The following is a 1,153,433-nucleotide window of genomic DNA, read 5'->3' as shown; positions in this document are numbered from 1 at the left end:
ATCTAGTGCATTCTGGTAATCTATGAAGGTCCTGTGAACAGAGATATTACAGACCATATATTTTTCTTTCAGTGTGTGTACTGATTGGATACGGTACGTTGTACTAAAGTCTTTCCTGAACACCGGCTGGCTGGTCTGGTTTGCGATTCCCTTGATTCTTTATGATTTTTGTTAGCAGCCTGTAAAGCATAGATAAAAACTAAGTGGCCTCTAATTCTCGATGTTCGTGTTGGCGCCCCCTGTAACCTCTCGAAATTTGTTGAGATTGATTTGCTGCATCATGTATAACAATACAAGTTTTAAAACAGAATATCTAAATTCCAAAGAAACGTAACAGACTCTAAAATCTCTTTCAGAATCCAGATTCGTTAATAGAGCAGGTGGCTACCCTTAGGTGAAATCCTTATAGGCTTATCGGCTGCAGTTTGCATGCTCGGAAAACCTAGACATAGCTCATATAATTCAGATTCGGAAACGTAGTTGTCCTATCAAATGGTTCAAATGGCTCTGAGCACTATGGGACTTAACATCTCAGGTCATCAGGCCCCTAGAACTTAGAACTACTTAAACCTAACGAACCTAATGACATCACACACATCCATGCCCAAGGCAGGATTCGAACCTGCGACCGTAGTGGTCGCGCGGTTCCAGACTGAAGCGCCTGGAACCACTCGGCCACCAGCGGAAGGCAACTGTCCTATCCATGGCACTATTATCTTCACAAGAAGCGCTTGTTGAGAAGGGATATACAGCCCACGAACAGGAAGTGTAGGCCAACTAGTCATAAATCGTTTGTGCCTCTGGGCCGTAGAAGCACTCGTGTGGAGCTTTAGACCCCTATCTCTACCTCACAGGATGCTTCCCTACATGAGGAGCACAACATTCGTTTGTTTAATTTCTTCTTTTTCCTGTGATTTCACCAATTAACGATTTTTGTAGAGAAATATGTGACATAATTATGTAAATTAAAGTTCCAATTTGTGACGATTGTACTTCTTTCATTCCTTCATGGTCGAGTCTAGTTCCCTATTTCAAGAAGTCTAAACCGTCTCTGCGCTGTCGTCAGACCACCATAAACTGTCGAGCTATGGTATACATCCGTAAACGTATCAGTCTTTGGTACACAGTAGACTTTGCAAATATATGCTTTTTCATAACGCAGTGAAGGTGATATATTCGCCTAGCATGTGGGTAAATCGCGGCCATCACTTACTGTAGTTCCTCACTTTTCATGTTGTAACGACAACAGCGATTGCAATTTTTGTTACTGAAAGCTCCACTTAGTAAATGTCGCAGTACATTGTCGGCTGTAATGTCCTACTTCATTAGCATGTTATGGACACCATTCCGCTCAAAATTATTGGCTGTTGTGACAAAAAAAACAGCGTAAGGTGTCAGGTTTTCGTTGTTGATGTCGATGAGAAAACGAGAGTACGTGTGTGTGCGTGTGTGTGTGTGCGTGCGTGTGTGTGTGTGCGTGTGTGTGTGTGTGTGTGTGTGTGTGTGTGTGTGTGTTGTGAGACAGAGAGAGAGAGAGAGAGAGTGAGAGAGAGAGAGACAGACAGACAAGGTGTGACCAGATGGTCAACTCTCCCAATAGGAGAAGATTTTCGAAAGCATTATTTTCACACATGAAATACCTGTATCACATTAAGCGCCTAGTACGTTGCAGTAATGCGTATTTCGCATAATCGTGGACGTAAATTGTTAGCTAAAGTGCAGATTTTCAGGTACCTGACTAATAGGGTTAAGAAATAGCTAGACACACTATTTTTCGCTTTTAACTTGTTGGTATTTATTCATTCAACATACAGACCACTGACAGCACTGGGTGTTCATATTTTCTTTCCGTTACTTAGTAGATCCCAGTGGTCTAAAGGGTTAAGTCATTAACTAGTAATAAGGACGTTTTGGTTTCCGGGATTTGACGCTGTCACTAATTAAATTTTGATAAAAAATAAAATAGAGAAGTAAAAAAAAAACTTCATAAGGAACAAAACATTTCAGAAGCGTCGGGAAAATACTTTCGGTATAAGATTTCAACCTTGTTCGTCCTAACGCAGCAGCGGACTCAGATTCAATAACTTTTTTGCACTTTTCAACTAATTTTTCTCGTCTCTCAATTCTGTTGCCAAACTAATACTACCGTAACTTTGGCTTCAGTTCCTTCCCTTGCGACCGCGTTCCAATTTCCCATGATTATTATATTATCCTCTCCCTTTACACAACGAATTAAACGTTCGATATCCTCATATACCTTTACCTCTTCATCTTCTGCTTGTGACGCCAGCAGGTGTACCGGAATTATAGTTATTAGCTGTGGTTCCGTAACCGTGTTTCACAAACCCTCTTTAGTATCTCCACTTCAGCGCTTCTGTAATCGGTAACAATGCCATTGCTATCGTGTGGTGAAGGTATTCATTGTGCCTTGCTGCTGTTGTACTTAACACACGACCAGAATCTGTTTGGGTTTTCTGTCCATTTTCAAGACAGTGCTTCATTGTTGAAACTATTAAAACTACCCTGGCATTTAAGCGTGCACTAAATTTCAAGCTTCCCTAAGGCATCGCCAATCTTGAAGATTTCGCACTGCCTCGTCTTATCCAAGACAAATTCATCGAATTCAGTGAAAATATCCATTTGAAAATTAGCTTTAGGTGGCTAAAAAACTACATAGTTACTGGTACAATAAATTTTATCAGTTTCAAAAACCGACTAGTCGCGTATTATAACAACAAAAACTATCTAATTAACCCACAGCATCAGTTCATCATGCACAACGGATAAAGCGAATCCAAGTACTCATTTTCAAAATTAGTATACATGTTTTTTTCAATTACTCAGAATCCAGCATAAAACATATCTGGTCCGTCTGCTCTACATTTCTGACTACATGAACCCCTCTGCTCCAAGACAATTTTCTTTACGGTCACTCCAGTTTGCTTGCCGATCCTGACTCTCCCAGTAATTCCCAATATGGGACTCTATATCACAGTGCAAACTTCATTCTAGAAATACTTTTCGTATTTTGTCTGTCTACCAAATCTGAACTAGTAATAGAAATTGGTTGTAAACTTTCCTTCTCGGTCACGTCGAATGCCTGGATAAGGAAACCGTGTTTAGTTTACTAAAATCACTCGGAGACATGCATACTCTTATTTATATTTACTTTACTATCATTCCAGTCATCAGTCTTCAAATGTCGTAAATACAAAAACACGTTATTCTTTTACATTGTTCTTATACATTACTTTAGTCTCATGTTACCGATATTCTGTCCAACATTAAAGCATGCTGTTCTTTCAAGAACTGTTGACGTTCGTCTGCAAAGGAAGACAAAGGTACAAAGTCATCAGCAAAAGGTTGTCTAGGTATGTTCCATTAATAAGCATTTCCTCTTCATTTTCCCACTTTCAAAGCATGAAAACTTTCACTAACATTTAGAAGGTGTCCATTGTGGGTTAAAAATCTACTCTTCTATTACTAAGCCCGATTCTCTTTCAAACTTGATTTTTTTTCGGAATGAGTCCTCTGCTATATGCCACGGACTTGGGAAGCTACTGTCCTTACTGTTAAGGTTGACAGTGCTTCTGTATATACAAATTCCACCATCTGCAATGTCCTATGAGATCGTTAAAGGAACTTACTCCAATTTTATGTAATAAATTATTCGAAACGAGCAACAGAAACTAATATTGAGAGATCTACACTTCATTGAACAATTGCGATTTATTTCTCAAGCAGAGGTCTTTTTACTAGTGATCACAGAGGATGCAGGAAACGGCCATGTGCATATAGGGGGGGGGGGGGGGGGTTGACGAAGAGTGAACTGTATGTTATTAGCTTGTAAGCCTTCCATGATTTACTTATCATCTACCATGAAGCGGACAGTCCTATTGAATGGAAGATATCTAATAAAATATTTATTCTGCCAGCAAGGAATCTCAGCTCAGCGACGATATGACCTCAATGCTCTTTGAAATGCGATAAGCTCTGACTCTATTAACACCTAAACACTTGTACCAACTAACGAGAAGTTGTGGAGGAAGTGGACCACAAAGTGTACTGCAAAGAGTAGAATTGCAGACGAAACAGAAAACCGTAGCATCATACATGTCATATACATTACAAAAATAATACGGGCATATATAAAACATTAAAAAATGGGATAGGATCATGTGAAGATCGGGAAGTTATCAGTAGGGGAATAAAGCCTATGCTGGTGCAGTCTGCATTGTTGTCAAATTTATTTAATATAGCGGCTCTCCCTGAATGGTACCACCAGCTTTTCTGTATGGGGAATAGATGTGGCATTGTCACATTGATGATGTCACCAACCCCAGTCCTCCCCGTCGCCCACTTCAACTCCTCCGATTCCCACCCTCCCTTAACCAGTTCACTTCCCATCCTCCACTTGGGCATTGGTGGGATAAAGACGCAGTTTGTGCTGAGCTGCTGGAGTGAAGGGTATAGGTTATTGCCCAGAAAATGAGTTCAGTTATTTATATGTGTATTATCCTGCTGGAAGAGTTTACTAAATTTTAGCGGAGAAACCGAACTCACACTTAACGTACAGCCTTTCTGCTTGGTATTTCAGATAAACACCACTGCTTAAAATTGGTGGGACAACAGAAAAACGCTCTATCGAAAAATCGGACCAGATGGACTAAATGGGTGTTAATTCCAGCAACCTATTCTTTATTTATTTAAATGTTAGTTTAATTAATTAATTAGATTACTTTGAAATGTGCTCGATTGACGAGATGTTGGTGTTCAACAGAGAATAATTTATAACTGTATTGCCTGTAAGCATACAGCTGAGGACTGCATCCATAGCGTGGTATACAAGGAATGGAAAGAGGTGATAATGGATGAGCATAAAGGGAATAAATTTCAGAAAATAACTGTGATACAGCACGATGGACTGAGGATGCACTTCACAGCTCATCACGGCTACTGCCTATGTTGCAGCTGTTCATGTTTTTTGGAAAGTCCGGTTAGCAATGCGGGAGACTTCTTCCTACGCCACTACACGAGACTGAATGAATCAGAGGTGTTCATCTTGATGCACGGGGCTCAACTGAGGATACTTGAAACGAGTTTTATTCTCCATTTCGATTACATGTGTGTACACGTTCATCTTGCTGAATGCTCTAGTCCACAATACCACTGAAGTTCGCAGAGAATTGTTTTACATCCACTGCCAGAAGAATTGTCTACTAGCGATCTTCAAGTGTATAGCTCTTGAGGAACAACACGCGAATTGAGAAAAATCACTGTAATAACACAAATACCCCAAAAACCACCCAATAAACCATCGCCAACAGAGTGGAGGCAGCTGCACGGGTGTTCATCTCAGTGTGTGGTTACAGGCTTAGTAGCTCTCCTACCTCCCCCTCTTTCTCCATCTCCTCCCCATACAGGAATGGATGCCAGTTTTCCGGGTCTGTTCTAACGTGTCACTGATAGTAAACAAAGAGATCCATCTCCTGACAGTGATATACTGTTGCTGGTTTGCAGAAATCAGGACTGACGTTTCCTGCAAGCTGTTATACAAATCTATCAGAAATACTTGTCCCCCTGGAACCTGGAGCAATGCTGAAACATCTGCCATGCAATAAGAACTGACCAGTCAACAGCAGCATGCTCTCAAACGGTCTGGATGTGTCAGCACTGTCAGAAAGTGGTTCTTGACTAAGTAAAATGTCTCACGTAGGAAAACCATTGAAATAATACATCCTGCATAAATGATATACGCACAGGTCTTTATACTAGTTGTCTCAATGTGGACTCTTCCACCTGCTCTGCCCCTTGCAAATGGAGAGCAGTGCCCTCACTAGCTAGCCTATGTCAGTGCATGTGGTTAAAACCCATCAGCGCTAGTGTTTATTCTACTTCTTTAGATAAACTATCTGAAGAATGTGTGTTAGAGGTTTCAGATTCTCCACAGTACCGAATGACAGCTTTGTGTGAGTGTGTGTGTTTTCTCATATACTATGGCAGAATCAGGTTCCTGCTGTAGCGATGGCAGAGGAGTAGACAGTGGAGGAATTTTACTCAGGTTACTTGCCCTTCATGGGTTAACATACTGCGTTTCTGCCTAAAGTGTTGCTGTTCTTAACAGTTCAGCTCCTGTAATGTTAGCTCATTTATTTAGTAAAAGTAACTATAAACACAAGCACTCATTTCCTGCATGAAGTATTACCATCGTGTATTCTCCATATGTGATTCTTATGCTTGCTACAATGAATACTGTACAAACAGACATCACCTCACATCGTGTAAAGGTTGTAGTCTTACACTTTTGAAACTAATACGATGATGGCAACAGCGCATAGAGCGGATATAGCACTTAAATCAATGAAATCTCCAGTTAAGTAAGTGTAAACTCACTCTTGTGGCATGAAATTATACTGCTATAATGAATATTGAACTGATAAATTGAACCTTGCAACGAATATACTACAAAATAAACACTTAACGCCTTCCAACAGACCTTAAACATACATTCATCAAGCAAGTTCCACGCCCTATGGTGAGTAGAAGACTTCACTAACAACATAATTTTGGCCGTGCCAAACAACAAGAGGGTAAGCAATATTGAGCGAACATTTTGGGATGAATTAACATGATTTCCCGCGAGTGGTACCAGAGTATCTTAGTAGGAGAGAATATTTTCTTCTTATAAGCAAGCAACTAATAATAGAAGTACAACAGCAACGACCATGTTACCTTGCAAGTGCATCCCAGCCTTGGTCCCACAGGAAGGTGAAACGTTGTAATAACTTCATACAACGATCGGAAAACAAAACTTCTACCAGCGCAGTGAATGGGTCTTCACTTCATTGGGTGGATACAGACTAAGCAGCATAGAGCCAGTCTCACTTCCCCTCCTACATCCCCTCCTACCTCCCTCTCGTCCCGCCATTAGTAGAGATACAGGTTTTCCAGGTCTTTTCTAACCTGTCGCTCATGATACACAAAGAGGTCTGTCCAGTGCATGTATTTTGCTGTGGTTAGTATTAGGCTGACAATGATGTACCGTATCCAGTCTGCAGCTGGACCGTCCCATAGGTAATGGTTCTGTTTTCCCAGGCCTGTTCTAACGTCACAAAGAGATCCATCTGCAGGCGATGCTCTGCTTCGGTCAGTATTGTATTGATTCTTTCAGGTGTGCTGAAATCAAACATATTTCTAGGAAATGCCGACCCCTGCAACTGCAGCAAGATATTGGACTATTCATCACGGTTGCGGTAAATAAAACTCTTTGGGAGGAGAACAGCGAGCAGCATGCTACAGCCCTCGGGTATGTCTCACTGTTGGGAACAGGCAGATCCAGAGGCTGCTCTCGTCTGAGATGCGGGCACCGTGACCAGCGGTCGCTGAGGTCGCAGCAGATGGTCGCCATTCAATACTCCAGCGTCAACCGCACCCGCAGCACAGGTCGCTTCCAGTAGCCTCCTGTAGCTCGCACGCTCTCCTAGAATCCAATTTCTCAAAATTAGGGTCTTCGGAAATCTTATAAATAAATTGTCGTTCGTTTAGTGTAACATACTTTTCATATGAACAACTATCAATGTAGAACAGTGGCTTCCACCCTATCCTCCATCTGTTCACACGTCAGAAAAGAAACACTATCATTTCTATACCAGACAGCAAGTTACAGTTCTTATCCCCTCCCTCATCGCCATTTCGTAAACTGAGTAAAACCATAAACTCGGAATACGATTCTGTTGTCGATGACGGATGAATATACTGTGTAGGTGGTAGTCTATAACAATCGATTTTGTCATATTTTCCTCAGTTTTACGTATTTTCCATCAACTTTTGCAATTTTACAAGATTTTTCTTAATTTCAACGCATTTTACCCAATTAATCGAGCACCAAACCACAGTTACCAACGACTAGCAACGTCAATAAACCGTCTCATCTCGTCTATCTCGTGATGCTATCAGCCAGTGACATCGCAGCATTGTTATCATTTTCTGTATCATTGCAAAACCACTTGTCTATTACTTTTCCAGTGCTATATACATGTGAACATGTCATAAAACCTGTTACACTGCCTACATCACATGACAGAAATACTGTTTCGTAGTGTGGGAAAAGTCACCAGCAAGTAGGAGACGCAAAAGCTACGTTCCTTATGCGAAAAACTTTATAAATTCGGTAAGGTTTTCTCGTGATTGGAGATCTCTCCATTCGTGAATAAGAGTCACTACGTGTCCTCGCAATCATGAAATAAAGTCAGAGATTGAAAGACCTCACTAATGCCTTTGATGATTACCACCCCAACAAACGAATCATATCGATAGCAAGACTCTGCACACTATTTTGAAACGAACTGTCCCTTCGTAGAACCTGTCGGCTAAGAGTCCTGAGCGAAGCTTTAGATAGTCTTTCTATGCGTGTTGCAACTGCTCCTCTGTCTTTAACCCACCTTCCCTGTAACACTGTCTCCGGTTTAATTTGGAGTTGACTAGAAGTTAGAGAGTACTGTACCTGCTACTTTCGACATCTCGTGGAGGAACGTAATGAGCTTGGTTCCACGTAATCAGTACACTTTGATATATTGCTTTCAGAAATAGCACACCACACGTTCCAAACTTACACAACTGACCGACACTAGTGATATAGATCCAGATACAGTCCAATACCGTAAGTGCCATTCTGCGAAGACTGTTCCATGCCAATTCTACTCACATCATCCATCCGAGTACGCACAATCTCTCTAGATGCATGCCTGCGGAGGATATTAGCGCTCCTTATTGGTGTGTAGTACATACGAACTTGACACAGTTGACAGTACTGTGATATAACAGACGATTAAGAAGAAGAAGAAACTTAAGAGTTAAGCATGATGGGGGTTTGAGACTTTTACATACATCACTTGTGCAATCAGATTTGGAGTATTGTTCTAGTACTTGTAGTAAATACTAAAAGCTATTGGATGGAGAGGAATGATAGTAGAACATAAACACACATTCCTAAGGCTACAAGGCTTTTCATTTAAATGTGCTACAACTTTAACGCAATGTGATTACCGATATCTTAGTCTTAGACTACAATGCTGTGAATACCCCAGTGTAAACATTTATTTCCAATACCTGATATACTCGTACATTCACCCTGCAGATTTTCTGTCACACTCTTAGACTCTTTGTGGTACGTGCCCTATACTGTATAGTTTCCAGAGGCAAATAGCGCACACACTTCACGTCCGATTACAGTTTGTGAATTATTCTATGCTCGTATCAGTCCTATATACTGAGTGTGATCAATTTAAAATGCATGAAATAACAGCATCTTATGAAGAAACAGACAAATGCGTAGCAGCGGTGTTTGACATGTCAAATTACTCGACATGCTTCACTAACACCTTGAACAGAACACAATCTCTTCCTCAGGTAACAATAGTCAAGCAAATATATACACACGGACTGCAGTACTTCAAAATACACTGTCACTGACCTAGGATCACTGCAGTTAAGATACTGAAGACTCGTTTCACGTCCAAGATGTGGCAATAAAATCAAGTACTTCACGTGCACCTTTGTTCATCTAAAGGAGGAAGACTTAATAGGTTTTCCATCGGTTTGATGGGCATGATACACAATAGATGCGTTGTAAGTCCTCTACAAACTGTGGTATGGAGAGTTTTGCAGGTAATTAATGATTAAATGACACCTGGAAAATGCAATTGTGTACAAATCATCACTCCCGTTACGAAACTGAAGACTCCATTTCTATCCAAGATGTGGCACGGAAATGGAGTACTTTGCATGGATCTTTTTCTTTTCTAGAGGTGAGTGCAAAAATAGGTTTTCCTCCTGTTTGGTCGACTCATTCCAGCTGACTGCGGTTTGAAGAGGTTAGCTGTTGACTACTGCAGGTAGACAGCGCTTAAGGCCAAACTCAGAACACGCAGTTTTATACAAGTCGAGTGCAGCTTAGCCCACACAACTGATACAGCCTGAGAGAACAATGGAAAAAATAGCCAAATGTATAATAAATGACCTGCCACAACATTTCCCTCTCTAGAATACATCGACAGTGTACCTTGTTACGCCACGTCAACCGATTAGTCCATCTGATTTCTGTCATCCTTTAACACAGATCCATGTCGATTTAGAGGCGGATGGATCTCTTTTCTAAGAAAGTATACGAAACAACAGTCAACTTGCATGTATTTCTGTTACCTCACTAGAAATAAGCAGAACGTGGTCAAAAACGATTCAGAAAATATTATGTACGATATCTGTTAGCTGACACTACATGGTTGTGATTGGTAGACAGTACCGAGAAGCACATTGTAAATACTGTTTGTTAAAGTTTAAAACACTTAAACAGTCTTGCACGAGGTCAGACATGCGATTCATTGTGCAGTTATATATTGCAGAAGCCAAGCTGGTAATGTAATGATCTTTAGCTGAATATGATATGAAATTTATCTTAGATGTTCGAACACTTCACAAAAATTTATATGGTGGTTTCCAATAACTTTGAGGATACACCTGGCCATGTGACCCGACATACATAAATTTATTTCCCTACGTTTTGTGTTCATCCACATTAGGCAATGTATTCCAGCCGTCTTATCGCCGTCCACGATCAGTTACTGTTTATGTAGTTCCCAGTGCTACCATGTCGACTTTTTCTTATATTCTTTTTGCTGTCAGATACTCGTTCCCATGTAAAAGAAATTTCCTGCGCCAAACAGACAATGAAGTGCTGTCTCATTCTCCCTCAATTTCCCCACATTTTGTGGTATTTTCTCTCAATTTGTGCGTATTTTTCAGTCAATTTTCGTAATTTTTGTCGATTTTATGTATTTTCTACATTTTTCGATATGGGTTTGATCATATAGCTAACATGACCAGGTGTGGCTTGATTTTAAGCGGAAAATATTCGTCGTCCTATTAAGAAGTCGTGAGAATTTTCCTCTTTCCGATGATCTGCATGCTTTCGTTTAAAATGGCGAAAGCATGAAAGTAATCGAACCATATATGTGAAAGTACAATAACCCTCGTTTTGTAGCTGCATGAGACTGGAAAGGTGCTGCATGTGAAAGATATCGTGCAAATTCGTATTCTGGAAACAATTCAATGTCTTACTCCCATGCATCAGGGAGCATATTTGCAGACTCGTGTAATGGAGCATCTGATGGAAACTCAGTGTCTGAAAGCCGTGCTGCATGTTCACTCCAAATGCATACTCACTCCAAAATGTATACGAACTGCTACAGAGAGTTGACCTGTTTGTGGAGCTGATTTCTCCTGCTGCTGCTATCTAAATTTTCCGTAAGAATACTCTTATAGCTTACCAGATGTGGCCAGTTATTTCTGCCGGCCACTGTGGCCGAGTGGTTCTAGACGTTTCAGTCTGGAACCGCGTTGCTGCTACGGACGCAGGTTCGAATCCTGCCTTGGGCATGGATGTATGTGATGTCCTTAGGTTATTTTGGTTTAAGTAGTTCTAGATCTAGGGGACTGATGACCTCAGATGTTAAGTCCTACAGTGCCTAGAGCCATTTTAACCATTTTTTCAGTTATTTCTGTTTATACCATTCAGGTCTGATACATGCCTCCTACCAGCCAGGGTATCTACAGTCTGTCGATAAAACACATGCACATGGATCGCTGTCTGGGGCTAGAGAGCTGACGTTATTCTGCTGTAAAAACAACTCAATTACGCTATTTCATGTGCTGAGTTCCCAGGTGGGACCCCACGCCCTCTCTCCATCACTCCACTGACATTGCATGTTTCGCCTGTGGTGGTAGCATAGAGCTAGAGCAAGAGGATCTAGCTTACAGAATATGTAGTGGAGTAGATCCATACTAAAATTTATTTGGGGATTATTATGCAGATGGGTCCACCCCAACCACTACTCGTTCCTTTATACAGGTGGCTAGACCCCCAAAAAATATTACCGATCCATCACGAGCAAACTTCCCAGAGATATAACATGCCGGATCTGTCCAGAACAATGTTCTCGGACTGTATGTGGTGGTCGATCCATTATAAATATTACCCAGGATTTATTAGGTTGATGGGTCTGCTCCATGTATTATAAACATCTCTGCATGGGTGGATTTACACACACAGTACACCAAGGATGTGAAATGAGCTGGATTCACATCTAATGTTATTTCTAGATGGGCCACAATGTGTATCCAGCATTATCGATATCCTGCTCATAGTGCAGCCAGATCCTGTTCGTGTATGCATAATGTAATGGAAGCTGTCCTGGGATTCTGCCATGACAGATGGCACATCCAGTGGCGGAGGAGTGCTGGACGGCGGGGGGGGGGGGGGGGGGGGGGGGGAGGGGGCGTTGGCCCAAGACTGGAAAACCAGCACAGGATATAGCGTAAATAAAAGTAGAATAACGTCATTCCTCTAAACCCAGAGAGCAACCTATGTACATGTGTTTTAGCGATGGACTGGAGATACCCTTGCAGTGTTGGGGAAATTTATCATAGTTGGATGGTATAAACATGAATAGCATATCACACATGGGAAGTAGTAAAAACGTATACAGTGAGGCAGCAGCAAGAGGAGAAATCAGTTCCACACAGATCAATTCCCTGCTACAGCTCCTTACATGTTGGAGTGGCTCTCAGGTCAACATGCAGAACTGTTTCGAGACTGACTTTCTACCAATTGCACAACGGCATGAGTCTGCAAACATGCTCTCTGGTACATGGGAGTAGGACACTGAATTGCTTCTAGACTTCGAGTTTGAACTACATCCTTAGCATGCAACACTTCACGGGTTTCATATGGCTGTGAAATGAGGGCTACTACACTTTCACCTACCTAGTTCCATTACTTTTATGTTGGTTTCACCTTAGATGAATGCATTTAAATCATCATAAAGAGGGATATCCTTAGGTCTTTTTAATAGATTGACGAATATTACCCATGTAAAAATCAAGCCGATAATGCTTGTGTTAGCATTATGAGCATATACATACCGCGAATGTGTGTAAGAAATGACATAAAATAGGCAAATTACGAAAATTGACGGAAAAAAGTGCAGAAAAATTCTTGTACATAGGAATGAATGTGTGACAGCAAGAGGAATACGAGAAAAAGTAGATTTGGTAACGCTGGAACCAGGGAAGCAGTTACTGATTATGGACGGCTGTAACATACTCTTTAACGTTAATTACCAACAAATGTGGAATAATAAATCTATATATGTCGGATCACAAGCCCAGGAGTTACTCCAAAGTTATCAGCAACCAACTTGTAGATTTTTATGAAGTGCCTGGATATGTGACTACGATAAACTCTATATCATGTTTAGCTAAAGAGCATTGTGTTACCGGTTTGTGGAGTACAATATACAACTGCAGAATAGATTACTTATTTGACCCTATGCAAGACTCTTTAACTGTTTGGACTCTAACAAATAGTATTTACAATGTACTTCACTACACTCTCTACTAATCACATCCATGTCGTGTCAGCTAACAAATACTTACAGAACATTTGCTGTGTGGCTTTTAACAACATTCTGTCTATATACTTATATGGATATGGTGTCTGTTCTTTCGGAGATGTCCGAAAAAACAGACACCATTGATGACCTGCAGCCGTCTAGAACGAAATTTGAATTATATATTAATACCTTCAGCTGCTCACGGGCGTTGATATATATCAACGGGGACAGGTGAAAATGTGTTCCCCGATCGGGACTCAAACTCGAGATCTCCTGCTTACACGGCAGACGCTCTATCCATCTGAGCCACCGAGGGCACAGAGGAGAGTGCAACTGCCAGGACTACCTCGCGCACTCCTCCCGCGACACCCACATTCTCACCTTATATCTCCACACACTACATTCGTAGTGTCCCTACCCAACACACTCACTACTCGTGGAAGACATTCTTGCCAAGTCTCATAATCTGGTAATATGTTTGCATTCTCACAGAAGAAGAACGTCATGGTCGATATTGCCAGAACTATATACTTAAATGGATATGGAGTCTGTTGTTTCAGACATCAACGAGAGGTCAGAACAGTCTTGAAAAACAGAACCACTACCTGCGGGAGGGTTCAGCTGCATACCGGAAACAGTAGATCACTGTCAGCCAAACACCGACAAAAGCAGAGCAACTGCAGTCGGTGGACGTCTTGTGAACCATCAGCGACAGGTTAGAACGGGCCTGAAAAACCAATACTTCTACCTAAATGGGGAGAAGAGAGAGGGACGAGAAGAGGTAAGGCTGGCTATAAGCTGCCTAGCCTATATACACACATCAGAGTGAAGACACATGCAAAGTTCTGGTGGAAAGTTTTCCTTATTTTTCGATAGTTGTTTGATATTATTACAGAGTTTCGTCTTCCTTTAGAATCAAAGACAAGATGCGCTCGTAGTGTAATATAGCCATTGCTATCGAGTCATAAAAAAAGTTAAAAAAAACAAGGTGTTCACTTTGAAACGTCCCCTTAGAACGATTATATATATATATATATATATATATATATATATATATATATATATATATATATATATATATGACTGCACTTAAACTGATACACAATATTTTTAGCGCAACGGAATCTGACTTTCAATAATCCCTACAAAAGAATGGCCCTGACTAACATTAACCTATACCTTTCACAAATCACTTACCTCACAAAAATCTTCGTTACTCGAACTACTGCAATTCAGCGAGCGCCACCACTGCCAGCTAAATAAAAGATTCAAACTACGGAAGGCACTAACTACTGATAGGCATAGTTAGCAAATGAAAGATTTTAATAGAGAACAAACAATGTATTTACCTTAATAGTCATAATATATATAGCAGTTCATGACATCCAGTCTTACAAATTTCAAAACTCCGCCATTTCTCTCCCCACATCCACCACTGCTGGCGGCTCACCTCTAACTGCGCAACGCTACGCGCTGTTCACATCCAGCTGCCGCTGCCCAATACTACAATGGCAGACAACAATGCAAACTAGCCACAGACTGCGCACAGCACAGCCAGTGATTTTCATACAGAGCGCTACGTAACGTTGCCAATAAAAAAACATAAACAGCCTACTAACAACTTGTAAGAGGATTGTGTGTCTCTCCTCCTAAGACACACTGCTACCACTCTCAAGAAAAACACTTCTTTCCATCCCAGAATGCTCGCTCAATATTGCTCATCGTGTTGTTGCTCTATCCTACCAGCATTACACTGTTAGTGAAGTCTTCTACTCATCATAGTGTGTGGAACTTGTTAACTCAATATATCTTTAAGGACTGTTGGATGGTGTTAGGTGCTTATTTTGTAGTACATTCAGTTCAAAATTCAATGTTCTTGGTTCAGTATTCATTGTAGCAGGTGTAAGTTCATACCACAAGATTGAGTTTATACTTGCTTAGATGGAGATCTCATTCATTTTGGTACTATATCTGGTATTTAAAATATTATTATCACAGTAATCGATTTAAAAGTGTAAGACAACAACCCCTACACAATGCGAGGTCTGTTGGTACAGTATTCATTGTGGCAAGCAAGGAATCAGACCTGAATAATACACAATGATAATACTTCAAGCAGAAAATGAGTGTTCATGTTTATTCAGACACCTTTTTTAAAATAAATGAGCTGGCTTTATAGCAGATGCGCTTTAGGCAGACACACAATGCGCTACTCCAGGAGGAGTAAAAATTCCTTCTCGTCCTTTCACAGTATATGAGAACTCACACACACACACACACACACACACACACACACACACAGAGAGAGAGAGAGAGAGAGAGAGAGAGAGAGAAAGAGAGAGAGAGAGAGAGAGCTCTAATTCGGTACTTTGAAGCGTGTAAAAACTCTACCAGACAGTCTTCAGAGAAACTTCCTGGCAGATTAAAACTGTGTGCCGGACCGAAACTCGAACTCAGGACCTTTGCCTTTCGCGGGCAAGTGCTCTACCAACCTTGCAGAACTAGCACTCCTGACTCTGGCAGCTTGTCAATCTTACAGATGGCTAATACTGTCCTAGCGATTCGTTATGCAACGCCTGTACAATCAGTTGACGTAGTTGTGTAAGATTTGTTGGCTGACGAGTCGCACGAATCACTTCTCGTCCCATCATATCACACACGCGCTCAGTCGGAGACAAGTCCGGAGATCGTACGGGCCAGGGAAGCTGCTGCACGTCTTGCAGAGCACGTTGGGTTCGCTGCCTGTGTATGGGCGAGCACTATCCTGTCGCAAGAACGGCAAAAGAACAGATCTAACAACTTTCTGTACGTACGGAGCACTGTTGACTATCCCCTCCACGAACACGAAAGGCATACAAGAGTTGTAGCCTATTGCGCTCTCAGATCATAAGGTAAGTCTGTGGTGTGGTCATTGTGTCTTGGACGAACGCACTCTACGCGACAGCACTAACTATGTGTACGTCGTAAACGCAAACGACCATCACTTGCGCGCGGGAAGAATTTGCTTTCACCGCTGAAGACCACGGCGCGCCTTTCCTGTGACGGATCCAGTCGAGCCGTGCAATTCGATGCCGTGGCGTGAGTGGAAGATGGGCTAGAGATGTGCGTGCCCATTGCTAACAACCGGTTGGCAAAGTTCGTGTTGGTACGCCTGTGCTCACAAGCTCCCTTATCTGTGCTGTGGTAGCTGACCTTAGTATAAGACCGTCCTGACGGGTGTCTGTGCTGCGTGGATATCCAGAACCTGTTCTGTGGGTGTGAGAATGGCCACGTAGCCACAGATACCAGCATCGTTGACCCAGAGTGTCCAACGTTTGTGGAAATTTTTCGAACGGACCATCCAGCCACTCGGAATGCCACAATTTCCCTGCTTCCAATCTCGCTCAGTGGGCTGTAGGAAGCACGGGTGCTTCTCCGTGGTATTGTTGCGTTCTCACTTCACATGTTTGCACCACACGAGCATTGTGGCTGAAAGCTTCTCTGTTACTGTGTAGAAAAGGATGGCGCTCTGGTAGATATACCGCTACGCTGCTGGCGGACGACATTGAAACCATTATCGATACAACTACTTTCCCTCAGGTGCCATATGCCGTCATCGGATCAAAATTGACGTCGCCTCTTTGCTGGCGTACTATTTTTTCCTCCGAGAGTGTATCATTTCCTCTGCATGATAAGTTAATTTTTTCATTCGCTACTTCACCTTATTTTAGTCAGGCGTGGTGATTTAGTGGTAAAGTAGATGCCTGTAAACCGTGAGGTCGCTGGTTAGAATCCCCTTTGGATCACGTAGATTTTCAGTCTGCCTTTAACCGAACCCTCACCTCTTAAAGGTTTGAGGAGTCGACAGGAGCAACAAGTGGTTCGTTTTCTAAGCTGAACTACATATCTACGTATCTCCCTCCCACATATGGCTAATTTGAGTAGGGTAGGGACACGCAAGTCGCCGAAGTGATATACAATACTTGTAGTACGGCTGGCACTCGGACGTTGAACCACACATAATTACTGTTATTGCCATATCTAAGGTAGGAAAAAAGTACTGAAAGTTGTATACGATTTCTAGATTTTGCGGGGTAATTTACATGAATTGTGGCTTTCTTGTTACAGTAACAAGAATTAAATTCTTAATGTCTCCCAACTAACTTCCTCGACAGCCAGACGCATCGTGAGGCGCAGCCCCTAATTCAGCAAATTTTCCTGCCAGTGAGTTCAAGCCCGTAAAAAATGAAGGACGCATCACTGGAGATAAGGATGTAATTATATTTTCCATTTTAAGACGAATGCCTCAAATTGCACGGAAACACGCCGACTGATGAGATTAAGCGTACATTCTTTTAATTTCCTAGAAGACACGGCGCGCATCGGGACGTTGATAAAATTCAACCCTCCGTTCGCCCCTTCCTCCCCCTTCTATGCAATAATCAGTCTTACAGTGAGGCGTAAAATGGAGAAGGAAGAGGTGGAAGAGGAGGAGAGAGAAAAAATGGTAGCGAAGAAATATTCTTGAATCAGCATTGCTTGGCTGCGGGCGCGAGGGATGGGATAAAGCCAGCACCACGTCTAGAGCGATCGACAAACGGAGGTGTCTGTATGTACGAATGACTGAATCTCCATCGTTTCATGACTCTACCAGAGAGAGCGCAAGTGGCAGTAATGAAAGACGCATGCCAAGAATTGCAGGTTTACTTTACGACGGACGTAGGGAAAGGCCGTAGGTTATCGTCCCTGATGATCACCTTTTGTAAGTCTAATAAGAAGTGCAGGAGATTAAAGAAAATTTCGGAAGAGCTAAAACTGCAAGATACCATCAGTGTACACGACCTGATCAAAAGTATGCGAACAACGTGTGTAATGCGGGATACACCACCAGAAATTGCGGGAGGCTGATCCGTCAGCACAAAAGGAGGTGGGCAATATTGTCATTAGAGAAGCAGTAACAGCACGAGACCTCATTGATTTCGAACGTCGACTAGTCATTGAATGTCACGTAGCAGATCTATCGAGTACATTTCAACCCTTGTATAGCTGCCAAAGTTGACTGTTGTTGAAATGGGAATGAGAAGGATCAACCACAACTAATCCAACTCCACATAGACCTCACGCACTTGCTAACATCGACTGTTGAGCACTGAAGAGGCTGGTAATAAAAATTGCATGAAATTAGCGGAAGGAATCATTTGTGAATGACAAAGTTCTACCGGCAGTCCAGACATCACGACGACTGTGCATAAGCAGTTAAATACACTACTGGCCATTAAAATTGCTACACCACGAAGATGACGTGCTACAGACGCGAAATATAACCGACAGGAAGGAGATGCTGTGATATGCAAATGATTAGCTTTTCAGTGCATTCACATAAGGTTGGCGCTGGTGGCGACTCTTACAACGTGCTGACATGAGGAAATTTTCCAACCGATTTATCATACACAAACAGCAGTTGACCGTCGTTTCCTGGTGAAACGTTGTTGTGATGCCTCGTGTAAGGAGAAGAAACGCGTTCCATCACGTTTCCGACTTTGATAAAGGTCGTATTGTAGCATATCGCGATTGTGGTTTATCGTATCGCGACATTGCTGGTCGCGTTGGTCGAGATCCAATGACTGTTAGCAGAATATGGAATAGCCGGGTTCAGGAGGGTCACAGAACGTCGTGCTGGATCCCAACGGCCTCGTATCACTAGCAGTCGAGATAACAGGCATCTTATCCGCATGGCTGTAACGGATCGTGCAGCCACGTCTCGATCCCTGCGTCAACAGATGGGGACGTTTGCAAGACAGCAACCATCTGCAGGAACAATTCGACGACGTTTGCAGCAGCATGGACTATCAGCTCGGAGACAATGGCTGCGGTTACCCTTGACGCTGCATCACAGACATGAGCACCTACGATGGTGTACTCAACGACGAACCTGGGTGAGCGAATGGAAAAACGTCCATTTTAGTATGAATCGAGGTTCTGCTTACAGCATCATGATGGTAGCATCCGTGTTTAGCGACATCGCGGTGAACGCACATTGGAAGCGTGTATTCGTCATCTCCGTACTGGCGTATCACCCTGCGTGATGGTATGGGGTGCCATTGGTTACACGTCTCGGTCACCTCTTGCTCCATTGACGGCACTTTCAATAGTGGACGTTACATTTCAGGTTATGACCTGTGGCTCTACCCTTCATTCGATCCCTGCGGAACCCTACATTTGAACAGGACAATGCACGACCGCATGTTGCAGGTCCTGTACGGGCCTTTCTGAATTCAGAAAATGTTCGACTGCTTCCCTGGCCAGCACATTCTCCGGATCTCTCACCAACTGGAAACATCTGGTCAATTGTGATCGAGCAACTGGCTCGTCACAATAGGCCAGTCACTACTCTTGATGAACTGTGGAATCGTGTTGAACATGCATGGGCAGCTGTACCTGTACACGCCATCCAAGCTCTATTTGATTCAATGCCCAGACGTATCAAAGGTCCTTATTACGGCCAGAGGTGGTTGTTCTGGGTACTGATTTCTCTGGATCTATGCACCCAAATTGCGTGAAAATGTAATCACATGTCAGTTCTAGTATAATATATCTGTCCAATTAATACCCTTTTATCATCTGCATTTCTTCTTAGTGTAGCAATTTTAATGCCCAGTAGTGTAGAACAGGGAACAATGGTCGAGCAGCTCGTCATAAGACACACATTTCTGCAATCAGTGCTACGCTTCGCTTTAGGCGGTATACAAAGTGACGGCACTGGACAGTGAATGACTCGAAACGAGTTTTTTGGATTGATGAATAACGTATACTCTGTTTTTGATGAATGCCGGGAGTACGTACCCTGCCGCCATGTGTAGTACCAACTGTAAAGCACGAAGCACGTGGTATTACGGCATGACGGTGTTGATTGTGGTTCCTTTATTGCGCTTGATAAAACGCTAAACGCGAAAGGATATTAACTCATTCTCTAAAATTGTGTACTGCGTACACTAGAGCAACAGCTCGAAGATCTTGATTCTATTAACATGGCAATACACTCTGTCATCAAGTAGCATCTCTGAGGCAATGGTTTGAGTGTCAGGACATGCCTGAAACGGACAGGTCTACTCAGAGTTGCGACCTGAACTGAATGGAATACCTTTGTGACGAGATAGAACGTCGACTTCGCATCAGAGTCGAGCAAGAATGAGCTGTAATACCCCCCCTCCCCACAGACATGCAGACATGTCATTAAAAATGTCTTCAGCAGAGTGCAAGTAGTCTTAAAGGCGAAAGGTGGACACGTCTCACGTTAATGTCCACTAACAGACGTCCCGATATTTTTGAACAGATACTGTAGTTCGCAGGCTACATAGTACTTCTTGAACATAAAAAGTTTCCCGAGACAAGATAGCTATCAGATGTAGTTTCACCGAGACGAAGGAAGATTTTAGTAAACAAAAAGTGACTTTACGATACTTTCTGGTATGGGATATTTATATGCATATGAGGAGGAACGTCTAGAAATGAGCCATCTGGAAAATTGTATGGAAGCAAAAAGGCAACCGTTCGATACCAGTAGAAGTAGAAAGTGGAAATATTTTAAATTTGGTGCTACTGGGAAATATTGAAGATGAAGTGAACGGATGAAATGTGAAATGACCAGGCACTAAATAGGATAGATGATGAAAAATAACAAAGACCCTTACAAGATGGAGGGACAAGACAGTAGAGGCACCTGCTACGGCAGCTAGGAAAAGATTGGCACTGGAAGAAGCAGTAAGATACAGACAAGAACTGGAACATGGAAAGCACTTTATAGAGGGTGTTTGGTAAAGTAATTACATAGAAAAGAGAAAAGCCATCACGTATCAGAGAAAAACGGAGGAGAGCATCAGAGCCATAGAAAGAGTGACGACTGATAAAAAAAATAGTGCATAAAACGAATGCTCGAGGTATCGTGGTGTTTCCAGTTTCCTTTTATTTATAATTTCTTAACAATGAAAGTTACTGTATTTATTTGAAGCTGAGCACAACATTTAAAAATACAGCGGTGGTATTTAAAAACAGAGTACCAGGTACACTGTTATGAATGGCTGCTACTAGAAGGAGTAACCCATATTTGTGTATCACGCAGCAGATGGAGCACCCCGAAGTGGCTCATACAGGCGCTGATGTACAGTGTAAACCAAAATTAGCGCCCTCAGAGGTCATGGTGTTATCGCTCGTACATGAACAGGACAGAAGTGTTGCGCCAAAATTAGACACTGTAAGCATATGCATGGCGGCACGTATCTCCAACTCTAACGTACCTTTCCCTCTTTTACTGCTGGCTGTAGATGTCGGAGACTTGCCACGAGGACGTACAAGTGACAATTTGCGCAACAGATATTTTAACGCGACTGGAGTCGCCCTGATTCTTATACGTTCCCTTTAGGAGTACGATATGCTCATTAGTTAAGTCAGTTGTGTAATACCATAAACGTTTCCTAATCGTATCCTGTGGATGCGATCGAATGTGAGGATATCCCAACAAAATCCGGTTTTCTTTTAACGAATTAGTTAAAACATGCATAAAATGTACACTAGTGACAAGATTAATTAGCATTACTATCTAATAAAGGATAAATGCTATGATTTTAACATATTTATTCATCATAAACACAATTCAAAGACACTAAACAATAGGTACAACTCTCAGGTTCTCCCTGGATTAATATTGGCCCTTAAACTGTCTGGCTCTACCCTGTAATGCACTCACGATCTGTGACTAGGCACGGAGTAACTGACATCCCCCGTTGTACTAAATAGCAAGAAGGATCTATTAACTCAATGAGAAATGTGAAACCCCAGTGCAGCATAGAGTGGAACACGTGATTCACCAATGTAAATTCACTTTCCTACACGCCGGTGTATAAGCAAGATCTCCATAGTGATCAGACGCAGGACTTCTCGCCTCAGCGAGATAATAGTAAAATTGTACTTCACCAAAATTAAAGCCGAAGACGTCCGAGGACTGCTGTGGACCCAAGACAAACCAGCAACGACTATCTGGCTCCATTTCCAAGGAACGACATCTCAGCTCCACGCCCCAGGAACGACAGATCTCTCACTTTCCTCAACTTATTTCCAGCTCAAAGTCTTTTCTCCCCTCTTAAATTTGGGTGGTGAATTATCTTTTCGGGAGTCGCTCGTTTCCGAACGCCGACCAATCTCAGTTTAGAATCCAGACCGAAGTTTCTGGAAGTTCTTTCTACGTTCGTAGGAAAGTCAGCGAATACTTGTTGCTACGTGTTTTTGGCGGGTCCGCTGTTTTCTCACGCCTGCCCACCGGACACGTGTTCCCGTTTCGCAGGTGGTCTAGCTCCCGGGCATCCCATCCCGAGATTAGCACTGGAAGCGGCTGCGCCGTCCTATTGTCCGAAGGAATGTGTGAGCTCCCTGTGTCCATCCGTTCTACCACGAGTTTCACAGTTCTGCTTGTTCCCAAGTCACCCAACATGCAGACATACTACAATAAATAAAGTGTACTAGGCGATGTCAGTCACATACAAATTTTTAATGAACGAGCACAAACCTGTCTTTTCTATCACTGAATGGGCTTACTTTCATCGTATTGAATGCAAACGCGGTATGTAAAATAACGCCAACTTACTCAACTATTGCTTTGACGCTGTTCTGTTCAGGTGGTGCAGTGGTTATGGTTACAATTGTCGATTTCGGGGGTTCGTTACCTGCTCAGTAAAGTCGTTGTATTCTCGTATATTGTTTCTTAAACGCTATATATTCTACAACTATTTTTATAGGGGTTGATCGGAAATCAGAAATATTTACGAAGAATAATAATCGGTTACAAATAAATTATAATTTATCTGTCGCAGGATAGTAATAACTACAAAACTTAACATTGTGGAGATGTTAAACAAACATACTGCATTCAGTAAGAGCCGCCAGTTCTATCTTAGTTAGACGACCACTTACAGGACATCTTTCACAAAACTTACGCCAAGACAGTCTTCAGAGCAGATGCTCAGACCGACGTCCCTGCATGTCAACACACGTGGCGCCTCGCTGCACTATGCCACTCTGAGCTTTTCGGAATTACGAGAGCAGCATGGTGCGCGCGCAATCAGTACTTCCACATTCATCGTAGGAGCTGCTCTTTCAAGCGCACTGAAGGGAAGAAAGCCAGCGCATTTAGCACAGGCAAACACGGAGATCATTAAACAGAGCTTCCGTGGCTGATTCATTTCCTGGGAAAGGCTATACGTTAACATCGTCGCACATTTCTTCCACATTTTGCAGTTGCAGCATGGAACCATAACGTACGACGAACACGAATTATTTAGAGAAACGCATGGTACCTTCAGTCAACGAGTTAGATAGCTTTGGCAGACCCAACATGCTGTCTAGCATCATTCCGTCTCATGTGTTATCCTAAAGCACACCAGATACCCACAATCGAGGGTAACACACACGTTAACTTCCTATAAATGGATGCCGTTGTGTATATTGAAGATGCATTCACGTGTGAATGCAGCTTCACCGTATGTATTTAAACATATGATAATAAAGATGATTGTTCGACATTAATTCAGTGAATGTGGGTTTCTTGACATCTGAGTTGTGGATAGATCTACAAAACAACAGTGATACATGAAAATTTGTGCCGGACCGCAATTCGAACCCAGTATTCTGGCTCATCACGAGCGGTCCCCTTAACCATATTAGCTATCCGAGCACGCTCACTGAACGAAGTCACTTTCATTCGCCAGACCATCTACATCCTTATACCGTAGCGCACTGAATTCATCACCTAATTCTCGCAACGTTGTTTGGATTGTAGCAACAGGGAGAATTAATTCTAAATTACTTCGCAGAGCTGTGGATCGTCAACAGTGTCTGTTCTTTCAGACATCCATGTAAGAAAGACGTCTGTACTGTCATTTCTGTCTTAGTTTTCAATAATTATACTTGTTTCGTATACCACCTGCTGTAACAACAACATTATAATTAATTAGTCAGATACAATATCACGCAATCTAAAACTAGAAAATAAAATAAAAATTACCCATAGACCTTAAAACTAGCTTCGAACCTGAATGTTCTAATTCAAACTTATACCAAACTGGGCTGGACAGCTACACAGTAATGAACGAAGATACTAGTCGTGCATTTGGTTACAGTGTTGCAAAGCTATCCTTCTTTGGGCATCTATTTTCTACCGAAAATAAGCGCAGAACGAAGTATTATTACAGACGTATTTGCAGTGTCAGTATGCAAGGAATTAAGCTGTAGCATTCTAGTGTGCTTATTCTGTTTCATCTTGTATATACGTATTTCCCACAGAAATTGAGTTACGTGCGATTAACACAGCCAGAAGAACAGTCATGGTAGTACCAAACATCTGTGGTAAATATCATGACAGCATTTTGAGAGTGCGCTTCTAGACGCTACAAGGCAGTCCTTGCTATGAACTTTTTCGCTTAGTTAACACATGAAACTGTTTGTATACGATGTATTGTCTAGTATAATATGTATTGTAAATACTATGTTTAAATTATGCAATATTTAACACTGGCAAGTCAGGGCATATTTAGTTAACCTTGAAGTCAGAGAGATTGTTTTGTCGCTCCTCTGGCCGCGGGAGCGCGCCAGCGGGTAGTAGTAGCAGTAACGCCATGCTGGGAGTAAGACGTACAGTCGAATGCTGCTAGTCCTAGCTGTGTTACATCTAACGGCTATTGTGTGAATCTAAGTACGACGGGAAAGTAATGGTCGGCATATCTGGAAGCATGGCCGGGTAAGTTATTATGGATTAATGGGCTTAGTGCTGAAGAAACGAGGACTTAAATGTGAAGCGCACTGTGGGCCCAAGTCGCAACAGTAAAAGCTCGATGCCACATTGTGTCGCTGCCATGGACTGCCATCGATCCACCGACAACGAGGGAAGTAAGATCTTCGTAATTTTCGTAGGATAAAATTGTCGAAGCCTTGCCAGTGACTGTGCTTTTCTCTGAAGTTGAACAATTAATAACAAGCACTTTATAGTCGAAGCGTTGCAGTTACATTCCACCCGACAATAACACCAAGTAGGGTCCTTCCAATCCTTACCTTATTGAACCGAGTGTGTCACGTCATTATCAAGAGAAAATATGCTAATTATCAAATTATTTGCATAGACCGTGAAGAGTAAATTTCAGACTGGTTATCGTAGTTAATTGTTGCACTTAATAAGCTTACGCCAACCGTAGTAACTTAATAATAGACTGAAGTAATAAATTTGTTTATTAAGATTTATTTCAATGCATATTCAGCTGAAGTTAATTCAAGGATATTTCATGAAACTATAAAGCTTATTTCAACTGACAATTCCCCAATAAATGAATTATTATCATTCAAAACATAGTTAATCAATTATTGGCAATATATTTCATTATCAATAGATTAAACTGTGCAAAGTACCTAATTTTAAAGACAGAAAGACATTCCATTATTCAAAATCTCGATAGATAATTATCTGTGTTATCAGCATAGCACTTAGCTGACAAATTATGAACAAAATAAGTTTAGTTATATTGTTATGACATTGTTTTACATGACTACTGTGCCTGACACAGCACTTACGTAAAAGTTTCCGTTCCACCTGCTGCGCTACAAACAGGTAAACTTTATTTTTGACACAATTATTCACGTACTTAACAGTACTGTCGGTCATCAGTTGAGCTGGTGACCAATTTTTTAATTGTTTTTACAACTTAATCATTTCTTTCGGCAAAATTTCCACTGGCAAAATTTATTTCCAAATTATTTCCATTATTTCATTTACCAATCGTTATTGAATGAAATTACTCATTCAATAACGATCAAGTTATAACGTCTCCTGTTTCCCGCGGAATAATCATTATTTACTTCGGATTCGGATGCCTTATCCCGACGCGGGTTAAAATTCATAATTCGCGGTCATTGTCAGCTTGTAATTTTGCAAATCCCGGGAAGCAGGGGGATGTTATAAGCTGTGAGGCATACTGCTTTCCATTGGTGTAATGTCCTTCTCAAAAGAAGCGAAGATAATTTACGGTCGGATATGATCGAGGATGGATTCGCAATACCTAAGTGGCCACGAGTGCCACCTCACAGGATAATGGTGCTCAGTGATGTTATGGAAATTATAACGTTGCACCCACTGGCATATGTTCGCCCAACATTGTTCTTCGACTCAAATGACGGTGTCCATTCGTTGAAAACAGGGTGCGGCAGACTCAATTAGGCAGGTTCTGATTATATGTTATGTTCTTTCTTAAATGTTAGTAAGGGTTTCAAAAATTGGATAACGCGCAGATGCTAGTAACTGCTATGACATGTATTTAGAAGGGAAAACCCTGGTCAGGCTGCCTGTGGTAGGAAGCTAAGTTACATTTATTAAACATCTATTGAAGGAACACATCCAGTGGTATTAACTACCCAGAAACAGAATAATTTACTATCACAAAACTGTGCCAGACTGATTAATAACAAACAGATTAATTATAGTAATTAAACTGTACACTAAAAGAGCTAAACGTGCTTCCTCGAAAATAGAAGTACAATCCGCAAATAAGCACCATATAAGAAAATTGCTATACCGCCGGAAGGCGGAGTTGCGCAAGGAATGCAAGAGAAATAACCAGACAGAATTTGTGTTCAGTATTGCATCCTGAATGGCACAAATAATCTGTGAGAAGCTTCATAAAATTAACAGATTTTAAATCTCCTAGTCTTTGGCCAGTTCGAAAGTCAACAGTGCATGCAACAAGTAAGATTAGTAATTATTGAGTTGGCTGAGCCACACTTGCGTAAACACATTTAAGTAAATAAATCTGACAATTACTCAGTTGTTAAATAAGTCCGTTAACACTTCAATGATATACATGAACTAGAAATTTAAAAAAAAATTGAAAGGAGATCTGCAGTAGGCGCGTAATCATTAAGATACAAATACATGCATCGACGTGCTGTACAGATCCGTCTTGGCAAGACGTAATGGGCTCGGAAAGGTTAAGTGGTGCCGGTCCACCTGCACCGGGCTGGCCGTTTGGTAGAGCGCGTTCTTGGCTCCTCTTTTGGACGCTGGGCCTGCTCTATCAACTGGCAGATTTCACCCAAGTCCCAACAAAAGAAACATAAGTGGTAGGCTATTAAACAGAAATACAGAATTTAGTGCAGGAATTGGGCTAGGCCTGCACTATAGACCGAACACCGCTGCAGGACAGTCAAAGTTACAGCAACAAGGAAAACAAGTAAACAATTTTTCAATGAGTTAACGGACTCAAATCACTGAAACATGTATGGTGGCCAAAGTCTAAACACAGTTCCTAATGCAGTTACAGAGCAGGAAGTCCTACTGCCAACCACAAATTGTACCAAAGCGTTCCACTGGTCGTAGTAGGTAGTGACGTCTAAAAACGCGTTATACCGGTGACTTTCAGCATTGTTTTGGCAGATGAGTACCTTGAATGGTATTTGATTTAAAACGATTCAAGTACAGAACAAAAATTTCCAAGTGGTTTCTGAAACATTTTTAATTCTCTGATTTTGCACCCTTGACGACAGAAAAGGAAAGGTGAAAGCTGTACGTGTATTTCAACACCCGCTCTCTTGTGTACTGGTATTGATAGGAATTACGATGCCTATTCTGTACCAGAGAAGATCACAGTCATAGACGTCGGTTCTTGATGAACCACTGAATCTTTATATGCAAACTGAAGGTGAAGAGCGGGGAACGGAAAGGAAAGGGAAGGGATTACTGATGTCAGCTGCATCGGGACATTACATGGAACAGCGGAGACGAGCGAAAATGTGTACCGCGGCGGGATCCGAACCAGTGATGTCCAGCTTACTGGGCAGGTTCATTAACCACCATTGCACTATCCTGGAAGCAGGGATATCGCAAATGCGCTAATTGTCTCCGGACGCCTCAGCCGACTCACATTCCCACGGAGCGCCACCAATCCTCACTGAAGAAGGTGGATCCATTGCCATGTGCGAGAGAACCGACACCACGCAGCATGTAACTGATTCGTCTAAATGCGCAATGGATCCACTGTCTTCAGCGCGGATGCACAAGTACGTCTGATCCCCTGCGGGAATCACAGAGTAGTGAACATGGAGGAAATGGGCAGGGAGTGTGGGTAAGTGGCACGCAGTGGGTATGCGGGTCGGCCGTTAGCCATGCTGAGATTGTCCGCGCTGTTGCGATAGCACTTCGTCCTGGATAGTTCAGTGGTTAACGCACCTGCCTACAAGCAGGAAATCCCGGGTTCGAATTCAGGATGCAGAACACGTTTCCATTCGTCGCCGCTGATTCCACGTGACGCTCCGATGCAACTGACATTAGTAATCCCTTCCCTTTCCTTTCTCCCCCCTCCACCATCAATTTACATATTGCCGACAGAAGAGACGCACACATGTAATATAACTGATTCACCTAGATGGGCAATGGATCCATTTACTACAGTGTGGATGCACAAGTACGTCCAACCCCTGTGGAAATTTCAGAGTAGCAACCATGGAGGAAATGGGCAGGGTCTATGGATAGGTGGCGATCGGTAAGACGTGGGTCGGCCGAGAGGCGTCCCGAAATAGTTAGCGAAGTTATGATAACACTGTGTCACGAAAATTGCAGTGATTAACAGATCTGCCTAGCAAACAGAAGATTCCGGTTTCGAATCCCGGTACGTACACATTTGGACCATTGCCGTTGCTTCTCCGTATTGTTCTGATGCAGTTGACATCAGTAAGCCCTTCCTTTCCCTTTCCTTTCTCTCCCCCCTCCATCTTCAACTTAAGTACAGGATGTTTCCGTAAGTGCGTGCAAAAAATGTAACAGGGCATAGAGAATGCCCCACTGAACAATTTGAAGTAGGGAACCTGTGGTCGGAGAAGGCAGCTTAACGAGATATGGAAGTAAACTCGTCTACCGCTTTATCTACCATTACTGTTTTCCAGCTTATTTGTACTAACATGCTTACAAATTTACATGTACTGTGCTGCTTATTTTCGTGTACATTCTTTATTTCCTGCAAGTAAGTAAGGAGGATGAGCCTGATTACCAGGAAGTCATTATGCAAGTTTTGTTTACTTTACTTGTCCATAACGTTACTCTGTTATATCATATTTACACTGTCCCATGACAAAACGTGCTATGAATCAACAACAGACCCATTCATTACCCAGTGCTACTGAGAGACGTATAGTACAATACACTAGAGCAATACAATATTTCCTGGCCGCTTGACTGGAAGTGGAGGTCGTATTCCATGTCATGAGAGGTCACCTGACCTGAATCTCTATCCCCATCTACATCCACAGGGATACACTGCAAAACACATTTAAGTGCCTGGCAGAGAGTTCATAGAACCAACTTCGCAATTCTCTATTATCCCAATCTCGCATAGCGCGCGGAAAGAATGAACACCTAAGCTACTACAAACAGCATAGTGAACGCATTATTGTGGCCAAGATAGACACGAAGCCCACAACTACTACAGTAGTACAAGTTTATATGACAACTAGCCCTGTAGATGATGAAGAATTGGATGAAATGTATGATGAGATAAAATAAATTATTCACGTAGTGAAGGGAGACGAAAATTTAATAGTCATGGGTCACTAGAATTCGATAGTAGGAAAAGGGAGAGAAGGAAACATAGTAGGTGAATATGGATTGGGGGCAAGAAATGAAAGAGGAAGCCGTCTGGTAGAATTCTGCACAGAGCATAACTTAATCATAGCTAACACTTGGTTCAAGAACCATAAAAGAAGGTTGTACACATGGAAGAATCCTGGAAATACTAGAAGGTATCAGATAGATTATATAATGGTAAGACAGAGATTTAGGAACCAGGTTTTAAATTGTAAGGCATTTCCAGGGGCAGATGTGGACTCTGACCACAATCTATTGGTTATGAACTGTAGATTAAAACTGAAGAAACTGCAAAAGGTGGGAATTTAAGGAGATGGGATCTGGATAAACTGAAAGAACCAGAGATTGTACAGAGTTTCAGGGAGAGCATAAGGGAACAATTGACAGGAATGGGAGAAAGAAACACAGTAGAAGAAGAATGGGTAGCTTTGAGGAATGAAGCAGTGAAGGCAGCAGAGGATCAAGTAGGTAAAAAGACGAGGGCTAGTAGAAATCCTTGGGTAACAGAAGAGATACTGAATTTAATTGATGAAAGGAGAAAACACAAAAATGCAGTAAGTGAAGCAGGTAAAAAGAAATACAAACGTCTCAAAAATGAGATCGACAGGAAGTGCAAAATGGCTAAGCAGGGATGGCTAGAGGACAAATGTAAGGATGTAGAGGCTTATCTCACTAGGGGTAAGATAGATACTGCCTACAGGAAAATTAAAGAGACCTTTGGAGGAAAGAGAACCACTTGTATGAATATCCACAGCTCAGATGGAAACCCAGTTCTAAGCAAAGAAGGGAAAGCAGAATGGTGGAAGGAGTATATAGAGGGTCTATACAAGGGCGATATTATTGAGGACAATATAATGGAAATGGAAGAGGAGGTAGAAGAAGATGAAATGGGAGATATGATACTGCGTGAAGAGTTTGACAGAGCACTGAAAGACCTGAGTCGAAACAAGGCCCCGGCGGTAGACAACATTCCATTAGAACTACTGACGGTCTTGGGAGAGCCAGTCCTGACAAAACTCTACCATCTGGTGAGCAAGATGTATGAGACAGGCGAAATACCCTCAGACTTCAAAAAGAATATAATAATTCCAATCCCAAAGAAAGCAGGTGCTGACAGATGAGAAAATTACCGAACAATCAGTTTAATAAGTCACGGATGCAAAATACTAACGCGAATTCTATACAGACGAATGGAAAAACTGGTAGAAGCCGACCTCGGGGAAGATCAGTTTGGATTCCGTAGAAATACTGGAACACGTGACGCAATACTGACCCTACGACTTATCTTAGAAGCTAGATTAAGGAAAGGGAAACCTACGTTTCTAGCATTTGTAGACTTAGCGAAAGCTTTTGACAGTGTTGACTGGATTACTCTCTTTCAAATTCTAAACGTGGCAGGGGTAAAATACAGGGAACGAAAGGCTATTTACAATTTGTACAGAAACAAGATGGCAGTTATAAGAGTCGAGGGACATGAAAGGGAAGCAGCGGTTGGGAAGGGAGTGAGACAGGGTTGTAGGCTCTCCCCGATGTTATTCAATACGTATATGGAGCAAGCAGTAAAGAAAACAAAAGAAAAATTCGGACTAGGTATTAAAATCCATGGAGAAGAAATAAAAACTTTGAGGTTCGCCGATGACATTGTAATTCTGTCAGAGACAGCAAAGGACTTGGAAGAGAAGTTGAACAGAATGGACAGTGTCTTGAAAGGAGGATATAAGATGAACACCAACAAAATCAAAACGAGGATAATGGAATGCGGTCGAATTAAGTCGGGTGATGCTGAGGGAATTAGATTAAGAAATGAGACAAAGTAGTAAAGGAGTTTTGTTATTTGGGGAGCAAAATAACTGATGATGGTCGAAGTAGAGAGGATATAAAATGTAGACTGGCAATGGCAAGGAAAGCGTTTCTGAAGAAGAGAAATTTGTTAACACCGAGTATAGATTTAAGTGTCAGGAAGCGGTTTCTGACAGTATTTGTATGGAGTGTAGCCATGTATGGAAGTGAAAGATGAACGTTAAATGGTTTGGACAAGAAGAGAATAGAAGCTTTCGAAATGTGGTGCTACAGAAGAATGCTGAAGATTAGATGGGTAGATCACATAACTAATGAGGAGGTATTGAATAGAATTGGGGAGAAGAGGAGTTTGTGGCACAACTTGACAAGAGGAAGGGACCGGTTGGTAGGACATGTTCTGAGGCATCAGGGGATCACAAATTTAGCATTGGAGGGCAGCGCGGAGGGTAAAATCGTGGAGGGAGACCAAGAGATGAATACACTAAGCAGATTCAGAAGGATTTAGGTTGCAGTAAGTACTGGGAGATGAAGAGGCGTGCAAAGGATAGAGTAGCATGGAGATCTGCATCAAACCAGTCTCAGGACTGAAGACCACAACAACAACAACATCCTTCCGTACGAGCTATGATTTGTTTTATCGTGGTAACCGTTTCTCCCTGTGTAGGTCGCTTTCAACAAAATATTTTCGAATACGGAGGGGAAAGTTGGTGATTGGAATTTCGTGAGAAGATTCCGTCTCAACGAAAAACACCTTCCATTTAATGATGACCAGCCCAAATCCTGTATCATTTCAGTTACACCCTCTCCCATATTTCGTGATAATACATAACGTGCAGCCCTTCTTTGAACTTTCTTGATGTATTCTGTCAGTCGTATCTGGTAAGTATCCCACATCGCCGCACAGCAGTACTCTAAAACACGACGGACAAGTGTAGTGTAGGCAGTCTCCTTAGTAGATCTGTTATATTTTCTAAGTGTCCTGCCAATGAAACGCAGACTCTGGTTAGCCTTCCCCACAACATTTTCTATGTATTCCTTCCAATTTGTTCGTAATTGTAATTCCTAGGTATTTAGTTGAATTTATGGCCTTTAGATTTGACTGATTTATTGTGTAACCGAAGTTTAACGAATTCCTTTTAGCATTCATGTGGATGACCTCACACTTTTAGTTATTCAGGGTCAACTGCCAATTTTCTCACCATTCAGATATTTTTTCTAAATTGTTTAGCAATTTGTTTTGATCTTTTGATGACTTCATTAGTCGATAAACGACAGCGTCATCTACAAACAACCACGACGGCTGTTCAGATTGTCTCCAAAATGGTTTACATAGATAAGGAACAGCAAAGTGCCTGTAACACTAGCTTAGAGAACGCGAGAAAGCGCTTCTATTTTACTCGATGACTTTTGTGTCAATTACTACCAACTATGACCTCTCTGACAGGAAATCACAAATCCAGTCACATAACTGAGACAATACTCCATAAGCATGCAAGTTCTCTACAAGTCGCTTGTGTGGTACAGATGGTACAGAGTCGATAGCCTTGTGGTAATACAGAAATACGGAATCGATCTGAAATCCCTTGTCTATGGCACTCAATACTTTATGCGAATAAAGTACTAGTTCTGTTTCACAAGAACGATGTTCTCTAAGCCCATGTTGACTGTGTGTCAGTAGACCTCTTTCTTCGGGGTAATTCATAATGTTCCAAAATCTTGCTGCATATCGACGTTAACAATGTGGGCCTGTAATTAAGTGGATCACTCTTAGTACCTTTTGATACGTGATTTCCCTTATTCGTACCACACTTACCCACCATATCTTAGATACCATAAAAGAGGAAGCGGGATGGAATCATGGTTGACAGTCACAATTGATAATTAAGACAGTTTATTGACATTGCGCCTTTTAAGGAATTCGACAATCACAAATTGTGGATGAGCCACTAGATAAAGCTTTGCAAATACAGTTAGAAACCCACCGTACTCAGTACTCAAATAAACAGTCCATTAAGAGAAAGTTATAAAAAACTTAATGGGCCTGGCATTTATAGAAACCTTAAGCATAGCAATTATCAATTACTTCACACAGCCACTTCATTAAACTCCTTAAAACCAGTTATTACATTAAGATGGCCACACTTAAAACATTTTTCACTAAAATACTCTTATAAACTTAAAATTTCAATCCGTTAAAGAAACACTTGTTAAAAGGTCAATTACAAACTTAACGTTGCCGGGGACTAATACACCTCGCTGTATTTCCCCTTATTAAGAAAACAGAATTACTGACAAACGTCAGAAATTCTAACTCGCACATAGGATTTCCCTCAAAATACATATAATGAAACAGTTACCAATAAAGGGTAACTTAACGACATTTCAACAATAGTGCCAAGCTAAGATCGAATTACATAACATGATAGAACCACTTATATAAAAAACTACAAGAGAAACGCCGATCTTTAAAAATCAATGTTCAAGTCGCCAGTCGCTAATATTTAAGTAAACAGGTTCGTATAAAAACAGATTACATATAATTTGTATTTATACATCTACCAGATTAACCCGTCTTGGCGGAAGGAAGATAAATACTAAACTCTGGAAGGCGGTATGTGAACAACTCCCGGTAGTGACCACGCTCTTAAACATTGCCAGGCCTAGACTCGGGTGACATTTCACTCCCCGCCAAGGCGCTGGCACATCAAAGGTTTTTGCGCGAATCACAAATACATTTCAATAACTCTGAAACATAGAAACACCGGGCAGAACCTTCGACTCGATGTATGGGTAAACATGTAAAGGAACACGTTACACCACCGACAAATTCGCAACTTTGACCTTCAGCATTTTACACATGGACAACTGTATTGCCGGCCGGGGTGGCCGAGCGGTTCTAGGCGCTACAGTCTGGAACCGTGCGACCGCTACGGTCGCAGGTTCGAATCCTGCCTCGGGCATGGACGTGTGTGATGTCCTTAGGTTAGTTAGGTTCAAGTAGTTCTAAGTTGTAGGGGACTGATGATCTCAGAAGTTAAGTCCCATAGTGCTCAGAGCCACAACTGTATTAATAGAGTGCAGGCTTTAAAAACGCCAACATAAAATCATTTGATTACAAGAAACACAGAGTGCTAGTAAAACATCTGAGAAAGCTTTCAAATAACGGCCACTATTTAACTAGGCCAACTGAACTCTTCCACACCATCTCAAAGTTATTGAGAGTCTCGCCATAATAATTAAAATTAAATGCCTCTCAGTACGTCGGTCAACAAACACAATTACGATCACAATACGTAGGAGCTGATTCCACAGCTTCACCGATTCGCTTCAAATTTTGTTCCCAGTGAACTCACAGAACTCGTATCTCCAAGCTGCCCCTGTCGTCAAAATGCCCGACCAACTTCACACCACAACATATAACGGTCATCACGCTCGTTCGGCAGCAGTTGACACTCGTCTCCCAACGAAAGTCACGAGACCTCGAGGGTTACCCGTCGAAGGCTAACAGCCAACTCGCTTCGCCCGCCAACCCGGAAGATATGACACGAGAAAAGTAAAGATAGCTTAGCTCAACCACAATCGATCTCAACGATACATCAACAAAATAACACTGGCGCCAGCTCCCCACGGCTGACATTTATTGAATATTTGTGTGAGCGGTGCAACTTTCCAGTCTTTGGCTACGTTTCTTTCGTCTAAGGAACGGTTATGTATGTTTGTTAAATATGGAGCTAATGTATCAACATACTCTGAAAGGAACCTAATTGGTATACAGGCTGGACCAGAAGACTTGCTTTTATTAAGTAATTTAAGTTTCTTCACTACTCCGAGGATATCTACACTACTGGCCATTAAAATTCCTACACCACGAAGATGACGTGCTACAGACGCGAAATTTGACCGACAGGAAGAAGATGCTGTGATACGCAAATGATTAGCTTTTCAGAGCATTCACACAAGGTTGGCGCCTGTGGCGACACCTACAACGTGCTGACATGAGGGAAGTTTCCAGCCGATTTCTCATACACAAACAGCAGTTGACCGGCGTTGCCTGGTGAAACGTTGTTATGATGCCTCGTGTAAGGAGGAGAAATGCATACCCCTTAGTAAGGAAACAGAATTACTGACAAACGTCAGAAATTCAAACTCCCATATAGGATTTCCCTCAACATACGTATAATGAAACAGTTCCCAATAAAGGGAAGCCTATCGCGATTGCGATTTATCGTCTCGCGACATTGCTGCTCGCGTTGTCGAGATCCAATGACTGTTAGCAGAATATGGTATCAGTGCGTTCAGGAGGGTAATACGGAACGCCGTGCTGGATCCCAACGGCCTCGTATCACTAGCAGTCGAGATAACAGGCATCTTATGCGCATGGCTGTAATGGATCGTGCAGCCACGTCTCGATCCCTGAGTCAACAGATGGCGACGTTTGCAAGACAACAGCAATCTGCATGAACAGTTCGACAACGTTTGCAGCAGCATGGACTATCAGCTCGGAGACCACGGCTGGGGTTACCCTTGACGCTGCATCACAAACAGGAGCGCCTGCGATGGTGTACTCAACGACGAACCTGGGTGCACGAATGGCAAAACGTCATTTTTTCGGATGAATCCAGGTTCTGTTTACAGCATCATGATGGTCGCATCCGTGTTTGGCGACATCGCGGTGAACGCACATTGGAAGCGTGTATTCGTCATCGCCATACTGGTGTATCACCCGGCGTGATGGTACCTCTTGTTCGCGTTGACGGCACTTTGAACAGTGGACGTTACATTTCAGATGTGTTACGACCCATGGCTCTGCCCTTCATTCGACCCCTGTGAAACCCTACATTTCAGCAGGATAAAGCACGACCGCATGTTGCAGGTCCTGTACGGGACTTTCTGGATACAGAAAATGTTCGACTGCTACCCTGGCCAGCACATTCTCCAGATCTCTCACCAACTGAAATCGTCTGGTCAATGATGGCCGGGCAACTGGCTCGTCCCAGTACGCCAGTCATTACTCTTCATAAACTGTGGTATCGTGTTGAAGCTCCATGGGCAGCTGTACCTGTACACGCCATCCAAGCTCTGTTTGACTCAATGCCCAGGCATATCAAGGCCGTTATTACTGTGAGAGGTGGTTGTTCTGCGTACTGATTTCTCAGGATCTATGCACCCAAAGTGCGTGAAATTGTAATCACATGTCATTTCTAGTATAATATGGTTGTCCTATGAATACCCGTTTATCAATTGCATTTCTTCTTGGTGTAGCAGTTGTAATGGCCAGTAGTGTACTTCTTTCGTGAAGGCATTTGTAAGGCTGTATTTAGTAACTCTGCATTGGCAGCACTGTCTTCGATAGTATCTCCATTGCTATCGTGCAGAGAATGTATTGAATGTTTCTTGCCGCTAACATACCTTACATACGACAAGAATCTCTTTGGTTTTTCTGCCACGTTTCGAGACAAAGTTTCGTTGTATAAACTGTTATCGGCATCTCGCATTGAAGTCCGCGCTAAATTTCGAGCTTGTGTAAAAGATAACCAATCTTGGGGATTTTGCGTCTGTTTAAATTTGGCATGTTTGTTTCGTTGTTTCTGCAACAGTGTTGTAACCCGTTTGGTGTACCAAGGAGGATCAGCTCCGACGTTTGATAATTTATTTGGTATAAATCTCTTAATTGGTGCCGATACTATTTCTTTGAATTCAACAAACAGCTGGTCTGCACTTGTAGTATTAATTTGGAAATAGCAGAGATTGTCTCTCAGGAAGGCGACAAGTGAATTTTTATCTGCTTTATTGAATATGTATATTTTTAGTTTATTTTTGGCTGATTTGGGGATTACAGTATTCAATCTCGCTACGGCAACCCTGTGTTCACTATTCCCTGTAGGATTATTTGTTGCTAAGAGGTCAAGTGTGTTTCCACAACCGTTTACTATTCGCGTGGGCTCAAGAACTAACTGCTCGAAATAATTTTCAGAGAAAGCGTTTAGCACATTTTCGGGTGAAGTTTTATGCGTACCTCCGGAATTAAACATGTATTTTCACCAACATACCGAGGATAAATTAAAGGCACCACCAACAAGAATCGTATGAGTCGGTTACGTGTTTGAAAACGAATTCAAGTTTTCTTTGAACCTTTCAGCACCTGATTCATCTGAATTGGGAGGTCACTAAATGAATCCAATTACTATTTTATTCCGGTTGCCAACAATGACCTCTACCCATACTGACTCACAGGAACTATTTATTTCAATTTCACGACAAGATAAACTACGTCTAACAGCAACAAACACGCCACCGCCAACCGTGTTTAGCCTATCCTGTCGTAACACCGTTAGGTTCTTCTCAAAAATGTCGGTTGAGCTTATCTCCGGCTTTAGCCAGCTTACAGTGCCTATAACGATGTGAGCATCAGTGGTTTCTCTTAGCGCTTACAGCTCTGGTACTTTCACAACAGAGCTACGACAATTTACAACTGCTATACTGATGGTTCCTGTATCTGCCTTCTTCCTGTGTTCGGCCTGCACCCTTTGTGACTGAAGCACTTCTTGTGTTTTCCCCTGGCCCTCTAACCGAAAAAACCGCCCTGTCCACGCCACACAGCCCCAGCTACCAGTGTAGCCGCTTCCTGCAAATTGTGGACACCTGACCTATTCAGCGGAACCCCAAACCCAACCACCCTTTGGCGCAAGTCGAGGAATCTGCAGCCTATACGGTAGCAGAACCGTCTGAGCCTCTGATTCAGACCCTCCACTCGGCACTATACCAGATCCGCAATCGGTCGTGTCGGCTATGCTGCAAATGGTCAGCTCTGCTTTCATCTTGCAAGCTAGACTGGCAGCCTTTACCACATCTTTAGCCGATTTAAACCAGAGAGAATCTCTTCTGATCCAAAGTGACGCACATCATGGCATTCGGGAGGACCCTTTCCACATCTGGAATGACTCCACCCGGTATGCACACGGACTGCACATTGGTTTTCGATCCCTTCTTGGCATCCATGTCCCTAAGGGGCCCCATAATGGGCCTAACGTTGGAGCTCCCAACTATCAATAATCCCACCCTCACTCACTGTTCGGATCTAGCAGGCTGAGAGGTTTCCTCTGAAACAGGACAGGCGACAGCATCTGGCTTAGCGATAGTGTCAGCCACTGACAGTACCTGGAACCTGTTTGTCAAACAAACCAGGGAGGCCTTACGTGCGGCCTCCTGGGAAGTCTTTCGCCGCCTGCTAAGCCCCGGGGCGACCTCCCACTCGACCACAGGTGAGGGGTCAACCTCAATGCGAGCAGTAACTGGGTTGGTCACCGGTGAGGTTCAAATGGCTCTGAGCACTATGGGACTTAACTGCTGAGGTCGTCAGTCCCCTAGAACTTAGAACTACGTAAACCTAACTAACCTAAGGACATCACACTCATCCATGCCCGAGGCAAGATTCGAACCTGCGACCGTAGCGGTCGCACGGTTCCAGACTGTAGTGCCTAGAACCGCTCGTCCCACCAGTGAGGATCGATCGGAGGACTCGGACGTGCTGGACGTCCATTGGATCCCCACGGCCGGCCCACAGCAGTGGCGCTCATCCACTGCAGCCTCAAGCAGTGTAACCGAAGCCATCACAGACTGAAGATGAGAGCGAAGTGTCACCAACTCGACTCGCATCTGCACATAATAATCGCAATCGCTGTCCATCCTAAATACCGTAGAAAACTAAACTATGCAGACAAACGGGCTAAAGGCATGTGCTGCGCAACTCTACTGCAGAATCTGACGAAAACGCTGGAACTGTGTCTAATAAATTAGATTAATACGGAGATATTCAAAAACCTAACTACGGAAGCACTCAGGTGAAACTAAATAACTTGTCCCTGACTAGAAACTTGTAATACGTCAAAAAATCTGTTTACTTTCCGACGCAAACGAAAACGTGAGAACTGTGGCTACTGGATATTAAATTAACACGCAGAAACTCAAGAAAGTAAATTATTAAAGCATACAGATGATATAAAATTCGCTCGTGGTTAGGAACTAGTAACAACTGACAATTTAGGTTACTTCCTTGTTGCTGCTTGTGTCTCGACCGGTTACTGCTGCCTGACCCATGATTATTTCTTCTGGGGATATTTAAAACGATTGTGTATGAGACCCCAACGGATACGGAGATGGAATTAGTTGCCAGAATTATAGCTGCCTGCGATGTGACTCTAAACACACCAGGGATATTTCTCAGGGTGCGTCAGAAACTTGTTCGCGGATGTCATGCCCCCATTGTGGTTGATGGCTGTCATTTTCAGCACATTTTGTAGGATACAATACAAATGGTACGTCCATTGTGTCAGTGATGATACTTTGAGTTAACTAACGAAATAAAAAAGTACACAATAATCTAATTTTACTGCTATTATCTCCTTAAGCTGGCTTCTCCGACCCCAGGTTCCCTATCTCAAATTGCTCAATGGAGCTTTCTCTACGTCCTGTTAAATTTTTGCACGCTCTTACGGAAACACCACGTATAATGTTTCAAGTCCAAAAGAACAGACAACCTCGCTTTCATATAACAGAATGAATCGTTCGTAGAATTGTCTACTACATCGTTTGTCACCTGGTTCTACGTAGTTCTAATTATTTTAAGGTCTAATATCGTTATGGAAATTGACCTTTCGTTAAATTCCACAGTCATTATCATTCGGATCACACGGTGGCTAGCCGTGGCTAGTGGTTCCGACCTGACCTTCCGCCCTAATGACAGTATCGCCGCAGGTGCTGGACGCTGTACCTGAATGTCAGTTCCTGACATTCGCCGCTCGCTGGGCGGAGAAGGAAACCACCCAGCGCCTCCTCTGCGTCAACGGAGCGTTGCCAGTGGGCCAGGCGCTCACGGTGTTAATGTCGACACCTCGCATCAAAATGACATTGCATTTGTTGTAGTAGTAAAGAACCACGGTAAAGTCAAATATGTGACCTTGAGCGTGTTATGGGCTTCATGTTTCGATCTGATGCAGTGTTTGATGTGCTACAACGATTCACATTATACATACGCATACATAATGTGGGTTTCTTACAATGTACTGTGCTCGTTTATCACAAATACTTATCTAGCGCTCTCCATTATTCACTATAGTAAAACGTGTGTATATAAAGAAATTTTTCACTGATCTCAACCTCTCAGAGATTGTAAATTGTGCCACTTTATTCCTCTAGAATAATGGTTCGTCGAATGAACTACTTTCATCTCCTAATGCGTGACCGAAAGGGCCGTTACTGTCGACTAAGAAACTGAATTTTGTCCAGGTAAGAGTAGCTGCTTAAGTGTTCCCAATCGTCATCCTGCCAGTGTTGGTGAATTAGGCACTAGTCCACAGTCTAGCTTTCGTGCTAGGTAGGGAAGATACAAAATCTGAAAATGGGAAGAGTGAAATGGGACTTCCGGTTACACGAATATAAGACAGTATCAAAATCAGCAAAAAATGGTGCAACGGTGGTAGGATTCGTTCTGAACATGAAAGTAGGTTAGGGGGTGAGTTACTGCGAGGAATTCAGTGACAGGGTTGTTCTCGTCAGAATAGACGCCAAACCATCGTCAACAAAAAAAAATGGCTCTGAGCACTATGGGACTTAAGTGCTGTGGTCATCAGTCCCCTAGAACTACTTAAACCTAACTAACCTAAGTACATCACACACACCCATGCCCGAGGCATGATTCGAACCTGTGACCGTAGCGGTCGCGGGGTTCCAGACTGTAGCGTCTAGAACCGCTCGGCCACTTCGGCCGGCCATCGTCAACAACAAAGTTCAGAAATACATGTCGACGTCATAATCAGAAGATAATGCGCAACAGAAAGTATATGAGAATACTGAACCTGTAATTCAATACGTATAAGGCGATGATAATCTGTTAATTCTGGAAGACTAGAGCGCGGTTGTAGGGGAAACAAAAGAAAAGAGAGTTCCGTGAGAACATGTGCTTGGTAATAGAAATGAGACTGTGGAAAGACTAACTCTGTTCTGCATGCACTATTCAAAGATCACAATGAGAGGAAGTGTACTTGGAAATGGGGCAGAGATACATGAAGGTTCCAGCTAGATTACATCGTGGTCAGATGGAGATTCCGAAATCAGATATTGGATTGTAAGGCGTGCCCAGGTGCAGATGTAGCCTCACATCACAATTTAGTAATGAGAAAGAGTAGACTGAAGTTTAAGATAATCGTCCGAAAGAATAGGAGTGAAAGGAACTGGGACAATGAAGTACCTAAGGAATGATGAGATGCGTTTGAAGTTCAGTAAAGATGTGGGTACAGCGATAAGAAATACAAAGAAGACAGTTCAGCTGAAGAGAAGTGGACATCTCCTAAAAGGGCAATCATAGATATTGAAGAGGCAAACACAGGCACAAGGGTAATAGGTACCTCAACTGACGAACGAAACAAGTGGTAAAAACTTGTTAGTGGCAGTCAAGAACACAGAAATATAACTACCATATAAATGAAATAAGAAGCAACTGCAGAGAAGCCAAAGACCAGGAAAACCAAGCAAGCTTTATAAGATTTATCGATCTACAAAAAAAGATCGACGAAGCGAAATGGTCCAAGTTTTTCGAAATCCGAAATCCTCAGGAAAATAGTTGTAACTTGATGAGAAAGGCAGATAGTACGCAATACGTACAAAAATCGGGAGTGAACAATAAGAATTGAACACCAAGAACAAAGTGCTAGGATTATTGAGGATGTAAGACAGGGATGCAATCTCTTGCCGCTACTTTTCGCTCAATACATTGAAGAAGCAATGTGGGAAATAGAAAGAAGTTTCAGGAGTTGGATGGAAATTCGGGCTTAAGGGATATCAGTGATTAGATCGATGATGAGACTGTTATGCTGAGTGAGAATGAGGAGAATTTACATTGCCTGTTGAATGGAATGGTCAGTCTAATGAACGCGTCATACGGATGGATAGTAAACGAAATAAAGACCAGACTAACGTGGAGGCACAGAAATGAGATAAGCGATAAATTTGAACATCAGAACTGGCCACTATGAAGTCATAAAAGCAAAGGAATTGATTTACCTTGCAATCAAACTAATGCATGATGGCCAAAGCAAGGAGGATTTAGGAAGCAGACTGGCACAGGCAAAGAGGTCATTACTCTATCAAAGAACGCTACTGGTATCATATTTACATCAGTGTGGGAAATGAACAAAATAATGTGGAGAAAAGACAATAGGAGCGCTTGAGGTTTGCTGTTATAGAAGGATGCTGAAATTACCTCATAAGACAAAAAGCGGGGACGTCCACCGCAGAACTGTCGGGGAAAGGAATATAAGCAAAACACTCACTACAGGAAGGATGATAGGATATGTGTTAAGACATCGTGTAATATCTTCAATGGCTCTGGATAGAGTAGTACAGGGTGGAAACTGCGTAGGAAGAGAGAGATTTGTTGAAGCGAACAAATAATTAAGGTCGTTCGGCCTAAATGCTAGTCTTGCCGTATCCAGCGAATGCAGCAGTAAAGGCGGAATACCAAAACTCTGCTCTGTATGCAACGCGCAAGGCGAGGAGTGGGGCGCACATACACTGTAAGGAAAAGAAAGGAAGAAAAGAAGAGAATCACTCACCACAAAGTAAGTATTCCAAGTGGGCAGTAATCTATAGATATGATGTACATGTCCAGACAAACAAATTGTTTCAGTTTCAGAAAAACTGAGTAACTTATTCAAGAGAAAGAGCTTCGCAAATTGAGGACATCATCAACACATTGGTCCACCTCCGACCCGAGTGAAAGCAGTTACTCGGTGTGATATTGATTGATAGAACTGGTGGATGTCCTCCTGATGGATATCACTTCCAGCCGGCCGGTGTGGCCGAGAGGTTCTAGGCGCTTCAGTCTGGAACCGCGCGACCGCTACGGTCGTAGGTTCGAATCCTGCCTCGGGCATTGATGTGTGAGACGTCCTTTGGTTAGTTAGGTTTAGGTTGTTCTAAGTTCTTGGGGACTGATGACCAAGTTAAGTCCCATAGTGCACAGAGCAATTTGAAGCATTTTATCACTTACAAATTCTGTCCAGATGGTGCACTAGATCTTCAAAGTCCCGAGCTGGTTAGAGGGATGTGCCCATAATGTTCCAAACGTACGCGATTGTGAAGAGGTCCGGCGACCTAGCTGGCCGTGGTAGGATTTGGGAAGAACGAAGATGAGCAGTAGAAGCTTCATCTTGCTGAAATGTAAGCAGAGAATCGCTTGCCGTGAAGGGCAACAGAATTAGGCGTAGAATATCGTCGGCGTAGCGCTGTGTTGTAAGGGTCCCGACCATGGCACCCAAAAAGGGTCCTGCTATGAAAAGAAATGGCAACCGAGACCATCAATCCTGGTTGTCGGGCCGTACGGCGGGCGACACTCACGTTGATATCCAATCGCTGTCCAGGGCGTCTCCAGACATGTCTTCGCATGTCATCGGGACGCATTTCGAAGCCGGATTCATCACTGAAGGCAATTCTTTTCCAGTTAATGAAACTCCAGACATTTCAGTACATGTACATTACATCCACCGATTTCCGTCCCGTCCGGACGTGGTGCCTCGTTTTAGTGTTCCGTACTTCAGTCGATGAAACTGAGTGGGATTACTTTGTTGTAGGTATGTCCAACCGACAGTTAAAAACCTTCTCTCTCACGAACAAACAAGTAGATGTATCAAGTTGAGTTTATAGGGTGATCATAATTAAACTTTCAAAGCCCTGTAGAAATAATACCACTGGTCAGAATGACGTCAAATTGCAACAGAATATCATCGGGGAAAGGGGAAAACGTATGACAGAAGAAATGAATAGTTACAAAATGTAGCAACAGATGGCGCTGTAAGCATAATAATTTCTAGTAGCTGACTACAAATGCCTAAGGTGAACGTTTGGAGTTAAACAGACTGTGCTACTCACAAGGGAACTTCCCCATCGCACCCCCCTCACATTTAGTTATAAATTGGCACAGTGTATAGGCCTTGAAAAACTGAACACAGATCAATCAAGAAAACAGGAAGAATTTGTGTGGAGCTATGAAAAAAATAAGCAACATATACAAACTGAGTAATCCATGCGAAGATAGGTAACATTAAGGATACTAAGAGCGCAGGAGCGCCGTGGTCCCGTGGTTAGCATGAGCAGCTGCGGAACGAGAGGTCCTTGGTTTAAGTCTTCCCTCGAGTGAAAAGTTTAATTTTTTTTATTTTCAGACAATTATTATCTGTCTGTCCTTCCGTCCGATGCGAGGTAACACTACACCTAAACAAACATCGAAACAAAACATATGTTTTGACAGAGCACAGGGAAAACTGTGCGACTGTGAAGCTGTTGCATTCATTTGCTGCAGTTTATGTGACAAACTCTTGTGCTTTCGTCACTTTTTTGGGAGTGATTATCACATCCACAAGAAAACCTAAATCGGGCAAGGTAGAATAATCTTTTTACCCATTCGCCAAGTGTACAAGTTAGGTGGGTCCACAACATATTCCTGTCATGTGACGCAGCGTCGTATAGAATGTATCAGACGTGTTGTCTTGTGGAGGAATCGGTTGACCTATGACCTTGCGATCAAATGTTTTCGGTTCCCATTGGAGGGGCACGTCCTTTCGTCTACTAATCCCACGGTTTTGCGGTGCGGTCGCAAAACACAGACACTAAACTTATTACAGTGAACAGAGACGTCAATGAACGAACAGACAGATCATAACTTTGCGAAAATAAAGAAACTAAACTTCTCGCTCGAGGAAGACTTGAACCAATGACCTCTGGTTCCGCAGCTGCTTAAGTTAACCACGGGACCACGGCGCTCCTGAGCTCACACACTCGTTGATGTTGTCTATGTTCGGATGGAGTACTCAGTTTGTATATTTTGCTTATTTTATTCATAGTTCCACACAACTTCTTCCTGTTTTCTCGATTGATCAGTGTTCAGTTTTTCAAGGCCTATCCACTGTGCCAACTTATAACTAAATCTGAGGGGGGTGCGATGGGGAGGTTCCCTTGTCAGTGTGTATTGGTGTACAGGTCTGATACTATTAGTTACGTAATCCAATCCACACCGGCAAGGTCATATCACATCGGATGGGAAACATCGGTTTTTAATTGTCCTGAGACCAAAAACTGCACAAAAATCGTCACTCACATATCCCTCTTTTTACGCCCTTTTTTATGTATAAATTCTCATTTTTATTTTTTGTAATGCCACTCGGCTGAAAAGCGCTGGATTGTACCGCTGACAGCCCTCCACTGCCCATGTGGGCAGGGGCATGAAATAAAGAGACAAGTGCTTCCGGTCCTATTACCTGCACTGCCACAGGTAAGCGCTATGAGTGTCTTTCGCGCAACCACGTCATTCCAGCTCTGCAAACCGCGTGGATTTGTCGATGGGATCATTTTTGTGGAAGATGGCGCACCGCCACACATTGCAAATCCAGTTAAGCAGCTGCTGAAGAGCCATTTCGGAAATGCTACGATTATCAGCCGCCATTTCCCTATAGCTTGGCTGTCCGGACTACCTGATCTTAATCCGTGTGACTTCTGGCTGTGGGGCTATCTGAAAGATAGCACTTCATCATAGAAGTCTGGCAAGGACAGTAGTTCTACTTATGGCATTTATCCGTTAGAGAAATGCACCGATGTTGACTGATATCAGTCGAAATCTATTTGCAACAAGATAAATAAATTATGTTTCCGCGACTGGTTGCTACATTCTTTATAATTTTATCTGAAAGACGTTGTGTTCAGTGTTCCGATCGCAAATTTAGCTGCATTGAGGGCACGCACTGCGCAACACATTCTGAACGTCACCCCGGAAACACTTAGATCAGTTGTGGACCATGCTGTTTCTCGATTTCAACTTGTTGCAGAAACCGGTGGAAATTAATAATCCGATTTTATTTTGATTGATGCTTTTTATGAGGTTTTTGGCATCAGGAAAGTTAAAAACCGATGTGATTGATGCTTTTTATGCCGTCTTTGGTCGTATGACTGACACAAAACATGTTCATTGTGCTGTCCACCGTTTTCTGCAACAAGTTGAAAGCAAGAAACAGCATGTTCCACAACTGATCGAGACGTTTCCGAGGTCACGTTCAGAATGTGTTGCTTAATGCGTGCCTCCAATGCAACTAGGTGTGCAATCGGAACACTGAACACAACTTTTTTCAGATAGACCCATAGCCAGAAATCACACGGATTAAAGATTGCCAAGCCAGGCTATAGGGAATTGGCAGCTGATAATTCTACCATTTCTGAAATGGAGCTTCAGCAGCTGCTTAACTGTATTTTCAGTGTGCGGAGAAGCGCCATCTTCCACAAAAATTATCCCATCCACAAATCCACGCTGTTGCAGAGCTGGAATGATGTGGTTGTGCAAAAGAAACCCATAGCGCTTACCAGTGACGGTGCAGGTAATAGGACTGGAAGCACCTGTCTCATTTAAAAAAATATGGTCCTATGATAAATGATGCTGTAAATCCGTACCACACAGTGACCTTTTCAGCATGAAGTGGTACTGGTAGATTTGCTTGTGGATTTTCCATTCCCATATTCGATTCCGTCTATTGACACATCCTCTGAAATGGAAGTGGGCTTCGTCTGTCCACAAAATCTTCCACCGACAATCATTGACCACTTCCATGCGAGCAAGAAATTCTAAGGCAAAGGTCTCTCTTGTTGGCAGATCAACAGGGCCCGCATCTCGTGGTCGTGCGGTAGCGTTCTCGCTTCCCACGCCCGGGTTCCCGGGTTCGATTCCCGGCGGGGTCAGGGATTTTCTCTGCCTCGTGATGGCTGGGTGTCGTGTGCTGTCCTGAGGTTAGTTAGGTTTAATTAGTTCTAAGTTCTAGGCGACTGATGACCTCAGCAGTTGAGTCGCATAGTGCTCAGAGCCATTTGAACCAGATCAACAGGAAGCAACTCGTCCATACGGGCAATTCTGAATGGACAGCAAAGAATGATTTTTCATAGGATTTTAGGCACGGTGCTCACGGGTAAGTCCAATGTTCGGGCAATTGTCCGTGCACTGCACGTTTGCACGCCACCACTCGTCTCCTTCTGCATTGCTGTGGCCACTACTTCCACTGATGTTGAACCAATTCGTTTCCTCCCTCTACAAGTTGCACACCAAAAGAACCCATCTTTTCAAGTTTTCGAATCATTGTCTCTAGACCCAGGGCAGTCATCGGACCAACACTTTTTTCAAACATTTCAGTGTCCGGAACTTTTGCAGAGCGACGTGTGCAGAGTCATCATTCCCGTGATGCATCTTTACAACCAGAGTGCGATCCTGCATTGAAACAGTCATGGCGAACAACGCAGACACGAAAGGAAGGAAAGCCGTGTACCCGGTGTATTTATACCAACTTCAATGGGCCGTGCGCATGACAGGTGTTTTCGTTTACGTGTTTGACACGTACAGCGCCATCTATAAATCAATTTTCACGCTATTTTCTTTCTTCTGCCATACGTTTTCCTCCTCCTCCGATAATACTCCGTTGCAATTTGTCGTCATTCTGACCAGTTGTGCTATTTCTACAGCGTTTTGAAAATTTAACTTTAATTATAACCACCCGCGGTCCCTTGACAGTGTAAAAAACATATTTTGGTACTCGCGAACTCATTTATCAAAACCTATACGGTTGTTCTCGCTGTCCTAGAATCATGAACATTGACAGGCAGCATAGTCTCACAGTACAACCAATGAAAAAATATCCGAAAACTGTAAATTTATGACTATATCGTACACAAAAATTGTTTGTCATTTGTTATCAGACTGTCTGTCTGTCCGCCGTCTGTTGAGACCCTCTTTTTCAGGAATGGATAGACGAATCACGTTGAAACCCAAGTCACATACTAAGGTTCATGCTCCATTTTGCGGTGTAGTAACGTTAGCGTTTAAGTCGATCCAATCAAAAAAAATAGTTCAAATGGCTCTGAGCACTATGGGACTCAACTGCTGAGGTCATTAGTCCCCTAGAACTTAGAACTAGTTAAACCTAACTAACCTAAGGACATCACAAACATCCATGCCCGAGGCAGGATTCGAACCTGCGGCCGTAGCGGTCTTGCGGCTCCAGACTGCAGCGCCTTTAACCGCACGGCCACTTCGGCCGGCGATCCACTCAAAAGATACGACCATTTATATCTCGTATTTTGATACTCGCAAACTCACTCATGGAATGAAATAGACTACTTTCCGTTCTGCAATCGTAAAATAAGGCAAAAAGCTAGGGTTCACAGAACCGGCAAAGGAGAAAATCTGAAAACTGCTATTTCGTAAATATGTCACACAACAATCGTCATTTTTTATCCGAAGTCAGGCTTGACATTAAAACAATCAGCAGTTCTGCATTGAGGATGACGGGTTCACAATGGTACAATCAAACATCGGCCAAGGACTGATATTATTGATCGTTATGACGTGTTTCGAAACTTATCCATCATGAGATATCGAGGAGCGAATGCTGCACGTAGACGGTGTGTTTCAAGTTGTACGTGAAATGAAAATTCGCAGCAATCGCTCATAGATATCTGATGACAGATAGATCCGACACATTACACATGGCCAATAAAGTCTTTCCTTGCCTGATGTTTGACTTTTACCATCGTGTCCAAGTCAGCAAGAGTGTAGAATTACTGATTACTATAATAAAGGCGCCTGCCTCTTGCATGACTTCATGTTGCATTTATATTACTAAAATTGAAACATTCTCAAAAGTCTTTGAATCCCTGGGACCGATATCTTGCCAGTATCAATGTCGATGATAGGCAAAAACTGTACATTTATTGAACAGAGTGAATTGGGTTTGTGTCGATATAACAACACTGAGACGAGGATGTTGGCCAAAGAGGTAAGAAGTCGTATTGGGCCGCATCGAACCTGTGAGAATATTATTGCCAAGAGCGAAGGAAAGTTCTTGTTCTTGGGCACCCGATCGTTATCTTTCGCAGCCCTGATGCTCAACTAAATACTGTGTTTAACATTTCCTTGTTATGACACATAGCGTCATACACCATATTCCACTACTTTCATTATTATTTAATTTTTAGCGTATTCATCGCATAATCGTAGATTAACAGCCATCTTCCGGGGTCTACAACATGAAATACAAATTATTACATCTTATGTAAAACATAATGAATATTTCACTCTACTCCAGTGTATCTACTGTTTCGAAATTTCCTGATAAATTAAAACAGTATGCCTGACAGGGGCTCAAACCTGAAACCTGGTCTTTCACCCGCAACGCTCTTGCTGCCTGTCAGGCCCTTCGATTTCTCAGTCGATAAGAGCGTTGCCCACGGCAGGATAGTTAGGGGTTTGAATCCCAGCCAGACACACAGTTTTGATGTTAGGCATCACACGTTCGAAACTGGCTTTTGCGTTCCTACGCCATCGTTAAGTAAATGCATTTGCAACCAATATGTGTAACGACCTGTTAACTACTAAATAACTTGTGAGAAGGGATTTCATAAATTAAGTCTATTTAAAACTTAGGAATCATCATAAACAAGTATTAATAATGACAATGACAATGACATATGTGTCAATAATGGCTAAGTGCCAGATTAACAAATTATTTCAATTTCAAAGATACATTAACATTTAATAACCACAGCATATTTATTAATTAGATGTGGAGAACAATTATCATTATTTGGAGGATAAGGAGGCTTCTTTAGCTGACAAGCAAAACATGGGCTTATTGCAAATTCGGACTAACAATTACAATCCTATCCCTGAAATTGCTTTTGGGCTATGCCTGCGAATTTTACCTCGAATTCCATCTTCAAGCGTAGCTAAGCCATCTGAATCTCTCCTGGCCATATAGATGAAATCAGACCTTGAGTGTGGTAAGATCTGCCGTCCACCGACGTGAGGGTAGCGTGACACATCTTCCGTCTCCGAGCTCTTGACCGACACTACTACTTCCACTCTTGCAGACAGACCTCGTCACACAAAAAGTTTCGAATCGCGCTCCTATGTTTCGCCCTCAGGTTGTTACTATCGATATCTGAGTGCATACAAAATGCAAAGAATAGCGTTACGTTGACTATATTGTTTTCAATGTAATAGAGAGTTCTCCCACACTCCTTTCAATGGCAAAATATTATGTAGGGAATATATGTCAATACAGAAAAAAATAGTTGAAGCATAGAATACACACTATTAATATTCCATAATAATATTTGTTTAATAGTTTGTTGTGAACTGGCTTTTGCGTTCCTAGGCCATCATTAGGTAACTTAATACTGAGCAAATAGTCCACAGCGAGAATTCATAGCTCGACAGATTGTTTCTCCCAGGTATGTGATATTTTACTACTATATGTCGATACAAAAACGTAAGCACAATGTAACAAGCGGAACAATTCTCCAGTAGGTGAGCAAACAAGACGAAAATGTTCCTCTTTAAATGACTCTGACTGAAAAGTTGGGCACCTCCTGCCTCAACCCTCGTTCAGCCTTCTCACCAAAAATTTTGGCTGCCCGCATATCCCCTCTCTTTTAACTCAGAACATTCTAAATCCTATTACAGAGTTAAGGATTCATACTCAGAATCCCCCTCTCACTGCCACTGCCACCGTGTATAAAAGTCTCTCTCCCACTGTCTCCTTTTCCTACCACTGATTTACAGTACATCCCACTGCCACTGTCTCCTCTCACACTTGCACTTCTCCCTTTCGTCTGTCTTTCCCTCTGCAATTGTATCCTAAATACCTCGGCAGCTAAAAATTACTCGGGTGTCCAACTTACTTTTCCCGTATACACACGTGTTTCAATAAAATTCTGTTAAAAATACGCCCTCCCCCCTACCCTCTCCCTTCTGCCCCCTCCCGTCTCCCCTCTGCCCCTTCCCCCTGTCCTGAGTGTTAGAGCTTGCCGTTCTGGGTGGTTCCAGACCCTCCCAGCCTACATACACTGATCACCTAAGAGACGCTATGTCCACTTTTGTCACGGATGACAGCGGTGACGTGTCATGCAATGAGGCCTTGATAGGTCGCCGGAGGAAGTTGGCACGCTGGCCTGGGTGGCCGAGCGGTTCTAGACGCTACAGTCTGGAACCGCGTGACCGCTACGGTCGCAGGTTAGAATCCTGCCTCGGGCATGGATGCGTGTGATGTCCTTAGGTTAGTTAGGTTTAAGTAGTTGTTCTGGGGGACCGATAACCTTAGAAGTTAAGTCCCATAGTGCTCAGAGCCATTTTTTTGGAGTTGGCACCACATCGGCACACATGAGTCACCTAATTCCCGTAAATTCCGGGGAGGGGGTCGATGAGGTGTTTGTAATATGTTGACGTTTGCACCGAGCCGAGGACATTGCAGTAGGGGATAGGCTGTTCCAGAAATAGGATAAAGGTACCTGCCCACTGCTACCTGCCCCGGGTTCCCGGGTTCGATTCCCGGCGGGGTCAGGGATTTTCTCTGCCTCGTGATGACTGGGTGTTGTGTGATGTCCTTAGGTTAGTTAGGTTTAAGTAGTTCTAAGTTCTAGGGGACTGATGACTATAGATGTTAAGTCCCATAGTGCTCAGAACCATTTGAACCATTTGAACTGCTACCTGCGACTTATTCTGGAGAAGGCCAAAGCAGAGGCGTGCACTGGGCCGTTCATCAAACGGTGAGTCATTCTTTTTGGATGGAACGTTCAAGAGTTCCAGCAAGCAATTTGGGCAGTTGTTTATACTCGACACCGACTTTAATAGTTCTAACGGTGAAACGAACACCATTCCAGTTGTTTACACATCGCTGCCAAATAAAATGGAGAAATGTATAAAAGTTTTTTTTTTTAAAAAAAAGGGTATTGAAATCAACGTGCCTGGATGGAACTCACAACCCCTGATGATAGACTACGAAACAACCAACGTCCGAGTGGCTAACAATTTGTTTCCTGGAACAGAGATTACTGGTTGCTATTATCGTTTTAATCAATGTTTTTGAAAACAAGCTCAGTGTTGCGACCTCGCTCCAACATATAAGGAAAACAAGGAAATACACTGTCACATAAAAATGTGTTCTGCTCTAGCATATCTTCCCCTGGAAATGTTGGATGATGGTTGGCTCTGTATTCAAGAGAGCAAACCTAAAAACCCAAAGCTTCAGAACTTTTACGACTACTCTTTGGACCAATGGCTCGCTAATGAACATACACCAAAAGAGGTGTGGAACTGCAGTGGAAGGCGCCATCGCTCTAATAACGTCTCAGTAGGATGGAACCAGAGAAGAAATACATTGATAACCGACTAATTTTAAACTTTGCTTGGGAAAGAAGAAAAAATTCGGCAATGGAGACTGACGAAACGAATGCAAAGGCCTTAAAGAAACTACAAGGTAATGGGAACTCAAAATCTTTTCTGACTTGTGTGGTCTACGCACAGAAGTTACAGTGACGAAGGAAACGTCAGAATCATCCAGAACTTTGTAAAAATTGAAAATTAATTTAATGTAACCATTGGCAATCTTGTAAATATTTTAAATAAATTTAATGGGGTCTGAAAGAGACTACCTCCTCGCGCTGTTCACTGAAAACGACACAAAATCGGCGAAATGTCTTTTGAAATTTGTAAATTTTTCCCGAATTTAGACTGACAAGACTATCTCAAAGCCCAAGCCTTTTCTAGGGAGTATTGACAGCATTCACCTTGAGAGATTCTTAGAAGCAAAACCTTTTCAGCGGAAATGCAGGCAAATGACGTGCAGTTAAATTCATACTTTCTGCCTCCGTTAGGAGATGAACAAATCAGCATGAAACTAATAAAGACAAAATAAATTACCATAAAAGAAAGACTGGTCACAGTTCTTCAACCTGCCGTCATATGTTAAAACATGTCGTGAGCAATAGTGGGTCTGCTGACGGGGCTTGGGGAGTAACAGCTCTCACGCTCGCTTGCCGCCTTGCTTGTGAGCGCTCGCGGTAAAATGGCACGGTCAGATGTCGTTACATGTAGCAGCACGGCCGACTGGTAGCGCGCGAGAAGAGAAAACAATGTGTTGCCCTCAGAGGAATCGCCATAATTAGCTTCGGCACAGCCTTAGATACGAACTTACAGAGTATACGGTGCAGTGCTTAAGAGAAGACTCCACCAAAAAGTTTTCTTCCGCTTCGCAGATAGCAACTAAATTTTAAAATCGTGTCTCTTATGTAAAGATGTAGTAGTACCCAAGTTTTTAAGTCCATAACTTCATTGGTTTCTGAGTTTTCAATTCTTAATATGACTTTGATACTCACAACAAAATTTTCACATGGCTCATGGTGCAGGAACATCCACAAGGCATAATTTAAGGGTTCCGTAGCTTCATTTTACGAGGAAGCTTAGTAATACGTTTTCAACGTCATTTAAAATTTCAGCAATAAATTTTCTTTCATTATCGATACATAAATGTGATGATAGGATAAACAGATCACATTTTTTATGAAAATAATGATGGAGAGAACGATGTAGACGCGTCAAGACTACTTACTGCAAAAATTTCATTCAGATTGGTCAAAATTTATGATTAAAAAAGTTAGCACTGCTCTTAGAAAAACAAATTTATGGTAAAATGGTTTTTAACATTTTATCAAGAAATGAATGTTACTACAAGACACGTGCCCATTAAAATTCACCGGCACCATAAAGTTTTCCCTTCCTGCTTAGATGAGGCATCTTCTTGTAATTTCAAGATCAGGGTAGCCATTTCCTTGAATTTTCTGAATAGAAAAGCTCTCACAGTGTTCTTGAGAAGGTGCAGTCGTATGTAAACCAATACACATTTCCTTGGAGCTTGTTCATTCTACTGAACAGTACTTCAATGTATTCCCTAAATTTATACTTACACAATCAACAGACAAAGTAACTGATTTCCAACGACTGGCTGCCAGTTGTTTCGCTTCAGTTTCGCTGGAAATCTTGCAACTTGTTTTTCCCAGTTTGCGTTTACGCCAAGTTCAGAGTAAAGATGCTTCCGTTTGATGACGATAGAAATCAAATCTTTTGGATCTTTTGGTGTGCCAGAGCTCATTACACAGTCCCTTTTTCAAACATTTCTTACATGTACTTGTAATTCGAATACAGCAAAATCGTTTTGGGATCTAAGAGTGCCCGCATCTCGTGGTCGTGCGGTAGCGTTCTCGCTTCCCACGCCCGGGTTCCCGGGTTCGATTCCCGGCGGGGTCAGGGGTTTTCTCTGTCTCGTGATGGCTGGGTGTTGTATGATGTCTTTAGGTTATTTAGGTTTAAGTAGTTCTAAGTTCTAGGGGACTGATGACCATAGATGTTAAGTCCCATAGTGCTCAGAGCCATTTTTTGATCTAAGAGTAAAACACTCTAAGGACATGAAAGAGCCATCAATTTTTTTAAAAAAACATTGAGATTTTAGGCTTGTCTCCCGTTAAAATGGAGAGTAGTTGTTTTCTTAAAGAGATGAAAAGCAGCGTGATGGTCGCGTTAGGAACTTCAAAGCGTTTCGACAAATCAACATCAACGCATCAGTGCAGTATGGCTAGTTTATACGTTCAGTGTATGCCATGATGTCTTGATACGATTAGCGTTCTATTAACGTGCTTTAAAATTTTGAACACAACGAAAAAATTCAGTTTGTAACAACATTACAATAGATTCCATGAGAGGGATTATGGACATTGAACGGTGAACAGCGAGACGTCGACCTGAGTATATTTTTATTTTCAGGAGAAACACTCTACGAAATTCAACGAATGAAACGGCAGTTAGATCAAGTAACCATACTGCCTCTGAACTTGCAAAGCGTTGCGCAGTTTCAGTGGTTTTCGCGTTATGTTGACAGTGTGCAAACTCGGCTACAGTTATAACTTATATATGCACTGTGTGACGTTTGCGTGATTAGTTTTACAGCAAAATTAGTCTTGTAGACTTCAGTTTCCTCAACGTAAATTTTCACGACTTTGCAAATCTGCAGCTACGATTATGCCATGTTTAGACATACATGCTGCTTGTTTTACGCAATGAAGAGAACGAAATTCACCCACAGAAGCTCACTGGCAGACTTAAGACTATGTCTTCGAATTAACACTACTCGAAAAGTGGTACCAGACGTTGATCCCTTAGAGAAAAGCAACGCTTAAATAAAATTATGAAGACATATAAATATGTCAAATAAAATTTCGTCCTTGGCAGTCACAATAAGGCTGCAACAGTAGTAAGAAATACAGTCTTTCTAACTTAGCTGCCCCCCCGTTCTTTGCATCATAAAAATATTACAACAGAAGTTGAATGTCATCGTCAGTCTCATTAATACAACAGTCTTAAAATACATTTGCCACGAAACGCGTTTACGAGACACCCTGAAGTGATACAGGATTGCTCACTGCTGTGGTGCAAGCACGAGCCAGGTCGCACGAACAGCCGTGCTAAATTGCTAGTCTTCTTAGTGTGCATGTACCTGTGAAAAGCCGGTTAGCTCAGTAAGAGACCCAGGCTCCGTGCAAGCGTCACTCCGTGCAAATGTCACTTCGTGTAAGTGTTCCAATCCCTCGATGAGCTCTGACGTGATGTTCAGTCACATTCCAGATGGAGTCGATCGGGTGGAGATTCGGCGAGTTGCAGGGCAGCACTTCAATTGCAACTCGCCACTGTGTTCCACGAAACACTCAATCGCACTCCTGGCCCTGTGAGTCGTCAGTCTCCTGACTGGTTTGATGCGCCCAGCGACGAATTCCTCTCCTATGCCAACCTCTTCATCTCAGAGTAACATTTGCAACTTACGTTTATCAATTATTTGTTGGATTTATTCCAGTCTCTGCCTTCCTCTGGAGTTTTCGCCCTCTGTATCTCCCTCTATCGTCATGGAAGTCATTACCTGATATCTTCATCGATATCGTATCATCCCGTATCTTCTCCTTGGCTTTGTGTCTCACATACTCCTTTCCTCCTCGATCCTGCGCAGAACCTCCACATACCTTACCTTATCAGTCCACCTAATGTTCAACATTCGTCTGTAACACCAAGTCTCAAATGCTTCGATTCTCTTCTATTCCGATTTTCCCACAGTCCATGTTCCACTACCATAAAATACTGTGCTCCAAACATACGCTATGTGATCAAAAGTATTCGGATACCCACAAATAAATACATTTTTCATATTAGGAGCATTGCGCTACCACGTACTTCATATCAGTGACCTCAGTAGTCATTAGGCATCTTGAGAGAGCAGAATGGGGCGCTCCGCGGAACTCACGGACTTGGAACGTGGTCAGGTGATTTAGTGTCACTTGTATCATACGTCTGTACGCGAGATTTCCACACTCTTAAACATCCCTAGGTCCACTGTTTCCGATGTGACAGTGAAACGGAAAAGTGAAAGGACACGTACAGCACAAAAGCGTACAGGCTGACCTTGTCTGCTGACTGACAGAGACCGCCGACAGTTGAACAAGCTCGAAATGTGTAATAGGAAGGCATCCATCCAGACCATCACACAGGAATTCCAAACTCCTTCAGGATCCACTGCAAGTACTATGATACTTAGGCAGGAGGTGAGATAACGTGGTTTTATTGGTCGAGCTGCTGCTCATAAGCCACACATCACGCCAGTAAAAGCCAAACGACGCATCGCTTGGTGTAAGGAGCGTAAACATTGGACGACTGAAAAGCGGAAAAACGTTTTGTGGAGCGATGAGTCACAGTACACAATGTGGCGATCCGAAGCCAGGGTGTGGATATGGAAAATGCCCTCTGAACGTCATCTGCCAGTGTGTGTAGTGGCAACAGTAAAATTCGGTGGCGGTTATGGTGTGCTCGTGTTTTTCATGGAGGGGTCTTGCACCCCTCGTTGTTTTGCGTGGCACTATCACAGCACAGACCTATATTGATGTTTGAAGCACCTTCTTGCATACCGCTGTTGAAGAGCAATTGGGGGATGGCGGTTGCACCTTTCAATACGATCGAGTACCTGTTCATAATACACGGCGTGTGGCGGAGTGGTTACACGACAATAACATCTATGTAGTGGACTGACCTGCACAGAGTCCTGACATGAATCCTATAGAACACCTTTGGGATGTTTTGGAACACCGACTTCGTGCCATGCCTCTCCGACCGACATCGATACCTCTCCTCAGTGCAGCACTCCGTGAGGAAGGGCTGCCATTCCCCAAAAAACCTTCCAGCACCTGATTGAACATATGCCTGAAAGAATGGAAGCTGTCATCAAGGCTAAGAGTGAGCCAACACCATACTGAATTCCAGCATTACCGAGGGAGGGCGCCACGAACTTGTAAGTCATTTTCAGCCAGGTGTCCAGATACCTTTGATGACATAGTGTACAGTCTCATAAATTTCTTCCTCAAATGAAGGCCTATGTTTGATACTAGTTGGCTTCTCTTGGTAGGAATGTCCTTTTTGCTATTGCTAGACTGCTTTTGCTGTCCTCCTTGCTCCGTTCGTCATTGGTTACTTTGCTGCCTAGGTAACAGAATTCCTTAACTTCACCTACTACTTCATCATCAATCCTGGTGTTAAGTTTCTCGCTGATCTCATTTGTGCTGCTTCTCATCACTTTCATTTTTCTTCTAGTTACTCTCAATCCATCTCCTGTACTCATTAAACCGTCACGAAATTCTTCTTCACTTTCACTCTGGATAGCAATGTCATCAGCAATAAAGATTAAACAGTAGGGGTGGAAGACAACATTCTTGCCTTATACATTATTTAATCAGAGCACTTCGTTCTTCGTCATCCACTCTTACTGTTCCCTCTTGGCTCTTGTGTATATTGTATATTACCCGTCTCTTCCTGTAGCATATCGTTATTGCTCTCAGAATTTCGAATATGCACCGTCTTACATTGTCGAATGCGTTTTCCAGGTCGACAAATCCAATGAACTTGTCTTGATTTTTCTGTGGTCTTGCTTCCATAATCAACCGAAAAGTCGGAATTGTTTCTCTGGTGCTTTTACCTTTCCTAAAGTCAAACTTTTCGTCATCTAACACACCCTCAATTTTCTTTTCCATTCTCCTGCATACTATTCTTCTAAGCGACTTCAGTGCATAAGCTTTTTTGCTGATTCTGCGATAATTTCCGCACTTGTCATCTCTTGACTCTACGGAATTGTGGGGATGATATTTTTCATAAAATCAGATGGTATGTATCCAGACTCATACATTCTACAAGCCAACGTGAATAGTCGTTTTGATGCCACTTCCCCCAATGATTTTAGAAATTCTGATGGAATGTTATCCATCCCCTCTGTCGTGTTTGATCATAAGTTCTTCAAAACTCATTTCAGTTGTGATTCTAATACTGAATCCCCTATCTCTTCTAAATCGACTCCCATTTCTTCTTCTATCACATCAGACAAATCTTCCCCCTCACACAGGCCTTCAGTGCACTCTTTCCACCTATCCGCTCTCCCGTCTGTATTTAACAGCGGAATTCCCGTTGCACTCTTAGTGTTACCACCCTGGCTTTTAATATCACCCAAGGTTGTTTGGACATTCCTGTATGCTGAATCTGTCCTTCCGACAATCATTTCTATTTCGATTTCATCACACTTTTCTTGCAGCCATTTCGCCTTAGCTTCCCTGCACTCCCTATTTATTTCATTCCTCAGTGACTTGTATTTCCGTACATCTCAATTTCCCTGTACATTTTAGCATTTCCTTCCTTCATCTATCAACTGAAGTGTTTCTTCCGTTACCCATGGTTTCTTCGCAGTTACCTTGTTTGTACCAATGCTTTTCTTTCCAACTTCTGTGATGCCCCATTCCTCTTCAACTGTACTGCGTATTGAGCTATTCCTTATGGCTGTATCTATAGACTTAGAGAACTTCAAACGGACCTCGTCATTTCTTGGTACTTCCGTATCCCACTTCTTTGCATATTGATTCTTCCTGAGTAATCTATCGAACTTCAGCCTACTCTTCATACACTACATTGTGATCTGAGTCTGTATCTGCTCCTCGATTCGCCTTACAATCTAGTATCTGATTTCGGAATCTCTGTCTGACCATGATGTAATCCAACTGAAATCTTCCCGTATCACCCGAGTTTTCCCAGTACACCTCCTCCTCTTATGATTCTTTGAACAGCGTATTCCCTATTACTAACTGAAATTTGTTACAGAACTCCTCTCTCATTCCTTGTCCGAAGCCCGTATTCTACTGTAACCCTTTCTTCTACTCCTTCTCTTACAGCTGCATTCCAGTTCCCCTTGACTATTAGATTTTCATCTCCCCTTATGTACTGTATGATTCTTGCGGTATTCCTATGTACTTTTCCCTGTCTCTTCATCTTCAGCTTGTGACGTCGTCATGTGCACCTGAACTATCGTTGTCGGTGTTGGTTTCCTGTCGATTCTGATAAGAAAAACTATAACACTGAACTGTTCACAGTAACACACTCTCTGCCCAGCCTTCCTATTCACAGCGAGTCCAACTCCAGTTATACCATTTTCTACTGCTGTTGTTATTACTCAATACTCTTCTGACCACGTAGACCGCGTCATGACGATCATGTTTCCCGACAGCAGTGGCTTTTTTCAACAAGATAACGCCTGTAATTGAAGAAGTCTCGTGATGGTCTTTCCAATGGCAAAACCCCAGGAATAGTCCCCCATTCGTATCTCCGGGAGGGGATTGCCGAAGGGAAGGTGAGAATGAGACAAGTATTCATCATATCACGCAACGCTCTGCATATGCACGAACGCCCAGTTCCAGTGGTCGAGTGCTCATTTCAGTTGTAGTTGCCGATGTCGTGGTGTTAACATTAGCATGTGCATGGGTCGTCGGCTGCAGAGGCCCGTCGTTAGGAGTGTTCGGTGCACTGTGTGTTCAGACACACGTGGGCTCCTCCCAGCATCAAAGTCTGATGTTAATTTTGACTGTCCTGTTTTACCATTCTTCCCAGCCTACGAAGTCCGATATCCGTAGTTAGTCGTGGCCTCCCAACCCCACGATGTCTGGACGTAGTTTCACCTTGGTTTCGCTACGTGTTGAAGACACTCACCACAGCACTCTTCGAACACCCGAAAATGTTAGTGTCGAGCCTCCGGGCCATCACAATCTGTTCTCGGTTGAACTGAGACAGATCGCGCGCCTTCTCTATTCTACACGGAACACCATGCTCACTGATACTACATGCATCGTGCATATGTCTGGCCAGCAGTCTTTCCTCGCCAGGTGACGCTGATATCACCTGGACCGATTTATATCTATAGTATTCATAATGTTCTGGCTGATCAGAGTACCGTCTCCACTCATCTGTATTTTCACTCTGTCCTACATTTCTTGCACCCACTGGTGCTACCTCCATCCATTTCTCTTCCTCTTTGACTACCACTTTCTCCTCCCAGCATCCCTTTCTCTTGTGTCTTTCTCTCCTATTGGCACTATCTACTCTCATCTCCATCGCCACTGTCTCTCTCGTACTATCTTTCAGCGAAAAACAGCGGGAATGTGTCTGTATTTCTAAATTTTTGTTGAGGAAGGTGGAATGGGGATTGAGACAACAAGTGTCCCATTCTCTATCAGAGACCTTCCAAGAGGAACACATTCGACTTCTGGGTGTTTCCACAGTGGGATTTTTCCACTGGATCCCCTCCTCCCTGCTGTAGAAAAGTGTGCTGCTTATACAGGGTGGTCAGCAACTGGCTGAAAAGCTTTCAACAGTATCTCAGGGGAGGCTGTCCTGAGAAATAATTCTTTCGAGTTATTTAGTATTTAAATTAGCAAGTCAGTTTGTCGGACATACAAATTCGAGCAGCCCGCCAGAAGCAAACTTCGTTTGATTTCTGCAAACCGAACAGAAGCAGCTTTTGCTCAGCTACAATAAATTTATCAGTTTCTAACTGGTAACGAGCATTTGAATAAAAGGTAATTTACAGACCCACAGCTGTCTGTGCATTACCGCATTTTAGCGCTTGAAAGTGCTGATTAGTTAACTTAAAAGTTAAATAACTCGGGAAAGACGCGAAGTACCGAGTTCTATTCTTAACATTTATTTCTCAGTACACCCTCCCTTGCAACACCCTTACAGCCTTTTCTAGCCACCCTGTATAAAACGAATTCTATAGGTCAGTCAAGTTTTGATAATTTGTATACTTCGACACATTTATATACTTTCACACGTAAACAACAAATAACTGCGCCTAATACAATAATAATACAGAACTATTTTCTTTACATTTTTTCTGAATATCTGCTCATCAATCACAATTAATCGTAAATACCAGGTTTATGCCTTGTATCTTAAAAGACTAAAAATGTTATTAGACGTATCTTACTGAATTTACAGTCATTTCAGTTTTACGTAACTTTTGGCAATCGTTTTGAGTTCCTTTCATTCATGTTAAAGCCCATTTCAGTCGATTTTTTGTCACTGACTACCGCTTTTGGCATATTTGTAAAAGAGTTAAGTGCCCATTATACAGAAAAAGAGCGTCATAAAATTTTATTGGTGTAAAAATGCTGACTGAAACATACTTTCGAGGCCTCAGACCGCTTGCGATGTTACTAGAATCCATGCCATGCGTTCACTACGTCACTTAAAACTATATTTAGGCCTTAGACCGAATGTTATTTGTATATTTTACGGACATAAATACGGTAACTTCGAACTCTTGATCGCGGTACATGGTAATGATGTCATGTTTTCCGGGTTTATCTAGATAACGGGTACAGATTTTCGAAAACTAGATTATTATGTTGTTAGGTAAATCCCTGAATACTGTACAGTTATAATTTTAACTATTTCTCATTGTTAGTTGTTTAGGTAATTGCGGCCCACGGTGCGAAAACGGCTAAAATTTTTGTGGTGTTCTGCAAAATTACGACAAATTGAAATCTAGCAACAATTAATGATTTGGAAAAAAGTTTCGAAGTTCCCTTTGAGTATCATCTGAAGAACATATGGTAAAAATTTTGACGATTTGCCATCATCGGAGATTATAGAAGAGACATCTACACAACCGGTTCTTTGCGGATTTTACTCGGGAACTGAACATAAATAAATGGTGCTTTTGTAAGCCTCCAAAGGCCCCCCTATACGAGACCAAATGTGAAATAACCAACCAACTTTCTTGGGTAGGTTTCAATTTTAACACTACGCTGTAGCATACCTAGAACATACATGTTCTACCGGTATGTACTCAAATGGGACCCAGGCCAAGAGCTCTCTAAACCACTTGAGCCTTTATATCTGTGGTCAGTAGACCCCGAGGTACAACCTCCACAGAAATCGCGTTTCCGCGCGAGTCTTTTTAAAAGATATCGGTACGGCGAATTATCGTGCACGTACCGATATACAAAGAAGCTCTTAACAAATAAATCTTAAATTGCATTATACTCAAGGACTAAAAGTACCGTAATGTTCACTCTAAATATTTTGTGCAAATGGGAAATGTCTACTATGTTACACGGACAGTGATTCATGGGCAGGAAAAAAGGAGGGGGGGGGGGACCAAAAGTGAGAAGGGAATCTATGGAATGTGGATGTGAAACAGTTACAACAAGCACATTATCTAGTCGTGAGATAAATATTAAGTAGCTGCTGCTACTCTAGCAGAGGTGAGTAATGGAACAGTGTTTGATCACTAATGAACAGGTCAAGACTGTGTGACTGTTGTATATTATTGGTCATAATTTCGAGTAATATTAATTTTATGTCTTAAGTTCGTCTATGGATAACATCAAATGTAATATCATGAAAATGACATTCATTCAGAGTATGTTTAGCGATCTATCTTTTTCATTCTCCAACTCCTTTCATGCGGAGTTAGTCTAGCGGTTTGCTGACTGGCCTCTATATAATTTGTCACAAGGATTTAGGGAAATCCTGTATTTCCTCTCTGTTCTAAAGGTGGAATCTTATCTTTACTGTTCAACAGCATGTTGGCTACAGTATTCGTAGTAGAAAAGAACGAAAGCCGGTACATAATGAACTACTGATTATATATTAATGTAGAACATTAATACTGTCCATTTAGTTTTCCAATATGTCTGTCATCCTCCAAGCACCGACGCAACATTTCATAAATATTAGCAAAAAGTTTATAACAGAGTCAATAATACTGTTAAAACTAAAATTCAGTTACGGTTATTAATAAGTAATAAATTGTATCCAAGGCCTCAAGTGTGTAACACTGCAGATAGTAGCAAGCTGTTTTCCTGCATCTCACGGGACGCCACATCCCCTTCAGAGCATTTACTTCTCCCAGTTGGCAACCATGTGCTGCAAGTTGACAATTGACTGCTCAGACAACACATGCACGTGTAATGTTGACTGTCCAAGAGAAACAGAGAATACTGTGTTCGCAAACATGTTGTGAGAAAGGTGGATTTGCTTAGCGAAATTGAAACGACTCTCGCAATAGTTGCAAGTAAAAGTGAGATAAACTGTTGACACAATACAACACACAAAATGTTAAATGTTATGGGAATGAAAATCGCTACACTTCGTTAATTTTTCGCCCCTAAACAGACGTCACTACGTCAATATAAGCTCAACATGTCGACCTGCAACCATTACACGTAATTACATTTTCTTCGCTAAATATCGGGTCCCACGGGTAAACAGATGGCATCACTATCTGAGTAAGTTGTATTCTCGAAGCATAGTATGTATCATTATGCGGTCGGGATGATGCTACGCGTGTATACATAACGTATTGTCAGTGTTGTGTCGAAACATTGGTCATCAGTTCTTGACAGTTATTGTAAGAAAGTGGTAGCGTTTTCACGCTTCTCGGGTTCATGAGAACTGTCTGCCATAAATTTCCAGCTGGCTATCTGCAATAGTTTTATTGAAATTTATTAATAATGCTTAAAGCATTTCCTTCGAGGAAGTGTTCCAGTGGACCTTCTTTAAAGAGAGGAATATTTCTTGCACTCTGGATCTAAGACAGTGGACCAGCACATTCACGATATTCGTCCAATCTCATTCTGTGGATGGATGGAAAATGTTTTCATGTGCTATCTTTCGCAGATAGATAAATGTGACCTTTGAATGAAATGGGACTGACAGAGCAAAGTGGGTCCTAGGTTACATTTGATATCAAACAAATATGCTAATTAATTAAACTGTGAGAGCTGATTGACTTATGACATTAATGTATTGTTCCGCTAAGTGGTTTATGATCCCATATGGGTTGATTTATGACCTCCTGGGGGTAAGCCATCGTTCTGAGAAACCACTCACCACCCTCGGCTTCCTCAGCCCCTCCCCCATCCGCCTAACAAACCCAAGTACACTTTCGATATCAAATTAACTGCCCAATCAATTAAATTGTTCAATTAATCACCTCTCAACCTCAAGGAAACTCCAGCTATCTCCACCTCTTGCACCCTCCCCTAGATTCCCCACCTTAGAAATGTGGTGCGAAAAAGTCTTTGCTGGAGAGGAAGGGTCCCGTGATGTGAAATTGAAATCAGTGTCAATTACATAACAGAGGATATACTGTTTACCTATAAAATACAATTTTCAGGGATCTTTATTTTGTGGGAAAATCTCAAGCTCAGCCACTACATATCCAAATTAATTACATCGGTGGCAGTGTCTGTCTTCACCTTGACATGGAGGGATCGACAGAGCTAGAGCACAACACCACCACCAGAGGACTTCCCAATCCCCTCTCACTCTCTCCCTCCCAAAGCCTCCCAAAAAAACTGAGAGGAAAAGTCGCTCAGACCGTGCTGAGCTGGTGAACTGATAGAATACCACGACAGGAAATTCAATTACATTTCAGAGGGCATAACAATATATTGTTTATTTATAAAATTCCATTTGCATATCCGTTTATAGGAGTTGTATCTCTTTGTTCAGCGGGAAAAGCTTATCATTCGCTGCTGATTATGTGATTTCGGAAGACACAGGCTTTGTAAAATACATCGAAAAGAAGAATTAAAAACATAAATTCAGTGCGTTTTTCTGATCGCACAACGAATATTGCCATAAAATCGACGTCAACATAAAACGCTAACCAAGGCAATTATTGTTACAGATCACACTAAACATATCTCACGAAAACCTCCTCATCGCATCTTCGCTCGCACTGCACCATACCACACGTGCAGGTTTCACAGGAAATTCTGGGGCTCCCCGGGATTATAGTCCACAACCACCCAGTTTCCACACCCTACTCTTCCCCTTTTGGGTTTTCCTTACCTCCTATTGGTAGATACTCGCAATGTTAGATTGTTTGGCATGAAATTCATTAGGTTGGAGGTAGCAGAAAATGGTAATGAGAATTTCAGATTTCAGCTCAATTGCGCTATGTTCTTAAACAATTTATAGGAGACAGGGCAGGGGTTTGAGTGGAGTGTGCTCACAACACCACTATAAATTGATCAAATATCAATTTAACTTCGTGACTGGAAGTGGTACTGGACAAAATAATAGAACGGTAGTTGTAATTTCAAAATCCGGTGGGCATTAAGGCCATGACGGTGGTGTAATTCCCAACCACCTAAAGGTCAGCTAAACGTAATTTTTTAAAGTACTGTAGATTTCCCAGGTTGTTTGTTTTTAATACAACATGAAGAAGAAGAAATGGAAAGGGACTACTTTGTGATAGGATAGTAGCAACAATAAACCCAATTTAAACAAATTCAACTCCACCTTTCCGATGCAAGACAGAGTCCACAGGGATGTACTGAGAAGCACTCATCACCACATGTAACAGCCGTCACCACACGGACAGGTCACTTTGTAAACACACACACTTAAACCATGATCCATTCGATGACAGTTCCCTCGCTTAGATATCGAAGATTGCAGAAACTCCTGTAGGCCACCACAACCAGTCGTCTTCACACCCCACTCTCCTGGCCATCCACATGCCAGCCATACCAGATGCTCAGAGGCTGGAGAGACTGCCGCCAAGACCGCCGAGCTGCTAACCGCTCAGTTTACTTGGGGGGGGGGGGGGGGGGGAAACTGTCCAGAAGAGACATTTTCTACGAGGGTTATTCGGAAATTAAGGAACGATCGGTCACGAAAATCTGGTGAATTTTTGGACAGGTGTGTTGGGCAGTGTCTCTAGTATGTCCGTCGATGGCGTTACGTCGTACTTTTTAGTTCTGAGCACACAGGGAGAACATAAAGATACCTATAACAATAGTGTCTCCCGCCAAGTACGAGGCCCTGGTGAGAAATTTCGCCTGAATCCATGCAGCCAACATTACATAACTGTCGTGCGGTTTCTTCTTCAAGACAATTCTCAGCCGCATTCTGCAGGGTCAATGAAGATGCTCCTCCATCGTTTTCAATTGGAAATATTTGATTACGCACAATGCAGCCCGTAATTGTCTCCCTCTGCTGCTCACATGAACCGCTGGCTATAAAGAGATCATTTTGGCACAGACAACAAGCTGTAGGCCAGCGTAGAGAATTGGCGGAACGCACTGGCGGCTGTCTTCTATAACGAGGGTATTGGGAAGTTGGTACAACGCTACGACAAACGTCTAAGTCGGATCGGCGACTGTGGAGATAAGTAGAAGGAAGTTGTAGCTAACTGTTGCAAATAAAACAGTTTCGATCTTCACTGTGGTTTGTATTTCGCGACCTATCGTTCCTTACTTTCCGAATAGCCCTCGTATACTGAATCTTCTCAAATTTACATATAAAAATTGGAGAATATTCGCAATCCATGTAGTCACAAAGGCTGCCCAACACATACTGAGTGCTAGTTCACTATTCACCGATCCAGAAGGCGACACGGTTAGGTCAACTATATCATCATATCCTGCCTGGGCCGGTTCTCAAGGCTCATTGTTGGCTCACGCTTTAACAGAGAAATGTCCATTTGTCCCAATCACGGGTTACCTCTTCCACGTGCCCGTACACCAGTTGCAGTTGTCCTAGGAAACCAGCCACATATTCACATTGTAACTACAATTCACAGTGTCAATCTGCTGGCATTCGACAATGAGAAAAGTATCAGAAATACCTCTTCATGATGACTGTTGTTCTGGCAATATCGATTTCCAACTTAAATCTACATCCTCCTTATGACAGGACATAACTTCCGGCATAAAATTGTTCATACGTCTACCACACTTTACTGAAAAAAAAAAAAAAAAAATCAGATAATCTATACCTCCCTTACGACCAAGCATAGCCTGCTCACTCCCAGATGACCACAGCAACTTAACACGCCAACACATTCACATCTCAGACAAGTTTCGCAGTTATAGTTTATGTGTGTATACCATCCAAAAAATATTAAGGTACGTCCACAATCACATCAGTTAGGTGTCTCGAGTCTCCTCAGTTTTAGTAAATTATTTGACATTTAGATCTTTCAGCCAGTCATATTCGAGAACAGACTGCAGGTATTTTCATTCGGTGCTTCTGGAAGGTACTGCATTCCATCAAGGCTCTCTCAAACAAGTGTTATAAAGTAGAGACGTCCGACACTATATGACAGTCAACAGTGCACCCACAGACGAAAGTTTTAGAAAGACATCAGCAATATGGGTCGGTGTACTGTAATAAGAGCCGCAGTCAAAAATGCGACATAGAACACGTGATGATCTACTTACTGGAGCCGATGAGAAGATATTTTGCCTATCCATGATGTTACAGCAGTGTTTCATGCCATGTTTGTTCACTACAGCAGGTCTAGTTGAACACTTGTGTTCGTATACTGTTCAGATGTTTAGGAAATGAATCTGCCCCCTCCCCCCCCCCTTATGGTCGGATGTACTCGCCAATGCGTTGAAATCCCGATTCCCCATATCAAATCTATCCTCCCCTTAGGGCTAGACGTACGTAATTTGGGTAAAGGAATAGAAGCATGATTACTTCGCATACGTATCTTGTGACACTCAGAATACTTCAAATACTAACTTCACGTTCCAGCAGCATAAAATTCCCGATAAGTAGCGTATTTGTCATTGGGAGGTGTATAGTTTCCGAAAAACTGGTATGTCCACACTCACACCAGCCGGGTGTCATTTTACCCAGAGTACCATAGCTTCCCTGCAGCAAAATCCTCCCACCACCTCACATGGTTGTCTAGTAATAAAGAGCGTAATTGCAATTAAAAAGCCCTAGCGTCTTTATGTGACGTACATTCATGCCTTAAAGTCGGCACATGCCAGAGCAGAAAGAACTGACGCATTTAACATAGAAAGAGTAACTTAGAAGGGTCCAGCTATCTTCTATGAAAACGTCACCTCAGAATCCCAGACTTCTCATTGTCACGAGAAGTCTCGGTCTCGCCACTTCCACAAAACGATTAAGCAGGTAGGTCTTCCAGTAAATTAGAATCGAGTAGAGACTTTTGATATGCTCTTGGACTGTTGTAAATAAATGGATATATCTCCAGATTTCAACATGAGTGATGCATCATCACATGTTGATGTGATAGATAGTAGCTATCCACATTCTGTCCTTGTGGTATCGCTGGAATGATCCACAGTTAAGTGGATGGTGCGTATGTGTGCATCCTGTTCTGACCTGCACCATGCTGTTTGAAACCCATGGCGCGCTTCCATTACTCAGAGCCACCACAACAGAGAGAGGGGTAGAATGAAAATATAACTACTCTAATTCATCCACATTTTTCATCGTATTTTTCCTCAATTTTACATATTTTCCATCAATTTAGCCATCTTACTAGGGTTTTCCATGATTTTAACGCATTTTACCCAATTACCCGAATTCAAAAGCACTGCTCTCGACCACTTCTCACATCACTGGAAGTCTCATTGTGTCTACCTCATGATGCAATCATCCAATGACGTTGCAGCAAGATTCTCAGTTTCTGTATCATTTGTAAACCAACACCTCCAATGCTTTATGAGTGCAATATACATATGCACATATCGTGAACCCTGTTACGGTGCCTACACTACGTGTGTGGGTAATAGCCAGTAGCAGAGAGAAGGTGTTACATTTACGTTTTTTAGCCAAAACACATTAAAAATTCCCCTTATGTTGATGGGAATCACGAAATATTCTTGCATTCGTAGGATAAGGTTGATCTATTTCGAAACGAGCTACCACTACGTTAACCTACCAGCTAAGGGTGGTGAGTAAAATTCTAGATGGTCTCTCTCTCTCTATGCATCTCGCAACTCTTACTCTGTCTTTCAGAAATTGTTCAAATGGCTCCAAGCACTATGGGACTTAACATCTGTGGTCATCAGTCCCCTAGACTTAGAACTACTTAAACTTAACTAACATAAGGACACCGCACACATCCATGCCCGAGGCAGGATTCGAACTTGCGACAGTAACAGCAGCGCGGTTCTGGACTGAAGTGCCTAGAACTGCTTGGCCACAGCGGACGGCACTCTGTCTTTAACCAACCCTCCATGCAACACTGTATCCAATTGATTTGGAATTGACCAGACGTAGGAGGATACTATAACTGTTACATTCGATATCTCGTGAAGGAACAGGATGAGCTGAGTTCCATGTAATGAATACACTTCGATATTTTGCTTTCAGAAAGAGTATAACATGTGTTCCAAACTTATACAACCGACCAACACTATGGATGCAGACCAATATTATCATTCCAATACTGTAATTACCATTCTGCAGAGACTGTTCCATACCAATCTTACGTCGCGCATCCAATTACACATGGGCTTTAAAATACTTAAACAGTCTTGCAAAAGGTGACCATGACCTCGATTCTGGTCATGTATTCTAAAATTGTTCGTAAATGTAATACAGCTGCCAATACCTTGTGTAACTGCAGCATTTTTCTGTTTGTCTGTCATGGTGTACTGGTTGCACATGGGAGCCACCAGACAATACTCTAATACTAATGCCAGAGAATCCATCATCAGACACAATCCTGGGCATATCATACGTGGGTTCACCCTCAAATGCTATCCCAGCCGTAATTCATGGAGGATCACTTTCGAACACCACCTCGGCTGTGGCATGCAATGAATCGACCTGCAAACCCCATCTTGGCCATTATGTATGATGGAACCAGCTTGCAACAATATTCCATCTGTAAGACATCGTAGATCCGTCTATGAGCTCTGTCCCTGATTCAACATGTGGTTGATCCACCTGCGACATCTACTTTGATCCTACCAAACCTACCCTGTGCCATGAGCGCCCCCCACATGAAACTGACACACACACACACACACACACACACACACACACACACACACACACACACACACACACACATACACACTCTCTCCCCCTGTGGGTCCAGGGTAAGAATAGGCCCGACGTATTCCTACCTGTCGTAAGAGGTGACTGAAAGTAGTCCCTCCCCCTCAAGGGGGTAGTTTGCGCCTGCGTCCGGAGACGAACGGTTCAACGACTTATATTTGTGGTCATTTTGGTTTTTCGCTTATTCTGGTTTCTTCCTTCCTTTGTTTGTTTCCTTTCTTTGTCCTTCTCCCTCTCTCACTGTCTTCCTTACTTTTTACCTGCCTTCTCCTTCTTGCCTTCTTCTCCTTGCCTTCTTGTTCACCCTATGGTCTCCACGTCCGCGTTTGAGACAGTCTGTCCTTTCTCTCCCTCTCTCCCTTTTTTCCCCTATTCTTCTTTCCTCCCTGTGCGTTCCTGAGGGCTGACCCACGCGTTCGCACGTTTAGCAGGTGACTGGGTAATGCGTAATTCCCCGCCCTGGGTAGACAAGTAAGGCACGCACGTACCCCCTGGTGAAGGCCAGGCCCAGGGAGAGGTGATTGCCTGAGCTGACACCTTCCGACCATGCCGATTGGTCCCTCCATCCGTTTCTCGGGAGGTGTGACCTGAGGTGTAAACATTCACCTAAGGCGGGAGCGCCCTCTGAGAGGGTCCCCACAAGGAAGGAGCGCGCCATCGGAGACGCTGGCAATCATGGGGGATTCATCCGCAATGGATTTCTTTTCTTCTTCGCTCTCGACTTCTGCCCAAAAACGGAAACTTGACCAGCCACCAGTGACAAAAGTACTACCGCCTGTCCCAAAGTTCCTTGTAGTTTCTAGATCTGAGGACGGAAAGGATTTTTCATCTGTCAACTCTTTCGTTATTCAGAAGGGCATAGATCCCATAGCCGGACCTGTCAAGTCTTGTACCAGGATGTGTAACGGTACATTGTTGTTGGAAACGGAGAGCGCCTTTCAGGCACAAAAACTCCTTTGGGCCACACTCCTGTACACGTTCCCCGTCAGGGTGGGGGCTCACGGCACTTTGAACTCGTCAAGTGGTGTGGTATCTACTAGATCACCCGACGGATTGACTGACGAGGAGACTCAGTCTTTCCTCGCTGAGCAGGGCGTGACGGCTGTCCATAGAGTCATGAAAAAGGTCGACAATGACCTTGTACCGACCCGGACATTTTTCGTGACCTTTGATAGTGTTCAGCTGCCGTCGCGCATCAAAGCGGGCTGTGAGGTTGTTTCTGTTCGCCCCTATGTGCCGACACCTACGCGCTGCTACCAATGTCAGCGTTTTAATCACACACATCAGTCTTGTTCTAATGCGGCTAAATGCGTCACTTGTGGCAGGGACGCCCATGAGGGTGACTGTCCACCTCCGTCTCCTTGTTGAGTGAACTATTAGGGTGACCATGCAGCGTCCTCCCGCGACTGTCCCATCTACAAGGATGAACGCTGTATATAGGAAATTCGGGTCAAAGAGAAAATGTCCACCTCGGCTGCTCGCAACCTATTTGCTAGTAGGAAGCCCACGCTGCACCCAGCGGGGAAATACAGTACTGTCCTCGCCTCTCCTCGGCCTACCAAGGAGGTGTCGACGCAGACATGAGATCTGACCTTTAGCGCTACGGTCGTCCGTTCGGCCAATGCTAAAATCGCCCGGTCAACGTCTCCTCTTCCTCCTGTGCCCCTAAGTCACAAGCATCTTCATCAGCTTCTGCCAAGACTAAGACCCAAAAGTCAGATGCACGGGCCTTCAAGAAGGAACCGCCCCTTGAAGACTTCCTATGTACCCCAAACTCCTAGCCATCGACCAGTACTTCGACTAAACGAGCTTCCAAGAAGGCTCATAGGAAGCAAAGTTCTCCTTCTCCGCCACGGCGCGTTTCTTCTCCTGCGCCACCCAGCGGTTACCGCCCCAGGCCGTCATCCGTTTCGCCTGGCCGCACCGCTGGTAGCCGAACATCTGCCCGTTCACCGGCGGAGGAAGCTCCCTCTCCCGGCCATCTTAACATGGTGGCCGACGAATCTATTGAAAAAATGGACGATGACTCTCCGCCTATTGATAGCGGCAGCAGTGCTCGCTCGAAGCCAGGCCTTCAGCGGCCTTCGAGGTGACCCCTTCTTGCTTCTCCTTTTTCTTTTTCTTCTCACGATGGCACTTCTTCATTGGAATATTCGCGGCATTCGCTCCAACCGAGAGGACTTAAAGTTACTGCTACGCTTGCACTGTCCGTACGGAGTAGCTCTCCATGAAACGAAGCTACGCCCATGCGATCGAATTGACTTGGCACACTATGCCTCTGTGCGTTTTGACCTACCCCTGTAGCAGGTATTCCGGCTCATGGAGGGGTTATGTTGCTGGTCCGGGATGATATCTACTACGATCCCATCACATTGCACACCGATCTGCAGGCAGTTGCCGTCCGAATTACTCTCCCCACTTTCACATTTTCCACTTGTGCCTTTTACAGTCCATCGTCGTCTGCCGTTACTAGGGCAGACATGATGCAAATTATTGCTCAGCTACGTGCACCATTTTTGTTGACTGGAGACTTCAATGCCCACCATCCCCTTTGGGGCTCTCCAGCATCCTGCCCGAGAGGCTCCCTGTTAGCAGACCTTTTCAACCACCTCAATCTTGTCTGCATCAATACTGGCGCCCCTACTTTTCTTTCGGACACAACTCACACCTATTCCCATTTAGACCCCTCTATATGTACTATCCAACTTGCACGCCGGTTTGAGTGGTACGCTCTTTCTGATACGTATTCGAGCGACCACTTCCCTTGTGCTATCCATCTCCTGCATCATACCCCATCTCCATACTCAACTAGATGGAACATCTCCAAAGCAGACTGGGGGCTCTTCTCTTCCAGGGCGACATTTCAGGATCAAAACTTCGCAGGCTGCGATAGTCAGGTCGCACACCTCATGGAAGTCATTCTCATTGCTGCTGAATATTCCATCTCTCATACTACTTCTTCTCCACTTCGCGTACCGGTCCCCTGGTGGACCGCAGCATGTCGAGATACTTTGCGTGTTCGTTGACGTGCTTTACGTACCTTTAAACGCCACCCTACGATGGTGAATTGTATTAATTATAAACGATTATGTGCGCAGTGTCGTCGTGTTATTAAAGAAAGCAAGAAAGCCAGCTGGGCTATTTTCACAAGCTCCTTCAATAGTTATACTCCTTCTTCTGTTGTCTGGGGTAGCCTGCGCCGGCTATCTGGCACTAAGGTCCACTCAGCAGTTTCTGGCTTGACGGTCGCGAATGACGTCCTTGTGGCCCCTGAGGATGTCTCCAATGCCTTCGGCCGATTTTTCGCAGAGGTTTCGAGCTCCGCTCATTACCACCCTACCTTCCTCCCCCGAAAACAGGCAGAGGAGGCAAGGCCACATAACATCCGCTCCTCGAATCATGGTTAGTTATAATGTCCCATTCACCATGCGGGAACTCGACAGTGCACTTGCCTGGTCACGGTCCTCCACTCCAGGGCCTGATTCTATTCATATTCAGATGCTGACGAACCTTTCTCCTGCGGGTAAAGGTTTTCTTATTCGTACTTATAATCGCATCTGGATTGAGGGTCATGTTCCCACATGCTGGCGCGAATCTATTGTTGTCCCGGTTCCTAAGCCGGGGAAGGACATGCACTTGCCTTCCAGTTAATGACCAATTTCCCTTACCAGCTGTGTCTGTAGGGTGATGGAACGAATGGTTAACTCTCGTTTGGTTTGGCTGCTCGAATCTCGATGCCTACTTACCAATGTACAATGTGGACTTCGTAGGCGCCGCCCTGCTGTTGACCATCTGGTTACCTTGTCGACCTTCATTACGAATAACTTCTTGCGGAAGCACCAGACAGTGGCTGTGTTTTTTGATTTGGAGAAGGCTTACGACACCTGTTGGAGAGCGGGCATTCTCCGCACCATGCATACATGGGGCCTTCGCGGTCGCCTCCCTCTTTTTATTCGCGCATTTTTAATGGATCTACAGTTCAGGGTACGTGTGGGTTCTGTCCTGTCCGACGCCTTTCGCCAGGAGAATCGGCTGACACAGGGCTCAGTTTTGAGCGTCGCTCTCTTCGCCGTAGCGATCAATCCAATAATGGATTGCCTCCCAGCTTTTGTATCAGGCTCCCTTTTCGTGGACGATTTTACCATCTACTGCAGCACGCAGCGTACATGTTTCCTGGAGCGCTGTCTTCAGCGTTGTCTTGACCGTCTTTACTCCTGGAGTTTCGCCAATGGCTTCCGTTTTTCTGCCGAGAAGTCGATCTGTATTAACTTCTGGCGCTAGAAAGTGTTTCTCCCACCGTCCTTACATCTCGGTCCCGTTGCTCTCCCATTCGTGGAGACAACAAAATTTTTAGGTCTTATATTTGATAGGAAACTTAGCTGGTCTCCACATGTGTCATATTTGGCTGCCCGTTGTACCCGTTCCATAAATGTCCTCCGTGTTCTCAGCGGTACGTCGTGGGGAGCGGACCGAACCGTCCTACTTCGCCTATATCGGTCGATCGTCCGCTCAAAGCTGGATAATGGGAGCTTTGTATACTCCTCTGCACGGCCGTCCATCTTACGCCGCCTCAACTCTATACAACATCAGGGGTTACGTCTTGCGATCGGAGCGTTCTATACTATTCCCGTCGAGAGTCTTCATGCTGAAGCCGGTGAATTGCCACTAACCTACTCGCGCGATATACTGCTTTGTCGGTATGCCTGTCGGCTATTATCGGCTATTATCAATGCCCGACCACCCGTCTTATCGTTCCTTTTTTGATGACTCTCTCGACCGTCAATACGGGTTGTATGTATCTGCCCTGCTACCCCCTGGAGTTTGCTTTCGTCGCCTCCTTCAGCACCTTGATTTTTCACTCCCTGCAATCTTTAGAGTGGGCGAGAGCCAAACGCCACCTTGGCTCCGGGCTCAGGTTCGCGTTCACCTTGGCCTCAGCTCGCTCCCAAAGAAGGTTACCCCAGCTTCGGTATACCGCTCGCGGTTTGTCGAACTTCGAAATTCATTAACACGATCTTCATTAATAAGACCAATGACGGTGTCTGGTGTTCTTTTATTGTCGGGGCACACAGTTTCAAATAGCGGTTCCATGGCCATTGTTCGGTATTCACAACTGAGCTATTTGCCCTCTATCAGGCTGTTCTTTACATCCGTTGCCACCGACAATCTGCTTATGTCATCTGCTCTGATTCACTGAGCGCCATCCAAAGCCTCAGTGAACCGTATCCGGTTCACCCTTTCGTGCACTGGATCCAACGCTCTCTTCAGCAGCTGGCGGACGACGGTTCTCCGGTTACCTTTATGTGGGTTCCTGGCCATGTCGATATTCCTGGGAACGAACCTGCAGATATCGTGGCTAAGGCTGTGGTCCTCCAGCTTCGGACAGCTTCTTGTTGTGTGCCTTCATCTGATTTTAGCAGGGTCATTTGTCAGCGCATTTTATCGCTGTGGCATGCCGATTGGTCTACACTTGCTGAAAACAAGCTTCGGGCCTTGAAACCTCTCCCTACGGCTTGGACGACTTCTTCACGCCATTCTCGGCGGGAGGAGGTCGTTTTGGCCCGGTTACTGATTGGACACTGCCGGTTCAGCCACCGCCATCTGCTGACGGCTGCGCCGGCGCAGTTCGGCCCATGTGGGCAAGTGCTGACGGTACGCCACATTTTAACGTCCTGTCCGAATTTTAATACACTGCGCATTGGTATTGGCCTGCCATGTACTCTGAATTAATATTAGCGGATGACCCAGGAGCAGCTGCTCGCCTTCTTCGTTTTATCCATTTGACAAACCTAAGGACATTTGATTATGCTGTTTTCTTTTAATCCCTTGCCTGTTAATGTGACTTTTATAGTGTTGTCCTTTTTAGTTGCTGTTTTGACATTGTGCCTCGCAGTGCATTCATAGTTGCGTCTGGGCGCTGATGACCACAAACACACACACACACACACACACACAATGAAAAATAGCACAGTTGTGCTAAATGTTGACAACTGTACTACATTTACAAGCAATTTTAGAATACGTGGCCAGAAGGGAGGACATGATCACATGAGATGTGGCATAAAATCAGTACAATTTCGAAAATTGACGAAAAGCATGTACAAATTGAGAGAAAATGAGGAAATTGAGGAAGAACGACGGAGTAATTACACGTCTGCTTGGAGCATGAAAATTCTTCTCCAAGGGAGTGAGAGACAGCAAAAGAAATGTAAGGAAAAGCTGAAATGGAAGTACTGGGAACCAGAAAAACAGTAATTTTTCGTGGACAACGATCAGACAGCTGGAACAGATTGTTTAACGTGGATGAGCACCAAATGTAGAGTAATACATCGGAACACAAGTCCCGGTGAGACACCAAAGTTATCAGCAACCACCTAGTAGGTTTTTGTAAAGTGACCTTAGGTAAGAAAAATTTTATTACCAGCTTGAGGACTGTGATATACAACTATAGAATGGATCATGTGATTGATACTGTACAATACTGTTGAAGTGTTTTACACTCTAAGAAACAGCTTAACAATGTGCTCTATGTACTTTAACAATTACAGCCTGCAGTGTCAGCTAGACATACCTTACCGAACAGCTGCTGCATTTTTTTAGCAATATTCTGCTGTATGTCTACTGAGGTAATTGCAACATAAGGAAGTTAGCTGCTTTCCTAGAAATGGGAACTACGTCTCTAAACTGACATGGCTCAGTGTTAAAAGATTATGCAAAGCAGATGGAGTGATCGGTTGATAGATGTTATAATGTGGTATGATTCAATGGTAGACTGACGATGCATTATAGGGAGAGGGAGATGTTATGGCATTGTCTTGACAGATGTTGTGGGTGGATGAGACTCGTTTCTTTTAACGCAGCTAGTGGGGCAGGGCATGTAATTTCACGAACCAGTCACCTCTGATATTCATTTGTCCATTTGCTCATATGTTGTCCTTGTTTCTGCATTTTCCATTACTGATAGTCATTTATAAGGCTGCTGCAAGGTAGCGTAATTTCCAAACTGTAAGCTGATGTGGACAGTGTATGCATGTCTGGAAAGCTGTATTGTGCATGTATCACAAAAGTTATCTCCATTTACAAGGAATATATAGATTATGTGGGAAATTGACATTTACAGAGCCACAGTCGTCATTAGGAGGTATCGCTGTTACTTCGCTCATTCTTGAATGTCACTAGATTGGCACTGTAAGTGTAATATTTAATTGTCATTACACTGACGAATATGTGGCTGGTTTTCTAGCATGACTTCAACTAGTGTATGGGTGCATGGCTGAGGTAGCTGGAGGTCAGATGGACATTTCTGGCTTAAGGCACAAGCAGCCGCTAAGTCTCGTGAATTAGGCATTGGGTTGACCTAACTGTGACTCCCTCTGGGCGGATTAATGACGAACTAATACTCAGTACATGTTGGGTAATCCTCATGATCATGTGTGTTGCGAGTATTCTCCGATTTTTACTTGGAAACTGGAGAAGTTTTAATATGGGAAGTTTTCGTGCTGGGAGATTATCCCACCTGTGTAAACTGATTGGTATACTGCTTGATCGTTATGGTGGTAATCCCTCTGGTCTCCGTGCATCTGGTATACCTGGTGCATGGATGCTGGAAGATGTGGTGTGTGAAGACGTTGGCAGTGTTGGTCTACAGCAGTTCCCACATTCTCCAATGTCTACTATGAAATGAACCATGATTAAAGTATATGTGTTTACAAAGTTCCCTGTCCATGATGTGACAGCTGCTATGGGTGGTGTAGAGTAGTTCTCAGTACAACCCAGTGGACTCTGTCTTTCTGTGACAAAGTGGAGTGGTCACCATTTAAATAAATCTGGATTTGTTGTTGCTACTGTCACATGGCAGACCCTTTCCTCTAATTCTTCTTCATGTTGTAGCAGAGAGAACCAACCTGGGAATTGTATAGAGTTTTAAAACATGCACTTATCAGCCCTGTAGGTGGTCAAGAATTACACAATCATGACGGTATAAATTTCGGTGAAATTTGAAATTACAACTTCGAATTTCCATGTGAAATTCCAGGCTGATTAGTTTATTGATTCCTATAGTGGTATTTTGAGCACACTCCAGTTAAACCCCTCCCTTTTTTGCTGGAAATTGTTTAAGGGAATAGCACAATTGAGCTAAAATTTGAAATTCTCACAATTATTTTGAGTTACCTCCATTGTAATGGACTTCCCACCAAACAGACTAACCATGCCAGTATCCACCAGTAGGATGCATGGAAAACTCACAAGAGGAAAGAATAGGGTTTGGAGACTGGGTGGTTGCTGACTCGAATTCTGGATAGCCCAGAATTTTCAGTCTTAGTATCATCCAATACGAAGCAATGTAAAACTGTCTTTCACAGTGGGTGTCGATTAATTAGCCAGATAGCTTATAGAGTAAGGGTAGTGCAAGTGAACTATTTCTGAGACAACCAAGAATTTTGGAAAAGACAAATGAGTGGCTAGTGTGATTTCCAGAGGCTCATGACAGACACTCACTTGTCAGGAAGTTGGCACTTGAGAAAAAGGTAGGAAGAAAAGAGAGAGGGATTATGAGTTTCGACTGGTACTTCCCAGATATGTACATCAAATAGTTCCCACCACCCGATATTTTGTCTGGCAGTAGTAACGAGAGGAGAAAATGTGGAGGGATGGTTGGGATTACAGGAAGAAGAATGAGGTAGGTTGCTTCCTCCAGCATACTCTGTCACTGATGTTGTGAACTAACTCAGTCAGTATCTGCACAACAATGTGATCACATAGAGCAGTAGCTTCCAGGGACCCATTGTGAAAAATTTGTGTTTGGGAACAAAACAGGAAGTGAATCTACTATCAAATTTCAAAGGAAGCCAATATCCAGTATCGTGTATTCCCCTCAGGTGACTGGCACCCATCCCCTGCCCACGACTCAAAGGGTTGCCAGAATTCTGGCGAGTGTGCACTGTGCAGTGTGCATGAAGAAGCAGTTGGGTGGGTTTTTACCAGATATGTTTAGCTCAATCTGTAATAGTGTGATTATGGGTGGTAAGTGTTTTATGTTGATGTTGATTTCTTGCATGATTGGTAAAAAGTGCTCTAGTTACATATTTAATTACTTCTTATACATGTATTTTACGAAACCTCTATCTAACAAAATTAAATAAATAGCAGAGAATGATGAGCTTTTCCTACCAAATAAAGAGATCCAAACCCTGGAAACTAGTATGTAAATTCAGCTTCATAAATAACCTATGTGTTATTATGCCCTCTGAATGTAGTTCAATTTTATGTTGTTAGTTCTTCCAGTTCATCAGCACAGCATAAGCTGAGCTATTTATTACGCCAACATTTTCTATGAGGGGGAGGACAGAGGGGTGAGGGGTCAGATAGTAGGTTACCTTTGGATGGTGGCATCGTATACTATTTCTCTTGATCTCTGCACATCAAGATGAAGACAGATGCGCAAATTTTTTAAATAAAACAACACATGTAATTATGTAATTAGAGCATATTGCTGCTGGGCATCAGCTATTCCCAACAAATAAAGAAATCAAACACCTGAAAATTGAATATTATAGGTAAACAGTATATCCTTTCCTGTGTAATTAACACTGATTTCAATTTGATATCATACGAACCTTACTCTCCAGCACAAATTGAATCTTTTTCCTGCCTTCTTCGAAGGGGTAAAGGAGCAAGGTATGGGGAGAGAGGGGATTTCCTGGAGCGGGACAGATAATTAATTAATCAATTTAATTAATTAGGCCATTAATTTTATATCAAAAGTGTTAATTAATGGGTGAGGGAGAGTGATGAAGGTTGTGGATTTCACAGAGCGGTGTGGGGAGAAGGAGAGGAAGGTGATGGATGGCTTATCTCCAAAGGGTCGTAAATCAAACCCAAAGGGTCATAAACCACTTAGCAGGACAATAGCTAGGGTTATAAGTCAATCAGCTTTCACAATTCAATTCATTAGCATATGAATTTGATACCGAAATTGTCCCAGGACCCGCTTTGTCCTACTACTACTGGGTGTCCTCCAACCAGACAAATGGCGATTATTTGTGTAAAGTTCCCTGTGCAAACAAACGAGTGTACATGAAGAAAGTGCCGAGAGCTGTATACTGTGGCACAAACATCTGTACTGAGACTTGTGATCCGTCACTCGAGGTCAGGCGGCATATCCTCATGATGGAATAAGCATAATTACACTCTCACCCACATACATTTCGTCGCTCGCCTGCCACTCGCACGATGTGTCAACGTTCGTCGGCGAGCATAGAGACCTTTATCGAAGCGTCCAAAGTATTTTCTTGTAGAAATGGGTGTGGATGATATTCATTTTTACCCTCACTTTGGAGAAATAAGCCCTTCAGAGCCCCAGAATTTTTTTTACAATTGAAAATATGGAAGAAAGAGTGCACATTGATGTAATTTGTGCTGTTTTTGATAGTCCATTACATCCGATTTTATTTCAGTATATGCGGATGGTTGAAGTAGGACACCCATGTCAGGTAAGAAGTCTTCCCAACCGCTTTTTCTGGTTTGGTTCAAATGGCTCTGAGCACTATGCGACTTAACTTCTGAGGTCATCAGTCGCCTAGAACTTAGAACTAATTAAACCTAACTAACCTAAGGACATCACACACATCCATGCCCGAGGCAGGATTCGAAACTGCGACCGTAGCGGTCGCTCGGTTCCAGACTGTACCGCCTAGAACCGCATGGCCACTCCGGCCAGCGTTTCTGGTTTCAGGTGCTCAATATGTTTCCAGTGTTTACTGCAGAGCACTATGTAAACCTGGAGCAGAGGAGGCATCACTGCCCGAAGAAATTTCTCATCCTCTCCCTCAGTACCGTACAAGCACTTGTAAACGGGATACGGGCAGGCGCGCCGGTCTTGGCTCGGATTCGCTCGGAGAACTAACGAAGGTTAATGTTCTGGCGAGCCTGGAACCTGGCTGAAGTTTCTCATGTTGAGAAAGCGATAGGAGCGATATATATTTAAGTTCAAAAACGTTTTAGCCATTAATTAGTATTTATTATTGACGACTGGTTTCGACAGCTGAAATTGTCATCTTCTGATCTTCAAAAATAATGTTCGGCTATAAATTGCTTTCCATTATGAATTTAGCAATAACGTCATAACTTCATTATGCTGGAGAATATATAGCGTGTTAAACATAGGTCTGTGACAAGTAAAATCATTTACAGATAAAAAGTACCTTGTACAAATGGGCATGTTCACACGTTTAGCACTCCACTGTACCATTACAGTGTTACATACATCTCAGTATGCCTATTGCACAACGCGCTTTTATATGTATATGGTTTTACTTTTAACAATTCTATGAACAATATGCAATATATATTCCCCACCATAACGACATCATGGTGTGAGTGATAAACTGTTAATGGGACATGTTTTACAACCCAGTTTCTTTTAAGAAATCATAAGATTGCTGTTTCAGCTGTCGAAACCTGTCGTAAATAATAAATATTAATTAAGGGGATCTTGGCCTTAAAAAGTTCGTTAAGCCTGGAAGTTGGTTTACGTCGTTTCCCACAACGCGCTACGTGAATAGCGTGCTCGTACCCATGTCCCATGGCTGGACATGGGCTAATGCTAGGAATGTGGAGAAGCGGGGTACAGGGTGCGAACCTGTCGGAATAAGAAGCGAAATGTTCGTTAAATAGGAAAGGAATTTCCTCAAATGCTCAATGGCGTTCCCGATAAAATAGATCGCTTCACTTGCATTTGCTGAAGTGCAGTGCTACTTGGCGGGCATTGTGAAAGGAACGTAAATTCTTAGTACATCCAGCGGCTCATGTGTAGGTAGCTAGTCCGAGATTCATGGGTAGGGGGAGAATGAAGTCTCTGTGGTACAGTTTACATAGCGTAGGGGAAATTATGTGACATCTCTGGAATTGATATTGCTTAGTTTTTGTTCTGGAGCAATGAATTTGTGGGAGTATATCGAAGTAGTGGCACATGCAGGTGAAGGGTGCTGCGTGATCCTGTGGTTGGATTTCATGGGTAAACATTATGCAGAATTTTATCTTTCGCATTATACTATAAAAATCAGTTCAAACGTCTCTGTTACACTCGTTTCATACTACACTACTGGCCATTAAAATTGCTACACCACGAAGATGACGTTCTACAGACGCGAAATTTAACCGACAGGAGGAAGATGCTGTGATATGCAAATGATTAGCTTTTCAGAGCATTCACACAAGGTTGGCGCCGGTGGCGACACCTACAACGTGCTGACACGAGGAAAGTTTCCAGCCGATTTCTCATACACAAACAGCAGTTGACCGGCGTTGCCTGGTGAAACGTTGTTGTGATGCCTCGCCGGCCGCGGTGGTCTCGCGGTTAAGGCGCTCAGTCCGGAACCGCGCGACTGCTACGGTCGCAGGTTCGAATCCTGCCTCGGGCATGGATGTGTGTGATGTCCATAGGTTAGTTAGGTTTAAGTAGTTCTAAGTTCTAGGGGACTGATGACCACAGCAGTCAAGTCCCATAGTGCTCAGAGCCATTTGTGATGCCTCGCGTGCGGAGGAGAAATGCGGTTTATCGTATCGCGACATTGCTGCTCGCGTTGGTCGAGATCCAATGACTGTTAGCAGAATATAGAATCGTTGGGTTCAGGAGGGTAATACGGAACGCCGTGCTGGATCCCAACGGCCCCGTATCACTAGCAATCGAGATGACAGACATCTTATCCGCATGGCTGTAACGGATCGTGCAGCCACGTCTCGATCCCTGAGTCAACAGACGGGGAACTTTACAAGACAACAACCATCTGCACGAACAGTTCGACGACGTTTGCAGCAGCATGGACTATCAGCTCGAAGACCATGGCTGCGGTTACCCTTGACTCTGCATCACAGACAAGAGCGCCTGAGATGGTGTACTCAACGACGAACCTGGGTGCACGAATGGCAAAACGTCATTTTTTCGGATGAATCCAGGTTCTGTTTACAGCAACATGATGGTCGCATCCCTGTTTGGCGGCATCGCGGTGAACGCACATTGTAAACGTGTATTCCTGGTCGCCATACTGGCGTGTCACCCGGCGAGATGGTATGGTGTGCCATTGGTTACACGTCTCGGTCACCTCTTGTTCTCATTGACGGCACTTTGAACAGTGGACGCTACATTTCAGATGTGTTACGACCCGTGCCTCTACCCTTCATTCGATCCCTGCGAAACCCTACATTTTAGCAGGATAATGCACGACCGCATGTTGCAGGTCCTGTAAAGGTCTTTCTGGATTGTATGAACTGTGGTATCGTGTTGAAGCTGCATGGGCAGCTGTACCTGTACGAGCCATCCAGGCTCTGTTTGACTCGACGCCCATGCGTATCAAGGCCGTTATTACGGCTAGAGGTGGTTGTTCTGGGTACTGCTTTCTCAGGATCTATGCACCCAAATTGCGTGAAAATGTATTCACATGTCAGTCCTAGTATAATATATTTGTCCAATGAATACCCGTTTATCATCTGCATGTAGCAATTTTAATAGCCAGTAGTGTATTGTATTTCGTGCTTTCAACCTCGGTTATTTGTAATTTAGTTTTGAACTTCGCGTTTGCCCCAATTCACTGGTACACAATAACATTAAAGTATCGATTTTTGCGGTGAGCATCTAACCCTACGTACATACCTGCGTTTTGAGCTCCCAAATTTCTTTTCACTCTTTATCATCTGCGTGAATGAGTGAGTGAGTGAGAGTGTATGTTGAATTTGTCTTATATATGATATCAGTACAGCATCTGGCTGTCTGCTGTGGTAGCAACAATGCAGCCAACGTAGCTTTCTCAGTCAAGGCAAAGAGATTTGTACCCTTTCGATAGTCATTTGATAGTAATTAAGTTGGTAGAGGACAAGTTGTCTCTGGTCTCTTCCGCCTAGATGGGGGAAGTTCGTTGCAGCGAGAGCGTGCTCTCGGCACGCGGGACTGGACCTTCAGTGAGTTAAGACGGTACTCTTGAGAGCGACTTGGCGCTGGTGAGTGTGTTACCGTGTAATGGTGTTTAGCTATTCCCACTGATGTACACGTTTGATCTCCCAGTTTATTTTCAAGCTCGGTAGTCGAATTCTTACATTTTTTAGAGTAAATTTTTCTGTTTGTAGTATGTTTTTCCGATCCTTGCCTTGTGTTACCAGAACGCGTGGTATAGGAAGCTCGTTACTCCAGCACAGATTTAAAATCATTTGCCTGACTTTTCTTTTAATTGGAATGTATGTGTGAACTTTTCTCGAGTTTATGTGTTTTATTTCTTCTACTTTTTGTATCGTTTCAATTTTAAGATTGTGTATCTATTTACTTACCACGTGGTGATGATTTCGCCATGTGTAATTTCGGTACCATCTTGAATATGTTTTATCCTTGGTTCCGCATGATATCTTATTGCTGTTTGTGTCTATACGGTTCGCATTTGCGTTCTCGAAGTTTATACGGGTCTTAGTAATTTTGCTTTGTTCATGAATATTCAACGGTTTTCCCGATGTTTCATGCCAGCGTAGCTTAGTTTCATGTGCAAGGTGATGCAAATAAATTTCTTTGCCGGAAAGTGTTCCATAGTATTCGTATTCACAATAATTGAATCATAGGAATAGGGATGAACTTCTGAGTTTTTGACTAACTGTGATTGGCGAAATTCTTTTTATATCTGTTCTGGTCTGTGTGAATCTAGTATGTTTGTGTGAACTTTTCCCATGCGTGCCTAAGATTTCCTTTTGATTTGTCGTCGCAATGTACTTCAGCACTTAACACAATAATAAGGTAAAGGAGAATTAAATAACAGGCAACGACAGATCATAGTTTAAAATTATTTTGTGAATTTTTAATACGATGTTTTATTTCAATAAAGTATGTTAAACAGTGATGACAGTTTCTCAGACAAACACCTTCCTTTTGTAAGATTATTTTAATACATTCTCCTGGCGTTTCTTTACATACCACCTGACTTTTCTGAAGCACAAGAGGCAGGCCTTACATTTGTAGACATTTGTCTGATTATCTTATTCTTTTTGTTGAAGCTTATGCTCCTGCTTGCTCTGAATTATTTGATTTAACGATTTTTCTTAAATTGTTCCCATGTGCTTATTCCATATATTGACTTCGATCTTTCATTAATATTCACACGTTAGCTATGATTAGCAATTCAGTGATTAACTGAGTTCTTATATTAAATGTTCCCAATTTTAATTAAATTGGGTGGCCACCCTGAACAATTTTGTGGTACACGAAATTGCAGTACACTGCAGAGTTCCACACTGATTAATTTATCCAAGTTTATGTTTGCAAGACACTTTCCAAGTAACCATTCAGCCACCAACAACCATTACAGTTGGACGTCATTCTACCTGAGAACGAACGCTGAAAATGTTACATTGTTTCTAAACTCACCAATCATGAAGGTGGTACCAAATTAACTGCACATTAAAGCTCAATTCTTATGATAAAGTACCCAGAGATACAGGAAATTACTCTGGGTAAGTGTATGGTTTTACTTTTGACAGACATATGTAAATGGTGCAGTATATTTTCCACCATAAAAAAGACACGTTGTGAGTGATAAACTCATAATGGAATACGTTTTATAACCAAATATTTCCTGAAGATCGGAAGACTATAGTTTCAACTTTCGAAACCGGTCGTAAATAATAAATATTAATCAATGCGATCTTGGCTGTTAAAAGTTTTTCCCCTGGAAGTGGTTTTTATATTGTTTTCCACATCCCACTAGGTGAATGCCGAGCTGGTGCCCACATTCCATGGCCGACATAAGCTGAGTAAACATTTAAAATTTGCAGACAGATAGATGGGTACACTGATTCCTTGGGGAGGGAGGGGGGATAATGAGGGGAGGGTGGGTGGGGTGAATAGGAGACTCTTGACCGTGATTGAATTTGTACGTTTAGTCTCCTTAAATCCATAATTAGCAGCAGCAGTCTACAAGCTCTTCAGGTAATGCAACCAGCAGAGAAAATTATTCATAACATATAAAACTTCCTCTTCAATCTGCAGCTACAGAGCAAATATGTAGAGTTCTGCTTGGTAGCGGGGAATGTAGGAATACAGAAAAATTAGATAGCAATCGTAGCAAGCAAACAGGTATGCAGAGGCTGTTGTCTAGCTGTTGACTGCAATATCAATGCAACTTTGAAAAAATAATAGTTATCAGTGAGGGACTGTACCCTGCGGTCACTGATTCGCTGTAGTCTGCCTAACACTGGTCACCCTGAAAAGATAAAGTTGGTTGGTTCGTTGATTTTGGCGAGGGGACCAAACAGCGAGACCATTGGTTCCATCGGATTATGGAAAACTGGGGGAGGAAATCAGCCGAAATTTGCCTAAGGCGATTTAGGGAAATCACGAAAAACCTGAACCAAGATGACCTGAATGGGAGTACAATATGCTAACCACTGCCCCACCTCGCTCGGTCTGAAAGGGTGAAGTACGTAGTCCAGTATATGCGATTGTAGGCTTTCGCGGCGTATTTTAGCTATGATATCCTTTCGGGTTATCATCAGAGTGACGTCGTCGTCTTGTTGCAACGTTTCGATGAATTCCGTATCCACTATCTTCAGGCGAAGATGACGGACACGGAACTCATGGTTACCTAAGGTTTAAAATTTTGTGAATTGTTTGGAGTGAACCCTAAGGTTTTAGTGTGTCGTAGAATATCTAACTCGCCGTACTTTAGTCTCTCTCAGTATTTTTATTACCTCTGCACCTATCTCTGTCCTTATTCTAATATATTCTTTTTAGCGGTCGTAAAACCCACTGTAGCCAAAGGCGGGTTACCCACATAGCTTGTAGCACTACCGCAACTAAACTGACTACCACAGTTTTCATGTACTAGGCGGCCTGAATGAGAATAGCTTGCCCCATTTAGTCGGCAAGATAAATACTGGTAGGTCATGGGGATCTCATATTATTCTACCCACTATCAGACCGTGGGAAGGCATGGACTGGGACCCCACTTCTTGGGAGCCAGTGATGTGAATGCGTACTGGGGCGAGGCGCTGTAAATCGCAACAGAAATAAATGATTTAGAAAGTAGCACAAAGAGATATAAGCGGTGATTTTTTTCCACTGTGTACAAACTCTAGGGACTGGTCGATGAGAGGATACGGAACAGAAAAGGTCTAATGAACTTACTTCCGGAAATGTACGGTTCCCATGCTAGAGACCATTTATTCAATCACATTTTGCTACAGATACTGCGGTCTAATACACGCTGTACTGTGCAGCCACGGTTACAGTACGCACGGTTTCCTCTTGGAGGATGATACTATTCCTCATACGTCCTCTCCTGGCACAGTAATTGGTAAACTTGTTTCCGATTCACTTCTCTTGCTGACTCACCTTGTAGTGGATACTTCCAGAAAGGCAAATGGCAACGCACGGCAGGCAGCAAGGTTGCATCAGGAGACCAACCCCTACCCCAACAAGCCCAGCATTGAATGTTTGCGACAGTGTTTCGCCGTTTCTCTGAGACAGGGTCGTTTCAGGAAGCAGGAAATCATGGAGGACGTACCCGAAATGTTCGGAGACCAGATTTCGAGCAAAATGTGATTAACACCGAGGAAGGCGACGGCCCTGTCAGTACCAGGCTGTTGGCCCGGCAGTACAGCGTAAGCCAAACGACAGTGTGGAACATTCTCCACGACAGTTGTTATACCCCCTTCATTGGCAGCCTGTGCAGGGCAAACCAGCGACAGACTTTCCACATCGGAAGCAGTTTTGTCACTGGTTTCTTCACCAGGCAACCCCATCTCAGGGATTTGAGTCATCCATCTTATTCACAAGTGAGGTTACCTTTCCGTGGAGCGGTATCTTCAGCTTTCATAACAGTCATCTGTGGGACAGTATGCAGAAGCCCCATGGTATGGTGACAGCGAATCTTCAGCATCGGTGCAGCTGAATGGGCCGTGATAACTGGCGACCGTACTTTGGGGCCAGTTTTCCGTCATCGTCGCTAACAGGCCAGAACTACTGATATTTCTTGACTTTACCTCCACCGCTCGAAGAAGTACCATTGATGATTCGAAGGAATATGAGGCTGCTACATGATGGTACTCCAGCCCAATTCGCCATTAACGTCTGGACGCATCTCAATCGTGTATTTCCTGGTCGATAGATTGGAAAAGGGGGTCCAGTTGTATGGCCTGTTTGTTCGTCGGATCTCAACCCGTACGATTTCTGGTTATGGAGCCATCTCAAAAGTACTGTCCATGCAGAGCCCATTCCATATGTGGAGACATGCATGCTGTAACTGTGACTGCATGCTACAGTGCATATTAGACGGCAGTCTCTGTAACAACATATGATTGAATAAATGGTCTCTAGCATGGGATCCATGCATTTCCGGACATAAGTTCATACCATATCCTCGCATAGATCAATCCATAGAGTTTGTGCGCTTTGGAAAAAATCACCCCATGTACTGATATTAGCACAGAACAACGTCCTCTTAACCGAGGGCAGCCTCCACTTACATAGACACAGAACAGAATACATACAGCTACACAAGTTTAAGCGAGAAGACTTCTGAGGGAGAGTACTGAATCATGAGAATTAGGTTTCAGCAACATAATTCGGTGAACATTACCGCATGGCTGAAGCTGCTGCTCTCCCTTAGCATCGCGAAATATCAGCTATCATCAAACCACCGAAACAGCGATCGAATTCGCATCATTATAAGATTGTGCCCGAAGTCACGAACCGTTAAACTTTACAATGGCGGAGCATACATATGGACAATAGGCGGTCGCTCGCGAGACGGCTGCTGGTGGACCTTCAGAGAAGACGTTGCCACATCCGCCGGAATGGCGACTCTCAGCGGTTTTGTTAGCTGGTCAGCACCTCACACTAGTGTGTCTGCGGCTGTAAAGTGTAGTCCCCGTTATAACACTATATTTCGACAGAGCGAATTGTGCAGGTAGTGTATGTCACCCCCTCAGGATATGACCATGTATGACTAATGGGTATAGAAATCAGACTACTAGTTCCTTTTCCTAAGTGTTTTCTAGCTGTTGGAAAGAAACACAGTAAAACTGGAATAATACTGAATCTAGGACCTTGCTGTACCAAGTTCATTAAGGGTTTGTCTAATGTATGCATTGCCGCCCACCTGTCTAAGCAAAGAAATGATTAACTTTCAGAAAAGCAGAAGAAGCAAATTTGGCCTACTTTCCTTCTGTTCCCTAATATAACTTCACAAATAAATATAACTTTAAGGACCTGCTTCTGAAAAAGGCACAAGAATTTTTTGCTATTACACCCACTTACACATTGTAATACGTTTGACCATGGGCACTTTCACAAACTCGCCACGAGCGGCTGAGGAGGAGAAGGAGGGAAACGGACACCCTGAGGCGAGCCCTCGAGGAGAGGAGCTGGAATCGTTCTGCAAGGACGCAGTGGGAAGCTGGGCGGACGCCCTGGCCTCGCCCACGGAGGGATACATTGTGAAGAGCCTGTCTAGAAATGAGAAGCGTGCCGAGAACTGATGAACACCTGCAGCCATTAGGACGGAAGGCCAAGAATGTATGCACGAAAGCATGTGAGTTCTTCTGGCATGGCGGCAGTCATTTTACCTGCTTATAAATCAGGAACGTGCCGACAATTTCAGGACCCCACGGGCACATGGAGGAGCGCACACAAAGTGCGGCGAATTGGAGCAGAGAGGCGTGTGAAAGAAGTCAGCGTTCTTAAGAAGATGTTTTTCTCGACAGCAAGGACATTCCCAAACATGAGACTGTTAAGGCCAAATGCAGAGAGAGTGGTTACAAAGAAGTGTTATGTAGCTGCTCTCACAACAGCCTCGGAATGCAGGAAAACATCGTAAGAAAGTGAAATCGTGAGAAAGATGCCGACTTACAAGGCACACGCCAGCCCACCTCAGACAGAAAATTTCCACCCCGCACAGAGGGGCACGGTAATGAAACGGTGATCTGTCATTGGCCTGCACTGAAAATTTTGTGCGCCAGTTACAACGCTTAAAGGAAGAATATTTCGAAGAGGAGCTGAGAGATGAATGAGAAGCGAGAGGGGAGTCGTGGAGACACTGCGGAAGCGAGAGGACATGGGCGCTCTTCCACCCATCGCCAACATCCGCCTTCCGACACCGTGTTACACAGCTTCGGCCACGCGACCGACAACTATCAGAAAAAGCAGAGATCGTACCTGGGCCCCGCCGCAAAGCCGCGACTGCTCGTGAGGGAGCCGACTCGCGCCGCACAGATCCAAGGAGATGCGCCAAACCAATGCAGCGCCTGCCACCGACAGAACTACACGACGAAAGGTAACGAATAATGGTGAGATGATTCGTCCCTCCTCCTTCTCTTTAACATAGTTGTGTTCATGCCCAGTCAAATCGGCCCTGAGATTTATAATTTTGTTTCGATTTGTGTAAAAAGCACGAAAATAAATACATTTCTTTCATATTTTGATCATATAAGTAATCTTTTACATTTACACACGAACCCTTTAATTACGAACCATTTGTGTTTGATTTCATTTCATTATTGATATCAAGTAATTGTTGGCCCCTACTATGGCGCAATCTCATTAGTCATGCGCTCGTCATTTCATGTCCGACAGCAGAGAGAAGAATTCACAGTTCACTACATTTTTGGCGCCCAGCTTGGGGCGACCTGATTGATAATTTTCATGGTATCTGATGTTACGTAAGCGTTTCTCGAGACCACAACAATATATAATTTAATTTAGAAAGACCACGAATTTTTAATCAGTACTGTGTGCAAAAGACATGTAGCCAGGGGGGACTTCTATGTTTGCATGACTTCTATGTTTGCATTTTGTATAAGCAACAAATTAATTACTTAAATATTCTAATAGCATACTATACACACTTAAATTTACTAATATGCTTTGATTATATCTTTGTCTTAACATATGTTCTGTTAAAAGCCGAAAGTAGGGAGGGTGCGCTCACTCTACATTATCATTCAGTATATATTTGCGACCCTACTTCAGTGTTAATGACCCATATAAGCAATTTTCTTTTCATCATTCTTTGTACTTTACTGAAATTTATTTATAAGTGAAATAATTTTATCTCTACTTTACTCACATTCACTTTCAAAATTAGTTCACAACAATTATTTTCAGTCATATCCGATTTAGGTGAATGATTAGCAGTAACTAACAGGATGTACCGAAATTTATGTTTTAATATAATAATTATTCCAAAACAGCTAATTTTGAATTAACGTTTCACGTTTCCTTAATTCTAATTATACTGTTCATTACCTGCTGGCTCATCATATTGGATGTGGAGGATAGTAATGGCGGCTACACTGCCCACGTTACAGCATACAAGTTTCTCAAGTATGGGCTAATTAATTATTTTTGGCGTGGTTTCAAAACGCATAACACAGCCCCACAACTTGTAGGAAAGCCGTAATAATCCAGTTGTCGCCATCCTAGGCTACTGTGCAACTATTTCCAGGCAAGGCATCACCTGCTCTGTCCGAGCGTTGCCTCTTTCACTGCCGCCTTTCCGAGTGAGTCCTCTCGTTCCCACTCGCACTACTGGTAGCGCGCCACAACACCAAGCCATCTTTCACACTACCCACAGTAACTTCCGTACAGTACAAAAGCACTCCATACTTTACATAACACGTATGCAACACACTGTCCCTAAGCGCGTACCATTTCAAACAAATGGCAACTCGCTCAAATATATTAAATTGCACACACAAACATTTTCATTTTATTATTCCATGACAAAATATTATCTAATAAATTATATATTTCACAGATTTCTTTACATAAGTTACAAACATACATTAGCAGAGCACTAACACCACATACAGGGTGGTTCATTAATCGTGACCGGGCCAAATCTCTCACGAAATAGGCGTCAAACTAAAAAACTACAAAGAACGAAACTTGTCTAGCTTGAAGGGTTAAGCAAGATGGCGCTATGGTTCGCCCGCTAGATGGCACTGCCATAGGTCAAACGGACATCAACTGCCTTTTTTTAAAAAAATAGGAACCTCCATTTTTTATTACATATTCGTGTAGTACGTAAAGAAATATGAATGTTTTAATTGGACCACTTTTTCCGCTTTGTGATAGATGGCGCTGTAATAGTCACAAACATATGGCTCACAATTTTAGACGAACAGTTGGCAACAGGTAGTTTTTTTAAATCAAAATACAGAACGTAGGTACGTTTGAACATTTTTATTTCTGTTGTTTCAATGTGATACATGTACCATTGTGAACCTGTCATTTCTGAGAACGTATGTTGTAGCAGTGTGATTACCTGTAAATACCACATTGATGTAATAAATGCTCAAAACGATATCCGGCAACCTCAATGCATTTGGCAATACGTGTATCGACATTCCTCTCAACAGCTAGTAGTTCGCCTTCCGTAATGTTAGCACATGCATTGACAATGCGGCTGACGCATGTTGTCAGGCGATGTCGGTGGGTCACGATAGCAAATATCCTTCAACTTCCCCCACAGAAATGGTTCAAATGGCTCTGAGCACTATGGGACTCAACTGCTGTGGTCATAAGTCCCCTAGAACTTAGAACTACTTAAACCTAACTAACCTAAGGACAGCACACAACACCCAGCCATCAGGAGGCACAGAAAATCCCCGACCCCGCCGGGAATCGAACCCGGGAACCCGGGCGTGGGAAGCGAGAACGCTACCGCACGACCACGAGATGCGGGCTTCCCCACAGAAAGAAATCCGGGGACGTCAGATCCGGTAAACGTGCGGGCCATGGTATGGTGCTTCGACGACCAATCCACCTGTCATGAAATATGCTATTCAATACCGCTTCAACCGCACGCGAGCTAGGTGCCGGACATCCACCATGTTGGAAGTACATCGCCATTCTGTCATGCAGTGAAACATCTTGTAGTAACATCAGTAGAACATTACGTAAGAAATCAGCATATATTGCACCATTTAGATTTCCATCGATAAAATGGGAGCCAATTAAGCTTCCTCCCATAACGCCGCACCATACATTAACCCGCCAAGGTCGCTGATGTTCCACTTGTCGCAGCCATCGAGGATTTTCCGTTGCCCAATAGTTCATATTATGCCGGTCTACGTTACCGCTTTTGGTGAATAACGGTTCGTCGCTAAATAGCACGCGTGCAAAAAATCTGTCATCGGCCCGTAATATCTCTTGTGCCCAACTGTAGATGACGTTCAAAGTCGTCGCCATGCAATTCCTTTTCCATAGAAATATGGTACGGGTGCAATCGATGTTAATGTAGATTTCTCAGCACCGACGTTTTTGAGATTCCCGATTCTCGGACAATTTGTCTGCTACTGGTGTGTGGATTAGCCGCGACAGTGCTAAAACACCTACCTGGGCATCTACATTTGTTGCAGGTCGTGGCTGAAGTTTCACATGTCACTGAACATTTCCTGTTTCCTTAAATAACGTAACTATCCGGCGAACGGTCCGCACACTTGGATGATGTCGTCCAGGATACCGCGTAGCATACATAGCACACGCCCGTTTGGTATTTTGATCACAATAGCCATACATCAACTCGATATCGATCTTTTCCGCAATTGGTAAACGGTCCATTTTAACACGGGTAATGTATCACGAGGCAAATACCGTCAGCACTGGCGGAATGTTACGTGATACCACCTATTGACTATTACAGCGCCGTCTATCAAAAAGCGAAAAAAGTGGTCCAACTTAAAACATTCTATTCGTACTACACGAATATGTAATAAAAATGGGGGTTCCTATTTGGAAAAACGCAGTTGATATCCGTTTGACTTATGGCAGCGCCATCTAGCGGGCCAACCATAGCACTATCTGGTTTCCCCCTTCAAGCTAGACAAGTCTCGTTCTTTGTAGTTTTTTCGTTTGACCCTTATTTCGTGAGATTTTTGGCCCGGTCATTATCAATGGACCACCCTGTATATAAACCATTTCAAGTAGTCTTTGCATATTACAGTTATATTACGACAAATATTAAAGGCAAAGAAAACTATGAAGTTAGGTGAATGATCGGAAAGTGCTATGCGGTGCGAACTCGATGAATGGTCAACAAGCGGCTAGCTGTCGCCTGCTGGGCCACAGAACTGGCTGCTTCCTAACGTGGCCCAGCCTCGGCCTTTGGGGCAGCGGGCGTTTCTGTGTTCGTCCGTGTCTCAAGACGAAGAAGATGCTCAGTTTGTAATTGGCTCATTTTAGCTGTCACCGCCATGTTTAACAATTTATTATTTCTTTCAAAATAATGGAAGTCGAGATCTGTTTACAGATTTCGGTTCCTCTGTGTGTAGGGAATTATTATTACGAGGTTTCTTCCGTTTCTGTAAATATTTTCAATCTTTAATCCGCAATTTTAATGGCCAGTAGTGTAATTAGAGAATAAGAAATCAGGTGTCAGATACGGGACCATTTGATGACGATCAAACCGCTACTCTACCCATAATTTGCATATAAACTTAATTACTTCGATATAAAGTTGACATGCAAATTATGGGTAGACTAGCGGTTTGATCGTCATCAGAAGGTCCCGAATCTGACACCTGATTTCTTATTCTCTAATTACACTACTGGCCATTAAAATTGCTACACCAAGAAGAAATGCAGATGATAAACGGGTGTTCGTTGGACAAATATATTATACTAGAACTGAAATGTGATTACATCTTCACGCAATTTGGGTGCATAGCTCCTGGGAAATCAGTACTCAGAACAATTACCTCTGCCCGTAATAATGGCCTTGATATGCCTGGGCATTGAGTCAAACAGAGCTTGGATGGCGTGTACAGGTACAGCTGCCCATGCATCTCCAACACGATACCATAGTTCATCAAGAGTAGTGACTGGCGTATTGTGACGAGCCAGTTAGTTGCTCGGCCACCATTCACCAGACGTTTTCAATTGGTGAGGGATCTGGAGAATATGCTGGCCAGGGCAGCAGTCGAACATTTTCTGTGTCCAGAAAGGCCCGTACAGGACCTGCAACATGGAGTCGTGCATTATCCTGCAGAAATGTATGGTTTCGCAGGGATCGAATGAAGCGTAGAGCCACGGGTCGTAACACATCTGAAATGTAACGTCCACTGTTCAAAGTGCCGTCAGTGGGAACGAGAGGTGACCGAGACGTGTAACCAATGGCACCCCATACCATCACGCCTGGTGATACGCCATTACGGCGATAACGAATACACGCTTGCAATGTGCGTTCACCGTGATGTCGCCAAACACGGATGCGACCATCATGATTCATCCGAAAAAATGACGTTTTGCCATTGGTGCACCCAGGTTCGTCGTTGAGTACACCATCGCAGGTGCTCCTGTCTCTCATGCAGCGTCAAGGGTAACCGCAGTCATGGTCTCCGAACTGATAGTCCATCGTCGAACTGTTCGTGCAGATGGTTGTTGTCTCTCAAACGTCCCCATCTGTTGACTCAGGGATCTAGACGTCGCTGCACGATCCGTTACAGCCAAGATGCCTGTCATCTCGACTGCTAGTGATACGAGGCCGTTGGGATCCAGCACGGCGTTCCGTATTACCCTCCTGAACCCACCGATTCCATATTCTGCTAACAGTCATTGGATCTCGTGCAACGCGTGTAGAAATGTTGCGATACGATAAACCGCAATGGCAATAGGCTACAATCCGACATTTATCAAAGTCGGAAACGTGATGGTACGCATTTCTCCTCCTTACACGAGGCATCACAACAACGTTTCACCACGCAACGCCGGTCAACTGCTGTCTGTGTACGAGAAATCGGTTGGAAACTTTCCTCATGTCAGCACGTTGTAGGTGTCGCCAACAGCGCCAACCTTGTATGAATTTCTCTGAAAAGCTAATCATTTGCATATCACAGTATCTTCTTCCTGTCTGTTAAATTTCGCGTCTGTAGCACGTCATCTTCGTGGTGTATCAATTTTAATGACCAATAGTGTACTTCTCGACACATCCTGTGTTTTTGTACTTGCGCGGCCTCCCACGCCCTCGACGCTGCACCATCTTGGGAGAGTTCGTAATACGATGTGGCATAACTGCGCAGTGGGTAGAGCGATGCCACGAGCAGCAGGTGTAGCGGAGGCCTGGATGGCAGGCAGACAGCGCCCTGCGAGCACCTCCGGCTCTGGCTGGCACGCGCCACGGCTCAAGGGTCGGGCGCAACACGCGACGCGGCCGCCTCGTCAGGCGCCACGTAATCGCGGGGTCGGCATTCCTGCCCGCCAGGTGCCAGCCTTCACACACACACACACACACACGCGCGCAACACGCAGCCTCTGCCGCCGTTGTCCAATTACAGCTCTCCCTCTCCCCCCCACCCAGTCTCGGCGCTCGTCAACCCGTGCCTCAGGACGCTGCTGCACCTGCCGCCACACACACACGCACACAGACACACGGCCAGGCCTGCCGCACGCGCACACAAAAAACCACCGCCGCTCGCAGCCCGCATCCGGACACGAACCTAATTCATCACGGCGACGGCCCATCTACGGAATTACAGCCTCCCTACCGCCTCAGGGCGGTCCGAGTGAAGAAATAATTCCGTGGACATCGCTGCGCCGCGTCAGACATTTCCAGTCAAAAAGAAATGAGCGGAAGCAAAAAAAAGGGGGGGTTCAACAGCTATCGGTTAAAAGCGGCGAGCGGCAGAGACGATGCTATCCTGGTCCAATTACGGCGCGGTAAAGGCTAGTGGACAGCGCTTTACACCTTACACACCCTGGTTGCCCGTGGCAGTTAATGCGAGTAAAATAACTTCGGATGATTTGTCGCCAACGTCCTTATACATAATGCAACTGTTAAGGCTACGTCATTAACATGTCATATGTAGACTACTACTGTTAAAAATGATTGCTACAGACATCATTTCTTTTTCAAAGAAAAATGTTACTTTCGAAGTCGTGACATCAAGCTGTTTGTGCCACACACGTTTTGATCGCTGAGAGCGATGAATTCTTAGCCGGCCGTAGTGGCCGACTGGTTCTACGCGCTACAGTCTGGAACCGCGCGACCGCTACGGTCGCAGGTTCGAATCCTGCCTGGCGCGTGGATGTGTTGATGTCCTAAGGTTAGTTAGGTTTAAGTAATTCTAAGTTCTAGGGGACTGATGACCCCAGAAGTTAAGTCCCATAGTGCTCAGAGCCATTTGAACCGTTTTTGATGAATTGAAAAAAATGTTCAGATGTGTGTGAAATCTTACGGGACATAACTCCTAAGGTCATCAGTCCCTAAGCTTACACACTACTTAAATTATCCTAAGGACAAACACACACCCCATGCCCTAGGGAGGACTCGAACCTCCGCCGGGACCAGCCGCACAGTCCATGACTGTAGCGCCTTAGACCGCTTTTTTTTTTTTATATATATATATATATTTTGGATCAGGTAGTGGGCTGGAGGAGGCAAGGTGGGCAGGGGTCGCGACCCGAGGCCTGTCCACGATGTCTCCCCCCTCCCATCCTGGGGATGTGAAGTGGTACAAAGGATGCAGTTGGTGTATTATTGTGATTTTTTTTAATTTTATTTATTTATTTTGAATTTTTTTTTAACTTTTTTTTTGTTTCATTTTTTTTTAATTTCTTTTTTTTTTTTTTAACAGTAAGGAACTGAAAACTAGTAAGCGCACTCTTTGCGTCGAGTTGGGGACGCACATAACTAAAACCATGCTAATAGTTGTAGAAAAAGGCATAAGAAAGAGAACAAAGTGCGGGGCGAAGGAAACCATGAATCAAAACTGAAGGGTGGATTCCGTACCACCATTAATCTTGCACCGGATGGGGAAACTAAAACTGCGAAGACCTTTTCGCACCGGGGACAAAAAGAGGAAATGGGGCAAATACTGCTACAGAGTGTGAGGGTTCACAACGAAACCCTCCATCTGCTGTATCATCCAGGTATGACTTCTCGTAATGATGAAAGTAGATCCCACGTCGTACCGTGTAGTGTTCTATCATCGTATTGTAATTTTAGCTTCTCTTACCCGTGATGTTCCAGCTACGTGGAGGGTCGTGGAACGCACTCCACAAAAAATTGGAAAAATATTGTCGATACTTAGGGTTACGGAGGATCTTGCAATGTCGTTCCTGCAAATAGTTCCAAAAGTCTAAAGTGTCCTTAGTGCCGTCTTGAAACAAATAATGCACTGCATGTCCACGAAGCCACGTCATTGCATTAGTTTTAGTGCATGGGTAATACGTTTCACCCGGGAATAAGATAGTCTTGGGGTCGATATGATTCGGCGTTACCCGAAGGAAGTATGCTGACATTTGCCTCACTAAGTGCCACACTGCCGTAGACTCGCCACAGCTAAGACGGTGTTCATCGTCGTCTTGAACGCCACAGTACGTGCACGTGGGTGAGTCCACCATGTGGATCGCATGTAGCCGTGATCTGGTCACCTGCTTACCGTTGACAGTGATATGCCACATCGACGTGACGTCAGTGTCCAGTGTTACGTGGTGAATTGTCCTCCACACTACTCGCCAGTTGACGTTCGGGTGCTTACTCTCCACGACGTTATCGGGTCGTCCACGTTGTAGGACCCTATAAACCGTCTTTGCCGTCGCCAGTTGAGTCGCTGGTAAGGCAAGTCGAACGTAACTGAGTTCGAGGTAAAAGACACCGATGTAGAAGAGCGAGGAGGGGACGTGGTGTATCGGCACAGGCGGCAACAGGGAGGGCGGTGCTAGTTCTTCTATTAACAAACTGGTCAGACTGTCCGGACGGCGGTGCCGTAGTTTGACTAATGTGCTCACAAATAGGGCGACCGCTCTGTCATAAACGTGATAAAGGCCAAGCCCTCCCCGATCCGGAGGAAGGGTGAGAGTCTCATATTTGATCTTGAAAAGCATTCCTGGACTCACGAAGGACCCAAAAGCCGCATGTATACGGCGTGCTAACATCACCGGTATAGGTAATATCTGGGCGATGTGCGGAATGCGTGACGCTAAATGTGAGTTAACATACTGGGTCCGTTGGACGATGTCCAGGGCTCGTAGGCGGTTGTTGGCAATTCCAGTCCGAACATTCCGTAAAAGCCGTCGAAAGTTGTGAGCAGCGGTCCGTCGTATATCGTCTGTAAAGTCAATGCCGAGACATTTCAAACTATCTCTGAGCTGTAAGGGGGTGACACTGTTCTCAGACAATCCGACCCCGATGTTCATCGCCACCGATTTTGCGACGTTGATACGACTACCAGCGGCCATGCCATATTTCGTTATCCAATTTAGTGCGCTAGCGGTGTCGTCACCGTGGCGGATGACAATCACCAGGTCGTCAGCGTACGCTTTACACCGGAAAGTGTGGCCTCGTAACGTCATACCCGTTAGTCGTTGGCGCAGGCCGCATAGGAGAGGTTCCATGGCCACAGCGTAAAGTAAAGTGGACAGAGGGCACCCTTGGCGTATCGATCGAGAAATGGTGAAGGGCTGCGAAGGTCGGCCGTTGACGATCACCTTGGACGTCGCGCCACGGAGGAGTCGCATGACGACAGTGACGAATGGCTGTGGGTACCGTATATGTTGGAGGACCGCTTCCAAATAGTTGTGGTCCACTCGGTCGAAAGCTTGACTAAAATCGATTGCCGCCAGTGCACCCTTCAGACGACATGCCCTCGCCAGTGAGATCAAGTCACGATATTCACTGAGTGCTGTTTGAATATTATTGTCGCCTCCTAATGACGTTTGATCGGGTGAGATAACATTTCGTAGGGTCTGGCGTATCCGCGCCGCCAACAGTCGAGAAAAGATCTTAAAGTCGCAGTTCAATAGCGTCAACGGGCGGTAGTCCTGCAGTCGTGAGCCACCGGACGGTTTGTGAATAGGAATAATCATTCCTTCCACAAGGGCCGCAGGGAGCGGCACGTCCGGGGATAGGAGTTCGCGACAGATGTCCGTCCATCGGGAGGCTAATAAATATTGAAAAGTCCGGTAAAATTCCAAGGGGAGGCCATCAGGACCCGGAGACTTGTTGACAGCACCTTTTCGAAAGGCGTCGATCACTTCTTCTTCTGTAATTTCTTCCATCAAGGCCGCTTCCATTGCCGGGGTGACGGTGCCGTAAATCGTCTGAGAGACGTCCTCCAGTGCTGTCGGATCAGGGGTCTGAGCGGAATAGAGTTGGGAATAATGATTGTAGAACGCTGTGTTTATGTCTTGTTGCGTGGTGAGGCGATGACCGTCCTCCGTGTCGATGAATCGTATCAGCGCTCGTTGGCGTCGTTTACGTTCACGAAGGACGTGGAACATTGACGGGCGTTCGCTCGGTATCCGATCCTGCGTCCTCGAGCGGATGACTACACCCTCTAGGTGGCGTCGCATATGAGCGAGGATCTGAGCCTTAGCACGGTGGACCGCCGTTTGTCGTTCCGGAGACGGCGCCATAGCATCGCAGTCGCGCAGGACCCGGAAGTAAAAGTCGAGTGTATGTCTTCGCCAGGTAGCGTGGTCACGACCGTAGGTTATCAACGTTCGCCTCAGTGCCGGTTTGGCGCAGTCCAACCACCAGCGGATCGTTGTGGGATATGCACGGAGGCGATTTTCACACGAATGCCACGTATCCTCAACGGCGTGGCGGCAATCCGGGTACGACAGGTGAGCGATGTTTAATTTCCACGGGCTGCGGCTTCTCCACACTTGTTGCCGCCGCAGGGTGACGGCACAAATGTAAGCTGAGTGGTCCGAGTATGCTGCAGGCCACAGTTCCGCATCCTGTGTTCCAGCGGCGAGAGAGCGTGAGACATAAATCCGATCGATACGACTGGAAGAGTGACTTGTGAAGTGCGTGAATCCCGGTCGGTGGCCGTGAAGATGTTCCCAAGTGTCCACCATCTGCAGGTCTCGAATTAGCGTCCCGAGTTCCGGGCACGGATTATGTCGTGGGAGTTGATCTCTGGGAGCCAGTACGCAATTGTAGTCACCTCCAAACACCAGATGGTCGTGGCGGCCTTGGAAGAGCGGGGCGACGTCTTCCGCAAAGAATCGTGAACGTTCGCGACGATTGTCCGTCCCGGAAGGTGCGTAGATATTGATAAGGTGGACCCCCAGTACTCTGAGTGCCATTCCTCTTGCCCCAGGCAGAAACAGGATATCGTCCGCCACTATCCCTTCCCGAAGAAGTACAGCGACACCGCTGCCTGTTGGGGAAGCTGGAGAGACGCAAGCATCGTAACCGTACATGCCTGGGAAGTCGTCGACGTACACTTCCTGGAGAAGGGCTATGTCGATGGAAGCAGAGTTCAACATATCCTGAAGCAAGGATAACTTAGGGCGCGTCCGTATAGTGTTAATGTTTATAGTTGCAACGCGATAAGTTTGAGGTCTATGCACAGCATCCGTGTTGGCCATCAATACCCTGGTAAGGCTGTCTCGTCACTGTAACTGACGGCGGGAAAGGATCAACACTGGTGGGGTAAATTTCCCCCCGTGTCGTCCGACACGATGGGCAAGGAGTGTTCCTCACAGTCGTCCGCCCAGTCGCCGTGAAACACCATCGGCTGTTGGTGGCTGTTAGTGGCTGCTGCGGCACTCGGCGCTGACTCCATCGGCTCTGCTGGCTGGGAATCGGCAGCGGATGTCTGCTTGTGATCCTGCTGTGCTGTGGGGTCTGAGGGGCTGAAGCTGTCACCACGGCGATCTGTTGAGTTTGAAGTTACAGCGGCCTCTGTACCGCCGGTACCGTCGTCGGAATTTCCATAGTCCATATCAGACGATCGCTGCAAACACTCGTTCGATGGAGCACGCCGCCGTCTCTTGTGTTTTCGCGGGGAACGCTGTTTACGGACGTGTGTTTCAGTATCTGAATGTGGATGGATTTCGTCCGCTGCTCCGGTGTCTGGAAGAAAAGCCGCTGTCGGCGCAACCCGTGGGTCAATGTCCATTCTGGCATCCACGCCTTCTTGCAAGGTCGATCGGTGATTATCTTCAGGTGGGGGCGCCGTTGTAAAGGCCGGATCCTGTACTGCAGAAGCCATTTTGGTCTCTCCATCGGGGGCGGCTATCGGACTACTGTCGTCAGCAGCGGAAAGAGTTGCTGCCCGTGTAACTTCGGCGTAATTGAGAGGAAGGGTCGTCACCGTAGGAGGAGTCATAGATTCACCTGTCGGGATTTGAGTAAGCCGTCGTCGGAGACAATCCGACCGGACGTGCCCTTCTTGGCAACAACCAGAACAAGTGCGTGGCTGACCGTCATACGTAATGATCGTCCTACATCCGCCGATGACAAGATATGACGGAACATGTTTGGTCAGTTCAATTTTAATCTGTCGTACCCCGTTAAGAACGGGGTACGTTGTAAAGGTGGTCCATTTTTCGGCCATATGGCTGATCACTCTGCCGTAGGGCTGGAAAGCCGCGTTGACTACGTCCGGTGGTACTTCGAAAGGGAGTTCGAAGACGCGTATCGTACGGAGGCCAAGCCCCGCGTGATCGATAGAGACCGCCCCAATATTGCCATCAGAATGTTTGAATTTAAGATCGTTCGCATGTGCGCTCACGATTCTGTTGCACACCTCGTCACTTACTAGCTTGACGTAGACAACACTGCTCGTGATAGAGAGATGGATACCAATTATGTCTCGCGGGTCAATTTTAACGTCGTCACGTAGAAAACGTTCCACTTCAAAAGCTCGCGGTCGTGCATGATCGGTTTGATAACTGATCTTGATGGTGGTTTGTCTGTATGAATGTGCCATGTTGCGTCGGTAGTGATGGACTCTAAACTAGCGGCGACGAAGTAGTAAACAACTACGGGCACTCGCGACCGCGCGGACGGGACGTAAACAAGACGTCCTCGCCGCAGCGCTGCGGAAAGCAGACTGACCGCTCGGCTAATCCCGCGCGGCCTTCTTTGATGAATTCTTAGAACAGATTATGTAAGCAAAATTTTATCCCCTTATTAGTTTCTACTTGTACCACGGACCGTTTAATCACATTTTCGTTCGTACATCAGCGTAAAACGGTTTCGTTTTAAATTGCTGACCCAGAAGCGGAATGTGGCGAAAATTACCTATCAGCAATCACAGAAATTCAGTAAATGCTTGCTCTCCTTTCGGCGTAGTCTACTGTCTACGTAACCAGGATGTCTTCGACAGTTGCTTAATAAAATTCGTGACTTACTACTTTTGCTCTAGTGCGATTTTAAACGTAGCGCATAACAGTACTGCCACCAATTTCCTACTTGTTCAAAATTCTCCATTATTGAAGCTTACTTTAATATTAGGAACAAATAGGTTAGACAATAACAGTAATAGCAATGGGCTGTGTTACTTATTTTCAATCAAATACTAAACCACTTCAGTCGTATGCCTTGTTTCAAAAATCATGTAATAGACCGCCTCTGTTGTCAATAGTTTTTTTGGTTCAATTATGAGCGGTTGCGGATGATCATAAGCCCACCTTCGGGTGAACAAGAGTGCAATAGGAAAGATCGAGAAACTATTATAAGACATTCCACTCCGCTTAATACTTGGTGGTTATGATAGTGGGGATTCGCTGCCCATCTGTAAATATGAAGTTGATGCGGTTGGGTTAGAATGAAACAAGGATGTCGCACTACATAACCAAAGAAATTACATAATAAAGTGAGCAGTCAAAGGACGAAAAACGAGAAAGAAAATAAGGGAATATCAACGAACAACTTAAGATAACTGACACCATAAGCCGGCGCATGCTGGTCACCAAGCGGCGAAAGGAGTGAATCCGACACAGGTTGTGACGTGGTGGTAGAAGGTAGCCGCGCAACAAAACTAGCGATCGTCACACTACAAAGTTAACTCATGTATAAGGGAACAGCGTCAAAGCTGACTAACCTATCGTTAACAAGTACTGGATAGAAAACATGGTGTTGTTGTTGTGGTCTTCAGTCCTGAGACTGGTTTGATGCAGCTCTCCATGCTACTCTATCCTGTGCAAGCTTCTTCATCTCCCAGCACTTACTGCAACCTACATTCTTCTGATTCTGTTTAGTGTATTCATCTCTTGGTCTCCCTCTACGATTTTTACCCTCCACGCTGCCCTCCAATGCTAAATTTGTGATCCCTTGATGCCTCAGAACATGTGCTGCCAACCGTTCCCTTCTTCTTGTCAAGTTGTGCCACAAACTCCTCTTCTCCCCAATTCTATTCAATACCTCCTCGTTAGTTATGTAACCTACCCATCTAATCTTCAGCATTCTTCTGTAGCACCACATTTCGAAAGCTTCTATTCTCTTCTTGTCCAAACTATTTATCGTCCATCTTTCACTTCCATACATGGCTACACTCCATACAAATACTTTCAGAAACGACTTCCTGACACTTAAATCTATACTCGATGTCAACAAATTTCTCTTCTTCAGAAACGCTCTCCTTGCCATAGTCAGTCTACATTTTATATCCTCTCTACTTCGACCATCAGCAGTTATTTTGCTCCCCAAATAGCAAAACTCCTTTACTACATTAACTGTCTGATTTCCGAATCGCCGGCCGCGGTGGTCTAGCGCTTCTAGGCGCGCAGTCCGGAACCGCGCGACTGCTACGGTCGCAGGTTCGAATCCTGCCTCGGGCATGGATGTGTGTGATGTCTTTAGGTTAGTTAGGTTTAAGTAGTTATAAGTTCTAGGGGACTGATGACCACAGTAGTTAAATCCCATAGTGCTCAGAGCCATTTCCTAATCTAATTCCCTCAGCATCACCCGACTTAATTCGACTACATTCCATTTTCTTCGTTTTGCTTTTGTTGAAGTTCATTTTATACCCTCCTTTCAAGACACAGTCCATTCCGTTCAACTTCTCTTCCAAGTCCTTTGCTGTCTCTGACAGAATTACAATGTCATCGGCGAACCTCAAAGTTTTTAATACCTACTCCGAATTTTTCTATTGTTGCCTTTACTGCTTGCTCAATATACAGATTGAATAACATCGGGGATAGGCTACAACCCTGTCTCACTCCCTTCCCAACCGCTGCTTCCCTTTCATGCCCCTCGATTCTTATAACTGCCATCTGGTTTCTGTACAAATTGTAAATAGCCTTTCGCTCCCTGTATTTTACCCCTGGCACCTTAAGAGTTTGACAGACAGTATTCTAGTCAACATTGTCAAAAGCTTTCTCTAAGTCTACAAATTCTAGAAACGTAGGTTTCCCTTTCCTTAATCTATTTTCTAAGATAAGTCGTAGGGTCAGTATTGCCTCACGTGTTCCAACATTTTTACGGAATCCAAACTGATCTTCCCCGAGGTCGGCTTCTACCAGTTTTTCCATTCGTCTGTAAAGAATTCGCGTTAGTGTTTTGTAGCTGTGACTTATTAAACTGATAGTTCGGTAATTTTCACATCTGTCAACACCTGCTTTCTTTGGGATTGGAGTTGTTATATTCTTCTTGAAGTCTGAGGGTATTTCGCCTGTCTGATACATCTTGCTCACCAGATGGTAGAGTTTTGTCAGGACTGGCTCTCCCAGGCCGTCAGTAGTTCTAATGGAATGTTGTCTACTCCTGGGGCCTTGTTTCGACTCAGGTCTTTCAGTGCTCTGTCAAACTCTTCACGCAGTATCGTATCTCCCATTTCATCTTCATCTACATCCCCCGACTAAATAATGGTTAGATGTACATCGCCAAAATGTAAAAAAATAATGTTAAAATTATGTGCCTGGACACAAAATGTAAGAGTGCTAAACCATCTGTTAAAAAAGATATAGAGAAAAAATCTGAATTCAAAAAGCCACAAACGAGCCAATAGTGGCAAGTTGGATAAAAATAAACTAAATATAGCTGCAAATGAACATCCACAAGGAGAAATTGCACCATAATCACAAAAATCAAAGGATGCAAAGAAAATAACAGTTCTTTTGAGAGAAAAGTTTGCGAGAAATATTATTGAGGTTTGACTGCTATTTCAAAACTGTATAATTATTCAACGTTATTTGCTTGTGTAGGATTGTTGAAGAGTTCTTGTTTAAGCTGTGCATAGTTTCTAATGCCCCTCATCAATTAAGGATACGGTCTTTGTGGTGACGATGAAGGAATAATTAGTATTTATGTCACCAACAGAGTGCAGTTTGACTTTTAAATGACTTATTAGGGTCCTGTTGTTCCTTAAATCGAGTTTTAAGAGTGCGCCCCCATTTGCCCGATGTAGAGACATTGGCAGTCATTGCACTTAGCCGGCCGCGGTGGCCGAGCGGTTCTAGGCGGTTCAGTCCGGAACCGCGCGTGTGCTACGGTCGCAGGTTCGTATCCTGCATCGGGCGTGGATGTGTGTGATGTCCTTAGGTTAGTTAGGTTTAAGTAGTTCTAAGTTCTAGGGGACTGATGTCCTCAGATGTTAAGTCCCATAGTGCTCAAAGCCATTTGAACCATTTTTTTTTTCTTTGAGCCATTGCACTTATTTGATAAACGGCTGAGCCCATATGGCTGTTGTGGCACCTGGCTTCATGGTGCCTATACTGACGGCCAATTCTGCTTTATATTTTCTGTTTTTTGTGCTCTCAGTCAACCCTATCTGAAATAGTACCTTTAGAGGGTATTTTATTGTATGAATTATACTAAATGTCTTCATCAGAGGCTGTCCGGGTAATTCCATGGCGAATAATAGGAAGTCCTTTACGTTTCATCTGCTGGATAAGGGTGTCCATAGCCGTTAGAACTCCCAATGTACCTGATGTTATAAACTTAATTTTCGTATTCCGTTTGCTAAGGCTACTTAGGCAGCATGGTGCACCACTGGACGAGGTGCAGCCGTCTTTTCTGCAGGTGATTCGATGAACTGTGAATTATACTGTCAGCCACAGTCTGTTTCCTAAAAATGAGATAGGAAATCTTGTACCTTGGCGAAATGATTTCTAACTCTAAAGACGGTAACGTAAAATTACTACGGTGTGCTAACTTAAATTGAATATTAGGATGCATCGTGTTAGGACATTGGTGGAACTGTTGGACTTGTACTTTAATACCACTGTAGAGAATTAAGCCCATGGCCAGCTCTTCTGAATTTTTGTAGACGACATTACTGAATTTAAAGTAACTGATGTATAGAAATACATTTAAGAGAGTGAGAAATTCATCAATTACTTGGAAGTCTAAATAAGCATGTTGCCTTAAATTGTATTCTATGATCAGAATTACTTCTTTAGTCGATGTATTTGTATTCATGTTGATAACATCCAACCTAAGTAAGTGTCATGGGCGATGGTAGTCTGACTTAAATAGTCTGATGAATTCGTCCCTATTTCTCAGAGTATACAAAATTAGAAAATAGTAGTAGCAATGGGCAAGGTGGGTATCACCTCATATTGCAGTTTGTCTACATAAGGGGCAAACCTATTGTTCACCTTTGACTGACAGGTTCTTAACCAATTGTTCTGCTAAGAGGATTAAGACCCCTTGGAAATAATCCATCCTTTCGATTGGAAGGTTATGAGTCCATGGGGATAATCCTTCCTTTTGATTGACAGGTCTTTAACCTGTTGTCCCCCCTCCTCCCCTCGTCTGCCTCCACCACCTCCTCCTTCACCGCTCAGAGAACTCCCCTCGTGATACAAGCACACTTTTGATATCACTTTGATTTATAAATTAATTAAATCGATCAATTAATTAAATCTATCCTCTGGGAAACCTTCAAGCCCTTCCCCTCCCCTCCACCTCGCGGATATTTGCGGGAAAAAAACTCAGTTGACTGGCCATTTGGAGGGAAATCGATTGCATTGTTTTTCGGAAATGGGTTAATTGGTTCAAATGGCTCTGAGCACTATGGGACTTAACTTCTGAGGTCATCAGTCCCCTAGAACGTAGAACTACTTAAACCTAACTAACCTAAGGACATCGCACACAGTTGACTGGCCATTTGGAGGGAAATCGATTGCATTGTTTTTCGGAAATGGGATAATTGGATCAAATAGCTCTGAGCACCACGGGACTTAACCTCTGAGGTCATCAGTCCCCTAGAACTTAGAACTACTTAAACCTAACTAACCTAAGGACAGCACACACAGCCATGCCCGAGGCAGGATTCGAACCTGCGACCGTAGCAGTCGTGCGGTTCCAGACTGTAGTACCTAGAACCACTCGGCCACCCTGGGAAATGGGTTAAAAAACTTCTGTTTCCTTAGTTATTTTTTTTGTTTCAGAAACGAGTTTAGAGGTACGATCGAAAAGGAAAATGAGTGCATCATCAGTAGATATAAATTATTGTGCTTTCTGAATGCAGTTAGTTTCATATGGAATAACGGACCTATAGCCCTTGTTCGCCTATGTGATGACTTTTTTATTAATGCTACATAAAGTGACTTGATCTTTTTTCAAGGAAGTGTGACTCTAGGGTCCTTATGTAGTCCTAATCCCGCCCACTCTGTTTTTGTTCTTTATTTTTTAATTAATGGGTAATTGCCTTAAAAAGCTTAAGAGTAATATGTTTTTCAGTAGAGGCCTCGCATGTAACTTAGTCTAAATCGACAGCTGTGTAAGCTACAAGCGAGACAGCTGCCTTATGAGCAAATGCTGTGTTGGTGTGTCTCGGATTCACGTGCGGCTGCCACCTGTTCGCCGCATTGTGTCAAGTGTACGGCATTCATGGTGCAAGTTCTCTTACGTTGATTCTTGATATTCTCTTAGTTTTTATTCGCCTTTTTTCTTCCTTGGATTGCTCACTTCTTTAGGTAATTTTGTCGATTATCTAGCAGTGAATTTCAATTATTATTACAATCAAAAAGTATTAGGTGATATACAGCCTCTTATTATAATTTCTCCACTTCCCTAATGTAGTCTTGTTCACCTGAATGTGGGCTTGTCATGTCCCAAAACTAATCATGATGCAACCACTAAAACTAGTGGGTGATAAAAGTGGTTTATTATCTGATTCCACCAGGCTGTGATGCGGATCTCCTGTTTGTTATGGCGTAAAGCCAATCGCCGGCACTGCAGTCGGGAATGAGAGAGCAGAGGACTGTGAAGAAGACTCCAGCCAGTTGTACGCTGACCGACCCCATTCCATGACGACAATGCAATAGCAGCGGCCTCTTTGCGAAGAGAACACAAACGCCGCGCCCGACTGGCCGCGGCCCAGTTCTACTGAAGCTTCAAGACCAGCGATCTGGATAGAAGCGCCAACGGTACCACTTCTCTTGTATTGAGATTGTTCTACTCTTTATTTCTGATGTCGTCCTTTGCTTGCGACACATCTGTGCAATTCTCAAAGTTAATTTTTATCATTTACTTTTTTGTAATAAAACTCACCAATACGATTTGTCTAAATTATTCTGTACCGATCTGAGAAAGCAGGATTCCTGGACACCCCATATTCGACGACTAGGCGGGATTCAACACTGTTAACCAAATTTTGATTTTTTTCTAAATTGATGTCCCCATCATCTTCCACTACTGTCGGAGCTACAAGATACGGTGCTGTTGCGCAGCACTGTCGGCCCAAGAAATCACTAAAATACGTCACAAGCACAAAATGTCTACGGTGTTGAACACATATCACAGATATCTACTTGTGCGGAAGGCAGATGTCACACGCACAGGGTTGCTCCTAAGAAGGTTTAATTCATCCACAGTTACTAATAAAATCGACATGCGATCGATTTTTTGTAAGGCAAATTTTCGCCGAGAGAGAGTCAGAAAAAAATACAAAATAATATCCGGGCGATTCATCACGTATTCGTTTAACCTGAGAGAGGGCTTCATGGAAATTCCCTGAGATATCTAGTGGGACGTGCTGTAGGAAACAGGCTGTGCATCAAGAAAAAAACTTCCTTTTCAAATGCCGAGAAAGTATGTACAGTAATCTGTGAGGAAACGTACAGTTTTCAGCAACACACCACCTGCACAGTGATCACGACAGCAAAAATAAAGAAACTGAACCTCAGAAAAAGCGTAAAGACAGTATCCTGTGATTACAATACCAATGAGTCACCTTTAGAATTCATCAACTCATACAACTACCAGCGGGTAACAATTTGTCGTAATATGAAGTGGAACGATTGTACAGGCTTACCTCTAAATAAAGTAGGTAGCAGATTTCATTGATAGAATTTTAGGATAATTCGATCAGTCTGCAGAGGATACTGTTAACAATACACTTTTGTAACCCATCCTAGGATTTTACCCAAGTTTATGGAACCCGTACCAAAGAGGAATAACAGGGGATTTTGAAAATATTCAAAGAAGGGCAGAGCGAATGATCACACGTTTGCTTGATCCATGGGACAGTGCACGGAAATGCTGACGAAACTGAACTGACAGACACCTAAAGATAGACAAAAACCATCCCGCGCAAGCATAACTGCAAAGTTCCAAAAACCAAATCTGGAAATATACTACAGTCCCCTAGGTAACCTTCCTGTGGGGATCGCGAAAACATGGTTCGACACATTACAGTAAGCGTAGAAGTCGTTCTTCATACACTCCGTACGTGAAGAGAACAGAAGGAACCCCTAAAATTGGCACAATGGGAAGAACCCTCTTCCATACACTTCACAGCAGTTTGCAAAGCTTGCTTATGGATTTAGATGTATATACAGATGTATATACAGATGCACAGATGCACATGCACGTTTAGAAATTCGGGCTAACAGGAAAATGTAGCGATAGTAGTTTCACAAAGTTATTTGTCATTCGTAGAGATAGTTGTGTCAATATTTCTCCAAATGGCGTACGGAGTCTTGTGTGTTATACAGGATAGTTCAAATATACACTCCTGGAAATGGAAAAAAGAACACATTGACACCGGTGTGTCAGACCCACCATACTTGCTCCGGACACTGCGAGAGGGCTGTACAAGCAATGATCACACGCACGGCACAGCGGACACACCAGGAACCGCAGTGTTGGCCGTCGAATGGCGCTAGCTGCGCAGCATTTGTGCACCGCCGCCGTCAGTGTCAGCCAGTTTGCCGTGGCATACGGAGCTCCATCGCAGTCTTTAACACTGGTAGCATGCCGCGACAGCGTGGACGTGAACCGTATGTGCAGTTGACGGACTTTGAGCGAGGGCGTATAGTGGGCATGCGGGAGGCCGAGTGGACGTACCGCCGAATTGCTCAACACTTGGGGCGTGAGGTCTCCACAGTACATCGATGTTGTCGCCAGTGGTCGGCGGAAGGTGCACGTGCCCGTCGACCTGGCACCGGACCGCAGCGACGCACGGATGCACGCCAAGACCGTAGGATCCTACGCAGTGCCGTAGGGGACCGCACCGCCACTTCCCAGCAAATTAGGGACACTGTTGCTCCTGGGGTATCGGCGAGGACCATTCGCAACCGTCTCCATGAAGCTGGGCTACGGTCCCGCACACCCTTAGGCCGTCTTCCGCTCACGCCCCAACATCGTGCAGCCCGCCTCCAGTGGTGTCGCGACAGGCGTGAATGGAGGGACGAATGGAGACGTGTCGTCTTCAGCGATGAGAGTCGCTTCTGCCTTGGTGCCAATGATGGTCGTATGCGTGTTTGGCGCCGTGCAGGTGAGCGCCACAATCAGGACTGCATACGACCGAGGCACACAGGGCCAACACCCGGCATCATGGTGTGGGGAGCGATCTCCTACACTGGCCGTACACCACTGGTGATCGTCGAGGGGACACTGAATAGTGCACGGTACATCCAAACCGTCATCGAACCCATCGTTCTACCATTCCTAGACCGGCAAGGGAACTTGCTGTTCCAACAGGACAATGCACGTCCGCATGTATCCCGTGCCACCCAACGTGCTCTAGAAGGTGTAAGTCAACTACCCTGGCCACCAAGATCTCCGGATCTGTCCCCCATTGAGCATGTTTGGGACTGGATGAAGCGTCGTCTCACGCGGTCTGCACGTTCAGCACGAACGCTGGTCCAACTGAGGCGCCAGGTGGAAATGGCATGGCAACCCGTCCCACAGGACTACATCCAGCATCTCTACGATCGTCTCCATGGGAGAATAGCAGCCTGCATTGCTGCGAAAGGTGGATATACACTGTACTAGTGTCGACATTGTGCATGCTCTGTTGCCTGTGTCTATGTGCCTGTGGTTCTGTCAGTGTGATCATGTGATGTATCTGACCCCAGGAATGTGTCAATAAAGTCTCCCCTTCCTGGGACAATGAATTCACGGTGTTCTTATTTCAATTTCCAGGAGTGTATATGATATACAGGATTGTTCAAAAAGATTCCTCCAATTTCCGAAGTCAAGAGGTTGTACAAGAATAAAGATATAAAACTCTCCTGTACGTTTCACAAATGTTCTATGGACTTTCCGTGGATATATGACAAATATTCAGATGATAGTCAAACTTGTCCCATATCCTTACGAACAATGAAAACGTCCCACACATCAGAGATCATTTGTCTTACCTAAAGATGCTTTTGGGCGTCATATTGACATAAGATGAAGAAAGAACGTCAGATTCGAGTAGAAAATGGTTCAATGGCCGTCCGCTTTAGTTTCGGATACGCACCTTGTTACAGTTGCGTCCCTGGTCGACAAAATGACCACCAGCTTAACCAGTTGGTACAGAGTGGCACGTTCCCACATTAAGTAATGTGTGAGGTGAGGTCTGCGCGACTGTCCGTTAGTGCTATGAACAAAGTGTGAGGGAATGCTTTGCGTTCGCGGCATTCGTTATGGCCAGTCAGTTAAAGAATTATTTTATAATTAAAAAACAGTCTTGATCGCAAATTACTTTTAATTTTTTAAAGTTATCATATTAATCAAACAAAAAGAGGCAGTTTCGTCCGAGTGCCCCCCAAGTACGGTAAGTAAGGGAAAAGCAGAAAGCTAAGTAGCGGTTTAATTATTAGACATCATGATTTAATTAAATGCAAACCTTGTACACTATTGAAAATTGCTTTTAATAGCAGAAGATGTAAAGCATCTTAAATAATAAGAGTGACATGCGGGCCGAGACCAGTCTGATGCGATAACTTAAAATGTTGTACCTTTTTTCATGAACATCAAGAAAGGTCTGGAGGCAATAAATATGTAGAACAGCAATAGTGACTATACATACTTTCCAACACGACAAACGGACTCCTGACGTTAAGTGATCCAACAAACACCATGTAAACTGATGGAATGAAGCTAAACAAAAAGTAAAAATGACTGGAACAGCTCTCACGTAGCTTTGCGTTGGACGTGTTGCTTGTTTATTTTTGTGGATTGTGCAAACCTTCGCATTATGAGAGCCCTGATACAGGCAGCGTGAGGTGCACGCTTGAGTCTCAGGACGTGAGCTAGCTGTGTGCTTCATTTATTTCAAGCGTCAACCTCGCTTCGCAATTTTTCTGGATCTAATTGATGTATTGCGATGCAACTAGCCCCATTATTTTTGTGATTTTTCATGCTGCTGATTGCACACGAAATAATAGGTGGTGTCCATTTAAAAATACACAACTTTGTGTCGAAAATATTATTTTTTACGTTTTAAAATTTCGCGTAGTATTTGGTTTCCTAAGCCCCTGCCGTACGTGCATTCTGGTGAAAACCGTTTTTGAATATCTATTGTTGTTCCAAAGATATTTGAGGTGGCGGAGTATTTGTGAGTGTAACGTCAGTGCTAAGTGAATTCGAATGTGGGCAAAGTGTCGTTGCTCGTGTGGTGGGTGGTTTCGTAACCAAGGGAGCCGAAGTATTTGGCGTTTCAAGAGACACCGCTTCGAATGTTTACACCTTAACAGTGAAAGGGGAAGGGGTGATTCGTTAAGTCATAATGCGAACGAATGTGTCTGTTGAGTGATCGTGAAAACTAAGAGTACGTTAGTTGCAGAAGTCACTGCAGAACTGAATGTCGCAGTCGCAATCCCTGGCAGCAACAAAACAGCTCGAAGGGAGCTCCATAAGCAAGGAATTGCATGGGGAACTGGAATTCCAGAACCACTCATTAGCGATGCAAATGCCCATAGAGTGGCGCACGACAAGGGTCCACACCCTTGGTTTGGGCAGCCATGTCGTGGTATTCTGTGAGCCCCATGGTTACTCCGCGAGATCACATTATTGCCAACGATTATATGATCATTTTAGCTGATCGTGTTCATCCGGTGGTAGTGTTTCTTTCCCTGTCGTGATGCTGTTCCAAGACGTCAGAGCTCTTCTTCACAGAGCTCGCAAGGTCCAGGACTGGTTTTGCTAGCACGACGATCAGTTGTCGCACCTCCTTTGTCTTCCACAGTCACCAGAACTCAGTGTCCTTTGTGGTCTAGCCTGGAGAGAAGTGTGCGTAATCGCTATCGATCTCATTCATTTTTACGTGAACTCGCCAATATTTTTCAGAATGAATGGTACAGCATTCTCTTGAAAATTCCATTAAAACCACACAGGACCCGTATTTATACACTCCGAGGCGGCGGAGAGCCTTTATGAATGCCTATGGGTTTCCTACACCATACTAGGCATGATGATGTGTTATGTTTTCAGTGTTTACATATCTCTGTCCACCCACTCTATACTGAAATTTTCTTGGACACCTGGAGTAGCCACAAGAATGCATTGTTCGTGTTTGGTGTTGTTACAAGATCTATTAGCGTATGCAAGAGGCATCAGATGTTGAGTGATCACTGAAAAGGACACGGAGATATTTCGAACTCCTTGGAGACTGCGTTATCAGTACCAGAAAAAGTTCGAAACTGGCCTCACTGTGGTTCTCCATTTGGCTGTCTGGGCTAATCGTCAAATTTCGGATTTGAGGGGCAATCGGATGTCATTAGATATCGGATGATATTAGATAGAATGGGAGCATGAGAGCAGACCCGTTCGATCACGACTGACTGCCACAAGGGACGATCGCTGTATTGTGCTCCAAGCACGACTTAACCTGTCCACTTCTGCTCCTGCCTTCGGAGAACAAGTAACGGTCTACCTGCCACATTCTGTGCCTTCCTGCACTGCCGGCCGCGGTGGTCTCGCGGTTCTAGGCGCGCAGTCCGGAACCGCGCGACTGCTACGGTCGCAGGTTCGAATCCTGCCTCGGGCATGGATGTGTGTGATGTCCTTAGGTTAGTTAGGTTTAAGTAGTTCTAAGTTCTAGGGGACTGATGACCACAGCTGTTAAGTCCCATAGTGCTCAGAGCCATTTGAACCTTCCTGCACTATTGGTCGGAGATTATCAGCAACCAGTGACGGGAGTTAAAGTCCTATTCAAACTTCACCGGTTGAGAGGGTTTGCCATGTCATAATAGTGATTCCAAAACTGAGTCCAATTTACAAACAACAGGGCAGTACGAGCCAATTTATCCCTACGGCGGGACACAACATCTAGTCTGAATTCCCGCAGTGATTCGGTTGGGAAGCACAACAGGTCTTTAAAATCCTGGACGGGACGGAGCTGGACCCATAGGCTTTCCGTCGGGGACACATCTGGATTTATCGCTGGCCATGGTAGTACGCCAACAGCACACATATGGCTCATGGGCACATGTGACAAGTGCGGCCGAGCATTTCCTGTTGAAAAATGGCACACTGGTGCATGGGAGTTCACACATGATCACACAGGATGTTCTTGACATACTGATGCGTCGACAGCCGTGACCTTTAGTCATATCCGATGGCTCCCGACATATGACACCAGAAATAACACCGCTGTACTTCTCTAAAACTGGAAGAGTGGACCTCATCACAGATAGCCACGTAATTCGCCAACGATCGTCATACAGGTTAGAATAGAACCGCAATTCCCTAAAGTCATTCATCAGCAGTCCGTGTTTCCCGGTTACTGCTCCTCTTGAACGCAATTGTTTGTGTTGTCATGCAGACGAGAGATTGCTTGAGAAGGTAATGCCCTGGGCTGGCTGCTACTAGTCTGCAACCAGTGGTGCAGGGTGACACAGAATGTTGGAAGGAGGCCACTATTTGTTCCCGGGCGGCAAGCACAGGTGTGAAGGAAATACAGTGTGCTTCACGCACTGCACGGAGATCGTCTCTTGGGATGGGCAGACTTGTAAGAAGTCACACTGGCCTCTGACCATATCCTCTGCGTCCTTCACTTTTTTATCACTCAGACAACTTTTGTTAGAAGAAAATATTTTCACTGACGCTTCTCGGCGACACTAAGCATCATTTTGTATTGGTTATGCCCCGAGACGCGGCTGCGTCTAGGTACTCTGCTACATGCTTAAGCAGTGTGTGTTGCCTAACATGCAGTCATCTCTCCGTGTGAAAGAGTGTGGATTGAGAAAAATTAGGTTCCTGATTCGCTTCTTAAATAGCTTTCTCCGATGCACTTTTTCAGACGATTTTCTTTTGAAAATCTTCCTAACAATTTACTGGGAGAGGTAGTATGAAGCACAACTGCTTAGGAGACTCCAATAGTTTAGTGAAATAGTGGAATCTCGTCGTCCGAGGACCGATGAATGCGATAGGACTCCTAGCTTTGCCGGGAAACGTCAGCTAACATGTTGTCTATTACGAAAGGTGTTCCCCGTCATGAAATCTATCACCCGTTAACTGTAGATGTGTAATACGAATATGTCACATGCAAAAGCGAAATGTCTGAAGTGACACACACAGAACTGCCAAAGAAACTGGTATACGCATGCGTGTTCAAATAAATGATATGTAAACAGGAAGAATCCAGCGTTACGGTCGGCAACGCCTATATAAGACAGCAAGTGTCTGGCGCAGTTGTTACATCGGTTACTGCTGGTACAAAGGCAGCTTATCAAGATTTAAGTGAGTTTGAATGTGGTGTTATAGTCGGCGCACGAGAGATGCTACACAGCACCTCCGAGGTAGCGATGAAGTGGGGACTTTCCTGTACGACCATTTCACGACTTTATCGTGAGCATCAGAAATACGGTCAAATATCAAATCTCCGACATCGTTGCGGCCGGAAAAAGATCATGCAAGAACGGGACCAACGACGACTGAAGAGAATCGTTCAACGTGACAGAAGCGCAACCACTCCGCAAATTTCAGCAGGTTTCAGTGCTCGGCTATCAACAAGTGCCAGCGTGCGAATTATTCAACGGAACATCATCGATATGGGCTTTCGGAGCCGGAGGCCCACTCATGTACCCTTGATGACTGCACGACACAAAGCCTTACGCCTAGCCTGGGCCGGTCAACACGGACATTGAACTGTTGATGACGAAAACATGTTGCCTGGTCGGACGAGTCTCGTTTCAAATTGTATCGAGCGGATGGACAATCTCATGAATGCATGGTCCCTGCATGTCAGCAGGGGAATGTTCTAGATGGTTGAGACTGTAATGGTGCGGGGCGTATGCTTTTGGAGTGATACGGGACCCCTGATACGTCTAGATACGACTCTGACAGGTGACACGTTCGTAAGCATTCTGTCTGATCACCTGCATCCATTCATATATGAATATGGTAAATGTTCTTTCGAACATGTCCGAAAGAACAGTTACCATCTTCCTATAGTTATGGCTAACCGGCCGTTGGCCATCTTCTTCTGTGCTAGATGTACACGCATTGCCCGAACTCTTACGGGACTCGGTAAGATTGTCTGCCGCGGGTGTAATGGGCAGGGGCACTACGAATGTAGTGTGTGGACATTAAGTTGGGAATGTGGGTCTCACGGGGAGCGTGCAAGGAATAAATCGCTGCAGTCGCACTATCCTCTGTGCCCTCGGTGGCTCAGATGGATAGAGCGTCTGCCATGTAAGCAGGAGATCCCGGGTTCGAGTATCGGTCGGGGCCCACATTTTCAACTGTCCTCGTTGATATAGATCAACGCCAGTAGACAGGTTAGGGTCTTAATTTAATTACCATTGCATCCATTCATGTTCATTGTGCATTCCAACGGACTTGGACAATTGCAGCATGACAATGTACACCCCACACGTCCAGAATTGCTACAGAGCGGCTCCAGGAACACTCTTCTGAATTTAAACACTTCCGCTGGCCACCTAATTCCGCAGACATGAATATTATTGAGCATATCTGGGATGTCTTGCAACGTGCTGTTCAGAAAAGAGCTCCGCCCCCTCGTGCTATTAAGGATTTGTGGACAACTCTGCAGGTTTCATTGTGTCAGTTCATACCAGCACTACTTCAGACATTAGTCGAGTCCTAGCCTCGTCGTGTTGCCTTACTTCTGTGTGCTCGCGGGGGCCCTACACGATATTAGGCACGGTCCAATTCCTTTTGCTTTTCTTTTGGCCACCTGTGTTTTGGGAAACTTTGGAACACAATTTAGCAAAGAATACTCCTTTCGGTCGTTAAGAAAAAAATGTTGGTAAATACCTTAATGAAGACTGGTGGTATCACCGTGAAATAGCATGTGGGCCAGCGTAGAAGAAATGAAGACAGCAAACGTGTACAAAATAGGCAATGATAGCATCATAGACAGAGTCAATGAAGTCGGGGTATTACTCGAACTGGACAATACTATGGAACGAAATCGGCCATGCTCTCTTGAAAGGAACCTTCCCACATATTGTTTAAATAGAAAAACCACGGCAAACCTGACTATGGGTATCCAAGACTCGAGAAGAAAAGTCACACTCAACGATTTGAGAATTTCTGAGGAATTTATTTAGATAATTTCTGAGGAATGTATTTGCTTTTGAAGGAAACTAACTTCTAAACAATGTAGAATTTGTCGCTGAGTCATCCCTTGTGCGGCTGATTGAAATTTACGCCATAACTGACTCTGAACTTAGTTACGGTATTTTCCATTAAACTTATATATTTGTTATGCCATGGAAGTGACAAGCAATCATTCATTATAAAATTTTTGAAAACATTATCAGCGATCTTGTATTAATATGATAATTTTAAAAAATTAAAAGAAATTTCCGATGAAGACTGTTTTTTAATTATGAAATCATTCTTTAACTGAATTTTATAAGTAGTAGGTGTGCAAGTAATATTATGTTGTTAATACGATTGGTCTGAGTTACTTCACTGTCGCCTACAAGAGCTTTACCTCTATATGCGATATGCTCTATGCACATAAATGATCTGACGGATAGGATAAGCAGCAACCTGCGGCTGTTTGCTGATGATGCTGTGATGTACGGGAAGGAGTCATCATTAGTTCGCAGTAGGTGGTAGAAGATGAGTTAACCAAAACTTCCAGTTGGTGTGTTGAATGGTAGTACGCTGTAAATGTAGAAAAGTGTAAGTTAATAATGATGAACGGGGAAAAGAATGCTGTAATGTTCGAATTCAACATTAGTACTTTACTACTTGACGCTGTCACGTCGATTAAATATCTAGGCGTAAAGTCGCAAAGTGATATTAACAGGAACGAGCACGTTAGGCCTATAGTAGTGAAATCGAATGGTCAACATGGGTTTATTGGGAGAATTTTAGGAAAGTATGTTTCATTTGTAAAGGACACAGCATATAGGACACAGTTGTGACCTATTGTTGGGTACTGCTCGAGTGTTTGGGATCCGCAACAGGTCGGGTTACAGGAAGACATCGAAGCAATTCAGAGGCGGGTTGCTAGATTTATTACCGACAGGTTCGATCAACACGCGAGCTGAAATGGAAATCTCTAGAGGGAAAACGATGTTCCATTCGCAGCATTTGAAGCTGACAGCGGAACGATTCTATCGCCGCTAACGTACATTTAGCGTAAGCAGCACGAAGATACGAGAAATTAGGACTCTTACTGTAGCATATAGCCGTTCTTCTCTCGCTCTGTTTGCGAGTGGAACGAGAAAGGGAATGAGTAGGAGTCGTAGAAGGTACCTTCCGCCATGCACCGTACTGTGGCTTGTGGAGTATGTATGTAGATTTAGATCTCAAAGATTCAAGGAGGAGCCACAGAGCAATAAATGTCAGTGCTGAAATGAAGATTTACATTTCCCCCGTGACAGGTACAGGTGGGATCTTTTCATTTTTGTCATAAGTTTCCAATGTATGAGTGTAATATGTGTTTCTTTCCTCCATCAACGAGTAAGTGCCTCCCATCTTCATTTCCGATAAGTACCTTCCACTACTTGGAAAAATGCGCTTGTTGAAACGCGGCGACCAATCTGGTGTGCATAAGGACGTGGTCTAGAGTAGCGTAGTACTCACCGTTTTGAGAACATTTTCTAGAATCCAATTCGCTTAATATTATCTTCTTTATTTTTTTGCTGGTTCCTTGTCCGCTGGTTTCGCAGGTTCGGCATGGTTATGATCGTATATGGCAAGGTTAATTTTTTAGGGGGGGCTGCACGGCCTTCCTGCCGCCATCCCGTACCCCCTGGGACGGAATTAGTGTACCCCAGCTGTCTACGTCTAGTGTAATTCATGGAATAGTGCGAACGTGTTCAGATGTCTGCGAGTCGTGTAACTGAGAAGGAACGTGGGTAGCAGCTCTATATTCACCTAGCGGAATGTGGAAAAACGCCTAAAAACATCATCCAGGCTGGCAGGCACACCGCCCGACGTTGGTAATACGCCGGTCGGATTCGATTCGGGGCCAGCTCGCCTATCCGAGTCCAGGGAGCAGCGCATTAGCGCTCTCGGCTAACCTGGCGGGTCAATTCGGTTAATATTATAATTTTGGCTAAGTCACGAGTTGAGGGAGACGTGTAATAAATAGTTGCATCTTTTTAACAAAAACGGGAACAAAATCGGTCAAATTACAAGGTTATGTGTCCAAGGTATATGTACGAGTTTATTATGAATGGTACTGTACTAGTAGCAGCTGGAACTTACCAATACAAGAAAGAGAACGTAAACGGTGAACAACTAGACATAACAGATTATGACAGACAATGAAGTCTGCTGTATAAAGTAAAGCTTCATTTTTATGTCAATAAAACAGACCGCAATAAAATCTTACGCTGGTTAGCAACGACAAAGTCAAGACGAAGGGCAAACCAACTAGACTGATGAAATGGACATTCTCCTTTCCAGGAACTGACATTTTCATACCATTTTATTCGCAGGTCCTACTGAGTGTCTGATTCACAAAACACATCGAGACACACTATATACGTAAATCAGATCATCGGCCTTACTCTCTACACTCATTAACTCATCAACAAAAGCAAAACGAGGATAATGGAATGTAATCGAATTAAGTCGGGTGATGCTGAGGGAATTAGATTAGGAAATAATGGCTCTGAGCACTATGGGCCTCAACTGCTGTGGTCATAAGTCCCCTAGAACTTAGAACTACTTAAACCAAACTAACCTAAGGACAGCACACAACACCCAGCCATCACGAGGCAGAGAAAATCCCTGACCCCGCCGGGAATCGAACCCGGGAACCCGGGCGTGGGAAGCGAGAACGCTACCGCACGACCACGAGATGCGGGCAGATTAGGAAATGAGACACTTAAAGTAGTAAAGGAGTTTTGCTATTCGGGGAGCAAAATAACTGATGATGGTCGAAGTAGAGAGGATATAAAATGTAGACTGGCAATGGGAAGGAAAGCGTTTCTGAAGAAGAAAAAATTTGTTAACATCGAGTATAGATCTAAATGTCAGGAAGTCGTTTCTGAAAGTATTTGTATGGAGTGTAGCCATGTATGGAAGTGAAACGTAGACGATAAATAGTTTAGACAAGAAGAGAATAGAAGCCTTCGAAATGTGGTGCTACTGAAGAAAGCTGAAGATTAGATGGGTAGATCACATAACTAATGAGGAGGTATTGAATAGAATTGGGGAGAAGCGGAGCTTGTGGCACAACTTGACAAGAAGAAGGGATCGGTTGGTAGGACATGTTCTGAGACATCGAGGAATCACCAATTTAGTATTGGAGGGCAACGTGGAGGGTAAAAATCGTAGAGGGAGACCAAGAGATGAATACACTAAGCAGATTCAGAAGGATGTAGGCTGGGAGATGAAGAAGCTTGCACAGGATAGAGTAGCATGGAGAGCTGCATCAAACCAGTCTCAGGACTGAAGACCACGACAACAAGACTTCACTTGTTGTTTGGGATATATCGAGCCAGTATTAAATTAAAAATAGCTCCCAATACCCGGTTCTGATCAAAGTTTCAGAAAGTTTGTCTTTGTTGTAAGGCAAAGTCCCGAACTGGGAATCCCCTTCAATAATTCAGACCGTAGGGCGGAGCTGAGGAAGCCGAGAGTAAAGTACCTTTCCCCGCTTGTCACGTCAACCATCGCTGGCATTCTTCTGAGCTTCTTGCAACAGTTACCTGATTTCTTTCCTTTGGATTCCCGTTTGCAGATATAGAAATGGATGTTGATGAGCTAGCATGGATACTGCAGTGGAATGGATCAGAACGCTGCCAAATATTGCGTGCACGAAGCGTTGCATGGACATAATCACTGACCTAGATGTTTAACTGTCGACGACAATAACAATAAGCCCGATCCGTCAAGTCTTACGTGGACATCTACCACCTCGGACCTGGTCTTCGCCTAGCGCTCAGCTCTGTTTAGCTTAGCTTCTTCAGTCGTGCACGCTGGTTACGTTCTTTGCTCCGTGCACGTCTCTACACGGTGTTGGCGGTGTTAGAACTATCGGCCGTCCCGTAAACTGCCTCACACGTCGAGTTTCATTCCCTCTTCCCGACTTCATTTCCCCAGATTTGTAGCTACCGTCAGCTGGTTTAATAATATTTTGTGCCGACAGCGGTGGCACCGTGACGCTGTCAAGCCTGAGCAGATGTAGACTTTTCGACTCGGCTTTCTATGCTGAAGCAAGAGTTTACGTGGTATTACCAATACTTATATTATAGTGCCGGTCGCCACGCGACAGCAGGTCACACGTTAAACAGCCACGGTCAGCCGTTCTTAGCGCAGGCGCAGTGCTGGCGAGCTGTACAGCCCAGGAGCGGCCCATGCACATAGCTGCCTCTGCCGTAACATAGCAACGCCCGCCCTGCGTACCCACGTCAAATAGCTACACGACGGTACCGCGCCAATCACGCAGAGCCATGCCGCAGTAGACTGATCGACGGCGGGCGTATTCCTACGCTGCCCTCGGCTTGATAAGCAACAGAAGTCCCCCAATGCCGAAGTCTCGCCTTGGACTTCGTTATCGCTGAAAGCACGGCGCCGCAGTGTTCAGATCGCCATCGACAGGATTTCATCCCCGCTCTGGACCTGGACTGTCCAAAGAATTCTGCTTCCCAGCACTCCAACCTCGGTGTCATTCACGGACTCTGCTGACAGCCGTCCTAGTGGCTGCTGTAGATCATTCGTTGGCGTATAGTATTGTTCCCGTTAAATTCTCTTTTGTTGGGGAGTGAACTTGTTGTCTGCACACGCCTACTGTTATTTGTGGTTCCCCATTTACGGATACAACACTTTATTACTTCATTCGCCACTAAACTAAAAAAAAAAAAAAAAAGGTACAAATGGCTCTGAGCACTATGGGACTTAACTTCTGAGGTCATCAGTCCGCCAGAACGTAGAACTACTTAAACCTAACTAACCTAAGACTGTACCGCCAGTAAACTAGGCCAAGTGTTTATTTCGATTTCTGAAACTGTGGAAAGCTACGCTTTATTACTCATTCACCCACAAACAACGCCAAGTGTTTATTTAGGTTTCTGAATTTATAAGCAATAATGATGTTGCAAACGTTATTTAGATATGACACTTGGTCGCAATTTCATTTATTGACGCGTTTCGATACATCATTATCAGAACAGAATTGTGTTAAAAAGAAGAAAAAGAAATTACAATATGAAATGCCACAGACAATTATAGGTACAATGATCAGTCGTTGCATCAGTATTTACAAAGAAATACAAGAAAGAGCGGCACGGCAGTGGCCATACAAAGTGTAGAAGACAGCTCACACTTACATGGAACCTAACGCCGAACTGAACGTGCATACAGGCCAGTAGTGGTGAGGAGAACAACTGCCATGACCAGAAGGCGATCGCAATTGACTCAGTGCATAGGTGACCATCTACGAATGTAACTGACAGGTCATACACGGAATATCGCTTTTGTGCTACTAGATTTTAAACCAAAGAAGAACAGCGCCGGCAGAACATTTATGAAATTTATATAATCCACAGAGTAAAAGTAAATAATATAACAAAATATACAGATTTTACGTGGAATTTCAGCTGTCACAATTAGTAAACATAGAGCCGTGGGGAGTGGCCGCGCTGTTTGAGGCATAATGTCACGGATTGCGCGGCCCCTCCCGCCGAAGATCCGAGTCCTCCCTCGGGTATGGGTGTGTGTGTTGTTCGTAACATGTTAGTTTAAGTACTGTGTAAGTCTAGGGACCGATGACCTCAGCAGTTTGGTCCCTTAGGAATTCATACACATTTGAACATTTGAGTAAACATAGAGAAGGTATCAATTAAGACGTACACTGTAAAAACGTGCAAGATGTAAAATACAGAAATAATATTACTAGTGGTCATAAATAATTATAATCTAACTACAGGAAGTGACGCAGCTTCACACGAATTGGACTGCAGGCACGCAAATAAAACAGTTAATTACAAATGCAATGTAGGCAAAAGTAACATAGATTATTATTTATCCACAGACAACAAAGTAAAAGGAAAGATGGACAAACATCATAAACACATACAGAGTTTCATACGTTATAACGTAAAATGACAAAATGGGTTGAAAGGTACCTTGTTAAAACTTCCATGCACGCATTAATAGTTACCATGATGCTTTGCTGAACCCAACTTTTCAGCAGAAAATACTGTCTGCCAGGATCAAGTACAGTCATTATAGTCATGGTGCCACCAAATGACATGCATCCCGTTCTGTCCATAAAAACAGAATGTAAAATAAACTTAACCCAGCAGTAATGAATCGGTAGTCTTAAGACTGTGTCAAAGTAAAAGCTAAAAGAAAAATCCGAAGCGTCATGTGAACTACAGTGTCTACGCTGATGCACATGCAACGCAACGTAAACTAAGCCTAACGTCAGTCCGTAAATGCGTTACACGGTGTTATTAATGAACAAACTAAAACACTCTGTCGTGACAAAATAACACATCGAGTAATGTGGAATCAAAGTGACGCCACAAAAGTCAATAAATTTGGGGAAAGAAGATGGAGGAGAGATTTAAATCAAGGCATAAGAAAATCTGAAAGTTATTGTGTGGAACTAATTACAAAGCGTATCCTACTTCAAACAGATGATATTAGCTAAGAACTTCCAAAGGCAATAAAAAGTGACAAGAAGAAATTAGAAAACATAGGAAAAAATCGATAGCTGCAATATTAATTTGCAAATGAATCAAAACTGATGGACGGCAAAATTTACATTTTAAATACATAGTGACGAAACCAAATTTCAGTTCAAGTAATTAAGAAAATTAGCCCCGCAATAAAACCTTGCTACCAGTAGCAACAACTACGCAAAATCACGGTGAAGAGCAAACCAAATGGACTGATGAAACGAACTTTCTTCTTTCCGGTAACTGACGATGTTATAGCTTTTTCTTCGAAGGTTCTCTAAAGTATTTGAATCATAAAATACATCGATCAAATCATCTACTTCATTCCGTATATTCATAAACAAATTACGTTTTCATAGACACTTAGATTCCGTTTCTTCTCTGGGGCATATAGTCCAACAATCAAATTAAAGATAGTTTCCAACCCCTGGTTCCAGAAAGTTGCCATCGTTGTAAGGCAAATCTCGGAACTAGAAATCCCCTCCCAAATATTTGCAATGGACTGTCCCTCTGGCCCGCTACCAGCTCCCTTGGTGTTTGACTGGAAAGCCCCTTATTATACCGGGAGATTATAATTAGACTTTCCCTATTTAACATGTTATAACAAGAAAAGTAACTACCGTACGAGGACCAAATATGGCATTGTTAATGTCAAGGACATGCGGAAGAGAAATAATGCATAATCAATTCAAATGAAACACTTTTAATGTGCTGCTATGGTACAGTCATACTCAAAAGTATCCGAACGACCTGAATAGCATTTCGCCTGAATCGCATGCAACCAGCATAACGCAGCTGTCTAGCAGGTCCTCTAATCGCTCCTTGGTACAGTCGTTTGACTATTGAAAATGGTTCCAACAAGTCACCACTAGAAAACACTGCTCTGTATCGCAGTAACTGAAGATGTAAAATAATACCACGATACTACAAATATCAGGGAACACTTTATCACAGATAAGACTGTCCTTAAGGCTTGTAAGCTCACCTTTATTGCAGTAAATGACATACCTGAAATGATACCACTCTCATTACTACGGCAGATAGGTAATGCACGTAATAAGTTCGTCGTATTCAAGATTTCCTCTTCAAAGAAACATACGTACTTAACACAAAATGGCATTAAAAAATTATATTATTCACGAGCAGCTAGTTGAGAATATGTATGAACTTCAAATGACACGACGAACCGTCTCGTTCTGCATATGGATTTAAACCCAGGTCATGCAACCTAAGCAAAGATTTCGTGACTGACGGGAACTAACAGTCATTCCTGACTAGGCATACAGAAAGTGATATACCTCGATTTTAGACAGTATCAGTCAGCAGATATCATCTTTACATTACATAAAGTAAACATTTTTAATGGACGCGAATTCCTCCCCAGCATCTCTTGTTCCTGTTAGCGAACTACGAGAGATGCTACATATTGCTTCTTCACAAGTAACTTACTTGAAATGCCGTGAGGTAAAGCCTTGTGTTGGACAGGGATTCGAACCCGGAATCTAATCGGATTGATATCGAAACACAACCAACTGTGACATATCGGATTTCCTTGCCAGTAGCTAGATGTTTTAATTGAAATGGCGAGAAGAAACATTAATTTTTTCATTCCCAGGATTCCGACCCGGCATCTATCGCTGTTATATTCTAGAGAAGACGAACGTTAAATATGGGTTTATTGCACCAGTAGCGACATGTGAGCGCGTTTGAACTAGAAATAATATGACGAAGAGTCCAGTGCTCACTGGGAATAGAGCCCCACACATATCGTTGTTGACTAAACACAAAGAGACGTCAGCTATCGAATTTTTCTCCACCAGCAACTCGGAATAACATCTTGAACTTACAGTGATCTCGCAAATAGTTCTGTGTCCCACTGGGAGTAAAAACCTCAGATATCGTTAGTGCTGACAACGAATGAAGAAACATTAAAAATCAAAATTATTATCCACCAGCAGATAGGTGTTCTTATGCTAGAGCTTGATAATACATAATGAAATCTTTAGTGCCGGGTCAGGATTCGAACCCATTCACACGTAATACGTGGAGATGTTGAGGAATCTGCAGTTTTGAACTAACAACAAATTGTAGCCGAGCTGTATTGCCACGAAGGGATCAAATTCCGCGTTAAGGGCGGTCTGAGTTGCATTCTTAGTTCAGAACCAATTTAATCGACATACAGAATCTCAGATAAAAGTTGGATAAATTTCCTGTGGCTCTACATAGCGTTTGTTTCGTCACTAGAAATACGTAACTAGTATAATGAAGGTTACTAGTGATAGAGTTTATTGTGATTCAACCTAACGTCTACTTGGCAGAGAAGGAATATCATCTTTAATGTGAATTTCAGACCACACTGCCATTATATCTTCTTTCATGGTGTAGTCAGAAGAGAATGGAATCTTTCTCTCCCCATCTAAAATCGTTGACAGAAGTGGGAATCGAACCCCGACCATAGGTATAAAAACCTACCATCCGTCCAACAGATCACCAAACCCTCTTTTCTGCGACTTGTTTTTCTATTGTAACGCCGTTGCGCCACACTGGATGAGAATTCTGACACACAGGCTCCCTGTAGTAAATTGCAGCATGTTCAGTAAATTAATTTACTTGGTTGACCAAGTAAATGAAATAAACAGAAAGATTTTCATTCTAAGTTATCAAATACTGCCAAACCAAAAGGCAAGAGATCTTACTGCCTTCTGATATACGTCGCTGTCAGTTCTTTCATATGATTTGGTCGACATGACCTGTTTCAAGTTGTGTATGACAGACAATGTTTTAGAAAATCAATTGGTTTGCTTTGAAATAAACAGAAAGATTTTCATTCTAAGTTATCCAAGTACAAAATTATCGCAATTTTAGTTCAAATTTAATATTCGCTTCTATAATGCAGGAAAGTATTTCACAGTTGCAAAACTTGCATCCGACTCATTGACCTTGTACTTAGTCGCTGACCATAAACTCTAGCTCAGAGTGATACCAGTTTAGGAACGTGTCATTTTAAATGAAAGGTTTCTTTACATATCATGATTCAATTTCTTTACAACAATTTTTTACGCACTCTCTCTCTCTCTCTCATACTCTTTTATTTCTCTCTCCCTCCATCTCTCATTCTCTCTCTCTCTCCCCCCCCCCCCCTCTCTCTTTCATTATTTTTTTATTTTTATTTGTTTGTTGTGCTCGACTATCGGCGAGGCACGAAAACGCCTGTGAATGAGTTTCTTAGTTTTGAGTACACTTGCGAAAGAAATATAAAAACAACTATGAGAGTTACTGATTTATGATGCTTAATTTGCAGTCAATTCTGAGTATTTTTAGTAACTACACTCCAGTCCCTAAACCTAGTTACAGAAGTGCGAATCAGTCGCATTACGTATTCCAGGCTGTAGCAACTGCGACTTGGAGACACCAGCTATGGTCACACTTCCCAGCCCGCTGTAGGATCACATCGGTTCGTCTTCTTCCTGCTGGTACTGTAACTGAGATTTGGCAACAAGGCAATGTATGTTTGGCAACTCTGTGATCGACGAGTTACTTCCTCGTGTGCACGGAATTAAGCCTCAAAGTTCACTTGGTTTTATCTGTCATTTCCATTGAATAATCTCATTTATTATCGCTTGAGGTGTAACAAAAGATTGTAAACTTACGGTTTTCAGCCCAGGAAAGTCATTGCAGGTGGAAATCGCAACTAATCTCGTCCTTTAAATAGCGGTTTATGAGTTCTAGCCACTATTGGCCTCGTAAGAGGATGGTCACACACATACCTGTTCGCCAGCTCTGTGGTAACGTGCTGACCTATGAAAAAGCGTCTGTGCTGGTTTGCAGTTCCAGTCTCACTGATTCCAACGTTTTTACCCCCTCTGTAAAAGAGCTACAAGCAGTCAGATCAAACATCAATAAGGAAATCGCAAGAAAATGCTTTCGGCTCATAGTGCAATGGTGAAAAACTTACAATGCCGCACAACAGGTAACGCCCCTTTCCGCTGCTGACAAGCAAATTTTGGGTTTCTAGAAATACATAACTATATTTATGAAATGCCACATTTGCATACCTCTTGAGTATGACACAGCATACCAATTAAACACAGACCCAATCACAATCTAAGTGAGTAGTATTTTACTAATTCGTGTCGATAGAGGCATGCTTGTATACAGATACTCAGTTTTATTAAAACAGACTTTCGTCGTAAGGTTATCGTGGGAAGTTTTATTTCATTTCTTATAATACAGTGCACAGTTTTCGTAAGGTTTCCTTTAGTGTTGTTGAAACAATAGTAAACATGAGAGCGAAATTAATCATCAACGATATATGCGAATTCTCTGATGTTATCTATAACAGTCTGACGATGCACATGCAGTTTATTGATTACATGCATGTAGAAAACGTGTTCTGAGTTAAAGCTGTCAAACAATATTTGAAGAAGAACAAAATGCCACCACCACACGACACCTAATGTAGAAAATACTTTTCTGAAGTATTTGGGCACGATGCGCTCTCCCCATACACAATACAAAAGCTTCGAGATGCATCTGCTGCCTGGCTGTCTATTAAACCTGAAAAGAACAAAATGTCACAGAAGTTAGCCCTTTTTCCACATGCGACTATTGTGGGTTGAGAAGTGAAGGGAATTATGTTCGAAGTTCCATTAGATTGGTAACTTCAGCAGACAGCAGAATTGCGTTTTCAAAAAAATTTAGTGGTAAATGTATTCGAACTCACGACATCTTATCTATGGAGCACGACACGTGCCATTACGCTACTAGCTGACACTTTTCTCCAACAGCTCCAGAGCTGAACAACAATTCCTCCAGAACTTCTGCATACCACAGCGCTGCGAGATAATGCAAATGGCCGGATCTAGACTTCTGACAATGAGAGAAACAGTTACAGCATTTCTTTTGCGCTGCACGACGTTTTTTACAAACAGATAGCGCAATAGAATAGCTCAAGTGGAAAGGAGCACTTCCTATTTAAATTTCTGCATCCTACACTGTTGGCAGTTCTGTGTAGGTGGCAGTTACGTGATTTTATTTCGGTGATTACAAAATAGACTCGAATGTATGCACTGGGTAGCCGAGGCAGCTAGTTCATGGTGACTTGATCAACCAAGTAAATGAATTTACTGAACATGCTGCAATTTACTACAGGAAGCCTGTGTGTCAGAATTCTCATCCAGTGTGGCGCAACGGCGTTACAATAGAAAAATAAGGCACAGAAAAGAGGGTTTGGTGGACTGATGGTATGTTTTTATACCTATGGTCGGGGTTCGATTCCCACTTCTGTCAACGATTTTAGATATGGAGAGAAAGATTCCATTCTCTTCTGACTACACCATGAAAGAAGATATAATGGCAGTGTGGTCTGAAATTCACATTAAAGATGATATTCCTTCTCTGCCAAATAGACGTTAGGTTGAATCACAATAAAGTGTGGAGTGGTGACATGTAGAAACTCTATCACTAGTAACCTTTCTTATACTAGTTATGTATTTCTAGTGACGAAACAAACGCTATGTAGTGTCACAGGACACTTATTCCATCTTTTATCTGAGATTCTGTATGTCGATTAAATTGGTTCTGAAGTGAGAATGCAACTCAGACCGCCCTTAACGCGGAATTTGATCCCTTCGTGGCAATGCAGCTCGGCTACAATTTGTTGTTTGTTCAAAACTGCAGATTCCTCAACATCTCCACATATTACGTGTGAATGGGTTCGAATCCTGACCCGGACTAAAGATTTCATTATGTATTATCAAGCTCTAGCATAAGAACACCTATCTGCTGGTGGATAATAATTTTGATTTTTAATGTTTCTTCATTCGTTGTCAACACTAACGATATCTGAGGTTTTTACTCCCAGTGGGACACAGAACTATTTGCGAGATCACTGTAAGTTCAAGATGTTATTCCGAGTTGCTGGTGGAGAAAAATTCGGTAGCTGACGTCTCTTTGTGTGTAGTCAACGACGATATGTGTGGGGCTCTATTCCCAGTGAGCACTGGACTCTTCGTCATATTATTTCTAGTTCAAACATGCTCACATGTCGCTGCTGGTGCAATAAACCCATATTTAACGTTCGTTTTCTCTAGAATATAACAGCGATAGAATCCTGGGAAGTAAAAATTAATGTTTCTTCTCGCCATTTCAGTTAAAACATCCAGCTACTGGCAAGGAAATCCGATATGTCACAGTTGGTTGTGTTTCGATATCAATCTGATTAGGTTCCGGGTTCGAATCCCTATCCAACACAAAGCTTTACCTCACGGCATTTCAAGTAAGTTACTTGTGAAGAAGCAATATTTAACATCTCTAGTAGTTCGCTAACAGGGACAAGAGATGCTGGGGAGGAATTCGCGTCCGTTAAAAATGTTTGTGTTATGTAATTTAAAGTTGATATTTGCTAACTAATACTGTCTCAAATCGAGGTATATCACTTTCTGTATGCCTAATCAGGAATGACTGTTAGTTTCCGTCAGTCACGAAATCTTTGCTTAGTCTGCCTGACGTGGGTTTGAATACATACGCAGAACGAGACGGTTCGTCGTGTCATTTGAAGTTCATACATATTCTCAACTAGCTGCTCGTGAATAATTTAATTTTATAATGCCATTTTGTGCTAACTACGTATGTTTCTTTGAAGAGGAAATCATGAATACGACGAACTTACTACGTCATTACCTATCTGTCGCAGTAATGAGAGTGATAACATTTCAAGTATGTCATTTATTGTAATAAATGTGAGCTTACAAGCCTTAAGGACAGTCTTATCTGTGATAAAGTGTTCCCTGATATTTGTAGCATCGTGGTATTACTTTACATCATGAGTTACTGCGATATTGAGCAGTGTTTTCTAGTGGTGACTTGTTGGAACCATTTTCAGAAGTCAAACGACTGTACCAAGGAGAGATTAGAGGACCTGCTAGACAGCTGCGTTATGCCGGTTGCACGCGAATCAGGCGAAATGCAATTCAGGTCGTTCGGATACTTTTGAGTATGACAGTACATCATACCATTTCATACCAGCATCATTACTGCTACCAATGGGGCTCAATAAGGCACCGATCAGTGGACATAAAGAGTCTGAAAGCTCAGGATTGCCCTCTGCATAATAGAATGATGCTTGTCCGTAGGTACGCTGACTACCTTTCTTACATGCTGCGCTTCAGATCAGCACATGTGTGAATGTTCCCCTGGTAAACCCTGTCCTTCAGGTAGGCCCACAACCAGAAATCACAGGGAGTAAGATCTGGTGATCGTGGCGGCCAAGCATTTGGAAACGATCGTCTGATAATTCGATTGTTTCCAAACGTGTTTCGGAGAAGCAGGTGATATTCACGAGCGATGTGCTGTGGGGCCCCATCTTACACGAAATCTGTTGATTTCAATGAGTCTCTCTCCTGTATGGCGGGTATGACATGCTGGCAAAGCGTATCGCAGTAACACTGGCCAGTCACACTGCTCGTCTTTGGTCCTTGAGTGCCAGCCTGTTCAAAAAAGAATGATCCAATGACGAACGTAGCTGTGAAGCCACAGCATTCGGTGACACGTTCACCATGAGATGAACTTCATGCACAGTAACTGGAGGTGAATATCCCCACGCTCGGCTATTCTATGTGTTCACCCCGCCAATAACAGAAAAACGGGTTTCGTCTGTCCATAGGATGGTCCAGCACTGGTCGACTTCAGTCTGTGCGAGAGAGTGGAGAGCGAAATCAACATGTCGTTGTCTGTCCTGTCGTGCAAGCCGCTGTACGATATGCATGTTGTACGGATACCTTCCGTACAGTGGACCACGGGATGTTCAACTGTCTTGACACTGCACGCGCACTGCCTGGCGATCGGGAATTGCGCGCAGCGTTGTCTCGCATAACAACAGCGATCTCATCAGTCATTTGTGATCCCAGTTCTCCAATTGATTCGAACTTCTTCATCATACTCCGCACAGCAGGTGTAGAAAGAGGACCCTTACGTAGTCATTTCAGCCGGCGATATTCTCGTAATTTAGCTCTAACATTACTGTTTTTTTGTTAATAGAACTTCACCTGCTCCTTTTGTCCAAGCTCATGTTGACATGTCAACAAGTGCACTGGGACTGGTCACGTGAGCGAGACTATGAATCACAATGGCTGTTCACGGCACCTGGTGGCTATAGTTGGAACTGGACGGTGGTGCTGTGATGCATGGAAATCATGCACAGCATACTCTGGAAATTAATTCTACTAAGTCTGGTACTCGTATTGTAATTGGTTTCCGTGATATAACGTATTAAACAGGGACAGTTTATTTATAACCACTCGGGAATATGGCGCTTCGAACAGCTCACTGTACATTTAGAGAAAGGGGATGAAAAATGTTTTTAAAGAGCGTTTTAAGCGAAACACTAACAGTTATTTTGCTTTTTACGTGATCCCACAACTTGCTGCGAGGCGAATATGACGATTGCTGGAATTATATGCAAGACATCTCGTGTCGCTACCTGTGCGAACCGAAGAGGGAGCGCGAGGGACTGTTTTCGCATAAATACATAAATGAATATGCAGAGGGATGCAGCTGGGGTTCTCACCTTCGCTTTCCACGCAGTCTGCACAGTACTGGAGTTAGGAAACCGGCCCCGGCAGTAACATCGGCGCCTAACGCGACGTCAGCTCAACTCCCCGGGGCCGCGCGTCTGGGTACGTACCGTACCCTGCACGCAGAGTTATGGCCAGCAAAGCACTCGCTTTTCACATGGGATTTTTATCTGCAACGATCGTGGAATCTACCGAGTTCAGGCAAGCAGTATACGATTTGTGAAGCATCAAGAAATGTTGATGTTGCCTTTGCTGCTGCTGCTATTGTTGCTCACGTCTTCAGACCGTAAAACTGATTTAATGCAGTCCACTCTGAAACGTCCCCTTAGAAAAATTAATGAATTACTGTGCTGATAAACATCTTATGTTATTTGATTTTCAAACAGCTGAGCAAAACTGAACGTACTCAGACATTCACTAAAGTGACACACAATATTTTTAGCGCAGCGCAATCTGACTTTCAGTAATCCCTACAAAAGAATGGCCCTGACTAACAATAACCTATACCTTTCATGAATTCTTACCTCACAAAAATCTTCGTTACTCGAACTACTGCAATACAGCGAGCGCCAATACTGCCAGCTAAATAAAAAAAATGGTTCAAATGGCTCTGAGCACTATGGGACTCAACTGCTGAGGTCATTAGTCCCCTAGAACTTAGAACTAGTTAAATCTAACTAACCTAAGGACATCACAAACATCCATGCCCGAGGCAGGATTCGAACCTGCGACCGTAGCGGTCTTGCTGTTCCAGACTGCAGCGCCTTTAACCGCACGGCCACTTCGGCCGGCAGCTAAATAAAAGTTTCTAACTATATATATATAGGGTGAGTCACCTAACGTTACCGCTGGATATATTTCGTAAACCACATCAAATACTGACGAACCGATTCCACAGACCGAACGTGAGGAGAGGGACTAGTGTAATTGTTTAATACAAACCATACAAAAATGCACGGAAGTATGTTTTTTAACACACACCTAGGTTTTTTTAAATGGAACCACGTTAGTTTTGTTAGCACATCTGAACATATAAACAAATACGTAATCAGTGCCGTTTGTTTCATTGTAAAATGTTAATTACATCCGGAGATATTGTAACCTAAAGTTGACGCTTGAAACCTCCGACGTTCAGTTGCGTGTTGTAACAAACACGGGCCACGGTCTGCGAGCAGCATCTGCAGGGACATGTTTACGATGACAACCGTGTTTACGAGTGTGGCTGTAGTGCACTGCTGCGGTTTGGTCTAGCTGTCGCAGTGTCCGCATGTAGCGCTTGCTGCTATTGTTATTCTGCATTCGTCTCCGCACGCAGATCAACTGTAGTACACCGTGTTACCAGACGTATGTGATAGTGTAGTGTTGTAGGAACTGTGACCATGGTGTATTCGAACTCTGAAAAGGCGGAGATGATACTCATCTATGGCGAGTGTCGACGAAATGCAGCTGAAGGCTGCAGGGTGTATGCAGAACGGTACCCGGATAGAGAGCATCCAACGTGCCGCACATTGCAAAACATCTACCGCCAACTGTTTGCAACAGGTATGGTCGTAGCACGCAAACGGGTCCGTAACAGGCCCGTCACAGGAGAAGCGGGTGCAGTTGGTGTGTTAGCTGCTGTTGCCATGAACCCACACATGAGTACACGGGACATTGCGAGAGCCGGTGGACTGAGCCAAAGTAGCGTCATGCGCATACTGCATCGTCACCGCTTTCACCCGTTTCATGTGTCGCTACATCAGCAATTACATGGTGATGACGTTAATCATCGAGTGCAATTCTGTCAATGGGCATTAACAGAGAATGCGTTGCAGTTTTACCTGTTTACCGATGAAGAGGGTTTCACAAACCACGGGGCAGTGAATCTACGGAACATGCGTTACTGGTCCGTGAACAGTCCTCGCTGGCTCAGACAGGTAGAGCGACAGCGACCGTGGACTGTAATTGTATGGTGCGGAATCATTGGCGACCACCTCATTGGTCCTCACTTCATTGCAGGGGCCCAAACAGCTGCAATATACATCGCGTTTCTACAGAATGATCTGCCAACGTTGCTCGAAAATGTCCCACTGGAAGCGCGTCGACGTATGTGGTATCAGCATGATGGTGCACCTGCACATTCCGCAATTAACACTAGGCTGACCCTTGACAGGATGTTCGACGGGCGTTTCACAGGACCTGGAGGACGCATAAATTGCCTAGCCCGTTCTCCTGATCTTACACCTCTGGACTTCTTTCTGTGGGGTACGTTAAAGGAGAATGTGTACCATGATGTGCCTACAACCCCAGAGGATATGAAACAACGTATTGTGGCAGCCTGCGGCGACATTACACCAGATGTACTGCGGCGTGTACGACATTCATTACGCCAGAGATTGCAATTGTGTGCAGCAAATGATGTCCACTACTATGAACATCTATTGGCCTGACATGTCGGGACACACTCTATTCCACTACGTAATTGAAAACGGAAACCACGTGTGTACGCGTACCTCACCCCTCTTGGTAATGTACATGTGCGTCAGTGAGAAAGACCAATAAAAAGGTGTTAGCATTTTGACGTAATGTGCTGTTCCAGTCTCTTCTGTACCTAAGGTCCATCACCGTTCCCTTTGGATTCCTACGTAATTCGGTACTCTCCGATACACACGATCGAACAGCGGAGGAGTGGTTCTCAAGCGTCAGCTTTAGGTTACAATATTTCCGGATGTAGTTAACATTTTACAATGCAACAAACGGCACTGATTACGTATTTGTTTATATGTTCAGATGTGCTAACAAAACTAACGGGTTTCCATTTAAAAAAACCTAGGTTTGTGTTAAGAAACATACTTCCGTGCATTTTTTTATGGTTTGTATTAACCAATTACACTAGCCCCTCTCCTCACGTTCGGTCTGTGAAATCGATTCGTCAGTATTTGATGTGGTTTACGAAATATATCCAGCGGTAATGTTAGGTGACTCACCCTATACATATATATATATATATATATATATACATATATATATATATATATATATATATATATATATATATATATATATACATATATATATATATATATATATATATATATATATATATATATATATATATATATATATATATCAGTTCAAGACATCCAGTCTTACAAATTTACTGTCTCTGATGGACACACGTCCTGATCATCCGCTCTCAAAACTCCGCCATCTCACTCCCCACATCCACCACTGCTGGCGGCTCACCTCCAACTACGCAACGCTACGCACTGTTAACAGCCAACTGCCCAACACTACAATAGCAGTATTGCAACAATGCCACCCAGCCACAGACTGCACACAGCACAGCCAGTGATTTTCATACAGAGCGCTACGTGGCGTTGCCAGTATAAAAACCTAAACAGCCTACTTACAACTCTAGTCTTCTTGCGCAAGCCTCTTCATCTACGCATGACTACAACAGTCTCCATCCATTTGATCCTGTTTACTGTATTCATCCTTTGTTCTCTTTCTTGAATATTACCTCCCCACCCCCTATCCACCGCCAAGCTTCTCTCAGTTATCAGATTTACGATTCCTTGATGTGTCGTACCAAGGAGAGCTCCTCTCTTAGCTAAGCCGTGCCGTAAATTTCCTTCTCCCCAGTTCGATTCTGTTGATCCTCGTTACTTATTCAACCTCCCCTTCCATTCTTCACCATAGTCCAGTAGCACCATATTTCAATTCCTCATCCTGTTTGGACTGCTTACTGTCCACGTTTCAGTTCTGCACAAAGCTGTATTTCAAATAATTACCTCCACGAATGAGTTGGTGGTACTTAAATTTATATTCAGTATTAACAATTTTCTTTCTTTCAGAAATGTTTTTCTTGCTGTTGCCAGTCTGCACATTATATCCTCTCTACTTTGGAAATCAGAAGCCATTTTGCTGCTAATATAGCAAAATTCATCTATTACTTTCAATGTCTCACTTCCTAAATGCTCAGTAGCGCCTCATTTAATTCGACTGCGATCCACAGATTTTCTGTTTTAACTTTAGACAACTAACTATCTCGAAAACGAAGCATAATAGGAAAAAGTGTTGTAGGAGAAAACTTAATTTTTTTGAAGGGACATGTGTCCCTGGTACAGCTGAACGCATCCCAATCAATCGTTCCGTGTGGGCGAGATCAGTTTTGTATTTTCAAAAGGAAACGCCCATTTTATTGCATATTCGGATTGTACGCCTAAAAAAACGTACGATTTTTTCAAATCATTGTTTCCCGTTTGTCGTGGATGCATTGCAATTGACAAGTATTGTTTGCAATTAAAAACAGACGCAATTTATTCTACATTTCATTTACCACGTTCAAGCGGTTCATACCGATGATCAAACGTTACTTGAGTTGATAGTACAGTTAAAATAGTATGACTAGACATCGCCATTTTTGTCAAATAAGCTACTTGTACGGCAACTTAGTTCTCTGTTCCCTATGGTTGATTGTGAAGAGTCCCCACATCATCGAAATTCCTGATATCGGTGTCCGCCCTCGAACCCCGCCATCTGGCTAGTTGATCTCGGTGAGTGAGTCCATCCAGCCACCGTAACGCTCGCGCTGGCCGCTAAGCGGCTACCATGGGAATACAAACCACAACCACTGTAATAAGGTAAAATGTCCTTGAAGTGACAGGGACAGGCGAACCCGGAGACACACATGTCGTGTAAACACTCACCGCTCGCCACATCGATCAGTGCACCACCACATGGCAGGTCACCCTGCACCACCATGGACTTTATAAGCACCACCATCGAACGTCTGTGCACCACTCATCTCTGCAGTCTGCTGTGGCGCAGCTGACGTAATGTGTGTGTATCTGTTGCAAAGAAGGTTGAAATGATTTTAATTTAAGGTGAGACTGCAAGAAAGTTGGACGCTGCCATTGCGCCTTATGCCGAACGTTAGTAGTGGGACGAGGGCGGCATCAGCGCATTTTAGTGTGGGTTCTCCACGTCAGGGGCAGGCACGCAATCACGGGCATCCAGCGAGCATGATCGGCGGCATCCCTTTCCTGCTTGACATCTGAGAAATACCTGTCGAAACACGTGTCTACCTAGACACTGTTGCTGGTGCAATGAACGCATAGCCTTTGTACCTGAAGTCCAGCTAGATGTCCGCATAGTGGATCACCCTCAGCGAGATGTTTACATGCCACCTCACACTCGCAGGTGCAGCTAAAAGGTTGACTGCGATATATTGACATCACATGTCTATGTAAATAACAGCCAAGTCTCCCTCTGGATGCGCTATAGAAATCTTTTGCAGTGCTCCCCATAATAACACACGATGCATTCATCCTAGCGATCATAATGAGACAGCCCATTCATTACATATCAGTCCCTTCCCAGAAACCTTATGGTGTTGCAGAAATAGTTAATGGTCGCTTTTGTTGTTGTTGTAGGAGCCTTCCTGATGCCTCAGATTGTCTGCATGGAAATTCTTGTCTTAAGAGGACCTGTTTACGAAAATAGCCCAGAATAACACCGATTGCATTATTCCTGATGATCCTAATGAGGCATCATGTGTTCCCTTCCTGGAAATCGTGGCGCCCTGCCTTCAAAATACGTCTCAGAAACGTAAAGTTCTCACCACTAAGCATACTTTATTCATTAAAGCATTCTTGTTGTTTGGAAAGAGAGCACTGTCTAAGGACAGACGGCAGAAACTAGAACAATTATGCAAACGTAATTCGAAGCACCATCCTACAGAAGAGAAAAATGGCGGGAATTTTCGTTGTCTTACAGCTACTGGTCTGGAGATCTCCTAATGGCACAATGTTGGACAGCATCCTTGCCAGAGAAGGACGGTCTTCTTCAACTTGTCTTCGAACACTCGCTTTCTCAGAATTTTCTCTAGACACCTTGCCTCCATCTTGTTCGAACCGGTTTGTAGAGACTCATATGCCCCAGCACAAAGTACATCTTGTGAATGAATGGAGTATTCAGTTTGGCTCTTACTGAAAATACCCGAGAAATTATTGATGCGCAGGTTCGAATCCTGCCTCGGGCATGGATGTGTGTGATGTCCTTAGGTTAGTTAGGTTTAAGTAGTTCTAAGTTCTAGGGAACTGATGACCTCGGATGTTAAGTCCCATAGTTCTCAGAGCCATTTGAAGCATTTTTTTGAATTACTGATGCTGCCGGTGTGGGAGCACTGTCTGACACTTTGTTCTGCAGACGACACTTTCAGCGCGAAACTATGTAGTGCAGATCACTACATTGCACTGACAGTTAAACCCCGGAGAAGTGGTCTACCGATCGTCAAATACGTCCCATGTACTCACCTTGGCACTGAGCAGCGCCAACAGAGCAAACTGCCGCCATAACCGCGGCGCTTGACTGCAGCTGCGGAAGAGCATATCAGCCAAAGAGAGCCCAACCAGCTGTGGACGACCCAACACCCAAGGAGAAGCGGAGTGACAGGAGTTCGAATATTATCAGTACTCCCAGCACAAACACTCGTCGTATTGAATCTTCTCAAATTTCCGCAGAGTACACATGCAACACCCGTTGTCCCGATGGCGACTCAAATCAAACTTGGTATTAGTTCACTATTCACCAATCTAGCGGGGAGCCATGAGCCAAATCGTCATAAACTAGGAGCTTTCTCGGACTCACTGAACTGGTGTACAAACAATGGCCAAGCGCCAGCTCGGAAGAAAAGGCTTGTGCTGGGATGCTATTTCTGGCCCGAACCTGCTTGCTTGTTGCTGTGATTTCTATGGCCATCTCCAGACTCACGAGAATATTGGGAACCAGGCACATATTTATCCGTGTAACTAAAATTAAATATTATGAATGCTGTCATAGTCTGACACCGAGCAACGTACTGGAAATGTCTCCTCTTGACGGCCAAGCTTCTGCAACGAATCTCAATTTCTACACTGCACATATTTTTCCACTTAAAAAAGATCTTTCATTCCCCTTATGGCAAACGGTGTTCTGAATCTACAGAGTAGTTCATTGATCGTCACCAGTCCAAATATCTCACGAAATAAGCGTCAAACTAAAAAATTACAAAGCACGAAACTTATCTAGCTTGAAGGGGGAAACCAGATGGCGCTATGGTTGGCCCTCTAGATGGCGCTACCATAGGTCAAACGGATATCAACTGCGTTTTTTAAAATAGTAACCCTCATTTTTATTACATATTCGTGTAGTACGTAAAGAAATATGAATGTTTTAGTTGGACCACTTTTTTCGCTTTGTGATAGATGGCGCTGTAATAGTCACAAACATATGGCTAAAAAGTTTAGGCGAACAGTTGGTAAAAGGTAGTTTTTTAAACTAAAATACAGAACGTAGGTACATTTGAACATTTTATTTCGGTTGTTCCAATGTGATACATGTATCTTTCTGAACTTATTTCTGAAAACGCATGTTGTTACAGAGTGATTACCTGTAAATACCACATTAATGCAATAAATGCTCAAAATGATGTCCGTCAACCTCAATGCATTTGGCAATACGTGTAACGTCATTCCTCCCAACAGCGAGGAGTTCGCCTTGCGTAATGATCGCACATGCACTGACAAAGCGCTGACGCATGTTGTCAGGTGTTGTCAGCGGATCACGATAGCAAATATCCTTCAACTTCCCCACAGGAAGAAATCTGGGAACGTCAGATGCGGTGAACGTGCGGGCCATGGTATGGTGCTTCGACGACCAATCCCCTGTCATGAAATATGCTATTCAATACCCCATCGCCATTCTGTCATGCAGTGAAACATCTTGTAGTAACATCGGTAGAACATTACGTAGTAAATTAGCATACATTGCACCATTTAGATTGCCATCGATAAAATGGGGGCCAATTATCTTTCCTCCCATAATGCCACACCATACATTAACCCGCCAAGGTCGCTGATGTTCCGCTTTTCGCAGCCATCGTGGATTTTCCGTTGCCCAGTAGTGCATATTATGCCGGTTTACGTTACCGCTGTTGGTGAATGACGCTTCGTCGCTAAATAGAACACGTGAAAAAAATGTGTCATCGTCCCGTAATTTCTCTTGCGGCCAGTGGCAGAACTGTACACGACGATCAGAGTAGTCGCCATGCAATTCCTGGTACATATAAATATGGTACGGGTGTAATCGATGTTGATGTAGCATTCTCAACACAGACGTTTTTGAGATTCTCGCGCAATTAATCTGCTACTGACGTGCGGATTAGCCGCGACAGCAGATAAAACACCTACTTGGGCATCATCATTTGTTGCAGGTCATGGTTGACGTTTCACATCTGGCTGAACACTTTCTGTTTCCTTAAATAACGTAACTATCCGGCGAACGCTCCGGACACTTGGACGATGTCGTCCATGATCCGGAGCAGCATACATAGTACGCGCCCAGTGGGCATTTTGATCACTATAGCCATACATCAACACGATATCGACCTTTTCCACAATTGGTAAACGGTCCATTTTATCACGGGTAATGTATCACGCAACAAAAACCGTCCGTACTGGCGGAATGTTACGTGATACCACGTACTTATACGTTTGTGACTATTACAGCGCCATCTATCACAAAGCGAAAAAAGTGGTCCAATTAAAACTTTCTTTACGTACTACACGAATATGTAATTAAAAATGGGGGTTCCTATTTAAAAAAAACACAGTTGATATCCGTTCGACCTATGGCATCGCCATCTAGCGGGCCAACCATAGAGCCATCTGGTTTCCCCCTTCAAGTTAAACAAGTTTCGCTCTTTGTAGTTTTTTCGTTTGATGCTTATTTGGTGAGATATTGGGCCCTGTCACTATCAATGGAGCACCCTGTATACCTCCCTCACGATAGCACACACAGTAAAGCCAACCACACACTCACACATATACCACGAAGACTATTGTACAAAGGCTGGGTCGGTTCCCCTTGGCACAAAGGCATCACTCTTTCTAGCCTCAACCTTCTCGCTTGCTTGCATTCTACAGCCATCTCCAGACTCTGGGATTTCAAGAAAACATGTATTTTGACATGGTTTTGCCTAATATTACACCATTTACGCGATACTTCTCGATATCACGTACATAACAATATAACTTGCATAGCAGTATCGCTTGCGCCGTATAATTCCGAACATATCGACTGGTAGTTATTTCTCTAGAAACCCAATACTTTAGCGAGGTGCAGTGTGCTGTAAAGCACTGAGTATCTATAAACTTATGTCATCTGTAATTTTTGCTTACATTAAAACTCGAAAATAATATAGGAAACGTATTTCCGCTCGTGAATACCGATATCAGTGATATAACAGATTCTAAAGCATTCTTATAATTTACAAAGTCAACGTAGGATGTTTGTCACATCCAGGGAAACAGCAAACGTGTCTTCCACCTGTCTTTCACCTACTAGATGCGCTCACCACAATCGATGCTCTCTCAACCAAATAAAGCCGGGAAGTGTGCAGAATCAGTCTATTGGCCAATTTACATGGGAATGAAAAATGGTCCAGCGCAAACATACTTCCGTATTGAATTTTCTCAAATTTCCATGGAGAACACATGCAATCACGAAGGCTGTCCAACACATATTGGGTATTATTTCGATATTCAGCCATCTAGAGAGTGACACGGTTAGGTGATCTACATTCTGTACACCAACTGTCTGTCAATTCTCAATGCTTGTGCTGTTAGCGGGAAACGTGAACCATTTCCACCAAAGGCCGCCGACGCTGAGTTCCATGTATCCTTGGACAGAATCGTCCTAGGAAACTGGTTACATATTTAATTTATCACTGTGGAATGGAAATGGAAATGAAGTCCCATGGTTCCTGACAGAGTAAAGGGGAACAATGCGGGAGACCTGCACTGCCACACCAGGAAAGGTGCCGTTGCCTTGCTCCGACCATAATGGGGATGAATGATGATGATGATGAAGATGGCACAACACCCAGTCATCTCGAGGCAGGTGAAAATCACTGACTCCACCGGGAATTGAGCGCGGGACTCCATGCTCAGGAAGGGAGAATGCTACTGTGAGACCATAAGTGGTGGACTTTTATCACTGTAGTTACAGTTAAATATTACAATCGTGATCTCAGTAGGACATTTGACAATGAGCGAAGTATCGGAAATACCCCCTGCTGATGGCTCTGCCTCTGGAAATAGAAATATCTGTACTATTCTTATGATCTGACGGTAAAGATGACTGCCAGATTACGCGACCTTACTTCGCCAGATATTTTTCTTGTTGGGTTATCTGAAAGACAAGTTGTATGCAGAAGTGCCATCTACTTCACAGTACATGATGGAACATCAGAAATGCTTGCACAAACGTTGCACCAGGCACGCTTTTAAGTTCTGTATATGCATTCCAGCATGACGTAGTAAATGTAATAAATTAAAGGTCGTTTGTTTCAGTATTTATTGTGAATTACAGTTATGGTGACAGGCAAAGGGATTCACCTAAATCCAAGCACCGCAGTGATGAGAGGAAAGAGGACTCACCGATATCAAGAATCATGATGAGAACTGAAAACTATTACATCCACGTTGTTATTCCAGCATTATGCTCGACGTAGCTTCTAACCAGCCACTAAAACGGCCGAACTTATTGTACTGTACAATCAAATTTGCAACACTGAATTAAATTTCGAACATAAATATCTACCGTTATAGCGTAAACGTTTACATTTATATCGTAAATGAAGTATAGAATCAAATGCGGCGGTTCTTAATTGCAAAAAACCGGAACACCTGATATTTGTCGATAACAGTGTTATCAGCCAGGAGCGGTGGTTTGAACGTGACCAACAATAGCCCAGACCGATGTCCCCTTCACTTCCCCTTTACTAATATTAACTTTCCAAACACAACTTTTTTTCTGTAGGATGCGCCTTTTTCGAGAGTTTTAGTCGTCTCACAATCACCCTCTTCTCGTATATTACACTTATTTTGCTTTTGTTGTTCGTCGTATAACCTCTTTTCAAGGCACTATCAACTCCGTTCAACTGCTCACGCAAGTCCCCTGCTGTCTGTGACAGAATTACAATGTCATCAGAAAACCTTAACGTTTTTATTTCTTCACGTTGAACTTCCACACCTTTTAAAAGTTTTTCTTTGGCTCATTTCCTGCTTGCTCAATATCAATGTACACGTGAAATAATTTCAGGGAGAGGGTACAACCTTTTATTACTTATTTTTCAACCACTGCTTCGCTTTCATGTCCTTCAGAACTTGTAACTGCTGTCCAGTTTCTGTACAAGTTGTAAATAACTTTCGTTCCCAATAATTAGCTTTATTAAATGGATAAGAATTTATATTCTATCGAGATGCGGATAGAGGTAGTCTTCATAGAGGTAGCAAGAAGAACTGCTCAATAGGAGACTAGTACTAGATTTCATATTTGTAACAGTAACGTAACTAGGGCACTGCTACTGCCAAACTAGGTTGCTTAGTGGTGGGAAATGGTAGATAACCACCGACAGACAACGAACCTACGACTATAAGTAAATCTGTAAGTGATAACTGTTTATTTCCTTCTTAAGAAGACGTTTATATAAACGTTGGAAGAACCTTTGTGAAGGTAATGACTGACAGCAATGACCGACAAAAAGCTGATGAGTAAGATAAAGACTGCAAGACGAGGAACGTTTTTCGCTATGGAGGTTCCAGCCCTGTTAGCAACCCAGTGCAGCCCTCAGGTATGGCAATTAGTGCTCCCATCCTCATACCGGTTGGGCAAGCTTATTGCAGATGGGCACACGACAAATCATGGTTGAAGAATAATAAGAAAATATTATGTAGAACAGCCTTGAATGCATAAAAAGATTTTTATTCAGAAGTTGTGACACGTCATTACACGGCAAACTTTGTGACGTGTTCGTGAGAATATTGTTCGACCCAGAGAAAAAAACAGCCAACACATCGCTGTGTGCACGTATTGATGTCCGATATACAAAAATATCTGCGCTTAAATCCGTTACAACTGTATTTTCACAGACCCGTAATTAGTCATTACTGTTCGGAGTACAAATCATTCTCTACACTGTGTAGTAATTCAACAAAGTAACTGGCGTAGTATGTTTTCAAATTAATAAACAAAACAGTGCCATAACGACCCTAATGTCTTAAATACAACAACCCTTGCAACGTCCTATTAAAAATGATTGGTCATAAACTATTGTATCTAACTATTTTGCTGGGTGTTCGCTGTAGACGTAAAGAAATGATCTTATAGTCAAGAGGTGCTATTGCGTGTTTAGCGGCAAGGACTCGACAACCACGGACTTTATGTAGTGGGTTATGTGCACCAACTACTGGCGCGGAACAATGTCAGTGTTGTCTGAGTTGATGCCAACGTCAGATTTTCCATTGTTGTTGTATAGTTTATTGTTGTTCTGTTTGTGTTGTTTGAATCTCTAGCAGGCTGTGGGTTGTTCTCTCTCTATATACACTGATTGCTGTTATGGTGTTCTATGGTGACGTTTTACGGTTCTTGTGTGAGAACGTGATTCCAGAAGTTATACATGTGTGATGGCCGGGCAACTCTTTATTGTTTCTGGAATTCTTGTTGATATCTATTTCCTGGCCCACATGCGCAATAAAACCAAGGGGTTTGCCCGTTAGCAGCAGTGCCTGTGAAAGTCTTTTATGCCTGATGGGCGCTGGTGAAAAAGTCAGGAAGTGTATTTACGATTTTGACACATTAAATATGAGCAGGAAACTGATGATTTTGTAAGCAGTGATTAGGCGCAGTCTGCGCGTCCATTTTATGACGGTTGCTAGTGTTGCATATAATTTAATTATAAGCATCAGGATAAGACTTTTCTTTAGGCCTCAGCAGGATTGCCCCTTAATTAAGTTTAAATGTGCACCAGAGTCCCTTGGGATAGTACATTTGTTAGTTATCTGGCATAAGGGACCTATGAAAACCTAAGGTCTCCCATGTTGGCCTGCTTTAGAATAAATCTACCTTCAGATGCGCTGTTGTTGTTGTTGTGGTCTTCAGTCATGAGACTGGTTTGATGCAGCTCTCCATGCTACCCTATCCTGTGCAAGCTTTCTCATCTCCCAGTACCTACTTCAGCCTACATCCTTCTGAATCTGCTTAGTGTATTCATCTCTTCGTCTCCCTCTACGATTTTTACCCTCCACGCTGCCCTCCAATGCTAAATTTGTGATCCTTTGATGCCTCAGAACATGTCCTACCAACCAATCCCTTCTTCTAGTCAAGTTGTGCCACAAACTCCTTTTCTCCCCAATTCTATTCAAAAACTCCTCATTAGTTATGTGATCTACCCATCTAATCTTCAGCATTCTTCTGTAGACCCACATTTCGAAAGCTTCTATTCTCTTCTTGTGCAAACTATTTATCGTCCATGTTTCACTTCCATACATGGCTACACTCCATACAAAAACTTTCAGAAATGACTTCCTGATACTTAAATCTATACTTGATGTTAACAAATTTCTCTTCTTCAGATGCGCTAAGCTGTCTAAATTATTTTGTGATGATTCATTAATTGATCTAGGAGTTCTAAATGCTTAACAGTTACAGTAATTATCAAAATTTGAATGTGGCTTATCACATTATTAAAGTTTAATCTTTTGATTAATAATAACACTAAGATGAGTTTTTAAATTCCTTTTTTCTTAAAATGAGAGTCCGTGGTTTTTAGAGAGTCACTAAATGATTCATTTCTTGAAGACTATATAATTTTCTTAATACCTCATAATCAAATTTTAATCTTTCGACTAAAGTAGCATTTGGAACAAGTCTTAAAATCATTTATTACATGAGAATCTTTGTGTTTTGGAAAGTATTTCGGGCTATATGATTTATTAATAATGCTTTTATGTAACTTTGATCACAGCATACCGTCTGAACGTTCCTGACGTCCCATTTTCCTATCGTTCCGTACTCATCTCAGATACTGTGGTGATTGCCGTATGTAAGAAGTAGTGGCTGGGTCGTGGTTCCTATATCAAAGTCAGTTACAGGTCCACGGCCATTACTGGAGGATCTATGTAGCCCGCTATCGTCTTACAAACTGATGGCCCATCAGGCTCGACGGAATCTCCACTGCAGCCTGCAGATTTATTGATTCTGTCATACATAAATATTCCCATAAACCATATGTAGTTCAAGCTCGTCATTCCTCTACCCCCAACCCCTAAAATTTTGATTCAATTTGATTCTAAAGTTAGTCACTAGATTTAAACGTTGACCAGGAAACATCATTTATTCTTATGTACACTATCGTCTGGATACAATACTCTCCTCTATCGTTCTATTTTCATTCTGGTTAGTACCATTCTGGAATATTTCGTCGTAGAATCAGTAAAATCTGGACGGAACAATTTATATTCCTATTACTGTTCCTTCTCAGTTATACTCAGTTTTTAACTTTACCACTAACATGCTTTCAGCCAGGACATAACTTCCTTAATAACTCCTTGTTGTCACCTTCTCTGAATTCTCTAATTAATATTCGTCCTCTTGTCCTGTTTCCTCTGCTCATCTATCGTTGATATTTATTTCGCTTTTAATATTCACTTCTTTTCAACACAAGGCTGTCTCTCAAAATTCCGTCCAACCACTCTCACACGCGGCGCGCTGATTCCACTAACTTGACTCACTCCATTTGGAAATGAACGTTAGATCAAATTCTAAATCTTCTCATTCTCAGCTTTACAACTCGCATAGAAACAGTACTTAATGGGCCGTCACACGTTCAATAATGTTGTCTAACGGTCACTATAATGACCGTCGGTGGGCGTGCATTGACGAATTGGCAGTACTAGAAATATTGACGAGCAGCATTGACGACCTTAAAAACACTCTTCGATTATTAATACGTACTGACTATGTGAATTTCAGAATTGAAGACGTGACAACATGGTAACACAGCTGCTTGAATCGGCCTTATGGCTTTACATTGTGGTGAAAAAAGTCGTGGGATACCATTTAATTTCGCGTAGGGCCTCCTTTTGCCCGGTGTAGCGCAACAATTCGACATGGCATGGAATCAACAAATCGAAAGTCCCCTGCAGTCTGTCACTAAGGCCGTTCATAACTGCGAAAATGTTGAAGCTGCAGAATTTTGCTCACGAACTGACCTCTCGATTACGCCCCATAAGTGTTCGCTGGGATTCATGTCACGAGATCTGTGTAGCCAAATAATTTTTCGAATTGTCCAGAATGTTCTTCAAACCAATCGAGAACAATTGTGGCTCGGTGACATGTTTAAGAACATGAAGTCCGTCAATGGCTGCCAATTGTCTCCAGGTAGCCAAAGATGACCATCGGCTCAAATGGACCAGAGAACTCAGTCCATTCCACGTAAACAGTTTGCACAATGCTTTGTTGACAACTTGGTCTATTGGTTCGTGGGGTGTGCGCCACGCTCTAATCCTAACATCAGTTCTTACCAACTGAAATCGGGATTCATCTAACCAGGCCACGGTTTTCCAGTCGTCTAGCTTTCAACAAATATGGTCAAGAGTTTACGAGAGGCGCTGCAGGCTACGTCGTGATCTTAGCGCTCTCGTCTATCGTCTGCTATCATTGTCCATTAACATCATATTTCGTCACGGTCTCCTAACAGATAGGTTCATCGTGCGTCCCACATTGATTTCTGCGGTCATTTTGCGTAGTGCTGGTTTTTTGTTAGCACTGACAACTCTAAGCAAACGCCGCTGCTTCCGATCATTAGTTGAAGACCATCCGCCATAGCGTTGTCCGTGGTGAGAGGTGGTAGCGAAACAAGAAATTCGCGGTAAGAGCAAGAATGGAACGAAATCCAAGTGCACGCCACTCCCAACTATCCCAAAAAAGCGTGTCTCCACAAGACGACAACCAGCTACGGCAACGACACTAACTAGAACAACCAATAGCAGATCTACGGTGTAACAAAAACCCATCGAACTCGACATAAAGTAACACTGACCAGCATTTTGGATTATCAAAACGTGTAATACAGTAAAAGAATCATGCGCAGTCAGCAGTTGCAAAAGAAGGACACCACCCATTTACTTTTTGTCCTGTTATGACTGACCCACACAATGCTACTACGGCGATCAAACCATAAGGTCTAACGGGCACAAAGTCACAGAGCCGACGCATTACTCCTCCAGCTCCACTGTGTGCTGCATATCGGCCATTAGAGAGAGTTCACGCGCATCCTAGCGGCTAGCTGTGAATCAGCAGTCTCCGAGTCCGGCGCCATCAAACAGACGGAACGTTTGACTTCCGTGGTTTAGTACAGATAAATTTTCCTTCTGAACACTGTGATAGCTGGATATGACTTCTTGCTGTATTATTTGTAACGTGTCTTCGTACATTTGGAGAAATTCAAGGTAACTAAATGTTCTGTTCCTTGTGTTAACTTGGACGGTAATTATTTCTGCTCCTGTCCAGGTTTCATATTTCAACAATTGCCACACCACTGTGTAGTACATCTCTCTTTACGTCTGTTACGAAGCCGTACACAAAAAATATATCAAAGTTATTTGGAGGCTATTTCAATTTTTCAGTTACAGTGTTTTATGCTGAGTAAAATTCTGTACGTTTTTAAACGTCTTTGGTCGTGTACTATCCTCTATCTTGGATCGGAACAAGGTATTCCGTCATGGAACATGTGATATTTTCAGATGAATATCTTAACAGTTTTACCTGTCTTGAAAAATTGAATTTTGTGTTCGTTACAAGTAACTTGAGTTTCAAAACGTATTTAACTTGTAACTGGTTTTTGATCATACTTCTACTTAATTTCACTTCACTTACAGATAATTGATGTGTGGTACAGGAATAATGCCACATATAGACAACTAATTAAAGTATTGAAATGATTTTCTTGATTGCAACACTTTTAAATTTCAATAGAACATTTATCCCTAGGTATACGTTTATCATTGGAAAAACATCAACTTTTCAGAGTAAATTTTGTAAATTCGTAAAATGACTAGGGAATATGAAAGTGAGTTCCAGCATTACAAAATGAAATAATAAAGTATATTCAACTTCTATTACAGGGCAGGTTGCAATGTAAAACACTCTCACCTAGCGTTAAAAGTAGTGACAACAGCGACTGTGAACTGAAAGCTTGTTAGAATTAAATTTTTTATCTAATAAATAGTGATAAATATTTAAAAATTAGTCATGTGGCTTATTTAATGCAAATTTTGTGCATACTAGAACCTCTGAAAATGCAATGAATCATTATCAAAATTTATAATAATGGAAATAGAGATATGGGATTTCAATAGTTTAAACATAGCTGCACAACTGCAACGGTTTCACGTAATAAAGTTATAAACAGCCGACCAGTTGCAATAAATAAATAAATTTCTTTATCCATTGCAACTGGTCGGCTGTTTATAACTTTATTAGATGTGGGATTGATATTAGGCACATGATCGCATCTCTTATCATCTTGTTAACCTGGATGTGAATTCAGTGATTCCCCCCCCCCCTTCTTCACCCACCAGTTCCAGTAAGTAAATTTCGACTGATTTTAATTAAACTTGCGATCGGTAGTACACATTTAGATATTTAAATGCAGGTGATGAGACGTGAAACCTTAAAAACATGCCTTACAGTTTTTCCTGATAAGTATCCACTGTCATTACGAAATTGTTATGGGTCATATTTCCCGAACGAATTGGAAATATTAACAGGCCACGTTGTATGGTTATTGTCTCCTACTTCCAATATTTTTCGCTATTTTCTTCGATTTTGAGAGTGCCTAGGATAATCAGAATCTGAACGTACAGGATAAATGATAAATAGCTCCAAGTGAGATATACTTAAAATGCTGGACAATTAATGGGTCAATAATAAAGTTTCTGTCCCACTGAATGCATCTCTTGTGGTTTAACCATTTCCCCACATTCCTTGGTGTTAGTACGAAGGTAACAAGTATTTCGCCCGACCTCACACTACTATACAACAGCTAGACATAAAGTTTTAGTTATCACGTCGAAGAAATCAAGTTATGTAATTAATGTTTCCTGCCTGTTGGAATCTGCGTCACATAATACCGCAGCACACTGCCAGAGATTCAAACTAAATGCAGCCTAATCAACGTAGTCGAGTGTTAGGTGTATTGCTATGATCCCAAGATGAAGAAGCAAACGAAAAAATTGGAAGCATGTTGAGGCACAATCAGCACCGCGAACGCGCTACTGAGAATTGTAAGGAACTGGTACGGTATAGTGCTAAGAGACTATGATTGTAAGTGGGAGCCAGTCACCTGAACATATTACCAGAATGTCCTATAGATGTTACGGTTAGCTGCCGCTATCCAAGGTGGTACTTTCACCTCAGCTCAGAACGCAATAACACATGTCACTTCCGTGGGAAACTGAATGTTCCCTCACCCTCTGAGATCTTATTCTTTCGTCAGACGAATAAAATACTGCGTAAAAGGAATTTCTAAAATGATGACGAGATGATTTTGAAAATAGAACGTTTCCTGGTCATATATATTTTCCTTTTTTCAGTTTTTTTAAAAATCTTCTAAGAGAACTTCAGGAAACCGCATTAGCTTTTGATAATCCTTTATTCCAAGGTTATGTACGACTGGTTCCGCAATACTGTAATGGAATTTTCTGGCGAAAAATCTAAAAACACATACAATATGGATTAGAAGCACATTAATAATGTAAAAAATGTGGGGTACGTAGACCACAAAAAGACACTCCCATAGATAATTTAACATTAGGTCACCGACGTGTTACTTTCAGCCAACGTTCGGATGGCACTTGTCTTTATGATTATCCATTAAAAAGGGATTATAAGTACTCGAAAGAAAGGAACACAAGAATTAGTGGGTTTGAGCCAGTAAATGAACACTACAAGTCGCATCTGTAGACCTAAAAAAAGCGGCTTAAGGTAAGAAACGTGTAAAACTATGGGGAAACTAACTTACGGTAAAGTAAAGAAGTGATGGCCGACCAGTCCTGCAAACCTGGTGAAAGCAGGACAAAGCCACATTTAGTAGCTATGATCCTGAGATAAAATAGCAGACCAAGTAGTGGAAACATGTTGAGACACAATCAACATCGCGAAAGGCGGTACTGGGTGTTGGAGCAATTTGACGTTCTTGCTGCGGCGCGGTAGGGCAAGTGTGAAGCAGTGAAATATGTCGACAGAGGCAGCGAAAGTGGCGAGGAAGGAAGTAACACTGGTACATTTTTTCTTAAAACGAAATTTGGGAGTCGTTAAATAAACAGGAGTCCTTAAATAGAAGAAATAAATCTTAAATGATGTAGCAGCAAAACCATTTATATAATTTGACGTAATTCCGGCAATAATGTAGGAATTGCTAAGATAAAATTATTTGAAAACTATTCCGATGTGATTTCCAGTGTTTAGTTACGAGACCTATAACCTCTAACTCTTGGTTTCTTTTCTCGGTTACTTAACATCAGCCTGAACTGGGAATGCTAAAGACGACTACCATTAGAACGTTAGGAGACCTACTATTTCAGTGGCCTCCCGCTTTGCGCACATTTTTTGCATTATAAACATGCTCCTCATCCACATTGTACGTTTTTGTAGACTTTTCACATGAGTGTGCGTTTACAGTATCGCAAAACCGGTCCAGTTTAACCTTGGAATGAAGGATTATCTGCAGCTAATTCGGTTTCGAGAAGTTTTTTTATAAGATTAAAAAAAAATTTTAAACAGGTACCAACTTCGCTATGGATTCCCCCATCGTGAAATTATATCTTTCCTGAAGAGTTAAATGCAGATTTCTACAACCAAAGTGTTCGCCAAATAATCCATCGTCGGGAAAAATGTGTCGCAATGAATATGTAGGGACACCGTCAATAACCTTCAACCTCTCAGGTTCATTGTTTCGAGATGACAATTAAAACTTTCTGATTGCCCTTTTGCATGATACTTGAGTGTAGTAACAGGTGTGCTGCCCCACTGGCTGGCGCTCTCCAGTGCAGCGCCGCCGGCGCTTTGCCGCCGTCTGGCCGCGAACCACAAGGCTCGCCCGGGGCACCGCATTGTTAGGCGGGCCGGCGTGCAAACCAGGGGCAGCTATCTGCGCGGGCACAGGCGCCGACCTGTGTCAACCGCCGCGCTGGCGATCCGCAGATTGGTTACATAATTCAACGGCCGCAGCCGGGTCCGTGGCCCGCCCCCGCATATCTGAGCAGCCGCCAGGCTCCGGGGGGCGGCGGGGCCGGCGGACAGGCTCCTTGCCTTGCAGATACCGCCTCCATAATCACTCCGGAATCGCCCAGGGGCAACATTCTCCTGGCCCTGTCCCCCTACATTATCATTCTGATAAGGTAAGTAGCAGAGTCCTCGTACAAGAGACGTCCTCTAACTGTGGCGACAACTCTGATATGCGACACTTTAAATGTAAATGCCCAGAAGCGTCAACCAGTTAGAACAGACCTGCTCCTTTGCTTGACAGATGCGGTAGGCAGAACCTGCAGCACTTCTGATGCCCGGTATTCCTCTGTTGAATAAACATTCTCATAAACTTTAAAGAACCACATGCCAGCCGTTATTCACTTCCCTTATTAATAACAAACTTTTTCCAATTCTTTATGCACGTCCAGGAGTAGCTCTGTGGATGGCCAATTTTCTGTCATATTAAAAAGGGATAGAATCAGTCGATGGTAATAACTGACGAAGGAAGAACACGAGAGGATATTAAATACCGACTGGCAACATCAAGTAAAGCGTTCCTGAAATGGAGAAATTTGCTATCATCGAGCATATATTTTAATTTTAGGCTTTTCTGAAGATATTTTTACGGAATTGAAAGCTTTTGAAATGTGATCCTGGATAAGGATGATGAATATTAAACAGGTAGCAAGAATAATTAATGAGTAGGAACTAATTTAATCATGGACAAAAGAAATTCGTTCACAATTTGACTAAAAGCAATAGTCTTTTGTGGCAATGGAGGAAAGTATGGAGGGTTAAAGGTGGGGAGGGAGATCAAAGCTTGAATATAGTACGCAGGTTCAGATGGACGTAAGTTGCAATACTTAAGCAGAAATGACTTGGAAATGGTAGACTAGCGTGAAGATCTTCGTTACACCAGTCTTCAGACATTATCACAATAAAAATAACAGAGCAAGTAATTTCAGCAGAAAACAAAGATTCAGAACGTGTCATACCACATTCATTTTATTAGGGAATTAAGCTATGAATTGATACAAAAAAATCCCTGCCTTAGGTTTATCTGCGTGTCCCAAGACGACAGTGCGATGGATATTACCTAGTAATATTCGCTCTGTACTGGAATAATTCTCTGCCAGTGTAATTTTTAACGGGAGTCCACTGTCTTAATGAAGACGTCATCTCGTTCAGTGTTCCCGACATAAACATTATGAAGCTTCTATCCACAAAATAAAATAAATAGGAACAGAGAGGTTATTTAGGTAGAGCAACCCTTTCACACCTCTTATCTGAGCAAGACATCTTTGGCACGAAAAGGATGGCTGGTAGTATATGTGCACATTTGTCCAAGCATCCACCAAGCAAATCTCACCAAGATAGAATATGTTCACTACCCCCATTTCAGTAGAATTTAGAGAGTACCTTCGACGGCAGTTAACACTCGGTCTGCAGTAAAAGAAGAGCCAGAATTCCATGACGTGTTGTTTATAACTTAGAATAACCAAGAAAGTTTTAATAAATCGGAAAGTTCTTACAGCAATCTGAAATGTGATGTAACGGCTAATGGTTCTTCTCTCTGCTGCTCCTAAGCCTGAATGTTGCTTATTTTTCACGCATCTCTGTGTTACGCACGTGTGGGTTTGCTGGTACAAGGTCGGTGCAGCCTTCCCTGTCCACTGTCACAGCGAGACCTCCGTTATCTGCCTCCCGTGCACAAGAGAGATAGAGAAAGGAGAGAGAAAATCACAGCATGCATTGGCCTAAAGATATACATTTTATGGGAAAATTGATACAAGTTTACTGGACATATTCTAGGGTGGAAATCAATGATTCAGATATTGTGGGATGTTGGATATCCTTAACAAGAGATAAAAAACGGTTTGCTAATGATAAGGATGGGTTCCATCGCCAATTTGAAATGTCGTAATAACATGTATGATGTGCATTACAGTGGATAGGCTATACTTGTGCTACTGATTTCGGTTTTTTTCCCAGAGAACTAGGTATTTTTCACGTCAACTGATACCACAGAGACAACATACAGGTCACACTAATGCATATCACTCTTTAAGGAATTCCAGACATTCTTTAAACTACACCTTACCGACCTAATAACATGAAAATGGGGACTGACGCTGTACCCACAAATGACCTTCAAAGAAAATCGGAAAATGTGCTGGCAATGCACGTAATTTCTAACTACATGCTTTTGTAATTAATTACGAATCGCGGCGTAGCGGATATAGTGTGATCTGAAAGAGAAGGGATTGCGAATGAGGTGGCAGAATAGTTAAGGCTTTGCTGTTTTTATAATTGGTACTCCATTCAATTCTCGTTCAGCCATATCCATTGAAATTTATTTCGTTTTCTTGAATCCTTTCATGAGAATGAGAGAATGGCTCATCTGCATGCTGTCACCGCCTGCTCGTCTAAACCGACCGTGGTCTAAATTTTGAACGCAGTTTACCTTACTGATGTCCGTGCTTCGACGTGTAGGCAGCTTACCCATAACGGGTTACCTGTATCGATAATCTCGTGTATCTCACTATGGTCGTCAAGGCACTGCCTTTGCAAGTGAGTGATTTATAAATTACTGTCTTCATCGCAGCTCCCAAATAATAATACCTCATTGACAGTTAAGGCTTCAAAGAAGGATGTAGACCAGTAACGATGGGGTCTCTTGGGCTCATGATAATGCACGATCATCCTTCCTCAAAAAGGTGGTGTTAGTGTATCCATTAAATCGCAGCAATCCTAAACTTCCAGCATAGACGGAGAGAGGAGAAAATAGGAAGCGCTCAAGGGCAGAGGGCAGAGGAATGTTTCTTTCTCATTTCTCTGACACAGAATGTCATTGTGAAGTTTGAGTGGTAGGAGAGTGGTACTGACCTAAATAAAGGTGTGACAGGTGGAAAATGGGGAGGGATCGTCAGGAATAATGCGTGGACAGATCAGTTGGTAGGGATTTTGCAAGCAGGAGACAAAGGTCTTAGTTTCGAGTCCAAGCCAGAGAAATGGATATAATCTTCCAGCGAGTTCCAAATCAGTGCACACTCCACTGCAGAGTGGAGGAACATAAGTGGGTTTATTGGAGAAATGTAGTAAGTGTATAGAAATACTTACAACAGATTCACATTTCCTGTACATTCTTTGACAGAAGACTGTATCTTCTAGATAAATAAGATACAAACACGATATTTCGACCAAATATCGCGAGATACAATACTCGGACGCGTAGAAGTAGATGAAAAACAGACGTAGTTTTCCATAAAAAGTAATATCCTGGGAACGTTAATGTGCTGCTGACAGCAGTTGATCAATAAAAAAATCGATTCTACACATGTTTTGTCACATTCGTAAAAGACACATTTTCTAGCAGAACAGGAAGAATATGGTGAACACAATAATTTTCTCCGCAAAGACAGGGTGGAAGAACATGAGACTCTAACAAAATCATCGACAATGCATGCTCAGATTTTGACAGAAAATCTTTGTTGATGACGTGATTGAACCAATTAATGATGATTCTCGACGGACAATACGTGCTTACTGTGACAGTTTACTTACAGTGATCACTCTGAAACGAAGCCTCATACGAGAACTGCTAATTTACACGGAGAGAAGTCACACTTCCTAATAAACAATTCGCAGAAGTGGACACGTGCAGGATTATCACCTGCTGAAAGCTCCTGCCAACACTGAAAGCTCCTGCAAACACTGTACACGGCATGGATACAGCAGGTTATCATGTAACACCCTTCAGACAAACATGTCGTCAGCACTACTCGTTGCAGATAATTCAGGTAATTGTCTTACGCTGATACTAATGCTGTCGTCAACTATATGAAGACGTTCCTTCTCCTGTTTTACTATTTATTCGCTTCAGAACATTAACCAATTTATATTTATATTAACGTTCGAACATAAAATACACTGACGAAGAAAAAGTTAGCAACAGATAAAAGTAACGAATGTAGAGTAATGAAATTTCGGAATACATTTTTCTGGGTAGCATATTTAAGTGATTAACGTTGCAAGATCAAAGGTTAATGTATGCGCTGGACAAGCGGTTGCTAACTGAAACGCTGATGCATTAATAACAGGTGTAATAGCCAGAATGTTGAATTCCGGCATGCAAACGTGCATGCATTGTGTTGTACAGACGCCGTATGTCGGTTTGTGGAATGGAGGTCCATGCCTGTTGGACTTGTTCTGTCAATACAGGGACGGATACTACTGTTTGTGGACTACACTGAAGTTGTCATCAGATGGTCTTAATCGTTCTCAATTGTATACAGATCTGGTGATCGCATAGGCCAAGGCAACATTTCGACACTCTGTAGAGCTAGTTCGGTTGCAACAGCGGTATGTGGACAGGCGTTATCTTGTTGGAATACACCCCTGGAACGGTGTTTCGATTCAATAGACTGACATACAAATTTGCTGTCAGGGTGCATGGGATAACCACAGGAGTGCTCCAGCTGTTATACGAAATCGCACGCCACACCATATCTCCAGATGTAGGACCAGTGCGTCTAGCACGGAGACAGGTTATTTGCAGGCCTTCAGCTCATGTTCTTCTAATTAACACACGGCCATCTATAGCACCGCGGCAGAATAAGCTTTCATCAGAAAACGCCCTCCAGTGAGTTCATCGTTGAAGTTGCAAATGCCATTGGGTTGGAGTCAGTGGAATGCACGCTACAAGGCGTCTGATTCCTAGCTGTCCTAGAAGCAACAGATTTTTAACAGTTCGTTGACTCACTTTGATGCCAACTGATGGTCAAATTGCAGCTGCAGATGCAGCACGATGCGCCAGAGCCATACACTGAACACTATGGTCTTCACTCTAGGTAGTGTCACGTCGCCATCCGGAGCTCAGTCTTCTTGCGACAGTACATTCTTGTGCCCATCGCTAATGGTTCAAATGGCTCTGAGCACTATGAGACTTAGCTTCTGAGGTCATCAGACCCCTAGAACTTAGAACTAATTAAACCTAACTCACCGAAGGCCATCATACACATCCACGCCCGAGGCAGGATTCGAACCTGCGACAGTAGCGGTCGCGCAGTTTCAGATTGTAGCGCCTAGAACAGCTCGGTCACCCCGGACGGCGACCATCACTGCCTCGAATCATGTGCAGCTGTTACATTCCTGACAAGGCTTTATGAAGTATCGCAGCCATTTAACACAACGTCGTTCATATTCAGGGACATGTTGGCAATGGCGTCTTTGACACCTTAAAGGCATTCTTGACCATCATCAACTCACCACATCTAGTCTCAAAGGTAGTTAATGTTCACGACTGTTACAGCGTGTATCTAAAACAAACCTGACATGCATTCTCATAGTGGCGCTACTGGAGCCACTCTTATGTGGCTGGCGGGTAATTTAATTACACATCATCTATCAGGTTTAGAAGCACACCTACCAACTTTCTCTTATTTCGCACAAGTTCTTCTTGGTGCTGCGCTTTTTTTCCATCAGTGTATGCAGCTTGTTCATATCAACTGAAGCCACTGACGTATCTCGAATCTTACACATAGATCAAAAAATAGTTATAATTTGCTTGTCTCTGAGAGGGACACCCAGCGATACCTGGGAATCTCCGTTCCCTATTCCAGATTACGATTCTACGGCAAAATCTAAATGCGTTTTGTCTGAAGCATTTTCTTCGTTTCGCCATGAAGTGTTTATTGCCTGCACACCTACCTATCGTTTGGAGAACCCTGTTGTTGACTGGTATTCCAAGCGTTTTCCATAGAAAGGTCGCTCTCTTCGTTCCTTTACAAGGTTGTGAAACTGTTAATGTCTAACGGCAGCGTACAAACTGTCAAAAGGAAATGAAACAAACTTGTTACAGGAGAAATAAAACAGCTGTATTAGCAGCAGTGCACCACAACCCATGGATAAGAGACCGGCAATTACACAGCTACTCCGGTATGACTGTAGGTAGTGTTGTCACAATACTGCATCGTCCTAAGTATCATTCATACCACGTATCACTGGATCAAGAAGTTCATGGCGCTGATTTCCATAACCTGTGCCTGTTTTGTGAATGAGCACGTCAAAAAATGCGAACGATCCCCATGTTCTTTGCCATGGTACTATTTTCCAATGAGTCTACATTCACAAACCATGGCAGTGTTAACCGGCGGAACATGCATGACTGGAGTGCAGAAGATTCAAACTGGTTACGGCGAGCTGACCATCGACGTCTTTGGTCTGTTAGCGTATGGTGTGGCACCTTGGGGAACAAACTCATCTGTTCGTATTTTGTCGACGGCACGTTGAATAGACGCAAATATCGAACGTTTTTGAAACAAGAAGTGCCAGCAGTACTGCAAAATGTTGCCCTGGACGTTCGACAATGCATGTGGTTTCAGCATGACGGTTGCCCAGCGCATTACGCAACTGAAGCACGTGAGGTATTAGACCATGTTTAGACTGGTCAGTGGATCGGCAGAGATGGCACTATTAACTGGCGTGCTAGGTCGCCATATTTGACGTTGCCAGATTTCTTTCGTGTGTATACAGGATGTTACAAAAAGGTACGGCCAAACTTTCAGGAAACATTCCTCACACACAAATAAAGAAAAGATGTTATGTGGACTTGTGTACGGAAACGCTTAATTTCCATGTTAGAGCTCATTTTAGTTTCGTCGGTATGTACTGTACTTCCTCGATTCACCGACCGTTGGCCCATTTGAAGGACGGTAATGTTGACTTCGGTGCTTGTGTTGACATGCGACTCATTGCTCTACAGTACTAGCATCAAGCACATCAGTACGTAGCATCAACAGGTTAGTGTTCATCACGAACGTGGTTTTGCAGTCAATGCAATGTTTTACAAATGCGGAGTTGGCTGATGCCCATTTGATGTATGGATTAGCACGGGGCAATAGCCGTGGCGCGGTACGTTTTTATCGAGACAGATTTCCAGAGCGAAGGTGTCCCGACAGGAAGACGTTCGAAGCAATTGATCGGCGTCTTAGGAGCACGGAACATTCCAGCCTATGACTCGCGACTGGGGAAGACCTAGAACGACGAAGACACCTGCAATGGACGAGGCAATTCTTCGTGCAGTTGACGATAACACTAATGTCAGAGTCAGAGAAGTTGCTGCTGTACAAGGTAACGTTGACCACGTCACTGTATGGACAGTGCTACGGGAGAAGCACTTGTTTCCGTTCCATGTACAGCGTGTGCAGGCACTATCAGCAGCTGATTAGAATCCACGGGTACACTTCTGCGAATGGTTCATCCAACAATGCGTCAATCCTCATTTCAGTGCAAATGTTCTCTTTACGGATGAGGCTTCATTCCAACGTGATCAAATTGTAATTTTTCACAATCAACTTGTGTGGGCTGACGAGAATTCGCACGAAATTTTGCAATCACGTCATCAATGGAGCACGTTATCATGATTTCATACGGGATACTCTACCTGTGCTGCTAGAACATGTGCCTTTACAAGTACGACACAACATGTTGTTCATGCACGATGGAGCTCCTGCACATTTCAGTCGAAGTGTTCGTACGCTTCTCAACAACAGATTCGGAGACCGATGGATTGGTAGAGGCGGACCAATTGCATGACCTCCGCGCTCTCCTGACCTCAACCCTTTTGACTTTCATCTGTGGGGGCATTTACAAGCTCTTGTCTACGCAAGCCCGGTACCAAATGTAGAGACTCTTGGTGCTCGTAATGTGGACGGCTGTGATACAATACGTCATTCATCAGGGCTGCATCAGCGCATCAGAGATTCCATGCGACGGAGGGTGAATGCATGTATCCTCGCTTACGGAGGACATTTTGAACATTTCCTGTAACAAAGTGTTTGAAGTCACGCTGGTACGTTCTGTTGCTGTGTGTTCCCATTCCATGATTAATTTGATTTGAAGAGAAGTAATAAAATGAGCTCTAACATGGAAAGTAAGCGTTTCCGGACACATGTCCACATAACATATTTTCTTTCTTTGTGTGTGAGGAATGTTTCCTGAAAGTTTGGCCGTACCTTTTTGTAACACCCTGTTAAATACAGGGTGTTACGACAAGGAGCACCAGCAAGTGTCAACAGGCCCAGGCCGTGAAGACGTGGTCGACCGCATCAGAGTCCGCCTGCTTAGCTGGATGGTAACTTCCTCGCCTCCCATGCAAGCGAGCCCGGGTTCGATTCCCGGCCGGGTTGGCGATTTTGTCCACTCGGGGCTGGGTGTTGTGTTGTTCTCATCATCATTTCATCCTCATCACCGGCGTGCAAGTCACCCAATGTGGCGTCGAATGAAATAAGAGTGGCACTTGGCGGCCGAACGTTTCCGAATAGGGGCCTCCCGAGCAACGGCGCCATACGCTCATTTCCATTTACCGCATCAGAAGCGCCTTTGCTGACGTTCCCGCAGATATTCTTCTGTCCTGTGTACGGTCATTTGGAAAGCGGATCAATAAGTGTACTGAAGTTGGAAGCACTACATTTGAACACTTACCTGTAATTGAAAAAGCAGATTAGCGTTCGCCTCAAGCCACGGCTACAGTGGTGCGTCGAGTAGTCCCCTGTTCGATCTGTCGGAAGAATACAACGTTGGGAATGGGGTTGCCAACTAGATGTTGTAAAATACTGACGTGTCCTACCCTCGTAGCATAGAGGCGGGGTCCCATGTGCCATTGAATATTAAAGGGCTATTGAGTAGCATGTCGTAAATTACGATTGTGTACCCATTTATGTTCCTCCTATTGCAGCGCCATCTGTGTCGAGACGAAGAAAATGCTTCAGAGAAAACGAATGTATATTTTGCCGCAAAGTCGTAATCTGCAATAAAAAACGGGGATTTCCATTGAAGACTTCAAACCTGCCCCCGCCCACCACTCCATCGCCCCACCACGCCCGCCCCCACCACCACCACCAGCCAAGCAAGGGGTTGAGTGTGTATCGAGTGTGGTATCGTTGGATGTTATCCTCCGAAATAAACAAGTTGAATATATACCTTTTTTCATTAGATGTAGAGCATTCGAGATGTCTTCTGTTTAAATGAACACCCTTATAGAAAGAAACTCAACACAGAATTTTTGATATAAAATCAACTAAGGAATACGTTACATCAAATACAAAAACAGGAAATACATCGTGAGTTTAAGATATAGCCAACCATTTCTTGCCCAGAAACGGTAGTCGTCAATTGGATTTGGCTTTCCTGCCATAAGATCCTCCACAGTGCGTTGGCGGGGCACTGTGGTTTGCAGTAATCCGCATTCGCAGAGTGAGAGTATCTTTCGGCGCGCGCACGTAGTCTGTTTAGTGCCTTCTAGGTTCAGTTTCCTGGTGCCAGCTCCTCTTTCGGCTCCATCCACTGTTGATTTGAGGTCTTCCTCCAAAGGTTCACTCTGGTTTTAGTTTCTTCATAATCTCCGTCGATCTCAGGAGATTTCTCCTTCATTTTAATCGCTGGTGAGCCGACTGGAGACCGTGCAGGAGGTGGCGTTCCGATTCTGTTCATTTAAATCGTTCTTTAAATTCTTTTGCCTCTCTACAGATGTCCGGAGGTGCTAGGTGCTGGATGTTTTCCACGGATGTGTGCTTCAGACATCTGGTGATGATTCTGCTTATCTCGTCGAATGCGACATCATCTTGCTTTGCGGGTGCCGAGGGTGAATACTGAAGTTTTGAAGACCGTGGACTTGGCTCTCTATTTGTAGCTTATTAGCTTGTGAATGATATAATTTCTTCCCTGAGTTTTTTGTTTGATGTTAAGGCAGTGCTATTTGTATGTTAGGACCCTGTCTAGTGCTGTGCGCATGTATTTTGGGTTGGAGTAATGCTCTGATAGTACCCCTTTCCATTCGATTTGTAGTTTTCTGTCGGTGTGCTTGTTGCGAAGGTGGAAGTCACACCCTTTTGTTTTCGTTGGAGTTGGCTTCTACTGTTCTTTCGGTAATAAGAATTTAGCTCTAGTAAAGCCTTACTCAGACGCAGCCTTCCCGGAGAGTGTGTTAATTACACCAGAAGCATCAAAAGCGAAACAACTGAAAAACATAAGCGACACAAAAGACATCTTCAGGTCCAAAGACAGTCATATCCACAAGCAAGGAAGAGCTGTCGCTGAGCTTGTGTCAACAATATTTCTATGATGACCTATGCATACTGGAGAAGCACAGAGATAGTTACAAGAAGAGACCCAGAATTCAACTCATGCTGCTTACTGCAGAAAGGTCTCGTCAGCGGTATGGAAGAGTAGCTTTCGTTTAGCCCTACATCCAGGTCCAGTTCATTGATACAGCGTGAACATTAATGTGGTCAACAAACTGCAGGGAATGGAAATGGAGGAAAAAGGACTCATCAACGTGTGTCCGGAAATGGACAGTGTGCAAGCAACGACGACAAGTCGTTGCGGGACACAGTAAAGAGCAGCATCGCATCCATGTTACAACAGGTCTTCAAAGTGACCTCCAACGGATTGCAGCGGTTGTGGTGGTTTTCATGCAGGATACACGTAATCGTACTTTGGCCTACGCACGCAAGCTGGCGACCACACTGTAGAACCCGGTCCTCCTGATCTTGCATACGTACAGTCCGCCACCTCCTTGCGCGTTCTTGTGTCTGAAAGGACTCGTGATCACACAAACGCCAAGAGAAAGGTCTTGAAATGTTGTGTGATATGGTTGATGTCAGTGAGGTACTTGTTTGGGTATATGCATGCTGCCTCTAGGCCGTTTTTATCTATGAGATCCTACACTAACACCATCTTGCCTTACTCCCGACATGAATACAGAACCATTCTGCTGCTTACAGTACGCAGCGTCAATCACACAGCCTGCAACACACAAGGAACACACTGCACATTGTCAGAAGAATTGTCGCTCATCAGCTTCATAAAGCGTGACAACGGCGCATTTCCGGACACTTTTTTATAGGACGTTTTTTCCGCCATTTTCAGACAGGAATCCGCCCCTGCAAAAAGAAATGAAATTATCGTGTGGCATTATTGGCCGGGAGGCGCTATCCGGAGAAGTTCGGCAGCTGAGTGCAAGTCTTATTTCAGTCAACGCTACATCAGGGTACTTGGGTGCCAGTGATAAGGGTGAAAGGATGAAATGTGGATGAGGACAAAACAACACCCAGTCCACGAGCGGAGAAAATGTCCAGCACTGCCGAGGATCGAACCGGGCCCGGTGTTTGGTAGGCAAGCACGTTACCTTTTTTTTTTTTTTTTTTTAATCTCATTTTGTTCCCTTATGATCGTTGCATCTGCTCGTGGCGGACGTCGTACGACATGCGTTAAAGTTCGTTGTTCATCGATTAACTCAGTTTTTTTATTACAGAGGGCAGCTAACCGTCAGACCGCTCACGCTTAGCTACCGTGCCGGCTCCATTCAGCTAAGCAGTCCGCCCCTGCAGTTTGTCTGTTTTATTGATATTCACTCTGTATACCTGAGGCGAATGGAACGGATATGCTAACAGCAGAACTGAACAACTGCACTGTTACCTCTATGTGTAAAGCAAGACACACTGAAACTAAGGCAAAAATTTTCATTTGACACTGAAACGGTACATTTCGTGGCTGGGCATTTCAACAGCGACAACGGTCTCCGGGCCCAGACGACACCAAGAGGAGATGCGGTGAACCAATGGGCAGATAGAAATAGTCCAGTTCTCTCACAAGATAATAAATTACCAGCCTATTTCAAAAATTGCTAGATGGCGCACAGATTCTAAACCAGATCCGATATTTGTGAGCGACCGGATAAAACACCAATGTATCAAGGGCTTATGCCCATCCAATCCGTCCCCAATGTGCTGTAATTGTCCTATCATCTGTGTATATACACTTATTTGTACCCTCAGGAAGAGTTACTCCTATAGCCAGATCCTATAGCATCCACTTCAAACGCGGGTATATTTCTCAAAAACCGATGAGCCCAAGTTTCAGAAGTTATTTTATAATGCTGCGGATACTCTTATAGGCGTCCCAAGCTCATGCGACAGATTTGTCCCAGAGGCTGCAACACGAACAATATCCAAAGTCTAACAACAACGACGAAGGCCCAAACGCAAAACGACCTCTCTTCGAGGCCAATCCCCTGAAAGAAACCACTGCAGAGGCGGGTTATCAATTAATCAGCTCAAAATCAGATGTCAAGCGAGAGAAAAAGAACTGGACCATATTAATGGAGGAACTCAGTATTACCAAGAGCAGTCACAAAGCGTGGAGGTCGCTGAAACGCCTTAACAGTGACCCAACCACTCTAGAACCTATGTCAACGTAACGGCAGTACAAATAGCCGCTCAGCTCGTGAAGAATGGTAAGCCAGATCAAATGCTCCCTAGGCACGAAAACAATGTTAAACAAAAAGGGATCAACGAAACGGCCAATGTACCCTCCCCATTTACCACAGAAGAGCTGAATAATGTCATTACCATCTGCTAATGGTCACTGCCAAATATACATTTCAGTACACTTCTATTGCATTGTAATGAAACCAAAACTCATGCTGAAGAATAACCAGTTTATGCGTTTTTGGGTCATCTATCTTCTGGCTGGTTTGATGCGGCCCAACACGAATTCCTTTCCTACGCCAACCTCTTCATCTCAGAGTAACGCTTGAGACCTACGTCCTCGATTATTTACTGGATATATTCAAATCTCTGTCTTCCTCTACAGATTTTGCCCTCTACACCTCTCTCTCTAGTACCATGGAAGTTGCTCCCTAACGTCTTAACAGATGTCCTGTCGTAACATTCCAGGCTTATGGTTACCACCCCTGCATTATGTATTACAGGATCAACACACTTATATCTCCAGCTAGAATTAAATTCAATTACTTTTCGATAACAGGAAAAAGGCTTTTAGAAGAATAATAGCAATACCAAACAACAGTAGTTACAATACCCTTTGTACCATAAACAATCAAAATCAGATTTAGGAAATTAATATATGGAGATTATTTAGATGACGAAATAATATATTTCGTCCTCATCATCTTTAAATGATAGGAATTAAATCTCGAGCCTAATTAACAAGATATAGATAACTGATCGTTTAGCATTGTTAGAATGCTTATTTCTGCAATTTCAATATTAATGTGATTTTCATGCGTTTATAAAATGTCTTAAAGTTCTAGCAAAGTAGGGAATATTATAGAGTGTTTGATAATGTTGTTAAATTATTTCATATTATTAAATATGTTTTGCATTATTATAACCAGTAGTACGTTGTAGGAAGTGTATAAATACTCAGCCTCCAGTATTGTTAGGGCAGATGAGTGTTGGACTCACTAGAGGACAGATCTGTGTGTACAGCTGAGATAAGTTCTTGGTGCATGATTCAGGTTTGGATTTACAATGGAACAACTCGTGGGTTGGACATTGTCTAAAACAGCATATTAGAATAGTGCAGTGACGGGTTATTTCCGAGTGTTAAACAGTTTGAGATAATATCGCAACTTTATATTGGTACTTCTTTGAGTATTAGTGTTGAACAAAGCAATGGACCTCACACACACATTTCTATCAAATTACTGCATCTGGACTATTTAATATCGCCTGTGTAGTATATGCTACCGCCGGTTAGCTGTAGTAATAACGAGGCTTATTACACCGAAGATTGATCATGAGCTCATAAGATACATGTTTTGAAGTGAATAAATCTACGTACTTACTTTACTTCAGTTGTGGCCTACATCATTGTAGTGAAATCCATTATGGTATCCTGTATTTATGGAAAAAAGGATATTTTAGATCATGTATGCAGTCGTTGAGGACCTCCAAAGGCAAGTTATTCACAGGTATTTAAACCATATTTAACTACTCACTAACCAGTAGGACGATACATATGGTGCCCCAGGTGAGGGAAACCATGACATTTACTGTCATATTGTGCGTAAAAACATATCGTATAAAGTGCTCTCTCAAGTAAAGAACTGTTACTGAAATTAACATTTGGAAATATATAGAAGTGCGGATAGTTTTTGGAATTGTTTACTTCAAAATAACAACAAGTACGAAGTTCGCCAGCGGGAAAGAAGGGACGACGTCGGTTCAGAAGACGCAGCCTTTTGGAAGTTTTGGAAGTTCTATAACCACGTACTTTGTAACTTCAGAAGTAGCAAGACGCAGTTTCTTTACGCCGTGGATGCAGTCAAGTACCGGTACCTGGAAATGGCGGATGTCATCTGAAGGATAAAGAAGGCAGATTGACTGCCTAGAACAGGTATATGCGTAGTGTTACACATTAGTGTTAATTGTTGAGATGTGTTAATACAGAATCATGAATAGAGAAAGGGCAGATGGAATATGTATCATTCAAAGAAATGGAAATACACCTGTTTTAATGATTTACAGAAATTGATATCTGGAGACCGGAGTGGAGACGATAGCGGTGTAAAATTACCGCATACGGGCGAGACTGCAGTTGTAAAGCCTCGTAATTTTGATATCCATAATATTAACGTTGAAGAAACTAACGTAAATCCAAATAGTGATGTTGTGACAGAGCAAAAAGGTGTCTCGCAGGAACATAGTGATGTAAGGTTAAGTTTCGAGAATAACGAAATGTTAATAGCGATGGCTAATCTGATCAATAGAAACATTGACAAAAAAACAGTGGTCTAGCTAGTAAAATGAACAGCAGCATGAGTAGTTTGAGAAGTGATTCGTGTACTAAGAATGACATAAGTAGCGTAAAGAGGGAAATTGACTGTAAAATCAATGGCAAAATCAGTGGTTTGGATAGCAACATGAGTGATATGGACAGTAACATGATAGTTTGAAAAGTGAAATGTGTGCTACTATTGACAGCAAAATTAGCAAGCTGGAATCAGGTTTTGATCTAAAGTTACAAAAAAGTCAGCAGGACCTTACGAAGGCTTTACATGCAACCATTGAATATGTTACTAGTAATTTGGTAGCGAAAATAAGTACAGTAGACAACAATTGTATACTAAAATTAATAGTATCGTAGAATACTGTGATGGGAAAGTGGAAGAAGCAGTTGATTCCTGTAATAAGAAAGCTAACAGTAATTGTTCTGATAACAGAAAGACTGTAGAATCTCAAATTCGAGTTACTGCAGATAATTTTAAAAGAGAGTTGGAATCAGTGTGAAAAAACCTAAAAGGAAAGTGCTTGATCGCTATTGACAATAAAATAGAAAATGAATGACCAAGAGAAAATGCCTTTTGTTAGAGGGTACATGAAATCTGAGTCTTACAGTTGAGCAGCTGAGATTTCAGAAAAATGTTCTTCGTGGGAAGAGTTCAAGCAAGCTTTTCGAGACAAATATTGGTCTAAAGATGAGCAACAAAGGATATTGGATTAAGGCAGATATGATGATAGGAAGGGAACGATTACAGAGTTTTGTGAAAAGTGGATTGGAAAAGTGAAGTATTTGCATCTTAGTAGTGAGTCAGACTGGAAAATAGTTTGCCAGCTAAAATAAAAGAATGGCTTATACCAGCTCCTGGAGTTAATATTAGTAAATTCTTGGGTTATGTGGGAAGAATAGAGAGAGCAAAGGCTGCAGTGGAAGGAAGTAGGGGTTATGGGAATGGGGATAACCACAATAGAGAACCCCAGGCTAACAGGGAAAGAAACTTCAGAGAGGAGAAAGGATACTATAATTATATAAATTCTGGAGAGGGGAGAAATTATAGTAATGACAATGGCCATAGAAGTAATAGGAATTTAAAGAACGTACAGAGAAGCGACAGGTATTCCAGAGAAGATAGAGGTTATAATAATGATAACGGTTACAGGAGTAGTAGGAATTTCCAAAATGATAGAGGGCAAAATGAACAAAGAAGAGGTAGCAACTATAGGAGTTTTAGAGAGCAAAATGGGTATAATAACGGTAATGGTTATAGGAATGGTGGAAATGCCTGAAGTGAGGCAGTAACAGATGATCAAGGGAGAGAGAGAAACGACAACTCAGACAACAGAGGGGGCAGGAATAACAGTGGGAGGCACCACAATTTAAAATGACTTCTGCTCCTGTCAGGGTCCGAACTAGGACAAGAGATGCAGCAGGGCCAATATTTAGACAATTAAAACCCTGTGTGAGCTATGAACATGACTATAGAGCTAGTGAAGATATTAGGGTACCAAATATATGGGTAGATAATGTAGAAATGTTTTCTGAAGAACATGTAAGGCAAATCCAACACCATCCATGAAAACCCTGACATGATAAGCAAATCCAGTAGTATGTCACAGAGATCCGAATAAATCGTGACATTAAATTAACCAAAGTAATACGAGTAACAAGTGAGCAAATCGAATACCACAGACTAACACAAGAATGCCTAAATACATGTCATACCTTCCCACCGTGAGACAGACGCAGTTCCGAGGGGAGAAACGAGAACAGAAGCCGAGAGCAGAACCGTGTTAAGCTAGAAGGCCCTACGATAAGGGACGGACACCCACGTCGCCAGCTAACCGACAGGACCACCCCCAGCCCATGTTAAAAGCTAGGGCCCTCCAGAAGAACAATATATATCTTACGATAACACTAAAAGGGCCACACCAGCCACAAGTTTTAGCGTGAGACTTTCTCGCGTCTCTGTTACGTTGCAAACCTAAAAAACATTGCCCCACCACGAAAAGTAGCCGCTAGGACCACCCCCCAGCCCATGTTAAAAGCTGGAGCCCTCCAGAAGAACAGTATAGATCTTACGAAACACTAAAAGGGCCACACCAGCCGCAAGTTTTAGCGTGAGACTTTTTCGCGTCTCTGTTACGTTGCAAACGTTTAAAATATTGCCCCACCACGAAAATTATAACGTTTCTCATTGGATAGACAGAATTTTTGTAGGCGGAGCTTAAGGTTAACATTGAGACCCTGATTGGTCAGATGAAAACACAGCCAGATAGTTTTTTTTTAAACCAACTTCGGTAAATTGTAGTAAGGAGAAGTTAGGAAAGAGTTGCTTCCGAGACGGCGAGATGCATGGAGTTGCGCCGGCCGCCGCCCCCTGACGAACACCAACAAGGTAATGAACGCATGTGATGCCGCATTTTTGAGCGCATAAGGCTTCACTCAGAACTGCAGAAGTCTCATTTGTTACATCCCCCTTTTACGTAATACTAGTGTCGATCGTCAATTGAAGCTCATGGTATTCACGTTTGCTACGTAAGTTAAAATCTGAAACGCGATGATTTTTCTGTTATATAATTATTAAGAAGCCACATCAGCCACTGTAATTTACGACAAAATAGATAAGTAATTATAGATAATTGAGGGTCACTTTAGACCATTTTGATAGTTTTCTCTTTTATGAAACTTAACTTAAATCTAGGTTATAGATGTGATATGGCATAGGTCATCCTTCGAGCCATTGTAGAACTTCCACTCAGGGAGTATTCGTTCACATTTTTGTTGAACGCAGTTGGTTTTTATCATCCTGTATTAAAATATTTCCTTTTATCGATAGTGCAATTTATAAACAATGTTTTGTGAGTAGAATAAAATTTCCAATGGCAAACTTAACTACTTTTTCGACGTTATTTTACCAGCTAACTAAAAATAGGAAAGCCTTGAACCTATTCCACTAAATTTAGTTAGTATTAAGATTCTTTTACAGGTAGTGCAGTGGAGCTGACACTGAAATCATTAAGTATTTGGTTATATCATCGCTAGTCTCACTGAACTCTTCTGAACTCTACATGTCATGTGTGGTCTGGCGTCTCCTTACCAGCAACAGGTCCCAGGTTCAAACTAGTCAATTCCCTAAAAAACACGCTCAGAGCGTCGTTGCGCGAAAGTGGTAGGGAGGCACGACATAGAACTACAGACACCACGCAGAATGTTAGAAACAGGAACCCACAGATTTAATAGAAAGTAACATAGACAGCATGGATAACTCAGGGGTTGATCAGTATGATGATATAAGTTGTAATAGGTTACAGTGTGAAAAAACATTAAAGTGTTTGGCCTTATGGTCTGAAAAGTAAGACAAGGAACAGTTGGTTAGCTGGGCATTAGAAGGAGAGGATAGTGACGACAAGGACGGTTCGGATAGTGATACATCAAGTAATAGTGTTATTAGTGAATTGGATGAAATGTCTGAATTTGTGTATGATGAGAAAGATAACATAATTACCAAAGAGAGGATAATGTTTGAAGAAGTGCGTGATGAGGAAGATGTGTGTTTTGTAGGTGATGTAATCGACGAAGGGGATCATGCAGTATGTCACTTGACTGTAACAGATGATCTTTTTGGTGAACCACATCATAGTTTTTTGAGGGGAAAATCAATGAGGATTTGTTGTAAGAAGAGGACCCTAAAGATAATAATGATAGTAACTGGCATGGCTAAGTTACAAGGTACACCCATAAAATGCTTGTTGGACGGTGGAAGAGAACTGAATGCAATATTCTTTCTTTCTTTCGCTTACGCCATAGTCCTGCAGCGATCGCAGGGTTGGCGTGGTTAGAACGAATTAGGAAAGTTAGTTTTAGGGGTGGCCGGACGCCCTTCCTGCCGCAACCCCACATCCCCAGGGATGGAATCAGTGTACCCCAGCTGTCTCCATCCAGTGTAAATCGTTAAATAGTGTTTCGAACGTCTTCGACACATGTAACTGAGGTGGAACATGGGGACCAGCCTGGTATTCACCTAGCGGGATGTGGAAAACCGCCTAAAAACCACACCCAAGCTGGCCGGCACACTGGCCCTCGTCGTTAATCCGCTGGGTGGATTCAATCTGGGGCCAACGCACCTACCCGAGTCCAGGAAGCAGCGCTCTCGGTTACTCTGGCGGGTAACTGAATGCAATATCTCAGGCATTTTTTGAATCAATTAAAGACAATATGAAAGTGGCGGTCATGCATGAATCTGGTATAAGGGTAGTTGGAGCTACTGGTAAAATGACTAAGCCGATTAAGCAGGAAATGTTCCTGTCTGTTGAAATTTCTAGTCAATTACATGAGTGTAGATTTCCGGTGGTACCAGGACTCAGCCTGGATATAATTCTAGGTACAGAATTCTTGTGTAAATGGAATGTGGCTATAGATTTTGCTGCCGGTTAATGGGGGTTGGTGAGACAGATATTAATGTAAAGCAAAGTGTTTTCAGATAGGCCGGGGTTAGTAAAGGACTTTGAATGCAAATTGTCTTTCAAAGAATATGAAACTTTCTTTTTCAAACCCTATGCTGTCCTATTTGCATAAAAGGAAGCAGTTAGGTGAGAAATTCAGAGTATTTTATGATGGGGAATATTTGAAAGATCTAACAGTAGATGAAACAATGGCTTAGTCCTTGTGAAAGAGAAGAGTGGGGATGTGCGAGCAGTTTCAGATGTGAGCTAATTAAATGAGATAGTAGTAAGAGAAAGTTATAGGCTTGCGGACATAGAGGTAGTTCTACAAAAGTTTCATGGTACTAGATATCTGTTTTTATTTGATGTAACGTGTGGGTATTGGAATATTAAATAGGAAAAAGAGTCTAGACCTTGTACAGCATTTTTGCATGAAGATAAAAGTTACCAGTATTGTATTGTGCCATTTGGCTTGAATTCTTCTGTTTCTATTTTTATCAGGGCTCATGATAAGATCTTAGAACAGGGATTAAGTAATAAAATCACAGTGTATGTGGATGGTATATTAATTGGTAATACAGATTCGTTTGAGCATTGTAAAATCTTGGATAAAGTGACAAAAGCAGTGTATAAAGGGGGGGATGAAGTTGAAATTAAATGTCTGAATTTTTGTGAAGAAAGAGATAGTATTTTTAGGACATGTGATTGATAAAAATGGGATTAGACCAGGACCAACAAACTTAAGGGCTATAGAAGATTTTTCAGCGCCAAATAATAAAAAGGATTTAAAATTGGTGTTTGAATTATTTGGATTTTATATGAGGTATGTGTCAGACCAATTATTTAATCACCCATGGTTAAGTAATTCGTTAAAGAAAAATGTTCCTTGGAACTGGACACAAGAATGTGAGGAAGCATTTAGGAAACTAAAGAGGGAACTAATGAATAGTAGAGTGTTGTTTCACCCTGATTTCTCTTTGGCGTTCTGCATGAGTGCTGATTCAAGTTATAGCGGTTTGGGGGTAGAAATTTTTCAACTAGTCAATACAGAGAAAGGGGTCGAGCACAGTACAATAGAGTTTGCAAGTAGGACATTACAATTGCATGAGAAGAACTACCATATTTCTGAGTTTGAGGCCTTGGCCATTATATTTGGGTTTCGGGAATTCAAATGCTACTCGTTAGACCACAAAACGGTGGTGTATGCCGACTACAAAGCTTTGAGATTTTTGCGGCAGTATAGATTAAGACATCCAAGGTTAACCAGGTGGGATGTTCACCAGTTTGAATTAGGAATAAAATATATAAAAGCAAAGGATAATGTAGTGGCAGATGCCCTATCAAGAATGCCAACAGGTAAAGAGAGAGTAACAATGATGAGAATTCAGAAGATCGAGTCAAATTGTATTATATTTAAGGGTTGAAAGATGAAAAGGTAGCTAAAAAAGTCTGTCAATAGATGAGGAGAGAATAAAATAAAGACCCAAATTTGAGATTAGTAAAGCAATACTTCAATTCTGACAGTGAACCGAAGATGAAGGAATATTATACTATTCATAAGGGGGCGTTATTCAGAAGGAAGACTTTAGATAAAGAAGAGTGGAAACTCTGTTTTACAGAACAGCATGTTGACACTTTAATTGATTTTCTGCACGTAAGCTATAGGCATTATTGAATGAGAAAAATAGTAGCAAAATTGCAGAAAACAGTACATTTCAATAACATGTGGACAAGGGTTCGACAAAGAAAAACAGTAGCAAAATTGCAGGAAACAGTACATTTCAATAATATGTGAACAAGGGTTCGACAAAGGCTGATCTGTTGTGATAAATGTCAGAGAGTGAAACTGACTACCGTACCAGCAAAAGGTTTTAAGAACTCAATGTTAGCAGTAGATCCTCATGGTCAAGCCTGCATTGACCTCCTTGGTCCCCTACCCACTTCAGTAAGTGATTGTAAGCAGGAATTTGTTGTACTAGATGCAGCTTCAAGATATGTCAAATTGTGTCCAATTGAAAGGGCTATTACGAAAAGAATAGCGGATAAGTTAGAGAGTGACGACATTCATAAACTAGGTAAATCAAAGTCAGACAATGGTACTCAGTTTGTTTCTGAGAGATTAATGCAATTTATGGGGGGCACATAAGATTAATCATAAAAAGACATCGACTTACTTTCCACAAGGAAATATGAGTGAGAGGGTAGTGAAGGAAATAGACAATGTACAAAGTACTGTAGCAACAACCATACAGCATGGGTGAATCATTTACCAGATTTTGGGAAGATAATTAACAATGGGTGTAATGAATTACTAGGGTATACTCCATGTGAACCAAAGTTCGGTGAACAACTGAGTAACATTATAAGGGAAGAAGTTGATTTTGCAATTATAATTGTAATGGCTCAGGACGAAAAGATAAAAGAGCCTCGAGACATGATGAAGAAAAGGCAGAGGAAAGAAAGAAAAGACATGACAGGGAAATTAAACCGACCACTTTTAAAATTAATGACTTGGTTTTAGTAAACATGTAAGAGTAATCTGGCGAAGTAAACACAGAAATAAGGTAATTCTTGCATGTTTATCAATGTCCATTTAAAGCTCTGGGAATAGTGCATGACAATGCCTAAGAGCTTGTGTACCGAAGGTTGAAGAACATAATAGACTTAAAACTATATGTTACTCCCATACATCACATTAGGTCAGTCCGAAACCACAGAGAATATTTCAGGAAGCTAGGAAACCTGACCTTTGGCGAAAGGGTTACTGAGCAGACTCAGTTAGAGGATAATGGATATGAAGGGGTGCTTTATTCTTTGATGCATACACCACGTGGCGAATTGGTGCCTTCCCTTAGCTGAGTGTTTGTGATACTTCTTTTGTGACGCACTGTTTTGACTTCTATTTCTAGAATTCACGTTTTCTTCTGTCTTAGTATAGTAAAGTAAATAATAAAAAATCAGTGTTATTGTACTATGTCTTTGTGATTGTTGGAGGCTACAACTCCTCTACTATACTGAAATGTATTAAAGTTTATATATGACTGCAACAAGGAGTGTTGAGACTGTGACAAAAGTCACAGTAATTAATATTATGGTAAAGAACCGTAACTAGTGAAAATTAGTGTATAATTGTTTTATTCGTGTATTACAATGTGCTAGGCTGAATTTGTGGCTATTTTAGGTTAAGAATGCACTTTTGGAGTGTGTTATTATCATATTGAATTGTTGTAATTTGCCATTTAATATATCAAAGAATTTGGAGAAGCAGAGGGGTTAGCTCAAGGTTTCTACTGTATTGCAATGATATGGAAACTTCAGTGATTAAATGGAAAAATATTGGCAGTCACAGAATGTAAAAGCATAAAAAGTATTGACTGTAAGAAGTTGAAGATGATTCTTGTCCTGATTTAAGATGAATATAAAATAAAGTGATTCTGGAAACAAATATGTTGGATTGATGACCAAGTAGACATAGTGTTGCAGTGTATTATTGTACAGTGATTAGACGAATAATCGAGTATTAGGTGAAATTGGGTGGTGTAATGATGAGTTGAAGAAGCTATAAGATCTATTATGAAGTTGAATCTACATGAAGTATGATGTTATGAAGATGTTGATTTTAATGAAGTTTGAGGTTGAACTATGAGTAAGGAATTTTCGTGAATTATTATGAAGTTTGAGGTTATTGAGGAATTTGATCAAAAAGGAATAAAGCTTATGTTTATGCACTCTGTGTAATGAAGTATAGTAGGACACATTTAATTGGTCATGCAGAATAGATTGATAGTGAAAAAGCGATAATTTTGAGAAGGCAATTAAGTAATCTTTGGCAAGAGGAAAGCTAAATCTGTAGGTGAGCTTATGGAGAAAATACAAACATGAAATAAGATTTGACTTGAACAGTAAACTAATTGATGAAGCCAGAGTTAAGTAATGGATCAACTTAAGCAGAGTAGGAACCTGAGTGCACAAACAGCAGCTAAAATTGTTGATAAATAATTATGTAGTGGCCTTTAACTAGAGATGACAGAATTTGAGGATTTGGTGGGTACAATCGTACTTAAGGAAATTAGTAATAAGTTTGAAGGTGACAGGAATCATTTGTAGATTTATGGTAGCAAGTTTTTGTGAGTGTTAGTTCTGTTTTTTATAGGGGCTTCCACTTTCCTAAAAAGGAGCATGTAATTTTCTTAATGTAATTTTTTATTTTGCAGTGTGAATTATTATTATTATGTATATACAAGAAATGTCTGTAAATGACTAATGTAGTGATATTCTTGTACTTTAAGATCAAGTATGAAATAAGTTATGAAACAGTGTCTGACTGTATGTAGTTATGTTTCCATGGAACACCACATTGAATGAAAGGAGCAGAGGAACTGCAGATAATAGAGAATGGATAAAGGACCAACTAAATCTAAGGAACTGCAAGAGTTCCCTGTGACTGAGCATCAGTGAACTGAACAGAAGTACAGATGGACACCAAATTGTTGATGTGCTGAAAAATATATTATTAATTTCATTCAAAAGTAGGAAAAATAGTATGTGTATTCATGTAAAAGTGGAAAGTGTAATTTTTGTGTAATATGTAAACTTAAAAAGCAAATTTGAATAAATAAGGTTTTAGAACCCATGATCAAAGTAGGATTAAGCAAAAAAATATGAAAAAAGTGTATAGAGTTAGTGTCAGTATGATGACCTGCCGTTTTTATATCTTTTAGACTAGTAAATCCATCAATTTCCATTTCACATAAATTTATAGATTGGTTAGGGGTATTGTGTAACATTCCAGGCTTACACTTACCACCCCTGCATTATGTATTACTAGATCAATACTCTTATATCTCCAGCTAGAATTAAATTCAATTCCTTTTCGATAATAGGAAAAAGGGTTTTAGAAGAATAACAGCAATACCAAACAACAGCAGTTACAATACCCTTTATATCATAAACAATCAAAATCAGATTTAGGAAATTAATATATGGAAAATATTTAGATGACGAATTAATATATATCGTTCTCATCATCTGTGAATGGTAGGAATTAAATCTCGAGCTTAATTAACAAGATATAGATAACTAATCGTTTAGCATTGTTAGAATGCTTATTTCTGCAATTTCAATATTAACGCGATTTTCATGTGTTTATAAAGTGTCTTAAAGTTCTAGCAAAGTAGGGAATATTATAGAGTGTTTGATAATGTTGTTAAACTATTTCATATTATAAATTATGTTTTGCATTATTATAACCAGTAGTACATTGTAGGAAGAGTATAGATACTCGGCCTCGAGTATTGTTTGGGCACATGAGTGTTGGACCCACTAGAGGTCATATGTGTGCATACAGTTGAGATAAGTTCTTGGTGCATGATTCAGGTTTGGATTTACAATAAAGCAACTCATGTGTTGGACATTGTCTAAAAAAGTATATTAGAGCAGTGCAGTGACAGATTATTTCAGAGTGTTAAACAATTTGATTTAATATCGCAAAAGGCAGGATGATATGTGACTTTATATTGGTACTTCGTTGAGTATTAGTGTTGAACAATGCAATGGACCTCACACACGCATTTCTATCAGATTACTGCATCTTGACTATTTTATAACGCCAGTTTAGTATGTGCTACCATCGGTTAGTTGTAGTAGTAACAACGAGACTTATTACACTGAAGACCAATCATGAACTCGTAAGACATGGGTTTTGAAGTGAATAAATCAACATACTTACTTTACTTCAGTAGTGGCCTATATCATTGCAGTGAAATCCATTATGGTATCGTGTATTTATTGAACAAGTGTATACGCAGTAGTCGAGGGACACCGAAGGCAAGACATTCACAGGCATTTAAACCATTTGTAACTACTCTCTAACCAGTGGGACGTTACACTGTCTCTTCCTCTTGTCAGTATTTTCCACATATTACTTTCCTCTTCGATTCTGTCCAGAATCTCCTCTTTCCTTACCTTATCAGCCCACCTAATTTTCAGAATTCGTCTGTAGCATCACGTCTCAAATTCTACGATTCTCTCCTGTTCCGGTTTTCCCACAGTCTATTTTTCCCTAACAACGTAGTAGATAGTGTCGGAAGTTCCATGCGGCTTTTCGCGGATGATGCTGTAGTATACAGAGAAGTTGCAGCATTAGAAAATTGTAGCGAAATGCAGGAAGATCTGCAGCGGATAGGCACTTGGTGCAGGGAGTGGCAACTGACCCTTAACATAGACAAATGTAATGTATTGCGAATACATAGAAAGAAGGATGATAGCGGAACAAACACTGGTACCAGTTACTTCTGTAAAATATCTGGGAGTATGCGTGCGGAACGATTTGAAGTGGAATGATCATATAAAATTAATTGTTGGTAAGGCGGGTACCAGGTTGAGATTCATTGGGAGAGTGCTTAGAAAATGTAGTCCATCAACAAAGGAGGTGGCTTACAAAACACTCGTTCGACCTATACTTGAGTATTGCTCATCAGTGTGGGATCCGTACCAGATCGGTCTGACGGAGGAGATAGAGAAGATCCAAAGAAGAGCGGCGCGTTTCGTCACAGGGTTATTTGGTAACCGTGATAGCGTTACGGAGATGTTTAATAAACTCAAGTGGCAGACTCTGCAAGAGAGGCGCTCTGCATCGCGGTGTAGCTTGCTCGCCAGGTTTCGAGAGGGTGCGTTTCTGGATGAGGTATCGAATATATTGCTTCCCCCTACTTATACCTCCCGAGGAGATCACGAATGTACAATTAGAGAGATTAGAGCGCGCACGGACGCTTTCAGACAGTCGTTCTTCCCGCGAACCATACGCGACTGGAACAGGAAAGGGAGGTAATGACAGTGGCACGTAAAGTGCCCTCCGCCACACACTGTTGGGTGGCTTGCGGAGTATAAATGTAGATGTAGATGTAGATGTAGATACTGTACTGCATTCCACACGTACATTCTCAGAAATTTCAACCTAAAAATAAGGCCTACGTTGATCGTAGACTTCTCTCGGCTAAAATGCCCTTTGCCATTGCTAGTCTGTTTTTTATGTTCTCTTTGCTCTGACAGTTATTTGCTATTTTCCTGCCTAGGTAACATGATTCCTTAACTTCATCTACTTTGTGACCATCAGTCCTGTTATTATGTTTCTTGCTGTTCTCATTTCTGCTAGTTCTATTACTTTCGTCTTTCTTCATCAGTTTCACTCAGGATAGGAAAGTCATTACCGAATCGTATTATTAGTATCCTTTCACATTTGATTTTAATTCCACTCCTGAAACTTTCTTCTATCTCCATCACTGACTGCTTCTTCGATCTGCAGATTAAACAGCAGCGGCGAAAGACTACATACCTTACACCCTTTTTAATGCGAGCACTTTTTTCTCGGTTGTCCATTGTTATTGTTTGCTCTTGGTTCTTGTACATAGTGTACATTACCCGTCTCTCCCTATAGCTTAACCATATTTTTCTCAAAATTTCGAACATCTGCACCATTTTACGTCGTAGAACAGTTTTTTTTGGTCGATATTTCCTATGAACATGTCTTGATTTTTCTTGTGTCGTACTTCCGCTGTCAACTTCAACGTCAGAATTGCTTGCTTGGTGCCTTTACCTTTCTTAAAGCCAAACGTATCGTCAAGTAACAGTTCTCTTTTCCATTCTCTTGTGTCTTATTCTTGTCATCAACTTGGCTGCATGAGCTGTTAAGCTGATTGTGTAATAATTCTCGAGATTTTCAGCTCTTACAGTCTTTGGAATTGTCTGGATGATATTTTTCCGAAAGTCAGATGGTATGGCACCAGACTCGTATATTCTTCACACCAGCGTGGATAGTCGTTTTATTGCCACTTCCCCCAATGATTTTAGAAATTCTGATGGAATGTCATCTATCCCTTCGTCCTTACATAAGTTCTCCAAAGCTCTCTTAAATTGTGGTTCTAGTACTGATACTCTGTCTCTTCTGAATGGTCTCCTGTTTCTTCCTCTATCAAATCAGACAAACTTCGTTCTCATTGAGGCCTTCAACGTACTCTTTCCACCTATCCACTCTCTCCTCTGCATTTGACAGTGGAATTCTCGTCGCACTCTTAATGTTACCATCCTTGGGTTTACTTTCACCGAAGGTTGTTCGGACTTTCCTATATGCTGAGTCAGCCTATCCGATAATCATTTCTTTCTCAATTTCTTCAAATTTTTCGTGCAGCCGTTTCGTCTTAGCTTCCCTGAACTTCCTATTTGCTTCATTTCTAAGCGACTTGTATTTCTGTATTCCTGAATTTCCCTGAACAGTTTTGCACTTTCTCCTTTCAACGATCAACTGAAGTATTTCTTCTGTTACCCAAGGCTTCTTCACACTTACCTTCTTCGTAGCTACGTTTTTCTTTCCAACTTCTGTGATTGCTCTTTTTATAGATGTCCATTCCTCTTCAACTGTACTGCGAACCGAGCTATTCCTTCTTGCTGTATCTACGGCCTTAGAGAACTTCTGGTGTGTTTCGTCGTTCCATAGCACTTCCGCATCACAATACTTTGCGTATTGATTCTTCCTGACTAATCTCTCAAACCCCAGCCTACTCTTCATCACTAATACATTGTGATCTGCGGCTGTATCTGCTCCTGGGTACGCTTTACAGTCCAGTGTCTGATGTGGGAATCTCTGTCTGACCAAGATGTAATCTAGCTGAAATCTTCCCGTATCACCCGGCTTTTTCCAAGAATACCTCCTTCTCTTGTGATTCTTGAACAGAGTATTCGTTATCAGTAGCTGAAATTTATTAAAAAACTCAATTAGTCTTCCTCCTCCTTTATCATTTTCAGCTGGCGACGTCGGCATGTGAGCCGGAACTATCATTGTCGGTGTTGGATTGCTGTCGATTCTGATAGGAGAAACCCTATCACTGAACTGTTCATGGTAACATACTCTCTACCCTACATTCCTATTTTTAACGAATGGTACTCCCATTATACCATTTTCTCCTGCTGTTGATATTACCCTATACTCATCTGACCAAAAATCTATGACTTCTTTCTATTCCACTTCACTGGCTCCTACTATATCTAGACTGAGTCTTTGCAGTTCCCTTTTCAGATTTTCTAGTTTCCTTATCACACTGAAGCGTTTGACATTCTACGCCTCGGCTATATAATGTTATCCTTTCGTTGATTTTTCAATCTTTTTCCCATGGCCACCTCCCCTTTGGCAGTTCCCTTGCTGAGATCAAATGGGGGCTATTATGGAATCTTTTGCCACTGGCTAGCTCATCATAACACTTTTTCAGTCACGGGCCACATGTCCTGAGGATACACGTTATGTACCATTAGTGCAGTGGTTTCCATTGCCTTCTGCATCCTCATGCCGTTGATTATTGCTGATTCTTCCACCGTTAGAGGCAGCTTGCCACTCCAAGAACAAGGGAGTGATCTGAACCTCGGTCTGCGCTTCTGCCCTCTTTTACAAGGCTGCTGGCAGAATCAGGGTGGCCACTACTGATTATGAATCAAAACTTAAGCGATGGCGGATTTCGAATCGGGACTGAGGCCGTTTTGATAATGTCGCTATTCCTTGACCATAGGTTCAATCAGTTTATGCGTTCTACTTTATATAAATAGAGCAGTGATATTAGTTGCACGTCAACAAAAGCTGTATAGTGCGTCATCATGTCAACATTATCTTCGTTCTATTGTAACAACAAACCCTGACGACGGAACTAAGAATTACAGCTTACTATACATTCTAACTAAAGGTAACCGGAACATTTTATCTAAGAAAGAGTTTCATGTATTGCAGGTATGATCTGTTGCCGTGTGTTTCACATGGTTGATGTGAATATGAAGAAAAATGGAAAATTTTCTCTGACATGGAAATTAAGCGCTTCCAAACAGTTGAGCATAAAAAATATTTTCGTCTTCTACGTCTGAAGAATTTTTTCTGAAAGGCTGGCCACACTTGTTTCTTATATTCTGTATTAGCAGTTACCCCCAGGAAATTATGGCTATGTCAAAAATTGTGATTCGTCATTCATGAAATCAGTCGATCCAATATTACGTCTTATTTTATAATCCAATAATCCTTTGCAAAATCGCCCTTCTGACAAATTAATCCCATGACCTTTAACTATTGAGCTAGCTATTTACGCGGTGGGTAGTTAATTAGTGTCTTCATTCACACTGGCGTCCTCATAGTTCAAGAAAATACTACTGATCCTGATTTGAGATTATGCTTGATGTAATGAGAGTCAGCTGAGCAAATATTGTAAAACTGTCTGTTATATGAGGATGGGAAACAACATGATACTAAACCTCCAGAGTTGGTTGACATCTTCTCCCCATCAGTCTACGCAAGAATCTCAAAATTCTACAAAATTTTAAAAATCATAACACACTGTTGCCGTTGACTGTTAAGATGGTGGACAAGTCTCTAGCCGTTGAGGGTTGACCTTATGTCAGAAAACGAAATATATCTAATAAAAAAATGTTTCACCAGAAGTGGAATTTCACGAGCTTTACATATTGGTGGTTCATCCTATCGGCAGAAAGCACTGTTTGTCAATGGACACGGCCCTGTTCTCAGTCTGATGGCAAACACTTTCTTCAGTTTTATAGATGGCATGATGTTGCCAAGCCAGGGAGTAGGTTTCATCGACTGCGCTTATTGTTTATCGCTTCTAGCCACTCGTCTTCCTCTCGATGCATCATTCTTCTGTCCTATAATAACACCATTAAGTCGTGTGACGAGGTCTAACCCAGTACCTTGTAAACTTCTGCACTATTTCTGGGTATCCAGGGAGGTAGACAAGGATTTCTGGTCAGACGAGTATAGAGTAATATCAACAGCAGCAGCAAATGGTATAACGGGAGTAGGATTCCTTATGAATAGGAAGGTAGGGCAGAGAGTGTGTTACTGTGAACAATTCAGTGATAGGGTTGGCCTTATGAGAATCGACTGCAAACCAACACCGACAATGATAGTTCAGGTATATATGTCGACGTCGCAAGCTGAAGGTGAAGAGAAAGATGAGGTATATGAGAAATTTGAAAGGATAATACAGTACGTCAAGGGAGACGAAAATCTAATAATTATGGGAGACTGGAATACGGTTGTAGGGGAAGGAGCAGAAGAAAAGGTTAGAGGAGAATATGGGCTTGGGTCAAGGAATGGGAGAAGAGAAAGACTAATTGAGCTCTGTAACAAGTTTCAGCTAATCGTAGCGAATGCTCTGTTCAAGAATCACAAGAGGAGGAGGTATACTTGGAAAAACCCGTGGGATATGGGGAGATATCACTTAGATTACATCATGATCCGACAGAAATTCCGAAATCAGATACTGGACTGTAAGGCGTATCCAGGAGCAGATGTGGACCCACATCACAATATTGTAGTGATGAAGAGTGGGCTGAAGTTTAATACATTAGTCAGGAAGAATCAATACTCAAAGAAGTGGGATACAGAAGTGCTGGAAATGGAAATGAGCGTTTGGCGTCATTGGCCGGGAGGCCCCTCGCGGGGCAGGTCCGGCCGCCATATCGCAGGTCTTATTACATTCGGCGCCACATTGGGCCACCTGCACGCCGGATGGGGATGAAATGATGATGAACACAACACAACACCCAGTCCCTGAGCGGAGAAAATCTCCGACCCAGCCGGGAATCGAACCCGGGCCCAGAGGACGGCAATCCGTCACGCTGACCACTCAGCTACTGGGGCGGACACAGAAGTGCTAAGGAATGGCGAGATATGCTTGAAGTTCTCCAAGAAATAGATACAACAGTAAAGAATAGCTGAGTAGAGAGTACAGTTGAAGAGAAATGGACATCTCTAAAAAGGGCCATCACAGAAGTTGGAAAGAGAAACATAGGTACAAAGAAGGTAACGGCAAAGAAACCATGGGTAACGGAAGAAATACTTCATTTGATCGATAAAAGGAGGATGTACAAAAATGTGTCGGGAAACGCAGGAATACAGAAATACATGTCACTGAGGAATGAAACAAATAGGAATTATAGGGAAGCTAAGACGAAATGGCTACGTGAAAAATGTGAATAAATCTAAAAACTGATCATTATCGGATGGACAGACTCAGCAAACGGGAAAGTCAAAACAACATTCGGTGACATTAAAACCAAGTATGGTAACCTTAAGAGAACAACGGGAATACAACTGCTAAATGCAGAGGAGAGAGCGGATAGGTAGAAAGAATGCAGTGAAAGCTTCTATGAGAGGGAAGATTTGTATGATGAGATAAAAGAGGATACAGGAGTCGATTTAGAAGAGATAGTAGAATCAGTATTACAATCAAAGTTTAAAAGAGTTTTGGAAGATCAAATAAGAATGAAAGGATGTATAACATTACCTCAGAATTTCTAAAATCATTGTGGGCAAGTGGCAGCAAAAAAATGGCTCTGAGCACTATGGGACTTAACTGCTGAGGTCATCAGTCCCCTAGAACTTAGAACTACTTAAACCTAACTAACCTAAGGGCATCACACACATCTATGCCCGAGGCAGGATTCGAACCTGCGACCGTAGCGGTCGCGCGGTTCCAGACTGTAGCGCCTAGAACCGCTCGGCCACAAGTGGCAACAAAACGACTATTCACGTTGATGTGTAAAAATGTATTAATCTGGCGACATACCGTCTGACGTTCGGAAAAACATCATCCACACAATTCCGAAGACTGCATGAGCTAACAAGTGCAAGAATTATTGCACAATCAGTTTAACAGCTCATGCATCTAAGTTGCTAACAAGAATGATATACAAAAGAGTGGGAAAGAAAAATGAGGATGTGCTGGATGACGATCAGTTTGGCATTAGAAAAGGTAAAGTCACGGGGGAGGCAATTTTATCTTTGTGGTTGATAATGGAAGCAAGACTAAAGAAAAATCAAGACACATCGACCTGGAAAAGCCTTCGACAATGTAAAATAGTGCAAGAAGCTCGAAATTCTGAGAAAAATAGGGGTAAGCTATAGGGAGAGACGGATAATATACTGTATGTACAAGAACCAATGACGCACGGAGCAAGGAGGATATCAGAAGTAGACTAATAATGGCAAATTTGCATTCCTGGCCAAGAAAAGTCTACTAGTATCAAACATAGGCCTTAATATGAGGAAGAAATATCTGAGAACGTACGTCTGGAGTACAGCTTTGTATGGCAGTGATACATGGACTGTGAGAAAACGTGGAACAAAGGAAAATCGAAGCATTTGAGATGTAGTGCTACAGACTAATGTTGAAAATTTGGTGGACTGATAATTTAAAGAATGAGGAGATTCTCTGCAGAATCAGAGAGGAAAGGAACATGTGAAAAACACCGATAAGGAGAAGAGAGCAACTGTAGAGGGCCAAAAATGTAGAGAAAGACAGAGACCAGAATACTTTCAGCAAACAGCTGAGGACGTAGGTTACAAATGCTACTCTGATATGAAGAGGTTGGCACAGGTGAGAAATTCGTGGCGGGCTGCATCAAACCAGTCAGAAGTCTGATGACCCCCCCCCCCCCCTATGCATAGGGATCTGCTGCTACCTGTTTTAATAATGAGCGTTCTTTGACTTTTTTTTTTCGACCGATGGCTCTTGTGTGTGCAGCACCGGATTAGTAATTATTGTCTGCTTGGTGCTCAGTTCTTTGGACATACTTATGTCCTTGTTACTCGTTAGTGTGTTTAACTCAAATTCCCTGGCCGAGGATTTGTTCTCAGTTGAGGAGCCCTACAGCAGGTGCATTGCATTGTTTGACACGCTAGATTAACTTTTATATGAAATGTAATGGAGATTGATATTTTTGTTTTAATGCAGTTAAATTTGTCGTTCAAGTTACACAGTTTCTCAGTCACAAGTATAAAAGTTCTTATTGTTTTCCTGAAATATCTTTTTTCTCAGTCCAGAACAAACTTATGACAGAAATCTTGCAATAGTTTTCAAGCTTTCTTTCGTGGTTATCATGAACTGGAACCACTGTGACTGGAAAGTGGTGATATTTATTTGAGGAAGAGTATTTTTGATTTTGAAGAAGATCACAGGCATAAAGCAGAAACATGGGTTCTAGTCCCATTCTGGCAAAAATTTTCACTTGTCGCCTTTGAATTAATTTCATTGCCCACATGTGGCCGATTGCAGAATTTATTTCATTGCATCATATAACACCTCTCACCTACTGGAATAATCTGTAAGGCCACGTGCACATACAAAGCAAAGAAACCATTCCAACAGTACTAAAAATAAATAAATATATCTTCCAGGAGTTCAGTAATGATACGAGGTCAACAACTGACTGTCTTTACCTCCGTATTGTTCCTGCAAGAAACTTACAGTCCAGCTCAGAGCACTGCCTAGCTTAGTCACGCGAAGTTTATTAGTATTATGATGCAATCATTTTTTCTAGTCTCGGAATGTGAAAATAAATGGTTAAACCTTTTAAACTGTGGATGACTGCTCATCAGAAAATTGGCATTGTCCGCAAAAATCTTAGCCCAGACGTAGTAAAATTATTAGATGGCTAACTATAATACGACTGCGGACATCAGAAAATCGCCAATGTTTGGAAAAATCTTATGTGAGACTACGACTGAGGATTCAGCATACATCCGTGTTAGTAACAAGATCTGAACCCAGTAAGCTACACAGTGAACAGACTGCATCTCATAATATCACGTAAAAAATTAAGAAAAGGTCGCGGGACGGAAACCACTGAACATTTGAATTTAAACAAGGGTAACGCTTTTAAGGATGATACGTGGATGTCCTATCTCACATAGGTATAATGACAACGGTTTCATCAAACTACTGAATGAAGCTAAAGGTCAAAATAAAATTCTTTTTTATTACTAAGTTCCATCGTCTTTATTCCAGAGATTGAAGTGGTAATAACAACAGGTATTTAGTGTAAAAGTGAAATACACAAGATACATGATAATACATTGCTACAGATGGGTGCAATTGGAAATGTAATCATACAATTCATTATTTCCATATAAACCCCCAATCACTGTTGAGCTAGTCAACAGCTTAGAGAAAAGATCGGGGAAAGTGCACATGAGCACCAGTTCCCTCGTCAGGCTGCACGCAAATGCCGCTCGAGCTTACCATCATTCTAAAACTGAGGTGGAGAAAGTGGTTGCACTGGCAGCTGAGAGATACAAGTTGAGGCACAGCATCTATGATCAACTCTACGATGACGTCAGATCTTTCTGCAGTTCTATGATAAAAATATCTCTCCTTCCAACAATCCAAAGTTGACTGCTTATCTCCACTCCTTCTCCAAATTTTGTTGTTTCTGCCATACCGGATTCTCGTTATCCAGTCACTGTGGACATTTCAAGTTCTGATCAACAAAAAATTTATGAAAAAAGCAACACTCTCCCACCGCCCAAAGAATCGGCTTTGATTAACCAGTAATATACGTTTCTCTCTTAGAGTGGGGCTAAAAGCATAAACTCTTTCTCATTATGAGGTTGGTTTCTTATTTTGGCCAGTGATAGCACCTCCACGTGCACCCTCAAGGGCCTTCATCCCTGCTACAAACATAGTTTTGATAAACCAATACAGGGCTCCCTTAAGAGATTTAGACATAAATTACTGCTGACCCCCTCTGGCCCAACATATTCTTCTTACTCTGAGTGCCTAATATATTCTCATACCCTTGAAGATTGTAAGTAGCGTGGATAAAAGGACGCTATGTGCAAGAAGCATGAAGCGCCCTTTGAATGTATCCTGATAGCTAAAAGAGCCACGCGCACTTAGAATAAGAAAATGCTACTTGACACTGAAATCAATATAAAAGATAGGGTCGCCACCAACTCTAGCCGCACGACAAAGAAGAAGTAGCACTGAGTCGGAAAATTACTTAATTTATTAATAAGAAAAACTCACAAAAGAACATTCATTGTAAAGTCATTGATAGAGAATGGGATGTAGTTATTAATATGATCCAGGCATTCTTCCCGTGAATCAAATATTGAGTAAAGTAAATAGGTCGTGAACACCATGCGTAAGTGCAGCCTGCAGCAAGATTCGTGAAAACACGATCTATTCCAGAGCATTTGTTTCAGATAAAAAAAGGGACACTAATCACTACACCTGTGCACATGGAAACGCTATAGGTGGGCCAACAAGGAAAACTACAAGGTAAATGGCGAAGGTAACGGCGACGTAACATCGATACACAAGATAAGATTGAAGGCAAAATTATTTATTACTTAAAACATTGATGTAGTGCATCTATAGACTGCTGTTGCATGCTAACTATGTACAATTGCTTGTGAAATACTATACGTTTCATAACAGACTCGCGTGCCCACTCGGTCCGCGGAGACAATTTCTATGGACCGTGGCCAAATTTTAATCACATGAGACAAAGAAAATTCACAAATACACAAAAATTACCAAGATCCGGAAAAGATTAGAAGCATACACACACACTTGTAGGCACATAAACATTCACACTGAACCGAGGGCACTTCAACATATGCAACTCCTTTGTGCTGTGTTCCTCTCACGGATCAAAGTCAAGACTGCATTGGGAATCAAACTGAAAGTCTACAAAAGCCTTGCATTCCCTGCTGCAACCCAGCAAGTAAATCTTTATAAGACGAAATTCGAGACCAAAAGCTAAAAGCTCCCCTCTCTATGTGACAACGCGCTACGCGGTCAGTCCAACTCACCCTTCTTCAACTGGAGCACAGCTGTGTACGCTTCCCGTACCGGCGGCAGACTGCCTCCCGCTTCTCCAGCCTCTCCCACGCTCCGCGTGGACCGGAAAACCCCAGGATGCCATTTCCGCCACCAACCTAACGCAGGTGGATTTCTCCCAAGTAGCGGAAACCTCTTTGCCGACTTGACCACTACGAGAGTTGGCAATGAAAGGTGGCTACAGGACCCTTTCATCACCCCAAACGTCCCGGAGAAGACTGTGCCGCGAATTTTCTCGCCATGCTAGGAGATTCGCCAACAGTCTTCGAAACAAACATACCCTAACGAGTAACAATTGCAACAGTAAACAGCAGCACAAAGGAGTTGATTAATCTCTTATATTCAAGTGAGCTTTATCTGACCTTAGTCAATAATTGTGACCTCATGCGGTCCGCAAAGCAAACAGAACAAATTAAATTAAGAGTGATATACTACGCTAACATCATGTCATCTGACCTACTACGACCACAACCATGAGATATTATTCTAAAATTGCTTTAACCAACTATCAAAAGTTAACATAGAGACATATGTGAACAGGTACATAATATATATAAATATATAAACAAATACAATGATGCAAAATCATTATCACGAACCAAAGCAGTATCGTCTGGTGCTGACATATATAAAAACATGCAAGTGAAAGTGCAAAATACAATATTCACAACAACTACAGTGATACAAAATCATTAATGAACCCAGTGGTATGACAGCTGGTAAATAATCACCTATGGAAAATAAGACATGAGTACAAAAACACATCCAGAAATCAACTCGTTGACACGCTGTCATTTTTCAGTTTCGCCACATGGTTGTTTCACTGGGTATTCTCTTTAGGTGCTGGGGTGGGCGTCTCTTCTAAAGGCGACTTGGAGGATAAGCTACTAGGGGACCACAACACTGAACTGGGGAGTTGGCAGCGGCGTTGATTGTAGCGTCCGTTGTAACCCAGGTTGTTCATCCTAGACAGCACCCAGGGACGTTGCCTCGTGCCCGTTTCCACCCTCTGCGTCCATACTGTGGGATGGTTCGGCGTTGCAGATTTGCAGGACATCGCCACTTGTGGGCCCTGCCTCATCATCGAGAAGGCGGCTTGGCGGTCGTCGTCCGTGTGTTGTGGAGGAATGTGTTTTACCGGCACACGCCCCCGTCTCCTGTCGTGTCAATGGGGAGACACGCGCTCTTCTGCGTCGCATCGAGGTCGACGTAAACTCGTGCGGGTGTCGGGCATGAGACCCGCTTATCACCTCTTTACACCGTCTCAGCTGATGCGTCAGTGGTGGGACCCGCGTCCCTCCGGGCAGTGGGCGTTACCTCACCGCAGCAGCCGTCTGGACTAGCGGCGCTCAGGGATCGGCGGTCTCGCCTGGTGTGCGTCATACTTTCCCTTTCGCTTGTCAGATGACTAGCGCATGGGGTGGAACGCCGGCCATCAGCTGGCGCTGCCGTGGTGACACGCCTGCGGGCTCCACTGTGAGCCTGCGCCTGGGGGAGGACCAGCATCCCCTCCCCTCTGATGGGGAAACAGCTGTGACCGCTCGCCGCACCACTGCTTCGCCGTTGATACCAGGGTTCTGCAACGCCTGCCGGTGGACCAAGCCCTGTGCTTTCTGATGCAGAGGCTCCCTAGGCGGCCTTGCACCCACTTAAGAACTGCGCTCACAGAGATCGTTACAAAATATCATGTGTACAGATTACCACAAAATCTTCGGAGTTTCTCACTCCTGATCAATACATGGAATAGTGCCAAAAATTAACTTGACAAAAAGGGCCTTCTTAACATTACTAATAAAAACAACAATGAGGAAAATTAAATAACCAGTATTCAAACAAACAAAAAAATCCTTTTTATAAAATATAGATCCAGCATTACATCTGCTGTCAATCATTTAGGGTAGATCTTGTACAAGGTTTGGTCAGGATTTGGATAGGATTTGGCGCCGCTGCTAGCTACAGACACAAAACTCTACCTGCTCCTAACTACGCTCTCACACACAATCTACACAGCTCGTACTAGTCACCATCACCATATAGCCCGACTACAATTTCCACATATAAACAAAATATTCCTTTCAACACCAATACCCATATCGTTGTTCATTGACTGCTCCTCCAAGGTTTGCAGAACATGTTTGCTGACCTGTGAAAAATTTCCGAGACTTCTTTCCTATGGACATTGCATAATAAAAGTTATGATTAATGAGACACGGAATGTTCATTCAAGTCACATCTGGAATGGTAAATGTTTCAACATCTATTCATCAGACTAATGCAAAAGGTCAGTGGGCATAAAAATGAAAATAAAAATCATCCTATCCTATTAGCAAACACATAAACACTTCGTCCTATAAGTACATAAAAAAATACTGTCAAAAGAAATCCATCGTCCAGGGCCATGAGTACCCAACTTACTGCTATCATAAGATACTCATAATGATTACACACTTACTCACCACATGTCCCCAGGGGTCCTCACCTAACGTCATGTTATTTTAGCTTGGAGGTAGTCGCATTGATTCTCTATTAAATATCAAGCTGCTTGAGGTTATAAGCTGTTTCCATATACATCTTCTGGGGTTTCACACCCTGGTGTCCTCAACCGTACCTAGTAGTATGTGACGGCAAGTTAAACTTTCCAAATATCTTATAAGATGGCAACTCTGAAAATCAAACACTATTAATCTCCCTTCATACACAAGTCCTTCACCTACAAGTCACCAAGTTGGTTCATTAACATCGCAGTACATTTGAAAAATCTCACTGAATCATGCTCACCTAAGGGGAATAAGAACACTATAACTGTAATTTATCATCAAGAATTACCTTACGACCATTGACTCGCCACGCCAACACATCCGATACCTTTTTAGTCATCAAAGAAGGAAAGCCATCTTACTGTAATAGGAAACGCTTCATATGAGCCTCATAATCATTCACATTCAGATGTTTTGAAGCTGCACAACACTACTCCTTTCTGCTGACAAGAAGAAATAACTACACACATATTGGGGGACCCTTTACAATACACAGAAAATATACACTTTAATTTTAATCACACCAGTGTGAATCAAAACATTGGAAAATACGCACTGTAATTTTACGAAACAGAGGCGACTGGGTTTACCGCGGGCACACCAATACTGTGGCCCTCTCTCAACAAGTCTTCCCTAATATCGTCTTCCTTTATTCAAATGCACATCAATATCATCAATAGCACCGGTCCTCATTAAGTTTGACGCCAACCGAGCCAGCCAACAGTCATTGATCCCTTTGATTAGAGGCATTTGTCGGATTGTGCCGCGGGTTTGCGGGACGAATTTCAACACCCACTGGCGGACCACCCGTACTGTTTACGGCACCCCTGTTGTTGCTTGTTCGATAATTATTCTGGGGTCGGTCACGACTACCGTTCCTAGGTCCGCTGTAATTGCGCCTAAATCTCTGCTCATTACCATATCTTCTAAACTCCCAGGGGTGTCTTTGATTTCCTCTAGGCGAATGATGACCATTGGCATAGTTCGTTCTGCCCGCGTTCCGTGAGGAGTCGCGACGCTGCCAACGCTCGCGCATTCTGTAACTCTCAGGCGACTCATTACGTCTGTATTGCCACCTGTCTCTACGGCTGCGGCTTCGCTTGCGCGGCCGCTGCTCGTAGGCGCTCTGACCGTAATTCTGCGTGGTACCATTGGCATCGCACTCAAGCTCTAAAAGGAAATTGCGAAACCCCTCTACGTCATTCTTACATCGCCCTGCAAGAATAACGTGCCGCAACTGCATTGGAAACTTTCCCAGGCAAATACGAATAATTTCCGCAGGTCCATAAGGATCGTCAAGATGTTCATTCGCCTGCAGTATGTGCTCGAACATCTGCACAGGGCTGGAGAATTTTGACCTGTTTAACTCTGGTAGCATAATGAGTCCGTGTTTTACACGACTTTGCGCTGCCACTGACCAATAGATCGACAGGAAGTGTTGTCGAAACTCCCCAACAGTGTAGCAATTGCGTGCAATTGACCTCATCCGCACCGCTGGCTCACCTTCGAGGTAGCCGCACATATACTCTATTTTGTGCACACTGGGCCACGTAGGAGGAAGGGAGAACTCGAACTGCTGTAACCAGGCCCGCGGGTGAATCCCCGTAGCCGAGTTACGGAAGACTTCAAACTTCCTCACGGTCAGAAAATGTTTAAAGTCAAATTCGTGAGTTTCCCTTGGCGAACGTTCCTGAGGGGATCCGCGCCGTTCCCACCTGGTACGAGATCCGTGATCATGACGATGATCAAATTCGCCATCGTTCCCGGAATCATCGTCGGAATAATGGCCCTTTCGTTCATTTCTTTCAACTTCACGGGCCTTTAACCCTTTTAGGCGAAGTTCTAAACGGGCCATGCGCTCACATATTCCCTCGGTAACCCCTCTTGGTTGTATTTTTATTTCACACTGTCCACGCGGACATTTCGTTATCGACCGTATTTCGTCTGCATCCGCTGATGACGAGGTAATCGATTCCCTATTATTGTCAGACTTACGCGCCACTGCGTCTGAGATCCTGGCTATTTCTTCTCGCATCTCTCGGTGGGTCGTGTCTTGTTTTGTTTGCGTAAGCCCTTGCTCTCGCTCGAGAGCTATTATCGCCTGGCTGAGGGTTTCTACCTGGGCACTAAGGTGGACCGGGTACTTAGCCGCAGTGTCCTCTATTCGGGACACAAGAGCCGCGTGGTCACTCTGGCATTGTTCTGCTAACGCGCGGAGATCCCTGGCGGAATTTCGTCCTACTCGGGACTCAAGAGCCGCTTGTTCGCTCTGGCATTGTTCTGCTAGTATACGTATTTTCCCAGCGAACCTTTCTTCTTGCTCCATCATTTGCTTGCTAATGACTTGGTGCCCCTCTTCTAAGGCGGAGATGCGTTGGTCAATGATCGCCAGTTTCTCGCCAACACCCTGTACTATTTCACTAGTCAATCTTTTATTCGCTTCCTCGACATGCCTCCTATTTTCTTCTGCTTGTTTTTTATTCACTTCCTCGATATGTCTCCTATTTTCTTCTGCTTGTTTTTTATTCACTTCCTCGATATGTCTCCTATTACTGTCTAGTAATTGTCGTAGCATAGCTTGTAATGAATTTGCATCTATCGAATGATTCGAAATCACTACGGCGGGCTCAGGATGGACAACACTTGTACTTGTGTTTTCCGCGTTTCGTTCCTGGTCGGACTCGACGTTTTGACCTCGTCCTTGTTCAGGGTTATTGTCTGGCAGGTTTTTCCGATCGCGGCTCCCTGAACAGCTACGCGTCTCCATCATAAGGATAGTTACTCCGTGCTCAAAAATACAACAAGAATAATGCCAAAGTCTCCTAACGGACTCACAGTCCCCACAAAGCACCCAAGATTTACTATATGACACCGATACACGCCACAGGACAAAAGTCAGCCCACACTTGTAACACAATTGAATACTAAATCACAACATCTATACAGTAATACATATACAAGATAAAACATGTAAGAAAATGCACACCTATATCATAAATTCACGTAAATTCTGTATCACAGAAAGACAATATACCAATTAGCACATCCAACCGAAAATAACTAATCCTCACTGCGCATCAGAAGATCTCTGGTTTACCGAAATCCGTGAGCAGGGTAAGCCATGTGTAAGTAGCGTGGATAAAAGGACGCTATGTGCAAGAAGCATGAAGCGCCCTTTGAATGTATCCTGATAGCTAAAAGAGCCACGCGCACTTAGAATAAGAAAATGCTACTTGACACTGAAATCAATATAAAAGATAGGGTCGCCACCAACTCTAGCCACACGACAAAGAAGAAGTAGCACTGAGTCGGAAAATTACTTAATTTATTAATAAGAAAAACTCACAAAAGAACATTCATTGTAAAGTCATTGATAGAGAATGGGATGTAGTTATTAATATGATCCAGGCATTCTTCCCGTGAATCAAATATTGAGTAAAGTAAATAGGTCGTGAACACCATGCGTAAGTGCAGCCTGCAGCAAGATTCGTGAAAACACGATCTATTCCAGAGCATTTGTTTCAGATAAAAAAAGGGACACTAATCACTACACCTGTGCACATGGAAACGCTATAGGTGGGCCAACAAGGAAAACTACAAGGTAAATGGCGAAGGTAACGGCGACGTAACATCGGTACACAAGATAAGATTGAAGGCAAAATTATTTATTACTTAAAACATTGATGTAGTGCATCTATAGACTGCTGTTGCATGCTAACTATGTACAATTGCTTGTGAAATACTATACGTTTCATAACAGACTCGCGTGCCCACTCGGTCCGCGAAGACAATTTCTATGGACCGTGGCCAAATTTTAATCACATGAGACAAAGAAAATTCACAAATACACAAAAATTACCAAGATCCGGAAAAGATTAGAAGCATACACACACAGTTGTAGGCACATAAACATTCACACTGAACCGAGGGCACTTCAACATATGCAACTCCTTTGTGCTGTGTTCCTCTCACGGATCAAAGTCAAGACTGCATTGGGAATCAAACTGAAAGTCTACAAAAGCCTTGCATTCCCTGCTGCAACCCAGCAAGTAAATCTTTATAAGACGAAATTCGAGACCAAAAGCTAAAAGCTCCCCTCTCTATGTGACAACGCGCCACGCGGTCAGTCCAACTCACCCTTCTTCAACTGGAGCACAGCTGTGTACGCTTCCCGTACCGGCGGCAGACTGCCTCCCGCTTCTCCAGCCTCTCCCACGCTCCGCGTGGACCGGAAAACCCCAGGATGCCATTTCCGCCACCAACCTAACGCAGGTGGATTTCTCCCAAGTAGCGGAAACCTCTTTGCCGACTTGACCACTACGAGAGTTGGCAATGAAAGGTGGCTACAGGACCCTTTCAAGATTTGTATCTTTTTAGGAAGCTTTCTTTACTCCGCTTCTCACAATGGAACTGTACAGGCTGCCGAATGCGGCCTCCCACCCCTCTGTGAACGTGGACACCGTCTGCAAAGGCACTTGTTGATTCATTGTGTACCTGTCTGGGGCCATAGCTTTCAGCGAGGAACAGTTTTACGTCTTTCTTGTAATAGTACCCCTGGGGTCCTTATTCTTTCACAGTCGCCCAGAGGTCCCAGCTTACCCCTAAATATTGCATATATCCGTACTGTACAGAAATGACATGAACAAATAGTTTCTGTTACCTCCATAGTCTCATGTGTCCATAACAATTTGAACTGGTTTCTTAGTTTGATATAAGTAGTCAATTAATAATTTGGTTACAGAGCAATTTTGGAAAAACTATCCTGTAACACCATCAAAATATTCTATATTACCGAATTACCTATTCCAGGCTTGCCAGTGGGCTCTTTTCATTATTCGTTATGCGTAATACCTATTCTGTTTATATATTTAGTTTCCCAGATTTGTTTTTAAAGATAGTTTATATGCTTTTTTTCCTCTTTTTATTGCTTCCACAATTTCTGCTGACTAAATTTGTAATCCGCCCCATAGGTGCTGATTCTCTTTCTTTCCTAATTCCTCATTTGCACCTTTTCTAGTTGCTTTTTTAATAGTTGTCCATTTTTCTTCAAAGGTACATCCTAAGGAAGTAAAAGACGTCCAGATCTTGCACTCGGAGAAAAAGTGCTTTAGGCTTAACATCATAGAAGAGCTAGAGATTTTTAAACACGTATCTCTGAAGGACGGCCACATTCTTAACGAACAGTTGCAATTACGGAACAAGGATTTTTTAAAAGATATAGAGCCGCTAATTAAAAATGGTCTGAACGGCGATACTCTCCTCAAAGTTATTTTTATAGTTTCTAGGTACATTTTTAACCATATTTCTTTTGTGAAATAAGACTCTTACGGTATGTTGTAACATTCATGCACTGGTTCTTGTTGTTACCTGTAATGTTAAACTGTCTTTGCAGTGCCTCATTTACTCTTGCCTCTAATTCGATCACCTCTTGCTAGATAGTGCGAGTCTGTTTTCGTGTCCAACTCGTGGCTGCCTTGATCTGTTAGCCGTCTACTGTGACGGTAGAGGCGGTTTGATGCAGTCTTCCCCATAAGCGACCTCGCGACTGCCATTACATTTTCGATGGAACATTTTATTCCAATTGACAAACATGTTAAAGTCTTACGGTGTAATTCTTATTCTTGTGATATTTTCAATTTGACAAGAGCATTTTTGCTCGGATGTTTTTCACCTATGGTGTGATTACTTCTAAGTAAGCTGTTTTACACTTTATGGAAGTAATCCTATTAAGTATATTGTATTTTTGAGTCATGTCATATTTTCTAGGTAATCCGATGTAATTTTCATTCTGTTGAAGTCCGCCTTAGTGCTGTCGAATTCTTGGTCAATTTTACAACAATTTTATGCACCCGAGTTAGCTATACATATATTCTGTAGTACAGTTGCATCAACAGCAACGCTGCGTGTAAGCTCCACACATCCCGCGCGAACGTGTTTTGTGATGTTTCGTAATAATCTCGATTACTACATGTTTACTGTAGCTTGCGAGCAAGGAAAACGGGACTTTATGAAAGTATTGTTGGTACATCCAGTGGGAGCTGTGTAACTTCTTTCCTATCGTAATGGTTTTTCGCGCCCTCAGGAGAGCGTACTCTAGAATATTTCCTTTATTTAGAGGCATGTTTACGAGGTGTCAGTGGGGAGCTCGGCATTTAGCAATCTTCTGCTTATAAATGACCAGCACCAACGGGGGCGACTCCATTTCCTTACATCTATCTTGAATTTCAGTAGAACACGTACATCCGAACGTAGACTGACTTCCCAATTTAATAACCACGAATTGCTGACGATATTTTTGATTCTGAGTTACTCTCTGGAGCATATGAAGTGTATTTTTGACCACTTGTCTATAAAATTAGGTTCCTTCTCTGTCAATTGGATAAAACCATAGTCTGCTTTGAGAGGCACTCACTTACAACGAATTTGGCTTTCATGTTCTCTCATTTCTGCCACTGATTCCCAAAGCGTTTTAGGCAGGCACACCACATCTGTTATGATATATAAGACCAACGACATTATTTAACGCACTGCATCCATACTCCCTATATGCGCTGTTCATTTACATACAGTACATCTCAAATTACCGATTAGTAGTTCAGTAGACGCCTTTGTCCTATAACGTTGCCTCGTTTGTGATTTATTTTCCTTTATTTTTGCAATTTCGTCTATTTGTTTACCGTCTTAGATATTCAGCTTCACCAAATTCTTTCCTGGAAAGCTAACTAATGTATGGTCTCTTTCTCTAATCGTATTTCTGAACTGCCTCTATTGCTGACAGCAGACCTGTTGTACAACTTTCCGTATTTTCGATAGTGTCTTTCTAGGCCTTCTGATGTCGCCACTTTTCTCAAGTGTCAATTCCAGGTTTTGAATGCTGTCCGGTTTTGAATTTTGTTCTTTCAGTTACTGATCACTGGTCTGTCAAATGTTTTCGGAATACAGATTTTCAGGAAGCTCAGAAATACTATGTCATTCCGTTGTAGGCATTTGAGTGATGGGTCCTGTTTTGCGCTGAATTTAGTCCCTAGTTTTCTATGCATTCATCATTTGATTTGCATTCAATATTCATTACTGTTTCTAATTCCATTTATTATGCGTTAATTGTGTGCCTCATTACACAGACTCGTTATTTTCTTTCATTTCAATTTCCGATCCTGAATCTCATGCACAGCTACTAAAGAAAAATTGTCATAGTTCGCAGAGTGATAACTGACATCAAACACGACAAACATAAATTCATCGCAGTGATATACACACGAATGCGTACAGTGGCGCTCTTATCTCTTAACGGAAGGTTCTCAATAAAAACATTTACCGCACACTATTGGACAAGAGATTTACGGTTCATATTTTTCTAAATAAAATATGGCGTTTCAGTCTTCGATCGCTATTCTTTATTTTCAATTACCGGTTTCGGGCTAGCTGCCCATCTTCAGATCTGTTAGACAAAGTTAAAAATGTAATTATTAAGAGAGATACAGTTAGTGATAGAAATATCTTAGTTTACAAAAAGATATTTTGGAACGTATTAATTGCCAACATACCATATATTGTAGTTACAGAGTAACTTGTGCGTACAGAACACTCGGTTCGCTGTCATAACTAAAGTAAATTTCAATCTGTTAAAACCTTACATTGCAGTTTTTAAGAGTAACCTGATTGGTAACAGTAAAAAGTGCCCTCTACCTATAACAATTGTGCATCTGTTATTATTTCGCCGTATATTAATGGCGAATATTTTTTTTAATAAAACAATTTTTAAGTTAATAACATATGAATAATCTTTTTTGAGTGGATCATGAAACGAAAAATTTACACTAATTTAAAATTTCTTTATAGAAAAGACACTTGCTCCGACAACATCATAGAAGCGACGTCGCACCACCCGGCACAGCATAAAAGAGCGTACTTTCATGCAACCCTCAGATTGCCACTAAACGAAGATGAGTTGCGGAAAGAACTAGGTATTATTAAGCAAGTAGCAGCAGCTAATGGATACAGGACACAAGATGTTACACGTATGTTTAACAAGATCAAAAACAAATCCGCGGGAATAAGTAGCGATTCTAGGAAAATTAAAGTTAAGAAGAAGTTTGTCACCCTGACATACAAAGGGCGTGTGTCAGAAAGAATTGCTAAATGCTTTCCAAAAAACATCGCAGTGGCATTTCAGAATGAAGGGCAAATGGCACATAGACTAAGACATAAACCAGCAATTACAAAACAAATGAAATACAATTATTCCGGAGTATATAAGATTAAATGTGCTGAATGTGACAGTTATTATACAGGACAAACAAGGCGGAATTTTGAAATTCGATGCAGGGAACATTGCAGTCATAGCAATCGAACAGCACTTGGAACACATGTAAAAAAGAGTAGACATGAAGTGAGTAATATAAATGAACAAATGGAGGTGCTACATAAAGCTCCAAAAAGTCTCTATCTCAGCGTGCTCGAAGAGATTGAAATATACGCTCATCAAAGAAAAACCACAGGCCTACTACTTAGTGAGCAAAGTGATTTTATGCACAGGAATTATTATGAGATTTTGAAGACCTGTTTTAGGCTTACTCTTGAATGCAACAGCGCGCCCCAGTAAGAACCAGCTGCAGCGGAACAGCCCTCAGCGTACTGGCGGCGAGGTGAATTGGGCGCGGCGGAAGAGGACTCGGCGTTGCGTTGAGTACGTTCTAACGTAGGGAAATCCACTCCACCATCAATCAAAACAAAGAAGAGGAAACGCATATTTTCAAAAGAATATCTACATTTTAATTATATTTTATGTTTCTTTATAAAGAAATTTTAAATTAGTGTAAATTTTTCGTTTCATGATCCACTCAAAAAAGATTATTCATGTGTTATTAACTTAAAAATTGTTTTATTAAAAAGAATATTCACCATTTATATACGGCGAAATAATAACAGATGCACAATTGTTATAGGCAGAGGGCACTTTCTACTGTTACCAATCAGGTTACTCTTAAAAACTGCAATATAAGGTTTTAACAGATTGAAATTTACTTTAGTTATGACAGCGAACCGAGTGTTCTGTACGCACAAGTTACTCTGTAACTACAATATATGGTATGTTGGCATTTAATACGTTCCAAAATATCTTTTTGTAAACTAAGATATTTCTATCACTAACTGTATCTCTCTTAATAATTACATTTTTAACTTTGTCTAACAGATCTGAATATGGGCAGCTAGCCCGAAACCGGTAATTGAAAATAGAGAATAGCGATCGAAGACTGAAACGCCATATTTTATTTACTGAACGATCGCGGAATTCCCATTGAGACAATCATGTCTAGTTTTGATCATATTTTCTGTCCTACGGAACATTACACTTTTCTTTACACAGATTAATAATGGAGTATTCCCAGTTAATATATCCATCCATGTCTCGCATCTCTGTCAAATAAGTCTAAAACTAACTGCAGATCGCATGTAGGAAACTGAGTTCGTAATACATGAGTGGTTGCTGCAATTTGTAGAAGGAAGTAAGCAAGGAAAGACTCGCAGGAGAAATATGGATATGAAAATATAAGAAACATTGTTTACGACGTAGGATCAGCAGTTACGACGAAATGGAAAGGGACTGGCATGAAACACAACTGGAGGGATGCGTCAAATATCTTACGGTTCACAAATAAAAGCACAGTAAGATGATTTACAAATTCTAGAGTCCTAAACAACGGTATACGGTCGTCGTCAAATAGACACAACGTAGCTGGTAGCCCCTCGCTACGCATCATTCAGCAATAATACACTGATGGGCCAAAGAAACAGAAACTGATACAGGCATGCGTATTCAAATATAGAGATATATGAACAGGCAGAATACGGCGCCGTGGTCGGCAACGCCTATACAGGGTGTTACAAAAAGGTACGGCCAAACTTTCAGGAAACATTCCTCACATACAAAGAAAGAAAATATGTTATGTGGATATGTGTCCGGAAACGCTTACTTTCCATGTTAGAGCTCATTTTATTACTTCTCTTCAAATCACATTCATCATGGAATGGAAACACACAGCAACAGAACGTACCAGCGTGACTTCAAACACTTTGTTACAGGAAATGTTCAAAACGTCCTCCGTTAGCGAGGATACATGCATCCACCCTCCGTCACATGGAATCCCTGATGCGCTGATGCAGCCCTGGAGAATGGCGTATTGTATCACAGCCGTCCACAATACGAGCACGAAGAGTCTCTACATTTGGTACCGGGGTTGAGTAGACAAGAACTTTCAAATGCCCCCATAAATGAAAGTCAAGAGGGTTGAGGCCAGGAGAGCTTGGAGGCCATGCAATTGGTCCGCTCTACCAATCCATCAGTCACCGAATCTGTTGTTAAGAAGCGTTCGAAGACTTCGTCTGAAATGTGCAGGAGCTCCATCGTGCATGAACCACATGTTGTGTCGTACTTGTAAAGGCACATGTTCTAGCAGCACAGGTAGAGTACCCCGTATGAAGTCATGATAACGTGCTCCATTGAGCGTAGGTGGAAGAACATGGGGCCCAATCAAGACATCACCAACAATGCCTGCCCAAACGTTCACAGAAAATCTGTGCTGATGACGTGATTGCACAAGTGCGTGCGGATTCTCGTCAGCCCACACATGTTGATTGTGAAAATTTACAATTTGATTACGTTGGAATGAAGCCTCATCCGTAAAGACAACATTTGCACTGAAATGAGGATTTACACATTGTTGGATGAACCATTCGCAGAAGTGTACCCGTGAAGGCCAATCAGCTGCTGATAGTGCCTGCACACGCTGTACATGGTACGGAAACAAGTGCTTCTCCCGTAGCACTCTGCATACAGTGACGTGGTCAACGTTACCTTGTACAGCAGCAACTTCTCTGACGCTGACATTAGGGTTATCGTCAACTGCACGAAGAATTGCCTCGTCCATTGCAGGTGTCCTCTTCGTAAGCCCACACATGTTGATTGTGAATATTTACAATTTGATTACGTTGGAATGAAGCCTCATCCGTAAAGACAACGTTTGCACTGAAATGAGGATTTACACATTGTTGGATGAACCATTCGCAGAAGTGTACCCGTGGAGGCCAATCAGCTGCTGATAGTGCCTGCACACGCTGTACATGGTACGGAAACAACTGGTTCTCCCGTAGCACTCTCCATACAGTGACGTGGTCAACGTTACCTTGTACAGCAGCAACTTCTCTGACGCTGACATTAGGGTTATCGTCAACTGCACGAAGAATTGCCTCGTCCATTGCAGGTGTCCTCGTCGTTCTAGGTCTTCCCCAGTCGCGAGTCATAGGCTGGAATGTTCCGTGCTCCCTAAGACGCTGATCAATTGCTTCGAACGTCTTCCTGTCGGGACACTTTCGTTCTGGAAATCTGTGTCGATACAAACGTACCGCGCCACGGCTATTGCCCCGTGCTAATCTATAGATCAAATGCGCATCTGACAACTCCGCATTCGTAAACATTGCACTGACTGCAAAACCACGTTCGTGATTAACACTAACCTGTTGATGCTACGTACTGATGTGCTTGATGCTAGTACTGTAGAGCAATGAGTAGTATGTCAACATGTCGCATGTAAGTTAACATTACCTTCCTTTAATTGGGCTAACTGGTGGTGAATCGAGGAAGTACAGTACATACTGACGAAACTAAAATGAGCTCTAACATGGAAATTAAGCGTTTCCGGACACATGTCCACATAACATCTTTTCTTTATTTGTGTGTGAGGAATGTTTTCTGAAAGTTTGGCCGTACCTTTTTGTAACACCCTGTATATCGTCTGGTGACGCATTTGTTAGATCGGTTACTGCTGATATAATAGCAGGGTATCCAAATTTAATTCAGTTTGGGCGTGGTGTTGTAGTCGGCGCACGAGCGATGGGACACGGCATCTCCAACGTAGCGATGAATTGGGGACTTTTCTGTACGACCATTTCACGAATGTATCGTATCATTAATCCGGTAAAATATCAAATCTCCGACATTGCTGCGGTCGGAAAAACATCCAGAAAACGGGACCAACGACGACTGAAGAGAATCGTTGAACGTGACACAAGTGAACCCTTCCGCAAATTGCAGCAGATTTCAATGCTTGGACATCAACAAATGTTAGCGTGCGAACCATTCAACGAAAAATCATCGACGTGGGCTTTCGGAGCCGAAGGGCCACTAGACTACCATTGATAACAGCACGACACAAAGCCTTACGCCTCCTCTGGCCCCGTCAAAACAGACTCTGGTCTGTTGATGACTGGAAACGTGTTGGTATGGTCGGACGAGTCTCGTTTCAAATTATATGGAGCGGATGGACGTATCCGGGTATGGAGACAACCTCATGAATACATGCACCCTGCAAGTCAGCGGGGAACTGTTCAAGCTCGTGGAAGCTCTTTAATGGTGTGGGGCGCATGCAGTTGGAGTGACGTGGGACCCATGATCCGTCTAGATACGAATCTGCCAGATGACACGTACGTAAGCATCCTCTCTGTTCACCTGCATCCATTACTGCCTTTGTGCATTCCTACGGACTTAGGCAATTCCAGGAGGACAATGCGACACCGCACACGGCCAGAATTGCTACGGAGTGGCTTCAGGAAGATTCTTCTGAGTTTAAACACTTCACTGGGCTCCCCAGACATGAACGATATTGAGCATATCTGGGATGTCTAACAACTTGCTGTTCAGGAGGGACCTCTACGCGCTCGTACTCATACGGATTTATGGACAGCCCCACAGGATTCGTGGCATCACTTCCCTCTAGCACTACTACAGACATTAGTCGAGTTCACGCCACGTCGTGTTGTGACACTTCTGCGTGCTCGCGAGGGCCTACACGAAATTAGGAACTGTAGAATTTTCTTTGGCTCTTTAATGTACTATACCGCTTGAAATAAGATAAATTAACAAGGTTGCACGTTATTGTGTCAGTAACTGAAAATTCTGGGAAAGCGCTGCTTACTACCCTTATAAGATCCTAAATTTGATTTATCACGAAATTTTGCCATCTATCTTTTGAACTAAAACTTTATAATATGGCAGTTTCCACAATATCTTTATGTTGCGATAACAAGATGTTGCTGCCTGTGGTAACCACTATTTTACTGTATTTTCTCGGAGATATGAGACAATCGGTTTTCATGAGCCCTCTCTTGTGCCTAGTAAATAATTTTAGGAAATTAATTTTCAATGTAAACCTCCTTCTCCAGCGTTATAAACACTATCTGATCAAAAGTACGCTTACACCCTGTGTAATGCGAAATTGACTACTGGATACCACGAGAGATGGACCTGCCAGTAAGAGAGGAGGCGGGGAACACTGTGTTGTCATCTGAGAAGTAATGGCAAAATGGGCCTGTTATGAGAGCTCAGTGATTTTGAACATGGACCAGTCATTGGATGTCAGCCAAGGAACAAATTCAGCTGGGACTGTCCCCAGCAGGGTTCAAACCGACATAACGCCGAAAGGTGGACACAACTCACAGTAGTCTGTAGTAGGAAGGATTATGATATTTTTGATCAGATAGCGTAGATTTAGGGATAGCTAACACTGTCGTGAATGGAACCACTTGCCAACTTTATGTGCTTCTGCAACGAGTCGTCAAGCACATTTTCTCTAGTATTTCCTCCGACGGGGAGAGCCACGCGAACCGTGACAGGACGCCCGAGACCACTCGGCTACCAGGCTCGAATTTCGTTTTATCAATTTCTTGGAGCTAGGTTCAGTCTTTCTTACGTCGCCCAGTGTCATAGAAAGTAACCTTTCGTTTCCCGTTAGAAACAAAATGATTTTTATAGCGCTATTTTGCATGTCCATTGGATAGAGCGGCTCCAAATCAGTCTAATGCGATATTCGCTTAAGCGGTCGGTATATGTTAACAGGGACAGGAAAACAGGAAGAATAACCAGTAAACCAGCAGCGACTGACAAGGGGACCACGCCTACTCGTCAATCGTCCACATTCATGGTACATTTAGGGTTGACCGAAGAAAAGGACAGCAGTGGGAGCGCCAGATGGCGAAGCGTTTACAAAGAAATGGCCAGGTGCAAGTAGGACTCAAGTGCTGAGAGTTCGTATATACTTAATTATGTGCATAGACAGCGCAGTCAATCCTGGAATCAATAATCCCGACCAGTTTTGCTTGTTATCGACATTGATAATGGCAAAATGTCGGTCCCAGAGATTCCAAGATTTTGTACCGTGTTTTGACTTCAGTAATATAAATGTGACATAAAGCTCGCAGGAGGCAAGCAGTGATTATTATAATAATAATGACTGTTCCCGAGAAAAGAGACTGACGGGAAATGGCGGTTTTGGTGCGGATCGGGCGAAGCAAGAGACATTTATGTTACCATAGTTCCCAGGCAGCGATTGGTGCAGCAGAAAGTGGTCAGACTGGTATTCCCTGTGTCGGAAGGAGGTTGATATATGCAACCATTTTTGTAATTTCAGTTTTTGCGTTACGTACATTGCGAATAGACGACATAATGCTCAACAAGAAACTTCCTGGCAGATTACAAGTGTGTGTAACGAGCTTCCGAGTCGCCTTCTCGTCTATTTGTAGGGGTTTTTCCCTATTCCGTCCGTAGGTCATCAACATGCTTCAGAAATCTTCTTCAGCGATCTCGTCTCATGCTCAGAACGCCTCAACAATCAGGAGGGTTCGCAAATACAGAGCCTAAATAATTAGCGAAATGGGATTGTACTCCGAGTGGCAGCTGATGGACCAAACCTCGAGTGTGCTTTTAAAGGCATCACGAAATTTGTAATAAAGGGCCATATCATTTAGCCACTTTGGCTGTTGAAAAATATGCTCTGTCGGGACGCAATATTACGTCAGGGGATATAGACTCCGGCAGTCATCGCAACAGTAATGCCAGCATGAGCTGCATGAGCCGCCAGCACTCACGGTGCGCATCCGAATCAATGGGTAAGCGTCTCATATGCAACGGGTCATCTGTCAGATAAATCTAGACGCTGACGAGTAGCGAATTTTCCATTCACAGCCACGAACAACGAACACACCATCGTACGTAGGAAAGACATGTTGACTGCACGCTACTCCGTGTTCCAGGGCGCCGTTGAGCGACCAAATTGATGGGTTGCTGCTGTTGGTAAAGACAGTAATAGTGTTTCGAGTTGGGCAACCATGTCGACAGCAGGTCAATCAAGAACTCTCTGATGTGAGCTACTGTTGGTAAAATGTGTCCCACGGATACCGATTGTTGTAGGAAGCGTGGTGTCCCTTCAACTATCAGGATGCCAATCAGACTGGTCTCGGCAGAAGTCTACGTGCGACACTTGAGACAGAGCGCTAGTGCACTGTTATAGACACGAATTGTGGCTAGAATTGGATACAAAACTGGTGGCAATTTACTCATAACAATAGGTATTCCTGCTGTAAAAAGAAATAGTTGAATGTCTAACAAAAAATAAAGAAGATTTCTTCCATTTCTTTTGGCAGCATTACCACATCCAGCAACTGTTGGTTCACTAGTTTGTGGAGCAGCTGGTTTTGCAAAAGCACTAACAGACAAAGAGTAGGTGATAAAGAATTGGCAGAGAAGAAAATATAATTTAGCAAAGGAGAAGAAAGGAACTGGCATAAAAAATTTCCAAAATATTATTTACTTCTATCCTAATGCATTAAGTAGTTTTTATATCCAAAATATTGCTACAAATTATAATATTAAACACTTTCATGATTTTTTATGATTGATGAATTATCTAATAAACCAATAAATATTGGATGTGGAATAGTCAGTTTGGATAAATCTGATCATGCTGATACTTGCTGAATAAAAAATCTGTGTTTGGTTTATTTCCTGGTACTATACAAAAACAAGTACTTAAATATTTGGATGTGACGAAAAATTCTGTCAGACTCATAGAATTTAAAATTCTAATGAAATAATGTGCAGTCATTTGTGTGTATTTCTACTACAGCTGTTGTCAGATAATTATAAGTTTAATGAAATTTTGAATTTAGTAATTGGGCATTATTGGAAATAAGGTGCAGCCTAAATGCTGCTCCAACACCTGCAAGATAAATATAAAAAACGCTTAAAAAATAAATTTGGAGAAAAAAATAATTCGATTGAAAATATAAGGGTTTTCTGTGAAACATTAGAAAAAGAAATAAATTCAAGAACAAAAAAATTTGTCATTAGTTCAACAACCCTCTAAGTGAAGTTTATAATATCTTTGCAGAATCAATAAACAATTTCAAAACGGATTACATAACATTTTTAAAATATCTAAAACTTATATTGATTTTAAAGGCACATGTAACAGATCCTGCAAATGGTTATGATGCAGTTACGAAACAACTCATACAAACTGAATTAGTCGACCCTGTTAGCAAAGTTCAATACTTACATAGTTTAACACAATTCAGTAATTATGTCACTACAAAGCAAAAAGTTACACAGAGTCATACATGTAACTATACCACAACAACATACATGATGAAGAAATACAAACAATAAAGACAAGTTCTACATTTGTTTTGGTAGATGTAATGGAATAGAAAATATAGTACGTCATTGACAATTTAATTTCTTTCATCACTGTAAACGAAAAAAATATACAGTTTCAAATACGATTTCAGGCTTAAAAGAATTATCTTCACTGGTAAGAATATAAATAAAAGATCTGAAATTTGATGATTTTGATATCACATTAAGTGTTTCTGATAGGCTATACAAAATAAGTATTAGTAATCAATCTGTAATCCTGCACAAATAAAATTTTCTACCAGTGAAATTAAAAGATACAGTTGCACCAGTATACATAAAGTCAATTATACTAGGTGAAATAACTTAAAATTTAATAAATTTTTAATCTCTATAAATGGATAACCTTATCTGAACGCAAAAGGCAATTACTGAAAACAGCATTTACTAAAATACATTATCCTCACAGAGTGACAACTGAAAATGGTAGACAGAGGACTGAAAGTCTTTGCACAGTGTGCAAGAATGTTGAGACTAAATTTGGAAAAAAGTAGTTTATGGGATGTAGTCTGAAAACTACTTCAGCAGTTGCTGTCTGAACATTCACAACAAAATAATTAATGAATTACATAAACTGATGAGAAAAAATTTAGAAACAGGAATGTAGTTTCATTTGGTATAGATGACAAATTGGAAGCTGATCTAGTACAAATGGCTTCTGGAAACTTGAGAGGGACCTCAAAAAAGTTAAGTATGTGAATATTTATTAACTATTATTGGTATATTTCAAAATTTACTTGAGCTATTCCAGTTAAAGATAAAATAGATTAAAGTTTGGCTGATATACTTGAAAGAATATTTAAAGTAAGAACACCAAGTTAATAAGAAATTATTCCACAACAAATATTTTAAATAACTCAGGAAAAAATTTAATATTAACAGTTCCTCACCATTTTCACAAAAAAGCATGTGTTTGACAAAGATTTAACAGAAAACTCAAAGGAAAGACGGGGGGAAAATTTGACTTACAAGCCAAATACAAACAGATACATACAGTCATAAAATTAGTTGATGGCTCCAATAACACAAAAATTCAACAATAAAAATAAAGCCAATAGAAGATAAAAATAAAAAATATAAACCAACCAAAACTCAAAATAGGAGATAAAATGAGAATCAGTAAAGTTAAAGAAATATTTAGAAAAGGTTACACAACCAACTGCTCAACAAAAATTCTTGAAATTGGAAGAGTTATTCATTCTGATGAAGTCATATACAAATGAAGGTATTTAATGAAGAAGTGAAAGGACACTTTTATGAACAAGAACTGCAAAAGACAAAATTTCCTGATGTCTGTCTTGTCAAAACAGTCTTAAGAAACAAAGGAAATAAGACATATGATACTGGTTGGGTTTTGATAACTCACATAATTATTCGATTGATAAAATTAAAATTACTTTATAATTTTTTTGCATATAAATGAAATTTGTTATTGAAAATTTGAAAGTACTTCATATTTAATACATTGTTAGTTATATTTACTGTTTTATTAAAGAAAACAGAGTATATTTCATATTAAAATAAAAGTTAATGAAAATGACATTAGCTTAAGAATATTTGATAATTATGAACTTTACTTGATTGCACCAGATGGATTTAGTGAGTTTTGTTTATATGTATAAAGTCTTATAAATGTTATATCAAATTTAATTACAAAAATGTGATGGGGGAATCCACTTTTATTGATGAAGAGTCATTATAACATTAATCATTTGTTCTTGTTTGTAGCCATCCATAACATTAAAATGATTGTCCCAAAAAATAATGTTCAGTCTCTCTCATTCTCTGGCACAAGTTTATTGACTTGGGATAATAATTAAGTCTTAACATACTTCAAAATTTGGATGATTATCTCTAGTACTGTTAAATAATTTTTGCACATTTCTTCTTTGGACTCCAATGAGTTAATAATCATACTTGCAGTAATCACTGAATAATCTTAAAGGAACCAAAGTCAGTCTTAATTTCGAGTGGTTGTCCCATGTGCAACATGTGGTAAAATACTTTCTGTTTCTCTGTTTATTCCTTGCATTATTCCCACAGTATTATCAAATATTCCATTCAAGTTTTGTGTATGATCTTCTCAAATTTTGTTGAAATTTTAGAAGAGAGTTATTTGATCCCAGGACATATCTTTCTTATCTATGAAGATAAATCTTCTTCACAAACCCAATCTCGAAAGTCTTCTGCTGATATCATTATTGATTTCATGATCAATGAATATCGACGGGGGTCAATAATAAAATTTGTGTCAGTATACAAGAGTAATGAATCATTACCCTTAAAATCTTTACACTTTTTCATAGATTTTTTCTAACATGAACTGTATTTCCTTTCTTGAGTTCGTAAATTCCGAAAGTTTAACCATTTAGCTTTAAACCAAGGATTATTATTTACATCAGTAATCATTTGTGTATGTTTATGAATGTATGTAATTTTATTTCTGAGGAGGTCTACAATTGACTGATTTTATGCAGAATAAAAATATACTAAATAAAATATTTTAGGTGAATTCTATAGCAGTCTCAGTCTAAACTTCATCAAGTATATTTTTCCTCTTATCATTTATTTCTTCAGCCATGTCATTCGATCTGTCAAGCAGTTTCTCAAAAAAGTAAGACAGACTGTAGAAGTGAATATTGTACATGTATTTACTTTTATCTACTCTGTGTACCCCAAACTAAGTATTAAGCGCATGTTCTACCGATTCATAATCTGTACTTTCATATTTTCTGACAGAAAAGTTTTATACTTATAACCAGATGATCTTCATGATTCTTATGCAACATAGCACCTACTTTAAAATAATTTTTCTTGGTGTACTGGCTGTATGTGTAGTAAAAGTAATTTGTTCTTCCTCTCTACGACCTCAGAAGTTATATATTTAGCTACCTTTTTAGTTTTATTATAATTGTTGTTGTAATATCTGATATCCTTTATCTTGTAGTTTTAAAGTTTCTTGTAGTTTATATTCACTGTATTTTCTAACTTACTGTAAAACGTTTTCTGTTACCCAATCTTGGAATGTAATTTCATTTTTAATTTTATAATTAATGAATATAAGCAGGATTCACTGATAAAAAGTCTCATGATGAAAGAGTAACTTGGCAGTTGTCTTCCCAGCATTTGCAAACTCTTAGAGTTCAGTAATATCCTTAGCTTTAAACCATAAAAAGTTTTCTTTATCAATTATCACCAATGCTTCTTTGTTATTATAAACAAGTTTGTTGTTATTCTGAAAAATATTTTCAGACTGGATGTGTTTGTTGAATTTATTTCATTGATACGAGGGCAGTTCAATAAGTAATGCAACACATTTTTTTTCTCGGCCAATTTTGGTTGAAAAAACCGGAAATTTCTTGAGGAATATTTTCAAACATTCCCGTTTCGTCTCGTATAGTTTCATTGACTTCCGACAGGTGGCAGCGCTGTACAGAGCTGTTAAAATGGCGTCTGTAACGGATGTGCATTGCAAACAACAGGCAGTGATCGAGTTTCTTTTGGCGGAAAACCAGGGCATCTCAGATATTCATAGGCGTTTGCAGAATGTCTACGGTGATCTGGCAGTGGACAAAAGCACGGTGAGTCGTTGGGCAAAGCGTGTGTCATCATCGCCGCAAGGTCAAGCAAGACTATCTGATCTCCCGCGTGCAGGCCGGCCGTGCACAGCTGTGACTCCTGCAATGGCGGAGCGTGCGAACACACTCGTTCGAGATGATCGACGGATCACCATCAAACAACTCAGTGCTCAACTTGACATCTCTGTTGGTAGTGCAGTCACAATTGTTCACCAGTTGGGATATTCAAGGGTTTGTTCCCGCTGGGTCCCTCGTTGTCTAATCGAACACCATAAAGAGCAAAGGAGAACCATCTGTGCGGAATTGCTTGCTCATCATGTGGCTGAGGGTGACAATTTATTGTCAAAGATTGTTACAGGCGATGAAACATGGGTTCATCACTTCGAACCTGAAACAAAACGGCAATCAATGGAGTGGCGCCACACCCACTCCCCTACCAAGAAAAAGTTTAAAGCCATACCCTCAGCCGGCAAAGTCATGGTTACAGTCTTCTGGGACGCTGAAGGGGTTATTCTGTTCGATGTCCTTCCCCATGGTCAAACGAACAACTCTGAAGTGTATTGTGCTACTCTTCAGAAATTGAAGAAACGACTTCAGCGTGTTCGTAGGCACAAAAATCTGAACGAACTTCTCCTTCTTCATGACAACGCAAGACCTCACACAAGTCTTCGCACCCGAGAGGAGCTCACAAAACTTCAGTGGACTGTTCTTCCTCATGCACCCTACAGCCACGATCTCGCACCGTCGGATTTCCATATGTTTGGCCCAATGAAGGACGCAATCCGTGGGAGGCACTACGCTGATGATGAAGAAGTTATTGATGCAGTACGACGTTGGCTCAGACATCGACCAGTGGAATGGTACCGTGCAGGCATACAGGCCCTCATTTCAAGGTGGCGTAAGGCCGTAGCATTGAATGGAGATTACGTTGAAAAATAGTGTTGTGTAGCTAAAAGATTGGGGAATAACCTGGTGTATTTCAATGCTGAATAAAACAACCCCTGTTCCAGAAAAAAAATGTGTTGCATTACTTATTGAACTGCCCTCGTAAATGTAGTTCTTTTTCCGTTATATGTTAGACCTCCCTTGTGAAGGGGTCTGGAAATTTTCTATAGTTTATTTTATCTTCTTCCTGTTTAAGAATACAGTGGTCAGTTTTTCTGTCATCTGTTAAATCCCAGTAAGTAATATTTCGTTCTTGAATCCTCTTAATATAAAACTTCAGATCTAACTTTCGATTTCTTTAGCAATGTATCTAAAACTGTTTGATTAGAGATCTTAATTTCTTTTTCATGAAATGTGTATTGTACTAAAAACTAGTAAACGAATTAAAAAATACATAGTAGAAGTGCTAGTGACTGTAAAAAAATTAAGAATGTAAATACATTGTCTATACAGTTATCAAGGATGCAGCAACAACAAAGGGGATTCATTAGTTTATATATATTTTTATTCAGAATAGGGAAAATGGAATTCAGTGTACCTGAAGCTAGTGCATAATTTTTCCTAACTGTAATAAATTTTTAATCTGTATGAGTGGGAGCTTCCATAAAAGTATATGTGAAGTAGAGAAAGCAATTGATAAATTTTATTCACTCATATATACCAGGGATAAGCATTCATATATTGGTAAATGATGTGACAAAGTCATCACAGAAATATGTTCAGTAATAAACACATTCTTTATGTATATGGAAAACTTATTGCATCTAAATATTATGACAATCATTTAAAACGAATTTCAAGTGAGGAGCGTTCTATAAAATTGTTATTCATGAAAAATGGTGAGTATAATAATTCTACTAAAACTGTAAGGACAAACTCAAGTAGATGCTAGATTTGTCAACAAGACATAGAGGGTGTCCAGGCAATGGGGATGAATCTTGAAGTGCTATAGAACATACAAAATTTATTATTGTTACAAATGCATTCTGTAGCAATGTTGAAACACATGACCTTACACTGACCTTACGACTTATCTTAGAAGCTAGATTAAGGAAAGGCAAACCTACGTGTCTAGCATTTGTGGACTTAGAGAAAGCTTTTGACAATATTGACAGGTTTACTCTCTTTCAAATTCTAAATGAGGCAGGGGTAAAATACAGGGAGCAAAAGGCTATTTACAATTTGTACAGAAACCAGATGGCAGTTATAAGAGTTGAGGGGCAGGAAAGGGAAGCTGTGGTTGGGAAGGGAGTGAGAAAAGGTTGCAGCCTCTCCCCGATGTTATTCAATCTGTATATTGAGCAAGCAGTAAAGGAAAGAAAAAAAATTCGGAGTAGGTATAAAAATCCATGGAGAAGAAATAAAAACTTTGAGGTTCGTCGATGACATTGTAATTCTGTCAGAGACAGTAAAGGACTTGCAAGAGCAGTTGAATGGAATGGACAGTGTCTTGAAAGGAGGATATAAGATGAACATCAACAAAAGCAAAACGAGGATAATGGAATGTAGTCGAATTACGTCGGGTGATGCTGAGGGAATTAGATTAGGAAATGAGACACTTAAAGTAGTAAAGGACTTTTGCTATTTGGGGAGCAAAATAACTGATGATGGTCGAAATAGAGAGGATATAAAATGTAGACTGGGAATGGCAAGGAAAACGTTTCTGAAGAAGAGAAATTTTTTAACATCGAGTATAGATTTCAGTGTCAGGATATCGTTTCTGAAAGTATTTGTATGGAGTGTAGCCATGTATGGAAGTGAAACATGGACGATAACTAGATTGGAAAAGAAGAGAATAGAAGCTTTCGAAATGTGGTGCTACAGAAGAATGCTGAAGATTAAATTGGTAAGTCACGTAACTAATGAGGAGGTATTGAATTGAATTGGGGAGAAGAGGAGTTTGTGGCACAACTTGACAAGAAGAAGGGACCGGTTGGTAGGACATGTTCTGAGGCATCAAGGGAACACAAATTTAGCATTGGAGGGCAGCGTGAAGGGTAAAAATCGTAGAGGGAGACCAATAGATGAATGCACTAAGCAGATTCAGAAGGATGTAGGTTACAGTAAGTACTGGGAGGTGAAGAAGCTTGCACAGGATAGAGTAGCAAGGAGAGCTGCATCAAACCAGCCTCAGGACTGAAGATCACAACAACAACATGCAAGTGTATTAAGTAATTTCTCCCATTTATGTATGAAAAATTATTGCCTCCAAGGTCGCATGGCATCAAGCAGTGGGTTCATTGAAGCATATCTGTGGGATGCCATTAATAACCCTTTTAATTTCATCCTTCAATTGATATGTTATTTGTGGTTTGTTCTCATACACTTTTGATTTCATAAACCTCCACAAAAAGTCACAAATGTAAGATTGCATGATCTGGCAGGTCAATTCTGGTTTGCTACAAAAAGAGGTAATTTTTTGAGGAAACTTATTTTAGTGGAGATAAAGCAATTAGAACTAAAAATTATAGCTATCAGCCATTTTGTACAATGCCCACTTAGTAGCTTCCCAGAAACAGTTTATCTGAAAGAATTAAAGAAAGCTTACTTCTCATATTTATTCTGTACAAATAAAAATGAATATCGAATATTATTGAGTTAACAGTATGAAATCAAAGAAAGGTAAGTATTTCTCAAATGGCATAGCCAAAAAGTTAAAGAAAATCATGTGTTCCATATGAGGATTGAGATTAATGAATACTGTAATTCTGATGTAGATATATTGCTAAGAAGTTGTTTAGAGCTAAGGAAACAATTCCTCGAGACAGCTAATTTGCATCCATTCTGTTATTTAACAATTGCTGGATGTTTTACATACATGTACAGATCTAAATTTTTGCCTGAAGGAAACACTGTTGTACTGGATAAAGAACAAAAAGAAAATAGTAGTAAAAATCCACATCTGGGTTTAATAGTTTAAACAATAATAATATTCAACATGCTTTTAATGGTGATGACATAGATATAGCTGGCGAAAAGTAGATGGTTTTGATCAATAAACCAATACTATTTATTAATACCATGGCTGTTTTTGGTGTGACTGTTATAAGAAAGATTGGTTTAAAGGTGATACAATTAACAACAAGAATACAGGAGCAATGGATGATCTATATCAAAAAACTTTAATAAGAAGTAGTGTTATACAAAATGCTGGATTTAACTTAGTTTTAACGTAGTGGAAATGTGCTAATATGATTGGCATTGTATAAAAAGTAAGAAATTAAAACACTTACCTGAAGTTGTGAAACAACTGAATCCAAGAGATGCTTTTATGGTGGTAGAACAAGACAATAAAATTGAGAGATAAAGCGGATGGTGTTAACACACAAAAAATATTTTGCTTAATGCAGTTTTTATCCGTTGTGCAATACACTGCTAATTATTTTCAGCGACATGCTAGGAACATGCAGACTGAGATATCATGCTAGGAAATGGTGTGAATCTTTAAGATGTAAGGTATTGGCTCCCAGAGGCTTGTGTCGTCCTGTTTTGCGAGTATGAATAAAGATCGATAAAAATTAAAACTATTGTTTCTTCTGTGTGTCAAACATGGAGAAAGAAAATATATAAATGTAATCACAATAATTATCAAAGGAGTTTTATGGAACTTGGAAACTGATGAAGTAAGTAAGCTACAGAAGAACGATACAAAATTTTAGATGTCTATGAATTGAGAGAATTTAGAAATAAGAGCAACATGTTTAAAAATTACATAAAAGACTTATAAAAATAAAATTAGAAACTGGTTCCAAGAACTTAAAGCCACTGAGAAGAATATCAAAGCAGTTGAAGAAGTAATGGCTATTAACTTAGATCGCAGTAGAACAGAAGAAAATCCTCGAAAGCATATTGTTGCTAAGATATGTCCAAATTCAGTTTGGTGAAAATTTGGACAACGACAAATTATGAGTAAAACGGAGTATGTGACATGTTTACAACAATGTTATGGGAGACTATTAGTTAAGAGAACAGATAATACAGACATAATTTTTTTAATGAGCATGTGGTACAGATGAAGTACAATTTCAGGGATTATTATATGGGAAATAATACATCTACAAATACTTTTGTAGCATCATTCACTACATCAAATGCAAGGCTCAGTTTATATGACATGTTATATAAGCTAGGAAATACTGTTGCATATTCTGGTATGGATAGTGTAGTATATACTGACAATGGTGAAAATACTGTGGAAACATGTTCTATGCTAGGTGAATGGACTGATGAATTAGGGGATAATAAATAGATTAGAATATGTGCTTTGACTGGACCAAAACGATATTATTTTGTGAAAAATGATGAAAGCACAGAGATGAAATTAAAGGACTTGATTTTAAACTATAAAAATATTCAAAAGCTGAATGTGGAATCTATGATAAGATTAACTGAAAGGCTCCCATTTATCTAATGCACCTAACTGTACAGTCAGAGCAGTAAATTTGGTATATGCCATTGTTGTGAAGTAAGTCTTCCATTGTGTTAGAATCTTACATTAAAAGACTAGTAATGAAGGTTACGATTTAGACACGACGCGTATATTACGTTTTCGAAAACATTGTCATCTTTATATGAGACTTAAGCGTAGATATCACAATATAATCCATAAAGTGGACTCTGTACTGATACACATGGTTATCATTCGGTGGGACAACTTTAGGGATGCTGGAAGTAACATGGTAGTTCTGCCCAAAAATAAACATTACTGCCACAGAAAATAGCGCGATACTGACAACATAGGGCATAGCCAGAGAAGCAGTCGATTGGCATCCTTCTGTTCCTTCCCAGCATGTGTATTAGTCGAACGTGTGGAGGCTTCCAACACATTAATACTCTCCATTTAATAATTTCAATTATTAACCTTACTTTATATTAAGCACTGAAAGTAACTTTCATCCGTCTTGAAAACGATGACATTTACGAATTGCAGCAAGACTCAGCACAACCAGGAGCACCTCCGAAGATGTCCAATGTAGCTTTGGATGATACGTCAGGGACAGAAGAGTTCCATGGACCACAGCCATACAACCCGAAAGAATTCTCGGCAGTTGTAACATCCAGACATGAAAGCTTCATTGTATGAACAGGCAAGTAGTTTACTACAGTCATACTCCTGCGCTCTTCTGGAAAATGATATCTGAAGACTGATGGTAAAGGAAGGGTACTCAGTCAACAAGAATACATCTGCAGTAAATCATTCGCTCATTGCCAAGGCGTTGACATTGGAAGAAAATAGTTCAAGATCAAGAACAGATAGCACTTCGCTGGGAATCTTAATAGGTTCTTACTTGCCCATCTGAAGCAGATATCCTCACTTATGACGCCATATAACGCCCCCTGACTCTTTCAAAGCGTACTTTGGACCATACAAAGCTATTTCAATTTCAGACATATCTTCCTCAATTTTGTTACACTGCACCACTTTTAATACATACCTGTCATTCTTGGTTTTCCTGGTTTTCGTATCAGAATTCCAAACAACATTTATACATGGCCAAAATGTGTCTGCAGGTCTGAAAATACGACGAAGATAGCTTGTTTTTTTTCTTTATTCTTTTTGCTGTTGCTTACTGTGTGGTATGATGAATTTCTTCTATCTTACATGTGCCAAATACTAATGCAACGTTTTTGTGTTTTTTTATGTAGATGGTTTGCAATATCACACTGATCGACAGTCATACTATTTATCCATTTGTATTATCTATGGCAATATTGTATTAATCCTCTACTAAACAGTGATAAGCCGTTTGCTGCATAACAGATTTTAATTCCTACACCTTAAGCTGATTTTATTACTTAGGAGATCATCTCATCAATTCCATGTGATTCGTTTTCCTTTTAATGAATCAATGCCCTGTCGAACATTGACACACATTACTGTAACATGTATTACGGCCTTCGCCTGATCGTCCCTTATCATGCACGGCTCAGTTGCTGGAAATGGCGACTCAATGCATCTCTGATACATACATATCATTCAACAGTTCTTTGCTGAAATAGGTTTCCCATCTACTCTTGGAAGGTTAGCAACTTTGATATTTACATACTCGAATATTTCTAATCCTCAGGTACCCAACACAGACATTTAACATGATCGTTTGTCTTTAAAATTCTCTGTACATCCTTTTCATCAACCATGCGACTTTGACACTGCCGTTTAGCCCTGATTTCGGGGAAGGACTATAGTGCTAAGCTATTTAATTTCACTTCGTCATTACAAATTTGTGAACTGAATCTATATATACACATCTGCATTCCACATCTTTTCCAATCATGACGTGGCTTTGTGACGTGTCCATTTTAGTCGTGATATTTTTCTGATATTCTATTATCTCTTTCGAGTTTGAAAAAGTGTATTTTGTGCTGCATATTTATTTTGATATAGTTTACTCCCGCAATTGAGCACTTGAACCAGTCCATACGTACTTAAGTCTGCCAAGTAGCGATTTGGGTCTTCAACGTTCTCTCCCATTCCAAAAATTTTTCTTTTCTGTCCTAGCTGGCTGCCTTTTCTAGATCAGTTATGTATCGTGGTTTGCGCTTGACTGTTTTTAGTTTTAGTCTCATGTCTCTGTTGCTCAGCATCGTCTTTTCGTTCTTTCTGTTTTGAATTTTCTGCTTTGTTATATTTGACTTTCCTAAATCATTGTAGATGTCTTTGAACGAGTTGTTCTGGGTTTTACTTTTCGAGATTTACTAGAAAAATTGTTTCTGTACTTTCGATTTTGTTAGGCTTGATATATGGCAGATAGAGCAATCTTCATATTCGTATTGTATCTATTAGTGATACACTTTCCACCTACACTACTTTGAAAGGCAGCAATCGCCACTGGCCATATGTTTGATGTTTTTCGTTGATAATTGTTCTGATGGTTCCTTCGTCTGTCTTCTGTAGTTTACCTATTGGTGATTTGGTGTTCGAATTAAATAGTGCTTCGTTTGTATATTTGCTTCAACGAGAAGCTGTGTTTGAATATGGCATTCATTCACAAAGATTTTTCTTCTAGGTTGGCTAGATGTCCCGTTAACCTTGTTCCAATTTATTGGTTCTACTCACTTTTCGGATCCTAGTTAGAGTGGCATGTTATGTTTTGACCTAGATATTTACAGTCTTAATTTCGTTGTTACTGTGCAGAGAAAAGGTGGTGGTTCAACCTAGATGGTTGACATCACTTCAGTTGTCTCGAACAAAATTTGGAAACCAACTATTCTTGCTATTTTCTCAAATACTGAAGTTTAGACTCTTTCTCATTATTTTCCATTGGCAATTGTTAATAATTAAGTTTATTATTTTTGTCGAACTTTGTGTATTATACCTATTCCATACATTTCTTAGCTTAATCGTAAATATTCTTGTAAGATTACCTTGTTACTTATGTCCATATATGTATGTGTGTACTTTCTTGTACATAATTATAGATTTTAACCTTCACTGAAGCAATAAAAATGTGAATTGGGTAATAAAATTTTAACACTAGATTATGCCAGTTGTTCCCATCCTAATTACAGGAAATTCAGTCAAGATGTCATTGTGAACTTCTTGTAAATATACCCTCTCTTCATCATCAGGATTTTCTAAGGGATGTGTAACAAATGATTGATCAAAAAAATATTATGGTGACAGCCATGTTATTCCTAACTGGTTTTTATTTAAAACTTTTTCTTACTTCTAGTAGACTGTCAGGATTAGTACTCCCCCAACTGCACTGCAGAATACGTTTGTATCAGAAAATAATAATGTCCTAAATTTTGTTGTATTTATTCTTTTGTACATTTTCTCATTATTTCCTGGCCTATTACAGTTTTATTGCCCCACCTCTTCCATAAGATTAAGCGAACATGCACTGGACTTACCAAAGAATTAATACAGCATCAATAAAGAAATTACCTTACTTAGACCTGAAACAAAATATTTTGGCATTTGTAGTGCTCCTCTAAGTCACTTAGGACTGGATGCAGCTTGCTTCTTGGCATTTTAGTCTGTGGGCGCTACTGTTACTAGTTCCATAAGCGACTACATTTTGCAGTGCAATGCAAAGAATGGTACAAAATTCAACACACTATGCCACTAGGTCATGTTAAGATTTAGCTCTTAAATGAATCAAGCATATTTTTCAATTACAAACAAATGTTTGTCATAAGAAAATTATACTGTCTTGACAATTCCAATACAAATAATTTACATTACACTTGATCTTAAATGATGCTACAATTTAATAGGAACAGAGACCTTGAAGAGTAATTCCTACATAACAAACAACGATTGACTCCGAGACAGTGAGTGTTCAATTTTTTCTCAGTGAACAGAGGCACAAATGGAGATATATGAGAAGCTTACACTTTAAAGCAAATGTGTCTGACTCAGTGTCATACAATTTTTCATGAAATAAATTTGTTATCTCATGGATGTAAGTTAATGTTTATATTGGTACAAGTAAGAGAGGGCAGCTACAGTAATTCATTTTGGAATTTGTAATTGACAGTCACAATAGCAAGTCTTTTAGATGCCTCCCTTTATCTATCGCTGCCACAGAGGTATAGAATCAAAATGAAACCAAGGTACAAATTTGAGCTAAACTAGCATGTATAACACAAGAAGTTTTGTGAATAATTTTATAAGCATTATGAGCAATCTTAACTACATGGGGTATGGAATCAGGAAACACTATGGATCTGATGTCTTCTTCATATACTACTAATAATATAAACCAAGCTGCAAATTTTTAGGCTGGCATGTATATGTCATATTAGCTAACTAATTAGCATTTTGTAGTGCTGACCACAGTACAGACGAAATGTTTGAGATAAAATTTATAAATGGACTTAAGTATCAGGAAATAATGATGCATATGATCGTCTAGTGTTCCAAGAGTCAAAATTTACTTAAAACTGAGTTTTTTTCCTGCACTGGAACTTCCATATGTATAAAAGCATAGTTCCCATTTTGTTGGAAACTCCAGTTAAACTGTACATTCAGCATCTCGCCCTATAGGAGTATTACTATATGACAACCCTTTAACAACATACAGGTCCTTCAGGGATGGTGTGAAGAGCAGTGTTAGTTAGTGTTTTAAGAAATGTATTTTAACTACATTATACTCCATTGAATCCCTGTTGCAATGCTACACAGTCATGAAGCTGGTTGCACTAGGATATTTTACACACACACACATGCACACACACAGATATATATATATATATATATATATATATATATATATATATATATATATATATATATGTGTGTGTGTGTGTGTGTGTGTGTGTGTGTGCGTGTGTGTGTGTGTGTGTGTGTGTACCAGCATCACATTGATCTGCTTCAAATATAATGTGATTGTACAACACAATAACTGCAAAGCATGAGTCACTGTTGGGAGGGGAGAGGGAGGGGGGAAAAGCAAAAAGCAGGGCATATTCCATGGGCTATTTACAAGATCCATTGACAAAATATGAAAACATTGAGGCTAAATCACAATCACAGGGCAGAAACGATACTTCCCAAAACACTCTCATTTGAGTCCAGCATAATGCCCTGTGTCTTCAAAATCAGTTGTGATCGATGCATTCATTTGAGCCTGAAGTTTTCTGGTTTTGGTGTGGACCACATCCAATCTTTTTCAGTTTAAAACTGTAGAGAAAGACATGCTCTCGAAATACAGGTATATTTTCAGACTGAGGAAGAAGACTCTTCAAAATAATTTTTGACATCACTCATTTTGGAAAAGATTTTTATTTGTCTTCTGAAGTTTCAAATGACATTTATATACAAAACAAACATATTTACACAGACATGGCTGTGAACATACTGGTTCTGCAAATGTTTGTTGTTTCAATATGCACATCAGTAGGTGGTGTTCATAAAATTAAATACTTCAAACTACTGTTTCATTTCAAAGTGTTGTGTGTTTTTAACATTTAAATATAACACCACTAACTTGTTCACTGTTAATTTTAATTGTAACAAGTTCAATAAAGAAAGATGCCTGGATGCATTAAATTCTTGTATTCCAAGCCAGCCTGGAAAAACTTTTCGATCAAGTCACTTTATTACACTTTCAAGGAACATATAGTTTCACATTTTCATCCCTAGTAATATTCAATAGTTATAGAAAAAGCTAAATTTAATGGGAATATTTCTGTGTATTGCTTTTCAATTAAGGCAAGGCATGTATAAGAGAGACTGTACAATGCTTGATTTACAAATTTTATATTACACGCCCCAAGAAATTATATTAAAGCGAAGTTGTACAACTACATTTTATATTCTTAGACGTACAGTTACACTGACAAGTGCATAACGTTTCAAAGCTCTCCACTTGTTACACAAGGTCCTAACTGTGATGAATACTCAAACAAAATGACCATGTTAACAAAGAAATGTGTAGGTTGCTACCATGAAGATAGGACTGCTACATTAAATGCACTGCATGTGCTATAGATTTCATCATTTATTAGTTTTTCACCTTTATTGGATCTTATGTACCCTCATACTTTACAAAAAATTTTGGTGATCATTTACACAGCAACTAAGTTACCAATCTAATGACTGACTATATTTTATTAAAACTAAAAGAAATTATGTCCAAATTGTCCAGAAATTGAAATTTACATTTTCTGAACTTAGAATGAAACACGTACACGCAGGTGCTGACTTGTTACACTGACAATATTAATTAACCATTTGTATTTTGAAACAAATTTTGTGATAAGATCAGTAAGAAATTACAGTCACCTAAAATGGCAGAAAGATTTGGAACTAACATTCCATCAACAGCGAGGTCATTAGGTAGAGAAAAAGCTTGTCTAAGACCAGGTAGTGAAGCAAGTCTAAAATGCCTTACTCAAAGAGACCATCTCTGCATTATGATTAACATATTCTAGTACCTTAACCAGTGCAGTAACCCATTTGAAATTTACTATCTACAGACTCAGGATTTTGTTTAATTTGATGTCAGCAATGCTTCATTTTCCTTAAAATGGAAAGTCAGTGTATGACAGGCCTTAGTGCACACTCTCAGCGTAACTGGTTGCTGCAGTTTTGGAACATTCACACTTTATTTTTTACTAAAAACTGAAAGATATTAGTGCTAATACAGCAATAATAACCATTTTACAGCTATTTATACAGCAGCTACCATAGAAAGACAAATATCAAAATATAATAATATGGACACGAGCTAAAGGAACTAAACATTGCCAACCAGGATGAAATTACAACCACAACTCAATATGACTTGATTATTTGTAATAAATAATTGTTCTAGTCCACTTTAAAAATAATCACTCAATCTAGGAGAAATATAACCAAAAATCATTAAAGCACAGAAAGGATAGTGATCAAACAATATAGAAAAGAAGGAAGGAAATTGTCTTCTTTGCAAAAAGATGAGAGGCACATATATCCACATGGTGATAAGTATGAGGATGGTGTACACAGACTGCTCCATTTCTGACTCAGTAGGTTTTCATAAACAGTTAAATGAAATGCAAGAAAGAAAAATTATAGCTTTCATTAATGAACTATGCAGTGCTTCTTGTAAATCTATTAAGAATTTATCACAACCTTTTAATACTAGATAACATCTGTTCCTGGAGCTTTCCATACCCCATGAAGGCTTCCTTTTTGCACTGTCATGTTTACCTCAATAGCTGTTTAACTTGAATATCAGAGAGTTATACATGTATGAAGAAGATGTGAATAGTCGGAATGAAGAAAATATCATTGAAATTACATGTATATATTATTTTTGCACAAAAATGTAGAAAAAATGATAAGTATCGTATCACTGCACCTGATTTTCAGGTGTAATATCATTTGATATATATTATTCTTTTGTATCTCTTTAATGAAGGTATAAAATTACAGCAGATCCTTTAGACATTGTGGCCTGCTAATGGGCCGCTCCTGTTACATGCCTTTAGAGGTGCATGATAACAGCTATTTAAATTTCTATGTGGAAGATATACATTTTATGGACTAGTCTAAAACTTTCCATACTTGCGTATTACACATACACAACAACATTCATTTTCAAATTCACATACTCACACAAAAGTGCATTGTAGTGACTTTCCATTCATCACAAAATCCTCATCAAACTCTGTAATACAAAATATTTCAAATTCAGGTTTTTGGAAGAATACATCAACATAACTTTTAATTTCGATAAAACATCCTACTTATTTACATATAACCATTTCAGTATAAAGTTCCATAGCAAAAGTTTACTTGCCTCTGATATAATTAGTCGTTTTGTGTACTTTATGCACAATTTCCCTGCTCAGACAGGGTCCATTTACTTATTGGGAAACACTCCAGTTAACGTTCAGTAAACAACACATTTTGCGTTGGAAAGAAAAATACCTGTCGTTGCTCACAAGGAACGTTGCATTTTTGATTCACATGTTATTCTTTAAATTTAATGAACCTACAACACTCTCACACCTGCTACTGTAAAGCCTTTCCACACACTTTACATGCCACCATGACGCATCTAAATCTTGTATGTTGCCAGTTACGTTATAAGACATCATATTTTACGGATTTAGTTGGTGGTTCGTAATTAATTTGTCCCTGTACAATAACTAATGCTGATGTTCGTCATTTGCAAAGTTTATAGGTCGCTATCTCGCTTTTATTTCTTCCTACTTCAGCAATATTTGGGACACACAATTCACACATGTTACCTAAGTTAGAATATTAAATATCACATCGTATTTATTCTCTTAGAATACTTTACACTGTATTATGTATTTGCATTTAACTTTCAGCAAACATTATTTTATTGGAATCCATTCAACGAGATGTTTCTCAGGGCGCCACTAAGACATTATCGTTTGCTATCAACTTTACAGCAGTTATCCTAAGGATTGAATTTTTAGTGTACTTGCTTACACGAAGAACAGTGTATGTAATAACTTTTCTTGCACAGCAAAATGTGTGATGTGGTAGGATAATTAGCACCGCTCGATCTCAGTGCATACCTTAGTAACAACGAATGTCCATAACAAGCGGTAGCAACTTAGGCGTTTTCCAGAAATGAAAACCACGTGAAACGACTTGTACAAAAATACAGATCAAATTCGTAACCTCTTACTTCTACGTCAGATCACTTAACAAGAGTCATTAAGTATTATGTGGCTTGTTATTTTATGCTCTCTTAGCATCTGATCACAGTGAAAGAAGTTAAACGTGAAGGATATCCTTGTGCATTATGGACGTAATCATCATTCATATTTGTATGCTCAATAGCTGGCGCAGTCTTCGAAATTTATTGTTACTGAATATCCTCCGGACGAAGTGCTTGTAGTGGTGAATACTTCCACGTAAGGGTGGCACTGTCACAGCTCACCGTACAGCTTAATTCGTCCACACCTCTTATTCAACGTTATTTTTACCCGCATCGTAGATCACTGAACGATTCGGTTCCAGTGTTACACAAAAAGCACGCCAGCGATTTGCTGCAAATAGGAGATCGCGGCGATATCAGATTAGAGGTCAGGTCGACGTTACGTCGCCTGGACGACCGTAGTGTCAGTCGGAGCAGCGACGTCAGTTGGGTGGGAAGCTAGCCTGTCAGCTTCGAGGCGATTACTTGCGGAACGAGGAGACGCGGCTCAGCTCGTGCACGACGTCGTAGTGTCCGCCCAGCGGGTGGCACACGTCCCTGTGGAAGTGCCGCCTCGGCGGGGGAGGCGGCAGCTCCCTGCCGGGGGCGGCGGAGGCGGCGGCGGCAGCGGCGGCGGCGGCGCGGTGCGCGGCGGCCACTGCGGCGGCGGGCGCGGGGGCGGGCACGAAGAAGACGCCCGCCCGGGGACCCGGGGGTGGCGCCCCCGGCTGGCCTGCCCCCGGCCCGAACAGCTCTAGCTACAGCTCCGTCACCGGGATCGGCTTCAGCTGGTGCGCACCGCCCGCCACCGTCGGAGGTTGGTGCAGCCCCCTCACCATGTACTCGTCGTCCGACGAGAAGGTCTTCTGGTACTCGTGCTCCTTGGCCTGGCGCTTCTTCTTGAAGCGGTGCTCCTTGAGCGCGGCGCAGAGGCGGCGCCGGTAGTGGCAGGCGAGCCCGACGAGCACGGCGACGAGCGCCAGGCAGCCGCCGCCCACCGCCCCCAGCAGCGCCTGCCTCCGGCTGGCCGGCAGCGCGCAGCCTAGGTCGTCCGCCGTCAGCTGGCGCAGGTGGCGATCCCGCAGGTGCGCGGGCGAGGCGCACGTCACCTGCACACACCGCAATCATCATGTAAGCTAAGCACAACTTGCGAGCTCTACGATTTGACATCGAACACAACGGAGAAGAACTATCACACTGTTCGTCTTAGACTGCAACCTCTTGTATAAAACGCATTGTCCTGACTGATTCAAATGGCTCTCAGCACTATGGGACTTAACATCTGAGGTCATCAGTCCCCTACAACTTAGAACTACTTAAACCTAACTAACCTAAGGACATCACACACATCCACGCCCGAGGCAGGATTCGAACCTGCGAGCGTAGCAGCAGCGTGGTTCCCGACTGAAGCGCCTAGAACCGCTCGGCCACTCAGACCGGCTAATGTCCTGACTGACTCACCCACTCATCGACCGATCATCGATCAGCCCAAAGTACTAACAATAGAAACATGGAATTTGCAGAGGGTGTATGTCTCACACTGTAGTCGTTGTTTAAGAAGGGATTTGCCAGCGCTAAGGGGTGAAAAAGGGGAGGACGGTTTTTTTTTTTTTTTTTTACACACGTCGCTATTAAAGCAGTTTTGAACCTATACCTTCTAAAATCCATTTAGGTATGCATTATGTTTCACACTGTCAATCATTCCCTGCGTTTATTCCTATCCAACAATATCTGGTTCTAGGCGCTACAGTCTGGAACCGCACGACCGCTACGATCGCAGGTTCAAATCCTGCCTCGGGCATGGATGTGTGTAATGTCCTTAGGTTAATTAGGTTTAAGTAGTTCTAAGTTCTAGGGGACTGATGACCTCAGAAGTTAAGTCCCATAGTGCTCAGAGCCATTTGAACCATTTTTGAGCCCAACAATGTCTCTGTTCCTCAGCAATTGTCAACCAGTATACGTAGAAGTAATTTCGAGAGTATCGTAATGGATTGTTTAAAATATAGAGGGTACAACAAAAAGATACTAACAAAGTTGTAGAGGGTGTCTTGTTGGAAAAACTGGTTCAGGATAGGAAGCCATACACATAAGCGTCACCCAGCAACGCTACAGAGAGACATATTTATGAGGGCGAAGCTTGCCTCTAGACCAACCCTTCGGTAGCAAATGTGCGTTTGTAGGCTGACGCTGCGCTTGGCGTTCTCTACGATGTTGCTATGACAGGCAAGGTCGCATCCGACACCATATAACGTCCGAAATACTGTCAGTTCAATCAAGAGAATACACCCTAGCAGAAAGGAATGAAAGAGGAATAGAGTTCAAAGTCCCGTCGACAGCGCGGTCATTAGGGACGGGGTACAAGCTCGCATTGCGAAAGGATTGGCAAGGAAATAGCCGGTGCTCTTTTTGAAAGGAACGATGCCGGTGTTTGCGTTGAGCGATTAAGGGAAATCACACATGACTGCAGTCCGTCAGCGTAAAAATTCCCTTATTAGGACGTTACCTACCGACAAAGGTAACCGGGCAGTGAGGAAACTGAGGGATTGAAGTAGTAATTACTGAAACGCCCTCCTGTCCAAGCAAGTACACACTGTGACTTCCATGTCGTGTCACACATGTGGATGGAACTCATTTCAGGGTGAATGAGGAGCTTATAACAATCATATCTGGTTACTTGGCAGAAATTTGAGATACTCACTGGAGAAACATTGAAGGTTGTATAGTGACCAAACGGGGGCATATCGAAACAAATGTGTGAACTGAGCAGACACTACAGTCTTCTAATACTATACTGAGACTTTTACACTTTGTCATGCTCGTTGTACATGAGCCGGCCGGGGTGCCCGAGCGGTTCTAGGCGCTACAGTCTGAAACCGTGTGACCGCTACGGTCGCAGGTTCGAATCCTGCCTCGGGCATGGATGTGTGTGATGGCCTTAGGTTAGTTAGGTTTAAGTAGTTCTAAGTTCTAGGGGACTGATGACCTCAGAAGTTATGTCCCATAGTTCTCAGAGCCATTTGAACCATTTTTTGTACATGAAACGAAAAATAACGACAAATGACGTTTCAGGAACATAATGACGAATTAAAGTCGAAAACAGATGTGTGCGTTTTTTTTTTGTTTTTTTTTGGGGGGGGGCGGGGTTTGTGCCGGACTGTATCGGTCCACATGCCTACTTTTAGCAGCACATTATACTATGAACAATCATTAATGTGACGTAACGATACAGTGTGCACTCGAAGATGCGAATTTGGCGCGATACTGTTCTCTCATAATAATATATTTTCTAAATAATCATTTTCACCGATCTCGTCTTTTATTCATCACGACGTTCTGGACATTCGAGTGAGTTACCTAGCACAGTGTGTACACAAAAGAAGTTTCAGTTGTGAGAATACATAAATACGCAAAAGGGTCGCAAGCCTAAAGTCAGCTGACGGTTTATGGCCTCAAGTACATTGGCCTTCCTGGTACTGGTTTTTGCTGCTTTATACGGTCCGTAGTCACCACTGACCGCTTTGAAGAAAACGTGCCGACTCTCTGCCGCTTTCCTTTCCGTCCCTTTCATTGTTCCAGCGGAAGCGGCATTCATTCCTTCCTTGAAACGACCGCAATCAGCTTACAAAGGAGAGCACATGAAAATGAATCTCCATTCAGGTGATAATGCAGGTAATTTAGTCAGCACTCCCAGCCGTGCGCCGGCGCGAGCTGAAGAGTGTCTGTGAATGAGGCGCAGCGCGGCCCGGCGGGCAGCCATTGAAATGCGGCGACGCCTTCGGCCGCCCAGACGCCGCCTGCGTGCGTCGCTTGTCAACGCGACGCCGCCTCGCCGGTGCTTGACACATCATTTGTACCCCACGGACGAAGCCAAATACTCCAGCAGGACTACGTGGAAGCCCGGTGGGAGCGAAACTTCGAAACACAGTGTGCCAACCCCCTCCTCCCCTTCCAACACTCTCAGCATCACTTATTCGTCCGTGACCTGCAACTACTGCGCTGGAGGGAAGTCGCTACCGTGGTCTGAATAAGCATCGGTAATAACCTATCCGGCAGTGCCAGGTGACCTACTTGCTCTGGTGCCCGCCTTGACCACTAGTCTTGGATTCAGAAACAGTTTGGCAGGCGTCCGGACAACAGAAATCCGAGGGAGACGGCTGACTCAGTCATCGAAATATTGTACGTAAAATGAAAACAAAAACTCGACAGAATACCCAGGATCAGACCATTGATGATTCAAAAATAATTATACCTGCGCTAATTAATTCAGATTTAGCAATCGTCACCCTAATGAAGATCCTCCCTTTTGTAGTGATTATGCCCCTGACCGGAGACTGGACATAAGAGTTATGTGGTGTATGTATGCCTAGTGCGTTGCCTATAATCTGGTCATCTGCTCCGTATGAGAGGAGGTGAGGCCCGGCAAAATTAAAGTTCCCGATTCGCTCCTAATTTATCTGTCTAAGCGTAGAGACATTTATTCTTCACATTTCCAGCCGGCTAGAGTGGCCGAGCGGTTCTAGGCGCTACAGTCTGAAACCGCGCGACCGCTACCGTTGCAGGTTCGAATCCTGCCTCGGGTATGGATGTGTGTGATGGCCTTAGTTTAGTTAGGTTTAATTAGTTCTAAGTTCTAGGGGACTGGTGACCTCAGCAGTTAAGTCCCATAGTGCTCAGAGCCATTTGAACCATTTTTTTCTTCACATTTCCTCGTTGGAGATTATTCTATCAATTTACTGGGGTAGGTGGTATGTAGCAAAAGCTGCCTTTTAGTTCGGAGAAATCTCAGTGTCTATGAGCCTACGAATATTAAAGAATGCCTAGCGTTGCCGGGAAACTACAGCGAACATTTTGTCTCTAGCAAAAGTTGTTCCCCATGACGTGTTCTACCACCCCTAGACAATTTGATGCAAAGACTTTGAAATATGCTGTATAACTGAGAAATTGTGTACTCAGTTTTGGTAGTATTAATATCATCTCTTTTGAGAACCGAAGTGAAAACTCTTTAGTCTCATGTAAATGTGTGGTGTCTGTTCTTTGGGACACGTCACAAAAAACCAACACCACTCGAAATCCGCAGCTGCGGTACATATTACGGAAAGTGAAGGTGGTAGTTGGAGAAAGGAAAGGAAAGGGCAGGAATTAAGATACGTATCAGCTTCAATGGGACTTCATGCCGAATCACTGGCGACGAGTGGAAATGTGTACCGGACCGGGACTCAGACCCGGATCTCCTGTTTACTAGGCCGCTCCGTTAAACATTGCTCCATACAGACACGGTGTTTCTTGCAAAAATGCGCGGGCTACCTCAGCACGCTCCCCGGCCGACTCACATGTCAGAAAGAAATGACATCATACATTCATATAACAGATTCGCCTACATGTGCAATGAATCGACAACCTTCAGCGCAGATAAGCATTTATGTTCGACCTCCGGCGGGATTCTAAAATTAGCGGGCATGGACGGGAGCTGCGGGCAGGTGGCGCTAGGTGGGGAATGTGAATCGGCCAGAAAGCCTGCCGAGATCGTCCGCGCATTTGCGATAAGGCTAGCATTCATCTCACGCTAGGTGAGGAGAACCCTACGTCATAGTGACGTAACACTACGTCATCGTGACGTAAATAACTTATATCGACTACATGAGTGCGTATATCGATCTTTGCGGTTGTGCCGATAACGTCAAAGCTAAATGTAAATACATGTGTACAAACGAAGTGACAGGAGTTATCTGTTACGCTCATCCCAGGTGAATTAATTATTAAGCTGTAATCCCAATAATTTGGGATGGTATTACGTGTTTCAGGAACATAATGAATGTCTGAACGAAGGAACCATAACGAAAGTAAAAAAAAAAGCTTTTAGTCAATTTCTTTTTAAAAATCCGATGAATCGTGCATAAATCGTGTGGATAGAAACGTGAAATAATTAATTATTAAGCTGCAATCCAAAGAATGTGGGATGTTACTGTGTGTTTCATGATTATAACGAATATCTGAATGAAGGAATCATAACTGTAACAAAAGTGTCTAGGCATTTTTTAGTCCGATTAATCGTGCATAAATCATGTGGATAAAAACGTGAAATAGGGAGAAATTAAAGTGTTTCGCATTTTTATAAAAGCCAGTGAATTGTATATAATTCATGTGGGCAGAAACGTTAAACTGAGAAACTGAAGTTGGAAGTAATTCCGAATGTTGCTGGAAATATTAAACCATCTAGTTCCATTCAAATTTGCCTTCATCTTGTAAATCAACTAAGAACAATGAACAGCGCAGATTCAAGACGCACACAACAGTCGATGTATACAGAATGCACACAACAGTCGATAGGACAGCTCATGAAACTCATGATAACGCGTGCCTACGTCGCGTTGACGTAGGGCTCTCCTCACCTAGCGTGAAATGAATGCTACCCTTGGGATAAACACTGTGTCCGTGTGGCGCAGTGATCAAGACAACTGCCCAGTAAGCAGGGGATCACGGGTTCGAATCCCAGTCCAGCACACACTTTCACTCGTCTCCACTGATTTTGCGTGAAGTCCTGATCCAGCTCATGTCATATTCTTCTTTCCTTTCCTTTCTCCACCTTCAATTTCCTTAATCTTCCCTTTTCGCAAGTAAAAAGATAGAAACAATCTGTTCCATAAATCACGGTTATTCAGCACTTTTAAATGGATTTAATATTAAATTTCATCAGTGCAATCAGTATGGAGTTTACTATAATGTGAATTAATACCTGTGTGAACGAAACAAATAACAAAGTCGCTAGCATATGGTCAGTGGATAAGTACGAAACTGAAGGGAAGGGCCTGTGTTGTTCTGAAGTACTATGAAATGTTCCTTCGGATATCCTAACGGTTCGGCGACAGCTCGCGCTAAGCGAGAAATCCGGGTACGAGTCCCATTCCTGCACTAATTTTCATTATACAGCTGATAGTTGTCCATATTCGCAGCTTCAAATGTATTTCATTTATTTCTTAACATCATTTGTCGCCTGTTACTTACAAGGAAAATACCCCATCACACCCCCTCTCAGATTTAGAGGTGAGATGGCCCGGTGGATAGCACGTCATGACCTGAACACAGATAAAACGTGAAAACAGTATTAAGGTTACTGAACTGTGAAAAAAGAAGAAAAATAGAAACACTGAACGGCCCAAGTTCAAGATGTGCAACGTCAGGCGAAGATGAGTTCCCGCGTCGTCTTAGATATGAGGTCACGGTGCTGGACTGTGAAGGGCGAGACATGTGCTCAGCTCTCCCTTGTGCCCCATACATTTTTTTCAAAAAATTATAAACTGTCCGTCCAGTCATTTACACTTCTGTACGCTGAATTCAAATTTGTGTCTGTGCCGTGCTGTAACGTCCGTTTGCAACAGCGAGTTATTAGAAAGGGGCCTCCAGAAGTACGTACCTCCTATTTCTTCCACGCAAGTACCACATGTCACGACTCTTGTGATCCGCTTTCGAAGTTTTTACTCTGCAATTCCTTTGTTGTAACATAGTTGACACCAGTTTATTTGTTTTTTTCATTTCTGTGAGAGGTCTACGCCGCATCTCGCCCGCCCCCACTGTTCATCACCTTTACTTGCGACGGTAATACATTCTTAACACATGACTCATATTTTATAACCAGTGCACAGTATAGCAGTTGCCAAGGCTACAGAAGGAGAACAGGTATGTCAATGACCTAACAGAAAGTTCATAATTTTGTGAAAAGAAAATGGAGCGCGAGAGAGTTTTAAACACGGATCTCCCGCTTTACTGTCCAACACTTTGACCACACAACCGCGACGCGGAAATTTTTGCAATTTGTTCGATGTTGCACAGCTTGAGCATAGACCGTTCACTGTTTCTATATTGCTTCTTTTTTCGCAGTTCTTCCCGTTTTCATGTTTGACCTGTGTTCAGATTTTGATAGGCTCTCCACTGGGTCATTTTACCACAAGATCTGAGGGGGAATGCGACGGGGAATTTCCCTAGGTAGAACATTCATGCATGTACGAAGCGACATTACATCGTACTTTGTAACGACACAGGCACTGCCATGTCGTATCGTAGTAAACAGCTTCTGTATGGAACCTCATTCTTCTGACGTCACAACGATCACCCCATAAGGTTTACGACGCGTATCCGACTCAAAATTCACGGGATCGATATTTAATTCAGAATTGAGCATTTTTCATCGTCATATGTGTGATCTGTAAAAGCAAATGGTGTAAAGAGACCGTTACGGTTGTCGCTTACGTACTCGGAGTAATGTAAATGCTGTTCAGTAAAAGCGCCGCTGGCGTAGTTACCAAAACATGTGGCATTATTTAGATTTTCTATTTGTATTCTTCTTTACATATCGAAATTGGTAGACATAGTATGGTTCAAATAGCTCTTAGCTCTATGGGACTTAACAACTGAGGTCATCAGTCCCCTAGACTTAGATCTACTTAAACCTAACTAACCTAAGGACAACATACACATCCATGCCCGAAGCAGGAGTCGAACCTGCGACCGTAACAGCAGCGCGGTTCCGGACTGAGGCGCCTAGAACGGCTCGGTCACAGCGGCCGGCGGTAGACATAGTAGGGTTAATAAAGTAATGAATAACGAATAACAACAAAGTAGGAAAAGAAACTTCTCAAACGATTTCGATGCGTAAGGAATTACAATTTTAACCCTGGTTGCCATACAATAGCTCTTATACTAACTCCGCTACATGGTCTCGCTTTCCTTCAAACAATTACATGGATGGTAACTGTCATGTAAACATTCGAAGCAAATATATTCGCGTGACCAAGATCATGTAAAGAATGTAGTCCTAACGCAACTACATTGTTCCTTCCGAAGATTTTTCGGAGAATAGTCTTGATTTACGTTTAAAAATATTTGCTTTTCTGGAATTATTTTTGAAGCATACCATCCATCCGATAATTTTTCACGAAAAACTGGTGCTGAAAACTGATCATGAACAATGCTATGAAACATTGCTGCATCCACGCAGTTGTGCATTTTCCGTTGGCTTTCCAATAGCACAGTGAAAGTTTGAAACCTCCAAATAAAGTTCTGTACCGAGTCTCACTGTAAACAAGCATCGCGCATTCGGCTGTCTGTGGTCCCTCGTGACGAATTCGCAGCAGTATTACTTGGAACTGTTTTCATAGAATGCTTAATATTCAATTGCTTACTAATACATGTCCTTTGAACAATTTATTCGCCTTCCTTGTTATTATTTATTAATGATTATCTTATTAACCCTCCTGTGCCTACCACTTATGATACTGATAAAATATAAATAAAAAACTGCAGAACCTATTTGAGATTACAACACCGGTTCTCCGTTCCCTAGTCAGATGCCTTAGAGCTACGCCGCATTTACTGAACAGTGCTTACATTACTCCGGATACCTAAGCGGCAGACGTAACAGTTTCCTTCCTGGATGTGCTAGAAAATACGCGTCTGCGCACCCCACATACGACGATGAAAAAAGCTGTTTTCAGTTATTTATCGATCCCATTAACTGTGGGCCGTTTATGCGTTATGAATTTTGTGCGAAGGTTTTCTCAAAAACGTGAGGTTTGACCCAGAATGTCTTACAGTCTCTCATTCTAAGTTGAACAAGTGACCTGTCAAAAATGAGCTGAATCGGCTGGCTGTGTCTGAAGATTTACCCTTGAAAGTGGAATTCATCGCCTACGAAACACAGTATTCCGACTCTATGTAAACCGAAGTGATGAAAAAAAATGAGGGCCAAATGCGGCTTTCTAAATATCACAACAGGAGATAATACAGATGAAGGGAGTCAATGAGGGTCAAATGTAGCTTTCTAAATAATACCAAAGGAGACGATCTACAGTTGAAGGAGACCCACAAAGTAGCGGAAGCAGATTCGCGTAAACAATTTAACAATTCTTAATATGGAAATGAGGAATGCTTGTACAAAGCTGTACGTCTGTATTCGTACTGAACTGTGTGACAATGAAGGCTGAACCACGGGAAATTAGGGGAAAGACAACGCCGAAATATTTTAAATATACTTTTGGCGATGGACGTTAGGAAATAAGTGGACAGATACACAGTGATATTATCACATATCGGGAAGAGCAGGCGTGGGAACACGTCTAATGAACAAGAATGAATCTTTCACTGTATGGCGGAATATGAGCTGTTTTGATACTTCCTGGATAATTCCTACGCTGTGCAGGAGCGAACTTTCACCGACTGAACTATCCCAACACTATTTACGACCAGCCATCAATGCTTAGCGTCTGCCAGTACTTCACTCCTACCTTCCAAACTTCACATAAATTCTCCTGCTTACACTGTGGGAATAGACTCCATGGAGAAAGAGTATTGCGGACCACTCTCTCAATCACACCGTAGTGGTAATGTTACTTATAATCCGTCTTGATTGCAATTTTTTTTTTTTATTCATATGACCGGTTTCGGTTCATTCAGAACGCATATGACGCAGCATGTGAAAGATGCTGGATTTGGACGGGTTACTCCTGTAACTGAAATATCAGATCTGAAGAAACCGGTCATATGAATAAAAAAAAAAATTGCACTCAAGACGGATTATAAGCAACATTATACAATCACTGATTGCTGCTATCCCATCAGATATTATGTCTGTTATTGCACAGCCTAGTGGATTGTTAACAGAAAGAACCTTACGCTTTGCAGAGAGGTTTGCATTATTCTGTACTTTCCTGGCAGGCCACAACCGTTTGCCGAACGTCAAGTCAGAACCTTACAACTGTCGGGGAATGTTCTTATTGACCGAGCTCTCTAGACATGATTCACGAACCCGCTCGCCGTCTCCGCCCATGGCTGTTTTAATTTTCCAGTAAGTTTCGAAACAGCGCACATTACACCGCTGAATGAAAGATTCATTCGAACGCTCGTCCGCCAATGTGTGAAGGAGAGTTACGGTGATAGGAGAGAGGTACTGGTGCATGTATACCTGTGAGAGCGAATTCCGGGTAGTGCCTGGACAGTTCAGTGGATAAGACCATTGACTACAAGCTGAAGGGTCCAACTCCGGCAAAAAAGCCTTAATCTGATGATGATGTATGGCTTGTGGAGCGCTCAACTGCGCGGTCATCAGCGCCCGTACGAAGTCCCAATTTTACACAGTCCAATTTTATTACACAGTTAAATCTAGCCACACTCACAAATGATGATGATGAAATGACGAGGCCAACACAAATAGCCGGCCGGTGTGGGCGAGCGGTTCTAGGCGGTTCAATCTGGAACCGCGCGACTGCTACGGTCACGGGTTCGAATCCTGCCTCGGGCATGGATGTGAGTGATGTCCTTAGGTTAGTTCGGTTTAAGTAGTTCTAAGATCTAGGGGACTGATGACCTCAAATGTTAAGTCCCATAGTGCTCAGAGCCATTTGAACAACGCAAATACCCAGTCCCCGTGCTGAGAAAATCCCCAACCCGGCCGGGAGTCGAACCCGGGACCCCGTGATCAAGAGGCAGCAACGCCAGCCCCTAGACCACGAGCTGCGGACAAGCCTTAATCTGCAAAGAACTCCCAGTACTAGGGAAGTTAGATACCCGATGTAAGGGCAGGTAGTGGGAACTGTGCAAAATCACTCAGTAACAAGTTAATTGTCTTCAGAACGTTTATTACAAGAGGAATCAGTCTATGACAGACATGGGATGAGCAAAACCATCAAAAAAACCTAAAACAGAAAACATTTCTGTGACTAATATGTTATAGGAAACTCGTTGGCATTCAAAACAGCTTTCAGTCGTCTTGGAATAGATAAATGCAGGTCCAGTATTATTTTCAAGGAAATCTTGCAATATTCTTCCCACAAAATAGTGGCAAGTTCATGTAACGATTATAGGAGTGGTTTGCGATCGTGCACCCTTGTCTCCAAAGTAGACCGCAAAGCCTCAATAATAATGACATCTTGTGACTGTGGTGGACAGTGGACATTTGACAGTTCATCCTTGTTCATCCTTGAGGTCACAAAACCAATTCTGGACAGTGCGAGTTCTGGAACAAAGTATCATCATTGGGGATATACATTGTACCATGGCGTGGACCTGAGCAAATATGTCACGTAATCCTTGGTAAAAGTCAGACCCTGGAGATTAATCATGGAGCTCATAGAATACCACCACATAGCTGCCCAAATGAGGATCGAACTTGCAGCATGTTCCATTCTTGGGACGTAAACTCGGCCAGATCTATGAAACAAGACTGATCCGACTACATGACTGGCGGTTTGAGGCGCCACGTTACGGATTGCGCGTCCCCTCCTGCCGGAGGTTCGAGTCCTCCTTCGGGCATGGGTGTGTGTGTGTGTGTGTGCCGTTCTTAATGTAAGTAGGCTGTTTAGGTTTTTATGTTGGTAACGCCACGTAGCGCTGTACATGAAAATCACTGAGTGTGCTGTGTGAAGTCTGTGGCTGGTTGACATTGTTGGAATAGTCGCTATTGTAGTGTTGGGCAGTTGGATGTGAACAGCGTGTAGCGTTGCACAGTTGGAGGTGAGCCGCCAGCACTGGTGGATGTGGGGAGTGAGATGGTGGAGTTTTGAGAGCGGATGATCTGGACGTGTGTCCATTAGAGAGAGTAAATTTGTAAGAATGGATGTCATGAACTGATATATATATTATGACATTTGAACACTATTAAGGTAAATACATTGTTTGTTCTCTATCAAAATCTTTCATTTGCTAATTATGCCTGCCAGTATTTAGTGCCTTCCGTAGTTAGAATTTTTTATTTAGCTGGCAGTATTAGCGCTCGCTGTATTGCAGTAGTTCGAGTAACGAAGATTTTTGTGAAGTAAGTGATTCATGAAAGGTATAGGTTATTGTTAGATCAGGGCCATTCTTTTGTAGGGATTATTGAAAGTCAGATTGCGTTGCGCTAAAAATATTGTGTGTCAGTTTAGCGATGATCAGAATAAGTAAAGAGAGAAATGTCTGAGTACGTTCAGTTTTGCTCAGCTGTTTGAAAATCAAATAACGTAAGGGGTTTATCAGCACAATCATTTATAAATTTTTCTAAGGGGAGGTTTCATTAGAATCAGTTAGTTTAAGTTGTGTGTAAGTCTAGGAACCTATGACCTCAGCAGTTTGGGCACTTAGGAATTCACACACATTTGAACATTTTTGCCTCTTGAAGCAACAAACAAGTGGGCTGCCGTGCTTACGGAAACACACACCATACGAACACCAACAATTTTGCCAAGTTCGAAATCAGTCAGCTCTAACATAAAGCATTCAAAAGCGCACAGCGCACAGTTTTGTCAACGAGTGACACTTGCAACATACTGAAGACGTTTCACAGGTGCTGCTCTTGGTCAAATACAACAACGCAACCTGTAGGCTTTGCAAGCATCTGCCGTCCTGGGTGGCCGAGCGGTTTTAGCCGCTACAGTCTGGAACCGCGCGACCGCTGCGGTCGCAGGTTCGAATTCTGCCTCGTGCACGGATGTGTGTGATGTCCTTAGATTAGGTTTAAGTAGTTCTAAGTTCTAGGGGACTGATGACCTCAGACGTTCAGTCCCATAGTGCTCAGAGCCTTTTTTTTTTTTTTTTTTTTTTTTTTTTTCAAGCATCTGTAGTTACGTTCAAGCTCGTATTTATCGCGGTGTTTCCACGTTTTTGTCCAACCTCTGTACAAAGGAAACTGTTGAGAACATTGGCTGCAGAAAATTTGTAGAGATGGATAGATTATCTTAAGATAAGAAGATGGTGAGCAGCATCAAACCAATCTAATATAATGACGACGGAACACATATTCGCGGCTTGATATTCGCTGCGAAAGTGGTCCCCGATTTATAATCTGATAGGTGGTGTCAGTCCCTTCCGTTATGTCTCTCTCTTTCCGCTATTAAAGATATTTTACATGTCTTTTTTTTTATTTTTGGTCCCGTGTGTAATTGTAAACTCAAATAAACATCAGTGTGTTGTTTTCGTTTCACATGAGCTCTAATACATTACAATAGCTGCTGCTTATGAAGCAACGATAGTCCACCTCACGTCGAGAGGTTTCAAACCCAAGAGTCACTACTCCTTAGGTGTCTCTTGCACTCGAGGAAAAAAGGAAAGGAAGGGGTTGTGAATTCTCAGGAATATTCGTGACAGGCGAGGCCACAAAGAAACGGCAGCGAAATCCCGCCTTCGCTAGCAAGCAACATTCTATCGGTGCGCTTTACGGGAGACATCCTAAGTTTGGAACGCAGCAAAGTTTGTAACATAAAAAACCAGCAGTTGGTGGTCGAAGAAGAGGGAGGCCACGAGAAGGGAAACCAAGTTGCGTGGCGCAAACTTGGTTCCTATCCGTTCGACGAGCCGGCCCGAGTCTTCCCAGCCTGCAAGCTCCCCGAAGCGCGCATGAATGCTGAGCCACGCCCCCACCCCACCCCCGGCTCCAACCCCCGCCCAACCCCCTTCTCGACCTTCTTCAACTCGCGTCTCTCCCCACCACGCGGCAAGTAGCGCCTTTCTCACCCTTGCGCGTATCGCTGATCGCAAGAATCTGCTTTGCTAAAGTGAAACCTTAGCCACTGTTCGATACTTTGGCGTCCATAGCAAATGAAATGTTGATCCTAACATATCTGATCTCGCTAGGAAATCCTTTTCGCAATTTTCTGCCTGTTTTCTGCTGTTTGTTCTATACAGGACAATCTTTTTTTTTTCTTATCTTTGCAACTGTTACGAAGAAATCACTGCGTACCCGAAGTAGACAAAAGGAAATAGAGCAGTGTTTCACATGCTACATTAATTCCTTGCCTATCCTGCGCTACAAAAGACCAGTCAATATTACGTTGTACAAGAACAGATAACACAGTGTCTCTTTCGAACTAATAAAGTATTGTTCATATTATGGACAAACACGTTATTGCTATAGGGAATCGGATGCACCATGGAACCCAGTTTCAGATTATCAATAAGCATAATGAGATTTTCACTCTGCAGCGGAGTGTGCGCTGACATGAAACTTCCTGGCAGATTATAACTGTGTGCCGGACCGAGACTCGAACTCGGGACCTTTGCCTCGTACTGGCAGAAGTAAAGCTGTGAGGACGGGGCGTGAGTCGTGCTTGGGTAGCTCAGATGGTAGAGCACTTGCCCGCGAAAGGCAAAGGACCCGAGTTCGAGTCTCGGTCCGGCACACAGTTTTAATCTGATAGGAAGTTTCATCAATAAGCATGTTTGTACACTATCAATCGCGAAAATTACCATGTGCTGTGGGAATGGCCAGAATTAATCTAAATTCAGAACATGCATAGAACACTGAACGTGCCACATATATTGACGTTGCAGAGACATGAGCTAAGCAGTGTCCTCTTTTGTGTATGTAATATGGTCAGTATTATATCATTTAGTTACTTAACACTCGCACTTCCAGTTTTCTAAGACACAACGTATTAAGTTGGGTATTTAAGCGTAGACACCAAGCAGTAGCCAATTTACAGTCCTCTTCTTAAACTCTGGAATTGTTATGGGTATATTAAAATAGCATTACGGCTCAGACCAACGGTGACGAAGTTGTAAATAATTACTCACGTCTCGCAAGTACAAGAGACGTGGGAAACATCATGAAACTAATTTCTCAAATAGTACCGCAGGGAAGGTTCTCCACTTAAATATCCATGTACATATATACTCCGCGAACAGATAGAACTCAAGACGTCGCTCATAACGGAACTAAATCAACAGATGTAAAGGTAATATCCGGAGTACCACAGTGAAGTGTGGTAGGACCGTATACAATACATATAAATGATCTAGTAGAAAGCGTCGGATGCTCTTTAAGGCTATTCGCAGATGATTTAGTTGTCTATACCAAAGTAGCAACGCCATAAAATAGTAAGAATTTCCAGAAAGACCTGCAGAGAACTGATGAATGGAGCAGTCTCTGGCAGTTGACTCTGAACATAAATAAATCTAACATATCGTGGAAACATAGGAAGAGAAGTCCACTACTGTACAGCTACACTGTTGATGACAAGCAGCTGGAGACAGCGTCTGCCGTAAAATATCTAGGCGTAACTGTCCAGAGCGACCTTAAGTGGAATGACCATATAAAACAGATAGTGGCAAAAGCAGACACCAGACTCAAATTCATCGGAATTATCTTAAGAAAATGTAACTCATCCACGAAATAAGTGGGTCATATGGCACTTGCTCACCCGATTCTTGAGTATTGTTCACCTATCTCGGATCCTTTTCAGATAGGACTGATGGAGGAGATAGAGAAGATCCAACGAAGAGCGGCGCGTTTCGCCACTGCACTGGCAGACGTTACAAGAGAGGCGTTGTGCATCACGGAGAGATTTACTATCGAAATTTCAGGACAGCACTTTTCAGGAGGAGTCGGACAACGTATTACTTTCCTCCACATACATCTCGCGTATTCGAGAAATTAGAGCCAGTATAGAAGCTTACCGACAATCATTCTTCCCAAGCGCTATTCGCGAGTGCAACAGGGTTGGAGGGATCAGATAGTGGTACCGAAAGTACCCTCCGCCACACACCATTGGGTGGCTTACGGAGTATGATGTAGATGTAGATGAGATCAACACCTTCCCTGTTCCATGAAGAATAATGTGCTGGTTGCGCGGCTGCTGTCGATGAGACATCGTATGAGCTTATACTTCTCTGCTCCTTCAGCCATCGTCGTTACAGAATACATCTGGAGGAGGAGGCGATATGTTGCCTGACTATTTTTGCAACGTACGCTCTTTCAATTTTAGCGGCAAAACAATCCATGACGCAGAACTCTTCTCTTCTAGCGCCTGCCACTGGAGTTTGTTGAGCATTTCTGTAGTGGTCACTAAACGAAACCGTGACGCAACGTGTTGCTCTTCCAGGGATCTTCTTTATTTCTTCTACCAATCCAACCTGCGAAGGGGCCAAGGCTCACGAGGAATTCTTACGAATCGGACAACGACTATTCCGTAAATTACTTCTTTCATGGAACACATATATTTCTTGAAGACTGTTCAGACAAATCAGCCAGGCGTCTGCTTTTCCTCCAACCAGCTTTATGAGATCGTCAGACCTCAGAATTGTGCGTTTGTTATTATTTCCAGTGAGTTATCACCAAAAGTTTAATCGAACAGTAAACGATCTTTTTTAAATTAAAATATTATGGGACTTAACTGCTAAGGTCATCAGTCCCTAAGATTACACACTACTTAACCTAAATTATCCTAAGGACAAACACACACACACCCATGCCCGACGGAGGACTCGAACCTCCGCCGGGACCAGCCGCACAGTCCATGACTGCAGCGCCTTAGTAAACGATCTCTTCGCCTACTTGTGCGTAATGCATCACATTTATTCGTGTTTAGGGTCACCCATCTGTATTCGCACCACTCGTCGATGCAGGTCTTCCTGCATTTCGCTACAGTCTTTCTTCTGGCGTTTCAGCCTTTTTGGAGACAAAAAGCAAATGATGCGAAAACCCCCACTGAGCAACTGGTAACATCTACCAGAGTTTCCAGAATGAGATTTTCACTCTGCAGCGCAGTGTGCGCTGATATGAAACTTCCTGGCAGATTAAAACTGTGTGCCCGACCGAGACTCGAACTCGGGACCTTTGCCTTTCGCGGGCAAGTGCTCTACCACCTGAGCTACCGGAGCACGACTCACGCCCGGTACTCACAGCTTTACTTCTGCCAGTACCTCGTCTCCTACCTTCCAAACTTTACAGAAGCTCTCCTGCAGTCGTGCTCCGGTAGCTCAGTTGGTAGAGCACTTGCCCGCGAAAGGCAAAGGTCCCGAGTTCGAGTCTCGGTCGGGCACACAGTTTTAATCTGCCAGGAAGTTTCATCTACCAGAGTATTTATATACAGTGTCAACAAGAAAGACGTTATAATACCATAAGCAACAACAGCATACCCCCGTAAAAAACTTCACATCTGCCGATTTCGTTCCGTTAATATCTGCAGAAATTATTTCAGAGCTAGGTGGAATATAAAGTAAATGTGAGAACGCCCCTGGTTGTCAGAAAGAACAATTCCATCTATGATAGAACTTACACGTCACTTTACGAGGGTCGTATCAAGACATTGCCCACAAAATTACTATAATAAATAAAGAATTAACAAAAGAATACAAACATTTAGTACATTTTGTGCAGGTGGTGCGTCATTGCTCGTCAGTAGTCGAAGAAAAACATATCTAAAGAACTCCAAGAGGTGTTGCTGAAAGAAATCCTTATTGACTACCAGTTTCGACCAAGCGATCATCATCAGGTAACATCAAATTGTTTACATCACCATGTATTTTAACGTTGTTATTGAAGCGTTAGAACTGCACTAAATGGCAAAAGTCATGGGATAAAGATATACATACACACAGATGGCGGCAGTATCACGTATACCACGTAGCGTTTGTTTATAATTAAACTTCCCCTATTTAACACGTTATAAGACGGAAACTAATTACCGTACGAGTTCCGAATTCGGTAGCATTAAGGTCCAGAGTATGGGATGCATGATTTCCATGCGTCACAGCGCGACCGTTCATTTCCAACAATGGCCACTAGGTGCCGTGATCAGTCATCGTAATTTATAGTCTCACACACCTGACCAGTCGAAGTGCACTTGTTGACGAGTCTACATGAGCTTGCACGAAAGGTGCAGGGTATTATAGGTGAAATTCTGTTATCAAATGGTTCAAATGGCTCTGAGCACTATGCGACTTAACTTCTGGGGCCATCAGTCACCTAGAACTTAGAACTAATTAAACCTAACTAACCTCAGGACATCACACACATCCATGCCCGAGGCAGGATTCGAACCTGCGACCGTAGCGGTCGCTCGGCTCCAGACTGTAGGAACTAGAACCGCACGGCCACTACGGCCGGCTCTGTTATCAAAACGACTGTAATTCTGTAGCTGCTTTACGAGAATATCGCCGGCTGAATGGATTACAGAAGAGTCCTCTTTCTCCACCTACTGTGAGGAGCATGATGATGAAGTTCGAATCAACTGGAGAATTGGGCGTCGCTCTGGGAAGAGGCCGACGACAGGTTGCAGCACAGAAGATTGATGGAATCACCGTTGCTATGGCAGACAATGCTGCGCGCAATTCCCGATCGTCAGGCAGTGCGTGTGTTGTGTCACGATAACTGAACATCCAGTGGTCCACTGTATGAAAGGTGCTTCGAATCATTCGCAAATGGTATCCGTACAAGATGTATATCATACGACATCTTGCACCACAGGACGCACAAAGATGTGTTGACTTCGCTTTCCACTTTCTCGCAAGTATTGAAGTTGACAAGGGCTGACCCTGGACCATCCCATGAACAGACAAAGCTCATTTTTCTCTGTCGGGTGAGGTGAAGACGCAAAATTGCCGAGTGTGGGGATCTTCACCTCCACTCACTGTGCATAAAGTTCCTCTGTATGGTGAACACGCCACCGTGTGGTTCATCATTGGCCCATTCTTTTTTTAACAAGTTGGCACTCAAGCACCGAAGACTTGCAGTGTGACTGGCCAGCGTTAACCCGATATGCTTCGCCAACACGTCGATCTCACCCTACAAGAGAGAAGCGCATTGAACTCAACAGTGTTCATGCTAGATGGGGCCCCACCGCACATTTCTCGTAAAGTTCACCTGCTTCTCCGAAGCGCATTTGGATACGATCGAATTATCAGCCTATCGTTTCCAAATGCTTAGCCAACATGATCACCTGATCTCACTCCTTGTGAATTCTGGCTGAGGATCCCAATGGACATGCTTCGTTCTGTTCTCCAGAATGCAATACTACGCTTTCGGACTCTTCTGGACACTGATGGGCACCACATTGAGTCCCTTTTGTAGGATTAATGGTACCAGTATGTAACGCTATGATGTCCGGTAGCAGCACATTAAAAGGGTTTCGATTGAACTGATTCTGCACTATTTCTCTCCACTATGTCCTTGACATTAACGCTACCAAGTTGGTCCTCATACGGTAATTAGTTTTCGTGTTATGATGTGTTAGAAAGGGAAAGTTTAATTATAACCATTTGATATAAAAGGGCGGCTCATGGTCTGAGCTGTCATTTGTACTCAGGTGATTCCTGTGAAAAGGTTTCTGACATGATTATGGCTGTACGACGGGAGTTAACAGACTTTCAGCACGGAATGGTTGTAGGAGCTAGACGTATGGGAATTCAGTATTCCGAGATCCACAAAGACTGAGAGCAGTGGCGTTTGCGTAGAGTTGCCAGTTCTAAGAGACATGAAACACTGAGTGAATAAATGCAGAAATCGCAGTGGGACATACGGCGATCGAATCTGTTTGGACAGTGCGTCGAAATCTGGCGTCAATGCGCTATCGCAGCAGCCTACTGACGCGAGTGCCTTTGCTAACAGCACGACATTGCCTCCATAGCCTCCCTTAGGCATATGGGTTGGACCCTAGTTGACTGGAAAACAGTGGCCTGGTCAGATGAGTCCCGATTTCAGTTGGTAAGAGTTGATGATAAGGTTCGAGTGTCGCGCAGACCCGACGCAGCCATGGACCTGCGTTGTCAACAAGCCACTGCGTACGCTGGTAGTAGCTCCTCAACTATAGAGGCTAAGTTTACATGGAATGGTCCAGTTGAATCGATCATTGCCAGGAAATGGTTATGTTCGGTTACCTAGAGATAATTTGCAGTCATTCGTGGACTTCTTGTTCCCAAACAACGATGGAATTTTTATGGATGACAGTGCACCCTGTCACCAGACGACAGCTGCTCGCGACTGGTCTGAAGAACATTCTGGGCAATTCGAGCAAATGATTCGGCCACCCATCAAGCGTTTATGGGACGTAGCCAAGACGTCACACAAAATCCTGCGCTGGCAATACCTTCGCAGTTACGGACAGCTATAGAAGAAGCGTGCCTCAGTATTTAGGCAAGGGACTTTCAGTAAATTGTTAAGTCCATGCCACGTCAAACAGATGCAATACGCCGGGCAAAATGAGGTCCGATACAATATTAGGAGGCGTCTCATGACTTTTGTCACCTCAGTATAAATCCCTGGAAGCTTCAGCAACGCAGTTTTTTACGCCACATTAAAAACGGTACGACGGACACTAGTTTGAATAATGTTATGCACTTGTCCTCCAGCAGCTGTCATTTACATGCCGACATCTTCAGCTTTACCTAAGTGTTAGACATGTAGACGTCAATACTAAAGACCAAAAATTTTTTTTCCGATGTCCACAGTCCATCGTAAATACCCAAGGAATAACAAGAAATACGTCTACCAAGCAAATAAAAACCATCCCCAACTCAGAAGAAGTGTAATACAGCAGTGGTAAGCCTAAAAACGGACGTATACCACAATTTTAGGGGAACATGAATTTTTAAAAGTTGTATTCTAAACGATGCCCTAACATCCCTGTATGTTGATTTAGATCTGTGACGCCGGCCGTTGTGGCCGAGCGGTTCTAGGCGCTTTAGTCTGCACAGCTGCTACGGTCGCAGGATCGAATCCTGCCTCGGGTGTGGATGTGTTTGCTGTCCTTACGTTAGTTAGGTTTAAGTAGTTCTAAGTCAAGGGGACTGATGACCTCAGATGTTAAGTCCGATAGTGCTAAGAGCCATTTGAACCATTTTTTTAAGATCTGTGGCCGATTTCTGTTGGCAGCCACAGGCCACACACAATGTAACAAAAGGTGAAGTACATACGTAATTTAAACAACAACACATGTCATATGAGGTATTCCTAACGTACATAAAATCTGTATGTATATACTTCAGGAAAAATGACAAGGAAGGAAACCACCAAGACTGCCACAATTGTAGTGAAACATGTTTGAATGTTAAAAGAAGGCAATAATTGTGTACTTGCAAGAAGGCAGACCCTCTTTAATTCATAGTTATTTGTTAAAAGCAAAGGAACAGAGATTAAAAATCCAATATGATAAAACTGCAATCATCCATGTAAATGATGACCTGTCTTCAATGGTAATAGGCACACAAAACCTGGGACTTTAGCTAAATGCGAAGAAGTCCTAACTAATTTTAGTATCTTGTTACAAATTAATCAGTTCTTAATTTCAAGAATGATTACTTCCTATCTTTCGAAGACATTCCATTGCGTTACAAGTCAACTAGGAAGAAAATACTATCGCCACAAGTAGATGAATTCCTCTTGCCTCTCTGCCCTTAAAATGTTTCGGAAAGTGTTTTCACAGCAGTTCAAACGTAAACTTGTACAGTTACTCGCTCTAGTGAACGTCCACTATCGCAATGTAATCGAAAACGGCGCGAGTAATGAGAACTTCAGACGATTAAAACTAACCTTGAATATTTGTATATCTTACGTATAGAACATCCCGGCTACATCATGTGAGTGCTTCATACGCTAAGACAGGCTGGTTGCGAACGGACGTGTTACATGAATACCACACTTTATGTTTAGGCCTATTTCATCGGCTCCTCAGTGAATGTGCACCCCAGTACGTTGCACAGAGGTTAACTACCTGTCACCTCTTCATAATCGCATACAAGGTGTCACTAATCTAGTACCTTAGCTCAGACCATCCACAAAACAAAAACATTCGAGGACGCCTCATCTGTTGTGACATCCACTTCTGGAGTGAGCTGCGCTGCGTCTGCGCACATTTAAATCCCCTGCAGTTTTTATAAGAAGCTGAAATAATTCTGCGGTCGCACTCACAATTTTTCCCCAAAATCAACGTATTTGAGTAGTTTTCCCTCTGTGTAATAGCAAAGCAGATGCTCCCTATTTCTCCAATTTACGCTTCACGTTCGTTTCTTTCTCGGTCAGACACTTGCCTTCCTTTTCCTGCAGCTTAATTAATTGCGTTTTACCTCGTCCCGTTTTTCTCCTCTTTCCACTCCTCCTACCGCATCCATTGATGCTAGCCCTCATAGTTTCAAATTCCTCCCTGCAGTTGACATCTATTATTACACTAGTGACCGGATGTAAAATGTGTTCATTTTCTTATTTTTCTGCACTATAATAACTATCAAAATTGTATAATATTGTATGTTAACTACAAATTACAACATGCTTATCGTAAATAAATCCAAAAATACGTAGACTGCGTGGTCTGATGTAAGAGAGGGGCTGATGGCTCGAATCTTTTCTTTTTTTTATGTGGTACGTTCCTGTGGGACCAAATAGTTGAGGTCATCGGCCCCTAGGCTTACACACTACTTAGTTTAATTTAAACTAACTTACGCTAAGGACAACACACACCCAGGCGCGAGGGAGGACTCGAACATCCGACAGGGGGCAGCCGCGCGAACCGTGGCAAGGCGCCCTAGATCGCGCGGCACTCGGATATTTTCAGGTTAAATAAATCAAGAAATAAAATGAATAAAAAAGATGAACTGTGGAACGAAATGCATAGTGATGGAAGGTTTATCTTATCGATAGCTCTCGGAGCTTCTTACATATAGCTTTTTTAAGGGATTCTCTTCGCAAAGAGTTCTTGGAGCAGGGACATTAACATTCGCTTCATAAATCCAAATTCCCTTTTCTTGCTGCAATCTATTTCATTTGTTTTTATTATACTTTTTGCATTAAGACATCTTCAGCGAATTTAATCTTGAATAATACACTTCTGTTTTTTTTTTTTTTTTTTTTTTTTTTTTTTTTAATCCGGTACTTATAACTTAGAAACCAGTTCATATCACAGTTTTTACATAAGTTCATTACTATTTACAGTTATTCGTTTTTCCAGCGGAAATATTCTTTCCTTTCATTTGGTCGTAAGCTACAATTTCCACCTTCAGTTCGTTTATAAAACATCAACACCACTCATGTTGCTTTCTTTTATTTTGTTCAAATGGTTCAAATGGCTCTGAGCACTATGCGACTTAACTTCTGAGGTCATCAGTCGCCTAGAACTTAGAATTAATTAAACCTAACTAACCTAAGGGCATCACACACATCCATGCCCGACGCAGCATTCGAACCTGCGACCGTAGCGGTCGCTCGGTTCCAGACTGTGGCGCGTAGAACCGCACGGCCTTTTATTTTCTAGTTTTCATATTTCACAAGGTAACTGCTGTGGAAAACGACAATTAGTCTGGCACTTACCCATAGTTTTTTTCTTATGAGAACTGAGAGTAATTTCTGTTGTAACCGTGTTTTTTTTACTTGATGTCTCATTTCTTACTTGTACATGTAAGTGCCTCCAACCTAACAAATGACATGATTCAAATCTAAGAATCGTTCATAAAACACAACAATACAGAAACAACACAAACTCAGTATCTACACAACTCAGTAAACCTTGTAAGAAACTTCACATTGACACTATTGTTACTTCAAAAGCATTCTATAGAAACACAGTATAACTTATGGACAAAGACAATAAATTGATAAAACATAACAACTCACATTACGAAATAATTCTATCAAATTAAAAACAAACCTAACAAACAGATTCCAGACAAAAAAATGCGAAAAATGTAGACATGATACTGGATAACACAGCAAAAACGAAACTGTCTCAGAATAATCCCGAAACTCTAGCCCGCCATTGCCTATAAAAAATCCACAATTCAAACATCCTGGTTAAACCCATAGCAAATTTCAGAAAACTCACAAAACCCAACACTTCAAGCTCGCAGGACATATGTTGCAATCACTGTTTCAAAAAGCAGGAGTTAATAATCATTAGGTTTCCATTATGTACTTTGCTAGGTTGGCAACATTTACATATAGAAGTGAGAAAAGAGCCACCAAGACAATACACAGTTAATACACAATTCACTCACAGTTCTCATGAGGAAAAACTACATTTAGTACAAGACGCTATCGTGTTCCACAGGACATAGCTTATAAAATATGAGAGCTATGGAACAAAGAAGATCATGGTGTGTAATTTGTTGATCTTTTATAAGTGAAGTGACAGTTCGACATCCAACCTATTAACGGATGATGGGGAACGCCTATTTAAGGTGGAAAAAGCAAAAACAATAAGTATGACTTTATGTATGTAAAAATATGAAATGAACTGTTTTATAATCTATTAGTATGTCGTACAAAATAAAACTGTATTGTTCCGCATTAAATCCACTGAAGATGCCTTAATACAAAGGGTAAGATCCATGTGGAACAAATGAAATAACTGCAGCAATGAAAAGGCGTTTAAATACCGGGTGATCAAAAAGTCAGTATAAATTTGAAAACCGAATAAATCACGGAATCATGTAGATAGAGAGGTACAAATTGACACACATAATTGGAATGATATGGGGTTTTATTAGAACCAAAAAAATACAAAAGTTCAAAAAATGTCCGACAGATGGCGCTTCATCTGATCAGAATAGCAATAATTAGCATAACAAAGTAAGACAAAGCAAAGATGATGTTCTTTACAGGAAATGCTCAATATGTCCACCATCATTCCTCAACAGTAGCTGCAGTCGAGGCATAATGTTGTGAACAGCACTGTAAAGCATGTTCGGAGTTATGGTGAGGCACTGGCGTCGGATGTTGTCTTTCAGCATCCCTAGAGATGTCGGACGATCACGATACACTTGCGACTTCAGGTAACCCCAAAGCGAATAATCGCACAGACTGAGGGCTGGGGACCTGGGAGGCCAAGCATGACGAAAATGGCGGCTGAGATTACGATCATCACCAAACGACGCGCGCAAGAGATCTTTCACGCGTCTAGCAATAGGGGGTGGAGCGCCATCCTGCTTAAACATCGTACGTTCCAGCAGGCGTTTATCAGCTAGGCTGGGGATGATGCGATTCTGTAACTTATCAGCATACCTCTCACCCGTCACGGTAGCAGTTACAAAACCAGAATCACACATTTCCTCGAAGAAAAAAGGCCCGATAACGGTAGATGTGGTAAATCCAACCCATACCGTGACTTTCTCGTCGTGCAATGGAGTTTCCACGACAGTTCTAGTATTTTTGGTAGCCCAAATTCTGCAGTTGTGGGTGTTGACAGACCATTGGAGCGTGAAATGAGGTTCGTCGGTCCACAACACGTTACTCAACCAATCGTCATCTTCCGCCATCTTTTGAAACGCCCACACCGCAAATGCCCTCCGCTTCACTAAATCGCCAGGTAGCACTTTATGATACCGATGGATTTTGTACGGATAGCATCGGAGGGTATGCCTCAGTGCCAACCAAATAGTAGTGTATGGAATGCCGGTGCGACGTGCGACTGCAGGAGCGCTGATTTCCCCGTGCATAGACGAACCCGCTACAGTCTCCATTTCTTCCTGAACTGTCTCAGCAGCATTACGTCTTGTGCTCGTTTGGCCACTACGGGGTTTATCGTCTAAACAATCCTTGGCTTCGAACTTCGAAATCATTCTCGCCACAGCTGCATTTGTCAACAGACCATCACCCGTTCGAATTCCCTTCCTATGGCTATAGGATCGTAATGCTGAACTAGCACATTCCTCATTCTGATAATACAGCTACACTAAAAGCGCCTTTTCAGGTAACGTCAACATGCTGCGACGGCTGGCACATCTGATTCTCTCTCTCATTACAGCTCCTTTTATACACGATTGCCATGCGCAGTCACTGACGTTTTGCTGTTCAGCGCCATCTGTCGGACATTTTGTGAACTTTTTTTTTTTTTTTTGTTCTAATGAAACCCATGTCATTACAAGCATATGTGTCAATTTTTACCTCTCTATCTACATTATTCCGTGGTTTATTAAGTTTTCAAACTTAGACTGACTTTTTGATCACCCGGTATATCAAACAAATACTTATATACTCACTGTGAATGATGACCATGCAAACGAACTTGTTAGGGACATTAACGTACGACTGTTTAAAGCGGCAGGTAAATGTTTACCTGTGAGGCCCCCTGGTGTCTCCCTTCCTCTCCACCCCCAACCAGTTGCCGCGCCTTTACCGTTGTGTCCCATCCTCTCTCGATCTCCATCCTTTCATCTCCTTTCCCAACACAAATTCCACCATCTACCCCTCCCGGATGATGAGCTTCGCCCTGACATCTACCTTCCTACCAACTCTAACCCCATCTTCCTACCTCCTCCTCAGGGCTCCCTCCTCCCACTCTCTCCTCCCGAGCAGCTGCCCCCTCCTACTCCCCCTCCTCTCTTGTGCCCTCTTTCCGTGTCTCTGCACTCCCTCCTGCCCTGTCTTCCCTCTTCATTTCCTACCCCACGTGTCCCCTGCCTCTCCATGTAACCGCTGACACCCCTACTCTCTCCATCCCGCCGCTTCTCCTGCTGCCCTTTGCTCCCCCCTCCTTTTCCATACTCTCTGACCCCTCCCTCGGCAGGTCCCACCTGGCAGTTTTATTCTTCGTCGTGTGTGCGACAAGTGGGTTTTAAGTGTGTTGTTCCGGAGTGTTTTTACTACTGTGGCCGACTTTTAACCTGTGCATGTCCATTCAGTGTCTTCTCTGAGTTTTGAAGAATCGCCAACTGTGTTTTTTTAACTTTCTGGTGACTTTTTTTTAACTGTCCTTCATGAACGTCTCCGTGTCAGTCTATTTTTTACCTGCATTTTCTCCCATTATTCTGTCTTAAGTTCCAATTTATCGCCTTATGTATGTAACATTTTATTCTTATTTTAAGTTGTTATGTCACTCGGCTGAAGAGCGGCGGATTGTGCCGCTGACAGCCCTCCCCTGCCCATATGGGGCAGGGGAATGAAATCACAATAAAGAAAAAAAATAGTTTACCTGTGAGGCATTGCTGGTGGCGAGCACGTCGCGTAGCCAGAGCAGCGAGCAGTGGCAGTGCAGCGGGTTGTCGGACAGGTCTAGGCGGCGCAGCTGCGGCCAGGCTGCCATGAGCGCCTCGGGCAGCGCGACGAGCGCGTTGTCGCGCAGCACCAGCTCCTGCAGCTTAGGCAGCCCGGCGAGCGCGCCCGCCTCCAGCGCCTGCAGCTTCTTGTTGCTGCTCAGCGTCACCGACTCCAGGTTGAGGTTGGCCGACAGTGCGCCCGCGCACACGCGCTCCAGCCGCGGCGCCGCCACCACCTCCAGTCGCCGCAGCTGCGTCAGGCCCTGCGGCATCAACGGGAATATAATGTAAATGCTGACCTATTATGCATGCAGAAGCTGGCAATTACTTTGGCATGTGTGCATTCCAACCATCGTTCAGTCCTTCTAAATTCGGAGAAGCATGAAGAATAACATCTACACTATGCCTGTAGTTAGGATAATTTTTAAACTTCGTCGTTGGCTTTTGGACACACTAAAAAGTCTGCAGGGAATCGAAAACTTCTTAAATTAAAGAATATAGTCTTCATTATTTCACTATTTGATATATACGTAAATTTGAGACTGAGTTTTTAATTTAGAACAAGCATTTTGTCATGGAGTACTTACCAGCCCATCAACCCAAAATATTTCATGACTGTATTAACCAAAAAAAAAAAGATACAGAAGCTTTAGGATGGTCTATTTATCAATTCAGGTATGTCTCCCCCAACTTCAGTACAGAGCCAGGCATATTATGCTGTCAAACTGCTGATCCTTCATGTGAGTTCTGCGCTTTTTTATTTGTAGCAGGTTCGCAGTGTTCACACCAAGTATTGTCAGTCACAACGATTTTTTTTATAAAAGAACTGTTCGCCTTTTGCATTTAAATCAAGTCGCGGAAATTTTCCACGAGTCGTCGTTTTGCTTTTTCGGAAGTCAAGGACGCGCGACGAATTTTTTTCTCTTCTTCGAAACGTTCTGAAGAACGACTTGAACACTCTAGAGATGTAGCTACGTTGCGATTTGAGACACAACAGCGCTGACACACTGCAGTCGCATGACCACTTCTTACCACAGCCTGCTCATAATTGATTGATCGAATGCACATCTGTTGTTTACAGCTGTTATTTCAACCTACCACGATAGCTTCTGCACTGGCGTCCCTTCACGAGAGGAATAAAATAAGTCTCAAAACTTTTTTGAAGGATAGTGTATAACGAGATAAGTGGTTATCGCTGTAAATTGCGAGATGTCTAGTCTACCACACAGCGTTCTTTCCACCTCGTCTCGGACTTGGACACGATGACCTTGCCCCTCACACGAAGTGGAAGAACAGCCTATCCACAGGGACAACTTCAGAGCTTAAGTTTTGTCACTGCAATTTCTTTGTGCAGACATCTCGAATTCCGTTAAAGAGGGATATCTTAATGGAACTAAATAGTAACTGTGGCTATATCTCAGTAAAAGTGAGTCACAAGTATTAACGCCATTTGACGTTCAGCCGCGTGTACGAATATCATTTCTGGAGTCCTTATTTAGCAATATAAGTTATATGTGTAAAAAGGAGAAGTTTTCCTTGATATAAAAACTGTATATTCATTCTCTGATAACCTTATTAGATAATTTAATCAACGTCTGATTCACGATTATCCACAATTTGATAAGAATTTGGCCCAAATTCCTAAGACGTAACTATGGGCGGAAATCCATTTCTACGTATATTTCTTCCCTTGATGAAATATCACTCACAATAACTCGTGAAACGTGCAGTGCGGCATCACTTTGTAAACAGTGATTTATGATGACGTGAGTTCTGCCTTCAGCTATTTAATATAATTTTCACTGTTCTCACAAGGTGGTAGTGGTGGTGGTGGTGGCGGTGTGGAAGTGGTGGGTGGTAAGTTCCTAAGGGACCAAATTGCTGAGGACATCGGTCCCTAGGCTTACACACAACTTAATCTAACTTAAACTAACTTACGCTAAGTACAACAAGTACACACACCCCGGAGGGAGGACTCGAACTTCCGACGGGGGAAGCCTCGCGAACAGTGACAAGGCGCCCCAGACCGCGCTGCTAATCTCAAATCGGTATATTAACGTAATGGTTTGAGGTTTGATGCAAAAAGTAATCTTTGTTCATTTTTGTTGATAAATAACTGAAGCGAAACATTGGGTTATTTCTACACGACTTTTTTTTTACGACACTCACGCACTTTAGTAAAGCATTTTCTGAAAGGAAAGTGACTCTCTTACTAGCCTCTGAGTGTCGTCTCATAGGATTTCTTTACTTATTCCTGATGAACGGCTCGCCTGAGTTAAAATTAATCGAAGATGAAAAATCTGAAACACCACGGGCTACATTTTAAAGTAATCTGTAACAGAGGAAAGTTTCGGTAAAAACTGCAATCACAACTTGGATAACGTACAATAAAACATACAATTATGTGTAGCCCTTGGAATGATGAACGTCGATAAAGTTATGATAACAAAACACGTCGTGCTCCCGCAGATAGTAAACGTGGGACACTGTTTTTTTTTTCAGTTTTTTATAACAGTGAAATCTCGAGTTAATCGCTCATCCTACAGAATCTCCGATTTTAAAAGGCCTCGTGAAACAGACAGTGCTGATTGTGTGACGCCTATATTAATAAAACAAATATAGCTTTCTAACCCAATAAATCCTTTGTTTGGCTCGACGATAACGCTGAAAGTAATTCCATCAGGGGTGTAGATTCGGTTAAGCCAGCCGTACCAGAATTCAGCGTGTAATAATTGCAGCGTATCTTTTTCAAACTTAATTTGGTAGGCGGGTAATTTGCGAGAGATTGGATGCAGGTTCCAGTAGTTCATATTTCCATCACCCCCTATTTTCTGTACCCACCCCCTCCCGGCAACGTTCCGAATTACACGGATGTGAAGCCTGCGTTTGTTTGGATACGTCAAGGTGTTTATAAAAAAAATCATCGTTGAAACTATCTTCAATTAAGCAAAGTGCAAACGGACTTGAACAAACACTGCATAACGATGACGGGGAGTTCGAAATCGTTGCCAACCGATTAGCTCTCTCTGCCCTGACCAGTGGACTGGAATTCCACTCGTATACAAGGACGGTAATCAGCATGTTACTTCCGATGTTTTTCTTATCAAGTTAGCTGTAGGACAATACTTACGTGCGATTTACGCTGCTGCTCTTGCATTACGTAATAGTTGTGGCTATAATAGAGTGTCAAACACTAAATCGTTCATTTACGTCATAATGACACAGAAGTAGGTAATTTGAATCCCGATACTTCGCAAACAGTACGTTTTAGCCAGAGTGGCGGTCAAATTACTCCGACACAAGGAAAGTGGGTGGCCTTTCATACTGTGCATATGTGAAAATTACTGCAGAGTCCTCGTCGGAATGATACTTCTTATTTTTCTTGATATGGGTCTCATGTCTCAACAAACTACATTCACAATTTTATTTGATGTTGTTAAATCGGAAGACAGACTATCTGTTGTGTTAAGAGATGTGGATAAAAAATCCTATGTCAACATCGTTAAAGCACCTTTATTGATTATTAATTTTAGCTCATTGACGAGCTATCTTCAAATCTAATGTATAGAAAAGTACAAAAAAGAGGGAACAATTTTACATTTACACTTACATTCTGTGATACATACCAATAAAAATTATTACTTAATTCAGCGTGTATTACGCAACAGGCATTACACATCGTCATAATGTGTAGAGCATGTCGTCATAATGTGCAGCTCTTGCTGCCGTATACACACTGAAAAATTTTAGTAAATCGTGACAAAAATATAGACATGCCAAGTGCATTTGACTAGTGGTATAAAGTTACCTCACTGTTCCTGTAGCTAGCGTTTTTAGGGATATGGCATATTTTGATCCACACATGGGACATATGATGGTTACAACTATGAATCTCCTAGCGTTTAAACACAAGTGTGGAAATGAGATCACTGAAGACGTTTTGAGCTAATGTTATAAGTTATTATAGCTTTATACTAGTTACAAAATGTACTTTGTATGTCTTTATTTTTTTTCATGATGTATAAAGATTTTTTCAGTGCGTTCATGACAACAAGAGATATTGAGCTCAACAGATAATGACGATATGTAATGCTTGGTGGCTGATACACATTGAATTAAGCAATAATTTTTATTTGTATGTACTGTAAGTTTAAATATAAAATGTGTGCTACTACTATTCACCCATTTTAAGACTTTTTCTGTATTTTAGAACTGAAGATGGCTCCTCAGTAAGTTGAAACTAGTAATAAATATAGGAGTTATAGCGATCTCGACATAAAATTTTAATCGACACATTTTAAAGCACATTCAGATCTCTTCCATAGTATATTTGTGTGCAAAATTTAACGACGAAAGTAACTTGTGCGACAATATAGTACAGAACGTAACTCTACTACGAAACGAGACGAACAGAAATGGCACTTTTATTCAAAGACAGTAATTACACTGAAGTCTCAGCTATTTATGATGGTATCCTGAACATTACAAAAAGAGGAACATGGTTCTTAATAGGGAATGTGATTACCACAAACCGCAATGCATGCTCTACCGTGTGATCTCATGCTTGACTCAAGGTTGGTAAGGGGTTCTTATGGCACAGTGTTAGATTCCTGCACCAGCCGCGATTGACAGCCGCTGTACGTTCGTTGGTGCATGAGGACGTGCTGCAAAACGTCTCCCCGACGCATCCCACATGTGCTCGATGGGAGTTTAGTCAGGGAAATGGCCATAGCACTCCCCTCACATCCCCTCGTTCCAAAAGCTCCTCCACCTGCACAGTTCTGTGCGGTCGCACACTGTCATCCACAATACTGGCCAAAATGCACCTTTGACATGTGCACGTGGGATGGAGTACAGAATCACAACAACGTTGACTGGTGAGTGCTCAAAGTGTAAAGATTTGTAGGTCAGTGTGCTCGTGAAACATTATGCCTCCCCACACCATGAACAAAACTATTCAGCCTGAATCGGTTCTCATCCGAGTAGCGATCCGACTCATCGCTGGTCCAGTCGCTATGCTCTTGGCACCATTCCAAACGGTGCATTCCTGCTAAATGAAGTTGCAGTTGCACCCGCTGTTTGATGTGGATCCCTCCTCGCCTGTTGCACAATGTAGAGGTAATCAGCCGCTGTAGTTGACAGGGCTTGGCGATTGCGAGAGGGGTGGAAGGGGGGGGGGGGGGTCTCTTTGCTCGGACCCGTACGATGTGTCCTGTGACGTTCTGCTTTCTCTGCACGACTGAGAGAACTCTGGTAGCATGCTCCAGCGCATTCAGTGTACTTACAACTGGAATACATAAAATGTGTCTACTGACTAGCATCGTCAAGCACAGCTAGCTGTTATTACATACTCTATATGAAGCGGTTGAAGCGACCGCTCGTGTTAAGCGAGAGATCCGGGTTCGAGTCCCGGTGTCCAAATGCGGCTAATGTAATTGAAACATACAGTAAATTTGGTGTCCGCAACACAGACAGTTACTGCCGCTTCATCAGTTCATAATGTGTTATATTCTCAGAGTCAGTCCGAGCAGTAAGAAAAGTCGGTAATGTGCTCCATCATAGTAGGATAGCTTCTCCCTGATTTGCTAGTAGGGGCCAATGAAATCAAATTATAAATTGCCATCACAAAATGCCTCCACCTACCCCCTACTACGTACTGAGAGAGGTATCACAATCGTTACTAAGGAGGCAAGAAAGAGAGGAAATCAAATCTCAGCCTGATTTAGATTTCTCGTATGTTCTGTAAGTCGGTTAAGGTGCCGCATTCCAAGAACAGAAAGTCCGATTGGCTGTCTCGTCTGGCCCAACCCTTGTTGTGCCTAAAATGACTCTGATGTAGACAGCACATTATACTCTGTCTTTCAATTCCTTCTCCCTCCTATCCTCCACTCTCTATTTCCTTATGTCACAAGTTTTCTATCTACTTTCATGCCTCCATGGTTCCTTCTCTGGTGCCAAGCTCTTTATCTAAGAGTACCACTCTCTCTCTCTCTCTCTCTCTCTCTCTCTCTCTCTCTTTCTCTCTCTCTCTCTCTCTCTCACCACACACACACACACACACACACACACACACACACACACACACACACTTGTTGCACGCATTTTTACCTCTGTCTTCCCATACAATTTTCGAGGAACTTGTTCGGACTTTTGCTTGTCAGCTTCATGATCTCCCACGCTGACCTAATTTCCTTACACCTTCGGGTATATATTACAAAACTTTTAGGATACCTGCCTTGTTGTGTTTTGGTGTTCCTGCCGCTCCTGCTCTATGCGTCGATTTTTTCTGTTACTGCAAGTATTTTAAGTTCATTTCTAATATCTCCATATACTTTATCTGTCTTCTATGTTACATCATTTAACTGACCTGGGGAATTTCATTTCTGACCACAATGTCCGTTTTATGTCTTCCTCGTTTGGTATCCATACCTCAGGTCTATAACGTAGAAATGGAACAGCTAGTGTTATACAGGAATTCATTTCAGTTTCCGTAGTTGTCTTTTCCTTTAACGTTCTCTTCATTGTTCCATATACGCCGCGAGATTTGCTATTTTATTCTTTATATCTTTATTACGGTTTCCTGGGAGTATCATTACTTTTCTCTTTTCAATAGATATTTTTAAATTCTAATTGTGACCAATTTGGTTTAATTTAAAAGTATTTGAATGAAATTCTTCTTCTGAAGTGGCTATTATATCTAGCCATCAATGTACATCTACGTTTTTATATATTGGTTCTTACATAGTTGTGTTCCTTCTTCGTTTTTTGTTTCCTCACTCCACTTTTTAATGATTCGATTTATGTATACACTGAACAAAAGTGGGGAAAGACTGCAGCCTTGTTTAACCTTTTGGTTCTTTGTAATTCCATTCTTTCTTATTTTGGACCCTGTATGTATTACAAATCTAGTTCTGTTTTATAAGTATTTTATTGCCAATATCAATTATCCCGGAATCAAAGGCATTCCATTTTCTTCCCGTGCTAACTAGAGTTTTCTCCTGTTTAATCTGTCAAACTCCTAGACACAGCCGATGGAAGGTATGTATATCTCATTATTAAAGTCTCTTATTTTACTTATCATATTAAAAGTGAATATAATATCCATTTTTGATTACCTAGATCTAAATCCACTTTGGCCTTTGATAAAAATGTCCCTCCTATTTGTCTTAACCTTAGAGTTAAATTTTTTGAAAATACTTTATATCCAGCTGTTGAAATGCCCATCGCCTTAGAATTATAATATCCTTTTCCATCCCCTTTCTCAAAAATTGAGTGCATAACAGCTGCTGACAAGATTTAATATATTCTCGCTTTCTCCCAGCTTAAAGTAAGGAAATGTAAAAATCTTAGTTTACGGAGAATTCCGCCGTATTTTAAAAACTCGCATTTAATGCCATTTGCCTTTTCGTCTTTCTTTGTTTTTAAAGCCACTTCCACTTCTGCTAATGTCCTCTTCACATATATCTCTTTGTTCTACTAGGTTTTGCTCGTATCATATTTTTTATAATGTTATGCCCTCAGTTTCTCTTCGATTGTGTTAACATTTGATTACTCTTCGTTTATCTGTTTACACTTTTAATTACTCTATATCTGGCTGTGTCCTGACAGTGAATATTGTTTTCTGGAGTACTTATAGAAGATAGTGAAATAGAAAATGGATTGAGACCACGTTTGTAACGTCTTGTGATGAGTGTCCACCAGGAGTTGTAGATGCTACAGCGTTAAACCGTTGTAAGGAGCGGCTGACAGGCGACAGGCGCTAAGCAACATGAGGCCACTAGTTGCCGGTTGCTGGACCGTTCGTTTCAGGCGACTCTCCAGCCAACGGACGGTGTCCCAGCTCAAAGGGAAGCCGAGCCGAAGAGCTGCAGGGAGGGACGGCGCAGACAGACAGACGCCTAGCGCTCCTTAGTGTTCGCGCACCGGCTGTTTTACGGGCCGCTCCACAGCCACAATAAAACGCTGGCTGGACGGCCCACGCCCCCCTCCGCCATAAAGTCCTGCTACTACAGCGAGAGGCTTCGTTCGCCGTGACGTCTGGAGACTCTGGAAGATGGCACAAACGGTCGCTGGGAGGTTGGCTCGCTTTCATGAGGCGAAAAACGTAGTGGTCATTTGTGAGCACCCGTCCCCGTCTCCACACACACACACACACACGCACACACACACACACACACACACACACACACACACACACACACACAAAGTGAACCGACCCTCTAGGCTCGAACAATGCGAGCTCAACTTTTGTAAGCACAGTTCTTCCTGCATCTGTTTGAAGCCCTCGCAGCCTTGTAACATAACGAGGGTACACGATTCGTAATTCGTGACGCCACAACTATGTCATCACTCCGTAGAAATCCGGCGAAAATATGCATTGTAATAATGCAGTCATATTGAGTTCGAGGGTGGAACTGAAATTTACGGTCAAAATATGTTACTGATAAGGTACGCTGATGACATTGTTTCTTCATTGAGATCGAAGTAGAATTATAGGACGTACTCAATGGAATTAAGTTTAGTGAGCACAGAATACGAATTGAGGGTAAAACAAGTAAGGGTAAAGCGATAAGGAGTATCAGAAACGAGATTTTGGAATGAAAATAATGTGTGACGGAAAAAGCAAGTAGGAAGTAAAAAAGTAACTAGCACAAGAGAAGAGGGCATTTCTGGACAAAGGGATCCTACTAGTTTATCATAGCTAGACATCTAATTCTGTGACGCAGAGATTCGCACAGGAGGTCAAGTCGTGTCGGGCAACATTAAAGCAGTCAAAACAAATACAAAAAAGAAAGATCGAGCCTAAATTGTGGAGCATTCGAAATGACATTAAACTTGACATCTATAATGAGAAGTCATACAAAGCATCTCCATTTTCTTTTGCGTTTTCTCGATCATTGCCCTCAATGACTGAATTCAGCTGAAGTACATTCTTCAGCCTCATTCAATATATCAATCATCTGGCACGATTGTCCCGCTTTCCAATTACTGCAGAGGCTACACAGCAATCCTTGCTGTACAGTCGCCCATCGTTGGGAGGAGATAACAAGGAACAGTTCCAAGAATGAATTTTTCAGTCAGAATAATTAAAACACGAGCTATAATTTTATATATAGTGTGGTTTATGGAATTGCAGTGACTGCTATATCTTTGTTGTGAAAAAAAGGCTGAATCGAGGTTTATTTAATGATAATGTTGTTAGCGCTTTCTGTCAGTAGATCATCAGACAATCTTTTACGATAAAAATTATTTAAAGAATAATTAATTTTTAGAATAATACGGTTTTAAAATTGAGTAAAGAGTATAAAACAGTTCTCATAGGCCCTTACAGACATCTGACCCCACACAGATAATTCTAAAAATTTGTGGCGGTGAATTTTTCATAGCTATGAAAATACTTACAAGCTTTATAATGAAAAGCGTGGGAACATGCAACAGACAATACATCGGTTATTTGCCCCACGTATTTCGTTATACATCTTGTACTTTCAGCTATTAAAAACTCAGAATTACAAATTTTCAAGACTATCTGCATGGGGATAGAAATCTTTATGTGGCTAGGAGAAATCATTTTATACGTATTAGTCTAATTTAAAACAGTGTTATATTTCTAATTAGTTCTTATTTAAATAATTGTTTTGTAGTTTTTAGTCCTGAAAAAAATGCTGTTGACAAGGATTGGGAACAACTCAAAGAACCAGCAGACACAGGCTAATGGGCCAAGGGCCAACCACAATGGTTGACCAGGCGACGACAGGAAGGCCTCAATCAGACGACAGTGGACAACAGAGATGGTATAGCAGAACAACAAAGTTCAAAGGAACAATCCAAGCGTAAAAATCGAAGGTATAGCGAAATCTAAGAATAAAACCTACAGTGTGTAATGAGAACGATGTAAGAAGTCTATGAACACACAACTGAAGGCAGAGTCAAGGTGCAGGTAGCCTTACAGTTTGACCACAAGCAATAGTGTCTGGCAGGGTGGAAATGGTCCTGGTGTGCAACGAGGTGAGTGCTACAGAGGCAATACTAGAGCTTCAGGATGTAGCAGTGTCATGCATACCATCTGGAACACACTCCGATACTACTTGCACAGCATGCTGGACCTGCAGGGAAGCCGAGATGTCAGGCAACACCAACCCCTTTTACCCCACACCTATGTGGGCTACGAGGATCAGACAGGAAAGTAACTTAATACTGCCCTGTCACCGACTTCCGAGCTATGTTAAAATTTTAAGTTACTGACTGATCACGAGCTAAGTTTAAGATCAATTCGAAAGTTATTACGAAACAGGCAGACAAGAAAATGACCTAATAAACTTTTAAAAACAGTCTTTGGACATAAAATAACAGTCCAATTTCGACAAAATAAAATAAAAAGTGAAAAAGAAAATCAAGGATATCTTACATTTAAGGCACGGAAATGTGAGGTCTGAGGAAATACCAGATGGTAGGTCACATTTTGAGCACACATTTACGTTGTAAACAGCAGAGGTGTGGCAGTTATACCGGTTAAGTCACGCCTCCTTTGGCTCACATGGAATATAATTTGATTTAATAAGATATAACCATCACAAATATCTTCTAGGATTTCCATCCCAATGGGGCCTCCTTATTGAATTCCGACACCTGGCCATGCAAAAACTGCCTTCCACGCGACATCACTCCGCCAATAGCAGTTAAAATTCTGAGAGACGTCACCCGAACAATAACAAGCTTGATCGCCAGTATAAAAATGTGAAATCCTATCCTCCACTCAGACAGTCGCTTGCTGACGATGTTCATCATCTTCGAAAGATCGATACCAAAAAGATTTTATATAAGGATGCAGCCGCGTAAAGCTTCGATATCAATAGTATGGTTTTGTTTGACAGGTGCCACATTATCAGGGTTTCTGTAATTAGAAAATCTGTTCGTGGAAATCACTAATCAGTATATCCTGCTGCCTTCAAATTGAATATCTCTCGCGAAATACGTCAAATGAAGCACTCTGATAATTTTTTTTATTTTTAAGTTGTACAAAACTGGAATACACACCGAATAACAGTATTACGGGCGATAAAGCGTGGAACTCATGCCTTTCATATGTAGCAGGGCAGAGTTTTACATTGGTACAGTCTTAAAACTTTTGCCTGTACCTGGTCCCCTAACAGAACATTAACATATTTTCTTATTCCATTTTTAAATGATGACATACACGTTCTTGCCCTTTTTTGAAATTACAAAACTTACTCCGAAAAATTAAGATTTCTACACAAAAAATCACATTCCGAAGTACAACAACCTAGGAATAAATATTAGATTGAAATTTAATAGTGTTGCAATCGAGACAATCATGGTAGTACAATATTTAATGATTTACTTGCTAAATTATTACTCTACTACACACCAATAAACAGTAAGTGAAATCAAATTAAGCAGAAGTACAATTAAAAACCAGTTACAAGTTAAATACATTTGAAATTGAAGCTACTAGAAGCTAATACAAATTTCTCGTTTCAAGACGGGTATAACCGTTAAGACATTAAAGAAACTCGATTCATTTGAGAGTATCACAAGTTTTACAGAAAAAAACCTTCTTCTGTTTCAAGTTTCAAGATCGTGAACGATCGACGAAGTATGACTTAACTGTTCACATGATAAATATATACAGTTCTAAAAACATAAAGCATTTCACTTGAAATCAAAATTTATGACAGCAAAATTAACAATATATCTCAAATATTTTTATTGTACAGCACTTAAATGTGTAGAAGTGAAATGTTTATAAAATTCCTCTCAAAATACAACCTCAAAAGCAAGATTAAATGGCGGAAACTGCTTATGGCAGTCTTTGGTGAGCTTTCATTCAAGTGATTCTACGAGAGCTATTCGGAAAGACCGATCGGTCGCGAAAAGGCCACAACTGTGAAATTCAGAAATGTTTTATTTGCAACAGTTAACTACAGCTTTCAGCAACATCTCTAAGTAGTCGAGACTTCGATTTAGAGATAAGTCGTAGCGTTGTACCAACTTTCCAATACACACGTCTTAGAAGGCAGCCGCCTGCGCTTTCCGCCAAAATTCTCTACACTGCTCTACTTCTCGTTGTGTATGCCAAAATATTGTTCTCGTAACCAGCGATTGATGGGAGCGAAGATGAAACTCAGGGGAGCCAATTACCGGGTGTATTGTGGGAGATCAAACACCTCCCACCAAAAACGCTGCAGGAGCATCTTCATTGCCTTGCTGAATGCGGCCGAGAAATGTCATGAAGAACGAAACGCGTGACAGTTATGTTATGTGAGCTGCACAATATCAGACGAAATTTCTCACCATGCCCTCATACTTGGCTGGAGACACTGCTCTTAATGACCGAGTGAGATGACGCACTGGTTAGCACACAAGATGCGCATTATGGAGGACCTGCGTCCGACCATCCTGACTTAGGCTATCCGTGATTTCCCTAAGTCGCTTCAGGCAAGTTCAGGGCTGGTTTGTCTGAAAAATCACGGCAGATTTCCTTCCCTATCCTCTTCTAATCCGAGCTGTGTTCATTCTCTAATGACCTCGTTGTCGACGGGACGTTGAACACTCATCTCCTTTTCCTCCACTAGGGTCCTACACATCTTTACGTGCTGCATGTGCGCTCAGAGCTAAAAAGAGCGACGTGACGCTGCCGAAGGGCGTACTAGAGGTACCGCCCAACACATCGGTGCGAAGCTTTATCGAATTTTCACCGTGGTTTCCATTTCGCACCCGATCGGACCTTACTTTCCGAATAGATGTAAAACCAGACATTAGACTGAAGTATCGAGGAAAAGACGTATAAGTAGGCTGTTTAGGTTCTTGTGTTGGTAACGCCACGTAGTGCTCTGTATGAAAATCACTGACTGTGCTATGTGCAGTCTGTGGCTGATTTGCATTGTTGGAATATTTCCTATTGTATTGTTGGGCAGTTGGATGTGAACAGCGCGTAGCGTTGGCAGTTGGAGGTGAGCCGCCAGCAGTGGTGGATGTGGGGAGTGAGTTGGCGGACGATCTGAACGTGTGCCCGTCAGAAAAACGAAATTTGTAAGACTGGATGTCATGAACTGATCTATATATGACTTTTGAACACTGTTAAGGTAAATACAGTGTTTGTTCTCTATCAAAATCTTTCATTTGCTAACTATGCCTGTCAGTAGTTAGTGCCTTCAGTAGTTAGAATCTTTTATTTAGCTGGCAGTATTGGCGCTCGCTGTATTGCAGTAGTTCGAGTCACGAACATTTTCGTGAGGTAAGTGATTCATGAAACGTATAGGTTACTGTTAGTCAGGGACATTCTTTTGTAGGGGTTATTGAAAGTCAGACTGCGTTGGGCTAAAAATATTGTGTGTCAGTTTAGTGCCGATCTGAATAAGTAAAGAGAGAATGGTCTGAGTACGTTCAGTTTTGCTCAGCTGTTTGAAAATCAAATAACGTAAGAGGTTTATCAGCACAGTCATTTATAAATTTTTAAGGGGATGTTTCAGACGTCGTGTGTTCCTAAGTACACTATCCTCAAGGTACAAAACTATTCTCTACCTGATTTCTTCCTTTTATATAAAAAATAATGTGTAGCTGAAAAAGTAGCATGAATGTACAGCACAATTTCGTATGTCTAGAAGATTGTTGCTAAAACGTACTTAACTCGCAAAAATTTCTGAACCTATGTTATGCGAAACAACTAGTGAGAACTGCGGAACAAGCCCACAGTTTGCCGCGTTAGGGCAAGGACAAATAAGAGTAAATGTGCATACATGGAAGTGCTGAAAATGCCCGAATTTTACTCCAAGCACCAGGAATGAAATACTGCGCGGCCGCGCTCGCTGACCACAGCGCCGCTAAAGTTTCGCTCTATTCGCAAAATCCGCCGCGCGGAAATTATTTTGCAACGGAATCAAAGGGTGCAGCGGATGGGTGTGGAGAGGTGGGAGGGGCTGGGGGTTGGGTGCTCGGTTCGGCCATAAGTTTAAATTAGGACTTAATGAATATAAATGGCGGCGCCTAAGTGCAGGCGCTGCCGGGGGCGCACGGAGAGGTCACGGCGAGCCCGACGTCACCGCAGCCTGGCTGGCGGCCTGGTGGCTGGCCCAGGAAATATGGAGCCAGCACCGCCGGCGCTCCAGTTCTCCAGCACGGGCCCTGCCTCTAATTGCAAAGTACTTCGTTTCGGTATCAACCCACATTCGAAAAATCGATTATTCAGAGTGTTAAATCTTTGTGTGGCGTCTTATACACGATTATTCCTCAGTTACTCCCCGGTTTCACAAGACGACTGTGAGAAAACACACACATTTTAGCGGACAGAGAATCTCTGCAAGTTACAGGTGGTAAATACACTGACAGAAAAAATACCGCGGCACTAAAAATAGTAAGTGTAGAGTAATGAAATATTGGGAATACATTTCTCTAGGTAACACATATATGTGATTAACACTGCAAAATCGCAGGTTAATGTAATTGGAAAATAAGTCACTGCAAATGTGAAATGCTGGTACGTTAACACTTTGCCGACCGGCGACACCACAGTGGTGTCGTGTGTATAGTATCTCGCAGTGGCCGGTGACAGCACTTAACTATCTTTTTCATTCTGTTAGTGTTTAGTTTAGTTACAAATAAGTTACACACGTCAATAAATCGGGTAATGCCGACCGGCTCTTCAAATTGCAATTCGTAGTTGATTATTTTTTCAAAAAGTTAAAAGAAACATTTAATCTAAGTCAAAACATCTCAATTGATGACGGAATGGTGCCGTGGAGTGGACAATTAAATTTTAAAGTTTACAGTCCGTCGAAAATTATGAAATATGGCATACTCATTCGGGTGCTGTGTTATTCGAGTACGGGATACATTTCCTCATTCACGACATGTCCAGGCGGTGGACAAACTACTGACACCTTCTTATGGAAAGTGGCATCACCTCTACATGGATAATTATTATAACAGTGTAGAACTTGCAGAAAAGTTACTTGAAAAGAAAATTCTAGTTTGTGGAACGATACGGCAAACTAGAGGATTTCCGAAATATTGAAGCGCTCGAAAGTCAGTGTGTTTAAAGCTCGTCATCAACGAAAAGGTGACAAGCGGCCGTCGACAAGTCAAGTAATCCGAATTAGCGCTGCCGGCGCCAAGCGAATAAATTTGTACGAGACTTGGGGACAGCAGAGTATTAATAAGTGATGTAACTGCCAGAATATTGAATTCAAGCATGCAAAAGTACTTGCTTTGTGTTGAACAGTTGCAGAATGTCAGTTTGTGGGATGGAGTTCCACGTCTGTTGCACATGGTTGGTCAATTGGTTCAGATGGTTCAAATAGCGCTGAGCAAATGGTTCAAATGGCTCTGAGCTCTGGTCATCAGTCCCCTATAACTTAGAACTACTTAAACCTTACTAACCTAAGGACATCACACACATCCATGCCCGAGGCAGGATTCGAACCTGCGACCGTGGCAGTCGCGTGGTTCTGGACTGAAGCGCCTAGAACCGCTCAGCAACAGCGGCCGGCGGTTTGTCAATTCAGGGACTCTTAATGATGTTTGTGGATGACCCTGGAGTTTTCGTCCGATGATGTCCCATATGTGCCGGTTGGAGACAGATCTGGTGATCGAACAGGCCAAGGCGACATGTCGACGCTCTGTTGAGTATATTGGGTTAATGGAATAACCACGAGAGTTCGACTTCTGTCATACGAAATCGTACCTCAGACAGTAACTCGAGGTGTAGGCGCAGTGCGTCTAACACGCAGGCAGGTTGTTGCAGGCCTTCGATTGGCCTCCTCCTAACCAATACACGGTTATCACAGGCAACGAGCCAGAACCGGCTTTCATCGGAAAACAGACTTCCACCCTGCCCTCCAATGAGCTCTCACTTGACACCACTGAAGTCGCAAATGGCGGTGGTTGGGGGTCAGTGGAATGCACGCTACAGGGCGTGTTCGTCTCGGAGCTGTCTTTGGAGTAACGACTTTGTAACCGTTCGTTGTGTCACTGTGATACCAGCTGCTGCTCAAATTGCTGCTACAGATGCAGTACGGTGTGCCAGAGCCGTAAGCCGGACATGATGGTCTTCCCTCTAGGTAGCGCCCTGTGTCCATCTGGAGCCTGGTCTTCTTGCAGCAGTACATTCTCGTGACTACCACTGCCAGCAATCATGTCCAGTGGCTACGTTCCAACCAAGTCTTACAGCGGTGTCGCAGAAGGAATACCGATGAAGTCAACGGCGCTACTGATAAGTAGCATCCCCAAACTCACTGTCGTAGAAAGAAACAGACTTTGTGCCAACAGTTTAATCGAAAGTGCAATAAATATTCTGCTTAGATACAATTAAAACCACGGTTCATAGTGAAGTGTGATCCTCAGTGGAGTAGCAGATTCGATTGTAAAACGACGGAACGTATAATGCACCAGACACCGCTCAGTCGTCATGTTATTGTCCTACACCAGGAACGTCTTACCACTCAACTCTCACCCTAACGATTAGCGTTGGTTGGTGTATATTACCCCCCCCCTCCCCCTACTACTTTTACACAAATAATAATACATATGACGACTCATGTTACACAAAACTTGACTGAAATCGCTCCAGACGAGTTGCAATGTCATCCCATTTTCACCTCCATCGCAGTGGATGGTAGGTCGCCGTTACCTCCACAGAAACCTTCACGAGCATGAAGAAAACTTACCAAAGTTTCTTTTTTATCGGTTTAAAGGTACAGAAACACATAGAAGACGAACAAACAACATTGATTTTTATACATACTGCCAGAAAGAAACGCAACACCTCTAGGAAAATCGATTTTATTGATAAGTGAGGTGACTGGTAGTTCATCATTGCATGAATCACTTGCACTAGGGCCATTTAGAGTATGGACATATTATAACCCGGTGCCACTGAACACTGTCCTTCAGGGTGCTACATGCTTTTCCGGCAACATTAGACGATGAATTAAAGATGTGTTATACGTCTGTGTTAGATGACGAACAGTTTGATTTAGGAAAGGCAAGGCACCAGAGAGGCAGTTCTGATGTTGCGGTTGATAATGCGAGCAAGACCAACGAAAAATAAAGACACATTCTCAGGAGTTATCGGCCTGGAATAAGCTTTAGACAATGTCAAATGATGCAAGATGTTTGAAATTCTGATAAAAATAGCAGCAACATATAGCGCAAGACTGGTAATATACAACATGTACAAGAATCAAGAAGGAAAAATATGAGTGGAAGACCAAGAACGCAGTGCTCGGATTAAAAAGGGTGTATGACAGGGACGTAGTCTTTGGCTCCTTCCGTTCACTCTACACATCAAAGAAGCAATGACGGAAATAAAAGAAAGGTTCAGAAGTGTAATTGACATTTAAGATGAAAAAATATCAATGATAATATTCGCTGTTGACACTGCTATCCTCAGCGAATTGGTCTACTGAATGGAATAAAAAGTCTAATCATAAAATGGTTCAAATGGCTCTAAGCACTATGGGACTTAACATCTGAGGTCATCAGTCCCCTAGTCTTAGAACTACTTTAAACCTAAATATCCTTAGGACATCGCACACATCCATGCCCGAGGTAGGATTCGAACCAGCGACCGTAGCAGCAGTGCGGTTCCGGACTGAAGCGTCTAGAACGGCTCGGTCGCAGCGGCCGGCAAAAAGTCTAATCAGTACAAAATATGGATTGAGAGTAAATCGCAGAAAGATGAAAGTAATTAGAGGTAGCAGAAATGAGAACAGCGAGAACCCCAACATCAGGATTGGTGATTAGGAAGTGAATGAAGGGTTTCCGCTACCTACTGCAAATCAACCCAAGACGGACGGAGCAATTATGGCATAAAAAGCAGACTAGCATTGACAAAACGGTATTTCTGTCCAAGAGAAGTCTACTAGTATCAAACATAGGTCTTAATTTGACGAAAAATTTCTGAGAATGTGCGTTTGGAGCACAGCATTATATGGTAGTGAAACGTACTCTGTGGGAAAACAAGAAAAGAAGGGAATCGAAGTATTTGAGATATGGTGCTACAGAATAATTTTGAAAAATTTGGTGGACTGATAAGGTAACGAATAAGGGGGTTCTCCACAGAATCGGTGAGAGATTGGATGTTTGTGCTGTGTTTATCATTTCATCATCATCATCATCATCAGTTGTGAGAGTGGCTAGACTGGACTGAGTAATAAATTGAATAAATTGGACTGTGCAAAAAGTGGGAGTTTGTACAAGCGCTGGTGACCGTGCAGCTGAGGGCCCCACAAACCAAATATCAGCATCAGAATCGGCGAGGAAATGAATATGTGGAAAAAACTGACAAGAAGAAGGAGCAGGATGGGAGGACAACAGTTAAGACAGCAGAGAATAACATGCCACTAGAGAGAGCTGTGGAGGGTAAAATACATCCAGCAAATAATTGCGTAGAAAAAGGGCTGCTGCAAGATGAAAGGAGATGAATTTGTGGCGTGCCGCATCAAATCAGTCAGAAGACTGATGACTGTTAAAAAAAGAAGCGGGAGCTATGTGACTTACCTGGAAGGCGTTCTTGTCGATGGAGACGAAGTCGTTCTGGCCGATGCTGAGCTCTTCGAGGCGGTCGAGCTCTGCGAGCTGCTGGGAGGGCACGGTGCGCAGCTGGTTGCCGGCCAGCGAGAGGCGGCGCAGCCCCGACAGGCCGCGGAAGGCGCGCGCGCTCACGTTCTGCACGCCCGCGCCGCTCACGTCCAGCACGGTCAGCCGCGACAGGCCCCTGCCGGCACGCAACCACCAACACTCCCAACAAACTGTACTCACGCTGGCAGCCGCATTCATCTACATCTACATCTACATCCATACTCCGCGACCCACCTGACGACGTGTGGCAGACGGTACTTTGACTACTTCTATCGCTTCTCCCTTCTATTCTCGTATTGTTCGTGTAAAGAAAGATTGTCGGTATGCCTCTGTGTGGGCTCTAATCTCTCTGATTTTATCCTCACGGTCTCTTCGCGAGATATACGTAGGAGGGAGCAATATACTGCTTGACTCCTCAGTGAAGATATGTTCTCGAAACTTCAACAAAAGCCCGTACCGAGCGACTGAGCGTCTCTCCTGCAGAGTCTTCCACTGGAGTTTATCTATCATCTCTGTAACGCTTTCGCAATTACTAAATGATCCTGTAACGAAGCGCGCTGTTCTCCATTGCATTTTCTCTATCTGCTCTATCAACCCCACCTGGTACGGATCCCACACTGGTGAGCAATATTCAAGGTGTGGGCGAACAAGTGTACTGTAACCTACTTTCTTTGTTTTCAGATTGCATTTCCTTAGGATTCTTCCAATGAATCTCAGTCTGGCATCTGATTTACCGACAATCAACTTTATATGATCATTCCATTTTAAATCACTCCTAATGCCTACTCCCAGATAATTTATGGAATTTACTGCTTCCAGTTGTTGACCTGCTATATTGTAGCTAAATGATAAAAGATCTTTCTTTCTGTGTATTCGCAGCATATTACACTTGTCTACATTGAGATTCAATTGCCATTCCCTGCACCATGCATCAATTCGTCACAGATCCTCCTGCATTTCAGTACAATTTTCCATTGTTACAACCCCTCGATATACTACAGCATTATTTGCAAAAAGCCTCAGTGAACTTCCGATGTTATCCACAAGGTCATTTATGTATACTGTGAATAGCAACGGTCCTACGACACTCCCCTCCTAACCTAACCTAACCTAACCTAACCTAACCTTAAACCTAACGTAACCTAACCTAACAGTTACTTGAAGATTTCAACACAAACTTCTTATTAAATACACATCTACAGGAATATACAACTATAAGAATATACATCTATGTGCATCTCAGTACCATTGTGAAGTTTAAGCACTTCATACCAACTTAATGCTTTAGTCCCAAACTGTTAGTTTTATGACTGTCAGTTTTACTTTCATATGTAGTTCTCCTAGTCCAGTGTCACAGATTCGCTGTGTAAATTTCTCATACTTGTCAGCCAGAGTTCAATCCATCAATTGTTCACCTTACAACTGTTTGTTGCTTGAACAGTGTCATGTTATTGGATGTGCACAATGCTTTCTTTATCTGTTTTAGTGCGACTTCAGGGGTGATTTCCTTTTATTTAGAAATGTAAAAAGTCAAATCATGTTACAAGGCACACTTATATGGAAACAAATACAGTAATTTCTAGGAAAATGCTATTAATCCTAGCCACATGTCAGGTTCTTCAATGAGCAAAGTGAAAACCTTTTTCAGTCTCCCAAAATCTAAAGCAAGTAGAGCAACTCTGATTTGTAACATGCATATAACTTTTTAATGAAATAAAAGGATGTTGGGCTGGATCCATTCAAAATGCTAATAAGTCGTTCCATTTCAAATATTGCCTATTCTGGGATAACTGTAGTATAAGTAGGAACTTGTAACACTGTGAGTACTGCTAGTAATGGAATGGATGTCAGACTAAAAATTATTCTGAGTCTTAAAATACCTCTGGAGAAAAATGTGATAACGTGTTAAAAAATAAAAATTTGCTGATAACTAACTCTTCCACAAAAGGGGAAAATGCTCCATCAATAAGCCAAGTAAAGCAGGAATTAAGACAAAACTACAACATGAAGCTATGAAAGAAGAAGAACGAGTAGTACACTGCTCACCTCACCAGTTTAAGTTCACAGAAGTAATCATAAAATAAAATAAATCATTTTTCAAACTTCGAACCTCATTTTCTCAATTGTATATTTACATACTGGTTCCCTTGGTTGGATGTCTAGTGATCAATCGTTATATAATTTTCAAAGGGTAACCTAGTTATGATGAACATCAACCAGAATTCATGCTAAAGACTGAAAGCCGATTACCTTATGAAGATTTAATGGATTAAAAATAGTAAAGAAAGTGATTAAGGTACTCAATTTACTATAAAAAAACTTCCCCAGTGGGTGACGTGATGATCCTGGTGATGTTTTAACTGTGTATTACATCTACAAAATCCAATATGAATAAATGCTAACTGTTTGCTATTTTTTGAATTATCAGTAGAAGCAATTAAATCAAAATTGCTGGAAGGCTATATTTTAATCGTTGTTTAAGACATCTGCAAACTAGTTATGTATCTAAGTGCCCATCTTTCTCTTTACCTGTACGAATATTTCTTCCAAGAATAAGTCTCCTCGATTTTAAGTTGAAAAACTATTGCAGTAATGCCTAAATAATGCCAGCTTTCCGCCCACCATCCAAAATACGAGCCTCATTAGGGACAGTGAGAAACGACCAGGGTGACAAAAAAGCGAGTGTGTTCCCTGTTGCACGTGAATGCGGTAAAACGTATACTAGATAAACGATCTGCACAATAGAAAGTCGACATTCAGAACATCAGCGTCACATATGCTTACTGCGGCCCACAAAGTCTGCAATAGCGGAACACTGAATTGAAAATGGACATAAAGTGATCTACTAGCAAACGAAAGTCCTGCCATCGATAAATTTTGTGGCTGCATTTTCAAAGAAGCAATTGAAATCTGTGTGACTGATAATTTAATCAACAGGAACACAGGCTTCCAAGGCATTGGACCCAATACTAAACTCCATCTGGTCCCAATATGCGAAAGAAACGAAAGGCCGAAGGTAACTGAGGCTGGTCCCTCCACCATCGCAGCAGCCCCCCCCCCCCCCCCCCCCACATCACTGAGCAGGAAGTGGTACCGGTGAATCCAGAACTCTGGACCAACAAGTATAAATAGCGCCAGCACGCCATCAGAAGACGGCAGAACAGATGTTCGTCGAAACAGCGTGGTCTTTCCACGTTTCGATCCGGCAATACACCTGAAAACTTCTGTATTTTTTTAGAGTAAACTTATTTTACGATAACTGGCCCCTCAAGACCTAATAACCACACTCTGCTGGAGACAAAACAACTCACCATCTGTGTTTTATTTTGTGACAACATTCAGCTTTTTAACGTCATTTTAAAAATTTTACTTTCTCTTATATTTTTTCAATCGTTTCGCTGTACAGCGGCGAATCGAAGCCGCTGACGGTCCACCCTCTGCCTGTGTAGGACGAGGAGAATCAAATAACAATAAAGAAAAAATCATGCTTATGCATATTACAATGACTACTTGAAAAAGGTGTAAAATCGAAAATGATCAATTGCTGACATATACTTTGGCGAATACGCTGCCATTGAAGGAAAGCATATCAAGCATTCGACCTTAACTCTCGGAATAGTTTTTATTGGTTTTAATGATGTCTTATGTCAGATTCCGTAACTGTTTTAAATTTTTCATTTAAACTTAACCCAAAAATTTAAATCTTGTTAGTGAACGTGATTTTTTGCAACAAATGTGGCATTCATAGTTTTCGGTTCAGGACTTTTCTTATACATCGATACGAAGTAGATAGTATGTTGTGAATGAAAACCAAAGACCAATAACGAAACCTCTATCTTTTTTTAATTTTTTATGATGGTCATAAAAGACCCCCTTCATTAGGTGTAAACATTACGGGAAATGCTTTGATGTCGCTGAGATTACGCTGAAAGTATTTTCAGTACCCTGCTTATACCATCAGCACCTACATAAAAAGTTTGTTGTTAATAAAAGATACACATGTTAAACGAAATTTTTCTTTCTCTTAGCTTTGTTTGGTGGTGGGAACTAAGTACGCCCCCCTCCCTCCCCACCGGTACTACGCGTTATGAAAAATGCGTTGGTCAATAGTGCGACTCTGTATGAAGTGTAGTTGCCAGGCAATTTACGACCGCAAGAGAATGGAGTGCCATTCCCCGAAGCGCGCCATAAGACTCATTTCGGACGTGGAGATGCTGCAGCTCCACTGTACGAAAGGATCTCTTTAATTATGAGTGGAGCGATCGGGCATAATGACTGCCGGACGGACCAATAGCAGCCCCGCAGACGGGAAGGCAGGCAAGCCCCGGACGACCGGGCTCGGCTGGTCTGTTTCCAGTGAGCTGAGTGCTCGGAAAGCCGTTATGAGCGCGGTGCGGTACACGGCGTGTGGCCGCTGCCGGAAGATGATCCCTTCCTCCCACGACTCGCGGCGGCCTCTTCGATCGCGGCTGGCGCGTCCGGAAAGCCGAGCCCAGCCACCGGCGGGCGCAGTCGGCAGGCAACCTGCGCCGCGCCTCGCCGCGCCGTCAGCGCCGCCCTGATTTACGTCGCCCTTCCGGCGAGTAATAAAATCTGCCGGCGAGGCGGCAGCGGGGGACAGGTGCGACCGGGCCTCCTTTTTCTCCCCTTATCTGCGCGGCCGGAAATTCAAATCCCGCTCTCTGCTGGCGGCGTCAAGTGCGTGCCGGGAAACGACCTAACGGAACGCCCGCTGACGGCCGGGGGAAACGCTGACGCACCTAGCGTCGCCTCCTGTTATCGCCCCCTTCATACTCGCATTACTCCCTTTATCCCACTGGAGGCTTCTCCTCCGATCATTCTGTCACCGAGTCGCAGGATAACTGCACCTTTTTATAGCTCCCCCTTTCCGCCAATACTTCGCCTCCTTCTTCCTCGGTCGTAACTGAAGGTATTGGTCTGTCGGCCACCGTACTCACACACTATTCACATTCTTATGATTGCCTCCCAGATGTGAGTCTAGAGCAAATACTTTATGGTGGAAAATAGATTGCGGTGGCAAAAGTCATGGGATACCTCTTAATATCGTGTCGGATCTCGTCACGCAACGCGTAGTACAGCAACTCGACTCAACAAGTCGTTGGAAGTCGCCTACAGAAATACTGAGACATGCAGCCTCTATAACCGCCCATAACTGCGAAAGCGTTGCCTGTGAAGCATTTTGGGCAAGAACTGACTTCTCCATCATTTCCCATAAGAGTTCGTTGATGGGTCTCACAGACCATCTCGTCCGCCGCTCGTGGTCTCGCGGTAGCGTTCTCGCTTCCCGAGCACGGGGTCCCGGGTTCGATTCCCGGCGGGGTCAGGGATTTTCACCTGCCTCGAGATGACTGGGTGTTTGTGTTGTCCTCATCATTTCATCATCATCCAGGAAAGTGGCAAAATTGGACTGAGCAAAGATTGGATAATTGTACGGGCGCTGATAACCACGCAGTTGAGCGCCCCACAAACCAAACATCATCATCATCACACACAGACCATCTCGGTGATGATGATGATGTTTAGTTTGTGGGGCGCTCATCTATGCGGTCATCAGTGCCCGTACAAAGTCGCAACTTTTACTCACTCCAATCTAGCCACTGTTACGGGTGATGATGATGATGATGATGAAATGATGAGGACAACACAAACACCCAGTCCCCGGACAGAGAAAGGACCATCTGGGTTGCCAGACCATTCGCTCGAAGTCTCCACAATGTGCTTCTGACAAATAGCGAAAAACAGTGACCAGGTGATGTGGCACATTGTCTTCCACAAAAATTCCGTCGTCGTGTGGGAACGTGAAGTCTGTGAATGGCTGCAAATTGTCTCCACGTAGACCAATATAGATTCAGTTGGACCAGGGGCCCAGTCCAATCCATGTAAACACAGACCCAACCTACTTGAACAGTGCCCCGTTGACAACTTGTTCCATAGCCACTTGGCGTCTGCACTGCACTCGAACCCTATCATCAGCTTTTACCAATTGAAGTCCTCTGACCTGGAACGGTTTTCCAGTCATCTAGGCCGGCCGCAGTGACCGAGCGGTTCTAGGCGCTACAGTCTGGAAAGGGGCGACCGCTACGGTCGCAGGTTGAAATCCTTCCTCGGGCATGGATGTGTGTGATGTCCTTAGGTCAGTTAGGTTTCAGTAGTTCTAAGTTCTAGGGGACTGATGACCTCAGCAGTTAAGTCCCATAGTGCTCAGAGCTACTTGAACCATTTTGAACCAGTCGTCTAGAGTCCAACCGTTATCGTCACGAGAACAAGACAGGCGCTGCAAGCGATGTCGTGCTGTTAGCAAAGGCACTCACTTTGGTCGTGGCTGCCATAGCCCATCTCGCCAAATTTCACTCCACTGTCCAAATGGATACGTTAGTCGTGCGTCCCACATTGATTTCTGCGGTTATTTTACGCAGTGTTCCTTGTCTGTTAACAGTGAAGACTCTATGCAAACGACGCTGCTTTCGGTCGTTAAGTGAAGGCGGTCGGCCACTGCTCTGTCCATGGTGAGAGGTACCGCTTGAAATATTGTATTCCGGCACACTCTTGACACTATAGATCTCGGAGCATTGAATTCCCTAACGATTTTTGAAACGAAATGCCCCATACCTCTAGCTTCAACTACTTTGCCACTTTCAAATCTGTTCATTCCCGTCGTGTGGCCTGTATCACGTCGAAAAACTTCTCACATGAACCACCCGAGTACAAATGACAATCCCGCCAATGCAGTACCCTTTTATACCTTGTGTATGCGATACTACGTGCATATTGCTATCTTGCGCCTTTTGTCACCGCACCTGCGTGTTCGTCTTGTCGTTAATGTGTACGTCTAAGCCCGTTTCTGGTATCTGAGTGAAGGAGGTTTGCTCCAGACTGGCTATTGTCACTGTTCACTCTGCCTCTACACCAAAGTCTTTGTTATGTAGGTTGATTCTTTAGAATAAGAAGTCAGCAACCATCCACTGTTGATAATGCTATTTATTCAAGTAAATACCTCTGTAACCAGTTTCGAAGCAATAGGTTCACCTTCAGAAAGCTGTTACACAAGATTAACCACAAGCAGAAAAAACCAGCCAAAAAAAAATTTTCTCAACTACAACAAATGTGCATCTTGTGAACAGCCATCTGAGGATGGGCCGGCCGAAGTGGCCGTGCGGTTAAAGGCGCTGCAGTCTGGAACCGCAAGACCGCTACGGTCGCAGGTTCGAATCCTGCCTCGGGCATGGATGTTTGTGATGACCTTAGGTTGGTTAGGTTTAACTAGTTCTAAGTTCTAGGGGACTAATGACCTCAGCAGTTGAGTCCCATAGTGCTCAGAGCCATTTGAACCATCTGAGGATGAAACCGTCTGATCGAAACTTGTTATGGGTCTATACTTAAACAAATAACACTATCAGTAGTGGCTGGTTGATGTTTTCTACTTTGAAACAGTCAATATACATTCCGTGCACAGCCACGGACTCAAAATCTCCGGTTTTCCACAAAACAGCATAAAGTCTCTGTTGCCTATGGTTCTACGTCAGTGGCAAAGGACTAATGGGAACTCGAGATCTCAGCCCAGGTGGCAATAATCTATTCCCGACAATTCGTGGCTCCCTGATATCAACTGTCCTTCGGCTGCACAGAGGCAGCCGAAATATTATACGACCTTCTCATGATATACTCCTTCTGGAAGGACCCATTCCTGCTCTTCTCGTCACAATGTTGTCCTGCGTGCGTCTTGTCAAGTCTGATTCCGCTGTATTTGCACCACAACGAATTTTCTCCGTCATCTAATTGTACGTGGCTCTCATATCCTCCAAGCCAATGATGGACTTCGGTGAAACTCTTCTGGGGACATGCGTTGCGATCTCCTGATTAAAGGTTCCATTACGGTTAAAATAACTTTACAGCCTACATAACTCATTCTTCCCTCCTCCTTTCTTGTCCTGGACCTACCCTGTAATTTCACAGACTCGGTATGTTAGTGAGAACGCTTAGAAATGTTTGCGACTCGCGTGACTGAGGCGGGACGTGGTACCAGCCTGGTGTCGGATGTGGGGCACCGACTGAAAGTCCCATCCCGGCTGGCTGGCACTCCGGGCCCCCGTCGTTATGCAGCAGTAATTTGGAACATATACTGTCTTGGAACATTATGAATTACCTGTCGGTGTTGACGGGCTAAAGTGAGGCGCAAAGCTTTGTGTTGTGCAGTCAGTCATCAAGGGTACAGGAGCAGGCCTACGGCTTCGAAAGCCCATGTCGATGATGTTTCGTTGAATGGTTCACAAAACTGAAATTTATTGATGGCCGAGCATTGAAATCTGCAGCAATCTGCAGAAAGGTTACACTTCTGCCACGTTGAATGATTGTCTTCAGTCGTCGTTGGTCCCATTCTTCCAGGATCTTTTTCCGGCCGTAGCGATGTCGGAGATTTGATGTTTTACCGGATTGCTGATATTCACGGTGCACTATTGAAATTATCGTACGTAAAAAGCCTATTTCATCGCTACCTCGGAGATGCTGTGTCCCATCGCTCGTGCGCAGACTATAACACAACGTTCAAACTCCCTTAAATGTCGATAACCTGCCATTTTAACAGCAGTAAGCGATCTAACAACTGCGCCAGACACTTGTTGTCTTACATAGACAATGGCGACCGCGACGCCGTATTCTGCCTGTTTAGATATCTCTGTATTTGAATACGCATGTCTGTACGAGTTTCTTTGAGTGCTTCAGTGTATATTCCTTTTAAGTTCTCTGTGTCTGCAGATGACAAACTGTGCAAGAAAATCAGCTATAACGAAAGACAGAGAAAGCAATACCTCGTAATTACAAGGTATTTATTAATAAATATTTTGTGTGATTTTAGATTTGTGGATACTTTTCTTACGAACTGAAATTGCTGTATGTACAAATAGAAAAGAGGAATCTGAATGTTATTTAATACAAAGAAAGTGAAACACCGGGTGATGACAGTGCAACTGCAGCGAAACATGTCTGGGTAGAAAGAAAAAAAAATGTATTTGCTCAATTCGGAACACACCCAAAACACATTGAACTTAGTAGCTGGAATGGTATTTTTGTTTCGTTCTGAGCCTGGGATAGTTTGCTCGGCAGTAGCGCTACAGGGTGCCACGGCAGTCGTGTGCTTACTTGAAGGCGTCGTCGTGCAGCTGGGGGAAGACGTTGGCGCCGACGCGCAGCTCTGCGAGGCTGGCGAGCGGCTGGAGCGCGGGCGTGGGCAGCGCGCGCAGCTGGTTGTCGTCCAGGTAGAGCACTCGCAGCGCGCCCAGTCCGGCGAAGGCGCGCGCGTCCACGCGCTGCAGCCGGTTCTCGCCCAGGTCCAGCTCCTCGAGAAGCGGCAGCGACGCGAACTGCGCCGCCGCCAGCTCCTCCAGGTAGTTGCGGCGCAGCGACAGCGCCGTCAGCGCGGCCAGCCCCTGCCACGTGCGCGCCGTCACGTTCGACAGCTTGTTGTGGTCCAGCCGCAGCTCGGCCAGCTTGCGCTGCGCCTCGAAGCTGCCCGCCGGGATGCTCAGCAGGTGGTTGTGCGACAGGTCCACGTAGTGCAGCTCCCCGTAGAACTGCGCACATGCATACCACACATGCTGCATAATAATCCACAATCCGTCCCGTATGAGGCACTTCGTATCAACTTATTTAAGAGACACAGTCGTGATCAGACTTGAGTTGTTAATTTTTATTTTTAGGTGACCGATTCGATCTTCTACGAGATCATCATCAGATCTACATTTCTCGATAACAGTAAGAATCGATGGCAAGGGGCAGCTAATCTGGGCAGTGTTCTATCCCCCTGATGAAGCTCTCTTAGAAGATCGAAACCGGCCTCCTAAAAATAAAGCTTAACGACTCATAAGCGATCACGACTTGTGTTTATTAAATAAGTTATAATATCAATAGACTGCTGTTTTTCCTGGAACAATATTCCAAAAGGATTTAAACTTCATATGAAATATCAAATCTAGAGTTTTATGTGACCCTTGACCCACAAGTTCAGTCACTTGTGGGTCGCCTGAGGTTTCTCATGTACCTTTACCAACATTCCTTTAAGGTTGGAAACCAAACAAAAGCTGCTATTTTCCATGTAATGTTTGAATGCAGTGAAAACGAGACTCACTCGAAAGTAAAAAATAGATTTTTGACTGAATTTTCATAGCCAAACTAAATATGGGATACCAACAAACTGACCACCCTGAGGCGTACTCTTACAAAAAAATGTTATTACTTCCAAGCAATTAGGATAACTAAGGAAAACTGAATTTGTGATTTGAGGTAAAACTACAGAACAGATTTTTCACAAGAGTGTGAAATAGATAAATCAGGTATGAAACTGATCAGCGTGAGGTCTCATTTTGTAACGTCTTAGTCACAAAATGAAACAGATTAGACGAACGTTTGATGCGACTTTGACTGATGCTCGATATCGTGTACAACTTAGAATCGTTAATAATAGTCGTAAAAAATTTTACCGCTTAACATCACGTAATTCACCAGACAAATATATTCTTATATCCTTTAAAATTCAAAACTGAATTTAAAATTCTCAATAGCCATGCCACTTGTAGTGCGTGATTTTGAGCTTAACTCAAAGGTGCGTCAAATTTTTAATCGGTTCTGTTTCTTACATCTACACATACCATTCCACAATTCATTTAACCATTTTTTCAATACTTTCATTATCGTCTAGTCATATTTCTTTATTCGAATCAGTTTTCGGCATATCGGCGATTTGGAGCATCGTCAGCAAACAATGGACCAGTGTCCACAATAGATATTAGTGTGTAGGGTACCAAAAGTTAGAAACACAGATACTATCACACATGCACAGTCGCGCGACCGCTACAGTCGCAGGTTCGAATCCTGCCTCGGGCATGGATGTGTGTGATGTCCTTAGGTTAGTTAGTCTTGTTATGTACCAAACACGTTAAATAACAGCGTTAAATAATAATTTACAATACGGGTGCAATAACAAACAAGACTGAATATACAGCTTGTATGTATATTACATTTAGGTTGTAAGGAAAAACAAAGTAAGAAGTAATAGCAAATGCGTTGGAGTACAAGTTTGTGCAAAAGACTGTGATCATTCGGACTGAGAACAGGGAGTGTGCTATAGATTAGTTGGATTATGTGAAAATTAACACTGGAGATGAACTAAGCTGATCATTTAGTATTACATTCATACAGTTTGTATATTTTAGTATTCTGTGTTTTCGTTATGTATTGTGTTCCGTACTATCAACGTTTTAAATTGTATTTTGACACCGTAATTTATCATGTTTCTCGATCAGACGTCAATCTCACATTTCTCATCCAAAACCATGCCATTGACAAACATTTTATACCTGTTGATAATATCTATGTATCTAATGTTTAGATTCATACCAGTGAGCTCAATACTAAAGTCCAGAGATTTCTCAAAAGCGTCTCTGCATAGAAAATCGTGACGTGTTTGGAGGGTCCGCAATATTGGCGAGGGGCATTCAGAGTTATTACAGCTTGTGCTTGTGACTTTTGACTGTTTCTTTCAATGAACCGCAAACTAAACCTAGACAGTGTCACGTAGTATCGATAAACACTAATTTCATTTCTCCTGTGTAGTAAAACGATTTGACAGCTTTCGCCAACCTGTCACGGCAGGTGTGACGTATTGCGTCATGGTCTGGCTTCATAGAATAGTCTTTCCTCTTTAGTGTTGAGCTCATTGTTTTGTTAACATCAGAATCACTTTTGGACGCCAGTCAGATATTTCCTGAGATGGTGCAATAAGCCGACAACCGATACAAAATAAATAATAAAGAATAAAAATGCAACTAGGAAACCTATATGTAATATTTTCTACTGTGCAAGACTGCATACTACACATGGATATTTCGTTCGACGTTTAAGCTACCGGAGACTCACATTGTTTACTGTTACTGAAACCCTACTACACTATCATTACAAATAGCGAAAACTGACACAAGAAAGTATCTATGATATCAGAGGCAAAAATATCTCAGTACTTATGAGTACGCAGGATCCGAGATAACTGGGAATGTATGGTCACGCTCCAGCAACGACTGTGGTAAGTAATATTCTCCGAGTTAGTGCAAATATACATTGCCTGGGAAAAAGAAAGTGAAGCATCCATAAGAGGTAAAGGGAAATAAAGAAAAATTTCGAGTTGAGAGGGTACGTTATGTTATTTCAGTGATTACAATATTGAGTCAAATTTACAAAGAACTTGACAGTATGAGCCCACTTATCAATATGCAACTGTATCCCGTGTGGCCGAGCGGTTCTAGGTGCTTCAGTCTGGTACCGCACGACCGCTACGGCCGCAGGTTCGAATCCTGCCTCGGGCATGGATGTGTGTGATGTCCTTAGGTTAGTTAGGTTTAAGTAGTTCTAAGTTCTAGGGGACTGATGACCATAGATGTTAAGTCCCATAGTGCTCAGAGCCATTTGAACAACAACGACGTTTTACTATTGTACATATAAATAATATTTTTTTTTCCATCGGATTTTTCGTTAAACTTGAGTAATTGATGTTCTGATTTCATTTGTTTTCTTGTTTCAAGCCACTACGTTAAGAAAACTGTAAACAATTTTCAATGTGAATATTAATGTTTATGTCAAATGTCAAACAATATTGTAGTAGAATTGATGTGAAACAAATGTTGAGGCTGTTGTAAAATGTTAATATTGTAATTGTGCGTCTGGTCCGTACGTAGGCAATGTATTAGGATATGTAGAATGCAAAACCTCGGGTGAATACCCTGTCTGTAAGGGAGCGGTAAAAGGTGGATGGCAGGCGAGCGCGGGAAAATGCGCACGGGCGCTGCACGGCACAACGGGCTCAGCAGTAGTAGTTGGAGTTTGGCATTGGTCTGAGCAACACGTTCTGGAGCGAGGAGGCTCTCCTGGAAGACGTAGATTCATTGAGCCTCGGGTATGCCGTCCCAACGCCCATACAGCACGGCAAAATTCCATAGGCACTAAATGGAAAATTATTGCGACGCTATGAAGAAATAGTGCCGATACGTCAAGAGCCATAGCTGTGGTTGTATGTGTGCTTTGTGCCTCGCCATCTCGCCGCCTGCCAACCGCCGCATCGATACGAACAGGTTGAAACTTTTAGTACTGTATTCGTATGGACCAGTGTTACTTTTGTTCCATACTGTTCAATAACAACTTAAATTTTACCAGAACTTTCCTATTATTCAATTATCCTCACAACTGACCTAGATAGGGTCCTTTCCAAATGTTGTGCAATCCGAGTGTCCCGAAATGAAAAATTAAATTTTGTGTTAATAACAATTACCTGCAGACCTAACTATGTAAGAATGGTGTTTAAAGAACTGTTTTGTTAATGAACCAGTAAATGAATAACGAAGGTCTGACAAAGTTGGAAGATAGCTTTAATATTGATTTAGTAATGAAGTTTAATTATCTCGAGACAGATATAAAGGTATTTAAATGAGTAGGAAATAAGATAGAGAGAGTAGTAACTCATATATTGGAAATCTTGAGCGCATAATGGTGTCAGTAATTAATTTTCTTTTTATACAGTGATCATAACAGTTTCAGGGTCCCCCCCCTTTTTTTTTATTCATTTGAATTCTGAAGTGTTCTAAATTGATTTGACCAGCAAAAGTTAAAGTCAATATAAAATCCAAAATTTATCAGTGTTTTTATCTTTAACAAAATTGACATTGTGTGTGTGACTCGAAAGTGCTGTTTCTAGGGTAACCTATGCCCGATTTTAATCAGATCAATAGACAGTACGAAGTTTTGTAGTATACATTATAGTGTAGTGTTATGTATTTATGGTTTTTCCATATCAGTACAGAACGTGAAAGTATCAGTTCAATAGATTTTCTGGTTCTAAAATTCTACTATATTATTCAGTGTTACTACTTGTTGCTTTGCACGAATATCTGCCAACTTGTACAGGGAAGAAACACAGTTAATGCCTAATTAGGCTGGCGACCGTATTATTAACAAATTGGTAGCATCTGTTGTGCTTTCTTTTGTCCGTCCTGACGTGTAGTTGCGTTCCGAACTTACTTGACGTATCATTGTTATTACAGAGTGGGTGTAAGTCTGATTAGCCACCATTCAGGTACACGCGGTCAATATCTATACAAAAATCCTGTCTTGTAAAGTGAACCCCATTCACTTATCATAGTACAGGCTTTAATGAGTATTTTGCGCCCCAAGCGCACGTTACACTATGAATTGTATGTTGCTTAGACCAACATCCGAAAGTTGCAAATAGTTACGGAGATTTATCCTTCCATAACGAGGAAGGCAAATCCGTGCGTTAGTATCGCCGGCGTGTGATACACACAACGTGTTGCAGCAGCGTCAGGTTGTGTGGCACCATAAAAGACTTCGCGTTATTCAAGGTAATGGAAAACCTAAGGAAAATCAAAAACAGCATACTTGCTGTAGCAAATAAATCTTACAGAACTACTCTTGCCTTTTTTTTATTTACAGTCATAGTTAGTTCCGACACTACACCTTACGCATAAAGAGTAAATCCCAACATATAAAGTCGCGAAAACTGAATTGTTTTTCAATTTGGGCAACCTTTTAATCGCATTAACATTCTCTCTTAAGTTGTTTCACATACTTAATTGTCTAATATTAGTTTTAATTCCATGTTTTACGGACTCTGCGATCTTTGAAGCTATGTGATGAAATAAACCATCCACTTAAATATTTTTCACAACGTTGTATCTTCATATTAAAGTGCGATTTGCTCTTTAAGTTCAAAATGGTTCAAATGGCCCTGAGCACTATGGACTTAACAGCTATGGTCATCAGTCCCCTACAACTTGGAACTACTTAAACCTAACTAACCTAAAGACATCACAACACATCCATGCCCGCGGCAGGATTAGAACCTGCGACCGTAGCGGTCGCGCGGTTCCAGACTGAAGCGCCTAGAGCCACTCGGCCACACCGGCCGGCGCTCTTTAAGTGTTTTTGTATACAATAGCATTTGGCAATAAGGCTATAGCTTCGAAACTAATTATAATTAAATAAATAAGAAAGGTGTACCTCTTTAAGATTTATAAGGGACTGTCAAGCGAAAATGAGACACATTGAAAAAAGTAAATAAAGTGTTTATTATTTCAAAATTAATCGCCCTAAGTGTTAATGCTTTTATCCCACTATGAGACAAGATGGAAAAGTGTTTGCGGTTGCCTATGGAACCATGATTGTACCCTGTCGCGCACCTATCCTTCTGAAGCAAATTGACGGCCAAGAATGTCTTCCTTCATTGCTCCGAAAACATGGAAATCGCACAGGGACAGATCGTCACAATTAACGCACAGCGGTACGCGGACACTTTGCAAAACTAAAGCGCGCCGTCAAGTCTAGACGACCAGTAATGTTGAAAGATGGCAACATTCTGTTAGGACGTGTCGCCAAGGTTATTCCGACTACACTGCAGAAGTTTTGCTTCAAAGCCATAATACATCCCCTTTATAGTCCCGATGTCTCCCATACGATTTCCATATTTTTACTGTCCAGAAGAAAGACATTCACTGCCGTCGATTTGTTGAGGACGAAGAGGTGCAAGCTTGGGTACAATCATGGTTCCGAAGGCAACCGAATTATTTATTTATTAACCATTATGGCGATTACTTTTGAAATAATAAGCACCTTACTTACTTCTTTTCCAAGTGTCTCGTTTCCATTTGAGTACCTTCTATATTTTTGTCAGCTAGGGACCGGAAACAATTTTTTCTGAAAAATGGAGATCATGAAACAGTCCTGTTTCATTTGACCCAAACGGTCGGTTAAATCCTTTTAAGGTGTTTAATGGCAAGAGTGGCTACTAAACGCAGGTTCATGCACATTGCAGCTTGTGTTCCACATTGATCAGAGAATTAACTCTTAGCGTTCGTACCTCGTACATGATGTCTCAAAGAGACATTCTACATAAATGAAGGTAGAAAGAAGGCGTTAATCTTAATTCACGCGTCGAAACTAAAAGTTTCCCTTGGCGCTTGTTGTAAGTTGTCAGTTCATGCGATTGCTGGCAGGGGTCAACAAGGAGCAACTACCTCACTCGCTCGTCGACTACCGTACGTCGACTCGAAAAGCCGCTAACAGAGTAACAAAAACCGTTTTGTATTCTCCATTTCAACAGGTGCAGTTCAGCCACAACTGACGTAATTTTCGTCCAGAGCACGGGGCTGTGTCTCCCACACCTTAAAGCCTTCCACGGCGGCACGGCATTGTGCCACTGGTCTGGTTGCCTTAAGACGCAGTATATGATTGTTTTTCAAAAAATGGTTCAAATGGCTCTGAGCACTATGGGACTCAACTGCGGAGGTCATTAGTCCCCTAGAACTTAGAACTAGTTAAACCTAACTAACCTAAGGACATCACAAACATCCATGCCCGAGGCAGGATTCGAACCTGCGACCGTAGCGGGCTTGCGGTTCCAGACTGCAGCGCCTTTAACCGCACGGCCACTTCGGCCGGCATGATTGTTTTTGTGTCAGAATTTGCGTAACACAGCGTGTGTGTGTGTCTCCCCTGCCAACAACTGGTAATAACGCTGCATAACCACAGCAGTGAACTCCACAAACACCATCATCGTTCGGACGTGCATCCGAGATGGTTTATTTCTTGTTTCGGTATTTCCGCTGATAGCCTTACAGGCATTTTTAGGGTGAGTCCCTCGCAGACTTTAAACCATTATACACGACACGGTTGACTAAACGCGCGTTTACTCCACGGGGTATTGTAACAAGTGGTTTAAATTCTACCAGCGACTCGCCTTGATGATGGCTCTAAGATTATCAGCAGAAATTCAGAAGAAGAAATAATACTATCCTGGATCCACGACCGAAAGTGGTTCAAATAATGCAGCCGGGAAAAGTTCAAGAGAAACACCAGACATACTCGCAAAAGGACGGAAAACTTTGACTCTCGTCTATGTTGTGCGTCCAGTGGAGATACATCGCACAATTCTGATTGGGAAATAAAACCTTTGATCCTAAAAATGATTCTACAATATATATCTAGCCAATTTTTCAGATTGTCACACTTTCGATCAGTTAAAGGGAATCTTCAGATTTAATTAATCTTGAAATGCGAAAAGTTCAAATGGTTCAAATGGCTCTGAGCACTATTGGACTTAACTTCTCAGGTCATCAGTCCCCTAGAACTTAGAACTACTTAAACCCAACTAACCTAAGGACATCACACACATTCATGCCCGAGGCAGGATTCAAACCTGCGACCGTAGCGGTCGCGCGGTTCCAGACTGTAGCGCCTAAACCGCTCGGCCACTCCGGCCGGCGTGCCAAAAGTCAAAACACAAATAGTGACTAATTGGTTCTGAATATTATTATTAATTAGTCGAAAATGCTAATCGTTTGTGTCAACTTGCAACTGAGGCTGTTAAAATTAATGAGTAGCGCAAATTCCAAATTTCTCATTAGTCACGGGAAACCAAAAACAATGTACATCTTTTTATACATAACTAAGGACGAGTACTGCTACGACAGAACTATAGTGCTCAATTCATCGCTGCATAAAAAAACGAGGCAGATTATAAAAAAACAATTTATTAAGAATGTTCTATGAATCATTCCAGAGACTGATTACTTGTAAGTGTCAAGAAGCAACTTTTTGTGTAAAGTGTCATTAATACGGAAGAATTACGTTTTATTTGTGATAATAAAAGTTCAGAAACACAGCAGTAATGTTTGATATAGTGAAACTGTACTCAAAATTATTTCTCATATCTTCTAAAGTTCTTACAAGAGAATAAAAAAAATTAGGCCCGCGGAAAATATCTCCCTGTATTGAATTTGTTTCATACAGAACACCATTCTTGGGATCAGATATTGTCAACTTTAACACAGGACTCGTTGTGATGTTGAGGAACAAATGGCAACATCGTCGACAGATCTTTCTGTTTTGCAGTTAATAAAAGCAGCTAGTCTTTCAGGAGAAATACGGTCTGACTTACATCGGGTATGGTCTTCCCTCTTTTGAATAAATTGACGTTCTTCAATTCTTCTGTTTCAGAATAAGAATTTTCAGCATCTATGCGAGGTGGATGAGTAAGGAACACTTTCATCATACTGAATTTGCAGATATTCCCCGCCTGCATTAACAACAATGTTTCAGCAGCATCTTTAAAGTCAAACGTGTCAGTTTTATGCACTAGCATTGCTTCGAATGGTTTCATACCTTTAACTGAGTCAAAAATTTAGTGTAAATCTTGCAAAATAAATGCCTTGTTTATCTCTCTTCGTTTCTCTTTAACTGCAAAATTTCTGTCGCAGTTCAAAAAGCTGTGCCCACTCATCAAAAACTTGAGTGTTACCTCTTCAAAACATCCCACACATATCACAAACATCATCAAAACCAGAATGGACGCGACTTTGACGCCTGGCACGTGCAAGTCCAGAGGTGAGCACTACTTGGCAAAAAGTCCGTGTGGCAGCTACGAATATCTGAAACATTTTCTCCGAGATTTGGCCCTTGCAACATGTCTAGGGACATGCAACACAGTATCGATACCACAATAGAACTGAAAACACGTTTCGTGAAAAAAATTGCACTTAGAACGTTTAACATTTCCACTCTCTAAAATTTTTTTAAAAAAACATACAGTTGCAGTTGGTCTCATGACAATACGTCATCTGTCATCGTAACTGTAAAAAAGTACGGGCTGTTGCATGTGCATGTATGTAAACCATTCACCCTCATAAAATCGTATGGATCTTTTGATAATAACACCTTTGCAGATCGAATTTTCTCATTTTGAGGAGACAGAAGGAGCGACCGGTTTTACTTGCTAAAAACATTCAAAAACCACTATCGCATATATAGTTCTTTATTTAAAACAACCGGGTTCGACAGACTGTGTTCATCTTATGTTTGACCTCGCGCCAAGTTGTCATGTAGATAAATAACAGCATATTATAAGAGGTTTGTCAGAACTTAAATTTTAAAAACCGAAAACATCTTTTTCAAACGTCTATGACCTTATATGTACAGCTCACAGATGACTGTTACGTCACAAAAATACAGTACAACCTTATACACCGTTTAAAGTAGATTTTCAACGTTTAGCGTATGTCCAAATTATACAAACTGATGAGCTGCTGTGCACTGTGTTTTTGTGACCAATCAACTGAGAGCGGCGTATATATATGGACATGGCCATTTGCACAAGGTGCTTCATGTTTTTAAATATTTTTGTTACGACAAACCTTTTTTTTTATAATGTGCTGTTTTCTATCCACATGTCTACTAGGTCCAACTTAAAATGTGCACGTTTCATAACAAAAAGATTTTTTAAGACCCGAAGATGACAACAAAGCCCATCGAAACGAGTTGTCTTAAATAAAGAAAAATTTATGCGGTCTTCGTTCTTGAATGTTTTTACCTTGCAGTAAGTTGCGCTCGTCAAAATTTACGCCAATGGTTGCTATCTTCATTCACGTGGAAGATACAGTCCTGTGAAATCGGACGATTCAGTTATTTCAGGATAGGAAGTATGGGCGCTCACCTGGAAGGCGGCGTGCACCGTCTTGATGCGGTTGTGCTTGAGCACGAGCCGCTGGATGGCAGGGTTGAGCGTGATGGGGATGACGTCCAGGTTGGTCTCGATGCAGGTGACGACGAGCGTCTTGTCGTCGCAGCTGCAGCCCACGGGGCAGAAGTCGGGCGAGCGCGCCGCCCCCGCCGCCCCCAGGCACGCGAGCAGCGCCAGCAGCGCCGCCGCGGCCGCCGCCAGCGCAGACACGCAGCCTCCGCCTCCGACGCCGCCACCGCTTCCGCCCCCGCGACCGCCACGCCGCGCACACATCTGCAACAGCGATAGCATACCGCTCAGCAAGTGGACGTGCCGGTTCGGCCGCCAACGCACCTGTTTAAATCTAGAGAAAATAGGAGTAATCCGTTGAATTACAGACCCGTATCACTAACGTCGATTTCAGTGGGATAGTGGAATATACACTGCTCTTGAACATTATGAATCATCTCGAAGAAAACGATTTATTGACACATAGCGAACACGGATTCATGAATCATTATTCCCGTTGAACACAGGTAGCTGTTTATTCTCACGAAGTAATGAGTGCTATCGACCGGGGACGTCAAATTAATTCAATATTTTCTGATTTCCAGAAGGCTTTTGACACCGTTCCTGACAAGCGACTTCTAATTAAGTTGCGTGCTGTAGCCCACCTTCTTAGCTAAGTTGTAACGTGGTTGCCACCTGTGCAGCGGGCGCGGGTTCGATTCCCAGCCGGGTTGGAGATTTTCTCCGCTCGTGGACTGGGTGTTGTCTTGTCCTCATCATCATTTCATCCTCATCACCGGCACGCAAGTCGCCCAATGTGGCGTCGATTGAAATAAGACTTGCATTGCCGACCGAACTTGCCCGGATGCGGGCTCCCGGCCAACAATGCCAAACGCTCATCTCCATTTTTCTTTGCTTGCTACGGAATATCGTCTCAGTTGTGTGACTGGATTCGTGGTATCCTGTCGGAAAAGTCACAGTTCGTAACAGCTGACAGAAACTCATCGAGTAAAACAGAAGTAATATCTGGCGTTCTCCAACGAAGCGTTACAGCCCTCTGTTGTTTCTGATCTACATAATCGGATTAGGAGACGATCTGAGCAGCCTTCTCCGATTGTTTGCAGATGATTCTGTCATTTACCGTCATTTAACGTCATCAGATGATCGAAACGAAAAATGATTTAGACAAGACATCTGTATGGTGCAAAAAGTGTCAATTGACTCTAAATAAGAAGTCTTAAGTCATCCATCCGAGGCAGTTAACTGTTATGTAGACAAGCGCCTGTGATGTAGATATAGAGAAGCGTCACGAATTCTAATGTTCATTAGTTATACCAGTTCCTACTTACTGCAGTATGAACCCGAACACCACTGACCAATTTTCTGAGGCTCTTCACGGATATTTTACGAGTATTTTGTGTAACTAATCTCCAGTGGCTCTTTCCAAAGCAGCTGCATTTCGTTTGATTCCTTATCCCCATGTGTGTTTGTATTCGAACTGCGCTGGAAGTACACTGACGAGCCGAAACATTATGACCAGCGCTCTTCGTGAGACTGACGCCGCCTGGTGGGGCTATGGTCACGTGACGGGCTAAGCAAAGTACATTAGCAAAGCAGGTACGTACGTGAACTCAATCTAGCAGCGATGAGGACCGTAATTGCGCACATTGAGAACGTAGGTGACTTCGACAGAGCGCAGATTGTTACGGTCCAGCGCTTAGCAACGACCATCTCAGAAATGTGGAAGCTTGTCATCTGTTTGCGTGCTTCCTACTGTACGTCCTAGCAAGATTACATCTTGATAAAAACATAGTGTCGGAGAAACGAATCTACTCTTTCCTTGATAGCAGTGCATCATCTTTTATTGCCGATTAATCTATGTTAAACTCAGCAAAGGACATAGTCCCGGTGCCTTTAATAAAAATGGCTCTGAGCACTATGGGACTTAACATCTGAGGTCATCAGTCTCCTAGAACTTAGAACTACTTAAACCTAACGACATCACACACATCCATGCCCGAGGCAGGATTCGAACCTGCGACCGTAGAGGTTGCGCGGTTCTAGACTGTAGCGCCTAGAACTGCGCGACCGTCCCGGTGCCTTTAACAGCTGAAATGTTCAAAGTCTCTTATCACTTAGACATGCGTTCAAGTGTACATAGCAACTATAAAAAGAAGCACTAATTTAAAGAACATAACACTAATTGTCATCTTATCAATAGTCAATACTGGAACCAGGGAACCACTAAATACGATTTTAGCAAGGGCTAGGATATACAAAGAGGCCACAGATATTCAAAGCATAAAAACAACTTTGACGGAAAAGAATAAGACTGAAATTACACGAAGTGGGAGCCTTAATGCTAAAGCGAACAGCAGTACAAATTCTCTAACACAAGTTGGCGAGACTCCGCAATCTCAGTCAGCGGTCTGATGACGTCACGACACGATCGCTGCGCAGATACGTATATTTATACGTATGCTTAGCTTGTTTGAATTTGAAATTACTATCTGAGACTTTACAGCCTCTAATGATGTCTCCAGCATTACGGGACGAAACGTTAGGATGTCTTAAACCACGGGTAAATGGCCACAAAACAAAAACCACCAAGGTTGTTAGAAGAGACTCTAGTCTGTAAAGTGGAACAAGTAATGAAGCAAATAATACGCAGTCTGTGGTGGTTTATCTCTATATTAATAAGCAGTGAAAGAGATGTGCGATCCATCAGAGTGACATGAAGATGCAAGTTTTGGTAAAGGCTGGGAGCCACAGAGCTACAATTGACATGGGTTCCTTGTAGTGGTACACCGACATGTTTCGTTTTGCACACAGTGACAAACAGGAAAGTCTTGATCACGTCCTTCATTTGCCTCAGACAGGCTGAGTCTCAGTACTCTGCAATTTAATCACAAAAACGAACAATAACAGCATCCAGCAATTGACATGGGTTCCTTGTAGTGGTACACCGACATGTTTCGTTTTGCACACAGTGACAAACAGGAAAGTCTTGATCACGTCCTTCATTTGCCTCAGACAGGCTGAGTCTCAGTACTCTGCAATTTAATCACAAAAACGAACAATAACAGCATCCAGCAGCTCAATACAATCACTTGATGGAAAATTTTTAACACATTAGCTGAAAGAAAATTGAGTGTTAATCGATACTCCGCTAGTAGCCGGTCCTCGTTGTACATCATCATCATCAGTTATCTGCTATATTAGCAGGGCCTTTGCCTCTCCATTTTCTGCGATCCATTGCTTCCTTCTTAAGGCTGCTGTATGTTGTACCGTCCATCATGTCATCCAGTATCTGTAATCTCTTCCTTCCTCGCTTCCTTTTCCCTTCTACATAACCTTCTAAAACTGTTTTTATAAGTCCGTCATTCTTTCTTAATACATGCCCAATCCAATTTCTTTTTTTCTCTTTATTACACCTATTAACTGTCTTTTCTCTCCCACTCTTCTCAGAACCTCTTCATTTTTTACTCTGTCCATCCAACTTATTCTTTCCATCCTCCGCCATGTCCAGATCTCAAAAGCCTCCAGCCTTTCTCTGCCTTTCTTCCTCATAGTCCATGTTTCAGCGCCATATAGAAGAACACTCCATACAACATATTTTATCAGTCTCTTCCTGAGTTCTCTGTCCATACCGCTGCAGAAAATTCTCCTTTTCTTATAAAATGCCTCTTTTGCCATTGCTACCCTTGTTTTAATTTCTGTGGTGCACTTCCAGTCGGTGTCTATCCTGCTAGCAAGATACTTAAAATTTTGCACCTATTCTAGTATTTCTCCATTCATCATAATTTTTATTTCCTTATTCCCTTCTCGTGCCAATACCTTTGTTTTATTTGTGTTAATTTTCATTCCATATTTTTTCCGTTAGTTTCAATGGTGTCCACCAAATCCTGTAATTCTTTTTCCCCTGTGGCTAGAAGGACTATGTCATCAGCAGACCTCAAACACCCTACTTTTATTCCTCCAATTTCTACTCCTTTGTCATCTAATGAGCATTGGCCAATCATATTTTCCAAGTAGAGGTTGAAAAGAGTAGGTGATAGACAGCATCCTTGTCGTACTCCTTTTCCTAGTCTGATCGCCGGTCGAAGTGGCCGTGCGGTTAAAGGCGCTACAGTCTGGAACCGCAAGACCGCTAAGGTCGCAGGTTCGAATCCTGCCTCGGGCATGGATGTTTGTGGGGTCCTTAGGTTAGTTAGGTTTAACTAGTTCTAAGTTCTAGGGGACTAATGACCTCAGCAGTTGAGTCCCATAGTGCTCAGAACCATTTGAACCTAGTCTGATTCAGTTTGTACTTTCTCCTCTCACTTTAATTGAAACTTCTTGATTAATATATAATGAGTTTATAAGTCTTCTGGTTTTCCATTCCACTCTCTTTTCCCTCATTATAGTCGCCAGCTTGTCCCAAACCGCATTGTCAAATGTCTTTTCTAGATCGATGAAGCACATATATGGTATAGATCTCTTCCTCGTTGTACATACAGCTCACATATTCAAAAGTCTATAATTAAGGCTGTGCATAGTAGGAGGCGCATGGAAACAATAGTAAGACCTCGTTCCCATTAAACTATCTGTAAAGATGGCCACATAGGCACAACTTAAACTGGAATAAATATGGAAATCCCCGAAAGGAATAACAGCTATGGCCATGTTCAAAAACATATAGCATTTCCAAGAGGACTGATGAAAAATATGTAAAAAACCTAAATGGATGTTAATCCATTTACCGATCCCATCCGTCCACTGCTCAGCAGTTTTCCTCAGTTTATAACTTTCTAACACTTAAAAGCTCTAAAGGCAGCACAGGGTCGTCTGGTTCCACGGCGAGTGGCTGATGTAATCTAGTTGTCCTGAAGAGGCAGCTGAAAATACGGTCGAAACGTCGGTTGCGTACTTTTATTTTTGAATAATAATACAGCTTAACACCCATACCGATTTTATTCAAATTTTAAAGGCAATATTTGCCTTTATATTCCTTCACAGTTTCAATAAAAATGGAAAGCCGCATTACTAAACTGCAAAATGTTCCAACGTTTCGACCATTACTGCAAGCGGTCATCATCAAGATGACTGATGATAGTTACCACACCAAAGCGCTTTCGTTGTTTCATAGCAGTGAGCAGCTGCAATGTAATGTTTCTTTAGGCAAGTGCATTAGTTTCTCGTGCATCACTTGCACTTTTCCACATCTAATGAAGCTTTAAAAGGAACACACACACACACACACACACACACACGCACACACAAACACATACGCACAGTGTCTCGCGCGCCACAAGACAGCTAAACTTGGGCGCGGCCTTAGTGTCGCCCGTATTTAACTTGCGAGTTATCGCCCGCAGAGAGGAAGGCCAAAGTTTGAGAAGCAACGCTCCCAAACAAAAGTTTCCGAGGAGTGGCGCGGCGCGAGGTGGTTTCCGCGCTGGCCTCGGTTCGCCTCTTCGCTCCTCGCAAATTGCGCCGCAAGACTGCGCGCGGGGGCGCTGCGCGCTGAGTTAGAAACCTTAAAGAGGCGACGATTCCTGCCCGGCGCGAGAAGAGCAACTGGGTCGGCTGGGGCGTCGCGACCGCACACACATTTCCAGCGGGACGCGCAAAATGAATTAGCAGCAGCCGTAAACAGCGGTCTCTCAGCTCTGTGTGTGTGTGTGTGTGTGTGTTGTCGGGATATACGCGCTAAAGTGGGACGCGAATTGTTGCGCAGTGGCGTCGTGACCGCAGCAGCAGAAACGTGGAACAACGGCTGCGAGGCCCCACCACGCAGAAGATCCCCGCCGCTGGGTGCACAAAGCAGGGACGCCTAGCGCACGTGTCGCCCTACGGGGAAAAGGAAGAACGGAATGAAAGGGCCGACACCGGGGTCCGAAGGGAATGAAGACGGAAACAGTGAGAGATAGGGAACGGACGGAACAGGATAGAACGAGGAAAGGACAGAGAGTGGGCAGAGGGGGGGGACTCCGCAGATGGCGGTTCGCCGGTATTGATGGCTCGGACGAGGGCGAAACGGAAGAAAGAAACACGCACGACATTGTGCATAATTAACGCATCGGACGGCGAAGACGCCTAGGGGCTTGCGTGAGAGCGCGGCTGGTTGTAGAGGAGAGGGAAAGAGGGGGAGGAGGGAGGAAGAGGGGAGGCGAGGGGCAGCAGTGGCAGGGGCTATTCCATCCGAGACTAATTTCGGAAGATCAAACAGCGCGTCGGACGCGTGAATGCGATCCGGACCCGCAGTTTTAACGCGTTCCGACGGCGGCCAAGCATCAAAAAGAGGAGGCAGCAGCGAGATTTTTCCCTCTCTGCCGCCTCACACCAAGTCTGTGTGTGTGTGTGTGTGTGTGTGTGTGTGTGTGTAAAATAAGGACAATGAAGAACGTGAGAGGTGTTCTGTGAAGAGAGCAGTCCATCTAAGAGACACACTGATGTTCCGCCACTTACAGTCACGAAATGGCGTACTCTCTATTTTCCCTTTCGGCGTTGGCGACGTCATTTCTGTGGTAAAAGCACACGGAGTACAGAAATTAACATGCTTACAAAAATAGTTGCGTAACTGGAATGAATTTCGCTTTCCCTTTAACATGCACTTACGCCAATATTCTGCAAAGTACGTTGCAGTACGGTGGAGATACTTCGCAGCTCTATCACTTACTAGCTTTTCCCTGTTGCATTCGCGAAAGTGTGTGGAGGAAATAACCTCGCTAAGCCTCGTACTGCTCAGATTTTACCACCATGATCATTTCGCGACATACTTGAAAGGAAATAAAATATTGCATGGCGCTTCTTGAAACGTACGTTCTTGGAATTTCATGAGTAAATCTCACTGTATAATGTTTGCCACTGAGCCGAACAAGCTTATCCGTGATACCGTCGTACTGCCTAGATGAACCATTACCGAAACGTCTTCTTTGAATGAAACGTGCGTCCTCTATTACTTTTACGTGGACTGTTCTAGGTAAACATTGAGTTACTCGAATAAAAATTGGGTAAGCTATCTGCTTCACAGGTGATTAAGCTAACACTTTACGAGTATTTTTCTGTTGGATAATTGTTGTTTGCTCTCCATGAATCACCGATACGTACCAGAAGATATCAGGTCGCCGATGCTGCCGCCACAACATGGATACTGAAAACGTATAACGAAAGCCTGATACCAAATTCAAATAACTCGTGATTTGCACTATCAGTCTCACACTTCCTTTCTTCCGACGAATCTCATTTATTTTTCAAGTTGTCCGACTGCGTACACGCAGTCCCATCGACAGACGATGCTGAAAACTCAAGTACATCAGTCGAAAATTAAGTATTACTGCTGTAGGAATCCTTCAATAGATCTTGTTAGCATTTCCAAAGCCGCAACATCGGAATTATGACGGATTCTCACGATAGATTTACCTTATTTTCTATTGATATACTCCAGTTTCACGTAAAACCTGACGATAGGCTGTAGCCAAATCGCTACGATGAGAATCATACATATTATAAAAATGAATGTGTGTGTGTGTGTGTGTGTGTGTGTGTGTGTGTGTGTGTGTGTGTGTGTGTTCCAGATCTACTAAATCAGTGGACCGATAACCAAACTTGGTAGACATATCGTTTTCTGTCAGGTAACAATCCTTGTGCAGGTAAGATCCACCTATCTATCATAGTTAGAAGATATGGCGTCAGAAAAACTAAGATGCGTGAGAAACGGCCGCATTGTGGCGTGACACTGACATTTATTACTTCTGTGCTGATACTTCTATTCTTTTGCAGACAATACCCACATATGTCACTGAATGTACCTATGGAATTATATCACTGTATGGTGCATAGATCGTATCAAACACTGAGGTGCGTGAAAAACTGCCACGTCATCCGTGACGTTTAAATATATTACTTCTTTGCTATTAAATTTGTTCACAACACATTGCTCAGACAGTAACCACATATGCCGCTGAATGTACCTACACAAATATATCACTGTACGGTATACACTTCAAGAGATAAGACGTCTTAAACACTGAGGCGCGTGAAAACAATGCAGCATCATGCACGAAGTTTCAATACATTTAATCCTTACTCCTAAGACACTACTACAATCTAGTCAACTTAGTGTTACCCCTTACACGCGTGACAGTGCTTTCGACTGCTTTAAACTGCGAAGCGGAAACAGCTGTAGGAGAAAACAGTTGCAGAGTATGGAGTAATGAAGAGGTGTCGGCATAGAGAAGTTTACAAAACCACATTGTAGACATGTGAAGCACCAATGGTTATAAACTTGTACATTACGCAAATTTCTTTGTGTGATTGTCTCATAATTTCAGTTGTTTTCACGAGTACATGGAAATGAATTTTTTTTACGCTGCGAACACAGTTCATTCTCTTTGTTTCTAGTAGAAAAATTGGCAAAATAAAGAGCCTGGCAATGCCAGGTAGTCAGTTAGTAACATAATAAAATCGATACAAAGCACTATGGCGAGTCCATTAAACAGACAGCAAAACAATACGGCTTCGTGTCTATCAAAACCACGTACACTCTTATCTTAGAACTGTGACTGTTTCTTGTGATTGACTGCCAATCGTGCAATATAACAATAATTTATCTGTCGCTATTTGTGTGCAGTACTTTATATTCACTAAGGTTGAATGTCAACTACGAGTCTGTGGACCAAGAGTCACTCCCACGACATATCACATTCCGCTATATTTTTATGATGGGTCTTCCCTCTAAGTTATAGCACTATCCACTAACTGTCCTCAAGAAGACTATGACGTTATCGTTCTATAGTCACCAAATATAATTGTCATTGCGCCAGCACCTAGGTTAATATAATCGTCATTGCGCTTGCACCTGCGCAGAACTTCGGGAAAACGTAAAGTAGAAAACTAAGGCCGTATGAAGGGCGAACTCCCATGCAAGTAGTTTTGTTTCGTTGGGTACGTTATACAAGCACACACTAGACTGTAGAACTTCAACTTCTTTCTCGAATATCGTCTGTTGCTTAGTGAGAGTCGAAAAACTATACTGTTATGACGAATTGCCATCCCTTTACGAAAATTAATTGAATGAAGATGAGTTGTAGTTGACCACGGATGTGCTATGTAGTTAAAGTAAGCGAAAATTTGTTTATTTAAATATTTATTCCCAGCGAAAGTTTTGCTTAACCTTCCAGAAAGTTAGAGAAAATGCACAAAATTCGCTGCGAAGCGGGAAGGCAATGAGAAATAAATGCTATGTCAGAAAAACAAATGTGTGTGTGTGTGAATTCCTAAGGGACCAAACTGCTGAGGTCATCGGTACCTCGCTACTTAAACGAACTTATGCTAAGAACAACACACACACACCCATGCCCGAGGGAGGACTCGAACCTCTGGCGGGGGTGGGGTGGGGGGTGGGAGGTATTGCAATCCGTGACATGGCGCCACTAACAGCGAGGGGAAAAAAAAAAACTTCGTATGGCCTCGACACGAAAAAAGGCACAGTATTCGACATTCCACTTGCCAGACATGAAATTGCACGTGCTCTCGAACATCACACAATTTTCGGTGTATTTCAATAAATCCCCATCTACACATAATCTAGTTAAAACTATAAAACAGTGTTACAGATTCAGACACCCATCAGGTACGGGACCTCCGTGAACGTTCGGGTGCAGGGTATCCCAGGAGGAATGATCAATATTTAGGGACATGACAAGAACGATCATTCGAAGCAAATTAGTCTAGTAAATAAGCGTTCCAAAATGCATACCTTAACAGCTGTCAGCACCTATTCATTTTCCATCTCATATACTGCAAGCTCTTTGCTATCCATATTTTTAGAGGTGGTAGTATTGGCCGTGCAGCCTGGCTTGGCATGCCTCGAAGCAAAGTGTCGTCGAGTGGTCGTCAACTGTCACACAGTCAGGCTTTGCCGAGGATTCAGCGCCACTGTGCCGCCATCCTGACAGGACCATCTGCCAGTGGAGTCCAGCTGCTGTCTGATGGGGCCTTCCTAACAACTGAGCCACTGGTGCAGTCGACAGCGCCACGTGTCGCCAGCTAGCCACCAGTTCGGCGTTTGCTCCGTGGACGCCTGCGTCCCACACTTGCTACTGGCCGGCGGGACTTGATTCCGCGGTTAGCGGTCAGTGACAGCTTGCCACATCACCCCTGACGCAGCACCGAGCGATGTGGCGCAGTGGTAAGCACACTGGACTCGCATTCGGGAGGACGACGGTTCAATCCCGTCTCCGGACATCCTGATTTAGGTTTTCCGTGACTTCCCTAAATCGCTTCAGGCAAATGCCGGGATGGTTCCTCTGAAAGGGCACGGCCGATTTCCTTCCCCATCCTTACCTCACCCGAGCTTGCGCTCCGTCTCTAATGACCTCGTTGTCGACGGGACGTTAAACACTAATCTCCTCCTCCTCCTCCTTCCTCCTGACGGAGCTCGGTCGCATGACACAGCGGCCGGTGTCTTTCTACGTCGGCCAACCTTTCAGCCACCGGCACATGAGGGACTGAGCTTGTCATAAAATTATTTACGTTATTCTGCTGTTGTGTTGTCTTCCTTGCCTTTCGGGCCTTTTTCCGCAGTTGCGGATATATAAGTTGTATAGGTGAATTACCTTCTGTTGTAAGTGTAATGAAAGTGTTATTAAGCCGGACACTTTTCGATTTATTGCAAAGCTTCTTTAGTGATCACTGTAGCGGTATGATCTTTTTTTTCTCTTACAATTTTGTTTGCTAGGATCATGAGCAATTCGCATGTCTAGTTATTACTATAAACAGTTTTGATTTTTATCGTTCCTTAAGGTTTTTTCGTTGTTTACTTCATTCATTCTTCTTCTTCTTCTTCTTCTTCTTCCATGTGTACGTGCTGGGTTTTCAGCACACATCAGTTTCACTGCACTAAATATATTCACGTTTCTGTGTTGAGAATCACTGTCATCTAGCCATTTCGTGTGTTTGGTTTTACTATCGCGGGATGCGTTCGTCTTTCGTTTGGTTTGGTAGTGGTGGGAGTGCCTGTGAGTGTATTTTCCGATTAGAATGTGCCTGTGAGTGAGTGAGTGTGTGTGTGTGTGTGTGTGTGTGTGTGTGTGTGTTTGGGAGGGTGTACATTTTCTGTCAGGTCGAATGGCTTCTGACGGAGCCCGATCCGCCACCTTCCACCAGAGCATATCCACACCATCTGCTCCACAGCGGCAGCTTCCCACTGACGTATTGTGAGTGGAAGAGTCGAGCCCGTCAGGTGTCAAGTGGAAAAAATTTCACCAACATTCCATTCCACCCCCCACCATCCTTCCTGTCTGTAGAAAGCTACGTCAGCGAAACGCAGGCACCCCGCGCTCTTAAACACACACACACACACACACACACACACACACACACACACACACACCACACGAACATACGCGCGCAGGCATGCACGTTGTAGTTATTGTTAGCAGCCAGACACGGGCCAGACGTGGAATCCCCAACATGCGCCACACACGCCATGGGATGACTGGTAGCAAAAACGCGTTTCGATACAATCATTTTCGTTATCCCGTAAGCCGCGAGAATTGTTTATTCATCGGAGGTCGCTAAGCCGCATTGCGCTTATTTACTTGGCATGCGCCGGAACGGCAGGGATTTGTGCAATTGCGCGGGACCGCAGCGCGCTCGGCCCGCAACAAACCGCCGACAATAACCGCGCCGAGGCAGCGCCAGCACAGCAGCTCTCATAAAAGGGGTGGGCGCGCCATCTGCCGAATTACGGGCACCACCCTTCCCCCACCGCTCCCCTCCCACCCCTCACGGCGCGCCAGTTCGATTCATTTCCTGCCCCCGGTGAGCGTAATGCTAGGGTTGCGAGGCACGGAAAAATAATTCGGTTTGGCATTGAAATTTCCTGGGCGCCCCGTGAGGGTAGCTCGCAAACCACGCCCCTCCTGTGGGGAATCCCCGCGGAGAGCACCGTAGGTGGCGACACTTCAAACTGCACCCCATTTTTCACCCCACACTTCTACCACAAACCCTCCTAAAGCTCTTCGAGATCGAAGGAGTGCAGACGTAACGAATAAAAGAGAGGCAACTTCACTTGACACGTCTGCATCCAGGACTCAGTCGTTTTCCCAAAGTTCCCCTTGCTGTTTATCAACTAATGGTAAGATACTTAAGTTCGTCTCAGAAGCAAGAATATTTTCGATGAGGAAAATGTTGTGATTGATGGACGACGTTATTTTACATACGAGGGGTTTTCAGTAATAATGCGACACTTCTTCTCTGAAAGCAGGTGGGTTTAACTGATGATTCTGAGTTTCAAGGCTACGTATAGCGCCAACAACTACTGCAAATTCACGTAAGCATAGGGGCTGAAACGAGAATATTTATCGGCGTCCCACAAAAAATTTCTCATTTTTGCTAATGAAATTGTTCAAGAAAACAATGAGTTGCGTTACATATCGAACGCCCATCGTGTATATAGTCAAGGTTGGTTGTTTACTTTTATTTTTGAGGGACCGCTGTCGGCTACATGCCCATGTTCAGCGGTAGCGTAATTTATTTTTGTGTCCTCACAGAATGTTGGTACACGTTTTTGGACATTTTACTTTAATTTTTTGTAGCTTGTTTCCAGCACGTAGTTTTAGTGCCATGGACGAGGCAGCGTGCTACACAATAACGGTACCGGCCAGACACAAATAAGCCCGCCTGTGTGGCCGAGCGGCATGTTCGAATCCTGCCTCGGGCATGGATGTGTGTGATGTCCTTAGGCTAGTTAGGTTTAATTAGTTCTAAGACTAGGGGACTGATGACTTCAGATGTTAAGTCCCATAGTGCTCAGAGCCATTTGAATTTTTTTGATGCACACAGTTCATTGCACACTGTTGAACATGGACCTCTGCAGCAGATCACCCCTACGTGTTCACACATTGACGCAACGACATCGTCAATTACGATTTCAGGTGGCAAGGGACCGTCGGTATTCGACCGTCTATCAATGGAAACGTGTCGGCTCATGAATCACATTTCTGTTACACTAGGTCGATGGTCACCTTATCAATCGCCGTCATCTAGGTGAACGGCGGCACGAGAGGTACAGCGCCCCACGGACGCAGGCTGGTGGGAACTGCCCGTGTCTCTGATCAAGAACCGTGCTACAGTGGTTTGAGTAGTATTATGGTGAACTCACGCTGATGTGTCAGTGGCCAAATTCGCTTGAAATAAATCCTATGGTACCCATATAGGTCGCTATCGAGCACCATCATCGCGCACGCAAATCCGCGGTTCGTTATTTATGCGGATTTCACGACTGTGCGTAGACACCTAATACCACAGACCTCCACAAACAAACCAACGAACCGTCAGATCTCATACGTAGAATCAGTGATGTATTTCGTTCCAAAGACGGAGAAACAAGTCACTAAGAAGGCCGTCATAATGTTTTAGCTCATCAATGCATCTGTTGATTAGCGAATACATTTTGAAATCTACAAACATATTGTAAGTAGGCTGTTTAGGTTTTTTTGTTGGTAACGCCACGTAGCGCTCTGTATGAAAATCACTGACTGTGCTGTGTGCAGTCTGTGGCTGGTTGGCATTGCTGGAATATTTGCTATTGGAGTGCTGGGCAGTTGGATGTGAACAGCGCGTAGCGTTGCGCAGTTGGAGGTGAGCCGCCAGCAGTGGTGGATGTGGGGAGAGAGATGGCAGAATTTTGAGAGCGGACGATCTGGACGTGTGTCCATCAGAGAGAGTAAATTTGTCAGACTGGATGTCATGAACTGATATATATATATATATATATATATATATATATATATATATATATATAAATAAATACTTTTGAACATTATGAAGGTAAATACATTGTTTGTCTCTATCAAAATCTTTCATTTGCTGACTATGCCTATCAGTAGTTAGTCTCTTCCGTAGCTAGAATCTTTTATTTAGCTGGCAGTATTGGCGCTCGCTGTATTGCAGTAGTTCGAGTAACGATGATTTTTGTGAGGTAAGTGATTCATGAAAGGTATAGGTTATTGTTAGTCAGGGCCATTCTTTTGTAGGGATTATTGAAAGTCAGATTGCGTTGCGCTAAAAATATTGTGTGTCAGTTTATTGATGATCAGAATAAGTAAAGAGAGAAATGTATGTGCACGTTCAGTATTGCTCAGCTGTTTGAAAATCAAATAACGTAAGAGGTTTAGCAGCACAGTCATTGTTAATTTTTCTAATGGGGTGTTACAATATGACATAAAAAAGTGCCTGTATATAGAAATTCATCATACACTGAGACTTCATAGCAGTTTAAAGACAAAAAAGCTCTCAATTCAGTGATAATTTTAAACAGTTCAGTTTTTTATAAGGAGATTCAGGCAGATGCCCATTTCAGACCTAGACGTATATCTCTTCTGCAAAATTTACGACGTTCTCAAGAAGACGTAGGATTCTTTTTGTACTGCGTCATATACAACAAACATCTGAGATTGGAATTAACTCACAGGACAGGAAGAAGAGTGCAATATTGCAGTACCTGTGTTTTTTCCGAGTTACAACCCGAAGTTCCTTCGGGCATCCATGTATTACCCGAAGCTTCGCATCCTACCCCTATTCTTCTCAAAATTTTCGAACAACTTGCACCATTTGACATTGTCTAACTCCTTTTGGGGTGACAGATCCTACAAACGTATTTTGATTGTTTTTGTGGTGTCACCGCCAGACACCACACTTGCTAGGTGGTAGCCTTTAAATCGGCCGCGGTCCGTCAGTATACGTCGGACCCGCGTGTCGCCACTATCAATGATTGCAGACCGAGCGCCGCCACACGGCAGGTCTAGTCTAGAGAGACTCCCTAGCACTCGCCCCAGTTGTACAGCCGACTTTGCTAGCGATGGTTCACTGTTTACATACGCTCTCATTTGCAGAGACGGCAGTTTAGCATAGCCTTCAGCTGCTACGACCTAGCAAGGTGCCATATTCTTCTAGAATGTATTCGGAACAGACAATATTGTGAATCATGTACCGTCAAGAGCGACGTTAATCATTAATGGATTAAAGTTAAGTATCAAAGCAATTATGTCCACTTTCTGAGTTCTCATTCCTTGTAATGGTCCAGACCTCACGTCAGTATAGTTCTTCCCTCTTCACGCCCGCCTGCGTGAGCTAAAACGCGTGCATTTCAGCCTCCTCTAGTAACACGGTGTTGGCTCTTCTTCCAACACAACAATTTTTTAGTCTTGCTGCCATTATCGCCAAAACTTCAAAATTACCTCTCTGATACCTTTACCTTTCCTAAAGCCAAACTGAAAGTCTTCTAACACATCCTCAATATTTTTATTCCATTCCTCTGTATATCATACTAGTCAACAACTTGGATGCAAGAGTTGCCGGACAGTAATAAGTAAGAAAGCCCTGCATGAAGCTGAATGCTGCCTCAAATGGCGCAGTCAGCAGCACAATGAGGGAGGCGGGCATCAACAGAGGGGGGCTGCGTAAAGACGGCACGCTCATCGATTAGATGTCAGTAGCTGGCGACCCGTCGCAATCAATCTGTGTGGAGGCAATCAATCTGCCGGCCCGGACGGCAGCTCAAGAGCCCCGGGACCGCACGGCCACCGGCAGCTGCAGCGCCAGTGGGTCCCCTGGAGGCGCGGCCGCCCATTTCATTAGCGCCGCCTCTCAGCAGTGCAGGCCGGCCAACTGTCAGGGCGAGCGCTCCAGATACGCTGGCCCTCCAGAATCCCGGCTGTCGAGGAGCACCTCGTTTACGTCTCGCTGCTCGGCGTGGCGCGGCGCCCTCTAGGGGGCACAAACGAAGTGCCACAACCTCTAGCGCGGCGTCTCTCCAGCCGAGGGCGCTGTGGACTTCCACGTCGCTGGTTGTCTGAGGACCGGAGCAGCCGGCAAAGCGCCGACCTGCCGACACCCGCCGCGACGCCCGCTACTTTCTTTCTCCCCTTTGCCCTTAGGGTTCTTTGTCTATATTTTTACCCCCGACATTTACGACACATCTTTAAAATGAAGTGTTGGTTGTGTATTGGTCTCCACACGTTTACGTCTAATAAAATAGAACACTTCCAGCCATCCTTACGATGTTGTCCATTATGTAGCTACAAGATGTTCAAATGTGCGTGAATTAATAAGGGACAAAACTGCTGAGGTAATCGGTCCCTAGCCTTACACACTACTTACATTAACTTAAATTAACATGCTAAGCCAGCCGGTGTGGCGGAGCGCTTCAGTGTGGAACCGCGCGACCGCTCCGGTCGCAGGTTCGAACCCTGCCGCGGGCATGGATGTGTGTGATGTCCTTAGATTAGTTAGGTTTAAGTAGTTCTAAGTTCTGGGGGACTGATGAACTCATATGTTAAGTCCCATAGTGCTCAGAGCCATCTGAACCATTAACATGCCAAGAACAACACACGCACCCATGCCCGAGGGAGGACTCGAACCTCCCGCGGGAGGGCCCGCTCAATCCGTGACATGGCGCTTCGAACCACGTGGCTACTCCGCGCGCTATGTTCACTATGTGATCAAAAGTATCCGGACACACCCAAAAACACACTCTTTCATATTAGGTGGATTATGTTGCCTCCTGCTGCCAGGTACTCCATATCAACGACGTCAGCAGTTATTAGACACCGTGAGAGAGCAGAATAGGGTGCTCCGCGGAACCCATGGACTTGGAACGTGATCAGGTGATTGGGTGACACTTTTGTCATCCGTCTGTACGCGTGATTTCCACACTCCTAAACATACCTACGTCCACTGTTTCCTATCTCACAGTGAAGTGGAAACGTGAAGGGACACGTACAGCACAAAAGCGTACAGGCAGACCTCGTCTGTTACCTGACAAGAGACCGCCGACAGTTGAAGAGGGTAGTAATGTGTAATAGGCAGATACCTATCCAGGCCATCACACATGAATTCCAAATTGCACCATGATCCACTGCAAGTACTATGACAGTAAGGCGGGAGGTGAGAAAACAGGGATTTCGTTGCCGAACGGCTGCTCATAAGCCACACGTCACGCCGCTAAATGCCAAACGAGCCTCGCTTTGTGTAAGGAGAGTAAACGTTGGACGATTGAACAGTGGAAAAACGTTGTGAGGAGTGACGAATCACGGTACAGAATGAAGCGATCCGATGGTATGGTGAATGAACGGTGAATGTCATCTCCCAGCGTGTGTAGTGCCAACAGTAAAATTCGGAGGCGGTGGTGTTTTGGTGTGGTCGTGTTTCTCATGGAGGTGGCTTGCACCCCTTGTTGTTTTGCGTGGCACTATCACAGCACAGGCCTATATTGATGTTTTAAGCACCTTCTTCATTTACACCGTTGAAGAGCAATTCGGGGGTGGCGATTGCATCTTTCAACACGATCGAGCACCTGTTCATAATGCACGGCCTGTGGCGGAGTCGTTACACGACAATAACATCCCTTTAATGGACTGGCCTACACAGAGTCATGACCTGAACCCTATAGAACATCTTTGGGATGTTTTGGAACGCCAAACTTGTGCCAGACCTCACAGAGCGACGTCAATACCTCTCCTCAGTGCAGCACTCCGTGAAGAATAGGCTGCCATTCCCCAAGAAACCTTCCAGCACCTGATTGATCGTATACCAGCGAGAGTGGAAGTTGTCATCAAGGCTACGGGTGGGCCAAACCATATTGAATTTCAGCATTACCGATGGAGGGGGCCACGAACTTGTAAGGCATTTTCAACCAGGTGTCCGGATGCTTCAGATCTTTCGGTCACATAGTGTAGCTACCAGTTTTTGTGATTCAGTACACCATCTTTAGGCTTCAGCCAACACTATGTATGATCTGGTTTCCGAAGGCTGTGACAACAATGTCGTTTCTCCAACCATCCACTACAAATGACCCAATTAGTCAAGGTGTGTGACGGAAGGTACCTCAGTACCACAGTCATCTCCTTCGTAGACTGTTACACTAACGAATGGTGACTTGGAAATAAAATCTTCTAACACACAGTTAAACAAAAACTGAGATTTTGATTACACAGAATGCGCATATGGTTAGCGTGGCTGAACAGTTCAAAATTCTAGGCGTTCAGAGAGATAGTAAGCTGTCGTCGAAAATCTGTGTTCAGGATCTAGTTCAAAAACTAAATGCTGCTTTATTTACCATTAGAACAGTAGTGATAGTTCAACAGGAATAGCAGTCTACTTTGTTCATTTTCATTTGATTATGTCGTATGGTATCTTTTTTTATTACTTTTCTGATTCGGAAGATATATTTTTGGTTAAGAGACGGGCTATTCGTACAATATGTGGTGAAAGTTCGCGTACTCTTAATCGACCCTCTGTTCAGTAGTCTGGGAATTCTGACGCTGGCCTCTCAATACATATTTTCTTTAATACCGTTTGTTGTTAACAATAGCAGCTTATTCCCAAGAGTTAGCAGTTTTCACTCAGTTAATACTAGGCAGACATCCAGACTGCCTTGGTAACGCACCGCATTCACTATTGTGCAGAAAGGCGTGCAGTATTCTGGTGCATCCATTTCCATTAAACTGCCACAAGAATTGAAAATTCTGAACAGTAAACCTCGAACTTTCAAGTCCAAACTGAATAATTTCCTCATGGCTGATTCCTCCTATTCTATCGAGGGACTCCTGGAAGAATTAAGAAATAAAGCTAATTTGCATGTTATGTATTTTGATAACGTTTATTAAAACTTATGGCTTGTCATCTGCATAGGATTCACAGACGTTTCTTTTTACCTATTATTACTCTTCAGTTATAATTTCATGAACTGACTCGTCTATGGCTATGGAGACTTCCCCCCCCCCCCTCCCCCCCCCCCCAATTATGTCTACGGAAAATTACATTGTTGTTGTTGTGGTCTTCAGTCCAGAGACTGGTTTGATGCAGCTCTCCTTGCTACTCTGTCCTGTGCAAGGTTCTTCATCCCCCAGTACCTACTGCAACCTACATCCTTCTGAATCTGTTTAGTGTCTTCATCCCTTGGTCTCCCTCTACGATTTTTACCCTTCACCCTGCCCTCCAATACTAAATTGGTGATCCCTTGATGCCTCAGAATATTCCCTACCAACCGATCCCTTCTTCTAGTCAAGTTGTGCCACAATCTCCTCTTCTCCCCAATTCCATTCAATACCTGCTCATTAGTTATGTGATCTACCCATCTAATCTTCAGCATTTTCTGTAGCACCACATTTCGAAAGCTTCTATCCACTTCTTGTCTAAACTATTTATCGTCCACGCTTCACTTCCTTACATGGCTACACCCCATACAAATACTTTCAGAAACGACTTCCTGACACTTCAATCGGAAAATTACATATAAAATAAAATAATAGAACTAAAAGAGCGAGACTCGATAAGCGTCCAAATGAGTACTCAGTTCCCTTATTTTTTTGGTATGATCATATCAATGGACGCATATGGTAAGGAAGATGTTGATAGAAACTTTTTCGAACGCCATTTCTCAGGATTTTAACAGTAGGCCTCTCCGTAATGTATGGGGCCTCTTCTGCAGCGTCTGCCACTGGAGTTTTTTGGCCTTCTGCATCTATATCTACACGATTACAGTGCAATTCGAATTTACCTGTGTCGCAGATGGTTCGTGCAACCACTTTCAAACTATTTTTTAGCCGTTTCACTCTCGAATAGCACATGGAAAAAATAAATACCTAAACATACTGACGGAAAAAATCGCAACACCAAGAACTAATTAATGTAGAGTAATGAAATATCGGGATACATTTGTGTAGGTTACATTTTTAAGAGATTTACATTGCAAAATCACAGGTTAACGTAAGCGCGATATAAGCCACAACAAATGTGAAATGCTGGTACATTAATAATCTGTGTAACAGACAGAACGTTGAATACAAGAATGCAAACTTGCATGATTTGTGTTTGTTTTGTGTTGTACAGGTGCCGGATGTCAGTTTGTGCGATGGGTTACCATGCCTATTGTACGTGCTCGGTCAATACAGAGACGGTTAATGCTGTTCGTGGGCGACGCTGGAGTTGTTGTCCGATGATATTCCATAAGTGCTCGATTGGAGACATATCTGGTGATCAAGCAGGCTAAGGAAAAGTCGACAGTTCGTAGAGCATGTCGGATTACAACAGGGGTATAATGGCGAGCGTTATCCTGTTGGTAGACACACACACAAATGCTATTCATGTATGACAACGTTAAAGGTCAAATCACCAGAGTGACGTACAAATTTGCAGTCAGAGTGCGAGGAATGACCATGAGAGTGCTTCTGCAGTCGTACCAAATCGCACCCGAGACCGTAATTCCAAGTGCAGAACCATTGTGTCCAGCACGCACACAGACTGGTTCCACACCCTCAGCTGGCCTCCTAAACATCACGTGGCCATCACTGGCACCGAGGCAGAACTACCTGTCATCAGAAAACACAACACACCTCCTCCTGTCCTCCAGCGAGTTCTCGCTTAACACCGCTGAAGTCACAAATGGCTGTGGTTTGGGGTCCGTGGAATGCACGCTACAGAATGTCTGGTTCCTAGCTGTCCTTGAAGCAGCAGGTATGTTACAGTTCGTTGTGTCACTGTGATGTCAACTAGTGCTCAATTTGCAGCTACAGATCCAATACGATGCGCCACAACCATGCACCGAACACTATGGTCTTCCCTCTCGGGAGTGCCACGTGCCGTAAATTATAGCAGGTCACCTGACGATCGTCACTTCTTTAGGGTTAGTCTTAAGCATACCGGACGGGTGTTAGTAGGATTCACGCTCTGTGGGATCCGTACAAAAAAATGGTTCAAATGGCTCTGAGCACTATGGAACTTAACATCCGAGGTCATCAGTCCCCTACAACTTAGAACTACTTAAACCTATCTAACCTAAGGACATCACACACATCCATGCCCGAGGCAGCATTCGAACCTGCGACCGTAGCGGTCGCGCGGTTCCAGACTGACGCGCCTAGAACCGCTCGGCCACACTGCGATCCGTACAAATTTGATCATTTATAGAAATATAAGTTTTGATTAGTTACTTTGCGAGTATCAGAATATGTGAAAGAAGTGGCTCTACTTTTTGACTGCACTGACATAAAAACATCAATTTTGTACATCGTCAAGGGACAGCAAACTTAATATTTGACATAAATTTCGACATCACACTTCTTCCTGAGAAAAATGGGTCGTAACAGACGTACAGACAGATGGACAACCTACAAGGGTTCCGACCCCTGAGTGCAGAATTTTCATTAAAGAAAGGTGCGATACCGTGTTATCTGCTGCGGCAAAAAGACCTTGAAAAGTCCACACTGGTATTTATGTTTACCCGTTCAGCAAAACAGTGCCGGAATTGTGAGCATTGCCAAATGTGGCTTTTAAACGTTTCTTCTTGAAGTGGAATTGCTCTATAATACGTCTTCACTCGGTTAGTAACGTCCCAAAAGTATCTGTGCCTATGGTTTTCGGTGATTTCACATAGAGAGACGCCCCCATTACAAAGAAAAGGGAGAGAGAGAGACCCGAGAGCACAAAAACAAGGATCATAACGAAGGCGAAAAACTATTTCGTTTCGCAAAAATATTATTGCAATTTTCGACGAAACTACTACACCAATTTTCTCGTTGTTAATATTGGAGTGAAAATACGAAATGATTTAAATGCAGAATTCTTTTATTACTAGCACACATTAATGAAACTTCGATTCGCTTTCTGAGAAGGGAACGCAAAGTCTCCAATGAATCTGCGTGGATTTCGGGATGACAGAATTTCACGCTGATGATAACATCTCAGTCCATTACACCGATAAATGTTGTTCAGAGACGCGTCGAAAGCGGTGCCATCGCATCTGTCACAGAATATTAATTCCCCGGAGTAACACGACTTCGCCTCTCAGCAGCGGAACAGCTGTCCGAAATATAGAAGGGAACGGTAAATGAAATTTTTCCGACGGACACGACAACGGTTTCACTTAAAACTTCAGCGCTTGTTACGCCAGCGAGGTGAGGCAGAAGAGGTAGTTAGTCGGTCGAGATTAATTCTCCCTAAGCCTCCGTGGAAGACAGACTTATCATATCAAAACCGTCCTGCCTGCTGCTCGCCTTAATGCCCGCTAAACCGATTAACAGCAAGGTTTCAGGAAATTACTATGGAAATTGCGTCATTTAGGCACACCTTGATCCCGGGACGCGATTTCAGGAATTTGCGCAACGACAGAGGCGGCGCTTTCTCGCTCGCTGGCTGCGACCGCGGCAAAGAGCGGAGGCGGAAAGCCGGCGGCGTGTAACGGGAGCCGGCCCGTCCCGAAACCGCGACAGGGCACAGCAGTACGGCGGCTCGCTTTGCCGGAATCGCTTTCCCAGCGAACTAGCGGTACGGGCACGCAGCTTCTATGCAGCGACGCTGCATTTCTAGAGCTCGAGTGTGACAAAATGTGGCGCTACATTTGATTGCAGGCTTTCTCGGCTGATTTCAGCAGTGAAAGACCTCAGCAAAGCAAGATTTCACTCCCAAAGTATGGTGCTATCGCCGACGTTCGTATTTGAGAACATGTGAAGCAACACAAATTTTCCTGACAGTCGTTATGCAGCATACTTACGATTGGTGATAAGAAAATAGATTCTTGGTCCAACAGGTATAAGAACACGAGAACAAGCAACAACAAGTAACTGAAACTTCCTGGCAGATTAAAGCTGTGTGCCCGACCGAGACTCGAACTCGGGACCTTTGCCTTTCGCGGGCAAGTGCTCTACCAACTGAGCTACCGAAGCACGACTCACGCCCGGTACTCACAGCTTTACTTCTGCCAGTACCTGGTATGCAGAATAAAAACAACACCCGTCAGTTCTCATTTTTTCTATAAGTTTCGACACTTCACTGCTACCATCCTCAGACCCCCATTCACACTGTGAACGGTTGTGCCACAAAGCTTGGTGCAATACAACACAAGCCTTCTAATAAATCTGGATTCCGTGAATATTTTTCTGAGGCGAGTACCTCAACGACTGTGGTGGGGCGCTCCATTCCTCCACTGGGGTGACACAACCGTTGAATGGCCATTGGCGCATGGGGACGTGCTGCAATCCGTATCCCCAACGCATCCCATTGCTCTATGGGATTTGACAGTTGTTGTCTAACCGTTGTGGCGCCCGAATTCGGAAAAATATTCACGGAAATCAGATTTTACTCGATGGATCCTGTTGTATCGCACCAATATTTGTGGTACATCCACTCACATTGTGCATAGAGGCCTGAGAATAACACCAGCGAAGTGCCAAGATTGGTAGCTAAAGAAATATAAATAAGAAGTGATTGAAATACGGCTGTTGTTTGGTTTCTACATTCTGTTTGATCAGCCACTGTCGTGAGTCTATATGGATCCAAGAACAATCACCCGGAGTTTCCAATGCACCCCTGGTCGACCACCGTCAAGATTCTCAACACCCGTAAAAATATTGTAAGATGACTATAATTTTGCACCTTACAAGCACTCATCCACATACTTTGCCGTGATCTACGAACACAATTAGGTATCATGTGATAGGTTGTACATCGTATAAAGGACACTGACATTGTCGCGTAGGTCTTGTAAATAATTGTTAACGCTTATTGCATAAAAGGTGACGGAGTGTCTTTATTATAAAAACGGCGTAATAACTGATTGCCTATACTAGTAGAGGCTGGAACGCCAGTGGAGATGAAATGGCAGGCAGAACTCAAGCTCTGGGTGGAAGGCTCGCACAGGTGTTGGTCCTGCTTGAACACAGGAAATAGCAAGACGGACGTCATAGCCCCTGAGCGCTGGACCTCAGTAGAGTCGCGACAGGCCAGTGTTGTAACCGAACCGGAAGGATTATACTTCGGAAACTACGAAAATCCTGGACGCAGGTGAGAGAAGCGAAGAAGCGGCACTTCGGAAACCACGCAGGCTGGGTTATTTCCAAGGATTTTTACTCAGAAGCGTACCATTGTACGAGTATAGATTTTTCCTCGCAAACTTTCCGCGCTGGACGACAAAAGACCAAAATATGGTTGGTCGGCATTCGGAAGAATCTGTAGAGAGGGAGAATATTCCGTGGTTTCAGGAATATGATTCGTTTTCGGAATTACGATGGTGGGGAGAGGAGCCTTTCTGGGAATCCAGCGGTGGAGAGACGAGGTCTTCCGTTGTGAGCGCCCGTGAGTGACGGTCGCTCAATTTCAGCTTTGTTGAGACAGACGGACTTGCTGTCTTTGCTCTTAAGAGAGTTTATAGTTAAAATTGTTTGGCACTGTATTGTTGCCAAATTATACGATTCTGGACTTCGTCACCGGGTTGGAAGTCGTCGTTGAGTACGCAACATTCAATGATTGAGAGCACTTCTTCTGCCTATACTTACGTTGAGACGTTATTATAACTCCGCCCTTGTGGCTGGGAGTTCGCGTTTCTCGTCTGTAGAACACAGAGGGGAGAAGACAGTATTAGAGTGTATTAATCAGAGGACCGCCTTCTGCAGTCCTAGTGTTTGAAGGAGTTTATTTTGTGGCTAGAGTCCTTCCAGCGACGCAGTCGTGTACGAGAACCAGCACGATGACGCACCAGACGCAGTACATACGGAGATATCGCAAATTGCTTCGGGTTATTAGGGCCATAAAGCTAAACAGCTGTGATCACGTTACCTTATTTCCACTGACGTTCCACATCACTGTAGATCATCTTTGAAAATAGTGTCTTCTAGTGTTTGCCGGCCGAAGTGGCCGTGCGGTTAAAGGCGCTGCAGTCTGGAACCGCAAGACCTCTACGGTCGCAGGTTCGAATCCTGCCTCGGGCATGGATGTTTGTGATGTCCTTAAGTTAGTTAGGTTTAACTAGTTCTAAGTGCTAGGGGACTAATGACCTCAGCAGTTGAGTCCCATAGTGCTCAGAGCCATTTGAACCATTTTCTTCTAGTGTTTGGTACGTAGATAATGTCAGTCATTTCGCGTTATTCATGTTAGATCACGCGGCCATAAAAAGGGGGCAGAGTTGGGCAATTGATTAATAATTTTACTTAGGAAATTTAGACATTTGTCAGAAAGGGTGTTAGTAGTATTAGTCGCCTACATCATTCATTTATGTTTAGATTGTAATTTATGGAATTAAGAGATCCTAGGATCTGCTTCAGAGGGTAATCAGACAGGGCCAAATCATCATTTAAGCGTTTATTATTTTCCGTTGCGCACATTCAGTTTACACCCGCCTGGAGTAGCATCTCGGAATGTAATACGATGATTATTCACTGGTGTGCACCTAAGGACAAAAGACCCATTGCATGAAATGTCACTCGAAAGTAATATATCTCACCGCGCGGGATTAGCCGTGCGGTCTAACGCGATGCAGTCATGGACTGTGCGGCTGGTCCCGGCAGAGTTTCGAGTCTTCCCTCGGGCATGGGTGTGTGTGTGTTTGTCCTTAGGATAATTTAGGTTAAGTAGTGTGTAAGCTTAGGGACTGAAGACCTTAGCAGTTAAGTCCCATAAGATTTCACACACATTTGAACATTTTCAGTAATATATCTCGATGAAACTTGGGCCGTACATAGAAAGACCTGCTACAGTATAGTGCACAATGTAACAAAGATATGCCATGAGACGAACAGAAATAACAACTTTATGAAAGAACAAAATTTACACTCAAGTCACCACGATTCGTGATGGTCCACTTACCATTACAAATGGCGGGACATGGTTCTTAATAGGGCGACGACAAGGTATGCTTTGAAAATGATCCCACACTGGCCACAAGATTGATAATGTGTCCTTGTGATCCGGCGTTCCATTCCCCCACTAGCGCGGTTGACAACCACTGGCTGGCCGTTGGTGCAAGTGTACGTGCTGCAATGCATCTGATTTAAGTCAGGGTAACAGCCAGCCAGACCATTCGCCCAATATCCTCTCGTTCCAAGAGCTCATCCGCCTGCGTTGATCGATGCGGTCACGCACTGCCAGCCACAAAAATGAAGTCCGGGCCAAAAGCAGCCCTGAAAAGATGCACATGGGTAAGGAGTACAGTGTTAGAATAATGTTTACCGGTGACTGTGCTGTGTTCAAAGATTCTGAGCTCTTTACGCTGATGCAACATTATGCCTCCCCACACCACCCAAACGATCACATTCTACAGCGAACGTGAGTGCATTACGTCTGACCACCGCATTCCGTGTGAAGATGTGTCCGGCAGTAAGAGAGCAACAAGAGGCGTTAATCCACTCTGAGCATCGCCTGCAAAGCCTTAGGTAAACCGAGATGCAGACGTACAGCTGCCGGCTGTTAATCGACAACCACATGACAACAAGTCGCACAAGTTGACCTATTACGGCAACGTCACTCCAGCAGCCCACAACTTGGTGCAGCGCCGATTCTGTCATGTGATCAGATGCAATGGTTTTGCATCTCTTTTTGTTGTTCCCCTGATTAGCTGGGTGGTAACGTGCTTGCCTCCCATGCAAGCGGCCCGGGTTCGATTCCCGGCCTGGTTGGAGATTTCCTCCGCTCGTGGACTGGGTGTTGTGCTGTCCTCATCCTCATTTCATCCTCGTCACCGGCGCGCAAGTCACCCAATGTGGCGTCGAATGAAATAAGACTTGAATTTGGCGGCCGAACTTCCCTAAATAGGAGCCTCCCGGCCAACGATGCCATACGCTCGTTTCCATTTCCCCGTATGTCGGAATTCGTGGTGCAGAAAGTAAAAACTTGGCTCTAAGGCATGCTTACACGTTTATTTGGATTTTCAACGCGCAGATCAAGCAAGCAAAAATCTGTGTAACGACAGAATGATCTGTTTTCTTTGGGGATTTTACACATCGCTCTTGATCAACTTCAGTAGATGGTAGAAAGTCCCCTTGCTTTGACACAGGCTACCGTCGTGCTATACCATCGGTTGATCACCAAGTCAGCGCTCTTCCAAATTGTCCCAGACTCCGTGGCGATACTGCGTCGAGTCGTGCAGAGCACGTGGTTGTTGTTGATATCCGATAACAACTCTGTTCACTCGATCTCATACATGTTCGATTTAGTTCATGTCCAGGGAACAGGCAGGCTACTCCGCTCAGGTGATCCTAGTATGCCGAACGAAAGTGTTCACAAGAGCAGGATAATGAGCACGCAAATTATCATCGATCAGTATGACATTATCTTCAAAATGTTAGGATAAGGTCTCACTATAGGTGGCAGAATCACGTCCCTGTAGCGTAGAGCTGCGAAATTGTCATCAACAACCACGAGGGGTGTTCGTGGGTCCCACGTTATGTTACCTCCATGAACATCACTCCGTCACCACCTTGTTGCAGATGTGGGACGTTCGATGTTACGGTGTTGCCCCCAAATACGTCCTCTGCGATTATCAGGCCACAAGCAGATTCAAATTTCGTCTACAGACAACATCCGACGCCAATCCTAGGGCGCCAATTTTGCATGATTTCTTGTCCGTCTGTAACTGAATAAATGATGTAGTGCCCACCATCGTCGTCGGTAATAGAGTTACTCATAATTCAATCGTCTCCTAACAGCCTCATTGAATGACAGTGGAGCACGCAGCCCACGGCCACTTAGATTATAAGCTCATAGACATCGAGCATCGTGTGCACCTATCCTGGATGAACAGCCTCTGTGGTGTATGACCTCAACACTGTCTGATAGTTGCAACTGATCCCCTGTCTGCGTCTTATCACTTTGAGACTGATGCATACGTCGAGCAACTTCGCTGGTTGACAAGCCTTCAGCGCGTAATGTGACAACGCGGGCCCAATCATTAGTCGCAGTTGTCCTTCGTGGCATGATGGAGATTCACTCTATTGTTCCACAGACATCTTTAATTCGTCTATACTGGTGCTCTGTTTTCAACTGAATTGCTGCAATCCATTCAAGTGCCGCATTCTACTGTGACTGTGTGTACATCTTGAAACAACATCAGGGGTGATCTTACGGTAGGTACAAGAACAGTAAAAATATCAACATACCTGCACGGTATTTCAGGGTGATAGCAAACTTTTGCTGATGTGTGTAGTTATGCTTTATGCATCATAATAAGTGTAAATATCATTACACTTTTTCCGTGCTTTATTCGTTTAAAATTACCATGTTTGGCACCCAGCACGATACTAAGCAATTCCACTCCATTTGTTTTCCATAGTGCTCGATTTCTCCATTTTACCGCACTGATTTGCAGGAACTAAAATGGAAATTTTAACTTCCACTGTAACAATTATAACGTCGTTCCCGATGAAATTTGATCCTAGCGTCGGTACAGCTGCGATCCCTGTTCGTAGTTTCAACAACCCAAGTTGTCTCATCTTCCTATGTTCGTACGAACTTACTTAATAACATGTTTTTCACAGCATACAAAACGTGCAATTCTCGTGATATATTACTCTTCAAGCAAAAGTTCCACTACACAGTGCCACGTGATGCGATACGCGTATTTCAAAATTCTGTAATTACATATACAAGATAACCAGTGGAAGGCAGCAACAAACATCTTATATAAAGGCATATGAGTGCAATTTAGTTGCACTTCTAACCACTTTTCAATAATTCACTAGTCTACATAAATCAAGTAACATCGCGAATCTGAGAGCTTCATCTTCTTATGGCCATCTGTGACTTCGTCGCAATTGTTCCCATAACCGCGGTGAAATATGTTTAGTGGCCTAAAATGCGTTTAGCCATATTGGAAAATGTCGATTGATACAAGACTCGAAATGCAATGCGGATCACAAACGTACTTTGCAAACACAAGCTGAATCAATACTTTCCCTTCAGGAACAAGTGTAACTTTTTAGGAGGGGCATGTTACAAAGAGGAGAACATAAAATTAGTCACGTCCATGTGCGCACGAAGTTTACTGAGCATCGGCACAAAAATTCGGCAGTTTCGCCCTGCAGTACCATGCATCCCTAAATCTAATTAACGTGTTCGCATGCGAGGCAATTTATCATACCGCTGAGCTATATTAAGCCACATTTCTTTTTTAGCTCTTGATTTAGCGCGACGTAATTGCTAATGCTTGGTTGTGTAATAACATAGCACAGGCTACGGTGGAATAACTTTAAATACGACATTGCTTTCCATATATTTCATGGAGTACGTCGACAGTATTAAAGTTTTTCGGAACTATAAATCAGCTTTAAATGGCCAGATATTTCACATTTCGCAACTGCGTCACGTGGATCCTTTTTAGTTCATTTCTGAAAATAATGGCGAAAATACTGCGCAGCTTAGAATACTACGCATTTTTCGAAAGATTTTGCACGAATATACATGTAGATGTGGAAAAGATATAAAACAGATGCCAAATATTTTGCAGTTACTTTTGATCGCACAGAGGATAGAATATTTTTTTTTTTTTACGGCTAGTAACACCCCTCACAAGAAATTCTTTTCTTTAACAATGCTTCTACGCATATTTAAGACGCACAAAAATTTCATAATTCTAAGTTAATTAAATTTACAGTATTTAGAAAGCATAGAAAGCCACAGATATTCATCCAACTGCACCACGTATTCAGCTGAGTCTTTGTTTCCATTGGAATCGCCTCCGTATGGCAGCGAAATTATGAATTTGGGCACGCACGTATGATATGTAGAACACTGTGCCGTTCTGCAACACAGTCACAGCTGAGCGATGTTGTGAATTCGCATTTGTATATTTTTTAACGCATTTTCCACTATTTGTGTTTATACTGCTGAGCGCCAATGACATTTTGTGTTGCACTTCGAAACCTGGTGCTGCTGACGAAATGTAGGACACCTCAAGTTTTTCTGGAGTTGCATTGTACTGCCACTTTTCTGATCGTCTGTCTGTTGTTCTCACTCATTGCCCCCAAACATTTTACACGTTGTACAGGCGGACGACGGGAACGATGTTTTCATTAAGAGCAGGAATGTCCTCATGTACAGGGAAATAAGGATCATCAGCTTTTATAAACTTCCCCTTGGAAGCAGATTCTCGCCACAAAAATGGGGAGCTGTGGCTGAGAATAGACAACCACAAAATTGATGGGTTTTTCATTGCTCGTGTGATGCCCCGCGTAGGCTCGTTGGTCTGCGTGTCGACGAGTCTGGTGTATTGGCTGTGGATTCTAACTGCACCATAATATTCTGCCAAAGGGTACAGCAGTCAAACAGCAGATATCCTTAGAGTTGGAACTGATGAACCTCATGTCGTATTACAAAGTTTTGCAAGATGCTTTTTCTTGTCTTCATCCTAGCGGCAGGTTTCAGCAAACGCTCTTTAAAGCTGGGCGTCCTTTCAACAGAGCACGTAAAATTATAAAATACTTTTGGCGTGAGAATAATGTGATGCAGCTCGGGTATGTCGCGTTGAATAAATACGTAAATGTAACAGATCGTCAGAATATGGCACTAAAGTTTACTTTCTTAGCTTTCTACTTTTACTACTTCTACTTGGGGTTTTGTTGGTGTAGGTTATTCCCCAGTCTCTCTAGTGTATGCCAATCTTCTAAGTACTATGAACATGTTATTCTACCTGCTAACATTTGATCTCATCGTATGTGATGACGACTCGTCGAAATAACGAATCTCTGTTATGTGTCATTGAAATTTTCCGTAGTTGCAGCCATGGATAGCTTTTGCTCATTTCATTTCGAGAAAATATCTGACATCTACGCAGGTCTACGTGACTGATGGGTTTAACATTGTCCTTTGCATATCCACCATACCTCCGGCAATAATTCTTAGAGACAGATTTGTGCCTGCATGTGTTGTACTTGCTAGATGTAGTCCGTTGTTTGCATGTCGACGTGAACATGCTGGAACCCTAATAGTTTATCGTCCGCTACGAAAGCTTTTGCACCAGTCGAGGTAACATTTTCTGTCGTTTGCTTTCTGCCATTACGGTTGCAGATGCACTGCACGCGATTCCATCGTCGTTGTCACCAATGTACAGCTAAACGTACGGGTTTATTCGCCGTTCTGTGCCACTCTGACGTAAGCTTTCATAGTCACTACTTTCAGCCAGCAATAACTGACATATCTTCTTCTTTTAGTGAATTACGTACTTAGGTTCACGGGCTCATTTTTAAAACATGTTGCCGTTCGAATTTCAGTTCGAGTTAACATTATCAACATCTAAAGCTCAGTGTACTACATTCATCAAACAAAATTAGTTCCGTAGCATAATTTAAAGCCTTGTTGAGCGCTATTTCCAGTCAAGAATTGTTTATAAAATATTTAATGTTGTTAGTATGCCTTCGTAAGTGGCCAGTAATATTACGTTAATCATTTTCAGGTTTTTTACGTTAATCATTTAGATTTTTTAGGTTATGTCTGTCTTTGCGCATCTTATTAAATGCAATTACGTCTCACTTTAATTTATTGAGGCATCTTCAGAAACTTGAAATACACATTTTCACCTTTAACTGACGTGTTTTGTCTCTGTACTTATCCACTAGAATGAGTTTTGGACCTGGATTTTTTTCTGTTCCATGGATATGCTTTGTTACTTACTGTGCCTAACAAATACTAACTGTGTATTTATTACTTACGTCAAATAATGCAGCAAGGAAGTGTCACGACCGGAACTGGAATTGGGGCATCTTGAAAGTGCTTACTTAGGAAGCAACAATATGTATATATTTCAAGCTCCTGAAGTTAACTAATACATTAAGGCGAAATTTATGTCGCACAACGAGATTGCATTTATACAATTCCACGTAGGTAAGCACAGCTTAAAATCATTAACAGACTGCCTAAAACCACTATATGTACTTTTTGGAGAATGGCGTCATACAGATATACAATGAGAATGCTTCATATGGCCAGGCAGAACGTAGCTCAGGAATAACAAAGACATTTGCAAAAGGGAGTTGTTCATTACACAGCAACTTCATATATATCTTGAATACAGTCCCATACAGCTTATAAAAATTTCAGCAAGACGTCAAGAGCTCCTATATGACAAAATATTTCTGGACACTTGTTTCGTTCTAAATGAACATAATTTTGTCAGCGTATTAAATGTCAGTATAGCTACACAGTATATACATTGATTAAAATATGGTTTAAAATCTTTTTCTTCATCGGTCCAGTCTATTGTCCTTATGAAATTCCTTACAAGATACTTTGACAATTCAGTAATTCGTTCCGTAATGTAAATATATAGCTATCTTATTTACTCTTATGTACAGATATATCCATTCAATTAATCTCAGTTCGCTACTGTATCTAAACATTAAGTGACGATCGCAGGCTCGTCCCTGTCTGATGGCTGGTACTAGTAAGTGTTTGACAGAGCAGTAAATCTGAAGACGTCGGTTTTTGCGATGAAAGTAAGCCGAAATAAAGCTCTTTGGTCTTTATTGCAAGGGGCAGCTTCTCCTGACAGAGCCCGGAACTCTGCGAAGCACTCGGTGGTGCGATGTTTCCGCGACATGAACCAGGCACCATTAGCGTCCCACGTCGGAGGAACACGACAAGTGCATTTCGCCGCCTCCATTACAGAAGAGCTGCAGAGCCGACCGGGAGCCGGCAGAGATGAGGAGATCGTATCCTGCGAGCAGCGCACAGATTATGGCTTCCAACAGACGAACACTTACTCGAGATTTAGAACATCGTTCCATGTTCCGAGCAACGACCCACCAACCGTTAATTCGGTGACAGCAGAGAGCGTAAACGTGTACATTTCTTGTCGACCGTACGTCTTCCACAAACACAACGACGTGATGACTACGAGCCACTAGCAAAGTAGGACATCTATTTCGATCTCGTGGAACTGACATCTTCAACTGCCACGTCACGAATCTTCAAAAGGAGAATTTGATCGTGACTGAAACATGTGCAGCTGTAGCTGTTCGAGTATATGACACGATCAGACGAGCAACAGCAAACTTATATGTTTCTCAACATCGACACGAAGTACAAATGAACATAGCTAACATACGAGTATATCGAGATCTCGTTTAGGGACGTCTGTTAATGTGGGAAAGCTGTGGTCACACAAAACCGATAAAACTATGCCTGTTATTGCATTTGCTTGTTTTAAAAATATTATCAAAGCATTTGTTGTGAGCCGTTACGTAATTTTTGTATACTTTTGTATCTATTTTACTTGTAAATTTTAACTTTACCATTTAATGTAACATACCTCACGCAATAATCATATGATTGGTTGTCAGTGATGCAATTCCTTATGTGATGAGCGACGCTTCCAGTATATATTCTCGAGTAATGCTGCCTTTTGTCAGTATCTGATGTCCGTGTTCTGACGGATCTTCCTCCGTTCACCGCCACCATCATGTTTATAACATTACGTCCTGTTACTTTTGCAACTTTTATTCTTGATGTTTTTAGTCATGTTACCATCTCTTCTTATAGAATTCCCTCTGAGTGTGTATTATTATTTTATTGAATCTCCTACGACCTGAGGATGGTCAAAACAATAGACCGAAACCAGTTGCTAACCAAACCAAACATCTGTTGTGATCAAGACTGGTTCACTAAAAAAATTAAAACAAGTAATTGAAATTGATATATATATAGTCCTGCTTGGACTCATTCATCTTGGAAGACAATCATAAAGTATAAATAATCTATTTTTTGTTACAAATTAAATTGATATTTTGTATTTGTTACATTTTGTTTGTATCAATCAGTCTACACTGGACTGATTATTTTCATGTATCAGAAAGTGATATAACTGATAGTCTTGCCTCGGGAAACGTTAATTTGATCTCAAGAGAGTTGGACGTAAATACAGTGAAGTTAACGATTTAAAGTCATATTGACTGTTAATCGACTGTAACTGTTTGAAAATATTTTTCATAGGCCACAACCAGTAACAAAATTAGCTGTCAAATTCGATTATTTAGAGAAGCAAAATGTTTTGAGATATAAATCTCATCTTACGGCTACAAAAGCAATACCAAAACATTGAACGACAGTCCACATGGATATTAAGGTTGTTCTGTACAGCGTTGACATGTGCTGTGGCCATCCTGTGGAGACAGTGAAGGACAACCCAATGAGGGAATATTCACTTCGCATGTTGGTCTGCTGTTAAAATGAAAAGTTTTTAAACGATCAGTGACTGTTCATATAAATGACTTCTTGTTGTGTGTCCAATTATCTCCACTGCTATGGCTCATTGGATGTAGTTAACCATTGTTCGTAAACTTGCAAACGATATGTAAAACACGTCACTGCTATCAAATGTACTGTTCATATGCAACAAGATGCCGGTCAAAAGAAATCTTGTTTCAGTTTAGCTATCGGTAGGTAGATCCTCGTGTTGTGAGCCATTTGTAATATCTTCGGCATAACTTGCTGTCACTTCATTGAAGTTGATCGACGAAATAAATTACACCAAGACAGACTGAAAATTTGGTGTTACAAATAAAAGTATACCTTTCATTTTAAGTGGTTACAAATATATTGCTGAAATACTGATTCGTATATGAGGGCGTTCGGAAAAATGAAGCCTTCGAATTTTTTATGAGAAAACTCTCAAAATTTTCTAAATAAAACTAACATTCTACATCATTATTCTCCATCTCTACGTATTTGCAGCCCTCTGCCGTTAGAGGACTCCGGGTTGTAGCGTGTAACATGTCGTTGTGTAACGTGAGTACGTCTGCGCGTGAGATACAGCCGACCGCAACTGAGTTTCGAGTTACAAAAATTCGTCCACACAAGGAGCAACTTCTCCTGCAGCACGACAATGGCAGACCACACGTGAGAGCTGCATCTGCAACAATCCAATGCCCTAGGTTCACAATCACCGATTATCCTCGACACAGACCAGATTTGGCCCCATCCGATTTTCATCTATTACCAAAACTTAATGAACACCTTCCAGGACGTCACTTTGATAGTAAGTGAAGCGGTGCAAGCAGAGGTGAAGTTGTGGCTCCGTCAACATTCTACAGAGACGGTATCAACAAACTGATCTCTTGTTGGGAGACATGTGTTCGTTGTAAGAGTCACGATGTTGAGAGATAAATACGTAGACATAAAGAATAAATGTGTAGAATGTTACCAATATTTGTGTAATTTAAAATAATCTTGAACTGTTTTCACATAAAAAAATCGGAGGTATTACTTTTCAGCACGCCCTCGTATCTTATCAGTTTTTACATATTGTCATTTTTAACAATTCCGAATCGCAATTGGTCACGTTAAGTTTAATATTTGTGCCGGTCGGGGTGGCCGAGCGGTTCTAGGCGCTACAGTCTGGAACCGCAAGACCGCTACGGTCGCAGGTTCGAGTCCTGCCTCGGGCATGGATGTGTGTGATGTCCTTGGGTTGGTTAGGTTTAAGTAGTTCTAAGTTCTAGGGGACTGATGACCTCAGAAGTCCCATAGTGCTCAGAGCCATTTGAACCATTTAATATTTGTGATGCGTGAGATAGTAAAATCAGATCTCGCAACAGTTATTTTGGTTTACGAGTTTTAGCTGGTCCTCAGTAGGACTGATTGTGTTGCATTTTCAGATAAAAGTTTTCCCCTTTTCCATTTTAAGAAGCAAATAAAGTGGCACCTCTTTTTCTGAAAGTAATTGTAGTGACCGTAGTAGTAATTCCAGAAGGCACACTCAGTTTAAATGTGCAGATAACTACTGAAATAAAAATAAATTATTAATCCGTTTTCAAGTCGGACTAAGAATTATAAAATAATTTCTACTAAATGGTTCGAATGGCTCTGAGCACTATGGGACTTAACTTCTGAGGTCATCAGTCCCCTAGAACTTAGAAACTACTTAAACCTAAGTAACCTAAGGACATCACATACATCCACGCCCGAGGAAGGATTCGAACCTGCGACCGTAGCGGTCGCGCAGTTCCAAACTGTAGCGCCTATAACCGCTCGGCCACCCCGTCCGGCAATTTCTACTAGCTCCGTTCAGATTCATCACCCCACAGAGATAGTTCTGACATTTACGATTGTGAATTTATAATAGTTATGAAAATACGTGTAAGATTTATAGCGAAGAAAGTGCAGTCATTGAACTAATAATATTAGGCCAACTATTCATGTGCCATACGTTTTTCGTCATAAATCCTAGAAATGTTTTCACAACTGTAAAAACTTCACAAACCCAAATTTTCAAATCTATCTTTTTGGGGTTAGGCTAAATTAATATATACTTTCTGCTCTATTTAAAAACGAACTATATTAAAATTTATTTTTACTTAAGTAATTATTAGTGTTGAAAAGTATTGTGACCAGAATTTGACGAGGATCGGGAACTACTCAAAGAACCAAAAGAAACTGGACGACCAGCCTGGGGCCATCAGCGGTAAGGCCAGTGTGAACGGGAGAAAAACAATAAAAGGAATACGAGCGACGGACACAGCACGGCAGTATAAGAGAGTTCAAACGAGCAATCCAAGAGCGAAAACTTGAAAAAAGGTATAATGAACGGCTAGAACGCATTCCGAAAATACCCGCACCACACGACGGTCTTGTAGAGCATTGTTATCAATCCTTTTCATCCCCAAGCCCGCTCCTATACCTGCTAGATGTATGAGACAGACAAGAAAGGTAGTCAACATTGCACTGTTAATTACTTTAGAGCTGTGTTTAATATTTCACGTTTCAAGTTCGTCGAGAAGGTAGTTTAAAATTAATCGCAAAACCTTTTCCTAACTGGCAGACAGATGAGAAAAATGTTAAAAATAGACACGAAGAAGAATTCCAATGTGGACGACGAGACAGCTTAAGACGATGCGAAGTAAGCAGGCTTCTTCTCGAACGATTAGTGAAATACCGAGTGCACACTGATGTATCTACTCTCGCAATTTATGCAAGACAGTCCTCCATATGCATTTTCACGTAAGGGACAACTTACGCTTTTAGCATATAGGGGGTTGACAAAAATATGGAAACAGCACACTACCTTGCCTCGTGTGTTGTTTGAAAACCGTTGCCTGCCGGCCGTTGTGGCCGAGCGATTCCAGGCGCTTCAGTCTGGAGCCACGCGACCGCTACGGTCGCAGGTTCGAATCCTGCCTCGGGCATGGATGTGTGTGCTGTCCTTAGGTGAGTTAGGTTTAAGTAGTCCTAAGTTCGAGGGGGCTGATGACCTCAGATGTCAAGTCCCATAATGCTCAGAGCCATTTGAACCAAAACCGTTGCCGCAGAAAACAACTGCCAGTTGTCTCGGAATGGATAAATACAGGACCTGTTTGGTCTAAAAAGGAATCTTATGCCATTCTCCATGTAAAACAGTGGCAAATTAAGGTAACTACTATGGTGGTGGATAGCTACCACGCACCCTTCCCTCCAATTTAGACCACAGAAGCTCAATAATATTGAGATCTGCTGACTGTGGTGGCCAGAGAAGAAGCGACAGTCCATCCTCGTGCTCACAAAACCAGCTGCGCACGATGCAGGATGTGTGAACACTCTCCCTGTCACCTTGGAATACAGCGACACGTCAGGGAACGAGTTGTACCACAGAAAGGACCTGATCCGTCGGAATGGTTACATAATTCTTGGCCATAGTGCTATTTTGCAGAGTAGCCATGGGGCCCATGTAAAACCACGGAATGGCTGCCCATATCATCACCGAACCCCCGCCATGTTCCACTCTTGCGGCATAAACTCGTCTACAAATTGGAAACACCGTGAAACAAGACTCAACCGACGAAATGACATTATCTCATTCCTTCATAGTCCAGGTTTTTACGGCCTCGGCGCCATATTTTTCAGTTACGGGCATTTCCATCACTGATGAGTGGCTTTCGAATTCCAGATCTCTCTGCAATTCCCTGTTTATGGAGCTCCGTCCGTGTTGTTTTTGTGCTGACAGGGTTCACGGATCCGATGTTCTGTTCTTCAGTGACTTACGCGACTATCGCCTCCTTATTCTTCGTGACAGTCCCCATCAGTGACCGTCTGTCACGACTATTGAACACACACTTTCATCCGCATTGTGACTCAACGGGCGATGTTTTTCCTGTTTTCCCTTTATGCGGCGTAGATCTTCAATACGGTGCCCCTTGAAGCACGAAACACATCAGATACGTTGGTTACGGAATCATCCACCATACGAACGCCAACAATCTGCCCACGTTCCAATTCACCTAGCTCCGCCACACTGCACTCACAACTGTACAGAACATTATTCTGGCGACGACTAATACCTGCAGTGTATGAAGGCACTGCACTTTTGCGTTCGTGTTCAAATACCGGGTGGTATAATTTATTTCACAATGTTCAGAGTACTGCAGTGCGGGCTGCATACATAGCAGGACGCTGAAATATCATAAGAGTGTTCACTAACATGTGCGCTCGCGGAGTATGATGAAAAATAATAATAGCTCCACTTTCTGCCACCAGGTGAAATTATGGCATTGTAAACAGTCAGAATGTAAAATGCTTCCTGTTTTGAAATCAGTATGTTTTTTGTCGCTTGGCGACACATGGTGATTTCTCTTGTGAAGTGACAGTTGGCGTAAAGCGTTAGGCAGGCTGAAGTTTCCCGTACGAAACATCATGGCTATTGAGAAGAAAGACCACGATAATGTATTTTCTCAGAGTGGCAATAATGGCAGCGCTCCATTGCTGGAATATCGCCGTCCAAAACACCTCCGAAACAGTGGGATAAAGAATATGACTAAGAAATCTGAAGAAACAGGTAAATTAGGTGGTGTAGCAGGAAGGGGAAGGCAGACCATTCGCATGACAGTTGTTGATGAAGTTTCTGTTGCTATATTCCATCGTACAGCAAGTGCCTCAAATTCTGCAGACGGCGGTCGGGAATTGTCACGAGAATGGCCTCTCCCCCGGTTAACAGATCAAACGCTTTAGCGGCGCATTTTACACTGGTATCCCTACAAGATTCAGAATGGGCACCAAGTGAAGCTCCATGATACGTTACAATGCCGTGACTCTATCCTTCGTTTTTCAGCACGAGTGGGAAGACATGACTTGTGGCCGCGGAATATTCTTTAGAGGGACGAGGCACACTGTCCTTTGCACGATGTCGTGAATGCACAAAACTGTCGCAAGTAGGGTTCAACTCCATCAGGAGGTGTTCAGGAACATCCACTACACTCAGCTTACGTAACTCGGTGGTGTGGTTTCGCAAGCATCTTCATTATCGGTCCGTTTCTCTTCCAGACGACACGTCACCGGCCTGTTAAGTGTACAGTGACATCTGCATGTTACAAGGAACTCCTTGTGCAACACGTCATTCCAAGTTTGGAAGAACTCAACTGAGTCCACACCACTATTTCATGCAAAACTGGGCGACAGCACATATAGCATGCCAGGCGAAATATCTACTTCGAAAAACCTTCGTTAACGATCGCATTATCTTTTCAACTATTCCAAGATGTGTGGCTTCACAGATATCCGACTCAAATCCATGTGACTTCTAGTTGTGGGGATATCTGAAAGATCGTGTTTATCAGGTACGTATCTGGACTCTTCGTCATCCGAAAGACTGCATACGACGACATATCGCTCTGATTACATTGGATATGCTACGACCAACTGACGAACGTGCCGTGTTATTAATGGAACCTGTTGCTGAGTCGGGAGACGATATTGAACACATGTGGTAACTTGTGACCATATGATAATAAACGTGCTAGAACCATTGTTGCTATGTGTTCCACCTTTCCTCCCTATTTTCTGCACCCACACCACATTCTGACTGTTTACAACGTCGTATTTTAACCTGGTAGCCGAAAGTGAAATCATTATTTTTTTAGCACACTTCGCGTCTGCACCGATTGATGAACATACCAGCGATGTTTCAGCTCCTGCGGTGAAGACTGAGGTGACTAAAGTATATAACGATACGCACATATACAGATGGCGGTAGCATACAGCGCATTGGTGGAGCTGTCATTTGGACTCCGGTAATCCATGTGAAAAGGTTTCCGGCCTGATTATGGCCGCGCCACGAAAATTAACAAACTTTGAACGTAAAATGGTAGTTGGAGCTAGACGCAAAGGGCATTACGTACCGGGAATCGTTAGGGGATTCAATACTCCGAGAATCATAGTGTCAAGAGTGTGCCAAGAATATGAGGTTTCAGATGTTACCTCTCATCACGGACAACGCGGTGGCTGACGGCCTTCACTTAACGACCCAGAGCAGCGGCGTTCGCGTGCAGCTGTCAGTGCCAACGGACAACCAACACTGCGTGAAATAACCGCAGAAAATCTTGTGCGACGTACGACTAACGTATCCGCTAGGACAGTGCGGCAAAATATGTCGATAATGGGTTACGGCAGCAACCGACCAACGCGAGTGCCTTATTGGCCACCCAGATTGCCCGCCTTGAGTCCCATCAAAAATTTATTCAACAGAATCGAGACGTCAGTTAGTGCGCATCCTCCTGCACCGGCAACAGTTTCGTGGTATGGTCGGCTACTGAGACAGCATGAGTCAAAATTTCTGCAGGGGACGTCCAACGACTTCCCGAATCCATTTAACGTCGAGTTGCTTCACTACGCCCGTTAAAAGGAGGTCCGACACGATATTACGAGGTATCTCCTGACTTTTTTCGCTCAGTGTATACAGCCCTCAACGCAGCACTTAAAATATCGTCACTTGGATTATCACTACCCGATACCACAAACCCACTTGCACGTTTCGCTAGCATCTGCACATATGTGCTTTTATACTTAGATACTACATTCCACGTCTAAAAATAATTCTGCATTTGCATAATAATCAAAACACTATTCTTCTGTTAATACAATTTTAGTTTTCATATCGATCCATTTCTCAACATCGATCACAATAATTAACTTAAAAGAGAAAAAACAAACATCTCACAGAGGAACTAGTATTGTACAAGTGTGACATCATCACCATGAGGACGACCTATGTTTATGTAATTATGGAAACGTATGTCCGAGGATGGCAACAGAGAATTGCCGAAATTATTTTAGCGAAATTAAATTATTTTAGCGATCTTGGCAGTTAAAAACTTTTTCATTACTAACAAAACTAGCATTTTTAAGCTTTAGTTTTCATATAAACAAAATTTCTGTTTTCATTTTTAATTTTTCTAGTTTTACTGTCGATAATGCAACCGACTATTATACAGAGACAGGAAACTGCTAGTTTTTGTACTGTAAAAATTTGACAACCGCCACTATTAATTAAGAGGCGCATAAATAATCGTTTCCAGAATACATTAGATTAATAAAATTCCTTTGAACTAAATCTTCTTCTACAAGAGTCTGCTATGTACGTAATAGTTATAAAAAGTAAGGGGCCAAACGCGCCATATTAGTTCCAGTTGTTGTCGAGATTGGTCAAGCTAACTATCAAGTTCTTTTGTGTCGTGTCCAAATACTGCGCAACCCATTTACTTAGCTAGTGGTGTTGTACAAAGTGTTGAGAATGTATGAACAAATGCTAATAATGTCAATAAGCAACAATATTCCAGCGACTTTTACTGAAACAAAAAATCTTTGATCTACTAATCGGAAAGCACAAACAGGAACTGACACAGATGAAATTTCCGCTCTGCAGCGGAATGTGCGCTGATACGAAACTTCGTGGTAGATTAAAACTGTGTGCCGGACCGAGACTCGAAATCAGGATCTTTACCTCTCGCGAGCGAGTGCTCTACCGTCTGAGTTATTCAAGCACGATTCACGAGCAATCCTCACATCTTTAATTCCGCCAGTATCTCGTCTCCCACCTTCCAAACCTCACAGAAGCTTCTCTGCAGACCTTGCAGAAAAAAATGGCTCTGAGCACTATGGGACTTAACTGCTGAGGTCATCAATCCCCTAGAACTTAGAACTACTTAAACCTAACTAACCTAAGGACATCACACACGTCCATGTCCGAGGCAGGATTCGAACCTGCGACCGTAGCGGTCGTGCTGTTCCAGACTGTAGAGCCTAGAACCGCTCGGCCACCCCGGCCGGCAGACCTTGCAGAACTAGTACTCTTTGAAGAAAATATATTGCGGAGACATGGCTAAGCCACATCCTGCGCAATGCTTCAAGAATGAAATTTCCTCTCTGCAGTGGAGTTCAAGTCTCGGTCCGGCACACGGTTCTAATCTGTCGGGAAGTTTCAGGAACTGACACCCTAGACATCAAGACGGCCATAGCAAGGTAAGCAACATGTATGTGCTAATACATTATTTCTGCCCTTACGAAATTATATGAACGTTGACAACACTAGAGTAGTTAGTTCTGTATAGGCTATTTACTTTCCGCACATCTGAACATTTCTATAGCAAGTGGGATGAAACATTATAAGTTGCAGTAATGTTTCGCGACAGGAAGATTGCCTCTGTCGATTTTTTCCAGTGGTCGAGACTGGTAAAGAGGCACCGCTACACGTTCAGTCAACATTCCAAACATTATAAGTTGCAGTAATGTTTCGCGAAAGGAAGATTCTCTTTGTCGATTTTTCCAATGGTCGAGACTGGGTAAGAGGCACCGCTGCACGTTCAATAAACATTCCAGACGCAACATGTAGATCAATCCTTTTGCAAGAAGACGAGTCACTGCGAGAAGCGTGCGAGCGAGGAGCCGTCAGTGGGTGCCGCCGTGCCGGTAGGATAGGACGAGGCGTAGGCGGGCAGAGCGCTCAATCCCGCGTCAGCAGCCCCTGATGGGCGCGGCCCGTGGCAAGTAGCCGAGCTGCGGCGGGGGCGCAGACACCGCCGCCCGAAATCCGTAAACCGGGCTCCAATCTGCGCGCCGCCCGACTCACGTCCTGGGAAATCAGAAGGCGAGCACCTACCCACCCCGACCTCACGTCTCGCGCCGTTATGTCGCCGCCGAGAGGGATACGGCGACAGCTCGCACCGGGGAGGGGGAGGGGGGGGTGGAGGTGCGTGTGGGCACAGTGGCGGAGTGAGGTCACGCAGCTGTGTGGTCGGGATAAGGAGGGAGTCAGGCGGAGCGTGCTGGCTGGCTGGAAGGAAGGAAGGAAGGAAGGAAGCGCTTTGAATATGAATGCGTGTTTATAGGAAGCGGCGAGACGAGCCGACCGCGCGCTGCCGCGCCAGATCTGGAAAACATTAAACAGGAGCGGCGAATCCGCATTACCATCACAACAAAGGTAAAGGCATCTGAATATGCATTCGTAGTGGAGCTGAGCCGCGGCTAGGCGGCCGCCACGCCGCCATAGCGCGCCTGCCTTGTGGCGCTCTGCCACTGCCCCCGGCCCGGTAAACCACCGAATTTGCATGTTATTGTTGTCGATTATGCGAAACGGAAATGCATATTCATGGGCCCGGCGGCCCGGCTGGCGGGAGCGAGAGGCTCGTTTTGTGAGGCCCAAGTCACTTCGTCAAAAAAGAGTGTCACCCCTTTAATTTGTTAATACATTACGCAGTGGGCGTGGCGGCTGCGCCCGTCCCTCTAGCACACACACACACACACACACACACACATACGCGCTTGTACGTATACGCCCCGCACGCGCAGGCATACACTCACGCATACGAGCACCATTGCACGCACGCACACAAATTGATGAAACTTAATCACGCCACAGGGTGGGGAAAATAACTTTTGCAAGTATCACAAGCAAAGACTCGCGTACAAAATATCGTGGTGTAGCTCCACAATTTCTCTTTCCTGGCGTTGCTTCAGATTCAGGTGATCTACACGGGACAGGCGTTCACTCAAGCGAGATTTTTTAAATTTTTTTTTAAATGTGTGGGGAAGAATTTATTAGGAGGAGGGACGTTCTGGCTGGTTTGCGTTTCTCTCATCTGCCGATCTCTTCATCTTAGAGGAGCATTTACATTCAACTTCTAGAACTACTTGTTGTTTGTATTCCAGCCCTGTCCTAACCACCAAGTTTCTAATTCCCGGACGACGACGATGTCATTAGAGAGAACAAGATAGTCGGTCAAGGGAATCAGGAGTGCCTCTCAAAAGGAACCTCCTAAGCACTCGCCTAGTGTAATTTAGGGAAATCTCGGAAAAGCTTTGTCTGGATGACGAGACGGAATTTTAAACGCCATCCTCTCCAGTGCGAATCTAATATCTTACAGCTGTGCACTTTGCTCCTCAGGGATAGGGAATAGAACAATGACCCCTACAATGTATAACATTACTACGAAGCCAAAGTTTTTGGGAATATTTTTAAAGCTGCTTAAGAATGTAGAATGAGAGAGCTAGTATTCCACTTTTCACTCAGAGTTCATTAATAAATACGATTATATTAGAGCTTTTGCGGCAATAAAAGCATTTTTCCTCTGGTTCCCGCTTTTCCCTGCTATAGCAGGGAATGTCACTCATGTTAAAAGAGCTTTGTGGTCCAGTAAAATTCTCATAGTTTATTTATCTGAAATTGAAACAACGCAAAACTATATAACTTTACATTTCATAAAAAATTTTATATGCACAAAAATTCTGCATTGTCTACAGTACCCCTCTGATGGTAATGGAGACACTATACAGAAGAGTTCTCCTCGTTACGTCACGTTATAAAGTTTTCGCCTTGCACCGGATTTTAGATGCGTATTTTACGTGTATAAGTACGCTAAATTTGAACCTCTTTATCTCGGAAACGGACACACATATCAAGAAGATGTTCAAAGTTGTTCAAGATCGGGATCTTAGAAATGTATCGTAAAATTTCAGCCATTTGCTGTGCACAGCCGTCTTGGTATCCGCGGCTCGGTTTTCGTACTCAAAACCAGGTTTTTTTCGGGTTTTCTCAGGATCTGCCCATGAACTTAATGGTGCCTCCATAAACCCCTTAAGGCGCACGTCAGACCACATCTATTGCGAAAAGAACCATCCGATCTGCTCCGTTTGCCTACACCGGAGGACATCTGCATTATTCAAACTTTGACCCTGCATTGTAGGATAGTTACAATAAGACGATCCTTCTGTTGAGTATTCAAATGTTCCCTTGCGCAAGGGCTATCCTAAACCCTTGACCCTACCTGTAGAACTATTAGCACCAGAGATATGAGCCCCAGAAAAAAAAGCGTTTTATGCGCGCCGTTTTGAAGTGTGTTAGGTAGCGCGTGCAGTCGCATGCGTACCGATGTTAAGTGCTCATTGATGGCAACATCTTCTGTGTCGACAGACCGCCTCATATTCTTATTCAGACTTTTTCACTGCCCGATGGCTCGATCGCTCTGTTGGGATCTTCTTTACGACACCACTGATGTCCTTGGATGGCTGAACACCGTCGAAAGATGGTGTCACGTCCACGGCTACAGTCTTTGTGTCCTCATGGTAACCCGCCATCGCGGAAGTAAACGCAGTCACGGCAAGCTCGAAACGTAATCAACAACGCAGTAACAACCGAGGCGTCACAAAAACAATAATGCTTTTAATTCCCTCCCTCTTTCAGTGTGTCCTTTCAGCATTTACCCCAAGGACGACGGCCTGCTAATAGTGGCACTGGGGGGAGGGGGGGGGGGGGCACTCCGTCTTCAGGCCACAAGTGGCCCATCCCATCGGGACCATCCGACCGCCGTGTCATCCTTAGTTGAGGATGCCGGTAGGAGGGGCGTGTGGTCAGCACACCGCTCTCCCGGTCGTTCTGATGGCTTTCTTTGACCGGAGCCGCTACTATTCGGTCGAGTAGCTCCTCAATTGGCATCACGAGGCTGAGTGCACCCCGAAAAATGGCAATAGCGCATGGCGGCTGGATGGTCACCCATCCAAGTGCCGGCCATGCCCGACAGCGCTTAACTTCGGTGATCTCACGGGAAACGGTGTATCCACTGCGGCAAGGCCGTTGGCCCCGCTAATAGAAACCTGAAGATTTTCATCTAACACCTCCACAACTTCGGGGAAACTGCTGAACGACAGCGTTTTATAAGTCAACGTGATAACATCCTTCGATAGTGTTCACCGAGCCAGGGACACCAGTGGAGCCCTGAACAAGATCCCCAGCAGAAGGGTGGAAATGTCCAGCACTTACAAAGTTTGAAGATGAACATGAAGCGGCCTAATGACTCAGAAACTTTTAACATCCATTACTGCCTTCCACGGCTGTGCCTGTTACAATGGAATCTATTTCCATACGTCCTAACCCGTGTCCAGCCACAACAGGTGCAATCAGAAGAAGACACTTTCCCGTTATGGCATGTGGGAGTATAGGCTTTGTATACAATATTCTCGTGCATTTCTAGTAATGAGTGCATGCAGGTTTACAACGCATTGCCGAGGATAATGAGAGTACTTATCTGGCATTTTTTCTGATTATTTTGTTGTTAACGAGCAGGAATTCTGAAAATCTTTCTCACTTTCTTCTTACATTTGAGATTTTCAGTATATCTTGGTAACATAATTGGTACATCAATAAAAAATTCTTGTTTGTAGGTCTAAATTTAAACATTACAGGAAGTTAAAAGCAGATTGTTAAATTAGAATGGTAGCACTCATATCGATATTTTAATATAAGAAGATATAGTTAGCATATAATAATGAAATATGCTTAGCATTTCGGTGTAAAGAATATTACCTAAAGACACTGAGTGGATACCTAACAATCTTCGAGATTCAGTACCTTTGGGACAATTCCTGGCAACTTTATTTTCTTCGGCACTTTCTTCTCAGTCCCACCGAAACAGTTATATCAAAAAGCAGTCTTAGAAATTTTCCGCTTTTCGAATAATTCCTGCGGTCGCTATACATCATACCTCTACCAGTAGCGACACAGCGCAATTCGTTTCATTTCCTGGTTGGAATGTAGCGTTTTTCTGCTTTTTTTTTGTTATTTTTCATCTGTCTTACAATCGATTAGGACTCACTTGAGCAAAATGTGTTCTCCTACCGAGCCATTTTCACTTGCCATGAAAGAAAAGATTACTTTAGTCATATCAATCGGTTGCAGAATAAGGAACGAGTTCGCATTTTGTAACTATTCGCAGAACAAATAAAAAGCAAGTCAAACAATTAACTGCATTATTCGAGCTAACACTCAGCAAATGCCATATACACGGTACACCAAATGAGTGTGGCCCAGAATATATTTATAAGACTGACATGGAATTCACCCTTGTTAATGAACAGGAGAACTGGCCATCACAGGAAACGCTGAAGTCAGCAGAGTATGCCTGTCCAGCAATCTCCTGGTCACCTCGATACGCTGACCTCTCCCCCTGTGAGTAGTTTCACCTGTGGGGCAAACTGACAGGGCAGGTGGGCTCATACAATCCTCGCACATTGAAAGAGCTACACCAGAACACTGAAAACGCTGTTGCTGCTATCGCTGCGGAAGATCTGCTACGCGCTACAGTTTGACAAATCTATCACAACGCTGCATCGACGTCAAAGGTGGCCATTTCCAGCATCTTCTGTGATGTTCATTATCAAAGGTAAGTCCCACATTAGTACTCTTTAAAATATTTTCCAGATGAATTTTATCTTGGCCACCCCTAATGTTAAGTTATTCCAACAGCAGTCAGTTAACTAGTTCTAAAAAGCGAAAAAGAATGAAATATATAATGACGCCCATGCCTGGCATCCTGTTCGACCTGCTAGGTGGTGTTTTCCGGATATACTTTTCTATTCCATTTCATTCAGTAGCAGTATCAGACTGTGTAGGTAGGGTAAACATCGGACATTTGGATCAGTAAGAAGAGACCTGTTGAGTCCCAAAGACACCGTCCGTAACTTACTCTGGAAATAAATTGTCCCTGCCTTTCCTGGTGCTGGCTTACATTTATTGCCCTGGTTTTTATTAACTTCCCGCCGCGAAGTAATTATTTCCACAACAATAATTTGTTGACATTTTCAGTTAAATTCTTTCAAGAAAATATGACTATTTTTGAGGAAATGGATTTCCACATTTCGTTTTGGTCAACATTCAACAAAACTGGCAAACAGCTAGCGTAAATGTTTCTCATAGTTGATTAATCATATGAAGTGTACTCTACTCTTTCTTATGGTATATTTACGGCGTTAGCTGTTTCATAAGCTTTTCATCGACCGCCGCCCATTAATGTGCTATGCCCTGTATCTTCGTTTTATTTGCGTTTGCAGCTGTGGGATGTGCTTCTGTTGAAACATTTTCAACCTCTGTGATATCGAAGTCATATATCTGTCAGGATGCGAAGTTTCTCCTTGTCCTTCAGCTTTTCTCTTTACTCTCACCTCTCGTAAAGGTGTTACACATGTGGACATTTGACCACACGAGGAATAACTAACTTTCGTTGCACTAAAGTATGAAGATGATAAAGTACTGGTTAATTACAGGTGCTGCGGCTGAGACACGATTTAACAATATCCTGACATTCTGTTACAGTCTCTTTCCCTGAGAAGGAACGCCAATCTGTAAGTATCAATAGTCGAATATGTAACTACACAAAATAATTTGTTTGCAGTGATGCTGGAATGAGCGAAACCGTTTTTGCAATTTCATCTCATTGTGCCTTTTTTCCATTGGGTGCGCACTACTCCATTTATTCAGAACGAATTTAGAATATCTTTGAAACGCAATTTTACTTCACGACATACCACTCTGTTTAAATGCTGAGCAACAGCATTTATTTCAGAAAGTCTCTCTTGTGAGTGGCGACAGAGACTTTCGTTGGTGACACTCCTGAGACTTCAGACAGGAGTGACGTTACGGCGAGAGGGTGGATCGGTTTCCTCGCACCTCAAGCGATAAGTGAGACGTACTTTCGCAAAGTGGGTGAATGCTGTATTTGTGGGCAACAGATTTCACCGTTTTTCAGGGAATTACTCTCCGTCGGAGGTTCGAGTCCTCCCTCGGGAACGTGTGTGTGTGTGTGTGTGTGTGTGTGTGTGTGTGTGTGTGTGTGTATGTGTGTGTGTGTGTGTGTTTTGCTCTTAGCGTAAGTTAGTTTAAGTAAGTTTAAGTTGTGCGTCCTCCCTCGGGAATGGGTGTGTGTATGCGTGTGTGTGTGTGTGTGTGTGTGTGTGTGTGTGTGTGTGTGTGCGTGTGTGTGTGTTGTCCTTAGCGTAAGTTAGATTAAGTATTGTGTAAGCCTGTGGATTGATAACCTCAGCAGTTTGGTCCCGTACGGACTTACCAAGAATTTAAAAAATTAAAAGAAACAGAATTACTAATACGAGGGACTTTGAATAAATAATGCAGCACTTTTTCCCGAAAGCTGGTTAGTTTTATTCAGGATTCCAACAGATCACATTATTTTCCATTACTCTGGCTACAAAACCCTATTTTTCAATATAATATACGTTATATGTGATGGCCTTACGCCACCTTACTAGAAGGGCCTATATTCTCCCATGGCCCCACTCTATTGGTCGACATCAGAGCCAACGTCTTGCTACATCAATAACCTCCCCACCATCCGCTTACTGCTTCTAGCAAAGTGCATTCTTCATTGAGCCAAACAGATGGAAGTAGAAAAGTGAGATATACGGGCTGTAGGGTGGGTGAGGGAGAACAGTCCAATGAAATTTTGTGATCTCCTCTCGGGTGCCCAGACTTGTGGGAAGCGTTGCGTTGTCATTGAAAAGCAGAAGTTTGTTTGAATTTTTGTGGTGACAAGCACGCTCAAGTCGTTTCTTCAATTTCCAGAGGCTTGCACAGTACACTACAGAGTAGAGGGGCGACGTCAAATACGATAATCTCTTCAGAGTTCCAGAAGTGCGCCGCCATGACTTTAACGGCGGAGGTACAGCTGTGAACTTTTCCTTAGGAGGAGGGTTCGTGTGGCGCCACTCCGTGGATTGCCGTTTTGTTTCCGGTTCTAAGTAGTGAGCGCATAATTCATCACCTGTGACGATGTTCGAGAAAATATTGTCACGATTAGCCTCGTAAAGTGCAAGCAATTCCGCTAAGAAGGCTCTTCGCTCCGCTTTATAGTATCCCGTTTGACGGCTAAAAAGTACCCTAGCTGCTGGAATAGTGTGTCAGCACTCCCATCAACGAGGACGTCCACTTGAGTAACGAGGTGTTCGATTGTCATCCGTCGATCACCTCGAATGAGAGTGTCCACAAGTTCCAACGTTGTAGGAGTCACAGCTGTGTGCGGCAGGCCGGGACGCGGGAGATCGGACAGGTTTGCGCGAGAACAGATGCCTCGCCCAACGACTCATTGTGCTTTTGTTCACTGCCAGGTCTCCGTAGACATTTCGCAAGTGCAGTGGGATGTTCTGGTGTTGGGCCAAAAGAAACTAAATGACAGCTCTCTGCTCAGAACGCAACTCCTTAGAGACGCTATTTTAAAGGCTTCATATAGCGCCTACACCTACGGGAACTTCATGAAACTATGGAGACAGAAGCGAGAATATACAAAACATATTCCACATTTTTTCGACCGACACTGACAGAGAAAAAAAGAGTTACATTATTTATTGAGCGCCTCTCGTAACCCTTACCTATTCAGGCTCTAAATTGCCGCATTTCGCAGCACATCTTTATTTTTTCTCTAAATCAATTCCAGAAAGTAGCCATCCACTTTACACGCTCCAGCTCCTGCCATGAAGATAAGTCTCAGTCGCCATCGAGTGCGTCATTAGTAGTGGAGCGGCGTCGCCGTGCAGACAGAGTCTGGGTGTAACGTTTAGCCTCGCAGCTTGCGTGTCCAATAAGCTGACTCGAGCCCGGGCTTCGCAGATGAGAGTTTCATACCTGTTACTGAGCCGTGTAAGCACATCATCATCCCAGCTGTGAATATGGAACGCTCAGTTTGAGGCGAAGGCCGTGAGCCGGTACGCCGCTTCAATATGTCCGCAGAAAATACTAGGCAACGATGTCCGTATTCAAACCAAACTAGCCTCATGCTTCTGTAAGCCACAAAATAAACTCAATTTGTTTTTATGCTGTCACCGTGTCAGCCACTTAAATTACCACTGTCAACGAATAAAACATACTCTGATAGGAGTCACTTTCATGTTCAAGCAATCATATTTACAGTATTTTCCAATCATCTGAAATGTTTTTACTGATGTTTTAAAGTGACAGACTTTTTGACGAAATTATGACTATGTGGTCACCATTTACAAGGGTGGTTTTACAGTATATTAACGTGATAACGTGACGTTTGATGTGATTAAGACTCTGCTATACACGCATGCGACAAATACTGTGTAGAAAACTGGGTTGTCTTCAGTTTGTTCTCCATCTTCTTTTTACTGTCTGTCAGTGCTGGGGAGCTGGAAGAATAATTTGCAACTGATACTTTGTCCCTTTCCGTCCTGGAGTGGTACTTTCTGGTTCCGGAAACTTAAAAACAATAAAAGTGAGACATGTCATTAATACATACAAGTCTTTAATCAGATACAAAGAAGGCATTAATAACGACAAAATCAGGTTCTTATATCCGCGATATGCGCAAATGCGTCGCTCACAAGAAGGAAAAAGTGTTGATTCCGGATTCGACATAGATTATAATCAAGAGAGCTAGGAGAACCGAACGTCTCCAAGATAATTAAATTTCACAGGTCTACTAATTTATACACTGAAATTTTTTTCGTAATATTACTGGGTGATTTTAACGCCTTTTGACAAGCTAAGTTCAGAAACGCTAAGGATTTCCATCTATCATGTAAGATTTTTTCACAAAAAATGATGAAAATGTAGAAAATTAATATACAACGCATACATCCAAACTAAATTTATTAAAATGATAAAATAAGGCACTCCTATCATTATAATGAATTATTTCGTTATTCATAAATCTCGATGTTTCATCTTTTCCTCTGAAATTCCCATTGCCTTTTTCTCCGTGAGCTGACTGAGGACACTCCCTCTGTAGCATCCGGCAGCAGGCAGCTATCATGCTACGATCCCATAGATCCTGGTAGTTCCGCACCATTTGTTATGTTTTGATGGAAACTTCCTCCCTGTTCCTCATTCATAGCTCCTAGATTTTCTAGAAAATAGCTCCAGAAAGTGCAGTTTCAAGCTCCTGAAATTATCCAGTATGTTTCTTAGTAATCGTTGTAACCAAGGTTTTTGCAGTTGCCAAGAAACTTGTTGACAGCTAATTTTTAAAGGATACCCAAGATGATCTTTCAGTTTTATTTGTTTTGTCTTCTAATTTGCGTCTTAAAGTGTTTCCGAACGTCACGGCCGAGGAAAATCCCCTTCTTTGTTTTTAGCTTCTGATAGCAGCAGTAGCGTATTTGCCATACATTTGAAAGTGTCGCCATCTTTTGGTAGATCTTTAATAGTTTCATTATGCCAAGTTTTATGTGAAATGGAGGCAGAAGTATATTTCTGGTCCACATTTGAACCGAACAGTACGTTCTTCCCTCCAACTTTTGGCGTTCTAATTGGCCAGATATTTTGAGACCTCATATTTTGCGGGACTGTCTCATTCGCATTGGAAGCTCGGGTCCTACCGCACTACTTGAACATACTGGATGTGACGCCCATGATTGTCTTCACCCGTAATCTTCACACCCAAGTATGCAAAAGTACACTTCTGTGACAAAGTCTGCGATTGTCCACTGCAGTTTTTTCACTATAGGTTTTTCACAGATCTGTCAGAAGTGCTAAGGAAAATTAATACAACGTCTTAAAGCCGTGACATTCGCAGAAGCAGGAACCAGTCGATTTGTCACTCTTTGCTGAATTTTGCATGAAAAACGATATGTAAAACTAACACACATAGCTCAACAGTACAATGTCACCAAATTATGTAATTAATTCTACTACAGATTATGAAACATATCTTTTTGTAATAGGTTATATTGCAGGCCTTCACAAAACAATAGTGGAGTTACTTACTTTTGCATACCTCACAGAAACCTTAAACTTCTGCCTAACTTGCATGTGACTGGACCCTGTAACCACTTTAGCTGAAATCAGCACCCAAAAATACACCAGAAAAATCACTTGTCTTCTAGGAAAAAAAACCACTCCCAACCAGAGTTACCTGCCTGAATTATTTACATCATAAGACCGCAGATAGACATAAACTAGATTATGAAAGCTGAAAAAAATTGAGACGATTTGCTTTAAATGTGCACTGATTTTGTTAACGTGACACATAAGGTTGGGGAGATAAATGTCGACTAGACCATGAACATAAAAAGCCACATCGCAGTCGATGCGAAACACTTTTTTGCCAAAGCGCTTAACAGCGTCAGCCAACCACAGCCGTTCTGTGTTAGTAACAGCAGTAAATTATATGAAAGAATTTCTGAGCATTTCAGATTTGGCTGTAATCTTACCGCAGCTGATGCGTTACTTGAATATAGGTGTACACTTACGCTGGAAAGGTGATAGTTCCCTCTCAGTATAAAAGTATCAGTTTCAGCCAAAGATAAAGCTACAAACTACGTAAAAATGCTTGTTATTTGCCAATGGATTTTTTGCTGTTAAGTCTCCAGCTTCTAGAGGGTGCTATTTATATTGTTGGTGACGAAAGTGAAATGAGGGAAAGTGTGATAATAGTGACTGTGCACAGAATAGGACAGATATGGGTGGCACGATCAACAGCATCAGGCATCCTAACAGAGGAGAGGTTTAAGATTAAGGGGGGAAACCACATTAGGAGGTTAACAAAATCCGATTTCTTTTTTACTGCATAAATCGTTAGCTTAACTACCCAAGAATAGGCTGTCAAATTTCAAAGCGAAATTCCCATTCGTTTAGACATTATGAGCGTAGAACCGAGTACACATAGGGTACAAAGCAATTATGGCGACATACTATCATAGGATTTCCACGGATGAAAATCCTCGACACGAGTATTGCCCAGCTGGTGCGAGTGGCAGAAACGAACAGCCCTTGGGATCGAACATGAACCGCACCCTACTCCATTGCACCCCGACGTACACAAGGAAATTCTTACAATATATGGAGATTTGTCAAGGGATACGTTACTGGAGAAATGTTTAGATGGCCACACACAGAATGTGAATGAAAGTTTTAATTCCACTATTTGGCGATTAGCTCCTAAACACTTGCACTCCAGACTAAAAGTCGTTGAATTGGCATCGTATTTATCAGCGGGCTTATTCAATGAAGGAAATGCCTTCGATGGTCATGAACGAGGCAGATATTGTAGTAGGTACGCAGAGCTTCAATTATGCCGAACAAATCGATAATCAACGAGTGAGCCAGCAGAATCGACGTAATTCATTGGAATCGAAGGAAGGTCTGAAAGCTCTGAAAGTACTGATGCAAGCGCAAAACGAAGCCTATAAGGAAGAAGAGGGATTACTATATGGTGCTGGTATCGGACACTGATCGGTAAGCATTTTACATTATTGTTAACTTTCTTGAATTTCTAGTTCCCGAGAATTTATTTTGCTAAACGCGTTTTCTCGAAATGACTTTTTTTACATTTGCGTGCAGTCTAACTCGAAAAGCATTGAAAAAATAGTTATTAAAATTGATAGTATGATTCTTTATAAAATTACGAATTATACGAACTTGTGAGATGGTATCGTGATTTTAAGGGCATTTTTCTTTGCATAATTAGAGAAGAAATCGTGAAAATCGAAGTAAATTTTTCCAACGCCTGCAAAATTATTAATTTTCATTACTTTCACCAGCATTGAGATTCATATCCTTAGAAAATAAGTTATTAATCAAAACCTTTTTGATTTCAGATGAAAATCGGAATGGCTACAGTGCGCGCAATTGGAGAACTGTACCCACAATCTTCAGCTAACATCACAGCGTAACTTTGTTATTTTTGGCTGAAATTATTCAAAACAATTCACAAAAACTATTCTAAATATAAATGAAATGATGTCAAACTATCATTAAATTCTAATTAATTCTTCTCACCCAAAAGAGTCCCAAAAAATCAGTGTCAAACAGCCTCCTAATGTGGTTTCCCCCCTTAAAGTAGATCTTGTCTGGTGATCAGATAGTGTTTGGCACCAAAATTCATCCACACTTAGATCAAAATTCTACTGACGAAATTTCGTTCTAAGGTCACATTTCGGACAACCAACTTCTAAGGCTATGGCCACAGGTCAGGTGAGTAACACCAGCCACGATGGTGGGTCTCTTTCGTGGTGATGGCTGGCGTCACAGTGACGAGATTGCCCTTTATGTTAAGCCATAGATCAGGTGAGTAACACCAACCACGATGGTGGGTCTCTTTCGTGGTGATGGCAGGCGTCATAGTGACGTGATTGCCGTTTATGTTATTCAGGAAAAGGGCATAAGTAGCACTCACGTAATGTTGCACTTTTGAAGATGATTTTGAACACATTTAAGACACTGCTGGGTCTTTGACAACAATAAATTACATGCCTGTGATTATAGTAACAGTATACTAATGGTATTGGTTCTTGATGAAGGCACAGTAGTTTAACGATTACCTGCGCACCTGTCCTAGTACAAGGATTAAGGCGAACGCAGCGATGTAACGGTGTGGTGACTCGGTCGAAAATGGGGGAACGAGATGGAGGGAACGAGAGGAAGAGCCAGGCTGCAGCGGGCGCCGATGCCATTTCCTGCGTTTAATTGCTGGAAAAACCCATTTGAGCTAAGATTGAACGCAAGAACGAGCAATCGAATTGATTGAGCCACGAGAAATTACGGAGGACAGTGGGCGGTCCCGGGCGGGGGCCAGACCGCCCAAGACCGGAAGTCCGGCTGTCGTCTGCGGCGGCCGGTCAGCTGCAGCTGCCTCACCGCTGCCAGCGGGCTCTGCTGGCCTTCCTGGAGAGTGGGAGGCGGCAGTCTGCCGTTCACAACTGATGGCGCGGCGTGGCCACCGCTGTAATGATACGTAGATTGCAGCGTTCTGCACGGATGGAGGATTGTTGCAAACTAAAAGTGTAGCTATTTTATTCTAAAGTCGAACGTCCGCCTCGATAGCAGCGCGGTCAGTCAGCGCAGCGGATTGCCAACCGAAAGCACCCGGGTTCGATTCCCAGCCGAATAGGAAATTTTCTCCGTTCGGGGAGTGGGTATTCTCTTTACATTCGTATAGTCATAAACGACACAAAAGTCGCCTCAAACACACTGTCGTATCGTCTTTCCGCTATTGAGAGGGTTTTATGGGCATGAACCGAAAGCTAATAAATTGAAACTTTAATGAAGTTGCAGGTTAGCGCCCCTTCAATATCAAGGTTATTAGAGCGTTTTCCCAAGCCATACTGGCAGGTGCTTGGAAATTGACCGTGGCCATGCTGAAGGAATCATCTGGGACACTTTAGGAAAACGAAGATCAGGATCAGGATCACCGGACAAGGATTTTAACACGCCCCCCCCCCCCTTCCCCCCCCCCCCTCCCCGGTGACGAATGCCCGTCCAGTCAAAATGGCTCAGAGCACTATTGGACTTAACATCTGAGGTCAAAAAAATTGGTTCAAATGGCTCTGAGCACTATGGGACTTAACTTCTGAGGTCATCAGTCCCCTAGAACTTAAAACTACATAAACCTAAATAACCTAAGGACATCACACACATCCATGCCCGAGGCAGGATTCGAACCTGCGACCGTAGCAGTCGCGCGGTTCCGGACTGAAGCGCCTAGAACCGCTCGCCCACCTCGGCCGGCGCCCGTCCAGTCAATGTGCCGCCATAGCCAGTACGCAACGTCTCATTACCTGATATCGTAACATCTCAATGACAAAGAACCATAATTTTCAAGACAAATAGACGGTGCAATTTGCCGGGTAAAGAGCACTATGCACTGCTACCAAATATTTTAGAATTCGTTAACAACGACTCATTAGACTTTAAATCTCCTTATTACAGTATACAGTTCCACATCGTGGTCTGCTCACATTAAATACAACATCATTCGTAATCTGTAAGTAGTAAATGCCTGGATTCATTAGGGATGAAGAAACGGAATCAGTTACACCCCTCTTGATGAATCTTTCCCACCATAAGCGTCAAGTTTCTGTGAACCGGGAACCCTTATACCAGGGTCAACAGTTTGACAGACCAACCATAATACAAGTTACGGTTTTATCTTACAACGAAGGCGTTCACGACTTTCAGTTGCGTTTTCCGGCTTGTATCGTCGTGGTCCACGAAAGTTTTCCCCTCCTTGCGTTTCGTCCTGAGCTGCGCTGGACATCTTCAGAGATGCTCCTGGTTCTCCTCAGTTTTTGTTTGTTCACGTACAATGACTTTCACAACGTAACTATGCTACCGTCGTAATGTGTCTAAAGAACTACAGCTTGATGCGCACTGTTTACACACCTTTTAAGTAGCCGCTACGACAAAGCTTAACCCCTTCGTATTAAAAGCACACCTCAAATCCTTGTGATATGCATCGTTTACGCGCTTTCGTCGGCAAAGTTCTGTTAGTGTTCCGTGTTTTTCTCTTATACAGGGTGATTCAAAAAGAATACCACAACTTTAGGAATTTAAAACTCTGCAACGACAAAAGGCAGAGCTAAGCACTATCTGTCGGCGAATTAAGGGAGCTATAAAGTTTCATTTAGTTGTACATTTGTTCGCTTGAGGCGCTGTTGAATAGGCGTCAGCGTCAGTTGCTGCTAAGATGGCGACCGCTCAACAGAAAGCTTTTTGTGTTATTGAGTACGGCAGAAGTGAATCGACGACAGTTGTTCAGCGTGCATTTCGAACGAAGTATGGTGTTAAACCTCCTGATAGGTGGTGCATTAAACGTTGGTATAAACAGTTTACAGAGAATGGGTGTTTGTGCAAAGGGAAAAGTTCTGGACGGCCGAGAACGAGTGATGAAAATGTAGCACGCATCTAGCAAGCATTTGTTCACAGCCCAGGAAAATCAGCTCGAACAAGAAGCACAACAATTCATATTTCAGCAGGATGGAGCGCCACCACATTGGCACTTATCTGTCCGTAACTACCTGAACGTCAACTACCCGAGGCGATGGATCGGCCGCCAGGCAGCCCGTGACAGAGCACTTCATCACTGGCCTCCAAGAAGCCCTGATCTTACCCCCTGCGATTTTTTCTTATGGGGGTATGTTAAGGATATGGTGTTTCGGCCACCTCTCTCAGCCACCATTGATGATTTGAAACGAGAAATAACAGCAGCTATCCAAACTGTTACGCCTGATATGCTACAGAGACTGTGGAACGAGTTGGAGTATCGGGTTGATATTGCTCGAGTGTCTGGAGGGGGCCATATTGAACATCTCTGAACTTGTTTTTGAGTGAAAAAAAAAACCTTTTTAAATACTCTTTGTAATGATGTATAACAAAAGGTTATATTATGTTTCTTTCATTAAATACACATTTTTAAAGTTGTGGTATTCTTTTTGAATCACCCTGTATTACGTCTAAAAGTCCTCGAGGGTAGTCCAGCCCATTAAACGATCCGCTTACGGGACAATGGGAGGCACGTCAGACGTGGATCGAATCGACCTAAAGAATTAACGAGTTGGACCGGAATGCCAGATAGCCTCGACGTGGTTTTCCCCGTCCACATACGTAAATACCCAATTGGTTTCCACATCCCGCCTCAGATAAACGGTGTGCAGACACTTTGAAAGCCTGTGTCACATTTGAACCTGTTATTAACTAGACGCAGGTAGTAGGGGCAAAGGGATTCCTTCCCTGGGGAGAGCCGGCAGCAGCTTTGAAGTGGCAATCCCGTCGGAATAGTAGTATATATTAGGACATGCTTGGTTCTCCGTGAAACTGGAGAAGAATAACACCAGTCGCCACCAAGCGCTTACCGTATAAAGGGCACCGGAAAAGACGATTACGTGTACTTACCCGCTGGAGATAGTTCGGTTGGAAATTAAGATAATACACCAATCCTCTGTTGGACTCAACACCAACACTCAGAAAATACGGAGGAACTTGGAACTTATGGATATAACGTTGTGTTTGATAGTTTCTCGAAAAGCTCCCGTAGAACCCACGACGTAATCCTGAGTGGCCACATACAATATATTGCAAGCAAAAGTATCGACGGCGTTCCTCCGAGCGGGGGTTACGGGTAAGTTCACGTTATGAACACGCATAAGAGATACGTCAACGGTAGCGGGTAGCGTATGACTGTTCCCTGATAACTGTAAAGATTTCTAGATTACTTATCCCTAATATCAACTTGAATATGGTCACATGCAAGATAAAGTCCATATGAGGACAATAACCCCTTTATCTTCGCAGCATCTGCGACAAGTTTCCAAAATCTCTTACATCTATTAAATACCTAAAGAAAGAAAAACTCCTGAAATCAACGGTTGATTCAGAAGACAGACTAGTCGAACAATTCGAAAACACTACTAAGAAATCTCCTGCCGTTTGTTCTAGAGAACTATGTTAGCCACAGAGAATTATTCTCATCAAGTCGACCTGATGGAAAAACGGCTTCAGAAATGTACTGTTAACCTTGTAAGTGGCAAGTCTCGTTAAGTTAAATGTATTTCCCGATATTTTTAGCTTTCTTAAAAGTGGTAGTTGGCAAAAAGAAGACATTCTTGTCACTAGACGCTTCTATGCAAGTTGAGAGAACCAATATTACAAACTGACTATATTACATTTCCACAATCATGCATCCTAAATTTCACCTGAGGATCCTAAAGATATAGTAGGAGCCAGGCGAATGTATGGAAGCATACATTCTTCTTCGTCATGTAGCAAATGGAAACCATTCCGTACCATAATGGATACATACGTACAAGTTCGTGAACTGTCGCCAAAAATGTGGCAAAACAAAAAATAGATCTAATCTCCATCAGAACCGAATCTTGAATCTAGGATAATGATAGAAATAACTGACGAGAAAGTAACTGGAAGGAAAGTTGAAAGGAAAGGAAAGAGACAGAGAGAGAGAGAGAGAGAGAGTGAGAGAGAGAGCGACGGAGAAACGAGAATTGAAACGAATTAAGCTCAAACCAATACATCCAAACGATTCAAACTGATAAGATGCTTTGACGTAAAACGTTAAGAAGTCTGCTCTAAATATCCTTTGCTCACTGTTTGCCTTAAGTTGTGTCTAGCACAGTGCGTTAAAAATTGTAGTTCAACCGCTCTTGACATTGACAACCGGTTCCACTAGTATAGGCAATCATAAGAATTGGTATAAACTATAAAGTACTTCTCAATATGTCGTTGATATTGGCTACCAATTTACACAATTTAAGTTCTATACGTTTTGTGTTCGAGTTCACTAAGCATACGGCTTGCAACCAAATTGTTTCGTCATTAGCTAATACTGTTATTTTAAATTACGCAGAATGTACATACACCTTTCGGCATCGAGGAAGCCAGGCTTGCCCGAGCACATTTAAGTGCGCTATTTATAGGTGACAAGAGGTCAATACGTTTGTCCACCAATAAAGCAAAAAGAAAATGGGAAAATCTTTTTCTGAAACTTTGTTCAGTTCGTAGCTGGCACCCCACTGACCTGTCACAGCGTAGCAGCGGAAGGAAGTAAGAAAACAGTTTTTATGTGGCCTACTTATGGGGATTCCCAAATGTTCATCACAGTCTGAAACAAAGATCTAGGCACAAACTAATGTTGCAAATTTGTGCACAGGGTCCGCGTTCTTTGTTCTTTGGCCACACCCACAAACGACCATCCATCCATTGCACAGCTTTCTGTAGCATATGTTCACACACATTTGAAAGTCTAAGTTCATTAGAAACGCCAATGTGCATTGCGTCCCTTTTTTAAGTAAATACCGGTAGGCTTCCATGTTGCTTCTTGATTACAATATCGGTTGCAATTCTCCTGAAATATGTAAACGAAATTCGTTTTTCTCAACGCAGTTCTGCTAGTTACACGTGCATTCAAAATAGCAAAATCAAGAAAAGAAAGTATACGTGCCATTAATTACATGTATTCGTCATATTCCATACCTTTCTAGCTTTATACAAAAAAAGAACAGAAACCTAAAATGCGTTGTAGTGCAAACTCTTAACATTAACCAAGAAAAATTTAGTTGCTTTGGGATGCGTGCATGTCTGTAAGTTCAACATTATAGGAATCCATATCAAGAAAATATTCTCATATTCTTTCTATGATAACAGTAAGCTTTTGTCAACAGAATAGTGTGTCAAAATGTTTTCCTGCTCTCAGAATCTTTCAGAGATGGAATTTTTGTGAACTCTTGGTCGTTGATGGAGACTAAACGTACGCCACGACGGAAAATTAGCGTCAGTTGGTGGAAGCAGTTGTTCGTAAGAAGGAACAGTAGAACGGGTGTAGTTCAGGACAGTTGAAATATCGTCTAGTTATACACGCAGGCTGCAGGTGGAAGGGAAGATATTCTAGCACATCATTGTCTTTCAGAGGTAATTTTGCATCATGGAATACTTAAACTGAATATACGTCAATACTCACTAAATGTTGGAAGTAACGCTAAAGTTATGTTTTTCGTGGGCCACTCGCGAAATGTACGAGTACATCATATTTCTAACGTCAGAAGTTGCCAGATAATGTTTTTTTAGATTTTCCCGTCATCTGAACTGCATAATACGAGGAGTATTCGGAAGTAAGGTCCGATCGATAGCGAAATGTAAAACACAGAGAAAATCATTTTAAGAAACTCAGTTAGTTCCACGTTCCAGCTACTTCTCTAGACGCAATCGTCGTTAAAACTTAGACATTTATCGTAGCGCTGCACCAACTTCCCAATAACCTCGTAATAGAAGGTAGCTGCCTGTGGTTTCCACCAATGCTCTACGCTGGTCTGCAGCTCGTTGCCTGTGCTAAAATGTTGTCTTCATAGCCAGCGGTTCACGTGAACAGGGAGCAAAATCGGAGGGAGCCAAGTCCAGGCTGTAAGGTGGATAATGAAACACTTCCTATGGAAGATGCTGCAGAAGTTTCTTCACTGTCTCTGTAATGTGCGGCCGAGAATTGTCATGAAGAAGGAAATGTGTGACACGTTATGTAGAATTGCACGAAATCTCGCAGAAGGCACCCACACTTAGCGGGATACAGTATTTTCTAGGCACATTTGTGAGCTCACTGTATGCTCAGAATTCAAAAGAGAGGCGTGACGCTATCGAAGGGTATAGTTGAGGCACTGCCCAGTGCATCTGTGCAAACCTGCATCGCCTTTTCACTGTGGTTTCCATTTCGCGATCGAGCAGACATTACTTCATGAATAACCCTCGTGTATCAAAAAGGGGCTGTGGAATTTCTAAATGAGTCACTTTTTTTTGCAAGCAGTGAAGCAAACCGTAATAACAGAGAGCGGCGCGGAGTGGCTGCACGGTTAGAGGCGCCATGTGCCCGGAATGCGCGGACCCTCCCGCCGGAGGTTAGAGTCCTCCTTCGGGCATGTGTGTGTGTGTGTGTGTGTGTGTGTGTGTGTGTGTGTGTGTGTATTGTTCTTAGCATAAGTTAGTTTAAGTGCTGTGTAGGTCCAGGGACCGATGACCTCAGCAGTTTGGTCCCATAGGCGTTCACACGCATTTGAACATTTGAATACCAGAGAAGCCATGTCTTCCTGTCTTCACATCGACTGCAATACACTAATGACTAGCTGTCAGCTGATATTTGCTTATTTATTAACATATATAGTGATCCGCCGCCTTCGTAATTATGGTGGGTTGTTTGCTACCAAAAATTAGTAACAAGCTGCAAAGACAGACTCTTTTTTTCTACAGCTGGTCTCAGTGCTGTTATTTTTCTTCTCTTTTACATAATTACATTGTTAATTAGAAAAATCATGAGATACATAAAGTAAAAACAAAGGAAAAATTTTTAGTATGTTCTTAAGAAGAAATAATGGAAGAGAGGGAACATTTCAATAATAAAAGAAGTCCCTTTATTTGGCTACTTCAAGTGAGAGGCCTTCGATAAACACTCCAAGCGTGTCTCGTCTGAATTAGCATACTCTGTTCTACTATGGTTGCTACTGCGTGCATGTACGTAGTCATATTAGCTCTACGTGGTTTCTGTATGAGGTATGACAGTATTATTTGTTATTACAATGACTTCCTCCATTTGCCCGCGACGTAAGCGGGAGAGGAGTCTCAGGAGGGTGGCGTCCAGACCCGCCTCCCCGGAAGGCGCTTCTTGTCGCCGTTGTCCGTTTGTGCTTTTGTAGCTAAGTCTTACGATACTACATATGTATGTTTAAGTACAATATTATAAAATTTGCATGTTTTACAGTTTCTATCTTATACAGTTTACGTATTCCACAATTACATGTTGAAAATAAAGATCCAAAAGCTAAATAATTACTTGTTTTCTTTGTACACAGAGAAAAATCTTTTGTTTTATTCCTTATTACTAACTTACTTCTAAATTTCATGTCCATATTAATTGTAGCATTGTTGCAATCGTGAGATCTGTTACTATGCCGTATATGAATCTGTATCTGGTGATACCGGTGTCTTCATATCATCATCTGTTTCAAAATCAGTGTCTGAATCTCTGTTGTCCCATTATCATGTTGTAGTGTTTGTGACTGGTCGAGATCTTGTACATGGCCGTTGCTGCTTGTAAGTCTTGTGCAGAGCTCTTGAAATTTTATCAGTGATTCGATTAAGCATGTGCCAGGTACACTATGTTATCAAAAGTATCCGGACTACCTCAAACCCTTACATTTTTCATATTACGTGCATTGTGCTGCCACCTACTGCCAGACACTCCGTATTAGCGACCTTAGTGGTTATTAGACATCGTGAGAAAGCAGAATGGGGCGCTCCGCGGAACTCGCGGATTTCGAACGTGGTCAGGTGATTAGGTGTCACTTGTATCATACGTCTCTACGCAAGATTTCTTTGTACAAAGAGGAAAATCTGTTGTTTTATTTCTACGGTTGCAGGTTCGAATCCTGTCTCGGGCATGGATGTGTGTGAAGTCCTTAGATTAGTTAGGTTTAAGTAGTTCTAAGTTCTAGGGGACTGCTGACCTCAGGAGTTAAATCCCATAGTGCTCAGAGCCACTTTTTTTTGTAATAGACAGACATCTATCCAGACCATCACACATGCATTCCAAACTGCATCAGGATCCACTGCATGTACTATGACAGTTAGTCGGGAGGTGACAAAACTTGGATTTCATGGCCAAACGGCTGCTCATAAGCCACACACCCCGCCGGTAAATGCCAATCGACACCACGCTTGGTGTAAGGAGCGTAAACATTGGACAGCAGTGGAAAAACGTTGTGTGGAGTGACGAATCACGGTACGATATGTGGCGATCCGATGACAGGGTGTGGGTATGGCGAATGCCCGGTGAACGTCATCTGCCAGCGTGTGTAGTGCTAACAGTAAAGTTCGGATGCGGTCGTGTTATGGTGTGGTCGTGATTTTGCGTGGCAGTATCAGACCACAGGCCTACATTGACGTTTTAAGCACCTTCTTGCTTCCGACTGTTGAAGAACAATTCGGGAAATTTCGATTGCATCTTTCAACACGATCGAGCACCTGTTCATAATGCACGGCCTGTGGCGGAGTGGTTACACGACAATAACATCCCTGTAATGGAGTGGCCCGCACAGAGTCCTGACCTGAATCCTATAGAACACCTTTGAGATGTTTTGGAACGCCGACTTCGTGCCAGGCCTCACCGACCGACATCGATACCTCTCCTCAGTGCAGCAGACCGTGAAGAAGGGCTGCCATTCTCCAAGACACCTTCCAGCGCCTGACTGAATGTATGCCTGTGAGAGTGGACTTTGTCATCAAGGATAAGGATGGGCCAACACCATACTGAATTCCAGCATTACCGCTGGAGGGCACCACGAACTTGTAAGCCATTTTCAGCCAGGTGTCTGGATACTTTTGATTACATAGTGTATCTGGTTCTCCGAATGTTTGCTCTGTGTTTTCCATTTCTTTCATCGGTGTCACGTGCGCATTTTAGTGTTGTGTGTTCAACTGCTGGCTGCACGACTCACCGCACGGCAGAAAATTTCATCTTTTTCTCATTCTTCCATACAACATGGACAAAAGAATATTGATATATTTGGCATCTGGAGGATAATATGCATTAGATCCACGCACATCAAGTAGCTCAAAGAGAATTAAATTCTTTTGCAAGGTTTTCTCACAAACCACAAAACAAATAGCTTCGTTTCAGTCTTTGATAGCCGACATAAACAAATTAATTTTAACACGCACTACCTTTACTGCGTACCTCCAGCCATGCCGTTTTATCAGATTAAACCACTGTAGCGAAGCACCCGACTCCCGTGGAAAGCTAACAGACGCCGCAACCGCAGGTCCAATCAGCAGCTGAAACCTGTCACCGATCAAACGGCATTATAACGTAGTTTACCGGTCGGCAGACGGCTTTGAGTCCACGTGGTCGATTCGCGCGGACCGAGACGTTTCTCGCAATCACCGCGCTGTCGACAGGCCTTAATCATCATTTTCGTTCGTGCCGCAGCCGTGAATCTCGCAGGCGGAAATTAGCTCCGCAGTCGGCGGATTGGCCCTGGAGGTAGCGGCTACTCTTCGTGCCTGCCCTGACCGGCCTTAGCCCTCGCCCGCGAACGTTGCCAGCACCCCTCCCCACCCCTCCACCTGGCCACCGTAGCGGCGGCCTCATCTGCTTTTTGTCGAGATTGAATGCAGCCGATTTCAGTCTTAAAACCGCAGGCCGGGCGCCCTCGTCGAGAGCGAAAACCGATGTCAGCCGCACGTTCCCTATTACTGGTTAATAGCTTTTTAATTATTGATGCTGTACCTCAGAGCTCGGAATTTAATTCCCCGCAGTAATCTTTGACACGGCTACAGTCATTTCCAGATTACGGAAGCGATTCGAGCCACAGAATTAAGCTTAAAAATCCATAAAGCCTTTTTTTTGCCATATATTTCTGGATATTCTTTCCTTTTTTTTCTCATCACACTGTAGTGAATTACTGGCTCACGTCCACTTCGTATTATTTTTTCACCGTTCCCGGAATTAACACCAATGTCAATTAATACTCTATTGCTTACTGCTGCAGGCTTTGAAATTTCTCTGCTAGTGAAAGTCTGAGAGTACCGTAAAGGTATTCTATAGCAGTGTTCACTGTTTATCGAGTCACGTTGGTAAATGTAAATACTATGACCATATCTACAGCTACATGAGTGCTTTGCCGTTCACACTATCACACTATTTCGCTATCATTCTACTCTCGAACTGCGCGCGGGATAACCAAGATTTAAATCTCTCCGCCGAGCGGGATTAGCCGAGCGGCCTAGGGCGCTGCAGTCATGGACTGTGAGGTTGGTCCCGGTGGAGGTTCGAGTCCTCCCTCGGGCATAGGTGTGTGTGTTTGTCTTTAGAATAATTTAGGTTAAGTATTGTGTAAGCTTAGGGACTGATAACCTCAGCAGTTAAGCCTCATAGGATTTCACACCCTTTTTTTTGTTTTAATCTCTGCGTGCACCTCTGGTTTCTCTTATTTTATTGCAATGATCATTTGTCCCTGTGTAGGTGGGCGCCCACAAAATATTTACACACTCTCGGGGAAGGGCTGATGACTGAAATTTCATGAGATAATCCTGCCACAACGACAAACGCCTTTGTTTTAATTACTGCCACCCCTATTCATGGTCCATATCAGTGACACTCATGCCCTTACTTGTAGATAGTAAAATAAACTAAGTTCCCTTCTCTGGACTTTTTCGATGTATTTTGACAATCATATCTGATAAGGATCCCATACCGCTCAACAATACTCTAGCAGAGGACGGGCAAACCTCGTGTAGACAGTCTCTTTCGAGGATATATTGCATCTTCTTAATGTTCTGTCAATAAAACTCAGTCTTTGATTCGTCTTCTCCACAACATTATCTATGTGAACGTTCTAATTTAAGTTGTCCATAATTGTTTTGCCTCCGTAGTTAGATTCGCGTGATTTATCGTGTAATAGAAATTAAACGGATTCCTGTTACAACTCATAAGAATGACCTCATACTTTTCATTACATAGACTCAAGTAGCTCATTCCACACACAAATATATAGAATAAATCATTTTCTAGTTGTTTTTTATATTCTGGTAGCTTTACTAGACGGGAAATGACAGTATCATCTGCAGACAACCTAAGAGAGCTACTCAGATTATCTCCTAATCATTTATTAGCTTGGTGCGTAAGTCCGTAGCGTTTTTGTTTTGTGTATCGGTATTCCGCTTGCTATTGGTTTATTTATTGATTGTGATTTTTATTTGTACTCCACTGTTGCTATGTAAGTTTACATATTGCCGTTTTGTCATTCTGAAGTCGAGTGATTGGAGCCGTGGACGCTTGAAAATGGAGTGCCTAATGGAGAAATTGGAACATTTCCGACGTATTCTTCTGTTTGAGTTCAATAGAGAGGTCACAGCACCAGGGGAAACTAGAAAGATTTGTGCCGTGTATGGGGATAACCCCGTGGGGCAGAGCACGGCACGAAAATCGTATTCTCGATTTAAGGAAGGTCGTATTGGCATCAGTGACTCTCCGCGTTCAGGAAGACATTTGGGTTTTGATGATGGTCGTTTAAACGAATTAATCCACAGTGTTTCACGTCAGTGTACACGAGAACTGCCAAATGTGATGAACAGTGGTCATTCCACCATCGTGAAACATTTGCATGTAATGTCCTAGAAATCATCTCTGCTTGTTCGTAATCAATTGGCTCGTGAACAACACTGACCATTCCTATCCTGTATCTTTGCTGATGACGAGAAATGGTGTCTTTATCTTAACACAAGGAAAGACGATCTGCTCGCATCCACAATAAATAATGTAATGCCTGTAGTGTAGTAGCGACGGTGTGGTGTACTGTTCAAATGTTCAAATGTATGCGAAATCTTAGGGGACTTAACCTAAATTATCCTAAGGACAAACACACACACACATTCCCGAGGGAGGACTCGAACTTCCGCCGGGACCAGCCGCCCAGTCCATGACTGCAGCGCCCGAGACCGCTCGGCTAATCCCGCGCGTCTGTGGTGTACTAACGATTGCTTCTCCGAGGTCTAACCGTCACTAATGACATTTACTGTCCACAACAGAGACGTCTTGCAAACACAAACCAAGAACAACGACCAGGAAGAATGCGTGAAGTGACGCTATTCCACGATAAAGGTCGCCCGCATTCTGATACACTGAAAAAAAAAAAAAAAAGTCACTCCGCACCCACCTTACTCACCTAATCGTACGCCCTCGGATTTTCAGCGGAACACCTTCAAGGAACTTCCTTTCCGAACGAAATGCGCTTGGAATATGGTTCGACGAATTCTTTGCCTCAGAATTCTAGCCGAGAAATCGAAATGTTACCCCAGCATTGGCAGACTGAGTAAACGGCGGAGGAGAACATATTACTGATAACTAAACTCTCTGTTATGTGTACCTGTTGTGTTTATTAAACTTATGGAAAAACGCTACCAACTTATGCAACAACCCAATACATAGATTAGGAACAGCAGAGTGCCAATAAGCCGGCCCGAGTGGCCGAGCGGTTCTAGGCGCTTCAGACTGGAACCGCGCGACCGCTACGGTCGCAGGTTCGAATCCTGCCTCGGGCATGGATGTGTGTGATGTCCTTAGGTTAGCTAGGTTTAAGTGGTTCTAAGTTCTAGGGGACTGATGACCTCAGATGTTAAGTCCCATAGTGCTCAGAGCCATTTGAACCATTTTTGAAGTGCCAATAATACTTCCTTGCGGTACGTCAGGTATCACTTCCGTTTTTTTCGATGAGTTTACCTCAGTTACTATGAACTGCCGGTAAATACAAGGTATTATAATTAATTTTAGGTTCGTTTTCAGGTGTATGGCTGGTGAACATTGAGATACGCCCGACTCAATATTGCACCAAGCCTCTCGATAAGCCACATAAAAACGGCATAGCCCATTGTTAATGTCGAGTAATGCTGCGCCATTTCATTCTGGATCTGGAGACAACGGCACTGTAATGCGGGGATTTCGGTGTGTACCAAGCTACAGACATTTACCTGTGCCGGCCGGAGTGGCCGAGCGGTTCTAGGCGCTACAGTCTGGAACCGCTACGGTCGCACGTTCGAATCCTGCCTCGGGCATGGATATGTGTGATGTCCTTAGGTTAGTTAGGTTTAAGTAGTTCTAAGTTCTGGGGGACTGATGACCTCAGAAGTTAAGTCCCATAGTGCTCAGAGCCATTTACCTGTAAACAGAATATTACACAAGGGTATCAAAAGGTTTCGAGATCAGCTCTGTAAAACTCCAACAGGTGACAGCTCTAGGCTGCACGCACAATCATAGGGAGCACAGACGTTTACAAGTCAATGTACCGAGGATCAGCGCCCGCATCTCGTGGTCGTGCGGTAGCGCTCTCGCTTCCCACGCCCGGGTTCCCGGGTTCGATTCCCGGCGGGGTCAGGGATTTTCTCTGCCTCGTGATGGCTGGGTGTTGTGTGATGTCCTTAGGTTAGTTAGGTTTAAGTAGTTCTAAGTTCTAGGGGACTGGTGACCATAGATGTTAAGTCCCATAGTGTTCAGAACCATTTGAACCATTTTGAGGATCAGCGGCCTGTTTACATCGGGAGGTCTGCAGCTGGTGCCATCTTGACCACGTTTGTTACCTCATCTGCGATCCTAGCGTGGACATCAAGTAAGAACGACGAGCAACATTTTACTTTATTCGAGAAGACGTGGCTCCATGACTCGCACTCGCAAAAAATTATAAAATGTGAGAAGTGTAGGAAGTACCCAGTTCCTAATTGGAATCACTCAAGGCTATTTTTATTGTAAACGTGCGACTTCCCTTACTGTTGTCGCAAGTGGATGTAAACTGTGTGTTTTTATAACTACCTGCCCAAACTACTTAGAGTGCGTAGTGAAGAAAGTGGAAGAAAAAGCGAGGTACCATTTGCTACATCGTATCTGTCAAAACGGCTGTGGAACTGATCACCGTTTTTCGTCATTCCATTCACCTCACGGTCACGAAGATCGGACTCCTTAATATAATACAAGGGCCGATCAAAACATTTCCGTTTTAAGGCGCTTCTCGAGCGTATTACGCGATGTAGCGTTACTCCAACGTGGCTATATAAGCACCGACGTGTAGGCAAGGGATTAATATGGCATTCGTGTTTACGACGTGCGTGCGGTAAATGCGGAAACGTGAAGTATGGCGATGTTATTACCAAATGCGTATAAACAGGAACAGTGTGCTATTATTATTTCTTGGCTGTCGAATGACAGAATGATGAATGCGTATGGCGGTAACATATCTAACGAAAACAACAGTTGTGAAATAGTGCGCCAAGGAGAGCTCTTGCTTCGTGAAAAAGTGCGTCCCCAAATCGCAAATGTCGTAACTCAAAAGTGACAGGACGCCCTAGACCGTGCGGCTACCCTGTGCGCCAATTAACCGCAGAAAATTCTTCAAATTTTAACCGTACAATATCTACGCATTTATCTAGAAGGGTCATCTTCTAGTTTTCAAAAATCTTTACCCGTCATCGAGGAACACCCCAAAGTCATTGTTTTTCGGTAGCAAAACCAAGATGCAGTTTCCAAGACGGCCGGCCGGAGTGGCCGAGCCGTTCTAGGCGCTAGAGTCTGGAACCGCGCGGCCTCTACGGTCGCAGGTTCGAATCCTGCCTCGGGCATGGATATGGATGATGTCCTTAGGGTAATTAGGTTTAAGTAGTTTTAAGTTCTAGGGGACTGATGATCTCAGCAGTTAAGTCCCATAGTGCTCAGAGCCATTTGAACCATTTTCCAAGACGGCTATGCATAGCTAATGACTATAATTTTTACAATATATCTCTAAGCTACTGGTCTCGAACAGCTTTGAAGACTCTATTGTTACCTTCATCTGTTTCAGAGATACACAGATTCCAAGTTACTCTACTTGTACGGAAACGTTGTTTATGAAGTGACGTTACACCTAGAACAGACTGTAAAGTCCCTCCGATACTATCGGATATAGTAGTGAAGCACAACAAAACTATTCTGCACGTAAAATCCGGTATGAGGTGTAAAAATAGTTTTGCGTTATTTCAATTCCGCATACACTGAAAAGTTAAAGAAACTGATACACCTGCCTAGTATCGTGTAGGGCTCCCGCCGGCACCCAGAAGTGCCGCAACACGTCGTGGTACGGACTGCACTAACGTCTGAAGTAGTGCTGGAGGGAATTTACACCACGAATCCTGCAGGGCTATCCATAAATCAGTAAGAGTACGAGAAGGTCGAGATCTCTTCTAAACAGTATGTTGCAAGGCATCCCCAATATACTCAATAATGATCGCGTCTGGAGAGTTTGGTGGCCAGCGGAAGTGTTTAAACTCAGAAGAGTGTTCTTGAAGCCACTCTGTAGCAATTCTGGACGTGTGGGGTGTCGCGTTGTCCTGCTGGAATTGCCCAAGTCTGTCGGAATGCACAATGGACATGAATCGATGCAGGTGATCAGACACGATGCTTTCGTACGTGTCTCCTGCCTGAGTCGTATCTAGACGTATCAGGGGTCCCATATCACTCCAACTGCACACAGAGCTTCCACTAGCTTGAACAGTCCCCTGCTCACATGCAGGGTCCATGAATTCATGAGGTTGTCTCCATACCTGTACACGTCCATCCGCTCGATACTATTTGAGAAGAGGGTCGTCCAACCACGCAACATGCTTCCAGTCATCAACAGTCCAATGTCGGTGTTGACTGGCCCAGGCGAGTCGTAAAGTTTTGTATCGTGCAGTCATCAGGGGTACACGAGGGGGCCTTCCACTCCGAAAGCCCGTACCGATGATGTTTCTTGGAATGGCTCGCACGCTGTCACTTGGTGATGGTCCAGCATTGAAATCTGCAGCAGTTTGCCGAAGGGCTGTACATCTGTCACGTTGAGCGATTCTCTTCAGTCATGGTTGGTCGCGTTCTTGTAGGATTTTCGTCCGGCAGCGATATCGGAGATTTGATATTTTACGGTATTCCTGATATTCATGGTACACTCGTGAAATGATCGTAAGGGAAAATCTCGATTTCATCGCTAACTCGGAAATGCCGTATCCCATTTCTCGTGCGCCGACTATTACACCACTTTCAAACTCACTTATATCTTGATAAACTGTCACTGCAGCTGCAGTAACCGATGTAACAACTGGTCCAGGCACTTGTTGTCTTATATAGGCGTTGCCGACTGCAGCGCCGTATTTTGTCTGGTTACATATCTCTATATTTGAATACGCATTCCTATATCAGTTTTTTTGGCGCTTCAGTCTAAGTAAACCATTAAAATTTTACTGAGCTCTGAAGTTCTTTATATGTGGCGGCAGGGAAACAAAGAAGACGAGGGGAAAAATGCTTCTTTATTAGCTCAGAAAAGGTGAATATGCAAAGTTTAAAAGACTGGCTGAGAAGTGGCGTACCAGCTATGTCATTCTATTTTCTTCAGCACATTTAAAAACGTTCCCAGAAACTTTTTTCTGCAAACAGATTCGTGCTGTTTTATGCTGAGAGTTGAGACTTTTCTGCAAACAGATTCGTGCTGTTTTATGCTGAGAGTTGAGACAGTGGCAGTGGAAAAGAGACGGAAGTGTAGTAAATACAGAAGGTAGTAGTGAAGCGAAGGAGATAATTGCAATGTGAGAGAAAGTGAGCGACACAATATTAGTGGAACATGGTTGATAGTGACAGAACAGATTGAAGTAGATGTTGGCACTGAGAAAGGAATAAAGAGAAGTAAAAAATGGAAGCTGGTGAGAACCAGTGATAATGAGATACAAAGTCCCTGACAACGAGGAAAAGAGAGAGAGAGAGAGAGAGAGAGAGAGAGAGAGAGAGAGAGACTCTGACAGGAAGTAGAAAATACATCAGTGGGAATGAATGTATGATATAGTATCAGTAAGAGCGGAATGATACAGTATCAGTATGAGCGAGCAAGAGGGACATTGAGAGGAGGCAGTAGTAGTAGAACGGAACGAAGGAGGCTATGAGTGTGAGACAGAAGACAATGACAGATACACACAAAGAGATAAATACAATGAACTGAGTCGAATGAGTGACTGAGAATGGAGAAGTGAGAGTGGATGAGTATGAGCGACTTACAGCTATAGGGTTGCGCATGTGAGCTTGTTACGCACAAGGGAGGGAGATGAACTGTGTGTTCAAAGAGCACGAGTATGTCCGATGACAAAATTTTTAAAAGTGCTGAAGAAAACAGAGTGAGGCAGCTGGTACCCCACTTTTCAGTCAGACTCCATTAATCGAGACCATATTCGCCCTTTCCGTGCTCCGACGGCAGCAGTTCTCCGCTGGCAATGTATGTATAATATATTAAGATATTCGTAACACTTTTTCATCTTTTACTCTCCAGAGATACAGATAATTTTATGTGATTCAGACAGAGAAATACTCACTAATATGAAACGTTGAGAAGGTGAATAAGTAAAAAACGAGGTCACTTGGGTCCCACAGTCGGTATTTCTACAGTCTTTGAGCTGTGTGTTCGCTAATAGCTTCTCTTAATGCTGAAGCCTTTTTCATGAACAAAATTACAGTGACAGAGATGTGATTAACTCGGAAATTGCGTTTCTCGTTGCTCCACAGCGTCGCGTAGCAAACTCGTTGCCGCCAGCGCCGGCGGTTCGCGAGCGAGTGACGAGACGGAAGAGCATGTGTCGGCGGGTGCGCGCGGTCACGGAGAGTTGGTGGCTAATCCAGTTTGTGCGGCTGCAGCGACGCGACTAATGAAGCAATCGGGAGGCGAGGGGTGTCCACGTGACGGCCGCCCCAACGCTGGCTGCGCGCCAGAACACACACGGCCGCGGGGTCGCAAGGTCTAGGTCACGCTGGCGGGTCGCCCGCAGACTCCCAATTGGAGCACTGTTCTCATCTTGAGCACATAGGGGCGCGGCTGAAATTAACCGATGGAGTCTGCTGTGCGTATATATGTTTTTTTGTGTATGCTATTCCCTCCTGCCCAGCTCAAGCTGAAGTAACGAAGCGTAACAAGCGATTGGAAAAGAAGCACAAGTCATTCCCGATTTTTGATGTGTTGTCGGCGAGATGAAGACAGTAATCAGTTATCTGACTGATCCTCAGCCACGAATTCCTTTTTTTTTTTTTTTTTTCTTTTTTGTGTATGCCATTCCCTCCTGCCCAGTTCAAGCTGAAGTAACGAAGCGTACCAAGCGATTGGAAATTAAGCACAAGTCATTCCCGATTTTTGATGTGTTGTCGGCGAGTTGAAGACAGTAATCAGTGATCTGACTGATCCTCACCCACGAATTCCTATGTTTTTTTGTGCAAGCCATTCCCTCCTGCCCAGCTCAAGCTGAAGTAATGAAGCGTACCAAGCGATTGGAAAAGAAGCACAGGTCATTCCCGATTTTTGGTGGGTTGCCGGCGAGATAAAGACAGTAATCAATGATCTGACTAATCCACACACATGAATTCCTCTTCTCAGTCAATCTCTTCATCTAAGAGCAGGACCTCCACCCTATACCCTCATTTATTTGCTCGAAGTATTCTAATCTCTGTCTCCCCCCACAGTTTTTACCCTCTACATGAAAGATATTCTCTGATTTTCTGTTCGTCTGTCCCTTCTTCTGGTAAGTACTTTCCAAATGTTTCTATCTTCGCTGATGTAGCTCTTCGTTCATTACCTTATGAGTCCACCAATTTCCAACTGCCTTCTGCAACAGCACATCTCCAACGCTTCGATTCTCTTCTCGTCTAATTTTACCACAGTCCATGATTCAGCACTACACACTGTTGGACCCCATGCGCACATATTCAGAAATTTCTACGTCAAATTAAGGTTCAAATGGCTCTGAGCACTATGGGAGGTCATCAGTCCCCTAGAACTTAGAACTACTTAAACCCAACTAACCTAAGGACATCACACACAACCATGCCCGAGGCAGGATTCGAACCTGCGACCGTAGCAGTCGCGCGGTTCCGCACTGAAGCGCCTAGAACCGCTCGGCTACCACGGCCTGCCCTCAAATTAAGGCCTGTGTTTGGTACTTGTAGACTTTTCTTGGGCATGAGTACATTCTTTGCTTGTGTCACTTTCCTGTTTATCCTCCTTGCTTCGTTGGTCATGTGTAATTTTGTTTCCAATGCAGCACAATTCCTTTACTTCGTACATTTCTTGGTCACCAATTCGAATGTTAAGTGTCTTGTTAATTTCACTTATGTTACTCCTCATTAGTTCCGTCCTTCTTCAGTTTACTCCCAGTCCATAGCGTGTGCTCATTAGACAGTTCATTCCACTCAGTTATGCAGTCCTTCCTCACATTCACTGAGTACATCAATGTCATCAGCGAATCTCATCATTGATATCCTTTCAACCTGAATTTTAGTCGCGCTTTTGAAATGTTCATTTATTCTCTACCTTAGGTGTCCCACGCCATTCACTTTTGGCTGTGCCTCTGTCCACGTCAATTAGATGAAGTGGTGGAACGCATCGCTGGTATATTCCATATTCCTTGTTGCATTATTTACCAGTTGTTTAGCTGTACCTTCCTCCTGAAATCCCAGTTCGCCCCTTGGTCCACACAAACGACGCATCTGTTATGACCTGACGAAACTACAATCGTATCGTCATAACTGTGGGTTCTTTGATTGGTCCGGGAGGAGGAACCTATGAAACATTAGTTCACTTTATTACAAGAATCATAAAAAGATTTACTTAACTTTATACAATACACTGCAAAAGTAGTGTGTCGAATATTTACAACTGTCTTACGACAGTAAAGCATCAATCGATGCACAGAATCACAAGCTCCTATGTTGAAGTACGAGTTCGACATTTACAAACGTACAGATCCATCTCAGACTTGAATAGATGATGTTGACGACTTCATCGGAGGTCACAAACTGGAGTAGAGCGAGTCCATGCTCTGCTCTATATCGACCTCCGTGCTATGGCGGTGCGGTGCTGTGAGAGAGGGCCTGTCTTCAAGGAGCGTCTCCTGTTCCTCGCTGCGGACTACAGCCAGACATCGATAATGCCTGTGGTATCGATGAGCGTTGATCGTTTTTAGTATGCCATCGTGTTCTTTAGACGATACCACCACTTCTATACCGTTTCTTCTTAGCTCTGGTACAGTACCAATTGTTTAGTATTGTGAGTAGCAAATACTTTTGTCTTTACCAGTTGATGTTAGTGATGATAATGATGATGTTTGATTTGTGGGGCGCTCAACTGTGCGGTCCTCAGCGCCCGTACAAAGTCACAATTTTTTCACAGTCCAATTTTTACACTGTCCGATCGAGCCACTGTCGCGAATGATGATGATGACGATGAAATGATAAGGACAACACAAACACCCAGCCCCCGGCAGAGAAAATCCCCAACGCGGCTGGGAATCGAACTCGGGAACCCGTGATCCAGAGGCAGCAACGCTAATCACTAGACCACAAGCTGCGCACAATTGATGTTAGTATTTGCACTGCGGAGGGCTAGTCCATTATTATTGCAATATCAGTAAACCTCTGAGTTTTCAAAGAATCGAGTTCTCACTTAGGAAAGTGCGTTAAACGTCTAAATGCTTTACAAATGGGTTAATGTGTTAAGTAATGGAGGTTAAGAATATAAAAGAGAAGAAGTTTGGTAAAGGTCTGAAATTACGTTTGGAGTTGGTTGGAAGTTGCTAAGAGCTCTCATTATCAAACACTAGATGTGTAGAGTCTGGGTGAGTTGCGCTCTGTTTTAAGTAAAACCTTATTATACAAGCATAGCAATGTTTATAACGTCATGTCTTCCGAACTACGAGTCGCATAATGATAAAATTTTTCAGGTATATTCAGTGGTGTATGTGTATACTGTCTGGAAGACATCTTGCAAATTTACTTCACAGTAAAGAAGTAATAAATTAAAACCTTACGCAGGATGAGGACGTTTTACTGGATGAATAGCGAAAACGTACTAGGCGATAAACTTTTTTTCCTTTCATCATTCTGTGATTTTGGCAGCCAGGGAAAGTATTTTAAAGGTGTGGAACTATTTAAAAAGTTTGTTGGAGGTTACTAGGTATTCTCATTTTCAAATAGTGGATGAATACAGTCCGGGTAATTTGCGCGCTGTGAGTTAAGCTGCCTCAATAGATACATAGTTTCGGACTGTAACTCTTGTCTTACTGTCATAAACCTGTAACATACGAATATACCTCCTAATGAGTAGGTTATGACACCATATTAAATTTTTAAATTCGGTGAATAATTATATGAAGAATACCGGAAACAAATTTTTTGTCGCCCCTGAAGCCATTACACAGGTAACCTGCAACTGGGATAGTGCACTAAGAACTATGACCCTCGAACAGTTTTAGCCGGAATTACACTGCGCAACGCTATTAAAGGATCTTTTTATCGAAAGCCCGCAATTCCCACCCATTGCGATGCTTAAGTTAAGCTAAGGCGCCTTAAACCTTCCTCTGTAACGGTCCAAAAGCGTGGCGCCCTGCGAAGTCACCCTGGGGCTCGGCAAGGTGTCGATACATGAGAAAAAATAGCCACAGCTCAGAAATTCATTGATGTGTACTGGAGTTATTGATGTCACATTGGCACCAGACTTCACCACAATTCTGAACAATGCAACCGTGTAAGTTTAACAGGGGCGTAAGGTCGTCACAGCCCCTCTTACCCACATTTCACCCCTTCTTCTGACGCTTCTGCGACGGAGTTCAGACCCACGACGGCCTGCGTTGAAATCCCGCAGTTTTCTTAAGAGTGGCCGAGGAAAACATTCCAAACACACCGCCACTCGCCATCGGCACGAAAAAGACGTAAAATCATGGGGTGGCATAGAGGGCGTCAATCAAACCATACTTTTCTCTGGGACGCTGACTCTCACTAAATAGGAGCTCTGAAGAAGCATAATCACCCTTAACTGCTTTGAAACACGTTCAAATTTCTCCGAATTGGCCGGCCAGTGTGGCCGAGCGGTTCTAGGCGCTTCAGTTTCGAACCGCGCGACCGCTACGGCTGCTGGTTTGAATCTTATCTCGGGCATGGATGTGTGTGATGTCCTTAGGTTAGTTAGGTTTAAGTAGTTCGAAGTTCTAGGGGACTGATGACCTCAGATGTTAAGTCCCATAGTGCTCAGAGCCATTTGAACCATTACGTTGGGTGAGGATGCAACCCCACAAGGCCTTTAGAAAAGAGTTGAAATATTCGAAGGTATCAGCAACGACAAAGGTTGCGGAGAACGTCTTCCTACTGCTCACCGCACTGCTAACTGCGAAATGTGTGGGCGTCTGGAAATCAACACCCAAGGAAAAAATGGCTCTGAGCACTATGGGACTAAATTTCTGAGGTCATCAGTGCCCCAGAACTTAGATCTACTTAAACCTAACTAACCTAAGGACATCACACACATCCATGCCCGAAGCAGGGTCCAAACCTGCGACCGTAGCGGTCGCGCGGTTCCAGACTGTAGCGCCTAGAACCGCTAGGCCACCCCGGCCGGAGATGCCCAAGGGAAAGAGGCGGTTTCAGTTGGTTGGTTGGTTGGTTTGGGGAAGGAGACCAGACAGCGTGGTCATCGGTCTCATCGGATTAGGGAAGGATGGGGAAGGAAGTCGGCCGTGCCCTTTCAGAGGAACCATCCCGGCATTTGCCTGGAGTGATTTAGGGAAATCACGGAAAACCTAAATCAGGATGGCCGGACGCGGAATTGAACCGTCGTCCTCCCGAATGCGAGTCCAGTGTCTAACCACTGCGCCACCTCGCTCGGTGCGGTTTCAGTGACACCCTTTATGTCACCCCTGCTGCCTTTCTGTGCCGATTCTGAGTGACAGTATCTCTGGAATGTCTTCCTCGGCTACTGGTAAATAACCCACTCGAATTCAACGCTGAGCGTCGCGGTTCTAACCTTTATCGCGGAGGAGTCAGGAGAAAATTTTGGGAATTTGTGGTAAGGTCTTATGGGACCAAACTGCTGATGTCATCGGTCACTAGGCTTACGCGCTACTTAATATTACTTAAACTAACTTGCACTAAGGACAACACACACACCCATGCCCGAGGGAGGATTCGAACCTCCCAGGGCGGGAGCCGCGCGGACTGTGACAAGGCGGCCAAGACCACGCGCTACCCCGCTCGGCAGTTAGGACAAGGAGTGAAATATGGGTAAGACGGGTGTGACTACCTTCTGATCACGTGACACGTGCACGGTGGCGTTGGGCAGAATAATGGTGAAATTTGGTACCCGCCTTACACGTGACCTGTAACCCTGAACAACGGCCTTTTTCTCGCACGTGTCCAGACCTTGCTGTTTGAAGTATCGTCGAATCCGAAGTTGACGTCGCTGGCCGCCACGCTTTTTGCAACTTTACAGAGGAAGGCTGTACGCACCTTTGAGCCGAATTTCAAACTCGAGCGTCGCAGTGGGTGGGAATTACGACGTTTCAAAAAGCTGATCCTTCAGTTCTGTTGTACAGTGTGAATGGTTGGCTGTGGAGGCCGTGCTGTACCTCGGTAGTCTTTCGACAATTGCTGTGGGTGGAACTTGTGGACAGAGATACGGCCCCAGTGTCGACAGACATGCCAACCGCAGGACGACGACCCGTGAGGAAGGTGCGGCGCTGCGTTGTTTGCGACGGCCCAGCGCGTGCCGCCGCCGCCACGCCTACCAACGTAAATATCGGCCGCAAACAGAGGCTAATGCGGCCGCGCTGTTGTTCTTGCGGCTATCTCTGCACCGAGCGTGTCCCAGCTCCGGCACCGCTGCCCCTGCCTGCCGGTTTCACAGCGAGCCGTATTATTTCTCAAAATATTCCAAACAATTAGAGGACAACCGAACCGATGTCGGTGGCTCGACGCGCGTTCAGCGAACTCTGACGTTGCTTGCGCTCGAAACCTTGGTTCGCTGCGCCTCCCTCATAAACAAAGCTTATCTCTCTCTACTACATGTTGAAATTACTGTGCTAGTACATTGTTACGCTCGTCGTGAACATCACGTATAGCGAGGATGCTGAATAAGCCACTTTTACTAGCGCTGTTCACAAATTACAACGAGCCTTGTTATTTGCGGTCTAAGGGTGACGTATCTGGTTATCATTGTTAGCATTCAACCGCGATTCTTATACATATATTTTAACAACGCGTTTCAAGAGACAATGCTCTCATCATCAGGTTGTAAAGTCTATGTCATGAAATTAAACGGACTGAAAAGACAAAATACCATCACAAATAGTTGGGAAGTCCATAGAGTAAAACAGAATTAAAAGTATATTGGACTGTGGGTCCTCGTCTTACATTGAAGTTGTTGACACAAGTCGATGGCCGTCCCATAGCTACCAAGTATGCTGTCGCACTGTGCCGGCTCGGGAGCTGTTGTGGACTGACGTGCCTAGGTGTTGTGGCGTGAGAGCCGGCCGAAGTGGCCGTGCGGTTAAAGGCGCTGCAGTCTGGAACCGCAAGACCGCTACGGTCGCAGGTTCGAATCCTGCCTCGGGCATGGATGTTTGTGATGTCCTTAGGTTGGTTAGGTTTAACTAGTTCTAAGTTCTAGGGGACTAATGACCTCAGCAGTTGAGTCCCATAGTGCTCAGAGCCATTTGAACCATTTTTTTGTTGTGGCGTGGTTACAGCCGTGTGCTTGACGGTAACGCTATGCTATTGGGCGCCTTATTTCCTTATTGCATTGGTCTGCCATCGTTAGCCTCTCGCAACTCCGTCAGTGACATGCTACAAGTTTAAAGTCGCATACCTACCCTAAAATAATTCTAAAAACCCGCTAAAAAATCTCATTTCTTTAAGATTATCTTGTGCATTTAGAATATTGCTTTGTTTCTTTTCATGGATAGCTATCTCGAATTCCTCTAGTAAATCAAGTTTCCTCCCTTTCTTTTCTACATGCAATATTTCTACGTTATCTTCTATGCTATTAAGGGGTGGCATGTTTCATATATATGGTTCGCAACAGCTGATTTGTCATAATTTCCTAACCTAAACGCATCTTTATGTTCTTTATTCCGGATCGCGAATGATCTTCCTGTCTGCCCTATATATTTTGCATCACAACTTCTGCACTGAATCTTATACACTCCCGATCATTCAAACTTATTTCTCTTCTCGCCAATACCGTGCTTAAGGCTATACCTCAGTAGGTTATTAGTCTGAAAAGCTATTTTAACATAGTATGGCTTAAAAATATTTGCTGTCTTTTGTGAGACTGTTCTGTAGTATGGCATCGTGATAATTTTCACTTTCTCTCCATCCGGTTTTTTTCTTTTAGCGCTTATTACTTTTCCGTAACAGTTTTTTAGCCATATCTATTCTGTAACCGTTATTCATCGCTATTCTCTTAACGGTATTAATTTCAATCGCCCTATCTTTTTCGTTCATAGGTATATTGACTGCCCTATGCACGAGACTACGGAAAGCAGCTTCTTTATAAGCCTGAAGAAAGGGAGGAAACTTGATTTACTAGAGGAATTCGAGATAGCTATCCATGAAAAGAAACAAAGCAATATTCTAAATGCACAAGATAATCTTAAAGAAATGAGATTTTTTAGCGGGTTTTTAGAATTATTTTAGGGTAGGTATGCGACTTTAAACTTGTAGCATGTCACTGACGGAGTTGCGAGAGGCTAACGATGGCAGACCAATGCAATAAGGAAATAAGGCGCCCAATAGCATAGCGTTACTGTCAAGCACACGGCTGTAACCACGCCACAACACCTAGGCACGTCAGTCCACAACAGCTCCCGAGCCGGCACAGTGCGACAGCATACTTGGTAGCTATGGGACGGCCATCGACTTGTGTCAACAACTTCAATGTAAGACGAGGACCCACAGTCCAATATACTTTTAATTCTGTTTTACTCTATGGACTTCCCAACTATTTGTGATGGTATTTTGTCTTTTCAGTCCGTTTAATTTCATGACATAGACTTTACAACCTGATGATGAGAGCATTGTCTCTTGAAACGCGTTGTTAAAATATATGTATAAGAAACGCGGTTGAATGCTAACAGTGATAACCAGTATAACGACAACTGCTACCTCGACTCCATAATGGATTATATTAAATCGGTAACGTATCTTTTTTCTTATTAATAAAGGGAATAAATTTCCTGTATTTGTTCGCGATCATTGTGAATATTTTCTGAATAAAACTGCCTGGATCGCTATATAAATGTCTTTGTATTACTACCCCGTTTCGCCTACTGCCATCATCAAATACCAAAAACTTGCGAAACGAGGCTCAGAGACAATATTAAAACCTATGCCTGGGACTCGAACTGGTAAGCAGGTTTTTCTCTGCGCACATTGGCCCCTTTTCTGCCGGATGTGTGAGAGATATGTTGTATGTGTAGTTGTAGCAGAAGGAGATCAGAGTGTGACCCTGTCGACAGCGAGGTCGTTAGGGAGACGGAGCACAAGATCGAATTACGGAAGGATGGGGAAGGAATCGGCCGTGCTCTTTCCAAAGGAACCATCGCAGCATTTGCCTGGAGCGAGTTTAGAAAATGACGGAAAACCTAAATCCGGATGGCCGGACGTGGATTTCAACCGTCGTCCTCCCGAATGCGAGTCCAGTGTGTCAATCACTGCGCCACCTTGCTCGGAATGTGTACGTGTAGAGTGTACGTGAGTCTAATAGTGAAACCCGGTGGCGATACGTAGCCTACTCCTCACGAATAGAAAGGGCCGCAGAGCTTAACGCCCCCATGTGACTGACGGATCACCGTCAACAGTGTTACATGCCCTCATTTCGTGGGACACTTAGGGGAGGAAGTTGGCGCAAAGTCTGGTGCTCAGAAGCTTTATGACACAACTTCTTCTCCCGATGCCAGTCAAATACTGGCTGCGAAAATTTCATCCTCCACCAAACAGGCTTACTTACGGCAGCGTCGCCGCATAGGTGTCCTTTAGCGATCTCGGCTATCCAAGCCAGTAGGAAGGGCAATTTTTATGGTGATTTGCCAAGGGAAACCGTCTACCTTCATTTTTAATCCACAAACGTATTCTAAGTATAGGAGTTTTTAATCAACTATCACAGCTGTGTGGGCAAGTTTGCTACTGGAAAGGGGAATTTTATTTGTAACATTGTTTGGGACGAAAATTTTGTAAAAATTATTTCTTTTGTGCGGCTGGTCCCGGCGGAGGTTCGAGTCCTCCCTCGGGCATGGGTGTGTGTGGTTGTCCTTAGGATAAGATGTGTGTAAGCTTAGGGACTGATGACCTTAGCAGTTAAGTCCCATACGGTTTCACACACATTTGAACATTTTTTTTATTTCCTTTACGAGCTACGCTGTTCTGTGGGGCTGGTGAAAAAGAAAATATCTGCCACCCAACAACGTGTGCCGCGACGGCGAGACTGGAATCTACAGGCAGCCCAGGAGCTCCCAATTACCTCTGGTGAAAAAAAGTTATGCATTTTTGTAAAGTATGACTGTTCAGATTCTTTTTTGATTTGTTTACCAACTGATGTACGCGCCATACCAAGGCTCAAACGCACTTATAGATCTGAGTTGCAGATTTAACGCCACTTAGGAAACATTCCGATTATTGATTCCATAGTATTTTGGAAGAATGTAGCTGAAATTAACTTACAGCAGAGAGAGTTGTCTATTGATTGATAGTGTGGTGATGCATTAAAACGAACGAATTAATACTTGTTACTGATTTTGTATTTAATAGGCTAAATTTAGTACCTGGAAGTAGGAAGATTTAGGAAAATCATAAATAATTGTTCTTAGGGAAAGGTAGAAGTTATGTGAGTGTGGAATTCTATCGAATTTGAGCACGCACGAGCTTTTTACTTAAAGTCCAGGCAACTAGACGAACTTTTTACTGAGGCTACACTAACTATTTATGTCTGTGCATTATCATGGGTTGATTTTAGTCCGCTTTAGATGGTGCTGCACCTGGATCGGGTCTCAGAATACTCGCGCGTCCGCATTTCGAAAAATTTGGAAATTTGTGATAAGGTCTTATGGGACCAAACTGCTGAGGTTATCGGTCCCTAAGCTTACACACTACTTAATCTAAATTAAACTAACTTACGCTAAGGACGACCCACACACCCATGCCCGAGGGAGGACTCGAAGCTCCGCTGGAGGAGGGAGGCGGGGGGGGGGGGGGCGGGGGGGAGCCGCGGACCGTGACAAGACACCCCAGACCGCGCATCTGCCCAGCGCGAACGTCCGTGTATGGGAGTGTGCGAAGTGAACACACTTAACAACATCGATTATAGCATCGTCCTCCCGACAGGCAGACCGTGTTTATTTTAAAGATGGCGGGATATTAGCCGTTTGCTGCAGAGATTAAATTTCACAGCAGGGATAGCGTAAATGTTAGATATTCCCAGACGATGACCTAGAGCTAATTTAGCGCCTGTCACAACGCAAATATTTCCTAGCATATTGTTTTGTAAACAACGTTCACTGCAAACATGCAGTCATTAGCTACGACCACAACTCAGACAACGGCAGTAGCGCACGGCCAGCGAGCGGCTGCTGAACATAAAAAGCGTGGGCCAGGTCGGTCCGGGTGCGCGCCGCAGAGCGAGCACGGCAGAGGTGTCGACGCCGGCTGGCGTAAGTAGGTGTTGACACAGGCGGCGGCTGCGGGGGCGGCGGCGCTCGCGCTGACCGGCGGTCTGCCCGGCTGCGGCTGTTTGGGGTGCGGTGTGGGGGAGGGGGTGGGGGAGGGGGTGGGGGTGGGCGCAGCACCGGCCGCAGCAAACACAAACAGCCGCCGGCCGCAGCGTCAACAGCGCGGCGCCCGGCCTCGCGCATCAACACGGCCGTAACGCCGCAACCTGCTGCCGACGGTTCACACCGCACTATTACACGCGCTCATGTCCGAAAGGGACTGCCGCCATTCTCTCCTCGTTGCTCGAACCACACACAACTACAGCACAAATATTTTTAAGATCATGGAACAGGAAGGAACTTTACGGATCCGTCGACGATGAAGTCACTAAACATAGAACTAGCACTGGGGAAAGATGACCGCTTCCTCTAGTAAGGAACAATCCTGGCGATTAAATAGGGGAGATGTGGGAACCCCAGTCGTGGAGACAATGCCAATCATTTGATGTCGTAGTAAAAAAACTGGCCCAGAAGTGCTCTGGTTGGCGCTACCATCTACTGAACGACAGTAGCAACTAACCCAACTATGCCATTGTCTGCTGGGGCCTCTTAGGAGCAATACATCGCTTAAAAGTTTCATCATTTTTCTTATAACTGCCAGTCGGGGTGGCCGAGCGGTTCTAGGCGCTACAGTCTGGAACCGCACGACCGCTACGGTCGCAGGTTCGAATCCTGCCTCGGGCATGGATGTGTGTGATGTCCTTAGGTTAGTTAGGTTTAACTAGTTCTAAGTTCTAGGGGACTAATGACCTCAGCAGTTGAGTCCCATAGTACTCAGAGCCATTTGAACCAGTCCTGCCTCGGGCATGGATGTGTGTGATGTCCTTAAGTTAGTTAGGTTTAAGTAGCTCTAAGTTCTAGGGGACCGATGACCTCAGAAGTTAAGTCCCATAGTGCTCAGAGCCATTTGAACCATTTTTTTAATATATACACGGTGTTACAAAAAGGTACGGCCAAACTTTCAGGAAACACCTCACACACAAAGAAAGAAAATATGTTATGTGGACATGTCTCCGGAAACGCTTACTTTCCATGTTAGAGCTCATTTTATTACTTCTCTTCAAATCACATTAATCATGGAATGGAAACACACAGCAACAGAACGTACCAGCGTGACTTCAATCACTTTGTTACAGGAAATGTTAAAAATGTCCTCCGTTAGCGAGGATACATGCATCCACCCTCCGTCGCATTGAATCCCTGATGCGCTGATGCAGCCCTGGAGAATGGCATATTGTATCACAGCCGTCCACAATACGAGCACGAAGAGTCTCTACATTTGGTACCGGGGTTGCGTAGACAAGAGCTTTCAAATGCCCCCATAAATGAAAGTCAAGAGGGTCGAGGTCAGGAGAGCGTGGAGGCCATGGAATTGGGCCGCCTCTACCAATCCATCGGTCACCGAATCTGTTGTTGAGAAGCGTACGAACACTTCGACTGAAATGTGCAGGAGCCCCATCGTGCATGAACCACATGTTGTGTCGTACTTGTAAAGGCACATGTTCTAGCAGCACACGTAGAGTATCCCGTATGAAATCATGATAACGTGCTCCATTGAGCGTAGGTGGAAGAACAAACTAACACGAGCTCTAACATGGAAATTAAGCGTTTCCGGACACATGTCCACATAACATCTTTTCTTTATTTGTGTGTGAGGAATGTTTCCTGAAAGTTTGGCCGTACCTTTTTGTAACACCCTATATGTAACTCTAGCTGTTCGTTTCAATCTAGGTATCTGAAAGTATTCTTATCCGTTTACAATGAAATGAATACCCTTAGCTGCATACAGGTGTTGATATAAGTCAACGAGGACAGTTGAAAATGTGTACTCCGACCGGGAATCGAACCCGGGATCTCCTGTTTACATGGCAGACGCTCTATGTATCTGCACCACCGAGGACATAGAGGATAATGCGACTGCAGGGACTTATCTCTGGCACGCCTCCCGTGAGACCCACATTCGCAGCTTATTGTCCCTCACTATATTCGTAGTGCCCCTACCCATCATACTCATTACTCGCGGCTTTACTGCCGATTCCCGCAAGAGTTCGGGCACTGTTTGTGCATCTGCACAGAGGAAGATGGTCAAATGGCCGGTGAGCCTTAACTATATACATGAAGACGGTATTTGTTCTTTCGGACATGTCCGAAAGAACAAATACAATGCCGGCCGGAGTGGCCAAGCGGTTCTAGGCACTTCAGTCTGGAATCGCGCGACCTCTCCGGTCGCAGGTTCGAATCCTGCCGCGGGCATGGATGTGTGTGATGTCCTTAGATTAGTAAGGTTTAATTAGTTCTCAGTTCTAGGGGGCTGATGACCGCAGATGTTAAGTCCCATAGTGCTCAGAGCCATTTGAACAGATACAGTCTTCATATATATTCTTATTCGTTTTGTATAAAACTTCTAATTTATGTACAAGTAGGTTACATGTAGGATATCAATGACAGTTTGATGTGTAAGCTGAACTGTAAAGCTTCAATTAAGTTTCAAGATATTTAACAACCTGTAGGTGCAAATATGGTGTTCAACATGACCGGCATTGCCTCCAAGACTGGCATTCCCCCACGTAATAATGATTTTTTAACTTGCTCTCATTTAGGCAATAAATCGTAAAAGAACTTCTAACGAAGCCCAATGGACCAGGAGCAAATGCAATATGTCACTAAAGCTTGCAAAGACAGAAAATTTATTAGATAAGTGGTGAAAGGGAACTCCTTTCAGTACCCTCAGGAGACAATAAAGGTGGGAATAGAGAAGCCCGTAGAATGGGCTGCAAGTCGGTTTTCACAGTTCAGCAGGAGAATGAAATTGCAGAACATGCAAAGTCGTTAGAAAAATGGTTTATGACTTGGAGCCTGTGGATCTTAGAAAAGTTACATACAAATTTGCAGAAAGGAACAAAATTGTTAACAATTTCATCCTAGCACCGCGTAGGGTGAGTAGGAAGCCGTAGGAATGGTTGTAAGGAAGCCGGAACCGAGGCTTCAACAAGGAAGGGGTATACACATTCTACGGCCCTCTGGCTGAAAGACCAAGTAACTCAAATGACACTTCCAGCAAAAGAAAGTCAGTTGCAGAAATATCTCCAGTTCCAGGTCCAAGCAATGACCCAAAGAATACACAAGGACAGAAAAGGCAGTACTCCCTGATTCTGAGCCCCCATGAAGAAAATTCATAAGGGAACAGGGGCAAAGAAGGGGGTAAAAATAAATCAGAGAATTGGAAAGCTTAATAGACGGGCAGACAAACTCTACAGAAGAAAATTATAGATCCCAGGAGGAATCTAGCTGCTGCATTTGATGATACTACTTCGGAGAATAACATGACGCCCTCTGTGATGATAATTCAGACAACGAGATTGAAACTGTCGGGGAAAAGTGTCTAGTATATGTAGACTATGGACAGAAAAATATGATACAGGTATACCATCGGTGGTCTATGTGTATGTTCATTTGTTCACGGTGGGATGAACCAGACTACTAGAAGTGTGATTTTTGTGTCAACACAACCACAGACTAACAAGGAAACATTCATTACTTCAAATTTCGCCAAGCCATTAATTTTGGGAATTTCATACTTCCTACATTCCATTATATTACGTTTAATTGTAGTACCTGCATGCTTTCTTCTTGATCTGAGAGTTGGTTTCCTTTATTATAAAGGCCCCGGCAGTAGAAAACATACCGTTAAAACTATAGCAAGCCTTGGGAGACCTAGTCGTGACAAAATTCTCCCACATCTGGTGAGCAAGATATATGAGACAGCCGAAATACCCTTAGGCTTAAAGAAGAATATAATAATCAAATTTCAAAGAAAGCAGGTGCTGATAGCTGCGAAACTTACGGAACTATCAGTTTAATAAGTTACAGTTGCTAAATATTAACACGAACTCTTTAGAGACGAATGGAAAAACTGGTAGAAGCTGACCTCGGGGAAGACCAGTTTGGATTCCATAGACATGTAGGAACACGCTAGGCAGTACTGACCCTACGACTTATCTTAGAAGATAGATGAAGGGAAAGCAAACCTAGCTTTAAGCATCTGCAGACATAGAGGAAGCTTTTGACAATTGTGACTGGAAAACTCTCTTTCAAATTCTGGAGGTGGCAGGGGTAAAACACAAGCTATTTACAACTTGTACAGTAACCAGATCGTTGTTATAAGAGTCGAGGGGCACGAAGGGAAGCAGTGGTTGAGAAGGAAGTGATTCAGGGCTGTGTAGCCTATCCCCGATGTTATTCAATCTGTATACTGACCAAGCAGTGAAGGAAACAAAAGAAAAAATTTGGAGTAGGAATCAAAATCCAGGGAGAAGAAATAAAAACCTTGAGGTTTGTCGATGACAATGTAATTCCGTCAGAGGCAGCAAAGGACTTGGAAGAGCAGTGGAAAGGAATAGATTGTGTCTTGAAAGGAGGATACAAGTTGAACATTAACAAAACCAGAAAGAGGATAATGGAATGTAGTCGAATTTAATCAGGTGATGCTGAGAGTATTAAATTAGAAAATGAGACGCTTAAAGCAGTAGATGAGTTTTGCTATTTGGGCAGCAAAATAACTGATGATGGTCGAAGTAGAGAGGGTATAAAATGTAGACTGAAAACGGCAAAGAAATCATTTCTGAAGAAGAGAAATTTGTTAACATCGAGTATAGCTTTAAGTGTCTGGAAGTCTTTTTTGAAAGTATTTGTGTGGAGTGTAGCCTTGTATGGAAGAGAAACATGCACGATAAACAGTTTAGACAAGAAGAGAACAGAAGCTTTTGCAATGTGGTAGCCGCGCAGGATTAGTCGAGCGGTCTAAGGCGCTGCAGTCATGGACTGTGCGTCTGGTCCCGGCGGAGGTTCGAGTCCTCCCTCTGGCATGGGTGTGTGTGTTTGTCCTTAGGATAATTTAGGTTAAGTAGTGTGTAAGCTTAGGGACTGATGACCCTAGCAGTTAAGTCCCATTAGATTTCACACAAATTTGAACATTTTTTTGCAATGTGATGCTTCGGAAGAATGCTGAAGATTAGATGGGTGGATCACGTATTGTACTGTACTGTATTGAACTGGGGACCTAGAGACGGCGGAGAGACTTCGTCCCCGCCGTAGTCCTCAGTGGTTGACAACGCTGAGACAGTCCACTCATCCCACCGCCGCTCCACACTGAGCCCAGTGTTATTGTGCGGTTCGGCCCCTAGTGGACCCTCCCGGGAACATCTCACACCAGAAGAGTGTACTCCCAAATGTTTGCGTGGTAGAGTAAGTGTGGTGTACGCGTACGTGGAGACAGTGTTTTGCGCAGCAATCGCCGACACAGTGTAACTGAGGCGGAATAAGGGAAACCAGCCCGCATTCGCTGAGGCAAATGGAAAACCGCCTTGAAAACCATCCACAGACTGGCCGGCACACCGGACCTCGACACTAATCCGCCAGACGGATTCGTGCCGGTGACCGGCGCGCCTTCCCGCTCAGAAAGCAGTGCGTTAGACCGCACGGCTAACCGGACGGGCTTGGATCACGTAACTAATGAGGAGGTACTGAGTAGAATTGGAAAGAAGAGGTATTTGTGGCACAACTTGACAAGACGAAGGGATCGGTTGGTAGGACACATTCTGAGGCATCAAAGGATCACCAGTTTACTAATGGTGGGAAGCGGGGGCAGGGGGGGGGGGGTCTGATAAAAAAACCGTAGAGGGAGACCAAGAGATGAATACACTACGCAGAATCAGAAGGATGTAGGTTGCAGTAGTTGTCGGAGATGAAGAGGTTTGCACCGGACAGAGTAGCATGGAGAGCTGCATCAAACCAGTCTTTGGACTGAAGACCACAACATCAACATATTTGTGTTTTTCCACGTTCGTGAACATGTAATATTTATTAGTCAAACTTGATTCCATGAAGATTTCTCTAATATTTATTACACCCCTTTATGGGTATTCCCAGTCAAAGTAGCATTTTCGTTTTATTCACCTTGTACGTGAGATCCTATACATAATAGTCCAAGATAACAACGTTCGTAAATTTGTGTATTTCAATGACTATGAATATGCCATTAATAAATGAGCACCAAAGTTTTTGATATTTTAATTTTGCCTCCTCCTTAAGTAACCTCCATTTACTCTATATACACTTTCACATACCTTTCTTTAGTATTAGGACGTAAGTGACTCACGATAGTTTAGCAGGGAACCCGCGGACATTTTTTGCACACTATTGCCGATGAGGTCGGGCGTTGTCGTCCACAAAAATTAAATCAGGGCCGAATGCACCTCTGAAACGAGACGACAGGGGAAGAAATACAGTAGCTGAAAAATGTCGATCGGTGAGAGTACCGTGTTCAATGATTTGGAGGCCAGTACGCCCATGCAACATTATGCCTGCCGACACCATAACACCTGGACCACCAAAAGCGATCAATTTCGACATGATTCTGGACGTATACTCATATGGCGAGAGGACAGAAACGGCTATTGCACACACGAACTTTCCAGTTACCCTTTGCATTATACGTAGCAGTTCTTTCTACCTATGGACCAAGTTTCATCTAGGCATGTAATTTGGCACTGCCATATCAATCAAAAGTTACTTTTATCCTTAAGTTTTGCACAGCAGTGTAGCCATTGATCAGTAGCGAGAAAGGCACACTTTGACGCCTTGTTCTCCGGGACTCCAGATTTTTGGTGCAGTGATCCCGTCGTGGAAGCACGTGCCTGCTGCCTCAGAACGCCTTGCCCGAGTCATCTCCTTAATGGGAGCGCCGTGGTGGCTGAGATCCCGGCCTTATCTGAAGCCCGGCCGGGCAGCCGCCGCTACATCCTGCAGCCTTGTCGCCGATAATTGGCTCCTCGTCCGGCAGCAAGCCCAGCAAGAGGCGATCGTCGCTGAGCTCTGTGTGTGTGTGTGTGTGTGTGTGTGTGTGTGTGTGTGTGTGTGGAGACGGCGGGCCCTGCTACAGCGCCTCCTCCGCTCAGCCAACTTTTCGCAGCCCTTGTGACAATAACTGATGACGGAAGCCAAGAACATAGGGACCTGTTCTAAAGGTATTACTTTAGGCAACAGACTTGGAAGTAAGTGTACTTGTTTACGCTCCTTTAGGGAATGAAAATACTTACTAGTGTTAGATCTGGCGCACATATCATCGGTTCAAGGAGAGCCCTTCATGCCTTTTAAATTTTTAGCGGTAAGGCGCGGTTATCACTGGGGCGATACGATATGCAAGACGCTACGCTATGCGATTCGCGTAGGAGCAACACGCGTTGGTGAACAGCATAGGAGCGCTGCTGAAGTGCCTTAACTGGTTCACACCGGGGCGACAGCGATACAACACCGATGCGTTATTCGTTTTCTGGAGACTAGAAATCTACTCTGTAGGAATCAGCACGGGTTTCGAAAAAGACGATCGTGTGAAACCCAGCTCGCGCTATTCGTCCACGAGACTCAGAGGGCCATAGACACGGGTTCACAGGTAGATGCCGTGTTTCTTAACTTCCGCAAGGTGTTCGATACAGTCCCCCACAGTCGTTTAATGAACAAAGTAAGAGCATATGGAATATCAGACCAATAGTGTGATTGGATTGAAGAGATGCTAGATAACAGAACGCAGCATGTCATTCTGAATCGAAAGAAGTCTTCCAAAGTAAGAGTGATTTCAGGTGTGCCGCAGTGGAGTGTCGTAGAACCGTTGCTATTCACAATATACATAAATGACCTTGCGGATGACATCGGAAGTTCACTGAGGCTTTTGCGGATGATGCTGTGGTATATCGAGAGGTTGTAACAATGGAAAATTGTACTGAAATGCAGGAGGATCTGCAGCGAATTGACGCATGATGCAGGGAATGGCAATTGAATCTCAATGTAGACAAGTGCAGTGTGCTGCGAATACATAGAAAGAAAGATAGCTTATCATTTAGCTACAATATAGCAGGTCAGCAACTGGAAGCAGTTAATTCCATAAATTATTGGGAGTACGCATTAGGAGTGATTTAAAATGGAATGATCATACAAAGTTGATCGTCGGTAAAGCAGATGCCAGACTGAGATTCATTGGAAGAATCCTAAGGAAATGCAACCCGAAAACAAAGGAAGTAGGTTACAGTACGCTTGTTCGCCCACTGCTTGAATACTGCTCAGCAGTGTAGGGTCCGTACCAGATAGAGTTGATAGAAGAGATAGAGAAGATCCAACGGAGAGCAGCGCGCTTCGTTACAGGATCATTTAGTAATCGGGAAAGCGTTACAGAGATGATAGATAAACTCCAGTGGAAGACTCTGCAGGAGAGACGCTCAGTAGCTCGGTACGGGCTTTTGTTGAAGTTTCGAGAACATACCTTCACCGAGCAGTCAAGCAGTATATTGCTCCCTCCTGCGTATATCTCGCGAAGAGACCAGGAGCATAAAATCAGAGAGATTAGAGCCCACACAGAGGCATACCGACAATCCTTTCCACGAACAATACGAGACTGTAATAGAAGGGAGAACCGATAGAGGTACTCAAGGTACCCTCCGCCACACACCGTCAGGTGGCTTGCGGAGTGTGGATGTGGATGTGGATGTAGATGTAGAAGACTGAGTGCTGCTTGCCCCCCGTAACTGTATCGCACAATACACGGGAAGGGAAATTTCAAGTCCACAATGAAATTTTTACTATGCAGTGGATTGTGCGCTGGTATGAAACGTTATCTTATTTCCAAGTTTGACTTTCCTCATAATTTATTTTCTTTGAATATGCTGTCTTTTGTTAGATCTGCTGGTTCTATGTGATTTATACCTTTCCCTTCAACTAAGTTGAAAGGACCGAGTTCAAGTCACAGTCCGGCACACAGTTTTAGACTGCCAGGAAGTTTCAGGTTTCAAGTCACCTTATGTGCCTAAAAGAATGGTTTTATTTAAATGAAGCAATGCTATATCCGTTCCTGTAGATAGTTTCTCAGTAAATCTTTAACTTCTCGTATAGAAACTAAATACCATTGTTTTCGGATTCGAGCGTGCCCTCCCCTGAGCTCCTTAGATTTTGAGGAAACTACCCAATAATTTATTTATTTATTTATTTGCGCCTTATAGTCTGATGTCACAGCTATATAGAACTGGTTTTCTTTTCCTGTTGTCCTGGGTTATTCGGATACTTCGAAATTAAGTACAAGACAGCTCAAGGTTTCAGTAAAAAATGTAGTCACTGGCCAGTTAAAGTTTGTTGCATTTTAGGTCACACAATTCTATGTACCAAATGTAGCTAACATACCGAAATACTCCCCCCACCCCCCCCCTCCCCCCGCGCCACCCACTGCAAGGAGAGCTGTACCTCCTTCCAATTTCGAGTAAATACGTGACATACGAGGGTTGTCCAAAAAGTAAGTTCCGATCGGTCACGAAACGGACACCACAGTGAAAACCTGATGACCGTCGATCGCATCAACACGCTCTTTTCAGTTGTGAGCGCACTGTGAGCGGGTAGAGGTGCCTAGAACAACGATGTCTCCCGCCAAGTAGGAGGGCCCACTGAGAGGCTTCGCCTTAGTGAATGCAGCCCACGTAACACAACTACCACGCACTGCCTTCTTCATGGCAATTCTCAGCCACACTCTGCAGGGGCAGTGAAGACACTCCTGCAGCCTTTTCGATGGGAAGTGTTCGATCACTCACAACACTGCCCTAACTGGCTCGTCCTGAGTATCATCTTTGTTCACATGAAACGCTGGATACGAAGAAAACACTTGGGTGAAGGCTAGGCACTATAGACCAGCGTAGAGAATTGTCGGAAAGCACAGGCAGCCGCCTTCTATGACGATGGTGTTGGAAATTTGGTATAACGCTCCGACAAATGTCTAAGTCGGAGTTGCGACTATGTAGAGAAGTATCTGGAAAGTGTAGCTAACTTACGTAAATAAAATGTTTCTGATTTTCACTATAGTTTCCATTTAGCGACCGATCGGAACTTACTTTCTGGACTACCCTCGTATAGGAAGTGGTCCGCGACGAAACTGGCAGTCACGCATCATACACGAGGCTACTGCAGCCTGCTGTGTCTTGTCGCTTGTATCGCTCCTGTGGGGACACGAGTATCGCACGGATAACCGTCACATCATGAGACGTTTAGTGCAACGTGTCGGATCGCATATCGTATAGCCAGAGTGAGAACCGAGCCTAAGACTATGAAGCGATACGAAACAGGGCGACATGTCAAACTCTATTGTAGGGAAGACTTACGAGGGCGTGCTGGAAAGTAACGTCTCCGAATTTTTTATGTGAAAACTCTTACAACTTCTTAATTAAGACAAACGTTATTTTCTACATCTTTATTCTTCATGTCTACATGTTTATTTCTAAACCTAGTCATCCTGGCGACGAAGACATTTCGCGCAACGAGAGGACAGTTGGTTGATACCGTCACTGCAGAATGCTTGACTTCGACTGACCTCTTCAAATGGTTCAAATGGCTCTGAGCACTATGCGACTTAACTTCTGAGGTCATCAGTCGCCTAGAACTTAGAACTAATTAAACCTAACTAACCTAAGGACATCAGGATTCGACCGGGGCGGTCACTCGGCTCCAGACTGTAGCGCCTAGAACCGCACAGCCACACCGGCCGGCCGACTGACCTCAGATTGCACCGTTTCATCATTGTCAAAGTGAAGTCCTCGAAAGTCTTAAGTCTTATTTCAGTTTTAGAAACAGATGAAAATCGGATGGGGCCAAGTAGGGTCTGTATGGCGGATGAGCGATGAAGCAGAGAGCTCCACGTGTGGACGAAATCTTCTAATTCTAAACTCGACTGTAGTACGCTGTTTCTCACACACCGACATACTTATGTTGCATACTGCCGTATTACACGCTACAATTCAGAGTCCAATAGCGGCAGAGGTCTGCAAATGTGTACACAGGTAGAATAAAGATGTATAATGTTAATAACGCTTGTTTTGTTTAAAGAGTTTTACGATTTTTCACGTACAGTCTTCGGAGGCATTACTCTTCAGCTCGCCCTGGGAGATTTAAAATAGTTTTACTCTCCGTCTAGATAGCTATAATTTTTTTCTAATCGACCGTTTTCGGTTCACATGAACCATCGTCAGACGTGACTGTAAAACTGGTCCCCTTGATGTTGAGCGACAGTTAGAGCAACCAGTTGCGAATTTCTTGATGTAAGACAGTTTTGGTTGCAAATTCTTTTTATTGCCAGTGAAAAGTCGTAGGTTTGAATCCTGCCTCGGGCATGAATTTGTGTGATGTCCTTAGGTAAGTTAGGTTTAAGTAGTTCTAAGTTCTAGGGGACTGATGACCTCAGAAGTTAAGTCCCATAGTGCTCAGAGCCATTAGAATTTGAGCCAAAACTGCCATATTTCAAAAGACGTGATGATACTGGCTACAAGAGTAACCTGTCACCAAAACCTGCATGCTGCGCCAGAGGATTAGATGAAGGAAACCATCCTGTAAGTTACCGTATAAATTTTGTTGATACATGGTTCAGGTGAACAGAAACAGGTCATTTTTAAAAATTAAAGCAATCGATACGGGTAATATAAATCTGTTTGTCAAGCGATTTAGGATCTTGTCCGAGGACATTATGTCAACTTTTGCAGAGTAATATTTGTAGGAGAAGTTCTAGAAAAGTTTATTACGTCAGGAAAACTCGCATGCAAAACGCTAGTGCTCCATCGTTTGCAATCGTTGTCAAACGACGTCGGAGATGCGGTACTAGGGTCATGAAAGCTAGGTAAATTCCATACGAAAGGCTAACACAGACGTCGACGAACTTAATACGAGAATATCTGGTAGAAGGGCGGCATTCGCGTAGCGAAATCTGTTGAGTAAACTTAGGGGCTCAATGTTCGAGGAAGCCTGTGCAAGACATTCCGCTGCCGTCGTCGTAAATCTAGCATAGGGGTGATGAGAATAGGAAAAGAAAGATTATAATGCGAGCAGTGCAAACCACTAATGTTGGTACGAACACTGCACACTATTTACTTCGTAGTTCTGTATAAATACACGAACGTTTCTAGGCGCTTCAGTCCGGAACCGCGCTGCTGCTACGGTCGCAGGTTCGAATCCTGCCTCGGGCATGGATGTGTGTGATATCCTTAGGTTAGTTAGGTTTAAGTAGTTCTAAGTCTAGGGGACTGATGACCTCAGATATTAAGTCCCATAGTGCTTAGAGCCATTTGAACCATTTGTTTAAATACAGACGCTAATAGTAAAAGCTTTTGCGTGATTCCAGATGTTCAGGAGTTCTGTTTTGATATCATACAGCTGTTGCGCTGACCTGTCTGTGCCAACACAACAACCCTGTCTTCCCATGCAGCGTGGGGTAGCGGCGCGGTCTGAGGGCGCCTTGCCACGGTCCCCGCGGCGTCCACCGTCGGAGGTTCGAGTCCTCCCCCGGGCATGGGCGTGTGTGTTGTCCTTAGCGTAAGTTAGTTTAAGTTAGATAAAATAGTCTGTAAGCCTAGGGATCGATGACCTCAGCAGTTTGGTTTCATAGTAATTTACCACAAATTCCCAATTTTTCTCTCCCTATCCCTCTCTCACCCCCCCCCCTTCTCTCTCTCTCTCTCTCTCTCTCTCTCTCTCCCTCTCTCTCTCTCTCACACACACACACACACACACACACACACACACACACACACACTGTCTCTCTATCCTGTCCTGTAATGGAGTGTCGCAATGTACAGGGACCATGCATGACGATATTTGATTATTGCAGGTAGGGCTCTTGTTTCTGTGGCACTAAGTTCTCTCTGATGTCGCAACGTCTGTATCAGATTGACACCTCGCAGCATTTCACATGGTTCTGCATTGTGCCTCTGAGAAGGAGATTAGGAACCAGTTCAGCCTTGTGGGCCACTGTCAGATCCACCAGGCTGACGGTCGTTAAACTGTCTTGCACATTTAATGTGGTGTTAGCTCCGCCCCTTTGTGCAGCCAGGACTGTGTGCAATAAACACTACCAGCAAGTCTTCTGCGTAGCCGTTAATCCATTACTATATACGACTGGTAAATTGGTTTTGCATGGATCCACTTTATTTTGCGCCATTACTGTCCGTAGCTGTAGATTGTTTCAAAGTTTAGTTGCAGAACGTCTGGTCTGATTCCGTCTCCGCCCTTGCTGACTTAAACAATGGCTACATGTATTTCGCTGCACCGCGCCTCAGAACAGCTGCCGTTAAGTCGCCAATGATCCCGTGTAAAGAATACTGTTAGAAAGCGAATTAAAACTGTCGAGATTCTGATTGAGTTTTTGAGGAGAACAAACAGCTAAGATCATCAGCCTGCTATTCGCCCCCGTGTCAGAAGCAGTGTACCCATCCCGTTTACATATAGAGCAAATGCTTTGTTAAAGTGTGAGAAAGTGTTGTAAATATTTACGTAGCGTGTATCAGAAATGGAACATGGGAACCAGTCCAGTATTCATGTAGTCGGATGTGGGAAACCGCCTAAAAACCACATCCACGCTGGACGGTACACCGACCCCTCGTCGTTAATCTGCAGAGTGGATTGGAACTGGGCCGGCGAACCTTCCCGTCTCAGATGCGGTCGCGTTAACACGTGCGGCTAACCGGGCGAGTAAATATCAACAGGCTTTCTTTTCATAAGTGCTGCTGACGGCAGACCACGTTAAATATGGTGGTAATATGAAACGAATTAACCCAGCGATGCTGCCCAAAAGGGAAGAGAGAAAACAGTAAGTTCTGTTTTGGTACTAACTTATCGCCACGCAAATTGCAAAGACATCTGGTGAAATAAAAGCGACAGGTAAAAGTCGAATCACAACCTACAATGATTTTGTCAGTCTTCCAACGTCAGGCATTATATGAAAGCCCTAAGAATAATTCACACAGAAGGGTAAATTCTGGAGTGAGCAGTTCGCATTATCTCTGTTTCCAGGTGAATATCAATGGTCGTTTTCATTGATATACTCCAGCCCCCTACATAAATATTTCAGATCTGGTTTCCACAATAAATATATTTCTATCATTTGCAGTAAACACGAGACTGATATGGGCTTTTATTGTACTTCTTAAAAGAGAAATTTTTTGAGACTTAGCGTCTGAAGTACATCAGTATTTGGAATCGAATCGTAGACTGTGGAAACAAGACACAAAAGAATCGAAAAGTTTGAGAAGTGTTTTTACAGAAGGATGCTCTAAATGAAATGAACTGATGTGATAAAACATGAGCATCCTGATGATGAAAACAATACAGCTAAAATATAACTCAAAGAAAAAGGAACCTCAGGATATAACACCCGCCCAATTAGCCCTCTCCTTGCCAGTGTCAAAGTGCGAAAATGTAACTGTTGGGGGAGACACAAATATAAAACAGTATTCTCGCTCTGGACAGAATTTTAGGAGACTGATTCACTCCAACGATCTACATCTACATCATACTCAGAAAGCTACCAAATGGTGAGTAGCAGAGGATGGTTCTGGTACCCTCAGCTGATCACCCCATTCCCTGTTCCACTTGCGTATGGCGCATGGAAAGAATGATTGTAGGTAAGCCTCTGTATTAGTTCCAATGTGTCGAATTTTCTCCTCGTGGCCTTCTCGCGAGATGTACGAGTGTGTGGCGGGAAGTAATAAGTTGTTCGACTCTTCCCAGAAAGCGCTCTCTCTAAATTTGAGTAATAAGCATCTCCCTGACTCACAACGAGTCTCCTGTAACGGCCCCCATTGGAGTAACGCTCTCGCGCGAAATCAACGATTCCGTGACGAAACGAGCCGCTCTTCACTGGATCTTCTCTCTCTCTCTCTCTCTCTCTCTCTCTCTCTCTCTCTCTCTCTCTCTCTCTTCTATCAGCCCTATCTGGTAAGGATCCCAGACTGATGAACAATGCTCACGAATCGGTAACCGGCCGTTGTGGCCGAGCGGTTCTAGGCGCTTCATTCTGAAACCGCGCGACCGCTACGTTCGCAGGTTCGAATCCTGCCTCGGGTATAGATGTGTGTGATGTCCTTAGGTTAGTTAGGTTTAAGTAGTTCTAAGTTCTAGGGGACTGATGACCTCAGATGTTAAGCCCCATAGTGCTCAGAGCCATTTAAACGAATCAGTCGAAGATGCGTATAGTAAGCCACTGCTTACGTGGATGAGTTACATTTCCTTAAGTTTCTTCTTACGTTTCTCAGCCTAGGAATTGCTTTTTCTACTATTTATTTTATGTGGTGATTCCACTTACGCTCGCTCCGGATTTTTATAGTTACTCCTAGAAACTTCACGGCAGATACTGTTTCCAGCAGTTTGTCATCAATAGTGTGGTCGTGCAGCAGTGGATTTCTTTTGTTATTTATGCGTAATATGTTACATTTATTTACGTTCAGGATCAACCGCCAGAGCCTACGCCATTCATCAATCCTCTGTAAGTCACGACGATATGAGTATTATACCTGTGGGTCCAAATCAGGGCACGTCACATAACCACACCCTTATAGATTTAATAGCAAGAGAGAACGAAGAGGACAAGTAAGGTGGTACTCGTAACTCACACCAGTTACAATTTACTTCAGGTCTTTCTGCTCAACACGTCATACTCGTAATGCACCCTAATGTAGACCACTAGAGAAAAAATTCATCTAATGGTCTATAGAAACTTAATACGAGGTAACCAATGTTGCCCTGAGAAAGGCCTGTTCATATTTATCGTAACACGATATAACCAACGAGCCGACATAAGACGGTAGTCCGGGAATTAAGTAGCTGATTTATGACATTGTATAACAATGATCCTAAACGTTACGTTTGAAGTGAAGATAGCTGTTGCTGAATGGCTGACGAAATAACCATACCAGATAATTAACAAATTTATTTTGCACGTAGAAGATGCAAGCAAAATCCAATTCCTGAACTAAAGGAAGTAATACTGGAGCCTCCGAAACAAGTGAAACCACACGTACGCAACGCCCAACTCAGGCACGCCCAGTCTCTTCTAGATAACGCATCGAACGATGCAGCAGTGTGAAAAAACTGCACAGCTTAGGAATAGGAAAAGTAGTATCTAATACTGTTGTTCAAGTGTCTGCAGACGAATCAAATGATATTTTTCTAAGCAGCAGTCACTGCTCCACTTGGGATGACTTATCAGCCACCAGCTAGGAACCTTTCCGACAAAAAGAGTTTTTCTTAAAGCACGTTTCTAAACACACAGCACGAAAAACAGTCTTACAATTTCTACTGAGGCAATAGTTATGATGGAGCAGGAATACGTATCATTAAAAATGTTGTAGATAGTATTATTCCACTTCTCACGGACATCTTTCATCTCTCTCTTGCTGGTGGTACATATCCTACAAACCTGAAGCAAAGTTTAATTCAACAAATACCCAAGAAAGATAACCCAAAGCCACCAAGTCACTATAAGCCATTCAGAGTATTATCCACAGTATCTTAAGTCTCAGAGTACGTTTTTCATGAATAGCTGACGGATTGCCTCAGTATATATAACATCCACGATAAATGTCACTCAGTTTTCCAAAAACGTGTAGGTGACGACACCATAAGTACCATGGACACTCGTGAAACTGCCTTTCTCAGACTGTTTGTTTAATAGGAAGGCTTTCGATAATGAGGATTAGAGTATATTATTTACTAAAATAAAACAGCCGAATTTCTTAAACAGAGCAATACTGTGGTTCGACAGCTATCTCAAATACAGTGGTCGATATGTTATCTGTGGGCCGTAGAAGTTATACAAACTTGTGCTCTCTGGAGTCCCTCAGGGTTCTGCCCTTGGTCTGTGGTTTTTCTCACTATACATATATGATATCTTCACAGGATTCATTCTTGTAACTACCACTTGTACACTCACGATATCCAGTTGTACATAAGTGCCAGCCCTCATAATAGTGTTGCTGCCATATTATGTACCTGATATGAATGATGATCGGTCAGTATCGCCTTGGTCGCAAAAAGTGGAGCTTAAATTGGTTATTCTCACATCTCACAGAAATAAATAAATGTGACATACTGCGCATACATAGAAAAGGAAGCTCGCTATAATACAACTGCAGTATTTAAAACTAATTGCTGGAAACAGTAACTATCGTAAAATATCTAGGAGGATCTATCCGGAGAGATCTTAATTCATCCACTAATGAAGTGGCTTACAGAAATGTTCACGTGGCGCCTCTTTTCCAGTCGCTAAATAATATGAGAAAGATTCTCATTTTTTCAAATTATTTTACATACATACGACTGAAATAAATGTAGCTTACAGTGTTAATAATGTATGTAAAGGGTCATGTTTATTTAAGAATAAGCGTACAGCATGGAGCTAGCGCTCCTAGTTTGTTTCATGTTTTACTAAACATGCTTTTACACGACAATGTGCAGTCCATTACCATTACATTATCTTATCTGACTTGATGTTGAGACTGCCACTGCGACTTCGGCCTTTGTTCTGATTAATGTAAGTTTAAGATATGACTGAAGTAATAATTATTGTAATGATTCAACAAACCTTCCTTACGTCAATTCCTACCCTTATTATCTTGCAGTATCTAAAGTTAAACGTGGTCACTATAATTGTACTAGGGGATGCTAGTGTGGTTTTGCATAGCGTTATTACATTATTTCCAGCTTTAATACTCATTATTAGCATTTTTCGTTTAATAGGACCTCCAGAGAGTTTATTTGAATCATTAAGTTACACGATGTAGATTATTTATTCAGTAAATACGTTTTAAACGCAATCACACTAGGCGAACATAGCCAGTGACTTTTACTTGAGCAGAAATTAGTCTAGTTTTCTAAAGAGGAAAATTATTTAATCCTAATACGAGGGAAAAGTAAACTATTTGCGCGCAGTGTTTACCCATAATTCAAGGAAGCGCAGAGATATTGTTTAACAGTGCCTCACATTTCTGTCTGTTGGGTCGACTTTATAGCTGACGCTCATGGAACATTAATACACCCGGAAAAGAAAGGTTACATAGTCTAGAGGTCAGTTATACTCAAAAAACTCTAGTGGCAGACGCTACAAGAGAGGTTTCAGGATAGAAATTTCGAGAGAGAAGAATCAGACAACATATTAGTTCCTCCTACATAGTCTCACAACATTACCACAACGAGAAAATCAGAGTTATTAGTCCTAATACAGAGGCTTACCGACAATCATTCGTCCCGCGCGCCATTCGCGAATTCGTCAAGGAACGGGAAACTCAGTAAGTGGTGTCAGAAGTGCCCTCCGCCACAGACCGCCGGGTGTCTTGCGAAGTATTGATATAGTTGTAGAAATTCGATTAATGCATATTTTCATATCATGAATTTCTCAGTGGTGTCCAATTACCATTCCAAAACACGGTGAAACGCCTTGGCATCATCTTGGATGAGCTAGTGGCAGACGCTAAAAGAGACGTTTCAGGATAGAAATTTCGAGAGAGAAGACTCAGACAACATACACTCCTGGAAATTGAAATAAGAACACCGTGAATTCATTGTCCCAGGAAGGGGAAACTTTATTGACACATTCCTGGGGTCAGATACATCACATGATCACACTGACAGAACCACAGGCACATAGACACAGGCAACAGAGCATGCACAATGTCGGCACTAGTACAGTGTATATCCACCTTTCGCAGCAATGCAGGCTGCTATTCTCCCATGGAGACGATCGTAGAGATGCTGGATGTAGTTCTGTGGAACGGCTTGCCATGCCACTTCCACCTGGCGCCTCAGTTGGACCAGCGTTCGTGCTGGACGTGCAGACCGCGTGAGACGACGCTTCATCCAGTCCCAAACATGCTCAATGGGGGACAGATCCGGAGATCTTGCTGGCCAGGGTAGTTGACTTACACCTTCTAGAGCACGTTGGGTGGCACGGGATACATGCGGACGTGCATTGTCCTGTTGGAACAGCAAGTTCCCTTGCCGGTCTAGGAATGGTAGAACGATGGGTTCGATGACGGTTTGGATGTACCGTGCACTATTCAGTGTCCCCTAGACGATCACCAGTGGTGTACGGCCAGTGTAGGAGATCGCTCCCCACACCATGATGCCGGGTGTTGGCCCTGTGTGCCTTGGTCGTATGCAGTCCTGATTGTGGCGCTCACCTGCACGGCGCCAAACACGCATACGACCATCATTGGCACCAAGGCAGAAGCGACTCTCATCGCTGAAGACGACACGCCTGTCGCGACACCACTGGAGGCGGGCTGCACGATGTTGGGGCGTGAGCGGAAGACGGCCTAACGGTGTGCGGGACCGTAGCCCAGCTTCATGAAGACGGTTGCGAATGGTCCTCGCCGATACCCCAGGAGCAACAGTGTCCCTAATTTGCTGGGAAGTGGCGGTGCGGTCACCTACGGCACTGCGTAGGATCCTACGGTCTTGGCGTGCATCCGTGCGTCGCTGCGGTCCGGTCCCAGGTCGACGGGCACGTGCACCTTCCGCCGACCACTGGCGACAACATCGATGTACTGTGGAGACCTCACGCCCCACGTGTTGAGCAATTCAGCGGTACGTCCACCCGGCCTCCCGCATGCCCACTATACGCCCTCGCTCAAAGTCCGTCAACTGCACATACGGTTCACGTCCACGCTGTCGCGGCATGCTACCAGTGTTAAAGACTGCGATGGAGCTCCGTATGCCACGGCAAACTGGCTGACACTGACGGCGGCGGTGCACAAATGCTGCGCAGCTAGCGCCATTCGACGGCCAACACCGCGGTTCCTGGTGTGTCCGCTGTGCCGTGCGTGTGATCATTGCTTGTACAGCCCTCTCGCAGTGTCCGGAGCAAGTATGGTGGGTCTGACACACCGGTGTCAATGTGTTCTTTTTTCCATTTCCAGGAGTGTATTAGTTCCTCCTACATAGTCTCACAACATTACCACAACGAGAAAATCAGAGTTATTAGTCCTAATACAGAGGCTTACCGACAATCATTCGTCCCGCGCGCCATTCGCGAATTCGTCAAGGAACGGGAAACTCAGTAAGGGGTGCCAGAAGTGTCCTCCGCCACAGACCGCCGGGTGTCTTGCGAAGTATTGATATAGTTGTAGAAATTCGATTAATGCATATTTTCATATCATGAATTTCTCAGTGGTGTCCAATTACCATTCCAAAACACGGTGAAACGCCTTGGCATCATCTTGGATGAGCAACTACTTTGGGAAGAACAAACTATTAAAGTTTTCAGGAAACCCCTTCATTTCCTACATATAATCCAAAGATATAGAAAAATATTTCCATCTGAAATCAAACGAAAATTCGTCCAGTCTTCAGTCCTGCCAATCTTCACTGCTGTGACGTAGTTCAACACGGCGTAAATAACGAAGAGTCCAGAAGATTCGAGCTAGCGATGAATGCTGAATGCGTGCAACATTCGTCTGATCATATCAGTCCTTCCTAAACTCAATTATAGCTTGGATGCTATCGAGTAGGTCAAGCGATTTCCCCACGCTCAGTTTACTTCATCGGTTTTTCAGTCCCTCGTGCCTTCAGTACCTCTCCTCACATCTCAAACGCCTAACAACATTCCACAATCGAAATGCCAGATCGGACACGTCCAGTAACTTTGCTGTACCATTTGCACAAAACTAAATATTTCTCTGCCTCCTTCCCCATTTAAGCAGTACGATTATGGAACAAATTACTCTATAACCTGCGTCTTATCCGAAACCACTCTGCATTCAAGAGGAGATTGAGGTTTTTATATCGACGCAGCTTCCCTCACTACGCTTTCCTCATCCATTTGGTTGCTTCTTTCAACCGCAACTGCTAACCATACGCTATAATTATTCGCTCTTTCTCTGACCAGCCAACTTCGTCTCTACGTTAACTCTTTCTGTACTACTGTCATACGTTTCTGTTTACTGTGACTATCCGCATTCGACAAGAATGTATTGAGGAAATTGTTTAATGTTAATAACATTGATATATCTTATGTTCTACATATTTATTGTAAGTATATTGCCATTTTTATTATATTCTGTTCATGTACTATGCAACTGTAATGTTTACTCACTAAACGAGGGTGATTAGCTGCAGGAAAGGGCATGACTGCCTTAACTTGCCACTTGAAATGAATGAATAAATAAATAAAAATAAATGAAAGGAGCCTCAAAGGACAAAAATTGTATTGGAACATAGAAGTCAGATTATATTTATTTACTTAATTAATAACTTATTTATTTATTTATTGGTTCTTTATCCTGATCGTATAAGGACCTTAGGGCCCTCGTTACATCTCACCAGGAATAACGCATACAAAGATATTATAAAAACATCCACACTAATTATAGCCTCAATAATAACAACACTAATAATAATAATTATTATTATTATTAATATTATTGTAACTGACACTAACAATAGTAATAATAATAATAATAAAGGACATTAAGAATGATACGAATTAGTTCAGCACATTTGAATCCATGTTTCGTGTTATAAAAGCGGAAGGGCTAAAGAAAGAGGGTTTACAGTGACAGTGGCTGTTATGAAAGGACAGAATTCCAATAAAGAAATCTGAAGACATGCGAAAGGGAAAAGTTGTGTCATATGGGTGACTGACGAGAATGATCGGCAGGCTAGTATATGGGAGGGATTTCTACTCTAATATTTCGAGGAAGATTGTTCCACAGTAAGGTTCTGGATATAGAAAATAATTTAGAAAGCATGACAGTCTTATGTGTTTGCAAAGACAGTATTTTACTAAGTTGAGAACATGTATTTCTACTGTGTTCATCAGACAGACGACAAATAATTGGTATATTGTGTGTAAGTGCTAATCTAACTGAAAGAGACGGCACAACAGCTGAAGTCATGACGGGCAACTCAAGCCGATCGGAAGATCGATTTTTATGTGTGGGAAGGCGTAGGCGGAAGGAGGCGGGCAGGAAGAGAAAGAGGGAGAGAGATATGCGTAAGATGATAAACGGTGTAAAAGAGCTAACTACTAACCTAGAAAACTCAGTAACTGAATTACAGTACAATGAAACGTAACTAGACACTGAAAAGCAAATTATTACCACAGATAATGATAGGAAATAAGAACAACAGTTTGTTGACGTACAAACATCAATCCTATGTGGCATGTTAGCGAAATAGACACGGCGACTGTGCTGTAGACACGGATCTATCCTTAACTGAATGTAACCAATTAAAACAATGTTTCCGGGCTTGAAAGCATATACCTGTTCTTCGTCGCGCACTGTGCCAGAGGAAATTGCCTCATTACACTAGATGTCGTACTACCCCGGACTTCTCCGTCGTAGCAGAGCAGCGCAGCATAAACCATATTCCACACAGAGTAAGAGAACTCATTCTTACTCTGTTATTTTACTGCCAAACAGTTTTGAACTAGTAGCAGACGAATAAACCTACACCCGAGGGAGCTGAACTTGCGCAAACATTAAAGTAGTTCCTATTTCAACTGTAAGAGGATTCCCTCGAAGATGCCCGCCGCTTTAACAGCCACGATATGCAAATAAGATACCATCACGTTATCAAAAGAGCTTTACATAAATTACAGGCCCAGGAAATTGCACCTCACAGACTGCCAAAAAAAAATCACATGAGCTACCAAGAATAGCTGTTGCCATAATTCGACGGGGTAGTATTAAAAGTTGTGTGTAGCATCTTTTCTTGTCAGTCAATTCTGTTTGCTTTAAATGTCAGTCAGTTCTGTTTGCTTTAACCAAGTGGCAGAGAAATTAAATGAATGATTGTTAACATAAATTCTGTTCTTATTTACAAATGGAACAAAGGCTCGGGAATAAAATGACGTCATTAATTCGGTCACTGTGTAATGGGACGCGAAATTAAAGCGTCACCCATCCCCAAGGATCAGCTCAGTTTGCAGGTAAATATAAGTTTAATTTAGTGTTTTGTTTATGTATTTGTAATATTTTGTTATGTTTGTAAAATATTTAAAGTTTTGTATTTTTGTTTGTATGTTTCATGTTTGGGGAGAGCAGCGCAACTCGCGGAAACAGCATCTTCATTGCCGGAACCAGAAAAAAAATTGCTGGCCACTAGACGTCGCGGGTCAACGGCCAAAGAGCAGCAGAAGATCCTGTGACCGGGTTGTTGCGTCGAACCTCCAGCATTCAAATAAATAAAAATTTGTAATCTTCCATTGTAATGACGTAACAGAATGTTTAGTTCATGTTGTATTTTGTTCAGTTCTGTTTTGTCGAGTCTGATGTTCACATCTGTATGTAGCATATACGAAGACAATAAAACAGTGTATGCTCTAAAGCTCAAATACGTGTTCGAGAATTATTTCTGAAGAGTTATATTAAGGAATAATTATTACTACATTTTTCCAAGATATTAATTTCCAGAAGAGTTTGATTTCGGTTTTTTGAATCTTAAAGGTTTTACAGTCTGATTTTAATATGGGAAAAATTAGATAACTTGCAAGAATATAATTTCCTAGAAGGAACAAACGACATCTAAATTTCAAAAGTTTGCGCAAACCATTTGGACTGAGTGACGTAATTTTGCACAAACGACTCAACTGAAGGTGTTTTAATTGCAGTTTCGTTCAAGAATCTTTTATAGATAACTTTAAAAGAATTTAAATAATTGTTTTGAAGTGTTTTGTAAACGACGTAGATTATGAAGTCTGCACATGGTCATATTTCAAACAAAAATCATTGAGTCATACGCGTCGTTACACTGGTTACCGTTCGACTTACAAAACTACGAGAGCTGCTCGGAAAGTAAGTTCCGATCGGTCGCGAAATGGAAACTACTATGAAAATCAAAAATGTTTTATTTGCAATAGTTAGCATCTCCCTACAGCTACTTCTCTACATAGTTGCCGGTCCGACTCAGACATTTGTCGAAACGTTGTACCAACTTTCCAATGCCCTTGTCATAGAAGGCAGCCGCCTGTGCATCGCGCCAGTTCTCTGCGCTCGTGTACAGATCGTTGTCTGCGTCAAATGTTGTCTTCATAGCCAGCGGTTCATGTGAGCAGAGATGAAACTCAGGACGAGCCAATTAGGGGCTGTGTTGTGTGTGTTCAAACACCTCCAATCGAAAACGCCGCTGGAGCACTGTCATGAAGAACGAAACGCGTGACAGTTATGTTATGTGGTCTGCATGACATCATGCAAAATCTCTCACCAAGCCCTCATGCTAAGCGGGAAACACTGTTTTCTAGGCATCTTTACATGCTCACTGTGCTTTCTGAATTGAAAATAGCGACGTGTCGCAATCGACGGGCATACTAGAGACATTACCCAACACATCTGCGCAACACTTCATCGGATTTTTGCGATGATTTCCATTTTGGGACCAATTGGACCTCTCTTTCCCAATAGCCCTCATACATTCAGTTTTATGACTTACTGGTGTTCACAGCGACAATGGGTTGGTGCAGCAACCGAATGAATTTACATACTGAATCAGTATTTCAGTAAAACTGACATTAAGAGAGTATTCCATATCAGTAACCAATAACTGCATATACTGCAAATATAACGTAAAGAATTGTATAAATATCGATAAAAACCGTAATATTTCTCCAGTGTTTTGGGCTACGCCAATTCCTAAACAGAACAAAGAACATCAGTTTCGATGAATGTCACTTCAACTGGTTAATAACCTGTAAGTGGTAGTATGCAAGAATGCACATCCCCACAATATTCGTACTTGTGTACTGTGGTGGCTATAGCCACTAAGTTGTCCCAGAAACCTACAGGCAAAAGGCAAGAGTGAGTTTCCTTGTCTGAATACTATAGCGGTAGTCTGAATACGACTACTGCTACAGTAACAGAGGCTGTGATGATCTGTATGGCTTTGCTTATAACTACAGTAGATATCCTTTACCGGTACTATTCATATGGTTCGTACATAAAGTCAGAGACATAACTGCTTTCTCTCTGCTTGTTGTCAACAGTAAGCAGCAGCAACGAACTGAGGACATCAAGCCGTTCACTAGATGAACAGAAGGCGCTCCAGAAGCAGACCCGAAGACCGTATATTCAACAAATTCGCCGGGAATGTCTGAAGTGACATAATTTGAAATTACCTTAAAATCTCTTCTAAATGGCTCAAATGGCTCTGAGTACTATGCGACTTAACATCTGAGATCATCAGTCCCCTAGAACTTAGAACTACTTAAACCTAACTAACCTAAGGACACCACACACATCCACGCCCGAGGCAGGATTCGAACCTACGACCGTAGCAGTTGCGAGGTTCCAGACTGAAGCGCCTAGAACCGTTCGGCCACTCCGGCCGGCGAGCTTTACATGCTAAAAAGAAATTACCTGGTAATGGATCCGTTTCGCCTTATGGACTCTTAGGAGTTACAAATTTAATATTACTTTAGTTCACTAGATGAGTGCAGTTCCTGTCGCATTTTAACCTGAGATAGTAAAGGAACTCTATGCACGTACAAATTGTGTAAAAAAATTTTGCTGTGTGTTTTGTGAGCTTGACTGTTTATCTGCTAAGTTTACGAAACGGAGATGGAGACGTAACCGCCATTTACCCAGACGGATGTGGGATTGTATCCTTAAATCATATGTACCAGAGAAAATTCGCAGTTAATCGGGGGCGCCGGCCGCGGTGGTCTCGCGGTTCTAGGCGCTCAGTCCGGAACCGCGCGACTGCTACGGTCGCAGGTTCGAATCCTGCCTCGGGCATGGATGTGTGTGATGTCCTTAGGTTAGTTAGGTTTAGGGGACTGATGACCACAGATGTTAAGTCCCATAGTGCTCAGAGCCATTTAATCGGGGGCGCGGATATGAATTTGTCTTATAGTGCCTCTTTGTCACAAGCCAGCAATCAACATGCAATGGTCTATGAGCAGATCCGATAAAAGAATAGTGCGAGGCATATATTTCAAACAATGAAACGCCTAACCAGTGGTACACAGGAAGGAGAATTGGATTACTGATTTACGAATTAATTCAGGCGGCGGGAATTACATACGTGTGAGATTGGAGTGTAGTGAAATGACAGCACAGATGTCACCGTTGCTCCATGTCAATTAGTTGCATGTAGCATTAAGTCAGGTTCCTCAATAACTGATCGCTAATGAACGCTCTGTGACCTGTGACGTTAATGCGCCGCTGACGTCGCGGCGTGACCCACGCTAACTTGTTAGGTGATCGAGTGCGACAAACGGCGGTACTAACAGGTGATGCAGCGCGGCAACTACGGAGCAGTCAGTGGGATGTGACAGCCGTCAGCGCGACTAATTGATAGCGACACAGCCACCCACTGACCCTATCCCTCCCTCAACCCTCGTTACCGTCAACGCGGCTGTGTCGCGCACCCGTCGCCTCCGACCGTACATCCTACGTACTACACGTCCTGATCTCTCCTCATGTGAGGTTGTCAGCTGGCGCATTATGTAGCACTACGTACCGAAATAGAGCCACTACGCAACCGTTCGGTCGAAACCAATCTTCTGCTTAGGCAGCCACAAAGTTAGCACGGCCAATGATTCATAACACCCTTCAAAAAATTTTGTACGGCGAGGTTTTAGGCCACGTATATAATGATGACTATGGCGTGTTATGGGCCTTTCAGTATTTTTCAATCTGGTGACACGAACCATTGCGCTAAAGTGTAGAAGCTAACACACTTTTCGAGCCTCAGTGTACATTCACGTTTAGCTCGATGGCTGGTTTCATGCAGCAACCTACACACTATTTTTCATTTAAAATTGCTTCACAGCTGACGTCTGTCACTTGGCGCTACGGTGTTGCCACATCGGCCGCCGCCTACTGCCCGGTTATAGGTAATATACAAACACGGCAAGTCGCTTCAGAAATGCTGTTAATGTGTAACGCCGAGCAGTGTTACGAGGGTCACTCCAAAAGAAATGCACACTTTTTTTTTAAATCCATCTTTTGTTCTACATTTTTGAAAGTTTTACAGTGTGTAGATACATCCTTTAGGAACAATATTTTCATTTCTCCACATATTTTCCATTCCTCTCAACTGCCTTATGCCATCTTGGAACCAGCGCGTGTACACCCGCACGGTAAAATTCTGGACCAACGTGTTGGAGCCACTGTTTGGCAGCGTCCACAAGGCAGTCATCATCTTCAAACCCTGTTCCACGAAGAGAGTCTTTCAGTTTCCCAAAGAGATGATAGTCACATGGAGCCAGGTCAGGACTGTATGGGGGGTGTTTCAGTGTTGTCCTCCCGAGTTTTGTGATTGCTTCCATGGTTTTTTGACTGACATGCGGCCGTACATTATCGTCCAACAGCAAAACATCCTGCTTTAGCCGATGTTGAAGTTTCTTCAGTGTCGTCACATATGCGTCTGTCAGCAGTCACCAGTTCGTTAACTCTCTGCACAACGTCTGGAGTGTGTGCAGTACGAGGCCTGCCGCTGCGAGGACAATCCTCAATATAGCTTTCATCACGTAACCTGCTTGCCCACCGACTAAATGTACTGCGATCGACAGCAGCATCTCCATACACCTTTTTCAACCTCTTGTGGATGCTTCCCACCGTCTCGTTTTCACAGCACAAGAATTCTATGACAGCGCGTTGCTTCTGACGAAAGTCAAGTGTAGCAGCCACCTTGAAGACATGCTGTGACGGCGCCACTCATGGGAACACGTCGAACCAAAAAGTTTGAAAAGAAGTGGGAAGGATGCATCTACACACTATAAAACTTATGCACATGCAGAATGAAAACTGTATTTTTACAGAAATAGTGTCCATTTCTTTGGGAGTGACCCTCGTAGAAGCGGCCGCCGCAAGGTATGTCGGATATGCGAGATGCTCTGTTGACAGCTGTTTTTAAGAGACCAGTGACTGAATTACGACATGAGATGCGTTTTGTAGCCCAGAATTTAAACTCATGTCATAAGCTAATTACAACCTAGTGATGTGTAATGTATCCGAGAAAGTGGTGATCAACAGTCTGTGGCAGAAATAAACTCACGATCACTTTGTTCACGGCTGTTAAAACCAACCTCTACGAACAAACTCAACACAGAAAAAGTTTCAGCGCTAAAAGCAAACCGTAAATTCTTGCTATAACTGGTAACCTGAAACTTTCCTGTCCCTGGCTACGCGAGCTGCCGCGTTACCAACCGATGAGCAGTGGTCGTCCGCACTTGGTTGCACATTATCAGACGACACAAGCGAATTCCAGACGAATAAAGACCGACAGGTAGAAAAATAAGAGCAAATAAAAAAGTTAATACGATGATGCAAATGATGTGGCAAAGAATTAGAAACAAAAAAATACATTTAAATCAATCAACTGAATAAAAACGATAATCAAACCTGTTTTGATTACATTTAGAAATAGAAAAAAATTCGCGACGTTTGACGACGTTGGAATCCACGACCTTCAGCACGGCGGATTAATACGCTAACCATTGTGCTAAAGTACAACACAGGCAATTTGTTACATGACGAATTGCAAGCCTTCAAAAACTCGATTATCTAATGTAAAACGATCTCTGTTATTATGATAACTGCGTATGTGACGCCGAATTGCCTCTTGTGCGGAAGTATCCAGCAGTGTTTAGTTAGTGCTGCGTATGAAATGTGTGTATAACATTAGCATCATTACGTGAGTGTGTTGTTTTTGGTGTGGTTATCATGTACGACGGAATACGTATAAAAGTGCCAGGTCCATGGTTCTGGATCCAAAAACATCCAGAAAGAATGCTGGAGAAGGAACTGGAAGTGAACTGACCAATTGTTGTTGCAGTTTGGGAACGACGAACGGTTCAGACGTGACGTTGAGCGCTCCGATGGAGGAAACCAGCTCCAAAGCATGAAGTGTGAACCATCATGTAATTTTAACCAGACTATAGTATATCCAGTCTCGCCGTTTCTGAATAATTACTGCAGCCGACATCTACTTGCAACCGCGTGTTGTAGTCAATTTGTAACCTCCACACTTGCTTCATTACCAAAGTGACTATTCCTTGGTGCCTTAGTATTTGTCATCAAGCAAAGCCTTATGCTGTGGACTCAAGCTGTACCATTCCACTCTTTTCTCCACTATTCTGACCACTACACGTATATTAGTAGTTCGACCCACCCAGCAAATCGCCTAACTCTTCTGTAGCACCTTATTTCAACAGCTCCGCCGGCCGCTGTGGCCGAGCGGTTCTAGGCGCTTCAGTCCGGAACTGCGCTGCTGCTACGGTCGCAGGTTAGAATCCTGCCTCGGGCATGCATGTGTGTGATGTCCTTGGGTTAGTTAGATTTAAGTAGTTCTAAGTCTAGGGGGCTGATGACTTCAGGTGGTAAGTCCCATACTACTCAGAGCCATTTGAACCATCAAATGCTCCTTTGGCCCGTTCCCCCATGTTTAAACCAACCAACTAACTAACCAACCAAATCTCCTACTCTCTTCTTTTCTGTACTGGTTGTCATCCCAGTTTCACTCCTATATAAGGCTACGATCCAGACAAATACTTTCAGAAAAGACTGACTGACGCTTTAGTTTATGTTCGAGGTCAGCATACTTCTCGTTTTTAGTAAAAGTTTTCTAGATATTGTCGATATGCAAATTATAGCCTCTTTATTTCTGCCGTTGTCGCTAATATTCTTGCAAAAATCGTCTAGTACTTTTAGTGTCTCATTTCCTAACGTAATTCCGTAGATGTGTCATTTATTCCACTACACTCTATTACCTTCATTTTTCTTCTGTTGATTTTCATCTTGTAACCTCGTTTCATACATCCAATCCATTTAAGTGATATTTCAAGTTCTTTATTGTTTCTGTAGACTATCAAATTCACCCTCAATCCATAAGGATTTATTTTTTCTATCTGAAATTTAATTCCTTTACCAAATCTTGATTTCCTTTCTGCCCGGCTCCATGTACAGACTGAAAAACACGGGGAATAGGTCGAAACCTTATCTCTTTTTCTTCTCAAATTCTGCCTCCCTTACATGTCCTTCGACTCTTGTAACACGCGTCTATTTGCTGTATAAGCTGTAGACAACTTATTTTATACATAATAGCTTTGGACTTTGAATGACTATAAGTCAACATCTACAAAAATATTATTTCATTTTATCCACTAAAAAAAAATGCGAGTTTAAATACTTCGACAGTAGAATCAACGTCCCCGTTTCTAGTAAACTAAAGCTTTGTTCGTAGGAGCTATTTTATTTAAACTACACGCGATGCATTTCGGGAAGTTATGTGCCTACCATTTCAGAGTTTAGCTCCTGCTATCTCTCGCCCCACCGCCATAATGTTTCATTTTCTATATATTTATCTCATGATTTAAATCCATTTTTCCTTTTCGTCTTATGTAATAGCCTATCGTCCTGCGATAGCATTTCCAGAATGCGTTCACTCTATAAAACTGCCAGCTCTGCGTTCACTCTATAAAACTGCCAGCTCTCATTGGGTGAAGTGATCTCAAAAGTACGGTGTCCCTTTCTTTGCTACGATTCCAACTGATGGAATGTTCTATTATCGCTCTCTTCATTTATGGGTCTCTGTTAAACCTATTGTTTTTATATTCCACTACAGTTTTTCTTTAGCTCGGTAAATTACGCAGCACTTTGTCTTTAAGGTACTCTTAATTCTCTGCTCCTCATAAGGAACTGCAGAGTGAATAGGAAACTTCCTATGCGTGTCTTTGCTGATCTCTTTGTAGACAAGGCTATAATAGATTCAAGAGTGAAAGGGGAAAGGATGTAATCTTCGTGAAATAACAAAAGAGTATGTGAATGGATTATGATTCTGTACTGAGCTCCTGTAATTTTTATTCGGTCTACTATTAAATCTTGTACCGTGAACGACAGCGTCATAACTTCGTGGTTGTTCTAAAGCTGTAAAAAGAACTGACTGTAAAGTGTAACGTGTCGTGACGCTGTCGTAGAATGACTCGTAAGGGGATATTGTCTTCGGACTTGCACGTCGCAGTGTACAGGAAACGTTATCGGATATAAACATAGAACGCGTTTACAAACACTGCCGCACTGATCTGATCCCTGAGTAAATAATACTGTACGGTGCATTTAAAGGCGTCATAGCAGCATGTCTGCAGACAGCTAGCGGTGCCAGAGGCGCGCGTAAGGGTGGGCGAGTCAGCAGTCCGACTTGGAGCCCGGCGCCGCGCCGCAAACGAGACGGTTACAGATGGCGACCGCTCACAGTCCAATTTCCAGCGGATTCTGGCCGGGAATCAAAGCAGACACACACGCCAGCCGGAGCGGCCAGCCTGACTGACAGCGGGAACCAAAAAAACTAATTCGAGCAATTTCTCAGACGGCGGCGGCGGCGTCGCATGAAAGGGAAGGCGTCGACTGTTCCCCTCCGGCCATTGTTCTTTTTTCTTCCCTCAGCCTTCACATCTCGGCCCCCTTCTCTTGCGCGACACGGCCCCTCCCACCCTCCGGCCCCCAGGGATCTACTGCCACTTGACGAGAATGCGCTGTGAGCCGTGAAAGTATCGGCTGTCTCTAGCTGACAGCGTCCAACAGTGGACACGGGCGAGGGGGCGCGGAGACTGCTGTCACGTGGAGCTGACCTGCGGGCTACCGTGGCCAACGTGGTCCCTCTCTCTCTGCCGGTTACAGCCCACTTCACTCAAGTACTGCCTTGTACAATACTTTAATACGTAATATACACTCTACACATCTAGTCAGGAACCTGGTCCACAAAGAGTCCACAGCGGTTCGAGTATTATATACATAAGACGAGACGGCCAATGGTCTCTGCAGCGCACGTGTCCACCTTTGGGCTTTATGCAAGCATTTATTCGACTTGGCATAGACTGAAACAGTGGCTGAGGTCCTCCTCAGGGAGGTCGTGCCAAATCCTATCCAAGTGGCTAGTTGTTGTTGTTGTTGTGGTCTTCAGTCCTGAGACTGGTTTGATGCAGCTCTCCATGCTACTCTATCCTGTGCAAGCTTCTTCATCTCCCAGTACCTACTGCAACCTACATCCTTCTGAATCTGCTTAGTGTATTCATCTCTTGGTCTCCCTCTACGATTCTTACCCTCCACGCTGCCCTCCAATGCTAAATTTGTGATCCCTTGATGCCTTAAAACATGTCCTACCAACCGATCCCTTCTTCTAGTCAAGTTGTGCCACAAACTCCTCTTCTTCCCAATCCTATTCAGTACCTCCTCATTAGTTATGTGATCTACCCATCTAATTTTCAGCATTCTTCTGTAGCACCACATGTCGAAAGAGTCTATTTTCTTCTTGTCCAAACTATTTATCGTCATGTTTCACTTCCATACATGGCTACATTTCATACAAATACTTTCAGAAACGACTTCCTGACACTTAAATCTATACTCGATGTTAACAACTTCCTCTTCTTCAGAAACGATTTCCTTGCCATTGCCAATCTACATTTTATATCCTCTCTACTTCGACCATCATCAGTTATTTTACTCCCTAAATAGCAAAACTCCTTTACCACTTTAAGTGTCTCATTTCCTAATCTAATTCCCTCAGCATCACCAGACTTAATTTGACTACATTCCATTAGCCTCGTTTTGCTTTTGTTGATGTTCATCTTATATCCTCCTTTCAAGACACTGTCCATTCCGTTCAACTGCTCTTCCAAGTCCTTTGCTGTCTCTGACAGAATTACAATGTCATCGGCGAACCTCAAAGTTTTTATTTCTTCTCCATGGCTAGTTAGATCGTCGAAATCCCGAAATGGTTAAAGGGCCTTGCCCAACAATGCTACAGACGTTCTCAGCTGAAGAGAGATGCGGCAACGTTGCTGGACGAGGTAGTGTTTGGCAAGCACAAAGACAAGCGATAGAACCTATCGCCTTGTGCGAGCAGGCATTACCTTGTTGAAAGTTGAGCCAAGGACGGCTCTCCATGAAGGGAAACAAAATGGGGGGTAGAATATTGTCGACGTACCGCTGTGCTATAGGAGTGCCACAGATGACGATGGAGAGAGTCCTGCCACGAAAAGAAATTCCACTCCAGATCATCACTCGTGGTTATCGGGCCATATGGCGGGCGACAGTCAGTTTGGTATCGCACCGCTGTACGGGGCGTCTCCATACACGTCAAAATGGTTCAAATGGCTCTGAGCACCATGGGGCTTAACATCTGAGGTCATCAGCCACCTAGAACTTAGAACTACTTAAACCTAACTAACCTAAGGACATCAAACACAACCATGCCCGAAGCAGGATTCAAATCTGCGACCGTAGTAGTCGCGCAGTTCCCGACTGAAGCGCCTAGAACCGCTCGGCCGTCACGTCAGGCCCAGACACGTCGTCGGCCTAGAATTGTAAAGTCCTGCCTCCTGATTAAATCGTTCAGATTTTCTGAAATTGTGCATCATTTGTTTGTCTGTACATGTACATCACGTTTACTAACTTCCGTCACAATTCGGGTAATTACTTCGTGGTGTGTCGGTTTTTGTTTTTTTCTTAGATTGTAAAACTGCATGGGAAGACAGACCTTGCAATGTAATCAACAGATAAGCTAGGACGTTCGGCGCAGCTGATAGTGTAAAATGAAGAGGTCGACACATGAGAGTAAGTCAAGGTGAACCGCATGGAAACAGTCATACTGATCAACTAAGGTAAGGTAAAGTACGTTAGAAGTTCGCTCTCACATGGGGAAAACGAGGAAAATCTCATTCAGGACATTATCACGCTGCCTTCGAATTTTTGGTTATTACTGATCTCAACGAGATACCTGTTCCAATGTTACTCTGTTTTCCATGAGTGGACATCTAGACACTAGAAGAGTTCTCGAAATAGAGGCTCTTGAATACGAAGATTTTGGCATCATAAAGAGAAGAAAGATCCGGCGTTTCATCTGTAGCATACTTTACCTCCTCTCTTTCTAATTTTATTCTGCCTTTTTTTTAACGGAAGAGTCGATAAACGGCACTGGAGCGTGATTAGAGCAAGAAGTGCGCTGCGAATGTGCGGGCAGCCCGGCGCCGCCCGTGCAGTTGGCCCCGAGTATGTGGAGGTCGCAGAGGCGAGCGGCGCTTTTATACGGCGCGATAACGGCGACTTACTGTGAACACACGGAGCCTCGTAAAAAGTTATTGGTACTTTTACAGTCCAAATATAACCTCTTAATAATGCATTAAATTTAACAGCGCCGAGCTTATAGCGTTTTTACAGCGATACGCAGATAACTGGATGGTGCTTAAATCGGCAAAGCTGCTGCAGAATATCTGAACTCCGGTACCAGAGTAACAGTCACACGGTCCGTGGAGCGCCGCAGTGCGTCCCACGGCGGCGTCGCCTAACGCAAATTGATAATCTCTTCCCTTCCGATGCTTCAGATAGTAACGTCCGTGGAATTACTCAACCGTGTTTTCCAGTAAGGTGTTACGTCATACTGAAATGTTATACGGATGCCTTTAGCAAATTTAAAAAAATCCTACATACGTAGCTTTATAATCGTACTGGGCACACTTGTGACTGTCTAATCAAGTAAAAGAAATAATTCATATTTTGTACGCGTTGAAACTTTCTGACAGATTAAAGCTTTGTGGCCTTACCGGGATTACCAACCTTGAACTACGCCTTTCGCAAAAACTGGTCTACTCAGGCACGAATCACGACCCACTCTCACAGCTCTACTTCCCTCGTAGCTCATTTCCTGCCTTCCAAATTTCACAGAAGTTCTGCATACCATGCAAGACTAGCACTCCTGGAGAAGAGGATATTACAGGCAAACGGCTTAGCCACAGCCTGTGGCACTGTATAGCACACTCTCTGCTGCAGAGAGAAAGGTTCACTATTTTTAATCGTGGCTTTCTTATGAATTTTAATTTGATTCAAAGACAAGTGAATTATTAGCACATCTTCAACTGCCGTATTTAGATGTTAGACGCTGTGTTACATCAGCAGTAAAATGTACCTGTGCTCCATCCGTGCACCCACCAAACACCCCATCCATTGAGTACGTCTGAAATGCAACTGAGAAAATTAAATTTCAAAGGTAACTGTACTAACTAGGATAATATGTCATACTGAAGCCAGTGGCGTCTTCTAACCAATACCTCTGACTACGGAACTGTAGTTTACAAGCAGATAGATTAAATTAACTCAATATAAAATAATATAGAGCAGTAAACTCAAATACATATGTTCTCATAGAAGACAGGTTAAGGAAAGGCAAATCTACGTTCATAGCATTTGTAGACTTAGAGAAAGCTTTTGACATTGTTGACTGCAATACTTTCAAATTCTAAAGGTGGCAGGGGAGCGAAAAGCTATTTACAATTTATACAGAAGCCAGATATCTATTATAAGAGTCCTAGGGCACGAAAGGGAAGCAGTGGTTCAGAAGGTAGTAACACAGGATTTTGGCCTATCTCCGATGTTATTTAATTTGTATATTGAGCAAACACTACAGGAAACAAAGGAAAGAGTTGGAGAACGAATAAAAGTCCCAGAAGAAGAAATAAAAACCTTGAGGTTTGCCGATGACATTGTAATTCTGTCAGAGAAAGCAAAGAACTTAGAAGAGTAGTTGAACGGAATGAACAGTGTCTTGAAAGAAAGATACAGGATGAACATCAACAAAAGCAAAACGAGGATAATGGAATGTAGTCTAATTAAACAGGTGATGCTGAACGAAATGGATTAGTAAATGAAACACTTATAGCAGCAGATGAGATTTGCTATTTGGGCAGCAAAATAACTGATGATGTTCGAAGTAGGGAGGAAACAAAATATACACTGACAATGGTAAGAATAGTAAGATTTAAGTGTCAGGAAGTCCTTTCTGAAAGTATTTGCAAGGAGTGTAGCCATGTACGGAAGTGGAACATGGGCGATAAACTGTTTAGAGAAGAACAGAGTAGATGCTTTTGAGTTGTGGTGCTACAGAAGAACGCTCAAGCTTAGATGGCTAAATCACGCAACTAACGAGGAGGTACTGAGTAGAATTTGGGAAAGATCGAAAGCGGGAGAATTGGCAGTAGGTAAAAGAGGTTGATATTTCCGATCTTATCCAAAGACTCTATCCAGTTGATTGCTTTAGCTTTTGAGTCTGCAAGTCTTTCCTGGTACCCATGGATTTCCTTTTTGGGCAGTTGTGCAAAAAGAGGTCCAGTGTTCGTTCCTATGACCTGCAGTGGCACTGGTCATCATGAGTCATTCCCCACTTCCGCAGCGTGGCTTTGGTCGCGACACGGCCAGCTCTGATTGAGGGAGCTCTGTATTTTTCTTGGTTGGTCCGCTTTCGTCGGTTCGACAGTTTACATATATCCTCATCACAATGGATGGACCTCCATCGATTTCGCCATTCTTCTGTTAGATCATAGCTTTCTGCGGTGAGTTCGCCACTGTTTACCCATCGTTCATTCAGGTGTTATTGCTTTTTTCTGAGTACTGACAGGTATGGTAAGAGCATCGACTTCATATTTCCTGTTATGATCCTCACTGAGTCATTTATATGGATGTTTGTTTTACTGACACGGTTACTAATATTCGCAACAGAAGAAAATTACTTGCGGACAGGATATACAAGTACTTGTTCTCTAGATTTTTGCATTCGATACTAACCAGCCATGTGTAATAGCCGGCCGCGGTGGTCTCGCGGTTCTGGGCGCGCAGTCCGGAACCGTGCGACTGCTACGGTCGCAGGTTCGAATCCTGCCTCGGGCATGGATGTGTGTGATGTCCTTAGATTAGTTAGGTTTAAGTAGTTCTAAGTTCTAGGGGACTGATGACCACAGCAGTTGAGTCCCATAGTGCTCAGAGCCATTTGAACCATTTGATTTGTAATGAGGAAAACAAATACTGAAGAGAAGGTATGTAGTTTAAAATACACAAGGCCATCCCCTTTAGCCACACTGAAAACAAATTATCAAATAAGATGCAGCAAAGCAAATAGATCACATACGTTAAAAATGGAATCAAGCTGGTATCTTACAAGTTAACTGTCCAGTCACAGTAATGCGATCATCGGTCAAAAGCCTCAGCTATCGCCTTCTGCTGCGCGGAACACTGCGAGACATGAAAAAAAAAAAAAAGAAAAAAAAAACAGTGTGTGAAATCTAATGGGACTTAACTGCTAAGGTCATCAGTCCCTAAGCTTACACACTACTTAACCTAAATTATCCTAAGGACAAACACACACATCCATGCCAGAGGGAGGACTCGAACTTCCGCCGGGACCAGCCGCACAGTCCATGACTGCAGCGCCATCAGACCGCTCGGCTAATCCCGCGCGGCCGAGACATGCAGGTAGAGAGTCATTCAGGGTCTGGAAGGTACCGACAGGGATGTGGAGCTATGCCGACGCAAATGAACTAAGGTTCTCGGCTGAGGACACTCGGCTGAGGACACAGCCCGACCGAAGTGGTACCACAGATTCTCGACTGGATTTCAGTCAGCAGTGTTTGGTGGCCAGACGAGTACGGGAAACTCATCACGGTGCTCTTAGAACCACGCACGTACAATGCGAGCTGTGTTGCAAGTCGCATTGTCCTTTTGGTAGACGCCGTCGCGCCGGGGAGAAACAAACTGTATGTAGCGGTGGAAATGGTCCCCGGGGACAGATGCAAGCTTGTGTTGATGCATTATACCTTACAAAATGACGAGATCATCCAAGGAAAACTGCTCAAACATTATCCAGACCATAAGGGTCCCTCCTTGTTTGCTTACAACATTTATACCGTATACGCCAATGGCCACGTGTCCGATAGAGCGTAAAACGTGGTTCACCTGAAAATGTCGTATGCCCAGTTGCGGTACTGGCGTGCAAAATCCAGCCTTCGTCGCCGACGAACAGCGGTCAGCATTAAGGCACGAATCAGGCGCCTGCTGCGAATCACCATACACAGCAACGTTCGCTGAACTGTCGTTGAAGAAAAATTGGAAATTCATGATAAGGTTTTATGGGACCAAACCGCTAAGGTCATCGGTCCCAAAGCTTACACACTATTTAATGTAACTTAAACTAACTTACGCTAAGGACGACACACAGACCCATGCCCAAGGGAAAACTAGAACCTCCGATGGGGAGAGCCGTGCGGTCCGTGACAAAACGCCTTAGACAGCGCGGCTACCCCACGCGGCAGTCGTTGAGAAGACACTGTTGGTAGCCCCTTGGCCATCTGGGCAGTCAGTTGCTCAACAGTTGCGTGTCTGTTGAATGTACACATCTCCTCAGCCATTGTTCACCTCTATGATCTATGGCCCATGGTGCACCACGGATGCCGCGGCGCCGGTTTTGCGTAGCGTCATTTTGCGAAGCACGGTATACTTTAAGCAAGGTTGTACGTGAAGATACACGAACTAAGCCGTATCCGAAAGGCTTCCATCCTTGGCCCGAAAGCCAATGCTCATGCCCTTTCTCACGTCAAACAAATCACTCCGTTTCTGCTTTACGACAACGACTGCATTGCTTTCCGCGTCCTCCAGACACCCTTTGTATGCCCTCCAATGCTAGTGCTGCCACCTGCCGTCTGTGAGTGGTTATTTCACGTCGACTTCGAACAAAACGACGGTCACATTAAAGTGACTGACTCGTGTGTAATGAACGAATCATTTCATTAACTTCAATTACCAAACTACAGGGTGATCAAAAAGTCAGTACAAATTTGAAAACTTAATAAACCACGGAAAAATGTAGATAGAGAGGTAAAAATTGACACACATGCTTGGAATGACCTGGGGTTTTATTAGAACCAAAAAAAGTTCACAAAATGTCCGACAGATGGCTCTGGACAGCAAAACTGCTACCGTGACGGGTGAGAGGTACGCCGATATGTTAGAGAACCGCATCATCCCCAGCCTGGCTGATAAACACCTACTGCAACGTACGATGTTTATGCAGGATGGCGCTCCAACCCATATTGCTAGACGCGTGAAAGATCTCTTGCGCGTCATTTGGTGATGATCGTGTGCTCAGCCGCCACTTTCGTCATGCTTGGCCTCCCAGGTCCCCAAACCTCAGTCCGTGCGTTTATTGGCTTTGGGGTTACCTGAAGTCGCAAGTGTATCGTGATCGACCGACATCTCTAGGGATGCTGAAAGACAACATCCGACGCCAATGCCTCACCATAACTTGGACATGTTTTACAGTGCTGTTCACAACATTAATCCTCGACTACAGCTATTGTTGAGGAATGATGATGGACATATCGAGCATTTCCCGTAAAGAACATCGTCTTTGCTTTGTCTTACTTTGTTATGCTAATTATTGCTATTCTGATCAGATGAAGCGCCATCTGTCGGACATTTTTTGAACGTTTGTATTTTTTTGATTCTAATAAAACCCCATGTCACTCCAAGCATGTGTGTCAATTTTTACCTCTCTATCTACACTATCCCGTGATTTATTCAGTTTTCAAATTTATACTGACTTTTTGATCACCCAGTATTTCTACGTCTTTAGGATTCGAATAATTTCTGTATCTTTGGCTTGTGTAAATTGTCACCTGTTTGATAATCCGCTAGGAAACATTGGACAGCCATCGCCAGCAGCACAAATAATTTAAAATATACACCGTTGTCGATACTGGACTGTCGATTAGAATTTTAAGTATTTCACACCTGTCTCATAATCACTTTTTTTCGTCCGTAAACTTTTTAATAGTTTCTCTCTTCGCCCAGATGTAAGTTAATCGAGAGCCCTTCACTTGTGGACAATTTTCTACGGCAATGAAAAGCCGGAGCACAAATAACACAGCTAAATGCCCGTCTCTTCCCTTCTCCACATTTCTCTCTTTCCCCACGATGGGATTTGTTCCGTCCGGCAATGCAGACGTGGTGTTCTGCGCCTCTATCTTACCCAACTGTTCTGAAATCCCGAATTTCAGTCGTGTCTTCCTGTAGCCCCGCACTAGAAGTTAAATCGTTATTGACTGCGTCGATAAGGCAGCAGTTTCTGAGGTCAAACGTGCTCGAAGGCGGTGCTCCAACGATCGCCGAAAGAACGAAATGAACTTCGGCTGACCGACCAACTTGGTCAGCTCATCGAAGTGAATCTCTTCTCGAAGCGGAACTCAAGTTCTAAACTGTCTTCCACCTGGTTTGTTCGGAGACCGCGGAAGGCAGGGAGACGGCGGTACAGTTACGGGAAAAAGTATGCCTCGTGTGGCCAATTACATACAGCTTCCAAACTAGACTCGAATGGCATCCAGAACGTAATTGCGCAATCTACGTTGAAGCGCGGCCCGGTTTAAAGTTCCGTTAACTACAGCTTACACAGGTCTGAAACATTTTATTGTTTTATTAAACATGAAGTGTTGTGGATTGGCAAGACAGGCAACCCACTATGAGAGGAAGCCGAAAGGCACGTGTTTTAGCTCACGCAGGCTGGCGTGAGGTCTGGAACAGGTCAAGGAAATGAGACTAACAAAAAACGTACGTAGCTGCTGGAATACTTAACTTTAATCCATAACTGGTGAACATCGCTCTTGACGGTACATGTTTTACAGCATCAATAGTAACTGGTAATGGCGCCTTGCTAGGTCGTAGCTGAAGGCTATGCTAACTATCGTCTCGGCAAATGAGAGCGTATTTTGTCAGTGAACCATCGCTAGCAAAGTCGGCTGTACAACTGGGGCGAGTTCTAGGAAGTCTCTCTAGACCTGCCGTGTGGCGGCGCTCGGTCTGCAATCACTGATTGTGGCGACACGCGGGTCCGACGTATACTAACGGACCGCGGCCGATTTAAAGGCTACCACCTAGCAAGTGTGGTGTCTGGCGGTGACACAACATTAAGTTTACTTCCTTTCACTTTCGCAGAAACTAGATGAACTGTATTAGTGTCATCTGACAGAAACTGTACTGGCCATCCAGTACGAACCTCCATCGACAGCAGATAATTTTCTTCATGACTTACGCGGTTTTTATGAAATTATTGAAATAGCTACGTTCATTACGGACATGGCTAATGTCTAATTGCGTTTTCAGTAAAATATCTAATTCCTACTATTTCTTTTGGCAAATATATTTCATTCAGTACATAAATATGCACGTACTTATCTATGCCAAATGTTTCATTACTGTGTAAAATTTATGTGGTTTAGAAGCCAGTTTGCAGTGAGTTATGAAAAATTATGTGTACCCTGATATTTTAACAGATAATACGGTTTAGTACACTATGATATAAAGTTCAGCGTTACAATGAAGACACCGTATTTATTCTTTATGATCCTAACCAGGAAAAGAGTGCTCCTTGGGTAAAATTTTATCATGTAAAAACCATGACGAAAATGATTTTTATCTGCTATAAGTCTAGACTCTTCTTCAGTTATTAACAAGAAAAGTATTCTGGATTTTTAGAACAGTGAGAAAATTGGAAACTCGAAAGAAAACTACTTCCGGTATCTGACGTAATGAAATGAGAACGGCATAATTACTGGATATCAGGTCTGCCTAATATGCAAACAACTGTTTTCTATATAACATCAAACACGTTTCAGCACCTTTGTGCCATCGTCAATGAGTACTTTCTATTCAGTTCTGTAAAATGTAAACACGTTTTAACTAATAATTATTCTAACTAAATCTGTCTTAAGAATGTACAGTCGCGTGATTTCAATGGTGGGTATCGCGGTTCCGACCTGTGCATCGTGTGACACGTCTACAGTGGCGTTGCGCAGAATTGTGGTGAAATTTTGTGCCAGTATTTCGTCACTATCCCACCTTGGAGATCACATGAACTTTGGAGCTGTGACCTTTTTTTTGTATGTGTCGACACCTTGCTGTTTGAACTGTCGAGGGTAACATCGAAGGACGCCATGCTTTTGCACCCCTACAAAGAAAGATTGTAGGCACCTCAGAGCCAAATTTCAAACCTCTACGTCGTAATGGGAAGCAATTACGATACCTAGAAAAAGAAATCCTTTATTTCTGTTGCGCTTTGTATATATGGCGTTCGTGTGTGTAGTTCAGCAGCAGATGAAAATCGCAAAATATAGTCGCGAAATATTTTCGCACAACAACATTACGTCTTAGATAAAATCACAGTAAGATAATTTACCTACAGATGACAAGCTAACAATATACGATAATGGAGAAAAACTTAAGGTTATAACAACAACAGACAAAAACTATTTTCAAGCTTCATTTCTTAGAATAAGTGTGAAGTAAATCATGTTTAAATTTTACAGAACTGAATAAAAAGTACCGATTCACGATGGCACAATAGTGCTGAAACATGTCTGAACTTGTATAGAAAGTTGTTTGCATATCAGGCGGATCTGACATCCAGTAATTTTGTATGGCAGTAGGCTGCTGCAAGAGCCGCAAAACCAAACGATGGATGAATACGGTAAGTTAACCATGTTGGGTAGCTGTGAGTACAGATTAGTTTCCAACAACAGTCTACTTGTTTAGAAACACTGGCGAGTCTTATAAATAGTGACCACGTAACTCCACTGCATAAAAAAAAAAAAGAATGTAGCCGTCTCAAGGATTAAGTTCGGCGTTAGCCCCGGATATACGATATTTCCGAACCGGGGCAAAACTTGGAAGTGGCGCTGCGTCCCCTCACTCTCCCCCCCCCCCCCCCCCCTCCCTCCCCTCTCCCTCGATCGTTTGAGATAGGACGTCAAAAATACAAAAAAAAAAAACGATTTTTGAAAAATATGTTCATTTCGTAGCGTCTACCTTTCTAAAAAGTTTGATATATGAAAGATATATGTATGACGGAATGTGAGACATGCTATTTGGTCTTAAGCGTGCGATATTGCAGTGCCAAGCCTCTTCTCATAGCTTTCATCTATCGCACATTGCCGTATTTCGCAGTGTGAAATTCAACCGTGTATGGCTTTTAATGAAAGCAAGTGGAAATTAAAATGTCCTGTGGTGCATTTCCTGCTCCCAATTGGCCGGTTTGATATCCCAAACCCTTTTTAAAGAAAAGCTCGAAATTAATACTGGGCGGGATTATTGGTGGCCGGTAGAGTAAGAATTCTTCAGAAAATTTTCATTCTTTATTGACTATTAGCTAATAACTTTGTCTTTAGTTTGACGTAAAATTAGGTGTAGAAAACATAAAAAAGTAAACACAAGAGACAACAAGACAGTACCCATTTCTTCAATCCTTAGGTCCCAGCATTATTGTTTTCTCTTCAATTTTCCTGCAGTTTTACACAGCGTGCTTTCCTTTCTGCGAAAGAATCTATTACCTTTTCAAAGTTCGTCAAACTTTTTGCTAAATGAAGAATCAAATGCTCACATCTCGTGGTCGCGCGGTAGCGTTCTCGCTTCCCACGCCCGGGTTCCCGGGTTCGATTCCCGGCGGGGTCAGGGATTTTCTCTGCCTCGTGATGGCTGGGTGTTGTGTGATGTCCTTAGGTTAGTTAGGTTTAAGTAGTTCTAAGTTCTAGGGGACTGATGACCATAGATGTTAAGTCCCATAGTGCTCAGAGCCATTTGAACCATTTGAAGAATCAAACTGTCGTTGTCTAATACTGAAAAAGCTATTAATACAAATAGTATCAAAGACTGATGTCGTTTCTCGATCTGATTACGTCTACTTCGTCACTGTCTACTAAAAAATAGAATCTAGGCCTTTCTAATATTGCAAAAACTGTAACACACGCCAAATAAGCGAGACCACAAATGGTCATTTTTACCTACCTCATTTACATAAATAACACGACGGAATATAATTCACGAAGTACGAATATCAAATGCCTATTAGGCCTATTACAAGAAAAAAGTTTTATGTAAGGAAATAGTTTCACATTTTATTCATATGCTCCAGTTTCTCAGGCATGAGTTCGAAAAGTACTAGTAGTAGTACGAAATTTTGGAATCGTCATATTCTTCCATACAATTTGTGTGATGTCCCTGTTTCTTCCCCTTCCTCCTTCTAAGAGACTGTCTTGTCATCACTAATTCTGTACTACTGTCAGAATTTATTCTCCAGTCAACTTTGCTAACCTGCCAGAATCACCGGTTCATTTATCCCGCTTTTATTCTCCGGTTAAGCCTTATTACGCTTTCGTAGAACGCTTTTCCCGGGCTATTCCGTGCGCAGAACGTAAGCCATTGCTAACCGGGCCTGAACAACTAGCCCTTATTAGTGTAGCGATCTGTCAAAAATTTCCTGTTAAAATTTCATTTTCATGAATGCACCAGTAAGGTAATATGTAATCTTTGTTACCTGTTATTCTGTTAGTTGTTTTCTTCCAGTCTAGCATTCCGAATCTATGGATTTCGTTAATAACTATAACAACGCTTATCATTGGCACACACAATCAACCACATAAAGAAACAGCGATTTTCGTCTGCAGCTCGTGGTCGTGCGGTAGCGTTCTCGCTTCCCGCGCCCGAGTTCCCGGGTTCGAGTCCCGGCGGGGTCAGGAATTTTCTCTGCCTCGTGATGACTGGGTGTTGTGTGATGTCCCTGGGTTAGATAGGTTTAAGTAGTTCTAAGTTCCAGGGGACTGGTGACCATAGATGTTAAGTCCCATAGTGCTCAGAGCCATTTGAACCCTCAAACAGCGATTTGCATTCACCCGTTCCGGTTTATTCGGTTCAGCTCATATAGCCCCGTCTCCATTTGTCTGTGGGGAAGTTCTTTATTTCTACATGCGACGGGGATTCCCCTGGCAGAGTCAGTAAATGTCTGAAAATGGTCTTTTAAGCCGAAAACCGGTTAACGCAATGAAAGTAATACGGCAGAACAAAGGCAAACCAGCACTTTTCATTTATTATAATGTTCTTCTACCAAGAAGCGACGAAAGATTCAATTAACATGAGCTCTGTTATATTCAGTGATAAGAACGGGTTCTGTTTTACGTGAGTGTCGGACGTACATGTGCATGGTGTAGATACGATGAGTTCCTATTTCAGCTCACAGGTCCCATTCCAGGCTTTATGGTGTGGGAGAGCCATCAGTTACAACTTGCGGTCACATTTTGTGCTTCTGCAGGGTAAAGGAGGAAGTGCCTGTAGCAAACATTGCAGGGTTGCACCAAAAAGCGCAAGTTGCTTGTGACAATCTATCGCAGGATGTCATAGGCATATTTATAATACACAGTTTGCATGAAAGAATACACGCCTACGTTTCAGCCAGTGGGGGTTGACAGTGCGACTGTCTGGGTACCTTTCACCTTAACATGTGCGTTTCATTAGGCGTGAATTATTATGATATACTTTTACTACGATGCATTATTTGTCAAGAAAATAACCTTGTCCATATCGTGTTTCATTTTTTTCCCCGACAGTGCATAACATTTATACAGCACTGTAATAGAATGTCCTAAAACTAAATACCTTCAATAATAATTCTAAATTTTCCTTCAGGATCTATCTAAAAGTATTTTGGAAATTTTCTAATGAAAAATAAAGTTATATTTATTAAACATAAAATGTAAGTATTTATAAAATATTAAATTTCTTTCTTATATATTGGTAAATCCAAAGTAATAACCATTGAACATAAAGCACATTAAGGATATTTTTCTGTCGAAAATTTAGTTCAGGCATCGGAATGCAATATTCAGATTAGGTAAGAATCGGGAATTTTTATGGATGAACTCTTCAGCACTCCCCAGAAGTGACTTGGTAATCCACGGAAAACGTAGAATGACATGGCGAGGTTTGAACTAAGCTCCTGCCGAGCCCGCCTAAATCCGTTTAAATATTAGTTCAGTCATCTTAGCCGGCTACTCCTGCATATCAGTACTGTTCGCTGAAGGTCAATGGGTCCTGTTGCATGGAAATGTGTCAAGGCCGGTACAAAATCTAAAATCCATAAACAGACCAAAATTAATGTAATGAGATGTCAAAAACCTGTATGAGGAGTGACCTCAGCTGGCCCCACTAAAGCGACGATACTGTATTGTGCTAACAGCGTTGCGCTGTGAGAAACTATTAACATAAGACTGCTGGTTTCTTTGAATTTGCTGTCGGCGTAGATCCAAGAATACAAAACATTCCTTCGAAAACCAATCTCCTGCGTTCAGAGGCACTATATCGAAACTTACAACTAAATGATTAGCTCCTTGTTTAAAAAACGTGCAGTAAATTTGAGAAGTTTTATTTGTTTTTATCATATGGCGATGCGCCCTTCGACATTCATTAATTAAATTAATAAAATCTCATTGGGTAATTTGTCCGTTCGGACATTTGCCCACAATGGCTGAGAATTAAAAAATTTCCCTATGGGACACTGGACAAACGTATAGCTTACGTGCAATTGTCCTGCGCTGAAATTATTCGAGAATATTTTCACTATCGTAATTCAGAGGGTAAAGGGGTAAAAGTGCAGGGAGCTAAAGGCTACCTACAATTTGTAAGGAAACAAGATTGCAATATTAAGAGAGGGCACGAAAGGGAAGCAGTTGCTGAGAAGCGAGTTAGACATGGTTTTCGCAATGTCCTCAAGCTATTCAATTGCACAGCGAACAAGCAGTGGAGAAAAACCAAGGTTAAATTTGTAAAGGGAGTTATGATTCAAGGAAAAGAAGTAAAACAAGAATAATTTAATGACACTGTAATTCTCTCGGAAGTGGTAAAAGAGTTGCAAGAGCTGTTGAACGGAATGGAAAGTGCGTTGGCAAGAAGTTATAAAATGAGTATCAACAAACGTAAAATAAAGGTAAGCAATGTCATCGAATGGAATGGGGTGCTAATAGAAGTAGATTAGGGAAAGAGACACTAGAAGTAGTGGATGAGTTTTGTTATTTGGTTAGCAAAAAACTGATAATGGCTGGGGTGGAGAGAATGGAGAATTCAGACTGGAAATAGCAAGAAAAGCGTTTCTGCAAAGTGAAATTTGTTGGCATTGGAATAAATTCAAGTGTTAGCAGGTCTCAAGGTATTTGTATAGAGTGTAACCTGCTACAAAAGCGAAACGTGGACAATAAGCTGTTCAGATGAGGAGAGAGTAGGAACTTTTAAATTGTGATGCTACAGAAGAAAGTGGAAAATTAGACTGGTAGATCAAATAACTAACGAGGAAGTACTAAAACAAATTGGGCAGAAAAGACGTTTGCGGCACGATTAAAAGAAGTTATTAGTTGATAGGATACAGCCTAAGATACCAAGGAATCGTACTGCGCGTTGTGGTGGGGGGGGGGGGGGGGGTAGATGGAAGGGAGGCCGTAAATATTTAGATCTAGACCAAGGTATGGATACAGAATGCAGGTTCAGGTGGTTAAGTGGTGCAACAGCTATGAAGGTATGAAGAGGCTTGTACAGTATAGACCAAGGTGGAGAGCTGCATCAAATCAATCTTCGGACTAAAGACCAAACCAAAACCTACTTTTTTTTTTTTTGGTCATCAGTCTACTGACTGGTTTGATGCGGCCCGCCACGAATTACTTTCCTGTACTAACCTACTCACCTCAGAGTAGCACTTGCAACCTACGTCCTCAATTATTTGCTTGACGTAATCCAATCTCTGTCTTCCTCTACAGTTTTTGCCCTCTACAGCTCCCTCTAGTACCATGGAAGTAATTCCGTCATGTCTTAGCAGATGTCCTATCATCCTGTCCCTTCTGCATATCAGTGTTTTCCACATATTCCTTTCCTCTCCGATTCTGCGTAGAACCTCCTCATTCCTTACCTTACCAGTCCACCTAATTTTCAACATTCGTCTATAGCACATCTCTCAAATGCTTCGATTGTCTTCTGTTCCGGTTTTCCCACAGTCCATGTTTCACTACCATACAATGCTGTACTCCAGACGTACATCCTCAGAAATTTCTTCCTCAAATTAAGGCCGATGTTTGATATTAGTAGACTTCTCTCGGCCAGAAATGCCTTTTTTGCCATAGCGAGTCTGTTTTTGATGTCCTCTTTGCTCCGTCCGTCATTTGTTATTTTACTGCCTAGGTAGCAGAATTCCATAACTTCACTGACTTCTTGACCATCAATCCTGATGTTAAGTTTCTCGCTGTTCTCATTTCTACTACTTCTCATTACCTTCGTCTTTCTCCGATTTACACTCAAACCATACCGTGTACTCATTAGACTGTTCATTCCGTTCAGCAGATCATTTAATTCTTCTTCACTTTCACTCAGGATAGCAATGTCATCAGCGAATCGTATCATTGATATCCTTTCACCTTGTATTTTAATTCCACTCCTGAACCTTTCTTTTATTTCCATCATTGCTTCCTCGATGTACAGATTGAAGAGTAGGGGCGAAAGGCTACAGCCTTGTCTTACACCCTTCTTAATACGAGCACTTCGTTCTTGATCGTCCACTCTTATTATTCCTTCTTGGTTGTTGTACATATTGTATATGATCCGTCTCTCCCTATAGCTTACCCCTACTTTTTTCAGAATCTCGAACAGCTTGCACCATTTTATATTGTCGAACGCTTTTTACAGGTCGACAAATCCTGTGAAAGTGTCTTGATTTTTCTTTAGCCTTGCTTCCATTATTAGCCGTAACGTCAGAATTGCCTCTCTCGTCCCTTTACTTTTCCTAAAGCCAAACTGATCGTCACCTAGCGCATTCCCAATTTTCTTTTCCATTCTTCTGTATATTATTCTTGTAAGCAGCTTCGATGCATGAGCTGTTAAGCTGGTTGTGCGATAATTCTCGCACTTGTCAGCTCTTGCCGTCTTCGGAATTGTGTGAATGATGCTTTTCCGAAAGTCAGATGGTGTATCTCCAGACTCATATATTCTACACACCAACGTGAATAGTCGTTTTGTTGCCAGTTCCCCCAATGATTTTAGAAATTCTGATGGAATGTTATCTATCCCTTCTGCCTTATTTGACCGTAAGTCCTCGAAAGCTCTTTTAAATTCCGATTCTAATACTGGATCCCCTATCTCTTCTAAATCGACTCCTGTTTCTTCTTCTATCACATCAGACAAATCTTCACCCTCATAGAGGCTTTCAATGTATTCTTTCCACCTATCTGCTCTCTCCTCTGCATTTAACAGTGGAATTCCCGTTGCACTCTTAATGTTACCACCGTTGCTTTTAATGTCACCAAAGGTTGTTTCGACTTTCCTGTATGCTGAGTCTGTCCTTCCGACAATCATATCTTTTTCGATGTCTTCACATTTTTCCTGCAGCCATTTCGTCTTAGCTTCCCTACACTTCCTATTTATTTCATTCCTCAGCGACTTGTATTTCTGTATTCCTGATTTTCCCGGAACATGTTTGTACTTCCTCCTTTCATCAATCAACTGAAGTATTTCTTCTGTTAGGCATGGTTTCTTCGCAGCTACCTTCTTTGTACCGATGTTTTCCTTCCCAACTTCTGTGATGGCCCTTTTTAGAGATGTCCATTCCTCTTCAACTGTACTGCCTACTGCGCTATTCCTTATTGCTGTATCTGTACCGTTAGAGAACTTCAAACGTATCTCGTCATTCCTTAGTACTTCCGTATCCCACTTCTTTGCGTATTGATTCTTCCTGACTGACGTCTTGAACTTCAGCCTACTATTCATCACTACTATATTGTGATCTGAGTCTACATCTGCTCCTGGGTCGCCTTACAATCCAGTATCTGATTTCGGAATCTCTGTCTGACCATGATGTAATCTAATTGAAATCTTCCCCTATCTCCCGGCCTTTCCCAAGTATACCTCCTCCTCTTGTGATTCTTGAACAGGGTATTCGCTATTACTAGCTGAAACTTGTTACAGAACTCAATTAGTCTTTCTCCTCTTTCATTCCTTGTCCCAAGCCCATATTCTCCTGTTATCTTTTCTTCTACTCCTTCCCCTACAACTGCATTCCAGTCGCCCATGACTATTAGATTTTCGTCCACCTTTACATACTGCATTACCCTTTCAATATCCTCATACACTTTCTCTATCTGTTCATCTTCAGCTTGCGACGTCGGGATGTATACCTGAAGGTAATCTCACACTACAAAATGGTAGTCATCCTCGCAATAACTATTGTATACAGACACTCTCAGCTACAGGTAGATGAAAACATTTGTTAACATTTGCCGGCCGCTGTGGCCGAGCGATTCTAGGCGCTTCAGTCTGGAACCCCGCGACCGCTACGGTCGCAGGTTCAAATCCTGCCTCGGGCATGGATGTGTGTGATGTCCTTAGGTTAGTTAGGTTTAAGTAGTTCTAAGTTCTAGGGGACTGATGACCTCAGCAGTTAAATCCCATAGTGCTCAGAGTTATATGAACCATTTGAACCTGTATTTGTAGCTGTAGGTAAAGGAAGCATTGTTGAAAAACATGTTCGAAGTTGATAAAGGCATATTTGCCGCGCAGGAAGTTGTCTAGCTTTTAGGTTCCAGTATTTCAGTGCCAGAACATCAGAGTATCCGCACCCTATCTAAGTTGTGCCAGGCAGACGGCAGACCCCGCAAGTAGCGTTCGGTTTCGCGCATGATTACGCTGATGGCGGTCGGCGGCCGTCAGAGTAGGGAGCCGAGGTATCGGGCTGCTGCCGTGTTTAATAACCCTGATGACAGGCGAACAAAGCTGGCCCAGCACGACGGCAGCAGCCGTGGCTCCAGCCAAGAGTACAAAGAGAGGCCGGGGGAGTCCCGCGCGCGCTGGGGGATGCCCGGGCAAGGTCGCCCTAGGTGCGCCGCGCATGCTCACAGAGGCGGCGAGGCGCCGGCCGCGCCGGGTTTTATCTAAATGACGGCGAGCCGGCCGCCATATCTTAATGAGAGCCAGAGTGCGCAGTTGGCAGCGCGTATTCCTGCAGCCGCGACACGGCCCATTGCACTCCGTTTTCTGTTGGAGCCCGGTGCGCTTGGAGTTGCCACGTACTCCGCGAGGTCGCAGGTCGAACTGCAGGCGTAAGCAAAGTGGCACTCGAACTCTGCAGACTTATACATTTAAGTGCAACTTCAAAATGACAAAAAATGCTTTCCGGGATTTTCGTTACAGAAAATGGCCAGTTTACTTCCGCCAGCAGACCATGTACTGAAATACGATTTTGGCCACTATCGAGTCACGCAGGAGGAGTGGAAAGCAAAGCAACTTTGGAAAAAACCGATACCACACGTACATGATCTTTCCGTGAGAATGTTGCAAACTTTCATGAATAATGGAGAAGGGAAAATGTATCAATCTGAGGTTAGGGGCTCTGATTCGGAAACGATCGAGTCGAAAGTTATAAGCGAAAATAGTTCTGATATCTTTGCAGTGGGACTCAAGTACCGTAACTGTTGGTGCTAAGATTGTTGAGTAGGCTAGTTTCAGAGCGGTTGGTACGGACGTCAACAAGAAAAAAAAATGTACACACGAGCTATAAATTGCTGAAGAATTTTCCTGAAAAACCCTTACAAGAATAACAGCCGGGTTATGGAGACATTTAGCAGGAAAACAGAAGGGTCACCTCTAGGGTGTTGAGAAATAACAGAATTTGTAAACAGAGTTTTCGAAGAAAACAGTGACGTAAACTGCCAGCAAAACGTAAGGCGCCATGTCACGGTATATGTGGCCCCTCCCTCCGGAATTCGAGTCCTGTATGGGGCATGGGGTGTTTGTGTTGTTCGTAGCATAAGTTAGTTTAAGTAGTATGTCACACTAGGGACCGATGACCTCAGCAATTTAGTCCCTTAGGCATTCATACGCATTTGAACATTTTTTGAAAACGGTAAGGTGTCCAAGTTACGGGACGAGGTACACGATTCCTATCAGAATGGGATACCATATCCATTCCGAAGAAGATACACCCAAAACAGAAGAAGAATGAGAAGCCAAGTGCACACAATAAATACCCCAATGCCGATATGGATGAATGTTTTACTAGGCAACAACTTCTGCGATACTGCTGACAGTACACAGAAATACGAACTATGCGGAGGGCTTCACAGATTTTGCCTCGCAGCATTGGACTTAAAGAGAGGCAAGAAAACTGATAAAAAAGAATTAGAATTTTACGATAACATGAGGCATCATAATTAACGGGTTATGTGCTTCAATCAAGCCAAACGTGAGTCCATTTACATTGTACTATTCCTTGGTGAACTCGTCTTACACCAACGAAACCTCACTAATACCATCGGAAGAAGACGACTAGCTTTCTATGGGCATCTGTACAGAAAGGACCCCATAAGTGTATGTTGCTCTGAGAGATCTTCAAAGAGGTCAAGAAGGGTAAAGGTCTAGCAGAATATCATATCAGGCAAGACAAAACAACTGAACGAGGAGGGGTACCATTTAGATATAGAAACCAGACTCTTTCTAACACCCCTCAAAGTATGTTTCCAGAATGAGATTTTCACTCTGCAGCGGAGTGTGTGTTGATATGAAACTTCCTGGTAGATTAAAACTGTGTGCCCGACCGAGTTTGGAAGGTAGGAGACGAGATACTGGCAGAAGTAAAGCTGTGAGGACCGGGCGTGAGTCGTGCTTCGGTAGCTCAGATGGTAGAACACTTGCCCGCGAAAGGCAAAGGTCCCGAGTTCGAGTCTCGGTCGGGCACACAGTTTTAATCTGCCAGGAAGTTTCACCCATCAAAGAAGTTAATCACACTAAGACGAGGGAATGGTCAGAAGAACGGAAGTTAGAGTTAAGTAACACACTGAACGGAACACAAGCTCGGAATGTTTCAGGGCCAGGATGGAAATCGGCCGTAGCGTCTCGGCACTTGCCTGGTGCGATTTACAGAACTCATCCTTGTCCCCAGATACCATAACAACGAAATAATTTACAGAAGAATGAAACCCCTTATCAACTACCGAAAAACTCTCAGACATAATAAGGAGAAAAAGGACTGATTTTTACAGACATATCCTCAGAATGAACCCAAATACATCAACAACAAAAATTTTATTGCTTCCTCAAAAATAAAATAAAATACAGTTTTAAGGAAATGGAGAAGGACTTACGAGAACTACAAATCATAGAAAATATGCACACTAGATAAAACTGCAAAAAATAACCAAACACAAGAAAGAGAGGTTGTAAGTCAGAATGAAAACCAAACGAATAACCCAAATGTCTGAAAAAGAAAGGAAAGCTTGGCCAGCAAAAATGAAACAATACTGGGCTAACAGGAAAGCACAGAACATTCAGAACTGCCTGGTATAACGTACCCCAAAGTAGGGTGAAACGAAAGAAGTAGAAGGAAGAAATGTGCTTCAATTTACTTCATTAATTCATCTTTAAGTTAGATAGAGGCTGGAAGGGATCGCCGGCCGCGGTGGCCGAGCGGTTCTAGGCGCTTCAGTCCGGAACCGCGCGACTGCTACGCTCGCAGGTTCGAATCCTGCCTCGGGCATGGATGTGTGTGATGTCCTTAGGTTCGTTAGGTTTAAGTAGTTCTAAGTTCTAGGGGACTGATGACCACAGATGTTAAGTCCCATAGCGCTCAGAGCCATTTGAACCATTTTTGGACGGGATCACCGTGTATTACCTGGTGTCTCGTGCAGTGTAGTTGGCCTTTAATTTTACTGCGTTTAAAAGAGAAAGAACATTTCACATCCGCTCAACAAAAGTATTAGAGAAATACGATTTCAATCATGGCAGTGAGCCAGCAACCGTACAAGAATGTGATTCGTATATTACAGCAAACCGGTTGCAACAAGATTTAACTTGACCTGGTTTCGACACCGACTAAGGGTGTCTTCAGCAGAAAACCAAAACAACTACAAGCGGATGGCCGTATTATACAAATTGTATTAGAGACATGGAGAAAGAGCGTCACTGTATCGAGGGATTGCAACGAAAAATGGAGGCAGTTACTAAACGTCTCTGCAGCTGTATGGTTTTAGAATGACCTTCGTAAACTGTTAGGAGTCTCGGTAAGAGACAAAAGCTGACCATGTCCAACATAAGCGGCCGATATCGACCACAGGAAAGTGCTTTCCTTGTTCCGTGTTCTGCTAGACAATCGCGTCCCGTCCTTTGTGGGCTCTTCCCTATTTGCGCCCATCATTAATAAATCTTTTCACGATGATCACGCGCCCCGTACGGCCGTGGTAATTTTCAACGCTAAATGAACACCAGCGGGTCTCTCTTTGCAGCCGAAACAGAGCCGTGCCGCTTTAATACAATTCCCAGCAAGCAAACAGAAAGCGTTTCTGACCGTATTATGAAACTGAAGAAACAATTTCTTCCACTTAACGAAATTGCTGCGAATGACGTGAACAGGGTACGAGAGTAATTTGTCTTCGTAGAATAGTGAAGGAGCCTGTAAGTGGATAATTAGATTCATTCGCTAGTTCCCAGGCCGTGGAACGACAACCCAAAGGGGGCTTAGGCAGCAGGCAGAAAGGAGAGCGAGTAAAAAAAGAAAGAAAAAGGTTGGAAGGAGAGACGCAGGGAGCTGGAAACTGAAAAGTGAAAAAAAAAAGGGACGGGCCGGAAAAGGGGATTAAAGCACACGCTGGCCCACTCTCTCCCGTGCGTCCTCCGGACAGCAAAGAAAGGACGGCCTTGCTCAAGAGGAGAGTTATGAGCGCTCAGGGCGAATTGTGATGCAATGGCCCTCGATGACACAAACCGACCGCCAAGTGGCGAACTGGCCGAGCAGCGGGAAAGCGGCCGTTATAACAAGACACAGCCGCCGCCGCACACACCGCCTCAGTCCCTGCAGACTGCGAGCTCATTTCCGCCCGCAGTTAACACTGCTCAGACCTCCTGCCGAATGCAATTCTGTTCTTCCCGTCCTTGCAGAAAGCGAATTATAGCGCTGCAAAATTTCGGAAGAAATGAAACGTACAGGCGGCGAAACATTGCGGGGTCGCTGAGGCGGCTGTTTTCGTACGGGGAAACGCAAACTCAAGGTGTTCTTCAGGAAACAGCGAAGCTTTTCTCATCTTGCCTTCTTTTGGTGAGACACTTGATAAATCCGTATAAGTTGTTTTTGTTACTAGGTTCTTCAGTGCGAAGACTGTTTTGATGAACTTTCCGTGTTAACCTATGTTGTGCAGTACGGTTCATCTCTACATAACTACTGCAATGTACGTCCAATTGAACCTGCTTCCGTTGTCAAGCCCTGTGGCCTCGCTCTACAACTCCCCTCCTCCCCCCCCCCCCCCCCCAACCCACTTAGTTCCATTACCAAACCGATGATTCCAGATGCCTCCGAACTAGGCTTACCAATCGATCCCTTCTTTTGGACAAGTTGGACCATAAATTTCATTTCACTCTTTTTCTTCATTAATTATTCGATCTAACCACCTAACCTCGCGCACTCTGCTGTAGCACCACACTTCAAAAGCTTCTATTATCTTCTTTTCTGAACAGCATAAGTCAATGTTACACTTCCTTACCAGACTATACTCCACACCAGTTTATATTTATAGTCTGCTTTATTGTATATCCACTCCACTTCAGCCATCATCAGTAATTTTGCTGCACAAATAGCAAAACTCATCTACTCCTTTTAATGCCTCATTTCGTAATGTAATTCCCTTGGCTTCGCCTGATTCAGTTACGCTATATTCCATTGTTTTTACTAATATTAGACAGGAAACACTTCCTAATGTTTTGCAAAATCGTACTCACTTGGTCACGAACCATTATTCGGCTTCTTAGTCCATCTTCAGGTGACAACCGAATCTTGCGAGCACAGATGAAATGACGATCCACTTGCGCAGATATTACATATACAGAAGACAAAAAATGGTTCAAGTGGCTCTATGCACTCCGGTCAACAGTCCCCTAGACTTAGAACTACTTAAACCTAACTACCCTAAGAACATCACACACACCCATGCCCGAGGCAGGATTCGAAACTGCGACCGTAGCAGCAGCGTGGTTCCGAACGGAAGCGCCTTGAACCGCTTGTCCACAGCGGCCGCCTGCAGAAGACACAAAAGGTACGCAAACGAGGCCATGTATATTGTTTACATATGAAAGTATTACATTTTTGTCACGCAGAAGCAGTTTCATTAACTAAAAGACGAAACAAATTTTTTTACGTACAAAAACAATGTGTTGACAAAAGTCATGGGCTAGGCGCGATATGCACCTATTTGTACGTATGGTGGTGGCATCGCTACACAAGGTATAAAAGGGCAATACTTTGGAGGTGTTGTCATTTGTAGTGAGGTGATACGTGTGAAAAGATTTCCGATGTGATTTTGGACGCATGACGGGAATTGACAGACTCTGAAAGCCGAATGGTAGTTGGAGCCACATGAATGGGACATTCCATTTCGGAAATCATAAGCGAATTCAGTATTCCGAGATCCACAGTGTCAAGGGTGCTCCGAAAAGGTCAAATTTCAGGCATTACATCCCACCATGGACAGCGCAGAGGCCGACGGTATTCGCTTAACGAACGAGAGCAGCGGCATTTGTGTAGAGTTGCCATTGCTAAAACACTAGCAACACTGCAAGAAGTAACAGCAGAAATTAATTGGGGGGGGGGGGGGGGCGGCGAACATATCCGTTGGAACAGTGAGGCGAAATCTGGCGTTAATGAGCTATGGCAGCAGACGACCAACGTGAGTGCCTTTACTGGCAGCACGACATCCCCTGCAGCTCATCTCTAGTACTCGTGATCATATGGGTTGAACCCCAGAGGGCTGGAAAACCGTGGCCTGGTGAGATGTCCCGATTTCAGTCTCTAAGAGCTGATTTTAGGGCTCGAGTGGGGCGCAGACCTCAAGAAGCCGTGCACCGTACTTGTCAACACACCATTGTGCAAACTGGTGGTGGCTCCACAATGGTCAGGGCTTTGTTTACATGCAAAAGACTGGGTCCTCTGGTATGCCTAAGCCGATCATTCACTGGAAATGGTTATGTTCCTCTACTTGGAGACCTTTTGGAGCCAATGACGATGGAATTGCGTGACAATGCGTCAAGCCACTGGGCCACAATTGTTCGGGAATGGTTTGAAGAACATTCTGGACAACTCGGGCGGATGATTTGGCCACCTAGATCGCACGACCGAATTCCATCGAACGTTTATGGGACGCAGTCTCGAGAGCTCACCTCGTGCACAAAATCTGCGCCGGCTTCACTTTCACAATTACGGACGGCTATAGGGGCAGCATGGCTTAATATTTCTGCAGGGGGCTTCCAACGACTTGTTGAGTCCATGCCACGTCGAGTTGCTGCATTACGCCGGGTAAGAGAAGGGCGTCACCTCAGTGACTTCCTTCACCTCAGTGTAGTACCTGTATAAGCTGCACATAATTTTATCTATGTTTGGCACGCAGTTGCCACCTGAAGATGTTCTGAGAAGCTGAAATCCGACAGTTCGTGACGATATAAATGTAATTCTGCAGAAAATTAGGATTTATTTTTCAAATGGTTCTAAGCACTATGGGACTTAACATGTGAGGTCATCTGACCCCTAGACTTAGAACTACTTAAAACTAACTAACCTAAGGACATCACACACATCCATGCCCGAGGCAGGATTCGAACCTGCGACCGTAGCAGCAGCGCGGTTCCGGTCTGAAGCGCCTAGAACCGCTCGGTCACAGCGGCCGTCTAGGATTTATTTCCTGTTAATATTATCATATTCTGCCAAACACCGATGAAAAATTCAGTTAAATAAAAATTCAGTTAATTTCATTGCCGTATTTCTGTTGACATTCAACTAATAATCTCTTTTCAAGACACTACCGTTCACCTCTGTAGTTCAGCGGTCAGCGCACCTGACTACCACTCGGTTGTCGGTTGGGTGGAGATTTTCTCCCCCCGGGTCTGGGTGTCGTTTTGCCCTCATCGTCGTTACATCATCATCGACGCTCAAGTCGCCGATGTAGCATCAACTAAAAAGACTCATCAGATCGCCGAAGACCCCAGAGGGAGAATCTCGGCTAAAAATGCCATACGATCGTTTCATTTCAAGACACTACCAAACGCTCCTCTGTCTCTTACAAAAAAGTCATCATTAAATCTTATCTCCGTCCATACAGGCCATGAAGGCCCAACGATACCGCCCGACCGTCGTGTCATCCTTAGCCAACTGCCGGGTATGGTGGGGCATGTGGTCATGACACCACTCTCCCGGTCGCTGTCAGTTTTCTGACCGCAGCCGCTACTTCCCTATCTAGTAGGTCCCCAATTGGCCTCAAAAGAGCTGAGTGCACCTCGCTTCCCAACAGCTCTCGGCAGACAGGACTGTTACCCATCCGAGTACTAACCAAGCCCGACAGCGCTTGACATCGGTGATCTGACGGGAACCGGTGTTACCACTGCAGCAAGGGCGCTGGCTGTCATAATTAAATCTTAAAGTTTTTATTTCTCCTTGCTGACTGCCTCCTTCGTTTTTGTGAGGCCTGGTCCTGCATGTCGCGTGAGCGGTAGAAGCGACGGACAGCGTGCGCATGCGCAATTATCGAGGTACCGGTACAGCGTACTGCACGTGTGTACGGCACGCGAGCGACAAACACGCGCACCAAGTTGAAGCATCCAGCTAACTTAAAACGACGACACAAAACGACGAATGCTCGAATTTACGGCAGCAAAATCAGCCTTAATTAAGAAAACGATGGAAAAGAGCGCTGGTCATTAAATATGGAACTAGAAGCATCTCGGCGGGGAATTTAGCAAATTGTATCCGCATTCACGAAGATCACCACAGAAATTCTTCTAATATACAAGGAAACGCACGAAACTTGCGACTATGTGATCAAGGAACTAAACTCGAGCGTTCCTTACGTGATCACCATCTTTCAGCAACGAACGAACATTAAGAAAAGAGTCATTACTGTAGTAAGGAAAAATACTTAATTTATATATAAATTTTGTACGATGTGCGTGCTTTGAATGTATAACTTGACTAGCTTTTGATTTTTTCATGTTTCTTTAACAATTTGTTGTTCAACTGAGTGCTACCTTAGTTAGTACTGTTGAAGTTAGTTATAAGGGTTACTAGCCGTAAAAGTCAATTTGATAAATTCATACACTGTTCTGCCAATCTCAATAGCGGTTATTACAGACTGCGTGTTCCCATTTAAAATATGCTTTTATAATTCTACAGCTGTGTGTGAATAATTGCTACTGTATTTTATTCAGGCATAACGCTAAAATGCGTCATTTCATTTTTATTAAAACCTAACTAACCTAAGGATATCACACACATCCATGCCCGAGGCAAGATTCGAACCTGCGATCGTAGCAGCAGCGCGGTTCCGGACAGATGCGCCTAGAACCGCTCGGCCACAGCGGCCGGCGGTGGATAGCACATCTCTACAAGTTACGATCAGTAATACCCTCCATGGTGTAGATGTAGTACGCAGCAGCCATGTCACAACATGTGGGCGAGTGATCCGCTCCGTATTGTCGCATCGAATTAGTTCGCACCTGCAGATAGGCAACCAAATAAACAGAGCTCCAAAGGAGGCTACTGTCGTTGAGACTTCACGAATTGCACGCAAGTGCTCTTCTGCCAATATTGGCGTTTGAACGGTGCCTGTACCGCGAACAAAAACATGCAGAGATGCTCTGTTCACTGATATGTGTCGATTCTGTGTACTGTATCGTAGTTTCCGCTCGATCGTCTTCTGAAATTGCACTGTACTCACCCGAACAGAGAAGTACTGGCAGCGAGCTGAAGTGGCAAACGTCGGATACCAGAGCAGCAGACACGGCCCCGCAGTAGGGGAGCACTTGAATTTAGGACGATATCCGGCGGATCCACAAAGCGGACCGCCGGATGGCGTCCTAACGAAGGTCAAGGCCCGGCCCGGGCCGCACGCCCCCTCGGCTCGTAATCAAACGGGGGAGGGGGTGGAGGGGTGGGGGTTAAGAGGGAGGCGCTCTGGCCGGTCCGGATAACTTGGCGGCCAACGGGGCGTGAAATCAAAGCGGCCGGACCGCAGCGCCGCCAAGACGCCGGCCGGCATCTCGGCGGCGGGGGCGCCGCCGCCACCTTTGAGCGCCGGCACGCCAGCTATGGGGCGCCGGTGCTCAGCGACCTCCTACACACTGAGGAAAACTCACAGACACCAGTAACTCTACACGACATTACGCAGTCGCCGTGAAAGTTTAGTGTCATGCTGTCGCAGTACAGCTGAGTAATATTACCGCATTAGAACTACAGCAAGTTCGCGATTATTCGGGTACAAGGTACTGCGTACTTTTTCCGCTCCATGTTATGTCAATAACGGTACCTGTTTCTTCCATAGACTATTTATTTTGTATATAGAAATTCTTCCAATCCATATGTGGCATACAGCAAATCAGTGCTTAATAGTATTGCTTAAAAACAGTCTTGGTTGCAATTTTAGATTATTTTTTTATTTTTCAACGACTCGTTTCGTCTTATTTAGGCATCTTCAGGTTATCTAGAAAAAGATAACCTGAAGATGCCTAAAGAAGGCGAAACGGGTCGTTGAAAAATAAAAAAAAAGACTAAAATTGCAACCGAGACTGTTTTTAGCCAGTACTATTTCGTATATGTTTTAGAGTTTTGTATTCGTCACAGTTAATGCAGAATACTTTCTAAACAATTTAGGACCTATTGATGTATTTATGATTTTTCCTCATGTGTAGCCACAGTTACATCAAACTTACAGAAAGATAGAACCGTCATTTGACTTCATTACTCGTATATGCTTTATTGTACAATCTGTTTTCAGCCTTAGGCCGTTTTCAAGTGTTACAAATGTCAAAAATCTCCCGACATTTTTGGTGGAACATCAATCGTTAAACCATATATCTCCGGTTATATAAACCCGGTATTTCGTACATAAAAGTGAGAACCTATGATTTGGTCTTCCTTTTTATTTCACAGTCTTATCCTTTTAGTAAGTCACGCAACTCCCTAATCAATTAACTTACAACAAAAATGTTCTCCGTTTTCCTTACAAAACGTCTGGTTTTTGTTACCAAAGATAGATATCTTAACGACTATTTATGTTCTACCACAAAAAACGGGTGAGTTTTGACATTTGTCATACTTGAAAATCGCCTAAGTCTGAAATACAGATCGTGCAATAAAGCGCATAATATAGTCAAACGGCGATTGTATCCTTCTGTGAGATAAAAAAATTTGCTGCACAAGATTTTCTAAAATGCTTCCTCAAATGCAGGTACTATTCGGTCCCACACACTTGAAGGAGACCAAATTTTTCTCAGGTATGTACGACATAATGGCGGCGATATTACACCTATTTAATTTTGCGCGTTAACATGTTAACCACAAAAAATAATATTAAATTTTGTAATTTAAATTTTTCAATATTTTCGTAACCAAACACGAGAATATCTTCAACAAGAAACAAGAAAGCCTCAGGATGAACGGATCCAATATTCCCGTGCTGTAGCGAACGACCTTTGCAAATAGCAAGAGGAGAACCGCACCGGGAGTTACCATGGAAAACCTCTTGGACGTCGACGCACGAGGTACGTTCTAAAATCTGCGTCTGCGAGCTCAACTCCAGTCCAACACCAGCAAGGGAGGGTGAAGTTGGCAACGCCGGCCACTCCTGCTGGTGAAACGTCAGGAAAATCAACAAACGAACATCGGCCGACGAACCCGAGACAGAACTGAACAGACAGTTTGTTAAGAAGTGGCCTCAATTTTGTGTCTTTGTTATCACTATTAACATAAAAGTTCGCATCATCAAAAAACGAGCCATGCTTAGTTTGTTCCCTGAAGAAATAATGGCTTCAATCCCTGTGTAGGTGGGCGCCGGCCGCGGTGGTCTAGCGGTTCTAGGCACGCAGTCCGGAACCGCGCGACTGCTACGGTCGCAGGTTCGAATCCTGCCTCAGGCATGGATGTGTGTGATGTCCTTAGGTTAGTTAGGTTTAACTATTTCTAAGTTCTAGGGGACTGATGACCTCAGATGTTCCATAGTTCTCAGAGCCATTTGAACCATTTTTTGAAGAAATAATGCATTTTCCTCTCAATAACATGGACAGCTGTGTTTGTAAACTGGTCACCCCTATTGTCTTTCATCGAATTTATTGACTTTTAGCACCGGTAGTATTTATTGCACATTAAAGAATATATACATCCACAAACATCTGTGGCACCTATGGAAGAAGCTTTCAGTAGGGGGCATAAAAATAAGTACAGATGCTATAAACCTATAATATTATTATTATTATTATTATTATTATTATTATTATTATTATTATTATTATATACCCTATACAGAATCGGATTAAGTGAGTGTTTTCCATTTGTTTTGCGAATTACTAATGGTTTTCTATATTTGAAATTAAGGGCGGATAGCAGCACACACGACGCTAACTTTAAAAGGTAATATTTAGTGGTCACTTTTCATTCTAAACCCAATGAAGTACGTATCAATTTAATTGGGAAAGACTACTGAATTTAAAAAAGTTATAAAAATGTTCCCGGGTGCATCACGTGTTTCCGCCTCTCGCCATATGAGAGTGACCGAGCACTGTCGAATATGATGATTTTGGTGTTCCCTGTTTTACGGCGTGGGAAGGCATAATGTTGCGTTGGCGTACTGACCTCTAGATCTGTGAACACGCTACACTCACCAGCCAGTGTTATGGCGACACTCTACTCCTTCCCTGCGTGCTTCTTTTCAGGGCTGCTGCCGGCCCTGGGTTCATTTTTACGGAAGACAATGCGCAATCGCATCCAACAGCGCAGGTGGGAGATCCATTGGAATGGGAGAATATTCGGCGAATGGACAGGTCTGTCGGTTTTCCCGACTTCAGTCCCATGGGGCACTTGCAGGGTGCGTTGGGGAGACATTACAGCACGTCCACGTGCACCGATGACCATCCAGCACTCATCAACTGCGCTGCTGGAGGAAATGAACGCCGTACCACAAGAAATCGTTGCCATCGTTGTGGCAAGCATGGCAGGACGTCGCAGTGCAAGCACTGCCGCCCGCAGTGATCGATCACCCATGCTATTAAAAACCATGTCCCGCCTTCTGTAATGTCCAGAGTTCCATCATAAAATGGTTCAAATGGCTCGGAGCACTATGGGACTTAACATCGGAGGTCACCAGTCCCCTAGAACTTAGAACTACTTAAACCTAACTAACCTAAGGACATCACACACATCCAAGCCCGAGGCAGGATTCGAACCTGCGATCGTAGCGGTCGCGCGATTCCGGACTGAAGCGCCTAGAACCGCTCGGCCACTACGGCCGGCGCCACCATAAATCACAGTGAATACCGTGTAATTATTGTGTCCGAATCAAAGAGTCATATCTGTTCGTCTCATTGCGTATCTCTTTCAGTTACCTTCTGTACTGTACTGTACTGTAGCAGTTCGTTCTATTTATGGTCGAAGTTCATCGAGCTGTTACTTGGGGCAGTGGCACATCATGAACAAGTTCCTTTCGTTCTTTAGTTTTGTACAGCAGTTCATATATTCTAGGAGACGAGCAGCTACTTTGCAAAGAAATTGCCACTGTTCCTGCTCTTCCACTATCAACTTCGAAGACGGGACGTGACACCACTGCTGGTTGACTGAACAGTAGGAAATAAATCTCCTAAACGAATCTGCGGTCAATATGGATGTTTGAGAACAAAGTTCGCTTAATGTATTTCTTTTATTTTTACTCGGAAATTTTTATAGGGAAAAATCAAGTAAAATCGTTTTTCTGTATTGTTTACACATTATTTCATTTAAATCTCTACATTGGGCTCATTAATTTCCTATTTTTAATTCTATCAGACGATTTTTCATTTCGCAACTATTCTAAAGAATGAATACTCAATTGTTGGGATCTATTGAATAGAATTATATAGCATCTTTGGTATTATTATAGCATACAGTAGAAACTTTTTTTTACATGTCTCTTTTTCCCAGAGCATGTTAATTTATGCTTCTACTGCCATGACACTGAAAGAGACGTATTCCAAGCGTTTTCGCTTTCAGGAAAACGAAAGCACTTAACGTGATATTATAGCATTCACAGGTTAAGATTTCTCTCTCTCTTTCTCTCTCTCTCTCTCTCTCTAATTGCGCTATTATGTGAAACATAGCACGAAAGCTCCGTGTAATATCTTGTCCTCCGAAACACTGAAGCACCGAAATTTCAAGTTACATGTACAGGATGCTCATAAAGTCCTTTAACATTTCAGTCTTATCGTTAAATTTTTTGGCATTTTTGCAAGTGATATAAAGGAATGCACACACTAAAAGAAACATCTGTCGTTCATGATCGACTCCGTCAGGGACTACCTAAGACTCACATTTCCTAGGAGATGGATTGGCCGTGCATCGCCAAGTCTTTGGACTTCCAGCTCGCCTGATGTAGCTCCAGTGGACTTCAGTATTTCAGTTGGTGAAGAAGAATGATTTTCTTTCATTTAATACACCTCAGACTTGATAAACCCCGGATGGTATCTATTCTTTCGGATATGTTAAGTCTACGTCTAACCGGCCATTGACCTTCTTCTTCTGTGCTGGATGCACACGCATTGTCCGAACTCTTACGGGACTCGGTAAGATTGCCTGCCAAGTGTAATGGGCAGAAGCACTACGAATGTAGTGTGTGGACATTAAGCTGGGAATGTGGGTCTCACGGGCAGCGTGCAAGGGATAAAACCATGTAGTTGCACTATCCTCTGAACTCTCGGTGGCTCAGATGGATGGAGCGTCCGCCATGTAAGCAGTAGATACCAGGTTCTAGTCCCGGTCGAGGCACACATTTTCATTGTCCCCGCTGATATATATCAGCGCCTGTCGACAGCTTGGGGTCTTAATTTAATTATCATTTCATTCTAAGAGAGCTGCAGGGTCACCGATATCTGTTCTTTCGGATATATCCGAAAGAACAGATACCATCTTCATATATGAATGGATGCAGGTGATCAGACGGAATACTTACGTGCGTGTCACCTGTCAGAGTCATATCTAGACGTATCAGGGGTCCCACATCACTCCAACTGCACACGCCCAACACCAATAGAGAGTCTCCACCAGCTTGGACAGTCCCCTACTGGCATTCAGGGTCCATGGATTCATGAGGTTGTCTCCATGCCCGCACACGTCCCTTCACTCGACACAATTTGAAACGAGAATCGTCCGATCAGGCAACATGTTTAGAGTCGTTAACAGCCCAATGTCGGTGCTGACGGGCCCAGGAGAGGCGTAAAGCTGTGTGTCGCGCAGTCATAAGGCTACACTAGTAGACCTTCGGCTCCGAAAACCCATATCGATGTTGTTTTGTTGAATGGTTCTCAGCGTGACAGTTGTTGGTGGCCCAGCATTGAAACCTGCAGCAATTTGTGGACGGGTTGCACTTTTGTCACGTTGAACGATTCTCTTTAATCGTCGATGGTCCCGCCTTTGCAGGGTCTTTTTCCGGACGAAGCTATGTCGTAGATTTGATGTTATACCGGATTCCTGATATTCACGATGCATACGTTAAATGGTCGTATGGGAAAATCCCCAATTCATCGCTACCTCGTAGATGCTGTGTCCCATCGCTCGTGCAGCGACTCACTTAAAACTTGTCGTGTGACTAGGGCCTCCCATCTGGTAGACCGTTCGTCGGATGCCAGTCTCGATTTGACGCCACTTCGGCGACTTGAGCGTCGATAGGGATGAAATGATTATTAGGACAACACAACACCCAGTCCCTCAGCGGACAAAAATCTCCCAACCAGCCGGGAATCGACCCCGGGCCCTTAGAATTGACATTATGTCACGCTGACCACTCAGCTACCGGGGGCGGACACTTAAATCTTGATAACCTGTAATTGTGGCAGATGTAACCGAAACCGATCTAACAAATCCGCCAGACACTTGTTTTATATCGTGGTTACTGACTGCAGTACCGTTTTCTGCTTGTTTACATATCTCTGTATTTGAATCGCATGCCTATACGAGTTTCTTCGGCGCTTCAGTCCATTAACCTGTGATCTTGCAATGTTCGTCGCTAAAATATGTTGCCTAGACAAATGTACTAAATAAATATCATAACATCGACTATTTTTTGCGTCAGTGTATTTAATGCATGGCGGCACATCGATAAGAATGTGAGAAAAAGTACCAGAAAGCTCATGTGCCTTTATTTGCCTATTTTATATGTCTCCTGTTGCTCACGTGGAGCCGGTCGGTGTGTCCGAGCGGTTCTAGGCGCTGCAGTCCGGAACCGTGCGACCGCTACGGTCGCAGGTTCGAATCCTGCCTCGGACATGGATGAGTGTGATGTGCTTAGGTTAGTTAGGTTTAAGTGGTTCTAAGTTTTAGGGGACTGATGACCTCAGCTGTTAAGTCCGATAGTGCTCAGAGCCATCTGAACCATTTGAACCTCGCGTGGACAACGTTTAAACGATAGTCCAGTACCGTCTAGCCAAATTTGTACCCAACTTTGCAGTGTGCTAGTGTTCGATTCTAGCATCTCTTTACCGAGTATCGGTGAAACAAAACAGCGCTGTTTGTCTAAGAACATGAGTCGCGAGCACACGGAAAGCACGTTGTAACGGCTACATGTGAGCCGCTACATGGCTTCAGACAACAGTCACATACTCAAAACATACCTTGGTGCCCTTCCGACACTCAGGTAAGATCAATATAAGATTTATCATTCGGAATTATGTTATATTATCACTCTAAGTATAGTCTGCGAATGTGAATACGGGTCGTCTGCTGACATATGTGTGGGCAGCCTGCTGTGGCTTCTGTGAATGTGGAGATGCAGTTTAGCCAACCACTTTATAAAGTAGAGTGCGACTGCACTGGACCAGAGAGACTTAAGTTCCCCGCGCGTTAGCAGGTCCCGTTAGGTTGGTAAATAGCCGCCGTGAGGACTCTCTGAGCCATTCCGGTCACCGTGTGTGGACCCTGGACAAGGGGAGACGGTTAGGCATTCCCTACTGAGACTCTGGTGAGTATAGCCGCTCTGCGTGATGGCCCCTAGACTCATCTTAGGAGAGATAGTCAGGTAGAATAAAACTGCTATTTCCGTTTTGTATTACGGATGAAGGGCCAGCATTCCATATAATCGTACTATTAAGTAAAGTGAGTGATTAAGAAGTATTTTCATGAATTTTAGAAAATACATGTTGTTGTTACAGAAAATTTGTAACTTTGTTTCTCAAATGGCTCAAAAAATGATTCAAATGGCTCTGAGTAACATGGGACTTAACATGTGAGGTCATCAGTCCCCTAGAACTTAGAACTACTTAAACCTAACTAACCTAAGGACATCACACACATCCATGCCCGATTCAGGATTCGAACCTGCGACCGTTGCGGTCGCGCGGTTCCAGACTGAAGCGCCTAGAACCGCTCGGCCACACTGGCGGGCTCTTTGTTTCTCACAGCAACGCCATATTTCCGTTACCATTCCAATAAAGGTATTCAAACCTTTAACCTAAAGTTAAACAATAAGCAGAAATTTTGTGTAGTGATGTTTGCTCACACAAACGGTCCTAGGCGCATTCCACAAAAGATAGGTGCCATTTTCAGATTGAGGATACCTCCCAAGGCTTTGCGGAGAGCACGTATCATGCAACGTGTGTCACTGGGAGGCCCCCGGGGTGCGGCGTCGGGTCACAGTATAAGAAGGCAATACAGAGCGGAGCGGGTAACGGGCAGCAGGCAGTGCCGGCGCGGTGGCTGAGCTGCGCACCAGAAATGATTTATGTCGGGAGACGCGGCGCGCGGCCACACGGCCGCGCCGAACAAATATACGATCTGGACACAATCCAGCGACGTCACGCGACCGTGATATGTGGCCGCCGCTGCCCGGACAATGTATGTCGATCGCTCGCACAGCCCTCTGTTTGCCCGGCTATGCCCGCGTCCGGTAAATACGACGGCCGCTGCTGCAGGAGCACGTCTCCGTGTCACGCCGCGGCGAGTCGACCCGTGTCGTCACAGCCTGCGCCCGTGAGTACAGTCTCCGACCACCACAGTCAGCAAACACCGCGAAGTACACCAAGGGGCATTAAGAGGACGGCAGCGCACTGTTAACCTTCCTTTGTTAACGTGACACTATTTTGCAAAACTTTTAACGCGGGCTCCAGTGGATCCCCATAGTACACTACTGGCCATTAAAATTGCTACACCAAAAAGAAATGCAGATGACATACGGGTATTCATTGGACAAATGTATTATACTAGAACTGACATGTGATTACACTTTCACGCAATTTGGGTGCATAGATCCTGAGAAATCAGAACCCAGAACAACCACCTCTGGACATAGTAACGGCCTTGATACGCCTTGGCATTGAGTCAAACAGAGCTTGGATGGCGTGTACAGGTACAGCTGCCCATGCAGCTTCAACACGATATCACAGGTCATCAAGAGTAGTGACTGGCGTATTGTGACGAGCCAGTTGCTCTGCCACCATTGACCAGACGTTTTCAGTTGGTGAGAGATCTGGAGAATGTGCTGGACAGGGCAGCAGTCGAACATCTTCTGTATCCAGAAAGGTCTGTACAGGACCTGCAACATGCGGTCGTGCATTATCCTGCTGAAATGTAGGATTTCGCAGGGATCGAATGAAGGGTAGAGCCACGGGTCGTAACACATCTGAAATGTAACGTCCACTGTTCAAAGTGCCGTCAATGCGAACAAGAGGTGACCGAGACGTGTAACCAATGGCACCCCATACCATCACGCCGGGTGATACGCCAGTATGGCGATGACGAATACACACTTCCGATTTGCGTTCACCGCGATGTCGCCAAACACGGATGCGACCATCATGATGCTGTAAACAGAACCTGGATTCATCCGAAAAAATGACTTTTTGCCATTCGTGCACCCAGGTTCGTCGTTGAGTACACCATCGCAGGTGCTCCTGTCTGTGATGCAGCGTCAAGGGTAACCGCAGCCATGGTCTCCGAGCTAGTCCATGCTGCTGCAAACGTCGTCGAACCGTTCGTGCAGATGGTTGTTCTCCTGTCTTGCAAACGTCCCCATCTGTTGACTCAGGGATCGAGACGTGGCTGCACGATCCGTTACAGCCATGCGGATAGGATGCCTGTCATCTCGACTGCTAGTGATACGAGGCCGTTGGGATCCAACCCGGCGTTCCGTATTACCCTCCTGAACACACTGATTCCATATTCTGCTAACAGTCATTGGATCTCGACCAACGCGAGTAGCAGTGTCGCGATACGATAAACCGCAATCGCGATAGGCTACAATCCGACCTTTATCAAAGTCTGAAACGTGATGGTACGCATTTCTCCTCCTTACAAGAGGCATCACAACAACGTTTCACCAGGCAACGCCAGTCAATTGCTATTTGTGTATGAGAAATCGGTTGGCAACTTCCCTCAAGTCAGCACGTTGCAGGTGTCGCCACCGGCTCCAACCTTGTGTTAATGCTCTGAAACGCTAATCATTTGCATATCACAGCATCTTCCTCCTGTCGGTTAAATTTCGCGTCTGTAGCACGTCATCTTCGTGGTGTAGCAATTTTAATGTATGTTAACTTGCTGCATAACTATAATATTATTAATTAGGTTATTTAAGACAAATTAATGTAAAAGAAACCATACAATTTGTGAAACTGGATCAATTAATGCTTATTTGAAGAAATAACGCACTTTATTGCATTAGACGAAAGACAATACCTACAGCTATTTTTACACAATATAAACTGAATATTTAGTGATTCAACAGTCCTCATCTGATGACTCATTACAACTAGCATTTAGACACTGATCAACGACTATAAGGAAACGTTTCACGCACATGTTTTCCACACTGTTGACAAGCAAATTGAGTTTTTATATCGTTATTTCTAGGCCAGAAGATGCGCCCCCTTTTCGCTGCTGGCACTACTTCTTGTGCTGCTTTGTCATTAACAGCAGATGTTCCACTCATTTTTACTGCCCTTTGGCGAATTTCTCTGCGTAGGCAATCCAATATTGCCCTGTTCTTTGGCTGGTCTTGCACCAAGCCGAATCCAATTCCCCAAAGAAAATCCTCCCTTGCCATTTTAAGCATCAGTATGCGAATTTACACCTACTTGTTAGGTATCATCTTGTAGCGAAAGTGTTAATGTGGGCGTCTAGGAATTTCCCAGCCACTAAATAACTGTGAAACGGTAATAACAATGAGCAGCACTAGAATGAAAAACTGGTGACCGGAAATAAACAGATGTGAGAGAGGATTGGTAGACGGCAGGCAGTGTTGCCAACTTTGGTCATTTAAACTGAGATGAACTAAATGTGCTGGGAATCTGTCGGTTCACACGTTAATAATTAAAGGTTAACTTGAAGGGCGAATATGCATGGAGCTTCTATGAGAATATTTTTTTATTACGCATTTTTAATAAAATGATTTGTGGACATCTGATCTCAGAATTTGCTCCAGACGCTGTATCTAGAATTATAGAGCGGATTTTCCTTCAAAACCAATTCTTCAGACTTTATAGATATATGTGCATGTACAGGGTGTTTCAAAAATGACCGGTATATTTGAAACGGCAATAAAAACTAAACGAGCAGCGATAGAAATACACCGTTTGTTGCAATATGCTTGGGACAACAATACATTTTCAGGCGGACAAACTTTCGAAATTACAGTAGTTACAATTTTCAACAACAGATGGTGCTGCAAGTGATGTGAAAGATATAGAAGACAACGCAGTCTGTGGGTGCGCCATTCTGTACGTCGTCTTTCTGCTGTAAGCGTGTGCTGTTCACAACGTGCAAGTGTGCTGTAGACAACATGGTTTATTCCTTAGAACAGAGGATTTTTCTGGTGTTGGAATTCCACCGCCTAGAACACAGTGTTGTTGCAACAACACGAAGTTTTCAACGGAGGTTTAATGTAACCAAAGGATCGAAAAGCGATACAATAAAGGATCTGTTTGAAAAATTTCAATGGACTGGGAACGTGACGGATGAACGTGCTGGAAAGGTAGGGCGACTGCGTACGGCAACCACAGAGGGCAACGCGCAGCTAGTGCAGCAGGTGATCCAACAGCGGCCTCGGGTTTCCGTTCGCCGTGTTGCAGCTGCGGTCCAAATGACGCCAACGTCCACGTATCGTCTCATGCGCCAGAGTTTACACCTCTATCCATACAAAATTCAAACGCGGCAACCCCTCAGCGCCGCTACCATTGCTGCACGAGAGACATTCGCTAACGATATAGTGCACATGATTGATGATGGCGATATGCATGTGGGCAGCATTTGGTTTACTGACGATGCTTATTTTTACCTGGACGGCTTCGTCAATAAACAGAACTGGCGCATATGGGGAACCGAAAAGCCCCATGTTGCAGTCCCATCGTCCCTGCATCCTCAAAAAGTACTGGTCTGGGCCGCCATTTCTTCCAAAGGAATCATTGGCCCATTTTTCAGATCCGAAACGATTACTGCATCACGCTATCTGGACATTCTTCGTGAATTTGTGGCGGTACAAACTGCCTTAGACGACACTGCGAACACCTCGTGGTTTATGCAAGATGGTGCCCGGCCACATCGCACGGCCGACGTCTTTAATTTCCTGAATGAATATTTCGATGATCGTGTGATTGCTTTGGGCTATCCGAAACATACAGGAGGCGGCGTGGATTGGCCTCCCTATTCGCCAGACATGAACCCCTGTGACTTCTTTCTGTGGGGTCACTTGAAAGACCAGGTGTACCGCCAGAATCCAGAAACAATTGAACAGCTGAAGCAGTACATCTCATCTGCATGTGAAGCCATTCCGCCAGACACGTTGTCAAAGGTTTCGGGTAATTTCATTCAGAGACTACGCCATATTATTGCTACGCATGGTGGATATGTGGAAAATATCGTACTATAGAGTTTCCCAGACCGCAGCGCCATCTGTTGTTGAAAATTGTAACTACTGTAATTTCGAAAGTTTGTCTGCCTGAAAATGTACTGTTGTCCCAAGCATATTGCAACAAACGGTGTATTTCTATCGCTGCTCGTTTAGTTTTTATTGCCGTTTCAAATATACCGGTCATTTTTGAAACACCCTGTATATTATACATATCCGTGATGGATAAGGTAATGACCGAGCGTCCTCTTACCCTCTCATAAGCTCTGGCGCACTCTTACGGCAGCAGTCACTCACCTAGGCCCACCTGGAATAGAAGAGATAAACACATAATTAGAGGTGGCAACTTGTCGTCGCGCGCCGAGCGGAGCACTATCTTAGCGGAGCAGCCAACTATTTCATTAGAGACGCGCATGCCACTGCCACCGCCGCCCCAGTTGCACGTAATTAATGCGGCGCTGCGCCGAGTGTTTAATTATATGTAACACTAGATCACAGGGCAGTCAGCGCGCCGCCGCCGCTGCCACACCCTTCTTGCCCTCGCCGCGGCAAGTGTATTACGTTTCAGGGAAGACCGCCACAAAAACGGACCTCGCTCGGGTTACCGGCCCGGAGGGCAGGGGGGAATCGTCAATGAGGGTTTGTCGGCGGCTCCAACCACCCGCCGTTGTAATACCACTCCACAGCGAGCAGTGTGTACACAAGAGAACCACATTATTATGACCGCCCTCTACATCGGGCAGTTGAATACGCACGTCACGTGATGTGCGGGGCGACCCAAAAGCCCATTCGAAAATACACCTGTTCACGGTATGCTCGTAATGTATGTAGGAAGTTAAACTTGACACAAATGCCTGAAATGTCATGGGATTTTAATGAAACTAAAAACGAGTGCAAAAACCGGCTAATGGATGGCACTGGACAGTACATATATGTCTGCACAAAGTCTAGCCACCGATTTTGTGACACGGAATGCATTTGCTGTGTGGACACATTAAAAAATGGGGGAAGTTGATAATTTGTTGTCTAAAGTGTTGTGGACCGACGAAGTCCATTTCACACTCCGAGAGTTTGTCAACACCCACAACTGGAGAATTTGGGCTCCCGAAAATCCTAGAACTGTTGTGGAATTTCCATTGCAAGAGAAGAAAGCCACGGCGTGGTGAGGATTTACTACATCCGTGGTGATCACACCCTCCTTAGAGGAAATGCCGGGTGCTACCCAGCGTGATTTATGTGAGGTACGCCGTTATATTACGGGATCGCATCATCCCTCGCCTGGTTGGTAAACACTTGCTGGAAGGCACGACTTTTATGCAGGATGACACTTCACCCTATATTGCTACACGAGTGAAAGATCTCCTGCGCACATCGCTTGGTGAGGACCACGTGCTGAGCTGCTTCTTCTATCATGCTTGGCCTCCCAGATTCCCAGACATCAGTCCGTGTGATTATTGGTTACAGAGTTACCTACGTCGCAAATCTACCGCTATCGTCCGACCTCATTACAAACGCTAAAAGACATTATGCGACGGCAGTTTCTCATATGCCGTACAGTGAGGTTCACAATATTGTCCCTCGATTACAGTTCTTTTTCGCTGAATAATGGCCGATAAGTACAGCATTTGTTATAAAGATCATCGTCTTTGCTAATCAATTGTTAGGCTAATTATTGCTTATGTATCAGAAGAAGCACCATGTCCATTTTTTTTATTTCAATAAAACCTCCTGTCATTTCAAGGATGTGTGTCAATTTTTAAGTCTCTACCCGCATTATTCCGTGAAAATTGAATTATCAAATGTTAACAGGCCTTTGGGTCTCACTGCATACTCGTAAAATATATGTATAAAGAAAACTATTGACAGTCAGACTGCATCCTACTCAAATTAATCGAATGTTTCTCTAAATCGTATATTTCCACTAAACTCGAAAAGCAAACCACTTCGTCTCCACAGCTAGTACTAATTCTTGAATACTTCCATACCTGTTCATATTTTCCATACTTTTGGCACTGGGCTTTAGTGACCCCGTTACTTTTAACAAAAATGTTTAAGTCAAATGCTTTCATAATGTTGGTATTGAGATTCATCTGACTGGTCATTAACATTAACCCATTAATACTTCTTGGTTGACGGCTGTGTCATAGTGCGCTAGGAATCAACATTTCCTTGAGGCGCCTACCAGAGGACTTGAGACCTCACAGAAATGTAGATTTCTACCATAATGTAGCCATCACCCAAGAAGTGTTTATTGACTGTTAATGACTAGTTACACTAAACTGCTCTACTTACCTAAAATTCCCCCTTCCTGCTATAAACTAAACAAATAAACCACATTTTACTCCAAACTCCAGATGATTTAATCTGTCCCAAGCGTACTTTCGTAGTAGTAGTCCTATCCACCTGACCTGTTGATGATTTTCGGCTTCAATATCCCACCCCAAGTACTATCACTCTGCAACCATCGGAACTTCGTTTCACAACACGTCGCAACTAAATGGTTCAAATGGCTCTGAGCACTATGGGACTTAACTATTGAGGTCATCAGTCCCCTAGAACTGAGAACTACTTAAACCTAACCAACCTAAGGACATCACACACATCCATGCCCGAGGCAGGATTCGAACCTGCGACCGTAGCGGTCACGCGGTTCCAAACTGACGCGCTTAGAACCGCACGGCCACACCGGCCGGCACGTCGCAACTCTCGCTGTTTCAGCTTCCTAAGGTCACAAATCAACCCCCAACCTTTTTCACCATCCGGACATTCCGTGTGCGTGCCAGCGGTGGGACGTAAACACCCAACCACAAAGTTCCTAAGCATTTCCTCTTGCCACGCCGCTCTTTTCATCCGCACCAGGAGGTAAACATCGTGATTTTGCGTACATGTCTTCTGCCAATTTATTATTAAAGGATAGAAAATCCTTGTAGGAGTCCACGATTCTTACTTATATTAAAATGTACTTTCCATCTAGATCGCAAAATAATTTTCATGTTGCGGACCGAGCCATCTCTTGAAGCTAACTTCTGACCTCAAACATATAGAGGCTCAGAGTAACCATCAGTCATATCAGTAAGAAACTCTTTTATTCTCATTAGCTGTTCATTTTAATCCGAGCTCTATATGTTTTGGTTCACATATTTCCGTCATAAGATAGCATGACCTGAGAACTTGTAATAAATGAACAGTATTAAATTTGTTTTAAGATCTAGACGGGAAGTTCTAATTTTTTCTCAAAATGTAAGATCATAAGACGGGGGCAGTAACAAATACAGCTGAATTCTTACTAAAAAAAAGTAAATAAATAAAAACAAAAAACTAATCATAACCACACACACACACATTTTTCAGTTCAATTCAATTATCATTAACAAGTGGGCAGGCTCGTATACAGACGCCTGCTCATGTTTCTCCTACGATTGTTTGTCGACACTTATCCATAGTCTGTGGTAAAAATTTCTTGGGCTGGCATGGGCGACGTGGTCGAAAACAGTGTTATGTTTTTGCGTGTCCTATGTCTACTGTTGTTAGGCTACATATTACGCGGAACAATGAGCAAGAATCAATTTTCAATTCTGAAGACCTGCTCAAGTGTAGAACACCACGCATCCACGTCAGTACTTGGACCACATGGACACAATTATGAGGATTGACAGATCCAAGCTTAAGCTTCTGCGGTAGTTTAGGTAAACGGTTTATCGAAATAGGTCTCGAAAATTTTAATAATCAGAGATAGGGTCTTCAATTCAGGCAATATTCTGGGTTCAGGGCTGAGATCATGGAGATCTCCTCGGCTACCCCATTCATCAACATACAAAAGCATACGAGACGCACATTTCACGAGACATAGCTCCGAACACTAGAAAACAATCGAGAGTCAAAATCTGTATCCAACATTGTTGCAAACAGTCACATTTTAAACATGAAAAATGTCTCGCAGTCTGCTTGAGATCAAAGCAGCAAGCACATGTAAGAGGAGAGTACGCAGAACCTGACGAAGATCACTGTCAGTCTTGAAATACACTGAAGTGAGAAAAGTTATCAAACTCATCCTAATGACATGTCGGACTTCCTTTCCCCTGCATAATGCAGCAACTCGACGTAGTACGAACTCAACAAGTCGTTGGAAACAATTGCAGAAATAGAGGGCCATGCTGCCTCCGTAGCCGTCCATAACTGCAAAAGTGTTGCCGGTTCAGGATACTGCGCACCAACTGAGCTCTCGATTATGCCCCATAAATGTTCGATGTGTTGTTTGGAAACATGAAGTCCATGAATGGCTGCAAATGGTCTCCAATTAGCCGAATATAACCATTTCCACTCAATGATCGTTCCAGTTGGACCAGAGGATCCAGTACATTCCACGTAAACACAACTCATGCCATTAAGACCCACCACCAACCAGTTTGCACAGTGCCTCGTCCGTGGCTTCGTGGGGTCTGCGCCATCACTACCACCCTACCATCAGCTCTCGACAATTGAAATCGGGACTCATGCGACCAGGCCACGCTTTTCCAGTCGTCTTGGGTCCAGCCGATACAGTCACGAACCCAGAACAGAAACTGCAGTTGACGTCATGCTGTTAGGAAAGTCACTCACGCCTGTTGTTATGCTACCACAGCCCACTGACGCCAAATTTCGCCGAATTCTCATGACGTCAACAAAACGCTGATTTCTGCGGTTATTTCGAGAAATGATGCTTGTCTATTAGCACCGGCAACTCTACATATAAGCCGCTGCTCTCGGTCGTTAAGTGAAGGCTGTCACCTTCGGCGTTGTCCGTGGTGAGAGGTTCAAAATGGCTCTGAGCACTATGGGACTTAACATCTGTAGTCATCAGTCCCCTAGAACTTAGAACTACTTAAACCTAACTAACCTAAGGACATCACAAAACACCCAGTCATCACGAGGCAGAGAAATGGTGAGAGGTAATGCCACGAATTTGGTACTCTCGGCCGGCCGAAGTGGCCGCGCGGTTCTGGCGCTGCAGTCTGGAACCGCGAGACCGCTACGGTGGCAGGTTCGAATCCTGCCTCGGGCATGGATGTGTGTGATGTCCTTAGGTTAGTTAGGTTTAACTAGATCTAAGTTCTAGGGGACTAATGACCTCAGCAGTTGAGTCCCATAGTGCTCAGAGCCATTTGAACCATTTGGTACTCTCGGCACTCTCTTGACACTGAAAATCTCGGAATACTGATTACCTTCAACTACTATCTCGCATTCAGAGTCTGTTAATTCCCGTCGTGCGGCCATAATCAGGTCGAAAACCTCACATGAATCATCTGAGTCATAGACTGTGCGTCTGGTCCCGGCGGAGGTTCGAGTCCTCCCTCGAGCATGGGTGTGTGTGTTTGTCCTTAGGATAATTTAGGTTAAGTTGTGTGTAAGCTTAGGGACTGATGACCTTAGCAGTTAAGTCCCATAAGATTTCACACACATTTGAACAATCATCTGAGTACAAATGACAGCTCCGCCATTGCACTGCCCATTTATAAGTTGTCTATGCCATTATAACGGCATCTGTATATGTGTATACGCTATACCATGACTTTTGTTACATCAGTATAATAGTCAACAGGCCGGCCGCTGTGGCCGAGTGGTTTTAAGCGCTTCAGTCCAGAACCGCACGGCTGCTGCGGTCGCAGGTTCGAATCCTGCCTCGGGCATGGATGTGTGTGATGTCCTTAGATTAGTTAGGTTTAAGTAGTTATAAGTCTAAGGGACTGATGACCTCAGATGTTAAGTCCCATAGTGCTTAGAGCCATTTGAACCATTTTTTAATAGTCGACAGAATTTTACGGCCCAACACACTCCGGAAATAAAGCCTTCTATGAATCACAAAGGACAATTCGGGTGAAACAATATTACCCTACTTTTGGTCTAATTTTAGATATCACTAACCCTTCCTATTTACACTATGTAATCCATCCGCAAAAAGAAAATTGAAGACAGTAAGAGGCACATTTTCGGAAACCGGAAAAAAGGTGAAGGCTTTTCCTGTTCCTGTACCAGCAGTTCAGCTGAGGTAGCGGGAAAATCAAGAGCGAGGCAGCTGAGTCTGCTCTCTGCCGCTCTCTTTGCGGATTTTTCGCCGAGAGCAAATAACAATAGCAATGAAGTAATTAAAGCGAGCCACTCGACCGTAAGCGCTCGCGTGCGTACCGAGTCTTTTAATTAATTCTTGCCGCGAGATCGATGGGGGGAGAGGGCGCCGGGCGGCGGATCCCGCCTTGCTGCTGGCCATTAACGCGATTGTGGGCGAGTGCACCGCCTGCCTACCTGGGCCAGCGGGCACGCGTCATTACTCCGGCTGCGACTGCCGGACCCGCCCGCATGCCCTGCAACAACCTGCCACTCGCAGGACCCTCGTTTCGAACGTTCCGAACACCGCTGCACGTTAGGCTGCTATATTTTTGAGACTATTGTTTTCATATTGGTGTAAGATTTTGCCGGCCGGAGTGGGCGTGCGGATCTAGGCGCTACAGCCGGGAACCGCGAGACTGCTACGGTCGCAGGTTCGAATCCTGCCTCGGGCATGGATGTGTTTGATGTCCTTAGATTACTTAGGTTTAAGTACTTCTACGTTCTAGGGGACTGATGACCTCAGAAGTTGAGTCCCATAGTGCTCAGAGCCATTTAAACCAATTTTTGTAAGATTTTGTTTTTACAACAGCAAATATGTTGATAACGACGGCCTCATAAGACACCATCGTTTACTGTACCTGTATAAGTACATTTTTTACCACACGTTAGTGCCTGTGGTGTTCCTGAATGGTTTTTGGGCGATTACAGTGAACTAGTATTCTGATCCTTTCGCTGTTGAGTGCGCCGTAACAGTGCGCACATCATTCGAGGGGCTGCGCACAGGAGTTTTCGCGGTGCTGGACACGTTAGCGCTGAGCACTTGTGTTGAGTCGTTATTATCAGAGGCTTTTCCGTGTTTATTCTCACCAATAACACATTGAAATAAATTATACTTTGAGTATTCTCTGTTGTTGAAAATCCTAAAAGTACACTACTGGCCATTACAATTGCTACACCAAGAAGAAATGCAGATGATAAACGGGTATTCACTGGACAAATATATTATACTAGAACTGACATGTGATTACATTTTCACGCAATTTGGGTGCATAGATCCTGAGAAATAAGTACCCAGAACAACCACCACTGGCCGTAAAAACGCCCTTGATACGCATGGGCATTGAGTCAAACAGAGCTTGGATGGCGTGTACAGGTACAGCTGCCCACGCAGCTTCAACACGATCTCACAGTTAATCAAGAGTGGCGACTGGCGTATTGTGACGAGCCAGTTGCTCGGCCACTATTGACCAAACGTTTTCAGTTGGTGAGATATCTGGAGAATGTGCTGGACAGGGCAGCAGTCGAACATTTTCTGTATCCAGAAAGGTCTGTACAGGACCTGCAACATGCGGTCGTGCATTATCCTGCTGAAATGTAGGGTTTCGCAAGGATCTAATGAAGGGTAGAGCCACGGGTCGTAACATATCTGAAATGTAACGTTCACTGTTCAAAGTGCCTTCAATGCGAACAAGAGGTGACCGAGACGTGAAACCAATGGCACCCCACACCATCACGCCGGATGATACGGCAGTATGGCGATGACAAATACACGCTTCCAATGTGCGTCACCGCGATGTCGCCAAACACAGATGCGACCATCAAGATGTTGTAAACAGAACCTGGATTCATCCGAAAAAATGTTTTACCATTCGTGCACCCAGGTTCGTCGTTGAGTACACCATCGCAGGCGCTCCTGTCTGTGATGCAGCGTCAAGCACAACCGCATCCATGGTCTCCGAGCTGATAGTCCATGCTGCTGCAAACGTCGTCGAACTGTTCGTGCAGATGGTTGTTATCTTGCAAACGTCCCCATCTGTTGACTCAGCGATCGAGACGTGGCTGCACGATCCGTTACAGCCATGCGGATAAGATACCTGTCATCTCGACTGCTAGTGATACGAGGCCATTGGGATCGAGCACGGCGTTCCGTATTATCCTCCTGAACCCACCGATTCCATATTCTGCTAACAGTTCAAAAATGGTTCAAATGGCTCTGAGCACTATGGGACTTAACATCTGTGGTCATCAGTCCCCTAGAACTTAGAACTACTTAAACCTAACTAACCTAAGGACATCACACACATCCATGCCAGAGGCAGGATTCGAACCTGCGACCGTAGCAGTCGCGCGGTTCCGGACTGAGCGCCTTAACCGCGAGACCACCGCGGCCGGCCTGCTAACAGTCATTGGATCTCGAACAACGGGGCAGCAATGTCGCGATACGATAAACCGTAATCGCGATAGGCTGCAATCCGATCTTTATCAAAGTCGGAAACGTGATGGTACGCATTTCTCCTCTTTACATGAGGCATCACAAGAACTTTTCACCAGGCAACGCCGGTCAACTGCTGTTTGTGTATGAGAAATCGGTTGGAAACTTTCCTCGTGTCAGCACGTTGTAGGTGTCACCACCGGCGCCAACCTTGTGTGAATTCTCTGAAAAGCTAATCATTTGCATATCATAGCATCTTCTTCCTGTCGGTTAAATTTCGCGTCTGTAGCACGTCATCTTCGTGGTGTAGCAATTTTAATGGCCAGTCGTGTATAAGCATTAAAGTCGAAGTTTAAAATAATCTTAGTGGGTAATTAGTTTGCACATACATTTCGTATTAGTTCAGCTCCTCAAAACGCAGTTGTCTTAAAATATCACTTTCAATATTATGTGAATTCAAAATATTGCGTCTGTCTTCTAACACGAAGGTGTAGATCCGTTTTGAAAACGACCTTTATCCACTCTGTATGTGATGATAAGTCATAGGTACATTCTTACCTAAATGTTAGGAACAATCTTTGACGTTGTTTTGAAGGAGAAGTTTTCTATATTCACCTTTCGTAAGTGACAGCTTTTTCATTTCTGTAGTATCTTCCGAAACAGTGTGGTAAAAGGACTTGAACTGAAGCATTTCATTTCCCAGTTGATAGTGTCTCAACTAAAGTTTAAGTTGCTGCAATTATTTCGTTATTTATTCTAAATTTTGTGGTGTGGGGTACGTTCGGTACGGGTGCCAAGGCTGCGGACTACATATGCTGCGCGTAAATGCAGCCCTCGTTCCTTGCCGATGCTGTTACGTTCCCCAATAAGTCCTGGGCTAACTATTTTGTCATTTTCAATTGGAAGTGCGCTAGTTATTCGTCTCCACTGGTTACGCCGTTAATGCCACGTTCAACTTCACAAAAGGAAAATAGAAAAACACTCGTAAGAGAACTGCAAGCCAGTGAGCCGTTGCTGATATCTCTTCTTGACATTCCCCTGTCCCCGCAATGTTTCGCCGTTCTCCCGGCTTCAAGGTCAGCTAGTTCACTTGCAACATCGGACTGCACGCAACCAGTTGCGAAACTGCCCCTCGTAACAGCGAAGACAAATGATCACTGTCTCAGGTGTGGCAGCGGTTATTTATTTCCTCCACTTTTGTCACCTTTTCTGGCACTACAACCGCCTTCAGAAGCGAAGCTACTACGCTAATACGGTGATTTTACAAACTGTCTATGTTGCATGGCACATTATTCATGCTGGTGGTTTAACTGCCACTCATAAACAAGGATTCATAACAGCAACGTATGCCACATTCATTTTGTTGTGAAAATGCTATTACGAATAATTGGTATGAATTACAAGAAATCAAAGGCATGCGTCACCCATCAAAGTGAACACTACAGCTGCTCTTCCACTATAAAAGCACTAATAATGCTTTTTCATGTACGTTACACACTGTGGTAAGAAACAGTCACATTATACCCAGAACACGACTGATACAAAAATGTTTAACAAATATGGACATGATATACTTAGCAAATAACAGTGTTACATAGGCTCTTCAGAACCTAGATCCAGTCACGCAGTTTACTGTAGATTTTTGACCATGGTGGTTTCTAAAGAATGGTATTCTGATTCTCACCTGTAATTTCAGTGATCGCATGTAAATTGGCACCCACCTAATATTTTTCTTTTTATACAATGATTTACATGGTAAACTAACAATCAGACGTCGATTGTTACAGTAGACGTCAGGTAAAATCTCAGTCTTCTTTTTCTTTTCTTGTTACTGATGACATAAACTGTGTATGATTTCTAAACGGCGGTTTAAATAAATAACAGCATGTAAAGCGGCAATATTTTCCTGTTTGCAAAAACAATGCTACATACACTGTGTGTAATATACACTCCGGAACGTCGAAAATAGCGTACCACGAGGGAAGAAAGGTACAAACGCGAAATTCTGCAAATAAATACAGTGAGAGCCGATACGCAAATGATCCACGTTTGGTGCGAATGCGCATGCCCACAGACCTTCAGTGGCGCTGAAATCGGGCAGAAGACACTATTTACAGGGTGCATAGTGCAGGAGTCATACACATGACGATCACATCCCAACTCGAGGAGGACGTAAAGTAACAGCAGAATGCCAGGTAGACGTGTCGGATGACACTTATGTCAGTTCGAGAGTCATGAAACCGCAGGCTGCTTGACTCGCCTTGTGCTCCGTCAGGTCGATCGGCGGAGCGTTACGTCAGAGTAGTGGACACGTGCGACGTGAAGGGTCTGGAGTTACCAGGAAGACGGCTATGGGAGAGGATGGAAGGATCGTGCGGTAAGCGACCAGGGAGCCTACAGTGACCGTACAAGCAGCTGTACGGGTGCCTGCCGTTCCAGTTCCACAACCTATTTCCAGACGCCTTGCGGATGCGAATTTACAATCGAGGCGCCCTCTTGTACTGCAGTTAACTTCGGGACACCGGCGACTCTGTCTACACTGGTGCCAAAGACGTGGACTGCCACATATTGGCAAAAAGTTGTGTTTAGTAATGAATCCCAATTCGTTTTGGGGTAGATAATAACCGCATACGGGTGTGAAGACAGGCTGGCAAACGGTACAGTTCCGGCCACGCTGTAAAGCGCCAAAACGCCCGCACAGCCGGCGTAATGATTTATGAGGCAATAGCCTACGATAGACGGTCCTCTCTAATTGTAGTACGTCGAACACACACGAGCCACCGTTATGTTGATGATATTCTTCGTACCCAAGTGGGATGTTTCACACATGGTCTACCAAGGGCACTTTTCCAGCAAGATAATGCTCGTCCGCATACAGCTCGCGTTGCTCAAGACTTGCTGTGTCCAGAATCTCACGTCCGTGTCAACACGTCTAATAAATTTCATCAGACACTCTCCTCTTGAATTGCTATTTCAAATGTTGTGGAGTGTATAAATGTCGATTTAAACAAATACTATCATACAAAGGGGCAAACATTTTGCTGTCTGGGTAATATTTAACGTTATCATCTAAAGACAGACATTTCATTGTAAAGATGTGCTTCGCTGGTGGAAATAAGAATGCAATGATCTGACATTTGTTAATGTTCCAGTGAAAGTTTTGGTCATAATTGCCACCTCATGTTCTAAATGTAATGTCAAAAGCATCACTTCGACACGTGTTACGTGAATTTTACACGGCAATAGAGGTGCCAGAACAACGAGATGATCGTCCTGACTAGAAACAGAAATACAAATTCACCACGTTAAGCTGCTGACCTACTGTCTGTATCGCATCCACCTTATAGCCCCGGTATTGCACCCTGTGATTTCCTTTTTTATTCCCATCGGGGCATTCGATTCGAGACCTCTGAGGCAGTGCTCAAGAAAACTAGGCGATTCTCAAGAACCTGACAAAGAATGGCCTGCACCATGTATTCGAGAACTGGCTGAGCCGCTATAAAAAGTGCATTCAACTAGGAGGCGAGTACTTTGAAAAAGATAAAATAAACAATGAAATGGAGTAATAAATATCTGTGAAAACAAGTCAGTCTCAGTTATTGTTGACTAGCCTTCGTAGTAGCCCGACTCTAAATTGCGTCGATATCTTCCTTTAATACGACCTGGTGGAGATCCCAAACACTCGAGTAGTAGTCAAGAATGGGTTGCACTACTGTTCTATATGCGTTCTTATTTACAGATGAACCAAGCTTTTCTAAAACTCTCCCAGTAAACCGAAGTCGACCATTCGCTTTTCCCAGTACAATTCTTAGTGCTTGTTCCATTTCACATGGCTTTGCAGCGATACATCCAGATATACAATCTCAAGTGACTGCATCAAGCAGCACACTACTAAAACTGGATTCTAACATTACAGGATTGTGAAATTTAAAATTTTCCCGGAGAATTAAATGTTCGAAGAGATTTCGGGACTGTAGCCGTAAATTTCATTCCATTCTTCGTTGGCTCACCTGAAGATGACTGGCAGGTGTCCAGTTGAATATCGTGGAATGAAATTTACGACGACCAGCTGCAATGTCTTCCAACATTACAAGACGGTTTTTCCTACTCCTTTGCATTAACTTACATTTCTCTATATCTGCAACTTACTGCTATTCATTACACCAGCTAGAGATTTTCTCTAAATCATCTTGTATCCTACCGCAGTCATCCCACGACGACACTTTCCCATACTTCCCAGAATCATCAGGAAACAGTTGCAGATTGCTGCTCACTCTGTCCGTCAGATGATTTCAGTGTAATGGTCCTATCAGACATCCCTGTCTCTGATGAACACTCGCCGTCGAGTAACAATCACGGGATCCTATTACAATTATGGACGTCAGTTCCGAATGAAATGAATGTTTATTCATTTGATACAAGTTATGAGACGAACAGCACCAAAAATTTTGACGTATATCGGATCGGTGGCCGCGCGGGATTAGCCGAGCGGTCTGAGGCGCTGCAGTCATGGACTTTGCGGCTTGTCCGGGCGGAGGTTCGAGTCCTCCCTCGGGCATGGGTGTGTGTGTTTGTGCTTAGGATAATTTAGGTTAAGTAGTGTGTAAGCTTAGGGACTGATAACCTTAGCAGTTAAGTCCCATAAGATTTCACACACATTTGAACATTTTTCGGATTGGTGTTTCGTGAGGTAACACTGCCTATTTCCGTCAGTGTATTTTGACATCCTTGCAATCTACGGCCAATACGTAGTGCGCCGTAGCATCCTCCCCTGAGCGGTGAAACACCTTGGAAATCATAGGTCAGAGAAATGCCGTTATTAATGGCGCGCAGTCCTCGCGCCCGTGACGGCCGTGTTTTGTGGCACGGAGCCGCCGACTGCTAATGGGCGGTAATCCCCGCCGAGGCGTGCTTCCCACGTGGCCGCCAATTAAAGCCGCCCTCACGCCCGCCAGTAAATCAGACGCCGTTATTGTCTCGCCAACGTTCCTCTCTCCAGCAAGCGCGGCGCCACCGGGACGTCGACAAATCCGCTCTAACAAGGCCGATAGAAGGCCGCGGCTTACCCGTCCGACACCGCCGTGCAGCGCTGCCCCGCGCGATCCGCAACCATTCGTCCGTTTCCAGTCTCGCTCACCGAGTACGCCATGTGGCCTCTGTCTCCTACCAAGGCGCCGTCTTCATTGGCTGTTCGACACAGTTCCACTCCACGACTGATTCGCTCTACAACATTGCTTTTATTTTCGAGTCGAAAATTAACTCTTCTTGTCTTTTAATAGGACTGGTACAGATCGCTTCCCCTTCAGTTATCGGTTCAGTTTCATTTTATTTCACATCCAAAGCGAGCAGTACTAACTGTTGGGTGGCAGGTGAAAGGTTCTCGCGCGCAGTTGTGGATTACAGGACGTCTCACGTCTGCTGCACAGTTGCAGCTAGAAGGCTTTTGCTCAAATATATGAATTTGTGGTGTCTGTTCTTCCAGACACGACGATGCTTCTTCTCTCGGACATTTCTTGCGGGATTCTCAGTGTAGCGGGTATTGCGAAATGGACGGGACAGCGAAGGTGGCGCTCGGTGGGAGCTTGGGTCGACAGGGAGGTGCGCCGAGGTAGTCCGTGCACTACCGATGAATACTGTGTCCGGATGGTGCCTGGTTATCACAACTGCCTAGTAAGCAGCAGATTCCTCGTTCACGTCCCGGGCTATCGACACTGTGATTCTGCATGAAGTCTCGATGCAGCTGACATCAATAATTCCCTCCTTTCCTTTCCCCCATCCCCCCCCCCCCCAACGCCATGTCCACCATCCATTTACACTGTTTTGTTCAAATGTTGGATGTCACCCTGTGTGATTTCTCAGAGCCACCCTAGCTGAGGCCACTACGTCAAGTTTAATCAGCGATTCTCGACACAGAATTATTCAGCTGGAATACTCATGGTGAAGAAATCAAGCTCGGCAGCCATTACTGCTTCCGTTGGAAAGAATAGTCTACGTGGAACCACCGAGCGTTGCGCTGTTCCTTTATTGTCGTCATAGTTACCGCCAACTAAAATATAACATCAGACTTGTAATCACCACAGTCATCAACATAATTCTGATGCGTAGCGAAAAAGGACGATGAGTAGGCTGCCGAGATGGCGTCTAACTGAAAGGCTAATACAATGAATTAAGCCACACGGGAATTAAAGGATCAATGGATCAAAGAATCGCGGCGAGGCAACAGGCTGCACAATACTGGTACGACACTGACAGACAGTATGACCTTGTCAAGTGCCAGCAGTTGCTGAATAGGTCAGTGAATTTGGAGGAATCCAGATCAACTGTAACCTATGTTGAGCCGATGAAGAGGGATTCGACCTACTGGCGGTAACCCAGTAAGATTGTGTTTTCCCAGATATCCTGACAGCCGCATGAGGGACTTACTTCATACTGTTGCATAACTGTTGTCGCTGCCTTCCAGGCTGGGTCACAGTCTGACGTCGAAGTAACCCAGGGTGCATCAAAGGCGCCAGTGATTCACAGAATCATTTCTACCTCCGCCATCTATAGAATATGGTCGCCATCTTCCTCCGCATGCTGCAAGACTGCAAGCCAGCAGTCCACTCTTTGCTTATAGAGAGTTTGGTAGTCGTGGTCAACGCGCCGCAGACAACGACAGGCCAGTTGTTATTGCATTCAGCGTTTTAGAGCAACAAATTTGATGCTGGTTGGCTTTTGGAGCAAATTCTCCGCTCGGTGCATGTAGCTACAGGCACGGGGGACGTCATCCGTGGCAAGGAGTAGGCCGGCGTGTCCGATGGCAGGGCAGCAGACCGTGAAGAGTTTCCCGTGGTGCCCTATGATTAGACCAGAAGCCATATCGACTGGAAACACGCTGACCCAGATAGCAAATCAGATGCGAGAACGCTCTGTGGATAAAAAGTGCATATACCGTGCGCTAGCTACGTGGGTACTTCGGCTTCCCTTCTGCCTACTTTTTCAAACACATTGAATAAACGACTTTTTCTGTTATTGAAAATGTACAAATTTCCGCCAGAGAAGGCTTCAAAGGATGGGTATATATCATTGCTTCCAACCGGACTGAAAACAGTTTTGATAAAATATGGCACTCCTTTTAGCAGATCAGAAACTGAACACCAACACGTTATTTCTTTGTTAAAATGGCCTACCTTGGAAAAAACAGAAACACGATTAATTCCTTCGGAGTGATTTTCACCAAATCACATCCTACGTAAACTGTAGAATTTTTATAGTAGCTAATACTATGTTAATTAGTAACTTTTATACTGAAAAACAGACAACAAAAGACGGCCTGTGACAACGTATAAGAGGCTTTAGTGGAATTAGCCTGTAGTGAATTCTACTGATAAGAATAATACTGTTAATACTCAAACGATTCAGTTTAATCATACAGTGGAGACTTTCACGGCCGGTTCCCTTAGCTGATGGCGAATCTTCAGGCTTATATGGCCGTAGTATATAAACACTTTTGTTGCAGACGTATCATCCAGAGCTGTGTTGGACTTCTACAGAGCTGCTCATGGTCCTAGGTCGGCAACACTCAACGGACCAGGACCGCCTTGGAGGATATCCAACGGAGCTCTGGACTAAATATCAGGAACAAAAATATTTCATGGACTACAGCTGTACAAGGCGGAAGAGTCACCAGCAGCCAATTCAGTTTAATATTATCTACATCTCGAACGTGGGGTAACTGGGTTGTTGTTTTTTTTTTTTTTTTTTTTTTTTTTTACTTCACACATTGAAAAGCACGTTTCGAGAGATAACGCTTTCATCTCAGGTTGTCGGCACTCGGCTCACATGATAAAATAGTGTAACAGCACACTTATGAAGTTTTAAAACACAACATATTGGACTATGAGTTCAAAAATACAACATATTAGACTACGAGTCTCCACTCCCAGTCGCGCATCAGACCGTGTCTTCATCTCATTAGCTGTAGTCGTTAAAAGTGTCCAATGACGCCACCCGTATTTCATCAGTTTTCTGACTGTTTGACACGGCCCGCCTCGACTTCCTCTCCTGTGCAAATCACTTGACCTGAAGTTACATGCTGAAATCTCTTCATTTGTTAGATGTATCCCAATCTCCGTCTTCCCCTACAGATTTTGCCCTTTCCTCTAGTACGATGGAAGTTATTCCCCGCTGTTTCCTATTCCTTCTACCTGTACGTGTATTCCATATATTCTCAGCTTCTCTGTGGAGAACTTGCTGTTGCTTATCTTAGTCTACCTTTATTTTTTACATTCTTCTACAACACCGCATGTGATTCTTTTCTTTTCCGGTTTTCCCCAGATGAATTCCTAAACTCTGTCTACTCTGTGGCCACGAATTCCGATGTTACGTTTGTTGCTAATCTCATTTCGGCCACTCTTCATTACTTTCGTTTATCTTTGTTGTACTCTCAGTGGATGTTCTGTACCCACTGGACTATTCATTCCATTCAACAAGTCCTATAATTATTCTTCCCTTTCAGTGATAATAACAACGTTAATAGCAAATCTTGTCACTGTTTTGCTTTCTCCCTGAACTTTAAACCGATCGTTGAACGATTATTTGCGTCATTGCTTCTTCGATGCATCGATTTCACATTAGGGGAGAAAGAATGATCCTCTGTCTTATACAACATTGGGCAGCCCAGAACAACATCACATATTGTCACTTACTCGACACCACCATGCCCATCGGCGGGATTCATAGAGCGAATAGTTTGTCCACTTCCAATACACCAGTAACGTAAGCAACCCAACGCCGGACGTTTACAAAGACAGCAGAAATACTCGATGTAGGAGTGTTCAAGTTAATCCTTTGCTAGGTACCATTGTAATATCATATTACTCCTGTAAGGACGCCTCAATAATCTTCAGTATTCTCCGTCTCAGTCCACAACTACGAGACAACCCCACATGCAGATTAAGCCCAGTAATCTAGGTATGCACTGACATAGACCAAATGAAACGTCCCCTTTGAAAAATTTATGAATTGCTGTGGTGGAAAACCTCTTACGTTATTTGCATTTCAAACAGTTGAGCAAACTGAACGTACTCAGACATTACTCTCTTTACTTATTCTGATCATCACTAAACTGACACACAATACTTTTAGCGCAATGCAATCTGACTTTCAAAAATCCCTACAAAAGAATGGCCCTGACTAACAATAACCTATACCTTTCATGAATCACTTACCTCACAAAAATCTTCGTTAGTCAAACTACTGCAATACAGCGTGCGCCGATACTGCCAGCGGAATAAAAGATTCTAACTACTGAAGGCACTAACTACTGATAGGCATAGTTAGCAAATGAAAGATTTTGATAGAGAACAAACAATGTATTTACCTTAATAGTGTTCAAAAGTCATTATATATATATATATATATATATATATATATATATATATATATATATATATATATATATATATAACTCCGCCTAAGCCGGTCCCAAGCCCGGTTGTAAAAGGAGGAGGGGGAGGAGTAACACCTCGTAAAAAAACCTTGGTTCACCTGGCCCGGGTGATAGTACCTTGTGAGGGTCCCTTGCCAGGGATACGGCGAAGACCTCAACGGTAGTGAAGACGGAGATGAAGATCATCGGTACGGCGGAACTGGCGGAAGAGGCAAGCATTATCAACAAGATAAAGCATATTGAAAAGCCCAGACACGTCTGTGTGGCAACCACCGGTACTCTGGCCAGCGTCTGTTCACCATGTGAGGTGCGGCTGAACACCAAGCTCCAGGAACTAACAATCCCTGGTTCTAACTACCCAGCATTAGCTGGAACTTAATTACAAGCAGTATGATTCGTACAAGTAAAATTAATATTACCCCAGGTGGCCAATCCACTCGCCCTGTGGCGACAACCAAGCTATCGGATTCTGGGGAGCTTGGGCTCGTACGACAGAGAAAGTCGGAGTTCTCTAGTAAACGTCCACGAAAGTCCCATACATTTATTGGCACTTTTAACATTCAGACACTAATTCAGACAGGCAAACTTCATAATCTTACAACAGAACTCAACAAACAGAAAATTCAAATCCTTGCTCTCCAAGAGACCAGATTCACTGATTCAGAAACAATGGACTACAACAATTACCGTATCTTTAAAAGTAAAACAGACAAGAAAATTGGCAAAGGAGCTGCAATATTTGGCATGGCTTTTATTGTAAATAAGGACACCCTTGACTCTGTTATAGACATGAATCAAATCAGTAACAGACTAATGACCATGCGAATCAAGCACACCAACAAAATATATACATTTATTAATGTTCATGCACCTACCAACATTGCCAACAAAAAAGAACCGGAGAAGACAGAAAAATTTTGGGAAAAACTCGAAACTGAAATGTCCAAAATTCCAAAGGAGGATGTAAAAATTCTTCTAGGGGATTTCAACGCGCAAATTGGCAAAGAGAGGAAATATAAAAAAACAGTCGGTAATTACCCTGCACACAAATTCACAAACAAGAACGGCATGAGACTCATCGAGTTATGTCAGCAAAACAACCTAAAAATCGTGACAACATCACTTCGAAAAGACCCCAAGAAACAAAAAACATGGAGATCACCAAACCTTCAGCTTGGTGAATTTCAAATAGACCATGTTGCGATCTCCTATGACTTCCAGAAAGAAATACACGACGTTCAAGTCCGCAGAGGGGCAAATATAGATTCTGACCACTACCTTACCAGAGTTAAAATTAAATTCACTCCAAAAAGGAAACGCCAAAGGAAATCACCACTAATTCCCAAATTTGACTTGAAAAATATCAAGGAATCAGAAATTACAGAAGCATGGGATAAACAACCAACAAACAACTGGAAAGATTTCCGAACGAAAATTATACAGAAAGCAAGAGATTTGATTCCGTTAAAGAAAATATCCAAGCATCCATGGTGGAATTCGAATTGTGATAACGCATTAGAAGAGAGACAACAAGCCTTTTTAAATTACAATTGTGACAAATCAGAAACCACACAACAAACATTTTTCAAAGTGAGAAAACAAACAGCTAAAATACTTAGACAAACTAAAAGAAAATACCTTAATGAACAGCTAAACACAATTGAAGAAAACTTTAAGAACCACAACACTCAAGATTTTTATAAAATATTCGCAAATCAAATCAAAGGATACACTCCACAAAATCTCTGCTTCCGGAAACAGAATGGAAAATTGGCACTAACTAACAAAGAAAATTGCCAAGAACTAGCTAAATATTTCTCACAACTCCTAAATTGCCCACAACCAAGTACAAGATTCCCCAGATTACAACCAGAACACACGAATGAGACTTCACTACCACCATCTCAAGAAGAAATTTATAGTCACATTAGAAAACTCAAAAATAATAAATCATCGGGAGAAGATGGAATTGTAGCTGAACTACTGAAAAACCTTGGTCCAAATTCGTTAAAAGAGATCACTAGCATCATCAAAGAAATTTGGCAGACAGAAAATATCCCAGAGGAGTGGAAGTGTGCACTAATTCACCCATTGCACAAAAAGGGAGAGAGATCAGACGTAAACAACTACAGAGGCATTTCACTTTTACCAGTTACCTACAAAATTCTATCTGCATGTCTCCTAAAGAGGGCACAAGAACAACTAGAACATACAATTTCAGACTACCACGCAGGCTTTCGTCCTAATAGATCATGCCCGGAACAGATATTCAACCTTAAAACTATTTTAAAGATTAAAGCAATGAGGTCAAAACCAATAATCTGCACATTCGTTGATTTCAAAAAGGCATACGATTCCATAGACAGACAGTCTCTATGTCACATTCTCGAAGAACGAGGCCTAGACACTAAAACCCGAAAACTAATTGAACAAACACTAACAGAAACCAAATCAAAAATTAAATTCAGAGGGGAAATTTCGGAACCATTCTCAATTAAAACAGGAGTAAGACAAGGAGATGGGATCTCACCACTATTATTCAATATAGTTTTGGACAAAGTTATGAAAGAGTGGGAAGTAACACTAAGGAAACAAAGCTTTTGGAAGCCAATTGAACTAGGAAGAGGTAAAGGAAAATTGAACATCCCTTATTTAGCGTTTGCAGATGACTTGGCAATTATAACTGACAGTGAAGAAACAGCAGTAAAACAAATTGAGACACTTAAAGAATGTGCTGAGAAGGTTGGCCTGCAAATCTCCTTTGAGAAGACAGAATTCATCTGCTCAAAATTAGATATTTCAAAACTAAAAACAAAGTATGGTGAAATAACTAGAGTCAAGCACTTTAAGTATCTTGGTGAAGTTATTGAACCAACAGGACTTGAGAAAATAGCACAAAAAAACCGATTACAGAAAATCAAGAAAGTATTCGGACTTATTCAAAATATATATAACAAGAAATGTCTATCAAAAGGCACTAAAATCAGACACTACAACACAGTCATCAAACCAACAGTCACATATGCAAGTGAAACACTCTCCCTGAATAGAAAATTAGATTTACACGAAATTAAGAAAGTAGAGAGAAAAATTATTAGAAAAATCCTAGGACCACGATACACACAAGATGGATACAGGCTGCAGACTACCGAGACAACCGAAAAAATATCAAACATCGAGGCAGATATCAGGAAGAGGCGGATGAAGTTTTATGGACATATAGACAGATTACCTGGAAACAGGTTAACTAAACGTCTATTGGACTATATGACATCACTTAAGGCAACAATACCCTGGGTAACTGAAGTTAAGAAGGATTTGAAAAAGGCAAAAATTGACATAACAAACACATCAGACCGGGATACATTCAGAAGAAAAATCGACAAGTGGAAGTTTACTCCAGAGACGGAATCTAAACCTTTCCGACCAAAGTGGACCGAAGAAAGGAAGAAGGCCTTTGGGGAGGCAATGAAGAAATACTGGGGAAATAAGAAGAACATTAAGAAATGTTAATCACCTGCTTATCGTTCTCCCATGGGGACATTCGCTAATAATAATAATAATAATAATAATAATATATATATATATATATATATATATATATATATATATATATATATATCAGTTCATGATATCCAGTATTACAAATTTACTCTTTCTGGCGGACACGTCCAGATCGTCCGCTCTTAAAATTCTGCCATCTCTCTACCCACATCCACCACTGCTGGCACCTCACCTCCCACTGCGCAACGCTATGCGCTGTTCACATCCAGCTGCCCAACACTACAATAGCAAACAACAATGCAAACCAGCCACAGACTGCACACAGCACAGCCAGTGTTTTTCATACAGAGCGCTACGTGGCGTTACCAATAAAAACAAAAACCTAAACAGCCTACTTACACAAAACCCAAACCAGTGCTGTTATTAGAAAACTACTTTAGCTAGCCAGCATTACTCGTCTACCGCGACTTCACTATGTTACAGCAACGGCCTCCACCGCTCGACTTCGCACTGCCTGCGCACTGCTACCAGTTACGACTGCCGACGGCACAACCAGCGCAAACCAAGGACGGCATAATTCTGGTGTGCTATGTGCTGCTCATCGGAACAGCTGATCGTGGTATAAATAACAGCGGTTTTATCACAGGCAGTGTGGACAATGGCACAGTTCTGCAAATAATGTGGTAGGGTGCCTATGATTATCATATATGGGACCAGAAGCCCAAAACACAGAAAAAAGGATAATAAATCGTGGCTGGTTTCTATTGCTGCCAGAATCGTCTTTTACACACAATCTTACGAAACAGAGCAATAATTTTTAATCCTTCTGTGGCTCGATAAAGTCGCAGAGACTGTGCCGACATTCCGCGGAATTTCGGAAAGCCAGTCGCGGGAATTTCCACAGGCAGCGCCCGTCAATTGAATTAAGCGCGTCGGCATGTCGCTGCCCCGCGTGAAGCGAGTCAGCGACCGGAAGTGAGGAAGCCTCCCCCAGCGGGCGCTCCGCGAAGGCGGCGTTCCGGGAACCAGCCATAAAGATAAAGAAGGCCCCGGCCGGAAATTAGCGCCTCGGCAGCGCGCGGCGGGCCTCAAAATTAAGACGCGCCGCGTCTCACCCGGGAATGTCACACCGTCTGCACTGCGGGGGGAGCCGCCTCCTCAGAGATATGGACGAGAAGGCGTTCTCGCGGAAACGCAAACTCTGGCCTTTGCTAGACCATAGCTTGGCTCCCCCGCCCCCTTTATTTAGCACTCAATTTCGTCAGAGAGACAAACTCTACGTTGCTCCTCCTAAGGCACTGCTAAGAGAAGGCTAGAGATTATTTTTACTTCATTATTTACTTCTAAACGCAAATATTTCAAAACTTATTGAATAGTTGTTAATACAGTATCACAGGAGATGAAAATGCGTTTTACAAGACAATTGTGATAATGGTTTACCTTAGAAACGAGTGATTTACGCCGCCTTTACTATTATGTACATGATGATGAGTGCTGACTTTTATGACAAGAGCATGTGTGATTATTGTTGTTTTGTCCTTCAATCCAAACACTGATTTGGTTCAGTTCTACACGACAGATTGTTTCGTTCTCCATCTCTGCTTGACTACTAAAACTCACATCCATATGAACCTGCTTACTGTATCCAAACATCGCTCTACAGTTTCTACACTCCACCCCCATCTACATCTACATCTACGTACATACTCCGCAATCCACCATACGGTGCGTGGCGGAGGGTACCTCGTACCACAGCTAGCATCTTCTCTCCCTGTTCCACTCCCAAACACAACGAGGGAAAAAGACTGCCTATATGCCTCTGTAGGAGCCCTAATCTCTCTATCTTATCTTTGTGGTCTTTCCGCGAAATGTAAGTTGGCGGCAGTAAAATTGTACTGCAGTCAGCCTCAAATGCTGGTTCTCTAATTTTCCTCAGTAACGATTCACGAAAAGAATGCCTCCTTTCCTCTAGAGACTCCCACCCGAGCTCCTGAAGCATTTCCGTAACACTAGCGTGATGATCAAACCTACCAGTAACAAATCTAGCAGCCCGCCTCTGAATTGCTTCTATGTCCTCCCTCAATCCGACCTGATAGGAATGCCAAACGCTCGAGCAGTAGTCAAGAAAAGGTCGTATTAGTGTTTTATAAGCGTTCTCCTTTACAGATGAACCACATCTTCCCAAAATTCTACCAATGAACCGAAGACGACTATCCGCCTTCCCCACAACTGCCATTACATGCTTCTCCAACTTCATATCGCTCTGCAATGTTACGCCCAAATATTTGATCGACGTGACTGTGTCAAGTGCTACACTACTAATGGAGTATTCAAACATTACGGGATTCTTTCTCCTATTCATCATTCACCCTCTCCACACACACACACACACACACACACACACACACACACACACACACACACACACACACACCTTTCCCTCCATCATCAGATTAACTAAGCCTTGATGCCTCTGGATATGTGCTAGTAATCGATCCCTTCCTTTAGCCAAGTTGTACCGTAAATAACGTTTCTGCACAGTTCCACCCAGTACATCCATTTCAGTAATTCTGTCCACCCACCCGAGCTTCAACACTCTTCTATAGCACGACATTTGAAAAGCTTCTGTCCTCTTCTTGTCAGGTTTATCGTTCAGGTTTCACTTCCGTGGAGGGCTACATTCCACATAGCATCAGAAGAGACTTAAATTTATGCTATCACTTCATACGAGTTGCTTTTCGGAATGGGGTAGGAGGCGACAGGGTACTTTATATTGATTTTGACAGATTTGATGATGTGGATATTACGAAACGTATAATGTGATGATAAATAATTATATTACTGGTGTCAAGACAAGTGCATTACCACTCAGTCTTAGTTTTAGAACCGATGTTAATAGATACATCCTAAACAAGAAACCAGTGATGGAAAAGGATTAAATATTTCTAAAAGTTGTGACTTAAATTGATATTCGATGTTAATAGGTGCACCACAGACGCGAAAATCAGGCCGAAAGAGGAGTGGATTTTATATATGTTGAGAGTGCCATGTGCAGTAGAGGTGCTATTGATGAACAGGAGAATAGATTGTTGATTTTATGTGATATTTGGAAAAAGAAAGGGCTGGAATGAGAGGGAGGGGTAGTCTAACGAAGCTTTTCGAAACTTAAGGAAAGATGTGAGGACCACAGGTACCTTGATACCGAAGAGGTATATATGGAAGGCTGGGTGGATAATAGGGCATAAGGTAGAGGGAGTGCTAATTTTTTGTTACTGTCAGAATGTGTCGACTTAAGGCTGTAAGAACGTGTCGGAGCAGCAGCGGTGGATTCACAGGGAGTAACAAGGATCACACAGTTGGCATCAATTTTGAGCAATGTTCAACTGGACGAAGAAAGAAGGCGCGTAGTGCATTTGATGAGCTCACACAGCATTCATATAGAAGAGGTAAGACGATAGGCAAGACGAAGAACGTGGCTTTCTACAATTTCGGCACATAAGCGATAGGGGAAATATCTGAGTTCGTGATCGGGTGTGGAGGTGAGGTAGAGGGGGGGGGGGGGGGGGGGGGGGCTAGAAATGAGATCTTCGAGAAATATGGAATATCCGTATATGTTGAAGGCGCCAGTCCAGTAGCAGACAACGGTTACATCGATGCTGGTGGCTTGGAAATGTTTCGATGTCCAGAGGAGAGAGAATACGTAACCCCTTTTACCTCAAAAAAGTATTTACATAACGCTTCGCAAACTGTAAACTATCGGTGATTGGGAAAACTTGTGCTACGCCGCCTGCAGTTACATTTAGCTAAGGGTATTCTAGCTGTGTAACTGGGTATTGGGCAGGTATATTTCTTGTTATCCATCTCGATGATTTCTGTACTTCGTAAGTTCCTTTGAAACTATTCTGGGTATCTAATGGCACTGTAGACAAAAATTCACAGAGCATCTTTGTCTCCTCCCGCCACCCCTCTCTGTCTCACCAGTTGCACACAGGATGTTTCTAAGTCTTTGCGATATACGGCTAGGGGTGACAGGTCGTGTCATGGGCATCAACATTCGTAAGAGACAAAACATTCGCTGACGCTTCCCGGTGATGTTAAGTATCGTTTTATTGAATTCGCCAGCCCTGGGATGAAATTTCACTAAGCTACCAAGGTATATGCTGTTTCACCACACTGCCTACCTCGGTAAATTGACAGAATGATTTTCAACAAGAAAACCTTACGATGGGACGTTCGTGGAAAACACACACTATTTAAAAGATGCACCAAATCCACAATGCTGAAGATACAGCAATGAAATTGTGTACCATTTTGTACCATACACGAAGTTAACACTTATACTGTTAAGTTCCTTGGATTATGCATGTTAAACTTTTTATGGAATTTAAAAAAAATATATGCTATAGGTACCTTTTTCTCGGAAACTATTCACGAGATTTCTAAAGAGCTTCTGTGTTTAATCTCTTTACATATAATAAGCTTTTCCTGATGAGTTGTTTTGGATATCTAACAGGAGAATTTTAATAACTTTTACTTATTATTCTGCAAGTATAATCTAAAATTCATACAAAATTACAAGCATTTTGCCCCATCTCTCACCCTACATCCGGAATTTCAAAATTTACCCTTGAGGCGACAATTATTGCGTGTACACAAATAAATGTACAAAATTGCATAATTGTAGCCTTCGTAGATTACGAGAAAAAGATATATAAACTTTAAAAAATACAATTTTCATGAAAAGTAATCTAAAGTTCAAACTAACGTTTTCTTTTCTGTCACCTCTTCTGGCCCCAGATTTGTCGTCAGGGCGCACTTTTCCTTCAAAGCTTCTCTTCTGATTTCTTGTTTTGTGCCTTCTTTCATTTAACAGGTGTTCAACTGACTTTTCAGCTGTAGAACGGCGCCGTAAATCTGTTTTTCTAGAGACGTCTTGTGTAAAATTTCCTATCTGAAAGCCCACTCTCTCTAATACCTTCATCCTATCTATGTTCCCATCATTAAAAACAAGGACTGCATCATAAGCTGCAATCCTGACAACTGTATCAGATGAAAATGTGTTTTCAGGCATCGTTCACACGTGAGGGAATTTAGAAACTCATTTGGATTTTGGGTTTTGCCATTAATTCACTTTTTCAGAAGTTCATAATCGGCCAGACACCTATATGTGAGCTTGACAACATTCAGGCCACAATTTAGAAGCCTCTGCTTGTGAATGTAATCCAAGGAATTGTTGTTCACCAAGCTAGCATTGAAGTTTTGCTTCAAAAAGTGGGCGAGGCTGGAAGATCGAGTCATACATTTAATTATTTTTCAGGCTCCTGAGATATGATTCTATCACTGAAACTTTGGAAACTTATTGTCCATGAGTTTCACTAAAAATTAAAAAATAACACGAAATTGAATTTTTCGGTCAATTTCATGAGCGTCCACCCATAAGAATGAGTTCGTCTAAGCCGTGGAAGATATTTGAGAAGGTCTGCCTCCACCTTTCACGTGGAGCATATGACTGTCTCACGGGCAACACGCACTGCATGCGAATGCCGCAGAGTGCCAAGGCCCTACCACCTCTCAGGGGCATAATTTAAAATCACTATGAAAGACGCTTAGCATCATCAGGAAGATTCATCGAATCTTTTGTCTGCCTGTGACCTGCTGTATCATCGTTAGGCGTTTGTGGCACATACTTTTGTAACACTCTGTAAAACACAGCATACAACACTGGTTCGTGTGCGCTCACTGAAATCTGACGTTCAATCAGTTTTGCCCCAGGCGTTTCTGGATCCTGGAGCCGAGCTCCTACAAACAGCATTTCATTTCTGCCGCCTAGAGACCCTGAAATGAATAGAATTCCACGAAGCTACAGCGCAGCATCACAGCAAATATCACGGAAGTCCCTGACGCTTTTGGTCTCGAGTGGCGGGTTGTATGCAATACAGGCGTTGCTTGCAAAGCAAAGACGCTTTTCATTCGGCTGGACTAGTCTTCGGATATGAACAGGGGGAAAAAAAACGTCTGGGTTATGAGCAACAGGTCTGACGCGGACATATCACAGATTCAGAATTCTATCGGCAAATGTACAGTAATCTAATAATCTACACGGATTCGATTTCCGTATTTCGACCATCCAATAACTGGTATACCGAATCTTGATTTCTCATAGATTTTCCTGAAGTACAGAGAAGTACGACTTATCGAGAGCAGTTGCATTCGAAAGGACTTCTTACCCCGGTAGCTATAATTTATATTCTCCGGGCATAATTCGTAGGTATTTTAACCCTTTTGTTGTTGCCTTACAGACATAGGCATGCACGAGCACGTAACTGCATGTTTATAGAACTTTTCATTACGACTTAGCTCTTGACGTATTTCAATGTGTATAAAATATCTGACAAGAGAAAAAGCCCTTTTTTACACACGTTCTTACATTTACTAACCAGCCAGGCCGCCACATGTGTACTAAATGATGTTCCGGAAGTCGACGATCTTTCATTTCCCTGACAGCTCGGCTTATGTAGCCTTAGAGTCCTACTGCAAGACAGAACCAGACATTCTACTAACGACACTGACTTTTTTAAACAGATGCACATACACACTCTAGGTGTTCGACAAACCAGTTAAAAAGGTCTCCAATGCCTAGGATGTTTTCCTTGGTCGTAAAGTTAACGCCGCAACGCAGAACCCACTCCCAGATATTCCCAATTGGGGACCCCTCTGGCAGTTTGTCAGCTTACTGGCATATGACGGAAAATAAGCAACAGTTCTGCAAAGGCGTGCCCTCCCCAGTGCGTTGGGGACAGAAGGATGCATCAGAGGCACACATCAGTTATCTGCCAAGAAAGTCACCGACTGCACTCCATGACAAACAGCCATGTTCCTGCACTCATACTACACTTACATGGTTATGTCCAGACACAGCTGTCTCAATTCTAAATTTAATTTGTTCCGTAACCACTCTCCTCTCAGCTTCCAACGAAATTTTCCGAGAGACCGAAACGGTAGCGACGAAACTTGAAATCATCTACCATATAATATATTGCCAATGAGGACTCCTTTGCTTGCCTCCAGCGTGCTGGGACCTAGATGAAGAGAGCCAAGCTACATAACTGGCCGAATTCCATACAGCACTTCCAGCAGACTTGGCACGGTAACGAAAATGATTAAATAAACAAAAAAATAATAGTGCACACCATTGGTACGACATTTGGTAATCTCACAGCATCGTCATATATAAATGTATGTATGTATGTGTGTGAGTGTGTGTGTGTGTGTGTGTGTGTGTGTGTGTGTGTGTGTGTTTTTGTCGTTATTGATGAGTAATTTCTCCTTTAGGGGAACGAAGCTAAGGCGAACGTCAAGGGGAAACAGCGGAAACCAACAATGGAATGCGAGGAACGCTGGAGAAAACGAATGACTTGGGAGTGATGCATGGGGCGCTTACGCGGTCCACGTTAATATTTTACCCCGCGTCAGAGGTGCGCATCTACGTTAATAAATGGGTCCTAAGGAAAAATGGCTCCGGGCTTGCTGCCGTAGAATTATGCCGCAGCGATGCATCTCTCTCGCACGAATTTCATCCGCCCGCGACAGGAGGCAGTGATGTGTGTAGTTTCAACAGCTAGTAACAATGTAAAAAATAAGTTTATCTAGCTCTTTTTGTGATGAAATGACACAGTTATGTGTCAGTTTCTCGCAGTGAATTTAACAGTAAGTTAGCAATATTCATGCCGGCCGGAGTGGCCAAGCGGTTTTAGGCGCTATAGTCTGGAACAGCGTGACGGCTACGGTCGCAGGTTCGAATTCTGCCTGGGGCATGGATGTCTGTGATGTCCTTAAGTTAGTTAGGTTTAAGTAGTTCTAAGTTCTAGGGGACTGATGACCTCAGAAGTGAAGTCCCATAGTGCTCAGAGCCATTTTTTTAGCAGTATTCATAATGAGTTCCATAATATTCTGAAATCAAATTCATATCTAACATCAACATCTCGACAGACAAGAGTTGCTTAATCGCTACACATAAAGGATACACATTGTGCTTAGTCAGCCTCTCAAGTTTATTTTATCACGTTTTAACATCTGCTTCTCTGTCCTAATTTATTCAGAGTCCGTATGTAGTACACATAGAGAGTAATTCTCTCTTCTCAAACGCCTAACTCTATTTATTGACTCAATTAAAAGTCGCTAACTTAGTAAAATATCATCATTCCTAGACCATATACAACGAAAGGCGTCTGCCGTTGGGGCATCTGTCATAGTATCACCAGTAAACATAGAAGCTTAACACCTGAACATTATAAAGTGAGACGTAAATCTTGGGTCAGTGTCTATGAGTTAAACCGGAACCCACTTCCTGGTTGTCCGTCATCATTGTTTTCAAGCGAAGTCATTAGAAGGCAAATTAATTCTCAAACGATAAGTGAAAAACTTATTGTTTAGTTTGGTCCTAACGGCGGAATAGTTAGCGGTAGTTAATTCATCTATCACCCGAATAATGAGTTCCTTTTAAAATCATATAGAAATGAATGCTATACAACAATGAATGAATGAATGAATGAATGAACATGGTAATGCACCACATACAGGTTTCATTTTGCACATCTACAGTGTATGAGCACAGGAAAACGAAAACTACGAAAACAAACCCGCAGTCTGACTTCCTTCTCTAATCTTAGACACAGTTCTCCATATGTCGAGACTACTTCGTTATGAGATTACATTTTGTTGGATAGGGTTGGCACACACGGAAACCTCTTTGAAATTGCCTCTTTTTGCTGTTAAAAGAATTTATTTGCGAAGCCCTCGACTCTGATTTTGGCTTTCAGCATTTCAGAACTGGAACACTGCTAAAATTTCGTGCTTTAGCAAATGTCGATATTTAAAAATATCAGACACGTGTAAATATGATCGTCACGTGGGCATCTCCGGTGGCTATCAACTGTGCATATCCACTGTTTGACCGTTAGCTATCCAGATGTAAATATGTGCACTAGATGGGTGTTATTTATACAAGGATGTCAAAAACGTCAGGGTCAGTCAAATGAAAACCGAACACAAGCCATAACAGAACCATGGAATGATTCCATTACAAAATAATCACCTAACGCGTTACGACATTTATCCCACTAGGATAAGAGACGATCGATTCCTGTTTCGTAGAACGTGATCGGCCGCTGACGGATGCTCTTCCGTACCCATTCTTGCACTTCCTCGTCCGACTGAAACCGACGTCCACGCATGTCTTCTGCGTCGGCAAAGATGTGAAAATCACGCGGTGAAAGATATGGGCTGAACGGAGGATATGGAGTGTTTCCGAACCAAATCGTTGAACCGTAGACTCCGCCCGTTTGGCAGTATGGGGGCGGGCGTTATCGTCCATCAGGATGGTTCTTTCCGACAGCACTCCTAGGCGTAATTACTTTATGCCCCATCGGGATTATGCCCCATCGGGATTTCTGAAAATTTTCTTTATGGCGCTGCGCCCGCTGGACGAATTCGACGGCTCTGCAGTTAAAGTGGGAGGTCATCAAGGCCTTAGCTGAACTTGTGTGAACAGCTACGGATTTCTCTGGAGGTAAGATGTGGCATGTTTCCTGTGTTGTCTTTGCCGTTTGCCCTCAGGCTGCTGAAATGCTGTCGGACGGAATCATCCCGTTGCACGATATTGGCTGCCCCCACTCTGCCAGTCGGGCGTAGACTATGCGTCAATATGACTCCGAAGGGTGTGCAGCCGGATCATAACGTCATCTTGACACAATATTTCAGCGGTCCAACTGGCTGCCATCTTCAGGTGAGAGTGCTGGTACATGATCTCGCCGGAATTGACTTCTCAGTGCAAGCGGAGGCCTCTATGTAGGCCGCAGAAGGCCCTAAACGCGTGCGCGAGATAGTGCCGTAACTGCCCTCTAGCGCAAGTAAACACACAGCTCCCCAGTGGTGGAAACAGGTGAAATCGACATATCGCTATCAAAAATTAAACATTATTCCGACGATCGAAACACAGACTGTTGTTTTTTAATGTCTGATAACATCGGGTTCCAAGTCTTACTTAAAAGGTAACCCTTGTCTCTATTAATAAGATTATCAGATAATCGAATCTCTAGGGATACTTTTAAAACACAGTCGCAATAGCGAGATGCAGGGGCAACCATTTGTGTCTCGTCATACAGCATTCTATGTCCCTTCGTGAGACAGTGCTCCGCCACTGCAGATTTCTCAGGCTGAAACAACCGTGTGTGCCGCTGGTGCTCAATACATCGGTCCTGAATGGTCCGGATTGTCTGACCAATATAAGCCTTCCCACAGTGGCAAGGGATCTTGTACACACCGGGCTTCCTCAAACCTAAGTCATCCTTAACTGAGCCAAGAAGCGCTCTAATATTGGCTAGCGGTCGAAAAATACTTTTGATATGGTATCTTTTTAGAATTCTTGCTATTTTCGAGGAAATGCTCCCAGCAAAAGGTAGAAAAACCACCGATTTGCAGGTATCTTCTGGTGATTCAGACGAAGGTCCAAACTGGAAAGCACGACGCATCTGTTTCCCTGTATAGCCATTCTGCTTGAACACAACCTTGAGATGGTCCACTTCTTGTGTCAAGCTTTCTCCGTTTGAAATGGCATAAGCTCTTCTCGCCTGAAGATGGCGGCCAGTTGGACCGCTGAAATATTGTGTCAAGATGACTTTATGATCCGGCTGCACATCCGAGAAGAATATTACGCGTCAATGATTTGGCTGGGATATACTGCAACATCCTCTGTACAGTCTGCATGTTTCACAGTGTGAAATTTACATCGTTGGCGACCTGGAGAAAGACGTGCGTGAACGTCGGTTTCTGTCGTACGAGGAAGTGTATGAGTGGGTGCTGTTGTGGATCGTCTGCGCCCGATCGCGTTCTATGAAACACGACTTGATCATCTCGTCTCCCAGTGGGGTAAATGTCTTATCTCGTTTGGTGATTACTTTTGAATGGAACCTTTCTACATTCCACGCAGGTATGCAAAATTTTAGTATGTTATTCTACAAGTAAAACTAAAGAAAAAACTTCATATAAACATAGGTCCGCAAATGTTTAGTTACGGAGCTACGGCTAAAAAAAGATTTCGCCTGAAATTTAGCAGCTTCGCTAATATAAAGCTATCGCAAAACTGTACAAAATTAAAGTAAAGCACGATTTCCATTTATTTTGTTGTTATTGGTCTGGTAAATCTAATAAAACATGTCCCCGCTTCTGTCATTGTTGGCAACCGTTAGTGAGTTGTTTCAGTCTTTCCTAACCTTGAAACGAGTTAGTTTTCTGTATCGTTCAGTGAAAGAACATTATAACAACAGTGTATGTAAGTGAAACCACATAGCAACTGTTGTAGTTTGTAGATTATTTATGAAATAGGGATCCCTTTCAAATTTACGACAGAGGAATACGCCGATACGGTTTTCATTTATGGCAATTATGATGGTAGTGCTACGGCTGCAGTTAACGAATATCGCGTATATTATCCAACTCGGAGGATTCCGAATGCACGAACGATGAGAGGATCATTTAGAATGTTACGGGAGACAGGTTCTCTACCTAGCGTTCATAACCATTTTTGAACATTTATTGTGAATGTAATGTATTGTGTATTGTGAAATGAACCATGGACCTTGCCGTTGGTGGGGAGGCTTGCGTGCCTCAACGATACAGATGGCCGTACCGTAGGTGCAACCACAACGGAGGGGTATCTGTTGAGAGGCCAGACAAACATGTGGTTCCTGAAGAGGGGCAGCAGCCTTTTCAGTAGTTGCAGGGGCAACAGTCTGGATGATTGACTGATCTGGCCTTGTAACATTAACCAAAACGGCCTTGCTGTGCTGGTACTGCGAACGGCTGAAAGCAAGGGGAAACTACAGCCGTAATTTTTTCCGAGGACATGCAGCTTTACTGTATGGTTAAATGATGATGGCGTCCTCTTGGATAAAATATTCCGGAGGTAAAATAGTCCCATAGTCCCCCATTCGGATCTCCGGGTGGGGACTACTCAAGAGGGCGTCGTTATCAGGAGAAAGAAAACTGGCGTTCTACGGATCGGAGCGTGGAATGTCAGATCCCTTAATCGGGCAGGTAGGTTAGAAAATTTAAAAAGGGAAATGGATAGGTTAAAGTTAGATATAGTGGGAATTAGTGAAGTTCGGTGGCAGGAGGAATAAGACTTTTGGTCAGGTGATTACAGGGTTATAAATACAAAATCAAATAGGGGTAATGCAGGAGTAGGTTTAATAATGAATAAAAAAATAGGAGTGCGGATTAGCTACTACAAACAGCATAGTGAACGCATTATTGTGGCCAAGATAGACACAAAGCCCATGCCTACTACAGTAGTACAAGTTTATATGCCAACTAGCTCTGCAGATGATGAAGAAATAGATGAAATGTATGACGAGATAAAAGAAATTATTCAGGTAGTGAAGGGAGACGAAAATTTAATAGTCATGGGTGACTGGAATTCGTCAGTAGGAAAAGGGAGAGAAGGAAACATAGTAGGTGAATATGGATTGGGGGGGAGAAATGAAAGAGGAAGCCGCCTTGTAGAATTTTGCACAGAGCATAACTTAATCATAGCTAACACTTGGTTCAAGAATCATAAAAGAAGGTTGTATACCTGGAAGAATCCTGGAGATACTAGTAGGTATCAATAGATTATATAATGGTAAGACAGAGATTTAGGAACCAGGTTTTAAATTGTAAGACATTTCCAGGGGCAGATGTGGACTCTGACCACAATCTATTGGTTATGACCTGTAGATTAAAACTGAAGAAACTGCAAAAAGGTGGGAATTTAATGAGATGGGACCTGGATAAACTGAAAGAACCAGAGATTGTACAGAGTTTCAGGGAGAGCATAAGGGAACAATTGACAGGAATGGGGGAAAGAAATACAGTAGAAGAAGAATGGGTAGCTTTGAGGGATGAAGTAGTGAAGGCAGCAGAGGATCAAGTAGGTAAAAAGGCGAGGGCTAATAGAAATCTTGGGTAACAGAAGAAATATTGAATTTAATTGATGAAAGGAGAAAATATAAAAATGCAGTAAATGAAGCAGGCAAAAAGGAATACAAACGTCTCAAAAATGAGATCGACAGGAAGTGCAAAATGGCTAAGCAGGGATGGCTAGAGGACAAATGTAAGGATGTAGAGGCTTGTCTCACTAGGGATAAGATAGATACTGCCTACAGGAAAATTAAAGAGACCTTTGGAGAGAAGAGAACCACTTGTATGAATGTCAAGAGCTCAGATGGCAACCCAGTTCTAAGCAAAGAAGGGAAGGCAGAAAGGTGGAAGGAGTATATAGAGGGTTTATACAAGGGCGATGTACTTGAGGACAATATTATGGAAATGGAAGAGGATGTAGATGAAGACGAAATGGGAGATAAGATACTGCGTGAAGAGTTTGACAGAGCACTGAAAGACCTGAGTCGAAACAAGGCCCCGGGTGTAGACAACATTCCATTAGAACTACTGACGGCCTTGGGAGAGCCAGTCATGACAAAACTCTACCATCTGGTGAGCAATATGTATGAGACAGGTGAAATACCCTCAGACTTCAAGAAGAATATAATAATTCCAATCCCAAAGAAAGCAGGTGTTGACAGATGTGAAAATTACCGAACTATCAGTTTAATAAGTCACAGCTGCAAAATACTAACGCGAATTCTTTACAGACGAATGGAAAAACTGGTAGAAACGGACCTCGGGGAAGATCAGTTTGGATTCCGTAGAAATGTTGGAACACGTGAGGCAATACTAACCTTACGACTTATCTTAGAAGAAAGATTAAGAAAAGGCAAACCTACGTTTCTAGCATTTGTAGACTTAGAGAAAGGTTTTGACAATGTTAACTTGAATACTGTCTTTCAAATTCTGAAGGTGGCAGGTATAAAATACAGGGAGCGAAAGGCTATTTACAATTTGTACAGAAATCAGATGGCAGTTATAAGAGTCGAGGGGCATGAAAGGGAAGCAGTGGTTGGGAAAGGAGTGAGACAGGGTTGTAGCCTCTCCCCGATGTTATTCAATCTGTTTATTGAGCAAGCAGTAAAGGAAACAAAAGAAAAATTTGGAGTAGGTATTAAAATCCATGGAGAAGAAATAAAAACTTTGAGGTTCGCCGATGACATTGTAATTCTGTCAGAGACAGCAAAGGACTTGGAAGAGCAGTTGAACGGAATGGACAGTGTCTTGAAAGGAGGATATAAGATGAACATCAACAAAAGCAAAACGCGGATAATGGAATGTAGTCAAATTAAATCGGGTGATGCTGAGGGAATTAGATTAGGAAATGAGACACTTAAAGTAGTAAAGGAGTTTTGCTATTTAGGGAGTAAAATAACTGATGATGGTCGAAGTAGAGAGGATATAAAATGTAGACTGGCAATGGCAAGGAAATCGTTTCTGAAAAAGAGAAATTTGTTAACATCGAATATAGATTTAAGTGTCAGGAAGTCGTTTCTGAAAGTATTTGTATGGAGTGTAGCCATGTATGGAAGTGAAACATGGACGATAACTAGTTTGGACAAGAAGAGAATAGAAGCTTTCGAAATGTGGTGCTACAGAAGAATGCTGAAGATAAGGTGGGTAGATCACGTAACTAATGAGGAGGTATTGAATAGGATTGGGAAGAAGAGAAGTTTGTGGCACAACTTGACTAGAAGAAGGGATCGGTTGGTAGGACATGTTTTGAGGCATCAAGGGCTCACAAATTTAGCATTGGAGGGCAGCATGGAGGGTAAAAATCGTAGAGGGAGACCAAGAGATGAATACATTAAGCAGATTCAGAAGGATGTAGGTTGCAGTAGGTACTGGGAGATGAAGAAGCTTGCACAGGATAGAGTAGCATGGAGAGCTGCATCAAACCAGTCTCAGTGCTGAAGACCACAACAATAACAACAACATTGTGAAATTTTATGTACACTGTACACTCCCTTAACACTGAGCTTTGTTTGTACCGGTATACCATGAAATCACGTTTGCTGTGGTATTATTAAAAGCAGAGTATCTGACACATTCATACCGTTTCAGTTAACGTTATTACCATCACTTTTCCAAATTAAATTCTCTACAATTTCTGTTGAAAACTTTGTGCAACTCTCTGGAATTTAAAAAACAAATCGTGCCAAGTAGTTAATAAATTAAAAATTTTACGAAATTACTTCTTTGCTTCTCTGGATGTTCGAGAAAACTGCTGCAGGTACACGTCTGGGACATGTTTTATTAGATTCACGAGATCAATAACAACAAGATACTTTAACCTCGTACAGTTTTGCGCTGGCTTCATATTAGCGAAGTTGCTAAATTTCTGGCAAAATCTATTATAAGCCGTAACTCCGTAACTAAAAATTTGCGGACCTATGTTTACATGAACTTTTTTCTTTAGTTTTACTTGTAGAATAACATATTACAATATTTGTATATCTTCGTGAATCAACTTGTACATGTAGCCACTGAAGTCAAATCATGTCATTACATCTTTAAATTTTTAAATATTGGCAGTTTTCCACGTGAAAATGATTGAAGTCCAAAACTGCAATCGTGGACGTCATAGGTAATTAGGCAACAAAGATATCTTCTAAAGGTCTTCAAGGTGAATTTATCGCTTTTGATAAGCCATTTCTTTTATTTTAATGACCGAATGTGAGCGATAAATTGCACTTCTTAATGAGCTTAAGATAGCGGGGAAAGGGTTTCCCCGTACAGATGTGTGGAAAATTGGATACTAGGGTGTATAAGAAGCGCCCTTGAGTGTAAACACTGAAATGGTGTAACCTGGGGAAACGGTGATCAGTTACTATACAATTCAAAAAAGGATATTGTTACGGTGTTCGCATACTTCCAAGTCCGTATCGATCTTAGTGCTAAGTTTTCACTCAGATGGCGCTTTGGCGTTAGGCGGTTGTTTCCGCGTGTGATCGCCGGCCGGGGTTTAGCTGGAGGCGTGTGAGGTGGTGAGAGGTGGCTGCCTTGGCGTGAAGACAGTTCGGCTCGGCTGGGGTTGTTTGCGTCTGGACGCCGAGTGGGGCCCGATGGGAAGACGGGACCGTGATTTTACTGGTAATAGTGTGGACAGCGGCGTGGTGTGCCGTTTAACTTAATTCGCAAGGGCAGCAAAATCTCGCCTGTTGCAGTTTGTCGAGCCTGAGTTTGAAATACCTTCTGTGTACGGCGGGATGTCATTTCGTCCTCCTGTCTCTCCGTCGCTGGGACTGCTATCCTCATTTACCGTCCCATGGATGTATATCGATGGGCTACGCTGCTCTCCGTACTCTACTAGACGCTGGTGATGGAAGTGCGTCGCTCAGCGGCACGTTAGTCTGGGTGCTTTATGTTTGATTTTCAAGTGCATAGTCTTCGAGTGGTACTCCTTACAGTTTGCCTTGCGCAGTTACATTGGAGTTTATTTTGTCTTGTGGTGATTCCGCTATCCGTTAACGAAGGTTAAGTTTGATTCGGCACTCCGTACGACGCTGGGCACCTCAGCAGGCGAGTCAAGCTACCTTCGCGACTACACGGAAGCCTTTGGACTGAGAGGTCTTGTGTTTTGCATATTGTTCATAAATTGTTGTTTCGGTATTAAGTTGGCTGAGGTTTTTTATGGATTTCCCGGCATTTGGTCTGTTGTCCGGCCCGGGCTAGGTCTCGTTATTTTAAAATTCGGTCGTTGTTTTGGCTTAGTACGATTTTGGTTTACTGTCTGATGGTTCTGTTAGTACGCCGGGTCGCTGTGGTTGTGTTGCATTTTGTATGGGGCGGTGTGCTGGGAGCCGTGGAGTACCATTTGTGTGAACTGCTTCACTGGGGAGTACTGATCGGGCCATTCTTGGTCCTCTTTTGTGTGAAATAATTTTAATATTATTTTGAAGTAACATTATCACTTAAATGATTAATTCTTGTTGCGTTAATTGCAACGTGGGTACTGAGAAATTTAGTACTGTAATTACGCAAGATTTAATAGTGGCACATGCCCCTTTACCTTTCGTAATCTGTTGATTACCGAAAGACCTTAAGCTCATGCTCATACGATGTGATTTTCTTAAATTATTGTATTTTATGTCATGTTATTGTTTCTTAAATTTGCTGATCACTGGTGTACTGTTCCAAGTATTACAATGTTTCAGGCAGCTATTACTTGGGTGGAACGCGCGGAACCGCAACGGAGAGAGTAGTTGCGTGCCTTACGTGTCCGTTGTTGGCGCGGCCTGGTGTCCGTTGTTTGTTTTGGTGCAGCTGAGTTAAGTATTGTGTTGCCTCCTCCCTTGCGGCCTCGTCGTGTTCTTCTCATAAACATTCCCTTCAAGGCACTGTAGTTAATTTTATGCTAGCATTATTTTAATTTCTTACATTGGTAAAATCGTGCGGCCTTCATTATGCACACTGTTTGTCATAATGTGTCATATATCATGATGTGCGTGTGTAATGGTGCAATAAATGGATGATTGTTATTTCTGTTTTGGCGCCCTTCATGCCTCCTTTCTTGTCCCTATTGGTACGCTATCCTTGTACTTGTGTTTGTATCCAACATCAGATATTACCAGTGAAAAAGCAGAAAATTCAGAGGAGGCGTAGTGCCATCACAAATCAACTAGCCGTACGAATAGTTTCTTATGTAAAAAAGATAGCAGGTGTTTGTAATAGATTAGCTACGTAAAACAACCACTAGCAGAAGCTTGTCATTATAATGTATTTTCTTGCCAAGGACAATGCTTTCGAAACTGAATAAATAAATAAATGCATCTAGTGCACATACTTGCATTTTCAGAACACAGATGACAATGTCAATATCCCAACGAAATAAATGTAACAGAGGAAATACGACTTAGTACTCAGCAACTTAAAAGAGTAGCGCGCTTAGAAAGGGACTTTGCGAAACGTGTTAAGCCTTTGGCAGAATGAGAAAATAATCCTAATCCGGACATCGTTTGCAAAGCTTTTGTCGTAACAGACAACACGTAAGGTCCGCGGGACACCCGGCAAGTCGAAGCGGGATAAGGGCGCATTAGCGCGGCTGTCGGGCACTTTGTTTGTTGCGACAGCGCGGCAGCCGCCACGCGCGTGCTGCTGCCCCGTCAGCTCTTTTCGCGCGCCGGGGGCAAAGTGGCTGGCGCGCCACGCCGCGCCGCGCAGGGCTTCTTGCCGCTGAGCTGTGCTCGCAGCTGCGCCCCTCTCAGCCGACCGTAAATCCGCCAGTGTTTTTGCCAGGCGCGCGCGCGCTGCCGCCCCCAGCTCCCGCAGCCGCCCTCTTCGATCGGCTTAAAACCGCCTCCGGCCCCCGGGTACCGCGAGAGCCCCTTTCCACGTATGCGGCAGCGGCGCGCCGCGGGCGGGGGCGCCTCGCGTTTAACTGGCGTTAATTACAATGGTCGTTAGCGCAAGAAGCCGTGGCCTCCAGCGCCGGCGGCCCCTCCGCCCCCGGCGGTTATTGATGTCGCTGACCTATAGGGCGCCATTGAGCGCCCTCCGCCCCCTAATACAGCCCGCTGCCTCCAATAGGCCCCGTCGAGGTCGGAGGGAGCCGGCAAAAAAAGCGGCGGCGGCCCTAGCGCGAGCCCTACTGAAATACATATATATTGAGGCTTGCCGGGGGCCGGCGGCCGCTGGCCACCCGGCGGTCCGGCCGGGCTATGAATGGTAAGCGGCTTAGCGTTATCTGGAGCCGGCGGCGCGGCGCACAGCCGGCCATCCGTCAGCGGCGCGGCGAATGCTCGCTCCGCCAGCTGCTCGACACTCCTTTGTTGGCGGCTCCTCTCACACCGCTGCCTTTAATTCCGCTGCGTTGGCCCCACTGACTGAGTTCAAGTCGCCTAGCTACAATTATTGACAGAGTCCACATACGCCATTGTCGAGCCTTTCATCGCTACCAATAGCTGGGATTAACGGAGGGGGATTATATTTCGTACAATACGTGACTGAAGCGTTCCCTAACTCTGAGTGATCGGTGATCGATGATATAAGAAAAGTCAATTGTGATAAGTTTCACTCTCTGCAGACTTTCATCAGCCATCGAATACAAAAGGTACACATAAAAGATAAGTATTATTTTAATACGAGTCGAATCAATACATTAGCAGCCATCTAATGTGGGAAACAGATGCAAGAACACAATACCACTTCACAATGTGAAAATAATATTAATAACCAGCGAAGCCGGCAGCACTTCACCGTTGCTGAATATTTATTGGAATTCGATATATGTCCCAATCTTCTTCTCTCCCCTCTCTCTCTGTCCATCTCTATCTCTTTTGTCCATCTTCTGTTCTTTCGTTCTGTCTCTGTCCATCTCCTCCTTCTCCCACTCTGTTTTCCCCCCGTCCCTCTCTCCCCATCTCCTCTTCCCCTCAGTCACTGACTTTGAGCCTTGTTTATTGTTGCTGAAAACAAAACCTTGATTGGGAACTGAAGTCGTTTAAAATGAGTCGGTAAATCGGTTGGGATCATTGGTATATGGGTTACATGAGAAAGCTCTCCAGCTGCTGGATTCGTAAGAACAGTTGCTTAAAAATGTTCAAAATGTGTGTGAAATCTTATGGGACTTAACTGCTAAGGTCATCAGTCCCTAAGCTTACACACTACTCAACCTAAATTATCCGAAGGACAAACACACACCCATGCCCGAGGGAGGACTCGAACCTCCGCCAGGACCAGCCGCACAGTCCATGACTGTAGCGCACTAGACCGCTCGGCTAATCCGCGCGGCAACAGTGGCTTCAATGACATTATTCTGCATAACTTTATTCTGTGAACGCGTCGGATCACAAGGATTCAGACGATTCAGATTATGTAGTAGTACTGCAATTGCAAGCTCATAGCTCATAAATACACCTTTCCGGTTTTCTGTTGAAACCGACTGCGACGAAAAACAACTAATTCTCCTGTATACAATATTTTTAAACTATATGCAGGGTGAAGCGAAATTCGCGCACTGGAGCTACGCAGCGCGACTCCTCACACGCCAGCGATAAAAAAATGTCTCTGACAAAATTTCGTCCGGCGAGTACATCCGGCAGAAAAAGGACGTTAAAGAGTGGCAATCTGGCAACACTGTAACCACATGTACGGTAACTACCTCCGAAAGCACTTACTAGTTGTGCTGTACAGTTGGTGCAGTGAATTAGCATGCAAGAGGTCGATAGTTCGATACTAGGTTGAGGTATATGTTTTTTATTTGGTAAGTGTAGTCTACGTGGTACGGAATCTGGCATCTTAACATCTTAATCGTCAACGCCGATTGCAGTGGGTCCTCTAGAAAGCATTTGGACTTACATACTACAATCATAGAAATCGAAGTTTGCTCAGCATTGAAAGAAGCTCTTTTCACGTCATGAGCGTGAATTTATTTGCACCAGCTCATCTACTAGATGCAAAACCTGTTTTCTTTGTGCCCTTGTCCAATGGTCCCACAGATAAGTATCAACTATCATTCTTGCCTCTTTCAGGTCCATTACATTTCGTTAGGGCCAGTAGGACTAGCAACGTGCTTTGCGAATTAGTGTGTAACTAAGTGGAAAAGCTGTCACCACAGCGTAACTATAATAATGATGCTTCAGCTTTATTGATCTCCAACATATAAAGATGTACACAAATGCATAAACACCTGAAGGTGGGCTCAAGCCCGAAACAGGTCGTGTGACAAATACATAACCTTTTATTGTGACTGGTAGCGGAATATAAAGGAATAGTCACGGAGTTCAACAGCATCCACTATGGATAAAATTCAGGAAATGGATAGGTTAAAGTTTGTAAGGAGTGTGTCAGAACTCTCCATTACATTGAAAACAATATAGCCAACTTAACGCTATTCTTTGCATTGTGTAAGCACTCAGATATCGATAGTAACAATCTAAGGGCGAAACATGGTAGCGCGATTATAAGCATTGTTGTGATACGAGGTCTGTCTGCGAGAGTGGAAGTAGTAGTGTCGGTCGAGAGCTCGGAGATGGAAGACGTGTCACGCTGCCCTCACGTCGGTGATGGCAGATCTTACCACACTCAAGGCCCGATTTCATTTATATGGCCAGCAGAGATTTAGATGGCTTAAAACCGCTTGAAGATGAAATTCAAGGTAAAATTCGCAAGCATAGCGCAAAAGCAATTGCAGGGTTAGGCTCGTGATTGTTAGTCCAAGATTGCAATAATCTCATGTTTTGCTTGTCAGTTAAAGAAGCCTCCTTATCCTCCAAATAATAATAATTATTCTACACATCTAATTAATAAATAAATGCTGTGGTTATTAAATGTCAATGTATCTCTGAAATTGAAATAGTTTATTTATCTGCCACCCAGCCATTATTGACACCTATATCATTGTAACTGTCATTGTCTATTATTGGTCATGATGATTATTAAGTTTTAAATAAACTTAATTTATGAAATCGCTTCTCACTAGTTATTTAGTAGTTAACAGGACCCAGGCAAACTCCTTTTTATTAAATCCATTCTTAGTAACAATAAGCTTCAGCCGCTGCTGCTGCATGCTGCTGCGAATTGCTGTAAACCATATGGAAAAAGGCAGTCGTCTAAAGACTTGAGCACAAAACTTTGTGCCAAAACAGAGACACTGACACACCACAACATGTCATGCACTCTAATCCAGTAAGTTCTGTTGCACAAGCCAGATTCTATATCACTAGTAAATTCTTGTTGAAAAGCCCAGTTAGATAGTTTAGATATTCGTTGTTACAGGTTGATTTGTTCCTGTAGTTTTTCATATTTACATATGCAGTCAGGTAGCTTATCCAGATTTTAGTTTTCAGTTTTTCATGTAACGGTCTGTTGAGGGCTTAAAGGACAGTGAAACTGACACTCGTACAACATGCACACAGCGTTATGCAGGTTAGATTCCGTTTACTGATGGCTTAGGTTGCTTATCGAGTCCATTTTCATAGACGAACACAGGCATTATTGGTTGTAGCTACGTTACATATTGGTTGCATATATGTTACATGTGGCAACCCTTCAACTAACTGAGGTTTTATGATTTCCAATGGCGTCGTCTAGCTACAGGTTTCGCAGAGGTGGCAGCAAAACGCGTACGCGACAGAAACTGTTGATCAACATCGGAGCTAAAACTGAAAAAATGTTCAAATGTGTGTGTAATCTTAGGGGACTTAACTGCTAAGGTCATCAGTCCCTAAGCTTACACACTACTTAACCTAAATTATCCTAAGGACAGACATACACACCCATGCCCGAGGGAGAACTCGAACCCCCGCCGGGACCAGCCGCACAGTCCATGACTGCAGCGCCTGAGACCGCTCGGCTAATCCCGCGCGGCGCTAAAACTGAATGGAGCTGGGGCAGCGGCAGTCCAAGCTCTTATGACTGGAGCCGCCACTCTCTCGTGAGTTCCCAGCCCCAAAAATAGGGCCATTGCCAACTTACATCGACTGGCGAGGGCCAAACCCGACAGAAGTTTCACATTCTAGCCAGTTCCACCCATCGTGAAAGCGGTCACCTCTCTGTTCCTATGAAATGACGTGAAGAATGAGGGAATGGCTTACAACTTAAGAGAGGTTTTAACGGTCACCATTTTGAGCAAATTAACAACTTCTCTCAAAATGACCGCAGCCGAAGTCTCGCTTCCTCAGTACTGCAAGAATAATTGCAATAGTGTGTCTTTTCTCTTCGAATTTTTATTAACAGGTTGAAGTGAAACTGAAAATTAAAGGAACTCGAAAGAAAATTTATATAAAGCAGTGAGTAGATTAGTGGGCTGTTCATTATCAGAGGGCCTGAAACTGCAATGATTATTGATTGCTACTATTTTCTTTCTTTGTCCGTGGGTTAGGGCGGGCGCGCACACATCCGTCCCAAAACATGGCGTTACAAGGCTGTGTATGATGATGATGACGATGATGATTGGTTCGTGGGGCGCTCAACTGGGCGGTCCTCAGCACCCGTACAAAGTCACACTTTTTCACAGTCCAAGTTTTTTCACAGTCCAATCTGGCCACTGTCACGAATGATCAGGATGTTGATGAAATGATAAGGGTAACACAAACACTCAGTCCGCGGGCAGAGAAAATCCCCAACCCGGCAGGGGATCGAACTCGGGACTCCATACAAGTCTGTGTAGCATTTCGTGGTGCGCTTTAAATGAGATGATGACTTTTCGTGCATACGCTTTAATAGTTATGAAGTAACACACATCTTTCTCAGATGCGAAGAAATTCTTGTATATAAAAAGCTCTAATTTCGCTTTGTAGTGAACTGTCAGAGTTTTGCCGAAAAATGTATGAATTTACACCTAGACAATATGTGGAACGATGCTTCACAAGCCTGCCTCGGTGGCCGAGCGGTTCTAGGCGCTTCAGTCTGGAACCGCGCGACTGCTACGGTCGCAGGTTCGAATCCTGCCTCGGGCATGGATGCTGTGATGTCCTTTGGTTAGTTAGGTTTAAGTAGTTCTAAGTTCTAGGGGGCTGATGACCTCAGATGTTAAGTCCCATTGTACTAAGAGCCATTTGAACCATCTGATGCTTCACGCTAGTGCACGAAAGTCTCTCTAAACGATATTACGTACTTTTAATGTGGTAAATCTGAGAGTACGCTGCAGACACTGTGACAATTAAAGAGATCGAGATGGCATTGCGCCAAATTGCTAGAATTGTAAACGACACGCACTGGTAATAATTACCAGCGCGACAGAATTTGGCTTTTACAGTATTCGTCTGTTTTTACTTCAGCAGACTACGCACTTGTAAATATGAAACTGAACTTTCTTAAAGCCATAAATGTAATTAATTCATTCATTGTTAATATTGCTGAACGCTATCACAGAGATGTAAACTGAAGATAATTCTGGACCATAGTGCAGTGGAAATGTGCACTGTGGTCCCTATTTTGATATCATAAGTGACCTTCCTTGGAACTATTGAACGAGCTTAGAAGTCTTTTCCTTGCTAGAAGTTTACAGCACTTGGATCCACACAAAAAGGCAATTACTATTTTCACATTGTTAATACAAATCATAAGACTACATACGTTCACATGTGTGTGAAATCTTATGGGACTTAACTGATAAGGTCATCAGTCCCTAAGCTTACATAATACTTAACCTAAATTATCCTAAGGACAAACACACACACACACCCATGCCAGAGGGAGGACTCGAATCTCCGCCGGGACCAGCCGCATAGTCCATGACTGCAGCGCCTGAGACCGCTCGGCTAATCCCGCGCGGCTAAGTCTACATAAAACGAAAGTAAAATTCTGATCCCACAAATCATTACAGTATTCTCCCAACTACGAAATAACGCGAACACAAATCACGTTTGTAGTATGAGAGTGATTTTTCACGGAGTAGCTAAAAGGTATGCACACAAGACATTGCATAACTTCTTTCATTAATTTGGAGTTCTACATTCTTTTTAAATTCTGCATTACCTCTTAAGTTCTTCTGTGTGAATAATACTGAGGAAGCAGAACTGGCAAGGACTCTTTCAGAAGCACACTGTGGTACGTCGAGTCTGTTTCGCTACTACATTTGCCGGCCGCTGTGACCGAGCGGTTCTAAACGCTTCAGTCCGGAACCGCGCTGCTGCAACGATTCTAATCCTGCCTCGGGCATGGATGTGTGTGATGTCCTTAGGTTAGTTAGGTTTCAGTAGTTCTAAGTCTAGGGGACTTATGACCTCAGATGTCAAGTCCCATAGTGCTTAGAGCTATTTGAACCATTTTTTGAGCTACTAGATTTGTTATTTATGGAGAGCAGTTTGGGAAGCATACAGCGCAAACTGCCTTATTCAGAGGAGGATGCGTAATGGGAATTGTCTACCGTTTTCAGTATCCCATCGCAGTTTTTCACCGGCTCCTATGCTCACAACAAAAGAGAAGAATAATGGCTGTCAAGTGTATTCAGTTATTTAGGCGTAGAGTCCAAAAGAGAATGCATCTTCCAAGCAGATAATGAGAGCAGGCTAGACGTTCCAAATTGGTTTGATGAAGATGAAGAACTAACCGCTCTAATAGACTGGAATGCTGTCGCACAAGGGAAGTCTTTCTTGGGGAAACTACTGAAAGCTGCATATAAGCTGCTCTCAAGAAATTAAAACAGGCCTCTACAGTGATTGATCACGCTTTCGCACTTATATCCACTCATTACCAGCAAACTTGTTTTGGTGATCAAAGTATGCTGTACATTGTATTATGTGGGTGCTCACAACAACCTCTCCAATCCCTCAAGGTACAGGAAGCAAATGGTACATAATTATGCCAATTAGTTGTTGTTCGTGCTTTCATTTATTTAATGCCTAACGTCAGATCCTTCGAGATATGCATCGCGGCAGGATACGTTCATATTTTTCCATAAAATGTTGATAACGAATTAAAGACGGGCGTTCCTGGCGAGTAATTCCAAGCGCGTTATGTGATTAAGGGCGCGGCAGCGGAATATGAATATTTGGGCAGAGTTGGCCGAAACAAGCGCACGTCGCGAGTCTGGCCGTGTCGGTCAATTTGCGGAGCCCGGGAACCGGCGAGTGGGCAGAACAGCGCACACGTAATTTAAACGAACCAGAATAATAAGTGCAGAATTATATAGTAGCCATTAGGCACCAAAACACTGGCATTACGGCCCGCCCGCTGCAAATGGCGGGTTCACCGGCTGAGAAGGCAAAGGAGCGATTTGTTGTGGCAATTACTGAACTCGATAAGCTTATTTTCTCGTCCAGTGATCACGCGCGGCGGCCAGAGCCCCGCACGCCACTGCACGTTCACGTTCACGTTCGCAAATGCAAACCCCGCGAGTCTCTCTCCCCCCTTGTTGTCGCCCTTGTTCTCCCGGCCTCCTTTGTTTCAGAACCGACTGATGCGAACATATGTCAAGTGCAAAGCCTCGGAAGCGATGAAAGGGGAGGGACACTGGCGTTACTTATAGTTCTAAAACTACCGCACACTACCATAATCTTTCATTAGACTACGGTAGCTCTCCCAGTACACTTGGTCACTCAAGATCTTACCCGCATTACCTGCACATTAGTAGTGTCGCATGCCTGCCGGGAGTTAGCTCATGTCGACTGCTTTCTCTGAATAAGCGATCAGTGCCTTACTAGATTCCCCTAGAAACCGGATGAGGTGAAACATCTGGAAACTGAGTAGGATATACAAATAGCTGCACATCATACGGAACACTTTTGCTCTACACAATTATCCTTCGGTCTGTTATTTAGAAATAAACAGTGCTTACAACAAAATTGAAGCTGTCAATGTTTAATTCACGTTTCATTCAAAAGTTGTTGATTTGTAACGTGAAACAGAGGGATGGTGTAGCAAAAATTTAAAAAAAGGATACAGATTTATCCTGTAGCGCTATGAAACGCAGTTCCTGCCCAAAAAAAGATAAAATTAAAAATAACGCAAAAGAAAAATATATCAAATATTGCTACAACACTTCGTTGAGCTTATATCAAATATTTTTTTGTTATTCATAAACAACTTTCACATTTATCAATAATAACAAAAAACTGAAACTTCCTGGCAGATTAAAACTGTGTGCCGGACCGAGACTCGAACTCGGGACCTTAGCCTTTTGCGGGCTAGTGCTCTACCAACATTTTTTTTTTAATCTCATTTTGTTCGCTTTTGTTCGAGGCAGACGTCGTAAGACATCCGTTTAAGTTCGTTGTTGATCGATTAACTCAGTTTTTTTTTTATTACAGAGAGCAGCTAACCCTTTGACCGAACACGCTGAGCTACCGTGCCGGCACCAACTGAGCTACCCAAGCACGACTCACGCCCCGTCCTCACAGCTTTACTTCTGCTTGTACCTCCGTAGTCCGTGAAAATATCATTCTGAATAACAAAAAACACTTGCCTTTGATCATGATGAAGAGTGTTCTATTGAGTACTAAATTATGACTGTAACTATACATGTATCTTTGTGTTATTGCATGTACGCTGTACTTATCTTGCACGGATTAAAATAGACAATGGACTAAACATTCAAACATGTGCGATTCTATTTACATATAAAACAGATTAACAAACAAACGAAAAACGAAAGAGAAGTTGTCGGCCCTCTTTCTCCCTTGTACATACATTTGTGTTACTTCCGCTACCATCACTGTCAGTGATTATACAATTTACTACTTAATTTGTGTACTGTTCCAGAACAAGGGCCGGCCGCGGTGGTCTCGCGGTTCTAGGTGCTCAGTCCGGAACCGCGCGACTGCTACGGTCGCGGGTTCGAATCCTGCTTCGGGCATGGATGTGTGTGATGTCCTTAGGTTAGTTAGGTTTAAGTAGTTCTAAGTTCTAGGGGACTGATGACCACAGATGTTAAGTCCCATAGTGCTCAGAGCCATTTGAACCATTTGAACCAGAACAAGGGAATCGCAATTTTTTTAGAACTCAGCACCAGCATAACTCGATTTAAAGTGATTCACTAACAAGTACTGGTCGGTAATGCAACATGAATTCAGGGAACTTTCTGCTAGTAAATGTTATTCAGTATCGTAGTAAATGGCCCGTTAACAGTAAGTTAGTAACAAACATCTTAATTATCTCTGGTAACAATCAAAGGAAATGCCTCTGTTATTTAGTTATTATAGCCTTCGAGCGTAACTTCAATCACTCTTTTTGTAGACCTCGGTTCTTTTCAGCCAAAAAACTGTCTACAGCTCGTGGTCTAATGGCTAGCACTGCTGCCTCTGAATCATGGAGTCCCGGGCTCGATTTCCGGCCGGGTTGGGGATTTTCTCTGCCCGGGCACTGAGTGTTTGTGTTGTCCTCATCATTTCATCATCCGCATCATCATTCGTGACTGTGGCTAGATTGGATCGTGTAAAAATTTGGACGTTGTACAGGCGCTAATGACCGAGCAGTTGAGCGCCCCACAGACCAAACATCATCATCAGCCAAAGACTTGTGATCTAGAAGTTGTAAAAGGACGTTCCCATTTGAATAGTTATGGAAGAGGATTTCCATCTGTCAAATTTCCCTCGAAAACATGGAAGAAGGGAGGGAGGAAGATAGGATTTAATATCACGTCTACATCTAGGTCATTAGAGACGGAGTACTAAGTCCTTGTTTCAAGGATGGGGATGTAAATCGACCCTGCACTGTGAAAGAAACCAGCATTTGCCTGAAGTGATTTACGGAAATCACGAAAACCCAAATCAGGATGGCCTGACGCGGGTTTGAACCGTCGCCCTCCCGAATGCGCGTCACTGCTCCACCTCACTCAGTCGAAACCAAAGAACAACGAGGGAAGCTATGGGTGCAACGCAGCATCTGGAACCAGTTTCACTTCATATCTGCAATGGGTAATACTGCCATAGTCCAAAATATGTAAACCAAAGGTGTCTGTTCAAATGGCTCTGAGCACTATGGGACTTAACATCTGAGATCATCAGTCCCCTAAAACTTAGAACTACTAAACCTAACTGACCTAAGGACATCACAGACATCCATGCCCGAGGCAGGATTCGAATCTGCGACCGTAGCAGTCGCGTGGTTCCATACTGAAAAGCCTAGAACCGCTCGGCCACAACGGCCGGCAAGGTGTCTGTCTGTGCGGTTGTTTACACGTATGTATCTTTCATTCTCTGTCTTACAGAGTACAGTAACCTATTGTTCTTTTTACCCAAACCTCAGTAACAGTACTAAATGGTGGTGTCCAACCGTTTTTAGGCTTCTGAACTTCAATCGATATAAACGGTACGCTTCTGGGATCAATTTGTTGGCCGTCTGTCTGTCCGTCCGTAAATACCCCTTTTCCTTAGGAAAGTTGCAGATTATATTAAGTACTAAGGCCTGCCGTCCCTTAACCATGCAAAAAATTTAAGCTTCTAAGCAAGTCCAATCAAAAGATACTGCAGTCGGTCAACAGCCCCTTTTCCTAGGAATAGGTAGGATATCAAGTTCAAATTTATGTCACATAACTAAATTCTACGGACCCTTGGTGGCGTAAAAAATATAAGCTTGAAAGTCAGTGTGATGAAAATATACGATTATTTATGTCACGTATTTTGATACGCACACACTCATTGGTCAGGACCCGTGCATCTATGTAGATACATAATTATGTTTTTACTGAGTCCACAGACTGCGGATCCTACTCGTCGTATGTAGGGAAAAATACGGTTGGATGCTGCCAATAGTCACTGCTAAAATATAACAACCGTTACCTCACACACTTAAAATGGATAATATTAAGCCTCAGCAAGCCTCATGTGGGGCAGTACTTCTTTTTGCCGACCCCATCCTTCGTCTTCACAGAATCGATAATTTGATTTTGGCAATGTTTGTGGTGCAGGGTGACGACATGCCTTTCCTATCGTCAACCTTCCCAACCCGGGACGGAACTTGTGTACTCCACCTTGGCGGCACAAACACCATCGTCATTAATCCGCTCGGCGGATTCGATCCGGGACCGTCGCGCCTCCCCTAATCCCGGAAGTGGCGTGCTAACGTGCGCGGCTATCCGGGAGAGTCAGCAAATTTAATCCAATTTTGGAATATATATATTTTCAGTTCCGTCAGTCAACTAATGACCAACGGAACTCAAAAACGTCTGACGGAGCCTGGCACTGGAACTATTTTTATTTTTGTGGCCGAGAAGAGTTGCAAAGACAAAATATTAATGTCTAGCCGGTGTGTGTGGGTGTCTGTATCTGTGTGTGTGTGTGTGTGTGTGTGTGTGTGTGTGTGTGTGTGTGTGTGTGTGTGTGTCTCGATGACCCAATAAATTTGTGCAGTTGTCAAAGGAAACATCGAAACACGTTTTATATCTCTCGTTCTCTATTCCGTAAGATCGAACGGACTATCAGAACTGTAACAGTCATGGTCTTTGAAACCAAGTAGGAGACAGAGGGAATTCCAGTGGGAAATACTGAAAACGGTATTTTCTATTTCAACATTTACTTTAGAAGTACGGGAAACCGCCCGGAAACCTTGCCCAGGATCGACCGATGGGGAACAACTTTCAGTTTAATATTAGCACAACATGTCCTAGATAAAGATATGACAGCCCTGCTCTACTTGAAAGTGTATTTATTTATATACGTGACTTGAGGCTGATCGCATTGATGTGAATGACAGCGACTGTTTATGCTACACAGTTTGTTTCTTTTTTTTCATTTTCTACTCCAAGTAAAGCGGATTATTTGAGATACGGTCCATTATAGGAAAATGAATGGCGGCTCTTCTCGGCCTCTCAGCAGGACAACTGGTAATGGCAATTCGTGGTTTTTTTCCATTTCTTTCTTTCTTCTTTTTTTTCATTCACTACGTAGATCCGACTGTTCCTGTAATGACCTATGGTGCATTTAAGAAGCATTTCTCAGCCAAACACCATCCCAGCTGATAATGAGACAGACATCGTCCCAATCGGGGCCATATGGGAGCGAATATCTAGTTCTAGTATTTGTCTTACAAGCAATGAAAATCTTTTGAAGACCTTGGTCATAACCGCAGATGGAAACAATTTTTAATTTTGGGGCTGTATATCTCAGACAAAAAACTGTATCTGTTAATGTGCATACAGAATTAAGTGCCATTACTTGCTACATGTACCGTGTACGTGTCTCTCTGGTCGTGCAACAGTTAATGTGCAAGACTCTTATTACATGAAAGGTGCGTAAGTTTAGAAGTTACACCGCCCGCGTAGCTGAATGATAAGCTGTAAAGGTAAAGGTAGCAAATTCATTTCTGCCTTCTTCCATTTTTTTCAACATTTATTTTGTAAAGCATCCTAGGCCTTTCTTGTTAATTTAATAAAGGTATTATCTCCAATAGCAAAAAAAAAAAAAAAAAAAAAAAAAAAAAAAAAAAAAAAAAAAAAAAAAATCGTGAAGCATCTGGCTAGGAATTGAAAGGCTGTAGTATCGGATTCCAGCTGCGTCACATTTTTTTTCATTCTGCCCTTCAATCCAGCATTCAGCTTTCAGTGATGAGAAGAGCCGGCCGGAGTGACCGAGCGGTTCTAGGCGTCTCAGTCTGGAACCGCGCGACCACTACAGCCGCAGGTTCGAATCCTGCCTCGGGCATGGATGTTTGTGATTTCTTTAGGCCAGTTAGGTTTAAGTAGTTCTAAGTTCTAGGGGACTGATGTCCTCAGCTGTTAAGTCCCATAGTGCTCAGAGCCATTTGAACCATTTTTTGATGTGAAGATTCGCCAGAAACAGAACGCGGTTCAGTTCCCACGTCACACTGTAGCACCCCTTTTCAAGGTTAGATAACTGAATAGGGACATACTGGTCGCCTAAGTGGCATAAAAAAATGTCGCACTAATACGTAGGATGAGAAATTTAGTATGGTTCAATTCTCCGTGAGAAAAATTTTTTTCTTATGTTTAAAAGGAAAAATAAATGGTTAGCGTCTCTGACTTCGGTGCAGAAGGACCCAGGTTCGATTCCTCGTACCTCCTCGGATTTCAGGTAGGGGGGCCTGGAATGGTGCTCATTGAGCTTCGTGAGACCCGATGAGGAGCTGCCTGAATATAGAAGCAGCGTCATCATCAGGATCCATCTCTTACTAAACGGAGAACGTATTGGCAAGAAAGAAGCACTCATTCCACGGCACTCATTCCACAATAACGACCTTCCAAAGGAACGATAGTAGGAGAGACTGTAAAACAGGTAATTTTTAATTTCATTACCCATTCAACAAAGCTTTGGGAACAGTTAGCTCATTAATTAATGCTGGTTCTACGGAGCGAACTTTTAGTACTTACGCAATCTCAATAACTGATATTGGCCTCAGCTAGTCTATGAGCTGTTTAAAACACAAAAAGTCCTGGTGAAGAAGCCATTCTGCGCATGTCAGACGTCCGTGCACAGTAACACGATTTCGTACCGACTCACAAAGAATTTCTCGTAAACAAGTTATCACAGTAAGCCCGCGGCTACACGCTATAGTGACACAACTGTGCAGGAGCGTAACCCACGCGTGAGGAGCAGGCTACCGTACGCTCGCAGATTGGTGCATTACGTTGCCACGCGCTGTGCCGCGCCGTGTTGCGTCTGCCGTAACCGCATTACGCGGCAGCTCGCACAAATTTTATGGGAATCATAACAGCGTTACTCTTAATGGACTCATTTGTCAAACGAACAAATGCGAAACAGTCGCGAGCAAATGTTAGCTTAAATTATTGTCATTATGTATTTTAGTGATTCACGGCTGTACACAGAAGGGTTTATGGCCGCGCTCCGAATTGTTTTCAATAACAATAGCGGACTGTTAACGGGTTCTACAGCGAGAGGATTGTCACACGGAATACGGCAACTGGGAGGAAAAAAATAAACAAGAGAGAGAAAGAGAAGAGGTGGAGGCAACGCACGGGAAACGACTGAATGAATACATTACAGGCGCCAAACTCATTTCAGGTTTGTAACGACGCTGAGATGCGTAGTTCTCTCCAGCGAGGCGATTGCGCACAGAGAAGTGGGGCGAGGTAACGCAAAAGGCTATTAAATTACCATTTTATTCCTGTGATAATTACCAGTAATACATCGTGTGAAAAACAGCAGTTCGCTTTAGCCGGACAAAAGAACCTGACGCAAACTTTTTAGAGTTTCAGCTGGAGTGCGTGAATAGTAGCGTAGGATTCGAACAAAAATGTGGAAACAAAACAGCGTTTTCCGGTTCGCGATATCGGCAAACAATGCTCTTTAGAGCAGTGTTCAGTTTACCAAACGAAATGAGTGTATAAACAACGCTCCCCGTGCAAAATGTCACAATATATGACTGGAATGCATTGCTCCGTGTCATTTTGTCGACAGTTAAACCCTGGAACAAGGCAATACCTGATACAAAGGTCGTTTATCTGCTCGGAATTTATGAGCATGAGGAACACCAATTTTGCTACTTATAAACTAATGTTCAATTCTTTTTGTTTCTTCTTTTCATGAAATAACAAAGTACATAGTATCAAATCAAAATACTTGAACGTAAATACCAGCGAGTTGAGAATTGTGACCCATCTCACATCAGAAGTCCATGTACAGATACAGAGCGGTGTTCTGCTTCCCGCTAAATGGCATCTCGACAGCAAAACTTTAGGATCACGAAGTTAATGTACACATAAAACCTGTCCTATTAAATCATAATTACATAGTATTTTTCGTTCTCTGTGTAGTCCTAGAGTGGAGTTCTGAAGCCCGAGTTTGTGGGTATACTACACACTGTTTTACAACAAAGAAGGCAGTTTTTTTCTTACTTATTTAGCCGGCCGCGGTGGCCGAGCGGTTCTAGGCGCTTCAGTCCGGAACCGCGTGACTGGTACGGTCGCAGGTTCGAATCCTGCCTCAGGCATGGATGTGTGTGATATCCTTAGGTTAGTTAGGTTTAAGTAGTTCTAACAAGGGAACCTCCCCATCGCACCCCCCCCCCCCCCCTCAGATTTAGTTATAAGTTGGCAAAGTGGATAGGCCTTGAAAAACTGAACACAGATCAATCGAGAAAACAGGAAGAAGTTATGTGGAACTATGAAAAAAATAAGCAAAATATACAAACTGAGTAGTACATGCGCAGCATATGCAACATCAAGGATAACAGGAGCTGTAGAGCGCCGTGGTCCCGTGGTTAGCGTGAGCAGTTGAGGAGTAAGAGGTCCGTGATTCAAGTCTTCCCTCGGATGAAAATTTTAATTTTTTTATTTTCATACAATTATTATCTGTCCGTCCGTCCGCTATATTTGCTGGATTCATATTGCCCACGGAATACTTCTCACGTATTTAACGCACTCTCGTCCAAAGTAGCGAACAGTCAACTGCCAGCCAGGGAGCCACGTTAGGACGAATACTCTCTCTTCCCTGCGTTGTAGTCGACTGACGTCATGTGTTTCGATGTTTTTTTAGGTGTAGCGTCCCCATACTACGGCGCAGCTACCTCGCATCGGACGGACAGATAATAATTGTCTGAAAATAAAAAATTAAAATTTTCACTCTAGGGAGACTTGAACCAAAGACCTCTCATTCCACAGCTGCTCACGCTAACCACGGGACCACGGCACTCTTGAGATCACCTTCCCCTTGATGTTGCCTATGTTGTGCGTGAACTACTTAGTTCGTATATTTTGCTTATTTTTTTCATAGTTCCACACAACTTCTTCCTGTTTTCTCGATTGATCTGTGTTCAGTTTTTCAAGGCCTATCAACTGTGCCAACTTATAACTACATCTGAGGGGGGTGCGATGGGGAGGTTCCCTTGTAAGTTCTAGGGGACTGATGACCTCATATGTTGAGTCCCATAGTGCTCAGAGCCATTTGAACCATTTTTTTTTTTTTACTTATTTATTTCCACATACATTTCGCAGGGTGTATACGACCCGGGACAACCGGGAAATCCGGGAAAAACCCGGGATTTTTTCATCCGGGAGAAAACCGGGAAAAATCCGGGAATTTTTCGGAATTCCGGGAATTTTTCATTGTTTTAGCTTTCAGTAAATTTTTTGCAATTTTGACTGCAGAATTGATTCTCTAGCAAAGAATGTTATTGTATCCTGCTACTGGAGAATGATACTGCAGCAATAAAATATAAACGAGAGGGAAAAAAATAAAACTTTAGTGGCAAAGGAAATGAGCAATTTATAACAACAAAACACCGTGCACGCACAAGCGTCTGCAAATAGAAAAAACATTTCAACGGCCGTAGGGCGCAGACTGTAATTCTTCGTAACAATAAACTGCTTGCTATGAGCATGACGTCACAACTGTTCACGTTAGGTTCCTTTGACCAATTGCCAGCGGTCTGTTCCGCAAGCGCATTTGACTCGCGTATAAGCAGTACCTTCTCCCGCTACTTGAAGTTTGGCTGTTGGCTGTATCGGTAAGCAGCTAGATGCAAACGAGAAAAATTTTTCTCCCGCGCCCTAGCTGCCAGATTCACGCTTGCACAGAGTTCTCTGGGTTGTAGTGGGGAGGGGGTTTATCTCCACGTGACCCGTGTTTACGTTAAGTGATTTCGCTGCTTCTCTTCGTGTACAGCTCCCACGTCATGTGAAAACAAACGGATTTCTGTGGCCGGGAGCTATCAAGTGAATTAAAATACATTCACATAATTACGAAGGGCAAAGATATATTATTAATTTGTTTTCTGATTTTATTTTATTTCCAAGTTAGTAGCAGTCAAGCATTAATCGCCTTGCAGAACAGTGAAGTCATTTTTGCAAGTTTGCTAAAGAAATTTGGTTTTATTAATCTTTCCGCTGAGGCAATCATTTTATTTGAAATGAAGTGTTTCATTCTACAGTATTGGCTAGTTCCAACTGTTCGCTGAATTTCAAGTGCACGTTATCATCTTCTGCCATATATGGCATTATGCCATAATAAAGAACCTAAAATGAGATCGCAGAGTACTGGTACTCCAAGAAAATTTACATCCCAAAAACCACACTGAAAAGCTTAATATCAGATGGGACCTACTTCATTGTGAACTGGAAAAAGCCAATTTGCACTTCAAGCCAAATTATGCATTTTAGTGTGGTTTACGAAAATCCGATGCTCTTTGGAGTATCCTCTGATCCTCTGTTTCTTTTATGGTGTAATGTAAGCTCTGTTAGTGCTTTATACACACGAACATGCGGGCTTCCTACACCACTACAGCTGCACACGCACAATAATGCCTGTTTCCTGGCGTTCTCTGGCAACTGGTAAATCGAACCGATTTCTAACAGTTTCCGGATAGTATTGCGAACGGTGGTTAGATAAGTGTTACTTTCAAAGAAAATTTCTTTTTACGCAACATGAATTTTGTTACGTGTGAGAAAGTGGGATGGATATCTAAATCACAGAGCCTTCGAAACTGAACAGTTAGAGGACCAGCCACTTACAAGAATTTCGAGCCGAGACATTTACGTCAGAATTTTAAATTTAGTGGCACATTTGTGTGATGCATCTTAAAGTATAACACGCAGAGAAAAATCAATATTACACGTAAAAGCTTAGCTTCTGTTGTGGCGTTTTAATCTTAGAGACCAAAATTATATGTGAAAGCTTAGCTTTTCTTGTAGATATACGGTACTGTGTACATTAATGTAAACCGTTAACTTTTCCTCTTGCGTGTTCGCGCTATGTAACCAGTGATCTTGCTATTGGCTGACTATAACACGTGTCCTATGCTTTGAATAGCTGCTGTCATCGGCTGGCGAGATCTCGTGGCTTGAGATATGACTCGCTTACAAAAGGACATCGCAACCTCGGTTTCAACGCTCCGGAAACTAACGCGCTGTGTTTGGTGCAATTCGAATTTATACTTTCGTAATAAGAAAATATGCAGCGTATATGTTGCTGCAAATCAAAGGTCTTTCCAAAACTTCTGTCCTGTTTTTAATCAAAAGTCTCTCCAAAACTTCTCTGCCCCGTCTTTTCTTTTTTTTCCGGGAAGTTCTACGTGATTGTATAAAACGTTAACCATTCAAAGGATTGATAAGTTTTACAGTTCCGAGGGAAAATCTACGGAAAATCTACTGTCACTTAGCACAGAAAAAGTGTATTTTCGCCCGGGAAAAAGCATATATTTTAAATGGGATATCCGGGAGAAATCCGGGAATAACCCGGGATTTTTTTTTCCTTGTCCCCGTATACACCCTGATTTCGAAAACATGCAACTTCAAAGACCATTTACCGAGTATTTTACAACCGTTGCACCACGGCGTTTTTGTCAACAATGTTATCTATTTTCGTATTTTATTAATCAAACTATTTACCCTTTGGGAAAACTCGTTTCCTTTTTAATACTTTGTTAAAATGGATAGACTTGGGTTTTGCCATCGGAAGAATGCTTTCACCAGTATTATGACGCAAACATAGAGCAAAAACGCATTCCACACTCAACCAGTAGATATAAAGGGCGGTCAAAGGGCCCCAGTTCGAAGTCCACACTAATCGCTTGCCTACATGTTGGTGCTTATATACCAGCAGAGGTGTAGCGCTGGGTTGCTTATACGCTGTAGCAACGGCCTCAAACAGAAACTTTCTGATCACTCCTTATAATTTATTTTTAGTTCCAATCATGGCAACAACACGAAATGACATCCAAGTATTTGCTATCAAAAGATGGGAAATATTTCGGCACAAGAATTTTAGCGAATGTTCGTACACTTCTCACAGTCGTCAAATAGTGCTAATTTATTTACTTCATTACTCAGCCAGATTGGCTATAAATCACTCGTAGGCTTACGAACAAAGAAATTTACCTGTTCTTTCATGCGCGGAGTATTGATATTGTAATAATATGCTGTTATGATACTTCGCGTCCCCCAGGATAACCTAACAACATGTTCGAACCTCGAGAAAGGTGGCCGACTGAATGCGTACGTTGACTGCGGTGCATCGCGCAAGCTGGAGTCCAAACTACGAGGGGCGTTCAATAAGTAATGCAGAGAGTTGTTTCGAGGACAATTTCGGCTGAAAAAAATGCAGAATTCTTTGTGGGATGTAGTGAAATATTCCTAGTTCAGCCCCTATAGTATCATGAAGTTCCGATGGATGGTGGCGTTATAAGTACACTACTCGCCATTAAAATTGCTACACCAAAAAGAAATGCAGACGATAAAAGGGTATTCACTGGACAAGAGGTGCATTCAAGTTCTAAGGCCTCCGATTTTTTTTATAATTAACTACTCACCCGAAATCGATGAAACTGACGTTACTTCTCGACGTAATCGCCCTGCAGACGTACACATTTTTCACAACGCTGACGCCATGATTCCATGGCAGCGGCGAAGGCTTCTTTAGGAGTCTGTTTTTACCACTGGAATATCGCTGACGCAATAGCAGCACGGCTGGTGAATGTGCGGCCACGGAGAGTGTCTTTCATTGTTGGAAAAAGCCAAAAGTCACTAGGAGCCAGGTCAGGTGAGTAGGGAGCATGAGGAATCACTTCAAAGTTGTTATCACGAAGAAACTGTTGCGTAACGTTAGCTCGATGTGCGGGTGCGTTGTCTTGGTGAAACAGCACACGCGCAGCCCTTCCCGGACGTTTTTGTTGCAGTGCAGGAAGGAATTTGTTCTTCAAAACATTTTCGTAGGATGCACCTGTTATCGCAGTGCCCTTTGGAACGCAATGGGTAAGGATTACGCCCTCGCTGTCCCAGAACATGGACTCCATCATTTTTTCAGCACTGGCGGTTACCCGAAATTTTTTTGGTGGCGGTGAATCTGTGTGCTTCCATTGAGCTGACTGGCGCTTTGTTTCTGGATTGAAAAATGGCATCCACGTCTCATCCATTGTCACAACCGACGAAAAGAAAGTCCCATTCATGCTGTCGTTGTGCGTCAACATTGCTTGGCAACATGCCACACGGGCAGCCATGCGGTCGTCCGTCAGCATTCGTGGCACCCACCTGGATGACACATTTCGCATTTTCAGGTTGTCATGCAGTATTGTGTACACAGAACCCACAGAAATGCCAACTCTGGAGGCGATCTGTTCAACAGTCATTCGGCGATCCCCCAAAACAATTCTCTTCACTTTCGCGATCATGTCGTCAGACCGGCTTGTGCCTGCCCGAGGTTGTTTCGGTTTGTTGTCACACAATGTTCTGCCTTCATTAAACTGTCGCACCCACGAACGCACTTTCGACACATCCGTAACTCCATCACCACACGTCTCCTTCAACTGTCGATGAATTTCAATTGGTTTCACACCACGCAAATTCAGAAAACGAATGATTGCACGCTGATCAAGTAAGGAAGACGTCGCCATGCCATTTTAAGTATTTAAAACAGTTCTCATTCTCGCCGCTGGCGGTAAAATTCCATCTGCCGTATAGTGCTGCCATCTCTGGGACGTACTGACAATGACGCAATTTGGGTGCATTGATCCTGAGAAATCAGTACCAAGAACAACCACCGCTGGCCGTAATAACGGCTTTGATACGCCTGGGCATTGAGTCAAACAGAGCTTGGATGGCGTGTACAGGTACAGCTGCCCATGCAGCTTCAACACGATACCACAGTTCATCAAGAGTAGTGACTGGCGTATTGTGACGAGCCAGTTGCTAGGCCACCATTGACGAGACGTTTTCAATTGGTGAGAGACCTGGAGAATGTGCTGGCCAGGGCATGTGCTGGCCAGGGCAGCAGTCGAACATTTTCTGTATCCAGAAAGGGACGTACAGGACCTGCAACATCCGGTCGTGTATTATCCTGCTGAATGTAGGGTTTCGCAGGGCTCGAATGAAGGGTAGAGCCACGGGTCGTAACAGATCTGAAATGTAACGTCCACTGTTCAAAGTGCCGTAAATGCGAATAAGAGGTGACCGAGACGTGTAACCAATGGCACCCCATACCATCACGCCGGGGGATACGCCAGTATGGCGATGACGAATACACGCTTCCAATGTGCGTTCACCGCGATGTCGCCAAACAGGGATGCGACCATCATGATGCTGTAAACAGAACCTGGATTCATCAGAAAAAATGACGATTTGCCATTCGTGCACCCAGGTTCGTCGTTGAGTACACCATCGCAGGCGCTCCTGTCTGTGATGCAGCGTGAAGTGTAACAGCAGCCATGGGCTCCGAGCTGATAGTCCATGCTGCTGCAAACGTCGTCGAACTGTTCGTGCAGATGGTTGTTGTCTTGCAAACGTCCCCATCTGTTGACTCAGGGATCGAGACGTGGCTGCACGATTCGTTACAGCCATGCGGATAAGATGCCTGTCATCTTGACTGCTAGTGACACGAGGACGTTGGGATCCAGCACGGCGTTCCGTATTACCCTCCTGAACCCACCGATTCCATATTCTGCTGACAGTCATTGGATCTCGACCAACGCGAGCAGCAATGTCGTGATACGATAAACCGCAATCGCGACCTTTATCAAAGTCGGAAACGTGATGGTACGCATTTCTCCTCCTTACACGAGGCATCACAACAACGTTTCACCAGGCAACGCCAGTCAACTGCTGTTTGTATATGAGAAATCGGTTGGAAACTTTCCTCATGTCAGCACGTTGTAGGTGTCGCCACCGGCGCCAACCTTGTGTGAATGCTCTGAAAAGCTAATCGTTTGCATATCACAGCATCATCTTCCTGTCGGTTACATTTCGCGTTTGTAGCACGTCATCTTCGTGGTGTAGTAATTTTAATGGCCAGTAGTGTAGGTTCGTTCCAAGTGGAGAGCTGTTACTGAATTTATTTTCACGGAAAACCAGATAATCGCAAATATTCATAAGGACACTTGGCAGTGAAGAAATGCACAGTGAGCAGTTGGGCGAGACGTCTATCATCACTGCAACAAGATTAGGTAAACCTGCCCTACTGTATCTCCCGCGGGCCAGCCGGCCGCATACAGCTGTGACTCCTACAATGTTGGAACGTGCGATCACTCTCACTATAAGTTATCGACCAATCACAGTCAAACACCTCCCTGCCCAACTGGACGTATCGGCTGGTAGTGTTGACACACTCGTCCACTAGTTGTTGTTCTCAAACGTGTGTGCCCGCTTCATTCCTCGCCACCTACAGGAAGACAATAAAGAGAAACTAAAGACCATCTGTGCGGAATTGCTTGCGTGTTAAGAGGCTGATAGTGACAAAGTTCTGTTGAACATCATCACAGGCGACGAAACATGGATTCGTCATTTCGAACCGGAAACAAAATGGCAATTCGTACAGTAGTGTCGCACCACCTCTCCTCCGAAGGAAAAGTTCAAAGCCACACCCTCAGCTGGTAAATCCATGGCGACGGTCTTCTGGAATTCTGAAGGGATTATTCTGTTTGATGTCCTCCTTCATGGTACAACGATAAACTCTCAAGAGTATTGTGCTACCCTCAGGAAATTTAAGAAACGACTTGATCGTGTTCATCGAAGCAGCAATGAAAACTAATTTCTCTTTCTCCACAACGAAAGTCCTCATAGAGGTCTATCTACCCGAGAGCTCACAAAACTTCATTGGACTGTTCTTTCTGATCCACCTTACAGTCCGGATCTCGCACGTTTCGACTTCCATCTGTTCAGCCCAGTAAAAGGTGCGCTCTCCGGGAATCAGTACTTGGGTGATGGGGAGGTTACTGATGCAGCCAGACGTTGGCTCCAATGTCGACCAGGAGAGTGGTGGCATGCGGGCATACAGGCCCTCTCGGTGATGTGGTCGATGGCCGTTTCGCCGAACGAAGAGTATGTTGGTAAATAGGATTTTGTAACCAAAAGGTGGGGAATAATATAGTACAGTGGGATCCCGAAGAAAAGCAACCTGCTTTCAGCAAAAAAGTGTTTCGTTTCATGTAGGAGCTAGACTTCTCTCGATATGGTTAAAAGAATATGAATATTTCGATGAATTGGTATTGCGTTTCACAGCGAGAAAGAGTAGTCGAAATCACTAACAAAAAATTATTAAGCAGCTGCACTTCCACGAACTCACTCAAGATTAGTTGCACTGGCACAACTTCAATAAACACATCTTACATTATTTTAATGAAAAGTTAATGAGAAATGTTAAATGAACATCAAAGTATTTTCCTGACGCACCACGGTGAGATCAGCTTCAATAAGCGGACCACCAGCCAGTTAATTATTATCGTATGAGCATCAAAGTAACGAATTTCCGCTACAATAATGAGCGGGACGCAGGCCGTAATGGAACACAGTAAAGAGGTCGTATGAACTATTAACGCAGCATATTAATGTATGGTAATCACAGTATCCATATCTATTAGGTAGACACACTTCATTCGTTCCATCCAAAGACAATTTTAAAAAAAGAAACGAAAATGATGAAGCATAGAATTCCCTGGGAATGACTGGACTGAATCTTCGTAAGACGCGCCTCCGAATGAAGAGAAGTCAGATCGTACAAGACGTGGGTCTGTAGGAACATTAGCCCACTGGTTCGAAAACTGAAATATCTACGGAAAGGAAGGGTAGACTGTAACATTCCGTTGAGATTTAGGGCAATAGGGATTTTTAGCTACACGTACATCCACATCTGTTCTCCGCGATAGAGCATTCTTCGTCTACCGCTGCAAATCCCTCATTCCTTGGTCTAGTCGGGAATGGATTGCGGGTAGAACGATTGTTGATGATCCTCCGCGTGAACTCGAATCTCCGTAATTACACCGTCATAGTCTTTTCGCGAGATACACAGGGTGGGGAATAGGTGCCCCTACTTTCAAGATGACATTGTGAAGGGAGGGGAGATGTTGGAAGGATGCAGATGCGACGTAGTGACACAGTCAGAGTGGTGCGATAGCACCAATGTCAGATGTAAACATGCTACGCGCTTTTCCCGTGAAACGTACTTTTTCCCAAAACCGGTATGTCATTGCAACATAGCATTCGGTGCTTACTGGTTATCAAATCTACCTACGAAACGCTGTTCCTGACAGTAAATCGATTTTGTTATGGGTGGGAAATTTCCGTACTTGTGGTAGTTTGTACAAAAGTGACGGTTTAGTGTGCAATCAGTACTGAAGGCACCATTGGGCCTTATTTTTTTGAGTACAACAACCATGCTGTTACCATCAATTCTCAACGGTATGTCAACATAATCCAACAAGTTTCTGAACCAAAGTTTCGACAAATGGATTTGGGATTAGTGTGGTTTCAGCAGGTTAGTGTCACGGACCACACATCTAGAAATTCAGTTACTGTTTTGAGGAAAACGACTCCGTGCGCTTGATCTTCCAGTACTATAACGTTCTATGGCCCTCAAGCTCGCTGGATTTAAATCCATGCGACTACTTTTTATGGGGCTATCTCAAGAGTGAGGTGTATAAACATCGACGCAGGACCCCACAAACCCTGAAGCATGCAATACGTCTTGAAGAAGGCCGGACGGATTCCGGTCTAAAGGCTTCACAAAGTTATGAAAACGTCAGCAACCGGCTGCAGGAGTGCAATAACAATGTGGGACACCATTTGTTTTGAACCCTCACAAAATTAACTTCCACCTGTATCCTACTGATGCCAAAATATACTTTTGTTCTACCATGATTCTTTTTGTAATCAACCTTCAACGTTAAGGATGGGCTATTTCGCTGCCCCTCGCTGTATATAGCAGGAACAAATATGTTGACTGAATTTTATAGGAAGGTTCGCTGACGGGATTTAAACAGTAAAGCACGTAATGCTTATGACACAGCGTCTTCCACTGGACTTGCATGAGCGTATGAGTAACGCTTTCGCGCTTTCTTAACGAATCCATGACGAAATGCGTTAATGTTCTTTGGATATTCTATAATCCATCTAACACACCTATACGGTAAGGATGCTACACCGAGAAGCAGTACTGAAGTACCGGTTTAATAAGGGTGCCTGCTTCATGGATGGAGTTGGGTTGGGTTGTTTTGGGAGAGGAGAGCAGACAGCGAGGTCATCGGTCTCATCGGATTAGGGAAGGATGGGGAAGGAAGTCGGCCGTGCCCTTTCAAAGGAACCATCCCGGCATTTGCCTGGAGCGATTTAGGGAAATCACGGAAAATCTAAATCAGGATGGCCGGACGCGGGATTGAACCGTCGTCCTCCCGAATGCGAGTCCAGTGTCTTGCTTCATGGATGGCCACTTCCTGAGGATTTTTCCACCTAATCTCTTTTTGTAATCTTTCCTGCATTCTGTTTCCTGAGGTCATTTGACTTTAAATCACCCCCTGCGCGTACTGCCAGGTACTTACTGGATGTTACTCATCGTAGTGATTGTTCTAACGATAACAGCCTTTCCGCCTGTTTAGGCGCAGTACGTTACAGCTGCTTATTTTTGAGGATCAACTGCCAGTTCCTGCCCCAAGTATCGATCCTCTGAAGGTCGCCCAGCATGTCACTACCAAATCTGCGAGTAGCCTGCATACGGCAGTATCATCCAACGTTATCCCCTAGGTCATTTACACCAACGTGTGTGAACAGTAACGCGTGCACAACTCTCCCTTGGGGTAAGCCCGTAGGTGCTTTTACAAGATTTTCCTCCGTTCAGAATGACAATCTGTGCTCCATATGCTATAAATTCTTCAATATTTTCACACAGCTGGAATGGTATCCCGTGCGCTCATATTTCTTACATTAGACGACAGTACGAATTTGTATAGCGCGCCTTCTGCAAGACAAGGAACTCCGCAACAACATGGATGTCGGTATCTAAAAACTTCTAGGTCTCGTTGTGTTCATTTTGATTACTTCGGAGGAGATTAACATTGTCCAAAAACTTCATAATACGCGATGAAAAACGTATTCCAGAATTCTGCAGTACAGTAACCTCAGCGATATAGGCCTATACTTGTGTGCGTCTGATGGTCAAGCCTTTTAGAAAACGAGAATGCCGTGCATATTTTTCCAATCACTTGAAAAGTTTCGTTTCTCCAGTGATCTAAAATATACAGCTAGCAGAAAAGGAGGAACTTGTTTCGCATACTGTATGTAGTAGAATCGTATAGGTTTCTCGTCAGGTCTAGTCGTCTTTCCTTTAATGAGCGATTATGGTTGATTCTACTTGATTAACTATACGGTGGAAATGAGCAAAAGTGCGGCAACAGACTGCCAGACGTCTTCCAGCCGTGCACACAAAGTTGGAAGTCATATGGCTTTAGATCGGCGGGACTATAGCGCCGGTACGATTTTCCATGGTGAAATAATTTCGGAATACGAAATTTAGCATTTCGGCCTTGTCTGTTTCATTTTCCATTTCGCACTAAGGTACCGCGAGAAACATTTCACTAGTAAAGCGAGAAGTCTCGTTTCTTTACTGCCTTTCCTCGTATCTCGCTTAATGACTATGACAGTAAAATTACATATGTTCGGCCTTGTACAAGTCTTTTGATTAATAGACACAAATGACAGTGGCGGGTCGAGGACAATGAAACAAGCAAATAATCCTAATAAACAAAGGTCTGGAAGCCAACGGTTTCCCAGATACGATGTATTGCGACTGAGTAAATAAACAGCTTATAACAGAGCCCCGGAGGATCAAAAATTCAGATACGCACTTGATATCTAACATATTACAGCAAGTGTTTGACAAAGCCACCATTCATGTGAAGGTAGGCTTCTGTCCGTCTCTTCATAGTACAAAACTTCTCGGCGCTTTCCTAATGCACTGACAATCATACGTAGAGTTCATCGACGCTATCAGCAGGGCTGGAATACAATAAAGCTTTTTAACAACAACATAGAAAAATATCGTGGTGAGGACCTCGGGGGCCAGATTATTGGAGAGCGAGGACCAATACACATGTTGTCGAAACATTATTTATTAGCACTGAAGTATCCAGGATGGTTATACAATCAAAACGAGAAAAGCTCATCACTTTGTGATTTACGCGTCCCTTGCAGAGATTCGAAATAAAGGTTGCCTTAGGCATTAACAATGTTGTAACAGTGACATGATTACACTCCTGCATTCATCTTATCGAGGGTACAGTTGGTTTCCGGACCTGTGATTATTGGGATTATTTACTTATGCGCCTTATCGCATCTGTAGCAGTAGAAAACTCAAGCATTGTTGTCAGAAGCAGCATGCGCGATGGCCCCATCGAAGATTACACAACGGCAGAAGTGTCTTCCTTCGTATGCAGTAAAAGCCCTATTACCAAAAACATCGTTAAGATGGAGCATTAAGGCGGATCAACACATTGTATTTGGCATTTCGACTTAACAGATTAAGGGTAATCAGTGTCACTTCAGTTAGGGTATCAAACAAGGATACAAGTTAGTCTTTTAGAATACGAGTCGAAAAGAGTCGCGCAGTCGTCCTGTAGCGGGAAGCGTTACGCAAAAATGCGATCATCACCATGAAACAATTTAAAATAGGGTAATCAACTATTCATCTACAGTAGCTCTACTAAAATTAGAGGTATTTCCAATCCTATTAAGAAAACATAAAGGCAGTCACCGTCGGGAAATAAAACTGAAAAATCGATCTGCAGCCTTGGAGCCCTGAGATAATGAAATTTGTCTAATATTGTAAGAATTTTTGCTGTGTGACCTCTGCTTCTTTTATCGTCACATGTTCCTATTTGTGTAAAACAGCGATGAGACAGAAACGCCTTTACCGACGCCTTTAGCGAATAAAATTAATTTAAAATTAGTTTCATATGTACTTATGCTGCAATGGGGTTGTAATACAAACATCAGCCGCTGCTGTGAGTTAAACGAAATGAAACGCGGCTGCAATTACTTAATGCTATTATTGCCTTACAGTTTCCAAAATGTATGTTCACAGATAGTATATAGTTATTTGTGGAAGTCATGTGCTTTCTTTCCTTTCTAAGTGATGTAATGTTCTTAAGTGAACAGAAATTATGTTGTAAGAGATGGAGAAAACCTATATAATAAGGAAAATATTTGTTAAATTTGTGACTGAGTCATGCGGGGTATTCTACTGAATGGCGAGAGGGTTTTATACTCGAATCGCACATTTGCAAGGTGCATTTTGTTGCATTTACACAGATAACGCCGCTGTATAACCTATTTACTCCAATGTCACTAACAATCTTCTTGATTGTTACGTACGCCACGTTGTTACAAAACACACAACACATGCACCAACTTAATTTTGCAGCAGATACGTACAGGTAAGTGAAAACTGTTTCTTTTCTTTGAGTCCCATTACGTAACGAGAGAAGCATTTCCACCTCATACGCGATGAGGTGGTAGCACACCCTCAATCGTGTTGCTTGCGCAGCAAAAAAAGAAACCCTATTCCGTGTAGCGAACAGTCGCGATGAAATGTGTCAGATACAACGTTCCAATTTCGCAGATAGAATTTCTAACGCAGCTCTTTTAAACGCTAACGCTACATTTCACAGCAAATGTCAGCAACACGTTGAGGATGCACGTGCTGAATGTTGTTTGCCATATAATAGTAGACAAACAGCCCAGAGGTCGTCTGCCGAAATATAAATGAGAAAGCACACAGTGATTCGTTGCAGCCGCTTTGCATTTCCAGTGCTAAAACCGATGGATGTCATTAACGAAGCCGAACCAATATCACGTAATTTCTTTCTGCCGATATCCTGCAAAGCAATCCGTTAATCGAACAGTAAACGTGTTTCCAAGGTGATTCTATCCATGAGGGATTGATCTAGTGAGTTCGATGGCGGAATTTGATAACGCTGTCCACGACCCATCAAATCATTTTTTGCTTTTAACGCAGTGTTCTATGGTTCAACCAAGACTGGTCGAAAATACGCTTCTATACAACACCCAAAGAATTTTCACAGAATAAGTAAAGATAATCGCAAGAAAACTGTGAATTGCAAAGGAATGGTATTGATTCCGGGGCTTTCTTTTGATGTAACGCGCGTTTCATTCTTTTCGCTATTACTTCCATATTACACGAATATCTGGGCATGCAGTCATTCTCGGCGAATCTCGATGGCGAAGTTTTCTCGGATTACCAGCAAAAACAAGGAGTCGCCCTGCAGCAACGTTTCGACAAGTTTCCTTCTCGTCACCTTCAAGCGCAGTGTCGGGCTCATGTCCTTTGCATGTCCTGTACCTAAACGCCAGTAGCTGCCACCATCCAGCAAAACGGAAATCCGTGCTCACCACCTCAGTGCGCAGAGCACAAGACGTGGAGACGAGGAGAGCCTACCCACCAAGTTGCAACATCTTCGGAAAATCTTTCGTAAGAACGGCTACGCGGAGGCACATATAAGAGGCTCTCTCCAGCTGAACAAGAAGAAGGAATAAAACGACTTGGAAGAGAACACAAAGCGGCTGGCGTTCCTTTCGAACGGTGCAGCACACACGGCCAAGATTCCCAGGATTTTGGAGAAGTTGATTGGTAGATTCGGGGGAGGAGACCAAACAGCGAGGTCATCGGTCCCATCGGATGGGGTAGGAAGTCGGCCGTGCCCTTTCAGAGGAATCATCCTAGCATTTACTTGAAGCGATTTAGGGAAATCATTGAAAACCTAAATCAGGATAGCCGGACGCAGGCTTTAACCGTCGTCCTCCCGAATGAGAGTCCAATGTGCTAACCACTACACCAACTCGTTCGGTATTTTAGAAAAATATAACATCAGAAACATTTTCCATTCATCAGCTAAAATCAAAGATCTGTTCGGACTACGGACACCTGGAGTCTACAGCATCAGTTGCGAATGTGACAAATAGTGTATCAGCCAGACGCAGCGGTGTATTTCGCAGCGCTGCTCAGAACATGTGGGAAGCGTTCGCCTCGGCCAAGTCTGTAGTCGCAGAGCACAGCTTCTTCGGAGGTCATATGCTTAACTTTGAAAAGACCAAAGTGCTGTGCCGGGTGAATGGGTTCTGGGACTCGATCATCAAAGAAGTAGTGGAGATGCCGATCATTATTATCTTGTCAGCCGGGATAGCGGTTTCCGGATGAGTTCCGCATGGGATGTGGCGGCTGCAAGAGTGCGCCAAGCGCGCTCTGATTCGAGGGAGACGAAAGAAAGGAGCAAATGGAATAGACTGCCCGCTCCAGGACGCGACGCCCAACCCTCCAGCGGGCCGAGTAGTCGTCCCCCCCCCCCCCCCCCCCCCGTCGCAATGTCCACGCCTCTCAGAATCACCGTCCGCGTCACTTGTTGCGGAAGCGCACGACTGGTAGAGCCGTTGCAGACGAGGCAGAGGAGCCTGTGTCCCAGCGGCTGTACGGGCACGACATTGACGTGACGCGACTCCGCTGCTCGACTCGCTGCGGCTCACTTCGTCGTTGTCCCTGTCGCTGTTGCAGCTGGCAGAAATGGCTGGACGTGCAATCGAGGCGAACCCAAGGGGAAGTCAAGATCTCACCTTCTCGCCGTCCCACTGCACCACCTGGCCGACGAAGTGCGAAGCGTAAAGAGGAGCGAGAAGAAGAAGAAGACGCAGCAGTGCTACAAGTGCCAACAGCTTGGCCATGTAGCAAAGTCCTGTGGCGACACGGTCGCGTGCATGAAGTGTGCAAAGGCACACGATACACGAGACTGCAATAAGCTGCGAGATGCTGCTCCGAAGTATGTCGACTGTGTTGGCGCACATGCTGCAAATCATCGTCGCTGGAGCAATATCGAGAATTGGAGCAAGCAGAACAAGAAGACTAAGGCCGCTAAACCTGGAGTGGTGTCTCAATAAGACAAGGCGACCGCCCCGCCCCCCTACCCAAGAAGGTGGATGCGGGCCGCGCCGCCGCGAAGAAGACGATTACGACAGTTTCCGTGAACCATTACGGAAAGCCACAGACGATGCCGTCGCCGCGCTCAAATCCGCCATGGCGGAGGATAGGGCGGCCCTGAGGGCGAATCTGCAAGGGGCGCGCCGTCAGGTGTGGCAACTAATGGAAGCCTTGACCCTCGCGACTCGCAAGGAAGATGCGCCGACCCCCACCAGGAAGGGGGTAGATGTGGAGACTCAGACGACCGCCTCCCTGACCGAAGCGGAAACGCAGGGTGCTGGAGAGGTGGTCGACGAGGCGGAGGAGGCGGCACAGCAGCTGGAAGAAGTGGACGAAGAAGCAGTACAAGTCGCTGCTATCGTTGCTATGGTTGAAGAAGAGGCTGCCTAACGCGACGACCACCTGCCGCTTCCGGGTAAGCCGCAAGCCACGAAGATGGTGGTGGGCATGTTAGCGTAGCCGCTGCGAGATTGTACATATCCGTACCTCAAACTTCCAACCCCCTTCACGCCTGCCGGTGCTCACAAATCCTCTCTTCCCCACCAACCATACGATTTCGGTTGGGAAGCCGCAAACCTGCACAACATCGTCTCCAAGAAAGACCTAGCCCTTATCAATTCCCATCCTATTTTCACGCTCCGGGATTGGCAACGCGTCGTAGATGTGGTGCCAAGAGCGAGGACTAAGAAGAAGTCCTAGTGAATAATCCTCACCCCATCACTTTTGGAGTAAATGTCAAATAACAAAGACTCCATATTTTAGGCAACCTCTGGGAGGCTGTCAGTCATAGAGGGCAAGGAGGAGTGAAGGTGACACTGGAAACGACCGCAGCGACCACGATACTTCTCGCGGCAGTTACCTCCACACGTCCTTGCAGCTATCACCGAGAAGAATCGACTGTCCCGTGAATGGCGATTCACTCGTCAGAACGACACCAGACGCCGCGTCAATCGCACGCGACGGGACATAAAGGCAGCAGTCGAAGAACATAGGGACATGGAATGAGCAGACTAGACGAGCCTCCTGTGGCGCCGACAGGGCGTATCGTCGCTACAAGTCGAAAACGAATACTTCAGTGAGCCGGATACAAAAGCCAGCATTCTGGCAACGCATTCACCGAAGACTTCTCGTCAGTGGCCGACGTTGTAGACGAGGCACACTGCCGTCGGGTCGACGAGCAACTCGATCTCCCTACCAGCTGCGAATGAAAAAGACATAATCGAGCCGATTGCAGAAGAAGAAGTCGCGGTACAATTTCGTTCCCTGGACAGCAGGAAAGCAGGAGGCAGCGATGGAATAAACGGCCAACTGCTAGAGAAGAAGCTCTCAAGAGGAGCACACCAGCATTTAGGTGGCGTGTTCAACGAGATACTTCGCACAGCCAGCTACCCGGCAACGTTGAAACACACTGAAGTTGTGTCCATCCCTAAGACTAGCAAAATCGACGCCAGGTCGTCAGCTACCGACCCATCAGCCTGCTCCCGTCCCTCTCGAATGTTTTCGAGAGGCTGTACGCGAAAAGGAACACGTCACATAGGAGGGTGTTATTCCAGACGAGCTGTTCGGCTTTAGTAGCGGCCATTTTAGCCCTCACCAGCTTCTGAAACTGGTACAACCGGCGTTGAGAGCACTGGAAACCAGAGAATACCTTGGGGCAGCGTTCCTCGATAGGTCCAGAGCCTTCGATTGCGTCTGGCACAACGGTCTCGGGTAGAAGCTTTTGTATCGGGGTACCGCCGTCGCACGCAGTGCTCCTCAGATCCCATCTAGCGGAGCGAAAGTACCGCGTCAGGGCAGACTGTGGTACGTCCACAGACTGACAGACACTTGCAAAATTAACTGCTGCTGTACTCACTGTACACTGCCGACATACCGCGGGTGGTGCGCGTCGAATTGCCACTTTACGCCGATTACACAGCGCTCCACACACGCAGTATGAACACGCACACGATGCAAAGCCGTCTCCAACTCTGTTGCGGAACTCTGTGTTGTGGTCGACGAAATGGCGGCTTAAATTCAGTGCAGCAAAGAACCAAGCAGTGATCTTCACCCGAAGAATGCTGCCGCCAGATCTCCCGCCCATGGAAATCCTGGGAGCACCTATCCCAAGGAGCAAGACGGCAAAGTACCTAGGTGTCGTCACCCTAGATCAAAGACACTCCTGGGCGCCTCATATACGAGATGTCAGAAGCAAAGCCATACGGCGCCTTCGCGCTCTCTAACCGCTACAGAACTCGCAGTCAACACTGCCGCAGCAACACGGCGTCACGCTCTACCTGATACGCAGGACGCGGCCTAACACTGGTCCGATCAGTGTTGGAATACGCAGCTGTCGTGTGGGGAAAGGCCGCAGAGTCGCTCATCGCAACTCTACAAAGGAACCAGATTCGAGCTCTGAAACCGCTCCACGTTTCCGAGGGAATACTCGACTGGCCTGCTGCACGAGGGCCCAGGCATCCTGCTCCTGAAAGACAGATTCAAGATCATCGCGAGATCCTTCTATGAGAAGGCGGCGCTATCCCGTAACCGGCTCATCCGTGACCTGGGCCACCAACGACACCACAGCCAACAACAGGTTGGCCTGACCTGCTGCGAGAATAATTTTCTCGCAGCAGGCGATGGATATCATGGCCACATCACCCAAGGACAATTCGAATAGATAAGGTTCTTTTCCTTTATTCCCCACAGGGACAGCATTTTTATGCTTACACTGCTCAACATGCCGAGCAAGGAAAGCTCGCCAATGGAGCGTCAGCGAACGCGACATTTCGCTTGAAGATTACGAATTGGAAACTTGCCGAAACGTTGCCGCAGAACGACGCTTCGACTCGGCTGACAGACCGAGGAAACTTCATCATCCGCTCGAATATCTTGAGAAACTACATCTCTCGTAATGAAAATACACAAATCTTTCAACAAAAAAAGGAGGAATAGGCTTTAATTTCCCGTCGACGACGAGGTTGTTAGATGTGCATTACGACCTCGGATTGAAAAATGATGAGGAAGGAAATCAGCTGTATCATTTTCAGAGTCAGAGTGGCTGGACGGGGATTTGAAGTGCCATCCTCCCGAACGCGAATCTATTGTCTCGGCATTCCGCTACGTCGCTCTTTAAACAGAACATGTCACCTCATTAAAGCTTTCACTTATCGGTCTACAGGACCAAACAAGTCGCTTTCAGTGAAAATATCGTTTTGGAACTCAAATTGTTCCTAATAATAAAAATTTTTGAACAAATGAAAGGCTTTGATTGCCTAGGTTGTGTCGTTTGTTGTAATGGGGACAATGACAAATTAAACAATGTAACAGGTGTAACACGTAACGTGCGGGAACTAACATGCATCTAGCAAACGTCTAAGAGACATTCAAAGTACACAACGGAGACTTCTAAGAGATTTTAAAAGGCTATATCGGGCAGATGGAATCAGAGACTTTGCTGTTAAATAATACCTTTGTGTAGGCAGCAGAAACTTGAAGGCTAATTGAGATGACATTCGAAAAAGTTGGCCATTAAGCTAATAATTTTTAAACCAAAAGTGACAGAAACTTCAAAGAAAACGTGGGAACCGCAACAGAAAAGAAGCAGTTTAACAGAGGAAGTACAGATGGAAAAAAAAAGAATTTTCTTAATGACGATGGTGATGGTACCTTCTAGCTATAAGTTCATGATGCATGGCCATGTTGTGGGGAAACTGAAACGCTGTGAGCTTATTATGAAAAAGTAACCGTATGTTCGACCGGCACAGTGCTGACTTACAGTAACACCGAGCCTCGCTGCCGCCATAAATCTGTATTTTTAGCCAGCATCAGCAGCTGCAACAGCTTCAATAATTTGCGCCATTTGATCGAAGAGGCGTCGAATGTTGCCTCGGCTGACGCAGCCTGACAGGCTATTTCCATCGGCGTTGACAGGTCATTGGTGACTACTGATGAAGGGTAGCGTTTTCCCAGTAGCTTTAATCGGACTTCGACGTTCAGCAGAAGCAAATCACTGCATCTGTCCTGCTATGACGAAAGCTTCGGCGTTTTGAGAACTTGATTTTGGATCCTGTTTTGTTAAGAAACAGAAAAAATGGGCAAAAATATTGGGACACAGAGGGTACCAGAGTAGACTCTGGGAGTATTTTTAGCAAGAAATTCAGTATGCATTTTTCGCATTTATGTCTGTCAAAGAATGTGATAACGTGGTACTTTTGTTTTTGAGTTGGAAAAAATTTTCAAGTCTATATCATAACGAAACGAACAGCATACCGCTTAGATGACTAATAGGCTCTGAATTTATTCACAGTAAGAACTAACGTAACTATAAAAATAGAACTTTAACTGAGTAGTGCCTATTAAGCAAAGGCTCTGGTGTGCAAAACTTAGGGACGCATGTAACTTTCGAATGATGAGTCATTGCCAAGTAACATATCTCGATGAAACGTGGACCATACAGAGAGAGATGTGTAGCAGGATAGCACAGAACATAATTGAAATAGGCACAGAGACGAGCGGAAACGACACTTTTTTTCGAATATCTGCGATACGCGTCCTTAAGTTTTGCATACCAGTATATAATATAGGAAGTTTCAAAGGCTTTAGGACGGAAGTCCAGGAGTGGTGGTGGTGGTTAGAGTTTAACGTCCCGTCGACAACGAGGTCATTAGAGACGGAGCTCATGCTCGGGTTAGGGAAGGATTGGGGAGGAAATCGGCCGTGCCCTTTCAAAGGAACCATCCCGGCATTTGCCTGAAGCGAGTTAGGGAAATCACGGAAAACCTAAATCAGAAGGAAGCAATCATGATCACATAATATCAAGACATGGACTAGCATCAACAACTTTGAAGAGCTAGTTCAAGAAGGAAGGGAGCGCCGCCTTTGAGCAACCGCCGTACTAGAAGTGTATTGCACCAAGACGACAACACGAAGAAGATGTATATCGATATCGAAATGGCAATATTGGATGACGATACTTTTAATTTATATTATATTTTTTCGCACTTTACGATAAATATTTGAAGTTGATCTTTCGAAATTGTAGTAGAACATAATTTTAACTTCACTGCCCGAAGAGTCTTACTACTCTTTGAGCTTTCATCTCCTCCTGTCTATCTCTTTGACTGTGTGAAGCAAGTATAGATGGCACAAAGAAGAAGTCCGATTGCATTACAAACAATTTTTAACGCAACCAGTGTGCTATTTCTTCACGTTGGCAACCTTAAAAAACAGTTGCTGAAACTGAAGACAATGAGGGGAAACGCAGACGTAATCGGCGCTCGGTACTACCAGGAACTTCAACGTTTAACTTCACCACGCAGTTTGACACTACAACTTCTAGGTCACTGACGTTTTCAGCAATGAAAAAAAAACAACAACACAGGGAAGTCGACATGAAGTGTTCCAGACAAATCTAAAATGTGACGAAACCGGACCCGTCGACACCTTTTATTGTCCACTTGCCTGCAGTTACCATTGTTGGCAAAATGGTTATCGCCAAGCGTGAACGTGCTTCGTTTTCACTTCAGTTCTTGCTCCAAGTGGGATAAACAGGCTGCTAGCTTGTTGGTGTACAGAATATCTAATAATAAATCAATACTTAAATATAGAGATCTAAACCGGCAGTGTATTTACAACGTGCAGCAGTTTTTATTGTTTGGCCTGTACGTCGATATTTTTCCCGTCGATGCATAGCTACATCGATAATTTTTTTCGATATGTCGAAGTCAGAAAATGATACATTACTAAATATCGATGTATCGGATTTCCGATACTTTTACCAATCTCAACAGTCCTATTTGCCAATCATCCAGAAATCCGCAATCATCCAGATATCCGCTCCACGCGAAAGCCCGTAGGCAGTGCCACATTAAATTTCCTGGTTCACTTCCAAAATATGTTTCTCCGCTTACAGACACCAACACCCAAGGTTTTCTTATCGAAAATCGCTATATCAGTTTGCTGGGGTAGGTTGTAAGGAACTCTCTTGATTAGCAGACCCTTGTAGTTCAATGAAATCTCGTCGTTCCAGGGACGGCAAACAGCAAAGACCGTCTAGCGTCGCTGTGAAGCTTCAGTGAGCATTTTTTCTCTAACAAAATTTGTTCCCTATAACGTGATCTATTTTCCGTAGACGTTTGTCTCTGAAATACCCTATACACACTGCTTTGTAAAACTTAAGGACGAGACAGATAAAGTACCATAGCATGTTAACTACTCGGTGGAAATAAATGAATGTACGGGAGCATCTTGACAACGTCCCCCTGTCGTGCACAGAACGTTGACGTCATTTGGCTTGAGGTCAGCGTGACTATGGTGCCAAATGGGATAGAAAGCGGCCGTTGAAGAAACGAGAAAAGATAAAAGGGTTTGTGTGTGTGCGTGTGTGTGTGTGTGTGTGTGTGTGTGTGTGTGTGTGTGTGTGTGTGTCTGTGTTACGATGCTCTATGTTGGTATTCTTCATTACAACACAGCACGGTGCGGTGACAGATTTAGAATGGTTTCACTCACGGATCAATCATAAGGGATCTGGCTGGAGGACGAAGTGTGAAGAGCGTAGCCCAGGAGTTTGGTGTTGCTCACAGCACTGTTTGACGTGCAAGGGGAAAGTTCTGAACCACAAGCAAGGTGATGAGGTGGTCGACCACGGCCAGCTAGAACAGCAGCTGACAGCTACGTTGTGCAACAGGCAAGAAGGGACCAACGTCAAACCGCGGATGCAATTACGATCACACTTAAAAGGACTGCACAGTGGCAAGGCGGCTGTATGGAGGAGGTGCCTTTGTCCAACGATCAGTACGCTGTGTTCGGTTGACAGCCGCACACCAGCGGCACCTGTTGCGACAACCGAGCAGTCGGGTCGCGTGGCCCTCTCGGAAGAGAACAGATTCAGTCTGTGTAGAGATTCTCGACGTACCCTCGTTTGGTGAGAGATGGGAACATTACCGAACGTGATAGCGTGTACAGGTGTTATCGTGAGGGGACGCAAAATGTTGCATGGGCGTACTGATCTCCAAATCTTTCAAAACGGCACACTCACCGATCAGCTTTATTCTGATACCGCACTTCTTCTCCATGTGCGCATTTTCAGGGGTGCATTCGGCCCTGACTACATTTTTATGGTTGACAATACGGGACCGTATCGAACAGCGTAGGTCGAGGTTCTACATCTGCGTGTGTACTCTTCAAATCTCACTTAAGTGCCTGACAGACGGTTCAACGAACCACATTGACATTAATTCTCTGTTATTCCACTCTCGGACAGTGCGCATAAAAAACGAAAACCTATATCTTTCCGAGTGAGCTCTGATTTCCCTTATTTTATTATGATGATATTTTATCATTCGGAGGAGAAAGTTGGTGATTGAAATTCCGTGAGAGGATCTAGGCGCAGCGAGAAGCGCCTTTGTTTTAATGATTGCCACCCCAAATCCTGTGTCATGACCGTGACGCGTTCTTCCCTACTACTCAATAATACAAAGCGTGCTGCTCATGTTTGAACTTTCTCCGCTAATCCTCTTTGGTATCTAATCTAAAGGCACCAGAGAGGCAATTCTGAAAGAAAAATCAAGACAAGTTCATGGGATTTGTCGATCTGGAAAAAGCTTTCGACACACTAAAAGTGCAAGATATTGAGAAAAACAGGGATAACCTACAGGGAGAATCGGGATGTATATAATATGTACAAGAGATTTGGAAATCTGTGGTAAGTTCCTGTGGGACCAAACTGCTGAGGTCATCGATCCTTAGGCTTACACACTACTTAATCTAACTTAAACTAGCTTATGCTAAGAACTACACACATCCATGCACCAGGGAGGACTCGAACCTCCGACGGAGGGATCCGCGCGAACCATGGCAAAGCGCCAAAGACCGCGCGGCTACCCCGTGCGGTGCTATGTACAAGAGCCAACATAAAATTATAAGAGCAGACGACCAAGAACGAAGTACTCGGATTAAAAAGGGTGTAAGACAAGGACGTAGTGTTTCGGCTCCTCTGTTCAGTCTGTACATCGAAGAAGCAGTGAAGGAAATAAAAGAAAGGTTCAGGAGCGGAAATGAAATTCAAGATGAAAGGATATCAATTTTAAGAATTGCTGATGGCATTGCTATTCTGAGTGAAAGTGAAGAAGAATTACATGATCTCTTGAATGATATGAACCGTCTAATGAGTACAGAATATGATTTGAGAGTAAATCGAAGAAATATGAAAGTAATGAGAAGTAGCAGAAATGAGAACAGTGAGGAACTTAACAACAGATTTGACGGTCACGAAGTAGATGAAGTTCAGGAATTCTACCTAGGCAGCAAATAGCCAATGATGGACGGAGCAAGCAGGACACCAAAAACAGACTAGCATTGGCAAAAAGAGACTTCCTGGCCAAGAGAAGTCTACTAGTATCAAACAAAGACCTTAATTTGAGGAAGAAATTTCTGAAATGGTTCAAATGGCTCTAAGCACTATGGGACTTAACATCTCAGATCATCAAGCCCCTAGACATAAAACTGCTTAAACGTAAGTAACCTAAGGACAGCACACACATTCATGCCGAAGGCAGGAGTCGAACCTGCGACCGTAGCAGCAGCGCGGTTCCGGACTGAAGAGCCTAGAACCGATCGTCCACAGCGGCCGGCGAAATTTCTGAGAACGTACGTTTGAAGCACAGCAATGTATGGTAGTGACAATGGACTATGGAAAACCTGAATAGAAGATAATCGAAGCATTTGGTATGTAGTACAATAGAGGAATGGTGAAAATTAGGTGGACTCATAAGGTAAGGAATGAGGATGTTCTGTGCAGAATCGGAGAGAAAAGGAATACGTGGAAAACACAGAGTTGGGACAGGATGACAGGACATATGTTACGTCATCAGGGCACGACTCCCATAGTATTAGAGGCGAGCTGTAGCGGGCAAAACCTGCAGAGGAAGACATAGATAGGAATAGAATACATCCAGCAAACAATTGAGGACGTAGGTTGCAAGTGCTACTCTGAGATGAAGAGGTTGGCACAGGAGAGAAGTTCATTTGCGGGCCGCATCAAAAAGTCAGAAGACTGATGACTCAAAAAAAAAAATAAATAAATAAATAAAAAAAGTATCTGTACGGGATGTCGGAAACGTCGTCGAATGCAAGACATCTGATAGAAATAACCGGGTTTTGCACAAAGTTTCAACTTGTGATAAATGTTCTTTGCAACGCATAGTCGGTCATCCCTTCTGATAGTGAAAAGTTTCTTCGGTGAGGCTCAGAAAACACCTCGGAGGACCACACCCAGCAGCAGGAAAGAAGGCAGATGAATTCTCATTACGCAATGAAACTTGACACGGAAACCACATTTTCTCCTTTCCTGCGCTTCGAGCTACTTTCCATTCGTATTGTGGAATTTATGCATTAACACGTCGCTGGTGTTTGCGTGTTGTAGAGCCCACTCAGGAAATTAAATGCACGACGTAGAGACATTTAGGCCCATCAAATATGGAAATAATACGTACCATCGCCTACAACCGTAATACATTACCGACTGCAACTCTAAATAGAAAATTCAGCTGCCGGTTACTAAGAAATACGCGCTGGCGTTTACTGTAATTCGCCGCAGCTCTGGGATGGTGAAAGCGGAAATGCCGCATTCCGGATTATTATTTTTCTCGTGCTCCGGTTAAGCACCGGAGGTATTAGGCTGAACAAATGAGGGCGGCGGCCCGCCGCTGCTGCCGCCAAGTCCATTACGGGGCGGCTTTCATTTCCGCTAGGTGAGGCCAGACAGCGTCGCCATTAGCGCGAGCCCTCAGACAACTTACGGGCGAGGTATTCCTCCGGCCACTCTCGTCTTCTCGATTCCGCTGAATACAAAAATCACATTTTAAGTTGGTGCGCCTGCGTAATTACATGACTGTGTGACTGTATACAACAGGGATTCGAACTCGGACGCTTCGTTGCAGGTTAAGGACATTCGCCAGTACTGTGTGATCAGCAGAGGGAAAGTGCGTAGTGTTCCTTAAGACACTGAAGCCGTCGGCACACTGACCGTGCATCCGAACGTTGAGCGTTGAGTGTGCCGAGTTTCTGACGTCATAGTGTGGAATAGCACGTTCGGGAATCTTTCCGAACGTGCAGAGCAATATCTGGCATGTCAGATATTCTGAGCGTGCGTCTGAGCGTTAACCAATGAGATGGCACAACGCCACCTACGTCACACACACGCCGTCTCCCTCCAGTACAGAGTTATGAGGCGCCATATTGGCATTCATATCAAGCCTATATGTATACAGGGTGTTACAAAAAGGTACGGCCAAACTTTCAGGAAACATTCCTCACACACAAATAAAGAAAAGGTTATGTAGACATGTGTCCGGAAACGCTTAATTTCCGTGTTAGAGCTCACGTTAGTTTGTTCTTCCACCTACGCTCAATGGAGCACGTTGTCATGATTTCATACGGGATACTCTACCTGTGCTGCTATAACATGTGCCTTTACAAGTACGATACAACATGTGGTTCATGAACGATGGAGCTCCTGCACATTTCAGTCGAAGTGTTCGTACGCTTCTCAACAACAGATTCGGTGACCGATGGATTGGTAGAGGCGGACAAATTCCATGGCCTCCACGCTCTCCTGACCTCAACCCTCTTGACTTTCATTTATGGGGGCATTTGAAAGCTCTTGTCTGCGCAACCCCGGTACCAAATGTAGAGACTCTTCGTGCTCGTATTGTGGACGGCTGTGATAGAATACGCCATTCTCCAGGGCTGCATCAGGGATTCCATGCGACGGAGGGTGGATGCATGTATCCTCGCTGACGGAGGACATTTTGAACATTTCCTGTAACAAAGTGTTTGAAGTCACGCTGGTACGTTCTGTTGCTGTGTGTTTCCATTCCATGATTAATGTGATTTGAAGAGAAGTAATAAAATGAGCTCTAACATGGAAAGTAAGCGTTTCTGGACACATGTCCACATAACATATTTTCTTTCTTTGTGTGTGAGGAATGTTTCCTGAAAGTTTGCCCGTACCTTTTTGTAACACCCTGTATATGCCGTTTCTGAGAACCAGCAAATTGAGAATCACTGGAAAAGCTGTTGTTAGTTGTGTGATTCGTTCCAATAAAATAATGAGAAACATCATATTCGTGGCAAAAGAATTATTTTTAACTTGTGTATTATGAGAGTAGGCTATTTGAAGGTAGCGACATACTGAAGATCCACCTAAAACGCATTGTTCTTGGTAGAATTTGTTATAGTTAAATTTCAATTAGTAACATAATTATCTACGATTAACGTTTTCAGTAAGATGTAACATAATGTGATTAAGCAGAAGGAGCCTGTTGTTTGTGTAGCGTAATAAGTAGCGTCTCTGTCTGATAATGAATTTTTGTTGAGGCGGTGGTTCGCGTCGTAACACTTCCAAATTTTTTTCCTAACATTCAGGTGTTTATTAGGTTCCGATACTTTATTCTTAGTTTAATATAGGTATATGCTATAATATTTGATGTTATGTAAATATAAGTTCACCTTTTTTTTTGAGGGGTGACTTTGTTCGATTGGCTTAATCTACAGGACAGCTTGCGATACTTGTATAAAGATATTTTGCTCCTTTTTCTTTTACGCTTCGTAATTCCCATGTTGCAAAGATTCTGCTACTGGGTACGAACAGTGATCAAGTAAGACTGGCCTTAGTAAATGTGGGAATGATGAAATAATGTTTATCTTATGCGGAGAAGTATTTCAAATTTGTACCGGACTGTTTGTAATGGAACTTTTATAAGCCTGTGTCCTTATTGACTGGACATGGTACTTTCCTTTTCGTGGACGATGGAGGAAATGTGCGTTTTGGTAGAGCTAACGTGGTAATTTTACGCGAGCCCGTTGAGTAAACAGCGTGATTTACGAACTAGAAACATGCGTCAACTGCCGCTGGAGTGCGTTGCAATCGCGTATACCACGTCGGGGCCCACGTACGCTATGCACAAGTAGCATCGTTCCTGAGCGTTCAGCAGCATGTTGAACTTGGCACGCTCAACGTTAACGTTCGACAGCACGGTCCGTGTGATGACGGCTTAACGGTCATTGTTTGTCAGTCGCTCATGCAGCACTTGGAGCGTCTTGGTGTTGTCATACAAAGTATATACAACGTAACTTGAACCGTAGCTGCGCCGAAGGCATGATGGGGGTCGGGGGGGGGGGGGGCGGAGTGGGAGCGGTTGGTTCCGTTGTGAGCAACCACCGCGCGCTAGGGGAAGTGCAGTTGGTCAGCTGAACCCTATGCACAAACGTGTATCTTGCGTAACTTACAATCTGCAGCTAGCACGTCTGCAAACGATCGTAGTAAAAGTTTATGTCAATAGGACCAATAACTCAGCACATGTGGAAGTTCTAAGTCAATACCTTATAGAGAACTAAGAAGAATGCATGCATATGTATGCTCCACTTCTCCTCCTAAGCCACTGGACCGATTTCAACCGAACTTGGTAAACATATCCGTTGCTGTCAGGCAACAATTGCTGTGGGGGTAAGAACCACCTACCTATCAAAGTTCAGGGGATGTGACGTCATAAACATTGAGATTCGTGAAAAACTATCACATTCTGTATGACGTTTAAATTTCTTACGTATTTACTACTAACTGAAACACATTTTGCACAAATATCTACACAGACCGCTGTGTGACACACAGATCAGTATATATGGCGGCATAGACACTGCGATGCGTGAAAAAATGTCGCATCGTGCATGACGTTTTAATGCATTTATTCTTTAGTACTTAGACACTCCTGCAGTCGAGACAAGAAAGTCCCTGACACATGGCAGCTTTCAACGGCGAAGCGCAAACGGCTGTAGGCTATGAAGCGGCTTTGCCATAGAGACGTTTAAACAATCGCATTGAATACACGTGAAGCATCTACGCGTAGCGTGCGGTAATACTATGTTTCTTAATACGGGTACTGTGTTCAAAAACCTGTACATTATGCATATTTATTTGTACGACTATTTCATAATTTCAAAAGTGTTTTCACGAATATATGGAAATGGTAATTTTTTCGATATTACACTACAAATTATTTTTTGTTTTCGTTTCCAATCGAAAATTGGCAAAATGAATACCCAGACAATGCCAGTTTTGCCAACTAGTAGTTGCATAACAAGGTCGGCAAAGCACTGCCAGAAGGATATTTGATAGACGAAAAAAGAGGTAAAGACACAGCAGAAGTTGCTTACCGTACTGACAATGTAAAAATGAAGAACATTTTTTTCATTTTCTACAGTTTCGAGAATTCACACACAGCACTTTGTTCAAACATCTGCCGACAGCTAACTACTGGACGGAATGACGCACCTAGTGCTGCGATCAATGGGCGAGTTTTCAAGCCACTTCGTACGTAAAGATTATTAATATACACAATGAGCGGTACATCTGCCAAAGTCAACAAGAATAACAAATAAGTCACTAGGTCGTGATGGAAGTCCAATTCGGTTTTACAAAGAGTACGCTACAGAATTGGTCACTTAACTTAACTTGCATTTGTGGCGAATCTCTCGCAAAGTTCCAAGCGACTGGAAAAAAAGCGCAGATGACTCTTGCATTTAAGAAGGGTACAAGAACGATCCCGTAAAATTACAGACCAATATCGTTAACATCGGTGTGTTGCAGAATCGTTTAACATACTCCCAGTTCGAATACAACAAAACTCCTTGAGAGTTAAAAGCTTCTGTTCACGAATCAGCACGATTTTAGAAAGCATCGTTCGTACAAAACTCTGCTTTCCTTTTCTAGCATGAGATCCTGCGAACCATGGATGAAGGGCGAATTCCATATTCCCAGATTTCTGTAAAGCATTTACCAAGGTGCCACACAGCCGACTGTTAACGAAACTAGAAGCATACGTAATAGGTTCCCATGTATGTGAAAGGCTCGAAAATTTCTTAAGTGACGGAACCCAGTATGTTGTCCTCGACAGCGAGTGTTCATCAGAGACAAGGGTACCCTCAGGAGTACTCCAGGGAAGTGTGATAGCACTGCTGTTATTTTCTATATATATAAATGATCTGGAGGACAGGTTAAGCAGCGGTCTGCGGCAGTTTGTTGATGCTGTAGAGCACGGGAAGATCTCGTCTTTGAGAGACTGTAGAAGGATATAAGATCACCTAGACAAAATTTCTAGTTGGTTTCATGAATGGCAGCTAGCAGATTAATAGGGAAAACAAACCTAGAATGTTCGACTACAGACTTAATAGAGTGCTGCTAGACACAGTTATGTCCATTAATCGTCTAGGCGAAACGCTGCAAATTAATACGTAATGGAATGAGAATGTAAGGATTGTAGTAGGGAAGGCGAATGGACAACTTCGGCTTACTGGGAGAATTTAGGAGAGTGTGCTTCATGTGTAAAATAGACCATATGCAGGACACTACTGCAATACACCGTTTTGTGTGTTCGAGTGTTTTGGATCCGCAACAGCTCGGGTTGGCAGTTCAGAGACGAGCTGCTAGATTTGTTACCCGTAACTTGGAACAACAAGCAAGTATTACGGAGATGCTCCTGCAACTCAAATGGGAATCACTAGCGGGACAGCGACGTTCTTTTTGAGGAGCGCTTTTGGAATATTTAGAGAACTGGAATTTCAGACTGACTGAAGAACGATTCTGCTGCCGCCAGCAAACATTTGATTGAAGTCACAACGCACAGGTCATTAGAGGTCCTAAATAATCTCATCACGATAAGGCATAGGCGATTCCATCCTCCCCCAAACTTCATCAGGTTGTATCACAATACGGTCCTCGCCTCCATCGTTGGCTACGGGTCCGGGGTCTGGGCACACAGGCTCACGAGGGTCGTTCCTGCTATGGCTGTGAGGAGAGTGCTGCGGAACATGCTACTGCGCTCAGTCGGAGCCTACCGTACATCCCCAGGGGGAGCATTGTTGATTCCCATGGGGCTGTGCCCCCTAGATGTAAAAATCAGGGAGCAGACCGCATGGTACTGGGTAAAAAAGGGGCAGATTGAAAAAACTGAGGACATCATGGGGGTTCGAGTGGGGGATAACCCATTAATCAAAAGAAGGGGAATGGAATTATGGCAAGAGATCTGGGATGGGAATGAGACAGGGAGAAGAACATACCAATTATTACCAAACATCCAGGAACGATTAAGAATGAGGTATTTCCAGCCTGGTAAGGGACTGCTGCACTTCCTCACGGGGCATAGCCCGTACACGGCATATCTTTGCCGTTTCGGGAAAAGGGCGACACCCTCATGTGACTGTGGTGCCGGGATAGGTACACCGGACCACGTGGTCTACGAGTGTCCCATTTTCGATGACGTTGCCACAGACTTCAGGAACTCACTGCCAAACACAGATACCTTCCACCTAATCAGGAACCCGGTTACCTTCACTATCATCGACAGACTAGCCAGCGAGGTATCCGCCATGGTCCTGAGAGAATACCCTAGGGAGATAGAGTAACGGATGAGCAATAAAGTGACATTACGCACCCATCCCATTCCGTCAGGATGCGTACTGGCCGACCGCCATGACGATCGGGATCCGTCGCGTCCAGGATGAGGGGGAGGGTGTGAACTTACCGATTATAGACACAGCACACAAATTATGATTCAGTAGTTAATAATTATTAGTAGGAAATAGATGCTAGACTATTATTAAAAGACCTGCAGCGATTTTTCACTAAGGCCAGCCCAGTGCGAGGGGCACGCCCATTGGGATTAGCTCAGTGGGCAGGGCCAAGAAAGAGTAGGTTTGTATTTTGCTGGCACACATGTAACGCTGCAGGATGTAGCGAAGTTGAGTAGTGTAGAGTAGATAGTATAGTAGGTTAATAGTAGGTCAATTAGTAGGCATGCGCATAGAATAGCTAACCTTCCATCCTGTAGTTAATACTACCAATAAGTAGATGAAGGTTTGGTAAATACTGCTTGATAATCATGGTTTTTGTATGTTAATTCGACCCACTAATGTCTTAGGTGGTGGGTTACTTTGTATAACATTGGTTTTGAAGAATAAAGATTTTTAAAAAAGAAAAAAAATTGGAGTAAGGGCCGCGAACATAAAAGAAATTAGGGCTCTTACGGAGACATACCGACAGTCGTTTTTCTCTCGCTCTATTTGTAATGAAACAGGAAAGGAGGTGACTAGTGGTGGAACAGAGTGCCGTCCGCCACGTTCCATACGTTGGCTTGCGGAGTATGTACGTAGATTCATGTCGCAACGATCAGACCGACGTCAGCTTAGGCTACAGGACGAGTAAGTTCTCTAAACAAACAGTAGCTCCCTCCCTCTGCAACGTGCCCACGAGAGGACGACCACGTCTACGCTACCGTCAGCACAGCCTGAGGGTAAAGTGGCGGCCAGATTTACTGCACACAGAGGAGACAACCTACGTTTCTGAAGAAGCTCAACGCCACTAGCGTGTCCTTCGAGAGACTTTCCCATTATCCCTAGAGACAAACGGGCGAGCTAGGCGAAGTATGAGTGGGCACGCGGCCGCTGCAGGTGGCCACTTTGATGTAAGCGCTCCGCTCACTCGCACGCCGGGACGTCCTGCGCGGACGTGGGGGCGAGGTGAACGGCTATCATTAACACCTCCTTCCGGGAACAAAGGCGCCAGCAAGCGGGGGCGTGCGCCTGCGGTCAGCGGCGCGCCGGGCTCGCCCGGGGGGCGGGCGCTGCCAGAGACGTTATCAAACAGCCTGCAGCCGGCGGGCGCCAGTGGGGGCGGCTCTGTCGCCGGCAGCGGCGGTGGCGTTAGGCCGGCGCCGGGACAAAGGCTGCAGCCGACACCCCTCGCAGGATTTCGGCCCTACAAAGGTAGAGGCGCTGTGAGCGAGGTCCGATAGCCCCGCGGCGGCGCAAGGCGCCTCGGAAAACGTGCGAATGGAAATCGGCTCCAGCGCTTTGCACATACGCCGCCTCTCTCACTCGCTGTTTCTGTACGTGTGTGAGTGCGTGTGTGTCCAGCCTTCCCCCAGCCGCTACTTATTTGCATAAATGTGGCCGCCCGGCGCGCATCCAGCTTAGAGGGTTGCACCACCTCCATCCGTCCGAGTTCTGCGGACCAGAATCTCAAGAGCGCTCGCACCCCTAGCTCTTTCTTTTACATTGCCCAGATACATACTTCTTTGGCGTGGAAAGTAAGCTTGGGGTCCTAAACGCAGTTCCAGCGGAAGGGAATTTAGTTCTTGCAGAAAAGCCTTGGCAAAGAAAACACCAGAACAAAATAAGTAGTGTCAGAGTTGCGCTATCTTTTGTGACTGTAATAAAGTTTCATTTGGACCAGAGGTGTTTCGCTGAAGTGACAATACTGCGTGTCAGTGCAATTCAGTATGCAAAAAATTGGGTACTAAAAGAAATCCGATAAATTTTGGGTATGTGATAAATCACACAAATCTAAGGGCTGTCAATTCGACTAAATACAGTAGTGCGTCGATTATCCGAAGTAATTGGGGGACGTGGGTGTTCGGAAAACTGTTTTTTTCGGGTAATCGAACAGTACATGTTTATTTGCCAAAAAGAAGACTGTACAGTAAATTTATTCATAAAAACAGGCATCTCTTTTAGTATTACAAAGTAACATACAAAGGCAACTTCAGTAGGAATACATAGTATGTGGCACAGTTTATTAAACAAAAAGATATACATATTACATACACATTTGCATGAACAATACACACAGTATACAAAATTAACGTTTAAAAAAACCCTTTATTTTGATCTGTCTAAGCAAGCCTACACGCTTACGAGCACCTAAGTCACGTACTTTTTTCACTACAGATATCTGAAACTGGTCACTTTCATCTTGGGCTTCAAACCATCGCAAGGCAGTATCTAAACAAGTGAACGCCTCAGAAGCTGTTGGTATACTTTCCTCTCCACTTTCTGGAGCACTGATTGATAAGATGCTGGCGACGTCACCTTTATCAGTGACGTCGTTTATAATCTTGCTGTCCTGCAGGATTTGGTGTCCTGGATCTGCAGCATCGATATTCATCAATTCATGAACGTCTTCTTCATCACATTCGTGGAAATCTATTGCTTGGTTTGGGAGTGAGGGGGATGATGGACGGCAGGGTGGGAGAGTAACAGATGCGAGCGAGTACACAGTGCGGTTAAGCGGTCGTTAGGTTGACCGACGTTCGAATAATCGACGCTCTACTGTACCTAGGAATTACAATTACGAGCAACTTAAATTGAAAAGACCACATAGATAATATTGTGGGGAAGGCGAAACAAAGACTGCGCTTTGTTGGCAGAACACTTAAAAGTTGCGACAAACCCCTAAAGAGACAGCCTACATTACACTTGTCCGTTCTATGCTTGAATATTGCTGCGTGGTATGGGATCCTTACCAGGTAGGATTGACGGAGGACATCGAAAAAGTGCAAAGAAGGGCAGCTCGTTTCGTGTTATCGCGCAATAGGGGTGAGAGTGTCACTGATATGATACGCGAGATGGGGTGGCAGTCACTGAAACAAAGGCGGTTTTCTTTGCGGCGAGATCTATTTACGAAATTTCAATCACCAACTTTCTCTTCCGAATGCGTAAATATTTTGTTGACATCCACCTACGCAGGGAGAAATGATCATCATAAAAAAATAAGAGAAATCAGAGCTCGAACGGAAAGATTTAGGTGTTCTTTTTTCCCACGCGCCGTTCGAGAGTGGAATGGTAGAGAAGTAGTATGAAAATAGTTCGGTGAACTCTCTGTCAAGCACTTAAGTGTAAATTGCTGATGTAGATGCAGATGAAAGCCTTAGTGTAGAAGAACGCAAGTTAATAATGTAGGAACCGAAAGACATGAATAATAAAATCAATTTTAAACGTGAGACCTGTTTAGGATGCAGTTAGACCGATTAATAAGCAAAACCGCAATTGTTACCGCGTCCAGTGGAGATGTTTTAAATAGAGCGAAACTTATCCAACCCAAGTAACACTTCAAACAGTCGCACAACGCGGAATAAGTTACGAATTACTTGTAAGACTGCAAATGCGAAACAGAGACCTCAAAAACAAAAATACCATAGGTCTGACAAAGTGTAGACGGACACATGTTAATAACGTAGAAGCCGAAAGACATGAGTAATACAAGTAAGTTTAAACATTGGACCTGTTTTTAAGCAAAACTGCTTTTGTTGCAGTGTTCACTGAAGGTAGTTTAAATATAGCTAAATGCGTCCGGTCCAGATAAGACTTTATTATAGGTGCAAAAGACCGAATAAGTCCCGTATTACCTGAGAAACTGCGACTGCGGAAGAGAGGCTTCAAAAACAAAAACAAAAAATACGACAGGTATAACAAAATAAATTATTATCAGACAGCCCGCCACAAATCGTGTATTACTTGGTTTATTACGAGGGTGAGTCAACAAATAAGCCGCACACGCCAGAACACCGCATATCGTTTTAAACTTCCCGCCTATACCTACCTAGAAGGTGGATGGTAGCAAACACACAGTATCCCGCTGCCAATGGTTAATGATCCGTAGTCATATCAAGAAGGCAGGTGTGCTATTAATGTGTACCCAATTAGATGTTTCAAACGGTTCAAATGGCTCTGAGCACTATGCGACTTAACATCTGAAGTCATCAGCCCCCTAGAACTTAGAACTACTTAAACCTAACTAACCTGAGGACATCACACACATCCATGCCCGAGGCAGGATTCGAACCTGCGACCGTAGCAGTCGCGCGGTTCCGGACTGCAGCGCCTAGAACCGCGTGGCCAAACCGGTACCCGATTAGAACAATGCGATTTATATGAATCGAGGGACTGCCCCCAGAGCATATCCATAGCGTAATTCGTTTCGTATATGGTTAGAACCGCATTTCATGTAAATTTGTGCTCAATTGGATACAGGAATTCGGCAAAGCACAAGAAAACGTCACGAACAAGGAGCGCCCTTGCCCCCCTCTAGGGGTATTTCTCTGCCCCAGGACACATCGGTCTTGTGGGTTGCAGCAATTTAAGGAATCAAGTATGCTCGTATACGAGAGATTAATCGTTAGTTGCGAACGCTGCCACAAGAACTCTGTGGTGCAGGCTTTTAACGAATTATCGAACAATGAGATAAGTGGTTCATTTTGCAATGTGTCTGTGTTGGAAAGAAAAATAAATTTCAGACTGGCGCACGTAGCACTGATGCTTCTCTATCCCACTTTGCGATTTATTTATTGACTCACCGTCTTACTATTTTAACTCTGCAGAGTAGAGAATCTTCAGGTATTCACTGTCCTCATGATGACACGTCAAAAGTTCAGAGTTACGTCCATCACCAAACGATTATTTGACGGCGTGTTACCATCACGGCGATGAATAAACCGTAATAAAGCAAATAACACACGACCTTTTGCACTTTATCTGTACATTTATTCCCACCGTTCACTGCATCTCTTGCAGGTAATAACTGCGTTTGCTTAACAAAATTGTACCTGGACTTAGACGATGCACACTATAATTCTACGAGCACGCAGATAAATGTTTAGAATAGAAAACATAAAACAAACATATCCTCTACTCTCAATGAGTTCACCCTACAGCTACTTGAATCGGAGTAGTGCAGGTGGTAGTAAGTCAGCGTAAATTCACTTTCTGTACTTTAATGACAGTTTCGATTTACAGTAAATGTACAAAAAAATGTTTCATTAAAATACAGCATATTCGGCAGCTTATGAACACAGGAGCTGTAGAACTAACCAGAGCTATAGGCGTTAGCTCTAAATTACCAGCTAACCGTTGAAGAATTCAGACGCGAAATAACCCGCAAACTCCGTGAAATATCCTGAATTTGACAGAACCTTCTTCAAGGGGACCAGGACGTGAACGTGTAGCATTTTCACTCCATACTTTGGGAATACATTACTCTTCATCTACAACATCTAGTAAGTTGGAGTTTAACGTCCACACTGCTTAACATTAGGCAAAGCAGTATTATAAATCATATTTATTTATCTATGACAGTTTAATTACAATAACTATTTGTCTACCGTTGGTATCATTATCTGGGGCGTCATGTGTGTAGCATCACTCAGTCTGAGGCAGGCTTTCCTCGGTATCCATCTAAATGCGTTACGCCTCACTTCTTGTAGTTTGGAGTATAGCTGAGAAAATAATAGAATGATTGAGTGAAAGAAATTATTGTTGTAATGTAACAAATAACAACTCAGACATAAGATATTTCTGCTGACAGAGACCTGCCACAGTATCAGTGATATTACACGCATAATACCCGGGTCAACGGTACCACCGGTAGAGAAATTGTTACTATAATATTAAACAATCATAGATAAATAAATATAATTTACAATAATGCTTTCCCTAATGTTATGTAGTATTGAATGAAACCGCAATGTTTGGGTTTAAATCCGGGGAGTTTGGTGACCAGCGAAGTACGGTAAATTGCAAGCTGTGTTGTGCATTCCGTTGTCCTGCTGGTAGATATCATCGTGTCAAAGAAAAACAAACTGCAAGTGGGGCTGGACATTGTCCCCAAGGGTAGATGCATCCTTGTGTTGTTCCATTGTGACTTCCAGAATGAAATTATCACGTAAGTAATGCCTTCGGCCTGGGTCCTTCCGACGATTGTTGCAGGATGTTTGCTTTCAGACGTTTCACACCGCACACGCCAAGCGCTATCTAATTATGGAACATAAAACTTGTTTCATCTGGAAAGACCACTTGTCGCCAGTCAGTCAACGTCCAGTTGCGGTGTTCGCGTGCAAAGTCCAGGCTTCGACGCCGATAAACAGCAGTCAGCATGGCAGCATGAAGCAGGCGCCTGCTACGGAGAACCATACGCAGCAACGTTCGCTTTTGGTAGCCCCTGGATTCATCAGGGCGGGGAGTTGCTCAACAGTTGCCATGGTGCCAGTTTTAGACAGCGACATGTCGCCATGCACGGTACATATACGGCGGCAAGCGAACACTTTACCAGCTTAGCCGTTTCGGAAATGCTTCCCTCCTTGGTCCGAAAGCTAATGATCATGCCATTTTGGGCGTCAGATGAATCGCTCCGTTTCCGCATTACGACGTCTGTACTATTTTCTGCGTCTCCCCAACACGCTTTATACACACTCCATTGCTAGTGGTGCCACGTCCCGGCAGTGAGTGGTTATTGCGCGGTGTCATCTATCGAAGGCGCCGGTCGCATTAATGTAACTGCGCCGTGTACACCAAGCTCACTGCTATTACAAACGACGCACAGAATACAATAAACAAATGAAGACACGTTCCTACTTTATTTTCCATGGCTAGAGCTATTGGTATTGTTACTGTAAACCGTATTCACAGTTCTGGATAAGTGTAGCGCATACATTAGTTGTAATGGCAGAAATTTGTGTTTTGATAAGTTTGTGAAACGCTTTCACATTTTAGTTTTACTTTTGCATCTACCAGCATACTGGAAGCCTATTATTCCACGAGAACTGGCAGACATGGTCTGGGAAGTGTAAGCAATAGTCGAGCCCTTGTCCTGGATGCTGAGAAATATACAGCAAGCAAAGTACCGTCTGCACGCCCGCCCCGTTAGCCCTGCGGTCTGACGCACTGCTTTCCGGGTGGGAAGGCGTGCCCGTCCCCGCCACGAATCCGCCCGGCGGATTAGTGTCGAGGTCCGGTGTGCCGGACAGTCTGTCGATGGTTATTAAGGCGGTTTTCCGTCTGCCGTGCTGGTTCCCCTTATTGTGCCTCGATTACACTATGCCGGCGATTGCTGCGCAACACTGTCTCCACGTACGCGTACACCTTAATTAATCTACCACGCAAACATTTGGGGCTACACTCGTCTGGTGTGAGACGTTCCCGGGCGGCGGGAGGGGGGGGGGGGGGGGGGTTCGGTGGGGCGGCGGTGGGGTGAGTGGACTGCTGTAGCCTGTTGTGGGGTTCTGAACCACTGAGGGCTACCACGGGGACGAAGCCTATCCGTCGTTTCTAGGTAAGACAATGCCGTCTGCACAATTACTCTCGTTCGAGTTTGCTGCATTTTGTAGGTCGTTCGTTATAGCAAAATGCTCGCAGTGGAAGAAATGAGTTTACAGTAGCGAGGATGAACAAGCGCTTATAACCATTAAAGTATGCATTTTGGAATCCAAGTTTACTGGACATTTTTCTTGTTTTCGTCCAAACTACCACCCCTCAAAATATGGAAAACTTTTCTATATTTGTTCCAACAGTATCTTATAGGCAATTAGCTAATGTGCCCAACTAACAGCTTGTTTAAATAAACAAAAAAGTATTATTCGCGTATTTAAGCAAATTACACGTGATCTGATTGTACCTAGAAGTTTGTAGAATTTCTTTTGGTACTCTCGTCTCATGTGTATTGCCTCTTAAAGCTGCCACCTCTTAATGAAATCGCCAGTTACGGTGTCGTCTCATGAAGGGAGCCTCGTCTGCTACGCAGTTCATTGGTTGTGAAACTTTCCCGGCTTCCCTTATATCCGAGTCCACTATGTAACACAGTTTCAGAACACGCAACGGTATATAATATTCAGTTGACAATGACTGCCCTAGTCGCTTATCACCTTCAAAATTCGTGAATGCTTTCTCAGGGTACAACTTCTCCGTACAGAAAGACCATATTCAAACACAGGACAAGATAATTGTTCTAAACGATGCATTCACTTTGTAAAGAAACTTGAAGGATACCGTCAAAATACTAGCGTTGATTTTCTTCTCTTTAACAACTGACGACAACAAATATAAGAAATTTATAGAATTTTGTATGTAGTTCTCGGTCAGTGGAAGTACAAGGGGCAGTCAAATGAAAACCGAACACACGCAAAACGGGGTCATGCAATGTTTCCATGAAAAAATATCATCAAACGCGTTAGTAAATTTATCACAATGGGAGACGAGACTATCAATTCCTGGTCCACAGAAACGCGTTCGGCCGTTGGTGGATGCACAACCGCACTCACTCTTGCACTTCCTCGTTCAACTGAAACCGACGTCGACGCATGTCTTTCTTTATGTCGCCATCATTCCTGGACGATTTGACTTCATGGTGCGTCGTAGTTTCTGCAAAGTGTGTGCACACTGATTGTGGTTCCACGCCCGAGAAAGTCGACGAGCAGAGGGACATTGTAGTCGAGGAAGAAGGTCGTCACGACCCTACCAGAATTGGTGCGAACAGCTTTGGATTTTGTTGGCGGGGGAGACGTGGGATGTTTCCACCGTTGGTCCTGCCGTTTCCGCTAGGGATGCCGGAATGCTGCCCTGTTGCGCAATAACGCCCAGACCTCACTGTCAATCGGGAGAAGACTATGCTTCAGTGATTTGGTTGGGAGCAATATAATATCCACCATACAGCCCGGAGCTTCCACCTTGTGATTTTAACATCCTTGGCGACCTGAAGAACGAGATGTGTGGACATCCGTTTCAGTTGGACGAGAAAGCGCAAGAGTGTGTGCGATTGTGCAGCTATCATCGGCCGACCGTGTTCTACGAGGCAGGAATTGATCGTCTCGTCCCCCAGTGTCTTAACGCGTGTGGCGATTCCTTCCGAATTCAACCATTCCATGGTCCTGTTGTAGTAGGTGTTCGGTTTTTATCTGAGTGTGCCTCATATACAGGGCGGGCAAATAAAAGTGGTCTGGACGAGTGGATACTATCGGAAGTGAATCTGTATCAGCATTAGCGGAGGCAGAAGAGACCTACAGTTCCTTACAATAGCATGGAGCAACTGTCCATACAGTCAGCCGAACCTTGAAGCACATTTGCACAATCTTCACGCCTGACTCAGTTGTTAGCTGAGGTCAGTCTAATCACGGCCCTAGGTAGCAACCCAGGTCTTCTGATCTGTCAGCGTGCCATTAGATTGTGTGGGGAACCCTCAAGTCTTCAAGAACTATACCAGAACATTTCGGATGAGACTGCAGCAATTCCAGCAATCCAGCTTTGATCCGCCTTCAGCAGCTTGCTGACTAGGGCCCACAATTGCCAAGAGATAAATGGTGGTCACTTTCAGCATCTAACGTCAGGATTTAGGTTGGTACTGTATTTCCTTTGCTCTTTGTGGCCTGGAACTCTGTTCTCCGAACCATTTTTATTTCCTCCGCCCTATGTCACCTGTCAGACGATCCGTATCCTCAGATTTGTAATTCTCAATTAACGTAACATTTTCGTCACGAGTTGCCCAGTCATCAACAAATCAACTCCCACAAATCTCTCTCGTGCAGTATACGGTCAGCACCTTTCCGTCGTGCCGGCAACGCCCACACTTTGCACAGGCGTCGGCAGGTTGATGTAGCCGCGGTTAGGCCAGCGGCGCGGGGGCGCGGCCGCACAAATGGAACGGATTTGGATGTGAACGGCCGGGCCGAGTTATGGCCTCCCGGCTCCCGCCGAGGCCCCAATTTTGCCGGCTCGCCCTCACTCCGCACTCCCCTCTCCGCCGCACCGAATGCCGCTATCAGCACTCTCGCCTGGAGGGGGTCCTGAGGGTGGAGGCGGGGCCCGCAACAGCGCCGTCCTCTGTGGCCATTTCCACAACTTCTCCCCTGTGGCCCTTCCTAAGCCGGAGTAACGAAGGTTACAATTTAGAGCCTCATCGACGTCATTAGAGACAAAGCACAGTAGGAAAAGTTCGAGAAAGGATATGTGCTACGGTTTCGTTGAATCTTACAATGGGTACACTGTTCCCGTTGACGATACTCAGTATGACTACACGAAACACATCATCAGGACCGAAGAAACAAGACAGCTGGCTCCCATACCCTGGACAGCCAGCAGGACCGTGAGCGCTATAACGGCAAGCACCGGCCAGTTAGATACAGCTCGTGACACTTCTGCGGAAATACATACATCTGAGGCTTTTACTAAGACTATATCTTTGTGAATTGCAATTACGCTAAATCGATATACTGTTTACTGAAAATGGTTCAAATGGCTCTGAGCACTATGGGACTCAACTTCTGAGGTCATCAGTCCCCTTGAACTACTTAAACCTAACTAACCTAAGGACACCACACACATCCATGCTCGGGGCAGGATTCGAACCTGCCACCGTAGCGGTCTCGAGGTTCCAGACCGTAGCGCCTAGAACCGCACGGCCACGCCGGCTGGCACTATTTACTGATTTAAATAAATTACTATTACATTAAAATACACTACTGGCCATTAAAATTGCTACACCACGAAGATGACGTGCTACAGACGCGAAATTTAACCGACAGGAAGAAGATGCTGTGATATGCTAATGATTCGCTTTTCACAGCATTCACACAAGGTTGGCGCCGGTGGCGACACCTACAACTTGCTGACACGAGGAAAGTTTCCAACCGATTTCTCATACACAAACAGCAGCTGATGGCGTTGCCTGGTGAAACGTTGTTGTGTGCCTCGTATAAGGAGGAGAAATGCGTACCATCACGTTTCCGACTTTGATAAAGGTCGGATTGTAGCGTATCGCGATTGCGGTTTATCGTATCGCGACATCGCTGCTCGCGTTGGTCGAGATCCAATGACTGTTAACATAATATGGAATCGGTGGGGTCAGGAGGGTAATACGGAACGCCGTACTGGATCCCAACGGCCTCGTATGACTAACAGTCGAGATGACAAGCATCTTATCCTCATGGCTGTAGCGAATCGTGCAGCCCCGTCTCGATCCCTGAGTTACCAGATGGGGACGTTTGCAAGAGAACAACCATCTGCACGAACGGTTCGATGACGTTTGCAGCAGCATGGACTATCAGCTCGGAGACCATGGCTGCGGTTACCCTTGACGCTGCATCACAGACAGGAGCGCCTGCGATGGTGTACTCAACGACGAACCTGGGCAGCTGTACCTGTACACGCCATCCAAGCTCTGTTTGACTCAATGCCCAGGCGTACCAAGGCCGTTATTACGGCCAGAGGTGGTTGTTCTGGATACTGATTTCTCAGGATCTATGCACCCAAATTGCGTGAAAATGTAATCACATGTCAGTTCTAGTATGATATATTTGTCCAATGATTACTCGTTTATCATCTGCATTTCTTCTTGGTGTAGCAATCTTAATGGCCAGTAGTGTATTTTATGGTAATCAAATGATTTACTGTTATATTAGAACAACCCACCGTAATAGACTCACGTTTTGGCACCCTCTTCCGGGATTCAGATAGCACGCTGGTCCCAGATGCGGATTAATGAGGAGCACCGGTCCGACTAGCTTAAAGCCGAGCAGGTGCCCATGTCAGGCCTCTCACACACGATTCGCAAAAACTTGGAAAACATCCGCATGCTTTGTCAGCACTTTCACACGGATGATCTAGATGCAGATTATGGGTCACACACCTGCCACCCCATGGGGTGGGGGAGGGGCATGAAACGATGGCGACAGGTAGGGCATACATCCACCCTCTAACATTAACAATGCCACATATGATAATTAACAATGCGACCTCGTGTAGATACAGAAAGGAGAAAGAAGAAGACTATTATAGTGAAACGTTTTCTGTATTTTATCGTAATTGTAATAAGATCTGTAACAGCAACAAACTATCTTGACTTCGCTAACGACCTTCCCTGAAGACGGTCTCTGGAGACAGGGACAAAACGTTGTGTTATTTGACAGATACAAGACAACCGTATAATTTTAGTAATGATACACTGGTACATACGCGTGCATAGCTCCGCAACTTACACAGGAAGGTAGGTGGAAAAGCAGATACTGAAGGCTTTTTACGTGTACCGCTGGAGGAAAACGTCGAGGATACTAAGAAAAGGCAGTATGTCAAACGACCAAGTGCTCAGCGTGGCACAGATAAAGAGGCTAATAAGATCGCTCACGGCTAGTAAAAATAGCACGATTAGTTAACTATTCCGCTTTTCAAGCCAGTTCACTATCCTGATGAAGGAGTAGTAGAGCAAAAAAAGAAATAGCGCACAGTCACTGCAAGAATCCATAAATGAAACTGAATTTGGCAGGAAATGCGTAAGTGGTGAACTACAAATCCAAACTTCTGTGATCTAATCCTCAGTCGATTGAATCCTTTCTTTCTGTACCTCTATTATGATATACGTATGTAAAACGCTCCCAGCGTCCATGATAAAACGCAGGTCCCCTGCAACTGTCTAACAAAGACTTTGGAAGTTATATGAAGGCAAAGTCATGCGACATTTGACAGAACCACCCCAATTATAGCATCTACATCTACACTCAGCGAGCCACTTGGATGTGTATGGCGGGGGTACTTCCGGTACTGCTAAGCGATCTCCCCTTCCCTGTTCCATCAGCGAATGGCGCGTGGTAAGAAAGGTCGTAGGTGAGCCTCTGTAGCAGCTCTAATTTCACGAATTTTCTCGTTGTGGTCAATTAGCGAGACGTATGTAGGAGGAGGTAATATGTCGTCCGACTCTTCCCGGAACGTACTACTCTCTTGGAAATTTTGTTCGTAAACCTCTCCGTGATTCACATCACCCATCTTGTAGCGTCTGCCACTACAGTTGTCGATTATATACGTAACGCTGTCGCGCCGACTAAATGATCCCGTAGCACATCGTGCCGCTCTTCGTTGGGTATCGTCTATCTTTTCTACGAATCAAACCTACTAAGGATCCCAGACTGATGAGTAATACTCAATAATCTGTGGTTTCTGTAAGCCACTTTCTTTCGTAGATGAATTACATTTCCTTGAGATTCTTGATGAAAGGAGAAAATATAAAAATGCAGTAAATGAAGCAGGCAAAAAGGAATACAAACGTCTCAACAATGATATCGACAGGAAGTGCAAAATGGCTAAGCAGCCATGGCTAAAGGACAAATGTAAGGATGTAGAGGCTTATCTCACTAGTGGTAAGATAGATACTGCCTATAGGAAAATTAAAGAGAACCACTTGTATGAATATCAAGTGCTCAGATGGAAACCCAATTCTAAGCAAAGAAGGGACAGCAGAAAGGTGGAAGGAGTATATAGAGGGTCTATACAAGGGCGATGCACTTGAGGGCAATATTATGGAAATGGAAGAGGATGTAGATAAAGATGGAATGGCAGATACGTTACTGTGTGAAGAGTTTGACAGAGCACTGAAACACCTAAGTCGAAACAAGGCCCCGGGAGTAGACGACATTCCATTAGAACTACTGACGACATTGGGAGAGCCAGTCCTGACAAAACTCTACCTTTTTGGTGAGCAAAATGTATGAGACAGGCGAAATACCCCCAGACTTCAAGAAGAATATAATAATTCCAATCCCAAAGAGAGCAGGTGTTGACAAATGTGAAAATTACCGAACTATTAGTTTAATAAGTCACTGCTGCAAAATACTAATGCGAATTCTTTACAGACGAATGGATAAACTGGTAGAAGTCGACCTCGGGGAAGATCAGTTTGGATTCCGTACAAATATTGGAACACGTGAGACAATACTGACCCTACGACTTATCTTAGAAAATAGATTAATAAAAGGCAAACCTACGTTTCTAGCATTTGTAGACTTAGAGAAAGCTTTTGACAATGTTGACTGGAATACTCTCTTTCCAATTCTGAAGGTGGCAGGGGTAAAATACAGGGAGCGAAAGGCTATTTACAATTTGTACAGAAAACAGATGGCTGTTATAAGAGTCGAGGGACATGAAATGGAACCAGTGGTTGGGGAGGAAGTGAGACAGGGTTGTAGCCTCTCTCCGATGTTATTCAATCTGTATATCGAGCAAGCAGTAAAGGAACCAAAAGAAAAGTTCGGAGTAGGTATTAAAATCCATGGAGAAGAAATAAAAACCTTGAGGTTCGCCGATGGCACTGTAATTCTGTCAGAGACAGCAAAGGACCTGGAAGAACAGTTGAACGGAATGGACAGTATGTTAAGTCGGGTGATGCTGAGGGCATTAGATTAGGAAATGAGACACTTAAAGTGGTAAGGGAGTTTTGCTATTTGGGGAGCAAAATAACTGATGATGGTCGAAGTAGAGAGGATATAAAATGCAGACTGGCAATGGCAAGGAAAGCGTTTCTGAAGAAGAGAAATTTGTTAACATCGAGTATAGATTTAAGTGTCAGGAAGTCATTTCTGAAAGTATTTGTATGGAGTGTAGCCATGTATGGAAGTGAAACATGGACGATAAATATTTTGGATAAGAAGAGAATAGAAGCTTTCGAAATGTGGTGCTACAGAAGAATGCTGAAGATTAGATGGGTAGATCACATAACTAATGAGGAGGTATTGAATAGAATTGGTGAGAAGAGGAGTTTGTGGCACAGCTTGACTGGAAGAAGGGATCGGTTGGTAGGTCATGTTCTGAGGCATCAAGGGATCACCAATTTAGTACTGGAGGGCCGCGTGGAGGATAAAAATCGTAGAGGGAGACTAACAGATGAGTACACTAAGCAGATTCATAAGGATGTAGGCTGCAGTAAGTACTGGGAGATGAAGAAGCTTGCACAGGATAGAGTAGCATGGAGAGCTGCGTCAAACCAGTCTCAGCACTGAAGACCACAACAACATCAATAAGATTCTTCGTATTAATCTCGGTGTAACATCTGTTTTTTACTATCTCCTTTAAATAGTCATTCCGCTTTAAGTCGCTCCGGATCGTTAGTTCTAGATATTTTACGATAGTTACTGTTTTCAATTAAACTTCCGGTAGAGCAGTTAAAAAACCGAAAATCTACTCCTAAGAATGAGATAATATGTTCAGCACATTAGCCTTCATATTGAAGAGAAGAAAATACGTAACCAGTCACCAGGCTAGCCATTCGAAATATTAGTAGCTTACATGCAGGGAGGTGAATAATAGCCAGTAAACGCTGATATAAAAGTGACGTTGTTGGTTAGCTGAAGATACAATGGCAAAAAGTCGGACATTTGTCAGCACTGGACGGTATCGGTAAATGTGTACAGCCAACCGGAGATGACAAACGGAAGAGAGATGATTAATGACGCACGCGGTATTGTGTGGCTTCTGAGTGGTTTGGCTTCGTTTGCGCAGGTACGGTCCCGGACGACATAAATCTGTTTCGCACAATGAAACGTCAGAGAGAGCAGCAAGCCCGCGGGAACAAAGGCGGCGGCTGGGTGTCTGGCTGGAGCAGACGCAGTGGCAGCTGGAACAGAACCGGTTCCAGTTCCAGCCGCAGACAAAGCGCGGCGCGGCTGCTTGGAGGCCAGCGCGATTCTTCCGCCGCCGGCGGGGGGCGCGACCGAATGCGCCGGTCACCGACATCGCGAGCGACGCACAGTGCGGCCACATGTCGGCAAACACCTGCTTTGCTCTGTTGGCATACTTATTGTGCAGTTCCCTGCTTTAGTCTTTATTGCAACAAAAGACGAGTGGACGTCCTAAATATTCCATTAAGGCAAACAGACGAAGATACACGGGTTCTACAGAAACTTCTTATTGCACTTTGCAAATCGGAATTCGTGGCCTGCACAATGGGCGTACTTCAGGGTGGTCCGCTGATCTTTGCAAACAAATGGAAAATCAGTTTCCTCAAGTGCTCGGGACCAAATGGAAGTTAACATCCACTTGCTGTCTTCGTTTAACAACCAACTGATTTCTGCGGAAATTATTTAATCTCTGGCGAGTAAACTCTAGGGATAACTGTTAAAAAGACGAGAGCCAAAATCCGGGAAATATGAAATTATCGTATTAGCCAAAGTCGGTCGGCCACCAGTTGCAAGTATTTATTTCTATTTAACGCCACTTCGGGGATTTGGGCGCCGATGAAGAGGAGACGAGAAGATTACGGTAACGCGAACACCCAGCTCCCGATTGAAGAAAATCTGTGACCTGGTCGAGAGTCGAACCCGGTATCCCATGATCTAGTGCTAGTGGTAGCGACGTTAACCGCTAGACTACGAAATGCGGACCTAAATGCTGCACGCTTTCAGAGAAACAATGTACAATGCTGGCCATTAATATTTTGTGTATGAATAAAGATCATGCAGCTTTGTTCTCCTTCAGAAATCGTGGAAGAAGTTGAAATATCTGCCGTCACGTGTGAGAATTCGGCAGCGGCAGCAACGTGGCGTATCGAGCTGCGGTTTGTCCTTCCGCAATATTGCTGCCCGCTTTCGTCCGTGTCCCACGACTGTCATTCGTAAATATAATTGATGGTTTCCGCAGATACGTATTCAACGCTATTCAGTATCTCAGCAGTCCACTGGAACAACAGAGGTAAAAAGTTCGGTGTAGGAAGTATCACACATGACAAGATCATATACACGTCGCTGGTAATGTATGTTACTAATAACAATTTTCGTCTGTTTCTACAATATTTTGTCTACTCGCCAGAATCATGTAGATCGAAAATGTACATTACATTTTATATACACAGATACGTTTCATGACTCCGACTTCCTCCAGTCATCGATTAGTCATTCGGTCATATTCAGGCAGAATGTGCCAGGCGTAACAATTGTAGCCAGAAAGTGAAGAGATGCGGAGAAGTTCAGTCGAAGTTGAATTTGTACGTAGCTTTGTACATAAAAGGCGATGTAAGCAGTCGCAATGAGACTGGTTTTATTTATTTTGGAGTATATTCGTTATCTTCGTGTAGTGCATCGAAACTATTTCATTTGTGTAGCTGCAGCGTCAACAGGTGTGTGATTCAGTTTCATTTCTGATGTCTTCTGATAAAATAACGTTAGGTACAAATCACCACAACATTTTCTACGTTATAAAGTATAAAATCAATACGGGAGCCACTTGTAACTATATTTATACCTTATATTAGAACAAATAAGCCCTCGGTCACAAATATTAAGTCAAAATTGACCAGGTTTCGACGCTACTATGAGCGTCGTCTTCAGAATTAGACTAACTGTTCTAAAACATATTAGGTATATAGTACATTAATAAAATTAAAGTTTGTACTGACTGAGAAAGATGCAGTACTTACAAGTCACATTTTAAAAAAGATGTAAGCCGGAAAGGCGACATCATGAATAGTTGTGAGATGGCGAACCGCTAAGGGCTGTTCGTACTGTGAACAAGGGTTGCAACAAGACTGAGGTTCCCACGTTAGAAAGTGTGGGCAAGTAAGCATGGTGTTGCTACGAGCGCCATCCAGTAGCCGCAGAAACAACTAGGCTACTGTACATTCAAAATTAGGCACATGAAATTGTGATGCAGTTGATTCAGGCATAACGTAAGCACTAATAATAATAGGATGAAGTTACATATTTATCTGCTTTAAATAGACATACATTTTGTAACGTAAAGAACGTTAGTTATGACATACAACGTTATACCTAGTTTTCTTCCACTCCGTACTTTCAACAAATATACTGTCGTTAATTCAATTCTACAGTTACATCCGATTTTACTGACTGGATGCAGTGAAATGCTTCTCCTAATGGAGGACGAATACTGCAGGTAACATTGTTTCACACTGAACTCGCAACTCATCCGATCAGGTCACGGTTTTCCAGTAATCTAGGCTTCAATCGATATGGTCAGAAGCCTTGGAGAGGCGCTGCAGGCGATGTCGTACTGTTAGCAAAGGCACTCGCGTCGGTCGTCTGCTGCCACAGCTCATTAACGCCAGATTTCGCCGCACTCTCCTAATGGCAACGATCGACTTACGTGTCACACATTCATTTCAGCGGTTTCATGCATTTCTGTTTGTCTGTTCGCACGAAAAACTCATCGCAAATGCCGCTTCTCTCGGTCTTTACGTGAAGGTCGCCGACCTCCACGCTGTTCGTGGTGAGAGGTAATGCTTGAAATGTGGTACTCTCGGCACACTCTTGACGCTGTGCATCTTGGAACACAGAATTCCCAAACCAATTCCGATATGCGTCTAGTTCCAAAGTCTGTTAATTCCCGTCGTGCAACCGTCATCACATCGCAGACCTTATCACATGAATCACCTGAGTACAAATGACAGCTCCGCCTACACACTGCCCTTTTATATCTCGTGTACGCGATACTATCGCCATCTGTATATGTGCGCATCGCTGTCTCACGACTTTTGTCACCTCTGCGTACATGTGATGTTTTTAAAAATAACTTTTTTCTGTGTGACTCTCTAACTGGTTTGAAATAAATAGTAATATACCTGCGCTATAGTGTTGGATCTGGATTGTTTGTTAGAAGCAGGGCTACAAACATGCCAATAGTGCGTGGTTTATCGGTTCTCTCTCTCTCTTTTTTTTTTTTTTTTTTTTTTTTTTTGGGACTAACCACACCCAGGATTGTAGCGGCATCACGTGGTAAGCCCCTTGACGATCTGTCCCCACGAAGCTCTGTCTTGGTCATTCGTTTAATTTCATTTATTGCATCGTTTAAAACCTGCTGCCTGTTGCGCCGGCCGCGGTGGCCGAGCGGTTCTAGTCGCTGCAGTCCGGAACCACGCGGCTGCTACGGTCGCAGGTTCGAATCCTGCCTCAGGCATGGATGTGTGTGATATCCTTAGGTTAGTTAGGTTTAAGTAGTTCTAAGTTTAGGGGACTGATGACCTCAGCTGTCAAGTCCCGTAGTGCTTAGAGGCATTTCTTTGCCACCTATTTTAAAAATCAGTTGTACATTTTACAGTTTTATATATTATAGTCATTGTTCCATATTTACAACAAAATTTGTTTTTAGAAGTAAAACAAGAGTGTTAATAATGACTTAATACAGGTATAAAATGAAGAAATTAAAACAGAAACAACTTGTTTATTTAAGAAGGAGCTAATAGACAATAGGAGAAGTTTTTAATAGAAGAAAGTGTTCCACTAGCTGTCTGCTTCAGGTGGGGAGGCGTCGGAACAACTTCGAGCCAGTCCCAGAACAACTTCGAGCCAGTCCCAGATGGAGCAGCAGTTTGGTTAGATCCAAGTACAAATTGTATCGAATTATTTACAATTTTTCATTATATATAATAAATAAATAGTCAATAATAACATATATATCTGTTAATAATTAACAATAAATCTGGCATGGTGACTTACTTACTGCAAGCCAATCCCAGTCACGCTGTTAACCTGGTCTATCCACCATAATGGTGCGCGTCCCCCAGGTCATCGGCATTCGACTTCTCCATCTATAATTGTTCTATCCATTGCCTCTTGTCTTCTGGTAATGTGACCGAAATATTGTAACTGATTTTGGATGACAAGAGTCGACAGTCTTGTTCTTTTGCCAAGATGCCTCAGGATCGATCCATTAGTTCAATATGCTGTCCATAGTATTCGAAGTACTGTTCCAGAGCATCAATCCTGCGACGATCCGCCGTCTTCCTCCTCCATCTTTCTGCTCCACAGGTCGCGATAAGAGAGTTCGGGTGAGCGTTGTCTTAGCAGTGATGCTTTGTCCCTCCAGATGCCAGCAAGTTTTGCTGTAGCGTTGCTCGTAATCGAAATGCGGCTTAAGGATATCAGCTTCGCAGGTTATATTGGCAAATACATGCAGATCTATTAAGTGTACGCCATTGAACGGTGCCCGAATGGTAATAATTCTTTAACTTAATAGATTTGAATGCACTATATGCATACGTGTAGCTCCAGAATAAAAGAAGACTTCGAAAATAATGCTTCGCAGGTATTCACACAACCAAATGTCCTGAACAGTGCGGGGTAGTTACTATGGCTTCATCCAGTTTATGACCTAAGAATAACAGTAGCTGTAATATTCTCTGCAGTATATTACCTTTTACAATAGATCATTGTCCCCCGCTCGTTGCCTGGGCCCCTACAAAAACCCGTCAAGCAACTTCATCAAACTACGTCTACGACGATATTCTCTTCATTATACAGGACCACCGTAAGAAGACAAAACAGAAAATAATGTCAACTGTGGAGGAACAGAGGAACAGCCATCCAACATTTACACGTACTAAGTTACGAAATTAAGATCCAACGGGTACTGAAATTCCTTTAATATTGGTAAACAATCATAATTTTTCCAGTCACTCTCCTGAGCATTACAACACTTCCGATTCACAATTGCAGCACAGTGAACATATCTTTTCTCAGTTTTTTTTCTCTTTCGTGGTTATTGCCCATTCGTCCTCCTCCATCTCTCTTCATTATCTGCGCTGCATTTCTTCGTTACGCCTCTCCTCTTAGCACCTCTACGACGATGAGGTTACTAAGTTATAAGGCTGGAGGTGAAATGGGACGGCAGCTCTCCTCGATCTCACGAACTCGAGTTCCGCAAAGAAAAGAAAAACATTCAAATGTCATCTCCCTTAATCAGAGTTTTTAAGAGGAAAGAAGACGAGCCCGGCGGCAGAGGGAAGGGTTACTCCGTCTGCAGAGCATTGTTCGGGACGGCCGATGAACTTATTGGTATGCATCTGATGGCGCGTTTAGCACAAGAGAGAAAATTAATTAATCTTCTTTACTTCCAAAACTAATTTTAGCCTTTTTATCTGACAAAGAATGTTACAAAGTTCCAGTCAGCAAGGAATAAAATGGTCTTGCAAACAAATTAAGATTCAAGTTGGAGGCAAGAATCACTTTTTAAACTAAGAATTACACAGAGATTCTTCAAGAATAATTTTCTACCGCCGGCTTCTTTTGACACGCTGACAGAAACTTCTCCTGGATTCACGGTCCCTGCGTCTTTTCCAAGGAAACCAACTCTTCTACAAGTCACACGTTGAAGAAACGTGAATATGTAGATGAAAGCGAAGCCATAGGTAGTAGAAAGAGAAGAGTCTGTTTCCTGTTCTTTATTTCTCTTGGTTTAACTAGAGAAACGCGAAACCTTATTACATTCGGTAATGAACATTCATTTTCGTCTGCACTCGAAATTCATTCATCCTTTTTAAGTGGGCCTGCTTGAGTTCCTTTGTGGAAATGGGACGTGTTTTTCTGTTGATTGTTCGTTTCAGTTTTCCCATTGGACACCATCATTTTTCAGGGAGACGTCTTTATCAAGAATATTCAGAAATAATCCCAAGTTTATGCAGGTTTTTTTTCCCTTCTTTCCTATAACACACGACACTGTGATTTCATCTTACGTAACCAAAAAATCTAAAAATTTTCAGATGGCTTTAAAACTGTGGAAGTTCTTGCGGTAATATCATACTTTTTTTATTTTCTGTGGCGTTCCTTGTTTGATCACTTTCCTTCTTGTAACTGAGCACTACGATCTCTGGTTCGTACTCTTGATTCCTCCAAGTCATTGGTTCTTTGAAGGGTACAGGTATATTTTTGGCTGTATACGTTAGAATGGTTATAATACCAATTTTGTGATACGTAAATGTGAAAGTGTATGTATACTGGAACTTTACAGAATAAGAGAGACTACAATTATTTTTTTTATTTTCGGGATTGTTAGCTTTATAACTTTTACTTTCTGACGACAGCTCCTGTGAAACAATGGTTTCGACCATTAACAAACTATTTTATAAAGGGGGCTAAGAAAAACACCACCGCTGAGTCATTATCATATCATAACCGTCATCGTCTTCATTATCTTTACTGCAGGAATACAACCTCACTCTGCTCTTACATTCAAAAAGCCGGTGTACAATAACTCGTAAAGGAAGTTGCAATAAATAGGCTACAATCGATTAAAACTCACAAATAATACACTATTGTTGATAATTTTCACTGCGCATGTGTCTGGCACAGTAACTCTTAAGTTTATTTAACAATAACGAACAGTAATCATTGACAATACGCTCGTTGCTTCTACTTTTCTCAGTACCGTTTGGAGTTAAACACCATTTTCAACCATGTCAATACATGCATTTCCATTTTATCCGAGTTTCAGTGTCGCAACTACCGTTAAAAATGTGAGAATTATGTTAATTTGATGAAAATATAACATTTTACGAATACGAATTTCCAATTCTTTCGTTTGTTACAAAATAACTTCTACTGCTACCAGTCACGATTTTTCTGCAAGACTCATTGTGTTGTCGTCTTCAGTCCAAAGACTAGTTTGGTGCAGCTCTCCATGCTACTCTATCCTGTGCAAGCCTCTTCATCTCAAAGTAACTACTGCAACCTACATCCTTCTGTATCTGCATAGCGTAGTCATCTCTTGGTCTCCCTCTACAATTTTTATTCATCTTCTCCCCAATTCTATTCAGTAACACCTCATTGGTTACATGATCTACTCATCTAATCTTGAGCATTCACCACATTTCAAACCTTCTATTTTCTTCTTGTCTAAAATTTTTATCATCCATGTTTCACTTCCATACATGGCTACTCTATATACAAATACTTTCAGAAAAGACTTCCTGATATTTAAAGGTATATTCGATATCAACAAGTTTCTCTTCTTCAGACTCGTATGGGGAAATAATTCCCATTATCAATCGTATTTTTCGTGTTTAATTTGTGCAACAGGTCACACAACACAAACATCACGCCTAAAATAGTAATAATTCACTGAAAACCGCACTTGATAATGTGTTGCTCGTGTATGATCACACGTATGGCCGCATACCGCAAACATGACGCCTAAAAATGACGCACTACACGCTAAACGCACTTGATAATGCGTTTTTCGTGTATAATTGAGCTGAAGGCCTCACATCCCAAACATCGCGCCAAAAAAAATCACAATACACAGTACACATAATTTATAAAAGAGCATTTTTTCCCTAAAAGTAAATGAAGGTAAGTCGTGGCTGAAAGCAGCAAAACTTATTTTATAAGAAACAAAACCATTGTTTTCACGGACGTCGACTTTCACTAAAATTTCTAATGGACTTCATAAAAACAACCAATTTAAAATGTTAACCTTATTCTATAGTTCACTGTTTGTGACTAAACTTAAGCAAATCACTACACACCGTACAAAATATGACATGTGTGTGTAAGTGTGTGTGTCCTGCTCTCAGTCAGTCAGTGATAACCCAACCGGGTAGAGTAGCTAAGAATATAAAGACTATGAATTTCTCTGTATCTTTTACAGCGTTTTAGCAACTAGAAACTTCATCTACATGACACATGGTCACTTAAAATTACGATTTTTGCACCGGCTGAATCATTTCCACGCTTTTACACAATATCGTATGGGCTACGTGACACATACAGAAACATCCAAACGACGTTAGTCACTTTACCCCAAGTGATTCTGAGTGACTGTAAAGTGTCCATCCATTATTTTTTAAAGGGAAAAAGCGTCTTGACACCCATACTGAGATATTCCGGGACTGCAGCTGCAGTCCACGCACGGCATGTCCACCAGGAAAAAATGGTTCAAATAGCTCTGAGCACTTTGGGACTTAACATCTGTGGTCATCAGTCCCCTAGAACTTAGAACTACTTAAACCGATCTAACTTAAGGACATCACACACATCCATGCCCGAGGAAGGATTCGAACCTGCGACCGTAGCGGTCACGCGGTTCCAAACTGAAGCGCCTAGAACCGCACGGCCACCCACCAGGAAAGATCTACATCAAGGCCGTAACCCATTCGCGCCCCAATCGTAAACTGGTTTCCTATCAGCTAAGTAAAAAATAAAACTACAAAAATTTGATATGAGGGAATATATACAGAAAATAATCACCGTACTCTTATAGTAGGGTGTACCCGTAGTGTCACAATGTCGACTCACAGATAATGTCGTAAGCAATAAATGCATTCGAGTGCTGCTGGGAGAGCCAATACACGTACGGCAGGCCCGTCTGCGACTCCACGGTGGCCCACAGCTGTGGCACGGAGAGGAGGAGAGGGACCGTATTGACTGCCGCTTCGGCCGCCTAAAAACTCTTTAGGGGTCCCCGGTGGCCAGTCTGGAAGTTGAGGGCGGTGGGCATGCGCGTCACGCGCCGCGGCAGCGCCGCAGACGGCGAAAAACTGCGCCCTTCTGGATTCCTGTGACGTCACAGGTAGTGGGTTTCCATGTCTGCAGCCGCCTCTCCCGCCGCCGCCGCCGCAGCCGACTTTTCGCGAACCGAAGAGCTGCGGCGGGGGCGGAGCGACGCCACCTGGCGAACCGACGCACCGTGCGGGGCGGACAGAGGGCGTCTCTGTCAGCAGAGACGGTGTGGTAGCCGACGCTGCCCGTAGACGTCCAGAAAAATACTCCACGCCATCCATAAACGAGAATCGGATGCACAGTGAATAGTCCCTTGTGATCCCTTTTTACAAAAATAGCAACAGATTAGGTCTACAGAACTATAGACCAACATCGCTTACGTTCCTCTGTTGCAGGGTTCCATCCTCGAGCATACTGTAAGCCCAAATATATAGACGCTGCTTCTCTCAAACAATCGATATGGACTCAGAAAATGCTAAGACGGGTGTTCAATATATAATGCAACACATTTTTATTCAGTGTTCCAATACATCATATAAATTCCCAATTTTTAACTACAAAACCCTATTTTTCAACATAGTCTCCGTCAATGCGATGGCCTTACGCCATCTTACGCTCGCACAGTACCACTCTAATGGTCGACGTCGGAGACATGTCTTGCTGCATCAAGTGAACAGATCAATGAGGATTTGCAGAGAATAAATACGTGGTGTAATGACAGGCAGTTATCTCTCAATATTAGTAAGTGTAACCTACTGCGTATAACAAGGCGAAAAATCCCCATTAATTTACGAGTACAAAATAAATGCCCAGTCTTTGGAAGCGGTAACATCCGTCAAGAATCTCGGTGTGACTATTCGAAATGATCTCAAATGGAATCATCAGATTACACAAGTAACGGGCAAGGTAACTCTACATTCCAGTTCATTGGTAGAATCCTGAAGCGATGCAGTCCTTCAACAAAGGAAATTGCTTACAATACGTTAGTTCGTCGAGTCTTAGAGTATTGTTCGTCTGTATGGGACCGTTACCAGTTGGGTCTGATTCAAGAGAATGAGAAGGTCCAAAGAAGAGCGGCAAGATTCGCGACTGGTACATTTAGCCGTCCCAAGAGCGTTACAAATCTCACAGAAAGTTTGAAGTCGGACACACTTGCAGATGGACGACGCGCTAAACGGAAGGGGCTGCTCACTAAATTCCGAAATCCGATCTTCGCCGAGGATGTAGAGTATGTATCATTACCACCAACTTTCAAATCGGAGATATCACCATTCAGAGATAAGGGAAATTAGAGCCCGTACTGAGGCCTTCAGACAGTCGTTTTTCCCTCGTGCGATCAGCGAGTGGAACAGGGGGGGGGGGGGGGGGGAGAGATATGACTTTGACGCGAATTGTACCCTCCGCCACACACCGCTTGGTGGCTATACGAGTATATATGTAGATGTAGATCAATAACCTCCTCATCATCCACGGCTTCCCGCAGAGTGCGTCTCCATTGGCCCAAACAAACTAAGTTCGAAATTCGCGGGATCCGGGCTGTAGGGTGAATGAGAAAGAACAGTCCAATGAATTTTTGTGCGCAGTCTTACGTAAGGGCTTGCGTTGTCTTGGAGAAGGAGAAGTTCGTTTGCATTTTCGTGAGGACGAACACGCTGAAGTTCTTTCTTCAATTTCCTATGGGTAACACAATATACTTTAGAGTTGATTGTTGTACCATGAAAGAGAACATCAAAGAGAACAGCCCCTTCAGAGTCTCAAAAAACGGTCGCCATTACGTTACCGGCTGAGGAGATGTGGTGTGACGCCACTCCACATATTGCTGTTTTGTTGCAGGTTCGAAGTGAAGGATCCATGTTTCGCCGCCTGTGACATGGTGCAACAAACATTGTCAGGGTCAGCCTCTTAACGCACTAGCAATTCCACAGAATTACTCTTTATGATCTTATGCGGCGAAGAACCTAGCGAGCACACATTTCTGAGTATTGCAACTGGTGGACGAGTGTGGCAGTACTACCAACAGAGATGTCCAGTTGTGCAACAAGGTGTTTCATTGTGATCCGTCCATCACCACAATTGAGAGTGTCTGCACGTTGCAACATCGCAGGTGTCATAACTGAGTACGGCCGGTCGGTACGTGCGAGCTGGCCGCTTTGGCTGAGCGGTTCTAGGCGCTGCTGCTACGGTCGCAGGTTCGAATCCTGCCTCGGGCATTGGTGTGTGTGATGTCCTTAGTTAGGTTTAAGTAGTTCTAAGCTTAGGGGACTGATGACCTCCATAGTGCTTAGAGCCATTTGAGGTACGCGGGAGATCGGACAGGTTTGTGCGAACTTGTTGCGATGAAGACAGACGTCTTGCCCAACGACTCACCGTGCCTTTGTTCACTGCCAGGTACCCGCAGACATTCTGCAAAGGCCTATGGATATCTGCGATGTTTTGATATCCCTCCAAAGAATGTCAATGATAGCTCTCTGCTTGGAACGTCCGTTACAGATGCAATTTTCAAGGCTACATATAGCGCTGCCACATATGGGAAGTTCATGAAACTACAGGGGCTGAGGGAAAGGGGGGGGGGGGGACATATTTCACGATGTCCCAAGACAAATTCCGCATTTTGTCAACCAAAACTGGCCTAGGATGAAAATGTGTTGCATTACTTACCGAACGCCTCTCGTATATGTGTGGATCATGGCTTGTGATATTCCTACACAACATCTTCCAAACAACTGCAGAAGACAGCTATATTCTCTATTCCTACATTTCGGTAATGCGTTAGAGACTCTATCAAATAGTTGCTTACTAACCAAGTCACGAACATACGGAGTGTCTTCGCATATACGTGACTGACTCGAGGGATATTTGTCTTATAGAACCCTGTATGTTATACTGGCAGACGAATCGTCCGCGGAAATGAAGCTGCCCGAAGGAAGCTAATAGGACCTTTTTGTTACATATAAATATTTAATAGGTAAGATAAACAGAACCATAAAATTTTTCGCCGACGATTTATTCGTATCCACGAAATGTATCAGAGAAAAGTTTTGACAAAGTATCCACTTGAGCTGCATTGAATGATAGCTTATACGGATCTTCTTTTTCATAGCCGTATCCCGTGCCTTCACGAGGCTCAGCATGACAGTCTGGATTAGACAATGTTATTGGTAGTGGGCGGCCGTATTCCTTTCATATCGCAACCCCACCTCTCTCGCCACGGAGTTTGCTAATCCCACCTCTCTGAGCTTCGTGTTATTTCTTCTGAAAGTGTTAAGAACGTGCTCGGAATGTTCGCGAATCATGCAGCCAAGGCGGGACGTGGCTACTAGCCTCATATTGACATATCTGGATGTGGGAATCCGCCTAAAAACCACCACTAGTTTGGTCGTCACATCGTCCTCCTGCCGTTAATCTGCCAGCTGGTTTCGACCCGGGGCCGGTGAATCTCCCTGACTCTCAGAAGAGACGTGCTAACGCTCGCGGCTATCTGGGCAGGTTATCTTTAAATGTGCATAAATGTAAGATAACGCCTGTAACGAAGAGAAAGAATGCGATCGTATCTGATTACAAGATCACTGATAAAAACTTTCAGTTCGTCTCATCACAGAAACTTTCAAGGGACGTTTAAAGAACATGTCGAAGTCTCCACAGCTGTCCAGCCCAGTCTTCATAGAAAGAGAGGGAGTAAAATGAAATTTAAACTAATGTTCCAATCGCAGATTCGAGTTCCTCGGATAGTTACGTGTTTAATACACACATCAAAAAAGTTTTCATCACCCCGATTCCCAGAAGATAGAAGTTGACATTGGATATTGTATAACAGACACAGTCCCTTTGACTGTTCCACCCAAAAATGTAAACAACCATGCATGAGCAGCGCCTATTAGACGGAGGGTGTCCGACAGCCAATCAGTTCCAGTCATTCCACCAGGAAGGAGGAACACCGCTCGTGTTATCTGTAGTTCAACGATGCCTAGACGGTAATACCGCGGCCGGCCGGAGTGGCCGAGCGGTTAAAGGCGCTACAGTCTGGAACCGCACGACCGCTACGGTCGCAGGTTCGAATCCTGCCTCGGGCATGGATGTGTGTGATGTCCTTAGGTTAGTTAGGTTTAAGTAGTTCTAAGTTCTAGGGGACTTATGACCACAGCAGTTGAGTCCCATAGTGCTCAGAGCCATTTGAACCATTTGGTAATACCGCGGTTCGATCCGTTCACATTGTTACTTTGTGCCAGGAAAGGCACTCAACAAGGGAAGTGTTCAGGCGTCTCGGACTGAACCAAAGCGATGTTGTTCGGACATGGAGGAGACACAGAGAGACAGGAACTGTCGATGACATACCTCGCTCAGGCCGCCCAAGGGCTACCATTGCAGTGGATGACCGCTACCTACGGATTACGGCTCGGTGGAACCCTGACACCAACACCACCATGTTTTCTTGCAGCCACAGGATGTAGTGTTACTACTCAAACCGTGAGCAATAGGATGCATGATGAGCAACTTCACTCTCGACGTCCATGGCGAGGTCCATCTTTGCAACGGCTACACAATGCAGCGCGGTGCAGATGGGCTCAACAACATGCGGAATAGACTGCTCAGGATTGGCATCAGGTTCTCTTCACCTATGAGTGTCATGCCTTCAACCAGACAATCGTCGGAGACGTGTTTAGAGGTAACCCCATCAGGCTGAACGCATTAGACACACTGTCCAGCGAGTGCGGCAAGGAGGAGGTTCCCTACTGTTTTGGGGTGGTATTATGTGGGGCTGACGTACGCCGCTGGTGGTCCTGGAAGGCGCCGTAACCTCTGTACGATACGTGAATGCCATCCTCCGACCGATACTGCAACCATATGGGCAGCATATTGGTGAGGCATTCATCTTCATAGACGACAATTCGCGCCCCCATCGTGCACATTTTGTGAATGACACCCTTCAGGATAACGACATCGCTCGACTAGAGTTGCCAGCATGTTCTCCAGACATGAACTCTATGAAACATGCCTGGGACAGATTGAAAAGAGCTGTTTATGGACGACGAGACCCACCAACCACTCTGAGAAATCTACGCCGAATCGTCGTTGAGGAGTGGGACAATCTGGACCAACAGTGCCTTGATGAACTTGTGGACAGCATGCCACGACGAGTTCAGAGATTCATCAATGCAAGAGGACGTGTTAGTGAGTATTAGAGTCACCGGTGTGTATAGCAATCTCGACCACCACCTCTGAAAGTCTCGCTGTAAGGTCGTACAACATGCAATGTGGGGTTTTCATGACCAATAAAAAGGGCGGAAATCATGTTTATGTTGATCTCTATTCCAATTTTCTCTACAGGTTCCGGAACTCTCGGAATCGAGGTGACGCAAAACTTTTTTTCATGTGTGTAGTTGGATAAATCCACGAATGTCGTAGATGTTCAAGTAGTCTGCGAAGAGCGTATAATGGGACGGAAATCGGAAAATGTGATGTACGCGTACAGACAAACAAACGATTAAAATTTTTAGAAAAAGTGGATTATTCATTCAAGAGAAAGAGCTTCACAAATTGAACAAGTCAATAATGCTTTGGTGCACCTCTGGCTCTTATGCAAGCAGTTATTCTGCTTAGGACTGATTGAAGGACTTGTTCGTCGACATGCTGCTGTTCTGTAAGGATGCTACGAAAGACTACGAAAGGGGTACTGCCATGAAAGGAAATGGCGCCCCAGACCATCTCTCCTGGATGTCCGGCGGTATGTCGTGCGACTGTCAGGTTGGTATTCCACCACCGTCGGGGGGGTCTCCAGACACAACCTCGCTCGGTTCGATGCGAGACTGATCACTGAAGACAGTTCTACCCCAGTCAATGAGAATCCAGGCCTAAGACGCGTCTAGAGACACCCCAGAGAGTGGGGCGGTACCAACCTGACAGTCACCCGCCATAGGGACGGCAGCCAGGAGTGATGCTCGGGGGTAACTTTTATTCTCATACCGGGACCGCTTTGTTTGGCATCCACAGTACCCTTACGACACAGCGGTATGTCAACGCCTCCTTCTGTAGCTCTTATGTCAAGCCAACCCGGACTTGCATTTTAGAAACATAATGGCCTCCCTGACAAGACGAGGATATCTACAGTTTCTCATTGTGCTTGTGAAACCCCACTTTGGCCAGCAAGAGTACCGTATCTCTCCCCAAGTGAGAACACTTAAACATTATGTGCAGGTCCCTCCAGCCAGCTCGGGATTTTGACGATCTAACGTGGTAGTTGGACAGACTTTGGCATGATCTGCCTTAGAAGCACCTATCCAACAACTGTATCAGTCATTGAGAAGGCAAATAACTGCTTGCATAAGGGCCACACGAAGACCTACGTGTTATTGAATTGCTCGTTTGCGAAGCTCCTTTTCTTGAATAGATAATTCAATTTTCCTGAAGATCGGGGTATCTTGGAAGGTGTGTCTCATAGGCTTGTTACAAGGCAGCTGCGAAAATCACAGACTTCTGCTGTAAATATGACACCGAGTCTTTTTGGGCGGAATTCACAATTGAAATCTTTTCAAGTGTGGTGCCCTTCGCCGATGATTTCTACCGCGAATATTACTAAAGAAGAGAATCGTCCGGAGACTCTAGTGCTACGTTAGCCTTCGACGTAGGGCATTAGCACTAATTTGGCAAGAATCGCGAAGAAATCAATCTATGTTTGTTGAGAGGATCATATTACAATTCACATGAAGCGAATTTGGAATATAAGGAATGACAAATATAGTTTTGAACGCCGCTCCTTCTACATATTTTGATGACGTATTAAACACAGCACACTCCTACTTGGTAGTTCGCTCAGGCTGTGTGATAACAGAACCAACTGTCGGTAGACGAAGAATGCCACTGGTTTGTTTAATTCTCGGTGGAGTGTTCGCAAACCCAGAATCAAAGCCTGATACGTCAGTAGCTCTAAGAAATACGACCAACCCTCTGAACCTACTTAGGAAAATTCAAGCATCTGTATTCGACGATGACTTGTCTTACAGCCATCTATACACCGTTCTTGTAGGTACAATGAAGATTTAGCAGATCAGAACCAATAAGCAGACAGTCTCCCTATCTACGTCCGCGAGTGGAACGGGAATAAAATTTAAGTAGAGGTTACAAAATGTGCGGTCTGCATCACATTTTACCGTGTCACGTGATTCAGTTGGATAGTCTTTTAGAGAACAGTACTGAGGAGCCTATGCTTACTAACGGACTTGCGCAATATGCCTTCACCACTGACGTGCTTTCAGGAGCCTGGACATGATTTCCACCGTTCACTGTCGTCCCGCCATCCATGATGCAAAGTCCACAACGAGTCGCAATCAAATTTACGTAGTTAACGAGACGAACTCCAAGGGACAAAGCGCTGTGTCAGCAGAAAGCGTCGACTCGCTTCACGGAGCAGACAGCAATTGTTTGTTCTGCGAACACTGCGGAATCCTCTGAGTGCGTACGCTAAGAGCGTGGAGAATGATCACATATGCGTATCTGCCACGAAACGGGCTTCACCATACGGCAAGCTAACGGTGCTCGGGCGTTGTTGTCTACCATCAAGCAATCTACATTCGTGGCCGCAGCAAACATCATACACTCAGGAAGACTGACGGTAAAACCAGAGTTGCCGAAAGCCTCTTCAGATTGAAAAATATTTGACGTTTCGATCCCCCTTCTGGGATCTTCTTCAGGATTTTTCTGGTATCCTCCGAATAAGGGATTGATGCACATAGTATTTCATTTTTTGGAAGAGGCTTCTGACGCAGCCAAACAGCTCAGAACATTTTACCATTTTGCTACGTCCAAGAATGCATACAGACTTAAAATTCTTTGCTGCCTTGTGTGGCGCAAATAAGTAGAATAATCACGTGCTATCTTCTGCTGTGATTCGCAAATTTGTAGGCTTTTCCGTAGACTTGCATTTTGCTTAGAGCTAATAGTCAGCTGAATCTTCATTTGCCGCAGTGTTTTGGTAAGATGCAGAAATCAAAGAAAGAAGAACGTAGCAGGTGAATATCTCCTCAAGATCAGAGCAGATCTGTAGTACCGACAAAAGTAAGGTTCATCGATCCAGACTACGTAGTTTCGCTCCTAGTCCCTCCACCTACAACTGTTTGCTGTTTGTACGATTCGATAATGTTTTCTTTACTTTCAAAAATGTGTGTGAATTTTTTTTTTAATCTTATGGGACTTAACTGCTAAGGTCATCAGTCCCTAAGCTTACACACTACTTAAACTAAATTATCCTAAGGACAAACACACACACCCATGCCCGAGGGAGGACTCGTGCCTCCGGCAGGAGGGGCCGCGCAATCAGTGACATGACGCCTCTAACCGCGCGGCCACTCCGCTCGGCCTTTACTTTCCTTCAACGTGGCAGCTAGGATAAGACTAGTAAACGCAGCAAGGGACTTAACACTGAGACAGTTCTCGAAAGGTAGAGACACTGAGGGAGGTCGAATGAAGGTTTGTTTTCGTCAGCCACCTTCATAATTAGTGAAACACAGCGACGAACATATGTAAAAAAAGATGTTCTGTAGCATCAGACGAAGACCGGCAAATAAATCACCTACTTCCATAGTCGGGGGACTGTGCCTTACAGAACTCCAAGAATAATCAACAGTAGGTGAGTACTCAAAAACTTGTATATCCTAAGGAAAAATCAAAGAAAGGACGCAAACTGACGCATCACGAAGGAATAATCCTTACATGTAGGAAATAGGTAGATGTGATGTATATGTTTAGACAAACATATGACTACAATTTCAGAAAAATTGGATGGTTCATTCAAGAGAAACTGAGCAAGTCAATAACGCCTTGGTCCACGTCTGGCCCATATGCACGCAGTTAGTCGGATGGCATTTATTCATAGAGTTTTTGAATGTCCTTCTGACGGATATCGTGCCAATTCCGTCGAATTGGTGAGTTAATCCGTCAAAATCCCAAGCTTGTTCGAAAGCCCTGCCCATAATGTTCCAAAAGTTCTCAATTGGGAAGAAATCTGGTGACCACGCTAGCCAGGTTTCACATGCACGAAGACAAGCATTAGAAACCCTCGCAGTGGGCGGGAGGCCGTTGAGTCACTGAAATGGTGTGAACGACTTACCATGAAGGGGAACAAAACGAGGCGCAGAATATCATCGACGTCCCGCTGTGCTGTGAGGACGAAGCGCACATCAACTAAAGGAACCCTGCTATGAAATTAAATTGTGTGGTGTCACCGCCAGACACCACACTTGCTAGGTGGTAGCTTTTAAATCGGCCGCGGTCCGTTAGTATACGTCGGACCCGCGTGTCGCCACTATCAGTGATTGCAGACCGAGCGCCGCCACACGGCAGGTCTAGAGAGACTTCCTAGCACTCGCCCCAGTTGTACAACCGACTTTGCTAGCGATGGTTCACTGACAAAAATACGCTCTCATTTGCCGAGACAATAGTTAGCATAGCCTTCAGCTACGTCATTTGCTACGACCTAGCAAGGCGCCATTATCTGTTGCTATTGATCCTGTTAATCATGTACCGTCAGACCGACGTTCACCATTAATGGATTAAAGTTAAGTATTCCTCCAGCTTCGTCCGTTTTTCTAAAGTCTAATTTCCCTGCCCTGTTCCAAACCTCACGCCAGCCTGCGTGAGCTAAAACGCGTGCCTTTCGGCTTCCTCTATTAATACGGGTTGGGTCTCCTGCCAATCCACAACAAATTGTATGCCAGATCATCGCGAGAAGGTCGCCGGATCTCTCTCCAACTGAGAACGTTTGGAACATTATGGGCAGAGTCCTCCTACCAGCTAGGGATTTTGAGACTATAACGTGCCAATTGGACAGAACTGGTCAGCGGTATCCCTCAGGATGACATCCAACAACTCTTATCAATCAATGTGAAGCCGAGTAACTGTTTGCTTAATGATCAGACGTGGATCAACATGTTATTGACTTGCTTAACTTGTGAAACTCTCTCTCTTGCATACATTATCTAACTTTTGTGAAATTGTAATCATTTGTTTGTCTGTACATGTACATCAAATCTACCGATTTCCAACCCATTTGGATTATTCTTTCATTGTGAGCCTTTTTATTTGGAAATTTGTGGTAAGGTCGTATGGGACCAAACTGCTGAGGTCATCGGTCCCTAAGCTTACACGCTGCTTAATATAACTTAAACTAACTTACGCTAAGGACAACACATATACCCATGCCCAAGGGAAGACTCGAACCTCCGACGGTGACGGAGGGGTGGGGGTGGGGAGGGGGGTGAAGCCGTTTTATTTATTTATTTTAGAGTGTATTTACAAAGGACCACTGAACAAAAATTTCTCATCGACTTTTGTCGTCTTTCTCTTTCTCGCTACACAGATTTTACAGCTTACAACACAACATCATTGAACAGAGCCATACACTTCGGTCAAACTGCCGTTATATCAACGTAAATGCCTTATTACAAGGCTCATAAGTCAAAAACGCCGCAGAAATAAAGTAGCACATCAAGAAATTTTTGTTAGTTGCGAGTATTAAATAAAGTATTCATTAAATGCAAAAAGATAACGGGAGTGGTGTAAAAGAAATCAGAAGCCAATTGAGATGAAAAACTGCAAGGACAGGCAAAAATTTGTAAAATATATTATCAATTATTTCCAGAATGAGATTTTCACTCTGCAGCGGAATGTGCTTTCATTCAGGAGTGCTAGTTCTGCAAGGTTCGCGGGAAGGTAGGAGACGAGGTACTGGCAGAAGTAAAGCTGTGAGGACGGTGCGTGAGTTGTGTTTGGGTAGCTCAGTTGGTAGAGCACTTGCCCGCTAAAGGCAAAGGTCCCAATTTTGAGTCTCGGTCCGGCACACCATTGTAATCCGCCAGGAAGTTTCATTATCAGTTATGTTGGGTATTTTTAGATATACACAGATGAAAGACTAACGTACGATAGGAAGAGATGGACAGCATGAGATGACTGAAATTATCGACAAAATATAGATGAAAACAAGGGCAGTGCAGTTGCAGAACAGTTGTGTGAAGTCAGAGCTTATGTATCAGCGAAGTATGTTCAGGAGCAGGCTTGTAGCCATAGTCGTCGTGTTGCTCGTGGTGTACCACATCAGTAACAGAAATCGTCTGACCCACTGACCAGAAAGACGGCATAAATATGATCGCGACCAGAAATGCCTGCAACTTGCTGCGTCGTATGAAGCTGTCAATAACCCACCGTACCTGTCTATCGGCGACAACTCTGGTTTTATTGGGTTTATCTTTGAACTGCTTTTGCTATCCATACAACGACTTTGGCTTTGGATTATGTTTTGTTTGGACTGGCACAATGGACAGACGCTTCGATGGCACCTTCGATCTAGTGCCATTCGTATTAGTGCTGGATTGTAGCTTCTCTACGTTTTCCAAATACTCTTCTTGTGAATTACTTCGGTGTTCAGCAAGAGTGACAGCACAGAACAGCAGCTATACGGCTCTGTCTGTGACTGTCAGTACAAACAGTATTCGTGCACACCAAGCGAGGCAGCACAAAAAACAAACTAACTCTACTCGTAGCACATACCGTTCGAATCGCGCAAAATAGTCTAAACTAGACGATATTTCGAAAGGCAAGCTCCCCGTTATACTTTTAAGTGCCATGTTTTACTTTACATGGTGCCTCGGCAGGAAAAGCGACTGCTGCCATCAACTATCTACTTTTTTAGAGAGGAAGCGATCAACTATCTGTTTTTTTAGAGAGGAAACGACCGATTTCTCCAATATAAGCTGTCAAGTAAATTGTAATATTTAGCTTCTGCATATTGGCAATGCTAATGATCAATATAAGTAAGGAAATACGAAGTCGCTCATAGAAGAGTAAAATCCAGGTTATGTTTCCAATTACAAAATAGTAGTAAGTGAAGATGAGATGTTGCATCAAATTCTTCAGCAAGGAACAGTTCCGTGAGGGAAGTAATTCGTAGCGACTCGCGGCGTCGGCACAGAATTAAAACGTTTAATCTTCTGATGTGTCCCGGTACAAGTATTTCGTAAAGAGCCGTATTGTAAGGATTGGCTGACGCCACCTTCCATTTGTCCTTACGAGGAAGTCAATGCCTCGGCCTTACACAAGCAATATCGGATCGGATCTCTAGTTCCAATCTCGGCTCAAATGTTTTCCATCAATTTAACGCGAACAGAGAAGATCTTGCCCGGTATCTCGTTCCGTATCGTATCGTATCGGGGCCTTTGTCAGGGGCTGCTCCCAAGCAGAAAATACGAGCCAACCAGGAAAACGGGTTGCAGTCGACTCCTGCAGAGCAAAAGGTCGGCTTACACTGAAAGGCACTCACACAAACATTTCCTGGTGTTCCACACTCCCGCTGCTCGGATGCTTACAAATGTATACACTGCCTTCTCCGTCGCTGCAGCTACTTCTCGTTCATTTGGTAATAAATCACTAATACGACGACCAGATATGAAATGGCTATGTGACTGTGTTCGAAAATAGTTTTACAGTTTTTAATTAACAGGAAATAAAATAACTTTCAGGTTAATTAGCTGGATCATTATACTCCTCGTTTCGATATTAAAATTGGTTCACATGCAGTTCGTATAGTATGGCTTCTGTATTTCTTTCACCTTACATCTTTTGACGCGTTAAAGATGTTGGTGATCTGTTTCCGCTTACAGAAACCGAGAAATAATTGCAGTGTTAACCTAAAGACGTAAGTTTGCTACAAAACTCTCCGGGTGGGAGAGAATGAAGCCAGAGGAGGCCTACCCCCAGATATCACAGAACATATGGGAGTAGGCCAACTTTTTCAAGCTCTAAAACAAACGAAAGGGACAAAATATAATCCCGATTTGACGCTCATATTCAGTCTAGTTTCCCATTCCACATCAAGAAACGTAACTCAAGAAAATTAATGTCATTTCTCTAGATGACAAAATGGCTCTGAGCACTATGGGACTCAACTGCTGTGGTCATCAGTCCCCTAGAACTTAGAACTACTTAAATCTAACTAACCTAAGGACATCACACACCCATGCCCGAGGCAGGATTCGAACCTGCGACCGTAGCAGTCGCACGGTTCCGGACTGCGCGGCTAGAACCGCGAGATCACTGCGGCCGGCTCTAGATGACAGAGGGCACAAAATATTACCCCAGATCAATTACACAAAGATGCATAAATTTCGAAATGTTCTAGAGGAACAAAAACACTGTTAAGATATGCCCTCTGTAGAGAATTGAGAAACCTAAGGAATATAACACAGAAATGCTTCCGTTGGTGAAGTGATAAGTTATGAGGAATTAGACGTGGTAAACTACTATAAAGAAATTAGCCAAAGTGCCACATATTACAAATAAAAGAGGTAAACAAAATATATTCTACCAAATCTATGAGCATGGACTAAACTGCAGTTATATTCCTATGTCTGTGGACCAGCCGTGCCAGCGACAGGTACTTCATCCAGTTTGTGTTAAGGTAAACCCAAGAAAATCTTCAATGTTTTAAAAAATTATCTTCACTGTCGCACATTAAGTCAGCGGCAAGTCTCTGACCCTCACTATAAGAAACTAGATAAGATTACTTCAAAATGTGAGTATCGCATTTTGACAAATTATCTATTGTGTGTTTGTAGGCCGCCATCGACCATGTCAATTTTCGTAAAATTTACCTGAATTCTAGACCGATTCGTGTTGTAATATGACGAAGCAACGTCCTCGTTACTGCAAGTAGCCTTCAGCAGGGTGTGTCGTACCTGAAGAACAACACCTGTGACCTTGGTTGGTTGGTATTCAACCCATGATAATCATATGGGAGCTACTTCTTGTTCATACAAGAACATTGGACAAGATATTCTACATCTACATCTACATCCATACTCCGCAAGCCACCTGACGGTGTGTGGCGGAGGGTACTTTGTGTACCTCTATCGGTTCTCCCTTTTATTCCAGTCTTGTATTGTTCGTGGAAAGAAAGATTGTCGGTATGCCTCTGTGTGGGCTCTAATCTCTCTGATTTTATCCTCGTGGTCTCTTCGCAAGATATAAGTAGCCGGGAGCAATATACTGCTTGACTCCTAGGTGAAGATATGTTCTCGAAACTTCAACAAAAGCCCGTACCGAGCTACTGAGCGTCTCTCTTGCAGAGTCTTCCACTAGAGTATATCTATCATCTCTGTAACGCTTTCGCGATTACTAAATGATCCTGTAACGAAGCGCGCTGCTCTCCGTTGGATCTTCTCTATCTCTTGTATCAACCCTATCTGGTACGGATCCCACACTGATGAGCAATATTCAAGCAGTGAGCGAACAAATGTACTGTAACCTACTTCCTTTGTTTTCAGATTGCATTTCCTTAGGATTCTTCCAATGAATCTCAGTCTGGCATCTGCTTTACCGACGATTAATTGTATATGATCATTCCATTTTAAATCACTCCTAATGCTTCCAGTTGCTGACCTGCTATATTGTAGCTAAATGATAAGTTATCTTTCTTTCTATGTATTCGCAGCACATTACACTTGTCTACATTAAGATTCAATTGCCATTCCCTACACCACGCGTCAATTCGTTGCAGATCCTCCTGCATTTCAGTACAATTTTCCATTGTTACAACCCCTCGATATACCACAGCATCATCAGCAAAAAAACCTCAGTGAACTTCCGATGTTGTCCACAAGGTCATTTATGTATACTGTGAATAGCAACGGTCCTACGACACTCCCCTACGGCACACCTGAAATCTCTCTTACTTCGGAAGACTTCTCTCCATTGAGAATGAAATCCTGCGTTCTGTTATCTAGGAACTCTACAGTAAGTGTCTATGCTGCTCCCAAACACTTTACGGAATGCATTATTTTCGACTTACCTCGAGTGGTAGTAGCACATAATGCCAGTCACAGCTAACAAATGTGATTGCAGAAGATTTATTTTGTTCATTTCCGAAAATACCGGAGATTGTAATGAACTAACAAGAATGCATCCAAATTTTTCGGCAGCATATGTGATCCATCGTACGTCGCTGTAAAGTATGAAAAGTGTAAAGCATTTAAAATGTGTTTTGACAAGCGTCAGGACTTTTGAGTGACTGAAAGATTACGTAGAATTCGAAAGACGGATAATGTAATAGTGGTATAGTATAACAATTACCAAATCATTTGCGAATTAGCAAACGGCGAGTTCAATACGTTTCGCAGTCAATTTGCGTTATTAACAACTTTCACTTCGTCCTGATACTGTTTATCTGTAACTCGCGAGCTGGCGACAAAATAAGCAATTAATTTCGTGTTTCATATTTCTGACTGAAATGCATGTGGACGGAACAGTGCATTATACGCGCTGTGGACATCTATTTTTCTTTCTTAGTTTCAAAAATATTTTGCTTTCCTCGGATTATCAATGATAAAAGATTTTCTGATTTTCTCCGTGATGTTATCTAGTGGGAGTAGTGTATGTCGACACTATAGTGATGAAAACAAAATCAAGTAGATGATCAGAAATGTCATCGAAGGGTTGGAAATAACTGATTATCTCTTACCTGGAACATTTCTTATTTGCAACACACACGAAACAGGGCGGCTGCATAATCTGAATCAATGACAAAGAAATGGTATCACGGCTTACGAATGTGCATATTTATTCAGTGAAATTGAATGATGTTGACACAGATTTCATGTAACGTTCTTTTTAAAGAGCTTTAGTTCTCAAGCCGTTAGTGATTCATGTAACGTTCTTTTTAAAGAGCTTTAGTTCTCAAGACGTTAGTGATTCTAAATCGTCAAACAACTAAAATGCACACAACAACAGTCATGTCTAATGAAAACATACCAAAGTGCCTATCGCTGGCTCCACTATAAACCAATCGGAGTCTAAAGAAATCTATTTAACTGTTGTCTGATTTAGGGGCAGAGTATAGAACCAGGTGTCAAGTCTAACTTCCCGTTTATTCTGCATGCTTTGTCGTGAATGTATGAACAATTTGCTCTGTGTCATCTCCACACACATTTTACATCCATTCGATTTTGTAGATGTGTTATGATGAGAAGGAGTGCCACTGGCAACATTTTAGGTACACGGGTGTGCGTATCTTAAGGACGAAGATAGCTTTCTCATGATGCGTCACTGACAAGCAACATCTCGATGAAACTTAGAAGACCAGAGATGGCAAGAACTGGTACAGTATAGCACAGAAGGAAAACAAATACACAGTGAGATGAAAAGAAGGGACACTTCTATTCAACGTCAATAAGTCACAGCAATTTATGGTGGTCCCCGGATGTGAAAAAAGGTGGGACGTGATTCTTGATCACCACGGACGCCAATGCATTCTCTGTAACGTGCTCCCATACTGGCTACTTGGCTGGTAAGGAATTATTGAGGTAGGGCGGTTGACAACCGCTGACTGTCGATGGTGCATATAGACGCGCTGCAGGAAATCTCTCCAAGGCATCACACACGTGCTCGATGGAATTTAATTCTGTGATGGGCAAGTTAGCACGTTTGTCAAATATCCTCTCGTTCCAAGAGCTCCTTCGCCTACACAGTACGATGCTGTCGTGCGCTGTCATCCAAAAAACCAAAGCCAGGTCAGATTGCTCTCGTCCAGAAACGCACATAGTGGCAGAGTGTCCAGTTATGTTGATCGGTCTGTGCACCCTCTTCAGAGATTTGAACGTTAGTATGCCCATGCACGTTATGATTCCCCACAGTCTGACACCAAGACCACCAAAACGATCGTGTTCGACAATGCTGCACGTACCGTTGTAAGTAGGCTGTTTAGGTTTTTATGTTAGTAACGCCACGTAGCGCTCTGTATGAAAATCACCGACTGTGCTGTGTGCAGTCTGTGGCTGATTTGCATTGTTGGAGTATTTGCTATTGTAGTGTTGAGCAGTTGGAGGTGAGCTGCCAGCAGTGGTGGATGTGGGGAGAGAGATGGCAGAATTTTGAGAGCGGACGATCTGGACGTGTGTCCGCCAGAAAAAGAAAATTCGTAAGACTGGGTGTCATGAACTTATATATAATAGAAACTTTTGAAAATTATTAAGGTAAATACATTGTTTGTTCTCTATTAAAATCTTTCATTTGCTGACTATGCCTATCAGTAGTTAGTGCCTTCTGTAGTTAGAATCTTTTAGTTAGCTGGCAGTATTGGCGCTCGCTGTATTGCAGTAGTTCGAGTAACGAAGATTTTTGTGAGGTAAGTGATTCATGAAAGGTATAGGTTATTGTTAGTCAGGGCCATTCTTCTGTAGGGATTATTGAAAGTCAGATTGCGTTGCGCTAAAAATATTGTGTGTCAGTTTATTGATGATCAGAATAAGTAAAGAGAGAAATGTCTGAGCACGTTCAGTTTTGCTCAGCTGTTTGAAAATTAAATAACGTAAGAGTTTTATCAGCACAGTCATTCTTAATTTTCCAAAGGGGACGTTTCACCTTACCCTCATAAGGTGAGAGGTAGCAACACGTAATGCACACAGGAACTTTGTCGAAAATGAGGCCGTTTTGGTGATTCAGATGTAATTGTATGGGGAGGCATTACGTTACTCACTTCCAAATCTTCGGGCACTGTCCATTCACCCGTCAGCTTTATTGTGACACTGTACTCCTTCTCAAAGTGAGTCTTTTCATAGATGAATTAGGTCTTGACTTTCTGAATTTGGGTTTCCTAACTATCGCGCAATACCGTTCAGGATTTGGCTAACCAAGGACGTTTCATGACCTTTCCTCACAGCTTTACTTCCGCCAGTACCTTAACTGCTACCTTAAAAAGTCTACTCAAGTTCTCATGCAGTCCTTGCGGGACTGGCACTTCTGAAAAATTCAGTCTATATTCCGCTATAGAGTGAGGAACTCTTTCTGGAATCATTCCCCTAGACTGAGGCTAACTTCCTGCGCAGATCCTTACTTCAATGTGGGCTAGTTTTGCGATGTATGCAGGAGGACGCCGTTGAACTTTGGGAGGAAGGAGAAGAGGTAACTGTTAAGTGAAATTGTGAGGGTGGATAGCGAGCCGTCATTGCATAGCTCTGTCGGCAGAGCACTTGCCCACGAAACCTAAAGGTCCCATGTTGGAATTCCGTTTAGGCACACAGATTTAATCTGACAAAAGGTGCCAAATTAGCGCACACTCAGCTGCAGAGTGAAAATTCATTCTGGAAAGTTGAGTATTATTCCTGAAGTTGTTGTGAGACTTTATGTAAGCAGAAACAGATCACCAACATCTTTAACGCGTCAAAAGATGTAAGGTGAAAGAAATACAGAAGCCATACTATACGAACTGCATGTGAACCAATTTTAATATCGAAACGAGGAGTATAATGATCCAGCTAATTAACCTGAAAGTTATTTTATTTCCTATTAATTAAAAACTGTAAAACTATTTTCGAACACAGTCACATAGCCAGCATTTCCATCATTAATATTTACAAAGAGACTAGGTGAATTTTCACCATTTAATTTTTCAGCGTTTCCTCCTGGTGGTGTGTCGGAACAGAATCGTTGCGAAGAATCGCATTACAATATCGCAAGACTAATCCGGGAAACAATAATCGACTACGCCTGTGCTAGCCTCATGCGTTGGTAATTATACAAATAGACTAATATTAACGCGCGCGCCTCTATTATTAATGCACGAGCTCTGGCCGCCATATAGGATTCGGATAATTACGTACGGAGGCGGAACAATTCGGCGCGTGGATATTTAATGTAGGGACGAGAGGGCACTAGTTGCTGCTGAATCTGAAGCAGTCTCGCCGCCGTTATAATGAACTTTCTGTATCTGCCCTAACAGCTAATTGCCATGCCAAATTACACTCATTATTCAATGAGCAAAAATATGGCGCTGAGCGCCGGTTCGGCGCTACAGCCGTGATTAGCAGGCTTAGAGAGGCGTATTAGGGGATTTATGGCACAATTTCCTGTCACTGTTTATCTGGCCGAGCGGACCGTCTGATTTACTCGCCAATTTTCCCAGCGGCCGGACTGAAGCGCCGAGATTGGTCTCTTCCATCGTGTGCAGAGGTTCGGAACGGCAGCCGTGCGTGCGTCGCGTTGCAGAGAGATCCACGTCGACAGGCCATCGTTTTTATGCCATTTGCTGTCTTCAGTGTGGGTTATACGTGAACTAATTCGTCACACGAATTTTATTGCAAATAGAACCAGAGCGCGGACATTCTTTCCTGTAGATCACATCCTTTCATTTCCTTCTTCTCGTTTTTATCTTATGAGATTATGGAAATGACTAAGAATCGATGCATACAAAGCAAGTACTAAGAAACCGGTCTTCTGATATTTCTAACGTCAATAAAAGAGCACTTCTAAAAATCATTGGCTGAACGACTGATTGCCGGCCGCTGTGGACGAGCGGTTCTAGGCGCTTCAGTCCGGAACCGCGCGACTGCTACGGTCGCAGTTCGGAATCCTGCCTCGGGCATGGATGTGTGTGATGTCCTTAGGTTAGTTAGGTTTAAGTATTTCTAAGTTCTAGGGGACTGATGACCTCAGATGTTAAGTTTAATAGTGCTCAGAGCCATTTGAACCATTTTGAACGACTGATTGGTAGAGAGCAATTTTTCGTTGAGCAAGTACTGCTGTATGTGAGACTAACTTTCACGAAGAAACTCCAGATTAACTGGTTGGTTTGTGTCATTAGCTGCACATGTGTAAGGATAAAGAATAGACTGTTGATATCGAGGGAGAATAAATACAGCCTAATATTAAATTATAAGTAAGATATTACAGTGTAGTAATTAACAAATGCCGCGCGGGATTAGCTGAGCGGTCTATGGCGCTGCAGTCATGGACTGTGCGGCTGGTCCCGGCGGAGATTCGAGTCTCCGTCGGGCATGGGCGTGTGTGTCTGTACTTAGGATAATTTAGGTTAAGTAGTGTGTAAGCTCAGGGCCTGATGACCTTAGCAGTTAAGTCTCATAAGATTTCCCATACATCTGAACATTTAATTAATAAATAGTGGTGTATGGTAATATAAAGAAAGCTGCAAAGGTTTTGGCTCTCGTTATAGACAAGCGGTTTCGGTAACGTAAAAGTAGTAAAAATGAAGAAGCGCTGCCTGGGTACAAACACCACAATACTGTCGTTGTGATATCTACGCTGGACTGTCCACAGAGCTGGGGAACAGGCCACTTCTTGGTGTCTTCAGAAGACATGATCGAACAAGAAGAGAAATAAGGTTGCCTCTTTTCTTTGCATTTACGACACGTAACATTGAAATTAACAGCGCCTGAGCAGTGGAAGACCCAGATCAAAATGGAAGGTGGATGAAGTTAAAAATAAGAATGCGAGCTAAATGAGGATATGTGCGATATACTGTATTGAACACGGTGGAAGAGGATTTTTGAGTCAATGCTACGTCGACTAAGTGTAACCACTCCTAAAAATATTACGTCTGCAGATGGTCATGACAGTGCAGAGAGAGGGGGCTGGAATGGATAGTGAGAGAAGGGGAGGATGATGTGGACAGTAAAAGGCGTTAGAAGAGCACAGACAGACTGGGAGAGAGAGAGAGAGAGGGGGGGGGGGGGAGGGAGAAGGAGGAGGAGGAGGAGGTGCCAAATTAGCACACACTCAGCTGCAGAGTGAAAATTCATTCTGGAAAGTTCTAGCACGCCGCAGTTACCTAAGAGTGAATGACTTCTGGTTGCGGTCGCAATTGGAAGCTGGTATGACGCCACGGTAGCGCTCCTAACCATGGACCAAGGAACGTTTCATAGTCACAAAAAATACAGAGCTTCGAGGAATAATTTAGTTCATCAGAAGGAGGGCGCTGTCTTTTCTGATCCTACGCTCCCATGCGTTTTTTGACGTAGGAGTGACCTCGCATTACTGACTGGGCCGACCGCCACACATTTATGTTCGCATAATTATTTGGTGGCACCTGAAGATGAAACGTTATCTTCGAAACTGGTCGTGGAATAAATTAAGACAACATTGGAAACTACAGCTCATTTTTATGCTATAAATGTGATTTTTTTAATGTCAGAAAATTTCGAAGCAACTGTAGTACGCCTCACTTGAATTGCCGCTACGGTGTCGCCTTACAAGTGAGGCATGATACCTAGTAACCCATTTAATTTACAATGTGCGTTGGATGTGATAAAGCAGACAGCTTTCCTAGGTAATACCTTCCCCCTTGACTGGCCACCTGTCGTATGCGGGATGTCCGTTGACAGCGTCACAGCCAGGTGCCTGACACGGGAACGAATGAGCTTGCAGTAACATCGGTGTATAAATCCCGAAACTGCTCTTAAACTGCAGAAAATGGCGATCCCGAGAACTGCTTTTCTGCGTGCGAATTGTTTATGTTGGCACCCTTCGGTGGGCGGAGCATTTTTAGTGACTTTTCCATTAGGTTCGCCCGCATCTCGTGGTCGTGCGGTAGCGTTCTCGCTTCCCACGCCCGGGTTCCCGGGTTCGATTTCCGGCGGGGTCTGGGATTTTCTCTGCCTCGTGATGGCTGGGTGTTGTGTGCTGTCCTTAGGTTAGTTAGGTTTAAGTAGTTCTAAGTTCTAGGGGACTGATGACCAGAGCTGTTAAGTCCCATAGTGCTCAGAGCCATTTGAACCATTAGGTTCCGGGCGTTCGGTGTCAAGTTGAGAGTAAATTTTATCCCTGTTTTTTTTTTTTTTTGCGCACACACACACAACGCTGTTTCCACGGCTCAGTTCCGCTGTCATCGCAGCGGAGGGACCGCTGCAGTTGAAGCGGATGTCAGGCCACGCCTCGTATTAAGCGAGTCGCAAAGCCTGGCCTGATACCTGTCCAAAAGCGACGCTTTGTGTGCGCAAACGCGGCTGCGTGCAGATCCAAGAGACACGATCTACATTTAAATTTCTTCCGCGAGTGTGTCCATCACTGAATAATCTGTTAGCTGTCATTGTCTGTATAGAGGAAATGTTTTTTCGGTAGGAGTTTTATGAGTGCGTTAAATATATTCGTGTTAACCCTACGTATCAGAGGTGAATCATTTTGAAATATGTACTCGTATATTAGAAATACTGCGTGATATTAACACATCTACCAAACTTTGTAATTTAGAAATTGTCATAACAGATGTGATATTGTCGGATTTTATTACTGTATTAATCATGTATGGTGAAATGAAACCTCACCAGTCTTTACTTTATGAAATGATGTAACGTTATCAGAGCCTTAGACGGTTTATTCACTTGTACAGATCTTCAGATATGAGTAAAATACGACGTTGCTAATGCCATGCATTGTGCCATGTTGTGTATAACATTTAATGTAGTCATAGAACTACACTGGTGTGCAAAATTTAGGAATGAAGGTAACTTCCGAGCGACGTGTCAACCCCAAGCAACTTAGCTCGATGAAACTTGGAACATGCATACAAAGAACTGCTATAATGTATGAGAGAACGTGTCTGAAAGAAGTACGCAAAAAAAGCACAGAAATGACACTTTTATTCAAAGAAATAACTATACAGAAGTAATCGCCATTCATGATGGTCCCCTGAAAATTATAAACGGTGGAACATGGTACTTATAGGGAGTGTGATGAGTACGGACGGCAATGCAAACTGTACAACGTGCACCCACGGTGTCCGCGAGGTCGGTAAGAAGCTCTTTATGTTAGGATGTACCATTTCCTCACCATCGCAGTTGATGGCTGCTGGACGGTCTTTAGTACATGTGAACGTACTGCAATGCATATCCACCACAATCACTTAATAAAGGCAAGGCCTCCGGTCCAGATTCTATACCAGTCAGGTTCCTCTCAGAGTATGCTGATAAAATAGCTCCATATTTAGCAATTATACGTATACAACCACTCACTCAAAGAAACATCCGTACCTAAAGACTGGAAAATTGCTCAATTCACACCAATACCCAAAAAGGGAAGTAGGACTAATCCGCTGAATTACAGGCCTATATCACTAATGTCGATTTTCAGTGGGGTTTTAGAACATATACTGTATTCGAACATTATGAAGTACCTCGAAGAAAACGATTTATTGATACATAGTCATCACGGATTCAGAAAATATCGTTCTTGTGAAACACAGCTAGCTCTTTATACTCATGAAGTACTAAGTGCTATCGACAGGGTATGTCAAATGGATTCCATATTTTTAGATTTCCAGAAGGCTTTCGACACCATTCGTCACATGCGTCTTCTAAGCAAACTGCGTGCCTATGGAGTATCGCCTCCTGGATTCGTGATTTCCTGTCAGAAAGGTAACAGTTCGTAATAATAGATGGTAAGTCATCGAGTAAAACAGAAGTAATATCCGGGGTTCCCCAAGGAAGTGTTATAGACCCTCTATTGTTCCTGATGTATATTAACGACACAGTAGACAATCCCAGTAGACGTCTTAGATTGTTTGCAGATGATGCTGTCATTTACCGTCTTGTAAAGTCATCAGATGATCAAAACGAGTTGCAAAATGATTTAGATAACATATCTGTATGGCGCGAAAAGCGGCAATTGACCCTGAATAAAGAAAAGTGTGAAGTTATTCACATGAGTATTAAAAGAAATCAGCTAAATTTCGATTACACGATAAGTCACACAATCTGAAGACTGTAAATTAAGCAAAATAATTAGGGATTACAATTATTTAAACTGGAACGATCACATACATAATATTGTGGGAAGAGCAAACCAAGGACTGCCATTCATCGGCAGAACACTCAGAAGGTGCAACAGGTCTACTAAAGAGACTGCTTAGAGTAGACCACGCTTGTCCGCCCTATTCTGGAGTATTGCTGTGCGGCGTGGGACTGACGGATGGCGTGGAAAAAGTACAATGAAGGGCAGCTCGTTTCGTATTATCGCTAAATAGGGGAGATAGTGTCACAGACATGATAAGTGAATTGGAGTGGCAATCATTAAAACAAAGGCGTTTTTCGTTGCGACGGGCTCTTCTCATGAAATTTCTCCTTCGATTGCGAAAACATTCTGTTGGCACCCACCTACATAGGGAGAAGTGATCATCACGATAAAATAAGATTAATCAGGGCTCGCACAGAAAAATTTACGTGCTCGTTTTTCCCGCGTGCCGTTCGAGAGTGGAACGGTAGAGAGACAGCTTGAAGGTGGCTCATTGAACCCACTGCAGGCACTTTATTGTGAATGGCAGAGTAATCACGTAGATGTAGATGTAGATCCGCGCATGCTCGATGGGATTTCAGTCGGGGGTACGGGTAGGTCAGTCCATTAGCCGAATATCCTCTCGTTCCAAAGGTTCCTCCATGCGCGCTGTACGATGCGGGCGAGCATGGTCACTCATAAAAATGAACCCAAGACCTAATTCATCCCTGAAAACACGCACTTTGGCAAGGAGTACAGTGTCACGATAAAGTTGACGATTAGGTGGACCGTACCTGAAGATTTGGAGGTGAGTAACGTTATGCCTCCTCATACCATGACATCTCAATCACCAAAACGGCCTCATCTTCGACAAAGTTCCTGTGTGCATTACGTGTTCCTGCCTCTTGCATTATGAGGGTACGGTACGTGCAGCATTGTCGAACACGATCGTTTTGGTGGTCTTGGTGTCAGGCTGTGGGGAATCATAGCGTGCATGGGCATACTAACCTTCAAATCTTGAAGACATTGTACAGACCGGCCAACGTTAGTGGACACTGTACTCTATCCATATGTGCGTTTCTCGATGACAGCAATCTGACCTGGCTTTGGTTTTATGGATGAAAGTGCACGACCGCATCGCACTGTGTAGTCGAAGGAACTCTTGGGACGAGAGGATATTTGTCAAACATGCTAACTTGCCCGTCACCAAATTAAATTCCATCGAGCACGTGTGCGATGCCTTGGAGAGACATACTGCAGCAGTCAACCGCTGTGTGCGAGATGGAACCCCCTACCACAGTAATTCTTTACCAGCCTATTACAGAGTACAAAATTTATCAGGAGTGGATGCGTCGAATGTGAATGATAAAGGAATCAATGATAATGGTTCATACGGGAACTACTTAAGTATTTTGTATTTAGGATACGTTTGGTTCAGACAGTTCTATTTACGTCACCACGCTTAAATGTATCTCAGATGTGCGTTAAGATCTGTCAAAATTGTGGTCCCATCTTACTGTATTACTTTAATACGTGTACATAATATGTACAAGGTGTAACAAAAAGACTCATCCCATTTTAAAAAATCGTAACTATTATGTTATTTGAGATATGTCCGTGAACGATATATTGTTGGAAAGAGCAAATTCTCGAGTTTATCATCGTTCCCGCTAGGTAGGAGCAGTGTGTGTCCACTTCAGGTCTAGGAGAAATGGTGTCGGGACAACAGAGAGCGTTTTGTGTTCTACGTTTTGCGCAGTGCAGGTCAGTAATAACAGTTCAGCGTGAGTTTCGTACTAGGTATGTTGTGGATCCTCCTACAGCACAGAAAATTCGACGATGGAATGAACAGTTCCGAGAAACAGGTTGTCTGTGTAAAGGCAAATCGTCGTGCCGTCCTCGAGTGTCTGACACACATATCGAACACATCCGCCGTAGCTTCACAATAAGTCATCAGAAATCCGTTCGCCGTGCAGCTCAACAGCTTAACATGCCCCCGCTGTCCGTCTGGCGTGTGTTGCGTCGATGTTTACACATGAAACTGTACAAAATTCAGCTACTGCAATCTCTTTGTGAAGGTGACAGACAACAACGTGTGGAGTTCTCTAATTTCGTTCTTTGCTAGATGAAGGATGACACTTTTCTACCACGCTTAGTATTTAGTGACATGACAACATTCCCTTTAAATGGAAAGGTGAACCCTTATAATATGGGGTACAGAACAACCACATGAAGCTGTACAATATGAGAGGGACTCTCCAAAATTTTATGTCTTTAATGCAGTTTCACGGGAAAAGATGTATGGTCCACTTTTCTTTCCGAGAACACTGTTACAAGGAACTCGTATCTCTGTATGCTTGAGAACTTTCTTTTCCCACAGTTAGAGACTTATTCCAACGACTTCATTTACCAACAAATGGGGTACCGCCACACTGGCATTTGGAAGTGCGGAAATGTTTAAATCAACGGATTACTGAACGATGGATCGGCCGCACTGGACCAAATGATTCGGCCTTACATTACTGGCCTCCAAAGTCACCGGACCTGACTGTATGTGATTATTTCCTGTAGAGGTTTACAAAAGACTGTTTGTGTGAATAAACGACAATGAATGAACTGACACATCGCATAACAACAGCTGTGGAAGCTGTAAGTCAAGACATGCTCGCTGCAGTGTGGGAACAATTTGAATACCGATCTGACATACGCCGAGCATCTCAATGGGGGCATACTGCACACCTATGAAAAGGTTAAAACATTTTGAGTTTCCTGCTCATCAAAAACAAAATTCGTTGTATATGTTTATTAGTTTCAGAAATGTAGACGTGCCACACCGCATGATTCTTTTTGATAGACCCTGTATTTTTCGTAACTGTCGTACCTTCATTACACAGAATGATTTGATCCATCTGACAACAATATTTTACATACAATGGAGAATTTGTTGTAATAGGACTACAACGTGTGTCACGACTGCTCATTTATCGTAGGTGAAATCGTAATTTTGACAAATGTTGAAGCAGAGAATTTTAGTATAAGATCTTAAATATACCTGATATATTCACAGTGTAATCTAATGAGAAAAAATTCTCCTCTGTATATAAAGCACTGTTGTCATGTGGTTCAGATCATGCTGGATAATGAAGGTAACACAGTTGCAAAAATATGTATTATACACGTTCACTAACATAATACAGCAAGATGAAACTACAATTTTGATACTTTTTAACGCAGATCTGAGATACATTGAAGTATCATGACATAAACAGAACTGTTCAAACCAAACAAATCGTAAATACGAAATATGTACGTAGTTACCATGTGAACTATTGATCACTGATACCTTTGTTACCTACATTCAACGCATCCACTCGTTCACTGTAATATGTGGCTCGTCAAACTGAACAAAGCCAAAAACAAATCAGCCAATAAATAATTAGCAGCATTGGTGCAAGCTTTTACAACTCTCTTTTCCGCAATATTTGAGAACTACAGGACGCAACGTACTGAAAACGTTTATAAGCCATGTCCGAAGTCGTCACGAGTGTTGTAGTACGAAACATCTTAACTATAACTGCGTCTGCACATGGCTGTTCCAGTGTGAAGGAAGCCAACACACATACAATAAAATGGCAGTAACCCCCATACTACAATTTGATGATGACCAATAACTGCAACATAATGGGGCCAGGAGAGCATTTCAAAATGATTCAAATGCCTCTGAGCACTATGGGACTTATCCTCTGAGGTCATCAATCCCATAGGACTTAGAACTACTTAAACCTAACCAACCTAAGGACATCACACACATCCATGCCCAAGGCAGGATTCGAACCTGCGACCGTAGCGGTCGCGCGGTTCCAGACCGTAGTGCCTAGAACCGCTCGGTCACTCCGGCCGGCCCAGGAGAGCATGTCTTCCTGTTTTTGCGAACTCGGACGCAACACAGCAGTGTGCATCCTCAGATAGAAAAAGTTCACGTAGCCAATTTGAGTGCGGGTGGCATTGAAAACGGTTTCGGCTAGCGAAACATCTTGGCCTTCTGGCGTTCAGGTTGAGGAACATGTCATGGCGTCAGTTCTCCGAACCCAGGTGGAACTTGTGTCCCTATGCGATGTGGCTGCAGCTTTAATTTGAAGGCAATGGCCCCAAACGTCTACAGATTCCACCATGCTGTGAATTTGCTAAATTAATTGGTACGTGAAGTGAAAACTGCTTCGTCACCACCATTCGATTGACCTCTACTCAGGCGAGCCATCGGTGGTTTCAGTTGGCCAGGGAAAACTGAGTGTAACACATAAATTAACGAATTAATTTCTGACTTTTCATTAATTGACATGCAGGCCTGACATAGCCTTCATTGACCTCGTGACTGCTTAAACAGTATGAATCCACAACTTGAAAGACAATTAGAATTTAATTCAATTTTTTTTTCTTTATAAGAAGACTGGACTGCTTCTGAGACTTCTCCACTTGTTTTATACGTCTTAGAAAAAATATCCGAGTTACAAACGAAAAAAATGCCTAGCAAAGAATACAATGAAGCGAAAGAACAGAATGGTTGCTGAAAAATGTAGTTGAAGGGATTGTTGCAGGAAAGAATCGCGGTTGAGGCGGAGATAGTATTCTTGAAGGCAAGTTGTCAATGATGCAGTAGCTGTGCTAAAATAAAACAGATAGGTGGCAAGCAGAGGTAACTGTGAGCGGTATCAGATCAGTGTAGAAGATTATAACCAAAACAACAGACGGACTGCCATGAGTAGCATTCATGAGGGGAGATTACCCGCTTAACAAACGACAATGCAGCACAGTTTCTGACCTGTCAGGCTAGCCGAGAGCCCAGTTGGCCTTTGGCTGTGCTGCGGTGAGGACGCGCTGTTTGTGTTCCTGCCGCGGAGCGAGCGCTCGTGTTTGTTTACATAGTACTCGGCCGTTTCGCGCGTGCCGTACTCAGCATATAGATCATTATGGCGCACCAATACAGAAAATCGACGCTCAAATTTACGTTCCGCAACGAATTTGCACGGCCCAAAGCACTCGAAGTCGAACGATTTCTACGAGAAGAAGTTAAAATCCCGGCGACCGACATTCTCGGCATTCACTTGTCCATTGTGAGTAGTATCGTATATGTCAAGATCATCAACGACGCAACATGTGAACGGATCCTTCGGGACACGAAACAGGGCCTCCGTTTCTGCCATGCTGATGGCAATGTGGGGACTGTGCACGTCGATTATTCTGGCATGGGACTTCGCACGATCAGAATTTTCGAACTTCCTTTCGAACTACCGGCGGAGGACGTCGTGACAGCGCTGCGCCCTTACGGCACGGTCCATGATCATATTGCGGAAAAATGGACGCAATTCCAGACGTATCCGGTGTTGAACGGAGTCCGCCAGGTTCGAATAGAACTTAAAAGACATGTACCTTCATATCTGACTATCGGTGGCTGCCGTGCCATCGTCATCTACGATGGGCAACCGAAGACCTGCTCTGGTTGTGGGAAGGAGGGACACCTCAGATCAGAATGTATGCAACGTCGCATCACTCAACTGCCGCCGGCTGAAGTGGACCCGCCATCGCAGCCGACGCTGCTTCCTGTGACTTATGCAGCAGCCCTCACGACAGCTACTACTTCACCACGACAGCCGACATCCACTGTTGGGTCGCGGCTCCATGCTCCAATACAGGGCGATGATGACACACCCGTTCCACAAGATACGGATTCAACTCCGATGCCGCCGCCCCCGTCGACTGATAACAACATACATGACGATAGCATGGCCGTAGACTCGCTTATTGTGCCTACGGCTGCCTTTGTGCCGGATCGTCGTGACTCTTTGCCATCGTCTGACACAGAAGGACACACCAGGAAGCAACGCTCTCCGAAGCGACGGAAGCGGAGGCGTAGAGCAACTTCCGAACGGGATGCGACACAGCCTCCAGAGGATGACGATTCCACCTTCAATGACGACGCTACCACAGAGGCAGCCGCCATTTGCTGCAGTGTGACACCATCGAACGAAACTGAGGACAAACCACATGTATCTACAGTGGCAAAATCGGATGCCGAGCTGCAGGACAGATGCTGCCCACCACCTTCTGGAATGCAAGCACCCATGCCGTGTCCTGAGGAAGCTAGGGAGGCCGATCTTACTTTCAGTTCCCCGACGTGGGCGGATGACCACGACGACAACGGAACCATGCCAGTTACGCCAACAGGGCCCACGCCATTGGCGCCGGCTCTCTAGCAAGGACTGCCGGTGAGGTTTGGGGGGATGCGAAGGTGTCAACACAGTCAGAAGCGTCATAGGTCATTCCAGTCTTAATGGATAACTTAACACCTGCGGTTCGGCAACAAGCTTATCGTATCGCCACGCTTAACCTCAACACGATACGAACGGCAGTGAAGATCCAGTTGCTGCGTGAGATGCTTCGTTCTTCCGATGTTGACATTGCCCTGTTGCAAGAAGTATATATAGCGGCCCTCCCCGTTTTCTACGGTTATGTGACATATGTGTCACCGGCGGACCGGAATGGCAGCGGTACGGCAATACTAGTGCGCGACGGAATTGCCATCGAAGAAGTGACTTACCTTCCGTCAGGAAGGGGGTTGGCGATCACAGCACTGGGAACGCGCATCATTAACATTTACGCCCCATCAGGAACTGACCAACGCCGCGAACGATCGCTGTTCTACTCGGAGGATATCGCCCCCCCTCTTTATCAGCCGCTTCGAGCAATATATCTTCGGGGGCGATTTTAACTGTGTGCTCCACCCCAAAGACCAAGTCCCACATTTCTCGACTTGTCAAGAACTTCGGCTCCTGGTTCGAGATCTGCTTCTCACCGACACGTGGGAGACGGTGCACGGTGAACGTCCCGGGCCGACATACCTTACTAGTCACTCCGCCAGTCGCCTAGACCGCATTTATGTATCACGAGCTTTAGCGCCGGAAGTATTGGACGCCGAACGTTGGCCGCTTGCCTTCTCCGATCATAGCGCTTTCATATGCCACTCACTCTACAACAGCAGCGGGTATGGCGCAGCCGAGGACCCTGGAAGCTGAATGTGGCACATCTTCAAGCCCCGGAATGCCGTCAGATTATCGCCAACACATGGCTGGATTGCGAACGTCGTCTTCCCCGATACCCATCGACTCTAGCATGGTGGGTGGACTGTGCAAAACCAGCTTTTCGGCGTGTGCTAACACAATTCGGAAAAGATATCGCAGCTTGGCATCGTCACACATTGGACTTTTATTACACGATGCTTCGCGAACTCGACAGCCAACCACCATCTCCAACTCGACAAATGGAAAGCCGCCGAATTAAAGGTAAAATATTGTCTCTTACGAGGAAACGTTTGGAGGGGGTCGTAGTGCGATCGCGACGTCAAGACCGAGTGGAAGGAGAAAACCCGTCTATGCATCACATCGTGCTTGACAGCCGCCGACGCCGACAGCAGCTGATCACGGACCTCGTATTGCCAGGTGGTAGGGTCGTAATGACTCAGGCGGCAGTTACAGAAGCCTTCGCAGATCACTATCGCCGGTTTTACGACGAGGTGAATACAGAGGACGAGGGAGCGAACGATCACGACATACTGCAGCACGTGTCGCACACCCTCGACAATGCAGCAGCGGCGACGCTGTTAGGTGGGATTACACGAGACGACATCGTGGACGCGCTTAACAAGGGAGCACTCAACAAATCTCCCGGGCCAGACGGACTGCCGCTCGAGTTTTATCGTACTTTCCGCGATCTCATGATGCCCCGATGGATCATCATGTACCAAGAACTGATGACCCCCGGTTCTCACGTGCCACCTGCATTCGTGGAAGGTCTCCTAATACCAGTACACAAGCCTTCCAGAGGTCGAACGGTCGAGGACTACAGGCCCATTACAATGCTCAACTCGGACTATAAAATCTTCGCCCGACTACTCGCCAGCCGCATGAAGACGGTTCTGCCCCTACTCCTCTCAATGGAGCAAACGACACAGGGCGGAGTGACCAACATGCAAACGGCAACCAGTGAATGCAGGGATTTAATAGCCATCGCCACATCCTGTCGCCTTCGAGCTGCTCTGATCTCCATTGATTTCGACCACGCCTTCGATAGAGTCAACCACAAGTTCCTTCTGTCCGTTATGGCCCGCATGCGCTTCCCGCCTGACTTTCTCGACATCTTTCAGCGCCTTTTCCGTGGAGCTGCATCCCGTGTATTGGTGAATGGACGGATTGCGGGTCCCTTTCCGATCCGACGGTCAGTTCGCCAAGGCTGCCCTCTCTCCATGATCCTTTACGCGATCGCACTCGAACCACTTGTTGGAGGGTTGAAAAACAGACTCTCGGGCATGTCATTGAGGGATCACACCTTTCACTGCAGGATATATGCTGATGACCTTCTATTACTTGTCCGATCTGGTGACGAGGTACGCTCAGTGATACAATGGATCAATCGCTATGGTTTGGCAGCGGGCAGCCTCATGAATGTGGCCAAGTCGGCAGCGATGCCCATTGGGAGAGGTCTACAGGAGGACGCTTTAGCCCCACTCCCACTCGTTAACAAGATCCGTTTCTTGGGCATAACATTTACACAGGATGTGCGCCGCACAGCTGACATGAACTATGCACGAATACTACAGGCAATACGCACAGAAGTTCGCCGGAACTTACTTCGACGGATGGACCTCCTACAGCTTGTGGAATACCTCAACCTTCACGTGGCAACTAAGATGATCCACATGGCCCAGGTCCTACCAATACCGACAGTGATGGCACACAGACTGCAAGCAGCGTTTGGATATTACCTTACCGCCGGACACCTATTCAAAGTCCGCTACGAAACACTCACCCTCCCTCCGCTTGATGGCGGACTGGGACTTTTAAATGTACGAGCGAGGGCTACAGCATTATACTTGTGCACAATGATGAAATTGTGGACCCACAAAGATGCTTCCCTTACGGGTAGTCTGTTAGAGGAATTGCTGCCGGCGTCTCTTCTGCCACCTGTCACGGTTGCGCACATTACACCCTCACTCTCGCACCTCTCGGCATTTATTCTTGAGTATAGTTACGTGCACCCAGACCTTCCCAACACTCGCCCTCCCAAGGCGAGAGACTTTTACAGACTGCTGCTAAGGTCAATCCCTCGCAATGTGATTGAGAGGAAGAGCCCTACGACCCTATGGCCTGCAGTGTGGAGAGCGGTCCAGAAGTCGTTCCTCCCCACGCGGGTACGAGCCGCGTGGTACCAGGTGGTGAACGGGAAGGTTGTAACACGACAAAGGCTGCACGCTATTGGGATGGCGGATTCCCCCCTTTGTCCACATTGCCACCTCGTGGATACTGACGACCACCGTTTTAATATGTGGCTCGGCGTTAGAGGTATGGCTGCTAGTGCAGAAGATCCTCGCCTGCTACCTACGTATCGCGCCTCGCACAATTGAGCCACGGCTCCTCCTTTGTCCAGAGGATACTTATTTCCCACCTGCGAAGACTCATGCTCTCACATGGTTTAAAGGCATGTCCATATACTACCTCTTTCGAGATGATGAGAAGATGGTGCTTGATTACTGGCAATTTCTCCAGGACAGTCATAGCACACTTGAGTGTACACCCCGATACCGACAACTATTTGCCAACTATTTACGCAGTGTCTTCGATAACCCCCCTCACAGTTGGGGAGTACCGGGCAGAGGATGACCGCCGTCATGGAGCTCCAAACGCTGCGAAATGTTGTACCAATTTAGAACATGGAATCTGTACGCAGATGGGCCATGCACACGGAATGGCGTGCGGGATTTGGTTACGTCTTTCTTTCTTTATTATCTATCACCACGCTATTGGTTTCAACTTCTCTTTCAGAGTTTAGAAGAAACTCTTGTTCTGTTGTTGCTACGGATGTACATTCTAATTTTGTTTGTCATAACTGAAAGACGCCTTTTTCCATCTATATATAAAAATAAGGATGGCAGAGGAAAAAAAAATAAAAAAATAAAAAAAAATAAAAAAAGAGCGCTAACGCGCTGCTTCCTGGACTCGGGTAGGCGCGCCGGCCTCGGATCGAATCCGCCTGGCGGTTTAACGACGTAGGGCCGGTGTGCCAGCCAGCCTGGATATGGTTTTTGGACGGTTTTCCACATCTCCCAAGGTGAATACCGGGCTGGTCCCCAAGTTTCGCCTCAATTACACGACTCGCAAACATTTGCAACACATTCGCACTATTATATGGCTTACATTAGACACAGACAGCTGGGGTACACTAATTCCTTCCCGGGGGTTACGGGTTGGTGGCAGGAAGGGCATCCGGCCACCCCTTAAACTTACCATGCCACATCGGATTAACCATGGCCGACCCTGCGTAACTGCGATATAAGACTCAGAGAAAGAAAGAATACAGCACAGTTTCACTTTTTTTTCTTTACAGCGTCTCACCAGCTCCAACACAAATCAACTTATCTGCCAAGGAAGACCATTAATTAGTCCACTGGCTTTAACTGCTCCTATTTGATCCATTTAGCTTCTAGAACTCCATAATGATTTAAATGCAGTGATATAAATGATGTGGCCTGTGCCAGAATTAGTACTTTAATTTCACCAATTGTACTGTGTAATGTTTTCACAATTCCTTTGTCAAGTAGCACATACCAGGGTAAATAACTCCAGGGTTTCAGAAGACAACTACATGAAAACTACAAGATATAAAGAAAATAGACGCGTGTCAATGGACAAAGAATGTCTCCAAGTTCTTAACCCTCATTATTGGTGCTCAGTATAGGACGTCAATACAGACAGAGGAACATGTGCATGCAGTTCACTGAAGTCGTTGCTACTGTGCGAAGACAGCGAGCTACTGTGAAAATCTGTTTTTTATCCTGCCTATCTGCATGTGATAACTGATTCGATGCGAGAATTCGGCGTGGATGATTTGTCTACATATTCTGACACGCCTGCCCCATAGTTGTGTGCTCTGCAACTGCGTCACAGCGTGTATGACGAACCAGTACTTGAAGAGATAGTCTATCCACTGACATGTGGCAGGTTTCGGTACGTCTTATGGTTTTCATGCAGTCGTCTTCTGAAGCTGCAGAGGTATTTGTGAATAACCCCGTATGGCATTGGTGACTGAATAACGGAAAACGAGTTTTTGTAGTATTCTAACCAAAAAAAGTAGTATATCAGTGACTGTTCACTACATTTGTCATCTTCTTAGAATTATATATGAAACTGAGTTTGATCGAAGAGAGTACAAGTCAAATGAATTGAGATAAAAGAAAACATAAGATAAAAGGCAAAATAAATATTCCACTAAAAACAGAAGATTACACATTGATAGACGAAATGATTTAGTTCCACGCTGATTAAGGTCTGCCGTTATAGTCAGGAAGCAAATACCACCATTCTCCTACATTGACACTTTTTCCACAGCAAGCATTCGAATTAGCTGTCCCAAGGTCCAGCGCCACCGCATCAGCCTGCGTCAGTGGCCTCAAACCATTGAACAGATTTTCATAATTCCCTGTAAATAATATCTGTTAACAATTCCTAGTTATTGTTTTATGGTACCAGTTTGTCATCAGTTGTTTATGAATAACTGCCCGTTGACGTTCGTTGCCTATCGCGCTGCTCATTTTTAAGACGGTTGGAACTTTAATAATAGTGGCAGCTGTTTATTTACATCTTATGCCAGATAGACCCATGTTTCAAAGTTTTACTGTCCTTCACAATAGTCACGAGTATTGGGTATAATCTGTTGCCAGCGATGAGGAAGACGTAGGATACACTTAGCAGCACCAGATGAGTTGTTACGTAAGAAAATTAAACACCTACAGTCGTCTTTATGATGTTATTTATTGTATGGCTACCAATTTCGGTGCTTCAGTGTATCATCTTCAGGTCTTAGCTGATGTTGAAGGGGTTAACACCATGCGTATTCACGATGCATCAGTGACCAACGTAGCTGGTTTACGCAGACTACCTGTAACTGTGATGTTGTCTCTCCCCAGTTGACAGTTGATGGTTGGGGCGACAACATCACAGTTACAGGTAGTCTGTGTGAACCAGTTACGTAGGTCACTGATGCATCGTGAATACGCATGGTGTTAACCCCTTCAACATCAGCTAAGACCTGAAGATGATGCACTGAAGCAGCGAAACTGGTAGCCACCCAATAAATGACATCATAAGGACTGCTGTAGGTGTTTCATTTTCTTACATAAGCGACCGGTCGAAGTCCCCTAGCCCTCCAATCACAAAGATGGACACACAAAAGTTGTGCTGTTCGTTCGATTGGAGCAGAGTATTGCACAACGAATCTCTGTTAACAGTTATGATGCGAATGTCACAAACTGCTTTCCTCGTCTTAGGCATCAAGCTGAAGTCACAAGGGTTTACGTCTGGAGAGCGTGTTGGGTGGTACACCACTTCCCAGGCACACCGATATAATAAATCAGTCACAACAAGCACCAGATGCGCCCGAAGATTGTCCTGCAAAATGATGGGCGAGTGCTGCAGAAATTGAAGCCACTTTTTTCTCAAAGCTGGTCCAAGATTGAACAACTTAAAAAAAAAAGGAGCGGCAATTATGTCTACAGCACCTGTCCATCATTTCGCAGGACACTGCTCGGGCGCATCTGGCGCACGTTCTGACTGCTTTGTTTGATCAACATGACTGGGAAGTATTGAGCCGGCCGGTGTGGCCGTGCGGTTAAAGGCGCTTCAGTCAGGAACCGCGTGACCGCTACGGTCGCAGGTTTGAATCCTGCCTCGGGCATGGATGTGTGTGATGTCCTTAGGTTAGCCAGGTTTAATTAGTTCTAAGTTCTAGACGACTGATGACCTCCGAAGTTAAGTCGCATAGTGCTAGAGCCATTTGAACCATTTTTTGGGAAGTATTGAAGCACCCATCACACTATCAGGATTTAAGCCCTTGCGACTTAGATTTGATTCGCAAATTGAAGGAACCACATCACAGAATTCGTTTCAGGAACTGAAGGTTAATTAATAATCCCAAGAAATAGCACACGTTACACTCACACACCACGGCGCTTTCCGTAACATACATACTAGTTATAGTGTTTTTTTAAATAGAGTTTAGAAATATTAACCCGTAAATTAAACTGTGGCGAACGACGACTGCAAGGCTCGAATTAGTTCCGATGCTTTCAGACCAGACTGGCCCAGACAGGGTAACATATTTCTCTCTCTCTCTCTCTCTCTCTCTATCTCTCTCTCTCTCTCTCTCTCTTTCTATTCAAGTCAATCCTGTCGTCTATTATCATATCTCCTTAAACTCAGGTAATTTTTGTGTTTTATTTTCTTTCAATTTCCAATGTATTTTTAGTTTGTTATTACTTCCATTGTAATTGTTAAAACAGTAAGTGCTGTTTGTAATATGGAAAATGGTTTGTAATCTACATGAAAAGCTGTAAAATGAACGACCTGTTATAAAATGTAAGGCAACAGGTCTCTAAATGTGCGCTAACTCAAATCAAATCAAAATCTTTCGTTTCAGAACTGTTACAGAGATTCATCGGGAGACCGGCTGCTCCACTCGACCTATAATATGTGATCAAAAGTATCCGGACACCCTCAAAAACATACGTTTTTCATATTAGACGCATTGTGCTGCTACCTACTGTTAGGTACTCCATATCAGCGATCTCAGTAGTCATTAGGACATCGTAAGAGACCAGAATGGGGTGCTCCGCAGAATTCACGGACTTAGAACGTGGTCAGGTAATTGGGTGTCACTTGTGTCATACGTCTGTACGCGAGATTTCCACACTCCTAATCATCTCTAGGTCAACTGCTTCCGATATGATAGTGAAGTGGGAACGTGATGGGACGCGTACAGCACAAAAGTGTACAGGACGACCTCGTCTGTTGACTGACGCAGACCGCCGATTGTTGAAGAGGATCGTAATGTGCAATAGAAAGACATATATCTAGACCATCACACAGGAATTAAAAACTGAACCAGGATCAATTACAAGTACTATAACAGTTAGGCGGGAAGTGAGAAAACTTGGATTTCGTGGTCGAGCGGCTGCTCATAAGCTATACATCACGACGGTAAATGCCAAACGACGCCTCGCTTAGTGTAAGGAGCGTAAACATTGGATGATTGAACAATGGAAAAACTTTGTGTCGAGTGGCGAATCACGGTATACAATGTGGTGGTTCGATGGTAGGGTGTGGGTATGGCGAATGCACGTTGACGTCATCTGTCAGCGTGTGTAGTGCCAACAGTAAAATTCGGCGGCGGTGGTGTTTTCGTGTGGTCGTGTTTTTTATGGAGGAGGCTTGCACCTCCTGTTGTTTTGCGTGGCACTATCACAGCACAGGCCTAAATTAATGCCTGAAGCACCTTCCTGCTTCCCACTGCTGAAGAGCAATTCGGGGATGGCGATTACATCTTTCAACATGATCGAGCACGTGTTCGTAATGCTCGGCCTGTGGCGGAGTGGTTACACGACAATAACATCCCTGTAATGGACTCGTCTGCACAGAGTCCCGACGTGATTCCTATAGAACACTTTTGGGGTGTTTTGGAACTCCGACATCGTGCCAGGCCTCACCGGCAGACATCGACACCTCTCCTCAATGCAGCACTCCGTGAAGAATGGGCTGCCATTCCCCAAGAAACCTTCCAGCACCTGACTGATCGTATGCCTGCGAGAGTGGAAGCTGTCAGCAAGGCTAAAGGTGGGCCAACACCTTATTGAATACCAACATCACCGATGGAGGGTGCCACGAACTTGTAAGTCATTTTCTGCCAGGTGTCCGGATACTTTTGATCACATAGTGGATCAACACAGATGGCGCTGCTAAGGGTATACTATGGCTTTCAAATCGCTGGCAACGTTTTATACATAATGCAATGACTCTGAAGTGCAACAGGTCTTTGAAATATATGTTTATTTCCTAAGTTGTAAATAATAGTTGCCATAATTAAAGTTCCAAAGGTCCGGTTACTGAAGTAAGTTTGTGAACGAATCACCAGACCATAATTTTGTTTTTCGGTGAAGAGTTGGTGGCGTTCATTACGGACAGAGCTGGCTGGCTCCACTAGTATCCTGAGTCAAGTGTATGAGAAGCCCGGCCGGCAGATGCCGGCGGCTGCGGCGCCCCTATTGTGTGCCCGGCGGAGTCCCCAGGGCCGAGATGCTAGCCGCAGCACCTCGTAACACGAGAGCCGAGCTTCCCACAAAAGCACACACCGTCTCCCTGCTCACATCACCCAGCACCTTCTCGCTGCAAACAACGGTAGGCTATTGTATTCAGCCACCCATTACAGAACAACGTGACCTAATGGTGTCACCAGGCTTACGCTAACCCCTATGTCCGCACAAAGTATCAGAAAATACATGTAGGCATCAGATTCCATTCGTACTTGCAACCGTAATCAACCTTGGCCTCTCGCTTAATCACTGTGGCTATGACCAAGCTACTAAAAGAAATTAAGGGTAGGTTGGGAGGTTGGAATGCTACGGAAGTAAGAGCCTTAGACGAGCTTAATTAAACAAATATATTCAATAAAGTTCTGTATAAGGGACACTACCAGTAAACTATAACTGTTACGATTACTTCAAAAATGAATTATGAAACGTTAGATGAACATAGTCTGGCTGATTTGCGCTCCGCTTTAAGCAAAACCAATTTCCTCACGCATCTCAATGTTCGCGTATCGCATCTCCAGAATTACACTGAAGAGCAAAAGAAACTGGTACACCTGCCTAATATCGCGCACGGCCCACACGAGCAGGCAGAAGTGCCACAACACGACATGGCATGGACTCGACTAATGTCTCAAGTAGTGCTGGAGGAACTGATACCACGGATCCTGCAGGGCTGTCCATAAATCCGTTAGAGTGCGGGGGATTGTAATCTCTTCTGAGCAGCATATTGCAAGGCATCCCAGATGTGCTCAGTTATGTTCGTATCTGGAGAGTTTGATGGCCAGTGAAAGTGTTTAAACTCATAAGACTGTTTCTGGAGCCAGTCTGTAGCAATTCAGGACGCGTGGGGTGTCGCATTGCCCTGCTGGAATTACCCAAGACCGTCGGAATGTACAATGGACATGAATGGATGCAGGTGATTAGACAGGATGTTTACGTACGTGTCACCTGTCAGAATCATATCTAGACGTGTAATGGGTCCCATATTATTTCAACTGCACACGCCCCACATCAATACACAGCCTCCATCATCTTGAAAATTCCCCTGTTGACATCCAAGGTCCATGGATTCATGAGGTTGTCTTCATATCCGTATACGACCATCCGCTAGACACAATTTTAAAGGAGAGTCGTCCGAGCAGGCAACATATTTCCATACATCAACAGTCCAGTGTCTGTTTTGACGGGCCCAGGCGAGGCGTAAAGGTTTGTGTCGTGCAGTCATTAAGGGTACACGAGTGGGCCTTCGGCTCCGAAAGCCCATATCGATGATGTTTCGTTGAGTGGATCGCAAGCTGACACTTCTTGACGGCTCAGCATTGAAACCTGCAGCAATTTGGGGAAGGGTTGCACTTCTGAAGTTTTACCGGATTCCTGATATTCACGGTACAGTCGTGAAATGGTTGTACGGGAATGTCCCCACTTCATCGCTACCTCGGAGATGCTGTGTCCCATTGCTCGTGCGCTGATTATAACGCCACGTTCAAACTCACTTAAATCTTGATAACCTGCCATTGTAGCAGCAGAACAACTGCGCCAGACACTTGTTGTCTTATACAGGCGTTGCCGACCGCAGCGCCTTATTCTGCTATTTACATATCTCTGTATTTGAATACGCATGCATGTACCAGTTTCTTTGGCGCTTCAGTATATGTGTCGTTCAGTGATTTAAATTTCAAGGTAAGTTCAGTGTTGTATTTAGTTACAGTCAACAAAGCGTATTGCAAATAGAGTTAGTAATGAAATTGCTGGTGCTGACATTTCGCTGTGCGCCATTTCTAGTTTTTCACGCAACTAAACGTTTATGATCTCATATCTTCTGATGTATGCGTCATAAAACCATGTAATTTTGCTGGTACTATCAGTGGTATACATAGGTACTTTCTGTAAACTGTGTTGCGAACACAGTTGATAGTAAAGAAGTAATAAATTAAAACGTCGTGTCTGATGCTGAAGAGTTGCTGTATAAACAGAGAAAATTTAGTAACCAATAAAACTTTTTTCTCTCGTCATTTCGAAGGGATGACAGCGACAAAACATTCAGTTAACGTTTGAAATTTTGTGTTAAGTTTGCTGGAACGCACTAAGTGCCCTCATTCCCAAATACTGGATAAATCAAGTGTGAGCATTTGCACGCTGTCACTTACATTGTCTGAAGACGTGCTCACAGTTGCTAATTGCAATATTTTTCTTATGTGTTGAATTTTTAACATAAGATTATACCTCTTACTGAGCAGATTATGACAGCATTTTAACTCCTTACATTCGGTCAATAATAGCGCGTACTGAAAATTAAATTTCTATTGGTCCTATAAGCCGCTCGATAGGCAACCTGAAACTCAAACTGAGGTAGTACTGAAATCAGCGAGGCGTGCTCAGCCTCAACAACTTTTACAGATTATCGGGCTGGCTTTCGATACTCGTTGCACAAAAGATAATAGCGAGGGAGATCATTTAGCGTTACCTTTATGATCTGGTTGTGGCCGTACCTCAGGTCATCGTCGTAATATCTATTACTCGAGTTGTTGCAACTAGCGAGCAACACGATGCTAAAATGATTTACTCGTCAAACTCTGTCAGCCTTTCCTGAACTTGTAGGGCTTTTTAGGATCACTAGGACCACGTGCCTTCTAAACTGTCCTTGCAGCCCGCAGTCTGACACTATCGTGAAAATGCGTGTCAGTCTCTACAATGTGGTATAAAAAACTAAAAAAGAGCTACTTCTCACCCTGGGCGTTACTTAAAACCGCTGCTACCAACAAAAACAGACCAACGCAGCACACCTTTTTATGCGCAACCTTTTGCAGCAATTCTGGAAGTACCACTCATGAACGTAAAGCTACTCTGAGCTAGCGTGTTATAACAGACATCTTCAACTTGCAAGTACATTCCTACGACTAAAAGCGTTAAACTTAATACAAGGATTTGATTTAACTGAAGTAACTATCTTGGTACTAACAAGTAACTTACAAGTAGAAACCGATTCCAAAAAACACGAAAAGTATACCTATGTATATCTGTCATCTATAGGTTGCCCTGGCATCACACATGTAATTTATATCCAAATATCCATTCATGAGTTACCAAAGTTTGTGAATTCATATTTAGTTATTCAAATGCTTGTTTAATTCTGGCAATCTTTCTTTTTATCGTTGTGTCGCCGTCACTTGAAAGTGTGGCCTCTCAAGAAGAAGAAGAAGAAGAATCTGTCTACTTGTAGGTGTACAATCTATAATCGGCAAGCTATCCTACGATGTATGGCGGAGGGTACTTCCAGCACCACTATATCCCTCCCGCGCCTACCCTGTTTCATTATTTTGTAACCAGTGTGTAGGATTAATGAGTGTCGGTAAGCCTCCGTATGAGTTTCAATTTTTCTGATTTTCTCGATGTGGTCATTTCACGGGACGTATGTGGGAGGAAGTAATATGTCGGCCGAGTCTTTCTGAAGCTTAAGCCCTCGGAATTAAAACGTTCAACCTCACCTTGAATACCGGACGCCTCACCTGTACCATCTGCCACTGGTCTTGGTTCTGTATCTCCATAACGTCTTCACGTCAACGAAACGATGCCATAAATAAACGCACCGTTCTCCGTTGGACCTCCTGTACATCTTCTGTTAATTCAATCTGATACAGGTCCCAAACTGATGAACAATATTCAAGAATCGGTCGCACGTGTATTTTGTAGACCATGCATTACATTTCCTTATTAATCGACCAATATGTCCATCTGAGGCTGGGTTTTAATGTATTTTATGTGCTCATTCAAAAAAATGGTTTAAATGGCTCTGAGCACTATGGGATTTAACATCTGAGGTCATCAGTCTCGTAGAACTTAGAACTACTTAAACGTAACTAACCTAAGGACATCACACACATCCATGCCCGAGGCAGGACTCGAACCTGCGACAGTAGCGGTCGCGCGGTTCCAGACTGAAGCGCCTAAAACCGCTCGGCCACTGCGGCCAGCCTGTGCTCATTCTTTTACGCGCTTATTACAATTTAGGTTGTTCCGGATGGTTACTTCCGTGTGTTTTAAGGTGGTTGCTTTTCCAGTACTTTGTCGTCCGGCAGTTTAATCAAACGGCAGTGGATTTCTTCGCTTGTTTATGCGTGATAAGATACGTTTATTTACATGTAGGGGCGATTTCCAGTACCTGCGTCCAACAATGATCCTTTACAGGCCTTCTTGCAGTTTGGTACACCCCACTGGCGCTGCAGTCTTCCTTAAAACAACTGCTCCGTCGGCGAATATGATGATGATGTGATGGTGATGAGGTTGAAAGACAAGGAGAAAATGGAAGAAGGGGAAGAGGACGATTGGTTTAACGACAAAGTGAAGTGTGCTACGCCTGTTAAGGAGCGGTGAGGGTTAATTCGGCGGCTGCGGAAGGTACACGGACACACATTTTGGTGGGCGTGTTCCGCTGCCGCTGGACGGATCTTGGCTGTGGTCGGCGGCCTCTGCCCTCCGCTCCCCTCCCTGGGGGCCGAGCAACTCGCGGAGTGAAGGCGAGATATTAGCAGAGGGGCCCTCCGCCCCTAACGTAATGCCGAAACACGCCCGGCGAGCCAAGTTGGTCGCGAGTTCAGCCCCTTTGGTGCAGTTAAGCAAACTTGGACTGCCGCTCCCAGCTACGCCAGGCCAGGCCACGCCACGCCATGCCGTATCGCGGCGCCCGATCTAAGTGAGTTGTGTGTCTTTCCGCCGGCGCCGGGGCGAAGCAGCGATGGGGCCAGGGGCTGTCTTACCAGAAACCGCAGAGCACGAACCGTCCGCGGTTGCGTTCAGCGCACACACTCGCCACACCCAAAACAAGAACTGTATTTCTGCGTTCTCTCTATGTAACACAGCATTACTCTCCGCATTCATTATAGCCACTGCCAAATCGCGTGCCATAAAGAGGAACACAGGGAGAACTCCTATGTAATCGATATGATGTAGGTATTGCCTGCTGGCTTTCGTGTCGATACCTTCGGATGACGTTTATGTAATGATTCTTCTCACATTTCGCCAGTTTCAGTGACTGGTGTCGTCAAAGATTCATCCTCCATTGTTGGTGATGGACTGGAGTCGAGCCCGTGGTTCGATATGACATTTATTAAAAAAAAATACTGTGCTCCACGAAGCAATTATAAGAATTTCCGAGCGGGAAGGAGTGCCTGGTCCCCAGCACGAACCCGCCCGGCGCATTTGTGTCGAGGTCCGGTGAACCGGCGAGTCTGTGGATGGTTTTTAGGCGGTGTTCCATCTGCTTCGGCGAATGCGGGCTGATTCTCCTTATTCCGCCTCAGGTACACTATGTCGGCGATTATTGCGCATACAATTTCTCCACGTACGCGTACACCACCATTACTTTACAACGTAAACATAGGGGTTACACTGGTGTGATACGTTCCCCGGGGGGTCAAGCGGGGGCCGAACCGCACAATAACCCTGGGTTCGGTGTTGGGCGGCGGAGGGGTGAAGTGGTCTGCGGTAGTCGTCGTGGGCTTGCGGACCAAATGCAGCTGCGGCGGGGACAGAGCCTCTCCGTCGTTTCTAGGTCCCCGGTTAACATACAATACAATACAATACAATTATATGAATGGGACGAAGATCGATAGATGTGAGGTGCAAACACAGAAAAACAAATGATTAGAATTTCACAAAAATTCGAGGGTTTATTCAAGAGGAAGAGCTTCACAAATTGAGCAAATCAATAATACATTGATCCGGCATTGGGCCCTATGCTAGCAGTCATTCGGCTTGGTACTAATAGACAGAGTCGTTGGATGTCCTCCTGTTCCTAACTGTACGCAATTGGAGCCTTACATTGTCAAAATCCCGAGATGGTTGGCGGGTACTGCCCAGACCGCTCCAAGCCTTCTCATCTGGGGAGGGATCCGGCGAACTTGCTGGTATGATTTAGCAAGCACGAAGATAGGCAGTAGACAGTCTCGCTGTGTGCTGGCGACCATTACCTCGCTCAAATGTAAGCCCACTACGGCTTGCCATGAAGGGCACAACAAAACGGAGCCTAGAACATCGTCGACGTACCGCTATGTTGTAAGCGTCACGCAGATGACAACCGAAGGCGTCCTGCTATGAAGTGTAATGGTACCCCAGCCCACCATACCTGGTTTTCGCACCGTAAGACGGGCGACATTCAGTTTGGGAACCCCCCATTGTCTGGTGCGTCTTCAGACACATATTCCGCGTTGAATCTCGTTGACTGGAAAGATTGTCTTGAGTGACGAGTTCCGCTTCAAAGTGTGCCCCGATGACCAGCGCAGATGTGTCTGGAGGCGCCACGGACAGCATTGGGATACCAGCCTGACTGTCGCCCCCACTACGCCCGACAACCAGGACTGATGGTTGGCACTTCCATTTCATTTCATAACAGGACCCCTTTGGTTGTCATCTGCGGCACCCTTACAGAACAGCGGTACGCCGACGTTATTCTGCGCCCTGTTTTTGCCCTTCTTTTCAAGCCATCTTCGCCTTACATTTCAGCAAAATAATGCTCCCCAGCACAACGCGAGAGTGTCTCCTGCTTGCCTCGTACTTGCCAAACCCTACATTGGCCAGCGACGTCCCCGGATTTCTCCCCAATTGAGTACGTGTGCAGCATAATTGGCAGGGCCCTCCAACCATCTGCGTTTTTGACTATGTAGGCTCGCCAACTGGACATAATTTGACACGGTATCCCTAAGGAGGGCATCCAACGGTTCTATCAATCAGTTCCAATCATCAATCAATTCCAACCGAATAACCGCTTTCATTAAGGCTAGAGGTGGGCAAACGCGTTATTTATTTCCTCAATTTGTGGAGTTCTTTCTCTTGAAAGAAATCATCCCGTTTTTTTAAAAAATTGGCTGTACACGTACATCACATCTAGCATTTTCCATCCCATTCGGATAATTCCTTCGTGGTGCTTCATTCCTTCCCCCCCCCCCCCCCCCCTCCTCCCCAGAATGTTCGACTGCACGTACCTGTTGTGTCAACATGTGAAGGCCTTCCTGGTCATTACACTGTGGTTCTCTTCTTGTCTTGTTACTGCCACGGTCTTTAGCTGCAGCACGACAATCCTGGATCCGTTATCTTTGAGGCTTTCTTTTATCTTTCTCGTTAAATCTGTCATGTTCATGAATTTCGGTAAATTCCCTGAATGAATAGGCTCAATTATTTCAAATGGCTCTAAGCACTATGGGACTTAACTTCTGAGGTCATTAGTCCCCTAGACTTAGAACTACTTAAACCTAACTAACCTAAGGACAGTACACACATCCATGCCCGAGGCACGATTCGAACCTGCGACCGTAGCGGTCGCACGGATCCAGACTGAAGCGCCTAGAACCGCTCGGCCATGTCGGCCGGCCAGGATTCGAACCTGCGACCGTAGCAGCAGTGCGGTTATGGACTGAAGCGCCTAGAACCGCTCGGCCACAACGGCCGGTAACAAATAGGCGTGGTAGCTTTTCTTCACAACGAGAATCTGCGTGTCGACGATTTTTATTACGTAGTCGGTCTCAAAGAGCGTGTTGGTCGCCACGACCGATTTATCTTCCTGTGACAACCTGCAGTACTGTCTCAGTCTGATATTAAAGAATCGTCACTCATTGAATCATAAACTTTACCGCATGTGCACGGGATGTGGTACACAGTAAACCCCACATTCCGAGTGGGGTCCTTTCTGCTCTTTGCTGACCCGAGATATTCTGTGTTATCTGTGTCGGTTTGTAAATAACCTCTATGCCATGTTTGCCTAATATGCGGTCCATTGTGTCCATCACCCTGGAAAGTATGGCGATAGGCCATACCGACATTTGTCCATCTTTGTATCACGGAGGTCGGGTGTAAGGATAGTGACACTTAACATGCGACTGATGGAGTAACCAGTGCACATCAGAATGCAATCCAGGTGTTGCATCTCGCGTCCGAGGTACCGTGGCTCACATATTCGCCTTGAGCACGCTGCTATCATACTCAGTATACCTACTTTCTGGCTTGGCTGACGATCTGAAGCTTTGTGCAGGTATTGGTTTTGGTGTGTCTGTTTCCGAAACACGCAATGACCCAGTTCTGGCCATTCCTCGCAACCAGTTCATTTAGAAACGTTCGCTGTTTACGCGTTCCTATCACCATAGTAAATTTGATGCTCGCACCGAGAATATTCAGATAGCTTAGAACGCCTCCGAGCTGTCCCTTACCATGGCTCTACACGACGAACTTATCGTCGACATATCTACACCATTCATTCACTTTGTTGTTCTTCTTGTGATCTTCAGTCCAAAGACTGGTGTGATGTAGTTCTCCACATAGCGGTAGTCTATCATGTGCAAGCCTCTTCATCTCCCAGTACCTACTGCAACCTACATCCTTCTGAACCTGTACAGTATATTCATCTCTTGGTCTCCCTCTGCGATTTTTATCCTCCACGCTTCCCCACATTAATAAATTGGTGATCCCTAGATGCCTCAGAAGGTGTGCTACTAACCGATCCCTACTTATAGTTAAGCTGTGCCACAAATTCCTCTTCTCCCCAATTTTATTCAGTACCTCCTCGTTAGTTACGTGACCTACCCATCTAATCTTCAGCATTATTCTGTAGCACCTTATGTCTCCTCTTGTCGAAACTGTTTATAGTCCATGTTTCACTTCCATACCTGGCTACTCTTCATACAAGAACTTTCAGAAAAGTCTTCCCGATACTTAAACCTGTACTCTATGTTAACAAATTTATCTTCCTCAGGAACTCTTTCCTTGCCATCGCCAGTCTACGTTTTATATCCTCGCTACTTCGACCATCCTGCCCAAATAGCAAAACTCGTCTACTACTTTAAGCGTCTCATTTCCTAATCTAATTCCCTCATTCAGTATACAATGTGCCAAGTCCATCGGTTGTCTTTTGACATAATCCATAAAGAAATTGGCAACCATTCGATTAAGAAGATTATCCGTGGCGTCGCTTCTCAGCTGATCGTAGAAATAGCCGTTCCGCATAAAATACCTTGTAGTAAGACTTATTAGAAACAGGTTTATGATTGATGCTGGAAAATGGAACCGATATGCTACAGAGAGATAAAATCTAAACTAATCAAGATGCCATTTACTACAATTTTAGATTCTTCAGTTTCTAAATGAAATTTGGAACCATCACACAGAAAATGTTGTGAGGAAGACGAGGCAAAGACTGGGTTTTATGGGCAGAACACTGAGTAGATGCAAGAAGTCTACAGAAGAGCCTATTTACACGATGCTTCTCCGCCCTCTTTTGAAGTGCTGCTGCACTGTGTCGGATCCTTACCTGACAGAATGCACGAAGGACACAGAACAAATTCAAGAACAGCAGCTTGTTTTGAATTATCGCGAAAAAGGGGGAGAGTGTTAGGGATAAGATGTGTGAGTTTGGACGGCAATGAAAATAAAGGCGTTTTTCGTTGTGGCGAGTTCTCTTTATGAGGTTTCAACTTTCTCCACCGAATGCGAAAATATTTTGTTGATACCCACCAACATAGGGACAAGGAATCAGGGCTTGCACGGGAATACTTAAGTGTTCATTTTTGCACGTGACATTAAAGAGTGGAAAGGTCGAGAAATAGTCTGAAAGTAGTTCAATGAAACCTGTGCCAAGCCCACAAGTGAGAACTGCAGAGTAGTCATGTAGACGTAACTGTAGAGTGCTTTATGTATGTGTCGATCTTCTCCACGTGCTGATGAGTGAGGCCAAGTGTTCGCCAGTTTATACGTCGGAGAAATACGAGCGCTTACGATCAGTCTCAATCTCTTTCGCGGGGCAGATGGCTCCCACCACGAATACTAAAAGCGACTCACAGCCACGTACTTTCTAGAATTTTTGCAAAGTACAACGAAAAAAAGATCAGTAAGGAGGTGTGGAGTACGCACGAGAAGAGGCCTTCGAAAGAGAGATATTTTATTAGTGTGCATAACAAGAAGTTCTTTTGCGCAGCACCTTATTTTAAAATATTATGTGAAAATAATGTTTCATTCTTTCCATCAATATATTCTACTAGATTCTATCCACAGTAGTTTCAGCCCATAAACTAAAATCAACAAATAAATATTTAAATGAGTCAGTAATGTACGTGGTGCAACTAAGCCAGGCAGTGCTAGAGGAAATCGGTACGCCGCGCATAAAACGGGATTTCCCGGTGCTCTTATCTCAGGTTCCATTTGTGATAAAAAGGTACGCCGTGTGTTTTGGACAGTGTTTAGGATAGGGACCGTTTGCATGTGGAACACAAGGATCGTCGTAGGGTCACTATCCTACAGTACAGGGACAAAGTGTGAATATTACACACTTCCTCCTACTTACGCAAATGGAGCAAATCGGTTGTTTCTTTTTGCATTCAATGTGGTATGTCGTTGGCTTTATGGGACATATGGAGACACCACTACTTTATGCGCGGTTCGTCGGAAAACCCCACAACTTTTTTATATATTTTTGCCATCACCAGCGAACCAACGGACCAAAACCCAGCCGAGGATACAAGACGGCTAGGCACAGAAAAAGGCTGTAATCTTTACGACGTACTCCTAAGAACCCGATACTGAAAATTTTTCTTCTTATCTGCATTCGTTTCCGAGATACAGAGGTTCAATTTTACCCTACTTGTACCGGTAAAATACGTTGTGGGGCGGAAACGAAGCTTATTAAGAGCTTTAGCCCGGAGGAATATGCTGTAAAGTGTCTCCATTATCACCTGGCAACCCCACGTCGTACTACTAAAGCACAGGCAAAATTTTTTTGCACGTGAAATACCGTCTAAGCTGTAAACTTAGTTTTGCGTTATTTTAATTTCACAAAAATAAACTATATGAATTTTCGTGACTAAGACATTTCTTTTCAAATGAGTTATATGCCCCGCTGAAGCAGGGAAAAGAAGAAAAGCGGCGGATAAATGGTCGTATAGGAGTTCAAAAAGAGCACATATGTTTCCATTTCTTTAAAAGACTCTGACTGAAAGTGGGATATCAGCTGCCTCACTCCGTCCTCCTCAGCAACTTCAAAAATTTTGCATTCGAAAATATTCGCGCTTTGTTATTCTGAGAGAGAAGAAAGCGGCAGTGGCAAAGAGATGGAAAGGTAATAAATACTGGAAAATAGTTGACAGTGGCTGTGTTTAAAGAGTAAAGGAGGCAATGGCAGTGTGAGAGAAAGGGGTGGAGACAGTGGCAGTGGAACAAAGTTGACAGTGACAGGACAGTGCTAGTAAAAGAGTGAAGGAGACAGTGCCGGTGGACGAGGGTGGAGAGGGCGGGGGGGCTGAAAATAAAGGCAAAGAGAAAGTGGAAGTGGGTGACAGCCAGTGATAATGAGACACAAAGTATTTGACAAGAACAACGAGGAAGAGAGAGAGATAATGACAGTGAGAAGAGAGCAGCAGTAGGAAGGAAGGAATGAAATATTGGCAGCTACAGTCAGCAAGAGAAAGACAGCTACAGTAACAGGAGAGTACAGTAGTAGGACAGAACGAAGGGGACTGTGACTGTGACACAAGACACAATGATAGAGACACACAAAGAGATGATGAAATTGATTTGCACTGCATGAGTGAGCAAGAAGGGGCAAGTGGGATGACTTACAGCGGTGGGCTAGTGGATTGTGAGATACAGTTAGAAGAGCTTGCTGAAGACTGAGATGAGTTTCATGTTTAAAAGAGCGCGAATATGTTCGCGTGCCATAATATTTGGGACAATTTCTAAAGGTGCCGAGGAAAGTAGAATGAGACAGTTGGTATCCCACTTTTCAGTCAGAGTCTTTTAAATAAATACGAGCACACTGGCAGTTTTTGTTCTCCGGTGGGAGCATTTTTGCGCTGGTTACTCAGTGAAGTGGAAGAGCGACCTCCAGTTGAAGGGTTAAAGACACAGCGTACAACTAGCGCTGAAGAGCTCTGCGGCGGCGACAAACCACGTTAAAGAGCACGTTCCGTGTGACGTAACGGCTCGCTTCTAAGTGTGCGCCAGTCGCATTGGAAACAACTTGTGGCGTATTTCACGTCGAGAAACTAGTCCCGTGTACGGCATCAGACGATTTGTGGAGTGCAGATACGGGCGTAGAAGAATATGACTGTCGCGAGAAGACCGCTTGAAATACCCGCTGCTGCCTGGCACGATCACGCTAACGACGTGCGGCTGGCCAATGGCAGGACCTCGGTCACGGCTGCAGGCACCGCGTTACTGCCGCCTTCTGAGCCGCCGGCCGCTGGACCCGGGCCCAATTACGACGGGCATTCAGCGCGCGCGCGAGGGAGAGGGAAGAGGGGAGATAGAGATAGAGAGAGAGAGAGAGAGAGAGAGAGAGAGAGAGAGAGGGCGCCGGCCCCGTCCGTCAGCGGCCATCGGCTGAAAGGTCACGCGCATGCACACACGCGCACAAGCAAACTCACGCACACACAGGTACAGAGGAGCGCTCAGGCGGCGCATTTCGTCTTTCTGGCCGCGCGAGCGACGCCCGCCCCAAATTGAAAGCCACATTGTCGTCAAACGGACACGCCCAACTGCCCACCAATAGGCGGTGGTGGGACGCCTCCGAAGTTGGGCGGCGCCGCGCTAATTTCGGGATGGGTGGGCAGAAAGCTCCAACCCCTCCACCCTCCCTTCTCCCCCTTCCACCCCACCCCCCGCCCCCTCACCAACAGCGCGGAGTTCTCAACAACAAAACTCGTGTTCCATGGCGGCGGCGGCGGCGGCGGCAGCGGCGTCCTCTGCGAAAAACAGTTCCCAGTCGCTGCCCGCCGCCCTCTTCATTAGCAAACTCGATAACTAGTTCCACACAAGTTAAATCCGAGCCATCGGATGGCCCTCTACCCGCATTTAGAAACGCAAATAATTTAAAACTCATTAACATAATAAAGCGCGTGTTAAAAGGTTTTAAATTATGCATGAGTTACCAAATATTCGACTGTTGTAGGAGGGGGCGGGGGGGGGGGGGGAGAGAGTGGAAGTAAAATAGCGCAGCGCAAAAACGGATCGCGCGACTGAAGCCGACCGGCCGGCCGTCTGCGCTGGCAGCAGGTACAGCCGCGGCTCGACCGGGCGGAAGGCGCATCTGCAGCGAGCGTCACCGCCACGCGACCGTGTGTGTCCCGTCGGCGGCCGTATAACCGGCACCGGGGATTTATGATATGATTAAACCCGGTGTAAATCGCCGTCCCATTCAAAACAGGCAGACAGGAGCACGGCTTACGGAAATAGAGGGGCTGTTGTGTACGGGGAATTATTACTGTCGGCTGGGGGAGACGTGCCGCATGAAGGGTCCGAAATTGTCTAATAAATCTGTGTGCGGGAGCGGTAGGGGGCAGCCAATATGATCCCGCGAGCGGAACGTAACGGCCACGCATACACATACAAAATCTTCTTTACCGTTCATAGTAACAATCCCCTCCGTGCGTGTAATACTATTGTCACGTAATAAAAGGTACCTCGACAGTGAAATTTACAAGGAGATAACAAGCGTGTGATTTGTAACACAGTGTGGCCGTTTCTCGCATCACATCAGCTTCTAATCTCATTATTATGAGACTGACGACTAAAGGCATGCCCGTATTTAAATATTTTACACTACTGTTGTCCAACTTAAAGGAGGCAGCACTTGATCGTAGGAATGGGAAAACCCTCCGGTTAAAATTGATATCGGTATTTCTGTTTTTATTAACCGATATTTTTCGATATTTGTTTGGTTTCGATTTTAACAGTTTTTTTTAATTTTTTGCTATTAATCGAATTAAAAGCCTGCCAATGCTGCAGCTGCAGACGTAACTTTTTTATTTTTTAAATATTTTTTTAAGAGTTATGTTTATTCGTAAAATTACCATTGCTTTGCAATATTGATTCTTATAGAAACTGGGAATATCGACCAGCACTATTTCAACAACAACATCTATAGCTAGAAACTAGCAACAAACACATGGCATAAGAATCGGTACAGCATTGCAGCGACAACAATGTACCTGCTGCCGTGTGGCATGGCCTGTTAGACGGTACGCCTGCACCCCCACCTGGTCTAAACGGCAGTTTCTCGCTGTCGTCCTCAGATATAAATTCTATTACAAAATAGTGGCATCCCAAGTTTGGAAGTAGTTCACGAAGTGCGGTAGCAATGAAGTAAAATGTATCTATAAAACAAACTTGCGACATCATGTAAGGAGAAAACATCCACATTGTACCTTGGAAGATGCGGTAAATTTCATTGATATACCTATAATTTTATTGACATGAGACAAGCCTGGAATAATAACCGAGCTACTAAATTTGTGGCTTACCGGCCGGCCGCTGTGACCGAGCGGTTCTAGGCGCTTCAGTCCGGAACCGCGCTACTGCTGCGGTCGCAGGTTCGAATCCTGCCTCGGGCATGGATGTGTGTGGTGTCCTTAGGTTAAGTTAGGTTTAATTAGCTCTACGTCTAGGGGACTGATGACCTCAGATGTTAAGTCCCATAGTGCTTAGAGCTATTTGAACCATTTTTGTGGCTTACCGAATTAACAGTTAGGTTATAAGACAAGTACAGACATAGACCTGAATCGAGTTCGAATATATTTGCAGGAGGTGCTACACCACAGCTATTACGTATTTTAAAAATGTCATATTATCGCCTTGAGCTGCTGGTAAAATGTTTATTTACACAATCAGGTTCAATCGTCTGATCATCATTAGGTTCCAATACACCAAATAAAATAATACACATGTAACATTACAGGCTGAAACTGGGACGAATCTGTTCACTGATATAAATATAAACACCACACACATAATGCAATGCCACGTACTCACATAAAAGTAATCACAGCATCATGTTGGGTGAAATATGTAAACATATCTATAAAAACTGTGGTAGGTAGTGTACTCATTCACATTAAAATTTTAACTTGCGTTCCCGCTGTGAACAGATCCATATCACATAGAGCCGACTGCACAGCTGATCATTATTTACTGGCAGAACCAAAGATGAACAATAGAGATCTACATACATCAATAGTGAATACTACTTGACAATTAATACGCTTTGTGTCGTTTGCTATGATAAGTACATGTTACAGAAACAACAGGTGTTCTGTATGTTGCATTTAATAGCAACATAAGCTTGTTAAAGTCTCAGTTGTGACGACAGAATACTAGATGCATTGAAGTAATGGCTTACATGTACTCATAGGCACTAGAGATCGATTTATAGGATGAGACATGTGGTCTGTATTCTGCATGGTTCTGAAGGATAAACACTAAATGTGCCAACCACAAGGAAGATCGTAGCCTTTGAAATGTGGTTTTACGGCAGAGTACTTAAAATACCACAGGCAGCAAAAATAACTAACAAATAAGAATTGCAAAGAATAAACAAACAGCGAGAAATATTAACAACTCTTAAAAGAAAAAAACTGCAAACCTAGGAAGTATCGTACGAAAAACAAATCTACTTCTAAAGTTGATAATAGAAGGGAAGATCGAGGGTAAAAGAAGCAAAGGACGAAGAAAAATATCTTGGATGTATAATGTAAAGCAGTGAACAGAATTACAAAGTGCACACCAACTATGACATACTACGGGTAATACAATAACTATTCGTCGTGTGGGTGCTAACATCCATTAATGGATAGGCAGAAGAAGAAGAAGATGTACTACATTTAAGGTAATATTTGTGGTGCAAGCCCTTGACCAGGATATCTTTCTGTTCGCCGAGCCCCTGATACCGACCGCCCCCGTACCCTCGGGAAAAATCCCCGGTACCTGCCAGATGACTGAATGGATATGGCGCCGTTTTTCACCCCTATCCGTGCTTGAGCCAGGACTTTCCCCGGTAGACCACCACGGCCACACTACTTCCAGGACATACAGTAATTATGGACACATGGTTTATACCACTCTAAGCTGTTAATGTCCGCGAGAACAGCACAGTAATGTCGAAACTAATTACAGAATAAAGAGTGATTTAATATTAGCCTGATGGCGGTAAAAGGTGTCTTTCATGGAATATTTCTAAAAGCTTTGCACACAACATAACGAATATTTAATACACATGTATACGCAGTTGTTAGAACTCTTCAGGTTTTGGAACGGGAACTGGTTGTTGGTTATATCGTTTTGCCGTTAATTTCCCTTCACAGCTCATGCTCAGATAGACGACTACCAACTTCAATATATTTTGTTGTTTGCAGAAACAAAACAGTCAGTTCTTCTTCCATTTTCACTATCTTTCCACAGTTTGGTAAACTTATAAAGACACCATGGGGACAGAAATGCTGTACCGTCAGTGCAAATCTTACAGTTCTGATTGTGTAACGGACCGAAATTCGTCGTCATTATAATCTCCGTTTTACTGCCGCATCTGCCCAGCTCATTGTTAATTACGAGCAGTTGTCTTTACGGTACAATCCAAATAAAGATGTATTTATAAGAAAGAAATTAAATATCGTAACGCGTGAGGCACACTAATTAGTTGCTGTAGCACAGAGAATGCAACATGGATTCCGCTGGGAAGTACGGGAAATCTGTTCGCGGAAGTAAGAAACAAGAGCACGAAAGGGAAAGAAATAATGTTTAGACAGCGCTGTTACAAGAATAAATAGTAAGCGCGTACACATTGTGGACTGTTGATTGTCTTAGAGATTTGTTTGAGGCTTGTTCTCCATTACGGTCTCGGTAAAAAGCTGGCAAAATGGAGTCTGACCTCTAGATTAATCAAAAGAGAAAAAATATATTTTACTTAGTTAAAAGACTCTTTTTAAATATGGACGATTGTAGTCTGTCTGTTCAAATAGTGTGCAGAACATTTTTTTAATACAAATATTTGAAATATCGGATTTCTTGGACTGGCCGTTTGCCGAAGTATGTGTGTACAGTAAATATTCCTTTTATAAACTGAAACGTCTGTTTCTTGTCACAGTACAATGTTTAATAATTATACACGTCTGATCTTTTGCAGTAAACGTATGCCCAGCGCTTTTTCTGGAACTCTCAAAACCAAATAAAATAAAAACAACGCAACACGAAGGAATTATTCGAATGGGACGGAAATCGGCAAATGTGATGTACATGTACAGGCAGACAAATAATTATAATTTCAAGACATTCAATGATTCATTCAAGAGAAAGAGCTTCATAAATTGAGCAAGCCAATAATGCATTGGTCCACCTCTGACACTTATACAACAAATTTTTCGGCTTGTCATTGATTGACTGAGTTGTTACATGTCGTCCTGAGGGATATAGTGCCAAATTATGTCCAATTGGTACGTTAGATCCGCAAAATCCCGAGATGGTTGGATGGCCCTGCCCATAGCTCTAAAAACATTCTCAGTTGGAAAGAGTACGACGACGTTTTAGGCCGAGGCAGAGTTTAGTAAGCAGAAGACAAACAGTAGAAACATTCGCCGTTGTGCGGTGGGAGTAATCTCGCTTAATGTAAGCCCAGGAAGGCTTTCCATAAAGGCAACAACACGGCCTACAATATCGTGGAGTACCGCTGTGCTGTAAGAGCGCCGCTGATGACGACTAAACGGGCACTGCTATACAGAGATATCGCGACAAGGCCATCTTTTCTGGTTGCTGGGCCGTATGGCGGGCAACAGTCAGGATGGTATACCACTGCTGTCTTGGGGGGGTCTCCAGGCAGGTCTTCGGCCTGGAATCTCACTGACTGGAGTAGAATTGTCTTCAGTGGTGAGTCCCACTTCGAACTGAGCCTCGGCGACTAGCGAAGACCTTTCTGGAGCCGAACCGGAAAACAGTGGGTTTCTAACCTGACTGGCGCCTGCCATACGGCCCGACAGTCAGGAGTCACGGTTAGAGTGCCATTTGTATTTGTTTTCGTAGCAGAACCCCTTTGTTTGTCATCCGCGGCATCCTAGCAGCACAGCGGTACGTCGGCGATAATCCACGCACCGTTTTGTTGTTCTACATAGCAAGCCATCCTGGGCTTACATTTCAGCAAGATAACGCCCACCCACACGCGGCGACACTTTCTAATGCTTGTCTTCGATTTTTGCAAACCCTACCTTAGCCAGCAAAGTCGACCGACGTCTCACCAATTGAGAACGGTTGGAGCATTATGCGCTGGGCACTCCAACCAACTGGGGATTCTGACGATGTAACGCGCCAACTGGACAGAATCTGTCACGATATCCCTCAGGAGGACATCCAACAACGCCAAACACAATGACTGCTTGCAGAGGTGGGCCAACGCGTTATTGACTTGCTCAATTTGAGAAGCGCTTTCTCTTGAATAAAGGATAAAATTTTTCCGAAATTATATTTTTTTTGTTTGTCTGTAAATGTAAATCACATCTACAGAATTCCGTCCCATCCGTTCAGATAATTCCCAAGTGGTGCGTCTTTTTTTCAGAGTGCACACCTTTTCATTTTTTCGCGTGATACAGGGGGTAGCCATAAACTTCAACTATTAATCGATTAGTGTTTTATTGGTTTGGAGGTACACGTCTGCACACTTTGTTCACATCCAAATCTCCGCACCACAGTACTGTAGCACGCCGGTAGAGGATCTGTTATTAGTTCCCTGCGCGCTGCGTGGCTCTTTAATGGATACAGGAGCGAGGAACAGACGCCGTTCATAAAGAGAGAATTCAGGGATTAATTTATTCTACATCTAATATCAAACAGTAGAAATAATACACAATTTTGCTGCTGTATTTGCAAAAAAATGGTTCAAATGGCTCTGAGCACTATGGGACTTAACATCTGAGGTCATCAGTCCCCTAGAACTTAGAACTACTTAAACCTAACTAACCTAAGGACATCACACACATCCATGCCCGAGGCAGGATTCGAACCTGCGACCGTAGAGGTCGCGCGGTTCCAGACTGTAGCGTCTAGAACCGCTCGGCCACAGCGGCCGACACTGTATTTGCAGCGTCAGTTGCTACCAGTAGATATGAGTGTAGAAATCTACACAGATACAAAAGATGTATGAATCTGTCACTCTTCAATCGTCTACAAAGTTCATTCGGATGACGTCAAGACTGACCACTATGAAAGTCCGTAAATGTCATTAAATTGCCAACCACACAAAAATGGGCTCAGCGCATGAATGTTGGAACGTAAATGCACCTGCCTCTCGAACTCCGGAGAGATGCTTTGTAACTCATTGGCAGCGGCGTAATCGTTCGTGGCAGTGCTCTCGTTCTACAGTGGCGACTGTAGGGAACGCGGCGGCATAACTACCGTATTTCCAAGTAGGGCGATATCGCAGGTCCCAAAACAAAATGGGCATCCCATTGATAAAGCGGAGCGTTGTTCGACATTTCGTTTCTTGCATTTGAAACAGAACACGCTTACTTGGTGGAACTATACACCAACAATGCATCATTACACTAACAGTGATCAGGTGACACAGACACAGTATGGTGAAACACGTTTAAATGAAGAAGAACGAACTGAAAGTGCATGTATCTGTGTGGGAACGGGAATAGGAAGACAAGCGGAGGACCTCGTGCTCCAAGACCGCTGTATCACAATCATAGTGACAGTGGTAAAAACGAAAATCAGCGATGGATCAGTTATAATGTTTTTGAACATTAAAAAGAATGCCGACCATTGTGTTCTTCGGCTGCTCACTGCCATTCGAAAAATTCAAAGAACCGGGGCGTCAGGGGCTATGTTACTGTTGTTTCGAGCCAATCCAGTCGCCTTTTCACCATGCACCATTTGTAGATGTATCATTGCAACCCGGAGACAGAGGAACAAAGCAAGCATTGGAAACATGTTGATTCGCCATGCCAAAAAGAAGAAGATGCAACTACCATGGATGCTATGGGAACTGTCATTGTTCGGCGATAACAGATTACGCTCTTAAAGGCCAAACAGTTACAGAAGCATGCTACCGAAACCTCGCCACGATGTGGCGGTAGACGTCAAGCTTCATGGGAAGCTGTCCAAAGATACGGTTTTGCTGCACGACGACGCTTCAGCCTATTCTGCACGCGACACAGTGACACATACTGCTTCTCTGGGCTACCAAACTTAGTTTCACCCGTCCTGTTCTCCTGACGTGATAGCCAGCGACTTCTTCGCCTTCCCTTGGATAAAGAAACCATAGCGCGGCAGACATTTCCAGCGTGACGATGCAGTAATTTTCGAGGTGGAACGTTTAGTGGAAATCCAAAATGCGTACTTCTAAAACTAAGTTCTCCGCCAAGTCATCAATGATTGGTGGGAAAAACAGGCATGGCATTGAAGGGTGAATATGTAGAGAAGGACTGACACCACTACCATGTTTCATGGTCCCAGCCTGATTTTTCCGAAGTGGTAGTTAAAACTTGATGACTATTCCCATCGCGCTTATAAATTTTAAAAATTTCACAATAATTCTTATTAGAGAAACCAAATGTTACATACATCTGCATCTGTATTCACACACTTAATCGGCAAGCCACCGTTCGGTGGGTGGCGGAGAATTATTGACAGCTTTGGATGACCGAAACATGAACCTTCGCGGGAACCAACAGAAGATACAAGCAAATCGGTGGCATTCCTACCTTTTGCGAGGAGAATATCTTCAAAAATAGGAAGAAATTTAAAGAAACTTGATATTAAAAATGTATTCCTTCCGCCAGCTAAGGCCAGAGCTCTGCTGCACTCAGTGAATTGAGTTTGAGAAAACCCGGGGCTACAAGATTCCCTGCCATTGTGCGAGAGCCTATATTGGACAAACGATTCGTACAAAAGCCTGTGGCGAAGATTCTCCACACAACGATCGTTCTACGATGAGACACGAGTGTTCGCTCCTGCGTCGCGGTACTGGGGCTGTGTAGTGATATACGGCATTGAAATCCGGCTATCTGACAATATTATAAACTGATACAAGGGGTATTCTTTAAGTAAGAGCTGGAATCTTGCTCTGTTTGACATTAAGAAACAACGGTCCGTCTTTTGGGCATCAAAAGATGTCAATAGTATTCGATATCGATTTATCTCACTAGGGGTAAGATAGATACCGCCTACAGGAAAATTAAAGAGACCTTTGGAGATAAGAGAACGACTTGTATGAATATCAAGAGCTCAGATGGAAACCCAGTTCTAAGCAAAGAAGGGAAAGCAGAAAGGTGGAAGGAGTATATAGAGGGTCTATACAAGGGCGATGTACTTGAGGACAATATTATGGAAATGGAAGAGGATGTAGATGAAGATGAAATGGGAGATACGATACTGCGTGAAGAGTTTGACAGAGCACTGAAAGACCTGAGTCGAAACAAGGCCCCCGGAGTAGACAATATTCCATTGGAACTACTGACGGCCGTGGGAGAGCCAGTCCTGACAAAACTCTACCATCTGGTGAGCAAGATGTATGAAACAGGCGAAATACCCTCAGACTTCAAGAAGAATATAATAATTCCAGTCCCAAAGAAAGCAGGTGTTGACAGATGTGAAAATTACCGAACTATCAGCTTAATAAGTCACAGCTGCAAAATACTAACACGAATTCTTTACAGACGAATGGAAAAACTAGTAGAAGCCAACCTCGGGGAAGATCAGTTTGGATTCCGTAGAAACACTGGAACACGTGAGGCAATACTGACCTTACGACTTATCTTAGAAGAAAGATTAAGGAAAGGCAAACCTACGTTTCTAGCATTTGTAGACTTAGAGAAAGCTTTTGACAATGTTGACTGGAATACTCTCTTTCAAATTCTAAAGGTGGCAGGGGTAAAATACAGGGAGCGAAAGGCTATTTACAATTTGTACAGAAACCAGATGGCAGTTATAAGAGTCGAGGGACATGAAAGGGAAGCAGTGGTTGGGAAGGGAGTAAGACAGGGTTGTAGCCTGTCCCCGATGTTGTTCAATCTGTATATTGAGCAAGCAGTAAAGGAAACAAAAGAAAAATTCGGAGTAGGTATTAAAATTCATGGAGAAGAAATAAAAACTTTGAGGTTCGCCGATGACATTGTAATTCTGTCAGAGGCAGCAAAGGACTTGGAAGAGCAGTTGAATGAAATGGACAGTGTCTTGAAAGGAGGATATAAGATGAACATCAACAAAAGCAAAACAAGGATAATGGAATGTAGTCTAATTAAGTCGGGTGATGCTGAGGGAATTAGATTAGGAAATGAGGCACTTAAAGTAGTAAAGGAGTTTTGCTATTTGGGGAGCAAAATAACTGATGATGGTAGAAGTAGAGAGGATATAAAATGTAGGCTGGCAATGGCAAGGAAAGCGTTTCTGAAGAAGAGAAATTTGTTAACATCCAGTATTGATTTAAGTGTCAGGAAGTCATTTCTGAAAGTATTCGTATGGAGTGTAGCCATGTATGGAAGTGAAACATGGACGATAAATAGTTTGGACAAGAAGAGAATAGAAGCTTTCGAAATGTGGTGCTACAGAAGAATGCTGAAGATTAGATGGGTAGATCACATAACTAATGAGGAAGTATTGAATAGGATTGGGGAGAAGAGAAGTTTGTGGCACAACTTGACCAGAAGAAGGGATCGGTTGGTAGGACATGTTCTGAGGCATCAAGGGATCACCAATTTAGTATTGGAGGGCAGCGTGGAGGGTAAAAATCGTAGGGGGAGACCAAGAGATGAATACACTAAGCAGATTCAGAAGGATGTAGGTTGCAGTAGGTACTGGGAGATGAAAAAGCTTGCACAGGATAGAGTAGCATGGAGAGCTGCATCAAACCAGTCTCAGGACTGAAGACCACAACAACAACAACAACATCGATTTATCGTTTCCGCGAGCTTTCACCACCAGTGCACTGTTTGCCTTGCGCTAGAGGGCAGTTACGTTCGAGCGGTGGACCCACGGTCGGTGTAAAAAGGAGCCACCGCGGCGTGTTTGATTTCAGTTCCGTCGAGTTAGCGCGACGGCCTACTCACCTGATGATGCTGGCAAGGTGGACCGCCGAAATATTGTGTCCAGATGACAATATGTTCCGGCTGGAGGAGACCCGATATGAATACAAGCGAGCACTTCGCTACTGGAGTTCCATTCTTATTGGAAAGGAACTGACCTTTTGGTGAAGTGGTCAGACGACGGCGGAGGTATCACAACGATCGACCGCGGAATGAGTAGTCGCCGTGTCCCGGCCTTGGATTACGGCGGATCAAAGTAATCCTGGGCGTTCGTTATCGCCCCAGCAGACCGCGTGGTCCCCGCAGCCAGGCCGCAGGCCGCTAAGACCGCTGGACGAGCCAGCTGCGGCCCGGCGTGCATTAACAAACCAAATCGACGTCGCGTGAGGACGCATGGTAATCGGGCGCGCAGCAGACCGCGACTGGAGGCGGGGCGAGGCGCGGTCCGCTCGTACTGTGCTGTGCACCGCCGGTGTGGGTGCGTCCCGGAAACAGATGCATCAGTTATGACCGCTCCGACGTCCCCGTCGCTGCGTCAGCAATTAATTAGCCGCCGGGATACGACCTGCGCCGTGGCGCAGCGCAGTAATCTGCGGGCAGCCGGCGGCAGCGGCCGCGGTTTGCAGTCACCGAGCCCTGCCCTGCAGTCTGGAGGACGGGCCACCGCAGCACGGTGTTAAAACCCTGGGCAATGTTAAGAACAGTCAACAATAAACCTCAACCCGCAAAACTGTAAACAAGTGGATTAAAGACTTCGCGGATATTGTTGCGCCTCCGTCAGCAGAACAACAAACGTGATAGTTCGGAAACAGCATTCACGAAGACTCACACGTATCTAATGAATCATTTACAAAATCTTTTTTGAATGATCCTGCTGCCATTTTCCCGTAATAATTTTTATTTTATTGGTACACGATCCAGATTTCGTCTTGACGTCGTTTTCAAGTGCAACGTAAGTATAAATCATAAAAAGAAGAAATGGGGCAATCATAAAAAACAGGCTATAAATACCACAGTTCCTTACCTAATTTATAGGTCAAAAGACATGAGAGTGGTATGAAATACATGTCCTTGTCACAAAGGATATCTGGTTACGTAGGCCGGATCTGTCATTACTAAAAGTGAGAAAATCTCTAAACCTCCTAAATATATCACAGAATTTCATTTCTGAACCCTACAGCACAGCTGTGATATGAAACAGCTAAACTACAAACAGGTGTGCGCCACAATATTATGTCTGAGCAACAGATGACGTAGACACAGATGTAACGATCTTCCAAAGATCACCCGAAAGACATCACAGTCTGCACATTGCAATCTGTGGCGTGTTAGGGAACGAGATATTTGAACTGTTTAGTTTGCTTGATAATTATATTATCTCTTCGTACACTGGTACCTAAGAGTGTTTACAGTATACGACTCGAGGTCCTATATTAATGTTCACACGTAAATATCGTGAAGTGTCTTGTCGTTACATGTTTGTAACAAACATGGAATTTCAGTATAGGGTTTTTAAATTACCGCTATCAGTCACAAACTTAATGCTGCCGACTATGAGACAGAAATGAACACTATCAAATACAAGGCAAATAATAATGGCTATCACGAGCATGAAATAGACGCACTATCACAACGCACAACTAAAAATTACAACAAACAACATGACACAGCTTCCCCACACAACATCCAAAAACCCAAGTACATAACGTTACCATATTTAGGAGTCATATCACACAAAATAGCCAAGCTGTTTAAAAAAACAGACATCAGGATCACCTTTGCCACCAACAACTTGAAAAAGAAACTGATACATGACATCTCACATCCCACAGAGAAACTTAACAAAGCAGGAATTTATAAAATTACATACTGTCATTACAACAAATATTACATTGGCCAAGCGGGAAGAAATTTTAAAACCCGCTTTAAAGAACACATTGACTGTTTCAGACTTGGCAAACCGAATAAATCAGCTATAGCGAAACATATAAATGAAACAGGACAAAGTGTTACAATAGATAACGATCTCAAAGTAGTACATAATTTGGAAAAGAGATGGAAAATGAACATCTTGGAAGAAATGGAAATACTCATCCATGGCCACATGGGGAATGACGAGATCCTGAATGAAATGACAGACTTCAAAAATTCACATTTCTTTTCCAATTTCACCACAGTACTCTTAGAATAAAAGATACATAACATGACAGTCGTTCGACTCTAGCCCCAGCTGTAGCTTAGAAATATGTAAAATAAATAGTTTATGTCATGTCTTTGAGAAGGCAAATCTCTTCTATAAAAATCAACATGGATTACACGAACAGAGACCCTGCGAAACTCAACTCGATCTGTTTCTACATGATATAAACAGCGCCGTAGACAATGGCGCACAGGTTGATGCCGACTTCCTTGACTTCAGGAAGGCGTTTGAGACCGTGACACCGTGAAAAAAAAAAAAAAAAAAAAAAAGCGAGCTTATCGAGCATCGGAGCAGATTTTCTACTGGATTCAAGCCTTCCTTGCGGACAGAACTCAACACTTCGCTCTTAACGCAAAAAAAAATCGACAGATGTAAAGGTAATTTCCGGTGTGCCTCAAGGGTGTGATAGGACCGTTACTGTTTACAAGTATATAAATGGTCTAGTAGAAAGTATCAGGTGCTCTCTAAGGTTGTTCGCAGATGATGCGGTTGTCTATAACAAAGCAGCAACGCCAGAAGAAAATAACGATTTACCGAATGACGTCCAGCGAATTGATGAATGGTGCAGCATCTGGCAGTTCACCCTGAACGCAAATAATTGCAACATATTGCGCATACATATGAAAAGAAATCCATTATTGTATAGCTACACTACTGATGACAAACCACTGGAAACAGTGGCAGCCGCAAAATATTTAGGAGTAACTATCCGGAGAGACCGCAAGTGTAATTACCATATAAAGCAAATTGTAAGAAAAGCAGAAGCCAGACTCAGATTCATCTTAAGGAAATGTATCTCATCCACGAAGGAAGTGGCTTATAAGGCGCTTGTTTGACCCATTCGTGAGTGCTGTTCATCTAACTGGGATCCAACGGAGGGCGGCACGTTTCGTCACGGGAGCCGTGCGGAGATGCTCAACAAACTCCATTGGCGTTGTGCATCGCAGAGGGATTTACTATTGAACTTTAGAGAGACCACTTTCCTGGAAGAGTCGGACAATATATTATTTCCCCCTACACACGTCTCGCGTAACGATCATGAGGAGAAAATTCGAAAAATTAGAGCCAATACATAGGCTTAACGACAACCATTCTTTCCACGCGCCATTCGCTAGTGGAACAGAGTTGGAGGGCTCAGTTAGTGGCACAAAACGTACCCTCCACTACACAGTATTACGTGGCTTGAGAAGTATGTTGTAGGTGTAGACTTACATGTGGGAAGACGACACTCTTTTGGTGGATATCTATCGAGGAAGTTTACAGAAAAAGCATGTGACGTTGGCTGCAGAACCAACGTAGATTTCGCGTAAGGACCATGAAGACAAGATAAGAAAAATTAGGGCTCGTATGGAGACACACAGACTGTCGTTTTTCCCTCGGTCTATTTGCAACTGAAACGGGGAAGAAAATGGTTAGTAGTGGTAAAGTGTGCCCTCCGCCACGGCAGCTTGCTGAGTTTGTGTGTAGATGCAGATGTAGACTGTTCGTCGTCACGTGTTTCTGAGCATTAACTGTGAATTTGCACTGTGAGAAAATTCATTAAAGTCGTTCGTCTCGGTCGCTGTGAAGGAGCAGATCACTACACACGTGTTCTTGAGGTTCTCCGGGAATTGTCGTCTAGGAGCTTGACACAAAATAAAAGAGACTGCTCCTGAAAACTCGTGTTGGTGCCAAACCTTAAAAGTTTTTCCCATCTGAGTCTATACAAATATGAATTTGTACCTCCACTGCTGAAAACATGCCGTTTTCTGTGAGGATAAACACGAGCCCCGCTTTTGTTCTGTCTGGCGAAGCCCAAGTACACGACTGTAGCAAACTGTTTATACGCTGCCACTTATTTGATTGATTCTATAACAGCGTAATAACAGAGTTGTGCGTCGAAAAACATTCGTCTACTAATAAGACACGATAAATAGTTTGGTGCTTGTTAGAACAACTACTTTCACTCGGCGTGACGCTTCAGCTTTTGTTCATAATTTGATACAATGCCCGAGTGAAACTCACCACACGTTTACAGTTACAAATTTCACTGCATTAACTCGCTTTTCCACCGCTTATTGTAGTTCGTTTTTATTGTCATGAGATGTTTTGATAGAAGAGATTTTAATTTTTTTCTTTGTTGTAACTTACGTCAGTCGTGTGATTTTGTAAATTCGTCCTATGCCTTTAGTCCAACATCTATTGTACCTTGCCGATATTTTAATGAGGCGTTTGTGCCATCCGTTAACCAGTGAAGTAGCACTTATTTCTTAAGCAGAATACCTTGGTGAAAAAATTCACTTTTAAGTATGCTGACTTTCGGTAATTTGTGGTCGGGAGATACATCAAGGCCAGACAGACAGTAAAATAGTCCTGATTTGAGAGGTTCAGTAGTTTCTGCCTGATTTGTCTCCATAATTTTGAACGAAAAGTTCGAATTCTGTATGTAATAATCATATCTGCTTTAATCATGGCGCTAGCCCTGGACTCTTCCCCTACGTCATACAAGTCTTTTTAAGTACACACCCTTCATTGTGTACAGTGAAACTAGATGTCAATGTTTATGACGTTGCGTACAGGAGAGCCAAAGCAGAAAGGTGGGACATTGTGCTGCAAGTTATCTTACGTAGACGTTTCCTCTTCAGCAGCTACGTCACAGCGGTCCATGACACAGCTAATAAATACATGATAATGGTACACAGTATTCACAGTTCGAAGAGGAAAATCTTAGGCTTATGAAAGCTAGTGTGGAAAACACCACCGTAGAGGCGAGAAACTCCCCCTCCCGAGTCAAATGGTATCCCACTTCTCATTTATGTTACTATACATGGTGGTCCACTGATCGTGATCGGGCCAAATATCTCAAGAAATAAGCGTCAAACGAAAAAACTACAAAGAACGAAACTTGTCTAGCTTGGAGGGGGAAACCAGATGGTGCTTTGGTTGGCCCGCTAGATGGCACTGCCACAGGTCAAACGGATATCACCTGCGTCTTTTTAAAACAGGAACTCCCATTTTTTATTACATATTTGCGTAGTACGTAAGAAAATATGAATGTTTTAGTTGGACCACTTTTTTCGCTTTGTGATAGATTGCTCTGTAATAGTCACAAACATATGACTCACAGTTTTGGACGAACAGTTGGTAACAGGTAGGTTTTTAAATTGAAATACGGAACGTAGGTACGTTTGAACATTTTATTTCGGTTGTTCCAATGTGATATATGTATCTTTGTGAACTTATCATTTCTGAGAACGCATGCTGTTACAGCGTGATTACCTGTAAATACCACATTAATGCAATAAATGCTCAAAATGATGTCCGTCAACCTCATTGCATTTGGCAATACGTGTAACGACATTCCTCTCAACAGCGAGTAATCCGCGTTCCGTAATGTTCGCACATGCACTGACAATGCGCTGACGCATGTTGTCAGGCGTTGTCGATGGATCACGATGGCAAATATCCTTCAACTTTTCCCACAGAAAGAAATCCTGGGACGTCCGATCCGGTGAACGTGCGGGCCATGAAATATGCTATTCAATACCGCTTCAACCGCACGTGAGCTATGTGCCGTACATCCATCCTGTTGCAAGTACATTGCCATTCTGTCATGCAGTGAAACATCCTGTAGTAACATCGGTAGAACATTACGTAGGAAATCAGCATATATTGCACCATTTAGATTGCCATCGATAAAATGGAGGCCAATTATCCTTCCTCCCATAATGCTACACCATACATTAACCCGCCAAGGTCGCTGATGTTCCACTTGTCACAGCCATCGTGGATTTTCCGTTGCCAAACAGTGCATATTGTGCCGGTTTACGTTACCGCTGTTGGTGAATGACGCTTCGTCGCTAAATAGAACGCGTGCAAAAAATCTGTCATCGTTCTGTAATTTCTCTTGTGCCCAGTGGCAGAACTGTACACGACGTTCAAAGTCGTCGCCATGCAATTCCTGGTGCATAGAAATATGGTAAGGGTGCAATCGATGTTGATGTAGCATTCTCAACACCGACGTTTTTGAGATTCCCGATTCTCGCGCAGTTTGTCTGCTACTGATGTGCGGATTAGCCGCGACAGCAACTAAAACACCTACTTGGGCATCATCATTTGTTGCAGGTCGTGGTTGACATTTCACATGTGGCTGAACACTTCTTGTTTCCTTAAATAACGTAACTATCCGGCGAACGGTCCGGACACTTGGGTGATGTCGTCCAGGATACCGAGCAGCATACATAGCACACGCCCGTTGGGCATTTTGATCACAATAGCCATACATCAACACGATATCGACGTTTTCCGCAATTGGTATATGGTCCATTTCAACACGGGTAATCTATCACGAAGCAAATACCATCCGCAGTGGCGGAATGTTACGTGATACCACGTACTTATACGTTTGTGACTATTACAGCGCCATCTATCACAAAGGGAAAAAAGTGGTCCAACTAAAACATTCGTATTTCTTTACGTACTACACGAATAAGTAATAAAAAATGAGGGTTCCTATTGAAAAAAACGCAGTCGATATTTGTTTGACCTATGGCAGCGCCATCTAGCGGGCCAACCATAGCGCCATCTGGTTTCCCCCTTCAAGCTAGACGTGTTTCGTTCTTTGTAGTTTTTCGTTTGATGCTTATTTCGTGAGATATTTGCCACGGTCACTATCAATGGACCACCCTGTATATCTTAAATTCCATGCGTATCATACTGAGGAAATTGCCATTAGAGATACAGTTGTGTGCGCACTTATCGGAATAATGTATCCTCTATTTTGAATCACAAACATTAAGAAAGTGCGTATTTGTGATTAAGAAATCGACAGAAATATGAGTATGTATTTCTTTCTCTAAACCATATAACGTCGGAATATGAACCTGAAAATTTGCATCGGTCATCATATAGGCATCTCTGAGAGAAGGACGGAAAATACGCTACAAACAGAAGTGCGACGTCGGTTCTCTGACGTAGGGCAACCTGGAAGTTCTCCAGCGAACACGCGCAGTGTTGTCGCACAGGTCTGCGGGCGCCGTGGCGGGGGATGCGCTGTCTGCAGCAGGTAGTGGGGTGTTAGGGCGCCGGCTGAGCGCACCGAGAGGTCGCTGTCTTATCCAATATGCAGAAGGAAGCGCACGCGAATCAATTCGGTTTCGTTGCTACAGCCGAGCCGAGCCCGCGGGCGCGGCGCGGCGTAGCGGACCACGCATCCCGGCCCGCCTCGGCGGCTGCGGCAGCCAGACCGGGTTTTCTGGCCGCAAATGAAATCAGGGCCACAGACCGATATGCTCCACATATCTCGGGCGCAGGGGCACTCGAATATGTTCCGCAGCAGATCCCTCGGCTTCCTGTTGGCGGGGGATGGTCGCCTGCGCCGCGCAAACGCCGTGTTGCAGAAAGATCCCTCTTTAAACGAACAAACAAAACTGAAGTGTGCGCTGCTTATCTCAAGATGTTACAAGCATAATTTCTTCGATATGGGTCTTCATTAGCAATCTGAAGAATGAAAGTAAATTGCATGAGTAAAATACAATAATTCCATTTGAGAAGAGGCTGTGTTAGTCGTGTAGATGAAGTTATACACTACTGGCCATTAAAATTGCTACACCACAAAGATGACGTGCTACTGACGTGAAATTTAACCGACAGGTAGAAGATGCTGTAATATGCTTTTCAGAGCATTCACACAAGGTTGGCGCCGGTCAAGCGGCCGGTGAGCCTTAACTATATATATACTAAGATGGTATCTGTTCTTTCGGACATGTCCGCTTGACCATCTTCTTCTTCTGCGCGAATGCACAAACAGTGCCCGAACTCTTACGGGAATCGGCAACGCGCCGCGAGTAACGAGTATAATGGGCGGGGGCACTACGAATGTAGTGTGGGACAATACGTTGAGAATGTGGGTTTCGCGGGAGGCGTGTCAGAGATAAATCCCTGCAGTCGCACTATCCTCTGTGTCCTCGGTGGCTCAGATGAATAGAGCGTCTGCCATGTAAGCAGGAGATGCCGGGTTCGAGTCCCGGTCGGGGCACACATTTTCGGACATGTCCGAAAGAACAGATACCATCTTAGTATATAAAAGTATTGTTTCTCTGCATATCGCCGCCGCGAAATTGCCGACTGCTAGTGCCTGTGTATTTCGTTGAAACAGCTCATCACAGTGGCGACACCGCTCGTTTGAATATTTGTCTGTGTGAAAAGAACAAACACTCAAGTTCCCAACATAGATTATAATTCCATTCCAGCTTTTTGTTGGAATAAGACGAAGAGGAAGAGGAAATTGTGGTTAAGCTAATTAGATCTAGATAACCTATTCCAATCTCTTCCGTTCTGTATGGCTTGCGGACTCATTCCTGAAATCGTTAATCTTTGTGGCCATGCGGAGCAGGATCGAGTCGTTCATCTTCGTTATCTAGATTGTAGCAGAAATAAAATCCTACGTGCACAGTATGACCGGTAATCCCAAGAAGATGGCCGCCAAACCGCTCCTCCAGAGGTAAAGCCGCATCAGTGAGTTCCAGCGACAACTTGTCCGTTGCTTTGACTGGCAAAAGCAGTCAAGTAGTCACTGCCAGCCGTCACTGCTAGCCGCAGCGGCCGCCAGTTCCAATGACAAAGTATCTCAAAGGCAACTCGAACTGGCAACTCGACAGACGTGGGCTCACATCATCAAGCACTTTGTGGAAGCATGCTTGGCCGTCAATTACGTAGTTTTGGTCAGGCATACGGACTGTTCAAGTCGCTTTACGCATAAATGACTTTCATATGCGAAATATTTTGCCAGCGTAGCAACGTGCACATGCCTGAGGGTGTGTGCAGAATTGTACCGGCAAACAACAGTAGTGAAGCAATCTTTGTAGCTCGAATGATGCAAGCAAATCAATTCTGAGTTGCTGGAAAAGCTTATTCGGGCATATGTAAAACATCTTCAGGGTCATTAAATGAAAAACATACGCAAAGAGGGATGTTCCATGCGTTTCACTTCAAAATAAATACAAAACAAATGTCACAGACAGACAGGTCGTATTAAAAATATAAATTCTCCACTAATCAGTAACAGGAGGAAAAGATATGAAGTATTTATTGTGTTGGGTAGGAAGGTAGGAGAAGCGTAAGTTAACGCTCGCGTATTACAAATGTGCATAGATGTGTATTTGAGGTACCGTAGATTCTTTAACTAGCGAGGAATCGCATTATTGCTGTCAGTCTTCAGTAGGATGCTACAGTTTGTCCCACGATCACAATGCGCTTTTCAGTCAGTGTTACGAGTGATAAGAGATACAAACATGTTTGTCCATTCACCCTTAATTAGTAATACCCATGACGCGGATATATCTTCAATTCACAGAATAATTAAACGTGAAAATAAGTCTTTCGTTCCATTAACCAATCTTTACACTACAAATCACGTTTTCTGTTTCGCTTTGTTTTATCATTTCATAATGCAAAGCTTGCCTAAAGCAACAAACCATTGTCATCCGAGCTCTACATTTTTGTAGCATAAACTCATGCTTTTACACGCATGCTTCCTCTGTGTGGAAACGATGGGAATTTCATGGATGTTTGTCGATATTAGCTGAAGCATTCGATGTCTCCTCGGAAACCCACAGCCGAACTGCCACTTTCCAGCATAACCTGGGCCTCGGGCTACGCTACTGGTTCGTGTGTCACCGCAAGCTAAATTTCGAAAATTAATACAAAATAAAACGAAATATTGTCAGAGTGCTGTTCTCTTTATGTTTGGACACGTACGGCGTCATATCCTACATCATCTTGACGTTACGGGACAAAGCCCCATAGCTGGTATCGAAAGGTTCAGTTAAACCACTTCTGAAGTTACGTATGTGGCCATATTCAGCCAGCTGCCAGAAAATATTTGCGCGCTGGATCTGTCTGAAAATTGGAGGGAATCAAGAATCGCATTTATTAAGGGACGTAGCCTACCAGCTACAAAAATTTCCTCCGGTTCACGCAGATGTCGCTGCACGCTGTTGTACGAGATGTACGCTGGGGTTACGGAGCGCCAGACACGTTACTTCATTACTGTCGGCGACGGCGACGGCGTCCCACGCCTGCAAGGCGTCGTGGCGCGCCCAGGAATGCCTGAAGAATGCGAGTGTGCGCCGCCACAATGGGGACAGAACCGGTACAGCGCCCACGGCCTCCGTACCTGCGCTTGTTTCTGTACGGCACGCCCTGCGCTCTCCTCAAACTTTTGCCCTGTGAGCCGTGACCCGTGGCAGGTGTTTTTTGCGGCTGACTTCTTATGTGAGCGAAGTGAAGAAAATATCCCTACCTGGCACTGAGGTGATGTTGATACCAATGAAATTATTTTTTGATATGTTGGCACGATTTGCACAAAAATGTTACAAGGCTGGCGACATTGTTTCGTCAAAAGATTGTCCTGGCACATATACGTTTCCTTTCAGGTTGAAATTCCAAGTATCCCTTGAGTCAATTTTTGTTGCATGTGAAAGCAGCTACACTCGTTTGCATTGACTGAAACTGTTTCTGACGTCACATCATATACATGTGATCAAAAGCATCCGGACACCACCAGAAACATACGTTTTGCATATTAACTGCTTTGTGCTGCCCCCTATTACCAGGTACTCCATATCAGCGACCTCAGTAGTCATTAGACATCGTGAGATACCAGAAAGCGGCGCTCCGCGGAACTCACGGACTTCGAATGTGGTCAGGTGATTGGATGACACTTGTGTCATACGTCTGTATACGAGATTGCCACAATCCTAAATGTCCGTAGGTCCAGTGCTTGCGATATGATAGTGAAATGGAAATGTGAAGGGACACGTACATCACGAAAGCGTACACGCCGACCTCGTCTGTTGAATGACAGACACCACCGACGGTTGAAGAGGTTCGTAATGTGTAATAGGCAGACATCTATCGAGACCATCACACAGGAATTGCAAACTGCATCAGGATCCACTGCAAGTACTATGACAGTTAGTCGTGAGGTGAGAAAACTTGGATTTCATGTTCGAGCGGCTGCTCATCACGCTGGTAAATGTCAAACGACGCCTTGCTTGGTGTAAGGAGCGTAAACAATGGACGACTGAACAGTGGGAAAACGTTGTATGTAGTGACGAATCACGGTACACAATGTGGCGTTCCGATGGCAAGGTGTGGTGGGTATGGCGAACGCCCGATGAATGTTGTCTGCCTGCGTGTGTAGTGCCAATAGTAAAATTCGGAGGCGGTGGTGTTGTGGGGCGGTCGTGTGTTTCATGGAGGGGGCTTGCACCCCTTGTTGTTTTGAGTGGCGCTATCACATCACAGGCCTACATTGATGTTTTAAGTACCTTCTTGCTTCCCACCGTTGAAGAGCAATTCGGAGATGGCGATTTCATCTTTCAACACAATCGAGCACCTGTTCATAAAGCACGACCTGTGGCGAAGTGGTTACACGACAGTAACATTCCTGTAAAGGACTGGCCTGCACAGAGTCCTGACCTGAATCCTATAGGACACCTTTTGGATGTTTTGGAACGCCGACTTCGTGCCAGGCCTCACCGGCCGACATCGATACCTCTCCTCTGTGCAACACTCCGTGAAGAACGGGCTGCCATTCCCCAAGAAACCTTCCACCACCTGATTTAACGTATGCCTGCGAGAGTGGAAACTGTCATCAAGGCTAAGGGTGGGCGCCGGCCGCGGTGGTCTAGCGATTCTAGGCGCTCAGTCCGGAACCGCGCAACTGCTACGGTCGCAGGTTCGAATCCTGCCTCGGGCATGGATGTGTGTGATGTCCTTAAGTTAGTTAGGTTTAAGTAGTTCTAAGTTCTAGGGGACTGATGACCACAGATGTTAAGTCCCATAGTGCTCAGAGCCAGAGCTAAGGGTGGGCCACTACTATACTGAATTCTAGCATTACCGATGGAGGGTACCGCGAACTTGTAAGTCATTTTCGGCCAGGTATCCGGATACTTTTGTCATATTGTGTATTAGTAATTATTCAAATTTCACTCAGAATTTGTTATATACTTGTCATTAGTTACTTCAAAACTATATTTTGTTCAAAATCTAAAATAAAAATATTAATGTATATTAACAGTTTTCTAGCACTTGGTAGTATGAACAAGTGTGTAATTGTTATTCTAAGAAATTATTTCATCAATTACATGTGATAATTACCTAGATATGTTTTAACTTCCGTAATGAACTTCTGTAATTTGTACATACACAGCACTAGAAAACTATTTATTGAATCAATACTTTGCGTTTTCCATTTTGACTAACGCTGTAGTTTTAATTTACGTAATGATTTGGAAGTGAACAAACACATTCGAAACTAATAACATGTAATTCAAATGCATTGTAACTACGATAAAAGACTAAAGAAATAGCAAGATTAAAGAAAGTTGGCGGTCCTTCCGTTAGCGCAATGTTTGAATTCAACTAACTTTGCCAGATAGTCACTGCAATTAAATTTGACATCGTGCGATAATTCCAGGTACATGAGAAATCCTCGCAAAACAAAATTCGAACTGTTGTCACAGGAACGTGATATCAACATACTTCAAGAGCAACGACGCACTTTGTGTCAAATCTGACTCTGTTGACACAACAGTCACTGTTAAATTGCAGCACGGCACTGTGAACCAATTAGCAAAGTACTAGTTTCCACTGAAAAGAGTGAAAAAGATCCTAAACCAGAACATTCAGTGCTGATCTACAAAAAATGGGTGTTGACATATGAATCAGTATTTGTGTACATATTTCTTCAGCAAACAATGAAGCTACGTGCCAATGTGTCACGTCTCATGCGCTCCGTCGCACTCGCAGTCGTGCTATGGGGAACGGACCTGGAGCCGAGAACCCGCACACCGACGTAGGTTCCGGAGGTCGGCGAGCGTGCCAGAGGCAGCCGTGATAGAGCAACAAACATGACGAACAGTTCAGTACCTTACTTCACCCTTCCTTACGCGCCGCCGAACCCTTTGTTACTACAATGAAAAGTTTCAGGACCGGATGACTTAGTTGTTGATAAATCTTCCGGTGTTGTATGATCGTGGTCCGTGAAACACTTCCGTTCGTAACGTTTCGCCGAGAGGCGCTGGACGTCTTCAGACGGGCTCTTGGTTTTGTCAGCATGGCTCAGTGGAACCACGAGCACATATGAAGATGTCCAGCGCAGCTCTGGACGAAATGTTTCGAACAGAAATGTTCCACGGACCACGACCATACAACCCGGAAGAAATACCAGCAGCTACAACCGTTTGTGTCCGAAGCAAAACCATAGCGTGATTTCAAGGATAACACTGTTATTGAAGGGCTCAATACAGTAAGTATTCTTATAAATTGCGAAAGATAAGGAAGAACAGTTAGTACAAGCGGGAACAGAACGTACGGAAAATATCGTTAGAGGACGAGACAAGTTAGTTACATACGACACAAAGATTCAGCAGCTACCTAGAAGTTAAAGACAAATATGGAAGCAGAGTGGTTGGGTGGAACATGCAACAAAATTATGCTGACTGTATCGGGAAATAAATCATCCACTGGCACAACAACTGTCTGCTTCATTTATTTATTCAGTCGTAAAGGGTTCTGACGCTAAAGCGTAATCATCAAATGTTCATCATCATTATCAATTACTTCTTCTTGCTCATTATACAGCATCAGTATTTGATAAAGAGACTTTATTTAACAAAGAATATTCTTAAGACAGTGTAAATAAATAAATAAATAAATAATGATATCAACTGTAGTTGTCGAAGAATTATTTCTCGACTTATTATTATCAGCTACGAATCTATTATAATTTTGTCTTCATAAACGAAGCGACTCGTCATAAAGGCTGTTGTAGACGTTGGCTGCAGCAGTTTAGGAATTACACAACAGATACATTTAAGAAGGAAGTATTAATTCTAACGAAATACAACGAGTAATTAAGAGGGAGAGAAAATATATATATGATAAAAAGACGTCGGAAAATGTTTGGGTATTTAACCTCACATTCTCCACAGAACGCAGTAAGGCACGTTTCCTCTTATACAAGCGAACAGACGAGAACCAAAATACTCGATTCGTGTCTCCAGGCAGCCAACACTGCGGTCTGCGCATTTTACAGTACTCCTCTCCGACAGCAGCTAGCCATTGTTAGCGCTACATCTCACTAATCAAATTAGCTGACCTCATCGTAGTGTTAGTCACCCAGAGTCAAACATCTGTAGCGCATTTTCTCTTCGTTCTTAGTCTCTAGGAATATAAACATATAATTTGCACAAGAAAATGAGCGGGAATCAAAATGGTACTAAATCTACTGTAGCGATTGCTGTTGGTAAAAAATTTCTCTTTGAAACATGAGGACTGAGCAACACAGTTCAAACAAAATTTCGTTCTTTGTTCTCTCTCTTCTCCTGTTACCGACCTCCGTTTTCTTTTATCTTGCTCTAATCTTCTCTTACCTCCATTCTCTTTTCATTCAGTGTTCTCAACAATCTAATTCACACAGTCACTTTTTCCTTCCTCTGAGCATTTCCATGTATTGTTCTCTATTTGTAGATACCACAGCGTACATCAACTACCCCTATCCTCAAGGAAATAGGCTGCTTTCCTACAATACCCTTCAAGTATCTCTTCATTTCGTAGTTCATCTGCCAATAATTTTCTTTTTATGATACGGTATTGCAGATTTTATCATTTCTTCTGTCTTTCCAAACCCCGCGTTTCATTTCCAAGCAACCTATCACTTCGTGTTCTAAAGGGTCATACCTTCCTATTTACTAAAACATTTATTGCCTTCTTATATATACACTATTCTGAAGAGCCGGTATGTAAAATGTCGTTTTGCATGTCAGAAATTGTGAAGACATGTCAGCAACATTAATCTTTTTCATAACGAGAAGATGATATCCACCGAAACCGGAAATAGTAATGGAAAGGTATTAATACAACTCTGCGACGAGCATTTTTAAAAATACCAAATTCATTTAACACTTTTAAAGAATTTCCTTCTTGAAAACTATGGCTGAACTTGTAACTGACAGCAAAAAATATAGCACAACGTTGTCAGCGAAATATTGCCATACCGACGTATCTTAAATAGTTTCACACTTTTGTGTTCGTTAATACCTGTCCGAAACGATGTTCCCTCTAGACCAGTTTATAAGAGTACAAGTTAGGAAAATATAACATTTCATTACGTATTAATTTCGTATTACATCGGTAAAAGTCAGGATAAGACCCGCAAAATATTACCTTCCATTACATATTACTAATGAAAGAGAATAACAGGCACCTCAATAAATATAGTCTGTCTCCCAGCCTGCTCCGAGCCTTCAGACTCAACGTCAGTCGGAAGTTTGTAATTTTCCATTTGTCTTTTACGAAATGTTTTTCATTTGTTTAGTTGCTCCAGTGCGGCATAAACAGATTTAAAAAGTTAGTTTTATGAACTAGTCGTGGCCGGGAAGTTATACGTAAATATTCCTGTCTTTGTTCTGTCGATCACTGTTGGCCACTGATTACTACACAAACAGAAAGCTCAGATGATTACACGTACGGAAAGCTGGCTAAAGCTGGAAATAAGTTCAGCCTAAATTTTTTCAAACGACCTAACAGTGTTCATAAAGAATAGATTAAATGCAGTTGGTGGTGTAGTATTTATTGCTGTGAGAAGTAGTTTACCTTGTAGTGAAATTGAAGTAGACAGTTCCTGCGAAATAGTATGAGTAGAGGTTATATTTGACAATCGGACTAAACTATTAATTGGATCGTTTTACCGACCCCCCGACTCAGAAGATATAGTTGCTCAACAGCTCAAAGAGAACTTGAGTCTCATTTCAAATAGGTTCCCTCGATATGATGGAAAAATTATACGTTTAAAGCTGGCGGTAGGCATAAAACGTCATCCGGAATTGTACTCAGTGCTTTCTCAGAAAATTATTTTGTAACAATTACTTCATGAGCCCACTCTAAACGTAAATGGTTTGCGAAAGCATACTTGACCTTTTAGCAACAAATAATCTAGAAGAAATAAGGAGTATCATGGCGAATACGGCTCCGATCGCTGTTGCAGAAGCAAAGAAAAAAACACGCCAAATTTAAAAGAACGCAAAATCCCCAAGATTGAAAAAGTTTTGCAGAAGTTAGAAATATAACGCGTACTTCATTGCGAGATGCTTTTAATAATTTTCACAATGAAACTCTGTCTCGGAATCTTGCAGAAAATCCGAAAATATTCTGGTCATAAATAAAGCACACAGAGGCAAGACGCAATCAGTACTCTCACTATGCGATAACTACGGTGAAATCACTAATGATAGTGCCACTAAAGCCGAGTTATTAAACATGGTTTTCCGAAACTCCTTCACCAATCAAGAACAATTGACAAGATGAGAAACATAGAAGTAGATATCCTAGGTGTAGCAAAGCAGCTTAAAGCACTTAATAAAGGTAAGGCATCCGGTGCAGATTTTTTACCAGTCAGGTTCCTTTCAGAGTATGCTGATACAATAGCACCATATTTAGCAATTATATACAACGGCTCGCTCACAGAAAGTTCCGTATCTAAAGACTGGAAAATTGCTCAAGTAACACCAATACCCAAAAAGGGAAATAGGAGTAATACACTGAATTACAGCCCCATATCACTAGCCCGCATCTCGTGGTCGTGCGGTAGCGTTCTCGCTTCCCACGCCCGGGTTCCCGGGTTCGATTCCCGCCGGGGTCAGGGATTTTCTCTGCCTCGTGATGGCTGAGTGTTGTGTGCTGTCCTTAGGTTGGTTAGGTTTAAGTAGTTCTAAGTTCTAGGGGACTGATGACCATCGATGTTAAGTCCCATAGTGCTCAGAGCCATTTTGAACCCATATCACTAACGTCGATTTCCAGTAGGGTTCTGGAACATATACTGTGTTCGAACATTATGAATTACCTCGAAGAAAACGGGATATTGACACACAGTCAGTGTGGATTGAGAAAACATCGTTCTTGTGAAACACAACTAGCTCTTTATACTCAAGTAATGAGTGCTATCAACAGGGGATGTCAAATTGATTCCATATTGTTAGATTTCCAGAAGGCTTTCGACACCGTGCTTCACAAGCGTCTTCTAACCAAACTGCGTGACTATGGAATATCGCCTCATTTGTGCGACTGGATTCTTGATTTCCTGTCAGAAACGTGACAGTTAGTAGTAATAGACGGAAAGTCATCGAGTAAAACAGAAGTAATCTCCGGCGTTCCCCAAGGAAGTTTTATAGGCCCTCTGCTGATTCTGCTCTATATTAACGACATTGGAGACAATCTGAGTAGCCCTATTAGATTGTTTGCAGATGATGCTGTCATTTACCGTCTTGTAAAGTCACCAGATGACCAAAACGAATTGCAATATGATTTAGGTAAGCTATCTGTATGGTGAGAAAAGTGGCAATTGACTCAGAATAAAGAAAAGTGTGAAGTTATTCACATGAGTACTAAAAGAAATCAGCTAAATTTCGAAACGCGATAAGTCACACAAATCTTTAGGCTGTAAATACAACTAAATACTTAGGGATTGCAATTACAAATAACCTAAATTGGGACGATCACATAGATAATGATGTGGGCAGAGCAAACCAAAGACTGCAATTCCCTGGTAGAAGACTTAGAAGGTGTAACAGGTCTACTAAAGAGACTGCTTACACCACGCTTGTCCGCCCTATTCTGGAGTACTGCTGTGTGCTGTGGGACCCGCATCAGGTGGGACTCACGGATGACATCGAAAAAGTTCAAAGTAGGGCTGCTCGTTTTGTACTATCGTGAAGTAGGGGAGATAGTGCCACAGACATGATACGTGATTTGGAGTGCCCATCAATGAAACAAAGGCGTTTTTCGTTGCGACGGGATCTTCTCATGAAAATTCAGTCGCAGGTTCGAATCCTGCCTCGGGCATGGATGTGTGTGATGTCCCTAGGTTAGTTAGGTTTAAGTAGTTCTAAGTTCTAGGGGACTGATGACCACAGAAGTTAAGTCCCATAGTGCTCAGAGCCATTTGAACCATTTTTGAAATTTCAGTCACCAGTTTTCTCCTCCGATTGCGAAAACGTTCTGTTGCCACCCACCTACACAAGGAGAAATTCTCAAGAGAAATCAAAGCCCGCACAAGAAAATTTAAGTGCTCATTTTTGCCACGTGCCGTTCGAGAGTGGAACGGTGGAGAGACAGGTTGAAGGTGGTTCATTGAACCCTCTGCCAGGCACTTTATTGTGAATAGTAATCACGTAGATGTACACAAATCGAGCTTTCCGCAGAACAAAAGTGGCCTTTCTGACACGGGACGTACTATCACATTTGCAGATTTGCAACCATTCCACTTCCGTACGTTGCTCCGAACATAGTTTATACGTACTTTAAGAAACACAGTAGGTTGCGTGACAAAGCACAAGAATTTAAATCTTGTTAGATTAATAAAGAGACTCAGTGATACCGTGGTCAAATGCAAAGGAATTTTTCCTTGTGACCAGACATTGTGACTTGCAGCATGAGAACAAATACTGCTACTAGAACTAGGTTTAAGTTCTGGTTCAGTAATCAGATCTGGATTTCAGAGTAATAAAAAAAAAATTGGTGATTTCCATTGTTTCTGATTATACCTCTGTCATCATGAAAGCAATACTAACGTACTTCTACACGTTGAGGCTGTGTGTACGTTTCTGTCATAACATACTAGGCATTACTAACAGTAATTGTTTTCGTAAGTAGCTGTATACAAGTATCTGGTTGTCACCGACGTAAGGCTTCTCAAAATACGTCACAAAAAACAATTTCGTCTGTATAGCTATGCAAGCCGATTTTTCTGCTGATATCATAAAAATATATGGCCTTTCATTTCTATGATTTAATTCGGGATTTGTTAAATATTAAATGAAGTGGAAATGAATATTAACGTTATAAAATTGTATTAAAATCGATTTTCTCATAACAGACATTTAATATATTCCAAATTAAACATGTAAAAACGAAGAAAATCTCTCATTACCAGAAGCGTAACTGGAACTGTGCTGTATGCAGTGGGAGCAAGCAGTGTCCTTGATGCAACGCTAGTACGCCCTACTGAGAGTTGTAAGCCAAACCATCAGTGGCAAATATCCAACGAAATATGTTTATTAAAACAGTAATATCTATAACTGATGCTAGTTTCCAAGTGTTTGGTCGTGAAGCAACGTGCCTCTCTGAACGCACACTAATGCTTTGCCACACGATCCAAGTCGAGCTGGCGTCAATACTGATGGTAGAAGATACTTTCATGCTCCGATTCCGCCATAGGAAAGACAGGCATACGGTCTCTGTCTTTTTATGTAGAAATTCTGATTAAAGTATCTTCGACCGGCAGCATTCGGACCACGTGTACTTGTTTTTACTACGGTTTTTATCTCGATTATTAGTTTATTTGCGATTCATTTGACTCCGTGTTCTGTGGTAATCCGTAATTAATTTATAGGCGAAGTCGAACGCCAAAATGCGTAACGCAGCTTTCGCATTTGATTCGCATTGATTCAGAATCACTATATCAGCAACTACCTATTAAATCTCCAAAAACTGTGTATGTTACTCTGTTTTGTACGTGGAATCCTTAATAACGTTACAAAACGCAACTCAACTTCCACTTGAAGCTACTTGGCTTAAGGCTGTCGTCATAAACATCCGTTAAAACAGCTATAACGTTACCAGACATAAATAAAGATACAAATTAAAGAAATGCTGATCACTCGAAGCAAGGTAAAGTCGAAAAAACTTGTGAAACGAAATGACAAAAAATGCGAACGTAATTCTACTCAGGCACTTAGTGCTTCGACGGTATTAAACTACTGATGACCTAACTGCTCACCCGCGGTTTGGATTAGACTCTGGATGTTCCTGCAACGTCTCATGCAATAAGGCGGTAAGAAACTGCTGATGACCCCTGGGTGTTTCCCAACAGAAAAGCTCACTGGGGTACCCTTTATACAGCTGGTGGTAAGATTTACTACCTTATAATCCGGTGGGTATGAGGAAGAAACGATGTGGGTAGCTATTCCATAGTGAGATGTCACAGTGGATAAGGATCTGGACGCGGAATCCGTGCTCAGAATTTCTGTAATGTTTCCTAAATCGCTGAAGCCAAATGCTATAATGGATTCCCTGTCAGAACCACAACAGATTCCCATCAACCTTTTCCCCGCCATTCTGCAGCCAAGCTAATCTTCTGTTCCTTGTCACTTCACTATCGACGACAAAACGAAGCCTATTCTACCTTTCTCGCTTCCTCCATTCCTTCATTGCTGCCTTCACAATTCAGTGAGCCTGTTTCCTTTGGAAAAAAAAGGTTAATGAACTGTAGGTCGCTACTCAATTGTCGAATGGGGACTCTATGCCCGTCGTTCCCCTTGATCCTTATTCGAACGGGGTACAATGTCTGCAATTACTACACTACTGGCCATTAAAATTGCTACACCACGAAGATGACGTGTTATTGACACGAAATTTAACCGACAGGAAGAAGATGCTCTGATATGCAAATGATTAGCGTTTCAGAGTATTCACACAAGGTTGGCGCTGGTGGCGACACCTACAACATGCTGACCTGAGGAAAGTTTCCAACCGATTTCTCATACACAAACAGCAGTTGACCGGCGTTGCCTGGTGAAAAGTTGTTGTGATGCCACGTGTAAGGAGGAGAAATGCGTACCTTCACGTTTCGGACTTTGATAAAGGTCGGATTGTAGCCAATCGCGATTGCGGTTTATCGTATCGTGACGTTGCTGCTCGCGTTGGTCGAGATCTAATACTGTTAGCAGAATATGGAATAGGTGGCTTCAGGAGGATAATACGGAACGCCGTGCTGGATCCCAACGGCCTCGTATCACTAGCAGTCGAGATGACAGGCATCTTATCCCCGTGGCTGTAACGGATCGTGCAGCCACGTCTCGATCCCTGAGTCAACAGATGGGGACGTTTGTAAGACAACAACCATCTGCACGAACAGTTCGATGACGTTTGCAGCAGCATGGACTATCAGCGCGGAGACCATGGCTGCGGTTACCCTTGACGCTGCACCACAGACAGGAGCGCCTCCGATGGTGTACTCAACGACGAACCTGGGTGCACGAATGGCAAAACGTCATTTTTTCGGATGAATCCAGGTTCTGTATACAGCATCATGATGGTCGCATCCGTGTTTGGCGACATCGCGGTGAACGCACATTGGAAGCGTGTATTCGTCATCGCCATACCGACGTACCACCCGGCGTGATGGTATGGGGTGCCATTGGTTACACGTCTCGGTCACTTGTTGTTCGCATTGACGGCACTTAACAATGGACGTTACATTTCAGATGTGTCACGACCCGGGGCTGTACCCTTAATTCGATCCCTGCGAAACCCTACATTTCAGCAGGATAATGCACGATCGCATGTTGCAGGTCCTGTACGGGCCTTTCTGGATACAGAAAATGTTCGACTGCTGCCCTGGCCAGCACATTCTCCAGATCTCTCACCAACTGAAAACGTGTGGTCAATGGTGGCCGAGCAACTGGCTCGTCACAATACGCCAGTCATTACTCTTGATGAGCTGTGGTATCGTGTTGAAGCTGCATGGGCAGCTGTACCTGTACACACCATCCAAGCTCAGTTTGTCTCAATGCCCGGGCGTGGTTGTTCTGGTTGCTGATTTCTCAGGATCTATGCACCCAAACTGCGTGAAAATGTAATCACATGTCACATCTAGTATAATATATTTGTCCAATGAATACCCGTTTATCATCTGCTTTTCTTCTTGGTGTAGCAATTTTAATGGCCAGTAGTGTAGATAACACCAGTGTAAATCTGGTCACAAGTTAAGCGGGCCATAAATCATGCACAAATTGCGTCCTTCAATTAACTCTGCTCCATGTTTCATACATCGTATTACAACTGGGGTTGGGGAATCAACATCGCACCTCCTCTATGACTTCGACCAGAGAACGCTACGAAGCTATCTCGCTCTGGTACAAAGACCCATAAAACGTGTCAGTCGTCAGTGACACCTTAGATCTCCAAACCACTGCTGCAGCCTGTCAATTCCCGCTCCCGCTGCCAGAATCGCACGCAGCTGGGGTTCCCACGGAACCACGCCAACCCCTCACTACCCTTCTCCCCCCCTCCCCCGCCCCTCCGCCACCCACACACGCACAACCATCCTGGCCCCCCACCAGGTCCCTAAGCAACTGAGCAAATTTGCGGACGCGTATCCCATAAATCTCCCTGATTAAAAGCAAACACAGCCTCCGTACATTATCCGACCCCGATTTTGCAAATCAGAGTCCGTACAAATAGCGGATTACACCAATAGCATGAAAAAAGAATGATACTCCACGTGCCCGTTCTGCTCCGCACGTGGAGCTGACAGCGCCGCGAGTCATCGGGTAGAAAGAAGTCACAACCCTTGCATCCTCCAGACTACTCATTTTACCGCCATCTTCACTGTGATGCACTTCTACCTCTTATATTACTGTTATTATTGTGAGAGGCACCCACGTGCCTTGCTCATACTGCGGCATCAAGCAGTCAGGCCTGCAAGATGAGTGGTCTGCCAAGCGAGTGGATTCATTCTTATTTATCGAGTAATATGAACTCTCGTACTCTCAATTAAGTTACCAATTATCCTCCTGTATGAATAATACGCACATTTGACTATCAGTAATTTACAGAACTCTGACTGTTCACTACGCACTGGCAATACCACATTTTCTTTTTGTCTTTTATTTAACGGCTTTTATCAACACGTGGCCACCGCACTGAATGTGAATGGTGCACACATTATAAATTCGGGGCATCATGACAACATACAATTCGAAGGAAAAGTCCACCAATCTTTTTCTTTTCACTATCTTATTTATTCCGATAAATTCTACAACCTAAACACACAAATTCTATAACCTACAACAATAACACATGAGAAATTCCGCCCAGTGGGCATGGCTTTACATTGGTGATTCTCTACCTTATGGTCTCGTAATTATTTAACGCTACAGTGTACTTTCTGGATAGGATGGTGGATCTTTTATTATATCTCACACTTCGACTCTCACAATCATCATCACGAAACTTTCCTCTAGATCGAGCGGTACAGAAGGAACAAGCATAACCTACTAATCTTTTGAAACTACCTTGCTACTCTCTCATGCAAACCACACATACCCAAATTACATGAAATACACCACACTACAACATGGAATACAATACAATAAATAGTCACAACACTATCACTTTCAGCTTTCACACTTCAATTAGTATTTATCCCAGTTTCACACGACACTGCCCCACTTTGTAATTTACTTTCCTACTATGAACTCTGGAGATATATGCACGTCTTCCTGTGCAATGCAAGCCAAGTGGTGTTGCTGGATAGACGGCGGACTCACCTTGCTTCTCTCTCATGAGTTTGAATCTAGCGTCACACGGAATCATATCACGCAAAGTAATATTAAGAACATATTCATCACACTCGCGAGTCCACAACTGATACCATGGACGAGTACTTCTCTTTATCCTTTGTCTCATACACAGATTGAGACTCACACAGTACTCACCACGTGGAAGTACTCGTCTCTAATTTCAAGTCCTGCACACGCCATTTCTTAAATATTTCAACTTATGGTAAACACGCTATTTCTTAAATATTTCAACTTATTGTACACACGCTAGTAATTCAGCTTAACTTAAGCGCACAGAAGTATTTCAACTTATTGCTACACGTTGTTTCATTGTGACCGTTGGTCACTTCCGAAGATTACTACGATCCCATTAATATTACCTGCCTGACATTTAATTCTTCCCATAAAAGTTCCTGAAATAGAGAAATTATTATTTCAAACTACTCTTAAATATTCCACATGCATACCATGTCTCCACTCTTTTGTCTTTACGGAGCACAACTAAGACAGGTCTTAACAGCACAAGATCCAGCGGCAGAGTGCCGAAACATGGCCGTTCTTCAGGTCATCTCGCACCTCTGTCGAGGTGGGGGAAGACCATGCTACCGTATTGGTCAGCCACGTTTCAGGCGCTCAAAGCTCCGGTAAGTTTCATCTCTTTGGTTCCACCAAAGGTGGCCAAAGGATCGTCTCAAAGATGATCATATATTCACATTCACTATCTGCAGTTAGCAGACGACCATACATTCATTCGTTTCACAGATCTCACCAAACTGGATGTAGGGATTTATTTTGTGGGAGTGCACATGTGATCAATTAAATAAATAAATTGTCATTCTTTCCCACACTGGTATCCGGCTTCGCTGTATTAATTGAAATTGAGTTATTATTAGAAAAAATATGTTGTTCAGGCAAGAATAATGAAGTATGTTGTACCTATTTTCAATGTCGGGCGGTACTGTACCCTTTCAATTGTTGTGGTCTTCTGTCCGAATATGATTTGGTACAGCTCTCCGAGCTACTCTATACCGTGTAAACCTCTTCATTTCCGAATAACTACTGCAACCTACCTCTATTTGAACTTGCTTTTGGATATTCATGTCCTGGTCCCCCACTGTAATATTTACTCCGCACACTTCCCTCCAATACTGAATTTATTATTCCGTAACGTCTCACAATGTGTCCTATCAACCGGTCGCTTCTTATGGTCAAGTTGTGCCACAAATTTGTTTTCTCCCCAATTCGATTCAGTACCTCATTGTTAGTTATATACTCTATCAAAGTAATGTTTAGGATTCTTCTGCAGCACCACATTTCAAAAATTCTATTCTCTTTTTGCCTGACCTGTTCATCGTCCACATTTCACTTCTTCCACTTTCCAACCAATATCTTCAGAAAACACTTCCAAACACTTAAATTTACGTTCGATGTGAACGTATTTCTCTTTTTCAGGAACGCTTTGTTTGCCATTGCCAGTCTGAATTTTATGTCCTCTCTACTTCGACCATCATCAGCTATTTTACAGTCCACACAGAAAAACACATCCATTACTTTTAGGATCGCATTTCCTAATCTAAATTCTTCAGTACCGTCTGATTTAAATCGACTGCATTCCGTTACCCTTGTTTTGGTTTTGCTATGTTCACCCTATACCGATGTTCAAAAGACTGTCCATTCCGTTCAGCTGCTCTTGCAAGTCCTATGCTGTCTGTGGCAAAACGATAGTATCAAGAGCAAAACTGAAACTTTTTACTCCTTCACCCTGCATTTTACACCTTCTACAAATATTTCTGTGGTATCATTTACTGCTTTCTCGTGTACAGATTGAATAACATCGGAAAAAGCTATAAACCTGCCTCATCTCCTTGTTAACAAGTGCTTCCCTTTCATGTCATTCGACTCTTACAGCTGCAATCTGGTTTCTCTATCAGCTGTAAATAACCCTTCGCTCCCTGTGTTTTGCCCCTGCTGCCTTCGGAATTTCAAAAAGTGTATTACAATCAATAGCGTCAAAATATTTCTTTCAGTCTACATACGCCACAACCGCAGATTTTTCTTTCCTTAATTTATCTTCTAAGATACGTCGTACGTTCAGTCTCGCCACGCATATTCCTACTCTTCTCCAGAACTCAAATGTCTACTCAAATCTCTCACAGGCAAATGTTCTCCTCGAAGGCTGAAAATCTAGATCCTACAGCGGTGGATTGTAATGTTCCGAAAGATAATTATGTAATAAAAATGTTCATAGAGTTAAATCCGTGTAGGACAAGAGTTGGGGATCGTGTTTCATCAGAAATTTTGATTAACTTTCTAAGGGACTAAAACTATGAGCAACAGCGGACTCGGTTGCATGCAGAGTTTCGGAAACAGGGCTGTAAGTTACTTACGTGGCCCGTTGTTACTTACATACAAGTTTATATTTAAAAGTTATCAGATCACTTTTGTTTGACCTGTTCGAAGAGCACAACGCGCAACGTACTAGGCTGTGGTACAGGAAGCGAGCCAGACCAGGATGGATATCGCGAGGCGGATGAACGACCGTGGCTGCTGCTCCGGACACGACGAGTGTGCCTTCTAGGCTGTTCCCCACGATCGTTATGCAAATGCTTAGCTGGTCCCCAGTTTCCGCTTCAGGAAATACGATGCACGAACAGTGGAAATAAGATCACACTCAGCATAAAGCTTACACAGTTCATAGACAGGTGGCGCTCGCGTCTTCCTTCCTCAGGTAACTGACGACAGGAAGGGCATCCGAGCCCAAAGCTCGGCAAACGTCCTGAGCACAGAATTACAAGAACGATCTCATGAACATTCGGGAAGCGCCGAGACTCGAATAGGTGGTAATACCAAGTAGGTTAGATACAACATGGCTACTTACGTTAGTATGTGGAACGGACTGGCAAGACTTGAAGTATTTCCGATACAGCAGTGATACATTTATCGACGCTGAGCACGTGCGGACGATTGTGGGTCAGAGACGGTCTCAATCAGCAGAATTAAAGTACGATTTTCAAATCGCGGATGCGCCATTTCCCAACATAACAATGCCATAGGTAGGAAAAATACTAGAGAAAAATAATATACACAGCGCTCTAAAATCATTCATCTCATTTCATAAGACTGAGCCAAGGTGGGAGCTTGGGGTGTATTTAATCTTAAGCACCAAAACTAAAGGTTCTTATTGGCACTAGTTTTATGTTGCAGGTTCATGTAGTTGACGGTATGGGGTCTCCTTGGTGCAGCTAGCTTGTTCTCTCGCTATCGAGGAATCACATACCTACATTTGTTAGAGAGCTGGCTTTTTCTGCAGTTGCGTGAACATACCGACGGAGCACGAACCCAATGGCACCAGAATGTTAAGAGCATGTAGGGTAGAGGAAAATACTGAAATGAAACTACATGGTTCAAGAGACTTTTTCAAGTGCCAAACATGTACGATATATGTATGCGGACTGAAGCGACGAATGAAAATCTGTACCTAGGCCGGTATTTGAGCCCACGTCTCGTGCTCAATAGGCAGATGTGCTAACCATCACGCCATCCTGGCATGTGTGAGACTTGCAAAGGTCCTTGGAACCATACGGTTTCACTTGATTAAAGCAACTGTGCCTGGGTTTCAGGCAGGATCCCCAGTTTCGTTCGATGCTGAGGTGCTATTCCAATACAGTTGGAGAGCCTCTGCAATACTGTTGGAGTTTGACGAGGGCAGGGGGGGGGGGGGGACGCAGGGGAATACCACCAGGATGACGTGTCAATGGGAATTTGGATTGAGGAGGGAAGCGTGTTGGGGTAATTGGCGTAGTTCTGCTAAGCCACTCTACCAGGTTGGCCTAATGGTTAGCGCATCTACTAACAAGGGAACCTCCCCATCGCACCCCCCTCAGATTTAGTTATAAGTTGGCACATGGATAGGCCTTGAAAAACTGAACACAGATCAATCAAGAAAACAGGAAGAAGTTGTGTGGAACTATGAAAAAAATAAGCAAAATATACAAACTGAGTAGTCTATGTGCAACATATGCAACATCAAGGAGAGCGTAATATCAGGGGCGCCGTGGTCCCGTGGTCAGCGTGAGCAGCAGTGGAACGTGAGGTCCTTGGTTCAAGTCCTCCCTCGAGTGAAAATTTTAATTTCTTTATTTTCACAGTTATGATCTGTCCGTTCGTTCATTGACGTCTTTGTTCACTGTAATAAGTTTAGTGTCCGTGTTTTGCGACGGCACCGCAAAACCGTGCCATTAGTAGACGAAAGGACGTGCCTCTCCAAAGGGAACCGAAAACATTTGTTCGCAAGGTCATAGGTCAACCGATTCCTCCACAGGAAAACACGTCTGATATATTCTATACGACACTGGTGACGGCATGTGCGTCACATGACAGGAATATGTTGTCGACCCATCTAAGTTGTACACTTGGCGAACGGGTAAAAAGATTCTTCTACCTTTCCCGATTTAGGTTTTCTTGTGGATGTGATAATCACTCCCAAAAAAGTGATGAAAACATAAGAGTTTGTCACATAAACTGCAACAAATGATTGCATCAGTCGCACAGCTTTCCCTGTGCTCTGTCAAAACATATGTTTTTAACGCTTTCAAATTTTTCCGTGTGTAGACCGTCAAATCCTGCATATGTCCAAGCAAATCTGAACATGTCCTGGAATTCTGGAGAGCGAAGTTGATTGTGTGTGTGTGCCTGAACTTTGATAATTGTCTGAAAATAAAAAATTAAAATCTTCACTCGGGGGAAGATTCGAACCGACGACGTCTGGTTCCAGAGATGCTCACGCTAACCACAGGACCAAAGCGCTACTACGGTAGTACTATCCTTAATATTATATATGTTGAGCATGGACTACTCAGTTTGTATATTTTGCTTATATTTTTCATAGTTCCACACAACTTCTTCCTGTTTTCTCGATTGATCTGTGTTCAGTTTTTCAAGGCCTATCCACTGTGCCAACTTATAACTAAGTCTGAGGGGACTGCGATGGGGAGGTAAGTGAACAGGAGACGTGGGCGCGAATCCCGGCATTAGTATAAATTTTCATTAGTCGCTGCCGTCTGCATATATACAGGAAAACACTGATCATTAACGCAGTTCTAGAAAGCTCCTTGAGTTTGAATGCACAAGATAGACCCGCGAAAAATCGAATTAAAAATTTCAAAATAATATCTACTGCATACCCAAAGTTTCTACCTTCATTTAGGTAGAAAGCTTTGTGAAATCGAAAAAATCTTTCTGAGACATCCCATTACACCGGTATTTGTAACTCTTTTACAACGTACTAATACGTGGATAAAATCTTACCTTATTTATATTTTCCGCGACTTTTTGTTGCTGTCAGCCCCAAGTCCGTCTGAAAGTCTGTCTGTCAGCATGACATCTGAAAAAAGGAAAATACTTCTACTATAACGTTTATACAGGTAAAATATAGATGCAATGTGAACGACTGTCTTCTAGAACTTTTATTCGTAAATATATATGGATCAACAGATTCTTCAATACTGATAAAGTGATAAACAATTAAAAGTGTTTCATCTGCATTTCACATACGCAAGTGTAAAACGCTGACTCCTATCAGTTGTATAGAGTACCAGATGACCTTCACAGCATTACCGAGCGACGAATCACAGTGTTTTAATACACATGACTCTCTTTCTCGAGAACTAGGGTTCTATTTTACTTCCTGCTGTGCTGATTCAGAGCTGGCCGAGGTGGCCGAGCGGTTCTAGGCGCTACAGTCTAGAACCGCGAGACCGCTACTGTCGCAGGTTCTCCTGCCTCGGTAATGGATGTGTGTGATATCCTTAGGTTAGTTAGGTTTAAGTAGTTCTACGTTCTAGGGGACTGATGACCTTAGAAGTTAAGCCCCACAGTGCTCAGAGCCATCCTGATTCAGAGTTAGCGTAGTTACACTAAATCAATTAAAGGAAATGCTGGGCACATCGAATTCGTGCTCTACGATTCCCTAAACCGAATTTGTGCTCCGTCTCTAGTTATGTCATCAACAACGAGTGTTAAACCCCAATACTCCTTTCTTAACAATATTGAAAGCACCACACAGTGTGAATTTGACCTCTTCATCCGTAGTTTACGATCTTTCAAACAGGAGTCATACGAAAAGCTTAAACACACACAGGAATATTGTGTTATATTGCAATTTAACATATTATCACGCCCAGTAGTTGTCGTAGGTTTGTTCCAAACTTAAGTTAAATACAGGCAATCTGTTTAGGGAATGTCGTCGTTACAGAAACCCAGAGGTATGTGCCTTTCTGGTGCCGAACAACCCATATATCTCAATAACAGAGTGCTCACGGTAGTTGTACAGCCTGCAATTGCCTCCGAGCCAAAATTACAGAATCCGACAGCACAAACCATGTTACATCTCGACAGAAAAAGCAGGACACGATAGTTTCAAAATTATACATTTTTGAATCCACTGTCCACCCGATGATGCTATGGTCTTGTTGTGGTACTCAGCCTGATGACTAGTTCCATTCAGCTCTCCAGGCTAGGCTAATCTTCGCAAGCCTTCTGATCTCTGCATAACTACTCCAGCTGACATGTATCTGAACCTGTTTACTGTAGTCAAGCTTTGTTTCCATCTACAATGACTACACCCTCCCCCCCCCCCCCCCACACACACACTCCATGCACAAACACATAACTTCTTCCATTACCAAACTGACGATTCCTTGATGTTTCAGTGCGTACTACCCACCGATCTCTTCGTTTTGTTAAATTGCGCGGTAAAATTCTTGTCTCGCTTATTTCAGTACCTCTTCAGGCAGTACCTCTTCAGACAATACCTCTTCAGACAGTACCTCTTCAGACAGTTTTATCTTTGACAATACGACAATCGATGTTTAAGTTTTAACTCTGATGAGGATTATCTCTGCTCTTCAAGTGTTAATTTGGCCACGCCCCCTTTCCTACAGTGCTTATGTCGCTCTCAGACGTGCGTCTGGTCAGTCGGCAAGACTCAGCGGAGGAGCAGCTGTGAGGATGTCCAGCGCAGTCCCGGACGAAACGTTAGGAACAGAAGAGTTTCTTTCTTGGACCACGGCGTCACATCACGAAAGGTTTACCAGCAGCTACTGTCGACCATACCACAGAAAACCATTCAATGAATCTTTTAAGTATGCTTCTCGAAGCATATTAAGTCTGAATGAACACAAATCTGTGGTAATACTAACCAGAACCTGGCCAACAAGCGGTCGAAATCAGACACGGTAGTACTGCTTTCCCGTGTTTCTTTCTTTCAGTTAGCTGTTGTGTAAACAGTCCGAGTAGGTCCATTTTCCACGAAAAATATATAGTTCAATGGAATGCTAAAAAGAAGAATAACAGAAAGTAAGCGGTGAGAGGTCAGCATGATTCAGAATAAAAGCAGAGAGTATTGGAACATGGCGTTCTACCTGTATTTATTTTTTCACTTATTCGCTCTGGCGTTGTGTTTGTTTGTTCAGAATTCTGTGCGGTATCCGAAAAGCTGGTATTTTAAAGCCTCTTTGGGAGGGACGTGCGACAGGATACGGCCAGACCATTAATCCAGTGTCCATCACACCTGCCGTATGCAGCCGCCCAGTAAACAAATGAAAATTTATGTCACGTGCATGACCGGTAGCCGAACGGAACTTCATAAATGTTCGTGACGCGCGGCGCGTGTTTGCGTACTCCAGTTTGTCTACGTGTTGCTCGGTATTGAAGTAGCCTCGCCCAGTGGGGACACGTGTACTATTTGTCGTGTAACCACTTCGATGGCCCTCCAAAAAATGTAACCTGTCTGCTGCATTAACTGCGTATCAATTCCCTCTAGAGTCGTAAATAAAGATTTACTTTATTTTATTTCTTTACTTTATGAATTTGCTTTAGTTGTCAAGATTAATTCCTTCGGTCCTGCTCTAACATCTCAAACATCATCCACTTTTTCAAACTTTTGGATAAATGGAACCTATCTGTGTTGTGGAACTTCTGCTTTACAGCACGTTTCAAATGCAAAATTTGCAAATACATTTCCAAAAAAATGACAATCATTGCAAATAATATTTTCTTTGAACAGTAATTTCATAATTACTTCAGATTTGAAATGACATAGTCAAACGAAACTTCTAAACTGAAACTGTAATGAGATGAGAGTTTCTTATTATCGCAGGAATAATTAATATCAGGCTTTATGGATGAGACTTGAATGGTCAAGTTACGTTCGGCAGTAAGCCTGTTGAGGTATTTATTTTTTGTCGACACATAAGCTGAGAACCCTGTTGAGCACATATATTACAGTATGCAGTTGCAAAAGTTGAAGCATCTAAGCAAACTTTTGCCATAGTTTAAGGTATTCATTTTCAGTCGGCGCTAGAATAACGCTAACGACAATTATTTAAAGTTTTTTTCATTTATGAAACAGCTGTGAATTGAATAGAATTTTCGTACTCTATGATGATATCACTATAAACCGGTTTTTCATCCAGATTTATTTTGATATTTAATCTGCTATTCACTTAGAAAATATTACTTAAAATCTTCATTCGAACCTTTCAGATACTGAAAAACTTCTTCAATAACTGTATTCGCTATTTTAAATCCCTTTGTCTTTTAAAAAACCTTTTATTGTCGGGAAGAAATCAAACTCATTCGATCACGCAGAAATTGTCCAAAAAGCTAACTTTTTCTTGAAAGCGAGAACATTTTCATGAAGACTAAATACATTCACTTGTTTTCATCGAAGTGTTAATGAAGTTCATTGATCTCTGTGAAACAGTCGCTTAACCCTAGATTACTAAACCCTCACCGAGCGAGGTGGCGCAGTGGTTAGACACTGGACTCGCATTCGGGAGGACGACGGTTCAATCCCGCGTCCAGCCATCCTGATATAGGTTTTCCGTGATTTCCCTAAATCATTCCAGGCAAGTGCCAGGATGGTTCCTCTGAAAGGGCACGGCCGACTTCCTTCCCCATCCTTCCCTAATCCGATGAGGCCGATGACCACGCTGTCTGGTCTCCTTCCCCAAAAAACAACCAACAACAACTAAACCCTCTTAGAGTGTACGATTGAAATAGGTTAAAAAAGGACATTTTGTACTTAATTTGGTATGTGATATACCATTAGAGATCTAATAATTGTAATTAACTAACACTTAACCTATAAATTATGAATCCCTTTGAATAAAGTTGGAGCAGTAAAAATTACGTTAGTTTAGTAATAATGTAACATTTCCTCCCACTTTAGTGTTCTAAGGACATTTTGTACTTAATTTGGTATGTGATATACCATTAGAGGTCTAATAATTGTAATTAACTAACGCTTAACCTACAAATAATGACTCTCTTTGAATAAATTTGGAGCAGTAAAAATTACGTTAGTTTAGTAATAATGCAACATTTCCTCCCACTTTAGTGTTCTAAGGTCAAATAGGCAAACAGGGAGCATTCAATTTCTGTCAGAAATCCGATCATTCCGTTTCGAAATTGTGATCCGAAAGGCAAGTGTGGGCTACTTCCCTCAGCTCTAAAATACGGGTTATTATCTTTCCTCGAGACCATCCAACCCCAGTACGTAAAAGAAGATACGTGCACTCCCAATGTCCTCACAAAGCACCTTCTGCAGTCGTTCCCTCATTATTCAATTTGCATCTGCACGGGTGTCATCTGTTCTCTCATAAATGGTTCAAATGGCTCTGAGCACTATGGGACTTAACATCTAAGATCATCAGTCCCCTAGAACTTAGAACTACTTAAACCTAAATAACCTAAGGACATCACACACATCAATGCCCGAGGCAGGATTCGAACCTGCGACCATAGCGGTCGGGCGGTTCCAGACTGAAGCGCCTACAACCGCTCGGCCACACCGGCCGGCCTCTGATAAATACAGCCTGATTCACTGTAGGTATCGCATTGGCACTGACCATCCAGATAAGTAATATGAAGCGGCGATTAGTTTTTAGAGACTGACTGCCATGCGGAGGAGGCGGGTTCGATTCCTGGTGTTGCCAGCGTGCGTTCAGCCTAGTGATGCCAATAATTAGAGAGGAGTTTGACCGATTAGTGGCGCCTCCATCTCACGAAAACTGTCAAAGGCTGGGAGAGCGTCTAGTTGACACTACGACACTCCATGTCAGATCCAATTACGCCACTAACGTAGGATGACACGGCGGTCGGTCGGTGCCGCTGGGTGCGGCAAGGTCTGCGGACGGATTTTACGTTTAAGTCAATTTACCTTCTTCATTGTTGTCAAAAGGAAACTTTGAATAATGTCTAAGGAACTACAGGGTTTCGCGGAAGACAGTTCAACAAACAGTGCTTTAAATCATGGAAAAGAAGTGCTCCGTGCACTGCGACCTCCGCGCAGTGGTGACCTTACACTGTCGAGTGGCCGCAGAGGGGAAGAGGCAGCGCGCAGCCGGGCGCCCCTGTCACGGGGACAGTCAAATATTTGTGCTGCAGCAGGGCGATAGCGCGCAGCGCCGCATTCCGGACGGTTGGCCCGGCAGCGCTACGAGGCAACCCTCGCGCAGAGGGCCCGACCCGGGCAAGGCACACCGGGCTTCTGCTGACGCTGGCGGCAGCCGAGCCCAAGGTAAACCATTAGCGGGACACACCGGGGGGAGGCAGCAGCCGCCACTGCGCAGCCGGCTGCAAGTTGAATAGCACCTGCCCTGCGTTCCGACTACGAAGAAATGAAAGGCCTTCGTGCATCCTGACATACTCAACGAATATCAAACAGCCAGCGGAGACAGAATGAACACGGATAAATCAGTTAGTTTGACCAGCGACCCAATTCTCAACATCGACTGCACACAACGCTGCATTTAGGTTTGATCGTCATAGCGAATCTCAAGTACGTGTTAGAACTTTCGGTGAACACTGTGTCCCAAAGCCGACACACACAGATTGGTATCTGCATCCTAAGAGTTGTCATCCACCACACCAACGTAGTGGCGTCCTTAGGACTTTGGTACGCAGAGCATATGCCATTTCCGACGCAGACAGCTTAACCCAAGAACTTGAGCATTTGATGACTGTTTTTAAGGAAAATGGATACACCGAGAAGCAGATTCGTCGGGCTATGAAGTTTGGACCATCTCCGGAGGTGTACGAATAGGAATATAGATCTGTGGCCTTTCTTCCGTATGCTGGAGGCTTATCGTTTAAGACTGGACGAATTTTAAAGAATTTTAACATTAAGAGTGTGTTCCGTCCACCTTCTAAGATTATGGCTCTGCTCGGCTCTGTGAAGGATGATTTGGGGCTTAGGAAACCCGCGGTGTACAAAATTCCGTGTCAATGTGGGAAAGCTTACGTTGGGCGTTCTATTCGCACAGTGGGTGACAGATATGTGGAACATCGCCGTCATACGAGGCTACAACAGCCGGAAAAATCGGCGGTAGCAGAACGCTGCCTAAATGAGGGACACAAAATGAAATTTGAGGAAACTTTTGTGGTTGCCAACATTTCCGGTTTTTGGAACAGTGTCTATAAAGAGGCGATTGAAATTAGTTGGCTGATAATTTAAGCAACAGAGACAATGGGTTTCCTCTTAGCAAGATGTGGAATCCTGTATTATCTCGCATCAAAATTGAACGTTCTTCGGTGCGGCCTTGATTGCGATATATCGTTGCCAGCAGTGTTTCACTAAGAGCAGCGCCACCTCCCTGTTTTGGAAGGCAGAAACCGTGATGGGCGGCGCATGCGCCGTGTACTGAACGGTGGCCTATGTAGGACGTCGATTTGCAAACTGGCGTCAGTTCTCAGCGGGACTCATCAGCAGAAGCAGCATTTTCCTGAAGATGGCGACCAGTTGGATCGCCGAAGTATCGAGTCAAGTTGATTTTAGGATCCGGCAGCAAACCCGAAGAGACTTCGTGACTTATTACGCCGAGAAAGCCTACGTAATCACATGTTAGAACTCAACTGACAGAAAAAGGTGCAATCGGTCAAGAAGGTATTAAGGAGCCAAAAGCTCGGAATTACAAACAGAATATAAATGGCTTATCGGTAAGCATGCGACGGCATGCGTACCTAGTATGTTTCAAAGCGTCGCGCATAAAAAAGGGGTTTTCCGCTGCTCATACCTCGAGTGATATTGGTGATAAAAAGGTGGGGTAAAACTATGTATATATTACATGAATATTACAAACTTCGCCGGCCGGGATGACCGATCGGTTCTAGGCGCTACAGTCTGGAACCGCGCGACCGCTACGGTCGCCGGTTCGAATCCTGCCTCGGGCATGGATGAGTGTGATGTCCTTAGGTTAGTTAGGTAAAAGTAGTTCTAAGTTCTAGGGGACTGATGATCTCAGAAGTTAAGTCCCACAGTGCTCAGAGCCATTTATTACAAACTTCTTCCTGCTTAGGCAATTGGAACATATCGGTACTTTTCTGCAGTTGATGTTGTCTACAATGAACTTGATGCGATTTACGGGGCACAATTCCTTCATGGCTGGTTCCTCGGAAAACCCCACTTTTTTTTTTTTTTTACTACATACATCAAAAAAAGTTTTGAATGACCCCAGTTCCCAGAACTCCTGAAGATGGACGTTGACTGTGGATATTGTTATCACAGACACAGTCCCTTTGACTGTTCGGAGATGTCACTAAACCGCCGGACGTTGTAGCCTAGCGGTTCTAGGCGCTTCAGTCTGGAACCGCGCGACCGCTACAGGAAAACAATACCAATCGCCGTTGTATATGTTTATTTCTAGGCAACCAGTTTCCACGTTACACTACGTCATCTTCAGGCCTAAACTACACCAATCCAGTACCCTCGTGTTATAGATACAGTAGTGGCACTGCTATATTTATAACACGAAGGTTACAGGATTGGAGCACTTTGGGCCCGAAGATGACGTATTGTAACATCGAAACTGGTTGCCTAGAAATAAACCTATACAACGGCGATTGGTGTTGTTTTTATTGAACAATCTGCAGTTTGTCGTTTTGTTGTAGGTTCGTATAGATAACACCAATCCGTCATGACTTTTTTCCAGAAAAGAATTGTCCGCTTTTTTCGCCGGTCTGAGCGGGTATCCGTGCGTCTTCTTTCTTTTGTGTGTGTGGGGGGTGGTGGAGGGAGGGGGGAACAAGGTGCGCGGGACAAACTTTTCTTCTTCAACACTTGACTTAGAGAAGTTCAATTCGTTTCAACATTACAATTGTGATGCAGCAACGCTGATAGACTGCGACCGCCGGCCGCGGTGGTCTAGCGGTTCTAGGCGCTCAGACCGGAACCGCGCGACTGCTACGGCCGCAGGTTCGAATCCTGCCTCGGGCATGGATGTGTGTGATGTCCTTAGGTTAGCTAGGTTTAAGTAGTTCTAAGTTCTAGGGGACTGATGACCACGGATGTTAAGTCCCATAGTGCTCAGAGCCATTTGAACCATTTTTTAGACTGCGACCGCACATCGCTTACTTAAAACTGCCTTCTCGCAACTGACTGGTTGAAAGCAAATCTGTTGTTTACAGATTCAAGCTGCCATCATAGTAATTGCGCTGACGTCGCCACAAATAAAATCATTTTCGGAACTTTTAACGGACAGTGTACCCTATCATCAGTGGCATGTACTTTGCACGTTTACATAAAACGACATATCTGCCAAGTATAAAATGTTTATGGCAGTTAAAAATCATGTGGGGTCTCTGTGATAACATGAACAAAAGACGACCTGTATACCAGCAGGGAACAGCTTCGGGTGCTGGTCACGTGATGATGTGTTCCGAGCGGTCTGCCCATAGTCCGTTATTATGCATTATTTCAGGCACACTCCACGAACGGATCTACCTAGTCCTGTAATTAAATTTGTACCACTGCTATTAATTCGACGCAGATAGCGGAAGAGATCAAGGACGTATTCGCCGGAAAATGTATTTCAGTCACACCAAATTGCTCGAATTTACACCGCTGCGGTTAATTTCACGCTTTAGCAGGCACGCATTACAGGTGAATGCGACCTAGTGGAACTGAACGGAGGGAGAAGCGGTGGGGACGAATACCGGAAGCAAGAGGCCGCCAGGTGGCAGGAGCCGCATAGCGCGCGCAACGCGAAGGTCCACCGTAGCCGGTCCTTACTGAGCTGCGTAATTTCAAAAATGCTTCGTGTCCATTTCGGTATATCAATGCAGCGAGCTGAAAGACTTTTTTGAAAGGCACAAATATATTTGCTTTTCCTCGAATGGCCGAGACAGATTTGACGAGTGGTTGTTGTTGCGGTCTTTGACGGCTCGTTAGTTACAGCTCTCCACTCTAGTCAATCCTATGGGAGTCTCTTCATCCATACATCTTTCATCCATCTGAAACTTCTTACTGTAATCAAGTAGTAAGAAAACCAAGAGTATAGTCATTGGTACAGAGGAAACAAGAGAAACAAGAAGATTACGGCAGCACATAACTTCTTAGACAAGAAGAAAATCAGGGCAGGACACAATTGAACAAATTAAGACTTTCTGGCAACAAGGAGATTAGAACTGGACACAACTGAACAAGTGAAAATTTTAAGATACTTATGCAATCTAACTAAAACATGCACACAGGAGCGTTCTCGCTTCCCGCGCCAGGGTTCCCGGGTTCGATTCCCGGCGGGGTCAGGGATTTTCTCTGCCTCGTGATGACTGGATTGCTCAGAGCCATTTGAACCTTTTTTTTTCACACAGGAAATTAAACCAGAATTTCAATGACTAGACCAGAATTCAGAATTCAGCTGGAAGAAAAATTAAGAAAATGGTTGATTGAATGTTTTGTGTGGAGTGTGATTTTGTATGGCGCTGAAACGTGGGTATTCAAGAAAACAGACAAAGAGTGGAGGCTTCTGATATGTGGATATGAAGGAGGACACGAAGAGTTAAAAATGAAGAGGTATTAAGAAGGTTTGGTGAAAACAGACAAATATTACAACAGATTAAGAGAACAAAAAAACTGGTTAGGACACTTTCCGGGAAGAAATGTTTTCTGAGAGGTGACTCAGAAGAGATGGTGAAAGCAAGAAGTGAGGGAGGACGAATATCTTTGGCAGATAAGGTAAAAGTACAAAACAGCTACGAATGAGAAAAAGATTGGTAGAAGACCGACTAATTTGAAGAGCCAATATCACGTAAAAACCTGCAAGGTAGGCAGATAAATTCAATAAAAATAAATTGTAGTTAAACAAGGGTCGTCTCCCTTTGTAATTTTTGCTCTTTACCCTTCCCTCCAATTTCAAATTGAAATTTCCTTGATATCTCAGTATATGACCTACCAGCTGATTCCTCCTCTAACTTTCGTTGTCGCGGAGTGTTTATGGTTAAGGGCCGCTCAAGAACGAGGTTATCAGCGCACGTTACCGCATACATTTATTTTCTCATTGATTACATTCAGCACTTCTTCATTACTTACTAAAGTTTCACTCCCTCACTATGGCTACACTCCAGATAGAGACTGAAAAGGTTTTTTCACACGTAAATTTCCATTTCATGAAAATATTTCTGTTTTCTGAAATGCATTTTGTGCTGTAACCCGTGGGCACTTCACATCTCCTCCGGCCATTGTCAGTTATTTCGCTGTCCAAAGAGCAAAACCCATCAGCTACTTACAGCATCTCATTTCCTAACCTAAATCTGTCAGCATCACCTGATTTAAATGATTTAATTAGACTTACTTAACAATGTTCGTATTGATCCTATATACACTTTTGAAGGTACTATTCATTCCGTTGAACTGTAATTTCAGGTTTTGCCTTCTCTGACGCAATTAAAGTGTCACCACGAATCTTAAACTTTTTTATTTTTTCTCCATGAATTTTAATTCTCTTTAATAATCTCTCTTTGTTTTCCCTTACTGCTTGTTCAACTTCAAATGAATAATACACGGGATAGACTACAACCCTTTCTCATTCCCTTCCCTTGATGAATTACACGATGAAATAACATGTCTCCCCTAGTCTCCTGGGCAACTCTTGTATTTTAATATAATCGAGCCGTCGTGATCTCTAGTGCAAAAACATTCAAGGAGTTCTTACAAAACAGAAGAATTGTATGAAAAACCTTCCCTCCTGTCTGGCAAAGGTATGACTTTCTAAGTTATTTGATCTCTTGGCAAAAATCTATGAGACAGAATCTTATATAGCAAAAAGCATTTGTCATCACAACTCGACCTGAGGGAAACATGGGCGGATATGCAAGTCGAAGCTGTCCGATGATAAATTTTACGACTGCAAAATGCTGGTAAGAATCATATTAAGAAGACAGTAAAGACAAACTTAAGTGATTATAGATTATGATTAAAAAAGGACAAAAGATTTGAGTTTAAGGTCCAGTCGATAACGTTGTTCTTAGGGGTGAAGTGCAGGCTTGAACAGAACAAGGTGGGAGGGGGGGGGGGGGGGGGAGGAATTCGCCCGAATTCATTTCAGAGGAACCATCGCAGTATCCACCTCAATCAGTTTAAGAAAACCGAGAAAAAAACAAAACTACTGTTACTGGTGGGGACTTGAACTCAGTACTCCCAAACGCGCACCCACTGTAACCGTCGCACCGTCTCGTTTGCTGTGACGAAGAATAGTTTGATTTCCAAAAAGGAAACGTACTAGAAAAACAATCTGACACTGTTCTTCTGCTTATTAACAGGAAGAAAAACGAACACTTGTCACAGCGCCTTGAGGGATTTGGTGAGAGAGAGGATGCCTCCTAAAGCAAGGAGGGAAAAGTTGTTTCCTACGGCACTAGTAGATTGATAATTTGGCACTAGGAAGGATCTTAGATAGGGCGCACTATGGAGAGAAATACATACGGAAGTATGGGTGATTGGGTTGTTCGTGGGAAGAGACCAAACCGCGAGGTCATCGGTGTCATCGGATCAGGGAAGGACGGGGAAGGAAGTCGGCCGTGCCCTTTCAAAGGAACCATCCCGGCATTTGCCTGGAGCGATTTATGGAAATCACGCAAAACATAAATGAGGATGGCCGGACGCGGGATTGAACCTATGTCCTCCCGAATGCGAGTCCAGTGTGCTAACCACTGCGCCACCTCGCTCGGTACGAAAGTATGCCAAACGCGCTTGACGATAGCGGTAGCGGTAATTCTGTAAAGACGGAAAGAAACGCACGAAACAGGAGGAATCGAAAGATCTGCTCTCAACAAATGTTCTGTCATACACAGCGTCCCAGGTGGAGAAATGGCCAATATTCAGGGTTATGACAAAAACCATCATTCGAAGCAAAGAGGTCTAGTAAACTGGGATTCGAATATGTATACCTTCCGAGCTGTGATCACTTGTTCATCTTCGATACTGATTCACAGTATGAATGTACCCTCAACTGGTAGATTGATGCTGTTTTAGGTGTATTAGGTAGGTGTTAATGTAATTTTGAACAACTGTTGTATATTCTCCGGCCACGGAATTGTCCACAGGCGCGGCTCGATGAATTTAAAATTTTAAACAGTCCACAGAGGAATGGGCTGCACCATTTCGACGGTTTCGGCGTGTCGCGCACTGTAGTCTCGAGGTTTACTTACACGAACTCCTCGTAATTTTTCCACGCGTTGTACATGAGGCACAAAGGGAGCCGCAGGATTATGGGGCCACCGCCGTCTGCAGCGTCAAGGACACCACAGTAAACCGCAGAAGGGCAAAACAAAAAGTGCGGACGGAAGGGGCGAGGAGCGGAAGGCACCTCAGCTAGATGGCAACAGAAACAGAAGAAATACGCGCGAATCGCTGCTGGCTTGGACAGAAACGAAGCAGATAAACGGGCTTTTGGGCTGCGTCCAAGCACGGGGACGAAAACAAAAGCGGTAAAGGGCAAGGGACGCTACTAGATTTCCGGCTGGGTCGTAATTGCTTACACATGCGTGACACGCCGAGGCTACCAGCTAGAAAAAGAGGGATGGGAAGAGGGGAGGGGGGAAGAAAATAATGGTGAGCGTGTTTCACAAGCATCGAACAATACATTTCGCGAGGATAACGAGCGGGCGGAACGCACAGCGAGGGAGAACAACTGCGCAACATGGCACAGCAGGATTTCGCCAGCGGGTGGGTTGGGGTAAACAGATATGTCAGCGCCAACGCTGCGCGAATCTGTATCATGTATAAGTGGGGGGAGAGCGCGTGCTCCATGTGACGTGTGGTGTGAAGCTGAATACAGGGAGGAGCGACGCGACTTGCGGTTATTCCCCTTGGGGGAAAAGTGCTGCACGTCTCGATCACTATACGAAGTACTGCGTGATGTGACGCCCGGAATAAGGCGTGAATTGCTCCTACAGAAACAGACTTACAGTGACACCGTTCCTCTTCAACTGAACTACCAACTGAGGTGTTACTATTACAGTAGCTACAGCCTCAGAAATATCAAATGCACCTCATCATTCTTTCAGAGTTCAAAACACCATTTTTACCCCCTCTGATTCTTCTGGACGATTCTTTTAAACTTCAGATTAACTAAATTGTGGTCCAGAAGTATCTCTGCTCCTACACCTATACCTAATGCTCTTCTTCTAGTGATTTACTAACAGTGTATTTGCTTTTGCAACGTGAAATTTATTGCAGAACTCAATTACTTTAGTCCGCCAATATTTCCGTTACCAAATTCATATCTTTCCGTCACTCTTTTTCTTATTCCTTCCCCTAACACAGCGTTACAGACCCCATGGTTATTAGATAATCATCTCTCTATGCATACTGAATTACCCGTTGAGTATCCTCTTACACTTTCTCAGTCACTTCACATTCTGCTTGTGACATCGGCACATATACTGGAACAATCGTTGGCGCTGGTTTGCTTACGATTCCGATAAGAACAGACCCATCACTGAACTATTCACAGTAACTCATTCTCTCCCCTAACTTCATATTAATAACGAATCCGACTCCCGTACACCGTTTTATGCCGCTGTTGATATTACCCTTTATACTTCTGACCAGAAATCGTAACATTTTTTTCCACTTCACTTCTTTGACCCCACAGTATCTAGATCGAGCCTCTGCATTTCCATTTTCTGATTTTCTAGCTTCCGTACCATGTTAAACCTCTGATATTCCATGCTCCGACACTTGGAATGTTACTGTTTCATCCTTTATGCAGACTTTTTCCTTTGATTACCTCCCCCTTTGCAGTCCCCTCACGAAGACGCGAATGAGGGACTAATCCGGAGGCTTTTACCAGTGGACAGAACACCGTGACACTTATCCACTTACAGACCGCGTGTGCTGTGAGTGCACATTACACGCCGTTAATGCAGTAGTTTCCATAGCCTTCTGCATCCTTACGCCGGTGATCACTGCTGATTCTCCCGGTTTTTAGAGGCAGTTTTCCATTCAAAGGGCACGAGCTTGCAACGAATCTCTGTCCGCTCCTCCATCCTCTTTTACAAGGTGTTACGCAGAACGAAGGTGACTCTTTACATCGGAAGCCTTCTGCTATCATTACCGATGTTTTTACTCAATATTTAAACAGGACTGGGTTCGAATCCGGGATCCTAGAAGTTTCGCCTGCCAGTCAGAGACGACAGACCTAGACCACGGGCGCCCGGTGTTCAAACCTTTCTATGTCGATAAACAATTATATTTGCAAAAAAAGACATAATGTCTGATGGGATACCGCAATCACTGGTTATACAATGTTACTTATAATCCTTCTTGATTGCAAAGATGTTTATTCACATGATCGGTTTCGGTTCCTCTACAACCATCTTCAGATCTACAATTTCGGTTACAGGAGTAATCCGTCCATATACAGCAAGCTTCATGTGCTGTGTGAAGGTTGCTGTGTGTGGACGGGTTGCTTAATATAGTGTAACGCATCTACAGTAAGACAGATATTCGATGGCTATACAAATGGCAACTGTTCCTGGCTAAAAGAAAAACTTTATAATCCACGTTTCTAGATTACGGAACTTTCTCAGTATTTTCCTCAAATTTCACGGAGTTTGGTGTATGAAATAGTGGTGGAGAAGTCTGGTTACCACAAATTTTATGGCTTCCCAAAATCCTAACGGAAGAACACAAAAAAACAGAGACTGCCTATAGTACTGCCCTTCCTCGAAGACTACTAGAAAAATAGTGACGAAGTTATCGATTGTTTCTTAACAGGGGGCGACACTTGGGTAAATCATATCAGTAGTGAAATAAAAAGGCACTCGATGGAATGGAAACACACAAATTCTCCCAAGAAACCAAAGAAGTATCTGCAGACGCAGTCGGCAAGAAATATCATGGTTACTGTGTTTTGGGACACCCGGGGAGTGATTCTTGTTGTTTCCTTGAACGTGGAACAACAGTCAATTCAGAGAGGTATTTTCAAACACTGACAGAGTCAAAGCGTGTGATACAAAACACGCGTCAGGGAAAACTTGTCACGAAAGTTTTGTTTTTTCACGACATGGGACGTCCAAAGACGGCAAATCATACTTCAAGAGCTCCTACAGAATTTTGGATGGGAGATGTTTTATTATCCACCATACAGCGTGGATTTGGTGCCAAGCCATTGCCATCTCTTCCCAGCAACGAAAACGTGGCTTGCTACACAAGGCTTTGATACTGATGCCGAACTGCATGCTGGTACAAACCAATGGTTGCCATCGCAGGTGGCAGATTTCTGCAGAGACGGTATTGCAAAACTTGTGCCACCGTATGATAATTACCTCAGTTTGAATGGAAATTAAGTAGAAAAATAGCTTAAGAGTGTACCTTTAAAACGCATCTAATAAAATTTGGCTTTTCCATATTGTTAATTTTTTTATTTCAAAACATCTGTTATTTTCTGCATGGCCATCTTCACAGCGGTGAAATGTGACAGGCAACATGCCCGCAGTTCGGTAATTTTACAGGATGTAATTATCATTGAGTGGTGTGAACTAGATACGACATACCTGAATAAAGTTATTGTTGGGTTGGCAGAAGAGCCAACACCGTGTTACTAGATGAGGCCGAAATGCACGCGTTTTAGCTCACGCAGGCTGGTGTGAGGAGGGAAGAACTATACTGACGTAAGGTCTGGAACATGACAAGGAATTAGAATTCAGAAAGCGGACGTAATTAGTTTGATACTTAACTTTAATCCATTAATGATGAACGTCGCTCTTGACGGTACATGATTCACAATATTATCTGTTCAGAATACATTCTTGAAGAATATGGCGCCTTGCTAGGTCGTAGCAAATGACGTAGCTGAAGACTATGCTAACTGTCGTCTCTGCAAATGAGAGCGTAAGTAGTCAGTGAACCATCGCTAGCAAAGTCGGCTGTAAAATTGGGGCGCGTGCTAGGGAGTCTCTCTAGACTAGACCTGCCGTGTGGCGGCGCTCGGTCTGCAATCACTGTGGCGACACGCGGGTCCGACGTATACTAACAAACCGCGGTCGATTTAAAGGCTACCACCTAGCAAGTGTGGTGTCTGGCGGTAACACCACAGTTGTGGTCTCTCTGCTTCAGGGCAACGGCCTTGCCGCAGTGTCTACACCGGTTCCCGTCACATCACCGAAGTTAAGCGCTGTCGGGCGTGGCCGGCAGTTGGATGGGTGACCATCCGGACCTCCATGAGCTGTTGCCATTTTTTCGGGGTGCACTCAGCCTCGTGATGCCAACTGAGGAGCTACTCGACCGAATAGTAGCGGCTGCGATGAAAGTAAACCATCATAACGACCGGGAGAGCGGTGTGCTGACCACATGCCCCTCCTATCCGCATCCTCATCTGAGGATGACACGGCGGTCGGATGGTCCCGATGGGCCACTTTTGGCCTGAAGACAGAGTGCTTCTTCTCCCTTCCTATCCAATAATCGGCTATTGTCAGAGTTAGAGGCGGTGTTACAATGTATTAGAGCTTGGAGGTCACTAATGTTGCATTCTACGTGGTTAGACGCTGATTGTGTATTTGGAAGCACCAGTCCAGGACGCGACTAGAAAAGGAGTGTTCCTACAGCACCTCCACACTGGGAAGAAGAGCACGTGGAGCCCGCGGTGGGGGCGGCAGTCACTGCGTGGAGGCAGCGCGCTAATAAGATGGCGCCAGTAATTGCCGACGCCACGTTTCGGCGCCGTTTTAGCCGCCGTCGACGCCGACACCCCTCAAAGGACGCGCACTGCCCTGCGCTGATACCGCCGACACGGCGCCCCCTAATGAGCGGATGCGCCAAAGGCGAGGAGGCCTCGGCTGTGGGCACTAATTTTATCAGAGGCGGCGCCGGCAGCCGCGCTTCGTAGCGCGCTACCGCGTGGCCGGGGCGCCGCCGCGTTCCCGAACGACGCGGCTGCAGATCTCATTTGCATTCCGCCCAGAAGGGGTCGCTGCAGTTAACGCACTGCTGTCGCGGCAGGGACTGACTACGCCGCACAATTTTGCGATCAAATTCACTTCAGAACACGTCTGTGCCTCCCTGGCGCAATCATATAACTGGATACGAAAGCAGGGGGATAGAATACAAGGGACCGCCTACGTCTTCAGAAAAAGAGTACGAGCTGGGATTGGGCCAAGATAAGGAAGGAAATGTGCCGTTGTGTTACTAAGAGACCCATCCCGGCACTGAAGTCATTTAGAGAAAGTAAAAAAGTATATGAAGACACTAACTGTTATCGAGACAACAGATACCATTGATGACCGTACAGATTCTCTAGAATAAATGATAATTAATTGAAACCCTCTGCTGACGACAGGTGTTGTTGATATACCTCGATGGGGACAGCTGAAAATGTGTGCCCCGACCGGAACTCGAACCCGGGATCTCTAGCTTACATGGCAGACGCTCTATCCATCTTTCTTTCTTTCTGTCTTTTGCATTTTGTTCGTTGTTGGTCGTTGTGGAAGTCACATGACATCCGTTAAGTTCGTTTGTTGATCCTTCCACTCAGTTTTTTATTACACTGGCCAACCAGCTCTCTGACCGAACACGCTGAGCTGCCGTGCCGGCAAACCCGGGATCTCCTGCTTACATGGCAGACGCTCTATCAATCTGAGCCACCGAGGACACAGATGAATAGTGCGACTGCAGGGACTTATCCCTTGCACGCTTCCCGTGAGACCCACATTCCCAACTGTCCACAATGTACACACGTAATGTACCTAATACATATTTGCCCATCCATCCATTACTTGCGCACACTAAGGTGACGATTCCCGTAAGAGTTCAGGCAACCTGTGCTTATTCGCCCAGAAAAAGGTCAATGGCTGCGTAGCCTTTAACTACATATATACGAAGACAGTAACAGTTCTCGAAAGAACATACCGTTAATGACCGTGCAGCTTCTCTAGAATAAATGATAATTAGTTGACGACAGGTGTTGTTGATATACCTCGATTGCAACAACTGGAAATATCAACAGCATATGTCGTCAGCTGAGGGTTTCAATTAATTAACAATTATAGTAAAAGAGAGCCAAGTGCCCAGTTAAGGATCTGCGTATTGTTTCCCCTCATATACCAGCTTGGTTTTAACGTATAGCTGAATGTAGATGAGCTACAGGGCGGGCGGGCGGGGGGGGGGGGGGGGGGGGGGCAGGGGTAAACAAAAATGGGAACGCCATAAACACAAAAGGATTACCCTGCTTAATACGGTGCATGAAATGCGTCGTCATTCCTGTTGTCTCAGTAAGGATAAATACAGGACCTCTATCGTTTTCAATTGGAATTTACATCATTCTTTCTGCAAAATATATCAATTTCAGGTGGAGGTAGATAGGAACCACGCTCCCTTGTCTCCAAAGTAGACCAAAATAGCCCAATAATATTGATATCTGATCGCTGTAGTGACCAAGGGAGACGCGACCATTCATCCTCGTGCACACAGAAACAGTCCTAGACGACGCGAGTGGCGTGAATGTGGCCTCTGTCATCCTCCAAGCTGTACCATGTGATGGACTGTATCAGCCAAAATTATCACGTGATCTCGGCGGTAATGCGACCTGGCAGAGTAGCCATGGCACTCGTGAAACATCACGATATGGCTACCCAAATCATCAACCAACCCCGCAGTGTTTCACTCTTGGGAACTAAAGTCGGCCAGAAGTTGGAAACAGGGCGAAACAAGAGTCATCCGTCGAAATGACTCTCTTCCATTGCTCCATAGCCCAGGTTATACGGCTTCAGCAACACTTTCCCCTGTTACAGGCATTTGCATCACTGATGAGTGGGTTTGGAATTCCATCTGGCCCTGCAAATCTTCGCTCCTGGAGCTCCCTCCGTCTTCTTCTGCTGCGAGAGTGCTGTCGTCCAGTTTCGCACCTGTCGCCCAGTTGTTTTTCATCAGTCCTCTTTTACTATCGTCTGTCGCGACCACTCAATACATACTTTTCGTCCGCGTTATGAGTTTGCGGATGACGTTTTTTTTTTTCACTTTTCCCACATCAATACGGTGCCTCTTGAAACACCAAACACTTCGGCTGCCTTGATTGTGGAAGCACCCGCTGTATAAGCACCAACAATTGGTCCCCGTTCCAATGCAATGAGCTCCGACATAGTGCACTCACGGCTAGCTAGAGCACTGTTCTGCCCACGACTCACACTCGCAACGTATTGAGGACATTGTACAGGTCCCGTTCGTGGTCGCCGGCCGTGGTGGCCGAGCGGTACTAGGCGCTTCAGTCCGGAACCACGCGACTGCTACGGTCGCAGGTTCGAATCCTGCCTCGGCCATGGATGTATGTGATGTCCTTAGGTTAGTTAGGTTTAAGTAGTTCTAAGTCTAGGGGTTTGGTGACCTCAGACGTTACGTCCCATAGTGCTCAGAGCCATTTGAACTATTTGAACCCGTTCGTGGTCAATTGCAACAACGCAATCTGCAGGCTTGAGCTAGCATCTGCATTTATGTTCAAGCATGCATTTCTTGCGGTGTTTCCCCATTTTTGTCCACCCCTTGTAAAGTAATGGTGCGTCTGATATATTCCAGCAGACGATTGGCGAAGGAGGAAGCGAAAGCTGTATCACCAGTGAGTATGGAAACGAAAATTCACTTACAGACAGACCGATGAGCCAAGACAAAGAGGTACGATGGTATAAAGGTTACACGGTCTAGGAATGTACCGGGCCAGTAGAACTGGTGATTTGGTTTGGCTCGGTCGGAAGAATGTGCTCGGAAAAAAAATTAAGTTGCAAGGCTTCGACGTACAGGGCGAGTTTGAATAAATTTAATGTATTAGGCTGCGTCTTTATAAAACGCTAAAACAAATATAAAACAGGTGTTTAGCCCAGAAGAGCAACGCTGGAAACGCGGTCGAAACGTCGATAGCAAAGTTCTTTTAGTGCTTCATAATGACGTAGACTAACACCAAAATGATTTTATTCGAAATAGCATTAAAAAACTCGCAGAAATATACACGCTTTCGGTCACTGCGGTTCCTAGCATTCCTCAGACACGACGGCAGTCATAGTCGAACAGTTTCTCCAATCCGAGCCGACTGACAATAATAGTTTGCAGTCAGTCAGTTGGTATGTGATGAGTTCAAAGTACGAGAACGGGAATGGAATGGCGATATGGGTTAAGGGTTGTGCTATGTGTGCAGCTGTGCGCTGGTGAGGTGCTGTGGCCGGTTGGACTAACAGGGAAGAAGCGTGGTACAATACACGATTATAACAATGCCTACATTATCTGGCAGTTTTTGAGGAGACTATTAACAAAAATAAGGTGATTTCAGTTCCAGAAATTCGACTACCAAAGGAAGTATCTACACAAGTTTACCTTGAGAAAACATGAGCACAAAAGTAGGTCTGTTTCTAATATTCGGTTAACGCAGAGAGATGGTCCTAAGGTCTGGAAAACAGCGATTCAAAACACACACGGACGCAAATGGCTTTAGACTCAGAATTTCCTTCAGTTAATTTTTGTCACTAATTACCTTTTTACTAAAAGCTATAACATATTTTATTCTGGTGGTATAACGCATGTGAGGATTTTCATTCAGAATTTATTCCCTCAGCCTTTGAAGATCCCTCTTCGCCACAGGGCAGTGGCTCCTACCTTTGTTAGTGTTCAGAAAGGAGAGCTCCTCCATCAACTGCGCAATACCAAACGTACTCTTCACCATAACCGTGGCAAGAGGCCTGTTTTTGTTCCGCGAGAACTATTTTATTTCGCTCAAACCCTCCGAGTAAGTCCGGCGAACCCCCCTATCAGCCACCTGGGCGCGGCCGATACGGGAATACGCATACACCCACGGCTAGAGTGAAGGGATTAGGTCATGTGAAGCGAATGCACCCGCATCAAACTCCACGTCTGTATTTGGAGACGGAAGTACCGGAAAAAAACCGATAGGACGGCCTAGGTTGACGGGCGGAGCAGGTAACGTGGGATGCAGTGGAGAGAGAAAAGCACGACAGAAATCAACGGAGGCATATCGTTCACGTAGTTCCCACTCGCTTCCCTGGAAGGAAAACCTGATGATGATGAATTTTTTTCACGTCATGTATCTTGCTTATTGATAAATCGCTAGCCTTAAAAATTTCCTCATATATAGTTCCATTCCACGAACGGGGAGCTAATGATTAGCGTCAGTAAAACGACCTAACCCCCTCTCTATATCCCATCTTTTACACGAAGACAATGAGCTGAATAATACAGAAGATAAGTAGCAATATACATTAAATGTGTTCTATCTCGGAAACAATATGGATTTATTTGCATCAAATTATGGTTCCCGTCGTATTCCTGAATATTGATCACTCCTCCTGGGACACAATGTATAATCGAAGATGAGCAGAGCGCATCCGAAACCTCCTCGTTTTAGAGTTATGGTAACTTAATGTTATCTTAACCATGTGTGAATATTATAGATATAGTATAGTTAGACAAAGACTTAGTTACATATAGTAGGAATTAGTGAGGTTCGGTGGCAGGAGAAACAAGACTTCTGGTCAGGTGAATACACGGTTGTATATACAAAACCAAATAGGGGTAATGCAGGAGTAGGTTTAATCATGAATAAAAATAAAAAAACACACAGGAGCGCGGCTAAGGTACTAGAAACAGAATAGTGACGCATTATTGTATCCAAGATAGACACGATAGACACGAAGCCCACGCCTACCACAGTAGAACAAGTTTATATGCCACCTGGCTTCACAGATGATGAAGAGATTGAATAAATGTATGATGCGATAAAAAGAAATAATTCATATAGCGAAGGGAGACGAAAATTTAATAGCCATGGGACACTGGAATTCGATAGTAGGAAAAGGAAGAGAAGGAAAAGTAATAAGTGAATATGGACTCTGGGTAAGGAATACAAGAGGAAGCCGCCTGTTACAATTTTGCACACTGCATAACTTAATCATAGCTGACACAAATTATGCTGCCACAAAAGTCTTTGGTCACTTACCTAATAGCATGAAAAGTCTGACAAATAGCCATATAGCAGTTAAAAGGAAATTAAAAGAATTTCTTAATGGCAACTCCTTGTACTCATTAGATCAATTTTTGGATATAGTAAGTGGGTAATTCCCCCCCCCCCCCCCCCCCCCCAAAAAAAAATATTAAGTGTCATGTAATATTTTGTGCAATGTAATATCTTGTATAGACACCTTTTATTAACCTAACAGGCTCCACATCATTACGAAGTGTCGTATTCATAATCTATGGAACAAGTACTAATCTAATCTAATTCTGTCAGAGACAGCAAAGGACCTGGATAGCAGTTGAACCGAATGGAGAATGTCTTGAAAGGAGAATGTAAGATAAACGTAAACAAAAGCAAAACAAGGATACCGTACTGGAATGTAGTCGAATTAAATCAGGTGATGCTGAGGGAATTAGATTAGGAAACGAGACACTTAAAGCAGCAGATGAGTTCTGCTACTTGGGAAGCAAACTAACTGATGATGGTAGAAGCAGAGAGGATTTAAATGTAGACTGGCAATGGCAATGAAAGCGTTTCTCAAGAAAAGAAATCTGTTAACATCGAGTAGAGAGTTAAAAGTCAGGAAGTCTTTCCTGAAAGTATTTGTATGGAGTGTAGCCATGTATGGAAGTGAAACATGGACGATAAATAGTTTAGACAAGAAGAGAATAGAAGCCTTCGAAATGTGGTGCTACAGAAGAACGTTGAAGATTAGATGGGTAGGTCACGTACCTAATGAGGAGGTACTGAATAGACTTGAGGAGAAAAGGAATTTGTGGCACAACTTGACAAGAAGGAGGGACCGGTTAGTAGGACATGTTCTGAGGCATCAAGGGATCTCACAAATTTAGCACTGGAGGGCAGCGTGGAGTGTAAAAATCGTGGAGGGAGACCAAGAGATGAATACACTAAGCAGATTCAGAAGGATGTAGGTTGCAATAAGTACTGGTAGATGAAGAAGCTTGCACAGGATAGAGTAGCATGGAGAGCTGCATCAAACCAGTTTCAGGACTGAAGACAACAACAACAACAACAACAACAACAACAGCCTGCACACAGCATTAACTTGTCAGTAGTTTCAAAACAACACACAATCTGCTACAGAGTAGAAGAGTCTCTCTGATATCTAGATTAAACCTCTCTAGATTCCCTAAAGAAGAAGGCATCCGTTGATAGAACACGTTCTGAGGCATCAAGGGATCACCAATTTAGTAATGGAGGGAAGCGTGGAGGGTAAAAAACGTAGAGTGAGATAAAGGGATGAATACAATAAGCAGATTCAGAAGGATATGAGTTGCAGTAGTTACTCGGAGCTGAAGAAGTTTGCACAGGACAGAGTAGCATGGAGAGCTGCATCAAACCAGTCTCAGGACTGAAGATCGCAACAGCTTGTGAATCTTAACATAATTAATAGAGAAAAATTATAAGAGAAGCATTAGATTTTGGCTGGCGCTATCCTACAACTCTTACATATTTAAAGAAAGTAAATTATACACAACACCATGGGCTGCTACTAAACAAAGCTTCATGTAGTATTAGTTTTGATCTGATTATTCATCAGGCAACCCAAAGAATTTTATTGCAGCCTATGTGACATCATTACTTCTCCGACGTCATTAATAGGATGAAATCCGCTTCAGTTGTAATAATGATTTATTCAACCCACGACCAGTTTCAAGAATTTAAAGTCCCATCTTTTGGTGTGCAAAAAATTATTATTCCTGATCATGCATAAAAAACGGTAGGGCCAGTCAGTGCAAAGGCTCCTATCCAATACGTTTTGGGCGCGAACTGTCCACTGTCGAGGAGCCGCAGGCTAGAGACACCAGAAAATCAATAATAAAACAAAGGTATGTGGAACCATTATAATTTCATTTTTGTTACTGCCAGTGCATCGGCAATAATATCATATAATTGGTAGTTAAAAAAATTATGCTACCTGATGAGGACCAGATTGGATGAAACTCATGTCAAAGATTCGTTTTCTACGTGTGGAAAAAATTACTTTCCTTCAATAACAAAAGCATATTAGTGTAGGACGTGAAAATGTGCAGTCGCGTTTAAGTAAGGAGAATTCGAGTCGCGCCTGCCACCACGAATGATAAAACTCGTCGGCTTCTCTTGATGGGGGCGAACAGAGCCGCCGAGTCAGCTAAGAGGAGGACCGGAGACAAGGCCGTCTCTCATCGGCGGCTGTGACGGCCGCTGAAAAGACGAGCGGGCCGCGCCTGCCCTAGAGGTGGTGAAAGCCCTCAATTTCCTGTGGAGCAGGTCGTTCGATCGCGCTGGCCCCTGGGAAGGGGCGGCCCGCTGGGGGGGTGGAAGGGTGACGGCCGGCTGTCTCCCTGACCTAGAGGTCCGCCTCACCCCTTGCACCTCCCCCCGCCACCCACCACTGCCCTGCCCTTGTCCTAATTGGAATTTAATATTTGGAGCGGCAGCCGCGGGCCGCCCCGGTCCGGCCCATTCAGCGGGCTCCAGGAGCGCGATAATGAAAACCGGACCGGGCAATAAAGTTGGATTGTTTGCCGTTCTTCCCAAGAATGCTAATAGACCGTACGGGAAACTAATGAAACGCCGACACTTCTACAGAAATTTAATAATGCACGTTCTCCTACCAGAAAATTCTGCTACACCACTGGTTACGGCGTGACAGAAAAGTTGTCGGGTTTTAAGCAGATGATTCTCTGCGCCTCAAAATTTTCATACGTCGCTCTAAACCTGCTTTCGACGAGTGAGCTGCTGCCGTTAGCATCAAAGATACGTCACCACATTTCACACTTATCGTGTCAAACTCGGGGCGGAAGCTACCTCCTCAGAAGATTACCACAACTGGTTTGGATGCGGCGATTATGATACTGTTAGTTACAGGAAATCTTTCTGTCTCGACTGCAGAGAATTTTTATAAACGTGTCACAGGTCTCGACGCCTTATGCATCATCAACAGAAATAAAAATCTAGGCTATGGATAGCACGTCAATATCAACGTAAGTTATGACACTGCAATTAACATAGAAGTGCTGTTGGTAACGAAGCATTTTATATCCGATAATAGTGCACAAGGCATCGAAATCGGTCATGTGTTAATAAATACACAATCAGATCGAAACAGAAAAAATATTTTACGTTCCATATTTCTTGAAGGCACGTTCTTTTGTAGACGAATATTCGTTGGGAATTTTGCTTCTGAAAATGTGAAGTTCTGGATTTCAGCGGGCGTGCCTTTTCATGTAGCCAGTGGCACGCAGCAGTCCGATGTAAGCAGACAGACGAATATAAAATGCGAAATTAATGCCGACGGTAAGTATAGCAAGGAAAACCTGATAATATGAGGAATGTTAGCTAGTAATAAAGAGGGAAAGTATCTGATAAGAAGTTAAGCAGCATTCGAGTTTAAAATGACTCAAGTGGTCACGGAGCCACTCGGGAACCGCTGTGCAAACATCCTCCGAGAGATCCTTTCAGGGTGTCAGAGAGACAGAAAACCGCGTGGTGCAAGATCTGGACTTCCCTGTCACTATCACCCACGTCTGCGCGGTCTTGGTCAAATTATTGGCACCTTTTCGCTACGACTGAACTCGATACTGTATTTGGTCCACATTTCCTCAGAATTTTGCTGCGGATCTGTGTGCAACGGACACATTTTGCCCACAAGAATCATAGTGTCCCGGGTACTTCAACTTCGGTGTATATTTGCATCTTTTATCCTTACTGCAAACGAACTGTGTCAGCAGAAAACACGGAACATACATCCTCTTGTGTCAATGCGCCAGTCTCTTCCCGCAATGGTCTTGGCGGGGGACGACATGTGAAACTTACGACGACGTACTCAAAAGTAACGATTCAGAATTTTTATGTGAAAACTCTTAAGGGGGAACGTTGATCAAAAACACACACTATTTCAAAAATGCACCAAATCCGCAGTTTTGGAGATATGGCAATGAAATTTTGTACCACACCTTACATGAAAGTAACACATTTACATTTAATATCGTCTGATTATATATACTATCTTTTGTTGAATGAAATTTTAAGTTTTATTTTCAAAAAATAATGTATGTTCCTTTTTCTCAGAAAGTATTAAAGAGATTTCTACAAAAATTTCTCTGTTTCATCTCTTTATATGTTGTAAGCTTCTCTCATGAGTGTTTTTGGAATAGGTCAAATAGAGAATTTTCATAATTTTTTAATTTTAATTCCACAAAAACAATTTTAAATTCATGCAAAATTCCAAGCACTTTGCCCCATGTCTCAGCTTGCAATCAGAATTTCAAAATTTACTCTTGAGACAACGTTTATTAGGTTCACAGAAATATGTGTACAAAATTTCATATTTCCAGTGTTCATAGAATCTGAGGAAAAGGTACATAAACTTTAAAAAACCAGCTTTTCAGGAAACGCAATTTAAAGTTCAACCTAACTTTCTTCCTTGTTTCACTTCTTCAGAAGGCACCACATTTGTACTATGGGTCGACTTTCCCTTCAAGGCTTCTCTTCTGGTTTCTTGTTGTCTGTCTTCTTTCCTTTAACAGGTCTTCAACTAACTTTTCAGCTGCAGAGACGCGTTGTAAATCTATCTTTCTCAGGATGTCTTGAATAAAATTTCCTATCTTGAAGCCCATTCTTTCTAATACCTTCATCCTCCCGACGTTCCCATCATTAAATACAATAACTGCATCATAAGTTGCGATTCTGACAACTGTAGCAGATGCAAATGTGTTTTTAGGGCATCGTTTCATTATGAGTGAATTTAGAGACTCATTTGGATTTTGGGTTTTACCATACGGAACAGAGTCAAAGATGATCTATAAAATCGAGGAGAATGTATCGCGGCCTTCTAGATGTACCCCGCACACGTTTGGTTGAAAGTAATACACAGAATCGTTGTTCACTGAGCTGGTATTGAACTGCTGCTTCAAAACGTAGGCGTGACAGGGAGGCCGCGTCACACTTTTAGTTAATTTTCAGGCACTTCGGATATGATTTCAACATTGAAACTTTGGAAACTCATTGTCCATGAGTTGTACTAACAAATAAAAAATAAATCGAAAATTTACATTTTTGGTCAATTTCATGAACGTCCCCCCTTAAGGCCTTTTAAATAAAACAATTTTAACAATGTACATCTTTACTTCTCATCCTTACATATTTGCACAGCCTTTTGCTGCTAGAAGTGTCCGAAATGTAGCCCGTAACACGGCAGTGAGCAATGTAACTATTTCGGTGCATGAGAAACAGCGTGCTGAAATAGTTTCGAATCCGAAGAGTTCGTCCACACATGGAACACCTTCTGCTTCAGCATGACAATGCCAAACCGCACACGAAAGCTGTGACATGTGCAAAAAGCCGATGCCTTTGGTTCACTGTCATCGATCATTCTCCCTGCAACCCGACTTGGCATACCCGAATGTCATCTGTTTCGAAAACTTAAAGAACTTCACTTTGATTGTGATGAAGCGGTGCAAAGCAGAGGTGAGGATGTGGATCCGTCAACAAAGTCAAACCTTCTATAGTGACGTTATCGACAAACTGGTTTCTCGTTGGGAGAAATGTCTTCGTCACCAAGGTGACAATATTGAGAAATAATTATGTAGACATGAAGAATAAAGATGTAAAATGTTAATAACGTTTGTTTTACTTCAAAAGCTATAAGAGTTTTCACATAAGAAATTCGGAGGGATTACTGTACAGCACGCCCTCGTATTTTCTGAAGTTGCTGCGTATTACCTGGGTGTTTCGGTTGCACTCTCCTGGAATTGGTAATGCTGAGAAAGGGTCCGCATTGCGACAGTGTCTCCGCTATTGATCCTCTGTTGAAAAATTAATGTCCAAACTGTCACACATAATAAACAGAATAAGAAGATAGCTACTCCCACACGTGTTCTAACACGAAATGAACGCAAATATTTCAACATACATCTAGAACCGCAGGTAACAGACAGAGACGATGGATTAAAGCAGTAACGCTATTTGACTAATTTGCTGTCACGTGAAATATTTTCCTTGCTCTGCTTCCCCATCCCCTGTACCACCCATCCAAAAGCACACACACAGACACAATCATGTATGCACTCAGTCATAAATAGTTTGTATAGTCTTTTCCCGCGAAATGTATCATTAAAGAGGTGATACGAGCGGGTGCTACTGTATTCTCAAAAATTTCTATTCTGCTACTGTAAGAACTCATATACACTCCTGGAAATGGAAAAAAGAACACATTGCCACCGGTGTGTCAGACCCACCATACTTGCTCCGGACACTGCGAGAGGGCTGTACAAGCAATGATCACACGCACGGCACAGCGGACACACCAGGAACCGCGGTGTTGGCCGTCGAATGGCGCTAGCTGCGCAGCATTTGTGCACCGCCGCCGTCAGTGTCAGCCAGTTTGCCGTGGCATACGGAGCTCCGTCGCAGTCTTTAACACTGGTAGCATGCCGCGACAGCGTGGACGTGAACCGTATGTGCAGTTGACGGACTTTGAGCGAGGGCGTATAGTGGGCATGCGGGAGGCCGGGTGGACGTACCGCCGAATTGCTCAACACGTGGGGCGTGAGGTCTCCACAGTACATCGATGTTGTCGCCAGTGGTCGGCGGAAGGTGCACGTGCCCGTCGACCTGGGACCGGACCGCAGCGACGCACGGATGCACGCCAAGACCGTAGGATCCTACGCAGTGCCGTAGGGGACCGCACCGCCATTTCCCAGCAAATTAGGGACACTGTTGCTCCTGGGGTATCGGCGAGGACCATTCGCAACCGTCTCCATGAAGCTGGGCTACGGTCCCGCACACCGTTAGGCCGTCTTCCGCTCACGCCCCAACATCGTGCAGCCCGCCTCCAGTGGTGTCGCGACAGGCGTGAATGGAGGGACGAATGGAGACGTGTCGTCTTCAGCGATGAGAGTCGCTTCTGCCTTGGTGCCAATGATGGTCGTATGCGTGTTTGGCGCCGTGCAGGTGAGCGCCACAATCAGGACTGCATACGACCGAGGCACACAGGGCCAACACCCGGCATCATGGTGTGGGGAGCGATCTCCTACACTGGCCGTACACCACTGGTGATCGTCGAGGGGACACTGAATAGTGCACGGTACATCCAAACCGTCATCGAACCCATCGTTCTACCATTCCTAGACCGGCAAGGGAACTTGCTGTTCCAACAGGACAATGCACGTCCGCATGTATCTCGTGCCACCCAACGTGCTCTAGAAGGTGTAAGTCAACTACCCTGGCCAGCAAGATCTCCGGATCTGTCCCCCATTGAGCATGTTTGGGACTGGATGAAGCGTCGTCTCACGCGGTCTGCACGTCCAGCACGAACGCTGGTCCAACTGAGGCGCCAGGTGGAAATGGCATGGCAAGCCGTTCCACAGGACTACATCCAGCATCTCTACGATCGTCTCCTTGGGAGAATAGCAGCCTGCATTGCTGCGAAAGGTGGATATACATTGTACTAGTGCCGACATTGTGCATGCTCTGTTGCCTGTGTCTATGTGCCTGTGGGTCTGTCAGTGTGATCATGTGATGTATCTGACCCCAGGAATGTGTCAATAAAGTTTCCCCTTCCTGGGACAATGAATTCACGGTGTTCTTATTTCAATTTCCAGGAGTGTACAATACTGAGATGTTCGTGTATATTTTTAATTTAATTATTCTTTATATAGGAGATTCCGCCAATTCTAGCATAGGAGAAATATCTGCTCGCAGTTCCTGAATTCTTAGGGGTACGACGAACACAGCTATAGTAAGCAGTGCAGTACTTCAAAATTGGTTCAAATGGCTCTGAGCACTTGGGATTTAACATCTGAGGTCATAAGTCCCCTGGACTTAGAACTACTTAAAGATAACTAACGTAAGTACATCATACACACCCATGCCCGAGGCAGAGTTCGAACCTGCGACCGTAGCGGTCGCGCGGCTCCAGACTGAAGCGCCTAGAACCGCTCGGCCACTCAGGCCGGCAGTGCAGTATTTGTTGACATCGTAGTCGAGGTTACTGACACCAAGTAGCGTGGATACACTCGGCGCGGAGCTAACAAGAACGGATACTGATGGTGGAAGAAGCTTCTATTCTCAGAATGCAAGGGGTAACGGTTACAGTAGGAGCCCCCACACACTTCCTCTGACGGAACACTTCGAAACCCTGACATTTTCAGTGACTCGTTCAATTTTAAATCATAACTAGTAGCACAGAGATCATAATAAAATTGTAGAAAATGTCGGGAAAAACGCCATGTTATTAACAGTTTTTCGCGCAGCACTTACCCACTTCCCATGGAATACCAGCGTACTGCGGAACTCAATTTGGGGAACCATGGCCCAGTGCTTTCTTGGCGTGAGGCATTCAAATGTACCTGTGCGCCACGCCCTGTATTAAATCTCGAACTTCTTCGCAGTGCCTCACAGCGAAAGAATTGTGATTTGGCCACATGCCAAGTAAATAACATACCCACACATATTGACGTATTATGTGATGTTACGCCGTGGTCGAATAAATTCCTTGGAGACACCCAAAGTTTCGCCCCGATCTGCGGAGATTAGTTAAGGCTGTGGGAGGGAGGCTTTTTACATTTATCACACCGACTCACACTTTGACCTTCATGGAAGCTACAGCCATTATGAAAATGGGATGGAACGTTGGATGTCGCGTACAAATTCGTTTGATTCCAGACAGGGTCAGCACCAGTATGGGGCGTAGGTTGTCAATAAAATATCGATATATCAATATTTTCCAAAATTGTCTATTATCTTGGCGGCACCGATTCATCGATATCAAAATGGCAATATAGAGTGCCGATATTTTTATATTATATTATATTTTTTCACAATTTGCGGTAAATAATTGACGTCGTTCTGTGAAATTGTTCTAGAACATAATTTTACTTCATTTTGAGCTTCCATCACGTCCAATATTTCTCTGTGACTATGTGAAGCAAGTATAGGTGGCACAAAACAGGAAGTGCTATTGCACTCGTTGATGGCGGTGTGAATGGAGTGACAAGGTTTCCAATGTGAAGAAATAGCACGCAAGTTGCGTTAGAAAACAATTTTTAACGCAACTAGAGTGCTATTTCTTCACATCAGCATTCTTCATACACGGTTGCTAAAAATGATGAACAATTCTTTATATGACAAGACTGACCTTTACGTTGGGCAGAGACAGGTGAGGGGAAGTGCTGACGTAATCGCAGCTCGGCGCTACCAACAGAAACTGAAGCGTTTAGCTCCAACACGCAGTTTTGACACGACAGCTGCCAGGTCGTTGCCACTGGCGGAAATGAGAAAACAGGGAAGTCGACATGAAGTGTTCCTGACAAATCGATATGTGAAGAACCGAACACGACAGACCCGAGCGTGAACGTGCATCGTTTTCCTTTCAGTTCTTGCTCTAAGGTGGGTAGGCATGGTGCTAACTTATTGATGTACAGAATATCTAATAATAAATCAATACTTAAATATATAGCTCTAAAACCGGCAGTATATTTACAAAGTGCAGTCGATATTTTAATAGGAAGTTACGTCGATATATTTCTCATCGATATATCGACATATTGATATTTTTCTACGACATAACGAGAGCCGCTTATGATACTTTTTGAAATATCGATATACTGAATTACAGCCCTAGCGTGGGCGCGAGCCTTGGTTACGCCCAATGCGGCATTTTTGGGGAGCGGCAAAGCCTTACTGTTTCATGCTGTTCCAAAAGGACGAATTAAACAAGACAATAAAAGTTTTCAATAAATGAAAGGTGTGAGAATAAGTTGATAATATAAATCATTCATAAAATTGTAAATCATTCATAAAATCTAGAGTCTTACAAGAAATTGTCTTGTAATTGGTGACCTTGATTGCGTCTTTCAGAACAGCAAAAACTGTTACTTACGGTCTTGGCCACCTTGTTTCTGACATGCGCCTACACCACAGTTGAAATGTACCTATGTCACCTTGAAAGTCTCTACAAAAGCGAGAAACTTTATAATAAATAAAGAAAAATCTCAGCATATGATGACCAAATAATTCCTCTAATACCTCTACAATTATAGCACAAAAATGGTTCAAATGGTTCTGAGCACTATGGGACTTAACTTCTGAGGTCACCAGCCCCATAGAACTTAGAACTACTTAAACCTAACTAACCTGAGGACATGACACACATCCATGCCCGAGGCAGGATTCGAACCTGCGACCGTAGCGGTCGCGCGGTTCCAGACTGTAGCGCCTAGAACCGCTCGGCCACCCCGGCCGGCGACTATAGCACAAAATAATACTTTGCCATTAATAGAAAAAAAGATGTAAAATATACGCTTCCGGTCACATGCAATAGTCATTTGAACCCAGACGTAGTGGCAAAGGGGCGTTTACACGCGCAGAAATGTATGGCATCCCTTCCCCACCATTACCTGTCCTTTGGATCTCCCATTAACACATTGGTCTACTTTTTGTAATAGAACTCTAAATTAACTTTTCTGCCTTGACTGTAACCACTTTTAGCTTTTCCCTCATTCCCTTTTTCCTCTCGGCGTTGAAGCCATAATCAACAGATATTAATATTTAAGATATTATGGAAAAGATGTGTCAAGCCTTATTTTGTAGCTCAAGCATCTACACTGCATCTCAAGAATTGCTTATCGAGTTTCGTCGTATTTCACACTGTCTGCATTACAACAACGCTATTTTGCACATAAGTGGTACTTTTCCCTACAATAAATGAAGATGCTTTCAAAACCGCTTGTTTTCAGCCATATATCATGGACGTGGCATGTCAGAAAGCACGCCTTCTCGGTATTCGACCTTAGGCACTACGGGCACACTAAATAGATACTGGTGATTTATATACACTTTTTTCCAATAAATAAACCATGTATATGTAAGTCAATCGCTGTCCGGTGACCTTACGCTTTGTACAGCAGAGGCTACGACGATATATCGAATGCAGCACTCAATTGTGCCGGTTGCTGCAGGCCTCTCACTGCACGCTCCTCTGTGCTCAGGGAACGAGAAAAAGTAAACAAATTTTAGTTACAGTCTCTGGAAGTGACATAAATTAATTTTGGTTGCACAATCAGTTTCGGAGTTATAAAGCAATATGAATTACATTGCAAAAGTTTCACTTATGTGTCACTGTTTAATGCCCCACAACTGCATCCCGTCTTAAAGATATATTCATGTCAAAAACGCGTATCAGTAAGCATGCTACATAAAAATAAGACAACATGGATGGCTCACATAGCGGGGGAAGGGGCGGCGCTTGCATATTCCGCACGGGGCTACAAAATCCCTGGTAGCAGCCCCTCATCCAGCATAATAACTCTGAATATTTTACCAAATGTTTTATTTCAGACAGTGAAAGTTCACGTTTTACAAGTTTCATACTCAAAGCGACGGTCATGGACTGGATCGTTGCCCTGAACACCTTAGCATTCGCCGGACGTGGCGTGGATCACGATCTCAACTGGAGTAATCATTTCTTTGGGGTTATCTGAGGACAGAGTATTCAGAGATGCACCTTCAACAACACCCCACAATCTCCGCACGGATATCTCCATAGAGATCACGCAGTCGTAAATAATGGTCTTCAGTAAGTCATCACGGAACTCAGTTTGAGACTCTACACACTCATCGCTGCAGAAGAAAGCACTTTGAAAACCATCTGTATTAAACTTCAGGAACTATGCATAAATATGACAGCAAGAACCAGTCATTTTACACTATGTGATTGAAAGTACCCGGACACCCCCATATACATACGTCTTTCATATTAGGTGCAGTGTGCTGCCACCTACTGCCAGGTACTCCATGTCAGCGACCTCAGTAGTTATTACACATCGTGAGACAGCAGAACGGGGTGCTGTGCAGAACTCACGGACTTCGAACGTGGTCAGGTGGTTGGGTGTCACTTGTGTCACACATGTGTGCGCGATATTTCCACACTCCTAAACATCCCTACGTCCACTGTTTCCGATGAGATAGTGAAATGGAAACGTGAAGGGACACGCACAACACAAAAGCGTACAGGCCGACCACGTCTGTTGACTGACAAGTGACTGCCTATTACACATTCGGAGCCTCTACAACTGTCGGCGGATGTATATCCAGACCACCATACAGGAATTCCAAACTGCCTCAGGGTCTACTGCAAGTAATATGACAGTTAGGCAGGAGGGGAGAAAACTTGGATTTCATGGTCGAGCGGTTGCTCACAAGCCACACATCACGCCGGTAAACGCCAAACTACGCCTCGCTCGGTGTAAGGAGTGTAAACATTGAACGAATGAGCAGTGGAAAAACACAGTGTGGAATGACGAATCACGGTACATAATGAGGTGATCCGAGGGCAGGGTGTTGGTATGGCGAATGCCCGGTGAACGTCATCTGCCAACGTGAGTAGTGCCAACAGTAAAATTCGGAGGCGGTGGTGTTATGGTGTGGTCGTGTTTTTCACGGAAGGGTCTTGCAACCCGTGATGTTTTGCGTGACACTATCACAGCACAGGCCTACATTGATGTTTTAAGCAACTTCTTACTTCCCACTGTTGAAGAGCAATTCAAGGATGGCGATTGCATCTTTCAGCACGATCGAGTGCCTGTTTAAAATGCACGGCCTGTGCCGGAGTGGTTACACGACAATAACATCCCTGTAATGGACTGACCTGCACAGAGTCCCGACCTGAATCCTATAGAACACCTTTGCTATGTTTTGGAACGCCGACTTTGTACCAAGCCTCACCGACCGACACCGATACCTCTCCCCAGTGCAGCACTCCGTGAATAATGGGCTGCCATTCCCCAAGAAACCTTCCAGCACCTGATTGAAGGTATGTCTGTGAGAGTGGAAGCTGTCATCTAGGCTACAGGTGAGCCAACACCATACTCAATTCCAGCATTACCGATGGAGGGCGCCACGAACTTGTAAGTCATTTTCAGCCAGGTGTCCGGATACTTTCGATCACATAGCGTTTGTAGAAGTAAACAAAATTTTCATTCATGTGTTTTGTGCCTCACTGAGTTTATAAATTTTGATAGATTATTTTCTCTTGTGGGTAACTACATTTTCGTAAGATTGTTCCTATTAATTTCAGTCAAGCATCTGCCTCTCCTACAAGTAGTTTTATGTGGTCATCTTACTTTTGATCTGCCTGGAGGATTACTTATAGATGTTTTACAGTTATTACTGTTTCCAGTCATTTATCACCAACAGCGTAATCGAACAGTGATGGCTCATTTTACCTATTTCTGCACAGAGCACATGACATTTATTCACGTTCGGGTTCAACTGACAATTCCTAAAGCACTTATTGATCTTCTGCAGATCTTCCGCACTTCGTTACGGTCTTTCGGCATTTCTACCTTCCTAAAGACTATTGCATCGTCTGAGAGCAGCCTATGGAGCTCCCGACGCACTGCACTAGATATATCTGAGGAAGACATTTCTCATAATGTTCGTATGGAGCACAGCAATGTATGCCAGTGAATCATGGACTGTGGGAACACAAAAAAAGAAGAGATTCGAAGCGTTTGAGATGTGCTGCTGCAGAAGGATCCTGAAAATTAGGTGGGCTGATAAGGAACGAGGATGTTCTCCGCAGACAAGGAGAAGGGATAGGATTAAATTCCTTGATACTAGAGGGAGCCGTACAGCACAAAACTTGTAGGGGAAGACAGTGGTTGGAACACATCCAACAAATAATTGAGAACGTTAGTACAAGTGCTCAAATGAGATGGAGAGATTGGTGGAGTAGGGGAATTCATCATTCCAGTCAGACTAAATCTGTACGGAAGGAAGTGAAATGGGAATAGTTGTGGATGTATGGCTGCGACATTAAGGCGAAATATAAAATGGACTGCCAGTGTAATTTGTTGGAGGATGTAACATCGCTCAAACGGATAGATGTTTTGGAAAACAGTCGTTCCGAAACGGACTGCCCTATCTTCGGTGGTGGGTGTGGTGGGTGTGGAAAATATAGAATTATTTGGATTTAGCTGTGGGTCGATAGGTCCGATAAGATCTATTAATTCAGATTTGATGGAAGGAAGAGCTGGTTCGGTTAGTAGGTTACGTGTGTTGCAAAGCGGCGGGAATTGGGAATTGTAGATTCGGGTGGAGAGAAGTGCGTTGTAACACATTTAAGCGCGTTGTATTACTACGCTGGAAGTAAGAGCCCTTTTTAACGTATGTTTGGATTTCAAACGGGAGAGCCGCGGAGAAACTCTCTCGCGGTGCAGGTTACGGCAGCCACGTGGTGACCGCGACGGATATCGGCGTACGGTGTGTAGTTTTTTGGCTGGTAATTTTCCACTGGCTCCGGGTTCGGAGAAAGCGCCAAGGGATCGAGACAGCGCGGCGGCCGCTACCTGTACCAGCTAGGCGAACGGAACGGAGCGGAGAGCAGCGTGGGCAAACAGGTTCCGGTTACTTGCGGCGCGGCTCGCCGTGTGTGTGTGTGTGTGTGTGTGTGTGTGTGTGGCACACCTGGCGACCTCGCCTGCCACAGGTCGCGACCGTCCCTGTGTCGCACCAGCTTACTCAACGACCCGTGCATTCGGCTTGGCAGCGCTATTTACGTTTCCTCGCCGTTTCTCGAATTTCCGTTGGAGAACTTCTAGCTGTCGTTTATCGTAGCTTAGGCTCGGATCTCAGGTGGGACAAACCGGGATATCAGCCCCGGGCGGCAATTTCAGGGGGCGCCAAATACATATTTTTGAAGAAAACAACAAAAAAAACTTGTTTCACAAAGCGCCCAGCAACCAGCTCACGTTGATCTATCGATTCTTGGTATGATTTTGAAACGCATCCCTGTTGGTTTTCGAACATGTCTGCACACATTCTAAGTTGATTTCTGAACGAATCAAAGTTGATTTTTGTATCCGTGCAAAGTGAAAGTGACGTCTCTGCCAGGGGGATCCCCGTCGCTTCTAGAAATAAAAAACTTTCCCGCAGGCGGAAGGGGATGGGGCTACACGAGCTGAGCCGAAGAAACCCGAACGGATGAACGTCAATCGCTACTTGTTTATATAACAGGTGGCTAGGCGATTTGCTCAACGTTCTCCCGTTCCAAATGCTGTGGCGAAGAAAGACTGCACTTTACTTTACCATGCTTCCACTGACAATGGGAACGTCAAGTTTTTTATTTTTCCTGAAGTCAAAATGATTCTCAGTTAATGGCTCCCTGATTTCCTTTTCCATTCTTCTATTTATTATTTTTGTGAACAACTTGGATGTATGAGACGTTAAGCTGATAGTGTGGTAGTTCTCTCACATGTCTGCTCTTTCCATATTCGGAATCGTGTGGCTGACATAACTCGAAAACTAACTTATGCAACCCACACTCACCCCACCTTCTGACCGATTTCCCACCCTCCTTCCCCACTTCACCTGATCACCGCTGCAGACATGCATCTTCACACGAGAATAATTCTATTCAGCTGATGAAATTCAATTGCTTTGCCATCCTTTTATACTTTTTTGTTCAATTTCATTGTTCTCAGCACGTGTGGTACTGAAGAGCAGATACTTAACTGCTGCCAACCCGCCCCAACCCTTTAGACTTTAGAGGAACGAACAGACGTTTTTGGCCAGCTGGTTACAGCTGGACGATCTTTCATAAAATGGCGCACTTTCAGTGCTATTCACCACTCAGTCTGCCCGTCCAATCCTGCATACATGTAAGCCATACGAAATGGAATATTTAAAATGTTGTCAGTTTTTTTCTTTTTGTTCAACCAAAACTCGTTACAGGATTTTTTCTCATTTTCGAGTGGTATGGAAGCTACATCTTCGTGTGTCCGTTGTTATTAATTTGTTCCGATTCGTACGTAGTTTGGGATGTAAATCGGCATATCCCTGTGTGTCTTGTTCAGCATTTCAGTGCAGTCACCTTCCATGTCATACTAAAAGTATAACGGAATGTATAGTTTACACTCCTGAAGAAAACTCTTAATTCAACTTTTCCAGGACGATTATGCTAGACATCTTGGTTTGCGTAAGGTCCAAACGTCCTTCGTGATGTCTTATGAGCAAACAAGTCTCGCCGATTGTGTGCTCGAAGAGAATTAAATTCCATAGGTACACTTCCAACGTCCAGACAAATCGACGGCTCAGTTTACAAAAACACTTAATGACGCAAACCTCTATTGGTATGAGAGCCAGAGGATGAATTGTGCAGCTTAGGTGATGTAGCGCGTGGTACACGCCTTTTTCTGAAGCGTCTAGAAAGCAACTAAACGGGTACGCAGCTGACAATCATTGCACAGTGAACAGAGATCATGTCAAAGTCTTTGTTCCACTGACAAGACGGACGGCAGCACCGATGTTGATGGCGGCGGCTTGTTCTACTGCACGCATCCGCTCTTATATGAGGCGGCCCTCAGAGATTACTGTCAATAAACCGACTTTACGGGCTGTTCCCAAGACGCGCCGCAATAAAAGCTTAACAGTAATCGACCATGAAATGAAAGTCCGCTCCTTAGCGGTCGAGTTCTTGCTGTTGCGCGACAAAGGCGGGTACAGCATCTACAGCGCTGTAACACTTTACAGACAAGGACCGGCTTAAAAGCTTACCTTGAGGTCCTTTATTCTTTGTTACGATATGTCATGAATGATTTCTGATCCCTAGAAATTAAACTGTTTGAACGGCTATGGTGCATTTTGAAACTACTTGCGGTGCAGTATTGCCAGCCGTCATTATTCGTTATTCTAATCCTCTCTACTATTCGATGAAATTTCTTAGTATTTGAGTATATTACGCAAGTATTTTCTTCTGATGTGTAACACAACACTGCACTGCTCGTATCATCAAACATACATTTTGATAACCCCAGTGAAGTGTGAAATAGGAATTTAAAAAATCAGCTTGTAGCTGCCCTTGGAGGAAATCAAAGGTCAACATTAAAGACAAACCGTAATAACTTTGTCTGAAATAAGTAAACCAAACAAAGCAATAAATGTATCTGCCACTGGGAGATTATCTTTTGGGAACTGTAGGGACGGAAAAGCATCTGTGGAATGTAGTAATATCCCATAGTAGTCAATGGTAGATCCACATATCTGTCCCAAAACATGAATATACTTTCGCTATAGAATCGTTTCGAAGTGCATAACTTTACATGCGCAGTTAAATATTATTTCCTATGAAACTTCCTTGCAGATTAAAACTTTGTGCCGAACCGAGACTCGAACTCGGGACCTTCGCCTTTCGCGGGCAAGTGCTCTACCAACTGAGCTACCCAAACACGACTCACGCCCCGTCCTCACAGCTTTACTTCTGCCAGTATCTCGCCTCCTACCATCCAAACTTTACAGAAGCTCTCCTGCGAATCATATGAGCGCATACTCCGCTGCAGAGTGAAAATCTCATTCTGGAAACGTCCCCCAGGCTGTAGCTAAGCCATGTCTCCGCAATATCCTTTCTTTCAGGAGTGCTAGTTCTGCAGGTTCGCAGGAGAGCTTCTGTAAAGTTTGGAAGGTAGGAGGCGAGATACTGGCAGAAGTACAGCTGTGAGGACGGGGCGTGAATCGTGCTTGAGTAGCTCAGTTGGTAGAGCACTTGCCCGCGAAAGGCAAAGGTCACGAGTTCGAGTCTCGGTCCGGCACACAGTTTTAATCTGCCTGGAAGTTTCATATCAGCGCACACTCCGCTGCAGAGTGAAAATCTCATTCTGACTATTTCCTATTCTCGAAGAACGTAAAGAAAAGGCTGAAAAATAACTGGAGGAATTTTGTGAACCAGATACACGAACGGATACGTCAAATAAGGTCAGAAAAGCAATCGGCGTTAAAATTCCAAAACTGGGCATCAAATGATTAAGAATTTTACAATGGCGAAGGATACTGCAACACACGGTCCGGTAAGATTAATGTGACCATCGCCTCTGCTCGACGTCATCGTGCAACGATCACACACAGACGCCAAGTCGCATCAGTTGCAGTGGAGGCGTAAAAACCGCGTAGGGGAGACTTGGAAAACAGTGCTATCGTTGTCGTAATGCGGAAACGGAGCGATTTAATCATATCTGCCGTCCATAAGGGCATAATCATTCGCTCTCGGTCCAACGGTGGAAACATTTCCGAAACGGCTGAGTCTGTAAACTGTTCGCGATCGCCGTGGAAAGGTGTACCGTGCATGGCAAAAAGACGCTATCCAAAACTGGCGCAGAGGCAACTGTGCTGCACCATGGGCCATGGTTGCCAGCGTCGAACCACGGCTGCGGAGATGTGTACGGGCGAGGAGATGTGCAACTGTTGAGTAACTGACCGGCCAGATGAACCAAGGGGACAGCAACAGCGTCTTCTCAACGACCGTTCAGCGAACGTTACTGCGTATGGACCTCCGCAGTAAGTGCCTGGTTCATGCGCCCACGCTGACTGCTCTTCATCGGCGACGAAGGCTGGAATTTGCATGTCAGAACCCCTGCTGGACCTCCACTGATCAGCGACACGTGGACTTTTCAGATTAATTACATTTTATTCTCCATCGGACAGATGGCCGTGGGCATGTATGGTGTGTAACTTCTGAAAGCAAACACCATGCAACAATTGTGGGGAGGATGCCTGCCGGGAGAGGGAGCATTATGGCCTTGGTAATCTTTCGCAGCATTTCCTGGGTGATCTCGCCATTCTGGAAGGCAAAATGGATCAAAACATGTATCCTCGGAATCCATGTCCACTCGTACATGAAGGTTTTTTTCCTCGGCACGATGGTGTCTACGGTCAGGACAAAAGCAACGTGCCACTCAGTTCACAGTGTAAGCGCCTCGTCCGAAGAGCACTGGCATGAGTTTACCTCAATGCCCTGGCAACCAAACTCCCTGGATATAAACCCAATCAATAATTTGTGGGGCCACCGTGGTGTTCGCGCCGTGTATCCTCAACCCAGAAACCTAGCGCAGCTAGCCACGGCAATGGAGTCACCACGGCTCCACACACCCATCGGTACCTTCCAGATTGAGTGACTCTTCTTGCACGTCTCGCAATGCAAAATGTGGTTCTTCAGGCTTTTGACAGGTAGTCACATAAATGTGACTGGACAACGTAATTTCAGACTGTCTCGTTACGAAACTCAAAAGCACCACGTCTATGCTGTTTAGCAGAGGGACCAAAGACAATAATACAACTAGAACATTCCATTCAAGGAGATATCACTCGAACATATAGACACTATACGTGTGCAACCAACGAGAAATCGATGTACTTCAGGATGATGATGATGATGATGAGCGTTTGGCGTCATTGGCCGGGAGGCCCCTCGCGGGGCAGGTCCGGCCGCCATATCGCAGGTCTTATTACATTCGGCGCCACATTGGGCGACCTGCACGCCGGATGGGGATGAAATGATGATGAACACAACACAACACCCAGTCCCTGAGCGGAGAAAATCGCCGACCCAGCCGGGAATCGAACCCGGGCCCAGAGGACGGCAATCCGTCACGCTGACCACTCAGCTACTGGGGCGGACGATGTACTTCAGGAGAAAAGGTATCATAGTAGCCCCATGTTACTTGCGAAAACTGAGATAATTTCGGGCTCCCAGTGAAACATATGCTCACAGTCAAAAACTCCTATGTCGCCTGGACGAAACAGACGCTTCTAGTTGGAAACGCTACTGCATGGTAGTGTGGATCGTACGAACCTTGAAATGAACAAGGGAGGAAGACATATTACGGTGACTGTATGGGCTGATCCAAGTAACCTGTTTATATCCACTACTGGCCATTAAAATTGCTACACCAAGAAGAAATGCATATAATAAACAGGTATTCGTTGGACGAATATATTATACTAGAACTGACATGTGATTACATTTTCATGCAATTTGGGTGCATATATCCTGAGAAATCAGTACCCAGAACAACCACCTCTGGCCGTAATAACGTCCTTGATACGCCTGGGCATTGAGTCAAACAGAGCTTGGATGGCGTGTACAGATACAGCTGCCGATGCAGCTTCAATACGATACCACAGTTCATCAAGAGTAGTGACTGGGGTATTGTGACGAGCCAGTCGAACATTTTCTGTATCCAGAAAGGCCCGTACACGACCTGCAACATGCGGTCATGCATAATCCTCCTGAAATGTAGGGTTTCGCAGGGAACGAATGAAGGGTAGAGTCACGGGTCGTAACACATCTGAAATGTAACGTCCACTGTTCAAACCGCCGTCAATGCGAACAAGAGGTGACCGAGACGTGTAACCAGTGGCACCCCATACCATCACGCCGGGTGATACGCCAGTATGGCGATGACGAATACACGCTTCCAATGTGCATTCACTGCGATGTCGCCAAACATGGATGCGACCATCATGGTGCTGTAAACAGAACCTGGATTCATCCGAAAAAAATGACGTTTTGCCATTCGTGCACCCAGGTTCATCGTTGAGTACACCATCGCAGGCGCTCCTGTCTGTGATGCAGCGTCAAGGGAAACCGCAGCCATAGTCTCCGAGCTGATAGTCCATGCTGTTGTAAAAGTCGTCGAACTGATCGTGCAGATCGTTGTTGTCCTGCAAATGTTCCCGTCTGTTGACTCAGAGATCGAGACGTGACTGCACGATGCATTACAGCCGTGCGGATAAGATGCCTGTCATCTCGACTGCTAGTGATACGAGGCCGTTGGGATCCAGCACGGCGTTCCGTATTACCTTCCTGAACCCACCGATTCCATATTCTGCTAACAGTCATTGTATCTCGACCAACGCGAACAGCAATGTCGCGATACGACGAACCGCAATCGCAATAGGCCACAATCCGACCTTTATCAAAGTCGGAAACGAGATGGTGCGCATTTCTCCTCCTTACACGAGGCATCACAACAACGTTTCACCAGGCAACGCCGGTCAACTGCTGTTTGTGTATGAGAAATTGGTTGGAAACATTCCTCATGTCAGCACGTTGTAGGTGTCGCCACCGGCGCCAACCTTGTGAGAATGCTCTGAAAAGCTAATCTTTTGCATACCACAGCATCTTCTTCCTGCCGGTTAAATTTCGCGTCTGTAGAACGTCATCTTCGTGGTGTAGCAATTTTAATGGCCAGTAGTGTAAAATATTTTCGGAACATCTGAGATATTAATTATGCTTATCCAAATGAACTGTGAGGAAGTTCTAGACTCTGTTAGAAATAAAACCAGAACTGGTACCCTAGTTAACTGGTGAGTCATCATTAAATGCCACATCCTCTGCCTTTCGCTAGTTATGTCCTCCTATTCACTTGTAATCAGTTCCAAATTATAATTATTTTTACCGTAAGTAGATTCTTTTAGCTGCCTCAAGCTGGAGCGCTCCATGTTGCTGACAACACGAACTCCCGCGTAAGACAGTTACCGATATCGGGTACAATACAAACGAATTTCGTCTAAATAACCAATCGAAATTTGAAGAATGAAACGCCTTTCATTTCGTCCGTTGTAGTACTATGATACTAACAGCAGAAATTACTACAGCTCCAGTTAAAAAAACTAAGTTGATACCGAAACCTCTGTGATTAATATAGCTACGAAAATAGACTGAACGTCATTCGTTTAGGGCTTTGCGTACTTGATTGTTAAGTGAAAACAGAATTACGGTATATTAAACGGTTCAGGAAATACCTGACGAGAACCGCTTAGATGAATCACCCAGTATATCGACGACAAGATGATGGGAGACGTAGAGCAAACACTGACTGAACTAGGATGGAAACCAGGCATGTCCTTATCAAGGTGACATTCACAGCATCTGCCTAAACGATTTAGGGAAAATGCGGGAAAACTACATATCGGATGCCGGAGAGGGATGTGGGTCCTTCTCCTCTCGACTGCAGGTATAGTGCGTTAATCACTACGCAACCTCGCTTGGTAGGAAATGAAAACAAATTGTTCATGAAAATCTATGCGTTTCCTCACTTGTTTGGTACTGTCCTTCAATTTCTCGTAACTCATTCACTCCTATTCTCTCCGCGCGGCATCACAAATCTGTTCCAATAGTTCTAATATTTCCTTCCTCAACTTTCTATGTTCTCTCTCTACCCGCCCCCCCCCCTTCTCTCACTCTCTCTCTCTCTCTCTCTCTCTCTCTCTCACTGTGAGCCATAGCCAGTGAGCCGGAGCATTTACTGGCAGCACAAAGGAACTCGCAGTTGGCTCGTGGGCGTCACACAGCTTTCTTCGCCAGTGCGTTCCCGCTCCTACCCACAAGTAGCGGCGTTGCAATCAAGTGGGACGCCATACACTGGCGTATGGAAACACACAGATACACAGAGGTGACATGACATAGCGATATGCACAAGCACAGATGGCGATAGTATTGGGTAAACAAGGTATAAAATAGCGATGCACTGGAGGAGCTGACGTTTGTACTCAGGTGATTCGCGTGAGAAGGTTTCCGATGTGATTGATTATGGTCACGCAACGGAAATAAACTGAACTCGAACGCGGAATAACAGTTGGAGTTAGACATAAGGGACATTACATTTCGGAAATCGTTAGGGAATTCAGTATTTCCAGATACACAGTGTTAAGAGTGTGCTGAAAAAATCGGATTTCAAGCATTACTTCTCACCACGGACAACGCAGTGGCCGACGGCTCTCACTTAATAGCTTAGAGCAGCGGGATTTGCATAGAGTTATCAAAAACAGACGAGCAATGCTGCGTGAAATAACCGCAGAAATCAATTTCGGACGTACGAGGAACATATTCGTTAGGACAGAGCGGCAAAATTTGGGGTTGATGGGCTATAGCAGCAGACGAAGGACGCGTTCGCCTTTGCTAACAACGTGACATTGCTTGCAGCGGATCTTTTGGGTTCTTGACCATATCGGTTGGACCCTAGACGACTGGAAAACCGTTGCCTGGTCAGATGAGTCCCAGTTTCAGCTGGTAAGAGCTGATGGTATGGTTCGAGCGTGGCGCAGACCCTACGATGCCACAAGTTGTCAACAAGGTACTGTTCACGCTGGTAGTGGCTCCATAATGGTGTGGGCTGTGTTTACTTGGAATAGACTGGATCCTCTGGTCCAAATGAACCTATCATTGACTGAGAATGTTTATATTCGGCTACTTTGAGATCATTTGCAGCCGTTCATGGACTTCGTGTCACCAAACAACGATGGAACCGGGCCGCAGCTGTTCGCGATTGGTTTGAAGAACATTTTGGACAATTCGAGCGAATGATTTGGGCACCTAAATTGCTCGACATGAATCTCATCGAATATTTATGTGAATAATCAAGAGGTCAGTTCGTGCACAAAATCGAGCACCAACAAACATTTTCGCAATTATGGACGGCAATAGGTATAGTATGGAAGAACTGCTGCACTGCAACGCGCAAAAGGAGGTGCGACATACCATTAGGAGGTATCCCATGACTTTTGTCACCGAAGCGAATAATGGGAATAGATGAATCACAGTTCCTATAGCTCCCGAGTATAGCAAGATCAGTGCTAACACATCTTGTGTTTCTCAGCTGAGGACTGCGTCCCTGAATCCGTGGCCGACGCAGATTCTGCAAATATTTGAGGGCCTGTCGGAGTAGCCAGGAGAAATTTTTGTAATGACTACTTATTTTTTGGGACTACTTATCCAACAGTAACGTGGGACGACTTCTTTAAGTTGCATCTCCAATCCAATTGACTTCAGTCGTTCGGATTGTCTTGACACAGATGTAAATTTTCCTCTTTTGCTGAAGATGTGTTACTAAACAATATTCCTCGTTATCACTGTGCCATGACGTATTGATTTCCCTCCTCTAGCGGGGAGTTACGGTATTGTAGCGTGAAGATTTCATTGTGTACAAAGATTAAGGGCAGTTACTTGCAGACAAGTAAACAATTAATTACGGAATTTTATTTTTTATGATAGGTAAAACTATTACTCCTAGTTCAGCATTCTTTCAAGAACCAATCAGAAGAGGTAGGCACTGGCTTCCCGCATCAGTATATACAAAGACGTTTATGAATCACTCTCTCTCTCTTTCTCTCTCTCTCTCTCTCTCTCTCTCTCTCTCTCTCTCTCTATCTCTCTCTCTCTCTCTCTGCTGATACCTCGGGATTTGGTGTTGCGCCTGGCTGTGGCCTCTCTTCTTGCACTTTCGTCCTTGAAGTAACACTTTCTTCCAATCAGATAAGTCCTCCTTTCCTTGAGGATTCTAGTGAAAATAAGGTGAAAAAGCTATCCATAGTCGTTAACCATTTAAACTAACACAAAAATTATAACGATTAAAAGCGTCAAGAATGATGCAGCGTTCCCGACAACCGAATAGCTGCATGAAGGAGCTTTGTTCTCTATCAGTTTAACATCGGTACAGAGGTGTAAAATTTTTATATTTTCATAACGTAGGTGGACAATTTCATTGATTACCAACGACCTTGCCGCAGTGGTAACATCGATTCTCGTCAGATCACCGAAGTTAAGCGCAGTCCGGCTTGGATAGCGCTTGGATGGGTGACCCTCCAATCTGCAGAGCGCTATTGGTAAGCGGGGTTCACTCATCCCTTGCGAGGCAAATTGAGGAGCTGCTTGATTGAAAAGTGGCACGAAAACTGAAAACGGCCGGGAGAGCGGTGTGTTGACCTCATGCCCCTCCATGCCTGCATCCAGCGACGCCTACGGCCGAGGCCTACCGAGGCCTGTTAGGACGGAGTTAGGTTAAGGTGGACAGTTACGAAGACCAAGCATTCGGGAAGATATCCACGTTAAGAGGCCAACTATAATGATGGGCTGTCATAATAAAACAGAGTACAAAAGAGTACCAAAAGATGTTTGTCGAAAGTGTATAAATCTTGACTGCCGAAGCAGAAAGGCATAGAAAAAAGGAAAAACCCAAATATAAGTATGCGTCATTATTTTTTGTTTTCTGTTGAATGCCAAAACTGTCTGTGGTTTCACATTTCCATCATTTCACAAAATTTTGCATAGTGAGTTCTATTCTTGGCAAATAAACGTGAAGATGCGTCTATGCTGACGTGAAACCGATAGTTGCGAATGAAGCACCTTCACACAAATATTCACTTTTGGAACACCTCACCATTCTTGACTTCTTTAACTGTTTAAATTTTTATGACAATTTGAATGGTTGTTGACTGCTGAGTATTTCTTATTGTTATTCACAATGTTTCTCGGCCGTGATTGACCTTCCTCTCCCTCCCCCTCCCCCCTTCTCCCGCCACCTTCCCGCCAGAAAGTTGATTGGATACCAATGTACTCCGTAGAGCGCAATAAATGAATTACAAATAACTTTCTGGGGAGGGCAATCATAAATCACAGACGTTGTGAAATGTAATATGAGTGTATTGCTAGCCTCCACGGGTTGCTTTCGCCATATCGATCTTTTAGCCATACGACTATAGTTCAATTCTTTTATCTTGGCGGCTCGCGCATGCCCGCCCAGACGCGGGAGATTGCTGCGTTGCCAGTTGCACACGACGCACGCGCCAATAGAAGCAGCGCCATAGTACAGCATAGTTCGCAAGCTTACGTTTGGGGGGAGCGCTCAGTTCATGAAGTAAAGCCACCACGGCCGCATTAACCCTTTCGCTGATTTTGTCACTGCACTGCTCGCCTGTGCAGACACATCGTGTTCCGACTGCTTTGACACTCTTTTCATTCGGTTCCACAAAAACTATTTGGCCCAAAAATTAGAATTTTACACATCTTCTTGACTGACACCTTCCCCCCATAAATGACTTAAAAGTTTTATTTACACTGAGCACGTTTGGCTTTATTTTAAAGTACTTCAATAAATCAAAAGGAAGCAGACAAAATACATTAAACAAAACTGTGGACTTACAAAAACATTAGGACTTGAATATCCCGTCTATCAGTGAAGTGCTCTGAGCTATGTCAAATATAATTTTTGTGTGTGGCACACACAAACATCATTTATTTGCTAAAACACTGATCAGCCAACACAAACGTTAAATTCTGTGTTACCGCAGCCCAAAACTACGAAAGGTGACTTGGCAATGGAGGAGACAAAATACTGTCCACTGAAGATCTTTCAAAAGAGAGAAACGCGTCTGGTCTAAGTAAGTCGCTTATTACAGTTGCAGAAGAGGAATATATTTCAGTACCATTGGTAAAACTGCGACTGTGGAACAAAAACAAGAAAGAGAACATGAGTACCATTGTGCATGTGCCATACCTTTCATTGATTGAAGTGCTTTAAAATAAAGCCAAACGCGTCCGGTGTAAATAAAACTTTTATTACAGTCGCGAAAGACAGAATATTTCTCAATATTACATACGACACCTATGTGGTACTTAAATTGAATGAGGTATTGTTATACAGTAAATTTTATATGAAATTTAGGTATCTTGTCCACATTTCATTCTCAACATTGTGGCAACTAAAATCGACCGTACGGAAAGTATACGCTATGGACTTATACCTCTGCAAACTCTTCAAAATTTCGTGCAATGGTTTACTACATTTAATGCTGCATAATAACTGCGTTGAGCATCGAAACAAAATTAAGTCATTTATGGGGGGAAGGTATCAGTCAAGAAGACGTGTAAAAATCAAATTTTTGGTCCAAATAGTTTTTGTGAAATCGAATGATAAGTGTGTCAAACACCATGTGTCTGCACAGGCGAGCAGTGCAGTGACGACAAAATCGCGCACAGCGCGGAATGCGGGGAGCACGTGTCTGCAGCAGCGAAAGGGTTAATGAAGAGACAAAGCACTAGAAATTAAAAAATAAAAATCCATTCAAACGAATATAATTCGTGAAGTAAGGCACTTCCATATTGTTTTTAAATAATAAAAACATTAAGCACCATACAAGGTTTGAATTCATAACCTTACGCATAGAAGCCAAACACCTTAACCTTTACGCTACCGCAACTCTTCCGACTACAGAGTGCCATGAGGACTCTAACACTTCACGCAAAATACTGACAAACACTGTTGGTATGACTATGAATTACTCACGCTTCGTCGAAGTACAATAGGAAAGAAACATTTACCACTGTTCTTTATTGCGAAAAAGCAGTTCGTGAGATTGATACAAAAACCTTTCCTTGCTATCGCCTGAATTAGGAGTCTTATTGCTTGTTTGGTTTAATTAATTAATAGAATATGAAGCAATTGGTATAAAGAATGCTTTTTCCAAACTTTCTATAAAAGAAAGTCTGCTATCAAGACATTGCTTTTGTTCTATTACTTTATTTATGACTGAACGTTTCTAAAACTGAAAACACTCGTCCATGCTCTGCACTGCAGTCGAGATCTGGCAACGTCGTTCTCTGTTCATTGGCTGACTGTGTTTTGTGACGTCAGATGCGCAGAACGAACCTAAACTCGGCCGTCAACATAAATGACGCGCACTTTAATACACGCATATTCCACAGAATTTAAAATTTTACTTACATGATTTTCATACAGCAGGCGTCTACCCAGTCCTGTAATATATCCTATAGGGAGTTGTTAGGCCTGGTTCATTCAGCAGTCATGCTTTATACATTTTGACAAACATGTTTCTGGTGCAATCAGTTTTAATAGGACAACCCAGCAATGTGGTTTGAGTCTTAACGTGGAAATCTTCCCTAATGCTGGGACTTCAAAAAATGTTCAAATGTGTGTCCAATATTGTGGGACTTAACTGCTAAGGTCATCAGTCCGTAAGCTTACACACTACTTAATCTAAATTACCCTATGGACAAACACACACACCCATGCCCGAGGGAGGACTCGAACCTCCGCCGGGACCAGCCGCCCAGTCCATGACTGCAGTGCCTGAGACCGCTCGGCTAATCCCGCGCGGCGCTGGGACTTCGATAATGTGCATCTACATTATGAAAATATAGCCATTATATGCCTGAAGATGTGTCCACGCTGACGTGAAACGTATTTGCGAATAAAGCACTTCCATACAGCGATGCGACTTGAGGACTTTCTTGACTTTTTAATTGTTATAATTTTTTGATAATTTGAATGTTTACTGAGTGCTGAGTGTTTCTTGTTGTTGTTCACAATAAAGGAACTCATATTATTCTACGTGTATCTCAAACTCCATAGATAGTATCATCTGCTCTACCTTCCTACACTTCACTCGACCATCTGTACAATGCGGCCATGACACTTTCGAGCGCATTTCTGAAATCTGCAAATATTGTGATCTTTTAGTCGTTGTATCAGTATGTACAGTCAATGGGCTTGTCATTCATAAGTAAAGATTATATTTTCAAGGTACAACATTTAACGCCTACCGGTGAGCTCACAGCGTGGAACGTTCCATAATTGCGTCCTCGGCGCTATCGTGGGATCGCGCGAAGTTTAACCGCGACCATGGCTCGAATTTGGTGCACGTGAGAGAAATTAGGCGAGATACTGCAGCACAAGTTTACTCGAAAATATTTACTGAAGGACTCGAATTAATTTCTGTATTTGCTACACTATCAAATCACTCTAAATAAAGATCGCCACCCTCACTTGGGGTTAAAATAGCCACTACCACTCCTAAGCCATTAACAAACCCACTGTAATAATCAGTTTAATTAGGAAGGTCTCTCAGATTCACTAGATAGGAAAACTGGGAGAAGTACACGTAAAAGAGTCATTACGCCGTCTCCAACTGCTTTCTAGCAACCCCCACCGATGACCTCCTCCACAAACACGACACGATAGCAGTTGTCAATAAGGAGATGTACAGAGGTTCGACCCTCGGTGAAGGTAATGCCAGTTTGTCCTCAACATAAACAAATATAACGTAATGCCTATACATAGACAGAAAGCACCATTATTGTATGATTAAGCGACTGCAGACAATCACTGGAAAAAGTGCCGTCCATAAAATACTCGTAAGAAGCGATTTCAAACAGAAGGACCACATAAAACTAATCACAGGAAAAGCAGATGCCAGACTCGGATTCATTGGTAGACTCCTCAGGAAGTGCAGTCCATCAACAATGGAAGCACCCTACAAAATAATCATTCGAATCGTATTTGAATGTTGCATTGCTCATCAGTATGGGGTCAGTACCATACAGAACTGACAGAGGAAACTGAGAAGATCCCAAGAGGAGCAGCGCGTTTCGTTACAGGTTCGTTTAGTAAGCACGAAAGCGCCACGAAGGTGATCATCCAACTCCAGCGACAGACACTGCATGAGGCGTTCTGCATCACGGTGTGGCTCAGAGTTAAAGTTCTGAGAGCGTGAGTTCCTAGAACCAAAATGTATTGCTTCTTCCTAGATATCTCACAAAAAGACCACGAATATGAAATTAGAGAGACTGCAGCCGACGGGGAGACTTCCCGCCAGTCGTTCTTCCCGCGAATTATTCGCGACTGGAACAGGAAAGGGGGACGTGACAATAGCACTAAAAGTACCCTCCGCCACACACAGCAAGGTGATATTTGTAAATGCAGATTTCTAACTCCACTGCCACGCATGGAAACGCACTCACGATTTCATTCAAAGCTTTCCACAATGGCCAAAATATCCTTGATCACAAAGGCCGACGGACTCCTAATTTTCTACACTCAACACTTCTAAACATCATCTCCGTCCCGACACAACCTGTTAATTGAGTCTTACGATTACGAGGTCTGCCGATCGACTCCTCAGTTTCGTGAGATCCAAACTGCTCTGCCAAATTACAATGCCTGTCAAAAGAAGTGAAGCGGCAGGAAGACGTGCTCGGATGACAGTGAAACTTCGAACATGCACCCACCATCGGCGGATATGTAAACAATCGGAGTTGCAGTTCTCCGGGCAAAGCAGAACAGCCACCAGATTACATTAGTGCTGTTCGTGTTTAGCTTGTTACCAGGCGCCTGCCGGTGTGGTTGAGCGTTTCTAGGCGCTTCAGTCCGGAACCGCGCGACCGCTACGGTCGCAGGTTCGAATCCTGCCTCGGGCATGGATGTGTATGACGTACTTAGGTTAGTTAGGATTAAGTAGTTCTACGTCTAGGGGACTGATGACCTCAGATGTTAAGTCCCATAGTGCTCAGAGCCATTTGAACCATTTTTTGTTACCAGGTCTAATGGGGCATAAACTCTGTTAGATCTAGAATGATGATTGTGAAGGATCGGGGGGTGTCGCGTACTCGTGGGAGACAGCGTTATTAGCACCTGGCAGATTCTGAAACAAAACATTGGGGTCTCCATTTTGGCGGCTGGTCGAATCGTGCAACAGCCGGATTTGCGGGGAATTTGCATGTGACAGCGGCCTGATGTTGAACAACATGCGAACATGAGGGCAGACATACTCGTCATCTGACTAGTACAAGGGAGGGCCGGCGTACCCTGCACCAAGCATATCGCCCCTTCACGTCTGCGTCTGCCGTTCGAGAAAAAGTAATGGGCTCGCTGCCACATTCTGTATCATCTCGCACCACTGGTCGGACACTAGCAGCAGCCAGACCCGGGTACTATCATCCCATACGTAGGCTGCTGTTAACAACACAACACAGACGGTTGCGTTTGGAGTGGCACCTGATCGAGAAGCACGGACGGTTGTTGAATGGCGCCGCATTGTGTTCAGTGATGAACCGCTGTTGCGCACTATCACACAGAGCAAGGTGCGCGCAGTGGTTAGCACACTGGCCTCGCATTCGGGTGGACGTCGGTTCAAACCCGCATCCGGTCATCCTGATTTAAGTTTTCCTTGATTTCCTTAAAATTACTTCAGACAAATTCCGGGATAGTTCCTTTGAAAGGGCACGGCCTATTTTCTTTCCCTAATCCGATGTTGTGCTCCGTCTCTAATGACCTCGTTGACGTTAATTACTAATTTCCTCTTCCTCCTCCTCCTGCACTATTACGGATTACGAACGTTGGCCAGTATAGCGTCGACCCGTGGTGAGGTCCCGTTCTTCCAATCTGTCGGAGGGCCACAGCGGTGCTACTCCTGGCGTCATGGTATGGGGGCCATCGGGTATGACACCAGGTCGCAGCTGGTAGTGACAGAGAGAACGCTGACGGCACAACGGTACGTCACAGACATCCTGCAGCCTCATGTGTTAACTGTAATGTGACAGTATCTCTCTCTCTTTCTCTCTCTGTGCCCCCATCTGAACATGCTCCGAAAGGTCAAACGCTAACGATCGACCGCCCTGTCATCCTCACCCGACAGGCATCACTGGATGAGCATATGGAAGGCCTTGTGGTCAGCACGCCGCTCTCCCAGCCGTTGTCAGTTTGCGTGACCGGAGCCGCTACTTCTCTATCAAGTAGCTACTCAATTGGCCCGACAAAGGCTGAGTGCACCCCACTTGCCAACAGCGCTTGGTGGATCCGGACGACCAGGCATGCAAGTGCTAGCCACGCTCGACAGCACTTCGGTGTTCTGACGAACCAGTGTTACCACCACAGCAAAGTCGTTGGCATGTGGCAGTATCGTGGCGCCATTTTTCCACGAAGAATGCACACACACACATGGCACGTGTTTCTACTAGCTTTTTGCGTCATGTTAGGGTTCACCTGAGGCCCAACAAAAGCTGCGTGACCAGATCGAACGTCAACTCCGTCAAAGGATACCAACACCACTTACTACAGCTGTGGACCAGCTTCTCTCAGGAGAGAATACAACGGCTCGATGATACCATTCGCAGGCCAGAAGGGAATCCAATGTCATATTGGTAAGTGGGCTCGTACTGCCAGTGGGCTCAAACTGCCAAGTACTCAGAGAGGAAGTGAATCGATTTGGTGATCACTGAAATAACATTACATACTCTTTCAATTAGTAAAGTACCATTTCGTTTCCTCATCCCCTTCTAGCTTCATTTTTTTGAGGTGGTGTATTTTACATCCCTGTCTTTCTGTCAGTCAGTAAAAAGCAGCTGAATGCAGAAATTTCATTTATTTCGCCACTTCCTGTCCGCTTTCTCTGGTGCTTTCTGTAAAGAGGTTCGTAAGTTTCTGTTCGACTGGTGAGAAAAAATTCACTATCTCTTAAGCCAGCCACAGACCGGCTTAGCATCACGCCATGATACGGGAAACTGGTCTTGGCGAAAATAACAGTAAAACACGCGGCTATCAGGCATATCCAGCAAATGACACACGGATGAGCAAACACTTTGCGACCACTTGCTTAATATCGTGTTGGTCCACCTTTGGAGTACAATACAGCAGCGATTCTGCTTGGCATGATTTCGAAAAGTGATCAGCATGTTTCCGGCGGTACCTGGCACAGGTATACAGGTCATGCAATTACCGTAAATTACTGGCCGGTGGTTTCTGAACGCGACACTGGCGCCCGATAGCGTCCCAAACGTTTTCCATCGGAGTCAAACGAGGCGAATATGGTCGATAAGTCATTACTGTCAAGTCCCCCAAACCGCTGCAGCACGAGTTTAAAAAAATCAGAGTTTAGCGTCCCATTGACATCGAGGTCATTAGAGACGGAGCACAAGCTCTGAAAGCTTCAAGGGTGGTAAAGCATGTCGACCGTGTTCTTTCAAAGGAGCCATCCCGGCATTTGCCTGGAGCGATACAAGGATATCAAGGAAAACGTAAATCTGGATGGCCGGATGTGACGTGGATTTAAACTGACGCCCTCCCGAATGCGAGTCCAGTATGTTAACGACTACGCCAACGAGCTCATTAGCACGATTCTGGCCTTGTAACACGGGCAGCTATTCTGGGAGCCATCAACACGAAGGGATGCGGGTGGTCCGCAATTACAACCGTCACCATATCTCAATGTCTGTTGTCCTTGTTGACCAGTTGAATGTCCCTGTTTGCACAACACTGCCCGCATCGGTCTGCGTCAGCGGCGCAGTGCGCTTTTCGAGCAGGCTTTCGCCTCGGTGACGGATTATCCGGAGACGACCATCGACCTGGTGTAACAAGAAACGCCCTTTATCGGATGTCTTTGACTCTGTGTCTACTGCAAATGGGAATGACTATGTCATTGGGTCAACAAGGAAACTCTTGGAGGTTGTGTGCTGCGAGGCTTGAAATCCAACAATGTGGGCTGAACGGCGAGTTCCGAAACACTTGCGCCTGCACCTGCATTGTACTCTATCGCCAAATCTGCTACAGTTGCCTATTCAGCTTTACAGAGCGGGCAACCCTTCGATCTCCACGCTCTGAGACGAGCTGTGGACGTCCAACACTTCGTTGCTTTCTCGTGGTTTCGTCCTTCGGTCACTTTCCATGGATACTGAGGTCAGCAACACGCGAAATGCTCAAGCAGCTTCCCCGTTTTCCGAGACGCACTTTCTCAGGCGCAGAGCCAAGACACTCTCCTCTTTGTCGAAGTCGCTTATTTCAGTGGATTTTCCCATGTCGCTGGAATATACTTAACTGATCTGCCCCGTATCACAACTGGCGATAGGCAGGACATTTTGCTCCATCATGCTAAAAATCCAACGACGGTTCTAGGCGCTCCAGTCTAGAAGCGCGCGACCACTACGGTCGCAGGTTCGAATCCTGCCTCGGGCATGGATGTGTGTGATGTCCTTAGGTTAGTTAGGTTGAAGTAGTTGTAAATTCTAGGGGACTGATGACCTGAGAAGTTAAGTCCCATAGTGCTCAGAGCCATTTGAACAATTTTTGAATCCAATGACGTTGTTAAATGCGAGGGAATCTAATTTATGAAATTGCAGTGATTGTCTGTTTAGGCTATTCTAAAAATGCGCGAGAACCACCCAGTTTCCACAGAACACAGAGAGCGGCAGGAGAGCCATACGGCGTTCAGAGGCTTCGTTCCAGTTTGCGCGTTCAAAGAGGCACCTGACAAGCTAAGACGAGGTTCGCCGTATTCGGCGCGGTTCGGCTCTGTAGAAGGCAGACGGCGGTAGTCTAAAGTGCTGGCTGCCACCTAGTAATCTGTGGTGATAAATCAGAAGTCTTGGAATGTCCCGGTCTAAGTGGTTGGAACAGAAGACACGCGAGGTTCCCGTCAAGTGGGTTAGGCTTCTGGAAATTCAGACGTGTCGCCTACTGACATCAGACGGGAATTTCTAGAGCAAACGGGCGAGGAAAATGTTCCCTGACTGGCCCGTGTCTGGTGACATTCTTTGGTGGGAATTTATTAAACGTGGCAGTTTTCATGCTCTTGGCGGAAACAGCAACCTATTTCCTGATTGGCAGTTGCGATCGGAACGGCGGAACCAGCAGAGTTGGGAGCAGGAACACATGGAAACCGACAACACCCTTGGTTTGGATGTGGAAGGTAAAAGGTCGCTGGTCTTAGACGTTGAGGACTCTGAGATCAGATAATGGATGGATCTTCACGGTGTCCGGGTCCTGACCAGCGATATTCTATTTCTTCACATGCGTCCATGCATGGCCGACATATCGCCACAGCAGACTGGTGAGAATATGCATCAGCACCGCCGATAGGTGGGCGCTGATGTTTGCAAAGGGGACGTACCGTTGCTACAGTGCCGTTAATGGTGATTCCAGTGGTAGTGTCGTTGTCGTTTACTATTCAATCAACCTCTGGATAAACTAAACCATTTGGTGGACTGCTTTCGTATCATTCACTGAATGTGCAGCAAGGATACGGTAGTGCTCCCAGTTCATTCACACCTTCATTGCTGTCACTTTTTCTAACAGTCATGTCATTGAGTCTTACGTTATGTCACTGCGTTTAATATAAACAGAACATCAGTTGAATTTTATTTGTATTTGATTTGAAGTAACTTGTGGTTTCTTTCATTTCATTATTACTATTTGTCGATTGAGGCTAAACATTCATTCAGTAGGGTTTACAGCAATTTTCCATATTAGGATCCCATGATAGGATCATTTTTGAGATAGCGATTCCGTTGTGCAATGAAAATTTAACATCGAGTCTTAAGGGGTCTGGGACTGAGTGTGGGCAGTTCCATCATTCCGGCACGATTTCATGTCCACACTCCACGGGGTTTTGCAAAATGATTCCCCATTCGTCTCTGTTCCCCTTATATACTTTCCTTACTGCGTCACGTACGTGCAACGCCAACAGTAGGTATTCGATCTTGCGGTGGTTCATAATGTTTTCGCTCATCAATGTGCAGAAGTGAACAAAAATATAGAAGCACCAGAAACCCAATACATTAGCAGGCCTAATACGCTGTAGGAAACCGATGGCATTCAGAACAGCTTCCTACCTTCTCAGAATGCATAAATGCAGGTCCTGTACGGTTTTCAACGAAATTTATGCCAATCTTCCTGTACAATATTGGCAAGCTCAGGTAACGGTGATAAATGGGATGGATATCGATCGCGCACCTTTCTGTTCAAAGCCGACCACAAAGGCTCAATAATAATGAGATATGGTGACTGTGGTGGCCATGGTAGATGTGAAAATTCATTCTCCTGCTCCTTAAACCAGTCCTGGACGATGCAAGCTGTGTGAACAGGGATCTTTCGTCCTGAAGCACAGCATCAACACTAGGAAATAAAGATTGTACCATGGGATGTAACTGCCAGAATGCCCACATAATCTTTGGCAGTAATGCGGGCTTGCAGAGTAACTAGGGACTAATGGAATACCACGATAATGCTCCCCGAATCATTACCGAATCCCCCTTCTTGGGAAGTAAACTCGGCCAGAAGTTGGAAACAATGTGAAAGAAGAGTCGTCCGACCAAATGACTTTCTTCTGTTTCTCCATACTCCAGGTTTTATGACTTTGGCACTAGGTTCTTTTGTTACGGGCATTTGCACACTGATGAGTGGCTTTGGAGCCCCACTCGTCCTACAAGTCCCTGCCTATGGAGATCCCTACCTATGGGGATTCCATTCGTGTTGTTTTGGTGCTGACAGGATTCGTGAGTGGGACAATCGGCTCTGTGCCGCGCGGGATTAGTCGAGCGGTCTGAGGCGCTACAATCATGGCCTGTGCGGCTGGTCCCGGCGGAGGTTCGAGTCCTCCCTCGGGCATGGGTGTGTATGTTTGTCCTTAGGATAATTTAGGTTAAGTAGTGTGTAAGCTTAGGGACTCAGAATTTTAGACTAACAGTTGGTAACAGGTAGGTTTTTAAACTTAAAATACAGAACGTAGGTACGTTTGAACATTTTATTTCAGTTGTTCCAATGTGATATATGTACCTTTGTGAACTTATCATTTCTGAGAACGCATGCTGTTACAGCGTGATTATCTGTAAATACCACATTAATGCAATAAATGCTCAAAATGATGTCCGTCAACCTCAATGCATTTGGCAATACGTGTAACGACACTCTTCTCAACAGCGAGTAGTTCGCCTTCCGTAATGTTCGCACATGCATTGGCAATGCGCTGACGCATGTTGTCAGGCGTTGTCGGCGGATCACGAAAGCAAATATCTTTCAACTTTCCCCACAGAAAGAAATCCGGGAACGTCAGATCGATCCGGTGAACGTGCGGACCATGGTATGGTGCTTCGACGACCAATCCACCTGTCATGAAATATGCTATTCAATACCCCTTCAACCGCCGGACATCCATCATGTTGGAATTACATCGCCATTCTGTCATGCCGTGAAACATCTTGTAGTGACATCGGTAGAACATCACGTAGGAAATCAGCATACATTGCACCATTTACATTGACATCGAGGAAATGGGGGCCAATTATACTCCCTCCCATAATGCCGCACCATACATTAACCCGCCAAGGTCGCTGATGTTCCACTTGTCACAGCCATCGTGGATTTTCCGTTGCCAAACAGTGCATATTATGCCGGTTTACATTACTGCTGTTGGTGAATGACGCTTCGTCGCTAAATAGAACGCGTACAAAAATCTGTCATCGTCCCGTAATTTCTCTTGTGCCCAGTGGCAGAACTGTACACGACGTTCAGAGTCGTCACCATGCAAATCCTGGTGCATAGAAATATGGGACGGGTGCAATAGATGATGATGTAGCATTCTCAACACCGACGTTTTTGAGATTCCCAATTCTCGCGCAATTTGACTGCTACTGATGTGCGGATTAGCCGCGACAGCAGCTAAAGCGCCTACTTGGGTATCATCATTTGTTGCAGGTCGTGGTTGATGTTTCGCATGTGGCTGAACACTTCCTGTTTCCTTAAATAACGTAACTATCCGGCGAACGGTCCGGACACTTGGATGATGTCGTCCAGGATACCGAGCAGCATACATAGCACACGCCCGTTGGGAATTTTGATCACAAGAGCCATACATCAACACGATATCGACCTTTTCCACAATTGATAAACGGTCCATTTTAACACGGGTAGTGTATCACGAAGCAAATACCGTCCGCACTGGCGGAATGTTACGTGATACCACGTAGTTATACGTTTGTAACTATTACAGCGCCATCTATCACAAAGCGAAAAAAGTGGTCCAACTAAATCATTCATATTTCTTTACGTACTATACGAATATGTAATAAAAAATGAGGGTTCCTATTTTAAAAAACGCAGTTGATATCCGTTTGACCTATGGCAGCGCCATCTAGAGGGCCAAGCATAGCGCCATCTGGTTTTCCCCTTCAAGCTAGACAAGTTTCGTTCTTTGTAGTTTTTTCGTTTGACGCTTATTTCGCGAGATATTTGGCCCGGTCATGATCAATGGACCACCCTGTATATGTCCAAGCATGTATTTCTCGCGTTATTCCCACATTTGTTCCCTACCCCTGTGCGTTACGAGCGCTTGAACCAAATAAAAAGCTATTCGCACGAATACAAGTGTACATACTGTTTCTTCCGTACCCTTATAAAAGAGAGTTATGAAAACGTTTGTATGCTGTTCAGGTCTCACACTTGTCAAAACTTTCGCGGTGGCCCCTTACGCCAGGCACCAGACGCGGCACTGTGGTCCCGTGACCCTGGAGTCCCGCGACGCCTCGACCGCCGCCACTGTGTAGAGCCAGCAAGTGTCCCCCGGCCCCCGGGTGTGTTTTATTTCGCGACGCGGTGGGAGGCGCCCCGGCGCCGTAAATCTGGTTTGCGCTGCTCGGCGCTGTGGCGCAGCACTTAATCCGGAGCCGCCTGCAGGCCGCCGACATTACAAGTGCCATAAAGCCGTCGCCGTCGTAAAACCTGTATGACTGCTACATTACAACACAGTAGCGCCGTGGGCGGCACGCAGCCCGTCTAATGAGAACGCGCCGGCGACTTGCTTATCTCTTCCTCATTAACATGACGAATGCGTTTACTTGCAGCACTTTGTGCATTACGGTTCGGGATACGCGAATTCTGTCTACTCGTTTTACGACGAAACGCTTGAACCCGAATTTGAATAACACATTCTGCGACGAGACGCTGCCGGCCGTAATAAACCTACCGCTAAACAGCGAGGGACGTGGTTTATAACGACTTTTTCAGAACAGAAATGAAAGCACAAAAGGAGCAGATATCAATGATACGGTCTGCAGACTACACAGCACTTCCGATAGTAAGGCTGAATGAGAAGAACTACTCAGTAAGATTGTTTTTGATTGTCAGTTTAGTACTTAATATCGCTTAAGGATAAACAACGCAAAGAGTAGCGCGAAAAGTGAATGACGTCTGGCAGAAGTCTTGTAGGAAGCTGATAAAAATTAGAATAAGTAAAATGACCTACGATTGAAATTGGCCAATTGTATGGAAAATGAAAAGAATACAGCCTACTTGGACCACGTTTTCATTCTCAAACGTCGTTGAGGCTGTCGGTCCCCACCAAACAAATTAATATGTCCAGAATGAGATGTTCACTCTGCAGCGGAGTGTGCGCTGATATGAATCTTCCTGGCAGATTAAAACTGTGTGCCGGACCGACACTCGAGCACTTGGCCGCGAACTGCAAAGGTCCCGAGTTCGAGTCTCGGTCCGGCACACAGTTTTAATCTGCCAGGAAGTTTCAAATTAATAGGTAAAATAAATTTCCGCTTCGTCTGTCGCTCATATATTCCAATTTTGATATCAAGCGTGTCCTAATTTCCTTTCTTGTTGTTCATTGTTCATTTTATGTTTCCATTCCTTAAACGGTAGAAACGGAATCCTTATACGATCGATTTGTTGTCCGTCTGTCCATCAGTCTACCTATCTGCCCGACTGTTACAAAGATTTTTTCTCAGGCGCGAGTAGACGTATTAAGTTGAAATTTATGTCACATACTGAAGTAGACAACATTCCATTAGAACTACTGATGGCCTTGGGAGAGCCAGTCATGACAAAACTCTACCATCTGGTGAGCAAGATGTATGAGACAGGCGAAATACCCACAGACTTCAAGAAGAATATAATAATTCCAATCCCAAAGAAAGCAGGTGTTGACAGATGTGAAAATTACCGTTTAATAAGTCACAGCTGCAAAATACTAACGCGAATTCTTTACAGACGAATGGATAAACTGGTAGAAGCGGACCTCGGGGAAGATCAGTTTGGATTCCGCAGAAATGTTGGAACACGTGAGGCAATACTAACCTTACGACTTATCTTAGAAGAAAGATTAAGAAAAGGCAAACCTACGTTTCTAGCATTTGTAGACTTAGAGAAAGCTTTTGACAACGTTAACTGGAATACTCTCTTTCAAATTCTGAAGGTGGCAGGGGTGAAATACAGGGAGCGAAAGGCTATTTACAATTTGTACAGAAACCAAATGGCAGTTATAAGAGTCGAGGGGCATGAAAGGGAAGCAGTGGTTGGGAAGGGAGTAAGACAGGGTTGTAGCCTCTCCCCGATGTTATTCAATCTGTATATTGAGCAAGCAGTAAAGGAAACAAAAGAAAAGTTCGGAGTAGGTATTAAAGTCCATGGAGAAGAAATAAAAACTTTGAGGTTCGCTGATGACATTGTAATTCTGTCAGAGACAGCAAAGGACTTGGAAGAGCAGTTGAACGGAATGGACAGTGTCTTGAAAGGAGGATATAAGATGAACATCAACAAAAGCAAAACGAGGATAATGGAATGTAGTCAAATTAAATCGGGTGATGCTGAGGGGATTAGATTAGGAAATGAGACACTTAAAGTAGTAAAGGAGTTTTGCTATTTAGGGAGTAAAATAACTGATGATGGTCGAAGTAGAGAGGATATAAAATGTAGACTGGCAATGGCAAGGAAATCGTTTCTGAAGAAAAGGAATTTCTTAACATCGAGTATAGATTTAAGTGTCAGGAAGTCGTTTCTGAAAGTATTTGTATGGAGTGTAGCCATGTATGGAAGTGAAACATGGACGATAACCAGTTTGGACAAGAAGAGAATAGAAGCTTTCGAAATGTGGTGCTACAGAAGAATGCTGAAGATAAGGTGGGTAGATCACGTAACTAATGAGGAGGTATTGAATAGGATTGGGGAGAAGAGAAGTTTGTGGCACAACTTGACTAGAAGAAGGGATCGGTTGGTAGGACATGTTTTGAGGCATCAAGGGATCACAAATTTAGCATTGGAGGGCAGCGTGGAGGGTAAAAATCGTAGAGGGAGACCAAGAGATGAATATACTAAGCAGATTCAGAAGGATGTAGGCTGCAGTAGGTACTGGGAGATGAAGAAGCTTGCACAGGATAGAGTAGCATGGAGAGCTGCATCAAACCAGTCTCAGGACTGAAGACCACAACAACAACAACAACAACTGAACATACTGAGGTATATGTACGCTTGGCGGTGTAAAAAATATATTCTACTCATTCAGTGCAATGAAAAGGTACGGCATTTATGTCACTTATTTTGATACTCGCTGATGCACTCATCAGAACGTATAGGGCAATTCCCGTTGATATACAATGATGAAATGTGTCAAGAAGTAAGGTTTCGCAGTAAAAGTAAAGGAAAAATCTTAAAAATGTTAATTTGTAATTATATCTCAAGAAAAAATATTTCTTTTGCCATTTGTTATCCACCGTCAAACTTGAAATTAAAGCAATCAGTAATTCTCCATTAAGGCTGACTTGGTCGCATGAGCGGTCTAAGGCGCTGCAGTCATGGGCCGTGTGGCTGGTCCCGGCGGAGGTTCGAGTCCTCCCTCGGGCATGGGTGGGTGTGTGTGTGTGTTTGTCCTTAGTATAATTTAGGTAAAGTAGTGTGTAAGCTTAGGGACTGATGACCTTAGCAGTTAAGTCGCATAAGATCTCACACACATTTTAACATTTTTTTCACGTGGTCGCAAATGGCAAATATTAAACAGCAGGGAAGGAATGACTTTATTGTTCATATGACGCGTTCCGGAATTTATAAATCATCAGATATCCAGGAGCGATTACTGCACGTAGATATGGCCTTTCAAGTTGTATGTGAAACAAGACTAGTCTCCAAACGTTTCTTTTACATACTACTTGAAATGCCGTAGTTACGTAATGTTTGTATATCTCGCCCAGCAAGGAAACAGTGGTAAGTCAATGGTAACTGAAGTTTAGTGCAATCCATTTGCAAGTAAACAGTATTCAGTACCCACCGACAAAATTTTAAATCTAGATTTGTGGGTAGAATTTATCATTTTAAAAATATGTCGTAACGTATCTGGATACAAAATTTGCATAGGATTTACATGCAATATGTTATTTATAGGAATCTATTGGAACTTTACTGCATGATTTCTCGAGCAAACAAAATGCTGCTTACGACAGCTTATAGCCAAGGACTTGAAATGACGTAGTGACTGCGATAATATAATTTGCATTTCAATTCTTTCGTAAGCTTATTTGAAACGAGAAAAATCTAAAGAGCAAAAGCGAAAAAAAAAAGAAATTTCTCATATGTATCATCGCAGGCCCAAGATGCAGGAGAGAAAACAGAGCCAAACAATAAAAATATATTAAACAGAAAAGAGGAAAATATGTTTACATCCACTCTTTACGTATTCTGCTTAGCGTCACGCATTTCGCGGCGAAGATGATAAAATTTTATGGCGGGAGGCAGAGCGTATAATACCACGGTGTCTCGTTTCGTCCTGTTATAAAAGAAAGCCTATGCGCCGAAACAACGGAGCTGCGAAAGATGCCTGCAGATCGCACGGCGGTCTGGCAGCTGTACTCCTGCACATCTTGCAGGGCTACGGCTACAAAGTCTTAAGCCCAGCAGCTGCGAGGTGCTACGGATAGCAGATATTTCGCAGTCAGTGAAAGCTTCTTACGTTTACAGCAGAAAGGTGTGAAGCCAGTCAACAATTAACTTCTTGATACCGAGTCAAAAAACAGAGAAAGTATTTCGCAGATGAGGTCAAATTCATACAGTCTTTGGAATATATAGCTATCAGCAAACGTATTAGATTACCGCAGGATAAGTTATACTGAGCAACAGAATGTAATACTTAAAATCAATATGCACTTCATAAAAAAATCACAAGAAATTTAAAGTTAACTTTTTGGTCAAATCAAGTCATATTTCTTCAGAAAATCAGCAGGAATCATTAATCATAAGAACGAGCGTTTGTTTTGTACCATTACTTCGTAAATCTTTCGTAGTTCTAGTACGACCTCAATAGTGATGTTGAAGCAGTTTTATGACTGCTTTAAGCTGTGACAGCGAAGTGGTTTACTAGCGGTCTCTGTTGCTTTAATGCAGGACAGCAGTAAGGTTCTTGAAGAAAAACAAAGAAATGAAACGAGAATCCGCATTGTAGCTCATAACAGGCGGACTACGGCGAAACACATTTCGAATAAATGTCAGATCCTCTATATTGAAGAGCCAAGTTCCATAAATAGGAGTGGAGGCCAGATAATACCTGATTGTTCAAACAGTCTAGCTTCTTGCATGAAATAATAACCGAAAAATTTCAATGAGAAATTGAAATTAGATCGAAACATTTGCAAGAAATCTTACAAAGACCTGCTGCTGTGTTTTGTAGAAGGTCGCTTTGGAATCGTTTTAAACAATTTAGTGTTCGTGTTATTCATTGTAATTAGCAAACACAGTTACCTGTTGCTCAGCTGAGGCAGGGTATGTGGTGAACTTTACCACTTTTCTCGCACTGTGTCATTTATACTTTAATATGAGGTAAAGAGGAATATTGGAGGAAAATGGTTATGATATATTACGAGGCTTCTTGTCATTGTGAGTAAAATGATAAATGTGTTTCTCGCTTTCACTGCCTGTCTGTTACAGCAGAAAATATTTATCTATCTTATTAAACTTCCTCGCATCAGTCATGCACGTGAGATGCAATTTCATTCACAGCACCTACAATAAAGATCAGTGCTGTCGTAGTTGCCTGCTTATGATTACAATGGGCATGTGAATATGAACGAGACAATCACATGCACTTAGAGTATAAAACCGATATATACGGAATTTATAGCTACCGTATATAATTCTTATTTACCAAATAATCATTAATGCACTAGACCGCTGATGTTAAGAAGACTTACAATTTGCGACAATATTTTTCCCCACTAACGACAATGACCTTTTGCTCGGTCGTGTCTACTACTTTAAAAAGATTATTCATAAACAAACAGCTGTCATCAACTTTGAAAAGCTTCTTATTATTATTATTATTATTCACGTTTTAGCCCTGTTGGACCATGCAATGTACAGCAAAGGACATTTTTGGAGTTTTTACTTTTCCTTGTGCCCATACTACAATCATTAGTTCGGAATGGGCTCTTTACCTCTCGTGAGACCAACTGTCTACTTGTGAATTTTCTACCTAATTTTCTTTTTCTGTCTGGTATATCAAGGTGTATTTTTCCTCCTCCTCTCAACTACTCTTACCGCACCGATCCGTTTTACTGTCTCGATTTTGCCATTTCTTCGGATTTCATAGAATTCCACAAGCTCTCTAGTTACACCAGTTAGTTCCATTCTTTTAACATGCCCGTAGGATTTTAGACTGCGTTTTTTCATATCTGCATAAATGTTGTACACTTTTAAATGTCTCTCCTTGCTGTTATTCCATGTCACTTCTTCACTACACGAGAACCCCTCATATACTTGAAGCTGCTCTTTCTGCTGCTTCTTTAAGAACTTATATTTGTATTTGCACTGTTTCAGTGTCCTGACATAGAAACGCTACGTTCTCTGCAAAAACTATGCAGTCTACCCTAATTTTGGTTATTCTTGAGTTGATTGGTCTGTCGATTTTAACCTCTGATTTCAGTTTTCACCACACGTTAAATCCTTTTTCCAACACACATGAAAAGTAATAGATTCACTGCTGTTTTAAATTCAAAGCATTCCGAAATTTTTCCCCTGAATAGAACCTTATAACCCTATTTTGTTCCATTTAGCGTTTCGCTAATAATCTGCAGCGGTTTTGGGTTGCAGACGTTGTTATCTAAAACTCGCAGTGAATCATAAAAATAAACTCCGTGAGAACAGACTCCTGAAGACCCAACGGTATCACCTGACCGCCGTGCCATCCTCAAGCGATAGCCATCACTGGATGCGGATATGGAGGGGCATATGGTCAGCACACGGCCGTTCCGGCCGTTGTCAGCCTTCCAGACAAGTAGCTCTTCAGTTGGACTCACAAGGGTTGAGCGCACCTGACTTGCCAACAGCTCTAGGTAAAGATCGCCGGTCACCCACCCAACCGCTAACCAAGCCCGACAGCACTTAACTTTGCTTATCTGACGGGAACCGCTGCAGCCTTGCTGCAGTGAATCATAAGCTTTTTTAAAAAATCTACGAAGGTACAAACTATTTTCTTGTAATAATTTTTTTGATGAATGGGAATTAGTTTCAGAACTAAAATTTGTTTTGGGCAGCATCTCCTCGTATCTGGCCTGATCACCTGCTTCATAGCCACGAGTTCCGCATTCAGGTTCTTGCTGTGCTGGGTCCAGCAGACATTGAGACATAATTTTGTGTAGGATGGGAAGAAGTGAAATTCCTCTATAACTATTAACATCCTTTACCGTTTCTTTTATATACTGTATATTAACCGTCTTTCCCTATAGTTAATATATATTTTTTCCTGAGTATTAAGAACGTCTTGTACTCTTCTTTTTCTTTCTTTCGCTTCATCGTTAAGCGCAGACTACGTCAGAGATGCCTCTCTGGCGCCTTCATCTTTCCTAAGCCCGATCGTCTTCTAACAGATCCTCGATTTCATTTTTCATTACTGGTTTTCGGCAGGTTCCCGGAACATAAAGCTACAATGTAGCTTTCCTTAAATTTGAGTCGTGCATGTTTTTATAAGGTTATTTGCCTGCAGAAAATGAATTTTATATTTTGATAATCATTCTCTTTCATGAAACTCTTAGTTATTAGCTGTAAGTTAAAAAGGATTTTAACCTTAAAAAGTATAGAACAATTAATTTTATTATTTTTTTCGATTCATTCGTTAACCAGGAATTTTTCTGTACTCTGAAAACTTGCCGATTCTGGCACCGGCCTTATAGCGTATTTCCGCACAGTTCCCTGTACATGGGTTCCAGTGGAACCGGTATATGTATGGAGACTCGTCAGAATGTACTCCGGCCTCATAGTGTATTTACACACAGTTCCCTGTACATGTGTTCCAGTGGAACCGGTATATGTATCGAGACTCGTCAGAATGTACTCAGCACAAACAGCACACATTTCGTTTCCAAAGGTCCATTGACAACGTAGTATTACAGACATACCCACCCTTCTCCCCCGCCACTGATCTGCTTCATAAGTGTGTCTGATGAACTGAGTATTCAGGTTATGTTGGAGACATTTCATAAAGCTTTCACGATATCGTAACATTCTATGCACGTGATACTAAGTTTTAGGCCTTTAGTTGTTAAGAATGATTTCCTGATTTCTATTTTGTACTTGAGGTACTTGATTCAGAAGTGCTTTGGCGAGAAACATTCTCATGACATGCCCGTTATTATGTTATAGATACAGTAGCAGTATCTTCAATTCCTTTCTCTTCGAATACGCCTGTTGACCAATTACGATTGGTAAAAATTCATGTAAATATGCGATATCTATTTCATTTTTCTGTTTCATTTTCAGCACTACAGCACTATATGGATCATTTCCTTTTCTATTAGCTATTTGGTACATTCGACTGTGTTGAAAGGCATAATTTGGAATAGAATTGATTTTAAAGAGATGCCGAAGTGCCGCTGATTTTTACGCATATTAAGTGAACTTTTTTAAAACAAAAATGAGGGACAGAAAGTTTTTTCTGTGCTTCCAGGAACAATGTTCTTCCAGCAGCAGTGCGGTATTTTCCCTAGTATGCTTAAATATGGAGTGGTTTTCTTTTACGATTAGAACGACGAGATGTTGCACTGGATGCTGCTTTACCTTTTTATATTTTTATTTTACGAAAAGAATGAGGTGGAAACTTTGCAGTCTGCTCGCCGTTAAGTTTCTACCAGTATCCTCGAAAATGTATGATTACTTAACAAGAGAATAATATTATTAATGCTAACTGTCCGTCATGACCTAGGAACCCGTAATACGCAGTGTGTGAAAAAAGTAATGAGACTGTGAGACTGGCAACACTGTGAGCGATGTGGAAACTTTGTGTTGGTCTATTTGTGCAGACCGGTGTGTTCATCCCTTCCATTTCCGCAGACCGAGTTTCAGCTCCGTACAGCAGTCACATGATTTGAGAGCGCCATCAGTAAAACCGTGTTTTTGTTGAGTGTTACGAAAATATAACAGCGGAACTTAGAACGACGTAATGCCTTCAAGCTTTTTGTAAAACTTGGGCAATCCGCGAGTCTGACCTTTTAAAAGATGAAATAGACCTGTGGAGAACGTTCCTTATCAAGAGCACAAGTTTTTCGTTGGCGCAAATCATTTATGTAAGGCCGAGAATAAGCTGGAGATGAACCCCGCTCACGGAGACCTTCAAATTCAAAAACCGACGAAAACGTCGAATGTGTGTTCTCTTGTGAGATTAGAGCTATGTTTAACAATAAGTGAGTGAAAGTTTACAAGACGATTGTAATTTTCAGGAAAATAGATGTAAGTTATTCACCGTACATCAAATTCTCAGCGAAGTTTTGCACATGCGAAAGGCTTGTGCCAACGTGATACCGAAAAGGACGGTAATTGATCAGAAGGAGAATCGAAGAAACGTGTGCTTTGATCTTCTTGAGAGGACTGCCAATGACCGCGAATGGTTCAGACGTACAATCGCAGGTGATGAATGCTGGATTTTTGAGTAAAATCCTGAGGCAAAGCGGCAAAGTGAGGAGTGGCACAGTGAGATCTCTCCTGGACCAAAAAAAGCTCGAATGAGAGACTCAAAGATCAAAATAACGCTGATTTCCTTTTTTAGACCGCAGGATTTGATACTCCAAGACATACTGTCAACCAGGTGTTTTACGAAGATGTTCCTGAAAGGCCCAGGAAGAGTGTGAATCGAGTGACATCATAGTTGCAGACAATGGATGCTGCATCATCACAACGCCCCTTGTCACACGGCCACTTCCATCACGGAAATTTTTAACTCAAAAGACATTCCTGTTGTTTCACAGCCCCCTATTCACCTGTTCTGAATCCCTGTGACTTTTTTCTTTTCCCGAAATTGAAAAATGTCTTAAAAGGACGTCACTTTGGTGGTCTGGAGATCATTCGAAAGAATTTGACCGACATGTTAAAGGCCCTCCTAGTTGTTGCCTTTCAGCGCTGCTACAAAGACTAGATGGGCGCTGATGACCCCGCTGTTTAGCGCCCGTAAACCTCAAACACACACACACAAAGACTAGAAACAACGACTTCGCCAGTGTATAGCTGCCTAAGGGAAATACTTCGAAGGGACAATATTCTTGTCTGGAAAAAAATAAAAACTTCACTAGATACAAAAATCAGTATCGTCGCTTTCTTCACACACTTCGTATTTCATAAACTTTATTTTATAACAGATTAAAAGAAAGTGTGACTCTGCAAAAATAATCGTTCTCGTCGTACCCAGGTGACCAAAGAAATATGCATTTAAGTGTTTTAGATATGTCGATGTTTCTACCGGCATTCGCTTGGTTATAACAACACAACTACATCATATACGTTGTTAAAGTGTACAGTCAAACTATTCGGCAAAGGAACACGCAGTGCGGTAAGTGAAGGCCCGAACTGCGTAGGATCAGCAGTTTGACCTCCACTGTCTCATAAACGTATAATAGAGGAAGGGATGAACACAAAAGTTTACCGTCCCGTCGACGGCGACGTCATTAGAGAGGGAGCACAACCTCAGAATCCGGAACGACGGGGAAAGAAAGCGTCTGTGCCCTTTCAGAGGAACTGTTCTGCCTTTCGCCTTAAGCTATTTGTGCAATATATGCACAATAAAGAACACGAAACTGATTTTAGCACATTTCCTGCATCTTTTACGGAGGATTCTTCACAAACATTAGAATACGTCTGATGCGATCTTCAAAGCAGCAATAAAAAGATATACCGTTATATTTAAACAACTACAGTTTTTATACCACGGCATGTAAAAAACGGGTATTTATCGTAGCAGAACAACAAATAACTGACCCCTTTACATACTATTACTCGCAAAGAATCTTGATTGGATACCTTTAAAGGATTATAAAATGTTATTCAGTGTACGCTGGAAATCAAGTGTAAGAAATAAAATTATGAGACATTCCTTTTTTATTTATCTGTACTGTCATTAAAAAATGTTCACACATACGTACGAGTAACTGCCAAATCTTGTATTTTATACTGTTCTGAATAATAACTTGGCGTATTTAATAAATATATCTACCGTTAATGTAGTAATTCCTCATAAATGTTTTCAAGCTGTGTATTTTCTGTTTTAGAGACGGTACATCAGGAATGATTACGTACATTTTTCGGAGTTAGTCAGACGGATCGCGTCTTGCTGTTCGAGCATTGTTTTCTGAACAGAACCTGAATCTTTAAATATGAAGTCCGATTCAGTTTTGCTAATACTATTTACAGTGTAAATTAAAGAAAGACTTTTCACGGTCAGTCAGCTTATCGAACATTGGTACGTTCATCAGCCTTCACTGCCTGGTACACTTACCAACCAGTAAGAGGAGGCGATTTTATTTTTCTAACAGGAATTCACATTAATATTTAATGATACAATTAATATGTCTGGATGTAAACCCAATGTCATACTCTCTTTTCTTTGAAGTGTCCTTCCGACGGCAAACCTTCAATTCATGTACTCCATGAGTAGATTCAATTAACTTTATCATTTTCATACTTGCTCACTGCTGCTCGCCAAAGGATAAAGTACAGAGGGAAGCGTGAAGCAAAAGGAAGGGATGGGGACATATAACTAAATTACGTCGTTCTAAACAGCGATTTTGGATGCAATGAATGTAAATGTTTCTGAAAAACATTTGATTCTTTGCCACAGCCACGTTTATTAACAAAAGTACCATCATACTTGGTATCGAACAAAATGCATGGCTAGAATGAGGATTTATCGAAAGATGGGGCGAAGTATGTTATCTTGGATGGACAGTCATTGACAAAAGTAGACCTAATTTTAGCTGAGTCCCGGCAAGAGTATTGTGACCCTTGTTGTAAACACTGTATATTTAGGGCCATACAGACAATAGTAATACCAGGCTCAGACGTTTTGCAGATTGTGCAGTCGTACTAACTGAAATAATTGCACAAGTATCCAATTAAGTATTGTTAATATTTAAAAGCGGTGCAAATATTGGCAACCTGCTTTAAATGCACGGAAATGTAAAGCTGAGCATTTCACAAAACGTAGAAAAATAGTCGGCTGGAATCAGTCAATTTGTACAATTACCTTTGTTTAGAAATTTGTAGGTATATGAAATAACGATACTCGCATGGACCCAGGCACGGGTTAAGCAGCTAGCAGGCTTCAGTTCATTGATGGGTTGCTAGAAAAATGCGGCTGTTTTTCAGAGAAGACTGTTTACAGAACATCTGTGTGATCCATCTTAGAACACTTCTCAGTTGTGTGAGACCCTACCAGATAGGACTAAAGGCAAATGTTGAACATGTACAAAGGAGGGCAGCACAAATCTCCACAGCTTTCTTTGATTCGCGGAATTGCGTCGCGGGAACGCTGAAAAGCCCGCATTGGCAGGCGATTGAAGATGGACGCCGAGAATATCTATATATAGAGTTTCAAGAACCATTATGAAGATAAGTATCTAGAAATATACTTTAGCAAGTTACATAACGCTCCCGTAAGACGCCGCGAAGACAAGATTAGACTTTTTACAATGGCCACAGAGGTCGTTAAGAAGTCATTCGCCCCGTGCTCCGTAGGCGGCTGCGACAGGAAGACGCCTCAAAATCTGGTACGATGCGAAGTGCCTTCTGCCTTTCATTTTACAAGGTTTGAAAACTATATATGTAAATGTAGAATGTTTTAGTAGTAAACTAGAGCTATTGGTGATGACGTCAGCTAGCCATAAAAAATTGCTATTAATCGTCAAACATGGGCTAGTCGTATTTAGAGACACTTCTTATTTGCTTCTTTATTCATTTATCATAAGACAGAAAATTCAAGCTTGTATGTACAGCAGTTGATTCATCATTTTAGTGTGGAGTTGCAACACTCATAAACTGGTATATAAAAGAGAGTTAGATTAATGCTAGATAAACGACGTACGTTTATTTTTGTTTTGAACTATCATTTCCGGTGCTGGGTTCAAATGTGGCAAAAGGCTCACTTTTTTTATATGAAAATGGAGAATTTGTTACTGGATGGAACCAGTTTCTGTCCATACAGGGTAAGGTGGAAACATAGAAAGGCTTCTCGCTTATTTCCACCAACGTCCTTTATTCAAAAGACTACGGGCACTCAACATGTCAACAATATTTACAGAGAAGGAATGGTCAGTATTCACGAATGTGACAGGAACGATCATTCGAATCAAAAAAGTCTAGTAAGTATAGGCTCTAAAACGCATACCTTAGGAGCCATAAGCTTTTCTTCATCTTCGATACTGTGAAACAAGTCTCACCTACTGCACGCTCTTGGTGTTCACATTTTGGGAGGACGTAATATGGACCGAAAGAAAAAGAAATTGCCTAGTAAAGCTGGGCTGTAAATGCATAGCTTAAGAGCTATGAGTACTTGTTCCGTAGAAGAGATGTGTTTCGCAGCAGGGAAGATAAACAAGTTCTCATAGCTCTTTCGATACGTACTTTAAAACCCATGCTTACTGGACATATTTCCTTGTTTTAGACCGTACTACCATCTCAAAAATTATGAACAGCAAAGAGCTTGCAATTGAAGGGATTTGTTTTACATTATAGAAGATGAAGAAGTGCTCATAACTCATAAGACACGGAACTTACAACCGAAGTTTACCAGAGTTTTCCGCTTGGAATAATCGTTCCTTACATGTTCCCGAGTACTGACGATTCCTCCTTGAACACCTTGTATAGGATGTACATCGTGTAGTAGGAGCATGTAAGATGTCACACAGTTTTTGGTAACTGATAGCAAGTAAATGAAGTGTTGACTGCAAGCCAACTACCAATTTCGTTTTCATCTTGGTAGACAACATGTAATTTGTGTTAACAGTACTGCAATTCACTATTCCATTTACATATCATCACTTGCAGAGAATCCTGTGTGGATAACATGAAAGGTTTATGAAATTTTATGGGTATTCATGTTACATCAGAGATATGCACGAAACGATATGGCGACGAAGCGTGGAAGGGACTGCGGATATAACACAGAAATAGTTCTCTCTAGTTCGGGCTTTATAAATTACAGTTGTTTTATTTTATGGCATTATGCATGAAATAACGGGAAATGTTTTCTAGCTGGAGAATTTTACTGGTTCAAAGATGCCACAGACGATTTTGTAACCTGATAACATAACCATCTCAACTGAAATAGAGAAAGAGCATTCTTCGAACAATTGGAACCATTACATCACCTTCCGCTCGCCAAGTAGAACTGTGACGAAACTAGGCACTGCAAGTAATAACCAAAACCTAAAGGAAGAGCCCGCTGCTGGTTACCAAATACCATACCAGACGTGGAAGACTGTGTACTGTCTGTAAACTGGAGTGACGCGGCTCTAGAAGCGGTGAGGCTACATTAACGGGAGATGTAACCTGCGAAAGTAGAGAACTTCAAGAGCTGAACACCTCTTGGTTTGCCCGAGGTTGCCTCAATCCTGCACGCTAGAGGGTCTGGTTTCAACAAATGTTGCAGCAACCAAGACTGCCGAATTTTTGTCTTAAATTCAATTTGACATGTAAAAAAAATCTTTTGTATACACTGAAGATACGATATGAGCTTGTCAATAACTATACTGTACTGTCCTGGATACGAAAATAATAATAATAATCGTGTCAACTCATACCTTTCGCTGAAAATGTGGGACGAGTGGTATGAAATCCCGAGTTGATAGCATTCCTTGCGGGTTTTTGCAAAAAGAGAACACAGCACTATAAATAAAACACGTTGCTCGCACCAAGAACTAACGCACACGACATGGGATTGGGGGCAAAGTGTTTCACTTGCGGTCGGCGGACAGCACAGTCCGCACGCGTGCTGTGGCTGCGGTACTGGACCACTTACGCGGTCCCGCTTCCCTCGACGGTGGCGTCGCACGCACAACTGAACCGCAGCCGGCGAATCACAAATCGCGGCCGACAACGGGGATGGGGGCCTGCGGCCATGAATGCGGCAGCGCGCCGTCTCGTGAATGCGGCGGAGCTGCGTCCCAATGAAGACGCCAGGAGCCGGCAAGAAACTGGGCCTCGCAAGGGCGGAAGGCGGTCCAGATACCTGCGGGGCTATTGTCGGCCCGCCAGGTGGTTTTCAGCCCGGCCGAGTGTTTGCGGCCGCAGCCGCTGCGGTCGTCTGCTCCGCTGGGCTTTCGGGGCCGCTCTGGGAGTGAGCCGTCCGTCGATCACAACAAGGGGGCGCCGACTCATTGTCACTGCTCGCGGGAACCCAGGGCTCAGTTTCCAGACAATGCGTCCCCAGCAGACATGTGGCCGCCCGAGGAGGCGAGGCGTCAGCGCCGCCCTGACAGAGATATCGCGATGTCGGCAGGCAGCTGCGGCCAGCAAGGGATAAGGCCTCACACTCCGCCCATAAAATACCAAACACTGGGGCCGATCGCTGAAAGCAGCCAGCCGAGTGCGAAATCCAAACAGACTTACAGCACCTCGATGTGACGCCGCACATTAATACCTGGCTCGGTGGTTACACTTTTCGGTTACATCGTGGCACGGTCCGATAGTTAACTAGCAGCAAGTGTCAGAATGTCGGGATCTTCATTCCGAAGACTGATATGTTGCAGCTCTACACACTAGTTTATAGTATTCGAGTCCCTTCATCTCTACACAACTCGCCTCCGCACGCAAGGTCGCTGCTAACGTACGCCTGTACTGTGACGTCTGACCCAGTGGTAAGCCGGTTCGAAACGTGGTAGTGGAAGAAGTATTTTAAGTGTGGTAGGTCTGCTGTTGTTTTTTATCTACATAAATGATCTTTTGGATAGGGTGGACAGCAATGTGCGGCTGTTTCCTGATAATGCTGTGGTGTACGGGAAGGTGTCGTCGTTGAGTGACTGTAGGAGGATACAAGATGACTTGGACAGGATTTGTGATTGGTGTAAAGAATGGCAGCTAACTCTAAATACGCAGGGGGTTACAAAAAGGTACGTCCAAACTTTCAGGAAACATTCCTCACACACAAATAAAGAAAAGATGTTACGTGGACATGTGTCCGGAAACGCTTAATTTCCATGTTAGAGCTCATTTTAGTTTCGTCAGTATGTACTGTACTTCCTCGATTCACCGCCATGATTTCATACGGGATACTCTACCTGTGCTGCTAGAGCATGTGCCTTTACAAGTACGACACAACATGTGGTTCATGCACGATGGAGCTCCTGCACATTTCAGTCGAAGTGTACGTACGCTTGTCAACAACAGATTCGGTGACCGATGGATTGGTAGAGGTGGACCAATTCCATGGCCTCCACGCTCTCCTGACCTCAACCCTCTTGACTTTCATTTATGGGGGCATTTGAAAGCTCTTGTCTACGAAACCCCGGTACCAAATGTAGAGACTCTTCGTGCTCGTATTGTGGACGGCTGTGATACAATACGCCATTCTCCAGGGCTGCATCAGCGCATCAGGGATTCCATGCGACGGAGGGTGGATGCATGTATCCTTGCTAACGGAGGACATTTGGAACATTTCCTGTAACAAAGTGTTTGAAGTCACGCTGGTACGTTCTGTTGCTGTGTGTTTGCATTCCATGATGAATGTGATTTGAAGAGAAGTAATAAAATGAGCTCTAACATGGAAAGTAAGCGTTTCCGGACACATGTCCACATAACATATTTTCTTTCTTTGTGTGTGAGGAATGTTTCCCGAAAGTTTGGCCGTACCTTTTTGTAACACCCTGTAGATAAATGTAAATTAATGCAGATGAATAGGGAAAAGAATCCCGTAATGTTTGAATACTCCATTAGTAGTGTAGCGCTTGACACAGTCTCGTCGATTAAATATTTGGGCGTAACGCTGCAGAGCGATATGAACTGGGACAAGCATGTAATGGCAGTTGTGGGGAAGACGGATAGTCGTCTTCGGTTCATTGGTAGAATTTTGGGAAGATGTGGCTCATCTGTAAAGGAGACAGCTTATAAAACACTAATAGGACCTATTCTTGAGTACTGCTCGAACGTTTGGGATCCCTATAAGGTCGGATTGAGGAAGGACATAGAAGCAATTCAGAGGCGGGCGGCTAGATTTGTTACTGGTAGGGTTGATCATCACGTGAGTGTTACGGAAATGCTTCAGGAACTCGGGTGGGAGTCGCTGGAGGAAAGCAGGCATTCTTTTCGTGAATCGCTACTGAGGAAATTTAGAGAACGAGCTTTTGAGGCTGACCGCAGTACACTTTTACTGCCGCCAACTTACATTTCGCGGAAAGACCACAAAGATAAGATAAGAAAGATTAGGGCTCGTACAGAGGCATATAGGCAGTCATTTTTCCCTCGATCTGTTTGGGAGTGGAACAGGGATAGAAAATGCTAGTTGTGATACGAGGTACCCACAGCCACACACCGTATGGTGAATTGCGGAGTATGTATGTAGATATAGATGTAGATTTTGCCGATAACGGGAGGAGAGTTCCTGACTGGCAGAGCTCCTATTCCTGGATTAAATTCCAAACCTCTCCGCAGTGTCTCATAGGGTGAGGGTACGTGACACGTTGATGGTGACTTGCTCGTCGGATGGGGACGTTAAGACCAGCGGCCCCCTTCGCGCTATTCGAGACGGGTAGACTACGTGCTCACAAAGGGTTTCACTCTTTGTCTTTTCTCAGCACAACACTACACATGTCCCTTTCAGTCACTACACTCCACAGATATACTTAACACACACCTCGCACACCTAACAAAGGAAAGAAGAAATGTTGTCACTTACGTGGCTGAACCCGTCCTTCGGAGTCTTGACCAGGCCATACGAGAATCAACTTCAGCATAACTACTGCAGCCTACATTGACTGTACCCAAGCCTTACTCCGCCTCTAAAACTTTCATTCCCTACATCCCCTCTCTGCTCCCACACACAGACACACAGACACACAGACACACACACACACACACACACACACACACACACACACACACTATTCGACCTATCCCATCTTATCATCAGAATTCCTCTCTAGCACCACATTTCGAAAGCTTCTATTCTCTTCTTGTTCGGACATGTAATGATCCATGATACAGTTGCACATCGGGCTGTACTCCAAATACTACTAGAAAAGACTAACACTTAAAAAATAAGTAGATATCAAAAGGTTGACCATTCAATTCACATTCAGTCCAAGTTTTTTTCTGTCCTGTCACTTTTTTCATCCCTGGAAAACTGCTTTGATAATGTGAGAAGTGCCAAATTGCACTGTGTACGAAGAGTGCTTTAACCACGACATTGCGCTATCACCACGCCGCTAACACTTCAGTGTTCAAGTCAACCTTCGGGTTGAGGAGACCTTTGCTTTAAACCACGATCATTACCAGGCACTTTTTACCCACTCCGGTATAAAGACATTTTCTAGATTTTTCCACTCAACAGTAAGTTAGTCTTTATGCATCAGGGAAGGTAGGTATTTCAGTTACATAAATCTTGGTTAAACGGAGAGAAGGATTCTCCGCTTATAGCCCCTAGACGGTGGCTACGCCATTACTTCATGATATTTGCTCTTCCAGGCCTGCTAGTCCAGTACATTATGCGGGAGAGTTCGTTTTAAGCTTGTAAAATTATATAACTGAAGCTATGTGAATGGGTCGTCAGCCACACACAGAGATATCGGTTAGTAGGAGGATTCGTCGTCCGCGAAAGACGATGTACCGCACTGCAGTCAGTAACTCAGTTTTAATCTGCCAGGTAGGTTCAAAACAGCGCACATTTTGCTGCAGAGTGGAAGGTTCTTTCCATTCTAACAATATGTTATGTTAGCAATAAAGACAGTGACAAAAGGCAACACTTGTAATGAAAGGTGTTCACAAATGTAATAAACAGAGAAGATAATCGTTTAATATCTAATAATTTTCGCATCATTACAGAATACTGCTATCGTACTTAATATTTTGATAAAAAGGAGATCAATGACATTTTTTAATTTTATTTCTGTTTATTGGTTTGCCTCTACATCGTCAGTCCAAAAAGTATGAGGACTCGATTAATAAAAAAATAGAGCCAAGTTAAGACGGTGATTTTAAGGTTTCAGGTATTCTACATAGTCTCTCCCCACTTCAATACAGCACATAGAATGTTCATGCAACAATGTAAAACTGTCAGAAAAGCCCTTCTTTGGGATGTTATTCAACAGACGCGTCACACTGGTTCCGAAGTTGGTTGTACCATCAGTGTGTTGCCCCTTCATGATCTTCCTGTGAATTTCTGCATTTTTTCGTTTTATCGTAGGTTCATTTTCATAAAACCAAATCTCGTCCTCCTCGATGATATTCTCCGGAAAAGAAATGTCCGTGATTTGTATTTCAAGAAAGTTGCAGCAGGCTTCGAAAAGTAGTTGTTTTCGTTCGAGAGTCACGGTGTGTCGGGCACACTTTGTACATAGTTTTCTCATGTTCCAACTATTCTGGAGAATGCCTCGAACACCTTAGTTAAGCGATGTTGCTCCACTGTGATTTCTGACACAACGTTGACACTCTATGGCCGCATGTTCATTACTTAACGCTGTCTGCTCAGAACTGACTGAATGCATATCTGGTGTTTGTAGTTAAGTAGTTCAAGCTGTCACTGTAATTACTGCGCTGATCTCGCAAATAAGCCAGGAACGAAAACAGTCTCGGAACTTTTTAGACGGAAGATTTATAAGAGCATCACGAGACCAAAGCTCCAGATGGCATGAGGAGCCGCTGTGTAGTGGCGGCTGGTACTTGTCATGAACTTTTTTACACAACCATCCATGATATTCGTAACTCTTTCCTCTACTGTCCTCTTTATCTCTGCTCAACGTAGTGATGTCAAGAACTGGAATACTTATATTTCGAAATTTATTGCCTTGAGACCACTCAGTTGGGTAGAGTTGAAAAGGAAAAGTGAGATAAGGGTAACGAATGACATGGATAGCTTTATAAGAACAAGCTGGAAGTTCGTGACAGGTTCCCCATGCACCGGCACGTCACGGCAACTGGGGTCTTTGTCCGAGGATCATCTTACAGACCGAAAATGGTAAATGGAATTAAAAAGGAGTAATGTTTTCCGACCTGAAAACTTTCTTATGAAAATATGTTTAATGGGTACGGAGGATGATGAATAAGCAATGCAACAATTTTTTTCCTGAAAGCAGGTTGGCTTTATTCAGGATTTCAAACACCACATTATTGTCCACTCTTTTGGCTACAGAACCCTATTTTTCAACATAATCTCAGTTCAATGCGACGGCCTTCCCCCACCTCACTGGGAGGGCCTGTATGCCCGCGTGGAACCATTCGACTGCTCGACGTTGAAGTCAACGTCTTGCTGCAACAATAATATTGTCACGATCAATCTCGTAACGCGCAAGCAGTTTCGCAGAGGCGGTCCTTCGTTGCTTTTTATGGTCTTCTGTTAGGCGGCGAGGACCCATCGGGTACACAGCTTTAAGTAGCCCAACTGTTGTACGAGTTTGTCAGCACTACAAACAGAGACGTCCAGTGAAACAGCGAGATGTTTGATTGTGATTCGTCAATCACCTCGAATGAGAGTGTCTGCACCTTCTAACACTGCACGAGACACAGCTATGTACGGCTGGCCGGCAGGCAGGATATCGGACAGGTTTGCGCGATCTCGTTCCGTTGATGCCAGACGCCTGGCCAAACGACTCACCGTGCTTTTGTTCACTGTTGTGCCCCCGTACATTCTGCAAGCGCGTATCAGTATCTGCGATGCTCAGGTGTTCCGACAAGAGAAACTCTCTGTTTGGAACATACTGCATTAAAGACTCCATCTTGAAGGAATCGTGTAGCGCTGCCACCAGTCGTAAATTTATGTGCTGAAGCGGTAGTTACTTACTATATCCCACAACATATTCCCCATTTTTTCAACCGAAATTGTCCCAGAAAAAAATTTGAACCATTATTTATTGAACACCCCTCGTATTACGTGACGACTGTTTTCCTTAATTTGGTTGTAATTATCTAACGATTTATTACCGCACAATCAGCTGATTTCGGCCTCTATAACCTCTTTCACGTGTCCTTACAAATGGACGACACACACCTATGAAAATAAGTGTGTCTCCTGTGACGGAACAAACCACCGTTACTAGATGAATTAGTCTAGTATGCAAGGATTGCTTTGTGGGGAGCGAGCGCGCGACATGGTGCGCCATTCGCGGAAGCGCGTGGCGCGCCCGCGCGAGATTTGCAACGTGTCGGTCGGATGGCCCGCAGCTTGGGGCATTGTTTGGTTTTTCGCGCATTACGCGAAAACTATGTAACTTACGGTGAAGAGCAATGCGGCAGTGGATTGTGGTCAGCAACATGCACCTTCTGAAAGATCGATCTTTATTTTAAGTCTCGAGACGCAAAAGTTATAGTAACTTGAAAATCGGTTAACATCACGAATACTGAAAGATTAATAAAAATAGTAAATAACAACTTACAGGGATGTGCGAGCACTCACTAAAAGCGTCTCGTCACAGCGGATCGAGTGCCGTAGTCATACGTTAAGATTCATAAATAATTAAGCTCGTAAAGAGCAATAAGCAAAGTTTGATGGGAAATTGTTTATAAAATTCAATAGAAAATTCATGACGTAAAGAACGGCACTATATAATGTTATGGGTGGCATCACACGTATTTTAAACTAGTTAAGATATACTCTACACTTAAGTTGCAATAGTTTTCATTGTTTACAAATTATTATTAACATTTATCGCCCATAATTAATTAATTATTATAGATATGGAGATTTTGAGTAGCGCAATGTGTAGATCGCTATAGATTACGTCTAAAAACAGTGCTATATGCAGTTTTATGTTGAAACTTTGCAGCACAGATGTAAACAAACAAATATGCGCTAGGTGGCGAAATTTTGCAAAAACTGAAACTTGATTTAAGGGCGATGGAATAATCCTAGAAATTAACGTAATATAGTAAATAAGATGTACTTTTTAGCGCGGTTCCGATGGTGTACTTATTTCTGTTGAGGTATGTATGTGTCAAAATTTGTAACCTTAACTGGAGAGACTGGTACTTGCATAACCAAGGGGGGGGGGGGGGGGAGGGTGGGGGGGTAGACATGCGAGCCTATATAAGCGAGCGGCCGTCTTGGCCAGGGATCAGTCACTGGTCAGTCGCTTAGCGGGTGTGTGGCGAGCGAGCCCCACTTGTGGGTGGCCCATGTGGTCGTTTGAATAAGAATTTTTTCGCGCCGATTTATTTCGACAGAGAGTATTGTTGTTTAATGGTGCAAATGTGCAAGCATATATTTGGTGAACTGGAAGTGCTAGGATTATTTGTGTGAGTGCGAATTTCCAGGTATACATCGGCGTAAGTGAACATGTGGCGATCTGTGATTTCGCGTTAAAACTGTTAGAACAAAGAGGACAGTGGGACTTGTGGTTCTGTTCGAATAGAGTGAGTAATTGTAGCAGCATACATTACTGCTATTGGGGGCTCGGAGTCAAATTATTATTAAAGTAAAACTGTAAATCGTCTCACCAGTGCTAATTTCATTGTGTGAAAGAAAAGGACGACGCCAATAAATAGTGATTGAACTGTGTCGTGAAAAATGATTTTGCTATAATAATCGCCTAATTTTTGTTCCCCTAGCATAAACTGTACTCATGTCTGAGAATATTAATTCAAAAACTATAACTAATACGCGGGTGTGGAACAGTGTACTAATGCACCACGTGTGGAAATCATCCCCTGAGACTTACGTGAGAGCCAAAATTTGCACTAACATTTTTTAACGAACGTTTGTATATGCACATTCGTGTGAACTCTCCAACCGCACTTATTTTCCGCCCGTCGCACTCCACTTTATCATTACAGGTGGTTCAAATGGCTCTGAGCAATATGTGACTTAACTTCTGAGGTCATCAGTCGCCTAGAACTTAGAACTATTTAAACCTAACTAACGTAAGGACATCACACACATCCATGCCCGAGGCAGGATTCCAACCTGCGACCGTAGCGGTCGCTCGGTTCCAGACTGTAGCGCCTAGAACCGCACGGCCACTCAGGCCGGCTTTATCATTACAATGTCATAGATAAATATATTGATGACTGTAGCAGTAATCATAGGTACTCGTGACTCAGAAAATGCATGTAATCCTAATATTAAATCTTATGCAGTTTAATCTATGAACTTCCGCCATTACTGAAAGAAAGAAACACAAATAAATCTGTTCAATATAATATTAAAGCGTTTGCGACCTTTGCGTTCGGCAGAGATGAAGAGAAAAAGGGAGAACAGAATAACGGATGACACAGAAGGCTGCATAAGAACATGCAGGAAGTTTGGGAGTGAGGGAGGAAGTGTGAAAGGTCAGCGGCGGCGCATAACGAGCAGCGAGGCGCTGACACGATCGGCGCGTTGCGCGCGGACGGCCGGCTTAGGCTGGGCGCGGCCGAGGGTGATTGATCGCCGTAATGATTCCACCGCGCCTCGCTCGTCGCTATCGGAGAATAATTAATTGCCGTCATCGTTTATCTTTATTTTGGCGCTTGCGCGCCTCCCGATTATAGGCCCCGCAGGACGCGCCGGCTCGTAAACTCCTCTGCTGCGACGTAATTAAGGAGCCGCTCTCTTGTCTCCGCGCTCTCCTCTCCATATTTTAACGACGCACTCGTCTCCTCCGCCGGGCAAAACCCAAGTGTGAGTAATGGGATCTCAGCCACGTAATGTCGGGAACGCGGCAGTCCCTGCGGCCATGGAAGCACGTAAGTGTGCCTGAGACACAGTAGAATTAGTTTCCTGGGATTGATATATAGCCGACCAATTGATAATGTCATACTTCACCAAAAGAAGGCAGAAAATCGTGCATAGTAATTCAGGCAGTTTAGTCTGGGGACGTAATTTTGACTGGAAAGAAACCATGTATGGGGTTGCCCAAGCCTCAGCCTTAGGTCCACTATTGTTTCTCATTTAATACACTACTGGCCATTAAAATTGCTACAACACGAAGATGACGTGCTACTGACGCGACATTTAACCGACAGGAAGAAGATGGTGTGATATGCAAATGATTAGCTTTTCAGAGCCGGTGGCGACACCTACAACGTGCTGACATGAGGAATGTTTCCAACCGATTTCTCATACACAAACAGTAATTGACCGGCGTTGCCTGGTGAAACGTTGTTGTCATGCGTCGTGCAAGGAGGAGAAATGGGTACCATCACGTTTCCGACTTTGATAAAGTTCGGATTGTAGCCTATTGCGATTGCTGTTTCTCGTATCGCGATATTGCTGCTCGCGGTGGTCGAGATCCAATGACTGTTAGCAGAATATGGAATCGGTGGGTTCAGGAGGGTAATACGGAACGCCGTGCTGGATCCCAACGGCCTCGTATCACTAGCAGTCGAGATGACAGGCATCTTATCCGCATGGGTGTAACGTATCGTGCAGCCACGTCTCGATCCCTGAGTCAACAGATGGGGATGTTTGCAAGGCAACAACCATCTGCACGAACAGTTCGACGACGGTTGCAGGAGCATGGACTATCAGCTCGGAGACCATGGCTGCGGTTACCCTTGACGCTGCATCGCAGATAGGAGCGCCTGCGATGGTGTGCTCAACGGCGAACCTGGGTGCACCAATGGCAAAACGTCATTTTTTCGGATGAATCCAGGTTCTGTTTACAGAATCATGATGGTCGCATCCGTGTTTGGCGTCCTCGCGGTGAACGCACATTGGAAGCGTGTATTCGTCATCGCCATACTGGTGTATCACTCGGCGTGATGGTATGGGGTGCCATTGGTTACACGTCTCGGTGACCTCTTGTTCGCATTGACGGCATTCTGAACAGTGGACGTTACATTTCAGATGTGTTACGTCCCGTTGCTCTACCGTTCATTCGATCCCTGTGAAACCCAACATTTCAGCAGGTAATGCACGACCGCATGTTGCAAGTCCTGTACGGGCCTTTCTGGATACAGAAAATGTTCGACTGCTGCCCTGGCCAGCAAATTCTCCAGATCTCTCACCAATTGAAAACGTCTGGTCAATAGTGACCGAGCAACTGGCTCGTCACAATACGCCAGTCACTACTCTTGATGAACTGTGGTATCGTGTTGAAGCTGCACGGGCAGCTGTACCTGTATACGCCATCCAAGCTCTGTTTGACTCAATGCCCAGGCGTATCAAGGCCGTTATTACGGCCAGAGGTGGTTGTTGTGATTATTGATTTCTCAGGGTCTATGCACCCAAATTGCGTGAAAATGTAATCACATGTCAGTTCTTGTATAATATATTTGTCCAATGAATACCCATTTATCATCTGCATTTCTTCTTGGTGTAGCTATTTTAATGGCCAGTAGTGTATGTACACGATCTTCCGTCTAACACTCAACAAGCAGAGTTCGTTCTTTTTGCAGATGACAATAGTATTGTAATCAAGTCAAGAATAGTGAAATTTTCATTCTGCAGCGGAGTGTGCGCTGATATGAAACTTCCTGGGAGATTAAAACTGTGTGCCGGATCGAGACTCTATGTCGGGACGTTTGCCTTTCGCAGGCAACAGCTCTACAAACTGAGCTACCTAAGCACGACTCACGACCCATCCTAAGAGCTTTACTTCCGCCAGTACTTCGTCTCCTCTCTTCCGAATTTCACAGATTCGACCGTGAAAGGCAATGGTCCCGAGTTAGAGTCTCGGTCCAGCAAACAGCAAACAGTTTTAATATGCCACCAAGTTTCAGTCCAAGCATAGATACAGAAACAGAAGAAATGTTGAACAATGTTCTCAAAAATATGATTGATTACGAATGATCTCACCTTCAGTTTTAAAAAGACACAACATATTCAGTTATGCACATCAACTACACCAGTGAGTGGAAATTTCAAAATTCTCACATACTCATATTGATCAGAATTTAAACTGGTAAAAGCACATTTTGGAACTCCTAAAACAACACAGTTCAGCGACAATCAGAATCATTTCAGACCATGGGGAGAGACAAGGCAGTAAGCTAACACATGTTGCATATTTCCATTCAGTAATGCCACACGGAATAATGTTCTGGAGTAATTCATTTTTGAGAAAGAAACTCTTAATTACTCAGCAACGTGTTGTAAGAATAATATGTGGAGCTCAAATTATTCGTTCATGAAGTTAGTTGTAAATAATCCATTATATTTCAAAGGGAACAATGATGTGCTTAATCACAACACTAGAAGAAAAACTGACAGTCATTACTTCGCATTAAGGTTTTCTTTAGTACAAAAAGGGGTGCACAATGCTGCAAGTAAAATTTTTGATCACTTTCCCATTAATACAAAATGTCTGACACACATTGTTTTCAAATTTTACTTTGCTGTCTGTCAAACGGAAAAAGTTTCTCTTTGACCCCTTCTGTTCCGTAGAAGAACTTCTGTTACTGTAATGTGTAAAAGGTGGTGGGTAGGGTAAATGTTACCAAGTAGTATATACTAATTAGTTGGCGAATGAGTTCAAAATGACTAGTTCTACATCATTACGATTTTTCTTGCAAAATGATCCTTGGAACATGAAACCAACTAATTAAATAACTTATTTACTTACAGATCAGCAAAATGTGCTTGATTTCGTTGTGCTTTCCTCCAATTTAATACCGTATCCTCCCAATGGTTGAATTTGTAAGCTCTCTGGTCGCTGAACACAAAGATTGTGTGTGTGTGTGTGTGTGTGTGTGTGTGTGTGTGTGTGTGTGTGTGTGTGTGTGTATGAGTGTGTGTGTTTCAAAGAGATCTATATAGAGAGAGAGCCTACTACCTGATTCAGTTCTTTCCTATTCGTCATGTATTGCATGCATTGGTTCTGGCGCCCCTGTTCTCCCCCTCACATAGCTTTGTGAGCCAGACGCGAAAATAGATTTCTCTGTGTTACTACCCTTACTCACATTGTTTAGGAGACGAATCGCGTTTTCTTTTCTTTTTAATAAGGATATAGAACTTTTGGTTTTATACACTTTATCATTCTTTCCATGATGTTATAAACTTTTACGGATGATGGAGAATGGTAAACTTACCCATTTCAGTTAAGGTACTATAATCCAGAAACTACAGAGTCGAACGATATAACCGAAATCAAGTTCCGCCTTAGCCTCGCGCAGCACTCAAATTAGGGACCCGAGCTTCCGAACTCTGATCATGCGGAACAGAAATTCCGCTGAATACTCCCCAATACCCTCTAGCAATTTCCATTGTTGATTGACTAGTAATGGTGCACGTAACTTGATGTCAAAGAGACCGAAAATTCTAAGTCTGTCGTACAGCAATAATGAATTCCATTTACCTGCACAAGTTTCGCAGACTGCATCATTTTCAACAGCTCTTCTAACTGCCTTCCCCCCGCGTCAATGCAGTTATGGCATCGTCGAGGGAAGTTCTGTCGTACCCATTCCAGTATCCCTATTGTCGTTTGACCAGTACCGTAGGAAACGAGAATTCTTGCTAGTAGGTCCTCTTCAGTCTCGACAGGCGTCTCGTACCCAAGGTTTTTCACATGGCCCTACAAGGTGATATAATGTGCGACGTGATGGGGTGGACGTGCTGGCCGCGAAACAAGCTCTGCTTTGCGTATCCACTTTGTAGAGAATGTCTGATTCAGATGTTCTTCGAATCAGATGATTCAAATGGCTCTGAGCACTATGGGACTCAACATCTGAGATCATCAGTCCCCCAGAACTTAGAACTACTTAAACCTAACTATCCTAAGGACATCCATGCCCGAGGCAGGATTCGAACCTGCGACCGTAGCGGCCGCGCGGTTCCAGACTGAAGCGTCTAGAACCGCTCGGCCACACCGGCCTGCATTCTTCGAGTCCTCAATTCAAAGTGAGGGCTCCATCTTGTCGGAACCACATTCATTGATGAATAACAAGTGGATACCTTAGCAACGACAGTACCGGCACATGTCGTCCACTGTCAGATGTGTCAGAATGACGTTCACACATAACTTTCGACTCGTCGTTTCTGCAGCAGGATTCCTTATCCCAAACTGATACACATATGCTTCTCCACTAACCCTGAAAATTTGTAATATCGTTACAGAATCAAACTGTACACAGGGTGTAAACCAAGCTGGGTCTACCAAGCTGGGAACAGCCTGAAATTCCACTGCAAAATCCTCCTAAGCCCCGGCGCGTTTGTAGCGTGCTAGATTTTGGCTAAAATCGACCTCGAGTATTAAAAACCCCTTGTTCATGCATTTATAAAAACTAATATTGACGTTCGGGTAAATTTTAACCTAAAAATATTGTGAACTTTTACAGCATAGAATTAACAATTAAATAATTTTGTTTGCCTGGCTTTCTTGCTAAGAAACTAATGGGTTTGTAAGGCTCAAGTTCAGATCGAATTGTAACGTAATCACTTTTCTGAAGATCATTAATTAACGTCTTTTTTCTTTCATTACCCTCACGGGGAAGCTTTAATGAAACAGCCAGCTAAACCAGTGACATATGTGTGGTATCAGAGGTCGCTGCCACTCCCACTGGCGTCTCACAGGTGGCAACGGAAACGCACATTTCCGACAGACGCCGATAGCGGTTGCACTGGAATCCAGGGGACCCAATGACGCGCGCCCGCTGAGCCAAGCTTTCGGTGGCTGCGACTACGAGCGCCGTCTGCCGCCGCGATAGAGGCTGACCGGCTGCAGCTACATGGCCCAGTCTTCGCAGTCTTCGACAGTCTGCAGTTTTAGTCACCCTTAGAAAGTTCTTTTGTGCATTAGTAGTAGGAGACTCACACTGCACGACACTCTTTATTTTGGCTCTTGTAAAAGTTGGACTTTATTGCTATTTGTTCTTTTTTAAAGGTTCTTCGCAATGCTTGGAGAAAACTATAAGTAAGACTTATGTTTATTATATTTACCCGTTCGTTAATCATTTCTTCTCCTGTCCAACTTCTCTAGGCAACAGTTGCTGGACCACTTTATACCCCACCTCTCATTACCATTGTGTACAAAGTAGTACACAAAAGTAAAATCGTAAGAGGATGATGGGAATCTCTTGCGAAGAGGATGCGCTGTAGCTTAGGTGTCTTTTGTAGGCCAGTTCGAGGTTATTTCCAACCTTAACTGGCCACAAGTGTTCTATATATGTCTGCTCAACATCGTCTTTACCAGTGTGGTACCTTTTAAACAGTTATTGTTTATATTATTCCGAAGAACAATATTTCTATTTATGGTCGAGGGGTAATGTGAACAGCACTGTACAGCATATCAGTAGGTATAGTAACGAACTGGCGTCGGGTGTTGTCTTTTAGCATTCCTAATGTAGTCAAACGATTGCGGTAGACTTTAGGTAACCCCACAATCAATAGTCAGACAGATTTAAGTCTGCCCTGGGAGGGCAAACATGACGGAAGTGGCAGTTCAGCACGCGATCCTCACCAAATGATGTGCGCACAAGATCTTTCACGTATGTAGCAATATAGAGGAGCGCCATCCTGCATAAATGTCATACCTTCCAGAAGATGTCCATCAGCCAGGCTAGGGATGATGCGATTCTGTAAAATACCGGAATACCTTTCACTCGTCACGCTAACAGTTTGAAAAGCAAAAATGGTTCAAATGGCTCTGAGCACTATGGGACTTATCTGCTGAGGTCATCAGTCCCCTAGAACTTAGAACTACTCAGACCTAACTAACCTAAGGACTTCAGACACATCCATGCCCAAGGCAGGATTCGAACCTGCGACCGTAGCGGACGCGCAGTTCCAAACTGTAGCGCCTAGAACAGCTGGGCCACTCCGGCCGGCGTTTGAAAAGCAGCATCCCGCTGTCCAGATCCATCCGTTGGCGATTTTTGCACTTGTTATCGTTTATTTAATTTTATTTTAGTCAAGTTTTACCTCTCTACATCAATTATTTCATGAATGAGAGCGTTTTCAAATGTTAACGAACTTTTAGTTATGTATATACGAAAAGAAGTTAGAAGATGAATATCAACAAAAGTGAGACAACGGTAGTGGAATCAAATCAGGCGAAGATGAAGTAATTAGATTAGGAAATGAAACACTAAGAATGGTAGATGGGTCTTGCTGTGTGAGTGGCGGAATAAGTGACGATGCCCGAAATAGAAAGGATATAAAATAGAGACTGCGAACAGAAAAAAATTGTGTCTGAAAAGGAGAAAATTTTTTAACATCGAATACAAATTTAAGTGTTGGAATGTTTTTCTTTTCTAACGGAATTCGTCTGGAATGCAGCCTTGTGAGAGGCGAAGCGTGGACTAGAAGCAATTAAGATACGAACAGAAGATTTTGTAATGTGTTATAAGGAAAGAATATTGAAGTATTCTTTCCCGGGACAAGTGTTGTTCCTGTGCAAGCACAAGTGAGAGGCGAGTAGGACTTACCAGAGGAGCGGGCAGTCAGCACCAGCAGCCAGCGGTCCAGGGGGACGGCGGCCGGGCGATGCGGGTGGGCGACCTCCTGCAACACACGGGAAGGGCCGCGTTAACACAAGCCAGCCACTCGCAGCTGCCGCGACTGCTCCCAGTGAGGAGCGGAAGTCGTCGCATTGTCTCATCGCTGCACAAGGGGAGGGCTTACATGACTCGCTGCCGTGTCTATTGAGAGGAGGTGACTATTAGGTGTGTGTGTGTGTGTTATATGACAGGAGGGAGAGGGTGTAAAGCGATACTGGAACGTCCCCATCCGATGGAAGGGTCAACATCTTAACACGTACCTTCATTCCATGAGGCACTGCAGAGCAGTATGGAATCCAATTCAGGACGTCGGCGCAAAGTGTGGAGATCACTAGGGTAACTCCACAACGCCTCTCTTCCCTTGCCGACGATATTCGGGCAGTGAATATTTCTTCCACCACCAGGATTCGATCCAGCTACTTCTGAGTCGTGCGCCACGGCACTGCAGCGCGTTAGCGACCTTGGTTACAGGGACTGAAGATTTGTTGTGCCAAACTATAAGCCAAGGGAATGCTACCTGTTTGTGCTTTTAACGCACGAAGTTGTACAGCTTAACGCCCAGGGAGCTAGAGAGGTTCAAATGGTTCAAATGGCTCTGAGCACTATGGGACTTAACATCTGAGGTCACCAGTCACCTAGACTTAGAACTACTTAAACCTAACTAACCTAAGGACATCACACACATCCATGCCCGAGGCAGGATTCGAACCTCCGACCGTAGCAGCAGCGCAGTTCCGGACTGAAGCGCCTACAACCGCTAGGCCATAACGCCCGGCAGGAGAGAGGTGAGTCCCGGATTGGATTAGAGCCCTTCGTCTGGCGTATGGGCCATCATGTGTGGTCTTTATGGCGATTCGCAACGACCGTTTAAGCAAACGTTCTGTTGGTCACCAATCTTCGCCTAAGATGCCTGCCTATGCACCCTCTGTTTTGACCCGGATGCTGGACATTTTGGGCACAATGTATGTGTCGGTGCTTTCAACAGTGGTCTGTGGAACATTCCCATAGACCAGGTTTCGGACGTCCGCGTAGTACCGACGCACGTCAAGATCGACGTGAACAGCAGTGGCCAATCAAACTTCATCCATGGACGAAATCCAAATACAAGATGGTGTGAACAGCGGTGGCCAATCAAACATCATCCATGGACGAAATCCAGGTACATGTTTCACCTGCAGCGTCATGAGGGAGCACTGGGAACCGTCTGTTTAACATAATTTTGCGCCAAGTCCAGGCTACCACTGATACCACCACACCACCGAACATGGCTACTATCGTGTCACGTAAGAGTCGACTGCAGAATGGAAAGGCTCTCTACTGTCTTCTATGATGAGAGTAAGCTCTGTCTGTAAGCGAGTGACGGACACAAAAGCTTAAGGCATAGACCTGGTGACTGTCTATTCTAGAGTGCACTCGTCCACGACACACAGGTACCATCCTGCAACTCATGTTGTGTGTGGGTGGGGGGTTGGGGAGAGGGGAGGGAGGGACAAGTGGCAGTTACAACTGGAGGTCACATCCGGTGTTTCTGCAGGGTAATGTAATCAGTGCCCGTTACACTACACAGGCTATTATCCCCATGCTACTGCCATTTCTTCCAGAGGAAACTGATGTGCTTCTTCAGCAGGACAACGCACGCTCACATAATGCTGCTGCTCTTCGTGACGTGGAGCTGCCCTAGCCAGCAAGATCATCAGATCTCTCTCCAAATGAACACATATGGGACACCGAGAGAGGTGGCACAGTGGTTAGCACACTGGATTCGTATTCGGGAGGACGACGGTTCAACCCCGCGTCCGGACATATGCAAATTCCGGGATAGTTCCTTTGAAAGGACACGGTCGACTTCCTTCCCCATCCTTCGGTCATCTAGTGGGACCGATGACTTCGCTGTTTGGTCCACTCATCCCAAACCAACCAACCAACATATGGGTCATGATCTAGCGGAAACTTATTCGTTCTCCAGAAACTGCTAGAATCATTGCCGAATTGCAAAGAAACACGCATGTCCCTTGGGACAGTCTACAGCAGGATGGCATTCGGCACCTTCTTGATAGTTGCTTGTAGAACAGGCGCACGTTGCCACCAGAGAGGGATGCACTGTGTACCGATGCAACTATTTGGACACCCTTTACTGTGATACGTGTTTTTCATTTGGCCTGGGTTTTGTTATCATGTACACATACAATGATGAAGTACCTGTCATCTCTCACTTGTCACTAAAATGATCTTGTTCTTGAGGGTGTTGCATTTTCTTCCGGCAGTGTAGAGTGGTGTCCCTCACATGCAAGTCAGGTGACTTAAAAATACGACTAGTACGATTAGAATTAACACATACGTATCTGTGGAAAATAATAAACTTGTCGTCTGACCTTTTTGTCACGCCCGCAGCACGGCGCCGGAGGTGGCGGCCCGGCGAGCGCGGTTGCCGTCCGCTAAGCCAAATGCAGGGCGCGTGTCGCGGCTGGCTGCGGCCGGCCTGTTTGGCAAACCGCTGACCGCAGCGCTGGCTTCTGCCGGCCGGTGTTCGTCACAAGCGCGCCGTGTACTGTTATCCTATCCTACGCTACCGACAACGACATCGCCCCCTGTCCGCGGTTTCGGCGCCAAGCACACACCTCTGTATTGTCAACAAACGCGACACACTCACGTCGTTACGACGACTGCCGCATCACATGTCGTAATAGTGGCAATGTGCTGACTGGAGCCAAATGTAACACACTATTTGCTCAGAAGTATACAGACATCCCTATGTAATGAATTGACCAATAGGTGTCACGACACACGGGCACCCCCTGTATAAAAGCTGGCGCGAAGTATTTTGTTCTCAGTAGAGTAGCAGTAACAGCTGAATGGGTGGATCGGGTCAGCTCAGTGACATCAAACGTGGACCAGTCATTGGATGTCACCTGAGTAATAACGCATCGCAGACATCTGAAGGCTTCCAAAGCTGTTCAAGCCGAGCTGTTGGTGATGTTACCATGAAATGGCTCTGAGCACTATGGGACTTAACTGCTGAGGTCATCAATCTCCTAGAACTTAGAACTACTTAAACCTAACTAACCTAAGGACATCACACACATCCTTGCCCGAGCCAAGATGCGAACCTACGACCGTAGCGGTCGCTCCAGACTGCAGCGCCTAGAACCGCTCGGCCACCCCGGCCGTCGTTACCATGAAAAGTAAGCGCGAAGGAACAGCCACTGCCAAACGGAGACCAGGCACACCTCACGTACTGACGGGCTGGGACCGTCGACCATTGCAGAAAGTGGTTGCAAAAAAATCGCACGAAATCAGCTGAAGGAATCACTCGCGAGTTCCTAAATGCCGTCAATAGTCCAGCCAGTACGATGACCGTATGTACAGAGCTAGAACAGTATACAAATGGGCCGGCCGCGGTGGCCGAGCGGTTCTAGGCGCTTCAGCCCGGAACCGCGTGACTGCTACGGTCGCAGGTTCGAATTCTGCCTCGAGCATGGATGTGTGTGATGTCCTTAGGTTAGTTAGGTTTAAGTAGTTCAAAGTTCTAGGAGACTGATGCCCCCAGGTGTTAAACCCATAGTGCTCAGAGCCATCTGAACCATTTTTGATACAAATGGTGCAGCACACCTCGTAAGTGACACGTTTCTGTGATGAACGCCAAGTGAAGCTTGAGGTGGTGTAAAGAGCAACGCCACAGGATAGCGGATGACTGGAAAGGAGTGATTTGGGATGATGAATCACGCAACACCCTGTGACTATTCGATGGAAAGGTTTGAGTTTGGCGAATGGCTGGAGAACTTCACCTGCTATCATATGTAGTGCTGGCAGTGAATTACAGAAAACGTGGTAAAAATGTACAGGGATGTTGTTCGTGGTTAAGCTGCGGTACACTTACTGCACTTAAGAAAACGCTAAATACGGAAGGATGTGAACACATTGTACAGCATTCTGTCGTGCGTGCAGTAGAGAATCAAAAATTGGAACCATGACTGCTTTATCAGCATGACAATGCACCCTTCATAAGGCAGCATCTGTGAGGCAGTGGTTTGTGGACAATAACATTCCGGAAATGGACTATGCTTCCTACAGTCCCGATCTGAACCCAGCAGAACACCGCTGGGATGGGTCAGAAAGCCGACTTCGCTCTAACGTCCTGGCGTCCAAAACCACTACCTTCACTGGTTTTGGTTCTTGAGGACGAATGAGCTGCCATTTCCCTCACGGACATTCAACTCATTATCAAACGTCTCCCCACCATAGCTAGTCATCATAAAGGTGAACAGCTGACACGTCCTATACTAATATCCATTAATAGCTGTCCAGACAATTTTAATCAGATAGTATATAAGTTGACACTGGCCCCGACATTGGCTTTGTAGGTAACACGTTCCGTTATTGGGAACAAGAACGACTGCTGCCATATCAGGGAACACTGCCCGGTAACTCTGTATGTTTGTTCCTTGTTCTGCCGAAAGTAAATCGCTAATTCAAAAGACTACGAGATTTTGCTGCGGCTCCATGTCACTTTAAAAAAGAAACACTGTCCTTCCATGGCCATTGTAATTAATGTGCGCCTACTCTCGGAGGTCCAGCATGGGCTGTCATTATCATATGGTTGCGAAACTTGATAGATATGCTGTTGTGTTGATGCGGAACCGATTTACACAGGAAAAAAGTTTAGTTCCAGTTTTGACCACCAGGTGAAAATCAGACATCCACGCTGACAAGACATAACGTTGGTGAACAGTACGGCTATTGAGAAGACATGCCGTGCACTGTCAGTATAACTGTTTTATGTGAGTGGCAGCAATTACAGTGCTGAAGTGAGAGAATATCGCAGAGTGAAAGGCCCGAGGAGAGGCCCAATCTAATTAAAAGATTTAAAGAAAACGACAATGAAATTCGAAAAGACGGGTGAGCTTGTTGTGGCACCTAGAAGAGGGAGGCGTCATATCCCGGTGGAGGTTGCTGACGAGATTGCTGCTGCTTTAACTGACAATGCAGCACGTGCCCTGGGTAGCGCTAGTGCTGGGCAGTGTCGTGAGAATTGTTCATCCCATGATCGATAGTACGGAAAGTTTTGCGGTCAATTTTACACTCGTACCTGTACAAGACCCATACGGTGTAGCAAGTGAAACGTAATGATACGCAGCAATATTCGAATTACCTCTTCGGTTTCTTGCACGGATCGAAGTTGATGACATGTGGCTGGGCACTGTTTTCTAGAGCGACGAGGCATATTTTATACTACAGGGTGCAGTGAATACACAAAACTGCCGAATTTGGGGTACTTTTAAACTGTATGTTCTGCACATAGAGCCACTGAACTGGCCAAAGGTGACTATTTGGTGTGGTTTCACAGGCACCTTATTCTCGGTCTGTTCTTCTGTGAATAAAATATAGCCAGAGGGCTTGTCAGGTGTACCATGACGTCTACGCATTATCGATTCCTCCTTGTATAGCAGGTGGTTCCCACTGTGGGAGAGCACGGCTGTGTGCAAGGCAACACCGCATGTCGCTTGCCCAGTGAAAGATCTGGTTAACGCAGCCTTTCACGGACGTGTTAGCTCCAGAGGTTTTCCATATCCATTACCTACAAGATCAACTGAGCGGAATGGCGGTTTATAATAAAATCAACATTATGCCTTTCTCACTTCTTTGATCTTTTCAGCCCACGTCCCGTTCCAAATCCATTAGATACGGAAACATTTCTATACATCTTTCTTGCATTCACAGCGCTAGATTTGCGTCTGGTGGCAAACACTGGAACTAATTGTTTTCCAGTGTAAATCGGTTCTGCATTAACGCACCTTAATAGCTATCAAGTTTACTGCCATACGATAATTACACTCCAAATGTTCAAATGTGTGTGAATTCCTAAGGGACCAACTGCTTAGGTCATTGGTCCCTAGACTTAGACACTACTTAAACTAACTTACGCTAATAACAACACACACACACACACCCATGCTCGAGGGAGGACTCGAACCTCCGGCGGGAGGGGCCGTGCAGTCAGTGACATGACGCCTCAAACCGCGCGCCCACCCCGCGCGGCTACACTCCAACTAGACCTCTGTAAGTAGTTGCACTTTAATTACAAACCACCCGGAATGTGTGGAGCGGGTGTGCGCTATGTGAGGAAGATGTTCATACATTCACTCCACAAGCATAATTATTTCACGCGTTAATACTTCTATTTAGAAAAAAATGAGATTGGTGGCGTATGTAGCCAGTACTACAGTTTTATAAAACAGTGACAACAGTAATCAATTTCCCGAAACTTAAAGGAACATTTCTGTTTTTATCCCTCAGATTATTTAATTTTATCTCTTGCGAGGGTAGTTACCCCCACTTTGGAAATCACTGATCTACAGTGTGAAACAAAAGCTTGCCGGCGTAAGATAATCTGAGAATATGCAAACTGATTTGGAAAAAATAAGGCAGAGTAGAGTCTGTGACTGTGATCCATGTTTTCGTCATATATTTTGTCGATAGGCTGTCACTCTCCATTGCTTACGAATTAGTGAACAGTTAACAGTGATGGAAGTTAGTTGTTACTCCGGAGTGCATAAACTCTGCGGCCAGTGGACGCACGCTTCCGGTACATTGGCGCATTTGCGAGCTGACATCGTTCTCGCCGCGGAGGTGCTGACTCAGCACCCGATCACAGCTAGGGCGACCCCCGCACCCTGCAGCATCATCCGTCTTCATCAGCCTTTTCCGCCGCAGAACACGCCACACAAAAGAGGCCGGGATTGCTAATTGCAGCTGACCGGGCCGGGACGCGGGGGATTCTGCACGCATGCGCAGACGGCCTGGCGCCGCGCCGCTGAAAGCCGCGTCTCGCTGTCCGGTTCATTAATAAAACATCTGGCCGGCCGGCGGGCCGGCTGGCCGCTGACTCATCGCGGGGGAGCCGGGCGGCGACCGGGGCTCCTTGTTAGTTGCCTTTCAGTGGCAGCCACCGCCCCTGCCGGCGATCGCTGCAATTAGCCGCGGCTGGCCATTCGCTCGGTCATTCGCTGGCGCGCGGAGCCTTCCACTCCACGAATGCGCTGCAGAGATATTTTCTCCTCATTACGAAAAGAGTGAAACGAGAGCTGAAATCTTTTGCAAACGCTGTTCTACACAACTAAATCATGGCGCAGACTCGGTACACAGCTGCTTAGCAAAGCCAGTAAGAGTATTGCCCTCCAGAGGCAAGGTCATTTCACTGCAGTAAAGTCTTGGGATAGCGATATGCACATATACAAATGGAGGTAGTATCGCGTACGCAAGGTACAAAAGGCTACTGCGTGGGCGGAGTTCTCACTTGTACTCAGGTGATTTACGGGAAACGATTTCCGATACGATTTTGGCCGCACGACGGAAGTTACGAGGCTTTGAACGTGGAATAGTAGTTGGACATAGGAGCATCGGACATTCCATATCGGAAATCGTTAGGGAATTCAATATTTCACGATCCACAGTGCCAAGAATGTGCCGAGGAAGTCAAATTTCAGACATTACCTCTCACCATGGACAACGCAGTTGGCCACGGCCTTCACTTAACATACGAGAGCAGAGGCGTTTTTGTAGAATTTTTCAGTGCTTACAGACAAGCAACACTGGGCTCAGATAATCGCAGAATTCAATGTGGCACGTACGACTAGCGTATCAGTTAGGATAGTGCACCGAAATTTAGCGTAAATGGGCTTTGGCAGCAGACGACAGATGCGAGCGCCTCTCTTGGGCTACTGACCATGTCAGTTGGACCCTATATGACCGGAAAACCGTGACCTACTCATATGAGTCTCGATTTCAGGCGGTAAGAGTTGATGACAAGGTTCGCTTGTGGCGCAGACCCCACAAAGCCCTGGAGCCAAGTTGTCAACAAGGCACTGTGTAAGCTGGTGGTGGCTCCATAATGGCGTGGGCTGTGTTTACTGGAATGGAATGCGTCCTCTAGTCTAACTGAACCGATCATTGACTGGAAATGATTATCTTCGGCTACTTGGAGACCGTTTAGGCATTCATGGACTTCGTGATCCCAAAAAAATTTTATGGTTGAGAATACACCATGTCACCGGAGCAAAATTGTCGAGATTGATTTGAACAACAGTCTGGATAATTCGAACGAATGATTTGGCCATCCACTGAAGATTTATGGTACATAATGGAGAGATCAATTCATGCACAAAATTCTGCAATGGCTCAGTATTTCAGCAGGCGTCCTCCAGCGACTTCTTTCCATGACACGTCGAGTTGCTACGTTCCCAGGTCAAAAAGAGGTCCGACAGGATATTAGGTGGAATGGATTACTTGTGTCGCCCCAGTGTAGTTCGACACCAGGTTAGGCTCACAATTTTTATCTGCCTGGAAGTTCCGACTAGGGAGTGGGGTGGGGGGGGGGGGTTGCGGGGGGGGGGGGGGGGGGGGAGGGACTCATCGGTAGTGGACGTCGCCTTTGCCCCGTAATGCAGTGATGCGCAGTCCGAAGGCATACATACAAATGGTTCAAATGGCTCTGAGCACTATGGGACTTAACATCTATGGTCATCAGTCCCCTAGAACTTAGAACTACTTAAACCTAACTAACCTAAGGACATCACACAACACCCAGTCATCACGAGGCAGAGAAAATCCCTAACCCCTGAAAGGTCTCTGTTGGATCCCTTTCATGTTTGATTTCTTAAATCTGTTGTCATTTATGGAATAAATTCCTCTTCTAAATTTACTGTGGCGTTTCTGACTATCTGGGAGGAGACTGAGTAGTGGAACGTGTTACTTTTACACATAAACAAGAACGATCTGTCACACTACTACACTTTAAAACACAGTTTATATGTAATTCATGTCACTCAGTCTCATACGGAACCTACATCCGCTTTCTTTTGTATACTGTATATGATAAGATACTGTCATCACCCTTCCCTACTGTGTGAGAGGATGAATGAGCAAATGTATTTCTAGTTGCATGCTTGAGGGTAGCAGACAAGCCTGTCTGCTAGAGAACAGTAGGACCAACGTCGGAACAGGTAGCTACGCTTTCTAAGAGCAAAGAGGTTTCTATCCTTAGTATGATCCTGCCCGTCCCTTGTCATGTTGGTATAAGAAGCTGCCTCGCTGGTCTCTTCCGTTTGTATTGGTGAGGCACCCCTCAGGTAGGAGCGCAGGGCAGTCTGTCCGTGGCGAGCGTCTGAAGTGGTAAGATCTCCGGCTAAGCGCGTGTCTGCTAAGTCCGTAGGACAATGGATTTCTTAAGTTCAGCCTAACTGTAAATTTAATCACCTTTATTTCAGGTTTAGCTCTAAAATATCTAATGTTATCTTAAATTGCAGCGCAGTGTAATTCGAGTGTGAAGTTCAGAATATATTCCGGTAGTTGCTTTGTCACTACTTTGTGAGTAAAGTGGAACCACGTGTTGATCAGTAACTCTAACTAAGTTCATCAATCTTAAATGCAAATGTGCGTGAGATTATAACGTCTCGTCTTGACAGTATTTTTCAATATAGCAACTTTTCTTTATGTTCAACCCACGTGGGGTGTACTTTGTAAGACCACTATCACGTGCTTATATAATTGTTTGACCCATCAGGTTAATAGTAAGACGATAGTAACCAGTTCGAGGTTTTTCTTTTGTAAATTGCTTTTCGATCTAATTTATTTTAATTATCAAAATTATTGTGGAGTTACACTCTTTGTGTAAACCAAGTTGACCACGTGAAGCATGTGGTGTAATCATCAAAGTAGCCCTCAGCTATTCTTTTCGCGAAGATTTCACAAAGAGTTAATATGAATTTAGTATACCAGTGTGTGGTAATTACATGACGGACAGGATTGTGCTACGAACGTAACTTCTTTGGGTGAAAATTGAATCGGTTGGTAGTGGTTAACTTTCTCTTGCAGATGTTTCAACGTTCTTTGTGTGTTGTTTTATGAATGCAGTGTTGTATGCAGTCTCCCAATCTTGGCTCCATATTTGATGTGTTCCATAAGATTGCAATCTCACATTTTCACAATCCTAAATAAGGCACCAGTTTAGTTAGGAATCAAGTTTAATATGCTGAAATTTCAATGATCAATGTTAAAATAAATTTCCAAATATAAATTGATTTATTTCTTTTTATTTAAATTATCTTTTATATATATCACCGGTTGTCGTATGACTATTAAAAGATTATAATTAATGTTAGTCTGGTTGGGAATTTGGTAAGCTAGACTGGATACCTGGTGAAACAGTTGCGCACTAATGTAAGGTTAACTTCCCCAGACGGCTCACAGCTTTTAACCCGCTTTTATTGGCTATCAGCACCGCTAACAACACAAAATAAACCAACAACGTTACACCCCGCCGGGAATCGAACCCGGGAACCCGTGCGTGGGAAACGAGAACGCTACCGCACGACCACGAGCTGCGGACGCATACATACACAAAGAGCGATAGAATTTATCACTTGCAATATTTATTTTTCTGCTGTGCCCACTACAGGTTACTGATCACAGACTAATCTGAAATTAGGCTTGGCTGAAAGGTGGTAGTCTGATTGCGAGTTAGTAAAACCACCATACGTCACCTCATGAGAATGACTGCGTTTCTGTCAATGACATGTATTTTATGTATGTTGGTATTAGATTACATGCTGTCACGACCCATTACGATACAGAGGGTGTTCGACTTTTACCCTGACCAGCACGTTCTCCAGGCGTCTCAGCGATTAACAAAATCGACAGAGGGTTGCTGAGAGACTGACATGCCACTACTCCCCAGCCACTATTACTGATGAAAACTGTGGTGCAGACGAGAAGCAGCGTGGAATGATGTACCAGAAACTGTCTTTCAAGAACAGTTTGACTCAATGCCTGCGAGTTAAAACCACTGTTGCTGGCAGAGATCGCAATTGCGTGTACCACATTTAATGAACTATCAGTACATACCTCAGATGACTCACAAATTTAATCATGTGTTTTCCTAGTATTTGTAGATGGACAATAAGTAAATTTACATTATTTGGTAACTGTTGTATCTGGTGTTACACTTTTAATAGCCAGTAGTATAAATAAACTTAGGTTGTGTTAAGATCTTGTTGGCAAGTTTCTGAATTGCTGTTAAAAAGGTCTTTATTTATGTCTGGCTACTACCATCATCAAATATCTAAAGGCTTAGAACATTCAGAACAAGGTTCAGTGTCAGTATTAAAACCTGTGACAAATCAGAGAATATATCTTAATAATGACATTGAACCTTGTTCTGAAAATTCTAAGCTTTTCGATATCTGATGATGGGAGTAACCAAAATGGCGTTACAAATAAATAACAATTTAACAGGGATCGAGATAGTTTTATTCGGAAAATATTCACAATAATTGCGGCCTCATAAAGGACACTCATTTCGTTTCTAGTAAGTCGCTGGAGTTACAATTTAAAAAAAAAAAAAGAACACCCTAAAAAGCTGTCCTTTGTGCTTAAAGGAGCGGAGCCGTTGACGTTGCATGCGGCTCTCCTCAGCCCGCTCGGTGGTCGCGCTGCAAATCGCGCCACTTGGCTCGTGTAACAAGGCGGGCGCTGCGGAACACCTTGCCGTTGCCTTCTTCCGCCGGCTCTCGGCCGGCTCTCCAGGAAAGAACAATAGCCTGCCCGCTCTCGCCACCCCGTCCTGGCACGCGCAAGGGGAACAATGGCCGCTGCCGTATTTTGATAAGGCCACTCGTCTTTTGCGGGGAGGAGGGGACTACTCCTCGGTAATTGGTCTGTTGACGGGAGTGTTTGCATTTAATGGGCGGAATCAATAAGACGGCGCGGTGGCTGGCGTTTATCGCTCGGCTGGTCATTAGAGGGTCGCGCGCGGGCCGCCGGAAGTTGTTAACGTCGCAGACAGGCCGACTGGCGCGCAGTTCGCTCACAAAACGTGAAATATGAGTGCGTGGCCGCCCCCTCCCTAATGTCTTTCATAAAAAACTTAATGACAGCCTCGCCGTATCAGAGGAATTTCATTACCCGGCAGACCGGTAACGGCGAGGTAATGACGCAGCGGGGGAAGAAGAGGAGGAGGAAGGCCGCTCTTCGCTTTTACGCACGTAATAATAACCTCTGAGAATCACGCGTTTTAGGGCCCCCTAATACCGACCCATTTGTTGCCACGTAAGGGCGATTTAACACCGATACCAAAGAACTCCAAAGCTTTTGATGAGCCCCCTACGCCGCCACCGAAGATGTTTACTTTCCGCTACGTATGTGACCGAGCGAGATCTCGCATCGCTTAGCACACTGGACTCGTATTTCTGCATCTACAACTACACTCATACTCGTGGCAGAGGGTGCCTCCCACTATACCACACACTAGGTTTCCATCCACCCTGGTATGGAACGTGGAAGGAATGTCGGCTCAGCCGCGCGGGATCAGCCGAGCGGTGTCGGGTGCTGCAGTCATGGACTGTGCGGCTGGTCCCGGCGGAGGTTCGAGTCCGCCCTCACGCATGGGTGTGTGTGATTGTCCTTAGGATAATTTAGGTTAAGTAGTGTGTAAGCTTAGGGACTGATGACCTTAGCAGTTAAGTCCCGTACGATTTCACACACAAAAAATTAATGTCCGTTCGAAGGCTTGTATTCGCGATGTCACTAGTCGAAACTTGTATCACCCACCCCTGCGGAAGCGATATGTGGGCGGTTGTCGAAAGTACCTTTCTGAACAGCATTATATGAGACATTTGGCGTCTATCTTTAAATGTGTCATTCAAAGCTTTTTAGCTCTCCTATCAGTCAAACAAACCTGTGACGATTCCAGCTGCTCTTCATTCTATACGTTCAATATTCTCTGTTAGTTCTATTTATACGGGTCCGATAAACTACACCTGTAGCCAACGATGGGTCGAAAGAGTGCTTTGTAAGCTGAGTGCTTTGTAAGCTGTCTGCTTTGTAGACCTACCAATGAACTGAAGCTGCCCCTGCGAAAAGGAACATAATACACTCCTGGAAATGGAAAAAAGAACACATTGACACCGGTGTGTCAGACCCACCATACTTGCTCCGGACACTGCGAGAGAGCTGTACAAGCAATGATCACACGCACGGCACAGCGGACACACCAGGAACCGCGGTGTTGGCCGTCGAATGGCGCTAGCTGCGCAGCATTTGTGCACCGCCGCCGTCAGTGTCAGCCAGTTTGCCGTGGCATACGGAGCTCCATCGTAGTCTTTAACACTGGTAGCATGCCGCGACAGCGTGGACGTGAACCGTATGTGCAGTTGACGGACTTTGAGCGAGGGCGTATAGTGGGCATGCGGGAGGCCGGGTGGACGTACCGCCGAATTGCTCAACACGTGGGGCGTGAGGTCTCCACAGTACATCGATGTTGTCGCCAGTGGTCGGCGGAAGGTGCACGTGCCCGTCGACCTGGGACCGGACCGCAGCGACGCACGGATGCACGCCAAGACCGTAGGATCCTACGCAGTGCCGTAGGGGACCGCACCGCCACTTCCCAGCAAATTAGGGACACTGTTGCTCCTGGGGTATCGGCGAGGACCATTCGCAACCGTCTCCATGAAGCTGGGCTACGGTCCCGCACACCGTTAGGCCGTCTTCCGCTCACGCCCCAACATCGTGCAGCCCGCCTCCAGTGGTGTCGCGACAGGCGTGAATGGAGGGACGAATGGAGACGTGTCGTCTTCAGCGATGAGAGTCGCTTCTGCCTTGGTGCCAATGATGGTCGTATGCGTGTTTGGCGCCGTGCAGGTGAGCGCCACAATCAGGACTGCATACGACCGAGGCACACAGGGCCAACACCCGGCATCATGGTGTGGGGAGCGATCTCCTACACTGGCCGTACACCACTGGTGATCGTCGAGGGGACACTGAATAGTGCACGGTACATCCAAACCGTCATCGAACCCATCGTTCTACCATTCCTAGACCGGCAAGGGAACTTGCTGTTCCAACAGGACAATGCACGTCCGCATGTATCCCGTGCCACCCAACATGCTCTAGAAGGTGTAAGTCAACTACCCTGGCCAGCAAGATCTCCGGATCTGTCCCCCATTGAGCATGTTTGGGACTGGATGAAGCGTCGTCTCACGCGGTCTGCACGTCCAGCACGAACGCTGGTCCAACTGAGGCGCCAGGTGGAAATGGCATGGCAAGCCGTTCCACAGGACTACATCCAGCATCTCTACGATCGTCTCCATGGGAGAATAGCAGCCTGCATTGCTGCGAAAGGTGGATATACACTGTACTAGTGCCGACATTGTGCATGCTCTGTTGCCTGTGTCTATGTGCCTGTGGTTCTGTCAGTGTGATCATGTGATGTATCTGACCCCAGGAATGTGTCAATAAAGCTTCCCCTTCCTGGGACAATGAATTCACGGTGTTCTTATTTCAATTTCCAGGAGTGTACATGCTAATCCTATTCCTCTGTCTAGACATTTTATTTCATTTTCTATTCTGTGATCACATACGTTAATATCAGCACTAGAAAAAATACGGTCTTCTGCTGACCTAGTTCAGTATTTCGGCCTTCTGTTTGTAGTGATGCGAACACTGTCAATTTCGCACATCTACAGTTATAGTCTCAAAAGTCAATGACTTCTATTCGGAAGGTCGTAAGTTCAAAATCCAACTGGTGATCCAGATTTTGAAGCTTCCTAGCAGTTTAATGTATCTGGATTCCTGCCTTTCTCGGACAATGCGCTTACCAAATGAGCTACCCAGGCGCAGCTCACTAACCACTCTCAAAGCTTTACTTCCATCAGTACTGCTCATTTACTTTCCAAATTACGAATCCTCGTCTGCACACAGCTTTAACTTGCCAGTAGTTTCAAAACAACACACAGTCTGCTACAGAGTGGAAGATTCACTCTGATATCTAGATTAAATCTTTCTAGATTCCCTAAATTATTTATGTAAATGAAACTATATAGCGGATTTTTGTCCCTAACTAATGTGATATCAGTCACTGAGCGGTTTACTGCTTACCAAATGTCAGGTTATCAAAGGTAACTACAAGTGACAGTGTAAATAAAAGTCACAACATTTATTCAAAGCAGATACATTTAGTTTAAGTCGATTGAGCAGACTCTGGGTAAAATAACGTAAGTTCATTAAAGGTCACTTAGAAGCCAAGTCCAGGCTTGGATAGTTATGCAGTCCTGATTCAGAATCCAGGTGGCTTGCTGGGTGTAGTCCAGTCTGTAAATATATGTAAATCAGATTAGAAACCTGAAGTTCATTTGAAGGTTACTCTATGATCAGTACCAGCCAACTCATGGATAATTGCTTGTAGAACTCGCAGGTAATGGCTGATCACTCCACTTCACTGGAGTCACGATTCAGCCGGGTACCGTGGAGCTGTGTGACCCTCCTAAGTACCGGCTGAGTGGAAGTTTACGTGTTCCGCTCTATTTTTGTAACATGAGCAATGTAAGGAAAAGCGCGGCAGTGTTAGCGCTGCCTGTCTTCCGCGAGCCTGACCGTAACTATGTTGTTGTTGCCGTTACATTGGTGATACCTCCAAGGTTGACAACCTGGGAAGGCATGGTTGTACTACAGGATGGCCTTCGCTATAGGATAAACCACTATCAGTCACGAAATCCGAGCTTTTCCTCTGTCTTCAATGACCATGTCATCAACTGCACGTTTAACTAGAATTTTCTTCTATTTTTTTTATGCTCGAGGCACTTTTCACAGTTGTGTTTGAAATAATCAGTATCAATAAACAGGTTTTACACAGACATATTTCAAGGAATGAACTCTTCATCAGACAGAAACGCACCACAGAAAGACTTACGAAAACTGAAGCGCACATAGGATTGAATGCAGAACTTTTAGTTTCGGCGTACTTTGTGAACTGTCTGCTGACACAGAGAAATATAACACATATGGAAGTGTGTGACTTCCTTTGCTGGTCTGTTGTTAGCACGAGACGGTAAATACCAACAAGTAACTAAACGGTCTATTAAACGTGTTTACATCTTTAGGTCTTCAGGAGCAGTATGTAAGTTAGCTTTTTAGTGTTTTTTTTCCTTTTTTTCTTTTTTTTTTTTTTTTTTGCTGATGACGATAACTTACCTCAAAACTAGTCGCAAAAACGAAATAATTTACACAATATGGCAAAAAATGTGACTGCTAATGGTCTCTTAAAATTAGTTTGAAACTTTTAACGAACAGTTCTGGTCAGTATCAGCCAATACGGATATAATTTGAATCAATATCTTCATTGGTATTTGACAATCCGATAGACCACGTACGGCGTACATACATTAACTGCAACATCTACACTCATCAACAACTGAATTACAGATAGCTGTTGTATTATGTCGGTAGTAATCAGGCATATGTGCAGAGAATGTTGTACTCATTTGACACGAAATGTACATATATAAACGCATCTATCGAAATGATACAGCAGTGTGTTGAAGGATTCTTCCTGGAAAAGACTTAAGTCTAGCGCTACTATACTCTGTACCACTCCCGCTGCTATAAGGTATCGTGGCGAGGGGAATATAGGTACTGCAGGCTCTAATTCTGAATTCTGTTTACATTTTCATTTATAATTAATAATCCAAATTTGCAGTAATGGTTTCTTCCTTCATCGGTACCTGGGTAGTGTATGCTCTTGTCCCAAATAATTGGTAGCCATTGACTGACCTACGGAATGTCGCTATAATATAATATGCTATTTTAAAAAGCTCCAGGGATATTGCAACAGCTTATGAAAGATACGCAGTAAGTACGAATAACAGTGGACCTCTCGCGTCTCGTGTCCAGTCATCATAACCGCCCATAGCAGCAGTCTAGTTTGACGTGGATGTGGAACTGAACGTCAGGGATCACCTCAGTGAGATCACACACAATCAGCCAAACAGATGCAGTTGCCTTTTAATCTGGCTTTCACAATCGAGATACCAACTAACTGGTCAAACAGTTCCCCATTTGCACTCCTAATGTTGGGCCAGCGCCGATAAATTAGAGCCCCCACGGGAAATGAACCTGGGACCCCTGCATTTACAAACGCAAACACTGCCATTGAGCTGACACAGCACACACCACCACTGGGCCTCTTCATCTCGTGCAGCGTACCTGCGACGACAAACGGACGTAAAACGTGGTCTTCCGCTGTTTCAGAGCCTAATTCTCTCAGCCAACAGGATTGAATCCACCTCATTGCGCTAGTGCCATGGGTAACGTTACACAGAAATCGTATCGGTAGCAGTCTCACTGCAAGAGAAATCCAATAGACAAGCATGTTATTGAATCCTGTAATTAACGGCGGCATGCTGTATGGGTTACAAGTTTCTAATGCAACAGCAATAAATGTATACATCATAAATAAATAAATTATTACTTTTGTCTTTTTCCGTAGTTTGCTTCGTCTGAAAATTTAACCAGCAACAACGTTAAGACCGGGTTATTCATAGGTATTATGGCCAATAGAATTTAGAATGAATATTTATTCCAGTAATCTGTAGTTCATGTTCCTTTATGACTTAATTTTACCCATAACAAATGACAGTAAGCTACTTCGAAAATATATACTAATAAGACCGAAATTACTGCATACGAATTTGTTCCCAGTCTGATGCGTTGTGAAATCTGTATCAACCTCAATACGAGGTATGTATGTATATTATTCCAGTTTTATTAGGGACATATTCTCAACCTCTCTTTCTCCGCGCAGAAACTGGCAACACAACGTTCACAAAGTTTATAGACAAAAGGAAATACTTTGCGTTTCTCCACCTCTACGGCTTTAGACGTTAAGAACAACTCGCGCTTAAAATTGTCCTTTTCAAGATGGAAAACAAATTCTAATTATTCCCTTTTTATTATTTTTTATTCCCAAAAACGTGTATTTATTGCTCTCCATTTTAATTTCAATCGATTTAAAGGCCACAAGGCTTTCTCTTCAGGTAAGGGAATATATGTTTCATACGCCCGCATGTGTATCAAAGATCACAAAGTAACATCCATCCATCAGTTGGCGTTCTCGCATCTCAACCTTTTTTTTAAATGTTGAGCATGCCACCGGTTATGGTGGACATGAAAATAATAAAAAAGGAAACAACTGTCTTTATTTTCCATTGTGAAAAGTTTAACAGCTGACATCCCCGTCTCATTCATCACTATGGCAGCAACAAGATATAAATAACCCGGTATGCATATTTGATAACAAATATATTAAAACAATTACCCAACACATTATTCTTATTTTATACATACATAGCACACAAAGTATTGAATGAGGTGGACTGGCTGCTTAGCAAAAACTTGAGTCAAGTGTACGCCAAAGGAAATTTGTGAGAACAAAACAATTTATTTCGGATGCTTGGTTATAGAAATTGTCACAAGTAGATTAGTAGATGTGAAGAAAGATTTCTTGAACAAGTAACGATCAGTCCTATCAAATACTATCACGTAATTTTGAAGGGTTTCTGACAGTATGCCTCTGGAGTACAGATCTACATGGAAATAAAACTGGTGACGTAGGAAAAAGAGGGTAAGTGTTTTTGTGCAGTGCCAAAAAATAATATGAGAAATTTAGTGAGCAGAAAAGATATGAAAAGAAATAGAAGTCGAAGAAAGAGCTCTACAGAAAACTTTCATGCACACTCGTTTAATTCAGGTTGTGTGACACGCTGTGCAAATGAAATTTCGAATAGCACTAAGCAGAACAACAGTTCAAAAACTGGAAAAAGAACGCATGTAGTGCAGCATCTACGAAATTTTAGACTGCTGATGCCTTTCAAATAATAAACAAGAATGCGTACGGCACCAAAAATTCGTTTCATCTAGTCCTAATTAGGATTGGACATGATAATTATCAACATAACATTTTTTTTTTTAATTTCTGGAGAACAGACTGCTTCTCTTTTAAGTCACCACATAGATACTATGGGAAAGAAAGATAGTTCTTGCGAAACACTCATCAGAAGACGTCTCAGCGTCACTTATTATTTTAGACTGGAATTTATACTTTCTACTAGTAAACTCATTTTGTTTTGATTACTGGTATATTGGCTATAGGTATTCTGGCGACCGAATTGTTGATTTCAGTATGATTTGCTTAAAACAGCACTTCGTTCGCTTGACGGATGAAGTACTATTCACGCGGTTATCACTGACGTAGCAACCTTTACAAACTTCATTAAATACAGATTCCATTACAGGTTTCTGTGTGTTACAACCATCTACCGTTTACTGTATTACACTTAATAACAATAGATCGCATGTCAAACAAGGTCAAGTGTGATATACGTCAGGCCAAAATGTTTCGAGACTACATTATTTAAAAATGTGGTTTTAATGCTACAGGTGTTCTACATAGCCTCTCTCTCTCTCTCCCCCTCCCCCCCCCCCCCTACTTGAGAGCAAACGCACAGAAAATTCAAACAACCATATGAAAATGCCAGAGAAGTCTTTCTTTGGAATGTTGTTCAAATCGCTTGTAGCGTAGGCCTGAATGTCTGTGATGTCGTCAAAGTATCGTGTTCATGTGAAATTCTGCTCTCTGTCATTTTGTGGTAGGTTGGTATGGTAACACCAGGGCTAGTCACCCATGATGATTTTTTCTCCGAAAAAAATTGTCCGCGTTTTGCATTTCAATTAACTCACTGCCCGCGTCCATACGTCGTCGTTTTTGTTCGGCAGACGGGATGTGTGGGACAAACTTTGCACACACTTTTCTTTTGTTCGAAACATTCTGGAGAATGATTTAGAGATATTGCTGCCTTGCGATTTGTAGAACAAAGTTGGCACTCTACGATCTCACCTCCAGTACCTAACAATTGGCTGATCGAATGCACATTTGTTGCTTACGGACGTTAGGTCAGGCTGCCACCGTAGCTACAGCTCTGAATTCTCTTATACGCCACGAATAAACTCCACTGACAAAATTTCGGAAAACGTTCATGGATGTCTTCTGAGTAGTTTGGTATAAAAGCAACCTGTAGTCTCCGCTGATTCGTTACATAATAATAATACAGTAAAGATTTATTCTGCATTTTACCAGAATTATCTTAATTTTTTTTAAAATATTTTGATAGCAGTGGAAAATCCTGTACTGTGGAATCACCAAAACATTGTAACGCGAAACGATTCAGTTATTCGTGTGCGCCTATGTACAGATGCAAAACTACTGCGATGTGGTTGCAGTAGCTGCGGTAACAGCTGAACACAGTATCGTCATGCCGTTTTTCCATTGCATTCAATGATCCCGTAGACGGTGTGTACATCGGCAACTTCTCATCGGTTATTTCCATGTTACTCTGCATCACTGTTAACGTACAACTAACTCTGCCGGATAAACGAATCCTAGACAGAAGCGAGCCCTACTGAATGCAATCTTGAGGATCACGAGTAAAATGGGCATTACTGCTCAGAGTTGTAAAACTACAGTAGGTTCAGTAGACTGTCAAAAGTAAGCGTAGACTACGGAAGTTTTTCCCAGTAGACTTGGTTACTTAACATCCTATCCGCGTTACCTGTATTTTAGATGTATTGCTTACATATCGTGCGTTAGAGTAATTTTGATAGCTTTCTTTACTTTTGCGATCGGTGTCTTACTAGATTCCCCTCGAAAGCGGAATCGCTGAAGCATCTAGAAAGTCAGTCAGGATAAATAAAGGGTCCCGTAACCTACGCAACTTCAGTAAGCGACCAACGTTTTTCAGTATGTGCCACCATTTGGAAATGTGGGAATTTCATAATACTAGGTCCACCGAAAACAATATAGAAGGAAGGTGTGAGTACTGTGGAACCATACGATATGATGATACATTGGCTATTCGTGTACGAGGCCGTCTCCAGAATTGTAGACTCCGTCCACATGCTATCAAACGTGTAGCTCAAAAACTTTGAGGAGCATTTCTGAAACAACTAATGAAACGGCGATGTTTGCAATGTCTATGCCCTGACCTGACGAGTAAAGTACTACATCGAACGCCACATCATCAATTTGATTGGGCACTCCCTCAATGATTTCTGAAAGACGTAGACGAAGTCGTTGCTAGAGCTGTTTATGCTTCAGCAGTCTCATTATAGATGCTGGAGACTCAATACCGGAGGAAAGCTCTTCATTTAATTTGTCCTAACAGCGAGCCATCTAACCATCATACTATGGGTACCGTTAGCCCGCCCGGTTGGCCGTGCGGTCCAACGCACGGCTTTCCGGGCGGGAAGAAGCGCCGGTCCCCGGCACGAATCCGCCCGGCGGATTTGTGTCGAGGTCCGGTGGGCCGGCCAGTCTGTGGATGGTTTTTAGGCAGTTTTCCATCTGCCTCGGCGAATGCGGGCTGATTCCCCTTATTCCACCTCAGTTACACTATGTCGGCGATTGCTGCGCAAACAAGTTCTCCACGTACGCATACACCACCATTATTCTACCAAACAAACATAGGGGTTACACTCGTCTCTCGTCTGGTGTGAGACGGAGACGTTCCCGGGGGGAGGGGGGGGGGGGGAGTGTCCACTGGGGGCCGAACCGCACAATAACCCTGGCTTCGGTGTGGGGCGGCGGAGGGGTGAGGTGGACTGCGGTAGTCGTCGTGGGGTTGTGGACCACTGCGGCTGCGGCGGGGACGGAACCTCTCCGTCGTTTCTAGGTCCCCGGTTAACATATAATACAATGGGTACCGTTGGTCGACGCTGAATCCCAACGTGTTCACACTGTTCTCACAATTAAGGTTAAACATTAACACGCTCTCGCTGAAAGATGGACAGATGTGTCTGGATACCAAGTGATTAACGTCATTGTCACGACACCAGAACCAATTTTCTTCAAAAGTATTCCCCTTGGAGAGTCAGAGAAACAGCGTAACTAAGGATGTGAAACACACAATGGACTAATACTAATCGATGTGTGGTTCCAATTATGTAAAAAAAAAAAAAAATCGTCCGCTCCGAGATTCTCTGTTACACATTCAGTAATGTTTGTTTCCCTACCATTGCTACCAATACTTCCGGTAATTCCACCATTTTTAAAAATGGCTCTGAGCACTATGGGTCTTAACATCTGAGGTCATCAGTCCCCTAGAACTTAGAACTACTTAAACCTAACAAACCTAAGGACATCACACACATCCATGCCCGAGGCAGGATTCGAACCTGCGACCGTAGCAGTCGCGCGGTTCCAGACTGAAGTGCCTAGAACCGCTCGGCCACCGCGGCCGGCAATTCCACCATTTACTACGTCACTTATGTACAGTGCCAAAACTATCGAACCGTAGTTTATGCAGAGCGCAACTCTATTACTGTTCTCAACAGCAATGTACCGTGAGTGAATGGGTACAAGTTTGTTTCCAAACAAGGCACACAGTCCATACCGTCGGCATTTACTCTGATGTGCAGATATTTTCAGTGCACTGTCGATGCAAGTGTAACAAGAGTAACTACTCTTTAATGTGCTGCCGGAGACCGCAGATCCCTTTTACCAAAACATTCAGAAAATATCCCCGAACAACCTCCAAAGTTATGTCAGTGGAGACTTGGTTCACCTTATTCACTCAAGGATTTCTATCCGTGTACGAACATCCGAATGTAGGTTTTCATACATTCCAGTAACCTTCTTTTGATCCTTCCTCTGCAGTGAGGTGAAGTTCTTTCCCTGTCCGGCCATATTTTCATGTCTCTGGACTTCGCAGAGCACGGCATATTAAACACTAATCTTTCTGGCTTTTTTTTACTGCACTGAAATGTTCTCAGGTCTTATTCACGGATGCTTTTTGTGATGCTGAGTCCTCGGCAACTGTCGTTCTGGCGCACGTCTAACTCCTGGTTTCCGCGAGGTAACTGGAGCCAAACCCCCGCCTATCCACGGTGACCTTGCGGGTCTTCGCCTAGCAGACCAATTCCCGCCTAAGCCCGCGCCGCGCCTTCTCCGGTGCCCGGCTTTGCTCCGTAACCCCGGCCGTGTCCCCAGATCCCTTTTACGCGGGGCTCTCGCGCACGTCTCTGACTTACCCCTCGATGCTTCCAGTGTGACACACATTTCTAGACATCTCCGGGCTATTACGTGGATTAGTTTAAGTGCTCTCTAACTGCTGCAGACCGACAGTGCTACAGCCACAAAAATCTACCATTTATCGGCGTCAGGACAGAACGGTTTATTTTATCTGTTAGTACGATGTATAACATTACGTCATTACACAACCATTTACTACATCCGCCTACGAAATAATCAAGTTTGTTCATGCAATCCATTTCGGGCTGTATTGTTTCGTCATCAAATGATATAGTTTTTATCTACTCGCTTTCTGACGTTGATCGAGTGAAACTGACGGAATTGGTTCAAATGGTTCAAATGGCTCTGAGCACTATGGGACTCAACTTCTGAGGTCATCAGTCCCCTAGAACTTAGAACTACTTAAACCTAGCTAACCTAAGTACATCACACACATCCATGCCCGTGGCAGGATTCGCACCTGCGACCGTAGCGGTCTCGCGGTTCCAGACTGTAGCGCCTAGAACCACACGGCCACTACGGCCGGCAACTGACGGAATTACCCAACTCAAAAAGCACAGGCAAGACATTGTTTGTATACGTAAATGTAACTTTCAATAACATGCAGCATTGCTGTTTGCACACCAATCCGCTCAAGGTGCACATGCTTGCTGCTTGTAAACATACCACGGGCATACATGGTAAAAGAGATTCCAGGTGATTACACATGTCAGGCAACATATGTACAAAATCAAATCACGTGCACGCACATTGCCATGAGCTGGGATTGGTTATTTACGTACTGAAATCCGGGTGCCTCTTTCTTCTACCTACATGAACTCTACTCTCTAATCTAATGGCACAGAAACAGCACCTGAGAACGCGTAAAGCAAAATCTAAAATGAATTCCATGGTAATCACAATATCTTATTCGCATGAGAGTCGCGGAATCCCCACCAATGTGCGTAAATTCCACTGCTTTGGAACAGTATGCCACCACCATGCTGAAGCTGTCGGCTTTCGATAGGTGCTCCAGACGTTTCTCCTTAAGGCGACATCGTATGTCCTATGCCGCCAATGTTAAATTATCAAATTTTGTGACCAATTATCTTGTAAACTTTTTAAGACACCAACTTACAATTTTCCATAATTATTGAATGCACCTTTCTAGATACACTGAACTAGAATTATTACTAAAATTGTCTTGTAGGGCATGTTATCTTCTTTTTCCAAACACTCCATTTTTGACAGAATTTTGTAAACAAAATGAAGATAAAAACAAAACAATTCAGGATATTTTAATTATTCTAGTTCCATATGTGTTGAATCTCACACTTGCCATGCTGTGAAAATTTCATGTCTCTACCATCAGTACTTTTTAGAAAACGGGTCATTTCCTGCAAAAAAATGTAGTTAAGAGATATTGAGGTTTAAAACTTTTTTATTACAAATTGTTATACAGACTTACATGTCTGCGTCTTTTATGAACTAGAATCGCCCCGGCCCATAGTCTGGCTCTTCTTCAGTGTCACAACAGCCCAGTGCTTGACTCCTCCTTTTCTTTCTTGCTTCTTTTGTCATTTGCTGAGCAGCTATCTCTGCTTGACGTACATGAAGCTCATACAGTTTCCGCAGCCCTTATCTGTGTTCTGTCCATATCTTAGCCCTAACTTCTTCAGAATCTTAAGTCGTTCACAGTTCTCAAAATTAAAAGTTATTACAGCATCAGACACTGCTAACTTTAGAGTCATAAGGCCAACAAATACATTTTTAGGCACACGGCACCACACAACATTACTTAAAGACTCATTCACATTCTGGGTCTTCCCATGTAAACACTTCTTTAGTAGCTTAGGATTTTCCAAACCTCTATAAATAAGCTTGATTGCTATCATTACAGCCAAAGGAAGAGACTGTTTGTAAATTCATGCCAGATGCCAGAAAATTCAGGTTGCCTATATTTACACCAAGTGTTTGGTGGAGGTGGACACAAAGCATGACTACAAGCACACGTGTTTTCAAGTATTCAGAAGAAAATGCAGGTCTCACATATCTGTTACCAGCAAATTTGCGTTTCTTAACATTGCTTTTACGCTTAGTCATTTTATTTAAGTATAAAGAGCAGTAGAAGTTAGCTTACCACAAAAATAGACGATAATCACATTACTTTCCACGAAAACTAGTATCAGAAACAAACGACTGATTTGTTTACTCGTAATGCCGACTTCTGAGACGTAGCAGTAGGCACAAAACAAAGCAAGTCACAGCCTTCTAGACTGTATAGTTCCCAAGATATGACTGCTCAACTGTGACAGTATCTGTGTAGCCGCGAAATTTGACAGTCACACTTCAACATTCAAATTATTATTTGCATGTCTCACAATTGTCTGATTTTAATGTATTATATACCAAAATGTTCAGCAAAATCTAAGGTACATTACGGAGTGGAAAACAGAAAATGTCAAATTTTCAACGAATTTCACGTACAATGTCCCGTTAAACGAGTCATAAACACAGTCGTCTCATGAATAATAAACATTCAAACACAATTTCTGAATGAGAAACCCACTGCGCAATCTTCTCTTATGAACAGAATGTTGATGTTCATACCCCTACGCACAGGAATCGGAAACAGTATGGAAACAACGCGTGAAATGCATGTTTGGTATAAATGCCGATGCCAGCCAAATATACAGGCGGCGCTGTCGTATTTGACGATGAAACGCAACTGTCGCAAGTGTTAGTCGTGCTTAGAACAATGTTATTTGTAATTCTGAGCCCATTTTGTCGTAACTAAGTGATTCGAACGTTGGCAAATTGTTGGTGCTCGTACGACGGCTGCTTCCATAACCAAGGTAGCAGAAGTGTTTGTTGTTTCACGTGGCACCGTATCCGATATTTATACCGAATTCGAGGAAAGCGGGCCGGCCGAGGTGACCGAGCGGTTCTAGGCGCTACAGTCTGAAACCGCGCGACCGCTACGGTCGCAGGTTCGAATCCTGCCTCGGGCATGGATGTGTGTGATGTCCTTAGGTTAGTTAGGTTTAAGTAGTTCTAAGTTCTAGGGGACTGATGACCTCAGAAGTTAAGTCCCATAATGCTCAGAGCCATTTGAACCATTTTTGAAGAAAGTGGAAAAAAGAATCTGCTAAGTGACAACGCGGACCAAAGCTTATGTTGAGTGATTGTGAAAGACGGTCAATCAAGAGAACTCTGACGAAAAATGAGGGGATGCCTGCTGTAAAAGTCACTGCAGAACTGAATGTCGCAGACGTGAACATCGTCATCACTAAAATAACACGAAGGGAGCTCAATAAGCAAGGAATTGCAGGGCGTGCTGGAATTTCAAAATCATACACCAGTGCTGCAAATGTCCATAACACTGAAGATTGGTAGATTGTCATTTAATCGGATGTTTCTTGCTTCACACTGTTTACAGCTTACTATACGTAATACGAGGAAACTTGACGAGGGTTCGGTGATGATTTGGACAGCCATGCCATCGTAATACACGGTTACCCTACAATGTCGCATTACTGTCAAAGATTATGTGATCATTTTGGCTAATCAGGTCGATCCGATGGTACAGTGTTTGTTTGCCAATGGTGGTGCTGTGTTCAAAGACGTCAGGTCGACTGTTCAAACAGTTCGCACCATCCTGGACCGGTTTTGTGAGCACGAAGATGAAGTGCTGCATCTTACTTGGGCACCATAAGCATCAGATTTCAATACTATTGATCGTCTGTGGTCTACTTTGGAGAGAACACTCAGTGATCGCTATTCACTAGCAATTATTTTGCTGGAAGAGCGGTATAAGATTACCTTGAAAACATACGGGACTTATATTTATGCATTCCGAGACGCCTGGATGTTGTTTTGCGTGCCAAAGGGCTTCCTACACTATATCAGTCATGGTGATGCGCTGTGTTTTTGGTGTTTTCATTTCTTTGTCCATCCCCTGTAGGTCAAAGGCCTTGCCGCGGTGGATAAGCCGGTTCCCGTGAGACCATCGAAGTTAAGCGCTGTTGGGCGTGGCCGGCACTAGGATGGGTGAGCATCCAGGCGCCATGCGCTGTTGCCATTTTTCGGCGTGCACTCAGCCTCGTGATGCCAATTGAGGAACTACTCAATCGAATAGTAGCGGCTTCGGTCAAGAATACCATCATAACGACCGGGAGAGCGTTGTGCTGCCCCACGCCCCTCCTATCCGCATCCTCCTCTGAGGATGACACGGCGGTCGAATGGTCCCGGTAGGCCACTCGTGGTCTGAAGACGTTGTGAGTGCTGTAGGTGGCCTTAGTTCATATTAAGTGCGGTTGAGCTGAAATGTTGATCATTTACATATCCAAGCATTAGTTAAATATAATGCCAAAATGATGTTCCATGCATCTTTTCTTCACAGTGTTGTAATTTCCGTGACAATTTCAGGAGTGAAATTATGATGAATAGGAAAAGAAGAACGTAGAGGCCCATCCTGGAATGCTGGAATCTCAATGTAGACAAGTGTAATGTGCTGCGAATACATAGAAAGAAAGATCCTTTATCATTTAGCTACAATATAGCAGGTCAGCAACTGGAAGAAGTTAATGCCATAAATTATCTGGGAGTACGCATTAGGAGTGATTTAAAGTGGAATGATCATATAAAGTTGATCGTCGGTAAAGCAGATGCCAGACTGAGATTCATTGGAAGAATCCTAAGGAAATGCAATTCGAAAACAAAGGAAGTAGGTTACAGTACGCTTGTTCGCCCACTGCTTGAATACTGTTCAGCAGTGTGGGATCCGTACCAGATAGGGTTGATAGAAGAGATAGAGAAGATCCAACGGAGAGCAGCGCGTTTCGTTACAGGATCATTTAGTAATTGCGAAAGCGTTACGGAAATGATAGATAAACTCCAGTGGAAGACTCTGCAGGAGAGACGCTCAATAGCTCGGTACGGGCTTTTGTTGAAGTTTCGAGAACATACTTTCACCGAGGAGTCAAGCAGTATATTGCTCCCTCCTACGTATATCTCGCGAAGATACCATGAGGATAAAAGCAGAGAGATTGGAGCCCACACAGAGGCATACCGACAATCTTTCTTTCCACGAACAATACGAGACTGGAATAGAAGGGAGAACTGATAGAGGTACTCAAGGTACCCTCCGCCACACACCGTCAGGTGGCTTGCGAAGTATGGATGTAGATGCAGATGTAGACAAGCAGAGTACGTTAGGTTTACCTGAATGTCATCATCATTTTGCGTTCTTGTAATACTTCAAAAGACTTTCTAAAATAATTTATCATTTTAATAACTCAAAACTCATTCGCTTAAGAGATAAGGGGTTGCTTCTAAGGCAGTTGCACCGTGGGCTGTCTACTCTCGTCCCCAATGGATTCGGGATTGAAATTATGATGAACCGGAAAAGAAGAACGTAGAGGCCCATCCTGGAGTGCTAGCCGGGAGCAGGTCGGCTGTACGCAGCAGGACGACAAGTAGCGGCCAACAGCAGCCAGCAGGCGTGTTGTGTGGCGCCGGCGTGTGCAGCGTGTGGCCGACATTCCGGGGTCGGCTCGGCGCAATATGCGGTGCGCGGGCTGGTGATGGATGATGAGACATTCCCGCACGCCTCGCCAGCCCGGAATGCCAGCACTCCTTCAGCGGCCGCCGTGTCTCGGCCGACCCTGGCACTGGCGCTGCCGCTGGCGCCACAAATCGCGGCGTGGCGGCCGCTCGATACACCCCGCCACCTCACCAACTTCCTCACACAGCAAACTTTGCTGCGCCGCAAGAGTGTCGCCGCTTCCCTCCTCCCGTCGCCGGTGTATCCAGCCAGCTACCGTTCCCTGGACGGAATGGTTCAGCAGGAACAGGCGTAGACAATTACTCACGGGGGGCAGGTGCTTGCACTTTTCATTTACTAAAGTCAAATATTAGGACGGAACGATTAAATGGCTAACCTGGTGTCGATTTATTAGCCATTTCAATAGCCCACCAACAATTCTCGGACCAAATTTCAATAGCCCACCAACAATTCTCGGACCAAGGCTGCGTTCAAATATGCTGCGAGTTACCATTTGATTACGGCTCCTACAAATAGCCTACTGAACGCCTGGATATGACTGCTAAGTAGAAATCGGATACATGTTTGTAGGTTTCCCTCTGTGTCATCGTCAGGTGTTAACGGTCGTGCTAACAGATTACTTTGTACGTAGTCGTCCGAAGTCATCCATATGGTAACAGAGATTACTTCGATGTATCTGCCGCGAAGACATCCAATATACTCGAGGTCACATCTGAGCGTTAAGGGCGGTCTACTGTTCATAATCTACCAGGTGATCAAAAAGTCAGTATAAATTTGAAAACTTAATAAACCACGTAATAATGTAGATAGAGGGGTAAAAATTGACATACATGCTTGGAATGACATGGGGTTTTATTAGAACCAAAAAAAACGCGTGAAAGATCTCTTGCTTGGTGATGATCGTGTGCTCATCCGCCACTTTCGTCATGCTTGGCGTCCCAGGTCCCCAGACCCCAGTCCGTGCGATTATTGGCTTTGGAGTTACCTGAAGTCGCAAGTGTATCGTGATCGACAGACATCTCTAGGGATGCTGAAAGACAACATCCGACGCCAATGCCTCACCATAACTCCGGACATGCTTTACAGTGCCGTTCACAACATTATTCCTCGACTACAGCTATTGTTGAGGAATGGTGGTGGACATATTGAGCATTTCCTGTAAAGAACATCATCTTTGCTTTGTCTTACTTTGTTATGCTAATTATTGCTATTCTGATCAGATGAAGCGCCATCTGTTGGACATTTTTTGAACTTTTGTATTTTTTTGGTTCTAATAAAACCCCATATCATTCCAATCATTTGTATCAATTTGTACCTCTCTATCTACATTATTCCGTGATTTATTCAGTTTTCAAATTTATACTGACTTTTTGATCACCCAGTATGTAAACAATTTGGGATTCCTCTTAGACTGCACGTGATGCTATCTTTACCGTCTAATAAAGACATCAAAAGATCAAAACGAATTACAATTTGGACAAGATCGTGCGGGAAGTGACAACTGACTCCCAACAACAAAGAGTGTGAGGACCATCAAACGAGTACTAAACAAAAAACAGTTAAATTTCAGTTACACGAAAAAGCACACAAATTTAAAGGCTGTAGACTCAACTAAAAGTCTAAGAATTGTGTAACAACGCACAATGTGACCACACAAATTTAAAGGTTGTAGATTCATCTAAAAACCCAGGGATTATGAACAACTTGAATTGGAGTCATTACGTAACGAGTACTGTTAGCAAGGCAAACCAAAGATTACTCTTAATTGGCACAATCTTTAGAAAATGGAACAAACCTCCTTTGGAATACTGGTGCGTTGGATGGGATACTTACCTGGGAGGACTCACGCAGGACGCCGAACATGTTCAAAGAAGTGCTTCTCGTTTTGTATTATCACGAATAATAAAAGAGTTGGAATGGGAACTACTAAAATAGAAACGATTTTCGTTGCCGCGACATCTTTCCCGAAATTACAATCAACAACTTTCTGTTCCAATGCTAAAATACTTTTGAAAAAAGCGTATTTGTGTAATCAGCTTTACAATTGTACGTTTATTCTCTACCGTTTTCCGTTAATACAATCATCTTCACAAGAGAAAACAGTGTACATCAATGAATCAAAAATATTTAGGTTAAAATCAACAGTCGTTTTGTTTATTTACCGGTTTCGTCTCATGTTAAAGCCATCTTCAGAAATCTAAAAACGAGAAAACCGAGGAGCCGCCAGCACCAGCCATAGGTGACTCAAAATTCTGAACGCAGCTTCAACATAAGCGGAAACCGGTAAATAAACATATACTATTGCAATCTCGACTTCTCATTTTAACCTAAATATAGCGCCTGGTATCTGTTCTGAAAGGACAATTTTGTCTAAATTTAATAGCATCAAAAATACATTTTAGACATCGATGTACACTGCACTACTCCTGTGAAGATGATTATAATAATCGAAACAGATGGAGAATAAACGTGCAACTATACAGCGCTGATGACAAAAATATACCTTTTTCACATTATCTTACAGCTGCAGACACTCACCTACGAAAAGCTCTACCAAAATTATTTGTTGATTCCCAACTACATAGAGAGAAATGGCCAAGGTCATACGAGGAACAAAGCTCGCATGAAAATAGATAGATGTTCATTTTTCCACCAGTCTATTCGAGAGTCAAACGGACGGAAAGGGTCTGCAAGCGGTTCTTTGATCGCTCTGCCGAACACTTACGAACACACATGTAGATTTAGACGTAGATGTCTGTGACGGAGGAAGATTATTAGCGATGTTAATTCTGTTAGATGGTAGATAACTCTGAGTATTTGCGATTATCGTTTCAGTATCTACTCAGCCAACGTACCTGCGTTATAGGCATCCGAGGCAGGTGCCTGTTACTTGCACCCGTGCTGACTGTACTTCATCGGCGACGAAGGGTAGCATCTGCACTCCAGTACAATGACTGGACTTCCAGTGAATAGTGACAGGTATTCTTTTCAGATGAATCTCGTTTTACGCAGCCGGCACACAACTAAGTGTTGTGCAACGATATAATTGTGCAGTTACATCCAGTGGTATCTGTGAATACTATCTTAACATGTGTCGTAGACACAGTTAATAGCAAAGGAGTAAAAATCTCCTGGTCTATGTGTCACGCAATGGTATACTGCTGGCCGTTGTGGCCGAGCGGTTCTAGGCACTTTAGTCCGGAACCGCGCTGCTGCTACAGTCGCAGATTCGAATCCTGCCTCTGGCATGGCTGTGCGTGACGTCCTTAGGTTAGTTAGGTTAAAGCAGTTCTAAGTCTAGGCGACTGATGACCTCAGATGTTAAGTCCCATAGTGCTTAGAGCCATTTGAGCCATTTAGTACTGTACTCGAACGTTAGAGAACTGTTTTTCCTACCCATCCGCATTAACTAACAGTTTTCTACATTTACAGCAAGTTGCCATTCATGAGACCAATAGAAATTTTGTCCAAGTGACCCTGCATCCTCCTACAGTCACTCGACGACGACACTTTCCCGCACATGACAGCGACATCAGCAAACAGCCACAGACTGCTGCTCACTCTGTCAGATTGTTAACTTATATAGAGAACAAGCCTACTCTTGGTCTCTGTGTACATAAAGGGTCCGCCTAACATCACATTTCCCCGGGGCACTCTTGCGGATAATCTTGTCTCTGATAAACATTCACCGTCGAGAACTACGCACTGGATCATAGTGCTTAGAAAAGTCACTCATATATCTGAGAACCTATTCCATAACCTCAGATTTTCGTTAACAGTCTACAGTGGGGCACTAAGTCAAACGCTTCCGGAAACCTAGAAATATGGAATCTATCTTTTGCTCTTCATCCATGGTTCGCAGACTGCCGTGCGGGAAGAGGGCAAGATGACATTTGCACGAACAACGCTTTCTAAATCTGTGCTCATCTGTGGACAAAAACCTTCCTGCCGCAAGGAAATCTATTACATTAGAAATCAGAATGCATTCAACGATGCTGCAGCAGACCGATTTTACGGATGATAGTCGGTAATTTTATGGGTCCTTTCTTTTACCCCTCTTATATGAAGTCACCTGCGTTGTTTCCCAGTCGCTTGGGACTTCGCGCTGGGCGAGAGACTCACTATAAAATGCCGAAGAGTACTCTCTGTAAAATGGGTCTGGGTTTCCTGGCAACCTATATTTTTCCAACTCTTTGAATTGCTTCTCAGCGCCTAAGTCTAGGCGACTGATGACCTCAGATGTTAAGTCCCATAGTGCTTAGGCCATTTGAACCATTTTTTTCGTTTTACGCTCCATCGGACAGATGGCCGTTGGCGTGTACGGCATGAAACGTCTAAAGCAAACACGTTGCACCAATTGTAGGATGGTCCAGACCGGAGGTGGGAGCGTTAAGGTGTCGGGAATGTTTTCGTAGCATTCCTATGTGATCTCACCATTCTGGAAGGCGCAGTAAACCAACACAAATATGCATCTGTCCGTGGGAACCATGTCCACTCCTTTAAGCATTTTTTTCCCCCCTCTGCTCGAAGGAATCTACCAGTAGGGCAATGCAACGTGTCAGACAGGTCACACTGTACGTGCTTCGTTCGCGAAGCACCATGTTGAGTTTTCCACACTCCCGATCGGATCACCTCTATCAGGCTGTTCGTGCCATGGATCCTCAAATGAGAACCCCAGCGCACCTGGCCCCGGCACTGGAGTCGCCATTGTTCCACATCGCTTTCGGTACTTTCCACAACCATATTTACTTTCTTCCTGCACTTCAAGCCGGCCTGTGTGGCCGTGCGGTTCTAGGCGCTTCAGTCTGGAACTTAGTGACCGCTACGGTCGCAGGTTCGAATTCTGCCTGGGGCATGGATGAGTGTGATGTCCTTATGTTAGTTAGGTTTAAGTAGTTCTAAGGTCTAGGAGACTGATGACCTCAGATGTTAAGTCCCATAGTGCTCAGAGCCATTTGAACCATTTGAACCTGCACTTCCGCGCTGGGAAAGGTGGTTATTAAGGCTTTCGACAGGCTGTTACATAAATGTGACTGGACCGTGAGAGTACTCGTATCATTGAAGTAAGTGATGGTAAACGTGTATGAGTTAAACATAACAGAAAATCCAAAATTTCGTAAGTAAAGTTACTTTCCCCAGTAACTACAAGACAAGAAAAGTGAGTAACAGCAAATTTTGGAGCGATCGCTTCACAGTGAAGTTACGCAGAACGACGTAGCAGTTCACTTATTGGAAACATAATGTTTAAGATGTCACAATACGGCCAAGTAACACACATGACAAAAGGAATTATTTTTCGTAATGGGCCAAGGACAAGGTAACTAAATTAAAAGTTCTATAGGCTCTTTGAAGATCTGTTTCACTCAAGGTGACTACAAATTTCCGATGAACCGTCACGAGACTTCGGCCATTGTCTGCCATATAAGTAATGGTAACATCATGACAAGATGATTGACCATGTTTGCAGACTGATGAAACACGGTAAATATGATCAGTTCTAGGGGTGGCTTTCTGTGTGTTTTAACAACGCTTGCGACCAAGATGACAACCTGAGAAGTGCACGCCCTTCTGTCTGCTTGGATGAAAGGTATTTTCTTGTGTGCTGTTCGCCGCATCTGGCCTGCTTCTAGTCCGCTGAATGTAGTAGGACCCAGCAAGAGGCAGAACTCCGGCTCTGTCTTTACAAAGGCAGTTGCGTTCACTCTGGTCAACAGTCAGAATCAATATGGCTCTGTTGACATTAAAGCCCTTCGTAGCTTGTAGAACGCTTTTTCTCTTGCAAGCTGGTGATTGAACTTGGTAGAGAACCCTGGCAGTTTTGGAGCGAACTCCGTCGCAGGTTGCGGATAGGTAATTTTGAATTTGCAATAAGTCCTCTGCGCATGTTTTTCGAAGGTTTTACCTCCTTTTAAGAACAAACGGTCCTTCCCTAACAGCAATCTTCCACGTAGTTTACCCTAGCGTTAATTCGAATAAAGCATAGCCTTATAACCCATCTTCCCCCCCCCCCACCCTTTCTATACTTCATTCATCATAAGAATAAACATGAGGCAAACAAACACAAACGCGATTATTGGTCAGCAGCCTAGCTCTCGTACACTGGTGTCATTCCACTCTTGAAAGTAGGTCCAACTTATGTATTACATATCTTATTACTATGTCGCTGTACGTGAAAACTTGAGACATTCTTATGTATTAACAGCCATCTACGTTTATCTTAATCACAGATAATTTTTATTTCAAAAATGGTGTACAATCACATTCTATTTAAACGCTACTTGTTTCGCTGTTCATACGCACCATGGAAATGGATGACCATGGAAATGGATGACACTGCTTCCTGCGTCGTAGTGAAATATGCGCTTGGAATTGTCGATATTTTATAAAAGATTGTTGATGTTAAGAAAACTTTACACATTTAAATTTTTTGGAAAAAATGCAAAATGAAATACTATTTGTTTGAATTGTTTTGTAGGAAAGATGTGGTCTCACGCGAGCAGAGTTATGAGCGAAGTAGAAACATGGGAAACAATAATTTTCGCGGCCTCGAGCACAATGTAAAAATGCTACATTTTTACAGTTGTCACATTAATACTACAATCTAAACCCAACAGAATTGATCTGGAGCCAAGTAAATGGATATGTCGTGAGAAATAGCAAGACGTTTAAGCTGCCAAACGTACTGGAACTAGATCACGAAGCTTTGTGACACGTCAGTGCCGAACGATGACGAAATGAAGAACAGCACGACATAAAATATGACGACGAAATGTGGAGTTTTTGTTGGCTTGGGATCCTGTTGCAGATCACCTTGTTATCAACGTAGCAGTACTGAATTGTATTCCTCAGTCCGATATGGAAGGAGTTCAAAGACAACTAGACAGCTGACTGCAATATCGTTATTGGCTCCAATACTTACCTTCATGCTGAAATCCAAGCAGTGCGCTTTTACGCCACACATAACTTATGCAGAAAAATTACACTACTGGCCATTAAAATTGCTACACCAAGCAGAAATGCAAATGATAAACGGGTATTCATTGGACAAATATATTATACTAGAACTGACATGTGATTATACTCGTATTTTCACGCAGTTTGGGTGCATAGATCCTGAGAAGTCAGTACCCAGAACAACCACCTCTGGCCGTAATAACGGCCTTGAATCGCCTGGGCATTGAGTCAAACTGAGCTTGGATGGAGTGTACAGGTACAGCTGCCCATGCAGCTTCAACACGATACGACAGTTCATCAAGAGTAGTGACTGGCGTATTGTGACGAGCCAGTTGCTCGGCCACCATTGACCAGACGTTTTCGGTTGATCTGGAGAATGTGCTGGCCAGGGCAGCAGTCGAATGTTTTCTGTATCCAAAAAAATGGTTCAAATGGCTCTGAGCACTATGGGACTCAACTGCTGAGGTCATTAGTCCCCTAGAACTTAGAACTAGTTAAACCTAACTAACCTAAGGACATCACAAACATCCATGCCCGAGGCAGGATTCGAACCTGCGACCGTAGCGGTCTTGCGTTTCTGTATCCAGAAAGGCCCGTACAGGACCTGCAACATGTGGTCGTGCTTTATCCTGCTGAAATGTAGGGTTTCGCAGGGATCGAATGAAGGGTAGAGCCACGGGTCGTAACACATCTGAAATGTAACGTCCACTGTTCAAAGTGGCGTCAATGCGAACAAGAGGTGACCGAGACGTGTAACCAATGGCACCCCATACCAACACGCCGGTTGATACGCCAGTACGGCGATGACGAATAAACAATTCCAAAGTGCGTTCACCGCGATGTCGCCAAACACGTATGCGACCATCATGATGCTGTAAACAGAACCTGGATTCATCCGAAAAAATGACGTTTTGCCATTCGTGCACCCAAGTTCGTAGTTGAGTACACTATCGCAGGCGCACCTGTCTGTGATGCAGCGTCAAGGGTAACCGCAGCCATGGTCTCCGAGCTGATAGTCCATGCTACTGCAAACGACATCGAACTGTTCGTGCAGATTTTTGTTGTCTTGCAAACGTCCCCATCTGTTGACTCAGGGATCGAGACGTGGCTGCACGATCCTTTACAGCCATGCGGATAAGATGCCTGTCATCTCGACTGCTAGCGATACGAGGCCGTTGGGATCCAGCACGGCGTTCCGTATTACCCTCCTGAACCCACCGATTCCATATTCTGCAAACAGTCATTGAATATCGACCAACGCGAGCAGCAATGACGCGATAGGATAAACCGCAACTGCGATAGGCTACAATCCGACCTTTATCAAAGTCGGGAACATGATGGTACGCATTTCGCCTCCTTAAACGAGGCATCACAACAACGTTTCACCAGGCAATTCCGGTTAACTGCTGTTTGCGTATGAGAAATCGGTTGAAAACTTTCCTCATGTCAGCACGTTGTAGGTGTCGCCACTGGCGCCAGCCTTGTGTGAATGCTCTGAAAAGCTAATCATTTGCATATCACAGCATCTTCTTCCTGTCGGTTAAATTTCGCGTCTGTAGCACGACATCTTCGTGGTGCAGCAATTTTAATGGCCAGTCGTGTATATTCATCTGAGGATGAGAACGCTTAGCGACTTCCAGCAAACTTTGCAAATAATTTTAAACCTTTACAGAACATCTGTAGCACGTCATCTTCGTGGTGAAGCAATTTTAATGGCCAGTAGTGTATATTCATCTGAGAATGAGAACGTTAGCGACTTGCAGCAAACTTCGCACATAATTTTAAACCTTTACAAAACATTTTATTGCCTACGACCCCCATAAAATGACGACAGCAGGAAAGTTCATCGCTTACTACATTTTCGATGCTCTTGCAGTAAAACTTTAGTGTCACGTGTGGCGCTTTAGTTTATTACTCCTTTACTGCTAATTCTGTTCGCAACTCATTTTTCACACAGCACTCACATATACTGCGGAATTTACGGCACATATTTGAGGAGTTACAACGTCATGAACATTGAGGTGCGTGAATAGTCACTTTTCTGGCAACGGAGCGCAAATTACCTGGCCTGTGTTCATTCATTGTTTAATAATGTGAGCGCTTTGTAGTTTCCAACAACCTTTAAACGTAATACGTAATTTTAAACTTTTTCTACACGTTTTCCGTCTTCTTAAGTAATCAGACGCTTGAAGCTCCTTCATATACGGGAATTCGATACCTTAAAGAATTGATGGTGAGGGGTTTATTAATTAACACAAAAGTTAAAAATGTGCCGTTTCATCGACGGAATGTGTCTGGACAGCGCAATAAAAAAAAGTACCGGAATTTGGAACCATTTGTAGAGGATATAACGAGTATAAGTGCAGATATTTCTATTGGTGATTGAGAACGATGTACTAAACAACATTACGTCAGCACGTACGACATTTGCAGGCTAATAATTATAGGCATTACAAGTGATATGTTTTTAGGTTGGTTAGTACCTGCAAGTACCCCTGGCAAGACCACACACATTAATTCTTATTTAGTCCTGGGCATCAAGTCAGGTGCTGAAGTATGGACGCATGGACACAGACCGGTCAGTCTATACCGACAGCACCGCACTGCAGTTCCTTCTCTAAATCACCGCACGAACGAAAAAATGGCTGACATCGAAATAAGTGTCCAAGGAACAGAAAAGCAACTAAAATCACTCAACAGAGGAAAGTCCACTGGACCTGACGGGATACCAATTCGATTGTACACAGAGTACGCGAAAGAACTTGCCCCCCTTCTAACAGCCGTGTACCGCAAGTCTCTAGAAATACGGAAGGTTCCATATGATTGGAAAAGAGCACAGGTAGTTTTCAAAAAGGGTCATCGAACAGATGCGCAAAACTATAGGCCTGTATCTCTGACATCGATCTGTTGTAGAATTTTAGAACATGTTTTTTGCTCGCGTATCATGTTATTTCTGGAAACCCAGAATCTAGTCTGTAGGAATCAACATGGATTCTGGAAACAGCGATCGTGGGAGACCCAACTTGCTTTATTTGTTCATGAGACCCAGAAATTATTAGATACTGGCTCCCAGGTAGATGCCATTTTCCTTGACTTCCGGAAGGCGTTCGAAACAGTTCCGCACTGTCGCCTGATAAACAAATTAAGAGCATACGGCATATCAGACTAGCTGTGTGGCTGGATTGAAGAGTTTTTAGCAAACAGAACACAGCATGTTGTTATCAATGGAGAGACATCTACAGACGTTAAAGTAACCTTTGGCGTGCCACAGGGGAGTGTTATGGGACCATTGCTTTTCGCAATGTATATAAATGACCTAGTAGATAGTGTCGCGGATGATGCTGTAGTATACAGAGAAGTTGCAGCATTAGAAAATTGCAGCGAAATGCAGGTAGATCTGCAGCGGATAGGCACTTGGTGCAGGGAGTGTCAACTGACCTTTAACATAGACAAATGTAATGTATTGCGAATACACAGAAAGAAGGATCCTTTACTGTATGATTATATGATAGCGGACCAAACACTGGTAGCAGTTACTTCTGTAAAATATCTGGGAGTACGCCTACGGAACGATTTGATGTGGAATGATCATATAAAATTAACTGTTGGTAAGGGGGGGGGGGGGGGGTGCCAGCTTGAGATTCTTTGGGAGATTCCTTAGAAAATGTAGTCCATCAACAAAGGAGGTAGCTTACAAAACACTCGTTCGACCTATACTTGAGTATTGCTCATCAGTGTGGGATCCGTACCAGATCGGGTTGACAGAGGAGATAAAGAAGATCCAAAGAAGAGCGGCACGTTTCGTCACAGGGTTATTTGGTAAACGTGATAGCGTTACGGAGATGTTTAGCAAACTCGAGTGGCAGACTCTGCAAGAGAGGCGCTCTGCATCGCAGTGTAGCTTGCTGTCCAGGTTCCGAGAGGGTGCGTTTCTGGATCAGGTATCGAATATATTGCTTCCCCCTACTTATACCTCCCGAGGAGATCACGAATGTAAAATTAGAGAGATTCGAGGGCGCACGGAGGCTTTCAGACAGTCGTTCTTCCCGCGAACCATACGCGACTGGAACAGGAAAGGGAGGTAATGACAGTGGCACGTTTAGTGCCCTCCGCCACACACCGTTGGGTGGCTTGCGGAGTATAAATGTAGATGTAGATGTAGTGCACTTAGTGGCCCAGAGCAAGTATCCAGAGAACATCAGATCGTAAAATATGTGACTTGTTTGTGACAACACTGTTCCACGCAGAGAAAAAACTACCAGCACATTAAAGTGTGTACTTATTAAGATATCAGATGTAAAAAATTACTACACTTATACCCTTTACACCTTGCATAATCGAGAGGTAAGTGTGGAAGCTGAGTTGTTTGCTTCGTGACAGACACTGCAATAGCCATTTACAACTATTTAATTTCCACGTCACTATCTTTTGACAGCAGTGCACACTGGAGTAGCTTCAGTCGGCACGGATTTGCAGCTGTGAATGAAGCAATTGCAAGTGCCTGGTACAACAATTACGGCTATAATCGTTACAGAGTGCCTTTGCGAAAGCAGTTTGCAGTGTAGCGAAGGAAATAAATGTGATACGAATGTCAAGAAGGAATCCCTTTTGAATAGTGATTACTCGAATGGTTAGCTAACATTTAATTATAACTTAAAGCTTATTAATACCATGATAAAGAGAAAACAAGCGCGTAACTATGAACAAATCAGAGACGGTGGAACTTAATTTTTCTTACCGACAACGGATTACTAGGCGTTCTTATTTGATAACTTTAGTATTCTTCACTCATTAGTCATGGGACCTTAGTATTATGTCGTGCATTTGTAATGACGCTCTTTCGGTAGATGGTACTATACCAACCACCTCCTTTTAAGTGCTCGCTACTAGGAAACACTTAAACACTACCGAGCGAGGTGGCGCAGTGGTTAGACACTGGACTCGCATTCGGGAGGACGACGGTTCAATCCCGCGTCCGGCCATCCTGATTTAGGTTTTCCGTGATTTCCCTAAATCGCTCCAGGCAAATGCCGGGATGGTTCCTTTCAAAGGGCACGGCCGACTTCCTTCCCCGTCCTTCCCTAATCCGATGAGACCGATGACCTCGCTGTCTGGTCTCCTTCCCCCAAAAACCACCACCACCACTTAAACACTTCCTGTTGAGACCGGCAATGACTCATGTTTTTAGTACTACCTGGCTAGTAAGTCGAACTGCGATGAGTGCTCCATGTGGAAACCATTTATGGACAATTGCTGCAGCAGTATAAACGCGAAGAAACTATGGTCCTAAATAACCATTGGCATAACATTTAATAAATTTTGTATTAAAACTATGTACTGCCCAGTGGTTTCATTTCGAAACCACTCACAACTGGAGCAGTACAAACCCAGATTTACTTTACTATAACTTTAAACATACTTACGTGCATTCACTGTCAATGACCTCCTCAATATAGCCTCTAGAAAAAATATCGCATGTCACAATCTCTTACAATCATGTAGCAGTATCTCCGCGTGTATTTTACTTTTATCGCTGTGAGTGACTGCTAAAATGCACTATATTCGTAGAAGTACCTCAGAGTACCACTAGACGTCTCTATTTTGCAAACAGCGTCGGTAGTTTGATGATAAAGTATTTTCAGGTTGCAGGAAGAAACCACTGGTATTTAAGGGTATAAAAAACGAACTTTTTAGTGGCAATTTCTTTTGCAAACGTGTCAGGCAAGAATTAATTGAATAAAGTAAAATTTTGAGACGCAGCTGCAAACGGTTTAATTTTAGAAGAAGCTGAAATAAAGGACCATTTTTATATCATTAACAGTACAGAGTAACCCACCGCCTTGAAATGCAAGGTGGGTCGTATGCTTCTGCATCTAATAGCAAAGACTTCTCACTGTTACAGTCTTATTGGTATACAGTTGTTAAAGCTTCTTTTTAAATAATATAAAGAACATAATATATGAAGAATTCTCTGAGGTTACAGCGAATTGAATGCTTACCAATTGTTAAAATGGTGCCATATAATTTGTTACTACAACTAAGAAATAAAGGACAGCAGCACACAGTGCACCGTGGCCGACCCCTCCTCTGGAAAGGCGCACGTGGCCCATAAACCTGTCTGTCCTGAGGCTCTGCTCTGCCGGTGGTCTGCTCAGCCCGGAGAGAGGAAAAACCGCTGGCTGGAGGGAGATGGAGTGAAGCGCCGGGGACAAGGACGGCCTCGCGACACGGCCAGCCACTCAAAGGGGAGGGGCGGCTACTTCCTCTCTGCCCCTCCCCTGCTCCATGTCGTTTTCCTCGGCCGCCCAGGTCCCATATAGCACCTCCCAAGACGCGCTTCGTGTTTCCGCGTCGCGTCCACAAAAACCGACACAGAGACAGACGACTACTGCAACAACGCAGACCAGAGTGTAGCTTACTGGACAAGAAAAGTTACCCGATTCACTTGCACGACAACTGACGTTGCTTCGTAAATAAAGTTGCGTAACGGTTTTTCTCGGAAATTGATTGTCCAGCGACACAGTGAAAAGCTTTTGACCGCATATTCTCTCTCTTTCTCTCTTTAATGTTAAACCCTAAGATGAGTCTGCTGCAATAAAACGTTCCATTATCGTACTCACTCTTGGGATACGCAGCGCACTCCACCTCATTCACAATCTGCTGGATATATGATGTAATTGCAATGCCTTCCCTCAGCAGATTTCTCGCTAAAGTTTCAACGATATTATGCTGTGTATGGCTCTGTGGTCTGCCGCCGGATCATAATGTGAAATACTATCACTAAGTAAAACTGCTTTTCGGCCATGTTTATAGTGACCTCCTTCTGAGTCCTCTGCTGGTTATTTTACAATTTGTCGTCGCACTTTAAGCAAAAAAATGTCAGCTGACTGGCCGCTGAAGTCTATGTACTATACCCAAAATATTTGATGCAAATTACCGACGTGGTCAGCTCGTTACTGTTGGCAAGTAGCAGCTGCTGGTGTCCACGCCGTGACGATCTTCCTACGAAGGGCTCATTCGCAAATCGCGTATGTATAGCCGAGTTGCTTCCAAACGGATGACATTAGCGGGTCCGGAAACCTCCACCGATAACCAGGTTGCACCCTTCCGCGAGTGAGCCAAGTCATCGGTGCTTCTGTTAATCGTGGCAAATTAAACGACAAATGAATGCTTTGTGATGTTGCGGTGGGGCTGTTCCTTTTAATCCTACTTTGTGTAGATCCTAAACAATCGACCTTTACTCCAGAATGGAAGATCTTGTTCTTCTATACGCGGTCTCCTTTGTAGGCAGCCAGACTCTCCAATAATTTCGCAGTAAAACGAAGTCCTCCATTCACTTTGCCTACTCCCGTCCTCATGAGCTCGTTCTAGTTCTTATCACTTTGCAGCTTTATGTCTAGATATTTATCGGAGTGACTGTCAGGCAGCTCACCGCTAGTACTGTACTCGAACGTTCGAGAATTGTTTTTCCTACTCATCCGCATTAACTAACAATTTTTATACATTTATAGCAAGTTGCCATTCATGAGACCAAATAGAACTTTTGTCCAAGTGACCCTGCATCCTCCTACAATCACTCAACGACGACATTTTCCCGCACGTGAAAGCGACATCAGCAAACAGCTACAGACTGCTGTTCACAGATTGTTAACGTATATAGAGAACAAGCCCACTCTTGGTCTCTGTGTACATAAACGGTCCGCCTAACATCACATTTCCCCGGGGCACTCTTGTCAATAATCTTGCCTCTGGTAAACATTCACCGCCGAGAACTACGCACTGGATCATAGTGCTTAGAAAAGTCACTCATATATCTGAGAACCTATTCCATAACCTCAGACCTTCGTTAACAGTCTATAGTGGGGCATTGAGTCAAACGCTTCCGGAAACCTAGAAATATGGAATCTATCTTTTGCCCTTTATCCACGGTTCGCAGACTGCCGTGCGAGAAAAGGGCAAGAAAATATTCGCACGAACAACGCTTTTGTATCTGTGCTCGTCCGTGGACAGAAACCTTATTGCCGCAAGGAAATTTATTATATTCGAACTCAGAATGCATTCAACGATGCTGCAGCAGACCGACGTTACGGATGCTAGTCTGGAATTTTATGGTTCAAAATGGTTCAAAGCACTATGGGACTTAACAGCTATGGTCATCAGTCCCCTAGAACTTATAACTACCTAAACCTAACTAGCCTAAGGACAGCACACAACACCCAGTCATCACGAGGTAGAGAAAAATCCCTGACCCCGCCGAGAATCGAACCCGGGAACCCGGGCGTGGGAAGCGAGAACGCTACCGCACGACCACGAGCTGCGGACTGAATTTTATGGGTCCTTTCTTTTACCCCTCTTATATGAAGTCACCTGCGCTGTTTCCCAGTCGCTTGGAACTTAGGGTTGGGCGAGAGACTCACGATAAATGCAAGCTAAGTAATGGGCCAATGCCGAAGAGTGCTCTCTGTAAAACGGGTCTGTGTTTCCTGGAGACTTATATCTTTCCGACTCTTTCCATTGCTTCTCAGCGCCAGGGATACCTATTTCTATGTCCTTCACACGGAAGAAGTGTAGAGTTGCGGGCAGTACTCAGTTGATATCCTGAGTCCCTGTTTCTAACGTTCTCTGGCTTGCGGATATATACTGCCTCCTTTGTTAAACCGTCCCAGAAGAAAGAAACTGATATTACATCTTCCTACCTTATCCAGCCAATTATAGGAGGGTACACTCTGCCGCAACTTGCAGTTTTTCACATACATGAACGGATAGCAAAATGTGTGTGGGGGGGGGGAGGGAGGGAAGGAGGGAGAGAGGGAGAGAGGGAGGGGGAGAGAGAGAGAGAGAGAGAGAGAGAGAGAGCGACTGTCTTCACCAGGAAATCATTGCTTAAGTTGCCCTTCGTCTGAAATACTGCCCACACATCAGTATTTCTTGTTGTTCTCAAAGAGAATGAGACCACAGAGCTCTTGATTTTTTAATCCGGTCGACGGAACAATTGCCCTACAGTGTCGTGAGCCCCTTTGGAGTAGTTGTCATTAAATAAAGGAGACGCCCGTTTATTCATTTGGAAGACCACGACGGCAGTGCTTTGCCAAGCCGTTACACCACCACGCCTTTGAACGCTGCGGCCATCTGTTGTTTCTCTCGTCAATAGTACAGACCGCCACGCCAGCATGTTAATATGCAGCCCACAGAGTCCTCTTTGTCTGCGCAACCCGATGTTTCTCAGCCGTGAAATTACGTAAACCGTTGGGACGGCACCAATACTCAGGGAAACAGCTAGCATCATTGACTAGCACAGCATGACGAGAAATTGTCGACAGGAAACATAAATAATTGTAGGCATTTAGCGTCTTGTTTCCCACTCAGCCACAATTCTAGGTGTATCAAAACATTATTGGGCAATAAAAAGAACTAAATATGCAGACTTTTTTTCTTTTATCAGTATCAAGAATAGCAATGGAATTAGTCGCTCTGATACTGCACAAATTGCAATAGCACTTACAGCAGGGTTGCGAAAATGGTAAAAAAAACCTAGAATTATTCAAGCCTCTCTGTACTCGCACTTTCGATATGAAGACTGACTGACAAGAAAAGAAAGGAATGGTCCAATGCCGACGCAGTTTGGAACGTCCATACGAAGCCATGTCATCAAGCATTACAGAATTTATAATGATGGTGCATAGTATCGGCTGGTTGCTAACCACTGTGAAGGATCGCAAAGTATAAGCACTTCGCAGTGTCTGGAAAGGGTATCGTTGTCGAGTCTCTGTCCGCAGCTCGTGGTCGTGCGGTAGCGTTCTCGCTTCCCGCGCCCGGGTTCCCGGGTTCGATTCCCGGCGGGGTCCGGGATTTTCTCTGCCTCGTGATGACTGGGTGTTGTGTGATGTCCTTAGGTCAGTTAGGTTTAAGTAGTTCTAAGTTCTAGGGGACTGATGACCATAGATGTTAAGTCCCATAGTGCTCAGAGCCATTTGAACCATTCGTTGTGAAGTCTGCATATGGCAGCCTTATAGAAGAGCACAACGTGCAGGCATTTGGGAAAGAGTGGTCTGATGTTAGATCGAATGGGAGCATGAAGAAGAACACTCGCTTCGCCAAGCTTTTGATCGGTCAAGACTGGGGCCTAACACATCCTCATAGATCCGCATCTATGTCTGTGATCGGGGAAGAAGTAATGGACACGCTGTAACACTTGGTGTCATCAGGAACCATTGGTCGGAGACTAACAGCATCCAAATTACTGAATCGCAATCCCATGCACAGGCTTATATTACCCTTAAAAGAAAGGTTGCTGTGATTTGGGTGTAACATCACAATACATATGGCTGTGTATTGGATGGTGCTCCACGAATCGCAGATGTGTTGAATCATTTTCTGAAATGAATCTTGGTTCTGCTTTATCTCAGATGACAGCCCCGTGCGAATACTTTGGCGCTAAGGAGAAAAGGCAGAGTTTTGCCTATACTATGAAGAGGAACAACGGTGTTATCCTGGCTGCAAGGTGTGAACATCCTTTGCACGATAACAGGTCACCTCTGGGAAATTTTTAACGGCACACTGTACAACACAGATATCTTCTGTTCTCATTTCTTACGTCCCACGACGAAATTTGACCTCATATTCCCTGTGTTCCTGATCATGCGATGTTGAAATTCGCCTTTGGCCAGTAGATCCTCTGATCCCTGTAGAACGGATGACGGACCAGCCTATATCTGCTTTCAACCGCAGTGCCGATATCCGGGCTATTGAGGCGCAGTAGTAACAGGAACTGGAAGCTTGCTTCAGGGGAGATTAGAATAGCAGTCGAATCAGTCAATGAACCGGACACAAGGGAGTGCATCGTACTATTGACAAGTGAGCAAGAGTGTTCTCGTACTGCCAATTTCATTGCCAGTTTAATTTCACTGTGTAAGCACTGAAATGAAGCAATATACCCACAAATGCCAAGAATTTCATACATCGTTCTCTTCTCTTTCTAGGCGCGTAGTTTGTTGTGCAATCGCAGTGTTAATAATAGTGTGCCGCACATTCATTGTGTACTGAGGAAAATTAAGATTGGTTCAAATGGCTCTGAGCACTATGGGACTTAACATCTGAGGTCATCAGTCCCCTAGAACTTAGAACTACTTAAACCTAACTAACCTAAGGACATCACACACATCCATGCCCGAGGCAGGATTCGAACCTGCGACCGTAGCGGTTGCGCGGTTCCAGACTACAGCGCCTAGAACCGCTCGGCCACAGCGGCCGGCGAAAATGAAGAATTCCCTCGTCGTTCTCGAGGGCAGTGTCTTTGGCGAGTTGTTTTGGAATTGCCTTCCTTCGAGCTCTGGACTGTATTTACGAACTACATCTGTATAGGATCTATCATCAATGACCCCTCAAACTAATACTGTGTTCTTGCTATAATGAACTTAGAGTCGGAAGACATGACAAACAAAAAATGACAACTAACGTAAGGAATCTGGAGAGTCAAACACTGTGATACACTGTTGGCAGTCACAGGGAGTCTGACTCTATGTTTCTCATGCTACAGATAGGTTTTATGACTCAAATCTGTAAAACGCTGAGCAGATGGTCCGAAGTTCAGTCAGGAAACTGCAGCACAAAGTGGCGGCCAGAAACTGTACGCTATGGGACCAACTGTTCCGCGAAAAAATCTTACATCGGCAGAACAAAGTCCATCCGCGCATACACTGAGAGCCACCATGAACACACCAGTCCCGTCTCGCACTGGAAGTGGGAAAACTGAGTTCTAATGCGGAAAGAAGAAATCCCAAACCTCTCACACTGAAACGATTAGAACAGGATCCTCATTCTGAGTAGGGCAGAGACGGAGGAAGAAATTTGCGGCCACCTTGCTGAAGAACTTTGTGCTGACATTGACGTGAAGTGATTTAGAAAACCACGGGAAATCTAGATTAGGAATATCATCGCACATCTCCCCACAAATACTCGTTACGAGTACAGTTTCGCAACTATGGCTCCATTTCGCTCCATTGTCATTTGGGAAGTACATTCTCGTCTCCGCTCTTATTCAGCGATTATTTAGGTGCTATATCACGAATACGAATATAGATTTTTGGAATGATATACGAACATTCTGTGGGCACATGGAAGCTATATCAACTTTCATGAAGTGTGATACTGTATCGTAATTCCTTTTTATAAATATTAATTCAAGAGACATTACAACTACTGTATTACATCCACTTATCTATTTTGGTTGTCACGGCAGCCATGTTCAGTTCGTATTACTGCCACACCAGTATATCAGCAAATTACTGCATGTTCAGTTACAAGAGACGTAATGAATGAATTCAATTTTGATGTCGCGGGTAATGGCGGTAATCCGATCTGAAGATGCTTGCCGTTCCATCTGTCATAGTAATTTAGTGTCGTAACAGACGTTTCTCCTATTACATCCAATTCGTTTCATAAGGGACGCTGTCAACAGTGGGAACTAGCTGATATTTCAGAAACAGCTCGTGAACTGCACTGCCGCTTACGCTCGAATATAATATTCTTCTCTCGTATTTCCGAAAATAGGGATGCGCTTCCTATGGGTGCGCGTAATATTAAGCGCCAGCAAAAAACTCACATTTTACACTGTACGTGATGAAGTTTCTGTTCCGGTTAGATATCCGGAGACAGCATGCAAATGACAAATAGAATATAGAAGCAGCAATTTCACGTGAGTCAAACTGTAGCTAGTTAATTTACTTACGATTCACTAGACGGACATTTGAAAGTATAGAGCCGGCTTCTGTTGGAATCGCAGCCTTCATTGTAGCTCTGACAGTCAAAGAAGTGAACTCTGCCAACAGAAAACGTTCGAAGTCAGGCAGTTATCCGACGTGATACACCACCGAAATATGGTTGCCTCGAAAAAGACTCGTCCGTGAGAGGCTCATTTGAAAGGAACATAATCGGATGCTAGGGAACAGGACCACGTTTCTGGCACTTGCTACCCTTAAAGTTGTTCACTTCTCTCAAAGATCGTTTACCAAAGCAGTATTTATGTACATAGAGAGTGACAATTATTGAAATAGTAAATTAGTTACACACTTTATTCAACATGTAAACGTCACCACAGATATTCGGATTTAGTTTATGACATTTTCGATATGCCTGCCATCATTGGCGATGATGTGGCGCAGACGAATAGCGAAATTCTGCATGACCCGGCTGAAGTATGCGAACATCGATTCCGTCGATGACCTCCTGAATGGCTGGTTTTGGGGTTATTGCTGTACACCTTGTCTTTAATATAGCCCCACAAAAGGAGTCGCATGTATTCAGATACGGAGAATATGGCGACCAATCTAGACCCATACCACTGGTCTCTGGGTACCCCAGAGCCAGAATGCGGTCCCTAAAGTGCTCCTCCAAGATATCAAACACTCTCCAGCCTCGATGGGGTCGGTCTCCGTCTTGCATGAACCACATATTGTCGAAATCAGGGTCACTTTGGATAATGAGGATGAAATTATCTCCCAAAACCTTCACGTACCGTTCGGTGGTCACCGGGCCACCAAGGAATATCGCACCGATTATTCCGCGAAGGGACATTACACACCACACAGTCAACAGTTGAGGTTGAAGAGACTTCTCTTGTCTCGAAATGCGGATTCTCAGTCCTCCAAATGCTCCAATTTTGCTTATTGACGAACCCATCCAAATGGAAGTGGACTTCGTCGCTAAAGCAAACAATACTCACATCAAAGTCCTGTTCGTCAATTCTGTGGACAATAGCGTTGGCAAACATAACCGCTGTCTTCAACAACAATTTGTCTCTCGGCTGATTCCCACCCGTTGTGCAGCTCGTCTGATCGATTTCCCAGGGCTGGTTTGAGACACATCGAATATCTTCTGGATGTTTCCATACGTTTTCAAACTTGTTGGGTTAACGACATTAGTAGCACTCCCTCAAACTTGCTAATCAAATTCTTGATTGGTTCAAATGGCTCTAAGCACAATGGGAATTAACATCTGAGATCATCAGTCCCCTTGACTTTGAACTACTTAAACGTAACTAACCTAAGGACATCACACACATCCATGTCCGAGGCAGGATTGGAACCTGCAACCGTAGCAGCAGCGCGGTTCCGGACTGAAGCGACTAGAACCGCTCGGTCACAGCGGCCGGCAAATTCTTAATATCTTGATTGTTACCACACTTTGACCGGTTGTCCTCATCTTGCACCCAATCGAAAACTTCCTTTGAGCCGTAGTTTGGTTGTTATTAGTCGCATAGTGGGCCCTCACAAACTCTATACGCATACCGTGACATTTTCACGTGCAAATGGCCGACAACAACATGGAGCGTACGCATGCGTATACTAATTTCCATCATCCTCCGCGGCCAATCGTGCAGTTTGAACGTCCTAACGCAAACCGTTTAGAAGTTAGGACGATTTTATTTCACATAGTTCAGTAATTGTCACCATGTAAAACTAGACAGTGAAAAGCATTGAGATATCTTCTAGCGCTTCATCTCTTATTTCACAGCACACCTTGCGAGGACTGTCTGAACGCTGAGCTGCTCCGTAGAGACTGTCAGGTAAGTACCCGTGCTAAAAAGCTATGAATAAATTCAGCGCCATTGTAGCTTCAGGCGCAATACGGAAATGAGAACCTTGTTAACTCCACGGCTGCAATGGGCTAACGACAATCCCTAAAGTTAGACGGTAACTTCGTGAAACGGTGGCACGATAGCAAAATTGCGTCGCCAAGCGGCAGAGGGCAGACTAAAGTAATTATCTGATTTTCGTAGCAAACGCCCTGAACGAATATCGGAAAGGTCGGTAATTCTTGAGAGGGCAGCCAAAGCAGTACTTGGAAGCACTCGAAGCTGTTCGGCCAAGCTGTGGAAACTAATTATACATCGTAAAGCATGTAAGTAGATCTCGCGCGGTGCTGGAAACTTCTCAGGGGGTATAAGGATGTAGTAAGCTCACTGAGTACGAGCTTGTTACAGTAGCCTGCATTTGCAGTTCGCGCAGCAAGGTGATTATTTATCAATGGATGTTTATCCTATTGCACGGAAGAGGGACTTCAGCTGATGATATATATGAGAAAAATAGGAGCCGACAAGGTGTCGAGTAGAGCCTCCTGAGGAAAGCTGCTCGCGTGCACTAGAAACGAGGAGTCCACAATGAACGTGCCTAGGAAATCCTGTACCCTTTTGGCAGCGGTGGGGCCTGAAGATGGCGGTAGTGTGCCACCGAAACTAGTCATGTGAGATAATAAAGTCGTTCTCAAGATACAGTTGTGGTGGTACTTTTCTCATATATGTTCATTTATTGCTCTCCGGAGTTTAGCACACCAGTGGCGAGGTGCTCCTGTGGGCGTATCGGAATGTATCAAGTGTCTGGTTTAACACGATCTCGATACTGCGATGAGCAGCAGTTTTCGGGAGTAAAGGATGTCTGGAGAGTATCTTTAAATTACTCCGCTTCTTTAGCTGAGGTCGCTAACCTGCAGTTAAGCCGTTACGAGTCTCGTGGTGCAATAAATTTTCACCAGTAGTATTTAGCTGGAAAAGCAAGGAGAGGTGGTAGGGTATTCTTCCTGATCACCAGACTTGACGACAATATCCTGGATTAAATTCCATACCTCTGCCCAGTATCTCATGAAATGAGAGCATTTGACGCTGCTGATGGTAATCCGTCTACAGCATTTCGACGTTAAACCTTGCGGCCCCCTTGGTGGTATTGGACAGAGGAGACTATGTGCCAGCACTGGATGTCACTCTTTCCCTTCTCTCATCACCATACAACGCAAACAAAATACCACACCACACATACACACATTAAGCCAATACGATCACAGTTCACTAAGGAAAGGTGCCACGGGCGAGCGAAAGAGAGAACAACATTTCCAGCTAGGTGATTGAATCTACCATTTGGGGCCTCCCAAACAACCATGCAGCACGAGAGTCAATCTTTTACATAGGATCAGCAGAAATCATATTATTCTATTCTGCCACCTCTGTAGGTAAGTTATTTGTGGTATTGCTGACATGTCAGAAAATGTACGGAAGAAATTATCCAAATAGTGGCATATTTTGTCCTGGGAGTGCCTGGAGGCTTTTATGGTACTAGGGTCAGTTTCCAGATCCTGTAAGTGGGGTTACTTTTTTTTTTAACGTCACTTTTCCCCGCAATACGCCCCGCGCTATGTATGCGCTCCAGGTCTCCATGCTACAGCCTTATCGAACCCTTTGTCGATTAACAGTTGGCGGGCTCTTACGTTAATCGGTCTCCATCAACGACCATCGCTCAGGTGCACCAGCATTTATCAACAGCGTGGGACACGGTATTTCCGAAATATAATTCAGTATTCCTAAGGCTCATTGTATTACAGATTAAGCAGTGTTGTTGCCTCTCAGTTGATGACACCTGTTTTTGCTGTATCGTCTGGATGTCGAAAGGGTTCATTGTTTTGACCAATACCACAAACAATAATGTTCTTCTCACACATCGGCTTGAGAAGAGATAGGAAAATGTCCACTGTGTGCCCTTCGATACATTCCAGTAAATGTATTTATTTACAATAAAATACACAGAATATCAGAGACGCAGATATTTTTCAACGTTTCAAGGTTGCGTTGCATGCTTTCTATTTGTAGAGGAACTAGCTGAGTACGCAGTATTTCCCGCGTTTGTACTGATTCCATTTCCATTATTCCATCTCTTCCTCATCCTTTCTCTGTCCGTCTCCTCTTTCGTTTCTCGTCCACTTCCTCCTCCTCCTCCTCTCTTTGTCAATCTCCTCTTCCCCTTTTCTGTCCCTCTGCCCCTCTCTGTGTCTATCTCCTCCCAATCCCTCTCTGTCTGACCACCTTTTCCTCCCACCTTCTCTATGCACCTTACTATTCCCACCCCAATAGAAGGCTGCTGGATCTTCCAGCCACAGTAGTTAGTTCCATGTAGTAGGTAATGTGTGTACCATGTTTGGGAATTAGTATACTTAGTATGATTTGGTTTCGTGACTAAGTCCACTCTCACTTGGATGGGTTAGTCAGTAAGCAAAACTGGAACATTTGGGGACTGAGAATACGTGTTTCGTAATCGAGAAGTCTCTTCACCCTTAACGGGTGACTGTGTGGTGTGCAATGTATCGTCACGGAATAATCGGTGCGATATTCCTTGGTGGCACGGTGACTACCGAACGGTACGTGAAGATCTTGGGAGGTGATTTCGTCCCAGTTATCCAAAGTGACCCTGATTTCGACAAGATGTGGTTCATGGAAGTCAGAGATCGACCCCATCGAAGCTGTAGAATGTTTGATGTCCTGGAGGACCACTTTGGGGACCGCATTCTGGCTCCGGGGTAGCCAGAGACTACTGGCATGGGTCTTTATTGGCCGCCATATTCACCGGATCTGGATAAACGCGACTCCTTTTTGTGAGGCTATATTAAAGACAAGATGTATAGCAACAACCGCAAAACCATTGCTGAGCTGAAAACAGTCATTCAGGAGGTCATCGACGGCATCGATGTTCCGACACTCAGGGGGTCATGCAGAACTTCGCTATCCGTCAGCGCCACATCATCGCCAATGATGGCAAATATACCGAATGTGTCATAACCTAAATCCGAATATCTGTGGTGACGTTTACATGTTGAATAAAGTGTGTACACTCCGTAGTTTGTAACTAATTTACTTTTTTTTCTCGTAGTTCAATAATTGTTAGCCTGTATATGTTGATAATAAAGAATCTTTGCTGTAGCCAACATACTCGTCGCGAGTGAATTGGGTAATTGCGTTGACATTTAAAAAAAATATGTATCTTTTACTTTTTTGTCTCTGTCGTGCATTTTTTATAGTATGACAAGGTTCAACCTTACTGGATCATCTTCCGGTCTCTGTAGATGCATACGAGTATGTTGATATGTAATTCCGACACAGACGCAACGGGTTGCTTTTTAAAAAAAGATTCTTTGCTTTTGTGACTCATAGTCCACCGCTTATGTAAGCTATACTGACTTACTTCATCAGTTTTGCGACAGCTAAGCGCACTTTACAGGCAGCGAGCCTCACAGAAACGACAAACACTCCTTGAGCATTGAGATTTTGCTCGAAACAAGATTTTTTTTAAAAAAATGTTCAGCTATAATCAGCTGACACACAAAGACACAAAAATAGTTAGTACTAGGACAAAACAAGAGTTTAGAGAGTGAATACGATTTTTTTCTCTCTTTGTTTGCCAAGCATAATGAATCGAAACTAAAAGAATGATAATACGTTACCAACATTTAATTACAATAAAAGGAATACATCTCTGCGGAGAAGTCCCAGGATTTATTTGCATTTGGGGTATTCGCCTAAGATTTGGTTGTTTCTTGTTATTTTACCTGAAGCTTTCCTCTTCATTTTTCCACTTGTTTTGTGAAAAGTTTGGTATTATCGAGGAATTATTTTCCAAAGACTGAAAGTGAGTTTCGTGTAGTGTGAGAACGCAGTATGTCCCCTAATACTGAAACCACTATACAATAATTCTTTCCCGCCATTAATTTATCCCGAAGAAGCGTGTTAATACCAAGAGCAGTTGGCCACATTCACCACTGGTAATTAAAAGTTTTATTTGCACTCCACGTACGTTAATGTAATTACACTGCAGTGCCCAGTAGTTTCAAGGAGTGATTATTCCTCAACTTGAAGCTAAAAATCATCTTTTTTCCTTGTTGTCTTAGAGATCAACCACTTGTTGAGGTTTTTCCCTTTCAGACAGAAAAACTGGAAGCAGTCCAGATTTGGTCACGTAGCAATAAACTCGCCAAGATGACGAGATTTCGGTTAAAAACAGTTTTGATCCAGATTAATCTTGTGTTCCGAGTCTGGGAAACATTTTTCGGCTTACTTCACCTCTGACAACGTTGCCCAGAAGTTAAAACATAAACAAGCTGGCGACGCTTTTCCTATTAAAGGTAAGCTCAGATGCTAACGGGCAGCCGTATGTTTTCAGCCCTGGTTTGCATAAATCTCTCTCTAATTGTAAGAGCACTTAGTATCCCGTTGGAGCAAACGTAGAGTTCTCCGAACGGCCCGGAGAGAGAGGTAATGCAGATATATTATTCTTGCACGAAAAATAAACGACCTCGTTCTCCAGAGGAACCCTCCTCTCGCCTTTTTTTCTTCCTTTTCCTGCCCAGAAAGAGCTCTGCGCCCCGGTAGTAGATCCCGGGGCACTTTTCGTCAACGGTAATGTGTTTGGGGCGCGCGCTCTGCTAAAATACGTTGGGCATTATGCGGCGTTCATCGAGAGACGTTTGGCCCATTTACGTCGACGGCGAAATATGCTGGCGCCGTACGTCTGGCGGGCGAGCGAGTGGCGCCCGCGCACGGAACGGCATCTCCCTGACAGTCGGCGCGGCTGCCCCTGGCCGTCAAGTAATGAGGCACACAGTGCCGGCAGTCAACCGTTCGGCGAACACCAAACGCTGCCGCTGCGTTGTCTCTCCTTCAACGACCCTGGCCAATCGTGTGTCGCAGGCTGGGGAGCGTCTTTGATCCACACAGCAGGGGCTCTTCTCGCCGTCTAGCGCTCGTCAATAATCTCTATACCTGTGTAACCAGTATAAACGCAGATATTTTTATTCGTGACTGAGCACGGTGTACTGATCAACATTACATCAGTATTTCCTTCGTCTGCGAACTAATAATTACAGCTATTATGAGTAGTATATTTTAGGTTGGACAGTACCTCCAAGTACATGTGGCAAGACCAAGCCATTAATGCTTACGAGGAGCGTTCAATAAGCATTGCAACAAGTTTTTCTCAAAGCAGGTTGGTTCTGTTCAGGATTCCAGTACACCATATTGTTCCCTATTTTTCTGGCCACAAAACTACATCTTTCAACACAATCTCTGTTCAGTGCGACGACCTCACGCCACCTTACTGGCAGGGCCCCTATGTCCGCATGGTACCACTCTACTCATCGGCGTCGGAGCCAACGTCTTGCTCCATCGGTAATCTCCCCATCATCCATGTACTGCTTAGCGCGGAGAGTATCCTTCACTGACCCAGACAGATGGAAATCGGAAGGTGCGAGATGCGGGCGCTAGGGTCAATAAGGGAGAACAGTCCAATGACGTTTTGTGAGCTTCTATCGGGTGCGCAGACTTGTGTGATGCCTTGCGTTGTCGTGGAGGAGGAGCGGTTATTTTGCGTTTGAGTGGCGACGAAGCCGGCCGCTGGTGGCCGAACGGTTCTAGGCGCTTCAGTCTGGAACCGCGAGACCGCTACGTTCCCAGGTTCGAATCCTGCCTTGGCCATGGATGTGTGTGATGTCCTTAGGTTACTTAGCTTTAAGTAGTTCTAGGTCCTAGGGGACTGATGACCTGAGATGTTAAATCCCATAGTGCTCAGAGCCATTTTTTCAGTGGCGACGAACACGCTGAAGTCGTTTCTTCAGTTTCCTTAGGGCAGCACAGCACAGTTTAGAGTTGATCGTCGAACCATGAGGGAGGACATCAAACAGAATAACCACTTCCGATTCCCGAAAGACAGTCCACGTGACTTTTATCGGCTGAGGCTGCGGCTTTCATCTTTTTCCTCGGAGGTCATGTGGTGTGGCACCATTGCATAGGTTACCGTTTTGTTTGCGGTTCGAAGTGATGTATCCATGTTTCATCGACGTTCCTCAAGGAATTATCACGATCAGCCCCGTAACGCGCAACCAGTTCCGCACAGGCGGTCCTTCGTTGCTCCTTACGGTCTGCTCTTAGGCGGCGAGGAACCCAGTCGGTACACAATTTTGAGTACCTCCGTTAGTGGACGAGTGTGTCAGCACTACCAAGAGAGACGCCCGGTTGAGCACCGAGGTGTTTGGTTGTGATCCGTCGATCACCTCTAATGAGAGTGTCCGCACGTTCCCATACTGCAGGAGTCACAGCTGTGTGCGGCCGGCCGGCACGCGCAAGATCCGACAGGTTTGCGCTGCTTTGTTACGATGTTGACAGACGCCTCGCACAACGACTCATCGTGCTCTTCTTCTCTGTCAGGTTGGTTCAATCGGCTCTGAGCACTATGGGACTTAACTTCTGAGGTCATCAGTCCCCTAGAACTTAGAACTACTTAAACCTAACTAACCTAAGGACATCACACACATCCATGCCCGAGGCAGGATTCGAACCTGCGACCGCAGCGGTCGCGCGGTTCCCGACTGTAGCGCCTAGAACCGCTCGGCCACTCCGGCCGGCTCTCTGTCAGGTATCCGTAGACATTCTGCAAGCGCCTGTGAACAACTGTGATGCATTGGTTTTCGCGAAAAAGAAACTTAGTGACAGCTTTCTGCTTGGTACGCAACTCCGTTACAGAAGGCATTTTGAAAGCTACATATAGCGCCGCTACCTGCCGACATTCCATGAAACTACACGGGCTGAAGAAGGACTATTCCACGATGTCCCACACAACCGATACCGCTTTTTCTAAAGCAAAACTAACCGAGAATAAAAAGCGTTACCTTACTTACTGACGACCTCGCTTATTTTCCCCTAGGCAGCACATCGGGTGTTGAAACGTGAACGGCTGGGCGCAAAACAGTTAGTCTACACTTCAGGCGTAGTCCACTTAGTGGTGCGGTTACATTCAGGCAGAAAACGTCAGATAGTAAATTAAGGTAAATTAAGTGATGTGGTGCAAACAAATAAAATAAAACAAAAAAGACTGTTTGACGCCGAGGAAAAACTACCAACATATATATGAAGTACCAAATATGAAAATGTCTGCACTTATACCCTTATATCCATTACGCGCTGTATTACCCGCTGTAAGCGCCACAGCGATCTGTTACATACCGATAGTCGAAAGACATGAAACGGAAGAATTAATAGAGAAGATCTCAAAAAAAGTGATTTTCCTGCGAACGCTGTTTTCTTTTATTTTCTTTTTTAAATAATCTCTTATTTCATACTTCATTTGTCAGCTAAAATCGCCTTCTTGGCCGTTTCTTAGCTACCTCATTTACTTGTGCCACATTGGAAAACTGTAATGGTATAGTATCACCTATTCGACGCATGTGTGTGGAGGAAGCGTCCTTAATAAAGGTGGCACACGATCATCAGCTAATAGCTATGCACCAAGTAAAGTTGTCATAAAAGCCTATGTAGGAAAATGACTTTCGTCAGGAAATTCGCAACACTATACAGAAGTCTATAGTAGGGAGGGAACGTTACAGCGTAAGCTGCGAAGGAAAAATCTGGAGAAAGGAATTAAAGCTCAGGGAAAATATTTAAAAACTTTAATATTTGCTGATGATATTGTAATTCTTTCAAGATCGGCGAAGGACTTGGAAAAGCAGTTGAGTGGCATTTACAGTATCTTGAAAAGAAGTTAAATAATGATCTTCGCAGAGAAACATCATAAGCCATTGTGTCTAACCAATGACAGATTTCTGAAGTAAATTAAAAAGTGCAATAACAGTGATAATACGAGGAGTCTTCATGAAGTAATGCAACATCATTTTGTCGCAGGCAATTTCGGCTGTAAAACTGTAGAATTTGCTGTCGGACATCGTGGAATATTCCCGCTTCAGCCTCAAAGTTCCGATTGCTGGTGGCGCCATACGTAGCCTTAAAAAGTGGAGTCTACAACGGAGGTGCGTTCCAAGTAGAAAGTTGTCACTGACTTCCTTTTGCCGGAAAACCAGAGTAGCACAATATTCATAAGCACGTGGCTGTGAACAAAAGCAAGGAGTGTTGTCTGGTGAGGCGTCTGGCACCGCAACCAGGTCGCGCAAACGTGTCCGATCCCCCGCGTGCCGGTCGGACACAAACAGCTGTGACTCTTGCAATGCTCGAACGTACAGTCGCTCTCATTCATGGTTATCGACGGATCAAAATCAAACACCACCTTCTCCGTGACAATGTAAGGCCTTGCAGACGTCTACGCATCCGGGGAGAGCTAACAAAATTACAGACCGGATCTCGCACCTTCCTAATTCTGTCTGTGTCTGTTTGGCCCAGGGAACGATGCATCCGCAGGAAGCAGTACGTGGATAACGGGGGAGGTTATTGATGCAGCAAGAATCTGGCTGCGACGTCGATGAGCAGAGTGGGACAACACGGACATACACGCCCTCCTAGTAAAGTGGCGTAAGGCCGACGCATCGAACGGAGACTGTGTTGAAAAATGAGATTTTGTAGCCAGAAGTGTAGGGAATAATATGGTGCATTAGAACCCTGAATAGAACAAACCTGCTTTGAGAAAAAAAAAGATGCCATGAATTTTTTATCGAATGCTCCTCTCAATGACAATAGTTAGAGTACTGTTCGCTGATTTCAACTTACAGGTAATGGATGGGGAATGGGGAAGGTGAGGGCCACGGTTTGTGCTACAAATCAACAAAGTATTCGCCTGAAATGATAGAGAAATATTTTTTGAAACGTAGATCATAATCCAAGTATCTGTCTGTTGTATTTGTTTTGATATTACAGTCTCGCAAAACTTCTTTAATAGTGTTATGTTCGCCACCAATTGCATCATGTATTATTATTTCCACGATTCCATTTCCGAACTTAAACCATTTTCAAGATGTTAGGGTGCTGAAAAAGATGCTGTTTTTAGAGATTTAATTCCTTCGGTTACATACCGTTTGTGTATGTGTCGAAAGCTGACACGAGCCATAGAGGCTCACGTACTTTTCACTCATTTTATTAATGTTGACACCTTAACCTCTTGAAACTGAACCGAGCGAGGTGGCGCAGTGGCTAGACACTGGACTCGCAATCGGGAGGAAGACGGTTCAATCCCGCGTCCGGCCATCCTGATTTAGGTTTTCCGTGATTTCCCTAAATCACTCCAGGCAAATGCCGGGATGGGTCATCTGAAAGGGCACGGCCGACTTCCTTCCCCATCCTTCCCTAATCCGATGAGACCGATGACCACGCTGTCTGGTCTCCTTCCCCAAAAACAACCAACAACCAACAACTTGAACTGAATTAGGGTGCTAACTGCAATAACCAAAATTACAATAAATAGTACAATCGAAGACGAACATAATGTAATCAAAAAATCTAACACTCCTTATTACCAGGACAATATTTCAGCTAATCCTTTCATTTCACTAAGCTATAACAGGGGGGGGGGGGGGGGGGGAGACGGTTAACAATGAGCCTTAGTCGACTACGAGATATCTGCGACGACCTCTCTTTGACTTGCCGGCCAAGTTCTTTCCGAATTGCCAATAAATGAAAACAACAAAATTTTTAAAGCATTCCTATTCATGAACCTCTTTTATGATGATAACTTCCTGTATTCGTTAATATCGTCTAACTACATATTTCCAGTTTCTCTTAATATTTTAAATTACATGAACTGAACAAATACAGAAATATTGGCATTGCCGTCTATATTTTTGTTGTCCTTTCAAAATACCACTATTGATTACATGCATTTGGCAGTAAAAACTGTAAAATCATTTGCATATATATTTTACAGTGTAAGAAAGGTGGTTGATGTGCATGAGACCAGTAAAAGTCTTTTGTTTCATGAATCGTTGTACTCTGCATCGTATTGCTAGTGGGCCAATACACAGGCGTGATGCATATCCTGTGATATTCCAGCAATGCGTCGGTGGAAACCACATAAATTTTATCGCCGTCAAAGGAGGTCAGAACGAAATCCAATGTCTGCCGGAACGCTCCACCATCAAAGATATTCCCCGCAGACTACGATCTTCAAATATGTGCTGGTGACATCCAAGCAAAGTCATTGAGGACAGATATTCACAGCTGCAGGCAGTGAAGCGACAGCGTAGTTAACCGACGGATGCAGGTTTTTCCAACAAACCAGAAATTCCCACAGCTTTGAAATGTTCCTGTTAGTTGCCAAATCCTCAATGCGACATTGACAACGAACTTGGTAGAGAGTGAACATCTGCACAGGCTGGACTAATTTGAACAAAGGAGAAAGACAATGAAGAATCTTTAGTAACCTCACACGGTAAATCACACAAACTGCGTCAGATCCAAATCATGTATGCTGTACCTCTAACCGACCTTGAAATTTAGTTCCAACTCGTTGTTGCTACCACCTTTTGTTTTGTCTACATTTTCCATGTTGACAGGTCTTCCATTAATAAAGTTGATACGTGAAACGTGTGTGCTTGTCAGGCAGTCACTGTGCGTTTCACGGACAGAGTTTTTGCATGCCAGTGCAGTATAAGAGGTCATACGCTAACCGTCATTTTCCATACCTGAAATGGGAAGGTGTGATGGACATGTTTATGTATTTCGTTAATGTGTTTTCAAAATTGGAGTTCATAATTTGTTATATCAAAACTGGCACACTTTTAGAACGATCCCATCCATTTTATTAGACCGCTATCCCGGAATTCGACAACATCTGCAGGTTGCCTATGTAATGGCTTTCGGAGGTAACAAAGAATTGTTTTTCGGTACCTGTAGTTCACGTAGGTATTGACCGAGTACAGAAATTGCAATAAGAAATTTACTGCAGTTGGAAACTGCGTGTTTGTGTTGCGACAGTGTAACTGGTGGCGAGAATATACCCGGACTTAATTCGTCCGGTATTTCAGAATGGGAGTCCTCGGCGACTTATGGCGAACTTTGTACATAATTTCTAAGCTTTATGAAACTTCTCCTCGCTCACACCCGCACAAAATAGTGAATCGAAGAAGTTTATCGCTTACTACAGTTTCGCTGTTCATGTAGTCAAACTCCTCCGCGCGGTCTCAGGGGTCTTGTCACGGTCCGGAAGGCTCCCCCCCCTCCCCGCCCCCTCCGTTTGAGGTCGAGTCTTGCCTGGGCCTTGGTTGGGTGTGTGCGTGTGTGTTGTCCTTAGCGTAAGTTAGTTTAAGTTGCGTAAGCTTAGGCACCGATGACCTCAGCACTTCGGTCCTATAAGACCGCACCACAAATTTCCAAACATTTGCAAACTCCAGCATCAGGTATGACAATTTAATTTACTACTTCTTTACTACTGACTATCCACAGCACCGTTTAGAGACATCTGCATATATTACAAAATGTACCTGCAAAATAACAACATTTTAATAGTTCAGGAGACATAGTGTCGTAAGCATTAAATCTAAATTCCGTCCGACCGAGCCTTGGAAGGCCCAACGATACCGACCGGACGCCGTCTCATCCTCAGCCCACAGGCGTCACTGGATGCAGGAATAGAGGGGCATGTGGCAAGCAGGACGCTCTCTCCCGGCATTATGTCAGTTTACGAGACCGCAGCCGCTACTTCTCAATCAAATAGTTCCTCAGTTTGCCTCAGAAGGGCTGAGTGCACCCCGCGTGCCAGCAGAGCTCGGCAGACCAGATGGTCACCCATCCGAGTGCTAGCCCAGCCCGACAGTGCTTAACATCGGTGCTCTGACGGGAACCGGTGTTACCACTGCGGCAAAGCCATTGACGTCGTAAACATTAAGATGCGTGAAAAACTAGATTTCGCCTAAAATAGAGCGGAAATCTTCCGGGAAACATGTATTTAGTGTTTCATAACGATAGAAGTCGGCGACTTCCAGCAAACGCTCAAACTTGATTTTAGACCTTTTCTAAACTTTTTCTAGCTTATATGCTTAAAACCAAATATTTACCACATTAATTCATTTTTAAAGTAATCAGGCTTCTGAAGCTCTTTTATACACGAGACCCTCATTCTTTAAGGAATCGGGGTTTACTGGTACATTATTGTCTAGGCCAGTTGCAGTTATTCTTTTCTTCCTCAGTCCCTTCATCTACACCTGTCAGCAACGAGTTGTGTCGTAATATGTGCTCAACTAATCATTTTCTTTATCAGCCATTTCTTCTCGTTCACTCGTAGAAGAACGTCTTCATTCCTTACTCGAACAATCCACCTGATCTTCAACGGTCAAGTGAACTCCACATTTCAATAGTTTCGTATCTGTCTGTGCTCCAGACATCGCTTTTCGTAAATGTTTTTCGGATATGAAGGTTTATAGTTTTTGTGCGTTAGCAAATGTTTCATTCTGCAAAAAGCCTATTTTGCGCACATCTTGCTAGTACGCCTTGCATCATACTTCTGTCATACTGTTATAGTCTCTACAGTGCATACACCTGTAATCGACATTATTATGGACATCTCGATGGTTTAATTGTATCTTCGGGTTCAGGATGTACTTCGCGTGTACTATCACCGAGGCAATTACGATCATGTTGCATTCATTTTGCGGGCCTCTGTGGCCGAACCGTTCTAGACGCTTCAGACCGAAACCGCGCTGCTGCTGCGGTCACAGGCTCGAATCGTGCCTCGGGCAGTCGCATAGTGTTCAGAGCCATTTGAGCCCTTTTGAACTTAACATCTGAGGTCATTAGTCCCCTAGAACTTTGAACTACTTAAACCTAACTAAACTAAGGACATCACACACATCCATGCCCGAGGCAGGATTCGAACCTGCGACCGTAGTGGTCGCGCGGTTCCTGAATGAAGCGCCTAGATGTTAAGTCCCATAGTGCTTAGAGTCATTTGAACCATTTTTTGGCATTCATTTACTTGTTTCTCCACTGATAATAGTGAGAAGTAAAGCGAGAGTATAAGCGATCACTTTTTATGAATTTCCGCTGCCGCCGGCGTAGAGTCCCAATTTGTCAATTCGAACCAAATACAAAACTCGACCATGTTAGAAGGAACTACAATGGAAAGTATTTCGTCGACCAGATCGACTCTTTACTTATATCACTGTACAACATTTTTAATGCAAACCAAACTTTTGTAAATATCAACGTCAATTGCGTGTAGCTCGCCTTTCGTCGTAGCTACATTACTTTTTGTTTACCTTTTCGTTGTAGCTGACATTTCGGTATGTCAGTACACTGAATGCGGCAACGGCCTTGCCGCAGTGGATACGCCGATTGCCGTGAGATCACCGCAGTTAAGCGCTGTCGGGCGTGGTCGGCACTTGTATGGGTGACCATCCAGGCCGCCATGCGCTGTTGCCATTTTTCGGGGTGCTCTCAGCCTCGTGCTGCCAATTTAGGCGCTACTCGACCGAACAGTAGCGGCTTCGGTCAATAATACCATCATAACGACCGGGAGAGTAGTGTGCAGACCCCACGCCCCTTCTATCCGCATCCTCTACTGAGGATGACACGGCGGTCGGATGGTCCCGGTAGGCCACTCGTGGGATGAAGACGGAGTGCCAGATTACACTCAATGCGCAGTAAGTGCGACGTCAAGGTCGCCATCTCAATCGCATCAGCAGTCAAAGTCGACGTCTTGTATAGCGTTGTTAACTTGAGCCCTTCGTACCTGCTAGTAGAACAGAAAATTAAAGAACGATGTAGGGGCTTGTTACGATCTTGTTTACGTCGGGGAAAGTAGTAAGATGGCGCACGGTATCACGTGCTCTGTAGCACACTCTTGGAGTCGAGATGTTATGGTGATCGTTCCCTTCAACCTTGAGGCTGGAAACAAAAGCGTGGCACCCTGACTGTTCAGAATAAAGCCATGTCCCGGGGCGACGCGACCCGATAATATCTACCGGAATTGCGAGGACAGACGGCGATAGCAGCAGGCGGCAGGCAGCTGGAGGCGCGTAAACGCGACCGCGCCGGGCGGCTGTTTTCATTAACGACGCGCAGGAGCCGAGGGCCGGGCCTTTACTACCGGCGCCGCGCGGGCCGCTATTTTTAGAGCAAGTAGTCCCAGCAGGAAACGCCCCGCTACAAGAGGGTGGGCGCGGGAGACCCCACCGAGACCGTCTCCCACCGTCCCTCCCCCCTTCCCCCATCCACTGAGCGTGCGCCATAACTATCTAACTGCTATTCTCATTGTTGGCGCAAATATGTGGCCATTTGTGGCAAATGACGAGCTAAGACGCCTTCTCCTCCGTCTCATTATGCCTCAGCTTTAGCTACGGCATTTTGGCACCACTCTGCCTGTCGTAAACTTGCGAGTGAGGAGGGGCCGCTAGTTCTACGGAAACGCTAACAAAAAGGCTGGTACTTGCCACTAGTTTGTGGCGTTTTGGTACAGATTTATTTTTACTTTCGTAGATGACTTCAACTTCTTAAGCTTAAGTAAATTTGCTGGCATCATGCTGCCTTGCGAAGTATGGAAGTGATCGAGGCCTAGATCTAATATGCGTCAGAGATGGACCATCGCTGGTACACGCATTTGATAGTTATAAGCAGATGATGAAAATTTGTTGATTACGACGCACAGCAGAAAGGTATTAAGTAACGTGATTATGGATAAATGTGTCTATTCATCTCTCTACATATCTCTATCTCTAAATGGAAAAGAAACAAAAGAGAAAGCATACGTTTCTTTTATGCATACACGTTCTAACCTCCTTCACCTTCTGTGTCTGTCCATCTCCACATTCTTCCCCCTCTCTGTCCATCACCTCCACTCTCTCTGTTACATTCACGTCCCCATATCGCCCCATCTCCTACTGTTCCTCTCTCTCTCCATCTCTCTCTTTACATCACTTCTTTCCCCCTTTCTCTGACCACCTTGCCGGCCGCTGTGGCCGAGCGGTTCTAGGCGCTTCAGTCCTGAACCGCGCTGCTGCTACGGTCGCAGGTTCGGATCCTGCCTCGGGCATGGATGTGTATGACGTCCTTAGGTTAGTTCGGTTTAAGTAGTTCTAAGTTCTAGGGGACTGATGACCTCAGATGTTAAGTCCCATAGTGCTCAGAGCCATTTGAACCATCTGACCACCTTCTCCTCCCTCCTCTCTATTCATCTCTTCCTGTCCCGTCTCTCTGCCCTTCATTATTATATATATTTATATACATGTACTTACAGATAATATATATTAAAAAGGTGAATCCTACGTCCGTGGGAACGTTTCATTACAGTACTGTGTAAAATTTTAAATTAAACGGTCAAGAATTTTTTTGGTAATAACGTTTATCCTTTATATTTTGCGTATATATTTATATATTACGTATATTATAAATAGGTACATAAAAACGCGCGCATATTCTAATGTATCGTTGTGTCAAAACTGCAAAGAAACTGGTGAAGAACTTTCGGGGATTTAACATTTTGAACAAACGAACAAGAGGTTTTCGCTAACTAAGCACACATACCGACCCTCCAATAGGTATATAAAACCAAGCTCGTATTCGAATAGAGGGTTACATAAAACTCTAAAGTGGAGCGGTGAAGAAGTTTCCGAGATATTTGATTATTTTGAACAAACGGACGTTTACATTTTTATGTACATAGATTGTAAGACAAAACGGAGGCACCTGTTAAATCTACCCTGCCAGATTACAGGCAATGGCTAGGTTCACAGCACTTCTACTCTCGAACGTGGTACGAGGGAAGTGTCGACGAAGTTTCATCATGACAGTAGCTCGCCCACACTTCAGCGGTGGGAATCTTCGCCAGCATTTTTATCGTTCTCGTTCGGATACAATACTTATTTACGGCTATGGTGGAGCTGAGGATCTTAATTATTTACTCCTTAGATGGCCACTACGTTAGCAGACCATTGCGCGCCTATCGGTCGAGAATGAAAAATGGACTTACCCCTTGCTGCAAGTGTCACAGACTTCTTGAAACGAATGAAATGGTTGTATGTGGGAAGCTGCATACATTTCAGATAGTAAGACACATACATCGGTAGTGGTGTCTTTCACAATTTAACGTCAAACTGATTGTTATTCGACCGTAACTGTTTGGTAAATATTATAAACTGGTTTCTCAAGTTTCGCCCCCTTATTTTTTAGCTTTCTTAAATTATTTAATATAGCAACATATTCTGAGGTACGACCTCATCGTCAGGAAAATGCGGCAATAAATAAACATTTAACATGAATGCATCTAAGTTTTATTTTGTGCCTTCAATGTAGCAAATTCATATCCATACGGAATATTTTACAAATGTTTTCATCTACAATATTTAAAACAAGGATTTATGTTACTCTCTGCGTGTATTTCTTATCCCTCTCTTTTCTAAAAGGGAGACAACGCCAGAGATGTTAGTTGACGTACTTAAGAAGAAAGAAACGGAGGTTCTTTAGAGTTCCGCCATTAAACAATATCCGCCATTACCTGTGGCGCAATTACTACAATTTTTTGAGACGTAACTATCTGAAGTAATCTTATGAAGAAGTGTATCAAAAGCACTGACTTAAAGAATCATAAAACTGTTATACTCGAACCAGAATGAATAGTAAGAGATAAATGAAACTCAAGAATTAAAGTCTTCTGTGTTTTAATAACTGTAAGAGATTTCTACATTTCCAGAACTTAGTTCATAGAGGTCAAAAGTAAGAGAAATGTTTTTTTTAACATTTCCTCTCCCCTGAAATGGGAGATTCGCTCAATTAATAAAAACTTTACATGGGACTCGTGGAAAAAGAAAAAAAATCCAACTGACAATTAAACCATGTACTAAATGAGGAAGGGGGATGTTATAATACACGTAGATGTTAACTATGTAGTTTCTTCTGTCTTGGAATGTGCCTACAGAGAAAGAGAAGTGTAACCCCTTGGAAAGAGCTTTTATTTCGTTTGTTGATAACTTGCTAACGCGAAAAACCTCATTCTGTAGCCTACATCTGGAGTGACGTATTCACTATTATCCACTGTTGTGGCTATCTGGATTTCGTTGCCCACAGTTTACAAACTTGTGAAGAAACAACACTCTTTCTTTTCAATATTATTATTATTATTATTATTATTATTATTATTATTCTTACAGTCAAGCCGTACTGAGCGGCCTCGCGGTTAGAGACGCCATGTCAGGGATTACGCGGCCCCTCCCGCCGGCGGTTCGAGTCATCCCTCGGGCATGGGTGTGTGTGTTGTTCTTACCATAAGTTAGTTTAAGTAGTGTGTAAGTAGTGTGTAAGTCTAGGAACTGATGACCTCAGCAGTTTGGTCCCTAAGGAATTCACACACACGATATTACAGTCAACTCCACTGTGCATTGTGGTCTCTCACGAAGTCTAATTACTACTGAGGTCGCTGACATGGAGTACCCGGCAGTAGGTGGCAGCACAATGCACCTAATATGAAAAACGTATATTTTTGGGGGTGTTTGGATACTTTTGATTACATAGTGTATTTTACCTTAATTACACGACAAATAAACTGAAGTAATGCTTAGTATATAGTACTGACAAATATTTTCATAGAAGTCATGAAAAGGAAAATAAAAAATGTTTGGACTGCAAATAAATTTCCAGGAATGGATTATAACGCGTACACGATAACTTTTTCTACAAAATTAGCTACTTCCATTATTTCACAGTTTATGATTTACACGTGCTGGGGTGACATTCATCGCAAAAAGAAGGGGAAGCAGTAATCACCTCGGAACCCGCACACGTTATAAACGCTGCATCTATATCTCTACGCTTTCATACAATCCCTTTTCGGTAAATTATTTGCACAGTCCTCGTGGACGCTATAAGAAAAATTCTTTCTTTAAAATTTATTTGCAATCCTAGATTTTCATTTCCCTTTCCTTTCCATGCGTTTTATAAAAATAAAAGCGATATCTCATGTCGGTTTATCGGCGGGGTAACGTAAAAGTTGAAAATTTAAAAAAAAGATGTTGCCATGTGGGGAGCTGACCCCATCACTCTTAAGATTACCGCTCTGCACTCTTCCTGGTGCGTCAACAGCCGGCTTGATCCTACGCTACCATAAACGGTTCATCACTCGCTCGACCCGCGCCAAATTTCTGCCATTTTCATTTCTCGCCGAGCCCTCCACATGCAATAAATTTGGAGCCTTTTACGACTTAAGGTTTTAATTTAAATAGATATTGCAATTTTATTAATCGTGAGCTCCTGAACAAGAAGTAATATTCAACGATACGCAAGCGTGTAGCGAGGGATGACTGCAATTGGCTCTGAGCACTATGGGACTCAACTGCTGTGGTCATAAGTCCCCTAGAACTTAGAACTACTTAAACCTAACTAACCTAAGGACATCACACACATCCATGCCCGAGGCAGGATTCGAACCTGCGACCGTAGCAGTCGCACGGTTCCGGACTGCGCGCCTAGAACCGCGAGACCACCGCGGCCGGCTGGATGACTGCAATTCGTCTGAAAGTCACACATAAGTTGATGGGAGGATAACGCACTCGCTCTTCAATTAGTTTTCGTATGATGAAAGATCTCAAGGGAAACAAAGCGACTTGCTTGCAGCTTAAGATCTATTTTCGCATTATATAGCATGCGTCAGTACAAACTGAACAATGCACAACAAAGAAAAAAAAAAAACTATGCGGCGCACAAAGGGTATATAATGCGTACTACTCCCTGATGCAGTAAAGTAAAAATGATAGCAATTTCCGTGGCTCTCTGTTTCGGAATACAGCTTCTGTACCCTGCTGCTGCCAGTGAATTTCATCAACGAGAAAAAAAGGAGCGACCACGAGGAAAAAGGGAGAAGTAAGAGCAGCCGCCGCACTGCCAAAGGTATGGCGGGCAGTGCGCTCCAAAACAAAGAGCCGCACCCATTAATCTATGTGCAACCGCACAAGATTTATGTAACGCGCCACGGCCGGCCGCAGCCTTCCGTTGTAAACTGCCGGCAATAAACAGAGGGGGATTTCGCCACGCCTGTTTTTTCGTATTTTCGGCGTTCTTCCCACCAGTTCCTAGCTTTTTTAGTATTTTTTCGGCGGGACGCATTCCGCTGTGCGCGGCCACGGCCACAGTTAACTATCGAGGAGCGGTGCGTTGGCCAACCGGGTTAGTCACGGCGGCGCCCACATTCGGCGCTGGCGTCGTGTTTGCGCGTCCAATCACAGTGTCCGCAGACCGCCGGCCGCCGGCCTTAACCAGGTTTGCCTGGCGCGGCTGAGGCGGGCCCTCAAAAGCAGTGCTACGCGACTACGGCGGCTGTCCTTTGGCGCTCTGCAAAGTGCGAGGTTCGCTGATACACTTTAGTGGCCGACCGAAACATGCTTACTCGTTTTCCACCGCGGGTAACTTGTGTACAAAGGACTACGTATCATATGTTGTGACTGGCTAAATAACTCCCTGAATTAGCGAAAATAAACAACAAATGCAGAATCCTGTTAAATTTAAGAGGTAGCTCTCCTGTGTTAAGTTTAATGTTTAAAACTCCCAAAAGCTCGGGCTGACTGAAAACCCGTGTACGACAAATTACTTTTCTCACTCATGTAACTTTTTTCAACAATACCGTGGTTGCCTTTGACTGTAAAAACTGTTTCGGTGGCGTGGTTATCATCAAGTATAATACTCCGAAATCTAAAAACAGTATGTACATACGATATTGTCTCAGCTCGTGGTCTCGCGGCAGCGTTCTCGCTTTCCGAGCACAGGGTCCGGGTTCGATTCCCGGCGGGGTCAGGGATTTTCACCTGACCCGAGATGACTGGGTGTTGTAGGGTCGTTTTCATCATCATCATTCATCCGCATTACGGTCGGAGCAAGACAACGGCAAACCACCTCCATTAGGACCTTGCCTAGTACGTCGGTGCGGGTCTCCCGCATCGTTCCCCTACGCTCTCTCAAGAAGCATGGGACTTCATTTACATTCCATATACGAAATTACACTTACATAATGCGATGCATAAGGCAGTTGTACAGGGTGAGGCAAACAGAGTTGCCCCAGAGAACAGAGTTCCAGGGTACAAAGAAACACAGCAAGGCAAAGGAAATACGGAACTAACCTGGCTATAACAGATGTTGAAAGTGACCACCATTCTTCTCTTGGCACTGGCCAGTTGTTCGATACACATTAGGCTTGAGGTCTCCCCACACAAAATAAACGCACACTGACAGATCAGATGGCTGAGGTGGCGAGCTAGAGCCGCCATCAGTCTGACTTCTGTAAACAACTCAGTCAGGCGTGAAAATTATGTAAATGTGCTCCAAGGTTCGCACGGCTGTATGGGTAGTTGCTTCATCCTTATGGAAATATACTGAAGAGCCAAAGAAACTGGTACACCTGCCCAATGTCGTGTACGGCCCCGCGAGCACGCAGAAGTGCCGCAACACGACGTGGCATGGACTCGACTAATGTCTGTAGAAGTGCTGGAGGGAATTGACACCATGCAGAACTATCCATAAATCCTTAAGAGTAAGACAGCACGTTGCAAGGCATCCCGGATACGCTCAATAACGCTCATATCTGGATAGTTTTGTGGCCAGCGGAAGTGTTTAAACTCAGAAGAGTTTTCCTGGAGTCACTCTGTAACTATTCTGGACGTGGGGTGTCGCATAGTCCTGCTGGAATTGCCCAAGTCCATCGGAATGCACAATGGACACGAATGGATGCAGGTGATCAGGCAGGATGCTTACGTACGTGTCACCTGTCAGAGTCGTATGTAGACATATCAGGGATCCCATATCACTCCAACTGCACACGCCCCACATCATTACAGAGCCTCCACCAGCTTGAACAGTCCCCTGCTGATTTGCAGGGTCCATGGATTCACGAGCTTGTCTCCATAGCCGTACACGTCCATCCGATCGATACAATTTGAAACAAGACTCGCCTGACCAGGCAACATTTTCCCAGTCATCAAGAGCCCAATGTCTGTTTTGACGGGCCCAGGAGAGTCATGAGGCTTTGTGTCCTGCAGTCATCGAGGCTACACGAGTGGGCCCTCGGCTCCGAAAGCCCATATCGATGATGTTTTGTTGAATCGTTCGCACGCCGACGTTTGTTGATCGCCCACCATGGAAGTAGTTTGCAGAAGGGTGGCACTTCCGTCACGTTGAATGATTCTCTTCAGTCGTCGTTGGTCCCGGTCTTGCAAAACCTTTTTCCGGCCGCAGCGATGTCGGAGATCTGATGTTTAACCGAATTCTTGGTGTTTACGGAGCACTCTAAAATGGTCGTAGGGGAAAATCCCCACTTTATCGGTATCTCGGAGATGCTGTGCCCCATAACTCGTGCGCCGACTATAAAACCACGTTCAGACTCATTTAAATCTTGATAACTTGCCATTATAGCAGCAGTAATCGACCTAACAATTGCGCCAGAGACTTGTTGTTTTATATAGGTGTTGCCGACCGCAGCGCCGTATTCTGCTTGTTTACATATCTCTGTATTTGAATACGCATGCCTATACCAGTTTCTTTGGCGCTTCAATGTATATCACTACATCTCAAACGCTTCGATTCTGTTCCATTCCGGTTTTTCCATGGGTTTCACGTCCATCCAGTGCAGGGCTCCAGACGTAGGCATACATTCTCTTCCTCAAACTAAACTCTATATTTGATACTGGTAGATTTCGTTTATAGAGGAATGCCGTTTTCGCCTGTTATGCTGACTATGGTAAGTATAATCGGTTCGCTGCAGCGTTTTGAATAATTCAGTATTTGTTTCAATATAAGTTAAGGAAAAGTGAATTACAGTATTAATCTTAATTAAATAGCAGGAAGATGCGAAGAGGCGTCACAATATATCTATCAGATTGGCTATTAACAACAGTCGGTTACCAACATATAAGCAAATTCTATTCCCTGGAAAGTCAGACTGAAGGAGCTGCTTAAGACTGTTATGCGCACTGAACACTGCAGCTCAGCCGGCCGCTGTGGCCGAGCGGTTCTACGCGCTTCCGTCCGGAACCGCGCTGTTGCTCCGGTCGCAGGTTCGAATACTACCTTGGGCATGGATGTGTGTGATGTCCTTAGGTTAGTTAGGTTTAAGTAGTTCTAAGTCTAGGGGATTGATGACCTCAGATGTTAAATCCCATAATGCTTAGAGCCATTTTGAACTGCCGCTCAAGACGATTAATAACGAAGACCACGATTAGTTCGTACAACGAAAATGTTGACTGCTTCAGGAAGAAGTCACTGACAAGGCTGAATCGTGAAATAATGTAGTTAGCAAACTTTACCGTCGGACATGGGGTCTGGGTGATATACAGGGTGTTTCACGTGCGAATCGAATGATGTCTCTAGCGTTGTACAGTAGTAAGCAGCGATGTAGCCGCAATCACCGCGTTAAGCGGATAGAGTGACAGGACACGTTTCAGGTTTAATCCAGTTAAAGTAGTTCACATTTGCAAATTTGTCAGCACAGCGCTTCAGTGAGCTCACTAAATTACAGAAGTTACCACTCAATGCCGTCATACACTATCCGATCAAAAGAATCCGGACACCTTACGCATCGTGCAAATGACCAGTAGATGTCACGAGAAGTGTAATCTCCGGTATAAAAGGAGTCGAGAGGTTCTGTGTTCCCAGTAGAGAAGCAGGAGCAGCAGAGAACGGGCCGTCCAGGAGAGCTCAGTGATTTCGAATGTGGGCTAGTTACTGGAGGTTACCTGAATAATAAATTCATCGGAAACATTTCAGTTTCTCTAAAGCTGAACAAGTGGACTCGTGAAGCGGAAACGCGAAGGAGCAGCTACAGCTAAGGCGAGTCCAGGTGTACCTGGTATGGTGTCGGACAGAGATCGTCGAACGTTGAGGAGGATTTTGTAAGAAATCGCATGAAATTAACAGAGGCCATCACTAGTGAGTTCCAAAATGCTAGCGGCGCTCCAGCTGCCGCAGCGACGGAGCGCATGGAGTTTGAAACGGCGGCTTACGACAGCCGAGCAGCTTCTCCTAACACAAAAATTTCTGTAGTCAGTGCTAAGCTTGAGGTGCTGTCAAGAGCGACAGTGGTGAATGAGAGCGAGTGATCTGGAGTCATGAATCACGCTATACTCTCTGGCAATCCGAACAGAATATTTTAGGTTTGGTGGTTCCTGGAGTAAGTTATCCACCATCATAGTTAAAGCAATTACAGCACTCGGTCACCAAATATAAGTATTTTGACCAGATTTAGACACTTCTATGAGTGCCTTCATCAGAAATTAAATAGAAGGTACTCATAAAAGTGTCGAAACCTGGTAAGAAGACTTAAATTTTGTGATCGAGGGCTGCAATTGCTTTAGCTTTAATTTGTAAACGGTGGCTGACTACGCAGTAATGTTTAGAACTTTATTATCCACCATCAGTTGCAATGACAACAGTGAAATAGAGAGTAGGCGGTGTTACGGTATGAGGGTATTTTTCGTGATTAGGGTGTGCTCGTCTTATTGAGCTTTAACAAAACGTTAAATGTGTAAGGATATGAACACATTTTCCAGCACTGTGTACAGTAGAGGAACAGTTCCCATTCGATCACTGTTTGTATCAGCATGCACCCTGTGGTGAAGCAGCATCTGTGCGGCAGTGGTTTGCGGAAAGTGACATTCCTGAAATGTATTGGCCTGCCCGTAGTCCAGACCTAAATCCAATCGAACAACTATGGGATAAGTTAGAACGTCGACTTCATTCCAGACTATGGCGTTCAACGCCACTACTTCACTGGTTTCGAATATTGAGGAAGAATGGCCTGCCATTTCTCCACAGACAATCCGTCACACTGAAAGTGTCCCCAACAGTATTCACTATGTGCTCTCAAGTCTCCAGACACCCCCAAAAACACACATTTTTCATATTAGGTGCATTGTGCTGCCACCTACTGCCAGGTACTCCATATCAGCGACCTCACTACTCATTTGACATTTCGAGAGAGCAGAATGGGGAGCTCCGCGGAACTCAACGACTTCGAACGTGGTCAGGTCATAATGTGTCACTTGCGTCATACGTCTGTACGCAAGATTTCCACACTCATAAACAACCCTAGGTCCACTGTTTCCGATGTGATTTTCAAGTGGAAACGTCAAGGGGCACGTACAGCACGAAAGCGTACAGGCCGACCTCATCTGTTGACTGACAGAGACCGCCGACATTTGAGGAAGGTGTAATAGGCAGACATCTATCCAGACCATCACACAGAAATTCCAGACTGAATCAGGATCCAGTGCAAGTACTATTACAGCTAGACGGGAGTTGAGAAAACTTGGATTTCATGGTCGAGCGGCTGCTTATAAGCCACACATCACGCCGGCAAATGCCAAACGACGCCTCGCTTGGTGAAAGGACCGTAAACATTGGACAATTGAACTGAGGAAAAACATTGCATGGAGTGACGAATCATGGTACACAACGTGGCGATCCGATGGCGGGGTGTGGGTATGGCGATGACCGGTGAACGTCATCTGCCAGCGTGTGTAGTGCCAACAGTAAAATTCGGAGGCGGCAGTGTTAGGGTGTGGTCGTGTTTTTCATGGAGGGTGTTGCACCCCTTGTTGTTTTGCGTGGCACTATCACAGCACAGGCCTACATTGATGTTTTAAGCACCTTCTTGCCCCCCACTGTTGAAGAGCAATTCGGGGAAGGCGATTGCATCTTTCAACACGATCGAGCATCTGTTCATAATGCACGGCCTGTGGCGGAGTGGTTACACGACAATAACATCCCTGTAATGTACTGGCCTGCCCAGAGTCCTGACCTGAATCCTATAGAACACCTTTGGGATGTTTTACAACACCGACTTAGAACCAGGCATCACCGACCGACATCAATACCTCTCCTCAGTGCAGCACTCCGTGAAGCATGGGCTGCCATTCCCCAAGAAACCTTCCAGCACCGGACTGAACGTATGCCTGCGAGAGTGGAAGCTGTCATCAAGGCTAAGGGTGGGCCAACACTATACTAAATTGCAGCATTGCCGATGGAGGGCGCCACGAACTTTTAAGTCATTATCAGCCACGTGTCCTGATACTTTTGATCACATAGTGTATAATAGCCTTCTTATAACACTAAACAATTCTGCAGACGATAAATCAAACTAAAATATTTCTAAAAATTCCGAAAAGAAATCCGTGTAAACGTGGCTCTGTGTCCCCTACATAGTCTCCGAATCTGAGCCACTGGATACAGCAGCATCTAACACAGGATGTGAGAAACAGACCGGCGTCTCATGCGGTGGCTGCACCCTAGTTACGGCAGAATTGCTTCCCACGCAACAGAGTACTTGCGCCGAACGTGCAATTGCAACACCCGGTATAATGATTCCGGGTACGTATCTTTATCCACATGAGGTTTCATTCTGTTGCAGAGTGAACATAGAAATCGGGAGGAAATTACTGGAGAAAGTAGTGCGCAAGACCCGTGTATGAAGAACACCTCGACGTTGCTTGGTACGTGCAGTTAAGAACTTTTAACTGTCGACTCTCGCTCGTGTGAATAACAAGAGCCGCACGATTCACACTAATGATAAATTCACGTAACACGTCATTAGAAAGTAACAAAAGAAACGCTATGCTGTCAAGCGTTCATCCCCAAAAGCTATCCTGACGGCTACCGTTTCCTGTTGAAAGAATCTCAGGACAGAATACATCCGTGTCCCAGTCCTTCATAATTAAAACATGTGAATGAAAGGAAGGATCTGAGAAATGTATTGAAATAAAGCTAACTGAGGACACTTAATTTTTCACGAGGAGTGCAAATAACTCAAGATAATGAGCTGCACATTACGCCGCTTTAATGGCCACCGCTAGTTATAGACCGGAAGATATTCACGTCTTAATGACGCCTAAGAGGGCCGCAGTACAGCGGCAGTGCAAACTCATTAATTTTTAGTCAATGTAAATGAATGATACTCCCTCCACACCGCAAGTCTGTTGGCGCTGTGTCAATTCAGAAGAGCGGCGATGCTGTCTCCGGAGAGGTCTTCCTCCTTCCTGAGCAACACACGCTCCCGACAATGGCGTCGCTCGCTTTCGTTTCTCTTTGTCCTCCCCTTCACCCAGCAGTTGGGCACAAAATCTCGAATTAGCAGTTCAAATAGAATATTGTCTCTGAAGTCTGACAATACTGGTACTATCATAATGTTTGGCGAGTAATAAAACCCAAGCCCTACGAAACTACATCTTGAAATACACGGAAGAGCGTGACTAGAGAGGCTATTCGATGAATTCTGGGAATATTCGTCCAAAAATCTGAACTCGAGACGACTTACACCACAGCGACCTTTAAACCTGGAAACCAGCAAATGATCATCAAGTTGTAGTCTCATAACATTATTAATCATTCGTTTCTAACTTTTGGAATACAATAACTCTATCATAAAAAATATTCTGGATATTCTTTCGCGTTATCTTATCAAATGTTTAAAATGCGAAATACTAAAATCGATCCAGTAGTCAGTCTCAGCGCGTAACTTTTACGTGCTAAGCACGTTTCTGAAACAAGTGAAAGTCTTGTGAATAAGCTGTGGTTTTGGTGTGTTACATACAGACAAGAGATGATAATAATCTACAAAAATTTAAAAGGTTTGTATTTGCTGGTCAGACGTGTGGTAAAATACGTGTGCTCACCACAAGAAGGTGTATAACCTCAGGAAGAACCCTCTAAGGAATTTCCGTTCTTTCGGTATCGAGCACAGAATTACGAAGTCATATGTGGTAGCGAATGGATTACTTGAAGGTTCCAGTACTGATCAATTTGTACATTTATTCAAGGACATAAACATTAGATTTATAAAAGAACTGTAACAGAGTTTATACATGTCATGTGAAGAAGGGAACACCAGCTTAATGTGAAATTATTGGTTGGATATAAAAAATAATAAAACAATTTTAACTTGTTCCCTGACCTACAAAAGAATTTGGAAACACCACCCAGAAATGATAACTTGTGATAACATCATAAAAACTTCAACACGTTATTTTTAAAAGAACACACCGCCATTTGACAAATTTGTTGTTTAGTTAATTACGACCCAGGCTTCGGACTTTACGATAGTTTTAAGTCATTAAGTTTGTATCATTAACATATAATGTAGGACATCAAGCTCAAAATTGGACATCAATTAAGAAAAATATTCACTCCCCATAAAAATGCCAGATGTAAAATCATCATCTTGTAAAAAGTTCATTAAATAATAGCTGGAGCACGTCATATTTAATAAAACCGGGTTTACTTTGGGTTCTACAAAATTATCTTGTAGTAAGATCAGTAAATAATAGTGAGAGCACATGACATTTAATAAAAACAGGTTTACTTTGGGTTTTTACAAGATGATGATTTTACATCTTGCATTTCGTGGGGAGCGAATATTTTTCTTAATTTATGGCCAGTTTTGCGCTTGATGTCCTGCAATATATGTTAACGACATAAATTCAATCATCTGAAAATGGCATAAAAGGCTGAAACCTGAGTTGTAATTAAATAAACAACAATGCGTTCAAATGGTGGTGTTTCCGTTTAAAAATTATTGTATGACTGTAGCTCAGCAACACCAGAAACTTTTTTAATAAAAGTTTCGTAACCCAACCATCCATAATGCAGCCAATTCATGAAGTCTTTCTTCAGATTGTCTTTAGTCCATGAACCCACTATAACAAATTCTGAAGAATAATTAGTCGCAAGCTTCCTTGTTGCCATAATTAATCATCAAGTCATCACAGACGCCTCAGCCAAACTGCAGGGCAGCATTTGGGCTAAACAGGTTGAGGATGGACCATGTCAAACGCAATGCCCTGATGTCTAGGTGATACTCTGCTACTCCACCATTTGGAAGTTTGAAGCTCTTGCCCAGACCCGAAGACTTTTCCACTCAATACTAAAGTGAAAATATTCTGGCTAAATTGTTGGATACAGCTCTGTAATCCAAATCTCCATGTTGTACTTTTGTTTTTTGTACAGCAGTTTTTTATCTCTTAGCTTCTATTCACTAGCTCGGACAATAAACCACTGTTCCCAGATTAAACGAACGCTTACAAAACTAGAAAATCTTGTCACTGCCCAAAGACCTGGAGGTATCTGTTGCCCTCAAGCACAAACGAAGAAAAATTATAATACGAGAGATAATATTTTATCGCAGTTGCTCTCTTTCTTTAATTTTCATTTGCGTACAATATTGGGTGTGAAGCCAATTAAACTTTTTTGCGCTACTAGAACACATAGAAGTAAACAAAATGGCAAGGAGACATCAAACTACATAGGAGGTTTCCCATATCAACCGACTTCACATTTCAAAGCGTGGACACCAAGTTATTTGTAAATGAGTGAACTTTATTGCCTATATCGGAAATGTTTTCACGCAAATAATCATTTTCAGCCAGTGCAATGGCCATTTTTGTATCTGTAAAGGTTTAAAACGAAAGATAGGTCAATACATCTTATCTAAACCAAAAATGTTGTAATACAGTTATGGAAAGTATATAACTATACTGTAATATCAATGCGGTTAAGTAACTAACAGCACGTTTGTTGCAACACGTAAAAAATATAAAAATTTACAGAACAGATCCGAAGTCGTCACTGACGTTACACCACTGAGCTATACGCTCATTACCTACCCATAATCGCAAAATATTGACATATATAGAGTATTGAGCACACTCATAGAGAACAAAAAAAAAGAAAAAGAAAAGAAAACTGGTGCAGGATGCCATGTATACGATCACCTTACATTTACTGAGATAATAAACATAAGCAATACAAGACGCCATCCTGCGTGACATAGGAACTCAGTTGAAGTTGTCCCGCTGACGGAAACGAGCAAACTAACTGCTGCAGACCATTTAGACCTTAAGTAGTAGTTACTGTCAACTAGTGGCAGTACAGTACGATACATCTGACATGTGAAGTTACATCACTGCATATTTCGGTATAAATTAAATTAAATACACCAGTTGCCTAAAATCTATTAGTAGCCGTTAGACTATATGTCATACATAACAATATACAATAGAGAACATAATCGAACTTGTTATGTACTTTTGAATACTTGAACCCTTGTCCCTTGATTTGCGGTTCTTGATGTGCTTTATTACGCTTTTTGCTGAGGTGAAATGGTTTTTCTGATATTTCGAACTTCTTAAGTACAGCTTGTATTACTTTGTAAAATATCTGCCCGTCTTCGTTAGATGCATTTGTCTGAAGTCTCCCTATTTCAACTGGTATATTCTTGCTCCTTATTTTTCCAAACTTTTTTAATGTACCAGAATCGCCCCTCTAGCAAACAGGTAAGCAGAACTCCCATACTTACCACGAGTTTTCCACAACATCCTTCTTTTTTCGAGTAACAATACCTTTAAATAAATAAACAATATTATTTACAGCATTCAGGACCGAACGCAGGGAAAGATGAGGAGATCGTACGGCACAAACGGCACGTTTTAAAGAGACAATGCCAGAATTTACTGTCCCTCTTGGACTGTTTAATTTCGAGTATGAATATTCTCTTTGTAAAAATCTGGCATGGGATCTCTTGGATGACATCCAGGTGGAGCAGTGGACGGAGAGAGCGTAAAAGACAGCCACGGCACGGAACACCCAGCCTCCACCCCTCTTCCCCTCTAACTTCTCTCTCTCTATCTCTAATCTCGGTGGTGTGCAACTCAGGCAGGCCACGTTCGATATCAGCCAGGAGCCACAGACAAACGTGGAACTGCCCAGTGTTTGAACTACATCCTGTGTGCCTCTGACCACGGCTGTCCTGTGCATTCAGCGCCAGCGTGTATTTTAGGATACCCGCCGAACGACCTGTTTCGACGCTTGCTTGCCTGGGACCTGGCAGTGTCGTAATGAACGTACCGCGACCTGGAAATCTCAAATTTAATGACCTTTGAGCAAATACGCAGTAATGCAGTGTCAAGACTGTAGGTGGAAATTTTATAGGATACGGTATGAATTACGCGTATCTAGGTGAACGTTATTAACGGAACGGACAAACGTGTGTAAATATAGTGCAGATATTCTCGTTACGGGTATAAAGCAATTCCTTTTCCCAGTTTCATGCTTGCTTGCTAAATGTCTGCCAACGCCAAACACGATTTTAATGTAGTAGTTATTTTATGTATCAGGCATGTTTCATTGGAGTTGTATTACATTCTGTGGGTGTTCCATGTTTACTGACATTTCAGTGAGAGGCGTAAATGAAGCATTATGGGGTGCCTGTCCTCAGGTTTTGTGATATTACAGTATGTCACCTGGAAAAGTTAACTGACGACTGTCTTGAATAAAATAACGAAAGTATTTTAAAAAATCAGTGACTGAAAAACGCTCTAAAAATTATTTTATCAAATAAAGTGATCAAATGCTATTCACAGATAACCTGCTGTAACATCTTTGAATCTAATGACAGCCTATACGTAGAGGGAGTAACTAGCAATGAAAGATCAGTTCACAGCGAACTTGTTACACAACTGTGTTGAAACGTGTTTGAAACACAAAACTAAACGCATTAAACGGCAGATTTTATCAAAATACTTTCAAAATATATAAATTACATTAGAAACCAAGTGCTGGGTAGATCTACGAAAGAAAGAAAGGAAAATCAAACTCCGTCATCGAGCTTCATGAATATAAATAGCGTTTTACGTTTTACAGAGAGTACTGCAGAAGCCCAACGTGATTCTTCGTGCCCCTATGCAGTTTAGCGGTAATCGCATCTGACTACCACTCAGCAGCACCAGAGTTCGATTCTCGATACTGCCAAGGATTTTTCCTTTCTAAGAGGGCTATAACGAGGACAGTCAACCACATGAGAATAACTCAGGAGGTGACTAAACGTACCGAGCTGAAACAAAGCCTCTGGATCAACCTTCTGTATTCCCAATGAATTTTTCCTTTTCCAATGAATTTCCTTGGCTGCAGGACTATCATGGGTTATACTCTACCTCTTGAGAACAACTCAAGAGGTAACAAGCTGTTAACTTAAAACTGTGTGCCTGACTGTGATTCGAACCTACGGCTTGTCCTCGTCTGAATTCTAAGAGGTACTTGAAAAGATCCAGGGGCTCCAGTTTCGAATACCGACATTAATGACTGGGTTAGCGATCTCTTATCTGTATGACCCTCCACTCCTGCAGTCCTGTGGATGATGATAATGATGTTGGTTCGTGGGACGATCAACATCGTGGTCATCAGCACTCATACAACTTCCCAATCTTTCCATTTCCAATCTCACCACTTCCCGAAACAAAGGTGAGACGATATTACAAGCACCCAGTCCCCGGGAATTGAACCCGGGACTCCGTGATCCACAGTATCTCGTTGTATTTGGTCATAAAGGACTTCACATGACATCCGTTGCTGTTCGTTGTTGATCCCTTCAATCAGTGTTTTTATTATTATTATTATTATTATTATTATTATATACAGAGACCAGCCAGCGCTCTGACCGAACACGCTGAGCTACCGTGCCGGCGTCCACTAGACCACGAGCTGCGGACCCAGTGGATGAGTTAGATGAATATGGATATGCAGGAGCAGACTCTGTCGCCTCCTAGATCTTACGAAAGAGTTCGGGATTGTATGTCAAACCCATTCTCCAAAAGAACTAGTATCTTCTGATTTCGTGGCTGCCAATCTCGGAGGTCAATGATCCGAGGGAGGATATACGGATAGAGATTTTTCTATCGGAGTTGACGTCGTCAGAGACTTCTTTCAGTGTCCGTTCTGACACGTGCTAGAAGCCATTATCGAGCAAACATAAATGGAGTCAGCAATCGGTTCCACTTTCTGTAGATATGATTACGTACCATTTGAGAGCAGGTGTTCCCCTACAGGTTTTCGACTTCGTCTTAGCAAAAGACTTACGCCAAAAAGAAGACAGTAACGGGGGTAAATTACGATTCAATCGTTTGCTAAATACTGCGTGCATTGCGGTAAAACAAGCTATTGTTCAAAGGTCGACAATCCGCAATTTTCTCGAATTGAAGGCTTGTGGAGTGTTGTACTATCTCCTTTGTATCGTTCATACAACGGAAATGAACTTCATAAAGACGGTCGTATCAAGGTACACTGAATAACTGATCCTCTTGACTGTTATAAGCACATTCAAAATAGCTCCAGTACATGCTTGCGAGCAAGGCTTTCGGGAAGCTCTAGCTGGTGGTAATACATGGCAAATACACTACTGGCCATTAAAATTGCTACACCAAGAAGAAATGTAGATGATAAACGGGTATTCATTGGACAAATATATTATACTAGAACTGAAATGTGATTACCTTTTCACGCAATTCGGGTGCATAGATCCTGAGAAATCAATACCCAGAATAACCACCTCTGGCCGTAATAACGGCCTTGATACGCCTGGGCATTGAGTCAAACAGAGCTTGGATGGCGTGTACAGGTACAGCTGCCCATGCAGCTTCAACACGATACCACAGTTCATCAAGAGTAGTGACTGGCGTATTGTGACGAGCCAGTTGCTCGGCCACCATTGACCAGACGTTTTCAATTGGTGAGAGATCTGGAGGATGTGCTGGCCAGGACAGCAGTCGAACATTTTCTGTATCCAGAAAGGCCCGTACAGGACCTGTAACAAGTGGTCGTGCATTATCCTGCTGACATGTAGGGTTTCGCAGGGATCGAATGAAGGGTAGAGCCACGGGTCGTAACATATCTGAAATGTAACGTTCACTGTTCAAAGTGCCGTCAATGCGAACAAGACGTGACCGAGACGTGAAACCAATCGCACCCCATACCATCACGCTGGCTGATACGCCAGTATGTCGATGACGAATACACGCTTCCAATGTGCGTTCACCGCGATGTCGCCAAACACGGATGCGACCATCATGATGCTGTAAACAGAACCTGGATTCATCGAAAAAATGTCGTTTTGCCATTCGTGCACCCAGGTTCGTCGTTGAGTACACCATCGCAGGCGCTCCTGTCTGTGATGCAGCTTCAAGGGTAACCGCAGCCATGGTCTCCGACCTGATAGTCCATGCTGCTGCAAACGTCGTCGAACTGTTCGTGCAGACGGTTGTTGTCTTGCAAACGTCCCCATCTTTGACTGAGGAATCGAGACGTGGTTGCACGATCCGTTACAGCCATGCGGATAAGATGACTGTGATCTCGACTGCTAGTGATACGAGGCCGTTGGGATCCAGCACGGCGTTCCGTATTACGTATTACCCTCCTGAACCCACCGATTCCATATTCCGCTAACAGTCATTCGATCTCGGCCAACGCGAGCAGCAATGTTGCGATACGATAAAGCGGAATCGCGATAGGCTACAATCCGACCTTTCTCCGGCGCCAACCTTGTGTGAATGCCCTGAAAAGCTAATCATTTGCATATCACAGCATCTTCATCCGTCGGTTAAATTTCGCGTCTGTAGCACGTCATCTTCGTGGTGTAGCAATTTTAATGGCCAATAGTGTATTTCCAGAAGTTCGTTGTCCCTTTCCCCACTCGCAAGGATTTAACCGAAACGAACCAAGGCCCCCCCTCCCTCCAAAAATAAAAAAAGAGATCTAAACAATAGTAAATAACGCCTTGGTACGTTTGAAAGCGACTTGACTATGGTTCCTCTTCCATCTTGAATAAAGAATGAAGTATTTGAAAATTTTATCTTATAAAAATACTGAAGCGGGTATCGGTCTGCATAAATTACAGTTTTTTCCTGCATTTGAACTGCACCGCGGCCAGCAGACACTGTTATGAAGTTCACGGCTACCTGTGGGCCACGTAAATCACCAATGCAGCTCGCGCCGTGAGTCGTAACCCGGAGCTCCTTCCTAGACAGGGAGTCAGCCTGCGTAGCCGAAAGTAATAAATCAGCAGGCGGGTTGTGGCCGGAAGCGAGTTGCTGGCGAGTCGATACCTGCTAGACGGGGCGGGGCGCCGGTGCGTGCAGTGGCAGTGGGGGCCCCGGCAGCCGGCCCAGATAGAGCACGCCCGCCGCCGGTGACAAAGCGACCGCCACTCGTCGCCGCGAACGCGCTCGCCGTGCCCCTGGAGGCGCCGCCTCCGCCACGGATTACCCTCGTCAGCCGCGCATGCCTCTGGAGGGCCTGGTTAACATCCCCCTCCTCTGCTCGAGATCACAGCAAGCTGAGTCGCCAAAGCCGGGTTTTTCACGCAAGCAGATAGTTCAGACGCCTTGGAGTCCCGTCATCAGTGTGAAACACCCAGAGCCTTTTAATTATTTGAATCTTTCTACTGACAGACTCATCTATTTATTTTATGTTTAATTTCAAGAACTGCAACGCGGCCGGCCGCGGTGGTCGTGCGGTTCTAGGCGCTCAGTCCGGAACCGCGGGACTGCTACGGTCGCAGGTTCGAATCCTGCCTCGGGCATGGATGTGTGTGATGTCCTTAGGTTAGTTAGGTTTAAGTAGTTCCAAGTTCTAGGGGACTGATGACCATAGATGTCATGTCCCATGGTGCTCAGAGCCAACTGCAACGCGTTTCGACCATGTTTTGCTCGTCATTAGATGTCTATGTAAAAAGGTTCAGCAGCAACACATCCTCGCCAGGCTGTCTACACATTCATGACGTGTTATACATTAACATTTCTGGCAGAAGTAAAGCTGTGAGGACGGGGCGTGAGTCGTGCTTAGGTAGCTCAGTTGGTAGAGCAAAGGTCCCGAGTTCGAATCTCGGTCCGGCACACAGTTTTAACCTGCTAGGAAGTTTCATATCAGCGCACACTCCGCTGCAGGTGAAAATCTCATTCTGGAAACATCCCCCAGGCTGTGGCTAAGCCATGTCTCCGCAATATCCTTTCTTCCAGGAGTGCTAGTTCTGCAGGGTTCGCAGGAGAGCTTCTGCGAAGTTTGGAAGGTAGGAGACTAGATACTGGCAGAAATAAAGCTGTGAGGATGGGGCGTGAGTCGTGCTTGGGTAGCTCAGATGGTAAAGCATTTGTCCGCGAAAGGCAAAGGTCTCGAGTTCGAGTCTCGGTCCGGCACACAATTTTAATGTGCCAGGAAGTTTCATATCAGAGCACACTCCGCTACAGAACGAAAATCTCATTCTGACTAACATTTTAAATCAGAGAAAAATTCAAACAACTGAGAACTGTAATGACAGCGATACGCAGGATCTTTTTAACATCTTGCAAGCACATTCCATAGTTTTTACTCACGAAACATGAACAATTAAAGGATTTCAATACAAATTTCGTGTTCCTGAGCACACTAAGTTTTGCGTCAGACTATACTTAATTCCGGCACATTATAGGGGCCGTGTTAGAACCGAAATTCAGTTTATGCTTGACGAGTGCATTATTGTACCAGCATAAGCTCATACTATAATCCAGTACATGTTGTTGGGAAGAAAAACTGATTGATCAGGCTTGTCTTACATTCCAGAGAAATACATACCATAATCATTGATGAAACAGACAAGCCGCAAACGTTCGAAGAACGTCTTCAAAATCGTAAAAGTGTCGTCTTCTATTGATCTCAGATCCATAATTTAACAACTTGAACTTCATCCAGAATGTAGAAAATGTACGGCTTTTCTTTGTTTCGGCGTTTGTTATCAATGTCAGAAACTTCCTTTTGGTTTGAACATTTCTTCGGCAGCATTCATTCGTGGACTAAATTCCACATTACCTGAGTTCTTAAAACGACACATCACCTCGTACGTGGACGATATTTTAATAGCAGAAGCCTCTTGGGAGCAACATAATCGTACCCTCAACAGTTTGTTACGTATTTTTGCTGAACCTGGAGTTACTATTAACTCGGAAAAATCTGAATTCGATAAGACAAATGGTTCAAATGGCTCTGAGCACTATGGGACTCAACTGCTGAGGTCATTAGTCCCCTAGAACTTAGAACTAGTTAAACCTAACTAACCTAAGGACATCACAAACATCCATGCCCGAGGCAGGATTCGAACCTGCGACCGTAGCGACCTTGCGGTTCCAGACTGCAGCGCCTTTAACCGCACGGCCACTTCGGCCGGCCTCGATAAGACAAAGGAGAAATTTTGGGATCACATTATTTCTTCTGAGGGAATTCACCCGGACCCTGAAAAGTTGGAAGGCATCAAGCCATTCCTGTTCCATCCAGAAAAAAGACAAGTTCGCAGTTTTATAGGTCTCGTGAATTTCTACCGTAGTTTCCTGAATATGCAACTTCTAGTAGCTCCAAAGCTTTGTTCTCTCACTGGGAAAAACACTGTTTGGTATTGGGACGAACACACACAGTTGGAATTTGATTCTTTGAAAGAAGCACTACTTAACACGCCAATCTTAGCTCACTCAGATCTGTCACAAGATTTCTGTTTTAGCACGGATTCTTCTAAAGTTGGTCTTGGTGCCCCTTTTTTTCAAGAAGCTATATAAAATGACATTACTGTCCAGAAAATCATCGCTTTTGCTAGTCGCGTGCTAACAAATTCTGAGAAAAATTATTCCGTTACTGAATTGGAAGGTTTAGCTATCGTTTGGGCATTTGACAAATTTCGCTTCTTTCTTTCTGGCAAACATGTAAAAGTTTATAGTGACCATGGAGCATTACAATTTCTTATTTCTTCAAAATTAACCCAACGATTCGTAGTATATCTGCTGTCGAGGCGGGACAGCCGGTTGGCGGGGAACAAGCGCCTTCGTCACACAGTGCTGGCACTACACATTTCTTTACAGTTTTGGCACAACGCTTCGTAACTGACGCCTAGCGCACACACACAAATACTCTGTTGTTAGCTCGCAAATGCTGGCAGCGGCCGGACACAAAACGTTACAGGGCCGAAGTCGACCAGGTTTTCCGGACTTCTCAAAAACATGTCATTGATAATGACTGTTCAAACAGCTCTGTCCAGGACCGTGGTACAATATCTAGACTCTATTTATGTTTGCCAAGAAATAACAAACAAAAAACTCAAACAGCGTTTTATAACGAGGAATAAAATTGTACAATAAACTGCATAAACAAATTAAAGAGATTACTAAAACAAACTTATCTGAAAGGTACCTGTTAAGCCGTATATTCTATATGGTGAAGAATTACTGAACACAAAGTAGGGGTTTGATAAAAGATGTAAATCAAATAAATGATGATGATAAAACTCATCTTTCATTTCATAAAGCTCTATCAACCTATAACTTTCGCACGATGGAGAGCTTTATACTCGTATTTGGGGGAAAATTTTACACCAAAGCTCGATAACATATAATATTAACATCTTTTCCAGTTACTGAGTTCAAAATCTAACTTGTTGCTGAGGAATATTAGTTCAATTTTTCAGGCAAGCAAATAATGAACTGCGTAACCCAAAATGGAAACCAAACACCGCCGTCATGGACCTGATGTCAGCTTACAGTTTAGGGCTACGTTATGAAATAATGCGTGTATAGCGTGTGTGGCGATCAGCGTTGAGGAATGAATAGGCAGTGTACTACTAACATATACATTGTTAAACGACTTATTGCAGTAGTGTATAAACAAAACAGTATTGTACACTAGGGTGGACCAAATGAGGCTGCGCCGTTTTAAATTGACTAGTCTTTATTTGGGGAACGGAGGCTGTTATCTCCACTTGAACATCCTGATTTACACTCCTGGAAATGGAAAAAAGAACACATTGACACCGGTGTGTTAGACCCACCATACTTGCTCCAGACACTGCGAGAGGGCTGTACAAGCAATGATCACACGCACGGCACAGCGGACACACCAGGAACCGCGGTGTTGGCCGTCGAATGGCGCTAGCTGCGCAGCATTTGTGCACCGCCGCCGTCAGTGTCAGCCAGTTTGCCGTGGCATACGGAGCTCCATCGCAGTCTTTAACACTGGTAGCATGCCGCGACAGCGTGGACGTGAACCGTATGTGCAGTTGACGGACTTTGAGCGAGGGCGTATAGTGGGCATGCGGGAGGCCGGGTGGACGTACCGCCGAATTGCTCAACACGTGGGGCGTGAGGTCTCCACAGTACATCGATGTTGTCGTCAGTGGTCGGCGGAAGGTGCACGTGCCCGTCGACCTGGGACCGGACCGCAGCGACGCACGGATGCACGCCAAGACCGTAGGATCCTACGCAGTGCCGTAGGGGACCGCACCGCCACTTCCCAGCAAATTAGGGACACTGTTGCTCCTGGGGTATCGGCGAGGACCATTCGCAACCGTCTCCATGAAGCTGGGCTACGGTCCCGCACGCCGTTAGGCCATCTTCCGCTCACGCCCCAACATCGTGCAGCCCGCCTCCAGTGGTGTCGCGACAGGCGTGAATGGAGGGACGAATGGAGACGTGTCGTCTTCAGCGATGAGAGTCGCTTCTGCCTTGGTGCCAATGATGGTCGTATGCGTGTTTGGCGCCGTGCAGGTGAGCGCCACAATCAGGACTGCATACGACCGAGGCACACAGGGCCAACACACGGCATCATGGTGTGGGGAGCGATCTCCTACACTGGCCGTACACCACTGGTGATCGTCGAGGGGACACTGAATAGTGCACGGTACATCCAAACCGTCATCGAACCCATCGTTCTACCATTCCTAAAAATGGTTCAAATGGCTCTGAGCACTATGGGACTTAACATCTATGGTGATCAGTCCCCTAGAACTTAGAACTACTTAAACCTAACTAACCTAAGGACAGCACACAACACCCAGCCATCACGAGGCAGAGAAAATTCCTGACCCCGCCGGGAATCGAACCCGGGAACCCGGGCGTGGGAAGCGAGAACGCTACCGCACAACCACGAGATGCGGGCTACCATTCCTAGACCGGCAAGGGAACTTGCTGTTCCAACAGGACAATGCACGTCCGCATGTATCCCGTGCCACCCAACGTGCCTTAGAAGGTGTAAGTCAACTACCCTGGCCAGCAAGATCTCCGGATCTGTCCCCCATTGAGCATGTTTGGGACTGGATGAAGCGTCGTCTCACGCGGTCTGCACGTCCAGCACGAACGCTGGTCCAACTGAGGCGCCAGGTGGAAATGGCATGGCAAGCCGTTCCACAGGACTACATCCAGCATCTCTACGATCGTCTCCATGGGAGAATAGCAGCCTGCATTGCTGCGGAAGGTGGATATACACTGTACTAGTGCCGACATTGTGCTTGCTCTGTTGCCTGTGTCTATGTGCCTGTGGTTCTGTCAGTGTGATCATGTGATGTATCTGACCCCAGGAATGTGTCAATAAAGTTTCCCCTTCCTGGGACAATGAATTCACGGTGTTCTTATTTCAATTTCCAGGAGTGTAGATTTTCATTAAATAATTCAAGCATATGTTGGGATGGTTTAACTGTAAGGAGACGGTTGACAACCACATCCTGTCAAACTACACATGTAGATATTTATATGCCTGTAGATAAGAATTATGTTGTACCGGAAACTGTGATTTGGATGCACCAATCGATTGCCGATACATGTCTGCGCACGCACACTCACTGCATGCCCTGTCCGGAGTACCTCGCTGTGTCATTACATTTGAGTCAGTGAGCGCAGAAAACGTGATTGGTGACCAGTTGAATGCAACAGAAAAAGTTGCTCACGATAAAACGGAGCGTGGTAGTTGTAGTGTGTTATGCTAAGCACAATTTGTGCAAAAGTGTGTGGTACTGCTTGTGCACGAGTTTAAGAGAGGAAGTATCGAGGCGAAATCTCCAACAAAGATTGTAATGCGAAACTTACAATCAGTGACAAAATGGCACGAAACTGACTCTGTAGAGAATAAAAACCGTAAGCACCAGAAAAACGTCGAGTATCAGCAAACAACTCTGGAGTGTAAGAAAGCCCGGAATTAAATCTCTCGAAATCTCAGTGTCGTTTATCTGTGCAGGCGGGAATTAAGAGTTCGTCGTGTCGATACTCTAACATAAAGGACCTGCACCTGTATGACTTCAAGCGTCTAGGCGAACTTTCATGTATGAGTTCTTCTGCTGGCTTCTGGGTGAAATGCGTCATTATACATCAGAAAATCCCATTAGTAATTTGAAGAGCCGCTGCATAATCTCAAAATTGGTGTTTGGTCCGTAACGTGTGGTGTCCGCATCATAAAACGACTCTTTCACCACACTGTTAATGCTACCCTTTTTGTATTTCGTATGTGGGCCAGCTCAAAAAAGGGGAACGACCGTACGAATATTTTCAGCCAGACGGAACAACAGCACACACCCTCTTGACAGCCTTAGCACGAGTGCATGAGGTGTTCAGTTGGTGAGTGGACAAGCAGCTGAGGGGGTGTAATGTTCTGGCCACCGCGACCGCCTGGTCTCTCTCCTTGCAATTTTGACTGCTACGGGAAGGAGAGGGGTCCAGTGCACTCAAATAACCCTCACCCACACTGGAAGAGCTGCAGCAGAACACTGAAGACGCTGTTGCTGCTATCTCTCATGCAGATCTGCTACGCGTGTCTCACAGTTTGATAGATGTACTCGTAGTATAGGCTGCATCGAGGAATGACCTCTTCCAGCATCCTCTGTGATGTTCATTAACAGCGTCCAACCCCGAATCGATGTTACTGTAAATATTTTTCGGGGCATTTTGTTCACCCTGTATATAAAATACGTAGTACTATACAATCAAGGGCACGTTGTGCTTTTTCAAACCAAAAGAAAAATAATAGCAATAATAGCCGTTTGATTATGTCGCCAGATGGACTGCTCGCTTTCCGTGCCTTCATGTGTCACCTCATCCACTCTACGAGAGCGGCACCAGAGTTAGAAGGCTGGTGCGTGCGCGCTCTACTATCTTCGTCCCACGCCGCACGCTTCAGCTGTGCTCTTACACGCAACTTGCTGCGCGTTAGACACGCCTACGTCTCGGTTTCCTTTACTTTCTCAATCATTCCCTGCTCATGTAGTTAGACTTCTTCGAATCTTTGGATTCTAACTAATCTCCCGAACGTTTTGTTCTTGCTTGTGGTGGATACTGTGCAGTTATTTGAGATTCAGGGCTCGATTTTTCTAGTTTGTAACGTTTTGTAGCTCATAGCTTCATAGCTACAATCGTTAGTTTAGTTAAACCCACTCTGCTACGCTCATCTGGTTCTACATGTAGGTCTAAAAATCACACTCCGTCTCGTTCCGTCATTGACCGACGACCAAGTTTTTGTTTCTGTCATCCCGATGTGAACTGCCTGTAATTTCCTTAACGGAAAATGTCAGGATGGTTCCTTCAAAAACATCAGCTCTTTTCCCGTCTCCCATCACTTTCCTAGCCAAGGATTTGCGACGTCCGTAACTGCATCGTCATCGACGGAAGTCTGATCTTCCCTTTGCTTCTTCCCTTCTTACTGGAAGTTGACTGACTCGCGACCACATGGGCACATGGTCTTTTACCGCGCATGATCGTTCTTGTTTTTCAGCCCACTTACACGTAGCAAAATCACGACATTCACTACCAAATTCGGTAAACTAGCGACCAGAATAATTCGTGTGACATCATCACGAGATGCTCACTGAAGCCTGGCGCAGTGATTAATTTTTATAGAGCCACATAAAGCTCGAATATGTGGAGAATCTATCTCTCTCATGCTACCGGCAAAGGCCGTACCATAATTGTCCTTCCAACTCGGACCGAAAATCGCACTTACGGTGGCTCCGCGCTCACCGACTACGGTCGTCTGCCGTATTACAGTTGAAGTACCAAAATAACTGATGATGCCCGAAATATAGATTACATAAAAAGAGACAAACAATAGGAAGAAAAGCTTTCCTGGAAAAACGTATTTGTTATCCGAGCAAAGTGGCGCAGTGCTGAACATACTGCACTCGCATTCGGGAGAATGACGGTTCAAATCCGTGTTCGGCCATCCTGATTCAGGTTTTCCATGATTTCCCTAAATCGTTTCAGTGACGTCGTTATCGACGGGACGTTAAACGCTAATGTCCTCCTCCTCCAAATTTTAGAAAGTATTTTCTAGAAGTATTCCTCTAGAGTGTAGCCTTATATGTACGAGAAACGTGCAAGAGTATCGGAGTGGACAAATAAAGAGTATCACACCTGGTACTACAGAAGAGTGCAGAAGATTAGACGAGTAAATCGAATAATTAATCAGCAATCGAACAGGGAGGAAAGAACTTTGTGGCACTACTTGCTTAAAAGCAGGGTCCTACTGGCAGAACAGATCCTGGGCCATCAAGGAATACTAATGAACATCGTTGAGGAGGGAATTGTGAGGGACAAAAATTATAGAAGAACACCAAGGTGCAGTGACAGTAAGCAGGTTCAAGCAGATGTAGATTGCTGTAGTTACGCGGAGATGAGGACGCTTGCACAAGATAGGCTAGCATGGAGAGATGTGTCAAAACAGTCGTCAACAACAACAGCATTTGAATGTTGACACATCTTGTTAATTTAAAGATTTGCTTCTAAAGGAACCAGGCGTTACTGTAACGCTGGGAAACTTGTGCATATTTATTGCTATTGTTCCTCTTCCACTTTTACGACCTCATCGGATCACTTCAGTCAATAATTTTCTGGTCGTCTTCTTCAATAGGTTTTCTTTCCGAATTACCGAGTATCTCTTTAGTCGTTCTCACCTTTCTTGTCGTTCCTCATTAGTAAATACCCTCGTTATTGTTTACCATTTGTCTATCTTTGGATTAAATCATATTTTTAAGTTTTTCAGTTTCTTTAAATTTTCTGTTTTGTTTTACAAATCGTCCATGGTTAATGCTAACTCTTTCAGATCGTTCCTGATTTCCTTACCCATCCTACTGTTGCTTCGCGTTCCAAAGTTGCTCTATAATTTTTCTTGGTAATCTGGTTTCTGATGCCCTCATTATGTGACCAAAAGAAGATATTCTTTTTTATGTATAGTATCTGCAATGGGCTCCAGTTCACTGTACACCACTTCACTTGGCAATATCCGCGCTTGTCCATCTTTTTGCTATTTCTTATTTAGCGATATTCTAGTTACTCTTCTCTCTACACTTAGGATTTTATTGATTCCGTTTTTCTGGATGACTCTGAAAAGAGTTTCACTTCCGTATATCATCTCTGCTTGAACCATCATCTTGTAATGTTTTAATTTACTTTTTATTGATAGATATTTTTATTGTATTAGAACATGTTAATTTCTGAAATTTTATCATTTTATTAGTTCTTTCTCGCCATGCAGGTTTCTCGTCCAAGTTGTATGTTACAATTTCTCCGAGTTATATAAACTGTTTCACTATTTTTACTTAGATCTGCTACCATTAGCTTTGGCTTTTCGAATGATATCTGGAAATAATACCGCTTAGCCATCTGTGAATCCCAAGCAATTTAAGTTTATTTGATCTTTCTTGGCTGCAGTTCTTAGATTTTTAGTGTTTTCGTTGTATCATTCACCCATCAAGTTCTCCAGAGCGAAGTTGGAAAGTAATGGTGATAAACCGTCACCCTGTCTTAACCCTGTTTCAATTGTAAGTGGCTCAGATACTTTTTCTCTGAGCTTTTCTTTAAATTTGGTGTTTGGTGTTTCTTACAGTTAAGTTCATCATTTTTATAAATTTAGGATGGAGACCGGAATTCCTTAGCTCCTTATTATTTCATTACTACTATTATTATCACCGCCACCATTGTAATTACTGAAAACACGTTAAAGCACAATTAGGTGTTGCTCTCTGAGAATAAACGAAAGTTATATTTATGCCTCGTACCGTTGTTAATAACTTCCAAACGATGATGCGTGGGCTCGTTAACAGCAACTATCAACTGCCAGCTTCCTGTGGTGTGGTTACTCTCGTCAAAGTGCATTATTGACGTAACTAAATGGCATTACATGCTCGAACGTTGCTCGTCGCTTCTTTTTCTGCTGGACCTAAATGCATTGTTAATTGCGTTACCGCTGACCACCAGCTGATGAGTGAAATGAAGCGGCTTTCGCTCAGCGTTCGCTGCATTCAGCCCTTTGCGAGAGATTAAAGCATTGCACCGCAGCCCACCGCAATCCGGCCCCGGTCGCTGATTTACAGACCGACACAGCTACCCAAACAGGACCCGCTGGCGGAGCCGTAGCTTCACTCTTACACACAATGCTGATCGGCTCTGGAGATGAGTCTCGCAGGAACATAACCCCTGTTTGCAGTAAATATACGGGAAGAAAACTAGTAACGAAATAAACAAATATTGTTCCTATGCTGGTGAAATACGCTTAGGAGATAATTGGCGCTAACGTACTGTTGTCCCAGTGGAGGTGGTTTTCCATTAGATTTCTCGGGTGTGCTACAAAGTGTCTGGTACGTACGGTCTTTTTAATTAATATTATTTAATCAGTCTTCTGAGAAGTTTGATGGCCCCACCACGACTCCCTCTGCTGTGTTCCTCATGTCAGAGTAGCACTTACACCCAACGTTCTCGTTTATTTTCTGTATATATTCCAGTCATTATCTACGCCTATAGTGCCTGCCCTCTACCACCCCTTTCAGCACAATCGAAGTTCGCCCCGATATGGTATTTCCTATTATTCTGTCCTACTCATTGTTCCCACATATTTCATTGCTCGCCCATTCTTGAGGATCTCCTTATTTCTTAACAGCTCTTTTAATTTTCAGCTTTCTTCTACTACTCCAAATGTCAAATGTTAGAATTCTCTTCGTATCCAATTTTCCCACAGTCCATGATTCCATTCTCAGATATTTCTTTCTCAAATTAAAGCCCATGTTTGATACTAATAGACTTCCTTTAGCCGAGAATGCGCTTTTTGCCCGTGCTATCTGTTTCTTATATCCTAGTTGCTTCGTTAGTTAAACGCTGCTGCTTCCCAGGCAGCAGAATTCTTTCACTTCGTATACTATATAGATCGCAGTTTCGATGAAAAGATCATCGCGAATCTCATTTTTGGTGCTCCCCACTAATTTCGTTTTTATTCTGTGCTAATAAGTCTATTCACTCCACTGGACAGGTCCTGTAATTCTTCCTCACATTGTCACTTAAGATCTTAAACACAGGTCAACAAAGCCTACACTGTATGAACAAAATGATGTAGTTTACATATGCGACACTGAGTGTCTGCTGACGCTGGATTGTTCTTTTCCTGGAGTTAGTTAGTTAATTACATGTTCCATAGATCATCTGAATGATTCCTTTATCGAAATTATGTGCAACGAGTCAGTTTACAGGATATGTATTTCATGATTAGTGTGAACGTTATAGGAGGAGGAGTTGTCCCGAGAAACAGTTTTAGGTTAGATTTAAAATTTCCTTTGTTGCCTGTCAGACATTTTATGTTATTGGGTAAATGATCAAAACTTTTTGTTGCTGCTTATTGAATTCCTTTTTGAACCACGGACAGCTTTAATAACAGGTAATAGAGGTAATTTTTGCCTCCAATTTTGTAGGTATGAACACCACTTTTTTCTCAGATTGTGATGGATTATTTACGACGGATTTCATTAGCGACTGTATGATACTGTTACGGTGCAGTTAAAATGCCTAACTCCTTGAAAAGTAACTGCATGATAACCGCGGCCGGACACCACATATTATTCTCTGTCCACTTTTGTGCAGTCAGTACTTTCTCTGTAAGTGGTGAGTTAGGCCAGAAAATTATTCCATAAGACATTAATGAGTGGAGATACGGAACATATGCCAGGAGGCTTATTTGTTTGTTTCCAAGACCAGCAATTGTTCGAAGAACACACGTAACTGAACTTAATTGTTTGAGAAGTTCGGTAATATGTTTCTTCCATTCCAGTTTTTATCAATACGTACAGCCAAAAATTTGGAGCACTCCAACCTATTTACAGGCTTACGTTCATGTGCAATTTCAGTTGTTGGTATGTCTCTATTTGTTGTACAGAACTGAATATAGAGTGTTTTCTCGAAATTTAGGAGAGGCTTTTTTCAGAAGACCACTTACTAACTGTTTGAAAAACATCATTGACAATCTCTTCTGTTGCTTTCTCTCTAATGGGATATATTATAACACTATTAACGTTTGCAAAAAGCACAAATTCTGCTTGTAGAACGTTCGATGGAAGGCCATTCACATACATAAGGAATAAAAGTGGATCGAAAATTTAATCATGTTAGAGTTATTCTGTTATTTCTGCCTACTCACTAGACGTTGCTATCCCTCCAGCATCTTTACAATTATTCAGCACAGCAGGAAATCAGCGTATAACTATAATACGTAACTGAAGAAGGCCACTTGAAACAGTTTCTTAAACATTGATTTACCGTTTCACAACCTGACGTGCTTTATAATACTGAAAGAACTTTGTGGAAAGCCTCCGAACATACAAATTACCTGATATTTGATGTTTGCGCTGGAGAATGTCTTGCGCCTCTAAAGAAATACACATTTATCACCGTAGAGTAACAGTTGCAATAATATAGAGCAGCATAAACGTTTATTACCATCGCACAACTGTGCTCCGTCGACTATAGATTTCATGAACTCCAGTGTTGTCCCAGTTTAATTCTCAAGTGCTAAACTCGTCAGCGTGCAATTTTCGATTTAATCTCGTCATAGATGCTCAGACGCTGCACATTTCAGAGGCAAAACAGAGGAAATTGCTTCTGGCACAAGAAGTGTAGGAAACATATGTCATTTGCATAAGCCATTTACGCTTTGAGAAACTTGCTTCTACGGTTATTTAACAGGGAACCCCTTGAGTGCGTGATCGCAAAAGGCCATTTATGTTTACACGGGATGCAACGCCACACATATTGTCTACCATGCAACCACAATATCGGTTGCTAATGGCAACAGAGGGGAGACTGGGGGTATCCAATGGTGAGCACAGCATGAGGCAACGGAGCGTAGTTGAACTGCTTAGTCGACGAGTAACTCACAACAGTGCTACAGTAGCCGAAGCTGTCATTTCGTCGCCGGCCGCGGTGGCCGAGCGGTTCTAGGCGCTTCAGTTTGGAACCGCGCGACTGCTACAGTCGCAGGTTCGAATCCTGCCTCGAGCATGGATGTGTGTGATATCCTTAGGTTAGGTAGGTTTAATTAGTTCTAAGTTCTAGGGGACTGATGACCTCAGATGTTAAGTCCCATAGTGCTCAGAGCCATTTGAACCATTTTTGTTATTTCGTCTGAACGGAACCCAAGGAATTTCGCAGAGTGAGGAAGAAGTAGCAGGTGATATATTTGTGTTCCTGCAAGATCAGTCAGTGGAATGTGCGTTGTCGTATATGATCAACTTCGCGGACAATGTACATCAGAGTACAATGGTGGCGATACGTGCTTAACAAGTGATAGTGATACTGGGATAGGTGTCTAACTACATAGTTCATCATCATTGTTGGACCGGGAGCCACAAATATCGTCTCCAGTGAAACGTAGTGATGGACAACCGTTGCCCAAGGAGCGGGTACTAAACATAATTACGCACATGGCAGATTATCCGCAGCATAGTAGCAAAACGATTGTGAACAAATTTCTAATAAAGCCGCAGCAATATTACCGTGTAGTGCAAAAGAAAAACTACGGATATTCAAGAGGGAACAAGGCGCACTTGTTACAAACACTGGTATTTGTGCGCTTCAAGGATGCTCGATACAGTTTACAGCATGCGCGTGATACTGACCTACACCATGCATATCAAATTGCGCACTGCATTGATTATAGTGGCTCTGAGCACTACAGGACTTAACATCTGAGGTCATCAGTCCCCTAGACTTAGAACTACTTAAACCTAACTAACTTAAGGACATCAAACACATCCATGCCCGAGGCAGGATTCGAACCTGCGACCGTAGAAGCAGCGTGGTTCCGGACTAAAGCGCCTAGATCCGCTCGGTCACAGCGGCCGGCTTACAGTGATTTCTAGGGAAGCAGTGGATGGTTGCATAACTTTAAGTAGAGCTACAGAATTGTAGGACGTAAGATAGCGAAATTTCAAACAAAGCATCAACTTGACGATGGACAGCAAACTGCAGAATTGGACCGAAAAATTGTAGATAATATGAACAAATTTATCCCATCGGTCAGAAAGGAATTTACTTTCAACTCCCACCAATCTGGGTTTGAAGAGGAAATACAATTGAAAGGAACCCTGGAAATTAGAGGTACCAAGAGAGTTGTACCAATATCAACTAACATCAATGGCTTAACGCATTCGTATGCAATTATACCGACTGTTAATCTGGATGGTAAATTGGCTGGAAAGTTATTTATCTTGCTACGAAAAGGTGGAGATGCTCTGTCTCCTATGATTCTTTCTCGTGTGCGTGATCTTGCAAGGGCAATAGGGAATATTTGTCACAGCAAGCAAGAGTGGGAAAATGATCGTAAGAGAACTACAACTTTGGTATGAGTACTGCTATTGGCCAAAAACTGGTAAAAATAACTTACTTTTGCTTGGTTTCTAGTCTGTGCGTAAAAATTATACTCCTTACAGCAAACTGGAAAGTATGTGGCATTGCAGTTCATATCGTCTGCAACCATTGGACAAATACAGCCTCTGGATGTTTGTTTTTTCCGTACCTATAAAAGATACCATCGCACTATCTGCAGCTACGCCTTAACGGACAGCCAGTTTGAAGATAAGTGATGCTACTGACTGTTTCGCATTCGGTTGCATGCCGTCAATTTCCATCAGTTCTCATCACCCTACAACACCAATATCGTTCTATATTTATTCTTTAACAGTGGATACCTAGATGAACAACCTGCACGGCCTGTAACTCCCTAGGAGTTCGCCTTCGATCCATTCGGCATTCATGGTGCAAATTAGTGGTATGTTTTGAACATTTGTTGAATGCCGACAATGTCTTATTTTGTGAAGTGTATTACATACATCCCATAGAGGGTTGACCTCTGCACCTTCTAGACACTTATTTCTGTCACCCCCAATGCACATGGTGAATGATTAGCAGCTATTATTTTTCCTGTCATACTTGTTTACATAGCACTTTCACATGAGCCTTAATAAATACTGAACAAGCGACCTCGCACTCGAGGGGTTCCCTGTAAGTAGTTGAGTAAACATTATTCATGCTGTCTGGCAAGACCAAGCGAGATATCGACAGAGAAGCGAGCCAGCAAAGTGACAAGCAAAAACAAAAGACGGGAAATCCCACGACAGCGCTTGTCGCGGCGGTCGCGCAGCCCATGTGTCGCCACCGCCAAAGGTCAGTGTGTCACCAGCAGTGGAGATAAACAAGCTACCCGAGAACTCGTGGGAGCGAATCTCTGCTCCAATGCGAACTTTACAAGCTAGACCACTATACTAAGAAGTGTGTTCAACAGCAACGTATATATTTATATTCACTGATTCGTATATCCATGCTCCCGTGGATGGTGGCTACTGGTGACGCCTTTCCGCGTTTGTTGTTGCTCTTTTTTTCCACCTTTCGCAAAACAGGTATTTCCTGTTTTAATTCTTTACTCAAATATGTTTCGCCATCTATATCTTGTTGCGCCCCGGCACAGTTTCCCTACACCATTTTGTTTGTTTTTTAGCTTCTGTATTATCTGCGAGGCACTATCATGACGTTAACGACAGTATGGGTTCAGTTCGCGTCTTCGTCAACTTCTATAGCAGACATGAGAGGGAGGATCTCTCCGTGGTTGGGTTGGTGTTTGGTTACTACAGCTAGGTAATACAGGTGTAGTTGGCAGGACTGATCAGCTGAAGTAGCAAGAAGTGTACAGAAATCTGGACCACCACCTCTGAAGGCCCCACTGTATGGTGGTAAACGTGCAATGAGTGGTTTTCATGAGCAATAAATAGGGCGGAAATGATTTTTATGTTGATCTCTACTCCAATTTTCTGTACAGGTTCCGGAACTCTAGGAACCGAGGTGATGTAAAACTTTTTTGATGTGTGTAGAAGCAGACACAGGCTTCCAGGTGCATGGATGAGACGGGTGACATATAGGACGAGAAAATGAGTCCTGTGGCACCCGAAAGCTGTTTGCTTCTCAGCAGTTGACTAAAGGCACCAGTGAGCACTACTCTTTACTGTTCGCCAAGGCGACGAGGGCTGAGGTCACAGGCGTCAGTGGTAACCTTCTGATGCACTTAAAGGAGGAATTTCTAGTGGAACTTAGAACGACAGTCATGCGTTAAGACGATCACACGTCAAGGAAAGCTTCTAACGCAATATTTCCCATAGATACTGCAGAGGGCTATGTGCACTAACAGTCAACCTAAAACGGAATAAAAGCTCAGAGAGGGGAAGATTAAAGGGGAGTAGAAATTCAGCGAGTAATCTGAGCGGCCGGATTGCAGTGAAGCTCCTCAGCAGCACCTGACGGATCAATAGACACTTTAACTACGAGAAGACAGTGATCGACTCTGATGGACACACTGCAACTGCAAGATAAGTAGCAGTTATCAATATTCATTGAAATAGCATTGAACAGAGGCTGTCTGTCTCTGTCTCCGTCTCGGTGAACAAAGTTAAAGGAATTTCATTGAGCAGTAGGAACAAGTTGCTGATATCGTACTTGTCTCTTGTACTATAGGGCAAGTGGCCTTTAATTAATACGGAATTATTTCAGAGGGTTGATGGTTTATTATTTACTCCAAGTGGCCAGTAGTTAGTAGACCGGGTGGCAGTGAAAGCACTCATCTCTCTTAAGGTTCTTCCAACTGATTATTAAAAGTATCTGACAATCTGTTAGGTGTTTTCGTCTCACACCTCAATAAATAAATTGATTCGTTAGGTCAATAAACGTCCTGTAGATGCACAAAAAGCATTACTCAGTAGGGTGTCATTGCTGTCAGGATTCCTCCGAGCCATAATCCGTAAGTAGCGGTCATCAACTGCAGTCGTAGCCCTCGGGCAGCCCGAGCGAGGCTTGTCATCGACAGTTGCTGTCTCTCTGTATCTCCTCCCTGTCCGAACAACATCGCTTTGGTTCACTCCGAGGCGCCTGGACATTTCCCATGTTGAGAGCCCTTCTTGGCATAAAGTAACAATGCGGACGCGATTGAAAGCGCGGTGATGACCGTCTAGGGCCGGCCAGTGTGGCCGAGCGTTTCTAGGCGCTTCAGTCTGGAACCGCGCGACCGCTACGGTCGCAGGTTCGAATCCTGCCTCTGGCTGTGTCTGATGTCCTTAGATTAGTTAGGTTTAAGTAGTTCTAAGTTCTAGAGGACTGATGACCTCAGATGTTGAGTCCCATAGTGCTCAGAGCCATTTTTTTGACCGTCTAGGCATGGTTGAACACGAGCCTTTTACCTCCTTCCTGGTGGAATGACTGGAACTGTTCAGCTGTCGGACCACTTCTGTCTAATGGGGGCTGCTCATGCATGATTGTTTACGTCTTTGGGCGGGTTTAATGACATCTCTGAACAGTCAAAGAGACTGTGTCTGTGATACAATATCTACAGTCAACGTCTATCTCCATGAGTTCTGGGAACCGGGGTGATGAAAAACTGTTTTCGATGTGTGTAGTTATGATCTAACATGTAATTAAAATTATTAACATTTTCTAAAATCATAGTAATGTCACCTTGAAAGGGTCTCGTTCCATTTCTGTAAAATATTATACTACTTTTGCTGATCCTTATTTAGGCCTAAACTTTCATTTTGTTATGATTCTTCACCATAAAACTGATAATTTTAAAGACAGCGTTGCACAGCTAGATCTGATTTATGCTCTGCGGATGACATGCTGCCAAGACATATAACGCAAGAAAGTAGTCCAGCTTACACAGCTCTTCTTTAAAATTAATGCAGTTTCAGGTGAACAATCACAACAGAGTAAAGCGTAGATATTACAATGTTTAAGCTTAAAATAGGGAACAATCAAAACGTTTGTATAATATTTTACAGAAATAAAATTACGATGGCACTTAGGCATGGAAACGTTCAGATAAGGAATGAAAGAAGAAAAAATAAGAAACACTGAATTCGGAAAAAAAGAGAAATTTTAAGTCACGTTGTAGTTGTTGTGATCTTCAAACCAAAGACTGGTTTGATGCAGCTCTGCATACTACTCTATCGTGTGCAAGCATCTTCATCCCCGGGTAACTACTGCAACCTACATCCTTCTGAATCTGCTTAGTGTATTCATCTCTTGGTCTCCCTCTACGATTTTTCCTCCCCGCGCTTCCCTCCAGTACTAAATTGGTGAACCCTTGATGCCTCAGAATGTGTCCTACCAGACGGGCTCTTCTTCTAGTCTTGTTGTACCACAAATTTCTCTTCTCCTCAATTCTGTTCAGTACGTCCTCGTTAGTTACATGACCTGCCCATTTAATCTTCAGTATTCTTCGTATTCTTCTGTAGCACCCCACCTCAAGAGCTTCTATTCTGTTCTTGTCTAAGGTATTTATCGTCCATATATCACTTCCTTACACGGCTACATTCTATACAAATACTTTCAGAAATGACTTACTGACACTTAAATCTGTACTCCATGTTAACAAATTTCTCTTCTTCAGAAACGCTTTCCTTTTCATTGCCAGTCTACATTTGATATCCTCTCTACTTCGACCAAAATCAGTTATTATGCTCCCCAAACAGAAAAAGTCATCTGCTACTTTAAGTGTCCCACTTCCTAATCTAATTCCCTCAGCATAATCTGATTTAATTCCACTACATTCCATTATCCTCGTTTATGTTAATCTTATGTCCTTCTTTCAAGACACTGTCCATTCCGCTCAACTGCTCTTCCAAGACCTTTGCTGTCTCTGATAGAATTACAATGTCATCGGCAAACCTCAAAGGTTTTATTTCTTCTCCCTGCACTTTAAATCCTACTCCACACTTTCCTTTTGTTTCCTTTACAGCTTGCTCAGTATACAGATTGAATAGCAACCCTGTCTCACTCCCTTCTCAAACACTGCTTCTCTTTAAGTCACAGCAGTATGGATATGTATCAAGACATTCAGTCCCACTCTAGGTAACTAAAAAAACGGAAGATGAACATAACATTTTTTTTTGTACGTGCAATGTTCATTTTGAATTTGTGACGCTATTTACAGTGTGGCTGAATATTACATACATATCCACGTAAGGCTGTAACCCGCCAGTATAGCCGAGAGCGCTAACGCGCTGCTTCGTGGAGTCGGGTAGGCGCGCCGACTCCGGATCGAATTCGCCGGGCGGATTAACGACGACGACCGGTGTGCCGGCCAGACTAGATGTGGTTTTTAGGTGGTTTTCCACATCCTGCTAGGTGAATACCGCGCTGGTCCCTATGTCCCGCCTCAGTTACACGACTCGCAGACATTTGAATCACATTCACACTGCTTCACGATTTACACTAGACGAAGACAGCTGGAGTACACTAATTCCGTCCCGGGGGGGTATGGGGTGGCGGCAGGAAGGGCATCCGGCCACCCCTTAAAATAAACCATGCCAAAATCCGTACTTAACCCTGCCGACCCTGCGCACAATGCAGGATAAAGGCAGTAGCAAAAGACAGAAAGAATCCACGTAAGTCTGTAACTGAAAAAGTTACTATGCTTGATTCTACACAGATTACGCGAAAGAACTTGCCCCCCCCCCCCCTTCTAACAGCCGTGTACCGCAAGTCTCTAGAGGAACGGAAGGTTCAAATTAATGGAAAAGAGCACAGGTAGTCCCAGTCTTCAAGAAGGGTCGTCGAGCAGATGCGCAAAACTATAGACCTATATCTCTGACGTCGATCTGTTGTAGAATTTTAGAACATGTTTTTTGCTCGCGTATCATGTCGTTTTTGGAAACCCAGAATCTACTATGTCGGAATCAACATGGATTCCGGAAACGGCGATCGTGTGAGACCCAACTCGCTTTATTTGTTCATGAGACCCAGAAAATATTAGATACAGGCTCCCAGGTAGATGCTATTTTTCTTGACTTCCGGAAGGCGTTCGATACCGTTTCGCACTGTCGCCTGATAAACAAAGTAAGAGCCTACGGAATATCAGACCAGCTGTGTGGCTGGATTGAAGAGTTTTTAGTAAACAGAACTCAGCATGTTGTTATCAATGGAGAGACGTCTACAGACGTTAAAGTAACCTCTGGCGTGCCACAGGGGAGTGTTATGGGACCATTGCTTTTCACAATATATATAAATGACCTAGTAGATAGTGTCGGAAGTTCCATGCGGCTTTTCGCGGATGATGCTGTAGTATACAGAGAAGTTGCAGCATTAGAAAATTGTAGCGAAATGCAGGAAGATCTGCAGCGGATAGGCACTTGGTGCAGGGAGTGGCAACTGACCCTTAACATAGACAAATGCAATGTATTGCGAATACATAGAAAGAAGGATCCTTTATTGTATGATTATATGATATCGGAACAAACACTGGTAGCAGTTACTTCTGTAAAATATCTGTGAGTGTGCGTGCGGAACGATTTGAAGTGGAATGATCATATAAAATTAATTGTTGGTAAGGCGGGTACCAGGTTGAGATTTATTGGGAGAGTCCTTAGAAAATGTAGTCCATCAACAAAGGAGGTGGCTTACAAAACACTCGTTCGACCTATACTTGAGTATTGCTCATCAGTGTGGGATCCGTACCAGATCGGGTTGATGGAGGAGATAGAGAAGATCCAAAGAAGAGCGGCGCGTTTCGTCACAGGGTTATTTCAAATGGTTCAAATGGCTCTGAGCACTATGGGACTCAACTGCTGAGGTCATTAGTCCCCTAGAACTTAGAACTAGTTAAACCTAACTAACCTAAGGACATCACGAACATCCATGCCCGAGGCAGGATTCGAACCTGCGACCGTAGCGGTCTTGCTGTTCCAGACTGCAGCGCCTTTAACCGCACGGCCACTTCGGCCGGCCCAGGGTTATTTGGTAACCGTGATAGTGTTACGGAGATGTTTAACAAACTCAAGTGGCAGACTCTGCAAGAGAGGCGCTCTGCATCGCGGTGTAGCTTGCTCACCAGGTTTCGAGAGGGTGTGTTTCTGGATGAGGTATCGAATATATTGCTTCCCCCTACTTATACCTCCCGAGGAGATCACGTATGTAAAATTAGAGAGATTAGAGCGCGCACGGAGGCTTTCAGACAGTCGTTCTTCCCGCGAACCATACGCGACTGGAACAGGAAAGGGAGGTAATGACAGTGGCACGTAAAGTGCCCTCCGCCACACACCGTTGGGTGGCTTGCGGAGTATAAATATAGATGTAGATGTAGACAATTGAAACCGACACTAAGAATAAAGGGTTTTCATGGCAACTGCTGATGGACACGTTCTTCGGTAAAACAGTGTAACATAAAGCAAAACTGCCTTATAAGCTTCGTAAAGGGGTGAGCAGAAGCAATAAAATATTTGGTGTCAGCGGGAATGGGCGTGCGAGCGTTCTCGTACGGACACCCACACACAGTGAATTAGCAAAAGCTCTACAAGCCAGTGCCACTACAGATGAGACGGTCCCCGCAGAACATAACACAGAAACTTATTATGTGTCTGCGGCGTTCCGCTCGTTATTCCCGGCAGTCCGTCAGCATATTTGAGCAGACAGAGGTAGAGTGCTGCGGCGACTCACGCATACACACAGTCGCACTGGTCCCCTGGGAGGTGGCCGGGACAAACCCCGCTGCACAGGGCGCGCTCACCGGCGGAAGCGCCGCCGCCCCCACGCCCGCTCCGGGCCGCCCTGCTCTGCCCTACGGCCAGCTGCAGCGGCAGCCCCACGGGAAATTTGCCGCTCCGCGATACCTCGCCAGGAGGCGCACAAAATCTTACGCTAATGAGAACTGTTTTGTCTTCAAAGCTGCAAGACGTTGCAGCGCGGCGAGAATGACAAAGCAGAGTAATTTCGACTGCATAGAAGCCACGGCAGCGCAGTTTTATTTTGAAGAACTCCGCTCCGTGCACAATTTTCATTTTACTCTGGAGAGCAAAAAATTATCCTAGAGCTTCTCCTTGTCCACACCCTGCACACAGTGACATTTTTGTTCTTGCAAAAATCAGGGTAACATTATTTTAAATGTTCAAGGTTCAAACATTCATCACTGAAGATGAACTGAGGGATAAAGCACCGGAACAATTGGGCACTGCAAAAAATCATCCATTTAGTCTCGAAAGCAGTAAAGTTGTTTAATATTTCATCAGTTAATGCGAAACACTCGCTAAGAAGTAGGGGAAGAAAATTTCGGTGCACATTTCTGCCGGTATCTGTGGGAATTACGCACACGTATGACGCAGTCCCAAGATGTTCTGGAATTTAATTTTCTGTTTAATTATTTCTCCTATTTCTGTTCTTGGAGATTACAGAGGTTAGTTTTTATTTCTGCCACTGCGAATGATCCATCATACGACTTATCGAACCAGACTTAAATTCGTATAACTAGCGCAAGAGAGCACTAATGAAGACATCACGTAAGGGTGAAGGAAGATTTTTCAGGCATAAAGAAACCGACGCAAAGTTCTGCAGTTTCAAGGCGTTATCATCGTCGAAATTCCGCGACTTTTCGACGAATGTCACGAGATGTGCATTCAATAAGTAATGCAACACGTTTGTGTTCCTTCTGACAGCAGGTCGGTTTTTGTTTAGGATTCCAATACAGAATATTGTGTCCTCGAGGGCTCAGTCGGATGGAGCGTCTGCCATATAAGCAGGAGATCATAGGTTCGAGTTCCGGTCGGGACCCACATTTTTAAATGTCCCCTGGACTTGGGTAGGCGCGCCGGCCCCAGATCGAATCCACCCGGCGGAATAACGTCGAGGGCCGGTGTGCCGGGCAGCGCGCATGTCATTTTTAGGCGGTTTTCCACATCCCACTAGTTGAATACTGGGCTGGTCTTCACGTCCCGCCTCAATTACACGCCTCGTAGACACTTGACAAACGTTCACACTATTTCACGGCTTACACTAGATGCAGACCGCTGGGGTACACTAATTCCATCCCGGGGGGGGGGGGGGGGGGGAGGTGACACGAAGGGCATCCTGCCACCCTCTGACACTAGTATCGCCAACTACATAGTAACAAGGCCGACCATGCGTTGAAGTGGGACAAAGACTCTAGGATAATGATGATGATTCCAGTACACCACAAATAGCTCTGAGAACTATTGGACTTAACATCTGAGGTCATCAGTCCCCTAGAACTTACAAGTACTTAAACCTAACTAACCTAAGGACATCACACACACCATGCCTGAGGCAGGATTCGAAGATGCGACCATAGCAGTCGAGCGGTTCCAGACTGAAGCGCCTAGATCCACTCGGCCACACCGGCCGGCAGTATACCACATTATTCCCACTCTTTTAGTTACGAAATATCATCTCCGTTCGATCCGACAGCTTTGCGCAACCTATGCCACTTTACTGGTAGGGCCTATAGGGCTGTATGGTACCACTCTACTGGTCAACGTCGTTGCCAAGGTCTTCCTTCATCAACAGCCTCCCTATCTTCCACTTACTGCTTCCCGCAGAGAGCGCCCTTCGTCGGACCAAACATATGGATGGTCCTTACAGTCTTCTGTTAGGCGCCGAGGAACCCAGCAGGAGCACAGTTTTGAGTTCCGTAACTGGTGTATGAGTGTCTAAGCACTACCAGCAGAGTCGTCCTGCTCGGTAGCAAGGTGTTTCATTGTGATCCATCGATCACCTCGAATGAGGGTGCCCGCAAGTTCCTTCATCGCAGGACTCACAGCTCTGTGTGGTACGCCGGCACGCGGCACATCGAACTGGTTTGCGCGATCTTGTCGCAACGATGGCAGGCGCCTCGCCCAACTACTCACCGTACTTTTTTTCACTGCCAGGTCTCCGCAGACATTCTACAGGCGCCTATGAATGTCTGCGATGCTCCAATTTTACGCCAAAGGAAACTCAATGACTGTTCTCTGCATAGAACCTACATCCGTTGCAGATGCCATTTTAAAGGCTACATATAGCGCCGCCACCTATCAAATCATGAAACTATAGGGCCTTAAGGGGGAATATTCCACGGCATCCTCCAACAATTTTTGCAATTTTTCAACCGAAACTGACCGAGTAAAAAAAAAAAAAAAGAGAAAAAGGTATTGTTGACTCATTGAACGCCCCTCGTAGTTATACTATTTTAGCCGGACAACCTTGAAACTTGAGAGCATTTCATCAAACCGTTTGACGTTCTACAAAAACTGCACATATTACCCTAGTAGAAAGTGGGATCCGTTTTGTTTTCAACAAAGAAATTTCTTATTACAATAAAACTTAATGAACAAAAATTTGTCGAATACTTCATTTGTAACTGCACAATCATTTCTTTGCCACGCAAACGGTTACTTAGCAGCCTTAGCTGATTTGCAGCGCGTTATCTAGTCCTACTTAGTTTCACGTGAGCTCCCGTGGCCCCCCGCACGGCGTCCATGGAGAAGAGGCACACGCCATAGCGTAAGTCTTGGTGTTGACTTACTACTTACGTTCCGCATTTTTAAAACGTGACTACGCCTATTGAGGCTGTTTTAGTTTCATTTTTAGACCATGCCCTCTTAGACAAATTATAGATTCAGGCATATCTTCTGAAGAAGGCTCAATTATTTGGGTTGAAACCTAGGTAAAGGTTGGTTTGATTACCACAAACCAGGCTGATAGTTTCTTATATATTAGATTATCACGATTGCTAACTGGGCTGCAATGCTGAAAGTACAAAAAAAGATGACGTGATCTTTCATCACTTTTTTCACAAAAAGTTTGAAAGACGCTGTATACACACACACACACACACACACACACACACACACACACGAGCGTGTGGTGTCTTACGAATAATTTATTTCTTTCATATGTAGTATGAGGGTGGTACAACTGACTCTGAAATGCTACGTATTTCTCATGATGAAATATTGAAGAAGTGTCGACGAATATGTATATGTATAATGAGGTAAGGAATAATGAATAGAAGTTAGGGACTCTTGACTTGTGAAACAGGATGTTGGAAACCAAGAATCGTACTTTAAGAGTTATGAAATGTGTATAAATGCATGAATGTATCACAATGCCGACAAAAACTTTTTGGACACTGTTATATTCATAGGATTTTGTTTCTACACATTTGCAACGCTAATTCTTGACCTGTGAAATATTTTTATATGAGACTGTCACTGTAGCGGAAACTGCTGCCGTAAATATTTCCGTAAGAAAGTTAAGTGACCACCTGCACGTGCGTCGTCGGGACACCGCTGTGTCAGACACCTGGAGAACAAGCCATTAGGGTGTGCCTTTCCGGAAGCACAGGTAGAAAAAAAAAAAGGGGGAGGCCATTATCCTCGCTATTGACATTTTCTTCTGGTGAAAGCATACTGTGGAGCTCGTAATTTATGATATTTACTGAAATGCCTAATGAAATGACGAGAAATATTTTTACATCTGCACACCTGATTACGACAAGCGTCTTTCTACGAGAGTTGAGAGAATTTCTACTAACTTATGAAATGTCACATGACTATTTAATGATATTTGTATGCTTTGGTTTGCGTAATTGCTTATTTCATTTGATACCTGTTTTCCAGCTGTGTTACAGCATTAGTTTTATAAAATAAACTTAGATGCATTTGCTAATGTGAACACTTTCTGTCAACAGACCTATTAAATGATAATTTTGTAATCCACATTCTTTAAAAAAAGGAGCACTTGGAAAGGAAAGAACAATAAGAAGGGACTAGTAACAGTAACTGGACACATAATTTTCTTTTCAAGTACATGGTAATATTTTTTTTACAATAAGTTGTTGTGGTGCACCACTTTAATTACTTAGACATTAAGATGTGATTATACATTTCCCTTATCTGCATTGTTATCTTTAGTGTACTATTTTTTCTGCTTGAGCTATGTCATGTTTAGATATAAACTGCTGTTTGCCAGGCATAGTGTTACTGAATTTGACTTTGTGTTACTCTGCTAAGCCAGTTTTACTACTCATTTATTTTTCTTGTTGCTGCACATTGGCTCATATTAGTTGTAATGTTGCATTGCTTGGTAATTTAGATTTACTGTAGCTTGCTTTGCAATTTTCCATTTTTTTGGTCATTGCTGTTTGTGTTACTTATTTTGTGCTGCTGCATTGCCTCGTCCCTTAGTTTAGCATCTGAGCTCAGTAGATTTAAGTTAGCTTAAGAGGGGGTAGCCTCTAAGAGAATGGGTTGCGATGAATTGGAAGAAACGCATTGAGAAGTTATACGAAAAAAAGTACAGAAAACAGGTTTAGGTAGGATTTTCTTGGAAGTAAATGTTGAGGTAAGAAATGGGTGAACATATAAATACAGAAAGCATGCTTAGATAGAATTTTTTTGGTGGAAACAAAGGGTGAAATAAGAGGAAAGATATATGAAGTTTTGGGTTGGACTGCAGTACCACATGTTACACTGAAAACGAACCCTGTCCTTTCCTATTGGTGTTATCCCACTATGTGTTTGTGTACCCTTGTGTATTTGTTTTCTTCCTGTCTCTGTGTAGTTTCATAGAATTTTTTCTTCTTTTAATATTAAGCTACATTCACTATGATGAGGAATACTGTTATCCTCGAATATAATTGGCATTAATAATATGTTATTTACTTTGTAAAGATGTTAGACATTATTAATTCTGTTCTGTTTAATGCTCATGTGTGAAGTCGATGTTTCAATAATTATTCTGATCTTTTATGTATGTACTTATGTCATAATTCCCGTAACACGGATGTATATGTTATTTCGATTCTTTTGTAAAACCCATATTACTACAAATGTTATCTGTACTATTATGTTCTTTAATGATGTATTTTGTACCTTTGTAATTGTATTTTCATGTTGTAAATTTATAATTGTATAGACACCAGTTCTTCAAATTAAGTTACATTTCACTGCACACGTTTCTGTTGGTCATAGTATATGGACAATATGTGAGAAGTAGGGACTGATAGTGTTTGCACGTGTGTTAATGATTCAGCAAGGGACTGGATAACAGCATTGCTGGTTCTAAGGACAATTCCAGAAACTTTGTGAGTGCACAAGTGGTGGTTTATGGACTTGCTATATTGTCCGCAAGACTCTTCGATGGTGATTGTGCACCTGCACATTTGCAACAGATGGCTGCTGGCCGTCTCTACAAGGACTACAGTGGGTCTGCGTCTTTGCTAACTCACCAGTACCATTATTTCTACAAGGACTGCAGTGGGTCTGCGCCTCTGGTGGCCCACCAATACCGTAATCTCTACCAGGACTACAGTGGGTCTGCTCTGTGATGACCTACCAATACTCTTCAAAACTTCAATTGACTCTGCTGTGGGTTTGCTCTGTTGTGGCCCATTACTTGTCTGCATGTCAAGAGTCAGCACTGTCTTTCCATTGGAAGGACAACACTACTTCTTCAAGACAGCATGAAATCCACTACTTCTGTGTGCATTTTCTTTTACTGCTCAGACTTTGAGAAAAACACTGCTATTTTACTGTGATGGATGATCAGGACTGTCTTTATGGACTGTGAGAAAATTTTAGCTTTTGACCAACATTGTATCAATAAGTGTGTGCATTTGATATCTTTGTTATTGTAATTATGAAAAATTTTATCAAATCACTATTGGGCACTGCCCAAAACAATTTGTAAAATTTTTTGTGGGGAGCATGGGGGCTATGTAAGTAGGCTGTTTAGGTTTTTTTATTGGTAACGCCACCTCTGTATGAAAATCACTGGCTCTGCTGTGGGCAGTCTGTGTCTGCTTTGCATTGTTGTAATACTCGCCATTGTAGTGTTGGGCAGCGGCAGCTGGGCTGTTAACAGCGCGTAGCGTTGCGCAGTTGGAGGTGAGCCGCCAGCAGTGATGGATGTGGGGAGAGAGATGGCGGAGTTTTGAAATTTGTAAGACTGTCATGAACTGCTATATATGACTATTAAGGTAAATACATTGTTTGTTCTCTATTAATATCTTTCATTTGCTAACTATCCCTATCAGTAGTTAGTGCCTTCTGTAGTTTGAATCTTTTATTTAGCTGGCAGTAGTGGCGCTCCCTGTATTGCAGTAGCTTGAGCAGCGAAGATTTTTGTGAGGTAAGTGATTTGTGAAAGGTATAGTTTAATGTTAGTCAGGGCCATTCTTTTGTAGGGAATTTTGAAAGTCAGATTGCGTTGCGCTAACAAAATATTGTGTGTCAGTTTAAGCACAGTCATGTAGAATTGTTCAAAGGGGACGTTTCGGCTCTTGTAACCAAGAATTATGTAGAAATCGAGTTTTTTATTCCTGAGGAGATACTACAATGATGACGTTACACAATCCTTCGTTGTGGGAGAGACTGGCCCACTCATTACCCGTAAATCAGAATGGTGAAGCTAGAACGTGAGTGAGGGTGCGCTTTGCGTCTCTCCTCTGCATGGATGAGGATCGCAAACGGCGCCAGGGAATGCGAATAGGTAACGAGTGAGCGCCGGAGGCTCAGCTCGCCGCGGTGGATTGGGAGGCGAGGCGATCGATATGGGCGGCGGCGGCGGCGCTAGCAGGGGCCGTGGTGAGGCCGCGGCGGTGCCTGTGGGGGCGGCGGAGGCGGCGGCGGCGGCGCGCCCTTCCGATTCTCATTATGCCGAATCAAACGGATTCCGCGGCCGAGTCAGCAGCGCGCCCGCCGCTGGGGCCAGCGCCAAGCTACGGAAGGATGGGGAGCCCGCCCAATTACTGGCAGTGGCCAGGTGCCGTGGCCACAGCCGCCCGCCTTCACTAGCTTTCCGCAGCGCGACTACTCCGACGACCGGGGGCCTCAACCAACCGTGCGATGTTCCTACTCGTTACAACGACGTGACAAGTGTCAGAGAAGACAAGGGGAAGTGCAAATATAGGGTCGCTTACAAACAAATGTTTATAAAAATACACTACTGGCCATTAAAATTTCTACACCAAGAAGAAATGCAGATGATAAACGGGTATTCATTGGACAAATATATTATACTAGCACTGACATGTGATTACATTTTCACGCAATTTGGTTGCATAGATTCCGAGAAATCAATACCCAGAATAACCACCTCTGGCCGTAATAACGGCCTTGATACGCCTGGGCATTGAGTCAAACAGAGCTTGGATGGCGTGTACAGGTACAGCTGCCCATGCACGTTCAACACGATACCACAAATCATCAAGAGTAGTGACTGGTGCATTGTGACGAGCCAGTTGCTCGGCCACCATTGACCAGACGTTTTCAGTTGGTGAGAGGGCTGGAGAATGTGCTGGCCAGGACAGCAGTCGAACACTTTCTGTATTCAGAAAGGCCCGTACAGGACCTGCAACAAGTGGCCGTGCATTATCCTGCTGAAATGTAGGGTTTCGCAGGGATCGAATGAAGGGTAGAGCCACGGGTCGTAACACATCTGAAATGTAACGTCCATTGTTCAAAGTGCCGTCACTGCGAAAAAGAGGTGACCGAGGCGTGTAACCAATGGCACCCATCACGCCGGGTGATACACCAGTATGGCGATGACGAATACACGCTTCCAATGTGCGTTCACCGCGATGTCGCCAAACACGGATGCGACCATCATGATGCTGTAAACAGAACCCGGATTCATCCGAAAAAATGACGTTTTGCCATTCCTGCACCCAGGTTCGTCATTGAGTACATCATCGCAGGCGCTCCTGTCTGTGATGCACCGTCAAGGGTAACCGCAGCCATGGTCTCAAAGCTGATAGTCTATGCTGCTGCAAACGTCGTCGAACTGTGCGTGCAGATGGTTGTTGTCTTGACTCAGGGATCGAGACGTGGCTGCACGATCCGTTACAGCCATGCGGATAAGATGCCTGTCATCTCGACTGCTAGTGATACGAGGCCGTTGGGATCCAGCACGGCGTTCCGTATTACCCTCCTGAACCCACTGATTCCATATTCTGCCAACAGTCATAGGATCTCGACCATCGCGAGCAGCAGTGTCGCCATATGATAAACCGCAACGGCGATAGGCTACAATCCGACCTTTGTCAACGTCGGAAACGTGATGGTACGCAATTCTCCTCCTTACAAGAGCCTTCACAACAACGTTTCACCAGGCTGCTGTTTATGTATGAGAAATCGGTTGGAAACTTTCCTCATGTCAGCACGTTGTAGATGTCGCCACCGGCGCCAACCTTGTGTGAATGCTCTGAAAAGCTAATCATTTGCATGACACAGCATCTTCTTAATGTCGGTTAAATTTCGCGTCTGCAGCACGTCATCTTCGTGGTGTAGCAATTTTAATTGCCAGTAGTGTATAAGCTTTCATGGCCGCATACGATAACTGTTACTACAACGTAGCAACAATAAAAGTCTAGTTCCTCATTCGTTTTTGTTAATAGATCAGCGACTGAAATGTTTTACCTTTATCCGGCTCTATCTTAAACATCATTAGGACCAATATAGAGACACAGCAGCGTTACAAAAATATCAAAAGATCTATAAAATCGTAATAATCCACAAGAGCCTTTGAATAATTAATGAAAAACAATTTTTTCTCAGCCAACTTCGGTTGAAATAATGCGGAAATTGTTATGGGACACTGTGGAATATTTCCTCCTCTGCCCTTATAGATTGATGAAATTTCGGTGGCGTCTGTAACGGAGCTGACGCTGAGTTTCTTTTGGCGGGAAGCCAGACCATCAGAGATATTCATAGGCTCTTGCAGAACGTCTAAGGAGACCTGGCAGTTAACAAAAGCACGGTGAGTCGTCGAGCGAGGCGTCTGTCATCATTGCAACCTGTCTAAATCTCCCGCGCGCCGGCCGGCCGCACACAGCTGTGAGTCCAGCAGTGCTAGAACTTACGGACACCCTCATTCGACGCGATCGAAGGATCAGAATGAAACAACTCGCTGCAGAACTGGATGCCTCTGTTGGCAGTGCTGACACACTTTTCCACCAGGTGGGGTGACACTAAAAGGTGTGAGCCCACTCCATTACTGCCGCTTTATAGAAGGCCATAAAAAAAAACGATGGACCAAATGCGCAGAATTGCTTGTGCGTTACTAGGCTGATTGTGACAATGTTTGTCGAGCATCGTCACAGGCGATGAAACATGGATTCGTTACTTCGAACTGGAAACATAACGACAATCCATGCAATGGCGTCACACGAACTCTCCACAGAAGAAAAAGTTCAAAGCCGCACCATCAGGCGGTAATGTCATAGCGACTTTCTTCTGGGGCTCTCAACGGGCTGTTCCGTTTGATGTTCTCCCTTGTGAGGCCAACGGCCTTGTCGCAGTGGTGACACCGGTTCCCGTCAGGTCACCGAAGTTAAACGCTGTCGGACTGGGCTAGCACCTGGATGGGTGACCATCCGGTCTGTCGAGCGCTGTTGGCAAGCGGAATGCACTGAGCCCTTGTTAGGCAAACTGAGGAACTACTAGACTGACAAGTAGCAGCTGCGGTCTCGGAAACTGACATACGGCCGGGAGAGCCGTGTGCTGACCACATGCCCCTCCATATCCGCATCCAGTGACGCCTGTGGACTGAGGTTGACAGCGAGTCGGTCGATACCGTTGGGGCTTCTTGACCTGTTCGGATGGAGTTTCTTTTTTTTTTTTTTTTTTTTTTTTTTGTTCTGCCTTGCAGTGCAATGATCAGCTCAGAAAAGTATTTTGCAACTCTCAGGAAACTGAAGAAACGACTTCAGTGTGTTCGCCACCACAAAAATGGAAACGAACTTTTCCTTCTCCAAGGCCCCAAACAAGCCTATGCACCCGAAAGGAGGTCACTAAACTTCATTGGACTGTTCCTGATCATCTGCCCTACATCCTGGATCTCACACCTTCGTACTTCCATCTGTCTGAAGGTTGCACCCCGCAGGAAGCAGTACGTGGATGATGGAGGCGTTATTGGTGCAGCAAGACGTTCGTTCCGATCTAATCCCGAATAAAACCAACCCGCTTCCAGAAAAAATTGTGTTACATTACTTACTGAACGCCCCTCGCATTATTAAAACATCAGTGATCCGTGATTGGATTCATTCAACTTATATGACAGCTTCAGCTCTGCTGCGGACGCGTCCAGTGAGGTACCTGCGGAGGAATGACAAAAAAAAATGGCTCTGAGCACTATGGGACTTAACATCTGCGGTCATCAGTCCCCTAGAACTTAGAACTACTTAAACCTAACTAACCTAAGGACATCACACACATCCATGCCCGAGGCAGGATTCGAACCTGCGACCGTAGCGGTCACGCGGAGGAATGACAGACCATTCTTCCTCAAGAGCCGAAACCAGACAAAGTAATGATGTTGGGTGCTGCGGTCTGGTGTGAAGTCAACCTTCTGACTCATTCCAAAAGTGTTCCACATGGTTCAGGACGGGATCTGGTCAGACAAGTCCATTTCACAGATGTTATTGTCCACAAACCATTGCCTCACAGATACTTCTCCACGGCTGGGTGCATTTTCATGTCGATACACATATTCATTGACTCCCCGATGTTAATATGCTGCACGCAGTAGACAATGCTGTAAAAAGTGTTTATATACTTCAGCGTCTAGCGTTCTCATCAGCCCAATAAGGGGACCACAACGTAACGGGACCGCAGCCTAACTACGAAGGGCACACCAATACTCTGACGCCACCTCCTCCATACTGCTGGTACTACACACGATAGCGTGTAACGTTGTCCAGGCATTTGCTCAACCGGAACTCTTCTGTCACATGATATAGTGTAAATCACCATTCGCAGTTACTCACTTCCAGTCATTCACTGTCCAGTGGCGTCGCTTAGCAATGGCCAGAGAGATATGTGTCTCACAAGGAGCTGCTCGGTTCTGCACCGCTCTCTTTTTAAGTCTCTATGGACAGCCATGCTAGATGGACTGCTTGTAGCACTTTGGAATTCACGATTGATTCCCTCCGCGGATTGCATGCAATGTTTTTTTCTTCTTTTTATTTTTCTTTTTTTTTTCTTGTCCCAACCACCCTCCGCAATGTTCGACGGCCGCCATCTTTCATCTTTCAGCACATGAGATCTGCGTGGTCTTCGTTTAGCTGCGATAGTTCCTACTCCTTTCCTTTTAACAAGTTGATTTTGGCAGGTTTAGAAGAGTTGAAATGTCCGTTATGGATCTGTTATTCAGATAACATCCAATGTCTAGTCCATGTTCGAAGTCACTGAGCTCTCCTAACCGACTCTTTGTGCTGTTGTTCCTTCTCTGTCGACAACCTACTCCCTGCCTCTTTTTATACTGATGGATTCGCCTCTCGTGACGTCTAGTGGTCAGTTCCGCAGTAAATAGATGTGTCCGTGTACTTTTGATCAGAGACTGCAGTCTCAGGTGTAAATAAAGCAGGTGGCGCACTCTGTTTTATTGGTGTGATACTGATAAAACTCAATCAATCTGCAAGGAAGACTGCTTCCAAAACACTTGAATTTAGGAATATACAATAACCCCTTATATCGCACCTGTAGCGACCACGAAGACAAGATTAAACTAATTTTAGCCCGCACAGAGGAATTTAAGCAGTCGTTCTTCTAGCGCTCCAGACGAGACTGGAACGGGATGATGTCCTACTATGTGTTACAGCACAAATGGAGGTATCTCCTGTCATGCGCTGCACAGTGCTTGGCACACTACAGATGCAGATGAGGATCACGCTTGCGTGATGAACAAACACCTTGCACTGCTGCTCGCTCCTGCTTACAGCTCCGTGCGACCCGCAAACGGTGCTGGAAGCAGCGCGAGGGCCATCTGCAGACGGCCATCCGGCCGGACGCGCCAGGAATAGCGGAGCAGACATTAACTCGGTGCCGACTGCGTACGGTGCGTCACGGACGCGGGGCAGTAAATACACCAGTAAGGCAGCCATCTCCGGACACAGCACGCAGCCCGTCTCTGCGACGCACGCACATACGGCACGCGCGCGGCCTCCCGCACCGCACGCGGCGTGTTTATTTGCGCCGCGTGACGTATTGATGAGGCGGCGGCGCGAGCGACGCATGACGGACCCCGCCCCCACGTGAATTATTGAGCCGGTTTCCCATGCGCACGACAAACAGCCCTCGGTCTGCCTCCGTGGTGGCTATATGTCCATTCCCTCTTACTTCCTGGACGTCAAGCGACACACGACGATAAACGGTGCGGGCTGCTTCGAGCATATTCAGCGAATCCGAAAAGAGACGACTGCATCGAGGTCATTAGAAACGGAGCACAAGCTTGAAATGTTTCACGGACGGGGAAGGAAATCGTCCGTGCCCCTTCAATCGTGCCCTTTCATTCCAGGAATCATCCTTGCACGTGCCTGTAGTGATTCAGGGAAACCACGGAAAACGTAATTCCGGAAGGCTGGGCACGGATTTCAGCCGTCGTCCTCTAACGTGCTGAGCGGTTTTTGGGACTAACTAGGAGTGATACTATCAGATTAAAGACACGAATCGTCAGAGGAGCACACTAACGAGATTTTGTGATCAGATTACGGGAGGGTGTCAGGATGAAGTGGCAAGGGAAAATGTCTACTGGGTTACCTCTCTTGTACGACCAGCCAGCTTATTCTGCACATGACGCTTCCACACACGCTGCTTCTTTCGGCTATTTAATTTTGTCTTTGGGCCCCATATTCTCGTGACATAGCGCCTAGTGAGTTCTTCCTCTTTCCTCGAATGTCCAAACCACTGCGTGGCAGCCGTTTCCACAACGACAGTGAGATGACTTACGACAGCCGTGGGCAACCTTAGCTGTCCTGTGGGCCTGATTCACATACTAACTTAAACTCACGGGCCGTCTCGTCACAACGCAACAGCAACGCTCCCTGCTCAAAAGTCGGAGCTGTAGCATCCGTGACGTCAATGTAGTGGGGTAATGCAGCGATATAAACGGCACACCTTTCCCGAAACGGTACGTCAGCAAATTAAACCTCAGAGTTCATGTTTTTTAAGAGTACATTCATTTTACTTTCACCCTGAATTTCTACATCTACATGGTTACACTGCAATTCACCCTTAACTGCCTGGCGCTGTTCCCGGCGGAGGTTCGAGTCCTCCCTCGGGCATGGGTGTGTGTGTGTTTGTCCTTAGGATAATTTAGGTTAAGTAGTGTGTAAGCTCAGGGACTGATGACCTCAACAGTTAAGTCCCATAAGATTTCACACACATCTGAACATTTTTGAACTGCCTGGCAGGGGGTTCATCGAACCATTTTCATACTACTTCTCTACTATTCCACTCTCGAATGGCACGTGGGAAAAAGGACCACCTAAATCTTTCCGTTCGAGCTCTAATTTCTCTTATTTTATTATGATGATCATTTCTCCCTACGTAGGCGGGTGTCAACAAAATATTTTCGCATTCGGAAGAAAAAGTTGGTGATTGAAATTCGGTAAATAGATCTCGCCGCAAAGAAAACCGCCTTTGTTTCTTTCGGCAACCAGACTGGTACCAATCGCGAGCCAGAAGCGGCCTGCGGGCCACCAGTTCCCAACACGCCTGATTTACGACGTACACATTTCCTGCAAACAGCCAAAATACAAACTCCTACAGTGAAGGTTTCCGCTAGCTCATCAATCACTGGGTAAAGTGTTGCACTGGAGAGTGAATGTGTGGAGAAGGAACAAGACGTATCACCAAATTTTTGGGTCGTAGGTAATTTTTTTCTCAGGAAATAATTAAGGGTGTGTAACGAGCCCTCGAATAATGCCCGCATTACTATTGTCGTAGAGATTACAACATTCACTTTTACAATAGTTCTAGCTGAGTATCTAGAGTTTCTAAGGTATGTATGTATTCCACTTCTATTAGTCCATCTCTTCTCTGTCTCTCCCTCTTCACCTCACCCATTCTTCTCCGTCCATCATCCCCCACTCCAGAATGAGGCTGGTGCTTCTTACCGCATATAATTTCTTTCCAGGTAGTTAGTCACATAGGTACCAAGTCTGGCTGAAGTCGATCCAGGGATTTAAGAGGAGTTTTTTATCCGCTGGTTTTCCAGCATACGCTAATGTCACAGATTACTCATACATATTTAACTTATTTTACACATATTTCACTTGTATCTCTAGCGAATTTTGCCCTGTAATTTCGTGTTCACACAGTTCAGTCTTTATGGCGCCATTTCTCAAAAAATGGCTCTGAGCACTATGGGACTTAACATCTGCGGTCATCAGTCCCTTAGAACTTAGAACTACGTAAACCTAACTAACCTTAGGACATCACACATATCCATGCCCGAGGCAGGATTCGAACCTGTGACCGTAGCGGTCACGCGGTTCCTGACTATAGCGCCCAGAACCGCACGGCCACACCGGCCGGCGACGCCATTTCTCCTGTAGTGTATGACAGAGAATCACATAAATTTGTAGGTACAATGTGTAGGTAGTTGTGGGGACAGTCTGCGAAATATGTTGCAAATACAGTAAGTAGCAACGAAGTAATAAATTAAAACATGCCTGAAGCCGCAGTTTTACTTCATGAACGGCGAAAATGTACAAGAGAAACTTTTCTCTTTCGTCATTATGCGGAAATTTTCAGCGAAAAAAGGTGTATAAAGGTTTAAAATTATCTGTCAAGTGTGTTGCAAGTCCTCTCATTATCAAATACTGGATGAAAAATGTCTGTTAGGCGTCATCGGATACACTCCTTTTTCGCCTCCACTCCTACCCTTGTGATAGGTAGGTGTTTCTTTTCAGACAGTAAGTGATATGTGTATCAAGTTTGGTTGAAATCGATCCAGTGGTTTTGGAGGAGATGTGGGGTAGACATAAAATACTAAAAACATTCAACAGCCTACATCGCATAAAATATTTCTTTATTTAAGACAACCGGTTTCGACAAACTTTGCTGTCATCTTCAGTTCTCAAAAACCTTTTTGTTGTGAAACATGTTCATTTTACTTTGAACCTCACGCCAAGTTGTCATGTGGATAAAAAATTAGCACATTATAAAACTTTTGTCGTCACTAAAATATTTTTTAAAAAAAAACATAAAGAACCTTTTGCAAAAGTATATCGCTCACAGATGCTTCTTACATCACAAAAGCACAGTACACTGTAGCAGCAAAATGAACACGTTTCACAACAAAAAGATTTTGAACACCTGAAGACGACAGCAAAATCTACGGTAAACAACTGTCTTAAATAAAGAAATGTTTTATGTGATCTAGGCTGTTGAATGTTTTATGGCAAGTAAAATAGATCGTTCCTTCAGCACTCTGAAAATGAGAAAATTCAATATATATAAATACAGGAGTACAGGAAGGGCCTTTGAGTATCGCAAATGCAGATCTCCTATTCGCTTTAAAACGTGCGCAGTGAAAGATGCGAAACATGTCCTCTAAATTATGTCATTAAAGCAATGCTGATCGTCCTACGTAACACCGTGAATCAGACGAGATTGATATAGGAGAATAAAAGACGAAATACCAGTATTGCAGTCCGGTGATGGAACGTCCCAGACAGTGGACAGAGCAGTAAAAATCTTTGTGCCAACCAGGAAATGAAATTACTGGCAGCCTATAAAAAAATAAAGGAAAAAATAAAGCAGAGCAGGGAGTACGGGCAGTTGTGCGAACGGACGGTTATGAGTAATGGCCCCGGCGACCATTTTTTAGCCGCGTGGCGTTGCAAGACGGGGAGAAAGTGCTGCGCGCGGCGACAGCGAGATAGGGGATACATCACCGCTGTTTTGAAACGCCGCCGTCGTGTCGTTGGAACGAGGTTATCGCGCTGCCTATCGCTTGACTCACGCTTAACTCCCTATCGGCAAAACGCTTGTGGTGGCTCGGGCATAAGTGGCAGACAGCTACAACAGTTCAGGACAGAGTAGGAATTGTCAGACAATTACAAATATTTGATCGATGAAGTACCTTTCCATGCCTGTATGGAAGTAATAAGCTCATCCGGCAAAAATATTATTCGGTTCCTGGAAAGAGCACACTCGTCGCTACACAGGGCTGCAGACGATGTAGTATAGTATCCTGTAAACTGCGTTCAGTGGTATCTGCACCCCGAAAAGGTCTAGGAAGGGTCCACTAACACCTCTGTGTGCTCGCCCCGTGGTCCAACGCACGGCTTTCCGGGCGGGAAGGAGCGCCGGTCCCCGGCACGAATCCGCCCGGCGGATTTGTGTCGAGGTCCGGTGAGCCGGCCAGTCTGTGGATGGTTTTTAGGCGGTTTTCCATCTGCCTCGGCCAATGCGGGCTGGTTCCCCTTATTCCGCCTCAGCTACACTATGTCGGCGATTGCTGCGCAAACAAGTTCTCCACGTACGCGTACACCACCATTACTCTACCACGCAAACATAGGGGTTACACTCGTCTGGTGTGAGACGTTCCCTGGTTCGGGGAGGGGGGGGGGTCCACCGGGGGCCGAACTGCACAATAACACTGGCTTCGGTGTGGGGCGGCGAAGGGGTGAAATGGACTGCGGTGGTCGTCATGAGGTTGCGGACCACTGCGGCTGTGGCGGGGACGGAGCCTCTCCGTCGTTTCTAGGTCCCCGGTTAACATAACGTAACATAACCCCCCTGTGTGATCTCCGAAAGCTGTCCAGCGGGTAGAAGAGACGTGGACGTTTTATTTTACAATAACTACTGATCATTATGACTGGAGACGCTCGAAAAAAACTGTAATGTAAATATTTCCAACTGGAAGTGATTGTAATTTTCTCTGTGTCCATATTTTCGCAGCTGATAACGGGACCTCGACTGTTCATTACAGAATGTAAGCCGTCTCTTGTTTTATTGGGGTATCTGTTTCGGCGATATATTACACCATCTTCAGGCACCCCGACCGAAGTGTGGGAAGATTCCCACCTCTGGTCCAGTCAAAATAGGAGTAGGTGATGTTTAAGCGATCGCTGTCTCAAAAATCTATGGATAACAGTCATTGAATGCTGCACCTAATTTGACTGGATTAGAGGTGGGAACCTTCCTACTCGTCGGCCAGGGGGCGTGAAGATGGCGTAATATATCGCCGAAACTGGTAGCCAAATTACAAAACGGCTGAAAGGTGTTTGATTTAACATTCTGACCGCAGTTTATTACCTGCAGCTTATATACATACGAAAATATGTGTACATTAGAAAATCGCTTTTACAGGAACATTACACTAACTTCTGTATTTGTGATCTTCGTCTGCATACAGTTGTCCGTTCGTACAGGATTGTTCAGTACGTAGAGAAATGATTCGCGAAATTTTTAATAGCGATTTTAAACGAATCTGTCAGTACGCTCATCCACTGATGCATTTAAAGTCGTCTTTCCTTCTACTAATATGTAACACCAACACTATTTTCTTGCTTTTAACCCGACAAAAAGGTCTAAAGCGGTTTCTATTCTAAAATCTGGCACATATAAAATTCCGAACTAACTCTATGAGGCAAAAAGAAATGTTGTTGAGATTCGGATAGCAAACGCCGCGTAAGATAACTGCACATCATAGTTTTGCACAAAGGTTGCACTTTATGTAAGCAAGTATTGTAACAGGATACGATTACACATACAAAAAAAAATTGTAGGCTTATTTTCATTTTCCTTCACTATTACATCATGACTATCGGCAGCACATTGCCCCTACACAGAGTAACCACATAGAAATGAACAAGCCAGAATGACGTCAACATTTGGTAATGATTCGGTCAGAATTTTTTTTCTAGTTTGTAGAGACAAGGTGCTTCAGTTTGCTGCTTCGCATCTCCCTAATACAGCAACCTAGCCACCGTACGCAAATGTTGTTTAGAAAGTAATTCAACGCGGAACCGAATTTTAGTTCCTTTCTTACGATGCTTTAATTATCTTGGTGTCAGTATTGTGCCTGTTTCTTGGTTCTCCTGACACGAATAATGTAACAGACCATGCAAGCACAATTTTCAACAATTACTTCAACCGTAAATCGATAGTCTACTTGAATAATGCCACCCTTAGAAGATTGCTATCCTACATGAGAGACATTACTTTAGGCTACCTCCGAGATATTCAATTCATTTATCGATATCACCCAATTATGATAATTTCCGCGATCTTATACAAGCGGTTAGGAACAAATTCCACATTGTCTTATTCTCAAAAAATTCATCATATTACTGGATACTGTGCATTCCAAGTAATCGTTAAGAAATAATATGGACAGGTACTACAGCGGTGCTGTAGCCGATTTAAAATGGCTATAACGTTGTCGCGATACGATATTGCTCGATTAGCTGCTCGTTTCGTTTAGTCCTCGATTCATTATTTCTTTCTCTTCACTTACTATAGGACACCCCTATGTCAACTTCCTTTCCTTTCCCATCACTGATTACAACTAAAGCCGACTGAAAAGAAAACTCCTTCCTCCGCTTGCGGGATAATAAAATTTGCGAGTTGTGCCCTCGGGAAAAGCAATAAAAGTCTCTTAAATAGAATTATTTTAAAGTTTTTCGAAACAGTTAAAATGAATTGTGAAGTTTCAGTTGTATAAGTCTCGAGTTTTGTTGGTAATAAAGTTAGTTAATTTAGTACTCATAAAAGCATCGTATCACAAAGAAGAATACTACAGGTGTGAAACGATTATACGGCGACCAGAGACTCAACCAGCATGATACAAATGTCACTCTCTACGTTTTACCGGTTTATGTTAATGACGTGGGAAAAGTTATCAACCACTACACGTAATTATACCTAACTTCGTCAGTAGACAATTTAACGACTTGCGGTAGCATATATATGCTCCCGCAAGACGTTAAATTGATATGATGTTTGTTCCATTTTGAGGCAATTCAGTATCTGGAAAACGCTGCATCGAAGAATGTTCTAGGTGGAATGTTAATATTAGTAATACTGTGCTACAACTGGCCACTTTCTGTTCATCTCTCCTGCGTGGGTGGGGTCGGCTTCACTTTTTGAGACGGGGAACACCCCCATTTTTATTGCATTTTAGGATTCTAAGCCAAAACTACGTACGATTTACTGAAATGATTCTTTTCTATTTCTAGTAGATGGCGCTGTAAATGACAAATATCAAGCTTCAGTCTGGAACCGCGTGACCGCTACGGTCACAGGTTCGAATCCCGCCTGGGGCATGGATGTGTGTGATGTTCTTAGGTTAGTTAGGTTTAAGTAATTCTAAGTTCTAGGGGACTAATGACCTCAGATGTTAAGTTCCATAGTGCTCAGAGCCATTTGAACCATTTTTTGACCCATCAAGCGTGCCTGTTTTTACAATGAAGAACCGACGCACTTCATTCTACATTTCATTTGCGACATAAATGTACACCTTTGCGTTCGAACGATTCAGGCTGATGTTCGAACGTTACTTGAGCGTTGCAAATGTGATTTTACAGTACAAATAATATGGCTAGACATTGTCATTTCTACCAAATAAGCTCCTTGTATTGTAACGTAACCTTCTGTTACCTACGGGGTTGATTGTAATGAGCCCCCAAACCATAGAAATGCCTCATTTCGAAGGCTGCCCTCGAAACTCGCCATCAGGGTCAACGATTTCGGTGTGTGTTTCCATCAAACCGCAGTAACTCTTGCGCTGACCGCTACGCGCGTAAAAGCGGAACACACACGACAACCATATCCACCAAGTGATATACTGACCGAGTCAAGCACTGCAATTGTAAGAGGCAAGGGGTCTCACCGATATCACGCATCCCGATGGGAACTGAAAACGATTACATCCACGTTGTTGTTCCTGGATCACACTAAACGTAACAAAAGGGATCAAATGGCTCTGAGCATTATGGGACTTTAACATATGAGGTCATCAGTCCCCTAGACTTAGCACTACTTAAACCTAAGTAACATACGGACATCACACACATCCATGCCCGAAGCAGGATTCGAACCTGTGACCGTAGCAGCAGCGTGGTTCCGGACTGAAGCGCCTAGAACCGCTCGGCCACAGCAGCCGGCTAAACGTAACTATATTGTGCTGTACAATCAAACTTGCAACAATAAAGTCAATTTCAAACATAAATATTAACCGTTAGATCGTAAAGGTTCACACTTACATCGTAAATGAAATGTAATATCAAATGCGTCTGTTCTTAATTGCAAAAACAGGCACACTTGATATTTGTTGATTGCAGCGCCATGTACCACGAAAGAAAAACAATGGTTTCACTAAACTGTGGCTATATTTTGGCGTGGAATCCTAAAATGCAATAAAAACGGGGAATTCCGGTTTGAAAATACAAAGTTGATCCCGCTCAGGCAGGAAGAATGGTCAGGAGGTGACAAGTTGTAGCACAGATGTCCCCTTTACGAATATTAACTTTTCATCTAAAACATTTTTTGTACGATAGGGGGTTTTCAAAAACTTTATTTCTATCATTGTTGTAGCACTGTGTACAAGCTGTTTCCGTAAGAGCGAGCATACAAAAATTTAACAGAATGTAGAGGATGCTCTACCAAACAATTTGAGGTAGGTATCTTGGGGTCGGAGAAGCCAGCTTAAGGAGGTATTAGGAATAAAATTACATTACTGCGTATTTTTTATTTACAATAGTTACAGTTAACAGCAAATACCATCACTGATACAATGAACGTACCATTTGTTCTGTATCTTACAAAATGTGCTTAAACTGACGGCCATCAACTTCAATACAAGCATGACATCGGCGAACAAGATTCTAACGCACCCTGACGAATGTCCCTGGCGTGTCCCTGGTTTCTTCTTTCCAAAGAACCAGTCTCCCGCATTCGTCAATCGACAGAAATAAACGCTCGTCTTGACGGATGACGCCTGCTAGAAAATCATTTCCTGAGAAGCCTTTCAGCAACTTCCCCATACACATGGTGCATGTCAGTGAGTTCTGAGAAACTGTAACGGTACGCCTCCATCGCATTGTACTGTACGTCTCTGAATAGCGCTGAGTAATAAATGGGTCTCTCGTTAATTCACAGCACGTTCTGTCATAGGACAACGTAAATACGATACAACAGACCCACCAAGTAAAGTAAACAAAACGTGCATCATGACTTCCTAGTAATCAGGCCCGTCCTCCTTATTTCCTTGCAGGAAATAAAGAATGTACACGTAAATAAGCAGCACAGTACATTTAAACTAGTATCCATGTTAGTTGCAAATAAGCTGGAAAACAGTAATACTAGACAACGCGGTAGACATTCTCTATGTCCTGTTACACTTTTGCACGCTCTTGCGGAAACACCTTGCATAAAGTTCTAAAAGCACGGACGATGTATGAAAATGTACATATACAATCATTAAGACTGAAACAATTTGTAGGAAGAATTTCTTTGAAACTAACACGAATTGAAATGTGAGAGCAACGCCCTTTGGAACGATATAAGGATATAAAATGTGACACACAGAAACACGTGTCCATTTTTCTTTATTTCGCTCTCTATATTTATGTACTGAGAATATGAAATTTCAAACGTAGCACATTGTCCGTGGCACATGTGCAAAAGCGCCAGCAGGAAATACAGGTTAAAAAAATCCGTAAGTACACGCAAATGCGCTTGTAATTTCAGCACTAAACATTTCCACATCGCGTGCTTTCATATCTAAATGGGCCCTCCATTACTGTCTGGAGCAGTGCTATCAGATACTCAGATCCGGTAATTTATTCCTGCTATCCACTTTGCCTTCCCTTTTATGAGATCCGGGCGTTATGAACATTTGTCCATTAGTCGTTGGCACTTTTATGTGCCATGATATTTCTGCAGACATGCGCTGAGTTTAGCGTAAGTGTGATATCTGTTATTTGCATTTTCGTAGTTTCACTGCTCGTGGCTTGAGTAATTGGGAAAGAGAATTAACCTCTTTTTACCTGAATGGGCACGGCAAACATAAGAAACTCAAGATACGCGCTCTTCGATGTACCAGATGAACCATCGTTAACAGAAGCCGACAGATTCATTCAAATTTGGTTAACCTCTTCGTATCTCCAGGTATGCGTCTATGTGCAGATGGGACTTTTCATGTTCGGTATGGTTCAAATCCTCAACGCAAGCAAATGACATGTAGCTGAAACTATGGTGCACGTTTCTATACGAGGATGTGCAGGAGAGGGTGGAGGGGGGGGGGGGGGGAAAGGGGAGAAGGGAGAAGGAAGCACGTTCCTGGACGGGGAGTGTCATACATGCGATCCTGTACATTTCGGTGCCGCACCTCCGACGGCTGTAGAATCGAAGTGCGAGGAATAACACTGAGTCCCGTGAAGTGTTGGCTCCGCCAATAAGAATAATCTCATAGCAGTTTAATATGGCTGTGCTAATCTTTGAAGAGATCTTACTGTTAAGCATAACGTAAACTCCCCAGTTATTTAAAGAAGGAACAAGCGTAAATGTAGTGGTTGTATTAGAAGAGACGAAGTGTTGAACCTAGAGGACAGCATACCTAGAAACACGCGATGTTTTTTGATCGATACTTTCAGTCTACTGACTGATTTTAGAATCACATGAAGAAACGCGCACTAGAGACAACCATAAGCAGATTCCGCCAATGTCTAGAGTTTTTGGTAATTGTAAGACAAGAGGTTGTGTTTTGTGCAGAATTTATAAATATTTAGCGTTCATTCGAGTCTGTATACCATAGAAAAGCAATTTCGACTAAACGGCTAGTTCTTCAGGTACAGAATTTTATGCTGAGTAAAATGCTACATATTTTTAGGATTCTACTTTACCTATTTGAAGTGGTTTATTCTTTCTATAGTGACTGCCATTGAGTCTTTTTCAAGCGTCTCCCGGAAAAGACATTAAAAAGAAACTACCAAAACCAATTTATAAATTCTCTGAAAGGTTTGTCAATAGCGTTAGTTTTTCAGAATATCTGTCCACTTACAAATTTACTAGAAGTATCGTTACAATGTAAGTTTCAATAGATTACTTCTATTCTTTCAATTTTCCCATTTCTATTTAATCGTGTTAAAGTTTATTAATTTCGAAATGGCTTTCTCTGTTCATTTCCAATGTTCCATTAGGGTAATATGTATCTTATTTCATTGTCATTAGAGAGGATATAAAATGTAGACTGGCAATGGCAAGAAGTGCGTTTCTGGAGAAGAGAAATTTGTTAGCATCGAGTACAGAAAGTGTCAGGAAGTCTTTTCTAAAAGTATTTTTATGGAGTGTAGCCATGTATGGAGCTGAAACATGGACGATAAATAGTTTAGACAGTAAGAGAAGAGAAGTTTTCGAAATGTGTTGCTACAAAAGAATGTTGAAGATTAGATGGGTACATCTGGTAACTAATGAGGAGGTACTGAATAGTATTGGGGAGAAAAGGAATTTGTGGCACAACTTGACTAGAAGAAGGGATCGGTTGGTACGAAATGTTTGGAGGCATCGAGGGATCACAATTTTAGTACTGGAGGGCAGCGCGGAGGGTAAAAATCGTAGAGGGAGCCAAGACATGAATACACTAAGCAGATTCTGAAGGATGTAGGGTGCAGTAGTTACTTGGAGATGAAGAAGCTTGCACGGGATAGAGTAACACGGAGAGCTGCATCAAACCAGTCTCTGGACTGAAGATCTGAACAACAACAACATCAACATTTCATTGTCCTTATTAGTTACATGCAAAGTCAGGCTCAGTGACCCTTGCTCTTCAAAAATGGCTCTAAGGACTATGGGACTTTACATCTGAGGTCATGAGTCCCCTAGACTTAGAACTACTTAAACCTAACTAACCTAAGAACATCACAAACATCCATGCCCGAGGGAGGATTCGAACCTGCGACCGTAGCAGCAGTGCGGTTTCGGACTGAAGCGCCTAGAACCGCTCAGCCACAGCGCCCGGCCCCTGCTCTTCACCTACTTTTAGTTTGTTATATTGCAATACATAAAAGGCTATTATTAATTATAAAACAATTATGTTCATAAAAAATAAAGTGTTTCCATTTTGTTTTTTGATATATTTATTTGTTGCCTTTCTTGTTTTCTTTACTTGCGTATTGAAGTCTGCACTGCGCATTCTTGCCCCAGTGCACGTAGTCTTATGGCAAAATGTTTTAGAAAACTTTTATTATCCATCTAATAACAATTTGATGACAATGAAACCTTTATATAACGTTACAAGACGTCAGACTATGATTTTCATGCGTATTTCATATAATATTGTAGCGAGTTTCCTTAAAAATATTTAGTAAAACTAAAAATGTTTACTTTTACCTCCACCTACTATGGATGACAGTGTTGTACCTTGAAACATTTATTCACAGATGGAAAACTTTTATTTTCTGGCGTAATTTTTGTAACTGCGGAAAATGACTGCAGCATATAAGAACTGAATACCATCAACTGAAAATGGAATAAGGAAATATATTAAAGTTTTACTAAAGCATGCGATAAACTGGAAACTGTGCCAAAGTGCGAGCGAGCCAGTGTGGCCGAGCGGTTCTAAGCGCTTCAGTCTGGAACCGCGAGACAGCTACGGTCGCAGGTTCGAATGCTGCCTCGGGCATGGATGTGTGTGATGTTCTAAGGTTCGTTAGGTTTAAGTAGTTCTGAGTTCTCGGGGACTGATGACCTCAGAAGTTAAGTCCCATAGTGCTCAGAGCCATTTGAACCATTTTGGAACCAAAGTGCGTCGTTCTCCCTTGCACTTACTAATACCACAAAAATATGTGGTGTACTTATTCAGTTACTTTATGAATACTTGGCCGCTTGTGATGGATATCTAATACCACCCTGACTCAGCAGAGAAAATATTTTTGTGGTGATTTTATCGATGACAATCATCATTTCATTGGTTTTTTCTGCTATTTAGCTTAACTTTACACTGTATTCGCCTATCATATTTACATTGGCAACAAAAATTAGCAACAGCAAGAAATAATTAACGTAGAATACTGAAATTTCGGGAACACATTTGCATAGGTAACCTGTTTAAGTGATTAACGTTGCAAGTTTACATAGTGATGTAAGAGCGAGAAAAGTCATTGTAAATTTGAAATGCTGGTACAATAATAACGTGTGTAACCGTCCGGATATGGAATGAAAGCATGCAAACGTGAATGCATTGTGTCACACGGGTAAGAATATCAGTTTGTAGGATAGAGTTCCATGCCTGTTGCACTTGGTCGGTCGGCACAGGAAAGGATAACGCTGGTTTTGGCTGACGCTGGTGTCGTCCGATGATGTCTAATACGTGCTCGGTTGGAGACAGAGCTGGTGATCGAGCGGGCCACGGGGACAAGTCGACACTCTGTAGGACATGTTGGAATACAACTGTGATACGTTGGAAAACACTCCCTGCAATTGTGTTCATGAATGGCAACACAACAGGTCGAATCAGCAGACAAACGTACAGATTTGCAATCAAAGTGCGCGGGATAACCACGAGTTTGCTCCCGCTGTACTACGAAATCGCACCGCAGACCATAATTCCGGATGTGGGTATAGTGTGTCCAGGCTGCAGACAGGTTTGTTGCAGGCACTCAACTGGCCGACTCCTAATCAGCACACGACCATCACTGCCGCCGAAGCAGAACCAGCTTCAGATCTCCACTCGGTCCTCCAGTGAGCTCTCGCTTGACACCACTGAAGTCGCAAATGGCGGTGGTCAGTGCAACGCACGTTACAGGGCGTCTGTCTCGGAGCTGTGTTCTGCCACTGTGTTGCCAACTGCGACTCCAATTGCTGCTGCGGAGGCAGTACTATGCGCTACAGTGATAGCCAAACATGATGGACTTCCCTGTCGGTCGTGCAAAAAAAAAAAATTTCAAACGGCTCCGAGCACTATGGGACTTAACATCTATGGTCATCAGTCCCCTAGAACTTAAAACTACTTAAACCTATCTAACCTAAGGACAGCACACAACACCCAGTCATCACGAGGCAAAGAAAATCCCTGACCCCGCCGGGACTCGAACCCGGGCGTGGGAAGCGAGAACGCTACCGCACGACCACGACCTGCGGACTCGGTAGTTCTACGTGGGCGTCCGGACACTGGTTTATTGGCGACCGTACGTTCTCGTGAGCACCGCTGCCAGCAATCATGTACAGTGGTTACATTCCTCCAAGTCTTTCTGCAGTGCATGACCTTGTTCAAACTCAGTGAACTATTGACAGTGGCGTCTTTGTCGCCTTAAAGGCACTTCGACTAACTTCAACTCACCACATCCCATCCAAAAGGAAGCTAAAGCTCTCGACTGTTACATCTGCATCTTAGTAGGGGCGCTAATGCGACTGGTCTGAAATTTGAACAGACCACATATTTCACGTGTAGAAACACGCCTACCAACTTCCGTTCATCTCACGTAACAACTTCTTTATGTTGGGATCTTTTTTCCGCCAGTGTACGATAAATAAATTATACTGATGTGAATGTGTATAGTCCCAACATTTGATAGTTTCTTAAAGGGTAAGTGCGCTGCGTTGTTATCTTCGTGTATATTTTCAACGCTCCTTTCTACGTATTCTAGAATGTGTTTCATATTACCTTCAGTAAGAAACGCTACTTACACCTGCACAACTGCATGTCAAATATAACAGAAATCGCAAAATGTGTTAAGCCAAATAAGTTACTCAGGAAGGCTACTTTCTTTTTTTAATGTGTATTACCAGTCCACGCCAACGGCCTTGCCGCAATGGTAACACCGGTTCCCGTCAGATCACCGAAGTTAAGCACTGGCGGGCTGGGCTAGCACTTGGATGGGTGATCATCCGGTCTGCCGAGCGCTGGTGACAAGTGGGGTGCACTCAGCCCTTGTGAGGCAAACTGAGGAGCTACTTGATTGAGAAGTAGCGGCTCCGGTCTCGGGAACTGACATACGGCCGGGAGAGCGGTGTGCTGACCACATGCACCTCCATATCTGCATCCAGTGACGCCTGACACGGCGGCCGGCCAGTACCGTTGGGTCTTCATGGCCTGTTCGGGAGGAGCTTTTAGTTTATTACCAGTCCACAGCTAAGTAATCAGATGTTGGGGCTGCTAACTTAAAGGCTTCTGTCTTGCTTGTTTTCTGGCAGGAAATCTCCTGGGAAAAGGAATGGAATTCTCCTGCAGTGTAGAATGGGCGTTAGAGTTGGATGGTATAAAACAAGAAACAATAGAGGAGAGCTGTTAGGTAAGATTACTACAGAGTACTAAAGAATGAATGAAAAAAATAAACACGAATTACAACATAACAGCTCACTAATTGTGACTGCGGTCACGCTTGCATACAAAACACACACACACACACACACACACACACACACACACACACACACACACACAGCCGCGCGGAGTGGCCGCGCGGTTTGAGACGTCGTGTCACGTATTTCGCGGCCCCTCCCGCCGCAGGTTTGATTCCTCCCTCGGGATTGGGCGTGTATGTTGTTCTCAGCATACATTAGTTTAAATAGTGTGTAAGTCTAGGGACCGATGACCTCAGCAGTTTGCTCCCTTAGGAGTTCACACACTTTTGAAACAAACAAACTATAGCAATATTTATCGTCATTTCTGATGCTTTCTATAAAAAAGAGAAATTCGTTGCAGTAATCTACGATAGTACAAGAAGTAAACGCGGCTGACTGATCTTTGGACTAAAAAGATTGAAGCAGCTACTCTCTGGCGCACTAAAACTTCCACCGTTAAAGCTTTTATTGGTGCTCTGTGTAGAAGTTTCACACTCGTTTCGTCGTCAGCCTACAGGATGAAGGAGGAAAGGGAAGAGAAGAAGAAGAGAAGGAACGAGAACAAAAGGAAGCTCTTATGGCTACAGGAGAATTACAAAGATTGCGGCTTGAGATAAGGCGAACTTTTTGGTAGACGTAAAGGAAAGAAAGAGAAACACACACAGAACAGGAAGTACAACTCACGGAAACAAGCAAATTCGCTCTAATGTCGTAGAGACATGTCCGAACACAGCAGCGGGTAATAGTTCTAATGAAGTCCACTTAATCAGTCGCTGTAATTATAACGAGTTGTTCCGCATTCGAGATTAACAAGTGAAGCTCTCGGTAACAGCAGATGCGGTACTCACGGGCTGGGGGAACTGTTCACACGATGAACACTGTAGGTAAAACGTTCGTACTAGGGAGACGGGGTTGTAAAGTGTCAGAGCGCGCTTCAGTACCTGGCAACGGGATCGCTTAAAAGGGCTGCGAGCCCGCCGCGATACCAATTAGGCCGTAGGAGTAGGGCGCAGATGAAGAGATACTCCCTGTATTTATTTCACCAATTAAAGCGGCCGGAGCGCCGCCCCCCAGATTAAAACCGCAGCTCAGCCGCGCAAAGGGCGACTCGGGGATAGCGTGCGCTGCGGCGCCGGTATCTGCGCGCCCCCATCTGCCGTGCGGTACTGAACGGAGGGTCGCGCGGGCCGGACCACTGTCTTTATCTCATTACGTACGTGTCATCTGACTGTGCTCAATTAAACTAACTGTAGCCTGCCGGTGCGACGGATGTGATTTCCGTGTCTATCTGTGTGTAGATAGGGCCGATGGAATCCGATGGAAAAATTGCACCAAAAACATTTGAGTGACACAGTATCAATATCAGCAACATAGTATCAACAAAAGAAATGAATACCTGGAATGAGTTCGCGGTCTTTATAAACTTATGCGAATAATCTCTTAATGTTTTTTTTTTTTAGTTATTAGGACGGATTGCTAAAAAGTAACGCTCCCGAATTTTTTATGTGAAAGCATTAAAAGCGTTTTAAATAAAAAGACAATACTAGCATTCTACATCTTTATTCCTCATGTCTACATCTTTATTTTTAATATAGTCACCTGGCCCTGAATCTCCCTACGAGAGAAAAGTATGTTGATACCGTCACCGTACAATGTCTGACGTTGTTGACGGAGCCACAATCTCATCTCTGCTTGTACCACTAGTCACTATCAAAGTGAAAGCGTTCTCTGACTTCGTAAGGGAGCTGCTTCTGTGTTGGCAGCGCTGTGTAGCGCTTTGCATTGGATCTCTGACTGCGCTTTCTTTGTAAGAGACTCTGAGGCTGGTAGGATTCTTTGTTAGAAGTTAATCAAATGGTTCAAATGGCTCTGAGCACTATGGGACTTAACTTCTGAGGTCATCAGTCCCCTAGAACTTAGAACTACTTAAACCTAACTAACCTAAGAACATCACACACATCCATAACCGAGGCAGGATTCGAACCTGCGACCGTAGCGGTCTCGCGGTTCCAGACTGTAGCGCCTAGAACCGCACGGCCACCCCGGCCGGCAGAAGTTAATCGCCAGTAGTCTTGGGCAGTTGGAAATTAGTCGCCAGCAGTGATGGAAGTACTGTTGGGCAGTTGTAGATGAACAGCCAACAGTGATCGATGTTAAATGTGAGAAGTTAGCATTGATGGAGGGTAGAGGTCTGAAGTGTTAGCGTAGGTTAACGATCTGGAAGTATCCGACTTGGAGATTGAAAGTTATTCATGATTATATATCTTTTTGTACTGGTTGTCAATGACGATTTATATTTGTGTTTGAACTGAATGTCACATTATTAAGGTAAAAAATACATTATTTGGTTTGCAACAAAATCTGTCCTTTGCTAACCACATGCCTATTAGTAGTTAGTGGCTTTAGTAGTAAGACTCTTTTATTTAGCTGGCAGTACTGACGCTCTCTGTATTGCAGTAGTTGGCGTAGTGAAGATCTTTGTGAGGTAAGTGCGTCATAAAATTATAGGTTATAGTCAGGATTGCTTCTTTTTCAGGGCCATTCTTTTGTATTAATTATCTGAAGTCTGGTTGTAATTTTTTTTTGAGCAGTCAGATTGCGTTGCGCTAGGATATTGTGGGTCTTAGTCATTCAGCAATTTAAGTACAGAGTCACTCATTTAAATAAAGAAGTTTCAATTTTTGTAAAAAACGGATGGGACTAAGTCGGGACTGTAGGAAGGATGATCGATGACAGTGAACCCAAGGTGTCGGATTATCGTAAATGTGACAGCGCACGTGTGTGGACTGGGTCATGCCATTGTAGAGGATATTCCATGTGTGAAAGAAATCTGTTACACCACACTGTTTCTGTTACACCGACATAATTATATTACACTCGCCATGTTACGTGCTGTAATTCGGAGCCTTTTAGAGCCGAACGACTTCAAATATCTATACGTGAAAAATAAAGATGTAGAAGATTAATAACATTTGTATTGTTTAAAAAGCTTTTACGTGTTTTGCCGAAAAAGATTCGGAGGCATTACTTCTCACCACATCCTCGTATATTACTGAGATGATGTGGCTAATGCCATCACCATACCGCACCAACTTTAGAATTCGTCAAACAAAGTTTAATTTTGTAAATAGTCAAAATTTAGCACAACAGCTGTAAGTCACTTCAATAACGCTCTCTGTTTCGGTCAAACAACAATCATCACACGTAAAAAATCGACATTAACTACGAGACGCGTTGTTTCTTTATACCTGAGGACGGTCTGTTGTTAGACGAAACGGTTATTGTGTCCATTTATGATTTTCTGAAAATGTGTAGATGTAATCATCGCCTCCATAAAATGAAAAGTAAAAACTCGAGTTTCAGTTGGAATAAAACATGTGCCGAGATTGCCGAGTTGGGTAGGTAACATATCATTCACGTATCGGAAGAAGCATGAGGGTTTGCGGGCTGCTGGCCCAAGCGCTGCTACTTCTTTAAAAATGCCTCCACGATACCGTCAGCCCATCGTTACTCTGTCGGTCTGTCCGCAGTAATTTCCGATACGTGGAGATACGGTCCCGATCTAGCCACAATATCAACAGCATCTACGCGACTTTCCGCAAAATCTGAATTGGTTGTGCCAAAACATCGTGCTGACGATGGAGATCGAAGACAAGAAACAGTTTCCGTTTCTGCATGTGTTATTCACGCGGAAACAGAAGGACACACAAAGACACAGCATTTACCGTAAACCAACGAATACGTACTTATATTTGCACGCCTCCAGCTGTCTTTACCCTTCACAATGAGAAGACGTCCTCGGCACACTAGTGCTCAGGCTCGCGAAATCTCCTACCCAAAGAGCTTAGAAGTAGAGTTGCAGTCCATAAGAACAGTTACAGCCAACATCGAATCAAGCGTGCCATAAAACCGAGGGAGCTTAGGCCACAGAATGCAAGGAAAAACTTGTTGCGGCGTCGTTTAGCCATTACGTCAGTAATATATCCCCAAAAATTTAAAGAATACTCTGGAGACACACTGTCAAGTATGTATTTCGCTCACCGTCCTAGACGAAAGCATTGCTGGGGTCTGTTAACGACGATCAAGAACTCCGAAAACCAGGGGTCTACCGCATCCCGTGCCATTGCGTGGAAATGTGCGTAGGTCACACCATCCAGACGATACAGGAAAGATGCGTGCAGCTCCAGATTCACACAGATAAGGGACAAGCAGCTGTAAGTCACCTCTGTCGGAACACTGCCTTCTCATTGGACGTAGCTTGAACTACGACTGCACCCAGTATACTAGAACTGACATGTGATTATATTTTCACGCAGTTTTAATGCATAGATCCTGAGAAATCAGTACCCAGAACAATCACCTCTGGCCGTAATAACGGCCTCGATACGCCTGGGCATTGAGACAAACAGAGCTTGGATGGCGTGTACAGGCACAGCTGCCCATGCAGCTTCAACACGATACCACAGTTCATCAAGAGTAGTGACTGGCGTATTGTGACGAGCCAGTTGCTCGGCCACCATTGCTTACACGTTTTCAATTGGTGAGAGATATGGAGAATGTGCTGGCCAGGGCAGCAGTCTAACATTTTCTGTATCCAGAAAGGCCAGTACAGGACCTGCAACATGCCATCGTGCATTATCCTGCTGAAATGTTGGGTTTCGCAGGGATCGAATGAAGGGTAGAGTCAGGGGTCTAACACATCTGAAATGTAACGTCCACTGTTCAAAGTACCGTCAATGCGAACAAGAGGTAACCGAGACGTGTAACCAATGGCACCCCATACCATCACGCCGGGTGATACGCCAGTATGGCGATGACGAATACACGCTTCCAATGTGCGTTCACCGCGATGTCGCCAAACACGGATGCGACCATCATGATGCTGTAAACAGAACCTGGATTCAACCGAAAAAATGTCGTTTTGCCATTCGTGCACCCAGGTTCGTCGTTGAGTACACCGTCGCAGGCGCTCCTGTCTGTGATGCAGCGTCAAGGGTAATCGCAGCCATGGTCTCCGAGCTGATAGTCCATGCTGCTGCAAACGTCGTCGAACCGTTCGTGCAGATGGTTATTGTCTTGCAAACGTCCCCATCTGTTGAGTCAGGGATCGAGACGTGGCTGCACGATCCGTTACAGCCATGCGGATAAGATGCCTGTCATCTCGACTGCTAGTGATACGATGCCGTTCGGATCCAGCACGGCGTTGCGCATTACCCTCCTGAACCCACCGACTCCATATTCTGCTAACAGTCATTGCATCTCGACCAACGCGAGCAACAATGTCGCGATACGATAAACCGCAATCGCGATAGTCTACAATCCGACCTTTATGAAAGTCGGAAACGTGATGGTACGCATTTCTCCTCCTTACACGAGGCATCAGAACAACGTTTCACCAGGCAACGCCGGTCAACTGCTGTTTGTGTATGAGAAACCGGTTGGAAACTTTCCTCATGTCAGCACGTTGTAGGTGTCGCCACCGGCGCCAACCTAGTGTGAGTGCTCTAAAAAGCTAATCATTTGCATATCACAGCATCGTCTTCCCGTCGGTTAAATTTAGCGTCTGTAGCACGTCATCTTCGTGGTGTAGCACTTTTAATGGCCAGTAGTGTAAAAGGGCAGCACATTCTGTAATCGTGCTTTAAAATAACCTATGGAGATTCGGCTACATTGTGAGCTTATAAATACTGTTGTTTCCAACTAAGTAAAGCTCGACACCCACCGTTGAGCGTCTTGGGAAGTTTCGTTCACGCCACGCTAACTGGAGAGCTGTGATCTCGCCATTAGACGTGCCTCCTTAGCATCGATCGGCGCCCCGAGCCCCGTGTTGGTGGCACAGAGGCGGAGGACCGCGATTCGTCTCCAGGAAGTGCTCTTCCTCCTCTCCTTCGCCAGCGGAGCAGTCCGCGAGTGTCGCGGACCCTCCGTACGAGCCCTAATATCTCGCATCTTATCTTCGTGGTCCTTGCGCGAAATGTGCATTAGTGGCAGGAGATTTGCCCTACAGACAGCTTAAAACGCCCGCTCTCTAAATTTCCTCAATAGTGTTCCCCGAAAAGAACGTCGTCTCCCCTCCAGCGATTCCCATTCGAATTCCGGAAGCATCTCCGTAACACATGCGTGTTGTGCGAAGCTACCGGTAACAGAATTAGCAGCCTGCCTTTGAATTTCTTCGGTGTCTTCCTTTAATCAGACCTGGTACGGATCCCAAAAAATCGAGCAGTATTCAAGAATAGCTCGCATTAGCGTCCTACATGCGGTCTCCTTTACACATGAACCACACTCTCCTAAAGTTCTCCCGATAAACCGAAGTCGACCATTCGCCTTCCCCATCACAATCCTCACATTCTCGTTCCATTTCATATCGCTTCGCAACATTACGCCCAGATAATTACGGGACATGACTGTGTCAAGCAGGACACTAATAATGGTGTATTCAAACATTAAGAGTTTGTTTTTCCTGCTATCCGCATTAAGTTACATTGTTCATCATTTAGAGCCAGCTGTCATTCATCATACCAACTGGAAATTTCGTCCAAGCCACCTTGCATCCCGCTACAGATCCTGAACGTCGGCGCCTTCCGTGCAGTATAGCTACGTCAGCAAACACCCATAGACTTCTGCTCGCAGCGTCCGGCAATGGCGGTCCTATCACATTTCGCTGGGGCACTCCAGACCATATCGTTGACACTGATATACACTCGCCGACGAAGACAACATACTACGTTCTCTTACGTAAGACGTTTTCGAGACAAACGTATCTGGGAACCTATTCCAAATGTCCGTAGTCCGTTAACAGTCTGCACTGGGGAACGGTGACGAATATCTAGAAATATGGAATCTGTCTGTTGCCTTTCATCCAAAGTTCGCCGCATATCATGTGAGAAAATGCCAAGTTGAGTTTCTCACGAGCGATGCTTTCTAAGACCATGCAGATTAGTGGACATAAGCTTCTCGGTCTCAAGAAAATTTATTATATTCGAACTGAGAATACGTTCAAGGATTCTGCAGATCGATGTTAAGGATACTGGTCTGTAATTCTACAGTTACGTTCTTTAACCATTCCTATATACAGTAGTCACCCGCGCTTTTTTCCCAGTCGCTTGAGACTTTGCTCTGGGCGAGGAATTCGCGATAAATGCAAGCCAGGTAAGGGGGAAATGCCGTAGAGGACTCTTTGTAAAACCGAACTGAGATTCAGTCCGGACCTGTAGACTTATTTGTTTTCGACTCTTTCAGATGTTTCTCTACGCCTGGTGTTCATATTACGATATCGTGCATACGAGGGTCTTGGTTCCAATGGCTCTGAGCACTATTGGACTTAACATCTGAGGCCATCAGTCCCCTAGAACTTAGAACTATGTAAACCTAACTAACCTAAGGACATCACACACATCCATGCCCGAGGCAGGATTCGAACCTAAGACCGTAGTAGTCGCGGGTTCCAGGCTGAAGCGCCTAGAACCGCTCGGCCACAGAGGCCGTCAACGGGGTCTGTTCGATGGTCAAACGCGGTGTGTTTGTACGGTTCTGCCACGGAAATGATTGCTTAAACTCGAAGTTTATAAGTTTGGCTTTTGTTTTGGTGTCTTTAGCTGCCACACCAGAGTGGTCAACGAATGACCGAATGGAAGCCTTAGACCCGCTTAGCGATTTTACATACAGCCAGAATTTTCTCGTGTTCTAGGCCACGTGTTTTGCTCAGGTACGACTTTGGGCTTCGTGTTGTTGCTTGTTTTGAAGTCATTTCGTGTCTTTTAGTTCAGAGTGTAGAACCGTTCATTTGAGAAAAGGAATAAGCAAGCTAAGCAGCGATAAGTATTAAACAACACATGAGGAGATGTCAGGAGTTTGGGTCGGGGGCACAGAGTCGAAATGTACCCCGGGCGGCAGTTACCATGGTTACGCCACACATGCGTGAGCGCCGCGCCCACGGCCTGGACGGAGACCGCAACCTCGCGCCCGGCCTACGCCACGTCCCGTGCTAATTGCAGACGTAAATCTGCGCTAATTACTCCCTCCACCTCCTCCTCCGCTGCTTCCGCCGACCGGCCACGGGAACCGTTAATTCGCGCTCGAGTTTTCCGTTAAGACCGATAATTTCCTCCGAGCCAACAAACATGAGAAATTTCCAGCGCGCCAAATGAATCACGCGAGGAATGCGTGACCCGCTGCATTCTCACGGCGGAATGTACGAACTCGGCCCAAGTTAGGTAGGAAGGGGTGTTTGTTCAGACTGATTAATCCTCGACAACCGCTTCTTTGCAGTTTAGGGAGGTAAACCACAACGGAACCTCATCGTGCTATCGGCCGCCGTGCTCCTGGAATAAAAATGGGAAAACGAGGGAATGAAACGCGAGAAGCAAATACCACGTATATAATGAATAAACTTAGAAGTGTCCACGTTCTATCGGTTTCACGTTGATGCACAAGAAGAAAATTGTAGCTTTGGTAAGAGACTTACGAAAGACGTAACGATGAAAATGTTGGAAATTTTTGGTAAGTTCCTATGGGACCAAATTGCTGATGTCACAGGTCCCTAGGCTTACACAATACATAATATAACTTAAAAAGAAGAAAATGAAGAAAATTGTAGGTTTGGTAAGAAGCTTACGAAAAACACAGCGATGGAAATTTTTGGCAAGTTCCTATGGGACCAAATTGCTGATGTCACAGGTCCCTAGGCTTACACACTACTTAATATAACTTGAACTAACTTACACTAAGGACGACACACACACACACACACACACACACACACACACACACACACACACACACACACACGCGCGCGCGCGCGCGCGCCCACACACACACACACACACACACACACACACACACACACACACACATGCCGGAGAGAGGAATCGAACCTCCGACGGGGGGATCCGCGAGAACTGTGGCAAGGCGCCTCAGACCACGGGGCGCCATAACGATGTTCGGTATTAACTAATTAGACATCAGGAACCTACGAAGAGAGGTAAATCCGACAGTAGTCTCCTAACAACTGCTGTTGTAATCTAATCCATTCCTGAAGCACCTTGTACGTGTAATTTCCTTAGACACAGTAGTTATATTCGGGAGGACGGCGATTCCAGTACTCGTGAAAAAAGCACTCTGTCTTCAGGCCACGAGTGGCCTACCTGGACCATTCGACCGCCGTGTCATCCTTAGTGGAGGATGCGGATAGGAGGGGCGCGGCGTCAGCACACCGCTCTCCCTGTCGTTATGATGGTATTCTTGACCGAAGCCGCTACTATTCGGTCGAGTAGCTCTTCAATTGGCATCACGAGGCTGAGTGCACCCCGAAAAATGGCAACAGCTCATGGTGGCCTGGATGGTCACTAATCCAAGTGCCGACCTCGCCCGACAGCGCTTAACTTCGGTGATCTCACGGAACCGGTGTATCCACTGCGGCAAGGCCGTTGCCAAATACTCGTCAATTAATCTAGATTTAGGTTCTCCGTGATTTCTTTAAATCGCTCGAGACAAATGCCAGTATGGTTATTTTCAAAGGGTGCAACCGGTTTCCTTTCCCATTCGGAATTTGTCCTCTACCTCTAACGACCCCGTCATCGATGGAACATTAAATCTTAATCTTCCTTCCTTCCTACTAAACAATACTATATCTTTCATTATTTTTCGTTGCTGCTGAAACACGCATCCGTTCGCTTCACTGTACTGCCGCTAGATATTTCAACGATATGACAAGGTCCTGAAGTTTGCCACTAATCTTGTAAACACATTCTCGCTACGGTCGCAGGTTCGAATCCTGCCTCGGGCATGGATGTGTGTGATGTCCTTAGGTTAGTTAGGTTTAATTAGTTCTAAGTTCTAGGCGACTGATGACCTCAGAAGTTAAGTCGCATAGTGCTCAGAGCCATTTGTAAACACATTCTGTTGTTTCTGAGCATAACCATCAATTTAATTGCTTCCAAAGAGATTCGTACCAAAAGCTGACTACAGTGTTCAAATGGTTCAAATGGCTCTGAGCACTATGGGACTTAGCATCTATGGTCATCAGTCCCCTAGAACGTAGAACTACTTAAACCTAACTAACCTAAGGACAGCACACAACACCCAGCCATCACGAGGCAGAGAAAATCCCTGACCTCGCCGGGAATCGAACCCGGGAACCCGGGCGTGGGAAGCGAGAACGCTACCGCACGACGACTTCAATGTGATAATTGGTTGAATACCGCAATGCTTTACTAAGCATGACTCTACCTGAGAGGGCATGCTCTTTGCTTCCTCTGAGCTTTGAACTGACTTACTCTGCCAATTGGAGGCGACCTTCAGTTTAATTTGAATTCCGAATTACGGTGCAGCTAATTATTTTCCTATTTTCTGATTATTGCAAGAGATGAAAGAAGCAATATGCCAGAGAGGAAAAAGTGCTCGATCTAACTGACGTACGAATCCCGAAGCGTTGAATTTGTAGTCACCCATCGAGTCACAATTTAGCTGACATAAAATGCCATCTACGATGCTCAAATTTTGCACAGAATCATCAATGACGTTATTATACTTAGACAACAGGAACGCCAGGGAAAAAATCTGAGTGTGCTGCAGATTCTGTGGGAAACGCACGTAACACTCGGATGGGTGTCCGCTCGAGTACACCGGCTGCCCTTAATTCAGACACGCCAGTCGCCGAAGTGAGGTTTAGTTCAAGGACAGTTGAGCCATTCGACATTATTATTATCATTATTATACTACTGAGAGATTTGGCAGTCTTACCTTTCGTCCTTGGGGCATACATATCGTTAATTTTGTTCGTGTTGAACATTTGCTTTCCTCAAATGTCTGTAAATGCAAAATAAAACCCGTAAACAACGGACGACACTAAGAAAAACATCAATTCGGAAATTGCCACATCGTATACAGACAAGTTGGTAATTCAACGAATCGAATGGAAATGGAACGAAAATATGAGATTTAGATTCGCTGGAAGGATTCTTGGAAAAGGGCAGTGCATCAGGTAAATTACCGGGATGTTCTAGTGCAGACCCAACCAACCGAAATGAAAAAAAGACACCAAAGGAAACCCTTCACGGTTCAGTATAACCGTTACAGATTTTCTGCTCTGTGATCAGGTTCTTGTTGTCTCAACATTCATGTAGACTATCGCTTCCTTCTTCAAGCTGTTGAGACTATATTTATCTATCAGGTCGCCCACGATCTGTCCCCCTTGCTTTCACTTCTTTTATCACATATTTTTCTAAAATTGTTCTCATAATTACACACGATTCCTCAGCATATGCCAAGTTCCGTTTCCTCTTATACTTTAAGTTACGCCTAGTAATCTACTTCCTTGTACCATACTCTCAGCACCTCTCCGTTTGTCCACCTCTCACCAGTTTCATTTTTCCCATTCTCTGCTACGTCAACAACTGAAAAACCTTCAGACTTTCTTGCCTTTTGCTCCGACTGGAGGAGGAGGAAAGAAATGGGCAGTGTTTCTATGGCTCTGAGCACTATGGGACTTAACATCCGAGGTCATCATTCCCCTGGAACTTAGAACTACTTAAACCTAACGACATCACATACATCCATGCCTGAGGCAGGATTCGAACCTGCGACCGTAGCAGTCACGCGGATCCGGATTGTAGCGCCTAGAATCGCTCGGCCACCGCAACCGGCCAGTGTTTATAATAGGGACAGATAACAAAATGGTAGGTATCGAAATAGATGTCAGAGGGATAGAGCAACAATTAAAATCGCTCAAAGAGGAAAGGCCGCTGGACCAGATGGGATACCAGTTCGATTTTATACAGAGTATGCGAAGGAACTTGCCCCCCTTCTTGCAGCGGTGTACCGTAGGTATCTAGAAGAGCGTAGCGTTCCAAAGGATTGGAAAAGGGTACAGGTCATCCCCGTTTTCAAGAAGGAACGTCTAACAGATGTGCAGAACTATAGGCCTGCATCTCTAACGTCGATCAGTTGTAGAATTTTGGAACATGTATTATGTTCGAGTATAATGACTTTTGTGGAGACCATAAATCTACTCTGTAGGAATCAGCATGGGTTTCGAAAAAGACGATAGTGTGAAACCCAGCTCGCGCTATTCGTCCACGAGACTCAAGAGGGCCATAGACACGGGTTTCCAGGTAGATGCCGTGTTTCTTGACTTCCGCAAGGCGTTCGATACAGTTCCCCACAGTCGTTTAATGAACAAAGTAAGAGCATATGGACTATCAGACCAATTGTGTGATTGGATTGAAGAGTTCCTAGATAACAGAACGCAGCATGTCATTCTCAATGCAGAGAAGCCTTCCGAAGTATGAGTGATTTCAGGTGTGCCGCAAGGGAGTGTCGTAGGACCGTTGCTATTCACAATATACGTAAATGACCTTGTGGATAACATCGGAAGTTCACTGAGGCTTTTTGCGGATGATCCTGTGGTATATCGAGAGGTTGTAACAATGGAAAATTGTACTGAAATGCAGGAGGATCTGCAACGAATTGACGCATGGTGCAGGGAATGACAATAGAATCTCAACGTAGACAAGTGTAATGTGCTACGAATACATAGAAAGAAAGATCCTTTATCATTTAGCTACAATATAGCAGGTCAGCAACTGCAAACACTTAATTCCGTAAATTATCTGGGAGTAGGCATTAGGAGTGATTTAAAATGGAATGATCATATAAAGTTGATCGTCGGTAAAGCAGATGCCAGACTGAGATTCATTAGAAGAATTCTAAGGAAATGCAATCCGAAAACAAGGGAAGTAGGTTACAGTACGCTTGTTCGCCCACTGCTTGAATACTGCTCAGCAGTGTGGGATTCGTACCAGATAGAGTTGATAGAAGAGATAGAGAAGATCCAACGGAGAGCAGCGTGCTTCTTTACAGGATCATTTGGTAATCGCGAAAGGGTTACGGAAATGATAGATAAACTCCAGTGTAAGACTCTGCAGGAGAGACGCTCAGTAGCTCGTACGGGGTTTTGTTGAAGTTTCAAGAACATACCTTCACCGAGGAGTCAAGCAGTATATTGTTTCCTCCTACGTATATCTCGCGAAGAGACCATGGGGATAAAATCAGAGAAATTAGAGCCCACACGGAGGCCTGACAATCTTTCTTTCCACGAACAATACGAGACTGGAATAGAAGGGAGAACCGATAGAGGTACTCAAAGTACCCTCCGCCACACACCGTCAGGTGGCTTGCGGAGTATGGATGTAGATGTAGATGTAGACACGTAGCAAAGGGTAGAAGGTCTGTGTTGTGAGGCACAACATCGCACCAACGGTTTCACCGAGACAGCTGAAAAAAAAAAAAAACCAGCACAAACGCGGGTATGACGCCGCCGCCGCCGCCGCCGCCTTTTCTAGGCGCCCGGCGCATAACGCTGGTCGTAAGCTCCGAAGCGTATCGACATGCGCGCGCTGTCTGCAAAGTTCCGGCAGCAGGTAAGGGTAATGGAAAGAGGGGGTGGGCAGGACATTATAGAGCATGGGGTGGCTGTTTGGGGCCCGACCGCAGCCGGCGCCTGCCGCCCCCGTCCGCTCCCCACATCGACCCGTGGGCGGCGGCGGCCTGTGGCGGTATCGGCCACTTCTCAAACAGCCGCCCACCACAGCCACGCTCCGTTCTGAATTCCACCGCTGCCACCGGATACCTGCCGGAGACGCACCCGAGCCCGCCTCACAGAGAGCCGGCTACTCGAGAGGAAGCCATTTCACCCACCTTCCAGTCTCTTTCCACGTCAGTTCACCGTAGGTGTGATGTAGCTCAGGATGGCTCAAAAATAGCAAAGACTCACGATGATTCGAGCTAGCAAAGAACCTTGCGTGAGATATCTGCGTAACATTCGTTTGCATCATCACATTGGTCCTTCCGATACTCAGTTAGGTTGGACAGGTGACGTGATTTTCACACGCTCTGTTTACTTCACACGTATTCCAGTGACTCGTGTCCTCAGCACCTCTTCCCACATATTAAACGCCCGTCATCATTCAATAGCTCCAGTACCAGTTCGGCCACGTGTAGCATCTCGTCTGTACCTTTGAATAGCACATCTGTTTCGACCTCCTTCTCCATTTGAGCCGTACGTCTGTAGAACAAATTACCCGGTAATGTGAGTCTTATGCAAAATCACTCTGAATTCAAAAGGAGTGTAAAGCTTTATCTGTTATTATCGGCCTAGCTTCTCTCTAGACATATTCCAGCAGTTTTATTTCTGTCCAAGAGGAAATCAGTATCTTTGTCACATGTTAAACTGTGTTTTTCTAATTCCTTTCTATTTTGGTACTGGAGCTATTGAATGATGACAGGCGTTTCATATGTGGGGAGAGGTATTGAGGACCCGAGTCACTGAAATACGTGTGAAGTAAACAGAGTGTGCGAAAATCACGTCACCTGTCCAACCTAACTGAGTATGGGAAGGACCGATGTGATGATGCAACCGAATGTTACACATGATGAACAATTTGGTGGAAACGGGAAGAAAATACGGCATGGAAATCAACTGTTGACAATCGGGAACTGGAAAATGTGAATCAGTTCAAGTACATGGGAAGTTTTATCACAAAGAATGCCCACTGCACCAACGCAATCCGAGCAAGAATTGCCATGGACAAAGCTGCTTTCAACAAGAAGAGGACTCTGCTGACCAGCAAGTTGAGTTTCGCATTGAGGAAAAAACTGATAAAGTGCTACATTTGGAGCATTCCACTGTATGGAGCAGAAACATGGACCATGAGAAAGAAGGAGAAAAATACTTAGAGAGCTTCGAAATGTGGTGCTGGAGGAGAATGGAAAAGATCAAGTGGACAGATCGCATAAAAAATGACGATGTACTGCGACGAGTAGGAGAGAAGAGAAGTATTCTGCGTATAATTCTTCAGAGAAAGGCCAACTGGATTGGACATGTGCTTACACACGAGGGACTCATACATGATGTCATAGAAAGGGAAACTCAGAGGAAACGCAGGACGAGGAAGAAGAAGAATTCAACATCTGGACGACATGAAAGATGGAAGGAGATACAACAGACTAAAGGAAGAAGCTGAAGACAGGGAACAGTGGAATCAGAAATTCTCCGTACGAAGACATGGACCTGCCACTAGGCAGAATACTACATAATAAATAATAATTTCGGATTTTTTCCATCCCGTCTGCTAATCTTGCCCTACTATTCCTCGTAATTTCTCTGGGCAGTTAGCTTAATGTAACAGTTTGATTCCTCCCGCACTGTAGCCGCACGTTTCTGTTAGACACTGTTATTCATAGCTAACACAAACGAAATGCGGTAATTGCTTCATACGATGTTAATAAGACTGACTTTTTTGAAATTCCATATATTCGTTACTACAATTGATATTATTATTATTGTTACACTGTTCGTGTACCAAACAAATTATTATTATTATTATTATTATTATTATTATTACATTGTTAGTGTACTATACAACTGATATTGTTGACTTGCTAAGGATGTATGGTTACATGAAAGAGACCCTAGACGAAAGGCCCTAATCTTTCCAGGTGAAGTAATTGCATACATAAATAATAAAGAACACCGCTAGCTCCTCCATTCTTAATCTAAACTGTATCAGCCAGAGATCCACGAAAGACAGGTAAACTGAGGTTTAACCAAATAATATGGACACACTGAGAGAAGTTGCTGGAAATCAGATGGTTATGACTTTCATTGAAAATGACCAAATTCTACGTTCGTCTTCATCAGACGACTAATATCACAAAGATCCAAATTCCTTGAGAGTACTTATAAAGACCAAGACAGGACAAAACTCCACTTATTTTTCGACAAGTAATCTTTTAGGCCAAAGTACTCAATATGCAGTATTCATTTTCCAGCAAGTGCTTTTCATCTATAAACTACGATTTCTGAAGGTATGCAAAATACTTAAAACTCAGGTTTCCAGCGTAAATTTCTTCGCGAAATTGAGAACATCGTGAACAGGGTGCATGTTCCACTGCATACGTGGATTATTGTCCTGCCAAAGAACCTTTGTCGGTAATGGCACAGACCTGGAGGGAAATCTTTCACTTTTGCAATCCACCCCATATATCAAAGAGTTCTTCACCCAGATGGCCCACAACACTCGCGCAGTCGGAAGATGGAATCGAAATAACGTATTTGTTGCAGGACAATCTGATTGTAGCTACTCCTTTGGTAGCTGTCTCAGTTCTTAAGTGAAATATGCGTCTTTCCAACAGTAACAAATCACCACTCTGAATATATGGATTATTTCTAAAATTGCTACAAACTGCTCTTATCCATTCTGGGAGCTAGACATTGCCATTTCTTAAAATAGTGAATCTCTTGTCTTGTACAGCAACCGCCACCAGTCGACTTGTATTTTTCTTTTAAACTTTTATTTGTGCATCAGTGGTTTTCGAAACACTGGCACGTTCATCATCAGATGACGGGTGTTTGCACATACTTTATACTAAGATCGCTAAAAGGCAAGCAGATATTAAAGGTATACATTACAAAGCGACTGGTCGCAGTCTTCTTACAACATATCTGTAAGTTTACAAATCTAATTTTTCGCATTTACTTTTGATTAATAACTCAACAAAAGCGTCACTTAGTTTTCAATAACCTTTCTCATAGTTTACTTCTCAGTAAAATGCAGCGTAATCTTTCTTCCCCGTCGCAGCTGTTCTACAGGCCATGCTCGAATTCAGCCACCTGTTTTTTAACTGTCTCACATGAGGAAGCAAGATACCCATCAGCTTAGGACGAATTTTCATTGGCACAGACTGAATTAAACAAAAAAGGCCTATAAAGACACACGTTAGAATACGCGTACAGACTTACATTATTGCGAAGTATGTATCAATACCCCCCCAAAAAAGTTTTGTTGATATAAGTGTCAACTCCGTGGCGGGTAGAGAAATTTTCTCCTTGCTCTCGTATCCTCTCATTTAAATGAATTTAGCTGCTCGCTTGTGCTAGTATTACAGACGTGGGTGGGCGGTTCTTATTTGGCGACATGTGTATGACCATATAGCGGGATTCAATGCGTCCACAGCTCATGCAGGGTAGGCCAGAAGTCACGATCGAAAAGTACTCAAGTATTAGTCACGCCTGGAAATTATACAAGCATTAACATGTAGTTTCACGGTTAAACTTACGGCAGGTCTTGTCATGGGGGAAGCCTCGTCAGAGAGGTCCACCGCATGAGCGTCTTGCGAAGTGATTTCAGTGGTGGTTTCCCGTTGCCTTCCACTGATGATGATGAAATGATAATGAGGACAACACGACACCCGGTCTCTGAGGCGAGAAAATCTGTGACCCAGCCGGGAATCGAAGCCAGGCCCCTTGGCGTGACAGACCGCCGCTCTGACCACGCAGCTACCGGGGCGGACTCACGGTTAAACGGATCTGGAAATGTATTCTAGGTTGAAAATAATGTTCCATATCCGCAATATGTCTGCACTCTGGTAGAGGTCACTCAGACTACAACAATGCCCGAGTTTTGCCACCAAGGTGATTCTGCTGTAAACATTTGTGTTGTAATGGCGGATTCAAGCTGATCAACAACCGAAGATTGTCTTCTTCTTAGCGTCTAGGCACATAACAAGGACGAACGGGTGAGATATATGATGAAATTGGGGACAACTTTTTTAGTCGCTCCAGGAAAGAAACCCGAACGGAAGTTAATCTTCGGAAACTGAAAAGAAAGGCCTTTACAACTGGGTTTGTGACATGTACATCACGCAGTGGAAAACCCACGAAATATGACAAGGATAATCAAGTGACTGATCGCCTGAGGCATCATTGCTTCGTTCACCAACGAAATCGACAAGGAAGGAGTCGGCGGAGATGAAAATTCCCAGAGTCTCCAAGTGGCGCCGCTGGAACCTCCATGTGGCGTCGCTGGATGAAGAAAGAAGATGCGACCCAACAATGTCAGATGGTCATGATACGAATACGCATACAGAGTGAGTTTGAAATACGTAAGAAGTATGCGAGATCTTTCGTTTCTGTACGATAACGTTGAAAGCTGAAGAAGTGAATTAAAATTTATGCTGCAGCCGGGACTCGAACTCGGGACCTTTTTTTTTTGACAGTGGCGGGGATCGAAGCCGGGACCGAAGACGTTTTGATTATGAATTTTTTTTCTTTTTTTCTTTTTGATTTTTTTATTTGGTTTTTTGCATTTTTTATTTTCTTTTTTTTCTTTTTTTTTAAAGAAGGTGGGGGAGGGCACGGAAGGCAGAGCGATCAGGGGTCGTAACCCGAGGCCTGGTCGCAGTGTCCCCCTCGTCCGTCAAGGAATCAGGGATGGGAAGGGGAAACCTTTTCTGGGAATTATTATGTATTTATTTATTTTTATTTACTATTTTAATACATTCTTAATGTGGTTTTACTTTATACCACAACAAAAATAAATGTATCTAGCACCGCATCGTGCTCTGAGAAAAAGAAAACAATATCTCGGCACGTTCCTACACCGAGGTAATGTATATGGGGAAAACGAAAAAAAAAGTGCTTCATACAGGATGCAGAAGGGTGTGTCGCTACTCTCCTTACGCTTCATCATCCAGGTACATCTTCACGAATATCATGTTGTTCCACCGAGAATCGAACTTAGTCATGTCAGCTCACTCAATGGGTATCTTCTCCTACCTGTTGATGATCCAGCTGCGCGGAGGGTCGCGTAGGGCACTCCCTAAGTAATTAGAAAAATACTGTCTGTATTTTGGGTTCCGTACGATCTTGCAATGACGTTCTTGTAGGTAGTTCCAAAAGTCTAATACATCTTTAGGTCCATCGTGAAATAAGTAGTGTACCGCATGCGCACGGATCCACGTGACAGCGTTGGTCTTGGCGCGCGGGAAATACTGTTGATCCGGAAATAGTAGAAACCGAGGTGTAATGTGTTCCGGAGTCACTCGTAGAAAATACGACAAAATTTGTCGCACCAAGCGCCATACGTCTTCTGCCGCGCCACATGTGAGACGGTGTTCGTCCGTGTCTGGTATCCCGCAGTCTACGCAGAGAGGCGATTCCGCCATGTTTATCTTGTGGAGGCGTGATCGGGTGATCTGTTTACCATTGACTGTGATGTACCATGTGGATCGGACGGCTGTGTCCAGTGGAATCGCGTGAATCGTCTTCCACACCACCTTCCAATTAACCTGAGGGCTTTTCGTCTCCACGATGTTTGGTGGGTGCCTCTGCTGAAGGACATGATATATATCCCGCGCCGACGCCTGTTTCGTCGGTGCTACTGTGATACGGACATAGCTGTGTTCAATGTAAAAGTTCCTGAAGTAGTAGAAGGGTGGGGGTATGTCTTGCGTCGTCAGTGGGGGCATAATGGACGGCGGAGCTAAGGACTCCAACAGCAAACCTGTCAAACTTTCCGGGTGGTGGCGCCACAGCTTGATGTGTGAGCTGACATACAGGGCCACAGGTCTGTCGTGGACATGGACTAGGCCAAGACCTCCCCTTTCTGGGGGAAGGGTCAGTGACTCATAACTGACTTTGAAGAGCATGCCTGTACTGACATAGGCTCCGAATGCCGCTAATAGACGTCGAGCCATCAGTAACGGTATTGGGAGAACACGCGCTATGTGTGGAAGGCGCGATGCGGGGTAAACATTAACGAAGTGTTGAAACACGTATGTAACATAGCAGCGATGGTGAGGCACGTTAAAATCTTTGACCAGAGAGCCTGTTATCGTGGTTAGTATGCGCTTGACCGCGCGAGTGTTGCGAGCAGTTCGCTAGTTGTCGTCATGTAGAGCAGTACGCTTGTAGTCGTCATGCAGAGCGGTCGGTCAGTAGTAGCAGCCCAGTGCGGTTGTGTGATGTAGTCTGTCGGCAACACTGGTCAAGATGCTGAATGAGGTATACTGTTAATTAAGATAATCATCGGATAATGTAAAGTTTATTTATTGTAATTAATTTCCAACAAGTGCCCCCAATAATAATTTTTATTTCAAAGCAATTTTTACAAAAACAAATTTATTTAATTTCGTTCCACTTCCCTTAAAGAAAAGTTTCAGTTTTCAATTAGATTACAAAAAAAAGGAATATTATTATTTGCAATGCAGTTCCTCCAAGCCGTGCGCAAGAATAAGAGCAGAAATTTGATTAGCAGTTACAATGAGGTAAGAATTTAATTCTGATTTTTGCACAGGGCCAAAGACTGATATTTCGGTAAAATCGAATTATCATTATCACTGAGATTTCATTAGTACTGAATTGACTTTCATTTTTTTTGTGAGGAAGTTATAGTTGGGTCAGATTGCTAATTTTTCACTTTTGTTGTCATTAAATTTAATTGCTAAGGAAGTTACGTTTGGCTCCCATTCATTTATTATTTCTGCCATTTAAATTTTGCTAGGGAGGTTATACTTAGCGCAATGTCCATTAGCATTTCTATATAATATTGTCACTTATTAAAGTTTTTGTTTACAAAAGAATAATCAGATTGCTGTACTTCCAAGAGCTGTAAAAGATCTCTGAACGCTGAAATATTTTCTTTTTGCTGACCTGTTAGAAGTGACACTCGTAATGACCGTGGTAATTTGGAAATGCATAATTGTATAAGTGCGGATTCACTGTACGGCTCACTTAGGTACTGGTTTTGTTGGACCATATGCTCAAAAAATTGCGTCACACTGGGAAAATTTGAGTTCTCGTAATTCGGCAAACTAATTAACTGATCTTTAATTCCGCGCTGTGTCGTCTTCGACCAGTACGCTGACAGAAAAGCATTCTGAAACTCTTCTACTGAATAGCATTGCCTCGCGATCGGTCTCATACGAGTTGCCGGTTCGCCTTCCAAAAAACTGCAAATAAATTCAAGTTTATGCGTTACAGGCCAAGTCGGTGGAAGAGCAAAGCTAAATTGTTGAATCCAATCCAGTGGGTGAATCTGCGTTCTATCGTTTTTGAAAACCTTAAACTTTCTCACTGACAGAAAATGTTTGTAGTCGAATTTATCATCTCTGTGTGATTGAACAGGTTCAGGATCGTAGGAGAATCTATTGAACTGTGGTTGATCGGAATCTAAGTCCCGTACTCTCTGTAGATTACCCAAATTATACGCGCTGCGTGATTCTGACACATGTTCATAAAGTGGCGTCTGTTGTGGCATGTTATTAACTGAAATGTTTTTCATCTCTGTTACTTCTTGTTGTAAATTTGATAACTTCCTACGTAACGTGTTGTTAGATGAATCGATCTCATTAATTGTCTGCTGTAAATTTTGAAATTCAGGTGTTTGGTTAAATGAAATCGGTGCAGTATCGTCTGATTTATTATCATTAGTATTTTCGATAACATCAATACGACTGGCCAATTCATCACATTTTTCAGTCAGTATTTTAACCTGATCATCGGTTTTAGAATCAGACGCATTAATCTGTTTTTGCAACTTACGCGTAGTTTCGCTCAGTTTTTTAACATCAGCTTTGATGACATCGCAATCCTGTGTTAGTTCTAATTGTTCGAATCTGTCGGTCACTGTTTGAATATTTACCGTGTGTGTATCTGTTTTTAATTTAAGATTGGAAATTTCGTCACGTAAATCTGTGTTCGACTGTTTGATGGAATTAATTTCGTCGGACACTGTAGCAATATTATTGTCTACATACGTCTTCGCTTTCGCGAACATTTTACGTTTGTCTTCTTGTCTTTGTGTAGTGATTGTTTCCATGACTTGTCGTTTTACTTTGTTTTGATCCTGAATAAATTTGCGGAAACGCGTATCACTGTTTTGTATGTGCTGATTAAAGCGCTCGTTAATCTGAGTGTTCTGCTGTTCGAATTTCGCGTCTATCTTTGCGTCCATTGTGCGCGAAAGTTCTACCGTCATTGCTTTAAACTCGTCCCGTAATTGTGTAGCTTTTTCAGAGCATTGTTTAGCGACTCCGCTAATTTCGTCTCTGAGTGTTTCTGTTGCGGCTGTTTGCATTTCCCTTAATTCTTGCGCAACAGACTTAATTTCTTCGCTATTTTTTTGTGAACAAGCCTCAATTTCCACGCGCAACTGTTCCTTAGTGTCATGACACTGCGCGGCAACGGCTCTAATTTGTTCGCCAAGCTGTCTGGAATTGTCGTCTAATTTTTCATTTAAGTATTGTTTGAGTTTTTCGTTATCTTGTTTGACCTGTTCACTAAGTTGTTTGAGATTTTCGTCATTATTGTCAAGTTTTTCATTTAAGTGCTGTTTGAGATTTTCGTTGTCTTGTTTGCTATCTTCCCTAAGTTGTTTGAAATTTTCATCAATTTTATTAAATGTTTTGTCCTGTTCACTAAGTTGTTGTTTGAGATCTTCACTCTGTTGTTGTAGCAATCTTCTCATAATTTGTTCAAAGCCAAAGTTAGCGTTTATACTCTCTGTGCTGTTTCGTGGTGGATCTGGAACTCTCTCGCTTACTGTAACCATTTGGTTATTCTGAGATTTAGAAAAAGGTTTGTCAGTCAGATGTACACTGTCAGACACTATTTCGGAATTAAATAAATCTGTCGTACTTTGTGTATCCTGTTCATTTTCATTAGACAAATTTGTCTGTTCGTCACTTAAATTTTCCAAATCGGGTGTGTTAAGCTCGGCAGCGCTCATTACAATAGAGCGTCCCGCGTCATCAATTGTCGTCAAATTAACAGACGAGACAATTGAGTTCGTTTGTTCATCATTAAGATAAAAGTCATCATCAGTGGTTGTAATGCAGTGATTGTTAGTGAACGCAGGATTGTCATCATTACACTGTGTGTCACATGTCCTATCGGTAAAGTTGTTTGGGTCGGTAATTTCATTCATAATACCTCGCGATACACTATTCACAGTCTTTCACGGCATTTTAACGATAGTCAGAATTATTCACAAAATAAATAAGCACAATGCAAAAGCAACACACAAATACAACAAAGCAACAAATTGCCGTTGACCTGTAGAAAGAAAGTCACAATATTATTAAAAGCGTTGCGCTAAATCCTAATTATATCTAAGCAAATAAGAGCAGATATCTGACTGTTGTTCAAAAGACTCTCAACGAAATACGATCCTGGCAGGGTCGCCAAGTGTAACCTCCCCACAAAAACTTTAATAAGTGACAATATTATACAGAAATGCTAATGGACATTGCGGTAAGTATAACCTCCCTAGCAAAATTTAAATGACAGAAATAATAAATGAATGGGAGCCAAACGTAACTTCCTTAGCAATTAAATTTAATGACAACAAAAGTGAAAAATTAGCAATCTGACCCAACTATAACTTCCTCACAAAAAAAATGAAAGTCAATTCAGTACTAATGAAATCTCAGTGATAATGATAATTCGATTTTACCGAAATATCAGTCTTTGGCCCTGTGCAAAAATCAGAATTAAATTCTTACCTCATTGTAACTGCTAATCAAATTTCTGCTCTTATTCTTGCGCACGGCTTGGAGGAACTGCATTGCAAATAATAATATTCCTTTTTTTTGTAATCTAATTGAAAACTGAAACTTTTCTTTAAGGGAAGTGGAACGAAATTAAATAAATTTGTTTTTGTAAAAATTGCTTTGAAATAAAAATTATTATTGGGGGCACTTGTTGGAAATTAATTACAATAAATAAACTTTACATTATCCGATGATTATCTTAATTAACAGTATACCTCATTCAGCATCTTAACCAGTGTTGCCGACAGACTACATCACACAACCGCACTGGGCTGCTACTACTGACCGACCGCTCTGCATGACGACTACAAGCGTATTGCTCTACATGACGACAACTAGCGAACTGCTCGCAACACTCGCGCGGTCAAGCGCATACTAACCACGATAATAGGCTCTCTGGTCAAAGATTTTAACGTGCCTCACCATCGCTGCTATGTTACATACGTGTTTCAGTGTGTCCTTTGGAGAATGTCGAGGGTCCGCAGACGAAGGTTGAAGATCTGGACCCGAATTTGTTGTAACAAGCGGCGGTAGTTAAGAGCCGCGGTGCGCCGTATGTCGTCGTGAAACTCTATTCCGAGACATTTGATAGTGCCACGAAGCTGTAGGGGTTCGACACTTGCTGGGGTCAACCCGTCTCCTATGGCCATTGCGACCGATTTGGCGACGTTGAGACAGCTGCTGGATGCCACACCGTACGTGGTAATCCATTCTAGTGCTCTGTTGACATCATCGCGATTGCGGAACACGAGAACCAGGTCGTCTGCATATGCTGTACAGCGAAATGTGACGTCACGTAGGGTAAGACCGGTGAGGCGTTGACGGAGACCACAGAGGAGCGGTTCCAGTGCCAGAGCATATAGTAACGTCGACAAGTGGCAGCCTTGACGGACGGAGCGGAAAATCGGGAGGGACTGCGAGAGACGCCCGTTAACGAGCACTTTGGAAGTCGCTCCTCGGAGTAGGCGCATCACGACGGCTGTGAATTGCTGTGGGTACTGCATGTGCTGGAGAACGGACGTTAGGTACGCGTGATCCACTCGATCAAACGCTTGGCTAAAATCTAGTGATGCCAGCGCTCCCGGGACGCGGCGTGCCCTGGCTAGGGCTATTAAGTCACGGTATCGACACAGTGCTGTCTGGATGTTGTTGATACCCCCTAGGGAAGTCTGATCTGGCGAGATGACGTAAGGTAGGGTCGGTCGTAGACGGTTTGCTAATAGTCTGGTGAATATCTTCATGTCGCAGTTGACGAGTGTTAGCGGGCGGTAATCTTGTATTCGAGCCCCACCTTTAGGCTTGTGAACAGGTATAATTATTCCTTCCACGAAGGTCGCAGGGAGCGGCACCGCGGGGGACATAAGATCCCGACAGATGTCTGTTAACTTGGGAGCCAGTAAATACTGGAAAGTTCTATAAAACTCCACAGGGAGCCCGTCGGGGCCAGGAGACTTATTCGCCGCTCCTTTACCGATGGCGTCGATAACTTCGTCTTCCGTAATGTCGTTCAATAATTCAGTTTGTAAATCCTGTGGGACAATGTCGTAAACCAGTTGTGAGACTGCTGTCACCGTCATCGGGTCGGAACATTGAGCAGAATAAAGTCGTGCGTAATGGTCGAAGAAGGCTGCAGCAATATCGCGTTGTGTGGTGTGATGAAGGCCGTCCTAAGTGGTGATGGCATGTATCAGCGCCCGTCTTCGCAGTGTACGTTCTCGGATGACGTGGTACATGGTGGGTCGTTCCGTTGCGAGTCTGTCTTGTGTCCGCGCTCGGACGATCGTCCCTTCGAGGTGTCGGCGCATATGGGCTACGATCTGTGCTTTCGCACGCTGAACTGTCAGTTGTCGTTCCGGTGTGGGTGGCAAGGAGGCGCATTCGCGAAGGACGGTGAAATAAAAATCAAGGGTCTGCCGCCTCCAAGCAGCAGTCTCACGACCATACGTAATAAAGGTTCGCCGTAGGGCCGGCTTGGCGCAGGTTAACCACCAACTACGCGACGTAGGATACGTTGGGAGGCGGCGGACGCACAAACTCCACGTGTCTTCGATGGCGCGTCGACAATCCGGAGAAGCGAGATGAGCAAGGTTTAATTTCCAGGGATGTCGGCTGCGCCACACCCGTTGGCGACGAAGGGTGACGGCACATATATAGGCCTCGTGATCAGAAAAGGCTACTGGCCACACCTCCGCGTCACTCACCGTTGCCGCGAGAGAACGGGAGACGTAAATCCTATCGATGCGACTAGACGAGTGACTCGTGAAATGGGTGTATCCCGGTCTATTTCCTCGGACATGTTCCCATGTATCTACTAGATGGAGATCGCCGATGAGTGTCCCAAGTTCGGGGCACGGTGAATGGCGTGGCAGCTGATCTTTAGGTGATTGGGTGCAATTGAAATCGCCCCCTAATATCAAGTCATCGTGCCTGCCCTGAAAAAGCGGTGCTATTCCTTCTGCGAAGAAGAGCGATCGGTCACGACGGCGATTCGTTCCGGAAGGGGCGTACACATTGATAAACCGGACGCCTTGCACCGTTACGGCCATTCCTCTAGCGTCGGGGAGATATCGGACTTCGGCCGCCTCGAGGCCCTCTCTGAGGAGAATGGCGACTCCACTGTTAGTTGGCGAGGCGTGGGACACATGAGCCGTATAACCATACATACCCGGGAAATCTTCGACGAAGACTTCTTGGAGAAAGACAATGTCAACGTCTGCTGCATTGAGCATGTCTTGGAGCAGCGACAACTTCGTACGTGTCCGAATGGTGTTAATGTTGATGGTCGTTAAGCGATAGGTTTGTAGATCGTCTCCTGCGGTGGGGGCTGCCGTCAGTGTCGCCGTAAAAGGTGGGGCCTGTGATCTGCTGGCCGCGTCCGCCCCGTCATCTGTTGCTACTCGGGAGGGGCCGAGGTGTGGGAGGAGAGACCCCTCTCCTCATCCACCACAGCGGCCGTAGAATCGTCTTCAATGTCATCCGCCCAAGGTCCGAAAGTTAACGGTGGCTGCGGTAGAACACTTGTGGGCTGAGTGACTAAGGGTGAATCCGCAGTTGTTTCCGGTTGTGTACCAACGGCGGGCGCTGTGCTGGCCATCCGTTTGTCCGAGAGAGCGGAATCGGATTTGTCAAAACCAGACAAAGTGACAGGTGAGGGCGATCTCGTGTCATCCATTCTCCTCGTCGTTTCGTCGGCCGTCCGGTCGTCAACTGGAGAAGACGTCCGCTGGAGGCAATCGTCTGAGGGTGTGCGACGTCGCTTTTTATGTTTTCTCGGTGACCTTTGTTTGCGGACGTGGGTTTCTGAGTCCGAAAGAGTTTGTGGTTCCCGTATAGCATCCCCCTCAGGGAGAAAGGCAGAGGTCGGTACAACCCTAGCGTCGAGTTCCATTCTCACGTCCGAATCTTCTTGTGGAGTCGATGGGCAGCGTTCTTCACCCCCTGCAGACACCGTAATGGTGTTGGTCAATCCAGGACCGGCGACAGGTGCGCATTCTAACGCTTCCTGTCTTCCGGGGGGGTTGTCGTCTGTCATGACGGTCGATCGTGTCACCTCTGCGTAATTGAGGGGGAGGGCCGTGAGCGTAGGAGGTGGTGTCGTGTCATGCAATGGAAGTTGTGTAACCCGACGTTGAATACACGCCGAGCGCACATGACCCTCCTGGCCGCAACCAGAACAAGTACGAGGTTGGCCGTCGTACATTATTATTGCTCGACAGCCACCTATGACTAAGTAGGACGGCACATGTTTCTTTAATTCAATTTTCACTTGTCGGACGCCGTTGAGGACTTGGTACGTCGCGAAGGTGTTCCATTTTTCGGCCACGTGGCTAATTACCGTCCCATAAGGGCGGAAAGCTGAGGTAACGACGTCCGGTGGTACTTCGAAAGGGAGTTCGAAGACTCTTAGTGTACGTAATCCTAGTCCAGCATGGTCAACAGTAACCTCTCCGATGTGACCATCGGAGTGTTTGAACTTGAGAGTGTTCGCGCAACTGTTCACAACTGCGTGACATAACTCGTCATCGACCATCTTGACGTAAACGACGCTGCTTGTGATGGATAGGTGGATACCGATGATGTGCTGTGTTGGTATTTGAACTTCGTCACGGATAAATCGTTCGACTTCAAAGGCTCGTGGTCGTGCGTAGTCGGGCTGGAAGCTGATCTTGATGGTAGCTTTTCTGTACGAATGAGCCATGGCGACTCAGTGTTAACGGACGCGAGTATTAGCTGCGGCGAGGAAGTAAACAAACTACGCGCGCTCGCGACTCTGCGGACGGGACGTAAACAAGACGTCCTCGCCGCTCACCGGCCGAAAGCAGACTGAACCTTAGTAGGCACATATCCTGACCATTGCACCACCGCAGCACTATGGGCAAAATAACTGCACGAACGACCCAAGACAAATACCCTCCCCCAAACAAACTCCAATTCACACCTCTCCTTATTTTGTCACTAATACCAATGCTGACTAGTAAGCAAGGAGACCCGGGTTCGAGTCCCGACCGCAGCAAAAATTTTAATTCACTTCTTCATGTTCCAACGTTATCGTAGATAAATTAGTGACTTAAATGTCTCAGGGAAAATTTAATTTAAGATCTATACGATCACATGTAGTAAGCACTTCCCCATTACGTCCAATGCTGGGGTGCTATTCCAATGTCGGATAGTCCTGGTAATAGCGACAATATAAGGGGAGATGTGAATTGGAGTTTGTGTTGGGAAGGATATTTGACTTCTGTAGTTCGTGCAGGCATGAGGTCCATAATACTGCGGTGCTGTAATGGTCAGCAAATCCGCCTCATAAGCAAGAAGACCCGGGTTCGAGTCCCGGCCGCAGCACAAATCTTAATTCACTTCTTCAGCTTCCAAAGTTATAGTAGATAAATTAGAGGCTTAAATGTCTCTGTCTGTTTTATTCCGTCTTGCCTGCATCTTTTTTCTGTTAAATACAATTTCTGCTGGAGTTAGGCAGCCTTTTCACGTTCCTATTTGCCTTCCATGCTGCTTCTTGCTTCAATACAATAATATTAAACATTTCCGTTCGTTACTTGTGGCCTACCCTGTACATGTTTCATCACGTTCCTGTTCACTATCTAGCGTTTGCTGTCGTTAGTCATGTGATTTCATACCGTTTCATTTCGTGGCAGTTACGTCGACCTAGCACGATGCGTGATAATACCTTTCGGTGGAAGGACACTGCCAGCTCGGCGAGCAGTCGGGAAACTGTGTTCGGGCGCGGTGCCGCAGCGCGGCTTGTGGACAGTGCAGGCAGCGGCGCCGCAGTCTGCAAACGGCGCATCCACGTGCAGGGCACGTGCGCTGCAGCAGACGGCAGACAAACTGCACACAAGCCGCTGCCCTCGCTTACACGTCCCTGCAGACTCGCAACAAAGGCGGGCCAGCCAGCCAGCTCTTACCGTCACCGACGCCCCACTTCTGTGAAAGGCTCAAATTCACAATCCTCTCAGCTCGTTCGTCCACTCGAGTGCCGTGTTCGTGTGTGCGAGCCACGGTGGGAGGGACGGCGGTGAATAACGAACAAACTCTAGTCGCTACTCCATGTTGTCAACTTTACAGGTATTTCACGTTACGTGGATAGTGGAAAAAATAGCATTAACTACAGATTGTCATACGCTTTTTCCATACAAGAGAAGAAATTCGAATGTAGTCCGTCAATGGCGACATCGCAGATGGAAGAACGGAATATTTGGTTGTTAGCTGCGCAGCATAAGGATGGATATGGCCAACCGAGTGAGGAAGAGCATGGTAAGCTAAATGAACTCACATTCGGGAAGATGATAGTAGAATTCCCTGTCCGCCTCTGATTTCCCTAATCGCTTTCAACGCAAGGACGGTTTAATGAAAGGGCCAACAGATATTATTCCTCAGTTGGAGCTTAGCCAATAGTAAGTGAAAAAATGATGAAATTTCAAACATAAAAAAACTAAATTGTTACGTTTTTGAACTTCCAATGCTAAGAGTGTGAATCCTGAATCCTTTCTGGTCATGCTGACAAAGTTCTATGAATTTATTTGTAAAAGTATAGACAGTAGGAATTAAAATGTCCTGTGGTGCCTTTCCTGCTCCAAGTCGGCACGTTTGACGTCCTATCCCCTTTAATCGCTTAAAGCAAATGCCAAAAGCGTTCCTTTAAAAATGACATGCTCGGTTTCCTACACCATCCGTGTATCCGAGCCTGTGCCCCATCTCTAATGACCTCGCCGTCGGCCACACATCAAAAATCTTCGACTCGCTCCCCGAATACTGCCAAAACAGGCGCTATTCATTCCAAAATTCAATCTTTAATACGGCTGATCAGCACAGGACTACGATGCTCTTTGTGCAAGTGTTGTCTCCTTTCCTTTCACTGATCTGAGAATTGCCCTACACAGTTATAAGGCGATCTACAATTAAATTGAAATCTGTACGAAGTTAAAGCGATTGCTGTTTCACATACACATAAAATTGTCTATGGGAATTTATTCCTGCACCTGTTGTAATGACTGTCAAAATTTAACTACACTGCACTTCAGTGTAGCGTGCATAGAAATGGTGGCTTCTTATAGACGCTGTATGCGTGTAACAGAAGGACATCCCTGCACGATTTACTGACAGCCGCCTTGTAATATTCTCTAAGCCTAGCGCGTAAGGCTTTCTTCGACTTGTTCGTGCAGTTTAGCGTGAAGTGTGCAAGCTTATGTGGCAGGGGGTGAGGTTGGGTGGGGCGGGGGGAGAGGGAGGGTGAGCCACACCCGAATCGGCAAGGCGGATTGACGACTGTTGGGTGGTCTCTTACAACGGCCAGCTTGTGTGTTATTTTCAGGCGGTTTCCTACGATCGACTATACAAAATACACTGGGATGATCACTAATCTCCATCTCGGAAAATACTATCAGCTATAATACGTTTATGTAAGGTACCCCTTCTGTTCAAGCCACATTTTATTTCCTTATTTTCCAGTTTTACAATTTTGTACCGCGTCTGCAGATATCATGTAGCATTCGGTGAGTAAAGCGGTATTGCAGAATGCACGCATTCGGAAGTAAGACTTCACTTCCAACGCTAGCTGAAGGAGCCAGTGGGGGCCATATGGCGTTGCAAAAATGCTTCAAATGGCTCTGAGCACTATGGGACTTAACATCTGAGGTCATCAGTCCCCTAGAACTTAGAACTACTTAAACCTAACTAACCTAAGGATATCACACACATCCATGACCGAGGCAGGATTTCGAACCTGCGACCGCAGCGGTCGCGCTGTTCCAGGCTGAAGCGCCTAGAACCGCACGGCCACTCCGGCCGGCACAGATATTAGGAGAGGCCTAAAAATCATAACTACTTTATTACAATAATATTACACGAGTGTAAGTACGAGGTACAGACTAGGTGCCATAGTAGCCAATCGCCTATAGGCTTTCCTCCGCTCTACTTCTGTCGTAAGACTATGCTCTTAGGAAAGTGTTAGTTTTCAGTTAATCATTATTAACTGAAGGTCGACATAATTAGTTTATGGTGCTTAGTAAATAAATACGTCGTAACGGCAACCCTTTTGAACATTATTCCGAATAATATAGCTTCCTGCTTCATCACTTAGAATCACAGGAAGTAGAATTGCACTTTGCACAGAACCCGGCCGCATCAATACAGCTTCTGCGAGGGACATACCATAAATTTCGAGAGCTTCTCGGCAAAATAGGTGGAAATGATCCTACACGATGACTCACTAAATAGTCCAAGGACGGATTGGCGGATTGTCTCAATCTCCGCAAAACTCGGATGGAAAAGTACGGCCAAGCAAACTGTACGTCTCCTATACCACTCTCTACGGATTCGCTGGCTAAACTGAGATATTTCTGGAGGTTTGGTACAAGTGGGGACGCTCGCAACGATTCAGAACGACGTTTACGCTCGCTGTGCACGCACAGTCGACACGCACAAGTTCTTCCCTCAGGTTAACTGAAGATTGTGGCGACAGGAAGCGCATCCAGCCGCAAATTCAAATGAAAAATGAAATAAACGGGCTGAATCATGATAGCAGAGGACTCCATACAACAGAGTAAACATTAGAGAGAGAGAGAGACAGAGAGAGAGAGCGGGGGGGGGGGGGGAGGGAGGGAGGGAGGGGGAGGGAGGGAGGGAGAGGGAGAGGGAGAGAGAGAGAGAAAATTTTTCCGACGCTCACCCAGTTAAGATTTTCGGTGAGCGAATAATGCTGTAACCACTCGTTACTTCTTTTTCGTATATGACAGACATTCTGTTTATTCAAGCGGATAACCAACCCAGATAGGATAAGAACATTCCAATGGAGCACATAGATTGCTCAAGTATTATAAGCGATCTGTCCGCTGGGATAACCGTCTGTTTCCAAAATTAACAGTAACATTTATTTCCTTTAACTCACGGCTTATCACATTTCATTAATCGACTTCATGTCACTGCGCACTGTTATTCTCTTAGTTGCGGGTTTCAAAGTGGTCCTTGGTTTCGTCTTTCATACTTAAACGGAAGCCATTGCCACGTCGAAGGATACGTTCAAGATTTATACTTGCATCATTTATACTCGCATCATTTATACTTGCATCTTGCAATTTCTTCCTTTTTTCGGAAACATAGCTGTATCGACAGATGAGACGACGAGTTGAATACATTCGCCCGCATCTCGTGGTCGTGTGGTAGTGTTCTCGCTTCCCGCGCTCGGGTTCCCGGGTTCGATTCCTGGCGGGGTCAGGGATTTTCTCTGCCTCGTGATGGCTGGGTGTTGTGTGCTGTCCTTAGGTTGGTTAGGTTTAAGTAGTTCTAAGTTCTAGGGGATTTATGACCACAGCAGTTGAGTCCCATAGTGCTCAGAGCCATTTGAATACATTAATTAAGCAATTAGCAGCAGTTCATTTTGCAAAGAGTCTGTAGCATTATGCACACTGCAAAATACATAATGTATAATATTTAAATTGAATCGCAGCTAACTACTGTACAGACGTTCCTAGAATACTCAACCTATTTTCATCTTGTGGGATTGGTTTAATTAAACATTAAACTCGACAAGAAAATTATTTTTAAAGCCAGAAAAATCAAATGTTCAAATGTGTGTGAAATCTTATGGGACTTGCTAAGGTCATCAGTCCCTAAGCTTACACACTACTTATCGTAAATTATCCTAAGGACAAACACACACACCCATGCCCGAGGGAGGACTCGAACCTCCGCCGGGACCAGCCGCACAGGAAAGCCTGAAAACTTTAAGTACGAGCTGCCTCTGTAGCTACACTTCATACTGACACTAGATAAAACAACAGAACGGGAATTGATGTTGATGGAATCCTCCCTTATTTAATTCTAGTCTCAGGGAAAAGCCGCGCGGGATTAGTCGAGCGGTCTGAGGCGCTGCAGTGATGGGCTGTGCGGCTGGTCCCGGCGGAGGTTCGAGTCCTCCCTCGACCATGGGTGTGTTTGTTTGTCCTTAGGATAATTTAGGTTAAGTAGTGTGTAAGCTTAGGGACTGATGGCCTTAGCAGTTAAGTCCCATAAGATTTCACACACATTTGAACATCTCAGGGAAAATGAAACTGTTAATATTAATAGCCTAAGACACTCCTCGCGAGTAACAATAAAACGAGACATTTGTCCAAATTCGTATTCTCTCCAATGTGTGACTCCTGTCTCTCCGAGGACAGTATTGTAAATATTTTAGTTAATTAGAGTCAAACGAAAACCATTACGTGGCACAATGTCAAAGTCATTATCATTTAATTTTCTTTTAGACTACCTCCCAGCTCCTTGAATAGCTCGTTATTATTATTATATTGTTATTATTATTATTATTATTATAGCGTTACAGCTATCAAGCCTCTTCGTGGCAGAATGAACAATTTTGAGCAAATTTATCTTCATAAGTAATTTTCCAGTCTCTTCATTAACTTTGCCAAACCTTTTCGAATACTGTCAAGACATCTTTTACGTGATCGACGCGTTCCAGTGGAAAGCTTCTGTGACATTACCGATATGTTTTTGCTTTGTGGTGGTCAAATGACATGCTCTAACTATTGTAATATTTTGTCTTTTAATTTTTTCCACTACATCTAGTTTTTTTATTAAATCATAAATTTCATCGTTATGTAATATTGTTCAGTCTTATTAGTACTGTCTCTTATGGGTGAAAATTTTTTTTTGTTAGAAGCCCAGGTTTGAGATCAGTAGGTTAAAAATTGCACAGTTAATAAAATTTATATGTGGAATTCAGATTTAGTACAGGGTAACTTGTTTTGTGAACGGTGTGAAGGCCGTAGCAACATTTGCCAGGTTTTTGAATTTGCGACTGACTCTCTGTATTCAAACCAGTATCGAGTTTATCTTCCTATTCATGCGCATTGCGTTAAGTGAGTTTTCCCTGCCGCTTTTACAGAAATCGCTGATAATCTGCAATCCTGTTTCTGTTATATTTTCCAATAATTTTCCTCTTGATTCAATGGCACGGTCCGCACACGGTCTCAGAGAACAAACCCCGCCGTCTACAGGGAGTTTGTGTGTACTGCCATTTTGGTGTGCAAAGACGTAAATAAGATTTGCGGTTGACGAGACACATGAACGAGAAGGCAAATGGTATCGAATTCTCAATTATGACGCGATGGTAACTACATTGGGGATTATGGACACTTTGCAGTAGCATTCTCAGTTACTACATTTCCCGCACAACGCCAGGAGGACAAACCTGGTATTCCCTCTAATTAGATCGTATTTCACGCGGAAAATAATAACAGAATTAATAAATTTTGGATAAAAAGTGAGTCGTATTAGTAGTTGTTATTTACAATTCCCAAAATTCGTTAATTCCTGCTGTTACAAGCACAGTAATTCGATTTAAATGCATAACGTAGAGCGCTCGTAAAAGCGAAACAAAAACAGCTCCACTCAACCCCACGGTGTAACACCAATAACAAATTGTAATAATTAAATACATTAAAACGCGCGAGTGTACCGGTGAGCAGAATTAGTGGTCTGTTTGGCAATATGATTACAAGCTCAGATATTTACGTTTCAAGGGTCCGCTGATCAGTTTAAAACCGAGAACATGGCGCGCTTAAATATCGACTGCGTTGCGCTGTAGCCGGGGCGCACAGCCAGCTCGTATCATGCTGCTACACGGCATCAGGCCGGTGTGCGAGGCTCTACGCGTTGCAGCAAACAGCGTGCAGCGTTAAGGTACACCATGTCTCAATTCCATCACGTTAAGAACGTGTTGCGCCCTTTATTTAATAATTATTATGTTTCGTGCATGATTTCTATTCTTGTCTCTTCATAATCATTATATAACCCCATTGCGGCAAATGTCATATGTTTTGTAATGTACATTTGTGTTTTGACTCTTCTGTATTATCGTTCTGGGGTTCTCATCGGAAACCAGCTTCGCATCTGCCACACCCGTGTGTAAAACCGACTGAAACAGCGCTCAGTTTAGAAATCCGTCAGTAATAATAACAAAAATTCCTTCTGGTCAAAGTCTTTAATTTTTATGCATAAATGCAACACTTTTCGGAGCTACAGCTTCATCTGATGTTTGAAATGTTGCGCACAACAATTTCCTTTTTTTCAGTTCCATCATTCTTTTTTCTAGTGAGATGCGGCCTGCCACGACTTTCTGACCAGTGCTAGCATTTTGCTCTCAACGCCTTCGATTATTTGGGGCATATATTCCAGTCTCTGTCTGTCCCTACAGCATCCGCCCACTACGACTCCATTTACCATCATGGAAGTTATTCCTTCATATGTTACTACATAGCCGGGTTTAGTGGCCGTGCGGTTCTAGGCGCTACAGTCTGGAACCGAGCGACCGCTCAGGTCGCAGGTTCGAATCCTGCCTCGGGCATGGATGTGTGTGATGTCCCTAGGTTAGTTAGGTTTAATTAGTTCTAAGTTCTAGGCGACTGATGACCTGAGAAGTTAAGTCGCATAGTGCTCAGAGCCATTTGAACCATTTTTGTTAATACATACTGCATTTTATTTTAGTGAGTGTATTCTTTATATTCACTTTTTTCGTCAATTCTGCAAAGACATGCTTGTTTCTTATCTTTCCACTTAATTTTCAGGTTTATTCTCTAATACTACATCTCAGACGCTTCGATTCTCTTCTGTTCCGGGTTTCCCAGGGCTCATGATTCACTTCCACACAATTTCATGCTCTAGACGTACATAACCAGAAATTCCTTCCTCGAATAAAAGCCGATCTTTGGTGCTAGAAGACTTCCTTTACCGCGGAATCCCGTTTTTGCCTGTCCGAGCCTGCGTTTCACAGTCTCCTTGCTTTGTCATTCGTGCGTCATTTTGATTCCACGGTAGCAGAATTTCTGTGTTACGCCTACTAGGTGGTCGCAAATTTTGTTTAAAAATGGTTCAAATGGCTCTGACCACTATGGGACTTAACATCTGAGGTCATCAGTCCCCTAGAACTTAGAACTAATTAAACCTAACTAACCTAAGGACACCACACACATTCATGCCCGAGGCAGGATTCGAACCTGCGACCGTAGCAGTCGCGCGGTTCCGGACTGAAGCGCCTACAACCGCTCGGCCACCGCAGCCGGCTGCAAATTTTGTGAATTTGATCGCTAATCGTGCTTGTTCTATTCTTCGTTACTTTCACCTATCTTTCTTTTGCTCTCATCCTCAATCAGTACTCATTAAACCACTTTCACCGTGAATAACCATGTCATCAGCGAATATTATCAGTGATACCTTTTCATTCTGAATTTTAAGCAAATTTCTGAGCCTCTCTTGCATATCCATCACTGATTCTTCGAAGTAGGGGCTGAACAGTAGTAGTGGAAGACCAAATTCCTTACCTTGCGCGCTCATAATACGGCTGCTTCCTTCTCGGTATTTCATTCTTACTGTTCCCTCTGGAGTCTTCTGCATATAGTGTATTACCAGTCTTCCCCTTTGGATTATACCTATTTTTTGAGAATTTCAAACACGAGAACGTTATTACAGATGCAAATTTCTTAAGCCCGCGCCCAAATGTGAAGTTTTTAGCCAGTGCAGAGGAAACACACTTTGTGCCTGAACGACGGCGATGAACTGAACAGATTTAACTCTGAAAAAATTTGTGTCCTTGCAAATGGTCCTGCATCTCGGAAGCATATTTGATTAAAATAGAAAAATAATTAAAATATCGTTACTGGAGAGACTATATTAGTATCGATATACTTCTAAACCAAAACATAGTGGCGATCTTTTGTAGCGGCATGCAGTCAGACAAACAGGCATACGATACTTACTAGAAAACGTTAGCCATTACTGAGAGGGAAGTCGGAAGCTTTGTAATAAATGGCACCTTCTAGATCTTGAGATCACAGGCTTCCGTGGAGAAACAATACAATAAAATTCAGTCATTCTCTCCTAATGCGGTTTCACATATACGTACCAAAATACGACTAATCTGAGACCATTCAGCATTCACCTTCCTGACGACTTTCTGAAAGGTAAATCTGCTAAACCTTTCCACTGATATGCAACTATATGTAAAAAAAAAGGTGCTTACTCAGAGCCTAAACAAACAGTGCTACGGTAATATTTAACGAACTCTTGAAGAGAGTTCATTTGCTTGTATTACTGGCTATCGTATCGGAAATCCTTACGAGTCAGTTTTATTGACGCTGAAACGGGCAGTACAGGGAAGAATACAAAACTCAGAAGTAAACTATTTGAAGTGCGTGTTTCCTTGGCATATAACATGATTCCTGCTAATTACTGAATATGATGAGTCTGGAAATTAAATCTGGCAGTTTTTCTAACTTCAAAGGAATCTATGCTGTAGAGTGCATCGTTGACACTACGTGTACGATTGCTTGCATCATTTACACAAAAAAAGGAAGTGTTGCGTAAAACTCGTAAATAGTGTGCTGAATGACATCTCCGATCAACGCATACGCGATGTTCGCACAACCCTGAGATAAGCGGCGCGGGTTTACAGTCGACCGGCTTTCGAAAGTATAGAGGTTCAGATCCCCGACAGACCATCCAGATTAAAGAATTCCATAGCTTCCCTAAATAGATCGATGTGAATGTCGACTGGCTCCACCGAAAAATTTGTGCTACCTTCCCCATACTTGTCCTATATCAGTTTGTGCTCCGTCTCGAGTGAGTTTCGTCATCGATGGGACGGTAAGAAAAGAGCCCCCTTTCTTCATGAAAAGTAATAAAAGGTTGTGTAGTGCAACGGGGAAGGAAACAGACATTACTGTAACAAATCTTCTATGTGGCAAAGCAATAAACATTCTATATAAAGGGTGCGATTGACAAAGTAAAAATATGAATTCAGAAGCCTGATGTAGCTTGAAGTCTCCTATAAGATGGTAATTAGGGAAAATAAATCATGATCAGCCGCATTTCATCGCGTAGCACGGTATGAAATACAAGCGAAAGGGTTCGCGAAGAGAAACTTCCATATCAGCAGTCACGTATAATGCATGTGACTGAATAATGCGATACGATATAAAAGACGTTGCTACTGTTCGGAAACTACAAGAAATAAGTTAAAAGAGGAAGAGCGGAGTCGTAAAGAAATCACTGTACAGGACGTGGCGCCGTCATCGCACGAGTTTGGGTTCTTACTTTCCTTCTTTCTTTCCCTCCAGCTCCCTTATCCAAGGCTGCTCCTTGGTGCAGAATCTACTTCTTAACGCAGTGACCCAGAACGTCGATATCACGCACAATATTTCGATTTCGTTCGTGATTTCACGGCTGTTAACTTCCTGTAATTGCCTGAACTCGGTCTGCGGGGCGGCAAAGGGAGTTCCGCGGGCCGGTCGAGTCCTAACGAGCCAGCCCAACCAAGCCGGCTTAATACTTGGTCGGAGTTGCTCGGCGCCCGCTCTGGCGACGGTGGGTCGGCCAACTTGCCTTATCTTTCAAGTCCCATGTTTGAGTCGCGCTATTTTTCTTTGGGATTATTGTCCCAAAAACGTGATCTCGCTAGAAGCTGGGCATTTAGTGGATTTGCAAAACGCGAGAAATGAAGGGAAAAGGGGAGGTTGGAAAAATCGAGGCGTCCGTAATATTCAGCGGCCTGATTCACAGAAAACAAGAACCTTATTTCGCTGTCCCGGCAAACCGTAAATCTCTCACGGTTACTATCATGCTGTATGTTTCCGTGCTACATCACGCTCGAGTGCCTAGCCTAACACAGTTACTACATGATTACGTTCCAGAAATGCAACACCAATGTCGGTTAAGTGCAAATTGTATATTATAATAGCTCCCTAAATAATCACATTACAGCAACACTGAAAGACGGCTGCAAATACTGCGTCAGATAGGATTCAGGATTATCTTCATTTTTAGCGTAAACACATCTAGTCATAATATTACTATTAAAGGGCCCTTAACAATGCTCCCTTAAAATATATCGCCTTTCTTGAGCGAAAACCAGTATCTCCAGAAATAGGAAAAACGATATACATCGCTCCAGTCTAACTCAACGTAATCCTACAAACTTTCTAGTTCTATGTTTCTCTGTGTCACCTCCTTTCTTTAAGAGCGAGTGGTGTGGCACAGCGGTTAGCACAATGGGCATGTAATCGGGAGGACGACAGTTCATATCCCCGCTCGGCCATCCAGATTTAGATTTTTCGTGGTTTCTCCTAATCGCTCCACGCAAATACCGCGAAGGTTTCTTTGACGATAGCAATGCCGAATGCCTTCTCCATCCCTTCGTAACCGGCGCTCGTGCTCCGTCCATAATGACTGTGCTTTGGATAGGATGTTGAATCTAATCTTCTTCAGTTCTTTCCGACTGGACACGAAAATTTGGCAGTCATAAACAAAAGAAATCTAGCTTTCAACACTGTCAAATGAAGTACAGCTGTGAAACTGCTGCTCTAGTCACTCTGTCATGGAAGCGATTGAAGATTTCGACGTGATGTTTAGAAACGACATTTTCGACATTAAAGTTGAATCGACGCAAACTTCATTACCTCGAACTGGACAGCTTAGGAAAGAAAGTATGAGACTGGCGATCTACTATCTTACTTTTGGAATGACATAATTCACATAACTCGGAAGCTAACAAGAGCTAACAAGTGCTAGAATTACCGCACAGTGACCTTAACAGCTCATGCATCCAAGTTGCGAATAAGAATAACACACAGAACAAAGGGAAAAAAATTGATGATGCGATACATGACGATCAGTTTGGCTTTAGGAAAGGTAAAGCCACCACAGAGGCAATTCAGACTCTGCGTTTGATGATGGGAACAAGACTAATGAAAAATCGAGACATGTTCTTAGGATTTGCCGACCCGGAAAAAAGCGTTCGATAATGTAAAACGGTGCAAGGCGTTCGAAATTCTGAGAAAAATAGGGGTAAGCTACAAGTAAAGCTGGATAATATACAATCTATACAAGAACCAAGGAGGAACAATAGAAGTGGAAAACCAAGAACGAAATGCTCAAATTAAAAAGGGTGTACGATAGGGATCTAGTCATTCGCCCCTATTGTTCACTCTAAACATCGAAGAAACAATTATGGAAAAAGAAGAAAGTTTCAATACTTCCATTAAAATTCAAGGTTTAAGAATATCAGTCATAAGACTCGCTGATGACATCGCTATCTTCAATGAAACTGAAGAAGAATTGCTGGAGGTGCTGAATGGAATGAACAGTCTAATTAGTATAGAATATAGACTGAGAGTAAGTTGAAGAAAGACGAAAGTAATGAGGAGTGGCAGAAATGAGAACAGCGAGAAACTTATCATAACTGGAGATCACGAAGTAGATAAAGTTTGGTAATTCGGCTACCTGAGCAGCAAAATAATCCATGACGGACGGAGCAAGGAGCACACAAAAAGTAGACTGCCACTGGCAAAAACAGCATTCCTGACCAAGGGAAGTCTACTAATATCAAACATAGGCCTTAATTCGAGGAAGGAATTTCTGAGAGCGTGCGCTTGGAACACGGTATTGTGTAGTAGTGGAACACGGACTGTGGGAAAACCGGAGCAGATGAGAATAGAAGAATTTCAGATTTCGTGCTACATAAGAATGTTAAAATTTAGCAGTACTGATAATCTAAAGAATGAATACGTTCTCCACAGAATTCGCGAGCAAAAGTGTACATGGAAAACAGTGACAAGAAGAACTGACAGGATGACAGGACATCAGGAATAGCTTCCATGGTACCAGAAGAAGCTCTAGAGGGTTCAGGGGAAGACAGAGATTGGAATACTTCCAAAAATTATTAAAGACGCAGGTAGCAAGTGCAAGAGATATGTAAAGCGCCCTTTCCCGTGGATGCCTTCCTTCGATGATGATTATTAGTGTTTTAGGGCGCACAACAGCGAGGTTATCAGCGCCCGGCCTTCCTTCGACCAGTAACAACAATGTTCCTGTTAGTAAAGCACGGATAACTTTTACAAATATTGGAGGTGTCATAGTATCACACATTAGGAAAAAGATAATACGTAACTGATATACTGGTTGTTTGATTACTGTACGTACAGACGAAAGGGGAGAGTAGAGGACAATGAAACAAGCAAATATTCCTTATAAACAGAGGTCCGGAAACTGATGGTTTCCCCGATACGAGGTACTCACAAGTACAGACACGTCAATGTTACAATGGAGTTAATGTTTGAAGGCTACGTTTATTTCGAAACACCGTTAGTGAAGTGTAAATTACAAAGTGATAAACTGTCCTCGTTTTATTTTATTATCATTACAGATAGGCCTACATAAGAACCGGTAAATAGCGTTTCGACAACAAGTGTGTAGGTCGTGGCTCACCAATGGGCCTCCATAGACCGCCGCGTTGAAACCGTTGCATATATTCTTTTTTTTTGGGGGGGGGGGGTATTTAAAATCCTTGGTGTGTTCTAGCCCTGTTGACAGAGTCGATGAATATCGGCAACGCATTGTAGATAGTTATGAATATATTCGGAACACGCCTGGTATTAGGAGATGTATTGTAGCCTACCTTCACATGTACAGTGGCCATATGGAACACTTGATATAATCGTTTGTCATCAAGTGGATATCTGCAGTTTCGATCCTAGGGGACTCTCAGACATTTATGTAGTTACGGCTCTACTGCGACAAGGATGGGACATGTAGGAACTAACCTGGAATTTATCTGAAGTGATTTAGTGAAGCCCTTTCCCCTTCTGCCTGTCAACCGTGGTCCGGAGGGGGAGGGGAGGGGGGTATACCTCGAAGTTACCAATTTCCTGCCTCTGCGAATATAAATCCCGTCCTGCAGGTGACGTCATCGCCACCAGAAATTAGAATTCTAAGAGGCGACACGCGCTCAATGAACAGCTTGAACTCAACTACAAAACTGTCTGTATCGCAAAGACACGATTGTTAAAAAGTGACCGGTTTCGATCATCACATGATCATCTTAAGAATTTCAGCTATATTGATGGACAATGGCTTTGCACGGAGCAGGAACGCTCAATGACGATAGCCAACTAGTTGAAGGTCTCAAGGTGATAACGCGTTGATCGAAACCGGTCACTTTTCAATAAACGTGCTTTTGTAATCCAGACTATTTTATAATTAATTTCAAAAATTACGTTATGATCACGGATTTGTCCAGCAATGTTTTAAAAAATAATTAATAGCGGTTAATAAACATTACAAGTGAAGCAGACTTCGCTCCCGGGAGTTAGACACATACTCACGAGCAAGACGGTGCTGATGTCCGGAAACTGCGATATGATGCGGTCTGAACATCGAGTAGAAGGAAATGTATGTTCGTGCGGGCCTTTGAACCGGCTGCTCTAAGATGCTTTATTCTCTTCACCATCGCGCCACACCTCACCGTCAAGAAATTTGTTCAGGTGTCATCTACACTATTGGCCATTAAAATTGCTACACCACGAAGATGACGTGCTACAGACGCGAACTTTAACCGACAGGAAAAAGATGCTGTGATATGAAAATGATAAGCTTTTCAGAGCAATAACACAACGTTGGCGCCGGTGGCGACACCTACAACGTGCTGACATGAGGAAAGTTGCCAACCGATTTCTCATACACAAACAGCAATTGACCGGCTGTGCCTGGTGAAACGTTGTTGTGATGCCTCGTGCAAGGAGGAGAAGTGCGTACCATCACGTTTCCGACTTTGATATAGCCTATCGCGATTGTGGTTTATCGTATCGCGACATTGCTGCTCGCGTTGGTCGAGATCCAATGACTGTTAGCAGAATATGGAGTCGGTGGGTTCAGGAGTGTAATACGAAACGCCGTGGTGGATCCCAATAGCCTCGTATCACTAGCAGTCGAGATGACAGGCATCTTATTCGCATGGCTGTAACGGATCGTGCAGCCACGTCTCGATCCCTGAGTCAAGACAACAACCATCTGCACGCACAGTTCGACGACGTTTGCAGCACCATGGACTATCAGCTCGGATACCATGGCTGCAGTTACCCTCGACGCTGCATAACAGACAGGAGCGCCTGCGATGGTGTACTCAACGACGAACCTGGGTGCACGAATGGCAAAACGTCATTTTTTCGGATGAATCCAGGTTCTGTTTACAGCATCATGATGGTCGCATCCGTGTTTGGCGACATCGCGGTGAACGGACATTGGAAGCGTGTATTCGTCATCGCCATACCGGCGTATCACCCGGCGTGATGGTATGGGGCGCCATTGGTTACATGTGTTGGTCACCTCTCGTTTGCATTGACGACACTCTGAACAGTGGACGTTACATTTCAGATGTGTTATGACCCGTGGCTCTACCCTTCAGTCGATCCCTGCGAAACCCTACATTTCAGCAGGATAATACACGACCGCATGTTGCAGGCCGTGTACGGGCCTTTCCCCTGGATACAGAAAATGTTCGACTTCTGCCCTGGCCAGCACATTCTTCAGATCTCTCACCAACCGAAAACGTCTGGTCAATGGTGGCCGAGTAACTGGCTCGTTACAATACGCCAGTCACTACTCTTGATGAACTGTGGTATCGTGTTGAAGGTGCATGGGCAGCTGTACCTGTACACGCCCTCAAAGCTCTATTTGACTCAATGCCCAGGCGTATCAAGGCCGCTATTACGGCCAGAGGAAATGGCTCTGAGCACTATGGGACTTAAGATCTGAGGTCATCAGTCCCCTAGAACTTAGAAGTACTTAAACCTAACTAACTTAAGGACATCACACAGATCCATGCCCGAGGCAGGATTCAAACCTGCGAACATAGCGGTCGCACTGTTCCAAACTGTAGCGCTTAGAACCGCTCGGTCACTCCGGCCGGCAAGGCCAGAGGTGGTTGTTCTGGGTACCGATTTCTCAGGACCTATGCACCCAAACTGCGTGAAAATGTAATCACATGTCAGTTCTACTACAATATGTTTGTCCAATGGATACCCGTTTATCATCTGCGTTTCTTCTTGGTGTACCAGTTTTAATGGCCAGTAGTGCAGATTACGACTACATCAGCCAATACATCTGAGAGTGGTGCACGTGCAACGTGGAAGAAGCAGTATCTCAGTGTGCGAGATTTCGTGAAAACATAGTCTGCTATTACTAAAGCATTCCACTGAAACAACTAATGCCACGGATCACGGAAATATACCGGTGCAACTACTGAGCGGCGAATCGCTCAGTGAAATACAGGATGATTTTCCTGTATTTCATCAAGCTAGGTGCATTGAGCTGACTCGATGACGTACCCTGTATAACGATGTCGCCCTCGGTATGTGGCCTGCGACACTGGAGGCTTCCGTGCCCGAGACGCGGCCGGCGGGCTGTGCGCGGGGCGACACGTCAGCGCGCGGCGGGCATGTCCGTCTTCGACGTGCTCGGCCGCGATAGGCGCGCCGGCTGCGCCTCAGCCAACCACGGCGGCGCGGCTCGGAAAATCAAAACACCGGCCTCCCGAGCGCGACGTCCGCCCACGCCTGCGGCCGGGCCGCGAGTACCATATGTATATAGATAGCACTGTCCGCGCGCCAGAGACACCGGCGCTGACGTGGCCGAGGCGCCCCCTTATAGCGGCGTCCCTCTTCCGAAGGTCGATTCCCGATGAACGGTGACGTGTCAGTGCCGTGTCTCCATCCACAAACAAAGATATACTCTGTGCTCAGTCAGTTAGTTTTTAGCAAACAGAACACAGCATGTTGTTCTCAATAGAGAGACGTCTACAGACGTTAAAGTAACCTCTGGCGTGCCACAGGGGCCTGTTATGGGACCATTGCTTTTCACAATATACCGGGTGATCAAAAAGTCAGCATAAATTTGAAAACTGAATAAATCACGGAATAATGTAGATAGAGAGGTACAAATTGACACACATGCTTGGAATGACATGGGGTTTTATTAGAACCAAAAAAATACAAAAGTTCAAAAATTGTCCGACAGCTGGCGCTTCATCTGATCAGAATAGCAATAATTAGAATAACAAAGTACGACAAAGCAAAGATGATGTTTCCAGAATGAGATTTTCACTCCGCTGCAGAGAGAAAATCTCATTCTGGAAACATCCCCCAGGCTGTGGCTAAGGCCGGTATTACACTATCAAATTTCTTTGTCAAAGATTTGATCAAAGATGTGATCCAATATTCCGTCCAATATATTTGACAAAGATCTTTGACGTAGCGCTACAAGGGGTATTACACTGTCATCAAATTTTTCGTCAAAGTTCAAGATGGCTGACAACAACTTGTTATTAACCGCAGCAGTTCTACGTACACCAATTGCATTGTGTGCACATGCGGAAAAGAATTGGGGGGAGAAAATGGAACCATACATACGAGGTTGACAGTCTTAAAAGTCCTCAGATTACAACTTGATAATAAATTCAGATGGGAGGAGCACACCACAGAACTGCAGAAAGGCCTTAACAAATCTGTATTTGCAATTCGAGTGTTAGCAGACATAGGCAACGTAAAAATAAAAAAGCTTGCTTACTTTCATTCCATAATGTCATATGGGATAATATTTTGGGGTAAATCTTGAAGTCAAACAAAAGCTTTCAAGGTCCAAAAGCGTGTAATACCTATTATTTGTGGAGTAAATTCACGGACCTCCTGCAGAAACCTCTTCAAAGAACTGGGTATACTAACTACTGCCTCTCAGTATATTTACCTCTTAATGAAATTTGTCGTAAATAATATATCTCTTTTTCCAACAAACAACTCAGTTCATACATACAATACCAGGAACAAAAATGATCTGCACGAGGACTTAAAAGCACTTACTTTAGTTCAAAAAGGGGTCCACTACTCAGGAACACTCATCTTCAATAATTTGCCAGGAAACATAAAAAATTTAGTTAGAAATAAAGATCAGTTTAAAAGGAGCCTGAAAGACTTACTACTGGCCAACTCCTTCTACTCCATTGGCGAAATTTTTAATAGAAACAAATGATGTATTGTATTTATCCATACTATTAGTATTGTTATTTCAGCTTAAAAAAATCGACATGTTCCACATCCACGAGGATCTCCTCAGCACGGATATATGGAACGAAAAACTAATCTAATCTGGGTGAAGCCGTGGGTTTTACGACGACACGATAAAAGCATTCAACAAAACTTGTTACTTGAGCTTACAGTGGAAGACGTCAAGTCGTACATAAATTACTTAAGAATGGATGAGCATACATTTCTGTATGTGCTCAATGAAGTGTATCCTCATATCACAAAGCACAATATTCACTTAAGAACTGCAACATCTTCAGAAGACAGGCTCACTATAACACTCCGATTCCTTGCTACAGGAGAGGGTTATGTTAGGTTAGGGTAGGTTAGGTCAGGTTAGGTCTCCAATCTTCTTAATCTATTCTTGTATTCAGGGTGCCTCACGTTGTAAAGCGCCTCATCAGCTTCAGACATCTCTATTAATTTTGTAGTTGTCGGCACACACCAATTGTAATTACCGGCAATGGTTATAAAAACACTACAGACGACAGAACGCTGCAGCGATGCTAGCGCTCCATGTGGTAACATGTCACATTGCAGTGAACAGAAGACAAGCGGTTTCTTTGATCAAATATACAGCGAGGCCCTAGATTTGATCAAATATTGGACGACATTTGACAAAGTCCCTATTACACTATCAAATATCTTTGACAAAGATATTGGACAAAGAAATTTGATAGTGTAATACCGGCCTAAGCCATGTCTCTGCAGTATCCTTTCTTTCAGGAGTGCTAGTTCTGCCAGGTTCGCAGGAGAGCTTCTGTAAAGTTTGGAAGGTAGGAGACGAGGTACTGGCAGAATTAAAGCTGTGAGTACCGGGCGTGAGTCGTGCTTCGGTAGCTCAGATGGTAGAGCACTTGCCCGCGAAAGGCAAAGGTCCCGAGTTCGTGTCTCGGTCCGGCACACAGTTTTAATCTGCCAGGAAGTTTCAAAGATGATGTTCTTTACAGGAAATGCTCAATATGTCCACCATCATTCCTCAACAATGGCTGTAGTCTAGGAAGAATGTTGTGAACAGCACTGTAAAGCATGTCCGGAGTTATGGTGAGGCATTGGCGTCGGATGTTGTCTTTCAGCATCCCTAGAGATGTCGGTCGATCACGATACTCTTGCGACTTCAGGTAACCCTAAAGCCAATAATCGCACGGACTGAGGTCTGGGAACATGGGAAGCCAAGCATGACGAAAGTGGCGGCTGAGCACACGATAATCACCAAAAGACGCGCGCAAGAGATCTTTCAGGCGTCTAGCAATATGGAGTGGAGCACCATCCTGCATAAACATCGTACGTTCCAGCAGGTGTTTATCACCCAGGCTGGGGATGAAGCGATTGTGTAACATATCGGCGTACCTCTCACCCGTCACGGTAGCAGTAAAAAAAACAGAATCACGCGTTTCCTCGACGAAAAAAGGCCCGATAACGGTAGATGTGGTAAATCCAACCCATCCCGTGACTTTCTCGTCGTGCAGTGGAGTTTCCACGACAGTTCTATGATATTCGGTAGCCCAAATTCTGCAGTTGTGGGCGTTGACAGACCCTCGGAGCGTGAAATGAGCTTCGTCGGTCCACAACACGTTACTTAACCAATCGTCATCTTCCGCCATCGTTTGAAAAGCCCACACCGCAAATGCCCTCGCTTCACTAAATCGGCAGGTAACAGTTCACGATGCCGATGGATTTTGTACGGACAGCATCGGAGGGTACCCCTAAGTGCCAACCAAACAGTACTGTATGAAATGCCGGTGCGACGTGCGACTGCACGAGCGCTGATTTCCCCGTGCATAGACGAACCCGCTACAATCTCCATTTCTTCTTGAACTGTCTCAACAACATTACGCCTTGTGCTCGTCGGCCACTACGGGGTCTATCGTCTAACAATCCGTGGCTTCGAACTTCGAAATCATTCTCGCCACAGCTGCATTTGTCAACGGACCTTTACCTGTTCGAATCCCCTTCCTATGGCGATAGCATCGTAACGCTGAACTAGCACATTCCCCATTCTGACAATACAGCTTCACTAAAAGCGCCTTTTCAGGTAACGTCAACGTGCTGCGACTGCTAGTTCATCTGATTCTCTCTCTCATTACAGCTCCTTTTATACACGATTGTCATGCGCAGTCGCTGACGTTTTGCTGTCCAGCGCCATCTGCCGGACATTTTGTGAACTTTGTTTTTTTTTTCTTCTACTAAAACCCTATGTCATTCCAAGCATGTGTGTCAATTTTTACCTCTCTATCTACATTATTCCGTGGTTTATTAAGTTTTCAAATTTATACTGACTTTTTGATCACCCGGTATATAAATGACGTAGTAGATAGTGTCGGAAGTTCCATGCGGCTTTTCGCGGGTGATGCTGTAGTATACAGAGGAGTTGCAGCATTAGAAAATTCCAGCGAAATGCAGGAAGATCTGCAGCGAATAGGCCCTTGGTGCAGGGAGTGGCAACTGACCCATAACATAGACAAATGTAATGTATTGCGAATACATAGAAAGAAGGATCGTTTATTGTATGATTATATGATAGCAGAACAAATATTGGTAGCAGTTACGTCTGTAAAATATCTTGGAGTATGCGTACGGAACGATTTGAAGTGGAATGATCAGATAAAATTAATTGTTGGTAAGGCGGGTGCCAGGTTGAGATTCATTGGGAGAGTCCTTAGAAAATGTAGTCCATCAACAAAGGAGATGATTTACAAATACTCGTTCGACCTATGCTTGAGTATTACTCATCAGTGTGGGATCCGTACCAGGTCGGGTTGACAGAGGAGATAGAGAAGATCCGAAGAAGAGCGCCGCGTTTCGTCACAGGGTTATTTGGTAAGTGTGATAGCGTTACAGGGATGTTTAGCAAACTCAAGTGGCAGACTCTGCAAGAGAAGCACTCTGCATCGCGGTGTAGCTTGCTGTCTAGGTTTAGAGAGGTTGCGTTTTTGGATGAGGTGTCGAATATATTGCTTCCCCCTACTTATACCTCCCGAGGAGATGACGAATGTAAAATTAGAGAGATTAGAGCGCGCACGGAGTCTTCCCGGCAGTCGTTCTTCCCGCGAACCACACGCGACTGGAACAGGAAAGGGAGGTAATGACAGTGCCCTCCGCCACACACCGTTGGGTGGCTTGCGGAGTATAAATATAGATGCAGATGTAGTATTCACCTCGTACTGATGCTAGTTCACGCACAACCGGCAGGCGACTGTGACGAGTGAGTTTTTGACGACAGAAGCTAGGCAGATCACTTCAACGCTGTGTATTGACTATTTTGAGACACTCTAGTCTGCCAAACACAGCGGAAGACTCTTAACGAAGGTGCGACCATACGGAATAGTTTCCCTCATATTTGAGTTGTTGGGAGTCTTCTTAGGTTATACAGTATCGCAGGGCCCGTATTGTTCACAAGTATAATCCAATGTTGCTTTGGACATTCATTTCGAAAGTACGATGCAGTGTTCCTTCATACATCCATGCATGTCCGAATTAATATTGCATCGTCCTTCTGAACAACACGGACACTGGCATAATGTATTTATCCGCCGGCATTGGGCAAGCAACTTTCAACTAAAATGCCTGCCCTGTAAGGAAATATACCTAAGGACGTACGAGTGTAGGTTGCAGACATTTGGAAGTTCGAGTTTGGCTGTGAAGCGTGCTCGGATAGCCTAGCGGTAAGACGACTGCTCGGTATAAGTGGGAAATCCAGGTTCGAGTCCCCGTTAGGCATTGTCGTCATTTCATTATACAGCTGATGGTACTCCATTTCGCAACTGCGATACATTTCATGTATCTTAAGTAATATTCCTCAGTACGTTGTCCCGGACGGCGAGTGTTCATCGGAAACAAGGATATTGTCAGAAGTGGCCACGGGAAGTGTCATCTGTTGTTCTCTAAATACATAAATGATCTGACGGACTGGTCCCGGCGGAGGTTCGAGTCTTCCCTCGGGCATGGGTGTGTGTGTTTGTCCTTAGGGTAATTTAGGTTAAGTAGTGTGTAAGCTTAGGGACTGATGACCTTAGCAGTTAAGTCCCACAAGATTTCACACACATTTGAATATTTGATCTGACGGAGATGGCGAGGAGCAATCTACGACCGATTCCTGATGACGCTGTAGCAGAAGGGAAAGCATCGGCGTTGAGTGACCGACGGGGATACACGATGGCTTAGACAGGATTTCTGTTTGGTCCGATGAATAGCAGCTTGCTGTAAATGTAGAAAAATTTATGTTAATGCAAACGACTGGCAACAAAGTCCTGTAATATCCGAACACAGTGCTGTGCTGCTTCGCACAGTCACGTCGATTAAATATCAAGACGTAAAGTAGCAAAGCGATACGAAATCGAAGAACATGTGAGGATTGTGGCAGGGAAGGAGAATAGTCGGTTTCTGTTTATTGGGAGGATTCTGGAAAAATGTGGCTCATCTACGAAAGAGACCGCGTACGTAACTGTAGTGCGACCACTTCGTGAGTACTTTTAGAGGGTATGGGACCTCCCATTTGTCGGACTGAAGCGCAGAACCGGCATCTTAAGTCGACAGCAGAACGATTCTACTGCGCCAACGTACATTTCGCCTAAGGATCGCGAAGGCAAGGTAAGAGAATTTTGGGCTAGTACGGAGGCATACAGACAGTCGATCTTCTCTTGCTTCCGAGTGGAACATTAAAGGAAATGAGTAGTAATTATACAACGTCTTTCCCCCTCGCACTATATTGTAGTTGCGGAGTATGTGTGTTGATGTATACACTTTACATGATGGGGTATGTAATTTGAACTGGCGTTGGAGTAGTATCATAAGGATATTAGGAAACATTTACGGTATTACGACTCAGAAATTAAGTCCTTACAATAGCCTCATTCATTTCCAGAATTACATAACTGTCACCAATTGCTTACTGCATAGTTACGTTGGTCAGCAAGTGGGTTATAGGCGTGGAGGCCAGACACTACAAAATTTTCAATTCCTATCAGAGAACGGATTGAGAATTACGTTAGCTCATGGACGTTGTAATGGTACTTGAATTACGTAACCATTATGGTACCTCACCTGAACCTATTCTATTCTACTGTGTTTCTATATTCTACTGTGTTTATGTAGAAGTAGTTAACATATTTATGAGACAACATTCAGATTTGATTTCATTTGTGATACATCGATATGTTTATATTGCAATGATATTATTCTTATGTGTATTCTTTCTTTTGTCACTATGATCTTTGACGTACTTGTAACTCTGATTTTTGGGCGCGTAAGCGATAGTTAGTTAGTTGTTAACTTGTTAGAGAGTCGGACCTTGAAAAAGTCAAGTCTTGGACGTCATGTTGGAAAGACGCGTATTGTAGTCCGCTTATAAAATGTGAACTTTAACAGTGGCTATGAGGAAGATGTTTTCAAGTATGTTTTGTATTGTGAAGTGATGTTTTGTGTTTACGTGATATTGCAATTAAAAAGAAGTGTAATTTAAATTCGGAGTGCTGATTATTTTTTTACATCACCATTTTCCAGCAAAAGTGTAATCTTGAAGAATGTTTTGTGAAGCGCATCTACAAAACTTTTGAATATAGCAGGATAAAACCTAGGCCTCTTTGCATCCGAGCTTGAAATCATAACCACCTAGATTTTCAACGATTGACCCATGATTTTACAACGAGACCAGCGATGGAAACACAAAAAGATGAGTGCCTAGTTTTCTGATTATTACATGAAGTGACTTTATTAACTGTGCTCTAATGACACCTGCCACATAATATGACTGTTGTTGCCCGAAAATGCAGTATTTAGCAGCGTGAGCAACACCACAATCGTTATTAAATTTGACCTTTGTTGTGGTAGGGTTGTTAGAACGTCCATCATATTGCATGGACGAGGGACTTCAGCTGATGATATGTATGAGAAAAAAAGCCACCACACTGTATCTTGACAATTTCTTTATTATCTCACATGACTAATTTCGACGGCACATTACCTCCATCCTCAGGCGCCAACCAGGTGCCACCACTGCCAAAAGTGTATTAGAATTCCTTGGCGCATTTGTTGTGGAGTCATTGTTAGTACACGTGGGAGAGCTTTCCTAAGCAGTCACTCCACGACACGTGTCTCCAACAACACGGTGTCGAGGAGTGACTGCTTAGGAAAGCTCTCCCACGCGTACTAACAATGACTCCACAACAAATGCGCCAAGGAATTCTAATACACTTTTGGTAGTGGTGGCGCCTGAGGATGGCGGTAATTTGCCGCCGAAACTAGACGTGTGAGACAATAAAGACATTGGTGGTGTTTTGTCTCATACAGAATTTCATTCCGTGCAAGAAAAATATTCATTTAACATTTCAGTTCTGATGCTGAGATTCTGACTTGGTAATTAAGTACGAAGACACAAGGAAATGTAAGTTTGAAGCATTGTGTGAAACATAAGAGCAGTCTGTTGTGTTCAGAAAATACTCTTGTCGTCCAACATAAATGTGAAAGAAAGAAAATCGCCTATCACAGAAAGTGTTTGACTGCCAAATAGTTTCAGTGACACTACACAAAAATTATGGCAACACAGACGAGCAACAATTTACAATTTGTTAACACAAAATTTTAGTTGTGCGTCTTGGGTGTGAGAGGTAACAGAGAAGCTGGAAAGAAGACGAGCAAGTTTTGTTACAGGTTCACTAGTAAGTTCGAAAGCGTCACTGAGATGCTCAGACAGTTCCCATGGCAGACGCAGGAAGAGAGGCGTTCTGCATCACGGTGAGGTTTACTCCTGAATTTCTGAAAGCGTACATTTCTAGAAAAGTCAACCGATATGTTGCTTCCTCCTACATGTTTCTCGCCAAAAAAGAGTAATGGAGATAAAATTAGAGCGGTTCGAGCACACTTAGAGGCTTACAACCAATCGTCTCTTCCCGCAAACCATTCACAACCGGCAAAGAAAAACTGGGAGTGACTGATACACAATGTACACTCAGCCACACACCGTAATGTTGTTGAAAGTTCACTTGCACCGACCTATGTTGGAACACTGGTATAGTCCTAAATCTACTAAACAATGACTAATACATCTTGTAGACCATCCAGCTGGGCTTTTCTGCTGGCGACTGTTGGTATATCCAGATGCTGCCTTGAGGCATGGTATTTGTACAGTCGAGCTAACTATCGATTTACACTCTGTCCGAGAGCACCTGTGCGTCCGGAAAGGCGTATTCTCACAAGTCATGTTTAGCTGAGCGATTTTAGTTGAGCAGAATATGCTGAATGCGAATTGAACCAGTTTTGGTTCATAAGTTTCAACTGAAATCCATTAAACTGTTTCAAGGTTACAATGGCTTTGAAGGTAGTGGTGTGGCCAATCGGGCGATCTGGAGGGTTCCCATGTGTCAACGTCTGGTTCAACTAGAAGTTGACTCATCACTTCAGTTATAAAGTTTGTTTCCGTCGAACTTTTATTGTGCCACTAAAACGTTGATCAACTATATTGCAACAAAAGGTCCCCACTAGATTTTTCGCTCAACTTTTTTTTATCAACTAAATACGGTTAACTAAACTTGACTCATAAAAATGGCTCTGAGCACTATGGGACTTAACATCTCAGATCATCAGTCCCCTAGAACTTAGAACTACTTAAACCTAACTAACCTAAGGACATCACACACACCCATGCCCGAGGCAGGATTCGAACCTGCGACCGTAGCGGTCGCGCGGTTCCAGACTGTAGCGCCTAGAACTGCTCGGCCACCCCGGCCGGCTTGACTCATAAGAATGTGCTTTTTAATACCCACGTTTGGCGGATGGATGTTCACTTGGGGACTATTTGTGTGACGTATGGCGAACACAACACTGTCGGTGTTGTGTGTATCCTCAATGGCGTCTGTCCATAACAATGTTGCGCCTCTCTGAAAGCTGGTTTTGCTGTATGACCCTGTGTATGACTGCGCCTCGCTTCTTCTGTCGCACACAGCATAATCTCTTGAAGACTGTTGCTGCTCCTGAATTTCCTATCATTTGCTTCCAAATCCGCTCCATTTTTTTCCAGATAGAAATCTGTGTCAAATGCTAAAGTCTGCCGTCCCTTAGCAGCGTAACAAAATGTAAGCTTCTAAGTCAATTCAGTTAAAAGATACGGTCATTTATGTTACATATTTTGATACTCTCAAGCTGACTCATCAAAATCTGTATATGAACTGTCTATATACATAATAAAGTTTGTGCGGAACCCTGAGATTGCGCATCATACTGTATACTCTTAATATCACTGTTTTGGGCCTCAGGGTCAATGTGTGTACTTTTACTGATCAACTAAAATCGGCTAACTAAATTGACTCATAAGAATGTGCCTTTTTTTACCCACGTTTGGCGGATGGATGTTCACTTGGGGACTATTTGTGTGACGTATGGCGAACACAACACTGTCGGTGTTGTGTGTGTCCTCAATGGCGTCTGTCCATAACAATGTTGCGCCTCTCTCAAAGCTGGTTTTGCTGTATGACCCTGTGTATGACTGCGCCTCGCTTCTTCTGGCGCACACATCACGAACATGTGTTTTGGACAGGACACATCATACAGCACGGGATACATCCGCTCACTTTTCATCTTTAGTGTTCTTTATGGTAAATGAAACAACAAACTACAAAATGAAAACTGGCCGGCCGAGGTGGCCTAGCGGTTCTAGGCGCTACAGTTTGGAACCGCGCGACCGCTACGGTCGCAGGTTCGAATCCTACCTCGGGCATGGATGTGTGTGATGTCCGTAGGTTAGTTAGGTTTAAGTAGTTCTAAGTTCTAGGGGACTGATGACCTCTGAAGTTAAGTCCCATAGTGCTCAGAGCCATTTGAACCATTTTTGAAATGAAAACTCCGAAAACTCTAACACTTAACAGTCGCACAGCCGGCAGAAGAACTCAGCTGAAGAAGATAGAAAAAAGAAAGAAATCGCCCACAAGATTTCTGATACCACGGTACGGTGACGGCAACAGATTGTTGACACGTACCGACATAACAAAAACCAAATTTTATTGACATCAACGCCTATTCTATGATGGACCGAATTCTGTTCACTTTGACCTCTTCATACCGTTTCTTTTCCTTTACAACTCCGTGATGAGTCTCTAAAGGCAACGATGGAGAGGGGACTATATTCCTCAGCAAATGCTCCTCTTTTCGCCGTCGCTGGGCGAAGGGAAGTCCAAAAAAATAGGCGGAACTTTGGCGGTTTTTTGAGGGCGACGCTCGCCCGCCGAAGCTGCGACTGCGTGTGGCTGGCTGCGTGCAGCGGCGGCGCGAGGGCACTTCGGCTCGGCTCGGCTGCGCTCGCAATAATTAGCGAGGCAGGTACGCGCGCCGCTGATCCCTGGATGTGACAGCTGAGTGGCAGCCGGCCGCGCTTGAAATATGAACACAGCCGCGGCCGTCCCACGGCGCTCCCGCCGCCAGCCGCTGCTGCTGCTGACGCGGCTGCGGTCACCGCAGACGCCGCCGTCGCTCGCCACGCGCTGCTGGCTGCTGGCGCCCGCCGCATTTTACAACACGCCGCGGCAACCGGAACGTAACAAACGCACAGCAGCGCCCAGTTTCATACGTTTTTAGCGCTCGAGGCCGGTCTACAAGTACGGAAGTATCTTCGGGTTTTTGAGTTTTGGCCCTTACAGTTTTTCGAACATTTCTCTCTCACTTTTTCGTGCGAAAGCATATTTCGGAACCTATTGCTCATGTTCCGTGCTACAGTTGTACAATTTTGCAGGGTTCCGTATCTCAGTCGATAAAAACAGCACACTTGTATCATTACTTTATTCTCCGTCTGTCTGTTCGTCTGTGAAGCGCCCTTTTTCTCTGAAACGGGTGGAATTAACAAGTTAACATTTATGTCAAATACTAAGGTCTACGGTCCCTTGGTGGTGTAACAAAACTTGAACTTCTAAGTTAATGCAGCCAAAATACACGGCCCCCTATGTCACGTATTTTAATACTCTCAATGCTCACTCATCAAAGTCTATAGATGAATTACCTATATACATAATTTTGTACGAAACCCTGGGCGTGTGTTTCTTATTCGCACTTCTCTGGTTTTCTTTCTTTTAATAACACTGTTTTGGGGCTCAGGATCAATGTGCGTCTCTTTTAAAACCAGCTAGTCTCACTACATCAGACCAACAGAAACTTACCATTCACAATCTGTATTTCCGCACAACATCATAGAAGTGTAGTATCACCAAATAAATTTTACTCCAAGAACACCTTGACGAAACGCTACCACACTGAAATTACAGTATTTCCACGTCTGTAGGATATTTTAAGTAAAATGTCATGTTTACGCGTGTTTATTTTCAATATTTCCATCGCAAAAAGAGCCATTCGTGCAGATGAAGAATGATGTTAGTACAATGCGGCTGTTGAGTTCGTCTAACGTTATTGCAACTTTTCAAGTTGAGATCGCAACACAGCTTGACCAAAGGATGTGCGTTTGCAGCTAACCACTATACAGGCTATAACGGGTGTAAGAGCAGATATTGTTATTAACGGCTGTGGACAGTGTACTGAACAACATTACATCAGTATTTACTTCATTTACAGACTAGTAATTATGGTTACTAAGAGAAGTATGTTTTTAGGTTGATCAATATTTCAGCTGGCCGGAGTGGCCTAGCGGTTCTAGGCGCAACAGTCTAGAATCGCACGACCGCTACGGTCGCAGGTTTGAATCCTGCCTCGGGCATGGGTGTGTGTGATGACCTTAGGTTAGTTAGGTTTAAGTAGTTCTAAGTTCTAGGGGACTGATGACCTGAGAATTTAAGTCCCATAGTTCTCAGAGCCATTTGAACCATTTGGTCAATATTTCCAAGTACATGGCCATTAACTCCTATTTTCCCCTGGCCAGCAGATCAGGTGTTGGAAGTGTAGGCGCATGGACGCGAAATGGTTAGCCCATAGTGACACAGGTATAGTCCACTTGGTGGTGCAGTTGCGAGCATGCAGAACACATCATTTCATAAATTTTGTGACGTGTTTGTGGGTAGACTGATGTAGAGAAAAAACAACCGACACACTGATGTGTGTACATAATAAAGTACCACGTGTAAAAATATCTGCACTTATACCTGTTATATCATGTACGAGGCCTGTTCAGAAAGTAAGCTCCGATTGATTGCCAAATTGAAACCACAGTGAACATCAGAAATGTTTTACTTGTAACAATTAGCTACACCTTTCAGCTACTTCTCTACGTAGTCGCCGTTCTGACTTAGACTTTTGTCATAGCGTTGTACCAACTTTTCAATAGCCTCATCATAGAAGGCAGCCGCCAGTGCTTTCCGCCAATTCTCCACGCTGGCCTACACCTCGTTGTCTGTGTCAAAATGTTGTCTTCAAAGACAGCGGTTCATGTGACCAGAGATGAAACTCAGGGGGAGACAATTGCGGACTGTATTGTGGGTAATCTAACATTTCCATTTGAAAACGATGCAGGAGCATCTTCATTGCTCCTGCAGAATGCGGCTGAGAATTGTCGTGAAGACGAAACAGCACGACAGTTATGTAATGTTAGCTGCATAGCTTCAGGCGAAATTTCTCACCAGGACCTCATACTTGGCGGCAGACACTATTTTCTAGACATCTTTACGCACTCACTGCGAACTCAGAAATGAGAAGAGCGACGTGATGCTAACTGGGGTTATACTAGAGACACTACCCAACACATCTGTGCAAAGCTTTATCGGATTTTCATAGTCGTTTCCATTTCGCGACCGATCGGAGCTTACTTTCTGAACGCCCCTCGTATTTCAGACTTTTAGGAAGGTCACTGAACATGCGATGTTGAAGTTCTTGGTGTAGGGTGACACAACGGAATAAAATTGAAACTGAAGACATACGTAAGAGAATGAACTTGGGCACCATTGAAATCGTTACAATCGAAGCAAAACGGTTCAGATGGTACGGGGCTGTATGCCATTTTCGCGAGGACAGATGGCTTAAGAAGATGGCGGAACTGATTACTACTAACAGAAGAAGGGGATGACACCTAGAAACAACATGAGAACAGAAAGTCAGAAAAGCTACTCGTAAATATTGGCTGCAGTGCAATGGCAGCACTACAGGTGATGACGAGATGGATTCCGGATAGCAGCATAGCAAGAAGGGTAAGCACCTGGGGAAGATCGTAGGAGTAGTTGGCTGTCTCTTACGTATAGGCAATCGACAACAGCTGAAATCAGGGGAGAGTATACAGAAAGAGCGTCACCACAAATCGTCGGAAGCCAGTTGCTGACAGCTGGGTTTAAATCTCGACATGTCATGCTCTGTTTACCACTGAACACCAAACCACTAGGAACTGAGACTTGCATGATGTATAGCTAGAGTCAAATGGATCATGGTGTGACGTTCAGTGGTGTTCAGCGATATTTCTCATTACTGTCTGTGGTGGACAGATCGTAAACGACCTGATGAAGGGCCACAGGAAGCAGCGGTTCTCGAGATCCATACCTCTCCAACTCCTGGAGTCACGGTGTGGGGAGATGTTGTGTATGAGGACATTACTGATTTGGTAATTGCTGAAGGGAGGCTGAATTTTTGGCAGAATGTTGTGCATACTATTACCCCTCACGACAACGGTCCCAGTTGGCATATTCCAACAGTATAATGCACGATCCCCCCTCCTTGCAGTTCACGCCACAAACGCCTTGAGGAATGTATGGATCCTTGAATGGCGTGTCAGGTCCGCCGACGCGTCAACTCTAGGCCATGTCTGCGATGCGATGAGATGACGTGTATTTCAGTACCAGCCTACAGACTGCAATGTTCAAGATCTGATGCATCAAATGTATTAGTGCCTATGGGGGTCACAGCCGATTCCGATACTGAAGATGACGTAAGTTCCAAAAAGTCTGACGAATATTGGACTGGACACAACTAGGGTCACAGAGTGGAACAGGAACCCAGAAGAAGAAGGGGGTACCTGTCAGACGAAAGAAAGAAGGCCTTCACTACGAGACACAAGAAAGACTAGCAAGAGACATAGACTGTCAGGATACACAGACCTAAATGTGAAAATTTTGTTGATGGTTAACACGTGAAACATGGAGGGACAACGAGGAAAAAATCAGAGCTTGTTAAATTTATTCGTTACTTCTACATACATTTAGATTAGCTGAAGTTGCTGCATAGGTGTAAATAATGTCTGGGTGACAAAAAGGAAAGAAATCGTTTTCGATTTTTAAGTAGATGAAGCTTCAGCACTCTAATTTACGTCGAAAACTAAGTTCAAAACAATTTTAAAAAACTGAAGGAAGGGCACGCATACCAAGGCCACACAGAAGTACTAAAAATGATTCAAATGGCTCTGAGCACTATGGGACTTAACAGCTGTGGTCATCAGTCCCCTAGAACTTAGAACTACTTAAACCTAACTAACCTAAGGACATCACACACATCCATGCCCGAGGCAGGATTCGAACCTGCGACCGTAGCAGTCGCGCGGTTCCGGACTGCGCGCCTAGAACCGCGAGACCACCGCGGCCGGCCACACAGAAGTACTACATACAGCCAAGAGAGGAAGAAAACTAGGCCCGTTAGGAGCACTTGAGGTAAACAAACAATTGGCTCAAAGTCCCGCTCTGCGTCTAAACGATCAATTACAGCTGAGCATATCCCCATTTTAAATTTTTCACACGATGCAATCAACCAGCCACAAGCCCACAAATCACTACAAATCACCACAATGACACACACTGCTACACAAAATTAAAACACGATAGATTTTCCTATTCCTCATCTTGCTTCCCCTAAGAACTTCAACAATTAAATTGAAATACTGTAATATCGTGTATTTTAACCTAAGAAGCAGTGTCCCTTCCAGACACTAGTTCCTGAAGATGGCCGGATAAGCCGAACACTAGTTTAAAATATACTAAAATCAGTAGAACAAAACCAGTGTACTTCTCATTCAACCTTAAATATGGAATTTTTCTACCAAGAAGTAACGGAAGAATCCATTACAAAAATTAAAAACTCGTCAAAATCGTTATGACAGTAGTATTTGTACACGCAGAAATACTAATTTCTAGCAATTCGAAAGTGTTTCAAAAAAATGCGTGTGAAATCTTATGGGACTTAACTGCTAAGGTCATCAGTCCCTAAGCTTACATACTAATTAACCTAAATTATCCTAAGGGCAAACACATACACCCATGCCCGAGGGAGGACTCGAAGCTCCGCCGGGACCAGCCGCACTGACCATGACTGCAGCGCCTTAGGCCGCTCGGCTAATCCCGCACGGCCACGGAAGTGTTTCCATAGTACACACTGTCAGTTCACGTAAAGTTTGATACGGGAGACAAAAACATGGAAGCTCCAAAAACACAACACATTACTACGCCTAACGCGGTGTGGGAAAACAGTTGGCATTAAAAACAGCTTCCAGTCTTGAACAATGTAAGCCGTGTGAAAAGGGGTTCCGTCGTCCTGTACCATTGCATCACCATTGGGGAACAAACATTGACACATAATCCTTCGCAGCTAGGTGACCTTTCATAGTAACCTTGGGACCAATGGAATATCACCGTATGGCTGTCCATACAATCACCGAATCCCCGTCACGTTTCACTCTTGGTAGCAAGCAGCCTGCACCGTAGGCTAGCGACAGCGTACGCCAGACATAAACTCAGCCACATCTTGCAAACTGTTTGAAACAAGCCTCACCCGACCAAATGACTTTCTTCTGTTGCCCCATAGTCCAGGTTTCTCGGCTTCGGCAATATGTTCTCCTGTTACGGGTATTTGCACCACTGACGTGTGATTTTGGAATTCCACCTAGCCCTGCAATTCCCAGCTTATCGAGCTCTTTTCGTGTTATTTTGGTGCTGTCAGGGTTCACGACTGCGACATTGAGATCTGTAGAGACTTTTGCCCCTATTGTTCTCTAATTTTCGTCACAGTCCTCTTCAATGACCGTCTGTCACGATCACTCAACAAACAATCGCGTACGCGTTGTGACTTAGCGGATGATATTCTTACGCTTTCCCTGTACGCGGTATAAACCTCGATACAGTGCCTCTTGAAACACCCAACACTTCCGACTACCTTTGTTACGGAAGCACCCATCGTAGGAGCTCAAATAGTTTGCTCACGCTTGAATTCACTTAGCACCGGAGTAATGCACCCACAACGGCACAGAAAACTGTTCTGACAAGGCATTGAGGGCACTGCATAGCCGAGTGTTTCTTGGTCAGATACAACGGCATAACTCGAACGCTTGGCCAACATCTGCATATATGTTAAAGCAAGCATTTCTCGTGGTGTTTTCATATTTCTGTACAAACTCTGTATAATCGATTTTCAGTGTTCGAACTTCGGTTTTACGTCAGTTAGCCAACTGTTTCGTCTTCCCTGTTATTGACAAAATATTATTTCTCCTACCAACGAAGCCGTTGATTAATTTCCTCTCTGCCTCACCTGCTCGGCGCGTGCTTAAATTTCTAACGCTCATTTACACATGTCATGTGGATTCAGAAGAAGTATCTGTATTAGCCTTTAATGCATCTTTTCGGAGCTGCGGCTGCCATCGTAATGTCTCCAGTTATACTCTGCATCTATCGACTTAAAGGTCCGATACTGTAGTTAAGTTAACTGAAAAACATCTAAAGGTGAGCTAAACTCAAACACTACGTAGACCTACACCGAGGAGCGAAAAAAACTGGTACACCTACCTAATATCGTGTAGGATCCCTGCGAGCACGCATAAATGCCGCAACACGAAGTGGCATGGACTCGACTAATGTCTGAAGTAGCGCTGGACAGAACTGACACCATGAATCCTGCAGGGCTGTCCATAAATCAGTAAGAGTACGAGAGGATAGAGATCTCTTCTGAACAGCACATTGCAAGACATCCTAGATATGCTCAATAATGTTCATGTCTGGGGAGTTTGGTGGCCAGCGGAAATGTTTAAACTGAGAAGAGTGTTCCTGGAGCCACTGCGTAGCAGTTCTGGATGCGTGGGGTGTCACATTGTCCTGATGGGGTTGCCCTAGTCCGTCGGAGCGCACAATGGACATGAATGGATGCTTACGTACGTGTCGCGTATCAGAGTCGTATCTAAACGTAACAGTGGTTCCGTATCATTCCAACTCCACACGTCCCACAGCATTACAGAGCCTCCGCCAGCTTGAACGGTCCCCTGCTGACGTGCAGTGTCCATGGATTCATGATGTTGTCGCCATACTCGAATGCGTCCATCCACTCGATACACTTTGTAACGAGACTCGTTCGACCAGGCAACATGATTCCAGTCATCAACAGTCCAATGTCGGCGTTGACGGGCCCAGGCGAGGTATAAAGCTTTCTGTGATGCAGTCGTCAAGGGTACACGAGTGCGCCTTCGGCTCCGAAAGCCCATATCGATCATGTTTCGTTGAATGTTTCGCACAGTGACACGTGTTGATCGCCCAGCGTTGAAATTTGCAGCAATTTGCGGAAGGGTTGCCCTTCTGTCAGGTTGAACTGTTCTCTTCTCACGTCGTTGGTACCGTTCTTGCAGGATCTTTTTCCGGCCACAGCGATGTCGGAGATTTGATGTTTTACCGGATGCCTGATATTCACAGTACACTCGTGAAATGGTCGCACTGCCAAATCCCCATTTTATCGCTACATCGCAGGAGTGCCGATAGTAACAGCACGTTCAAACTCACTTAACTCTTAACCTGCCATTGTAGCAGCAGGAACCGATCTAACAACTGCGCCAGACACTTGTTGTCTCATATAGGCGTTGCAGCGCCATATTCTGTCTATTTACATGTGTTTGTATTTGAATACACATGCCTATAACAGTTTCTTTTTCGCTTCAATGTATACAACAGAGTTTGAGTGAGTGCAAGGGAGTTAGTGCTAAGAGAACCGGAGAAGTCTGAGAATAAAATAACAATATTTTGTAATCTGCAATGGATTTAGTGAATTAGTTGTTAAGATCACGATTAATATAGCTCCAATATTATGCTTTATTAGATTACTCTTCGAAATTTTCAGCTAAAACCAAACAACTGTGAAGCAGACACACGGACGGGATTCTTATGAATCTATCTTTTTTTTTTTCACAGTACAAATATTTGTTAATACAAATCTGCTCTGTGCAGACCTTGGCGAATAAACGTCTTTGTTGCTGTATCGCAGTAATAAGGACATAATAGATATACCTAATTAAAACGCATATCTTATGTTATTGGACAGACGAAACAAAAGACAGAACGTGTGATGGCAGATCCGATGCTGCTCTGACGTAACTCTTTGTACAAACGCTGCCCGCAGGGCGGTGCTATTACCGGAAAACTGCTCTGAAATTATGCACGAAGCGTCGGCTGGCAGAGAACGCGAAATATTAAAAGGAAGCCGCCTGTGACCTCTGGTTTCCAGTTTGAAGAGAGTGATAAACATGTAGGGGCAGAAAATGAGAGAACTGTCGTCAGAGTGAAATATGTTAAAGCGCAACCACAGAAAGTGATGAAAGAGTAATAAGGTTCATCATGTAGAAAAATGTTCACATGTGTATCACAAAGCAACTGCCACGTTTATTTCATTATTCGACACATCCCAAGTCTAGAAATAGCTCATATTCATCGCAGGAATTTAGGAACGTCAGAGCGGTTTTTGAAGATGTTTCTAGTATCAGAATCTGGTAAAAGGAATCGGAATAATAAGCTGCTTAAATTAATTTTTCATCTTTCCTTCGATGCAGAAAGACACTGTGTGGGAATGGAAAGGATATTCGAGCGATGCTTATCTCGAATGCATTCTTTTTCACAAACACAGCTGTTTACATCTGCTACAGTTTCAAGACATTATAGTGGGCTTTTTGTTACAGATGAAAGTGAAGATAACACAAAAGTCATTCGAGTGGAATCGCAAACTGCTTTCGATAGAACTGATCAGAATCGACGTCGATTTATTGTAGGAGGCATATCACTATCTTCAGCTGAAGAGATTTGGTGTATGAACAGAGCAGATCAAACGCTGAATCAGATCCAGTACAGATATGAACCTAACAATTTACCATTGTGGTATATCTGTCATCACCATTCATGTTAAAATGGTAAGCAATATGTACAGTGAGCAGCCAAAACATTACGACCGCTGCCCTCCGCGATGTTAGATGACGCCTGGTGGCGTTGCGGTCTCGTGACGCGGTAACAGAAGTAGACTATGTGATCAAAAGTATCCGAACACCTGGCTGAAAATGACGTACAAGTTCGTGGCGCCCTCCATTGGTAATGCTGGAATTCAGTATGGTATTGGCCCACCGTTAGTCTTTATGACAGCTTCCACTCTCGGAGGCATACGTTCAATCAGGTGCTGGAAGGTTTTTTGGGGAATGGCAGCCCGTTCTTCATGGGGTGCTGCACTGAGGAGAGGTATCGATGTCGATTGGTGAAGCCTGGCACTAAGTGGGAGTTCCAAAACATCCCGAAGGTGTTCCATAGGATTCAGGTCAGGACTCTGTGCAGGCCAGTCCCTTACACGGATGTTATTGTCGTGTTACCACTCCGCCACAGGCCGTGCATTATAAACAGGTGCTCGATCGTGTTGATAGACGCAGTCGCCATCCACGAGTTGCTCTTAAATAGTGAGAAGCAAGGAAGTGCTTAAAACATCCATGTGGGCCTGTGCTATGATAGTGCCACGCAAAACAACAAGAGGTGCAAGCCCCCTCCATTAAAAACACGAACACACCATAACACCACCGCCTCCGAATTTTGCTGTTGGCACTACACACGATGGCACATGACGTTCACCGGGCATTCGCCATATCCCACACCCTGCCATCGGATCACCAAATTGCGTACCGTGATTCGTCACTCCAAAAAACGGTTTTCCACTGTTCAATCGTTCAATGTTTACACTCCTTACACCAAGCGAGGCGTCCTTTGGCATTTATTGGCGTGATGTGTTGCTTATGAGCTGTCGTTCGACCATGAAATCCACGTTTTCTCACCTCCCGCCTAACTTTCATAGTACTTGCAGTGGATCCTGATGCAGTTTGAAATTCCTGTGTGATGGTATGGATAGATGTTTGCTTATTGCAACTCTCTTCAACTGTCGGCCGTCGCTGTCAGTCAACAGACGAGGTCGGCCTGTACGCTTTTGTGCTGTACATGTCCCTTCACGTTTCCAATTCTCTATCACATTGGAAACAGTGACCTAGGGATGTTCCGATGTGTCGAGATCTCGCGTACAGACGTATGACACAAGTGACACCTAATCAACTGTCCACGTTCGTAGTCCGTCAGTTCCGCGGAGCGCTCCATTCTGCTCTCTCACGATGTTTAATGACTACTGAGGTCGCTGAAATGGGGCACCTTGTAGTAGGCGGCAATACAATGTACATAACTGAAAAACTTATGTTATTGGGGGTGTCCGGATACTTTTGATCACTTAGAGCATCTAAGCGAAGCACACATGGACGGACGATCGCCCTATCGAAGACATTGGCTGCAAATGGGGAAATCCATTGAGATAAGAGACTTTGACAAAGCGCAGACTATCGTTATGTAGAGCCTGTGAATGAGTATGTAGAAAACGACGAAGATGGTTGAATGTTCACGTACTACTGTCGTGAACATCTACCAAAATAGGTAGGACAGTGAACTACCACTAAATGCTAATGGTTCGACCTCCATCACTCTTGACAGAATGCGGGGTTCGGATGCTTGTCTGCTCTGCAAAGTAGGATAGATGGTGATATGTGGCACCTTTGTCGAAAGAGCACAATGCTGGTGCACGTACTAGTGTTTCGGAGCACGCCGTTCATCGTACATTGTAGAACATGAAGCTCCGCAGCAGACCACCCTTACGTCTTCACAAAGGCATCACCAATTACGATTGCAGTGGGCACGTGACCATAGCGATTCGACCGTCGATCAACGGACACGTGTCGGCTCTTCGCGTAGATTACATTTTTGCTGCAGTAGGTCATGGCCGTCTCCACAAACGCCGTCATCGAGTTGAACGACGGGTCGAAACGTGCAGCGCGCCTCGGTCTAGGCTGGCGAGAGTGGTATTACGATATGGGGACATTACCTGCGCTTGCATGGAACCTATGCTACTACCCGAAGGCAAGCTGATAGCTGCGGACCACCTGCATCCCTTCACGCTTGATCGCCGACAGCGATGTCATCCTTCAGCAGGCAGTATAACTGCCAGTGTCTCGCAGCCAGAACGTGCTACATTAATTTGAGGAGCACTATAGTGAACTCAAGTTGATGTCTCGGCGACCAAATGCGCCTCTTGAAAATCCTGTGAAACCCAAATGTGTCGCTATCGGGCGGCATCACCGCATACGCAAACCAGCAGCCCGTTATTTACGCGAATTACGTGAACTGTGCGTATACATCCAATGCAACATACCTCCACAAACCTACCAACAGCTGTCGGATCCCTGATACACAGAATGAGTGATTTAGTTCGTTCCAATGGAGGACAAATGAGCTATTAAGCAGGTGGCCGTACTAGTGTGGCTCATCACTGTATAAACTATCTGATCAGAGATGTGCGGACACCTCTCAGTGGACATTGATATGGGGTATATCCCTCCTTCGCCTTTGTGACGGCTCCATTTCCACCGGGGACAATCTCTGTGACGTGTCCGAAAATCTGTGGAGGAACGGCAGTTCATTGTTGCTAAAGGGCCGAAAGCAGAGAAGGCAGTGACGTTGGACACTGACGGAAGTCGACGTCTTAACGTTGCCAAAAGGCCCTCAATTGGGCATTTGGGCAGCCCAGTTCGTTTCAGAAACGTTACTGTCCACAAACCAGTAACCCCACAGAGACCGCTTTATGACAGGTTGTACTGTCAAGCTGATACAATCATCGTCTCCGAACTGTTCTTCTACTGTACGCAGCACACAGGCTGTAAAATATGTTCGCATCCTTCCGCATTTAGCTTTTTCTTAAGCGCAATAAGGGAAGCGCAGCCTAACCACGAAAAACACCCCCCCCCCCTACCGTAACATCACCCCCTCCGTTCTTCTCTGCTGATACTGGACATGATGACAGGTACGTTCTCCAGGCATTCGCCAAACCCAAACCCCTCCATCGAACTGCCACAGGGTAGAGCGTGGTTCATCACTCCAGATCACTCGTTTCCAGTCATCCAACATCCTCTGTGGCGTCGCTCTTTACACCACCTCAAGGGTCGCTTTCCACTGACTACAGTAATGAGGAGCTGCTCGATCGTGACATTCCATTCTTTTTAATTCCCTAGGCACAGGCACCGTGGCAGCTGGATTGCTGGTGATTATTTGAAACTCACGAGTGATTCTTTCTGCTAATTTCATCTGAATTTTGTTGCAACCACCCTCCGCGATTCTCGACGTTCCCTGTCCGGCATTTCGTGAGGTTTGTCCGGTTTTGGTTTAGCTGTGATTGTCAATCGCGTTTCCACTTCAGTCACATTACCAACAGTCAGCCTGGGTAGCTCAAGCGAGCCTATCTGCATGCAGTCTATGAACCAGCAGAAATTCATCTACATCGCTTAAGAATCAGTGTTTGTGTTATTCATATTACTTAGTGAAGAGAGTAACACACCACTCACCACTTTATCTGCAATGCGAATTGGTGAGCAGTCCCAAAAGGCGTAAAAGGAAAAAAAAAGTGATCAACTTGGCTGAATGGCATGCGAGGGGCCTGGTTTCTTCTCCCAGCCAAGTCGGAGATTTTCTCCACACGGGGAACTGGTGTTGCGTTATCTACATCACCATCGATACGCAAGTGGCCGAAGTGGCGTCAAATAAAAAGACTTAAAACCGGCCAAAATATACCATATTCACATTTCATTTCCGTTAGTCATCACTAAAATGTAATGAAGATCAATGGAAATTATTCCTTGATATCTTGAAATAACTATCATGGTGTGTCTTCCTGTAGTTACCATTTCTCTGAACAATTTTCTTTGCCAGTTCTAAGGAGAACTTTCTCGATTCTGTTTCTGGCATCCTCCTGTAAAGCCACTTCTCAAACGCTTATTTTTCGTTTCCGGTTTTCCCAAACGCTTATTTTTCGTTTCCGGTTTTCCCAAAGTCCATATCTCATTTTCTGACAATTCCGTGTCCCAAACGTACATACTGAAATTTTCTTTGTTAACTAAAGACCTTGTCTGACAGCAGTGGACTGAATACTGACATTCTTATGGTAGACAATGCTCCCTCTTTGTCTCTGCTAGTCTACCTCTCACATCCTCCTTGCTTCATCCGTCAAGTATTGTTATGAGTCCTAGGTAATTGAATCCATTCACTCTTTTACCACGTTGTAGCCGATTCTAATGCAAAGCTTACCACTAAATTAACTACTGCTGCTTTTTTGTTAAATTATCGATATGTGTAAAATCATTTCGTAAAAATAATTTTCTTCGACACTACAAGCAAACACTACTCATACGAACAATCTTTTTTCTTTATGGTAAAATCGTATAGGTTGTTCGGACGCTTCATGTTCCTCTTCAGTTACTTTTACACGAACGGTGTTTCGACATCTCAATTGGAATTTTTTTCTGGTTTTCACGTTCAGCTGAATAACGTAAGAACCTGATGATGATCCCATCAAACTGGTAGAAACGTGTATCATGTAGAAGAAACTGAAGAGAAACGTGACGCAGCCTAACAACCTAGAAGATTTTTATCTTCAATGACAGTGGTCACGGAAGTCTGCGAACTAATATAGATCGAAACTTCCTGGCAGATTAAAACTGTATGCCCGACCGAGACTCGAACTCGGGACCTTTGCCTTTGGCGGGCAAGTGCTCTACCATCTGAGCTACCGAAGCACGACTCACGCCCGGTACTCACAGCTTTACTTCTGCCAGTATTTCGTCTCCTAAAGGCAAAGGTCCCGAGTTCGAGTCTCGGTCGGGCACACAGTTTTAATCTGCCAGGAAGTTTCATATCAGCGCACACTCCGCTGCAGAGTGAAAATCTCATTCTGGTAATATAGATCGCTTTTTCTCAAGCTCTAAATTTGCATCAAACATTTCGATTTTCCTATCGGTACCAATTTCTTTATTTTTCTCTGGCTCCCAGCCCCTCCTTCTTCCCCCCCCCCCCCCCTCTCTCTCTCTCTCTCTCTCTCACTCCCTCCCGCTCTCTCTCTCACACACACAGAAAATCCGCCCCTCCCTTTTTTTCTCTTTCTCTAGATTTCAGTGTGCTTCTCTCATTTTCTTTCTCTCACTCTGACATTCTGTCTCTGCCTCCCACCTATCCTTTCCTCTCACAAGCAGAATTCTTAAATTATCTTAAAGCACTTACATGGAATGGCCACGAACTTTCACGTACTCAGCAACATAAGTCTGTCAGCAAGTGCGTGTCACCGCCCCATCCACTTGCTCGAAAAGCGCCTCTTGCGGCAGGCTGAAGAAAGGCTGCAACCTCGGGCCGTCACTTGAGACCGCTAGGCAACAGAGAGCCGCCAACTTACCTGAAACAGATAAAAGAGGAGGGGGCGTCAGATTGGCTGCGGTCGGCACCTGCGCGGCGCGCCAGCGGGAGGTCCCCGATTTCCGCCACAGTTCGCGCGCGCGCAAATTAGCGCGACGGCCTCCCGTAATTAGATAGCGAACGCAATCAAATATAGAGACACGCGTCCGCGGGCACAGCCGAACGAGGGGGGAAAAAAAAGAGCCGCCGCGCCGCGCTGCACCGCAACGAAATAACTGTAAATAGTGGCGCCCGGTGCCCAGCGCGCTAGGGGCAAATTAAACGAATGCGTGCCAGCTAGGGCACTGTGCAAACGAAAAACTGTGCCAGCCGACCGAAAACAAATACGCGCCACTGTAGAATATTATATCACTCTCCGAGGCTCCTCGATTTTTTTTTCTCCTCTCTCCTCAAAGCCACTGCCATAACGCGCCCAACATTCGTGTTCGCGGCCGAAATAAAAACTGTTTGTCGAAAACAGGCTCAATGGCCGTCCGTGTTCAATTTGCTTCTCGCCGGTGTTTGCGTAGTTCATTGCACGTATTATATCAAAATTAAGATTCGTTTTTATGCCATAAAAATTCGGTTGTTACAGGATTACAACATGCTCTGTAATAAATTGTTATTGTCTCTAAGGAAATGAAGAGCATTGTCATCAGTACAGATGACCTATGTTCGAAAATTGAAAAATGAGTCTTTCCCTCTGCAACGAACCACAGGCCCGATTGGAAATTATTTACGTAGAAAATGACTTCTAGATTAGTCCCCGAACCAGGGTCCTCGACCTTTGCCTAGAACAATATTATTTTCATCATTTTCTCGATCATTTTGATGAGAATTTTAAATCTTGATCAGCAGCTATGCTTTTTTAACCTGTGGCCAGTGATGGTGTCGGGTTAGAGCATGGTTGGTTACAACAATGAGCGCTGGCGAATGGGGCTACAACTTCAAAACTCGTTATAATTAATGAACTCTAAATATACAAAATAAAATACCAAAGAATTTGAAAAGTGATTACAGAAAAATCGAGATAGTTTCCCAATTCAGATTTAAGTGAAGCCATTTAGGAAAATGGCCTGGAAAACACTGATTACAAAATTCGTTTCACAAAATTGAAACCACTTTTAGGTTAATAAAAGGCACCTGCAACAAGAACTTGTCTCAAAATAGGCAAAACTGAGACACTATAACAGTCATCAAACTACAGGTTTTTATGGACTGATACACCCATTTTAAACAGAAGGTGAGGGACACTGAAGAAGTCCCAAACAGAAAATGAAAAGAAGCAGAAAAAATTTATATCCAAGAGAGAAAGTAATGTGGGCACAAAATAAAGCTGCAACAAAGTATATAGCTAAGTGTATGTGTGTGTGTCTTCCAGTAGCACCTACTGAACCACTGGATCTATAGCAACCAAATCTGGTACATATATTGTTTGGTATGTGACAATCACGACTATGACAGAACATCATAGCTCCCATAGGAGCAGACATAAAGCAAAAAAAGTTTTTATTACCCCTACTATGAAGGTTGCTCTGCATAACAAGACATGCTAAGTGGGTAATTTTGGCATGACTTGCAGGGGCAACATGTGCAGGTGAATACAGCTGAGCAGAAGGGAGGGGCCCAGGAGATGATAGTGAGAAAGTGACCATAGTGATGTGACCAGGGGAATGGGAGGAGATGGACAGGCAGAGAGGGGGAGGAGGAGGAGATACAGGAGGCAGGTACAAGATATAGAGGGGTAGCATGTAGAGGGGTACCTGGCTGGTGGAAATGAAAGAACGGGGAGGAAAAAGGCAGAAAAGGAAAAGATGATATTGATAGACAGAGGATAGAGGAAGATACAGTCAGAGAGAGTCTACAGAGGAGATAGACAACGAGAGGGGGAGGATGGGTGAGAGACAGAACCAGTGGGAAGATGGAGATGGACAGATAGAGTTAAGAGGCTAAGTGGGACAGAGAGGCGGAGGAAGGAAAAGGTGGACACAAAAGGGGAGGGCAGGGGGGATAAGAAGAGACATGTGCATTATACGTGTAGAATGTATACATGAGCAAAGTCACAGGGAAAAGACCAGTCAAAGACAACATATCACACAATATGTAAAAGATAGGAGTTCTGTTACCACCGATATCATTTATGAAACACATTCTTGTGTAGTACGATATCCGTGAATATACTACTGTAATTTTTTTCAACAGATTTTACCACAGGATTAGGTCAGAAATATCTAGAGCAATTATGTTTCTTGACTCCTAATGTAGTTGGCTGGACCAACACTGCTGCATTATGTGTGGACATAATACGAATATTATCGACAGTTAGCAACGAATCCTTCGGCAGTGCGTTCTACAGCAGTATTAAAGTCACGAGTTTTTTACCTATGTTTAGTAAGTCTTCCGAGAAAATATCAAATATGCTGAAGATAACTAGATATTCTGGCCACTGATTCAAAGGAAATCCCTACAATGAAGCAGCTCGTAAAACAGCTCTCCAAAAACTAAGTGCAGAGCTGTGTATAGGAGGAAACGAACAGTTGTACCAGAATAGCGCAGAGCAAAACATTGCACGATTTTGTCCCTGCAATATCGAATTGGCATTGTTGATTGTTGTACATACCATCGGACCACGAGCACACTATTGGGACCTTCTGCATCTAAAGGAGCCAGTTGTCAGACTCGCTAGCAAAATGCTACTCTTTCGGAGAATCAAACATATGGACACGATTTTCCTTTGACCAATGTTTAAAAATGGACGGGAAATAGAGTTCCATTTTCCATCAACGGCGAGGTCGCTAGAGATGGAACATGAGCTTACACTGCTAAGGATGAGAACAGTAATCTACTCGCACTTTAGAAGGGAATCATAGGGGAATATGGATTAACAAATTTAACGAAACGAATGAAACCTTTAATGGTGGTGACCGCTCAAATGTTCAAACCTGTGTGAATTCCTAAGGGACCAAACTGCTGGGGTCATAGGGCCCTAGACTTACACAATACACTAACTTATGCCAAGAACAACACACACGCACCCATCATGCCGAGGGAGGACTCGAACTTCCGGTGGGAGGGGCTGCGCAATCCATTACAAGGTGCCTAAAAAATTGCTGAGCGGTGATTACCGCTCCTTTCGAGTATTACGTGCATTCGCCACTGCCCATTGCGCCACTTCGTTGGGTTAGCAATGTGTGATTTGTTGCTAATCGCACGTACAGAGGAATTAATCGTTAAAACAAATACGACGATTTGGGACTGGTAATGAGAGTTATGTTGATGTTTATGAACCTCGTTGTTGTTCAGTTTCTAATCAATATGTGACAAACAACTGTGCGTTCTACCAATGACTAGACGTGTTAAATAGTGCAAAGAAACTGAACTACTTATATCTGCTTCGAAGCAAATTTTAGCACCAAATCTCAAACTCTCCTGGATCTCCATTAGCTGATCAACACCGCAGTTAAGTGATTTAATCGACGTGGCTAGAGTATCAGAAACAATTTTCTTTTCCCGCTACATGTAGTACTGGGCGCCTTTACTGCACACTACATTGGACGCTACACTCGTTCCTGGGTGGGTCAGGACATCCACGCTGATCACATGTTTTGACCTTCTGTGAGAAACGCAGAGAACCATACTTGCTGTTATTTCTCTTTTACTGTGGCGAAAATGTAATGGGTGATTAAGACCGCAATACGTCACATAACGTTATTGACACAAATGTTTTCATTCCTCATATCGGCATAACACCAGGCGTTTCAGACTAGCGTTGTTGATACAATACCGATATGTCAATATTATTTTCAAACAGTGTCTGTAAATATCGGTGATGTTTTTCTCTCGATATATCGATACCAAAATGGCAACATCGGGTGTCGATATTTTTATTTTCTATCATACTTTTTCACAATTTTAGGTAAATATTGGAAATTGTTCTTTTCAAATTGTTTTTTACTTGCACTGTATGAAGGAATCTTATCACTTTACGAGCTTTCATTACGTCCTTGTGGAGCCTTGTATATGTTGCACAAAAGAAGAAGGCCGATTACAATGGTGGTGGCGATGTGAATCGAATAACAAGATTTCCGATATAAAGAAATAGCACTCTAGTTGCGTTAAAAAAACTTTTAACGGGAATAGTGTGCTATTTCTTCAGATCGGCATCTTTCAAAAACAATTGGTGAAAATGATGAACAAAAATCTAAATGACAAGATTGGTCTTTGCAGCGTAATCGGCGCTCGGCGCTACCAACAAACTGCAACGTTTAGCTTCACCACGCAGTTTTGACACTACAATAGCTTGGTCGCTGGCGCCGGCAGAAAAAAAAAGAAAAACAGAGAAGTCGACAGGATGTGTTCCAGACAAATCCGATATGCGACGAAGCCCTTCGGGCACCTTCTATCCTGCCATTTACAAGCAGTTACTATTGTCAGCGAAGTGGCTATCGCCAAGCGTGAATGTGCATCATTTTCCTTTCAATTCTTGCTCTAAGGATAATAGGCAGGCTGCTAGCTTGTTGATGTACAGAATATCTAATAATAAAAATATACCTAAATATATAGCTCTAAAATCGGTAGTATATTTACAATGTGCAGCCGATATTTTTGTGGGTAGATATGTCGATATATCGACACATGGATACTGTTCTCGATACACGGAGAGCCTATGTTGCACTTTTATAAATATCGATGTATCGGATGCCCGACATTTTTAAAAATATTGACAGTCCTATTTCAGACTCTCGTTCAAAATCTACTCAGTAGGTCTTGTGCTAGTTACCATATAATGCCCGATTTTCTACGAACTTTCAAACAACAGAAACTTTTGGATTAATATGTAACTGGTTGGTAGTGGAATAAGTGGTGTAGGGTAAAAAACTGGAACGGGTGGCAATACTGCTTACTGAGACGCTGGGTGTAGATAGAAATCATTCCCACATCGAAACAATGAAGGACTAGTAACTATAAAAATCGACAGAAGAAGATTCTATACTTGTAACGTGTGTGTTTTCTGGGGATTGTATGCTGTACTACGAGACCTGAACACTTGGTACATCATTCATTGTGGTACACTTTAATCTGGGTATCGACCGCCCGCGCACACAGAGTGCCGTACTGCAGCATGCGGTTGCCGCGCGTGGAGTACCGCGTAGCGATCCGGAGCCGGGCGCTCAGACATTTCTGTGTGCTTCGCTCGTGCAGTCGAGAAGGTAGTCCAGGTGTTTGGGCAAGGCGAAAATCAACAGCGACACGTGTCTAGCTCTGATAGAGCTATATAAAACAAGAGAGTTGCCGTGGAACCCAAAGAAGAGAGTACCAGGAGAAAACTACACGTGAAGAATAATGGAAAGACACAAGCAGCGAAATGGGAAAATCCCAGTTCAGGAATCTAAAAAATACGGCATCTTTGCTGGCTTAATACCGAAGGTATACATCCCGAATGAGGTCACACGGTAGGTTCTGTTAATTATACATTAAGTTTCTAGAAAGTATACTAAACTAAACTCCTCCCGCACAGGCCATGAAGACGCAAAGGTCACCCATCCAAGTGGTAGCCTAGCCCGACAGCGCTTAACTTCTGTGATCTGACGGGAACCGGGGTTACCACTGCGGCAAGGCCGTTGGCTCTAGAAAGTATACGGCTTGTTGTAATTACGTTATTGCGAGAGGAAGTGGAAGGAGTGTGATACTGAATTTTCGTTTCATTGAAACATCGATGGTGGTCAGTAAAATACGTAAAACGGCTGTCCCAATAAGGAGGCCGGATTTGTAAAGCCTGTTATTTTTGCACGTGTTGTTATCAGTTATCATCGTGATTATGTTTCGATACTGTGGTTTTGTTTCCCAGATCAGCGTTAGTGGAGAATAGGCATGGAAAGGTACATTACGGAAAAGCGAGAGTGGATGGTGAATGGTGAAAGTTTCGCTGAAACTGTTCAGAAACCCCGTTCTGTTCGTTCTTCTAGACAGCAATGCACCAGATGAATCCACTGTTCGTAGGTTAATTAAGCAACAGAAAAAAACGGTTCAACAGTAGACATAAAAAGTCCTGGACACCCCTGAACCGGCCAAAGTGAGACAAATGTTGTTGTGCGTGATTCTGATATTGGGAGTACGGGAAAATCATGTCGCCGCCATGTTCAAGAAATGCGCATGCGCATGAGTCCAGCAACAATACACAGGATCTAAACAAAAATTATGCACTTACACCCGTACAGAGTTCAGTTACCACAGGAAGTTAAGCCAACGGATCGCGGATGACGACGGCAATTTGTGCGACGGTTGCTGGAAAAGGAACGAGACAGTTCTCGTGTCACAAGCGCATTACTTTCTCAGCTGAAGCTCACTTGCACTTAAATGGCTTTGTGAACAAGCGTAATTGCCGAATATGGGGGCCAGAGAGTCCAAAATTAATTCACGAAAAAGACATGCGTCGTCAGCGAGTTACGGTTTGGTGTTCGATTTGGAGTAGCGGGTTTAATCGTCGTTACTTTTTTTGAAGATGACCAAGGAAAGGCTCTCACGGTGAATGGATTCCTTTTTTATCGTGCGATGCTCACTGCTTTCCTCTGGCCCAGTTTGGATGAAATGAACACCAAGGCGGTGCAACTTGCCACACTTCAAGAAAAGCAGTCGCTCTGTTGCGTGAAAAGTTCCCAGAGAGACTACTCTCGTTACGAGGAGATCAAACCTGCCCACCTCGATCTCGTGAGTTGCCGCCTTGCAACTTTTTTCTATGGATGTACGCTAACTCATGTGTTTACCAGAAGAAAGCCCGTAATCTGCTGGAACGCAAACAAGGATGTCGACGCTTCCTCAGCGAAGATGACGGGGAAATGTGTAAGCGGGTGATGGTTAATATCATGGACCGGGCGATCGCGTGTATGGCTAGCTGGGGATAGAGCCTATGGGGAAGGGGGGAGGGTCATATGCCCGATATTCTGTTTCACCTTTAAACCTCAACATCTCCTGAGGAGACTGATTCATTTTGTTTGCTTTTTTCAAATAAATAAATTCCTTTTATAGTAGGCTACCTCCAAAACCAGCATCATCTTTGAGACACCCTTTAGTTTAAAATCATATTTTAGATGCAAGAAAGTTCAGTTTTGAACCTGACAGAGTTTCAAAACGATTATACAACATATCTAATTTGCAGACCACTGGCTATATTTTAATAAAACGAAACGTGTCTGGTGAAATATGTTATTTATTTACTAATACAAGAAAAGATTATGTCGTCCGCAGCTCGTGGTCGTGCGGTAGCGATCTCGCTTCCCGCGCCCGGGTTCCCGGGTTCGATTCCCGGCGGGGTCGGGGATTTTCTCTGCCTCGTGATGACTGGGTGTTGTGTGCTGTCCTTAGGTTAGTTAGGTTTAAGTAGTTCTAGGTTCTAGGGGACTGATGACCATAGCTGTTAAGTCCCATAGTGCTCAGAGCCATTTGAACCATTCGAAAGATTATGTCTCCAAGTCTGATTTCCGGGGGTTCGAGCTGATGGCACACAACAGCAATCCCAAGTGTGCCGCTGCGAGGCAACGACTGCACTCACTGCATCCGCGGGGCAGCGCTCGATCGCTGTCGTGACTCAGGCAACGTCTTTTGACAGTGATAAGGGCGCTGAGCCGGCGCTGCATCAAGGTCGAGTCCCCCGTTCTGGCTGGGCTGCAACGGTCGTGGAAAGTCAACGCGCCGTGCTCGTACCGGCGGTTGCGAAGAGTTGATATAAAGCCCCTTTTACGCGATAGTTTTTCTCGTCTCAACCGCCTAAGCGCGACAAATGAGTCTACTGCAGGACCCCTTGCATTTGATTCGTGTACTCAATCTCGTCTGTCTCGAGTGCTCATTTTCGTTTACACGTCAGTGACATAACCGCCTGAGTTATGAGAGCGCTCTGCTGTTCAGTTTGGCACCAGAACGCTGAAAGTGAGGTTATGAGGGACTATGCTTTTAAAGAAAAAAATCGTAATATAGTAACAAAATGCAGGAACAGGCAGTGATAAAAGATGCTGCCTCTGGACCACGGGGTCCCGAGTTCGATTCCCGGCCGGGTTGGGGATTTTCTCTGCCAGAGGACTGGGTGTTCGTGTTGTCGTCATCATTTCATCTCCATCATCATCATTCGTGACAGTGGCTAGAATGGACTGTGCAAAAAGAAAAAAGAAAGAAATTGAACTGTGTAAAACTTTGTACTTGTACGGGTGCTGACGACCGCGCAGATGACCGCCCCACAAACCAAACATCATTAGTGATAACAGAGTACATCAACGACCAAAACAGAATTCATTGTGTAAATTCTTGTCAACGGTTGTGTGGTAAAGCTTCTACATTCTTGAGAACTGAAAGAATAGGGCCGGACGGGGTGGCCGAGCGGTTGTAGGCGCTTCAGTCTGGAACCGCCCGACCGCTCCGGTCGCGGGTTCGAATCCTGCCTCGGGCATGGATGTGTGTGATGTCCTTAGGTTAGTTAGGTTTAAGTAGTTCTAAGTTCTAGGGGACTGATGACCTCAGATGTTAAGTCCGATAGTGCTCAGAGCCATTTGAGCCATTTGAACCAAAGAATAGGAAAAGTGTCTTCCAAACATTTCAGAACATACACGTCTATTTCTTCGAGAAAATAGAAAATATATTTGCAAACACATGAAAACAATATTTAAAAAGCTATAAATAGCGCCTGTTTGCTTCATCCTTTGTATCTCGTTTTTTTGCTAAATGTCAAATAACAATGAAAAATGTTTCTCTCATTCAGAATTTTCCACTGTCGAAATAATTTTTGTTCTCATTAATACATAGTGTAGGTTTTTTTTCTGTGTAAAACGAAATACCTTTTTGCTTCTAGATATACCGTCTCTCTTTTAGTGGTAAAAAATACCTGGACCTTGTGTAACTTTTCAGCGTGTCACGAAAACAACACAAAGCTTAAGACGACACTACGGCACAAAAGATCCATTTTAAAAATAGGAGTGAGCTCGACCACAATAGGATAGTTTTTATGTTATGGGCCACAATAGGACACTTTCTATGTTATCAGAGGCCGGCATAGTCCCTTGTTTCTGTGCATGTGGAATGTGCAGTATACTCGGAATTCAGAACTCCATACTCGGCACAATGTGTTGTCCACTGACGTCACAGACACATTCCGGCGCGATTGTGAGTGATTTACACACAGGCACGAAAGGCGAACGCACTTCGAGTAGTCAATTTTGCCCAGAAAGTAATTCGTGTAAATCGGGGTCAAGGCAGTCTACGAGTGTACGGTCGTCCTCGCTGTAGTGAACAGAGAGCTGTGCGGCAGTAGCCGGCCGCGGTGACCGTGCGGTTCTAGGCGCTGCAGTCCGGAACCGCGGGACTGCCACGGTCGCAGGTTCGAATCCTGCCTCGGGTATGGATGTGTGTGATGTCCTTAGGTTAGTTAGGTTTAAGTAGTTCTAAGTTCTAGGGGACTGATGACCTAAGATGTTAAGTCCCATAGTGCTCAGAGCCATTTTTTTGTGCGGCAGTACGTGTCAAGCGGTTCACCGCGCGGGATTAGCCGAGCGGTCTTGGGCGCTGCAGTCATGGACTGTGCGGCTGGTCCCAGCGGAGGTTCGAGTCCTCCCTCGGGCATGTGTGTGTGTGTTTGTCCTTAGGATAATTTAGGTTAAGTGGTGTGTAAGCTTAGGGACTGATGACCTTAGTAGTTAAGTCCCATAAGATTTCACACACATTTGAACATTTGAACAAGCAGTCCATGCCTCAGCCGAGGCGGCAGCGGACCTGCTGTAGCTGGCGTTCGAATGCCAGCGGCCGTGGTTCAAATGGCTCTGAGCACTATGGGACTTAACTTCTGAGGTCATCAGTCCCCTAGAACTTAGAACTACTTAAACCTAACTAACCTAAGGACATCACACACATCCATGCCCGAGGCAGGATTCAAAGCTGCGACCGTACCAGTCGCGCAGTTCCGGACAGAAGCGCCTAGAACCGCTCGGCCACCGTGATTGCCAGCGGCCGTGGGTTCACGTGTAAAAAGATCCACAATACATGGCACACATCAGAGGGTCTTCCGCCAGAGACCTGTTTCGACACCATCTAGCGTGTGTTAAACGAGGTTATTCGTGATGCATTGAAGACAATGTTATAACATCAAGACACAGTCGAAAACATCTTCACTTGCTTTTGTTTGGTGCATTTAATACAACTGTCTTTTTCTTAACGGCATTGTTGTTTCGATGGCGTTAGTGAAGTGGTGGTGTCAGTGGTTTCACGACTTGGTTCTGGTCATTCGTTATGGTTCCAGAATGAGATTCTCACTCTGCAGCGGAGTGTGCGCTGATGTGAAACTTCCTGGCAGATTAAAACTGTGTACCGGACCGAGACTCCAACTCGCGACCTTTGCCTTTCGCGGGCAAATGCTCTACCATCTAAGCTACCCAAGCACGATTCACGCCCCGTCCTCACAGCTTTACTTCTTTTTCATTCGTTATGGTTGTTTGAGATGTCTGTTTCGCCTCCCAGAATAAGATTGAAACTTTTTTCATTTGTAATGTTCTGACGTACATTTAATCTGCAGTTCAGGATTCGTTAAATTTCACTAATTCTTTTATATTTGTATTTTGCATTTGTACTCATTGATCAAAAAACATTTTTAATAATTCCAAAAGTTATCTTTGTGGTTGGCCCACGGCACGTATTACGTCGAAGAAAGAAATATATGCGGCGATTCAGCTGCCCTGCCTACGGCTTTCATGCAACCTGCAGTGCCTTCAAATAACATGCGCACGATTTTAACATTCTCTCGCTCACTACGCACAGACTATTAGTCGTGCAGAAGAGCGAACAGAATATTTTGTAGGAAATATAATGTAGTTAAATCGCTGGAGGCCACCGTTTTGGACTTACTGATGGAAAATGAAGATCACTTTTGTACGTTTTTCTTGAATAATTTGAAAACTACAGCCACTAGCGAAAATGTATTCCATAACAAAATTTAACCAAATTGAATTATCTACAAAAAGATCCTGTTCATTTTTCGTGCAGTACTAATAGTTTGCGAGTAGCGAGCGAGAGAATACGTACATAGTGCAAGTGGTATTTAAAGGCACTGTGGGTTGCATAAAACCGATAGGTAAGGGCCGCTGAATCACCTTGCATATATTTATTCTTTCAGGCTTTTGCTGCAATTCACACTTTACGAGTCTTATAAACGTGGTCACAAACAGATATAAATGCTGTTATAAACGTGATGACATACAAAACTTACCAACGGTACAACACTTGAGCGGGTTCCAAAAAGACGCTCCAGGATGCAATATTGTAATATACATCGTAACATTTGTGACTTAAAGCAAGCAACTGAAAATACATACGATCACTAGAAAATGGTCAAAATAGGCGAAATGAGCTCGTCGTCATGTAAATATAGCGAGTTAATAAAGTGTAATTTGTAGCCAATCCCTAAATTTTTAATAACGTTTTGGTATATATGTAATTAGGAGTTGAGGATTTGTAAAGTTTTACTAATTGTCATCACTACTACAACTTAATTTTTTTCTTAAAAATTTAATTATAAACTTTTAAAGTATTACACTGTGTAATTATCAACTCCGTTGTTTACTTCCATTAGGTCAAAGCGAATTCTTTGTGATACTGTTGTACTTCTGTCCAGCAAATTCTGCTGATTATAAATGTTACTATTGTTTGAATGTTGTATGCAGAAGTTTCAAAACTAGCAGGCTCCAATCCCACTGCTCTCTACCATTTGACCAGTGATATTGATGTTTCGATTATACAGTATACACCAGTATAAAGACAGCCGCCGTACGTGTCGTATTCGTAGCATTCCCGCATGAAGTGAGTAACCAGCTTATTAATAATTTTTACTTATGGACCGTCTGACAGCAACTGAATAAAACACAATTTTAGTGCCATACGCGTTTCGCCTTTATTTTCTGCAAGGCATCATCAGTGGCCTGGAATATGTACATATGTTAGCTATTTTATTTACATTTTTATCATTGTGCCTATAGGTTATAAACAGTTCTGGTGGTTGGTATTTCCTATTAAGTAATAATGTTTTGAACTGTACTTACAGGTTGCGTGGACAATTTCCTACATATTACGCTCCTGTTGCATTTTTGGTGTTGTTCTTCTTCTTATGAACGCCAATTTGGTTTTTTTTTCCCATTCCACAACACTATGCACTGAACGCTTGTTTTAAAGCAATGTTTTGGTTTCTGTTGCCGACTGTCAAATGTTTTTGCCAAAGATCGAATGTTATTGCCAAACTTATGAGTGTAACTATTGAAGTATCTGTGGTCTGTTCGTGTATGGATTTGTGTGTGCGTTTGTGTATGTGTGTGTGTGTGTGTGTGTGTGTGTGTGTGTGTGTGTGTGTGTGTGTGTGTCCAGATGATGTGGGGAAGAGTTTTCTTTTTTTATTATTTTTTGTTTTATGTTATCATTTCCTTTACTAAGTGTAGTAGGGAGCCTGTGCTGATATGTGTTTGTTCATTTATCACATGTTTGTTTTCTGCTATGGCTTTCTGGATGTGGAAGTTTTCTTGCATTTGTATAAGATGTTTGTCATGGTTGCTTATTCTCATTATTTTCATTTCTTGTTCCATGTTTGTAGGAGGATGGTTGTAGTGTTTTAAATGCTCTGCAAATGTGGAATGGTTTGTTTCATACTTCCAACATCTGATATGTTCTTTGTATCTTGTTTGAAAATTCCTGCATGTCATGCCTATGTATACTGCATCACAACTTTGACATTCGAGTTTATATATTCCTGATTGTTGGAATTTGTCTCTCTTGGTAGCTGGCTGGCTTAGGTGAGATTGAAGAGTTTGCCCAGGCTTATATGCTATTTTGAAGCCCTGTCTCTTTAGGATGTTTGCAACTCTGTGTGTTAGTTTATGTGTGTAGGTCATGGTGTACCATCTGGTTCTTTTCTGTGTGGTGTTGTCATTGTGTGTGTTTGTTGAGTGTGTTTGTAAGTTTTCAGCTTGTGAGTTCTTTTGTATTGTGGAACTGTTGTGTTTGTTTTTTATTTGTGTTTTTATTTTTTGGTTGAGCTTGTGTACCACATGTGTGTCATACCCATTGTTCCCAGCTATTTGTATGATTGTACTCATTTCTTGTTCATAGTTTCTCTTGCTGAGTGGGATTCTGTTTAATCTATGTAACTGTGTCTTAGTGCTGCAAGTTTCTGGCTGTGGGGGTGGTTAGATGTGGAATGTATTATTGTGTCTGTGGGTGTTGGTTTTCTAAAGATGTTAAATGTATGTTTACCATTTCCTTTTTTAATTGTAATGTCAAGAAAATTTATTTGATTTTCTTTTTCTTTTTCAAGTGTGAATTTTATGTTCTGATGAGCTTTGTTTATTTCTGAATGGAGTTCATCTATTTTTTCACTTGGCTCATCTACCAGACAAATAATGTCATCCACATATCTGTACCAATATATGATTTTGAAACTTTCATTTGTGGTTATCTTATCAAATATCTGATTGTTTTTATTCAGTTGCTGTCAGACGGTCCATAAGTAAAAATTATTAATATACCGTAATATCACACGCAACTGAGGAAGACAGGACTATAAAAGTTGAAGAGTAACCCTATTTACGAAATGAACAAGCGTAAAATCCCTATGTCAGCTCTATTAAAACGCACGTTTCCTCCCTTGTCGTTATACTGGTCATGCTGTTCTGTCTGTAGTAAACATAAACAAAATGTCCAACACCCGTGAACATATTATAAAACAGGAAAGGAAAGTATAGTACAAAGTCCAGTCAAGAAGGAAATAGGCTAATGAGAGCTTCATTACAAACAGTGCGATAGAAATTTACAGTATTTCTCCACATAATATAAAAATTATTTCATTATTCTCACTTAGTAGAAGCCTGAGGTTTTTCTCACTTGATCACTGTTTCTATTCAATAGCAGAATCTTTACAACATATGAAATACTAAACTTAAAACAAGAAACTGTAAAGTATCTTACCGCAAGTAGTGCAAGCTGTCTTATAGATCAAGACATTCGAACAAACGGACTCCTCAGAAAGAGCGCATCTATATTTCTGTAAGACTGAATATTACAGAATATGCTTTTGTTAAGTTAATAACAAATTATCAGACACTATTAAAAAACGTTTGTAGTTCTTGTGGTCTTCAGTCCAGAGACTAGTTTGATGCGGTTCTCCCTGCTACTCTATCCTGTACAAGCCTCCTCATCTCCGAATAACTACTGCAACCTATATCCTTCTGAATCTGATTAGGGTATTCATCTCTTGGTCTCCCTCTACGATTTTTACCCTCCATGCTTCCCTTCAATACTAAACTGATGATCCCTAGATGCCCCAGAACGTGTCCTACCAAGCGATCCCTTCTTCTAGTCAAGTTGTGCCACAAATACATAAATTCTATACAGAACCACCTCATTTGTTATGTGATCTACCCATATAATATCCAGCATTATTCTGTAGCACCATATTTCGAAAGCTTCTATTCTCTTCTTGTTTACACTGTTTGTCGCCCATGTTTCACTTCCATACACGGCTACACTCAATACAAATATCATTATCCTCGTTTTGCTTTTGTTGATGTTCATCTTATATCCTCCTTTCAAGACACTTTCCATTCCATTCAACTGCTCTTCCAGGTCCTCTGCTGTCTCTGACAGAATTACAATGCCGTCGGCAAACCTCGAAGTATTTATTTCTTCTCCATGGATTTTAATTCCTACTCCAAATTCTTCTTTCGTTTCTTTTACTGCTTGCCCAATATACAGATTGAATAACTTCAGCCGGCCGGTGTGGCCGAACGGTTCTAGGCGCTGCAGTCTGGAACCGCGGGACAGTTACGGTCGCAGGTTCGAATCCTGTCTCGGGCATGGATGTGTGTGATGTCTTTAGGTTAGTTAGGTTTAAGTAGTTTATGTTCTAGAAGTCGGCCGGTGTGGCCGTGCGGTTCTAGGCGCTTCAGTCTGGAACCGCGTGACCGCTACGGTCGCAGGTTCGAATCCTGCCTTGGGCATGAATGTGTGTGATGTCCTTAGGTTAGTTAGGTTTAAGTAGTTCTAAGTTCTAGGGGACTGATGACCACAGATGTTAAGTCCCATAGTGCTCAGAGCCATTTGAACCATTTTTTAAGTTCTAAAGGACTGATGACCTCAGATGTTGAGTCCCTTAGTGCTCAGAGCCATTTTTGAATAACTTCAGGATAGGTTACAACGCTGTCTCATTCCCTTGACTAAAAAGATTGTTTGATCCAGTGAGACACGAATCAGGAATACATCAACTATTAACTTATAGTTCTATGGCACCATATCGGTTGAATCTTAGAGGACTGGAAAACCGTGGCCTGGCCAGATGATTCCCGATTTCGGCTGGTAAGAGCTGATGGTAGGGATCGAGTGTGGCGTAGATCCCACGAAGCCATGGACCCACGTTGTCAACAAGGCGCTGTGCAAGTTGGTGGTGGCTCCATAATGGATGGGCTGTATTTCCATGGAATACACTTGGTCCTCTGGTCCACCTGAACCGATCAGTGACTACAAATGGTTATGTTCGGCTACTTGGGGACCATTTGCGGCCCATTCATGGGCTTCATGTTCCCAAAAACGATGCTCTATGTACTGGGCCATAATTGTTCGCGATTGGTTTGAAGAACATTCTGGACCGTTCGAGCGAATGATTTGGCCACGCAGACTGCCCGACATGAATCCCATCGAATATTTAAAGGACACAATCGAGAGGTCAATTCGTGCCCAATATCCTGCAGCGGCAACATTTTTGCAATTAGGGGCGTCTATAGAGGCTGAATGGTCCAGTATTTCTGCAAGGAACTTCTGAAGATTTGTGGAGTCCTTGCCACGTCGAGTTCCTGCACTTCGCAGGGCAAAAGAGGGGCCGACAGGATATTATGAGGTACACCATGACTTTTGTTACCTCAATATGTATAAGATAACATTTGTGGAAACTGAGATCTGAGCTCAAAATGAAAAGCACGCATTAGTTTACAATTGTGACATAAAAGATCACATCTAACAGTAAGACACACCCATTACCGCGGTGACCCAGTGTTGAATCTCCAGCGCGTTGCGTAATCTCTGCTGTGGAAAGACGGCGTGGTAGGGCGCTGGGCAAACGGCCGGTCCTGTGGGCGGTTAATGCAGCGGAAAGTGAGTGCGGAGCGCCGCAAGAACTTGAGCGGCCGCGCAGACAGACATTACGCTAAATGGCGCGCTGGCCTCTACACGGCCCCACTGTCTCTGCGTCCCTGCGCTGCTCCCGTGAGGAGAGCCTCACTTCTGCTTTGTCCCGCGCCACTGGCCAGGAAAAGAAACATCGCAGAAGCACAGATGGCATGCGCAGCCAGAGAAATATTTCTATTAAAAAAAATAGCAAAAGAAAGGGGACGCAGCGACAAAGAATGCTTCCTCCAAAACACTAAACGTGCTCGTAAGACTTGCGTTAATAAAGCCGTGGTCACAAGGACATTAGAGCGTTGAGCGTGCCGTGTTTGTGACGTCACAGAGTGGAACACTAGTTTGGGGAGTCTTTCCGAACGTAGAGAGCGTTATGTAGCATGTCAGATATTCTGAACGTGCGTTTGAACCTAGACCAACGAGACGGAAGAACGCCACCTGCGTCTCATGCGCGCCATCTCTCTTCGGTGCATAGTCACGAGGCGCCTTATTGGCTTTCCTTTGAAGCCCATCGGTGTACATGGCGTTTCTGAGCACCAGCAAATTGAGGATATCTCGAAAACCCGTAGTTAATTTATAATTTGTTGAAATAAAATGTTGGGAAACGTCATATTCGTGGTTAAAGAATTATTGTTGTAAGACGTGTATATTTCTATTGTCTATTGTCAAACCACAATTTATGAAGATGTTTATATATTATTAATAGGATTAAGTAGGAATAATTAATACGAGTATTTGTCATGTTAGAAATAATTGTGGTAGCAGGGAATGTCTGCACCAAAGTATTGTTGGCAAGAGAGACCGCATATTGATATAATTTTAAAAAGGGCAGGAGAGACCAGGTATGGATACATTTTAAGAAAAGAGGGGAATGACCGCGCACTGATACATTATGTAATGGTAGCAGGGATTGTCTGCACCAGAAAGCATTGTTGGCAGGAGAGACCGCACTTTAGCGTTCGTAGGAAGTCAGTAGTAGGCGAGAAGTGAAGCGAGTTGATAGCAGGTCTGAAGCGAGAGGTTGAGAGGAGCGGTGTGCCTGCCAGCCACCAGCTGAGGTTTACAAGAGATTATAAACGGATGTACAGAGACATCAACTGACTATTATCATAAGAGCAACTAATATTATTGAATTATTTTTTTGAGAAACTCAAGACTATTGAAGGTATGTTTGCGCAATGCTAGTTGTCAGATTATTGTAAAAAGTGAGTCCCATTTGAACGTTTGTAAAATCATTTCATTCAGAATATAATTAATTTTTGCCAGCAATATTGCATTACTGATTATAATCCATCCCAAAAACCAACAACGCAAAAAATTTGCAAAATTTTATTGTTATCAAGAAAAAGTTTAACTTTGAATTATGTAACTTCAGTAAAATTAATTAAAGAATAACGTCAGCTTTGGTAATAAATACAGCCACTTATTATGAAAGCCCACGAGCAGCTAAAAGAGTATAGTAAATCAGAGATGTACATTCATGTCGCAGTTCGATGTAGAAGTCAGATCGCGATCCAGTAACAGTAAAAAAGTTAAGGAACAGTTTTGGGTTATTGCAGGTAACGACTGAGGGCCCGACGACGACACATTCTATGTTTCGTCGAAATAATCAGAAAATAACTTTTAATAAGCAGCATTTAAATTTGTATGCGAAGATTAAGAAATAGAATTAATTTCAAAGGGAAGATTTCATTTGTTATTATTAAGCAAGAGAGAGAAATCCTAAGGAAAGGTTTCATAGGTTATTGCAGAAGCGAAAGTTGCGAAAAAAAGATATAGAGGAGACGGGAAGGTTTCATTGTAACTTGCGTATTATGAGGGCTGCTTTTCCACCAACGGCACAATGAGGATCCATCAAAAACAAATTATTCTTGGTAAATATGTTATATTTAAATGTCAGTAACATATGCATGGTCAACGCTGTCAGGACATAGTAATACGCAAACAAGGAAATCAGTCACTCACGGCCAGCGTATAGCGATATTCCCTTCTACATCATGCCGATGGAAGGGCGCGAATGCGTCGTCTTCGTGTGGCACAGCCCAATGACACTTGTACTGTGGGACGGAGACAAGCTGGCGGCGGCTCCATTGTGCTCTGGGGAACATTCTCGTGAGCATCCATGGTCCGGTGTAGCTCGTGTAAGGTGCCATAACGACCAAGGAGTATCGTACACTGGCTGCAGACCACGTACACCCGCATTAATGGCAGTTATGTTTTCCGATGGCAGTGGCATTTTTCAACAAGATAATCCATCATGTCACAAGGCCAGGACTGTGTTGGAATTGTTCGAGGAACGCAGTGGCGAGTTCCAATTTTGCTGGCCCTGCACCTCGCCTGACCTGAAACCGATCGTACACATCTTAGATGTGACAGAACGTAGCGTCAGAGCTCATCGCCTCCATCCCCGGAATTTACCTACCAAGGCCTAGCATTGCTTCCATACCACGACGCGTCGCTGTTGTCCGTGCCAAGGGTGGACATACGGGTCATTGGGTAGCCGGTCGTAATGTTCTGACTGATCAGCGTATAACCGTGCAGTACTTACTAAATTTACGCTTAGAACCAAAGAATCGAGATACAGTCAATTTCGTCCCATTCTTTTCCGAGAATTTCTGGAGTTGCTGAATTCTGTGGCGCGGCTATGCTGTGTCGCAGTCCATCCAGAGCTGTAGGAACGGGAGGCATAGAGACAGAGTATTTCACAAATCCTTCCTAGCCACCACTCACCCAAAAGAAAAAAAATCGTGAGATCTGGCGACCTTGGACGCCAATGGTGCAATGCGAGACCGGTACAGCCGTTACGGCTGAAGCTTAATTGAGCCAGATCGCTGTTAAGAGACTCTTGACGATTCAGGTCGCAGTGCGATGCGTCTCCTTCCTGTAGAAAGAAGACAGTGTTGGCACGCTCTGGAAATTGCGGGAAAACGAGCGAGCGAACGGAGACCCCTACCGGCCTTCCAATGAACTGGGAACGAAGAACTGGCGCCAAGAGAAACTTCTAGTTTCTTTGTAAAACATTATGTCTTTTTTGTTGATTAACTGTTAAGCGCCAGCCGCCGTGGCCGAGCGGTTCTAGGCGCTTCAGTCTGGAGCCGTGCGACCGCTACGGCCGCACGTTCGAATACTGCCTCGGGCATGGATGTGTGTGATGTCGTTAGGTTAGTTAGGTTGAAGTAGTTCTCAGTTATAGGAGACTGATGACCGAAGATGTTAAGTCCCATGGTGCTCAGAGTCATTTGAACCATTTGAACTGTTTAGCGATAATCAGAGCAGATTTAGTAAAGAACGCGAAGAAGGCGTATTGTGTCTGCCATATTGCCACCGTTCAATGGTTTTCAGCTGCTGGCAACGAGAAGAAAGAAATATTCACCAAAAATTATGGTCAACTTACGACTAGATTGAACTTAGGACTGCTATTGGACTCATCCATCCATAGAAAATTTGCACACGATCACAGGACGTGCGTCTGTCTGTGTGTATCGAAGAGGAAAACAAACCACGAGTCTGATGACATTTTTACAGTTCATTTACAGATTTTGCATTTTAAGTAAATGAATTTCACGATAGTTTATTATGATAGTGCTGTGGCATGGGAATGTTTGTCCATAGTCTTGCGAATAGAACTTAAAGCACTTGCAGTTTTTTGTCAATATATCCACAGTTTAAAATTGAAACTAATACAGACATCTCTGGCAATTAGCGCTTAAAAGTATCATATATCGCAGGACATGCGACACTTCTCCAAACACAGATACATTATGTTTTTGTGTTTCTGTACTAATTTACAGTTTGATTATTTAAAATCAGCTAACAGAACAGCTTCAAATAAATTTTAAACTATCCACGAAGAACTTGTAAGCTTCGTTATACAACTGCAAGTAATTCATCTCTGTGAGTAATAGGTGTACACAAATAAGGTGTCCGAAAATTCCCGTCACAAACGTGTAGGACGTGGAGAGGAGGCTGACTAGATAATATCGCGTACTGGAATCCAAGACCGGAAACGTATCGTTTCCGTGCTACAATCATTTGAAAACATGTTGGTAACATCTTCATCTACATGGATACTCTGCAAATCGCATTTAAGTGCCTGGCAGAGGGTTCATCGAACCACCTTCAAAATTCTCTATTATTCCAATCTCGTGTAGCGCACGGAAAGAATGAACACCTAAATCTTTCTGTACGAGCTCTGATTTCCCTTATTTTGTCGTGGTGATCGTTGCGCCCTAAGTAGGCCGGTGTCAACAAAATATTCTCGCATTGGAGGAGAAAGTTGGTGATTGGAATTTCGTGAGAAGATTCCGTCGCAACGAAAAGCACCTTCCTTTTAATGATTTCCAGCCCAAATCCTGCGTCATTTCTGTGACTCTCTCTCCCATATTTCGCGATGATAGAAAACGCGCTGCCTTTCTTTGAACTTTTTCGATGTACTCCGTCAGTCCTAGCTGGTAAGGGTACCACACCGCGCAGCAGTATTCTAAAAGAGGATGGACAAGCATAATGTAGGCAGTCTCCTTAGTAGGTCTGTTACATTTTCTAAGTGTCCTGCCAATAAAACGCAGCGTTTGGTTAGCCTAACCCAAAACATTTTCAGTATGTTCTTTCCAATTTAAGTTGTTCGTAATTGTAATACCTAGGTATTTAGCTCAATTTACGGCTTTTAGGTTAGACTGATTTATCGTGTAATCGAAGTTTAACGAGTTCCTTTTAGCACACATGTGGATGACCTCACACTTTTCGTTATTTAGGGTCAAACTGCCACTTTTCGCACCATTCAGATATGTTTTATAAATCGTTTTGCAGTTTGTTTTGATCTTCTGATGACTTTATTAGTCGATAAACGACAGCATCATCTGCAAGAAACCGAAGACGGCTGCTCAGATTGTCTCCCAAATCGTTTATATAGATAAGGAAGAGCAAAGGGCCTATAACACTACCTTGGGGAACGCCTGAAATCACTTCTCTTTTACATGACCACTGTTACAAGCAATTTTTTGCAGAACATACCAGACCGTGTTGCGAGCAACCTCGATCGCACACGCCCTTGCTCGAGTACTCGTCGACGGATTCTCTTCAGCGTGGTGCAGTGCGGCCCCTTCCACTTAGGATGTGAGATGTCACCTTGGAGTACCACCGTCACACTTGCTGACGGTGAAGGTACCCTTTCTCGAAGCCGTTGCGTAAATGTTACGAAAAGGGTATTCACTGGAGTCGGACGTTGTGGGTAACGAGCGTTGTGCACTGACAAACGCGACGAGCAGCTCTTCCATTGCCGTGAGCTTCGCCTGTGGGGGTCATGTCGGTGTATTCTGCAAACGTGTACTCAACCATGTTTCTCTATCAATCACAGATACGTGAATGAGGCTCGGACCAGATCAGAGAGGTAGGACAGATTTCAATTGACATCAGTCGATCCGACGTAACCACCCACCACCCATGATTACCCTGTTGCATACCCACCCAGAAAATAAGTTTTCAAACTGCTGCACTCACACCCTCTGCAAGTGCTAGATGTATGTAACGGCAATTTTCGAACACCTTGTGTGTTCGTGATTGTTTGAAAGGCAAAATTTACTCAAACTTACTATCTTCACGTACCAGCAAAAGATACAGTCTTGTGACAGAGTGAATCTTTTTGAAACGCTCTATATTTTTTAGCGAAAACATTAAATAGTGACTGCGTCACGTTAATAGGTGTTATTTTGATTTCTTTGGGATGGATTGGGTGTACAATTGTAGTGTATATTATTTCTGGGTGATAATCTGTTACTTTTGTTTTTGTGGGATGCGTACATTGTTATTTAATGCTAGTTTGACCAAGCGCAAATATATGAAACGAAGTCAACAACCAGCATCGCGCCAACTACTCGCAGGTAAAAATTAATCAGACAGGTTTGAAACATCAGACGCATATGTCATTATGTTGTTCCACTGTTGACGCGTCGAAAAGATGTGGTCGTGGTACACTAAGAGACGCAATGGTACACGTCAACATCTGAAGTCTGGATAGGAACACGTGAGGCAATACCGACCTTACGACTTATCTTAGAAGGAAGATTAAGGAAAGGCAAACCTACGTTTCTAGCACTTGTAGACTTAGAGAAAGCTTTTGGCAATACTGACTGGAATAATCTCTTTCAAATTCTAAAGGTGGCAGGGATAAAATACAGGGAGCGAAAGGCTATTTACAATTTTTACAGAAACCAGATGCCAGTTATAAGAGTCAAGGGGCATGAAAGGGAAGCAGTAGTAGGGAAGGAAGTGGGACAGGGTTGTAGCCTCCCCCAGTGTTATTCAATCTGTATATTGAGCAAGCAGTAAAGGAAACAAAAGAAAAATTCGGGGTAGGTATTAAAATCCATGAAGAAGAAATAAAAACTTTGAGGTTCGCCGATGACATTGTAATTCTGTCAGAGACCGCAAAGGACCTGGAAGAGCAGTTGAATGGAATGGACAGTGTCTTGAAAGGAGGATATAAGATGAACATCAACAAGAGCAAAACGAGGACAATGGAATGTAGTCGAATTAAGTCGGGTGATGCTGAGGAATTAGATTAGGAAATGAGACACTTAAAGTAGTACATGAGTTTTGCTATTTGGGGAGCAAAATAACTGATGGTGGTCGTCGAAGTAGAGAGGATATAAAATGCAGACTGGCAATGGCAAGGAAAGCCTTTCTGAAGAAGAGAAATTTGTTAACATCGAGTATAGATTTAAGTGTCAGGAAGTCGTTTCTGAAAGTATTTGTATGGAGTGTAGCCATGTATGGAAGTGAAACATGGACGATAAATAGTTTGGACAAGAAGAGAATAGAAGCTTTCGAAATGTGGTGCTACAGAAGAATGCTGAAGATTAGATGGGTAGATCACATAACTAATGGGGAGGTACTGAATAGAATTGGGGAGAAGTGGACTAGAAGAAGGGACCGGTTGGTAGGACATGTTCTGAGGCATCAGGCGATGACAAATTTAGCATTGGAGGGCAGCGTGGAGGATGAAAATCGTAGAGGGAGACCAAGAGATGAATACACTAAGCAGATTCAGAAGGATGTAGTTTGCAGTAAGTACTGGGAGATGAAGAAGCAGCATGGAGAGCTGCATCAAATCAGTGTCAGGACTGATACCAAAACAACAACATGGGACGTTGCACTTAGAGTGTTGTGATGTAGCAGGCCCGGCGGCCGTTGCGTCGCGAGGCAGACAAGCGTATGTGGCGCGCCTCCGCGGGCGGGCCGGGTTGTGCCGCAGTTCCGGCCGCGCCGTGTATCTGGGTCGGGCGCGGCCACGTGCGGCGGCGTACCGTGACGCAATCGCAGGTAGCTCTGGATGTTGCTGGCACCGGGGGAACGACCTCGGCGTCTTGCGGCGCCCCTGTAGGTGGAGCGGAAGCTCACCCGAGAGGCCGGACCGCCGTCCCTCGAGTCGCAGGCGCCACACATTTCTCCGGCCGCTTCCTCCCCCCCCCCAAAAAAAAGCAGCGTCTGGTTCGTGCCTTTTATAGCACAAGCAGGTAGCTCCTCCCTTCCACCCATTAATCACTCTTCCATAGCACATGGCGTTTGGAGAGATATGTTTGTTAGAGGGAAAGAGGTCAACAGCAGGAGGGTTAGATTTCAGAAACAAGCAGCGCTGAGGTTTTAGACCGTAAGCTTCTATCTTCAGCTGTTATTCACGAGCGATGTGTACCTTATTGTCACTGACAAGGGAACCTCCCCATCGCATCCCTATCACATTTAGTTATAAGTTGGCACAGTGGATAGGCCTTGAAAAACTGAACACAGATCAATCGAGAAACAGGAAGAAGTTGTGTGGAACTATGAAAAAAATAGGCAAAATATACAAACTGAGTAATCCATGTGCAAGACAGACAACATCAAGGATGCTGTGAACTCAGGAGCGCCGTGGTCCCGTGGTTAGCATGAGCAGCTGCGGAACGAGAGATCATTGGTTCCAGTCGTCCTTCGAATTAAAAGTTTAATTTTTTATTTTCAGAAATTATGAAAGTTCAGGCACTCACACATAATCAACTTCGCTCTCCAAAATTCCAGGACATGTTCAGATTTGTTTGGACATATGCCGGATTTGGCGGTCTACACAAGGAAAAATTTGAAAACGTTAAAAACGTATGTTTTGACAGAGCACAGGGAAAACTGTGCGACTGTGAAACTGTTGCATTCATTTGTTGCAGTTTATGCGACAAACTCTTGTGTTTTCATCACTTTTTTGGGAGTGATTATCACAGCCACAAGAAAACCTAAATTGGGCAAGGTAGAAGAACCTTTTTACCCATTCGCCAAGTGTACAAGTGAGGTGGGTCGATAACATATTCCTGTCATGTGACGCACATGCCGTCACCAGCGTCGTATAGAATATATCAGACGTGTTTTCCTGTGGAGGAATCGGTTGACCTATGACCTTGCGATGAAATGTTTTCGGTTTCCATTGGAGAGGCACGCCCTTTCGTCTACTAATCGCACGGTTTTGCGGTGCGGTCGCAAAACACAGACACTAAACTTATTACAGTGAACAGAGACGTCAATGAACGAACGGACAGATCATAACTTTGCGAAAATAGAGAAAGTAAACTTTTCACTCAAGGGAAGACTTGAACCAAGGACATCTCGTTCCGTAGCTGCTCACGCTAACCACGGGACCAAGGCGCTCCTGAGTTCACACTATCCTTGATGTTGCCTATTTGCGCATGGACTACTCAGTTTGTATATTTTGTATATTTTTTCTTAGTTCCGCACAACTTCTTCCTGTTTTCTCGATTGATCTGTGTTCAGTTTTTCAAGGCCTATCCACTGTGCCAACTTATAACTAAATCTGAGGGGGGTGCGATGGGAAGGTTCCCTTGTGAGTACATACCAGTGTGGGCTAATAAGTCACTGTACGCCATCGCGCAGAAAACCGTAATTTTGGCCAATGAAACAGGGGATGGTATAAATGAAGTTCACGTATGTTCGGAAACACATGGTCACTTAGCTAGCTAGCAAGTTAGCTGTTTTCACGTTTCGTAAATGATAAATTGAAATGCCGTGTGGCTAGGACCCCCTGTCGGGTAGACTGTTCGCCTGGTGCAAGTCTTTCGAGTTGACGCCACTTCGGCGACTTGCGTGTCGATGGGGAAGAAATGATGACGATAAGGACAACACAACACGTAGTCCCTGAGCGGAATCGAACCCGGACCGTTAGGTATGACATTCTGTCGCGCTGAACACTCAGTCGTAAATGATATTCGTGTTTAACGTTATAACATGGAATTTGTTAAATGAACGAAAAACTACAGTCAGATAAAAGTAAATATTTAGATTGTTTCATGACGTCCATTTAGAGGTTTGTAATTGATTACTTCTTGTCAAGAAGTCCTATATAGTTTAGGAGCTGATAAAGCAAAAAACAGCTTTATAGCTGAAAACAGTTCTGCTGTCTTAAGCCTTCCTATAGTTTCCGGTAATTTTGAGGGACACGCAGCTGTAATTCTATGTTACCCAACTAAATTTTATTTCCTTACCCTACAAAGCCCACTCTTACATCATGGTCGGCATCCTACTCTTTTTACAGTACCTCCATAACGATATGTGTCATAAAAGGAATTACATTAAATACGGCAAACAAAACATAGAAATAACTGTAATATACAAACAGTGAAAAATAGTAGAAGTTGAATTAGAAAAAAAACACACTTTGGGCCTACATTAGTTCTTAATCAGTACAACAACGATGCCAGATTACAATTAGATTCAAACTGATAGCAATGGATGTATGAGAAGAGAGAAAGTGGTGGCATGAAGAGAAGGCGAAACGAAGTGATGTGAATAATTACGAAACGGGAAGAAAGAGAACCGTAACTAGCAGAAGATGGAAGCATTCACTTTAATGTTTCCAAGAGGCAAACAGATCGTATTTGACAATTTTTTATGGAAAACTTACATGGCTCACAAAAGGGACTGTTGTAGCCTTTGCTTAAATGCAGCAGGGCATTGAATCTTGCGAATGCTGCAGTGTATTAATTTTATCGTTATTTTACACCATCGGGGCATCCTGTCCCGTCTTCAGATAAACCTGTACACATATTCCATCATAAACAGATCCGATACGCAGTCAAATATTAATTATATGTGTCTGCTGTATCTGACACATTTTATTTCAATGGGGAGACTGTGAAATTTATAGCTTTGTATTTCACTCCTTTCTGTGACGGGTTGTTCGATTGACGCGTTCCACGTCATAACGTTTATCGTGAGTTTCATTTGTGGTTTCTGGAACTAACTAGATGACATTATGTTGGTGCTAAGTAATTTGGGCGAATGAGAAAAATTACTATGTAAATAGCTAGTAATGGTGCGAGGGCGACGGCGCATAGCTCACAAGGGAACATCCCCATCACACCCCCCTCAGATTTAGTTATAAGTTGGCACAGTGGATAGGCCTTGAAAAACTGAACACAGATCAATCGAGAAAACAGGAAGAAGTTGTGTGGAACTATGAAAAAATAAGCAAAATATACAAACTGGGTCGTCCATGCGTAAGATAGGCAATATTAAGGGCACTGTTAGGCGAGGAGCGCCGTGGTCCCGTGGACAGCTGCGGAACGAGAGGTCCTTGGTTCAAATCTGACCTCGACTGAAAATTTTGCTTTCTTTATTTTCGCAAAGTTATGATCTGTCCGTTCGTTCATTGACGTCTCTGTTCACTGTAATAAGTTTAGTGTCTGTGTTTTGCGACCGCACCGCAAAACCGTGTGATTAGTTGACGAAAGGACGTGCCTCTCCAATGGGAACCGAAACCATTTGATCGCAAGGTCATAGGTCAACCGATTCCTCCACAAGAAAACACGTCTGATATATTCTATACGACACTGGTGACGGCATGTGCGTCACATGACAGGAATATGTTGTCGACCCACCTAACTAGTACACTTGGCGAATGGGTGAAAAGATTCTTCTACCTTGCCCAATTTAGGTTTTCTTGTGGATGTAATAATCACTCCAAAAAAAGTGATGAAAACATAAGAGTTTTTCACATAAACTGAAAATAAAAAGTTAAAATTTTCGGTCGAGGGAAGATTTGAACTGAAGACCTCTCGTTCTGCACCTGTTCGCACTAACCACGGGACCACGGCGCTCCTAATCTCAAACTGCCCTTAATAGTGCCTATATTACACATGGACGACCCAGTTTGTATATTTTGCTTATTTTTTCATAGTTCCACACAACTTCTTCCTGTTTTCTCGATCGATCTGTGTTCAGTTGTTCAAGGCCTATCCACTGTGCCAACTTATAACTAAATATGAGGGGGGTGCGATGGGGATGTTCCCTTGTCAGTAACTTTCCACCAGTTCAGTAGCAACACGTCTTCGCGCGCGACGTCTTTGTCGAAGACAGCTAGTCTGTCATTGCCTACTTCGGCAGATATTTTAGCACAGTATCAGTCACACAACCGCCAGTCGCAATACGAGCCAAAGGCTTATGAAAAATAACATTCGTGAAATGGACTGGGCTGCCCATAATCCCGACGTGAACAGAATGGAACACCTTTGAGGTGAGTTAGAATGTCGACTTTGCTCCAGACTCCAGCATCTCACATCACTACCTCCTCTGGTTTCGGCTCCTGAGGAAAAAAGGTTGCTAGGTCTGACTTCCTGCCGTCATGAAGTCTGAGGGTGAACATCAACAGATGTCCGGATATCTTTGATCACATAGTGTACTCATGAAGCTAATATAGTTATGTAACGCAGGTGTACAGTGATAAAAATCTGACGCTGAAATTACTGTTCCCTGAAAACTTCAGGTAAAAGCCACAACTTATGGTGCGCGTACTATTAAGAGCCCGTGCTCCTTTCGGAAAAGAGCCGGACTAAATTAATACGCCGGTGTAATAACTCACTGCAGCTTTACTACAACTTTTGTCGTCTAGCTAGTTGGCAAGGGGACAAGGCGAACAGCTGGCTGCAGGGCCAGACTGAAACAAAACAGCAGCGGTGCCGACCCGCGGCCAGTGACCGACGGCCGCTCTTCTGTTATTAAATGCAAACAGGGGCTGCCGCCGAGTCTCTCGCACGAGCAACACGAGTGTGCAGGGCGCAGCGCTGTTCGCCCGTGTACTTCCCACGGCCGCTGTCGGCCGACTAATAAAAAATAGAGAAAGGAAAAGGAAAAACAGGCCGTACGAGTGAGCCCAGTATATTGTCCCTCTACTGGCCCTGACTGAATGTTCTAACTGCGAATATCAAAGACAATTACTAGTGCAGCTTTGCGACTACTTCGCGGATGCGCACTGCGGGCGCTTCAGCTGCCTGGGTGTCGGTTCTTAAGCGCTCCGAGCAAATTGGAGCGAAAGAAAAATCAGGGAAGGTCCACAATTGGTTTGCGCAACGGCGCACCAAACCATACATTTAATACGCCCAGTGCTGGCAGTTGTACACGTCTGCAATACGCTTGCCGTCCGACAAGTGGAGGAAAGCTAGAGAATGGGAAGAGCTGTGCAGTACCAGCGAGGCTGCCAGTTGTCTGTTCTAAAGCACTGCTTTTTGTTTCACCGTGTGGATCATAAAGTTTCTTTTTATTCGTCACAGCGGGTCTCGGTTCTCTTCAAAAACCATCGTATCTACAGCAGCAAAAATGCAATAAATATACAGGGAATTTCACGTAACTGAAACGTGTCAAAGTTGAATATGATGGATTGGTGCGCAAGTTTTTTTTTTAAAAAAACAAAAAGAAAAGAAAGCTATCTACATGGATACTCTGCAAATCACATTTAACTGCCTGGCAGAGGGTTCATCGAACAACCTTCACAATTCTCTATTATTCCAATCTCGTATAGCGCGCGGAAAGAATGAACACCTATATCTTTCCGTACGGGCTCTGATTTTCCTTATTTTATCGTGGTGGTCGTTCCGCCCTATGTAGGTGGGTACCAAAAAAATATTTTCGCATTCGTAGGAGAAAGTTGGTGATTGGAATTTCGTGAGAAGATTCCGTCGCAACGAAAAACACCTTTCTTCTAATGATTTCCAGCCCAAATCCTGTATCATTTCTGTGACACTCTCTCCCATATTTCGCGCTAATACAAAACGTGCTGCCTTTCTTTGAACTTTTTCAATGTACTCCGTCAGTCCTATATGGTAAGGATTCCACACCGCGCAGCAGTATTCTAAAAGAGGACGGACAAGCGTAGTGTAGGCAGTCTCCTTAGAAGGTCTGTTACATTTTCTAAGTGTCCTGCCAATAAAACGCAGCCTTTGGTTAGCATTCCCCACAACATTTTCTATGTGTTCTTTCCAATTTAAGTTGCTCGTAATTGTAATACCTAGGTATTTAGTTGAATTTAGGACTTTTAGATTAGACTGATTTATCGTGTAACCGAAGTTTAACGAATTCCTTTTAGTACCCATGTGGATGACCTCACACTTTTCGTTATTTAATGTCAACTGCCACTTTTCGCACCATTCAGATATTTTTTTCTAAATCGTTTTGCAGTTTGTTTTGATGACTTTATTAGGCGATAAACGACAGCGTCATCTGCAAACAACTGAAGACGGCTGCTCAGATTGTCTCCCAAATCGTTCATATAAATAAAGAACAGTAAAGGGCCTATAACACTACCTCGGGGAACGCCTGAAATCACTTCTGTTTTACTCTATGACTTAAGTCAATTACTACGAACTGTGACCTCTCTGACAGGAAATCGCAAATCAAGTTACATAACTGAAACGATATTCCATAAGCACGCAATTTTACTACGAGCCGCTTGTGTGGTACAGTGTCAAAAGGCTCCCTGAAATCCAGGAATACGCAATCGATCTGAAATCCCTTGTCAATAACACTCAGCGCTTAATGTGAATAAAGAGCTACTTGTGTTTCACAGGAACGATGTTTTCTAAACCCATGTTGACTGTGTCGATAGACCGTTTCCTTCGAGGTAATTCATAACGTTCGAACACGCTTCTTCGTATTCCGGTTGCTATGGGGTTGTTTATCGACTGTAATTTTTCATTTGTAGTTCACTGATGCTACTTCTGTTTACATATTGCCACTTTGAGATAGTGAGTGGTTCTGTGGACGCTAGAAAATGGATGGATGACAGCAACGTAGACAACCTGGAATATTTGCCCCGTGTATGGGGATAACCCAAAGGACAAAGCACGGCAAGGAAATGGTTTTCTCGTTTTAAGGAGGATCGGTTTTCCATTAGTGACTCTGCTCATTCAGGAACAACTTCGGGGACAGTGAAGCCCGCTTCAACGCATTAGTCTACAATAATCCAAGGCAGTGTACTGGATAACTGCCAAATGTGATAAGCTATGATCGTCCCATCATCGCGCGACATTCACATGCAATGACGAAGGTTCAAAAATCGGGTGTGTGGGTACCGCATGCTCTAAGCCAAAATCACAAGCATCTCTGCTTGTTCATCATCAACTGGCTCGTGAACAACACCGATAATTTCAATCCTGTATCGTTACTGGTGACGAGATAATGGTGCTTTTATGCTAACGTAAGGAACCTAAACAAAGAAGCTACTCCCCATACAAAGACGTGTGCGTATCCACAAAAGATGACGTTATGCATCTGGTGGAAGAGCGACGATGTAGTGTACTACGAATTGATTTCTTGAGTTGTAGCCGTCACTGTTGACATTGTCAACATCTGAGACGTCTTGCAGACACTGTGCAAGAACAACGACTAGGAAGAAAGCGTGAAGTGACGTTACTCCATGATGACGCCCGCACGCATTCTGCTAGTTTGACAGAAATACTATACAGGAGTTGGGTTGGGAAGTCGTTCCGCACACACCTTCACCTGGTCTAGCGCCCTCAGGTTCTCGTCATTTCCATTCTCTATCAAACGTCCTTCAAGGAACCTCATTTCCGGATGAAATTGCGTTCCGAACATGCCTCGATGAGCTCTTCCCCTCGAAACTGTATGATTTCTGCAGTAGCGGAATCTGAAAATTACCTCAGTGCCGGCAGACTTTTGTACATAGTTAAGGAGAATATGTTATTGATGACTGAAGTTTGTATTACGTGTATTTATGTCGGCCGGTGTGGACGAGCAGTTCTAGGCAATTCAGTCTGGAACCGTGCGACCGCTACGGTTGCAGGTTCGAATCCTGCCTCGGACATGTGTGTGTGATGTCCTTAGATTAGTTAGGTTTCAGTAGTTCTAAGTTCTAGGGGACTGATGACCTCAGATGTTAAGTACCATAGTGCTCAGAGCCATTTGAACCAGTTTTGAACGTGTATTTATAGTGTTTTCTTTATTAAACTTATGCAAACACGCTACAATTTATGCACTAAGTACAAAAAAATATGCCTTTTACAACCCCTGCAATATTCATTGAGCAACCATATCTTCTGGCTTCTGTGTCATTTGCAGTTAAACTAAAGGACATAGGTTTGTGATCAACGTTCTGTTCCTTTTATTGAAATTCCTATATGTAAGGAGAAATGGTGCATTGCAGACATTCCCCATAAGACATGCGACGCTTTTAAAAATAGTACGCCAGTCTGATACGTCAGTCTAGACTAGGGACTAGAACCCGGGATCTGCTGTTTATCTGCTTACTGGGCAGCAGCGTTAACGGGGAGTGTCGCTTGGTTGTAAGGCGTATGCCGGAACCTGTAGCCCCCTCCCATTTATTTCCATTTGGGATCCGCCATTTGCCCACTAACCGCTTGTCTGATAATTGGCTAAGGGTGTCGGATCTCGAACAGACCGATCCACTCCTAGGAATGGAAAAAAGGTCCGGAAAACGATCTCGATACATTCATTGTACAGGTCTACCGTTACTTATCGTCCGCCCCCGGTAGCTGAGGCGTAGCCGGCACGGTAGCTCAGCGTGTTAGGTCAGAGAGCCGGTTGGCCTTTGTAATAAAAAAGTGAGTGTGACGATCAACAAACGAACTTGAACGGATGTCATTGTGACGTCCGCAACGACCAAAACACAACGATCTACAACGAACAAAATGAAAAAAAAAAAAGTGGTCAGCGCGACAGACTGTCGATCCTAAGGGCCCGGGTTCGATTCCCGGCTGGGTCGGAGATTTTCTCAGCTCAGGGACTGGGTGTTGTGTTGTCCTAATCATCATCATTTCATTCCAATCGACGCGCAAGTTGCCGAAGTGGCGTCAAATCGAAAGACTTGCACCAGACGAGCCGTCTACCCGACGGGAGGCCCTCGTCACACGCCATTATTCTTATATCATTACGTACCGTACCGTTAAGGGGAGTTTTTAAAGTGATTACATTCTCGAACTTGTTTTACACTCGAACAGCAGATTTCCGGACGTGACTTCTTCATCAAAAGTTTATCTGCTAAGTCCCGTGTACAACCCTAGAAGTTTGTAATAGGAATTGTGAAATACACTTGCACACACCAAACTTATTGGATGGTCTTTATCGCAGTGATTATTTTCATTTCACAGTCGGTATCTCCACTTAATAAGCCATTTTCCGGTCTTTTCCACTGTAGTTATACTTGCAACCTGTCATTCCGTTTTTGTTAACTAGTGTAATCACAAGCGACATATAGATGCTGATTGTGACAGATATAGCTTAGGCCCTGCTGTTAGACAATTCTGATGACAGCTTATTCAAACTAAAAACTGGTTATGAAACAAAAGGAATCACTGCAATCAAGGCTGTCTTACGAACTTGATATACACTATCCGGAAAAAAGTTTGCAGACACCTGCTAGTGGACATTAATATGGAATGCCCCAGCTCTTCGCCTCCGTGACGGTTTGAACTCTGCTGGGGACACTTTCAATGAGGCGTCTGAATGTCTGCGGAGGAATGACAGCCGTTCTTCCTCAAGAGCAGAAACCAGAGTTGGATGCCGGGTCTGGAGCAAAGTCGACGTTCTACACTAGCTCATCCAAAAGGTGTTTTGCTGAGTTTAGGTCGAGTCTCTGGGCAGACCAGGACATTTCACGAATTTATTGCATTAAAAGTATTCGCAGCTGTGAATATGGAGAACCAACAGCTGTAAAATGAAATTACGACAATGAAAATTTGTGGCGGACCGAGACTCGAACCCGAATTTCCCACTTATTGAGAGCGGTCGCCTTGTCATTTGGCTACATGTGCACAATTGACGGCCAAACCCAGACTTCTATATGCCGTCAACCATGTGTGTCTACAACTTTACTCGTACCTCGATTATATATATTCCCATACAGGAGAGACATTTTACTTGAAAGTGGCTTGCCCAGTATCGGCGGATAAATACGAATTGCAATGCCTGTTTATTCCGAATTAATGTGGAATAACATAGGGATTGCAATATCGTATTTCAGGAATGTTGTGGTCCATAAACAACCGCCACACAGATATTACCTTACACAGATATTGCCTTATGACACTGTGCACTGCCATGCTGACCAAACAATCATTATATCCGAACTGTTCCTGTGCTGCACATTGTTGACAATGCTGTAAAATGGGTTGTTTTACATTTAACGTTTTCTTAAATGCACTGATGGGACCACACCCTGACCACGAAAAAAACACAGATATTACCTTACACAGATATTGCCTTATGACACTGTGCACTGCCATGCTGACCAAACAATCATTATATCCGAACTGTTCCTGTGCTGCACATTGTTGACAGTGCTGTAAAATGGGTTCTTTTACATTTAACGTTTTCTTAAATGCACTGATGGGACCACACCCTGACCACGAAAAAAACGCTTGTACCGTAATACTACCTACTCCATAATTTCCCCTTGTCACTACGCATGACGACAAGTAACATTCTCCAGGCATCTGTGAAACTCAAGCCCTCCCACCAGGCACCCACAGAGAATAGCGTGAGTCGTCACTCCAAACCATTTGTTTCCAACCGTCAACTGTCCAGTAGTGTCGCTCTTCACCACCTCAAGCGTCACTTAGCACTGACTGTGGAAATGTATGTATTATGAGGAAGAGGTCGACCATTGTACGCCAGCTTTTTGAACTCCGTAGGCGTAGTCACTGTGCTAGTAGGACTGCTGGTAGCCCTCTGGCTCTCACGAGTGACTCCTTCCACAAATTTTATGTGATTTTTCACAACCAATCTCCGCAATGTTCGACGGTTCCTTTCCGTCCGTACATGAGATCTTCCTAGTCTCAGTTTAGCAGTGGTTGTTCTTTCGCGTCTGCACTTCACAGTCACATCAACAACAGTCGGCTTGGACAGCTTTAGAAAGGTTGAAACGTCCCTGACGGACCTGGTACTCATATGATATCCAATGACTAGTCCACGTTGGAAGTCACTGATCTCTCCAGACCTACACATTCTGCTTCTCGAGTAATAGCAGAAAACTTCCCACCTCCTTTTGTACTAGCGGGTTAGAGAGCCTGTATAGGGAGAGAGCGGCCAACCGGACGATACGGCGGCCATTTTTCTGCCAAATAGCGGGCGGGACTTTTGAATGGCCAGTAGTGGAGTAGTGGAGTACACAGTCACCGAATCAAAAGCACAAGAGAATATGGCGAAATCATTCGTTAAATGCCTCTCTTTACAGCTATAATATACTCATAGTACCCTACTACGTACAGCATAGAAAAATTTGATACAGTAGCTGTAAAAATTATTCGTTACTTGCATTTATCTCCTTTAAAGTTCGTTTACTAAAGATATTGTAATGAAAGTAACGTAAATAAAAAAAATATACTGTATAGCATTTCTTTTGTATCGAAACTGCATAACGCTAAAGATTTAACGTACCTGTATTACGTCAGATGAATGAAAGTCGTAAGCAGTTGTTTACTTGTGACATGCAAAAAGTGTGAGACGTATTAGTACTTCTCACGTCTTCAAACTTTTTGCATGTCCCAAGTAAACAACTGCTTACGACGACGGAATACCTATCGTAGATAACAAACGAAAAAGGCTCCTGTTTGATTTATGTCAGCCCTGTTGACTGCGACTGCCCACTGCTTTCGTCTTCCTTCGTTGCGTGGAAATGCTAACATGCGAAATCCATCTTCGCCTCTATTGGAATAACCAAATGCAGCACAACCTGGCATCGTTTACGAACGTCTCCAGAACGAATTACAGATGTCAAAAACAATACTGTACAATTACTAACGTGTTTACTTTAAACATGTAGGCCTACCGACTTCATCACAAAACGCTTCATTATTTCAACTCGTATTTAAGATCGCAAACGCTAATTACATACTAAAAATGATGTACAACTAAATCGAACATGCATGCACAACGCGTAACAAGTCTCAAATACCTTTTAATCGTTTCCAAAAGTCCTCTGAACTTCAATTCAACTCAAAAGCACGGCGAACATAGGAAGCGCGAGAGACGTTTGGCAGAAAAATGGCGCCAAAGCTAATCAACCAATCACGGGCAACTTCACCTATGGCCACACTCTCACTATACAGACTCTCTATAGCGAGTCCGCTTCTGGTGACATCTAGCGGTCCGCATTACACAGATGTGTCCACCGAGCAAGGCGGTGCAGTGATTTAGTCAAGAGACTCGCATTCGGTAGAACAGCGTTTCAAAACCCCATCTGGCCGTCCGGATTTAGGTTTTCCGTGCTTTCCTTGAATCTCTTAAGGCAAATTCCCGGATGGTCCCTTTAAACGGGACGACCAATTTCCTTCCCTATCCTTCGCTAATCCGGTCTTGTTCTCCGTCCCTAATGTCCTCAGCACTACCCTTCCTTCTTTCTTTACAGATGTACGAATACTTTCAAGCAGGTAATGTGTTGTGGGTTGGCAGGAGAAAATGGTTCAAATGGCTCTGAGCACTATGGGACTCAACTGCTGAGGTCATTAGTCCCCTAGAACTTAGAACTAGTTAAACCTAACTAACCTAAGGACATCACAAACATCCATGCCCGAGGCAGGATTCGAACCTGCGACCGCAGCGGTCTTGCGGTTCCAGACTGCAACGCCTTTAACCGCACGGCCACTTCGGCCGGCGGTTGGCAGGAGAGCCAACACCGTTTTACTAGAGGAAGCCGAAAGGCACGCGTTTTAGCTCACGCAAGCTGGCGTGAGGTCTGGAACAGGACAAGGAAATTAGAATTTAGAAAAAACGGACGTATCTGGTGGAATAAAAAAATGGTTCAAATGGCTCTGAGCACTATGGGACTTAACATCTGAGGTCATCAGTCCCCGAGAACTTAGAACTACTTAAACCTAACTAACCTAAGGACATCACACACATCCATGCCCGAGGCAGGATTCGAACCTGCGACCGTAGCGGTCACGCGGTTCCAAACTGAAGCGCTTAGAACCGCACGGCCACACCGGCCGGCTCTTGTGGAATACTTAACTTTAATCCATTAATGGTGAACGTCGCTCTGACGGTACATTAGTCATAATATCAATAGTAACTGGTAATGGCGCCTTGCTAGGTCGTAGCAAATGACGTAGCTGAAGGCTATGCTAACTATCGTCTCGGCAAATGAGAGCGTATTTTGTCAGATAACCATCGCTAGCAAAGTCGGTTGTACAACTGGGGCGAGTGCTAGGAAGTCTCTCTAGACCTGCCGTGTGGCGGCGCTCGGTCTGCAATCACTGATAGTGGCGACACGCGGGTCCGACGTATACTAACGGACCGCGGACGATTTAAAGGCTACCACCTAGCAAGTGTGGTGTCTGGCGATGACACCACATAATGTGCATCACCTTTGCAAATGTTACGTGTCCCTAGTGCGTTAAACACAGACTAATAATAATGACTAACTGTTAAGATGAAAGATAACAGCAACTGCAGCATTTAAGTGCTGTAGATAGCGGGGTCAATAGGGAGTGAAGAGTTTGCATTTGCAATAAATAACACAGCAACTGTACCACAGAGGCGCTGTCGTTACAGTAATCTATCCGCGATGAATTAGTATCTACAATTTCTTATTCACACCGCAGCAGAGTGTGCGTTATTTGAAACTCTGTGATTCGTAACTGGAACCATGCCTTTTGCACAGAATGCTCTCGCCGCCTGTGCAGCGCAGACAGGACTCACGACCAGTCCCTACAGCTGTAGTTTTGCCAGAACGTATCCTTCTTTTCCTAGAGTATAGAAATCGTACGGTGTATAGCGCAGGAAGAAAGTAAACGCGTCGGAAACGTAGTTTCGCCGAGTAGAAGAAAGATGTCGGTAGAATTGACACCATTAGTAGAACTACTTTCATTACAAAGAAATAATTTCACATTATACGCCAAAAGTATCCTACCTTTAGGCTCTATCTTGTTGTAAATCTTTTGATCTTCACTATTTAGAATTATATTCATAAGCACATCTAGTTGTTCGTCAATCTTTAGCACTGGTAATCGTGTCTGAATCATATTTGGTTGTAGATAGATCACTTATTTGGTGATATACCCATAAGAAAAAAATCACAGTAGAACTGACAAAAGAAATAGCTTAGTAGCAGACTGCGCTTTGTTCTACATACGCGATTTCTAGGGCGCCATGAGCAAATAAGAGGTGCACGTGTCAGCTGTTGCAGCGTGCTAGTTTGATGTTTTTAAAACAGACTGAATTCACGGTTCGACAGAGGCACTATTTCAAGCGCTTGCCATTTGTCGAGACCCCTCGTGAATCACTCTGGCGGGCGGGCCGAAGTTTTTCAGCGACGGAGACTTGGAAGACTAACTGCGCCGTTGGTTACGTAGCCCTCCGACAGTTCCCTCCCTTTCGTTCTCTTTCGAAAAGAAAGAAATTAAAAACGATCAGTGTGGGAGAACCGTGTAATGTACGTCGGGACGGATTTTGTATACTTACTTTTTCTTCCTCACATGTTGCAGACGTAAGGACCCCATTGAAATCTGTCGTTTATATTTGACCAAGCCCGTTAGGGTTTGCTCAGATTTTTACGTCTAAGTCAATATTTTCCGACGCGCTCCGTCGTAGTTATGATGTAATGCTAGCGCCATTCATGCTACTACAGAGTGCACGGCAAACATTGCTTTCGCAAAATTTAACTCCATGAGGTTATTTTCCCTAAGTCTCTCAGTATAATACTTCCACAGCGTATAAATCTAGTTCGTCGCCATTTTCATGGGATCCAGAGGTGTCGTAGCCAGACATCAACTACGTAGGTAATTGCCGCGTATAATCTACATTTACAGCTATCCTCCGCAAGCCACTTTAAGGCGTCTGGCGGAGGTTACTTGGTGCACCACATCACTTCCTGCCTTTCCAGTTCCAGCCGCGAAGCGTCCAAGGAGAAACAACTATTGGTAAACCTACGTGAGAGCTCGAATCTCTTCAGTTTCGGTTTCGTGGTATTTCCCGGTAGATACGTAGGAGGGAGCAATATACGGGTTGACTCTACTTGGAATGCATTTTTTGCCGCGTCGCCAGTGGAGTTCGCTGGGAATTTCAGTTCAAAAATGGCTGTGAGCACTATGGGACTTAACTTCTAAGGTCATCAGTCCCCTAGAACTTCGAACTACTTAAACCTAAGTAACCTAAGGACATCACACACATCCATGCCCGAGGCAGGATTCGAACCTGCGACCGTAGCAGTCCCGCGGTTCCGGACTGAAGCGCCTAGAACCGCACGGCCACCGCGGCGGGCTGATCATTTTCTTCACAACGACATTTGTCACTGGTCCTTTACCCGTTCGACGATAGGATCGTAAAGCTACAGTAGCGATTCTCCATTCTGACAGTAAAGCTACGCTAGCGGTATCTTTTCTAGTGAGGTCAACACGCCGCGTTTTCTGGCGCATCTGATTCCTTCTCTCACTACAGCTCATTTTATACACGATTCTCATTCGGCGTCACTGGAGTATTGCTGTCCACAGACATTTGTTTGGCCGGTTTTTGGACTCGTTTTTGTTTCAATAAAACCGCATGTGATTTCAGCCATGTGTGTAAAGTATTACCTCTCTATCTACATTATTCCGTGAATTAGTGCATTTTGAAATGCCAACGGACTTCTGGGTCACCTGTACATTTATGGCCATTAAAATAGCAACACCATGAAGGTGGCATGCAATACTCGTAAAATTGGCATCCCTGGATATGCAAATGGTTTGATCTGTGTGTACCTCCACGACGCTAGGCTTGCGACCACTAGAAAATGGTCTTGGTGATTGAAACCACTTGCGGTGAATGAAATAAAAATTGCAACTAGTGCTTTTGTTTCGAGATGATCAGAATGTGTGCGCACCAGCACAACGTAGGTAGAAATAATTTTGTCTACAGTCTGAATATGATGGTAGCGCAACGAGTTTCTCTTCCAGAAATCGCAACAGAATGTACGCTATTCGTGATGAGACCTTAATGCTTCGCCTAGGAAGGACAAACGTCGCAATTTGTGAATGCGACGTGATGGCTTCCGGTGTCGAGTACATCTACATCTATGTCATACTACGCAAGCCACCTAATGGTGTGTGGCGGAGGGTATTTTTTGTACCACTAACTAAGCCCTCCAAACCTGTTCCATTTGCGAATAGCGCGTGGGAAGAGTGACTGTTGGTAAGTCTGTGCATTGGCTCTATTTCTCGAATTTTCTCCTCATGGTCATTACGTGAGACGTATGTAGACGGAAGTAGTATGTTGTGCTCTCTAGAAATTTCAATAGTAAATCTCCCCGAGATGCACAACGCTTCTGTTGCAAGGCCTGCCAATGGAGTTTGTTGAGCATCTCCATAACGCTCTCGTCCCGACTAAACCATCCCGTGAGGAAACATGTCGCTCTTCGTTGGATGTTCCCTACCTGTTCTATCAGTCCTATCTGGCAAAGACCCCAGATAGACGAACAATACTCAAGAATGGGTCGAACAAACGCCGTATAAGCCACTTCCTTGGCTCTGAGCACTCTGGGACTTAACTTCTAAGGTCATCAGTCCCCTAGAACTTAGAACTAATTAAACCTAACTAACCTAAGGACATCACACACATCCATGCCCGAGGCAGGATTCGAACCTGCGACAGTATCGGTCGCGCGGTTCCAGACTGTAGCGCCTAGAACCGCTCGGCCACCACGGCCGGCAAGCCACTTCCTTCGTGGATGAGTTACATTTCCTTGAGATTTGTTTGTTGCGCTTGGTTCGTGGCGCTTGGTGTCTGTACGCCTCTTTCTGCTGCAGCATCAAGGGAACGTCGCAACAGTGGTCGTCCTGTTGACATCCCGCGGTGCTCGAGACGTCGTCACACTGGCCCCGTGGATACCTGTCGTGCTGCGAACATGACCGTCGTTCTCTGACTCAAGGTATGTGCGAGCCCGAGCGAACAACATGTTGCCGTTCTACGGCGCTGGCTACACGCGGTCGCTGAAATTCTGTACGACGTTGAGTGTGGCACTGATTGTCGTGGGACCCAACCAACGCGAACAACGACATGACACGACCTTATTATCAACAAACAAATTTATAATGAGGTGACAGAATTCATGGGAAGCCTCCTAATACCGTGTCGGACCTGCTTTTGCCCGGCGTAGTGCAGTAATTCCACCTGGCAAGGACTAAACAAGTCACTGGACATCTCCTGCAGAAATATTGGGCTACGCTGCCTCTATAGCCGTCCATAACTCCGAAATTGTTGCTGGTGCAGGAATTTGTGCACGAACTCTTCCTAATTATGCCCCATACATGTTCGACTTGGGTGTCCAAACCATTCGCTCGAATTGTTCAGGATGCTCTTTAAAACAATGGCCAACAATTGAGGCCCGGTGATATGGCGCATTGACAAGCGTAATAGCCCTACGGTTATTTGGGAACATTACCTACATGAATGGCTGTAAATGGTCTCCAAGTAGCCGAACATCCTGAGCACTCAGTTCATTCCATATAAACACAACCGACATCATTATGGAGCCACCACCAGGTTGTACAGTGCCACGTTGACAACTTCGGTAAATGGCTTCGTGGCGTCTGCACCACACTCGAACCCTACCATCGGCTCCCACCAACCAAAATTGGAACTCACCTGACTGGACAACGGTTTAGGGTCCAAGAGTCCAACCGATATGGTCACAAACCCAGGAGAGGCGCTGAGGCGGTATCGTGGTGCTAGCAAAGGCACTCGCGTCGGTCATCTGCTGCCAAGGCCCATTAACGACGAATTTCGTCGCACTGTTCTAACGGAGACTTTCGTTGTACGTCCCACATTGATTTCCACGGCAATTTCATGCGTCGTTGTTTGTCCAGTAGCTCTGACAACTCTACGCGGACGCCGCTGCTCTCGGTTCGTAAGTGAAGGCCGTCGGCCACTGCTTTGCCCGTGGTGAGAGATAATGCCTGGAATTCGTCATTCTCGGCACGCTCTTGACACTGTCGATCTCGGATTACTGAATGCCCTAACGGTTTCCGAAATGGAATGTCCCATGCGCCTAGCTCCAACTGCCATTCCGTGTTCAAAGTCTTTTAATTACCGTTATGCGGTCATAATCAAGTCGGAAACATTTTCTCGTGAATAAACTGAATACAAATGGCAGTTCGACCAACGCACTGCCCTTCTATACCTTGTGTACGAGATACTACCGCCGTCTGTATATGTCCATATCGCTAGCACACGACTTTTGTCACCTCTGTGTAAATGCGATTTCTAATGAGAAACCATCTGCGTAATTTCTCCTTTAATACAGAATGTATATGTAGTTACCCCTACCTACTTTCCAAGCTTGCGCCGAAATAGTATTCGTTTGCATATCCAAGCGCGCCGTACATTTGATGCCAATTTGACGTCTGATGCGTTCCACCTTCGAAAGTTGCAGTATTAATGGCCAACGGTCCAGAAATGGGAGAGCGAAAGGCGTCACCGGTTTTTGCGTGTCAGCCGCCTCGCGACAGCGATATTATTGGAACTGTGCAGAGCGGAATGTAAGCAGGAACTGGGCGCGTTATAGCCTGGAGGCCGGCTACCCGCAAAACCGCAGAGGCTGCCAACCTGCACACAGACAGGTTGTGACGTTGGCCGCTTCGCCTCGCAATGTACGAGCGCCGCTCACCCACACAGGGAGCAGGTCAGTATTCAGGATCTGTAGACCCCCTAGGCTGAACATGTGATGCGGGTCCAACATGGAATACTTGTGATAGCTAGCACACAAAAAATAGCATTTTAGAGTGATTTTCGAAGCCCATAATGCATCATTTAAGGTTATTATTTAACTGTATAAAACGGTTCAAATGGCTCTGAGCACTATGGGACTTAACTGCTGAGCTCATCAGTCCCCTAGAACTTAGAACTACTTAACCCTAACTAACCTAAGGACGGCATACACATCCATACCCGAGGCAGGATTCGAACCTGCGACCGTAGCGGTCGCGCGGTTCCAGACTGTAGCGCCTAGAACCGCTCGGCCACTCTGGCCGGCTAACTGTATAAATTCTTACTATGTAGTTTATGTTTGAATGAATCGACGAGAGTAAAATATAAAAGGATTTTTTGAAATGTCGTATACTTTGTAGTTCACAGCGTTCCATAATTATAGGGTAAACAGGAACAATTCAGAAATACCTTACTACAGCAATATCTCTACTTTTCTATGACATTATTGTCATTCATCTACGTGTTACGTATAGCTGCCACAGTTCTGACTACACTGACAAGTGAAGTTGTCATACTGATATAATAGCGATATTCACAAACTGTTGCGGGTCGTTTGCAATTGGTTGTGTATAATTATTACGACAGCAAATATTTTCATAAATATAATTAATAAAAAAATTCGTTATTGAAGTTTTAAATTTATTGCGAAAACACAGTGACCGCGTGACCTAATTGATATCATCAAAACTAGCCTTACACCTATTAATGGACATTAATGTTGGACGTGCCCACCCTTCACCTATATGACGGCTTGAAATCTGGTGGGAAGACCTTCAATGAGGTGTCTGAATATCTGTCGAAGTGATGTTGGACGCTGGGGTATGGAGCCATGTCGACGTTGTAACTCATCCCCAAGTTGTCCATTGGGTTCAGGAAGGGACCCTGGACAGGTTAACGAAACCTATTAACTTGCCAAGCATTCGGGGATGTTCAAACGCAAGATTAGAGGAGCAATCTAAATACTAAAACACACCAGCAACACGAACATAGAGAACAGTCTCAGGGTTGGCCCTTCCAGATCGCACCAACAACACGAGATGTGAGCGCTTCCGGCGAGTAATTGGCGTTGCGCGGCTTGCGTAAGTTCACACCTCATTCGCCGAAGACTATCAGTCACGGCACACAAAGGAAGAAGCAATAGACAGCAGCAGATTCAGACTCCCTTCCACCTCAGTGACCTCTTACAGTGATGTTCCCACTCCTTCCGCTTTAAGAAACAATCATGTCAACGGTTTTTGAAATTATGAGGTAATGCCATGTTCATTGAGCAGTCATGTGGAAATACAGGTCACTCAGGATAGCAGGAACACGGCATTAGAAGACCAGTGTAACCGTGATCGAAACGTTGTTTCCCAAAGTAATAGTTTTTTTTTTTTTTTTTTTTTTTTTTTTTTTTTTTTTTTTTTTTTTTTTTTTTTTTTTTACAATAAGGCGCAGTACCATACCCAGAAAACTTTTAAGCTAACTGAATAGATGCAGTACTCTAACGGGAAAGACCGATAACGATTATCTTGTGTTCGATACTATTACAAATTTGTAGCGCACTATTCGTAAGGGAAGTTTTAAAATCTGACGTCCTTACTATGTCTTGCGTCATGTTAACGAATTCTGAAGTTTCATTTGTGTATACTACAGACCGAACAACACCCGCCAGGTTAGCAGAGAGCGCTAATGTGCTGCTTTCCTGGACTCCGGTGGCCGCGCCGGCAACGGATCGAATCCGTCAGGCGGATTAACGACGAGGGCCTGTGTGCCAGTCAGCTTGCATGTGGTTTTAGGCGGTTTTCAAAATCCCACTAGGTCAATACCGGGCTAGTCCCCACGTCCTGCCTCAGTTACTCGACTCACAGACATCTGGACACTGTTCCATGAGTTACACTAGACGAAGACAGCTGGGGTACACTAATTCCGTCCCGGGGGGGTACGGGGTGGCGGCAGGAAGGACATCCGGTTCAAATGGCTCTGAGCACTATGGGACTTAACTTCTGAGGTCGTTAGTCCCCTAGAACTTAGAACTGCTTAAACCTAACTAACCTAAGGACATAACACACATCCATGTCCGAGGCAGGATTCGAACCTGCGACCGTAGTGGGTTCCAGACTGTAGCAGCTAGAACAGCTCGGCCACTACGGCCGGCAACGGCATCCGGCCATCCCTTAACATTAACCTTGCCAAATCCGTTCCTAACCATGCCACCTGCGGAACAGCGGGATAAAGGCATAAGCAAAGGAAAGAAAGAAAGAATACTAACAGAACAACATGGCTAGGACACGGACCAGGGAGGAAATGGAAATTTTAAGAGTCAACGTAGCAATTTCACGCGTGTCAACTTCCGTAAACAAACTTTGTGATTTACGAGCCACATACAGTCGATTACTGCAGGAGGAGAGGGTTGCTGTCACAGATCGTAATATGGAGCACGTCCCTTGTCATACACCAGCCGATTTCTAATCAGCGACGATGGAAACCGTGTCTAACGTGCTTCGCAACGAAAAAACTCGTCCCGTGAAAGGACAGTTCTACTAGCAGAGTAGGAAGTCGCGGTAGGAATGGGAAAAACCGACAGCTGTGTTTTAGTTCTGAATAACCGGTATTCTTCGGTATTTGTTTGTTCTCTAGTCTGAGTTACAACAGTTTTTTTTAATTTTTTTACTGTTAACCAATTAAAAAGAAGTAAATATCAATTAGCCATAGCTGCAATGCTAACTTTTGATCCTTAAAATTTGCATTGCTTTGAAAAATTAAAGTGGAGAAAAAGCCACCAGTGTTATTTTATTAACAATGCCGACAGAAACGAGCAAGAAAAACATGGCATAAGAATTGGTACAGCGTTGCTGAGACAATAACGTTTCTGTTGCCATGCGTTTCGGTTTAATGTGGACTTGCATTATGCAAGACTCGCCTGCGCCTGGTCTGTATGTGCTTTCTCCACTTTCTCGCTGTCGTCTCCGGCAATCCGTTGTATTGCTGAATGGCACTAGTGCTAGTCTGCAAACATTTTTTATGAAGTGGCGTAGCAATGAAGTACAATGCTTCACTTGCCTTAAAAGATTAATAGTTTGTCTGCAGTTTCCATGAAATAATAAAAGAGGAAGGACATTATTGAAAACAGTAACAAATTAAAATCTTAACTACAATTCATTCACAGTGTGCTTTTATCTGCTTGTAGCCCTTGGAAACGGATAAATTAACACGGCCTCTCAGTTTTCTCCCTTCGGCTCTGATTATTCGTAGTGTCAAAATAAATTTTATGATAGCCGGTTGTAACATGATTTTTAAGCAGAGTTTCATGAAATTAGAATCAGTAGGAGATACCGGTGATTTTTTTTTTGTAGTATTCAACAACTTACCACTTTTCGAGAAAAGCAGCGAGAGGTGGACGGCCTAACTTTCTTTTGCTTGCCTATTTAATTAAATATTTTATTTCTATGTGCTTTGAAACTGAGAGCGTCAAAACTTTTTAGTCGTTGTCCGATTTCGAAGTCTGTTAAAGGAAATATTAAGGGTAAAAAAATCGGTTATTTCGGAAACCAATTATTGCAAGCAGATTCAACGCTCAGGTTGAACGGACGTGGAAAAAACCGACAAAATCAAGAACCAATTCCCGAATGAGATTTTCACTCAGCAGCGGAGTGTGCGCTGATATGAAACTTCCTGGCAGATTAAAACTGTGTGCCGGACCGAGACTCGAACTCATGAGCTTTGCCTTTCGCGGGCAAGTGCTCTACCAACCGAACTACGCAAGCACGACTCACACCCCGTCCTCACAGCTTTAGTTCTGCCAGTACCTCGTCTCCTACCTTCCAAACTATACAGAAGTTCTCCTGTGAACCAAGCACTTGCCCGCGAAAGGCAAAGGTCCCGATTTCGAGCCTCGGTCCGGCACGCAGTTTTAATCTGCCAGGAAGTTTCATATCAGCGCACATTCCGCTGCAGAGTGAAAGTCTCATTCTGGAGACATCCCTCAGGCTGTGGCTAAGCCATGTCTCCGCAATATCCTTTCTATCAGGAGTGCTAGTTCTGCAGGTTCGCTGGAGAACTTCTGTGTAGTTTGGAAGGTAGGAGACCAGGTAGGTACTGGCAGAACTGAAGCTGTGAGGACGGGGCGTGAGTCGTGCTTAGGTAGCTCAGTTGGTAGAGCACTTGTCCGCGAAAGGCAAAGGTCCCGAGTTCGAGACTCGGTCCGGCACACAGTTTTAATCTGCCAGGAAGTTTCAAAAACCAATTGTTTCGCAGGCACTCGAACCATTGCACTTCGTGGCTGCGTGTGTACGACACAGCACGAGATTGGTTGAGAGTCTCATGCCTGAGACGCCCGCCTTCACTCGGTATCGTCAGTTAAGGGGAAGAGTGCTTCGTCCCTGAACGATCTCTCTCAACAGTCGCGGCCGAGAGGACGGCGGGAAGCAGCGAGGGCAGCCGGGAGGCGGAACAGGCGACTGCGGGCGCAAATACGTCGCCCCGTGGGCCCGCTGTAGTCGGGGTGCGCGCGTGCGTGTGCGCTCATTGTAGGCGGCGCGCGGCACGGGCTTTGGCGGCGCTGTTTGCGCTGCTGATTGGCTGGCGAGGCGGCCGCTATGTACCGACGCCATATCGCCCGGCGGCGCCCCTCTGTTGCTCTTTAATTACATCGGTCGGCGCCGCGCCACCACCTTGCCGGACAGCTCCGGCCACCGCGCCACCGAGGAGTAATTTCCCCGCGCGCAGGTGGCCTCGCCGTCCCGCCCGCTCTGCTATTCCTCAGTACACACTGTGTCCGTAGACCAGAGCCTGTTACGCAGTCACTGACAAAGCCGTACTAACACGAACTCCACGAATCTTTCCCAATGCAACGCAATGTACGAGAGGTGGTCCATACACTTTTTAACATCATTCGAAAAAAAAAAAATTGAACAGATTTACGTAATTAACTTTTACTTGTTTGTAGGTGCGGTGAATATTCTTCTGCATCTGAAAGGGAACAACGCTGCAGCTATCCATGCTGAGTCTGTGCGAGTGAGCAAGAACAACGCACCATCGTATGGTGTACTGGTTGGTAGTGCATACGCTAGCAGTGAGGTCAAACGGGTCTGAATGACAAAAACCGTCTCTCTGTGAAGAACCAAGATAATTGCCTTAGTACTCGCGGGTCAACGTGTCGCAGCAGAGGCTAGAGCGAAATTAGTGAAAAGCAATCATGAAACAGTTAATATCTTTCACGACATTCTGGATGGTTTCGCGAACGGCCACACTCGTGCAAAAAGCGCGCTGATCCGAAGCAGCAGCGGAATGTTGCCGCTGTATTTGACCAGTCCAGATGACCTTTTTAACTGTATAATACCGAGGATGAGTGCTGGGTATATCACTACGACACAGAGACAAAACAGAAAATCAAGACGTGGAAATACATGGATTCACGACAGCCAGAAGAGGTGAGGACTCAATCATCATCGGGCAAGGTGATGCTCAGATTTTTCTTTTTTTTTTTTTGGGAGGGGGGCGGGTTACTTCAATGTGATCCTGTTAGATAATGCTCGTAAGAGGAGGCAAACCGTCACAGCAGTATCTACCAAAATCTCCTGACCGAGCGAGGTGGCGCAGTGATATCACACTGGACTCGCATTCGAGAGGACGACGGTTCAATCCCGCGTCCGGCCATTCTGATTTAGGTTTTCCGTGATTTCCCTAAATCACTCTAGGCAAATGCTGGGATGGTTCCTTTGAAAGGGCACGGCCGACTTGCTTCCCCATCCTTTCCTAACCCGATGAGACCGATGACCTCGCTGTTCGGTCTCTTCCCCTAAACAACCCAAACAAAATCTCCTGATTTCCTGATGGTCTGCGCAACAGGAAACAGTCTCTCCTCCTCTTTCAAGTCCAACGCCTCCACCTCCCCCCCCCCCCCCCCCCCCGCCATCCTTCCCACATGCTCACTGTCATGCCACCCAGTGGATACTTCTTTCTCTGATGAAGAATCTATTGCACAATGACGAGGAGGTGATTTTGAAGGTGAAATGTTCTTTGATCACTTACAGTGCAGACTTGTACAACCACTTTCCCTGTCCAGTTGGGAAAAATGTGCCATACTGAAGGGTGAATGCCGGCCGGAGTGGCCGTACGGTTCTGGGCGCTACAGTCTGGAGCCGGGCCACCGCTACGGTCGCAGGTTCGAATCCTGCCTCGGGCATGGATGTGTGTGATGTCCTTAGGTTAGTTAGGTTTAATTAGTTCTAAGTTCTAGGCGACTGATGACCTCAGAAGTTAAGTCGCATAGTGTTCAGAGCCATTTTGAAGGGTGAATGTGTAGTGGAGGACTAACAAGTCATCATGATCGGAGCTCGATTTTTTGAGATGAAATTTAAAACTTTATCACTACCTATTTTACCTTGTTTTCTCATTTTTTTAGTCAGCATTTTGTGGCGAATAAGTCCAGTGGCTCATTTGTAAACATGTATTTTTGCATCAACAAAAAGAAGAAATAAAGGGCCTTACTAATAGGAGTCAGTGCTATCCAACTGTTCAGAATGTTTCAAATGGCTCTGAGCACTATGGGACTTAACATCTGAGGTCATCAGTCCCCTAGAATTTAGAAATACACTCCTGGAAATTGAGATAAGAACACCGTGAATTCATTGTCCCAGGAAGGGGAAACTTTATTGACACATTCCTGGGGTCAGATACATCATATGATCACACTGACAGAACCACAGGCACATAGACACAGGCAACAGAGCATGCACAATGTCGGCACTAGTACAGTGTATATCCACCTTTCGCAGCAATGCAGGCTGCTATTCTCCCATGGAGACGATCGTAGAGATGCTGGATGTAGTCCTGTGGAACGGCTTGCCATGCCATTTCCACCTGGCGCCTCAGTTGGACCAGCGTTCGTGCTGGACGTGCAGACCGCGTGAGACGACGCTCCATCCAGTCCCAAACATGCTCAATGGGGGACAGATCCGGAGATCTTGCTGGCCAGGGTAGTTGACTTACACCTTCTAGAGCACGTTGGGTGGCACGGGATACATGCGGACGTGCATTGTCCTGTTGGAACAGCAAGTTCCCTTGCCGGTCTAGGAATGGTAGAACGATGGGTTCGATGACGGTTTGGATGTACCGTGCACTATTCAGTGTCCCCTCGGCGATCACCAGTGGTGTACGGCCAGTGTAGGAGATCGCTCCCCACACCATGATGCCGGGTGTTGGCCCTGTGTGCCTCGGTCGTATGCAGTCCTGATTGTGGCGCTCACCTGCACGGCGCCAAACAGGCATACGACCATCATTGGCACCAAGGCAGAAGCGACTCTCATCTCTGAAGACGACATGTCTCCATTCGTCCCTCCATTCACGCTTGTCGCGACACCACTGGAGGCGGGCTGCACGATGTTGGGGCGTGAGCGGAAGACGGCCTAACGGTGTGCGGGACCGTAGCCCAGCTTCATGGAGACGGTTGCGAATGGTCCTCGCCGATACCCCAGGAGTAACAGTGTCCCTAATTTGCTGGGAAGTGGCGGTGCGGTCCCCTACGGCACTGCGTAGGATCCTACGGTCTTGGCGTGCATCCGTGCGCCGCTGCGGTCCGGTCCCAGGTCGACGGGCACGTGCACCTTCCGCCGACCACTGGCGACAACATCGATGTACTGTGGAGACCTCACGCCCCACGTGTTGAGCAATTCGGCGGTACGTCCACCCGGCCTCCCGCATGCCCACTATACGCCCTCGCTCAAAGTCCGTCAACTGCACATACGGTTCACGTCCACGCTGTCGCGGCATGCTACCAGTGTTAAAGACTGCGATGGAGCTCCGTATGCCACGGCAAACTGGCTGACACTGACGGCGGCGGTGCACAAATGCTGCGCAGCTAGCGCCATTCGACGGGCAACACCGCGGTTCCTGGTGTGTCCGCTGTGCCGTGCGTGTGATCATTGCTTGTACAGCCCTCTCGCAGTGTCCGGAGCAAGTATGGTGGGTCTGACACACCGGTGTCAATGTGTTCTTTTTTCCATTTCCAGGAGTGTACTTAAATCTAACTAACATAAGGACATCACACACAGCCATGCCCGAGGCAGGATTTGAACCTGAGACCGTAGCAGTCGCGCCGTTCCAGACTGAAACGCCTAGAACCGCTCGACCAACGCGGCCGGCTATCTAACTGTTCGTGATGTCAAAACACTCAACGGATATCCATCACTGGCTTGTCACTTTATCAGTAGCGACTGGTTTCCATCTTTATAATGTATTGCTGTCTCTTCAGCTGCATAGACAGTCTGCTAGACAGTCTGTAACACAGTAGCATCCTGTACATGTACTTACATTTACAGGCGCTGGCGCCTGTAACTTTGATGCTGTGTAGCGTCGTTGGATGGTGTCTCCGGACCGACGTTGCATGACGTTTACGGACACCGATTCCCATGTTGATCTACTAAGTCCTCTCTACTACCTGTTCAAGTGTGTAACATGAATTGTGAACCATCCTGTATAACTTTCCTCCGTGCTCGTTATAAGCTGTCATATGGCCGGACGGGGAACTGAACCATTGAACTCCTGTGTTCAGAGACTCAGACTTAAGGATTAGCAGAGATAGTCGTAATGTCTTTGAGGACGACTATTTTCCTTCCAGATGGGCTACTTCACTTTTACTGCTGTCGTAACAATAAAGTCCATTGTTCCCTGTTTACGGCATTCCTTCTCTTGCTCAGTGTTCAGTTCTTTCGCGGTGAGTCCGGAACTCCTCAAAGCCGAGAAACTGGCTCTTCTCCTTCAATTAAGTTGCAAATCTTGGTGACGAGCTGCAGCAGCAGCTACCGCCGCAGCCTTGCCGGCGTTCAGTCAGCGACAGCCCAATCTGTGTGCCGTCTCCTTCCCTCTCTCCGCGCATCCGAAAAGCCAATTTGCGGAGAGCTGTTCTGCGACGAGTAATTTGGCCGTACTTTCGCTCGGCCGCGAATCCAGATCGGAATAACCGACCGTTCACGCTCGGCGGGAGAAGTAATCCCGCGACTGGCTGCCCCGCGGCCTGCAGGCGGCAGAAGCCGGCGGGTCCACGCAGACACGTCGCCCGCACTGTGCGACGCGCTCGTATGGTCGCAGGCAGGCCACGCCGCCACCTGTTGTCCCGCGCCTTCCGCTTTTTTAATTGTGCGCCCGCCGAGGAACAGGTGCATCGATCGCTGTGGAGGCGCGACGGCTAACCGTATCAACTGCCGGCTCACACCCACCCCAAGCACACGGCCCTCGTTAAAGGGTGATCAAAAAAGAGAAAGCGCCGCCCGACGGCTCGTGTTTTCTTCCCGCACGCCACTCTTTATTCTGAGTGCTGTACGCAGATACGTGAAGGGAAGCAACCTCGAGGTCAATTACCACCGATTCTGATCACATACGGGCGTAGATGAGACGGGAGAGCTGCACGGGAGTTAGTTAGTTGGATGCGTGATCCATTGATTAGTCGCATAAAAGAAATATTAATCTGTAACTCTGTGTTGTAATATACAGGGTGTTACAAAAAGGTACGGCCAAACTTTCAGGAAACATTCCTCACACACAAAGAAAGAAAATATGTTATGTGGACATGTGTCTGGAAACGCGTACTTTCCATGTTAGCGCTCATTTTATTACTTCTCTTCAAATCACATTAATCATGGAAACACACAGCAACAGAACGTACCAGCGTGACTTCAAACACTTTGTTACCGGAAATGTTCAAAATGTCCTCCGTTAGCGAGGATACATGCATCCACCGTCCGTCGCATGGAATCTCTGATGTGCTGATGCAGCCCTGGAGAATGGCGTATTCTATCACAGCCGTCCACAATACGAGCACGAAGAGTCTCTACATTTGGTACCGGGGTTGCGTAGACAAGAGCTTTCAAATGCCCCCATAAATGAAAGTCAAGAGGGTTGGGGTCAGGAGAGCGTGAAGGCCATGGAATTGGTCCGCCTCTACCAATCCATCGGTCGGCGAATCTGTTGTTGAGAAGCGTACGAACACTTCGACTGAAATGTGCAGGAGCTCCATCGTGCATGAACCACATGTTGTGTCGTACTTGTAAAAGGACATGTTCTAGCAGGACAGGTAGAGTATCCCGCATGAAATCATGATAACGTGCTCCATTGAGCGTAGGTGGAAGAACATGGGGCCCAATCAAGACATCACCAACAATGCCTGCCCAAACGTTCGCATGTCAACACAAGCACTGAAGTCAACATTACCTTCCTTCAATTGGGCCAACTGGCGGTGAATCGCGGAAGTACAGTACATACTGACGAAACTAAAATGAGCTCTAGCATGGAAATTAAGCGTTTCCGGACACATGTCCACATAACATCTTTTCATTATTTGTGTGTGAGGAATGTTTCCTGAAAGTTTGGCCGTACATTTTTGTAACACCCTGTATATTACAATACAGAGTTAAAGATTAATATTTCTGTTATTTACTCCATTCCCTTAAATGGCACAAAATGCATATACTATATTTATAGATTTATTTATTCCTGTTCAAGAATTCATTTATGGTATAGAAGGAGTTGTCAAGGAGACATGATTTCGATTTATTTTTGAAGCTATTACTGCTGTCTGTCACACTTTTTATTTCATCTGGTAATTTGTCCAAAGTTTTTACAGCAGCATATTTTACCCCTTTCTGTGCCAAAGATAGGTTGAGTAAAGGATAGTGTAAGTCTTTCTTTTTTCTGGTATTATAATCATGAATGTCACTGTTGTTTCTAGCCACGCGGGATTAGCTGAGCGGTCTAAGGCGTTGCAGTCAGGGATTGTGCGGCTGATCCCGGCGGAGGTTCGAGTCCTCCCTCGGGCATGGGTATGTGTGTTTGTCCTTAGGATAATTTAGGTTAAGTAGTGTGTAAGCTTAGGGACTGATGACCTTAGCAGTTAAGTCCCATAAGATTTCACACACATTTTTTTTCTATTGTGAGGCTGTTGTAAGACTTCCCAATCTTTTAAAAAGATGCCTGCAAGATGTGCGACTATGAATACCACACATTATTCTAACTGCTTTCTTTTGAGCAGTGAATAATTTTTGTCTAAATGTTGAGTTACCCCAAAATAATATTCCGTATGACGTCAGAAAGTGAAAGTGCGCAAAGTATATTAGCTTACTAATTTCTATATCCTCAAAATGGGCAATTATTCTGACTGCGAAAGTTGCTGAACCTAGTCGCTTTAGAAGATCTAAAATATGAATCTTCCAATTAAGATTCTCATCTATATGTACACCCAAAAACTTAGTATTCTCTACCCTGTCTACTGATTTCTGTTGATGTGTTATATTTATTGAAGGAACTGTAATTTTGCAGCAGAAAAATGGATGTACTGCGTTTTTTCAAAGTTTAGAGCAAGCCCGTTTGCAGAAAACTAATTAATGACTTTTCCAAAGACCTTATGTATCATTTTTAATTGGAGTTTCGTTTACTGGATTAATAATGATGCTTGTATCATCAGCAAACAGTGTCAGTTCAGCTTCCTGTTTCAGATATGAAGGGAGGTCGTTCACATACAGTATATCAAGAACAGAAGGGGACCCAAGATTGATCCCTGTGGAACGCCTAATGTAATTTACCCTGGTTAGATGAAGTGGCAAACTTATTTAAATCACTTGACCCATATAAGGAAACTTTTTGCTTCCCTTTCTGTAGGTATGACTTAAACCACTCATATGCTATTCCATGTATACCATAGAATTGTAGAACAGTTTGGAATTTTCCACTAATGGTCCTCATTTTGTGATGTTTATATTTATACGCTGGTTTCAGTGCCATCAGTGTATAACAACGGGTGGTTATAATTAATGTTCAGCTTCTCAAGGAGGTACAGTGTTGACTGTAATTATCGTATAGCAGCGAAATTTGGTAGACATACTTAAGCGGAACCGATTTACGACGGAAAAAAATCGTTCCAATTTTGGTCACCAGTGCAAATATGGGGCTGCACGGCATCTCGTCGACGTATCCAGTGCTCATATTGAATAAACTGTGAAAAAAATGGTTCAAATGGCTCTGAGCACCATGCGACTCAACTGCTTAGGTCATCAGTCGCCTAGAACTTAGAACTAATTAAACCTAACTAACCTAAGGACAGCACACAACACCCAGCCATCACGAGGCAGAGAAAATCCCTGACCCCGCCGGGAATCGAACCCGGGAACCCGGGCGTGGGAAGAGAGAACGCTACCGCACGACCACGAGATTCGGGCTATAAACTGTGACAGCTGTGGTTTATAATAAAATCAGCTTGATGCCTTTTTCTCACTAGTTTGACTTTTACTGCACACGTCCCGTTCCTAATCCATTACATGTGGAAACATTGTATAGTATTTTTTGCATTCACGGCACCAAATTTGCACCTGAAGATCAAAATTGGAACAAATTTTTTCTTCAGCGTAAATCGGTTCCGCATTAAGGCATTAGAAAATCTACGAAGTTTCACTGCTGTGCGATAATTAAAGTCTACACTGGACCTCTGTGAGTAGCTGCACTTGAATTACAACCATACCACATGTGAATACCGAGGTATGGCTGTGTTAGTGATTAATTTTTCACTGCCATCGGCGATCAGATGGTTCTGAGGAGGTCTCTCTGTCTACACTCTATTTTGACTGTGCAGGCAGTAGCTGTGCTGATATTAGAGGTGAACAGCGTTTGCAACATTCATTCCAAGCTGCAACCATGGGCGACCGACCGGTACGTACTCCTGATGAATAGCTTCAGCCATTTGAAGGGGGTCTCATTGTAAGCCTGTGGAATGGTGAATAGTTGTATCGATGCATTGCTTCACGTATTGGGCACAACGTATAGGTGGTGTGTCGCTGCTTTCAACAGTGGTTTGTGGAACATTCTCACACATGCAGACCACGTCCATATAGTACAGACGCACATGGAGATCGACGCAATGTGAGAGCAGCGGTGGCTGATCGAACTTCATCCAGGGAGGAGATCGAGGCACATGTTGCCCCTGCTGTATCATAAGGGACCATAGCGAATCGTCTGCCTCCAGCACGATTAACATCACGTGTTCCTCTGTTCAGGCTACTATCGCCATGCCAACCGGGCAGTGGAATGGCGCTCTGTTATCCTGAATGGTTCAAATGGCTCTGAGCACTATGAGACTTAACATCTGACTTAGAACGACTTAAACCTAACTAACCTAAGAACATTAGACAAATCAATGCCCGAGGCAGGATTCGAACCTGCGACCGTAGCAGCAGCGCGGTTCCGCAGTGAAGCACCTAGAACCGCTCGGCCACAACGGACGGCTATCCCGAATGATGAGAGTAGATTCTGCCTGTATTCGTGTATGACGTAGACCTGGTGTGCGGCCTGGTCCACAGTGCATTCGCCCACGACACACAGCTCCCTTCGCAGGCTTCATTGTGTGTGGGGCTAACAGTCAACTGTGCTATCACATTTGGTATTTCTGCAGGGCAAAGCAAGCAACCTGCACTACATCACACAGGCTGTTATCCTTGTGCTACTGTCATTCTTCAACAGGTAGGCGACGTGCTTTTTCAGCACAATAATGGAAGTCCACATACGGCGGCAGCAACACAGTGTGCTGTTCGTGATGTACAACAACTGCCCGGGTCACCATTTTCACAAGATCTCTCGACGGCTGAAGACGTATGGGGCATGATGAAGTGGGTACTTACTCGTCCTCCAGTGCCTGAAAGAACCATTGCCTAGCTGCAACAAAAGGCTCAGGATCCTCGGGACAGTCTGTCGACTCATTTATGATCGTCTGCGTACAAGAACACACGCGTAATCATGTGTTGCCGGCAGACCGAGGTACACTGTGTACAACTTCGCACCCTTTACTGTCACGTGTGCTTCATTTGGTCTGAATTTGTTATCACAGACTCCTACAGTGATGAACTACGTGTCACCCCAATTTTCATTAAAATGGCCTTGTCGTAGCGGGTGTTGCATTTTTTTTCTGCAGTGCATTTATGTTATCGAATTCTGAGTTACGTAACTCGTCCGTCGGACAGCCAAATGTCTGTTCAGCTGAACCATCCTTATGAAGAATGGCAGGTTATTGTAAATGTGGGAAAATGTAAATTAATGCAGGCAATACTACATCGTTCGACTGCTATACACGTAGTGTACCGCTTCACAAAGTCGCGTGGATTTTACGTCTAGGCGTGACGTTGCAAAGCTACGTTAAATGGAACGAGCACGTAAGGGTGATTGTAGGGAAGGTAAATGGTCGACTTCTGTAACGTGGGAGAATTCTAGGAAAGTGTATTTCAGCTATAAAGTATCAACCGCACAGAACAATTTTGCGACCTGTTCTTGAGTACTGTTCGAATGTTTGGGATACGCACCAGTTCAAATTAAAGGAATACATCGAAGTAAATCAGAGACGTGCTGGTAGATTTTTTGCCCGTAGGCTGGACAAACACACAAGTACTACGGAACTGCCCCATGAACATTTGGGAATCCCTACAGGGAAGAAAAGGTTCTCGAGAAAATTTAGACAACAGGTATTTGCAACCAACTGCAGAACGATCCTACTGGCACCAACATACATCTCGCGTAAGGACCGCAAAGACAAGATAAATCAGGGTTCATACGGAATCACAAAGACAGTTGTTTTTCTCTCTCTCCGTTTGCGAGTGGAACAGGAAAGAAAAAGACTAGCAGCAGTACAAGGTACCGTCCAGCCATGCACTGTTTGGTGGCTTGCCTTAACTTGCTCGGCCGTCTTTTCTGCTTCTGCACTCCCCTTAGCTGAACGTGAACGTAGCACGTGTTAGATAGAAATTCCTGAAAATGACTACTTAAAGCTATTTCCGCTATTGAATCTCTAATGAAGTGATGAAATAATTTCGTTGTAAATAAAACAATTACAGAAAAGGACTGCCGTGAGATCACGTCCTTTACAGTGAATTGTATATTTCATGCGTTGATAAAGAGATACGGTAGCAAATCTTCTACTAGGTCAGATAATGAAGTTCGTTCCTCGATCGCGTAAAATTTCTGAACCAATAAAGTTCGTTTGTAGACCGTACAATACTCGCTAAAGAAACTTAGCTTGCTAGCACTGCTGAACATAACACTAATACTGTTTAGCCCTGGTACGTACCTCCCATGCGAAATTTCGCATTAGACGCAGAATAACTCTCTACATTAATATTTAAAGTGAAGGTTGCTATAATCTCGTTACTATTCAGACAATTCCGCGCGTTCGCAAAGCATAGTTCCAAAATATCTATCAGTTCAATTTTATGTTTCAGTACTAAAACGGCTGCTTACGCGTTCACAATGCTAACGCACTGAAAGAAAAGCCGCTCATCAAACTCTAAAAGAGTTTTCTATCGCAGGAAGCCTAAAACTCTTCACTCTGGAAAGAGAGCTTCTCACTTGATACCATCGTCAAAACTGTTCACACCAAACTCGACCAGCACACTGGAAATGCCGTAGCCAAGGAAGTCATCTCTCACGCCTATCTACCGATCTGGACTGACTAGTTACGTCAGCTAGCCCAAGACCGTCCGTTCTTTCTAGCCGAGCGAAACGAGCTCTCAGCTACACACGCAAATGCTTCCGATTTTCACACATGGCTTCCGTATTGCAGAATCTAGCACCAGCAATATTTTTGATCATAACGATTCGGAAAGAATCTGTCCTCCGTGGAAATTACTAGCCTAACCATAAAACCACGAAGGACTGAAATTTTTATGCTTCTTCTTCTTTTTCTTCCTTTTCTGTCCCGGATCCTGAGAGAGTCCGCTGCTTTGGCTCTCTAGCCCCATTTTATCCGGATTTGTGCCTGATCAGGATGCAGGCATGAGATCTTGAGATGTTCATGAAGGGTGTCTGGCTACCGATGCCTAGGTCGACGTACTGACTGTTTGCCATTTACTCTCAGATTAAAACCCCTCTTTGTCACTGTTGTTGTGTCTGCTCCAACAACATGCCCACACCATCGAGACGGCTTTCTCTCATCTTGTCTACTGTTGGTGCTACTCCATGAACTTCGAGACGGCTTTCTCTCATCTCGTCTACTGTTGGTGCTACTCCATGCACTTAACGAACTTCATCATCTGTGAAATGATTGTGATATGTTAATCTAGATATCCACCTGAGCCGTTTGTTTCCATGACAGAAAGTCGATGTTCCACTTATTCCGTTGTGTAACTGAACGGTTACAGATCCGTACACTTACGACTTGATCTGTCTGGAATCTTCTGGGTACAGAGTACACCAGCCACAGAACGCTTTCTGAGCCATGTGCTGGTCACGTGGTTAGAGATTTCTGCGCTGAAATTTACATCAGCAGCAATTTAGAGTCTAGGTACCTAAAAGTCCTTGTTGTTGGTACCCAGGTCATTTAGATTTGGTGAGGTGGTCCGTTTACTTTATGTTGACTCCTAGGCCTACTTCTGCAAGATGATCATTCCAGACTTGAACTTGCCACTGGAAATCAGTCTTACCTTCAGAGACAACAGCACATCATCAGCGTATGGTAACATCCAGGGTGTGGTTTTCTGCAGACCATAACTGTGATCAAGAGGAGAGGAGATGTACTCCTACAAAAAATCGCCCGACACTCCAGTGGGTCATGGTGGAGCAGTGTGACCTATCTTGCTAGCCGGCCGGGGTGACCGAGCGGTTCTAGGCGCTACAGTCTGTAACCGCGCGACCGCTACGTCGCAGGTTCGAATCCTGCCTGGGGGGGGGAATGGATGTGTGTGATGTTCTTAGGTTAGTTAGGTTTAAGTAGTACTAAGTTCTAGGGGACTGATGACCTCGGAAGTTAAGTCCCATAGTTCTCAGAGCCATTTTTTTTATCTTGCTAGTTCTTCAAGTAAGCTTCAAATTTGAAACATGTTACTTACAAAGGCATTTGTATCCATCTGCTTCTCCGGACTACAGAGGCTTTCTTCGAATTGATATATAATCTACATTACCCAGTAAATTTTAATACAAAAGCAACAGCTTTTCGTGATTAAAAATTATTTCAACAGTAGAACCTTGATTAATCTTTAGAATTACACCAATAAACCCCAGAAGCTTTAAAAAATCGAGAACCCATGATCAAAAGTCTTCAGACTGCCGACTACTTTAGAAATGCGTTGATGCGTTAAATACTCGACGTTAAGCATTTAATGATAAAATTTAAAAAAGATTTGATTATGTTTAAATTTTGTTGGAAGTCTCATAGCGCTCTCATAATCAAACAGGGGGTGAGTACTGTCTGGGTAATATGCGCTGCGTTTTAAACAAAAGCTAGATTGTCAGACGTCTCAATGTTTATGACGTCATAATTCCTGAAATATAAGTCGTACAATGATATAATTTTGAAGGACGTTCAGTGGAATACGTGGGTACAGTCTTCAAAATAATCTGCTGTAGAATGAGGAGGAAAGGAGAAATAAATTAAAACATTGATGATGCTGAAGTTTTCTGCGTGAACAGCGAAAATGTAGCGAGCGATAAACTTTTATCCTTTCGTCATTTTGTGGGGGGTTTAAGCGACGAAAAGTTTCCTAAATGTTTGAAATTACGTGTAAAGTTTCTTGGAAGTCAATAACTGCTCTCATTTTCAAATACTGGATGAATAAACTCTGGGTTTTTGTATGCAGGGAGTACATAGTTACTAAAAAAATATTTTTCTTACTCTGTTTAAGGTAATACTATGCCTCTTAATGAATAGAATACGACAGCATTCTAAATTTTTAAGTCTGGTCAGTAATCATATACAACACTGAAAATCAGTTTTTTGTTGCCCATGGTAGCAGTTACATAGGCAACCTGCAGCTGGAGCCAGTGACTGTGCACGAGAATAGTCGTTTAGTAATCAGATGTTCTCACCGATTTTTATCTTTCTGTCCCAAAATTAAATAAACGGTTTATGTTCGATCTTCATTCAGTTTCACAAAAAGTACCGAACAGATGGTCCGTGATTTGATAAATAAATGTTTGTGAGCTTTGAGAACATCAAAAATCAAATAAAATTTACTTCTTGCTGGACAACCCATACAATGAGAAATGCGCATTATTTCTAAGGTTGCCGCGCGCAGTTTCTTACTCAAGGATCCCTCTTTCCTACTCTGTGAACCCCCATTGTATGCCACGCCAAATGTTGATCCGTACCTCAAACATAAGCTGTGAACATTCAGTTACTCGCTCTTCCTGCTCAATAGCACTGCTAGTGGAGCATCTCTGAGATGCAGTTTTTGTTTCTGCTTAAATAACACTGTATGGTAGATGAACGTAGTCTTGAACAGAAGAAAGCAATACAGTTAACTGTCACAATCTTCAATAACAATTCCCTCTTTACAAAGTACAGCAAACAGGAATCGACAAAATCAGCATTTGCTACACCGTTTTTGAGCCCATAAGAAGTTTTGATTATTCACAGAGATAAAAGGTGCCCTATTGGTAGTTTCTCAATAGAAAAGTACGACGCTGCAACCAGATATAAGCACCACATGAATCACACGTCTATCTTGTTATTCGAGATTTATTTTCCTTTTGACACTGTTTACCTCACAGATTGTCGATTCCATACTTCCTTCAATAATTCCTAGAACTTCACCAACCCTAGATGACAGATATAAAGGAAACTAGACTTGAAATTATTCTGCCTTGCCAGTGGTCTTGAACGAATTCTTTTCCTCGAGCTCGAAGAAAATCTCAACGTCTCAGCACACCGTTTCAGTTTCCGAAATATATAACTTATTCATTCCTGTGACTTCCAGTGTCGAATAAACTATAACCGTTGGCCATCTTATATAATTATATCCTGAAGACTTCTTTTCTACAGTATCAATTCCGAATTTTGTTTTACTGTAGAGCGATATCAAACCAGTTTTTATTCCATTCGTTGATCTCTCATCAATCGCCCTATCAAAAAGTAAGCAGGAAATCAAGATGCTAATCTTCTTCGTTTTCGGCACGTAGGACACTATGGTCCCTTTTTTGTGGTAGGCAAAAACTCTTTTATGTAAAGTACTTCAATATTCTTATGTATGTTTAATATCCCCAAAATAGTGCTGGCCTGCGAATGAATTAACCAATAAGAGTTTTTCAATTTCCTGAGTATCCCCTTCTCTATCCAGATTATGTATTTTTCTCGACTCTATGTTTCAGAAACAAATAAATTTGTAAATATTTTGTCGAAATGTAACAATAAGTCTTACATCTCCCTAGTTAGTGAATGTGACCTAAATTTGAAGAGAAAATAATGTATGGAGATGTGAGGCCTTGAAGACCCTAGTATACAAAATCGTGCGATTTTTGTACCTAGACAGTCTGTATAAACAATAGAGCGGTGTTGTATATAGACAACTGACAGACATTTCTTGTCTATAGACAGGCTTTAGCAACAAAATCGCAGAACATTTGGCTCCCGTTCGAAATGGGAGACATGAGACAATTCCTAAACAATGGTGCGCAACATTTTGTGGTGTGGACGCGACGGTAGACATAGCCTGTAGTTATTTTCATTGCGCCCTGAAAAACGCTTCATCGGTTTTTTTATTCGTTTTGTTTTTTCTTATTGTTAAACACCATATATCAAGATGGGGCTAGCGGAGAAAGTGTTGCACGAGACTGAAGATTTTCACTTTGGACCATGTTTGTGGCAAGAAAGTAATTTCGCATACAAAAATTGCAACGAGAAGAGGTTGATTATCAAGCAACTTGTCAAAAAAATTAAGTCTCATTGAGTGACGCCTTCTGCTTTGAAAGTTGAAAGTAAATTCCTGTCAAAACGAGGCCACTCGGTGCTAACAGTTCACGTTTTCACCAACGTCTGCTCTATCGATTTCTTTCACGATGCATTATTGTCAATGCACGAGGCGCGATCCCAACAAGGTCAGCAATATTTGGCAAATATCGAGGTACAAATTATTCAGGCGTGTACATGAGACAAAGTATCTAGATTGTGTACAAACATTGTCTCGCTACATGTCTGTAGAAAGTCCTTCTACATTGTCTCTAGACAAAATCTCGATTCTGTATACAAGTGTGTACTTACGTTAAAGAAGCATAAAAAACACGTCGCGGATGTCCCTCAAATATACTGAGAGTTTTAACGAAAACTGATCTCTTTGAAAAAATTACGTACACTGTAACGCTTGGGAAATTAAATGGTTTTGGGTAGTTGGAAAAAAATTTAATTTGTGCTGCAGTAACAAAACTTATACACTCGATCGCGCTGTGTCCCGCATATGCGAATCGGGACCTCACATCCGTAATAAATCGCAGTTCACAACAGCAAGGATACTGAGAAACGCACTCCCTGGAACAGGACGACAGAAGCGAAGGTGGTTGCGACACTCGTGCTGTATTTCCAGTTTTCCGCGAAAGTAAGTGCTCTGTATCTGCCAGAACTTCGCAGCTAACTGAATATTAAAACCTGTTCATACAAGTCTGTCGACTAACTACTTGCTTTCAACGCACAATTCATTTTCCACTCTATATGGAATATAATACAAAACATGCCAATTGTTCGAGATTCGCGACACAAAGTCTGAATGATTATTAACTATGACTCACACAAAGTGAAAATTTATCACATTATTCGCTGTATGTGGCAAGCTGAAACGAATAGGGGCTTCGTTAAAATAAAAAAAAAGGAGATATTGGCATAGAAATTGCGTCCTACGCAGCACCCTGTTGGTTTACATTTCTTTCATAATATATGTGGTCCTACTGCTTATTCACAAAATTCGTAAGCAGTTTACAATTTTCCTAGCAGTTTTCTGTAATACTCACTGACGAGACTTAGTTTCAATGGATGTTAGTACACCCTACAGGTAGGCAACGGTGAGTTTGTGAGACATCTTACGAAATGAATTGCGACAGTTTTGGCATGAAGATACAGAAAATAAAGACGTTAATGCTGGGATTCCGCTGTTGAACGCAGAGGAGAGGGCGGGTAGAGGGAGAGAATACATTGGGGCCTCTATGACGGTAGAAATTCTCTGATGACGTGACAGAAGAAGAAATGGGAGTCGATAAGGAAGTTATAGGAGATACAGTATTAGCGTTTCACAGAGCTTTCGAAAACTTGAGATCAAATACGGCGGAATTCAATAGTAACATTCCTTCGGAATTTCTAAAATCATTGGACGGAGTAACAACCAAACGACTATTCAAGTTTGTTTGTAGAATCTGCAAGATTGGAGATATACCGTCAGACTTTCGGAAGAATATCATCTGTACAATTCCAAAGATAACCAGTGCTACAACACCCAACGGATACCCATCTGGGTACCAAGGAACTTGTCCTGATACATGCCGTACGTCTTCAACACTTCAAATACCGGAATTGTCACATTAGCACATAAGGCTAATATGACGTCCAAAGAAGCCAATTTTTTTGGATTCCAGTATCGCAAAGTGACTAAAACATAATGGCAAGTCACACTGCATGTTCTTCCTCGTTCGCCAGCATACAGAAACGTAACTCAGATATTGTATCGGCAAGCTAAAATGTTCTGTTGCCGTTAGTACAAATGATCGCTACAATGTACAGATAACTTCCCATGAACCGGTTTGTACATCGCTGGTTTGAGGCACCAATGGCATACCATAATTTGTTGTTTACTTTAAAGTCGTTTCTGTATTGTGTCCCTGAAGTGAAAACAGGAAAAATAGTAGAAATCGTTTAATCGGGTGCAGAAGATCCGCTTTAAACCAAATGCAGCTTGACTGATTGGCACGCTGTTGCATTTTGCCTCCTTTTTCAGCTCGTTTGTTTGTTCCAGTGATAAGCGCTAATCTCAACAGTTTCCTGTCCGTAATGGTAAATAACGAGTTAATGTAACATCATAATAACGGCAAAAGTAATTACAACAACAATAACAGAAGAACAACCACTGGTGGAACAACAGATTTCATGAATTGCTAAGGTGATTAGTGATTCTTGGAAATTGTAGCAATAGAAAAACAGTCTGTGAAGAAGGAGGAAGGAAGATTAGAGTTCGACGTCCAGCTGGCGACTAGGGGTATAAAGGCGGAGTGAGGAAGAATGGGAAACGACGCTTGTCTTGTGCTTTCTCAGAGGGTCCATACGTGTTCATCTTTATGCACTTTCACGTGATGGATGTTTGGATGGGTGACTGCAGCTGTATAATAACTTTTGTGGCAAGGAAGACCGATCGAAAAGCTACAGTCTCTGTTTGAACTTTATTCACAGTATGGCTTCCAAAAATTATATTGCCATTGTCAATGCTGTATAATGAAAATATCATGTCAGTGATGAAAATTAAAGAAAACCCTCCTACCAACTGATACTCGGAGAGGCTCTCTAGAGAATTTTTATGGTTTATAAAGTACAGATAAATTAAATGTCGCATGTGGGTTATGATGCTATAGCTCAATTGTTAAGAGAACTGCCTGTAAAATGCGAATGTCAAAGTTTCGCGTTGCCGACTGGCACAATTGTAATCTAGCAGGAAACTTAACGTGTATAACAACACCTTTAGGTATCTTAGGTGTATGTGACAAACTCGTCGTGGAACTGCATTATTTCGCCAAGCAGCCTGTTGTCCCGTTCAGGTATTTCAGAGACTCGGGAGAGGAGACTAAAGGAAGCGGAGATCCTGGGGACAGTTCCGTCTCCACAGTCGGCTGCAGGTGACGGCAAGTTAAATTGTCGAAGTATCGTGCGGTCCAGAAAACTTTGGCTGGTACCTCAGGCAGTTATTTTCAGAACGACCACGCCATAAACCATATCTGGTCAGTAGACGAGGTGACGCAGAGCCAACACATAACAATCACAGTCACAAGACAGTTTCCCGAGGAACTGAGTGGTGGTGACATCATCCCAGCCATTCCCGGTATGTACATGTCACCTGTGTCACATTAATGTAACAGAGACAGAGGTAAGTTGAGAAACAATAATGGGTACTGAGTATTAAAAATGTTCTGAGAGATCGATAGTTTTCGTTCACCATCGTCACCGGGAGAGCCGCACGCAGGGAAGTCAGTGTGTATTTGTAGTGTCGTGCGTGTTCCGAGCAGCTGCTCATCAGCCACACATAGTGAGCGCTGCCTCACACTTGCGGAACGACGTCACGGCACCGTGGAACAGCGGCAAGAGCTCGTCTGTAGCCATGACTCACTGTGTGCCGCATGGTTTCTAACGGAAGCGTGCGTCTCTGGAGAATTTATAGAAAGGTGAATGTGTCGGAAAGATGTAGCTGTCGCTCCTCACAATGTGTCTACTGCGGCATTGCTAATTTGGCGAGTTGTAGAGTGGTCCCGCTTCTCATTAAGGTAAGAAAATAAGATGGTTAGAAAGCAGCATGAACCTCTTGCGTTGTTTCGACCATTATATCACTGGCTAGGACAGGCAGCGCTACATATTCTTCCATTCGAGGCTTTCGTAACCAGTTAAGATATATTGCTTCACCTGAGCTCCCTTATGTAGCTGCATGTCTTTACAAAGTACAGGATAGTTTTGGGAACTCACTGACAGGTTAAAACTGTGTTTCTAGTGATGACTTGAATTCGCGTCCTTGCTTTCACGGACAGCTGATCTATGCGGGCACAGTCCATATTCAACCCCACAGCTGCAGACTACTAAAATGTTTCTCTCGCTTCCTACGGTGCACATACGTTGCAACCAACGAAGAGAGGGTATCACGGGGAACGTATTAGAAAGTTACGACGTACTGATGGGCTTAAGCAGTGACGCGGTGGGTTAGATCCACTAGAGTGTTTAAATCTAAAAAAAAAAAAAAGGTTCAAATGGCTCTGAGCACTACGGGACTTAAGTTCTGAGGTAATCAGTCCCACAGAACTTAGAACAACTGAAACCTAACTAACCTAAGGACATCACACACATCCATGCCCGAGGCAAATTTGGTGCCATCGAATAATGTCGTAAATTAACTGGACAGGTAAATCAATAAATGATGAAGTACTAAAAAAACAATAAGAAATGAAGGTATCTGGAAGACCGTTACTGGACGAAGAGAGCGGCTTATTTAAATGTGGTGCCATCGAAGAATGTCGTAAATTAAGTGGACAGGTAAATCAATAAATGATGAAGTACTAAAAAGAACAATGAGAAAAGGAGGTGTCTGCAAGGCCGTTATTGGAAAAAGATAGCGGCTAATGCGGCGTCAGCTACAAGAGCCCTACCGAGGAAACCCAGCGCCCATGGCAGGACTGTCAATGCAACGCCCTCCTCCTCCCCCCCCCCCCCCCTTCCACACTTCGAATATTACTGTCCAGTGAACTGCAAGGGTTAAAAGTTTAGCAGAGGGATTACCTAAGAAATGTAACACTTTATCAACGCTTCAGATAATGTCAGGGTTTTATTCACGCTAAAATAACAGTACAATACCAAACAAGTAATTCAAGCCAGCTTCCTGTGGTCTTACGACACGAGACGCTTAGTCGATGACAAAAGGTAGAGCACTCGTTTACACGAGCATTCAACTTTCGACACAACGACTAAACTGCCGCAATATTATCAGCACCTATGTAGGGCCTATTCTTCAGTCGTTTTTATTTACACATCAGATCGTACCAATCTAGACTTGGGATGAGTATAAGTACAGGGTGGAGATGCAAGTAAATTAGATGTCTCATCCGCCCATCTACGCTTCCTTCCTCCTCCATCGCGACTCGTTCAAATCTTCAGTCAGCAGAAATCGGTAAAAAACGGAAGTTTTCGATCAAATAGTATAATTATATGCTCCTTGAGATTCTACAATACCATGGGCAAGTAGTAGCAAGATCACCTTTGCTGAACACGAGCAAGATGTGCAGGCGGCATTCGTCCGAAACAAGCGCACTGTTGCCACAAAAACCATATCACCGACAGACGTTCTGTTAAACAGTAGTCATTTTTTTACGATGCTACCTGAGCGGAATGACGTTGTGACAACAACGTGCGTTTACAGTCGCTCGCCGTGGACGTGTCTGCTTCCGGTAGCAGATGACAAGAAGAAGAGAGGCTGGAGAACGCACGTAACTCTCCCAGTAAATTCTTACATCGTGCTTCTTTCTTGTTTTTTTAGATCAGTTTGTGCATACACTCTGTGTCTGCGCTCTTGTCGGTAGTCTATTTCGCTATCCCCTCGTTACGGCCCCGTCTGGGAAAGCAACCAGGAACAGTGAACTCAGAACTGTAAGAGGCACTAGAAGGGAAAAATAGCAGTGGCAGACCACAATATAGTACGCAAAAAGGTTACAGAAGATGTTGGGTGTAGCAGGTACGCAAAGGTGGGTAGATTACGTCCACGTCTACGTGATTACTCTGCTATTCACAATAAATTGCCTGGCAGAGGGTTCAATGAAACCACCTTCAAGCTGTCTCTACCGTTACACTCTCGAACGGCGCGCGGCGAGAACGAGCACTTAAATTTTTCTGTACGAGCCCTGATTTCTCTTATTTTATTGTGATGACCACTTCTCCCTATGTAGGTGAGTGCCAACAGAATGTTTTCGCAATCGGAGGAGGAAACTGATGATCGAAATTTCATAAGAAGATCCCGTCGCAACGAAAAACGCCTTTGTTTAAATGATTGCCACTCCAGTTCACGTATCATGTCTGTGGCACTGTCCCCCCTACTTCGTGATAATACAAAACGAGCCGCCCTTCTTTGAACTTTTTCGATGCCATCCGTCAGTCCTACCTGATGCGGATCCCATACCGCACAGCAATATTCCAGAATAGGTCGGATAAGCGTGGTGTAAGCAGTCTCTTCAGTATACCTGTTGCACCTTCTAAGTGTTCTAACAATGAATCGCAGTCTTTGGTATGCTCTACCCGCAACATTATCTATGTGATCGTTCCAATTTAGGTTATTTGTAATTGTAATCCCTAAGTATTTAGTTGAATTTACAGCCTTCAGATTTGTGTGACTTATCGCTTAATCGGAATTTAGTTGATTTCTTTTAGTATTGTCAACGGTCTTGCCGCAGTGGATACACCAGTTCCCGTCAGATCACCGAAGTTAAGCCCAGTCGGGCGTGACCGGTACTTCGATGGGTGACCATCCGGGCCGCCATGAGCTGTTCCCACTTTTCGGGGTACAATCAGCCTCGTGAAGCCAATTGAGGACCAACTCGACCGAATAGTAGCGGCTCCAATCAACGAAAACCATCATAACGACCGGGAGAGCGGTTTGCTGACCACACGACCCTCCTATTCGCATCCTCAGCTGAGGATGACACGGCAGTCGCCTGGTCCCGATGGGCCACTTGTATGTAGCCTGCAGACGGAGTGCTTTTTTATAGTACTCGTGTGAATAACTTCACAGTTTCCTTTATTCAGGGTCAATTGCCACTTTTCGCTCCATACACATTCCTCATCTAAATCATTTTGCAATTTGTTTTGGTCTTCTGAAGACTTTACACTACGGTGAATGACAGCATCATCTGCAAACAATCTAAGACGGCTGCTCAAATTGTCTCCTATGTCGTTAATATAGATCAGGAACAGTTCCTCGGGGATCGCCGGATATTACTTCTGCTTTACTCGATGACTTTCCTTCTATTACTACGAACTGTGACCTTTCTGACAGGAAATCACGAATCCAGTCGCACAACTGAGGCGATATTCCACAGGCACGCAGTTTGTTCAGAAGACGCTTGTCCGGAACGGTGTCGAAAGCCTTCTGAGAATCTAAAAATATGGAATCAATTTGACATCTCCTGTCGATAGCGCTCATTACTTCATGAGTATAAAGAAAAATGGTTCAAAAGGCTCTGAGCACTATGGGACTTACCATCTGAGGTCATCAGTCCCCTATAACTTAGAACTACTTAAACCTAACTAACCTAAGGACATCACACACATCCATGATCGAGGCAGGATTCGAACCTGCGACCGTAGCAGACGCGCGGTTCCGGACTGAAGCCCCTAGAACCGCTCGGCCACCACGGCCGGCGAGTATAAAGAGCTAGTTGTGTTTCACAAGGATGTTTTCTGAATGCGTGCTGACTATCTGTCAATAAATCGTTTTCTTCGAGATAATTCATAATGTTCGAACTCAGTATATGTTCCAAAACCCTACTGCAAATCGACGTTAGTGATATGGACCGGTAATTCAGCGGACTTCTCCTATTTCCCTTTTCGGGTATTGGTGTGACTTGAGCAATTTTCCAGTCTTTGGGAACGGAACTTTCTGTGAGCTAGCTGTTGTATATAATTGCTAAATATGGAGCTAAAGTTAGCAAAATATGTAGGATGTCATCAACCTTTCGATACATTGAAGACTTTAACCAAGGAAAGAGATACGGTTCACGTTATTTTGAGAAGGTGATGGTTACGGCCGGCCGCGGTGGTCTAGCGGTTCAGGCGCTCAGTTCGGAACCGCGGGACTGCTACGGTCGCAGGTTCGAATCCTGCCTCGGGCATGGATGTGTGTGATGTCCTTAGGTTAGTTAGGTTTAAGTAGTTCCAAGTTCTAGGGGACTGATGACCACAGATGTTAAGTCCCATAGTGCTCAGAGCCATTTGAACCATTTGATGGTTTACGGCTTCTAGAATTTTTAAGAAGATCATAGTTAGCAAACTGCTGTGCAGTGCACAGTAGATCTGTGGCGAAGCACATGGAGAACCGGAGATTTACTGTATGCTGCATGTGCTCCATTATTATACGAGGCGTGTTTTTTAAGTAAGTACCGTTTTGAAATTAAAAAAGACGTGCTAAGATATCTCAATAACTTTATGTTTACATGAAAGCCTGTACCTTAATCTACGCACTGACGCCGTTACAGTCTGATTCTTCCTTGTTTACGTCGTGTACTGAGTGTTTAAGATGCCTCCGATAATCGTGAGTCCCGCCGACTGTGAAGTACGGGCTGTTAAAGATTTCTTAGTGCTAAAGGCCTAAAAGCGATCGATATTCATCGTGAGATCTGTGCAGTTTACGGAGGAAACATTATGAGTTATGGAATGGTAAGAAAGTGGGTAAGAGCATTTAAAGATGGCCGCACAATTGTGCATGATGAACAACGGAGTGGGCGTCCTTCGGGCGTTAATGAATGTTTGGTGCAGGAAGTGGACAATAATGTGAGATAAAATAGACGCTTTACGATTTCCTCCTTGCGGGATGACTTTCCTAACGTTTCTCGTGGTGTTTTGTATGGCATTGTGACCGAGCACTTGAATTACCGAAAATTGTGCGCACGTTGGGTACCGAAAATGTTGATGGATGTGCACAAAACCAAACGTTTAGACAGTGCATTGACTTTCCTTGAGCGGTTCCACAACGACGGTGATGATTTCTTAAGCCAAATTGTTACGGGCGATGAAACATGGGTGGCCTGCGTCACACCAGAATCAAAGCAACAGTCCATGGAAGTTGAGCAAGGGCATCGTTTTGCTGCGAGACAATGCCCGTCCGCATGTGGCGAATCAGACCAAAGATCTCATCACATCTTTTCGATGGGAAATTCTAGATCATCCTCCGCACGGTCCCGATCTTGCGCCCAGTGACTACCATCTGTTCCTGCACTTGAGGCCCGAATCTCGTGGTCGTGCGGTAGCGTTCTCGCTTCCCACGCCCGGGTTCCCGGGTTCGATTCCCGGCGGGGTCAGGGATTTTCTCTGCCTTGTGATGGCTGGGTGTTGTGTGATGTCCTTAGGTTAGTTAGGTTTAAGTAGTTCTAAGTTCTAGGGGACTGATGACCATAGATGTTAAGTCCCATAGTGCTCAGAGCCATTTGAACCATTTTTGAACCTGCACTTGAAGAAACGCCTGGGCGGTTAGCGTCTTCAAGACGATGACGAAGTCAAAACAGTGGTGATGCAGTGAATAACAAGTCAGGCGGCTGACTTCTATGAGGAGGGTATTCAAAAACTGGTAAAACGTTATGAGTGCCTCAATATTGACGGAAATTATGTACAAAAGTCGATTAAGGTATAAGCTTTCATGTAAAAATAAAATTATTGAGATATCTTAGAACGTCATTTTTAATTTCAAAACGGTACTTACTTAAAAAACACGCCTCGTAGCTGAATTTAGATGTTGGTTTACGGCATGACGATTGTTAATGGTTCTGATTTGTCGTGCATCTGATTACGATGTCACACTATAACCGAGGACAGTTCGTTTCTGACGGAAGCAGGTTGTTTTAATACAGTGACACCACAGCTGTGCGTAAACAACGATTATGCAAAAAGAGAGATAATCAATGTCATGTAGCAAAAGCGTGCCGGGTCGATGTACAGTTATCCCGTTTTGCGACGTCCGACGCGCGCGTCTTTCCTTTCGCGCGACGCGCCTGGCCGCGGTCTCGCCTCCCCGGCACGCGGCGCGGTCGATAGCGGGCGAGGGCACGCCGTCTGCCGGCGTCGCGACGGCCCTCGCGGGACCCAACTTTCCCCGCGGGCTCTAAACTGCCGGCCGCACCACCACGTGACCCGCGCTACCGCCAGCGCTGCGTCTTCCGCCCACCTTCCGCCGGTAGCTTCTGCCCGTTTCCTACACTACTGGCCATTAAAATTGTTACACCACGAAGATGACGTGCTACAGACGCGAAATTTAACCGACCAGAAGAAGATGCTGTGATATGCAAATGATTAGCTTTTCAGAACATTCACACAAGATTGGCGCCGGTGGCGACACCTACAACGTGCTGACACGGGGAAAGTTTCCAACCGATTACTCATGCACAAACAGCAGTTGACCGGCGTTGCCTGGTGAAACGCTGTTGTGATGCCTCGTGTAAGGAGGAGAAATGCGTACCATCATGTTTCCGACTTTGATAAAGGTCGGATTGCACCCTATCGCGATTTCGGTTCATCGTATCGCAACACTGCTGCTCGCGTTGGTCGAGATCCAATGAGTTTTAGCAGAATATGAAATCGGTGGGTTCAGGAGGGTAATACGGAAAGCCGTGCTGGATCCCAACGGCCTCGTATCACTAGCAGTCGAGATAAAACGCATCTTATGCGCATGGCTGTAACGGATCGTGCAGCCACGTCTCGATCCCTGAGTTAACACATGGGGACGATTGCAAAACAACAACCATCTGCACGAACAGTTCGACGACGTTTGCAGCAGCATGGACTATCAGCTCGGAGACGATGGCTGCGGTTGTCCTTGACGCTGCATCACAGACAGGAGCGCCTGCGATGGTGTACTCAACGACGAACCTGGTTGCTCGAATGGCAAAACGTCATTTTTTCGCATGAATCCAGGTTCTGTTTTCAGCATCATGATAGCCGCATCCGTGTTTGGCTACATCGCGGTGAACGCACATTGGAAGCGTGTATTCGTCATCGTCGTACTGGCGTATCACCCGGCTTCATGGTACGGGGTGCCATTCGTTACACGTCTCGGTCACCTCTTGTTCACATTACCGAGCGAGGTGGCGCAGTGGTTAGCACACTGGACTCGCATTCGGGAGGACGACGGTTCAATCCCGTCTCCAGCCATCCTGATTTAGGTTTTCCGTGATTTCCCTAAATCGTTTCAGGCAAAAACCGGGATGGTTCCTTTGAAAGGGCACGGCCGATTTCCTTCCCAATCCTTTCCTAACCCTAGCTTGCGCTCCGTCTCTAATGACCTCGTTGTCGACGGGACGTTAAACACTAACCACCACCATCTTGTGCACATTGACGGCACTTTGAACAGTGGACGTTACATTTCAGTTGTGGCTCCACCCTTCATTCGATCCCTGCGAAACCCTACATTTCTGCAGGATAAAGCACGACCGCATGTTGCAGGTCCTGTACGGGCCTCTCTGGATACAGAAAATGTTCGACTGCTGCCCTGGCCAGCACGTTCTCCAGATCTCTCACCAACTGAAAACGTCTGGTCAATGGTGGCCGAGCAACTGGCTCGTCACAATACGCCAGTCACTACCCTTGATGAACTGTGGTATCGTGTTGAACTTGCATGGGCAGCTGTACCTGTACACGCCGTCCAAGCTCTGTTTGACTCAATGCCCAGGCGTATCAAGGCCGGTATTACGGCCAGAGGTGGTTGTTCTGGGTACTGATTTCTCTGGATCCATGCACCCAAACTGCGTGAAAATGTAATCACATGTCAGTTCTAGTATAATGTATTTGTCCAATGAATACCCGTTTATCATCTGCATTTCTTCTTGGTGTAGCAATTTTAACGGCAAGTAGCGTATTTTCGCGATTGATCTCGTCATGTTTAGTAAGGTACTGTGACCTAGGCCAATGGGTTAAACGGAACTGTGAAACAGACAGATTCCTACAATTAGACCGCCCATCAGATATGACTATTTGGGGCTTTCCTGGCGGATCTGTTGGAAATACACAATTCTCGGATTTGCCGTCGGATAACATTCCGTAAGTCCCACACTATTTCTGCGCAGTAACAAATCGACGTCAATAGGTTGCTACAGCAGCTATTTATGCAAGTCGCGGGAGGCATCCTTTACATCACATCTTATCGGGCCAAATCCGAGAAGTGTATTTGTACCGTCTGTCAGTCATCCCGGGCGAACGACATATTATGTCAATTACGTCTTCGACAGTAAACCATCGTTATCGCCTTTTCTCGTGAAAACAACAGAAACCATTCAGCATGTTTCGTGACTTGTTTAGGAATTGGGGCACTATAATTTTTTTTACGACTCCCATTCCATTTTATTGGGCATTTCTGTAACCTGATTCTGACTTCACAAAACCATGACGAGTAGTGCCACTCGCCTGTGTATCTCTTCTACCTCCTCCACTAATCCAACTTAGTAAGGGCCCCAAGAGAAAAAAATAACTGTTTCTCCGAGAGTTTCGTAAGCGAAATCTTTGGTGCAAGAATTACACTTTTCTGGACACTTACAATAAAAGTGAGTCTGGCATCTGGCTTCCCACGGCAACATTTATCTGGTCTGCCCACCCCAGACGATTGGCGACAGATACTTCAAGGTTGTGACAAATTCCGGAGACGGAGCGCCGTTAGCGTAGTCAAGCGATATCGGATGTTTTGATTTATGTACATCACATGCTGTACAGGTGGACTGGCAAATTATATAGGAGGGAAATATTGTACAGCAGATTCTTTATCCACCGTAATAATGTTGGGCCAATCAGACCAAAAATTGCTATCGACAACAGAATAATTGAACAAGTTAACAATTTTTAAAATAGAGATATGGGCAACAGGTTTCATCAGTTTCAATGTATATGTATCCCTTTAATAGAACTTTAAAGAGCAGAGTTAGGAAGGAAATAACAATAACGTTTAACAAAACTATGACTGTCACTTCTCAGATGTACCAGAGTGAAACTTGCTTTCTCTCGAAATAGATATAGCAGTAAAATACAGGCTGCTGAAAGATTTCTAACAATAGGGAAAGATGCACGCGGCAGGACGGGTTCATGAATGACCAAATTAGTGAAGAAGGGAATGTTGGAAGAATAAACAACACAACAGAGAAATACAGAAACAGGCGGAAAGAGCATGTGAGCAGAATGGCAGATGATAGCCTGCCGAACCAACTGTGGATTACACAGTCCGAAGGGGGGAAGAAACCCTCGTAAGCGAAGAATGAGATGGACTCAACACTAACCTTTGAAGACGGAACTGGGAGTTAGCACAGTTCCCTGGAGTGAATATTATGATGAATGATACAACATTACATTTTATATATTTAGTGTTCCAGACAGTTGCCAAGCTATGCCCTAGACACTTACCATCTGCAAGCTTAGATTTCTACAATTTACGTGGTGGGGGGGAAATGTTGTCTCATAGAAATCAGCAATACTCTGCCAGATATTGACTTAAAGACAGGTATAAAGACTGACAACTAACTCTGAATGTAGAGAAATTTTAAGTATAATAAATGGAAGGCTTCTTTGCATTAGTGGGAAACAAAAGATTTTACAAAACACTTGTAACGCCAGTAGTGGAACAGTGACCCATGTGGGATGCGTAATACGTTGGTCTAGCAGGATAATGTGGACTGTAAACACTGAAAGGCAGTTCAACTGCAGCAATGTTTGAACTCGTGGTAGTTTGTGGAAGAAATGCTGGAAAATGTGGCTCATACACTCGAACAACGGCGTCGAATTTGTAGCAAAAATCTTGTATGAAAATTCCAATAACCTGTTCGCGAAACCTACTATTAATCTTCAGCATCCTACATGTCGCCCTTGTGGAGGTCATAACATAAAAACTATAACCGCTCGCATAGAAATATTTAGAGAATAATTTTTCTCGCATTTGTGTTTCAATAATGTTTAATACGGTGTGATAGAAAGGTTCCCTAAGCCACCCAAATTAGTAAGTTCTGCAGACCGTAAAATGTGCATTAAGAAATATTTAACTAAATATTTGCTCGACGAAGTAAATCTTACTATCCACTCGTCGCCTTCGGTTTTGAGGCGGTAACAGCGACAGTACGAAATACTATTCGATGAATTACACAGCTGAAGTTGTAGTTCCATCTTTATCAAGTAGGTGCGCGAGAAATATAGCCAAGATAGCGAGCGATTGGCGTCGACAAGAGCAGTTATTAACATGAAAATGCATTTTAGTATTTCTCAAGATGCTACAGCAGTAAATACAATTAAGGAACGTGAACGACACAAACCCTATTGCACGCAGTGGAACTCTTCTTCCGTTGCATCATCAGCAGCCAGCAAGAGCCGGCCGCGGTGGTCTCGCGGTTCTAGGCGCGCAGTCCGGAACCGCGCGACTGCTGTGCCCCCCCCCCCCCCCCCCCTGGGGCTCAGCATTCATTTGCTGAGTACGGGCTTGGCGACCCCAGGGTCCTGAGCTGGGGACTGGTCAGCGCCGCCAGTCTCCTGTCACCGTAACCCCCGGACATGCTTCAGCGACCACCGCATGGCGCGGCGGTGGAATGTTGTGTGCTGCGGGGAATGGTAATCTTGGCTTGACCGCCTGGATTGCGAGGAAGGTAAACCTCTATAAAAACCCCTCAATCTTACGGTGAGCTGCGCGCCTATAAGATGCATGGCTGTTGGGGTGGAACAGTCGCAAGCGGGCAACCTCTGGGGCGCCTGCCGCACCCCAGTTGTATAAGGCTTACCTAGGCTCAAAAATGGCTCTGAGCCAACATCTTAGGTCATAAGTCCCCTAGAACTTAGAACTACTTAAATCTAACTAACCTAAGGACATCACACACACCCATGCCCGAGGCAGGATTCGAACCTGCGACCGTAGCAGTCCCGCGGTTCCGGACTGCAGCGCCAGAACCGCTAGACCACCGCGGTCCTTACCTAGGCACGCGGGGCTCTGTCTAGGTGGACTTCTAGTTCCCTAGCTGCTCGTGGGACCGAGATGGAACCCTCGAACTTTTATTCTTCTCCTGCCAGCGGAAAGGGTGGACCGCTGGTGGGTTCTAACACCCAATCCAACAAGAGGGCTCGTGTAGCCAGTCCTCCTGATTCAGGTAGTAGTAACAGAACGCATGCTGCTTCGCAGAATGTGTTTTTCATAATTAAAAGAAAAGATGGGAGTTTTGAAAAAGTTTCGCCATTTTATATACAGAAGGGCTTAGAAGGTATTGCTGGCACATTAAAATCTGTAAAGCGCTTGCGAAATGGCACCTTGTTGGTTGAAACATCTACCTTCCAGCAAGTCCAGAACCTTGAGAAGGCACAATTTCTTGGGGAGTTTGCGATAGAGACTGAATTTCACAACACCTTGAACTACAGCAATGGTGTTGTGACTTGCAGAGATCTCGTTGACATTCCCCAAGACGAACTGAAGGCTGAATGGTCCCGGGAAGGAATTGTCGACGTGCAACACATTATGAAACGGGTGGATGGTGCTCTCATAAAGACTGACTCATTTATCCTTACATTTAACAGCACCAAATTGCCAGAGCATGTGAAGGCAGGTTTCCTACGTCTCAGTGTACGGCCTTATTACCCCAACCCCATGCGGTGTTTTAAATGCCAACACTTTGGACACACTATTCTCGGCTGTAGAGGGGAAGCCACTTGCGGGAATTGTGGTAAAGCCGCCCATGAGGGAGTTGGTTGCTCCTCTCCTCCCAAGTGTGTCAACTGCTCTGGGGATCACCCTGTGTGGAGTAGGGAATGCAGAGTTTTCCTTGAGGAACGGAAGATCCAGGAACTAAAAACTACAAAACGCATCCCGTATGGTGAGGCGAAGAAAATCTACAAGTCCATGCAGCCGCCCACGTTCGCTGCTTCCTTTTCTTCTGTTCTCAAACAACCAGTCTTGAAAACCGATGCCGCTACACAAACGGAGGTTGCTACTGTCAGCACTAGCACCTGCGCTTATCAATGTACGTGTGCTGCTGCCATTCCTGTGAAGCCTGCTGCTCCCCCCCCGGCCTTCTGACCAGGCCGTGGTAGCTGACATCATGGAACTTCCTGCCCCTTCCCGGGTCCAGTCTTGTGCACTGCCCAGCGCTGCTACACCTCCTACTGCTTCTGAGGTTTTGGTTCCAATGCCACCTCAGGTCAGAACATCGAAGCCAAAGACAAAGGTCAAGACTCGCCCACTAAAGGAGACTGCAGTTATACAGTCTCCTGATGTGGATGTCATTCTCTCTGACGCCTCTCTCGACTCCTCTTCTGAGGCGATGGAGGTTGATGTCAGACTGGGGCAATCATCTCGCCCCAAAACTGAGCCTCCACCTGTTGTGGGCTCTCCTCCCCAACAGAAAGTGAGAATGAAGGTACTCCCACCCTGATAGATGGCTCCCATTATACAGTGGAACATGAATGGATTCCGGGCACATGTGGAGGAACTGAACCTCCTAGCACGGCAATGCCCCCTGTGCTTGTGTTTACAGGAAACGCATTTAAAACCATCTGATGCTCCTGTACTAAGGGGCTATACGTCATATCGCAAAGATGACCTGACTGGAGAAAGGGCCAAAGGCGGAGTCGCCGTGTTTGTCAATAATGACCACCACTCCCCTGCTCTCCCCCTGGATACTGACCTGCAAGCAGTTGCAGTTGAAATTCATTCACGTCGGAGGCTTACCGTTTGCTCCCTTTATTTACCCCCTCTGGATGCAATGACCTTAGACGCTCTCTCAGATCTTATCGACCAACTCCCCCGCCCATTTCTTCTCCTGGGAGACTTCAATGCCCATCATGTCCTGTGGGGCTCCACTTCTCTTTGCGCTCGAGGTCGAATTTTGGAGAGCCTCCTAACATCTCAAGTGTTGTGCATCCTCAACACAGGTACTCCGACTCATTTCTCTACTGCTACATGGTCATTCTCAGTCATTGACCTATCTTTCTGCTCTCCAACCCTCACCGACTCTGTTCACTGGGAGGTCATTGACGACCTTCATTCCAGCGATCACTTCCCTATCCGCATTCATCTCCTGGATGGTGTATCGCTGGAGCAGCGGCCACCATCGTGGATGATTGGCAGGGCTAACTGGCCACTGTTCACTCGGTTGGCTGTCTTTGACCGCCACAATAATGGGTGGATCACATCACGCTTGTGGTCCATCATGCTGCTGACCTGTCCATACCACAGTCTTCTGGCACTCTTAAGCGGCGCCTTGTGCCTTGGTGGACAGAAGAGTGCCGTTCAGCCATCCGGGACAGGCGTGCGGCTCTTCGCCGATTTAAATGCCGCCCAACAGCGGTCAATCTTACCGCCTTTCGAATCGCGAGAGCCAGGGCACGCCGTGTCATTAAAGAGAGCAAGAAAAGGTCATGGCAGGAGTTCCTGGACTCAATCAACCGTTCCACTTGTTCCACAAGAGTATTGGAAGCCATCCGGAGGATTTCCGGTAAACATAGCCGTTTACCAATAGCTGCTGTCCTGAACCAGGGATGCCTCCAAACGACACCCAGAGCCATTGCTCAGACGCTGGCAGAGCATTTTGCACAAAGTACTGCCACTGGAAATCAGGATCCAGCGTTTCGTCGCTACCGTGCGACTGTCGAAAGAGCGACCTTGGACTTTCGGTCGAACAGTTCTGAGTCCTACAATTCCCCTTTCTCTATGTGGGAACTTGAATCGGCACTTACTGAGACTTCTGACACTGCACCAGGTTACGACCGCATCCGGTACTCCATGCTTCGACATCTGCCAGCGGCGTCAAAGGAAATCCTCCTCGAATGTTTTAATCTCATATGGCAGACAGGAGTGTTCCCCACCTCGTGGAGGGAGGCAATTCTCATCCCTCTCCTCAAACCAGGAAAGGACCGCACATGTCCCGGTAGTTATCGTAGTATCGCCTTGACAAGGTGTGTCGGAAAGACCCTGGAACGGATGGTTAACCGGCGTCTGGTCTGGCTGTTAGAGACCAGACAGCTCCTTAGCCGCTTTCAGTGTGCATTCCGAAAATATCGGTCCACGGTCGACAACCTGACCCTCCTAGAGGCGGCTATTCAGCAGGCTTTTCTCCGTCAGTATCACTGTATCGGTATCTTGTTTGATATCAGTAAGGCATATGATACTACTTGGAGACACTGTATTCTTGCACAAATACATCAATGGGGCTTTCGTGGCCGCCTCCCGATTTTCATTCGGTCTTTCCTGTCTCAGCGGTTTTTTCGGACCCGCGTTGGTAACACACTGTCTGATCGCTTTGAGCAAGAGAACGGTGTCCCCCAGGGCAGTGTTTTAAGCGTTACCCTCTTTGCCATAGTCATCAACAGTATAACGTCTACAGTGAGGAGTCCAGTACAGTGCTCCTTATTTGTGGACGACTTTGCTGTTTTCTGTTCCTCCTCCAGTGTTGCAACCGTGAGCCGTCAGTTGCAGCTAACAGTGCGGCGGTTAGAGGAGTGGGCTGCAAAGACGGGTTTTCGGTTTTCTGCCGATAAGTGTGTTTGTGTTCATTTTAATCGTTCTCGTCATCTTTTTACTTTGCCTGCCTTGCATATGGGGGATACTGTCCTACATTTTAGAGACACAGTGCGGTTTCTGGGCCTAATTTTTGACTCCAGGTTGTCATGGCTGCCACACCTACGTGACTTGAAAGCCAGAACGCTGAAGGCACTGATCATCCTCAAGTGCCTCAGCCACAGATCTTGGGGCGCGGACAGGGCACGTCTCCAGTTTTATGGAGCTTTTGTGCGTTCACGGCTGGACTATGGGTGCACAGTATATGGGTCAGCGAGGCCATCTTATTTGCGGATCCTTGACGCTGTTCACCATGCTGGGATCCGACTGGCCACAGGTGCTTATCGGACCAGTCCCGTACCCAGCCTCTGTGCTGAGTCTGGCGAACCGACACTTACTATCCGGCGGCAGCTCCTGCTGGTGCGTCAGGCTTGTAAGTTTCTTGCAGCTCCCAGATCGCCTGCTCACCATCTTGTTGCCCATCCACCTCTGGACCGCCTTCTTTCCCGCCGTCCCCGGGCTACGTTGCCGTTTGGGATCCGTGTGCAACGTGTACTAGAGTCCCTCGATGTGGAGTCTGTACAATCCCAAATCCAAGGTTTTAACCGCCTGCCACCCTGGTTACTGAAGAGGCCCGGAGTGATTTTAGATTTATTGCAGTACAAGAGAGATTGCACTCCTGCCACCGTTTTTAATGCAGCATTTTCTGCATTTTATCTGAGCACCACGACTATGTAGCTGTTTTTACGGATGGGTCGAAACAAGGAGATTCTGTTGGTTGCTCAGTTGTTTTTCCATATCGTGTCCTCAAGGTCCGACTGCCTCAGACTTTTACTGTCTTTGATGCAGAATTGTTTGCGATCTTGCGGGCACTGGAGCACATGAGACATTCTTCCTCTCCTAAATTTCTTGTCTGTTCCGATTCACTCAGTGCCCTTCACTCATTGCAACGTTTGTATCCGGCAGAAAAAATTGTCCAGACCATCCAGGATGCCCTCCTCCGACTACAGCGACTGGGGAAGGTTGTAGCTTTCTGCTGGGTTCCGGGGCATGTTGGCATTGCTGGGAATGAAAGGGCAGATCTCGCAGCCAAGGAGGCGTGTCTTGTCCCACAAGTGTCTCAGTGTGCTATCCCCTTGCACGCACTCACCTCGCTGTTGAGCTCACGGGTCATGCGTCGGTGGGAGGATGAGTGGCTGGAAGTGACTGACAATAAGCTCCGTATAGTCAAGTCCACAACGCGTGTGTGGTGTACTTCCTTTCAGCCCCATCGACGGGACGAGGTTCTCCTCACTCGGCTTCGAATAGGCCACTGCCCTATGACGCATGGCTTCCTGCTCCGGAGAGAGGACCCTCCAATGTGTGGTGCTTGCGGCGTCCAGGTCACTGTGCGCCACGTTTTATTGGATTGCGTTTCATTTTCTGACCAGCGGGTCGCGGCTGACTTGCCAGCGGACCTGCCATCTCTTTTAGGCAACACTCGGACGAATGTGGTTAAAGTTTTAAAGTTCTGTGCCCTGTCAAATGTTTTTACAAAGATTTTAGGGAGATGATTTTAATTTGCTCACTGTGTGACAAGCTCTCCCATATTTATGTAAGTGGCCAGCCAATAACAATTTCCTGTGACATTCTTGTTGCTATGTTTCCCCTATCCTTAGGTTTTACTTTCTTATGTAGCATTTTCCTTCTTTTCCTGCTTTCTTTGAGTGTGTGCTATAGTTTTCTTAGGTCTGTCCACATTCGTTCCTTTTAATGTGTGTCAGGGCGCTGATGACCTCGATGTTGAGCGCCCATAAGCCCCAACACACCACCACTGCTACGGTCGCAGGTTCGAATCCTGCCTCGGGCATGGATGTGTGTGATGTCTTTAGGTTAGTTAGGTTTAAGTAGTTCTAAGTTCTAGGGGACAGCTGTTAAGTCCCATAGTGCTCAGAGCCATTTGAACCATTTTGAACCAACCAGCAAGAAACTGGGTCCAGAATATTCGTCTAATCTCACGACACTGATCGTGCTTGTCACATCTGCGAAACCTTATCCGGGGTGTGAGACCTAATGTAGGCAACACTGAAGAAGTATTTCAAACGGAAAGATACATTGAAAACAGGTTTTTTTATAGTTAATATTTCTAACTTCTTTGCCTACCGAAATATTTAGTACATAAGAATTTTTAATGAATCTTCTATATTTTTAGCAGTATTCGAGACGCCTTAAAAAGAGAAGGACAAATACCCGGAGACTGTAAATGTCAGCGGTGAAGCTTTTCAAAAATGTAGCCGGGAAATTTTCTAAATATTAAAGCAAATTCTATTTGCACAGAGCAGTTTTATTTTTTATGTTTCCACTTTGATCTGTTAAACATTTTGGCAGAGGTTCTGTTCAAATATGTTCTCATAAAATCACTCGGTTTATGTTTTCTGTGTGGATAAATGTGACGTTATTCTACCCCTGCAGCGATGTCACAACTGAGTGATATGATGAACTTTCTCCTCACTCTTTTAATAAACTGAAGCCTTGCTACCAGTGATACTTCATGTTTCTTCCGTCAGCAGTCCTGCATTCTTGACCAGTGTGAAAGTCCTGAAAGGTACCACCAGCAATGTAATTAAAATCTTTCTGGTTTTATATCCATTTCAACTTTTCACGTTGCATTTATATACCTTTACGGAGGGGTGACATTGCCTGTACCCATTACAAACTGTAGTTCTCAATTAATGTCTTAGAACTGAGCTAGTGTTAACAGATGTTATGGGTATTTCTCCAGCCCCTTACTGTTGATTCTACGGTCCCTCACTCTCCACCAAGAAAGAAATTCTCCCTGTACTGTCGATAATCGGGTGCCCTCAGCACGCTTACATCGGCAGATATCGACGTTGTCATCATGATGCTTTGCGATACCTAATGTTCCCGCTGTGTCGCTGCACACACGCATCGTTTGCTTGTGTGTGCTCCATTCACGTCAGGGCGTGCACGGCTCGACAATAACTACTTGCAGCCATTCTAGGAGTTAAATGACTTATGAGTATTTATACAGTCAATGAATGTGACCGTCACGTCTATGCAATCATGTGTACAATAATAATTGTTGCCAAAAGAGAGTGAGAGCTCCTCTTCTGTTGCACCAGCAGCAACCAGTAAGAAAACGGATGCAAAATATACTTTGCTTCTCCTGTTTACAGCGTCATACTTCTTCAAGCCTTTTTGATATCGACATTTCTTTCCTTGGACTCTGAATAAATTTTTATTATCATTGCTTGTTTACTACGTATAATGTTCTCGATAATGTGTTGCGCAGTACTATCGCATCTTTCCAAGTATCTTCAATTTTACTGCTTCACTGCTTCTTCCAACGGTACAGTAACAACATCGGGACGGCACAGTGAATGACCTATTAACTTGTCTCCTCTTCTGGTAACGATTTTCAGTAGATTTCTTCTTCTCAGCAGTATCTCCTCATTTCGTAATTTACCTCGGTAGAAAATTTTAACATTCAAAACATAGGTGACAGTGTGCAGAGTATTTTTCTTCTTATTTGACTTGTAATATTTACCGACTTCATCATATGGGTGTTAGTGAATTCGTCTTTCTACTAACGTACTGCTCTTCGCGTTAATATTTTCTGTGCTTGAATCTGAATGTGCGCCAAGCAACCTGTTCGATACATTTATTAGTTCATTTACGTACTTACTGTTAGCAAGAAAAATTCTATCTTTCAAAAATCCTAACTTAGGTGTATATTCCGCCTGCTTCTTGATATCTGTCCTAAAATTTTCATTAACTACCTTCATTGTTTCTTCGTCATACGATTTTACGAACAGGTAAATGTTCAACACAGTCGCCGGCCGGAGTGGCCGAGTGGTTCTAGGCGCTACGGTCTGGAACCACGCGACCGCGACCGCTAGTTAGGTTTAAGTAGTTCCAAGTTCTAGGGGACTCAACTGGTTGTTCTGCTATTACCTTTCTCACAAGAATCTGAAGCTGAAGTTAGAAGATAAACACTCAAATGATATAATGCGCTGCATCTCATGCCGAACCCCTCATGAAGATGAGCGCAACGTCTGTTGCTTGTGCTATCTACAACCTCGAAATAAAATTTGTTAGGTTTTTATATATTTTTAAGACATAGAGAAGTAACATAAGGCGCCATACATAAACCTCTAACCGCAAGCGTGCATATTGTTCGTAGAGCACGATCTTCAACTGCCGAACTGTGGCACAATGACTTATTTTACACGAAACTTTCCGTACCCCACCTATACGCCACTCTTTTGACATGGGGGGCCAATGAGATACACGGGCACTGCAACGATCTTCGGACGTCACAATAGTCGGTTTGTCCGTCACACTACGCGAACGTAAGGCTCGGTGCAAGGCCCACGGGAAATCAATATGTAATTGAAAAGATACCAACTAAGATCTTAATTATGTCGTGTGTTCAAAAATATTCAAATGTATGTGAAATCTTATGGGACTTAACTGCTAAGGTCATTAGTCCCTAAGCTTACACACTACTTAACCTAAATTATCCTAAGGACAAACACACACACCCATGCCCGATGGAGGACTTGAACCTCCGCCGGGATCAGCCGCACAGTCCATGACTACAGCGCCTAAGACCGCTCGGCTAATCCCGCGCGGCTGTCGTGTGTTACCGAGAACTTGCGTACAAACATATAGGCAAGTGTTATTAAACTTACCTGAGATACACTGAAGCGGCAAAGAAACTGGCACGGGCATGTGTATTCAAACACAGATACATGTAAACAGGCAGAAGACAGCACTGCGGTCGGCAACGCCTATATAAGATAACAACTGTCTGGCGCAGTTGCTAGATCGGCTACTGTCGCTACAATGACAGGTCATCACTTTGAACGTGGTGTTACAGTGGGTGCACGGGCGATGGGACATAGCATCTCTGAGGTAGCGATGAAGTGGGGATTTCCCCGTACAACCATTTCACTAGTGTACCGTGAATATCCGGTAAAACATAAAATCTCCGACATCGCTGCAAGCGGAAAAAGATCCGTCAAGAATGGGACCAACGGCAACTGAAGAAAATCGTTCAAGGTAACACAAGCGCAACCCTTCCGCAGATTCCTGCAGATTTCAATGCTGCGCCATCAACAACTGTCATCGTACGAACCGTACAACGAAAAAACATCGATATGGGCTTTCGGAGAAGAAGGCCCACTCGTGTACCCTTGATGACTGCGTAAAACAAAGCTTTACGCCTCGCCTGGGCCCATCAACACCGACATTGGACTGTTGATGACTGGAAAAATGTTGCGTGGTCGGACGAGTCTCGTTTCAAATCGTATCAAGCGGATGGACGTGTACGGGTATGGAGACAACCTCTTGATTCCATGGACACTGCATGTTAGCAGGGGACTGTTCAAGCTGGTGGAGGCTGTGTAATGGTATGGGGCATGCTCATTTGGAACGATATGGGACCCCTGATAAGTCTAGAAACGAGACTGACAGGTGACACGTACGTAAGTATCCCGTCTGATCACTTGCATCCATTCATGTCCATTGTGCATTCCGACGGTCTTGGGCAATTCCAGCAGGACAATGCGACATCCCACCCGTCAAGAATTGCTACAGAGTGGCTCCAGGAACACACTTCTGTATTGAAACACCTCCGCTGGCCACCAAACTCCCCAGACATGAACGTTACTGAGCATGTCTTGCAACGTGCTACTCAGAAGATATTTCCACTCCATCGTACTCTTACGGATTTGTGGACAGCCCTGCAGGATCCATGGTGTCAATTCTCTCCAGCACTACTTCAGACAGTAGTCGAGTCCATGCCACTTCTGCGTGTTCGAGGGGGCTCTACACGATATTAGGCAGGAGTGTCAGTTTCTTTGGCTCTTCGATGTACGTAATTACTCGCTTCCCGCAAAAGGCGTGTGCTGGCGCTCGTAAGACCTGTAGTGTCACGTGATGTAACATATGCACCGTGGCCTGTCGTTCTCGCGGGTCTCGTTCCACAGGAGACTGACTCGTGTCTGGGACCCGCAGCGAGCTGCGACCTTTGGGTGTGGCGACCTACCGCCTTGGCGACTCTCCAGTTAAGCAGGTTTCTTTGTGTATGGCGAGTGACGGCGGGCCGTTAGGCGGCGATACCTGTTCCTATGTGTCCTGTTCCTAAGTTGCTGAAAACTGCTCACAGATCTGTCGTCCCCTTGTGCGTCCACCAAAACTGCTTAGTACACAGCACTTTCCCGCGGACAGTAATATTTTGACTAAAGGCAACGAGGTTTTTGAAAGATTATTTCTCCGAATAGGCTGCATATGTTTCGCTGGACGGACTAAGGCATGCAAAATCATGTGAGAAGGACGAAAGTCTGAAAACTTATATCTGCTTTCCGTGTCAGCCTACTTTTCACATTTTTGCTGCAGGCAAAACATTACTCACACAGCTTGACATTTTTAACGTATTATTTTGTATCCGTTTCAGAGGCTCTTGAAAAAAATGAGCTTAATAAAATATGTGATAGATAGAGATAACTCTAAGAATCCCAAGACAGGAAAGTATGCTTTAACGAGATTGGCTGGAAAAGACTGGAGGCATAGTAAAATATTACTGAGCAATATATCTGTTGTTCAAACAGTGAACACGCCATACCTAAGATTTCTAATTTTAAGAAGTCACATATTCTAACAGCTAACCAGTTTCAGTGTGAGAATTACATTTCATTTTGCCAAGGGACGTCTCAAAAATTTTGACGGGCCGAAGAAGAGCGTTTGAAATAAAGGGTCCTGGTTTTGAATCGCGCAGTATGTTTTTGTTTGTCAGTTGGTCATATTGCATATTTCGGGTTCCATAAACAATCAGACAATCAGGTTGTTACTTCAGCCTTCATTTCCCATATTTCGTCACTGTACGTGTAATCATGGAACTGTTTACTTTTGTGCAGCGCTTACTAACAGTGAAAACATTTATCGAAACGAAAAAATCCATACAGCAACAGTAAGACGCTTCGCTCGATTTGAGGACGCAAAGTACCGAATGAATTAACAGTAGGCAGACTTACGTTACAGTCCAATAAAATGGATTCAACAGTGAAAATTAAAGAGCTCTGCGTGCTCTCTTCTGCCCGACCTGTGCAAATCATTGCGGTGGTTCCTCCTATTGTGGCTGTTAGTTCAGTGAAGTCCGTTCTCCGCTGCTCCCAAGAACTGGGCACAGCATATTTTTCAGTATGGTGAATTCTTCATTACCACTAAAGCAGTAGCTGGAAGAAACTGATTACTGCGATACGAGAATGTCAAGGGCACATTTCAGGCCCGGGAACACATATCCCCGACCGTCACATAAAAAGAAATAAAAATTTACAAATCAGAAACTAAAAAAAATTCTCACACACGTAGGTAATCGTGACACTGAGGATTAAACGTACTATAATTTCAATTGGAATATGTATCTGTAGTGGCCCGAATCAAGACACACGATCAGCTGAAGGATAGAAGAGCCCCTCTGGGATTGACAGTTGGATTGGGTAGCAAGTAAAAGCGTAAGTCTGGAACACTAGACGGAACTCCAACGAAACTCAGTACGCATATGCGTTATATATGTAGGGTATGTGAGGGAGAATCCCCTATCACCACTACTGAAGTTGTTGGCAGTGGGAAATTGGCGACATGTACACTCGACTCTGGGACGCTTGAAGAACTTTCAATCAAACGTGATGCGATTAGCACTTCTTTTCAGGAGCAATACTTCAGCGGCAGAGGGAATAAGGCACGCCGAATACTGCTAGGATTGAGGCTAGTGGTGGGAAGGGGGTCACACAAAAAATGGGAAACGAGCGATATTAGAGTCTAGTGTAGATGGTGATACACACATGAGGAACCAACTTTCAAAAACAGAAATAGGCGAAAAAAAATTTAATGTCAAGTAGTATGAGGTGGGGGAGGGGGATAACCCATGAGACTACGTTACTGACACATCGGAAATCTTCGAAGTCGCCGCCTTTGATACAACCAGAAATTTAAAATGAAAAGCGAGACCTGTGACATATGAAAGAGGTAGATAATTACACGAAAAAATCAAACAATTGTCCCTCTCATTTCAGCATATCTTCCTTCATTGTCGAGATGCGTCGCATTTTGTGCAGAACAAGGCAAATGCTGGTCGTAACACACAAAGTCTACGGGTGTGCTTGACCTATTGTCCAGCGTGTGATAACAGTAAATACATTTTACCAGAACGGAAGAATTTATACAGCAACTGTGAGACGACTTCGTGAGATTACACGGCACAGTGAACTACCAAATCGATTAACAGTTTGCAGAGTTACTGAAAAGTTCAATGAAACTAGTTTGACAGTGAACATGAAGAGTTATGGACGGTCTCGTTCTGACCGATCGGTGGAAAACATTGCGGTGCGTCGTGACAATGTGGCTGTTAGTCCAGTGAAGCCGATGCTTCATTGTCCCCAACAACTGCACCTTCGATGTTTTTCAGTACGGTGAATTCTCCGATACGGTCTTCATTGCCGTCCTTACAGAATTCATGACTACCTGAAAGTAGCTGATCACGAGAAAAGGCGACATTTTGCTGACCGGGCTCTGAGAAGACGATGAGATGCACTTGCAACAAATCGATTTGTGACTACAACAAATCGATTTGTGACTACAACAAATCGATTTGTGACTACACTCCGATATGGGAGTCAGAAAATTCTTGCATTGGTCAAAAGAGGAAAAGAGAGGCAAATGCATCGACAGTTAGTGACAGTTTGGTTTGGTTTTTGATTGGATTGGATTGGATTGTTTGGGGGAGGAGACCAGACAGCGAGGTCATCGGTCTCATCGGATTAGGGAGGGACGGGGAAGGAAGTCGGCCGTGCCCTTTCAAAGGAACCATCCCGGCATTTGCCTGGAGCGATTGAGGGAAATCACGGAAAACCTAAATCAGGATGGCCGGACGCGGGATTGAACCGTCGTCCTCCCGAATGCGAGTCCAGTGTGCTAGCCACTGCGCCACCTCGCTCGGTTTGGTTTTTGAGTGGGTGGCATCATCGGTCCTTTTTTTATGTTAAAGATGAGACAAGACAGACTATCACAGTTTACAGAAATCGATACCGTGCGATGATAAGGGATTTTTACAGCCTCATTTCAACGAAATGGAAATTATTGAGTCGTGATTTCAGCGCGGAAAAATATTGATTGTATGAATGCTTGATGTCTGTTCTTTCGGACAGTCTGGAGGAAAACCGGGGATCAAGTCCCAGTCCGGCATGCATTTTCACTCGTCACCACTGGTTCCGCATGAACCCCCCTTTCCTTTCATCCCCTTCCACCTGCAAATTATTTAATATAAACAATACTGATTTGCTCCACGAGCTATTTCCGGATCGCCACATCTCTCTTACTTGCGACCAACAATGGCCATCGACATTATGTGACTTTACCCCCTTGCAATTTCTTTTCACTAGGGTTATCGTAAATCATTCGCGTATCTCCATAAACCGTGAAACATCTGCGAGTTAATGGAGGACATTCGAGATGTCGTAGACGAAATGCAAGTGGACTTTATCAGGCAGTTATAGTGAAATATATGGGGACTTCTTACATACCTGCACAGTACAGTAGCTCATATGCTACACAACAACTGCCAGACCTGAAATGAGAAGGTGTTACGAACATGTTTATGTTTCTTGTTAATGTGTTTTGAGAAAATGAAGTTCATAATGTGACATCTCAAACCTGACGCGCTTGTCGAAGCAACAGCCTGAAAACCTTAGTTTATGCTGAGAAGTAATTGTTAAGAAAAAAATTCGACACTTGCGCCTTGTACGATCCAATTAGCATTGAAATTATCCAATCAGGTCACTGCCCGCGCGGAAATTCAAGCAGCCTGCAAGAGACGGTGTTGCAAAAAGTGTTCTTCGTGTTGTTTCCCCAAACTGAACAAGAGATCCTTGCTACTTGTAACACCTACAGCGCCTCTCTGAGTTTAAAAAACAAAAATAGCTCCCAAATTAGCTCCCACGTCCTTAAAATATCAATTCACAAAATCACCCAAGTCCCTCCACTAGTAGTAATTACGAAAAATAAATAAAAAACAAATAGAGGGAAATATGTAGTATAGAAAGCAAAAGAAAAGAAAAGGAAAATTTAATTATAAATTTTAGAAACATGGGAAGGGGGAAAAAACAGTAGAAAATATTAAAATATTAGTTATTCCAATACGTAAGAAAATCAATATTATAGTCATAGAACATACGTCTGGGACACCAAAGATAGTGTTTATTAAAGTATAAATAGCCATACGCTGTAATTACGATACTCTAGTCTCTAGTCTGCTCCAGTTCGGAAGTTATTTAGGGCGTACAGCTTTAGAGAACAACAATTGGGACTTTATTAAACGGAGATCCAGAGTAGATCGTGACGAGATAGTTTTTGAGGATTGTCAATTCAAGACTTTAATTTGGACATTTATCAGATTAGATAAACGGGAAGGTGAATAGTAATCTCTTTGGCTTTAATGTCAATTCGTGTGAATATTTAAACGCTTTACTGAATTGAGAATTTTAACCGGATTCGGACTTTGAATTGTGATAGTGGGAAACTTTGACTTCACGCGACTAGTGACCATAGTTGACAGTTTGCGGATATTAAATAGAAATAACTTAATTTACCGAAAGTGACAGAATATTATCTAACATCTCTGATGCTAGCGGGAATCCTACTTAGACATCTAATTAAAGAACTTATTTGAATGAGATCGTATGAGTGAACCAATTTATTAATAATTCTTGTCAATAAACTGACGTTATTAATTTGAAACATAATACAAGTCTTGAACATTAATTTAACTTAGATTAATAAACGTTAAGATTACGTGATCTATGCCAAGAACAAACTAGCGATTCGTAACTAAAACAACTGAACGAAAGGTTAAAGGATCATCGTCTGTAAACATTGGTAGTAAAGCTACTAAAAAATTTTTTCTCTCAGAGTTGGGAAGACTATACGTGTAGTGACCCACGTTTAACACTGAGTTTTAAAAGTACTCGAACTGATACTTACACGGAACAATATTAAATAAAAGTAAAACCCTTCAATGACAGTCAATGTGTAAAAAATAAAATCAAACTTTCACCTGTTAGACGAAAAAGCGAAAACAGAAAAAGGGCTGCTACATACTGTCCAGTACCAATCGCCAAATTTTGTATCGCTGTCTTGTTCGGTTTGAGGAAACCGAACGAAGACCACGTTTCGCAGCACCGCCTCTGGCAAGCTGCTTCAGTTTGCACGCAAAGTGACCTGATTGGCTAACCTCAATGCTAATTACATCGGAAGCGGCGCAACGAATCGATCTTTTTCTTCACAATTATTTCTCGACACAGCCTACCCTGTAACATCCTTAGAAGCTCCTCTGACCACCCTGTACATTTTTCGGTGAAAGATGACAGCGCTACTGAGCCTTCAAGACATCCAATTACCCAGTGTCTGCAGCAGGCAGTGTACGAACGTGCTTTACAGGGGGCCAGCTAGATCGCACAGTAGTCAGACCAGCAAGACACCGTAGTCCACCGCAGGAGGCGGCCGGACGGGAGGGCGTCAGCCGTGCCGAAGAAAAGCGGACGAGAAAAAGCCCGTCGCTTGTAATGGCTGCGCCGCGCTGCCTTCTCCGGCCTCCCCTCTTGCACTGTTTATTTTCACAAAAGCTTTCCTGCAACGGTCTCGCGGGACCGCTGCGCCCGTACCCGTCTATAATAAAAATAGGCAGCACACAAAGACTGTGATTTGTGATGCTAATCCTCTAAAGAGATAGGCAAATACCACGGCAAATGTGCCATTAAAGTGGCGGTCGCCGCGAATTTCAGGCATGACTGCAGCACACGGGAACGTTGTTTGTTTGGCGCCGGCGACGGTCGTTACCATGGCTTTCGCCCCGGAAACGGATGATTTTGCCGCGATAAAGGTTTTGTGCGAGCTGCTGCTTCCTCCTTCCGGGTCGTAGCCTCGTAGGTCTCTGATTTGTGTACGGGGCTCGTCCGGCGACTACTCAGTGCAGTCGGATATTATACTGATAACCCATTCATTTCTTGCAGCAGAAACAATTCCTTTAGAAAAAACAACGGAAGTAAAACACCAAATTGTTTTAATGAAAGGCGTTGCGCGCTCGATATACCAAACAAAGAAAAAACCGACGGTCTACTAAAAAACCGTAACTTTCAAATTTTGTCTAAATTTTTTTTTCAGTGTAAGGATGTCAAGTATCAAATGGCAGTAGCACAGACCTATATAAGAGATGAAATTAAGCTGTTAGCTGAAAAGCATGCCTTTTTATCGGAGAGTAATTTTCAGACGTAAGACAACTTCCGGCGTGGCGCAAGGGACTGTCATACTGCCATTACTGTTCATGATATGCATATATAACATAATGGGTAACGTTAAAAGCTCCATTCAGCTGTTGCCGGATGATGCTGCTGTATTAAGAGAAACAGTAACGCTAGAAAACATGCGTGGAACGAAGTCAGGCTAAACGAAGTATTACCACTAGGTACAGAGATTTTCAGTTAATATTTCAGATAAATATGCGGAAATGCCCGTTATTGTTCAGTCAAATTATTGATGGACAAACACTGTAAATGGTCACATCCAATAAATTTGTGTGAGTGTTCGTACGGTGCGATTAAAAGTGAAACTACATAAAAGTAAGAGCGTGGAACGCTGATTCTAGACTGAAATTCGTTCGAAGAATCAACGCCGCGCGGAGTGGCCGCGCGTTTCGAGGCGCCATGTCACGGAATGCCCGGCCGCTCCCATCGGAGGTTCAAGTCTCCCCTCGGGCATGGATGTGTGTGTTGCTCTTAGCGTAAGTCAGTTTAAGTAGTGTGTAAGTTTATGGACCGATGACCTCAGCAGTTTGGTCCATTAGGAATTCACACACATTTCAAGAATCAGCAGGAAGTTTAGGCCACCGGCGGAGGAGGTAGCTTACAAAGACACCCTTGTAACGGGTTCGTTTAGAAATCATGATAGCTCACCCATCTCCAGGAGCTGACGCTACGTGTGGGTCATAAAACGTCATGGAAAAGTTTATAGTCAAATATTTCGAGATGGGGAAATTCCCAGAAAAGTCAACCAATATACCGCTTCCTCCTACGCGCAGCATGTTGCAACTATGTAAGACAGGCCTCTTAGATATATCCAGAAAAAATAAGTATAGCGACGTATAATCAAATTTCTGACTTGCGCAAATCTTCTTAACGTTTATAGCTCCCATATTATGACATCGACACTTCAAGCAACTATATACGGTGTCTTTGGCATTCGAATGAGACTTCGAAGCAAACTTCAACGACGTATCAAAATAATAGGGCCACAGAACACTGCAACCCCCCCCCCCTCCTCCCAATCAAGCAATGTGCCACAAACATCTGCCCTACTCCACCAACTGTAAGCATACACAGAATTAGACTACTCTTAGTCGTGTACATAGGCGATTCAACTACCTCGAGCGATTCGTTTTAGCAATCTGTACAGCAACGGTATCCAGATTGACGATAGCCACATAATCGATAAAAGTACCCTTTCAGAGTTCCAGGCGACTGTTACCAAACGGAATCTTACGAGTTACATGGTATTTTTGGACCAAGATGTACACTATGTGATCAAAACTATCCGGACAACCCCAGAAAGATACGTTTTCCATATCAGATGCATTGTGCTGCCACCTACTGCCAGGTTATCCATATCAGCGAACTCAGTAGTCATTAGACATCGTGAGAGAGCAGAATGGGGCGCTCCGCTTAACTCACGGACTTCGAACGTGGTCAAGTGATTGGTGTCACTTGTGTCATACGTCTCTATGCGAAATTTCTACACTCCTAAACATCGATAGGTCCACTGTTTCCGATGTGATAGTGAAGTGGAAACGTGAAGGGACACGTACAGCACAAAAGCGTACAGGCCGACCTCGTCTGTTGACTAACAGAGACCGCCGACAGTTGAAGAGGGTCGTAATGTGTAATAAGCAGACATCTACCCATACTACCTCACAGGAATTCTAAACTTTATCAGGATCCACTGCAACCACTATGACAGTTAGGTGGGAGGTGAGAAAACTAGGATTTCATGATCAAGCGGCTGCTCGTAAGCCACACATCACGCCGGTAAATGGCAACGACGCCTCTCTTGGTGTAAGGAGCGTTAACATTGAACATTTGAACAGCAGAAAAACATTGTGTGGAGGGGCGAATCACGGTACACAATGTGGCGATCCGATGGCAGGGTGTGGATATGGCGAATGCCCGTAGAACGTCATCTGCCAGCGTGTGTAGTGCCAACAGAAAAATGCGAAGGCGGGGTCCGCAGCTCGTGGTCGTGCGGTAGCGTTCTCGCTTCCCGAGCCCGGGTTCCCGGGTTCGATTCCCGGCGGGGTCAGGGAGTTTCTCTGCCTCGTGATGACTGGGTGTTGTGTGATGTCCTTAGGTTAGTTAGGTTTAAGTAGTTCTAAGTTCTAGGGGACTGATGAGCATAGATGTTAAGTCCCATAGTGCTCAGAGCCATTTGAACCATTTTTTTGCGGAGGCGGTGGTGTTTTGGTGTGGTGTTGTTTTTCAGGGAGGGGGCTTGCACCCCTTGTTGTTTTGCGTGGCACTATCACAGAACAGGCCTACATTGATGTTTTAAGGACCTTCTTGTTTCCCACTGTTGAAGAGCCATTCGGGGATGACGATTGCATCTTTCAACACGATCGAGCACCTGTTCATAATGCACGGCCTGTGGCGAAGTGGTTACACGACAATAACATCCCTGTCAGGGACTGGCCTGCACAGAGTCCTGACCTGAATCCTATAGCACACTTTTGGGATGTTTTGGAACGCCGACTTCGTGCCAGGTCTCACCGACCGACATCGATACCTTTCCTCAGTGAGGCACTCCGTGAAGGTTGGGCTGCTAATCCCCAAGAAATCTTCCAGCACCTGATTGAACGTATGCCTGCGAGAGTGGAAGCTGTCGTCAAGTGGGCCAACACCATATTGAATTCCAGCACTACCGATGGAGGGCGCCACGGACTTCTAAATCATTTTCAGCCAGGTGTCCGGATATTTTTGGTCACATAATGTATTTCCTAGGAGTTACCTTTATATTCGATGTTAACAAAGTTTTCTTTTTCGGAAACACTTTCCTTGCTATTGCCAATCTGCATCTTTACACTCTCGACTTCGGCCAACGAGTCAATTTGCTCCCCAAGTAACAATAATCATTGACTGCTTTTAGTGTCTCGTTCCCTAATGTAATTCTATCAGTATCACCTGAATTAATCGGAAACATTCCATTAGCCGTGCCTCAGTTTCGTTACGATTCATCTTATAACTTTTCACAAGAAATTATGTATTCCGATCAATTTATTTTCCAAGTCCTTCACTGTCTCTGACAGTCTTACAATGTCATCTTACTGTGCTCCCTCTCAACTTCAAAACTGTAGAAGTTTCGGAGCATTTTTTTCCTGGTATATTATAACTCCATATTTCATTACTCTGTTTTGTTTTCTTTCAGTTGCATCTGTTTATCTTGTGTCAGTGACATAGGTGAACGACTGAAGTTATAAATGGACAAGTAGCGTATTGTCGACAGGACAGAGGGCAATAGTGTCGCGAAACTCTGGGTCAGCCGCCTGCAACATTTAGCGGGGGCGACGCTTGCCTGGGCGCCGTACCGTCTGGGGCAGCGCCGCGGCGCGCCAGTGTGCCTGGCTGCCAGCTCGCTGGCGTGTCCAAGGTCCGTGGCGCCACGCCAGACGCCAGCACGCCACCAGCTGGCCGCCAGACAACTGGCAGCCGCGGTGCATACCGACACAGCCGACTCGCGTGCCTCACCAGCTTCTACAGCGCCTGCTGATCGCGATGGCTCGACTGGGTCGTCACACTGGCAAGGGGTGGTACTCCTGCTCGAACGGATAAATACCTTAAAACAAAACCTGCGTCTGTCTGTTGTACGATCTGCTCGCATAGCTTAATGTGCAGCCTTTTAACATGCAAAACGGCAGGTGAGAGAGCCCCGAATAGAACACACGCGACTGATTAACGATCGTTGGTCTGTTACACCGGCCCGCCTGACTATGGCTTTTAAGCAAGTTTCACGCTAGTTTGACGAAACTGACAAATGATAAACAAACTGTTACCGGTCGCGGTGGCCGAGCGGTTCGAGGCGTTTCAGTCCGGAACCGCGCGACTGCTACGGTCGCAGGTTCGAATCCTGCCTTTGGCATGGATGTATGTGATGTCCTTAGGTTAGTTAGGTTTACGTAGTTCTAAGTTCTAGGGGACTGATGACCTCAGATGTTAAGTCCCATGGTGCTCAGAACCATTTGAACAAACTGTTAACATACGATAACGCTGACCCTATATGCAAACAAATGCAGCGTTCTGCGCATAAACAAAAGAAAGTTTCGGTTTCTAATGATTGGATCAAAAAGGTCACAGTGAAGGGGTGTAGTATCACGGGCCCCACAAAGATCAGTATTGGGGCCATTACTCTCCTCATTATGCACTGACGGAAAAAACTCGAGACATCAAATAATAATTAATGTAGCGTAATGAAATTTCGCGCAGACATCTGTCTACATAATTTCAGGTGTATATCTAGTATGTCTAGCACGCAGGCATTGTAAATGTGAACTGCTGGTATATTAACAACTGGTGTAACCGACAGAATGTTGAATGTAAGCATGCAAACGTGGATGCATTGTGTTGTTCAGGTGCCTGATATCAGTTTGAGTTACGTACTTCTATGCCTATTGCTGTTAGTCGATCAATACTTGTGGATGCCGAGCGGTTCTAGGCACTTCAGTCTGGCACCGCGTGACCACTACGGTCGCAGGTTCGAATCCTGCCTCGGGCATGGATGTGTGTGATGTCCTTAGGTTAGTTAGGTTTAAGTGGTTCTAAGATCTAGGGGACTGATGACCTCAGATGTTGAGTCTCATAGTGCTCAGAGCCATTTGAACTTGTGGATGATGATCGAGTTGTCGTTCGATGATGTCCCACATGTGCTCGATTAGAGACAGATCTGGTGATATAACAGGCCAAAGCAACATGTCGACACTTTGTAGAGCATGTTAGGTTACAACAGCGGTATGTGGCTGAAGGTTATCAAGTTGAAAATCCCTCTGGAATGCTGTTCACGAATGGCAGCACAACAGGCCGAATCGCCAGATTTACGTACCAATTTGGAGTCAGGATGCGTGGGATGACCACGAGAGAGCTCCCGATATCATACGAAACCGCAGCCTAGACCGTAACTCCCAGGTTGATTGCAAGTCCTTCACTGCCATCCTTCTAAGCAACAGGCACCGAGCCAAAACCAGCTTTCATCGGGAAATTCAATAGTCCTCCACGTTACTTTCCAATGAGCTCTCGCTCGACATCACTGAAGTCGCAAATGGCGGACGCTTTCAGTCAGCGGAATGAACACTACAGGGCGTCTGAGTCAGAGCTGATCTTGCAGTAACCGATGTGCTGCTGCAGATGCAGTACGATTCGCCAGAGCCATACGCGGAACACGATGCTCTTCCCTTTCGGTAGTGCCACGTAGCCACCCAGCGCCTGGCCTCCTTTCGACTGTAGATTCCCATGACCTCCGCTGCCAGCAGTCATATACAGCGCCTACATCCCTGCTAAGTTTTTCTGCAATATCGCAGAAGTAACATCCAGTTTCTCGTAAAACTGTAACAAGATCCGGTTCAAACTCAGTGAGGTGTTGACAATGGTGTCCGTGTCGCCTTACAGGTATTCTTGACTAACATCAACTACGTCCAGTGTCTAATTACCTAACGCTCGCGACCGTTATAGCATGTACACAGAAGAGCTAAAGAAACTGGTACACCTGCCAAATATCGTGCAGGGCCCACGCGAGCCCTCAGAAGTACCGCAACATGACGTAACATAGACTCGGCTAATGTCTAAAGTAGTGCTGGAGGGAACCGACACTACGAATCCTACACGACTGTCGATAAATCACTAAGAGTACGAGTGGGTGGAGATCGCTTCTGAACAGCACATTACACGGCATCCCAGATATGCTTAATAATGTTCACGTCTGGGGAGTTTGGTGGTCAGCGGAAGTGTTTAAACTCAGAAGTGTGTTCCTGGAGCCACTATGTAGCAATTCTGGATATGTGGGGTGTCGCATTGTCCTACTGGGATTGTCCAAGTCCGTCAGAATGCACAATGGACATGAATGGATGCAGGTGATCAGACAGGATGCTTAGGTACATTTCACTTGTCAGAGTCGTATCTAGATATATCACTCCAATTGCACTCGCCCCACACCAACACAAAGACTCCACCAGCTTGAACAGTCGCGTTCCGACATGCTGGGTCCATGGATTCACGAGGTTGCCTCCATACCCGTACACGTCCATCCTCTCGATACGATTTGAAACGAGACTAGTCCGACCATACAACTGGATTCCAGTCATCAGCAGTCCAATGTCGGTGTTGACGGGCGCAGGCGAGGCGTAAAGCTTTGTTTCACGCAGTCATCAAGGGTAAACGAGTGGGCCTTCGGCTCCGAAAGCCGATATCGATGATGTTTCGTTTAATGGTTCGCACGCTAACACTTGCTTATGGCCCACCATTGAAATCTGCAGTTTGCAGAAGGGTTGCACTTCTGTCACATTCAACGATTCTCTTCAGTCGTCGTTGATCCCATTCTTGCAGGGTCTTTTTGCGTTTTAATGTTTTACCGGATTTCTGATATTTACGGTACACTCGTGAAATGGTCGTACGCTAAAATCCCCACCTCATCGCTATCTCGGAGATGACGTCTCCCATTGCTCGATCGCCGACTATAATACCACGTTCAAAGTCACTTAAATCTTGATAACCTGTCATTGTAGCAGCAGTAACCGAGCTAACAACTGCGCCAGACACATGGTGTCTTATATGGGCGTTGTCGACCGTTAACCGTATTCTGCTCGTTTATGTATCTCTGTATTTGAATACTCATGTCTGTACCAGTTTCTTTGGCGCTTCAGTGTATTAAAAGGGAACGTGATTTGTGTCCTCATAGTGCCGTTACTAGCGCCAATCTTATACGACTGCGCGAAATTTCAATAGACATCATCTTTGAGATGTACAAAATCGCCTACCAAGTTTCGTTTATGTCCCACAACTCCTTCTTGGTGTTGCGACTTTTTCCGTCACAGTATGTTAATGGTGTGTCAACTACTCCCTCCCACTCCAAATATCACCGTATAGCTTAGGACGGTCAGTTATATCTAACTGCAAGTCTAATAGGGTGGCCGGACTGACCGAGCGGTTCTAGGCGCTTCAGTCTGGAACCGCGCGACCGCTACGGTCGCAGGTTCGAATCCTTTCTCGGTCATGGATGTGTGTGATGTCCTTAGGTTAGTTAGGTTTAAGCAGTTCTAAGTTCTAGGGGACTCATGAGCTCAGATGTTAAGTCCCACAGTGCTCCGAGCCATTTGAACCATTTTTTTGCAAATCTAATAAACATGTGCACAGTCATCCAGCATTTAATATCTGATTTACTTGCTTTATCTAAGCGAACGGGAACGTAGGTTTGAAACTTTACCCATCGAAAACGCAAGCAGTCTTAGTCGCTCAGAAGCGTCCTTTTCTAAAGAACCATCCTGGGATTTGTCTTGCAAGCAATTTAGAAAATCTAAATCTGTATGTCGGAACGACGACTCGAGCCGCAGTCTTTCTGAACGCAAGCCTAGGCAGCGTGTTAGCACTGCGGCACGTGGGTCGTTGGAACATGAAGTTAAAGTGCTTATCCAACGGCAAAGTCGACTGAAAGCGCTGTCTCGAATCGCAGGCCGTCGCGGCAAGAATAAATGATATATTATAAATATGCAAAGCGCACGGAACTAGTGTCCCGGGCGGTGCCAAGGAAAGGTTTGCGGGGTGTGGCCACAGCAGCAGCCAGCGAGGCCATAAATCGGCCACGTCCCGATGTAAGCTCGTCCGCATGAATACCAGAGGAGCCAGCCGCGGTGCTGGCGTCTCGCCGTGGCGCAGGTCGCCCGCGAGGCACAAATTGCGGACTCCTCCACACGGCCCGCGCATGCGCGCGCGCGTGTGTGCTTATTGAGGCATCTGAAATTCAAACGCCGCATCGAACGGACTCATTTAGAGGGCGCGTGCCGAAAGGCATCGGTAATGACGGCGGAGGCCGCGTCTTGGAGGGCAATAAGAACGTCGTTTAGGATCCGGGGCTGCCGCCTCATCCATACACAATGAGCGCCGGCTGCAGTTAGCAGGTAGGAAAAAGGATGCTGCGGCCCGCGGTCCGTCCACCGCTGCTGCAAGAAAGACGCGGCGCGTCGTTCCCCGTTCCTCGGTTCTTGTCCAGGCCGCGGAGCCTGTGCTGGTGTTCTCGGTGTCGTATTCGGGCCACGAATCCACAGTAAATGCCATTTGCGGCGGCTGGACTGCTTGGGAAATGACTCAGTCAGGTGCTGACGGCTCTCCACCGGGCAAACTATTTTATCGACTATGCTTTGCACAGTTTTTTGTTGCCGTGTTCACACAGCTTGAAATACCATAAATAGAACTGCACATGGATCCAGGGCCCGATGATGTTAGATTATAAGCAGAATTTGCTGCTGAGTTACACCATTGGACCACTATAAGTCAGACGTAAGAATAAAAGGGGCCTCTTGTCGGAGAAGTAAAATTGTCCATAATGAGATTTTCACTCTGCAGCGTGTAACAACACCGACGACACTGTACTATTGTACATATAAGTAAATTTTTTTCTCCATCTGATTTTTCGATAAACTAGTGTAATTGATGTTCTGATTTCATTTCTTTTTAGTTTCATGTCATTGTGTTAAGAAAACTGTAAACAAATTTCAATGTGAATATTAATGTTTACGTCAAATGTCAAGCAATATTGTTATAGAATTGAAATGTAACAAATGTTGAGACTGTTGTAAGATGTTTAAAAATTGTAACTGTGCGTCTGGTCCATACGTAGGCAATGTGTTAGGATATGTAGAATGCAAAACCTCGGGTGAATACCCTGTCTGTAAGGGAGCGGTAAAAGGTGGATAGCAGACGAGCGCGGGAAAATGCGCACGGGCACTGCACGGCACAACGGGCTCAGCAGTGGTAGTTGGAGTTTGGCATTGGTCTGAGCAACACCTGAGCCTCGGGTATGCTGTTCCAACGGCCACACAGCATGGCAATATTCCATAGGCACTAAATGGAAAAGTATTGCGACGCTAAGAAGAATTAAAGTGCCGATACGTCAAGAGCCATAGCTATGGTTGTATGTGTACTCTGTGCCTCGCCATCTCGCCGCCTGCCAACCGCCGCATCGATACAAGCAGGTTGAAACTTTTAGTACTGTATTCGTATGGACCATAGAGTGTGAGCTGTTCAATAATAACCTAAATTTTACCAGAACTTTCCCCTCACTTAATTATCCTCACAACTAACCTAGATGGGTCCTTTCCAAATGTTGTGCAATCCTGAAATGAAAAATTAAATTTTGTGTTAATAATAATAAGATATTATAAAGTCTATAGAAGGTAATTATCATAAAACCAACTCCAGGAACTACTACAAAATCTTTGGGAAACAACTACAACAATATTAGGCCCCTACACTAATACTGAAAGATGAAGATGGAAGAATGACACACAGTAACAAGGAAAATGCAGAAATCATGGCAAAAGCATTTTACAAACTTCTGAATTGCGAGGAACCCAAAGAACCCTTACAAATCAACATAAATACCCCAATAAAAACCAAACCTAACAAACTAGACCCTCCAATTTCCCAAGAAGTAGAAGAAATTCTTAAAGGACAAAAAAATTATAAGGCATGTGGAGAAGATCAGGTTTTTGTTGAAATGTGGAAATATGCAAGTGATACAGTCAAGACCTCCTTACACATGGCTCTAACAAAAATTTGGGTAACAGAACAATTTCCCGAACATTGGACCACAGCTATCATCCACCCACTACACAAAAAGGGAGATAAGAGCAACCCAGACAACTACAAAGGAATCACTCTCCTAGATTGCACATATAAAATTCTATCCAAGATCCTATATGAAAGAATCAAGGAGGAATTAGAACAGGAGTTAGGGGAATATCAGGGAAGTTTCAGACCATGGAGAAGCTGTGCAGAGCAGATAATTAGTTTAAAATTGATTACGGCATACTACAAGAAACGGAACAAACCTCTGGCAATAACATTTGTAGATTTTAAGAAGGCATATGACTGTCTCCACAGACCTTCAGTATTAAAAATTTTGAGAAATTTAGGACTCCATCCAAAACTAATTAAAATAATACAACTCACTCTAACCAACACCAAATCAAAAGTGAAGTTTAGAGGAGAAATTTCGGAACCATTCCTCATAAAAACAGGCTTAAGACAAGGTGACTGCCTATCACCATTACTTTTCAACTGTGCACTGGAATACATAATGAGAGAATGGTACAAGGACAATCCAAAGAGGATAAGAATTGGAAGTGCAAAAGATGATATTAGCTTAAACTGCTTGGGATTCGCTGATGATCTTGCTATCCTAGCCAACACCGTTCAAGAAGCCAGGCAACAAGTGAAATCACTACAAGAAATAGCAGAGAAAGTAGGCCTTAGAATATCATTTGAAAAAACGGAGATTATGCTAACTGATCCACCACTTGCAAACAAAATTACAATAGGAGAACAGGAAATGAAAATTGTTGATAAATTTAAATATTTAGGCGAAATAATAACATACAATCTAAATGAGAAGCCATCATGGCAAAACAGAATAAAAAGACTGAACTATGCAAATTACATTACCAAAACTACATACAACAAAAAAAGCCTATCTATAGATGCAAAATTAAAACACTATAAAACAGTTACACAACCAGAAATAACGTATGCAGCTGAAACTATCTTCAAAACAACTAATACAGCAGAAATTGACAGAATACTAAAAATAGAAAGAAGAATAATTAGGACATGTATAAATAAACAGTATAAAATAAATGGACATTGGAGAATAGCATCAAATGAAACGGTATATAAGAAAATATAACCAGTCATGAGCACAATCAGGAAGAAACGCATCTCATTCTTTGGACAACTGATGAGAACTCCAGAAAACAGAATTAGTAAAAAAAATAATACAAAAATTGTGGAATAGCCAGAGCGACATTAAATTGATCACAGAAATTAAGGAAGATATAAATAGAACTTCAAATTACAGTAGATGACCTAAAAAACAAGACAGATAAATCCAGAATACTGCAAGACCCGCAAACCAGACTACAAATGAAAATCAATAAAAGGAGTACAGGAAGAGTTCTCTCAGATGAAGAAAGAAAGAAAATATCTGAAAGAATGAAGAAATATTGGGCAGACAGAAGAGCAAAACGCCTTTCATATAAGAATAGCCTCCAATAATTATATTACCTAAATATATTAAGTTATTGTCGAACCAAATTGTATCCATGTGTAACAACTTGCTTAGAACTTTGTATTTTTGACTACAGTGGTCCAATGAAGGCCATAAAATAAATAATAAAAAAAAATAATAAAAATAATTACTTGCAGACCTAACTATAATAGAATGGTGTTTAAAGAACTGTTCTGTTAATGAACCAGTAAGTGAATAACGAAGGTCTAATGAAGTTGAAAGATAACTTTAATATTGATATAGTAATGAAGCTTAATTATTTCGAGACAGGTATAAAGATATTTAAATGAGTAGTAAACAAGATAAAAAGAGTAGTAACTCATATACTGGAAATCTTGAACGCATAATAATTTCAGTAATCAATTTTTTTAATACAGTGATCATAACAGTTTTAGGGTCCCCCCCCCCACCCATTTTTTTATTCATTTGAATTCTGAAGTATTCTAAACTGGTTTGACCAGCAAAAGCTAAAATCAATATAAAAGTCAAAATTTATCAGTGTGTTACCTTTATCAAAATTGACATTTTGTCGGTGGCTCGAAAGTACTATTTCTAGGGTAAGCTATGCCCGATTTTAATCATATCAATACACGGTACGTAGTTTTGTAGTATACATTATAGTGTAGTGTTACGTATTCATGGTTTTCCCATATCAGTACAGAAAATGAAACTATCAGTTCAATAGATTTTCTGGTTCTAAAATTTACTATATTATGCAGTGTTACTACGTGTTGTTTTGCATGAATATACATCAACTTGTACAGGGAAGAAACTCAGTTAATGCCTAATTAGGCTGGCGACCGTATTATTATCAAATTGGTAGCATCCTCAGTGTTGCTTTTGGGACATACTGACGTGTAATTGCATTTTGAACTTACTTGACGGATCATTGTTGTTACAGAGTGGGTGTAAGTCTGATTTGCCACCATTCAGGTACACGCGGTCAATATCTATACGAAAATCCTTTCTCGTAAGGTGAACCCCGCTCACTTACCATAGTGCAGGCTTTAAGGAGTATAGTGTGCCCCACGCGCACGTTACAAGCGGAGTGTACGGTGGTATGAAACTTCCTGACAGATTAAAACTGTGTGCCGGACCGAGACTAGAACTCGGGACCTTTCTTTTTTTGTTTTTTGTTTTTTGTTGATCGATGTGTTTGGTCGTTTGGTCGTTGCGGACGTCACATGACGCGTTAAAGTTCGGTTTGTTGATACTTCCACTCAATTTTTTATTACACAGGCCAACGAGCGCTCTGACCGAACACGCTGAGCTACCGTGCTGGTGCCATCTGAGCTACCCAAGCACGACTCACGCCCCGTCATCACAGCTTTACTTCCGCCAGTACCTCGTCTCCCACTTTCCAAACTTTACAGAAGCTCTCCTGCGAGGACGGAGCGTGAGTCGTGCTTGGGTAGCTCAGATGGTAGAGCGCTTGCCCGCGAAAGGCAAAGGTCCTGAGTTCGAGTCTCGGTCCTGCACACAGTATTAATCTGCCAGGAAGTTTCACGTTCCATAATGTCTAAAATACCAATTTTCTTTTATTTCTGTGCGTATTATATTAATCTACTTCATTCTGCACAAGCCAGTATTGGTTTTGAAAGTCGTTTGAATCAAACAGCACTCAAAAATATTTTTAAAAGCATTCGATGTGAGTCTTCTGGAAACGGTCCTCTTGTCGCTATGGGAAATAACATTGGCCTGACAAGAGGCTCTTTGTGAACATCTCGCAACTGCGTATGCAGTACTTCAGAGAATAAAATCCCCTAAATTTAAAATTTTGAGGAGCTTAGAGTTGTTTTTTTGTTTCGTGATTACAAAAAAAGTCAAACAAGACAAATGGTTCCTTTTTATATCAGAGTTATAAATGCCTACAGTTGTTGCCAATTTGAGATTGGTTATAACTTAGAATAAAACAACCAGTACTCTGAAAAAGAGAAGGGGTCCACTAATTTCTCTCAATTTGGGGCCAATTTACTTTTCAATGTGCTATAGATGTGAATAGGTTAACCACATAATACGTAATGTTAACTTAAAAAGCTTTGTATCATTTGGCAAAAGACATTTTAAGGGCAATATATATCCAGAATTTTTTCCTCAAATATGCTCTACTAAGCAATGGTAATAAAATGTACCTTTCAATCTCATTACTTCAAAACACCTCTCTTCTATCTCAGATATTCAGCATGTCATAACACGCTCAAACTTAGAGTTAGAAATGTGCTTTTTTTAAATTTTCAAAATTTAACGCTGAATGTAAAAATTACAATAACTCAAAATCCAACATTTTCCACAAGAGGTCCATTTTCGCTTTCCGTATAGCAGATATCGTACAGCCCCCTAATGAAACACTGTGCACAGCAGTTGGAAGAAACAACAAGAAGAAGTAGTTTCAAGTACCGGCCGAAGTGGCCGTGCGGTTAAAGGCGCTGCAGTCTGGAACCGCAAGACCGCTACGGTCGCAGGTTCGCATCCTGCCTCGGGCATGGATGTTTGTGATGTCCTTAGGTTAGTTAGGTCTAACTAGTTCTAAGTTCTAGGGGACTAATAACCTCAGAAGTTGAGTCCCATAGTGCTCAGAGCCATTTGAGCCAAGTACTTTCAAGTGCGAGCAATGTGTAGGGATCCTTGATGTTTATGTTCTACGCTAATCAGCAAACAGACAATAATAACATAAGCGAGTGTCAAATGAGAACGACCCACATGGGAAAAAGGAAGTATATTACAAAAGTAAACGCCATGGCTGTTAATACATTTATCTCACTGTGGGACAAGATGCGATTCAATCACGATTCCTAAGGCAACTGCAGACATTATTCCATCAAAGCATTCACCTTTTTGTCTCGCAATGGAATAAACGTATTAACAGTTACGGCGTTACTTTTGAAACAGTAAACAGTACGTAATAGTCTTTCGTCTGTCTCGTTTTCATTTGACTGCCTCCCCCCCCCCCCCCCGCCCTGATAGTAACCTTAGATATTTTGCGGATGGTGCTGTTATCTGTAATGAAGTACTATCTGAAAAAATCTGCAGTAAGTCCAGGGCCCGATGATATCTCTGTCAGTTTCTATACAAAATTCTAGGATGTATTGGCCCCTCTTAACCAAAATGTACCGTAGATTCAAATGGTTCAAATGGCTCTGAGCACTATGGGACTTAACATCTATGGTCATCAGTCCCCTAGAACTTAGAACTACTTAAACCTAGCTAACCTAAGGACATCACACACATCCATGCCCGAGGCAGGATTCGAACCTGCGACCGTAGTATTCGCACGGTTCCGGACTGAGCGCCTGGAACCGCTACACCACCGCGGCCAGCTACCGTAGATCCCTCGAATGAAAGACACTGCCCAGTAATTGGAACAAAGCACAGCTCACGCACGTTTACAAGAGGGACGTGATCGATGAAACTATCACTCATTCCCATCTCTTGAAAAATCTCAGAATGTATTATGAACTAAACATAGTGACATATCTCGAACAGAATAACCACCTCCAAGCCAACAGTACGGATAACGAAAATATAGGTCACGGAAAACCCAGCTCGCACATTACTCACACGACATTCTGAAACCCGCTGATCAAGGCAATCACAGGGGTGCAACATTTATTGAATCCCAAAAAGCAGTTTACGCCGTATCATACCAACGATTCTCAATGGAATTAACCATCATATGCGGTATCACATGAAATTTGTGACCAGTTCGTGCATTTCTTTGCACCTTAGGTGGAGAGTCATAAACAGGTGTAGAAGTTTCAAGCGTACCTCAGAAAAGTGCGTTCGGGTCACTGTTGTTACTGTAGTACAATAAAGCTGTGTTGTACAGTGATGTCCTGGTAGAGCATTAAATAGTAGACTTTTTTTGGAGTGCTCACTGGAAATAGATCTGCAAAACCTTTTACCACTCTCTATGTGAAATGTTTCGCACATCGGGTGCCATTCGAAGACTGTTTTTTGATCCTGATTCACTCACGTCAAGATGACGCTAATTGGAGGACAACTGGCCGATGTTAGCATTAGATGTATTACAATGATCTTTTTTTGTACAGGATGTCCCAGAAATTTTGTGGAAAACTTCCAGGGGATATGGGGCACATCATAAGGACTGAGAACCGCATTGCAGCCCATGGCCGCAAACGTCGGGGATAAGTAGCAGCTGTGGTCGAAGGGTGGAAAGGAAACAAGAGAGTGATTCATTTGAAACATTATTGGACATAGTGAGTACGCAAGGTGTGCGACAAGAATACAGCTCTGTTATTGTAACGGATGCACTAAGTCTGCACTAGAGTGCTGCAACTTTCAGTGTTCGACCGGTCACTGCTCGCCTGTTGACGGGGGGACCGAGCCGCTAGTGTCCGGCCCCATACGACTCGACTCGGTCACGTACTCGGACCATGTCTGTTGTCCGAATTCCGGACACGCGGATAACCGAGCATGACCGGTCATCGCTGACGTCTCACCTCGCCTCGCCACGGCTCGCTGCACCGTACTGTGCAAATCTGACGTCTCTCTCTCTCTCTCTCTCTCTCTCTCTTTCTCTCCCCCCCCCCCTCTCACTCACACACACACACACACACACACACACACACACACACACACACACACACACACACACAATGTATTTATCTCGGTCTCTCTCTCTCTCTTTTGATAGAAAAGTAACGTTTCCATGAACGGGTACGTGACATAGCTAAATTCATAAAGCACTTGGAAAGTAAAATGATATTTAAATACAATTGCGGATAGAGGACGAGTCTTATTTCCAAACAGAAAATGTATTTTTTCTTTCATTAAGAGAAAACATTAAATAAGTGCTGCCCTGTAATCTAGAAGACAACCATCTTCATAAAGAAAGCCTACAAAGAACATTAAACATTTACATACTTAACTTGTCATACTTTGCACTTGTTTCCAACAGAAACAAAATTATAGTTATTGTTGATCAGCAGTAAATCACTAACGTGTTCCGGATTCATTTGGTTGGGGCGATTTGTTAGTAACATGCCGGCTTTACTAAAGCATCTTTCACTAGGTGCGCTTGTTGCTGGGATACATAAAATACGTCTTGAAGCTGCAACCAGGCCTGGCAGATTTGTTTCATGTCTGCTTCACCACTTTAAGATATCATCATTGTATATAAAACATTGTTCACAAGAGACCAATCTGTGTTAATGTAATGTGTTGTAAACGTCAAATAGTGCACCTTATTATGCGAATCAGTCCACATATCAACTGCCGCAGCACATGTTTTATTAATAACTTCCGCAATAACAGAAGGCATTATGCTGTTTTGTATTGCATCAGCTTGTTCTTTGACATGTCTTCTTATAGTAGAGGGATGTGGCATGACATCTGCCACGTTAACTTCTCCATAATGCGCACCTAGATGTATTAATTCTTGGCCTAGTTCTCTGAAACCTTCACCGGAAACAGTATTAAAAGGTCTCATAGCTTTAGCACACATTGCAACACACTTTGCTGTAATACAATTTTTTATTACTGCCGGTATCCCTGGAGGAGCTGTATCTTTGTGAGGTTTCTTGCAACTGTGTTTCTTTAAATGAGTGGTTCCCGACTGCAAACACAATAATGTGGAGCAGTTTATGCACGATACGTACCCAGTAGACGCACTGTTTTCGTCTACAACTAACAGAAATGTACTCCATACTTGGCTTTTTAGACCTTCCCGTTTCTTCAATGTGTAAACATTGGTTTCAATCTTACGTCTTACTGCACTGGTTTCTTCCCGCTGCATGATTACAGAGAGACACCGCAAATGAGAAGCCCGTACTGGCTGCAGTCTCACACGGATAATGACACGTGTAATGTGTTTGAAGTTACGTGCTACGTATTCGGTTACGGCTTCTATGCTCGGTCACTAGGACTAGTGCGGGCAGCCTATCCAGTTAGGGTGTGCTCGCCCCACCTCGTATTTTGTGCTCGCTTACTCGGTCATGCAGGACTCTAGTCTGCACCATCAGACGCCAGGCGTTCCTGTCACCGACGCAGCACTGACTGCCGGGCGCGCTCGAACCCACCGAGAGTTTCCTGGATTGCAGCAGCTGCGCACGCGATTCTCAGAGTAACACCCGTTTCAGACTCAACACGATCGCGGTACGCGAGGGATTTCATGGCTCCAAACACATAGAAATGAAGGATCGATAAATACGGTGAGCGCGGCTGCCAAGTAACGCGACCACCACGCCCAATCCATAGATACGGGAATTACCTGTTCAAATGCCTACGAACAGCCTATCCAAAATGAACAGATATCTCATGTATCGCGGGACTGACTCCACAATTATTAAAACATTCCGTGCTATTGTTCCGTGATCGGATTAATTTCTGGTTGAAATCTAATATTCTGTCCCCATCTGCGCAGGACATCTTCATGGAAGACCGTCACTCGTCGAAAATCCGATGCACACACTACAGCACTCTTGAGGACGGCCTGTGCACATGAGACGAAAGGTTGGGTTTCAACCAGAAGTTCATCCGATCACGGCATACTAGCCCGGAGTATTTTAATATGTGTGACATTTCCGGCTGTCAGAGTTTCAATTTTTCTAAAACACAGTACTTACGATCTGAAAAAAAGGAATACACTGTGAGGATAAAATACAGTTGCACATGTACGGATGGGAAAGAGACGACATGTAAAAATAAGCCTAACTGGCACAGATGAAGCAATTTGGACCAAACTCAGTACACATATGAGTTATTCATCGAAAAATAAATACCGTCCAGCGTAAATTGTGGTGTCACCGCCAGACACCACACTTGCTAGGTGGTAGCCTTTAAATCGGCCGCGGTCCGTTAGTATACGTCGGACCCGCGTATCGCCACTATCAGTGATTGCAGAGCGAGCGCCGCCACACGGCAGGTCTAGAGAGACTCCCTAGCACTCGCCCCAGTTGTACAGCCGACTTTGCTAGCGTTGGTTCACTGCCTACATACGGTCTCATTTGCAGAGACGATAGTTTAGCATAGCCTTCAGCTACGTCATTTGCTACAACCTAGCAAGGCGCCATATTCAGTAATTAGAATGAATTCTGAACAGATAATATTGTGAATTATGTACCGTCAAGAGCGACGTTCATCATTAATGGATTAAAGTTAAGTATCAAACTAATTACGTCCGCTTTCTGAATTCTAATTCCTTGTCATGTTCCAGACCTCACGTCAGTATAGTCCTTCCCTCCTCACGCCAGCTTGCGTGAGCTAAAACGTGTACATTTCGGCCTCTACTAGTAACACGGTGTTGGCTCTTCTGCCAACACAACATAAATACTGTACAGCGTACAGGCAAGACAAAACACGCATCATGGTCCTAATGGTGGGGATGAGGATGGAATAAAGTTAAAATGTAGAAAATGGCTTATATTAGTGTTGAAACTGAGTCGGTCCACTCTTTCTCACAGTCCCGTCGAACTGGATGTAAAGAAATTTTTACTAACTTCTGAAATGCTTCAGGAACGATTTCAACTATACGGAACGTCCTAGAGGCGATTTTACCCTTTATTTTGATTTGATTCATTATTCTAACTAAAAGTAATTTTGACAGTGTAATGCCTTGTGCAAGGCTTCAAGCTATATGGTATTTGTCTTACTTTTTTCTGTGAAAGAAACATGATACCCCTCATCTCAAAGTCACTCAGCTGCAGTTACGACCTTAAAAGTGAAACAGGGAACATAGCTGTTGAAGTCAGAAAAGCTACAACTGACACGAATCAAGATTGGTTTTCTGGCCGAAAAATATCATCTTCAAAGAAAACAGCCACCTTACACATACGACGTGTCCTGAGTAACAGCGATAAAGCTATTCGAAGCAGCTCGCTAGCTTGTGTTGCCAGAGTCACTGAGTTATCGTTTAACATGCTATCGCTTTTCGTGTCTCCTCTTTTGGAGCGTGTATTTCACAACTGCCACTTTTTTTCACTTTGGGTCACACATATTAGGTAATTTAATTTAACCTAAACCTGCTAGTGAAATTTCTCCGACTCCCAGCCCGCATCCGATGTAGACTTCACTCCAGGGACAGTAAAAGGGCGTTGATGAACATTAAACGGATTTATTTTCCGATTGAGATCTCTGCAGCAAGTGACACACACACACACACACACACACACACACACACACACACATTGCGATGAATAACGGCACTGGAAACCGGAGCTGATTTTTTTCGCTGCCGCGGTTTTCGCGAAAGCAGAAAGCTGTCACAGCGTTCATTTACCTCTAACGTGTAACATATTGCCTGGCGAAATATATAGCGCTCAGTTGGACCTCCGAAAATATATGGCACTCGAGATCCCACGGTTATCGCACGTGAAAATGGGTTTTATTAATTAAAATATAAGATCCATTACAAAAAATGGTCGGACGCTGGGGCGTCATACTGATTTCGGATCGTGACACTGCAATTTCCGAATCCGAGCTGGGTAAAGCAGATGTACTGCCGCGATAAACGCGACCATTAAAACGCATGAATAATGGATCGCGTTATTGGCTGCGGCTTCTGGCGTCCTACAGCCGTGCTGCTGCGGATCACACCCGCCGTAGTACCATTCCAGTACGAAACGTCCCAGGCTGATCTTTCACAGATGCATCTCGCCAAGTCAACTTGTTCAGTTTATGAAATTTTTTAGTTGGATAAGAGATGTTCGTTTGGTTAGTTACGTGTGCGTGAAAGAGAAAATAATTCTACTAACTTTTGTACACAGTTATATAACATATCATTTACTGGATAGGTTCCGGTGTCCAGGGAGAGGGGATCATGTTCATCCTGCAGATGACGGCCAGGTCTTCCCCTGGTCCTACTTAATCCTCCATTGTTCTCTTGGACAACACTCGTCATCCAAATGATTTTCCCGCTCTATTTTGCCTGACTAGGTTCGACTGAGTTCGCGCAATTATGGATATCTTTCCGTCAAATCTCCTTCTATTAGCTTCAGCCATCATTGGCTTTCAGCGACGCAGGGTTGCACTGTTTATGAAACATTATTATAGCTTGGAGGATAACGGTCATCTGCGGGAGCACTACTACTACAATCTGAAACAAAGCAAGTTTACGTTACCTTAGTGCTTTCCTAGATTCAATCGAACGTTCACATGCGTAACTTTAGGTATATCGAGACTAATTACAGTTAATCTGCTTTTTACCGAGAACACTTAGCTACAAAAAGTAAATATTAGTTCGTGGAATAAAAGTCAAAGGCAGAAAATACCAAAGACAGAGTTTAGAAGATATGCTGATGTATGGCTGGAATGGTTCCACGAGCTGAGTGATGATGATCGTAACAGTGATAATGTTGAATCAGAGGCCGCGGATTATGTAGAAGAAAATGGTCATGACTGAGGAACAGAGCAAGAATTGCCAGAAAATTATGAGTATGAATCATAGGAAGAAGTAGTTCAAGAGAACGTATTTCTTTTAGGAAAAGATGGAATAGCTAAATGGAGAAAAAATAAATATCCTACAAATGTTACTACAAAATCTTGCAAGATTATTACGTATTTACCTGGACCCGAAAATCAAGCTCTTATAACAAACACAGAAGGAGATATTAGGAACTTATTTTTGGATGAAAAGATAATGCACATTATTGGAACAAGTACTAATATTTAGTATTCGTGGTAACTTGTCTAGGGAAAGGAAAGCTAAACAAACAGATGTTACAGACATCAGAGCTTTCATCGCTGCGGTCGGAAAAAGATCCTGCAAGAACGGGACCATCGACGACTGAAGAGAATCGTTCAGAGTGACAGAAGTGCAACCCTTCCGCAATTTGCTGCAGATTCTGTGCCCTCAACAAGTGTCAGCGTGCGAGCTATCCAACGAAACAGCAGCGCGGGATTAGACGAGCGATCTAAGGCGCTGCAGTCATGGACTGTGCTGCTGGTCCCGGCGGAGGTTCGAGTCCTCCCTCGGGCATGGGTGTGTGTGTTTGTCCTTAGGATAATTTAGGTTAAGTAGTATGAAAGATTAGGGACTGATGACCTTAGCAATTAAGTCCCGTAAGATTTCACACACATTTGAACTTTTTTTTTTCAACGAAACATTATCGACATGGGCTTTCGGAGCCGAAGGCCAACTCGTGCATCCTTGATGACTGTAGAACACAAAGCTTTACGCCTCGCCTGGGCCTGTCAACACCGACATTGGTCTGTTGATAACTGGAAACATGTTGACTGGTCGGAAGAGTCTCCTTTCAAATTGTAACCAGCTGATGGATGTGTAAGGCTATGGAGACAACCTCATGAATCCATGGGCCCTGCATGTCAGCAGGGAACTTTTCAAGATGGTAGATGCTATGCAATGGTGTGGGGCGTGTGCAGTTGGAGTTACATGGGACACCTGATATGTCTAGATACGACTCTGACAGGTGACACGTGCGTAAGCACCCTGTCTGATCACCTGCGTCCATTCACGCCCATTGTGCATTCCGACGGACTTGAGCAATTCCAGTAGGACAATGCGACACCTCACAAGTCCAGAATTTCTACAGTGTGGCTCCACGAACACTCTTCTGAGTTGAAACACTTCCGCTGGCCACAAAACTCCCCAGACATGAACATTATTGAGCATATATGGGAGCCTTGCAACATGCTTTGTGGAAGAGATCTCCACCCCCTCGCACTCTTATGAATTTATTGACAGCCCTGCAGGATTCGTGATGTCAATACCCTCCAGCACTACTTCAAACATTAGTCGAGACCATGCCACGTCGTTTTGCGGCACGTCTGCGTGCTCGCTGGGAACCTATACGATATGAGGCAGTAGTACCAGTTTCTTTTGTTCTTCAGTGTATAAGCGCCGAGATGCAGGCAAGGCGTTAGTGTGGCATTCATATCTCTCCAGATGTGCGTACGGTAAATGTGGAAACGTGAACTATGGCAACGCCATTACCAAATACTTCCAAACATAACCAACCTGCTGTTATTGTTTTCTTGGCTATCAGTGAGCAGACACGGGTAGACATCCATCGGAGAATAAAGGATGTATACGAAGTAGCATATCTGTCGAAAACCACCGTTGTGGAATAGCGCTTAGTTCCGTGCTGGTTTCGATTCGATGCAAAACGCCGGTCGGTCTGTGAAGCCACGCTCAGCCATTAGGGAGAAATGGGAGACACTCGAGCCCCCGCCCCTATAGTTCTGATCCCTCCGCATGCGAGTATCACACCTTCCGTGCCTTAAAAAGGGCTTTGAAGGATCAACGATTACTGACGGACGAGGACGTGCAGCAGGCAGTTACCGATTTAAAATGGCCGGCCGCTGTGGCCGAGCGGTTCTAGGCGCTTCAGTCCGGAACCGCGCTGCTGCTACGGTCGCAGGTTCGAATTCTGCCTCGGGCAAGGATGTGTGTGATGTCCTTAGGTTAGTTAGGCAAAAGTAGTTCTAAGTCTCGGGGCCTGATGACCTCAGATGTTAAGTCCCATAGTGCTTGGAGCCATTTGAACCAATTGTCTTAAAATGTTTATTTGACAACACAGACGGTCATTAAGCCACAGTCGCTAAAACAGTGAAATTTTTAAAAAGTTACATAACTAGTTTCGACGCACTGTGTCATCATTTTCAGATATAATCACAAAATCACAACTCAGTCCGTCGTAGCTAGTTATGCAACCTTTTAAAAATTTCACTGTATTAGTTCAAAAAATGTTCAAATGTGTGTGAAATCTTACGGGACTTAACTGCTAAGGTCATCTGTCCCTGAACTTACACACTGCTTAACCTAAATTATCCTAAGGACAAACACACACACCCATGCCCGAGGGAGGACTCGAACCTCCGCCGGGACCAGCCGCGCGGTACATGACTGCAGCGCCCTAGACCTCTCGGCTAATCCCGCGCAGCCACTGTGTTTTGACGACCGTTTGCAGTGTCCAAGAAACATTTTAAATTTCATTCAGTCACACTCCTTGATGAAAGTTACGTCGACATAAAAAAAATAGAAAAAAGTTCCGGAATTCTTCACGCAGCAGGACGCAGTCTTCCTCCAAACGTGTATCTTTAACCTAATGCGTTAATGAGGCTGCCTCAGTGACCATGGCGACTTTGCCTGCTTATCATACTGATTCTGAACCGTATAGCCTTCGAACGGAAAATTTTTGATCGTTCCTTAGATAATTATGCAGGTACGTTCAGTAGTACTTCTGGATACTGGCTGCAAAATGTCTTCCGAATAGAGTTAGTAATAAAGAAGTAATAAATTAAAAGGTCACTCCTGATGCGGCACTCCTACTGCAGGAACAGCGAAGATATCGTAGGCGATAAACTTTTGTCTTTTAATGATATCGTGAGGGGTGTCAGCGAGAAGAAATTTCGTAAAGTTTTGAATTTATGTGTAAAGTTTGTTACAGGTCGCCAAGTGCTCTCATTCTCAAATTCTGGATCTTTGTCGTCTAGGTATTTGTGCGCTGTGATTTACACTGCGTCAAGAGTATACACAGTTCGTAACTGTTGTGCTTGTTTACGGTGTTAAAGTTTTAACATAAGATTATACCTGTTAACGAGGAGATTATGATAGCATTATAAATTTTCGTTGTCTCAGGAAGCCGTTAGATAGCCAAAGTGAACCGAGTTAGCAGTTTAGTAATGTAGACAGCCAATCAAGGAGTTGCCTGGAGGTGGTTTTCAGTGAACGAAGCGGCCTTGGCGAGGTTTACTGAAGCCAGTAAACTCAATTTGTTTCCGTAGAAATTTGAGTGTGGTGTTTATGTGCAACATTTCGCCAGCTGACGGTAAGCGGTCTGTTGTTCAACTGATTATCGGAGTAAGCAGTTAGAGGCCAGCTGGAGGCATTTTAGAGTCCACTGGTCAGATATAAGAATATTTCTGATAGCAGTTAAAGACTTAAAAAGCTTTGGAATAGCGAGGAGTTTAGCCCTGTCTCGTGGGTGAAAGCGCAGCTGGCGACCCTTAATTACATTGATTTAGCGGTGCGGCAGCGCACACGGTTAAAGCGGGTCCCCCGATAAACGTTTCCGAGTAAATTTGCCGAGCAGAACTTGGCGCTGTTTGTCTCGAGCGCCGAACACCGCAAAGAGTGCGTGGATTCTGCCCGCGACTACCATGACACTCCGGACGACGCCACGGGAGTTCGCAGGATCGGACGAAAGGTATATTTCACAGTCTTTTGGCTTAAAGGCATTTCTTTATCTTTTTTATATCGGAAACCGCGTAAATTCAGAATAAAATGAATTATCAACGCCACACAGAGCAGTTATGAAGGTATTAATGTACGAGGGGTGTTCAATAAGTAATGCAATACTCTTTTTTTTTTTCCTGAAAGCACGTATTGCTTCCCGCGGAGTGCATCATTCATTGGCCCAAACAGACAGAAGTCGGATCGTGCGAGATTCGATCTGTAGAGTCGATGAGGAAGAACAGTCCAAGGAAGTTTTGTGAGGTCCTCTCGACCCCGCAGACTTACGTGACGCCTTGCGTTCTCATGGAGAAGGCGAAGTTCATTTGCATTTTTGTGGCAACGAACAAGATGAAGTCGTTTCTTCAATTTTCCGAGTGTAGCACAATACACTGCAGAGTTCATCGTTGCACCATGAAGGAGGACATCCACAGAATACAACCTTCCCCATGACTTTACAGCCTGAGGGTGCGGCTTTGAACTTTTTCTTCGCAGGAGAGATGGTGTGGCGCCGCTCCACGTATTTCCGTTTTGTTTCTGGTTCGAAGTGATAAACCCGTGTTTTATCGTCTGTGACATCGTTCTACAAGAAAACTGTCACGATCAGCCTCGCAGAGCGCAAGCAGTTCCACACAGATGGTCCTTCGTTGCTCTTTATAGTGTTCTGTTAGGCGGTGAACAACCCAGCGAACAACAACTTTGAGTACCCCAATTGGCAGACGTGTGTCTCAGTACTGGCGACAGAGACGTCCAGTTGAGTAGCAAGGTGTTTGTTTGTGATCCGTTGATCACCTCGACTGAAAGTGTCTGCACGTTCCAACATTGCAGGAGTCACAGCTGTGTATGGTCGGCCGGCATATGGAAGATGTGACAGGTTTGCGCGGCCTTGTTGGGATGATGACACACGCCTCGCCCAAAGACTCACCGTGCGTTTGTTCACTTCCCCGTCTCTGCAGACATTCTGAAAGCACCTATGAATGTCTGCGATGTTCTGGTTTTTCGCCAAAAGGAACTCAGTGACACCTCTGCTTGGAACGCGCCCCCGTTACAGACGGCAGTTTTGTTGCTACGTATAGCGCCGCCACATACAGGAATTTCATGAAACTATAGGGTCCAAGCGGTAGTGTTCCACGATATCCCTCAACAAAGTCCGCAACTTTTAACCGAAACTGGCCGACAAAAACGTGTTGCATTACTTATTGAACGCCCCTCGAAGAAATACAAAACATAGGGACATATCACAAGCAAAGTGCTGAAAAATATTTCACAACACTACCATAACAGATATTATTATTATTTTTTATAGGAAATCTCTTTCTCAGTATTCCTTCGATCACAGGGAACCACTACGTAGACTCACCTGCCTAACGGGGCAAGAGACATCTTTCCCGCGCTGGCTCATTTCAAAATCAGACGGCACACCCACAGAATTGGCGTACACCACAGCGATGTCATTCGTAGATTTTCAGTCTCTATCGTGGGGCACAAATCATTAGACATGCTTCATAACGTCTACCCTCAGCCAACAATATCAGCTTAAAATCTGGAACTACAAATTACAGCTTGCAGCCACCACGAGGATACGCAATATAACTGCGGTGTCAATTCAGTACCACACCGCCTCCACACGATCAGTTTGGACTCTAGGCGTCCATTGCGACCTACAGCAAAAACGCCCAAGCACTGTAACTGGAGAACAAATATTTGGAATGGAATCTGGTTTAATGATGACAAGATGTCTTCACCGACGAGTGTAGGTTTAGTCTGACTTTTGATGATAGACGCAGAACAATATGGAGGCGGTAAGGTATCAATGTAACTCTCAGATATGTGTTAAGCAGTGAGATGTTTACGAGCCGGTAACATGTACGGATGACAGCTGTTTCTAATCCGGCTCAAGGGTAATTCAAGAATTTTCCAGTATCGGAACAGGATACTCCAGTCTATTGTTCTGCCCATCAGTCAACATTTCGGCGATGGGTTCGTCAATCAAGCGATGACGCACGAGTACTCCGCGCCACATCATGGAAGCATTCCCTAGGAGGCAGAAAATGAACCGTGTGGGATGGTGATATCTTCTGATATCTTTTCTGACCACATTCGGTACAGACGCGACTTGCAGCGCGTCGTTCCGGAAACATCACACTCACTGCATAATCAGGAGGACGTTATCGATGATTAGGATAGGTCTGAGCAGCAACATCTTAAGTTGCATAGGTTAAATATCGTCTTTTGCAACTGTAATTCAAGTCTTTAAGAACAAAAGCGTTTCGCTTTATTCTAATGCACCTTCAGTGGTCACTGTAACATTATGATTTCTTTCTCATACAGTTTTGTTTGCTAATATCATGTACACTTCACTTGCTTCAACTTACATGAACGTTATTAACTCTTATCGTTACTAACGGTTTTTTGTTTTTGTTTACGTCATTCTTACTGTTCTTCCACGTATAGGTGTTATATTTTAAAACACAGCACTTTCATTAACATTAACGATATTCGCCGGCAGCTGTGGCCGCGCGGTTCTAGACGCTTCAGTCCGGAACCGCGCTGCTGCTACGGTCGCAGGTTCGAATCCTGCCTCGGGTAAGGATGTGTGTGATGTCCTTAGGTTACGTTAGGTTTAAGTAGTTCTAAGTCTAGGGGGCTGGTGACCTCAGCTGTTAAGTCCCATAGTGCTTAGAGCCATTTTAACCATTTTTGAACCAAACATATTCGCCTTTCTGTGTGTTATGAAGAACCACTGCCATTTCGCTATTGCGGGATGCGTTCGTCTCTTGTTTGTTCTGGTACTGGTGGGAGCGTCTGCTATTGCTCTGTGCGTATGCTGCTATTGCTCTGTGCGTGTGCGTGCGTGCGTGCGTGTGTGTGTGTGTGTGTGTGTGTGTGTATGGTTGTGTGTGTGTGTGTGTGTGTGTGTGTGTGTGTGTGTGTGTGTGTGAGTGTGTGTTTATATTTTCCGACTATTACGTGTGTGTGTGTATATTTTTATAAAACACACACACACACACACACAAGGACAATCATCCCCACTAAAAACACGTGAACACAAACACGCACTAGTCGAAAAATACACACAGAGTAAGTGCAGACGCTCCCACCAATACGAAAGAAAATAGGAAATCATCCCACAATAAGGAAAGAAAACACACGAAATAGCGAGGTGTGAGTGTTTCTTCACAACAAACAAAAACGTGAATATGTTTAGTGTTAGTGAAGTGCTGTGTGTTAGATTTTAAGAAAGCAATGTGTGTGAATTCCTAAGGGACGAAACTGCTGGGGTCATCGGTCCCTAGACTCACACACTACTTCAAATAACTTATGCTAAGAACAACACACATAACACACCCATGCCGGAGGGAGGACTCGAACCTCCGGCGGGAGGGGCCGCGCAATGCGTGACATTGCGCCACAAAGCACTCCGCGCGGCAGATTTTAACACACATACGTGGAAGAACAGTAAGAATGACGTACACAACAAGAAACGGTTAGCAACGATAAAAATTAATACTGTTTATATTAGCGAGTTGAAGCATGATAAGTGTTTATGATCCCAGCAAACAAAATTGTAAGAGAAAAATGCCGTATTGTTGTGGAGACCACTGAAGATATGAATTACGTTTGGTTTAAATAAGACTTTCATTATTGTTGGAAAAGACGTTATTTCGCCTACAAAACCTGTAGGTCTGAAACAACGCAGAAAAGAAGCCGAGGCCGGCCGGAGTGGCCGTGCGGTTCTAGGCGCTGCAGTCTGGAACCGAGCGACCGCTACGTCGCAGGTTCGAATCCTGACTCGGGCATGGATGTGTGTGATGTCCTTAGGTTAGTTAGGTTTAATTAGTTCTAAGTTCTAGGCGACTGATGACCTCAGAAGTTAAGTCGCAAAGTGCTCAGAGCCATTTGAACCATTTTTTGATAGAAGCCGAAAACCATAGATGACAAGTTACAATCTATTGGATGGAGCAACACAGCACTGCAGGAAACTCCACCTGAGCGGATAGGGAGCAATATCTATTGTATATACACATAGTCAGCATGGCTTCATGGTACACCACTTTAAAGTGGAGACAAAAATCTTTGACGGTAGAGGCCCATAGCTTTGAATGTCTCAAAGCTTATATGAGAAGGCACCAGGGAAGTGGAATGTTCCGCCTTCACTAGTGATTTAGCTCCATCTGCACTGGTTCAGCCACACTGTGTGGGCAGAGATTATTGGGAACCGCCTCGTGTGATCAGTCATCTCTCCACAGCGCGTCACAGGCGGGGCTCATCTGTGTTTCGTACCGGCGACCCTGCCTCTCCTGCTGGAAGACGTGTCTCTAGGGGTATGTAGGATAATGTGGCTACTATATGACAACATCAGCTCACTACCACATATCCATGCGGAGGCATCTCAGTAGTCCAGCCGCATGGCCCGTCCAGTCGCCGGAACTTTTAGATTTCTATCTTGGGGGCACCTGAAAGAAGTATTTTCAGGGCCCATTTCGAACATGCAGACACAGTAACAACGCATTCATGCTGCCTGTGGCGTCATTCAGTTGCACGATGACACACTGGAAGTGCGCGTCAGTCGCTACTGCGTCGTTTCCGCGCATGCTTAGGGGCCCGCCTGGGCTGTTTCGAACACACTGTCTGACGCGGGCTTCATAACAACACGTCGTGCACTAGACTGTGCTGTACAGGCACGATGAATTAATAAATACCCTGCGGCACAGAAAAAATGCTTTCCCAACCATAAGCCTACAAGACATCCTTTGCTCTTTATCCTCTCATGGATAGCTTCCTGCAATTGGTCACCACACAGCACATTCACTCCATATACATGCTCGCATACCTTCGCAAATATGCAGATGGTGCGAAACTTTATACAAACAGTTTACTATATTTTCGTGTTATCCATATTTATAAATAACCATCTCGCATAAACAGCTATAACTTTAATACAATTCGTGAACAAATACATTACCTTTTTAATTCCAGAATCGAAGAATTCTACCTACTCTTTCAAGTGCTTTCTTGTCGCATTTGAAGGCTGTTGCCAGCAAAATTTCTTCTCTTTGAGTCTTCCATTAACTTTGTGAACAACCGAAAGTCACTGTCACGAGTTGCTGAGCTGGCTACGTCACACCATGCCATACCGCCCGCACCCTCACCCCCATCATATACACATTCATATCGAAAAAAAACTTACCGCTTACTCGCTGTTTATTTCATCAGTCACGAACTTAACACTTCGCAAGATTTTGAATCTGTTAAACTATGTTCGTGTCACTTTTCCGATACAACAGAGCTGAAGTCTACTGAACTGTAACACGTCACACAGCTGAAAGAAGAGAGGACGGTTTGAGAAAATAACTTTCCCTTAATTTCGATTGAGCTTGTATCTTCACTTTCAGTAATTTCTTTGATTGCGTGACAGACGTGAAATAACCGCCACGCTAAAATTTATACAGGTTCCAAATAGAAAGCCAGAGACACATTTGAATTACGAGCCAATAAGGTGAAGCTTGATGAGGTCACATTTCTGGGCACTGAACTGTGAACAGGCGCTTTGTCGTGGAGCACCAGCAGACAGATTTATCAGCGTTTGTGTTCAAATACGCCAGCACAGGCTCCAAGCCTTTTGTGATTGCATTGTGTGGTGTTAATGCTGTATTTCAGAATGCTGTCGGAGCGTGGAATGTCAGATTCCTCAATCAGGCAGATACGTTAGAAAATTTAAAAAGAGAAACGGACAAGTTAAAGTTAGATGTAGTGGGAATTAGTGAAGTTCGGTGGCAGGAAAAAAAGTACTCCTGCTCAGGTTAATGAAGGGTTATAAAGTAATGGTAATGCAGGAGTACATTTAACAATGAATAAAAAAAATAGAAACGCAGATAAGCCACTATGAAAAGTATAGTAAACGCATGATTGTAGCCAAGATAGACACGAAGCTCACATCCACCACAGTGGTAAAAGTTTATATGCCAAGTAGTTGCGCAGATGAGGAAATTCAGGAAATGTATGATGAGACAAAAGAAATTATCCATATAGTTAAGTGAGACGAAAATTTAATAGTCATGGGGAAAATGAAGTCGATAGTAGGAAAAGGAAAGAAGGAAAGATAGTAGGTGAAGATGGACTGATGAAAAGGAACGAAAGAGGAACTCGCCTGGCATAACTTTGCACAGACATAACACGTGGTTTAAAAATCATGAAAGAAGACTGTAACAATGGAAGAGACCTGCAGACACCGAAAGGCTTGAGATTGATTATATAACGGTAAGACAGAACTTTTGGAACCAAATTTTAAATTGTAAGACACATCCAGGGGCAGAGGTGGACTTTGATCACAATTTATTGGTTACGACCTGCAGGTTAAAACTGAAGAAACTTCAAAAAGGAAGAATTTTAAGGAGACTGGATAAACTGAAAGAGCCTGAGGTTGTAGAGAACTTCAGAGGAAGCATTAGGGAGCGACTGACAAGACCAGGGGAAGGGAATACAGTAGAAGAAGAATTGGTAGCTTTGCGAGATGAAATATTAAAGGCAGCAGAGGATCAAATAGGTAAAAAGACGAGGGCTCGTAGAAATCCTTGGGTAATACAACAGATATTGAATTTAATCGATGAAAGAAGAAAATATAAAAAAGCAACAAATGAAGCAGGCGAAAGAGAATACAAACGTCTAAAAAATGAGATCGACAGGAAGTGCAAAATGGCTAACCAGGAATGGCTAGAGGACAAACGTGAGGATGTAGAAGCATATATCACTAAGGTAAGATAGATGTCGCCTACAGGAAAATTAGAGATCTTTGGAGAAAAGAGAACCACCTGTATGAATATAAAGAGCTCAGATGGAAAATCAGTCCTAAGCAAAGAAGGGAAAGCAGAAAGGTGGAAGGAGTATGTAGAGCGTCTATACAAAGGAGATGTACTTGAGGGCAGCAATATCGAAACGGGAGAGGGCGTGGATGAAGATCAGAAGAAAGGTATGATACTGCGTGAGGAATCTGACAAAACACTGAGAGACTTAAGTCGAAACAAGGCCCCGAGAGTAGGCCTCGGGAGAGCCAGACATGATAAAAATCTTCCGTCTGGAGAGCAATATGTATGAGACAGGCGAAATAATCTCAGACATCAAGAGCAATATAATAATTCCAATTCCAAAAAAAGCAGGTGCTGACAGATGTGAAAATTACCGAACAGTTCAGTTTAATAAGTCATGGTTCCAAAATACTAACACGAATTCTTTAGAGACGAATAGAAAAACTGGTAGAAGCTGATCTTGGGGAAGGTCAGTTTGGATTCCGTAGAAATGTAGGAGCATGTGAGCTATACTGACCCTATGCCTTCTCACAGAAGGTAGGTTAAGGAAAAGCAAACCTACGTGGAGACTTAGAGATAGCTTTTCCCAGTGTTGACTGGGATACTCTCTTTCAAATTCTGAAGGTGGCAGGGGTAAAATACAGGGAGCGAAGGGTATTTACAATTTGTACAGAAACCAGACGGCAGTTATAAGAGTCGAGGGGCAAGAAAGGAAAGCAGTGGTTGGGAAGGGACTGAGACAGGTTTGTGGTCTATACCCGATGTTATTCAATCTGTATATTGAGCAAGCATCAAAGGAAACAAAAGAAACATGTGGAGTAGGAATTACAATCCAGAGAGAGAAATAAAAACTTTTTTCGATGACATTGTAGTTCTGTCAGAGACAGCAACGACTTGGAAGTGCAGTTGAACGGAATGGACAATGTTTTGAAAAGAGTATATAAAATGAAAATCAACAAAAGCGAGACGAGGATAATGGAAAGTAGTCGAATTAAATCAGATGATGCTGAGGTGACTAGATTAGGAAACGGGACACTTAAAGTAGTAGATGAATTTTTCTATTTGGGAAGCAAAATAACTGATACGCAGACGCTTGGTGACAGCCGTACTGTGCGGTGATCGTGTGCTGGGCTGCGGGAGCGCATACGGTACTGCACCAAGCCTTAGGAACCCGCTTGCGGGAACAGTCGCTCGTTTGTCTGCGCTAAGGCCGGACATTTACGTGCACTGAGGCTTCCGAGCTCCTGATTTTATTAAATCGGGAGCGAAGTTGCAAGAAGATTCGGACACCAGGGGCTGTATTACAGACAGCCGTTGTGCAAATTGTCGGTGTTGGTTGTGGGCTGCGGGTTGGCGCGGTTTGGGGCGTGCCTTCTTGCTGCCGTGTGCTGCCTTTCCGGCCGGATCGAGCGCCTAGCTGCCGCAGATACCTCATCTGCCCCCCCCCCCCCCCCCCCTGAGGCGTAGGGAATTTCCCAAGTCAGGGCCTGGTCGCTGGCCAGTCACCCGCGCTTGGTAGGACGATAGGGTCGGTGTTGTCGCCTGAGACGGATAACGGTGACAACGAAAGCGACTCCCGACACTCCCTGGCAGCTTTGACTCCCTTTCCGCCGACGGACATGAAAATCATCGGAGCGAGAGCGAGAATTGTCCCTCAAGCGGGAGGGTCGGCCATTGCGATATTTAGGAACTGAAGAGGCGAGTGCAAACAGGGAGCCCTCAGCTCCAAAATCCCCCCTAGGCTTATCACCACCAACTAGAGCTCTTCCACCCGCATCACAGCTTCCACTTGCAAGCGCAACTAAAGACAAGAAAACCCCTACCGTACTGCGACTGCTACTTCCGAAAGGAGACAACCCGAGAGGAGAGGGGTGAAACACCGGCTGTAGAGAGGGGAGAGGGGGGGAAAACCGGCCGGACATATCAGTAGACGAGGATGCAAACGCAGCAAAAGAGGATAACTCTGCAGACGCGGGAATGGACGCGGCTAGTAGTAGCTTAGAGTTCCTCACAAGTCTGATACCAGGAAGGAACCAGGCAGCGACAGACGGGGCGGCTGTCCAGCAGGGGTGTTCAGAGGCGGCCTCTGAGAAGACACTCCCCCCAAAACAGACCGATTTAGGAGAGGAGAATGTCCCACGAAAGAGGCCAGCGGCAACTTCCCAAATAACATCCCCAGAAAAGCCAACCACCTCGAAAGGAAAAGCTCCCAGTTTGCAAACGTGCAAAAAGGCATCACATGCCGGCACAAAGGCCACAAAAGGAGTACAGCTAACTGAGGACGGCTTCCAAGTGCCGAAAAGGAGGCACACGGCCAGAGCAGCGGTGCCCAAACAAGTACGACCACTTGACACCTCAAATAGGTACGTCACATTCACGGACGCGCCGGGGGAACCAACAATAGGGGAACCCACTGAGGAACCGACACAGACGAACAGTTCAAATCCCCCCAATTGTCATTGTATGGACCGAGGACTTCAAAAGCCACCAAATACTTTTGAAGGGTGTGACATCGTCCACACTATCATTCAAGGTGGCAGGCAGAGATACCTACAAGGTCCTCACAAAATCCAGAGAGGACTACGACAATATTATGAAGGTAGTGAAAGATAAACGGCTGCACTCATATACTCACAGCACGGAACCATTGAGGCTCCTGAAGGTAGTGTTCCGCAGACTCCCCTTCCAGATGGATCCTGACCATCTGAAAGAGGAACTGGAGGACCTAGGCTACGGAATAAGGGCTGTATCACGCATGAAGACGCCGAAGACAAATCGGCAAACGCCGCTGTTCACGGTCGTCCTGGTAGACAACGTAGAAAACAGGAAGATATTCCAGGTAACTAGGGTCGCGAACATTACGAACGTGCAAGTTGAGAAGTTCCGCGGTAAAGGGCGCAGGGCACAATGCTAATCCTGCCAAGGGTTAAACCACGTGGCAAGATATTGCACAACGCCCCCACGGTGTGTGAAATGCGCAGGGGAGCACCAAAGTAGACTGCCCCACACCAAGCACGAACACGCCCAAGTGCTGCAGCTGTGGGCTCGCCCACGTAGCAAGCTACAGGGGGTGCGTGGTCTTCAAGAAGGCTGACAACAAACAGACTAGGAACAACATACCGGCGAGAAAAAACACCACACCAGCCAGGAAAATCGAAAATGGCGTAAGTTACTCCAGCACTGCCAAGCCGCGAAATGACGCGCAAGCAACAGCGGGTGGCAAGTGCGCAGGCGCAAGAAGCGCGAACGCGCAAGCCACCGAGAGCGCAGCTAACACGAGCAAAACAGTGACGACCACAGAACACACCAATGACGCGAATAACACCTACACAAACATCGCTGAGGAACTCCGCGAGATGCGCCTTCTAATGATATCGGTAGTCGAAATGATGAAAACCCTACCGCAGCTCCTAGTAACTGCAATTACGACAGCTAACAAGGCCCAACAACCATCTGGAACCAATATAACCAATGAATAACGCCATTCATGGATTAACAGTTTGCGCCTGGAACGCAAATGGCATACGTACCCAAGGAGGAGAATTCAGGCAGTTTCTCCGGGACGAGGCGATAGATATATGCCTAGTTTCGGAAACTAAGCTAAAGCCAGGTATTTACGTACGCGCGGCGAATTACACATGCCACCGCACAGATAGGTTAACACATGGAGGAGGCACTGCTATTTATATTAAAAACTGCCTCAAACACCACATTGTGCAACTGCCAAGACTTCGCACGGTTGAAGCCACAGCAGTTGTAGTACAAACATCGACAGGCGAAACCACATTCGTTGCAACCTACCGACCACCAGGTAAACTACTGGACTCGGCGGACTTCGCGGCATTGTTGTCCATCCGCGGTAAAATCTTTATCGCGGGTGACCTCAATGCCAAACACGCCGAATGGAACTCCAGAGTGACCAACACGAGTGGAGGTCGCCTGTTAAATGTGGTTCGACAGCACAACGCAGTCGCCCTGGGACCGTATGATCCCACCTCCTACCCTACAAAAGGCGGCCGTCCCGACGTGCTTGACATCGCACTGCTGAAGGGAGTGGGCAACCGCACAACTGCGACAACCCGAAACGCGCTCTCATCGGATCACCTACCGGTAATATTCGACCTGGAGGTTCAAGGCGAGCTACTCCAGAGCCACCGAAGGCCACTAGGTAAAGTCAACTGGGAACAGTTTAGAGAGAGCCTGCAAGGTACCCTCAATGACATCCCAGACCCAGCTGACATAGGTACAGATGAGGCAATCAGAAGACTTAATGCAGCTACAATACAGGCTGTAGCAAATGCGTCCACCAGAGGCCCACAAAAAATTACAGACTTCTCACGCCAGCTCCCCCCAGAGCTCATAGACGCTATAGCCCGCAAAAATAGAGTCTTTCGGGAATGGCAAGTAACCAGAAGTCCTGTCACTAAGCGTCTCCTCAACAGGCTCAGGAGAGAGTTGATAGTGGCGGTGGAAGGCCATCGTAATAGGGAATGGGAAGGGAAAATAGCCAGCTTGCAGAGAAACGATGGGTCAGCCTGGAAAACGACAAAGTACTTTCTGAGGAAAGGTCAAAGCATCCCTCCCCTACAAGTCAGGGGTGAGGCGATATGCGAGCCTGACGCCAAGGCCAGTGCCTTGGCCGATGTCTTTGCGGGGAATTTCACTCCTGTAGAGGATCCCATTGATGAGGAGCACATTCGTCTAGTGCAGCAACGGCTCCCAGTCTTCCTCGAAAGTGATGCAGGAACAGACATAGAAGACCTCTCAGAGGAGGAAGTACAGGCACAATTGAAGCAGTTAAACCCGAGGAAAGCGGGGGGGGGGGGGGGGGGGGGGGGGCGGGTGCGACCAGCTAGAAAATGCAATACTACTTCAGTTACCACAAGCAGCCATTCGCCCCATCACCGCGATCTTCAATCGAATCATGCAGACTGGCAACTTCCCCTCTGCATGTTTCCATGCAGAGGTGGTTGCCATACCAAAACAGGGCAAAGACACCAGGCTTCCACAGAACTACAGGCCGATCAGCCTTTTACCAGCAATCTCTAAGGTATTTGAGCGCCTGTACTCAAAAAGGCTAATGCTTCACGTAAATGCGGAGGAGCTGATCCCGCCGGAACAATTCGGCTTCCGACGTGGACATAGCACAGAGCAACAGCTGTTACGTCTTGTGGAGGATGCGATGGGTGCCCTGGAGAGTCGACAGTACGCAGGGGTAGTGCTGCTTGATGTCTCTAGGGCCTTCGATTGTGTGTGGCACGAGGGCCTCCTCTACAAACTGTTTGCAATCGGGGTACCTACGCCACACGTTCGACTCATCACGTCTTACCTTAGTGGACGAACGTTCAATGTCCGTGCGGAAGCGGGTATATCCACAGCAAGGCCCATACAGGCGGGAGTGCCACAGGGTTCTGTCCTTGGCCCCCTGTTGTACTCCTTATATACCTCGGACACGCCAAAGGCTAACAGAGTCTCGCTCGCATTGTACGCCGACGACACCGCGTTGTATACCAGAAGCGCGAACGTGAACCTCATGCGCCGCCGCCTGCAGACGGCATGTGAAGCTCTAGGTACATGGGCCACAAAGTTGCGCCTGAAATACAATGCCAGCAAAAGCCAGGCAATCATCATTACGAGGAAAAGAATCCCCATCGACCTACAGCCGGTGCGGATCATAGGAGGCCCCATCACATGGACCCGCACAGCGAAATACCTTGGGGTGACCCTAGACAGGCGCCTCACGTGGGGACCACACATAAGGGACATTGTGGGTAAAGCCTATGGCAGATTGAGAGCGCTATACCCAATCCTGAACCCGAAGACAACCCTACCCACACGCTGCGGCATTACGCTGTTTCTCGCCCTTATAAGGCCGGTGATGGAGTATGCGGCAGTAGTGTGGGGCAACGCGGCAGACTGCCACATCCAGAGATTACAGGGCCTCCAGGGTAGAGTACTTAGGATGATTATGAAACTCCCGCGTGATTTTCCCACTAGGGAGTTGCATACCATCACTGGAGTGCAGCCAATAAAGGAAAGAATAAGACAGACCGCTCAATTTTTCTATGAGAAATCACAGCAGTCAGAGAACAGACTGGTCTCGAACCTCGGGAACCAGATACATAGAAGGGGCACCACAAGATGGCCCGACCTGCTACGGCAGTAAAAACCACCACAGTAACGATTATTAACCAACACAAAATGCTCATCACAAAATTAGGACCAACACACACGATAGGCCCACTCAAAATACATATTAGGAAACGCAGGAATAGTGCAAAGCACTTAACTTGCTTAACCTAGAGATAGTCAGGCACTATCCAACTAGGTAAAGAGCGGTGTGCTGGTCGAAGTAGGGAGGTTATAAAATGTGGACTGGAAATGGCAAGAAAAGCGTTTCTGAAGAGGACAAATATGTTAACATCGAGTGTAGATTAAGGGTCAGGAAGTCCTTTCTGAAAATATTAGTATTGAGTGTAGCAAAATGTTCAAATGTGTGTGAATTCCTAAGGGATCAAACTGCTGAAGTCATCGGTCCGTAGACTTACACACTATTTTAATTAACTTAAAGTACCTTATTCTAAGAACAACACACACACCCATGCCCGAGGAAGGAGGGGTCGTTGAGTGTAGCCGTGTATGGAGGTGAAACGAGAAGACAATAGAAGCTTTCGAAATGTGGTGGTGCAGAAGGATGCTGAAGATTACGTGGGTAGATTAAGTAACTAATGAAGAGGTACTGAATAGAGTTGGGGAGAAGAGAAATTTGTGGCACAACCTGACTAGAAGAAGGGATCGGTTAGTAGGACAAATCTGAGGCATCAAGGGGTCACCAGTTTGGTACTGGAGGGAAGAGTGGGGGGAGGAGGCTAAAAACCGTAGAGGGAGACCACGAGATTAATACAGGAAGCACGTTCAGAAGGATGTAGCTGCAGTACATAATCGGAGCTGAAGAGGCTTGCACAGGAAGGAGTAGCGTGGAGAGGTGCATCAAACCAGTCTTTGGAATGAAGACTACAACAACAACAACTGTTTGAAAATAAAGCCGTACTTGTTTGGCAATGGATTTCAAGTAAATTAATACAATAGCTTTTGCTCGTTCAGAGTTTATAGATGCGGTGACTTCAGAGTTATGCCATAATGTGTACAAAGTGTTTAGCGTTCAGGACCTATTACGTATTTATGTATTTTCATTTCCACAGGCCAAATTTCGGTGAGAATAATTGTCCCTGCTACCTATTGCGCGCTCGCGCGTGTGTGTGTGTGTGTGTTTATGAATTCAAATGACGTAGGCATCCGAAGTGTGCGAGAAAGAAAACGAATAGAATAATGACCGAAACGAGACTCAAAATAGTGATTACCAGTCTCGAGCGCTACTGATTTTTTTCGTCATGTATTTTACACTAGACGGAAATGCCACTAGAAAGCGCACCTCTGTTTAAAAAATACCAGCCGGAACGAGAACTCAGGACCCCAACGCGGTAGACGACCGTCAGACTTAAGTGCCACACTGACCGCCGAAAAAATCGTCCTTACTATGAGGTATCAAAGACCGTCGAAAAACTTCAAAGTCAGTTTTCTGGGGGAATTTTGCGAATTGTATCGAAGAGCTTTGGGTGTTTAATTTTTGAGTTCTGAGATTCGTGTACCACAAATATAAAAAATTACGAAAATCCGATTGCCGTGTGATCTTCTTGTTAGACCCATGGATTAATGATAAAAGCGCACACTAAATGTGTACTTCTGACGAGGGTAGTGAGAGAGACAAACATTAGACTATACAGACCTGACTACTTTTCGAGTTAAGAAGAACATCGAAATATCATTTTTAATTGTGTGAGTATTGGAATGAACCGTCGCTCGCTGGAATGCGCTCACTACATTAATGGCAGCCTCTGTACACAGGGTGCAACGGATTCGTTCTTATTAACACCCGATGACTTCCGAAAGCATGTACGTACTTCCCTCCTAACAGTTAATATCAAGAGATAAACCCCGTCTTGCTAAGTGACTAGAATGTAGTTCCATGTATGCTGTGGCGGTACAAACCCCCGTTACTAGGTGAATAGATCTAGTATGCAAGCACTGCTTTCTGGAGAGCGGGCGCGCTGCATGGTGCGTGATTCGCGGAAGCGCGTGGCGCGCCCGCGCGAGATTTGCAACGGTCGGTGGGACGCCGCCGTCGCCACGTGGCCCGCAGCTTGGGGCATTGTTGCGTTTTTCGCACATTACGCGAAAACTATGTAACTTACGGTGAAGAGCGATACGGCAGTGGATTGTGGTCAGCAGCATGCACCTTCTGAAAGATCCATCTTTATTTCAAGTCACGAGTCGCAAAAGTTACAGTAATCTCAAAATCGGTTAATATCACGAATACTGAAATATTAATAAATATAGTAAATAACAACTTACAGGAATGAACGAGCACTCATTAAAAACGTTTCGTCATAGCAGATCGAGTACCGTAGTCATATGTTAAGATTTATAAATAATTAAGCCCGTGAAGAGCAATAAACAAAGTTTGAGGGAAAATTGTTTATAAAATTCAATAGAAAATTCATGAAATAGAAAATTCATGACGCAAAGAACGGCACTATATAATATTTTGGTTGGCATCACACGTATTTTAAACTAGTTAAGTTATACTATACACTTAATCTGAAATAATTTTCATTGTTTGCAAATTATTATTAACATTTATCGCCCATAATTAATTAATTATTATAGATATAAAGATTTTGAGCAGCACAATGTGTAGATCGCTATAGATTACGTCTAAAAATACTGCTATATGCTGTTCTTCGCAGCACAGATGTAAACAAACAAATTCGCGCTAAATTGCGAAATTTTGCAAAAACTATAACTCGATTTACGGGCGATAGAATAATCCTAGAAATTAATGTAACATAGTAAAGAAGGTGTACTTTTTAGCGCGGTTCCGATGGTGTACTTATTTCTGTTGAAGGATGTATTTATCAAAATTTGTAAGCTTAACTGGTGAGACTGGTACTTGCAAAACAATGGGGGCTAGACGTCCGAGCCTATATAAGCGAGCGGCCATCTTGGTCAGGGGTCTGTCGTTGGTCAGTCGTTTTGGAGGGTGGGTGGCGAGCAAGCCCCACTTGAGGGTGGCCCATGTGATCGTCTGATAATTCTTTTTCGCACCGATTTATTTCGACAAAGAGTATTGTTTAATAGTGCAAGTGTGCAAGCATATATTTGGTGAACTGAAAGTGCTACGATTATTTGTGTGAGTACGATTTATGAGGAATACATCGTCGTAAGTGAACATGCGGCGAACTATGATTTCGCGCCAAAACTGTTAGAACAAAGAGGACAGTGGGACTTGTGGTTCTGTTCGAATTGATAGAGTAATTTTCTTTTATAGCAGCCTACATTACTGCTATTGGGGGCTCGGAGTCAAATTATTATTAAAGTAAAACTGTAAACCGTCTCAACAGTGCTAATTTCATTGTGTGCAAGAAAAGAACAACGCCAATAAATAGTGATTGAATCGTGTCGTGAAAAACTGATTTTGCTATAATAAGCGCCTAATTTATGTTCCCTGGCATAAACTGCACTTATGTCTGAGTGGATAATTAATTCAAAAACAATAACAAATGCGAGGGTGTGGAAGTGTACTAATGCACCAAGTGTGGAAATCATCCCCTGAGACTTACGTGAGAGCGAAAATTTGCAATAACATTTTTTTTCCAACATTTTTATACGCACATTTCGTGTGAAAACGCTTCAACCGCACTTCTTTATTTACCACCCTGTCGCAACGTACACACATCAGAATCCAGAAAGCACTGCACAGTCAGACAACGCGTCCGCCGCGTAACGTCACACCTGTTTACTGTCCCTCGCCTGTGTAGCGTCCCCCGTGTGCCGCCTACTCTTTTAGTGCAAGCGCAGTGGGAGGGCTGCTTTGTCCGCAGCGCGCTATAACGGTCTACGCGCAGCCAACGTCCTTCGCTTACGCATTCTTCGCACGCGACCAATAAAATCTTATCGGCCATTCTCCCCCTTCCGACAGAGTTTATGCGACCGTTACACTTCGTATTATGCCGCGCGATTGCAGCAGGAGATACAGGCCCGTGGCCGCAGTCGGTACGAAAATATTCTATCTGTACCGCGGCCACTCGCGAAGGCGCTGCAAGCTGTCCTTGTTGTCTACAGTAGTCGGGACTCTTTATTGGCGCTTGCAGATTGTGCAGAGATACAGCTGCTTGCTGCGCAGGTAACGCGGCCCCTGGTGGCGGCGTTTAGCTGTGCGAGTGGCACTACTTTCTCCCATCTCTGTTCACAATCACTGGCCTTGCATTCTCTGTACGTGTACGCCTTGTTCAGTAGACGATGGCTTAATAAACTGCGGTGCATAACTGGTATGGTACCCTTTGCTCATCAAACTTTCTCTTTACTGGCCTACTCACAACGAAAACCGAAACTATAAATGTTATGACCAGACGAAGCTACACTGAAGAGCTAAGGAAACTGGTACACCTGCTTAATATCGCGTAGGGTCTCCCGCGAGTACACAGAAGTGCCGCAGCACGACGTGGCATAGACTCGACTAATGTCTGAAGCAGTGCTGGAGGGAATTGACACCATGAATCCTGCAGGGCTGTCCATAAATCCGTAAGAGTACGAGGGGATGGAGATCTCTGCAGAACAGCACGTTTCAAGGGATTCCACATATACTCAATAATGTTAATGTCTGAGGAGTTTGGTGGCCAGCAACCGCGCGACTGCTACGGTCGCAGGTTCGAATCCTGCCTCGGGCATAGATGTGTGTGATGTCCTTAGGTTAGTTAGATTTAAGTAGTTCTAAGTTCTAGGGGACTGATGACCTCAGATGTTAAGTCCCATTGTGCTCAGAGCCATTTGAACCATTTTTTTGGTGGCCAGCGGAAGTGTTTAAACTCAGAAGAGTGTTCGTGGAGCCACTATGTAGCAATTCTGAATGCGTTAGGTGTCGCACTGTCCTGCTGGAATGGCTCTAATCCATTGGAATTCACAATGGACATGAACGGATGCAGGTGACCAGACAGGTTGCTTACTTATGTGTCATCTGTCAGAGCCGTGTCTAGACGTATCAGGGGTCCCATATCTCTCCAACTGCACACGGCCCACACCATTACAGATCTTCCACCAGCTTGGATAGACCACTGTTGACATACAGGGTACTCGGATTCATAAGGTTGTCTCTATACCCGTACACGTCCATCCGCTCGACACAATTTGAAGCGAGACTCGTCCGACCAGGCAGCATGTTTCCAATCATCAACTATCCAACGTCGGTGTTGACGGGCCCAGGTGAGGCGTAAAGCTTTGTGTCGTGCAGTCATCAAGGGTACACGAGTGGACCTTCGGTTCCGAAAGCCCGTATCGATTATGTTTCGTTGAATGGTTCGCACGTTGACACTTGTTGATGGCCCAGCACTGAAATCTGCAGCAATTTGCGGAAGGGTTGCACTTCTGTCACCTTGAACGATTCTCTTCAGTCGTCTTTGGTCCCGTTCTTGCAGATCTCTTTCCGACCGCAACGATGTCGGAGATGTTGAAAGGTGGCTACACTGAGTCACAGCGCCAGAGATCGCGCCAAAGAGTTTTATTCCGCCGCCTCCACTGGCAGTGCTTGTTCAGAAGTTGTGGTGGTTAGTGCTTTGCTGAGAGGATGTTGATAGCTGTATTATTTGAGGCCATGTCGTGCGCAGTTGTTTTGGTGGGCTAGACAGCAGATGTTGTTCGAATGGAGATGTTGTAATGATCAGAGTGTATTTTTAGTCAATATATATGAAGGTAAAAAACATTTTTTTATTTTTTTTTAAATTTCCTAACTAACAATGCCTCTTGGTCACAGGTTCAGTCAACAAAGCATCTAGCTTGTGTTCATGTATTAGACAGTAATTCGGGTTTCTATGTGCAATTATAGTATTTCAGTTTTATTTAATTAATTCAGTGTAAATGGTATTTAAAATATCTTGTCTTATTGAGGAAGAACCGTGCCAGATGTGTACGTTCAATCACACTTCCACACACAGAGCAGTTACACTTGTGCTTTGTTGTTTCGTAGCTTTTATAGTTGCTGGGGACTTAATTAATTAATTAATTGTGTTAACGGAAATTTCCTTTCATTCCTTGTTGTTATTCTATGCAGTCAGATTGCGTACTAGTACTAGTCAGGGCCAACCGGTTACGAGACTGCGTAACCGGACAGACAGCTACTAAAATTAAAAATATTTGCATTATATTTAATTAAGCCCCCATGCAATGTGATATTTTGCCGGATATCTGACATTCACGGTACACTAGTGAAATGGTTGTACGGGGAAAGCTCCACTTCATCGCTACCTCGGAGACGCTGTATGCCATCACTCGTGCGCCTACTGTAACACCACGTCCAAACTCACTTAAATCTCGATAACCTGCCATTGTAGCAGCAGCAACTGATCTAACAACTGCGCCAGACACTTGTCTTATATAGGCGTTGCCGATAGCAAGCCTGTCTTCTGCCTGTTTACATAGCTCTGTATTTGAATACACATGTCCGTGCCAGTTTCTTTGGCGCTTCAGTGTACAAGTATTTCGGATGAGTTTAATAACACTCTACTGTATGTTTAGATGTATGCAAGTTCTCGATAACACACGACAAAATTAAGATCTTAGTTGGTATCTTTTCAATTAGATATTGATTTCCCGTGAGCCTTGCACAGAGCCTTGCGTTCGCGAAGTGTGACGGACAAGCCGACTAGAGTGATGTCACAAGATCGTTGCAGTGCCCGTGTATCTGGCACAGTTCAGCAGTTGAAGATCGTGCACTACGAAGAGCATGCACACTTGCGGTTTGAGGTTTATCTACGGCGCTTTATGTTACTTCTCTATGTGTTAAAAATATATAAAAATGCAACAAATTTTATTTCGGGGTTATAGATAGCTCAAGAAACAGATGTTGCGCTCATCTTCATGAAAGGTTCGACATGAGATACAGTGCATTATAGTGCCGTATCCTATTGTGTGCCATAATTCCAGTTGGTTGTCATTCGTAGTTGTCAGACTTTTGACCAACAAAAATACCATTTGGTTGCGTACAAGGATCGGTGAACTACCCCTAATGTAATCGTTGGTGTGAAGAAGCAGCGGCCATGAGGAATTACATTGTGCGAGAACTGTCGTGCTATCTGAGCGTCTCATTATTGTTTGAAACGACGAGGCCATTGTCAGATAAATGTGGATTAGCAGTAAGCCACTGCACCTTCTGCTTGTCCATTCACTTTCCTTGTAGGTTCTGTAGTAGCTTGTATTTCCACGTAGATTATATTGTCCTGTCTTGTCTGCGTGGTAAATGGTGCAGGTGTTTTTGATAATGGACTGGATCGTTTTAGAAAACCAATATGCTTGCTGCTATTTTATTTTGGTGCCCTCGTGTAAAGTCATTTGCGGAGAGTAGCTTTTTTTTTATCTATGTTATGTATAGATGTATCTAAGCTAAGATTGTACAGTATATTATTACGCGTATCGATTTCCTAGAAAAGATTGCTTTATTACTGTGATGTGAATATTTCTTTTGTTCTGTAATTTGTTATCTCAAATTAATTATTGCAAGAGCTTGCGCACTAGGGTTTGCTGTCTACGTGGGAACTCTGGTAGGGTAAACTGTTGTCTAATAAAACAGAGATTGATTAGAAGTGCCCGCATGTACCCCCCCCCCCCCCCCCCAGCCAAAGTCCACTCCCTCCCGAAAATAAGCCACAGTTTCAACTTAACAACGATTGAGTTCAGCTGGCGTCTATCTGGAAGCGTCTGCCAGTTCAGTTTTTGCAGATTTCGATGACATTCCGCTGTGGATCAGACGGACATGTGACCACTGAAATCCCTACGCCATAGTATCCTAGCACCCCTCTAGAGCAGCAAATCAAGATGGCGTCTCCCACATCAGACTTTTCAATGAGCTGCGCCTTTACTCTTGATTCCTCAAGAGGCGTTGTACGGTGATTACAATGAGTACCGCGACTGCTGACATGTATCCACAAACAAAGCAAAAACTTATTTATTTAGCTTTACTCTTTTTGGATGGTGTGAACGAGAACCCTACAACAGCCTCGTAATGTCTTCCTTGAGACACGACACCCTAATCGGTACCAGTCGACTGTGTGTATTTTTCCGATCGAGACTACTCCGACGGAACATAACACAGCACTGATAGCGTCGACAGTCTCCAAGCGGGACTAGCGAAATACATCCCAATCTAAAAAAAAAAAAAAAAAAAAAAAAAACGAATGGGACGGAAATCGGAGGATGTCATGTACATGTACGGAGAAACAAATGATCATACTTGCAGAAAAACTGGATTGCTCACTCAAGAGAAAGAACTTCACCAATTGAGCAAGTCAATAATGCACTGGTCCACCTTTGGCCGTTACGGAGGCAGATATTCGGGTTGGCATTGATTGATAGGGTTTTTGGATGTCCTCCTGAGGGATATCGTCCAAATTCTGTCAACTGGCGTGTCAGACTGTCAAAATCCCGAGCTGGTTGGAGGACCCTGCCGATAGCCCTCCAAACGTTTTCAGTTGAGGAGAGATCTGGCGGCCTTGCTGGCCAAGGTAAGGATTGGCAAGCACGAAAACAAGCGGTAGAAACTCTCACCGTGTGCGGGTGACATTATCTTTCTGAAACGCAAGCCCACGATCGCTTGCCATTAAGAGCAACAAAACGGAGCGTACAATATCGTCCACGTACCGCTGCGTAATAAGGGTGCCGCAGATGACGGAGAAAGGGATCCTGCTATGAAAGGAAAAGGCACGCCACACCATCACTCCTGGTTGTCTGCCCATATGGTGGGCGAGAGTGTGGTTCGTATCACACTGCTGCAGCTGTCCGGGGAATCTCCACGCTGTCTCCGCTCGTCATCGGGACTCAGTCGGAAGCGGGACTCATCACTAAAGACAAACTCCTCCAGTCAATGAGACTGCCGAAGGAAGACGTGTCTGGAGGCTCCCTGGACAGCGGTGAGATACCATCCTGACTGATATCTGTTATACCGCCAGGCAACCAGTAATGACGGTCTACGGCGCCATTTCCTTTCATAGCGGGACTCATTTCGCTGTCATCCGCGGCACCTTTACAGTACAACGGTATGTCCATGAATTTTTGCGCCCCGTATTGTTGGCCTTCATGCCGGCCGGGGTGACCGAGCGGTTCTAGGCGCTACAGTCTGGAACCGCACGGCCGCTACAGTCGCAGGTTCGAATCCTGCCTCGGGCATGGATGTGTTTGATGTCCTTAGGTTAGTTAGGTTTAAGTAGTTCCAAGTTCTAGTGGACTAATGACCTTAGAAGTTAAGTCCCATAGTGCTCAGAGCCCTTTGAACCATTTGGCCTTCATGGAAAGCCATCCTGGGCTTACATTTCATCAAGATAACGCCCACCCGCACACGGCAAGAGTTTCTACTACTTGCCGTCGTGATTGCGAGACCCTACTTTGGCCAGCAACGTCACGGGGTCTCTCCTCAGTTGAAATCGTTTCGAGCTGATCCATCCAACTAGCTCGAGAGTTTGGCTATCTATCGCGCCAACTATACCGACTTTGGCACGATGACTCTCAGGAGTACATAGAAACAACTCTGTCAATCAGTCGAGTAACTGCTTGCATGACAGCCGTAAGTGGGCTAGAGCGTTGTTGACGAAGTCAGTTTGTGAAGCTCTTTGTCTTGAACAAAGCATTGAATTTTTCTGGAATTGTATATACATGTCCGTCATTTACACCGATTTCCGTCCCATTCAGATAATTTCTTCATAGCCTTCTTTGTCTTTTTTTAAAAGTTTTCTTTTGTGTTGAGAACGGACACTAAATTAGCGGATACACGGCAGCAGAGTTTTATTATGGATTCATTGGGATTTGAGAGACTACAAGAGGAAGACAGGGCCGCTGGAAGATCAGTCAACGCCAGCCGACGCCTGCGCGGCCCATGGGGCGATGCCAGCGCGGACGGGATGGCCGCTCCTGCACTTCGCAGCCCCCGCTGCGGATCCTCGACGGCTCTGCGCATTGGAGCTGCTGTTACTACCATTACGTAGCAACCTTCATATTTGTCGTCTTGAAGACAACACTTTTTTTTTGACATTACCGGTTCTGTACAACTCTTCAGTATCACGCCATGATCAATTCTGTGTTCTCCAGCCCCGTTCCGGATGAAACCTCCATCTTCAGTGCCTTGCAGAGTTTCTACTACATTTGTGAACACATGAAATCACGAACCCAAGGACTGGAGCACCACTCGTGAATGTTGATCATCAGACACGTTTCAAAGTCAATATAACCTTTTCTTTTCGTAGAAAGTACATGACACACAACTGTCTACATTCTATTATTACAACGTGTCGACGGCCGTGCCGAGGTGGATAAACCGGTTCCCATCAGATCACCGAAGCTGACCACCGTCGGGCGTGGCCGATATGTGGATGGGTGGCCGTCCAAGTGCGCTGCGCGCTGTTAACATATTTCCCTTTGCCTCTACATTAGAGGGGACAGGATGGGTAGAGGCGTGGAGCCACTGATCACCAGTCTTTGCGCTAGATGTCGTGGATTCAATTCTAAACCTCTCCACCGTGTCCCATGAAGTGAGGGCATGTAACATAGTTGATGGTAATCTGTCCGTCGGATGGGGACGTTAAGCTCGGCGGCGCCCTTGGTGCTCTTCGAGAGCAGCAGACTATGTGCCGGCACCGGAGTTCACGTTCTCCCTTCTCTCATAATCTCCAACACGAGCATGACTCTACACCAAACACAAAGACACTCCCATTACAGTCACTGACACTCAGCAGGTACAGTTACCCACTCAGCTCTTATACAGGGTGTTTATAAATGAATATCGGGGTTTTAACGCATTATAATATTTATTATATTTAAATTATAAACTTATAAATGATATGTCAAATGAAAGAGCACCACAAACAGTTTTACCAAGAACCTTACAAATGTTCAATGTGAGCACCATTTGTCACACGGCACACATCAAGTCTATAGCCGAGTTCTTCCCAAACGTTGATAAGTGTGTCTTCACTGATCCTAGGAACAGCCGCATCAATCCGGTTTCTTAATTCAGGGAGGTCTCCTGGTAGCGGAGGCAATTACACACGATCCTTGACGAAGCGCCAAAGGAAAAAATCGCATGGCGTTAGGTCGGGTGAACGTGGAGGCCATGCAAAGCAAGCCCTGTCTTTGGGCCACTTGCGGCCTATCCAGCGCTTGGGTACAATGAAGCTCAACCAATCGCGTACTTCGCTATGCCAGTGAGGTGGCGCAGCATCTTGCTGGTGCCAAACACAACTGTCTGAGTTGCTCTTTCATTTGACATATCATTCATACTGTAAGTTTAATGCAATAAATATTATAAAGTGTTAAAACCCCGATGTTCATTTATAAACACCCTGTATTTCAAGTAGGATAGGGAAAACTTTTCCAATTAAGCGGCTGAACCTGCCCTTCGCGGTCTCCCAGTCGTTCATTCCATACAACTTTGCATCACTTTATTACAATTGTCTTATGTCAGCAACCATCTTCACGATATAAAATCATATGTTAGTTACGAGTTATTTCACCCTCCTACGTGACAAGCAAATGTCCCTTCACATCTAACGCACCACCAGTGAACATTCTCTTGATTACGAGTTATTCGTTGGATGCTATACACTTCCTAAAGTAGCTACGAGAACTGTTAGCAATCGCCCACAAAGTGCTGAGGTCATCGGTCCCTATAGTTACACACTACTTAAACTAACTTATGCTAAGAACAACAGACACACACACCCATCCGCCTGGTAATCATTAAGAATGCACCCCGGAAAACAGGGGCGACACATTTTTCGGCAGATAAAATCAACATGGCCTCTCTGTTGCAGGGCCAAGAGCTTTACTATTACGCTTTGACGTGAAGTGATGAAATCAAATCTCATACACGTTATGAAACTGGAGCTAAGAACATGCTGAAATCTCTTTACAACGGTCCAGATATTAATGAGATACTCAGTTTCGCATCTGATTATAGTCAGCAACCTCCAAGTGCGGCGCCAATCTTGTACGACGCTTTCTCATAACTGATGCGTTTGAACTGTGTTATACTCCTTATTTTGAGATAACTGGTGTCTGCTATAGTGTAGACGTGTAGTGGTCGACTGTCCAATATCAACAGTGGTTGAAGACTTGGGGTTTCATGTTTTATCTTTTATAAAGGTATGCCCACCTTTAAATTCAAGCAGTAATTTCTTAACTGTCCAAAACAAAGCAGCAGACTTTTTATCCATCTTCAGCGACACCGTATTGGTTTCCAGTTGCTATGAACTGTCTAAAGTGTACAATATTCATACACACACACAAGAACACGCTCGCACATACGCAAGCACACCAAACGGCAATTTTAAACAACAGTAGAAATAAAACTATTCTGCAGATCAAGTCGATACTTAACCACGTCACTACGCAAAATGTATCAATACAATAAATACAGAGTAAAAAAAAAAAAAAAAAAAAATGGTTCAAATGGCTCTGAGCACTATGGGACTTAACTTCTGAGGTCATCAGTCCCCTAGAACTTAGAACTACTTAAACCTAACTAACCTAAGGGCATCACACACATCCATGCCCGAGGCAGGATTCGAACCTGCGTCCGTAGCGGTCGCGCAGCTCCAGACTGTAGCGCCTAGAACCGCTCGGCCACTCCGGCCGGCAAATACAGAGTATCACAACCATTAACGTCTTCTCTGGGAAAGACAGTAGATTTATCTTTGCCCTGCTGTCATAATACATGACGTCAGAGATAGCACGCAATGTTGCCACCAGCAGCGCCACTGTCGAAAACTCGCGTCTGATGGTGCTCCACGCTGCATGAGGTGGCAGTTACGTGTCGTGTCCATTTCCGACGAGACAACGTTACTAACACAGCTTTGCAACTCACCAGAACTGAAAAGGAGACATATGCAACAGGTAATACGTAATCAGGAGAAAGTACAGTCGTAGTGTATCAGATGTGGCACACAGACCTTCCTAGTGTCTCATTCCGGCTGAAGTACGGCGTCATAGGAAAACGGAAGTGGGTTCGCTGTAGGCAAGGCTATTTACTAAAGTGACAGATCCTGTCAGTTCTCAGAACAACACTCATGGACGGAAACTGATTCACAAAAACAGTAGCGATAACGAATGACCGAAGCAGAAATCATAGCTTTTTTTTCTGTGTCTGTCATTTACATGTCTCCACAACAATATTTTCCCAACAGGATACAAATTAGGTTGTGGACCATTCCTTCAGTATAGCATGGAAGTAATATGGCTTGAGTCACGCAGCTAGCTGCCGTTTCCTATGTGCATGTAATGTTTCATGTGAACAACAATCAGATGACACAATGGTTCACATGCGAATATGAAGTGTTCGATGTAAAAAATTCTGGAGAATTGTTACGACATCACTTCACTAGATGATATGTTGCATTATTTCTCTTCTGACAGCATATTTCAGTATTTTAGAAGACATTCTAATGACCCTCCGTTGGCCACTAGAAAAATTATTAAGTATTCCTGATAAGAGTGAAAGAACAAAGAGACAAGCAGCCTCGAAATTTTCCGCTGCAAAATTAATTATTACTACTGTTCCCTACTCTTACCAGGTCCTCTTTCCTTCCTAGTATGATTTAAATAAATCTGTCTTTTTCATTGAAAATAATATATTTAGTGCTGTGGATCTTGATTACTGTCTTCTTTGCTGGAAAGGAGTACGTTATTATTATTATTATTATTATTTTTTGTAATGCGTGGCGTCTCCCGGGTGCAATCGAGCGCACTCAAGGTTGAAGTTCTTCTTAGCAGCCAGCGTAATAGATAGCTTTTCAAGATCTGCGTCGTAATGTAGCTCTGAAAAATTCTTGACGCTGTTATTGAAGAGCAAAATGGTTCAAATGGCTCTGTGCACTATGGGACTTAACATCTATGGTCATCAGTTCCCTAGAACTTAGAACTACTTAAACTTAACTAACCTAAAGACATCACACAACACCCAGTCATCACGAGGCAGAGAAAATCCCTAACCCCGTCGAGAATCGAGCCCGGGAACCTGGGCGCCGGAAGCGAGAACGCTACCGCACGACCACGAGCTGCGGACTATCGAAGAGCAAGTCAGACGGATACGATTGTGAGCAAAAGAGAATATGTTCTTTCCAAAAGACCATGATATTAAGCAGGGATCACACAGCATTCAAATTCCTAAGCCTTCTGCTTGCTTGCACATCGTATCGTAATTACTAGAAGAGGAAAGATAAGCATAATATTTATTAGTATTGGTTAAAAACAGTCTTTGTTGCAATTTTAGTTTTTTTTTTATTTTTCAACGACGCGTTTCGCCTTATTTGGGCATCTTCAGGTTATCTTTTCTAGATGGACGCGAGAGGCACCAAAATCTGCATAACGCCTTCCCATTCACAGCTTCACAGGTCTTGAACCGCACGATACTTACGTCGCAGGTTCGAATCCTGCCTCGGGCATGGATGTGTGTGGTGTCCTTAGGCTAGTTAGGTTTAAGTAGTTCTAAGTTCTGGGGGACTGATGACCTCCGATGTTAAGTCCCATAGTGCTCAGAGCCATTTGAACCATTTTTTTGCTGTATGCCACATATGGATTGGAAGATAATATTTATTTCAAAAATGAGAAAAATTTTACCTTTTAAGATAACAATTATTATTTCATAAAACGTTCTTCACAGTGCTAAACTATTACGAGATTCGTTCTCTTACGAGAGCGTATACTGACAAAAATTAATATTTTCTTATATCTCGCAGAAATGGCGTCTGTCGTTTTCTTTTTGACAATAGAAGTACACCTCCTTTTTAAAACACGACCTTCTGTAGTCAAGCCTAGTATCAGAGAAAAAAAACCATTAGTAAAGTCACGGAATACACAAGTTTATTAAAAATTAAGGGACGCTAACAAGCTTACAATATTACTTACAATGCTGCGTTCTCGCAGGCGAAAGCGATAATTCAGGTTATGAAGTGAGACTATAACCAGCATAGTGTACAGTATCAAAACAATATAAAAGCAAGGAATCGCAAACTACCCACTCATTTCTCAAAGAGATGAAAAGAAACAAGGAAGTGTAAGCTACCGGCTTGCACCGCGACTCCCGCACATCATCAGACCATTCGAAACACAGCCCCTCTCTACGAAAACGAGAGTGCCATGAAATCACCGATAATGCTGCGGAAATGCTCGATTCGCGTGTCTGAAACAGAAAGCTTCAGCATCAAAAAAATTAAGATGCCAATGACCGTCTGTTTGCGAAATACCCGTAATCTGGCCTGGCATCCCACAACATTCCATATTAGACTATGTGAATCACAGCTTTCTTCTACGAAAATGAGAGTGCTATGATATCACAGATAATGCTGCAGAAATGTTCGATTCATTTCCCTGTAACAGAAAGTTTCAACATCAAAGAATTAAGATGCTAATGATCGCCTGTTTGGGAAGTATTCGTAATTTGGTTTGGTATCCCACAAGATTCCATATTAGGGCCGTCCTCTTTTTTACAGACTGCCCCCTCCTTCAAGATGAAACTACAAGACTTCTATATGTACTGTGCCTAAGAAATGAAATATAAGTCCAACTGAAGGAGTATTTTTGTTGCACCAAAACGTCCTTTACAGTGTAAGCCTCAACAACGGACAAATTAAAATTGCTGTGCTCGTTTCAGCTTTACTGTTTTACGCAGTGTAGTTCGCTCTGCAAAGTGCTTTTAAAAATAAATTGTGTATTATGCTGCGCAACGTACAAACCGCCAAATAATACACAGTGCACGCTCACAAATAATAAAAAATTTTCACAGTGCAGGTCAAAAGCCTGTCCGTGAGCTGAAAAGCAGATACCGTAGCTCGCTTTCGAACAAACATCGCGGTCTGAGTGGGAAGTCGTGTATCTGCTGATGCACTGCTGCGGGGCTTCATGCAACGATTTCCAAGAGCACGTACTGGGGAGGGGGAAAAAAAAGAAGGAAGCAGATACCCTACGTATGGTTAACATCAAAGCGCAGCAGCCTAACGTACGAAATATAAAACAGTACCGTAAAAAGTTTATATATTTCCAGTCGCCGAGCGCTCCCGGATTCAAAGCAGTAAACCTCGCCGCTGTTATCGAATTCTATCTGCTAGCGTTCGAGGGCGTGTTGCGAAGAGCTCTCGCAACGGCTGTCGTCCGAACTCGGCTTTACGTCACGCCGAGAAGAACAAGCGGGGCATAAAAGTCAGTGCAGCAGAAGACACGGCGCGTGTCAACGCTTTGTGTAGCGCTCATAAAAGTCTGGCTGGCGCGAGGGAACGAAAGGTGGCGTGGCGCGTCGTGGATTTCAGCTTACCTTCTGCGTGCGCTCTCTTGCCTTGCACACTTCAGTAATACTCTTTGGACTGTTCTCAGTCCAGTGTTATCGCGAGTAAAGATGAAAGAAAGTGAGGATCCTTTCTCAAAAGAAATTTTCTGTATGTAATTAGGAGTCTTCTTACACTAGCGAACCGTGCAAGAAAAAGAAGAAAGGATAAAATTTGAATAAAATTGACAAATTGAGTAAAAAATAAGCCGAAGAAATTGGGTGATTAATGGAAAGAAAGTTTACGGAAGTGGAAGAATTTAATAAGGAACCGAACAATCTGAAAAATGCACAAGAAGGCTGAAAAACGGGTGATCTATACAAACTACAAACGCGGGTGACTTTAACTGATGACTGGATAGTACAAAACGGAATTAAACTAGAATACTCCAAGTAATCACTCACAAACGTTTGGCGTCCAAGAGCGAAAGATGTCGCGCCGTCGACTGTTACTTATCATCTACGGGTGGACTTCTCCCACATCGTAATAATATTCCTTGGCCAATTTTTAATTCAGTGTTATCACGAATAAATTTAGAAAAATAACGATAACTGATTTATATAAAAAAGGTCAGGAATTTAAAAGCCTTTCTACACCAACGAGTAGTGCAAGACAATGAGGCAAAGGAAACTTGAAAATAAAAGTAGCGAACTGAATACGGAATAAGACAACGAAATGGAGTAATCACAGCTAGATTAACTGAAGGAAAGTTTACGAAAATTTGGTCCCGTAACTACTAACTCAAAATTGAATAATAGCTGATATGTACAAGCTGGAATGTAGTAATTCGTTGGAAACCTCTTGATCGCTAAATACTTTATTTAAGATGCGTTTCGAGTAATCATCATAACTGTAGCAACATTTACACAAAAGACAAATTAGAAAAGCTTATATATAAATATTAAAAGACCAACGTAACATCAGGAACGAAAGTACACATTGAGTACAGCTACTTACAATATGCTTAAGAAAGCTCGTACAAATAAGCAATGCAATAAAAACGCATACTCTCATGTACGATTACCGTTAGGCGTATTTGCAAAAGATGTTATTTTGAGACGTCTCATGCTAGAAGGAAGGCGGCAGATTCGAGGACGGTATCACTTCAACTTGGTGCCAGATAGCGTTGATCACAAATATCCAAATCTACCAGGACGTAGCGTTTGTAATATACAAAAGATCGTACGTATTCTTCACCACATTACACCCGTTTTTTTACAATAAGTGTCATATCGTCAATGAAAAAATTAAACGTAAAATATGTTATGAGTGAAACGTGACATGGAACATATACGGTGGCTTGCAGATATCTACGTAGATGAAGATGTAGATCTAGAAAAGGCAGGGAAGGGGGCGGAAGAGACGGTTGTTGAATTAGTTGGTGAGGGGGTGGGGGAGGGAGCGACATGGGAGGAGAGTAGAAAAATAAGCAAGGGAGGCTGATGGGTGAGGGGGGGATAGAAGCCCGAGGAACTAGAGGGAAGGACGACATGAAGGGACAAAGAAGGAGGGGGTGGAATGTTACTCCAGTGGTACAGTTTCACTAATTTTTTTTACATGAAAAAGCTTTTTTCTTTTTTTTTCAGTATGAAACTTCGCATTGAAAATTAAGAATGACAGCGCTAGAAACACTCTTACGTTATTTGATACAGAAATAGCTGTGTAAAACTCAACGTACTTAGACAGTTTTCTCTTTTCTGATCGTCACTCAAATGACACGCAATATTTCAGCGCAATGCAATTTGACTCAATAATCCCTACAAAAGAATAGCCCTGACTAACAATAACTTATACCTTTCATGAATGACTTACCTCGCAAAAATCTTTGTTACTCGAACTACTGCAATACAGCGAGCGCTATATATCAGTTCGCGACATCCAGTTTTACAAATTTCCTTTTTCTGACGGACACACGTCCAGATCGTCCGCTCATAGTAACCTCGCAAAACTCTGGCATATCTCTCTCCACATCCACCACTGCTGGCGGCTCACCTCCAACTGCCAAACGCTGCGCGCTGCTCACATCCAACTGCCCAACGCTACACTAGCGAATATTCCAACAATGAGTCTAATCAGCCACAGACTGCACTTAGCGCAGTTAGCAATTTTCATACAGAGCGCTACGTGGCGTCACCAACATAAAAACCTAAACAGCCTACTTACAAGTACAAGGCGTTTCCAAGGAATTACTACATGCTAAATCTGTATGGTCGCATATCTCAAAAATGGATGACTTCATCAGTCAAACAGAAGACATGCAAGTAGCAAGCACTGTTGTTTGAAAAATAGGAACGAATTATGCTAATGGATTGCGATGAAGATACGAATATGAATGGAGGAGATGTTTAACGAAGTGAAATCCTTAATAGGAAATGCGACAATAGGGAACTACAATAAAAGTTTAACACGGGACTCGTCTGTATATACAGCAAGTATCTGTGACTTCAACTGATAACAGGTATTCGGAAAACGAAATAAAATGCAAATTTTACTAACGTACAAATTAGAGTTCATATAATGAAAGAAATGAAACTACATATTAAAAACCGATAAGGTCCAGACGTATTAAAGAGACGAAAACACGGGACCTACTCATACGCAATCTGAAATCTCAGAACTAATTTCAGACATTGGTAGTTGTACGACTAAGCCCTTGAGCGTCATTAAGTTCATACTTGCAGCCACTATTATCAGTTACTACTGTAATTATGTTTATCATGTGGACGGAACAAAACAACTTTAAGTGCCAAACAAAACAAATTTCAGTGCCAAAAGACAGATCTGTTATTATCTACAAGATACAAATAATTTAACATTACTTGCAACTACTATGCAAGATTAATTATAAACTCAGAAAAAGATTGCCATTGATCATAATGACTTCTAACAACATTTACGGGAGGCTGGTTCATGTTATAATTACGAGAAATCAGAGTCACATAGACCCTAAAGGACTCAGCAAAACAATGTTGACGAAACAGAGCCAAGTTTGGAGATCAACGCCTACAATAGTAATAGTACTAGTAGTAGTAGTTCGATTCAACACCCAATCGGAAGGATGTCGGGCGTGGGGTCATTTTAAAGGTACAGTCCAGCAATCACTCGAAATATTTTCTGGGAGGGGGAGGGGGGGAGACAGCGAAACGCCGGAGAGCATCCCTCCCGAATTAGAAAGTCCAGTGTCTCCACAACCGTGGTACTTCGTTTAGTCTTGTCGAATGCGTTGTTCGCTGCAGTTTTCTCTGCATACCCTTCCCTCTCCCATAAAACGGACGTGGAACAAAAAACATGGCGAGAAATAGTATAGCCATAGTCAAAGGTTTATTTTTTGATTGGTTATTCGACTCTGAAGCGGAGTCTACGATGTGACGACATTATTCCATAGCTTAAAAACCATGTAATGGACTGTATCTCTAAATCGACCCTTCGTGTTTTGTACGGACATTCTTGTGCCACTAATTTTTGTGATGTGAAAACGAGATAGCTAAATTCTTTTGGTATACGAAATGCCGTTTAGAAGGCGCACTGATTGTGAATTTTGAATTCTGGGGCACTCGTGTTTAATACCTCATTTAAATGAGCATTCCGCCACCTGTACTTCCGTCTGAACACAATAAGGTATAGCATATCGTGTGCACTCCTCAGACTTAGAACGTTTCTTGTACCCTAACTAACCTGATATACTTTTGATTTAAACAGATTTGTACATAGTTCATTTAAATACTTTAGCCACTTAGCTAAAAAAATATTATTCTGTATTTAAAACATTATAACGCTTTACTGTAGTTCTCTGGGAAGTGAACTGAACAATGTTCATAGCTCGTTAGAAAGTGCAACGTTTCTTATGTTTACTTATCTCGATAAAACGGTTCAAATGGCTCTGAGCACTATGGGACTTAACATCTGAGGTCATCAGTCCCCTAGAACTTTACTTTTTTTAAAAAAAAAAATTCTTTATTTCCAGAAAGCTTATTAATTATACAATCTATCCCACTGCCTTATGTGATTAGTGGGCCGAAAATACTGATACATTTTATATAAGTTGCAGCTATTCTATGTAATATTTAGTAACTAGTTAGTAGGCAAGCTATATGGAAAATGCAATGGGCAAATTTAGTGTGTTAATTAATTACTAAGTAGGTAACCTAACTAACTATAGACTAGTCACTAAAGCCTACAGCGTTACAAATGTGTCAGTTGAAAATTATAAACCTACTATAGAGCCTTGCTCATTGAGCTAACCCCAATGAGCGTGCCCCTGAAACTGGGCAGGCCAAGATGTTGGTCGCTGCAGGTTCCTAAGAATAGTATCTAAAAACTAAGTTGATTGGTTGGTTGGTTTGGGGAAGGAGACCAGACAGCGTGGTCATCGGTCTCATTGGAATAGGGAAGGAAGTCGGCCGTGCCCTTTCAGAGGAACCATCCCGGCATTTGCCTGGAGTGATTTAGGGAAATCACGGAAAACCTAAATCAGGATGGCCGGACGCGGGATTGAACCGTCGTCCTTCCGAATGCGAGTCCAGTGTCTAACCACTGCGCCACCTCGCTCGGTAAAAAACTAAGTCCTACAACTAAACTTATCCTGAGGTCAAATCAGGTGCGTTGTCCAGATCGGTAAGATTGCACCCCACTCCCCCTAATCCGGCGGATTCTAGACTGAAGAAGTCGGCCTTTCCGCGCCAAGGCGGTTTGGGAATAGGGTACCAGACTCTATCGGTATTTGAGTAGGTCTCTAATAGGTGCTAATTTAGTTCTCTCAGATCTCTCCCCTAGAACTTAGAACTACTTAAACCTAACTAACCTAAGGACGCCACACACATCCATGCCCGAGGCAGGATTCGAACCTGCGACCGTAGTGGTCTCGCGGTTCCAGACTGTAGAGCCTAGAACCGCTCGGCCACACCGGCCGGCCACTTATCTCGATAGATATTACTTTCATTTATTATTTTGTAAGTTACTGCGAAAACCAACTTATCTGAAGCGCCCTGTATATATTCGAGTACATGTGTTAGAGGGTGATAGCATATTGTTTAAACGATGAAAATTGTACGATATTAACCGGTACATTTCGAGAAAGTGCTCCTGCAGTGTCACAGTATTTATGCGGAATTTATAAAGGTACTACACATAATCGCGTGATGTTCTTGTGAATTTTGTGGTACTTGCGTGACACATGCGAGTCATTTTCATCCACGAAAGGTAAGGCGTGTGCAACCACACTCTCTAACAGACAGATACGAGTGCTTTGGTCTCAGTTTCCTTCTCCGCACGTTTTAATTACGTTGCACAACCAAAAGTGGCAGAAAAACCTACCGTATAAATTCAACTTAATATAAAGTACCTGAAGGCTAACACGAACTCAAAAATGTATAATATCTGTCTGTTTCTAATCAAAACTCTTCTACTCCCATAAACTTTCCTTCCATTAATATTGCTACCAATACTACATTTCTTAAGTTGATTCCTTGCTCAATTAGTCAGTTTTAGTGTAAATTTTCCTGTGCCTTTTATCTTGAACTGTTCGCTAGCATAGTCTAGTATAGTGAGACTCTTACATATCGGAAACGCAAACACAGCAAACACATTACTGTAATTTAATTTACATTCTCCGACATTACCTTGGTTCTGTCACGTGTAGAAGTATGAAACCGGAATTTCCCTATGGACGGTACTAGCTGACAGTGTAGGACCCGCGAGACCGCATCTGCAGCACCATTTGGTTTTTGTAACGGCTGACGCCGAATGTCAACACACAGTAAGCCAAGTTCCATACAACGGTATCTATTTCAAACCCATAAACATGCCGAGTTTTCTGCCTACGAACGATGATTTTCGGACAGCACTGGTTTTCTGTTATAATTTGAAGAAAACTGCTGCAGAATCGCATCGAATGCTTGTCGAAGCTTACGGCAAAGATGCTCTTGGGGAAACACAGTGTTTCGAGTCGTTCAAAAAATTCAAAAGTCTTGATTTTTACGTAAGAAACGACGAGCGCGGGTAACCACCGAAAAATTTCGAAGACAACGGATTGCAGGCCTTATTGGATGAAGAAGATATTCAAACTCAACTGGAACTCACGGAACAGTTGAGACGCAGAAAGCCGTTTCTCTTGAAAGCTATGGGAAATGTGCAGAAAGTGAGAAAATGGGTTCCTCATGAACTGAATGAAAGACAGCAAGCAAATCGATAGATCACTTGTGAAATTCTGCTCGCCAGATACAAAATAAAGTCGTTTCTCCATCGAATAGTGACAGCTGGTGAAAAATGGATATATTTTGAGAACCCTAAGAGTAGTAAATGTCGAGTGAATCGACGCAAACCGTCGACATCCACTGCAAAACCAAATCGCTTTGGAAAGAAGACAGTGCTCTGTGTTCGGCGGGATCAGGACATCTATTATAAACTGCCGAAACCGGGTGAAACCGTTAACATCGATCGCTCCAACAGCAAACGATCGATTTCAATCGAGCATTACGTGAAAAACGACAGCAATATGGAGAAAGGCAACAGAAAGTCATATTGCACCATGATAATGCCCCATCACACACAGCAAAACGGGACTGTGAAATGATCGAGGCGTTCAGTTGGGAAATACTAGAGCATGCGGCTTATTCTCCAGGCTTGGCTCCGTCCGATAATCATGTGTTTGCATCACTTGGGCACGCTCTCGCTGAACAATACTTCAATTCTTATAAAAATGTAGGAAAATGGCTCGGTGACTGGTTCGCTTCAAAAGAAGAATTTTTTTTGCGTGGCATTCATAGCTTGCCGAAGAGGTGGGAGAAATGTATAAATACCTATGGAGATTATTTTGAATAAAATATTGTTTCTCAGTTTGAAACAACAGACTTGTAATTATTGCAATCAAATTCCGGTTTCATGATGCATCTACACGTGGTATTTAGTGGATGGAGAAAGTGAAATAGTGATTTTTCCATTATTTGTAATAACTGTTGAAAGAAGAGAATATTCGTTCGGGGATTTCAAACCTGCTGCTGACCAACAAGCGTGCAGTGCGCTAATGGCTTAAGCATTGCCCTCAGTGGGTGCAGCTTTCGCTCAGGGACTGTCTGCGTGTTCGCCGCTGTGAGGTGACCAGTCAGGGAAACGCCTTTCCTTCCGGCGAGAGGGACTGCCCGCATCCTGTGCTGTCACCACCAGCCGGCAGCTCCTCTAAAACGGGAGACACACAGCCGCCGCGAATGGGCAGCTACTTCCTTCCACATACCGCACCAGATGGCGACTGCACTACAATGATACTGCTTTGCTGCGCTTCGTCACACAGCAACCTCTAGAAATGTGTGAACTTGAGAACTGCCGAAAAGGATCACTACGTAAAATGTGGGGCTCCCGTACCGCCCCATCACTAAAACAGTACTGGAGGGAGGTACATATTTTTTCGTTAACCATCATTGCTTTTTTTCGAAATCTCCAGCTGCGTCATAAACACACACTATCACATACACAGTCTCTTTGACTGTCACTAAACCCTCCCAAAGATTTAAGCAACCATGCATGAGCAGTGCCTATTAGACGGAGGCGGTCCGACAGCTGATCAGTTCCAGTCATTCCACCAGGAAGGAGGTACATGGCTCGTATTGTCTATAGTTCAACCATGTCTAGATGGTCAATACCGCGGTTCGATCGCGTCCGTATTGTTACTTTGTGCAGTGTACTAATACAGTAAAACATGCTCAAAATGGAAACGCATGGGACTGAAACAATTTTCCGAATTGGACAACTTTCCGGATTACACAAAACTCATTAGGCTACACACAATTTGGCAGGTATCACGTACAAAAGTAGAAATTTGTAATTACGCACGTATTTACGTACCTTCGCTCCTGCACAGTAGATGTTTATTTACTGTATGTTGTACAACAGAGGACTCCCGGGTTCCCGGGTTCGATTTCTGGCAGGGTCAGGGATTTTCTCTGCCTCGTGATGACTGGGTGTTGTGTGATGTCCTTAGGTTAGTTAGGTTTAAGTAGTTCTAAGTTCTAGGGGACTGATGACCATGGATGTTAAGTCCCATAGTGCTCAGAGCCATTTGAACCATTTGAGCAACAGGGGACTGGACTATAGAGGATAAATAACACGGCGCTTCTGTATTCTTTCTGTAACTTTAAATTCGTTTCTTGTTGTATATACATACATACATATTATTCTCACGTTTATTTGCCTTACATTTCACTTTTTTGCCACATTTTTCTGTTCAATGTTTACTCTACGCAATTTTTTGCACTATTCAATGGTTCCATCAGCTTAGGAGCATTTCTATATGCTGAAAATTACATAACATAGTTTGTGCATGCAATAGCTTCTTCAGGCTTGTTAATTTGTATAGGGACATCATTTTGCCCCTCTTCTTCTTCCTTTGTTTCTTCCTGATCATCTTCTGTGTTGCCGATTTCTGCTGTTGCCGAAGTGAAAGTAGAGTGAGTTGACAGGAAGTCGTCACTTCGAATGTAGTCGTCTGCACTACATGGAATGTTTTGCATTTTAATTATTTCGCTATTAGGTTATACAGTATTGTCTTGCCATCTTGTGGATGTCACACTCCGTATTTCCAAGCTCTTTAGCGAGTTTCAGAACCTCACTCTGCAGCATGGGTCCAGACATAGGTAAGTTTATTGCTCGCTCGCTTACGAATCATTCCCACACTATCTCGTTAATTTCTTTATTTCTCGACTACCTTAATCTTTTCGTCAAATGTTACTGACACATTCTTTTTGTTCGACATCATGTTACCGGTATCTAAAGTGCTCCTAGTGAACTGAAACTGACAGAAGATTATGCACACAGTGCATTTATTTGGAATGCCTGACCTTGCTGGGTAAAACCATTGTTTAACCGAACAACATCCACCTTTTCTCTGCGCATATTGCAGCAGATTGGTTCAAATGGCTCTGAGCACTATGGGACTTAACATCTATGGTCATCAGTCCCCTAGAACTTAGAACTACTTAAACCTAAGTAACCTAAGGACATCACACAACACCCATTCATCACGAGGCAGGGAAAATCCCTGCAGCAGATTGTTCGTAGGTGAACAACAATATTCCGGTGTGCTCCAGCGCGCACCAGTAATGATGGGAAACGAGAAAAGCAGACAAACGAGCGAACCACTTGCTTTGGTGTACCGACACTGCGCACAACTTTTTCGTTGTTGCACAGAGCGGCGCGGTTTGATGCCGACATCCACAACGCCGCACTGAGCTGAAAACTCTTTCTCTTGGTTTAGCACTGCTCAACAGCATTGTCACGGCTGTATAGTCTTTGTGTTAAAAGTAACGTCCTTTTAGAGTCGTGAATAACTAATGGATACTGTAACACACTAGTGTATAAGCTCTTTTATGCATTATACAACAAAATTTGCCGTCCGTTACCGCGTTAGGCGCGTTCCGCTTTGTACGAAATATTAACCTATAAAAGTGTATTGAATGCGTCGGGACTGAAATACTTGTACAGTTTGGGCAGATTTCCGAATTATATATGTTCCGCTTTGATCAAGTTTTACTGTAGTAGGATCTGAAGATGACCCAAATGTAGCGTTGAAACTAGTCGTCTCAATAATGACCTCTTTCAGAATACGGCTGTAGCGCTCCATTCGCCTAGATATATAAGGTTTAGGTGAGCCGCGAGCGCCTGACCGATGCAGGGGCTTGCTGGATGTTTGTCTTGGCCCCTTGCGCCCTTTCGCATCTCCCCGTGGTTAAAACACTCTTCGACGGACTCCTTACGACAGTGTTATTGGGTGGACCCTAAGCTGCCGGTTGCGCGGTGGCAACTTGCCCAACTCAGTCCACGGCGGCTGAGCTGGCCGGAAACTTGTCCCAATAAGAAGGCGGCGGCGGAGGGAGCTCCACTGCCGAACCGTTCAGCTCGTCTGGCGGCAGGGGATTCGCAGAGCCACGCCGCGCCGTCAATTAATCTCTCGGCTCGCTGGATCGACGGAACTAAGTTTCTCGAGGGGACAGTCACTTGAACGATTCCTCCTCTTCTACCGCCATATCGCTTCTGCCGACCCGGAGAACTTCGTGTAGGTGAGGAACAGGCGCTCACATGAACCGCGCCAAGTGTTGGGAGCTGCCACCAAATAAAACGATACAAAAATAATCTGCAGAATGATTCCTTCACTCTACAGAATAGTGTCCACTGCTATGAAAAGTACCAGAAAATTAAAAATACACTACTGGCCATTAAAATTGCTACACCACGAAGATGACGTGCTACAGATGCGAAATTTAACCGACAGGAAAAAGATGCTGTGATATGCAAATGATTAGCTTTTCGGAGCATTCACACAATGCTGGCGCCGGTGGCGACACCTACAACGTGCTGACATGAGGAAAGTTTCCAACCGATTTCTCATACACAAACAGCATTTGACCAGCGTTGCCTGGTGAAACGTTGTTGTGATGCCTCGTGTAAGGGGGAGAAATGCGTACCATCACGTTTCCGACTTCGATAAAGATCGGATTGTAGCCTATCGCGATTGCGGTTTATCGTATCGCGACACTGCTGCTCGCGTTGGTCGAGATCCAATGACTGTTAGCAGAATATGGAATCAGTGGGTTCAGGAGGGTAATACGGAACGTCGTGCTAGATCCCAACGGCCTCGTGTCACTAGCAGTCGAGATGACAGGCATCTTATCCTCATGGCTGTAATGGATCGTGCAACCACGTCTAGATCCCTGAGTCAACAGATGGGGACGTTTGCAAGACAACAACCATTTGCACGAACAGTTCGACGATGTTTGCAGCAGCATGGACTATCAGCTCGGAGACCATGGCTGCGGTTACCCTTGACGCTGCATCACAGACAACGACGAACCTGGGTGCACGAATGGCAAAATGTCATTTTTTCAGATGAATCCAGGTTCTGTTTACAGCATTATGATGATCGCATCCGTGTTTGGCGGCATCGTGGTGAAAGCACATTGGAAGCGTGTATTCGTCATCGCCATACTGGCGTATCACCTGGCGTGATGGTATGGGGTGCCATTGGTTACACGTCTCGGTCACCTCTTGTTCGCATTGACGGCACTTTGAACAGTGGACGTTACATTTGAGATGTGTTACGACCCGTGGCTCTACCCTTCATTCGATCCCTGCGAAACCCTACATTTCAGCAGCACGATGCACGAACGCTTGTTGCAGGTCCTGTACGGGCCTTTCTGGATACAGAAAGTATTCGATTGCTGCCCAGGCCAGCTCATTCTCCAGATCTCTCACCAACTGACAACGTCTGGTCAATGGTGGCCGAGCAACTGGTTTGTCGAGCCGGCCGAAGTGGCCGTGCGGTTAAAGGCGCTGCAGTCTGGAACCGCAAGACCGCTACGGTCGCAGGTTCGAATCCTGCCTCGGGCATGGATGTTTGTGATGTCCTTAGGTTAGTTAGGTTTAACTAGTTCTAAGTTCTAGGGGACTAATGACCTCAGCAGTTGAGTCCCATAGTGCTCAGAGCCATTTGAACCATTTTTGAACTGGTTCGTCACAATACTCCAGTCACTACTCTTGATGAACTGTGGTATCGTGTTGAAGCTGCACGGGCAGCTGTACCTGTACACACCATCCAAGCTCTGTTTGACTCAATACCCAGGCGTATCAAGGCCGTTATTATGGCCAGAGGTAGTTGTTCTGGGTACTGATTTCTCAGGATCTATGCACCCAAATTGCGTGAACATATAATCACATGTCAGTTCTAGTATAACATATTTGTCCAATGAATACCCGTTTATCATCTGCATTTCTTCTTGGTGTAGCAAATTTAATGGCCAGTAGTGTATTTCAACTCTGAGTCAGAGGATCCGTAGTTGAGGGCCACTCACTATTTATTATTTAAAACCCCGCACGCTCGCAAATTCAAGTAAAAATTCCTATACCAAGCGTCAATCCTTTCTAGGTGTGCCTGCTTCTAGGTACAAATTTATAGCGCTACGGCGCCTCTATGTACAACAGCGTCATGCGCTAACAGCTTCAGGGGCCTCCGACGTTATCTGCCAGGCCATTTACACATACTGCGAATAGTAACGGTCCGCCCATATTAGCGCAGAGTTGAGAGGTGATACGGTTCTGGCTGGTTTCCGTGCAAACGACGGTAGCGGAGCGTGGGCTAGAGCTCGGGCGCAGGGGGCGACGCTATTTATTAGCGCGGGGGCGCCAGCCTCACGGCAAGGCGGGCAGGCACTCGAGCTGGCGGAGATAATGGATCGCCAGGTGGCGCCAGGGGGGAGGGCGGACGGAGAGCCGGCGCTCCACCCCCGCTCGTAAATTACCCGCCCGCCCCGACTTGACGCAGAGTCAACAGCAGTAAACATTTTTATACATTTCCTCCGGAGGCGGCGGGGGCGGCGGCCACGTTTTTTCTTCTTCTCCTGGCGCCGGGCGGCGAGGCGACCGGGGCAACTGCGGCGCTAATCGAATTCTATTTACTGCCGGCGCAGCCGCTTTACGACGGCACCGCGCACAGCTCTAGCCGCCCCGAATGAGCGGCCGCTGGCTCTGGCTCTGGGTAACACGCGGAGAGGTCCTCCCCGCGCCTCGCCAATGGGGTCAGGGGCAGCCGAGCATCCGCCAGGTACCAACGCACGCTGACGTCACCGGATCTCAGCCGTAAAGCCGTCCTCTGCCTCTGCTTGCAGGTCTCTTCTAGAGATGTTTATCGGAGCCCGAGACGGAGCCTGAAGTCGTAGCAAGCGAGGTTGGCGCAGTGATCAGCACGCTGGACTCGCTTTCGGGAGGAAGATGGTTCGAATCCCAGTCAGACCACATACACTTAGATTTTATGCGGTGTTTCTTTGCTTAAGGCAAATGTCCGGATGGTTCTTTTGAAAGGGTACGACAGATATCCTCCCTAATCCTTTCCTAACATGCGCTTGTGGTCCGTCTCTAATGACGCGATTTCGACGGAACGTGAAATATTTTTGTTCTTTCTTGGTTCAAATGGCTCTGAGCACTATGCGACTTAACTTCTGAGGTCATCAGTCGCCTAGAACTTAGAACTAATTCAACCTAACTAACCTAAGGACATCACACACATCCATGCCCGAGGCACGATTCGAACCTGCGACCTAGCGGTCGCTCGGCTCGAGACTGTAGCGCCTAGAACCGCACGGCCACTCCGGCCGACTGTTCCTTCTTATGAAGTCATACAATTGTTTTGTAGCAGTCGAAGTCGGAAGCACTTTCATTTTTACATAATTAACAGTTACGAAAGAACAACACTGCTAAAACTGTCTGCTCAAACAAAATCAGATTATCACACTTCACTTACGTAACTATCCATTATAAGCCATAATTTTTGGTCACGGAGTCTTTCACGAGGAAGTTCATGGATAAAAAGTGCTCGGTTAACTTGTCGCGTCAATTTCGGATGAAATCCCAAATTTCCTTGCTAGTGTGGTAGTAGTTATATGGGACAGTCTACAGTGAATACTGCCGATCGCTGTACTGAACATCAAACAACACCTTAAGTACAGGAATTCTGAAAAATTTGCGGTAGCAGAGCACGGAATGAGAAATAACGACAACATTAGTCTGAAAATGGAACAGTTTTGTCCACACATAAAATTACTGGGCCAACGGCCTCGCCACAGTGGTAACACCGGTTCTCGTCAGAACCTTAAAATGGCATATACCGCATGTCTGTTCTTGAAAAATATTAAACTGGTAAGCCAGAACATTACTATCATCTGCTTAATAACTTGCTATTCCGTATTTTGAAGGTAATACAGCAGTGATTGTGGGTGGCATTAACTTGAAAAACTCTTGGTAAGTGTCCAGAGACATGTGACATCACATGGGCTACGCACAGCTCACGCTATTTCCATAAATTAGGGGTCGGTGGTTTGTGAGCGCGAAGCTCGACCTCGACAGCGTCCCAGTTGTGTCCCATCGGGTTCCGATCATTCAAATCTTGTGCCTAACAAACAAATGTGACTTCCCTATCGTGCTCTTCACACTACAGTAGCACGATTCTGGTCTTCTGTGACGGTTAGCTATCCCCCTGGAAGATGCGTTACACGTCGGGAAACACATCAAGCATGAAGGTTCAAAAATGGCTCTGAGCATAATGGGACTTAATATCTGAGGTCATCAGTCCCCTAGAACTTAGAACTACTTAAACCTAACTAACCTAAGGACAACACACAGATACATGCCGGAGGCAGGATTTGAACCTGCGACCGTAGCAGTCGCGTGGTTCCGGACTGAAGCGCCTAGAACCGCACGGCCACCGCCGCCGGCAAGCATGAAGGGATGCAGCTTACTCTCAGTAATGTTCACGTAGTGCACAGCTGTTATGGCGCATTTGGTTAGTACCATATGTCCCATGGAAGGCCAGGTGAATGTCGCCCCATAGCATAATATTGCCCCCACCGGCCTCCGATCGTCGGCTTTTCTAGGATGCTCCTTCCCTTTCGCCGGTCCCTGACGATCTGCCCTTTGTCAGAGTCTCTTGAATCAGTGCATTTTTCCCATTCGTTGCCCGTACCGTCGCTAGAATAATTGCGCTCTCATACGTACCGTTTATATACCTTCCGTACCACACCATATGCGCACAACGCTACCAGGAGTAATTGAATCTCGCGGCGTTTGGTGATGATACAATGCCAGATAATGAAACTAGTTTTATGCCAGCTTTCTGCTGATACGGTATATGACAATTTATTTCGTGAAAACTGTGGAGATCAACGTGAATGCTGCGCGAGGTAGTCACACGGTCTGAGGCGTCTTGAATCGGTTCGCGCGGCTGCCCCCGTCAGAGGTTAGAGTCCTCGCACCGGGCATGAGTATGTGTGTTGTTCTTAGCGTAAGTTAGTTTAAGTTAGATTAAGTAGTGTGTAAGACTAGGGACCGATGACCTCAGCAATTTGGTCTCATAGGAACCTACCATAAATTTCCAAAAACTTTACAAATCACTTGAAGAAGTATTTACCAAGTTGTACTGTTGACGATACAGAATCTGTAAATGTTTCTGGAAATGTGTTCCAGAGAAATGGGGATTACGAAAGAAGACGGTACACTTTCTGTGGTTTTCTGCCGTTTTAGGGGTTTTGATTGTTAATCGTGGGTATCAGTCAGCTAATAGTTGGCCCCCGGTATCTGAGTGGTCAGCGCGATAGAATGTCAATCCTAAGGGCCCAGGTTCGATTCCCGGCTGGGTGGGAGATTTTCCCCGCTCAGAGACTGGGTGTTGTGTTGTTCTAATCATCATCATCTCATCTTCGCCGACGCGAAAGTCGCCGAAGTGGCGTCAAATCGAAAGACTCGCACCCGGCGAACGGTCTACCCGACGGGAGGCCCTAGTCACACGACATTTTTTTACTGAGCTAATACTCCCTCTCTATAGATTCCGTTGCCAATGTAGTTTTATAGCACCCTCATTCCTGTTCCGTAATAGCAGACTACCAAAAGTAATTGTGTAAAGAAATGATGTATGATATGATAACTCCAAACTCAAAGCAATATCTGGGCTTAATATAGGTCATAAACACGGTTTTCAGCCAATAAATACACTTCGGAAAAAAATTCGTTTACCTAGAAAGACGACGTTGATTCTGATACGATGACAGTGCCTGGAGGGTAGTAGGTGTACTGATAATGGTTTCCACATCGTCTAGCAACAGACAGTGCAGACGCACAGCTACCGTAGCGAGATCTGGGTCTACCCTTTAATAGGGAATACTCGCAGCCAGGAGGCTCACTGTGGTGTAAATGAGTAAAGCAATCAGGTAACCATGCCGCGGAGACGCAATAGTGCTTCAAACGGGTTCAAATGGCTCTGAGCCTTATGGGACTTAACTTCTGAGGTCATCAGTCCCCTAGAACTTAGAACTACTTAAATCTAACTAACCTAAGGACATCACACACATTCATGCCCGAGGCAGGATTCGAGCCTGCGACCGTAGCGATCGCGCGGTTCCAGACTGTAGCGCCTAAAACCGCTCGGCCACTCCAACCGGCTAAAGTGCTTCCAACAGCCAAGTGCGCGAGTTCGAAAGGGGTCAATTCTGGCCTTCCGAGTGGCAGGATGCTCTTTTCGGAGAGTTGTCACCCAAGTTGATAGTGCTGTGCCGGTTGTGTAACGATGTTGGTTATCAGTGGTCACGTGAACACTCTCACGCCCGTATACGAGTTTCTGGACGCCAACATAGTACAGACCTCCGCCAGGATAGTCGTATTGTAAGGACAGCAGAGGCAGATCGTACAGCTACCACAGCCCATGAACTGTTGCGAACCGGTTATTAGCAGTGGGACTACAGGCATGCACACCTCTACCCCGTCTTCCACTCACGCAACAGCATCGACGTGCACGGCTCGACTGATGCCGTCAGAGGCTCATTTGGAAGAAGGAATGGCGCCCCGTGGTCTTCAGCGACGAAAGCAGATTCTGCCTGCACGCATGTGATGGCCATTTGCGAGTGCGACGTAGACCTGGTGAGCGCTGTCTCGTAGGGTGTATACGTCCACGACATACCTGTCCCACCCCAGGCCTTATGGTCTGGGGTGCGATAATTTACAACTCTTCTTCACCTTTGGTGTTTCTGGAGTTGATGATAATTAACGCTCGGCACGTGCAGAATACTGTTATACTCCCTCATCGTGCTCCTTAGGACGTGCAGAAACTTCCGTGGCCAGCACGATCACCTGACCTGTTCGCAGTCGAAGACGTGTCCGATATGGTGGTACAAGAAGTGACTCGTGCCACTCATCAACAGAAGTACGTGAACAGGTCGCGCAGGCTTGGCACAACGTATCCTAGGATAGTATCCGCCATCTGTGAAATCGTCTGGATGCCAGAGTCAGCGTCTGTGGAGGTTACACCACGTGCTAATACGGGTGTTTCAGCATAGGCCGGTATCTAGTTCCTTAGAAACGCTTTGCTGTAGATCTCCTCCGCCCTCCTCTTTCTTCGCTCCTTCTCCCCCTCTCTCTGTCCAACTCCTCCACCTCCCACTCTCTGCCCATCCGTCCTGCCGCTCTCTGTCCTTCTACAACTCCCCCTCTCTCTGTCCGTCTCTGTCCGTCTCCTCCTCCTGCTCCTCTCTCTGTCTATCTGCTCCTCCCCACTCTATCTATCTCGAACTCTCCCATCTGTCCATCTGCTCCTTTCCTCTCCGTCCGCCTCCTCATCCTCCTCTAAGTCCCTCTCCTCCTGTCCCTCCTTCTCCCCATTTATCTCCTCTTATTCCCACCCCTGGCCACCTACTCCTCTCTCTCTCTCTCTCTGTCCATCTACTCTTCTCCTCTCTGGCCAACTCCTCCCTCTCTCTGTCCGTCTCCTATTCTACCCCTCTGGCCATTCCTTCCTCCCCATATCTGTGTCCATCTCCTCCTCTTCCTTTATCTGTCTATTTCCTCCCCTCCCCCATCCCTCTATCCGTTTTCCATTTGTTCCTCCTACTCTTCTCTTTCTCCATCAATTTCCCCTTCACCCTCTATATTTCCATCTCTTCTTCAACCATATCCATGTCCATCCCTTCCTTCCCTTGTCTGCCTGTCCATACCTTTCCCCTTCCGTTGTTCTCCACGCTATCACTCCCACCACAGTAACATGTTCCTGGTTCTTACCCTCCACAGTATTTCTTTTCAGGTAGTAACTAATACGTGTACCAATTATGCTTGAAATCGATCCAGGGGTTTTGGAGGACCTTTTGTTTATCTACAGCTTTGCTTGCATACTAACACGTCACATATATTTTACATATGTTTAATACACACATCAAAAAAAGTCTTGCATCACCCCAGTTCCCACAACTCCTGAAGACACACGTTGACTGTGGATATTGTATCACAGACACAGTCCCTTTGACTGTTCAGAGATGTCACTAAATCCGCCCAAAGATGTAAGCAACCATGCATAAGCAGCGCCTATTAGACCGAGGGGGTCCGACAGCCGATCAGTTCCAGTCATTCCACCACGAAAGAGGTACACGGCTTGTGTTGTCTGTAGTTCATCCATGCCTAGACTGTCAATATTGCAGTTCGATCGCGCCCACGTTGTTACTTTGTGCCAGAAAGGGCTCTCAGCAAGGGAAGCGTCCAGGCGTCTCGGAGTGAACCAAAGCGATGTTGTTCGGACATGGAGGAGATACAAAGAGACAGGAACTGTCGAAGACATACCTCACTCAGGCCGTCCAAGTGCTACTACTGCTGTGGATAACCGCTACCTACCTATTATGGCTCGTAGGAACCCTGACATCAACGCCACCATGTTGAATAATGCTTTTCGTGCAGCCACAATACGTCCTGCTACGACTCAAACTGTGAGCAGTAGGCTGCATGATGCGCAACGTCAGTCCCGGCGTCCATGGCGAGGTCCATCTCAGCAACCACTACACCATGCAGCGCGGTACAGATGGTCTCAACAACTTGCCGAATGGACCGCTCAGGATTGGCATCACGTTCTCTTCACAGATGAGTGTCGCATATGCCTTCAACCAGATAATCGTCGGAGACGTGTTTGGAGGCAACCCGGTCAGGCTTAACGCCGTAGACACACAGTACAGTGAGTGCAGCAAGGTGGAGGTTCCCTGATGTTTTGGGGTGGCATTATCTGGGGCCGACGTACGCATCTGGTGGTCATGGAAGGCGCCGTAACGGCTGTACGATACGTGAATGCCACCCTCCGACCGATAGTGCAACAATATCGGTAGCACATTGGCGAGGCATTCGTCTTCCTGGATGACAATTCGCGCCCCCATCGTGCACATCTTGTGAATGACTTACTTCAGGATAATGACATCGATCGACTAGAGTGGCCAGCACGTTCTCCGGACAAGAAGCCTATCGAACATGCCTGGGATAGATTGAGAAGGGCTGTTTATAGACGACATGCCCCGCCAACCACTCTGAGGGATCCACGCCGAATCGCCGTTGAGTGGGACAATCTGGATCAACAGTGCCTTGATGAACTTGTGGATAGTATGCCACGATGAATACAGGCGTGCATCAAATGCAAGAGGACGTGCTACTGGGTATTAGAGTTAGCGGTGTGTACAGCAGGCTGGACCACCAACTCTGAAGGTCTCGCCGTATGGTGGTACAGCATACAGTGTGTGATTTCCATTAGCAATAAAAATGGCGGAAATGATGTTTATGTTGATCTCTATTCCAATTTTCTGTACAGGTTCCTGAACTCTCGGAATCGAGGTGATGCAAAACTTTTTTTGATGCATGTTCACACACGAGCATACATATTTTTTCTGTATGTCTAGCGAATTTCGCCCTGTATTTTCGTTTTCACGCCGCTTAATGTTTATGACGTCGTATCTACTAAACTACTGAATTATGTGTCGTACAAGAATATAATTTTGTAGGTACATTCAGTAGCATATGTGGATACTCTGGGGGAAATGTATTGGGAATTAGAGTTACTAGCAAAGAAGTAACAAAGTTAATCAACGTGCCTAGTGATGCATTCACAGTATGAACAGCGAAAATGTAGAAAGCGATATACTATTTTCCTCTCCTCATTATCTGGGGTTGTCAGCAAGAAACACTTTCTCAAATGTTTGGAATTGTGTGTAGTTTGCTGTAAGCCACTAAATGCTCTCATTCTCACATACAGCATGAACATAAGTCTGGCTATTTGTGCGACGTGAGCTACACTATCTTTTCACCCCTTACTCTTTGATCAGCAGATGCTTCTCACGCCCGACCCCCCCCCCCCCCCCCCCCGTCACCCCCACTCCCTTCCCCACAGCGATTCTTTTCAGACAGTAAGTGACTTGTTTACCAGGATTCATTGAAATCCGTCAGGTGGAACAAACATGCCTACATTTTTATAATATGTATGGATGTAATGTGATTGTGTTACTCAACCTAATGGAAGTAAGCTCTCCTGTTAAATGGTTATGTATCACTTCGAATTAAATGTGCGAAGAAAAGAATGTGAAAGGAAACTCAAAACTTACACTATATCCTTCATTTTCTTTCAGATAGTATATGCCATAGAAAAACGGAAACGAAATTTCCACGAACCGTCTCCGCGGTATGATTATACATCTGATACCTCAGTCAGTGAGGTTAAGCATAGGAATTCTGCCCATAATGACATAGCGGAGTCACGTTCGGCGTTAAGGGCTTTCTGTTACTTCATGATAATGCACGGCTGATACCATACTGTCACTTGCCGTCGGCCTCCTAACACTTCTGGAGCTCAGTTACTACTTTAACGGCTTCGATGATGTACGAAAAGAGAAATGGAGGCAAAAAATGAGGTTTACCATTTCACGACTTATAAATACTGAGGGCCCCAGCAATGCGTCGTATCTATAGGAAGTCTCTTTGTACGAAACGTGTAACTCTTTCTTTATAACGCTGGAGGAAGATCCAATCTAAAATCTCCATTTGAAAAACGCGATATAACTCCGAATATTCAGGTCTACCTCCCTTTTTATCTGATGCTACAGAAACAATTGTTGCATCAGGACGCAAATTCTGATTTTTACATCTGCGTCGAAGCAACGTTATTGCAGGCTCCCGCTGCTGTTGTTTTCTATAACGCTTGCAAAAACGCAACGCAAACGCGGCTCGTAATCCCTGAGGTGTGAGAGTCAATATTCATCTGATGCAGTAAAAGTTATTTCCCCCGTACGCCTGGTGCGAGCAATAAAAAATCTTGTGAACGAGAACAGAAGTCTCCTTTTATTGAAGCTGTTGTTGAGATTGGTACACGCTTTCAAACAATCTGTTTCAATGCGGAATCAAAAGCGAAAAAATGGTGTAGTAAGTCTGTGCCACATTTTTTCAGTGGGTAGTAATTTGTTCGATTTAACGTTCTCATGAATTTAGTCGTTGTTCGTAAACTCATCCTGTTTTATACTCCGTGTACAGTGTACCATTTATTGTAACGAATGTGGTAGTTGACCAGGCATTTGTAGTGCTAACTAATGGAATGTGTTAAATATTGCACAGACCACCTGAAAGACTTGTGATCAGCTGCTAGTTACGGCAATTATTTAGCAAATACTAATAATACTAATAATAATATTAGTTGCTGTATTTTAAAGGAAGAGGCTGAGAAGACGGAGATGCACTGAAGTTTCTAGTTTATTGTCCTTACCAGCGATGAGTGGAAAGAGATTCGTAGAGCGTCTTAGAAACAAGCATATTTACAGATTAGCTGAATATCCTGTTCATAACACATTTCCTACCTTACTTTATTTTGTTGCAGTCATCACTCTTTGGCTTTTTTGATCCCATTCACCAGTTTTTTGCTATCTTGTGCCAGTCTTTTATGTACGTATACACACTAATAAAAAGCCCTCAGTAACATTCCGGCCAGTCTAAGCAAAGAGTTCTTTTCTGTCCATTACTCTCTCTTGCTTCAATTATTCCAAAACGGATTTCTACATTTCTTACTCCTCTGGTTATTCAAAATGGCTCTGAGCACTGTGGGACTTAACATCTGAGGTCATCAGTCCCTTAAAACTTAGAACTAATCAAATACAATTAACCTAAGGACATCACACACATCCATACCCGAGGCAGGATTCGAACCTGCGACCGTAGCGGTCACGCGGTTCCTTCTGGTTATTGCGAATATTTACTTTCATAATTAGTTCTCCACTTGCACATGCCGTCTTCGGTCAAATAATATCTGTAGTGTCAAATTCGATCAATATTAGCAGTTAACATGAGTTTATAGAGTCGTTCGCGATTTCGACAGTCGCACATGGCCATCGTATTTCAGTCTGGTTTTTGGATTTCAAGTTATCGTTTTTTTTTCTTTTCTTTTTCTCTGCGAGCTGGATACAACACATCCGAGCTATAAAAACACGCGTAAAGGTAAAGCGGGACATCATTTGACTGCGTAAACAAACTGTGATGAATGTAACAAGCACACGACATACCTAAACATTGAATTACGAACTGTGCAATAATGAACCTAAACATTGAATTACGAACTGTGCAATAATGAACTAAGATGAAAATCAAAACAAACCATAGTTTTTCAAATGAGAGTTCCATATCAAGAGGTCTACGCTACAGATATGGCTCCTTAACAGACTTGCTCAGCCTGGATTGGACGAAATAGGAAATGACGCTATAAAGTATTGATAACGGCTTAGACGATAAAATAATTTGACAGAAAGTGAAGATGATCTCCAGTATTTTGTCTTTCTACTGAATATGGAATGTAGATTTATTTAAGTGCACTACTTACTAAAAATTACACTATATAATAATAATTGTTAAAGTTATGACGCTAACAAGGAAGTTTCTAGCGAGATCATAAGTATTTCTCCAAGCCATCATTCTTCATAAGCTACTGATATTTCATTATTTTGAGGATAAAAATGTATTGAAAATAATTGTCATGAAGGTAACAAGCTAAGCAAAGTTCACAACCTTCATGTGCAGTGGGTGACTGCATCGGGTCCCGAGTTGCGCAAATTCATGTTGTAGAAGAAGGAAATACACCAGCCAGCTACAATTTTATGAAATTTGTCAGCAGATTGATTTTAGAGTTTTATGGCCCCACCATCGTTGTCTTATTATCGTTACTGATATGAAGTATTAACGAATGTTATAATTCCTTAAAACTTTTACAGAGAACTGATGGAAGAGATACATTGTTTTGAAATAGGTCTGCTAAAAAATTTGATGAAAATTGTAGCTGACATCTTGATTTGAGATGTCGGGTGTTGTGCCGGATACCAGCATCATTCATGCACATCCTAACAGCGTGACTCTTTGCCTCCATCAGGTGCTACCTATTCAGTCTCGGTAGCACCTGATGAAGACAATGAGCCACGTTGTCGAAATAACGTGCATGGACGACGCTGATATCCGGCAGAAATCCGATGCTTCAAGACGTCAACACGTCGCCGGGAAGGCCTGAAGAATTACAGTTGTAGCTGCTTCGTGTATTTTCTCTCTTTACAACAATTGGCATGAGGTTGCATTTGTCATCGTCATATGGGTCTTACACCTTCGTATTATACTGTGTACTCAAAAATGCCTCGAGGAAAATTTAAGAGACTTTTGGAGAAAAGAGAACCACCTGTATGAATATCAAGAGCTCAGATGGAAAACTAGTCCTAAGCAAAGAAGGGAAAGCAGAAATGTTGGAGGATTATACAGAGGGTCTATACAAGGGAGATTTACTTGAGGGCAATATTATGGAAATGGAAGAGGACGCAGAGGACATAAGAAGGGAGATATGATATTGCGTGAAGAATTTGACAAAGCGCTGAAAGACCCAAGTCGAAACAAGGCCCCGGGAATAGAAAACATTCCGTTAGAGCTAGTAATAGCCTTGGAAGAGCCAGCCATGACAGAACTCTTCCGTTTGGTGAGCAATATGTATGAGACAGGCGAAACACCCTCAGAGTTCAAGAAGAATAAAATAATACCAATTCCAAAGAAAGTATGTGCCGACAGGTGTGAAAATTACCGAACTAACAGATTAATAACTCACGGTTGCAAAATACCAACACGAATTCTTTACAGACGAATGGAAAAGCTGGTAGATTTAAGAGTCAGTAAGTCCTTCCTCAAAGTATTTGTATGGAGTTTAGCCATGTATGGAAGGGAAACATAGACGATAAATAGTTCAGACAAGAAGAAAATGGAAGCTTTTGAAATGTGGTGCTACAGAAGAATGCTGAATATTAGATGGGCAGATCACGTAACTAATGAGGAGCTACTGGCTACAATTGGGGAGAAGAAATATTTGTGATACAATCTGACCAAAAGAAGGGATTACTTAGTAGGAGATATTCTGAGCCATCAAGGGATCACCAGTTTAGTACTGGAGGGAAGCGTGTGGGTAAAAATTGTAGAGGGAGACCAAGAGATGAATACAGTAAGAAAGCTCAGAGAGATGTAGGTTGCAATAGTTACTCGGTGATCTAGAGGCTTGCACAGGATAGAGTAACCCGGGGTGCTGCGTCAAACCAGTCTTCGGATTTAAGACAGCAACAACAACAACAACAACAACAACTCAAAAATTTCGTTGTTTTCTATAGTTCCCCATGTTCCACTGGAATACAGCAACTCGGCCTCCACTACAGAAAGTGAGGTAGATTAGATTATCAAAAATGTTTTCCTTCCTGCCTTGATGAATGGAATGACTCTATAACGGGAAATGCCTTGCTACGATCAGAGAATCAGAACCGCACCCTTGTACGGACCTGTGATTACATGTGTTGCGAAGCTACCTTCACTACACTCAAATCGATGTTAGCGGAAGCTCCCCGGCTAACGGAAGCGGGTGTCTGCCGTGAACAGATGGGCGGCTATTTTGAAATTCAGAATCCGAATAAACCGAGAGGGGGACGGCTCGGTGTGGGGCGCGTGGTCCAACACTGAGGGGAGAGATGGCAGACGAAACAGGAGAACAGTGACAGTCGTCGTGTTCTTTTCTCTCCCTCGCGATCGTCTGTATTCGGCAACATAACAGGGACGCGCCGAGCTGTTGCTCCTGCGGAACCTGCAGCGGCCATCCGCGCCTCTGCTGCGCGCCACGTTTCACTGTCTAATATTGTGCGGTTGCCTAGCAACAGACCTAACGCGAGCCACTATTTTCGCATGGTGGTGCTCCACGCACAACTGCGTATTTGGCTCTAATTTGACTGCGGTTTTATAGCCTCGGAGGCCGGCCCGTGCTGATGGGGAGCAGTGCTAACCAAATGCAACTCTTGTTTCTCACCGCTGGTGCACCGCGAGTGCAAAAGCTGTTTAGAACTCGAAAATGGCTATTTGAAGCTGCCAGAACCAGAAAGGACAGTTAGTAAAAAAATGTCTCTTAGCGGAAACTGGAGACACGCCTACGAACTGTGCTGCGGCACAGGTCCAAATTCACCAAAACGAAATCATTATCTGCTGAGTAATTTCTTACACAGTAACGCTAGGAATCGAGACATACTCGTATTTACAGATATTAAGTTTCAGCATGATGTCATTTTGGTTAGCAGACTATGACAATCACAAGATCTTAGTCCAGTAAACAAATTTCGGCTTCTGGATATGATAAAATCATGTCATTTAATTACCTCGAAGTTTCTCGTCACGTTTTCCCTTCTCTTTCGCAGTAGATACACAAAGTAAATTGTTTCTGTGTGCTAAGGAAAGGCTGTAATGAGCGCTATTTCTTATTCAAGTCGCATAAATCAACTGAAGTCGGAATATAATTTTGATTTTGTGGCGTTTGACCAAATTAATAAATTCAGCTAAGCAATCACCTTCACAATCGACAAACTGGTTGCTGTCCAGCTAACGGGCTGAATTTCGTTTAAAAAACAAGTGGAGAACCTGTTTTTCAACGTGAGCGAGTCGCATATTTATACTGCACATCTGAAGAATCTTCATGACCGTATAGTAATGTTTCTGTCAATCACGATTTGTATTTGGTACTGTTTCATGGCCGTTAACGTACTGCGTACAGCAACGTTCTTTTGTTAGTAACACTGCGTATTCAGTAAGGACCTGCGTTCTGTAATGTTGCACATTAAGTAACGTTCTGCATCAAATGACGTTTTACAGTCAACGATGCTCGGCGATCAGTAACGATCTGTGCTCAGTAGCGCTCTGCTTTCAGTAAGATTCTACTTTATGCAGTGTTACATTTTCAAGAACTTTCCGCTTTCAGTACCGTTCCGTGCTCAGCAATTTTCCGCTTTCAGTACCGTTCCGTGCTCAGCAATTTTCCGCTTACAGTACGATCCCATGTTCAGCACAGCCGGACAAGGAGAATACTCAGCGACAATAGCGTATTATTCAAGTCATTCGCTTAGTGCACTGACTTGATACTGTCAGACAAGTCATGCGGAATGTACACCAGTAAAAGTTACAGCTGCGCAGCGAACAGGGACTCGAACTCGGAAATTTATCATAAATGGCTAATGCTCAAGCCGGGCTATCAAATCACGACTTAACTCAGTGCATCATTTTGCTACCACCACCCTACAGGATTCCAAACTTCAGGAGTGCCCTCTCACTTATCTCACGAGACTAGTGTCAATGTGAGAATGAGGATATGACGGAGAATAGCTACAGTATGAGGATATCCCACAGAATGAATTTTTCAGTCTGTAGTCACCTACATGAAACTTACAAACGGAATAAAATTTGATGCACGTGTGTTGTACGAGGGGCCTTCCATAAGTAATGCAATACATTTATTTTCTCGCCCAGTAATTTGTTGTGGAACATCGTGGAATATTACCGCTTCAGCCCCTATAGTTTCATGAAGTTCCGACTGGTCGCAGCGCTATACGTATCCTTCAAAATGGCGTCGCTAACGGAAGCACTTTCCAAACAGAGAGCTACCATTGAGTTTCTTTTAGCGGGAAACCAGTCCACGGAGGTATGATAGTGAACAAAAGCATGGAGAGTAGTTGGCGAGGCGTCTGTCACCACCGCAACAAGGTCCCGTAAACCTTTCCGATCCTCGTACCGGCCGGCCGCACACAGCTGTCACTACAGCAGTGCTTGAACGTGCTGACACTCTCATTCCGACTTCCATCTGTTTGGCGCAATTAAGGAACCACTCCGCGGGAAGCAGCACGCGAATGCTGGAAAGGTTTTTGATGAAGCTAGGCGTCGGCTTCTACGTCGCCCATTAGAGTGGTACCCTGCGGGCGTACAGGTCTTCCCACTAACGTGGCATAATGTCGTCGCACTGAACGGAGATCGTGTTTAAAAATAGGATTTCGTTGCCAAAGGAGTGGGAAATAATACGGAGTATTGGAATCCAGAAAAAAAACAATCTGCTTTCAATAAAATGTGTTGCATTATACACCTAAGGGCAGGAGACGCAAGTAGCTAAACTGTGAAAGCGGATCGTCGATACCACTTGTGTTTTAAGAGCGTTTCCAGGTTAATCCCGGTCCGGCATACAATTTTAATCTGCCGGGAAGTTTCAGGGTTCGTCTCTCACCACTTGTCCGTAACATACAGACAGTCTACCAGAAAGGGAAAACAGAAGTTGGTTTCATTTCTCTGTATCTAGAGCCTTATGTTCCCGCAGGAATTGCATGTGACAAAAAGAAAAGCTAAATAGTGCGGTGGATAAGTGACTCTTCCTGTAAATGTATCCGGCTTTTTTTTTTTTTTTGAGAAAATTGTGGAAACAAAACGATTCCCTGCAGTGTGGAATACCAGTCCATAGATGGGACAGTTAGCCGGTTGAGGTAACACCAAGAGGGCTATCAATAGTGTGTGTGAAATCTTATGGGACTTAACTGCTGAGGTCATCAGTTCCTAAGCTTACACACTACTTAACCTAAATCATCCTAAGAACAAACACACACACCCAAGCCCGAGGGAGGACTCGACCCTCCGCCAGTCATGACTGCAATAGTGTTTGCAGACACTCTGTACAGTCACATTAATGTCGTGCAAGACAGACCATATATAATGTATCGTGGATGTAGACCCGTTGCCATGGGTTTTATAGACTGTTTGACGAAACGTCGACGGTACCTTCTGTACGGCATCTTGGCAGCTTTCAATGCAGTTGCCTGTGCAGCAGCAGCAGCAGCGCGAGTGATCCGCTCCGCGGGCCTCGCTCGCTTTTATAGACGCGCGATAGCGCGTGACCTTGATTCGGACTTCCAGCCGCGCGTTATCCCGGACGGGAGCACTAGCCATACTAGGAGCTCCCGTCCGCTGTGCGCTAAGTCCGCGGCTGGCGCGCTGCCAAGATTGCGTAAGCCAGCGTCGCGCGCTGGGGTCAAAGGTCAAACTGTCAAAAGTCTGAATAACCAACTTCCGTGGTGCGAACCACTGCGAGACGTGCAGGAAGAGTCAGTGAGGTTTTGGAGGATACCGACAGCGTGTGGAGCCATGGCGACTCCTGTGCCGCGACCAGCTGCGATAGGATTCTCACCTGAGGATCCATACCCCGAACAGCCCAACTACGGTAGTTCCAAAGATTCTCAAGTGGGTTTAAATCTGGGGAGTTTGGCGGCCAGGGGAATACGGTAAACTTATCCTGGTACTCTTCGAACCATGCACGTACATTGCTAGCTCTGTGACACGTTGCATTTTCCTGTTTTTAAACGCCATCGTGCCGAGGGAAAACAAACTGCATGTAGGGCTGCACATGGTCCCCGAGGATAGATGAATGATTGTGTTGCTCCATTGTGTCTTCCAGAATGACGAGAGCACCGACTGGATACCACGGAAATACTCCCCAAACCGTAGCGCGTCCTGCTCAGGCCCCGACTCTTCCGACGATTGTTGCAAGGTGTTTGCTTTCAGGCGTTCCACGCCGCGCACAGCAACGGTCGTGTGTCCGATGCAGCATACAGCGTGATTCATTTGACAAGGCCACCTGTCGCCACTCAGTGGACGCCTTGCGGTAATGGCGTGCAAATTCCAGCCTTCATCGCCGATGAACAGTAGTTAACGTGGGTACGTGGTCAAGGCGCCTGCTTCGTATGCCCATAAGTAACTACGTTCGCTGAACAACCGTTCAGGAGACAATGTAGGTAGCCCCTTGGTCCATTTCGGAGGTCAGCCGCTCACAGTTGCACGTCTATTCGTCCGTACACAACTCCGCAGCCATTGTTCACCCCTGTCGTCTATGACCCTTGGTGCATAAAAGTGACCTCGGCACCAGTTTTGGATAGCACCATTTTCCCGTGCACGTTAATTGTAACAAAGGTGGCACGCGAATAGCTTACAAACCTAGCCGCGTCGGAAATGTTTCCACCCTTGGCCCGAAAGCCAGTGATCATGCCGCTTGGACGTCAGATAAAACGCTCCGTTCTCGCATTATGGCAATGATTGCACCGTTGTCCGCGTCATCCCGAAACGCTTTTTATACCCTTCACCGCTAGTGTTCCCACCTCACGACTGTGGTGGTTATTGCACGTTGACGTCGAACATAGGCGCTGATCACATTAATGTGACTGGACAGCATAACAAAGTAATAATACAAGAAAGCGAAGATGAGCCCCAGTTAGAACAATATCGCCTAAATGAAATACACAACCTCAAAAATTTTTGCACGTAGCGAGAGTTACGGCCTTTTACGGTAAACACCACGTACAAAAGAAGACAGTTATTAACAACAAAAGGATTGAACAAGTGCCACGTTTTAAATATTTGGACTGCAACACGACAGCAGAGCGGGGTAACCGTGCGGTTTTACGCGTCACGGTTCGCGCAACTCCCCCCGTCGGAGGTTCGAGTCCCTCCTCGGGCATGTGTGTGTGTGTGTGTGTGTGTGTGTGTGTGTGTGTGTGTGTGTGTGTGTTTGTTTGTTTGTTTGTTGTCCTTAGCGTAAGTTAGTTTAAGTTAGATTAAGTAGCGCCCGCCCGGTTAGGCGTGCGGTCTAACTCACAGCTTTCGGGATTGGAAAGGAGCGCCTGGTTCCAGGCACGAATCCGCCTGGCGGACTTGTGTCGAGGTCCGGTGAGCCGGCCAGTCTGTGGATGGTTTTTAGGCGGTTTTCCATCTGCCTCGGCGAATGCGGGCTGGATCCCCTTGTTCCGCCTCAGCTACACTATGCCGGCGATTGCTGCGCAAACAAGTTCTCCGCGAACGCGTACACCATCATTACTCAACAACGCAAACATAGCGGTTACACTCGTCTAGTGTGACACTTTCCCTGGGGAGGGGGGGAGGGGGGGCATCGGCGGCCGAACCGCACAATAACCCTGAAAAAGTGGTTCGGTGTGGGGCGGCGGAAGGGTGAAGTGGACTGCGGTAGTCGTCGTGGGGTTGTGGACCACTGCGGCTGCGGCGGGGACGGAGCCTCTCCGTCGTTTCTAGGCCCCGTTTAACATACAATACAGTAGATTAAGTAGTGCTTAAGCCTAGGGACCGATGACCTCAGCAGTTTGGTCCCATAGTCCTTACCACAAATTTTCAATTTTTTGCAACACGAGCTATGATTCTGGTAATGACGACGGCATGGTGAAAGGCCACAGAAAGTAGCGATCCTCGAGGGCCGTACCTTTCCAAATTCTATCATCATGTTGAGGGAGGCTGTTAGATATTATAACAGGTTTTATTTAGTAATCGTTGCATGGAGGCTGAATGGTCACAAGTATGTGGCATGGCAAACCCTACTGTCATACTCTTCAGGGTATCAAATTGGATATTCCAGTAGGATAACGCCAGGGCCTGCACTGCAGTAAATATCACGAACGCCTTCGGTAATGTACGGATCTTCGATTAGTCTGCCACGTTCCCTGATTTGTTGCCCACAGAAAATGTATGAGATGCGATGGAAAGAGGTATGCTTTTATGTCAACGGTCTTTACGAAATGACACAGCATGTGTTTCACGCATGGTTTCTTTGGGGGGCTGTTTGTTTCCGCGTCACAACGAATACAGGATGCCGTTGGGGGTCAGACAGCATAAGGAGTTAATGATGGATATCAGTTCGGAATGGACTAAATGTTTAATCATTTAATACCCGTTTTGTGATGAGGATTTCCAAGAAGTCTGATAAATTTCGGTCTGAAGCTTCACGCTGTAACAGTTCGCATTTCCTGCAGTGCTCCTCTTTGCACGGACCTGTTGTCACGCAGGAACAGAACGCAACTTCCGCGCGACTTCTGTTCGCTGTCTGAAGAAAGTGGCAGCTTATAGAACCCATATCCGAAGTCCCTCTCCTCACGAACGTTTCGAGATACACGCGAAGTGCATCAGAAGGCCGGTGCCGCCTTTCTCACGGCGCAGCTCGCGCGACCCTCGTGATCGATGGGCGTCGCACAGCGAGGGAAGCTTTAGGGGGTGGGAGGGGTTTGTATCGTCTGTCGCCGACCTGGAACCCACCATCTCTCCAAATAATCTGCAGCTGCTGTGCGGTCTCGTATTTGTGTTTCGTCGCCCGCGCCTCAGGCAGAATCTGCCGCGCGTATCCTGCCACGGTTACTTGCAACTGATAACGACCTACAACAGTTGAATACATGACTCAAGGAAGTGGCACCTATTCTTTGTAGCACGTCACTGACACTAAGTTTGGAGAAGAGGACAACTAACGTCATAAAAGCCATTACTACAAATATGTGCCTAAAGTTGAGTTCATGGGTGAAGTATCAAACCCATTTGCAATAAAATCAGGAATAAGTCAAGGGGATAGGCTTTCCCCGTTGTTGTTTAATTGTGAACTTGAGAAAGTAATCAGAGAATGCGACGAAAAATACAGTCAGCGGAAAAAGACTGGGTTGCAAAAAGGAGATATCAAAATCCACTGCATTGGCTTTCTAGACGATCTGGCCCTGTTTGCTGAAACAATGGAGGAGTTACAGGAACAAATCCTTGAACTAGAGAGACAAGTAGCTAAAATAGAACTTAGAATTTCCCTTGAAAAAAAATGAAATAATGACAAACAACAAAAACCCAAATAAATACCTAAAAGTCCAAAAAAAGAAATAGTAAAAGAATTTAAATATCTGCGGGAATGGATTAGTTGGTATGCAACAGAACGCAAGCCAACAGAATCCATGAAAAACAAACTTGAATTGGCCTTCCAATTGGCAAAATAGGCGTACAACAAGAAATACATTTCATGAGGGGGTCTAAAATTAAACATTATAAAACAGTAATTAAGCCAGAAGCACTGAATGCAGCAGAAACCCTAACTATCAATCACATATGACACACAGAACAATACAATTAGAACTAAAAGAAAGAAAAATTTTCAGAAAAATCACAGGAAATAAAATTTCCGGATAATAAAATTGTGTGCATCAAGAATGAAACTATCTACAAAAAAATTGAAAAACTCTGAGATACTACGCGAAATAGGAGACTTAAATTTTACGGATAGATTCTCAGAATGAACTCTAGTAGTCTAACCAAACGAATTTTTTACTTTTTCCATAACCGCATACCGAAACCTAATTGGTTTACGGAAATTGAAGGAAAAGCCAAGAAAATTAAAAATAGCTCAGATCAGTACTAAAAACGAAAAAATAATTTTCCAAGACAAATTTAAAACAAAGGCGAAACCCATCATCTCGGAAGAGGAGAGAAAGAGGAGGTCAGAGAGAGAATGGAGAAATACTGGCCACAAAGGAAAACACAACACGCAGAGAAATGACTGGTTCATCGTGTTTCAAAGACGGTGAAACGAAAGAAATAGAATAATTCACTGAAATTTACACGATGGATTAGAAACTGTAGGGCACACTTTGTTTCTGCCTTCCGTTTTTGAACTCGTTTCCTGCGTTACCCTATTTCTTTCTACCTATTCATCTCCATATAACTGGTGCCGCACGCTCCACACAGTGTCAAATCAGCAAGTCTTCATTACCGTAGCGCATATTACAACAACCAGTTTCCATTTAGTAAGGAGATTTCAGGATGAAAAGCCCCGGTTCAACCTAATACCTCTCTATTTCATTCAAAACAATGATCCTCACATACCTTACCTTTAGGAACCGTAAACGATGGAACTGATTTTAAGAGAGAGGCTTTCCTTAGGGACTAAACGTTAACGAAGAATCACTTATGTTTCACTGACTAAGAAATTTTGTTTAATTTTAAAGATAACATCCATGAAATAATATTTCATTAGACAAAAAGAATGAAGAAGTTAATTTTGTGACGTTCCTCCCAAAGTGCCTATTTTTGCTGTGAACTGTTTGACATCTGGCTGATAACTGTTGAGCACAGTTCGGCAAGGCTCCCTGAAATGTTTATCAGCTCATATCGATATTTGTATTTAGTGAACTGGAGTGCTGATTGCAGTGATTTACATGAAAGTGGTCCCAAGTGGTTCTTATGGAGCTTTCTTACAAAATTCAACAGTTGAATGACTAGTTCGTTCCTCTACTTTTAGTCGTTGGTCCCTAAACACATTCTGCACTAAATGAGAAATAAGTTTTCTACTACCCTGTAATGATACTGTTTGTAAATGATGATCATATTTTAAAAAAGCATTCTGAGGAAAATGTCTTCCTTTTTATTGTAGGAACTTCTTGACTGAACCCATTTATTGAAAAATCTTCCTAGAATATTGCCTGGGACTAAGCAATATCAAAATACGTCAGGAGGATCGTCATAGTACATAGTCAGCGTGTTTTAGCATTTGAGAAGATGTTGTTTAAGAGTTTTTAGAGCTACCAGCATAACATGTAGACAGTGACCGTATATAACTTGTATAGCATATAAAGGCTACAAGAAGTTGTTCTTGTGCAGCACTGACAGTTCTGCAAGAGCCGCAGGGTATTGAGGCAAGAGATACCTTGCGCCCATCCCTGGTCTATAGTAGCACTCCGTCTTCAGGCCACAAGTGGCCCATCGGGACCATCCGACCGCCGTGTCATCCTCAGTGGAGGAAGCGGATAGGAGGAGCGTGTGGTCAGCACATCGCTCTCCCGGTCGTTACGATGGTTTTCTTTGACCGGAGCCGCTACCATTCGGTCGAGTAGCTCCTCAATAGACATCACGAGGCTGAGTGCACCCCGAAAAATGGCAACAGCGTATGGCGGCTGGATGGTCATCCATCCAAGTGCCGGCCACGCCCGACAGCGCTTAACTTCGGTGATCTCACGGGAACCGGTGTATCCACTGCGGCAAGGCCGTTGCCTGTCCCTGGTCTACACGTTCGAATTCCTAACATCCACACACACTATTACACATGAAACGCTTACAGCTGCTTTCCGTTTCTTTACTCCTCTGTTCTTATTTCGTCACCTGAGTATCGTGCTCCAAAGTCTCAAGTGTTTGAATACATCTAAGGTCAGCTATAATCAATAAACCGTTACCCGCCTCCGTAACCGCGGTAGCTAACACACGTCTGTGCGGTGGCGACCGTCTCGGAGGTAAGTCGGTCCGACTCCCAGTGGAGGATTAGATTTTTCACTCCAAGTATTTATCCGGAAGGGGAGGGGCGATCGTAGCATAAGGTTCCTGGTCGCTAGTCTTTGCGCCTATCTCATAGATATAATTCCAAACCTCTGCAGTGTCTCATAACATATGACACGGTTGATGGTGATCCGTCTACTGGATGGGGAAGTGAAGTTTGTCAGCCCCTTTGGTGCCAGTGAAGAGGAATATGATATGTAACGGCACATGGTTTCTCTCATCATCTTCATTCAATACTAATATTACTTTATGCACACACACACACACACACACACACACACACACACACACACACACACACACACACACACACACACACGCACACACATTACTCGCAGGTATACTCTACAGGTATACTAGCGACGTAGTTCTCAGGCAACCACAAGAAAAAAGGCCAATGTATGCCGAGGAAGAACATCCTTTGTTTCATCGATTGCACTAACCTGTTTTTGCAGGTCTCTTTATTTCTCTATCCACTCCGCCGAAATTTGACTTCCTGAGTTCAGATTGTGCTCCCTTACTCTTGTACCACCGTTTTCCTGTGTAACTGCTTCTTATTCCACTTTATGCTTCATTTGCATTACCACTGACATTATTTATCTAAGACTCAAGAATAATTACATGAAATAAGAGGGTTGGAACTTTAATAGTGGCAACTACTTATTTACAGCTCGTACAAAATAGATTCGTGTTTCAAAGTTTTACTGAGCTTCAAAGTAGTCACCAGCATTGTGTATAATCAGTGGACAGCGATGTGGAAGTCGTAGGATACACTTAGCAGTGCGAGTTGTGTTGACGGTTCGAGCGGCGCGGTCTATTGCCCTACGAATTTGTAGCAATTCTGAAGCGAATGCCGTGGAGTGTTTCCTTCGGTTTAGAAATCGAGTTGAACTCACGAGGGCTTAATTCAGGGGAGTGCAGTAGGTGGTATAGCACTTAGCCGCCCCAGCAGTCAAACAAATCAGTAACAGCTTGCACTGTACGTGCTTGAGCACTGTCCTGCAAAATTATGGTCAGGCCCTGCAGAAAGTATCATAACTTCTGTCTCTAACCTGGTGGTAGGTTGTGTTCCAAAAATGAACAGCATAGAGACAGAAGTGATGACACTTTCTGAAGAATCTGATCATCATATTGCAGGACAAGCTCAAGCACATACAGTGCAAGCTGTTATTGATTTGTTTGACTGATGGGGCTGCTAAGTGCTATACCACCTACCGCACTACCCTGAATTAAGCCCTTGTGAGTTCCCTCGATTTCTAAACTGATGTAAACACTTCACGGCATTCTCTTCAGAACTGCTACAAATTCGTCGGGCAATAGACCGCGCCGCTCGAACTGTCAACACAACTCGCGCTGCTAAGAGTATCCTACGACTTCCACATCGCTGGCAACGGGTTGTACACAATGCTGGTGACTACTTTGAAGGCCAGTAAAACTTCGAAACACGTATCTATTTTGTACAAGCTACAAATAAATAGTTGCCACTGTTAAAGTTCCAACTCTTGTATATTCGCAGCTGCGACTGGGAATCACCATCGGCTGAATACTGGAATGACGACTGCGAAAATTTGTGTCGGACAGGGACTCGAAACTGGACTTCCAACTTTATGTGAGCGGTCGCCTTAACCGCTTCGGCTGACCATGCAAGAATCAAGGCCAAGCCCAAACTTCTGTTTGTCGTCGTCCATGCGTCACAACCTGCACTCGTATCTTACTTATATTCCCACCCAGCAAGGACATACTTACTGAGAATCGAGAGCCTGGTATTGGCGAATAATGTCCGAAGGGACGTTGCATCGTAGTTCTTAATAACACAGGCACTGCTATTTCGTACTCGTCAAGAACAATTCTGCATCTACATTGGTTTCAACCGGAAGAATGGTTCAAATGGCTCTGAGCACTATGGGACTTAACATCTGTGGTCATCAGTCCCCTAGAACTTAGAACTACTCAAACATAACTAACCTAAGGACATCACACACATCCATGCTCGAGGCAGGATTCGAACCTGCGACCGTAGCGGTCACGCGGTTCCAGACTGAAGCGCCTAGAACCGCACGGCCACACCGGCCTGTAACCGGAAGAAAAACGTAAATTGTGAGAGGTGATACAGTTATCCTACAAGCATATTTTGTGGAGAGTTCAGCTCTGAACGTTTATGCCAAGTGCTCTACTCCCTTTCCATAGCTTAAGTTGAAAACTAAGTGCGTTAAAGGCGATGCTCCTCTCTATCGTTTTTGAAAGGGACGATTAGGATTTAGTGTCCCGTCGACGTCGAAATCTTTAGGGACGGAGGTCATGCTGGGGTCGGGGAGGAAAGTGGCAGAAAATCGGCGATTTACTAAAAGCACGGAAAACCTAATTCTGGACAGCGAGACGGGAAACTGAATCGCAGTCCTCCCGATTACGAGTCCAGTGCCTGAACCATTGCTTTACATATTTTTTCCAAACCTTTCCACTGCGAGCATTAACTGCAGGCACCCAGATATTTTTGAGGAGCCAAGAGCTAGTGCAACGCGATCGTACTACGATCATTTGTCTCTCTACCTGTGACCGTGCGGCATTAAAGACAATATAATGCAAAAAGTGTCAGGAAGTTATTTCTGAAAGTATTTGTATGGAGTGTAGCCATGTATGGAAGTGAAACATGGACGGTAAATAGTTTGGACAAGAAGAGAATAGAAGCTTTTGAAATGTGGTGCTACAGAAGAATGCTGAAGATTAGATGGGTAGATCACATAACTAATGAGGAAGTATTGAATAGGATTGGGGAGAAGAGAAGTTTGTGGCACAACTTGACCAGAAGAAGGGATCGGTTGGTAGGACATGTTCTGAGGCATCAAGGGATCACCAATTTAGTATTGGAGGGCAGCGTGGAGGGTAAAATATCATAGGGGGAGACCAAGAGATGAATACACTAAGCAGATTCAGAAGGATGTATGTTGCAGTAGGTACTGGGAGATGAAGAAGCTTGCACAGGATAGAGTAGCATGGAGAGCTGCATCAAACCAGTCTCAGGACTGAAGACCACAACAACAACAACAATGCTAAAACTCGATTTCTAGTAACTAACCACCTCTTAGCATATTTCGTTAGTAAATTGGGAAAAATTAATTTTGGGGTTGTAGTCTCGCAACATTTAAATTGGTAAGAAAATCTCGGTAATTACTATATCAAAGCTGGAAGAGCGATACGACGAACGTGTCAGTGATCCGCTTAATAGCTCTTCGGGCGTAATTTAATTAACCAAAGGCAATAAAGTGAAAGGTGTGTGTACCTGTACTTAGCGACGCGTTAAATATAACACCGCACAGAGCTTATTGAGCTCATGATCAAGGTAAAATTAGTCTCTGACATACCGAAGATTAATTAATTTTACAGTTTATTAGCTACTGCTGTATTCACGAACATTTCGTTGCTTTGTTTTACTCAAACTTAATGGAAAACCTAAAATAAAGCAATAATATAACTGACTGTTTTAAAAAGTCAATTTTTTACATGATGTAGTCAAGGATAAAATTTATTTATTTTTGTCATCAGTCTTCTCACTAATTTGACGCTACTTGCCACGAATTTCTGCAATGGACTAAACTCTTCATCTCTGAGTAGCACTTACACCTCAAACTCCATAGTTACTTAGTGGATGGATCCCAATTTATGTCTTCTCCTATCGTTTTTACCCTCTAAAGCTCCCTCTAGTACCATGGAAGATATTCCATGACGTCTTAACACATGTCGTACCATCCTGTCTAGGCGCTTCAGTTTGGAACCGCGCGATCGCTACGGTCGCAGGTTCGAATCCTGCCTCGGGCGTGGATGTGTGTGATGTCCTTAGGCTAGTTAGGTTTAAGTAGTTCTACGTTCTAGGGGACTGATGACCTCAGATGTTAAGTCCCATAGTGCTCAGAGCCATTTGAACCATTTTGAACCATCCTGTCTATTTTTCTAATCTTTGATTCCCTCTCCAGTCTCCCCTTAACTTTGAACATCCTTCTGAAACACTATATTTCAATCGCTTCAGTTCTCTTCCTTTTTGGTTTTTCTGTGATAACATAGGCTGGCTTGAAAGATATTGCGTAACACAAATCGTTCATGTTTGGCTAAATAATTTTGGTACATGCAATCCTTTGTTTCTGTTGCACTGTTTTCATTTGCATGCCGATTAGTTAGATAGTTTCTATGTGCGCGGCAATCATTATTCATGCTGAATGTTAATATGTTGTTCTCTAATCTGTTAGCAACGTATAGAACGTTCTTGCGATCGATATACATTATCCATTCGCAGGGCGTTCATTGTGGCATTATTTGTAGTTTGCATGCCTCAAGGCCTTTTCTCTCTCTACTACTACTACTGGTTTCGTCGTTCTATGCGTTACCGAGGGGTGCAAACTTCAAATGACCGTCACTTGGCAAAAACTGTGGACCTTTCTTTCGTTATTTCGTAAGATATAAATGATGTACAAGTTTTGTGCCAGGGATTGCACATTTCAACAACAGAGACCAATTTATAACACATCAGAAGAAGGACTGAATGAGGTGGTGCAGTGGCAGTGGACCAGTATTGCGAAAGAATGAGGTCAAATTCTCGTTCGGCTTGTCAATATTAAATTTCTGGTGGTTTCCATAAGTCTTTTAAGTTGAATACTGGGACGCTTCTTTCAAAAAGGACAACCGATTTCCCTCTCCATCGTTGCCTTCTACGACACTGTGCGTCTCTTTTTTCAGAAGATCGTACAAAAATCGCTGTGGTTTATATCTGACAGGACAGAAAGACACCGACATTCAATAGCAAAGCTGGAGAAGTAGCAATACTGAAAAATTTTATGTGCTATAAACTTTAGCATTGTATAAACAGAGCATTGAATGAGCATGGAGCAACCGGTAAAGAGAAAAAGACACGAAGATTGATTGATAGTGAGAGAGAGAGAGAGTGAGAGAGAGAGAGAGAGAGAGAGAGAGAGAGAGAGAGAGAGAGAGAGGAGACAGAACACTGAGAAAATTGACTTACGTTACGATGACATGCCCTGGGTACATACCTGAAACAGAAGAAAAGGCAGTTAGTAGTTTTACTTATGTGTCCACCAATATCAACAATATCTTAAAACACATGTTCAATAAATGACCTGTAGATAACAAGTCCGAATATTTTTTTGCCTTACAATGTAAACATTCAGCGAACTTAACATGGTTGGGTTTGCATCGCTACTGGACAGTACTATCAGACAGCAACGTCACTATTTAGTGACATTAGTATCCTGTCGCTTGTTCTGATCCGCCAATACGTTTTTCTTAAGAGTTAGAACATGAAGTAATCACATGCTCTTCTTCATGCAATGCCCTGGCCTCAGAGGCATTTGTTTCTGACAAATGGTGCACTTATTTTATCTCTCGAAAGGACATTTCTGGTCTCTTCTTCCTTACAATTAGATCAGAGTGAATGTATTATCCGCATTTTCGATTACGTGTGCAAGATGATGAACATCGGTACCTCCGTCCTAGGCAAAATTTAATTTTCCAGTCAAACAGTTTGCTTCATATGTAAACTCAGGCATACAAAAAAAGATCAAAACTGTATCGATTGGGGAAATAATCAGTTTGAAGAATAGGTGAGAGATACCTGTCAGCTCTGTACCAGTCTTAAAGGAAGGTCAGGGAAAACAAAACTGGCCCAGAAATCACGCACGAAACACCAGCTTCGAAGTGAAACGTAAGCTCAATGTGTTGATGGTCACGTTCTAATGCATAATGTCGCTTGTTGTAAGTATTCTCGCCCCCAGACATCTGAAGTAACGAAAAACTGAAGCCAGCAACTGAGCTGATTGTGGTATTGTCGTACTTTCTGCATGCTATCCATCACTGATCGGGCTCATATCGGCTAGGTTTCTTGTCTAGATTATGTCCTCACAAAATGCTGAAAACGCCTAACGGGGTAGTTTTATTTCTCTCGCTCTGTTTATACAACATACCCGAGTAATAACCAACAGACTACTTCTTGTCGCCTGCAGTCACAAAGCTTCTTACGTGTCAAGAGGATGGAGGAACATAATTAACAGATCCTACAAACAATTACATGTGCTCATCTTGCTCGACTGTGAGAGGTGGTAATGGTCCTACTGGATTATGACAAATATCTTACAGTGAAATCACTCGGAGGTAAGCTGAGTCTCTCCGTAATGCGTGTTTCGATAAGTCAATTGAAAACACAGTCCGCGAGAAAGGTAGGCGATCTGGTTCAAATCTCTGCCGAGCTCAGTGGAGTAAATTGTCACATGTGCTTCCCACTGTGCAGATATTGTTACTTAACGAGAAAGCTTCTTCCTAGATTATCATACTCCTTCTGATATGGGTGTAGAAGTGCAGTTTCATGAACACATGGATAAAAGGTAGCACGTTTTATGAGCCAATGTATCGATAAACTGAAATATTAACAAGCATCTAGGGCTGGTCTTAATTCAAAGGAAATATCAAACAAAATAATGAAAGTTATGTTCTACATCATCTCACTGCACTAATCGCAATAATGCATGAGTATTAGAGTATACAATTCCATTCCGTAACGCCTCAGAACTGTACTGCAGTTGAAGATGTGACAACGCTGTGCTGTGTTAGTCTACGTTTTTTCAGTATTTGAATATGTAGTATTTGAATATGTAGCCGCAAAGCAAAATTTTAACGTACAAAATTATTATTCCGGGTGATTCCGTGACGATATTACTAACTTTCAGGAATGATGGAGAATGTTAAACGTATCAATTAGCAATGGTCCGAAAACAACCGAGTCGAAAGTTATAAGCGAATATCCTCCTGATACCTCTGGCAGTGGACCTCTTATACTGCACGCTCTTTGCTTTCAATATTTTAGAGAAGGTAATATGGACCAAAACAAGGAAAAAAAGCACAGTAAAAGAGGGCTCTAAATTGCATTCCGGAAGAGGTATGAGCACCTGTTCATCCTTGCTACTGCGAAACAAGTCTCTTCTACTGAACAAGTGCTCATAACACGAAATCCATCGTCCGTAGAAATCCTTTTTTCCAAAGAATGTGAGTCGACGCAGTTTCGTGAAACTACAACACCTAATTGAAATTCCACGCCTACCCATCGTTGCCCTAGAAACACTGCGTTGTTTGAAACAGACGTGCCACACTGTAGTTTTTTGCTGACTGAAAGAGAGACCAAATAATTCATATCTCTGCGTAACATACCTGTCGCTTCGTTCTGCAGCACTCTGTGCCCGAGCTATTTCAATTTCGCTCGATCACTGTCAAACTGCAATTCCGTCTTCTGAAATGTTTGTGCCGAATGTGCAATTGAAAGAATCATAATTGGTTTATTTTTGTTCGAAAATTCATCCGGCCCAGCTTACGTTAACGAAAATTTAATTAACTCAATTACCGATCTGCTAAATCCACTAATTAAACAAACGAATGCGCAAGTGAATGTCAAACTCGATATTGGCACATATATAGATTTATAGATGAGCCATCAGGATAGCAACGTACAGGGGGAAAACACAGACTTATCTTCGCGATGCACTACAATGAACATAAAGATCACGTAAGAGCCTTGCCTCCATTGCATTCTGGGAAGACATGCAATGTAACCGCCGTTAGCCTTGTAACTGTGGTTATAAGAACAACGTGTCACCACTATGCGAAAAGTATGACTTAGTGGTATCCATGTTCCGTTTCTGTGAAACGATATGTATTCCGCCTATGATATTTGTTGAGCGGCATATTTCACGCGGGCCGGCTGTGCGGGCCTCGTGCGGGCCAAGGATCTAAATATCTCGGCTTTGCTCGGTACTTCTTGAAAGAACCTGCAACAAGGCACATTTCATTTACTATTGCGCTGCGGCGTTTTTTGGTCGGCACAACTGTCTTCAGTTCGTTAGAGACGTGGAGTCAATGCTCTTTACCTTCGCTATTTGGTCCTCATGTGAAAGACATTCAGAGGTTCAGTGGATGTTCGCACAGAAAAAAAGGCAGTCTAGCGATCTATCGTCACAAGCCACTAAAAATGAATGTGAATGAAAGAAGAGCGGTATGACAAATCTTAGTATAATTACGCAGTCGCATAAGGCATAGGTACTGCAAATTTTCTGTGTAACGGTATTACACTAGCATGCAAAAAGATTTTAAAGGTCTAGTTGACAATGAAGGAGCAAAAAAAAAAAAAATGAAGTTATCGACAGACGAGATTTATTGCTCAGTACATGAAGAAGAGCTTTGTGCTTATTTTCAGGCATGCAGCATGTGAAGATAGAGGTGGTATGATTAGTAAGTTTTCTGACGTCTCACGCATTACTCCACCGTCAGTTGCAACATTTTTCAATGGAATTGAACGAAGAATATGCAATGTACATCAGCTAAGTCAAGAGGCCCGCCTGCAACGATTTTTCGATTTAAAACCCGCTATTGTTGAATTTAAAAAGGAAACAGAGCTACAGGAATGAAAATTAGAGCATCCGCATGGATTGCAGATCTCTCATTTTAAGCAGATTTGACTGCACGATGTCCACAATAAGACACTGCAAGGCGAGAAACACATTTTGACAAACATAGTCCAGTTCCCTAAGCTCACTGGCGTTACAGAAAATATGGGGTTTGAAGAATTCATTGTGACCTTGAAAGAATTACGAGGATAGTTTCCTAAACGTTCTAAAGTGTTGACGACAATGTCAGTCCTACATGTGTTTTCGAGACTGTTTACCGGTTCCCTTACAAGTGCTCCTGTGCACGTGTAGATGTAACTGATTGATCTGCAATATAATTATCGTTTTAATGTCAAACACTTTTAGGTGAAAACTGTCCAGGACATCCATGTTGCTCTCCTCAGATAGAGTTTCCACGGCTCCATGATTAGATTACGAAAGTGCTACAATATTTCGATCGACATATTTGTGTGAAAGAACTTTTTTCGGTTATGAAACTGTGTAAGTCAAAATCTTTGAAATTGTCGGCATCTGGCTGAGGCCGATAGTTTGTGTCACATAAAGATTATATCAAGTTTTCAGCACACCAAAAATAATTAAATAATAGTAATGGAAATGCTGTCGGGTAGACCGTTCGCCTTGTGCAAGTCTTTCGAGTTGACGCCACGTCGGCGACTTGCGCGTCGATGAGGATGAAATGATGATGATAAGGACAACACTACACCCAGTCGCTGAGCGGAGAAAATCTCCGACCCCTCTGGGAATCGAACCCGGGCAGTTAGATATGATATTCCGTCGGCTGACCACTCAGCTTCCAGGGGCGGACTATTAAATAATACATCTACATCTACATGGATACTCTGAAAATCACATTTAAGTGCCTGGCAGAGGGTCCATCGAACCACCTTCACAATTCTTTATTATCCAATCTCGTACAGAGCGCGGAAAGAATGAACACTTATATCTTTCCGTACGAGCTCTGATTTCCCTTATTTTATCTTGGTGACCGTTCCTCCCTATGTAAGTCGGTGTCAACAAAATATTTTCGCATTCGGAGGAGAAAGTTGGTGATTGGAATTTCGTGAGGAGATTCCGTCGCAACGAAAAACGCCTTTCTTTAAATTATATCCATCCCAAATCCTGTATCATTTCTGTGACACTCTATCCCATATTTGGTGATAATACAAAACGTGCTGCCTTTCTTTGAACTTTTTCGATGTACTCAGTCAGTCCTATCTGGTAAGGATCCCACACCGCGCAACAGTATTCTGAAAGTGGACAGATAAGCGTAGTGTAGGCAGTCTCCTTAGTAGGTCTGTTACATTTTCTAAGTGTCCTGCCAATAAAACGCAGTCTTTGGTTAGCCTTCCCCACAAAATTTTCTGTGTGTTCCTTCCAATTTAAATTGTTCGTAATTGCAATACCTAGGTATTTAGTTGAATTTAATGCTTTTAGATTAGACTGATTTATCGTGTAACCGAAGTTTAACGCGTTCATTTTAGCACTCATGTGGATGACCTCACACTTTTTGTTATTTAAGATCAACTGCCACTTTTCGCACCATTCCAATATTTCTTCTAAATCGTTTTGCAGTTTGCTTTGATCTTCTGATGACTTTATTAGTCGATAAACGACAGCGTCATCTGCAAACAACCGAAGACGGCTGCTCAGATTGTCTCCCAAATCGTTTATATAGATAAGGAACAGCGAAGGGCCTATAACACTACCTTGGGGAACGCCGGAAATCACTTCTGTTTTACTCGATGACTTTCCGTCAGTTATTACGAACTGTGACCTCTCTGACAGGAAATCACGAATCCAGTCACTTAACTGAGACGATATTCCATAAATACGCAATTTCACTACATGCCGCTTGTGTAGTAAAGTATCAAAAGCCTTTTGGAAATCTAGAAATGCGGAATCAATTTGGAATTCCTTGTCAACAGCACTCCAACACTTCGTGTGAATAAAGAGCTAGTTGTGGTTCACAGGAACGATGTTTTTCTAAACCCATGTTGACTGTGTGTCAATAGACCGTTTTCTTCGAGGTAATTGATTAAGTTCGAACACAATATATGTTCGAAAATCCTACTGCATATCGAAGTTAACGATATGGGCCTGTAATTTAGTGGATTACTCCTACTACCTTTCTTGAAAATTGGTGTGACCTGTGCAACTTTCCAGTTTTTGGGTACGGATCTTTCGTCGAGCGAACGGTTGTATATGATTGTTAAGTGTGGAGCTAATGCATCAGCATACTCCGAAAGGAACCTAATTGGTATACAGTCTGGACCACAAGACTTGCTTTTATTAAGTGATTTAAGTTGCTTCACTACTCCGAGGATATTTACTTCCACGTTACTCATGTTGGCAGCTGTTCTCGATTCGAATTCTGGAATATTTACTTCGTCTTCTTTTGTGAAGGCATTTCGGAAGGCTGGGTTTAGTAACTCTGAAAATTAGTTTTATGGGTGATCTATGTTGTTGAGAAATGTGAAATATAAAACCAAACACTGTGGCTGCACTGCCATTTCAGATATTTCCCCTTGTGTGTGCTCACCCAGCGGGGCATGGCAGCCGGGGAAACGTGCAGTGAGGCTGTGCGCTAGTGCAAAGGCACGGCCCCCGAGTCGAAATCTTGGCCGCCCCTGTCATGTACACATGGAAACGAATGCGCTCTTCGATTCTAGTTGTCCAGCAATGTTTGAATAGTGATGGGCCTACCATAACACCGACTGAGTTTTTGGTAGGAAAAACCGAGCCACATTGTTTAGTAATTTGACTCTGTAAATCAGCTCTCCTGCATACAACAGGGAACCTAAGTTTTGGATTGAGACATGGATTTGGGCCGCAGCGTGTTTGGTTAACTAGAGATAAAATTCGTATGATGCCATATCGCTAGCAGTGTCTCACGACTCGAAGGAGTTTGATTAAATATATATGCGAATGATGTCAATTTTTGCCCTCGACTTTAAATGAGATGAAGTATATTTCTCCGAGCAAAAGAACGGTAATGTTTTATTTCCGTTGCTGCTTAGAAGCAGCTTCTGTGAACGGACAGGTGGGAGAGATTAATTGAGGCAGATAAACAACGGAAGAAAAGATTTCTTTACATTGTTTTTTATTCTCAGCACAGCATTTATCGTTTGGCTGACATACACTCAACAATATAATAAATACGTTTCGATTTTCTCTTATCCCGCAGTAGGAACATGTTGAATTACACTTCTTTAAAATGGCGGCTAAATACGTGAGACGGAGCTTTAGTAAGAAGCATCTAGATTAATATTTCTGTGAATTACATCTGATCTTTGGCAACATTCATGTCTCCGCAGAGTGGAAGACAATTGAAAGGCCAAAGAGAGAAAAAAATGTATTTCGCTGCACGTCGCTGCCTTTCTATTGATAGCGGAGGACAAGATTTTTAAATAAAATCGTAAGAAAATAAAATTTCTTCAGTTGAGGCGTGAGTATGATACTGAGATATTACACGGAACTCAATCACGAGAACATTGTATCAAAATGGAATGAACTGCCTGACATTGCAATCAGTAGCAACAGTGAATAGAAGCTAGCACGTGCATTTTATAATGTTTCGGTGTTAAACTAGTTAAGTGGAAGAAGTAGAAAAGGAATCTACAATTCTTCAATTCCTGTTCAACATTTGTACACATCATTCACTAAATGAGTTTAAAGGATGCTGTACTGTTCCTTTGTACACAATTTTGCAAATTTATGTTTTTGTATGACTTAAATTTGTGTCATTCCTGGCTCCATAGTAGTCAAAGTAAGCTAAACGAGAGAGGTCGCGTGCCCCGCGGTGTAGAATTTGTTCTGTGTGATATGGAATGTTAACGGATTGTGTATCGTATTCTCGGAGGTGGAATTTGGGTATCAGCCAAGCATTTGCCTAAAAAAGCGCGGGAAACCGCTAAAAACCACATTCAGACTGACCAGTGAGCCAGCCAAGATATTTCATCCACCACGCAGGTTCGATACGTGACTGGCCCACCTCGCCGGCCTCGAAAGCCAGGGTGTTGCGCCTTCACGTATATGAGCAACTTATTACTGGGCGATTAAACTAACGATGAGAAACACTGGAAGGAGTAACTACCGGAATGTATGGAGGACTATCATCAGGAGCGAACTGAGGTAGATGGATTGCGTAAAACTAGTTGCACAAATGACGGACGTACTGAAAGAATGCTAAGGGATCCACGAGGGTTTACAAACCATGGATTCCATCAATTCTTTAGTAGGGTAAGGACGGCGATAGTGGCCAGGGCGGGTAAAGTGGTCACTTCGTTTTATTCTCCTGCAAACTGCTGCAGTCTAATTGCGAACGTTTAGAACTACTCAAAGAGACTTACTTGCTGGCGCTCAGTCCGGAACCGCGCGACTGCTACGGTCGCAGGTTCGAATCCTGCCTCGGGCATGGATGTGTGTGATGTCCTTAGTTAGGTTTAAGTAGTTCTAAGTTCTAGGGGACTGATGACCACAGATTTTAAGTCCCATAGTGCTCAGAGCCATTTGAACCATTTGAACTTACTTGCTTTTGTCAGTCAGTTTCGTGGCGATAGCAGCGTCCGCTCTTCTCCAGTGAAATTTTTTGTGTTTTGTCTACGTCTGTTGTAAGACAAGTGGCGAATTAATTTCCATCTATTAAAAATCATATACTGCGCCAGTCAATTGCTACAGTGCTTCTGAAAGTTATATTTTAGCTTTCGAGAGCACGTTTTTATGAATTGGCTAGGTTATATAATTTCGTATTTAGGCAACATTTAGCGTAATGACGTCTAGTCGGGTATAGTTAGTAGTCGTCTGACAGGACGAAGTGGTCACTCTCCACGGTCATACATTTTCTAATGTGTAATATTTACCATATTTCAAGGCAACGGAATTGATAAGACAAGAATATTTAATAAAATAATTCTACTAAGACAGTGTATTAATAACTTGGCGAAAAACTATATCTCTTAATACAGGCGCATCTTAAGATGAAGTTATATTATTTAAGGAAATCACACGACGATCGTAGAATTCCCAAGATATGCAGCAGGCACTGAATGCTGTAAGTAAAAAAAGTCATTTGTAACAGCAGCCAAGTTACTCAATGTCTCAAGAAACACACACAGAAGATCTTAAAAAACCGTTGTTACTGAAGACAAGAACATTCCTGGGAACTTCAGAGCAAGACGAAAAACTCCAAAATCGTGGAACAAAGATATTATGGCGTATCAGCAGCTGATTTACGCCACTTGGCATGTCACTTTGCTGAGCGGAATCATGTGCCACAGCCATTCAACAAAGAGGAAAAGGGAGCAGGTAATGATCAGATGAAGCAGTTTAAGAGACATAAGAAAAAACCCCAAGAAACTAGACTCCACTTCACCCTTTTCTCTGTCTCCGGCCATTTTACCCCACCTAATGGTAAAACTGGCCATTTTGCTGATTTACGCTTACGCTTAGTTTTCTACTCCTGATCGAGGATCTGAATAATAATACAATTGCTTAATAGTTACAGACTGTATACAGTTTATACAGATATATTTAGTATGCTTAGCTTACACATAGTGCCAAAGAAGAGCAACATCTCCCATAGAGCGGCCACTTCTGTCCCCTACTGCTTGTCATGCTGGGACCCTTATCAGGTAACTCGAACAGGGGAGACTGAGAAGATGCAAAGCTCTTCGGATTCGTTAAATAAGCACGACAGCACTACAGAGATACTCATTAAACTCAACAGCCTACAGACAAGGTCTTGTGCATGATGGTGATGTTATCTGTGAACCTTTTGAAACCGAACGTTGCAAGGGGAATTAGCCTCCCACGTACTGTACATTTTGCGAAATGACGGTGATGGCAAGGTCAGAGAAACTACTTTCCATGGACCGTATGCAACTGAAACATTGGAGGGTTGGGGGGGGGGGGGGGCGGGGGGACGGAAAGATAATGGTATCGGAGGTGCCGTCCGTCACACCATGTAATGTGCCGAGTAAAAATGTAGATGCTGTTTAACCCGAACTTGTCATTGCCAGTGGCCGAGCGGTTCTAGGCGCTTCAGTCTGGAATCGCGCGACCGCTACAGTTTGAAATGGTTCAAATGGCTCTGAGCACAATGGGGCTTAACTACTGAGGTCATCAGTCCCCTAGAACTTAGAACTACTTAAACCTAAATAACCTAAGACTGAAGCGCCTAGAATCGCTCGGCCACCCCGGCCGGCTGTAGGTTCGAATCCTGCCTCTGGCATGGATGTGTGTGATGTCCTTAGGTTAGTTAGGTTTAAGTAGTTCTAAGTTGTAGGGAACTGATGACGTCAGATGTTAAGTCCCATAGTGCTCAGAGCCACCTGAACCATCTGTCATTGCCAACACAGCTATCTAGTGAGTGGAAGGTATGACACCCAAGTTTGTATCACTCTTGTTCACACTCGTCCACTCACGGCAGTCAGTCAGCGTGCAGCATAAGGAGAGACAAGGACGTCGACACGCGGTCCTAACGAGAGAACGGCGGTGGCCCCGCGGCCAACCACCAGCGACCTCGCTGCCCGCAAAGTGGTCCTCGCAGACACGCGCACAAGCTGGGCAGCCGCCCCGTCGGACGGTGACCGGAAGTCCAGCCGCGTGGGCGGTGGCGGTTGCTGGGAACGCGACGGCCGACTAATCTGATTGGCGGACCGCCTCCCCGCTCCTTTTTTCCTGTGAAATTGCGCCCCGAGGGAACATATTCCTGCCAATAGGCCCGGCAAATGTAATCAAAACTACGGGCGGCACGCATTAATCTCATTACGTTTAACGCCGTGGCGCGTAATTAACCGAGCCAATATTGTTTTCCCCTCGAGCTTCCCGCCGCCGCCGCAGCAGCTCCTGCGGCGCTGCGCTCGCCAGAGCGTGCCCAGTAACTTACGTCTCGTCTCCAGACGATGCGCCCGAAACCACAGACACGTTCCCTCGCCGCCAGCTGGGGAGGTAGTAAGGTGGTGACGTCTCTTCCCACCAGTGCAGTCTTCGTCCCAGCAACGCACTTCACCCTTAATGACAATAAATACCAGGAAAAGAAAGAGATGCACTGAAACTCCCTTGCAGATTAAAACCGTGTGCAGGACCAAAACTCGAACCGATAGACTTGTATTTCGAAGGCAACGCTCGAGCGAGCTACCTTTTTCTTCATTTTCATAGGGATATTCTTTTAGTTAAAATTCTTTAATTTTATCCTCATTAACACTAAATTTCTTTCATTTTGGGAAATGAAAATTCTACGGTATTTATAGCTCAAATTTCTTCTTCTGTAAACGTTAAAATTCTTCAGTCTTTAAAATTATATCTCATTCGTCTTAAGACTTCTCTAAACTAAATATTCCCTTTAAAACTGAGGTTCTTTTTCCATTAAATCTAGAATTTTTACTTCACTTTTTCTGTTCAAATTTCTATCTTTTTTTTCTCTTGTCTGATAGTATTTTAAATGTGTTAAATTGTGGTAACAAGGAAGCTTTTGATGTTGGGTTTTGTTTTGTCCATTGCATCCAACAGTCCCTAACAAATTTATTAAACGGCGCGTGATCTTCTTACTGCAACACACAAATCATGCAGTGGGTAAAACAACTTATCAGTAACCCGACAGAGTATTTAAAGTTTTTTGCTTGTCAAAGGCTATCATGATACTATCGTCAAGGAAAACATCTTGCTTCTTATCTAGGTGCTACTAAGAAAGTAAATTGTAAGAAAAAGGAGAAGTTCACCTATCCGTTCAGCATTCAGAAGTTGCACAAAATGATGAGTTAATTAGTTCTGAACTGTATCTTGATGTCTGAGCTGAAGCTTATTCCCAAACAGACAGTGCTGTGCTGTCACATACAGAGGAAAAAATCTTGCATGTATTGGTTGACCGATATGAGTGAGCGGTTAACTAAGTGTCCTCTTAGCCACACACAGCTGTTATGATTGGTGTTTCGGAACAATGGTGGGCTTGCCTTTAAAATGTACGTCGTTCAGTCGGATGTGGTAACCGTTCTGTTCACGACTGCGAGTTTTTTTTCTTCTCCAATTCCTTATGGAAACTCTTCCTTTACACAAAAACCAGTGTAAAATCGACTCGGTGATTTGACAGGGGTCGCGAAGTGGACTTGGTGCAAGATTTATCAGACCTTTTCTATGCAATGTTACAACATCGCACAAAACTATGCATCCACGATTCACAACGGACCTCCACAGTTGGAAAGTTTACTATGTTTCCTGTATGTACAGCAATAAAGATTGATCACTCTAACTTTTATCACGCTTCTAGTATTTCATCAGCCTTCAGCGTATGGAATACCTTCTGAAGCAGAGATACCGTGTCAGTATCGATATTCCTGAAACGGGCACCAAACACGTTTTCTTAAGACTGGTCACAGAATGCAACGAAAACTGCCGATTGCGGGAAACGCACTTGCAACTCCACGTGTGAGTGGGCACTGTCGTTAACAACTGGACATAGAGTATATGCCTTTAGCATTTGACCATGTGTGTACCAACATTGTGATCGGAATCCCCATTTCGTTTCACGTCTTCGGCTCAATATAGATTATTAACAATTTGTTGTCATTGATTTCAGACGACTTCTACATAATCTTCCGTAATTCCACTTCTATCTTTCTCCAAGGATCACAATTTCACATTTCTATCAGAGACTGAGCTATGTGCGTTGTCACAAGGTATATAAATAATCTTTATTTCAGCGCATGAGGTAGGTCTGTTGCTACCTGAGACTACAAAATGCGGGACAGGTGCACAGAGACACTCCGTTACTCGAACTGCTATTGGCTGTTGATTCATTTCAATATTATTAGACGGGTTCTTAACGTACATGAGTTCAATACGATGGTTTGCTAATTATCAGTGAGAAGCATAAATAAATAAAACCAAGAAAGTTTCAAGCTTCACTTCAGTAAGCACTTGTCCCCTACTTTCAAAACTTCACAGCAGCTCTGCTCGTCTAGCAGTCTGCGTGGAAGGATATTGAAGGGAAATGGCTCAGTCACAGCCTTGAGGGTGGCTCCCAGAATGAATCCTTCACTCTGCGGCAGAGCATGCGCTGTGTTGACCAACCAGGAAGCTTCAGAAAAGAGACCATACAACTGACGACTAATATGCAGGTTCTAGGAGAGATACAAAGACATGTACGGAAAAACTGGCTAACCCACCGGTATCGAAACGAAACTTCATAAATAAGATCTATGATATCACTACATATGATCACGTTCTTTCAACGTTAGACGCATCGGCCGCTAAACCGTCTTCATGGCAATTATCTTGTGAATGTTCCAGTTCTTCAGCCAAACTAAAAATTAGCAATATAAGGAAACTACAACATTGAAAGATCAATACAGGTTGACTCTTACACAGAAGTCAAGTGCAACCACCCACTTTTTACAATGGTATTTATTTATTTAAATAGCGCCGTTACCGGTTTCGAACCGACATTTGCTTTCGCTATTTTTCTCAACTGATGAAATTTCCTTGGGGTGGTGGTGCCGTTGAAAAAACCACGCCATTACGTTATAATGCAGACTGCTAGTGATCTTGCAGCAGCGAAAACTATTTTTATTTAAGTATACTATCGAAACATCTGAAGAAATTCACTGGTTCACTTTCAACTTTTTCGTTTAATATTTTATCTTCATATTTTCTATAAAGTGAACATATCTCCAGTGCTTCTAGCAAATCAATTTTATGTCATTTATTTAGTCGCTGGTGTACTTTGACATTTTGCTCTATTTTTCCAAATGGGTGTCCTGTATTATGTATATGTGCTGCAGTAACACACAGAAATAAGCACAATTGTAAAATCGATATAAGTAAATTACAATCAAAATTGTTAACGTAATAACCTCTGTACAAAAGCATATCATACTCTGTGGAAGGCCTATAATGTCATCTCTGTTGAGTACTGACAGGAACATCTTTGCAACTGTTTTGTTTACGTAAGACATTTTCGATGTTTAAAAATGCACAGCAAGTTGTGTGTGATGTTTACTGTGTGTGAGACTCAGCACAAATGGACCATAAGGAAACGGTAAGTACAAATTCTTCTAAATTTCGCCACTAACTTCACAAAAAGATCGACAACCAACTAAAAATCTCGTGTTACTTTTATACTGCAGTAAAGTCAACGAAATGAAACACTCTCACACATCGACAACATCACATAGAAATGGCATAACACAAAAAACGCACTGGAAAATGGGAATCATTTCCCGAAACGCGTCGTATGAAAAAATAAAGAAAATCGTGACTGGTAGCAGAAGAATTATTTATAAAAAAGCCTAATGGTAAACAGTGTTTGCCAAATCATTTAACGAAGTGTAGTAAATAACTCTGCTCTCTCAAAATCAAAACAAAGAACTGTGTAATAATTTTGTTAATGAGAAGAGGATTTCAGTTATTGTACTGACCTTGCACTAACACAGACCTGTTTCAACTCTTCCTGTGAGTTCAAAAGAGAGGTACCTTCGTTATGTGTAGTGAAGCATATTATCAGAGAGTTAGATGTATTATTCTGTTTATTTAACAAGTCCATTACCAGACTAGAAGTATGGACTACAAGTAAGTGCATGTTTCCTCACATCAAAGTGGTGCAGTGATTACACGAGAATAGGTATGCTGTTGCAGTATTACTCCTGAAGAGCAGATTAGCAAACAAAGGTGACGTTGTGACTAAATTCAGCTGTGTCCAAATCTGAGATTCATGTTGCTTGTTACGTTAGTACAACTGGCACTCATTTTCACCGAATGTTACATATGCTGCATTTTATTGATGTGTGCTTAGTGTAAGGATATGTATAATAGACCAGAAAGTGAACCAACATATAACTGTCCCACTTGACTCAAGTATGGGAATTTCACGTCATTGATCATTAAGTGCTTTAGTATTTTGGTCAGACTTGTTATATTACTCAGTGCATATGTTGTTTACTGGGGAACTAATAACTATATATGTGCTTTGAACGTATTAATTCTTGTAGGGACGATGTTGCTTACAAAGAGGGTTTCCATCACGAGTGATTGCGCAGTACTCATTGGTAGTCTGAGTGTTACTGAGGTTTGAGAAATGCATAGGCAGATAGCTGTTTACTTATACACTGGTTCTAATAATCATTTGTTTACATTATTAACGTAGCGAGTGGCTCAGTAATGACTTCCTGTTTGTATGCACGATTGCTTTCGGCATTACACGGGTCACATTTTATGGAAAAATTGCACAAAAGGAAACAGCACAACTTTAAATCAACACTAATAACAACTTCCGTTTTCTGATACTTTATCGAAAGAATAGAAAAGGGTGGTGGGGGTATGCATTACAATGTGTCTGTTTAAGCTAGCTGAAACGTACTTTACCGGAATTAGTCAAGAGTACCACGAGGCAGTGCCGTATCCTAAAAAGTAACAATCTTTCCGTTTCATAAACACTTCGGTAATTTACGCTTCAGTTTTCGCTATTTCCGCCAGCGTTGTGACGCTATCATCTAACTGTACATGGACAAGAGAATAACTTTCTTCTAACTCCTCCATCACATTGTTAACCTACGCGGATCGAAAACTAGTTAATGGTACAATACATCGTATGAAATTCAAAAAGCGACTGGTTGCATATGCTCTACACAAGCCGCCAATTTAAATCACAGTCGGAGTGCATCATCCACAGTGGATATAATGAATTAACCGCTACTCTCTCATTAACAACATAACTGACAATATTATTAGGCATCCAGTTTTTAGCTACATGTAAGTGACTCTCAGTTTTTGAACTGTTTTAACACTTCATGGCTGACTGCCAGAAGTCCAGAACGGTATTATTCACGGCTTGCCTACATTTACACTTTGAAGTGTGTGGTAGAGGGTAATTTCCTTTGCACTAGTTATCGGGGTTTCTTTCAGTCCCGTTGACGTATCGATTGCGGGAAGAATGACAGCTTAAATTCCTCTGTGCGCGCTGAATTAGTCTGTTCTTATCTTCGTGGCCCTTACAAATCATATTCGTAGATTCTACTCCTAGTGGCGGTTTTTGAAACTTTGTGAGTAGCCTTCAAATGGTTCAAATGGCTCTGACCACTATGCAACTTAACTGCTGAGGTCATCAGTGGCTCTGAGCACTATGCGACTTAACTGCTGAGGTCATCAGTAGCCTAGAACTTAGAACTAATTAAACCTAACTAACCTAAGGACATCACACACATCCATGCCCGAGGCAGGATTCGAACCTGCGACCGTAGCAGTCGCTCGGTTCCAGACTGTAGCGCCTAGAACCGCACGGCCACTCCGGCCGGCGAGTAGCCTTCCGCGGGATCGTTGGCGTCTGCCAGTTTAGGTATCTTCGTGAATTCTACCATGCCTCAAACAAACCTGCAGTGCTACCCTTCTTTGTGACACATTCTTTATCCCCTGTTAGTCCTATTTGCCTCGAGTCCTACACACTTGAGCAAGTATTCTAGAATGGGCCGTTCCCGTGTTTTGTAAGCAGCCTCCTTAGTAGACTAGTTGTATTTTCCCAGTATTCTACAAATGCACTGAAGTCTGCCACCTCCTTCACTTACGGTCGGGCTTATATGATAATTCCGTTTCATACCCCTACATAAATTGTTACGCCCAAGTATTTGTGCGAGTTGATCGATTCCAGTTGTGATCACTGATACTATAGTCGTAGTACACTCATGCTTTATTCGTTTGCTGAAGTGAACATTTTATATTTCTGAATATTTAAATCATGTTGCAAAACTTTGCACCACGTACAAATCTTATCAAGCTCTGACAGAATATTGGTCCAGCTTTTCTTATACAGTACTTTTTTCAAGAGAATTACATTATCAGAAACAGTTGGAGGTTACCAATAACATTGTCTGTCTTATTTTGTAGATATATGGGAAACTTGGTATTGAAAATAGTTTTTAGTTTGCCAAACACTATTTACAACTGCAGTGATGTAAAATAAGAATATACCACCAGAGGAATGCAGTATGCTACAGAAGTGCGCCGTGCACACATCTTTTAATGAATAATCGCGTAACTGTGGCCATGTTTAATTTAATGTAATCCACAGAAATGTCGATCGTAAATTGGCCAAACTGTAGACTCTTCGACCGAAATCTTTCTTAACGCAATATAAACGATACCGCTTTCTCGGCTGAAATCTGGATCGCTTTTCGGCAACCGTGTAAACCACTGAAACATAAAGGAACAAACAGCCATTTGTCTGAGAACTCTCCTCAGGGCCCGCACGAGGCTGGAGCCTCCCCTACAAACCCTACAAATACGAGGATTCAAAAAAAGACGAACGAGAGACAAAAGAGCAATTTCGGTGGAAATCTGCACCTAAGTAATCCGCTTGTGCTTCAGCTGCGAAGCGTGGGGGAAGGGAGGGAGGGAGTCGTGGCGGTCGGGGATGTTCCGGCGACTGTCCTCCGTGGTCGGATGCGAGTGAGGGTGGGAGTGGGACGGAGGGAGGGCCCGACAGCGGAAGGGAGCGTCTGTCGAGGGTCTGTCCGGACGGACGACAATGAGCGCGACAGGCCGGCCGAGGGGAAGAGAAGAATTCCATCGCGTTAATTGAAACTTGCGCGCCAGTTGGCTCGAGTCCCTGCCCCATCCAGCGGCTTACAGCGGTTGCTGGCGCCAGTGGCGCAGACGGAACACGCGTATTCCGCACCTGGAGGGCCGCTGAGTCGATTACCAGTAGCGGAATCCAATAGCGGAGCGTCTTTGTCGGAATAAAACCCGAATGATTGCGTGTTAGCCGACAAATTGAGCGATATGGAGGTTCCGGAACCACCCACACGCTCACGGGGAACTGCAGGGCAACTGTATTACCTCTCATTCGCAGGAAGTTCCACGTCTCTAAAACAAATAACGTTCCAGCGCCAAGAACGCAGATGGGCCACATATGACGGCTGAGTCTATCGAGTGTGACACACGTAGCAGACTGTATGCTTATTTTCGTTTTAGTCCAGGCCAGACAACTGGAAGCAAGAGTATTACGTAAGTCATAGTAACGTGACAGAAAAATAGACAGAGGAAAACGCTACAGTACGACTTAAGTTCACAATATGTTCCCGGTACTCAGAAAATCCTGCTCACGAAGCAAATTATGCAGTTCGCTGAAACATTTGAAGACGAAAATACACCTAACAAAATTTCTGCAGTATAATAATCTGTTTAGAAAAGTATCATAAAGGAGGACGATTTGGCAGCGCAAAGTACAATTTAAGGAACGTAGTGCAAGGAATTGCACATTGCTGATAGTGCAGTGCGTGAAGCAACTCATGCCGGCAATACAATCGCTGCCAGGTTCATCACTATTATGCAAATATTCGTAAGTTTTCTCACTGCTATTTCTCTTACTATACAAGGTGTTTCAAAGCCCTTGAGGCAAACGTTTAGGCGTAGCAGATCACGTCATGGGGAACAACTTTTGTTAGAGACAAAGTGTTCGTCGACGCTTTCCGCACATGATAGCCGTCTTTAATAATTAATTGTCACTCTGCTGCATTCGTACGCAATGTGTGTTGCTTAAAAGCCAGTCATCTGCTCTACGCGAAAGGCGGCACGTCTAGCTTCTGAAATATCTTTCTCCTCTTAAAGACACTCATTCTTAAGGTTTTCATGTTGAAAATTAGTTTTCTTGTTGAAAATCAATCAATCTGCTGTGGTGGGTAGTACACATATGGATCTCATCTGTTAATAGAACCTGCCTCTTTGGTGAAATCTCGTTGTCCCAGGGCCGACGAATTCAAATAACGACGCCTAGCGTCTCCGGGAGTATTTTGTTTACAATAAAAGTTATTCCTCATGACGCGATCGATCACCCCTAGACGTCCGTCGCAAAGACTTTGAAACGGCCTGTACATACATACCCCGGAGTTTACCCTACGGTAAATGGTAGAGGGTAACAAGTTTGTTTGCGTGGCCATCCTCCGCAGCAAGCACAGAAATATTTGCTTTGTAAATAAAATCGCCTTTCCTTGTTGCAACTGTAGTTTATTTTCCCCAGACTCATTTCGCCTTTTCTTGCTCTAAGCCGTCTTCAGTGGGATAGTTTGTTGGCATCTGCGTTTCCTCTCATGAGGTCTGAATTGGTAGTGCGACCTCCAGACTAGAAAGAAACTATTCCACTGAAGATGCCTTAGAGTAAGGAAAGGGCGAAACGCATCTGGGAAAAATAAACTACAGTTGCAGCAAGAAAGGCGGTTTCACTTCGTACCACTGCTGGTGATTTAATTGAATCGAAAATAAGACGACAAAATAATCACTGCCGGTACGCCTCTGTACCAGCCCTAATCTATCTTATTTTGTGCGGTACTTAACGTGAGTTAAACCTTGGAAAAAATGGAATAGTTCTGTAGTCCGTCGCAAATGCTGATACTCTACAAGTTTTCAATAGCATTTTTTGAAACGATCGCCTTCTTACCTATAAGGCTTTACATATAAACTCAGAGAACATTTGTGTAAAGTTGCCGCACTGATCGAATCCACCACTGAACAAATCTAACAACACGGCCCTCGATTTTTCCTTGAGATCATCATTTTTGCTTGGGGCTTCCAGGCAAATAGTTATAATTAATCTAAAGCGTTTGCCGCAGAGTCTGATCAACGAAAATATCAAACCTTTACTAGTTACACGTAAATAACGTAAAAATCGTTTCGAGAAGCAAACGCAGACTTTTGATTTCTGAGAGACTGCCGGCTCAGTGTCCGCGCCGGTCCCACAGTTCCAGTCGTGGGAAGATATGTCATTTTATTTTGTCACAAGGATTTTTTCTGAGAACTAAAAGAAAATGGCCATATAGCTAAGGGTTTACAAGACGGCACTGCTTGAAGTTGTTTGTGGTCACCAAACAGCTCGCCGTGGTCGTATTTCAGTTATGGATTCTAAACGTCTCTTTTTGACAGTCTGGGTTCGAGAACATTTTTCCAGATAAGCGACTTATTATTTGGCACGCCTCCTCCCCCCTTTTCCCTTGTACACCTTCGTCCGCGTCAGTTTTCGCTACTAATTGTAATATTCACTGTGTATTGACGCAACAAAAGCCACGGTATAGCGATATGCACTTCTACAGATGGCAACAGTATCGTGTACACAAGGTATAAAAGGACAGTGTACTGGTGGAGCTGTCATTTGTACTCATGTGATTCATGTGAAAAAGTTTCCGACGCGATTATTACCGCAAGATGGTAATTAACAGACTTCGGCCGCGGAATGGTAGTTGGAACAAGAAGCATGGGACATTCCCTTCGGAAATCATAAGAGAATTCAATTCTCCGAGATCCACACTGTCAAGACTGTGCTGAAATACCAAATTTCAGGCGTTACGCCTCACCATGGAAAACGCATTGGCCGACGGCCGTTACTTAACGACCGAGAGCAGCGCAGTTTCCACAGAGTTATCATTGCTAACAGACAAGCAAATGCGTGAAATAACCACTGAAATTAATGTGGGGCGCACGAAGAACGTATCAATTAGGACAGCGCGGCGAAATTTGGCGTTAATGGGCTATTCGGCTACCTGTAGACCATTTGCAGCCATTGATGGTGTAAGTAGCCTATTTAGGTTTTCTTATTCGTAACGCCACGTAGCGCTCTGTATGAAAATCACTGGCTGTGCTGTGTGCAGTCTGTAGCTAGTTTGCATTGTTGTCTGCCATTGTAGTGTTGAGCAGCTGGATGTTAATAGCGCGTAGCGTTGCGCAGTTGGAGGTGAGCCGCCAGCAGTGGTGGATGTGGGGAAATGAGATGGCGGATTTTTGAGAATGGATAATCTGAAGGTGTGACCATCAGAAACAGTACATTTGTAAGAATGGATGTCATGAACTGCTATATATATTATCACTATTAAGGTAAATACATTGTTTGTTCTCTATTAAAATCTTTCATTTGCTAACTATGCCTATCGGTAGTTAGTGTCTTCCGTAGTTTGAATCTTTTATTTAGTTGGCAGTAGTGGCGCTCGCTGTATTGCAGTAGTTCGAGTAACGAAGATTTTTGTGAGGTAAGTGATTTGTGAAACGTATAGGTTAATTTAGTCAGGGCTATTCTCTTGTAGGGATTACTGAAAGTCAGATTGCGTTGCGCTAAAAAAATATTGTTTGTCAGTTTAAGCACAGTCATGTATAATTGTTCTAAGGGGACGTTTCATATGTCGACCCTTAGCCGAGGATACCTCACTGGAATCTTCTGATGTTTTCTTGTAGTTTGTGTAATTAGTGCAACCTTTGTTTATTGCTAGCGCGTAATTGTAGAGAGAATTTCCTTTGTAGTTGTAGTTTTTCATTCTTGTACAGTAAAACAGTTGTGGCATGCATGTAGATTTGTACCAAGTATTTCGCAGCTGCGCTTGCAATTAACGAGATATTATTTTCAATGCTATGTTAATGTGTTTTCTTATTTTGCTCTTCAAATTGTGGTTTTCTGTGTTGTTGTGTGAAATATTGTGACAATAATGGCGTGTGAAAAACGTAATACTAGGCTCCAAAGTAAACTGAGAAATGACAGTGAAGACGAAAGCAGTGTGTTAGCGTCGCCGAGTAATGAATTAACTAATGTTCAAAGTAGTAATTTGGTAATTGTGCATAGGGAAATGGAGTGGGCTGCAAATAATGGTGTAGACAGTGAAACAATTAGTGAACAGGGAAGCATTATCGATCGATCGGTCGGCAACAGCTCGCCTCAGGAATCCGAAATGACCGGACACAATCTTGCAAATACTGTAGATTCAGGTTTTGCGTCCTCACCGTTTTCTCAAATAAGTCAAGACACATTTTCTGCTTGTCAAAATGTGAATGTCGCCAGTGCAAATGCACTGCTGAAAAGCATAGAGGAACAGATTCCAGACACTAATACATTATTATTGCAATTAATGCTACAGATGAAACAAAATCAGAGGCAAACACAGCAACAGTTAGACACAATGGAACAAAATCAGAGACAAACACAGCAAAAGCTTCAAAAGTTAGACACAATGGAACAAAAGCTTCAAAAGTTAGACTCAGTGGAACATACGCTTCGAATCGAAATGTCAAAAAGTCTGTAATGATGTAAAAACACAAATTTGTGAGCATTTCCAACCTATATTTTCGCGGCATGAAAATACATTACAGAATCACGAATTAGCCATGAAAGAACTGCAAACTATTGTTCATGAAAATCATGAGGCCTTGCAAGCTAAAATTGACTCAGTTGCATCTACCGATTCGGTTACGCAACTTGCAAAAACTCAGGATAACTTAAAGGACACAGTAGATACGATTTCACACAAATGAACACTCTGAAACTTGGTTGAGAAAAACACACTGAGGAAATCAGTTCACTATCGGAGAAAGTAGCCAAACTTTCAGATCATTTCACTAACTTATCTACAAAGGTAGATGATGATCTGAATGACACAAGACCGGTAGCCTTCACTGACACAGAAGAGTATGAAGAAATTAGAAAAGTCAAACAAAATCAAAACAAATCAATACACAGTACAAAGGAGAAATCCGGGAAGTACAAGATCAGTTGACGCAGGTAATACAAGAATTACATATCTCAGAGGACACTCGCGCTCCAATATGGGAAGAGGGGACGTAGAAATACGGAACAGCCACAAAATAATAACACAGGGCACTTCGGAAGTTATGAAAGAAACTGGCAAGGTACACCGAATTTTGAGATGGAACCGCCGAAAAGAAGTAACAATGACCGATGTGCGAATCGCCGACATGATGATTTTGACTGTAAGCTGTTTATCACTACACGTAAATTCAAAACATTTAAGAATTCTGGCAACGACATTCATCCACAAGCATGGCTCCATCAATTCTCTCATTGTTTTCCTCCCAACTGGTCATTAGAGCACAGATTAGAATTTATGTGTGGCTATTTAGAGAATGAACCAGCTGTAAGAATGCGATCGGTCATTCACGATTGCCACAGTGAAGGAGAATTTTATCATGCCTTCCTCTCAGCATATTGGTCTCAAGCTACACAAGACCGAGTAACACATAGCATCATAATGATGAAACATTTCGAACAATCTGAATTTTCCAGTCTTGTGAGATATTTTGAAGACATGTTGCACAAGAATCAGTACCTGTCAAACCCATACAGCCCCTCAGAACTCATCCGTATTTGCTTAATCAAATTACCCGAACATTTACGACATATTATTTTGGCAGGATGTTGCAAAGACGACATTGAAGCTTTTCAGGGACTGTTACAAGAATTGGAAATTGACACTGACAATCGCGGGACGCGAAAACAGGAACACAACAATTACAGGTCACATCTGTCACAATTCTGCGGTCAAAGAAATAATAAATGGACACGACAAGGCTATTCTTACAACGCAAATCGTGAACAAAACAGACACTACCCGTATGACAACCGTTGGCAGAATTACAGAGAAAGATCGCATTTCCGTAGTAATGAATATGACAGAGATAATCATAGAAACAGACAATATGGGAACCAAAATAATTATTATCAAGGGAGACAGAATAACTTCAGACGCAACGGTCCAGCGCACAGTTACGATTCAGGGAGAAATTCTCCACCACTTAACCGACAAGAAAGAAACTACAGGAACTACCGACATGACGACAGACGATATAATCGTAACGGCAGACTTGAATTGCATCAGAACTGGCGAGATTCAAACAGAGCAGGGCACTCTCGACGAGGTGAATTTGTAGAAGTTAGGTCTCCTAATCCTAATAACGACGCGCGCCAACAAAGAGACAGACAATGACTCGCACCGCAGGCAGCCACGTGCGCCGGCTGGCTCAGAGAAAAATAACATAGACGCTAACCTTGAGAAAAATTTCAGTATTCTTTACCGACGTATACCACATGATAATTGCGTTGAAGTTGAAACTCTGCGTACTAGGAAGAGTAAAAGCTTACACCACATTTCACATGTAAATCCGTTTATTGAAAGATAACCTGTATTTTAACTTAGTCTTTGCCATGAAACTTTTCACTTCACGCTACTAGTACAATTTGTCACACTGAGAAACTGTTAACATGCAACCACTTTTTGAAGTTAACTATCTAGTATAGAACCTAGGGAACATTTTTAAACAGAAATTACGAATGCATTGTTATAGTGAACAGACGACACAGTGTTGTTATTTGTACATTCTTGCATGTTAGCTGCACGATTACGTAATGACTATCAGGCTTATATACTTAGAACATGTACTGGCACTGCTAATGAGATTTTAATGCAACATTTTGGTTTACTTGAAAATACATTCTGGATTTAAAGTACTTTTTGTAAGATACCAGATGACACAGTGGTTAGTTTATGTGACAGCTACACGATTTTATCATGATGCTACTAATGAGTGACCATTTACAATGTTGCTTTTGCGGTGTTTCTGTTTTATATCTGCACAGTTTTTCTGAATTCTTCTGGAAAGTAAAACATGTTTTAGTAGTAACTTTTGTGGTATAGCTACTGTGAGACAGCCTTTTTCGTAGCACAACAATACGTTACATTATAGTACTTTCTTGATCACGGTAAGGTACGTAATAACTACGATATCTATACGCAAAGCATTTCACTTTCGTTTATGATGAGGTAAGTACTCGTACATTGATTTCAGCAGAACTTTGCTTACAGAGGACGATAACTACGACACTTCCACAGAGATTATCTAACAACAAGACGCACAGTTTAGCGCTACAGTACACGTATTTGAGTGATTAATTTTGTACTTAAAACATTTATTTTTTTAAAGATTTTTGAATTACAAAGATACAAAGGTTTTCCGTGATACATTTCATTCCATTGCTGTAATCTGTAACACCTGAGGGTATAATTCCATTAATCCTCAGGGGGGTACACGCTTACTTTGTGTACCATGTGTTTGGCAAGCACAAGGAGCCCTAGCTAATATGGTATTTGCTTATACAACTTTACACATCGGTATCATATTTCCCTAACACATAAATTACACAGCTATCTGATCATTTAACTGAGAGAGACAAACATTTTTTTACTATGTCAGTGACACATGTTTAAGCAATTACACAGTTCGATAACTTCACACTTATGAAATTGTATTTTGTCTGTACTTTGTGAACTGTTCATATTTTTTCGGAACCATTGTGATACTATGAGAGCTTTGAATGATGCATTTTGTGTGGGATCATGATTTTTAAAGTACGTTTGAGGTAGATGACACTATTGAAATGAGCAGAGAATTTTTTTTAGGTTTTGAAATTATTGCAGAAAGCTACAACGTTTTTGAGATTTGACTGAGGTGTTATGGTGTTATTATAACGACGACGATGTGTATTATGCTGTTGAGGAATGTTTATTATGATACACTCCTGGAAATTGAAATAAGAACACCGTGAATTCATTGTCCCAGGAAGGGGAAACTTTATTGACACATTCCTGGGGTCAGATACATCACATGATCACACTGACAGAACCACAGGCACATAGACACAGGCTACAGAGCATGCACAATGTTGGCACTAGTACAGTGTATATCTAACTTTCGCAGCAATGCAGGCTGCTATTCTCCCATGGAGACGATCGTAGAGATGCAGGATGTAGTCCTGTGGAACGGCTTGCCATGCCATTTCCACCTGGCGCCTCAGTTGGACCAGCGTTCGTGCTGGACGTGCAGACCGCGTGAGACGACACTTCATCCAGTCCCAAACATGCTCAATGGGGGACAGATCCGGAGATCTTGCTGGCCAGGGTAGTTGACTTACACCTTCTAGAGCACGTTGGGTGGCACGGGATACATGCGGACGTGCATTGTCCTGTTGGAACAGCAAGTTCCCTTGCCGGTCTAGGAATGATAGAACGATGGGTTCGATGATGGTTTGGATGTACCGTCCACTATTCAGTGTCCTCTCGACGATCACCAGTGGTGTACGGCCAGTGTAGGAGATCGCTTCCCACAACATGATGCCGGGTGTTGGCCCTGTGTGCCTCGGTCGTATGCAGTCTTGATTGTGGCGCTCACCTGCACGGCGCCAAACACGCATACGACCATCATTGGCACCAAGGCAGAAGCGACTCTCATCGCTGAAGACGACACGTCTCCATTCGTCCCTCCATTCACGCCTGTCGCGACACCACTGGAGGCGGGCTGCACGATGTTGGGGCGTGAGCGGAAGACGGCCTAATGGTGTGCGGGACCGTAGCCCAGCTTCATGGAGACGGTTGCGAATGGTCCTCGCCGATACCCCAGGAGCAACAGTGTCCCTAATTTGCTGGGAAGTGGCGGTGCGGTCCCCTACGGCACTGCGTAGGATCCTACAGTCTTGGCGTGCATCCGTGCGTCGCTGCGGTCCGGTCCCAGGTCGACGGGCACGTGCACCTTCCGCCGACCACTGGCGACAACATCGATGTATTGTGGAGACCTCACGCCCCACGTGTTGAGCAATTCGGCGGTACGTCCACCCGGCCTCCCGCATGCCCACTATACGCCCTCGCTCAAAGTCCGTCAACTGCACATACGGTTCACATCCACGCTGTCGCGGCATGCTACCAGTGTTAAAGACTGCGATGGAGCTCCGTATGCCACGGCAAACTGGCTGACACTGACGGCGGCGGTGCACAAATGCTGCGCAGCTAGCGCCATTCGACGGCCAACACCGCGGTTCCTGGTGTGTCCGCTGTGCCGTGCGTGTGATCATTGCTTGTACAGCCCTCTCGCAGTGTCCAGAGCAAGTATGGTGGGTCTGACACACCGGTGTCAATGTGTTCTTTTTTCCACTTCCAGGAGTTTATGTATTTATTATGATGAAATATTGAAAAAGTGTCGACGAATATGTATATGTGTAATAAGGTAAGGAATAATGAGTAGTGGTTAGGGACTCTGGTTTGTGAAGAAGGATGTTGGAAACCAAGAACCGTACTTTAAAAGTAAATGCGTGAATGTATCACAATGCCAGCGAAAATTTTTTGGACACTGTTATGTTTATAAGATTTTGTTTCTACAGATTTGTAACGCAAATATTTCGACCTGTGAAATTTTATTTGTATCCAACTGTCACTGTAGCGGAAACTGATGTTGCAAATATTTCAGTAGGTCACTGTAAGCACCCAGCTGTATGACAGTCACCTGGAAAAAAGCCATTAGTGTGTGCCTTTCAGAGGCACAGGTTGAGAAAAAAAGAGGCCATTATCCTCGCTATTGACATTTCTTTGTAGAAAGCATCGCAAATACGACACGTTCAAACTTGAAAACATATGATTACACTGTGGAGCTCTTAATTTATGATATTTACTGAAATGCCTAATGAAATGACGAGAAATATTTTATGTCTATACACCTGATTATGACTACTGTCTTTCTAGTTGAGAGATTTTTTTTTACTACCTTATGAAATGCCATATGGCTAATGAATGATGTTTCATGCCTTCCTTTGTACATATTTGCTCATTTTGTTTAATATCTAGTTTCTAGCTGCACTGCAGCATTGGTTAAAATAAAATTTAATAGATGTACTAATATCACTATTTTCTGTCTACAGACCCAGTAAAGAATAATTTTATGATGTACTTTTGTAGAAAAGAGAGCACAAATAGACATTTCCCTTCACAGGAATTGTATAAATAATTTTTTAATGACTTGGTAACTTTCTTGCAGAGTAAGTTTTTGTGATGCATCACTTTGGTGTTAAGATGTGACATAGGTATTAAACATGGCCATTTTTACTGTAATATTTTTTTCTGATTGAGCTTTATGTTTTGATATAAGTTATTACATTTACTGCTGCTTGCTTTGCCAATTTGCATTTCTTTGTCATTGCTGTTTGTGTTAATTGTTTTGTGCTGCTGCATTGCATCGTCTCTTAGTTTAGCATCTGAGCTCAGTAGATTTAAGTTAGCTTAAGAGGGGGTAGACTATATAAGAAACTAACTATGATGGATTGGAAGAAATGCATAGAGAATTTTTACGAAAAAAGTACAGAAAGCAGGTATAGGTAGGATTTTCTTGGAAATAAATGATGAGGTAAGATAATGGAAAATAAATAATGAGGTAAGAAATATGTGAACATATAAATACAGAAAGCATTCTTGGATAGGATTTTTTTTTGTGGAAACAAATGTTGAAATAAGACGAAAGATCTATGGAATGAAGTTTTGGGCTGGACTGCAGTACCAAATGTCACACTGAAAACAAATCCTGTCCTGTATTTTTGTGTTATTGCACTGTGTGAATTTGTGTTTTTCCTATCTTTATGTGTTTATCTAATAAGAGTTATGTTGTAGAATTTTTCTGATAATATGTTATTTACTTTGTAAAGATGTTTAGACATTATTTATTCTGTTTTGTTTTAATGCTCATGTGTGAAGTTGATGTTTCAAAAGTTATTCTGATCTTTTATGTATTTACTTATGTCATAATTCCTGTAACACTGATGTATATGTTTATTTCTATTGTTTTGTAAAGCCTGTATTACTACAAATGTTATCTATATTATTATGTTTTTAATGATGTATTTTGTACCTTTGTTATTGTATTCTCAAGTTATAAAATTGTAATTGACACCAGTTCATCAAATTAAGTAACTTGTAAGCATTCATTTCACTGCACATATTTGTGTTGGTAATAGTATATGCACAATATGTGAAAAAATAAGAGAGGACTGTTAGTGTTTGGACGTGTGTTAATAATTCAGCAAGGGACTGGTTAACAGCATTGCCGGTTCTAAGGACAATTCCAAAAACATTGTGAGTGTACAAGTGGTGTTTTATGGACTTGCTATATTCTCCGCAAGACTCTTCGATGGTGATTGTGCACTTGCACAGTCGCAACAGGTGACTGCTGGCCGTCTCTACAAGGACTACAGTGGGTCTGCATCTTTGATGGCTCACCAATACTATTATTTCTACAAGGACTGCACTGGGTCTGCACCTCTGGTGGCCCACCAATACTGTAATCTCTACCAGGACTACAGTGGGTCTGCTCTGTGATGACCTACCTATTAATATTCTTCCAAACTTCGACTGACTCTGCTGTAGGTTTGCTCTGTTGTGGACCATTACCTGTCTGCATGTCAAGAGTCAGCATTATCTTTCTGCTGGAAGGACAACACTACTTCTTCAAGACTGCATGGAAATCCATTACTT

The 1,153,433-nt window shown here is 43.8% G+C and overlaps 2 protein-coding genes, 1 long non-coding RNA gene, 1 other non-coding gene and 1 pseudogene across 4 annotated transcripts; 2 read left to right on the top strand and 3 right to left on the bottom strand.

The window, feature by feature from the left end:
• Positions 1 to 227,763: 227,763 nt before the first annotated feature.
• On the bottom strand, positions 227,764 to 293,137 carry LOC126477843 (leucine-rich repeat-containing protein 4-like; the record flags this gene model as incomplete). The annotated part of the gene is made up of 5 exons (XM_050103650.1): positions 227,764 to 228,188; positions 254,715 to 255,041; positions 273,298 to 273,514; positions 282,535 to 282,965; positions 292,940 to 293,137. Coding segments are annotated over 5 exons (1,524 nt in total), but the record flags the coding sequence as incomplete, so codon positions are not given.
• Trnas-cga (transfer RNA serine (anticodon CGA)) lies at positions 244,786 to 244,860 on the top strand. Its single transcript has one exon. It is a non-coding gene; the product is annotated as a tRNA-Ser (tRNA).
• Positions 293,138 to 335,444: 42,307 nt separating the features above from the next.
• On the bottom strand, positions 335,445 to 377,261 carry LOC126419110 (uncharacterized). The gene is made up of 3 exons (XM_050086248.1): positions 376,964 to 377,261; positions 348,283 to 348,404; positions 335,445 to 335,573 (listed from the first exon to the last, which is right to left on the bottom strand). Exons 1-3 carry the CDS (start codon positions 377,259 to 377,261, stop codon positions 335,445 to 335,447), a joined length of 549 nt encoding a protein of 182 aa, XP_049942205.1.
• A 71,439-nt stretch (positions 377,262 to 448,700) lies between these two features.
• Positions 448,701 to 940,396, bottom strand: LOC126477832 (uncharacterized). Its single transcript, XR_007587435.1, has 4 exons — positions 940,234 to 940,396; positions 738,416 to 738,491; positions 648,745 to 648,820; positions 448,701 to 448,753 (listed from the first exon to the last, which is right to left on the bottom strand). It is a non-coding gene; the product is annotated as an uncharacterized LOC126477832 (long non-coding RNA).
• LOC126424952 (5S ribosomal RNA) lies at positions 853,378 to 853,495 on the top strand (annotated as a pseudogene).
• Positions 940,397 to 1,153,433: the final 213,037 nt, after the last annotated feature.

This window comes from Schistocerca serialis, chromosome 1 (genome assembly GCF_023864345.2).
Source record: "Schistocerca serialis cubense isolate TAMUIC-IGC-003099 chromosome 1, iqSchSeri2.2, whole genome shotgun sequence".
NCBI classification, from domain to species: domain Eukaryota; kingdom Metazoa; phylum Arthropoda; class Insecta; order Orthoptera; family Acrididae; genus Schistocerca; species Schistocerca serialis.
The sequence above is the reverse complement of the archived record's forward strand: the minus strand, read 5'-3'. Positions and strand labels throughout refer to the sequence as shown.

What these genes read in the sequence shown, in the direction of transcription:
- LOC126419110 (XM_050086248.1), bottom strand. Translation starts at nt 377,261, where the DNA reads ATGCGCGAGGCCGGGCGCCGCGCTGTTGACGCTGCGGCCGGCGGCTGT. An exon ending in TCAGCAGCCGCTCGCTGGCC is followed by an intron (nt 348,405 to 376,963) that starts GTGCGCTACTGC and finishes CCCACTCTCCAG; the next exon opens with GAAGGCCAGCAGAGCCCGCT. An exon ending in GGGACCGCCCACTGTCCTCC is followed by an intron (nt 335,574 to 348,282) that starts GTAATTTCTCGT and finishes CTGATTTCCCAG; the next exon opens with GACGTGAGTCGGGCGGCGCG.